Here is a 1,106,857-nt window from a genome sequence, read left to right on the forward strand (position 1 = left end):
ATCTCGCAGTCTGTGAGTTCGAGTCCCGCGTCGGGCTCTGGGCTGATGGCTCAGAGCTTGGAGCCTGCTTCCGATTCTGTGTCTCCCTCTCTCTCTGTCCCTCCCCCGTTCATGCTCTGTCTCTCTCTGTCTCAAAAATAAATAAAAAACGTTAAAAAAAATTTAGAGAGAAAACCTCTTATTATGGAAAAATTGAACATACATAAAAGTAGATAGCATAATACAATGAATCCCTACAAATACATCAAATCATATTTAAAAATTATCAACAGTGCTTGCTTCGGCAGCACATATACTAAAAATTATCAACATTTTTTCCCAATTTTATTTTATGTATCTATCCCTTCACTTTTTTCTTTCCTGGCATATCAAAATATATCCCAGTATTATATCATTTCACCCATAAACACTTAAAATAAGAATTCTTAAAAAAAAGTAATTACCACAACATCATTATATCTATGAAAATTAATAGTAGCTGTTCAATATCTAATATGCATTTGATGTTCACATCTCCTCTTTGATTCAAAAATGCTTTTATACAATTGATTATTTAAATCAGAATCCAAACAAGGTCTACACATTGTATTTTGTTGGTATATTTCTCAAGCATCTTTTAATCTATAAGAGTTTCCTCCTTCTAGATTCTTTATGCAATATGTTTGTTGAAGAAACTTGGTTATTCACTCTGTAGCATTTTCTACATTCTTGATTTAGCTCTTTGTTTCCTTGTGGTTTTATTTAACATTCTCTTTGATTCCTCCCTTCTTTGGAAATGAGTCAATCGCTACAGACTGAAGATCTACCAGGTTTTAGTTAAATTGTCTGGACAGAAATATGTCATAGGTGGTGCTAAATACTTCCTTCACATCACATTTGCAAGCATACGATATCTAGTTATTCCACTTTTCAATGTTAACGTTGATTAATGTATTCAGGTATTGTCTATCTGATGACCAATCTACTCTTTACCCAAAGGGTTTAGCATCCATTGATGATCTTTGCCTAGATTCATTATTTCATTAGAAGTCTTCTGGTTGAATGCATTTTGGTACATCTATACTATGAAGAAATATTTTGCAATTATTGCAAATAATAATACCTAAGCCTTTTAAAAGGCTTACTTTGAGTAATGTACTGTTCTAAGCACTCTCTATATATTTATTATACCTAATAGCAACCCAATGAAGTAGATACTATAATTTTACAGGTGAGAACTCAGGAACAGAATGATTTGCCCAAAGTCAAAGCTACAAAGCATTGGGTTGGGATTTAAAATAATGAGTGAGATCTATACTAGTTGCAAAGATAGTATCAGAGTTGTATATAAGATGATCATATTTTTGCAAAATAAAGAATGATAAATTTATGCACATGCTTTCATGAGAAGGATAAATATTAAATTATGAATTGGTTACATGGTGGAGGAGATACATGTAATATTGGGGAAGCATATAGATCGAGTGAGGGAATAGAGGGCAAGAAGGATAGCAAGAAAACCCACGAAAGCAGCTTTATGAAAAGTTGAAGATAAAACAGCATATGTGGTAGTATTTCTTTTATATAAAATTATGTATGTTTGTATGCATGTATGTGTACATACATTATGGATGTACACATACATACAAATGTGTACAACTAAATATGCATGTGTGTATAGGTTTATATTCATAAAGAAATGCACGAATACACGATTGCTAAATGATTAATGGTTTTTACCTCAGGCTGGGGATTTTAGATGATGTTTAATTTCATCTTTAATCTTTTATGTATGTCTCAACTATTTTGTAATGATCAAGTATTTATATAACAACAAAAATAGTAAATCTATTTTATTGTGCAACATTTTAAGAGGATTGGTAACGAATATTACCTTCCAAACTACTAATATATCAGTTATATAAACCACAAGTTCACACCCATTGTAATTGTAATTATTAAATACTTACAGCAATAAATAGTTAACACAGAATTTGGGTCAATAGTAAAACTTCATTTATTAATATTATTTGCTAAGGTTTATCCAGATTCATAAAACCTCTGCATTATAGAATGGCAAAGAAAATAAGTGTCATTTTATAAGCTCCAAGCTATTTGAGTAACAAAATAGAGACAGCATCAGTCCAAGTAGAACAATTACATTTATTATTTCACTAGGGTGAAAGATAGATATAGAATGAGACTTACCTTCATGCTAGTGTTTCTCAAAATGCAAATTCCTGCATGTTATCTAAGGCTTTCTCAGCTGAACAAAGTTTCTAGGAGATTCTTACATTAATGAAAGTTTGAGAGTTACTGGTTTGTTTCTCTTTTTGCATCTTTTTAACACTGACAATATTTATTTATTTATTTTTATTATTTTTTTAACGTTTATTTTATTTTTGAGACAAGGAGAGACAGCATGAACGGGGAGGGTCAGAAAGAGAGGGAGACACAGAATAGGAAGCAGGCTCCAGGCTCTGAGCTGTCAGCATAGAGCACGACGTGGGGCTCAAACTCACGGACCGCAAGATCATGACCTGAGCCGAAGTCGGATGCTTAACCAACTGAGCCACCCAGGCTCCCCAACACTGACAATATTTAATTTAATTTAATTTAATTTAATAAGACAATATTAATTGTCATAGTCCTACCAATCCAGCCTGGAGAGAGATCTGACTGGTTTGTATCATTGTTTAGGAAACATACTTCTTTATTTCTAATCAGACTTTTTAGTCCAATAGTTCAATCAGGCTGTTTTAGCCCAAAAGACTAACCACTCAGAGATAATGTTTCTGGGTCTGAAGAAGTTTCTTCAAATATTGAGTACTTATATAATACCACGTGCTATTTAAGCATGCTAATGCATTATCTTTTACAATGTACGTGATACAATTTTTTAAGGTAGTTTTTCTTATCTCCACTTAACAGATGAGAAAATGGAGATTTATACTGGTTAAGTAACTGCTGGAGGAGGTTATCGAGAGGACATGACCACCAGTTGACCTGGGAGCTTGACCCAGGTGGCAGTCAGAAGCTCTTGACCCTGCCTGTACTATTGTTTCCACAGCCCACTTGGCTTGCAAGGACCCCACTTTGAGAGAGCAATGTGTTGAGACCAGGCGAGACCACCTGGACAGCACTTGTGACTGAACAGATTTCTTGAAAGAATAAGAAATAACAATGCATGTAATGTATAAAAAGCAAAACTCCCAAAATACGTTTAAATCTTAATTCATGATAGTAGTCATTAAAATTAAGATTATTATTTCAGGGTTCTCATTGCCCCCATCAAATTTAAGTAAGTCATTGTATTGCCTTATACTTTCAAGAATCTAACCATAAAAAATTTTTATGTGAGATGGCAGAATTTTTTTTTTGATATAGTAGAATTTTTTTTAAAGTGTCTTTATTTATTTTGAGAGAGAGACTGCAAGTTGAGACAGAGCAGAGAAAGAGGGAGAAAGAGAATCCCAAGCAGGTTTTGCACTGTCAATGCAGAGCCCCTTGTGGGGCTCAAACTCATGAACCATGAAATCGTGACCTGACAGACCCTTAACAGACTGAGCCACCCAGGCGCCTCATGAGATGGCAGAAATTTTTATTTTTAATCTATAAGAAGTCCCACATGAAAAATGGAAATACTTCCAGGTTTTCACTTGAGATAGGACAAGGGTTCTAAGTGAGAGAAGGTGGACAAATATTAAAACAAACACAAATTATTTATCTTTGAAGAAACTTTCCTGGTAAGTACCCAAAGAAAGCAGACCCAGAAAAAAATGGTTTAAATGCTTTAATGAAGTTTTCTTGAAATTATTGTGAATATTAATGCTTTTCCAGGTTTATATTAGACTTTCCATTTACAACTAGAAAGAAGCCTTTATTATTAATACTTTAAAATATTAGTAATATTACTTATTAGTAAATGATACAGTTAACATTTAGTAGTATACATTTATTGATTATAGATACAATACCTGGTAGTGGTGTTTTGAATGACAGAATATATAACTAAGAAAATATATATTACTATATTCTAACCACTCAAAGATGACAGAACACATGTTAATATTTAAAAATATTTATTGGTATGCCAGATATTGTCATTTGGGAAACTATATGCTCAGCTTTTTTTTTTAATGAGATGATATATTTTATTTCATTTATTTATTTATTTTGAGAGAGAGAGAGAATGCCCGAGTGCACTAGCAGGGGAAGGGTAGAGGGAAAGAGAGAGAATCTTAAGCAGGCTCCACACCCAGCATGGACACAGGGCTGGGTAGCACAACCCTGGGATCATGACCAGAGCCAAAATCAATAGTCAGTTGCTCAATCAACTGAGCCAGCCAGGTGTCCCACTATATGCTCAGCCTTGGAAATAATTTAGACCCTTCATAATGTATCTTTGGGAACTTTCTAAATTAATACATGTAGATAAACTTTATTTTTAATAACTACTTAGCATTTTATCATATGGGTGTAATTTATCTAAGCATTTCTATGTTATGGAAAATTAAGACTGTTTGCACAGTTTTACATATTTTTATATAAGAATGTAAAATCCATGAGGGCAGATACTTTTTATTCTGCACACCAGCTAAAAATAACACTTGAAATCTAGTAGGCAAAAAATAAATTTATTTATTTAGTATGTTGACTGAATAATGTCATACTGAGTATCTTCATATAAAACTCTACCTGGGAGTGGCTGGCTGGCTCAGTCAGTAGAGCACCTGACTCTTAATCTCAGGGTGTGAGTTCAAGTCCCACACTGGGCATAGAACCTACTTTAAAACACACACACACACACACACACACACACACACACACACACAAACTTCTGTCTGTATTTCTGATTATTTACCGAATGTAGAACTTTTTGATCAAATAGTAGGAGCTTATATCCATTCTTCACCATGTGCTTACCAGTCTCTTTGATTAAAAAAAAAAAAAACTAGTCGGGAAAAAGAACTCACTCACATGGTAAAAAATGTACAGAACAGGACATCATTATATTTCTAAATATAACCATTTGTTTTAAATTTTCTGTTTACACATGAAACTTTAAAAATTACTTACATGATTTATATGTACTTTAAGGATGTTTTTCTGAAAACTATTTTAAGAAAATAGGTAGAAAATACCAAAAACCAAAACATGAGAGAATTAGAATTAAAACTTCAAGTATCAGTCCAGGAAGAGCAAGACCTAACTAACAGACATACCAGAAAGAGCAAAGGTAGGACATATTAATGAGATAACCTAAACAAAGTTCCCAAATCTGAAGATACTTATGACCCCTACTACCACTTGAAGGCTATTGTTCCAGTCTTTAAATAGTAGTTCCTCCTTTAAAGTTTGTACTATATGAGTGCACAGGGGTGTTCTTAGTACCCTGACTAATACTACCTGAGAGTCCTCCCCCTTTCACTTTTTCCCTCCTCCCATTCCTGCTGCCCTGTGAGAACTGGGTTTTACATCTCCCAGTTTCAGCCACTCTCCACCTTAACCAGAGAGTGATAAGCAGATTCAACTCGAGGATACTGTTCTTCAGGATTTTATCAGCTGGAAGACATGCTATCTGAAAAACATTTCAAAGACCTTACAGTTCTTTTGCTCTATTCCAAGGATATCTGCTTAAATCTACCGCCATAGTTTCCCATTATTTTATCTTCTTCACCTAATGGTTGTTATACCTCGTATCTAGAATTTATATACTGAAGACTAAGCAGAAGCCAGGATTGAACAAGAGAGCATACGATTTAGTTCATGGCTCCCAAATTTATATCTTGGTCTGAACTCTTCACTCAAACCCCAAACTCAAATATTCAATTCCCAGCTATTTATTTTCATCTATTTAAAAATTTTTAGGGGCGCCTGGGTGGCGCAGTCGGTTAAGCGTCCGACTTCAGCCAGGTCACGATCTCGCAGTCCGTGAGTTCGAGCCCCGCGTCAGGCTCTGGGCTGATGGCTCAGAGCCTGGAGCCTGTTTCTGATTCTGTGTCTCCCTCTCTCTCTGCCCCTCCCCCGTTCATGCTCTGTCTCTCTCTGTCCCAAAAATAAATAAAATTTTTAATGTGTATTTATTTTTGAGACAGAGCACAAGTGGGGGAGAGGCAGAGAGAAAGAGAGGGAGACACAGAATCTGAAGCAGGCTCCAGGCTGTAAGCTGTCAGGACAGAGCCCTACACGGGGCTGGAACCCACGAACCCCAAGATCATGACCTGACCCTAAGAACGATGCTTAACTGACTGAGCCACCTAGGCGCCCCTCAACTGCCATTTATTTATTAGGCACCTCAAACTTCACGGGTTCAGAAATTGCAAACAAAATTGTAGGGATCATCTCTCTATCCTCTAGCCTCTTTTTGCACCAGTGTCTTCCAGAATTATCATTTTCCTGACACACTGACCTTTTATTTATTATTAGAAAACACCAATCTTGTGTTTTCTTGGGCTTTCCACTGTCTGCTCTCTCTGTCCTGAAGACTCTTCCTTGAGATCTGTACATACCTGGCTCTTTCACATATCATTCATGTCTCAGCTGTAATGTCATGTCCTCAGAGGACTCTTCCCTGACAGAATTAAATAAAGCTGCCCCTTCTCATTTTTCTCATTTTTGTCTATCTTACTATGGTTTGTTCATTTTATTCATAGCACTTGCACTATTTGAATTTTTATCTTATTTGTTTATTGTCTGTCCATCTCCATTATTTACATACGCTGTTACAGTAGATACAAGTTCTGTCTTCTTCACCATGTATCTCTGAGCAACGGGAAAATAGTGTGGTGCATGGTAGCTAAACAGTTAAGAACTGTTTTTCAATAAATGGTTGAATGACACAATTTTTCAGTAAATCCAATACAACTTTTTTTTTTTTACTTTAGACCCATATTACTATTTCTTGTGTTGAACATTAAAAGAAGTAGTTGGTTTGTTAAAGGCCATGTTGTACAAATAGTATGTATGTTTAATCTAAATTTAGGTTGATAAAATGCAGCATACGGGATCTGAGGCCTACAAAGGAAAAAGCAGATTCATATCTTCTGTTTCACTCTCCCTCAATGGCTTTTCCAGTTATGACTTTAGCCTCACTTTAGTTTGTCCTTCCTATAGCTAAGATTTACTGAGATACCCAATTACAGAATTATCCCTTCTTTCTGACAGCACATGATTCATGACAAAGCCCTACTTCCTTGGACCCTGTCCAAAATCACTCAACCCAAATCCAAATCCTATAATAATTCATTTCCGGCCTTCTCTTACTGAGACATCCAAGGATTCCCCATGATGTGTGTTACTTCTTCTGGAAACCAATAATAAACCCAACTTGTTCAAGTGTTCTTGGGTCTTTGGCTGGAGGACATTATTATACCTGACACCTTGTTACACCTATTGGCAACTGGTAAAACTTCATCTATACCTAGGTAACTCCATATAAAGGGAAATTCTAGGACTCCCCTTTGGGTTACTTGACGTAGCAGCACGTATCTACATGATACAACTAAGTAGAGAGCTACAGCTGCCAAGATCTGTTGATGGAAATACTGTTCCTTCTTTCTCCAAAAGACCACAACCCTGTGTCTGAGGGCAGTGACACTCAAACTATAATGTGCAATGAATCACCTGGAGATCTTGTTTAAAAAAATAAAAGTTCCTATTCAGTAGGTCTGGGTGGGCTCTGACATTCTGCTTTTCTAACAAGGTCCAGGGTAATATTAAGGAATAAACTTTGAGGAGAAAGTTTTTAAAGGAACTAGAGGCAACAGACTTGAGCTCCTTTTCCCATTTTCCCTCAGATAGGATGCTCAGATGACCACTGCATAGGTAAGATGTGAGTTGTGTCCTGACTTCTCCTGAACTTCCTTTCTATCTTGGAAGAAGGGATAGAAAAAGATGAAAGGCCTTGCATTAAATTAGACATGTATATATGTTTGTGCTCCTAATCTTTAGGTACAACCAAGAGCAAAAAGATTTTGAGATTGGTTTTTATTTGAATGTCTGTGGATACTCCCAGCAACAAATACCGGGACAAAGATTTGAGATTCAGTAGGAAGGTCGTCCCCGGAAACACCAGTAGGGGAATATGAAAGTGAGGCAGGAAAAAGAAAGAGGCCAAGAGAGAGCAAATTATCAACCAAGTTACCACTGTTGACAACTGGAGCATAATCTCATTGGGGAACTCTGTGCAGACTATGCCTTAGAATTATCTCAAGAAAGGGATGAGTGTTCCTCATTGGTTGAGGCCGGCTTCTAAGGAAATTAATTCTTTATCACTTTTGTCCTACCTTGATAGCTGGCCTATTGTGCTACTAAGCCAGAGAAAAAGAAAAGGCAGCTCTTCAGTAAGGAGTCATACTTATTCACGGTAAGCAATCTTCAGCTTAGAGGTAAGCAGTGAGAAGATATATAGGTGAGACATGGACAGCAAATGCTTCCTGAGTTGGGGCCTTTGCTAACACAAGGTGAGAAGTAATTCACCTATTACCCTCAAGAAACTTAGATGTTTCTGATCAAGGGAAGAATATGCCTGAAGCTACTTCTTATCACAAATAACCTTTTTCATTAAGGGGTGACAGCAGGGCCCCTTGAGAGACCCTGAGGTGTCATTGCAGATGGATGAAACCTTGCTCTTCAGATAAAAGCTCTCCTCTCTTTATCCTCATCAGCTGGAAATGCTATCAGGGAATACCCACTCTGAAAATCTAACAAGGTGAACTCTAGGTGTTCTTTCCAAGTAGTCTATTGATCACTCTGAGTTCAGCTATTAACAGTATGATAATTCACACAGTCAATTTTTTCCAGACTCCTTTCTCACTACAAAAATTGGAGAGGCATATGGGCTATGATTCAGTAATGATCCTGTTAGCCAACAGTTCTTTAACATGATCCCTTAGGTAATTAATCTTTCACAAAGTAATCGTCCTAGATTGTTCTGGAAATGCCCTTGAGTCATTTAACATGATGGTGTGCTGATCCCCTTGGGCAAATCCCAAGCAACCCTGCAGGCTTGCAGGGGTTGAGTTCAATTTTCACTTCGACTCACCTTTATGCTCAAATGCTGAAGATACCACAAAGTGCAGGAAGACAGGGCTCAGGCCATGGGAGTTTCTAGGACCGTGCAAAGGAGGAGGGAACTAAGGATAGTTTTCTTTTCTGGCTTCCACTTTCCTTTTCTGGCTTCCTCAAGGCATTGTACTTGAGACATGTTTGGTGTGTTTAAATATCTCCTAGTGCTTGGTGCTGACCATGTGTTCTACACACTTTACAGAGAGTTATCCCTCAACAGATCCATTATTATCGAACTTGGTGAAGCAGGACGTATCACGGAGCTACTTACTATTTCTTCTTTTACAGTCTTTTCAGGGAATTTCAATATCATGATAAATGTGCCCCATAGGACTTGTTCATTATAACCAAATCCAATCTTGGTTGGATCAGATGTTAACTCTAGAAACACCTGAACCTCATATTTTTTTAATGTTTATTTATTTTAGAGAGAGAGAGAAAGAGAGAGAGAGACACGGAGCATGAGCGGGGCTCAGTTGGTTGGGCGACCGACTTCAGCTCAGGTCATGATCTCACAGTTTGTGAGTTTGAGCCCCACGTCAGGCTCTGTGCTGACAGCTCAGAGCCTGGAGCCTACTTCAGATTCTGTGTCTCCGATCTCTCTGCACCTCCCTTGCTCACGCTCTGAGTCTCTCTGTCTCTAAATAATAAATAAACATTAAAAAAATTAAAAAAAAAAAAAGAATCCAACTCTTGATTTCAGCACAGCTCATGATCTCATGGTTTGTGAGTTTGAGCCCTGAGTTGGGTCCACTGACAGCACAGAACCTGCTTGGGAATCTCTCTCCATCTCTCTCTGCCCCTCCTCTGCTCATGCACACACACACACACACACACTCACACACACACACACACACACACACACTTTCTCTCTAAATAAATAAATAAATAAACAAACTTAAAAAAAGAAAGATGGAAGCCCAGTAGGTTGTAAGCACCTGAATTTTTGTCAGCATATGGCACTTTTCATATTCTCCATTAATTTATCATTATTTGTTTTGTTGTCTTATGTCACTAGTGAGATTTTAAACTTTTTACAGGTGGAGGTTGTGGCTCACTCATCTCTGTATTTCCTTTATTGTTAAGAACAGTGCTTTGCCCTGGGAAACAGCTGGTGCTCACTAACTGTTTAACCAGTAAGCTATGCATGAACAAATGAGTGAATGCTCTTTTGCTAACAGTTATAAGGCAATACAATTTAATTGGAAGAACTAATGGGTGGCTTGGAATGCCAGTTGTCTTGTACCATGTTACTTAAACAGCTGGTTAATTTAAAAGTAATATGAATCAAACCAATGTTTTGTCATCACATAGACAAAAATTGGCTCATTAACTGGATTGTTCACTTTCCAGTTTATGGCTATCAGTTCTTGTAGATAGAAATTCGTAGTGTTTTGTCTTCTTCCTAGATAAAGCAATATTTAATTGGATGATCTTGACCAAGTAAATTAAAATCTCCCTGGATCTTCTTTTCTCCACCTGCTAAAGAGTATAGTCAACTCTGCCTGTTCATTGCCTCACAAGGAAATTGTCATGCTGACAATTTTATAAAAGAGGATTTTATATAGAGAAAGAAAGGATGAAATGGCTTAGTTCCTATCTCTTCCCAAGGAAGATTTTGTAAATGACTTTATTCTAATTCATCAATCCAGTTTGTGTTAGAATTACCGCAATTGTGAGCCATGAACTCCTCAGCATCACCCTTATTTTCACATCTTTATTCTTTGGTTGATTCACTAAGTAATGTGATTACAAATAAAGACATTTGATGGATATTCTTGTGTTCCTTGGTATGTGTGATTCGTTGGACTCTATCATACACACACACACACACACACACACACACACACGGAGAAAAAGAGAGAGAAAGGGGAGAGAGAGAGAAGAGAGAGATATTTGCTTTAAATATCTTTAAACTCTTTGGTTATTGAATTTTATTTTATTTTTTGACCGAGAAAAAAAAATAGAAAGAAAAAACCCAACTAGTGACTTAAACTGACACATAATCTTTTCTTGTGAGTTTTCAAAAGATTAAGTTCTAAGGTTGAATTCTAAAGGGGATCTATGATCTAAACACCTGACATATTCATACCTAATATACATTGGTCCTTGCTGTTCATGTCTTTATATCAAGTCTGTTAAGTCTTAGTGTCTTAAGGATTCTCTGCTTCTATTTTCTCCCTCCTCCAAATTATAATGTACATTATTACCAAATCTATCTTCAAAAAACACATCAAGTACCTTCAATCACTTAATATTTGACTACAGCAGGATTTGGAAAACTATGGCATGAGAACCTAATCCAACCTACTGTCCATTTTCATAAGTGAAATTTACTGCAACACAGACATGTTTATTCATTTATATATGGTCTACAGCTGCTTTTTTGCTACAATAGCTGAATTAAGTACTTGCCACAGAGACTGGATGCCCCACAAAGCTTAAAAATCCATTGTTTTGCCCCCACCCACCTTTTTTTTATTACACAGAAAAAAAGTTAGCTGACCTCTGGACTACAGGATAAAATAAAAATTCTACAGTCTGGCATCTATGGCCTTTCATAAACTGTAGTTGGAATATAGCAGGTGATCAATAAAAGCATAATCTAGGTAAAAATTTATGCTGGAAATATATCCTACACAATTAATTTCTAGCACAGTCTCCTAGCTTCAGCAGTCTCCTGTCCTGTTGGGAGGGATTGTGCAGCAACAGTCAGGTGTACGCATAGGATTTAGTCAGACATGCCTGGGTTCAACTTAAAGCTTTGACATTTACTAGCTGCATGGCTTTGAGCAAGTTAGCTTTCTGAATCTTGGTTTTCTCATTTGTAAAATGACTTCATGGGGTTCTAAGAATAAAATGAAGTAATACATTTTATTTTTTATTTTATTTTATTTTTTTAATTTTTTTTTTCAACGTTTATTTATTTTTGGGACAGAGAGAGACAGAGCATGAACGGGGGAGGGGCAGAGAGAGAGGGAGACACAGAATCGGAAACAGGCTCCAGGCTCTGAGCCATCAGCCTAGAGCCCGACGCGGGGCTCGAACTCACGGACCGCGAGATCGTGACCTGGCTGAAGTCGGACGCTTAACCGACTGCGCCACCCAGGCGCCCCAAAATGAAGTAATACATTTTAAATACCTAATATAACAGTTCATACTCAAGAAAGGCTATTGCATAGTTTCTTGTTTAGTCCAAGAACTAGGATTGCTTAGAAGATATGGTCTATCGGTCAGCTTGGACTGCCATTAAAAAAGTACCTCAGACTGGGTGCCTTCAACAACAGAAATTTATTTTCTCACAGTTCTGGAGGCTGGGAAGTGTGAGCTCAAGGTGCTAGACGATTTGGTTTCTGGTGAAAGCTATCTTCCTGGCTTGCTGATGGCTACTTTCTCGCTGTGTCCTCATGTGGTGGAAAGAGAGAACGAGCTCTCTGGTGTCTTTTCTTATAAAGACATTAATTCTATGGGGTCGGGGGCTCCCCCATATGACTTTATTTAATGTAATTACCTCCTTTTAAAAAATCTTTTTTATATGAACTTTTAAAATGTTTACTTATTTCTGAGAGAGAGAGAAAGAGCAGGGTGGGGCAAAGAGAGAGGGAGACAGGATGCAAAGCAGGCCTGATGCAGGACTTGAACTCACAAACTGAGGTCACGACCTGAGTTTAAGTCTGACACTTAACTGACTGAGCCACCCAGGAGCCCCATAACCTAACTGTCTCCTTGTAGGTCCTTTCTCCAAACATAGTCACATTGACGTTAGGACTTTAACGTGTGAATTTACTGGGGGACACAATTTAGTTTACAGTACATGACATGCAGAGGGTGATGACTCAATCTATACCTGGTGGATTGATCATTGTATTCCCCACAGAGTGGGTTTCATCTTTAAGTGAGGCAAGCATTTGGTTTTCAAACTTTAAAACCATTGTCATCTTATTGGCATAATATGATATTTATGTATATTGTTAACCTGCAAAAGTGTATTACAGGACAACGTATTGTGAGATTACATTTTTTGGTAAAAATACACAGAAAAAAATACACACAAGGGATATATGCCCCAAAAGTAACTGAAGTTATTGCTATTTGATGGAATAATGGACAATTAAAAATGCTTTTCTTTTTCACTTCCTGCTTTTTATATAATGAAAATGAATTGCTTATATAAAAGTGGATATATGAGTAGGGCGATCATAAAACAAACTTTAAAATACATTAAAAACCCCACATATTTTGACAGTGTCTATAACTTTTTAGTTATTTAGTTTTTATTTTAGGTGAAATTCTCATAAAGTTAACATTTAAGAGTGGCATTTAGTACATTAAAATGTTATGCCAACATCACCTCTACCTAGTTCCTGTCCATAATTTTTAAAAGCGACTTTGTAAAGGTCTATTTACATATCTTATACTCCTCCATTTAAAATGCACAATTCAAAGAATTCTGCATATTTACAGAGTTACACAACCATTACCACAACTCAGTTCTAGAACATTTCCATCATCCTGATAAGATTCTTTGTGTCCATTTAGATTTTACTCCCATTCTCACTTCTAGCTCCAGGCAAATACTAATCAACTTTTTGTCTCATTAGATTTGTCTTTTCTGGACATTTCACATATGTGGAATCATGTAATTTGTTATCTTTTGTTTTTGGTTCCTTTCATTTTGCATAATATTTTTGAAGTTCATTTATTGCATAGCATATATCAGTATTTCATTATTTATTTTTTTCTTTTGCTGAATAAATTGCATTGTAGGAATAAACCACATTTTATTTTTCCATTCACTCATGGACACTTGAGTTGTTTCTATATTTTGCCTATTATGAGTAATTCTGCTCTGAACATTCACCTGTTAGTCTTTGTGTGGACATAGGATTTCATTTCCACTGGGTAGGATCTTAAAAGTGGAATTACTAGGTTGTAAACTCATATTTAACTTTCTGTGAAACAGCCACATTGTTTTCTTCATAACTCAGTTTTTCATTTCTATAAGCATCAACAACAACTACATCTTTGAGTTCCATAAATTGTGTAAACTGGGTAAGTTTCTTATGACCTCTTCATCTCTTTTCTCATCTATAAAATGGGGATATCATGGGGTTCATGTAAGCTTTAAAAATAATATACAAAACACTTAATATGTGTGAGTTCTAATTGAGTGCTAGCTGTTATCACAGAGTATGTTCAGAAGATTGGGATACTGGGGCGCCTGGGTGGCGCAGTCGGTTAAGCGTCCGACTTCAGCCAGGTCACGATCTCGCGGTCCGTGAGTTCGAGCCCCGCGTCAGGCTCTGGGCTGATGGCTCAGAGCCTGGAGCCTGTTTCTGATTCTGTGTCTCCCTCTCTCTCTGCCCCTCCCCCGTTCATGCTCTGTCTCTCTCTGTCCCAAAAATAAATAAACGTTGAAAAAAATTAAAAAAAAAAAAAAAGAAGATTGGGATACTGACTGGAATTTCTTGCATAGACATAATATAAAGCCATAATATAAAATCATTCATTATTTTCTATTTTCTATGGTTCTTTTCAGTAAAATATCTTTGCAAACTCTTCCTACATTTTTAGAATTTTTTTTTTGCCAGATCTTTCCATTTCACAGCTTACTCCTTATTTAATGATCTTGATTTAGTTCTTCCCAAAGTATCCAACTTAGCTTTTTTGTAAATTAGTCTTCATAGAAACATCAACTCTCATTCTATACTTATATATTATATTCACACTTCATTATTTTATGCAATTACATGCCTCTATGGTTTGGAGCTGAGTGGCTACCTGGACGTGAGGTTTCATATGCTGGGAATATTACTAAGTTTTACAAGGTGAATGAATACTTCTAGTTAATCTGGCAGCTGATTGAGTAGAACTTGGTCAAGATCTCTTACTTTACATGGCAGTGTCTGTAGGGATTTCTACCAGTTACAAAGTTAAAGAAGAGGAAACAGTAATACAGGTTTATCTCCACATTCTGCAAAACATGAAGCAAACTTGGCATATTCATCATGTAAGATAAATACAGCAAAATTTGTGGGTGATTTTTTAAAACATGGGGAAATATAATATTAAGATTAAAAAGTTGAATACCAGTAAGTCTTGAGGAGGAAACTGTGGCTTTAATAGAATTATAGGTTAATTTTTTTCCCTGCATCTCTATACTTTTCTCTATTAAAAGTAATAATGTGGATAGCTTCGACAAATACATAAAAAGTAAATAGAACTTATGGTTTCCGTTACAATATTGAAAGAGCTTGGAAGTTGCCCTCTTATCCTTACAATAAAAAGGTAAACAAATGGAAAATCAACAACTTCTCTTGAACCTATTAGGTAATTGAGGTCACAGGGCAAACTGCCACCCAGAAATATCTAGAGATGGGTAAATCCAGAGTCATAGTCAAGGCCTGCTCACCTAAAGTAGAGGCAAGCCATAAACTGGTAGAAATACTTAAAAGGTATTGTTAATGAATTGGTGGAGGTTAAGTATAGACACATAAAACCTACGCATAAATATTTATAGTAGCTTTATTCATAATCACCAAAAACTAGAAAAAATAAAATATCCTTCAATCGATGAATGGATAAAAAGTGGGTGGTACATCCATGTAATGGAATATTATTCAGCAAAAAATAAAAGGAAAGGAATTATCAAGCCACAAAAAAGATATGGGTGAGTCTTAACTACATATTGCTAAGTTAAAGAAGCCCATGTGAAAAGGCTACATATTATAGGAGTCCAATTAAATACCTTTGGAAAAGACAAAACTGTAGCACCTGTAAAATATCAGTGGTTTTCTTGGGTTCTGTGGTGGAGGGAAATAGGTGAATCACAGAGGACACATTTAGGGTAGTGAAATTATTTGGTATAAGACTGTAATGATGGGGGTGTCTGGGTGGCTCAGTCGGTTAAGCGCCCGATTTCATCTCAGGTCATGATCTCTCAGTGAGTTTGAGCCCCGTGTTGGGTTCTGTGCTGACTGCTCAGAGCCTGGAGCCTGCTTCAGATTCTGTGTCTCCCTCTCTCTGCTTCTCCCCCACTCACTCTCTGTCTCTCTCTGTCTCTGAAAAATGAATAAACATTAAAAAAAATTTTTAAAAGACTGTAATGATGGATGTGTGACACTATGCATTTGTCAAAACCTGTAGAACTTTATAGCCTAACAAGTGAACCTTAACGTCTATAAATTTGATTTTTAAAATTTTAGGTTGCAGTTTCCCAGGAAGGATTGCACACTGTGACAAGAGACTTTAACCATGTTACAAATGTATGAAATAACTTCCTGAAGGGGGTGGGAGGGAAAAGCACTGACCTAAGTACTTTTGGAAATGAGCAGCAAAAGGAACTGCCCATGGCATTGTACTCTAGTTGATCATTTTTCCCCCATGAGAGGGTGGGTTAATAATTCTGAAATTTTAGTACATGTATACGAAATGAACAACTAAGTAAATGTGTGGTGGGCAGCAGGAGCCAGATGTCTCACTGTTGGAGTAGGAATGTACAGATAAACAAGTGAAGGAGTCTAGAATGATCCATGTGGTAATGGATTAGAGATATCAGTATAAATAAATTTTAACTTATTTAGTTAAAAGATACAGATGGTTATATATGGAAATGTTTATAGCTTTGTGTGTATATATGGGTTTGTGTACACACATATATTTCCTTGCTCTGTCAGCTGAGAGGACCTAGACGCAATGACATGCCTAGAGCTCAGATCTGGTTTCTAATACCATTCTCCAATAAAAGGATCCAGGACTGCTTAGAGAAATGGCTGATTTGAGTGCCGGAGGAAGAAATATACAAGACGATCCTGGAGAATCCACTAGTGCCAAAAATTTAAAAAAAGGGGTTTAGAAATAAAAATCTATAATAATGAGAGTATGTCAGTGAACACAGGAACCAATTGAGAGAGCTCTCAAGGGCCAAAACTGAGAACATTTGAGCACCCAAATAAGCAAAGTAGTACTGGATTATAACCCAGAGTAAAGAATAAGTATCCATAAGAACATACTGACATAAATATTAAAAAGTAAATAGATGAATTTGGAATGAAGGAATAGATAAGATAAAGCTATGGTAAAGCCAGTACAAAAATTTCATACTGTTGTTCTCCTGTGCTCTCTCATGAAGGTGGACTGCATATTTCTTCTGAGTTTCCTAGCAGTCAAAGAAGAAAATGAAGCAAGTTAGAAGACTTCTAGTATAAATAAGCATATAAAAAAACAAAACAAAACAAAACAAAAAAACAATTACTACTTGTTCAGGAGAAGGGCAGCTTCTCTTAAAAATGAGATTCAAGAGACCTTGCTTTCTTGGGTTTTCACAACGTCCTTACAATAAAGATAATAAGGAATTTAAATAATCTTTCAATATAGACTAATTAATAGGAAATTTGTTTAATTAATTCCTCATGGCACATGTCCGATAATGTTTAAAGATACTATAATCCATACCCCCATAAAATCTAAAATCATAACTTGTTTCTAAAAGAGGAGGTTTTAATTTATTTGAATTCTTGAAATCACAGGTGGCAGAAACTGACAAAAATTATTTAAACACGACTTCAAATTTTATTTTTATAATCCTGACCTTTCCTGATAATTAATAAATTGACATGTGAAAAATACATATTTCCAATTTTAATCCTGAGTTTTACATACATGTATTTTAGAAACAAGACCACAGCTACTGACATTAATCCCCCCTTTTAATTTTATTTCATCCTATTATGGTCACAAACCTTTGCCTATTTCCAGTTACTGACATAGCTTCATCTAAAAGCCAAAGTGGTCCCAGATTTATTTAGAATAGGTTGTTTATGGATTGAAAGAGCTCATCAACTCTGAACTTTTTTTCTAAGATTGGCTTGACTTTCTAACCTACTAGAGGTGTAGAACAAAGCTGTGAGATCACACTGGAAGCAGTCAATTGGTGCCTGACAGTACTCTCTTCCAAAGAAGAGCTAGGAGCCACTGGTAGGGTAGCTTACACAACATTAAGTCTAAATTAAAAAGAAGAAAAACACAACAATGTATATTGATCCCCACTGAAGACTGAAACTAGGATAGCTAATTTGTTCCATGCGGGGAAGAAACACTGTAGACTCCCTGCTCTAGGCGCTGTGGGTTCTTACCATTTAACTCATCATGGGGTGTCCTACAGAAGCTGACCTGGAATTGTTTTGGAGTGAGACTACAAAGACAGATATTTGGGATGGTACTCTGTATAAGCATTTCCATCAGATGTCGCATTTAAATTACATTATATTTTAATAGTCCTTCACGTATTGTTTCTGTAAACAGAGCGGCTGCTTAGTTTGCAGCACTTCATTACTTGTAACATTTTATTCAAAATGAGAGTCTGCATCTAAGAAAATGATTGGCAAGTTGACCGAGACTCCTTTTCCTTGTGTTAAAAGACCAAGACCTATACACCCTTCACTGTGTAATTTAGTAGCTTATGATTCTAATTATTGTCATTGATCCAATAATTTCGTCAGGTATTAAACTCCAGTAAAACCCAACATTACCCTCTTGGTGTTTGTCGGTAGGGTATTATTTAATTTAAGATAGTTTTAACAATTCCCCTTTCAAAGCTTCAGCAGATACTTTGAGACATGAATTCTTCAAAGTCTGTCCTTCCATTCGTCAAATGCGATGGTGTGTTTTATTTCCATGGGAATACATTTCTTCTAATGTAATTGTGTTTTTTAAAGTACATTATCCCTTGGGGACATATTTTCTTATTTATTACCTAGAAATCTGAATAGAACAAGATAAAAACACTAGCTTAATCAAAAGAATACTTATATAAAACCTAACTATATTTAAAGCAGGTCCTTTTAAAATATTTATTTATGTGCGGTAAACAGTATGATGCACTGGCACACTAGGATGGTAAAGGGCACTGTGCTACTATCACTTAGGTATAGACTAGGCAAAACAGAGCAGCAAACATAGAAAAGGTCATTATGTAGCTAGAGTGGAAGGAAAACAACAGTTGTATAACTTCGAAAAGTTAAGTGGGAAAAAGTCTCCTGTATTGAGGGGACTTTTACTTATATCGTAATTGGATTCCAGATTTCATTCTCTTTTTCCACTTTTAGCAGTTTGTCTCACTTGCCCTCTTTCTGATATCTTCTACCTCTTCTTCTGCTAGCTATTTCTAAAATTTTCTTAAATAATATTAATTAAAAAAAAAACAATTTCTTCGGAAACTTTTCCTTCTTATTGTTGCATTGTAACTCGTTTTTCATTCGCCTATAAACATGGTGGAACACTATTCATCTACCGTTCATGTTCATGTTTAAATCCTTCACAATCTGTTGTTTCCAACTGTTTGTGATTCATTATTTTCATATTATCAGATCTCTTTATTTTTTTAAGTGAACTCTACTCTCAAGGTGGGACTCAAACTCACAACCCCAAGATCAAGAGTCACAACCGACTGAGCCAGCCTGGCACCCCTGTCAGATCCCTTTAAATTGTCTTTTGACATGAACTCTATTTCCTATATGTGCCCCATCCTCACTTCCCGCATGAACTATCTCCTCTTTCTTGGCTTCCTGGTTAATGCTCTGTTTTTTTTTTTCCCTCACGAAACTGTTTTTGTGGCTTTTTTTTCTTCTTTTTTGCTGTTAATATTGATTTGTGATCTCTGTCTTCAATGTGTCCTCTATTGCCTGACTCTAAAGTGTTGGTTTACTCTCCCTAGACTTCTCAGTTTGTGCTCATTCTGAGTGACTTCATCCATTAGCAGAGCAGCCGCTCTCATTCATGTGCTGATGAATCCAAAATCTAAATGGATCAGATGAAGAAAAGCTGGACTACTTTGACAAAAAGAAGTGGACATTCTGAGTAATAAAAGTGGAAAGATAATTTTAAATTATGAAAAGACACTCAATACATTCAATTGCAAAGTAGATTTACAGGCTCTACCTATTAAAGAGAAAAAGAATTAACCCAAGGCACTAAATTCAGAGATTGTATAAGACCATAGGATGACTAAAATTAAGATCAAAAAGTCATCATAGTATTTTAGAACTCAAAGATGCTCCCTCTTCTTTGGATAGAGCAGGAACTCTTCGCCTATAGGTTCCCGGTAGCTTGTACTAAGTAACAGAGAATGTCATGGTATGGAATTTTCTTGCTGTGGTTACTTGTGGAGTAGCGAGAGGAACTAACGAACAATAATAAACATCAGGATTTCTGAATAGCTATAAATATACTTTAACCACATCTCAAAGTGGCAAAATGAGATGACTAGGCAGGTGAGTTAAGATATTAAGACAAGGGGTGCCTGGGTGGCTCGGTCTGCTAAGCATCCCACTTCTGCTCAGGTCAAGACCTCACCATTCATGAGTTCAAGCCCTGCATTGGGCTCTCTGCTGACAGCTTAGAGCCTGGATCCTGCTTCTGATTCTGTGTTTCCTTCTCTCTCTCTGTCCCTCCCCAACTCAAGCTCTATTACCCTCTTTCTTTTTTTTAAAAAAAATTTTTTTTTTCAACGTTTATTTATTTTTGGGACAGAGAGAGACAGAGCATGAACGGGGGAGGGGCAGAGAGAGAGGGAGACACAGAATCGGAAACAGGCTCCAGGCTTTGAGCCATCAGCCCAGAGCCTGACGCGGGGCTCGAACTCACGGACTGCGAGATCGTGACCTGGCTGAAGTCGGACGCTTAACCGACTGCGCCACCCAGGCGCCCCTATTACCCTCTTTCTTGAAAGTAAATAAGCATTAAAAAATTTAAAAAAGATATTAAGACAAAAAGGTCTTTGTTGCTGATTCATTGGGAGGTATGTCAGCTAAAATGTTGAAAGCAAAGCCCGAAAAAATTGCCTGAGCCAGAAGTGAGTTTTGTGGGATAGCAGTAATGTTGTATGAGTGGATCCATACAGAGTATAGTAATTCTTCATATTTTAAAAATAAAGGAAAAGGAGAACTTCATTGATTCAGCAAAGTCATAGCAAGGGTTTACTAACAGACGTTGTATTAGAATTCAGACTTCTGTCTTACGAGCTGTCATAACTGTCAGCCTCTAAAAAATGAGGAAGGCTTAGAGAAATGTAACAAAATTCTTTGTTTTAAAACCATTTTCACAATGCTTTGCCCCAACCAAGTAAACATCAACATTTATTAAACAAAATGTCTTAATTTGCAGGGAAAATGGTAAGTTATCAGGGTGGCTGATGAATGTTTCATTGCTCCTTCTACTATTCTGAGCCCTGGAGCCTGTCCAGCATTGTTGGCTGTAGGGACAATTTACTTCTTTCAAAGTTCTCTAAATTTAGAGCTGAGATGCTCAGAAAATCATTCATCACACATAAATAAACAGCCTTATTGTTATTTCCAAAACATTGAAAATCTTGGAAAGGAACAGGAACACAAAGTTTCTTTGAAGAATGAAGTGTCTTTGCTGTGTGGCCCTCACCAGTTTAAGAGGCTACTTGGCTACCGTTTTAGATAACTCACTCCATTTGACACATCAAGTGCATTTTTTCAGTGAGATTATCTTTTTGCAGACTTTCCTTTCTCATTTAGCTTGATTATTAGCAATTTAGAAACATTTACAAATGCTGCAAATGATCCAATTTAATTAAAAATACAATATAGATGAGAGGTATATATAGAATGGGGTTTTGTAATAAAGGAAGTCAATCTTTTTTTTTTTTTTACATAAAGGAAGTCAGTCTTCAATGAGAAAGACTCACTTCATACACAGCCCTTGCATAAATTGACTGCTATTTCTGTCGCTCTATCTTTCCAGCACAGGAAATCAGTGCATGGGTACCATACAAAGACTTGGAGCTTTAATGGATAGGCCACGTTGGTTGGGTTCTGGCAGTTGTTTCTTACTGTATTTTGTTATGCTACCTGAAATTCCTATAATTAGAATATTTGGACTCAAAAAAAATTACTCTGATATAATTGCAAACATTTCTGGGAATGGTAAATGGCTTAGAGGCATTGGCATGTAAATATGAATTCATTTAATCAAGTTACTTTCCTCCTAAACCCAGCTGCCCCTTGGCAATATGAGTCTTTGTTTGGAGAAAGGAAAGCAAATCATTTGAAAAGAGAGTATTTGGGTTGTTGCGAGCCAGGCCTGGATGGACGACATTGTAGGGCAGGAATCACACTAAAGATAGATATGATTAAATATAAGAAGAGAGATTTTTTTAAAAAATCATCATCTATTTTCTCTGTAGGTGCATACACACATGCGCGTGCGCGCACACACACACACACACACACACACACACAGGTATGCTCAATATCTCTGTTCTGCCAGAAAATAGAAGTCAGGGCATGCCAATAACACCATAAGGATTAGCTATACTGTGGCTTAAATAGCTTATATTATGGACTGGCTTAGATAGAACATTTTTCTGAATTTCAAGTTATAGACAAAAATAATAAGCCTTTGCAATGTAACTGGATTATAAATTTTGGAATTTCTAGACAACATAAATAAAAGGAGAGTCTCCTGAATAAAGGTTAATATCATAAAGTTGTTTTTAGGGTTTAACACCCCAAAAGAGTTTCTTTCTCTTAAAGGACTAGAAAGTTTTTGTTTTTGTTTTTATTTTTTAATGAGATAGTAAGAATTTTGTCACTCTTTTGTTCTGGTCTCTAATAAATTCAAATTTGAGGCCTAATCATATTACAAACCTGGCTCTTTTGTTGATTTATATGCCACTCACTTTTAAAAATTATTTTGACTTTCAATTTCTAAATAAGCAACCTAATTATAAGTGGCCTTAACTTTTGTTTTGTTTTGTTCTGTTTTGTTTTAATATGGTAACCAAGAGAAGGAAGAAGAAACAAAATGTTATGATGTGCTACGTGTTATACATGTATTACCTCACCATTCCTCCCAACGTCCTGTGACATAGGTCTTCTTATCCCATTTTTATAAGTGATGCCGGATTGAAACAGATCTGAAGTGACAGTGTTGATATTCAGACTTCCCTGTATATAACCACTTTATAGAATGAGCAATATTCTGATACGTCATAACCAGGACCCGGCTTTTTTTTTTTTCTCCCATGTTTGAATTTGAAAAGGTTTGTGTGTGTGTGTGAGAGACGCGCGCGCGTCTCTCCCTTACCTGATCAGGGAGATTGCACAGCTTTTAAATCACTTTCAGCTTAAGGATACTTTTGATTTTCAGGTATTCCCAAGTCTAATCCTTTCTAAAACAACTCTCCAAATCTCCATCTAATTCAGAGTTTTTCCCCTGCCTCATGTAAGGCCTGATATGGGCATCAGAGATTGGAAGTGAAAGAGCTGCTATAGGCCTTTTCACTCCTTCTCCCCACTTAGTCTATAGCTGTCTGCTCCAGAGTTTGGGGGAAGGGGACCTGAGGAGAGGGAGCTGAAGAAAGAAGGAGGGTAACAGGAAAAAGCAATGCCTCTCTTGTAGTAGGCTCTAGTAATTCATCTTCCCGGGTCCTCTTTGATGGCAAGCTTCCAAATGCTGGCTGACACAGGGGATTCACTCTCTGGCTGACTTCTTGAAACTTCATTCCCCCCACAGTAAGCCATATTTCCAGCTTCTTCCTGTGGGATGCCCTTTTGGCTGGGCTTCATCAATATGTTTTACACCCTACCTTCTGAGATATCCTTTGGCATGAGGGAAATTAAAGCGCCTTCTTTCACAAAGCAGTGGAAGTGCAGTTTGCTTCCCACTGCTGCCCTTTCCACTTACCTTGCCATTCAAATCCACTTAAGGATCTTCCCAGCTTTAGTACTGTCCAGGTGAGAGGCAGGGGACAATCTCTATGTTTGCATAGGCTCTAGGAAGATATGTCAGGTTCTCCCAATAGCCAGCTGGGGTCCAAAGTCCCCTTTCAGACACTGTTAATATTTATGCCAATTTTCCTATTCCTTCTCCTTTGTCTTGATTTGTGTGAAGGGAAATACTTCAACAAGGCTGATAACTCTTTACCCTGATTAACCTCTTTAATAAACCCATTGATAGTGTTCTTTTATATAGCCAGGAAGAAGGGGTCAATTACCACACTGACATTGCTGCCTTAATTTGGTCCACATACATATAGCTAACACCTTTCTTTAAAGTGTAAGGAGTACCTATCATCCATTTTTCTGAGTCCTCGGGGTTCAGCTGAAATTCAGAGGCAATAGGACAAAACCCATTTAACATCCTGCTGTGTTGTTTTTAGAGTTCCTAGTCTTTTCACTATAACATCCTATTTCTCCAAATTCACCTTATGTGGATCTATTCACATTCTTTAAATACCCCACCTTTAAGACGTTCAATATGACAATAAATTTATATGTGTTTTTTTTTAATTTTTTTAACGTTTATTTATTTTTGAGACAGAGACAGGGCATGAATGGGGGAGGGGCAGAGAGAGAGGGAGACACAGAATCCGAAGCAGGCTCCAGGCTCTGAGCCATCAGCCCAGAGCCCGACGCGGGGCTCGAACTCATGGACCGCGAGATCTCGACCTGAGCTGAAGTCGGACGCTTAACCGACTGAGCCACCCAGGCACCCCTAAATATATATGTATTAAAAAGTAACCAGACCTTATATTGTGAAACTCATTTCTATCTCTGTTTCTTTTCTGAACACAAGCTATGTGTTATCCTCTACAAATATAATATTGAATTGCAGCTACAGATTATCAAAATGTCAGTATTTGCTAAACACAACAATATTTCTATGGAAATAGTTGCAAGCAAGCATTAAGGAATTTACCATTTTATTCTACTTTTTTCCCAACATCGCCACTAGTTGGCTGGTTAAAAGTGTCCTGCAAAGAACTGCTAATTGAAAAAAGATATAGATCTTACTTTTGGCCTTAGTACTGCATAGCTGTATGAGCCTGGCAAATATGTTAACCTCTCTTCCACTCAGGGTTCCTATAATTAAAGACTCTTACTAAGTAATCTTTAGAGCCACAAAAGGTTAACCATGCACATAGTGCTTAGATGAACCATTTCAACGAAGCACTGAAATCCTTCTAAATAAAGCCAGAGCCATTGAAGCTGCTGACTAGAAAATAACCCCTGACTGATAATATGTCTGGACAAGCCATTATCCAGGATGGGATGCTTTGATTTCAGTAAAGTGAAGTGCTAATCTAAGCAGTTAGTTCTTCAGAGTTCCCAGAGACTAAAGAGGATACAAACCAATAAAACAGGTATATTTACAGAACATGTTATTTCTTAATGTATAGATACCAATATATAGACAATGTATAGAGTACATGTGTGTCCATGAGTAAATAAATAATATTCTGACAACATTTTCACAAGTAATAAACTGATCTATATAAATAGGTATGTTTTAAAATATGGATGCATATCCATCGGTTCCAGGGTAAAAATCAAACTCTGTGGCCTGAATTACTAGGACTTCCATGACTTGGCCTCTGCTATTTTCTTTAGTCTGGACTCTGGCCTTCCCCTGACTCCTATTCTGTCTTTTGGCAGTACTCAGCTTCTTGTTCTTGCTTGGAAACACCAGGTTGTTTTTCCCAGGCTGCTCCCATTGTCTGCTACTCTAGTTACCTACTGCTATATTATAAATTATGCCAACACTTAGTGGTGGTCCTGGGAGTCGGCAGGGCTTAACTAGGTGGTTCTTGCTCAGTGAGGTCTGTGATGTAGATGCAATCAGATGATGACTGGAACTGGAATTGTCTGAGACTTGCTAACTCGCATGTCTTATTGCTGGGCTTGAAGGACTTGAACAACTGGGCATCTTTTCATGTGGTCTTTTGAAATGGTCTCTTCATTATAGAAGCTTCAGGGAGTCAGACTTCTTACATGCTGGCTTGGGCTTTCAAAATACGTGCCTCAGTGGAGGAGCAGAGTCAGGCAATAGCTGTATCATCTTTTATATTAGCTTTGAAAGTCAGACACTGAGTCACTAAGGACAGCCCATCTTCAGAAAGAAGGGAATTAGACTCCATCTCTTGACAGAACAAGTGTCAAAAAATGTGGGCATGTTTTTAGGCCACCATGCACACATGGCAAATACCTGTTACCTTTCAAGGCTCCTCTTGATAATCACCTTCACAATGAAGACTTTAGGCCAAGTCTGTGCTCCACCTGACTCCTTTCCCTTTCTCAAATTGACCACATTCTCCACTGTATGGAGAATTACTATTTCTATTACTACATGTATGATGTCTTTTTTTGTATACATGTTTATCTGGTATTTATTTATTTAAATTCCATTTAGTTAGCACACAGTGTAACAGTTTCAGGTGTACAATACAGTGATTCAATACTTCCATACTATCTGACCTGTTAAAATACACATTTCTTTTTTTTTTAATTTTTTTAATGTTTATTTATTTCTGAGAGAAAGAGAGAGAGAGAGAGAGAGAGAGAGGAGAGAGAGAGAATGAGCAAGGAAGGGGCAGAGAGAGAGAGAGAGAGAGAGAGAATCAGAAGCAGGCTCCAGGCTCTGAGCTGTCAGCACAGAGACCAACATGAGGCTTAAACTCATAAACTGTGACTTGAGCCAAAGTCAGACGCCCAACCGACTGAGCCACCCAAGCGCCTTTAAAATACACATTTCTTAAGGGCAGAAATTATTTCTATGTTCTTCTCTTCAGCCCGATTATTTGGCCCAGTGCCTGAAAAAAAAAAAAAAGGAGTAGGGTTACTATTAATTTGATAACTAATGCATTGAATAAAAAATTGAATAAGAAATAAGAGAATATATGTGCAACTTATAAATGCCATAAAATTTGTTACAAAACATTTACTTTTTTTGTTGTTAAAAATATTTTTTCTTTTAATGTTTATTTATTTATTTTGAGAGAGAGAGTGAGTGAAGCAGAGAGAGAGGGAGAGAGAGAATCTCAAGCAGGTTCCACATTGTCAGCACATAGCCCGAAGTGGGGCTTGATCCCATTAACAGTAAGATCATGACCTGAGCTGAAATCAAGAGTCTGATGCTTAACCGACTGAGCCACCCAGAAGCCCCCAAAACAGATTTACTTTTAAAATTATATTAACCCATTTCTTCCAATATTAAGAACATTTGGCTTTGGGGATTATGAAAAATTACAATTTGCTTACTCTTTTGTCTACATTTAGGAAAAGGTGACTGAAAACCCTAAACTTATTTTTTCCTTGCTAGAATTATGGTCATTGAAAGCAAAGTGTCATAATGGATGAAAAGCTCATGCTCTTAGCTTTGAAGCACTGAAAAAAATTAGAGTATAATGTCAAATATATTCATCTTCTTTTTCTCAGAACTTCAGTCTACGTTAATCTTGTAGGTCCTCCAGTGCTGATTACTGTGAGAGCCATCAAAGGTCCATAAAAGCCTACTACAATAATGTAAGAAGGAACTTTTCCAAGATGAATTTAAGATATGATGGAATAAAAAATGTAATGGTTAACTTCCTGGCAATTGTGTAATGAATGATAAGCAGAAATTAAGCAATGCACTTCTATTTGCTTTAGATTTATATGTTTGCCTTTTGCATACATGCTGGCTGTCGAAATTGACAGCATTAATATTTGGCATCTTTGTTTCATTTCCTACATAAAAGCTGGTTTAAAAAGATGTTGCAACTCTCACACAAATTAGTGAAAGCAGGGTTATTTATATTTAATTTTCCCAAGAGCCATACTTTTTACTTCCTATGTATTCCTATATCAATATTAGCATTTTGTATATTGAGATATTTTTAAATTGAATAGTTTACTGGCATATTTTGGCAACTCAAGATCTCTGCTGCCTGCAATTGCAATTGCATGGGGAATGGGTAATTATTCTTTAATAGTAGAAGAATAGTAGGGGTCACATTTGGCTCAGAGTCATGAGTAGCGTTTTCATTAAATATCGCCGTCTAATCATTACTCACTGCACATTTTAGCAAGACAGCTGATGAGGAAGGACGATAGAACAGGGACATTGCCATCAATAGTCAGGGCACGCACAGGCTCAAGAGTATAATTTGGTTCTACTAGTACTTGGAGACACTTACTGTCACATTATGCCACCCTATGACTAAAAAGAGTTTAGGGAATAAAAACTATTGTTTAGGGAAAATGTGTGGTTGTCTGATGGCACACGCTTCCAACTGTTTGAATAAAAACTAAGACAAAGTGAGAGAGTCTGCTCATCTTATTGTGTCTTCAATGAAATTTAGGACACTGAATCCCACAATTTTATGTTTCCTCAGGCAATACATGCAATAGTGTCCTTCAGGCAAATCAAGTGATATAAAATGAGAGATATTGCCCAATCATTGCACATAAAGCTTGAATATAGGGGCGCCTGAGTGGCTTAGTCAGTTAAGCATCCGACTTCGGCTCAGGTCATGATCTCACATGGGTTTGAGCCCTGCATTGGGCTCTGTGCTGACAGCTCAGAGCCTGGAGCCTGCTTCAGATTCTTTGTCTCCCTCTCTCTCTGCACCTCCCCTGCTCGTGCTCCATCTCTCTCTCTGTCTCAAAAATAAACACTAAAAATATGTTTTAAAAATGCTTGAATATAGAGGGAGGTAGAAGAGGGGCTTTTTACTTGATTTCTCTGTACCTTTAAACATGATAGAAAGGAAACTTTTACACGGATTCCTGCCATTGTCATTTTATGCGATTTTTCCAGCTTAGAAAGATCACTCAGATTCATCACTCAGATCACTACGATCACTCAGATTCATTTCCAGATATTTTATTTTGTGTTTATAAAATGAAAAGCAAAACCAGAAATCCCAATGATCCAGGTACACAGGATGTTCAGTGTCAGCACACATGAATGGTTTGAGATGATTTATCCCTTTTACAAACTCTATTGGCCACATTCCACTCCTTGAGCTTCCCCCCGCAAAATACACACTCCAATTAGACAGTGAGAACATATGTTCAACATATCTCTCAGATAAGTCTCTGAACCTCATTCTAGCCAAATTACTTCCCCCAAGTCCTTTCATATAGAAATTCTCAAGTGGCCACAGGTTACATTTTCATTGGAACACCTAGCTCTCAAAAAAACTTCTTACTTCTACCAAGATACTTCCAGAGGATAAGAAAAATAGTAAGTCTGGATATTAACATTTGTAAGAGTCTATGATTTAAAGTGTGACAAAAAGGTAAAATCAGAATTCTTTGAGATCCCTAAGAGGTCTGGGATAAAAACTATTAAAAAAGAATAAAAGGATGGGTAAGGTCATTTATACGCAACAATACTCACTTGAAGCAATTTTAGAGGGTTTTATAAATTGGGGGGGGGGTTCTCTTTTACTTCAGGCTTTATGTTTTTACTAGTTGTTTTAAGTCTGTATGTTGGGATAGAGTGATCAATATTTGTGTAGGATTCTGGACATTGGAGCTTTCTCTCGCTTTAGATGGGAAAAAAGAATAGGAAACAAGGCAAAAGAGTCATTTCAAAAGAGTGGTCACGATTTGGAAAGTGACAGAGAGCAAACAGACTGTGCCTGTATCATTGTCTTATGTACGGTTGTCCCTATGCTTCTCTTTTTCCTACCTATTGTTTGTTTTTAATTTTACTTTTGCCTTTCAGATGATCTTAGTGGCCCTCTATAATCTCTTTTATTTTCCCTTTATTTTTAAAGTTGTGAGATATCTTATATAACACATAAAATGTACTGTTTAAAAAATAATTATATATACCTTGCATCACTATCTACACCAAATGTTAAATCACATCTAGCTCCAATCTTCAATACATTTACAATTTTAGTGGAAAAGTGGAAACAGTAAATGACAAAATATAATGAAATGTTATAGATATTTTAAAAGACCCATGCCTGCATATAAAGAGTAGACACCCAAAACAGGGCATAGATTAATTGTATTCACTGGAGAGAGGAGGGAAAGAAGAGGGATGGCTTCATAGATGAAATTAGAGGTGAGTCTTAACAGACCAACTGGAAATTGTCAAGAGAACAATCAGGTAATCCAGAATTCTGGGCTGAGAAGGTGCAAACCACCAACATGTGAAAAATCTTGGCATATTTTGAAATCATGAGTGGGATTATGGGGTGTAGTGCAGGGAGGCGGCCTTAATACCTTAAATTTTCTCTGGAATACCAATTCTAAAGTTTGAGTGGGACAAGTCTGGAGGCAGAGTGACCCAATAGAGGATGTTTGGGTCATCCAGGAAAAGACTAAGTTAGAGGTTAGGGAATATGGAAATATTCCACAAATTTGAGGACTTTTAAAGAAATATAATTTAAGGTGCACCTGGGTGGCTCAGTCGGTTAAGCGTCCGACTTCGGCTCAGGTCATGATCTCGCGGTCCGTGCGTTCGAGCCCCGCGTTGGGCTCTGTGCTGACAGATTAGAGCCTGGAGCCTGTTTCAGATTCCATGTCTCCCTCTTTCTCTCTCCTCCCCTGCTCATGCTCTGTCTTTCTCTTCTCAAAAATAAATAAACGTTAAAAAAATTAAAAAAAAGAAATATAATTTAAAATAAGTGCAATTTTAAAGAAGTATAATTTTCAAGAACTGTTGATTAATGGGATGTAGATAGTCATGAAAGGAGAATGTAAGAATCAGCCCCAAGTTTTTATTGTTTAAAAAAATTTTTTTTAAGTTTATTTATTTATTTTGAGAGACAATGAGGAGAAAGAGCTGGTACACGAGCCAGGGAGGGGCAGAGAGAGAGAGAGAGAGAGAGAGAGAGAGAGAGAGAAGGAGAGAGAGACAGAATCCCATTCAGGCTCTGCACTGTCAGCATGGAGCCTGATGTGGGGCTCAAACCCACAAACCATGAGATCATGACCTGAGTCAAAGTTAAGACTGGGGCACTTGACCAACTGAGTCACCCAGGCACACTCCCCTGCCAGTTTTTATTTTAAGTGATATCATTTAGTTGATGATCATACCTTTAGGCAAGATAGAAAATTCAGTAAAATTACTCAATAACACAAATTTGGATACAATGGAATTTATCATTGGGTCTAATTTTCCTTCCAGCCCTAGTTCTCAAGCAGGAGAGATGAGGAGGAAAAAAAAAAAATACAGAAGGCAGGAATACAGAGCAGGAAGTAATTGGAAAGTAAGTGCCATGTGCTCATTTGAGACTTTCTCAGTGTGTGGTCATCTATATTCAATACATGTTTCACTATCTTTACTTTTGTGCCTATTATAATTTTATAGCATGACTTTTTAATTAATCTTGTAATAATGTGGCCTTGAATTTTAGCTGACACAATTTTTTGGACCCCACATATAGCATTTTGGTATCCTACTAAATAGGAGGGGGATAGCATCAAAGATGTTGTAATGAGTTTTACTACTGAGTTTGTGGTGCCCTTATCATGCATGAAAATGGGCTGTATATGAACACATATATTTCAAAATCAAAACTGAGATGGATATGCAGATTTAGTGGCTATCAGTATATATCTGGTACTTGAAATCATGATTATATGTTTTGTGGGAAGCTGACATTTTGGGAATAGGCAGAAAAAGAAACCCACATAGAAAATAAGAGAAAAATCATCCTGATTCAAACACATTTCAGGAAATCTAATGAGTGCAGAGTCATGGAAACTAAAAGAATAGGGAGTTGTTTTGAAAAGAAAGAAATGAGACAGTAACAAACGACTGGAAATTTCCCCTGCATTTAATAATTAGGAAGCAACCTGTGGCCTTGGTTAGAGCCATTTTAGTAGTATTCTGGAGGTGGAGGGCTGATGGTAATGAGATAAGAAATGAATGAAGCTAACAAAGTGAAGACTGAGCATATGTGTTCAAAATGTTTCAATGAGAAGGGGAATTTTTAGGTAGTTATTCAAGTACACAGGGTCAAGAGATTTAAGATGGAAGAAAGTTGAGCCTACTTGTGGTGCTAGTATCTAGGGAGAGGTCTAAGCCTCAGGAGAGAGAGAGAAAATAGACCATAGGACAAAGCTCTTGGATATTGACAAGAATGAGATCGCGAATGAGAATGGCACTCTTGGCCTTGAAAAGGAGAAGAAACACCTTTTTCTCAAAGGTTAGCAGAGAGGAAATTAGATGTTTGTAGATCAGAAGGAATCAGCAGTAAAAACTGACCTTGGCTGATGACCTCTATTCTTTCAAGGAGACAAGAGGGAAGGTTAATGACAAACCATAAAAAATGGCTCTTGAACGTTAGCTAACAAAAATTGAAGGCTGGTTGATGTGTGTTAGTGAGAAAATTACCAAAATGTACCCAAGTGCTTTGTTTTCTTAAGCATTGTTATAAATACACTCATCTTGACTACTAGAAAAAAGTGACGAGAAAGGATGTTGTAAACGGAACACTGGAGACTGACTTCTGATTACAGTCTTGCCATATTTCCAGCTCCATTATATTAGACAAGCCAATTTAACAGATTTCTTATCTGAAAGGGAGATAAACTAAATGACCTCTAAATGTCCTTCCTAATACAAACCCAACTTTATCGGCTTTAATTTCCATAAGGGCAACTAAAAGGCCTGGAGAAAGGTTTAAGCCACCCTATTTAACATGTCTGCCCATGCCATGCTTTGGACACCTGGTAGCAGGAGACTTAAATTAGAGCTTCAGGTTTGGGGTAGAATTTTTAATTTATTTCAGAAATATTTATGGCTTTCTTACTTTGAGTCAAACACTGTGCTAGGTGTTGTGTGAATAAAAAGATATATTAGTTGGGTTTGGGTCCTCTAGGGAGCTTACAAACTAGTAAAAGAATTGAATATACATCTTTCAAATGTTGAAACTATAAAACTGAAGACATGAAGAGACAATAAACATTCCAGGACTGAGCATAACAACATAGATAGTCTTTGTTCCCAGGCTGTTTGTTAATTGCCACAGACATTTGCTGTTAATTGGCCAGGACATTTTCCAGTTCAGTTCATGTGATGTGCTGCTAGATCCCTCTTGTCTACTAAATCTGTTGCCACCATAGCCTGGAGAGATTCTAAAAGTATCATAGAAGACTACAGAAATGTTACCTCCCTGCAGAGGGAATTGGCTTGGGCATGAACCCATGAGCAGTTTAATGTCATTCAGCTTATGTCGTGTGTTATCCTTAAGCTAACTAAACTCCGCCATCAGAATCAGGGCTGCTGCTTGGGGGCCGGGGATTGGGGGGGGTTGAGGGGATAGTATTCCATTAAACTTGGTATTAACTCCTCCTCTGCATATCTGCAAACCAAATGAATTTTCAGCACTTCCTCTCTCTCTCCCTCCCCCACCTCTTTTCTTCTCTCTCTTCTTTCCTCTCTCTCTCTCTCTCTCTCTCTCCTTTGTTTGCTCATGTAGTTTGTAAATTTTTACCTCAATTTTTACTTGGCCCTGTGCTAGCTGATATGCATGAAAAGATTTAAAAAATACAGCTTTTTTTTCCTCATAGAACTCATAATCAGGAGAATAATATACAAATCAACAGTAATGATATGCCTTGATAACTGTTTGGAGGGTATTGTGCAATAAAAAGAAAGAGGAGCAATCCATCTGGAGAAGGGAAAGGAAGAGATAAGGGTCAGGGAAGACATTCTGAGTTGAGCCTTGAAACATAGCTGTGTGTAACTATGTGCATGTATATTTCCTTTCTTGGGAGAAGTTACTGCATCTGCACAAATCCTGAGGCAAGAAGGCCGCACATGGAAGAATTTGATGGAGAGCTGAACTTTCTGCCCCTGTTCCAAATTGTGGATGAGAAGTTGAGCCTCAATCCTACCACAAAATTCAAATGCCAAACTAGAGTTTTTCCCTCCTTCTCTCCTCTCCTATCACATCTCTCTACTCTTCAAATGACATTGCGTCTAAAGACTTTGTTTCTACATACACCTACAGGCCCTAGGACCTTGTCTTAACCTGTTTGTACTGCTCAAAAGAAAAAGAAGAAAAGTAACTTTTTCTTTCTTTCTTTCCTTTGTTCTGTAGAGGAAGTGTCTATGTGCTGTCACCCATTTTTACTATTTAGGTTGCTGATAAGAACAGGACAAGGTCATCATTAGGGAAAGTGCCAGTAATTTAGAAGGGCTAGAAGGTACAAAGAGGAAAAGAGCACAAAGTATGAGATTGGAAAGGTAGACAGGGGACAGATCTCAAGATGCCTAGTATGCCGCTCTAAAGAAAATAGATCTTAGCCTGACAGTGGTAAGAGCCAATGAATATTCAAGGAGGGAAAAGACACAGTCAGACCTACATTTTATAATGGGCATGATTAATCGTATTTTGTAGTGTGTGGCATTGCCCAGAGAGAGGTCTGGCTTTTGCCCTCAGTTTGGGAGTTAATCTCCTCAAACCTGAGAGAACTGTCTTTGTTCAGGGTAGGGAATGACCATACCAGATCTTAGGGTGGAACCAGTAACATCTGATAATCTTGTGTGAGGGCTGGGGCTAATTCTGTCCAGAGAGGCCAACCATATGATTTAGGGTACAGTATCAGTCAACCCAAAGGCTGAGATCGAGCACATGGACAATCAATCAATCTTGTGTAATGAAACTCCAATAAAAACTCTGAAATCTGATGCTTGAAAAAGCTTCTTGGGGTTGGCAAAACTCCATGAGTATTATCCCATGTTGGTGCTGGGACACTAATGCATCCCAGCATGTTGGGGAATGAACCAAGGGAGATAACATCTGGAATTCCCCTGGACTCTGCCCTATCTGTCTCTTCCGTTGTCTGATTTTAATCTCTATACTTCCCTGTATTAAATTATAACCATGAGTATAATAAATTTCAGTGAGTTTTGAGTTGTTTTACTGAATTATTGAAATCCAGGGTGGGTTTGGGAAACCCCCTGATACTTGCAATTGCTGTCAAAATTGAGGACAGTCTTGGGGACTGTGCCCTCTAACTTTAAAGTTCACTGGAACTTCTTGCACATAGTAATTAAAAGTACAGGCTTTGGAGTCAGACCTGGATATAAATCCTAGCTTGGTTACTTTGCAGTCTGAGTTACCTCTCAAAAAGCTTTCTTTATGAGAAACAGATGACTTTGGTGCTTTGTGTCACCTCCCCTTGGCTTACCTTGGATTTAGCTGCAGCTGTGCTTAATAGTTTCCTGTGAGCTCAGGCTCACCTTGCCCTGGTACTGGTCCAGCTCAAATGTGTGCTGTGTATCTTTTCTCTTTTTGTCCCTGGGCTGTGGGAGCCTCTCAATCAATGCAAAATTGGCCCAAGGTCAGTCCTCGAATAAGGGGGTTGGCAGCTGTAGTCATATTTTGAATGGCCATTTCTTGGGGGCATTCTGTTCATTTCTCAGATATTCCAGGTTCTGTTGTTGATAGCAGCAATCATGATAATGCACCTTATTTTAGCTTTTCCTGCCCATTCTCTCACCTCTGCTTTCTACCTAAGACCTTTCTCATGCTCTCTTTTAGAAGCTAAATTAAGACACTATCATACTCTTGCTATGAAGATTGGGATATTTACTTAGAAGAGTTTTAGTACTTCATATATAAAGGCTGCTATTAAGATGGTGAGATATGCTAAGGGATAGTGAGGAATCTGAGATGACTTCCAGAATTCTGACTTTACCATTCTTTGAGAAAGAGTCTAGGAGAGAGAGACAGGTTAGTGGTGGGAAGTACTGAAAATCATATTTGACAGAAGAAGCTTGATACTCTTGTGGGTGGACAAATGTGACTGTCCATTATGATATTCTTTCTACATATCTAGAGCTAAAAAGACAGGAGGTCTAAAGAACAAATTACCACTGACCCTGAGCAACCCTTAACATCATCAGAGAAATGTATACCGAATAGAGGTTCCAGATTGGACCCCACAGGCCACACACATAGATGGCTTTTATTTGGTCTGACTACTACTTCCCCATATGTTGGTATTTTTGTTGTTGTTGTTGTTGTTTGTTTTCATTTATTTGGAATAATTTTCTAGCTTATTTTACATAAAAATACAATACTAAGCTTGCATTTATGAATGGCAGCACTCAGATGGGTCTGAAGAGCATGTCAGCTTTAGAAAAGGACAAGCTCTCTCCAACCCAATGCAGGACACACCACCTGCTCTACCTTTAGACTGAGAGTCAGTTGCTCTTTATCATGAATGTATTCATTAGTTTTCCTTGTAACAGAAGCACATCACTCACTTTTGTTATATATTTGCCTCCTTGTAGGCATTTGTGATTGAAATCTGTGCAGAATAAGGAAGTAAGGGATGAGGCAAACCCTGGGGAAGCATTACATTTTAAGGGGAGGATACTTTGGAAGAAGATCTGAGAAAGGACACTGTACTGGGGTAAAGGGTGTCCCCTTAAAATTCATGTTCATCTTGAACTTGTGAATGTGATATAATCAAATTAAGATGTAATCAAGTTAAGATGACGTTATACTGATTGAGAATGGACCCTAAATTGACCATTACTGGTGTCTGTTTTAAAAGAGGGAACAAACACGGACACACACACACACAGACACACAGATACACGACACACACACACAGACACACACCCCATGTGACAACAGAGGCAGAGATTGGGGTGGTGCATCTGCAATCCAAGGACTGCCAAGGATTGCCAGCAACCACTAGAAACATTCTCTCTTAGAGTCATCAGAGAAAACATGGCCCGGCTGATGCCTTGCTTTCAGACTTCTAGCCTCCAGAAGTGTAAGAGAATAGTACATTTTTTGTTTTGTTTTGCTGTAAGTCACCTATTTCATGGTACTTTGTGATGGTGTTGCTAGGAAACAAGGGTAAGGATAAGGTGAAGAAGAGAAGGGATCAATGCAGAAAGTCTCTTCAAGAGAAAGGGTATTGTTATTAAAATGCTGAAAAGTGGTCAAATAAAACAGAGACTGAGATTGTTATAAGTGACAAGTAAGAATTTAGTGCTAACCTTGGGTGGAGCACTTTCAAATGAGTGATGGAAGTATCATCGAGATGGAAGTGGGCAGAGGAACTTCTCCTGGAAGGAGATGAGAATAACAAGAAAGAAAATAGAGGCAACAGAAAATATCATGTTGTTCAGATAACTTTCTTCAAAGATAAATACTTGTGCATTTCTGTAGTCACTAATTGTCGAATGTCACCATGAATCCACTCAGCACCCTTCTCTGGCTATTCTATCAGGAAGATGACATGTAAGAACTGCATCAATGAGCTCTCTTGCCCTCTGACTTCTGATTAGGTTTGATCAGTGGGAGACACAAGCAGAAGATGAAACGTTGTCCACAAGTGAGTTCAAGGTATTTGTTGCTCTGTCTTCCTCCCTGTTTGGGACATGGGTTAGAAGGGCTAAGTTCTACATGGCTTTTGTCTGGTAGTACTCTCCACAGCAATGGGAATCCTGCCTTCTGGTAACTGTACCCTTTTCTTTCTCCTTCAGGCCTATGGGTGGAGAAAAGAGAGCATCACTTTCTTTTGATGATTTCCCTTTACCCTTTACATATTCTCATATGCAATCTCTTCATCAAATGTTTTTCAGTTACTCCATTTCAACACATCACCTATTGGGAAGAAGCCCACAGAAAAGGCAACCCATAAGGACAGAGACCATGATTCATATGAGACCATGATTCTCATGAGACCATGAGAGAAATCCTGAGAAGTTGAGAAAATGTGAATTTGGAATTTCTTTCTACTTACAGTCAATTGTTCATATAGGCACCAGAGTGATTCCTTTAATAACAGGAGTCAGATCATATAGCTTCTCTACCCCAAGATCTCCAGGGACTTTCCATGTCACTGGGAATGAATCTACAGCTTTTCCCAGGGCATCCAGGCCTATATGACCCAGTCCTGATCTCATTTTCTTATAGTCTCTCTCTTGTTCTCTCAACTGGCTTCCCTGCTCTTCCTAGAGCAAGACAAGCATGCTTGCTCCTCATAACATTTGCATTACTCCTCCCTCTATCTAGAATGCCCCCTCTCAGATACCAAAGTGGATTACTTCTTCAATTGATTCATGCCATTGCCTGACATCCCCTATCAGAGACAACTCTGTGTCACCTATCAGATGACAGCTCTCTCTCTCTCTCTCTCTCTCTCTATGTATCTCCAGGCATCACATCTACAGAGTCCAGATGACTATGTACAATATTAACAAATCCCCAGACTACTCTCAAAATGAATATTGACCCATTTTTATCCAAAATGGCAAGTTCAGGATATTTAAGTTGTGGCCATGAAAATGCCTATCTCAGTTCTCTCACCAGAGAAAGAATTCATGTATGGCCTTAGCGGCAGCTCTCTCAAGTATGACATCACATTTATGACAGCGCAGCATTCTGGGGGCTGCTCCCAGCCCTTGACTGAGTGCAGCAGGGATACTAAGGAAGGCTCAACCTGGGGAATGTGGAATTTGTCTGATGGACAACTTTGGCTTAAGGAGTCTGACGTTTTTAGAAGTAACCCTAATCTAAGACTCTTTTACTTGACCTTTGTTTCTTCCCTGTCTCTTTTACACGAGTAGATTTACATTGCAGTCTTTTGGCTCTTCCAAGCTCCCCTAGCCTCCTCCTCATTTTCCCTCATAGACACTGCTTCTTGTAAGTCTTCTCCACATTTAATTCCATCTTGCTGTCTGCTTCTTGAAGGACCTGGACTAACACATAAAGGAATCTTTTCCCCAGGGCCCATGACATTCTCCCTTGCTCAGGTCTTTGCTTTCCTGGAAAGCATTTTGATGACAAATCCCAAGGTGTTCAGAAATTCACTATCCAAATCAATGGGTTCCAAAGCAGAATTTCCTCCCATATTTTCCATTAGTGCCATTATTCTATTTTCTGACCTTTTCCCCACACTTCTCCTATTTCCCTCTTTTTCATTCTAGTTCTTTCCACTGCCAGAGAAGGCCAAGTGCTCCATCATGGTTTTAAGCCATGGAATGTGTCCTGTATGCCTCATTTGAGGGAAATACAACACATCACCAACAAATGATGGTGAACTGTGCACACAGAACCAAAGCTCATTATTGAAAGTATATGTGTGTGCACGTGCATGCACGTGTGGGCATAAAAGGGATTTGTTGGCATTCCAGAAGGCAACAATGGAGAGAAGTTTTACTTAATGTGGTTGAGATGTCAGGTTCTTGGCTTTAGTTCATGCTTTGCTAACAAACAGCATATGACCCCTGATAATCCCAGGTTTAGAGTTTTTCTTCCTTTCTCCAGCATTTTGGGTTCCTTTGTCTTGTCCTTCTAAGGGGTCTGACTTTTAGATCCTTCTTTCCCTCTCATATACAGAATCTGCTGCCTCTTGAAGGAGTTCTTCTCTAAAGCCTATAAGCATGCTTAATTGTCTCCTATCTTAACAAACAAAGAAACAAACAAAACACAAAAGACCATACTTTCTCCACCTACTTCACAGGAATGTTATGGATGGGCATGACATTGGCTTGGGTATAAACTCCATGTAGGCAGGGATTCTGTCTACTTTAATCTGTGCTGCATCCCCAGACCATTGCCTATTACCTAGATCGTGACAGAAAAGAAATAAACAATAAACAATTATTGAACAGATACATGAAATAAGATAACACATGTGCTTTTTGAAAGATAATATGTGTGATTTGAAAGTGGTATTCAGTACAGATATAAACGCACAGATGATAATTTTTATCTTCCTTTTGAGCAAACTTTTAATCAGCTATAAAACACATGCAGAAAAGTGCACATATCACAGCACAGTTCAATGGCTTTTGGTAAAGTATTCATGCTTGTATAGCCAGGACCAAGATCAAGGAAAAAAATATTACTGGCACCCAGCACCCCTAAGTTTCCCTTATTTTTTTGTTTTTGTTTTTGTTGGTTTTTGTTTTTTGTTTTTTTTTTTTTACTACAGGCCTCCATATACCACGTTGCCTTGTATCCAGTTTCACTAACTCAACACTTGTTTTGGAATTTCATCCATATTATTTTGCATAGTTAATTCATTCCCCCCACTTTGTAACATTCCATTGTATGCATATACTCAAATCTACCAGTTCTACTGTTGATAGATATTAAAGTTATCTCCAGTTTTTGGCTACTGTGATAAGTGCTTCTCTGAACATTTTGAGCATGTCTTATGGTGGATCATATCCAGAGGCTGGAATTCCTAGTTGGTTAAGGCTGGGTATTAAAATGCCTCCTAAAATATCCAATAAGTAATAACAACTCCCTCAAATCCACTCAAATAAGAAGGGTTTTATTGAAAGGCGCACAGGTTCCAGAGAATCCAAAAAAATGGGGCATCCATCTGAATTCATAGAGCACAGCACTTGGGTTTGAACAACTTGCCATATTTTAATAGATCCAGAAGCATTTCAAATTTTATAACTCAGAAGGTTGCTCATGAGGAGGCCACTAAGTTTTCAAGAACAAATTAAATTGTCAAGGTTCTATCATGTATTTTAGAAAAAATTTTATTGACAAATTAAAATATAATTTAGATCTTAATAAGAAAAATATTCAGTAATGTGGAATATCTTCTATTCTAATCTTGCTTTCCTAAAAAGTCTAAATAGCTGCTATTTTATTGAGAGAAAAAAAAACCCACAATCTTTTTATATAATGAAGAAAAATATGAGGAACACCGAAGTTTATTTTTAGCATATTTCAATTTTATATTCTCATATATTTGAATATACAGTTAGACATAGTAACCATTTATTAATATATTGCTATATTTATAAATTATATAATTATCTTACATATGAGATACATATAACGAAGTAGAAGGGCTTTCATTAAAATGTGTTGATTACATGATTATAGAGTTCATATAATATGTGCCACGTAAATTTTATCTCCATGTACCTACATTATTAAAAGTTCTATTGGCCACACAGTTCCTCAAGGTAATGAATTTGTGCTATAATCTTTATTCTGATTTCCACAGTGATATCCCATCTACACCACTGGAGAAGTAATTACTGTTTTCTCTAGGTGCTTACATAGGTGACCTCCTGCTTTGTTATGCAACCTTCACTGAAATGTGTCATGAAGTGCAGGAGAGAACAGGTCTATTATATTATTAGATAAGCATACCCGTCCCCTGGCTAGTTCAAAAGAACATTGTAAGAATTAATGAGATTATATCATTGGAGTACCTTTAAATACTGGAAAAATTCAAACTATGTAAATGGTTATGACTTTAAAATGATCACCAAAGGTATATTTCAGGAGTGTGATTGTATTCCATTCAAAAATTATTAAGTCAATAAATTAGCTTTATAATGTCATTTTTCCTAAATTCAAAGGGTAGAATCTTGAATTAATTTAACTTTTGTGAAAGAGACCTTTTCTATAAGCCAGGATTCTTTTAGTTGCAACTCTGAAAACCCAGCCCAAAGGAGCTTAACTATTAAAGGGAATTGATTGGCTCAAGTAATTGAAGAGGCTGGGGAGTGGTATACCTTCAGGCAGGACTGGGTGGAGAGTCTCAAAGGATAGAATACTGCAATGATCACTCTGTCTTCTCAGTTCTGCTTTCTCCTAGGTTATTGTTATTGTTGGGCAGATTCTCCTTCGTGAGAACAAATTTTGTCAGTAGCAGCTGCAGAGGTTTCTCAACCCATGTGAAAACCCCAGAGGAAAAGGATAGCTTATCTTTCCCAGCAGTTTTATGAAAATCCTCAGACTATTATTGGCCTGCTGTGGCAATGAATTTCCCACTGTGGTCAGTGAAATGCAGCTTCTTTTAGCCAGGACAGGTCACTGGTGTATCCTGGAGTCTGAGGGTGTAATATTGTCTGATCCAGACCAAGAGGAAAAGTATGATAGGAAAAGATAGGATTCAATAGGCAGAGAGGGAAAGATTAGGACCTGAACTCCCAGGGTGGGGAAAAGCAAGTATTTTGCAACAATGCTGGGAGTGTCTGGCCTCAGCAAAACCCCTCAGGTGTAAGGCTCCTCTTGAGAATGTAACAGACCTCACCTACTTCCCCGCAGGTTTCCCTGAGGAATTTGACACAAGACCATAGGCCATTGGCCACCTCTCATACAATGGAATCCTGCCAGTCAGGAATGGACAACTCAGCACCTAGAGCTATAGAGCAAATAAGGGTAGAACCTGAGAAGGAATGAGAGGGCAGGGGGTGGGGCAGAACCTTATAAAACAAAGACCCTTGCTTACAGTCTGCAGGCATTCACTTTTAAATGTCTCCTCTATGTAAAGAGAGCTTTCCTACTCTTCTTACTTTCTGATTTTGTACTCTAGTAAACTTTTACCTGCTGCTCATTTTGCATCCACCTCTTCATTCTTCAAAGTTGGGAGACTCCTGGGTATTGAGATAATAACATCCTGCAACAAAAGGGCTGCCTGCCCAAAGGAAGAAAAGGTGCTGCTACCGAGAGTACAATGCCAAAGGCAAAATCAGCAAAGGACCAAGTACCCTTTTACCAGTGTTGCAATGCGTAAATTAGAAAGTTCAAAAAAAAAAAAAAAAAAAAAAAGAGAAATGATTCCAATAAACCCAGTTGTATTTTTAACATTTGTTGAAGATTGACAAAACATTTAACGGTTTGTGTCTAAATGTTCTGCCACTGTAAATTACCTCCTGGGTTTAGCAAAACTACTTGTTGAGATTGTATTGACTCGGTGTTGCAGAGATTCACTGCTACATTTCTCCTCAGCAAGATCACAACTCTACACATGTGAGTCAGGATATTTGGGGCCCATAAGAGAACATTCAGTGAATACATAAGGCAAATTGGATGCCCTTGTCGTGTTTGAACATGTATTAGCTAGGGGCACTGCAAGGTTTGAGAGAGCAAGTGACAGGTTACAATTCTAATGGTTAGAGGAAAACTAGAAGACCAATCAAGTTGATTTTATTTGTAGAAGAGATTCTCTACAAATAAATAATTAAAAAGGAATTTAGAGCCTCAAGGGGAAAATTAAAGGTCTTATAAAATAGTAGGAAAAGTAACAAGGGCAAAGAAAGTCAAATTACAACAGATGTACTTGTTGGTGGGTCATTTGAATTTTGCCGGCGGGGCAACCCCAGCAGGAGGGGTATTTTCACATCGTTTAGCAGAGGCCACAGCAGGGATAAGGAGTTCTAATCACTTTATTAGAATCACAAAGTCGTTAAAGGAGGCACAGGCATGTGGGAACTATTTATGGAAATATTCAATGAAATGCTTGTATGACCACAAGAAATAATGGAAAGTAGATATTGCTTATGGACACATTAAGAGAAAAAAAATGATTTATTTTGGCTGAATAGATGGACTCATGAGCTTCTCTTTGGTGAGGAAAAGAATTGTTCTGAGAATGAGGCATTACACGGGCAGCTTTGTTGCACAATCTTGGACCATTGACTCCAATTAAGTCCTTTTGTCCCTTTGCTAAGAGTGATGAAAATATCAATTTACCTTACAATGTTGATTGTAACATATAAACTTGCTTGGAGTTTTTTAAAAATCACTTCTGATGGGGGAATTTTGAACTATTTGGGATTCTGCTCTTCCTACCAAGGATTTCTTTTCTTTCTTTCTTTCTTTCTTTCTTTCTTTCTTTCTTTCTTTCTTTCTTTTAATGTTTATTTATTTATTTTGAGAGAGAGACAGAGAGAGACCATGAGTTGGGGTAGGGGGAGACAGAGAGAGAGAGAGAGAGAGGGAGAGAACCCAGTAGACTCCATGTTCAGCATGGAGCCTGAAGCGGGGCTCGATCTCATGACCAATCTCAATACCATGAGATCATGACTTGAGCTAAAATCAAGAGTTTGATGCTTAATCAACTAAGCCACCCAGTCACTCCCCAAGGATTTCTTAAAAAAAATTTTTTTTTAAACCTAGACACAACAGATCTTGGTGATTCTACAAACCTAGCTCTGCAATGCAAAATCTGCTAGTTCATAACACCAATCTCACTCATTTTCATGGTTCAGGGAAGTAAAAGTGTGCCTAAGACTGGCTATTGTCACCAGCTAAGCCCCAAGATCTGACCTTCACTGCTCAACTACTTATACCCATTGACCTTTGTCCTATATATATATTTTTTTTTTTTTCCTTTAACCTCTTCTTTCCAACTTATCTCATAACAAAAGACCCTACACGCATAATATACCATGATGGAATAAAAAACTACCCCTCAAGCAATAAGGACCTCCCTGAGGAAGAGCTCTGGTGGCCCAGACCACCAGACCAGGTTGAGTCAAACCCCAACTTGTTCCTGTGCAGATGGGCCATGGAATGACCTCTGGAATGACCCACAATTACCTTTACGTCATTATAATACTAAAATCTCTGCCCCAGGAGGAGCACCAGCCTCATTTGCATAACACACAATGTATGTATAGCATGTTTACTTAAGGCACATTCATGACCTTGTGCCTACTTCTGCATACAATGACGAGGCTTCCCTATCTAATTACTCATCCTAACCCTAAATAAAAGGGACCCACTCACCCTTCTGAGGAGAGTCACACCTTTGGAAGTTATTCCCTGTGATCTCCTGATTTGCTGCAGATAAAGTTTCCACTGTGTGACAACTCATATGGTGTAGTTTCTATCGGTGAGTCACCAACAAGTGAACTCAGATTGGTTGGGTTATACTATCACCACAGGCCAGAGGCCCTTTTGGGCTAAGGGAATATGTATTAGTGTTCTATTATTGTGAAACAAATCACCATAAATTTAGCAGCTTATAAAACAATACCCATTTGTTAGCCCACAGTTTCATAGTCAGAAATTCAGACATGGGAATGGCTGAATTTTCTGCTCAGGGTCTTGCAAAGCTGAAACCAAAGTGTTGGCCAGCTCTGTTTTCATCTGGGGATTCTGGGAGAAAATTTGTTTCCATGTTCATTGAGGTTGTTTCTTTGTGGGCTGTCACCTGCGGGTTGCTCTCTACTCCTTTCCTAAAGATTGTCAGCATACCTTGCCACATGGCCCATGGCTTATCTGCAAACCCAGCAATGGGAAATCTTGTTTAATCTCTTTTGTGTTGAATCTCTGATTTCAGGAAGAGCCCAGTCCCTTTTAAAGGCATACCTGATTAGGTCAGTCTCACCTAGGATAATCCCTTTTTCTTAAAAGCCATTGTCTCGTATACATACTATAACCTAATAATGGGAGTAAAATCCATCATATTCACAGTATCACGGGTTATGCAGGCTATTTGCAGTGGGTATCTTGTGGGGGGGGGGGGTCATCCTAAAATTATGCTTACCACAGGAAGGACAATATCTTTCTTTCACCTAAATGTAGGTGGTTAAGTCTACACTGGTCTATATTTCAAACAAAGAAATTATCACTCTAGTGTTCAACCTGTTTCTACCTATCTATCACTGTCCTCCTGTCCCAACAACCGTGAAAATTGCCAAACTATGACACATTAGGCAGTGGTTCCTGTGAGAAGTAAATGAGACTTCATTTTCAGAAATATGAAATAAAAGCTGTGCTGTCTAGTTAACAATAGGTTTACAACATATTGGAAATATGCACAGACCCCTCTCCCCCCAGTGGAGTCCCAAACCCTTAGACACTTCACTTCCTAGTTCTTCTTCCCCTCTCCATTTCGTGGGCTTATTTTTCACAGGCTTTGCGATGAACATGTGCCAAAGAACTGAAGTCTCTGCGACACCTCAAGGAATGTACATTTTTTGTTCCAAACAGACTACTTTGGTCTTACATGGGCACAGGCAACTTCTGGGTTAGGCTCTAACCTCTCTAGTACTCAGCCAATGAGGAATCAGGGGAGGGACTTCACACCAGGAGATAATTTGCCTGCTGTGACCACCTCAAGTGTGCCTGCCCATCAGACACTCACTTCTGCAAGAATGTTGATGAAAGCCTCACTTCACTGTGCTCCCAGTCTCCATGTCCCTCCTTTGTTTGGGTCAGTGGGCTTCTTTCTCACATTCCTGAACTTAAGTGTGCATGAGTCTTCTGGGAAAAATGTTAAATTTGTAGCTTGCTGGCTACCAGTCCTAACAAATTCTGGCTCAGTAGGTCTCAGAGAGAAGTCAGGAATATGCATTTTAAAAGTGATTCTGTTGTATGCAATCAACAGAACACAGTTCAAGAAGCACTATGGTTTCAGAATCTGTGTAGTGATCCTTGCAGTCTGGTGTGGCCCCTATTCTACTCATAGCCTGATGTACATAGCATTTTTTAAATTTGAAAACTGTAAGATTTCTGAAAGTATTTGAGAACTAAATTTGAGATCTACTTTATCTAGTTCTTGCAAATGGCAAAATATTTTAATGTAAAGCAACTTTGGATGTGAAACATAAAACAGCCAAAAAACCCAACAAACCACCAAATATTATAGAGAAATTGCTTAAAGAGTTTTAATGTTGTTTGAGTGTCATCATTAAAAATGCCATTTTTTTCCATCTGTGCTATATTTTGCTATGTTTACAGTAGGCATTTTTCACTAAGATGAAGCATCATGAATATTGACTGCATTTTGCTTTCATTCATACATAATGATGATCACGGAGCAAAACATGAAAAAAGTGCGGTAGACTATGCGCTCATGCTGAAATAGACATTGTATTTTGGGATCATCAGTTAAACTCTAAATGCAGAGTTAGAGTTGATTTATGGAGAGAAATGAGAAATGAAAAATGAAAAATAGCACCATAATAAGCACCACACTTAAAAAGACTGCTTTTTTTATACAACAATTTTTTGGAATTACTCTCAACATTGGATTGTTTCATTTTTTCTTAATTACAGTGACTTCAGTTTATTCATATTTTATTTTTACAGGTCTTTCATCCCATCATTAAATTAAACCCTGTTTGTCTCTGGAAAGTATTAAACACTTTAAAGAAGAAATTTGTGCATTTCAACTAACATTTGCAACCAGGCAGGTAGTGAATTTCCTTCGCGATTATGCCAGTCTTTGAAAAACAATGCAGTAGGTACACATTCAAATACTCTCTTTAAGAATTGTAAGCTATATAAAATGCTTACCTTGTCTTACCTGGTGAAATGCAAATAAATCTTTTCAATTGCCATTTGCAAGCAATGACTGTGGTAATAAATGAATATGGATATCCAGCATCACTTACTTACCCATTCACATAAACCAGGATAACATAAATTGATCACATTTTTATGCCTGCTAATTCCACTATTAGATAAAAATAGTGGCTTTTTAAAACCAGAGTTCCATTTGGCATCTAAATATTTTATGATATTATTACTGAATTTACTAATTTCAAAATATATGTGATGATAATATTTAAAGATGACCAAATGAAGTGAATTCAGGAACATTAATTCAGCTAATATGGTTGAAAATGCAGCATATATCAATGTGGGTTTTTTTTCCAAGAAAATAATTTTCTCTTTCTTTCTTTCTTTCTTCTTCCTTTCTTTCTCTTTCTTTCCCTTTCTTTCTTTCCTATAACTATTTTTTTTTCAATATATGAAATTTATTGTCAAATTGGTTTCCATACAACACCCAGTGCTCATCCCAAAAGGTGCCCTCCTCAATACCCATCACCCACCCTCCCCTCCCTCCCACCCCCCATCAACCCTCAGTTTGTTCTCAGTTTTTAAGAGTCTCTTATGCTTTGGCTCTCTCTCACTCTAACCTTTTTTTTTTTTCCTTCCCCTCCCCCATGGGTCCTGTTAAGTTTCTCAGGATCCACATAAGAGTGAAACCATATGGTATCTGTCTTTCTCTGTATGGCTTATTTCACTTAGCATCACACTCTCCAGTTCCATCCACGTTGCTACAAAGGGCCATATTTCGTTCTTTCTCATTGCCACGTAGTACTCCATTGTGTATATAAACCACAATTTCTTTATCCATTCATCAGTTGATGGACATTTAGGCTCTTTCCATAATTTGGCTATTATTGAGAGTGCTGCTATAAACATTGGGGTACAAGTGCCCCTATGCATCAGTACTCCTGTATCCCTTGGGTAAATTCCTAGCAGTGCTATTGCTGAGTCATAGGGTAGGTCTATTTTTAATTTTCTGAGGAACCTCCACACTGTTTTCCAGAGCGGCTGCACCAGTTTGCATTCCCACCAACAGTGCAAGAGGGTTCCTGTTTCTCCACATCCTCTCCAGCATCTATAGTCTCCTGAGTTGTTCATTTTGGCCACTCTGACTGGAGTGAGGTGATATCTGAGTGTGGTTTTAATTTGTATTTCCCTGATACGGAGTGACGTTGAGCATCTTTTCATGTGCCTGTTGGCCATCTGGATGTCTTCTTTAGAGAAGTGTCTATTCATGTTTTCTGCCCATTTCTTCACTGGGTTATTTGTTTTTCGGGTGTGGAGTTTGGTGAGCTCTTTATAGATTTTGGATACTAGCCCCTTGTCCGATATGTCATTTGCAAATATCTTTTCCCATTCTGTTGGTTGCCTTTTAGTTTTGTTGGTTGTTTCCTTTGCTGTGCAGAAGCTTTTAATCTTCATAAGGTCCCAGTAATTCATTTTTGCTTTTAATTCCCTTGCCTTTGGGGATGTGTCGAGTAAGAGATTGCTATGGTTGAGGTCAGAGAGGTCTTTTCCTGCTTTCTCCTCTAGTGTTTTGATGGTTTCCTGTCTCACATTCAGGTCCTTTATCCATTTTGAGTTTATTTTTGTGAATGGTGTGAGAAAGTGGTCTAGTTTCAACCTTCTGCATGTGATATGCCCTGATTCGAGAGACCCCCCAAAAACAAACCACCAGAGTCCAGAGTCAAAGCCAAGCGGCAAGGGTCGTTTATTGCAGGTTCGAACCCGGTCCTCTGCGCACTCGTTGCCGGTGACGCTAAGAGGCCCCGAGCGAGGATCTTACAGCTTCTTTTATAGACAGGCACAAACACATTAGGGATTTTTTTGAGGTTACAGAGCTGTTATTGGTTGACATTTAAATTTGAACGCTCAGCAGAACTTGTTTGGTTCCCGCCTTTATTTCAAACCACTCAGCAGAACTTGATTGGTTCCCGCCTTTAGGTCAGACTACAACCTGGCACGCCCTGGCTGGTTTCGAGAATGGTGGCGGGGGGGGGGGGGGTTCTTTTCTTTGCAGTTGTGAGTACACCTGGTAATTTTCCTCTTAGTCTCTCATTCCCCCCTCTCTTTGGTGCCTTAAGAGCCAATCTTGGATCTTATGTGTCTGACTCAAATGTTTCGGTAATGACGGGTTGGTATTGGGTCCTAAGGACCATCAGTTGGATCGTGTTAACTCGGTCTCTGATAAAGGCAACTAGTTTATTAATAATATAAGGCCCGAGGGTGAGGAAGAGAAGGAGGAGTATAAGGGGTCCAGCTAGAGCAGAAAGCAGGGTGGCTAGCTATGGGGACTGATTGAACCAAGACTCAAACCAGCCTTGTTGTTGTTCTCATTCATGCTTCCGTTTGGCCAGGCCTTCTAACTTTAGCCATGGACTCTCGGACTACTCCGGTGTGGTCAGCATAAAAACAACATTCTTCTCTTAAGGCTGCACATATACCTCCCTGTTGGAGGAAGACTAGATCTAGCCCCCTTTGGTTCTGTAGGACCACTTCAGAAAGGGAGGTCAGAGATTTTTTTTGAGGTGCGAGATTGAGTCCTCAAGTCTGGCTATATCCTCATCATTGGACGTGACACAACTCCAGGCTGCGCAATAGAGAATTTTTAAATCCTCCACATGTGTGCCTCATCGCCCCCGTCCTAAATCCCGGACATGCATAAAATCCATTTCTACTTATTGATACCCTCCTTTGCAGTTGCCTCCATTTACCTCCTTCCATTTCTTTTAATGGACTAATTTTTTCTAAATTAAAATATAAATCTGGCCACCAGGTATTTAATGGGGCAGTTCCTAGGGTTCTGTTGTAGACTTCATGAGTCTCTAAATTAGTAATTTCTCATGTCAAATTATAGGGGTTGTGGGGGTTTGGATTTACAGACAGAATTTGCAGAACAACCAAGAGAAGGGCAAGTACCATAGTTACGGCTCAGTCCGTTGGCGGCGTAGGGTCAATTTTAAAGGATTGTCCTTAGTCCGATCAACAGTCCAGGTTGTCTTTTTTTTTTTTTTTTAATTTTTTTTTTTCAACGTTTATTTATTTTTGGGACAGAGAGAGACAGAGCATGAACGGGGGAGGGGCAGAGAGAGAGGGAGACACAGAATTGGAAGCAGGCTCCAGGCTTTGAGCCATCAGCCCAGAGCCTGACGCGGGGCTCGAACTCACGGACCGCGAGATCGTGACCTGGCTGAAGTCGGACGCTTAACCGACTGCGCCACCCAGGCGCCCCATCCAGGTTGTCTTTGAAGGTCCGATGAGGTCTGAGAAAGGGTCCACTGGTTTGACGTGGGCGAAATGGATCCAGGTGGCGATTCCATCTACTTTGATGGCAGTAGGCGTTGTCAGGATGACCTGGAAGGGTCCTTTCCACCTGGGCTCCAGAGTTCCCTGCCGATGACGTTCGACGAGGACCCAATCCCCTGGCCGGAATTGATGTGGAATAGGCAGGGGTCCAGTCTCATAGAGTTCCTTTAATTTGGGCCATACATCTTCATGGACCCTCTGCAAGGCTTGTAGGGAGAACAAGAATTCAAGACTACTATCGTTCTCAGCTTTGACAAGGTTATCTTTTAGGTTAGGGATGATGGGGGGAGGTCTACCATGTATTATTTCATAGGGTGTGAGTCCCAGTTTGTATGGGGAATTACGCACCCTGAACAGAGCGTAGGGGAGAAGGACTACCCAACTAGCGCCAGTCTCCATGGTCAATTTGGTTAGGGTCTCTTTTAATGTTCTGTTCATTCTCTCTACCTGTCCTGAGCTTTGGGGTCGGTATGCACAATGTAATTTCCAATCAGGCCCAAGTATGGAAGCCAGTCCCTGACTTACCTTAGAGATGAATGCAGGTCCATTGTCTGACCCTATCATTACTGGAAAATCATACCTGGGCAGGATTTCTTCTAGGATCTTTTTGGCTACAATCTGCACCGTTTCATTCTTGGTTGGAAAGGCTTCAGTCCATCCTGAAAAGGTATCTACAAAAACTAGCAAATACTTATATCCATATTTTCCTGGTTTTACCTCAGTGAAATCTACTTCCCAATAGGTCCCCGGTCTGCTCCCTCTTTGTCTTACCCTTGTTGTCTGAGGATTTCTACTCGCATTGTTGAGTTGGCACACTGTACATTTAGTGACTATTTGATCGACCTTATCAGAGACATTTCTGATTTTTAGTCCAGTCTGTCTCAGTAAGTCCAACATTCGCCGGGAACCTAAGTGGGTGCTGCGATGGATCCGCTCTAGAACTTGCCATCCTAGTTTATCTGGGAGTATAATGCTGCTTTTGGAGTCTCTCCACCAGCCATCTTTGATCCGGGTCATAGGAAGTTTACTCATCCATTGAGTGTCGCTTTCTGAATACTCAGGGCTGGGGGGCAATTCCTGGGGTCCGGGGTCTGGCAGCTGTAGGGTCAGTAATTGCACTGGGGGCCAAGCTATATTTTGCAGTCTGATCGGCCAAATTGTTGCCCCGGGAAACTGGGTCGGTTGTCTTCTGGTGTCCTGGGGAATGCACAATCGCTAGCTTTTTGGGTTCCCATAAGGCTGCTAGCAGGGCTAGAATCTCTTCTTTATTTCTGATGTCTTTCCCTTCAGCTGTGAGGAGCCCCGGTTCTCTGTATATCGCCCCATGTACAAGAGCGGTGGCGAAGGCATATCGGCTATCAGTGTACACGGTTAGCTTGCGGTCTCTTCCTAACTTTAGGGCCTGGGTTAAGGCTATTAGCTCAGCCTTCTGGGCTGAGGTTCCGGGGGGTAGGGCTTCTGCCAAAACCACCTCGGTTTCTGAAGTTACGGCCACCCCCGCGTACCTTTGTCCCTGGTGAATGAAGCTGCTTCCATCGGTGAACCAGATGGCGTCCGCATTTGATAATGGTTGGTCCTGCAAGTCCTGCCGGCCCCCTTTGCCCTGTTGGGGCGGCTCGCGCCGAGGCCGAGTCGCGTGCGGGGCTATGCCCTGGGGATGCGTGCCATGGCGGCGGCGTGGGACGCTGCGGCGTTGCCTGCTGCTGAGCGAGCCGCAGCCCCGCCCCCGCTCCCCGCTGGCGATCGCCCTGGTTGGAAATGAATTTAGGCCCCCATTTTGGTAAGCAAATCCCTCCTCAACAGGGGGCAGGGGCTGTCAGGAATGACCAGGAAGGAGTGGGTTACATTCCCAGTTCCTAAGTCCACAGTCCTCTGAGTTGTCCAGGGGTACTTCTTTATTCCGGTGGCCCCTTGTACCCAGGATGATTTTTCAGATACTTTTCCATGGGGCTTGACCAGAACTGAGTGCTGTGCCCCGGTATCAACTAGGAACTGGACCCGGGTCCCCTCCACTTGCAACGTTATCCTAGGTTCAGGGAGGGGATCCGAACCCCATCCTCCCTATTCTGTATCTTGGGTAAACAGTATGGGGGCTATTTTAGGCTGCCATTGCCCCTGGCTGGGGCGGGGTTGTTTCTTCTTGGGGCATTCTTGTTTCCAATGGCCTTTTTCTTTACAATAGGCGCATTGATCTTTATCTAAGTGCCGCCTGGGAGGGCGTATTGTTTGAATGCCTTCTGGGGGTGGCTGTTCTTTCTGGACTATAGCGGCCAGGACTTTAGTCATTTTCTCTGTGGCTCTGATCTGTCTCTCTTGTGGGGCGTCCCTGTTGTTGTAGACCCATTGTGCTATATGGAGCAGATCCTGGATCTGTTTACCTTCTAAATCCTCTAGACTTTGGAGGTTTTTTTTTTTTTTTTTTTTTATGTCAGGAGCTGCTTGATTTACAAAGGACATAATGACAACAGCCTGGTTCTCAGGGACTTCTGGATCCATGGGGGTAAACTGCCTAAAGGCTTCCATTAATCTCTCTAAGTAAGCAGCTGGACTCTCTGCCTTTCCCTGTACGACCGAATATACCTTAGCCAAATTGGACTTGCGAGCTGCAGCCCGGAGACCCGCCATCAGAGTCTGGCGATAAATGAGTAGCCTTCCCCTACCTTCTGCCGTGTTGTAGTCCCATTCGTCCTGTGGAGGTCTGGTTAGGGGGAAAGCCGCATTAATGAGGTCAGGGTTAGATGTCGGCCGACCGTCATCTCCGGGAACCAGCTTTCTTGCTTCTAATTGGATCCTCTCTCGCTCCTGCTGGGTGCGCCAGCGGGTTCGGCCGGCTGGCTCCTCGCGGTTGGTTTCGTTTTCAATGGGGCCCGGCGCGGCTGCTGCCTCCCGTCCTCCTGGTTCTGGCGCAGCTGCCACTTCCCGTCCTCCCGGTTCCCCTAGGGGGGCAACTAGCGGGGCGACTGGTGGGGCAGCTGCTGCGGGCAGGGCCTAGGGTGTGAGGGGAGGGGGATGATAGGGTGGAGGGGCTAGGGATAGTAGGTCCTGACTATCGGGCAATATGGGATACAAGAGCGCGGCTGGCGTCCTTGATTTTGGGGGACCTGCAGGCTGCATGGCAAGGACCTTACACATTCCCGAGGATAGGAAGGGGGCCAACCAAGGGGGTGGATTTTCCACTAAACTCCGCCATACAAGAAAGTAGGGAATCTGATCCGGGCGCCCCTCGCGACCCGGTAGAAAAAATCTTTGATTTCACCTTAGCAATTATAGGGAGGCAGAAAGTTCCTTCGGTTGGCCATCCAACGCCGAAAGTTGGCCATTCGGAGCGGCAGAGGGTTATTAATTTTCCCCGCCGGATGTCTAAACTCAAATTCTGTCCTCTGGTTCTAACATCCCTGAAATTAGCAACGAGGAGAGAAAGAGGAGTGCTTTGAGATTGGCCCATCTGTATCCTGGAGGTGGAGGAAAGGATTAAAAGGAGAAACAGTAAAGTTATGAGGATTTCTGGCTGGGCCAGGCCAGGTCACCTGTGAAAGAGAAGGAGTTTAACACTTAAAGGTTATAGAATAGAGAACACAACACTTAACACTTAGATCGCTAGCGCCTTTCGGGTGTCTGCCACCCGAACAGAAAAATTCCGATGGGCCCAAAAATGTGCCCCAGATGGGTGCCAGTGGACGTCTCCTACTGGACCCGACCGACTGCCCTATAGCGCGTCCGCTAGGGCTGTGTCAGTCGCCAATACAGATCCCGCGCGGGAGAGCCAGAAGCGAACAGACAAACAGAAACGAACAAAGCCGGCTCACTTACCGATCGGTCTTAGGTACGACCCGTTGATTTGGGGTCTGTTGGGTTTGGGGGGATCCCGGACGAGCCCCCAAACGATATGCCCCGATTCGAGAGACCCCCCAAAAACAAACCACCAGAGTCCAGAGTCAAAGCCAAGAGGCAAGGGTTGTTTATTGCAGGTTCGAACCCGGTCCTCCGCGCACTCGTTGCTGGTGACGCTAAGAGGCCCCCAGCGAGGATCTTACAGCTTCTTTTATAGACAGGCACAAACACGTTAGGGATTTTTTGAGGTTACAGAGCTGTTATTGGTTGACATTTAAATTTGAACGCTCAGCAGAACTTGTTTGGTTCCCGCCTTTATTTCAAACCACTCAGCAGAACTTGATTGGTTCCCACCTTTAGGTCAGACTACAACCTGGCACGCCCTGGCTGGTTTTGGGAATGGGGGGGGGGGGTTCTTTGCAGTTGTGAGTACACCTGGTAATTTTTCTCTTAGTCTCTCACATGTTGCTGTCCAGTTCTCCCAGCCCCATTTGTTAAAGAGACTGTCTTTTTTCCATTGGATGTTCTTTCCTGCTTTGTCAAAGATGAGTTGGCCATACATTTGTGGGTCTAGTTCTGGGGTTTCTATTCTATTCCATTGGTCTATGTGTCTGTTTTTGTGCCATCCTATAACTATTTTAATTACATGCTCTAAAGTCATTCCTCAATGGGTTGAAAGGCAGATGTTTTTCCTCAAGTTCAGATCTTCCTTCAATATCTCCCTTTACACACATGTCCCTTTCTTTTCTATATCCTCCCCTCTTTTCCTTCTTGATTTAAATTCCTTTTTGGTCTTGAATTTCACTAAGGTGTTGGAAGATAAAGGTGGTACATTACAAAATTTCCATAATCTTCATCACCTTTCTCATTACCCTTATCACTAAAGACGCGGCATATAATCTTCCTCCTATTTTATTGAGTAAAATCCAAGCTCTCATATATAAACTCCCTCTGATTTTTTTTCTTCTTTGCAACTCAAAGTATATTCACTTAGCATCCTTGGCTTGCCTGACAGTGGGAATGCATTATTATATTAATGCTAATCCCTTTGACTCCGGTCCAGATTCCAAATGATAATGTCTTTTCTGAGAACTATTCTATCACCACCTGCTTTTGGATCTTCAGTCTAACCACTAACTTTTTCTTTTTAGCTTTGTAACAGGGGAAAAATAATTTTCCCTCTACCTTTCAAGAGTTCTTGGCTGAGATGCCCCTGTAATAAAAAACAGATTACCAGTAGAAAAAAATTAATTACATATGTAATGTATGAGAGCCCCACAAAATATGAGACTCAGAAGGCAGCCAGACAATTGAGGCTTATACACCATCCACAGCTAAAGAAAGCTCAGACCCCTATGGGGTCTTTGTCTTCAAAAGGAGGAAGATAATTTATGGGAAGGTGAGAAGAGGAAATGTTTGGTAAACAAAACTTGCTCTGCCTTGCAGATAAGTTTCTCAGGGTGGATGAGTGGCTTCCGGGGTCCAGGTGGGGTGGAAAAAAGTGACCTTTGATAATAACTTTTCCTGGTACAGGCCCCTTTTCTAATGTAATTTCCCTCTAATATAAAAGGGGGAATATAAAATAATATATACAGTATATATAAAAACTCTATTTTCAGAGTTTCTCTTGTGCCTGTTGTTTTTCAAAATAGTTCAAGGTAATCCTGATGCCAATGAGACATATTTTGGGTTGACACAATCTGCTACTTCAGTTTATAAACACACTCAAGCATCTCTTAATTCTCCCACAAAGAACCAAGATTATCTCAACCTGCTGATTACTCTTCCCACTACCAAGTTTCCTTAAAAGGGTAGTCTACATGAACTTCCCCATTTCTAATAAAAAGCTAACAATCTCTTATATTCTGGCTTTTTTTTTTTTTTTGCCTTAAACGCACACTTTCCTTCTGAAACATTTCTCTTTCTGCTCTTTTTCTATTCCATCTCTACTCTTTTTGTTATTAATGATGCCATCTTTTTGGAAATTGTTTTATATAGATCAATATCACTTTGATGATATTCAGCATTTTTATTTTCCTATTATTTTATATCCATCTCTATTGCTATTCTAAGTTAGTCTTCTTTGCTTACTTTTACAATGTATATTCATAATTATCACTGTTATAGTTTCTGTTTCTACATGTTACCTCTTATTCTATTCACTTTCTTTTGGTAATTTCATAATAGATAACTGGAAAATTATTTCCTAATCAGATTTCTCTTGGTCTAACTTCTGCTTTGAATTTCAAGACCACCTTCTCCGTTGTTTTTTTGAATATTTCACAAGGGTGTCCTTTGTGAATCAACATTTTACCTTGTCCAGGACTGCTGCCAGAGTCACACCTGTCACTTTTTCAGAATGGTGCTCCTTCCTCATCATCTTTATTTTCCTAGTGGTTGGCACTGAAGGATTCAACATATGCTGAATAAGTTACTCCTTCTCTGTATCAGTGGCTTTTCTATTTTACTTGTTACGTAGGTGTAAGGCCATTTTCTTGAAATTCTTGCTTTTCTTGCCCATCAATATAAAGAGGGCTCTGTCAACTCAATCTTTGCAATAACTCTTGCTGTCATAGTCTTCTTTCCTATTGCTTTTTCATTCAGTTGCTTATATGTCAGGGATGATATACTATTTTGTTCACAATTTTAGTACTTGACATACAGTCAGTATCAATAAATATTTGTTGAATTAAATCAAATGTTCATTGTTTTTTTGCATGGACTGTTATAATAGACTTGGACTCTCTGCACCCAGTCTTTTTTCTAATCCATCCCACACATTGCTAGTGGTCACAAACTACTACTCTTTTGTCTAGGTATAAAAATTTATCCTGCCTCTTGGTTATCATTGACTAAATTCCTGGTTATTTCCCAACATGTGTCCAAGCTTTGGATGTGCAAAATACATTTTTGTTTTCCATTTCAAATTCTTCCATTACCGTGAATACTTCAGTATCTAAGTGTATGACCATTCTATGTCAAATATCACAATTTCTAGTTCACTGTATCAATCTTCCAGAAATTCTTTAGTATCTTTCAGTTTGTTGAAAGTTTACAGTATAAGCCTTTGCTGAGGTATCTCTGTATCTTTTAGTTTGTTCAATGTATGTTTAGAAGTTTTCACCCAATATCAGAAAATAGCCTTGTTAGCTTAAATGAGCTTTCATAATACTTTGGTTCCACAAAAACACATTGAATATCCACAAGACTGCCTCTTTCTTTCTGATATGGAAAACAGTGTGATGAGATCAAGAAACACTGTTTTAATCATATTACAAATTACTATCTTAGTATATTGAGAAGATAATATTCCATAAATGATAGTGCCTGACATTGTAGAAGACTGTGCTCTTATGAATAGCTCTTCTGAGAAAAATAAATCATTTTCTGTATCTGAGTTGCCAAACCATTTATGTTATACTTTAATCAGGTTAGTAAGACTTTATTTCTCATTTTATTCTTTGCATTATATGTAAATATAATATTATCGTAAAACATCATATTTTGATTTTCTTTATAACTGTGATACATGTTGGTCTTGTTTATACCCTGTATCTGTTTTGGAAAAGATATACATAAAATGAACACCATGATCTACAGTCATGTCTGTGTTAATATGTCTTTCATTTCATTCCCATGTAATAAGATTCCTTTGACAACGAGCAGAATATGTTCCTTGGACTCTCCATATTTCAACTATAATTTGCATGATTTTTGGTATCCCACAAGTTACAAAACTTGGGTTGTTACAAAACAACCCAGAGATAATTTTCTTTTCACATTGAGTTATTTTCATTCATTATAATTGAGTAGTTTAAGGTATCACTTTGCCATTACTTGCATTCTTTTGCAGAAAGTTTGGATTAGAAATGTTATCAATGATACTTTGGAAATGGAGCTCATATAACATTAGTAGCCATTTCTTGTATTGCCGCAGATGCAACAATTTGCATGGTTTAACACTGATTTGATAGATTAAATAACTACTAAACTGAGTTATTTAACAACTCTAGGTAAGGAAAAAAATTACCCAAATTAAAATTAAGAAAGACCACAAAAAGGATAAAAGTTTTAATAAATTGGAAAACCTTAATCAAATGAATAATTTTCTAGAAAAGTATAAGCTGCAAAATTTCAGAATAATTTCAAAAGTATAATTAGTAAAATATAGGGATTTCTGGCCTATCTCTGGAGGAAGATGGCTTGTTAGCCAATTATTTAAAACCCCAAAAGACATATAATGCTTATACTACATAATATGTTACATAGCATAGCAAAAAGGAGAAGACTGTCCAAGTTGATTTTATAAATTAGAAAACCTTGGTAGTTTTGGACTTGACAAAAAACACAAAGCAAACTTTAGGTCAATATCATTTCGAAATATATATGTATAAATTATAAATAAAATATTAGCATGTCAAATTCAACTCTACATTAAAAAATATCATCTATCATGACCAAGTACAGTTTATTCCAGTAAAGTAGAGATGATTCAAGCTTAGGAAATCTATTAACGTAATTCATCACTTCAAACTGTCAAGGAAGAGAAGTCTTATGATCATCCCAATTGAGTCCAAAAATGTTATTTCCTGAGAATATCTCCAAGAAAACTCAGAAAGAAAAATGCTTACTTAAAATCATAAACAATATCTACTTTGACCAATGGTTCATGTCACACTTAATGGTGAAACATTTAGAAGATTGCCTTTAAAAATCATGAACAAGATAAGGATGGCTTCTGGTTGTCATTTCTAAAGGAAATATGGCCAGCATCCCCGAGTCTTCTAATCTCTTCCAATCAGCAGGTGTTGATATATCTACCCTTAGTTTTTACATGTGAGAAATGATAGCCAAATGGATACCTTTTCTTGTATGCTATGGCTTCAATCATGTTATCAGGGAAGATATGTGATCCTGAAGGATCAAACTTAGCCTCTTGTGTGGTTCATCTACTAGTGAGAAGGGAGTCAGTTGAGCAGGAAGTCCCATCAGTTTCAATGTTATGAAATTAGACAAGGAGGAGAAAAAAGATATGCAGAGGGCAGAGAAAGAAAAAGAATTTGAAATGAGTGGCTTCTCCCAATCCATTTCTACTTATTTAACCTGTTAATATAGTCTGTTTTACTGTAGTTACACATTAACTCTGAAATCTTAGATACTAAAATAACACAAGTTTGTTTCTCATTCATGCTACATGTTTAATGAGAATTAATGTGGGGAATTGTTCCATGCAGTTATTCAGCGACATAGGCTGCCGGTGGCTTCCCCATCTTGTATCTATATCATATGGCACACATGACCCCCTCATATGGCTTCCCTAGAAAATATAAAGAATGGTGATTGGTCATGGGGTTTTCATTGTCTCAGTCTAGTAGTAATTAGAGTCAATTTCAATCACATTTCATTGGGTAGAAAATCTTATGACCCTTTAGAAAAGCAAGTGGGATATTTGTTGAACACAAAATGTTGTCTAGCACAAAGATCAAAACCAATTTTCTTTGGTGGCCCTCAGACTCTAATCAGTATATGAATGAGATCACTGGCTGGGATGGAAAAAGCAAGAAAAATGGAATGACTGTTAGTTCATTTATTCCTTACTCTAAGTAGCTGTGACCTCCCAGGTGTTTCCAATAAATTGATTTAAAATGTACATACTAAATATATCCTATAATTGTTCACTTGATCAGTATTCTCTGCTTACAAACAAGCCATATGGGATGTCAACATTATCAGAAAGTTGAAGTGACCCTAGACTCAGAAAGTAATAGTAACACTATGACCACAACAGGTACTACTTGTATTAATCTTCTGTAGTTGCATAACAAATCACCACAAAGTTTGTGGCTTAAAACAACACAAATCTTTTATCTTGCTATTTCCATGTGTCAGGAGTCTGAGTATGGCTTAACTGGGTAATTTGGTCAAGATCTCACCACAGTGAAATTAAGATATCAGCAAGAGCCGTCACCTGATGTTTAGGTCCTCTTCCAATCTCGTTGATTATTGGAAGAATTTATTTCCATATATATCTTGTAGGTGCCCATTTTGTTGCTTGTTTTCACCTGGGGACCACTTTCAGTAGCTAGAACTCCTCGTCAGGTGCTTGCCCACAGCCACGTCCTCTCACAAAATGACAGTACACTTAGTCTTTGAAGCCAGTGGGAGAATCCTCCTAATTCTAAAGACCCACCTGATTATGCCAAGCCCACTGGGGATAATATTTCACTTGATTAATTTACACATAATTGATTAGGAATCTTAAACATGGAAGTGATGCCCCATCATATTCAATGATTCTTGCCACAGTCAAAGGGAAGTGATTAGAGAGGGTGCATGTAGGAGAAGAAGGAATTTGGGGAACATCTTTGAATTTAGCCTACTACATTCATAACATTTACTGAGAAGATACTTTGTGCCAGGCATTATAATAAGCATTTTACATGCCCTGTTTCACTATTTTGTTTCACAAAACCCTATGAAGTAGGTATTATTAGTCTTATTTTAGAGATGAAAAATTGAATGTCCCAGAACAATCTACTCAAAGTGTCAGGGGTAGCAATTGCTGAGCCAGAATTTGAACCTAGGTTTGATGGACCCAAAGTCAGTCTGCTTCACTTCTATACTATATTGTACTTCCTTTTATTGCCATTCACTTAATAGAGCAACTGTTGGATGTGCCCACTATGACTGTTCTAGATATTGTTTGCATTTGTGTTGGATATTTTGTTTTATCTCTATGCAACATCTATGTCCACATCCCCTTCTTTAAAGCCTCTTATTTATTTATTTATTTTATCTTAGAGAGAGAGAGAGAGAGAGAGAGAGAGAGAGAATCTTAAGCAGGCTCCATGTTCAACATGGAGTCCAACTTGGGGCTCGATCCCCACAACTGGAAGATCATCACTTGAGCCAAAATAGTCAGATGCTTTACCAACTGAGCCACCCAGGTACCCCTGTCCACATCCTCTTCTAATGGACATATTCTTTAAGGTTTTATATTAGATTCAAGTGTTGCTGATCCTAGAACTATTCTGCCTCCTTAAGAGAGCTTTAGTTACCTCTGATCTGGTCTATCAGTTTTTAATGTAACATCTTGAAAGCCTGTTTATTTCATCACATGACAGGTAGTTCCTATAGATACAAAAGTTGCAGAAAGGGACATGATGAGAGACTGAGGACTGGAGAGTCTACTTATAAAATTTCCAATTTTTCTGACAGGCACTGTTCACTGAGAGAGAAGGATGTCTTTTTAAGTAGAGTTGTTGTTTTTAACCCAAGGCTATTGAAATCTTAATTTCATAATTTGTCTCCTTCAGGGGCATATCATCCAAGTGTTATGAAATTTACTTGTGATAGTTTCTGAAGAAATGGCCCAAAATGCCTGACACCTGGTGGAATTCAGACCCTGGAGCCTTCTTCATCCCTCTTTAGCGATTGTATGCTCCCCTGATTCACTTAATCACTAATTCTCTGATTTAGTATTCAGAATGCTGATTCTCAGGTTGACAAGGAGTATAAATTTCAACTATGGTGCATTCTTTTTTTTTTTTTCAATTAAAAAATTTTTTTCAACTCTTTACATGTGGTTGCATATCCTAAGAAATACTTTCCTTTAGGGGCACCTAGGTGGCTCAGTTGGTTGAGTGTCCAACTTTGGCTCAGGTCATGATCTCATAGTGAGTGAGTTTGAGCCCTGCGTCAGGCTCTGTGCTGACAGCTCGGAGCCTGGAGCCTGCTTCGGATTCTGTGTCTCCCTCTGTCTGTTCTTCCCCTGCTTACATGCTATCTCTCTCTCAAAAATAAATAAAGGTGGGGCGCCAGGGTGGCTCGGTTGGTTAAGCGTCCAACTTTGGCTCAGGTCATGATCTCACGGTCCGTGAGTTCGAGCCCTGCGTCAGGCTCTGTGCTGACTGCTCAGAGCCTGGAGCCTGTTTCAGATTCTGTGTCTCCCTCTCTCTCTGCCCCTCCCCTGTTCATGCTCTGTCTCTCGGTGTCTCAAAAATAAATAAACGTTAAAAAAAATTAAAAAAAAAATAAAGGTTAAAAAAATTAAAAAAAAAAAAGAAGTACCTTCCTTTGTGTACCCTTTGCTCCTCTCCATACCCTCAAATCACTGCTGTAATGAGCCACCTTACCAATGGCAGTAGGTACTATCCTTTGGATGTATTGATATTGAAAAAGTATTTGAAAATAACTGGACTAGAAATGAGGAAATGCGTTGAAATCTTTTACTCAACTTTTGAAAGGAAAATACTATTGTAAAGAGAAATATTGCATAGATTAATAGCTGTTAAAGTTGTTACTTTTGTTCTGGGATTGATTGCATTTTTTAAAGTTTGTGGGTGTGGTGCTGACATATTCTTATGTGACTGACTTTGGAAAACATAAGTTTGATAATAGAGTCTTGGAGTTTAAGTCATGCAATTTTTGGAGGTTGTGGAGGAGTAACCCAGCTGTAGCTGTTGAATGAGAAGTCCTGACTCTAACCAGTGACCCTCTGAGTAGGATTCAAGAGAATAGGAAGAAAATTGGGAGGTTGGTGGTGGTTTATGTACAGTTAGACAATTAAAATATACATTAGGTGATTTCATTGACTTAGAACACAGAGTTGGAAGCTTTATATTTTATGGAATGGAGTGTCAGACAATTGTATGTTGCATTATTTGGATTGAGATGATACTTTTTGGGGGGCAAAGGTAGCATAGAGGTAGTCTTGGGAGCCAGACTTCATGGATTCTAATCCCCTCAGTTAGTGGATGAATTAACTAGAGGTAATTACTTGGCCTATGCATTTGCTAATCTATAAAATTAGAATGGTAGTAGCATCTACTAAATAGGGTTATGTGAGGATCAAATGGATTAATGTCTGTCAAAGTACTCAGCATAGTGCCCAGCATGTAGTAATTAATCAATGTTAGATATAAACAGGGTGCCCTTAGTGCAGTAGGACAATAGAGTCAGTAATATTTTGAGAATTGGGAATAGCATAGGGGTGACTGCTAGACTCAGTATATAAGGCCACCTGAAATATTTCACTAACAATCAGCATTTACAAATGACTACGGGACTGGAAGGAAAAACTGGAAATAATTCTCATCAAGATGCAGACCCTTTTTAGGAATAATCCTTAAGACACAAAAACAACAGCCAGAAAAAACTATACATTTACAAAAACATTGCTTTGACTCAAGGAAAAAACAAACAAACAACCATGATTGAGAGTGTGGGTTACAAGATTTAATCTCTTAGGGGAATTGAAGTATTCCCACCCCTCTTGCTACTTTAGTCCTCAGGAAGAGTAACTGAGATGAGAGACAAATACAAAATGGAACCCTCAATCACATTATCTTAGACCAATGGCTTAGGGCTTGATTTTCTGTGGGAGTAATGTTCATATCACAAGTAAATCTGACTCTACCTTGAATAATTTCTGAAACGGGTTGAGTAAGGAACAAACAGATAACTGTCTCAAATTTAGAAACAAATTAAATGGATTCATTTGATCATTCTCTTACACCCCTCTTTGAGCCCTCTCTAAATCTTTCTTGCACTGTGCTCTTTGATTTCTTTCATTAGCATTTGTGACCCGTGGTAGGATCGGCCTGGGAGAACATGAGAAGTCATGAAAGAGACTGGGTGTGTCCAGAGGAAAGAGTAGTGACAGATGCTCACACCTGGCCCAGCTTTCTTCATCAGAGAAGACCTGATGAAGATTTGGATCCAAAGCACCAGATGGAAGTAAAGGGCATACATAGCTTAGGATATAACATATATACTAATGATTTGTAGTTGTAAGTCCTTTGGGTCCTGCTATCTTCCTTTTACATTACAAATACTCACCATTACTAGTATTACCATCATTCTCAAATTTCTCCCCAATGTGTAGAGATAATTCAAACTGGCCCCTCAAAATCCATTTTTTAAAATGTTTTTTTAATGTTTTATTTTATCTTTGAGAGACAGAGAGAGACAGAGCATGAGCAGGCAAGGAGCAGAGAGAGAGGGAGACACAGAATCCGAAGCAGGCTCCAGGCTCTGAGCTGTCAGCACAGAGCCTAATGCGGGGCTCAAACCCATGAACTGTGAGATCATGACCTGAGCCCAAATCAGACGCCTAACCGACTGAGCCACCCGGGCACCCCTTAAAATCCATTTCTAATGTATCTCCGGTACAGAGGTTGGAAAGTAAATATCTCTGGAAAAATAACATGTAATCCAGTGATGTGTTGGCAGAAGTCCCCAGGAGGCCTTCCTTTCATAATGGGAAGCAAAATCTCACCAAAAGAAACTCCTTCACTCCTTCTCTTTCAGTCCTTTCCCTGGGAGGAATGCAGAAGTAATGCCTGAAGGGGGAGCAGCCATCCTGAATGATGAGGTAATACAGGCAACAAGCTGAGCTTTAGAAAAGCAGGAAGAAAACCCAGCTGCTAGGCAGAACTTCCTTCTTCCCAACTTCCTTAGATAAATTCTTAGTTGAAGTATAACAGAGGTAGAAAAGTGTAGACATCATGAGTACAACACACATCTGTGTAACGACTACTTGAATCAAAAAAGAGGATATTATTAGCACCAGAGAAACCCCGCTCATGCCATGTACTTGTCATTAACTCTCTCCCCAAAGGCAATTCACTCTTCTGAAATCCATCATCATGAAATAGTGTTTCTTGTTTTGGAACTTTATATAAATGGAATCACACAGTATATATTTTCTTTTTAAAAAATTAAATAGCAATGTGACCAGTACTTTTCTGGATACACTGGAAATATATTGCTGGGTGGGCGTGGGGGTCAGGAAAGATTATAATTTTAAATCAAGTGATCATGAGAAGTAAGTATTTCAGTGAAGGCTTGGGAAGTTGGCAGGAAGACCTAACCTGGGTGTTTGCCAGACTCCTCTGTTAGAAATAACATTTTCATGTACACCCTTATGAACACATAACAGTACCAGGTTTTCTGTAGGTCATGGGGGTAGGCAACGGTTTCCTCTTCTTACCTTGCTGAGAGCTTCTTCACCAGTCATTCAGACTTTGTTTTGAATAACCAAATGGGAGAATTCCATTAATTAGCAAAAAGTGGGAAAAAATAACAACCCTGAAAAGGTCAAACTTCACAACATGAAAAGGAATGGAAAAATTGGATTATTAACAAATGGAATATGGGACATGTAATATTGAGCCCTTTATCTTCCCTCCCTGCTTAACAGTGACCACATGCTTGACTATTGTTTCTTTCCAACCATATACGGAGAGTATACCAATTGGATAATGCATTTCTCTCCCTCGTCTCCAAGATGCATTGACTCCAGCAGCCCCAGCTTCACTTTCAATCTAGATTTATTTCAATTCTTCCTTTACAGTACTGTCGGAGGGTCCTTTCTAAAATCTAAATGTGACCCAATTCTCTCCTGAAACGTCTTCACATAGAAAACTCTCAATATAATTTATAAAACCCTTCAAGCTTAGTCTGTGCCTACTTTTCAAGCCTCCTGTCTCACACTTCTGCCACATACCTACCATATGCTAGCTAGATATGCCACCCTTTTGTCTTTATGCATGCTATTCTATTTTCTTGGATGTCCTTTCTTCTTCATCTCCTTCAATGATGGAGGGGAGTGGCTCTGCCATGGCGTGCTGGCAGCCTTGCACATATATACATAGGGCATTCAAGCAGAGGCTTGAACCACAGCTAATCTGAAGCTTGAAAGAATGTCTTTGTGATCGATCATTCCAGGACTTGAAAGGATAGGATGCTTGTAAGGAGCTCCTATGAGGTCATCTCTTGCTCACCTCCCTATTTCGCCAGGGAGGCTATTAACAACTTCTCATCACCCCCCAAAGTTCTGATGACCTATGAGGCTTTCTGTCCAGTCTCCTTCAGACGAGAGCTGCAGACCATAAAACCACTTAGCAGCAGTCTGGAACTGATTCCTCGGCAATGGGGTGTCCAACAACTCATACTGCAGTCAACCAGCATTTTTGTTTTCATGTCATCCTTTCTTGGTGTGTAGCACAGACTCATGGAGCTGGCACTTTCGTCTATTCTTCCTTTCACTGTTAATGCAGATAATAAGCTCCCTAGATCTAGCCGTGGCTCATTATATCTTCGCTGACGGGGTCCTTTGGCTCTCCTGGTGTTTGATGCTCAACTGGTAACTCCCAGGATTCCGTCAAGTCTCAACTCAGTCTTCTCCGCATTCTGAAGACTTTCCTGTCCAACAGCCTGCCTTAAATACCTTTCTCTCCCCACTCTTTTATATCCTGTACGCACCTTCCTCTATCTTAACAATTAGAACATAATCTATTTATACCTCCTCTGTGTGGTATGATAGCCACTAGCCAGATGTGAATATCGAGCACTTGAAGTGGGTGTAAAATAAACACTGAAGTGCAAATATTTAGTATGAAAATAAGCATAAAAGTTTTATTAATACTGTAATGATATTGATTACATGTTGAAATATTTGGGATCTATTGAGTATATTATTAAAATTAATTTCACTGATTTTTTTTCTTTTTAAATATAGTTTATATTTTAGAGCAGTTTTAGACCTACAGAAAAGTTTCCCAGAAAATACAGAGACTTTTTCATACCTTTGTCCTTCTCAGTTTTCCCCATTATAAATATCTTGCATTAATTTGGTATATTTGTTAGAACTGATGAACCAATACTGATACATTATTATTAACCAAAGTCCATAGTTTACATTAGGTTCACCTTTGTGTTGTATGTTCGAAGAGTCTTTACAAATGAGTAACGTCAAGTGTCCATCATTAAATATCATGCAGAATAGTTTCTCTGCCATAAAAATCCCCTGGGCCCCACCTATTTATCCTTCCCTTCCAATCTCTGGAAACCACTGATCTTTTTACTCCTTAGTTTTGCCTTTTCAGAGTGTTATATAGTTAGAATCATGCAATATGTGATCTTTTCAGACTGGCTTCTTTCACTTAGCAATATGCATTTAAATTTCTTCCATGGGTTTCTCTGGTTTGTTAGATCATTTCTTTTTAACTTCATCCCATTGTGGTTGCAGAAGATATTTTGTATAATATATTATATTTTTAAAATGTATTGGCTTAATTTGTGGCCTAACAAATGGTCTTTCTTGGAAAATGTCCCATGTGCACTTGAGAAGAATGTACATGTTGTTGTTAGGTAGAGAGTTCCATACGTTGGTTAGATCTAGGTGGTTTCTTGTATTAAGTTTCTATTTCTTCACTTATCTTTTGTCTGGTTGTTCTATCCATTATTGAGAGTGCAAGACTGAAGTCTTCAAATATTTTTGTAGAATTGTCTATTTCTTCCTTCAGTTCTGCCAGTTTTTGCTTCATATATTTGATGGTCTGTCATATTTATGATTGTTACATCTTCTGGCTGTTTTGAACCTTTTACTTTTTAAAATATGTAACTCTATTTAATATATAATGTCCTTCTTTGTCTCTTGAGAAGGTTTTTGATTTAAAGTATGTTTGACTGATATTAGCAAAGTCACCTACGTTCTCTTTTAGCTACTATTTGCATAGAGTATCTTTTCACCATTTCATTTTCAATCTAGTTGTGTCTTTAGATCTAAAAGTGAGCTCTTCTAAATGGTATGTAGTTGGAGTCTGTATTTTTATCCATTCTACCAATCTCTGTCTTTTCTATTTAACTCATAATTCTACCACATTAGTCCTCAGGAAGAGGAACTGAGATATAAGACAAATACAGTATTAAATCTTCAATTCATGAACATGAATGTCTTTCCATTTGTTTGTGTCTTGCCAAATTTCTTTCATCAGTGTTCTGTAGTTTTTAGTGGGTGAGTCTTTCCCTTCCTTAGCTAAGCTTATTCCCTGGTATTTTATTCCCTTTGGTACTATTGTAAATGGGATTGTGTTCCTCATTTCCATTTCAGATAGTTCACCGTTCATCAGTTGCAGAAATACAATCCATTTTGTATCCTGCCACTTTACTCAATTAACATTTTTTAATAGAGTCTTTAGGATTTTCTCTATATAAGATCATGTCATCTGCAAACAAAGACAATTTTACTTCTTTCTTTATGATTTAGATTCTTTTTATTTCTTTTTCTTGCCTAATGCTCTGGCTAGAACTTCCAGTATGATGGTATATGAAGGTGGTGAGAAGGAATTTCCTTGCCTTGCTCCTGATCTTGGAGGAAGAGCTTTTAGTTTTTCTGAGTATGATATTAACTGTCGACTTCTTGTATATGGTCTTTTAAACTGAGGTACTTTCCTTCAATTCCTAGTCTATTGAGAGTTTTTATAATGAATGAATGTTGAATTTTGACAGTTTTTATCTATCTGTAGAGATCATCATGCAATTTTTATCCATTATTCTGCTAATGTGGGGTATCACATTAGTGATTCGCATATGTTGAACCATCCTTGCATCCCAGGAATAAATCCCACTTTGTCATCATGTATGATTCATTTAATATACTGTTGAAATAAATTTGTTAGTATTTTGTTGAGGATTTTCACATCTATATTCATCTAGGATATAGGCCAGCAGTTTTCTTTTCTTTTAGTGTCCTTATCTGGCTTTGGTAGTAAGGTGATTCTGGTCTCATAAAATATGAGTTTGAAAGTGTTCCTTCATTTTCAATTTTTGGAAACGTTTGAGAACAATCGGCATTAATCCTTCTTGGAATGTTTGGTAGAATTAGCCAATGTGACCATCAAATCTTAGATTTTTTTGTTGTTGTTGTTGGGATGTTTTTGATTAGTGATTCAATCTCCAAACTAGTTATATATCTATTCAGACTTTCTTTAATTTTTTAAATGTTTCTTTATTTTTGAAAGAGAGAGAGAGAGTGTGTGTGTGAGTGGGGAGAGTGGGAGGGAGACAAAGAATTGGAAGCAGGCTCCAGGCTCTGTACTGTCAGTACAAAATCTGACGTGGGGCTCAAACCCACAAACCATGAGATCATGACGTGAGCTGAAGTTGAACACTCAACTGACTGAGCCACCCAGGTGCCTTGTGACTTTTTATTTCTTCATGATTCAGTCTTGGTATATTATATATTTTTAGAAATGTATTCATTTCTTCTAGGTTATCTAGTTTGTTGGTTTATACTTATTCATAATAGTCTCTTAGGATCCTTTTTAATCCTCTGGCATCAGTTATAATGTCTCCTCTTTTACTTTAGACTTTATTTGAGTCCTTTTTTTCTTAATATGTTTAGATAAACATTTATCAATTTATTTATCTTTTCAAAAAATCAATTCCTAGTTTCATTAAAGTTTCCTATTGTTTTCTATTCTCTAGTCCATTTATTTCTGCTTTAATGTTTATTATTTCCTTCCTTTTGCTAACAGGGGTTTAATTTGTTTTACTTTTTCTAGTTTTTGGAGTTATAAAGTTAGGTTCTTTATTTGAGGTCTTTCATCTCTTTTAATGTAGATGTTTAATGCTATAAACTCCTCTCTTAATGCCACTTTTGCTGCATTCCTTAAGTTTGGTATGTTGTGTTTTCATTTTTATTTGTCTCAAGACATTTTCTAATTTCTTTTTTGACTTGTTTTAATCCATTGGTTGTTCAAGAGTATGTTGTTTAATTTCCACATATTTGTGATGGGCCTTTAAATGAATGTTTTGGAAAGTATATGGCTTTCATGATAATTGTTTTTAATTTGAATGCCTGTGGGATATTTAGCAGCTCTTTTTTTCTCTGCAGCATACTGTATCCATCTCAGTCATTATCCATATCACACTCTATTCTAACAGTTGCTTACTCCATTGTACGCAGCATCCTGGATTGTGACTATGTTGGGGATACATTCTCCTTGTGTCTTCACAGTGCCTACCTCAGTGTCTGGTGGCTTATGGGTACAAGTAAATGTTTCTTGAATCAGTGAACAGATGAATGGGTTTAAATGTTTGCGTGTCATGTGTGTTCTAATATCCTCTAGCCAGTAAGAGTATGTATGAGAAATAATTGTATGCTATACACGTTGGTTCCAAACTCCAGGACAATTTTGAGAAGAATGAGGTTTTGAAAGGAGAGAGTGGCATGCATGTGTTACCCCAGGAGGCACAAAAAGTAATCCCATGTTTGAAGGCATGAATAACACTTCATGACAAAAGTCAATTTCCTGCCATATCCCTAGAGCAGCTAACACAGGAACTGTCCGTTTTTAACCTATTTGCAACTGCTATATTTTATTTTTCACTTCAAGGGCAATATGGATTTTAGTAATTTTAGTGCTCTAGAGAAGCAACACATTTGAGCACAAGCCTCTGTTCTAATAAAGCAGGTAGCTGACCCCTTAATTCTCTGAATGTCATATTGTTGTTTTGTTGTTTCGCTTAGTGAAATAAAAGATTTTAGAAAATTTTTACAAAAACTTTAGGAGTAACAGTAGGCCAGAGGACAAAAGAAAAGGAAGAAATCTGGAAAATTGATAAATGTCAATTACTTACTGCATACCATTCAGCTTATAGCAATCAAAGTATGTCTAAATTTGCAAAACATGTGCAATATTGTTTTTTTTATTTGATTCAAACAGATGTCAAAGATAATTTGCCTTAATATTAATGTCTAAGTTTTTGAAACTTTCATCTAATATTTATATGCTAAAACCATGATAAATTAATTAATATGAAAGGGTTTGTTACCAGAAAAGACATTTGTTTGTACCTGTTTATTCTTTGCTTTGTATTTAAGTTTTACATGTCTAATTTGACAAGGCTTTATTCCTACTAATCACAAATAGAGATTTCAATCTATATCCAAGGTATTTAAATATGTATAACTCTGCTGTAGTTGGCACATGCCATTTCGGTGACAAATCATACTGATTATTCTCTCTTGAACCTACCAGAATAATAGCATATTTAATAATGTAGGAGAAAATCATGGTGAAAACTTGGTTTCATATAGTACCAAAATAATGGCAACTTTTTTTTTTTTGGCTCTTTACAAAAATTTTCCTCTAATAGTTGCAAAATGTTTTCACATGTATTTTTTTTCACATGTGTTGTTTAGTCTTCAATTCATGTTATTATTATCCTCATAAGAGGTTCAGAGAAGTTAAGCAACTTGCCCAGCATTACTCAGCTCAAAGGTATAGTAGAGGTGCCAGTTGAACTCAGGTCACACTAGGGGGCATTTTACAGACAACCTGTTAGGAATGTATCTGTTCCATGCATGTTCTATGAAGCATCTTATTTAGCTTTGAGAAGAAAAACAAATGTCCTACTTCTCAGAACCAACTAACCAATCCCTAACAAGTAACAAATACATCCATGCATAAACAAACTTTATTGCTAGCAGTGAAGTAACTGGCATTTCAGTTTCCTCCAAATATTTTTTTTTAGGTTTATTTATTTATTATTTTGACAGAGAGTGTGCAAGTGGGATGGGGAGGAGAGAGAGAGAGAGAGAGAGAGAGAGAGAGAGAGAGAGAATCTCAAGCAGGCTCTGCACACGATCATGACCTGAGCCAAAGTCTGAAGCTTAACTGAGCCACCCAAGCACCCCTCAGTTTCCTCCAAATCTTTTAAGGCTTGTAACAGTAGTAGTACAATGTTTCAGTTGATAGTATATGGTGTCTCCTTGCAGGAACATTGTCATCATAGGATCAACTATTTCTTTTAGGACTCTGTTAATCATTTTCAAAGGATCAGCTACTTATCACAATGTTACTTCTGAAAAGTAGTTTTCAAATATTTATGGAGTTCTTGTGTATGTTAGATTTTGTTCAGAATATAAATATTAAATCCCTATTACCTGGAGCAGTAGTTCCCAACATTCTGCGACCAAGGGCCTTTTCTTACAAGTTGTCTGTCTGCTGATGGGTCAGACAAATACTTGATCATCCAAACAAACTGTTTACAGCAGTTTACCATGGCCTCATTTGGGAGAAATAGGGTTTTTTCTCTAAGGATTTTTAAAATACTTATATTTATTTGAGATTTGTGTGGCTACTTTTTGGCTGCTTGGGTTCAAGAATTCTAGGCTGTCAGGTGCCAAGGTTTGGCTCCTTGGCCAACCTCCACACAGCGAGCACGCAGAAGCTCCGTAATGAGGCTGGGGTGGTAACCATCTACTCCTCTGCCTGGGCACACTCCCTGCCCTAAAATCCCTGCCTTAAAATGTTCACAATTTCCTCGGGTGAAATGAATCCAGACTCCAGAAGAGTCTTATTTTTTAGTTCAGAAGTAGTTTTAAGTGAAAGAATGTTGAGAATTAATGGATTAAAAAAAAAAAAGTCCTGAGCAAAGAATTGGGGAAAATTGAGAGAACCTGACTACATGAGAGGGGGCAGGATGTGGGAAGGTTAGACTCAGGAGGCTGTGGGAAGCTTGGAGACAGTTTGGGAACAGTGACCGAGTTAGATGCCTAGGAGATGTTGTTAAGGAGGTGAGTAGTAACCAAGTGATAACTTGTATCACTAAGCTTAGCCCAGCCCTATGGTAACACAACACATTTTCTTCTCTTTCATTTTAGTAGCCTCCCACTGCAACTACAAATGTAGCATTCTTTAGAAAACATTATTTTTCTCTCTCCTGCTTTCATTTTTTTTTTTTTTTTAAATTTCTTATTTGGTGTGATATTGGTAGGGTAAGATTTCTCTGATAGTGTTTGGGTTCAAGTTTAACGAATGTTGAGAGTTCTTATTCTATTGAACTGAGTTTGTGGATATTGATTATCAGAAAACATTAAAACCTAGCATTAAATGAATTATGTGATATTCAAATAGGATTTATTTTTAGTTGTGATATGATATGGGTACTACTTTTGGCCTCAAAAAACCTATCTCTAGTTTTGTAGTCACATATAAGTCATGTATGCTATCCGAACTTTAGTTTTTGTTCTGTTTAGTCTGGACTAAAAAGGGATAAAATATAAATATATAGTTTAATGAAGTATTGTAAATGCAAACACTTGGGTAGGCACCTCTCAGTTCCAAAAAGAGAACGTTGTTAGTGCTCTTCAAGCCCTCAGTGTGCCCCTCAATTATAACTGTCTCCCTCTGAGAAGTAACCACTAATCCAGTTTCTATGGTAATCACTTCTTTGTTTTGCTTTATAATTTTAACACCAAAGACTGCATTCCTAAACAAAGGAATTTAGTTTTGCTTGTTGACAAAAACAATACATTTTTGGCTAGAAATGACTTAGCGTATGTGGAAGACCAGGTCATCACCACTCCGTAGTGATTAAGTCAATACAATCCAATCACCATTTTAGAGACAAAGCATGCTCCCACAATCCAGCCTAGCTATGCCTTTATTAACAAGAAGTTAATTGATTTTCAAACAATATTTTCTTCCATTTAGGTTCTTTTCCTCTTGATTTCTCCTTTTAATCTCCCTGCTCCTTTAAAAATGTTACTGGATGTAAATGTGAAAACATAGTTTCATAATAATGTTTTGTTTGTTTTTGTGTTTTACATCTTGGGCTATTTCTACATTCATGACTGTAGACGGTTCCAACCTTGATATTGATTAAGCTAATTGATTGCTGTTGTCTACATAACAGCATGATTGGCAGAACCTGGAGATACTGATTAATTCAATCTTGCTGATGTCTATGAAGACTGTTAAGCCATTTGAAAGAAAGTGGCTTGGACAGCTCTTAGTACTATTCTGCGATCTCCTGTGTAGATCAGACTATTGATCTCATAAAACTTATGGATGTACTTCAAATTGTGTTACTTGTACAAACCAATCTAAGAAGAGTTTAGCCCTTTAAAAAGCAGCTGCTGGGCATAGAGAGGCTAAGAGTTCAATGCCTCAGAGTATCTGGGGCTAGTAGAAAAAAATGAAGTTATTTTTCTTCAGATCAAAAAAGACTAAAGGGACAAAGACTCTAACACATTAATAAATGAGACATGACCCTTTACACTGATCCCAGATATTAAAGTTGCTTTTCCAAAGTAAGAGTTTTATTTTTCAAGAGAGACAGGGTCATATGGGAAAGAATAAGATCAGAAAATGAAAGGTGATGTCACATCAGAGTAGTTATAATTAATAAGTGCTACTGAAAACACTGTAAGAAATGTCAAGAAGGTAAAAAACATAATTTTAAATGACTATTGTAATTTAGAATATTGTTTTCAAAAGAAAAAATACTTTCAAACACAAATTTATGTGTACTTAATTGGATCAAGGTTAGTTATAGTTAGATTAAATACCAGATATACACTGAATGATTTCAGGGCACATGGAATTGATCTCTCTTACTTAGTTCATCATGTGAAAAAGATAAGTCACCCTATAGCCCATGTCTCTTTCTTATTTGGGGAACCATGTGTAGCAACAAGTTTAAAGACTTTGTAGTATTGAAAATTAATAACATATAAAAATAGAATAAAACTAAAACAGAAACACCCTCCCCCCACCACACACACAAAAGTAGAATAATAATGGCTCCATATTTCCATCATCCAACTTCAAAATGAGCAACTCAACGGGCGTCTGGGTGGTTCAGTTTGTTGAATACCTGACTTTTGATTTTAGCTCAGGTCGTGATCCCAGGGTCATGGGATTGAGCCCAGCATGGGGCTCCTGTTGAACATGGAGTCTGCTTAAAATTCTCTCTTTCCCTCTGCCTATCTACCCTGCTTGCACTCATTCTCTCTCTCTCTCAAGTAAAATAAATAAATAAATAAATAAATAAATAAATAAATAAATAGAAATAGAAAAAAACAAAACAAAACAAAACCAAAATGAGCAACTGGGATCATTGTTGCACTACCAAAACACCATGTTCTTTCATTAGTGAAAAACATTCCAACACTTATCTCCAAATATATGGATGTTTATTGTCATTTTCATAGTTATCTTTGATGTTTTACATTTGTAAAATTTTTTCCCTCAAATAATTACTCCATTTTTTTTCTTCTCTTGCATAACAGTTCTCAAACGTCAGTGCAGGTGGGAATTATCAGGAAACCATCTAGGATAGAGGTCAAGAAATCACATTTTATCTTACTTTATTTTATTTTTATTTTTTAAAGATTTTATTTTTGTATAATCTCTACACATAACATGGGGCTCAAACTTACAACCCCAAGATCAAGAGTCGCATGCTCTAGCTGGCCAGATGCCCCAGAATGTGCATTTTAAACATACGTGCTAAAAATTTTTATACTATTGATCTGTGGATCCCACTTTGAAAAGCATGACTGTAGAAATTCATACTAGAGTTTCAAAGTATTTCTGTGAAGTTAAAAGGAATGTGTTTCACGTGAAGGCCACTTTTAAGGTGTTTTCTTTTATTCCCCTCTATGTCCATTGTAAGTACTTAGAATCCATCAGTGTAACACTATTTGCCATTTCCTTTCATGATGATTCTACATTTGTTCTCAGTTTAAATGATTTTTAAGTTTGATGTAAATAAAATCTAGGTGTTATATTCTTACATGAATGGAGGTTTTATCACCTCTTTTAGGAGAGGTTTGATTTAGAAAACAGTTGTTTCTGATCCTGTCTACATTTGCTATGGGAATTATTATTTAATTTTGTGAATTGTGTAGCTGAAGTACTCTTTGGGAAGGAAGAGTTAAATTTGGGTTTCTCTGAGAAAAAAATAAACGGTAGCTAAATACAAAAAGGCATTCCTCTTATTGGTTAAAGAAAAATTGGAAAATTATTCTTCTGGTGGTGAAATGCTTGGGTGCTCTCATTCTACTTTCTGACTCTGCTCATGAAGAGAGATACAAATGAAGGAAAGATGAGTGGGCAGACTTAAAAGCCAAGCTAACCCTTGGCCAAAATTCTTGGAGGGGAAGGATCATTGTGAGGAAAAGCTAATGACGGCTCCTTTATAAGTTGTAAGTAAGCAAGGTTCTCACTAGAGAGATAAAAGTGTTCCCTGTTCAGGAAGATCTAAACAGACTTTGAAAAACGCTCTCAGCAGGCATCATTAGACATGATTTGGATCTCTATTGACCAGAAGTGGAAATCTGACCAGCAAATGTGTGCAGTTACCAAACATTCCAAAAGAAAAATGAAAACCAAAGATCAACTTTTCTGTCTGTAAAGCACCATTAAGGATTTGCCCTTGTCTTGGCTGCCCATGCTGGACTCCAGATGAAAGAGCCTTCACAGTGAAGACTTAAATTTTCAACTTATTTTCCTAAATATCCCAACACTGCACATCCTACCTTTTCTTCTTGGTCTCTTCTTTGGCCTCAGACCAGATCTAGATAAGTCCTTGCTTTCTGCTTGCAGCTAGGCTGTATAGCAGACTCTTGGAATCCCAATTCTGTTGGTCCCTTCCCTTGTCCTGCTTCCTGAGTATGTAGTAATAGGAGGGTTGAGGAGGTAACTAGGAAGGTCAGCTCAGGGTTCCTACGTTAACCCATATGCCACTTCCCCACATCTTTTCCCAGATAAAGCAGAAATCATATTTCTTTATGGAATGTTTTAGTCCTGCATGGGGTGTTCCAAATTGTGGAAGGACAGTTTTACTACTGGTCTTTTAGGAATAACAGTTTTTACCATTAGAGAGAGCACCATTTTCTGGGTAACATAGTAGTTTCTCATCTTGTATCATTCAGTGGGGGCTCTGGAGCCCGGGGTATAAGTACACTTATGGACAATGATATGGATATGCCTGTGGCGGAAGATAAAATGCAATGATTAAGATAGAGGCTTTTGTCATCTTTAGTCTCTTCTGCTTTTAGGATAAAGGTAAGTGTGAATGTTGTAGGAAGGCCCAAAGAATATCTCACACCAGGGCCTGGTGCTGCTTAATGTAATTCTTGTACAGTTCCAGGTACATTTGAGATCCTTCTAGGTCACCAGTTGTACAGATCAACTGGAAGTTATTAGTAGATGTAAAAGGCAGATGTGGCACTAAGGGTTGAAGGAAAGCAATGAAAAAGGATCTCAATCTCTGTGGAAGCTAATATGATGGGTAAAGGAATGCAGGGAGCCATATTCAATTACTATAGTGTAATTGACAGTTGTGCTAGGATAGTTGTGCTAGGAATGTGCTAGTAGGCAGTAGAGGAATACAGATCAAGGGATATGCTCCACTAGGCCATGAGTTTAATTTCTAAGTGGGAGATTTGTTAACATAGCCTGTGAGTTCCTTAAACAATGTCACCAAAAGCCAGGAGACATTTGGAGAATAATACTCTAATTTTATTTTATTTTACTTTATAATTTATTATTTTATTATTTTATTTTGTTATTTTATTTTATTTTGTTATTTTACTTTATTTTATTATTTTATTTTTTGAGAAAGCAATTGAGAGACCATGTATATGTATGAGCACAAACAGAGGTGGGGCAGAGAGAGGGAGAGAGAATCTTAAGCAAGCTTCATACCCAGCATGGAGCCCAACATGGGGCTTGATCTTATGACTTTGGGATCATGACCTGAACTGGAATCAAGAGTTGGTCACTTAACCAACTGAGCCACCTAGGCACTCCCCTTTGCTTTTTAAGAACACCCTAATTTTAGAGGATATGTGCTGAAGTATTTGATTGTAATGTCATAATATGTGCAACCTACATCCAAATAGTTTAGTCAAAAGAGAAGGATAAAACAAATGTGGCAAAATGTTAACAATCAGTGAATCTCTGTGAAAGGTACCATTCTCTCAGTGCTCCTGTGGCTTTGAAAATTTTGAAAATAAAAGTTGGAGAGTAAAAGAAATTATATATATGTATATATATATATATATATATATATATATATATGAAGGTAAATGCCATATAAAAGAATCAAACCAGATGAAGTTAATTGTCTCTGGGGAGAAAAATCAAATTATAGTGGCTGACTGTTGTTTTTCCTTATGTGACTTTTAGTACTATTTGGTTTTTAAACCCTCTGAACACATTATTTTGACAAAAACTAAACAATAACTTAATTTTTTTCCTTTTTTAAAAATTTAAATGTTAGTTAACAGTGCAATATTGGTTTCAGGAGTAGAATTAAGTGATTCATCACTTACATACAACATCCAGTGATCAACACTAACTTTAAAAGGAAAAAAAAATCAAATAGACAAACTGGAACATCAGATTGACAGGTGCTTCATGGAATTGGAAGCCCATTGATAAATATGCTGGAACAGTTTTATTTACGTGTGCAAGAAAACAAACAAACAAACAACATCTTGGTGAAAAATACAGTCACCTCAGGGAGAGGATGATAGATAGCCATAATGAGAGAGAGCAAATCAGAGATGAAACAGAAGGAATCTAACTGTCAGGAGAGGGGACAATATTCTCATAGCCACTCAATTCAGTCTTCCTTAAGAAGTAATATAAGGGGGCGCCTGGGTGGCTCAGTCGGTTAAGCGTCCGACTTCAGCTCAGGTCATGATCTCGTGGTCCGTGAGTTCGAGCCCCGCGTCGGGCTCTGGGCTGATGGCTCAGAGCCTGGAGCCTGCTTCGGATTCTGTGTCTCCCTCTCTCTCTGCCCCTCCCCCGTTCATGCTCTGTCTCTCTCTGTCTCAAAAATAAATAAAACATTAAAAAAAAAAGAAGTAATATAAGGTTATTTATTCATGAACAATTACACGACTTTGGCCATTTCACAGATCAAATGAAATCAGTAGATGTTTTTACTGGGTTACCATGTCTTAAAAGCCATTGTCTATAGAGACCTTAGTTCCATGGATAGATTGTAGGTGCCCTAGAAATCTAATTTACTAACTACTGATTCTTGTTCAAGAGACCAGAGACCTCTATGGGTACAAGAATGCAGGGAGATACTTCTCATTTTATTATTGTAATGGTGAAAGAGCTCACTATTCTGGTGTTTATGTTCAATTTTATTGTTGTTTAACAAAAACACAAGGTCTCCTAAGGGGAGAGGGAATCCTGCTGATACTTCTCCATATTGCAAGGGTTTTATTAGTGTACTTTTAAATGGCCTTATCCTTGATCTCTAAAGGAAAATGTAGTGAGGTGATAGCCAGAGCAGATACTGGACCCTTGAGTAGCTTGGGCAGTGGGTGGATGATAGGACTAAGTGGTTGAAATGCTCTCTACATATAAATTAATGGGAATAATAATTTCAACAGGAAATTAGCCTTACATGACCAAGGTTTGGGCCATTATGCTGCTGGATATTTCTGAATCTTGACACTAGTGAATATGGGCTGTAAGTCTTCTTTCTCTGCTCTGTTATTCCATTCTTATTCTTGGTTGAGGTATAAGAATTGTACTGCCTTATTGGTCACTGATCTTGCCTCATGTCAAAGCTGTAGCCATCTCATTATAGATTGTCACAAACCACAGCTTAGGGCTGAGAGCCTGGGAGGCCATGTGATCCAAATGACTTTGCTTCAAGATGGAGGAGAGATCCTGACTCACATCAGTCTTTATGAAAAAGAGAATGAAATCTTTATTATGTTAGGCTACCATTGAGACTGAGAATTGGGTGTACCTTTATTATGGCAGCTAAAAATGATTATCCGCATTAAATGCAATATGATTTGAAGAAAGAACTGGAAGATCTCCAGGTCCACAGTGAACCACTACAATGGCATTAGGGACCTCAGAGGCACTTGTGGGATAAGGGTTCTGAGTTCTAAAGTAAGAGAGTAGTTTCTGCATCTGTCATTAGATCATGTTTCCTCGCTGACAGAATTAGGTGGGAGCCTTCAGCAGCTGCCACAGTCAGGCTCTGCAGCAACTCTCAGTTGTTCCTTAACCAGAAAAAAATAAGACACAAATCAGACACTGAAGGATACAGAGAGGCTCATGAAAGATACTACTCCAGGGTGTTCTCGTATGTGGATCCCAGATGTCTTCTTAAGGACCCCTGGAGAGTGGGGTGTGAAAAGTGGATTATGAGAGTCACTCGGTGTTGATCTCACATCCATTTCCAGCCTTCTTTTGCTCTGTTTTGTATCACAAGGGTTTGACCTTGTTGGTTTACATTTGGTTTGGCCAATGGAAGGAACTGGCAGGAAATGGAAGGTAGAGAAGTCAGGTAGCCAAGGTTTTATTCCCTTTTACTCTGACTTGGGAGAGATTTAGGGCAATGGCCATGTCTCTTCTTGTGGTACTAGCTTAGCATTCTGTTCTTCCTTCTGTGGTCTCATTTTCTATTGACATCCCTGGCTCCTGGATTCTAATAATTCCATATATATATATATATATATATATATATACACACACACACACACACACACACATATGTATATATAAATATATATATGTATATATAAATATATATATTCCATATAAATATATATATATATATATATATATATATATATATATATATATTTAACCCTTCAACCCAAGGCATGATGGCAGCTTTCTGCTCTTGCTAACCTAGGGGTTCTCTTATCATCCCTTTGAATTTTACATCTCTTCCAATACTTTAGAACTTATCCCTGTATTTAAGGTCCCTTTTGAACTACCTGTCAAGGGCTCTGTTTTCTTGATTTATCCTGACTCACTTGGGCTATAGACCTTGCTGAGGTTCCAGGAGCCAAGTATGGATGAAGTAATGCATAGAAATGGACCTCTAGACTTGGGGAAAAGATAAAGAGTGATGCCATGGGTTTGTGGGGGGAGATTTGGAAAAGATTCTTGGCACAATGGGTCATTGGGGGAGGAAGATATCTTTTATGGGGTACCCACATTTGAGTCTTTGGTAAGATGGTACATATTCCGCATCCCATGAGTCATGTTTTAGCCTCCCAGTTTTGACTAGGTGTGCTTGGGAAATCCTTAGAGTATCTAACTTTCCTCCTACAAGCTCTTTAGCAGGACCTGAATCTGGGTTTCTTTCCTAATGAATAACTATCCTCACTATCCCTCCTGGTGTTTAGGGGAAGACCTAGACCTCAGTAACATAGAAAAGTTGTTTTGGGGATGCTTAAGCTGTTTGGCTTAGGTCAATTTTATTTTCCACCCAGATGGGTTGCCTTTTGCGGATGATAAGGCCCATATGCAGATTCTGACCCACTTGCTAGGTAAAGGGATTGAACTATGCCAATGCTTAAAACATTTGGATTCAGGTTTACAAATGCAATTATTGAAGTGAAAAATAGAGACTAAAAATAATTAAACTAACAGAATTCTCATTTCTTTTCTCAACAGTGAAGTATTATTTAAAAGCTAAATGTAGGGGCGCCTGGGTGGCACAGTCCGTTAGGCGTCCGACTTCAGCCAGGTCACGATCTCGCGGTCCGTGAGTTTGAGCCCCGCGTCAGGCTCTGGGCTGATGGGTCAGAGCCTGGAGCCTGTTTCCGATTCTGTGTCTCCCTCTCTCTCTGCCCCTCCCCCGTTCATGCTCTGTCTCTCTCTGTCCCAAAAATAAATAAACATTGAAAAAAAAATTGAAAAAAAAAAAAACAACAACAAAAGCTAAATGTAATTAACACTGCCAATTAATACAATAAAGGTTTATTTATCAACTTAATTATTGATCAAACACGAAAATGCACTATATCCTACCAAAAGTACTTAATATAGGCTTAGCTTGCATTCATTTATTTTTTGAATCATTTAGTTAGTGTTACAGTATTATCTTTAAGCAGTCACTTAGGAACTACTCTAATTGGTTTCATTACATTTCTACTCAGTTCTTCTAATATTATTTACTATTATTTTTTCTTTAATTAAGTGCATGCATGTATTTGTAAAGAACTAATGATGCCATAAAAATATCCTTAAAAATTCAGGTGTAAGTTCTCAGATTTTCTACCCTTAAGTTCACTATTCACACTGAAATATTAGAGAAAAAGAAAAGAAAAACTGAATGTTAATGCCATGAACTTAAATTTGTTGTAAGCTTTTGGAGAGAAGGTATAAATTGCTAAGGACGAAACTTTAAAGACCAAACTGAAAAACACTCTATTTCATTGTAGCATGCTTCATTTCATGGTTTTTAAACTTAACCAGGGTGCTATGTACTCATGGTGGCAGAGGTGTTCTAGGATTGTTTGCACAATTCCACTCAGGCAAACTGGGTCAAGCAAGGAGGTATGACTGAAATGACATATCATTCAAGTTCTTTTCAATTCTTTTCTCTTCTCTATCTAGTCATCTCTAACTTGTCATTGAAGACCAACTCAAGAAATAGATATTGAGCTGTAAAACATTCCACTCATCTCAACACATAGTTTCTGCTAGCTGTGCTCCTCTTCTTTGCTTATTAAGTTTTGTGCAAATTAAGTTGGCCAAAAGGATACGTGACATGTGTATGTCAAGCAAGACGTGTGTATAATGAAAAAAATTAACTCTCACATACGTTCAACCACTATGCTCCGGTACAGAGTCAGAAAATCCTTTAGATAATTGGCTACTTATGCTCTCATAAAAACTGATTAAAAGAAGTAAAACAAATAAGAAACTTTAAGAGGATTGGTATTCCTGTGATGTCACAAAAATGTTTGTTGGGTGGACTGTAGGAAATAAAATTAAAAGCAATTTCTGAAATTTATGTGCTTCAGATCAGTGCTTCTCAAGTTTGTAATGTGTAAATGAATTACTTGGGGATCTTGTGAAAATGCAGATTCTCATTCAGTAGGTCCCTGGGAGGTCTCCAGGTTTTCCTTCTTTAACAAGCACCCTTGTGTGTGTATGTTGCTTGTCCATGGACCATTCTTTGAGCAGTAAAGCTTTAGACCGTGTTGACCATTTCTGGGTTGCTGAAACACTAATATCGTCTAAATAATTGCTAATATTTGCATTTTGAAAAAAATGCGTTGCAAGCAGTAAACAATGTCCAAAAAGTGATGGTTTTATCTGGATTAATGATGGTGGAAGGCCAAATCATGAGTCAAAAGTGAACCTTTTGGGCGAGCTTCAGTCACAGTGAAAGCAGCTTCAGACCTGTTTTAATTCATATGAAGACAGGTCTACATTGCTTCTCATGTCTGTAAGTGTTGAATTATTCATTTGAATGCTTCACAGAAGCTTTCTATAAATCAAATGAAGAGAAATGAATGGGGAATTGTAATGGTGAGAAATTCTGAGCGTCTAACCTGATTTACCTGGGCACTCTCTCAGTAATCTTTCTCTTGTTCTGATCAAATCATTCCTGGTGATTTAACAGCACCTAAATTTAGCCCCAGAGACTCTTTCATTACGGTATGTGATTTTTAAGCTCTTGATTTTAAAGCCTTGTCAGGTGGATATTAGAGTCAATATTGAAATCTCAAGGTGCCATGTGAGAGAACTTCTAGAGAAAGTTTGCAATGGCTCATCCAATTGCTTTTTCTCTGTTAACCATGTTGGATTAATATGGCTGTCTCATAACAATGGTTAATTGTTAAAAGTTCTTAATCCAACTCTTTTTACAGAAACATTTTGTTATTCCATCTAATAATAGTACAATGTTCTCCCTTCTTCCCTTCAAGACAGTTTGGCATATGTAAGGATTGAAATATTTTATATGGCTGAATTTCATTCATTTCTGTTGATTTTCTATTGATAAATGGCTCCTGAATATTAGAGGCTAGAAATTTGACCAAAATCCTAATTCTCTGTAGGAAATTCTCTGTAGGAATTCTCTGTAGGAATTCTCAGGAAGAAACTGAGCACATGTAAAATTATACATAAAGCTTTAAAAGTAGGTTGAAATAATTGTCAGTATCATACAAGTGATTTATGATGATATAAAAGATGTAAGCTTTTGATAATGCTTTGTCTTACTTGCCTCACAAGATTGCTATGAGGATCAAGTAAGACAGTGTCTTTTAAAAGTGATCTGTAAAGTATCAACGGTATTTTGTCTTAGTCTCATTTCCTACCAACCTATTTTACATAAGGTCACCAGATTAATCTTCTGAAAGCATCGCTTTGATTACATCATTTCCTGGGTCAAATCCCTTCAGTGCCCATCCCAACCTCCTTCTGATGAATTGAGTTTGATTCTCTTGGCATTTAAGAAACATCATGTTGCTTTTCTAGCCTTATCTTCAGCTATTTTCTTATTTCTCTTATATTCAAAGGCTGTTTGATTAAAGCACATATCCTGAGCTTCTGGACCAAATTTTCCATTGTCTCCTGGAGAGCTCCATCTGGTCATCCATAATGACCCTAATACCAAACATAACGAAAACTAAGACCATAAGCTTTTTAAAAATATATTTATTATTATCCATTCAGTGGCCAAAGCCAGAAAATGAGGAGTTTTTGTTTTGTTTTGTTTTGTTTTGTTTTGTTTTGTTTGTTTTTTACTTGCACCTCTAAAGCCCACCTTCAGTTAGTAATGGGGAATTTTTTCTTCACCTACCCTTCTCCCTCAAGCCACCCTCTGTTGCTATCAACATCCATTAATTCTCTGTTATTTTGTAGTGTAATATCTTGTGGATCTTTTAGGGAACAAATATTTGTGAATCATTTGCCATGTGTTGGCTCTTGTATCAGTTTCACATTATTGCCATAATATATTACCACAACCTGGTGGCTTACAATGGTACATTTATTATTTTAGACTTCTGGATGTCAGAAATCCAAATGGATTTTACTGGGCTAAAATCAAGGTGTAGGAAGAACTGTGCTCCTTCTGGAGGCTCTAGGAGGGAGACTCCATTTCCTGGACTTCTCTGGCTTCTAGAGGCCACCTACATTCCTTGATTTGTGTCTTTCTTCCATCCTCAAAGCTACCAGTTATATGTTCCAACCTGTGCCTCTGTTGTCATAGCTTCTCTAACTCTTCTGCCTCTCTCTTTTATTTGTAAGGACACTTATGATTATACTTAGGTTCCACCTGGATAATCCAGGATAGTCTCTCCATTTCAAATTTATTGACATAGTCACATTTGCAAAGTCACTTTAGCCACATTAGGCAACATATGTACAGCTTCTGGGGATTAGGACACGGCCATCTTGGGAGAGGCATAATTCTGCTTACCACAGCGATCTTCCTAAGCAGTGTGAACACAAAAGTCAAAATGATGATACAGTCCTTGCCCTCAAGGACATCAGAGACAAAGCAGTTAAATGAGTAGGCAGCTATAATATCCTATAATTACTGCTATGGAATTATAATAAAAGCTATAGGAAATCTTTGGGGATCAGGCAAGGCCTTGGAAAGAAGTGATATCTAAGACATGATTAAAATTCTATTTGAGACTCTTGTTACATTTTAGGAGGGAGAATAATGGCACTAAATAAGTTTGGTACAACATTTTAGGCTTTAATAAAATCAGACAATCTGATTCTCTCACTTGTACAGTGGTGAGATTGGCTTAATATAGATATTAGTTATACTCCAAAGTTATAAATACAGGTACTGTATAAACATATTATATTCATATACATATTCTTTATGTATATGTAATATACCATTCAAGACATAAATACGCAATAGAATCAACAAGTATGAGCAAAATCCTTTTCTACTGGCAAAGGGGAACAGCAAAATCAGGCACAAATTCTGCTCTCTGGATGCTCACACTTTACAAAGGGTACAAGATGTGGGTATAAATATTCATAAAAATATGAGGCATAAAGAAATGACTATCATAAGAGAGATATTTGGTATTGTGTACATATAGAGCTGGAAGGAAATACTTTCAGGTTAGAGATAGCAAGAAAGATTTCAAAAATGATGTCTGGGGTATCTAAAGATGCGTGGTTGGGCTTTGGCAATGAGAGAGACATAAAGAGGGGCAAGTGTTTCACTTCTTAGGTAGAGGAGAAAAAAAGTTCTTGATGGAGATCTTTGAGTCTTTGAAACATCAGTTGAAGATATGCAAATTCTAATTCCAATTTCACTTCTAGTGAACAGAATTATTCACTTCTATTACTCGCTTCTATTACTCGCTTCTATTCGCTTCTATTACTCTCACTAGGTCTTCGGAAGGATTTCTGCTGCAGTCTAGTAAGGAGAATATGTATAAATAAATTACATACTTCCTTGTTAGAATGGAAAAGGGTAAGAAATTTACAAATGGGAAGTATTATTACCAAATATATTCTGGAGAAAACACAGTAAAGTTTATAGCTTTGGGAAATTATTTCATAATAATTCATTCAGTATATATTAAACCCTGACTGCAAAACTCTGTGATAGATGATATAAGGGATACAAATCTATTAAGACTTAGTTCCTATTTTTAATCCATCTATTTTGGGAGGAAAAAAAAACCAGAGATTGAGTATATTGCAAAGCAATGTGTGATTCATGTTACATGGTTAGAATATAAATCAGATCAATTTTAGTTGGTCTGACTAAGCTAAAGTTCATGAAGAAGAAAATACCTCAATCTGACCTGAAAGAATAAGCAGGGTTACAATAGACCAAGGCATGTACATAGGGCTCGAGGGAGAGTAGATTGGTAGGGATGAAATTCAGGCAAAAAGACAACATGTGAAAAATCACAGAGGTAGAAAAGTCAAGACTTTCAGGGACTATACATTGCTATTTTTGTCCCCAAATTAGAACTGAGCAGTAAGCACAGAGAATACAACTGCAAGTAAGACAGTCCCTGACTTCAAGGAGCTTACAGCCTTGGGAAGGGAAAAGAGAAACAGACAATTACAGTAAAGTGTGATTTACCTTGTGGCAGAGAGAAAACACAGTGTCCAGTTTTTACCTAGTCCAGAAATCACAAATACCAGAGAGAGCCACCCAGAGGAGGTGGCATGTAATCTAAGTCCTGAGGGATTACTGAGTTGCCTGAGTGAAGAGAGGGAAGATGGAAAAGTATGTGCAAAGACCCATAGCAGAGAGCAAGAGCACAGTGCATTTGAGGAACTTCAGAAAGTTTTTTTTGGTTGGAGTCCAGGATTTATGGGAAGAGGTGAGTAAGCCTATTGATGTAAACAGCAGCTGAGTCATACAGGATTTTGGAGACCAGGTAGGAGTCTGTTTTAACATCGAGATCAGAATGGTTAAGGGTCAAAACTATGAAACGGCAATGAGGATTAATAAGAGAATACAGATGAGATAGATATGAGATACATGAAAGAAGATACCTAGAAACCTGGGTTATTAAGGAGGGGTTTTTACCACAGAAAGTCTCTATGAATGTATCGCTATACAGAAGTGATGAAAACTCACTTAGGAGTAAAGCCAAGGTGAGAAAGACAAAGGTGGTGCATCTAAGGAGAAAGGATGAAACAAGATTGCAATAAAGGTTAGGGTCATGGGAAGGGAGAAGTGAGGGAAGAATTCAGGAAACTCAGAATCTGCAGTGAACTATTCTTTTTAATAGAAGCTAGTATAGACAACCGTATGTCGAAGGTAGCCTTTGTAATGAAGTCACCTTAGCTGGGTAGATGCAACTTGATGAATCTTTTTACCTACTGTACAGAAGAGTGGTTAGATGATTTGGCCAAGATATTTAAGGCTAAATCCTCATAAGAAAGAGACAATGTCATGAGCTTCAAATCATCTCTCAACTTTTCTGTTTTGTTCGTTTACATGGCAAAGACAGGATATCATATTCTCTGGTAGGTAAGCATCGTTCCCTTCATGTCAAATGTATATAAAATCTATAGTTTGATATCTCTTGGTTTTTGGTGAATTTCATGATTTCGGAAAGGGGAAGAAAATATAGTTTAACACTGGATTTTAACCATGGAAAATTCAAGGGGAAATTGACAAGACTGACTCTTATCTTGATCATTGCTTCTTTCTTCTTAAGATTTTTCTCTATAAATAATTATTTCAGCTTTAGCTCAATCTTTCCCCATGTTTCCTATGTAGTTTTTACAGCTCTTGAAGCAAATGTATGCGATTATTATTCAAAGAACTTTTTCGTTGCCAGGGGAAAAAGATACTTAGAGTTCTCCCTCCTTAACACATCTGTTCACATCTGCTGACAGCCCAATTCTTTCCTCCTTCCCTTCCCTCCCCCAAATGTCTTATTGGAAACTGTGCACATATTGCTAAGCTTTTTTTTTGTCTCCCATAACACTGTGCAGACTTTGTGCAGAATAGCAACCTGATGTAGACGTAAGATAGATGGATGTTAAGTGTACTTGGACCATCAACTAAAGGATTTCTCTATGTACAACCTTGCTCACATGGTACCCAATTAACCTTTTATCACTTTTTAAAACATACACAGCTTCATGGCATCAGCTCATTCATCTTTGCTAAAAGCCTTCATGGAAATCTGAACAAAAGTAGTTTCCATTAAATTTTCTTCAACTCTAATGTTCAGCCTTTTATTACTTCCTTTTAGTTTTCTCTTCCCTTTTTTTTTTTTTTATTAATAGCTGTTCTTAGGCTCTTTAAGGTTTAGAGTAAAAAAGTGTAGAAATAAGTCATGTAGCAAAGTGCAGACCCCAAGAGTCAGTTTCAAAAAAAATGATGGCCAGAGAATCAGAGATGCAATAGATGTCTTGGGCAATGGATGAGGAAATTAGGCAGAGTGAAATTAGATTTCTCTCAGTAATGTAGAAAACGTGATCAGAAGACTATCTACTCTATAGCTGTACAATTTGGGAAGAAACCTAAGACCACAAGAAAGATACTGTAAAGATGCCAAGACAACCATTGTTGTCTTTAAGATACTGTACTTGGTAGAAATCCCTGGCAATACTATGGCAGCATCTACCTAGCATTTGGTTTAGGTCTGTGAGTCCAGGGGCAGGTGGAGGTATACTTCTGTTGTAATTTCTCTTTCCTGACTCAATCTAGACCGAAATACTTACCCATTATAGTTCTTTTCTTGCTGCTGATTTTCTGATAATAGGACTCAGCAAACTTGTTATTCTTAATCTATTTTAAAATTGAATGGCAGTTAGAAAATAAGGTCTTTAGACATGAATATATTTTATAATCCAAAGCCCATAGCAGCACACATGAGCAGACTGGGATCATAAACCAGAGGACTTTCCTTTCACTGGCTGGATAATTTTAAGCTTTTTGGCAGCTTCCTATTTGGAAATAAGATGTCACATAGTAACAGGGCAGGTAGGTTTCAGTCATGGGCATGTAAGAAGACAGGCATAGGTAGTAACAATCCACGGGTGGTTTAGTTAACGTCTTGCTCTTCTATAGTCCTGTAGATTTCAAAATCTGAAAATAAAAAGTTCTTATCTTTACAATAAAATACATTACTTTTACTCAGGTCTGAAATGTATTAAAATCTTGACTTAATCTGGGACAAAATAAAGCTTAACTTCCTCCTTAATCTGTTACGACAATATAAATTTCAGATGGAGTAAAGATTTAACTATAAACAATGAGGCTGTCAATAAAGAAAAAAATATGATTAGATTAAAAATTTTGGAATAGGGAACATCATTCCAAGCAAGACAGAATCCAGAAAACATAAAGGAAACACTGATACATTTAAATAATAAAATGCAACCATTTACACCCTGCACAAAATAACATAAAATTCAAAGGAAAATTGAGCAAAATTATTTACAACACGTGTGACAAAAAGTACTGATTTTATTCATCTATAGAGTGCTCTTATAATTCCAGAAGAGATTAAAAAACAAATAGAAAAAATATACAGAAGAAGACATTTAATATAAAAAGAAATACAATGGCTTATAAGCATAAGAAAAGATGCTTTACTTCAATTTAAAATGCAAATTAATACAATAATGATATCCCATTTATATTAAAATGAAAAGGTAAAAAAGTGCTAATTACAATTTTGGCCATAGTATAGGGAAACAGGCACTCAAATACAGTGTTGGTGGGAGTGTAAATTTGTATACCATATTTGAAAATAAATCAGAAAATAGTAAAAAAAAGAAAATATCTTTTGTTCTAAACTTTCTATTTGTAAGAATTATTCCTTAAATGTACTTCTATTCATGTGCACAAATATATGTTCAAGGATTATATTCCATTCTTATAATAATTTTTGCTTTTCTCTCATTAACAATGGTCTTTTTGTTTGTTGCTTAGTTTTGTTTTTTTTTACATCCTTCCCAAATTCAGCAAAGAAAATATAAAACCCGTACAAATAACTTTTTTCTTTTTGCATAATGAAACACATCAGATACTCTATCACTTTCAATTTTATTCTAGTGACATCTCTACCTGGGTCCCCTGTGTCACACTCTGAAGCTGGATTGGTTGTTCTCCAGCAGACATGTTGGGTGTTCCCTTAACTGTCCTCCTGGATCTATGCCTTCTTGGACTAATAGCACTGCACTAATATTTTGTTTGGATATAAAATTCTAGATTGATCATAATTTCCCCTAAACAAATGTGAAGGCCATTATTCAAGGCATCTATTCTTAAAGCTTCCAGGACTGGTGTTGAGAACCCCTTTTCTTCCTTTCTGGAAGCTGTAGGAACTTTTCTTTTCATCTGATGTCCTGACATTCCTTGATGGTATGCCTTGATAGGGTGCTTTTTACATCCATTATAGTAGGCGGTTGAAAGGCCTTTTCAATTAATAAACTCGTACCTTTTAAGTTTAAAACATTTTTATGTATTATCTCTTTTATAACAATCTTTTTTATTTTATTATAAAATGTAACACTGGCACAGAAAAAAACTTATGAAATAAGTGGTTTGAAACATCATCAGAGCAAAACTCTGGAGAAAAACACCCAGATTAAGAAATACCACTTTGGAAATTACCCCAAAATCTTCCACATGCACCATCACAACCACTTCTTCTTTCCTATAAATAATCACCATGTTGAGGGCTCACTACTCACCTTGTTTTTCTTTAGAATTTTATCCCCCAAAGATACTTCCCTAAGCAGTATATTTTTTACATTTTTGTAAGTTTCTTTTAATCTACATGTTATCCCACCATATTTTTTCTTTTAATCATTTGTTGAAGAAATCAAGAGGTTTAATTGATAAAACTTCCTATAGTATGAATTTTGTTGATTTCATCCCCATGGTATATATTGACCTGCTCTTTTGTCCTGTGTATTTCCTGATAGTTGGACCTAGAGACGTCATTAGATACAGGTCCATTTTTGGGTGCAAGACCCCTTCAGAGGTAGTGTTAAGCATTTCCGTTCAGGAAGCACATAATGACTGGTTGTTTTTTATGATGATATCAGCCACTGATGCTCAATAGTTAGATGCATTAATTCATTAGGAGTGAGAAAAGGGTGAAATTCTAATATGATGATTCCTTCTTTTATTAGCTGCAATAAATTTTTATAAAGTGTACTTCCCTTTATCTGCTATTTGGCTACTTAGTTATATAGTTCACAGAAGAATAGTAGGACAGATTCTTTAATGCTTCCTTTTATTTATCAGTTTCAAAACAATTAGTTGGATTGCAGTTATCCTTCATATGTTCAACTTGATTTATTTCAATTAATGGAGATTATCCTTATTGACATTCAAACTTTCCCATCTTTACATAGTCAGATCTTCAAGTTGGCTTTTGAGTCTTTTTCATATAACCATACAAGTCTTTGACAAGATGTTCCAGGTTCATCTTGTATAGTTTCTTCCCCAGCTCTCTCTTTCACTTTCTGTGGGTGTGTGTGTGTGCGTGTGTGCGTGTGTGTGCGTGTGTGTGTGTGTGTGTGTGTGTATGTGTGTACATTTTATCATAGGGAATGTTATTTCAAGATTATAATCTGAGCCCGGAGATGCTCTTTGCTAGTGGTCTGGTCATTTTTTTGCATAACATTTTTCATGTTTATTCTGATACTTCCACTTTAAAATCCACACCATGGGGTTTAAACTTAACATCACTTATCCTGCCTCAGAATATCCTTTCTTCCACATTAAGATTGTTCATTCTCAAGACAGTGGAGATGTCAATATTAGCATATCATAGTATCATAGTATCATAGTATCATAGTATTCCTCATCTGCTGTAACCCTTGTTACACTGGTAACAGTCTCAGGGTAGCAATAACTCTATTACCAAAACCAATATGATGACTGAAGGTAACTACAATTTCTGCATATGATTTACCTACTCTCCTCACATTTTTAAAAATAGTTATAATCTGTATCCATTGTCAAAACATATAACCATTATAGAATGTACTTTCCACCTTGCAATCTTCATTTAGTCATAGTTCTTTGAGCAAATATATATATATTAAGTACCATCACCAGTCCTTACATAAGTATCACCTTTATGTTTGTCTGAAGGTCATTGTCTGTTAAATTTCTCAGGAAGTGTTCATAGGAATAGTATTACATGAGCTCTTGAATGTGGATAATAGTTTCTTGTGGCCTTCATATTTGCTTCCTAAGTAAAGTTAGTTTATGACTGAATATAAAAATCATTGGCTCACATTCTCTCTTCTTGAGCATCTTACACACTCAACTCAATTTTCTTCTGGCATAAAGCATTGTTTTCAAAAAGTTGGATGATAATCTATTATATTATGAGAGTCTCCCTTATAAGAGACTTGGTCTTTTTATCTGGATGTGAATGCCTGAAGAATTTTTTCTTTGATATTCAATAATCTTCCTGGAATGTCTTAATGGTTTTCTCAGATACTCAGTGCACCATTTCAAAAATGCAATTTTAAATATTTTTCTGTTGCATTGAGAATGTTGTCTTGAATTCTGGTTTTTATTGTATTTGTTCTGTCCCCTATTTTGATTGTCTTTTCTGAAGACTCCCTATATACATATATTGAGTCTTTTTTTGACTGTCTTTTTATTAGTCATTTACTCTTAAATTTTTTTCTTCTACCTTCTCTTTTCTTTTGGACATGTTCTCCTTTTTACCTTATATTTCTTTTTCGACATTTTTTAAGTCTCTTAAGGCATTCTTTGGTCCTGTGTTTCTTTCAACCCAATCTTCATGTTTTTAAAAAACATGTATATTTATTTATTTTGAGAGAGAGAGTGTGTATGTGAGTGGGGAAGGGGGTCAGAGACAGAGAGGAAGAAAGAAGCCCAAGCAGGTTCCATTCTCAGCATGGAGGCCAATTTGGGGCTCCATCCCACCACCATAAGATCATGACCTGAACTGAAATCAAGAGTCGGATGCTTAACTGACTGAACCATTCAGGTGCCCCTAATCTTTACTTTTGAAATCATTCTTTTATTTATAATTCGTTCTTGAGTTCTGTTAAAGCATTTCAACTTTTCTAATTTGTTTTATGTTATTATTTATAGATTGTATTATTTCCTTAATATCTTAGTTTATTTAATTTTAATCTTCCAAAAACGTTTTAGAACTTCTTAGCTGTTATCTCTTCTTCTATTCTCCTTGTTCTGATAGCCTTATGTATTTTTTTTCCCTCTTATATTTTTGTGAGGATTAGGGAGAGGAAAGAAACAAAGACATATTTTCAATCCATAATATTTAATCAGCCTCATTTTTCTTGGGGATTGTCTTTTCTTTGATTTATAGAAGTTTTCTATCCAACTCATTAGTGAATTTTTCATTGCTATACATATTATAAATATTTACTTTTAGTACGTACTTGTCATCATTTAAGCAATCTTGTTAATTAATTTATTGAGATTTTCATTTCAATTTCTTATCCTTTCCTTTATGGTTTATACTGTTTTTTGTCTTGTTTAATAAATTATTTCCTATTCAGAAGACATGGCAATATTTTCCTATGTGTTCTTCTAAAACATTTAAAATCTGCTTTTCATGTTTATGGATGCAATTTATGTAGGATTAATTTTTGTGTGCAGTAGGACACAGAGATCATTTCCCCTCAAGTACAGAGCCATTTTTAGCTGAAGAGTTTGGCATTTCCTCTTGATTTGTAATGTTTAGCATACACCTAATTGCTCCTTTTTCATAGGTCTCTTTATGAGTTTACTACTATTTTTCATTTCTCTCTCTTTAAATTGATACTACTGTTTTAATTACAATAGCTTAATAGTAACTCTGAAGTGAAGTAGTTGCTCCTTGTTCTTTTGCTTCAAAATGATTTTGGCCATTCTTGACCTTTACCCACCTAAGGTCTAAACACAGACACACACAGAAACATGCTCTGTTACAATTTTGATCAGAAAAGCTTTGGGTTTGTGGATAAATTTGAGACTTATTTTAATGTACTTCAATTTTTTCATGAAGCAGACATGTACTGTGCTTTCATGGAACATGTCCAGATGAATTTAAAAAAGAATACATACATATAATGACCCTTGCACATATACATAGACAGTACACACTTGCATGTTTGTATATGGATGGAATATTTGTAGAGATAGATATACAAATTAGCACCTGTCAATGTCTCTGGGGAAGGGGACTGAGGAATTGGGACCTGATGTGAGTAGGATGTTTACTTTTCACAATAAAATATTTTATCATATTTGGGTTTTATTAACCTTGTGCATGTATTACCTTTTCTCATAAGCAATTCCATTTGAAGACTACACTTGACTGGCCTACATCAGCATCTTAGTTATGACAGGTGACTGGTATGAGAATTGGGGAAAACATCATAGTAGCAGAACCACATTCTTTTTCCATAATTTCTTTCATTTAATAAGCACCAGCAACTCAGAAATCTCCAAATGGGTCTAAAGTAATCTCAATTTTCTTACTTAGGATGACTATCACATCATTCAAATATTTTAAATGGAAGAAAACAGATTCTTCAAATTTATCTGATAATGTAGCTTGTGCTATGTGTGTAGACCAAATGAAGAATTAGTCAGTTGCAAAAGAAGAAAGGCTACATTTTATTTCCTTTTCTATCATCAGTAGCTCAGTGACTCACATATAATAATAGATCCTTAATAAATAGGTCTAAAACTATTGATACGTTTTTGAGGGTGGCATGTAGTGGTTTATTGTGGGGTACGATACAGAATCTAGGATATAGTAAGTGCTCAGTAAATGTCAGCTGTTGATTTTCTCAGTAGTATACATACTATTTCTATTAACATTACTCCAGAACTTTATCATTAACCTGATTCTGCATAGTATCTTTGTATCACCTGGGTGAAGATAAAAAAGGTATATTTATCACTTTATTGGATGTAATTACTCTGGGGTGGGTAGAAAGATCTTCATAGGCTGGAACAATGTGCCGAATCTAATGAGGTGGAATGTAATAGTGGCCAGTATCCTGACGATGAGATAATCCTCAAATGATCAAGGACAGGATGAGGGCATAATTTGCTTAACAGTAGTACATGTAGAAATTTTAAGGAGTTTTAATAGGAAGTAGGTCTCGATCTGAGTTACCAGTGCACTGTGGCCACCAAAGAATATAATGTTATCATGTTATATTAAAAGAATACAGTTTCTACAATGAGGATATTGTTAGTAGTGCTCTATTAGGGATCAATCTATACTTAAATCATTTGTTACATGCAATTATAGACATCACACATCTTAAGAAATATAAGATTGAGAGAATATTTTTAAAAAGTGATCAAAATGGTGAAGACTAAGCTATTATGTATTGAAAATGGGAAATTTGCTTTGAGAAGAAAATGACTAATGAAAGATGTGATAGTTTTCTTTAAATATTTGAAAGGAAGTCATGTGATGGAGACTTTATGACTTTCAAAAGAAAAAATAGAGTAATAGATCAATATAAGGAAGAAATTCCAAATGCTCTCAAGAGTAGCCACCTGCTTTAGAATTCCAGACCAATGGTGTGCAATAATAAAGTTCACAACCACATGTTAGAACTGTGGTAGAGGATTAAGGAATCAGTTAAGTGGCTGGATTGGATGAACTTTAAGCTGGATATTTCATGTTTGATTTATTTTGGCATAGTATAATGTGGCTTCAGATATTGCTATATTTATCATTGGAAAGGATTGTCACACACCTGCCTTTATGGGTGAACATGGTCAATAGAATTCAACTAATATGTCTGTGAACTCAGCAAATACTGTTTTATATTTACTACTTTGAGACATTTAAAACAGATAAAACAAAGTATTGTGTAATGATTTGGTACAGTGAAGAGTAGAGAAGGATATCTGAATAGTTTAAGTGTTTAAACCTATTCCAAGGGTGGTAATAGTTGTATTTTATTGGGTAAGTGTTTAACATTCAGGCCATTGTATTTAAAATTCAGCACATTGGCCCATGATGAGCACTATTTGTTGAATAAATGAATGATTAATTCTTCTCATTGCTTGAATGATGTACACTAGCTTCTAAACTGTGTGAGGAATAGAGGAAGCCAATTCCTAAGGCACCATTCATTTGGATCACCTGGACATATTCCCTATAAATTCTACATTCTTGGAGAAGAAGTCATAGATAGTTATGGAAGACGGCGTGGAAATAAAAGCTGCTGGTAGAAAGTAGCTGGTGGGAAGATCTCTAGTGCAGAGGACAACTCAAGAATGAGGCTGAATATTTTCGTGGGAGAGAAAGAAATGTTTTAAAGGGATATTCAAGGAAACTCTCCAGATTTGGGGCAATAAGAAGAACTGAAAACTTTGTCACTCCATTGGTAAATAGTGTTTTCAAATAAACATTTATGGAATATATTTGGGACCGTTTTTTGAACTCAGAAATAACATTCTGTAACCTACAAGGAAATGTAAAGATGTGGTAAGAATGTAATCATGTAAGACATCAAACCCTACAAAACATCTAAACCCTTTTGTGGAATGTGAAACTCTTTGAACGTCTTTTTGACATTATTTGGTACTGATGGTTATATGTGGCCCCAGAGACCTGCAAAACAAGACAGTTCTTTTATTTAGCAATTTGGAAATATTGATCTTTAGGGCATATTTTGGGAAATTCTATTATGGCTTATTTGTTTAACTGTATTCTTACCTAAGGCTATATACAGACGAGCAATGCCCATACCTCACTCAGTCTTCTCTATCAAGATCACTATTGATTAAATAGAACATGACTAGAAACATATCACCCTAGATTTTATTTTTATTTGTTTCCAGTGAAATAATTTGACCAAGGCCTGGATTAAGGATTAAATTCATTGTTTCTTCCTAAATCTTATTCTCTAAGGACAGTGGATTATGGTTTAAAGAGATTTATTTAAATTTCTACTCTTCTTTTTTAATAAGCTGTCATTAACCTCTAAAAAATAACTATTTGGAGGTATAAAGTCATTAATCTAAAACTGAGAAGGTTTTCTTCTTTTTTTCTCCCTCATTTCCTTACTCCTTCCCTTTTTCTCCTCCCCCTTTCCTCTCTCTTTTCTGACAAGCTGAGCAATAAGTGTTCAAGTTCCCCAAATTCACTCTCTAGATTCTTCCTCTGCATTCACCAAAGGTGAACAGACCATTGCTCTGTCAAATCAGAACTGTCAGCACATGTGTGGGCAATACGAAGAAGTTGGAAAGGAACATTTATCTTGGAAATGTTTTTGTGTGTGTCACACAGACAAATTATTTCTGAGTTTAAAAATAGTCAACACAACTTGGAAAACATGGTAATATTTATTCATGATAATAAATGTGTTTTAATGAAAGCCATGGATGTCCAAACACAAACTGAATCATGACACCCAATGGCCTTTTTTACAAAAACCATGACATATGTCCCATTAATTTGCTAAATGATATGAGTGCAGAAAAGATGAATCAAAAACACTAAAATTCTTTTGAACATACCATCTAATATAGACAACAACCCTAGACATGGCATTCAAAAATAGTCCCTTTGTTTTAACTTCATCTGCTGTGTTTTTGTTACTGTACCTTTACAAATTTCTTTAAAGCTTTAATTGTTATTGTTCATTTCAACACAAAACTGCTAGCACTTTGGCTTGACCTTCTACAGAAGATTAAATTCTATGACATTAGTACATATGTAGAATGGAATACAAATTCATTTGAAAATATATGAGTCTGGAAGGACCATCACAAACATCCTATAAACCACATACTATATAGGACATATATACCATGTGGTATATATAATGGTTGACTAGAAAAAGTGATATACTTTCTAACTTATGTTTGTCCCTAATAGCTTCAGACTCCTTTTAAGTTAAATTTACTTATTTGGAAAAAGGTTAAAGTTTGTTAGAGATTTAAGTTTCTACACTTAAATACTATTATATCAGATGCCTAAATAATTATTTGTTATTTTCCAAAAATTCACCTTAATCTTTTGTAGGAGTAGTTTGGACCCATTTGCTGTCATACAAAAATCAAATTAAATGCAACAAAAGATCTTTCTAAATAAAATTTTCTTTTTGGAAATTTATAACATGGTCATCCTATTGTATCTTTTGAGTTGAATTATCAGGATCTGCAAATTTAAAAAAGACAACAAGAAATAAAACTCTAGGAAGGAAGGCACTTATACCCTGCACATGGTAATTCTAGGCTGTATTCTCCATAATTCTTATCAAATGTACTTGCTTTTTGGTCTATATACAAACACACCCAAGTGCCAGAATAAAGAGAATCAAGTTGGCTACCAAATGTTTCACATTAGCAGGATTTTTCTTTAGAGGCTTCTGATGGAAATTTGAAGTGTATGTTATCATATCAAGTGCAGGAGAGGTATAAGGCTGTTGGAGAAATTCCCTTAGTTTATTGACTAAAAAGCCAAAACAATTGTCGTTAACAGTAAAGCTTGACAAGATAATTAAGTGAATGATAACAAAATCTCAGCAGGGAAATGCCCATTAATTGAATTTATTTGGGAGCATGTTTTCACAAGTATATATAACCAAATTATCTAATTTTCACTCACGTTCAAAACTGATAGTCTATAACAACTAATTACTAGAAATGAAGAAAAAGCCCAGTACTTTAAACCAATAACACAGAGGAAAACAAACATCAAAGGATTGCCATGATATTTGACAGCTTCCTAAAAATTCCATTCATCATTTTGCCCTGTGAAAATCTTTCAGTGAAACTCGCCAAAGAAAAAACCCCAGTAGTATTTATGTAGTAGTGCTGTTAAAGCTGAAACACATTTGCCACATTCTTTGTATCTTTTCATGATATTAATATGTGTGTCAGTATGACTATGTCAACAGGTGAAATCACTGAGAAGAATATGATAAAGATACAACAATCAAGTTTTGGCATTTCTTTTCTGTAAGAAAATTAGTGCATTGTTTTCCTTTTAAGTATTATATATGGTTAATTATTTTTAAAAATTTGTTGCTGTTTTCACATTGTACAGATCAAAAAAATCAAATGAAAACATCATTATGGCCAACTTTTAAATTTGAAATGAGGAATGAAACAATTTACACTTTACTCAGATTTTCTTCTTTGAGCTGCTAGCATGATCTCTCCAAATTCAAATTGGACATTTTTAATGCTTTAGCAAATGACTTTCCAATTTCCATAAAACTAATGAATCTTATGACACATCTGTAGTAGCCAACCAGAATGTGTTCAGAGTCAACATATTCAATAGAAATTTAAAACTATGGAAATTATCACTTTCATGTTTCTAATCCCATACTCTAGGACAACTTTAATCTATTGATAAATGTCTGGCAATAATTTTATAGAATAGCAAAACAGTGAAATAAAGTCCATTTTGGCTTAATGTGTGTATAAATTCTAAGCAGCCTTGACTATCTGCAATTTAATCTGAGGGAGGAAAATCTGAATTAATAAGTAATGTCAAAAATATTCTTTTAATTTTGTGACTTACTTCTTTCTAAAGAAGATTATCTAAATAAATACATTTTAAAGATATTGGTTAAAATTTAACAATATCCAAAGTCTTTCTTAGATTTAGAAATTATGTTTCAGCTTTAAAAACAGTTCTTAATATTCTGTTTATTGTGGGAAATCATTTTATGTTCAGAAAACTAGCTGCTGTAATTATAAAACTAACAACTAACACTCCTTCACGATGACTTTATCACAACTTGAGAACAGTAATAAAACCTAGAAATGCTTCTTATCTTTCACAGAGTTGGTACTACATTAATTTAGAAAAAAGAGTAGGACTACGCTTTGTTTTACTAAATCACTTCCCTAAATTAATATAACATAGATGTCAGTTATGGCATATATAGGTAGATTGATAGATTAATTTAGAGCAACAGCTACGTAGGTGGACGTAAATATGGCCATCATTAAGATATAACGGAATGCCTGATTTTGCCAAGTGAAGTAATGCATATGAAAGATTTCACTCATATCTTATTTTGTTACCATTTCTATTTCTGCTTTTTAACCAGTGTATTAAAAGACGGGTTTCTGATTAGCAATATTTCAGATGCTAAGCAATTCGTTTTCTTGGTTTACATTGGCAGTTCACAGCCTAAAAGCATAACCACATCAGGCAAAAACTGCATGTAGACCGCTCCAGGTTTTGAAGACTTTTTGCTACTAACAGGGATTTTTATTTGAAGTTATAGAGTAATTTCTACATTTAATTGATAGTTAATAATTGGGAGTGGAAATTACAAGCAAAGAAATTCCTTGATATAGAAGATTTTATCTTTTAGTGCCAGCTTAATGTCTTGCTCAGCACTTTTAAATTCTCTTAGGAAGATAACTTCCTATCCATTACTTTATGATAGCTTAATCACCCTTATATTATGAACCTAGCTATTCTCATTCCATGAAATATTGCACATTTATTTCCAATAGACCTTTTCCTTGACAATGAGAATTGGGACCTGTGTTTCTAATTGAAAACAATTGGCACATTTTATTTCTACAACACTTTCACATAAGAGGTATTTAAAAGTACAAAGCTAATATTTTTCATGAGTTCCTGGGCTTATAAAGTTTCATCAATTTCATCTTAGATGAGACTTGCCTTTAAACACACGGTGTGTTTCCTGTAGAAGTTACCTGTATGTCTTCAAAAACCCTACTGGTCTAGAAAAATGACTCTCTGAGACAGTCATGTTTCTTTTCTTTTCTTTTCCTTTTTTAAAAAAAGACAAAACAGCAATAAACATTTTAGCTCTTTAATGAGCAAAGATCATGTCTCTTAGCATTGGACTAATAGTCATTATCCAGATTATCTTTATTTCACGCAATGACCAGTGACATGGCCAAGATGTACAAAGTTGTTTCCATCAAGTAGTATACAATTTTTTTTTGTATAATAAGCTTTCATTCTTGAAAAAGAGTAACTGAAAAGAAAGGTTTCTGTTACTGCAGTTAGTTTGTCAGAGAAAGTTCTTTGCATTATCTTACAAACTATCAAAATTGCTAGTCATCTGAAAAAATGTAAAAAAAAATCACATAACTTTAGTCTAATAGAAATATAGTACAGGTAAGAGAGAAAGTATTTATCAGGATGTGCTCTTTAAGTCCATCTCATTTTTTTTAATATAAATGTACATCTGATTACATATACAAACATTTGGAAAGGTCTGTGATATACTGTTACTGGTAAACAACAGGGGGATGAAGAGTTTCCTGTGGTCTTAAAGTATTCATTTAAAATCACACATACGTGTAAGACTAAAATCCTCCAGGTGTTGACTCTCCTTCTAGGTTCTGTATCTATGTTGTACTCTACTGAGATTGCGTGAGTAAATTCCAGTGGATGAACCTCAGTGAGAAAGATAAGTGATATGAGGAGGGACATAACTGTATATTGAATTATTAGTAGTAAACATTTTGTCATGCAACATGAGTAAATCAATTAACTGAGAACTGTAATCAGAGTGGTAATTTGGGGCATCCTCATATCATAAAAGACTGTTGCAAGTAACTCTTTGGACACACTTCACCTTACCAAAAGGAACAAAATACAGAATAACAAAAACCACAGAAAATTATAGATCCTGTAGCACATGTCCAATTAGGGCTGTATTTCTATAAATTATTTAGGTTGGAATGAAAATAACATTAAAAACACAGGAATGTTTTTTTCCTGGGATTCATATCAGCGAGTATTCACCACTATACCTATAGTTTCTTCAAATACCTTTAATAACTAATTCTTCCTATTATCAAAACTACTGTGAATTATTTACTTCTAATTACTTTTGCCCCTTAAAAATCTTCTTTAGGTTCTGCCAATTGATAGAGGAAGCTTCTATTAAAGACTCCAATGGGATGAGAAGAATTTTAATTACGGCTTAATCAGCAGCACAGCCACCAAGCATATAAATTATCATGCACATCGTGCTAAAAATATCCAGTTTCCTTTATCCCCACAACTTTATACTGACAGCACTTATGTGATAACGTTGTACCTGCCAGTCTTTAAACTTCTTTGTCTTACTGGCAAATTTCAGCATGAGCCTCCGCTAAGGCCATTAACAGCACTGGTGCTTTGTGTACTTATCCAAATATGTAAATATGGTCTACACAATAAAACAGCTCCAAATAAAAACTGGTGAAAATTATCTGACATTCCATTGGTGTGTCCCTTGTGCATATTCATGGTTGTTTTTTTATTTTTATTTTTTATATTTCAGACATAGTTCTTTCCTGTTTGGTGTTCCACATGCCTAATTCCATTATGTAACATAAATCTTCAAAAAATTAATTCTTGAATATGAATGAAAAAGTATCATTCAGAACAATTGCTTCAAGCAATTGAAATTCATTTTTAAAGTTGATTTGTGTATATATGTACAATTTAATTTTTTCAAAACCCCCAAAGTTCTTGATATGTATATTCACATAATATTCCTCCTTATTTAAATAGTAAGAGTCTTGTAGGTTGAAAGCCAAGGAATCTTCAGTAATCTTTTACTGCAATCCATCAAAAAAATAGAGTTTGTTTCTCTTATCTGGCTATACCCTGGTTGTTGAATGTGAATGGGGGTGGGGATGGGGATGGGGCAGAGTATTGTTCTGTCCTCCAGTAAATGTATTGAATGTGTGTAAGGGTTGAATCCCTGGTATAGTATTGGGAATCATTGTAATGGTGTTGGGTGTCATTAAGGGAACATCATCAGGTGACCTCCTCATAGCTAGTGTGTAATCTGGGGGGCAGGCGGTCCGAAGAACCACCTCATGTGGATGGATGGACTCACATTCATGATCCAAATCAGTGTGCTTCATTTGGAGGGACATGATCTCCTCTTCTTGTGCGTGGGTCAGATCGTTGGTTGTAGTACGCTGAGGGCTGCATCTCCTATGAACGTCATGTCTCCTCTTATCCTTTTTGTAGTACAGGGCTGCAAAGGCAAGGATGTTCAGAAACAGCAGTGATGCTCCAACTGCAATAGTGACGCTCAGCTCTGTGGAGTAGTCCCTTTGATCGACTGAAAATGGACTCGGTTGTTGTTTGGGATCATCCTGCTTGGCAGTGGGAAATGCTGATGTGACAGGTACAGAATTCTTTCTCGTAGGTCTGAAAGTGATGTCAGTTGATGGCACTTTAGTTGTTGTCGAGGTATACTGAGAAATGTCATTGAGATTATGCAGATGAGGTACCAGCTCCAACCAGAGGTTCACCTTATTGGCTCTATAATGTTCTTTAACTCTTGGTTTTAATCCAATATGGAGATAAAGTTGATCTTTCTGGGAATATCTGGTCCATGCTACTTCTTCAAAGCGGTTGGGTTTGGTATGGATGAATTTTGTGTCTTGAGGGACTGGTTGATTTGGGTCACTAGGGGAAGAACAAAAGCGCTCATGAGAACAAAGTTGTTTTTGTTTTTGTTTTTTCTTACTCAAAATAGTACTACTTTAACATCTAATTGAAGAGGTAACTTGGCAAGTTAGCAAGGCCTTAGATTGTGTTTTAATAACAATTTGGGTCAACTTAGAAATATAGATCCTATCATAGGCAGGTTAAATGGATGATGATGTGATGCGAGTAAGCCTCACGATCTTGCTCTCTCTGGCCATTTAGAGATGGGTTACTATATACCCAAAGGTTTTTAAATTCACACACATACACATTGTCTCATAGGCAAACTAGCAAGGACAGCATGGAATAGTGGAAAAAACCTGAGTTTTGGAATTGGCAGATGAAGCTGTAAGTCCTAGTACTGCTATGTATATCATAGAGCTATGAATATCTATATGAGGCTAGGCTCTCATTACCTCAGTCCCTTATTTACAAAATGGATTAATGATACCTGACCTGCCCACCTAAAAAATAAGTTGGAAGGATCAAAGGACAAACAATAGTCTAAATTAGAAAGCACTATAAAATAATATTTGTCACTACTAAATAACAAGAATAAGTCCCGTGTAATTAAAAAATAAAATAAATTTATTTATTGAGTAATACAACAGAAATATAAGTCTTTCTTTCTTTCTTTTTCCCCAGAGGTATGTCTTTCTTAATAAACTTCTAAGAAGTAAGAACTAATAAAGCAATGATTTCTGAAACAGCACAATATACAAGTTTGAATAGAGACTTAATGTATTATTGGTATTAATCCATTAAGTTAAATCATTTGGACACAAAGTATGTATTATTTTTAAATGCTTACAAGGATATTTTTATTCAATTATAGGTAACTTTATTACTTAGGTACATACCCAGTTTTAGCAAAATTTGTCCAGTATGTCATTACAACTGCACTCAGCATCACATCATTTTTGGAGAAATTGCAAGGAAATAACTCTGTAGGTCCAATCATGGGGATTCCTAGTACGTAGGGAACTTCATCCCCATGAGCTGCATCTGCCCAAGCTGGAACCTGATCTGTTTGGCAATGATGGTAAAAGGCATAGAAATATGTAGGTGAACCAAAGTTTGAGTGAAGATCTGCTGTAGCTACAGCTGGTGCCACCCACTGATGGTCTGTAAACAAAGCCAATAATGTCTTCCGTCTGGTTTCAGGGTTATGACGGTCAGCCCAGTCAGTATACATGAATTTAATGGTTTCTCTCAAAACATCTTTGCCTTCAGGATATCCATATAAATTATCAACAAAATTGGAAACAGCAAAGTCAAAATCACTAGCTGATATACCATCATCACTATCTACTATATTTTCAACAAATTTTAACCCTTCCCCTTGGTTAACTCCTAACATTATATCATAGTTGAGAAACTCTCCTTGCTCCATCAATATCTGAGGGTCATCTGGTATTACATCACCATCAATCACAGGTCCAAAGGCTATGTGGTATCGTGCTGGTTGAATATCTTGGTCAACAAGTTCTTTGTAAGGCTTCTTCTGTAGGCATTCCACTAACTCTACTGTATCTGAAACATTGCAACCAACTTTTGTGGCCAACATTCTAGCATATTTTGCAGGTTGGAAACTAACAGCCCAGCTGGAAAGGGCTGTTCCACTTTGAGCTATTGCTCGTTGAAAAAGTCCTATAGGAAAAACAACAGAGTTTGAGATGACTTTTGAATAATGTTGTGGTAAAACAATAGCATCTGATATTTTAGCTGTGTAAATAAAAACCCATATACAACTCAAGAAACAGGAAGATAGAGACATTTTTGCTTAAGAGAAGGTACATAAAGACATCCCCAAGGTATAAGGAGTCAAAGAGGTAAAGTCTTATGCTTTGAGTGGCATCTGCTTTAAGGATCAAGAGGTCTAAATTGCTTAGTGTCTCAAAGAGGCAATAAGCAAGGAGAGATGGAGAACATGTAAATATTAGTGGTAAAAAGTCCCAAGTATTTTTTCACCCAACATGTAAACACCCATGTTATTATGAAAGCCAACCAGGTGGGCTTTCTCCCCCTTAACTCTTCAGTAGAATTTGTACTGTTTTTTTTTTTTTTGAGAATATTTCTTCCAATTTGGCTGCATGTATCTTCTTTCAAAATGGCTCTGTATGCTTGTTTTAATCAGATTTATTAAAAAAAAGAATTGCTGGGAGCTCACACAACTACTGGGGCTGGGGAATTTGCTAATACCCTGGGGATGGCCCAGAAGGCACACAGAACAGAATATCACTTTAGACATACTCTTTCCAACTCTTCATGTCAGACATAGTGTGCTGAATATTCATCTTTCAGAAGAAGATATAACATTTGAAGTGTTTTCACTAGGTTAAAGAAAAAAACCATCAGCAGAAGGGTTCAGTGTGTGTTTGTGTGTGTGTGTGTGTGGGGGGGGGTGATTTAACTTTTTCCACTGTTGAATACTCACTGCTATATTTTATCACAAAAGATGAAAAAGTCATGGTCCACTGCTTTTTACTTAATTGCGTTTAAGAATTATAAATCATGGTCCCAAATGCAGTTTGATAAGGGCTGCATCCCATTCAAATTTACAAATGCACTTTATCTACTCATTAAGATATTTTCAAATAAAATTCTTGTTTTTAAAACATAATTTATCTATTTTATTTAAAAATTACATTTATTATCAATTTCCAAAAATACCTTCATAGTTGTTATTTAAACACATGCTCAATTATTCATATGTGTTAATGAGATAAGAATTATTCTTTTCAAAAAGGTGTTAAAGCAGTGTCTGAATTAGAAGCAAAGTTCCAGATTTTTCTCCAAACATGTACATGTATTCAAAGTGTCTATAATGTGTTCTTAGATAATTCTAAAAATATTCAAAAAATCAAACAGTACCAATTTAAATTTGTTTTGGTTTCTGACTTCTTTATGAACATATTTTTAGTTTATCAGAGCAAAGTATGCCAGAGCAAATGATATAAATACAGATATTTTTTTAAAAATTACATAGGCTATGTGTTTGTTAACATTTGTTCAGAAAAAATATTTTACTAATTAAAAACTTTACAACTGAAATAAACTTGGTGATTATTTCCCCTTTCAGGGGCTCATTGAGATTAACTAAATATACCAAAGAAGATTTGGGAAAAATACATATTACATTATAGTCTGAAATATGCCATCTAGATAGTATTAGAAAAACCAAATACTTTATCATTAATGAAAATGCTTATTACGTATATATAAGTTGTGGTTGACTCCTGGTAGATACAAGTCTGAGCATTGCTGTAACCTTGGGGAGTTTACAGACTTTAAATCAATGTCTGCACTGGAGATAGAATTAGCTTGATGATTTTAAGGTATCTCCTGGGCATCTCCTGCTAAAAATCATGCAGCCTTTTTGTAGAGATAGGCTTAGGAGTAAATCAAATATAAGTCCGTTTCTCTGGCCCTGCCATGGACAGTCTTCCTTGAAGAGTGTGATGGAATATTATATTTTCAACTATTGGCATAGACATTGGCCACTGTTCATTAAATCATCAATTGATGAATAGCAATGCTGGCCAACTTACTAATTGGTTCATCTCTTTATCAAATGTTAGTTTTATACTAGGTGATTAGCTTTGGTGCCCATTTTTGCTCTACCTTTAGAAAAACTTTTAGAATAAATAGGAAGAAATAATATTTGAGATCAAACGACCCTAAGAAGTCTGACCAGATTGTCTAATGTTAACCTACATAAATATTGGCATTCAAATAGTCCTCAGCTAGAACAATCTAATCTCTTCAATGAAAAAACAATAACAACAAAGTTTATTTCAAAATAAGTCACTTCATTATAGACCAAAATCCCTATACACTTGGAAATGTTCTCATATGTGTCATTTTGTCATCTCAAATCAGAACTCTATTAACTCCATAACATAAAGAAGATGTCACATAAACTATATCTATAAATTAAGTCTATGAAAATATATGATTCTCCAAATATATATACTCATTTAGTGATAGGCTGTTCTTTTGAAATTCTACATCAATATATCTTTGATACTGAAAACACATATTCTATGTCTGATGCTCCATATCATAAAACTCAGTCTTACAGATCAAGATGCTTCATGAATTACACTTGACAGTATATACTTCTTTAATATATATAAAATGACAATAAAAAAAGCAGAAAACACAAAATGGTCTGTGTTGATGTGCCTGCTCTGTCTTCCTCTCTGTTATGTATAATAGAGAAAAAGTATTTGCTTTTGCAGTCTTTTCCAACAAAACACTTCTGTTCTTGCGGATATTTCAAGTTAATAATGCAATTAGAATGAGTGAATTAAACTCATGGTAAAATGGAAATTCATAAAAAAAACAACATGATGAGCCTTGGGCAGGCACTTTGGAAAAAGGGCGTCAAGGCATGAAAATGGAGACAAGAAAAATGCTTCATGGGTTTAAGCAGCCTCAGTGCTCCAAGCTGCTTTGCCAAGCTTTACAGGGAAAAAAAATAAACACTTTGGAGGTTGAAAATAGAAAAAGCACAAATTCAAACCTAATATTCCTTTTAATGAAAAGCTCTACTCGTGACCTTGATGCTTTGACAATTTTGGATCATGCATGCAAAATAATCAAACATCCATTCTCTATTCAGACAAGTGAAAACCTTGTTTCCAGACAAACCAGCTTGTGACTGCTTCCTTATCTTCCTACTGGTGAAGGGTTTTAAATGCCTATTGTCTTGAAAATAGATAATACACAATCCTTGCATTTAAAAAAAAACAAACACCTGTCTTTGATTTTTGATTACTGAATAAACAGAGATGACAGAACTGTGAACATCTTTGATTTTCCCCAAAATCACCTTTTAGAGGAAAGAAAAGTAACTGTAATGCTAACTATTCTGAAGTGTGCTTGAAAGGGCATCCTTACCAAGCTCCACAGGAGACAAAGAAAAGAGTTTGACAAAAATTTAAACATGCATAGAAAAGCTGAAGAAACAAAAATTTAAACAGTTATTGAGCTCAACCTAACACTCAGTTTCAACAGAGAAATATGTACAGAGCATCACATACTACTGATGGTGGTAGCATGCAGACACCAAAATTGTCAAAATTTGCAACCTGCATAATACCTTTGGTTGAATTGCTCCAACGGTTACCTTCAGAATAATGGGATAAAGTCAGCAGATTGACACATGAACCCCCAGCGCCAGATCCAAAAACAGTGATTCTTAAGGGGTCACCACCAAAGAATCCAATGTTCTCACTAGTCCATCTTAAAGCCTGTATGAGGTCAAGGAGTCCATAGTTTCCTTTTGCAGCCTGATCCCCTGTGCTTAAGAAACCTGGAAGATTGAAATAAAAGAATACCTTAGATCACCTTTTTGAGTTGACATGAATCAAACAGACATTCAATTAAAATACAATTAAAGCTTGGGGCGCCTGGGTGGCTCGGTTGGTTAAGCGTCCGACTTCAGCTCAGGTCATGATCTCGTGGTTTGTGAGTTCGAGACCCACGTCGGGGTCTGTGCTGACAGCTCAGAGCCTGGAGCCTGCTTCAGATTCTGTGTCTCCTTTTCCCTCTACCCCTCCCCTGCTCGCACTCTGACTCTCTCTATTTTTTAATAATAAATAAACATTAAAAAATACAATTAAAGCTTGTATTCATCAAGGTGAGTACAGTACAAATTCTTTAGTAAAAAATTATTTCCCACCAGAATAGAAGAATATACTTGAGGAGGAATAGTAGACACTGAAATCTGAAAAGTGACATTTATCCTCCCCAAGTTACCCAGGTAATAGGTAACAAGGGGCAGATAAAGAGAATGAAAACATTCTCAAAAACCTCAAGGGAGACATTCTATAGGCCAAGTTACTTGGTGGAGATATTTGAGATAGTATCATGGGGAATATGAGAATGTGCTTTTGCATAAAACACTGTGTCAGTCCTCAAGTTGCTCATGATCTAACATGGTTGGAATTTAAGGAATGTGTAGCACAGGGGCAGGATGTGAGGGTGATGAGCACGGGTATTTTTCTAAGACTTGTGCATAAAATTATATGCAACTCTTTGCATGTAGATATATATGCACATTTTTATCAATGATGGTCCATGTTTAAGAAATAATCACTGTGTTGGGGCGCCTGGGTAGCTCAGTCAGTTAAGTGTCCGACTCTTGATTTCGACTCCAGTCATGACCTCGGTGTCCTGAGATTGAGCTCCGTGCTGGGCTCTATGTTGAACATAGAGTCTACTTAATATTCTCTCTTTCTGTCTCTTTCTGCCCCTCCCCTACTTGCGCTCACTCTCTCTCTCTCTCAAAATAAAATAAAATATAATCTTTAAAGGAAAAGAATGAATCAGTGTGTTAGAGGTAATTTGAGAACACATTTGGAATACCTTAAATGCTAAACTGAGCATATTTGCTCAATTAGAAAACAACATAGAATAATTGGAGGTTTTTAAAAAGTTCAGACTCATATATCTAGAATGTTTAAAGCTCTGCTTAACAGTAAATCTGATAATGAAGAGGAATATATATTGCATAATGCAAAGAAAGGAGGTAGAAGAAAGTTTATAAGGATCTGAACTGACAGATTGGCAAAGACAATTGAAAAAAGGGGATAGAAAAAATGTTGTGGCTGTAACAGCTGGCTGAGTAACTTTCTTTATATATGAAAGTTTTAGAGAGGAGTCAAAGATAGTACTTTAATAATACTTTAAACATATTCACTCATTTCACCGACTTAATAGCTTTTATATTATGTTTATTACAACTTGTAAAACAAATATCTACTCTCTAATATATTTCCACATTTGCTATAAATGAAAAAGTATAAAGTAATTCATAAAAGATTCCATTTTATAGATTATTCACATATTGTGTAGGAAATATTTAGAGATATATTACACATAAATTGATTATATTTAGGGATATAATTTCCAATCTCACCAAGTGTATAGAACTCATATTTTTAATTAGATATATTCCCTTATTGCAGACCCATTAGAGGAACTCAACATAAAAAAAAGTAAAAATTACTTTGTTCAATGTGAAATATACCTTTATTTTATAACTGACATTTATACCTGACTTTTATTTATAAGTCAGGAAGTCAGTGATACTTGTGAAAACCAGACTGTGATAACAGTACCTATCAGTTAAGTGAATCAATCCATACCCAAAATGAATAAAGGGACAGGAAATTCTTAGGATCACTGTAGGAAGCAATAGATGAAGACAAATCTTTTTGAATAGTTTTGCAAAAAAAATATGAGGTAATGTTGATTAGTCATTCTTTTTCTATAAGACCAAAAAATTTAAGAAACAAAAACACAATCTCTAGTCCATGATGCGAGCATATGTGTTCACGTGTGTGCACATGTATGTGTGTGTATGTGTGTGCGTGTGTGTGTAACCACAAAACCAATCACCCTTGATACAGAGGTTAACTTTTAAAAAATAGGATTCAAATAAATATATCTTTCTGGACATACTCATTACTTTTTTATTAAATATACATAACAATTTAAGGAAATCTTCATTGTATCTTCTTAACATAAAAGCACTTTTGAATATTCAAAGGTCATATAAATGAGAGCATATTAAAATACAGAACAAAAACATGGCAAACAGCTCTTTTAACTTTATTTGCTATTAAGTAAATTTTGGTATAAGATAGAACGATTAGTTTAAGTTCCTGAAGGGGTCTGTTACACCTTTTTTTTCTATAAACATGGACTGATAGCATGAACTCTGAACACAACCTTATGAAAGGATTACTATGCACTAGATACAAGTGACTCTTGAAGGATAAAGTGACTCTTGAAGGATATAATAAGGGTGTGTGTGTGTGTGTGTGTGTGAAAGAGAGAGAGAGAGAATAAATGAATGAGAGAATGGGAGTACACTCTAGGTAGTTTATTACCTATAATTTTATATTCAGATAGAAATTAGATTTCTGAATATAGCTTATGCCACTCAGCATAAACCCCAGGATTTGTATTTAATTCCTTTTGAAATGATATTGAATAATTCCAGTATTATTCAAATAAATCTCTATATTCATACAAAATTGACTTCCTAATAAAATAATCATAACTCAATATGTAGCATGTAGAGAACCATAGTAATAATATTATTATCTCTAACTTAACTTAACTAAAATATAGGGCCTCTATAATTCCAGTTTTAGTAGCATCATTTTAAGGACTCTGGTAAGTTGGTCAAGTAATTTTGTGTTTATATCATAATACTTGTAGAAGCATGTCAGTTGGCCAAAAAGCAAGTTCTAATTTATATATGACTTAGTGAAATCTTATAGCATCATCAAGAAAAAATAAAATAAAGTCAATTCAATTCCAAAGTTGCACTGTTAAGTCATAGCATGGAAAATGGAGTAAATCATCAGATAAAAGATTGTGGTCTTAGGCTTGGAATGTCCAAGCTACTCTGTCAAACTTCATTTTTACCTTTCATTACAGAATTTCCTTCACTATTAATTTTTATTTCATGTGTATGCTGTAGTTTATCTATATCTATCACCTATCTATCTATCTCTCTATCTATCTATCAATCATCTATCATCCTCTAACTAAAAGCAACTGATCATTAGCATGAATTAGGAAAAAATAATACCTACTGCCTTTATTAAGGTCAGCCAGCCAATCAAAATCATATCTCTTGAGACCTGATAAAGTAATACTACATGCTTGTATGAATTCTTTGATTTCTGATGCTATATTCAAACAAGAGTTTGTGGCTCAGCCAAGGGTAATAAATGAGGAAAGTTAAGTAAATCGCTGCCTCAAAAGAGACACAGTTCGCTAATTACCCAAGTGATTTGCATTGGCAGTATTCTTTATACTTTGCTATCCAGTGAAGTGTCATTTAAAGTTCTGTTTAAAATTGACTTAGCTGCTGTGTCCTTAACAGCAGAATCATTTCAGATCACTCTACTTGGAATTTTACATTGGACTTCTCAACTACAGGCCAGCCATAGCAGAACTCAATTTTGCAAAGATCCCAGTGTTCCTTACCGTCCTGATTACTTTTGAGAAGGTTTTTCCCTTAATGTCACTTAAGTCATTCTTTATAGTCATTCAATTTATCAGGCCTTTCCTGGCTTTCAATTGTAAGCTCCTAGAATGTATGACTAATTATTGTCCTAACACAATTACACATTATTTTGTAATATAGAACAATAATGATTACAAGTTCTTCTTCTTTTTGGGGGAGATAGCAACAGAATTCTCCAGGAAACAATATTTACCTATTTAATTTACTTGACTCATGAGTATAAAACCTGAAAACATTATTACATTTAAACTTAAGGTAAACTTTCCAAATTCATAATTACAAGTATGCCAAGAATTGTTTCAGTGGCTCATGTACACACTATAATTCTCACCAACTATGTGTTCAAATAGAATTTATTTAATGCCTTTTTTTCCCCACCTAAAAATTAGTCCTACTAAAAAAAAACCAAAAACCAAAAAACAAAAAACTTCTCCAATCATTGTTTTTACTACCTGGACTACTAGTTTTACTGATCTGATTAAATTTACTGAGCAGGGTTTGATGTTTACCTGATCTGGCAACTAGGATTACTTTCAGGTGTTAGAAACCAAGCAAACTGAACATGGGTCCACAGGCCCTTGGAATGGAAAAATAAGATCAGGCATAAAATAAATTGGCAAGGGAGAAATAAATAAAAACAGATAATGGCTGTAACCAGCTGTTGGTTTGGGCTACTGATGCCCACCAAATTCAGACAGACAGACCTGAGAGAGTAGGAGAGAAGCTGAGTTAAGCTGTCTGGCAGCAGCCCTGCAGCTTCTTGGTTGACCCGATCTATATTCAGGTCGCTTACAGTATAACTGTATAGACGACATATTTCGAATGTAAAACAAAAGGAAAGCAGGGTGCTTCTCAGTAAAAAAGATCTAAACATATTCAAGGAGGACACTGAGAGTAGCAAAAATGCAGACTGTTTTCATCTGAGATGACATCTAGATTTTCAGAAATTAAGATGTCAGTGATTCTAGGGGCGCCTAGGTGGCTTAGTTGGTTAAGCATCCGACTTTGGATCAGGTCATGATCTCACAGTTTGGGGGTTAGAGCCCTGGGTCAGGCTTTGTGCTGACAGATGAGAGCCTGGAGCCTGCTTCAGACTCTGTGCCTCTCTTTCTCTCTGCCCACCCCCCCCCCCGCCCCCTGCTTGTGTTCTCTCTTTCTGTTTACAAATTTGTATAAATAAACTTAAAAAAATAAGATGTTAGTGATTCTATGTTGTAGTTATGCTTTCTTTTTTAAGGAGAGAAGGGCAAATCTGAATGCCTATGCTTATAGTGTTTGATATCTGACAGTGTTAAATATATATATATATATATAGGAGTCCTCAGTATGTGTTCGTGCTATAAAAAAGTAAGAAAGAAATCTTGTCTGTTTATCAATGCTGTTGCCTGGATACAGACAGTTGTGGTTGGTCTTTGAGTCAAATTGATAAGAACTTCAAAATAGAGGCCATACTGAGCATTAAAGAGCCTGCCTTCAAGACATGAGACTTTGAATGATAGGCATCCTTCTAGGGACTTGGGAATATAGATCAGAAAAATAACTCATTAAGGATTTTGCATCTTAAACATAAAGGGATTTAAAACAGTAGGATTAATATCTCAAAACCTCCCAACTAAAAATCCGACTGAAAATCCCATGTACTAACTTTCCCTGTCTTCTTAGCTGCCAAATCCAGTCTGTTCTTCCTCTGTACTGTCTCTATTTCTTGCTTTTCACTCCCGTTCCTGACTTACTCTATTCCTCCTCTTTCTTTCTTAGACTCATGAAATTCTTCGAGCTAGTCATTCAACCTCCAAACTTTCAGCAAACAAGTCCACCTTCCATTCTGTCACCAGACTCACTTTTGAAAAATATTCTGTTCTAATGGTGGACATTGTTATATCAAATAAAACCCTTATGTTAACACATATTGGACAGTTCCTCCTCAATTTCTCTTTGAGTCAGGATTGTTTAAAATATGATGGTTTAAAATTCCCCAAATTGGACAATTTGGGGTCTGTGTAGGGAAAAAGAATACACATAAAATTATTAATTACTCATCACCTCTAGCTTAACTTCCCTGCTAATGTGTTCTTTTGAGAGCTATCATCTAAATTTTTCTTAGAAAGCAATAAAAGACAAAGTCAAAATAATTCCCTTTTTGTATGTATCCTCCAGAAAAAACTTGCTCTGAAATGGGTGATATCTTAATATCAAATAACTTGGTGGTATTTCCAAACTTTATATCTTGGTACATTTACTATCTATCTATCTAATCATCATCATCTATCATCTACCTATTTTTTTTATTGTGAGGTAATTTGCTTTTTAATGGCTCATGTTTGGGAAAAGCAAACTGAATTACTGGCCACATCTCTTGATTGCTGACAGCTGACATGGAAAAGGTGAAGGTGACTGCCAGCAGATGTCTGGAAATAAGACACCTGTAGATGTCTCTCTATTTTTCAATCTTCAAATTTCCCATATGTTTGCCATCTCCAAGGTAAACAGGTGAGTTTGGTCTGTCTATATTACAGTCAATGGTAACATTTGTGACTCTTTCCCCCATAGATAGTAATGAAGAAACAAAGGTTCTGGTTTGCTTGGCTCTGAATTGTGTACACTATTCCCATTTCAAGGATAGCCCAAGATACTAGGGAAAAGGTAACACTCAGTGTCTGATCCCATGCCATCACCTCTATTCTTCACCCCAACCTGAGGCTGTTAATGTTCACAGTTCTTGGTCTCCATGTCAAGAAATGCTTATGCAACATTCCTTGAGTTAGGCTTTGTGTACTTTCTGGCTATTTGAATCTGGACAACAGACCTAGTAACAAAACTGATAAAATTCCCATCCTTTCTGAGTAACTGTTCTCACAAAGAAGTGAAAAAGCACTCTCCCTTCTAAAAAAGCTATTTAGAGGAAAGAAATCACATCGTTAATTTCTAACTGTTCTGATTATGCAGGAATGTGTCTAATGACTTAAAAGCATAATTTACTTCAAAGCAGGACATTCAAGGAGACACAATGGCTGCCATATAAGAAAAATCTTCAGCACCTATATATATAGTTCAGAACTATATAGCTTCAGGAACAGTAAAGACTATAAGAATATTCCAACTATCTGTCTAATGCATATTTTGGTCTTGTTATAATGTGTGTGTGTGTGTATTTTGTAATTTATCATTTGTATTTACAATTTGTTCACCTTTTTTATTTCCTCTGAACTGGATGCTCCACTGTACCTGCCCCCAAATGGCCATTCTGTACATGTTTTCTGAATGAAGGCAGGAATTAACATGTTATAATTCTGTTATAATATGGAGACCAACAATTAAATTCTTTCCAAACAGAAGAGGTCTATGTATCTTTCTTTGATGGCAGCAATGAAGTGAGAAGTTGGGAACCTCTCAGCAGCCAATCTGTTTGGAAATTGTTCTTAAATATAGAGTGGATGGTAGCAACATTAAAGGGGGAAAAGTAGAGCCCTACTGGGTAGAGACCTCCTGATGGAAGAAGAGGACATGCCAACCAGCAAACTGGCTCCGATATTGACTCAGATTACCGTCTGAAGGACATATAGTTAGAAAGGCATTTGAGATTCTCTCAATAGTTAGTGTTGTGAAAAAAGCACAAGGCTTTAATAGGACAACTTTGATGTGCAAGCAAGTTGCTGGGTAAGTTAGTTAGCCCCTCTGTGCCTCAGTTTCCTAACAGATAATATTAATATTAGTACCTACCCTACAGAGTTATCATTATTAAAAGATAATGTCTTGACACACAGGAGGGCTTAATATATGTTAGTTAAAACTGTTTTGGTTTTAATCAACTAATTTGACATTTTCCTCATCTTCACCTGTTTAATTAATTTTTTTTCCATTTTGATTGAAAAAATATGAACTTCAAAAGGATTAAAAAGAAAAAAAATTGGGGTGCCTGGGTAGCTGAGTCAGTTATGCGTCAGATTCTTGATTTTGGCTCAGATTGTGATCTCATGGTTTGTGGGATTGATCCCTGTGTTGGGCTCTGCGCTGACAGCACAGAGCCTGCTTGGGATTCTCTCTCTCCCTCTCCCTCTCTTCCCCTGCCCTGTTTGAGATCTCTCTCTCTCTCTCAAAATAAATAAAAAACATTCAAAAAAATTAAAAATAAAACAAATTTCAATTACAAAAAAGTTAAATGTATGTATATAGACAATAAGGTTAAATTTACCAGAAGTTTTTATTTTATTTTATTTTTTATTTTATTGAAGTATAATTGCCATACAATATTATATTAGTTTCAGGCATACAACATAGTGATTCAACTTCTGTATACATTACAAAATAATCAGTTCAGTAAATCTAGTTATCACTCACCACTATACAAAGCTAATACAGTATTATTTTCTATATTCCCTGTGCTGTACATTATATCCCAATATGACCTATTTATATTTTATAACTATATTTTACTTATTTATTTTGATCCCCTTCACCCATTTTGCCCAACTCCCAACCCCACTTCCCTCTGACAACCACCAGTCTGTTTTCTGTCACAGAGGTTTCAAAATTGTCCTACGGGCTGTGGTTGGCAAGACAGCTGACAATACATATGTTGCCCTCTAAATTCTAGTCAGGTCATAAGGATATTTGTTGTGACATAAACACATTTAGGGAATCCTATTAAGCATAGAAAGCATGTTTGGATGTATTGTAGATACATCCTTCGAATTCAACTCAAACATATAATTGGGTTGAATTGTAATGAGAACAGTTTCATAAGCCAAAATACTGTGATGATGACTAAACAGAACACGTGGCATCTTGATTTGCTGATCACTCATTATTTTAGAATAGCAAAATTGCTGACTTAGTACTTAAAATGTACTTAGTAGTACATTTTTTTATGTAGAAGAAAATAGCAGAAAAAAAAAGATAAGTGATTTTTTTAGTAATTTTGACTATGATAAAACAGGCAACAGTATTCAACTGCACATAGCTGAGACCTGAGAGAGATGGAGGGATGCTGTGTTCTTCAATCCCACACTAGCTGACCTCTGAGAAACATACAATTAATTAAAAAAAAAAGTGAAAGAAAGGAAGGAGATAAGGTCTGGGTAATGAATAAATGTCTGGTAATGAATAAACTTAACTAACTTAAGACAATTTAACTAATTTCATATGAATGTTAACCAAACCAGATTGTTTTATATATTTTGTTTCTACTATAGTAGGAGTTTTTGAGAAGATAATATTGTCCTAAGGTATGACTAATAAAATTTGATAATCTTTAATGCTGCTTCCATTGTATTCTTCTCTACTAAAAGCTACCCTGATTTACCAATTTAATTTTTTTTTATTTTTGAAAACTTTCAATATTAACAAACATTTCAAAAAATAGTACAAAAATTTACCATGTATTCATCACCCAGATTTCCCACATATTAACGTCTTCTTTCCTTCCTTCCTTCCTTCCTTTCTTCCTACCACTAGTTCTCACTCCCCCTCACACCATCAAATCTAGAATCACATGCTGAATTTAGTTTTCTACTTAATCTCCTTAATTTTGAACAATTTATTGGTCTTTTTTTGTTTTTCTTAACCTTGAAATTTTTTAAAGAATACAGATCAGATCAGTTATTATGTAGAATGTTCTTCAATTAAGATTTATCCGATGTTTCTTCCTGATTATATTTCCTCAGGTTATCAATTTTTGACAGAAGGACCATGGAAGTAACGGTGTGTTTATCTCAATTCATCAAAACAACAGGCACACAATGTTGATTTGTCTCATGACCACTTGGTTAAGGTGGTAATTTTCCATGTTTTTTCACTATTAAAAGTTACATTTTTTCCCTTCACAGTTAATAAGTATAAGGTAGGCAGATTATATTGATACTATGTAAATATCCTGCTTCTCATCACACTGTCATCCACCAACTGGCATCTGTTTATGATTCTTATCTGAAACAAATATTAATTTCATCATTTATTTTATTGTTAGTTGGAATTGGCAGCAAGAAAAAGGCCTTCCCTTCTCTGTACTTTGTTTTCATTCATTTATTTGTATTGTAATGGACTCATGGCTTTTATTTTATTCTAGGAGTTTGAATCTTTTATCATTTATTTTTATACTTAAATTGTTCCTTATTTGACCAGTAGCATTCCCTCCAAGCTGGCCCCTATGTCATTTTGACATGTCCTTATCATCTTTGAGCACATGGTTACTTCTCCTTGAAACAATAAAAATAGTATTTTTGCAAGAAACCTCTAACTACTCTTGGGGTGTTGGACTTCCATTTGGTTAAAATTTCTGAATACTTTTTCATATATAAAGCAATTACATTTTTTTTAGTAATTGCAAAATTAATTAAATTTCCAAAGTAATTTAGTAAAGGTAAATTAAGATTATGAAAATCATTTACAAAAATAACAAAAATATTTAGTAATACAAAAAAGCAGAAACTGAAGCTTATTCTTGAATTTTGGAGTATAAGGTATCTCATTTGTGAAAAAGTGTCATACAACGAGGTTGAAACCACTACCAACTAGTGTTGGAACAACACTAAATAATTTCACCAACACCACATATAAAATACTAACATACCACCACACACACACACAAACACACAACTACATACCAAACAAAAACAATGGCAGTAACAAATCTATGACTCAGCCTAGCTACAAATATTTTAATGCCTCAAAGTATACAGATTATGGAAAGAACATAGTAATACGGGTTACCTGGAGTGAAAATCTACAATATAAAGTAGTGAAAGCTACAACATGAAGATTACACTCAACTACCTCCCAATAGTCAGATCTCTGATAAAACTTGAATGATAATCCAAATTTCTCACTCTCCCAAATTTTAAATTACAAAGGTTATTTATTTATTTATTTTTTTAACTAACTTTTCCCAAGAAGTTTCAATTAGTGATTCTTAAAAGGCAAGTTTGTGAACCCTAGATTAGGACCATATGGTATGCCTTTGAGAGCAGCTGCTGAATGTACATAAAGGCACCAGAAGGGACCCAAAATATCCTGAGGCAAACCAATTCCAGGGACCAATGTAGCAGCACCAGCAGCTAGCCTTGTGCAATCTCATTTACTAACGCCAAAGGGATATATGATAGGTGTTACTTAGATGTTAACAATAAATCCACCTAATCTTGAAAATTGGAATAACTTTTGGGTTTGTACTTGAGCATAAGTAACACAGGGCTATTAGCCCCTGCAATCCATCGGAAGTATGGTCTGAAGCCCCAAATCTATTGCTGTGTTAATCTGTGAAAGCTCACCAAGGAGAAAATTACTCATGTAACTTGGCTTTCAGTTGGAGGAATTTTTCAAAAGTCTTCCTAGACCAGCAATTCCTACAGTAGCTAATATGGATCTTCAGCTCAGAGGGTCATGGAATGCTGTTCAATAGTGAAGGAAATATTGAAACAAGTAGAAGGTCAATTTAGAAGAAGCAGTGATCTGAATCTCCCCCAGGGTGCCCTCACATTAAGCTTGGATTTGTAATTGAAAATAAATCTTTCATGTCTGGGTGACAAGTCTGAGGTCCTGTCCTGGGTACAGTTTTCACTAAGCATTATATTTTCCAGCTTGAAGTCACTGTCCTTTTCAGCTGATTTGACCTGCAATGCCAGAGTGGGATGTTGGCTGCCAAGTGATTAGCTATTCAAGAAAAAAGTGAAACTAATCTCTGTATTAATATACATGAGGGGAAATGAGAAAGAATCGGAGACTGGAAGGCACGGAGACTGATGTTACAAGCTGTGCAGCGAGGCATACTCCCCCGGATCCAGTAGCAGAATCAAACCCCACAGAGGAAGGGTGACATGTGGCAGAGGTGGTGCAAGAGACAGCTGCTGTGGGTTGAAGTGACAGCTTGATTCTCTAGCACTTTAATGGAAAGAGTTACTCCTTTTTCAGAATAAAAAGAGCATCCTGTCATTATGGCACTTAGTAAAATGCATACAAGTGCAGAATTCAATTTTTTCCTTTACATTGAGGATTGGAGAAGTGCTATATTGAAGAGAAGCTATGATTTTTCTTTTTTTAATTTGCTGACCTACAAAGCACTTCTACATCACTTTGTGGCTACCGAGGAACCTTTATATAAACAATTTTCCCTCTGTTAGAAATACCCCTTCTTTCTCTTAGAGAATTTGATAATCATGGAGATCAATTAATATCACAAATATGAATCTTTTAATGAAAACAGCTGATTAAATCCACATTCGGTGGGACCTACTCTTTTCCAGGCATTCTGCTAGTTTACCCAATATACATCATGTCCTCTGTCCTTCAGAAAGTTAGTTTTCGTTTGAATGTTTCTTGAATGTATTCCTTGATTTTCCTGCAATCTCACCATAGAGAGAGTGTGTGAAAAAGATTCTGTGGACTCTACCTGTTTAACCAGAATGTCTGAGAGAAGGGCCCAAAATCTGGGGGTGGAATATGCACTTTGAGCAAGTTCCAAGGTGAGTTTGAAGCATACCAAAATTTGAGAACTCTGGTGTCTTAAAGGTAAAGAATGTAGGGAATCCTGACCAAAAATATTAGGGCTGGAAGGAACTTTAGTAACTAGCGCAACCACATATGTTAGAGATGAGAACACTGAGGGTTGGAGAGTGAATATAAATTATCTGGTGTCACACAGCTGGTTAGGACCCCAGTTTTCCTGTCTTCTAAGCCCAGTGCTTGCAAAGTAAGGACATTGTTTTGGATTTCTTAACTCAATGCATTGCATTGTATATGTTCCCCTCTTGTTTTTTATTTAGTAATCAGTTATTTCCATCAACTATGATGACAAAAGTTTGGTATATGAAGCTCTCTACTCTCCTGACCTTTTCTACAGACTACCCTTCATCCACCCTTAACTATCTAGACAAGCAAGGGTATTGTCCCATGCAAAAATTAGATCTCCTGCAACAAAAAATGATTATGTGAGGCCCTCCTATTCTACATACCTTTATTACTTTTTCTTGCAGTTAAAAATGCTAATTTTTATTTACAAGTTATCCTTTTATTTCCAAAGTAAAGTAAAAACTGGATTTTAAAGTGTGAGGCAATAGGGGTGCCTGAGTGGCTCAGTTGGTTAAGATTCTGACTTTGGCTCAGGTCATGGTCTCAGGGTTTGTGGGTTTGAGCCCCGTGTTGGGCTCTGTGCTGAGAGCTTAGGGCCTGGAGCCTGCTTCGGATTTTGTGTCTCCCTCTCTCTCTGCCCTTCCCCCACTCACTCTCTCTCTTTCTCTCTCTCTCTCAAAAGTAAATAAACATTAAAAAATTAAATAAAAATAGAAAAATAAAATGTGAGGCAATAAAATCTTTAATCTTACTTTTAAGGTTCTATCTACCTTGGGGAAAAAAAGTTCTCTTCTAAACTAATTTTATTATTCTCTTTGCTAGGAAATTCTTTTCAGAGTCGAAATATCTATGTAGCTTAAGCCAGTTTCCTTTTGTTCTGTGCTCAGAGAAGATGGAAAACATCTGGCAGGTTCTTTTGGCAGGATATCCAAGGAAAATCTTTACTCTTCAGGCAAAATAATCCAATTCCTTTTTGTCTACATTGTGTGGAACTCCTCTCCAACTCTTACATAAATGGATAAATTGCATAATGGAGATGGATATTTGTTGATCAGAGCCAACTTATAGTAGTTTAATTTGCCATTTCTTTGAATAAAGTTAATTATAACAAAAGCAATGTTAATAAATTCTACAGGAAATAATTTGCTCTTTAGGTTTTTCATCTGTTAGCCATGCCAAAAGAAATATCATTATGCAGCATGTTAAGGATTTTTTTTTTTTTTTTTTTTGAACTTATCTAAGAGGAAAGGCTGGCTGGTAGCCTGCATTTGACCAGCCTTTACCAGGTGTCGTAGGGGTGCCTGTAAGCAACTTCATGGTGAGGAAATCATCACGGCACAAGGCTGCAAGGGGCACCTTTTTATCTAATTTACACAAAGGTGCCTTATGAGTTAGTGGCACCTGGCTCGAGGTCAGGCACAAGCTTCCGCCAGTTGTTCAGCATTGTATTTGTACAGGTTTAGACTCTTTTCCTAGACATAGCGAGAAGGCCATTCTACCATTCTCACAAAGAAAAAATAAGAGTAATATGTTGTACACTGCAAATTGGTCCAACATTAAATGAACGTCATTCGAAAAGGTTTCATTTTTTAGTAGCCATTTCTGTGAATATTTTAGAGTTCTACAATTAGCAGCTTTCTATTTTGTACATAGCTTCCTTTTTTTTTTTTTTTTAATGGAGTTAGCGGATTTTGCTAGCATCTAAGATGAAAAATTCCACAAAAGCACACTTGGTAGGCCGACTCTAAGTTTGGCAATGGAGCAAAGCTTGATTTCCTACTAAGATGGGCTAGTATAATCACACTGTACTCAGTGGAAAAACAGAAAAGCCCTTTCCTTATTAAAAGAGCATGTCGGATTCTGCCCAGAGAAACCTTGCTCACAGGAACAAGTAAGGCTCTGAGGGTAGAAGGGGTGATCAATATTTGATTATCTATACATCCTAGGTCACAGCTGCTTCTCTCCCTGAGCTAGGCCATAGTTCTTAAATTATTTACGATCAGAAGTAAGGAATGTTAACTTCTCAAACTCAGCTTGGAGGCCTACCACCAAGTCTGCTCCACTAATATGACCTCCTTCTCCCTCTCTTTCTTTCAGCCTCTTTGATTCAGCCAGGCATACTTTTATTCCTTTCTTTTCCAGAGTCTTCCTCCAGGCTTTCAGTTATGCCAGTGTCCTTCAACTTGTCTCTCCTTTGCCGTTTTAAAGTTTCTCTGCATCAGATTCTCACTCCTCAAGTGATCATTTTTTTCTTTACCGTCTTTTTTTCCTGAATACAAATAAACCCCTTATTCCAAGCCAAATACAATAAAATTTAAATTAAAAAAATATAAAATCTTGTGTATATATATATGTATATATATATATGTATATATATGCAAAATCCTTCCAGAATATGGACTAATTGTGTGATTTTAATAATTCCTATTCTATTACTACAATAATTAAAAATAATGGTGATTAGTCCTATGTAATATGACTACAAATTACTGAGAACCTCGCATCACTCTAGGCACTTAGTTAAGTACTTTGCATGCCACATTTCATTTAACCTATATAATAACTCTGAATAGCAGATAAGAGTTTGAGGTCATCTAGTGAGTTAATGACAGAGTAAGACTTAAGGATTTGCTCTGAAGAATGGCATACACTTAATATTTTGATAATGAAGTGTGTCTTTACTGTATGATCTTTTTTTAAGCAAAATATTCATCTGCTGTAGCAACATAAAAGACAAACTTTTCCTGGGCTTCTAAGCATCTCTATTCTGAACACTTAACATTTTTCCCCCCTTAACAAATCATCCAGCCTACATAACCTCCTTCTATTCCTTGATAATATAATCTTCTCCTTTCCATAGGTCACACACTGGAACAAATGCATGATCCATTTGTGACAATGAAACACAGCAGCCTCCTTCTTATAATACAAAGGCACAATCAGAGAAGAGAAAAATAGCTAGACAAAAAAAAGGAAAGTGAGAGAAAAACTACTCTGATTTTAAACATAACTCAATAGAAAATTTGTCTTTCATCAAAAGTATTTCCAGGCTAATGACTTGTGGTTTCTTTAGTCCTCATTTAAGTAGAATCGGACTCACTTTTCATAAAGTAGGTAAGTGGATAAAGTACTCATTCAATTCTACATTAATTTTAAAGGGAATGTGAATTAGCTCCACTTGATATGAGCACTCATCTCAAAGAAAGCAGGTTGTCAGAGTTCCTGGGGACAGAACTGTCTAGTCTTCTTTCCAGAAAGGGCCATGTTCCCTGGTCATGCAACTTAAAGAAATGGGCATTGGATCTTTGCCCTAAGTGCTCCATTTTTCATAACTTCTGACCATGTGGTTCTAAGGGGGGTAGGGTGGGGGAAAGAGTGTCCTAATTATATTCAGAATGTATAGTTTAGTTCATTGGAAGATTTATTGGAACATGTGACATGCACAGCACTAGGCACTGAATTTGGAAAGGCATAGAACAATCACATTTTAACGACAATGAAGGAAGAAATGCATTTCTTACTTATTGCTCTCCAAAATGGAGCAGTGCCATAATATGAAAGATGGGATGTGGGGGGAGGGCAGTATTACAATAGGTACATTTTTAACATGTAGAAAATACGGGGCATCTGGGTGGCTCAGTTGATTAAGCGTCCAACTTCAGCTCAGGTCATGATCCCATGGTTCATGGGTTCGAGCTCAGAGCCAGAGCCTGGAGCTTCTTTGAATTCTGTCTCCTTCTCTCTCTGCTCCTCCCTCATTTATGTGCTCTCTCTCTCTCTCTCTCAAAAATAAATAACCAAATTTCAATAAAATGCAATTCTTTTAAAGGAAAACATGTAGAAAATAAGACTTTGGGTGTGCATTATTTTATTCAGAGTCTAAGGCCATAACATGAAGAGACAAAGATATGGGCACTAACATAATTGTTATATCTCCTTTAGGGTTCCTTACAACTCTCATCTGAGGGGCGCCTGGGTGGCGCAGTCGGTTAAGCGTCCGACTTCAGCCAGGTCACGATCTCGCGGTCCGGGAGTTCGAGCCCCGCGTTGGGCTCTGGGCTGATGGCTCAGAGCCTGGAGCCTGTTTCTGATTCTGTGTCTCCCTCTCTCTCTGCCCCTCCCCCGTTCATGCTCTGTCTCTCTCTGCCCCCAAAATAAATAAACGTTGAAAAAAAAAATTAAAAAAAAAAAAAACAACTCTCATCTGAAACTTTCAATTGTATATAGTACCATTACAAATCTCCTGGACACGGAATTAAGGGGGCAGAGAAGCAAGGGTGGGGAAGATGACAGTGTAGAAGTAGTATAAAATACTCTATATTGTACATTGTATGTATTGTATACTGTAAATTGTATATTGGATTATAGAGCCTACTTTTGTTTCTAACCTCCCAAACTACTATCTGTGAGATACAATCTTTATATTAGAATTCTTTATTGTATAATGCAGTAAGTGCTCCTAGTATACTTTCTAATAAATAATAAATACTCAATTAATGCTTGCTGCATTGGTGACTATACATATTTATTGTGGATAATCCCTTTTTTTAAGTTTTTTTTAAAATTTATTTTGACGGGGTGGAGGGGGCAGAGAGGGAGAGAGAGAGAATCCCAAGCAGGCTCCTTGTTGTCAGCACAGAGCCGGATGTGGGGCTCCAACTCAGGTACCATGAGACCATGACCTGAGCCAAAATCAAGAGTCAGATGTTTATCCAACTGAGCCACCCAAGCACCCCAATTGTGGATAATCTTTATAAATAATTATGTGCATGACTTTTTTCCATTTTAGACTAAAAACATTTGAAGGAGATTGAGGGAAGAGAAAGAGAATTCATCTTTGTATCCCCTCCCAGACTCTGGCACACAGTAGGTCATATTTTATAGAATGGCAAAATGTGTAATTGAATTTGGGTATCTTTTCTTCTAACCCCAAATGGGGTCTTGGCTCTGCCAACCCCTTGCTTGTTAATGATCTAGCTGAGCTCCACTTGCAAATCTGAAGGTGGAGCTGGAAGTCTGGCACCTACCAGTTTGGAAGCTGAACTGATTGTGCAGTGATCCACATCACTCGCTAACACAGCCAATATGAATGAATTAGTCATGCCTGGTCTGCTTATTTCTTGTGTACAGACACAAGCTAAAAGCATGTCATGTGGATTATTATTTTTTTCAAGAATCTATAATTTACACACATCTGCAAATTTTCAGGCAGCTTTACAGACACTCTCAGCCCTTATTCAGATGAGGTTAGATATTGGAGCAAAGCAGAGCAGTAGCCATCACTATGAAACCTGAACAGGCTAGTCTTTCACAGCCAGGGGGGTTTCCAGCTGGGATGGCTGTTAGTGACTTCCTGAGATAGCGGTAATGGACTGTTGGCTTAGGCTCTCTATCTCTTCTCCGACCTGGGCTGCTTGATTGGTGAATGATGAATGCAAGCTGGTCTAGCTGACAGCTGTCTACTGCTGAGGGGCTATAGATAACTGTAAGTACAGTTAAAAGATGGGAGACTTCTCAGCTGCACTGATAAAATCATTTAGATGAGAAGTCTGAGTAAGAGGTGGAGTCCTGAGATAACCAGGACAAGAAAGACCTGTCACAAGGCCCTCTGTAAAGGTTTTGAGAGACAGACCCTTAACAGAGAAATAAAGGTTGGGTTTTTCTCTCAGACATTGAATATACCTTCTGCCAGATAAGGATGGAGAACTCATGTTAAGAAGACATTCACTGAGTGGTGAGCCTGTTGAGGTCAAGGATTATTTTTACAGTTTTCAAGTGATGTGTATCCCTAGGGCTAACCACAGAATAGGCTCCTAATACCTGTACACAGACTTGAACTAAAATGGCCACAGTACTGTCAAGACTAGAGCATCACCTTCGATGTTGATCTCTAATGCCAAAAAAATAACGACAACCCATACATTTTATTGGCATTAGAAAGAGACATATGCAATCTTTTCTACTGTATGATTCACAATAATTTAGAGAATGCTTAATATGTACCAGTCTTCAGAATTGGAAACATTCCAATTGAATATAGGCTTTTGTGGTATTGATTCTTAAGAATTATTTTCTATATACCTATCTGACCCATAACATAACTAGGTTAAGAATCAATGGGCATTTGAGTTGGATGAACTCAATTTACTAGTCACTTTCTTACAGTATACTAACTGTGCTCCCTTTAGTTCTTACTGATCATGTCCATCAGTGTGAACATCTGCTGATTATCAAGAGCCATTTTTCACCACTGCAAGGAACTTAACCACCCATTCATTCTTGAGTGTGTTTCCTCTAGGATCCAGAAAAGGGTCTTGTTAAAAATGAAACTAGGGTCATCCCAGTGAGTTTTTTCTAAAGTATACCCCTGCCCGTTTTTCCCACAAAATTTTGTCTGCTTGTAGAGCTGGCTTTACACTGATAACCAGATGGATTTGGAGATCACATATAGAGCAATCAATACACTGAGAGAACAATGACTTCATTTTCATTAAACACGACTTAGGCAAAATAGATAAACAAGAGTGTGGTGGGAATCTTGACATTGCTGCATTTCTTTTAGATAATTCTGCTTTCTTCTATCCTCTACAGGTATCCAGTGCTATCCAGGGCCAGCGTTACCATTCTCAGTCCTAAAATATTTGTTCTGGGACTAGGTAAATAATCTGATGAATGACTTTAAGTATGTAAGGGTTTGCCAAATAATGTGCACCCAATAAATGTACATTGCATTGAATTGATGATAGGCACAACTTTGTCAAGGCTAGAGAACCATGTTTGATGTTAGTCTCCAAGAAATGCCAGTTCGGCTCCATATCAGATACCATATTAGGTTACCATATTGGGTAATATTTTCATGTAATTGGGGGCTCTTGGAGACAACGTTCAGAGCTGGCTATAGGTTTAAGAATGTGAAAAGTAATTGGGCAGGATATTGTAATCAAAACATAAACTGATCAATTTGTTCTTATAGAGAATTTACAGTTTGGAAAACACCTAGAGGTATTATCCTTGATATAAATAGTATTTACTAGTAAAGAGGAAAACTGGGAAGCAATTTCATCAAAACTTTATAGTTTTGTACAGTTAATTGTATCTATATCTGTTCAATTACTGTTGTGTTTAGAGGCCAGGTGTATTGTCTTCATGGTTTTTTTTTTAAATTTTTTTTTTAACGTTTATTTTTGAGACAGAGAGAGACAGAGCATGAACAGGGGAGGGTCAGAGAGAGGGAGACACAGAATCTGAAACAGGCTCCTGGCTCTGAGCTGTCAGCACAGAGCCCAACGCGGGGCTCGAACTCACGGACCGTGAGATCATGACCTGAGCCAAAGTCGGACGCTTAACCGATCGAGCCACCCAGGCGCCCCTGTCTTCATGGTTTTTAATTCCAGGTAAAAACTAATAAACCAAGAATATTTTTCCAAATGATACTGGTTATGATAAAACAGAAGACCATAGTTTTAAATCAGTTACCTATTAATATTCAGCAGCTATTGGTGATATGTTCTTCCAGCTGTTTTTAGAATTGGTAGAGTGGAATGCCTAGTATTGAGTTCACTTGTGTTGTCCTTCCCCACAAACCAGACAGAAAGCTTAACATGTTTTATATATTAAACAACAGCAGCTATGTAGGAGAATTCATTTAAAAAATAACAGAGGTAGTTGCCTTTTGAATTAAAAATCACAGACTCTAAATGCCACTTTGAAAAAAAAATGAGTGCTATTAATCTACACTTCCCAAATGGAATCTGGGGAGATTAAGCTACTGCTGGCTGCACATCTGTTACACAAAACAGCTGCATCAGAGGGTAGAGATTAAAATAGAAATAGATTGTGTAGATGCTCTTTTGGCTCCAGCACATCCTTATAAAACACCTAGTCACACACAGTGTCCCTCTAATTTTCCAGCAACAATTTAAATAAATACAAGATGTCAGACAATAGTCCCAGTTCAGGGAAAAAAAGGGCTTCAATTCCACCCAAGTTAATTGAGGCGAGAATCATTCCTGCAACATCTATGGCAATTTCACATTGGTGCACTTCAATTAAGGAATAATAAGAGTGCAAAGTAATTTATACTCATAGATTAGATGTCGTCTGTGAAAAATTACCGATTAACTCAAAGGCGGCCTCTGGAGTGCTCACCAAGCATTTTAATGGGGGTCTCTCTGTCACCTCTTGTCCTCATATCTGGTCAGAAACTAGCAACACTCTAAATTTGCCTTTTAAAAGACTCAATATACCTGTTTTACACATCTATGACTTCTCCTTTTTAAAATTCCCTAAACGACAAGTGTTTTGCAGTAATAATCAATTTTAATCATCTCCCTTTTTTTTTCTATTATTTTGCTTACACATTTTTCTTTTATTTCAATTCTGGTTTTACTTAGCATTAAAGGACATTTTCTTCAATAAAGTAACACAAAGAAGACATTTTTTGAATCACATTGTTATTCAAATGTTCTGTATTGTGTTTTCACCTCAATGAACATACATAACTAACTTTCAACAATGTGAAAATGTAGTGTTTGTAGTAAAAAGAAACCAGATTCTTAATTACTGTTTTCCTCAAACTAAAATTTTAAGTCTTAGTAGATGATGATCATCATGAAGAAATTTTTGTGCGTAATATGTTAAACTCTCCTCAAATTAAGCAGGAGGATTATCCTTGATTATCTGTTCTCAAATCAGTACTTAAGTGTCTACAGACATGGCTAAGAAACAGTAAAGTAAAGAAGAGAAGTAAAAATAGCTTTATTGAAACCATCCCTTTCTATTCTTCAGTTATTATCTGAAGAAAAACAAACTGAAATATAAAGAAAACTCACATTTATTGTATTAAGCAAGAAAATGGTCTATTTAATAACTTACTCTTAGATACAAAAGAGCAGAATTACACACAAGTGAAACAAGTTGATCTTTCCCCTTTTCCTGTGATGATGGAAGTATCCAAAAGCTTGGACCTAATAAAGTCAGACAATCTGTGTCCTCAAGTGAGTTCTACCACTTACTAGCGGTGTGAATTTTGGGTGGACATTTTGATTTCTGTGAAATGGGATTCTCTGGAGAATGAGATGATAGCTCAGGGGGTTGTTATAAGGACTAAATGGATTAGCATATATTGACTGTGTGTAGTAAGAGCAATTGTCATTTTTGCAGGGTACTTTTCAAATAGGACACCAGGATAATTTCTAAAATGTTTCTCAGAGGGGCTCCTGGGTGGCTCAGTCGGTTAAGCATCTGACTTCGGCTTAGGTCATGATCTCACAGTTTGTGGATTTGAGCCCCACAGCGGCCTCTGGGCTGACACCTCAGAGCCTGAAGCCTGCTTCGGATTTTGTGTCTTCCTCTCTCTGGCCCTCCCCGATTCGTGCTCTGTCTCCCTCTCTCTCAAAATCACATAAATAAATAAGTAAATAATCATTAAAATGTTTCTGAGACATTTCTTTTTCTCTCTGTAGCAAGTATTCTACAGTCCTTTTACTAAGAGGAAGGAATCACATAAATTGTAATTAGTGAGCACCTGTAAAACCACCAACCCAATCTGACTTCTAAAGAACATATTAAGAAGGTTTAAAAAGTTGTTGGGGTAGAAAAGGGGTCACAGAGGTTAATTTTAAAGAGATTTTGAGAAAGGAAAGACCTGGGTAATTTAATATTAGGTAAAAATTTCTGCACCTACAGTCATTAAAATGTGGTTCTATGTTTAGTTTAGAATTCCTGCTTTGTGGCAGCAGTTTATTTATATTGCTGACACTGTTAAAGCTGTCATTGCCATAGTGACTGAGTCCCTGGCCTGCCCACCTGTGAGCCTGAAAAGTCACATTCAGTTATTCTGCAAGCCCTGTATCTGGGAAGATAGACACGTTTGGAAGGACAAATTTAAATATGATCTCTGGTTTTCTTGAAGAAAAGGGTTACCAAAACAGTAGGTAAAGGGAATAATTTTTTTTGAGAAATTAGAAATGTTTGTAAGTGAATATTTAAATACACCAGTAGCTTGGACCTGTTTAGATATCCTATTCAGCTTTGGAAGATTTTTGATTAAAAATGGCATATGATTTAGCCCCAACATACATTCTCTCAACTTCCCTCAAATAATAAAAAAACACATAGAGAAATTAAAAGCTGGAAATGACAAAGAAGTCACGGCTGGGAGTCATCTTGGAGGATTTGTAACTGATCATGAAGTTGATGGAGCTAGATTAGATGCTTGGTACATCACATGTGATCTACAGATGTTAAAGAAATAAAATCTGTAGATCACATGTGATGTACCAAGCAATCTAAACAACTTACAAATGTTGACTCATTTGATCCCAATGAATCCTATTAGATCAGTATTTTTTTAAATAAATTTTTTAATGTTTATCTTTTGATGTTTTATTTTTTATTTTTGAGAGAGAGAGAGAGAGAGAGAGAGAGAGACAGAATAAGCAGGGGACGGGCAGAGAGAGAAGGAGACACAGAATCTGAAGCAGGCTCCAGGCTCCAAACTGTCAACACAGAGCCTGGCGCGGGGCTCAAACCTATGAACTGCGAGATCATGACCTGACCTGAAGTCGGTGCTTAACCGACTAAGCCACCCAGGCGCCCCAGATCAGTTTTATTAACATCAGCTCAAAATCACACAACTGGTTAAGTAGTAGAGCTTGGATTTGAACCCATATGCTCTAATTCCAAAGTCCTCTCAAAAACATTCCACTCTGCGACTGTGAGATAAAGGATTACTTTGGGGAACAGAGCTGCTGTGCTGTGTTAGCACATGCCCAATTGACAAGAATGTGTATGCAGGTAGGTTTATTGTTTTAGTACCTGTATCCCCCAAAGACACAAAATCCTTCAAGACAAAGGCTATGTTGATTTTGTTTTTTGTTTTTTTTTGTATGTTAAATACCAGAAAATGTTCGAAGAAATTTTTTATTGGTGGATAAGTGTATGCCTGAACAATAGCTAGAAAATTGTTTTCAAGGATCCCTGGCTCCAAAGTCCAAGATCAACAATATCTGATTGGGCATCTCTCTCTCTCTACTGTATGAGAACAGCTTTCTGAAATTTTAATCATCTATTTTTTTTTAATCATAAAAGCAGTAAACTAAAGAATATTTAAAACCTGAAAAGTAAAACAACAAAAATAAAAATAAATTAGAGAAAAAATAAAGTACTCAGTTCTTACTAGACAGACAGGGAAACAACAACTTAGGTTATAAGATAAGAATTTTAAAAAGATATAGAAAGATATGATCAAATTTCCTAATAATTATAATGATTAAAACTGAACTTTATCCACCTCCACTTTTCTAGGAGGGAAAGAAAGGATAAAAAAGCTTTATTCAAGATTTTTTAAAAAAAAACATTCAAGATGGTGTGTAGCTGTCAAAACTAAGCTTGTCGTTGTTAGCAAGTATTAGACTAGGACAGCACTTACTATTTTAAGTAGTGACCAAATAAGTCAAGAGAGGCCATTTCAGTTGTTGGGGTGCCTGAGTGGCTCAGTTGGTTAAGTGTCCAACTGGCTCAGGTCATGGTCTCACGACTCATAAGTCTTGAGCCCTGCATTGGGCTCTGTGCTGACAGTTCAGAGCCTAGAGCCTGCTTTGAATTCTGTGTCTCCCTCTCTCTTTGCCCCGCCCCCCCCCCCCCCCCCGCAAATAAACATTAAAAAGAGAGAGAGAGAGAGAGAGGCCATTTCAGTTGTAACGTGGAAGACATGGCACAAAAAACACCTTTTGGAAATTGATGGGAGTGTGGAGGCAGAAGGGAAACAGCTGAGGAAAATGTTAGGGCCCAGTATCTCCCTTGGGTTGTAGAATTCCCTTGACATGGCATAGTCCACCTGGATTCCTGAGTTGGGGCCAAAGGTATGAAAAGAGCCATAAGTCCTCTTACAGACTTGTGCTTGAATCCTTACTTTTGTTTCAAGATGAATGCAGGTGTGGTGTATATTGTGAGCCTTTGAATATCTGAGAATAGAATAATATCCTCAGGTCACAATGTTTTTGCCTAAAACTATGGATGCTGCTCTGTCATTTTCTGGAATGACGTTCCAGAGAGGGCTGAGGCCAGTGTGATTTCCTTTTTTTTCCTTTCCACAATAGGTATGCTATTGTGTGTTAGTTTTGTTGTTTTCTTTGTGGACTTTATTTGGGGTGGAGGGGGGTGGCCTGGAAAATGAGAGTACGTGTTTTTCATTCTTTGTAATTAAAAATGTTTTAGGATTTATCTAAATATGGGTATCTTTTTTTAGTCATTGCTTACATTGAAAGCTTTTTCAGTTTGGATACTCGAGCCATTTTTATCAACTCAAGAAAATTCTCCCATAATATATTTCATTATACTTCTATTCCAATTTTACATCTTTCTTAGAAAACTCTTCTAAGGTTAACTTTCCATATTTTTAATATCATACCTATTTTTTCTCCCTCCTCATGTCAATGCTATTTTCCTTTTTTTTCCTATATTATGAGTAAGCTTTTAAAGTATGACCTCCACATCAATGAATCGACATCAATCATTTTGGATTTAAAATCTGCCATTATTATTTCATTCTCTTGATATCTTTCCTTATCTCACCACCCATTTTTTAATATCAGCCTGCTGCCTTTTATTTCAATCTGTGTTCTCCAAGTTGATTTATACCTCTGTTTCAAAGGTAATGTATTATATATTCTAGGAAAATGTCAAATTTCTAAAATTATATTCTGGTTTCTACATCATTTTCAGAGGTCTGCTTTTCTTTTTGTATGATGATATCTTTCTCTTGCTTGATAATATTGTAAAATGGGAAAAATGTATTTTTAATGTTTTCTGGTTTTTTAGTTTTCACCTGGAACATAGTATCCAGACAGGAATTTTGTCAAATTATGAGTTTTGATTTGTTCTTACTTCTACTCAGTCAACTTTTCAACTGGTAAAATGCCCTTCTTAGATTTAAGACTGGTTACCTGGTTGATGTCCACTCTCCTTAACCCTGCTTTAGTATCTACAATTTTACGGGCTCTCTTTCTGACATGCTAAAATACATGAATATTGATAACTATTGTATTAGTCAGGATTCTTTTATAAAAGGGGAAAAAATAAAAATGAATCCAGAAAAAAAGAGCAACAACAATAAAAGGAATTTATTGGGGCATATGATGAAATAACTAAAAAGTAATTGGCATCAGGCATGGTTGCATCCAAGGGTTTAACCCCTACCATCAGGACCTTCTCCTGAATATATAAGTTCTAGATACAAGATCAGTACAGTACTAATGCACACTAAAAGCAAAGATGTAAGTACTCAGATTTAGGCAGCATACCATTCTACCTTTTACCTATAGGTATGAAATTGGTATCTATGCAGCTCTCAGGGTAGTCAGTGATTGGAGCCATAACCTTCTACCCACACTATTGAGTATAGATGATATTTCATTTGTGGATAAGTAAAGAAAATTAAGGAGAAATTGAAAGAGAGAAAGAGAATTATCTGTATGACTGAAGATGAGTTTTTATCTCTAAAATTATTTACTACAGAGATTGGAAAACAAATATAGACAGTACTATTTTGCATTCTCTCTAGGGTACAAAAATATATAGTTTATAAAACTGGATTAGGAATTCATAAGAATAAAATAAAGCTTGATTTGAAAATGGAATCTGTAGGGAGAAAGAAAAACTTAGGAAGCTCCCCTATAATAGAAAATAAAAGGACAAAGATACAAAAACAAAGAAAGAACAGAAATTAGATATTGAGAAAATGGCTATGTAATCTTAGAGTTATAGATATTAATTCCAGAAGAAGACATCATCAGGGCAGTTACAAAGTGGGCAATTAGCAGGTACAAATTATCAAAGCAAAAAATCAAGTACAGGGATACTTGTACTTGATTGAAAAACAAAACAAAACAAAACAACTAAGTACTCCGATGATCTAGCATGAAAAGATATGAACATATAGGCATGTAGTAGAACAAAATTTTGGAATCAGAAGGATAACTAATACATCCTACTGTCAACTACACAGGTGAAAGGCTGTCCACAAAGGAATAAAAGTCTGACTAGCAACTAACTACTTTGAGACATAAAATACCCGGAGACAATAGAAAAGGTGCTACTGAGTGTTCAGGGCAGGATATCAACTTATGGCTTAAAATTGTATACTAATGTAAAAACAATGGAATGATAATTTCAGATATGCTTGGCTCAGCAAGTTATGTCCATTTTGCAAATATTACTTAATGATTCATTTCACCTGACTGATGAATTAAAACTCGGAATTGAAAAACAGGGAAGTTATATCACTAAAGGACTAGTGTGATTTAAAATTGTTAAACATAATTAATATTCTAAGTAATTATAAATTTGGGTGGGCAAATGAATAAAACATAACACATTGCTAAAATAAAACTATAAATAAAAATCACTGTAACTGTTTAGATCTAAACACATAGAATATATTAACAAAGTCTTTAAATTGGGAGGGCAGCAAATAGAGGTGAAGATAAAGTATTTGAAATTCCCAACATTAAATTAGAAAAGCAGAAAGGATTTTATTTACTTGTTGACTTTACCAGTGAATAACTGTAATATAACACTTTTTTTTATAATTTCTTAAAAGCAACCCATTAGATTGCAAATTCCATAATTTTTGTATTTTGGCTACTGATATACCTCAACTGCCTACAACATTTCCTAGCACATGGCAGATGCTCAATAAATATCTATTGAATGAATTAATGAACTTAGAGTTAGAAGCACAGTTTATATATGTATTTGTATTTATTTTTATAGGTTTGAAAATAGTTGTACTCATTGAGAAACTGAAAGCAAACCCCCAGAATCCATATAATAAAAACACAAAAAATGAAGATAACAGCCAGAAATTACAAGCAAGATAAAAAACAAATGAAAACATTGAAAACTAGAATAAGGAGGGCCAAGAAGTGGGGTGCCTAGGTGGCTCAGTTGGATGAGTGTCTGGGTCTTGATTTCTGCTTGGGTCACGATCCTGGGGTCAGGGATCAAGCCCTGCATCAGGCTCTGTGCTGAGCATGGAACCTGCTTAAGATTCTCTCTCTCGCTACCCCCCCTCTCCTCACTCATGCATTCTCTCTCTCTCTCTCTCTAAAAAAAAAAAAAATTAAAAAAAGGAAGATCAAGGAGAGTAGCAATCATAATAAATGCAAATGGGATAAATTCTACTTTTAAAAGATGAAGAATTTCTGACTGGTTAGGATGCAAATTCCAAATAAATGCTGATTGCAAGCAATACATTTAAAAATGTAGAAATCAATGGGTGAACAAGATTTGCAAGGTGCTACAAACTAAATGGAAGCACCGAAGGCAGGATTAAATTTAGACAAAGTAAAAGTCAAGAAAGAAAGTAGTAAACAATTTGATTTTTTTTCTTTTTTAAAAATTTTTTAATGTTTATTTATTTTTGAGAGAGACAGAGACAGAATGCGAGTGGGTTAGGGGCAGAGAGAGAGGGAGACACAGAACAGAAGCAGGCTCCAGGCTCTGAGCTGTCAGCACAGAGCCCGATGCGGGCTGGAACTCACAAACCGTGAGATCATGACCTGAGCCCAAGTCGGACACTCAACCGACTGAGCCACCCAGGCACCCCTTGATTTTTTTTTTTCTAAAGAGGAACTTTTTTTTTGTTTGGACCAGAATTATAACCTGCAATGATAATAGTTGTCATGAATCTTTACATGACAAAGAGAATAACATTAAAATTTGTAAAATAAGCCTCTTAGAAATATAACAAAAAACAAGGGAAACATTGGTAGAAACACAAAGTTATTTTAGAAGACTTTATGTAACTCTGGGCATTTGACAGATTACATAAAAATAAATATGGGTACAGAGAATTTGAATTACATGATATGAAAGCATGTTGTTTGGACTGTAGGTTGAATTAACATGCCTAAATAGGACCACAAGCACCCTATAGAGAATACAAGTTCTTTTCAAGCACCTATGTCATATTTACCAAAATTGATTAGACAACAGACCTCAAACCTTTATAGATATCAAAAAGCATATTAGCCATATTCACTCATTTATTTATTACTATTTATTGAGGGCCAGCACTCAATATTTATGAGCCAGATTTCTTCTAAGCATTAGAAATACATCAGTAAACAACACAGAATAAATACTTCCTGCCTTCTTGGATTTTATGTTTAGGTGGGGAAAGACAGGAATAAACAAATAAGCCAGTAAATATATTGTATATCAGATGGTGGAGAGTGGTATAGAAATAAATAAAGGGTCAGGGGAACGAGGGATGATGATTTTGGAAGAATTCACTTTAAGTACTCGCTTTTTGGAGTCATTTTTTCTCAAACCTACTGGAAATTTGGGCTATTCTTTAGTTCTGCTGTTTAAGACAACACTATCCTGTTTAGAATTAAGCCTTTTATAATTTCACATAAGCTATCTGACCATAACAAAGAGGGTAAGTTAACAAATCCAGACTTTTAACATGTAAGTAGCAACCATATATCCTGTTTGTACCCACAAAGAACTTAAATTGATAGAAAGAATATCAGCCTATTAAGGAGGATTTTCCATTTTTAATTAAAACAGATTCCTTATTTTTTTTTTCTGGGTTTAGGAATCTGACCTTATGATTCATCTGACTAGGATATTATAAAAGGACAACTAGGTGGGGTGCCTGGGTGGCTCAGTCAGTTAAGTGTCTGACTTCGGCTCAGGTCATGACCTCATGGTTTGTGGGTTCGAGCCCCGCATTGGGCTCTGTGCTGAATGCTTGCTCAGAGCCTGGAGCCTGCTTCAGATTCTGTGTCTCCTCTTTCTGCCCCTCCTTCACTCATGCTCTGCTTCATTCTCTCAAAAATAAATAAATGTAAATAAAATTTGGTTTTTTTTAATGATAAAAGAACAATTAGGTGATATGTATTTGAAAAAGTTTGATAAACCACTGAGTTAGAGTCACATTGTCTCCCACAGATACAGAAGAATACCCGAGTGTGAACAAGTAACCATATTAAGAAGTATGTGCTCTCCATTGTTCACTTTTCCTTACACCAGACTCACTCGAGTTAATTATTACCACTCCCCAGGACTGAGGTTTTGGCCCAGAGAAAAAGTTCAAGGAAAGGGCAGGAGAAGGACTGGGGGTTACATATTTTCCATATTCCAAAAAGGGGTAAAGAGGGGACAATGCTTATTGGGCTAAATGTTCTTATAAGTAGATTTCTAAATGAATTTGGGGGAAGCATACTTAAACTTCAGAACATATGAAATCTGAGTTCTCAGTCCAAGTCAGTGACACAGTTGGAAAAATTCAGGTCAAAGCCTCCACATGTTGATTTCATTATGTGTTAATACTAAAACAAAACAAAACAGGAAACAAACAAACCTAGCCATCATTAGAACAATGAGAGGAATAATTTCCTTTTGTTGTTGTTGTTTTACAAAGCCCATAAGGGTGGGTTATAAAAATATGCACCAAAGAGAAGAAATGTGAAGGAAAATTATTTTAAAATTCAAGATATAAGATAATTTGGGGAAGAGAAGATTTTATATATATAAATATTTTTTTAAATTGAAGTTATAAACTGCACAATTTTATTTTACATTAATTTGGTGCTAAAAGCGTAACTGAGTGATTTAGTGTGGAAGGGTTAAATGCCATATTCTTTTTATTCATATAGAACTTTAAGTAGGTTACTGAAAAAAAAAAAAACTATAGAAAATTAAAGTTTAAATGCCCACATAAAGAATAAAAGGAAAAAGAAACTGTATGTCAGTATGTCACAGGAACAACCAAAATAAGCTAGAAATTAACATATAATACTGAATATAATAAATACTGAATTTGCATTATTACTAAAGAATTAAATGGCTAGGGTGGTAATGGTGACTACTCTTTAGAGGTTGGTATTCACTAAATGCCATCTTCAGTGCAAAGTTCCCTCTGCTGAAATCTCCAAATTTGTAAATCATTCCTTTGGCTCAAGAGGATACTCATCTAAATTTTCCAGTATCATTGTGCCATAAAAACAAGGAATGTGCAACTTCATGATTTTATAGAGGATTAACCCAGACTTAGAAAGATGATGCCATTTCTCCATGTAGCCACCATAAACAGGAGCCTCACAGGTGAGAAAAGAGTCAAGTATGGAGCATGTCAGCATCGGCCAGGTCGGCTTAACTTGAACGTGGCATCCCAGTTTGGGTTCTGGGATGATAGGAAGGCATGAGAGCCCAAGATTGGGAAGCATGAGTGCAGAGACACCTGGATTGGGGAAAGCACTACTTTGCAGAGAAGCACTGTTGGTAAGTGTGTTTGCAAGTCTGCGTATTTTACCACTCTTCCAACACCAGTCCTGTTGGCAGCCGGCAATCCTCAACATTGCAGACACACTGCTTGGAAAACCATGGAAGACTTGTCCAGACCTTTTAGGCTCCCTCACGTCTATCTTCAGCACTTCCTGTTTGTCATGAGCTAATCCTCCATGTCTTAGACTCGGAAGGCCCTAATTTTTCCCACTTCCCCTTATAAATCATTCCTCAGCAAGTTGACCCATTGGAAAGACTGTGACAAACATCAATCAAAAATTAAATTCTATTTGGGGCACCTGGGTGCCTCAGTTGGTTGAGTGTCCACCTTCGGTTCACATCATGATCTCACGGTTTTTGAGTTTGAGCCCCTCATCGGGCTCTGTGCTGACAGCTTGGAGTCTGGAGCCTGCTTCAGATTCTGTGTCTCCCTCTCTGTCCCTCCCCCACTCCTGCTCTGTGTCTCTCTTTCTCAAAGATAAATAAACATTAAAGAAAATTTTTAAGTTAAAATCCACTTGAATAAGTACATACTTTTGAGCACCTACTCCCAGGCACCCTGGGAATACAAATAAGATCTAGTCTTTTTAGGTCAGTGAGGAACATAACTTGTAATAAAATATGGTATGAAAAATATAGCAATAAAGAATCTAGAAAACAGAGGTGGCACAAAAAACCTAGGGAAGCCTTTGAAATGATATAGTTGGTTATCGGAGGATAATAATAACAAAAGCTTGCTTTTATTGAGTATTTTCTGTTTTGGGTAGGAGCCATATTATGAAGGATCATACGTGTCATGCTGAAAATATATCTTCTAATCTTACACCAAAGTTCAGTGCAGGGCTTTAATATGCAGGAGAAAAGAGGTTACATGGGTTTTCCATCAGTTTGACAGCAACATGGAAAGTACATTGGGGAAGCATAAGGCTAGAGGGAAAAAATTTATTTTAAAGATTATTGGATTATTCTTAGTGTAGAATGATATCAACTAAAACTAAAGCCCTAATAAGAAGGAAAATAGTAGATGGTTTTTTGCACATAACAACAGTTCAATCTATTACTTTTTGAGGTTTATTTGTGTAATATCAGGGATTACACCTTCACCAAACCAGGACATTTTTGAGAGTGAAAGTGGACATTACTAGCAATTATATCTAGAGAAGAGGTGTAAACCAAGACTATTCCAGGTAATCTTTTAAATTAGTTTTTAAGAACTAGTGCTAGACTGACAGAAATCATTTGGGGGTAGAAAAAGAAACATTTCAGAATGTCCAAAGTACAAGTGGTCAACTTTTAAGAACTTCCCTGCTGAATCCTAACTTAACCTATTTTTTGGAAAGCAGAGGACGGATGTGCATAATTTTTCAGCTATGAGTATCAGACATAAAACCACCCAACATTTAGAGGCTTCCAGACTCATTGTGACAACCAACTTTCCACTGAGGTGATTTCTCAATGTCCTGCCCCTGCCTGTGGCTCTAGTTTGCTCCTCCTTTGGACATTCCCTGATTCTCACTGAGTTCCTGGAGGGACAGAACTAAAGGGGCAGGACGTTCCATTCACCTAGCTGTGCTGTGATTGGGATGTCAGAGAGTTTCACAAATCTCTTCTTTAGAGCTTGAGCAGTACAACTTTTAGCAATGGGGCGGATGTGCTTCTGGGTGTTACTGCTGGACAGCAAATTGACACATAAATGAAAGCAGAGGGTTATGTTTCTTTCTCTTTGGATTCATTAGCAACTTCCTGCCATGTGGATGAGAGTTTAAATTAATTTTCATAAACCAATAATATGCTAATATCTTAATATTCTTTGCTATGTTTTCTAATGTCATTTAAATCAGATATCTATAGTTTTAAAAGGCATTCAGTGACTATAATATCAGTACATGCCATTGTTGAAGAATTAGAAAAAATAAAACTATAAAAAATTAAATTAATTATCACCCATAATTTCTTCACCTGGGTATCTCCTGTTAATCAAGAGAATTTCTTACATTTATGTATATAGTGTGTATAGCTTTCATGTGGCTTTTTCACTTAAAATTGTATCAGAAATAATTCCCTATATCATTAAAGTCACCTCAAAGTATAATATGTAATAACAAGATAATGCTTTGTCTTATAAACCTACTGTAACTTATTAATGATTTCTCTATATTTGTACATATAGATGGATGCCAATATTTCACTAAAACAAATAATGCCAAGGTGAAGCCTTCTGGGCATACATCATTTTTTTCCATATTCTGATCATCTTTAGCTTTTTAGTAGTGAAATTACTGGGGAGAATTGTACTCATATTTTAAGATGGATATATACTATGAAATTTCTTTCAAGAAAGTTTATATCACTTCACACACTAATACTATTGAATGTTGGATCTATGTTATTATATTACCCTTAGCACTGGTTATTATAGTTTTTGTAATCATCTTTGATAATTTCATGGGAGAAAATGGCAGCTCATTTTCTTTTAATTTGTATTTCTTTGATTTTTAGTGAGGCTTAAAATTTTCTCATGTTGTTCACGAATACATTTAAGCTCCTTGATTGAAATTTTCCCAGGAAAATACTCATCTCAATTCTCAGGCATCTTTTGAAGTTGAATGTGGTGTTTTTTCAATTTTATACTTCCTCCCCAATGACAGGGCCTCATAAGGCACCAGGAAGGCACTGTGCACATAGTGGGTGTTTAATATGTATTGGAGTGAGAACCTTATTTGCATCTCACTATATTGCCATTGATGAACATGTAAGGATTTCACTTGTAGGAAACTCTTCTAGAAAAATGTATCTGAAGACTATAATGAAATGGGGGGAAATGTTCTGATGAGAAGGAATTTAAGGACTTTTCTGAACTTCCTTTAATTTATGAATTTGAGATGAATATGTTTCTTGTGAAATTAGTATCACACAAGAATTGGAGACTCCCGCGTATTCTGTTCAGACAGAAGTGGGTAGACAGATCTCTGTATGCAAGCAATAAATGGCAACAGGAACAGGTTTATGTAAACCAGACCTAAGAACTCCTTTTAAAAGTGACATTACATAATCATAATTACAATAAAATGGAGGCTTATTCTATTCTTTTGATTTCTTCTAGTCGAACACTTCCTTAAATTAATGCACCAAAATTCCAACAATATTTTAAAGATATTTGGCAAATTCTATAAACAAATATATCTATTAGGTTTTTTTTTTAAACATTCATTTGCAGGAGACTGCTAAAGGAAAGGGCCTGAAAGAAAATCTATTATACTTCAAATTAAGTTACTAAAACAAACTTATCATTTGAATTTTATTAATTTTGGCATTACAAAATCTGATTTTGTCTCAAGTTTGTAAACAGAGTTTGAAGAAAAGTGGTGAGGGAAAAGGGTATGTAAGTATTATAAGCCTGGCTTGATGGGTATCTGAGTCCTATTTTTAGATGAGGAAACTGAGACTCACAAATTTTAGAAAACTTGCACAAGATCTCACAGGTAATAAAATGGCAGATTCATAATTAAAACATGGGCACCAGAGCCCATGTTCCTTCTAGTTAATTTTTTGCCTCCCAGGTAGCTCATTTAATTTTCTTAATACTTCTATATGATAGGAACTATAACTACCTATTTTACTGTGGGGAAATTAACACAGAGAGAGGTAAAGAATTTGCTCAAGGTCACACAGCTAATAAGCAGCAGGGCTAGGAATCAAATCCAGGTAGTCTGAGACTAGAGTCTGCACACTGGATCACAACACCACACTACCTCTTGACGTGATGTGGAAATAGATGAAATCAATGATCTTCAGTGAATTTATGACATCACAGCCTAATTTCTACCATGTGACACTCCAGGAAATCATCAATGTCTGCTTTATCCAATGTCTGGATATAATAGTCTACTTACATAATGAATATTTGTACTACTTCTTGGTTCCCACAGAAACCTGGTAGACCAGAAACACCATGTTATTATCCCATCAATAGATTTGTACAAAAATGCTTATCTGGAGACAGGACATATTCAGAAGAAAGCTGTGAAAAGAAAGGGCATATTTCATGCTATAGTTTGAAATGAAATTTTTTCACCTAATGTAGATAAAGGGCAAATGGAATTTTATTTGCAGGAACGTAATATCAGTGGAATTAAATGCAACTGTATAGTTACTATATAGCATCTATGCCACACTTATTTTCTAAAAGATAGTTTCGAAATGTCCACCTTCCCCTTATATGCAGAGTGAAGAAAATACATTGGCATCACTAGTTTTGTTTCCGTAGCCCCTATCATGTAGTAGTATCCTGCAAATGCATGCCTTTGGGGGATTAAGGTAAATGATTTATGCTAATAGAACCATGATTAGACTCATAATTGAGCCAAATTCTGTTATGTGGAACTGCATGCTATTTGATTTGCAAAAGTTGTTCCATCCGACTTTACGGGAAGATATACTGATGATCTATCATTTTAATTTCTTTCATGAGCACTCACTGGAAAAAAAGTAGCAAATGACAAGGTTGTTTATTTGTTACAGTAGTGTTCCTCCAAAATCAAATGAACAAAGGTAATCTTAATTTCATGAATCAATTATCTTAATAAATACCTAAATAATTAATTAAGGAATTCTCTTTGGGAAAGCCAACTGAGAAATGATTTCAATGTAAGGAAGTAGAAAGAGATAAACACAATAATTCTAAGGTAATAATAAACTCCCCCCCACAAATATGGTATAGAAATTTTCCTAGGCATATGTACAAATATACATCAAATATGACTTAAGTATATATAATGTGTGAATTATATCAGGTTTGATTCTGTTATTTGGGCTTATACAGTGGCCAAGTTTCCAAGCAACTAGCCAAATTATATTTTTAATACACTTGGTATATCTAAGACAAATATGTATCAGATAAGGCTAATGTTAATTTCTTTCTCCATCTCTGTACTTGAACTATAATTCCACTGAAATTAACTTAATAATGCTATTTTATAAATATTTAATAAATTTATTAAAAATATTTATTAACAATTATTAACAATTTTGACAGATTGTTGAAATCTGGGTCCCAACACCAGACACATTTGCCACCAGACATTTATTAATCTTTGAGACATTTTCTTTACCTGTTGTGGTCACAGTTTTCTCATCTATGAAATAAACGGGTTTAACTAGATGAAATCTAAGGCTTGTTTTCTGTTACAAAAATATACTTTTGAAAATATGACTATACTGATAAATTATGAAATCATTAAAAGTAAAAATAAAATAATTATATTAAGTGGTATGATTACTGTGTCCTTAGAGGAATCAAGAGCAGATTTGTGGTCAAATGCCTGCTGTAACTCTGGTGAGCTTTGTGACTTTATACTAACTTCTCTGAGCTTTTGCTTCCTCATCTGTAAAATGAACATGGTAGTAAAAATGTTGTTTTTCCCCAGGAGGTAGCAAAAGCGAATATTCCTCTCAGGTGGCCATATTTTAGTCTTACCATTTCATAGGAATTTGATTAATGTAATGAATCCATAGTATTTAAAATTACTTAAGTGTTCAATCAGCCACTTGTAAAGGTAATAAACATGGATTTATGCTTTTCACATAAAGTCTATGTGAACCTGGCAGGTAAGTACAAGGATTGTTCATTTCCATGTATAAATTCAGGTAAAGCCTATGAAATTAATCCTCATTACTCTTAACAACTTGTCTACTATAAACCTTGCTAGACCAAGCCTAGAATTATTTTTAATATTTGAATGACTAAAAGTCCAGGATCCTGGGGTGCCTGGGTGGCCCAGTTGGTTGAGCATATGACTCTTGATTTCGGCTCAGGTCATGCTCTCCTGGTTGCGGGTATGAGCCCTGAGTCAGGCTCTGTGGTTGGGTGTGGAGCCTGCTTTAGATTCTCTCTCTCTTCTCCTTCTCCTCCTCTCCCTTGCTCATGCACTCTCTCTCTCTCTCTCAAAAATAAAATAAAATAAAATAAAATAGTCAAGGATACTATCTCTACTTGTTTTCATTTCTTATATACCAGCAATAAATAATCAGGTCTTTAACTTCATTAAAACATGTGCTCCTTTGCAGCTAGGATAAATGGAAAAAGTCATCACCCCCTGAAGTGAATAATTCTCTGAACTCCCAATTTGGATAAAATAGCCATAATCAGGCAGCCAAGAAGTAGGGGGAATATTCACAAAGGAATATTTCAGCAAGTCACTTCATTTTAGTGTTGTTTTAAATTTTAGTGGATGGTATATAACCTTTTTTAATTGAGTAACAGACATATAGCACCTGGTTCTTATGTCATAAAATACTTCAGAAGTGGAGGAAGTAACAATAAAATTCAATGCATCATGAGTTTAGTAAAATTTGAGTTAAAGAAAAACGAGCCTAAAAGCATCTTATACATAGATTGTCTTTAATAGCACCCTAATGTTACAGCAATAGAGAAATCTCACACAAACTAGCATTTAAAATTACCACTTCAGTATCATGCTAAGTGAAACAGGAAAAAAAAACCCAACCAAAAACAACTCTAGAGAAAATCCCTCTTAAATCATGACCTGTTTAGATCTTCATACTATGAGAGATAGATGGTCACAGGTACACCTAGCTAACCAGGGGAGCAGCTAATGGCCCATCTCCCTCTATGACTCAGTATGTGCTTTTAATTAGAAACCATATACTTTCTTGGCATCCACAATCGTTTTCTAGTTGTATTCATAAAGAACTTCCATGCTTTCTTCATAGCTGAGACAATTCCAGCCATCTGTCTCTTAATCATCTCTTTGAACATATTTTGATGATCCAGGGGATAATGAAGACTTGGAGGCCATTAGTGAGTTTCAATTTTGTTTCACATAGGAAACATGACATTCAGTATAAAGGAGAAAACTGTATGGAAAATTGTGATCGTATCTGCACAAATTCTAATAAAATAAGATCCTTCTGTTCTTTTGCTATATTTCATATTGATAGTTCTGCTGTAGAAATCTTCTCCTTGACTTGTTTAATATGCTTTGCTACTCTAGAGTTTAACTGTAATGATACAAAATACAAACAACTCTAAATACCCAAAAAAGTAAAAACACTTCATAGTCCTAATTATAAGCTTTGTTTTTCTCCTTGCTTGTATTTATGGTTTGCAAGGCTAATCTAATAGTACAGGGATAAACCAACAGTACAAGGCATGTTATATCACTTTGGTTATCCATGTTACAAGATGGTTGGACCAGATGCTCATTGTTGAATTTCTCTTCCCCTTATCTACCACACAAAATGAATGCCCATTAATCCCTAGGGTAGGGATTCTCGACATGGGATCCCTGGAAGTGTTTACTGGGATCTGAAAATCCTTAAAATTCTAGACATTTTTTTTATCTGTAGAAAAAGGCCATATTTTTCATTAAGATTTCAAACAAGGTTCTAAACTCTTGTCTTGAGATGTAAAAAGATTATTTTATAACTGACATCTCAGGCTGCACAGATAGGACAGTTGTCTTTTCTGTTCTGGGAGAGAGGAAAGGGGCAGGAGGGACAAGGAAGAGCCTGTACTGAACCCCCCCCCCCCCCAAATGATGGGTTATTACTTAGAAGGTTTGGATCTTCCTTTTTTAAAAATATTTATTTATTTTGAGAGAAAGAGAGTGCAAGCAGGGGAAGAGCAGAAAGAGAGGGGGAGATAGAATCCCAAGCAGGCTCTGTGTGATCTGCACAGACTCATGAACTGTGAGATCAGGACCCGAGTCAAAGTCAATAGTGGGACAGTTAACCAACTAAGCAACCCAGGCTGCCTCAGATTGACTTAACCCATGAAAAGTTCTCTAGATTTATACTTATCAATTGTCTCATTTTGGTCTTGGATTCCTTGTCTCTAAACAGAGTGTGTTGGGTTACATCAGTGTGATGTTCAGAGCATGTTCTTTGATGTCCTAAAGGGCCTGGGGGGTCTGGAGAAGTAGTTCAGTGGCCCTCCCAAGATAAAAGACTAGTGTAAAAAAGCTCAGTTAGCTTCATGCACCTCCTAAAAGGAAAGGTAGAGATGGCAGATGCCAAGCGAGTACATAGATTTACGTCTTCAAGTTCACCAATTTAAATTATGTTAGGTTGTTCCCTTGCATTCTCACATCAGATCTTTTCGAGATGTTGAAACTGCCCAAACTTCTAGGAGAACATTTTATATATGGTGTGGTAATTATTAGTTTACAATTTTATTTCCTCCACGGGATTGTTAGTAACTCAGGAGAGGCATTATTTATTGCCCATCTCTATAACCGAGGAAGTAGTTGTTATATAGAAGGAGAAAGGTAAACAGAAGGTGAAGGAAAATAATTTCTGCAGCAGTATGGAAGATGGATTAAATGTTCATGAGACAAATAAGACACAAGCAGAGTGTCAGGACTGTCATGCAATAGTCGTCCGTGCAGTGGGATGGAAGGATGGGAGTAAATTTGAGAGACAGTCTAGATGTAGAATGCTTCTGACTTCATGGCCAAGATGCCAAGAAAGATGAGGGAGGAGAACCCAAAATAACTTTCAGATTTCTCTAGTGGGGTCTCATTAACCAGAAAAGAAAATACAGAAGGAGGAACAATTTGGGAGGTAATGATGAATTGTTAAATTAAGGTCATGTTATTGGGAGCACCCAGTCAGGTGTCCCTTTTGTATCTTTGGGTATACTTTGTGATTTAAGATGCCAAACGTGTTTATTTCTGTGGGCAGCAGTCACCATAGTTTAAAAAACATTTTTTAAAGAAGTACGCATGAGATATTCAGTTGTCAACAAAGTACTTGTTCTCAATTTAGGATACATATTTAGAAGTTAGCAAAAGACATCTGGCTGTGCAGAATAATTTGAGAGTTGCCAGTGGGCAGGTTAGTTGAAGGCAGGTGAGTGGGTGAGATTGGGTAAAGGAAAAGTGAGAAAGAAGAAACTCTGGAGAATACCAACAGTCAGAGACTGAGGAAAAGGAGACAGGAAAAGATACAAACAAGTGTCCTGAAAGCTAAGAGAGAAGACCCAGCTCATCAGGAAGCTAATTGCGTCTGATTCTTAGGTTTTGTGCCAAGAAAATTACACAGATTTGAAAATTACACAGATTTCCCTGTAGGAACTTATCATCAAATACCAAGTCGACATTGGCCAGATTAACAATAAATATAAAAAGCAGAATAGGCACACTAATTTGGCACAAAGGGAGAGTTAAGATAGATAAAACACATATTTGGTGAGGAAGCCAAGGGTAGGAGGAGATGTGGGAGGTGATGTGAGGGAGGGATAAGAACAATGTGAAGTTGTCAGTTCTCCTCTGATCAATGTGAGAACCCTGTTAGCAGAAGGGAAAGTATTCTCAGTGATTTGCAGAAGAGATATATAAAACCCCGAAGGAGTTGTGATCAGCTACTCACCTCTCTGGTGGCACAAAACATGCAAGAATCTAAGAAAATAAATCAGATGAAATGTGAGAATTGATTTTGAAAATGTGAAAAAATTAGTGGTACACTTCAAAAAATAAAGTACAACCTTAGAATAGTAAAAGTATAAGGGAGAAAAAAAGATGTGTTTTCAAATAAACACTTCCATTTATATCAATTCAACAACTCCATATGGTAAAATAGATACAAACAGCAGCTAGGATGGTCTAATCAACACCTGGGAAGAAATGGATGAAAGAAATGAGCCAGTGGTGTGCAAAAGGAGATTACATTTACATGTGTCTTGTGAACCTGAAAAATGGAAGAGAATTGCAAACCCAGAGAAAACGATGCTTGCCCAAACAGGAATCTTATTTGGCCAGATATATTGACTGAGCTGAATCTAATGAGTTCTTGTGCCAATGCAAAATGGACCCCAAACCTAACCTAGGAACCTTTTATTCTAAAAATGATTAAGTGAGAGAGAACCATGTTGATTGTGAAAGAGTAAGTTATTTGCTTTGCAAGCCACATATTACATCTGTTTATACAGTAGTATATGCATTGATTTGGGGAGGGGAGAATGCTCTGGTTTATAAGTTTTCTAAACTCTAAATGAGATTAACTTTTACCTACTGAGTCTCCACATAGAGCAAAAGAATGAACTCTTAACCCTAGAAGTCTTTTGTTAGTTGAAGTATTTGTAAAATAAAGTTCAAGAAAGAATTATAAAATCTGCTTCTATTATAGCTAAGAGGTTTCAAATAAAATAAATGCTGCATAAGTTAACATACCATAAAATCAAGCAGACTGTGTCCATGTATAATACGTATATGCAATAGCCCATTAATGAAAGACTTATGATTTAAATTATTTGAATACTCATGTCTAGTCATCTCAAAATATCAAAAGATTTAGGGCTGTAAATTTAATTCCCCTCATGAAGGGGGCTGAATAGTGTCTCCTCAAAATTTATGTCCCCCTGGGACCTCAGAATATGAACTTATTTAGGAATATGATCTTTGCAGATATAATTAGTGAAGATAAGGTCATACTACATTAGGGTGGGCCTGAAATCCAATGACTAGCGTCTATAAAAGAAAAGAGAGGGACATTCAGACACAAGCACGCCGGGGGAGAAGCCATGTGATGATGGAGACAGAGACTGGAATGGTGCAGGTGTAAGCCAAGGGACACCAAAGACTGCTGGGAGTCATCAGAAGAGGCAAGGCTGGTTCTTCCGTAGAATCTTAAGAGAGTACATGGCCTTAGCAACAACTTGATTTTAAATTTCTAGCCTCCAGAACTTAAAATAAATTTCTGGTGTGCTAAACCACCAGTTTGTGGTAATTTATTATGGGAGCCCAAGGAAAGTAAAATACCCAGTATTTTAGAAAAGGAGATGTTTATGTATGTTTACATAAGTACTGCTTATCCAGAAATCTGACTTTAATGAACTTCAAGCATTGTTTGAGTCCAAGAACTTGGGTGATTTGCTCAAGGTTATTTGGTACATGTGTCTTTGTTTTGTAATTGGAACTCAAGACCACCAACTATTGGGAGTGTTTGCAGTAGTCTCTGTCTCTTGCTGCCTCTGACTTTACAAGGATAATTCTATAGAAAAATGACTCTTGTAAATTCTGCTGTCAGTCAGTGGGAGCTGGCAAAGTGCTGGTGCTGATGGCTTTTGTGATTAGAATGCAGGGCAAACAGTCCCACACTCTGGCTTATAAAACAAGCTAAAGTGTCGCCTGCTTCCTCACCTCATCATTTCCAGAATGGTACTTATCTTTCAAGCCACAAAACAGTGCTGATGCCAAGGCCATAAAAAGTATTATATGGTTCTGCCTGCCATCTTTTCAAGGTGGGCTGGCAAAGCAGAGGACCACAGACAGAAAAATGGAGTAATAAAGTTTAAATAGTAGGCAATAATATTAATCTGCTGTGCTGCAGTGCCGATTAAGAGATTGAACCAACTCCCCGCAGTTCTAATTGGATTTTCCTGTGTTTTCTACAACCCTTAGGGCTCTACCCTGATAAATCCTATTTTTGCTTGCCATTTATTCCCCATGAATGACTCTATATAATGGACTTATCTGTAAAAACACACAAACGTTTGTATTGCCGTAGAATATTTTGTGATTTTCTTTGTAGATTGCTGGCATGCAACTTTCTAAAAAGCAAGTAATTAATACACCGAATCGCTGGACTGATTGCTGTCTAAATATTTCATATGCATTGTAAGATAGAAGGCTATAGCTTAAGTACTGAGAAAGCATGGTCATATGTAAAGTGATGTCCTAGAAAACTGTATTATGCTGAGACTAGCAAAATAGATCCATACTTCGTTATGGATAATATCTGAGGTAATCAAATGTAAAATGAAAGAGGAATAAAACTTTATACTTACACATGTCAGGGATATTTCTCAAATCTGTGAGATCATTTTCACATGGTCAATTCACTATTATTTTTAATAATGCTATCTTTGCCTAAATTTGTCTTCAAGTATGTGTATGTGTAGTCAAAGAATACTTCGTCAGAATATTCTAGTCACTGCTTAGTTATGATTCCAATTACAACCATTTAGCTCCAGTTATAAGATATTAATTATGTATTCCTAGGTCTAGATCAGAGATGGAGAGTATGTAAAAGAGGGTCTCAGTAGGTGCATTTCTTCAGAAGACCGCCACGCTGATTTACAACCAAAATTTTGATAGGCAGAATAGGTCTGCCCAATTTGTTTAATTTTATCATAGAACTACTGATGTTTCTATTTTCTTTTGGTATGTTTTACTTTCAGTTTAATCTGGTACCCTGAAACTACATACCTCTGATGATTTGTTCACCAGAAATCTCCTCACAAATTCTCAGACTCAGTTAGTCACCCAAATTTTCTGCTTCAGACTGTATGGACAACATCTCTGCTCTCTAGCTTGTGGTGTTTTGCCCATCAGACTTTGCGGACACCTTAGTCCTGACTGCCAATGAGTACTGGATCATCTCTCTGCCTGGTTCCTTCCTGCTACAGTATCCATTCTATCTTCTACCTTCTTCCTTTCACTGTCTTCCAGATGGCTGCTACTTGTGTGATACTTGCTGGCTGCTCTTCTGCCATAATGCTGACATCTGGAAAAACTGAACTGCAGTCAACAATCCTGCTTACTTTCTGATGGTATGTCTTGCTTTTATGCTGTTTCACTTGAACCAAACATTCCTTGACCCTCCTGGTTTTCACCTCCAAGTCTGACCAGTGATTTCTAACCATCCATATCAACAAACATACACTAAGCATTTACTATGTGCCAAGGCATTGCATATTGGGGATACAAGGTGGAACAGAATTTGTCCTTATTTTCAAGGAGCTAATAGCTTGTACAAGATTGCTCTGTTTTGTTGTATTCCTACTATGTAGCAGGAGGGTTACACTTAAATACCACAAAGGTGGGTTCTCTAGGCTTGGCAGACTTGGTCATCATCTGGGATGTTTGCAAAAATACCAGAGATCTGCACTGCATTCTAGATTTAGTTATTCAGAATCATCATGAATGGGGTCAAAGAAACTGCCTAAGCAAGCAACTCCTATGATTATGTGATTATGTAGTAGATGATCTGAGGACCTTACCTTGAGACATACTGTCATAGCCACTCTATGGACTAGGTTGAATAATCCCCATTTTATGGATAAAGATTCTGGGGAAGAGTGGAAAGTTATGTAAGTTTCCCAATTGAAGAGTGGAAGAGGCATGAACCAAACCCAATCTATATGGTTTGAAAACCATTGTCATTTCTACTCTCCTTCACAGAGCATCTTACCTGTGGGTCCCTGATTCACCTTCCAGAGTGGTCTCCCAGACAAACTGTATAATAGCAGTAGCTGGTACTATTGACAGCAGTGATGGTTAATTATATGTGTCAACTTGACTGAGCCATGGGGTGCCCAGACATTTGGCCAAACACTATTTTAGAAGTGTCTTTGAGGGTTTTCTGGACAATACTAACATTTGAATCATACGCTGAGTACAGCAGATTGCTGTCCCTAATGAGGGTGATATTTATCCAATCAACTAAAGACCAGACTAAAACAAAAAGGCTGAGTAACAAGGCTTGATTGTTGAGCTGAGGTTGTTGTTGTCTCCTGGTCATTGGTCTTGGAAAGAGACATCGGTTCTTTTTGGGTCTTGATCCTGCTGGCTTTTGGACTGGAATTACATGTTAGCTTTTCTGGGTCTCCAGTTTGCAGTTTGCAGATTTTAGGGCTTCTCAGCCTCCATAATTGCATGAGCCAACCATATATATGATCTCCCCTGTTGTCTTTGTTTCTCTGGGGGACCCTCACTAATAAAATAGCATTTTCTAGCATTTTAGAAAATATGGAACCATTTTTTGGATATCTTGACAAGTTGCCTGAAATAAACCTGGACATTCCATACTTGCTTTAAAGAGGGAAGACTGAGTGTGAACAAATATGGCAGAAAATGTTCTAGGTCAGAATGAGTCACTAGCTGAACATAAACCAGGATTGTTCTGTCAGAACTAGAGCATCATCCCAATGTTGATAAATGGCAATAACAGCCCAGAGGCAATCCTTGCACTTGAGGGGACTGATGAAATGTTCTCAAACAATAGAAAATGGGCTACTGTCAGTTGGATCCCTGAACAGAGTGGGAAACTTGGAGAATGCCAAGAATCAAGAAACTACAATTACAATGTAGCCCAAGGGGGGAAATAAAGCTTGAGAAATGTAGGTTACTTATCTGATACAAGGCTCATTGAACAATGCCTCAATTATGCTGTTCTGATGTACTTCTCCTCTGAGAGGTCTTATTTTAAAGGGTCATGTTAGCTCCCATCAAGAGTTTTCCAAGGATGAGGATGTCTGGTTTTGAAGGAGGTCCACAGCATGGACCTTAGCTACAATACTATTACAGAGTAAGGTTCTCAAAGACATAGTGCTGTTTACTGAAAAAGTTACTCTATGTTTGTGCTGAAAGGCAAAGAAAAGGAGGAAGGATTTTGGTTAAACTGAGAAAAATCTGTAATTCTGAGTGAAGTAAGGCAGCATTGTACTTAAACCATTTCTGATAATCTCCTTCCTATTCCTTAATCTCCCTCAAGGAGAGATGGTGCAGCAATACTGGGGGGGAAAAAAAAACCTGTACTGGGAGCATTTTTATTATCTGTCTTAAATCCTCCCTAATGCAATTTTACCTTATTACTCTCGGGAAGGTAAGGGGTGGTCAATGAATGGCATTAGTCATAGTTTTCTTGGTAAGCTATATTCCCCCGGTGGCAGATTCTATTACCATGAATATTCTCATTTTAACCTTGCTTGATTATTTAAAGGGAACTTAAGTGGTATGGATTCAACTCGTCTAAAGCATTAATTTTTCCCATGAAAAAAATGGTATAAGCCATAAAAGAGCTGTGAGAGGGCCAAAGACAATTTTCTGTGGAAATTATTCATTGACTTAATTTACTTTAAATTGCAAAACTCTGCTTCTAAAGTTCATTTATCTTCTGGCCCAGGCAAACTTATGAAGTAGGTAAAGTTTGTCTTTTTCAGCCCTCCTCACTCCTTTAGCTGGCATAATCTTGTAGCCACCCCCACCTCGATGCCTCACATACTTATATGCGTGGATTCTGGGTTGCTGTTATTATACCTCTCTTGGGCCTGGCATCCTGGCTTCACTCTTTGCTCCTTCATGATGCTGCTATACCCTCCTAACCCCCACTTTCACTTTGTGAGAACTTATTCATGTTGTTTATCATTTTTTAAGGGTTCTTGTTTCCTGCTAGGTGAGGTCTGACAAACCTGGTAAACAACTTAATGTGTGTTACTGGAAACTGTTACGGTTTGAATTATGTCCCCCCAAAAGAGATGTTGAAATCCTAACCCCCATTATCTTAGAATGTGACATTATTTGGAAGTAGGGTCATTACAGATGTAAGTAGTTAATGTGAGGTCATACCCTATTAGGGGGGCCCTAAATTCAATATGACTGGGGTCCTCATAAAAAGCAGACACATGAAAAAAAAAACACCATAAGATGTCAGAGGCAGAGTGATGTTGTTACAAGCTGAGGAATACCTAAGGCTACCAGAAGCTGCAAAAGGATGGAAGCATCTTCATCTAGAGGCCCTGGGAAGAACATGACCTTAGCAACAACTTGTATTCAGACTTTTAACATCTAGAACTGTGAGAGAGTCATTTTTGTTGTTTTAACACAGAGTTTATGGCAGGCACAGGACACTAATACGGAGACTAACTCATTAAGATGCTATTTCTGAGTAACTTACATACATGTCTATTTTAATAAGGCCTTCAGTAGACAAAGTCATAGCAGAAGCAATACCACCAATGACCCAACCGGTCAATGAGGAAGGTATTTTGCAGTGGAAAGGGATGTGTGGTATCTACCAAGTGCACATGAGAGATTCTGATTTCTGACCTAGCATCACAACCTAATATCTAAACTATCCCGTGGGGCTTCAGTTCTTAAATGTTGCAATACAAAGAGGAACATGGCAAGGGAGGCAGTTGTCACTGGTTGAGAGTCTAAAGTATTAGGCACTCTGGTACATCCTTGCTCTCCTCCCGCACTTGCCCTTCACAGTCTTCTCCGATTCAGGAAGGGGCACTTCCATCTACCCAGTTGTTCAAGGCCAACGTAATATTTTTCTTCCCCTTAAATCCCCAGATCCTTTCATAATGCATAGGACACAGTATGTATTCAAAAATATTTGAAAGAATGAATGAAATAATCAGTCCATAAAGTCTGAACTGGCTTATCCTTGGGACGGGGGGGTCACCATTTGTTGTGATTTCATGGATGCTTTGCTGGGGGACTCTATGCTCCTTTGTTTATCTCTCTCATTGTTTCTACAAAGCCTTTATTTTATTTTTTGTTATTTTAATTTAATTTATCTATCTATTTATTTATTTATTTGGAGAGAGCATGCAAGCAGGAGAGAGAGGAAGAGGTAGAGAGAGAGAGAGAGAGAGAGAAAACCTCAACTAGGCTCCAAGCTCAGTGCAGAGCCCAATGTGGGGCTCAATGTGGGGCTCAATCTGGGATCATGACCTGAGCTGAAACCAAGAGTTGGATGCTTAATTGACTGAGCTGCCGAGACCCCTGGTCCATGAAGCCTATTTAAAAGAAAATCTGAGAATACAGATCAATTGGCTGATAGCAGCATGTATAGAGGGAAGTATTAGGGAGTTAGTGGGAAGAGTCTGGATTCTGGTCTCAGCTCACCTACTAACTAGATACCCAAACTTGAACAGGGCACAATTTAACAGGAATTATTAACAAACACAGTAATGCAATTGAAACTGGATTGGAAATCCACTAAAATTGGATTTCTAATCTCTGTACTGCCAAAAACTCACCCCGTGGGGTTGTCCTGAATCTCCTCTGGGTCACATTTTTCCCCTCAGGATATTAAGGAGATTTGACTAGTTAAGAGGAAGTAAGCATAAAGCCATTTGGCTCTGTGGGGTGAGGGGCTTTGGAAGGATGAGCTGAACGGAGGGAAGAAGGTTGTCAAGCTGGGAGGCTGCGGTAGAAAAGATAAAAACACCATTTTATTTGGAGCCAGTGATGAGTGTAGAAATAGTTTTCTTTTACCGCCCTCAAGTATATTCATTGGCAACACACTGCCCTTCTGTTAGATTTCCATGGTTTTGTGTGACCTACATTTGCTGTGATGTTTTACTGACTGCTTCATTTGAATTAGCTGCTTTTTTTTACATGCTTCCAAATGCCATTATGAATCACTGAAGCTCAAGACCATCTATCACAGTTACAAGGCATATAAAAGATGACAATCATCAGTCAAATATCTTCACTCTGCCTGAAACAAAATTTTCTCAGTACAAAATAAATACTTTCCCTCCTGCTGGATTAGCTAAGATTTATACTCCTTATATGCAAATAGTCCTTAAAGTTTCAGATGAAGGAAAGCATTCAGTGCCTTGGCTCAATCATAGGCAGGAGCTATCATTTTAAATAGGTATTTCTGCTTTGAAGCTTATCCACAGCTTCTGGGAGTGTCACACTTTTTATTAGTGGGACAGCACGTCGCACTCTGTATGCTTAAATATTTCTCCAAAAAGTTCTTATCTTGTGTCTTGAGCATACCAGGAGCCTATATTAGATAATAGTTAAATCCAACCATAATTTGTTTCTTAGACCAAGAAAGAAATGTTACATAATAGGAAAATATAAATAGCAATGCATTGTAAAATTACTGAATTCGGGAACTGGAAGAAACCAACACATGGTCACTGTTAAATCAGTTGATGATTTGTGACTCAAAGTTTAGAAAGAAAGCTCCTAATTAATAATACGTGGACCTGAAATTCAGAAGTCTTGACTTTGATTTGAACTCCCTGTCAATTCCATCAGATTCTAATAAATAATTAATTAATCATGACAGAAACTGCTCATTGCTACCGAATAATCATTTTTATCTTTTCCTGATTTTATTCTCAGCAACAAGGCATCTAGTCCAAAAACTACATTTTCCAGGTAACTTTTAGACAATAACATTTAAGTGTGAGACTTTGGTGCATTTTCTAAGAAGTTGCCATCTTGGACTATAAGATGACTTTCAAGGAACCCAGGCTACAATGATAGAATCTTGGGTCCCTAGTAACCACAGATCCATTCTACTTATCATCTGTGAATTTCTTTCACTTGAGAAACAAATAATCACCTATTTTATAAGCTACTATTATTTTGGGTTTTCTATACTGTATAGAGCTAAGACTAATTCGAACTGTATACTATGCTATTGCTATGCTTGAAACAAAACAAAATGAAAATAGAAAGCTTTATAAAAACTCAATAACTGAATGTCTTGGAATCTGCCATCTTGGATCAACAAAAGGGCACCTAGGTTTATCTCAGAAAATAACACTAAAATGTATGCCCATAACAATGTTAAGAACTTATTAATACTTTTAATAGGGACCACTGTGGCTGCCTGGCAAAGAAAGCTAAGAAGTCACTAATGGCAGTCTGTTTTTATAAGATAGTTTCACAGCAATTTACTAAGCATTTCAGAATAGCTAATGCAAATCCAGGTAAATAATTACATAATTCAGAAACTCAGAATGTGGCGAAAATAATGATTTTGAGGAAACGATGAAAATAGTGGGTATGTTTAAATTCTGAGGACATAATAGGCACTGCAAAATCTCATCTCTGATAATGTGGATTATGATTTGCATCCATTAAAACAAATCACAAATATTCTAAAAGACAAAAGCTATCTAATAAACTATAGTAACATCAAAAAAACCCTCTAGAGTAGGTCAAAATCTTCCAAGTAATGAGTAACATTGTCTTAAATGATTTATTGTTGAAGTGCTAAAATATTTTATATATATTAACTTGCTAATCCTTTAAAAATCCCTTTAAGACAAATAATTGTAAATTAGTTATGGTAAAATAGCATCACAAAGCCGGTGCTTCATTTATATATATATATATGTAATTTGTGTACATTATAAATATAAATATACATTATTTATATACATTATATATACACATATATTATTTATATACATATATATACTATATATATATATATATGTATATATATATATGTTTATTTAGTTTTGAGAGAGAGCAGGAGCATGAAAGGGGAAGGGACAGAGAGATGGAGACACAGAATCCGAAGCAGGTTCCAGGCTCTGACCTGTCAGCACAGAGCCCGACACAGGGCTCGAACACACAAACCGTGAGATCATGACCTGAGCTGAGGTCAGACACTTAACTGACTGAGCCACCCAGGCACCCCATTCATTCCTAAATTTAAATCTAAGGGAGACAAACACCATGAATCATCACCTGCAAATGTAGTAGTTTTCAAAGGTAAATTGTAACTTTGAAATTATGCATAACTTTTAACTCAATAGTCCTTTTAGAATTTTATTTATTTTAGTTAAGAAAAATTATCCAAGATTTAGGAGTAGAGCAGAGTGACTGTAATCCTTTCCAGTGTCATTATTTTAATAGGCACACCCAGGAATCAAAAAATTATCTAAGAGAATGAACCTAGATGTTTGATGACAGTGCAGGCATTGTAAATGACATCTTAACTAGTAGATTTCTATTTGATAGAAAAGAATAAATCCAAAGGTTATAATTTTATGGTCATATATGTTTCTTAACATTAGCAAAATCATTTAGCATTTCTTTGATTGATTATATACATCTTAGTTCCTCATATACTCCTTTGAACCAGTCTCATAATCATGGTTCTATTATTAGATGATAAGTGAATAAAATCTTTGACATGTGTTTATTTTAAACTTATATGAGAGTTTTATTTTTAACTTTTGATAAAGTATATTTTAACAGAAAAATGAACTATGGATCTGGGCAACTGCTTCAGCAGAATTTATCAGCACCAAAAATTGCCTACAACTCAAATGGTACCACACACTCCAATGTAAACCATAGTTACTTTGGAAGAATGAGACTTTTCAAAACATTTTTCATATTGCTTCTTATAAGATGAATAATGCCCCCCAAAGATGTCCATAGCCTATTCCCCAGAATTTGTGAATGTTCTACCTTACATAGGGGAAGGTTGCAAATGGAATTAAGATGGTTAATTAGCTGACCTTCAAATAAGGACATTATCCTGGATTATGCAGTGTGGCTCAGTGTAATTGCAAGGTTCTTAAATGTGGAAGAGGGAGGCAGACCAGAAGGTCAGAGTGTTATGGTGTGAGAAGGATGTGACCATGCGTTGCTGCCTTGAGAGATGGAATGAAGGAAGGGCCATAATCCAAGGAACATGGCTAGCTTCTACAAGCCAGAAAAGGCAAGGAAATGATCACCTGTTAGAGTCTCCAAAAAGGAATACTGTCCTAACACTTTAATTTCAGCCTAGGGAGACCTGTGTGTGACTTGACACATGTAATTATAATGTAATAACTACATTGTTTTAATCCACTACCTTTGAGGTAACTTGGTATATAGCAGCTATGGAAAACTAATAAACTTTTCTATATTTAAAAATGCAATTTGTAATAAAGTGAGTAGGAAAGCATAGTTTAGAGCCTCAAGGCAGGGGTTGGAAGGGAGAAGGAAAGCAATACACAAAGACTTTGGACTTAGTTTCAGCTCTGCCAATTATTAGCCAAGACACTGAATATCTAATTTTCTTGGGCCTCAAGCTCTTTTCAGCTTTTAAACTCTATGGCATTTCAGGGCCTTCAGAAAATTTGGTCATCAGGGAAAATATGCAGTGGTTCTCCCACTTTCACCTTTGCTGACACCAGTCATGTTTATTAATCCTTTCTATAATACACTTTGAAGGACACATTAATTTATTCAACAAATATTTGTTGTATACCTACTATGTGCCAGGCACTCCTCCAGGTGCTGGAGTTACAACAGGAGGGGATAGAGACAAGGCCTTTAATCTCATAGATCTCTCACAGTGGAGAAGAGAGAAATACACAGAGTAACAAATAAAATACATAGAATAAATTTATATGGCGACAAGTGAAATGAAGAACACCAAACAAGGGGATGTTACAGGTAAAAACCCATAGTAGTGTGCAAGGAAGGCGTTGGGGAATATAGATGATATAAGTTTCATGGAAGTGATATATGAGCTTGGATGTAAATATTAGAAGGGAACCTGCCATGTGACGAGTTGGAGGAAGAGGCAACAGAAAGTCCCTCAAATAAGAATGAGCTTAGTGGATCTATAAAGAGAGAGAATTCCAGAGGGTTTGAGAAATGGTGATCTAGGTGGGGGTAGTAGGAGATGAAGGTAGAAATGTTGACAGACAAGCAGTGGAGTAGCCAGAGGGGATGTACCAGTGTGGTCAACTTGGTCTTCCTCCAGAGTGATGATGTGTCTACTCAAATAAACACATATTCTCATCTGACCTAACTATTTTATTAAGCATTTACTTGTAGGAACAAGTCTACACTGTGTGGTGGAGTGATCTACTGGAAAACACAAGATACACACTCTTTTTGTGGTGCCAAGCACTGAAACAATAAACTTTGTGTTGTTCTTCCACAGCCTGATCTAAAGTATGTATAATGAGCAGTGCTAAAGATTGCAGTAAGAAAGAAACAGAGAACTGCTGCGGTCACAGGGAAGGATAAAGGATTTAACAAATCATCAAAAAGAGAAGTGTCACAGTTAAAAATGTAGAATTACTACCTGCCTATATCACTACTCCCTGTCTGAAATATACTAAAGACCCTCACAAACTCAGAAGAAGAAAGAAAGATGAGTGTTCAGTTCTTTTAGGTCTGATGCTGATTTCCTATGGGCCTTTGCTGATTGAATTGAGGTTCTAGGCGCTGTGCTTATTTTCTTGGCTCTCATGATTGATAAATTATCATTTCCTTTTTTTCCCTGTAAAGGCATTATGTTGCAATAATGGAACACCTTTGAAGGCAACATATGGATAGGCTGTCAAATTTATAAATGCAGGCTACTTAAGGCCGGCTGTGTGCCCACAATATTAGAGAGGGTTAGGGGACTTTCAGAGAGAGCCCAGACTACCTGATCCCAGACGTAGCTCTCTGAAGTAATGCTGATCAGATTTAAATCAGGTGTTTGAAATGGGGGTCATGTCCGCTATAGTAATGGTGTATCATCTACCTTGACATACCATTTGTTTCCTCTTCTTGTCTGGATAAACTCACTGTTAAGCTGTGGTAGCAAATCAGATGGCCCCCTTTTCTGTTCCTTGCTTCGCAGGTTTAGTACAAGCTTTGCAAAGAGCAATAACATTTAACCTGACTGAATTCAACTGTGTCTCCCCACCTCCTACAGACTACTCTCCTTCGGAAATGAGCATACAAAGTTAGAGTGCTGCTTTCCTTTGGGTGGCCATGCAGGAAACACAAAATTGGAAATGAATGATATTTTCATGACCTAGAAATAACGGGGAGCGGATGCCTTTTTTATATCATTCATTCATGTCCCCCAAAGGCATTCTTAAGAAGTCTCTGTGAAAACAAATTGATTTGCCTCTTGCTAAAGCTTTGTTTTATAATGTGTGAAGGGGTCGGAAAAATATAGGCAGTATTCAAAGAAAGCAAAGCAAACACATGCCCTGTTTGCATTATTTACCAATTAGAATTTGGCAAGCAGCTCTAGTTTGCATATATTTGAATTAAGAGAAATTCACTTGTACATCTCTAACAAGAATATTAATTCAACTTTCACTGAAGGCCTAGAATGTGCAAATTTCTATGCTTGGTACAATGAGGGGTTCAAAGAGGAGAAAGATTATGGTTTGGTGAGGCAGCAAGACATACAACGATTTAATAGTCATGAAAAGTTACAAGTAAACGTCTTTGGGGACAGTTATTCTTGGCCATCTTACTTGAAGAATAGAATAAGAAAAGTATCCTGGAATACAAAATATCCTTATAGTTGAAATTTCTCATAGTCAGTGACATCCATGTATAGGAGCCACATACATTTGGACTATAATAAAATCCATTCAGTTTACACACTTAGCTTGGCAAGAGAGGATGAATCAATTTCTTCATAATAGAAAAAAATAATCATTTGATTTCTAACTGAATTGAGAACAGACTGCATTCTGTCTGTATCCTTATGTATTTGCTGGGAAGATATGTATTGAGTGCCTACTACCTGTCAGGCCCTGTGCCTATGGCCCTGTGCCTGTGTTGGGGTCTCACTGTATGTACGGTCTTGGTAGGGCCGTTACACTAAGAGATACAATAGAGGGGTGCTCTGGTCACCGAATGTTCTCTTTATTCATTATTAGCACGTACTGTTCCCAGATCTTGCCTTCATCACAAACGAGCTGAACAAAACAATGTAGAGTCCTCACGTATCCCCTAGATTTCTCAAGTCTAAATACTAACCTACTAGGTCTGAGTATGCACCCAGGCATTTCTTATTTATTGTTCTTTCTACTCTTTTCAGACCCCACTAAATCTTAAAAACATAAGCACCATTCAGTTTTAAAATCTCACCACTCCAGAAGAAGAGGAAAGAGGAAGACAATTTTTAATATCCTTTTACTATTCTTACAAAAGGCTAACCCAGCAACCCTTGGAGCTGGGCAGGGTGGTCTTAGCCCTTGGCAAGTCTTCGATGTGTGTGTGCTTCCACTGTAACTTTGTGAGCAGTCTGGGGTCTAGGGAAAGGGAAGATAAGGCAAGTATGCAGAAGTCCATATTTCATACTCTCAACCAGAAATAGGCTCATAGGCTCTCTTGGATAATCTAGAAGACTCATGCCAATTGGTATCTTTTTTTTTTCTCCAGACTTTGTACTAGGTCTCCGTGGGTAAATAAAGGTACATCTGTGCCTTTTGAAGCTTATCAGTTTCACAAGGATAGGAGCATATGGTGCTGCCTGGGTTCTAGAGTTCTTTCCCCATTCCATACAGGTCTTCAGAGTGCCAGCTATGAAGAGAAGACTAGCAAGCAATTCACAGCAATAAAAAATTTTTTTAAACATGTGTTTATTTACTTTAGAGAGGAGGGGCGGGGCGCAGAGAGAGTGGGAGAGAGAATCCCAAGCAGGCTCCTTGCTGACAGCATGACGACACAAATCATGAGATCACGACCTGAGCTGAAATCAGGAGTCAGCTGCTTAACTGACTGAGCCACCCAAGTGTCCACACAACAAAGACCTTAACCTGTACTATTTACCAGGAGCTGCAAATAAAGCCTGTGAAACTCCATGAAGTTACTCCTATAGAGCACTGACAGGTTTCCAGAACATTTTGAAATGCGAGCAGTAATGGGATGAGTCTACACACAGGATGCTTCTTCCTCATCTGGGAGTGGGAACCTTGTGGAGAGCAGTGATTAGATCTCTTGAGTAAATAAAAAAGGTTTGAGGGGAAGCCTATGAGTCACAAAAAGTGGTGTGAAGTGAAAGAGGGGCTCTCTCCAGAAAGATGGAAAGATGTTCACACTAAAACATGATTCATGATTTTGCCAAGGACTGGCTCTGCTTCTGAGGTGCCTGATCATGCCTCCTTGATCTGGATCTGCCTTCCCGATCTTGGTGGCTGAAAGCTGATGTGAGCCCTGAGCCACCATCTGATTTCTCTCCTCTGGCCACAGACAAAAAGATTAAATAAAGAAAGGAACGTGATGCATCTCTAAGGCCTTTGGAAGTCCCTGCTCAAGTGATGATCTGTGGTTATTTTCTTGATCTGAAATCAAGTCACGTGTTCTTATTTTTGACTCGAAACAAATATGGTCATCACATCTGGAGAGTTTTGGTAGACTCGTGTAGACATTAACAATTGAGATGTGTGGCTCAGTTGCTCCATTTGTTTTTTGGGTTCTAGACTGACCAAATTAACCACACAATTTCCATATCCACTTCTTATGTTGATGAAAATATTTAATAAAAATAATCATGGCCACAATCTGTTGGGCACTGGGTACCAGGAACTGCACTGAGGCACTTTACATGTAACCGCCTCAGCAATCTTCACAAGAACCTTCTAAGGTTGAACTTAGAAGTTTGGGGAAACAGTCTTTAAAACAGTCCTTCTCCAGAATATATTGGGGAAACATTAAAATTAAAAGAGCACATTTTCTAACCTGAATTTAAGGGCTTCTGTATTTCTTATTTAAAAATATACAGTCATTTATCTCTGTATTTTTAAAATGCAAATTCATAGAAATAGAAAAGAGACATATCTTCTAATTTATATCTTCTAGTTTATTTAGTTACTCATTTTGCTATTGTGAGAATTAGCTTCCAAATTCCTTTGTTAACACAATTTAAAAAGAAATACAAAAGAACTGTGCACACACAGATACTATGGCTGAAGAGTAAAAGTCCCGAAGAATTGAAAACTTTAAAAATGACTATCATAATAAGCATTAAAATATTATTTTCAGTAACAAAATACAGCTACTTTGACTTTTCAATGCTAAGTGAAGTTTAAATTTTCATTTAGTATTAAATTTGGAGAGGTATAGAGACTAATTTGAAAGAAGTACTGAAGTCATAGTGAGCAATGGAATTTAAGTGTCTCCATTTTCTTTTTGAAAAATGTAATGATATAATATTTAGCTTCAACCTCAGGCTAATTGTATTCTGAAAAGAGAATATGACAGAATCAATGTTAAATCTTCAAGTGCTTTGTTTTGAATATCTTAGTTTTCTAAAGAGAGAAATTCAGTGGATTCCTAAGGGTAAAATTACCACAACTATGTTTTCATGTCACTTGAGATATTTGTTGAAGATATAAAATGGTTTTTTTATTTTGAATCATATTGAAATTAATAAAAGTCTCATAATAATTTGCTAACTATTGGTGTTAAGCACAGTTACATACATTCTGGTCCCGGAGACTTTGCAACCACATGATCACGTGACTAGTTTGCTAAGTTCCATTTCTGTCAATTCATTGCTGGCTATCACATTTAAATCCTTCTTTAATAAGCCACAGCAGGCTAAAATATGATATCTGGAGGTGGGTAATCCAGAAGGATTTACAGGTGGCATCTAAAAAAAAACCTGTTTGAAGTTTAGTTAATACGCACTTTAATGTTTTTCATGCCTACGAATTCAGAAGTTGGAAAGTTGTGGTAGATGACAGGCTAAGCTGTCTTAGAGATAAAGGAGTGCCCACCTTAACAACCGAAGTCTTCATCTCTCAAGCTTTTCTGGGAATTAGTCATGGAAACACCACGATCTTCTATAATTTACCATGCATAGATACAAATCCTGCTAATCAGATTACATTTTTGCTTCTTCATGAGCTTATGCTGTCTCAGAACTTTCACCCCAAACTTCATTATTTAGGGGAAAAAAAAGAAAAAAATCCTATGCTTAGTAGAGCAAATGCCAACAGAATCTGGCACACTCCACTGAGACCACAGGGTCTTCAGTTACCATTCATAGATGAATTTATCTTATGAACTAAGCCAGTGATTGATCAGCTGGAACATTCAATAAAGAGTTCTTTACATCAGCAGAAACACAATTAATCTATGCTTTTGCTTAATTAAATTTTAAATTAAAAATTTTTTTGATACGTGAAGAATATTTCTCCTTTTGGAAACATGCTAAGAGTGTTGTGGAATGTTAAAATATATTCTGATTCACTGTCCTTGAAGAACAAGAAAATTACTCTGGCATTAGAGGTTATTAAAGACTTTAGCTAATGATATGCTAATTTTATAAAAACAAAACAAGAACCCCCACTGCTGTGAAAAAATTGGAGATTTGGAGAAATAACTCTAATTAATAATTACTAACTGATCTAATTTTACTTATGTAGATACAAGTCTGTTGTCTCTCACGTCTAATAGAAAGATATAAAATGTATTCTTTTATAAAATGAGTTTCTTTCCCTAAAAATGTTAATATTAATGTTAATATTAATGCTTTGAGAAAAATATCTGTACAACCATTATAATTTTAAAATGGTTCTAATAGAAGTTCTATATTATCTGAATCAAATTATAATATCTATTTAAGAAACCTATTTTGTGTCTGTGTTGCTGTGGAAATGTTTTTTTAATAAAGGATTGGATTCAGTGTCTAATAATAATAGAATAGCCACAGCTTTATCATTTGAATCTAGAAATTCTGTAGAAATATTCTTTAAAAATCTGCCTCTTTGAAGATCCTATTCCATTAAGTATAATTCCACAACTGTTAGCCTATATGCATGTAACAGGTCATGTTACGTTTGTGATGCTGGAGCAGAGGTGATGGGAGGGTGTTCTCTGATCTTTCATCCATTTCCTTCATACATCTGGGTACCCTGGGTGTATCAGATCTATATCTGCCTTCTGCAGCTGAAGCAGCATGGCTGATGATGGAATAACAGTGCCTTGGGCAAGAGAAGAAAGTCCTGAGACAAAACACTACAGGAAAGCATGTTTATGATGGCTTCTTTTTCTCCTAAGATCCATCAGCCTCCAGCTGTCCAAGAACAAATGTGCAACTAACTAATCTGTAGGGGTGAATGCCTACATACTCCCCTCACTTTCTGCCCACCCCAGGACCTTCCAACAAGAATTCTAAACATCTCTCAGTGAAAGAAATCCTTAGTGGCAATTGGAATAGTAACCTTTGCCAGACTGCACAGGGACAGAAAATTACTCCTCTTGTCTAGGTCACTGCAGCATGAGGAAATTTCTACCAGTCAGGGATGTGAGATGGTGGGTAGACATGGCCAAGAACTCCAATAATCATAGGAGAAGAGATCTTAAGTGTGTGCTTCAGTAAGCAAGCACTTCATACAGATAGATCTGTTCAGTGACACGTTCAAATCTGTCAAAAAAAGCCCATAAAACTTGTAAAGGAAGTGCTTCCTTTTTATAAGAAAAAAAATCCAGAACTTCTAGCAGAAAGTAAGGGCAATTTACTTGACTGACATGTTTCAGCACTCACTGAGGGCTAAAATCCTGCCCTCCACAACTCATGTGCAACTCATTGACTTCTGTGAGTGCTGACCTCTATTATTACTGCTGCAGATATTTATTCTCGAATAACAGATTTTTGGATGAGTCACACTCAGTTCTCCTCTAGTTCTTCCCCACAGTAACACCAGAATTCTTCATTTGCATCTCTGTTGCCATGGAAAAATGAACATTCTGAAAATCAGCAGGCAGGATTATGAGTTTAAGGCAAAGTCTAATAGTAGGGGACAGAGAGAATGCAGGTTGAAAACATGCCACAGCTAATATTACAGAAAAGTGCCAACTTAAATAATAAGAAAAAGAAAACAGAATTCCATTAAATCTCTGATAAGTAATCTTTTAGATAAAATACTTTGTTTCAAAACTATTTTGCAGGTTTTGTTTGTTTTTTAGTAGAAAACACCCTCATGTTTAGGGATAAAGTAAGCATGCTATTTTCACCACCTGGTGCAGGGCTGGTAGACATAAAGGCCATTGTACCCCAAACAGCAGATAATTGGATCCATCTACAATGTGAACCTGCTACATCATTAACAGTCTTTTCGTTTGGAAATAGAAATGACTCTTTAAGAGGAGCAGGAAACAAAAATGAAATACCAAACACTCTGTGTTTAGCTTTTTGGACAAGAAGATTTGTATTTGGATCAAGGTCATTTTATCTCAAATTCCTCCTGTACTATGGGTATTGTGTATAGAAGACATGTTTCAAGGGGGAGAGATAAGAAAAAAGGCAGAGAGACATCAAGAGATAGGGACATGTCAAGATAGTGAAACAAGAAAAAAGGAATTGATGGACTGTATTAAGCAGAAAAGGAGAAGAAAAAAGAGAAAGGAAGAAATATAAAGAGAGAACAGGGAAGTGAAAGAAGCATAAAAGAGAGAGAGAGGGACAGAGAATGATCAAAGAATAAGAAGCAGAGAGAGAAAGATGACTGGAAAGAAATCGGAATGAAAAAGAGAACACAATAGGAAAATTCCTACCTTTAACAAGAAACTTCACCCAAAAGATCTGGGCAAATTAGGTAAAATGGGGCCATGGAAAGAAGCAAGTAATGGAACGCTACCATCATCCTACACTCATTATCTTGTCCATCCGAATGAGGCTTCTTTCCTTCACACCCCAGGTACAAGCTTTCCTTGGGAGCAAGTGGCAGTCCCGTTGGGAGACCTTTCTAAATGAGAAACCTCTTTGGATGTTGTCTTCTTTTACATTTAAGTTCTGAGAAGAATTTGACATCTTGATCCCTCTACTTCTGGTTAGAATACATCCATTCAAATGTGCAGTCCCCGGATCTCCAGGCTGCAGGGTTTTGTTTTTTGTTTTTGTTTTTAAATTAATTAATATATGTATTTTTTAATTTACATCCAGGCTGCAGTTTTTAACCCACTTATCCAGGGATGAGCAAGCTGTCAGCGACCTGCCATCGCAGAGGAGAGGATACGCTGCAGTAAAGAGAAGGCAGAACTGAGAGTCAGGAGACACGGAATCAATCTCAGCACTGCCACTAACAAAAAGAGACTTTAGGAGAGGCAAGAACAAACTGCAGCTGATTTCTACCCTCAGGACATGCACACGTGTAGATTCTAAGGATGCTATTTCTTTCTTTAGGGGGAGAAGAAAAGGTTGTCAGTGTTTTATACCCCATGCGATTGGAATATGTGTGCTTGATGGCTAAGGAGAATCAGTAGTGAGAGGAGGGCTAAGTGGTCTGTTTAGGATCCAGTAAGGTAAAGTTGCCCAATTTAACGGCTGAGAGGGAGGATGGAGTGAGATTTTCGTCCCAGATAAAAGCTCATATAAAAGGAAGGGTTGTTACTATTACTACCTTGTGACCTTTATTAGTTGAAATTAACCTTTCCTCAACATTTAAAAGGCTTTCTTTGAAATCTATCTTATTGAGTGCCTGGGTGGCTCAGTCGGTTAAGTGTCCGACTTCGGCTCAGGTCATGATCTCGTGGTTCACGAGTTTGACCCCCGCGTCGGGCTCTGTGCTGACAGCTCGGAGCCTGCTTCCGATTCTGTGTCTCCCTCTCTCTCTGACCCTCCCCCCATTCATGCTCTCTCTCTGTCTCAAAAATAAATAAACGTTAAAAAAAATTTAAAAAAAAGAAATCTATCCTAGTGAAGCATTTACCCCTTTCTACTATGTGAACCAATCATTGATGTTCACTCTTCACCTTGTCTGCTAGACTGTAAGGACTTTCAGTGCAGAATCTGTCTGCTTAATCGTAATGCCTTCCACAGCCCCTGGATAGTGTCTTGTGCACAGGAAACACTCAGTTTACCCTCAGTGCATAAATCTTAGAAGCAGTGAAGGGGGTCTGTTTCTGGGACAGCATATAAAGACTTAAGTTTTGAGTTTATCTCTAATTTTGTTGCTAATTTTGAGGAAATTGAGCTGAGAACATAGTTATTAATAATAACTATCAATTGCTATTATGTGCTAGGATCTTTAAAGCAGTTACCTTTCCTCCGTGAATTAACATTCCTAGCTAGTTGTTATTATCCTCATTTTGAAGATGAGGAAACAGGGAATTAAGTAATTTGTCCAAGGTGATGTAATGAGTAAAAGGCAGAGGCAGAGAGGCTGAATTCAAATTCAGGGCAGCTGGTGCATTAATATTGGACACATATTGGTCAGATCAGGAATTATAAAAGTTCCCCTGCTAAATCCGGACTGCGTGGAGAGCTCTCCATGCACAGATGATTAAAAAAGGTCACAAGCAAGGAAAAAAAAAATGCCAGACAAACTTAACTATAACTGTGGGCTTGGGCAGATATTAAACTCCTATGGCATTTGTTTCCTCCTCTGCAAATAGTATTACTCGGTAAATAACAGTACTTCCTCCACAGCTGTTGAGTATTTTTTTGTGTTAGGTTAAAATGGGATGCTTGAAAAACTCGCCTAGAGCAGTACCTTGGCACATGGTAGGTACGTCAATGAAGGCCATTTGAATCTGCGTTTCTGCAGAAGTAAAATGGTGGCATTTGTGGTACCACAATGATAATTGTGGAACTCTTTCCCCAACATTCGTAGCACTTTCTCCAAAGTCTATCCTATCGAAGCATTTACCACTTTCTACTCTGTGTACCAATTATTGATGTTCACACCTCAATATATTTTCATGGTTCAGAGTGCGTATTTGACACTCCTCCACCTCCAGCCCTAACTCCAAGGCAAATAAATCTCATCTAGCTGTCATTCTCATTCATTGACACAGATGTCTGCCAAGCAAGAGGACAATCCTGAGAGGAGATCTCCTAGATTTTGAGCTCTACGACAACCATTCTACCCTGTCCAGACTTGCTCTCTGCGAGTTATTCAGATCAATGAGAATCAGAAAGTACTGCTTTTAAGAGAAGATAACCTGGACCACACATCCACCTTCACTGTTCATACTATTACCGCTACTACTACTACTGATAGTAACTAACACTTGTTAACTCATAGTGAGTCACATATTGTCCTAAGCCCTTATGTCTTATTTCATTTAATCTTCAAACAAACCTATGAGATGTGTACTATTCTTTTTTTTTTTAAGTTTATTCATTTTTGAGAGAGAGAGACAGGGACAGAGCATGAGTGGGGGAGGGGCAGAGAGAGAGGGAGACACATTCTGTGCCCCTTTGTGTGTAAACTTTGTATATGACAGCTTCTACCCTAAGTACTTTAAATATGTTGACATTCTTAATCTTTATAACAACCCTATGAGTAGGGAACAGTTATTATTTCAATTTTTGCAGATGAAGAACACTGAAGGTTAAGTAGCTTTCTCAAGGTCATTCAGATTGCAGGTGGAAAAGCAGGAATTAATTCCAGGTAGTCAAGCCCCCGAGTCTGTGTTTTAATGAATATTTCATTCTGTCTATTTAGAACGAAGTCTTTTGTAACATTTCCTGTTACTAGGGATGCATAGATGGCAAAAGAAAATCACTTTCCTGTTTAACCATGACTTTTACTGAAATATGGGGGAAGCTGTGCCCACAGAAGGTGAGAACATTTTATGTACCCAGTTTTAACAAATAGAGCATAGAATTGAAAAGGCAAGGATAAGTTTCAACAACATAGTGTACGTGTTGTGTTCTAATGATAAACTAAAATTCTTTTTATGTCTTAAAACCAACTTATTAGTGTTATTAACTAATAAGTGAATGAGTTTTTATTTAGTCATTTCTTCAAGACTGGATTCAATTACAAGCGAAGTGATCTCTGGTTGCAAGCGGCAGAAGACAACTCTGGCTACCCTAAGCAAAAGGAAATGTATTCAAACAACAGAAGGAGGCCACGGAATCACAGGAAGGCTGGAGAACCAAGCTGGGAAACTAACAGGGACCACGTGATCTTGGTGGAGAAGGAAAGCAGAACTATAGATTCAGTTTACATCAGGTAGAGTGGTCGAGGGAATCATACCAAGATGACAGAATTCCAAATATTTTTGGTTCGTTTAGCTATTCTACTCAAATTCTAGATTCAAATTATAATAAAGGAGGACTTCAATAACATGATTCTTTCTTGGCTAGAAAAGGAAGGGGACTAGAGTACAATCCAGCTAGACTATGTTCACTGAGGACAATATGCCTTTCCTGAAGACCATTGAGCTTACTATTAGGAAATGGAAATAGATATGGGCAGTCAAAATTCCACAAATATCCATAGTTGTAACCTTCAAAATAATTACCACTGTCTTGTGTGTGTGTGTTTGTGTGTGTGTGTGTTGGTAGGGGAGAGTGTGGTTTAAAACAATCTATTGAGAAAGCTGCTTTAAAATCATATTTAGCTTGAGGCACCTGGGAGGCTTAGTCAGATAAGCGTCCGACTTCGGCTCAGGTCATGATCTCACGGTTCGTGGGTTTGGGCCCCAGTCTGGCTCTGTGCTGACAGCTCAGAGCCTGGAGCCTGCCTCGAATTCTACGTCTCTCTCTCTCTCTGTCCCTTCCCCTCTCACGTTCTGCCTCTCTCAAAAATAAATAAACGTTAAAAAATGTATAAAAAATAGGGGCGCCTGGGTGGCACAGTCGGTTAAGCGTCCGACTTCAGCCAGGTCACAATCTCGCGGTCCGTGAGTTCGAGCCCCGCGTCAGGCTCTGGGCTGATGGCTCAGAGCCTGGAGCCTGTTTCCGATTCTGTGTCTCCCTCTCTCTCTGCCCCTCCCCCGTTCATGCTCTGTCTCTCTCTGTCCCAAAAATAAATAAACGTTGAAAAAATAATTTAAAAAAATATATTTGCCCTGTTAACTTGTTGAGAACCACATTCCTGAATTACAACATCTGCACAGTATCACTTATTTCTATAAGAATTTAATATTCTCTTAATTGCATCTTCGATTGGACACCAAGCAACTATTTGAAAAGGCAACGTTACTCCAAGAAATTACTAGTCATCAAGTAAGCAAAAAACCCTGTGTAATTGATTGAATTCATTTTTCAAAAATAAACTAGAGTAAACACGTAAACAAGTTTTCTGTTTATGATTTTGAATTTTTCAAGCTAAATTCCTTAATGTGTCTCAAAAATCCTATGGTAGCATATCTTTCAAGATTTTTTTTTTCAAATAAAGCAATTTTTTCCACCCTCTGACACTGTCAAAAACAAAACATATATGTCTGCTCTGGGTATCCTGCTGTATGATCAATGCACAACAGCATTTCTGGGGTTTAGGCTCAAGGGAGACTAACTGAAGTATAAGTGTTACTGACTTTGAATAAACCACAACCATTTTTGTTTGTTTTAACAAACTTCTGTCAAACAGCATTGACAAGAAATTCTAATGGACTTCATTTGCAGAACTGAATAAGACACCCACTTGAAGCAAATTTTATAGATAAACAAAATGCTTACTCAGATTATTTTATTTGAAGATAGACCTTTGAAACTGAAAAAAAATCTGAAAATGTATGTTCAAGCTTCAAAGCCTGGGATACCGCATTTAAGTAATCTTAATGATTCCATTTCTCTATGCTTTGTTGCAATTATAATTTTGCTAAGCAGACAACACCTGTCAGCACTTTCTTTATAGCTTGAACAAGGTGGCCAGCTCAAACAAGCATACAAACACTATCAAACAACATGTGATTTGTAGTTTCATTTTTGGCAACAGACACACTTCTCACATAATGACAGGTCATAGAGTTGCAAGCCAGCCTCACTTTTTGATCTCTGTCAAGAGCAAAACTGGGGAGCAAACATAGCTTTGTTCATTTGTCTTTTGCTTATTAGCTGTATGATTTGACTAACTGCTTAAAAGGAAGCATAGCTGTACCACTCCACTATGTACTAATAAAATATATACTTTGATTACTTCATTTCCCATGCATAACAGAGCAGTGGTTGTGACACCACCATTTTCACTTTCTAACAGCAGGTGGAATTTAGCTAGAGCAACAGTATGTTAGGGAGATCACTATACAGGTTTGCTTATTTGCATAAGCAAATTTCCTTACAATAAACTGGTGGAGACCAGAAAATGGATTTCTAAAGAAGACTAGATCCATGAATGAGCCAAACAAGGCTGGCAACTTTGGATTCCTTTCATAATGCATGCCATATTGACTATATGCAAAGTCTTCTCTTACATAGAAGTAAAAATGCAATGTATTGGGTGCATGCAGGAAAATAAAAGACATATATTTATTATTTAAATATATGCATTTATATAAAGTACGTAAATATAAAATATGTAAATATATTGATATATAAATAGTATATAAATTTTATATGAGTAATATGTATATCAGTATACAGCCTTATGTGTTTATAAATATAAATATATTTACATATTTTATAAATATATTCATATTTTAAATTTAAATATATTCATATTTATATACTTTATAAAGTATACTTTTATACTTTATATACTTTTTATATACTTTATAAAGTATATAAATATAAACATACATTTATATATCAAGAGGAGAGAATACAATAAAATTTCAGTTATCAGAAATTCCTGCAGCCAATCAAACCCTTAATATTTGGAAAGACAGATTTCTGGATAATTAGTTGCTTTGGCTACATGAAGCATCAAACATGACATTCCCTGATGAGTATGTAAACAGAGCCTGTTTAGACACAAGGAAAGGGATTCCAATTTGTGTGGGTAACACTGAGGTGATGACTACCCGAGGTGGGGACTTACATAATAATTATATGCAGTTAACTAATAAATTGTGTGCACATGTGCAAACCAACAGCTGTGTGTAGCAATTAAGAAAACTCTTAAGCGTGTACACATGCACAAATTAATATCTTAATGATTAGAATATAATGATCTTGGTGAACATAATCTATATTAAAAATGTCTGTTTTTATAATTAAAAACATGTTATTGTTGGGGTACCTGGGTGGCTCAGTCGGTTAAGCATCTGACTTGGCTGAGGTCATGATCTTGTGGTTCATGAATTCGAGCCCCGCATCGGGCTCTGTGCTGGCAGCTGGGAGCCTGGAGCCTGCTTCAGATTCTGTGTCTCCCTCTCTCTGCCCCTCCCCCAGTCATGCTCTGTCTCTCTTTCTCTCTCAAAAATAAATACACATTGAAAAAATTAAAATAAAATTTATTGTTAATTTTAAACTGATTTCATAGGTATATCACCAAAAACAAATGCCTTTCTCTGAGTACCTTAAAAAGTTACATGTTTTCATTTTTTTCTAAAACTAAAAATTAACCATTTGATGACCTTTTCTAATACTGTGAGTTTCACAATAGAGTGAGTTTCAGCCAATCAGCAGGTTCATTTTCTTTGCTTTTTAAATTGTGCAAAATCCTGGTAGGTGCTATTCTGCACTTGAAATTATCTTTCTTTTAAAAAACATGGAGACAATGTTGCATTTAAAACCATAAACAAGAGTCTAAAACTCTTATTCTCCACGCTACTTAAATACAACTCAACCAAGTAGGAAATGTGTTTTCTAAATCAAATAATAATGCACTGTTAAAAACTGAGTTGTAGCACAGTGCTCAAGTGTTGTACCTTTCTACTCTTAAGTCTCAAGCGGCATCATGTTCTCATTTATTGAATACCCCTGATAGTCAAGTCACCTAGCTGTAAATTGGCTTTCCTCCCGGCCTAATAACTTGGAGACTTTTTTTGTAAAACAATTGTAATATTAAAATTCAGGCAAGTGACCCAAAAATGGCCCTAGAGGGCAGGCCTGCAATTTCCTGATTTGCACTTTCCTTATTCCCTCATTTGTTAAGTTTCGCAACATCAATTTTTATACTGTTGCTGTTTTATCCTGGCCAAATGGTTGTTGAATTTTAATGAACTGTCTCTTTTGACAAATGAGTTATTGTTTGATATATTACATTAGGGATATAGAGAATAAACTACTTATGGATACTAGATATTTGGATAAAATACATTTACATAATACTAGACTATTAGTGTAATGAGTTCTATTAGTTGTAAAAAAGACAATACACAGCAGATTTTGAAACATGCTGAAGAATGATGGACATATACATAATTTAAATCTCAGCACCTCAAATGAAATGGGAAGTATGTTCACATTACAGAACTTGATTTTTTCCCCTTTGTCATGGTGCTAGAGAAAATTTTGCTTTCATGAAACAGATCTGAAGGATGGGGAAACTTTTTCTGGTTATTAGCAATTACTCAAATAGGGTGGTACTTGATTGTGCTGTTAATGAAATGAAATAGGTGTTGAAGAGTAATTTAAAAGGTTGAAACACTATCGCTATGCTCCCTTTCTCCCATAATGCTTCCATCTCTCTGAGGAAGAGTGGTATTTTTTCTCTCACGTGAGAGCGTAGGGCTTGGATTGAAAGCACTCTTTGCTCTGTGTCTTCCGTTCAGAGTTGACTTCAAAATAATTTACCCAGACACTGGTACAGGAAAGGAAAATGTTTAAAGCCAACTTCCACATATTCAGAAGCTAAATGGCCCAAAGGTTCAAATACCTACACTTTAAAAATATTATTATATGCTAACTATGTGTATGATGAAGCACTTCAACATTCTGAAGTACCTTTCTAATCACTGTAGAAAGAGGAAATTCTATTTGGTATGAGTTTAATGTTAAGTGTTAAGTATGTTATTTTGTTCCAGCTATAGTAAAAACTCACATACTCTGAGTATAATAATTTTCTCCTACCCAGAATATTTGATTACCATTAATAGATGGTGGTGATTAAGAACATTGCTGTCTCTTAGAAGCACATTTGAGTTCCTTCTCCATTCTAACATTGACTAGCTTTGTGAACATGGGAGAGCAGTCACGATTCTTCAAAACTCAGTTTTCTCATCTGGAAAATAGGATGACCACGTACAACTCCCTATTTCTGTTCTGAGGATAAGTAATACAATGAAGATCCAACACATAGAACATAGGATGAGTTTACAAATACTATTAGTTGTTGTTCTTCTTGTTAACGTTTAGTGGGGGTGGTGAAGAGTCAGAACTTCGGGGGCAGACAAACTTGGCTTCTGTCCTGGTCTTGCTATTTCCTTGTTGTATGATCTTTGACATTCTTTTAAGATTTCGAATTCTGAATTTCCCCCACTATAGCAGGGAGCTTCCAATAGTCTCCATTTCATAGAATTGTTGCAGGGATTAAATAAGATGACACATGAGAAGTATTTACCATATTAGTTGAAACATAGCATGAATGGTAGCTCATATTTTTGATGTTATTGTTGTTCCCAGTTTTATTATTATTGGCTATTATTTTATACCTTTCATTTATCCAAACATTCTGGGTAAACAGATACTTATTTTTTTTTTTTTTGTAAATTCTTCTTTTTTTTTTAAATTTTTTTTTTCAACGTTTATTTATTTTTGGGACAGAGAGAGACAGAGCATGAATGGGGGAGGGGCAGAGAGAGAGGGAGACACAGAATCGGAAACAGGCTCCAGGCTCTGAGCCATCAGCCCAGAGCCCGACGCGGGGCTCGAACTCACGGACCGCGAGATCGTGACCTGGCTGAAGTCGGACACTTAACCGACTGCGCCACCCAGGCGCCCCACAGATACTTATTTTATACAAACTCAAATATGCTGATTTCATAAATATACAAAATACAAAACTAAAACCATAGAAAATGTCCAAAAGAATTTTAGAAAAGCATAAACTATACAAACGCGTGATGATGTAACCGTGAATGTTGTTAGCTCTGGCTTTAAAATTTTGTTCTCTTTGATAAATGTTATTTAAACATACACATTAGAGAACTCAAATAGCTATTTAAGAATATTTTCCAAGTCTGTGAATTTTACTCTTGGATAAATACTAGAATATAGTTATTCAATACTATGTTGATTGATTGATTCATATCTACCATGCAGTAGAAGTTGTGCTTAGTGTGGAGGATACAAAGGTAACTGAAGCACAGTCCCTGGCAGGTAAGCAACCCATTGTCCCAGCACACCTACAATATCACTTCTCCCAATGAGAAAGCCACGGTGGAAGTTAGAGATAGGAAATGATTCTCCCAGGAGACCATCAAGTCAAGTGAGGCTAAGAATAGTTGATGTCATCATTCCTCATTCCTAAGAAACTCTTCAGTTAGAGGCTTTACCCTAACGCATGCAGCACTGGTTGACAAATATAAGCCAGACTCCAATCTATCAGAAATGATAAACTGAATATGCTAGTCAGCCTGCTTGGTCTGAAGCAGAAGCATCAGGCAAAACTGCATTCTGTCCCGATTAGTCTTTGATGACATTTTCCCCTTGCATAGTGTTAACCTCTTACTCTAAGAAAGTAAAAGAAACTCCATACAGGTCATGAAATATTAAAAGAAAATAGTGAAAGAGCCAAAGTGGTTGAAATTAAATGTAAAACTAAAAGCAATGGGACTGTATAGAACAATAGGTAAGGGACAGGGAGAAAACAGCAATTGTGATTTTGTTTTAGAAAAAGTCTTTGGAAATAACATTTACAGGTTTCTCAAGCACAAGGTGTAAATGCACGTATAAAGCAGGTGTTGCAGAATGTTTATTGATGATCGTTATTTATGGCCTTTGCAATAACTATCTTTTCTTTCTGAACATCCACTCTGCTAGTTTTATTAAAATAATTTGTTTTCTGTTTTCTCATTCATTTCACTTATCCAGTAAATATTTATTGAGTGCTTACAGTGTTCTAGGCTTTATATTAGGAACTGCAGATACAGTAGAGATTAGAAGTTTCTGTTCTCAAGGGTGTCACAGCATAGTGCGTGAAGACTTAGATATAATGAAGAGAGTACACTTTAGGGAGATAAATGTATTATAAAACATAAACAGAGAAATAATATAGAGCATCAGTATTTCAGCAGATTTTTTAGTTAGTTTGCATTCTGGGCCACCGTTACCAATAATTTTTTAATGTAAACTCTATTCATGTCACATTATTTTTCCTTCTTATCTTTCCATAGTTATTTTTATAATAGATGTTTATTCACTTTTGAGAGAGAGAGACAGAGAAAGAGAGTGGGGAGAGGTAGAGAGAGAAGGGGACAGAGGATCTGAAGCAGGCTCTGCGCTGAGAGCAATGAGTCTGATGTGGGGCTCGAATTCACAAACCATGAGATCATGACCTGAGCTGAAGTCAACTCAACTGACTGAGCCACCCAGGTGCCCCCATAGTTATTTTTAAGTGCCCTTAAAATTTGTAACATTTTCATGGGATCTAATATTTATATTTATTACTTTGTCAAATACACATTGGGACCCACTCAGATTGGACCATTCATTTTATTGGATACATACCACAGTTGAATATGCTGAGGTATATGGATGATAATTCTTTCCCCTAAGAAGGTGGAAATGCACTGTCTGATACAGTCGCCACTAACCACATGTGGCAAGTTAAATTTTAATTCAAATCTTTGAAATTCAATAAAATAAAATTAGCTCCTTTATAACATTTGCCACATTTCAAATGCTTGGTAGCCAATGTGGGTAGAGGCTCTTGGACAGTGAGGATGTGTTTTCATCATTACAGAAAGTTCTATTGGACAGTGCTGGTTAGAATATGTGTGGGAGGGTTAGTAGTGAAGTTGGTAGTATGATTAGTTTTAAATTATAACCTATAGAAAGAATTATTAATAGATGTACAGAGTAGGATGGAAATATGAAGGTCTGGAAAGGCTTCCCAGAGGTGATAATGTTTGGGTGTCAAAGGATGGAATCAATGTTTGGGTCTCAAAGAGGCTTGAAACAGCATATGTTCAGAGAGTTGTTCAGTAGGACCTGTGAATACAGTTAAGCAGGTTGTGCATGTCACAACTTTGAAGGGTTCCATTTGTATCTTAGTTGTACTATAGGTGCCCAGCTGTATGCCATACTCCTTCTGGTCTCTGGATCTATGATTATGCCCTTTCCTGAGTCTGGAGACATTTATATCTCCTCATATCTCTACACTCTGGACTGCGTGTCTGGTTCCTCTTGACATCTTTTTGATCTTTCCATCCCCAACCGTAAGACCATGCCTGAACTGTAGAACTTCTCAACACTGAGTCCCCAAAACAATTTCACTCTGAGCTACATTGTAGAGACCATATACTGGCTTTCACAGTTTCTCACTGTTCCCCCTGTTAGGCATTGTCTTCTGACTACACTTTAATGCCCAGGAAAGTAGAGAGAGTCCATGTCCTCTGTTTCTTCTATTTTCCTCAGGTCAGTACTTGGCATATAGGTAGATGCTCAGATTGGTTTATACAGTAACTAATTCTAAATCATTTTTATTCCACTTCAATACATACAGAGTTTACAACCCACGTAGGCACTCTAAAATAGTGGGGATAAAAAAATGAAAATTAAGGAAGATATGGAAAAGTTCCAGAATAATTTGGAGGGGGGACTAAATTATATACGACTGCTATAGAAGAATGATGGGATATAGAGGATTACTGAGGTTAATCCTCATGCAATGTGACACCATGCTTTACAATGTGAACAGTCATCCATTGATGTTTCTATGTAAATTAATTTTTGGTGTAGCGGTTTTTGTTTGGGGTGAGATATAATGAATATTTTAAATCATTTTATTCACTGCCAAATTCCTTTTATTGATGTTAATGATGTAAGATTTCTGAGTAACAACAATTCGTGTAATATAATTTGTTCAGGGTAAATGACAGGTAATCTTTCAAACGTTCCGTTTGCTTATCACTTTGTCTAGTGTTTTTTTGACTTTCATATTTTTATATGGAGAATTGGTCTAGAAAAGATGCTAAAGATATCCTTTTTTCTTACAAATATGATCATCTGTGTGGCTTTCTCATGAGTTGCTATGGGACATGATTTTTTTTTTCCATTCAGGATCATCTTTGAATTGCTCCCTGATATTCCAGGTTGAGCTTTGTTTTCAATTGAAAAATAATAGTTCACAGATGTGTCTATACACACAGATATGCCCTCTCTAAGTAGGAGGAACATTGACTCCTCTTGCCATGAGATTTTTCATTTCAGCTCAGTCTAATATTCAAGACACAATTCACAGGACCTAAGCAAATAATGGAGTACTTTGAAAGGAAGGAGCAGTCACACACTTTTCTGTCTTTTCTGCTGATTTCTGGAGATGGGCTAAAATTAGGTTAGATTTTTTTAAGGCAACTTAATTATGAATGTGTGCACATGTGCAGGGGAGTAGAGACTTAACATGTAAGTTAGAAATATGTTTTCCCCTCGTTGCAGTGTTTCTTAGCATTTTCCTCCTCTATTTTCCCTCTCTTCTGCCCTTTCACCCCAACATTTACTTCCTAAGTAAGTAATTAGTTAGGATTTATTCATTCAGTCATTTTTTAAGCAATAGTTACTGAAACACCTTCTATATTTTGAACATAACCTTATAGGTAGAGGCTGCAAAGAAAGATGAGATTCGGACACTTCCAAATAGAGGCTTATATGTAAGTGTTGACATCAGTGGAAATAAATAGGTGTTATGTACTATGGAACTAAAAGGAACACTGAATACTTAACTCTTCCTGGCCAGGTCAAGACAGGCCTCAGGGGGAGGGAAATTACCTCGAAGGATGAGTACACTTTGCCTAATAGACAATGGGGACAGAGCTTTCCGGGCAAAGGCAGCAGCCTGTAAAAAGCAGAGGAAAGAAAGGATGGGTGAGGGGCATCTGGGTGGCTCAGTCAGTTAAGCGTCTGACTCTTGGTTTCAGCTCAGGTCATGGTCTCACAGATTGTGAGTTCAAGCCCCACATCGGGCTTTGCACTGACAGCTCAGGACCTGCTTGGGTTTCTCGCTCTGTCCCTCTCCCACTTGCTCTCTTGCTCTCTCTCTAAATAAATAAATAAATACATAAACAGAACAAATTAAAAAAAATAAGAAAGCATGTGGTGAATGCAGGTTACGTGCACTAGCAGTGGTGGCAGGTGAAGTGACAGAACTGGGCAGGGCCAGTGTGGGAAGGGCCTTCAAGTCTGGAATGTATACAGCAGGTGATGGATAGACACTAATGGGCTTTAGGCCCGGGCATGGCACAGTCAGATTTGTATTTTAGAAAGAGCTTTCTGAGTGTACTTTAGAGGGTAGGGAAGAAGAGGGTCAGGAAGAAGGGCAGCAGTGTGACTGTGCCAGGGAGTTTCAGGAAGTCTTTGGGGATAACATGAAAAGTGAGTCAAGCCTTATAGGATTAGGACATAAACTGTCATCTTCTCAGCTTACACTCTTCCCTCAACATGGACAGGTTTTCATTATATCTCCTATTGCGTCCACGAAGCCTGTCTGTCTTTAAAATCTTCACTAGGAAGCTACTCTAAGGCACTTAATGGGTTTTAATATCTTTCTATTCAAAGGGTGTTTCATGGTCCAGCAGCACCTGCGTCACCTGGGAACTTGTTAGAAATGCAAAATCTCAGGCGTCACTTAAGACCTGTGGAACCTATATTTTAGCAAGCTCCTAGGTGACTTGTATGCGTGATGCATATGAGAAGCACATTTCCTGGTGCTCTATGCCCACATTGTATTTTTGAGGAGAGGGGGGTCTAGAGTGGTAGTTTCTATGCTCTGCTTCCTTTGGCTCCCCCAAAGCACATAATAGTGCATGTGGTAGGTGGGCAGCAAGCACTTCCTAGTTGATTTATTTTCAAAATAAGAGTGTTACTTCAAACAGTTCAACCATTTCAATTTAATAGACATTTATTGCAACTGGGAGACCAGTTAAGAGGTTATTGCAATATTGTCTAGGTGAAAAATGAAGTACTGCATTAAGGCAATGATAGTAGAGGTGAAAAAAAAAGAAGTGGCAATAGAAAAGAAATATTTAGAAAGAAAGATTGGTAGGCTTGATAATTAAATATAAAAAGTGAGGGTAAGAGAAAGTACAGGATGTGTGGGTGAGGTGAGAACATCACCTACTGATTTTATCGGCCAACTGAAGATTGGATGTGATTCCAATTTTATTCAGACATTTTGCCTACATTTTTCTATTTTTCTCTCTAGTTAACAAATATTTATTGAGTTGGTGCCTTCCAGAAGGTGGGCTCTCTTCCAGGTGTTATAGATTAAAAGGCTCATCTGATATTATTTGGTCTCTGCCCTCAAGGAATTTACAGTCTAATGGAAGGGAGAGAAAAACAAACTGGCAACTGGAATGGAATAAAGTACGTGCTGTGACACAGGTAACCCCAACAGGCTACATGGCCCCGGGGAGGAGTCTGAATCTAGATTTGGGGTGGGTGGTTTCAGAAAATGCTTCTCAGAAGAGGGGACTCACACAAGACCCCTCAAACTCAATAAGCAGGCAGACATATGTGCATATATTCAGTGGATAAGAAGAGAGGGTGGGTAGACTTTCACACACAAAGCAAATCATGTAGGGAAGACCCTGGAGAGAGAGTGTGGATGGTTGATTCAGTAAATTTATGTTGTTCTACGTGGCGGCAGGGCCAAGAGGAGGTTTGTTATACTGAAAAATATAGGTAAATAATGTAATAAAGTGTCACTGATCTGGTTATTGCAGATCAAAGTACAAAGTAATTTCTTGCAAACCACGTCTCTCATAAGGAAAACACAGCAATTTAGTGTTATCCTTGTTCCTTGTCTGCTATGAAGTAAATCAAATTTAAATCTGTTTTCTCTGCACTCCAATCAGTTGACAGAATCCCACTGATCTTTCAGAATCCATTTAAATACTTCTTTTTTTAATTTTTAAAGAAGCCAACCCTATTCTCTCTCCCTTTTCTGTAGTTGCAAAGTTTTTCTAGCTCACTATCCATGGACTGCCCTTTTTCTTTCGTGAGGTCTGAGTCTTCTACTTGCTTGCCAGTGATACAATGTCCTTGGTGTTTTACTCTCCTCTCCCTAATGTGTGCTAACATGCGCTCACATTTTTGCATTGTGTTTAATTTTTCTTTCATCTCTAACTCTTCTGTGACTCTTTTGCCTCCTTACTAAATTGAAAGAAGGGGCTGCGTTCTTTGGCTATAGAAATGGTAGCAGGGAGCATAAATAGTATTTGACAGCTCTTTTATTTTATTTTATTAAAGAAAAATAGATGGCCTCACTGAATCAGCTTGGGATTATATTGCTATAATTCTGTCACTGTTTTGGAAAGAACGTCCCTCCCAACCCAGGGCACCATAAATGATTAACTATGGGCACAGACCAAAAGCTGTTTGCTATATAGGTTCTGTGGAAGGACGTCACAAGTTAAAACGACGTAGTAGAGGATGGCTTTGTGGATGTTGCTCCTTAGAAATGAATTTCAAATTAAAACTCTATTCTTATAAACTGTGAAAGGCCTTGTGAGAAAGCGGAGATCATCTTTGGATAGCAGTTTTAGGGTAATAACCTCCAGAACTGTTTAATTTCTCTAGAGTTCAAATATATCCATTTTCTAAAGCAGGATATAATACTCTGGTTTTGCAATGAACTATGCATTGTCCTCCTTCCTCTCAAGGGCTGACATGGTGTTCTTTAAAAATATACAAAGTAAAAGTTGTAAGTGAAAAATACATCTTTACCATCCTAAACTTTTTTCCTGTCAACATCTAACACATAATATTTAAGGTAATATAATCTCCGTCAGAGACACTAAAAAAAAATCTACTTGGTATTTGACCCTGGCTATGTATACATCAGAAACTGAATACTGATGTTTTTCATTATTCTATTGCAAAAACTACAATATATTTCTTTTCCACTGCACCCATCACTTTCTCAAATACACAGATTCAATTTTACCTATTTTTTCCCCTGCAACTTCTCATATTTCTTAATATTCTTGCAGGTACACATGGACCTTGGAATCTCATTTTGTCTCCCCAACTAAAAACAAACAAACAGGGTAACCTGCTACTAACCAAGAACTCAATTTAATCCTATCTAGGCTTTAAGTTTAAGATGCTCTTGTGAGGCACACTATTCATTTAAAATAAGCATGGTGTTTCTTATGTCATAATCTTGGCCCAGAGATTGTTGGATATTTGAGGAATCTAACGAGACCCTTTGGTTTATCACTATGATTATCACAACCTCCACTGCTATTAATAACCTAGTGACTTAAAAAATAATCTGAAAAACAATGATGTGGTAGTTAAAATGAGTTTGAATTACATATTCTTTATAGTCTTCCCAGATGTATCACAGAATGATTTTATAACCTTGGGAAAGTCACTGAACCTCTCTATACTTCTACTCTCATCTCTTTAAAATAAAGATAATGACTTTGCCTTATTACCTAGTTCAGTGATGAAGGTGTGAAGACTAATAACCATAAAAAGTACATCAGGCTTTCTGCAAGCCAGGCTCAGGATAAATATAAAGTATTTATGAAAGAGAGCACACAAGGAGTTTTTAAATGCAAAGAGAAAGGTTTTATATAAAGCGTCTTGGAAAAAGAAAATACATAGAGCGAATAAATCATCTCGATAGTCATTTTCTGAGGTACTCCTGTGTCCACCATATCCCCTGAACTGTTAGTCAAAATGAAAGACCTGGGGGAATTTATATGTCGTTGCATTTAGCATTCAGCTACGGCTTCCCATTGCTAGGCAGTGAAATACTCATCTTCTACTTTAAGCACCAGATTTACTGCTCCTAATGGGAGATTTGCATTTGTTCTAAGATTACAAATAACAATTATGCCAAAGCAATTACTCTTAACCTCAATTTGTAGCTCTTGCTTGCAGCAGGGCACTTTCATCTGTTCCATTTATTTTCATTCTCATTTTGGCCTGGAGGTATTTCTAAATAAATCAATCACGGTAGATGTTGGAACAGGTCTATTGAATAACACCTAGGCTGACTACACACACTGTGTGGAGAATGGAGAAAATTATAACTATAATTCAAGCATACTTCAGGGGTCAGTTATCTGAATAAATCAAGGGATAAAGCTTTTTGCCCTAGATTAGCTAGTTTGCTCTCCTTTCCACTTATTCTGGTGGGTACAGAGACAGCCTTTTATGTGACAAATATAAAACAAATAATGCACTGCCTGTTTAGAAATAATTTGAATACTTCACATGGTATAAATGAGTTTCCTTTATCAGTAACTATAATTGGTAGAAATCACTAATTATAACTATAATAACTGTTCATCTTTATCCTGAACGTCCCACCGTGTCAGGCACTATTAAGCATTTTACCTCCCTACCCCCATTTTGCAGATGGGAAAACTGGGGCAAGGGGAGATTAAATTCATAAAGCTAGTGAGTGGCAGAACACACAGTCCATCCTGGGCCTGACTCTGGAGCCTGAGCTCTCACTACTTGGCTCTCCTATCTTCCCATGGTGAAACAAATGTGTCACCAGCAGTACCGTTGTCTGGGTTGTCTTTCCATCATGATTAAAGACCGATTCCAACATGGAGAATAAATCAAAGGTTTATTAATTGTGACTATGCTTTTACTTCTATTCTCAAGACTACTCATATTTCTTGAGAATATAACACAATGAGAGGTCAGCAGTAAATGACTATGTTTTGACTGTAGGCAAGTATAATTGAATTTAAAAGTCTTACATTTTTCTTTCTATTGAGACTTACTAACCAAAGAATAGTCTTTTATTTGGTGTCCTAAAAATGAAAAGAAACTTGTTGCACAAATTTCAATAATGTTCTCCCTTGCTGAAGACACTGACTTTAATTTGTTATTTCATCATATTTATCATACATGATATATATGGAAAACCAAGAATGGAGGTTATAAACAAAGGAATCGAGCAGCAATGATCACCAATCATATGGTCATAACTTCAAATCAGAATACTAATTAATGTTAAATTTTTCGGTAAATATAAAAATTTTGTACTCGACACTTTCCTACAGTAGCTTTTAAAACAAAAAGATATAAGATATGTACTTAGCATAGGAAACTTGGGAGAAAGAAACTGTGAAAAAGAAGGAGAAAAATCACCTATAGGTGATACACTCAGTTGGAGAAAAATAATGGGTTGATTTATTTCCTTCTAAAATATTTTCATGAATATTTTAATAAGGAATTGTTAGTTAGTGAAGCAAAATGTCCATGCAGCCCAAAATTCTGAAATCGTTTCCAAATTTTTAGTTTCTTACATAGACAAGGGCACAGTTGAATTATAATAGCATATTGGGGCACCTGGGCGGCTGAGCTGGTTAAGCGTTGGACTTCAGCTCAGGTGATGATCTCACGGTTTGTGAATTCGACCCCGCATCAGGCTCTGTGGTGACAGCTCAGAGCCTGGAGCCTGCTTCAGATTCTGTGTCTCCCCCTCTCTCTGCCCTTCCCTTGCTCACACTCTGTCTCTCTCTCTCTCTGTCTCTCTCTCAAAAATAAATAAATGTAAAAAAAATTATAATCACATATCTTCTACACTAACTGTATGTTCTACAATAGCATCATTTTAAGTTAAATATTTATAGCTTGTCAGATTATGAAAATCTCTTACTCTAGGCCTTGACCAGATAGCTATTTGATGTATTACATAAAATTTAGCACCTCACAATCAGTAGCATGCACGGATTAATTCTCAGTTATCAAAACTAAGGCAGTGTTGGGTTGAGGCAAGTCATACACATTACTAGTAGCTCTCTTTTCTGTCAGAATGTAATGTATCTAAATTATGGCCAAATTATATTAGCTGTGACTATATGGGGGTGCCTGTATGATTACATGCACATGCTTACATTTAAAGATATACGTTTTTGATCTTTAGGTCTAATTAAAATGATATTACTGGCCTCTGTTCTGTTCTCTTTAGACAGCAATCTATATCACAAAGCCATTACTCACTGTTTCTTCACTGTTCTACACTTGAACACACAAAACAACTTATAATCTGCAAAAAAATAATATAAAATAAAATAAAAACAATTCAGAGCACTAAGCTGTAATGGTTCTCTCCTTCCCAAGGAGGCAGACTACTCAGTAGAAAAAAGGAATCTTACATCTGATGGCTAGCAGAAAAGCTATTTACTTTAAATGCAAATTTCCGTTGTTCTATACATTAGGGTAGGAACTTTTAAAATGCCACTGGTGATTTATTTCACTTATATCTATGTATAGCTGAGATAACAAAAGACAATAAAGTTTTAAACATTTATGTGGAGATTTTTATTGTAAAAATCCTGAATGTTTGTGTAGGTAACGGAGTTACGGAGATTCTTATTTGGCCACTTCCTATATTTGATAGAAATGTATTGAATGAGGCTCCATTGGATACTCTAAGGTAAAAAGTGAAGGGTATTTTGCACTAAAAATGTATAATTGCGTGTTCCCATTTCCTAATGTGACTCGTAAACGATGTAGTAAAATACATTATTCAACAAAGCTGATACCAGAGACAGAAATCTGACCTGAAAACAGAACTCCTGGATGCGTGGTACAGAAGTCCTCCTAATAATGTATGCTTTGAACTGCTAGTGGATGTGGATTTAATATGGGAAGCATATGCACAGTGGATGAATGGGAAAAACAACTCTAACATTTTCACCATGGGCGGGAGAAGAGAAATATCCCAAAGACGTCTCAGTGGCAATCTGACCAGTGGCAAGCGCAGCAGAGTTGGAAGCATTTGTGATATCTCTAGCATGCAGCCACCCAGGATTGGTGTGGCTCTCTTCACCACACCAGGATTACGGTGGGCAAATCTTTACCCTCCTTTGAGCTTTGTTTTCCTCACTCTGAAAATGGTGAAAAACACTTGTGGTCCTTTAAAATAATTAAATATCGGGACGCTTTATAAATGCTAAAGCCATCTGCACATGAGAAGTGGAGGGGTTAATAGATGCCACAGGTTTCTCACAATGAAATTTTAATGATAACTTTCCATGCAAAATCCATGCCATTAAAGTAGGGGGTGGGTATTTAAAGGTCAGGAGAACTTCATAAGAGATATTTAGCATGATAGAGAAGGCTTTGGGAAAAACTCTTGAAATCCAAAGATCCAAAGATCTGAGTGAGCTTAAATTCCACCTAAGAATTACATTGGAATTTGGGGTTTAGCAAATAAATTGGGAAACACGAGGGAAAGAATTAAAACGTGAGGGAAGAATAAAAAATTTGAATTACATGTGAAACATAAGCATCTCAAGGTCACAAAACTCGGATTGAGAGGTAGAACAATTGGTGATAAGGAGAGAGTCCTGGGACTGTTAAACAAGAAGTTAACTGATGTAGCTAAATGCTTCATAGTTTGGGAGTAAAAGTTCAAACTCCCAAAGTATGATATGATTTGTGGTACTGGTATTATGAGAACTCCATGAAAACGCTTATGAACTCATTTTACCCAATTTTATTAGTGGCCTCAGAAGGAAATTAAAGACTTTAATATTTAATTTTTCAACATAAAAGATCTCTCTAAAACACTAAATGAGTTATTAGAAAAAGATAAAAACTAGTTTTTAAAGCTCATATTCTAGATCAGGTTCTCTGCCAATAGTGTGCCACTATTTATTTTTGAATGGCAAATCCTATCATTGAAAAATGATACAGAGGGGGCATACTCAGGATAATCGATATAACAGGTTCTATTGTCAAATTCATTTTATTCATGATGCTTTTTTTTTTAATTTTTTTTTTTAATATTTACTTATTTTTGAGAGAGAGACAGAGCATGAATGGGGGAGGGTCAGAGAGAGGGAAACACAGAATCCGAAACAGGCTCCAGGCTCTGAGCTGTCAGCACAGAGCCTGACGCGGGGCTCGAACTCACGGAGTGTGAGATCATGACCTGAGCCGAAGTCGGATGCTCAACCGACTGAGCCACCCAGGCGCCCCCATGATGCTTTTTAATTTAGTAACAAAGAAGAACAGTTACACAGTAAGTCTTTCAAAGCCCATGTTTTCTGCACTTTTTAATGATTACCAATAGTGACACCTGATTTTAAATTATTTTTCAGATTTGTATGAAATATTCATTTAATTTGCTTGCAAAAATATTTGACTTGTTACTCTCAAAAACATGACATTGCTATATATTTCAAACTGAACTTTAGAAAAAAATGTTTATTTATTTGAGAGACACGTGGGGAACAGAGAGGCAGAGAGAAAGGGAGAGAGAATCCCAAACAGGCTCTGCACTGTCAGCGCAGAGCCCAACACAGGGCTCGAACCCACGACCCGTGAGATCATGACCTGAGCCAAAATCAAGAGTTTGGTGCTTACCTGACTGAGCCACTCAGGGGACCCTGAATTTTTTTTTTTTTTTAAGGAGAGAAGTGAACTTAGAGGTTTAGTCATGCATTTGTCTATCTATTCCTTCAATAGACTTATTAAAACCCTATGGAATGTCAAGTATTGAGTAAATGGATAACAGGGTTCATGATTGGTCTTCCTAAATAAGAATGCAAATTTTTGTTTCACATTTTGTTTCATGTATAAAAATATGTAAACAAACATGTAAATAGGTACATTTGACTCCAGAGATAATTCTGTCATCTGATAGGAGTACAAATGTACATGTAATTAATTAAAAATTTGGGTTAATAGAGCACCAGAGTACATGATTGAAGAACCACAAATGCGCAGATTAAAAAAACTTATACTGATATTACTTAAATCTTTTCTTTAACTCAGATAATTGATCCAAAGTTCCTTGGACGTTGCCAAACACATCGTCACCGTTAACCAACATTAACTGATATCATACGTTTCAAATGAAAAGAAAATTCTATCTTGTGAACCAAGAAAATCTGGTGCCTGATTTCTCATGTATATAATTCAATATACACTTGAAAGGTGTAGTGAGTTTTCCCACTCATCCATATCCTTTCAAAACTTTTTTTCTTTCATTAGGACTAAAACAATTTATGGAAGAGGTCTGTTTGAAGCACGTTCCTTCCTGTCAGCCCTTGGGCTGATGATGTAATACAACAATCCATCATGGAGCCAGGGAGTCCTGCTGATGGATTAGAGTAGTGGATCATCCGTGTGCCATGTGCTCTGTAATACACTCTTACTGGGGCACAAAACCAAAGTAGCTTTGAAAGAACTGAAAATTCCAGATAAAGCTCTCTATTTTTTTCCATTTTAAAAGACATTACCAAAGGTGGAAAGAGGTGAGAAATGTTGATGGGCTAGTTGAACACATTTTTAGGTGACACAGAAGAAAAAACAAAAACTTTTCTAGGTTTCTGACCCAAATGGAAATATACTCTGCATAGTTTAAAAATATTTTTAATGTTTTTATGTATTTTGAGGGAGAGAGAGACAGACAGAGCATGAGCGGGGGAGGAGCAGAGAAAAAGGGAGACACAGAATTCGAAGCAGGCTCCAGGCTCTAAGCTGTCAGCACAGAGCCCGATGCGGGGCTCGAACCCACAAACTGTGAAATCATGACCTGAGCCGAAGCTGGGCACTCAACGGACTGAGCCACCCAGGCGCCCCAACTTTGCATATTTTAAAGAAACAACACGAGTTTGATTAGAGAGATTGGGTTTAGAAATGTCCATGGGTAGTGAATATGATTTCATAAAAGGAGAAAAAAAGAAAAAAAAATAACTTTCTAACCAGGAGAAGGTTGATGCTTTTTCTCCCAGTCTAGAAAATATTACAGTCTAGCAGATAGAGATGTCCTGTAACTAGTAATAACCTCAATATGGACAGTACTTATTAATGAAAAGTCTCTGTATAGTTTAATCTCATCTGCTCTCCACTTTAAGATATAGATTCAGGGTACTTGCTTGGAATGCATAGCTCTCAAGTGGTGGATAAAAAATGTGAGCCTGTCTCTGGATTTTAAATTCAGTGTGGCAGACTACAAAGAGAATAGATATGTTTATATTTACCTCTTAGTGTCAATAAAAACTGATAATTCATACACTTAGTTCTGTGCCAGACAGAGCAAACACAGCCGTAAAGTGATCTTTTTTCTTTCCTTTCCCTAAGCCTCATTTAATTACATGTTTCTTCCTTGAATTATAGGCTCTCACATTATCCTACATTTGAACCCACAGAGAGCTTGCATTTTCACAAGATGGTAGAATAGCCATAAGGATGCTTTAAATTTGTCCCATTTCTTACTTCAAATCCATAGTCAGTATCCATACCCATTCTCTCATTGGGGGCAATCCAATTGTTTCTTTAGAAAATAGCAAAGCAAATAAAAAAATCTTGACTAAATTCAAGACATCATTTGTATAGTACAGAATGGGATATAATTCAGTTGATACAGTTTATCTTAAAAAGCAGAACAAAAAATAATGGTTTTATTGATCTCTTTTTTTTCAAAATTACAATCCTTTTCTAATCCTATTGCCCAGGGAGGAGATAATATTAATATTCTCCAGCTTGGGTAAAAATGTGGTCATGTCACCTTCCTCCTGTATTATTAAACCCAGTATCTTCACCCTGGGCCTCGCCCTCCTCCTATCCTTTTGTGGGATTCATTTACTGAGACTAACAGGGTCATCTACCCTGTCAATCACGTTTTTAATAAATGAAAAAAACTATGAGGCGACTGCTTTAGAATTAGAGGAATGGCAACAGTTTATATTAGTGTTTTTATTCCCATCAAATTCAATCCATACCTGGATTACTTGGTATGTCTCTGGATGTTTCATTTTGACAAACTAAAGCATGATGTTAGAGTCTGGAAACCATCTCATGTTAGTTAGAAACAGAAAAACTTACTAAATAAATCCAACAAATGGGGGACAAAAATCCCAAGAAGAACATGAGAGGTCTTGTCTTTGTTTGTGGGTGAAGGGTACAATGTAGTCATGTTTATATTGCTCAAGAAGTTATAGCAAGTACACATGTGTACAAGATCCTGGGAGACCAGACAGTTCCTCAATTTAGACACTAAATTGTCCAGAAGTAGGTTTGTCTGCTTTTTTATATGACTTATGAGGGGTCAACTGTAATTGTTAAATTAAATGATGGAAGATTCCTGTGTTGGATAGAGATTTGGACCTGCCAGCTAAGGCCCTTCCAACCCTAGAATTCCTGTTTTGTGGAAGCAGATGGAAACTGAGGCTCACAATGATGAAAATCTTGAATCACACTGAAACAATTTTTATACAAGTATGTACAAGCACACATATGTATTGAGCACACAGTAGGTACTCTATACATATTTTTCTTCCTTGATTCCTCCAGAAGTTTCTTGTAAACACTAAGCCTATGTGAAGTCCAAACAAAATATTCTTTTCTTTTCTGAGTAAATATTGTGCTTTCTGACATGTGAAACTCCGACAGTGAGTTATGGTTTTCAGGTGAATTGTTTTGGTTGTTATTGCATTTCTAAGCTATGATCCATTGACTGAATATTATTCATATAGTTTTCCATCACAGATTCAGAGTTGATTTCACAGTGTTTTACTCAACTGAGTAGAAAAAGGGAAAGATAAAGAAAACACAAATCTACATTATCACTGTGTTTAGAAATTGGTCACTATTTTCTTTATGAAAATGGAAGTGACCGTATATAGTGTTACAATTGATGTTTAGTTAAATTAACTCCTTAAGGACACATTAATTTTCATTGTTGTCACATTGGTTCAAGAACAGAAGTATATAGGTAATAAAAAATAGAATATTATCCTACCTGATTACAAACTGGAGATGTTAAAATGTAACATGACCATAATATTCCACAGGGAACTTTATAGTCTACAAAGTACATTCACAAATATTCTCATTTAATGGATAGAAAATAAGAGAAATAGATTACAGTCAATAGGAGTATTGGAGTGTGGAGGGCCTTGTTTCCAGTGTTTGGAGGAGGTAACCTGGGAATGTAATTTAGAAAGACTAAATGCGGGAGACATAATATGGTGAGGACTGGCCCAGGCTGGTGGCAGTAATGACAGGAACACATGCCATTACAAAAGCAAAAATAATCAGATGTATTTGCTAAAGGATAGGAATAGGAATGAGGTGGCAGGGACTGAAAGGAAAGCTGCTTATCATTCTAAGAAATTGAACCTGGATGCTTGGGTGCCTAAGTCAGTAAAGCATCCAACTCTTGATATAGGCTCAGGTTGTGATCTTGTGATCATGAGATCGAGTCCCGGATTTGCCTCTGCGTTGGCAGTATGGAGCCTGCTTTGGATTCTTTCTCTCTCTCTCTCTCTTTCTTTCTCTCTTTTTCTCTGCTTCTACTTCCCCTCCCTGTGCATGCATGCACGCTCACTCTCTTGAAGTAAATAAATATTAAAAAAAGAAATTGAATGTATGTGGCTAAGAATATGATATAACCAAGGAGAGCAGTAGGAAAATAACAGAAAGGAAAGATGGTTTTGAAGATTTTTTTGATATAAAAATAATAATAGTAGATCTTATATAATACCACCAAACATTGTTCTTAAGTTCTGTACATTGATTAACACATTTAATCCTCACAAAAACCTTACATGGTAGGTATCCACATTGACATGGTTTCAGTGAAGTTAGGAATGCAAAGATTGTTGTTCTAGAATTTTACATTGGCTAACCAAAATAAACCATTTTCAGTTCTTCAAAACACCATTGTTAAAGCGGTATAGTATATTATACTGGTATGATTGAAAGTTATTTAGGATTGAAATATTTGTAGGGTTAAGCCTGGAATTTAAGAAGGAGGTGGGAATAAATATTTAGAGGAAAAACAAAGTGTCCAAAGTTTTATGCTTTGCAACCATCTCCTCCAAAACGCTTCACAAAAGGATGAGAATGAACACGGAGAGACGAGATGTCAGTAACTGAAAAATGCTCTTGTGGAAAGAAAAGCCAAAATAAAGATGTTTTTTAACCACTGATTTTATTGTAAATAAGACATTCAGTAGTAGAGGGTGCCAATCAATTTTAATAGTAGAAATAGTCTTAAAATAACTGATTGCTATGGTTAAATATAAAAGAATTTCTTTTCTTTTTCCAGGAGGTGGGAGGAGGGAAAGTATTTAGGAGAAAGAGAAATCAGGATGTACAGGTCTACAAGTTCCTCACAAATGGCTCAGACAAAAAATAATAAGAAAGACAAAATGCAAAAGTGGTAAAATACTAACGTTTGAAACATCTCAGTATAATTTTTTGAATAATTCTTATAACTCTTCTTTAAACTTGAAATAATTTTAAAATAGAAGTTAAAAAAGGAAAAAAAGTAATGGCTTCTGTTTGTAGAGGCTGTGTGTGTGCATGAGTGTGTGTGTGTGTGTGTGTGTGTCTATTTGGGGATTCTGGAGCTGGATGAAAGGAAAAGTTCCATGCTAAAAATAAGGGAACAAAATGAATATGTGTTTTGCATGAAAAAGAAAATCCCATAAGAAACTAATTTCATCTGGCCCATTCCAAGTACTTATGAAATGATACTGCTATGATTGTAATGCTGCATCTAAGAATAAAATCAATCCCCCATGGAGGCTGTCATGGTATCTTGTTAAATGCTTACTGAAGGTTAAGCATAATAAGTATAGTTGAATAGTAGTGGCTAGTGGATAATTGCTGAAAAGCTCATTGGAATTTCAAAGGATAGGCATAACAGGTGATAACTTAACTTTGATGACTATCCTACAAATAAACTGTGGAATCAGACTAGCAGCCTAACTTAATTAACACATCAACCCCATAGCCTAGGGAACTTGTCTCTTGCTGCCTCTCTAAATTTTTTCTCTTCTGTGTGATCTTCTCTTTATAAATTTTCTTGTCTCTCCACCTTTTTTAGAAAATCTTATTCTTTATTGGGCTTTCTTTTTTCCTTTCCCTCTCGTTACTTTTCACTAGATCCTGTTTGTCTCCCTCTTATCCATTTCTGTCTTTATAATCAGAACAAACAAGACTTTATAAAATTGAGTTGTTGCAATTGATGAATACAGTGTGTGCCTTACTATTTTATACTTAGATCTGAAGTTTTAAAACTTTTCTTGTAACCAAACTGCCCTCAAATTGCTATTACCTTGGATTTGGTCCTTTATTGGTTTCTTTTTTGGGGGGAGGGTGGTTGTTGGTTGTTGGTTGAGTGACATTTAGTTTTTAAAAATGGATCAAAATTTAACAGCAGTCATATAGGGGTAGATACCAAGAGTAAAAATCTCTCAAATATCCTATTTCATACTTGGCTTTAGACACCATGGGTTCAGAGAACTGTGGATAAAGAAGAAGTCTTGCTTTTATGGTAGCAGATATTCCCTAGGGAGCCAGTCAAGCTATTTTAGAATAGATACAATGCTACCCAGTGCATACTGGATGAATATCAGCCTGGCTATTCCTGAGTCGACCCAGTGGTTATTCAGTAAGGAATTCTGCACCTTACAGAAAAAAATTTTAATATCTTTCACGTACATTGTGAAGACTTCAGAAGCAAGATTTTAGAAAGGGAATCTAAAAAAAGATGAGGACACCCAGTAGCTGTGAGCATCTGTTACCATAGCCTGGATTAACATAGAAATTGATGGGAAATGCCTGAAGAATGAAGGAAGTTGGTTCATAAGGTGGTGTTCAGAAGCTCAGATATGAGTCTGATGTCTGTGCTAAGCAATCCTTGATAGTTTGGTTAACGGCTTTTTCAAACTCTAGTACATATATCCTGTCCTGGCTCCCCTCATCCTCTTTCCACCTCCCCAGATCCCTCATCTTATAAAATACGTACACACCCACATAAGAAAAATACTGTTCTATGTAAGTGTTTCTCAAACATTGATGTGCATATAAATTACCTGGGGACATTGCAAAAATGCAAATTCTGACTCAGTAGATCTGGGACAGAGTCTGAGATTTTGCATTTGTAACAAGTATCTAAGAGGACCTAGGGCTTCTAGTGGATACACCACAGAGTAGCAAGGATCTATATCTCAATGAATTTCTGGTGATTTTTTACTTTATATTTTCTCTAATGTTTATATGATTACAAATGTTATGTTATTCTTCACCCCTCCTTAAATATATAAACTATTTAGGATTTGGTTTCTACTTATATTTTATCACCATATAATATATACAGTGAAAATAAATAAAGGAAGCTTTATTAAAAATAGATCTGGGGGGGCGCCTGGGTGGCGCAGTCGGTTAAGCCTCCGACTTCAACCAGGTCACGATCTCGCGGTCCGGGAGTTCGAGCCCCGCGTCAGGCTCTGGGCTGATGGCTCAGAGCCTGGAGCCTGTTTCCGATTCTGTGTCTCCCTCTCTCTCTGCCCCTCCCCCGTTCATGCTCTGTCTCTCTCTATCCCAAAAATAAATAAAAAACGTTGAAAAAAAATTAAAAAAAAAATAGAGCTGGGAAGCCCTGAAGGGAGAGCTTTCACATGCTATTGCTCAGACTCCGAATAGGAAAAATCTTACTTTACATATCCCAGAAGGAGGAAAAAAGAATTTCTCCTTGTACAGCAACAGCTCAGCCAATGAGAAACTGCCACACTTAGCCAATGAGAGGCCATCACCACCTTGAACTTTTTGAAAGAACCCCTCCTGGCTTCCTCCTTTCCTCCATAAAAGCAAGCCCCTCTCTTCTGTTCTCGTGACTTGCCTATGGTTGACCATACTTTGCTTGTCCTGAATTGCAATTCTCTGCTATTCCCAAATAAACCCATTTTGCTGGCAAAATAGCTGAATCTTTTTTTTTCTCCAACGGTTAATAACCTCGAGTTTCAGATGCATAGTAGGCAATTAATGAATGCATTCTCAAGTAAGTTCCACCTTAAATTTGATCAATTTATCTAACCTTTGAATAAAAAGTTTCTTCTTTGCACAGGGGATACTTATAGGTGAAATTTTGTTGGTTAGTACTCCAAAATAAAGTAGAAAAATAATTATCATGATTTGAGGAGAGAAAACACACAACAACGTCAGTAAACACAAAACATACTGCTGTTCTTTGTGTAATCTTAATGCCATAGGGACATAGCACTTTATTTATTACAGATATTCTCTCCCACTTACAACCCTCCAGAAGCCTACAATAGATGGACTAGTCTACTGGAAAAGTGCTTTCTACTTAGGACAGTGGCAAAGAAGTAGTTTTAATGAGCGGCATTACAATCTTAGATTGTTGATTAAGACTAAGGAGTAGTGAAGAAAAATTATGTAGTAATGAATAAGAGAGTTCTGAAGAGAAGGAGAAAAAAAAGGATGTATCTAAAAAAAGTGTCCATTAACATTTCCTCAAAAATATTTTTCTTCCCTGCCCTCATTCTGTTTTTAATATCCTTTCAGAATTCTGTCTGCTTCTTCCCTGTGCTTGAGGAGATGGCTAGAAATCATGACCATGGCAATCTATTTCCAGGAGGTCGAGGGGTTTGGGTTAGAAGTAAAAGTTCTCAGGATCATTTAGAGGTAAGAGGTATTTGCAATTATCTAGTCCAAATATGCAAGTAGAAATATGTATAAATGTGCAAGTATATATACTTTATATATATGTATAAATATCATGCAAATATATAATGTGTATATATATACATATATATCATGCAAATTTAAAAAGCTTACTCTACTTTTATAATGAATATCTAAACTTTATTGAGTACCACCAATGTATTAAGCATTTGTCTCTTATTTACTTTTTGGGGGGTGGGGAGAGGGGTTATATCAACTAATGTCTGTGGGGAAATTCAAAGCATATATTTTGAAAGTATATCTGAATTGGGGTGCTTGAGTGTCTCAGTCAGTTAAGCATCTGACTCTCGGTTTGAGCTCAGGTTATGATCTCATGGTTCCTGGAATCAAGCCCCACATTGGGCTCTGCTGACAGTGTGGAGCCTGCTTCGGGTCCTATCTCTCCTCGCTCTCTGCCTCTCCCTCTGCTTGTGCTCTATCTCTCTCCCTTTCAAAATAAATAAATATTCCACATCCGAAAAACAAATAATCCAGTGAAGAAATGGGCAGAAAACATGAATAGACACTTCTCTAAAGAAGACATCCGGATGGCCAACAGGCACATGAAAAGATGCTCAACATCGCTCCTCATCTGGGAAATACAAATCAAAACCACACTCAGATATCACCTCATGCCAGTTGGAGTGGCCAAAATGAACGAATCAGGAGACTACAGATGCTGGCGAGGATGTGGAGAAACGGGAACCCTCTTGCACTGTTGGTGGGAATGCAAACTGGTGCAGCCACTCTGGAAAACAGTGTGGAGGTTCCTCAAAAAATTAAAAATAGACCTACCCTATGACCCAGGAGTAGCACTGCTAGGAATTTACCCAAGGGATACAGGAGTACTGATGCATAGGGCCACTTGTACCCCAATGTTTATAGCAGCACTCTCAACAATAGCCAAATTGTGGAAAGGGCCTAAATGTCCATCAACTGATGAATGGATAAAGAAATTGTGGTTTATATACACAATGGAATACTACGTGGCAATGAGAAAGAATGAAATATGGCCCTTTGTAGCAACGTGGATGGAACTGAAGAGTGTTGTGCTAAGTGAAATAAGCCATACAAAGACAGATACCATATGTTTTCACTCTTATGTGGATCCTGAGAAACTTAACAGAAACCCATGGGGGAGGGGAAGGAAAAAAAAAAAGAAGCTAGAGTGGGAGAGAGCCAAAGCATAAGAGACTCTTAAAAACTAATAACAAACTGAGGGTTGATGGGGGGTGGGAGACTCTTAAAAACTGATAACAAACTGAGGGTAGGTGATGGGTGTTGAAGAGGGCATCTTTTGGGGTGAGCACTGGGTGTTGTATGGAAACCAATTTGACAATAAATTTCATATATTAAAAAAATAAAAAAAATAAAAAGAAATGGAAAAAAGACAAAATAAATAAATAAACATTTAAAAATATATCTGAATTATCTAAATCTATTAATGATAAGAAAGGAATTTTTAGGAAACTTGCATTAATCATATTTAGTAATATTACTTGTAATGCTTTTTAATAAACAAAAGCCTGCATATTATATAAATATGTGCTACATTGTTTATTCTTAATATGCTAATGCACAAAAATATGAAAGAGAAAAGAAAAAGTGTTTTGAGGTTACTGATTACACTTGTCATTGTGTTTATGTTATCAATTAAACAAGCATCTTGTTAAGAAACATCCTTGATCTAAAAATCTTCTTCAGAGCACTGTGGTCAAATTGGCTTTTGAGTAAAATAACCATTTTCTCTCCAACACATCTCCAGGTCTACCTCTCACCAAGTGCTTTTGAAGTTCTCATGTTAATGAATGTGTAATTAAAATACAGGGCATTTCCATTTTATTTAAAGAGCATAGAGTTTAATTTTTAAAATCGTATGTTTAAAATTAATCTTTACACATGATAATGAGATATTTCTATTTCCCATCTCAAGTAGTACTCTAGTATAGAAACAGAGTAGTAATATATATTTATAATTCACTTGGTCAGTTAGCTTTGCAATTTTGTTATTTTTGATGTTTTTATTTTAAATTTCGGCATAAATTTTTATTTTGTATAAAACCTAGATTTTGTTAATATTACCAATATCACACTTTTTCAAATTTGTTAATTGGAAATTATATTTACCTCTTAAATATGAGGACCTCCTTATATGAGATGTACCCCCTTGTGTTTAAATTTAGACTGCCTTAATTAACATCATTCTTAAGACAATTACCTTTGATACATAGGTATCAAACTTATGTAACCCATAATTTTGTAGGCAAACCTCACTCTGTTGACAGAGGAGTAATTATATAAAGTCACTGAATGAAAGGGGTTTCTAATTTTCAGTATATGTGCTGCTGAAGTGAGCACTTAAGGAGGTTTCTAAATATTCAATTCAAATTAGATCATCTTATTTTCATTCAGAAAACTAGGAGCATTAAAAGAACGAAAACAACAAAATAGGTTTGAAAAAAAAAAAAAAAACAACCCTGGGTGCTATGGACTAAATTGTGTCATTTCTCCAAATTCATATGATGAAGCCCTAACCACCAGTGTGACAGAATTTGGAGAGAGAGCCTTTGGGAGATAATTAGGTTAAGATGAGGTCACCAGGGTAGGGCTCTCATGATGCAATTAGTGTTTTTTAAGAAGACATATCAGATAGCTCTTTTTTCCTTCCTTCCCTGTTTCTCTCTCTCCCTCTCTCCCTTTCTTTCCTCTCTGCTCACCACTCCAGACCTCAGCCATGTGAGAACAGAGTGAGAAGGTGGCCAGCTGAAAGCCAATGACAGGGTCTCATCAGAGGACTAAATTGGCTGTTGACTTGATCTTGGACTTCCCTGCCTCCAGAACTATAAGAATACATGTCTATTGTTTAACCCACATTGTTTAATACATGTGATTATTTGGTTATGGCAGTCTAAACAGACTAAGATATCAGTCTACAGGGATAAACATATTTCTGGAAACCCAACTGACCCTGATTGAAATATCTCCTAGACAGATTTTCTAGAGAAATAAACTGTTCTGGGAATAGCTGTTAAAAAGGTTTACTACAGTATTAAGGCAGTTGACTGGCTTAAAAGATATTCCTAAAGTCATATCCAGGAAACAATGAGTTTCAGCTGCTATAATGCTATAAAGGCCTTAGAGTAGAAAAAAGCAGAGCATGATGTTAATTATTAAAGGAAAATAACTTTTTACACCAAAACGTATCTACCACTGCTCTTTATGCCTTGACTGGTTAAAGGTGGTAAATTTTCTTCTCACAGCCAACGTACCACGCTCCTTCAAATAATCAACATGTATCCTAAATTTGGCCTCCTGCCAGTTTACCTTATCATGGAAAGGTATTTCAAAATATTGTAGCTAGATTATAAATGAAGACAGAAAAATTGAAGGGCAAAAAAATTAAAGGAGTAACTTTCTTTCTTTTCTGTAAGGCTTATAAAAGGGATTTCTCTAAGATCTACTTTACTCTCTGGAAAACCTGCAAGGCTTTCTTTACATTTAAAAAAATGTGGGGGCACGTGGGTGGCTTAGTCGGTTAAGCGTCCGACTTCGGCTCAGGTCATGATCTCACAGTTCGTGAGTTCGAGCCCCGCGTCGGGCTCTGTGCTGACAGCTCAGAGCCTGGGGCCTGCTTCAGCTTCTGTGCCTCCCTCTCTCTCTGCCCCTCCCCTGCTCATGCTCTGTCTCTCTCTGTCTCAAAGCTAAAAAAACATTAAAAGAAAAATTTTTAAAAAATGTGAACACACACACACACAGACACCCTCCAGTTCTTGCCATCCTTATTTCTTTATTCATTTTCATACTTCTTCATTCACTTTGCATGCTCTTGCTTATTTTCATTACAATTTATGCTATATACAACTTCTACAATATAAAGCAACTCCAGCTAGGGAGACGTTTCTTTTGTCTGAAAATGAGAACTAAATGGAAAAAAAATCCATTACACCCTTAGTAGCTATGTTATTTGACATATCATTGAAACCTGAAAGACATACCAGTAAGATATTCCTATATTGTTTAATGAAAAGTTTGCAAGCATATTTTCACTGTATATTGTTCACAAATGCTTCATTGTCCCCTGACAAATGGTCTGTAGCAAATCTCTAAAATCTTCTTTTGCAGTACTACAGCTTAAAAGATTCATACCATCAAACACTGCACCTCAAAGGCTAATGTCTACTTTCCAAATTTCAAATACCATAGCCTAATAAAAATTTAAAGAGTCCGAGCTCCTCTCCAGGGAGCAGCTGTCAAGCTTCTCTTGAAAGAAAGAAACATAAACAGCCTCCACCTAGAGTACCGATGTCTTGTCTTTGAGAAAAGACATAGTAAGGGCAAGATTTTTTAATAAAAAAAAAAATCCAAGTTACGCTATTTGATGTTAAAATGATGGACTTTTGATCTCTCAATAACCAAGGAACAAAAACATTCCAAATATATCAGATGTATTTAGAAAAGAAAAATGAAAAAAATGTATATTATATATATATACACACACACATATGTATAAAACATGTATAAAACATGTATATGTATACACACACGCACAAACACATATACCAAACATATATGCATATCTATTCTATTTGGGGGACATTACAGTTTCTTTTTAACTGCTTTCATCGTCAATTTTTTCTGCAGTTTGATTTATTGAACTCATAGCTGTATTTCATTAAGTCATGGCTGCCCTGGAGACAAAACAAAGTTCATTTTAGTTCAGCAGCATTTCACATTTTGCTCTCTTCTCAACACATTTCATCAATTATCCTTCATTTACACTTTCTGGTTCAGTAAAATTCCTTGTAGTAATATTCCTTCATAAAAGCTTGATCTGAAAAATCCTGTGTAGATAGGACCAAACCACTTACTTTATGTCATCTACAGAACAATTTATTTGAGAACAGAGAGCCCTTGATTAGATTGGAAAGATTGCCACTTGCTTCCACAGAAAAGGAACTTCATTTTTCCATTATAGCATTTTAAGGTGTATTTATACCATCACCCCAATAAAGAGATTTATTTAAAATTGGTTTAATATTGAAGTTCTTTATCAAATGAAGCACAAACTATCTCTTTTGTAATCCATATTCTAAGATGCTTTCTGCTGACTTCTGCCTTGAGAGGAAAAAATGCACATCCTAAAAAAGATACTTTTAGATTCTTCTTGATTCTCTAATAACCTAATATGATTCAGTGAAGAGGGGTTGTCTTCAAAATTTTCCATGGGCATTAACCACCTGCAATTACATATTATACCTACTTTTGTAAATGTCAAAGACAACAGAAAACCCTAATAGGAAAAAAAAATAGGCAGCCACTGTGAATTGGTTAGCATTTGAAAATAATGACTTCTTTAAGGAGAAAAAAATTCACTCAAATCATTTGTATATAAATTCAGTAGTTAAACCATATTCATTCATAGTTTCTTATCCAAATTATTTTGATATTTGATTATATCCAAACATTGTAAGCCATTATAATCTAGTACTGTTTAAAAACAAAAAACAAAAAAAAAACAAAAAACAAAAAACAAAAACTTTAGAGGCACCTTAGGTGGCTTAGTCAGTTAAGTGCCAACTCTTGATTTTGGCTCAAGTCATGATTTCGTGGTTGTGAGATGCAGCCTATGTCAGGCTCTGCACTGACAGCAGGGAGACTGCTTGGGATTCTTGCTCCCTCTCTCTACCCCTCCCTTGCTTGCTCTCACTTTCTCTGTTTCTCAAATAAATAAATAAACATTAAAAAAAACTTCGAAAATGACCATTTGATAATTAAAATTCAATTATCAAAATGCAACAATAAAAAATTATAAAACAAGATTTAAGTAAAATTTTAAATCCTGGAGGCTCAAAATGCAGCTGATGTTTTTAAAAATATGCTACAACATATTGTGGCTTTATTCTGTGATGATATGCCAACTTTAACTCAATTTAAATTTAATGGAATTGTAAGCATTTAAAATATTTTTTAAATCTTAAGTATAAATATGAATGTTGTTATAAAATGGTAGAGTTGACATTAAAGATGAAGAGAAAAGTTAAGACCTCTAGCCAAACTATATGCTATTTTTGGTACTATTTGCTGAATAGTGCTACATATATCTATACCTATGAGTATTTTAAATGTGTGGGGGAAAGTGAATATCACCATGTTTACTTCCACATTTTTTTTTCAAACGTGAAGGAAATAGAGGTTAAAATTGTCCTTGAAATGTAACCTTGCGTACATTAGCTACACTCATCACACTGACCATTGTTCTATAAAATGCAACTGTCACAATATGTCAAAATGATAAATCGGGGTAAGTTCTATGAAGTGCTGAGGAAGACTAATAAGTTAGTGACATATTAAGGTAAACATCTTCAAGGAAGTGCCATTTAAACTAAGACTTGACGATGAGGAAGTCAGCTAACAGAAGAGTCTAGTTACCCATAAAGAGCACCCAAGCAGGTGTTTAAAGGCTGTCTGGTGCATAGTGAGAGAGGGAGATGAGAGAAACGAGGTAAAGCTGGGAAAGTAGGCTAGGGCTAGACCATACAGAGCTTAGCAGAGACTGAAACAGAATTTTCATTTTATTCTGAATGAATGAAAAGCCAGTGCAGACATAAAAGCAAAAGAGTAAAGTAATTTGATAAATTTTAAGAACTGATCGATCATCCAGGCTTATGCACGGGTAATGGATGGTGGTGATGACATGTGGTACACAGAAGTAAATGGTTCAGGATCTTCAGTTATATTATCTGGATTTCTTAGATGAGTATGAAATACAAAACAGTTTTCCCACAATATGACAGAACTCACTGGATGCAATGAACACCATGTGCAGGCCTAAATGGTGTCTCCTTTAAAGCTAATATATTTGATAGGTAACATACCATTCATCTTTAAATTATTTTGCTTTATTGAAATTGAGAACATCCATCCTCTCCTTCTGGTGAAGAATCCTAAATACACTAAAAGTGATTTGATGGTATATTTATGCATACAGACAGACAGGCAGGTAGATAGATAGGTACATTTTATATATAAATCTTGTTATATGAATAACATATGGTACATTTGGGATAAATATAGATGAAAAGCTTAGTTCTATTTTCCTTTAAACATTTTAGAATTTTAGTTAATATTATTTATTTCCCACCATTGTATTTTGCAATTTAGAAGAATACAAAAATAAGACCTATTCTTGTTGGGTGCTTTTTCATGTGATTTGTGGTTAAAGCCTTTCCACAATGTTTTGATATGAAAACTGATACACAGAGGTGTTTGGGGACTTATATTCTTTCCCTCAGAGCCATTTTCTTTTCTATTCATATTATAAGGTCCCAAAAAATGCTTATAAATGTTCATGAGATATTTTTCCTTAGCTAACTTTTAACTTGGAAATGGATTTTTGAAATATGTGTTTTGTCCATCTGCAATGTGAGGATCAGTTAAAGAGCTGAAGAGGAACTCTTGACAGTTCAAATACTGTAGGGATATCTAGATCTCATTTAATACACAAATGGTTCAGGCAGCATATTTGATCTAAATCAGTCAATCAGTCCTTAATGCCAAAACCTTTTTAGAACTAGGTTTCACAAAGGAAATCCATCAACATAACACAATGATCTGAATAAATCCTTACCAAGCTATGCTTGTTTTCTGAAGGCTATGTAAAGGTTTACAAAGAACAAACATTCTAGAGATTCATGGGAATGTAATCTGTCTGTGATAAGTTCTTATGAGAAATTTATTTGGGAACATAAATATGTTCTAACTTAGAGGCCTGAGGACAATTCAACTTTTCAGAGAAATGTAAATGAACATATACTATGACAGAGATGTCAGAGGAATATTTTTAATTATGCACATCACCAGCATATTCAACATGATAGCAACTATTTCAAAAGCCTGCAAAGGTTGTCAGAAGGTGATGAAGGTAGAAAATAAAATTTTAAAGTATTGACAAGTATAGAGTGATCAACCAACAGATAGCAACCTATTTAATAACTTTTCTGTTTAATAAACACCTTTTTCTAAGCTATAATACAAAAGCAGCTTTTTTAAAGCTTGCATAAATAAGAATGAGGAATTAACTTCTTTTATATAACTCAATATTTCAAAATGAAGATTGTTTTTGTTGTTTTCTATATGTAAAGGTCATCATTTGTCAGCGTATAAAACTGCAGCCTAGCTCTGTCAGACATACACACTTAGATAAAATGAAAGAGGGAATTATGTGAGCAAAAGAGATGTTTCCAGACTTGGAGAAAAACATGCCTATGGCCCAAGGAATTCTAAGACAGAGGAGAGTAACTGCAATGGGGAAAATGCTATTAGAGACAAATGACCTGCTAGGTCAAGTCCTGTTAGTTTGAGAGGACTATGTTAGATGCCATAAGTAATGTGATATGATGGTAACATATGAGGGAATTAATTAAAAAAATTTTTTTTGAGAAAGAGAGAGGGTGAGCGTAGAGTGGGGTAGGGGCAGAGGGAGACGGAAAGAGAGAATCTTAAACATTATCTATGCCAGCGTGGAGCTGGATGCAGGGCTCGATCCAACAATCGTGAAATCATGACCTAAGCCACAATCAAGAGTCAGATGCTCAACGAACAGAGACACCCAGGTGCCCCAAGAATTAATTTTTATTTAGAATTTTTATTAGCAAGAACTTAACGATTGAATATTTAATCTTTTCTTATGCCAGTGCATTCTCCAATATTAGAACTTCCTAATCTCTTTCCACATCTACAGTTTCCACTCCAAATAGAACTAGTGATCTGCCATCTCTACCTATATACGTCTCCTCAATCTCTGTAGATCCTGTCCATATCCCTTAACTGTAGCTTCAATAGCAATTAATATGAGGCTTCAGGATTCACATAGTGTCACATTATGTTAGGTTGTGTGATTTTCCTGGTTCTGGCTTACCTGTAGCCCATGCTCCCAACATAACCCTGGGACACAGGGTTGGCTTTAGACCAGTGGTTCTTAAAAAAACATTAAAAAAAAGCAAAGCAAAACAAAAAACAGTGGTTCTTAACCAGGAGTGATTTTATCCTACAGGAGATATTTGGCAAGGTTAAGAGACATTTTGGGTTGCCACAAGTGAGATACTGCAGAGGTCAGGAATGCTATTAAACATCCTGAAATGCATAGAACAGCCCCCTACAACAAATAATTAACTTGATACAAGATGTCAATAGTGCTGAGATTGTGAAGAAACTCTGCTCTAGGGGCATTTGTTTTGTAATCAACTTTGCTGAAACACATGAATCTCAGTATGAAAAAGAAAAGGGGACAGAATTTGTTTTTGTAAGTGTTCGTAAACATTTATACTTCAAATAATAAGAATTTCTACCACATGGCATGATTTCTGATATTTTAGAGGAATAACTAAGTTTCCATCAATGGATTTTCCAGTCTACATATAATCCAAGTTACTAGCTGATTCCTTCCTTTACGCTGTTAATTACATTGTGACTATTTGGCTCATCCTCAGTAATAGAGTCTAAGAAGATGGGGAAAATAATGCTTTTAAGTTTTCCTGGTAAAAGAGTAGAGATTATCCATCAATAAAGATTGAAAGCTACCCATGTATTGGAATGCCATATCTTGAGTTTATTTACAAGAAAAAATGAGGTTGTAAGTCACTTTTGACAGCAGGCAACATCTGTGTAATTCAGCATGCTTTCCTTTTTCTGCCTAGCTGTTCAGAAGCTCTCAAACAAATTTATTACCCACCCTCCGTGATCTGCTTATCCAGGTTTCTTGTAGTACCCAATTTTGTTTTCTTTAGTCTCTATTCTCTTTTACTACTATCTATCATACGTTGTTCTAGGTTTCACTTGTAAATCACTTCAAATATTTTCAGAGATCTTTGGGTTAAACTTTTTGAATTTTATTGTTTATCAAATATTTGTTTAGTGCCTGTATCATTTTAAGAAAGTGATAAAAGGGGCGCTTGGGTGGCTCTGTAGGTTAAAAGTCAAATTCTTGATTTCCGGTCAGGTCATGATCTCACAGTTTGTGAGATGGAGCTCCTGCACCGGGCTCTGTGCTGACATTGCAGACCCTGCCTGGGATTCTCTGTCTCCCTCTCTCTCTGCCATTACCCCTCTCCCTCCCTCTCTCAAAACAAATAAATAAATAACTTCTAAAAAATGAGCCAAAAAGTTTGAAGGCCATAAAAAATAAGAACCAAACTCCTTACATTGAAGGATGTTTAAAATTTGCTAAGTAAATGAAGAGAAGCATGCTAATAACTATTAAGCAAAACAGCAAAAGTAAAGGGGGAGATAGGGATAGACTAAACGTTCAAAATACAAGAGTCACTCCTTTTTGGGAAAGGGTATGAAAGTTTCAGGTTAAGGCTGGCTATTGAAATGCAGGCTCTTCACAAGTGGAGATATCAGAGGAAGAAGATATTGCAAAGGAATAGGATGTGAGAAGATGAATATTTAAGAGAAAATAGTGAAGTTCGGGTTACAATGAGTGTTTGTGGCAGATGCTCTTGGTGGATACTTTTGGCTGGAGCATGATGTGACCCAATTCTAGCGAATGGAACCTTGGGGAACATGAGGGGTGGTTTTTCCTCCTTGTTAAATACAAAAGTATGATAGCTGGACAAGGTCATAACTGCTGGGTGAAGTTATACCTTTAGCACTTCCTTGTTCATTAAGTCCTTGCAAATAAAAGTATTCTAATTTATAATATGATCAGATGTGATAGGATCATTGGTGCACATAGAAAAGTAGGGAATCATGTCAGAAGGAGATTATATACTGTTGCGACAGGTGTACAATGATATACTGTGTCAATTTGTACTTCATTTGGTAGATCTGCAGAAGGTCTATAAACAGAGTAATATAACTATGGAAATGTGTAATACAAGTGATAAATGCTTTACTTTATTGCTGTATTATTTACACTTATGCTAGGGTCAGGCCCATAGTAGGTGCTAAGTAAATATTTGATGAATAAATGAAGGAATGAAGCCACACAAATAGCTATTTTAAGTCTTCAACAATTCTCAATAACTTATTGTCTTTTATCCCTGTTTAATGATCCTACTTGAACTTATAACATGTAAAATTTCTTAGAATACACGTACAAGTGTAGATGGTGTCTGTATCAAACAGATCTATATACTTAAGTGGGAGGACATAATTAAACACTAGTAAATTCAGTTATGCTGCTGAGTATTAATTACATGTTACTGAAAATGGATTTAAAGAAACATAGGCAAGAGAGTGGGAAGGAAAGAAAAAAATGTAAATGTAGCTATAAGCTTGTGGCAATTTGGCATGTGTTTCCAAATCATTAAGGTGAAAAGCGTTGCATATTTATATTTATTTATTTATGCACCTGGAGAAGAAGTACCTACCATTTTGGAACAATTAGTTATATTCTACTTCCACAGGTAATGTGTGGCTTCTCTAAGAACATATTATCCAGAACACATTATGTCACTTTTGAATGCAATCTAAACTAGTGAGAATGAATAGAAAACCAACATATTCATAAGTGACACATTTTGCTAAGGCCTTCCTTTTTTTTTTTAAAACCAGAAAAAGGATGTAACATTTACAAGTGGGAAAACACCAATACTCTTTAATCAGATTGGAGAATAGCTGATGTTTGTCACTGACAAAATTAAAAATTCATTGTTCAGTTTAGGAGCTTGAAACCCTGTTATGTCACGTTCTTCACAGAATGACACACATTCTTTTGTAGAAGTGTTCTGCTAAAAGCACACCAGAATGTTGGCAATTGGGGCATGCAAATTTGTTCTGCAACTAGGAACAAGAGGAGGATTTAGAAGCTATTTTAATTTATGTGGTGGTACATTTATGTTTAAAGTACAATAATATTCATGTCATTATCATGTATTATTCATATGCAGTGTTAGAAGTAGAGGTCTTTCCAAATATATTAAGAAACTCTTATTCACAATAATCTAATTAATTCCCACACCTCCCTTCCTCTAGCTTCAGCAAGTGTGAATCTTCAGGCTGAATTATATCACAGGCTATAAACTGGCACCTCATGGGCCAGATCAAGCTAGCCATGCGTTTTGCTCATACAGTGTTCATTTTTTTTTAAGTATTTGCCAGAATCTAAAAATAGAAAGCATTCCACAAAAATTCAGATTTTCAGCCCCTTTTGCAATAATCTGCCTTAGCTCAGTAGGCCTCTGAGTAGGGCCCCTACAGTCTGATTTCGTGCAGGCCCCACCGCACGCAACTTGTCTTCTCTTGGCTTAAAGAGGACTTCTGCAGACACTGGGAACATACACGGGTGCTACGTCCTTGCACACAGCCCGATTCAATTTCATTATCTATGGCTTTAGCTATAGTTTGGCAGGAATCAAAAACACTGGTGGCAACTAGAATACTGTTTCTGGAAATGCAGATGAATGGTAAAGCTGATCTCTACTATTAGAGGGGCACCTTGGTTATCTATATCCGTAAGCCATCTTGAAGAGAAAAGTTTTCAGTTCTTCAGTTTTTCACCCTTGTTAAAAGACAGTTTCCATGACATGAATTTTCTTTTTCTCATAAACCTGTTTTATATAAACCCTACTAAAGAGAAGGGCGAATTACAGATTATGGACTAGTTTGTTAAAGGCTCACTTTGTAATCGAGGTACACGTCAGCTATTTTATAGATATTTTTATTTGAAACTTTAAACATGCAAAAGTATTTGCTTTTGATTTAAAATGAAAACTACTAACACTTTTACTGATGTCTATCATTTGTTGAGCAATTACTATTTGTTATAAAATTGTACTGATTGCTTTGTATGCATTATTTTATTTAATCTCACAAAAACCATATGAAGTATGTGTTATTATCATCCTAATTTTATAACTAGAGATTAAATAACTTTCCCAAGGTCTCAAAGTGGTGAAATTGTCTTGAGGCCAGTTTTGCTTGATTTCAGAGTCATGTTCTTAACCACTGCAGCAGTGTGAGAAAAGGAAGTAACGAAGAAGGAAAGAAGAAGCAGGGAAGAAATGACAGAGTAGAAGAGAGTAGAATAGAATAGAATAGAATAGATTAATAGAATTGGTTATATCTAGGTCATGCATATATTAATGGTAAATTTGATTCTGAAACTTTCCATGCAGTTATAAAGTTTGTACATGTGTGAGTATGTATATGTTTTCATGTGTGCATACATCCTAGAAGTGGTATATTTTTCCTTAATGTGAAATCTGATCAAAAAAGTTTAAAGGTGGGGCACCTGGGAGGCTCAGTTGGTTGAGCGTCCAACTTCAGCTCAGGTCATGATTTTATGGTTCGTGAGTTTGAGCCCCATGTCAGGCTCTGTGCTGACAGCTCAGACCCTGGAGCCTGCTTCTGATTCTGTGTCTCCCTCTCTCTCTGGCCCTACCCCACTCACACTCTGTCTCTTTCTCTTAAAAATAAATAAACATTAAAAAAAGTTTAAAGGCACTACACTATAATGTCTTCTCCTATTAGAACTTATAATATTTAATGAAATTATATTCATATTTTAGGTATAGAGTTTAGATTTAAACATCTTTTAAAAACACATTATGTTCCTTTAACATTACAGTGCAAAAAAATTACTAAAATGTATTGTAACTTTCCAAATTAAGAATAATGGTTATACCTTAGTCTTTTAGGACATTAACTAGTCTTGTAAAAAGGAGAATGTTTTTGGAATTGAATCAATGTGCTATAAAATTCAAGTAGCAATGTCAGAGATTTAAGACTGATGACTCAAAAAAAAAGTACAATATATGTTTTGCCAGTGCTTTTTTTAAACCATTTTGTCTAACTCTTTTATTTTAAACACGTTATTTCTTCTGTGAACACAAGGTAGACACATTAATCAGGCAACATTGCTTTATTCGGCTCTGTAGATATTGTTAATGAGTAATTAATTTCTGTTGTGAAGAATTTGTTAACAAATCCTGAACTCATGTTTGATGGAGAAAAATAAACATATTGGAGCCTGAAATAACTGACCATATTTTTATACTTAAGCTGTTTTTCTGGGATTGTACCAAAGGGTGCCTTGTGGGGACAGGCATTAGACCTCAATAACCTCCAACAGCACCTCACAAAGTTGACCCTAAATAAAGTCAGTTTAATCTAATAGCAGTTTCTTCTGCTGGCTGCTTCATAGCCAATTTGCACAACAATGGAGTCCGTTTGGAGCAGAGACATTATTAGAGGGGACATCTTGAGGTAGATGGATTGATTGCATCATATGTTGGAAGAATAATAATTGTAAGGTTTGGGGCAAACATCAATAATAGTACCTTTGTTTTCCGTGGTTTTCTTCCTTTTGGTTTCACAACTTGGAGTTATTTTATAAAACACAAATTTCCCAGTGGCTCATGGTGGCTATGGTTTTCTCTCTGCTCTATGAAGTCTGTAGCAATTTGTAAATTACACACACACACACACACACACACACAGGCACAGGCACACACACACAATATTGTATTATGTTATAGATTATAAATTACTTTATATCAACATATTATATAGCAATATATGTTGCACATTAATATTATTATATATTAATATATCATCAATATATATTATTGATATAAAAGAAATGTATCTATATTTGAAAGTTACCAACAATTTGGTTTAGTGCAAAAAATCATGTGCTTCTCATCCTAATCACTATTTCAAATGTCTTACAAGACCTCATCTGATCTGGCCCTTTCCTAAGTTTTAGACCTTTTGCTATATTTGGGCTTCTTGGCCCTTCTTTCTCTTCTTTGAACAACAAAGTTCATCCCACTTTAGGGCTTTTGCTTATATTCTCTTTGTGTAGAATATTCTGCATCCAAAGAGTCTCATTTCCAGTGTGCGTAAGTACTGCTACTTGAAAAACAAACCAGAAAATGTATCTAGAAAATTTGAACACTAGCATACGCTGTGACTCAGAAATTCCACATCTAGGCACATATCCATAAAGAAACACATATGTATCAGATTACAAGTATCATAAAAAATGATATGTGAGCTATGTTTGCTGTAACAGCAAACAAAGAAAACAAACATCCTGGAAAGAATCCAATATCAATAGAGAGCAGAATGGATAAATATTCTGTAATGAATATTACAGGGGAGGGTCAGAGAGAGAGGGAGACACAGAATCTGAAGCAGGCTCCAGGCTCTGAGCTGTCAGCACAGAGCCTGACATGGGGCTTGAACTCACAGACCGTGAGATCATGACCTGAGCCGAAGTCGGACGCTTAACCGACTGAGCCACCCAGGTGCCCCTCATTTTTATAACATTTTAAACACACAAAACCAAACAATATATTTTCACGTAAGTGTGGTAAAATCATCAGGAAAACTAAGCAAATGGCAAGTACAAATTGTAAATGGTGGCAAATTCTGGATGTAAGGGGTAAGGGAAAAGTTGAGATAGGAAGGGCACATAGAGGCTTCAAATGTTTTATTTCTTAATCTTTAAGAACACTTTAAGAACCTATGTGTTTTAGTTTTACACATGTGGTATATACATGTAATAAATAATATAAATAAGAGTATTAAATAATAACAGCTTTATGTATTTAATATTATAAATTAAAACAATGGGCCATCAGTCCTTTTTAAAGTCGTCATGTTTTATTTTCTCATAATGTATCACTATCTGAAGTTACTATATTCATTTATTGCTGAGGCTTCTAGACTGTCTCTGTCCGTTTCCCTACTAGACTGCAGGCTTCACAGAAGCTGATACCTGGTTCAAGGCTCAAGGTAGGAGAATGCCTCATACTCAGTAAGCACTACATATACTTATTTCTTATTTTAAGGAGTCCTAGCAGATTTGTTTTACAAATAAACTAACTACAGAGAATTGTGAGGGGGACATTTTTTATCATGCCCTTTAGTTGGATTTGTTCAACATTACATATCTTCAGTGAATCAAACCATTTTCTCCTATCAAACTGACTTTATGTCCATGTACCCATTGCTCTTCCTTGGATAGCTGACCACTGACACTTGTGATTTTATTTTCTTCACAGCAGACATACGAATTTTGGCATTTAATGAATCCTAATGTGATAAGATGAAAGATCAGGAAGTGCTTTGGCAACCCTCTTCTCATCTATCCTATCACTGGGTAGGAAAATTAGTCACAAATTTCCTAAAGAATATAATCTTACTCCGGTTAACTGCCTGAAAAATAATTTGCTTGTATTAAAGGAATGTCTTTTTCTTGTTAATTTCTTAATGAAAAACAGTGTAGAAACTATTACTTAAATGGCACGGAAAATCCTGAAGTACTTAATTACCAAGAAAGACCAGAAAAATGTTAAGTGAAGTGTAACAACAATTATAAAATGAGCTGAGAAGCCATTAAACAACACTTAACATATGTATTTTAAAATTTTGCTTTTACTCAAATGGTACCATTTGGGTATTTAATTATTTTAGAAATAATAATTGATAATACTTTAATGTAGAGATTAAAAATAAATTCCTAACATCATTTTCAAGAATTGAGTCATTAGCTAAGATAATTTTTTTCCAATCACAGAGTTATACAAAATCATTAAAATTTTGGCTATGCAATTTATGAACACTTACAGAAAAAAATAACCTAACTGGGGGGATATGTTCCTCCTCAGCTCTTTCGTCAAAATTTAATCTCTGTAAAAAAAAGAACGATCTACAAGATAGGAAACGGAAGGAGATACTACTAACCAAGAGCAATCATGAATTTTAATGTTGCAGAGAAGAGGAACATGACCTACGGTAATGAAATGTAATAGACAAATCTAGGTTGTTGGACTATATTGATTGCTTGGGTTTGAATACTACTTCTATCACCCATGTACAAGTTATATAGCCTTCAGAGAGTTACCTTCTCTTTGCCTTGTTTCCTCATCCACAAAATGGGGATAATAATGATAGTTCCTGTCTCATAGGATTTTCAATGTTGAATGAAATAATACCTATAAAATATCCGGAACACCCCAGCATAGAGTATAAGTTTACTACTTCCTATATAAAACATGGAACTTGAAGTGTAAAGATTAATTTATTTAATGCTTAAGTTCTGTGTGAAAGAAATGATGGGTCCCTTACAAAATATTAACTTAAAGCTAACTCTAGTCAATGAATATGTCTAAAATAAATCTGGAAAATATGTTAGGAATAGTCAATGTAACATATAAATTCATCTGGTAAAAAAAAAAAACAACTATGGATCAATTTGATGTTTACAGTCTTATAATAAATCTTGCCTGTCCAAAAGCAAATCTGTTTAAAATTGGATAAAATAAATAATTTATGACAAATCACCTTAGAGATATAGCTAATATTTCCACAGAAGAAAAGTATCTGGTCAATAGAAGAAGACAAACCAGAGACTAGGAGAAAATATTTGTAAAAGACATATCTGATAAAAGACTGTTATCCAAAATATAAAAAGGAACACAAAGTTCAACAGTAAGAAAACAAACAACACAATCTAAAAAACAGACAAAAGTTCTGAATAGCTAAAGAAGATCTATAGATGACAAGTGAGCATATGAAAAGATCAGAGATTTGTACATTACAACAACAATGAGATACCATCATACACTCATTAGAATAGCCAAAATCTGAAACACTGACAACACCACAGGCTGGCAATGATGTGGATCAACACCATTCATTGCTTATGCAAAATGGTAAGCCACTTTGGAGCACAGTGTGACAGTTTCTTACAAAATGAAAGTAATCTTCTCATACAATCCATTAATTGTGCTCCTTGATATTTACCAAAGTCAAATGAAAACTTATGTCCACAAAAATACTGCACACAGGTATTTATAGCAGCATTATTCATAATTGCCAAAACTTGGAAGCAACCAAGATGTCTTTCAGAGGAGAACAGATAAATAAACTGTGGTACATGCAGATAATGGAATATTAGACAATGCTAAAAAGAAATGAGCTATCAAGCCGTGGAATGAAAAGACATGGAAGAAACTTAAATGTGTATTACTAAATGAAAGAAGCCAATCTGAAAAGGCCACATATCTTTATGATTCTGAAGGGGAGCAGAATATGCCACCCCAAATATGCCACTTTGGCATATTGATTATTTTATTATATTTTTTATTTTTTTTTAATATTTATTTTTAAGAGAGAGAGAGAGCAAAGGAGGGGCAGAGAGAGAGGGAGACACAGAATCTGAAGCAAGCTCCAGGCTCTGAGCTGTCAGCACAGAGCCTGATGTGGGGCTTGAACTTGTGAACTGTGAGATCATGACCTGAGCTGAGTCAGATGCTTAATGGACTAAGCCACCCAGGCACCTCTGATTATTTTCATAATTGAGAAATAGTTGGTGCAAGAAGGACACTCTGACTGTCCTTTGTCCCTCCTGAAAGTAGAAAATAAATCTCCCATGTGAAGGTATCCTCCCTGTAACAGGAGAGGAAAAGGCATCCTTACTGCCAGAGATAGGGAATTCAAGGCCGAGAAGGCTCTATAAACAAACTTTGTTACTTCCTCACCAATATACTGTCTTAAGCCCAAACCTCTTTGTCTTGTCAATTCTTCACATTTTTTTTTCTTCGCCTAAAAGATATAAAAGCTGCCTGCTTTGGTCACTTCTTGGAACCTCATTCTTTGAGGCTCTCATACATATGAAATTTTTTCTTCTCCTATTAACCTGTTTTATCTCCATTTAATTACTAGACCAGCCAAAGAATCTAGAAGGGAAGAAAAGTTTTCCACACCTATAATTCTCACTGTGTGACAGTCTGAAAAAGGCAAAATTATGGACACAGTAAAACAGTGGTTGCCAGGGATTAGGAAGGCAGAGCACAGAATACTTTGGTGACAGTGAAACTATTGTATATGATAATACAATGTAGATACATGTCACCATACATTCGTCCAAAACCATACAAAGCACAACACCAAGAGTTATCCTTAATGTAAACTATGGACTTAGGACAATAATGATGTGTCAAAGTATGTTCATCAATTGCAACAAATGTACCACTCTGTGCAGGTTGTTGATAGTGGGGAGGTTGTAGATGTGTGGAGACAAGGATTAATGGGCACCCTCTGTACTTTCTGTTGAATTTTGTTGGGAATCTTAAACTGTTCTAAAAAAATAAAGTTTATTAATTAAAAAAATATCCAGGTGGCCAACCGACGCATGAAAAATGCTCAACATCACTCATCATCAGGGAAATACAAATCAAAACCACAATGAGATACCACCTTACACCTGTCAGAATGGCTAATATTAGCAACTCAGGCAACAACAGATATTGGAGAGGATGCAGAGAAAGATATCTCTTTTGCATTGTTGGTGGGAATACAAGCTGGTGCAGCCACTCTGGAAAACAGTATGGAAGTTCCTCAAAACACTAAAAATAGAATTACCCTATGACCCAGAAATTGCACTACTAGGTATTTATCCAAGGGATACAGGTGTGCTGTTTCAAAGGGACATATGCACCCCCATGTTTGTAGCAGCACTATCAACAATAGCCAAAGTATGGAAAGAGCCCAAATGTCAATCAATGGATGAATGGGTAAAGAAGATGTGGTATACACACACACACACACACACACACACACACACAATGGAGTATAACTCAGCAATCAAAAAGAATGAAATCTTGCTATTTGCAACTACATGGATGGAACTGGAAGGTATTATGCTAAGTGAAATTAGTCAGCCAGAGAAAGACAAATATCATATGACTTCACTCATATGAGGACTTTAAGAGACAAAATAGATGAACATAAGGGAAGGGAAACAAAAATAATACAAAAACAGGGAGGGGGACAAAACATAAGAGACTCAAATATGGAGAACAAACAGAGGGTTACTGGAGGGGTATGGGAGGGGGGATGGGCTAAATGGGTAAAGGGCATTAAGGAAACTACTCCTGAAATCATTGTTGCACTATATGCTAACTAATTTGGGTGTAAATTAAAAAAAAAATGTAGATATTGACCAAGCAATAAACAATAATATTAGTAGAACATAGAATCTGGGTTTTCTGCACAAAGATTTGAAACTAGGTATTAAAATATATTTAGCCTACATACTCTTTAGCCATAATTATAAAATAACTAGAGAATTAAATTCAAATAAACAAACAAAAATGTCTGTTTCAAATTTACTGCCTGGAATTAACTGATCAACCAGATGATTTAATTTTTTTTTTTTTTTACATTCAGCACCCTGCCCTCCCTATTTGTTTTCTTGTGAACAGCCAAAAATAAGGAACTAAAAATTGATATTTGAAGCAATATACTCATTATTTTAAAAAACATTTAGAATTATATGCAGAATGAAGTAAATCTTAGTTCAAGAGTAGTAGGAAGTAGTAATAGTAGTAAATGTAGAATAAATTATAACTTTAAAACAATGATATCATTCATTTTAAATTACAACTAGAATTACGTCTTGAGAAGACAAAAAGCAACCTTATTAAAAAAGTTTGCATGAATTTTGACAATCAACATTTTTTTCCTAGTAACTTGAATTTACTTACCAAGAGAACATTGGAGACTAAGTTTCATGCCAAATTTCACATAAATGCCATATATATACACATTCTACTGAGACCAAACTTGCTGTTAGACTATTTAATATACCCAAATGCCAAGTTATTTATAGCTTATCTTAAGCATTATGCTAGATTTTAGGGGACCCAAAACTTACTAGTGTTTGGGATGATTAATAGAATAGTTAGAACATAGTGCCGATTCTAACTGTGAGTCAAATGGATTAGTAGTGCAACTGGAGTGATCAATTTCTTCTATGCTAACAGTGTTAACAAGTAGAATGACACTTGACCAAATGTGACCAGATGAATGGTTTCCACAATAGTTTGGACACCTTATGTACAAATAAAACCTATTTTTGTCTTTCCAGAAATCAGGAGCTGGTATTACCCCTTTCTGCCCAAGAAGACCAGAGGGAATGATTTACTTTTCAACATTTAAGTTCCCCCAGATGTAAGATAGCTGAAATAATTCAGAAGTATATGTATTTTCTTACACCCAAAAATGTCAAAATTAACATGTCTGTACGATTCGTTATGTGTAACAGTCTTCTGTTATCCTAGGGCATTAACTGACACATAGTTTTTCTGGTAAAGCATAAAAATAGTCCTTCCATGTAAGAGTTTTTAAAGTTGCTTCATATCCATGACCTCATTTGAGAATTCCAATGATCCAGCAAGGTTGCCAAAATAGATAGTATTCCCATAGAATCAATGAAAAAACTAAGTTTCAGAGTCGATATTGCTTTCCCAAGGTCATATGACAAGTAAGTTAGGTAGAGTCTAGATGAAAACCTAGACTCCTAAACTGATCTTCTTAACTACAAAATAATGTTTTCATTCTTAATATTAAAGTGTTATTTTTAAATAGCCTTAGGACATTGTATAGTTCATATTTGTTTATAAATTTTTATGTTTTGCTTGTTGGTATATTTCATTTTCTTTTATTTATTTCTTTTATTTTATTTTTTTTAACATTTTTATTTTTTATTTTTGGGACAGAGAGAGACAGAGCATGAACGGGGGAGGGGCAGAGAGAGAGGGAGACACAGAATTGGAAACAGGCTCCAGGCTCCGAGCCATCAGCCCAGAGCCTGACGCGGGGCTCGAACTCCCGGACCGCGAGATCGTGACCTGGCTGAAGTCGGACGCTTAACCGACTGCGCCACCCAGGCGCCCCTCATTTTCTTTTAGATTACACAGAAATATATTCCAGGAGGTATTATTCGAAAAATAAAACTTAAAGCAGTTTCCAAACTGTGTTTAATGGAACACATGTGTTCTGTGGGACTAAAGTTAATAAGTATTCTAGAAAAACAAGATTCTAGAGTTAAATTAGTTGGGAAATCTAGCACATTAGCCCCTTTTAAACAGTCAGTGTACTAAGCTCTGCAGTAAAGTTACCTGTTTGCTGCATATCTGTTGTATACATAGGAATATAACCTAAATTCAACTCATCATTAGCTCCTTTTCTCATGGAATGTATTAATGTATAATTGACCTTGGAACAGTTTCTGAAATATTTCCTTAAAGAAAATGGAATGAAACATAAATTACTGTAGTTTTCTTTAATTTTACTTTTTCTAGTAAAGGCCTTGAATCCTCTCTAGTGTTAATGACAACATTTTCATAACTTTAAGCACTCAGAGGGCAGGGACTATACATTACTCATCCTCTTACCTCCTACTAACTAATAATTGCTGGACACATAATGGTAAGCTTTATATGAATACAATTACCAGACATTTATTAAGTTACTATGAATAAAATGCTATTACATTAAGAGTAAAAACAAATTTATGACCACTTTGTACTAATTTTCCTAGTATTGAGTAAATCAATGAAGAAGAGGAAAGATTAGAGCTCTAACCTTGAGATTTGTCTCTTCTTTTCATATGAGAATACAAATGCATTCCATTCTGACAGGGAATGAAGAAGAGCAAACAAGCACATTTCCCCAGTGAGCCCCCAGGTTCAATAGGGGAAAACTGGTTCCACTGTTGATAAGATAAACTAGAATCACACACACACACACACACTTTTTAAGTAAGATGAAATCAGAGGATAATAGCACTGGGGGCAGGGCATTGATTGAAGAGTGCTTTCATGATAGAAAGCAAGTGGATCTTCAAGCATTGATTATAATGTTCTTAACACCATTCACAGAATGGTATGACTAAACTCTAACCCTCATGAGGCCCAGACTGTTTCCTTTACCACACAGTACTTGGAACTTGACTGAGAGCTGACATAAGGCAAACACTGAATGAGTGTACAATTGATCCGGCCCTTTCCAGTAAAATTTAACTAGATTTTTCATTGGGCCAGAAAGTTAAGAGTATTTTTATGTGAAAACTCCTACTATTTTCTTTTCATAGTTTGTTTGTACTGAATAAGTTTGAAAAAAAAAACAAAACAAAAACAAACACACCTCTCACCAAGACTCGAAAAGCAGTGACTTAATACACAATAATGTGTATTCAATTTAATTCTCAGGCATGCAGTTGCACAGTAAGATAATTGCAGGGATAGATCACTGTAAGCTATGCTAGTGGTAAGTCTGAGCCAGGGCCAAAATGGCCGCTAGGTGCTATTACAATCACGAATGATTGCCCCTCTTTGGTAGTATCTGGCTCTTGAGATAGTTAAGAAGCCTAAAGAGCTCAGCCTAACACAGGATCCCAACTCCTTGCCCTAAAGTCTTATGCAAAGCTGCTACGCAGACCTGCCTGGACCAGACATTGTTTTAAATGGAAGAGAGCTAGTTTATTCATAGTAAACTGAGTTGTTTCTCCTGGACCAAATGAAAAATGCCCGTGTATCTTTTCTGCCTCTAGTAGAATCCCCTCCCAACTTCCTTTGAGCCAGATGGTCTGTTCTTGGTGTGTTTTATTATATTGGGGTAATTTTTACTGTCAGAATAATGTTGCAAAGTTTTCCAAAATGTGCAAAAATTTCCCCGTATCTTATCTGGCTTTGTGGTGTCACAATTCTATGACCAAGTTTTATAATACCGAGACACATAAAAACAGGTTCATGAAGGCAGATTTCAGTCTTCATTTGAGTTGGTACCTTCCTGAACTAGCTGGAAAGTGGAGGTAACAAACACCAATAATACGATATGTATTTCTATGTGCCTTTGTTTTCTTGTTCTGAATAATAACGTGAACATCCATCCCACCAAAACATTGGACATATATTTTTGTAGCTTACGGACATCTGCTATAATCCTGTGTGCTGCAAAATATTCAGTAGTTGAAAACTGTCCCAATCTTGCAATTTTTGGAATTCAAGATTTAGCAGAGATCAAAGCCCTCTATATGTGTGTATAGTGTCAAACATATTAGAATAGAAGCTAAGCTATGTGTGGCAAGAAAACAGAAGGGTAGAATTTTAAATTTTAAAAACAATGGTTTTTAAATAATAGTCACTTTTCACTTTATTGACTTTCAACTTTCAATGATACACTAACAGTTTATTTCACCAGATTTAATCTAGAGCTGAATCTTAGAAATGACTTTTTCAGAAGCTATTTACTTAAAATACTTCAGAACTATTTACTCAAAATAGTTTATGTTCTGTAATTTTTTGGCTACATACTTAGCAGTTAGATAAACTTTAATTTTTATTCTAAATGAAACTAAAGCATCAAATGACCACAGCGATAAGTGCATATTTTGAACATCATTCTATTCCACAGAAGATCTGGAAGTGACAGAATATGCTTTTAAAAGTCAAGACTGTTAGAACTTTAAACCCATGTACCTAGAACTAGAGTGAAATAATGAAATTGGGTTATTAATAGAAATCATTAAAACCCGCTGAGAGGGGCGCCTGGGTGGCGCAGTCGGTTAAGCGTCCGACTTCAGCCAGGTCACGATCTCGCGGTCCGTGAGTTTGAGCCCTGCGTCGGGCTCTGGGCTGATGGCTCAGAGCCTGGAGCCTGTTTCCGATTCTGTGTCTGCCTCTCTGCCCCTCCCCCGTTCATGCTCTGTCTCTCTCTGTCCCAAAAATAAATAAACGTTGAAAAAAAAAATTTAAAAAAAAACCCGCTGAGAGAAAAATATTTGCTGTAAGCCACATATTCTCTAGGCAACTACCAGCCTTCTCCAAGCATGGTTAACACTGTTTACCTTGAAACACATGTAACACCCCATGTCACCTGCTTATCATTAGGATGTAACAGAAAACAGTCCTATTGCATGTTCTAGCTAACTGCTCACAATTTTGTCAAAAAAAAAAAAATAAAAATTTTACCTAATTCACTTAGCATTTTCAGACATTTATTTAATAAATGATTTAAAATAAACGTTCTGAGAAATATAATCTGTATGAAATTGCCTCAAAAATGGTTAACTTAGGAAATGCAATGTCTGATTAAGATGCATTAGAAATCTTAAGAAACAATAATGTTACATGTGGGACGATCAGAATGATAGCTATTATAATAAAGACATTAGGGAAATGATTTTAATAATCTCAGAACTTTGGCAGAATTCTAAATTGCCTTTTTCTGTATCAGAAGTAGGTACAATTGCTTCTAAAAAGAAAGAATAAATAGCAGGCTCTTGCAGGGAAGGTGCCATCCACTCCGGGAAAACAGTAGAAGGGCACCGCCCTGGATCTCTCTTGGATACCCTTCAGAGAATTTGCTTGATAGTTGGGAAGGCAGGATCAGACAGACCCTGACTTTTGCTTTCATCTGGGTACCCAGCTGTATCACAACTGGTCAGGTAGCTTTTCACTGTGTATGATAAATTGATCCAGTGTTCACACCCCTGGTGGCATAAGAGTGTTTCCTCAGAATTGCTGGGGCCCACACCATGTAGCTTCAAGTCATTTACTTAGAAACTGCAGCCTCCTTGGGGGCCGTGTTGAAATATTAGGATAATCAGGTTTCTCTTAGTACTTCACACGCCTCAGTCTCTTTGTGTAATATCATGTTGGGCATTCACTGTAGGTAGGGCTGGTTTCTCAGCCTCTCAGTACAGGTCAGGAAGGGGACAGTATATTTCATTCAGGTTTACAAAGGAATATAGATTTTTCATCCTCAAAGCCTCAAATGCAGATATAATTTAAATTATAAAGATTCCCCAAATGATCTATTTATTTACTTGGCTAAGTACATTGCTTTGCATACACGAAAGCATTGAATGGATAACCAAACATGGGCCATGCTGCTTTCCCATTGTTTTCGGCTTTACCCTTAGATTTTGTAAAAATGCTGTTGGTTTTTATCTCACCAACCCCTCATGAGCTCTTCACTCCTTAATGTTTTGCAAATTGGCTTTCCCATACACCATTTTCTAAAATGGTCTTTTTAATTTTCTTCTTAGTATGTTGACTGCTTCGTCTGTTACTCTCTGATTTCTGATTTCTTTTAACTACAACCATTCCTTCTTGGTCTCATGGTTACAATAAAATACAGTTTGTCCTCTTCCTTCACCTTCAAGACCAAAACTGAGGAGAAGGAAGGCCTTGCCTAAGAACCTACTAAGAACCAGGTCTGTTTTGAATTCTTAAAAAGGCTCAAATAAGAGGTGTGTGTGTGTGTGTGTGTGTGTGTGTGTGCATATATGCGTGTGTTGTGCGTGCACATGCACACACACATGACTGGTATCCTGGGGCAGAGATTTAAAAAAATATCACTGTTTTGTGTGATAACAAGATCCATTCATTCCGTTGTGAGAAAGATGGCCTTGCTAATTGAGAAGGCAGGCAGGGAGGGGCACCTGGGTGGCTCAGTTGGTTAAGCATCTGACTTCAGCTCAGGTCATGATCTCGAGGTCTGTGAGTTTGAGCTCCGCATCGGGCTCTGTGCTGACAGCTCAGAGCCTGGAGCCTGCTTCGTATTCTGTGTCTCCCTCTCTCTCTCTGCCCCTCCCCTGCTCATGTTCTGTCTCTTTCTCTCTCTCTCTCTCTCTCTCTCTCTCTCTGTCAAAAATAAATAAACATTAAAAAAATAAATAAATAAACATTAAAAAAATTTAAAAAAAAAGAAGGAGGCAGGCAGGGAAAGGTTTTCTCTCTTGGGACTTAACAATCTGCCTCCAAAAACTTGTCTATCTTTGGGAAGTATGTGAATTAGATCTCACGGTCAGAACAGTAATTAACAATGTTTTCAGGTTACCCTGGAAGGAAGAGTTTCAGGGGGACTAGACTAGGAGATCTTGTTCAACATATATTATTTGGCCTAATTGGGAGTACCAAGGCCTCTTTCCCTATCTCTTTGGTGCCTGCAGTTTTATGGTGTATAAGAAATATATATTTTGTTATTCAGATGGCCAAACTTTATTTCGCATATGCATTTGGTTTGCCAAGGCTCCTGGCTCACAGCTACTAACACACTTGGAATTTCCTGCCATAAGAGCAATAAAGGTGTCTTCTATTATGTTAATGATGTGGCTTTTATAAAGCTCTTGGGTATCCTAAGTGTGGGGGGCTGGTTGTCAGGAAAACCAAACTTTTGATTAGAGGGTTGGAGCTTTCAGTCCCACACCCTTCCTTACCTTTGAGGAGGGGGAGAAGGGCTGGAGGTTGAATCTATCCCCAGTGGCCAATGATTTAATCAAGCACGCCCATATAATGATGCTTCCATAAAAACCTGAAAGGACAGGATTTGGAAATCTTGGGGGTTGATGAGCATGTGGAGATACAGGGAGACTGGAGTACCTGAAGGGGACATGGAAGCTCCAGTGCCCTTACTACATACGTTGCCCTATGCATTTTTTCCATCTGGCTGTTCCTGAGTTATATCCTTTCACAATAAACTGGTGATCTAGTAAGTAAATGCTTCTCTAAGCTGTGAGCTGCCCTAGAAAATTGATCAAACCTTAGGAGGAGGTCCTGGGAACCTCTGATCTACAGCCGGTCTATTAGAAGCACAGGAAACAGCCTGAAGCTTGCCTCATTGGTATCTGAAATGGAGAGTGGGGAAGGCAGTCTCATAGTACTGAACCCTTAACCTGTGGAATCTGATGCCTGCTGGTGTGTGTCTGGTGGGGTGGGGGAATCTCTGTCTCCCAGTTTGGAATTGGGTCTAGGAACCCTAGAAAAACACTTCTCCACATGTCTCCCCCAAAAAGTAAACATTGTTTTTAATTCAAAGGACAAAACCCTCTAAAAAGTGATTGCCAGGTGACCTATAGCATGGATTTACACTGAATTTCTTAGACTTGGAACTTTCACTGTTGGGGAAAGGGGGATGGGTCCTGAAGAGAGATTAAATGGATGGAGTTTCCTAGAAGGTCATTGGAAATTTAGATGTTAAAGGTTAGAAAGACATTTTCCCAGAGAGGCTCAACTTGAAGATAAGGAAACAGGATAGAATCTACAATTTTTTATGACCTGTGCAGGTTTTAACTTCTTAGCTGCTTTTTCTTTGTTTTACATGTGACCCTTTCCTGCATAAATTAATGTTAGAGTAGGCAGTTTCTTGACTTTAACAGGATTCCTGGAGGCCAACAAAGGGTCATGGCTAGCTATTGGGAGAAGTTAGAGACCTGTCCTGGCAGCACTCCAAAAGCAAAGCCACTAGAAGCCAGATCAAACTAGACAGGCCCAAGACAAAGAAGATCAGAGACCCTGATCAAGTAAGGAAGAAAAAGGATGAAACCCTGGTCTCAAAGAAATCCCCTCCCCCAAGTAATAAATACTCTGCCCCCTAGTTAACAATTGTCAATAAAAGAGAGAGACCCAAACCTTTGGATTTGGGTTTGAGGTCTCCCTTGGGCTCACTCACTCTTACATCTCATTTTAATAAACTTTCCTATTTGTACCACTCAACCATTGTGTCTGGTCTATCCTTGAATTCTTTCTTGAGACCAAGAGCCTTTGGTTGCATCCTGGGGATGGGCTGGATGGAAGCCTCAGGGCCTAAGGGTCTCCCCAATCTACCTGGCAACATATCTGACCACATGATCTCTGAGAAAATTCTAATAAGTATATAAAATCCTTGTTTTCATATGAGAATCAAGGAATCAAGGAGTGGGGACTGAGCTGCCATGGATAGAATAAGAACCGAATTAATTCACCATCAGATGAACGGAGTCTGAGATGACCATGAGAATCTATAGCACCCAGGAATTCACAACAACCTTGGGGAGGGCCCTGGACTTTCCAAAAATCATGGAGTAAAGGTTAAGGCTAATTTATCTGCCAAAGGATAGAGTGCTCCTAGTAGATTTTTGAATCCCACACTTAGTTAACATTCCCTATAGTTCTCTCAACCTCCGTGTCCTAAATTTAAGCAAGCTCATCCACTCTCTTGGCAGACAGCACTGAGTCTTATACCTGGGACATATTCAGTCATTTGTTATATTGAATTTCCCAGTTGAGATCACTTAAAATAATCTCATTACTAGATAAAGAACAGAATCATTTTGCTGACACCTGAGGCACAGTGACTGAGTCCACTCTGAACACTATTAAGCCCACTGTGACTAGTAGAGTGCCTTGATCTCTGGGAAGTGCTTAGTAAATGTTTATTGATGATTAATCCAAAAGGTTCCAGAAGCTTTCCAGGAGGTTATAAACAGACTGAAAAAAATCCATAAATCCCTCGAGCCAGGGCCAGTCTTACAAGAGTATTCAAACTATTTTCTCTGAAGCAGTTTTAGAAGAAAAGAACCATGCAAGGACAATTCTAAATATCCTATCTTTACGACATGTGTTTGCAAGTGCAAGCAGAATGCCAAATATTCATATAAAGGGCTTATCTCCTTTTTTGTTGTTTTAACCTTCCCTTATCCTCCATTTGATTATGAAAAATTTCAAACAGAATACTCATATGTTTATCATCTAAATTCAACAAGTATTAATATTTTGCCACATTTACGTGCTCTCTCTCTTGCTCTCTTCTCATTCTGGGAGGAACATGTCTTTCCCATGAATAATTCAGTATTTGTCTCCTAAATATAAGCATATTTTCCTTTGTAGCCATAATACATCATTATCACACTTAAAAATTTAGCAATTCTGCAATATTATTCAATATCTGATTCACATTCAAATACTGTCAATTGTCCCTAAAATATCTACTATAGCTATTTTTTTTCAGACCAAGATCCAATAAATCTTCCCATATTGCTTTTGTTTGTTTTGTTATGTCTAAAGCATTCTCCCCACCACTTTTTTCCCCCTCATTACATTGACTTTTTGAAAACATCAGGGTAGTTGTTTTGTAGAATGGCCTACAATCTGGGTTTCTCATATTGTTTCTTCCTGATGTTAAGTAACCTGTTTCTCTGTCCTCTGCATTTCCTGTGAATTGAAAAGTTAGATCTAAAGGCTTTGTTAGATATGTAAGACAATATATATTTTTTAAGTTTATTTATTCATTTTGGGTGGGGGAGGGGCAGAGAGAGAGAGAGAGAGAGAGAGAATCCCAAGCAGGTTCCATGCTGTCAGCCCTGAGCCCAACGCAGGGCTTGATCTCATAAGATTATGACCTGAGCCAAAATCAAGAGTCAGATGCTTAACCAACCAACTGAGCCACACAGGCACCCCTTAACTTAAACAGTGTTGACAAAAATACTCTCTAGGCAATAATTTGCACTTCATATTACTTCAGAATCCATGTAATATCAGCTTCTTCCACTACTAATGAAGTTAAATTTGATGTCTTGGTTAGTGGTTTCCACCAGATTTTTCTATAGTAAAGGTAAGTTTTCCCAGTTGTAATTAACAAGTAATCTATAAGGTAATATTTTGAAACTTTACTATTACTCTGTTAACCACCTAAACTTTCATATAATGGTTTCAGCATCCATTGGTAATCCATTTCTGAATCAATCATTTTACTGGGGATTTCTCAGCACTTTTTATTATTACCATAAACACAAGTTAAGTGATATCTTAGAGGAAATACAAAGAGGAAGCCAAACCATTAATAGAAATGTTTTGTCTTGAACTCATCTGGGAGCCTCCAGATTAGCATATAAATAGATAGCAGATGGGATATGTTGAATATATGGCAGAACATGTTTGTTTCTGTGCAAAAGATACTTCAAAATTAGTTCAAAGATTTAAGGAAGTTTGAAGAAGATATCCTTTATCATTTGTCATATACACTATAGAGGTCTTCGTCCGTTGTTGGTTATTTTAAGAGAATCTGGAACAGTTTGATAATAAGCATGTTAGAATCACTTAACAAGAAACAAGAAACAAAGGTGGGGGATAAACAGTAAATACTTTTGAAGTCTGAATAGTAAGACAGTAAAAGTAACTTAGACCAACTGATACCTTCAAGAATGGAAAGAATTTCTAAATTCTCTAGTGCAGATCATTTCAACACTATCAAAATCAGAAATTGAATAAGTACAAAGGGCTGGAAGTTCCTTGAGTCATTAAGAAGCACAGCTCACCAGCAAACCTGAGTTTGTGAGTGAGAGTGACCCAAGTGACCCAAGTGGTTTTGTTAGCCTGACTGCACAAGGTGGTTTTCTAGTACTATGATCTGAGATAGAAATAAGAAGTTTGCCTTTATTTTTTCTGCATATATATATATATATATTTCTAGGCATCTCATTAGTAAAACATGAAAAATTATAAGAAGAATAATAAAGTTATCCCCTAATTACATTTTCTAGATATATCCTTTTCAAATATTTTAGTGTACATCATTCAAGATTTTTTTCTATACATATATATTTTAAAAAAATACAATGATGCTATTTCACTGGTTTTTTTATGTTTTTTAATCTAATGTATATCATAGACATCTTTATGTGTCAATAATATAATTTTATATTATCATTGTAATGGTGGAAATTATTACATTGTATAAATGTACTATAGTTTACTAAATAATAACCTGTTGAAAGTAACAGGACATTACTAGATTTCCCTGTTGTGAAAACTATAACAGTGATCTTTCCTGTATTTCATTTTTTTATATTATCATAATATTTTCTCATATAAAAGTTCTAGAAGTAGAATTGCTAACTCAAAAGATACACACTTAAAAACAACTACTTGTGATACATTTAAATCTATTTGTTGCTACATATTTAGCTTCCTGCTTAATTTTTTTTGTTTAAATCTGACTAATTTTATTTTGCCTAAATTTAGTTTTAGAACATTTTCTTATCACATATTGCTTTAAAAAGTTTACCTAGGGGCGCCTGGGTGGTTGAGTTGGTTGAGGGTCTGACTTCGGCTTGGGTCATGATCTCGCGCTCCGTGAGTTCGAGCCCCACATCAGGCTCTGTGCTGACAGCTCAGAGCCTGGAGCCTGCTTTGGATTCTGTGTCTCCCTCTCTCTCTGGCCCTCCCCCCGTTCATGCTCTGTCTCTCTCTGTCTCAAAAATAAATAAATGTTTAAAAAAATTAAAAAAAATAAAAACAAATAAAAATAAAAAGTCTACCTATTGCTCTATAAGTCTACCATAAGGCTAGATATGACATCACCTTCAATTGTGTCCTTGTTTCGTAAATATCTTTAGCCTAGTAATCTAAGGCAAGTCGAATTCTATAGATCTCCAGGCTACCAGGTGTTTATTACAATAACAGCAAATCTTACACCAAATTCTTTTACAAGGATTGATTGGCAAGCAGACACAAACATCATACATCCTTTTCTTGTAAGTTCAAGGGAGGCTTCTCTCTGTCCTGAGAATCTTTAGGAAAAAACTGTGAATGAATTTTTCTTTTCTTTTACATTCTAGGCATTTGCTGCAATGGAAGGACCAGCCAATTTTTGAGCTGGGTCAGGCAACAAAATATTCCATGAAATGGGAATGACATAGTACTACATGGTTGTTCAGACCTGAAACACATTTTTGAAAGTATTGAGCTGTTGGGCTTTTTGTATTCTAATACTTGTTTAGGAAAGGGCAGTGATGTCCTTATCGTCTTTCTAGGCAACAGCGAACTTTAAACATCTGTCATTTCACTACATAGATTTCTAACATCCTTCATACTTATTGGCAAACTTTCTGGTGTAGTTTCATTAATAATATTTGAAGTGTTTACCTTGGAATACGGATTCTTGATCAGAGCTTTTCAAATACTAGGGAATAATTTACATTTAATTTAAATAGTCACATATAGATACATATTACACTGTTTTACCAGAATTTTAAAAAAGTAAGTTATCTCAGGCAGTAAAACAGGTGCTATTATTTCTTGTTTTTGTCATTAATATTATCATTATTATTCCCATTTTATAGATGAGAGAATTGATGCTCAGAGTTTAACTAATTTGCTCTAAATCATACAACTAATATGGAAACAACTCTATGTCCATGTAAATCAAAACTTAGCTCTGGGCTTTCATCTTCCACAATAAAGAGGTAAACACTGCAGTTATGTAAATTTCACAGGTAATCAAAGAACTTGGAGAAAAAACACATATATGTGTGAAAACATAGATATTAATCATTTTGGACAATATAATAGAGAATACACCTGTTGTTAACAGTTTGAACAATGCAGAGATGTTCCCATATATGATTATTTCCCATATTAGCCTTGGAGAAAGGCCAGGGTATCATGCTACCTACAGGAGGAGTTAAAATGCATGATGATGCTTAAAAGCTTCTTGGTAACCTGGCTTAATATAGAGATGAAGCTTAACAAATGAATGATTAATATATCCATTATACTATTTCACTATTTTTTCTCTTCTTGGGAAGAGGGTATGGTGAATAAGAATCTCATGAAGATCTTTCACAATATATGCTTACATCCCTATGACAATTTTTAAAATATTGTCCCAGTAAGCATTTGGCAGGAACTGAATGCCAGACATTACAAAACACAATTTCTAGCAAGTAGTTTCAGAATAAGTATTCTCTGCTGTTGACCGAAGGATGTTCTGCATGCTCTAAACTTTCAGTGTAAAAATCAAATTCCTAAATTGAGTTTTTATTGTCTTTTCTCATTTCTCTTCTTTTTATACCCCATTTTTTCTGTCTTCATGAATGACCACAACTCTGTTAACATTCTGTCGTGCCCCTTTGCCTTTATTCTTATTGTCTGCTCCATCTGGCACACCTTCGCCATACTGTGTCCTAGCCACCATCTCCCAGCTTTTTTTAAATCTTGTGTCTGTCATATACCACATTATCAGGCATATCACAGGTCCTCAAGACGGTGTGGAATAAATAAAGGCATGAATGTATATTCATTTTTATTTATTACATTTTGCTTGATCGATTTGGATTTCCCAGGCCTTACAGATGCCAGGAAAGGAAAAGATTTTGGTTTGGACACTGGAAAAAGATTTAGAGGCATGTGGTGGGTCTGCAACACCTCAGAGAAGTATCATCTGCACTTTATCCTGATGTTCTATTTCTTTCCTTGTGTGCACTGTGGCTGAATTCTGTATTTTAGCAATAGACAGGCCTGAACAGAGGCTGATGATTACATGAGAAGTGTGGATTTAGTGACCAACATAGTAAGATCAGTAATAAATGTAAAGGCATTATTTACTTGAAAATTACACATGAGTTTTCAGTGGCAAATGTATTGGAGCAGACACTGAAAAATTATACGTATGATCCATTTAACTTAAATTTAGGTGTCTTATTTTATGAGGCACATTAGCTACTTTAGTTTTGCATGATTTTAAGCAATTATTATTAAATACAAATATTTCTTTACCTATATAGTGGTATGGACTGATATAGTTCCCAGTCCTAGGCTTAAAGATAAAGTTACACTATTTCATTGGCCGGGATACCCCAACTAGCCAGCAGCACAGATGATGTCTAGCCCGCACAAGTTTTAAAAATGTCAAAGAACCTAATAAGCCCATCTTAATCCAAGTGTCATATGCACCTTGATTGCTAAATTTAACCTTGTGAATTTAGGAACATTCTTATTTCCTAAGATTATATGCATTTTCAGCTCCAATGAACACTTTTTATTAGATACAGTGGAATTAATGAATGTCTGTGTGTGTGTGTATGTGCGTGTGTGGTATACCTGGTGGGGGAACAGGAGGAATAGGTGGTGTATTGAAACACATTTATTCATCCATTCCATACCAACTATCTGGGATTCTTATCTCTTTATATTATAAACCAAGAAATGGGTTGTTTGGGCCCTAGTACTTCCAAGTCTTGAAGGTACAGGATAGAAGATTTCCCTGGCAGCCTGAGACAACTGAAACCAAATGAAGGTTTAATAAGGAGCGAAAAGTCACCCACTTTTATAGGATGCCTATCTGCTGATATTAGGTCTCTCATTCCAGATTTGACAGCAGACTAACCACACATGCTTGGACATGTTTGAATTGAGGGTTGTTACCTATAATGTCTAGGTAATGACCTCAAACAGATGCAGCATTCTTTTGCTCTTCACAGGACAAGGACGCACTCTGAAAATAAATTTGCCTCTAATTTCCTTTGTTTCCCGTTTCTATTTTGATTTCCTGAGACTGCTGTATTTGGCAGGCAGACACATTTTCCAGATGAGGCCGTGAGAAAAGCAACAATCAGGACATGCTTTATGATGTTCTTTTCAGGTTGCTTTATGCAGCACCGTATCTAAAGAAACCAGCCTTCCTGAATGTCCAGGCAGGTGGCTCCTTTATGAAGCCCACTGAAATAGCTCGTCCCAAAATGGACAAGTTACAAGCTACCAACTGAGCAGGTAAAAGCACTGCACTCTGAGTTCTCTGAGGTCAGTCAGTTTGACTAAATGTACAAAGACGAGAACTACACGAACTTTGGGGCTGCTTTTAAAATGGGTCAATAAATAATCACCATTCAATCAGAGCAACAGTGGAAAGACTGGATGTATTCAACAGCAGTAAAATGGAGTTGAAAGCTACTTTCTTTCCATTTAACTGAGCTGTTGTAAGGATCAAGTGAGAATCCAAATAAAAATGTTTCAGAAAATGTTAAATGTAATTTCTATCTATCCTACACATTATCTTTTCTATTATTATTTTAGTATTTTTTTTCATGACTCCAGCTGGAGAGAAGCTAGAAGTAATATCTGAATTATTACCATTTACAAACTTATTAAAAATGAATGCCCTCTTAAAAAAAACAAATATAGGATGGGTAGTAAATTACTGGCTCTCAGGTTAAGCTTGTAGTTGTATTTGGTCAGAACAGGCTTTTCATCATAATGGACTTTGTCAGTAGAATTAAAAATTCAGAATGCTTCCAACAGAAATGTTGGATTTCTCTTCTTTATTGAGAAATTGGGATATCTGGAAGCAATGGGTTCTCATTTAGCATTAATTCAGTCACTCATCCAACAATATTTATTGAGGTTCTACTATGTGCCAGGCACATTTCTAAGCATTAAGAAAATGACAGAACAAAATCTTGCAAAAAGCAGCTAAAAATATCAGGGGCTGCTTCTATGTATAAGCACATGCTGTCTAGTTTTATCACAGCACACCCCCATCCATATTCTGAGTACCAAGCCTACTGTATTCATTTAACTACTTGATTCCTGTAAACATTGCTGTCTGTGATGCCTGCAATGCACTTGCACTTTACACATATACATCTATGTTCTAGAAAAAGCTATTTAATGGACAAAATTTATTCATTCCAAATAGTAGTACATGAGAGGTTAGTTTAGGAGGAAAATTGCTGTTATTAAACTCAACTCAAGCCTCTATTGAGTACCTGCTACATGTATATTCTTTGAGAGGGTGGTCTGGAGGTTGAGCCTTGAAAGGAGTGGAATTTCCACAGTAGAATGTGTGTGGGGAGGTAAGTGATATGTCTGGAGAAGGGGGTAGAACTGGACTATTCAAAAGTGCTGAAGAGACCAGCGTGGCAGGAGCATGGGACAAGGAGAGGCGGCGCAATATTTCATAACACTCCGCACAGTCAGAAGGGGCCGGTGCTACCGTCACTCTGTTCAAAGAACTAGCTATTAGAGGTAAACAAATCCTCCAGAAAAGAACAGAAGGATAACATAGAATCAAGTAGCTTTAAAATACTATATTCTTATAATGCCTACATAACAGAACATGAGCACACACTTGGATTATGCAGTTGCTACTATACTTGTAAAGCTTTGAAAAGGGGAAAACTGATAATTGAGTTTTTATTTTTTTTTTATTTTTATTTTTTCCTGAAATTTATTGACAAATTGGTTTCCATACAACACCCAGTGCTCATCCCAAAAGGTGCCCTCCTCAATACCCATCACCCACCCTCTCCTCCCTCCCACCCCCCATCAACCCTCAGTTTGTTCTCAGTTTTTAACAGTCTCTTATGCTTTGGCTCTCTCCCATTCTAACCTCTTTTTTTTTTTCCTTCCCCTCCCCCATGGGTTCCTGGTAAGTTTCTCAGGATCCACATAAGAGTGAAACCATATGGTATCTGTCTTTCTCTGTATGGCTTATTTCACTTAGCATCACACTCTCCAGTTCCATCCACGTTGCTACAAAAGGCCATATTTCATTTTTTCTCATTGCCACGTAATATTCCATTGTGTATATAAACCACAATTTCTTTATCCATTCATCAGTTGATGGACATTTAGGCTCTTTCCATAATTTGGCTATTGTTGACAGTGCTGCTATGAACATTGGGGTACAAGTGGCCCTATGCATCAGTACTCCTGTATCCCTTGGATAAATTCCTAGCAGTGCTATTGCTGGGTCATAGGGTAGGTCTATTTTTAATTTTCTGAGGAACCTCCACACTGCTTTCCAGAGCGGCTGCACCACTTTGCATTCCCACCAACAGTGCAAGAGGGTTCCCGTTTCTCCACATCCTCGCCAGCATCTATAGTCTCCTGATTTGTTCATTTTGGCCACTCTGACTGGCGTGAGGTGATACCTGAGTGTGGTTTTGATTTGTATTTCCCTGATAAGGAGCGACGCTGAACATCTTTTCATGTGCCTGTTGGCCATCCGGATGTCTTCTTTAGAGAAGTGTCTATTCATGTTTTCTGCCCATTTCTTCACTGGGTTATTTGTTTTTCGGGTGTGGAGTTTGGTGAGCTCTTTATAGATTTTGGATACTAGCCCTTTGTCCGATATGTCATTTGCGAATATCTCTTCCCATTCCGTTGGTTGCCTTTTAGTTTTGTTGGTTGTTTCCTTTGCTGTGCAGAAGCTTTTTATCTTCATAAGGTCCCAGTAATTCACTTTTGCTTTTAATTCCCTTGCCTTTGGGGATGTGTCGAGTAAGAGATTGCTACGGCTGAGGTCAGAGAGGTCTTTTCCTGCTTTCTCCTCTAAGGTTTTGATGGTTTCCTGTCTCACATTCAGGTCCTTTATCCATTTTGAGTTTATTTTTGTGAATGGTGTGAGAAAGTGGTCTAGTTTCAACCTTCTGCATGTTGCTGTCCAGTTCTCCCAGCACCATTTGTTAAAGAGGCTGTCTTTTTTCCATTGGATGTTCTTTCCTGCTTTGTCAAAGATGAGTTGGCCATACGTTTGTGGGTCTAGTTCTGGGGTTTCTATTCTATTCCATTGGTCTATGTGTCTGTTTTGGTGCCAATACCATGATGTCTTGATGATGACAGCTTTGTAGTAGAGGCTAAAGTCTGGGATTGTGATGCCTCCTGCTTTGCTCTTCTTCTTCAAAATTCCTTTGGCTATTCGGGGCCTTTTGTGGTTCCATATGAATTTTAGGATTGCTTGTTCTAGTTTCGAGAAGAATGCTGGTGCAATTTTGATTGGGATTGCATTGAATGTGTAGATAGCTTTGGGTAGTATTGACATTTTGACAATATTTATTTTTCCAATCCATGAGCAGGGAATGTCTTTCCATTTCTTTAAATCTTCTTCAATTTCCTTCATAAGCTTTCTATAGTTTTCAGCATACAGATCCTTTACATCTTTGGTTAGATTTATTCCTAGGTATTTTATGCTTCTTGGTGCAATTGTGAATGGGATCAGTTTCTTTATTTGTCTTTCTGTTGCTTCATTGTTAGTGTATAAGAATGCAACTGATTTCTGTACATTGATTTTGTATCCTGCAACTTTGCTGAATTCCTGTATCAGTTCTAGCAGACTTTTGGTGGAGTCTATCGGATTTTCCATGTATAATATCATGTCATCTGCAAAAAGCGAAAGCTTGACTTCATCTTTGCCAATTTGGATGCCTTTGATTTCCTTTTGTTGTCTGATTGCTGATGCTAGAACTTCCAGCACTATGTTAAACAGCAGCGGTGAGAGTGGGCATCCCTGTCGTGTTCCTGATCTCAGGGAAAAAGCTTTCAGTTTTTCCCCGTTGAGGATGATGTTAGCTGTGGGCTTTTCATAAATGGCTTTTATGATCTTTAAGTATGTTCCTTCTATCCCGGATAATTGAGTTTTTAAATGTCTACCTTTGGTCCCACATAAATCCCACATACTTCGGCGTGATTGAACCATTTAAATAAGTTTTCTCACACAGTACTCCAACATATTAAGCTTGATGAGTCATCGGGATGAAAATATTAAGCCCGGCTTCAGTCTAGGAAATAGTTTTAGCTTGTTCATGCGTCAAACATAACCTCTGAAATCATGTAAGTCCCATGACATTAAAGGGTGGTAAGATGTAGTGTATTGTATGTGCACATAAATGATATATAACTATATTACAGATAGAGTTTAGAGCAGTAGTTAAGGAGTTAGAATGCCATGTTAGCACATGACATTTTGTAGTTCAGGAAAGAAAACTTCTAATGTCTTTAGAGGGCAAGAAATCTCTTCCTCATCAACATCCAATTTATTTACCTTATTTTCGTAAGTACTGTGTAAATACCATGTGCCTGGTGCTAGATTAAGTACAATGGAAATGGCAGCTTAGAGACATCACAGAACTTGTCCTTGAGGAGCTCATGATTTTCAGGGGTCTAGTTTTCTAATGTGGCATTTGCACAGGGTTAAGGGAAAGCAGAGTATCTCATTTTCTATTGTCTTCTCAGTCCCAGGGTAAGCAAGTTTTTGTTAGGAGTTGATTGACTCCTAAACTATATTAGCAATTATGATGGGTACAATTAACAGATGAAGAATTTATTATCACTTAACAGTATCCTAAGAATTAAATCTGATATATATTTTATCTTGTTCTGTAAAGCACACTAGGCAAAGAGGGATACAAAGAAATAATAAAAATCACATCCATTCAACACTTGGCTCATCTGTACCTGTCACTCCACTAGACACTTCATGGACATTATAATTTTTAAACTATGACCCAGGTCTGTCAGGTTGCAAAATCTATTTTCTTTCCCCCCTACACTATGCTCTGGTGCTTGCCCTTAGCGAACTCATAAATCTAGTGGGAAAGGCAAGGCTACTACATCCACCTAGAGCAATAACAGAATAAACAGAATCTAGTTCTGTGCCCTTGATTTTAATGCTAAAGCAAGCAAACAAACAAACAAACAAATAGCAACAAGAGAAACAGCAAAACTAATTCAGGAAAGGGCTAAGTTGTGCAGAGCATGACCATAGGACTCCATCTCTCCTGTGTTATAGACTTAGGTTTGAACCTCAGGTTTTCCCACACCACTTCTTAATGTGTGACCTTGAACACTGATGTTATTTCCTCATCAGCCCCATGGCAATAAAACCTACTGCACTATGAGAATTACAGTTAGATGTGAGGCACCCTGCATGGTGTATGCCACAAAGAACCTCTGTGTTACTCAATTCAATGGGCATTTCTTTGCTGCCTCATATTATTTGACCACAGTAATTTTTGACAAGGTAAGTGGTGCTAATTCTCTTGAAACAACCTCATTCCTCAGGGCCTAAGATTCCAGTCTTAAAGGTTTTCTTCTATCTCTTTGGATATGCTTTTATTTATTTATTTATTTATTTATTTAGGGCTCAGTGCTAGGCCTTTGCTTATTTCTTTTATCATTGTACACTCTCTTTCTATACAATCTCACGTACAACCAACAGATACATAGACACATGCATTCCAACAAATCCATACAGGACATTTCAGACTTTGACTTCTCTTTTGAGTCTTAAACTGGATTATGCCACTGTGTATTGAATACCTCCACTCAATGATGAATCACTCCATTCTATTCCTGAAACGAGTATTACACTATATGTTAACTAACTAGAATTTAAATAAAAACTAAAAAAATACCCCCCAAACCCTCCACTTGACTATCCATGTGACCAGTATCCCAATAGGAATATGTCCATATTCCTTGAGCTCCTTATATCACACTGACTCCCACACTCAACCACCTCTTCCTCTACTCCTGTTTTAGAGAATGACACCACTAACCTCCTAGTTGCTCAAACCAGACAGTCAGGTGTCATCTTTGATAATCCTCATTTCCTTGTCCCCATATCAAATTGATTGTCAAGTTTTTCACAATATATTTTAAATATACTCTGAATCAAAACTTCAACTTTTTATCTGCCCTCATTGCACCCTTGTGCAAGCCAACTTTGCCTCCAGACTGAACTATAGAATTTTATATACTTTTTCTTTTTTTGATCCACGTCATCCTACACACGGTCATCAAAAAGTTCTTTTACAACTGAAAACCTACTTATACGGTACCTCTACTTTAAACCCTTTAATGGCTTTCCATTGTTTTTGAAATAAAGACAAAATCTTAACCTTTGCCTACATTGTAATCTGCCAATTAAGTATTTCTTCAGCTTCACCTCATATCATTTATTCCACATCATGTTCAATGATCTTCAGCTAGATTATCCTTTGTCAAGTGTTTGGTGTGTGTGTGTGTGTGTGTGTGTGTGTGTGTGTGTGATGCTTTCACAGAACTCTGTGTTTCTACTTCCTATAACTCAGCATATTCATAATATATTTGTTTCTTTTCCATTTTTTCTGCTGAAGATTGATCCAAAGAACAAAAATTATGTTAGTTTTAGTCACCAGTGCCAGTATATCCCCACTACTTAGTACAGTGCCTTGTATAAAATAGGTGGTCAATAAATATTTGTTGATAGATTTTTTTTATGTTCAACAAATGGTAGCAAACAAAAGAAAACAGCCACTTGACTGCAAACTCAGCATTGACTACTCATCAGCAGAAATCTTTGACCACCACAGTGGCTACATAGGCTCTTAGGTATCTATCTCCTATTAATTCACCAGCAACAAATACCACTGTTCTGCCTACTCAGGTGACCATTACTTTTTCTGTCTTTTATTATTGGTTTCCATTTCCAAAACATACTTACAAATGGTTCTATATCTTTACTTTGGGATTCCCAGTTGTGAATCCTGATGAGTTGGTATGGTATAGAAATATATTTGGTCTTTGTCCCTGGTTCACGGGACAGAACTCTTAAAACCTTTGGGATTTTCTGAATGACAGCAGTGTCTTTTGTTATTTGTAAGGAACTCCTTTTGAGCACATCTGAGTTTATGCTAATGAGGTGACTTGGGATGGGGTTGGTCACCAGTAAGACCTAGTGTTTAGAAGGTAGAGTTCTCAGCCCCACCCACCAACCCTTGGGAAGGAGGTGCAGGCAGAGAAAACTGGAGATTAAGCTCTATAAAAAGTATTGAACGATGGGATTTGATGAGCTTCTAGGTCATGGAAATGGGAGAATGTGGTGCATGCAGAGAGGGCAGGGAATCTCCATACCTCTCTCCTTAAGCCTTGCCCTATGCATCTCTTCCCTCTAGCTGTTTCTGAGTTGTATCCTTTTATAATAAATCACTAAATGTTTCTGTGACGTCTGTGAGCCATTCTAGCAAATTATCAAACCTGAGGAGGTTTGTGGGAACCCCAATTTGTTGCTGGTTGGTCAGAAGTATTGGTGAGGACCTAGACTTGTGATTGGCATCTGCAATGGGAACAGTCTTGTGGGACTGAGCCTCTAACCAGTGGGATCTGAAGCTATCTCCAGGTAGATAGTATCAGAATTAAGTTCAATTAGTAGGACACCCAGTCATTGTCAGCTGAGAAATTGGAGAACTGGTTGGTGTAGGAAAACCCCCACATATCTAATACCAGAATTATCAAGAAGAGAGGAGAAAAGTAGTTTTACCTTCCAGTTGGAGACTACACTAAAGAGCCTCATGTCAGGTGAATTTACCTTAGATTAGGTATCTGTAGTGCCATTTGCCTACTACCTAAATGCGTAACTGGTAGTGTTTGGTATTCTCATTCTTGGTGTTTCTAAATTGTGCTCAAATATTAGTGGTTATTTGAATACAGTTGACCCTTAAACAACATGGGGGTTAGGGGTGCCAAAAATCCACATATAACTTTTAACTCCCCTAAAATTTAATTTCTAATAGCCTACTGTTGACGGGAAGCCTTATTGATCACATAAACAGTTGGTTACCATATTTTGCATGTTTATGTATTATATACTATATTCATACAAAAGATAAGCTAGAGAAAAGAAGATGTTATTAAGAAAATCATAAAAAAGAGAAAATATATTTATAGTATTATACTGCATTTCTAAAAAAAAATCATATATAATTTAACCTGTGCAGTTCAAACCCTGTTGTTTAAGAGTCAACTGTGTATGCTTACTATCATAAAAAGTTTTCTCCTTATCTCCTTTGAAGGAAGAGACATGCATTTGTTTGTTTATTTATCTATTTATTTATTTGTTTTAAAATAACATGGTGCTGAAACCAATTTTCTTTGTATATCTCTGACTATGAAAGCTACAAGTGTATACAGGCATGACAGATTCAGCTATTAAAAAAAAAAAAGAAAAGAAAGAAATTTCTCTCCTCTGTTATTTAAAAACCATAAAAGAAGCAAGGCTAGGAATGATTTTCCAGGTGAGGGAGAAGCCAGGGCAAGTGATCTTTGCTTTCTGAGATCTAGTTCTAGGTTTTGGCTTAAAAACAATGTCACTGTTAAATCTGAAGGGCAAATTTACCACATGATAATCACAGGGATGTCGTAAATTGCATTCTTTCCTTCTCCCTGAAGAGGTTATTATAGAGCAAGAATTATTTTGAAAATGTCATCAGAGAGGTGGAAAAAAATAATCTTCGCCTCTAGGTAGAAGATAATAAAAGACTAAGGGATCCTGGTGGATTTTCAGCTAACACAGGGCACAAACCTTCTTTCAGTTAAAGCAAGAAAGAACGCAGCAAGGTTACATTTCCATTGTATGACCCTGCTATTTTTATGTTATGGTTATTAAGCCTTCATGCGCAAACTCTTATAGAACATGCAGAAAGCCAGTTTTAAAAATGGGTTAAAACTTTAAGTGAAAAAATTTTGCTCTCAAGGAGGTTACCTCCTACAAAAGGAAAAATAATCAGTTGCAGGTGGCTTTAAATAACATACAATGTTTTCATGGAGACTCAAAATGGGCAATATCACTCACTGGGCTTGGGAAATATGTTTACTCACTTCTCCTTTCACCTAGTTTCTTAATTCCATAGGACATTTCAAGGCAGCATGATCAACAGCCAGTCCAGAGGTGAAGTGATTTCAAAGAAGGGAAAGAGAAGTCTTTGCTCATAAAAGATGGGAAATTTAGACATAAAATATGGTAAAAGAATAGATGCAGGAGGGTGTGAGTGTCATTTAAAAGCAGGAAAGTCTGTTTGATGTAGAGAAAAAAATGACAAGTGTAAGAATAGTGAGTTTGGTTTCTCATATTTACGTGCACGTATAAGTTCAGCTCTATGAAGTAAAGAAATTAGAAACATATGTTCGGGTAGTATATTCCAGTTTTTGTTCCTGTAAAATCCTATGTACCTTAAATGTTGGGTGCTTTAATATATGAGTGTATCGTTCTCATTGTGTAAAATCCTGGAGGTGTAGGAGTTGTTTATATTTGATGAAAAATTCAGTGATGAGAATTGGAGATTGAGCATCCAGAAATGCATCTATTCAGAACTAAATCTCATTCCCCCAGCTAAGGAGCAAAGTTTTATTTTCTTCTTCTTCTTCCTTCACTGTGCTGAAGGTCTACCTTAGAACTAATTTCTAGGGCTGCTGGAAGCTCAAGCCCTAATCACTGATTGCATTCATTTCATACACTTGCCAACTTGTCTGGAATACAAATGTGGATCAATGTGGCAGTGTTGCCCTGTGCTCTACACACAGCATTTTCACACAAAGCACAGGTCACCCTATTGGGTGGAAATGTGTTTGGTCAGTGATCTCAAAATAAAATGCTGCTGTAGACAATAGCACTCTCATTCCACTTAGGACCTATGGACAGAATGGAGGCCAAGTAGAGTTGAAAAGGTCAAGTGGCTCTCAGACAGAACTCACTGCCTTTGTTCTTTCAAATGCTGTCACTAGTCTCTGCTCCAAAACAGCAAAAATAATGAGTATATGTGCTTGGTCTGAACCCTCGATGTTTTACCAACTGTAGGGCACATACTGGGCTAGCCAGTTGACTCTAAAGGTATCATTCAAATTGAACTTGAATATCTGTGGCTCTGAGGTACTTCCTAGTGCATAAGTTACAGGAATTTGAAAGCTTCAGACAATTTAGATTACCAAAGTGAAGAGCTAACATAACAAGGCCTATTGCTGTGCAGATTCAGATATATCTCAGGCCAGATAATGACTGTCGGGCCCTATTTTAGCAAAAGCCAGGAACATAGGCAGCATAGTGGTATTAAGTGAAGCCTAGATTCAGAGTTAAGTAGATCAGAGTTCTAGTCTTGGTTCTAGCACTTTTAAATTATGATACCTTGGCCAAGAAGCTTTATATTTTGAGGCTTAAAACTCTACCTTTTGGGGGTTTAACTTTCCTCTATCAATTCAAACTCCACTCTAGAGGGAGGGAGGGAGGAAGAGAGAAGGAGAGAGAGAGAGACAGGGAGGAAGAGATTTTTCTAAAACTCGAACGTGACCATGTTATATCCTGCTTTAAAGTCTCCAATTATTAAATGCCATGGGATCAAAGTTAAGTTCCTAAAGAAGGAAAGTGTGTTACTGGTAAATATTTTCTAGAGAGTCAAATTAATAAGTGATCCAACGAGATGATCAGATAGATAGGTAGAACGGATGATGAAAACATTTTTTTGAACACCTGCTATGTGCTGATGTCCTGTTGCATCATATAATCAATTTATTTGATCCTTACAATCACAAACTTCTAATGATATCTCTAGCTCTATTATTTTGTGATATTTGGAATCTAGTTTCTTAACGTTTGTTATTTTTAATGTTAATGGCCATTTTGTGAAATACCTAGGCATCTACACCAATGGTTCTCAAACTGTGACTACAGTATTTCATGAGATATCATGATAATTAAAAAAGGTTTAGGGGTACCTGGGTGGCTCAGTTGGTTGAGCGTCCAACTTCGGCTCAGGTCGTGATCTCACAGCTCGTGAGTTCGAGCCCCGCATCGGGCTCTGTGCTGACAGCTCAGAGCCTGGAGCCTGCTTCGTATTCTGTGTCTCCCTCTCTCTCTCTGCCCCTCCCCCACTCATGCTCTGTCTCTCTCTCTCTCTCTCTCTCTCAAAAATAAACATTCCAAAAAATATTTTTTTAAAAAGGTTTAGTGTCCATATTAAGAAAAGCTAGATGAAGCAAAGATAAATAAGTTTCTTTACTATAGGAATTTCCTGACTTTTAATAAAAGTTGGTGCCCCATGAATGTCCCAGGGGCACTGGAATACTATTGTATTATATGTCGAAGGATTCTTCTTGGTTGAACACGTATTGAACTCTATTAGTGCTCCACAGAACACAGTTGGAGAAATTCTAATCTAGATAAATCAATCCTAGAATGATGAATCCTTGGCAAATATACCCAGAGCACTTCCCAAGTCAAAAAGAGCTTGCTACCACCTGAGGGTTTGGCTTCTAAGTAAGTCATACAGCAATCTTGTAGTCATTCTAAGAAGAAATGCTTGTTCTGAAGCAGTTTTAGAGTCCCCAGCCAGAGGGGCTGTCCTATAGAACAGAGGACCTTAATGCAAGTCCACAGAATAATTTGGTACCTGAAAAAAGCTTTCATAGATCCATGTGAAATTAAAACATTGTCCAATCTAATGGGATTGCACAAAATTATAACACAAGGAGGACTTAAAAAAATTATGGTAAATCCAGTCTATGTAGTACTATGAAGTGGTTAAATACAGTGAGGTAGACCTAGGTGTACTTCAGGGGAAATTGTCTATGGCATATTATTAAGTGAGAAAGAAACAAATTGAAGAAAGCACATTCTATAATGATTATGTTTATAATGTTAAGAAACATGTACATTTAGAAATACATAGAAATAGGTCTGGAAATATGCATACAAAACACTGAATGGTGTCTGCTGAAAAGATGAACTCTGGGGTGAGGGGTTGTGGGTGAAGGAAGACATTCAGTTTTACTCTAATAACCTTAGTATTATTTGAGATTTCGATAGCTGGCATGCATTAATTTTGTAATAATTTTATTTTAATTGAATCATACATATTCTAAGCATGAGGAAAAAAAACATATTCTGGTGATTTTCTTTTCCTTTGTCTACAGATGGAATATCAATTATTAATGCCTTTTAAAAGATTATAGAGAAGAATATTGGGAATACATAGGGTTATTTACTGTAGACTCTGGAAAACATCAGGCATTGCTCACATGCAACTATGTACCTTATGCAAGCCTAGGGTGTGAGTGGGAAAGCCCATACTGTTGCTTTTAGTATGGAACCGAAGCCCCACACGTATAAAACTTCTTCCTAGATCCTTTCAAATGTTCAGATTTCTTTTCTTTTCTTTTCGACCACATAGGCAGGAAATGCTAGAAACATCCTTCGTTCTACTACCCATCCCACCCCCATGTATTTGTTGACTTCTAAGAATCCTTCAGGAATAACTTCAGAATTTTATTCTTTCATGAAATGTTGCCTGACTTAGCTCCTTCTCCACCACAAGTGAATAAATGATGCTTTTATTTACCATTTATTATAATGCATTGATTTTATTGTCTAACCTTAGCTCTTGTCACTAAATCATATACACTTTAAAATATGTATGTATGTATGTATGTATGTATTTATTTTCAATTCCCAAAATGGATGGCTTGGTGCACCTAGGTGGCTCAGTCAGTTGAGCATCTGACTCTTGATTTTGACTCAGGTCATGATCTGAGGGTCATGGGATTGAACCTTGCATCTGGCTCTGTGCTGAGTGTGGAACCTGCTTGGGATTCTCTATCTCCACCCCCACCCCATCCCTCGCCTCTGCCCCTCTCCCCCGTTGTCTGTATCTCTCTAAAAAAATGAAAAGAAAAGAAAAGAAAAGAGAAGAAAAGAAAAGAAATAAAGAAAATGGATGGCTTTGGTCATGAAGTTAGGATGCTATGTGTAAGATGGCATAGTGAGCTCTTTGAGGCCTTGAGGCTTAAGCAGGCTCCTCTAGGAAAATAAGTGAAATGCATACAAATAAGTATGATACTAAGAAGAAAGTGATTAGGGTCATGAGAAGAATTTAGAGAAACTGCTTGCTGTTCTCCCCGCTAAAAACATTGCTGAAAAGTGGTAAATAGTCATTGCTCAAACAATTTATGAATTTTAAAAATAAAAATAAATTAAAAGAAGAAAATCAGCAGTTATAAAAAGAGATGAAAAATCCACAAAAAAATAAGTAATAATGGCATGACCTTAATTATCAGAAAAAAGAGAAAGAAAAAAAAAACCCACTCCTTGTGAAATAAATTTATTCCCTGCATGTAGGATGTTTTTTTTGTTGTTCTCTGTGAAGCCAGATTAGAATCAATTCCTGAAAGAGAGTGTTGGACTTGAATATGTGTTAAGATTATATGTTAAATAAAGGGCATTTGTAATGGCTAATAAAATAAAATAATCTATGGAAATGAAAGTAATAGAGTTTCCCTCCAATCTTTGGCGGAATCAATCACATCTTTTGTACGGGTTTCAGACCTTCCAAGCTGGTGTGTTGCAGAGGTTGCAGGTGTATTAGATGTTGACCTCCTGCAACCCTCATGGTCATTCCTCACCAGCCATAAGCAGGCTGGCTCATTTGTCCTAGTGATTTTCTTTGTGTGCTATGATATAAAAAACTTGAGACACATTGATCTACTGTCATTTGAAATCTTCATTCTTTCATGTGAACCAGCTTTTTGATAAATGCCTATTACAGATGGTAATATAATTGAAGGGAATGGCGGCACAACAAAATAGGATATAAAGTTTAAAAATTGATGATCATTAACAAGTCAAAATTATCTGTGTCCTTAAAGAAGGGACCTAACCTCTTTATCCTTAGTTTGCTTATCCATGAAACATACAAAATAATATCTGCCAAACCTATTTTCACGTGACTTTTACAAATATCACATGAAATAATGGATGTGAAAGTGCTTTGAGCATTGTGTGTTATTAAATTGTAAGGCTGTCAATGCCAGCTTACACTCCCCCCCGCCCCCGTATGGACTAGAAATCACTTAACATACATCATTTTGTTAATTCTTCTAAGAAATGAAAAAATATTATAAGTGAAAGTCATTCAGTACTAAAATGAAATTTAACTGGAATAAGGTTCAGTTGCCTTCTGTTTCAATTGCCATCATCTATGAATATTTGAATTCTACACTTGTAGCAAGTTAATATCAAAATCCAAAATCAACATTTAGCTTTTTGGCATGTGAGTGTACAGTTTCCAAATTCTATTTTTTTGCCTGTGTTTTCCCAAAATATCACATGTCTCAATTCATAGTGCAGTATTCATACATGTAAGAAGATAGTAATGTTTTGATGATGATGATAGCGGTGGTGGTAAGGATGGGGATGAGGATGATGATGGTAAAAATCTCTTACTTTTGACTCAACCTTTGTCCAAAGCCCTTATGTCATCTAGTGCAGCATTTATAAAAGTGATCTTAGAAATTCCTTAGAAGCTGTTATGTTTTGAATCTGAGGTGTTAATAATTTTCCTTTTGTACTGCACTTCCTACAGGTTTAATATTTCCTGCAGGTTTTCACTGTACATTTTCAGAGGGTAGATGGCATATACAGAATTCCCCATGGGAACATTTCATTCCCTCACTCCAAAACACCAAGTGGAATATTAACTATTTGGTAGAATATACTTTATGATGCTTTCATCTCATGAATAAATACATAGAATCTTAGTGCTAGAGATGACCACAGTCTCATGTCATCTAGTCCCACATCTTCACTGAACATAAGGGGCTTTGAAGATCAGAGAATTTAAATGACATCTTCTGGGCTACATAGCAAATTAGCGGTAGAGGAGAAATTATAGTCCAAACTTCGCAATCTAGGGCTGTGTCCTTTTCATTACATCAAGTAATGAAATAATAGCCCCAGGCTTCCTTTATCTCTGCCCAGTCTCCAAGTTAACCCTGACAATCCTTTCCCTCATCACCTAGTCCTAGACTCTCATGCTTTTCATTTCTTGGATCAGGGATTCAAAAGTTATCTCCGTGACCTCCAGGCTCTCTGGCTTCAAGGACTTCTCTATGAATCATTTATCTTTATTTGGATTCTGTAATATGGTTTTATATATCTGTTTAACAGATGAGGAAAACAATATCCAGAAGATAAGATTTGTTCAAGGTCAGGCAGCATTTTGTGACATGAACAACCAGGGTTGAAGCCTAAACAATGCCTGATATCTAAACTTATTTTCCCATAAGCTTTAATTTTTACAAAATAATGGCTACCATTTATGGAATTTAAATGTCAGTCTTTGTGCCTGAGTACTTTAGTTATCTCATCTAATCTTTTCACTGGCAAATGAGTAAACTCAGGGTGATTAAATTACTCTCCATAGTCCCAGAACTAGCAAGCAGCATTACAGGATTTGAACCCAAATCTAACTTCAGTATACTACTCTGCTGACCACACTTGGCTGACTTTGATTTTTAATTTGCAAATAAGAAAAACCCAAATCATAGGAAATGCTGAGACAGACAGTCCACAATCTTGGGACCACTTTAAATGTCGGTGTAGTTAATAGTCCTTTGCTAACCAGGCAGCATGGATGTTCCCATCAAGGTTTGGAAAACCTAGGTCCTGGTCCAAATTTTGTTTTTTATTGGCTTTCTAATCTTGAATGAATCACTCTGAATCTCAGTTTCCTTGCCTTGAAAAGATGAATAATAATGCTTATGATTTTGTAAAATAGTTCTGAGACTAAGCAATCTGGAGAGTCAGAGATGATAGGGAGTCAGGAAACCCTACCAGGTGAGAGAGGAGACCTAAAAGCTTTGCTGGAAACCTTCCAGTTTGGGTAAAAATGAGCCTAAAAGAAAGCCATGCATTTGCTGGGTACTTCTGTTGAGGTGGACAATGATAACAGCACCTTACAGATTATATAGAAGTACATGGAGACTCTGCAGCATAATACACATGTGCCAAACATAACTAGAAGCTATGTGAGCAAAATCATGTTTCCCAAATTCAGAATTTAAGAGGAAACAGATTTTGAAAGAAGGGAGTCATGGATTTTGTTTTCTTTCATTTTTGACAGATTAATTATTTGTGTGGCTTGGTCTGGTTGAAACTGAAAGCCTCATTGAGTGAGGCATCAGATAAACTGGTATGAAGCATCCACTTTACAATATTTAGAGTACTCCTGGGAGTTTTGGAATTGTTTATATGCCATTTTAAAATGGAAGATTATGCAAAATGAGAGAAGAGATCATTTTTACAACTTCAGTCATATTACTAGGGGCTTTATGTTGATATTTGTAGATTGGTATTTTAATGAGTTACATAAAGTCTCCCCCTTAATGTTTATGACATATGGTTGTTACTGCAAGCTGTGTTTCTAGGAACTCAAATGCCTAAATACTTCCAGTACCCTAAAAGCCATGTGGGTAAAAACAGATAGGAAACACAGTAGTTAGGATTGCGTGGCATAAAAAATCAAAGCCTGTGGATGCACAACACTGAAAAATTAAACCCAGCACCTCAGTCTAAATAAATATGATGCGGAAATATATTTCTGTTACACAAGAGTAGTTCCATTTAACATATATTGAATATTTCAAGCTAATATTTGTACCACTTAATCTAAAAATAGAGAAGGAGAGGGAGATAACGTTGGAGAAGAAAGCTGGCAAAATGAAAAATTATCTCTATTAGAGTGGCACTTACCATTGCTGGGTTGTAGTTAAGTTCTGTCTGAGCCGATGCAATAAATCCTGAATTCCAAAGATTTATAGTGTGACTATAAAAGGGGCTGATATAGCCCCTTCAAATTTTCAGCGCTTAAGATTTAAATTGACTCATCCATGTTCAGCTACTGATATATAAACTTAACAGTGTGCTTATCAAAACATCAAATATTTTAAGGATCATTTTATATGTTATATTTCTAAATATTAGCCATGTAAGATCTATACAAGTGATTTTATTAAATCTATACAACAGCTCTATACCATAATTGTTATTTGCATTCACATTTTAAACAATTAAATTGAGGTTCAGAGTAGTTCAGTGATGATTCCAAGTTCGCACAGCTAATATATGGCAAAGCAAGGATAGAAACCTAGCTTGGTTGATTCTTAGCTGCAATTGTTTATGTAGAAGTTAAGCTCATTAATTCTTATTACCAGATCTGAAACAACACAGAGCATCTCCATTTGCTGTCCTTATGACAATAATTGTTACAAAGCCCTTGGGACAAAAGGGTATTTAAATTTATTTTAGCTAAGGAATACAAGAACGATAAGAAAGTTGTACTACCACAAAGTTTTAAATTACCTTTTACTGATACTTTCCCCTAATAAATACTACAGTAGAATATATTTGAATTAAATAGTAAAGATCATGTCTCCTAAAACTTTGTCTCATTTTGAAAATAAAGCCTATCTTTCTTTTTTGTATTGCTTTTACTTTATGAATTTTTTTTCAGGAACATTTGAAGTTCAAAATCACTGTATGGTATTGATTCTTAGAAGATCAATTGTTTGAAAGTATATGAAATTAATATCCTAATCTACTGGCACGTGAAGATGTATGTTTGGAGGTTGCATATTGTTGAGAAGCAAATGCTGTTAAGAGGTATGCATCCAAGTGAGGAAAAAAATGTCAAAGCTCTCACTCATGGTATAGAATATAAAAAGTAAACACTAAAAGTGTTTGGGGGTGGGATTATTTCTATTTTGACTATTCTCATATTCCTTTCTTTACTAATGCTTCTATCCTATGATCACATGAATATTCCTTGAAAGTGGGAATGCAGAAATTATAGAGAATACTATGTGCATGTAGGCATACTTGTTTATACGCATATTCTATAAAAAGAATACAAACATACATACATGCTTATGTTTAGCCAAAAAGATTTGTGATTTGTATCAAGTTGTTTTGAGGATCAATTAAAGGAGAAAAAGGTCAAACCATCAATTCATTTTTTCACTATTTATTGAGTGCCTACTATATGCTAACCACTGTGCCATATTCATGATTAATCAGTAACAGGCCCTAAATAAAGAATAAATCATATTTGAATTTCAGTCAAAATATCTTAAAAATGTGATATTATTGGCTTATAAATAAGCACTTCTAAATCAATTTATTTTTGTCTTATGTTTGAATTCATCATTTTAATAGAGAAGCAGGAGTAATGAGTGACATTTTAGAATGACTTTTCAATACAACTGAAGATGTAAAGTACGTTCTGCATCCAACTGGGGCTGTTAATCAGTGTCATGGATCTACTGAACAGTGAGAAGACAAGAGTGATATTAGCAAATATCACTGAAAAGGCATTGAGTCAAAAAAAAGAGAAATTGGAATGGTAGTGTTAAGTTCAGATTAATAATAATAATATTGACTTCTCCCACATTTATTTTAATGACTATATGCACAAAGTTCAAACTCTATTTTGTGAATTAATTCTCATATTCATAACAGTCTTCTTAAGTATAGAGTTTTTTTAACTTAAGATATGGTAATACATTAAAAGAAAGTTTAATTTGATATCAATCTATCTATTTCAATCTCCAGATGACTTTATTTTTCAATTATATAATTTGTGAAGTTCCTAAGTATGAACTACTTATACATCAAAAGACTTAGTTCTTATACCTCATTTAGAAATCTTTCCAAACCATTAGAAATTTCCCTAGTTCATGATCTAGTATCAATGGCTTATATATTAATTTGGCAAATGTTCAGATATTACTTTGTGACATTTTTTGGGTCATTCTACTAAATTATGTTTTTCTTACACATCAACTTCTCAACTGGATAATAATCATCTTGCTAGCTGGGTCCTTCTTTTAGAACAGTAGTTGAAAATTGGTGATTCCAGGACTAGGTTCACTGGTAGATCTAACAGTACATGTATTTGATGTGGTCTAATATATTTTTAATTAGACTAAATATGCACAGAATTTGACCTTTGTTTCATGACATACTTTCCTTGTAGGTTCATGTGTGGCACTCATTTATTTAGTTCTCATTTAATTGATTATTTTTAATAATGTAATAGCTCTCAGGAACCCTTCACTTAAATCATAAGACTGATTACTGATTACTGGTTACTGGTAATTCAGTACTGAATACTGGTTACTGATAACCTGTATTCAATAATTCATTCTTTTCCTTCCTCCACCAAATATAAGTACCACATTCTGTATCCCTTGTGTTCATCATTCCATTGCTTTCTTTTTCTAGGGTTTTATTGCATATGTATGTATTTATGAAAGGCTGATTTTAGAACTTTAAAGGTTATTTATTTATTTGGATGGAGAGAGAGAGAGAGAGAGTGAGCAGTGGAGGGGCAAGGAGAGGGAGAGAGAATCCCAAGTAGGACCCACACTATCAGCACAGGCCCAATACAGGACTAGATCTCACAACTGTGAGATCATGACCTGAGCTGAAATCAAGAATCACTTGTTTAACAGACGGAGCCATTCAGGTGCCCCAGATTTTATAACTGTAAACTTTACAAAAAGGTAAAAAGACTAAGTGAATCATTTGGGGACTCTATTTGTCACTTAATATATTGTTAAACTTCATTTTTATTTTGCATATTCCTGTAATTCATTTGTTTTGGTCACAGTGGGTTTAAAAACACATGAAATAGTAGCTCCTGAGTGGCTCAGTCAGTTGAGTGACCCATTCTTGGTTTTGGCTCAGGTCATAATCTCATGGTTCGTGGGTTTGAGCCCTGAGTCAGGCTCCATTCTGATGATGCAGAGAGCCTGCTTGGGATTCTCTCTCTCTCTCTCTCTCTCTGCCCCCTCCCACCTCAAAATAGATAAATAAAAAAAAACCATGAAATATTTGCCACCATTATTTAAAGACTGGGAGAAATCCAAAGTTCTCTTAAGCAATTTTAAGATCTGGAGATATTTTGTCCCCATTTTTACATATTATAGATCAGAGGTAAGAAGCATTACTTTTGGACTGTGCTTTCCAGACTATACCATATGCTACATTCCACCCCCTGTTGATTTCACCACCTCACCTGGCATACTATGGGATATAAGTTGGTACCTCCTTTCTTAGACTGGCTGGTCAGATATTGACAAAAGTAATACCTAATAGTTCAGAAAAGCACAGAATCTCAACTCTTTAAAATGACTTTTTTTTGAGGGGGGGGGGGAGAGACAGTGAGAGAGAGAGAGAGAGAGAGAGAGAGAAAGAGAGAGAACTTTATTTTATTTTATTAAAATTTTTTTTCAACGTTTATTTATTTTTGAGACAGAGACAGAGCATGAACAGGGGAGGGGCAGAGAGAGAGGGAGACACAGAATCTGAAACAGGCTGCAGGCTCTGAGCGGTCAGCACAGAGCCCTACACGGAGCTCGAACTCAAGGGCCGTGAGATCATGACCTGAGCCGAAGTCGGACGCTTAACCGACCGAGCCACCCAGGCGCCCCGAGAGAGAGAACTTTAAGTAGGCTCCATGCTGAGTGTGGAGCCTGAGGCAGGACTCATTTCCACGACCCTTGGGTCATTATCTGAGCTGAAATCAGGAGTCAGAAGGTCAATTTACTGAGCCCTAATGTGACTTCTTCTTTTAAAAAAAATGGTAATTTAAAAAATAATCTGCTCTGGTTGATCCACAAGAACAAAGTTACTGCTGCTTAGTGCCAGGTGGTACCCAAGTGTGTATAAGAAAGACTGACAATAAATATTTCTCAACACTTGCCTTAGGTGTTGCTGAATGTGACCTTTAAAAAAATAGCAATAACTGTTTACCAAAAGCCAGAAAAGGATTGTTCTCTGGAATAATATATTTCTTGTTTAGTGCTTTAAATTTATTTAACCTATCCACATTTTACCCTGGGTCTCCCTTGGTTAAAAGAAAATGTTCTAAGGCGCTATGTTTATATAGTCAAAATACACTGAAAATTGAAGCATTTGTCCAGATAATTTAAGCAAAGAGTCATGATATTAAGAAAATAATTCTTTGGTCAAAATAACATATCTTGGCAGTCTACATCAACCAAACATTTTAACCCTTACAATTATTCATTTGTTCATACACTGGATATATTTTTCCTGTTTAAAATTATGGTTTTTTAAAGTTTTTATTTAAATTCCAGTTAGTTAACATACAGTATAATATTAGTTTCAGGTGGACAATTTGGTGATTCAACGATTCTATACATCACCCAGTGCTCATCACAAGTGCACTCCTTAACCCCATCACCTATTTCACCCATCCCGACTCACCATCCCTCTGATAACCATCAGTGTGTTTTCTCTAGTTAAAGTCTGTTTCTTGGTTTGCTTCTCTCTCTCTCTTTTGTCCCCCATGCTTGTTTGTTTTGTTTCTTAAATTCCACATGAGTGAAATCATAGAGTATTTCTCTTTTTCTCTTTTTCTGACTGATTTATTTTACCTAGCATAATACTCTCTAGCTTTATCCATGCCATTGCAAATGTCAATGGAATATTATACATATTAGAATATGTATATATATTGAGTATTATATTTATATATACTGTGTATACACACACACATATGTATAGTATCTTCTTTATCCATTGATTAGTTGATGGACTGAGAAGACATTTGGGCTATTTTTATTAGTTTGGCTATTGTAGATAATGCTGATATAAACATCAGGGTGTATGTATCCCTTTGAAATAGTGTTTTTGTATTCTTTAGGTAAATACTTAGTAGTGCAACTGCTGCATCATAGGGTAGTTCTGTTTTAAATTTTTTGAGAAAGCTCCTTATCCTGGATATTTCTTGAGTATTTACTATGTGGTAGGCATTGTCCTTGGGATTGGTGTTGCAATAGCTAACTCTCTTTTGACCATGTTCATTCATTTTTACAAGGTACTTAAACCCAAAGGAAAAATACTTGAAAAGCCAGTTAGTAAAGAATAAAACAGTTTGTTTTCCAGTAGTTTCAGGTTTTTATGCTTTTTTTCCCTACATGTTGGATCCAAACAACAACAGAAATAATATTTAACTTTATCTGAGAAAATGAAAGGAAACAAACATTCCTTTAAAACAGTAAGATAAAAATAAAACCAGGATACAGCAAAAATGCAAGCAACCCAACTGAATGCTGTGATGAGTCCATGTGGGAGGTAGATATGTGGAAAAGAAAGTACAAATCTACAGGGAAATGTAGCACTGTACTCGATGGAATAGAGAATTAAATAACTACAAATCAGGGAACTGTTCGCTAAGGAGAAGCCACCCAAGTGAACATCTGTAGTTTCAGGCTTTAACAAGTCTGGGGAAGTATGTACTGGCAGAATGTTCTAAAAATGACAAATCGAGTGCATACCACTCTGAAAACCGAAAAATGTGAAACACTCCACAGAATTCAATGAAGGCAGTGTTTTAGGTTTTTGTAGTTCTTTAACACGTTTTTAACATACAAAAAGGGTTTTGCATTTTCTCCCTGTTCAACTAAGTGAGAAATAGTTTAGCAACTCATGGACAGCTTCTGATTTTACCTCAGACGTGAACACTACAGCATCAGCAGACATGAACCCACATTTAAATTTCAAAGGATTTGTTCCTAGAGAGTAACACCAAATGTAACCCTGGAATGGATCTTTAGAGGCTTAAAATATCTTCACATCTTTGCTTATCATAAATATTCTAATAAGGTACAACCCATTAATGGCTAATACTTTTTCCACACTGAATAAAAATTCAAAGAATCCAAAATAAAGAAGGATAAAAGAATATGTTTAATGTGTTAGTTTCTTATGGAGTCTTAAGATCAGCAGAGAGAAAAATATCATCAAAGGAAAGGAGAGGTAACTCTTTGACAGTGTAGGACAAATAAAATGTTTATGAAAACTAGGTGGCTTAATGAAATGTGCATGGTCAAAAAAGAGGATGGACTTCTTATAAGTTAGGAATGGAGAATAAAAATTGAGAAGCAACTTCAAAAGGCTATAATGGCCATTTGGCAGCACATAACAGTGACTTTTCAAAGCTGGTTAAATCCAAACTAGAAAGTGATGCACAAGAAGTAATGCACAGTCAACGAGAGGCTGCAAATAGATATGGGGGAAAATACTTTCGAAAGATTAAATAAGGGAGTTTATTTATGTATTTATTTATTTAGAGGGAGAAAGAGAGAGAATGCACAGGGGAGGGGTAGAGCAGGAGAGAGAGAGAGAGAGAGAGAGAGAGAGAGAGAGCACATCCCAAGTAGGCTTCATGCTGTCAGCACAGAGCCCAACTCGAGAGTCAAACTCATGAACTGTGAGATCATGACCTGAGCTGAAATCAAGAGTCTGTTGCTTAACCAGCTGAGCTACCCAGGTGCCCTGGGGGGGTATTATTTTTTAAATTACTCCAGAAGGGTAAGTCACCCCCAAAGTAAGATAATTTAAGATCATTAGAAGATACTTATTTTAAGATTATAAAATTCTATTAGTCATTTTTCATTTCTCCCTTTCCAAATAGACCCATTATTTCTAAAAACTTAGCAAAGAAAAAAAGTCATGTGTACATACACACACACACGCACACACACGCACACACACACACACACACACACACAAACCCCTGATGAATCTCTAGAGAATTAATCTGAGTGAAAAATGCCAATCCCAAACCTTAGTTACTACATGATTCCATTTGTATAATGTTCTTGAAATGACAAAATTATAGGCTAAGAACAGATTAATGGTTGCCAAGCGATAAGGAGCAAGGAGTGGGTGGAGCTGAAGGGAGTTGGGTGTGGCTAAAAAAGGGCAACATGAGAGTTCCTTGTGGTCATGGAATTGTTCTTTATCTTGGCTGCCATCAATATCAAGATCCTGGTTATGATATTTTACTGTAGTTTCACAATATATTATCACAGCAGGAAATTGGGTAAAGGCAACATGGGATCTCTCTGTGTAATTTCTCACAACTGTATGTGCATCTACAATTATCTCAAGTAAAATTAAGAAAGTTTCATTAAGAAATATGGTGTTCCAGAAATCATGGCTATTAATTTCTTTAAGTGAAGTGCAGTAAAATAATTCTCAAAATCCTTATGAAAGACAAGAATATTTTGTTGAGTAAGTCTGAGCATGGATGGCTGGAAGATTTTTGTACATTTGCTCTGGATCCAGGAATATTAAGAGAAAAGATAAGGTAGAAAAATGTTAGCTTTAATTTATAATGGAAAAATGTAACCAATCTTGAATTTTTGAGAAAATACTACATACAAAGAAACTACTAAATTCTTGGTGAAAAAAAGCATATATGAGAGAGCTCCTTAATCTCAAAAAGATATCAGGGCAGTTTACAAACTTTACACTAGGTTTAGATTTTAACACCAGTTAAAATTGTTCTTCCATGACTCTAGTTGTAAGAGTTTGGCCAGATGGTTTAAACTTTTTGAACTTCCTTTTACTCATCTGTAAAAGAAGACTAATGATTCTTATCAAGGATTGAATGAGATATTTGTATGTGTGTATGTGCGCGGGTGCCTTGTATATATCTGGGTTTTTAAAAATCATTTTATTTGAGTATAGTGGACACACAATGTTACATTAGTTTCAGTTGTACAACATAGTGATTAAACTCCTCTATGTGTTACCTTATGCTCAACGCACATGTAGTCACCACCTGTCATCACACAAAGCTATAATGGTACCATTGACTACATTCCCTATGCTGTGCCTTTCATTCCCGTGATTTATTTATTCCATGACTGGAAGCCTGTATTGCCCACTCCCCTTCACGCATTTTGTCCATCCCCCTACCCCCCTTCCCTGTGGCAACTGTCGGTTTGTTTTTTGTATTTATAGGTCTGTTCTGCTTTTTGTTTGTTTATTCATTTGTTTAGTCTTTTAGATTCCACATATGAGAGAAATAATATGGTATTTGTGTTTCTCATTGCAGCATTATTTACAATAGCCAAGATATGGAAGCAACCAAAATGTCCATCAGCAGATGAATGAGATATTTTATGTAAAGATCTTATCACTAGGTCAGGTCCAATATAATTCCCAATAAATGGCAGTTAATGCATTAATTTCAGGGATTCAAGATCCCAGGTAAAGACTAATCTACCTTCTTCAGCAGATTACCAATGTGCCCCAGACACATTTTGTGGCCATGGGATACTGTACCCATTCATACAATGCTCCAAAACCAACATCACTGATAATATACATTTTCATGGGGTCCCTAGTGTCTTCTGTACTGTTATTTTTTTATTGGAGAAGTGGCAGGAACTCACCAGGTGAAAATTAAAAAGGTGGGAACAACAGAAGCCAGAGAGTTATATATTTCTGAGGGAAAAACAAAACAAAACAAAACAAAACAAAACAAAACAAAACAAAAACAATCTCCTCAATATGGTGAAGACACTTACCCAAAATGAAAATGACCTGGTGTCACTGATTTAAGTGAACAGCAAAATCCTTTAATCAAAACAATCAAGCTAGAAACTCAGTTTCAATTCCTCCCCCTCTGGCACCTTCCACATGAGTCAAAACTTAAGTCTTAGAAATTAGACTTTCTAACCTACTTTTTGGTCTCTCCTTTTTCTCAGCTCTACCCTACTTTCCAAAACATAAGTGTATGTTATTTTTTTACTCATGCTGTAGCCTCCTCACCAAAATCTGTGAATCTGCATTCTTTCCTTTCTTGCTGCTGGTTACAATATGAAGGCACCTATGTTGTTCATTATTGCCCACTCTTGCCACAAGCCATACCCTATAAACTCATTTCAAGTCATGTAATTTCCTGATCAGAAGAAATCTTTAGTAGATCCACACTGGCTCCAGAATAATTTCTGAACTCCTCATCATGGCACTTTATACCCTATATGATCTAACCCTAATTTCATGCTACTCATTTACCACAACCTATGATCCTGCCAAAATAAACTATTACCTTTAACTCTGCTGATTTGTATATCTTCACAAATATGAGCATATCTCTCCACTTCTTCATCACTTACAAAAATCCTATTCATTTGCAAGATTGTACTCCTCCCTGAGGCCCTTTTTAATCGGAGTTAGAATAAAAACAAAACCAAACAAGAACTGCAACTTTTTATGTACATTACAGCCCACAAGATATATATTTATTATTTTATTATTTTTATTTATATTATACCTAATTTTTGTGTGTCTAGCTTGAGCTATAAGTCATGTTATATATTGATTTTTATTTTTATTTTTATTTATTTATTTTTTTAATATGAAATTTATGGTCAAATTGGTTTCCATACAACACCCAGCGCTCATCCCAACAGGTGCCCTCCTCAATGCCCATCACCCACTTTACCTTCCCCCCCACCCCCCATCAACCCTCAGTTTGTTCTCTGTATTTAAGAGTCTCTTATGGTTTGCCTCCTTCCCTCTCTGTAACTTTTTTTCCCCCTTCTCCTCCCCCCTGGTCTTCTGTTGAGTTTCTCAGGATCCACATATGAGTGAAAATATATGGTATCCATCCTTCTCTGACTGACTTATTTCACTCAGCATAATACTCTCCAGTTCCATCCACATTGCTACAAAAGGCCAGATTTCATTCTTTCTCATTGCCAAGTAGTATTCCATTGTATATATAAACCACAACTTCTTTATCCATTCATCAGTTGATGGACATTTAGGCTCTTTCCATAATTTGGCTATTGTTGAATGTGTTCTTATAAACATTGGGGTACAAGTGCCCCTATGCATCAGCACTCCTGTATCCCTTGGGTAAATTCCTAGTAGTGCTATTGCTGGGTCATAGTGTAGTTCTATTTTTAATTTTTTGAGGAACCTCCACACTGTTTTCCAGAGAGTCTGTACCAATTTGCATTCCCACAACAGTGCAAGAGTGTTCCCGTTTCTCCACGTCCTCTCCAGCATCAATAGTCTCCTGCTTTGTTCATTTTAGCCACTCTGGCGTGAGGTGATATCTCAGTGTGGTTTTGATTTGTATTTCCCTGATGAGGAGTGACATTGAGCATCTTTCATGTGCCTGTTGGCCATCTGGATGTCTTCTTTAGAAAAGTGTCTATTCGTGTCTTCTGCCCATTTCTTCACTGGATTATTTGTTTTTCGGGTGTGGAGTTTGGTGAGTTCCTTATAGATTTTGGATACTAGCCCTTTGTCTGATACATCATTTTCAAATATCTTTTCCCATTCCATCAGTTGCCTTTTAGTTTTGTTGATTGTTTCCTTTGCAGTGCAGTTTTGTTTTGTTTTTTTTTATCTTCATTATGTCCCAATAGTTCATTTTTGCTTTTAATTCCCTTGCCTTTGGAGATGTGTCAAGTAAGAAATTGCTACGGCTGAGGTCAGAGAGGTCTTTTCCTGCTTTCTCCTCTAGGGTCTTGATGGTTTCCTGTCTCACATTCAGGTCCTTCATCCATTTTGACTTTATTTTTGTGAATGGTGTAAGAAAGTGGTCTAGTTTCATTCTTCTGCATGTTGCTGTCCAGTTCTCCCAGCACCATTTGTTACAGAACTATCTTTTTTCCATTGGATATTCTTTCCTGCTTTGTCAAAGATTAGTTGGCCAAAGATATTGAATTTTTAAAATAAATATTACAAATACTCAAAGACACAATCTAGGCCTAGTAAGATTATCTTTGAATTTCTAGTATCCTCCCTGGTATTAGGTACATGCAGAGTACTCACATCGAAATGTTCCATAGATATTTTTTGATTGAATGAATGAATAACTACACATATCTGTGTCTCTCTACAAATATACCCCAGTGCAATATATCTAGTAAGTGCTCAGTAAAAGCTGAGTAAAATAGCTTTGAGTGAAATATTATTATAACATTCCTAAAATTCATACAGCCAGTTTGATTGAAGTATTACTATAATATTTTTAAAGCTCAAATAATCAAACCATAGAACAGGGATAGAAGGAGAAATAACCAAACCGCTATAGAAGAAATAACGAAATACAGGCTAAAAAAAGATGATATGTAATGCTGAAAGAAGAAATGAGAACCTATTGTGAAAGACTATGAAATGGAAAATTGTATTAAATATATGTGTAAACAAAAGATAAAGTGAAATATCATCACTCTACAAGATGAGAAGAAACAGCCAGGTGTTCTTATGTTTCTGCCTTTACTCAAAACATAAACTAGGAAATGTTACCAATAACCTACATGCAGGAACAACAAAATAATAAATATCAGTTGTGTGAAGTACATAGCATTAGGTATCATGGGAAATGAAAAAAAAAAGATGTTATATTCTGGCCATTTCCCCTCAAAATCGTAGAACATGTGTATAGAATTTGACAGGTAAATAAATGTACAGCTATGCCATATAGTATAAACTATATTCCAGAACATTGGTAGTGGGGGATTTAGGTGTGATTCTAATAGGTAATAGTATCTTTTATGTTATGTACAGCAGTTCACCATACCACTAATATACTGCAGCATAACAAAAAGCCTATTTTCAAAGGCATGTTTTCTTATAAAATGCAGATAGGTTATATTATTTGACTGTATTCTAATAACATATTTGATAATTACCTCTTCACCGGAGCATTTAATTGTCAACTCCCGTCATTGTATTTTAAAATAATGTCTTCTCCAGTTCCAAATAGTAAGATGAGAAGATTATCTGGCTATTTGTGATAGTCCTTTCCAACAGTAAATTCTTAATTTGAGGAAAAGGTGGTATTTGGATAAGCAGGAATGAGCCTTTATCTGTAAAATTAACTACTTTGAAATATTTTTGAAAGCATTTTAAAAATGTTAATAGCAATTATTACTCTGTAGAATATTCCCTCTCAAGTCCAAAAATTTTTGAGGAAATTGCTTTTTATCTCTAACCAGTTTTATGCTTAATCAAAACCTTTCTTGAAACATTTCAACAAAGTGACACACTAGGAATTTCTATGTAGAAAAATGAAATGTTACTCACTATGACTAACTTCTAATGCAAATAAACCAAATGTCAAAACAATGTTGAAATTATAAGTACAACAGCAAGCTGTGAAAAAGATTTACAGTTCTTCTCAGTCCCCCATTTATTTTATAGCTGCCATATGAGATTTTATTTCTGGATGAAAGCTGCATTGATAAAGAGGTTTAATTGTCTGTCAGTGTGCCTTATGGTGAAGTTGCTTCATTTACTTCAAGCCTGAATCTCATTACCAGTTCAATTCTCCAGGTTCCTCTTCATCTTAAGGCGGTGCTTAATTAGTGCAGCCGTGACGATGAAGGCAAATACGGTGAATCTAATAGACTATTGATTTTCCATCCTTAAATAGATCAGACACCATTCAATCATGATATTAGCTGTCCATTAGCTGGAATGCCCCACTCTGATGGGCTGTCAACACCACCAAGGCCACCCAATCAAACAGTCAACAACTGGGTAGCACCTGCAAGTGGGGATCTCTTTAAAAACCAGACCTAAAATGCTGGTCTTTATTTTTTTCTTTAGAGGAGTTTCTATTCCTATCCTCATTTTTCTTATTTAGCATTTGAATAAGGCTTTCATTTCCTAACAACTATACTACTTGGAAAGAGGTGTTTGCTTTTGAAAGGTTGATTGTGTTATCTGCCGACAAGCCATAATTTTACTCAAAACTAATTCTACCCCTTTTCCACATGTGTAATATTTTGAAAATAATCTGACACTATAAACAGTTAGAACTTGTCAAAGCAAATAGATCCTTCTAATTTTAGAAAAAAGATCTTTATTAATTTCTACTGTGGTTTTAGGAGCTGATTATCATATTAAAAAGCAAAGGGTGCGGGGATGAACATTTCACTTACCCCCACCACTCAAACACATGAACATTCAACAGTCAAACCAAGAGGAAAAGAGCCTGACTTTTGTGATTTTTTTTAAAAATTGCATATTGACATAGGAGAAATCACAGCTAGCAACTGTGATTTTCTGTCACTGAAAAGAATGGCAACCATAAATGTCTTCAGAGGGTAGAAAGTCTGAAGTTTTGCATTCAGATTTAAAGCTACTCTTCGTTGTTTTTTAAAGTTATAGTACATGTTATTTACTAAGATTTTTATTGTACAATGAAAATAATGGTGCTCAGGGCCTCTGTCTAAAATGTCATTTCTTCTCACATCTTTCTACATGTTGAAGTTTATTCAAGTACCATTCTCTCTGTGAATACTCCTTAATCACCCCGGTGGACACAAGTGCAATTTCTTCACTACTTACATTATCTTTTATTTCTTAGAGCACTTCTGACGTGTACTATGGCTTCTGTAAAATCACTTTTCTTCCCTGGAGGGCAGGTAATCTACTTCATTCATTCACTCATTCATTCATTCATTCAGTGAGTCAATCATTCTTTTAGTCATTTTTCCATTTCATAAACATTAATTATAAATCTATAATGTGGCAGCTACTGTGCTAGGTCTCAAGGAAAAAATGGATAAAAGACAAACACAAATCTGTCTTTAAGAAGTTCACAGTCCAATGAATAGATACTCTTCCAAAGAAGACATCCAGATGGCCAACAGATACATGAAAAGATGCTCAACGTCACTCATCATCAGGGAAATACAAATCAAAACCACACTGAGATACCACCTCACATTGGGCAGAGTGGCTAAAATGAGCAAATCAGGAAACTACAGATGCTGGCAAGGATGTGGAGAAATGGCAACCCTCTTGCACTGTTTCTGGGAATGCAAACTGGTGCAGGCTCTCTGGAAAACAGTACAGAGATTCCTCAAAAAAATTAAAAATAGAACTACACTAGGACCCAGGAATAGCACTACTAGGAATTTACCCAAGGGATACAGGAGTGCTGATGTATAGGGGCACATGTACCCCAGTGTTTATAGCAGTGCTCTCAACAATAGCCAAATTATGGAAAGAGCCTAAATGTCCATCAACTGATGAATGGATAAAAAAGATGTGGTTTATTTATACAATGGAATACTACTTGGAAATGAGAAAGAATGAAATCATGCCATTTGCAGCAATGTGGATGGAATTGGAAGGTATTATGCTGAGTGAAATAAGTCAGTCAGAGGACAGATACCATATGTTTTCACTCATATGTGGATCTCGAGAAACTTAACAGAAGGCCATGGGGGAAGGGAAGGGGAAAAATAGTTACAAGCAGAGAGTGAGGGAGGCAAATCTCAAGAGACTTAAATACAGAGAACAAACTGAGGGTGGATGGGGGTGGGGGGGAGAGGGAAAATGGGTGATGGGCATTGAGGAGGGCACTTGTTGGGATGTGCACTAGGTGTTGTATGCAAACCAATTTGACAACAAATTATAGTCATAAAAAATAAATAAACTTAAAAAATAATTTTAATACCAATTGCTATTGCCTCAGCAGGGCAAGGTTTGATTGATAAAAATAAATCTCACAACTATAATGATTCAAGAAAGCTTATCTAATTTATCAATGTCAAAAGAGCAAAAATTATGTGAAAAATTGTTCATAAAACATATTTTGTAATTTTGCTTAAATGAAAGTAAGGAAAATATTTTTATTAAATAAATGAAAAAAAAGAAGTTCATAGTCCAGGGGCACCTAGGAGGCTCAGTTGGTTAAGCATCTGTCTCTTGATTTCAGCTCAGGTCACGTCATGATCTCATGGTTCGTGGGATTGAAACCCATGTCGGGCTCTGTGCTGACAGTGCAGAGCCTGTTTGATATTCTCTCTCCTCTCTCTCTACCCTTCCTCCACTCACAGCCTCTCTCTCAAAATCAATAATAAAAGCTTAAAAAAAAGAAGTTCATAGTCCAGTGAAGGAAGTAACATGTAATTACTACACAGGGCCATTATTAACTTTACACAAAAGGCTGTAATTTATTGAAAGCCTACAATGCACAAGAACTAAACTGTGAATTTTATACGCATAATTGAATTTAAAATCACAAACCATTAGAAGTAAGCTATCATTGTTCCAATTTTATGGATAAGGAAATCAAGGCCAAACAGAGCTTAGTCAATACCTGCGTTCATATCCTATAGTTGATAGAAGGTGAAAGTGGGGTTTGAAATCAGACCTGGTTGGCTTCAAAATAGTCATGCTCTTGACCTCTTACTTGCTGCACAAGTAAGTGCACTTCTACACAATCTGTAGAAGTGTGATAGCCTTGTAATATATTACCCAAACCCAGAAATCACTATATTGCCAAGCAAAGGGGGTGCTACCCAAATGTAATGCTGAGAAAACAGACATAGTTAGGTTTCCTAGTCAACCAGAACAATGGTTGCTCCATCCAGAAGGGGCATCTTTCTTACCCTTTAGAAGGATTTACAATGCTTTTGGCAGGAGATGACCTCTGAACTGAAATTGGGAGATTCTGGAGAAAGAACACAAAGTGACTTTCAGATATAAACTACAGCCTCAGTAAAGGCCTGGTGGTTTGATGGGGGAACCACTCTTAGAATTCAGTATGATTGGAATCCAGGATGTGAGAGTAAAGAAGTTGGACTGTAAATCAGGTAGGTGAGGCCAGATCCTAAGGAACCTTGTATTCTACACTAAAGAGGTTATGACTTTATTCAACAACTTTGTGAAGCAGAGCCACTGCAGGACTTAAACTGAGAGACAGGATTAGCTATGCACTTTTGGAAGATGATTCCGTCAGGGGAACAAAGCTTAACAGTAATATGTTAAATATAACCTTTAATAAGAGCTAATAATGTTACCACACATTTAAATGGAATCTGATGTTAGATCTAATCAACAAATTCAGTGAAGTTGCAAAATATCAAAGTAACATTAAAAAATCAGTAGCACTTCTTATGTCCTATTATTCATTCAAGTAAAAAAAGTAGTTGGAGAGTTTAAAAATATGTAAGTTGTTTTAAAGATAACAATTGATTTTTTTACATAGTGCAACATATTAGCAACCTCGACAAGAGTGGTTTTGGCACAATGTTTGAGAAAAATATTTAGTCTGCAGAAATGATGACAGAATAGGAGGTGCTGAAGTAGAGACGGATCAACATAAAGAAATGTTTCTAAAAATTTTGGTGAGGATAAGAGGTTCTAACTGGGTTATAGCTATTGATACATATGGTGTAAGGGACAATATTTAACAGGTAATATTTAAATTAAAATCTTTATAATGACCTTTACTACCTATGATTCCACTTGTAATATGATCTAAGAGCCAGGGAAGGGAGAGGTTGGAATGCAAGGTAAGGTAGAGTAATTGTTCTTTATCAGGAGCTGTTATTGGTTGAATTTTGTCCTCTAAAAGATATAACCAAGTTCTAAGTCTCCAGAGCTGTGAGATAATAAATTTCTATTGTTTTAAGCAAAAAAGAATGATAATAAAAAATAAAATAAGTTGATTTAGAAAAATAAGAAAGAAATTTAAATTAAAAAAATCAGTAGCACTTCTATACGCTAACAACAGAAGTGTAAGAACAGAAGCGTAAAGAAAAAGAAGTAAAAGAAATTATCCCATTTACAACAGCATCAAAAACAATAAAGTAGGAGTAAATTTAACGGAGGAGATGAAAGATCACTACATTAAAAACTGTAAGACACTGATGAAAGAAATAGAAGAAACGAATAGAAAAATATGCAATGTTCATGGATTGGAATAATTAATTGTGTAAAACATGCCCATACTACCTAAAACCATCTATAGATGCAATTCCTATGAAGAGTCAATGGCATTTTTTACAGAAGTAGAAAAATAATTCTAAAATTTTTATGCAACCACAAAAGACCCCAAATAGCCAAAGCAATCCTGAGGGAAAAGAAAATGGTGGCGGGGGCAGGAAGGTATCCATTTCTTGATTTCAAGCAGTATTATAAAGCTAGAGTAATCAAAACAGTATACAATTGGCAAAAACAAAAAACAAAAAACAAAAACAAAACCAGACACACAGACCAATGAAACAGAATTAAGAGTCCAGAAATAAACCCCAGGATATATGATCAACATATATTTGCCAAGGAGCCAAGAATACTCAATGAAACAAAGACAGACAGTCTCTTCAGTAACTGGTGTTGGAAAGATTGGATATTCATATTTAATGGATGAAAGTAAAGCTCTGTCTTATACACCACACACAAAAATTAACTGGAAACGGATTAAAGACTTAAAAGTAATATTGAAAACAATAAAACTCCCAGAAGAAAACAGAAAAATTCTTTTTGTCCTGGAAATAGTTTTTTTTGGTTATGACATCTAGAACAGAAGCAATGGAATAAAAAAATAAGTAAGTGGGGCTACATCAAACTAACAATCTTCTGTACAACAAAAGAAACCACCAGCAGAATAAAAAGGCAAACTAAAAATAGGTGAAAATATTTGCAAGTCATATATCTGATAAGAGATTAATAACCAAAATATATGATGAACTCATAAATTCAGTAGCAAAACATAAATAAGTAAATAAATAAATAAATAAACAATCCCATAAAAGTGGGCAGAGGACCTGAATTTACACTTTCCCAAAGATATTCAGACAGCCAATAGGTACATGAAAAGGTGTTCCAAGTCACTATCAGTAGGTCATTAGGGAAATGCAGATCAAAACTACAATGAGACATCACTTCATGCCTGTTACAATGGCTAATTTCAAGAAGTCAAGAGATAACTAATGCTGGTGATAATGTGGAGCAAAAAGCTCCCTTCGGTACTGTTGGTGGGCAGGAGTGGATTATAAAGTGGCAATCACTAAGCAAAACGCTATGGAGGTTCCCAAAAAAATTAAATGAAAGGAGAACAAATATACATCCAGTGATGTCAATTCTGTGTGTGTGTGTATATACATACTCATATATATATATATATATGTATGTATATACACACACACACACACATATATATAAACATTCATGTATATATACACACATATATTCATATATATACATATATCTATATTCATATGTATATATGAAACAAACTTGCTATTTCGAAGATATATGGCCATATTCATTGCAGCATTATTTAAAATAAACAAGACATGGGGCACCTGGGTGGCTCAGTTGGTTAAACATCCAACTTTAGCTCAGGTCATGATCTCATGGTTCTGAGTTTGAGTGCTGCATCAGGCTCTGCGCTGACAGCTAAGAGCCTACAGCCTGCTTCAGATTCTGTGTCTCCCTCTCTCTCTCTGCCTCCCTGCTCACACTCTGTCTCTCTCTGTCTCTCAAAAATGAATAAGACGTTTAAAAAATTGGGGCACCTGGGTGGCTCAGTTGGTTAAGCATCCGACTTCGGCCCAGGTCATGATCTCACGGTTTGTGAGTTCGAGCCCCGCATCCGGCTCTGTGCTGACAGCTTGGAGCCTGGAGCCTGCTTCGGAGTCTGTGTCTGCCTCTCTCTCTCTGCCCCTCCCCAGCTCATGCTTGCTCTCTGTCCCTGTTAAAAATAAATAAACTTAAAAAAATTAAAAAAAAATTAAAAACAACAACAACAAGATATGCAAACAGCCTACACGTCCATTGACAGAAAAACGGATAAAGCAGAGGTGGTATATATACACAATGGAATACTATCCAGTCATAAAAAAGAAGGGAATTCTGCCATTTGTAACAACATGGATGGACCTTATGAGTATCATGGTAAGTGAAAGTCAGAGAAAGACAAATATTGTATGACCTAATTTATATGTATGTAGAATCTGTGCGTGCGCGCGAGAGAGGGAAATCAGATTTGTGATTACCAGGGGTGGGAATGTGAGGAGAAATTGGGTGAAGGTGGTCAAAGGTACACATTTCCAATAAATAAATACTGGCTGTAAGTTACAACATGATGACTATAGTTAGCAATGCTGTATGATATATTTGAAAGTTGCTAGGAGAGTAAATTCTTAAAGTTCTCATCATAAAGAAAACATTTTTTTTCTTTCTATATGAGATGATGGATGTTAACTAAACTTACCATGGTAATCACTTCAAAATATATATAAGTCAAGTTATTATGCTGTGCACCTTAAACTTTTACAGTGCCACATGTCAATTATTTCTCAATAAACTGAAAGAAACAATCTGAATGAATGAATGAATGAATGAATGAAATCTGAGGTTAAGGAAACTCTAAGCATATTTTTTTTCAGGTGAAATCAGGGCATTTAAAAAAAGTACACTACCAAATAAAAATGACCACCCTTTCCTTCACATATATTAAAACCTGGAGATTATAAACAAACTTAAACACTACAAATTAGCATATGCTCTAGCATGGCCTATATCATGGTCTGTTGTCTACAGCAGAAAATAATATCTACAATTTAAAACGTGTATTAGGTATAAGTTATAAGTTATTTCCAAATGCATACATGTGAATGACCATATTCACATCTCACTACATATTTATGAGATTTGAGCCAGATGTTTATCATCTTCAATTTATAGATAAAGGAAGCTGTTTCCATGGCAGAGCTGGGATAAAATGTCTACTTCATAATTCCTACTGTTTTCCTTTGGACATCACTTTTTGATTTATATAGTTGTTTGTAAGGACTGCTTCCGGTGTTAATAGAAATGTCCAGTTTTAATAAAGCAATTTATCTTTAATACGACTATCAGAATTTCAGAGCAGGGAACCGGACTTAGTTGGTACTTTCATTCTGTGGCATTTTCATTCATGTAAAGAGGTCTTATTTATGTTAACAAAGCTAAAATTTCTGATATATGCATAAGTAGGCTCCTATTTAATTTTCTAATAACATGTATTTGGGGGGTTACTCAATTTTTGGGTCTTGGTTATAATACTCATTTGCTTTATGTCCAGTTCTTTAAACTAGATGTGATTCTACCTATTAATAGTTTAATATACTATACTTTTGCTACTCAGAGTACGATTGATTTATGGACCAACAGCCTTTGTGGGATTTGGTTAGAAATGCAGAGACTCAGGCGTCACACTGGACTGACTAAATCAGAATCTGAATTTTAATAAGATACTCAGGTGATCTGGATACACAGGAAAGTCTGAGAAATACTATTCTGTACTCTATTTAAATAGTGTATCACTGCTGAATAGGATTGCAGAAAGCAGAGACTACCAGGCATCCAACATTTACGTATTTTCTTATTGTCTACCATACTTGAAAAAGCATTTGAGGTAGCACATTCCCTGAATTTGATAAAAATGTTTGTCTCTGCTCTTCTTTTTACCTTCACCAAATAATCAGCTAGGTGGGTATAGAGACACATGGTCATGGACTAAGTATAGTACATAAAGAAAATTTTTATCATGCACATAATTACTCTGAGTTTTCTCATTTTATTATAAAAACAAATTTTGCAGATTTGCAGAAACTGAATTACAAGATGTGAAATATAGATAATCAAACATACTAAGTACATAGCCATAAATGAAGGAAAAATGTTTGGGGAGGTTAATGAAACTCTCAATGGAAACAAGGCTCAATCCTAGATAATCTCATTAAGAGCTTTACTGCAAGTAGCAACAAATTAGCAACATTATGAAGGCGATTTATATTTAAATTCCCTTTTTATTTTTCCTGCGAATGTGTTTGCTTTGGTCCAACATTTATGGGGAAATGCTTTGATTTTATCAGATGAATGTTAATACCACTTCAGTGATATGCTGCAGAGAAAGTACTTGGAGGAGAGACAGATAAAACAGCTAATTCAGACACATGCTTAGAGCTACTTTAAACGGTGGGCAGTTTTGCCGGTAACTGCACCACTCACCCACTGACAATGACTCACCACCTTATTAGGGCAAACTGGTGTGGAGTGATAATAAGTGGGTGTCCTTGTCGCTAATTAGAGCTGTGCCATCCCTGACCACTTCCATCAGCACTTGATCTTTCCATGAAACTCCATGAGTTATTTCAGTGACTCTTTGTAACTGCTTTCTTTGTATTCTCAGAGCAAAGATTTTCTCCATTATATACTATGTTTTTCTTCACAGCTGGATACACTGACTCCAAAACACTACATAATTGTGCCCTATATTCATATCAGTTGAAATAATTTGGGATTTAATGATTGACTATTCAAAAGGTTGAGTGAGTGACTGGCAGAATTATCTGTTTTTAACACAGACTTGATAGAAATGACTCACGAACTTTGTATTAATACATAAAAACAATTCTTTGCAGATCCAAATCCAAACATTTTTAAAAGCTCCCTTTTGGGCAATGAATATTCTATTTGACAATCTACACTGATCAAATAAATTGAACAACTGCCAAGTTTTCACTTTGGTGTTTGGTGCGGAGACCATCCAAAGTGATTCACATCCATTCACTGATTTTTGCTCTGAGGAATAAATATGAATGATTTCTAAAAGTGCTTTGAGTTCTAAGCAGAGCTAGACTTGAAATTCTGAATAGTTACAAAAATGAAATGATTAAGCCTTTGAAATTCCTTGCCATGAATGGAAATTTCCCATCTGCTTATTAAGAAAACATTGAGAAAATTGGATAATTATAATCATTTATATGAAGCTAGCATCTTTCTACAGTGGGGCTCATAGACCCACTGTCTCATTAACCCTCAAATCATTCCCAGAGTGGAGAAATGGAATCCCTTAAAATATGTGGTGGCAAAGCCATTGGTTCAAAAATTACACACACATACACACACACGTGCACAATTTAATTATTTACTTACTTAATTCACTCCAGGTTATTACTTCCAAAAAGATGTGATTTGCTTTTTAAGGTCACTTATGAAAGTCTCAGAGTTTCTAAATACCACTGTCATTGAGGTTTCTAGAAATACATTACACTTTTTAAAAATACAAACAAATATTAATTAAGAAGAATGTTGAGAGTGCCCACCAAAATAATAGAGTTCAATAAGTTTTCTCAAAAATGATCACTCCTAACAAAAACGTAAATAATATACAGAAGATCAGGTGGTTTTCCATTGTTATAAATTCGGTTATTCAGAAAGTCATAAAGTATTACTAGAAACCCTGTCTTAGTCAAGTGTTCATTTTTCATAGTCTAGGTTTCTACCTAGAAGTTTCTACATTTATAATTTATCCACTTTCAAACTGACCTCGTATCTATTTTTGTAAAGTAGACATATAGTCATAATCTCTTGCTATTGTTTTCCATGGTCTCTAACATTCTAGGTAGGATTACTCTTGATTAAGCCTTACAGGTGATTTTTATTTTATTTTATTTTATTTTATTTTATTTTATTTTAGAGAGAGAAAGAGTGTGTGAGCAGGGTAGAGGGGCAGAGGGAGACGGAGAGAAAGAATCTTAAGCAGGCTCCACCAAGCCACAGGGCTTGGTGCAATGACCCTGGGATCATGACCTAAGCAGAAATCAAGAGTCCTGTGCTTAACTGACTAAGTCACACAGGAGCCCCCTTACAGGTAATTTTTAAATGCATGTATTCTAAGAATGAAAGAGACCTAGGTATTAAGCTATTCTGTTGCTATTAACACCTACTTATTAATCACTATGTATTAGTCTATCAGATGAGTTGGTTGTCATCTGGATTGTAAAAGAAAAAAAGTAAATCTGGATAAATGAGTGTGATTGTAAGAGGTATTAATGATAGAAGAAATGACTTTCTCAGGAGTGGTTCTTAGCACAGACTGGGGGAACTGTACCATCCATATACCCGTTCTGCCATCAGTATTTGAGGGTGCAGTATCATTTAAAGGAGATGCATAAAAGACTGCTGTCACTTGGTTACAAAAATTTTATTGAGAGGCTTATTTATGAGGAGTGCTATTTGTTGGCACAATTTGAGTTTACCCATTCATAAAAGTAATGTTTCTATATTAATGTAAAATTGAGAGCCCCCAATGAACCAGGGGTTGTGCAAAATGGCTACAGTAACAATATTACACGGTTTCTGCCTTCAAGTATTTGTAGTTCACTGGGGACCCCAGAAAACCACTCATTTCATTCTTTCTCTGTGGGAGTGGAGGTGATGAGAATGAATTCTGACCACCCTCGAGAGTGTGTGTGACCAGCTTTGCCATTTAGACCTTTAAATATTAATAGAAGTTCACTTTGCAAAATTTCCAAAGAACTGCACCCTTAGGTATTTACAAATTAATAGAGCTAAATACACTGAGAAACTTGTAAAAAAATAGGATTCCCTACTTGTATGATTTGGTCTTCTTTGGTCTTCTAATTTGAGACTATTCTAATCTAAAGTTATTGTGAATGTACTGAAATCTGTCATGACACTTGTGATATTCTTTGTGACCCTTATGATGAGCAGCACATAGATTGATATGTTTGCTATCCAAGTTCCAGGTGATGGAATTCTAATGTCAAATGCAGAGGAACCACTTGATTTTTAATGCCCGTGCCCTCCTAGGAAAATTTATGACAATAAAGTCACTATGAGCCTCGTTTTCTTCAAAACGTGTGCCAAATTTTCCTCAAACCCTTCCTGAACTCAATAGTTTTTGTGAAAATATTTATTTCATCTCTGATTTATTGCTGCAAAAATAAGGTAAGAAATATACAGATAATTAATGCTCTATGAAATAATATTTCCTAAGTTACATTAAGTGTGTTTTAGAAAGTTTTACACTATTAAAGTATATCAGCGATATTACCTGTCATTGATTAAATCAGACCAAGTTGCATGAAAGACCATTCAGGGGCCATGATGGGAGATGGGGGAAAGACCAAGTGTGTGGGGTTCCCAATTCTTTTCCGTAACTGTTTTAATCACAGTCATTCTATTTTTATCTATTTTATACATTCAAGGTCCACTAAAACTGGCATATGAAAAAACTATTCTACTGCTAAAAATGCTTGAAAACTCACTCCTTGGATTTGGTGCTTATGGTAGTTTCTATAAAACATATATATGTGTGTGTATATATATATATATATACACACAACATATATAATGTTTCATATGAAGTTTACTAAGAATTATGGTAACTGTGTGTGTGTGTGTGTGTGTGTGTGTGTGTGTAGACTCTTATATAAGACAGTGACTCCCCTATCATGTGTATACAGTCTGCTTTTGCATTGATCATTGCAATTCCTAGTGACTTTCCAGGAAAGTAATCTATAAGATGGGTGAGGACTGCCCTTATTTGATTTTCATTGACTACCTGTTTGTTACTAAAATTAGGTTTTTCTTCTTAACCTTAATCAAGCTCCATACCCATGTAATTTATTTTTGACAGAGCACCTTTATAACTTTTACTTTTGAAACTTTCTCATCAGGTTCAGGATCTATTTGTCCATTTTCAGACCCTGTCAAGTGAGCCTTATACATTTTCTTATGTCTGCCATGGTGACTGGGAAGAAACACCCTGACAAGGGTGCTGAGGCAAGAAGGACCTGTCTGGTTATAAATACACACATGACCCAGAGAAGGTGTCCAGAACATTTGATACAATGGCCGTGTACCTGATTAACTCTCTTTGCCCTTTTCTGGGGCAGAGAGAAATGGCTAGGTGTTGGATGTCAATCTTTGATCAACCTCAGCCTTGAATTTCCACTCTGATTACTTTTCAAAAGGAAGGACTATTGCTCACCAAGTCCCCAAAACTGCTGAGATTTTAAGTTATAGGCTTTGTGACTGGCTTACCAAGTTTCCTTTTATTAGCTGAAAATATATGCTCAACTCTTTTTTTTTTTTTTTTTTGCATGGGGCCAAGGAATGTTGAGCAGGGAAGCAATTCATTTTCCCTATAAACACAGAAGGAGAATATTTATAGATGTTTAATAGGGTATAACAAGGGAGCCCTAAAGAATAAATAATAGATACTATTGTTTAAACCCTCAGGGCAGATTGCCTGAAAGAGAGGGAAGAATCAGGCTTTACAGGTTTTGTAATGATGATATTTGAACGATTACCAAATTAGAGCTAAATTATGAGACAAAGGATTTGAAGATATTTTTTAAAGTAACTTTACCAATATAAGTCATAATTATTAGAAATTATAACTTGGTTTTACAAAGACATGTGTAAATTACTGAATCTTAGGATAACGAAGTGAACTAAGTAGGAATTGACCATGTGTATGTCACTATGTACAATAACTAAGAGAATACTTGCTCTTAATATTTTTATAATTTAATAGGAGATATTAACATGTAAATAAGGATAGAGGAACAGGAGGCATGGACATGGGCCTGATAATGCAGATTTTCAGGTAAGAGACAAAAGAACATGAAATAAGAATGAATCTGAAAGACTTTCAGATGGGAAGATCTACTTGGATGTACAGAGTGAGAAGATGAGAGACCTAAACATTATCCCCAAATTTACTCTTAAACTAGGAGGTGGATGGAATCATTACAAGAGATAGGCAGTGCATAAGGATAAGATGCTTTGGTGGAAACTATAGGAAGGAGAGAAATAATGAGCTGAGCTTAAGGCATATTGAGCTGAACTGTAGCAAGAGTTCCATAAGGAGATGCTCAGTCAGCAATTAAAACCATCCAATCCAATCTTCTGAGATGGTGTCTCTAAACAAACTGAATGTTCACAAATGTGCTTAAAATGACACTGCTCTATTCTTTATTAATTTACTCATTTAATCAGTAAGTATTGGGTGTCTTCTAGGAATCAGACCCTCTTTTAGGTATATGGAGAGGAACAAAAGAGTCATGGCAATCTTTTCTCATGGAGTTTACAGTCAACTGGAGGAGGCAACAGCAAATAAGGAGACAGAAAGGTCTATAATTACAAAATGAGATCAATGTATTGAAGGAAAAGAAAAGGGTAAAATAGGGGGATGTATTTTAGATTCTGTAGTCAGAGACATTCCTTCTGATGAAATGACATCTAATCTGAGACCCAAAGGATAAGAAGGACCTGGATATTCAAAGATTATTTTAGGCAAAAAGAACAGTATATAGATGATAGATAGATAGATAGATAGATAGATAGATCTTGAGGGCCACAAGACCTTGTCAATTTTAGGAATGCAAGAACAATGTGGTATGAGATGAAATTGGTGGATTTGTTAAATTTGCAATGACAGAGACCACTAAATGGAAATGTAAAGTGTGTGCCAAATAGGAAGCCAGTTTTGTCCAGTGACCAGAAAGAAGAGGGAAATTTACTAAGAACGAAGATTCCTTTGAAAATATAAACATTTTTCTGATTTGCATTTAACTGACATCACTCTTCCTCCCATTTTGAAGCATCTCAGTTAAATGAAGCAGAACAGGAGTCCACTGAAGAAGACACAAGAGTAATCCTTCAGCAGATAAGCAGATAAGCAGGTGACGTCCACATGAACTTTGTTGTGAGAATAGGGAAGCCATACATTTAGAAAGCCTACCCAACAAGGAATGAATATTTTTAAGATAAGCCATTTCAAATGTGAACATAATTTTTTTTTGCTCTTTATAACACAAAATAAAACTGGTAATAGCAATCTGTAGAATGATGCTATTGATAGCCATATACAGCATAACTTCACAGTTTACGAAGCGCTCTCTACACATTCATTTATTTCTTAGACTAATCCAGCGAGGTACATGTTACTATTATAGTTTTTATTTTATCAGAAAGGAAGCTGAGGCTTGGAGAAGAAAATTTCCTATGACATTATACTTGCAGATGAATAAATCCCAGATATTACTAAAATCCCACCTGTCTTATTCCATGAGACAATTATGCTGCATAATGAAAGCTTCAAGTAGAATTTCTCACAGAGATTTATTGGGGATTAATAGAAAGTGTAATCTTCAAATGTGAACCCAACAAAAACAACACCCAATGGATATCTGATAAATCTTAATGGAAAATGGTATAATAGTAAGCATCAATTATCATATGGGAAAACTAAGGCAAAGTGACATGGAGGGATTTGAACCACAAGCCACACATGTCCAACCAGCTAAAAAATGGCCACTTCACTTTGTAGCCACAGGGCCCTGGAAGAGATAATGAGTCCTTACAATACAAATCCTTAAACATTTCAGATGGAAAACATTTTATATAGGAAATATATACTGTTTATATAAAATCTATATTATATGTCTATTATATTAGTATTATATAAATATATATTTCATAAAGATGGAAAACTTTATGCTATTTTGAGGATATTATGCTATTTTGAGGATATAGTTAATAAATTGCTTTTTAGACAATCAAATGGTACATTGATGAAATATAAAGTGTCTAAAATGTTTTTTTAATTTTTTTATATTTATTCATTTTTGAGAGAGAGTGACAGAGTGTGAGTGGGGGAGGGGCAGAGAGACAGGGAGACACAGAATCTGAAGCAGGCTCCAGGCTCTTAGCTGTCAGCACAGAGCCCACTGCGGGGCTCAAACTCAAGAACCACTAGATCATGACCTGAGCCGAAGTCGGACGCTCAACCGACTGAGCCACCCAGGTGCCCCTAAAATGTTTTTTTTTAAGTTTATTTATTTACTTTGAGTAGGGGCAAAGAGTGAGGCAGAGAAAATCCCAAGCAGTCCTTGTGCCATCAGTGCAGAGCCCAACACAGGGCTCGAACTCATGAACCGTGAGATCATGATCTGAACTTAAATCAAGAGTCAGATGATGAACTGACTGAGACACTTGGGTGGCTCCAAGTATCTAAAATGTTTTAAAAATATATAAAATAATCCTGTTACTTCTAGTTCTGTATGGGTTGCTACTAATTTGAATCTAGCCTATATGATACAGAACACTAGGATATAGATTTTTACTTCTTTGGATAATGTTTATATTTATGCATTCCTATAATAAAGACAAATTTCCTCAAGTTAATTTCAATAGAAAACAGAATTTCCTTACTTAAATACCAAGACCATAATAGCAAATTTAATTATATTATCCTCTTCAGAGATATGAGAATACAGACAATAAAGACCATTAAAGAGAAAAACACATTTATGAGACATTTGTGAGTGGGTATATGTTGGGGGTGAGAAGAAACAAAGATGCTCAATCTTTATATTTGTTTTTTTTTTTTTTTTAATTTTTTTTTTTTAACGTTTATTTATTTTTGGGACAGAGAGAGACAGAGCATGAATGGGGGAGGGGCAGAGAGAGAGGGAGACACAGAATTGGAAACAGGCTCCAGGCTCTGAGCCATCAGCCCAGAGCCCGACGCGGGGCTCGAACTCACGGACCGCGAGATCGTGACCTGGCTGAAGTCGGACGCTTAACCGACTGCGCCACCCAGGCGCCCCGCTCAATCTTTATATTTGTAATAGTGGATATTAACTAAATTATTCTGACATTGGCTACAAGGATTGTCAGATGTAAACCAACTAGCAGAAAACATTATATTTGCGGTGTGGACAATTTAATCATAAAGTCAAACTTGCAAAGCAGGCCATCACAATCAAATGCACACCTTGAATAAATGTTTCCCATGGTTTCATTTATATCAAATAAGCTAATGTGCAGCATTAACTTATTACCAGGCATTAGCATTATTGATGAATTTGTGTGTAACTATTAATTAGTTTGCTTCACAAACTGGTGTTTTAATTTATTTTCTTAACTATACTGAGATCTACCTTCATTTCCTTCCTGTAACCACTATGTCCTGTACAGCTGGGGTATGTATTGCAGCTGTTTAGTTGGAAGCTGTACCTCTAAAATTCTCTCATCTTCTAACAGGCTATGTGGGATGTCACTTATTAAAGAAAGCACTATTCTGAAAACATGTATCTTTATTGCTTGCACTTTTTAGCCATAACTGAATTCTTGTATCTGGTTAAATTTATTTCATAGAGGTATCTCAATTCTTCTTTTTCCTTCTCTTCTGCAAAATCCTGTTTGCTGAAAATAAGGCTTCGTGTTGGTACAGTGCCTTTCTGGTTAATGCAAATAAATGGAAGATTGTATTCCTTTAGATCCCTGATGTGCTAGGCAAGGTTAAAGCTTCATTCTCATAAGAAAAGTAAGCCTTTTAAAGCCATCCCAGAGTTTGATTTATTTTTGCATTCACTGTTAGGTATGGTCCCTGGGACTGGCTAGCTCAAGGGAATAACAATGAGCTATGGGGTTGCTCCCTTCTAGAATCCTGGTACAAATCCAGCTCATCTTGATAATGACTTAGAAAATTTAAAGACTTGATGGATTAAAACTTGGGGGAAGGGAGATAGATGACAGATTTGAAGTTAGAATCCATGGACCACATTTGAATTGGCAATTGTCCATAACTTTTGAATAACCATAAAGCTGAATGGTCATGTTCTCTTTAGTGACACCAGGACTGGATTAGCTATATATTTTCATGAGATGACCAGAGTTGCCATGCATTAAAGTGTTTATGTGGCAGCAGACGTGGCTCTAGAGACCCACTTTTCTCTCTGAAGTGAAAAAAAAATAAGAGAAATGTTATAAATCATGTCACCTTTTGGTTTGTCTAAAAAATGTGAAACACAGATCCTATTGTTCGTATGTTTCATTTAGTTTCTCTAAATTATCAAATGACAACCTATTTCAGTAGTTTTTTTTTTTTAATTTTTTTTTCAATGTTTTTTTTTTTTTTTTAATTTTTGGGACAGAGAGAGACAGAGCATGAACGGGGGAGGGGCAGAGAGAGAGGGAGACACAGAATCGGAAACAGGCTCCAGGCTCTGAGCCATCAGCCCAGAGCCTGACGCGGGTCTCGAACTCACGGACCGCGAGATCGTGACCTGGCTGAAGTCGGACGCTTAACCGACTGCGCCACCCAGGCGCCCCATATTTCAGTAGTTTTTAATGGGAGGTAAGCACAGCTCTTAGAGCACCTATGGAAGAATGAAATGTATTGATGTACTAAAATTCTCACATAACCTACCACAAAACTTTCTTTTATAATTGCTAAAAAGACAACATACTGTATCTGTTATACCATGGTACCTGTCTTCCATTTTTTGTAAGTTTATTTTCTTTCTCTCTTTTCTTTCGCACTTGTGTATTTTCCTCTGCAGGCCCTCTTGCCTCTGGTTTATCTCATGTATCTTTTTCCAGATCAGAGTTTCTGCATTTCATTTGCTAGCCCACTCTTCTTACGAGCTCAAAAAAGTCATCTGTTTTGGACTTCTTCTCAGAACAACTGCACTTTATACCAAGTATTCATGTGGCTACCAGGTACCTCAGGAGTGCTTTGCACAAAACATTTTAATTTTTTTCTCTCTTCATACTTATTTATATTCCATATATTTTTATTCGTAATTATAATTTAGGTAAATTTGTCCTTTTATATGAGAGACTTATAAGCTCAGAGATGGAGAATTATTTTTCAGCTAATTATCTCGGGACTTCCTTAGTATAGTATTCTTAGATTCAGTGAACTTGGGGGGACTTGGCCATTTTTGAGGAGGCTGATAATAGGAGTGATATTATCAAAGTCTAAATGGCAGAAGGAGGCAGAGGAACCACCGGTTAGTAACCAATGGATTAGAAATATCATTCTAGGGGCGCCTGGGTGGCTCAGTTGGTTAAGCGGCTGACTTCGGCTCAGGTCATGATCTCACACTCCGTGAGTTTGAGCCCCCACTCTGTGCTGACTGCTCAGAGACTGGAGCCTGTTTCGGATTCTGTGTCTCCCTCTCTCTCTGACACTCCCTCATTCATGCTCTGTCTCTCTCTGTCTCAAAAATAAATAAACATTGAAAAAATTTAAAAAAAAAGAAATATCATTCTAGGGGCGCCTGGGTGGCTTAGTCGGTTAAGCGTCCCGACTCTGGCTCAAGTCATGATCTCGCAGTTTGTGAGTTCGAGCCCCACTTTGGTCTCTGGGCTGACAGCTTGGAGCCTGGAACCTGCTTTGGATTCTGTGTCTCCCTCTCTCTGTGCCCCTTCCCTGCTTGCACTCATTAATTAATTAGTTAATTAATTTATTTATTTCATAAGTATAACTGGAATCAGGCAGGCTTCATAAGGTTTTATAATATCTTAAATGCAAAAGAACCTCCCCCCAAAACCCACAAACATATTCCTTTTAGAATGGCAAACTGTAACATTTTTACATTTTCCAGTTCCTAAGGAAAGAAAAAATAAATGATTCATCGAGCTATATTAAAGAATGATATTTCTGGATTAAAAATGATAGTAACCACAGCATGATCTCTTTGCTAGTTTTAAAGAAGAAAACACTGTGAAAGATCAAAGAATAGTTTTGTATCTAGTATGGTCCCTGGCTGAATAGTATACTACACCAGCTAAGAAAATATTTCTACAATAGGCAAAGTTTGAAGGCAAGCTTATTATTAATGTGAAGTTTCCTTTAAGTAATTGGAAAGTATTTTCTATCATCAGATGTAATTAAACATAATACGCCTAAATAAATTTTTAAAAATTCACAGAGAGGAAATATATTCTATAATTGTTAAATAAATAAAGAAACCACAAGAGGCACCAGTCACCCAAACAGAAAGCTATAAAAACCAAAAGCTGTTTTCAAAGGTTTAACTAGAGATGACCACAACTAAATCCCCTGAATCATCCATTTGCCCGATTGATTAGAGATCACCGCAAAGTTCATCTTGGCTTCACAACTTCCTTCAGTTTAATTTCCTTCAGGTACCAGGTCAACCAAGATCAATCACTGCTCTGGGAAGGACAGAGCTGTCTGGAAAAGAGAAAGTTTACCCCACAGCTTCAGCACTCTACTTCCATAAGGGTACAACAGCTTATGGTCTAACAATGTTGCACCATTATTTTCAAAGTGAGAATCAGGAGGAAAATCAAGTATTTTTGAAGGCTAAACCTTACTACTCTAGCTTTAAAGGGAGTGAGAATCACCTGGATGGGTCACACTAGGACAGAGATTAACATTTTCTTTCTTTTTTAATGTTCACTTACTTGTGAGAGAGAGAGAGAGAGAGAGACAGAGACAGAGACAGAGAGACAGAGAGAGAGAGAGAGAGAGAGAGAGCACAAGCCGGGGAGGGGCAGAGAGAGAGACACACACACACACACACACAGAATCGGAAGCAGGCTCCAGGCTCTGAGCTGTTCAGTACAGAGCCTGATGTGGGGCTCAAACTCACAGACCTGAGCTGAAGTCAGACGCTCAACCAACTGAGCCACCTAGGCACCCTGAGATTGGCATTTCTAAACAGCTCCCTGGTCTATGCTGCCAATCTGAGGACCACACTTTGAGTAGAAAGGGGCCAAAGATGGCTGATAATCTGGAAAGAAAAATCTTTGCTCTCTTATATCTCCCTGTGCATCATGTTCAAATATTGCCAGTCCTCTGAGTTATCCTTATGTGCCCATATATTCAAACTGAATTCTACTGGTTTCATGACAGAAAATTCCTTTTTAGTTTGGTTCACAAAAGACTGATACTCCCATTCTGTAGGAATTGATCCAAGTGTTCTTTCCCCCTGAAATATTTTTGTGAGCATTTCTAAAGCTATAAACAATTTTCTTAAGTAATTGTCTATTTTTTTCTTTTTTATCTTTAAAATTCTAACACAAAATAATTTCATTAAGTATATGGAACACTTTGTTGGTTCTTACACAGAAACGAAATGATTACACATAAGAATGCGTGCTTTTCTTTATAACAGGCAGGTTGATTTCTCCCTACTTTTACATCTGTTCTATTTTACATGCATAGAATTTTTCCTTTATTCCTCACTTTAGAAATTAATGCATTGAGTGGGTGCCTATTTTATGAGACAAATGATGGCTGATTCTTTTTTATTTTTTTAGTTTATTTTTTGAGAGAGAGAGAGGAGGGGAGGGGCAGAGAGAGAAGGAGAGAGAGAATCCCAAGCAGGCTCTGCACTGTGAGCACAGAGAAATGATGGCTGATTCCTAATGAAAAGCATATCTTTATCTATTGAACTGCTTTTTGGGTGATAAAGAGTTAATATAACAGGTCAAATAAAAATAACGATAAATCTAGATATAGTGAATGCACCACCACAAAAACCTGGGTCTACCACATATTATCTTGAAAGAAGAAAAAAAAGGTCTGTTCATAAGTCTCTAAGACAAATACTACATAGCATATTTTGCTTCCTGAATGCATTTGTGAATTTGCCATAGAAATCCTGGATGCCTATCAGTGAGAGAATTACTTGAACTTAATTGGATTAAATGGATCTGTTGCACACTCCACATGAATACTTCAGAGCTCTCTTGAATGATTTATTGGTGGCCTCTTCTGTTATAACAAGAATAAAAGTGTTGCTAAACGATCTTCTAGATTAATATATATTAATTACTTTTTAATTTTTTTAAGTAGAGGCTTCTTTTACCCCAAGGGCTCATAAACACAAAGGATAAGAAATATTTTCAGGTAGTTGGGAAAGACTATGTGCTTACAAAATTGCACATTTTTTTAAACTTGGGAAACTCTGATTACAAATTTCTTAAATCCTTTCTTATTTTTGAACAAGGCTGCAGTTTCTAGGGACTCTGGATGACATGTCCTCAAACCTGAGTCAGAGGCCAAATTTCATGATATTCTGATCAAGTTCTAGTTGAAAGAAGGAAAGCAGTAATGAAGCACAGGCTAGAGGAAGAACCACATACTGAGAATGGCTAGATAAGTTTCCAGGGAAAATATTTTAAGCAAATGGTACTGAAAGCAGGTTATATGTTTATTTATGGGACAAACTTCTACATCTCCCGTTATTCTCTGAAGTGAATGAATGCTGATCATGCTCCAGTCCCTGGAACTATATGCATTTAAATTAAAAATATAGAAAGTACAGTATATACTGAGGTGGGATCTATTGACTGTGTCAGTAATAGGAGCGTTTTCATTTTTCCTTTTGTAATAGAAGTCATTGTGTGTGTTCAGGATGGATTCTTGGTCTTTATTAATCTCAGCAGTGAGAGCACTTGGGATTTTAAAAGCTATTGATTTCTAAAAAAGAGATCGTAGTCTTATTCTGGGTTACCCTCAACTCCTATTTCCAATCTGTCATGAAATGGGTATTCAGTGCAGAGGGTCTGCAACTTGGTGGTGCATTTTAGGCACCCTCTTTAATGTGTCCTGAAAGATTTGGATATGAGTTTAACTTTAAGGAATAAAACAATCTTGTTTTGATTAATGATTTTCCTCCTTCCCCTCACCACTCCTTTCTTTTGACAATTTGATAAACAAGGTCCTGGATTGTGATAATAAAAGTTGCAAAATGGGTACTTTTAAATGTGTCCTTCATTTTCATGTTGTCTCAAGGCCTCTAAGTGATCTATTTTCCCTGTAGTCACCTTTTTTACTTTCACTTACCTCTGAATCTTACTGCCTTCTCTCTAGAAGTATCTGAACCTTTGTTGGCCCCTGGAATGAATTGCTTACTCTTCTTCAAATGAACCTTACATTAACTTATGTTATTAATGTCAATATGAAATGAATCTCGAAACAAAATGGGTGTCTTTTTCCATTACTCGATGATATTACTTTATTTTACATCATGACATTATAGGGAAAAACACAAAATGTAATGAATGCTAAATATATACCATGTAGTAAAATCTATTAAAACTCTGCTTCAATTCATAATGATTTAAAAGTCTCTGCCCTGAGCGGTAAATGGTACTGGACTGCAGGAATACAGAAGTAAAGATGACGGTAAAAAAATCCTTCCTGAGATGGAGAACACATTTGCTTTCTTTCCCTGTTACATAGCTTGGAATTCAGAGAATTCCATATATCACCGCAATTCTCGTTCACAGCTATTCAAATGAGTAAAGCATGTGGCGATGGATTCACTATCAATGATGGAAAGAATGATAAGAATTATAAGAATATGGGCAAATGTGAACATACTGGCATCAAGTTTGCAGTGACTGTAGGTATAGCGGTGGCATAGAACTTTACATTACATTTAAAGGTCAAGATATATTCTCATTAAAAATCCCAGAGAATGAATGTATGAAAAGATCTAAAACTCATATTTGGGTTTGGATTTTGAGAGTGGGAGAGTAAGGCATATTAGGTAGTGAAATCACCTAAAACTTGGCAACAGTATAACAGGTAATAACTTCTCTGACATCAGCTGTAGCAACTTTTTCTAGATAGGTCCCTGGAGGCCAGAGAAACAAAAGCAAAAATGAACTATTGGGATTACATTAAAATAAAAAGCTTCTACACAGTGAAGAAAACAATCAACAAAACTAAAGAGCGATGTAACAAATTGAAGAAGATATTTGCAAATGATATATCTAATAAAGGGTTACTATCCAAAATATATAAAAAGCTTATAAAACTCAAAAGACAAATAATCCAACTAAAAATGGGCAGAAGACTTAAACAGACGTTTCTCCAAAGAAGACATTCAGATGGCTAACAGACACATGAAAGGATGCTCACCATCACTTATCATCAGGGAAATGCAAGTCAGAACTACAATAAGATATCACCTCACTGTGTCAAAATGGCTAAAATAAAAAACAGAAGAAACAACAGGTATTGTCAAGGATGTGGAGAAAAAGGAATCCTCCCACTGTTGGTAGGAATGCAAACTGGTGCAGCCACTCTGGAAAACAGTATTAAAGTTCCTCAAAAAGTTAAAAACAAAGCTACCCTATAATCCAGCAATTGCACTACTGGGTATTTACCCAAAGAATACAAAACACTATCTCAAGGGACACATGCACCCCTATGTTTATAGCAGCATTATTTACGGTAGCCAAGATATGGAAGCAGCCCAAGTGTTCCTCTACTGATGAATAGATAAAGAAGATGTGGTATATATACAATGGAATGATATTTAGCCACAAAAGAATGAAATCTTACCATTTGCAACTACATGGATGGAGCTAGAAAGTATAATGCTAAGTGAAATAAATCAGTCAGAGAAAGACAAATACAATGTAATTTCACTCATATATGGAATTTAAGAAACAAAATAAAAGAGCAAAAGGGGAAACAAAAGAGAGAGAGAAAGGCAAGCCAAGAAACAGACTTCTAACTATAGAGAACAAACTTATGGTTACCAGAGGGGAAGAGAATGGGAGGATGAACGAAATAGGTGTTGGAGGTTAAGGAATGTACTTGTCATAATGAGCTTGAGGTGATTAAAATAAAAACATAAAACAAAATAGTTTTGAGTTTTCCTTTCCAGTTATTTTAAGTAAGTGTACTGTTTATATAGTTGTTCATAGAGAGTTATAAAATTTGTATTGCTTTCTGAATTTAGCATTATGCTACATTCACTTCTCTACAGTTCTACTGAGGCTTTTTTCCTATTGTGTTGAAGGCTGTCATGAATATTTTTTATACTTATGACTTCTTTTCTTTAAGAGTGCATATTCGAGTTATTAATAATTAATGTATCAAGATCAGTAAAAACTTAAACATCACTTGTTTAACAATCACATATTAATCCCAAACTGTATGTATGTATACTTATACATGGACATATACATATACATGGTTCATCAAATATTAATGAAAGGAAAAAGTGATTGTGGTTGAGATAGGAGATTGGTGAAATATTTGGTACATTTGGTCAGAAAAGAGTAACTCTTCACTATATGTATATTTTTGTACTATTTTACTTTTTTTTATTAAAAAAATTTTTTTAATGTTTATTTATTATTGAGAGACAGAGAGACACAGAGCTTGAGCAGGGGAGGGGTAGAGAGACGGGGAGACATAGAATCAAAAGTAGCCTCCAGGCTCTGAGCTGTCAGCACAGAGCCCGATGTGGGGCTCAAACTCACAAACTATGAGATCATGACCTGAGCTGAAGTCAGTAGCTTAACCAACTGAGCCACCCAGGTGCTCTAATACTATTTTAGTTTTTAAAAATCATCAATATTAACATTTTTATCCAAAAGTGTGTTCATTTTACTAAAAACAATTGACAATTATTATTGTAATGGAAATTAGAAGACTGTTCTAGTGCAGATTGTTCTCAACTCTGGTAGGACCTCAAATTATGTATGTTAAAAATATGGAATAAAGAAATTCACTTGAAAAAATTGAACTTAGATTCAGATATATTTTAAAATCGGTTTTCTGCTAACAAACAGGTATACTAGCTATTTCACTTTTCAATAAGTTGTTAACAATAAACCAAAATTAAAATTTTACCAATTAGATGTTTAATTCAAGCAATAAAAAATGACCTTTTTCCTCTCCTCCTCAGGCTGTCCTTTCTTCCTATTCTGTAATACTCTGCTATTGAGGACAAAATACAAAGAATCTTCCTTGAAAATGTTAAGAATCAGACACAATGACCACAATACAAGGTAGAATGTGGGAGGGACCTTACCAGGGGAAGAGTTGTATGAAACGTTATGAAAACTATTCTACATGAAGTGTTAAGCATCAGGGAAGAAGGAAATTTGAACAAGACCCAAAGGATAAGAGAGAAATTACTTATAGGGTCTATATTGCTCAAGAAATGACTTGGAGTCATACTCAAGCTTCATGAGATACAACTTCATGAAAACAGATTCATAAATGAGGGAGGGGTGGCTCAGTCAGTTAAGTGTCTGACTCTTGATTTTGGCCTAGGTCATGATCTCAATCAAGGTTATGAGATCAAGCCCTGCATTGGGCCCCACCTGGGCAGGAGCCTGCTTAATTAAGATTCTCTCTCCCTCTCTGCCCCTCCCCTGTGCACATGCAATCTCTGGCACTCTCAATAAATAAATAAATAAATAAATAAATAATTTTTTTAAAAAATAAATGAGCGATAATAGATAATTCAGTGAAGCAATTGAAAGTCTAATAAATGTTATTTTTCTTCATTTGAATAAGGTATTTTTAATTACTCTATTCCAAGAAGTATATTTTTCCCAACATTTTGTTTGGAAAAATTTCAAATCCACACCAAAGTCCACAGAATGCAGTAAGCATTCATATAACAACTACACCTAACATTTTATTATACTTCCTTTATCACATATGTATCCATCTACTCATTCCGAAGAAGCAAATTTTCAGAAATTATTTTTATATTTTTATAATTGCAACTTTCATGATATTGAGTTGCATTTCACAACCAACATGTACATTAAATATGATAGTGTTGTTTTTCTTTCAAGGATTGTTTCTAACTTAGTGATGATTCTGACAATACTTAGTAAATGAGGAAATATAGTCTTAGTTTTGACAAAAAAAAAAGACAAATTGTAATTCAGTCTTCATATTAAATTTTTTAAAGAGGTATTTCACATTTTTTAAATATTTGGAGTTAACTTGAGCAAGATTTTAAGACTGAAACTCATCATTCCAGTATTAAAAATATGAATCATGTTTGAATTACAGAATAGACTTTTATGGCATAGAAAAGAGTGAAACAAAGAATTTGGAGCACTAAATGTCAGGTACAGTATTTCTCGGGGAAGTTATTAACAGGTTGACATCCCTATCCGTGTATTTAGGCCAGAGAATCCTTTTCATTATTTTTTAACTTTTGAATGCTGATAAATATAACCATAAGAACTCCGTTATTTTGGTTATCTGGGTTCTTTTATTCTGAATTCTTAGAGAACAAATAATATGAGAATATCATTTATATGTTCAATCTCTGTTGATCTCCCTCTTCATTTTGCACTCTGTATCATCTTTCCAAGAGTAGAAAGAAGCATGCTGAAAAAATAATAAAATAAAATAAAATAAAATAAGTAAAACCTGGAGAAAAGGCCTATGAAAAGATATGTAAATTTTTATTATCATTTTCTCATTAATAAATCTTCAAGGACTACCGTTAGTTAAATTAATTGACTATAGCTATAATATACGTGCCTGAACAATCTTAGAAATATATCTGAGAAATTCAAAAGGAGAAAACTTTTAAAAAACTGTGATTTGGAATTTTTGTATTAGTACTCAATTATCCAAAATTGTTAAGGAATCTGCGATTTCATGTAATTATTTCTTCCCACATCCCATCCCACACAAAAGTATTAAATTACAAAAATTTTCTAAAATGTGTGAAAAAAGTTCATGCTTTATGAAATAGTGAATTCTAATTGCACCTTAATGATAACAACTGAGCAGAAGCATCTCCTTTTTGTATTTACTGTATTGTAAAATACAAAATTATATTTTTCTGTCAGAAGCTGTTTGTCCACAGAATGAATGGTTCTCAGGCTTTTTGTTTTACTTTCGTTTTGTTTTGTTTCATAAGGTACAGCTGGTATATCTCTGTCCTCCCTATGTGGCTCTTGGCTCTCTCCGTGTTTTCCTGTTGGAAAGCCTGTTATGAATGGCCACCATCTTTTCATCGGTTTCTTATTTGCTATGCTTATAAGGGGAAAACTGTGACCCAGTATTAGCACTGGGTTGAAAATAAGAACAAATCCTATGAAGGCTTGAGAATTTTTAAAGAATGAATTACATTAGCATCAGAATATGAACTTTCTGATATTGAATTTTTTAAATATTCAAACCCTTAAAGTGCATATTTTTAATTATGTTCCAAATAGTTAAAGATTTTAAGTAAATAACCTCAAAATGTGGGTGTTACCGATTATTATAAATCAAATTCTAAATTTTAACTATGTGTTTTCAGAGAACATCGCATGTTAGGTTGTCCTCAATTTGAAATGTAATTTTAATTACAAATTTAATCATATTAGCTAATACCATTGACTACCAACCTATGTACCAGGCATTATCTTAATTGCTTTATATACAGTAACAAATTTGTTATCACAACAAGACACAGGGGTTAAAAGTTTAAGTATGCACATTTTATAAATTAAGAGGTGGGGATAGAGAGAGTTGAGACAACTTGCTGAGGAGGAATCACCATTTAAGCTCAATCAGTCTTGGTCCAGGATCTACATGCTTAACCACTTGGCTATGCTATGCAAGTTCACATTAACATAAGTTTATCTAGATTTGTTACTTTGTTTTAAGAACATAATTTATGTTCATTAAGGAAAACGATAAATAAATAAAAAACAATGTAAAACAAAATGACCAGAAATTCTGCCACACACATGAAAAAAAACTATTAATATTTTGGTACACTTCCTTATTTTTAAAAAATTTCATAGCACTTTAAAACAAAGCTCCAATCATAGTTGGTATATATTGTATATCCTTTCATTCAATTTACTGCTGTATCATAAACTCTTCCCCAATCTATTATGTAGTCCTTTTGATCATTATTTTAAATGATGGAATAACATGCCAGCAACTACTTTAATACTGGTTTAATTTTAAACCAAAAGTCATAGAAAAATTATTGCTAAAGGTAGTATCAACAAGGCGGATAAAATATCTACCATCTCTCTTTAAATTGCTACTTTTTTAATCAAATGAATGTCTCATTGGCCCAATGATCTGATCTAAACAAGGTCTTAGGTAAATGAATATTTATACTTTGAAAAGAATATTTGGATATATAAAGAGGGAGGGATGGGTAGTCATATCAGGAAAATATTGGTAATATATGGAGAAACAGGTACATAAGTATAATTTGAATAATAAAATCCATTTTTTTAGATTCTCATTTTAATGCACACCACTAGTCAAATAATAATAACAATAATAATATTTAAGTAAAAGCCATATATGAAAGGCCCAGAGCTAATGTCCTTAATGGGGAGAGACTGAGAGCTTTCCCCCTATGATCAGGAACAGGACAGGGATGTTCACTCTCACCACTGTTGTTCAACATAGTAGTGGAAGTCCTAGCTTTAGTAAGCAGACAACAAAGAGAAATAAAAGGTATCCAGATCAGCAAGAAAGAAGTCAAACTTTCACTCTTTACAGATTACATGACTGTATATGGAAAACCCAAAAGAGTCCACTAAAAAACTGCTAGAGCTGATACATGAGTTCTGCAAAGTCACAGGATATAAAATCAATGTACAGAAATCAGTTGCATTTCTATACTCCAATAATGAAGCAGCAGAAAGAGATATCAAGGAATTGATCTCATTTACAATTGCACCAAAAACCATATGATACCTAGGAATACATGTAACCAAAGAGGTAAAAGATCTATAATCTGAAAACTATAGAAGCTTATGAAAGAAATTGAAGATGACAAAGAAATGAAAAAAAATTCCATGCTCATGGTTTGGAAGAATAAATATTGTTAAAATGTCAATACTACCCAAAGCAGTCTACACATTCAGTGCAATCCCTATCAAAATGACACCAGCATTCCTCACAGAGCTAGAACAAACAATCCTAAAATGTGTATGGAACCACAAAAGACCCTGAATAGCCCAAGTAATATTGAAGAAGAAAACCAAAGCAGGAGGCATCACAATCCCAGACTTCAGCCTCTATTACAAAGCTGTAATCATCAAGACAGATTGGCACAAAAACAGACACATAGACCACTGAAATAGAATAGAGAACCCAGAATTGGACCCACTAATATATGGGCAACTAATCTTTGACAGAGCAGGAAAGAACATCCAATGGAAAAAAGACAGTCTCTTCAGCAAATAGTTCAGGGAGAACTAGACAGCAACATGCAGGAGAATGAAACTAGACCACTTTCTTACACCATACATGAAAATAAAATCAAAGTGGATGAAAAACCTAAATGTGAGACAGGAAACCATCAAAATCCTAAAGGAGAAAGCAGGCAGCAATCCCTTTTACCTTGGCAGCAGCAACTTCTCACTAGACATGTCTCTGAAGGCAAGGGAAATAAAAGCAAAAATGAACTATTGGGACTTCATCAAGATAAAAACCTTTTACATAGCAAAGGAAACAATCAACAAAACTAAAAGGCAACCAATGGAATAGGAAAAGATATTTGCAAATGACATATCAGATAAAGGGTTAGTGTCAAAAACCTATAAAGAACTTACTAGACTCAACACCCCCAAAACAAATAACCCAGTGAAGAAATGGGCAGAAGGCATGAATAGACACTTTTCCAAAGAAGACATCCAGATGGCTAACGGACACATGAAAAGATGCTCAACATCGCTTATCATCAGGGACATATAAATCAAAACCACAATGAGATACCACCTCACACCTGTCAGAATGCTAAAACTAACAACTCAGGAAACAACAGTTGTTGGTGGGGATGCAGAGAAAGGGGAACCCTTTTGCACTGTTCATGGGAATGGAAACTGGTATAGCTACTCTGGAAAACAATATGAAGTTTCCTCAAAAAATTAAAAATAGAACAACTCTACAACCCAGCAATGGCATTTATTTATTCAAAGGATATAAAAATGTTGATTTGAAGGTGCACACGCACCCCAATGTTTATAGCAGCACTATTAACAATAACCAAATTATGGAAAGGGCGCAAATGTCCATTAACTGGAAAATGCATAAAGAAGATGTGGTATATACATATACGCATTGAAATACTACTCAGCTGTCAAAAATAATGAAATCTTGTCATTTGCAACAACATGGATGGAACTAGAGGGTATTATGCTAAGCAAAATAAGTCAGTCAGAGAAAGACAGATATAAGATTTGACTCCGTGGAATTTGAGAAACACAACAGACAACATGGGGGAAAGGAAGGAAAAAGAAGATAAAGACAGAAAGAAAGGCAAACCATAAGAGACTACTAAATACAGAGAACAAACTGAAGGTCGCTGGAGGGGAGGTGGGGGGGGGATGGGTTAAATGGGTGATGGGCATTAAGGAGGGCGCATTTTGGGATGAGCACCGGGTGTCATATATAAGAAATGAATCACTGGGTGTGTGTTAACTAACTTGAATTAAAAATAATAATAATAATAATAATAATAATAATAATAATAATACTGTAGCCATTGTACATTTTTCAATAACAGTCTTATAACCTAGATGGTTCAAATTAGAACCCTCAATTGCTCTCTGGTATGAGCTAAACTGGGACGTAGATGTGCCCTTAAATTTGATTAAATAATTCAAGGTAAGCTTTTATAATGTCAGTGTCCCCCTTTCCCCCAAGTCATCAAAACATATTACATGTGTTTTTTCCCTCTGACACACACCAATATGGAGCAATGCAGACTTTTTCTCATCCAGTTTACAACTCATAGTTGAGGTATGTAGCAGAAAGTTGCAGCCTACCAACTGATGAAAATGATCTTCAAACTCAGCAGCCTACCCAACACAGCAACCAGATTTCTGGCATTTAATTTCTGTAAGAACTATAGGCAAGGGTTAATTTATTGTCTGTTATGATTCAGCATCTCTGTCTTATTGGCTATATATTTTGGATGCAGGCAGTGGCAAAATAGTTGTTATGACAGAAATTATTCCAATCAAGTGGAAAGAATCAGAGGTAATATATGGAGAGCATGCAGTCTAAAGCCAAATGCACTAACATTGCAATATGACAGAAGGAAGAGCAGTATATTTACCTGTACACACATGTACACACATAGTTTATACCGTGGCATTTTGTTTCACTATGGTAATATGATCTGCATTTTCAGAAATCCAGCGAACATTAGAAATAAATGTTCTTTAGATTTGTAGGTGGGAAAGGGTTATGCAAGATACTCACAGAGTAGTTGGGAAGCATGAGATAAAATTTTTCTTGAATTAACACAACCAGTATCACTTGTAATGTAAAACAGCAGTAATCAAATTGCTGGCCCCTTTCTTTTTCAGATACTGTGATGCAGAACAGGGAAAGTAATTTGCATCCTTAAGACCACCTCGTAAAACAAGAACCAGAGTCCTGTTACAAAGGTTTGAAGTGAGGATCAGGATTTAAGTTTTGGTCTTTCTTTTGACCCCAGAAGGTAACTTCTTTCCATCAGGTTATTACATTTTTGTTTGTGTGAAATATCAAGCATTCTTGTGAGAAAGAATCCTATATATACATGAATAGAAAAACAAAATTAAGACAACAGAATTTTAGAGTCATAAGGGCCTTCGGAAACCATATAGTCTAATTTCCACCAAAACTTTTCCAATGGACAATTGATCACTATTAGTTCTTTTAATAAATGCTATGGAATACCTCTCTTTCCTCAATGAGCAAATTGTGCTCATTCAGAACAACCCATTAACAAAATGGGTTTTCACTCTTTTCTCCAAAGGGATGAATCTAACATATGCAATCAGTAAAATAATCTGTTTTCCATATGTTGCTCTCCTTTGCAAACCTCACTGAATAGTAGCTCCTTTTCTAAAAATACAATGAAGTCATCATATAGACTTTTTAAAATATTGTACTTAAGTTTTAACAATCTAAGTTTTTCCCTCTGTACACAAAAGTCTCTATGTAGCTTATACAGCATATACAGCATACGTATGTATAGAAATCATATATGGCATGAATGTTTACCTGTTAGGTTTTGTTCCTCCGTTCCCTACCTCACTACATCAACTTTAGGAAACAGCCTTGTAATTCACTGGAGAGTAGTGGCACATTTGTGAGATTTTTCTGGCTTTCGTTCCCTCTATAGACCAAATGCCTGATATTTTGAGCCATACAAAATATGCCTTCCTTGAATGAATATTGTTAACAAGGAAACTGAGCAATAAAGATAAAAGTCTAAACATACCAACTTTCTTTTTGTTATGTGAGTATTTTCCCAACATTTGCAACGGTCTATACAATCAGTTTTCCCCTCTCTATTATCACAAGTGTAGAAAGTAAAGTGCTTCCCTTAAACAGATTCCACTTTAAAACTAAGCTAGTTGAAACTTTTTCACAGATTTCAGTGTTCTAGTAGTGCATTTGACTCTTGTAAGGTTAGTCAGCATATCTAGGTTGATGCCTTCCAATCTTCATGGAATAACATTTTGTAAGTGTATAATGCTTCATTTCCTCCCACAATATTTCCTACATGATCTCATTTTAAGAATGGGGATAGATATTTTCAATTGGAAAAGAAATCTATTTTTTTTTTCTGTAACTTGTCACTTGGTGTGCCCATCATAGTGCTGATTTAGCAGCAAAATAGCACACAAAATACATAAAGTAAACTCTCTCCTGGAAATCAGTTTAAAATGTCATTGTTTGAACAAATTAGCTTTTATTAATACCTGCAGAAAATTCTGTAGACTAATTTTGTTCATAAGCTGGCATACCTGGAGCTGCTTTGGATAAGAGAAATTTGAATTAATTTAGGTATCATTGTCTGTGATTTCCAAGGGTTCCAACAATCTCATAGCCTCCTCAGCCAAATGGTGGTGCTCTTTAAAAGCAACAGGGAGTGCACAATAGTCTATTCCTGTATCCAAAATGTACAGCCATGTAGGCAGAGGAAATGTTATTAAACAAGAAATCTTCTTGACTCACATGTTTGATTGTTTTGGTTTAAAATATTCTTTGCCCTCCACCAGCCTTCTCCCTGGTATTTTCTCAGTGGGTAAGGTAAATATCTTATGCTACGAAAGGTCTTTCTCATCAAAATAGAACCTAGTGGTTCTTTCTTATTGGGTAAGATCAGAAGCTACCTGCTATAAAGAGAGCTGTTAAAGGTATATTAGCACTAAATTGAGAGTCTTTCATAGCTACACTTAGAATTATAAGAGAGAAACAGGCAGAATCTTTTCCTAAAACGTTTTGCTAATAGGATAAATATTCCTAATGGCAGTTACATTATTTTTTGATTACTTGCTTTGATTGCTTAGATATACAAAATATTTTAATTTTTTTAATGTTTATTCATCTTTGAGAGAGAGAGAGCATGAGCAGGGGAAGAGCAGAGAAAAAGGGAGACACAGAATCTGAAGCAGGCTCCAGGCTCTAAGCCATCAGCACAGAGCTCGATGCGGGGCTTGAACTCAGAGCTGAGAGATTATGACCAGAGCCAAAGCTGGATACTTAACCGACTGAACCACCCAGAAGTCCCGATATATGACATATTTTAAATATATTATCGCTAATCTTCCCCAAACTCTTCCAGAGAGATACCATTATTTGAATTTCACACATATAGATATAAAAGATTAGAAATTTTAAATTGATTATAGTTACGAGTATACCCTATAGTGAAGGCTAGGTGTGGGACTTGGACTTTGAATTTTGATCTCACTGGCTTTAACATGTTTGTTTCTTCCCTACTACAATGTCTTTATTTTTGAGTCTTTAGAAACTTCACCTTGCAAAAATTACATATGAACAGAAAACAAGAATAAAACCAAAGACTTTTATAGTTCTAATATGGGGCCTCAGCAGGACTCACTGCTACCCTATTGAATGTAGTGATTACTGCAAACAAATGCCAAACTTGCTCACTAGTCCAGGGCTGGACTCCCCTGCATCTACCTTGCAGTTTCAAAAGAGAAAGTTCTGTGGTGCCTGAAGCTTATATTATTTGGGGTGCTTCCCTTAAGAAAAAGAACAAAAATCAAACACTAATTTAGGTACAAAATAATATCTATTTGGAATAGGAAAATAAGGGGCTCCTGGCTGGCTCAGTTGGAAAAGCATGAGACTCTTGATCTCGGGGTCGTGAGTTTGAGTCTCACATTGGGTGTAGAGAGTACTCAAATAAGTAAATAAAAACTTAAAAAAATAGGAAGTCGGGGCGCCTGGGTGGCACAGTCGGTTAAGCGTCCGACTTCAGCCAGGTCACAATCTCGCGGTCCGTGAGTTCGAGCCCCGCGTCAGGCTCTGGGCTGATGGCTCAGAGCCTGGAGCCTGCTTCCGATTCTGTGTCTCCCTCTCTCTCTGCCCCTCCCCCGTTCATGCTCTGTCTCTCTCTGTCCCAAAAATAAATAAAAACGTTGAAAAAAAATTTAAAAAAAAAAGGAAGATAAAACACACAAAATATTTAAATCTTGGAATTCAATATCTTTACTTGAGATCTCTATCAACAATTTATATAAGCAAATCATTTATGGACTCAATTGGCCCTCTCAACCTAGAACATTATATACCTTCCAGTAACTCCCAGTATGCCAAGGGGCCTGTGCAAATAAGAGGTCCTGAATATGAAGCTTCTTTAGCATCATGTAAATTACTTTGAGTGTGGATGATTCAAATGGACTTCACTATGACTGCAAGTTATTCCTGGTAACAAAACTTAGATCCACAACCACCAATAGTTTTAGAAACACAGACACATGCGAGCATGAACAGAAACACACACTCTCATACTTTCTGGCCTGGGGAGGGGTGGGGGGCGTGGAAGAATTAACTCCTGACTCTCCCTGGCAGTTTCAAGAACAGCCAGGACAGGGCAATTTAAATGGACTGCAAAAGTTGTATAAGAATTTGTTAAGCAAAGGAAACATAGAGAAGTATTTCCAGTTGAGATGAAAGCTTTGGTTGAACACGGTGGAATATGCCTGGGTCTTCTCTGACCCCTTCTGAATGACTGTAATTTGGTACAGATCTAGCCATTCTGAGCTTTCAGAAAATCTCACTGATGTTCAAATAGAGTGACAGGAAGAAGACTAAAGCTTTATATTTATATGCCCACACAGCAGCTAAATGAATAAAAGAAAATTGAGTCTAAAGATTAAAGATTACATCTTATATGTTCTAAAACTTAGAATAACATTTCCTGTATCATTTCTAAAAAAAATATTCAGTTGAAAATAAATTATTCTTAAACTTACAAAGCATCCTGCTTTAAAATTGCTAGTCAAGCTTGGACACAAGATATATATGGCAGACAAATAACATAATGTATAATAGCTATATATAATATAAATTATAATTTAATTGAGTTAACAATTATAAGCTAGTTCAGTGATACAGTGTGGGCAGAGATATATAAAATGAAGTGCTGTTTCTTAGTTTAATTACTATCTCAGATGCTGTTACACCCACAGTGATTCTTCATACAACAATGTAAAGTGTACATTCTTAGTATAAATTAGCCATTTCTATGCATGATTTGATACTGATCAAGTTAATTAAAGCAATGAAATTAAGATGCTAATAGCTTATTTTCAGTTCCATGGAGGCTTATATCTAAATATTGATATCCACAAGAATCAATAATCCACATATAGGTTATTTCTATGTCCTCTTTATTTTCCTTTTTAGCTCTAATGGTAAAAAATAAATATCTTGAAGTGAACTTTATTTACCCTTATGATATTCTTTAATACACAAATGCTTTCTAGGCCTAGTGGTAAAAACTGAAGGAAAAGTCATATTAATTTACAGAAATGTCTATTCCTATGTGGTTCCATTCTGCCCTCAATTAGAATGTGTAATTCCTGGGCAAGTTATACTGCTAACATGAATATCAGAAATAAAATTTGTGACATTTTCAATCATGTCTGGCATTTACTTTAAAGGATCACTTAATCAAAATTGTGTCTACTCTGGGTGTTCTGATTATCATTTAAATTGATTTGCTGTTTATTGATTGATTAAGGAACATAATCAGCCAATATTATGTGGTTTTAAATCACTGTCATCACATAATAACTTATCTTGACAGTATGCATCCTTAAATAAATTATTGATTATATCTTCAATTTCCTCAGATCCTAGGACATGGAAATATATATATATACATATATTTTATACATAATATATATACATACATATATATACACATATATATTTATATATGTATATATTTCATGGAAATATATATACATATATTTTATACATAATATATATACATACATATATATACAAATATATTTATATATGTATATATTTCAAATATTAGTGGAAACTTTTCAGACAAGTTAAAAATTAAGTTAGACTATTGTAAAAACACCCTTTAAATGCCACTCCCATTTAGGATGAATATTCATGGTAGATTCATGGTAGATACTCTTCTGTCAAATAGGTCCTAGAGCTCATCCAAGGTCTATTAGCTTCACTCCAAGAGATATCTGGGTAGCTAAATTTTGTTCTGGTTCTTTAGCACTATATTCAGGAACGTACTTGGTTCAAGTGCGCTAATCTTGGGAAGGCCAAGAGTGCTGAATGAGAAGTTTTTCCAGAACTAAGTGAACAAGATAATTTTATGCACTTCAATAATAATGTGCATTGCACAATCCTAAGGTTGATCAGAAGCTCCCGGTTTAGGAGTAAATGGTCAAGGGTAAGGCTGCATCTCAGCCTACTTTAACTGGTGTTTTTCAGGGTGGACTTACAGAAACGATTGAGTTTTCAGGAAGTGTGATGTGACCCTTACTCACTGAGAATCACCCACAACTGTTTCCACTAGTGATGCCGCATTGGGGGAAGCCCAGGAGCTTACATCAACATTCGTCATAGGACAACGTTGCTGATTATCTGCTGTCAACATTGACTGTGCTGACCTTGCTTTCTATTCCTTAGAAAAGCAAACATTGTATCATTTGCTAAAAGTTAAAGCATGGAGTGAAATCCAGGTCTGATCCTAAACTTTGACTTGCATTTTGTTCCATATTTTCAATATGTTCTCCAAAGAAAACAAGTAATACTGCAGAAATTAAACTCACTTTTAATCTTTTCATTGGTTATCACCCAGAGAGACAGCTTTGAATTAAATATTTCTCTTTTCGTGTCTTATTTTTCTACTACAATAATTACCACTTAAGTAGTGTGAAAATTATAATCATGAGCAACACCCAAACCATGGAAGCTTAACCATAAATATTAGCACGTCATCATCTTTGCCAATAGGACATGGGCAGTAACTATGACTCATAAGATCTGCTTAATTCTCTTTATTTTTCCAGGTATTTAAACAGAGCTAGTCTTAAGCAGATGTATGTGAGAGTTATCTTTTGTACCCTCAATCTTCCATTTGGAATCCAGTCTGATTTTGAGATGCTCCTTCTCCACTGGACTCAAGCTTATGTTATAAACATTCCCAGGAGAATCCTGTTCCTGACCTTTCCACTGTTTTCAATTTGATTGACACTTTTTCTGCATATTGTATCCATCTCTGCTTTCTGCTAGTTTGTTTGGTAAACCAGCCTTTGATTTTATATTAGGTGGGGCCAACACTTTACTATTACTTCATTCTAGGCAACATTTACATTTTAAGTCAGGATGTTATGAAGACTGTAAAAATAGTGGTTCTTAGTTTTCTTCAATTGCTTTATTCTTTCAGCTGTAGATCTTATGTTTGGAAAGATTTTGACTATCACTTTAAATTTTTGTGGTAAGAAGTGATCAAAATCAGCACTGCGATGACCAAACATGCGATGCAGTTAAGTGTGTCGGCTCCACCAGTCACATCCCAGAGGTTCGTGTGCTATCACTGAAGTTAATCTGAGCTGCTGATTAGCATGAAATTAGGGCTGCTATACTTTCAACCAAATGTGAAGGAGTAAATTATGTTTTCATGAGGATTTCCAAAATATTGAAAATAATCTTTTAGGCTTCACTGCTACCTATGCAGACATCTAGAAGGAAGAGAACTGAAGCAGAGAATAAGGGTCTTAATCCAAAGGAGTGATTTCAAGGTCTAGAATTTTCTACCAGTAGGGGAGATGCTTTTAGGTAACTCTCATCAGCTCTATGCTCACAAGATATGCTCTTAAACATTTATCCTGACAGTATTCAGGTATTCTAAAGTGGCCTTCACATCTAAGAATTCTGAAATTCTCTTTTAAAAGTTATTGAAAGCATTTTGAAAGTTATTGAAAGTTATTGAAGTTATTTGCAGCATAAACTTAGTCAATCTTAATGAAATAAAATGCTAAAATATATAAAAGTTGTATATAAACTATGTAATTTATTAGAACATCGTTTGGTATTAAAGGAATGTCCTCGCTACCCCTAGTATAACTTCATTTGTTTGTTTGTTTCATTTGGAAAAAAACCCCAAAGGACTGGATTAATTTTTTTCTAGGTTCAGCTCTGGCAATCTATGCTTCTTGACTGCATTAAATCTAAAAATTTTAGTTTTTTTTTTTTAATTTTTTTTTCAACGTTTATTTATTTTTGGGACAGAGAGAGACAGAGCATGAACGGGGGAGGGGCAGAGAGAGAGGGAGACACAGAATCGGAAACAGGCTCCAGGCTCTGAGCCATCAGCCCAGAGCCTGACGCGGGGCTCAAACTCACGGACCGCGAGATCGTGACCTGGCTGAAGTCAGACGCTTAACCGACTGCGCCACCCAGGCGCCCCTAAAAATTTTAGTTTTTATTTACTTGTAATTGTCTTAAGAATCTGATTAAATAGCTGAGTTATATATTTTATATTAATATTATATAAACATAACTTAAGGAATTATTTAGGTAATGAAGTCATTTGATACTTGGATAAAGTCCCACACAAGAAGGCAAATTTTATTCACCCACTCACTTTATTAATAACACCCATTACTTTGGGAGCAGCAATGTGTCTTAATGTCATTTTCAGTTTGAGTCATTTATGTTTCAAATACACTTCACCAGAATCCACACTGAATAACAACAATGATTCACTCCTCTGTTCCCCAATTGCTCATATCCCAGTAGCTTCCTCATAGCTACTCTGGTCATGAACTCATTTTGGACTGACTCCATTGTCAGTTCCTTCTGTGGGGTTTTCAAACCAATTCTCGACTCTTTATGCCAAAGCAGCCACACCAATACCCTTCCGTCACCCAAAGTGTCTTCTTTGTTCCTATCCTGGACTACAGACACTGTGGGGAGCTTTACCAATCTGGCAGTATTCACACTGCTGTTGCCCAATTTCAGCTCAGACCTCACCTTTGTAACCCAGTCTTCTATTTTGCCATCAGTGCCCTTGATGTGCCCACTACTTTCATAGTTTTATTATTCTAAGTTGTCAACTATAACTCCTGAGTCTACACTTTCCAATCTTGGTGTGGATGTCGTCGTGTCATCTGTTACATAACAATCTCAGAATAAACTCTTCGTCATCGTTCCAAAGTTAGTTTTTGGCTGGCTCTCTGGTCTGTGTATAACAATACCACCTTTTAGTTCGCCCAAGATCAAAACCTCCTTCTCCTTTCCTCCTTTCCACAAGGACATAAAGTCTCTCTTCAGGATTGGGAGTCCTCATATCACACTTACTGCTTAAGTGATTTTAGACAAATCAAAGATTTTTTGGTTCTCAAATTTCCCATTTGTAGAATGCAAAGAGCAAGCAACTATTATTCAGTGGAACTGTGAAGATTAAATACAATAATATGAAAGCATTTTTCTTACCCTAGACTTAACTTTCCAAAGATACTATAATTGTCCTCTTCTGCAGCCAAATAGCATAATTATTTTTACTTCTCTGTTCACAACCATGTAGCTCTTCTACCCTTTTATTCATTCAGGTCACTTCCACATAGAATGCTATGTTCTGCCAACCAAAGTCTTTCCTGAAGTTGTTTCCTTTCCAGTTCCTTCAGAAGGCTTTCCGGATTCTGTAACTACATCTAACCTGTATGTAAGTTACTGAAAAGCAGAAAATTATTTCTATATCCTTGGAAATACTTCGCATTGTTTTTCAAAGGACGCATGTGCTTAATAAATAACTGAATGAACTGAGAATATTTCTTACCTGCTTACCAAACTTATATTTCCATATGCCTACCTGACACCTCCTTAGGTGGAATAGCCTATTCTTGTCCTAAATTCCATGCAACAAAACTAAAGTCTCATCACTTCCTCCTTAACTGATTCTATTTCCCTACATTACTAAATCCTTCCATATTCTATGAACATATCTTTGTCTTCCTTGATCAAAAATTCAGTTATCTTGAGGAGCCTGGGTGGCTCAGTTGGTTAAGCATCAGACTTCGGCTCAGGTCATGATCTCGCAGCTCCCGGGGTCGAGCCCTGCAACCGGCTCTGTGCTGACAGCTCAGAGCCTGGAGCCTGATTCATATTCTGTGTGTGTGTGTGTGTGTGTCTCTCTCTCTCTCTCTCTGCTCCCTGCACCCCCACTCGGCCTCTGTCTTTCTGGCTCTCTCTCAAAAATAAATAAACATTAAAAAAATTCAGTTATCTTAAAAATAAATTCTGATCAAATAATACAGTAACAGAAAACTGGAAGATGCCTCAGATTCCTGTGGTCACAAATAAATTAAAATATTTTCCTATTTAGACTTTCATTTTTTAAAAAATTTCGTATCTTAGCCATGTCCTTTAGTCTTAATGAGTACAACTTCACAGTAATTTATCAGTTTATATACTTAGCCATTCCTGACACTCTAAGAAAAATAGTTTTAAATTAATGTTCTGATATTTAATATACAAACTTTTATATTAAAATGTCAGGGATTGTGAGGTGCATGTTACAAATTATCTGGCAAATAATAACTAACTACAATGCATAGTTACAGTGCTTTGTCCTGTATGTAATAAAAAAAAATCTTAGGCAGAGTATTCTATCTAGGTTCTCTTTAATTCAGCCTTGCACAGTCTTTGTTTTCTTTGAGAGTTGCAGAAAAAGTCAGATTTCCACTCGCTTCTTACCATCTCCCAAGTCATCGGTTGCTCATTTGTCCATATTACAGCAATACCACAATAAGAACTAATATTTATGTAATGATCAATTACTATATGCCAAACTTTACAGTCAATATTGTACATTAGTGTCTTATTTCATTCTCTTAATCACCCTACAGGATTACTCTACTGTTTCCATTTTATAGACAAGGATACTGAGATTCAGTGATGTTTAAGTCATTCAGCCCAGGTCATATAAGTAGTAAGTTTTAGAGCTGGAGCTCAAAACCTGGTCTTTCAGCCTCCAAATCCTCTGTTAATAACCACTCTATTACATACCTTTTTCAGAAATAACAAGACTGAGGTTCAAACAACTTTCCTGTCACTTACCTGGAAAATTAAGATGGTTTCTTTATCTTCTCTCAATCTACAGTCCAAAAGCTATCTAGAGAACTGCACCATCAGTGAGCTCTCTACACTGTCCCCTGTGTGGCCCAGTGTCACGTTTCCACACACTACTATCAACTAATTGGTTGGGTTTCTCCTCCAATCCAACCTTAAAACACTCACTTGCTTCAGAAGATATATGTTTAGATAGCAAAGGTTTTATTTTTACCATATATGGGAAGAAAATGTATGATGCACACGTGGGTGGTTACCCTAGGGATATCATAGCCTTCCTCCAAATTTTTCATGTAGAAACATGAAGTCTTATTAATTAATTCTTCAAAATGTCTCCCAGTGTCATTCCCACTATCACCACCAGTCTGGTCACTACAATAGCCTTCTTATTTGTCTATCTCATCTGGTCCCTTCTTTTCTTCTTCTTCTTCTTCTTCTTCTTCTTCTTCTTCATCCCTTCTTTTCTAATCTGCTTATGCACAGCTGTCAGAGCTACATTTCCAAGACACTACTTTAATCATATTACACCCAGGTTCACAACCTTCGGACATACTTTCAATTATTTAGCCTCGCATCCAAGGCAATTAAGTTCTTCTTAAGTATTTAACCTTACTTCCCCATGAGATTCTGCTACAGATAACATATTACTTATTCTATACCTTATGCAAAGTTGCACTTATTCTTACTTTTTAAAATTTTTTTTTTAATATTTACTTATTTTTTAAAAAGACAGAGTGTGAGCATGAAGAAGGGCCGAGAGAGAGGGAGACACAGAATCTGAAGCAGGCTCCAGGATCTGAGTGGTCAGCACAGAGCCCGATGTGGGGCTCAAACCCACGAGCTGTGAGATCATGACCTGACCTAAAGTCGGATGCTTAACCGACAAGCCACCCAGGCGCCCCACACTTATTCTTAATTCTATATCATGGGACTTCTCATTAATTTTTCAGAAACATTAAACCCCATTCTTTCTACTTCTCCAAAGGTTGTACAAGTCTCCTGTCTTCCAATGGGACCTTCGAAACTCCACATCCTCCTTGACCCCATCCCATAGTTTAGCACAGAATTATATACATATGCATACATATGTATGGCAAGACCTGTTTTCTCCCCACCAACTCATTTTTTCTCCGTAGCTGGCATGCTGTAGGTGTAAGTAAATGCCTAGTATCACACCAATCTATCTCCTCACACCTTAATTTAGAATATACTTGCTATTCAACAAAATATTTTAGTTTGATATTTCACATTAAAAATTAAAGATGTGTTTTTACTCAATCTATTACCTTAGATAAATATCATATTAAAAAGTTTAAATGAAGCAGAATTAAGATCCATCAAAGTAAAGTTGTGGTTTGGATCATTTCTATATCAAATATAACTCCAGGTACATCATTTTCTAAATCCATAAAATTAAAAGCAAAAAAAACAAAAAAAAAAACAAAGAAAGCCTACAAGTAAAGTGAGTGTAAGATAAACATTTGTGATGAGCAAATAATGTTTTGCTAATTCTAAGTGCAAAATGACTTCGGTTCAAATCAAGCACACGTGCTTTTGTAGAGGTCAGAGTAGCTAGCACACCAGGCACATGGTAGCAGCCTGGGACAGACAAAGCTTGCCATCAGATGCCTTTGTATTTCACACAATGTTTGCATTTCATACAAATTTAACCAATTTTTTCCTAATGTTTATTTATTTTTGAGAGAGAGAGAGATACAGACAGAGTGGAAGTGGGGGAGGGACAGAGAGAGAGGAGACACAGAATCTGAAGCAGGCTCCAGGCTCTGAGCTGTTAGTACACAGCCCAACGTGGGGCTCAAACTCAAAAACTTTGAGATCATGACCTCAGCTGAAGTTTGTTGCTTAAATGACTGAGCCACCCAACCGCCCCTCATTCAATTTTTTTTTTTTTTTTACTATGCTACCTACCTATCGTCAAGATAAGGCCCTCGAGTACTTAGAGTAACCAGACACTGTATAGTGAACTTAGAGGAGTTTTAAAAGTCCATCCTACTCAGAAACACTTTTCCTCTCAGCTATTTTCAGTGTCAGAAATAACAAGTTTCCAGTACTTAAAGCAAGAGCCCAGTTAAAATGCAAATATACATACCTAACTAGAAGGAATGACACAAAGGGGAAAAATACTCAAATCTCACCTACTTCCCTGTTCTGCCTCAAGCCAGCCTGCTGAGAGGAAATCCAATGGAGCTTCAAAGTAAAGAACTAGGGTGTGTTATTCAGGACTTTTGTGTCCTGATTCTCAACACAATATTCGGTATTTGAACATTCCACATGAACTTTCTTTAAAATTTACGTCCTTTTGAGTTTTTCCCCAAATGCCCCAAACTATTTTCTTCGAATAGATGAATTTGATGATCCCATTTCTAAAAGTGTGTCTGTGTGTAGACACTGGGTTGGGGCGGGGGTGGGGGTGTGGAGTGTGGGGGGAGGTGATACAGAGAGTAACAGATGACTGAAACCAGCAATGGAGCTGGTCTGCACAGATTGATAACAACTTTGCCAAATGAAATTCCCTTGGTAGAACATTGTGTGCCCATTAGAACAGAGGAGACCTGAGAACAATTATTGTCATGGAAATCTATTTAGATTTGCCTACCTTAACCCAATTAAAACTTGATCAAACTCAGTAATGTTACTGAGAAGAAAAGGAAGACTGACTCTTCACATAGACTTTTAAGTCACATTTCCTAAAGAAACACCATTGTAAACTTCTAACGTAAGACAGAAGAAAATCAATTCTAGATATTGAATGTACGATTATTGATCTGCTATTTCAAAATGCTCAGTAGAAGTAAAAGTTACTATAGTTCAGATTGCCTTGATAGTCAGTAAATGATATACCCTCAAAATATGTTACTTTTACTAAATCCCATTTGCGCTATGATTAATTTAATAAGGCTTGAGAGTTAGAAAGGTAGATCTATCAAATGTATTTTATTGTCTCAGCAAAAGAAGAAAAAAGATCAAGATTTGCCAACTTGACAACTTTAAACATAGCATCATTATTTACCTAATTTCCTTTGTGACTGCGTTGTTGTTTTTTTTTTTTTTCCTTTATCTGAAGGAGTCAGTTAAGGCAACTTCTTTCAGTGAAACAGTGGAATAGTTATAATATTTATTAAGTGAAGAAGTCAGAAATACAGAGAATAAAAGGATTTTAGATTAAGTGTGTCAAATAAGTTTCTTTGTGTTATTATTTTTATGGCCAAGAGCACCACAATCTGAGAAAAACACATTAGTGTCAGTGAGGATATTTGAAAAATTTACTTCCTATCAAATCTCTCCTCAGTCAAACACCCAACAGTCATTTGAACAAATTGCTGGCTCTGATCCTTTGTGTATAGGTCATAATTTCCAACATAAACAAATCATTCAGGTATGAAGTCCTGCTAAACACACCTTGCCCCTAGCAAGGACCAATTTAAGTTTATCACCTAAAGAAAAAGTATGTCACAGAGACGTGATTTTACCTTCAGATCATGTAATACATCTTTGCTGACAAGACACTAGTGTTTTCACTACTATGGTTAGAATTAACCATAACCTAAAACAACCAATATTATGGGGTACATAGAGAGAGAGAGAGAGAGAAAGAGAGAGACACAAACAGATTTTCTCCATAAGCCATTTAAAAGCTGCATTTAGGGGCGCCTGCGTGGCTCAGTTGGTTAAGCATCCAACTTTGGCGCAGGTCATGATCTCGGGGTTCTGGAGTTGGAGACCCGTGTGGGTCTCTGTTCTGACAGCTCAGAGCCTGGAGCCTGCTTCGGATTCTGTGTCTCCCTCTCTCTCTGCCCTTTCCCTGCTCCTGCTGTCATTCTCTTAAATATAAATAAAGAGCTGCCTGGGTGGCTGACTCAGTTGAGTGTCCGACTTTGTCTCAGGTCGTGATCTTGTGGTCCATGAGTTCAAGCCCCACGTCCGGCTCTGTGCTGACAGCTCGGAGCCTGTAACCTGCTCCAGATTCTGTGTCTCCTTCTCTGTCTGTCCCTCCCCGACTGACACTCTGTCTCTCTCTCTCTCCCTCTCTCTCAAAAATAAGTAAATGTTAAAAAAATTAAAAACAAATAAGTAAAAGCTGTATTTAGATGGAGTTGACGTCAGAGTCAATAACAAAAACTAAACTAGAAAAGAAATATTTTAAAAGTATGGAATAAATTGACAGGTTACTTAAACATATTTAAAATAAATTGACTGGATGTCAAATACCCTATCTTGATATACCTTCATTTTTTTCTTTGAGCCAGACAATTCTGGAATTAAAATAAATTGAAAAAAACTGTCCATAATTTTTAAGTTACTTTAGTTACTAGATTATGTATTCCTAATGAGGGGAACAGAAGGAAAAAAACAAAGAATCAACTGCCTCTGCAAATTTCTATTAGGGAGTTCGTGAATAATTAGTATTATGTCTATCTAGCTATTTTTGTCATTATGCTATCTAGTTATTCAAATTTGCTTTAAAATACAGTATTAAAAGCCCAATTTAAAATTTTGCTTTTTCAATCCATTGTGTATCCTAAAAACAATTCTGTACCTTTATATTGAGATATTTCTTACTATTTTCCATGGTTTTATAGTACTCCATTATATGAATGTGTTAGAGTTCATGCACACTGTGTTTCCTAGGAGATTATCCATGCTGCTTTACTTTTCTAATCTATTTGCAGAGTTAGGCAAAGTAGTCTCATGATTTTTAGTTCCTTCTGTTTGAATATACTTACTTCCTTCAATTTTTTATTCTCCTCCTTTTTCTTGATCAAGATAGATAGTGATTTAGTTAATTTGTTGATGTTTCAAAATGCCAACTTTATGATGGGTTTATTATATCTACCCTTCTTCCCTTTTCTACTTAATTAACTTCAGTCTCTTTCTTTATTTTTTCCCAGCTTGATTTGTTGTTGTGCTTTTACCTTTCTGGGTTGAAAAATTAATTAATTTATAGGATTCTTTCATCTTTATTGATACAAATATTTAAGGTTATAAGTTTTCCTCTGTTCACTACCTTTTTTGTATCACACAGGTCTGAATATGTGGAATATTAGTATTAATCTTTGAAAATTCTGAAATCAGGGTTTGTATTTCCTGTTTTTCTCAAGAGTTGTTTAACAGAGAATTCTAATATTTCCAAGTAGAACGAAGCCTTTTAAAATTATTTTCTAGTTTTGCTATGTACTGATAAAATGTTGATATTATTAAAATTTTATATAGCACACTAAAATTTTCTTTATAGCCTAACAAATGGTCAATTTTTATTAATGTTCCAAGAGAACCTGAGAAGAATGTATATGATCTACTATCATGATGTGAATTTTATTATATATTTACAATATCTACCTGATTATGTTATTCAGTTCTTCTATTTCTATTTCATTTGTCCTTAGAGTAAGACTGATTAGTGTTAAAGTCTTCTTTTACTTTGCCATGCCATTTTATTTATTTACTTAGAAGTTTTCTTTATTTGAGTACAGTCGACACACAATGTTACATTAGTTTCAAATGTACTACATAGTGATTCAGCTTCTCTATAGGTTATGTTACACTCACAAGTGTAGCTACCATCTGTCACCATACAATGCTATTAAATCATTGACTATTTCCTATAATGTGCCTTTTATTCTCTTCTTATTCATTTATAACTGGGAGCCTATACCTCCCTCTCTCCCTTCTCCCATTTCACCTGTTCCCTATCCCCTATCCCCTTTCCCACTGATAACCATCAGTTTCTTCTCTGTACTTATAGGTCTGGTCCTGCTTTCTGTTTGTTTATTCATGTATTCTTTTTTTTTTTTTAAGATTCCATATGAATGAAATCATATGGTATTTGTCTTTCCCAGTCTGACTTCTTTCACTCAGCATAATACCCTCTAGGTCCATCTATGTTGCTGCAAATATTTGTCACACAATTTTAAATCTACAACATTATAAGTTAAATGAAAGAGCTATACCCTTCAGAAGGGTTTGGATGCCCATATGTTAAGGAATCTCATGGTATGATCAATCTTGCCTATCCCTTAACTCACTCTCTCCCTGAAATTCATATTCTAATACTAGACTACCTTGGCATGGCTTTTCAGACCACCCTATTGGTAAATTTTTTATTCCTGTTCCTTAGATCAACTTCCATTGCCCAGGAAACCCTCTTCTCTATACCAGCTGCTTCTTTGTTTACTTTCTTCCTTCAGTGAAGTCTTCCCAATCCACTAAAGAGGTAATTAGTCCCTGCCCTCCAGGTTGCCAAAAGCATCATACATTGTTTTACTTAAGCACTTATCATACTGGATTGTAATGATTTTATTTCCTCTACTAGTCTATCACCTCCTCTACTTAGCAGTAAACTCTGTGAAGGTGAGAAGCTTGTCTTCTTTGCTTTTACATCTCAAGAGTCTCACACAGTGGGTGGCACATAGAAGAGGCTCAATAAATATTTGGTATATGGTGAACCAGTTAATTCTAAAAGCCCTGAGTGTTTTCTGAATGCCATACCCTCAGATTATCACATTTATTCCTCACAATCACCCGGATTTATTCTATATAACAAAGAACCCTTTGATAACTAGTCTACTTGCTATACTTATAACTACACATTTCCACTATATACATTACCACGTTGGTCTGTAATTTTCCCAGATATCTGCTTCTTATCTAGGCTCTTTTCACAGAGGCAACTTTCTATAGCCTAGTGTACAACAATGACTAAGAAATTGTTGGATGAATGAATGAATTAATTAATTAATAAGATAGGCACTATTGCCAAGACAAAGACTTTGGTTGTTATCATCAGTATGTAATGTAATGTCATACTTAGGAGAAAACAAAATAAATATAATAGTTATTATTCATAGTTATCAAACAAATCATATGATTAGTAGCTAGCATGTTTTCAGTATACACATTTTAATAGAAATGGCAGTTTCTAAAGTGATAGAGAAATAATATTAATAAATGATTATGTTTCTGTCATGATAAAGGCAGTAATTTTTTCTAAAAAAAATTATGTATTTTGAGAGAGAGAGAAATCATGAGTGGGGGAGGGGCAGAGAGAGAAGGAGAAAGACAAAATCCCAAGCAGGCTCTGCACTGACAGTGCTGATGTGGGGCTTGATCCCATCATGACCATGAGATCATGACTTGAGCCAAAGTCAGATGCTTAGCCAACTGAGCCACCCAGGTGCCCCAAATAAAGGCAGTGATTTCAGTGATACTTATATTTCGGAGAAAAAAAATTAGATAGAAAAATAGTTTTCTTCTCTGAACAATGAGACCATTTGAATGAATGATACATATGACATATAGAGATCATTCTAGTTTCAAAGGCCTGTGCTATATAATTCCAGTTCACACAATTATTTATTTCCTCTCAGGAAATACTTTCAATACACCAAATTATATTGTCTTCTTAGATGATATTTAATTTCTGGAAAACAAGAATTTGAGAAATGTTGGGATTGTTATATGTAAACAACAGTAAGAGGTACTCAAACTCCACTTGGCCCAAGGAGGTCATTTAACAAATGTTGATAAAGAAAAATATCAATTTCTATATAAAATAGGTGCTACTTATTGAAAATAGAGCTTTCGGAAGTTCTTCTACCTTATATTATAGGCCTTGATACCTTAACACTTGATACTTACAAAATAAGCTTTTGGATAAAATCATCAGTAATTTCTCATTGTCCCACACTCTCATTTTTTTCTAAAAATTTTAATCATTGAATTTAGGTCGATGGGTCTTAATCAAGTTGAAACTCCTAAAACTAGTGTTAATTTTATAAACATATCTTAATGACTCTTTATCTTTCTCTAGAAAAACCTTTCTTATCCCTCCCTTTTCACATGTACTCCTAAAAGTCCGTGCATAAATTAAAGAAACACATTGAACTAGTCTTATGGAATATCTAGGCTTCTAATTATTTCCAAGTAAGATTCAGAGTTGACTTAAGTCAACAGATGGTTTGGGGCTTGTTTAAAGAAGAAATTATATCACTCCATATGTACACTTGTGAGATGTGCAATCAACTGCTGCACTTTTGCACATAATTTCTAGAACTCCATTTTAAGAAAATGGATCCACAGAACATTCAATGGAGAACCAGTAATTTTAGAGTTTCTTTCCCTTTTTAGAGTAGTCAAGACCTCATTAGCTTACCTTGCTGGTCCTTACTAAACAAATTGGCTTGAAGCTGCTGCTATTTTGATGCTACTTTTATCTTAAATTCTTTTAATTAATTCTGTCAATAGCTATTTTAAGCATTTTAATTAGCTATACTTGCAACTCTGAACCACTGAAGCTAAAAACAATTCTGTATATCCCTTTAAAGAATTAAAGTAATCACTTATGCAAAGTTCTTCTGAGACAATTGTTTCATATGGGTTGACAATACTTCTTATACTGGCAACCAGGAAAGCTGATATGCTTTATCCCTCTGGTTCTACTCCTCTTTTTGGCTGGCCCATCTACAATGCATTTACCAATTCCACTGGCTTTCCTCTGAGTGTAATGACTTTCCTTGTACTCTGTTAAAAATATATCCCCACAAATCAAGAAGAAGCAGATTCAGACTAAGTGGCTGAGAAGATTTACATTCTATTGCTAACCCAGTTATTACTCTGCTGAAAACCCCACAGCATCAATATAATGAATCCCTCAAATTCTGCAGCAAGCACAATTTTTCTTCCCAACCTCATTGGCTCCCAACTTTCTGCTTGACCTTTTACAATCTGTGTGCAGCAGAACTTCATTACAACCTTTTAATGATGCACAAATGGCACACAACACCAAGGTCACAGAAGATCCCAAGTGAAAACTTTTCAAACACCACGAGAATAGTTATTGAGAACTCATTTAAGAGGCAGAATAACCTTATGGAGAAATCATATCTTAGGATTCAGTATGTCTCCCAAGGGCTTATAATGCAAAATATTGACAATGTGGTAAGTTGAATACCTTCAACAAACCTTTTTTTAGGGGAAAAGAATCTGAATTCTCAAGCCATAAAAGGCTAAGGGATCCTAAATGGCTCCTTTGGTGTCCTATCTCAGTACTGGAAGGATAATAGCTTTAGAATTCCAACCCAGACAGGTTTCATTATGTAATTCACAACACTGATGCAAGCTCAAGAAGCCAACACTTCTATATATTTTTTCTCATCAGTTTGATCCAGAAAAAAAGCACCTCAAAATCCCATTGTAAAATAAGTTAAGAATGTGAAAAGTACAAAACTACAGCATAGCTCTTTGCATGATTGATTGAAAGTGGAAGAATCTTGAAGGCCTAGGAGCAAGCAAGTTGAATTTAAGGCAGGACGGGATGTGGCAAGAAAGAAGAAGGGAGAGTTTTATTCTGATCAGCAATCTCCTTCAAGAAGAATGAGTATTTGCTTGAGGAAGAAGAGAGTTAAGGGAAAGAGCCTCAAAAAAAAAGTTTAGTTCCACTTGCTTTGAAACTTATTGCTCAGAGAGTGAAGGAGAACATGTGATCTGGTTCTTCTTTTTGCAATTTTAAATCACTTTCAGGGTTGGTTTCCATTTTGTCCTTCCCTATCCTACCTCTTCTTCTTCTTTCTCTATTTTTCACATCAATTCAAAAAGCCCAAGTTATACAATTCATGGCTGAGGCTGTGTGATCTGCTAATGTGAGATGGAGAGACACCTGTCCAGGTTTAGTTGGAAAAGGGGAAACATTCCAATTCACTGCTCCTCCTCCTCCTCCTTTCATCCCCTAACTCAAATTTTAATTGTAGAGTATATACTGAGAGCCATGTGAAAACACAAATGAAAAACAAGAAAGTCTCTTAATTGAAGACCTCAAGTCCAATATCGGTGGTACCATGATGACCATCCTCAAATGCCCTTTAAAATGCTAAATAATTTCTATGGGTGCCTCTCTTTCAATTCACACATTAACCATCAGCTTTATGGAGGACAAAGATGAGAATTCAGAAGCCACAGAAACTGGTTCTAAACCCACTGGGGCCTTGAGTGCTAGACACCGTGTGTACACTGAAATAAGGATGTAGGTTATGCCTCCAAACACAGCCAGGTTCAAATCTGCAGCTCAGGCACTCGTAACCCTGTGAATTCAGCCCAACTACATAACTTCTCTGTGTCTCAGTTCCTTCCTGTCAATTTGTAATAGCCTATAGAGCTAATCCATATAGAACTTCTTGCACATAGCTTGCTACTTAATGGATTCCCTTTAAATGGTAATGGCGATCATCATAGAGTATATGACTTGATTCAAATATTGCAAGAACTCATGGATGTTCATTTTCACCAAAAGCCTCAGTAACTGTAAAAAACTGCTATCAGCTTAAAGAGTAAGAATAATTTTCCCAAAGTTTTTGCAGAAAAGGCCATCTGATTCAGTTTTGTGAACTGTTTGATAGGGGGTAAAATTGGGAATAGAAGCTGATGTATTTTATGTACAACCCCAGAATTTGATTACTTAAGTTTCTCCAATGCTCCCCAAAAACCTTTCTTTTACTGTAGTTTCACTCTTAGCCATTCCTTCCTATTGGCACTGAAAATACTGTTATATGGAATTATAATGTACTATCTTTTCCATGAAGTGTTGCCTTTGAGGCCGTAATAACCCATGACTTTCTTTCATAGTCTAAGTCGATGCTGGGGAAAAAGTGATCCTTTGACCAGATTAACTAGCTAAGTCCAGCCTGGGAAGAAATACTAGATGGCACTATTTACCCTATCAGGCTCTCTGCCATAGGCTCTGGGTCCTAAGCAGTATGATGGCTGGCAGCTTTGCTAGTGAGCACAGACGGAGATTAATTGAAGCGCCCAGTGAGCACCAGGCACATTGCGAAAGCTCAGGAAAGTACTATACAGCAAGGGGAAACTGTTCACATTCTTTCTTCATACAGCTGTTATACACATTTGTGAATATATTTGTAGGTCAGATTATTCACATTTCATCCTCAAGTCGTCAGCACTAAATGGGAAAGATCTGGCATTTAAGAGTTCTCAATATCTTGCCCAAGAAAATGCTGAAACTTTGGCAATAGAAATTATCTATAGAAAAGGAGGTATCAACACATTCATTCTTTATGTATTTCTGCATAGACATTTGCTGCTTTAAAATCTTAAGAAAATGGTATTGATTACTTTAAGTAATAAGTTTTTTCACAATAACCGTACAAAGCACATGCCTACTTCTAAACTATTTTTACATATTCCAGCAGAGGTAGGTGAGGTAAAATTAATAATAAGAGATGTATTAAGATTTTTATTAATATTTAAAATACATATGCAAGTTGATTTATGACAAAATCTTTAAGTATTTTTTGATTAGTATTCATCTATTCACCCATGAATTCTTAAACAAATATATGGGTACCTACTTTCTGTGGTTTAAGCAATTTGATGGGCCCTGGGCAAGGAAGAAGCAGGATGATATACATGAATCTCTCCATTAGTACTGTAACATGGCACTCTAATGCTCTTTTCCAAAATCTGTAAAAGTGAGAGATTCATCTGCAATGAGATGGGAAGTATGTCCAATTCATATACTTTTATCTAATTTAACTGAGACAGGCACTCTTCAGTATAAATGCTTTACTTTGCCATAAAATTTCATTACAGATGGTGTCAAAATGGTGTACAAGAAAATGGAGTTAAAGAAGTTAAATTTTCATAATTCTAAAAAGTCATCTGTGAAAATAAAAACTGCCTCTCTGGCTAATTCCCCATGCACAGACTGCTTATACATGAATAATAATACAAAAGACTCTGAACTCGTTCACTTGACAAAGGAGGCATAAAAAATACTGGTAAATATATTCTTACCTGCCTTGTTACCACTTGCCATCTGTATTGTTACTGCATTCTACAGTCACTTCACTGCAAATGTAAAGAAATCATCTTAGCTACAACTCTCTCTTCCCTCAAAATCACAATCAATGCCCTGGGATAATGCCAATCCAAATCTTTTACTCTTCTTTCCACATCTGACTTCACAAAGACTTCTTTTCAACATCTAACACTGTCTCCTTCTATTGTAAAAGAGGTAGAAGGACTTAGCAAATTAAAGGAAACTGTTTACCCTCCACAAACAGAGCTAGTTTCATAACTACACTCAGGGAATTCAAGAACTTCGATTCCCTTGCTTGAAAATGATTTCTTCTCTATATGGGAAGGTCATCCTTTTCAACTGAGTTGTGGGAGGGATGCAGATGGAGAGTTGAAGGTAAAAAAAGGGACCCCACTTAGCAAGTCAGAGTAGCAGAACCATCTCTGGAAAATACATGGGTAATAGATGTGGTAGCCAGAATGCCCTCCCATCGACATCCACACAAAGACCATGGCAGGATCAATGTTACTTTCAGCCAGAGCTGGCTTCTTGTGGTAATGATAATATATGTGGAAGTTTAGAAAACTTTACGGAGGGGAATTCCTCAAATCTAATTGCCAAGCAACGCATTTCTATGCCTGTGGCTTTGTAAAAGTTTTCACATATATATACAATTATAGTTTCACCTTTTTCTCCCTGGCCACTCCAAGACCTGGGGCTGGACTGCTAGCATGGGATGGCCAAGAGTCCCACTGTTACTTGTCTGAGGCTCATCAGCATGTCCACAGGTGCTGACTTTTTTTTTTTTGCCTGCTAAGCATTGGAGTATTAACACATGTCTAATTGTCAGGAGGTTCCCTCTCCCTTACCAAAAACAGTCCCCTGACAGATCAACACCTCTAAATTTTGTTGTGATAAAAAATACCTAAGTTATGACTTACTTCTCTTCTCCTCCACTAATTACAATCTAAGGGCAATTTAAAACCAATTAAGTTCTTAGTTTTTTCCCCAGTCTGCCATTAATAGGCCCTAAATTACAAGAATATAAGAAGCTGTGGAACATCAATCTACAGTCACAATACTTTCAGTAGAATTGTCATGAAATTACGGAAGAATAAGGAAATGATTGGATGTAATTAGGCGGGAGGGAAATAGGACCCAACTCAAGATGTCAATCAGCAAGTAATTAATCTTAAGGTAGAAAAATGGAATATATATATATATATATATATATATATGGCTTAAAAGTCATTTTATATAAACTGTATTCCCCAGGGAAATGAAAGCATCCAAGATGAATTAGAAGCTCTATATTATTAATTTGATCAAGTTCATGTTTACCGTAATAAATGACAAGTCTTCTAAATTTATTAAAACCACCTGAAAGGAGAATGGTTTTCTTAAGTCTGAAATATAGCACTTGAGCTTATTTGCAAATGCCATACAGAAATTTAATGTTTTATTAAATGGTTCATTACAGGAAAATAAAAACAGAAATGGCCATTTATCTTTGAGGAGTGACTATAAAAATCCCATTATATGTACTGGTCTTAGAGAACTTCTATGGTGAGAGTTTTGAATTCTTTTTTGTGCTGGAAGTAAAACCTCCTCCAATGAAAGATTTAAGGTTTACTCATCTTTTAAGAAAATTATAATCCTGAGTTAGTAGGAAAGAGAAGTCAAATAGACAATTTGTTTAAATGACATGTGACTGATAATAATTTTATATTACATACAATTCAATAAAGAGACAAAAGTTACTCCTAGAAGGAAAAGATGAAAAAATATCTTCCAGCTCAACGTTCCTCCCATCCATATGAACTGCCTTCAGAATCCCCAGAACCTAAATCTGAAAAAGAGAGAGAGCAAACTTGTTCTGCTCTTAATAAAAAAATACATTAGAAAGAGAACTAAGCATGAAGTATGGGGAAAACACAGCCATGAGGAATCACTTAATATACGTCATTATTACTGCAAAATATCTAAATGCATCTCTGGACAAATAGGCTGTAAGATGTCATGGTTAAGGGCTTGATTTCTGGAGATAGACCTGTGCTCAAATTCTCTTGGGCAAATTACTTAAATCATTTCAACTCTAGCCTCCTCATCTTTGAAAAGAGGGTAATAATAGTATTTGCTTCATAGGGTTGTGAGGATTGAATAGTAGAGGTAACACATATAAAGCTTTGAGCACAATATTTGGCATATAGTCTGCTCTCAATATGTATTAGCACTTACTGAAAAACACAATTTATACTTAAATTCTATTGGGACAGATACAGCTGGTTGCAACCTATTTCTAAAAGAGGCAAACAAAGCAAATTCAGTGTCCAGTGTCAGTGAGTAGATACCTAACATTAAGGATACTGTGAATTTATTGATAAAATTAAGGGAAAAGTCAAGAATGGGAACAATTAATCATTGATAATTTATGGAATGCTTATAATACACCAAGTGATGTTTTAACTGTTTCACACATGTTAAATCACTTAATTCTCACCAAAAATCTTGAGATAGTTTCCATTGTTGCTTGTCTGACCACTCCACTAACTGTTTGAAAATGCGAATTATGTTTTAGGAGCAGGACAGAACATAGAACATGCCATTCAGTTGTTGCTTAAGAGCTGTGAACTGAACACATGAATGAATCTTTCTAAAATGCCCCAAATCTTTAATGTTTTCACACATCCTACAAGTTAAGTCCAAATGTTTCCTTCTCCAGATTTCTCTCCAGATTTATCTGCCAGAGGCCCACAATTCTAGCTACACAAGACAAGTCACAGTTTCTTGGTCAGATCATAAATTCATGATCAATGCTTATTTTCTTTCTTTCTTTTTTTTTTTGCCCTTGCCATTTCTGCAGCCTGAAATATTCTGCTCCTTCAAATGCCCACCACCTTATTCTTCTTTCTAGGGCTAGTTCGAATACTGCTTCTTTAGTGAAATCTTCTCTACTTCCTTCAACCAGAATTAATACTTCCCTATTCTGTGTTGCCAGAGCTATTTACATGCTCTTTGGTTCATTTGGTGTTCATTTATTCACAAACTGCATATTAAATGTCAGTGATGACCACCAGGCACTCTCAGACACTGGAAAGAAAAGACAGGCCTTTAAGAAGTTCATACTCAGAAATGTGAACCTACTTGCCCAAATGCATGTGATACATGCAGAGAATAAGCATAGTAATGGGGCTTTGAATCAGAGTCTTGGAAGGCTTTCTGGAAGAGGTAACTTGACAGTCTGAGTTTTGACAGGCAAGTCGGGGATTAGTCAGGGGAAGTCAGGCTCATTCCAGGAAGGAGAAACCACAAGTGGAATGGCAGAGGGTGCCACACAGTTTGCAAATTGCAACTAATTTCAAAGAGTGTTACTTAAAACTGTGATCCACCACCTCACTGGCAGATTGTGCAAGAGATAAAGTCAGAGATTGAGAGGAAGCGTGTAGAAACATTTATAGAAAGTTGACCCTGCTGTGACATGAAAGCCTCAGTGGCCCCTTACTTGCCTTGAATATGGTATACATCCAATCTTGTACTGTTGAACTAGCATAAGGAGTCACACGTGGCATGAACAGCGTCCTAATCACTTGTTGTAGGACCGTGTACATGTCCACTTGGATTAGAAATAAAACAAACAAGAGCGACAGATCCTTCAACCCAGTTTGAGAAATACTGATATAGAACATCTGAAGCATAGGAAGGAGGGATGGCGAGAAACTAAGAGGGGACAGGGTGGGTCAGATCCTAAAGGGTTATGTGGATCAACATAAGTTTATTACACAACTCATTTAGTCTGTCCCTTTAAGATTATAAAGTTTTTATCAATGACTGATTTGAATTTAGACATCTCTGTATTCCTCACAACTGCCCAGGTTTGTGCTGTCAAGTACTTTTTGAATAAAATTATTTGTGCATGTGTGTGATTTCCTTCATAGTAAGAGGCTAGTTAGGTTCCATGTAGCATTTGAAATTTTCCTGATGCATTAGTGTTGTGAAACACTGGCATAGATTTACAACTAATCTGTCAATTTTCCATTTTGTTTAGTGACTCAGAACTCCAAGCTATGCACTGTGGATCTAGACATGAATAGACCTGAATAGACATGAATAGACCCTACTGTCTAGTTGTGTCAGTGGACATACATGAAGGAGCCAAACCTGTCATTCACAATGAAGCCATATATTGAACAAGTAAAAGTTTGGCAAGTTATATGGTCTTAAAAATTCCAGTGATCTTTTCAAGGCTTCTTAAATGTTAGAAAGCCGTTCAGATTTGTATTGAACATAAAGAAATATTTAAGAAGCATGGCATAAATATGTCCCCTATATTGAACATTTCAGAATTTTCAATTAGACTAAAGAAAGGCAAAACTTTTAAAGTAATCAGTTTTAGTCAGTGTTGTAAATTTTCTTCTCTAGACACTAGATACCAGGGAGAAAATAGCGAAATGAAACAAAGGAGGTATTGAAGAGTAAAAGTTGGGAAAGAAAGACAAGGATTAAGGAATAGGAAAGGAGAATATAGACAGATGGCTCTAGGGGGAAAACAAGAAGAAGAAGAAGAAGAAGAAGAAAAGGCCAAAGCCCAAAGGGAAGTAATTGTTAAATGTTAGCACTTGGAACTCAATGACCATTTGGCTTTACCCACTCCCTATTGGTCCTTTTCCGTACATGAACTCATCAAAACATGACTTCAAAAGTGTACAAAAATTTACTTGGAATGGTTTCAAACTAATAGAAGCCCAGTAAAGCTAGCTGAAAAAAGTACAATCAATTAAGTGAGATGTCAAAACTGTATGTAAATAATGGAGTCAATTTTAAATGCCATATTTATAGTTAATAAAATTGTGTTAAGATCAATAGAAGCATAGATTTTTCAAAAAATATAACAATGATCATTTGTCTCTGGCCTCACAGTTTACAAAATAACTTTCATCATATTTTATTATCATAACAAAACAGATCTGAGTATAACAAGGAATTTTACTCCTATGTTGTTGATGGGCACACTGACACTCAGAGATATTGAGGAAGTGGTCCCTCCCTAATTACATGATCTTAAATCTTGAAGACAAGAGACTCACCCAACTTTTTTTTTTAAGTTTATTTATTTTTAGAAAGAGAAAGCACAAGTGGGGAGAGGCAGACAGACAAGGAAGAGAGAGAATCCCAAGCAGGCTCTGCACTGAGCTGAAATCAAGAGTTGGACACTTAACTGACTGAGCCACCTAGGCTCCCCCCAACTTTTTAAATGCCAGTTTCAGAGCACTTTCTTCAATACTCCACCATCCTTCTAAAAAGACAATATTTCTCTGACAGAATGCAGTAACTCTAAAAGTCCTATACATGTGCTTTGGGAATTGCACGAAGATAGACATGGAGTACAAATAGCCCCATTCCATAATGGTTCTCCCTGGATAAGGTAGCAATTAGTTAGCTATAAAATATTACTGCTATATCCATTTTGTTAGAAGCATTTTTGATAGAGCATTGCTGCTACTCATACAGAGCATTGGCACTGTGATGTAATCATCTCAACTGATTAACAAAATCGGGGATTTTCTTAGAAGTCTATTGATTGTGAATTTTGTTGTTCAAGTCCATACTACTGACAGTCTCACAGATCTCTGCATGAATATCAGTGACACAGATGCTAAAACTGTACACCCTCTAATAGAAACACTCAATTACCTCACCTTTGTCTTATTAAAAACAAATAAGATGAAAATTTAAACAAATGGGATAGTAAAATATTAGCCCCAAGGCGCCCCATCACACAAATTTGGTTAGTTCCATTTGACTTTTATCACCATATTAAAATATACCTGTATATCACCCTATTTAATGCATTGAAATATATGCTATAAAAATATAGCTATTCAATAACATGTATTCCAGCTAAAAAAGAGGTCCCAAAGAACTTTGCTTCATGGTTCTTTAAAATGTTGATGCTTATTTATCATAAATTATGCATTCTAAAATATATCCCTTGTTTAATTAAAAGAAAAACTCGTCAATTCTCTTGTTAACTCTTCAATAAAGTTTCCAGAGAAAATAATTAATATTCTTTTTGAGAAAAAGGAAGAACAGAACACGTAGAACATGCTATCAAAAGAGCCCAGAATTATGTCAGAGTAAGTCTTACACATGTATTACAAATTAATGCACTGAATAATTTTGCCCCTACCCAACACAGGCCCTCCCTTTGCCCCAGCTTAAAATGACAATCTCATTTTACATTTCCCACTTGGCACATTCGTAAACTGGTTCACAGGAAGAGAAAAATCCCAGTGACATCTCAATATGAGTGTGAGGCTGCAAGTAAAAGAAGAAATTAACATCTTACTGAAAAGTTGCTTGGAGTGTGTGAGCCTTGAGCTAAGTATTAAAACAGATTATGTTACATGGAAAACTAAATTTCCCCACAGAGAGGAAGAGGATTTTTATTGGTCCTGGAAAGGCAGAGGATTCGAGTGTCTAGAGCTATTACTGTCAAGCACATACATCTACATCTCTTCTCAATAGTATCGCGTTGTATCTTTATTCACACAAACAGAAGATTAGATAGAACCAAAACATATGAAGCTCATCTGTCTGCCACGGGTGTACATTCCACCTGTGGGTGGGTGGGATAAAAATTTTAATGATACGAAGCATAATTCCACACTATTTCTGAAGCTGTCACGCAAGTTAATGGCACTTACTCTCGAGGAACATGTTTTATTAGTTTGATCCCATTAGTTCTCCCCCTAGCCCCAAGTTCTATAATTACCCTCTTCCTTCAGTTTTTGTAACAAAGCTTTTCAGTTCCATTCATATCCTCCAATCCCTGAAGCATCCTTCAGGCATCCATGTAGAGTTGATTGCCATGCATAAGGGTAGGAGAAAGTCAGAGCCATTCCAAATTGATTGTAAGAAATCTGCCTCTCAGCTAGTTTGTTCTGCTACAGCAAAAACCAATTCACAAAAAGCAAATGGGAGCTTTGGTGTAGATGGCGGCTGACCAGCACACAGAGGAGAGAATGGAATGTCTCATCAGTGAAACCCCAGACTTGGCAAACCTTGAGAGGTGACATGCCAAACCTTCATTTAGTCTGTCTCTTAAATGGGGGCCATGGAAATTGAATCCACTTGGGACTCTACAAATCAGCACAATGACATTGTGGATGGCACCTGGAACTGGAAAGCAACTTTAGGTGAATCACTTTGACTCCCTAAATCCCAGTTACTTTATCTGATAAAACACTTTTTAGAATCTCTTGTTTCCTAACACCTGGAACCCCATTACATGAAACAGGTACAAGCAGAGTTGTTGTGGTAGAATCAGAAGGTGGGAACTGGAGGCCCTCCTACCTGATTTCTTACCTCCTGCACTTGGCCATGAGGGAAGTCTAAGAATATTAGACTCTCACAGAACTCTGAAAACTGTGGACTCGGTGATTTCACACACTCACCAAATTCTAACCTCCTGTGAAATGTCCCTGCAGTTGCTAGTAATTGTACTGACAATGTTCTTACAAGCACTCCTGAAGGCAACCTTTGACAATGTTTCACTGGCTGTAGAATTCTAAGCAGCCCAACCTCTCCCAATATCTGACCTCTCAGCCCAGAGCTCTCTTCTCTGTGGCTAGAGTCCTCATGATCAACTCAGACAAACAGACAGAAGTAACACCTCTAACCCTTAGAGCAATACATAGCTCTAGTCCCCATTTCACCAGTATAGCTTCCCTCCTGTGATTCTAGAATGTTCTTCAACATTCATTAGTTGACTTTAAACATATCATGAGCCGAGAGAAGAAAAAGTTTTAAACAAACTTTTGGTGAGGAAAAGACCAAACAGCTGGTCCAATAAAGGTGAGGGAAGGCCCAAGAGACCAACTTCATCTTTCAACCCAAAGCAGAGCCTCCTCTCCGCACCAAGCTACAACATTAGTTGTCCAATTGAGGTACAGCTTATTTTATGCTCAATTATGCACTGTTTTCTAATGGTTTATCATAGACTTTCAAGCTATGATAAGTAGTAGGTCAATCTGATCGATAATCATGCTAGGATAAAGCAAAAAAAAAGTTTCAAAATCCAAGTTTTACTCAGTGGAAGTTCTTTCTCTTCATGGTCATCAATACAGGTATCAGCTAAAACTGTGATCCAAGAGTGATTTCGTGGGCTCTCTAAGTGTCTATTCCCTAATATTGAGAACATAATAGCCTATGACAGTGCCCATTCTTTTCAATTCTAGTCACTGACCTCTAGAGCTCTAGCAATTGTCTTTAAAATACAATGCTACTCTACAATGCAGCTGTGCATAGAAGTAGTGATCATTTTTGGTATAAAATTCAAAATGTACACGTAGATACATAATTTTTCTGATCCCTTTTCATAAATGCTACAAATGGCCTCAATTTTATATTTTTAACTTTTTTCTTTCTTTTTTTTAAATTTTTTTTTAACGTTTATTTATTTTTGAGACAGAGAGAGACAGAGCATGAACGGGGGAGGGGCAGAGAGAGAGGGAGACACAGAACTGGAAGCAGGCTCCAGGCTCTGAGCCATCAGCCCAGAGCCCGACAGGGGGCTCGAACTCAGGGTCCGTGAGATCGTGACCTGAGCTGAAGTCGGACGCTCAACCGACTGAGCCACCCAGGCGCCCCTAACTTTTTTCTTATAACTCCTTTTTTTAAAATTTATTTTCGAGAGAGCATGAGCAGGGGAGGGAAAGGAGAGAGGGAGACAGAGGATCCAAAGGGGTTCTGCATGACAGCAGTGAGATGGATGCAAGGCTCAAACTCACAAACCATGAGATCATGACATGAGCCAAGGTCAAGAGTCAGATGCTTAACTGACTGAGCCACCCACATGCCTCTCTTATTACTTCTTAACACTGAACCCTAAAATACTCACTTTTTCTCTTGAAATTATTTAAAAAAATTTTTAAGTTTATTTATTTATTTTGAGAGACAGAGATAGTGTGAGTCAGGGAGGGGCAGCAAGAGTGGGGGAGAGAGAATCCCAAGCAGGCACTGCACTGCCAGCACAGAGCCTGATGTGGGGCTCAAACCCACAAGATCATGACTTGAGCCGAAACCAGGAGTCCTATGCTTAACTGACTAAACCGGCCAAGCGCCCCCTCTTGAAATTATTTAAGGTAACATGGTCCTCTTCCATCGTTCCTAACTCCCAAACACATCATCCTCTTCATTTCCCTTTTACTCCGTATCCGTCCATCAGCGTCTCTAGCCCTCCAAATTCAGCACTGTATTGATTTTCTAGCTTCTTTTCCTCTCTATATTCTTAAACAGTTCTCTTGTGTTGGCTTGGCACATCTATCTCTCTGTGGCCCCCTTTATACATAATGAATAATTGTATTTACATAGTGTCCAGTTCCAAAGAATTAAAGGACTTTAGATTACTTTGGGGAAATATGTATAATCAATTCTGACAGCATCTCTGAGACAGGTAGAAGCAAAATACCGTAATCCATTTTTACTAAGTAAGAAAGATGGCACTGGAGATAGGGAATTAGCTTAGGTCACACTGTCATTTTCTAGTAGTTACAAACTGACATTCAATCGCTGGCCAAGTTTGCTACTTCTCTCAGTCCTCTTCTTGCCATTCCTTCCGTGACTGTCCTAGTTTGGGACACCTACACTACTGCCATAACTGGACTTCCTACTAAGATCTCCCATCCCAGACTCTATCTGCTCAAATTCTATTCTACTTTGTCATATCCATTACCACCTGATGTGTCTTCCTGAAGAACTTCTCAGACCATACCACTTACTGGTTATAAACCTTCAATAGCTTCTTATCACTCACCAAATTAAATTAAACTTTTCTTATATCAGCATTTGAGGATGTCAACCTTTTTCAAATATATCAATGACTGCCTTACATATATTCTTACATGCTACTTGACCAATACAGTTATGAGCTCTTCCCTGCAAGCCCCATACTTTCCCACTTCCAAGTCTTTGCCCATGCCACTTATTTTTTCCTTTGAGACAGAGACAGAGAGAGTGCAAGTCAAGGAGAGGAGCAAAGGGAGAGAGAGAGTGAGAGAGCAAGAGAGCAAGAGAAAAGAGAGAGAGAGAGAGAGAGAGAGAGAGAGAGAGAGAGAGAGAATCTTAAGCAGTCCCTATGGTCAGCACAGAGTTGAACATAGGGCTCAATCCCACAACCCAGGGATCATGACCTGAGCTGGAATCAAGAGTCAGACACTCAACTGACTGAGCCACCCAGGTGATCCTGCCCGTGCCACTTCTAATGCTCAGAAACACTTGTCTCCTCGTCTCTGCTAATCCTGTTGCTTTGTTCTTTTTGGGAATCATTTTGAATATTTTACTTCCATGAATTCCATCCTGGATCTGCTAGCCATATGTAACCTATCTTTTTCAAAGATTCAGAAAATTGTACTTGTCTTTTGGCATTTATGATAGTCTAACTTACTTTCTGTGGGTTTTTTAAAATTTATTTTATCACTTTTCATGGAATATAAAATATTTTAAAGCAATAACTATTTGCCTTATATTTTATAAAACCTTCTGTGTTACCTATCATCTACAATTACTTATCTAATAAAAATTCTTCTGTGTATTTAACTTGAATTCATTAATTGTATTTCATCATACTCAATATATCTTAGCCTCAAGTATGGTTTTTCATTACATCATGAATCATCATTTTCCTGAACTCTCTTTTTCTGTATCCCTATTGTTGGCTCCTCTTTTTTCTCTTAATTCTGGCCTTCCTTATGGATTAATACATGCATCCCATGGATTGGTTCTTGACTCTTACCTATATACACCCTCCAGGAGAAATTCTTTTTCTCATAACTCTAACTTGTGACACTAACCTGTAAGATGTTTTGTCTTTTTTTTTCCAGCCCCCTCTGTTGCCTTGTTTCCAAAGGATTCCTTAAAATTTCTGCTGGGATGTCTACTTGTATGTGACCAAACTTAACACCTCCTCCTCCAAGCCTCCTTTCCATCATTGCCACAAATGACTTCACTTCTTTTTGGCACACTAAGCTGAAATTTCTTCTCTAAATCATCTAATCCTCAGTGTGCACATGGGGAAACTAAACTAAAACTTAAAAAGGGCAAGTCACTGGTCCAAAATTACACAACACAACTGTTCTTCAGATAAAGTTAATATTAAACCAGGAGCCCATCTGAGGGGATGTCTTAAAACAATCCTATGGAACTTGTGTTTATAACAATATGTTGAGGATGTTGACTCTGCCACAATGTTCTCTTCTTTAAGATAGATAAAAATCATTTCTTCCCTTTCTGAGTTCTGATAATAGATAGGTTGCTTCCTCTGCAATGGCTTTAGCTAGGCTTTCTGTGACAAACTTGAACAGATCTTCCTATTACCTTCTAGAAAGTTCATATTCCAGTTTTTGCCCACATATAGCAAGTGTGTAAGACCTCAGAGCATCTGGTTTGAACCTTAGTGTCCCTTTTGATTTCAAATTACTTTTTCCTACCTATATTTTCCCTTTGCATAAATTTCATCAATTACCATTCAGTCATCTTAAAGAAACAACTTGTAAATTATATCTGTTTTTGGACTATGTTGAATATTTTGGGTGAATAGAACAGAATAAAAATATTTAATTATGTAAGGAAAATAGTGATAAGTAGACAGATAAAATAGTAAAATAGAGAGATTGAACTAAGTACAAGGTCCCTAGACTCCTGGTAGCACACCATGTCTTTTCTGGCTGTTCCTTTATATTTTTTGATACATATTGCTGTGTATCTCTGTGTGTGTATGTGTGTATGCATGTGTGTTTAAGATTTATTTGTGTTTTTATATCTGATCAGATTGTAAAATCCCCAAGGACAGAAATTGTCTCAAAAAAAACTTTTTTTCAACCTTCTCCAGCAAATATAATAGTATGTGCATATGGTAGCAACTCAATAAGTGGATTTGGATGACTCTCAATCTTGGTAAATCCTAACTCATATCTCAATTCTCAGTCACCATCTCACTTATATATAGAATTGTATGTCTGACCTTGGCTAAAAGTCTAATACTTTACTTGACAGAATAGATATGTAATCTAAGGGTTTACTGTAAAATAATATTCTGTTAATGGAATTGTGTCTTCTCACTAACATGGGGGAAATGGAAAAATGTGCTTCATAAAGATATACTTACATAAGGTAGCCAGTATTTAAAATTAGAGCATGATGATAATGTTTAAATGCATGTTAGTATTCAGAATATTAACAATGTTGTTTTGTATTTAATGTAGGCTAAATATTGAAAACATACTAAGTAGAAAGACAAAGAGAATCTCTGATCCAATGGCATCTATTTTATTCTTTCCTTAATATTTCTTTCTCTGTGAAGGTAGAAAAATGTAAAAATCTAGAAATCCCACTTATTTATCATCAATAACTCTCTTAACAATTATATTTTTTAATGCGAGGCAGACTTGCTTTTAACTTTCCAAAAACTTAAAAGAAATTCTTTCAAATATAATGCACAAATTTCATATATACTTAGTATTAGCTCCTTAAAATTTGCTGGGTGGATGATGACAGCACTAAATAAAATTAAAAAATAAAAAAACAGTATCTTATTGAGCAGTGGAATCCACACCCCGGTACTTTGCAGAAATACATTAATTCAGAAATGTTTTTTGATTTTCACCTCAATATTATAAAGAAGGCAACATTAGTGTAGGGAGCCCCTTATGAAATAAATTAGAAGTCTATATTTCCTAAGACATAATCCTTACGAAACAAATACTTACAAAGTTGCATTGAAATTGTTTTATTCCATGTAAGCACAAAGAAGTATGTGTTTGTTCAACCTAGTAATATGGGCTCAAACACAGAAACAGGAGGTAACTGGAGTCCAAGAAGTGTCACACTAGGGGCACTGCACCTGTAAGATTACAAGCAAATCCCAGAGCTTCTGCACAGCCTCATTTCCCATGAACTAGTGCAGAGCTACAGGAGGCATAAACAAACAAAGGAAAACAATTTAAAAAACTTTGTGCTTCTATTAGAGCCTATAGCACCTACTCTTATTAAAGCAAGACAAAATATGTTATTCGACCAATGTTCAATTTTCCATTACTATTTAAACCACAAAACTCTTCTATTAGAGTCCATTTGAGGAAATACTATTGTCATATTTTTATGTATAAAAGCAATTTCAACTCACTGCTAAATTATATTTAAGAAAATATAGTATGGAGCCTCAATTTTTCACATGCTTTTGCAAAACAGTAGGCGCAGTTCTTACTAATGTGCTTGCAATAAATCTCACACATATTGAGACAGCACCTTTTTCTTTAGGTCATTGTTGAAACACTGAGAGTATAATGGCCAAATATTCTCCAAACAAATAGGATTCAGTTTTTACCCTAGTAGTTCTCTAAATCATAATGTATTTTTTCAGACTTCCTGAAACTAAGAAAATACGACTTAATATCAGAACTCTTATTAGAGGTGCGCCTGTGTGGCTCAGTTGGTTGAGTCAGTTGGTTGAGTGACCAACTGAGTGTGAAGTCTGCTTCAGATTCTCTCTCTCTCTCTCTCTCTCTCTCTCCCTATTCCCCACCTCTCAAATTAAAATAAACAAAAATCTTTTTTTAAAAAAAGAACACTGTTTGATAAATCATTTTAGAAGATTGAAAAACTTGCTTTGTTTCAGCTGAAAAGAAAAACTGATTTAAAAAAAATTTTTTAATGTTTACTTCATGTTGAGAGAGAGAGAGAATGAGACAGAGCACAACTGGGGAGGGGAGGGGGCAGAGAGAGAGGGAGACACAAAATCTGAAGCAGGCTCCAGGCTCTGAGCTGTCAGCACAGAGCCTGATGCGGGGCTCGAACTCATGAGCTGTGAGATCATGACCTTAGCTGAAGTAGGATGCTTAACCGACTGAGCCACCCAGGCGCCCCAGAAAAAACTGATTTTAAAAGCTCAGCTTTCCATACTTACTCTCTGCTACACAATTTTTAATCACATTTGCAAATAAATTCATTCAAACACTGCCAGTAAAATATAGGATAAGACATAACGAAAGGATAAAAACAAGTCATTAAACACATCAAGATACCATATAAATAATGCTGGTCTGAATTATAGTTTTCTCAAGGTAGTGTGTGGATTCAAATATGCCTGCTTTCTAAATAGTAGAAACAGTGCTGATACTAAATCTCTTCCTAGCAGGTTTAATATATGATTGGCACACTGTTCTTCATTAAGGGGCAATATAACACGTTGGTTAAGAGAGCAGTTTAAAGATTCAAACAGACCTAGGGGCAAGTTTCAGTTTTGTCACTTATGAGCTGTGCGACTTTGGCAAATTATTTTACCACTCCAAGTTTGTTTCTTTATTTCTAAGTGGACGTCATATAAAAATTTATTTAATGGAGTTGATATGAAAACTAAATGAGATAACCTATGCTAAGAAACTTGACCAATAATTTTTGCTATTTATATTAGCATTTTTTTTTCATTAGCCACAATTTGGGGGGAAATAACCTAAATTATCTTTTTCAGTCAAATGTGAGTGTTGACCATTGTTTCTTGGTTTACTACCTATGAAATCTTGGGTAATTTATTTAAAAGTCTCTGAGAAATACCAAAGAAATACAATAGAAAAAGAAAGGTCTTTTCAGCAAAGGGTAATGTAAAACTAGATATCCATATGGAAAAAATAAATTTCAACACCTACTTCACGCCATAATATAAAAATTAATTTTGAACATTGACCTAATTGTAAAATGTAAAATTCTAAAGCTTTTAGAGAAAAAATACAGGAGACTATACGTATGACTTGCAGCTAGACAAAAGTTTCTTAGATCATAGAAAACAATAATTATAAAATAAAAAGTGACAAATTAAAATACATCAAAATTAAAAACTTTTGCTCATCAAAATATGCCATTAAGAAAATATATAGGTAAGTTACAGAGTGGGAGACAATGTCTATGAAACATGTATCTGAGAAAGAACAGGTATCCAGGTTATAAATAATTCTATAATTTAATAATAAAAGTCCAATAACCTAATTTTTTAAATAAGCAAAATATTTGAACAGACTTTCAATAAGAGGGGATATAGAAATGGCAAACAGTACATGAAAAAGTGCTCAAAATCATTTGTCACCAGGAAATGAAAATTAAAACCATGATAAATACTACTACAAATACCTACCAGAGTGACTAATATTAAAAAACCTGACCACACCAATTTTGGGAAAGATGTGGAACAATTTCAACTCACATATTGTTTGTAAGAACTTGAAATGGTATAGTCACTTTGGAATAATACCTCATAGCAATTTCATTCCTAGGTATTCACACAAGAAAAATAAGAATATATGTTTAAATTTTTTTAATGTTTATTTTTGAGAGACAGAGATACAGCATGAGCAGGGGAGAGGAAGAGAGACAGGAGACACAGAATCTGAAGCAGGCTCCAGGCTCTGAGCTGTCAGCAGAGAGCCTGATGCAGGGCTCAAACTCACAAACCCTGAGATCATGACCTGAGCCAAAGTTGGACCGTTAACTGATTGAGCCACCCAAGTGCCACAAGAATATATATTTATATAAAGATTTGTACAATAATGTTCACAGAAGCTTTATTCTTAATAGCCTCAAACTGCAAACAGCCTAGGTGTCCATTAACAGGAAAATGAGGGGCAACTGGCTGGTTCAGTCAGTGCCACATGCGACTCTAAATCTCAAGGTTATGAGTTCAAGCCCCACTCTGGGCGTGGATCCTACTTCAAAAACAAAAAGAGGAGAATGAATAAATACATTGCTGTATAATGGGATAAAATACTACTCAACAATAAAAAAGGGAAAAATAGTAATAAACCAACAACATGAATAGATCTCAATTATGTTGAAAAGAAGAAGCCTTACAGGAAAAAGTACACACTCTTTGATTCCATTATAAGAACTTTTAAACAGGTAAAATTAAACTGTTGTGGAAAAATATCAGAACAGTGGTTACCTCCTGGAAGACTCATATGGGGAATGACTTAGACGGAGCATGAGGATGATGCCACTGTTCTGTACCTTGAACACAGTTTACTCGCACAGTTGTGTTTGCATTTGTCAAAACTCAGTGAATAAATACTCAAGATTTTTGCATTTTGTTTCATTACATTTATGTGTGTGTGCGCATGTATATTATATTTAAAAACTCTATAAGCAAATACTGAATTCTAGTTAGAGCTATGCATGCTGAGGTATTTGGGGAAAAATGTGTTGATGTCTGTGATTTACTTTGAATTGCATTAAAAGATAAGATGGACTTAAGGCTACATAGAGGGACGGATAGATGGATAAATATATAGTAAAATAAATAAAATAAAATGTTAATGACAGAATTTAGGTGATAGATATCTGAATGTTTATTCCAAAATTCTTTCAACTTTATTGATGTTTGAAATTTTCCATAAAAAAAATTGTTGAAAAGGAGTGCCTGGGTGGCTCAGTCGGTTAAGCGCTGGACTTCAGCTCAGGTCATGATCTCACAGTTCGTGGGTTCAAGCCCTGCATTGGGCTCTGGGCTGACAGCTCGGAGCCTGGAGCCTGCTTCAGATTCTGTGTCTCCCTCTCTCTCTGCCCCATCCCCACTCATGATCTCTTTCTCTCTCTCTCTCTCTCTCTCTCTCAATAATAAATAAATATTAATTTTTTTAATGTTGAAAAAATTAAAGCTTTCTGATGTTCTTTCATCTTCTGGAAAGGGTGAATTATAATTACTACCTAAAGAGTTCTTCAGAGATAAAATGAGACAATGACATTTTAGAGATATGTTTTGTAAATATCTTTTCCCACTCTGTGATATCAATTCATTTCCTTATCGGTGTCCTTTGATGAGCAGAAGTTTTACATTTTGATGTAATTTATCAATTTCTCCTTTATAATGAATGGATGAGGTGGCCCACACAAAGTTGATCTCCGATAAGTGTTGGTTCTTTCATCCCTTACTTCACCTGCATTCCTTTTCAAGGTCACAGCAAGTTTTATCCATAATAGCCTCAAACTGCAAACTCCTCCTTTAGGAGTCTAGATTCCACTCAGATTCCTCAACCTTACTTTCAACTCCTCATCCTCCTGCACATGGTTGGCAGTCACTCGCTGAGTTCCTTCTGAAGAGTATCCTCGACAGGATATCTTCTAAAGGGTATCTCCTAGTGACAGACTTCCTTTCCCTCCCTTCCCTCACAACACACAGAGCTCCTCAATAGATCCATGTAGACATTCAGGCTTTTTTGGCCCCCAGCCCCTTTTCTCTCAAAAGAGAGAAGAGTAGACATAAACAAACAGAACAGAAGAATTCAGCAGCTAGGAGGTCAAATGAGGGTCTCATGACTGGTTGGGAGCCAGTGTCAAATGCTATGGAATGTCAGGGAGAATTAAGACAGAAGAAGATGCCTTTGAATTGTGAGGACTGTGAATACTGACCTCAGAAGGATCATTTTCAGGAAAGTGGCTGGAACATCAGAGGATTGGCCTTATTTCTATTTTGGGCTTATCAATAGCTCAAATTCAACAAACTTTCCAGCTACCCTTGCTGTAGGATAAAGGTCCTGCCTATTTTACGTTAGTTTCCCACATTCTTAAGCAGAAAATTGTTACCTCTCAATGTTCCTTATCTTCCTAAGCACAGGCAGTCACAGGCTTACAAAGGCACCATGAACACAAATGATTTCAAGAGTATGGCACGCTCACTGCCAGGAACCCCAGTTATGTTTGTTAGTTCTGGAAAGCACTCTATTGCTGTTTTCATTTTTCGGGTGTATATATTTTGTCCAAAGTTTCACCAGCTTACTCAGGTTTATCTTTCTTATCTAATGCATTTTAATGCTTCATCCTCAAGGGAAAAATAGTCACTTGGAGCCAATAAAAAGACTTTGAAAATACAAATATTAACCTAAGGATCTTAGACAGTCCTTCCTACATGGTCACCTTTTTTGCGGTACAAAACATCTTCCAGATCTTTAGGTTAAAAACCATGAGGTGAATTGGACTGGAGGCATTGAACTTCATTATTAGTATGCACTACATGATGCAAAGACCATCTTTAGGACAAGTTACAGAAGTGGCTTACTGCTGAGAATCTTTTCTGAAGAAGTGTTTCAGGAAGAGTCTGTTTCCCGTATCACAAGAAGGGCAAAGGATATAGTTTAATTCCTTGTTGATATAGTGAATGAGTTGAAAACTAAGGGAGAGACAAAACAGCTGACATCTCAATGAATCAGCTTAGTACACTGAGTAAACGCACACACACACACACACACACACCACAAAACAAAAACAAAAAACCTGTCCACTAGCAACAGGGCAATTAGACATTGTATTTAAAAAAATGTCAATTTTGGCTCAAACCTAACAGTCCAGTGGGGTAGTGAAGTTCTATGACTTGTTCACAGAAGCCAAATGAGATTTACAGAGTCAAAACCAGATGAGAATTACATTGTCCACATTCACACTGACTACTGAATTCTCTCTTTATTACCTTATTTTAGTTAATATTCTTCAGGAGGCTTCATGCCTCATAACATTCTTTGAATAATAAACAATTTTCCACATTTGCAAATGTATTTGTGTCATAAAATTCATTCAATATAGTTTTATCATTACTGGAGGCATTAATATCAGGCATCATCTCTGCCCTTACTTTTCACATCAATAATTCCTCCTTCAATCTGTTTAAACCACTGTTCTCATAACACCCTTCTTCAATAATGTTTCATCACACTGTCAATTGTACATTGTTATTGTTGAAATTACTACCCAATTAACGTGCTCAAAACCACTCAACCTTCATCTATCGCTATTAATTACCCTTTTCATGTGTCACCCTAGAGGAAGCCAAAGGTACAGAAACACAAAAAATAGCATTAGTGACATATTTGCCCCTAAAAAAAAATAATTGCCTTAAATTAACACACTAAAATCAAGTTCATCCTTAACTAACAACCTTAGCTAATATCTAACCAGTTTTGCTTCCTATTTCCTCCCAGTGCTTATCAATACAGAGAATTCTGTGGATGGAACTTTCTAAATGTCTTGTTCCATGGACCTCTATGTTATTGCGCCTTTGGCTCAGAGGAACATTGCATTGCTAATGCTTTAATCAACATGGTGAACGCTAACATCAAGAGAGTTTTCTCAAACTCCATCACACTGGTGGAGATCATTCCACTTGACAGAAAGGTGACACACTTGTTTCTGAATTGAGCGTACAAAGAAAATATCACCAACAATGCTCAGTGTTGAAACATAACAGAGGTGGATGAAAGTTGTGCCTATACAATGTAGGCTATAGCCTAAAACCTCTTTCCATAAATACTAAGTCACCAGATAGAATTTGTTTTGGTGTTGCTCCCTAATTTTTCTTCCTCGGAATTCTCAGCTTCCAGATTTACAATTTGATTCAAACTTCCTCATGCTTAATCAGAGGTGGGATTATCCTATTAGTCTTTATTTGCATAAAAAGAACATGTTGAAAAAGCCAGCTGAAAAGTGAGGGAAGAAGACTCATACAAAAGGGAGTCTCTAGGAGCTTTAGTTTTTACTTCTTGTCAGTGGGTTAGCCTGCATCAAAACCACTTGGAGAACTTGTGAAATCATGTATTTCTGGATCTCATCCCCAAGGTTTCTGACTCAGTAGGTCTGATGTGGATCATGAAAAATATGTTTCTGACAAGTTCCCAGGTGATGTTGAGGCCGCCCAGACCATACCTTGAGGACCATTGATATGCTCATCTTTCCCTTACCTGCCACCTTCTTAATCCATGGGATTACTCTCTCATTACCCTTCTCACCACAGGCTTTCTGCTCTCACAGGTTCCTCCTACGGGCCATGTATCTTCAGATCCTATTCATCTCCCTATCGGGGCACCCAGTTCACTCATTCTCAAGCCCAGTTGAAACATCATCTCCCCTGTGAAACTTTCTCTGTGCTACTTTTCTTTCTAAGCCTCTAAAAATTTTGACTTATCTCCACCTTAGCACAATTAAACATCTATCTTCTCCACTAGACCGAGTTTTTGAAGACAGGTCTCCTTCACTTTGTATTCCCAGAAGACAGCCTTGGACCTAGTTACATAGCTAGTACTTAGTATGTAGCTATTCATAATTTCATTGGCTTCCAGGATAAAGAAATATATTTAAGTAAAGTTTGTTTCATCCAGCTAGATGTTTTGAGGCAATTAAAAAAAAAAGTGGAAACACGTGTCTGCTATGAAAAGAAAAGGAAGTAAGGAGCTAGGTAGGTACTTACCCCCTTAAAGATGCATGGGAAGGAAATGGAAAAGCCAGGTTAGGGACTAGGTTCATCTGACTCCAGAAAGTATAGAGTTATATAGTTATATACTGACTCCCCAAGTAATACAATTATTCCAGGATACAAGAAAGACTAGAACTTTAGGCTTGTGATCCCCAGCCTGTGGTCTTTTGCCTACACCAGGCTGCCTCACTCATTTGACACTGTTGTTTTAAGTTTATCCAAGGGGGGCCAGTCAGTGTGACTCTGGGAAATACATTTTTGTCAGATTTTTCCTCTCAACACTGTAAATCTCATTTATTTTCTATGCACAACTCACTAAACTTTACTGTCCTGCTTAATTGTTAGTTTGGGGTCAAAACTGAGCTCCTTTATGCCTTGTCTAGTTCTGCTGCAATCAGGAAACATCTAGGGTGTCCTTATCATGATTTCTTAGAGGGAGTAATAAAATGTTTCCATAAAACTCACCACTGGGGATACACTACTGTGTGTCTGAGGCTATAACACAGAGATGGTTGTGATCTCAGATTGTGCAGCACCTCTGCCTCATGGAATCTCACTCTGCCCCTTTCTAACTGTGTGACTTTGGTGTGTTACTTCTTCGTCTGTGCCTCTGTCAATATGGGAATGACAATCGTACCTGATTCATACAGTTGTTCAAGCATTAAATGAGTTCGTACTTGTCAAGTACTTAAAAGAGTACCTGGAATATAATAAGCACTATATAAGAGAGTGTTGAATAAAACTAATATGTATTTAAAAAACCAAACCACAAGTGGAGAGGAGGCTTGCAGCATTAACATCCAGGTTAAACTGCTTGCTTATTTGTTTCATTTTGTTTTTGAAGTCTGATCTCAGTTTTATTTGCCAAGGTTCTCTACTTGATTGACAACTTTTGAAAAGAATAATATTTGTAATATAGCATTAATGTTTGGTTTCTTGCATAAGTTGCTGAACTGCCAAGGACACTTAATAACCAAAAGACACCGACCATCTCATTATTATAAAGATATCCTAAACCATGCCATTTCCCACATCAGACCAAATCATATGTTGTCTGCTTTGTAATGGAGAGTATGTAAGATTGGTGATCCAAAGGGTCATGTAACCATGAATGAAGTTAGTAACCTGAAATACTGATGTACAGGGCAGTGATAATCAGATGTAGAATTGCCATCACATGACTTTCTAAGGCAGTTTCACCAACAACATCATCAGCCCTTTTTTTTTAATGTTTATTTATTTTTGAAGGAGAGAGAGACAGAGTGTGAGTGGGGGAGGGGCAGAGAGAGAGGGAGACACAGAATCTGCAGCAGGCTCCAGGCTCTGAGCTGTCAGCACAGAGCCCGATGCAGGGCTCGAACTCACAAACCGTGAGATGATGACCTGAGCCGAAGTGGGATGCCCAACCGACTGAGCCACCCAGGCGACCCCATCAGCCCTTTTTATTGAGTAGAATTGCAGATCTCTGGCAACGAGACCCTGGATTCCAGCCAGCCCAGCCAGGCTGGAGGCACACTCCTTCTGGCTCTGCTCTCTCTGCAGGGTGAGGTGCTTGTGGATGATAAATGGTAGCAGGATACCAACACAGGAGCTGCTGTAAGTGGAGCAAACTCAAACTTGGCAGGCAGATGAAATGTACCAAGCACATATCAAAAACAACATCAAGCTCCCAGGAAACAGCGGAAATTGCCAGCAGAAAGAGTAGCCTATGAGTCAAGATGATCACATATCATATATGACAACAGGCCGGTGTGAAAGTTCTGCTGACCACTCATCCTAGGTCTCTTGCCTACCTGGGAGCAGTACTACTGTGAGCAGTTTTGAATAGGTTCCCATGACAATTATTAATGTAATACAAGACTAACAAACATAATGGTGTGTTGAGTGCCTGTTTGCAGTTTTCAAATGCTGATTTCACATTTGCTGTTTCAATGTATTAATATAAGGAAATTGAGGCAATGCTATTTTCTTGCATCTTTATTATCTTTACATTCAAACAGATGCTATCTACCAATTGGATTTTCATGAGTAATGAATGAGGTAATGTAAGTGAAAAAAAAATCTGTCATGATGTTAAGACACACAGCAGGTGCTTTATAAGTAATATTCCTCTTAAACTTTGACAATCTCCTTGTTCTGAAATTGCCTACTTCTGAAATTAACATTGCTACTCTAGCATTCTTTTGATTATGAGCATGGTATATTTTCCTCCATCCCTTAACTTTTGACCTACTTAAGTCTTTACATTTGAAGTAGTTTTCTTTTTTTTTTCTTTTTTTAATCTTTATTTATTTTTGAGAGAGTGAGAGAGAGAGACAGAGTGCAAGCAGGGGAGGGGCAGAGAGAGAGGGAGACACAGAATCCGAAACAGGCCCCAGGCTCTGAGTTCTCAGCACAGAGCCCCATGTGGGGCTTGAGCCCATGAACCTAAGCTGAAGTAGGACGCTTAACTGACTGAGCCACCCAGGTGCCCCTGAAGTAGTTTTCTTATAGACACATATATTAGAATCTTGTCTTTCTATCCACTCTCAGAATCTGTCTTTTAATTGCTCTGTTTAGACTATTCACAACTGAAGTAATTATTACTGTTAGATTAATGTCTACCTATCTTTTCTATTTGTTATATTTATTTTTTGTAGCTCTCTGCCCACTTCCCCCCTTCTTTTTTGTGCCTTCTCTGGTTTTAAGCAAGCATTTGGATGCTTGTTTTATACAAATTAACTCATCAATATACAAAACCATTTCCCTTATCCTCAATTTCATAATTCCAAAAAGCTATAAAAATCAAGCTTTTAAAAACTCATTTTACAGCAAAACTTCACTCAATTTGAGTTTATTTGGGGGCAAAACTTGACCTGAACTGACATCTCTATCCCATATAGTGTGAATATTCATAGGTCTTGTTAGAGAAAAAATAATGTGGGGGCACCTGGGTGGCTCAGTGGGTTAAGTGTCCAACTTCGGCTCAGGTCATCATCTCATGGTTTGTGAGTTTGAGCCCCACCTCGGGCTCTGCTGACAGCTCAGAGCCTGCAGCCTGCTTTGGATTCTGTGTCTCCCTCTCTCTCTGCCCCTTCCCCAGTCACACACACTCTCTCTCTCTCTCTCTCTCTCAAAAATAAATAAACATTAAAAAAATCCTTTAAAAATAATGTAATTGTCATACATTAGTGCATCCCTGTCTCCTTAGTGGTATTTTTTATGTACCATATTTCTTTTAAAAACCTGAAAAATCTGAAATTCTGAAATATTTCTGGCTCCAAAGGGATTGTGGTCCTGTGTAAGTATTTATAACCTTTCCCTCTAAAGCTTACCTGTTAGCTTTGTGTTTTGTTGATTAGGGTTATGAGTACAGCTGAAGAGCTCAAAATGAGAAATGGAAGTAGCTATAATAGGAAGAGGAAAAACTAAAACAAATCCAAACGTTGGAGAAGAGGGTGTGAGAGAGAAAGATTGGAACTGTTCAAACAGTCCAAGAAGATAAATTTTGGAGGGAGTAATTGTCAGGATGAATAGTTGTTGGGCAGACAACTGGATAAATGGCATTTTTAGGAATTCCTTCTGAGTGTTCCACTATGCAGAAACTTTAGTATAGGCTTGTGTTGCTTTAGAAGTTTAGTGAAAATCAATTTCTGTTTATAGGGGGTTCTTTTTCTTCCATTTTATTTTTTATTTTTAAAATTTTTTTTTTCAACGTTTATTTATTTTTGGGACAGAGAGAGACAGAGCATGAACAGGGGAGGGGCAGAGAGAGAGGGAGACACACAGAATCGGAAACTGGCTCCAGGCTCTGAGCCATCAGCCCAGAGCCTGATGCGGGGCTCGAACTCCCGGACTGCGAGATCGTGACCTGGCTGAAGTCAGACGCTTAACCGACTGCGCCACCCAGGCGCCCCCTTCCATTTTAAAAATGGGCCTGGACCTAACTTAGCCAAGTTTTATATGGCTTACCCTTCTAGCTGTATTCTTCTTGAGCATCTAGGACTCACTCAATCAATTTCTTGCACACACATATTGCTTAAAAGTGCTTTTGAAGTTTATTTAATAACCCTTATTGCATGAATCTGCGTAGTGTGGGGAATATTTAGTATAAAAGGAGTATGCAGTATAGAAAGAGGGTAAGATTAGGGACAGAAAGTCTCGCAACCTAGCTTCAAGTTCTGCCTTTGCTGTTAATAAGATATATAATGGAGTGAATTTTGTTTGATTATTGAATCTCAAGTGCAGAGAACTGGGTTAACTATTACTGATAGTTCATGGAACATGGTCATGACAAGTACTCTAAAGCTATTTATTTATTTATTCTTTCCTTTTGTCCCTGACCATCTCTTTCATCCAACTTCTCCTATCTCATACTCTATTATGCCTGAAATATGACCTGAGTTATGCTTGCAAAGTATGTAATAGTGTTGTATGTTCATCTATTCTGTATTTACATGGGTAGTGTTTATGATGTAGTCTACATTTTAGTTGATTTTTTTTGTTTTTTTCTTAACTTATTATTTTTAAGATTAGCTATGTGGTTGAATGTACACTGGGGTATTAGGGTTGGAAAATTATCTCTGTGTATTTTTTTTATTCACTTATTCATCTGAAACTATTTATTAGTATCAAATACATTCAGGGCATAATAATGGACATAGTCTTTGGCCTCTGGGAAGACAGGACTAAATATGTAACTATATCTGAAAAAAGATTTCAATTTTTTTATTGGTTTCAATTTCTAGTAAAGGGTTTGAAACCACTGATAAAATTTCTCTCTTTTTTAAAAAAAATTTTTTTAACGTTTATTTATTTTTGAGACAGAGAGAGACAGAGCATGAACGGGGGAGGGGAAGAGAGAGAGGGAGACACAGAATCTGAAGCAGGCTCCAGGCTCTGAGCCATCAGCCCAGAGCCCGACGCGGGGCTCGAACTCACGGACCGCGAGATCATGACCTGAGTTGAAGTCGGACGCTTAATCGACTGAGCCACTCAGATGCCCCAAAATTTCTCTCTTATAAGAAAACATGTCCCACAAAATACAAGTTGCTGTCTCTTTATGACTTTTTAAATAAAGGAGTTTTACGTAGCTAAATTCTCCTGTGTAGCCAGTCATATGGCAGCCTTGTAAAGGCTTCTCTCCAGTGATAACCTTTTCTCCAGAAAGGCCAATCATGTTTACACTCCTATCAACAGTGCTCAAACATGTGCCCAGCTACCTACATCCTTAGCAATCCTGACAGTTACTCACCCTTCCAGTGTTTGCCAAACTGATTGATATAAAATAATCATTCACTGTTTTAATTTGCACTTTTTTCTAGTTGTTAGCAAATGCAAACGTCTTTTTGCATGTTTATTATGCGTTTGTGCTTCTCTTTCTGCATTTCCCTTTCCTAAATACTTGGCCCATTTACTCTTGGAGTCCCTGGCATTGTTACTGATTTGAAGGAGTTCCTAGTATATTCTAGATAACAATCCCTTTTACTAGTTTTAAATGCTGAGTATATCTTCTACCACCTTAAGCTGCCATCTTTATTTTAGCTTTGTGTATAGTATAATATCTTTCATTAAACAGAATATCTTAATTTTCTTGTGTATGCTTTGTATTTTTGGTTATGCTTTTTGAGTCATGTATAAGTCATACTTATGTAACTCTAAATCAAAAGATTATAAACTTAGTACTTAATGATTCTCAGTAATGGTGCCCTCATTTGGAAAATCTAAGTTTGGCCTATGTACTTGTTAATCAGTTTGTCAAAGTTAAGTTTCTAGAAAAATCTACAGAATTTTGTTATTAGTCAGAACTCAGAATGTAGCTAAATGAAATAACACGGGTCAAGCATCTCCAATTTCTGGCCCATAGGAGGCATTATACTAAGTAGCATTTACCATTATTACTATTAGAAGAGGTATTATTGGCCAGAAAAAAACAAAGAGAGAAAAAAACATATGGTCTCATGAAAAATGATGGGTGTGATTTAAATATGGGAATTTAATTTTTATTTGTTTACCTTGTGCAATTAAATGCTGATAAAATGAAATGCGTTTATTTTCTGTTTTAAAGATTTCTAAGTGAAAGATGCCACAAAACCTAAATGGCATCTCTACAGAGCAACCTATTTAATGACAGCTAGATAAACAGCAGAGTGGTTATCTTATATTGTCAATAAACAGATTTAAAAAATTCCAGGAACCATTGGTGTTTATGAAAGACTTGATTCATGGTGACTCTTTGGTAGGCAATCTGACTTTCACCAGCCTTTTCACTATGTGATAGAAGACTTCAGAGTCTTCCATGGCTCTGAAAGATAACTAAAATTTTATTTTATTTTATTTTTGCCAGAAATACCCTGGGGTGGTCTACAGAGGGCCAAATACAAATGAGTGTCTTGTGTACAAACAGAAAATTTTTCTCAGCGGGATATAGAAAGTGTAAATCTGTGAGTTGTTATATACGCACCATAAACTTCAAGAATTCCCAATCCTAGCCTCTCTCTCATTCCTGAAAATATAATTAATTCTGCCCAGCAGATTAACCTATTTTCCTGAAGAGAGACATGCTACTCATAATGCTCAGTGCTTGTATTACTCATTTATGGGTTAACATTTACTGGCAGGAATCATGGGATCTCTCTCTATTCCCCCAAGTACCTACCACTCCAATCCTTATACCCACTAGATACTTAAAAAAATATGTGCTGACTTATCAATGATCTATGCTCTACTGTAGCAGTTTACGATGGTCAAGCCCGTGTTATTATTATAGGGATGCTAGGAATACCAGAGAGTGATGAACTTCTGCATGTAGTGAACAACAACAAAAAAATCCTGGTGCCCTGTTTGGATTTTTGCAATGAAAACTAGTTTTCTCTCCTCTCTACATTAGTATCCACATGTACTAACCTGCACCTTGTGGTGTTAAGAGCATGTTTTATTTCCCAAACTTCTACATGTGATGGGTGGTATACAAGGAGTGGAGAGACTCACTGAACCAAACCCCCAAGGTGTTATTGGCAGTTGGCTCTTCCCATTTTCCGGATCAGTCTGCCCTTCGCATAAAATCTGCAGCTGCTGACTGCAGGGACTGTCACCGTTACCAGTTCTGCCTCTTCATCACACAGTCAGCAGGACTTTCTTGCTCAATCAAACTTACCCCGATTCGGATTGTTCCATTGGAGTGGTCTGGCTGCTGCTGCTGCTATTTCCCAGCTATTAACATAGACATTACAGTGCTCCAACCACTCAAAGACTGCAGCAACACAGTCATCCTGGACGGCAGCCACTTCAGGGAGATCTCAGACAGATGGCTGTTTGCAGAGGGCAGAGAATTTAACAGCAGTGCCTCTCCACACTGCGATGATGAATTTCCACCTCAAAGGAAGTAATGGGCATTAATCCCCTTGAGATTTCATGATACTCATTCTATGTTGTTTTACCCATATCCCATTCCTCACCCTTGCAAACAGCAAGCAGATGACAGCATTTTGGACGCCTGAAAAGCAGGAGCTCCTAAGATTACCAAAAAGCATTATATATATCCTGGGAGAAGGAGTTTGTCTCTGAGCAGACCCTTAGCTCCTGCAGATACCAGGTTTGTGATCCTAGAGTCATATAACTTTGCTGAACTCCTTTTTTTTTCACCTGTAAAATGGAGATAACAAATTTGACCCACCAAATTTTGGGGATAACTGAATAGCTATATAACATCTTGCACAGAGCAGATTCCTGGCACTCAGTAGATGCTTAGTAAACGTGAGCTACACAGGGAACCACACTGGGGCAATGGCATGTTGCCTCTCTTACATCTTTTTTTTTCCTTTTCCTCCTTATTTATCAGTGACTCCCTCTCGCAGTAATTTATGTGTGTAATTTTTATATATCAATTAGAGCTTCCTTTTAGATATTTTTCATTTTTAAGTGAAATTGCACTTAATACACTACATACATAAAAAGCACCCAAATTCTAAGTTATAGCTTAAAGAACTTTCACAAAGTGAACACACTTGTGTAACCAACACCCAGATCCAAAACAGACCACTAGCAGCACCTCCAGAAGGCCCTTTTTGCCCCCTTCCATGTCCTATAAACTTCTGAAGGGCAATAATGAGCAGGAATATACTTAGCAGATACAGTTTTTTTTTATATTCTATATTGTTTATTTCTGCTCTGATCTTTATTATTTCTCTTCTTCTGCTGGGTTTGGGGTGTCTTTGCTGTTCTGCTTCTATTTCCTTTAGGTGTTCTGTTAGATTTTGTATTTGGGATTTTTCTTGTTTCTTGAGATAGGCCTGGATTGCAATGTATTTTCCTCTCAGGACTGCCTTCGCTGCATCCCAAAGCATTTGGATTGTTGTATTTTCATTTGTTACCATATAGTTTTTAAATTTCTTCTCTAATTGCCTGGTTGACCCATTCATTCTTTAGTAGGGTGTTCTTTAACCTCCATACTTTTGGAGGTTTTCCAGACTTTTTCCCGTGGTTGATTTCAAGTTTCATAGCATTGTGGTCTGAAAGTGTGCAGGGTATGGTCTCAATTCTTTTATACTTATTAAGGGATGTTTTGTGACCCAGTATGTGATCTATCTTGGAGAATGTTCCATGTGCACTTGAGAAGAAAGTATAATCTGTTGCTTTGGGATGCAGAGTTCTAAGTATATCTGTCAAGTCCATCTGATCCAATGTATCATTCAAGGCCCTTGTTTCTTTATTGATCCTGTGTATAGATGATCTATCCATTGTTGTAAGTGGGGTGTTAAAGTCCCCTGCAATTACCACATTCTTATCAATAAGGTTGCTTATATTTGTGAGTAATTGTTTTATATATTTGGGGGCTCCCGTATTTGGCACATAGACATTAATAATTGTTAGTTCTTCCTGATGGATAGACCCTGTAATTATTATATAATGCCCTTCTTCATCTCTTGTTACAGCCTTTAATTTAAAGTCTAGTTTGTCTGATATGAGTATGGCTACTCTAGCTTTCTTTTGACTTCCAGCAGGGGACCACTGACGGCAAAGCAAGCTAAGCCTGCCCCTCCTGCCCTGTGGACACCTTGCAGATCCACCCCGGCTAATATGCCAGATCCCATTGAAGCAGCACCACAAGCCTGGCAGTGTGCAAGTAGCCCAGACAAGGGCCACACCACTCCACAGGGAGTCCTGCCCCTGGGAGAGAGGAAGATAAGGTACACACCAGTCTGACTGTGGCCCCAGTGGTGGTTTGGGGGCAGACATCTGGTCTGACTGAGGCCCTGCCCACCAACACAAGTCACTCCGGACAGCACAGGGAAAGTGTCCTGCAGTTTGGAGCCACTGCAGGGACTACCCAAAATGACAAAACGGAAGAATTCTCCTCAAAAGAAACTCCAGGAAGTAGTGACAGCTAATGAATTAATAAAAAATGATTTAAGCAATATAACTGAACAAGAATTTAGAATAATAGTCATAAAATTAATCACTGGGCTTGAAGAAAGCATAGAGGACAGCAGAGAATCTATTGCTACAGAGATCGAGGGACTAAGAAATAGTCATGAGGAGCTAAAAAATACTATAAATGAGGTGCAAAATAAAATGGAGGTGACCACAGCTCAGATTGCAGAGGCAGAAGAGAGACTAGGTGAATTAGGAGATAAAATTATGGAAAAAGAGGAAGCTGAGAAAAAGAGAGATAAAAAAAATCCAGGAGTATGAGGGGAGAATTAGAGAATTAAGTGATGCAATCAAATGGAACAATATCCGTATCATAAGAATTCCAGAAGAAGAAGAGAGAAAGGGGCTGAAGGTATACTTGAACAAATCATAGCTGAGAACTTCCCTGATCTGGGGAAGGAAAAAGGCATTGAAATCCAAGAGGCACAGAAAACTCCCCTCAGACGTAACTCGAATCAATCTTCTGCAAAACATATCATAGTGAAACTGGCAAAATACAAGGATAAAGAGAAAATTCTGAAAGCAGCTGGGGATAAACAGGCTCTAACTTACAAAGGTAGACACATAAGAGTAGTGGCAGACCTATCTACTGAAACTTGGCAGGCCAGAAAGGAATGGCAGGAAATCTTCAATGTGATGAACAGAAAAATATATGCAGTCAAGAATCCTTTATTCAGCAAGTCTGTCATTCAGAATAGGAGGAGAGATAAAGGTTTTCCCAAACAAATAAAAACTTAAGGAATTCATCACCACTAAACCAGCCCTACAAGAGATCCTAAGGGGGATTCTGTGAGTGAAATGTTTCAAGGAACACAAAGTACCAGAGACATCACTACAAGCATGACACCTACAGATATCACAATGACTCTAAACCCATGTCTTTCTTTTTTTTTAATTTTTTTTACATTTGTTTATTTTTTAAGAAACAGAGTGAGACAAAGCGTGAGTGGGGGAGGGGCAGAGAGAGAAGGAGACACAGAATCTGAAGCAGGCTCCAGGCTCTGAGCAAGCGGTCAGCACAGAGCCCGATGTGGGGCTCAAACCCATGAACTGTGAGATCATGACCTGAGCTGAAGTCGGCGCTCAACCGACTGAGCCACCCAGGCACCCCTAAACCCATGTCTTTCAATAATAATACTTAGCAGATACAAAGGATCTTGGGAAATTTTGTACCAGGGATAAATAATGTATCATACACCAAATGAATGTTCTTCCAGAAGAAACTCTGGAGCCACAATTTTCCCAATCTGTGTCTCACTCTGCCTCAGTACTCTTGGTCAGCAGTGTTTCAGTAATTGACCCAGGACTTCCACTCCAGAGATTTCTTTCCTGACTTGTCCAGAGTCCATATTCTTAGCTGTTTTTAAAAGATGACTCTCTCTTTCATCTTCCTACAAGCAATTCCATAAATGGTATCTTAGTGATGAGAAATTCAGCCTTCAAGAGGCAAGATAATCCACTGCTGGCCAAAAATGTTGGCTTAATGGCATTCACTTGATATGCATTCTGATGTGACACTGTTAAAAAATTTAGAAAAAGATGTAAAAATCCCTAACATCAGGATTTAGTCTAAAAACAACTCTAAGATTTTTATGTGGTGTAAACTTGTATTGGTGCAGCCCTAGTAACTCAGTTCTATTCAAGATATACTCCATAAGAGTAACTGAAAAATTCAAATTTTAATTGTTACTACAAGGAATACATAATTAACAGTCTTATCAAGTAAAGGTACTTCATGAGATAAGTTTGAATGTTCTAAAAATAGCATATCAATTATTTGCAAGTATATGCAAATTTAAAGTGATTCAAAAATTAGATATTACCTTAATAGTCATGCTTACAGTATTGGTTTTCTCTGTAAAAAAACATTTTCCAGGGGCACCTGGGTGGCTCAGTCCGTTGGGTTACCGACTTCAGCTCAGGTCATGATCTCGCAGTTTGTGAGTTCGAGCCCCGCGTTGGGCTCTTTGCTGCCAGCTCAGAGCCTGGAGCCTACTTCGGATTCTGTGTCTCCCCTCTCTCTCTACCCCTCCCCTGATCACACTCTGTGTCTCTCTGTCTCTCTGTCTCTCAATAATAAATAAACATTAAAAAAAATTAAAAAAAACCATTTTCCACTTTATGACGGTAAAGATACATCAATTTACAAAAAATTCCCTATCTGACTTATGCAAATTATATATTACTAGAATCTGAATTAAGGAGGATTTATTATTTAATTGACCTTAAAATGAGAGAAATATGAGAACTACATGTCATTAGAAGGGAAGGCAGAAAAAAATGGAAGTAATTCCAGACATATTTCAATAAAGATTTCCAAGATATGATCTCAGAGAAGTAAAGGAAAATACTGTGTTGAAAATCATCAGGTAAGCTCGAATCACCTTGTTTTTGTATTTATAGCTTTTGAAAAATTACATGTTCATGTATTCCTTCTCACCTTGCAAATGTGGAATCTGTTAGATTATTTTATGTCATGGTAATAAATACATGTTAAATTTTTTTAATGTTTAATTGCTTTTGAGAGTGAGAGAAAGAGACAGAGCACAAGAAGGGGAGGGGCAGAGAGAGAGGGAGACACAGAATCTGAAGCAGGCTCCAGGCCCTGAGCTGTCAGCACAGAGCCCAATGTGGGGCTCGCACCCACGAACTGCAAGACCATGACCTGAGCCAAAGTCGGATGCTTAACCGATGAAGCCACCCAGGCGCCCCAAGAATAGTTTTCTTTTTAATGTTTATTTATTTTTTAAGAGAGAGAGAAACAGAGTGCAAGCAGGGGAGGGGCAGGGAGAGGAGACACAGAATCTGAAGCAGGCTCCAGGCTCTGAGCTGTCAGCCCAGAGCCCAGACGCAGGGCTGAAACCCATGAACTGTGAGATCATGACCTGAGCCAATGTTGGTTGCTTAAACAACTGAGCCATCCAGGCATCCCAACATATGTTAAATTTTAACTCAGTTCCAGAGAAAAATGCTGTATAAAGCAAACTGAATATACAAAGGGAGATGCTTGATTAGGATTGAGGAGAGACCCTAGGGCTGCCCACCTTATGCTTGACATTAAAAGGAGATCCATTCTGAGTGAAAATCAACCAAGCATCCATCAAGAAACCTAGAGAGAAAATGGAGCATCAAAAATTTGTCAAAGTTGTAGGAGGTGCCCACCACCTACTAGCTATTTTCAGAACACCACGCAATGGAGCCTGTAGAGGGAGGGGAGAGGAAGGCAGCATGGCAGGCCCCCCTCAGACTTGTGCCACCTAACCCAGGTCTAGATTCTCATTCCCATATCTGCCTGAAGGCACGTTCTTGAAAGAAAATGTTCAAAGACCGCTCACATAGAGCTGGAAATTGCCCTTTCCAGAATCTCCTTCACCTGGACATTCTTGTTTGCAGGTGACTGAAACCCAACTCAAACTACCACATTCAAAAAAGGGAATATGTGTATACTATTTCAGGCAACTAAAATCAACAGAAGAGCTGGACTCGGAGATAAGGAACCAGAAATGTGGTGACCACTGGATCCCTCTATCTTTTTCCTAAGCTCTCTGTCAGCCCCTCTTGCGTGCACTCTCTCTCTCCCTGCTTTTCTCTGCATACAGATTTATTCTCTCAGATCTGCTTTTTCCACAAAGCTAGAACCATCACTGCTGGCATTTCCCACGTGTGAATTTTCACCTGAATGCTGAGAGGAACTGTCTTTCTTCTCTTAGCTTCTATTACATTGCTTCCAAGATTATTGTATTTTGCAAAATAGTCAAGTTAAAGTTAAGATATACACATACACACTTCTAGAAAACCAAGGCAGAATGTCCATTTTGTTGCTTTCCCCAGAAAAGAAAAAAACAAAACAGAATGAACTTTCTTCTATTAACACTATCATTTCATTAAACAAAAGGACATTTTTAACTCAAAAAAAAGGGGGGTGGGGAGAGTTTTATAATATCAAAATAAAGGACAGTTCTTTAAATGGAATATATTTAGTGTTATGAAAAATTTATTACAGTGCCCTTATTTTTTTTTTGCCATTTCACCCATGAATGCATCGTCACTGACCAGCATTAGTCCTTGTAAATCACTGTTCAGAGATACCAGGAGATACAGACTACTGTCACGGGGACCTGCAGGGTTGATGTATTTCTCTCTCCACACAGTCTTGCTTTAAGTTTCTTGTCTTCGCTATTGCCCAGTGCTCTCAATTCATTAGTACCCAGAGACCAGAGCTAAAAGAGATTCATCAAAAGCAAGAAATCAAGGGAAAAGAACAAGAGAAGGGCAACAATTGGGTAAAGAGACACCTCGGGCGGTAAAATCAGTTATGGGAAAGATATGGAGCTTGAAAGAGATCATGATATGACACCCCAAAAGAAACCACTTTAACATCCAGTTTTATTTTGAGCTGAAAATATTTGAGTTCCTGAAATCACTTATCTGCCTAAAAGCAGAGCCTCCCAAAAGAACTCAATTGTCATAAACCCCTTGCCCTGAAGCAGGTCATAGAAATGGTAGGTGCTGAGAGGCCTGTCTGACCTCCTCTTTTCCCCTGAAGCAGGTCAAAAGACCCTCATGGGAGAGGTGTCTTCCCTAGCCCCATATTTCCAAAGATGAAAGAAATCGAGAGGAATCTGAATGAATAAGCCTTGCTGTTTACCCTGGTTTACCACCCTTAGCTCCTATCTTCTGTCCTACCACGGTTTTCCAGGACTTTGCACTCTTCAACAAATCTGGAATAAAAATGCTCAGGTTAACCATTTCTTCAGGTCTTAATTTCCTCATGAAGGCTCCTGTGTCACATAAAACTTACATTAAATAAATTTGTATGCTTTTCTCCTGTTAATCTGTCTTTCTCAGGTTAATTTTCAAACTCAGCCTGGGACCATAAGAAGAAAAGGTATTCCTCCCTACAAACTCTTCTTCCCTTTCTGGAGTATATGCTTTTAAATCCTTTCCTCTCTTTGATTCTGCTACACAATATAAAAACATAGACCACACCCCTAAATCTTTGCTTTTAGCACCAATTAAAGAACACAAAATTGCTTTTGAATTCCAAATATTCATGTAAGAATACAGTATGTTAATTTGCTGGTATTGTTTTATAATTGCATTTTACCCATCCCTCCATATATCCAGAAGCATAATGAGGTCTTTAAACTGAAAGTTTTTCTCCTCTGCTAAAGAGCATAACCCAAACTGCTGTACTGAAATATATTCAGTCATTCAACAACCAGCCAAGCTTTCAAATTAGCATTTGCATTAGTGAATGACTCTGATATAATATAAAATTAATCCTTTACAAATTTATACAGGCTTCCTCAAATTGTTACTGTAATAGATTTCCTTATGAAAGCACATTTAATTACATCTTTTAGGAAGAGTAGTACATCAAGACCTAGACATCAATGTTTAAAAAATTAGGTAAAATTGCATTTCTAATGAGAAAAAAATAAAAGTAAAAAATAAAACAATACTATAATTATTTACATAATTTCCAATCTTTAAAAAGAGCTGGTATAAATTCCCATCAATCACTTGGAGTCATTTTTGGCAGGGAAAATTTTTTTTTGTCCTTCCAAGGCAATGTAGCTTTCACTCAAACCTCGAGTTATATTTTTTTCTCTTTGACAAAAAAAATCACATCATATTCATTTTACTTCCTCAAGCATTTATTACAGAGAGAATCAATTAACAGTAAAGTTAATTACAAACTATAAAATTGCTAATTGAGACAAATTACACATGATGGCTTTGCAATTTGGGTAAATGACAAGTTCGGATGGATATGTGACCTACAAACTTATGTTACCCAAGATATTTGTCTTTTTAACAAAAATTTCAAAAAGACACATGCATTAAAATACCAGAGGAGCACAAGCTACCATAATGCAATATATTCCAGTACAAAATTCAGTAACAGGAAGTCTCCAGCCTAGAAGCTTTATTACTTCAAGTTTTAGAAGCAAGCCATTGAACATTGTTAAACTCAACCTATACAATCTAGTGACACAGACCCTGAGGGCTGACTTACAGTGTGAATCAAGGTTTATCGTTCAAATGGTTTCTATCATGCTTTCTGTTTACCTGTTATTATTATGGTAGCAGTCAATCATTTGTTCTAGTGCATAATCATATAAACTGTTTAAACCAAATACCAAAAGAAAATAGAGCTCTTTGGAGATTTTTTCCTTTGTGAAAACTAAGTTTTCCCATTCTCCTAGTATGAAGTGATACATACTCATTGTAGAAAACCTAAATGAGTAAGAAGAAAAACAACAATCACTGATAATTCTACCATCCAGGGATACTCACTGTAAAAATGTTGGTGCCTTTCTGTCTACTTATCTCTAGTTGTATTTGCATATTTGAAAGTGTTTACTTTCAACAAAATAGTATCATACTGTACATATAATTTTATAATCTACTTGCATAACATATAGATGCATTGGTAACACATTTTCTTGCTTAAATTCAACTATATATACATATATACACAACTATATATACATATATACACAACTATATATACATATATATACATATATGTGTGTGTGTGTGTATACACACACACACATATATGTACACACACACATATATGTATATATATTAGTACTGCTTGTATATGGTATATCTGAGTATGTCAATTCATTAATACTCCAGTTTTATGATATTTTGAAGTTCCCTTTTTGGATACTATAAATAGCATTATGGCCATCAACCTTTTAGCTAATATTTGTTTTTTGGGAGTTAATTTTCAGTTCTTCTGTTTCATATACATCTTTACTGATTTAGTCCTATCTTTAAAAAATGTGTTAAAGTTAACACACACATATACACACACATGCAATGCACATTGTATTGGATCTAAATTATACTCAGTATTTGAATCCAATCAACATCACTTAACGCTTTCATAGACTTAAATGGAGAACCCTATATATAATATGCTTTAAAGGCAATTTTAATTTTGTTTTAAGAATGTTTCTAGATGTATCTATGGACTCTCACTCCTTGAGACATCATGTAGAACCTTCTAAATAAATCCATTATGAAATGACTACAAACTGTACCAATATCTATGATTCTACCAAAGAGACAACTGATATGAATGGATCTCAACCAACTAGGATACTTTGACAGGCTGTCAAAGAAATGATTCATTATACACATTCTAGAGATTAAATATACATATATGCATCATAAACCTGGCTTTGAATAAAATGTTCACAGAGCAAGCATAGACTTCTGTTAAAGTCGTAGACAGCAATGAAAAATGAACACCTTTTCAAAAAATTAAATAAAATGAACAGCTCTAGACCCAACATTAGCCAAAAGAAGGGTGGAAAAAACAAGCTAAATAATGTATTAACACTCTGAGCCCATGCATTAGAGTTTTCCTCTATTCAACTAAATTCATCCTTCAAATAACGAATACCTCCAAATAATACATACAGTTTTGAAGGCCCCTAACAATACAGTAGCAGATGATGGGGTTCAAGACATGCTACTCCCAAATCTGGCAACGTGGCACATTGAATATTTTAAGCTGAAGGAAATTGAGAAATGGCATGTGAAGAAGGGGTTTTCTGACTTTTCCCTGAAATGGGTCATAAAACCCTCATGTGAGCAGTGCCCTCTCTCTGCTAGAGGAAAAGGGGCATCCTTATCTCTAAGACATGAAGAGGAATATGAACAAACAGGCCTTGCTCTTTTATCCTGTTTAATACAGTTAGCTTTTTTACCCTTTTCTGAATCTCCACTCTTCATCAAAACTAGCACAGAAACACTCAGGTCAACAACTTCTTCGGGTCTCCATTTCCTTATGAAGGCTCCCATGTCATGAAAAACATATTAAAAAACATGTATGTTTTTCTCTTGTTTGTCTTTCTTGTGTTACAGGACCCTGTGCCAAGAGCTTAGTAGAGTGGTGGAAAATGGTATTTTCCTCCCATATACAGCCTTGATAGAGTTAGTTACTTATTCATTAAATTTTGTTTCGTACATATGGTCTTCTTTCTCAAATGTTAGCATTCTGTTGTCAAGAGCTGCTTCTTTAAAAAAAAAAAAGTCCATTTATTTAGTTTTGAGCAAGGGGGGCAGAAGGGCAGAGAAAGACAGACAGAGAATCCCAAGCAGGGGACATGGGACTCAAACCCACAAACTGTGAGATTGTGAACCAAGCCAAAATCAAGAGTAGGATGTTCAACCAACTGAGCCACCCCCAGGTACCCCAAGAACTGCATCCTCTGTTCTCCAGATCATATCAAACATTTCCCTGTCCTTCATACTAAAATAAGTCATTCAATAATATTTTCCTAGCCCCATCTCCTTCCCAACCCTGTCTAATGCTCCTGGTAAAATAAGACTCCAAATGATATTCTTCTTTAGTGGCCTGGGAATTTCTACTGTTCTTTGTGAGGTAATCGTCTTGGCTGCTATGTAGCCTCAGGTGTATTTCCTTCTTTCTTGCTGAGATCTAAAGTGGAGGATAGTCTTTGTAGCTTTATAGCTTTGTAGCTCATCCAAAGGAGCAAGTCAATTATTAGTATACACAGAGAGTGCTGCCATTTTTTTTCTGGCATCTTCTCTGTCTGCTTATGCCCAATATTGAGGGTGCTGCTGTCTGTGCCAACAGAACCAGCTCTAGTCACAGTTGCCAGCCCCAGGGCTGCTAATGTCTTGTACACTCAATATCCCATGGTCATTTTAATGAGAAAGCTCTTTCTGGGACTTACTTACCCTTTCATTATAGTGCTATGTGAGCAAACCATGACTCCATGGGGAACTGGTTATAACACAATCTCAGTTGTACTTGGACTTGTACCCTTGGACTCTGTCCCATATACTTCTAAGCTCTTTTACTTTAGGATAAGTTATAACCCAGCAGTTTCTCTGACTCTCACTCTAAAGGTCCTCTGACAAACCTATATTTCTAGGTTTCCAAGTATGTCTCAATCTTAGCATAAACACATTTTGGTTCAAATTGGAGCATCTACTACTTATACAGTTGTTGGTCATTATTCAGAACTCTTGGGGACATATTATTGCAGCCCAATACTGTATTCTAATTCCTGGGAGGTCAGGGATGCTGCTGCTTTCTATAGAATACTGTCTCATGGTCACATATGCTATTCTTTCAAGGTTGCTTTAGGCATTCCAGACATTATTCTCTCCTGTTTTATGATCTCGTCACCCCTTTGATGTTCATTCTCAGTCATCTTTCTTCTTCCTCTTCCAAAATTTTCTGTTCTCTTTTATTTTTTTAATTTTCACTCTGCATGTGCTTTCTTCGTGGTTTGTGAATGTGTCACTTATGTGCTACTTATACACTAAAAACACTAGATGAAGACTCAAAGAACCTGAGTTCTAGTTGTTGTTTTTTTTTATCTGTTATTTGGTGTAAAGATTTTGGATAAGATACCTAACCTATCTTTTGTTTTCTCACTTGTATAAGATGTTGGATAGATAAAAACAAAGTCCCTTTAAAATCTATAGTTGTATTGAGTTTATGATTAAATACTCGAATGTTTTTAAATACAGCATATACTTTGATAATAGATTCTGTAAGAATATAATGTGTTATTTCTAAACTGATGGCCATAAAATTAAAATAATGGCTTAACATATTTTCATCCAAAGAACTATAGGAATAAAGAGCAAACACATAGTTTACAACCATGAAACCACCACTTTGAGACACAGACTAAATAAGACCATGCTTTTGTCCTTGTGAGAATTACTCAAATACGTGAGTTGGTAGAAATTTTCTCCAGCTACTCAATTTGTTGCCCAGCGCTGCCCCTGTTCGCCATTTCCACTTTCACCACTGCTTAGATAGACTTGAAAATGAACTCCCTTCTACTACTCTTTCCTCAAGAATAGTGATCACCATTTATTAAGCCTGTACTCAGGGTTAGGTACTGTGCTAAGTGCTTTACATGGTATCTCACTTGATTGCCATAACAAGCTTAAGAGGTAGGTTAATACCTTCATTTTATAGATGAGCAAACAGAGGGTCTTGCTCTGGGGCATAACACTTGTGAACTAGGATTCAAAATCTTACCTTGTTTGTCTGGCTCCAAAGACTCTATCTTTTATCACATGCTATTGGAGACTAAGGAGAGGATCAAGCATGCTCTCTCTTTGGAAACCAGCAATTTAATGAGTGAAGGAAAAGAGCAAAATGCAATCATAAGGCGAGATGGTAATAAATATTTAATAAAAGAATGCACCAAGTGCATCAGGTGAGGGGGAGGTGATTATTTCTTCTCAAAGTGGTAACATTTAAATAAGGCCTTGAACTGTAAGTAGAATATTGACAGGTGGTAAAAAGGGAGAAACAATACAGATGGGCTCAAGGACAAGCAATTGCCAGATGTAGCTTAAACCTAAGCAATACCTGGGATAATCTGAAAAGGTAGGTGAGGGTGATAGAGTAAAAAGTTTAATATGTTAATAAGATTGGTGTTTATTATGTAGGCCCCCCAAAAAGAATAAATCATATGTTTACGCATTTACATAGAACAATGTGGTTTTCCTATTCTGAGATATTTTAATGTTATTATTTTTTTTATTTTTTTACATTTCCCATGGGGCTTGGGTTGCTTTCAATTTTGAGAAACTCTGTTAACTATCTTGATATTTTTTCAACACTTGGAGATTCTTCGATAAAGTTTCACTTCACTTAATACATGTAGCAGTATCAACCATATCTTTAGAACACACCAGTTCAAGATGAAAATAGAAAAATGGATAATTTCTCTGGCTTAAAGAATGTATTTGAGGCATCACACATTTCTTGAATTCTGTCTTTTAGTGTGGAATTTTAAGTTCTATTTCAATTACCAAAAATGTTAAACAACCGCTAGATGACCTTGTAGCTAATTAGCAGTTGACATCATTGTATTGAATTTGATCTTCCTAAAGATAATGTTCACTCACTAATTTAATTGCTTCTGGGTTACTAAAATACTATTATTTTAGCATCTTTAAAAATGGTTTTGGTTAATTTTGAGCATATGGGTGTTAAACTCAATTGTGCTGTTATTTTGAGGGAAAAGAGGTATTTGTAAATCATAGAGCATTAGAAATATTCAAATTCTTCATAATGAGATATTAACAGTGCAAAGGTCTGCTGGAAATAGTTTATTGAAGAAGACTCAAAATCCCAAGTGTCTGTTATCATACCCTTGAACTGGTTAAATACCCTTAAACAAGAATTGGCCTTATTCAATATGCACTGCTTTGTGGAAAATCTGGAGGTGCTATTTGAAAGACTTCACCTGTCATGTGCATCACAATTTAAAGTTATTCTCATTTCTGAATTTAGTATCCTCTCACATTTTTGCAAAAGCTGCTCTTTATATTTGAAGATGACAATTTTGATGCATTTATTGCCTATGTATGAGTATCAATACAGTACCTGCTTTTCCAATTCACTATCTGATTCACTTTTACTGATCTAATCTAAACTTTGTGCTCTGTTTGGTAGTTTACACTGAAGATTGTGCTACCCAAAATATGCCACTTTGGCATGTGGATTATTTTGAATTGAAAGCAACTGAGAAGAAACAGATGCAAAAGAAATAGTTTTCCGCCTTCCTCCATTTGTCCAGAAGTAGGACATACATTTACACCTAAAAACAGGTGTCTCTCTTCCCCTTTCTACCAAGAAGGACAAAAATTAGTCCCCAGAGAAATCTCACCTTAGAGAAGTAACCAGAGGAATCTACATAACAAACTTTACTAACTAGCCTTTACCTCTGCTTTATCTCTGCTTAAAACTGCTTTGTTTTGTGCTGTCATTTATCTACAGATTTACCATTCTTTGGCTGTTTGTTGAAGATGCTGTATACAGTGGAATTCTAAGTCATCTAAGACCGTCATTTCCCCTAGGTATTTCCAATGTTTTCACGTATACTTGTTAATCAACTTGTTTTTCTCTTGTTAATCTGTCTTGTTTTACAGGGGTTTCAACTAAGAACTCAGAACGGTAGAGAGGAAAGTATTTCCTCCTCTACAACAGCATATCGAAAATCCTTAAAGGACTGAAGAAGGGACCTTTGTTAATCATTAATTGTTGGGGCGCCTGGGTGGCTTAGTCGGTTAAGCCTCCGACTTCAGCTCAGGTCATGATCTCACGGTCCGTGAGTTCGAGCCCCGCATCAGGCTCTGGGCTGATGGCTCAGAGCCTGGAGCCTACTTCCGATACTGTGTCTCCCTCTCTCTCTGCCCCTCCCCCGTTCATGCTCTGTCTCTCTCTGTCTAAAAAATAAATAAACGTTAAAAAAAATTAATCATTAATTGTTATATCTAAATCTAGCATCTCTACTACATACCTTGACACTGGTATCTACAATTTCAACCTCATTACCAAAAAAAAAAAAATTATTGAACATTTATTTACAGGGATCAATAAAAGGGAGTAGACCATCTGTTGTTCTTATCTTAGGTATGAGCTATGAACAAACTTTGACTCTAGTTTCTCTGAAACTATGAGAATGAAGATAGAATTGCAAATCTTTAAGTAGTTGGCTTTGAAGCTAAGAAGCTGGGGCAAGGAGGGTGGGAAGAACTCGTAGAACTCCTTCACTGGAGGAGAAGTGGTAAAGAGGATGTGAACTGGACAATAGACACCTGGTAGTGTTAGTCAGGAACGAGTGACAGGATACTTTGTTATGTTCTGCTATTTACCCTGCCAAAAACTGAGAGTAAAAGCATGTGTCCTTTGTGTAGGAAAAGGTACTTCCTTTGAAACCCATGAGATTTCCCAGACATTCATACTGGAGAAAAAAGAAAGTGAGAGATTAAATTAAGGGATCGAAAATAACAATCAGAGAAATGGAGTTGGGGTAAATTCTTTTCTGTCTACTGGGGAGTAGGGCAATGTGGATTTGGTATTCCCTGAGGCTGGGATGTAGGTAAGAGAGGGAGGAGGTGAGGGGCACCTTGCGGGTACAGGGCTGTACCAAGCACAAGTTCAGCAGCACAAGCTAACTGACTTAGTGACCTGAGGAGGGAGAAAAAGGAGGCAATTTGAGTAAGTTCTTAGAGCTTACACCAGATGGCTCTTTGGGGGCTCAGAGAAGTGCTGAATGATACTTTGAAGAGAAGCTCTGGTCCTACATCTATCAAAATTTGGCATTTAAAGGAAATGCCATCTCATTTTATAGTCATAGTCTGAAAAGGTCTGGAAATCATTAGCACCTACTCTACACCATAAAATGGCAGTTTTTCTTATATGGTAAAATATAAAGTTCCAGGGGAGAGAGATTTTTCTAGGTTTTGTTCACTGATGTGATTTGTACTTGCGCCAGTGTCTGGCACAATATGGGCTTCAGGGAATACTGTTGAATATGTGTTATTTTATTTCACCCTTATAATAACTCTGAAAGGAAGTTTTAGAATCCCAATTGTACAGATGGCGAAATAAGACCTGGAGAAGATAACAGAACTGCCAGCACCCTACAGTTTCGTGGAGAGAGAGAAGCACAATCTAGACTTGAACCTGGGTCTTTTCATTGCACACAGCTATTTCAGCATAGTTGTGGATCCAAGAAACATAAGCTAAAACTTTAACAATAAATAGAAGCTTTAAACTTGCAAAGCTAGTTTGCATTTTGTGTTTATAGCTACTGTTCTGAATTGAAACTGAATACAGATACTTTTTTTTTTCTCTTAGGGGTACCAAGGAAATTAAAATAAATGGGCCACATTCACTAATGTGAAATTGAAAACATTTTCCCTCTAGTCAGTTAAAAAATGAAGGCACATTATACCATACAGCAAAACAGGATGGCCAAAGGAGGAGAAAAGCCAACAAACACTAAAGCCAATTTATTACTTCAATTAATGTCAGGGCAGTAATTGTGTGGGATGTGGGTTAATACTGAAAAGAATGGATTTGTGTCATTCTTAAAATATAAATATGAATGCTTTTACCATAGAGTTAATAAAACTATGCTGTCTGCAGTCACTGGTAATTGATGTGAAACAGTTACCTTTACTTTATCCTGTAAATGGCAGACACAAAGCTTCCACTGAGGGGGCTATTCACACGTAAATTGTGTTTAATGGTTTCCTGTTAATGTGTTCTATTTTTATAATGAAAGTCTAGCCAAATTATAGGAGATGCTCTTAACTCCTTTATTGCTATCAAATTGAGCAGTAATTGAATCAGGCAAGAAATCCCTTTTTGACCTTGAAGTCTGAGATTCAGATTTTACGTACTTGTCCCATCATCAAATTCGAGGGAGACATGGTATTAATTTTTCTAGTTTTTTTAATATATTTTTTACAGTAACCTAATGGTACTAAATAAAATGCCCTTGAATGGAAAATGCATGAATCATCAACAAATTCACCCACCTGCATACATAAACACAAAATTTTGAGGAAGCCCAACTTGATTCACAAATCCAAGTTTTTCATTTAACATTTTATCTGCTATAAAAAAATTAACAATAAGCAGTTTAAAGATTATGCAAAATCTGATATAAGAAAGATTGTGACTACATGTGGGAAGAAATGTGGTATATGAAATAGATAATACTATGTTTAAATGCCTTAATAGAATTATTCCTAAAGCATTTAAACAATATTTAATTCAATTGAAGAGCTTTATGCCTTTGTATTATTATGTTATAAATTTTAAAAATCAAATAATATTTAAAAAAAACAGTGTATGTGGGTTGAACATGCTGAAAGGACTGTCCCTTTATATAACTTCTGTGATTTTCAGGAGAACATGATTTACATACAATTGGTAAATTACAAGCCACATTAGACAGATCTATCCTCATTTAAAAAAAGTAAATAGCTAATTGAATTCATGCTCACTTGAAGACTGAATTGGCCTTAAGCATCACAGAGTTTGTTTTCAAGGTATTATGTTTTGATTACAAAATTTTTTGAAGTCCTGTTTTTAAGCCATCTTTAAAGCTGTCATACCATATTTCCTATAAAACCCATAAAAACATTGATTTAGTGGGGAAGTAGTTCCCATTGACTTCCATAGACATGTTCACATTCCTTTAGTGTAGTCACTAAGGTCCTTTGTGATCCCAACTTCCTCTGACCCACTAGGTACCCTCTTCATGTAGCATCACCCAGATATGTACTCTGTCCTATCCACATGGCCACATCCCTCTGACCTTGCTTGAGTCACAAACGACCTCTGTGTAGGGAATGCCTACTCATCATCCACACTCAGCTGAACCAGTGCCTTCTTGATGAAGAACTCTTATGTCTCCCTTCTATTGCCTGTTAGAATTAATCACTCCTACCTTTCTCTATTCTTCTATGGAACTTAGCTTGCAAATACTACATTTAGTTTTCTACTTTTTATTTAACCTAGATATTTAGAAATTCCTGATTCTACTCATTACCAACTAGATAATAAGATTCCTAAGAAAGTAAACTGTATATTCAGTGGTTAGGAGTTTGGGCTAAGAAGTCAGAGACCATGATTCATGCTCTAATTCCACCAATTTCTGGCGAGCAAATATGGCAAAGTTTGCTCTAAGCTTTTTTTCTTGTCTACTATGAAACTATAGTATGTATCTCTTAGGATTTTGTTAAGATGTAAAGAAATCATGCCACTTATAATGCATGTATCTTGGTGACTGACATATAATAAATTCTCAATAGCTGTTAGATATTTTAATTACTGATTATTTAGTATCTTTCATAGTTGAACACAGTAACACAAGGCAGATGCTCAATACTCCTGGATGAATAACTGAATAAATGAACAAATTAAGTCAATAAAGAAGAAGAAAAGTCTTTAATTTATGAAGGGTTTATCAACTCTTCCTAAGAAACACTGTCTGAACATCTAAAACTGTGAAAGGATCCTAAGTTTTATGGAGAAATTTGTTTCCTTGTTGGGAAGGTGATTATATAGGGAAGCTATATCCCTGCTCCCCTTATACAGGCATGCCCATCATGCCTGTATAAGCAAACCTGAGTGCCTGGCTAAAGAGCTAAGAGTGAATCACTTTTGCTCTGATGTTAGAGAAAGAGCATAAATGAGGAAAAAATAGAAAAAAATATGGGAAGGAATGTGCTGGTAGCAATGGGAATTTAGGATTCTTCTGTACCTCCCTTAATTTTCACATTTTTTGAAGTTAGCTTTATACTTCGAACCACAACCCCAAGGTCAAGAGTTGCATGTTCTACTGACTGAGCCAGTCAGGCACTCCTCATATATTTTCTTCAAAACCGAGTATTTATAAGCCCCATTGATAAAGGGATTCTCTATGGGGGGAATATAATTCCTAGACCAGTGCAACCAGTTGCAAGAATGGAGATTTGGGGAATTATTACCACACCATAAACCAACAAACTACAACTGATATAGAACTCATCTGGGATTCATTCTTAGAGCAATTAAATCCTCCTGCAAAACCCCTCAGGAGCTTCCTCTGCCCTTGTCAGACACACACACACACACACACACACACACACACACACCCCAAAATTAGCCAAGACTAGTCTGGGCCAGCAAAATCAAGGTACTCACTATACTTTCTATTCACTCTGGAAAACTCAGTAGTTAACAACTGCTACACACTTTATACAGCATCATTTTGTTTGTGCATGTTCAAACATTAACAAGTATATGTGCATATGTATGTGTACACATTGATTTTATAACTGACTGGATCTCTAGATATGTATTATGAGAAGACCTGACTCCTGCTTTCTAGGACTTACAATATTGATGGAACTTCACAAATGAAACCCTGGGAGCATGAACAAGTAGGTATTTCATTACATCAAACACTGGTTTGTCCCACACAGTTAGTATGCTAAGTATAGAGGATGATGCATACACATAACATCTTGCTAGATGTGGTTTCTGTTATCAAGGAGATTGCCTCCTAGCAATTATATACCATATATATGGTATATATATATACCATATACACCAAATATACACCAAATATAGCATATTTATACCTATCAAGGAAATTGCCTCCTAGCAATTATATACCATATATATATGGTATATATATATGTATATATATATACCAAATATATCATATTTATACCCTAGCATAGAGGGTATAAATATGCACATGATCAGCTAGAAACTATCTTAAGATATAAAGTAATATATACCATAAAGGAGGGTGAAACAAAGTGCTCTGGGAGGTCATACTCAGGAAAGATTTGAGAAATGTTCCATGATGAAGTAGCTTTTGAAATTCTTGATTGATGGGAAGAGAGTCATAGCATTTGAGAATGAGTGTATGCTGTGATTAAAAGCACAGAATGGGAAATAATAACTCATTTTGGTTAAAGCATGGGACTCAGAATGACTTAAGAGATGTATATTAGTTTTCTAGGGCTGCCGTAACAAACATCACCAATTGGTGGTTTAAACAACATTTTCCCACAGTTCTGGGCTCTAGAAGTCCAAGATGAAGGTTTCAACAGGTTTGGTTTTTCCTAAGGCTGCCCTTTTGGGCTTGCCATGGCCACCTTCTCACTCTGTCTTCATTTGATCTTTCTTCTGTACAAGTGCATCCATGATATCTCTTTGAATGTCCTTTTCTTATAAGGCCACCAGTTCTATCAGATTGGGGTCCCATCCTAATGACTTCATCTTAATTAATTTAATCACCTCTTTGAAAGACTTAGCTCCAAATACATTCACATTCTCAGATACTGGAAGTTAGGGCTTCAACATATGAATTTTGGGAAGACATAATTCAGTCCATAACAAGGTGAGTAGACTGAATAAAGTAGAGGCTGATTGGCAACTGGGAAGAACTGAAAATTTGTGATCAAGATAAGGACACACAATTAGAATGGTGATTTAGATAGTTCATGTGAGGTTTGTAGGACCAGCACAGATTGGACAGATGTTTTCAAATATAGGCAGCCAATAACCTGGTTAAAGATAATATCACTGGGTGTGGAGGGAAAGGCATACATATGGGAGGAAATGTGAGACAGAATAAATAATGACAACAAAACTATAACTGATTTTATTTTGGTGACCAGATGTTTATACACTTATGGCCACAAAAAGGTAAGAGTCTTGAAGAGAATAGAAATGTAAGTCTTAAAAACAGAGCTAGAGTCCAGAGGGTTGCCTAGATGGCTCAACTGATTGAACGTTCAACTCTTGGTTTTGGCTCAGGTCATAATCTCACAGTTCATAGGTTCAAGGCCTGCATTGGGCTCTGTGCTGACAGCAGAGAGCCTGCTTAAGATTCTCTCTCTTTGCCCCTCTCACAATCTCTCTTTCAAAAATAAATAAATAAACTAAAAAAAGAGAAAGAAATATAGTCTAGAGAAGTAGAAGGAGATTCTGAAATGAGCTATGAAGTTAGAGGAGGTAATTTTACAATATCAGTAGAGTCTTTAAAACTGTGTATGGGGCAAACAAAAGCACATTCTGAGAAAGGGTGTTAGATTTGGTAACTAGGGAAATATTGGCAACCTTACCAGTCTAGAAGAGAGCAGGGATGAGTTATAGAGGAGATGGAAGTGGAGGCTGGATAGAAGCTTGATTGCATAGCACAAGGGAGTATAAAAACAAGGTCTTAAATATAGTAGAAAATATCATAACGTTAACTTTGTTAACTATTTGGTCATTTAATTTTACAACACCTCATGGAGTAAAAACTATCATAATCCCCAATAAGCAGATGGAGAAGATAAGACATATAGGTAAAATATCATATTTAATGTTATATAGCTAGTAAATCAAAGAGCTAGATCTGACCTTAGGCATCTAACTCCATAATACATATATTTCACTATTGTTATTTTGTTTCTCGACATAAATTTGCTTGATGGTGAAAAGAAATTCATTTCAAGAGTTTGTTACACAGCAGAGGGCTTATGTGAGTACTCATCATAAGCAATAAAATGGGAGCAAGTTGAGGGAATAGATAAAATTTATGTATTTGGACGTTGCAGTATGAGTCATTTCCTAAGTGGAAGAGTCATACATATTACCCTTCATTGGTACATTTATTCAACAAATATTTGTTGAATATCTACTACATTCCAGGCACTTAACACCAGAACCTAAAGATATGATGGAAAAAAAACCCACAGAACTGGTTCCAGGACTTATAGATTTTTCAGCTAGTAATGCTTACAGAGACCATCAGCAATTTGATAAAGAATGGAGCTAGCTATTTGGTATCAGAGGTCATAGATTATAATAAACTACCTTCACCATTATCAGGACATACAATTCAAGGAAAGTCGTTATACCTTTGATATCCCAGTTTGTCCATCAATGAAACAGAGATAAAATTATAACAGACTTTTATATCTTTGAATAAAAGGTACATTGGAGAGGTGAAGCAATATTAATAAATGAAGATAGCATATAATACTGTTTAATAATAAGATATCTTCATTTTATTTTCATTAGGGAAATATTAATTATTGGATTTGACCCAGGCAGGCTTGTTATTTCAATAATCTTTAGAGGCTTTTATGGTTTTCTCCAGAAGTAATAAAGCTATAATTTATAAAATCAGAAGTTAATTAAATGAAAAAATCTTACAGTAAAATTATGTTATGATTGAGATTTAACATGAACATAATTTAAGACATTGTTATGACTCCTCCAGTAACCATACTTCGCCCTCTATGTAGCCTTTTACTCTATTTAAATAATAGACGCTAAGAGTTGGACTGAGTTGTTGTCTGACCAAAAACATTAAAGTATTTGCATTTTGAAATCTCGAGGAGTATTTTTCCACTTTAAAGGTATAGTAGAAATATCTTTTCTTATTGCTTATAAATTAGCATCTGCATGTGGAAAGTAGCAAGCTGAACAGAAGAAGCCAGCATAGATCTCATAGAACTTTCTTCTAAATTCATTTAATTTTTTAAAGGATTTCATTTTTTTAAGTTTATTTATTTATTTTGAGAAAAAGAGAGAGAGAGAGAGAGACAGAGAGAGAGGGAGAAAGACAGAGAGCACAGAGGAGGGGCAGAGAGAGAGAGGGAAAGAGAGAATCCCTAGCAGTTTCTGTGCTGTCAGCACAGAGCCTGATCTTCATTCCATGAACCAGGAAATCATGATCTGAACTGAAATCGAGTGGGATGCCTAACCGACTAAGCCACCTAGGCATGTCCAACTCATTTAATTTTAATATAGTTACTATTGGTAAATCAGGGAACAGGATATCTTGACTTTAGTAAAGCACTCCCTTAGATGTGAACATTTTGGTCAGTAATTAAATAAGGAAATAAAAAAGTGTATAAAATGTATAGATGACACCAAACACAGAAGGCTAGCTGTTACGAGAAGTAACAGAATCAAGGTTGAAATTTACCTTCACAAATACTAACAAGGTAATCCTAAACCCAAACTACTGGTGAGGCAGCAATTAGGTTTTCACACAATCAACTGTACAAGCCTAGCTTGGTAGAGAACTTTCTTGCCAAGAATTTATGGGAAAGTGTTCTAATAGTTTAGATTAACCATAATTTTATTTTTTTTAATTTATTATTATTTTTTAATTTAAATCCAAGTTAGTTAACATATAATGTAATAATGGTTTCAGGAGTAGAATTTAGTGATTCATCACTTACATACAATACCCAGTGCCTCATCCCAACAAGTGCCCTCTTTAATACCCATCATCCATTTAGCCCATATCCCCACCCAACACCCACCAGCAACCCTCAGTTTGTTCTCTGTATTTAAGTCTCTTATGGTTTCTCTCTCTCTCTCTCTCTCTCTCTCTCTCTCTGTTTTTATCTTATTTCTTCTTTCCTTCCTCTATGTTCATCTGTTTTGTTTCTTAAATTCCACATATGAGTAAAATCATATGAAATCTGTCCTTTTTTGACTGACTTATTTCACTTAGCATAATACACTCTAGTTCCATCCATGTGGTTGCAAATGTCAAGATTTCATTCTCTTTGATCGCCAAGTAACACCACACCTTCTTTATCCATTCATCAGTCAATGGACATTGGGCTCTTTCCATACTTTGGCTATTGTCGATAGTGCTGCTATAAACATTAGGGTGCATGTGCCCCTTTGAATCAGCATTTTTATATCCTTGGGATAAATACCTTAGTGCCATTGCTGGGTCATAGGGTAGTTCTATTTTTAATTTTTTGAGGAACCTCCATACTGCTTTCAAGAGTGTGATTAGCCATAGTTTTTAGACAAATGGCCCTGAACAGTGTTAATACAGAAATAATAATAACAAAGCTAGCAGGAATCTGCAGGCCACCCAAATCAAACTATAGGTTTCATATAATAATAGAAAAGTGATCATTGCTTTGTGGATCTGGTGCTTGATTCAATTCTGAGAAACATAATTTAAGTGACACTGATAATCAAAACCTCATCCACAGAGGAAGAAATTACAGAATTGGATGTGAATTATTTTAGGTCATTTATAAGATCCATTCTAGCATTAAAGTGCTATGATTCCATGCAAAGTGTAAACTGTTGCAGACCATGTTTGTATCAAACAAATCCCATTAAATACTGTACATATAATCCGGTACTTCTTATATAACAGTACTTCTAAAATCTGAGTTTGCATCAAAATTATTACCTTGATAAATCCCACTGTAAAACAATACCAGCTCTCATCATATTAACTCAGGGGAAGGCATCTAATCATTTAGGCTTTATAGATAAGATAGGCAAATATGGTTTTTTTCTTCAAGAGTCTTATTTTTCATCCAGCTTTTGTAACAAACTCTATTTTTACACTGAAATTTACATAAAGAGATACATTAGAGTTATAAAATATTCTATGTGTATTTTTGTAGGAAAAGGTATCTATTAGACAAGAAAATCTTTTAAAATTGTGTTTAGGCTAAGCATGAATTGGAATATAAAATAGTTTCCCCAAATCATTTTGTTTTAATATACATCTACTTCACAATTCAAAGCAGTGCTTCTCAAATTTTAATGTGCATATAATACACCTGCAGATCTAGCATAAAACCTCAAATTATGCATTTCTAGCTAGTTTCCCAGGTGATATGCTTCTGGTCCACTGACCACTCATTGACTAGCAAGGATTTAAAGAACTGTGCTCTTCTAATATTACCAATTATTCTGAAATAATTCCTGCTAACTATATCATGTAAAATTAAAGAAGTTATCTTCAAAAAGGGAAAAGAACCTTTGCAATTTTCTGTTCCTTGAAAGTCCTTAGCACTTCTGATATGATTCTTCTGAATAATGTCACTCTTTTTCCTTTGAAACATCAAGGCCTTCTTCCTACCTCCTCCACCTCAAAGGTGAGGCCCTTCCTTTACATGAGGTCTCACCAATTTGCCTCTCATTCAGTGGTTGCCATTTCAGCCTCACTCCTCCTCAATTCCCTGCTACTCCCTTTGGTTTTATGCTGTACTCTTTCCCATAGGGCTTTGAGGTTGTTTTGGACTGAAAGTTTGTGTCCTACCCAAATTCATATGTTGAAATCTTACCCCAAATGTGATGTGTTAGGAGGAGGGGGTGTTTGGGGAGGTGACATGGGTGGAACCTTCATGAGTAGGGTTAGTACTGTTCTAAGAGTTTTGATAGAGCTTGCTTTCTCTGCTCTGCCCTCCATTATATGAGTTTGCAACTGGAAGAGGGACTTCACTTTGCTGGCACCCTGATGTTGGACTTCTAGACTCCAAAAAATAAGTTTCTGTTATTTAGATACCACCTAGTTTATGGCATTTTGTTAAAGCAGCCTAAGTTAAGACAGAGGTCTTCTATGTACTTCTCTAATTTCCTTTCCACAAAGTATTGACATTTTGTGGCTATACGAATTACTCAAAAATCTTTATCCCAACCCAACTTAAAATCCTGACCTATATAAAAAAACAAAAAACAAAACTTCTTGCTATGAATAGTCATGCTTCTGACCCATACAGGACCATGAATGAGGAAAGCTGGGACAGCACCAACTCCTTTCACATGCCTTCTCTGCTCCTCTAAACTTCTTCCCAGTAGGTGGTGCAGAATGACTTCCTTAGAGGCAGAAAATTTAATGTAAAACTTACTGTGGCCTTTAACACTTGTCTGCTTCTGAGGAAAAAAAAACCTCAAGGTCCAGTTTCATACAACCTTCCACCTATTAGTGATTTCATCTAGGCCAGCCATTCTTAACTTGCAATGCTATTGGAATCACTTGGGAAGCATTAAAAAATATTGATTCCTGGACCCCAATTCCATTCCAGAGTCCCATTCCATTGGGAGGAGCCTGAGCATTGGTATTTTAAGAAATATGTTTCGGTGATTTTATTAACTTAACTTACCTCACTTTCTTCCAAACTCTCTCATTTTTGTTTCTAAGACATCTTTTTTACTCATGTTAAAGCATTTCTTCTTCAAAAGGGTTTTTCAACCTCAGCACTATGGACATTTGGGACTGGATAAGTCTTTGTTGTGAAGCTATGTTGTGGAGGTTCCTCAGAAAATTAAAAATAGAACTAACATATGATCCAGCAATTCTACTTCTGGTATTCATCTGGAGAAAGCAAAAATACTAATTCAAAAAGATACATGCACCCCTATGTTCACTGCAGCATTATTTATACTAACCAAGACATGGAAACAACATAAGTGTCCATGGATAAATGAACAGATAAATATATTGGTATATCCACCAATATATAATATAATGGAATATTATTTCATTAAAAAGAATAAAAAAGAATAAAGTTTTGTTATTTGCAGCAACATGGTTGGGCCTTAAAGGCAGTATGCTAAGTAAAATAAGTCAGAAAAAGACAAATACCATATGATTTCACTTATATGTGTATTCTAAAACACACACACACACACACACACACACACACTCATAGGTGCAGAAAACAGATCGGTGATTATCAGAGGTTGGGGGTAGGGGTGAAGAAAAATGATGACCTTTTTAAAATTTAATTATATTGAATAATAATGTATCAGAAAAGAAAATTAAAAGTGTTCCAAAACCAAGTACAGCATGTGCACTTACTAATGATTCCAGTGCAAATTGGTACAGCTTAAAAAAAAGATAAATGTTTTTAAAACCTGGATTTTTAACTCATTACCTAGCCAGTTCAAATCATTCTATTCTAACCTTTAAAGGTAAACCTGAAGATTTTAGGCTGGTAGTTTGAAAGCACATTTTAATTTTGCCTCCATCTGCTTTTCTAACTTTATCTTCCATGAAAGATATTGGATTAGTGTGCTTTACAAACACCTTTTGTTGATGAATCCTCAGTACAATTAAATCTTGCATTTAAGCCTGACAAAGTATAATTGAGCTGTGTGTGTGGCAGGGGTGGGGGATGGCGTACAGTAGGCTTAAGTACCACGCAATAAACACTACAGAGCCAGTCTTTGTCCGGGCTCCCTGGATCTCCTGGGGTTCGGAAGAGCCCAAGGGAAGACCAGTGACCACCCCATTCACCCCTCGCTCTCATGCCCCACCACTCACAGAGTAATTTAATTCCGGTCTACCAATGAACACATCTGATCTGACACATGTCTGGATTTGCACATGTTGCCACATTGCCCCACTCAGGTCAGTTTTGCCTTTTCCCTTCTTCACCTAGAGCATTTAAGTTTACTGTCATTTAAGTTCCACTAAATTCGTGAATTATTCTCTAGTCACTTCCACCCAATGAGATCTCTCTCTTCTTTGCATTCTTACTCTCATTGTGCAACTCTCATATTGGTTGCTTAACATATTTTACCTTATATGAAACACAAAGGCAATTTCTTAATCGATACACTAGAATTTTCTTAACAATCATTTAGCCAACTCCATGGATTAAGCAAACTCTCTGTTACCTTTGTGAAACCTATTGATTGCTCTCTAGCACTTGCAGAATCTGAGAGGCTGTAGGATTTTCTCTGACTCATCCACTTACTTTTGCTTTCACAAGTGGAGTTGTTTGCTTAGCAAAATTATTTCATACATTGTTTATGCCAGTTGAATTTGTGTAGGTGTATACGTAAATTCTTTCTCTTAACAATGAAAATGAATGTCAATATAAAGAGTCACTCTATGAAAACTAACTTAGATGCTTTGAAAAAAATTCAGGTGACTTGTTGTGAATTAGGTGTGGCAGCATAACAGTTCAAAATAGCTGCTCATATTGATGAACAACTTTCTTGAAGATTTACTCTGTTTAAGGAAGTGAAAGCTGGGCATTTGCAGTCAGGGTATCATAGATGAGAAAGAATGAAAAGAATTCCCATCAGTGGACCAGGACACAAATGCAAGTTGTTGTTCCTACATCAAAAGACTGGCACAGTAATGTGTATTTACATGTTTAGGGATAAAATATTTAAAGTATTCATGCAATTCTTTATTATGATCCCCTGTGTTAATGGGCTTTTGAAGACTTAGTCATATTATTAAAGAAAACATCTGTTACTCCTTCAAATTAATAACTCTAGAAAGCCTTGTAATTATCACATTATTTAAAGTAAGTTTTACTCTTCTTTTGGAGATGTGATTATATTTCAAAATGCTTTGCCCTGTGTACTTATTAGTGATATGTTTTCATTATTCAAGGGTGGATTCAATTCTTTGGAATTAGTTAAATGCCAACTGAAACTACTTTTGCGAATAAAATAGTGATCATGCTGGGTAATACCAGCTTCGGGCAAAAAGGAAGTATAACTAGAAAGGAAATTGATCTCTTTGTCTTATAAATTGGCTCAGAAGGCAACTGAAGAGGTAAGTTCCCAAAATGTTATTCGGATCTTAAAATATAAAGTGGTAGTAGGCGAATAAAGATACCCATTAGCTATAACTCTTAGAAAATTTTATATTCTTTTAATCAGTGAGTTTAAAAAAAATTCAAATGTTATGTTCTATAAAACTTGTATTTGCATGATCTAACTCTTAGTAATTTTTTCCATTAATAGTGGAAATTCTATTTCTGGCTATTTACAACATAGATTCAGACATATCGAAGGTAAGATCATCTCTTAGAATCCCTCTAATGTTATCTATGACCAAGTACTTCAAATGAAATGCAGTCCTAGAATTTTTAAAACTTTGCTGGGTAGAAGTTTGGAAAAAAAATGTCATCTAAAAGTTTTTTTTTTCAAAACTCCATGAAATCCCTTTTGGGGCAGATTGTTCTTGTGTTCTGGGAAAACTACCAACTAGACTTTCTATTATGAGAATATCAAACAGCCACGCTCTGCTAAAATGGATATAACTAGTCAGTTGTATCTCTAAGGAGTTCAACTATTCCATCAAGTTATTTTATGGGGCACCCAGAGCTGCACTGCACTCTGGAAATAATGACACCTATAGAGACAGGTTTGTAAGTATGGAGAAAGCATGCTTTATGTCTAAAGACTGTTGCTGACCCTTAGAGAAGTAATTGTATTTCCTTTACTGGTGTGTACAACTCCTGATAGGAATTTAGAGGCTGAAGATCAGCAGCAGAAGGAACTATTTGCAAGGGACCTTTCACAGGCTGTATAATGAGTAATACCATTTTCAGACTCAGGTGATAGCATTTAGAGTGAGGTTAGAGGGTGCGTGTCCGTGAATGATGTTCTCTTTATCTTTGTCCAGAGCCCAGAATCAGACCAATATCTCAGGGGGTGACTTCACTGGAAGAATTTAAATCAGCAGGATCGTTGGTGCTCTTAGGGGATCTGTGGTACGACACGAAGCGATTCTCTGATGAGAATGAAACAACGTAGGTAGAATTAATCCTAAACACATGTCAGTGCTCTGGGGACTCTATGAAATAATTGGACTATAGGTAGCTAATCCCTGGTGGGCAGGGAAGGGATGAAATTGTCATAATTTGGGTTCTAATAAAAGTTATATTTTTATTTCACACATAGTCAAGTGAAGCCTGACTTTGAGATTACACTTTACCATTTCTTCTTAAGGTATTTTAGCCACCTGCTAAAGAGAAACCATAACACTATTATTTCTTCCACTTAAACACTTAAGGCACGCAGAAGTTTTTTCTAAAGATGTAAGAGTGTGCCTTAAACTTAGATAAATTACATATGAATGGGAAAGCTGTCTGTGAACTAGGAATATTCCAACCAAAGTAACATGACCATAGAGTACCTGGCAAGTGAAATATCAATGGATAAGATAAAAGAGATAAATGCTCTGGAGGTAGGCTGTCCTGAGTGGAAAGCCTGCTTGTGCTTCTTACTAAAAAAGTAACACAGGAAAAACTATGTATCCTTGTTGTACTTCACTTTTCTCCTTCATAAAATGAGTATAGAAAGAGTACCTACCAGGAGGTTTTACAGATCCTCTCAACTAATCTCAAGTGTAGCTCAATTCCTAGAGAAATTTGTACTGATGGTATTATGTTGCCCACCAGGACATTACTTGTCAAAGTATACTTTAAATGGGCAAGATCCTGGCTGAATCGTTATTTAGTGAGAATAGCACTGAACAAACCGTGCATCTCAATTCTAGCTCTGGATCTCCTGCAGCTGTGGAGCCTGGTTCCAGTATTTTACTTCACTGCAATGTAAAAGTCTCCTTTTTAAATTAGGTGTTTGAATTAGATCAGGGTCTTTTAAAAATGATTTATTAGTCCCCCCCCCCACACACACTTTTTTTTTGTTTGTTTTTAAGGCCCTTATTTTTCTCCTATCTGCAAAGTCCCTTTTGCCATGTGAAATTAACGTTCATTAGTTCCATAGGCTATGAAGTAGGTAACTTTGGGGGCCATTATTCAATCTACTATAGGAATTAATCACATTACTTTATTTAACTGCAAAGGGGTGGGGTAGAAACTGAAGCCACCATCGGATGGCTACTTGGCAGAAACCCTTCACTATGGAGGTGGGAATAGGAGAGCTAGCTGACTCTGCCACGCTCCTCCAGAGGGTTGTCACAAAAATTGAGATAATATGTGTAACGATCTTTAACATAGTGCCTTGCTTATGTAAACCTTTGATATGCCATATCTATTATTATTCTGTTTACTTTGTGTTCATTTGCAGTATTCCTCTCTTTACTTTGTATACACTCTCTGTTTTACTACTTTGATCTTGACTCTTTTGGGTTAAGGGTTAACTTTGGGAAATATTTTCCAAAACAAACTCTTTTTCATTTGTGCTCTGGGGTACTTACTATATGAGAGGTATTTATGGTATAATGATTAAAAACACAATCTGGAAATCTGGGCAAGTTAAATTTACCCTGCCTCAGTTTCTTCAATTGAAAAATGGGGGTGGGGCATCTGTGTGGCTCAGTCAGCTAAGCGACTGACTTCAGCTCAGGTCATGATCTCATGGTTCCTGAGTTTGAGCCCTGTGTTGGACTCTGTGATGACAGCTCAAAGCGTGGAGTCTGCTTTGGATTCTGTGCCTCACCCTCTCTCTCTGCCCCTCCCTGAGAGTGCTCTCTCTCTCTCTCTCTCTGTCTCTCTCTCTCTCTGTCTCTCAAAAATAAATACATTTTTTTTAAAAATGGGGCTGAATATAATATTACCATCCTCATAGGATAGTTATGAAGAAGAAGAATGCTTAGAACAGTGCTAGAAACATAGTAAGAATTCAAGAAACACAGTTAACTCTAGAATCCATTTGATAGAGAGCTTACTAGAGGTAGGATTAGAGATCAAAAGCCCCACACTCTTGGCCTCCATTTGACAACTCTCAGCAGCCAATGAAACTCTAAGGCACTCTTAAGAGTCTATAAACATAGTTTAAAAGTCACTGTAATAGATGATTCTGGATGTTCTATCCAGCATAAAAGTGCTATGACTTTTGAAACTCTTCAAAGATGCAGAATCTTAATCAATTAACAGGGATCTACCATGTCTACTCTGTTAGATAACTCATCTCTATGTTCACTATGGATAGGTTGCTTCTCCATTATGATTTTGCACAAAAGTACCCTAAAGCCTCATTGTAAGATAATTCAGTTTTGTTATCATTTATATCTCACCCCCTTCTAAAAATGATTTAATGCAGTTTATTGTGCATTTTTATGACGAGAACTTGTCTTGTGAAACAAGTTTCACAGTATAATTACCTGTGTATAAAATATATTCCATCCTTGGAGCGCCTGAGTGGCTCAGTCGGTTGGGTGACCGACTTTGGCTCAGGTCATGATCTTGCAGTCCATGAGTTCCAGCCCCACGTCAGGCTCTGTGCTGACAGCTCAGAGCCTGGAGCCTGCTTCTGATTCTGTGTCTCCCTCTCTCTCTCCACCCCTACCCCTTTTGTGCTCTGTCTCTCTCTCTCAAAAATAAATAAATATTAAAAAATTAAAAAAATATATATATGTATATATATGCCATCCTGTTCATCCCCCAAAGATGGATATAACCTTCTAAATTGATTTCACCATTCACTGACATATCACAAGCCACTATTGGGAAAAAACATTGCCTTGCATAAATTTGGGGCTTATATTATACCTTGTTAGGGTGTTTTTTTTTTCTGAGGAAATTCCTGGAAGGAATTCTTAGGAACCCATTCCAGACTTAACTGAATCAGAAACTCTGGGTGTAAGACTGAGCAGTCTGTGTTTTAACAAACATTCCAGGTGATTCTGATGCACTAGAAAGTTTGAGGAGAACCAATTCAAGAAAGTAGCATTTCTTTGCTGTTACATATGCAATAAGGATCTCAAAATAGAAGTAGAAATAATTTAAGACATGTGGAATGGAAAGAAAGTGCTATGTAAATTGTAGATGCTGAGCCACAACCATTGAATAAAAGCAGGAATTAGAATTTTTCTATTTGACACCATTTGTGATTCTAAATTTTACTTTAAAAAATGACAATAAAGATACACTAATGCTTAGACTGACACTCTATGCTCTTGGGCATTCAATACATATTTGTTGGTGTTTTGGAACTTATTAAAGTCTGTCGTGATTAAAAACAAAACACAAAACAGTCTACCATTAATCAGGAGCATTTTGGAAGTCTGATCAATTCACAGTAATCTTTTTCTTAATCCCCACTTCATTCATGGTAGAAGGTTCTCTGCAGCCATTTTGTACAGTGGGCGCCACCTGGGCACATTTGATTCGATCAGGAGGAGCACCTGACTTATTCCAGCTCAGATCCTCCATTTCAGGAATTTGGGCTTGGGCTTCATGGAGATTTACTCATTCCATCTTTATGCAGCTAGACTTGAAATATATAAATTCAGGAACTAAGGAGAGGCTAAGTTTTTTTCCCATGTGCCTTTGAAAGAGAGAAATCTGGTCTACAGAAATAATGGGGAAAGGCACCAAGAGGAACAGAAAGTTCCCTGAGGCTCTAAGTCATTGGTTGCAGCTCCTTCCTTGAGAATCTTGAAATTCTGGCCTTTGGGTTCATGACTCCTGAATAATCTTCTAATAAAACCTCCTTTCAGCTAAAGCCAGCTGTGGTTAGTTTCTCTCGTATGAAACCAAACCCTCAAAACATAGGCTGTTTGGCACGATAATTTTTAACAAACTAGGAAGAGGAAAGATGAATTTTCTGGTGCATGAAAATCCACAGAAGTTCACATGTAATGAATGCGAGATAAACACAAACGTTAGAGACTTTCACTCAAAGTCAGTATTATACTTTTAAAATATCTAATAGTATTTGAAGGTTTGGTGCCCAATTCTGCTAGCTTTAATCTCTCACCTTCTGTTTCCTCTTCACAAGGGTAAAGTTTCAGACATTTCCTCTGGAAAGCTGTTGATGTTGGTCTAGCCTTCTGCTTTGTATTATTACAGTTATTTGACATTTGTGAGGTATTCATGGTGTTCCAAAAACTGTTCAGAATTTTAAAAACAAAAATTTCAGTACCCTTTAAAAAAAAGTACTTGTCCCCAATTATAACCTAAAGCCAAGGACTTAGATGCTGGTAGAGAGAAATGAAGGATTTATGCTGTCACTTAATTTTGCCTGTGTCTTTGCCAAACAAAATGTTTCACTGTAAAAGAGGTATGAATCACACATAGCTCAACATTTTGCCATCAGATATAAGATAGAGAACTAAATTTTAACAGGTTTTAAAACAGAGTTAATGCATTACTAATTAGGTTTTTTTTTGCTTTTTCTCAAGGTTAAATATAGAAATTTTCACACCAAAGAAACTCGCACTAAGTAATACCTGCCAATATATCAATTTATGTGTTTTGCAGTTTTAAGTGAAGTATGAAACTTATGTTTTTAATTTATTTTATTTTTTTCATAAAAGTTAAACTTCCAAAATCCTTTATGGCAATCTACTTACATGGATTGAGGTGAAATATTTACCTACAATAATATGAGGCAAAAAAAACCCTGTGTTTCTCTTAACTTGACTTGTAGGCATTTATGTGTGTGCGCGCACACACACACACACACACACATACATTTTACTATTAAATTACTGAATGAAAAAGCTGAGCTACTCTTAGTTGTCCCCTGCACTATATACATCTATGGATATTCTGCTTTGAATAAGGTCAAAGCATTAAAAAAAACAAAACAAAACAAAACAAAACAAAACAAAACAAAACTCTCTGGGACCTGCAACTCCATCTACTGACCAAAAGTTACTATAGCATTCTCCAGACACACACAGACGTGCACGCGCGCGAGCACACGCACATATAGTCCTTCTCTCTCTCTCCCTCTCCCTCTCTCCCTCCCTCTTGAGAGGGAGAGGGAGAGAGGGGGAGGGGGAGAAGGGGAGGGGGAGAGGGGGAGGGGGAGAGGGGGAGGGGGAGAGGGGGAGAGGGAGAGGGGGAGAGGGAGAGGGGGAGAGGGAGAGGGGGAGGGAGAGGGGGAGGGAGAGGGAGAGGGAGAGGGAGGAGAGGGAGAGGGAGAGGGAGAGGGAGGAGAGGGAGAGGGAGAGGGAGAGGGAGGAGAGGGAGAGAGGGAGGGGGGTAGAGGGATTGGGGCAGAGAGAATCTTAAGCAGACGCCACACCCAGTGTGGGGCGCGACGTGGGGTCCATCTCACCACTGTGAGATCATGACTGTGAGATCATGACCGGAGCTGAAATCAAGAGTGGAAGGCTTAACCGACTGTGCTACACAGGCACCCCACTCTCTCTCACTAACGTTTGACCTAACTACTAGTAGCTCTTTTCATTTCATGCTATGATAACTTGTGTCTGCTCTGCAGCAAGTGGCATGAATCATATGTTCAAATTTGATCTGACGTTATGCTGCAAAGACAGCACAGAATGGACCTTTTACTACACACCTGGCATATCCTTAATAAACCACAAGCAGCAATATAAATAACTAAATGAGTGAATTGCCTTGGCCACATACAGGTGAACCCATGGAGAACTGATCTTTAAGATGGTTTACATGCTCCACAACAAATTTAATATGTTTTAATGAAAATGTTTTATCACTGAATATAGGATCCAACCATGTATAGACCACTCATTATGAGAGTATTAAACTGTGTCCCAGTGACATCAAAATAATGAAAATGCCTGTAAGGTGTCCCTTTTCTATTTATTTACACATTTTAACCAGAAACAGGAGGAATAATAAATGATAGTGAAGAACAATTTATCCCCCAGGAATTGAATAGCTTCTTCTCCTATTATACTACACAATCATTAATTTTAATTGCTTCAGATTTGTAACCCACATGGATAAAATTAAATCCATTCCAACAGGTGAGAAAAATAGACTAAGACTGCTGTAAATAGAAATAATTTCCAGGCTATTTTTTAACAAATAAGCACAAGTACTGCTGAATTATTTGGCTTAAGGATGTAAGATAAATATTTGGGTTCTTATGATAAACAGAATTTTAGATGATATTCATGGCATTAATATATTCTTGTCTCTTTGCATCTATGAAAATGAAAGAATATGTTAAAATCTAACACAACATACTCTAAGAGTGTGTTAAAGCTACACATTTACTGTTCAGCATAAAAGGTCACCACAGTATCTATTTCTGGACAAATTCATCATCATATTTTAAAAAGATAAACCTGTTTCTTTTCAAAATTTTTTTTGAAGTTTATTCATTCTTGAGAGAGAGAGAGAGAGAGAGAGAGAGAGAGAGAGCGAGCGAGCAGGGGAAGGGCTGAGAGAGGGAGACACATAATCTGAAGCAGGCTCCATGCTTTGGGCACAGAGCCCGATGCAGGGCTTGAACCCACAAACCATGAGATCATGACCTGAACCAAAGTCAGACGCTTAACCAGATGAGACACCCAGGCGCCCCCCAAAAAAGATAAACCTACTTTACTTACAAAAATACTTTCTACATGGGACATTAATGTTTGATCTTTCTGGCAGTTAGACCATAAATATGTATCTTATTCTTGAACCACTTAAAATTAAATAAATAAATAAATAAATAAATAAATAGAGCCACCAGTGCATTTGTTGAATTAGAAATTTCTTAGCTGTGCAGGTGTGCCCACAGCTTAGTGCAGGGTGGAACAAAAAAAGCTTTCTCCACTTCCTGCCTCTATACTTCTGCCCTGAGGTTCTATGCACAGCTTCAGGGCCAGAATCATGACTATCCAGCACAATGCTTTTCCATTTGAGTACTGACACATTATTGAGTCATAACTCATTTTAATGGGTCACCACCAGATTTTTTTTTTTCCTTCGTTTTTCTTTATTTATTTTTGGGACAGAGAGAGACAGAGCATGAACGGGGGAGGGGCAGAGAGAGAGGGAGACACAGAATCAGAAACAGGCTCCAGGCTCCGAGCCATCAGCCCAGAGCCTGATGCGGGGCTCGAACTCACGGACCGCGAGATCGTGACCTGGCTGAAGTCGGACGCTTAACCGACTGCGCCACCCAGGCGCCCACCACCAGATTTTTAAAAAATCAAATAGAGAAACATAACTTAAAAGACTAGAGTTTCTTGCACTAATAAAAGTAAATATGGCTTTATAACATTTATATATTTTGTATTTATACATATGTATTATATATATTTATGTGTAGTATACAAACATATATATATATATATACACATGCATATGTATAAACATAATATATAAACAAACATGAATATACATATGTATATTGTGTGTGTGTGTGTTCTGGGAAATGCTAAATTTCATACTATTGAAATTGTTGACAAAAAAGTCAAAAATGTTTGAAAGTCACCATTCAAGTGAGAGCAGCTACTGATAGCCAGAAAGGAGGACCCTATGACAGTGTTTCTCAAAGTGTGATTCTTAGACTACATGTATCAGAATCACCTGGCCCTAGGCTCCACTGAAAGCCTCCTGATCAAGTACCTCTGGTGTTGAGCCTGTTCATGCAAAACTGGTTCTCCAGTTAATTCTTCTGTGTCCCAACATTTTTGGTTTATTATTCTAGAGACCATCTCCACACTGAGGGGGGTGTCTAGAGCCTTCAATATGTACAGAGGAATTATTATCTTCTCTATACTCTACTTCATTCTAGATCTGTGATGTCCAATACAGTAACTACTGGCTACATACGGCTATTTAAATTTAAATTTAAATTAATTAAAATGTAATAAAGTTGAGGAATCATTTCCCAAGTGACACTAATCACATACCAAGTGCTCAAGACGCATATGCCTAGTGGCTACTTTATTGGGTAGTGAAGATATGGAATATTTTTTATCATCACAGAAAGTTTGATTGGGCAGCTCTGCTCTAGAGGTTTACAATGAATTATGGAATTTGGTACACCACGTTTTGACACTGAATACATTCATACAAATCTAGGATATTGAATCACATACAGTTTCAAAATGTATATAAATCACAGGGACGATATATTTTTATTGATATTAAAATATTTTCTGTTGGATTATATCAATTATTAAGATTTTTTAACATTTCAAAAACAACAGGTAGGCAAAGGAGGGCTAAATAGAGTATAGAGGATTTTTAAGGAGTAAAACTATTCTGTATAATACTACAATGGTGGACGTATGTCATTGTACATTTGTTCAAACCCACAAATGTACCATACCAAGAATAAACCCTAATGTAAACTTTGGACTTTGGATGATAATGATGTGCCAATATAAGCTCATCAGTTGTAACAAATGTGTCACTCTGGTGGAGTATGTAGATAACTGAGAAAGCTATATGTGTGTGGGAGCTGGAAGATCATGGACAACCTTTATACCTCCTGCTCAGTTTTGCTGTGAACCTAAAACTGCTCTTAAAAATAAAGTCTATTAAAAAAAGAATATATGCTTAGAAAAAATATTTTTTAATGTTTATTTATTTATTTGTTTTGAAGAGAGAGAGAGAGAGTGTGCACAAGTGGGGGAGGGGCAGAAAGAGAGAGAGAGAGGGAGACACAGAATCTGAAGCAGGCACAAGCCTCCAAGCTGTCAGCACAGAGCCAGATGTGGGGCTCGAACCCATGAACCGTGAGATCATGACCTGAGCTGAAGTTGGACACTTAACCGACTAAGCCATGCAGGTGCCCCAGAAAACATATTTTAATAAAAAAATAAGAGTCAAAAAGCATTCTTTATATTCTAATATCGTATACCATTTTAAATAAAAAAACAAAATATATTTGATTAGAATACAATATTTATGAATATTCATAACGATACACACATTTCATATCAAACAGCTGTGAGTTGTTTACTAATTTTCCCTTTAAATTATTGTCTCAAGAAGGCACACACTGCTTGAACTGCTATTATAATCAAGTTGCCAATAGAGTAAACAACTTTCATGATACTAGCTGCGCATCAAATAATATTCAAAATAGATTAAGGCCCTCTGAAAAATAAAACTTCAAAGCAATGGAATATTGTAAATTGAAATTGTTATGCAAGTCATAAAAATTTGCATACTCATTTGCAAAAATTTTCAAACCAGTTGCAATCTTATGTATCAAACAAAATGTATTTCTTTATAAATGTATTGTTGACCTATCCCTTTTAAAATGTGTTCACTCATGATAAGGAAGTAAAGAAAATAGCCAACAAGTAGAGTCTAAATGAGAGAGAAAGGTAATGTAAGTAATAAGTACATGGAGAAAATTGTTAGGTTTCCTAGCACCCTAAAAACTAGGAAATAAAGGAAGTCACATTTTCCTCAAGTATAACTATATAATCATCCAATGGAGTTTGGTGCGGCTCATTGTTGGTGGCCTATTTAACAGCCATTTTTACTTCTTGCTTGTTAAGCATCCTCCACTCTCATCCTGGGCAATGTGCCCAGCCACTGAGAATGGATCATGATTATTCTAAACCAGTTATGCCAATCCTATTTTTCTATGCCAGTAATTTGTCTAGCTAGAATTGAGCTGGTGATCCAGGTCTGCCCACAGAGAAGTAAAGTGTGACGGGTAGCTTGGATGAGGTGGGGTGCCAGAATGTTTCTGATAAGACAGTGCTCTAAGATTAAAGAGCCTTGTTGCCCTTTCCCTTCCTTTCTTGGTTTGTGTGATGTTCTACAAGCACTTGTGGCTGTGAGGATCGTGAGATGCAAAACCAAAACACTGAGCCTGGAGGAAAGGAAGGGTGGGAGAAGAAGGTCTTCGATGAGTTAGTTGAACTGCTTGTTACACTTGCCCTGAGACTACAAATTCTCGCGTTTCTTTCTATTTTTTTATTTTTTATTTATTTTTTAATTTTTTTTTAATGTTTATTTATTTTTGAGAGAGACAGAGACAGAATGCAAGTGGCTTAGGGGCAGAGAGAGAGGAAGACAGAATCCAAAGCAGGCTCCAGGCTGTCAGCACAGAGCCCGATGCGGGGCTCGAACCCACGAGCTGTGAGATCATGACCTGAGCTGAAGTCGGACGCTCAACCGATTGAGCCACCCAGACGTCCCTCGTGTTTCTTTTTAAATGTCTTTATAGTTTAAGCTAAGGTGAATGGAATTTTTGGTTACTTTTGGCTAAACATATTCTAACTGTTTTAGTGGGTGAGAGTAAAGGTATGCAAAGTAATATTAAAGTTAAAAAAACTCCTAAATTAGACTATAACTTGACTCAAGTCAATCTAATTTAAAAAAGGATATATCAATCATAAAGGAGGCTGCTCAGGCATGGAGGTATAGAAAAAGAAACAGGGAAAAACATAAACCCTGACCCTTATTCAAGTAGTTCACATGGGAGAGAGAATTTTGGCAATAGACTTGAAGTATTATGATCCTGTTGTCAAAGTTATCTTTATAACAGGAGTTTTTCAAGCTTTCTTAGCTGAAGATAATTTCTTAAGAAAAATGGACTCAGACTGTTTTGAATACAGCATGTGACTTCCCATGTAGATTTGCCTAAAGGTAAGGAATGTGTAAGTCACGCTGATGTTGTTACAGCAGTCGATGTGACTGTTGGGGTTCTCATTCTAGGATACCAACTGTCTTATACCTCATGCCCTGCAGGCCTCGTTAATAAGTAGCAACCTGAGAAAGACATGACAGAATGAAGTTAGCTGAACCCAAGCCTGGTGACTTCACCAAATTAAGTGTCACTTCATGAAGATTCTTGCCAATCACCTGGCTAGTCTCTCCTGCCTTATCTTGCCTTCAGCATTTTAAGTGGGAGAAAACAAAAGTGGATTGGACAACAGAGATGGAACCAGAGAACAAGGTTGAGAGGTGATGAAGTGAGATGATGGGGATGGTGGATGGAAATGTCAGGGAGGTTAATAAGATGCTTAGGAGAGAGTAATGGTACTGAAGGACAAGAAGAAGAAAAGAGGACGTTAAAGTAGGAAGGACGTTAAAGTAGGGTTGTTCAATTAAATTAGAAAGTAAGAGATAAATATTATTTAGGGATTAATAAATTTTCAAAACAGCACTATTGGTATATGGAATTCAGAAAATTTGAGCAGGGAACAAAGAAGGTAGAGAAGAAAAGGTTAATTCCTGCCTGGACGCTGTGCTTGAGAAAGCGTTAATAATTACTGGAGCAAATATTAATATTCCTTGGAAGTTGTGATAGGTAGACTTGTGCTAATAAGAAGGTAAAGTATTTCCACCTTGGTTCTCCCAGTTAAAGTCAAAGCAACCTGCTTTTTTTCTTCATCTATCCTAGAATTGGCTGAAAATAATGGCTATGAGAAGCCTTACAAAGAGTCTATGAAACTATATTTCAAAAGTGGGCCTATTCAGTAATTGGGTATCTTTTTACTCGAGGTAGTAGAAAAAAGTGAGCTTTCTCAAAATGAAGCTGTACATCTTTATCATTGCTCTAGTCACATTAACTGAGTAGAAACTACTAGCTTTAATAAAATGAAAATATACTTTAAATCACTGACATTGATAAGGAAAGGCATTTGGGATATTTGACAGTAAAGCCATGACTAATTGACAATCTCATTAATTCTCAAAGCAAGTGAGAATTAGGAAGTAAGACCTTCCTTGACTGATAAAACCAAAAAGAATTATTAAGTCAATTGTTAAGTTCAACTGAATCACAGTATGGCATATTTTCAATGCAACCATATAATTATAAATAACTACAGGGCAGAGCTGGGTCTGCACATTGCCCTTTGCACAGCTGAATAATTGTTTTATTGGTGAAAATAAAGGTAAAGGTGATGATGGTAGTGTTGTAGATGGAATTATTCTACTAAGGTAAGCCGGGTTAACAGATATGGAAAGGAACTATAAACACAGAAACAAAACACAGAAGTCATGGCAATTTTTACAGACTTTTGGATTCAAGCCTTGGTATTTTTCATATAATTCTTTCCATATTTTCGTCAACCCTCTTACGTTGAGATTAGTGCTAAATAGAAATCAAGCGAGGGCATTAAATTCTCTTTTCCAACTGCAAATTACAAATGGTGATCTCATTTTCCCAATTGGTAGCATTTTCATAGTTGATTCCCTCCAACTTGGATTTCTTCAGTCAATGACAGGGCCAAAGTCAATTTGAAATAACATCTGAACTAATTAATGACAAGAACAATTGGACTCTTTCCTTTGTTACAAGTGCCATGTTAAAGCTCTGACCTCTCTCTGTTAGGCTGAAGAGGTAGGAATTGCATTAGACCAATCCCCAAAGAACGTTGGCAGTGGTAGCAGTAATTTCAGGAAGATTCGCTTCAATTTTCTGTATTACCTGCTTCTAACATCCACTTTCAAAATCTAGGCAGTTTTGCCCAAAATGTTGTTTGCTCAACCTTATGGAGCTGTACAAAGTGGGTTTCAAAGTAATTTCATTGCCTTTTATCTTTCCAAATATTTGTAATTTCTGCCAATTTTGGCTTATTTTGACTGAAGCAAAATACACTAGAACAGTAAAGGAAGGCTTTACCGAAATGTCATTAAGGGATCTACTCCAAGACTTGAGCTATACCAGCAGTTCTAAGCACAAGAACTAAAGAACGTGATCTGAGGAAGATTGCTCACTGAGTGGCTCTGTCATGCCCTAGGACCACTCAGACATTTGGTATTCTGGAGGGAGGAATTTGTCTGGCAATAGGATGTGTCCACACAGGACCAAGAGACCAGATTCCAACAGTTACATCCTTTATAACTTTGCTAGGGCTATTGAAGCAAAATACCACAAATTGAGTGGGCTGAAGAACAGAAATTTATTGCTTCACCTGTTTGGAGGCTATTAAGTCTGAAATCAAGGTGTTGGTACCGTTGGTTCCTTCTGAGGGACTGTCAGGGCAGCATCTATTCCAGAACTCTCCTGGATTTAAATGGCCACCTTATCCCCATATCCCTTCACATCACCTTCCCTCTGTGCATGTGTCCAAATTTCTCCTTTTTATAAGGACGCCAGTTACATTAGATTAGCCAATATTTAGCTCACTAGCATTAGAATTTTGCAGCATGGGTTACTAATGTGGTCTCATTCCCTTGTTTTACATATGCAGAAATATGGACTCTGAGATAAAGTCCTAAAGAGAGAAGTCCTAGAGTCTAAAATCTCTGGTTATTTGGCTGAACAAAGATACATAATAAATCAGCAGAACCAGGACCTAAAGCCAAAGTCTTGACCCCAGCCAGTGAACTTCTACACTGCCACAGGGCAGTACTCCATATACCTGAGTACTCTTGGGGGTTTCAGTTAGACTTGATTTGCCTCTGAGAATATTTGCTTACCCAGAAGAACTGGAATCATCACATTGTTGTGTTTTTAATTGAGAAATATCCTAGTCCTAAGACATCCTCTAGTCCCATGCTGTCAAATCTTAAGATCTGTGACAGTAACCTGGGGAGCTTGTTAAAGAATTCAGTCATTTAGTTTACAAGTATTTGTTGGAGCACCTTCTGCAAATATAGCAGTGAACAAAGCAGAGAAACAATCCTGTGTTAGTGGAATTTCAATTTTAGCAGAAACAGATGCTGAATGTTAAAAATAAGTAAAGAAATAAATAATATGTGACACTGCTAAACACTTTGACACACATAAAGCATACTAATGAGTAGAAAAGTCTGTGAGCGTGGTAGCTGACTTTGGATAGTCATTGAACTCTGCTCTATGGAGGTGACAGTGAAACTCGTTGAACTACAACTTGAATGAGGAAAAGTAACCATTGATGGAAAGTGGGAAATGAGAGACTCAAGCAGAAGCAGAGCTGTGCATGGCCTCTGGTGGAGACATACTTGCCATGAGTCAGAGACTAAAAGAAGCTGGAGCATAAGGACCAAGGGATAGGAAAAGAAATGGGCATTGAGATCATATTCCTGGGATCCAGGGATGATTTTGATTTCTTAGGTCTGGGATAGACCTAGGGATCTGCCTTTCAAACAAAGATCCAAGTGTTTCTGAATCAGGAGGTCCATGCAATAACCTAATGAAATTTTGTACTAATCCTTTGGACGTATACTGGACTCAAAACCGAAATACAGAAACATTTGCTGAGTAAAGAGGAATCACTACTCTCCACTCACAGCCCTACGTTAAGGGCAACTTAGGAACAAATCAACTAATTTAGGGAAATTTAAAGAAAGGGTGCTCTATAGTCATGCTTTATATAAAGTAACTGACTAGTTAAGGTAGTACGTGCCTATTGGCAGTGCATCCTGTCATGCCCATGTAAGACCAAACACAGGTGTCCCTCCTACTTTGTGAAAGTTCAAATTATGTCACTTTGCTTTCATAAAAGACCACTTTTGTACCACTTTTTTTCATAAAAGACCACTTTTGTGTTAGTGTTTCAACTAACCAAAGAATTTCCAAGGAACTTATGCTTTTATGGAAAAAAGGCAAAAAGTAAAAATAATGTCTGACATCTGTTTTGCAGCAAGCCATTACAGAGGAAGTATGCAGACAGAGTGGTGCCTCCCAGCTCTTTCGCCAGGTATTACACTCAGCATCAAGCTACTGTAGCTTTGAATCGTGACCATGAGCATCTGGGCTTTATCTCAATTTATTTTCTGCATCCATTAGTAAGATGTGTCCCTAAGTTATCAGAAAAGCCTAAGAGAGATTCCTTTTGGGTTTGGGAATGCTAAAAAATTTTTCCATATAAATTAATGGTAATTGCTTCCTTGCTTTATGCTGTTTTGGTTTATGAAAGTTTTCATAGGAATGTTCTACTTTCAGATAGCAGGGGAAATCTGTAAGGTTAGTTGTCCTTCAAATATGAAGGGGAAATAAAAGAAAATTGACAATTCTTATGGAAGGCATGCCAAGACACTCACCCAAAATAATAAAGAAAAAAACTCAGAAGAAATCAACTACATATGCTTTTAAACTTAATTATCCTGTATTTGGTTTCTTTTTTTCTTCAGAAGGAACAGGTATAATAGAAACAAAAATGTTTTTATAAGGAAAAAAGTAAAACTCCAATAGTCGATCATTCTAACTCTATCCAGTATCTCCAGATGACTGTACATATATTGCTCATTTGGCTAGTGACCAGTACCTTTTTTAAGATGGGTGCCTGGGTATGGAGTGCCATTATGTTGCCATACAACAAAGAAAAGTCTGGTGGTGTCAAGGAAATGCAACGCATCATCCCAAACTTGCGAATATATTTTTTCGAGTAAACTGCAATCAAACTTAACTTCAAAAACAGAGTCTGATATTTCTGAGCTACTTAAATGTTCTAGGTACATGTCAGCACGGTTCTCACAGAAACTCACAGCAGCACTAGAGATAAAAACTGGACCAACCTTACCAATATGACAGGTAGCAGTTTGCCTCAGAAATTGATACAGGGTATGTCTGACTGTGACCATCAATCAATTCATTCACTGCTTATCATTCCTAAACTTATTCTCTAGAATGATCAATAATTCTTCACCTGATAGAATTAACTGCCCTTACTCTAAATTTACTACCCATGACATTCTTTGGCTCTTTACCTGTGGGGTCTTCCTTAGCTCTATGGATCAAGCATTTAAAGATACATGGCAGAATTAGAATGATAGAGAGGCTACTGGATTTCTGTTTTTTCCTCTAAAAGCATTTTTCCATTAGCATATTCTTTCTCCTTCAAAAAAAAGGATACGTGTAATAATTAAATATTAAATATATAACTATTCAATTTCTTGTTATTTCTTTATTATTTTAGATAAGACTTCTTAGTATGTGTCTTGGAAAAAAATACTTATTTTCCTTTGATGCTCTGAAACCTGAGTGTCTCTGGGCAATTACATTTATATCAAACCAAAGAATGGCATGCATGAATGGTTAGGATACAGCTAATGGTTAGGGAGCTGAGCTCTAGTCCTAGTTATTTTACCTCATTTTCATATGATTATACAACATGTCATTTATGTCTTGAAGTCTTAGTTTTCCCATCCATAAATTAAGGACACTAATATCTGTTCTCTATCTTTCACATGTTTGCGGTAAATATCAAACAAAAAAATTTTAATGTGACTGTGAGTGTGTTACAAAAATCATAAATGTGGTACAGAGTGTCAGCTATTAAAATCATTTTTCTTGGAGCGCCTGGGTGGCTCAGTCGGTTGAGCGTCCGACTTGGGCTCAGGTCATGATCTCACAGATCGTGACTTTGAGCCCTGTGTCTGGCTCTGTGCTGACAGCTCATAGCCTGGAGCCTGCTTCAGATTCTGTGTCTCCCTCTCTCTCTGCCCCTCCCCCACTCACACTCTGTGTCTCTCTCCTTAAAAAATAAATAAACATTAAAAAAATTTAAATCATTTTACTTAAAGCAAAAAAAAAAGCAACATGGCATTTAATTGATTTCTGTATCATGACACTCATATGTGTCTGACTTTAGTCAAACAACATTTATTAATCAAAGAGAAAATGAATGCTTGTAAAATGCTTTGAAAACTATAAAATGCTATATGAATATGTGTGTTATTGCTAGAATGTGATTATATGTAAGAAATTATGCTTGGTATCATGATGAATATGAAGAGGTAGATAATGCAAAGAGCAGACACTATTACATAGATATGTTAATTCTATATCGAAAAAAGGACAAACCCAAGAATGTTAAAATAAATAGCACATCAAACCATGATCTTAGAAAACACTATAAGAAACAGAAGACATTATTCAGCCAATACCATTGAACAGCAGATATAATCCATTGAATTAAATGAGATCCTTGCTTTAATGTAATATTGGAAGAATTGGAATTATATGGTGTATCAGTGATACCTGTAAACAATGACCTAAACTCTTTAGCAGTTTGAGCTAAAACAACTTCAAATGGAAATATATTTGGTCAGCATTCCCACTAAAGATTTTACCATTCTATATTTTTATTCATGCCATAAAACCATCCAAACACTACCAAATGAAATTCTTGGTGAATCTACAACAGAACGATAAAAGTAAAATAAACTAAAAGAAAAGCAGTTATCTTAACTTGTTTGGTTGATAATCTAAGTCACTGAGTAGCCAAGCCATTAAACATAATTCTTTTTTTTTTTTCAACGTTTATTTATTTTTGGGACAGAGAGAGACAGAGCATGAACGGGGGAGGGGCAGAGAGAGAGGGAGACACAGAATCGGAAACAGGCTCCAGGCTCTGAGCCATCAGCCCAGAGCCTGACGCGGGGCTCGAACTCACGGACCGCGAGATCGTGACCTGGCTGAAGTCGGACGCTTAACCGACTGCGCCACCCAGGCGCCCCTAAACATAATTCTTAAGTACTTGATATTTAATCCTCAACTGTTATACTGTAGTATTATCCCCGGATGAGGAAACTCTGAGGTAAATCATCAGTAGGACAACCAGAGATTCAGAGGTGGGGTTTACTTAAAGTTTTACATGACTACAATCCCTAGAGCCTCAGCCAATAATACCTTCTTTAATGTAGGCTTTAAGTAGAAATTTGATATAAGTATTTAATTAAATATTTTATGTAGAGTTGCATATAACAAACTTAACTGTACTTTAATAACTGGGAAAGTGTGGACTAGAAAGAATACGTGGATCAAATTATAAGGAATGATTTCTCCAAAAAAAATAACTCAAATACATCGATAAGGAATAACTGATTTTCCTCAAAATATAAATGGGACAATCATAGTATGCAAATATTGGAGAAATATTCACACTAATATGAAATAACTCCCACCCCAAGCAAATTAAGGCAGAGGTGCCATTTTACATATAATTAACAAAAAATGTATACTTGATGTTGGCAAAGATAAGATGAGTCTAGACCAGTATGGAATTTATACAACCTTTTTTCTGAAAGCACATCAGCATTTGCTTGAATGTCTTTATCTTTTGATCTAGTAATCTCACTCATAGGTACATATCCTAGGGAAACAATCCAATAAGAATGAACTATATTCCCAAAGATGTTCATTAAGGTATAATGAGGAAAAAATAGAAATAAACTAAATGTCAAACAAAAGGGGAATAGCTGAGTAAATTATAATGCATCAACCCAGTGGCATTTTGTGCAGTTATTAAAAATGATAAATATGAAGACTAAATAGCAACATTGAATACTTTTATGATACAATGGAAAGTGAAATGAGATATAACATTTATGATTGAATAATAGAAAATAAGAATTAAAGGTAAAAATAACATGAAAGAAACTTAAGAAGAATGCATGTTCTAAAATACTGTTATTTTGTTCAATGTAGTCTTGTTACTTCTTGTTTAACAGATATTTGAAATGAGGGATTTATATGTTAAAGCTATATAATAATTTTTCAAATTCACTTTCCAATAATTTAAATTTGGCCAAGAGGCATAACAGGTGATACAACTCACTGTATTTGTATTGAGTAGGTGTGTTTATATGAGGGGCAACACTACATCTAAGTCTCTATATCATTAAGATACCATGGTTCAACCCAGAAGATGGGATGGAAGTAAATTCATGCTACTGCTGCTACTTGAGAGCTGAAGATCAACTTCAGAGGTACAAATATACTAGTCATTAAGATGTCCAATGGGAAATCTCATTTCAATCCATTGAACCCACTATAGAGTATTCTCACAGTCAAAAATATTTGGTATGCTTGAAGTGAGTAAAGAAAGGAATAATCTAGGGCCTCATAAACTAGACTCATCTCGACAGATACACAAGCAGTCAATGAAAGGATACGGTGAAAGGACTAGAACAGGGACATAAAAAAAGTACCATGTTTGTATAGGAGGATAACGTGTTCCTCCAGTAATCTTGGGCAGAGTTCCAGTCCCGTGCTTATCTTGAAAAATTCTGCATTTCATATAAGGCTTAGCATGAATTATGCTGTAACAGAACACCTTTGAGATATTGGTATTCAGTTACACTAACCACTGCTGTTGTTTGTCTCATTGGAGTCTTCACATCATTGGTACTTCTTATTTCTTACTCTTTATCTTATCTTCACACCTCTATTCAACCTGGATTCTAGGAGCCATCATTTTAATAAACTCTTATGTTTAATAATCCTCTGACCTTGTGCTTGGTACCTGCCTTGTCAAATCTGCACTATGAATTTCATCCTTTCCCATCTGTTGATATCCCTTTTATTTTATAGACCTTTAGTTTCTTCCTTTCTGTTGGATTAATCCTATCCACATTGAACATGCCTAGGTGTCTCTCTAATCAAACATAATAACCTCTCTGATCCTTCTTTCTCCTTTAGCTACTGCTTTATCTCTTCCTCTATACAATTAATTATTCTGGAAGACTTATCTGCTTTTATAGTCTAACATTCTTCCTTGGTTCTTGTTTCTCCATTCACTTTTTAATTCACTCCAGTCTAACTTAACCCTCCCCTCTCCACCTGCCTTTGCTCCTAGTTTATCAATGAAACAGCTCCTGATATCACCAGTGTATTTCATTGCTAATTAAAATGGTTGCTTTTGGTTTTCATTTTACTCATCCCCATTTTACTTGATTCTTGGGAATATTTGCAAGGTTGGCCATTTATTTCCTTTTTCTTGAACGTTTCTATTCCTTTGGCATTGGTGACACCATATTCTTTTGATATTTCCTCTTCCTAACTGCTACTTTTTGTTCTTATTTGATGGCTCTTTTATCTGCACCTAACCCTTAAATTCTAGAGTCCCACATTGCTAGGTGCGAGGTGCGAGGTGCTAGGCACTCTTCAGTTTCTTTCTGTCTTTATAGGTAATCCCATGCATTTTCATGACTTGACTTAGCACCTTCTTTTAATTTTAACTGCTTATGCAACACCTGCACTTGGATGTCTCACATATCTCCCAAACTCAACATGCTTATAACTAAACTAAAAGTTTCCTTCCCAAACTATTCTTCCTATGTGTTATTCATCTTAATAATGCCAGTATATGATCAGTTGCACAGCTGGAACCTGGGATCCATGCGCAATATTCCTTTATCACTCATCCTTCCATCTAATCAATCGAGGATGAAGATAAAGCGAATGTCAAAGAAGGCATGAGGAGACATGTGGTTCTTAGTGAAATTGTCTGATCAAGGCTTGAATAAAGCCTGATCAGTGCCAGACATATGATTACCAGAGGTAATAAATACCACTTCATTACTCGACTCATGACCTTTTATCCCTTGCTTAGTCTATCATAAACACTGATATTGTTGGTATTTTCTCTCCCCTGGTTTCAACACAATTCTCACTTTGTTTTCCTCTTTTTTTCTCCTTCTTTCTACTCTTTTGGCATGCTCATCCTCCTTCAAGCCACAAGGTGTTGACATTCCACTAAGATTGCGCCTTAGCTCTATCTCCTTTTTTTTGTTTGGTATTTTCTCCGTGTGATCTCATCTATCCTCACAGATTTAATTATCATCCAGTCACAACTGATTCATACAATTATATCTCTAGGCAATAACACTCTTCTGAGTTCCATATTTGTATAGCCAACTGCCTACTTTACATTGCCCCTCGGTATTTCAAAGACATCTCCAACTCAACATGACCAAAATTGATATACACGATTTTCCTTTCCTCACTTTCCCAAAGTCTGGATTCTGTCTATTGTTTCCAGTCTCAGTAAATAGCACCACTAGTCTTCCAGGAGCACAAACCAAATCACTAAAGTCATCTTTAATACCTTCATTTTCTAATATGAAAAAATTTAATTCACGCTTCAAAACTTTGGTAGCTGCCTATTTCATTTATAATTAAGAAACTTCTTAATTTGTCGTACACGATCCTGCATGATCCAATCTCCACCCACGTTGTCAACTCAGATAAAGCTCCCCTTCACCCTTTGCACTGCAGTTACACTATTACACTGCTCTTTCGCCTATCCTTTGCCATGATTCCTCCCATCACTGAATCTTTTCACATGTACCACCCCCCTCCTCCATCTCCAGTACCCCCACAGGAAAGCATTCTTCCCTTATTTGTCTAATTACCATCTGGTCATGCTTCAGATTTCAGCTGAAGTGTTATTTTCTCAGAGAAGCCTTCCCTGATGTACTTTGCAATGTCATACAGCACTCTCATAGGTTCACATAGTTTGGATATCTTTCTATTTTAGTGTTCATCACAGATGTAAATACGTGTATGAGTGCAGGTGGGTGGGTGGGTGTTTGAATGTCTCTCCTCTGCTCTGCTCGCCTAGAAACTCTATAAAGGTGGGAAATTGACTATATTTTCTCACTGTTATATCCATAGTACTTGGCATAGCGCCTGGCACACGGTAGATATTCAATATAAATTTGTTAAATGGAAGAATGCATGAAAGAATGAATGAGTGAGTGAATTTCTTTGCTGTGGTGCTCAGAAGACTGAGTTTAGACCACTGTGGTTGAACCTGGATACAAATCAGTAAAATGAAAATATATACACTTAATAAATTAGCAAGTGCCTAAAAAATCAAATTAGTAAGAGGTTGAAAAAGTATTTATTAGGAAAGATGAAAAGCATCTAGATGAAAACTGCTAATGTTTGCTTGAGAAAATGACAATTAAGAAACATAAAAGGTCATAGATTCCTTAAGGGCACATGTCAGGGAAAGAATCATTGGCTTAGAGAATCACATTCTTCATTGTAGCCCAGAAAAACTAACTGAAATGAATAAGATTAGAGAAATTGTATCATAATGAAGCATATTTATCCATGATAGAGAAGCAGTAAGAGAATAACTAAAGTTCATAACCATTTAAAGTAGAAAAAATACTGACTGAGAATCGGGAAATCTGTGTTCTAGTTCTGGCTCTACTATTCTCTCTCAGCTTGCCTGGCTCAATCACTTAAATATACTGACTGTGACTTCTTCATCAGTAATAGTTCTAAAATTCCGATTCTGTAATTCCAGAAGAGTTTTAAATGAAATGAGACTATCAACCACTCAAAGGAAGGATCGCATCTTACTCATTGCTGCACTCCCCAGGCTCTGGCATGGGATATTGTGCCTAGGGATCTGTGATGTTAACCCAGTTGAATTGTTTGTTCTATAGCATACACTTAAGAATATCTTAAATCAATAAATCTCTTATTAAAATATATGCAAAAATTTATGTGTAGGTTGGAGGTGCATTTTTTCCTGGGGGGAGAAGAGCAGAAGCTTGTATAATATAGTTAAATAAGGGAATAAAGCCCCCAAGTGTAGAGTTATTAAATGTTTATGTCATTTCCATAGCTCTTTTTATACTCAATATATATTACTCAGTTGGGATCACCCTGATTTATCACCATCTACCCCACTTTCTATAGTAAATAGTCACTTAATAAATATTTCTTTTTTATTTACCAATAGTGTACCAGGAGCTGGGGATACAGCGGTGACAATCATATTTAGAAACAACAATGAATGAGGCATATTCCTGTCCTTAGGAGACTTAGTTTCCAGTGGAGAGAAACAGTGAATAAATACCCAAATATAAGAAAATAAATCAATGACATGAATATAAAATATCACAAAAAGCAAGATATAGGATAATGTGATGGACAATTATTGTGGGGGGAGGGAGTTGTTAGAGTGGGCAGGGAAGAGCTGAAAATTCAGTTTCAGAGTAAAAAGGGCACTGGAAGAGGATTCATAAGATACTATCTCTAGATAATAGCTTCTATTAGCTGTACAACCTTCAGTAGGTCAGGTATCCTGTCTGAATCTTCATTTTCTTGTACCTTTAAAAAGGTATCCTATATTTATTTTTCCTACATCAAAGAACTATTACCCTTTTAGGTTGTTGTATTAGGATATCACCTTCCTTGGAAATCAGTAACATTTCCATATGCAACCAATATTATCCCATGGTTTACATAGCAGCAAACTGTCACTTTCTTCTGATCAATAATTCCCGTCTTGTCATTCTTTCCCTCCCACAGCCTCTTTCCCTAGCTAACCAACTCTTTACTGATTGGAAAGGGAGGGGGCATATAGGAGTGGAGGAGAAAAGAGGGAGAGATTTGGAGGAGATTCCCATCCATCAAATATCCATGTAAACTCACTCCTTACTTTCCCTGAATCCCCAAATTAATGAGACAAAGTCTAGATTATTTTTAGCCCAAGGTATGTAGGAAGAAGCAATGGCTGTATCTAAAGAAAGTTGAAGCTATAAACACACTCATCTTCAGAAATTGGTACAATACGATGCTAACCCAGCCCTGGAAATGCATAAATCCAATTAGCCAATGTTCTTTATTTTTCTAGAGAAGTGTGAGCTTGGGTCACCACTATTTTTTGAGCTCATTGAACTGAATATTAAATATTCAGGGTGGCCTGTGAGAAGAGCATTATTGGTTCCCGAATGAAACTAACAAAGGAAAGCCTAATATTTATGATTTATGATCTATGGCTTTATTTCTAGTTTCACTTATCTAGGAAGTAAGATGAGACTATAAAATCAAATATGTATACTTGCAGTTATAAAAGAATACACATGGACCAACAAAACATAAAATAGGGCCCGCTCTGTGGAGTACTGTAAAACATCCCTATCTTTACCACTACGTGTAACAGATTCTTCAAACTTACAAGAATTAGGGAGCAATCCTTAGCTTTCTCTGAAGTCCCCACCAAAGCAATCACTTCTTTTAAACTTTGTAAGTAATTTACTTGTACCTTTCTTAAAGAATTTTCTATTCCGTCCACATTGAACCATAAATTTTTAAATTTTTTTTAACGTTTATTTATTTTTGAGACAGAGAGAGACAGAGTATGAACAGGGGAGGGGCAGAGAGAGAGGGAGACACAGAATCTGAAACAGGCTCCAGGCTCTGAGCTATCAGCACAGAGCCTGACGCGGGGCTCGAACTCACGGACCGTGAGATCATGACCTGAGCCAAAGTCCGACGCTTAACAGACCAAGCCACCCAGGCGCCCCGAACCATAAATTTTTAAAACACATTTTAGTTCTTCACCGAGCTCTGATTTCAAAGGTCAGGATTTGTGGCTGTTTTACCTCTTCTCAACAGTGTTTTATTTAGATCCTTGCATATAGTAAATGCTTAGTAATTGTTTGTCAGGCGAATGAATGAGTCAGTTTGAGGACTCATTTAAATAAAAATACATGTATTTTATAAAAAAAAATATCAATTCAGTATGAAAAGTCTTCAATGCTTCCCAAGCAAAGTTGAAAGAAACATACATGGTAATTCACTCCTTTAAAAGTTCAATGATCACCAAAACTTCCTTTCAGGAATGAAGTAAATCTTTCATCAAATACCCTCCTAAAACTTTACAATTTTATCTTTCAGCCTCTCTTAATCCTAATCGCACAATAAGACTTTTATTAACTCTAATTGCTCTTTGATCAGACTTTTCATTATTTACCCTGGGGCCACATTGTAGAGTCTAAGTTGTTTTGCACAGTTGTAATTACCATATGTTTTCATTAATCTAATTCTGTTAGCTGTCTGTTTACTGAGTGGTCTTAGTGTCAATCAATTATCCTGCCAGCCCAAGCATCAAAACAATTAGAATGGGGTTTAGTTCTCAAGGTGTAGTCATTAGGGTATTTTATTACACATTTCCAGCCTATTAGAGGGTAACCAGAAAAAGACAAATAGGAGATTTTCAAATGCAGTTTTATCACTGCTACTAAGTACAGAACTACCAGGCACTCATCTATGTGGCTAACATTATGATCAAAGGATATGGATCTTGGAAAACATTATTAAACCTTTGAAAAATGAAGCCGTGTAGATCTAAGTAAATGGAAAAATAATCAGTGCAAACTGACAACTCCTTTCAAATACACTGGAAACTGGGCTTTTCTAGTTAACACAGAAATTGTCCTTCACCATACCACTATAATTGATGGTCTCCCAGCAATATTTCTTCAAAGAAATACTTAAAATGTGTCAAAAAAATCAAAACACAATTTATTCCTCAAAAATTAGTTATCATAGGGGCGCCTGGGTGGCGCAGTCGGTTGGGCGTCCGACTTTAGCCAGGTCACGATCTCGCGGTCCATGAGTTCGAGCCCCGCGTCAGGCTCTGGGCTGATGGCTCGGAGCCTGGAGCCTGTTTCCGATTCTGTGTCTCCCTCTCTCTCTGCCCCTCCCCCGTTCATGCTCTGTCTCTGTCTGTCCCAAAAATAAATGAAAACGTTGGGAAAAAAAATTTAAAAAAAATTAGTTATCATACAGTTTTTCAAAACCTCTATAGAGTTTGACTACTTCTATATGCATTGCTCTGCATGCATTATTTCACTCTTTCCTACATTACTTCCTCCATTTTTTTCATCAAGCAATCCCTGAGCACATACCTCATGCCATTAAAGACATTGCACAAAAAGAAAAAAGTGCAAATCTTGGGCTCAGAGTCTGTGGAAAGAGACCGAAAAAATGAGCCTGTACCACTAAGAGGTAAATGTCACAAAGCACATTGGACTAATCAGAACTATCAATTCTTACAGAGGTAATTAGCACTTTATTCTATTTTCCTATAATAACAATTATTGACAGTTTTTGAGCATTTGCAATATACCAGAGACTGTTCTAAAGACTTAAGATGCACTGATTCATATAGACTTTACAAGAATACTATGAGTTGGTTGTTATTAGATATCCTCATTTTACAGATGAAGAAACTGAGGCACTGAAAGGTTGAATAATTTGCAAAAAAAAAGGCACTCAATTAATAAGTGACAGTTCTGTGACATAAGCATAGAGCTTGTACTTTTAAACCAGTCTTCTCCGGTGGTTCTCAAATGCTACAGTGTGCATGAGAATCACCATGCACAGGTGGGTTTGTTAAAACACTTATTGTTAATGCATATATTTGTCCTTAGAGTTTCTGATTCAGGAGGCCTGGCTGGGGCCTGAGAATTTGCATTTCTAGCAAGTTCCCAGGAGATGCTAATGCTCCCCGTCCACAGATCACACTTTGAGAACCATTGCTCTATTATATTCCAAACCTCTCAGTCTCTTCAAGTCTCCTATCTGCCCACCATCTTACCACTACTCTTAATTCTCAGGAGAGAAACCGACCCCTTCTCAGAGAAAATGAGGCTCAGTAAGTTAAATTTCTCTTATTTTCACTTTCCCTTATTTCTCACTGCCTCTTCCAATTCAGTCTTATCTTCTTTCATTTATCTCTCTCTTCCACATTTGTGAAAATTTGCTGTTTAAGGTCCATTTTCCCACATGTGGACTCCATCACTCACGCTCCCTTGGGACCACATGTAACAGCATGTCAAATGAACTTGACTTATACACAATTAAAACACAATTTATTTGTATACTCTCATGCCCCTTCACATTTATTCAGTGGAGGGTTCTCTCCCCTCCACCACCACCACTATAAAAATCCAAACAGTTCCATGAATTTTCTGGTCATGTCTAGGCAGTAAAGAGGGCAGAGCACTTTATTTTTTAAAATTTTTTTTTTCAACGTTTATTTATCTTTGGGACAGAGAGAGACAGAGCATGAACGGGGGAGGGGCAGAGAGAGAGGGAGACTCAGAATCAGAAACAGGCTCCAGGCTCTGAGCCATCAGCCCAGAGCCCGACGCGGGGCTCGAACTCACGGGCCGCGAGATCGTGACCTGGCTGAAGTCGGACGCTTAACCGACTGTGCCACCCAGGCGCCCCTAGGGCAGAGCACTTTAAATAACAAACAGAATATCACTGACTAGACCTAGCAATCCAGTTCTAAATAATAATCAAAACTCTGAACTCATAGCCAAGTAGAAGCTTTTCTTACTGCAGTCAGGCAGATCTCCTGTCATCAAGGAAAGGCATATGTATTTCTTACTGTCTCCTCTCTCACTAGGAAAGGGAAGGTGCAACATTCTTACTTGATCAATGCTGTTGTAAGATGCTTTATTCCTCTCTAGTCCTGTTTATATGTTTAAAGCTGATTTTTCTTTCTTCATGGGGACACTTGTAGGTTCTTCAGAAGCTCCTCAGCTGAGCACTTTCCATTGTAACTCTCATGATGTGGCTAATGACTTGCTCCCTTTTTGGCTTCTGGTTTCCTTGAAGACCACTCCCTACAGACCTATCTCATTACCACCCCAGATAGTCCATTTGAGCAAGGGTCAAAATGACAGTATGCCAGTTCTCTGTTTCAGAGGTAATCCTTACACATCCTTGGCCCTGGAAATATAGATATGCACAGGGAGGTCTTAACTTTCTTGGTGTGAGTTGAGTACCAGTCCTCTGTGCCCTGCGACTGGCAGGCACCCATATCATGTCCCCTGGGAAGCCCAAGAAACCTAAACCGGCCTTTCTATAAAGCAATCCACTGCCTCACTTTAGGATTTTACATCTACTGTTTCTCAGTGATTTGGCAGAATTTTTCTTTTTTTTTTTTATTTATTAAAAAAAATTTTAATTATTTTTGAGAGATAGAGAGAGCAAGCACACACAGGGGAGGGGCAGAGAGGGAGGGATAGATGATCCAAAGCAGGCTCTATGCTGACAGCAAAGAGCCTGATGCAGGCTCGAACTCATGAACTATGAGATCATGACCTGGGCCAAAGTCAGATGCTCAACTGACTGAGCAACCAAGTGTCCTGGGGGAAATTTTAAAGAGAATTATGTTACAAAATTATTCACCACTTTCTTGTGCACTTACACTCCTTAATCAGCTCTTTCCTTGTGGTATGATAATGCACTCAAATTAAAGTGAAATAAAACACATCTTTCACCTCCTCTATCAGCATCATGCCTCTCTCTCTTTCCCTTTTCAGTCAAATCTCTGTACTATTTCTCCATTTATTCATGTTTCAATCACTCCCCGTCCCACTGAAATTTGATTTTAGCCCCTCTCCCTCCTTGAAAGTGGCCAGTGATTTCCTAGTTTCTCTTTTTTATGGGTATCTTTTCAGCCTTTATCAAGGCTGACTTCCATTGGCAATCTGCAGTATAAATAATTACCTTTCTGGAATCTTTCTTTGACTATTGTGGCATCACATTCTCCTAGTTCCCTTTATGGTTTCCTCTTTCTCATTCAAAGGCTTCATTTTCCCCCGGACCATTCCTCAAATATTAGAGCATGTACCCAGGTTTTCATATTTGAATCTTCTTGTCTATATTCTCTTCCTAGGCAGTTTCACCATTCACCACATCATTGCCAATAACTCATGAACCAATTTCCACAAGCTCTCAACTTGCCAGCTCAAATTCAACATGTCTAAAACACCAAACTCCAAACACATTGTTCTTCCTGTATTTTCAGTCAGTTCTCCAGTAGCACTCAATTCCTCCATTACCTCTAGTATTCAGTCTTTCTTCCCACTTTTTAAAAAAGAAGTTGCAGCTAGCATCAGCAGCAAAAAAGGTCACTTAGGTTCAGAAACTGAATAACGGGCCCAAACCACAGAACCCTTAGGTGGCAAGGCCAAGATTTGAACCCAGGATCTAGATGGGTCCTCTCAGTCACTATGTTGTATTCTCTGATAGATCTGGACTTATCTTTTCTATAAATCCTCAAGTTTAATTCATGCCTTATAAGCCTCAGATAAAATCCAACTTTCTTTCCATTTTAAGCAAAGTCCTTCATTATCTGGATTTTCTATCCCTTCCTACTTAATATCTTCCTACTTACCCATAAAACATCTGGACTGTAGCCACATTGAATGTCTTGCATTTGGGTTTGATTCTCATTAAAATGTGGTTCTTTCTATCTCAAGTGTTCATCATCTAACAGATGACTTTCTTCTGTTCTCACAAAGCACCCTGAACATCTCTTCTTATAGAACTTACCACAGAATATTACATTTAATTTGTCTGGTCTGCCACTAAACACAATTGCTCTGTTGGTCTTTAGCAAAAAGGACTGTGTTTACCTTATCATATTTGCTCAATAGACCAGAGTATATTATTTAGAGATGTGTAAGAAAAGCCAAACTTAATTGCACCTTCTTTTTTAGGTATCAAAATCTATAAAAAAAAAAGAGTTAAAAGAGAAACTCTAACAGTCAGAAATGAAACAAATGATAGGCATTTATTCAATGCATTTCAATGATTGTATGTAGCTCATGTAAAATATCATAGTGATATAATAAAATAGGGCATTAAAAGGTTTTATTTTATAATTAAATTTTTTTAGTACAAATACCCTCATCATGCTTCCTGAAGCAGAACTCTGAGATTTCTAATAAACTATTGGGCAATTACTTGGGATGAGTAAAAACTCTTTTTTGAAACAATTTGTATTTTACCCATAGGCACCTTTCTGTGCAAAAGAGTTAAGAACACAAATCAAGTTCCCAAATTTTCCTAACAACTGTTAGTTCTCTACTGATATACCACGTTTAAAGAAAAATGATTGCTATTGAATGAACATCATAGAATATTGGTATTTCAGAGACTCATCACAAATCCAGGCCTGAATTGACTATAGCCTAATTCTAAAACAGGCTCACTTAAATTAAGGATTTTTGAGACAGACTGCTCAAGAGACAGGTTAATTCTTGCTCTAGTTTTCTATTATCCATGTATTAATTTAGAATCTAAACTGTCTAAATTTTAGAAAATACCAAATATATTTACTAGTGGTATTTAATTCTTGGCTTCTATAAATGACTGATATAAGAATATTTGAAGAAATTCCCCCCTTCTTCTGCAAAATACATCTGCCAATTATGTTACTTAAAAACCCATTGTAAGGCTTTATAGGTTAAACTCCATATAAAATTCAATACTAGGAAATAATCTGTCTTCCAGATGAGCTGGTATGTGTTCATTTATCAAATATTTAACATCATATTGTACAGCATAATGTCCTGTGTCTTTGACTACAAGAAAACCAATATGTCTTATAATTTATTTTATTTTTGGTTCTCTTTGTATGGTCACACTGTAATGTTGATATCATCCTCAATCTTATTTTTGTTTAGATAATAAGTGGGATATAAAAATAAATAAAATAAAAAATATATATCAACAAGTTGACAGTAACAAGACATTTTTTAATCTCCTTATTTTTTTTGCCTTATCCAGCTAACAATCTGATCATGTCAAAAACTATTTTTAAATGATTATAGAGTATTAGAGAAGTGAACAAATCATAATAATTTTTCAGAAAGCTTCATATTCAATAAAACATTCATTGACTACCTTCTGGATATAAAGGTGTGTGTGTGTGTGTGTGTGTGTGTGTGTGTGTGTATGGTTAACACACTTTATTACAAGTATCAGGAAATATTGTGTCAAAGAAATAAAAATTGTCACTGACTCATTTTTTAAAACTACTGAAATTATCTAAAGAACTATAACTGTTTGAGAGATACATATAGCTACAGAAATAGATATATAGATATATTCTATACCTCATTGTTAAAAGAAATTAGGTTTAATTATATTTGAAAGGCAAAAGTCCAGTAACCATATAGCTTGTGTAACAGGTAAAATGGCAATTCAAAGTTCAGTCAGTATTTAAAAGATTCATTTTCTCTAAGGGGAAATGATGTCCTGGATAGTTCCCAAGCTAGATTTTAGATATGGTGGACTTGTTAAATGAATGTTGTAAGTTATATGACCTATTCTAAAATCATGCAACTGAAAGTCTCCAAGGTGTTTTCAAAGACTGTGGAATTTTTAAAATGTAATTTTACATTTTATTTATTTACTTATTTGTTTGTTTATTCATTCATTTATCGTGAACCACCACAAGCGTGAACCACTCATTTTTTTTTTAATTTTGTTAATGTTTATCTATTTTTGAGATAATACGAGAGACAGAGTGCAAGCAGCGGAGGGGAAGACAGAGGGAGACACAGAATCTGAAGTAGGCTCCAGGTTCTGAGCTGTCAGCCCAGAGCCAATGCAGGGCTCGAACTCACCAACAATGAGATCATGACCTGAGCCGAAGTCGGATGCTTAACCGACTGAGCCACTCAGGCGCCCCTTGAACCACTCAAGTTTTAATGTTGAAAGTTAAGGTTGAAAACCACAGCAAGTCTCATGTCATCACATTTGAGTTGTATATTACCGGGCACATGTCACCTACCAGCGAGGCTTGCAGGGCCCTCAACCCAGCCCTCATTAATGGAATAAACTCGAGTATGTTCCAATCAACTTTGCTATTTTTGGAATACTTAATCCTAGGGCTTAGATTTTATGTCAAGTTTCTAAAAAAGTAAAAATAAGTGCTTAGAGAAATGGAAACAAGGATGAAATAAGATGTTATGTATTTACTGGACCTCTTGATTTTCTTCTCAGCTCCCGTGAAAGTAAGTGTTCATGGGACTGCCAAGTTTATAGACAGGATAAGACAGAGGGAAATGGGATGAAATATTTTTCAGAAGGATTGAGAATCATAACAGACATAGCAAGATATATATAGCAAGATATAAACATTATAAAGTACATACCAAAGGGAAGAGAAAGCCCATAAAAATTTCTCAGAAACTGAACTATGTAGTAAGTAATATGAAAACTTAAACAGAGGTTATAGGGAAGTTTGGGGTGACTGCAGAGTGAAATAAGGCACTTTTTTCCTTGGGTGACAAAGGTCAGATTTTGACAAGGACTCTTTTTCAGTGCAAATGTTAGTTGCATCCAGATCAATACAATGAAGACTGATCTATATTTAAACTATTTCTAAGAGAAAGCATGCCATTACACACCTCTATAGAGTCACCTTATTACAGTTCAGGCAAGAGTCCTAGGGCTTGCAGAGCAGTCACTAGAAGGAAGCCACACAGGTTCTGACTGCTGTGCGCCAGCATGGTCTGTTTGCTGCTATCACCGTCCAGCGGTCAGGAGTTATGCCACATTGCTTAAAGGCCTTAGAGAACTTCTTTTGCCTACTGTGCTTACAATTACTCCATTTCGGCTAGTCTATCAGCTGTTTCGCCACCCTGCTGTTATCCATCTTCCACACATGTCCAACCCAGTATATCTGAATTTCAGTGAGCTTGACTTCTACCCTGATGTCCGAGGATCCTGCTGTTGTTGACCTTGTCTTGCCATTAGATGTTAAGTATGACTTGTAGGCAAAGTTGATGAAACTATTCCAGAAACTGTATGATTTTTTTTTTAAGATTTTAGTTTTCAATTCATGTACTGGAGAAATTTTGGCATTGTCATCATTTAGTCCTAGACTTTTCTCTTTGAATGAACCTAAATGTTGGATTACATCATAGTCCCATATACTTACCTTGCAAAATGCATTCTAGTTCATCCAGCCACTTTCAATTTGGGGGTTTATCCATGTTTACTACCAATACTGCAATAGTGACACTATTTTTTTTTTAATTTTTTTTTCAACGTTTATTTATTTTTGGGACAGAGAGAGACAGAGCATGAACAGGGGAGGGGCAGAGAGAGAGGGAGACACAGAATCGGAAGCAGGCTCCAGGCTCTGAGCCATCAGCCCAGAGCCTGACGCGGGGCTCGAACTCACGGACCGCAAGATCGTGACCTGGCTGAAGTCGGACGCCCAACCGACTGCGCCACCCAGGCGCCCCAATAGTGACACTATTTTAAAGGAATATTTCATCTATTTTTATATAGTGTTCTTTTCAACTTTTGTCTTTTTAAATCTATCAGACTATCAAGGCTGATTCTGCTAAGCAAGCAAGTAATACAACTCATAAAGTCTGCTTATTACTAAGCCTGATATATAGCAGATGGAGTCAATGTATGGGATGTACATATCCTTTCAGCAACCAGCTGAGGCATCTTAACATTCTTAAATTAATAACAACAGGTTTCCATGTTCTTTTACATAATGTAAAATCAGGTGGTACAAATAATTCACATACTGTCTTAGTTTATTATTTAATTATTTTTATGTCCTTTACTTGAGAACACAAAAATATCTGTTTCTGATGCTAGCCCCTTTGGACTACCCTTCTACTTCACAATAGTATTTCAAATCAAAACAAATATATCTATATCTATATCTATATCTATATCTATATCTATATATATCTTGGCATCTTCAGATTAAGTACATGTCATACACTTTTTCATTTAGAAAACCATGTTATCACCTATAAGGTAAATGTACTAAAGTGAGCTCTGGACTTTTTACTTGATCAGATGGTAAGTATGGGAAGGAGAGATTTCAGGCAAGAGGTCATTCGCTCTATTGTTACAGAAAGGGACAAGAAACAAAATTCCACTGGAAATAATACTTATCTCAAATGATGCCATCCAAAGCTAAAATATTTCATTCTCATAAAGAAGATAAGGTAAGTATTACTCAATTGTATAAAATTGAAGCGTTTGCAAGATTGTAAGCCCAGGTAAAGATCAATAATTATACTGATCTCCCCCTTTCCCCAAAATCTACATACACATATGCACATGTGAATTATATAAAGTATGTATACTTAGAGGTGCCTTGTTGGTTCAGTTGGTAGAGCATGCAAATCTTAAGTTCAGAGTCTTGAGTTCAAGCCCCACATTGGATGTAAAGCCTACTTAAAATAGATAAATAAACAAACAAACAAATAAATAAATAAATAAAATGTATAAATTATTATTTTTTTACAATGTCAGTATTGATAGTATTTACATGTACAACGAAATATGTTTTCCTTTTAGCTTAGCAGTTTTTTAGGGCATTAAATGCACCTTTACTTCAGGGCAATATAGACATTTGTGTCCAAAGATGTCTTAAAAACTTGGCTACATAATGAAAGATCCTGAAAAAAAAAAATCTAACTTAAGAAAATTTTCTACCAACTAAGGAACACTTCTATCTTTGGGATGGTAGTAGATGTTCCAGGAAACAAAACAAACTGTGGTCAAACAAGTTTGGAAAATGTTATTCAACAAACCTAATAGGGGTTCTTTACTGCAAGACTGTTTAGGCCTTTAATTCCACATTATACATTTCACATAGGGGATGAGGGAGTATATACTAAAAGTGTGGCACCATTTAATCATAGAATTATTTATTCAGAGACTACGTATCAGTAACTTAAGAAACACATTTGGAAGACAATAGCTGAAAATATAAACCAAGATACCAGCATGCCACTCTTCAGGGTATGTTCTTACTCAGAATGGCCATGCAGATTTCATATTAAACAATTATCACAAAATCCAAAATTTTCTCTAAATTTGATCCATGCAGTTACCAATCCCCTTCTCATGTACAACCTAAAAATGTTTATTGTAACTCAAACAATAGTCTTATTTTTAAAAAACTTAGCATAAAATTCCAAAAGCATAATTATTTGGATTCAAGGACACACATGTATAAGACCACCATAAAAACCAAACTTTTTTGGTTTTACCATGCCTTTTTTTTTTACCATGCCCTTTAAAAAATTTTTTTACCATGCTCTTTAAAAAATGCATTTAGAAAGAACAATTATTAAAAATTAAAAGTCAGAATTATAGCTGATTCATACAGCTTTCTCAAGTAGGGCAAATTCAGAAAGTAAGAGCAATGTATTTCAAGCCTCCACCTCATATCAGGTGAATTCAATACTCAGGATGCTGTCAAAACGTGCTTTGACATTCTATCACCAAAAGTGCAAGGTTTACTCTTTGTTTCCTGCTACAGTGAAAAGAACATTGAATTGGAAATCAGAAGTGAATCCTGGTCTTGGCTCTGCCCCTACCTAGTTACCTGACCTTAGGCAAGTTCCACAACCCCCTGAATGTGCTCATATGTAACATGTCCAAGTTGCAGCAGATAACCTTTGGGTCCTCTCACCATTTTATGATTTCAGTATGGTAACGAGATGAACTGCAAGACTCTTTGCTGTCACTCACTATTCAGAATACATAAAGTAATGCCAGTGAATGCTAAAGTCTGGGCTGTTACTAGCAAATACTAATTTTTTTCAAATTAGAAAAAAAAAAAGATCTCTCTTCTGGGAGGGTAAATTGTAAAAGGCTTCCTTTCTGAGAAAACTAAACAGAAAAATAAGCCACATTTATTGGGACTATTAACAAAAAAGCACCCTTTCTCCATCAGCCATGGCTCACCAAGCAAGACTCAGACTGGATTTCAGCATCCAGTCTCCTCTCCACTCAGGGCCCTACATACCCATCTGGGTCAGTCCTCTCAGGACATCATGTTGACTTATCAAGACCTCATTTTGGTATCATCTCTCTGTTCTATATCTTAATTTTCTCTCTCTCTCTCCAGATAAATGTGTTTAAGTCTAATAAAACTCTTCTCTTGATTTCTAGCTGCTGACCTCTTAATCTGCTTCTCTGAACACCCTGGCTTCTATAAAGTTTCCATTTACTTTCTCACCTCATCACCTACCATACATTCCTGAATACTCCAGAGCACTGAGTGCTCAAGCCTGCCTACCTCTACTCTGCTCATTTCAAACTAATAGGCAAACCCTCTAGACAAATTTCAAGCCTTATCTTACTTGATCCCAGAATTTAATATTTTGACCATTTTCTATATCATAAAACCTATCTTCTATTAGCTTTGGTGATAATACCCTGTGCTAATTCTCATATTACCTCTAATTTTTACTGTTCTTTAAATATTACTGTTCACCAGATCCTATCTTTTTTCTTCTTCTCAGTCTACAAAACTCTTTAAAAATACTTTATCCATACCCAAAACTTCAACTTCTATTATCTACTGATGATTTCAAAGCTAACATTCAGACCCCTTTCTTGAACTCCAAACCTCCACATCTAACTAATAGGCAACCCTTCCGGAAATCTATCATGTTAAGCATAACATATATGAAATGGAATTGGTCATTTTTATTTTCTTCAATGTTTTCGTTTACCGTTCCACACTCTCGAAGATGTACCTACATTACTAAAGCAATTTATAAAACTACAAAAATGTTCTTGTAAGATCTTAAAGTTCTTTAATGAACCCCCTCTTCTAACTGCCCCTTTTAGCCCACCATTCAACTCCTTGACTCCAATCCCTGTGTTAGTTAAAACTATCTTCTTTTTTCACCTCAGCTGCTGTAACTGTAGAATTGAAATGATAACTCTCTCACATAGTTGTGGCATGAGTCAGATGAGATAATGCGTTTAAAAGGCTTGGAACACAGCAGGAGTGCAATAAATGGTAGAATATTATTATTGCTGGAATTATTATTTTTATTACTAGTAGGATTATGAGGTTCCATAAATTGTAACTGGACCATAACTACCACTAACTTTTTTTTTTAAAATTTTTTTTCAACGTTTTATTTATTTTTGGGACAGAGAGAGACAGAGCATGAACGGGGGAGGGGCAGAGAGAGAGGGAGACACAGAATCAGAAACAGGCTCCAGGCTCTGAGCCATCAGCCCAGAGCCCAACGCGGGGCTCGAACTCACGGACCGCGAGATCGTGACCTGGCTGAAGTCGGACGCTTAACCGACTGCGCCACCCAGGCGCCCCAACTACCACTAACTTTATTTGCTATAGTAATAATAGTTTAGGGTTGAACTTGATCTGATTTACTAAATTAGCATTTTTCAACTGCTTCATAGCAGTGAAAGGAAAGATTATAGACTAACTCAACATAAGAGATCCCAGCTTAATTTAGAATTGGAGACAGATATGGTATACTGAGCATCAGCTTTCAAAATTTTAATTAGAAAGCACCCTTAGGCTATTCTATATCAGAAAGATAACTTTGTAGTTAATGAGTCAAATCCAAGAATTTGTTTGTTAGTTAATGAAACTAACACATGCCTTGGTATTAATAGAAAGTTTCCTAGTTTATTGCAGAGTAAATTCTTTACCATTTCAGAACTCTAATCTTTGGGACTAAATTTCCACCTGAAATGAGAAATGAATAGGAAATATTTGAGCCACTCTAGCATGCCTTTCAGAATTCAAAACCATTTTCAAGTGTGTTCAGGTAAAATAGAGCAATAAAACATCCAGTCTGAACACTTTGAATACAATGTGGCAGCCCATGGTAGAGCTCTACCCCAAGCACACATTTGGGGTAAGCTCAGTCTGAAAAGTATGTTTGACTTAACATACTGTATTGTAAAAGAGAGAGCAAAATGCTCTTTTCATTGGGCTTCCAATGGAAGATTGTACTTGACTAAGAAACTTAGTGACCTACTTACAATGACCTCCAAAATGCCTCCAAAGACGCAGAAAACAAAACTCATCTAACATTCAATCTGCTCCTGACATACCGATTGCCTGACTATGGGAGGAACTCCTGCTAACTTTTAATTGAGGTAAATTAAATATAAACATAAATAATATAGATATAGATATAGAGATAAATATATATTAATTCTGAACTTCATCTTGTTGTAAACCCTGTGTCTTGTGTTTGGTTTTCAAAGTTCAACCTCATTTTAAAAAAGTCTCTTCCCAGTTAAAACTGTTTATGAATTGAGTACAAATGTTCAAGTCTCTTCAAAACAGCTTATTGTTTTTCTGTCTTTGAGTCACTTTCTACTCAGACAAGCAGAAAGTTAAGAAGCAAGAAGCAGAAGAGATAGCTTAAGGAAGATTTCCATATGTGACAGAGCAGCTGGGAGTCACTTTTGGGGCTCCAAATAGCTGAGTAAACACTAAGGTCAGCCCTCGCAAGATTTAAGGTAGAAGTGGTTGATGAAGCTTCTCTAACTTGGGTGGCTTGTGTGAATCTATTTTCTCAATTCTCTCAAAGGAGAAGAAGAATCATCATAAGCCTGAATCCTCAGGCCTTCCATTCAACGTGGAATATAGCCTTCTCTGTCTGCATACAGAATGCCATCCCCATTTCTGCTGAACTATGAGACCTCTGTCTTGTCATAGGTTTTTCCTTAGGTTTATAAAAATTGTACCCACCTTAACATCTGTATCTAGATCTAACTTCTAGATCTAATGGCCTTTTTGTAATCATCTTAAGTGGTACACAAAAGTGAATTGGTCATATGTGTATATATTTCAACTATTACAAATGACTTGTCTACTTTGTAATCTTTTCAAAAATAGTCTATATGTACAAACAATAATTTCATAGAACCCTTAAATTGGCCCTGAGACGGAAGGGGAATCAAATCACAATATGTTGTGACTGGTAAAGTTGTGAGTATATTAAAAGTTTCCCCAAATACAAGATCTGCTACATATCTTTGGTTTATGTTTTGGGTACCGACACTTTGAGGTTCCCCTTTAATTATTTCCAGCAGATCATATTTCTATTTTCATTCAGAGCTAAAATGTATCAAAAAAATAAAAACAAGAAGGAATGGGACAGAAGATCGGTTGGAAAAAGTACAGACCTATAGACTGACAGATTGATTCATTGATGGAATTTGCATTCTAGTTCATATAAGTAAACAATGTAAAGCATGTATATGAAACAACAAAGAATCACAAAAATAGAAATTTGGTTATCAAATTTGTTTAAAAGCCAAATCCAAATGCTATCCATAAAGCCACATCTAAAGAATGTGCCATAAGAAGATTAAAAATGAAAAGACAGATAAGGATAACTCATCCAAATTCAATGAAAAGATAAGGAATGCAATACTATAAATTTAAGTGGTATTTCAGACATTGATATTGCAAAATTGATGACGTGTAAATATATATTAAAGATAGGCCATACATGAGAATTTACAAAATAATATTTTATTTACCTATACAAAGAAAAACAAATTTTATAACTTCAAGAGAAAATGTACAGAAACATTAGAATAGAAGGAAAAACATAACTTGCCTTACTGTCTATTTTAAGTATGAACAGATAAGGATGCAAAGGATGTGAAAAAAATTAATACATATATAATATATTTCTCTTTATATAATTTATAATTAAAGGTATAACTTATTTCTTTGTTTTAAAACTTCATGCAAATGTATTTAAGTGATCATGTATAAGTACCAAAAAATCTAAATAAATCTCTAATGGTAGATAGCTCATAGGCCACGTTCTCTAAAACTCAACATGGTAAAAGTTAAAATTAGTTATAAAATTTCAACCTTTCCTAAATCACCTGAAATTAAAACAAAGAAACAAAGAAAAAAAAACACCATAAAATCACTGCTGTGGCCAAACAGATAAAAATTTCATTTAGATATTAGTAAAGAAATCACAGTGAAAATGCTACACATTAAAAATTTGAGGCATGGTCAAAAAAAAAATTTGAGGCATGGTCAAAGGTTTAACCAAAAATCAAACTTTTATCTGCAAATGTTTTATTAGTAAGCAAGAAAAACTAAAAATAAATTGACAAATTAAATATATAAAAGGAAATAAAAACAAGGAAAATAGGCAGAGACATGTTTTGGTAAATAAGTTAATGAATCATAAAGCTGAAAAAAATCAGTGAAAATTATTTGACAAAGTAATAAAATAGACAAACTTCTGGCCTTATGTACTACTGAGAAAAAGAAGAGAAAGAAAGAAAAAACTAAGTGTATAATTTCAGAAAAAAAATGTCCAAAATCTGAGAAAAAGCTTAAAAATGTGATATACAAATCTGTGCAATCTAACATACAAATCTCAAAGTAAAGATGATTTTCTAGATATATGTCGTTAGCCAAAATCAACCACAAACAACAACAACAAGAACGCATTGGAATATCAATAATTATGGAAGAAACCAGAAAAGTTGGCAAAAATGTTGAGGACCAAAGAGGTTCAAAAGCAACTTCTTTCAAATTTTCAAGAAACCAACATTCTTTTTACATATTAATAATGAAGAGCATAGAAATTATGGAAGATTCTGAAAATTGTTGTACAAATCTAGCATAATTTAGTCATCAAAACATTAAGAAAGAAAAATTTCTAGGCCAATATCACTTTTTTTTATGTTGATGAAAATAGACTAAATAAAATAGCACCAAACTGAATTTATTGCAGATTGGAACGTGTAGAGTTTGTTTCAAGAATGCAAAATGTTTGCTCATTGAGTATTGGGATTCAATATTTATGTAGTTCCTCTTACCTTTAGATAAAGAAAAAAACTACATGATCATTTTGATAGATAACAAAAATTTACAAATTAAGGTATAAAAAATAAGAGTGCATTTCTTTTTTTTTTTTTTTTAATTTTTTTTTCAACATTTATTTATTTTTGGGACAGAGAGAGACAGAGCATGAACGGGGAGGGGCAGAGAGAGAGGGAGACACAGAATCAGAAACAGGCTCCAGGCTCTGAGCCATCAGCCCAGAGCCCGACGCGGGGCTCGAACTCACGGACCGCGAGATCGTGACCTGGCTGAAGTCGGACGCTTAACCGACTGTGCCACCCAGGCGCCCCGATAAGAGTGCATTTCTTTTGTATCAGTGTGTAAGCATGGTCAATCCAAGGCTTGTTCGGTGGCTCTAAGCACCGAAAACCCAGACTCCTTCTCTCTTGTTACTCTGCTGCTCAGTGTTTCCTGCCTCTGATCTGACAAAGATGGTTCACTACTAAATGTCTATCCAGGACCACAGAAGGGAGACAGAAAGAAACTTCTATTTATGTCCCATTAGAGAGAAATTATGCACATGCCCCATTTAAATGGGATTATCTAGGAATCTAAGTAGTACAGCCTTTATTCTGGGCTAAGAATCAGGTGTTTTCCAAGAAAAGAAGCATGCATAATAGGGAAACATAGCAATATATGCTTCAGATCATATGTCTTTTATTTGTCAGTATTTGATTTTAAGCCATGAGTGCTAAAGAATAATATTTCAAAAGTTCCCAATATACTAACAGCTATCTAAAATATAATGAGCTTTGATATTTATATATACATTATGATCTGAAGGCTTTGAGCATCTGTTGGGGGAGAAAATTTTCATAATATTGTCTTTTTTGCCTTAATGCAGACAATGATTAATTAGTATTGGTTTAACCTAAACAATTTACCCATACAAATAAATAACACATTTGCTTCTCTCAGAAAGACATATACTTTTAATGCTCAGATACTTTAAAATTTGTATTACATAGTATTTGATCCTCATTAAATCACTTTACCCTCCAAATGGTTATTTTTTGGTAATTTTATGGCATTAATCATAGTTTTATATCTGTATCTCTAATATTTTTTGTTATTGATAGCCTTTCATACAGATGCCTAAAATCACCATTTCATGATGCTCACCATATTATCAACTCATTAAAAAAAATATAAAGCTCTGTTGGAAAGAGTGAATTCTCTGAAGAAAAGAAAATCTGCCATATGCTCAAATCGGTGGGGAAAATGAATTTTCCCATCCCCATACAAAAATGTAAGCTATTTACCATGCAAGGTTTTACTAATGTTCCTTAGGATTCATAAGTGAGGATTACACTCAATGCTATTTATCAATAAGAAGTTTTAGTCATGAACAGTATCATCATGTTTTGTTTGGAATAAAACAAATGCAACGCAATACAACTCTTTAAGTGTATTTAGTATATCACAAATATTCGGAAATATTCAAATATACAGGACCATCTTGTAGGAATTAATGTTTCATAAAATACAATTTAATTGAGAATACATAAAATACATTTTTATAGGATAGCAATAATTACAAATAATATTTAATTTATTTTAAATGATAACATTAATAACTTACAACTAGCTAATTAAAAAAGGAGGAAGAGGAAGACGAGGAGGAAGGGGAAGAAGGAGAGGATGGCAATGATGAAGGACCTTTTGGCCAATTTCAGATACTGTTATTTTCTTTCCTCAGTTCATAAGCTGGTTTCATTTTGTTTCCTTTAATTGTAGAATATTGTTAGAGAAAAAAACTGGATTCTTGTCTCTATTTACCACTAATTTGCTGTGTGACTGTAAGTCCTTTTGCATTTCTGTACTTAATCTCCTTGTTCTAAGCAGGGCTTGGACAAACCACATGATGTAACAAAGCAAGTCACTGCCCCATCAAATGACTGTTCTATTAAATCCTTATTTACCAAATGGGCAGTGGACTGGATTTGACCTGCTATGTAAATAAAGCACACAGTTTGTTGACTCGTGATCTTAGTTGAATGATGGTTGACAGATGATCATTTTATTATTTTGTTTCATAATTTTCAAGTATTCTTACATATGAAATATTAGATAATACATTTAAAAATAGATAAAAATATGTCTTGGGATAATTGATTAGATATGAATAAGGTCTGTAGATTGGATAATAGTATTGTAACAGTTTTAAAGAAAACTCTACCTAATCAAATTTGAGTGATTTTATTTTAATGTCATTAAGACTTCTATAAGCTCTAGAAAAGCATTTTCTTTGTAGTTAAAAAAAAATATTTTTTAGGTTTATTTATTTTTGAGAGAGAGAGACAGACAGACAGAGACAGAGACAGAGCATAAGCAGGGAGGGGCAGAGAAGGAGGGAGACACAGATTCTGAAGCAGGCTCCAGGCTCTGGGCTGTCAGCAAAGAGCCCAACGTGGGGCTTGAACTCACAAACTGTGAGATCATGACCTAAGCTGAAGTCCGATGCTTAACCAACTGAGCCACCAGGTGCCCATCTATGTAGTTTTAAGTTAAAAAGAGAATTAACTTCACTAGTAAAAGTATAACATTAATTCTGTTTTTTACTAATAATTGGCATCAGATTAAATTTGCTCTTTCGTATGATAAACCATATTTATTCTTGAGTGTTCGGAATGGTCTCTAATTTTATTAATAGTACTGATATATGTAATAGAAATGTATTCAAATGAATTATTTGACTAAACATAAATTAAATGATATCAAACATTTCCAAGTTCGTTTCTCTCATCATTAGATCATATCTTGACAGTTACAAAAGAAACAATTTTAGAGTAATTCCTAGTACATTGATTTTTCTTCAACTATTTTTACCTGAAATCTTAAGTCAAGCAATTATTCTCCAGTTTCCTGTTTATATTCCATATGCCAACCTATCAGTCAAACTGTGATTATGCCCAGACATGATGTCACACCCATCTATAGCATCATTTGATTGGCAAGAAAGCTGGTTACACATGAAACTGACATCATATCCCTGCATGACAAAGCATTCTTTTGACAGCATATTTGTCATGGACTCTTTATGTAAAAACCAATCAGAAGCTATTGTTTTTATAGACTTTTCCCAGTACTATAACAATCTGTACTTTTTAAAGGAAGAAAAAAATTTAGCACCACTTTTTAGACATATTACATATACCTTGAGGCACATTTGGAGAAGTTTGTTGAAGGCCACATACAATTCTCTACCATTTTTTTTGTTTTTAAATTCTGGATTGGACACAGTGTTAATGTTCTATGACAGAGGTCAGCAAACTATGGTTCCAGGCCAAATTCGGCCCATTGACCGTTTTTCTGTGGCCTATGAGTTAAGAATGGTTTTTATATTCTAAATGGTTGAAACAATTCAAAAGAAGAATTTTATTTCATGATTTGTGAGAATTATATAAAAATCAAATCTCAGCGTCCCACGAATAAAGTTTTATTAAAATATAGCCACATTAATTGTTAACATTTTAGCTATGGCTGCTTTTGTGCTACAATGGCGGAATCAAATAGCTGCAGCCCAGATCATCTGACCCATAAAACCTACATTTACTATCTGGCCATTTGCTGAAAAAGTTTGCAAATGCCTTCTCTATGGCAAATGCCTTCTCAAATAACATATACATGTATTATACTAATTTGAATAAACTGAAAAACTACCACAAATTTTCCAAAGAAAATTTTCTTACTATTTATTTTTTCCAGTTAGATGGAAACATAGTTTCTTTTAAAATCTAGTTATAGAGGGGCGCCTGGGTGGCGCAGTCGGTTAAGCGTCCGACTTCAGCCAGGTCACGATCTCGCGGTCCGTGAGTTCGAGCCCCGCGTCGGGCTCTGGGCTGATGGCTCAGAGCCTGGAGCCTGTTTCTGATTCTGTGTCTCCCTCTCTCTCTGCCCCTCCCCCGTTCATGCTCTGTCTCTCTCTGTCCCAAAAATAAATAAACGTTGAAAAAAAAATTAAAAAAAAAATCTAGTTATAGAAATAATACCATGTTTATTTTTTATTATTTGTGATCTCTTAAGAAGAAGTTTGAACATGAGTATATTTGTTTAAATTCTCCTTTGCCTAAAATATGTGTATTTAATGAAATTACATTTACAATATACACTTAACATTTCAATTCCAGACAATGTTTTTAACCATGAAAAAATATTTTACAGTTCCCAGTAATTATATTTTTATGTCAGCAAATGTTTACCTAAATATTTATAAATGAGACCAAACAAAATCTTAAATTCACAGAAGCAAAATTTCAAAGTATTTACCAATTTGTTCCATTTGTTCAATGCAGTTTAAAAGTTTAGCATAAATTATTCTATTAACTATTCTTTGGAGCATTTTATAGATAATAAAGAAAAACAATAATTTTACCAAATTCCCTTAATTTTTTTAGTAACAAAAGGATACCAAGTCTCAATATAAAGTGGTCATATGGTACTAACAGTTGTTTTAGCTACAGTAATGACCCAACAACTATTTGTATCTTTTGATTGCTAATACTTAACAAGCACTCCATTGAAGCATTTTCCAGGTCTATAAACAGAAATCACTCCAGAAGCAGATGGTTAAACATCCATCAAAATCAGAGGACAAAATTTATTAGAAGCCACATAAGTAATTGATCCAGAACTGCAAGACAGAATGATTTCCTCCTGACACCTTCCAGTCTAGTAACACTCTGGCAAATCTATAATAAATTTTTATAAATTCTAGCTTGATATAATTTTCATTTTAAGATTATTGCACTGTTGTGCTTCACTTTCTGACATAATATTATACAGATATTCTTTAGTATTTTTAAACTGAATGTTTATAGGATGCCTTCATTTTTTAAGACTTGGTTTTACCAACTGAAGACTATTTCACAATTCATCATATTTAGCCTGAAAATAGTAAAGACAAGGTTTCAAAAGCACATTTCAGACGCCTTTTTTACCTCAGAGTATATAAATTGACATTTATGGCATTGGCTATTACAAGGATTTTTCTGAAAATATAAATAAGCAGGGTAGGACTTACAAAATGCCCCAAGTTATATAGGAAAATAAATCTTTCTAATTATGTTTTATGTATAGTTTTGCTCTTTTCTACCGTGCAGATTAGGAAGTCTTATATTTCTTCAATGTATTATTTCTGTTAGGAGAGGAAAATGACTAAAAGTTGTATCATAATTAAAGCACTTCCCTTTTGGCAGCCAATTATTTAAATAATTAAGAATATACTCAGAAAGAATATGTGTATCTTGAAGATGTACAACTACTGTGAAAGACATTTAAAGACATGCTACCCTTATGTAAAAGGAACTGTATGTCTGGAGAGAATGTGCTAGGAGCTGTTTTTCCAAATGCAAACTTCTACTGATTATCTAATTATTTAGCTCTTTTTCTTTCTAAGTACCATTTTTTTTTCAAAGTTTATTTACTTAGAGAGAGAGAGAGAGAGAGAGAGAGCACAAGATGGGGAGGGGCAGAGAGAGGGAGAGAGAGAGAATTCAAATCAGGCATTGCACTGGCAGCGAGGGGCCCGAGCTCACGAACCACTGTGAGATCATGTCCCAGGCCTGACCTGAAACCCAGAGTCAGATGCTTAACCGACTGAGAGACCCAGGCGCTCCTGAGTAAGTACCATTTTTTACATGTGTTGACTACAGTGAAAAGAGTGAAGAGAGGTGTCTACACATAAGGCAAATTTTCCCTAGGGTATAAAACTATGATTTAAAAAATTTAACAAACTATCTTCCATTTTTAAAAAATGTTTTTTTTTAAATGCATTAATTATAAATTTTTCCAAATCCCTTTATTTTACCAAGCGTCTTTCTGGATTGCCACTCCATTTCAGTTTATTGTAATTGACTAAAACTTCTAGATACAGGATCACTTTAAAATAAAACTTTAGGAAGAATCAGGATGGAAAGTATTAATTGTTAACATTCATAAAAATAGGTACTTGAGTTTCAGAGCAGTTTAACACAAATATCATATAAATATTCATGCATCTGTCTGCAGCCACCTTTTGCCTTCCCTCATGTCACACCGCATAACTACCCATCCCTCTTCCTGCCTATGGTCCTATCTTCTGGCCCTATTCCCTCCCAACTTTTCAGGGGCTTTCTCCTGGAACTCTTACGTCTGTGCATTTACCACCCATATACTCATGACAAACAGATTGATTTCCAAACTTAGATCTTTCTTCTAAGTTACAGGCAAGCACAATGCCATGTCTTCCCATCTTCTCCACAATGATGTTCTGCAGATGCCTCAAAGTCACATCTTGACACATCAACAGAACATTTGTTGGATAACCTATCATTGTCCATACAGTAATTAAAATCAACACCTAACATTTAGTTGACTTATGTGCCTGTGTGATGAGTTTGATATTCTTTATCTCACTTAATTTTCACATCAACCTCTCAGGTTGTAAGCAACATGTCCAGTGCCAACCAACTCTAAGTGGCGGACCTGAGATTTAAGATCGGTTTTACTGAAACACAATATGTGCCCCTCAGCAACCTCTATGCTGCCTCCCCATTGTCTCACAGAGGCATATCTGTTGATGATAACTTTAAAAGTCACTCATGTCCACTTGAAGCCACTCATCAGATGTTGAGAAGCAAATGAACATAGTTAAGTGTTTAAACTCTCAGCTGCTTGTATTTCGTATAGTAACAGACACTACAATTGAGTAAAATGGTGACGCAGTTGTTTTTTTTTTAACTGGATTGCATCCACTATTCCAGTTCGCTAGATATGTGCTTAATTCTACTTTATTTAATCCATATATTCCAAATGTAGCAATGAGTATGGACATCGAATACTGGCACTTGATAAGTCAACAATAATTCTATTTCTTATTAACCTATTTTTTAAACATCCATTCTTCTCATAAGTTTGTCTTATGCTAAGCTGAAACAATCTTAAATTGCCACTCACAATATTTAATGTCTATATTTGATATTGTAAAGCAATTTTATGTGGATAATCTGAAGATGGCTTGATAAAATTAATTTCATCCATAACATTAGTCCATGTGCAGTACGCACTATGAGAAAAGCATAATAATTAAATAATAGCAGTCATGAGGGTTTCCTATGAGAGTTAACTATGTACTAAGCATTGTGTTAAATGCTTTATATACACCTTCATGTCTACTAAAAGAGTTAACATATATAAAGCGCTAAGGACAGTGCCTGGCACATTGTAAGGACTACAGAGATGTTTATATTATTACCATTCTTACTATTATTATATAAGGGAATATATGAATCTTAACAACTAATCCATGAGATGGTTACTACTGTTGTCCACATCATATAGATAAGCTAAGGCAATTGACACAGTCCACATGACTTGGGTGCACTGTTATGGAGCACCAGGACACCTGGTTTTAGGGACTGCTCTCCCAAACACAACACTGAGTTGCTACCTATGTTGAGTTTCCTGTCTAAATTGAAATCACCATTAAACATGTGATAACCGTTTCAGCTCGCCAATTTAACAAAAAAAATTTTTTTTAACATTTATTTATTTTTGAGACAGAGAGAGACAGAGTGAGTGGGGAAGGGGCAGAGAGAGAGAGAGAAACACAGAATCGGAAGCAGGATGGGGTCCCTGGGTGGCTCAGTCAGTTAAGCAGAATCTGAAGCAGGCTCCAGGCTCTGAGCTGTCAGCACAGAACCTGACACGGGGCTCAAACTTGCAAACTGTGAGATCATGACCTGAGCCGAAGACGGACGCCCAACCAACTGGGCCACACAGGCGCCCCTCACCAATGTAAATTTTTAAAAGTATCCATATTTCACCTGTCATGTTGGCAATGATTAAAGTTACAATGTGAGTCTTAGAAAGCAGAAGCTAGTGTACAGGAAGAGTCTTTTGTCCTCCGCAAGTGGAAGTATATGAAGAGTTAATCCTTCTGTAGGGCAATTTGTGATAAATAGATCTAGCATGTAAATAGTCTTTTATCCAGTAATTCCATGTCTAGGAATCTGCCCTAAAAGACAAGATCCAGGAAATGCACAGACGTAATTTATGCATAACAAACATTGAGAAATAAATTAAATAACCGTTAATAGGGAGGTAGGTTATGTAAATTATCACACTGCCACATGAAAGAGTATCATAAAAATCATACTGTAACAATACTTACTGACATGGGAAAAGTTCATAAACTATTGTTAAATAAAAATACATGCTACAGGGGTGCCTGGGTGGCTCAGTCAGTTAAGCGTCCAACTTCGACTCAGGTCATGATCTCATGGCTGGTGAGTTAGAGCCCATGTGGGGGCTCTGTGCTGACAACTCAGAGCCTGGAGACTGCTTCAGATTCTGTTTCCTTCTCTCTCTGCCCCTCCCCCACTCATACCCTGTCTTTCTCTTAAATATGAATAAACATTAAAAAAAATTAAAAAAAATATATGCTACAAAAATATTATATGAAATGCTACCTTTTCTGTGAAGAAAATATTAAATGCCTGTATGTAGATACACACATAAATACACACACAAGCATACAAAAGCCCTTACACAGTCGTCAAAAGGAATGCATCAAAATATTAAATTGGTTATCTGTTTGGTGGAATAACAAGTTATTTTGGTTTATTGGCTATAATTTTTTTAACTCCAACCTCTCTTTAGATTGAATGAACATTACTGCTGTTATTAGACAGAAAGAAAAAAATAAATGTTATTTTGAAAATCTAATTAAAAAGAGGAAAAACATTGAGTTGGTTCTTTCCTATTCTGTGAAAGTGGGTCTGTGTGGAAGAGGCTGATGACATCTCTCAGGAAAGGGACAGATGACACAGACACATAAATATGTACTCAGCATTGGTTTATGGCACCAGGCAAAAATCATATTGTATTTGACTCAAAGTTGTCATGCCAAGACCCACCCTGACAGCCCAGAGATGCTTCCCTTAAGAAGCACAGTCTACTTTCACAGGGCAACTGCAACTCGTCCTTTCCTTACAAATGCAACATGTAGAGTGGAAGACTGACAGCTTGTTAAAAGCTAATTAGGAAGAGAAGGAAAGAAGCAAGCCTTGCGCAACCAAGTGGGTACATTTTTCTCCCTCAATTATGCTGAAGACTAAACCTCTCATAAATGCAAGTGGGAGAAAAGTACATTTATATACTGAATGTATCATGTTAATATGTGTTAAGAGTCGAAATCCTGGATTCAGACACATAATATATGTGTAAAATAAACAACTTTTCATTGGCATTGAAAATATGTGCATATTTCTTACCAGGGAAAATGGCATTCCAGCTCATTACATTATGTCAAGAATCATAGCTGAAACTCAACACAGACTGTCACCAAGCATCACACAAATAATATGGCATGGGCTGGCAGCTGAATACTACAGACTGTGCAAATAATGACAAGGAAAGCCTTTATTCTCAAACCACTTAGTGCAGATTCCAGCCAGCTCTGTATACTCCAGAGGCACTAACATTATGCACAGGGAAATTAGGTTTACACCCACATCAGAAAATGTATTTGTTGGGATAGAGGTGTGGGAGGAGATGCTGCTGGCTGCACAGATGCAAGCAATGTAACCAGAGAGAGATTTCTGGTTCCTGTTCCCACCACCCCTCCGAAGGGAGCAGAGAGTGGATGGAAAATACCCATCTATTGCAGAATTTCCAAAGGACTCCTGAAATCAAGCAGATGAGCCATAGATTAGAGTCCTTCTATCAGATCACATTATAGACTTTCAAATCAGGTCAAATGAAGCCCAGATTGGATGAAAGCAATCCAATCAAATTTTCATTTAAGTCCAGGTAAAGGAGGCTTAAGGATCTAAATTATTCAGAAAGTGGCCTCTGTCTCATTTTTACTTTACCATCAAAGTTTGTCAATATAAAGTTACCCAGAGAACTGTTAGAGCAATGAAAAAGCTTTGGTTAAAACTCTTGTCTTTATTATATATTCATTTGTACAAATGATGGTTACTGAATGACAACTCTGGACAACAAATAAGAATTTGGCATGGCCATTTCTTTCAGGAAGCTAACTAACAATCTAGGAGGGTAAACAACAATACAAAACAAATGGCTAAAACATTGTGCATCAAGTTGTCAAGCTAGAAAGCACCGGAAAGGAGCAAGGTACAGTGGGATAGCAGGGGGACTACCTTGCAAGGGAGTTTCACAACTTTCCAGTTAATCTAAATTGATAACAGGAAAAGCCGGTGAGACTTGATGGGGGCATCCTCCGTTCTAGCTTGAATCACATCCCACATCCACCTTAGCCTTGCCAGCCAACTCTACCCTTGACAGTGAACACTCTGGGTTTCAGAGGGGGTAATTGACTGCTAACGGGTCATCCCAGTCAACTTTCCCAGGACCAGAGAGGCTGCCCCTCCCAGTGTCTCTGTGCAGTCCAGCACAGAGAGCATCAGGAGGTGCTTCAGGGAAGGTCTCCATCGACTTCTCACTGCCCGTGTCAACAACACTTCAGACAAAAGTTCAATTTTTGTACTTTTTTAACATGGTATTTTAAGCACATCTTCCATGTGCTCATTCACAATTCGTTTCCATTGGGCTTAGTTTGGAAATATCAAAAATAAAATAGGACCTAATTGCTTCTAAGGCATACAATATTTCCTTCCTGAGCTATTTATTTGAATTCTCCTTGCACAGAGACCAACAAATTTCTATAATATGTTACTGGACACTTGAAATGAGGTTTTTAAGTAAGAAATGATAAAATGTTTTGGTTCCTTATTTTGTATTTCGTTTTTTCTAATATTAGCTGGCACAGTTATATGTCTGTCAAAGAGTTGCTTAATATCTCCGTTTCCTGTCACTTCTTTTGGAAAATATAAGCAAACATACTTAGTACTAATAATGTTAGAAAGAGATTGATTTTCCTCTGTTTTACTACTTAGTGAATAATTCTTTAGCAGCTGCAAAACATTAAATGTTAAGTAGAAATACAACATTGATTTCTGAAGTGGTTCTGGAATAACAAAATGTCACAGCTTCACACTTGGAAAGCTTTGTTGGGCTCTCTAAATGCTGTTCTCACTTTTATAGGCAATAATAGTAGGAGATGTGAAAAAATCAGATGGCAGGGAAGGAAATTTGTCTGTAAAACACAAAAGCACAACCCCACCCCCCAAACTAAAAAGTTGAATTCCTCCAAAAGCTTCAATAATTGGTTCATTTTCAAATTCTTAGAGTTCCCTTACAAAGCACAAGACACAAAATGTTACCCAACTAACTCAAAGGGGAGTAAATACTCTAAGTAACTAAGAAAGGAAAAAGAACTCAAATGTAATTGACTGTGAATGGCCTTCCACTGAAGCTAACTTCTAGCCTTAGGTGTCTTCCTGAGATGGCTGGTTTTTCTGGTTAAGTTCAGACCTGTTAAGTTCTGAAATCCAAAGAAAGAATGAGTGGCTCAGCACGGAGTGTGTTTCAGTTATAAGAAGTACAGAAATGTATAAGGTTCCTTCAAAAAAGTAATAAAGAAACGCTTCTAAAGGAAAAATGTGTATTTTATGTCTTTTATTACCTTCATGGCTACCAGTATGCTAAACTGTCAGTCCAAAAAGAGAAAAAGAGTAAAAACAAAACAAAAAACAACAAAACTGTCCTTTTTAATTAAATTAACATATGAAAATTTAGTTTTACCACTAACTCCTATATCTGCGTCTTTCATGGTTGTCATGAATATGACTATTTTTGTGGAAGATTAAGTCAGTCATGCAAGGTAATATTAGATGCTGTAATAAAATATGGGGAGAAACGGAAACAGATACAACACTGATCTCATAGGCATAAGAGTTTCATATCCCTTTGGACTGCATTTTGCTCTTAGCAGATGAAAACATTTTTCCCCCTCCAAATTGGGAAAAATAAAAAAGCTATGAAACTAACCCTTGAACTATAAAGCTTATGCCACACTTTCTTTCAGTAATTGTTGGTGATATTCTGAGACCAGAAAATGCTGCAAATACAGTAAAATCTGAACCACATGATGATCACCTGAGTCAACCTGAGGTCTCTCCCCCTCATACTATAATGGCCACTAAGGTAGTCCCCACTGACTAATACACTTCGGGTTTACATTTAGTTTTTTGTTTCAAACCAACACCATGAGAGTGAGTTTCTCTTTCTGGGTAACTTTAATGAGTTAATTAAGCAGATGTGACTAAACTTGACCGATCATAGCTCTTAGCTCTAAAACAGTAGAGCAGCCATTACAGGCTGCCAAAAATACACACATTACTTTACTATATATTATATATTACACACACACACACACACACACACACACACACACACACACACACGTATGTATATAATAAGCTAGTGTCCCATGGCATCTGTGGGTGTCTGTTGTTTATAAGTAGGATGCTTTTATGATACATAATACACATGTATTATTCATGGCAAGGTGTCAGTTAGAAGCTGACAATGGCATCGAATGAATAGTGAAATAATCAAAATGGGAGAGGCAAAGTCTAAATAATTCATCGAGGGCATAGTTAGCTTGTGAAGGAGCCAAAGATTATTGCAGAAGGACAGTTAGTTCTAACTCCATCTTGTTTTCTGTTGAAATAAACAAAAGAAAAATTGAGAGCCAAGGACACACAAGCCCATACAGATTTTTATCTCATCTATCTATCTATCTATCTATCTATCCATCCATCCATCCATCTATTATCTATCTACCTAATCTCTATCCATCCATCTGTCTAAATAAGCTCTCAAAAGCCTTTGGATTTTGTTTATTTGAACATCTTGCACAATAATACATTTTGATATGCTTAATGTAGAGAGTGAAGTGAAAGTCACCTTTTTAGCCAATTGTTTTGTTTTAGGCTTCAAACCATCAGAAGGAGGGGGTCCAATAGGATGATCTGAGCTGTCATTCTAAAACATTTAGAGATGCCTGATTCTAATTAAGCATATCAACTCTGATGCTTGACTTCAGTGAGACAAAGGGTGCCATCAATTTGATAAAACTCTGCTAAGCAGGGTTTAAAATTAATTCATAATTTCTTTTATGTTTGTCATGTGTTGTGAAAATGAACTGCCATTCAATTTTTCATAAGCCATGCACAAGCAGAAGATTTAATTTTAGGCAGTGTTCTGGAAGGCCTGGGTAAGTTTGGGGAGCAAATTATGATTCCATACTGTGATCTTAGAGTAATTGGAACAGCAAGCAAAACTTTCTGGCATGCCGATATTGACATTCACTCTCAGAGTCTATATGCATTTATACAGTTAGAGAACCTCCACTGTTTTCTCCCCATAATTACACCCTGACGGATCCTCAAAAGCCCCTTTATCAAACTATCCCAAGTGTAACATTTAAAACTTCAAAAATTTTCTATAATTATGGAAAATGTAGGGAGAGTTGTGAAGTTTCAGAAGCAGTGGAAGTAAAAGGTGACTATTAAAACTAGATAGTCAGTTTTCATATAATATAGTATAAGTTGATCTTCTTATAAATGTATAATAATAAGCAGCTGAGTGGCTTTAAGAACACCTAGCTGACAAATACACATGGAGACTCAATAATGTTAAACTGTTTATGAGAATTATGTGACTATCAAATATCATCTGGGGAGAAATTATGAAACTACTTTATGAAATCAGAAAATAACAGGATATTATTGGAAGATCTCAAGGAATTTCAGATGAGATATTCTGTCTCCCAAGGCACAGGTGTTCTCAGATGGGTCAGTTTTCTTCATCCTTGTTGTTGGGAGTTGGAGTGAACACTTTATTTTAAAATTTAATTTGTTCAAATTGACTTTTCAAAATGGAACATATCAAATCTACACTTTTAAATAAATGCCAACAGTTTTAGGACAAAACTCTGGAAAGATAAACTCATGTTGATTGAGTTAATGGTTTCCATCATTTCCTCCAAGAAGAACTAGGTGTAGTATATACTATAGACCAGAATTTACAAGATAAAACCATTAGAATGTGAAACTTTAAAAACTGAGTTTTAATTTATTCATGGCTTTATTTTTTGTTCCTAGACCAGTGCTTGAAACATCAGTTTTAATATATTTTAGTCGATTTCACACAATGTGCTTTATGTTTAAGACCAACTAATCATTTTTAAGTTGAAGATACACTGAACCACTTTTAAAGCCCTAAGATAAATATCATCCAACTTCTTTTAGATGATAAAAGTGACTTGATCAGATGTTATAGGCAACAGCAAGGTAAAAAACAAAAATCAAAACAACCCAGTAACATTCCAAAGGTGACAAAAGGCATGTGTCACGCTTATTTGGGCAAAAATTCAAAACAAGAATTGAATTCTCTATTAAAATAAATTTTCTAAAGTTTTTTTTCATTTTTAATATCATTATAGTTAGACAAGAAAAGTAGATATGAAAGCAAAATGTTAAAAACATTTTTCTGCCAGCTGGAAACCCTTATGTCTGTTTTGACAATCCTATCACACATATACAGACTGTCACAAAAGGAAAATCTTTCAGTTTCCTCTCAGGAAGATCATTATGAGCCTTTTTTATTGATTGCTTCCTGTGGTATGTATAATCCTCCTCGTGGTTGTGTGCTATCCAGGGAACCTGTTGTGTGTAAACAACCACAGGTGATCAGCGATCAATGAATGATTTTAACCTACGAGATAAATGGAATAGAACATGGACCTTCATGTTAAGGGCTGTTTAGTTTTCATTCCCTACAGATTTAACTTGATTCTTTTCAGCTGAAGGGAGAAGAACATGGAAAATCAATGTTGCTGGTTGAGGCCAACACAGTTGAGCTCTGCTCAAAAGAACTGTTAGATAAACATTTCTGGCTGAAATTTTAAGCTATATTGCGGGCAGTAATTTTTCTAGTATGTGCATATTTGGCATTTTGGGGTATGCTTTTACAAAATATGCTGCTAACAACGCATTTATATAAGCCCATTGTGCACAATACACACAATGCTACTCTAGTGTAAAAAACAGTGAAGTAAGGTGTGGAGAAGATTCAAGATCAAAGTTATTTAATCATCAAGGTTAAATAGATGGTAGTTATATGAAGAACCAGTGATAATGTCACAATTTGATAGTTTTTATGGGCATATCCCAGAATCTACAACTCTTAGAACTGAAAGGAATCTTATAGCTCACCAACTGCAGGAGTTTCCAAAATAACTGACTCCTGCATTTACCTGGTCAGCTTTTTAAATATAAATATTTCTGGAGTTTTCTTTCATATATATTCAATCAGAGCCTATGGAGGTCTGGTAATCTGAATTTTCAAAAGGTCCTCAGACGGAGATATATTAAGATGAAAAAGCAATAGGTAAAAATAGTATGAAAAATAAACCTATCTTAGCAAAAATAAAACATTAATAATAATAAATAATAAACAATCATAATAAAAGACTTTCCATGTGCTACACAAATACATAAATACATTGCATATTTCTGGATGCCTAAAAAAACTATTTATACTAATTCTTTCTTGGAGTAAGATTCACAGTCTAGTGAGGGAAGAGATTTATCTTATTAAATCTTTTGGTTTGGCTTGTTTGGTATTGTTTAAAAAAGAAAATTCAACTTTAAAAATTTTTTCCTCAGGCCACTGAATTGACCAATTAGTTTTGGGAAACACTGATATACTCATTTCACCCCCAAATATTATCCCTGACTCAGCTGAAAGGTAAAAGTTGTGTGGGGGCATAGATCACCATCCCTACATTCTACTCTTGCCACCAAAGACATCTGTCATAAATCATTGACTCTGGGAGCTTTTGAGGGCACACTTCTTCTCAGCACCTCTCTCTTTGTAGGAGCCGATCAGATGGGATGCAGAATAGAAAAGGAGAGGTAGGAGACTTCCCCAGTCTGGAAAGTGTTTCTTCTAGTCCTCCTGTCAAACAACAGCATTGGAGAAACCAAGCCAATGACTAATTATTCATTTTATTCTATTTCTTACAAGTTGGAATAGTATGATCAGAACTTCCTTTGTGCTTCCTTGACATTTCATACAAAACAGTAGTTTCAGCCTAGATGGCTAAGTTCCGCTGCAGTAGAAAAGAACACTGAAGTCTCAGTGGCTTAACAAAACAAATAAGTATTTTTTGCTCTTTGTACATGTCCAGTGCAGATCACCAAAGCCTTCTCATTCTGGTAACTTGGCCATGGTGGCTAAAGTCCTATGAGGAACACATGCTTCAGTGCTCAGCCTGACATGGGAGTGGAAGGACTGTGGTGACTCATTCTGGCTTACACATTTTATGCAATGGGGAGGAGACACTTGCTGGGGAGACACTTTGGGTTACATTTAATCTGCTAAAACTAGTCAAGTGTACATAACTTCATGGGACTGTGGAGTGTAATTCTACTCTGAATTTACAAAGAGAACCAGATTACATTCAGAACTGGATGCAATTTTTTGTTTGTTTGTTTCCCATGCTAGAAAGTGAGGTTCTTGAGGACAAGCACCTTCTCTTAATCATCATTGTATCCCACTGTTTGACAAATAATAGGTGCTCAATAAATATTTGATAACATAATGACTGATTTATGTTTAATTGTTTTAAGTGTTATATTTACCTAACATTACATTAGAAGGGTTATTTTAACATCAGAGTAACTATATTATTGGATCACATCTACAAATACATTTCAAATTTTTAAATGTTAACAGGGCATTTAGTAGTAACTTTGTAAAATGTAAACACTGACATATATCTTCTTACTTAATTGCTTCACATTATGTGATGAAAGACATTTGCCCCTACTACCCTATCTTGGGCTAACCACATTTTGAGAATACCTCGACATTTTAGAGAGATATAAACAAATAGCTACAGATGATATAAAATCACTGATCAAGGGTATAGTGGCTATTAGTGGTTTTATCTCTAACAATTGCTTACTAAGGGATATAGCATAGATAAGAGAAGTCACAGATAATATGCTTTCTCCCATATATTAGCCCTATCTCTTTCTTTGCATTCTAATTAATTAAAAAACAACCTTACTAACTTTGGATAGTTAATTCTCAGTAGTAATAAATCAGTTGCAATTTAAAGATCTTATCAAGGTACACCTGCTGTTTGTAGTACCATTATTGAGTGCTTGTGGATTCTGATAAATCACATCTCCCAATCTAAGACAGTATAAAGTTCATAAAGTCTATTGATTTTGTCCTGTGAGCTAGAATCTTTGTTTTATTGTACATATCTCAACACCCCTCATTGGTGGGTGAATTATTTCATAAACTCACTAGTAAGGAACTCAGTTTATAATTAATAAACAAAAAAAGGCACCTGAGCCGCTAATGTAGTCACAGTCCATTAACTGAAGATTATGCATTCATAACTAATCGCGTATGCCCTTACTTACAGTCAATGTATCCTAAATTTGCTCTTATTTCTAACAATCTCGATGGTCTTGTGCTCATTATATGGTCTGGGAACTGCATTACAGAATTAGAGGAAGCAGATGGAAAAGGAAAAAAGGAAGTTATTAGTTCTATAATCTGAAAGCTTATCTTACAAGTTAATTCAAAAACCTTGCATTATGTTTCTGTGTATGTCCCTGTGTTCACATGAGTTGGATTTTATATGATTTCACATGCTACTGTAATTAAGAAAAAAATTATTTTCTATTACATTTTAAACAATTAAATGTAGTAATCCAAGACAGATCTCGCAAAACTAGAGTCACTTCCAAATCCTCCAATTTGTTAATTTACTCACTGCCTAACATATGATGGTCAATGTTGAAGCAAGAGTACCAATGTTAGAATGAAAACCTGAGGCAAGAGTCTGCCATGTTATAACCATTGTGGTACAACAAAACAAGGCATATAAAGAATAATAGAATCAAAATGCTAATTCATGAAATCTTATGCAAATCTTGCTTTGAGATTCTTTCTTCGATCTTGTGATACCCTTTCAGCTGAGAATTTCAATTTAAAATTTGTGAAAATGCTGCAATGAACTGCAATAACAATGCCCATGGTTTGCCATCTGCCATTATAATTCTGGTCATCTACACAGATTCACAACAGTGTCACTGTGCTTAGATGTAATTACCCTTATAATGCCAGAATAAATGAGAGAAATAATTTTTATAGTGTTTATTAACCTGAAATTTCTAAACTCATGGTGTAGGGGCCAGAAATAATGCAAATTAAACACACTGTAATAAACATGAAATGCATGGTACTTATCAGGAAGTGTGGGAGGTAGACACCTATACGGCCATGCTTAAGATGAAAAACGGTGCCCTTAAGGAGAAAGCAAATGTAGAGACTGGATTAGTAAACTACAAAAGCAGAATAAATGAATGAAACATATAAAAGCAATACAAAATCTGATCACTCACTCCTAGCTTATTTTGTGAGAGCAGTTATATATAATTGTAGATCTACTTTCTGCCTTAAGATGTCAGAAAGCCCACCCAGCATTTGAGTAGACACAGAGAAGGAGGATTAACATGCATTGAATATCTACTACAAAGTTGAAATATTACAAGTTTTCATCTTTGAAACTTGAGTCATTAATACATTTGTACTACACAACAAGGCTATGAAGTTGGTATACATATTAAATATCCTACACAAGATTAAATATCCTACATAAGAATTTGAATCAAAGTTCATATTGTTTTGATTATAACATATAGTCTGAGGAAGAGCAATTTTTTTCTTTAAAAATGAGACTTCCAGAATCTTCCTTTCAATAGAGGCTTGTGTTTAGAAAATTTACTTGAGAGAAAATGTTCTTATTTTAAGTATTTAATTATCTTTGTAACTGAAGTTGCCAACATTATCGATGTAACAAATATTCTAGGCCTGGAGAGAGACCTGATAAAAGTAAATGAAAAAGGGTTCACATTTTGGAAAAAAGGGAAACAAATGCCTTTCACATTGAAAGTAAATTTGACAATTTAAAAATCATTGTCTTAGATTAGGATTTGGTACATTTTACTGTAAAAGTCCAGATACTAAATGTTGTTGGCTTTGAGGGCCATAGGGTCTTTTTCCAACTACTCAGTGCTGCCATTAAAGGCACAAAACCAGCTATAAGCAATACTTAAATGAACAAACGGGGCTATATTCCAATAGAAGTTACTTTATGAACACTGAAATTTGAATTTCAGGTAATTTTTACATGTTCTAAAATATTCTTTTCTTTGATTTTTTTTCGACCGTATAAACATGTAAAAAGCATTCTTAGTTTGTGGGCCATACAAAAGTAGGCAGCATTCTAGACTTGACCTATGGGCTGTAGTTTGTTGATCCTTATCTTAGATGTCCTACTGTTAAAAAACAATCCTCTGCTAGTTGCAGGTGAAAATAATAAACATTTGAAAAAAACATTAGATAAAAAAGAGGAAACTATTCTCTTTACAGGGTTAATATTAATGTGGGAATTCAAACATTGTTATGAAGTAAATGACAGTTTTGCACAACAGATTCCATGTCTATGAGAAGTTTTGGCAACTAGTTCAATGTTTTCCCTGAGGTATTACTCTTAAAAATATGCTTAAGAAATTTTAACTTGCTCAGAACAACACTTGCTGAAGGCTTTACACTGTCCATGGGGATTGATAAATCTTTGGAGTCTAAAAATCTACATTAGTCATAACCTTCCCGCATGGTATAATTCAATATTTTCTTTTAGTCTATGAATTCTAATAACTTTTTGTGTCTTGGTTACTTCAAAAACACATAGCTTTGAACACTAACAGTTGGTTAAAAGACTTAAAAACACATACACATATACCTAAAACAAAATCTCAAATAAACTAATTGGGCTATCCAAAACTTAGTTTCCGGTTTAACAGGTGGGTTTTTTGTTGTTGTTGTTTATTTGTTATTTATTTTTGTCTGAATCAATTTAATGGAAAGTGTGTCTGTGTGTGTGTGTATGTGTGTGTGCATTTGTGAGTACTATGTAGACTCCATATTCTCTTAACAAATGGAATCTGCCACTTTGAACTTCAAGGGACTAGAACTTGGCTGACTTTGTGGAGGTGTGGCATTATTGGATTTTTTGTTTCTCCTAGGTTCCAATGAACCTAGCATCTATTGACCTTTAGGGCAGGTACAAAAATCCATATTTTCATGTTGGACTGCATAAAAGAAAAGTTTTAGATTAGACTTTTACTATTGATTCTTGTCCAAAGATTTAACTAAGAATTGTATCTCTCATTCCCTATTGCAGCTAAATCCCATGTCTGATATTTTTTTAGCTGTATAACTTTAGGTGAGTCTCTTAACTTTTATAAGCCTCAGATAGTTTAACTGTAAATTAGCTGACATAGGCAAGATGAAAGGTATGTGCTAGATAACTAGTTTGGATTTGATGCAAAATGATGAGGTAGTGGGATTAAAAAGTTAAAGACTCCAGAGCTCTTAGAAGGAGGGAATTTAGAGAGCAGAATTTAAGAATAATGGCTAGTCTGAAAAATTAGCTTTGCTTGTGAATACCCACTAAGCATCACTTCTTCATCCATTTAGTGGCAGTAACAATACTTACCTCACAAGGTTGCTGTGAGCAATGAAATCATGAAAGTAAAACTTACCTAGGACAGGGCCTGACAATAAGCCTTTGCTTAATGTTGGCTTTTTTATTGGAGACTTTATCACAAGCATGCACAATCTCTTATCTCTTTAAAGAGATATTCCTGGGGCGCCTGGGTGGCGCAGTCGGTTAAGTGTCCGACTTCAGCCAGGTCACGATCTCGTGGTCCGTGAGTTCGAGCCCCGCATCAGGCTCTGGGCTGATGGCTCGGAGCCTGGAGCCTGTTTCCGATTCTGTGTCTCCCTCTCTCTGTCCCTCCCCCGTTCATGCTCTGTCTCTCTCTGTCCCAAAAATAAATAAAAAACGTTGAAAAAAAATTTTTTTAAAGAGATATTCCTGAGTTTTTAAATCATACTCATCAGATAATTAGTGACATGTTGGTGGCAAAGCTATGACCTCAACCCTCCCTGTGATTGGATATTTACCTAAAGGTTAATTTTGTGATCAAGACTGATACATCAAGAGCTTTTCTGAAACAAACAAACAAACAAACAAACAAACAAAAAAGCAGTTTGAGAATACTGATTAAAAACAAGAAAATTGTAGCTTATTTATAGAGTGCTTTTTCCAGGGTATAAAAGATAAGGGGAAAAATCTTAATTACTGGGGATAAAGATAAAGAGCACAATGTGATTTCTACTGAAGAAAGGAGTCAAAAAGCTAAGTAGCCAATGAGAAGTGAACAGTTGTTCAAAGTAATTTTATCCTTCATTAAAAAAATAAACTTATTGAGTTTTATCATAATATTAATTATAACTTATAGTTAGCATGTAATCAATAAAAATATGTGCTTATAATTTAAATGCAAATCTACTATTCATATTGCTATTCAATTTTTCTTTCAACCCTTTCATAAAACAACAAAGTAGAATGAGGAACTTAGATATTCATTGTTTTATTTATCTTCCACAGAATGTAAAACATCTCAACTTTTTCTTTCAAGATTCTGGTAAATTGTTATTTTTTTTCTGGTAAATTGTTACTTAAAATTGTCCATTTATATATAGTTGCTTTACTTTACTTATGTATGTGCTTTTTTCTCTAAGGATATTATAAAGTCTTAGAGAGTGACCCAGTGTCCCCTAATACTGAGAACAGTGTTGTGCATTATTCAGGTGTTAAACATTTCTTCTTCAATGAATGAAATATTTGTTTATTATACCATTCTTAGCAAAATATCCTTATTCAATTACAATATATATTTATTACAAGGACTGTGATCTGACAAATATCTTAAGAGAAAGAAAATCTATCAAAAGCAAACTGAGCCTTTGAGATTTGTTGAAATATATGAGATTAACATTTATGGAGTGCAGTGAGAGTCTGCTTGATGTTATTCAGAACACAGAAATAACCTACTCACTACCTAATGGGATTTGTGTCAACATTAAGGGAAAGTAAATAATATATCACAAGAAAGCTCAGTTGATTTATCTGATAGTCATTATCATCTCATCATATGTTTCTGAAAGAGGAAATAGAAAAGGCCAGAAGGAGCAATAACTAATTATATCAAATCTAACTCCTCCTAAAGTGCTTGGGGTTCTCCCAAGCACCAGTAGGTCTGAGTCACTTGTAATTTTGTGGCAAGTTAAATAAACCGTCTCAAACACCTGTTATCTTTAAGTTTTTTTTTACATTTTTATTTTATTTTTGACAGAGTTAGACAACGCGTGAGCAGGGGAGGGGCAGAGAGAGGAGACACAGAATCTGAAGCAGGCTCCAGGCTCTGAGCAAGCGGTCAGCACAGAGCCTGATGCGAGGCTCGAACCCAGGAACTGTGAGATCATGACCTGAGCCCAAGTCGGACGCTCAACCGACTGAGCCACCCAGGCACCCCTCAAATGCCTGCTCTCTTTATTGATCATCCAAGACAGCTATTTTTCTACCTCTTCTTATAACTTCCTTTCCAATGCCCTCTCTCTAGAACCCCATCTGTAGTCATCAAGCTCCCTTAATCCACAATTCCTTTTAACTTCTTGTCTTACCTGAAATGTGTTTTATTATAAAGGGTTCTGCTAGTGAGGCTCATTTTTATCTTATTTGTGAGTCCACTGGTGGAAAACATGTCCCTTCTCTTCACAATATGGCTTCCAAACCACCACAGTGGTGGTTTGGCCCCCTTCTGTTGCCATTTACTTAACTTCTTTTTTAATTTTTTTCAAATGTTTATTTATTTTTGAGAGAGAGTGAGACAGAGTGTGAGTGGGCTGGTGGGGGGGGGGAAGGGCCAGAGAGAGGGAGACACAGAATCAGAAGCAAGCTCCAGGCTCTGAGCTGTCAGCACAGAGACTGACGCAGAGCTCGAACCACAAACCGTGAGAACATGACCTGAGCCAAAGTTGGACACCCAACTGATTGAGCCACCCAGGCGCCCACCATTTACTCAATTTCTAAAGAATTCACATCTGATTTCTGGTCATTTCTAATCTAAGCGCTACAATTCCCTGGATGATTCCAATGTCCTTCTGAATGTTTAATTTGTTCCTTCTCATATCTTTGACCATTGGTTTCTATATGTTCCATTCAAATATTGAATGACTCCCAAGATACCATATTTTTGCTCAGACCTGGTACCTCTCTTACTGGTCCCTAAGGCTCTCTGAGCTTCCCTGCCACTGTATTTCTCAAGCTTTTGTTGTTTAGGACTTCTGTGATTCTCTGAGCATCCTTCAAATATATCCCACCCTCACCCATCACACCAGCCACCTTTATGCTTGAGTTGAATTTCCTTGCTTTCAGGTGGCTTCTACCAAAAGAACCTTAGCAAATACGCCCACACTTACACATAAGCTAAAGTTATAACACAGCAGCTCCCTGAGGCAGCCGGTGTCTGGGATGAGTCACATTTACCTGACTCACCCTGCATGCAATCAGTCATTCCCTGGTCCTCAGCCAGTTACCCAGACAGACAGCCTTCAAGAGTGCTAACCTCATTCATTCTCTTTAGCCTGGAAGAAATGTGATGAAACCAGCATTCTAATCAAAGTTAACAAAGAAAACACATTTTAGGATTTCCATCAGCTTCGTGGCTTAGTCCCCTACCCACCATCACCACATCCCCAAAGAATCTGTTCACACACAAACTACAGTCACCATGGGTAATGCTCCTATCTTAACACTTTTACCAAACAATAATATCACAGTTATTTTTTTTGTTCCTATTCTTCTACCAGACTTAAAAGTGATCACACTTTTTAAATAATAAGCACTTTTCTCTCACAGATTGCCTAGTTGAGGATGAGTTCATTTTCTAACTGAATATAACTCATTGCTCTCCAGTATATTGGAATTAATCAAAACATACAAACATATTTTCCCCATATACCCGTAGTTTAGTAATAAATAACAAACATGATATAGAAAGAGGAGTTATAGCCCAATTTGTTTCTTATGAATCAACTCCAAAACAAAATTAAGGACTAAACTATTGCCACAACAACATAAATCAATTTGAAATACTACCACTTTTTGCTTGATAACAGTAGGAATACAAAAACTCATTACAAATAACTGGAAAATACAAGCAAGTAACTTGTCTAATATTGACCCCAGGTGCCCACATGTGCACCCAAACACAAACACACTAAAAAAAACAAAATGAAACAAAGCAAAAACAAACCCTGCTTTCCTGTAACAAAAACCAATTCTTCCATTTGCTCAGGTGAAGAAACTTGGAGTTATCCTGACTTCTTCTTCTTCTTTTTTTTTTAAATTATTTTCTGTCACATTGTTCATCTGAACTATGAACAAATTATTTTGGCAGTACTTTCAAAGACATCTAGAATCTTAGCACTTCTCCCTATTCTCTGTATTACTATCCTTCTCCATTTTACCACCATTTCCTACTTGAAATATTAGGATAACTTCTTAACTGGACGTCTAATTCCTCCACAAAGAAGGCACACTGATTCTGTTAGAATATAAGTCTGGTTTTGTCATATGTCCTTTCAAAACTCTCTCTTTCTTCTACTCATGCACAGCAAAAGATAAAATTCCTCAATGACCTAAAAGTCCCTATGATATTTGGCCTCCTACTCTCCAACACTATATTTCTACCCACTCTTTTCCTTATTCACTTCTTTTCAATCCCTCAGGAGTTAGTGATGTTCTTCAAACACCAGGGACATACTTCTGCCACAGGGCCTTTGCATTTGCTGTTTTCTATGCCTGGGATACTCTTTCCTAGATATCCACAGGACTTACTTGCTCACTTACTTCAAAGTGTGTCCTTAAATATTTCCATATTGATGTTTTCCATTGCCTATCTATTTTGAAAATACTGTACCCACTTCCCTTCCATCTCTGCCACCGTGCATACTCCCTATCACACTTGCATGCTCTATTTTCCTCCAAAGCACTTCTCATCTGTAACAAATTTTATCTGCTATGGAGTTATTATGTTAGTATCTTGTTGACATTCTCTAAATAAAACATAGGCTCTATGCAAGTGGAATATTTTATTTGTTTTATTTGTTGTTTTATCTTGAGCCTCTAAAATGATGCTTGAGATGTAATCGGCTTCCATTTCATATTTATTGATCAAGTATTTGAATTCATTTATTAATTCATCTATTATGAGAGAAAAGAATAGAGGCAATGAATGTAAAAATCTCAGTATAAATAAGCAATCACAGAGATTGGAACTAAGTTCCACAAGTACACTGAAATGAATACTAAGGGAATTATAACAATGGATAATTCCATGGTTCATTATCATTTATAAAACTTCTGCAAACATACACTCTCCTTAACAAAACCATGTGAGTGAGGAGTAGCATTATTTTCATTTGACAGGTAGGAAACAGCACCATAGACCTTAGTGACTTACTAGAGGCCACACATATTTTAAGAAGGAGGCTACCTTGAGTCCTTGAAAAATGCTATTTCCAGCAGCCTGTTTTTTTTTTTTACCTCTTCTATAGAAACTCTCTAGACCTTCAAACCATCTCCTCAAGTCATATGATGATAGTATGTTTAAAAACACTGTTACTTTCTATTATGAAGACTGGACATCAGAAGCCCCAGGATAAATATGACAATTGAATTAACTCTCCATTTTCTTAATTCATAGTTTGGAGTACAAAAGGAGTGGTCTAAACTCAATCTTCCTTTCTTAGATTATCTCATTCTATCCTGTTTCCTTAGCTGAGGTGTAAGAGCTTTTCACTGACTTGCACTGCATTACCTTAAGTACTTAAATTTCATTTTCAATGAAACCCTGTTTAATGAATATTTATGAGTATGTCCCTGCAGTGTTCATTCAATGTGTAGACTTCCCTTCACAGCAGGCTGCGGTTTTACATTTTGCTTTTTATTGCTAAAATGTTAGCCATACAAATCGATGTCGCTTAGGAAATATGAAAATAACAGTTCCTCCTCTAACTGGAACATTTCCACCAGAGTTGCCCAGTGCTGCACTGATGGTGCTCAAAAAATAATAAATAATAATAATTAGAATAATCAGGCCCAACCTGAAGTAATATGCAATTTACATTTTTGATAGATGACATGAAAGTATAAATCTCCCAGGAGGTGCAGAGTTTCCTAGCTAAAACATTCATCATTTCTAAAAACATCAAGTGCAGACGCTGGGATAGATATTCTCTTCTCACCATGAAAGCACCTACTAGTTCTTTTGCCATCAGGTGTCATCAGAGGGAAGTCTAGGGAGGGATTAACTTGAAAGAGCTTACTGGATACACACACACTTTGATAAGGAGATTTTTCCTCCCAGAAAAGATTTGGGAGACTTTAAGCTGCTCTTTTATTTTTTTTTTCTTCTCTTTGTGTAAATGACAGTGATCATCTATAAAATATCCCATTATAACTACAGAATCAAAAGTCACATAATTCCCATCCACTCAGCAAAAAGTAACTCCAATTAAGACTCTCAGTGGGTGGTCTGACATCTGATACTGTGTGGGCAAATCTGACAACCTGCCATATACTTTGAATTCCTTTAAGGTGAACATACAACTTAGCTGGTAATTTGCAAAAAGAAAGAATATGCAGGAGTGTAAAATAAATGACACCAACCATATGGCGCTCAGTTTGGAAACCCTTGATGACAAGAAGATAGCTGATCATCTTGCAACTGTTACAAGTTTTTCTTCCATCTGAAGCCATTGTGAGCCATTGAATTATGCAAGGAGCATTTTGCTCCTTTCAAATCAAAAAAAGTAAGCACTTCATGTAACTTTTGTGTATGAAGCATAGAATAAATGGAATGTATCTAATTTGCCAGTTGATATAAAACCTGGTTTTGGTATATAGGACTTGACTTTCACAAGAAAAACTAGAAGTTTTTTCATACAGAATTCTATAAGGATGAGATTTATAATAATAATTGACCTCTTCTTTTAAAATCCCCCTCAAAAATTACTATACATTATTTATTTTGAGTACCTCTAAATGCCACTTCATTGATAGTAGAGAAAGAGAAACACAAAACAAAACAAATATGAAGTTGAAAATTAAGGCAAAAGTCTTATTATCTGTGAGAATTAATTCAATACAACCAATGTTAAGTGTCTTTCATGTGTCATGCACTATGTAATATAGTCCCTGCCCTTGGGTATTGTAGGGCTTAATTATTCCAATAAGTCTCAGAGATAGGTATTATTAAGATTATTTTATTTTAACAGATGAGATCATTGAGATTCAAAAAGTTCAAGTGGCTTGTCCATGATCACGGAGGTTGATGTACCACTCAGTAGGGGATCACAGCATTCTTCACAAGGCAAAATGGGAAGTTATCAAAGTTTAACTGCCTTACTGAAACAGGCTATGAGGTGACCCCAAAGAAAAAAGGATCAGAAGGCTCTGTCACAAGCGTGTGACACTGGGCAAATTAATTAACCTATCTGAGTCTCAGTTTCCACATATAAGAGAATAAGGACATTATCCAATTCTTAAGGTTAACAGCAGGTAACTTGTAACTAAGGATATCAAATCTGCTTTTACATTAAAATTGTTTAGAATAACTTCTCCTTGGTCACAGTAATAAAAATAAATAATGGAAATCTATCTACACTTGATGTATTCTGGGAAATCTGGGTGTGACCCTGGATATTGGCAATTTCAATGATTCAAGAAAAGGTTTATAGTCCTAATGAATATGGCACTGTGCTGGACATAACCAGATCTACAGAGAAGTATGAAACTCTTGGCAACCCCTCTTCCTATCACTTTAAAAGCAGGGTACAGGGACACAAGGGGTAGGTTCCCTCAGCAGATGCTCCCTGGCTCAGAATGAAGAAAGGCTTTGTTCTTCTAGGTGGCATACCGGAATGACTACATGTGAACATGCATGTCTCTGTGTTTATTTTCATATGTTACATGTGTGTCTTTACACATGTGTGCCTATGTGTATGAGAATGGGAGGCCAAGGTCCCCTCAATGGTCCCCATTGTCTCCTCCAACTTGAAAATGAAGTCATTCTTGAAAAATGTATAAGTTCCAAGGGAGGTATTTCTAACTCCATGCCCTCTCCTGTTCTTCCTCTTCCTCTCCTTTCCCAGCTTGGGAAGAGGAAGCAGCAAATGGACAGAGATGTACAGTAGTAAGTGACTGTGTTCCCACCCCCCCTAGAAGTTTCTGAGCCTCGGTCAGGCTCAGAGACAGAGAAGAGAGAATTCAAATTTGATGAGATATTTCAGTTTTGACAGCAGATTATACTAGACTTTAAATACGAAAATTGAGAAAATTCATTAATTCACAGAATGTCTGGAAAAGCTATGAGAAGTTTTTTAATTATGGGGAGAAAGCATTAAGTCGTCAGAGCTTATTAAAAGGGGAAGTGGTAAGGGGCGCCTGGGTGGCTCAGCCCATTAAATTGCACGCTTTTGGTTTTGGCTCTTATGATCTCATGGTTTCATGGGTTCAAGCCCCAAGTTGGGCTCTGGGCTGACAGCACAGAGCCTTCTTGGGATTCTGTCTCTTTCTCATTCTCTCTCTCTCTCTCTCTCTCTCTCTCCTCTCTTCCCATCCCCTAGTAATGCTGCCTCTGTCTATTTCAAAATAAATAAACTCTTTTTTAAGTGGTAAGAAAGATTTAATTGGCTTTTTGCTTATCCCCATCCGAAATCAACCCAGTCAGTAAAACAGTAATACAGCTATAATGACATTTTGAAGATGGTACTGGGTTGCTTTAAGGTTTAGTAACACTAAGTTAAGGCCTATATTAAAGTCAGGACTGATAATGTATCCCGCTCTGCATCTACCCACCTTCCAAACACAGTTTCCTAAAATTTCTAAATTTCATGGAGCAAGTGGCCACATGTACATTTGTAAGGTAAAAGAATATTACAAGGGACAACACACAGTAGGTACTAAAGATGGTATGGTTAATAAAACCCTCATGTGAGCAAAGAAATGAAATTTGCTACATACTAATCTAGAAAGAGAAATGTTTTATTTTTTTTAATTAAAAAAATTTAATATTTGTTTATTTTGAGAGAGAGAGAGAGAGAGAGAACAAGCACGGGAGGAGCAGAGAGAGGGAGAAGGAGAATTCCAAGCAGGCTTCTCTGCTGTCAGTGCAGAGCCCAACACAGGGTTCGAACTCAAGAACCATGAGATTATGCCCTGAGCTGGTATCAAGAGCCAGGTGCTTAACCGACTGAGTCACCCAGACATCCCAAAAGAGAACTGTTTTAATGTGGACAGAATCTAGATGGGTGGTAGAGAATGATGGATGTGTGAATATATAAAACAAGTAGGTTTTTTTAAGCAGATTAGTCTCAGAATTTAGTGGAAAATAAGGTGGGGAGACACTGTAGGACCAGACTGTAGGAATCAAAACAGACTGAGGTGATCTTTATTATCTGAGAGCCTACAAATTGTTTTTTGATTTTATGATTAGAAAAGAAAATGATGAAATAAAGTAGCATTATCTAGGGCAACTAGAGTTGGGAGCATAGCCTTTTTTTTTTGAGGTTTCACAGTATACTTAAATTACAATTAGTGAAATTAAAATATCTTTTCCAGAATGCAGAGATAACTCTTTGGTAGACAAAATAGTTGTCTTTTATGAGACAGTTCTTTGTTTTTTCAATGATAACATGAAAACAAACAAAAAACCCCACACCATTAAAAGAATGAAATTATATTTAAAAAAATCTTTAGAACTGAAGATTTAGAAGTATTTCATTGCATAATCACTTAAAGTTTTTCTTAAATGGAATTAGATTATAGTAAGATCTTAACGGTTTTAGTACAGCATGATTCTAATGAAAATGGCAGCACTAAAATAAGAATGAATGACAGCTAAAGAAGTTTTGAATGACACTTAAAATTTTTGCATCCTAAATGGAAAGGGAAAAATGAGAACAATGACATAGATGCTATTTTTAAAAGAGAAATACATTTTTTAAAGGTACTGTAATGTTCTGTTTCTTAATCTGGACGCTTATTGACTATTAGGTAAACTATGAGTATGTATTTTTCACCCTTCCATATCTGTGGTATATTTTTAAATAATAATTTTAAAGATAGAAATGTTTCAAATTTGTCTTTTTAGAATAGATAATGGATCCATGGGGGGTGGGAATCTAATATTATCTCTCCCTATTGTATAGATGGGCTTTGCCCTGGAAGCAGTCTCTCGTTATCATTTGTTCCCCATCAGGCAGGACTGTATGCCCTCCAGCTCTTTAGTTAGCAGCAAGCCACATTTGGTTCTGGAGGTAGATAGTTAAAGAAAACATGTGGGCAGTAATAGTTCTTACTACTAGACATCTGGTCCAGGTAGATGCCTTTTCAATTGTTCTGAATTAGTGAAATAAAAAGCAGCTGCCTTGGAAATTTCTCTCCTCATTCTTGAAGGCACTGAGCTAGTTTGTCAGTCATGGAGTTCCTACTCTGAATTTTTTAAATGAACTATTTTTTTTTTCTTCAAAATATTGTTAGTGCAAAACTTGCATCAAAATACCAACATCCCCAAAAGAACCTCAATGGCTTACTTTCATTAGCCACGTACGGCTTTCTGAAATGTCACTTTTTAATTAAGTACTTAAAATGGATTATATTATTAACATTTATAAAAGGGAATTTTGTAGTACATCAAATAGTATTGTAATATCCCTGGCTTCCTCCTCTTCCCCCTACCACCCTCCCACAAAAACTTTCACAGGTCTGGCCTTTTGTGTGTTTCTGCCTGTGCTTATTTTCTTTTCAATTTTTAGGAAGAACATCAAATTTCCAAAGAGAATTTCCACAAAGCAAAAAAAATAAAATAAAAACTAGGTCTTTTAAAGATCATAACACTAAATATTTCTAAAGCAATTCTGGATGAGATTCCAAATAAAAGTTTATGAAATACATGAAGTTAGTGTTTCATTTTCAAAATAATGATATCATCTTTGAACCAGATGATTCCTTGAAAGTTTTCACCAGCAAGTGGTTCTTAAGCATTGTTGCCCATACGCCATCTAAAAAAATATCTTAAAAACTATGTGCTTTCATACATTTAACATCTAAGATATTTTCTCATAAATTTAACATTTGAAAATATTTAATTCGCAATGTAACATAAATATTGGTAGGTGAAAATAATTGCTTTTAACTTTTATTTGTTTTTAATTGATTCTAAATGTCACATCAACTTAATAAGCACCATCATATATTACATCAACAAACTCTGCTTAAGTAGTTAAAATATGTTTCATTGTTTCTTTTTCTCTTTGAACTTTTATTTTACCTGTCCTACACCATTACATTTTAGTGGAATAATTTGTTTTTTACATTGGAAGATCTGTATTGATCACCCTTTTATAATTTTCTGCCAAAAAAAGTATATAAATAGAAACTTTTAAAAAAATTCTGTGATCATGAGAAACTAAGTGTTAATATTTTTCTTCAAGATTTAGCCTTTAGTATTATTTTAATAATATACTATTAATAGTATATATTTTTAGTATATAAATATGTATATTATATACTATTAATTATATATGCTAGTATTTTAATACATATTAAACAAATAAATATGCTTGATAGTTATGAAACATAAAAATAAAAGTATATTGGAAATTCATTTCTTAATGAGATAAATGACCTTTATTTCTCAATTAGTCCTTATATTCATATCTGAATATTTTTATTGCTATAGTAAGAAAATATTCAACATAAATTTGTTAGTTTTTATTTTTATATATGTCAGCCCTGAGAAAATTAATTCACATATATAATAAAATGAGAATCTAAAGAGTTTTCTTATAAAATATCATTTAGTGCTTTGAACTTCTTCCAAATTATGTGCCAGAAATCACATTGTAATGTATAATAAAAAAATACTGTTAATGATCTCTCAGCTGACAACTCAATTAACATCACCTTCAATTTTTTTGAAAAGAAAGAACTGGAAATTAACTAACTTATAAAAGAATTTTTACCCAGCCATTTTCTTTCCCAATACAATTACCAATATCCTAAATTTTCTTTGTTTTACGACTGAAGATATTTTTGTTTTAATCCATTTATCAGATGTATACTGAAGATTTCAGGAGCTAGAAAAGGGAGGTTATATCATATCTCACTCAGAAAACCAGATATTTCCTCAAGATTTCTTCATCTTGGAAGATGTTTAATCTGTCCCTGAGATTTTTAAATCACAGGGATCAGTAAACTTTAGGAAGCGAGAGAAGGATGCCATCGTTTATGAAGCGCACGCACTAAAGGAGAAAAAAAAAAGGAGCACTGTACAATACCTCTGTAGCAAGCATATTCTCAAGCCAATTCATCTTAGCATCATACGTGACCATTTGGGATGCAGAAGGATATTGATTCTTTTAGTAGTGTTGATTCTGAAACCTTTGAGGAATCTTGAAATTCCAGAGGTTTGCCAGTTTAGTTTGAAGAACAAAGTTACCATCCAACAGGACCCTCTACTAAAGGGTCCAATCTCTACTGCCAATCTTTCCTCTGCCCTCTCTCATAGACCTTAGCAACGATGGCTTTGAATCGACTTTTTTCCATCTCCAACTTTCTTTTCCTCTTCATTTCTAAGATTCATATAATTAAATGTTTAAATATAGTGAGGTAAGATTTGAAAATACTGGATTAGGACATCAATCTTGCCTGTTAGCATTTTAAGTAAGACTCTATTGGAAAACAATAACAAAATGTATGTGAAACCACAATAAATAATGACAAAGATGATGATAGCAAACAGTTATGTAACACTTATTATGCACCCGTCATTGTAACTAAAGCTTTTCACACATTAACTTCCTCAAATTTCATTGGCTTGATTAAAATCTTCTGAGGTAGGCACCATTACACTCTCCGTTTTACTGACGTGGGAACTGAGGAATGAAGTGACTTGCTCATGGTATTTAACCCCAAGTGGTCTGTCTCCTGTGACTGTACACCTACCACTATCCCATTACAAAACCATTTATTGGTCAATGCAATGAATCCCCAGTGAAGATACATAGCTTTACAAAATAAGGCAAAATGAAAAAAAAAAAAAAAACAAAAAACAAAATAAGGCAAAATGTGGTTAGTTATTTCCAGTAAAGAACCTCTGGCATCTTTTTTGTTTGTTTGTTTGTTGTCTAATTACTTTATCCCAAATCTCCTATCTCCTCTATTTGAAAAAGAAATTCCATTGTTTTTTTTTTTTTTTTTGAAATTCTATAGGTCTTGATGAAGTGTGCAAAATTGACATAAATGAACCAGTGTGGAAAAATTCAGCCAATGCCCACTTTGGATGAAATTTTAAATAATTCTATGAACATATAACAGCTTTTATAAGGCATAATGTTTAACGTCTTTATTTCTAGAATAACTTCTCAATTTTAGAATGTGAACAAATATGGATGCATGAAGAGAAATAGCTTTTTTAAATTTGTGCTTTATTTCTTAATAAAGTCAACATTATTTATGAAATAATTAGCCATGGCAGCTAAATTGTGAGTTGATTGGTTTTAAAGTGAGTGATGGAGTATTTGTAAGATGTTAAATTTTCTTATCAGTTTTAATTGGACTACATTTTCAATTTTAGTATTCACATGGGAATTAAAATTAGTTGAAAGTTACAAAAGGAAAGTATTGTGTTTTCATATTGTTAAATGCTCAAAGAAATATATGCAGCTTCTTAATATTTATATTTTGAAGGTACTATTAATATATTAATAATGTAGTGAATATAATTGGTCAATTAATTATGATATGAAATCTTCATAAGTCACTATTAGCAGTAACAAAGACTATTTAATATAGCAATATTAATTTTAATGTATCCAAATCCTGATTTATTTTATTTTAACACATCAAATAGTTCTGAGAGATCTGTAGAATATGGTCTGCAAGATGTTTATTGGTCAGAACTTTTTTTCTTGCTCACTTGTTTCTTTGGTTATGTTATTATGGTTAATATTCATAAACAAAACCAGCAATGATTAAAATAATTAGATAAAATCTACTACTGTGATAAAATTTATTATATGAAATTAAGTATAAATGAGCCCTTGCCAGATAATACAAGGCTTTGTAATTTATTCATGTTTTGTCAAAGTAAATCATATTGTATTTTTAGTGAATTAAATCCATAGTTTATTTTAAAAGGAAAACAATGTGAAATCAGAGGGGGAAAAGATAGATGTACAAAATCAAAATTTTAAATATAGAAAAAATTAGAATAGTACGCATATAATTTTATACAATAGCTATTAGAATATATATTTACATCATTAAAAAAAAAGTAAAACAATACTTTATGCTGGTAACACAAAAGGTCTCAAACCCAAATGCCTGTGGTGGCCAGGCCATAGCTAAGTATGAAGTGTGTCAGGTACAGAGTGTGGGGGATGGAGCTTTCATGATATGCCTGAAAGAGGTAGCTATTTCTCAGTTATATGTCATTGTTCCCAGAGTTTCCCATTGTGTAATGGAAGACAGAAATATGGATTTTCAAAAAATGTAAAATTGTCTGCTTTTCAATATCAGTCATTGACTCCATTTCTTTTTAAATCACCATGTTATCTTACCTCCAAAATGGCCACTATAAATTCTTTATGCCCGATCTGCACAAGGAATTCCCCCACAGAGAGTTGGTACAAGTGACACTGTGTCAGCTGCAGATTTTTTTGTTTTTTGAGAGAGAGAGCACGCTCCCATGCAAGCTGGGGAGGAGCAGAGGAAGTGGGAGAAAGAGGACCCTAAACTGGTAACTTGCCCAGCGTGCAGCCTCATGCGGGGCTCGATCTCACAACTGTGAGATCACAACCTGAGCTCAAATCAAGAGTCAAGTAGGACGTTTAACTGACTGACCCACCCATGCGCCCCAGCATACATATCTTTTAGTAGAGCCAAGGCCAGCTTCATGGGCATGTGACTGCTTACAGCCACACAGGATCCTGTGCTTCAAAGGGCCTCATGTTTGGCTTAATGGTGTGCTCTCATCATCTTGAAATTTATAATGATGGTGGAATATGAAGCCCACATTTTATTTTGTACTAGGCTTCACAAATTACATAGCAGGACCTAAATAAGGTTTGTAATCTCTGCCTTCTGGGCTGGCTCCTGGCAAGAAGTCCAAGCTGCTCTGCTGCAGAGGGGCCTCAGAAACGATCACAGAGGCATCTCACATGAGTGAAGAAGCCATTTTAGATGTTAATCCTCCTCAAGTCAAACCAGTCAATCACAGACCCATGAGACAGCTCAAAAACAAATTGTTCTGTAAGCCACTACGTTCTGGGTTGGGTTGAGATGCAGCAATCAATAATCAGAAGAGGCACAATGTTTAATTAGCCTACAGTGAGCCTTAACTTTGTGACCTCTGATCTACTTGGCCTGTAGCCCATTGACCTCCAGGGCTGATCAGCTATCAAGACATTTTTATCAAAATATAATTTTATTTGAGTGTTTTAAATTCTTTTATTATCTTGATTATATTGTTTAAAGTAAGAGTTCAGGAAATAGGTTTTATTTTTCTTTTCTTTTTTTCAATGTTTTTTTTTTTTTTTTGAGAGAGAGAGTCAGGGAGGGGCAGAGAGAAAGGGGACAGAGGATCTGAAGCAGGCTCTGTGTGGACAACAGCGAGCCCAAAGCGGGGCTCAAACTCGCTAACCATGAGATCATGACCTGAGCTGAAGTCAGATGCTTAACTGACTGAGCCACCCAGGCACCCTTATTTTTCTTTTCTTCGTATTGAGCTATCTTATCATTTGAACTGATATTAGATCAAAAATTACAATATGAATTAAATCATTAAAAATGCTTACTATAATTTGCTAGTCACTTGATATATATTTGATTAGCACATGTTGCCAATTCAATGTGTTTTTGTTTTTATCTGAAGACAACTTGAATTGATATAATTGCCTCATATTCAGCATTCCAAATCTACCTTTCACAAACATATGTCTAACAAGCCATCAAATTCTCTCCTGAGTGCCCAATTTCCCCCTAAAATCTAAAATTATTGTATTTTTCCATGAGACAATTCCTCAAAACCCTATAGGCCATGTACCTTAAATAACTCATTTGAAGATGCCTTGCAAACAAATGATTAAATAATTCTCTCTGAATTTATTTTAGTAAACATGCAACTGGAGGCACAGTGCCTGAACTATATTTATATATTTTTTTTCCTCTATCATGCTTGGCAAATAGCCTAGGGTTGCTTGATCCTTTCCATTTGAAGTCCAAAGAGAGTTTCTTAATGAAAATTGATCAAAAATATAAAAAACATAAATATTTATTTCTTCATACAGCTTGGTTTATATTCCAAGTCAGAAAGAAAATCCATTTCTATATTTTTCCCTAAAGATTTCTAGTTGTATTTACTTGGATCAATGTGGCTGTTTCCTTAAAATATTATTTTGTAAGTGATAAATTTAGCAACTAATGAAGGAACACCATTACAAGACACTTTCAGTAAGTCCAGGAAGTGTGTAGAACGACCTTGGTTGCAGAGGCCCTGAACTTGCCTGGCTGTGTTTGTTGGTATAAGGCATTTGGAATGGCATAGGGAAAAATGTTCTGCTTAGGATAGGAAATGAGCATCAAGAAAGAATAGTAATGCCCTAGGGGTTTGTTTCAGTCAATCAAGTGATTCAAATAATCCAAGTGCTACAATTAGTAATGATCAACAGCACTTAATTCTTCATGATGTCAATTTCTGATAGTTGTATTGTCAAAGTTTTTATGTACAGAAGAAGGAACACCATGGTGAAAATACATACTAGTTGTTAAGAGTCTCCTGTTCCTTTTTTCATTTTGACAGTCACTGTATGATTTGGGACACATCACAAAATTCATACACACTTTAATTGCTTCCTTTAATGACGATTGTACTTTCCTATTGGAAAAACACCTTGATAATCTCTTAAGTGAACTGAAAATTCATATTTATACATTCAATTAAATTTGAGTTGCTGAGCAATGATTATTTCCTAGAGTAAAATAAATAAGATTTGATCACAATCAAAACAAAAGAAACTTAGCATTTAGACTGATGAAAGAAAACCATTTTGAATGTCTCTAAATGCAATCCCAGTATCAACTGAACTTGAACACAGAAAAAATAAATCACTACAAACAAAACAATAGATTACTAAAGTCAACTGCATTATTTTCCACTGTATGTACATTAAGCATCAAATTGAAAAGAAATCTGTTGCTATGAGCTCCATATGAATTCCAAGTTGTTTGGGGGGATTTTTAAGGTTGAACTCATTTAAATTCTCAAAAGCTGAAAGCATCTTAGTTGAAAAACAAGTCAACAATAAATCTTGAAATTGAAACACATAAGCTGAAATCCAATTCACTTTTGTATTATGTTCCTAGAATTTATAATTTAGTATTTGAAACTGCAAGCTTCTTTTATTTTTAAATTTTTTAATGTTCATTTATTTTTGAGAAAGAGAGAGAGGGGGAGAGCACAAGTGGGGAAGGGGCAGAGAGGAAGACACAGAATCTGAAGCAGGCCCCAGGCTCTGAGCTGTCAGCACAGCTGAGCCCTGATGTGGGGCTCAAACCCACGAACTGTGAGATCATGACCTGAACCGAAGTTGGATGCTTAACCAATTGAGCCATGCAGCTGCCCCTGAAACTATAAGCTTCTCATTTTAAACATGTTTATACATTTGTCAACCAGGTATAAAGTGCTAGAACAACGATTTTCGGATATTTCTCTCTCCCTCCATCTCTCTCTCTCTCTCTTTCTCTCTTGTTCAAAACAAACTAAGAACTAAAAAGGAAGGAAGGCTTGGGACACTTAATCCTTCCTTTTCTCAGTAACCTTTCCTCCTTCATTTAAGTGATTCATAAATGAATTCGTGAACAGTTTAAAACCTATCACTTGGGCTAGAAATTGAATCTTCAAGAAAGTGAAATGAAATAATGGTTCATATTTTGAGTGTAGGAGGGAGTTATAACAAATGAGATGTCAGACATACATTCTTACAAGTTTGAGGATGGCTGAGGATAACAGTAACCAATGAGTAAATTGTTGCCTTTATGGTAGAGCTGTTCCTTTAACCAGGAACAATCTGCACCAGTTACATTGGGTAGCCCTTCTACCAGACTGTGCCTTCTAGTTTTCTTGTATCAAATGATACATGATTTTGCCCAAATTTGAAAAGAATGAAGGGTTAGAGTTTTCAGCTCTAACTTAACTAATCACACTTTTCATTTATTACATGAGTACTCTCAATGACGAAATGATATTTATATTTCATTTCCACTATCTTTCTAATACACCTACTTTAGGAAGTAATGAGTCATTCAACTCAAAGGGTCATGCATTTTGGCACTTAAAATATATATATTAGACTAGTCGCCCATATAGGTGGAGTAGAACATTGAAAATCATTAGTAATAATTCAATATTTTATTTTATTTCCACTTCCCTTAAAGTATTTGTATTTAACTTCCCTTTTCAGACTGGAAGATCAACATTAAAACTGCTAGATTCATAAGTTATAAAGTTTTCTCCTCTTTTCTCAATGTCTCATCCCTACTCTGGGCAGGTTACAATCTAGGGTTCCTCTACAAAACCTTAAAAAATAAATAGCATTTCAGTATACTTGTTTGACTAAATAAAGTTGCAAAGCTCTTCAGCAACCACATTAACATTTTAAATTTGGATTGAATATCTTCTAAGATTTATGCAAACCTTAGAAAAAAGTATCAATTATCCATTATGAAAGAAAAAATAATCTTTTTAGCAAAAAGACTCTTTTGCTAAATATTTAATAGCTTCATATGTAATAGAGTAATATTTTCTGTTTCCATGTTTTCCATTTTTAGTTTAGTAGAGAATAAACTCACAGGTGAAATGGTTAAGCAATTAGTCATGTAAAATATTATAGGAATCCTTGAAGATTTTATTTATATTTTAGGAATCCTCTTAAACCATTCTGGTGAAGATGAAATGAGTTATATGCAGAGCATGATCTATGCTAAGAATGCAAATTTAAATATGGCTAGGCTTGTTCTAAATTCTTGATTCCATCACCATTTGGGTGACTTTGGACAAACTGTCCTACAAGTCCTGTTTCCTCTTCTGTGAAATAGAGTAAAGCCAACTAACAAAGTGAGTGTGGCTTAGATAATTTTATGAAATTATGTAAATTACCTTGCACAATTCTGTCACAGGATAAAAATCCAATAAAAGTTTCTTCTGTTATATCCTTTTTTTTAAATATATGAAACTTACTGTCAAATTGGTTTCCATACAACACCCAGTGCTCATCCCAAAAGATGCCCTCTTCAATACCCATCACCTACCCTCTCCTCCCTCCCACTCCCCATCAACCCTCAGTTTGTTCTCAGTTTTTAAGAGTCTCTTATGCTTTGGCTCTATCCTTTTTGATTTACACTTGGAAAGGAGAATATGAACATTAAACTTGAAACTTTTTCATAATATGCCTTTTACGACCTTAAGGAATAAATAGCCTTTCCTTTAAATTCACTGCAGTAAACAAAATAATGGCTTCCCTAAGATATCCAAGTCCTAATCCCCAGAATCTTGAATAGATAACCTTAACTGACAAGATCTTGCAGATTTGATTAAATTAAAGATGTTGAGATGGGGAGATTATCCTGGATCCTGTGAATGGATAAAGTAAAATCACAGGGGTCCTTGTCAGGGAAAGATGGAAGCGGGAGAATGGGAATTGGAAGAGATGTGATGAAGGAGGCAAAAGTCTGAGAGAGGAAATGCAATTTGAAGATGGTAGGCCACTGGTTTTGAAGATGCAAGAAGGGGTCAAAAGCCAAGGGATGAAGGTAGCCTCTAGAAGATGGAGAAGGCAAGGAAATACATCCTTTACTAGAGCTTGCAAAAGTCGTGCAACCTTGCCAACACCTTGAGATTTGGACTTCTCATCTCCAAACTGTACGATAATTACTTACATTGTTTTGAGCCTCTAAGTTTGTGGTGATTTGCTACAGCAGCAATCGAAAGCTGATACAGTCAGTGAAGACTAGACATGAATTAAAAGAAGCTATCATTCTATAAAATTTAAAAATTCTGGTGTCTAATATTTTTGGAGATAGAGAGCAAGCTACAGAGAACTGTGATATCTGATAAGTAGGTCATTTCATGTTGTAATACATCATGAAGCAGTAAATAAGTACAGTTACAGTCCCATAAAAACATATTTTAAAAGTAATATATATATATTTTTTAAAAGTTACAAATCCCACATTTGATATGTAATAATGTATTATTTATATTAATAAATAACTTAAAATTCACTATAATTCACTGTATATTTACTATGTGCCAATAAGATAAGCATTTTACATACAATATTTCATTTAATCTGGAAAAAACCTTAGAGAGAAGTATTCATACTATGGTTTTATAAACAAGGGACTAAATTTTTGTTTAACTTGCAAAAAGACAAACAAAAAGAAAGGGAAAGGATTTGAACCATAGTCTGTTGATTTAAAATCGCATGTTATTCACCAAAGATAAATTAAGAGACCAAAACAAAAAAGAACAAAAACAAAAGATTACTCTGTGAGAATTTCCGAGTGCTTCCCTCCTGACTTCAGATGATAATATTTCAACTTGTCATAGAAATGAGGTTTCTTGAACAAGGTGAAGGCTGTCAGGCACCCCACCATTTCTGCCTTACTTTTGCTCTGAACATCTTTTTTTTAATAGGGAGCAATTGACCTACCCATCACTAGGGAACTCAGGACTGGCATTTTAGGTCAGGGCTTAGAAAAATACACAGGTTAAAAAAAAAGGTGTATTTACTTCTTTCAAATTTTACATAAAATCTGCTCTTTTATTCAACTTATGTTCTAGCTCTTGCTATTTTCTTAAGAGGTGATGCAACTCTGTATAAGAAATAAAAGTAAAATTAAACTAATATTAAATGAATATTGATTTTGTGCCTAGTCTTATGCCAGTCATCATCACATATAATATTTTATGTATTTTAATGTTCCTATTTTTACAAAAGAGGAACCCAAGCCTCATAAAGTTTGTCCATAATTACACAGTTAATTGAATCCCAGGTGGGACAGATTCTCATAGTCATGATAGAGTATCAACTAGGAAGCTATAAAGTAATCCGAAAGATTATTCTCTCCTAATAATCTTCCTTTATGATAAAATCCATGAACTTCCTCCTTATATAGGGAGGCAGTATTTGATTCTGCAAATCAGATCTTTCATCTCGAAATTTGGCTCTAGCTTCTGTCATGTGGATTCTCCCTTTGGAGTACACTTACTCAGATTTCTTTGCTAGAGCTGGTTTTTAAGCAATGTGTATCTTCTTCCATTTCTACGTTACTCTCATTTAATTAAGCGGCATGCCGGAAATCAGCTTATTCTGCAATTACAGTCTGCGGTTGGGGGGAAAACTGCATCCAGATTGTCACAAAATAAGTCTGCTGTCCTGCCCTCTGCTTCCTTTGACAGTTTGGTCCAATCATTGAAACCATCCAGAACAGTCATTTGTTCTTATATTCAAAAAATTTATGCTGATTAAAGCATTTCAGATTTGTTCTCAGTATTCTCCAGGAGGCAATGAGGCCTCAACCTCACAAGACCAGGATATCCTTTATGGATAAAATGAAACATTCCCTCTTTTTATAATTTGATCAAATTCAAGCACATTTGTGAAAAACCAGCCTCATCTCCATTTTCCATATATTTTGTGTAATTCTCACTAAAATATGTATCTCTTTAGGCTTTACAATAATAAAAAAAATAGCATTAAAAGAGTCATTCTACTGAAATTGCTGTCTTGAAAGTCACCAGTGATTAACTGGTCATCATATCTAATGGCTTTCATGTAATTCTTTATTGTCACTATTATAACAACACATACAAAGAAATTTTACATGTATCCAATCATTTCATAGTAAATACAATACAGTTGACCCTTAAACAATACAGGGGTTAAAGGTGCTGACCTCCCACACAGTCGAAAATCCACATATAACTTTTGATTCCCCCAAAACTTAACCACTAATAGTCCACTGTTGACTGGAAGACTTACCTATATAACATGAACAGTAGATTAACACATATTTTTATGTCATACATATTATATACTATATTCTTATAGAGAGAAAAGAAAATGTTACTAAGAAAATAATGAGGAGAAAATACATTTACAGTACTCTACTGTATTTATAAAAACAATATTTGTGTATAAGTGGACCCACGTAGCTCAAACTCATGCTGTTCAAGGGTCAACTGTAATTAGACTGCATTGTAATTATGTGCTTCTCCTATGTACTTCCTTAAGCCAGAACTTATTATTTCCTTATTCCCAATGTCTCTCCACTTGGGGTGATCAACAGGTGAATGAGTCAATGGATGGACAGCATATTTCTAGGATGCCACGGGTGTGTTTTACCAGTTGTGTTTAGAGTTCCATAATACAACAGATATGATACCTTCGGTACAATGTTAATATCTTTCAAAGTAGGGGATTTATAATCTTTTTAATGAATTTCATATGGCATCTTAACTGCACTTATTTATAGCTTCATGATGTGTTGCAACATGAAATGACGTAGCTGTCAGGTATCATTACAGTTCTGAATAGCTTGCTCATCAAACTCAGCAAAAGTGAGGTGGCTGAAAGGCAATTGGATGCAGACCTCTCAATGAGTGATGATCAAAATAAGTAATCACAACCGCACGTACTTTCACTATGTGCTACATGCTTACATGGCATTAGTTTATATAATGCGCTGATCTGATCTCATTCGTACAAGAAACCTAAGATACCTAAATGTAAATATCTAAATTATCTAAATTTTATAGATATGAAAACAGGCTCAGAAGAGTTACTTTCACGTGTTGCCTTCCCACACAATCTTGATTTAGCCTAAAATGATATTATAATCCAAAAATGACATCAGAAAAAAATAAGAAAGATTAGAATAAGTGTCAAATGTGAGCATTAAACTGGAAATAAAATCTACATGGACATTGGATGCAAAATAAGACATTATGATTCTCCAAAAAAAAAATTAAAAGGTTAGTCAATAAAGGAGATAAAGGAGATAAAGGAATAAAGGAGAAGCAGATTACAAGTTACATGACTGGAGCCTCTAAAACTGTGGTTCCCCATTGCTATTTCTGACACATTTACTCCAATTTACAATAGTATCTGCATGATTTAACAGACAAAATGGGTCTTTTTTACTTTATTACTTTAAATAGAATGTATTACCAATGGTCTAAATAATTCTAGAAGTTACCTGGTTATTAGCAGGAGAATATATACATATATTTTTTTCTTTCTGGAATGCTCTTGGAAAATGTTGAAAAGCTTAATTGGATTTCATTCAAGATCAATAAATTTCCTGCCTACAGATATAGACTTCAGTCTACTGATCTGCCAGAGTAAACAATGCTTTTAATGTAAATGTGTTCAATCTTGACATCCATGTAGACAGTTGCACTTGAAAATGAATGAATGAATTGTGTCTTCCATATGCAAAGGTGTTGGTTATTCATGAGATATAGGTCATGAAGTTTGAGTTTTTTCCCAATAGGAAATCAATTTCCATTGATTTGTTCACATACTCTTACAAAATAATCCTTGAGACCAGAAAAATGCATTTATAACTGGTAGGTTGGGGGTAGAAGTATAATCTATAATTATGGAATAGGGTCAGGTTAGCCAGGCCCCAAGAAATTCATGCCCATGATCTGGACCCTGTTAATATGTCTCCCAAACCAGCTAATCTAAAGGGCTAAAGTCAAATTAAAAGTGTACATGATTTTAAAAAGTTACAATTAATGCTATTAATAATTTCATTTATTATTTTTAAATGCACAAAGATTATATGTCATTCAAAATAAAATCCCATGCCACATCCAAATATAGGCACATCATCTAATGAACATCACCACAAACAAGGTATGGCATTCTTTTAGCTTAAAAAAAAGTCCAAACAAATAAACTTGAAACAGTTATTGATTTATGAAACAGTGATCTCTAGAGCTGACCCAGCATTAGTGTGCAGGGCCTGTATCAGGGAACTCAAATCGTTACTCCACTCAACCTGGTGATCTTGCAGTTATTGATTTATGTTTGCTTCAGTCTCTCCCTGTCTCAAAGACCCCACACCTCCATGTTTTCACTTTCACACAGCAATAACAACCACACACACATGCACACACACACTCACACACATACACAACTTCTTTACTTTGTACTTTGTCTTGGGCCATGAAAGTATGCACCTTATGGATAATACTATTTTTTCTCTCTCACTCTGTATTTTCTCCTTTTTTTCTTTTCTCTATTCTAGTAGCCTCCATGTTTCATTGCTTCTAGAGATATATAAGGCTGACCACGAGGCAGTCTGTAAGTCCTACTGGCCTCTGTTTTACAAAAGCCTAATTCCTTTGAAGAAAAGGCAAAGGGATTGGGAAAGGTTGAAGTGGAGCAGAAGTTCCCTCTGACTCAAAAGTCATTTGTCCCAGGATTTGGGGAAGGGGAGAAGTCTGTGGGAATTAGCCACATGTCAGAGAGTGATGAGATCTCAGAGGTGAATCTTGGGGTGAACTAGGAAGGCAGAACCACAGCTTAAAGATATGACACGTTCATTACTGTAAAGAAGAACAGGGCCCCCCAATTTCAAAAGACCACATTGGCTTGTCAATGAGAATGCCAGTGGCAACTACACTTGACTGAGGTTTAGTACCATATCCTTGTTTTGATTATATCATGTAAGTCCACTGGAGTGTGATGTGATTCTGGTCTGGGGAGAGGACCCTAACAATGAATGAGATGGAGTTTTCACTAACCAACAGGAGAGTGTGTTTCAGTCTATAGTTTTAACCTTCTTCAGTATATATTCTTCTGTTTTAAAACAGCAGCAACAACAACAAGTTAACAGAGACTCCTCAGGTAAATTAAGAATCACCTCATGGTTAGAAGCAGAGCAGTCTTGGTAAGAATTCAGTTTAAAAAAAAAGAGCAAAACATATACATATATATGGCATCAAGCACTTTTCTTTAGCTATTACTGAGTTCTTCTGTTTGACATACTTTTTGCATGAAGTGAAATGTGGCCTGTCCTTGCCAGAGTAGATAATAGTACCTGGACTCTAGCCAATTTAGTTAGAATGTTGAGAGAGGAGAACATGTCAGCATTCACTGTGAGCCTTACCCAGCTGCCTCTGTCAATGCCTTCTTATCTGTCTTCCTCACTCCTTCCTGGGCTGTCAGCACTGAACCTGGCATTCAATGAACTGCTCTACTGCTACTTAAAAAAATTCAGCTAGAAAATCATGTGGCTCTTAGTTCCTGTGATCATTAGTTTGCGGTTATAATGAACTTTTAGTCCTATGGAAAACTCTAGAATGTGGACTTACAGCTGTTCTTCCCGTATGCCAGGATATCTACTGTCTAAATTCTAAATTTGAAGGAAAATGCATTCCAAATGCAAACCACACCTTTTAAGCAACGTTGCAAATTGCTTTCACTCTTCCACTTCTCCTCTACTAATTCTATCTCCTTGGTACATAAACTGGAATTCTTTCACACATGGATTCTTTCTTATAAGTTCTTTTCTGTTTCTCACTTGAAGCAGCACTGCTCTGGGGACATAAAGGAAATATTCAAAAGTGTTGGCAGAACTACATTTTAGTGTCTGCCATAGCTTGGGTGAATGAGTTTTCTTAAGTAAAAGAGAAAGAGGAAATTAAGGATGCACTCTAGTTGCTGTAGACTCCTGAAGGGGCTCACCTCACCACTCCAACCTCTACATGCTTTTCTTTCATTATCTTTTTCAATTGAAGAGATAGTAATGTGCCTTAAAGGAGGTGTTCTGTACAAATACAGAAATCACTTATAATCATATAACCCATACTAGTTTCATTTAGCAAATTACCTTCCTCATGCATGTATATTGTATATGATGATAGTGTATTACAAAGCCCATAATTCTTCTTCTGCTATTTCTAATACTATTATTTTTTTATTAAGTTTATTTATTTATTTTTGACAGAGACAGAGAGGGTGAGTGGGGGAGGGACAGAGAGAGAGGGAGAGAGAGAATCCCAAGCAAGCTCAGTGCTGTCAGTGCAGAGCCGGACATGAACCATGAGATCATGACCTGAGCTGAAACCAAGAGTCGGACACTTAACCTACTGAACCACCCAGGCGCCCCATGTAATATTGTTATTTTTATATCATAAATGTTCCTCCATAAGTCAGTTTTAAAATTCAAATCTTTTATGATTACATTATATTTAATTCTGTTGATATATCTAATTTAGTAATATAGAATTTACTAACTTCTATTTCTAATTTAGTACCTATGGATTGTTTTTGAGGTTTTGCCTTATAGATGATGCTGCATTGAGAAGAACCACATACTGAGAGCCCTGATAGATACACGAGGCATAGACCAGACACTTAACACATATGATTTAAAAGGATCCCAATCACCGTTCAGGGTGGATACTCTCAAGTCTGTTTTACAAATGAGGGAACTGGAGTCTTATAGAGGTAAAATACTTCCCCAAGGGTATTCAGTGAGCATGTGGCAGAACCAGGATTTGAAATTCATATCTATCTGGCTCCAAATCTCATTCTTTCTCGTCTATGTCATAGAACTCTTTATTTAGTGGAATTTCCCCAAGATAGAATCCCAAGAGTGGAATTGTCGAACCAAAGAGTGTGACTATCTCTGTGGGCCTTGTTACTTACCCATCACTGAAAATAACAGTGAAAAGGAGACAAGAAAAATCATGTGCAAACCTATTGTCTACCTTTCCCAAAGATCTCACGCTCTTTCTGATCAGAGGGGAATGCTGTCAGGCTTCATTTTTTACATGTGAGAAAATTATATGCAGGGAAATTTAGTTATTAGTTCATATTTCATGCAAGCAGATTTCTTGTGATTTTATGAAAAATCTTGGAAAAAATGCTGTTCAAAATTTAGCACGTTGTAAATAAAATATTATTACCATAGAAGATTTAAATATTTGCTTGCAACTCTATTTAGCATGGATGGAATTCTTAGTAAACAGAGAAACACATATTTAATCTGTGACTAAATAAGGGGCCTTTGTGTAACAAAAATTAGAGGGGTCCCTTTAACCAGAATAAAAATAAACGTCAAGGAGACAAAGGGACGCTTTCATGGTTTGAGATACACTATTATTATTATGCCTTTTCAACAAGTATCAATGCTCTCTCTTCCCTTTCACTGGAAACAGTGGAACCTTTGCTGAACTGACAGTCAGTTAGAGCCAGTCAACAGAAACTGCTTTGGGGCACGTGGTACCAAGAACTGTTGTTGCCATCGCAACTGCACTATGATAAATTAGCCTGTCGCCACTAAGTATTTGGTTTGCCTACATGCCCTAGAAGGTGCCGTTTTGATATTCTCCTTGACAGTTTTGAGCTCATCTCTGATTCAACCTTTTCAGCAGGCTTGCTAACATTTACATATATTGGGGGAGAGTTAAAGGAAATTAATATTTTTCACTCATTAGATACATTGTGTCACTGTATCTGAAGAATTATCATATTTAAGGAGTATTTTTGCATTCTGACGAAGTTTGATCATTCTTTCAGAAGCCATTCTATGCAAGGTTAATAGGGATTTATTTCACCTCTTGGATACTTACGTATTACTGTCACTGAATAATTGAGATAAACTACTAGATATAGTAAAACTAGAGGAAAAACTGTGAGCTATGAAAGCACTGGAGCTTGTAATAGCTTAAATAATTATTTCTCAAAAATTAGCACATTTTTATTGTTTAGGGGATTACTTTCTTAATAAATTCTGTGTGGATACAAATCAACAGTTTATTTTCTTTCCAGAGGTACGATGAGTTTAGCAGGTGTTTCTTTTTTCCTTTAGTCCATTTCTTATGCTTAAATGTAATACAGTTCATTGATATTGGCATGTGAAATGTAATAAAATATAATGTGATTTCAGACAATGTACATGAAAATTTAATAATAATTAATATTTAGCAACTACGTAAAATGCTTTCAGTTTTCAAAGTGTTTCACATAAATTTTCTCTTTTCATCTTCAACACCCCTCACTTTATTATCACACCCATTTTACAGATGATTAAGAAAAATTAGAGAAGATAAGACATTTCCCAAAGCTATAATGAAATTAAAACAGCCCAAACTTAAAATCAAGTATCTGACTCCAAATATAGACTCTTTATGCTACATCACTACCAAAATAATTGCTTCTCTTTTTTCCAAACAAGCACATTATATGTACATAATATATACATTAGCTGAAAGCATTATGTATTATTTATAAAAATTCAGTAATTTTAAAATCTTAAATCCAGTTAAATATATATGCTTGAGTTGCATGTAAATCTGTATACCATACATAGAACCTAAATAAAAGAATGTTAAAGAAATACAAACTATTTAAGGAAGTATCTACATCATTATTTCCATATTCTTTCCTGTATGAGGTAAGAAAAGAAGAAAAAAGAAAACCTCAGTAGAGCAGAGTAAAATAGTAGCAAATTTCAAATTTTAGACTTAGAATGATCACTTGAATTACTGGAAGTGGGGGATGAAGGCTGATATTCACATTGTTGTAGGAAAAGACTGCATTTCTCTTTCTACGTCCCTCAGGGTTTGTCTCGTTCCTTAGTCCATGCTTTTCAAAGTATATTCCATGGATAAGCAACACAACCTATATCATTGGAGGGCATGCTGGAACTGCAGAATCTGAAGCACCACTCCCGATCTACTGAAATATAATCTGCATTTTAGCAGGATCTCAGGTGATTCATGTGCATTCCAATGTTTGACAAGCACTGCATTTGCTGGAATCTCTACCAGTAATCAGGAAGGAAAAGAAGAAAAATACAGAACACCAATGCCAGTGTCTCAAGTGCCTGGATGAAGACTACATTGACGTTAGGGTTTAAAGCTAATAACTCTCTCACACACTGACCTGACAGATGAGACAACAATATAATCCATAGCAATAATTGGTACCTTCAAGTGAATTGGTTGCTCAATAGTGCAGACTGAACAAGTGAATCTTGATATGAAATTATAAAGTCTCGGATGCCAGGGACTGTACCTAGCACAAATACACAGACGCACACACACATACACAATCCCTTTTGAATTGAATTCTGTTAAGGGAAAGTCCCAAAGCATGCAATGCTTTTGTTTGGGAAAGTCTATGATAAAGGATGATCTGTAATGCAGGCCCCCGGGAGCAATTTATCAACAAAAGTATCTGAAAGGGAAAAGAAGACCAACAGCCTGTTAGCCTTGTTAGCTAGTCAAGTCCAGGGTTTGCAGTTCTGCATTGTTTTTCTTTCTAAGTGCCAGATGCCAAAGCCTGGGGTTCTTCTTTGTCTTAACTAAGCCTCCCTTACTCCCCTCAATCAAATCTTTCTTGCCTTGAATCATTCCATAAGGACTTCCTGACTTAGAAATTAGCTAATATAATAAAATGCATATGCCAGTCATTTCCTAAAAATGAATAATATTAATCTTGGGAGACAATGTCTTAATCCAAATGTGTGCCAGTAATGAAAGAATGATCCATTTTCCTCTTCCACTGATAGGAAGAGATTCTTTGTGACAGTGGAGACAAATGTGATTCTTAAGGCACCGGGCTTAAGGTACTTGAGTCTGGCCAGTTGATGTTATTGCATTTTAATCTTCAGATTAATTAATAAAGCTAAAAAAAATCTCTTTAGCCTGCCAATAGTTCCCATTAAAAATGTTTGTACAGACATTAAAATTATGTTAACAGAATTAAAAATGAAAGAAAAATAATTATTGCACAATTCTACTATTCCTACAAACCAAATCATTCATTTTTTTTTATTTCCTTCTGGTCATTTACATGAAGTGTCTATTTTTTTAAAATATAATTTCCGTAATGACATCAATACCAATTGTCCCTGACTTTTCCAGCCCTGCTAGAGTCCCAGATAATCTGCTACCATTAGGCTGCATTCGGCCTGGTCCCAGAGCCAACTCTGCATTACACAGGCTTCCCACCCCACATAGGCAGGTGTGGGTGTGTGGTGATGGGGAGAGAAATTACTATTGTCCATTAAATATTTAGGCTGTTTAAATTTTGATGTATAATAAATAACTGTGAACTCTTCTCACGTACCCTCCCCTTATTATAAATTATTTCTTTAGGATAATTTACCATAAGTGGGATTATGAGGTTTGGAGATGTGAACATTTTTGGAGTCTTTTAAATATTATGAAAATTACTTTCCAGAAGCATGTTTTGCTCCATCCCTGAGGATCGGGGGTGGAGATAGAGGGCTGGCATTGGTAAGTCACAAAAACTGCCGACTGGGTTCTAATGTGCAGCCCTAATTTGAGAGCAACTGCAGAGTGTCATGTTTTTACTGCAAACTAGTCTGGGTATTAACATTTAAATGCTGTTTTTGTTCTAATTTAGTCAATATAAATATGCCTTTATTTCCTTGTTTTAAGAGCTTTAACTGACACATATTTATCATTTCTATCAAATGTTCCTTGTTTTCTCCTCTTAGCTCTGTAGTTGGTGGAAAGGTGAAAAATAATTGAAGCAACTGTAAGTTACACCTGCTCTAGGATACTCTTTTTTTACTGTCACTCTCAGCTCTTTATATGAAAAAGAAGAGAGAAAATGACTTAGCTTGAGGATAGAAATGTAGGGACGTGGGGTGGGGGGGAATAGTGTTTGTCCTTGACACTAAAGAAATCTGTGGAATCTGGACTCTGGAAATGCCATGCAGGTCTGTTCTCCAACAACTGGAAGGGAAATACATATTTTAAATGGTACCTCAAAGTCAGAGGGTATCACCTGACATTATGTTTCAATGTGAAATAACAAGGACTTCCTGGGGAAAACAAACAAAAAACCAAAATAACAACAACAACAAAACCTCTTACACTTAAATATCCTCTCCAAAAGTGATGTGAGAGATGCTGGTGGTGAAGCACAGCTCTAGGCTTTCTGGGTTTTGAATATTTCCTGCTTGCTGAGCCTGACCAGGGGTAATAATAAGTGGATAATTCATACCACCAATCCCACTTCTTTAATTTTAAATGATGATGACGCCCAGACAATGGGAAAGACCTTCAAGTGTTCCCAGGGAGGAAAAATGCCAAAAGCTATAGGAGAAAATAGTTTACAATTTGCTTAGTATTTCAGGCTTTCAAAGACATTTTCTTTCTTTTTTTTTTTAACATTTATTTATTTTTGAGACAGAGACACAGCATGAATGGGGGAGGGTCAGAGAGACAGGGAGACACAGAATTTGAAACAGGCTCCAGGCTCTGAGCTGTGAGCACAGAGCCTGAGGCGGGGCTCGAACTCCCAGACCGCGAGATCATGACCTGAGCCGAAGTCGGTTGCTTAACCAACTGAGCCACCCAGGCGCCCCTCAAAGACATTTTCAAGAAGTTATTAATTAATCAAAGAGAGCCTTGGTAAGGTGGACATTTTTTATATTTCATAAAGAGAAGAAAAAAAAAGGAAAGAAATACAGTGCTACAGAGGCAGCAGATTTGAAATAGCCCAAAGACCACAGTGACTCTGTGTTGGGAATGATGGAAAATATGGTTATAATTTATCACAAATTGGTTCACAAAAAGTGATAGGTTGTCTAGAAAGATGGCAATGCAGTAATGTTCTGGAACTTTTCAGGGCAGTAGTGATATCTCTTTTATATCTCTAGAGACCATTCACAAAGTAGGTGTACAATAAGTGTTATGAAGCATTGAGTCTTATTAACAATTAACACGAGACATAAATTAGTTTATCATCTGCTTGTGAAATCAAAAGTAGCAGAGATCAGATTTCTGTTGAGTAAGATACACATAAGTGAACTGGATAGTGAAGAAAATGGACAGTGATCCATCTTATGATAATAAAATGGAGAGCTATATGATCTTGTGCATAGACCACATAGGTTTAGGGGCCAAAGTTGGATTCAAGTGTGCTATAAGACTAGCTGTGTGCTCTTAAACACATTACTCAAACTCTCTACTTCTAAGTTTCCTAATCTATAACACAGTCAGTAATAACGAGTGGATAAATACTAGTTTTCTTTCCCCTTGAAATTAAAGAGACCCAGTTGGTTAGGGTGCCTCTGTTTCCTCAACTAGAAAACAATAGCAGTGGAATCAGTGACCCTAGCATCCCTTCTCCCTTCAAGAGTTCTTTAATCCTATAATCTATTTACATAGGAGAGTTCAATTTCCTTGGTGTACCACAGGGATACATTACTTGTGATTAAATTTCAAGGACCTCGCACAAACTGATGGAATAAATTTTTATTTCTGTCATGGCAAGAATTTTCAGAACCCCACAAATCCTACCATGTCAATGACATAATTTTGCCTCAAGGAAAGGCTATGCATGGAGACTTCCTTGTAATCATAGAGACAAACCTGCTAGAGAAAGTGTGGCTGTATCCATGTCTTCTGTTATTTTTACCCGACATTTCTGTGCTTGCTTGAAATGCCTCAAGTGTTGTATTTCATATCACATCCATTGTCACTGGCAGATCTAGAAATGTAAAGTCACAGCCAACATCCAACAGGCCGATGAATGCCCCAGTGAAGGCCACACTAGAGGTATGTCCTCCTCTCTTTCAAAGATTTAGGATGGGGCAAGGCCAGGGATGGGAAACATCAGGAACACGTGCCATTATTCCCCTCCTTTGCCTATGGAATGTATCCCTGATGGACCAGAGCCCTTTTTCACTGAACCAGAGTGAAGCGTTAGAATTCTCCTTAACATATTGCTCTAAACAGGCAGTACAAATTGGGGTTGGAAGTTAACAAGAAATGTTTGGCTCCCCTCACTTTAGAGTTGTTTTAACAATTGAGCTGAAGTTGCAAATTCAAACTGTACACAATAGGAACAACAACAAAAAATAACCAAGAAATTGGCAGTGTTATAAAAATGAACAGAGTTTGAAACCTGTAGGAATAGACCTCAGCAGGCCGGAGGCCTAATTCTGCTATGGCAATGGTCCACTTGGGAAAGAGAGCTTGGGCAAGCATGTAGGGAGATTCTGGAATTGTTACCAATCGCTTGTATCAGGCAGCAGCCAGAACTTGCCTTTATTGCGAGGAGGAGCCAAGGAGGTTCAAAACCTCATGAGACCAGAAAAGGGAGCTTTTCCAAAGTTCTTATGGAATTTTCATCACAAGAAAATGGCAGAAGCAGCAGTATCAGGGACTTTATGGGGACTGGAAAGCAGGGGCGGCCTGGCCTCCTCACTGGGAACACTGCGGTGTCTCCAGCTTTATGCAGTCTGTGTTAGTAAATTATCCTTTACCTACCTGAAGAAGAGGTCACTCTTGTTCTGCATCTGTTGGCATTTTTCTATCAAGTGTTATCACCATCATTTTGGTGACTACTAAGCAAAGCCACAAATGCAAATAAATTTGTCTGTATATGGTCAGATCTGGTCCAAGGCATTCCCTTCTGGAAGGAGAAGTGATCCAGAAAAAGAAATGGAAGGATGTGCCATCCACATCTTCTATCTGCCATGTTGAAGAGGAAAACATTCACTGGGCCCCATGTCACCCATTTCTGCTTGCCTACTTGCAAATTAAATGAAAAAAAAAAGCTATAGGGGTGTCTGGGTGGCTCATTCAGTTGAGTGTCTGACTTTTGATTTTGGCTCAGGTCATGATCTCGCAGTTCATGGGATGGAACCCACACAGGGCTCTGCACTGACAGTGTGGAGCCTGCGTGGGATTTTCTCTCCCTCTCTCTCTGCCCCTCCCCCGCACATACTCTCTCACCCTCAAAATAAACAAATAAAACATTTTTAAAAAATATATTCACATATAAACAATGGTCCATTGATGAGAAAAAAAGGCAGAAAATAAATTAAGCAAGGTACAAAACAAAAAAGGTGAAAGTTAAAAAAGAGAGAAGCAGGTGCAATTCTAATCATGTGGCAGTAGGAATAGCTTTTTACTCTCTTCGAGTTTCTAGGGTAAAACAATGCCAAACTCAAAAATAAATATTTGTTGGACTGAAAATGAATAGAAGAAAGGGAGGGATAAGAAGAAAGGAAACAGAAAAAAAATGAGGAGGAGATTTTTACATCATACTTCTTTTATTTAAAAAGGCCTTGCAATAACAAATAATGGGTGGCCCCTAAAGGAACCCACAAGAATTTATATCAGACTAAAAACCTTAGTTTGACTTTTCAAAAAATAAAATTGGCAGCCTAAAGCCACAGAAGTTGAATATATTACAAAGTTCTTAAAGTTCAAATTGGACTGTCATATAGAAGACCTTCAACATTTCTTAGAAAAGTAAATCTCTACTTCAAAAGTAAACTTTGTAGCTCCTTGAAAATGAAAAAAAAAAAGGATTCTGAGTCTGCATTGGAGAAAAAAAGAAAGACTACAAGTATTTTAAAGCCAACTTCTAGAGGGCACATCAGGATTTGAAAGGATGTAATAAAAGATCTCCTTACAGCTCCCTGAAATATATGACAGTATTTCAAGGAATCTGGCTGAGACTGACACTGGCTCTCATCTGAGACTTTAAAATAGAAGACAAACTGTTCCAGCTTTCAGCAACCGCTTCCTTGTTTCAGGAGGTGTATACCCACAGGTAGAGTTCCCTACCTTCTCTTCTTCCATATCCTTTACCTCCAGTACAGCTGCCTTGATGAGGTAGGCCTGACTTTACCAATAGAGAACTCTCATCTTTTAATCACCTTTTCCCAATCTGCAGCTGCCATCTGTCCCTTCTAGCAAGGAAATATGAAAATGAAGTAATAGAGAGCTTTGCTTGTTAAAGAGTATAAAGAAACCTGTTTATATTTTATACATATAAATAGTCAAATAGTGAAATATACAACATAGCCAAACTACAAAGTTTACATCATCTTTATCATGTAAAAGTTTTTAAATATTGGCACACACATTCCTACAGTAAGATCCTCATCCATCCAGGCCATGATTAACTTTGACTCCTCCTATTCCCTCACTATTTCTCATCCCATCGAAAGTCAATTCTGGTCTGTTCTCTCTCTGAACCATCCTCTTCTCTCCATAGCAATCTCTTTTCCTTAGATCTGATCACCAATCTTGCTGATTATTGCAGATCTGATCTAATAAGGCCATAGCCCTCCTAAAAGCCCATCAACGGTGCCCCTTTGTCCCCAGGATAAACCTCCTAATAGAACATAAGATGCCCTTCCTGACCTGGTCACTATTCCACAAGTCTCTTCTCTGTGCTAAACTTGTCTAGACCTTTACACATGACATACACTCTGCATAGAATGCCCTGATCCACTAAAGCTCAGTTAGGTGATAAACCCAAGAATTCTCATAGTATATTTATTATAGCACTAACCATAGTCCTGTATTTGTTTTTACCCATGGCCTTACCCATGAAAGCCCTTTAATACAAGTACACAGACTTGTGTTTTGTTTTTAACACCGGAATAGTGCCTGGCACACAGTAGTCACAAAACACACATTCATTAAATGGCTGCTCCTGATAGCATCTTTAGACTTGATGTTATGGGTTCACAAAATAGTTATAGTAGAATGCAATTAAAATATGTTCTAGATTTTCAGCTGGCCTAGAAACAAACCAGAAGGTACTATTCCATGCCTGCCCTATGCTTACCTCAATGGAAACAAACAAAAAGTAAAGCTATCTAGTCTGTTGAAATAACTAATGATCAAATATGAAAATCTAGCTGCCAGAGGCTTGCCAGCTTAAAAACCGAATAGCCATTGGTTACTGAAAGGTCATTCATAAGAATAAATACAACCTTGAATGTTTCTATCTTTTGAAAATCTAGTCAATACACAGGTAACTCCTAGGACTCAAGTTGACCTATAACTTTGAAATATCGTATTTTTCTTTACCCTCATACAAACTCTCTTAAAAGCCACAATTTTTTGAGCCAAGGGTCAAGTCTTTCTATGTCGGTCCTGAAATCCTCACCCACCAAGGAGGGAGATGAAGACATGGGCAAGTCGTGTGTCCATCCCTGTGCGAAGGTTAACACCACAGACAGAAGCTGAAAATCTCTAAATGAAGTGTGTCATCGGTCCTAAACAAGAGGAGGAGAAAAACTAAAATTTGGAAAAGTTAAAGAAAAAACATCCAGGCTATAAGAAGTGAAAGTATGGGATATGGAAGAATGGGAAACATGGGAAGTCTTTTTTAAAAAGTATGAACATGGATTAGGATACTCAAATAATCTTCAGTCAAGGGCTATCTGAGTAAGGAACCAAATTTTGGATGCCAAGCAAAGTGCAAACTTGTCAGAATAAGATCTATACCAGAGGATCTGATCATTAGTTTTTATTCTAGCTCGTCATTAAAATGACTTAAATATAAAAGTTGTATTTTAGACAAGCAGAATGTATCTGAAGTTTCAATATATACTGTGTAATGTTGTGAGACAAATGGCTCCATCTCTGACACAGCAACTGCAATACGTCCTTCTGATTCAGCTCAGATTTCTTGAAGGACAGTGCAGTGATTCTCAAAGTAAATCAATAAAACTCCACAGCATTTGAAGGCCGAGTCTTCAAAAAGAAATTAAGCCCCTGTGTAAATTCAGATCATTTCCCAATATAGTTTCCAAAATGAAGTGATCAATTCAAAATGTCTTGAGCACCACGAAGAGAGATTTCATTCTTTCAAACTTCAGTTTTGCAAAATAGAATCCTTTATCGTTTTGCAGGGAATCTTAGAAATAAGGATCTCATTTACCTAAATTTTATATACAGAATATGCAAATCTTGAATAAGAAAAATAAGAAATATTCTTTAGGGGGCAGCTAACAAATAGAATAAACTCCAAAATGAGATTGCAAGCAGATTTAAATGGAATTTCATATTATTCAAATCTAATATGCAATAGCAAGAAATGCCAAGCCCCTGAAAGAAAATACATTCTTTTAAAAAATTCGCACAAATGACAACAAAAATATGGTAACTAGCTTCCAAGTATTTTGTTTCTATTTCTGTTTTCGTTATTGATTTCAGAAGGGGTCTATATATTAAATGCTTCTCCCTTCCCAGTCACACACACCATGGTGGGCCACACACAATACATGTACATGTTAAAGGGAGCACACACATGTGAATTCCTAATGTGTTCTTGGTCACAGTGTCATGCTAAACCCTGAAGAAAGGTTTCCTGGGAAGCGAGGGGAAATAAATCTATATTCTAGATTCTGGTAGGCCAAATGACATTAACTGAATATTTTAATCAGATGGTCAAAAAGTCCTAAGAGAGAATTTCTAAGGTGCTTTTCTTGAACTTGGCACCATAGAGTTGAAAAGCAATTGCAAGAGATATGAATTTGGAATCAGAAGACAGACTTATGTTAGTTATTGCTTTTGTGACCTTAAAATAGTCACTTTGTAATTACCCAGTTCTCTCTGCCACAATATGGGGAATATATCTCATACTCTCCTATCAGGATAAAATGCTAAGCAAATGATAATTAAACCTGAATTGTTTTACTGATATACCAGGATTACTTTATTGGCCAAAATGAATGTTGCCCTGTCTCACTGTCAATTCTATTCCTGAATCTTTGTACTTTGCGTGTTTGTCTTCCCCTGAAACTCTGAAGATCTCAAGATAGCTTGAGATTTGGATAGATAATCCTAAGTAAATTTTGCCTCTTAAAAATGAGAACTTAGATTCCCTCTCTTCTACCCATATTTATGAAAACTACACGGAATAGAGACAGAGATAGAATTATTCAAAATCATATTTAGTAATATAAGGAAAGTAATAAAAAGGGATTCATGGGGAGAAATTCATGATTTTTCAAAATCCACTTTTGTCTATATTTGGCTAGCCTTAATCTGGAGATAATTAGTTTTCTTCTTCTGACTGGTTAGCTGCATTTGCAAATAAGTCAGGACAAATGACATTAGGCTATATTCACACCTATGCTGTAACAGATACACTCAAAGCTGTGGCGAGGCTCTCAGAAGATCCAGATGATTCCAATCATTTGAGGCTGTTGGTGTTAAAAAATGAAATAATACCACAACAGAATTTATAAAACTTGGGCATATTTTAAAAGTATACGTTTGACAAATTAATGCTTACAATATACAGAAAAATAGACACAATATAGTTACAAGATCTCTTTATTATCTCTGCCTTGAGCATTATCTTTACTGACATTTTAAAAAAGACTTCCAAAAACCTTTGCCCTTTTATCCTCTATGCTTTTTTGTGGAAGGAACATGAGTAGAAGATCCACCAGCTGCTTAAAAGCCTTTGACTGGAAACTATTGAGAGGAAATGGAACAGATGATTTGTTACGAACTCAGTGGACTGACTATACATCATCTTATTTCCTTGTTTATATGTTTCATAATTAACTTATGTAGCTATTTGATATCCTTAAGAAAATTGTTGATCTTGTTAATTCGATTCAAGTCAAAAGAATGGAATCAAACACCAAATAAAAAATAAGTGTATTTTACTCCATGCTTAAGCAAATTTCGATCAAGTGACATTTAGTAAATATTTTAGGCTTCGAAAGCCATGTAATTTCTGTTGCAACTACTAAACTTTGCCATTCTGGTCTAGAAGCAGTCATAAAGACATATGAAAGAATGGACATGGCTACGTTCCAATAAAAGTTTATGGAAATTGAAAACTCATATAATTTTCACATGTTAGAAAATATTCTCTTTTGATTTTTCTCACTTAAAAATGTAAAAATCATGCTTATCTCAGGAGAAATATAAATCACATGGTAAGCCAGATTTGGTCTACCAGTCACAGTTCGTCAGGCCCTGGCTTACCCTGGCTAGTCTAGTTTTGCTAGGAATTGCAAACTAGTGGACAAAGTTCAGCTATGTTTCTAATTAAAAGTTTCATAGAAGAAACATTTTAGGTTTATTCCAAATGTTTTTGAAAAAAAAAAACATTAAATTATTCTACTAATGCACATCACTCTGAAATTTTTTTAACCAATTAGTTTGAAAACTTCCAGCGTGTTCATTTCAAATTGCAAAAATGACAAATGCAGACTCTATTCTCACACTGTAGCAAGTTCAGCAAAATTTTGTTGTCTGAGGCTGTCCTTTAGGTTATTTAAGCTATGAGCCTCCCAACCTCTCAAGCTTTCTGCTTCTGCTAAACTAACAGAAACCCACAATTTGATGGAGATTGGAATGAGGCAGTGAAGGAAAAGTAGAAGGAATGGAATTGGCTCCATGTCAATATTATTTGGTTAAAAAATTCAGAGATGTGTGTTTTGTCATTCCCTCTCTATGCTTAATTATTTTAAGAGTAGACATTTTCAAATAATTCTATTATTTTGGGAAACAACTGACTTCTTACCCCACTGATCAAACTTGACTTTTATTGCTACAATCACTTTTAATGTTCTCTTAAAGCTCTATCTGAATGACCCACAGGACAATTTCATTTTTCCTTTAGGTTCAGTATGCTTAATGTCCTCGGATGACTCTTAAAGTATGTTGATAGTGTGGCTGATAGTATGTTTATTACACTGATTATTTGTAGTTGGTGACTTGTCAGAAGAGTATACAACCCTACTACTAAAAAAGGATCCACAGTGCCTAGTGGCAGTTTTATAGCAGAAATGAGTAAGTCCCCAGCTAACTGCAAAACAAACAAAAATAAGCAACAACCCAAAACAAACAAAAATGACACCATGACAGCAACAGCAATAAGAGAAATAAGGAACCAGTACAAGTGTCTCCCTAGATTTAGCAGCTAACTATATTGTTAGAGGAGGTGTATACACACTAATATCAATGGTATGCTGGCTAAGCTTATACCTACCTTTCTGGGGAGAACAGCCTTGATTTGTAACATTTGCTGATTTCCATTGTGTGAATACTCCAAACCATGGCCTGTTTTAAGCAGCAATGTAACATCTCTGAATGCAGGACTGGAAAGAGTTGCACGCTATGGAAAGACTAGCTACAGCACAGCATTGTCAGGTGCTGTACTAAGAGATTGTGGTAATTTTTCTGCTCATGTCTAAAAGAGAAACTGAAAAGTAAAAGTCCTTCCAATGTTCACTTAAGCAAAATGTAAGGTAAAAATGTATGGTGAAATATAATTGTACAAAATGTATGATAAAAATAAAATCCTCTAAATGATTAAACTGTGGCCAAATACTGGACTTAAAACACATCTTCAAGATAACTTACAAATAAAGGTTTTGACAGTTTACATCTTTTAAAATTGTTATGTATAATGAGAGGGAAATTTAACAGAGAAATGATCATGGATAAATGTCAGCAGAAGCTTCTTTTTTAAGATATAACCTTTTGTTAGATATTTTTCCTTTCTATATTCATGGCAATTCAAGTATAATCTCAAAATGCATTTCTCTTATGTATGACTTTTAAATTCTTTTTTCTCCCCAATATTAGCTTTTTACAGTATACCATGGCTTTTATGAATGCAAATCTGATTGATTGCCATGACTCATGTAGTCTAAAGGGGGCAAGAACACCATGCTATTCTATTAATATTGATTTGTAAAATAAGCGGTAGATGTTCATGGCAAGGAGAGAAAAAAATCTATGGTTTCCTTATACAACTGAGTCCCTAAAGCTTATCCAGTTCAGTGAACAAGGCTTTCCTGTTGTAAGATAATCTATTGTTTATCTTGCCTTCTCTATTAGAGCAAGAATGCTTCACTTGTTTTACATTTAAATGAGGGTATCTGTATATTATACCTAACCTAGACATAATGAGATAGAAATGTAAATTGCCACTTAATTTAAGGTGCACATTCTAAAAGCAAAATTTCTTATTTGGATGAGCCATGCCTGCTGGTGACGGAGATGATACTTGGTCACTAAACAACTTACCCAATCTTAGATATTCATATTCGAATTCTAATTTCAAGATTCTACAAAGCTGCAGTGGGCATCAGCAAGGGTGTTTGTTAAGCGATAGACGTATAGGAAGGCAGGAGCAATATGGAAAAGTACCCGTTGAGGGGAGATTCCAAATCTTACTACCTCAATTTAATGTGATGGTTATTTAGGAAGATAGTGGGTGCTGGAAGATTTTCTTATAAAGGCATCGAGGTGCTACTCAGGTGATGACCTCTACCAGGGCTGCCAGAAGATAAAGCAGTAGAACTGAATCTTGAGGGATCTTATTATGAGGCAAAAAAGTCAATATAGATGGTAAGGAATTTAAAAATATGTGAAAACTGGAAGAGTAAAAACATACAGGGTCAGTGAATAGCGTCTCAAGAAGGAAGTAGCCAAATGCAGAAGAGAAGTAAGGTACATGCTTCTGGATGAAAGAACCCTGATTCCGACGAAGGAGATCTTTGAAGACCTTGGAAACAGCATCAGAATAAGACATCAGAATAGTTTATTGTGAAGATTTGATGGGATATATTCAGCTATAGGTTTGAGAATCAAGCTATAGGTTTGGGAAGGAAGAGGAAAAAGGAGTGTGACAGGGAAGGAAGTATTTATTTGGGTGAAATGGGAATTGAGAGTCACAGTCTCTAGCTGAGGGAGAGGGTGACTAGGTGAGAAGAGGGATTGAAAATTACGTTAGATCAGAAGGCTGAATTGAGAGAGCTGGAGATTTTAGGGCCGAGTAGCACCATATAATGAAGAATGCAATGTCCACTGAGTGGTTGGGAACTGAAACCAAAGACTGGAATGGAAAGGAGAGTGAAAAAGTAGAGGTAATGTCAGAGAATGCCTAATAGAGACATACCAACTTTGTCCCACAGGCCTGCATTTTGTAAATCAAACTAACACATGCCAAATACAATCTTAAATACTAGGGAAGTAAAATGCCTTCCCAGGGCATGAGAAACTTACTCAGGCGATCCCAAAACCTTGCTACACTAGAGATGGAAGTCTACCTCTGGTTCTTTCAGATACCTCACAACAAGATGTTCAGAGGACTCAATTATCCTATTTCTCAGAACCAGGGAGATTTTATTCTACATATCAGAAGCCTCCTAGCTTTCAGAAGGATCAGTCTGACAGTAATTATTGGGTTCTATATATAGTGGGCAAAACATGCTCCCCCAAAGTGGACCATGCCCAAATCCCAAGAACCCGTGAATATGTTACCTGCATGGCAAAAGGAACTTCACAGGTGTGACAACGAGATGGGCTCAGTCTAATCTTATTAGTTCTTCATTAAAAAAATGCTTTTAATGTTTATTTATTTTTGAGAGAGAGAAAAAGACAGAACATGAGCTGGGGAGGGCAGAGAGAGAGAGAGAGAGAGAGAGAGAGAGACACTGAATCCGAAGCAGGCTCTAGACTCAGCTGTCTGTACAGAGCCTGACATGAGGCTCAAACTCGTGAACTGGGAGATTATGACCTGAGCTGAAGTTGGATGCTTAACTGGCTGGGCCACCCAGGCACCCACATATAGTTATTTAAAAGACCTTGGTCAGAGAGATACAAGAGGGAAGCATAAGCAGAAGTGACTCAAAGTGAGAGATTCTAGAAGCTAGGGATGGCATTCAGCTGATGTCCAACTGAGAAACTAAACACCAGCCCTACAACTGCAAGAAACTGAACTCTGTCAACAACCTGAAAAAAACAAGGAAACAGATTTACCCTAGAGACTGCAGTAAGGAATGCAATCCTCCTGGCACCTGATTTTAGCCCAGTGAGACCCTCGTCAGACTTAAATTTAAGATAATAAATGTGAATTATTTTAAGCTAGTAAATCTGTGGTAATCTGAATGGCAACAATGGCAAGCTACTATATGACTCTGAAGTATCTATGAGACTGTATGTTTAATGAACATCAAAGAAGAATGAGAATCAATATATATAATCTTCCAGGACAATGAATGAGTTAGGGACTCCCCCTCTGGCCCCCAAAACTTGCAGGAGACAGAAGACTTTTCCATCCCTATAAACTTGAGTCTCTGGAAATGAGTTACACTTGAAAGCTAACTAGTTTGAATGCCTTCCTTTTTCCTCTTGGTGAGCCAGTATCCTCCATTAGTTCCAACACAAGGCTTCCACTCAGGTTTCCAGTAAGTGGTGTGCTAGATATTGACATCCAGTAGGACCAGACTAGCTGTATAATTGTTATTATTGTTGTTGTTGAATGGTTACTATTGCACCACCCTGTGAGAGCGTTGTAGTGGAAATCTATACTAAATATAGCATGTCCTACAAGAGAAAGCAACCAGCTTCCTTTCAGGGACTGGGAATGGAAGGAAAGAAGAAGTGGAGGTGCTTTATGGGAATTTAGTGAGTAGGAATTTGAAAGTTGGATAAATTGGCAGGACATTTCGGGCAGAAGTAAGGGTACAAGTGAAGATGTGAAGAAGTGAAATGACTTTGGTTCCTTCTCATTCACATTTTGCATAAACGGGAGTAAAGGGTGTGAGTGGCAGGAGGCCAAAGATGTGGTTAGATAAATATTCAGGGTCCATATCATGCAAGACTTGCTATGACATAAAAAGGAGTTTGGGATTTATAAACACTAGGCAAGCTACTTCAGAATTCTAAGCAGAGGAAAACAAAATTGTATTTATGCTTCTGGGGCAGCATGAAGGACGAATGGAGGTAGGTTAAGCAAGAAATAAAGACACAGGGGAGGAGCCCTTACAATAATGATTATGCAAAAAATAATTAGAGCTTGAGGTAAAGTGATAGACATAAAGTGAAGATCTGGGGGCACCTGGGTGGCTCAGTAGTTGGGCATCTGACTACAGCTCAGGTCATGATCTCACGGTCTGTGAGTTCGAGCCCTGCATTGGGCTCTGTGCTGACAGCTTTGAGCCTGGAGCCTGCTTTAGATTCTGTCTCCCTCTCTCTCTGCCCCTTCCCTATTTGCTCTCTGTCTCTTTCTCTCAAAAATAGTAAACATTTAAAAAAAGGATTATTAAAAAAAGAAGTGAAGATCTGAAGTACTTAGAATGTGCAGGATTTGGTGACTTTTTCCTGAAGGGTAGGTTGAGGAAAAAGTCAAAGATCATCATTAATCATCATGGTCATAACCATAATTAATTTTTTCTGGGTCTTAATAGATGCCTGCCACTGTGTTAAGTACTTTACTTAGATTATATCATGTGACCTGAACAATAACAATAAGAAGAAGGTGTGATTATTACATCCATTTTATTTATGAAAAAACTGAGATTTAAAGAAGTAAGTCACTCTTTCAAAGTTACACTGTTAGCATCAGAGCCAAATTCCAAACTCCAACCATTGACCTTAGAAACCACCTACTAAAAAAGCTGCACTCTTAACTACTATGTCTCCAAAGGCTTACACCCAGGTTACCAGCTTGGGTGACTGGGTAGATGGGGGTAACACTCATTTAAAAAGTTAAAAATGAAAGATGAATAGCCAAATTCAGAATATATTGTTTGGAGCATGCTGTGTTTGAAGTATAAGAGACATCTAGGTGGAGAGACAAAGGGCTTTTGGATTTCTGGATCTGATTTCTCAGATACCTGTTTCCTGTCTGATTCTCACGATGGGTCAAAAATTAATGTAACTAGCAGGTATGCAAGAGGGAGGAACCCAGGAAATACACAGCTATACTACAGATTAACCTCAGATATTGAAAACCAGGGGCACCTGGGTGGCTCAGTCAGTTAAGTGCCTGAGTGGCTCAAGTCACGATCTCCTGGTTCGTTGAATTTGAGCCCTGCGTTGGGCTTGGTGCTGTCAGGATGGAGCCTGCTTCAGATCCTCTCTCTCTCTCTCTTTTTCTGTCTCTTTGCCCCCCTCCCCCAGCCACTCATCCCCTCTGTCTCTCACTCTTTCTCTCTCTCTCAAAAATAAATAAACATTAAAAATTTTTTAAATTAAATAAAAACAAAAGCAAAAACAAAAACAAAGCTTCACCAAATCTCCAAGACAGTACAATATCACCACCTACCATGATGGCTATCAAGGACAACATATCTTGAGTCATTGTAAAACCTATCTGGGGGTTGTGGCTGTACATTTTAGGCACTCTTCACTTCTTTCCCTTTACTGCTGCAGTCACCTTCCTGTGTTGCCTCCTGTTTTCCTGCCCTGTGGCTCCTGAAACATAACTGGGATATAGAGCTAGGGAGGAAATCTTCAAGTGTCCAGCAATTGGAAATCATAGCAAATGTCCCAATTTGTAGTGCTAAATAGACTACTTTAATATTATCTCTTATTTTTCATTTCTTAACTGTCATTTTTTTTGCTTCCTTTGTCTTCTCCTGTTGCTGACACTTATTAATCTGTGGGAAGTTATAACACTTTTTGATACTTATTTTTCACATCTGTAAGCTGGGGCAGCTAATGTTTACCCAACAGTACTATTCTGAAGGTTCAAAGAAAATGAGGTACACCAAATATGTATAGGAAAAACTCAATAATATTTTGTTCCTCCCACCTTTCATCTTACCAACCCACATTTTGAAAGGATACAACATGTCTGGGGAAAAAAGCTGCATAAAATGAAAGCAGAGAACAGAGATGAAGGAACTATTGGAGGATATGACATAGAGACTCAGGCCCAACAGGAAAAGGAAACTAATGTGAATATACATAAAAATTATGGAATTGCAAAAATATTTATTTAAATATTGTCTTGATGCAAAATATAATTAAAAGAGCTAAATACTAATAAACTAAAAATGGATGACTTCTCTCAAATATAAAGCTTCCATGATAAATAAAACCATTTCATTTATGTATTTAAGTAGAACAGTGATTTAAGTAACTGTTACTTCCCCTCGAAGCCTGCTTCCAAAAAAGTAATTGCTTTGACCTTGGCCGTAGAATATGCATTCTGCCATTTAGTGCACTTTACTGCATATTCATTCATCAAGTATTTATTACTCACTGCAAGGTGTGAGGCAGTGTGCTAGAAGCAATTTTGTCTTTTCTGCATGATGGGCATTATTGTGACTTGATTAGGACAGAGCTGGAGAGTTTATTTAGGGATAGTATAATCAGGTTTCATTTGAGCGTGAGGTATTAGAAAAACTCAACCTTTCTAAATCTGAATGTGTTGGATTTGAGGAGTCCCCAGGATCCTCTGTGGGGGCCACTCACACCCACTGTCCTGGTAAGTTCTGAGACTGTGTTGGGGAGGTTGACAAATGGCCCTGGACACTGGCCAGAAGTAAATCATCCTCACTGTTCAAGGTTTGTGGACATTTCAGTCAGGCAAAATTGGATTTGAGAATTTTAGAGGCAAAAAAAAAAAGGTCAAGCTAGGTATACAGGGGAAGAAGGATGTGCTGGGCAAAGGGCATAGAATACCTGAGAAAGAGAAACTATTTTAGGGTTGGGCTTTGATCAAATGAAATACTCTGAAGGGATTTGAAAACCCTTTGCTCTATAAATATCTGAAATGATTTTCTGATTATTCAGATAACTTGAAAATCCAACAAAATACCGCATCAAGTTAAAGAGAATCTAGGGAGGTATTGTTATTAGCCCGCAATGCTCCCAGCTGGGGACTGAGAGATCAAGGTATGTATTTGCTGCTTTCCATTATTTAGGCCATTGCACCTGATCAATAGTTCAGAGAATGAGCAGCGTACAATATTACTAATGTGTCCAGAGAGTTCACAGTTCTTTGTTGGCTTTACCTGTCAACCTTCCAACATCTCTGTGTTGTGTGGAACAAGTGGTCTTGCATCATCCTATTTCATCGCAGAACTAAACAAGGAGGGAGAAACGGTTGGTTGCAAAACAGCTACTTAGCCGTAAAAAATAAACAGAGGGCAGGCCATGTCTGTTAATCCGCACTATTCTCCTCTCCAGTCCATACATTATTCCCTTCAAGATGGACACTGAATGATGAAAGATTCAATATTTAATTTCCTTCTAGTTTTTTCCAAGATCATGTCATTGAACTCTCATTACAGGCGCAACCGATTCTTTTTTAATTTGTAGCCAAAAACTGCCATAGCACACAGATTTCTGACCATATTTTAATGAAGCCTTTTATTAGCGGAGTGGCTTCTATGGCCATGTGTGAAGGAGCTCTCAGATTTCCCATTAGAGGCCATGCTTTGGATGGGTTTATAACTTGGAAGTAAACCTTTTTGTCAGGTTGAGGGAGGGCAAGAAGGTTTTAGCCTTAAGAGTACTTTGTTATTTCATAATAATAAATCAATTTTCCTTCAAGATCAGAGTGCAATAACAATTTTCTCCCAATGCTATCTCCTTGTATTTCTCCAGGTTTATATAAATGACTACCTTTCACACATTTATATCTCCAAAAAGCATTCGTTTAGGGTCAGGAAAAAGGGTTCAAGAGTAAGGCAGGTGAACATTTTGTGCATGATGCTAATGCAATATCCATAAAGGCCAGTTAGATTTTTCAGTGAGAAGAATGTCTGTACCAAAGGCATAGGCTTTATCTCCAATCCAGGCAGCCTTTTCAGAAATGCCTTCTGTTGATCACCCAGGAATTAGACAAACGTGTGTGGGTGGTTCTGAACAAAACTCTCACCATTATCTGAAAAACAACTGAGGGGTAGGTCTTTGAAATGAGTGTTAGTATTATGGTCCGAACACATGAGAGACAGTCCCCTGTGCAAAAGATAATACCATCACTTTTATAAGGGAATTTCCTTTTCCAGTCCAGGTTAGTACATGTATAGTCTTAAATAGAACAGCTTTTGATTGCAGATACCTACACCATACAGCTAAGTGGGGTAACTGAAAATGATTACTGGATCACCAGAAAATGCTACAGAACCCAAATGAACTCATGTGATTTTACCTAAGCAAACACACATGCGTGCATGCGCGCACGCGCGCGCGCACACACACACACACACACACACACACACACACAAAGCCCTTTATTTCAGGCAAAACCTCTACTGACTTCCACAATTTGACACATTCTTTCCCATGTCTATGAGCTTAAAGAATTTAAGTGCTTTTTTGCGAGTCATTCAGCATTGGAACTGGAGATGGTTCCTTTACAGTATAAATTTATACACCATATCTCTTTGGAAGGATGTGTATTTTATTGGATGCATCTGAATTAAACAGCTTTCTCACCCAGTACAACTAGTTCTTATTACTGCTGTTGGCAGCTGAACAACCATCATGGTTGTTGCCAGACCTTATGTTTGCTGTGTTCTTTTATTCCTCTTCATGTATCACTGTCTTTCAGTCTCAACCATCCTAGCTACCTTCTTTAACATAAATTGGACGGGATTTTAAAACATCATTTAACACCAACAAAAAACCTTTTTACTTCTTGACAACCCAGAGAAATGGATTCTTCTAAAAGGAAACAGATTGCTTTAAAAACGACATGTCACAACTAAATAGTCGTGCCACCGAGCTTTATAATAAAACGTATTAACCCCTTGGGATTCCTACACTGACCTCTATTTTGCTCTCTTTGTCACAGTCTCCAGTAAAGCAATGGCAGGGAGCTGGCTAGAGGCTACAGTTATGCAGAAAGAAAGGGCAGAGAAACAAGATGGCTGCAAAGATGGGTAATCCACCTGTCAGCGATTCACAATCCTCCTCCCCTCATAACCATCATGTCATGCTGCCTACAAGCAAAGCTCCTTTTGCTTATATGCAGCTCTGAAAATTATGCTTATTATTGCCATGATCTCAAAAAGGCAAATTATTATTATTATTCATTCCCATGACCTACTTTCAGACTGAACAATTATGACTTCAGATGAGAAATAACAGTTTCATATCAAAATGCTCCTACATTTATGGAAATACATAGCTGTCATTCTGCATAAAATTAGAAGCCTTCAATTTTAGTTTCAAAATCATTCTGCATGCAAATAGTGAATACAAACAAAAAATTTCTATAGCCGGGTTGAAATGTAGTATTCTATCCTAACAACTGAAAGTTTCCAGCCAAAACAGTTAATTAACAACTAAATCATGATAAGCCTGTCTTTGTACATGTCTTATAAATGGTGACCTGTGAATAGTCCATATGAAAATGACAAAAAAGGTAACAAAAGGAGGACCTTTGAGCCTTGATTTTTATTGGGATGCTGTTGAGTTGAAATACTCCTAAAAATCTTAATGCCCTCTTCAGCATCTAAAAAAAAAATCATGTAGGTATATAATGGAGGGGGAAAAAAAACCACTTTGTGATAAATGTTCTCCAATCTATTATTTTAGATAGAATTTTTGAGGACTCAAATATGCATATTAATAAAATGTCATAATATAATAATATACATTCATTATGCATTCAAAAGATTCACATATATTGAAATGAGCATAGTATAAAAATATTTTCAATACTATTTAGTTTATCTCTGGTGTTCAGAAGCACTTCAGTATCTTATTTTGCTTTAGGATATCTATTATTAAATCAATTATTATTGGACTGAAAGGTTTAGATATGCTTATAATTGAGAGTTTTGGGAATACAATAAAGAGGGTATTGTGATTCACAAAAAATGTTATTCCTTGCGTTATGTTTGTGGATCATATATGCCAATGCATTTCACTGTCACTTGCAATATGCATTTTCTATTATGCTAAACATCTGCATTATTTCAAGTGAGATATAGTCAGAATATTAGCAAAAGGTCACTTAGAAAGTTCTAACTGAAGTTCATAAATTATTTCTTTAAAAATAACCCTTATATGGGGGTGCCTGGGTGGCTCTGTCGGCTAAGTGTCTGACTCTTGATTTCGACTCAGGTCATGATCTCACGGTTCGTGGGTTCCAGCCATGAGCTGGGCTCTGTGCTGACAGCATGGAACCTGCTGGGGATTCTCTGTCTCCCTCTCTTTCTACCCCTCCCCTGCTTGCTCGCTCTTTCTGTCTCTCTCAAAATAAGTAAATAAACATTTTTTTAATACAATAATACATATTTTGGCAATGGTGGTGTTGGTGAAAGTGGTTTTTTGTTTTTGTTTTTTTATGTCATGTTTGTTGTTTTGAATCTTCTGAGTAAAATTTTTAAAATACAGATTGGTAATTTAAAAAAAACAGTTATTAAAATAACGATAAAACTTGGAACAATCCCTTTCAGAGCTGGTTATATTTAGAAAGCAAAAACTATTTTTCACTAGTATATTTAGGAAATGATTGTATTTTAATACTAACTAAAGAACATCCGAATTAAAGTTATCCTCAGTAGCAACATAATGTATTGGATAGAGTACCAAACAGGAGTTGAGAGATAGGCTTTCTGTCAGAACTCTACCTCTAATTAGCTGTTCCCCTAAAGCAAGTTAAAGTTTTCAATTTTAGTGAGATGGAGTGCAATTGGAGGACAGGTTTCAAGACTTCTTCCCCTCTAAATATAAAATATTTATTTGATGCTTCAGACAAAATTTATCAAATATTCTTGATTATAATCACTATGCTAAAAATGTTAAGTTCATAAGTTCAACAAGATTTTGTCTTTACATCAAGTGTTTAGTGATAACAGTGCAAGAAATCAAAGGAGACAAAATTGATAACAGATGTCTGAAATCTGAATTCTGAACTATTTAAGATTCCAGAGCCATTATGATCCAAGAACGAAACTGGAGGTCTGCCCTCAACCCAATTAAAGTTTCTTATATGTGATCAAATCCTGAGAATAAGAAAGGTACATATCTCTACTGTAAATGGTGTCTACAACCTGTTCCCCAAAACTGTTATTTAAGGATTAACGCACTTTGTCTCAAATGAGATGAAAAAGCTATGCCTTAAAAAAATTAATGATAACAATGAATTTTGATTTACATTCTGGAAGCTGAAAATCTCAAGACTGATTCTGATGATAAGGAAGTGTAGAAATATTTTGCCGCTGACAAACTATAAAATCTAATCAGATAAAAGAGCCATATTTTTTAAAATCAATTTTCTTCTTGAATTCTCCTATATCTAGTCTGTAGTATAAGAGGAATCATAATGTGGTGTCATTGCAAAGGCATGTGGTGGGTTGATGGTTATTTTTATTGGTTTCGGTGGTCTATGGTCATGCACATATATTTCCCATGGAGTCAGGAGGCTACTTTTTTCCCCAGGAATCTCCTGAGTTGAAACACCAAGGTGATATATCTGAGGTATTTCATCCATCATTTTGATTTTTACACTCATCCATATTTTAGATTGTATTGGTAAAGTGTATTATTAAAAATTTTTGCTTTTAAAATATTTTGCCTTATTTACAGTTTAAAGACTCAGTTTATAATTTAAGAGCTATAGAAATCTTGAGAACCAGAGAGATTCTTGTACTTGCCACCTGTTGAAAACTCGTCTTTATAAGAAAAATAGTGATTAGTAAAATGATGAAACTATTAAACATGTAGAATTCACAGTAGGGTATCTCTAGTATTAAATATACACATTTTTTCTTTTTTTCTTTTTATACCTTAACATTTGTTCTTGCATTTAAAAAAGTAATATTCATATAATAGCAAATTTGAGGACTAGAAGAAGGACAAAAATTATTCATGGTGTTTCTTTCATAATGCACATACTTTTACAATAACGAAGTATTTACTTTCATTTTCTTTTTGTAAGTGTCTTTCTTTTAGCTATAGCTTCTTTTAGCTTATAGCTATACTCATACTGTTTTTATAATTTTATATGCTAATATTTAATTTAATAGTATATAATAAACATATTGCTATGACCTTATAGGTTTTGAGTGACCATTATTGTAATGCCAGTCTAAGTGTCTGTGTGGATGTACCATAATTTACCTAAGTATTTTTCTATTGATGAGCCTCTAGGAAGTGTGAAATACTCTGTCTTAAAAAATATTGAAACAAACATCCCCATGTAGGTGTATTTTTTTCACATTTTGGATTCTTTCCAATTAATTCATTCTTTGTCAAGGAAATAATAATAACGTTATCATGTATATGGTTTCTGACACAAACTTCCAATTACTTTCTAAAAAATTTTTACCAATCAAAATACAACTGAGAATATGGAAGATAGTATTATTGTTTATTAATTGCTAATTTGGGGATTGGAAATAGATCTTTAATGTCATTTCAATTTATAATTCCTTAAATACAAGTAGGGTTAATTAGTTTTTAATAGATTTATTAATTACATGTTTTGTCACAATCACTTCCTGTCTTTGTCCATTTATCTGCTGAATGCTAATATATTTTTGGTATTTATGAATCCTTTAGCAAATAAATATTTGTATTGTTTTTAATGTTTGCTGAAAATGACGTTTCAGATAATTAAAATGTTTTCTTCCCTGCAGTTTATTTCTTCCTTGTGTTTATTCTGTTTCCTTAGCTTTCCTATTCAGCAGTTTAAAAATATTCTAGTGTTTAATTGAATATTTAGTGAACTGATAATGATGAAATTATAAATTTTATTTCCTTTAGATATTTATCCCTTAACCATTTATTGAATGGCCTTCTTTTCTATTAGTGATTTACAATGCTATTTATCATATATTTAACATAGTACATATAAGATAGCAAATTCTTATATATAACAGGATCTATTTCTAGACTAACTAATAACACTATGTTAAGTATTTTAGTTTTACAACTAAAATACAACTAGTACAATTTTAGTTTTACAACTAAAATACAACTAGTATTTTAGTGTTTCCCTTGTCTTTAAACTCTAATATGGTAGTGACAATGTATGACTTAGTCATTCTTTTCAACTCTGAATCATCTACTGTATCTAGTACAAGTACTTTGAGTTTCATTTATGTAAAGTACTTTAAGTGAGCTGGATAGACATAATGTATTTACAAAAAAATAACAAAATAGAGAGTATGCTTATTTTTCTAAGATGGGTCGCCTGGGTGGCTCAGTTGGTTAAGCGACCGACTTCAGCTCAGGTCATGATCTCGCAGTTTGTGAGTTCGAGCCCCGCATCAAACTCTGTGCTGACAGCTCAGAGCCTGGAGCCTGCTTCGGATTCTGTGTCTCCCCCTCTCTCTACCCCTCCCCTGCTCATGCTCTGTGTCTCTTTGTCTCTCAATAATAAATAAATGTTAAAAAAAAATTAAAGAATTATGTGTGGGGATGATTACAAAAATTTAATTAAATAATATAATTGAGGGCAGGGGAAAATGTACAACACAATTTCACAGTGAAACATTAATACTTGCTAGATTCCTCAGGGAAGATCCTCAGAATCCACTAACATTGTGACAATTTACCTGAATATTATGGTATTGGTAGATCATATATGTGTTAATCTGATTTTAATTCACACAAGATAAAAATATATATACAGATATAGATAGAAGGTCCTATGTATATGCATATGTAGGGGACTTTTTTTTTGTAATATGGGTATGGATGGGTGTAAAAATTTCAACTCATTTCCAAATATGTAGGTCGTTATTAAAAAACCTAAATCAATACCTCCCATCTCTCACTGTTAACAATGTATTAGCAGGTAGCACAGAAAGTGTTATATTTATTCTTCTTACATGAAGATCACTATGAACAGATGTAGGGCACGCCATAAATCTGAAACCATCTATATTCTACTGTGCCTCATTAGAAATAGTGCGTAAGGATAAAACTTTAAGACTAGGATGGGTGGATTGAGATGTCCAGAAATAGAAATTAGGCGCTAGGAAACATAGTCATAAATAGCAGTGATCCCTTCTGAGTTTTCTGCCTTATTTTTAATTTTTTAACATTAAAAGTAGTTTTATCTCCTACAGAGAATTCGTACCAATTATAGAATAGACGATTCCTAGCAAAGGCAATGTAATTTTTTTCTTATTTTTGATCTAATTTATGAGAAAGAAAACCTTTTCGGATTATCAAACACATTAATAGGTTTAAAAGTGAGCAAGAAAAAAATTATATCTACTTATAGGACATAGCCACAAAGTAGTGAAATTTTAAAAAGTCCAAATAATTTATATGTCCAGTAATGGTCCATCTATAAAATAATACTTGGGCGCTCAAAGCATTTTAAAATACACTTGGGAAATACTCTCAAGAATCAGTTTACATGGAATTATGTTTTTGGTCATGGCCAAGTAGCTCCTGTTGAAATCTCAAATGCAACAACTATAAATTCTGGGCAAAAGACAAAACAATCTGAAGACAGTGGACAATAGCTACAAAGAGGCAGATTCTAGAGGAATATATGCACACCTTTGGAAGAACATAACAGAATCTAGAGTCTCTACACTGTGCTATTCATGAATTACATTAAAAGAAATAAGAAAGCAAGATCCATACTCAATAAAGAGACAACTAATAAAGACCAATTCTGAAGTGACCCTGGTGTTAGAATGAGTAAATGAGGATTTCAAACAGCCATTGCAACAATGCTCAAGGATGTAAGAAAACTATGTTCTGCATTAATGCAATAACAAATATGTCAGCTGAAAAAACAGGAACTGTCAAAAAATGAACCTTTGGAACTGGACAATGCAATACCTTAAGTAAAATTTCACTAGATAGGGTGAACAATAGATTGAAGATACCTCAAGATTAAGTGAACCTGAAGATAGAGAAACAGAAATTATCCAATCTAAGGAATAGACAGAGAAAATATTGAGGAATCAGTTTACCTGGATTCTGAAACATTTCTGATGGGCTTGCACATTGCTATAACTCCTTAGGCAATAATGTGACAAATGGGCCACAAGATATAAACATGCAGAGGGGTGCCTGGGTGGCTCAGTCGGTTGAGCATCCGACCTCGGCTCAGGTCATGATCTCACAGTCCGTGAGTTCGAGCCCCAGGTTGGGCTCTGTGCTGGCAGCTTGGAACCTGGAGCCTGCTTCAGATTCTGTGTCTCCCTCTCTCTCTGCCCCTCCCCCATTCATGCTGTCTCAAAAATAAATAAACATTAAAAAAAAAGATGTAAACATGCATGTAACTATTGACTCAGCAATTCCATGAGTATCAGGTCCTTGAGGGCAAGAGAAACATTCTTTTGTTCTCTGCTGTATCTCTAGCACTTAGAACAGTGCCTGATACATAGTAGGAAAAATACTATATTTGAATTAATGAATGAGAAAAAGGATGAATAAATACATACATGTATAAATAAAAATGATACAAGAATGTATATACAAGAATGTTCATAGAAGTATTGTTTCTAAAAAAATAAAACCGAATGCCAAAGACAGATATTTGATTGTATGAAGTCTAATATATTCACAGAAATAAATGTCATTCATATTAAAAATGAGGCAGATGAGTATTTATAGATAAGGAAAATACCCATGATCTAATGTTTACTGAAAAAGTAGGTTGCATATATATGCAGCATATATATGTCATGTGTTTAACAGACTGAGATGATTAAAACCTTTTCTTTAAAATTTAAAAATAGAACCTATAATAAGACAAAAGACTACTAGAGTCATTCCTATATGACCACACCTTATTTTTTTTTATTTCAAGCTACCTAGCTTATTTGGCACTAAATGATTTTTAAAGACCAAACACATTGTCAAAGGACAAAGAATATTTACTTTAGAGTTAAAATCTGGGCTAAGGTCCCAGCTCCACTATTAACTGACCTTATGTATCCTCTTTTCATAGTCTTCTCATCTTTAAAATAACAGCTACAAGGTAATGTTGTAAACATTTTGAGTTAATATATGTAAAGCTTTTAAAGCAGTGCCTAGCACATGTTGCTATGTAAGTGTTAGTCATTATCTTACAATTGCATATGTAAGTTTTGTCATCATAGCTTTTATTTTTTAACTTTTTATGTTGAGATAAATTTAGACTTAATAGAAGAGTTGCAAAAATAGTATAATTACCATATATCCTTCACCCAGTTTCCTCTTATGTTAACATCTTACATAATCATATACCATTTATGAAAACTAAGAAATTAACCTGGGTGCATAATATTCAGTAAAGTACAGAACTTATTCAAGTTTCTCCAATTTTTTTCCTCAGCACTTTTTTCCTGTTCAAGGATCCATTCCAGAACCCTGAATTTTATGTACTTGTGTGTGTTCTTAGTCTCCTCCAATATGTGACAGTTCCTCAGTCTTTCCCTATCTTTTTCTAATTTTTTTTTCATGTTTATTTATTTGAGAGAGAGGGAGAGAGAGAGAGAGAGAGAGAGAGAGAGAGAGAGAGAATGAGCACAAGCAGGGGAGGGAGGAGAGAGAATTTCAAGTAGGCTCCTCCCTGTTGGCACGCAGCCTGTAGTCCCACAAGGAACTCGGTTTTGCAAACCATTAGATCATGACCTGAGCTGAAAACAAGAGTAGAACGCTTAACCAACTGAGCCACCCAGGCGCCCCTCCTTGTCTTCTTTGACCTTGACACTTTTGTTGTTTTTTTTTTAATTTTTTTTAATGTTTATTTTATTATTTTTGAGACAGAGACAGAGCATGAACGGGGGAGGGGCAGAGAGAGAGGGAGACACAGAATTAGAAGCAGGCTCCAGGCTCTGAGCCATCAGCCCAGAGCCCGACGCGGGGCTCGAACTCACGGACCGCGAGATCGTGACCTGAGCTGAAGTCGGACGCTCAACCGACTGAGCCACCCAGGCGCCCCCGACCTTGACACTTTTGAAGCGTAATGGTCAGTTATTCCATATACTGTCCCATAATTTTGGTCTATCTAATGTTTCCTTATTATTAGATTGAATTTATATGTTATTGGAAAAGATATCAGAGAGGTGATGTGCCCTTCTCAGTGCATCACATTGGGGTACATCATATTGATGTATATTATCAGTGAAATTAACCTTGATCATTTCGTTAATGTAGTGTCTGTCAGGATTCTTCACTGTGATATTATCTTCCCTTTGTAATTACACATTTGGGGAGGGAGATACTCTGAGACTGCAAATATCCAGTTTTTGTTTCAACCTTTACTCACCAGTTTTAGCATCCGTCAGTGGATCTTGAGTAAAGCAATTACGGCTTTTGTGTTCTAATGAGGATGTTCTATTTCTCTCATTCCTTCTACATTTATTCACTGGAATTCTTACGTAGAAAGAGCTATCATTTCGACTCCATTTATGTATTGATCCACTTATGTATCTGTGTCAGTATGGATTCATAGGTATTTATTTTAGTTCAGGGGCGTAATCTAAAAAATTATTTATTTGTTCACTTATGTATTTACTTATGTTATTTATCTTGTTGCTTTCATTGCTTCAGCTTTGGTCACCAGGAGCTCTTTCCATTTAGCTAGTAGGCCTTTTGGATACCACCCCCTTTTTAAAGTATTTTTATTTTCTCTTAACACAAGATGCCCCAGGCTCATCTTAAGTTTTCCTGCCCCAGCTCTAGGATTGTATAATAGCTTTTAAATCACACTATTTTTAGCAATGCCTATACATTTTTTCACAACAATGTAAGCCAACAGTATCCCTCTAAAATTCTCTAATTACTATTGAATTTTAGTTGCCTCATTATTTGATGCATGTAGACAAACTCCTGAACATTATTTTAATTAATTAGAAATAATCAATGCTTGCTAATTTTTAAAATTAAATGAAACTCCCCAAATATTTTAAACTATAAGATATAAATATTCAACGGTTGGGTTATAAGGAAGAAAAAGTGTTTTGTAAAAGTGATTTAACCTGTTCTGATGCATAACCACCACAAATGCATTGTCAAAATTACCAACTGCCACAGTCCTCATAACCTACTGTTCAAAAATTATACATCTTGTTTCCTCTAAGAACCCCTACCAACTTGACATTTCTTAATATGTCCCTGCCTTCCAGGGGAATCAATTTGATTTTTCAGCTCTTTATCACTGTTACTATACTTAGAATGTTATCACAGTCATCAATCAGTATCTTCAGTTTCAAAATTTTCTCAGACTTTTAAGGCATGTGGTAAGCTTAAAAATTCTTATCTACCACAGCCTGACCTGCATTAAACTCTTTGTACATGTTGCCTCGGTTCTTACTGGGTAGTTAGATTTCATTTACAAAGACATTTCTGACACACTACCTGCTAATCATATGACAATAAAAGTCTGTCATTAGATTAGAAATTGAATTGAAATGATGAACTCTTCTTATAATTTTATAGAGTCAGAAGTTTTCTTACATTTAGGGACTCTATCCTGTTTAATATTATAAAACTTATTAAAAACATAACTCTACAAAAATATAGGCCATTATTAGGAATATATCTGGGTAAAAGAGCTAAAATTAAAGTGCATTCTCATTTAAAAAATAGTGGTGCCTTTTTTGTTTAAAATTGTTTTGGATAAATAAAAAACCTTGCTACATTAATTTTCATTTGCCAGTACAACATTCAGTATATTTATTTTTATTATCATATTATTACCTTGTATTTGCATTGAATTACACAACTTATGATAAATGGATTTTGCATGTATTATTAGATCTGATGCTTCGAACAAATCTTTTTAGAAAGGAAAACAGATATTTTTATTATGTGCATGTCTCGCCTAGTGAGAGAAATTCAGTGCACAGTTGAGAGTCAGGACTTGAATACAGACCCTAGGAATTGAGGCTCCAGACACAGATTCTACCTGTGGCAAGTGAGGTTTGGATGGAAGTAAGAAGGAGCTGAAAGTCATGGTCACATGTACAACTAACAATTGCCATGGGCTCACGAATTTCTGTGTTACCTGTCTTAGTGCCTTTGGGCTGCTATAACAAAATAGCATAGACTGGCTATCTTATAAAATGATACATTTATTTGTTACAGTGCTGGGGACTGGAATCCTGAGCTCAGGATACCAATACAGTTGAAAGAGAGCCCTCTTCAAGGTTGCAGACCTCTTGTGTTCTCACATGGAGAAAAGGGCTAGGGAGCCCTGTTGGATCTCTTTTATAAAAGCACTGACCCCATTCATGAGAGCTCCACCCTCATGATCTAATCACCCACCCAAGTCCCCATCTATTAATATTACCATCACGTTTGGGGATTAGGATATCAGTATGTGAATTTAGCAGGGGTTTGAGGAAACAAACATTCAGACCAGAGTACTGCCCCACCAAAGCATACATTCCAGTAGTTGCCAAACACCTTCTGTGTTATTCTTTGCAATGCTCGAGTCCTGGATGTCAAAGTCTGACAGGATGTGAGGAAGTGTGTGAAAAAATTTCTTGCTTTGCCACAGGAATAAATGAGGGGGAATGGTTTATAGCCTCAATAGTACATTGTCTTTGAAAAACAAATGCCCTAAGACCTGCTGAAGTTATTAGACATAAGTAGTCATATTGTCTGTAGTACACATACTCCCTAAACACTTCAGAACCTATTAATTTAGAAAGGCAACTTTCTTAGGATTCAGGGTTTTTTTTCCATCTGTAATCAGATTGCTCCCTCCTTTCCATTACCTGTCAAAAACATACCACTAGTGACAAAGGGGAATGACCAAGAGAGATGAGATAAACCTGCAAATTCATTACTCAAAAAGTGCATCTTATTAGGTAGTCTCAAATCCTTACCTTTTTTAAGAGTGACATCAGCATCATGACAGAATGAGTCATTCCCTTTGTCTCTCCCCTTTAAGTTACAGCCCATAGGACATCCATAGCCCTGCAAAGAACCCTCTGCACAGAACACCAGGACGCCTGAGAGACTCTTACATCTATACATCTTAAAGTAGGTGGATTGGATGTAATAGAGGTGGTGGAACCAGGATAGCAGTGGCAGTGCCAGCTCTGGGAGCAGGGGACACATCAGTGACCTTGTCAGCCTCAGCAACTGGGACTGACTGTGATACCTGATGACCCTGGCAGTGGTGGCAGCACCTGTGACACGCTTACCTCTCTGCACGATGCCCTAGACCCCACGACCTTAGCAGTGCCCACCCCCAACCCTGGCAGATGGGGTGGGGGGTGGGAAGTGCAGGTTCCCAAATAGCCACAAGGCAGCTCTGTTAAGAGAAACCAAAAACTTGTGCTATAGTGCCACCTGCTGGAAGGAAGAAGAAAGGCCTCTAATTGCCAACCTGTTGAACTGTTAAAATTAAAGTAAGCAAAAGTTTACCTAAATAAGAAAGGTCTTTGCTATTCAAATGCATGGAAAAAGGTACATCTCATCAAACATCATGAAAAATCATGGCAATACAGTATCAGAAAAAGAAAATAAAATGACAATCCTCCAGCAACCAAACTCAAAGTCATGGAAGATTGGGATTTAAGTGAGAAAATTCAAACTCGCTGTTTTGAGGAAATTTGATGGGCTACAAGAAAACTCAGAAAGGCAGTTCAATAAACTGAGGAATAAAATTAATGAAGAGGAGTACTCTGCCAAAGAGACTGAAATTCTAAAAAAGAACAAAACAAGAATTCTGAAGATGAACTCAATAATGAGATGAAGAATGCATTAGAAAGCACAGGAATAGAGCAGATCAGATGGAAGGGACAATACAAGGTCTGTTAGATAGGAATCTAGAAATGGTTCAGGTGGAAGAGAAGAGAGTATTAAGATTTTTTAAAAGTGAAGAAACTCTATGAGGGTTATCAGACTCCATTAGGAAAGCCAACACAAGAATAATGGGTATACCAGAAGGAGAAGAGAAGAAGGAGGGAAGAGAGAGGTTATTTAAAGAAATAATAGCTGAGAACTTCTCACACCTGGGGAAATAACCAGACATATAAATCTCTGAAACTAATAGATCCCCTTCCTATAATAATGCAAAAAGACTGTGTCCAAGACATATTATAATTAAGCTATCAAAAGTCAATGATTAAGAAAGAATCCTAAAAAGAGTCGGGTGGGGGGGGAAATACCCAGTAATCTACAAAGGAACCCCATTAGACTATCAGCAGAGTTCTCAGTAGAAACTCTATAGGCCAGGAGAGTGGAATTATGTATTCAAAGTACTGAGAGATAAAACTTGCCAGTCAAAAATAATTTGTCCACCAAAATTATCCTTCAGAAATAAAGGTGAAATAAAGACAAAAGCTGAGTTTACCACCCACTAGACCTGCCATACAAGAAATGTTTAAAGGAGCTCTTCTACCTGAAACAAAGAAACAAAAAGCAAAACTACCAAAGCTTTTGAGTAAGGTATTAAATAGAATCAGAAAATTGTAACTGTATTTTAGAATAGGGTGTTGGGCACCTGGGTGGCTCAGTGGGTTAAGCATCCAGCTCTTGATCTCATCTCAGGTAATTATCTCGCAGTTGGTGATATCAAGCCCCATGTTTGGCTTTGCACCAGCAGTGCAGAGTCTGCTTCGGATTCTCTCTCTCTCTCTCTCTCTCTCTCTCTCTCTCTCTCCCCCCCCCCCTTTCTGCCCCTCTTCTATATGCATGCACTTGCACACTCCCTCTCTCTCTCAAAATAAATAAAATTAAAAAAAAATGGAATAGGATGTTAAACTCTACAGCTTAAAGGTTAAAGAAAAAAGTATTAAAATAACTATAGCTAATGCACTTTGGTAACAATCTCATAGCATAAAAAGGGATAATTTGTGACAACAAAAATATAAAAGTGAAGGAGGAAAACGATGGAACCTGTATAGGCAAATGAAGTTAAGTTGCTATTGGCAGAAAAAGAACTATTTTATCTATAAGGCAGTTTATACAATTCTCATCACGGCAATCACAAGACAAAAATCTAGAGCAAGGACAGGAAACATAAAGGAAAAATAAGGAAACAAAACAAATCATCATACAAAATAAAACACCCCCCTTTGCAAAATTTATGATTCTAAAGTCTGCAATCAAAGAAGTAGGGTGTGTACCTGAAAGAAGAAAATACTGTCTGAAACCAGATGATAACAATTTTATTATTATTATTATTATTATTATTATTATTATTATTTTGAGTATAGTTAACATACGATTTTATATTCATTTCAATATAATGTACAACACAGTGATTCAACTCCTCTATACATTATGCTACCATCTGTCAGTATATAACGCTATTAGAATGTCACTAACTATATTGCCCATGCTGTGCCTTTCGTTCCCATGACTAATTCATTCCATAACTGGAAGCCCGTATCTCCTACTCCTCTTCACTCATTTTAGCCATCCCTCCACCCCCTTCCCTCTGGCAACCATTAGTTTGTTCTCTGTATTTATAGGTCTATTATATCTCTGTAGTTATAGATTCTTTTTGTTTGCTTATTTGTTTTGTTTTTTAGATTTCACAATTGAGTGAAATAATACAGTGTTTTTCTTTCTCAGTCTGACTTACTTCACTTAGCATAATACCCTCTGGGTGTATCCATGTTGTCACAAGATCTTGTGCATGGCAAGATCTCATTTTTTATGGCTATGTAATATTCCTGTGTGTATTCACGTGCATATGTGAGTCTGTGTGTATACCACATCTTTCTTTATCCATTCATCTATCTATGGACACTTAGGTTCATTCCATATCTTGGCTATTGTAAATAATGTTGCAATAAACATAGCAGTGCATCTATCTTTCTGAATTATTGTTTTTGTTTTCTTTGGGCAGCTATCCAGCAGTGGAATTACTCAGCCATATGGTATTTCTATTTTTAATTTTTGAGAAACCTCCCATGCTATTTCTACAGTGGCTGCACCAATCCACATTCCCACTGACAGTGCACGAGAGTCCCCTTTTCTCCACATTCTCGCCAATACTTTTTATTTCTTACCTTTTTTAGTTTAGCCATTCTGACAAGTGTGAGGTAATAGCTCATTGTGGCTTTGATTTTTATTTCCCTAATGATTAGTGATGTTGAGCATCTTTTCATGTTGCCCAGCCAGGGCACCGCCCCCCCTGCCCTGAGCATCTTGGGATACCCTGGCTTGTACTCAGGTGATGGTAATTTTAAAAGATTAGACTTCTATAGATGACCAGGCCATACTGACTTGAATGAAAGACAACTCCAAAAACATTTGCAAAATTTATGCATCTCTTTTACTAAGAAAAAAATTCCACAATGAAACAAAACAAGAATTTTAAATAGTTTCTTGTTCTTGTTTCTTGTTCTTATATAAATATAGAGCAAAAACATCTAGATTTACAAATAGCTCTGTCTTTTAAATAGTTTATAGGTAAAACTTTGAGTAGTTATAAGTTAACTTTCATTATATTGATAGAAATAAGGTTTTTTTTAAGTTTCTATATTTTGAAAGAGACAAAGACAACATGAGTGGGGGAGGGGCAGAGAGAAAGGAAGAGAGAATCCCAAGCAGGCTCCACTGTCAGTCAGCACAAAGCCGGACATGGGGCTCAAACCCATGAAACCATGAGATTGTGACCTGAGACAAAACCAAGAGTCGGACACTTAACCAACTGAGCCATCCAGCTGCCCCAGTAGAAAGAAGTTTTTAATGCACATTTTTAGATTAAAAGTACAATATTTTAAGATTCATAACACATGCATTCCTGTATTTACCAAGTTGTTACTGAGTTCCTTCTTGTGCTAGGCATTTTTGGCCTGGGGTTTAGGGACATTTCACAGTAGCATGACGTGGGTGACATCATGTCATCAAACTCTAAGAACTGACTCACTTCTTTCACCTACTTTCCTATATCCCCCTCTGTCTCGCTCTGCAATAAAGAACAAAAGACAAAGCTGCCAGAGGATGAAGGGAAGTTCCAGATGTTATTCAAATGAGAGCCCTTTGTGCAGAGATATAAACTACAGATACTTAGTGAGATTATAAGCTTCAAACTGACATTAAAACTTTACATTTAGAGAAGCCAAATAGAAAGAAAACACTAAAATCCTTGAAGCAAGCTTCAGGGCCTCAGTGGGAAAGAAAAGCAGTCATTCTGATAGCCCTGAAGCCACTTGGGCTCACCCCAAACACTGAAGATTCCTATGCAGTGGGGTTTCTGTTTAGCCTCAGGAAACTAAGGAGCTTCTGGAGGTGCGCGCGCGCACACACACACACACACACACATACACACACACCAGGTGAAAGACATCTCTACAGTAAAAGTAGCAGAAAAACAAATTCCCTCGTTTGGGGGGTGGGGGCAGAAACAACCCAACAATAACAACTTTGTTTTGTTAAGACATCAGACACCATTGGACAAATCCAGGGGTCATTTAGGCATTTTTCCAGAGGCTCTGTCTGCCTGCAGAGATAAAGGAAAGATGGCAGAGATAGTACAGAAGTGATTTGTAACTCCAGATTTTTCACTTCCTTTTCGTTCAACTACACTGCCATCTAAATCATGATCGCTCAAATCACCAGCACAGGCCACACTGGAGACACATTAGAGACCCTTCCATCGTCCACATGCTCAATTTAGAGCATTTTATTTAAATAGCGAGTCAGTCAGTCAAATCAAATTCTCCTCCTGCCTGTTTGGGTGGACAAGGGGACTGCCTTGGCTACCCCACCCTCTCTCATTCCAATAGAGGGAGGCGACTGCTAATGCCCTTGTGCATGCCTTCCTGTCTCATTACCCAGCCACCCTTTGGAGGCTAGCTCCACCTCACCTCCTGTTGGTGGGTCATCCAAACGGTCTTCATCTATTTAAATTACAGACCACAGGTGGTATTCAGGAATGTGCTTCTAATGAATTCTAGTTAACTGCTACAAGTGTTTGAAAATGAAAGGTCCTATAAATAATTAATATTTCAAATTTTATTTGAATGTCTCCGAAGTTTAAAATATTTTACATCCTAAACAATGTCCTAAGGTTTCTGGCTGCATCAAGACAATGAGTGTGCATTTCGTACATTAGTACTTTACCTGAAGCAGAGAGGGATGCATGCACCTATGGCCTCTAGACCATTCTACCAGATGAAAAGTAACAAAAGCAGTAATATGCAGGCTTTACCCGGTCAGGAGCTTCTCTGGATACATCATTAAGACTGTGGTCCAGACATGGTCCTATGGTATCACTTCTGGGTTTCAGGTATCATATAGCTCCTAGTAGGGCTATACTATCCTTTGGAGAACTAAAAAGAGTGATCTATTTCCAACTTGATTTTTTTTTAATTTTTTTTTAACGTTTATTTATTTTTGAGACAGAGAGAGACAGAGCATGAACAGGGGAGGGGCAGAGAGAGAGGGAGACACAGAATCTGAAACAGGCTCCAGGCTCTGAGCTGTCAGCACAGAGCCCAACACGGGGCTCAAACTCACGGACTGTGAGATCATGACCTGAGCTGAAGTCAGACGCTTAACCGACCAAGCCACCCAGGCGCCCCACCAACTTGATTTTTAATTGAGATTGAGATATGTCAATTCAAGCAACATTTACTGAGAACCTCTTATGTACCATGTATTTTGCTAAATCCTAGGGAAACAAAGATCAAAAAGATCTTGCCTCTGGTGGCTTTTCAATGTAAAATCCTCACTGAGTAAACATAAAATTTCATTTTTCATCACTGTCCTTTTTCATTGAAGGCTAGCATAAGAAGCATGAAGACTGTTTCTGTCCCTTTTGAAAAACAATATGTTTTCAACTGCATTCCAGGTTGATACATTCTTGAAATTCAGAACCAGGTAAATATCTCATCCTGAGTGCTCTTTTTTAAACAGAGCAAAATCAAACCAGTTTCCATTTTGCTGGAACTATCAGAAACTCTGAACTAAATTAAGTACTAAATTTTATCATTAAAAATCAGCTTCTAAATCTTTGTTTTTCTAGTTCAATTTCTCAAACTGCCTCAAACTAAGTAAGGATTCATTCCTTCAACATGTAGTCACCGCTATCATGAGATATCTACAAAATTTCTTCAAAAGCTCAAATTTAAAATAAGATTAAAATAATGGCAAAGTATAAACAGCAACTTAGTTAACAGGTCTGAAGAGACACATGGTAACGTGTATAATCCTTTCTACAAAAATAAGGATCTCTACTAATACCTAGGACCCCTTGCTCTGAACAGACTTTATGATAATCTGGCATGCTTCACACACTGAAATGTTATTTGTACTGGTCAGCACTTCCTCTCTTCCAGCCTCTGGATCTATTGCCGAACATCACAGCTAGCAATGAAGTCAGCCGTGTCTAGAATAAAAGACTTTCTTTCAAATGTGTGCTCAATTTATCTGAATCAAATGCCTCTGGCTGCTGGAATTCTCGATACAGACTGAAATTGTAATTTGTTCTCTGTTGAGCATCTGATGCAAACAGCAACAAAAACACCAGTCAAAAAGACAATGAATTAGAGCCTTGTTTGTGATATATATGTTATAAATGATAATATAAGTTATATTTAATATAAGAATATATGATATAATTAGTGTATATATTTAATTCCATAAGGATCAGTAAAAAAAAAATGGGGAATAGAAATAGAAGGAAGTTTTTCTCTCTTGTGCTGATTTGAAGGGTTCTTTTCCCACACCAAGAGGCATGCGTTTTCACTGACATGATCAGATGAGGTTAATAACCAGCAACAAATGTGGCTTCCTACAGACAAATATTTTCATCCATTTCCTATTTAACAAATAGAAAATAGAGTGCCCTCTTAAGTGTAGATTCTTGGTATGGATTTATTTTTTTAACGTTTATTTATTTTTGAGACAGAGAGAGACAGAGCATGAACGGGGAGGGTCAGAGAGAGAGGGAGACACAGAATCCAAAACAGGCTCCAGTCTCTGAGCAGTCAGCACAGAGCCCGACACGGGACTCAAACTCATGGACCACGAGATCGTGACCTGAGCCAAAGTCAGAGGCTTAACCGACTGAGCCACCCAGGCGCCCCTCTTGGTATGGATTTAAAGTGAACCTTCACTTTTCCTTATAATAAAGGATTATAGGTTTCTGATGTCCAGGGAATAAAACTAAACGTTTTCCATAGGCCATTAGTTAGCATACATATAAAATCCTAAATATGATTATGTCACAAAGTTAAGAATTGCTTATAATTTTTATTAAATTTATGGATTTTTAGTACCATTTTTATATGTAGAACTAGTTTTAAAGGCATATATTCATATCTGTGCTGAGACAATAGCTCATTTTCATCAATTATGAGCAATTACTAATTGAAAGGAATTACTTTTATTTCTTCCCAAATCTGATTGCAATTTTAATAGTAGTGCATGATGCTGCCATTTAAACTACAAAGTTCATATTGAATATTATTCACCATTTATCTGCACTTAAAAAAAATAATGGTGTAGCCAAGTGATATCCTAAGCAGTTGGCATTAACTTTTCTGATCTATTGTTACGTTCCTTAAAAGTTTGAAATATCAGTCAGTAAAAATATGTTAAAAATATGAAAAATGACATTTAAGTGGAGAAGCCAGTATCATGTGCTCTTTGAGAATATAATGAGAACTTTTGCCTTTCAGTTAAACGGTAGGTGTTCCAAGGTTTTTCTTTTATTTCTCTCTTTGCTTTCTTTGTTCTCTCTCTTCCTCTCTCTCTCTCTCTCTCTCTCTCTCATATGCTCTCTCTTCCTCTCTTTCTTTCCCACTCCTGTGGGACACCTGTCTTAGATTACCTGAGCTGCTTGTTAAAATGCAAGAGTCATGTCTGAAAAGAACTACTGAATCAGGGTGTTTTTGTTTTTGTTTTTGTTTTTGTTTTCGTTTTTGTTTTGAGATAGGGTCCCAGTAAGTCCACATTGTTACCAATGTTTGATATGCCTGGTGAAGTCTGACAGCCACAGCTCCAGAATTTATGTAGAACTTCTAGACCTGACTAATATCTGGTTGAATCTCTCCTTTCACCACAACTGGAATCATTTTGTTCTCACTCAAAAGTGTGAAAACCACAACTACAAGGGACACAAGATGCCCAAGTGCATTTTCATTCACTAATGAGTGAATGACAGTTGGTGTAACTTTACTCTGTGATTTACGGTATTCTAATGACTTGAAAACAACAATCCAAATAAAGTCTATATGATGCAACATATACCAGAATCTCTGGGTAGCTAAAACACAGTATTTCCTAGCCTCTGAATAATACTGATATAGATACAGCTGTTGATTGAACGTATATACACAATTAACATATTACTGACTTCAATATCTTCCCTTAACCTCTTAGTTATCCAACTCCTATAGATTCTCCAATCACCTTATCTACTGCCTATATTCACCCACTTCACTTACTTCTCCCTACACTTAGTAATCAGACCAATAGAGCTCTGTAACTGATGAAAAGTTCACGACTTTCCAACTGCTGTACTTTTACCAACCATTTATCAATTACTGATGTGAATAGAAACCACAAACATGAATTGGATGGCATTTACAAATGTAATTGGAAAATATTAGAAAGCTACAGTTTCACAATGCACATGGGAAACCTAAGATATGTACAAGATCTGAACTACTGTCCATGTGAAGATCCAGGCTTCTGGACAGTAAGTAACTTGTTCTTAGTGGCAATAGCCACATAAGAATATTCTCTAGGGGTGTAGTTGGTATAGTCAAAGCAAGTGCAACTCTCAGTTCAAACAAATGAATCAGTAGTCCACCCTACTTTGAAACACACAAACACATACGCATTTATGTATTTTTAGTAAGTGAATTTGAAACTTCTCAACCTATCATATGTCCCTATCACTCTGTCTCTTCAGGTGATTTTTTTATGGTGCCAAATGTTTCTATATTATTACAATTGAAAAAGCAATTTAAGTATCCTCCCAGCCACCATTACATAATAATGATAAACCACCTTTGTTCACAATGTTCATTATAAGTAGTTGTCTGATAATCAATATGAACTAATATTTTAATTTACTAACAAGTCATGAGGTTAGAAAATATACCTACATTGTATATTTGTTTAATAGCTCATATAGTCTGTTTAATTTCTGGAAAGTAAAGTCATATTTATATTTTAAAAAGAATTATTCATAGAGTAAATTACCATAAAAATCAATTACCTATTGAAGATAGAAGTCAGAAATATCCTATAAGTGACACATAGTGGGCAAGGTCGGTAATCTTGTGCAACAAATTTTAAGTTGGCAAATATAGAAAAATATACTTTTTTTTCATCTCATACAGACTGTTTAGTAGATGTATGAACTCAAGCTATTGGCCATGATTGCCTCTACTTTGTGGCTAAATACAGGGAATACATTTGTTGGTAGGTTGCAACTAAATTTAAGGGAGACAAATGACTGATTGTTATTCTGAAATCTGATAACATCTCCCTAGATTTGGGTAAGGAGAGGGTTATATTTTAAATTTTATTTGATAGTTTTTATATAAATCGGTTTTAAGACAGCTTAATTGATCACCAAATAAATGATCCTTAAAGTCCTGCTCAGATCTTCCTAGTAGTGCAGACAGACTGTACTGTTGGAAGATAGTACTGTGCCTAAACTATCTATAAACATTCAAGAATTACAGTTTGAAACTTACAATTATGAATGGTGTAATTTCCTAAGTTTTAGCTCTTCTCTGTTTTTACCTCTCTCTTCCGAAAATGCTGCACATCTTTCTGGAATGAGTTAAACCCTATGATGTCTAGGTCCAGGAGGACGACTATCTCCGGAAAGGTGCCATTTAACTAACACCACCACTACATAAATCTCTACTGCCAACCTAATGGATATTCTCAAGTCAGAAATCACTGGCTTTATTGAGAAAGGGGTCTCTTCAGTGGCTATGTGTTAAAACAGGCACTACATCTTCTACGAGATTCCTTTTTACCTAAAACCAACAAATGAATTGGATTCTGCTGAAGCTTCAAATTTGATATTGACTGAAAGTTAGTTAAGAACATAAAATCAATCATGTAAATCAGTTGCCAAAAATTCAATTTCTAATAGAGTTTTACTCATAATAGATGATAGTAAACATATGACCAATTTCTCATCAAAACATTATGCTCCCTCTCTTTCCCTCTCTCATTACTCATTCACTCATTCATATATAGACCAACATATATTAGTTCATATCAGTTATATAATGTAAAAAAATAATCATTATCTAATTACTGTCATTACCATTTTCAGCTGCCTGCTCACATTATCAGAAATTGTCAACATTGGAGCATTTGGCTGGCTCAGTCAGTAGAGCATGAGACTCTTGATCTCAGAGTTGTGAGTTCAAGCCCCATGTTGGGCATGGAGCCTACTTAAGAAAAAAAGAAATTGTCAAAGTAATGATCTGTCTTATTATTTACAAATGAGCTGCTTTATTATTTCACAAAGATATTCTTGCAATCACCCTCTCAAACTATAAAATTACCTTGATGAAAGAAAAGATGTCAGGCCCAAGGGAAAAAAAGGGTATGTAGTCAGAGGTGTCTGGTTCCTCTAGGGGGCTCTCTCTACTGTTCCTTTAGACTAATACCAATGCTGTTAGACTAGTCAGCTGAAGAGGAAGCCTACCACCCCTTACTCCTCAGACCCAGGACCACATGGCTAACAGCACAAGACAGCTCTTACACATTTTTCTGATCACAATTGTGAAGTAAGGGTTTTGCTTCCTAAAATTTTAGCATTTAGTTTCTTGTCATATATCTTCCCCCAAAGCCATCTCTCATCCAGTGTTAAACTTATGATCATCAAAGGCTTCTTCCTTGTCATTCACCGAGGTGCATAAATAATGTCTAGTAACCACATTAAAGGGGTATTTCAAAATATCAAAGCTCCATGTTTAAGATTCATGACAATGTTTCTAGAGTCAAACTACCTGGATTTAGACCCCAATTTTTCTACTTTTCCACTTCTTAGCTGGGCTACCTTGATCACATTTCTTCATCTTTCTGTACCTCAGGTTTTTATCTGTAAGCTTGCAAATATAAGAGTACCTCTCTCACAGGGATGCACTCAAGAATAATAATAATTATTATTATTATAATACTGATAATAATACTGATAATAACAATAATAATAAATATGTAAAGCACTTAGAATGGTTCTTGGCACATATGTCCAATACATGTTAGCTATTATGATGTATGCATAAGAACTAACCACAGTTGTTGAGGCTAGAGCGTTTTGGAGGTGAGGAAGTGTCTTTCCTAAAGACACTGAAATAACACTACATACATGATCACATAATACACCTGGATTTTAGGACCTTGGGAGATTAAAGAGCTGAAGGTAAGTTCAAAATTGAGGACTTTTTTTTTTTTTTTTTTTTTTTTACAAACTGGACTATGTCAAGCAACATCTTTAAGTTTATTTTAAATAAATAATTAAATATAACCTCAATTGTGTTAATTCATTTTTATTCCCCATATTTATTATATTCCTCATATTTATCATGAGGTATAAAAGTGAAGAATTAACATAATTGAGGTTATATGAGGTTATATTTATTTCATTATTTATTTATTTATTTTTTAAATTTTTTTAACGATTACTTATTTTTGAGACAGAGAGAGACAGAGCATGAACGAGGGAGGGTCAGAGAGAGAGGGAGACACAGAATCCGAAACAGGCTCCAGGCTCTGAGCAGTCAGCACAGAGCCCGACGCGGGGCTCGAACTCACCGACCGCGAGATCGTGACCTGAGCCGAAGTCGGACGCTTAACCGACTGAGCCACCCAGGGGCCCCTCATTATTTATTTTAAATAGACTTAAAAATGTCACTTAATATGGAGTAGCCCTCAGTTTTGACAAATACCATACTGAACTCACAATCTTACTCTGGAATTAGTACCAGCCAATTATACCATTAAATTGACAATCCAATCAAAAATAATCTAAACAAGTTTCATTAGTTAAACATAATCATATACATGCTTTCTGTTATACTTGCAACAGAAGCTGATAGATATCAAATCACATCCAGTCAAAACCATGTCATTTTTTTTTCTCCCAAAAGACAATTCAGACCATCTGACTCTCCTTTTTCCATTTCCCTCCTCCACCACCCATATTCCCAAGTTCCTCTACAAATAACTCCTTACCAGTAGAATTATTTGCTTTAAAAGTCCCTTGATGGGCTAAAGAGATGTTATGTGCCAGTGCTAAACACACGTAGATGATTCCTGCCCTCAGAGCTGACCAGCAATATTTAATTACACCTGCATTTAAGTTTTCATTGTTTACATAAACAAAGCCTAAGTCTACTCAGATTTTTCATGGCATGATTACAAAATTAATGGTAAAGTAATTATATCTTTATAATTTTAAGATAAACAGAAAAAAATATGGATGTTCTTGAAGAGGCAAGTGTGCAAATATCAGTCATTAAAAATAAAATATTTTCTATTCTTTTTTTTAAGACACAAAGTAGTCTGAAAATTCAAAAGTTAAATGATTCCTATAATGGTTTCTCCTTCATGTAACAGTTTTGGTGAAATTGCTTTATGATAAATAAAGATTTTGCTTAAGGGAAAGAAATTTGTCATCCATGATGTAAATAGATTAAAGACAATGGAAGATCACATTCTAATTAAAAAAGTGACAGTAAATGATAATCTACTAAGCAAATTGCCAATATTTGCATCTATTAGCTGTCACATCCATGAACTAGGACAAATTTATAATATGTTACTTATACCTCATTTCTAAAATGGAGACAAGAGGTTATTTTTCCTGTCATATTTAATGCTTATGAAACTAAGGAGTACAATATAGTATTTCATGAATTCAATACTAAATTCTTGCATTTAAACAAGCCATTCAATGGTCTATTATTGGATTGACAACTTTATTTATACCAAAGCAAATGGTTAAATTTTTCCTTTCTAATCATAATTTTTCCATTTGAGACAGATCATTACTCCTCCAATTTTCCTCTCATCACCATCATCCAAATATCAGAAGCTCTGTCAGGTTGTACTTTGGGTTTGAAGGGAGAATTATCTATGTCCTTTGCAATAGACTGATCACTTTCCCTTCATTAATATAAGATGAAGGCTCAGTGACAGCCGATCAAGTTCTCTTGTGCCCAAAGACTTCCAGGCCTCACCTTGTAGTTTTAGTAATATGGTCACCGCCACTCTGTGAAGGGCCAGTCCTGCCAGTAACACAGCAGATTGCTTAAAGTGAAGTCAGAGAGGGGTGTCTCTAGCATCTTGAATTTTACTTTAGCTTTCAGCTTGAGTCCAAACCCTGAAGGGAAATGGAAACTCATCCGAAGCCATAGCCATCAAATTAGCCCATGTGCATATTTTCCCTCTTCCTCACTCTGGTCATGACTGAGGTTTATTGTCTATTGGAGATATTCAGAATGCCTTCATTGACACAAGTTCTAGCATATTCACAATGAAATTAATTGAGGAAGGAAATGCCATTATATACTCTTGTACTCAACAGGATTTTATTGTAGATAGGACTTAGAAAAAAGAAGCATTACTCTGCTTATTAGAATTCTGAAACCTAAAAGTAAGCAAAGATTTGCTGCTGCTTTGCTGATATGAAAGATGATAATGAAGAAGCTTTAGGAAATGTATTATCCATTTTGGAGAAATCTGGATTAAATATGAACCACAAAGAAAGACAGGTATATGCCATTGAGAAAAACATAAAGGCACAGATGAGAATGTTTGGTTTTTAATCTTGAGCTGAAACAATCTGGCATTAGCTTTTTCATAGCTTTTTAATGTGAAAAATGGGATGTGTCCAAATAGATAAGTGAAAATCAACAGGCAGGAAAATAATAGAAGAAATGTTTTCCATCACGCTTCACTTACATTGCTATCTGAATGATTTTTAATTTTAATTACTAAAATCTATCAATTCTTAGTGGCTCATATAGACTGAGAAAAAGAGCTTTCATCTATTGCATACCTACTATATGTTGCATATTATATTAAGCACTCAGTTTATATTTATTAATTTATTCCAGAAATATTGAAAGGGTTTATATTATGGGTAGGGACTAACTTGGGCTAGCTGCAGGGGTTAGAGCAGTGAGCAAGGCACAGAGAATTTCTGTACCCATAGACCTTAAAACCTGAATTAGAGGCCCAGACTAATGAGGTTAAGTTGGATATCCTACCGACAAAGTTATCTAGGATCTCAATTACTTTTACTATTAAAATTTTATTATATAATCAATGCATGGTAGTAGTGAAAAATTTATATAAATAATATATGGAATACAAAATAAAACACTACACAAGTAGTCATTGTTATTATTTAATGTGTTTATTTCTGGATATTTTTCATGGATTGATTAATATAAACATATGCATCGTTACCATTTTTAAATGCTCAGGATACATACAATTATATGTATTATATTTTTATTTTACTCATAAATATATTGTACTTCTCTTTCCTTATCAATACATATAGATGTGGCTAATTATTTAACTGAACAGTGTTTCTTTGATTGACTATAGGATATTAAAGTATTATAAGTCATGCCCATGATTAAATATTTTCAACCACCTGGAAGGGTATAAAATTAAAAGTTTGGTAACACACACACACATACACACACACACACACACACACACACACACTCTAGTCCGTCATCTCCGCTATCCTAAAGTTTCTATTTTCAATTGTTCTGTTGGCAATCAAATTTGTATTATTTGTTAAATATTATAATTATGGTTGTATAATTGTTGTTGTATAGTTAAATTATTATAGTATCTCTACAACTTATACACACATACATGACAATCACTCGACTTACCAACTCCTAACTATCTATTCATTAACTAGGCATTATGAAAAATAAGGAATTCACTAAACACTATCTCTCCTCTCCTCTGTACCTCTCAATTCTAGATTCTGTTATTTCTTTTATCATTATAATTTCTTTTTAAATCTGTAGTGGTTGCCATAAGGACTTTGAGATTTTTATTCCTTCACTAATTTTTCTTGATTTGTCTAATTAACACATCTATTGACTTTATATTGTGGAAGACAAGAGGAAATGCTTTTCTTTCAAACTCTCCTTTTTATACCATCGAATTTGTGTTACTTTATAATTATTATGATTTTTATATTGTCAAGGTTTAAGCATATGTTTTAAAGTTTGAGATATGATAAAGTTTTCAATTAGCCTTTACAATAGACTAATCAAACAGGGGTTCATGGGTTAATCAGTCAGTTAAGCATCTGACTCTTGATTTCGGCACAGGTCACGATCTCAAGGTTTGTGAGTTTGAACCCCCTCACATTGGGCTCTGCACTGACAGCTTGGAGCCTGCTTGGAATTCTCAGTCTCCGTGCTCTCTCTCTGCCCCTCCCCTGCTTGTGCCCTTGAGCATGCACTCTCTCTCTCAAAAATAAACTTACAAAGAGTGTCCTTGAATACTAAAAAAAAATAAAAACAGATCAATGGCATTAATGTATGAATCATATGCTATGATTGATCTATACAGAAAGAAATATAAGCTTATATTATAAAAACTTTGTCCACTCAAAGAAGATGTCTAACACTCCTTGGCTGTCCATTTATGTTTATTTTGACCAATACAGGAAACTAACATGGATTTCTCTGACAGGCCTATAAGCTTCTATCCCACAGGCCTGTCCCTTAAATGCGCCCTCCTACTTAGATATGTGTACATTTAGGTCGTGTCAATGGGCAAGTTCTCCTTCATATTTTAATACAGAGCAGAACAGGCAGGCAGACATTAGGGAAGATCCTTCTTTAAGAACAAGGTTATAATTAATTAAAATTATTTACATTTCATCTCCCTAGAGAGCAGTTCTCTTTGTAAGAGAATAGAAAAGGTTGAGTACAAATATCCCTGCCTTTTGGAATTTTTAATGAATCAACCTAATCACATTGCTTACAAGGGCAGTTTCTTTGCCCTTTTAAGTGAATTTTAACTAGTCTATTAATGACACTCACTTTTACTTCTGTGCTATATTTGCATCTGTACCTTGATTTATTAATTTTAGAAAATATTTTTGATTCTAGAATGAAATAGTCTTTTCATAACTACACTGGATGACAAAAGGACATTTGAACAGATACAAAATAGTTGATAGCTTATAAACTGCAATTAGAAAGACTAATCAAATTGGAAATGTAAAAAGCAGCCAAAAATTCTTAGAAATTTAGATACTCAAAAAACACATCTAATAATGCATGGATCAAAGAAGATATCATAATGGATATTTCTAAATATGTGAACTGAATAACAATCAAATATTACCTATAAAAATATTTGGGATACATCTAAAGGTTACTATTAAATAATTAATAAAGTATTTACTAATGGTAAATACATAATAAGAAAGAAGAAGTAAAACTAATGAATTAAAGGTTCTAAAAATATGATAAAATATAACAAAATAAACCCCAAACAATAAAAATAAACAAAAAGTAAACATAAAATATAACTAATGATAAGGAAAACAAAGCAACAAAAGAGTGAGGCTTAATTACACCAAGAGTTGAGTCTTTGAAAAATTTATAAAATAGAGGCGCCTGGGTGGCTCAGTTGGTTAAACATCAGACTTCTGCTCAGGTTATGATCTCATGTTTCGTGGGTTTGAGCTCTGGGTTGGGCTCTGTGCTGACAGCTCAGAGCCTAGAGCCCGCTTCAGATCCTGTGTCTCCCTCTCTCTCTGCCTCTCCCCTGCTCAGGCTGTGTCTCTCTTTCACTCAAGAATAAATAAACATTAAAAAAATGTTTGAACGATTTATAAAATAACCTTCTAGCAGGATTGATTAAGAAAATAAAGGAGAAGCAAAAATTTTTAAAGATTAGGAATAAGAAGGAGTAAAAGTGATGTAATTATTGGTACAACTGAGATTTGGAAATAATGAGAAAACTGTGAACAACTTTATGCCAAAAATTTAAAAATTTGAATGAAATGGATGAAGTTTAGTGTATGTGTTCTGTATGACATATTGAACAAAAATTTCATGTATGAAAACTAGGAGACCAGATCTATACATTATTTGTTTCAACGGCCTAAATATACAGATGAGAAAATCAATGGGGAAAAAGCTGCTAAATTAGCTGATTCTATTTACTATATCAATGGATTAAAAAATATTATCAAGTACCTCTTTTATTGTTATCTCCCTAGTTTATATCACATGACAGCATAGCTTCCTAAAGAGTAAAACAGAACCCTTACTGATGTTTTCCATGACTCCCACTTGCAAGCAGGTGTCTCTGAATACAATGGGTGTGGCCTGCTATTGGTGCAAAGAAATAGACTAACAGAAAAAGGAGAACAACTTTGCTTGGTCACAGGTAGGTATGCTTGGGAGATCAAAAAAATAAAGGAGGCTCAAAGGCAAACTTCTTAGAATACAAACAGGAAGACAGTGACTTTTTAAGGGAAGTACTAGATAGTAAGCTCTTTGAGAGCTATATATAGTTTTCACAGTGTTAGTTATGTGGAAGATACTCAAAATACCCAATATTTTACTGTCAAACTAGATAAAATACAAAATCCCTTGAATTGAGAATGTTTTATTCCCTTCCTTCCTTCCTTCCTTCCTTCCTTCCTTCCTTCTTTTTCTTTCTTTTTTTCTTCTTTCTTTCTTTTTTCTTTCTTTCATTCTTTCCCTAAAGTATTTCAGACTTCATTGCTGTGCAAAGCAAAGCAAGACAAGAGCAATGATAAAGGTAAACTAAAACATACTGAAATGGAATATCAAATATACATATTTTAATAAGAAGTCAAACAGCCTTAATATATACTATGATTTTTTTCTCCAATCTAAAACTGTAGACAGTTTTACTGCAGACAGAAGCTGCACAGACATTTTCAAACTAAGACATGATCCACGATTTCAATTAACCACTGACATTACTAGTGTGGTTTCTATGGTTGTGAAGACATGAATAAATGATTTGAAGATCATTTTTAGACCTAGAATAAGTATTTTGCAGAGATGCTGTAGTAATGAAAAATCCAGAGCTACCTGTATGAACTATACATGCAATTTAGTTCTAATGATGAATAAGGAGTCTCATATAAAAATTTCATTTGGGCTCAGTACTTAAAGGTTTGAAACTGGGATTCCAAATGAATAAAATCTAATAATGTATGAGTTAGGAATCATCGAGGGAACCATCTACACCGACTCCTTTTGATATTAAAGTTGTGTGTTTACAATGGGATAACCAATGTTAGAAATCATGACCCATTTTAATCAACCACTATGATAAATAAGAGTGTTCAGAAATTGGAAGCCTATTCAAATGGCAGTGCTCCTTGAAATAAATCAAATCTTAGCATTTTACCAAGGCCTTACATAGGCTTGATTACCAGAATATAATTTTAAAACAGAAGGTAACTGTTTTTCCAGTCCTTGAAAAAGGTATCTGAAATTAAACATTCCAGAACAGGAAATGACAAATCATTCTATCCTTCTGTTTTGTCTGGTGTATGGATATAGGGAAAATATATGACTCTGTCCAAAGCAGAGAAATCTGACAGAGCTCATTTTTCTTCACTCATGCATCTTTTAAAATCCAGCACAGTACTGTCCCCTGGGAATTCAAAATGGAAGAGAAGAGGTTGAAAATCTCTTTCCAGGCTCACTGTGCATGTGGAGATACTAACAAAGAGGAAATTGCAAAATGAGGTCATTGAAATAGCAAGATGTAAAAAAAAAGAAAAAATCACAAATAGACATGTTTTTGCATGCAGAATAATACTGAGATTTAACCTTTTATTTTCATATTTTTCCTATTAGGAATCATTGTTGATTTAATTTTTAAAAAATGTGCTTGGGATAGGGAATAAAGGGATTCTTAAGTTCTTGGATAGTAAAATAAGAAAATAGTAACATCCTGAAGATATATATAGCTCAATAAACAAAATCTATTTCAGAGGCCCCAGTCTTTAACCATTTTCTCTCTCTTTTTCCCTTCCAAGATGGCAATACGATATCCCATGATTTTTTTTGTACTGGCATGTCGCTTTTCAAAGCTTCTTTAATATTGTTATTGCCAATTCCAAAAGTATTTATTTTGTGTCCACTTTGTAGGATGGGGAAGTGGGAGAGTTAGAAGATCAGTTAGGTCAGTCAGGAAAATGGGAACATTGACTTGGGTTTTGAAAAATAAGTGATAAAATCTCAAAGACAGACACAGAGGGAGTTTTAGGTTGAGAAGACTTTCTACAAATCATGAAACTGGGGATTGTTTAGACATCAAGTTGTCTCGTCTCTTAGGATATTGATCACAAATAGTGTGGGAGTCTCAACATCCCAGATATCAAAAGTCAGTGGGTTCAAATTTTATCAACAATAAAATTTGTGTCCAAATTAGCATGGCTCTTAGTTTCCATCTGTTTGACCTATGGACCCTCACCCAAGGCTCTCTTCAAAGCCTTTGGTAGTTATTCTTACATGTTTCTAGAATGTTTGCCGGTAATTCTAACATGAAATTCCTTTTGTGCTCAAGAGGGAGTCCTAAATAAGAACATAAGCTGCATGAAGAATATTGTTTCTTTCTTCTCTTTTCTTTCCCCCACTAATGCTCTTGGAAAATGCCCAAAGAATCTTTTCTAGATTCCCAAGTCCCCAGCGTTCCAGGAGCCAAGGTCCTGTCAGGTTCTGTGTGGAAGAACAGTGACTCCACCCCCTGCAGTTTGTACTTCCCTGTCAACTTGGGCCCCTAAGTTCATCTTATCGTGAGTTTCACAAAGCCTATCATGAAATTGTATTTGTCAAGTTCTGGCTTTCAGGTGATATTCATGCCATTTGTTTCACACTCTAGTCTTCTACCACTCTCTTGACCTCCATGTACAAAACAACTCTCATTTTATTCAGACTCTCCTTAGAACAGTCTCCATGCATATGGATTTATGCAAATAGACTCCAGGAAAGATCATCAACCTCTTAGTTTTTGCAGAGCTGGTTTTGAATCCCAGCTTGAACCAAGCTGTCACACCTGCAATATATAATATCACTCTTGCTTTTGCTGGACAATAGCTTCTAGCTACAAAGGGAGTTCCTGATGGTAAACACACTTACTAAATATTGAGTTTGCGATGAGTTTGCGATCTGTATATGGTCAGGTAGTTTTTACCCTAGAGAAATCTGTCTTATATTCCCATTTCCACTATAGGACTTACATAAAGTTTTTAAGCCTTTTCAAAGTTTAATTATGCTCAGTTGCAAAATAGGAATAACTCCACCTATACCACAGGTAGTTTTAAGGATTAAATGAGATAGCCTGAGCCAAATGCAGGGTACAGTAGATAATGTGTAGCAAAAGGGCTACAAAATTCTACTAATTCCTTATTAGTGATGTTACTGTAACTACTACTGTGATAGCCTGAGTCTGTTGCAACAACACTCCCTAGAGGCAAAGTCTCTCTAACCCTCAGAAAGCAACTTTTGTTTTCTATCCATACTAAAGCAAGAAGACATATATTTGACAACGTACCCCAAGAGGAATGCTTCCAGATCCCTATACTGCACACCACTGAGGAATAGACAGAAATAAAATCTTGGCTTTTTGCTCTTAGTGGATAAATAAGACCTGGTAATGAAGATTCAGGGAGAGGAAAGATTCTCAACAGTACCATTCTTTCATCAAAAAGCAACTAATGTGATGGGGGAATCTGAAATGAAGTGGCTTCTTAAATGATAAAGGTGTAGTAGTATATGGTCCCAATCTACAGCCTGGCCACCATTAATGATATAAATTAGAAAATATTTGGCATATTTATTTATAGAGTTGAATTAGGACATTGCCTTGTCTCTACTGGGAGCAAACTGGCAATACTTAGAATTATTTAGAATTTCATGTTAAAATTAGTTACAGTATTGCTTGACATTCAAATTATGCATGTCAAATAATAGAAGTTTATTAAAAGTGCTAGTGTTGGCAATTCTCTAAACAGCCGTGGTCATCCTTTACTTTGTTTGTGACATGTCTCTTGGTTTGTGACTCTTAGGAAAGATTCCAAATTATGGCACATCTTGGAAGACTACAAGAATACATTATGTTGCCATAGAGGCATCTAAAATTAATGTTTCAAATATGTAGGGCTTAGTGCATAAAACTCCTTTGCCAAGTACATATTCTCAATTTTAAAAAATCAAGAATATTTTGTTATTAGTTGCCTTCTACTTAATGTACCAAAATTAACATTTATAAGGCAAGAGAGTACAGTTACTTGTAAAAATTTAAATATTTTCATGTTATTTTAACTTACAATTTTATTTTATTTGGACATACACACTTCAGTGACAATATATAAACATCCTGAGAAAAATAACTTGAGCACTGAAAACGTTTTCACATTTGATGCATTGTAATTTTCCTTCAAAAGGGTCAGCTTTAGTCACTAACTTGGTATCACATGCAGATAAGACTAAATTTTAAAATATAAATTTTTAATATCACCACACTTACAAACACTATCATCAATCATTAATAATAATTGGCTTTAAAAAATCACCCACAGTTTGGCAAATTCTGTTGTTAAACAATCTAAAGTGACAGACTTTTAGTCCTTCCTTCAAACCATGAAAAATGTGGAATATTGCATTAATATGTAACAGGCAAGAGTGATACACTCTGCTCTACCAAAAAAAAAATTCTCCATGGATTTGAATAAAATATTTAGTCCCTTTTGTTCAGATTTGTGATCTTATACTTATGGTATAGAAGGAAAAAAAATAGCCTGATGGGGATCAGAGTTGTATTTTTTTTTTTTTGACTCTTCTAAACACTAGATATAACTAGGGAGGTAACTTAATCTTCCTGAGCCTCATCTTGGCAAAATGGTAACAATGCCTTAATCTGTGTTTCCTTCTATTTTAAAGCTATATATTCTTTGGGACCCAGATTAGGAATCAATTTCTCCTATGTTTTCCCCAAAGGATATCACCTTCAATGGTAATCTACCCCTGAACTTCCATATATTTTTTTAAAATCAGTCAATAATGTTGAATTTCCTATGCAAGCTCTCCTTTGGCTATCATTGAGATAATGAAATAATGAATGCACACATTGATTTTAAAAAAGTTAAATCAGTTATTCATTATCTTGTAGATAAGAAATTAGCTCTGGTTATGATATTTGTGAGTATTATATAGACACAGAAAGTTAGAACAGATTCATACTCACATAACCCACCTTTCTTTCTTTATAATTTTCACTATTTTCATATGTGCTTAAGGAAATGGTCTTCCTGGGAGAAGCCAAAAAATAAAGCTTACAGTTGGCATTCTTGCACTGTTTTGCTTTTTATATATTGAAATGGCAGAGTGGTTATAGGACATTTAATTTAGGTAGCAAATATAATTTGATTGCTTTAATTAAAATGAGTACCTAAGTAACTATCATTTTTAAAAGCTATACTGATGTATTTTGCAAAAGAAAATGGATATTTGAATTATGGATGCAGGTTTTTTTCCATATTAAAAGTGTACTTTACTTTCAAAAACCTAACATAATATTCTAAAGCATAAACGAGATAAAATGAGAATTTGGATATTTGAATGGTAAAGTTTACTTCCTTTGTTTTTTACATTGCTTAAATATTTGATAAGGATGTTTATAATTAACTTTCACAGGTACATTAAAGATATAATATTTTACATATTGAGTAAAAATATTTGGGGTGTAATACATCAACTATATAAAACGATACATCGCCATCAAAAGTACACACATTTTGATAACTAAATTATAAAATGATTATTTCATTAACTTTAAAATTCTAAAAAGATATCATCATTACTGCTTACCCTGAGTTCCTATCACAACTGGATTGATTATTTTAATATTTAAAATCATAATATTTCTAGGGGTGCCTGGGTGGATTAGTCAGTAAAGCATCCAACTCTTGGTTTCAGCTCAGATCATGATTTGATGTTCGTGGGATTGAGCCACAAGTCAGGCTGTGCACTGACAGTGCAGAGTCTGTTTGGGATTCTCTCTCCCTCTCTCTCTGCCTCTCACCTGTTCTCTCTCTCTCTCTCTCTCTCTCTCTCTCAAAATCTCTTAAAATAAATAAATAAACTTTAAAAAAAAGATCATGGTATTTCTAAAGGCACTAAAAATCTGCAGAAAGCATGAAGCTTATATACAGTCTGTCTTTTTAAGTAATGAAAGTTTTTAAGATTAGAGTAGTTTGTCAAAAAACATATATTTGGTCCAAGGTAAAAGACAGTAAAAATTCACTTAGTAATAAATACATACAAGAATTGTGCCACTCTAATTCCATCCATTTATGCACTTCAACTACTCATCATGCTGCAGTGTAAATACATAATTTCCCCCATGTTAGACTTTTTGGACACTCTATTGTGTATTTGTTGTATTTATTTTTATATTGCGTCTAATGTTAGAACTATTACTTTAAATACAAAAGTACACCTTCTGAAAAGGCAATTGGATTTGGAAGAGAAAGTTATTAAGGCTATTTAAAAATGTATTTACCACTGTACAAAAATCAGGTCATACTAGGTTTCTTGACTTTTCAGATGTATTGAAACTATTTTATATGAAGTTAATAATTAAACTCAATTCTTCTCTTTAAGCCCCATAAGCATCAGCAATGGAAGCATTAGGAGTATATGAAAGAGGAATATTTCTCCACTCTACAGATAATTTGCTACCTGCCAAACTTATAAAGTATCATTTGTTGCTATCCTGTCTGGGATGGACCACCATGCTGACAACCTACAGCTAAAGTCTGGGAAGAAGTCTAGGGCATTGACTAATGAGACAGGTTGCATGTGATTAGGGTAGTGTCTTAAAAGTAGAATAGTGTGCAAAGTGAAGAAGATATGGGTATAAATATGTAGAAGACTTGGTACATTTCTCCCAAATCTGTTCTCAGCAATCATATTGAAATAGCAATAATATAGGCCATTTGGAAGAACACAAATAAACTCACTTGAGACTACTGGAAACATCTTTATCCTTATGATTTATCTGCATCAGCATGATGAGATTAAAAACATGACTTTTTTTTTAACGTTTATTTATTATTGAGAAACAGAGAGAGACAGAGTATGAGCAGGGAGGGGCAGAGAGAGGGGGAGACACAGAATGAGAAGCAGGCTCCAGGCACTGAGCTGTCAGCAGAGAGCCCAACGCGGGGCTGGAACTCACGAACCGTGAGGTCATGACCTGACCCGAAGTCAGACGCTCAACGGACTGAGCCAACCAGGTGCCCCCAAAACATGACTTTTTTAAAGGGCTCCTGGGTGGCTCAGTCAGTTGAACATCCGACTTTGGCTCAGGTCATGATCTCACAGTTCATGGGTTCGAGCTCCACTCCTGGCTCTCTGCTGACAACACAGAGCCTGCTTCAGTTTCCCTGTCCCTCTCTCTCTCTCTGCCTCTCCCCTGCTCTCTCTCTCTCAAAAATAAAGAAAAACATTTGAAAAAAAATTTTAATGACTTTTTTCAAAGTAAAATGATATTGTTCTTATTAACAAAAATCCCTTAATAGATCTAGACAGGTTGTTATTGATAATTTCAAGAATATAAAAGACTTTTATAACTTTAAGCAAGAACATTCAGCTCCACTGGAATATAGAAAATACAGAGAAAGGAAAAGCAATTTATTTGTTTTTACAAAACCAACCTATCATGGAATTAAAAACTTCACAACTTCACAAATGTATCCTATAAAGAAATGATTCTGTAAAACAATTTTACATGAATAGTGATACAAAAGCTATAAACGCTTTAATAATAAATAGAAGTAAACAAGATATTTAATGAATAGTGTAGAGGCCGCTTTTAGGCAACAAGCTTGAACAGTAGAAACCTGAGTAAGGTAAAAGGGCTCACTGCCACCACCAGGCTGAATGTAAACAGGCCGATTGGGTGACCCAACTCGAAATAGCCACAAGCCTTGGCCGACCAATGGGCTCCAGCACAGGCTCCAAAAGTGGAAAATTCCATACCTTCCCATACCTCCTCACCCTCCTCCCCTACCTACAGCAACCCCCCTCCCTCCCACCTGCTCCTGGCTGTCTCTCCTTTGCTGTCCTGACTGCTGTTCCCTTGCTGTGTATTCAATAAACTTCAATCTCCTTTGTTCTGCCTCAAGTGAATTCTTTTGCCATCCACACCACTGGCCTCTACCCAAACCCGGTGGCCGCACAAACAGTATCTCATGAGCAGTAAGATTCGTTTCAGAAATACAAGGTTTGTTAAATATTAGAATTCTCAATAATTCTCCACAAGATTCAGACTCACTAGCAAAGTGATGAGGCTTTAGATTCGGGATCTTTTACTCCTGAGGGGCCCTCCCACTGCACCTCTTCTTCTTCCATCCTAAATAACAACTTACTTTCAAGCCCGTCAGTGTGTAAGCTTTGGATGGCCCAAAAACACTCTAATTTACCATAATAATAGATAAAAAGGGGGGGGAGTGCTAAACGATATCAAATTGCATCTGATAAAATTTTAAATTTATTTTTAATGACTCTGAGCACAGAAGAAATGGGTGCTTGATTCTTAAACTTTTTGACATGAGTGTGTTATTAGCTGACCCAAAGATGGAGTCTGACTTAACCATAGGACTCTTGAAGCGTTCTTGAAATTAGGCACAACAAAGGGTTGATCCCTCTTTTGTTCAAATCCTAAGTAGTACCATGAGATCCAAGTCCTTAATATATTCACAGATGCTTTTTGAGCATCTTCCAGGTAACTGGCATTGTTGATGAAGTGATAATATTGTTAACAAACAGACCTGGATCTGGTCCTCATAGAGTTAACATAAGCAGAGAAAGACAAGGATAACATTAGTGATATTTTCAAATGCCTTGGTTGTTTACATGGGAAATTTAAGTTATTAGAAAAGTTATCAGAAATTATAAGATGATTCTTTAACGTGGCTGGTTATAAATCACTTTAGAAAAGGAACTATTTGGATCATATAATTTAAACAATAGTCTCAAATATGCCTGGAACCAAAAGCCTGAAAGTCAAGGAATAAATACAACCACAAATTGATACGACCTAGATGTATATGTCTATTGAAATAAACATCAAAGACTCGAAAATAGGAGAGACCTTATTCTTAGAGATGAATGACTGGACATTCTAAAATTGTTTATCTTCATTAACTTAAGGTACACAGTCACTACAGGATTAATGACAGTCCTATTATGAACATTAGGAGATTGGATCTGATGAAATGTTCTGAGACTTGTCAGAAAAAATAACATAGGAAGATGATGAACAAAAATAATGGATATGTGTGTGAAGTGGTCTTGACTCACCAGATATTAAAGCATAATATAAAGCTAAATAATAATGCCATGGTATAAGCAATATAAAAGTTTAAAAGATACATAGAACAGAAAAGATAATCTAGAAAGAGAGCCAACTAAATATAAAATGAGACTTCTGGGATCTTAATACTCTTGATTATATTTTTTCCTGTGTTATTTGAATTTTCTACATCAAGTATTACAGTTACATGAAGAAATATGTGATATATGTAATTAAAGCAAATACATTAATATAGAGAAAATATTAAGCTCATATAAATATATTTCATTTTAGTAGTATATATACTCTATTACATTTGAACTCAAATAACTTGGTGGTATCAATGAATCACACTTCTGAAAGAACACATCTATTACGTGGAGATTTTTCATGGTCATAGGATCTGAGAATTCTTTTTTTTTTTTTAATTTTAATGTTTATTTATTTTTGAGAGAGAGAGAGACAGTGTGAGCAGGGAAGGGACAGAGAGAGAGGGAGACACAGAATCCGAAGCAGGCTCCAGGCTCTGAGCTGTTGATACAGAGCCTGAGGCGGGGCTCAGACTCACCAACCGCAAGATCATGACCTGAGCAAAGTCGGATGCTTAACCGACTGAGCCACCCAGGCGTCCTTAGGATCTGAGAATTCTGTCACAGTAGAGGAACATAGAAGTTATCTGGTTTAACTATCATAATTTTATATATGAAGAAAGAACCTCAGGCAGTTGACATGAGTTACCTTAATCCACACTAGAGGCTAAAGCCAGAACAAAGATAATTTCTAAATCGGTGCCACTTTCACTATATCACGCAGTTTTCCTCCCAAGTTCCCACACTGCCCCATAGTGCTGGACTAGGGACAGGTAATTAGCAATGGCTAAAGCAGTACTTTAATGCTGAATTACTAATCCTAAAAATAACTTCACATTTTGCATAGCACAGATTTTGTGTTAATAAAATAGTATGAATTTTCAAACAAACTTCTAGTAACATGTGACCCCTACTAATGTTGGTAGTTGTTCAAACACATTCAGATGAAGGACCCACTGCCACTCTGCAGTCTCTTGCTTCGCCTGATTTGTCTTGACATTTCAGATGATTAAGTGTCACACAGAGAGGTCTGGTTTCTTGAGAAGGTAACTCGAGTTTGTCAAACATTTTATGCCTTAATGTCTATGAACTTCAGCAGAACTTACAGAAGTGACTAACCAATATGAATTAAAATTAAGTGCCAATCTACCTGGTACCACATACAAAGTCATTCAAATTCAAATAAAAGTATCTATCACATTGAAGGAAAAAAATATAATACTTCCCCAAATGCAAAAAAAAAAGGTCTCTCTTCACTGTATGGTGGTTGCTATAAAGCTTATATAATATTTTTAAAAAATTATCTATAATTCAAGGAGAATTAATGATAAGTTGTATATAAAATCATGGACTCTTCAACTAGTTTCTTATCTCCTATGCAATTCTCCTTTCCCCCACAGGCCACCCCCACAACACACACCTTATGCCTAGAAAATGCTTTTCAATTCTTTATGAGTTTTGTTTAAAAAGAAATCTATTGCAGGTAATTATGACTAATTTAAATATCAATAAACACTTTTAAACTTTATAACAGCTAGTAAATAAAATAATTACATCTCATTAAAACTCAATAGGAGGTAAAACAATCCACATAAAGATAATAAATAAATAAAATATAGTGGTGCCTGGGTGGCTCAGTCAGTTGAGAGTTGGACTTTGGCTCAGGTCATGATCTCACGGTCCTCACTGAACTCAATGCTGTCAGCATGGAGCAGAGCCTGCTTAGGATCCACTGTCACCCTCTCTCTCTGCCCTCCCCCGCTCTCTCTCCCTCCCTCAAAAATAAGTAAACATTAAGAAAAAATTAAATAAAATATCTATTAAAAATAGAACAAAAATATCTGACAAAATCAACACTGTATTCCAGACTGGAAGATGATTGCTTATACTTCAATAAATACAGGCCAATATTCTAAAAAGCCTATTGGTTATTTCAAATCTTCTCTTTCTTAGCAGTTCAGGGGAAAATGGCATTTTGTTGTTATTGTTGTTGTTGTTGTTGCTGTTGTTGTTATTTTTAATGCTCAAAGCAATGGAAGAATAAGACATTTTAGCATTCACAAAGATGACATTTGCAGTAGGGGGAAAAAAACCAATATAATTTGATATTATTACTGTCTTGTGAGATAAATGACTGGAAGATTTCTAAATATTAAAATTCCTTTGAAGACGAGTGTAAAGACCAGTGGATTTGGGAATCTGGTGAGTGACATGGGGCTGAATTATTTTCCCTTCTCTAGAATACAACCTTGAGAGAATGATTTGACTTCTCTAAAGTTCTCTGTCAGAGATTATGACACTTACCTCATAGATGTGGATGAGGATTCGAGTAATTAATAGCTAATATTGATTTCATGCTTACTGTGTGCTTACCACTCTTCTAGGATCTTTAGCCTCATCATTTTATTAAATTGTCATAACTACATTAGAGATTACAATGATCACTATTTTACAGAAAAGGAAAGTGGGATTAACTATCATGTTCAAGGTCTCACAGCTAGTAACTGGAGAATCTATAATCTGAATCCAGGTGATAACAGCTCAGGAAATCATGTTCTTCCATTAACAAGATAGATGGCATTGAGTAAATTTTCAGTAGAAGGGAAACTAATATACATGTTTGTTACTAACTTCCTTCATTAGACTGTGAGCTCGCTGTGAACAGAAAACTTTTGTTTATTGAATGACTGTTATTTATTTCTTTGACATTATATTCACTTAACCTGTTTCAAATCCTCCGTATATGTTTTAATTATACGAGTAAATAGCATTGCATGTAAGTTTTTCTCCTATTATTCTTATTGGTTGAAAGAAAATAACATTTATTTGTAAGGGAATAATTGGTATAGTTACCTTTATTGTCATTTCTAAAAATGTACCCATATAGCCAAGGATGAATTTTAGAGAAATGTAGGTTAAGAAAAGGTGAAAGTGGAATAAATTTCATAATATCAGAAAGTTTTACCTTTTTCTCTACATACTTATAATACAATTTTATAATGAATATGCTTTTTAGGAATGCCTAAAATAAAACAATAATATAACCTAAAAAAACATTCTCATTGGAATAAATGACTCTCTTTAGAGACAACATTTATAATATAGCTGGTAGCAGTCATTGTGGGAAACATTTATTTGAAGAATTGAAGACTTGATCAAAAAGTCTGTTTTCCCTTTGTGTTTAATTTGCATTTGGTAAGTAATATAAAAACCTTACCATCTTTAAGATGTGAGAAAAATGCATTGAGAGATCTAAGTAATGTATGAACAGTCTTTCTGGCAAAAAAAAAAGAGCAAAACAAAGCTATTCATCAGTTGTCATTTTAGAATGCAATCCCAAGATATCTTTAAACAACCTTCTCATTGCAGTATTTTTTAAGCAAGAACATATTTAACTGTCTTTTGCAAGTTCATCTTTTCAAACAGTTGTTCTCTAAACATTTAATCAGATAAAGGAAGACATGTAAGAGAGGCACCTTTCATATATTTTTTAAGACAACCACTGTGGAATATTATTAAGCAGCATGGACAATTTAACACTTTCCTTTTTTATGTACACATAGTACGGTAGGAAAGAAAACAATATTAACCAAAGGAAGCCTTTAAAACTTTTAAATTATTGATACTTCAGGGAGATATTTATTACAGTGGTTCTTAGATTCCTTTAGACATAAGGACAATGTTTACCCACTATGAAGACGGCTACCAAAGAGAAAAGTTCCCATTTAATTTAATAGCACATAGAGGACAGAGGAATGTATTTGTGTGAGGTCAGTGATACTAACACCTGGAAAGTGGAGTGTCAGATTGGTGTAGAACTCTGAGCACACTTAACTCATTTTACCCTTGAGCAAATGATTTCATCTTCCCAGGTCTCAATTTCCTCCTCAATAAAGTAAAATAACATCAGTCTCTCCCCAATAGGATGCTCTATGGTTCAGAACATTCATAGAAATGGGAGAGGATGGCATACAGTGAAGTCAGATTCCCCATCTCTCCAGGTCAGAGTTCTGGATGGAGCATCAAGAGAATTAAGAAACTTGCAAGTTTGGTGGAATCTTAATGAATATTCCTAGGCTTGAGTCCATTGTATGTTCCTTCCATCTTCCATGATCCCTGACACTCCAGCTAATCCCTATAATCTGTTTTTAACTCCTATTCTAAATTACTTGGGGATGCACCCCTCAGAGATGTCCCTGAAATACCAGAGTTACCTTATTGGAAAGCACTGAGCCCTCGGTCATCCACTATCTGCTGAGAGTGCACCCTGCTAGGCCACAGAACCTAACATAGTGGCTTTTCTGTGCAATGAGGCTTTACTTGGTAACACTGGATAGAACTTTATGTGGAGAATTTAAAAATTTGGAATTTAGAAAAGATGGATTTTCTAAAAAAGAAATCATCTTTTAAAAAGAAACTGATGCCTCCTTTTCACTGTATTTCAGCTTCTGGCTATCCGTTCACTGTTGTTTCTTTTCACTTATGCTGATCCATCTTTTTTGCTGAGATTCCCTCTATGTCTATAGTGTTTCCAAAGTTTCCACTTTTGTTCTCCAATATTTTGCCTTCAGTAATTTCACTTGCACCCAGGAATTCAGGTATGCTCTCCATGGATGCTATCCCAATGCACATCTTCAATTCAATAGCTCCTCCCAGAACTATAGATCAGTGGTGGTTGTTTTTTATTTTGTTTTGTTTTGTTTTGTTTTTGTTTTTGTTTTTGTTTTTTTGGCATCTCCACCTCACTATCTCATTATAAACTTAAATCAGCAAACATGTTAATGACTGAACTCCTCCTTCATCTCCCTGGAACAACCTCCTTCTGTCCTACATAGTTCATAAATGCCAAGACAATCTTAATTCCATCTATGTCACATGCTAAATTCAAAACTCCCAAAGATGACTTAATGGACAAATATACCCCCATTCAAAAGGAATGCAAATAATGATCCCCTTATAGTATTACAGTAAGCAATTTATAGACCACCATGAAGTTATCACAATTGATTGGTATTTGATTTGGGAGATACAGATATAACTAAATTGGTCAAGGTTTCAAATATTTCTAAGAACTTTAGAATTGCTTAGACACTCAAAAAAAGTGAGGAATAATAATTATAAACCTAATACATTTTATGTTCACAGTGTGAAATTGTCTGCATTATTATAATTCTTAGCATGGGGTGACATCTATGATACTCATAGGGATCCTGAAAGAAATGAGGTTATATAGGTAAGTTGAAGTCAAGTTGTGAGAATATTAAAAACTGGGTTGTGCTTATCAAAAAAACAGTTTCATCTTTGGCTCCTCCTTCCTCCATCTATTCTTGAGATGCCCTGTAATGTCTTTCACAAATGACAAAACCCCTCCTTTTCATGCTTACATTCTTAGTGCAACCCTCCTACCTTTCTTTGCAGGAACCTCATATTCTCTTCATCATCGCCCACCATTATGTACCTAGTTATTATCTACCATTATTTTCTTAATAACAGTCCAGGCATATCTTTTTGCTTCAAAAACTGTCACTAGATTTCCAATATCAATTTGTCTGTCAACGTGAGTATAAGAGATGCCCTAACCTAGGTTTTAATTTGTAAAACAGCATGGTAGTTAGGCTGGAATTTGTCTCAAGTTGTCTCTGGGCTCAAATGTCCACATTGACCATTTACTAGCAAAATGAATATTTCAAGTTACCTTTATTTTTCTGTGCCTCAGTTGCTTTATCAATTAGGTGAGGGGAAATAATAGTAGGGCCAGTAGCTATAGCTGTAATAATACATTTCTTGAAGTGATGCACTGGTTTTTCAGTCCATTTAAATTTTCTCCTTTCTGATTGTCACTAATGTTTGGATGATTTAAACATTATCCACACATCCTTAAACCTAGGATTTTGTTAAGAGGGTAGATACCATGTTAAATGTTTTTACTGCAAAACAAACAAACAAACAAACAAACAAACAAACAAACAAAACACACTGGTTTTTAAAGCCTCTCAAAGGGTCTTCAGGGCCTTGTCATGCTGATGACTTGGCCTAGATCATTACCAGGTGAAAACTCATTGTGTCAGAAGATGACAATTTTATACGCATGCAAATGTTCTAAATTGACTTGAGACTTGAAAAAAATAAAAACAAGTAATGAAATGACAAACAGGGCAGTGACTATTATCTTATATGACTTAAGTTTAATGAATTAAGAAAAGGTTGATGGATTTTTTTTCCCTATTCATATAAACTAAAGGTGAAGTAATTTACTGGCTTGTATCCTAATCTGTTAAAAGAAAAAAGAAGTAGCCATCTGATTCAAGAAGTCAAAGAAAGAATAGTGTGAGGGTTTAATTTTCTCTTCAAAATTTGATTCTTGATAATATGAAATTAAACTAAGAAAAATGGTTTCCTGAGCAAAAAATAACACACTCTAACATCTTGAACTGAATGAATATATGCAGAAGAAAAAATATAGTTCAATATCAGTAAGACTTTTCATGTGAAGCATCAGTCAAACTAGACTGCTTGCACATCATATTTTTATTCGCACACTCTCAGGATTCCAAACATAGAGACAATTTCACCCTATGAGTATAGAATCCATTGCCTCAGCAATCATAAGTCCCAATTTTTTTCTCTCTCTCTAAGCAATTCAGAAGTGCTTGGAAATATTCTGAAACTCTACCAACATCATTAGCCACTTAAAAAAAAACAACAAAAAAACAAGTTCTATGGAAAAGCAACAGTGAATGATTCATTCATTCAACAAATACTTCTTGAGAGGTTCTTGTATGACAGTCAGGAATTTAAGGCTGGAATCCAGCATTGAATCAGACAGACAAATCCCCAGTTCATATTAGACATACATTCTAGCAGAATGACTTGGGGCCTAGGGTTGGCAAAAGCTATTTATTGTACTAAGCCAAGAACTTAAATTTTGAAGGGTGTACAAAATTATTAAGCAAATTTTTATTTGATAAATGTAGTAACCTAATCAGTATCTGAATAAACCACTACATAAAGGGTAAAAGTTAACTTTCAGAATAAAATATTTTTTTAAACTTTTTTTCAACGTTTTTATTTATTTTTGGGACAGAGAGAGACAGAGCATGAACGGGGGAGGGGCAGAGAGAGAGGGAGACACAGAATCGGAAACAGGCTCCAGGCTCTGAGCCATCAGCCCAGAGCCCGACGCGGGGCTCGAACTCACGGACCGCGAGATCGTGACCTGGCTGAAGTCGGACGCTTAACCGACTGTGCCACCCAGGCGCCCCAATAAAATATTTCTTAAGTTTGCAGTTGGTCAAACAAAATAAGATAAATGTAAGTTATCCAAAATATAATTGATGTAAATTCTCCAAAATTTGGGGCCATACCTATTTTATAAAGCTATACACTTGGCTAAATCTGATGTTAACACATAAAAATAAAATTTTATTCCTGTATAGTCTATTACTAAAATATATCTTTTAATTTTTTCCTGTTGAAACAAGCAAGTTAATTAGGTGGTATGCAATTTCAAATGTTCACATTAAGCAAAATGCTCAGGTTAACCAGGCACTGTGTAACAGGTCAAACTTTGACTTAGGAATCAAAAAATCTGGTTCTAGACTCAGTTTTGCTTTCACTTCCTATGATTTACCTGTGTAGCATTATTTCTTATTTTGTCAAATCAAAGTCAAAGTGGTAAATTTTTGTCAGTCTAAACCAACATAATATCCATCAATAGATGAATGGATAAAGAAAATGAGAAATATACATATGATCAAATATTACTCAGTCTTAACAGAGAAGGAAATTCTTTTGCAACAACATGGATGAACCTGGAGGACATTATGCCAAGTGAAATAAGTAAATCACAGAAAGACAAAATTTTATGATTCCACTTATTTGAGGTACCTAAAACAGTTATAAAAGCTGGGAATAGAATTGTGTTACTAGGAATGGGTGGGGAGAGGAGAATGAGGAATTGTTTTTCAATTGATATAAAGTTTCAGTTATGTAAGATGAATTAGTTGTAGATATTTGTGGTATATAGTGCCTATTGCATTTAAAAAATTTATTAGTATGGTAGATCTCATTAAGTGTTCTTACCACAGACAACAACAATGACAATGGAACACAAGGAGACTTTAAGAGGTAATGTATACGGTTGATTGATACCTTGGCTGATACCTTAATTGTGGTGATGGTTTCATGGTTACATGCATACTTCCAAACTCATCAAATTGTATACAATAAATATGCCCAGTTTCTAGTATATCAATTACGCCTCAATAAAGCTGCTTAAAAATGTAAACTGATTTAATTACTTATGAAAGTATATAAAAATTTCAGATCAAGAATACTTACTATCTTGAGTTTCACATGATCTCCACTCCCTTCCCACTTCCTTCTACTGCATAGAAAGTCATTGTAGCCACACAAACATTTGGCTAGTTATTCTTTTATATTTTTCTGATTTGCCGCAGTTAAAAAGAAAAATAACTTAAATGTATACTAATGTATGCTGGGAAAATGCTCTGCAGTAGAAAAAAGTAATTAGCACTTCAATATATGGATACAAATGTAGAACATCTTATACAGTGGAATTTGAATTTGAATGTTCAGCATGTCACTGAGTTTGTTTTTCTGTGCTAAGCTCAGATAACCATAGAGTCTACCTCAGGTGACAGCTATTCCTTTTGCTCAACATATTGTACATTAATGAATATCATTATGGAACAAAGGCTTTTCAAAGTCTTCAGACACTTTTATAATAGACATTCTTTTAAAATTCAGATTGCCTCAGAAAGAATGGAGACTTGTCTATGTTTACTGTCCTGAAGCAGAATTTCCTTTGTTCTATAATTTCTATGGTAAGTACATTTAAATATAAGAAACCCTTTTAAAAATTAATAGAAATGTTACTTTAAAGTATAAATATCATTTGACTTAATTTTATATGCATTAAGAACCCCCTTTTGTCTTCAAAAAATAAACTAGTTATAGTATGAGCCCGCAAGAAGGTGAATTAAGAATGAAACGGAGTTGTCTTAATTTCCTATTTCTTATCACTTTTATGTATAATTTAGGGGAAAAGAAGAAAATTGTTTCCTCAACCCACAATTATTAAATTATTTGGTCCATTGTGTAAATATGTAAAAGGGATTCAAATGTTCCAAAGGAGGTGTTAATATCTATATGTAAATATATTTTAGATGATTTTAATAATATACATTATGGTGTTTTCAGAAATAAATATCATATTACTCAGTAGATCAATATAGGGTCTTTAAATCAATCTAGCAAGTGATTATATATTTAAGATTCCTTTCTCCATGTGAGCATTATCACATTGTTGGCAGCCTTAGAAAAAATCCAAACCAGGAATGCTCATTTTAACATGAAATTATCGGAAATGCTATAGTGTTCTAACTTTTGATGCCACAGTCTGAATGTAGAAAAATTATGATACAGGGATACTGATAGGGATCAGAAAAATTTTCTTTCTCAATAATGGAGGAAATGGAAGTCAAATTTCAAAAGTCTAGAAAGTTCTTTCATAAATCATAATACTAGGTTAGGGTATAAAAATTAACAAGGTCAATTGAATTTAAATTTCCTGGCAGAAGTTCCTAAAGAAAATTCCCTAAAACCATAATTTCTTTCCCCATGTTTATATTTTTCCATTGGTGAGAATATATTGTTGAAATTTAGCCATTTTTCTCTAAAAAGTAAACTTCTAAAATCCTCCAATCCTGCATGTATAGTAAGGACTATAAATCAATAGACCATTATTATCACTGTTATCATTAGTATAATGATTATTACCACAACAGTATTAGTTGAGGTAATAATAGAAATAGCAGTTATGGTAATATGGTACTAATCCCAAAGAATAATTAACTTCATAGAATGGATAACACTTTAAAATTCTAACATATGTCTTATAATAATATTATAAGACTCTTGAGTCATTATAGAATTGTCACAATGGTTGAGACTTGATGCAAAGTCATCATAAAGTTAGGGTTGTGCTCCAAAACATTCTAGTGTCTTTACTATCCCCTATAGTCATGATGGTATAGGTTTATGTTATGTGTTTATTGTAATCTTATCTTATAAGATTTATTCATCTTATTTTTTTAATGTTTATTTATTTTTGATTGAGAGAGACAGAGCGTGAGCAGGGGAGGGGCAGGGAGAGAGGGAGAAACAGAAACTGAAGCAGACTCCAGGCTCTGAGCTGTCAGCACAGAGCCCAACTCAGGGCTCTAACTCACGAAGTGTGATATCACGACCTGAGCCGAAGTGGGATGCTCCATCGACTGAGCCACCCAGGCATCCCTTATTTATCTTATTTTTAAGTTACATTTTTATCCTGAGTGAGGATACCTGGTTTCAAGTTCCAGCTCTGGCATGCAATGACTATAGGTGGAGATATTCTTGCTAACATCACTGAGTCTCAGATATCCCACATACAAAATGCAATTAGTACTTACTTTGCCAACTTTACTGAAATGTTGTAAGGGTCAAATCAGATAAGAACTGTGAAAATAATTCATAGGTGCCAAAGTTATAAATAAATATATTATTTGTATAACTTCTGTAACCCTATTGAGCTCTATTTATTCTCCAGTTCTAAGTTTCTCATATTCAAGATTCAACAAATGAAAACTTCTTTCACTCCCAAAAGAAAAATCTCGTGATTCATGACTTTAATTCAATATTAAAAACTTCACGTTTTATGTATCTGTTGCATCCAAATGTTATTTTACATTTTCTTGGAGACAGATGAGGGCATAGGTGAAAGAATGTATGTGTGTGGGGGCGCCTGGGTGGCGCAGTCGGTTAAGCGTCCGACTTCAGCCAGGTCACGATCTCGCGGTCCGTGAGTTCGAGCCCCGCGTCAGGCTCTGGGCTGATGGCTCAGAGCCTGGAGCCTGTTTCCGATTCTGTGTCTCCCTCTCTCTCTGCCCCTCCCCCGTTCATGCTCTGTCTCTCTCTGTCCCAAAAATAAATAAACGTTGAAAAAAAAATTTTTTTTAAAAAGAATGTATGTGTGTGTTTGTAAAATACTGAAAATATTATTTTTTACCTATATATTACATATAATAACACATGTATTATTCAATATAAACTATATTTTTACAAAATTCAATAACCAATTGACTTATATTATTGACAATGAAATGTGTTCCAAAGAAAACATTTGGGACTTAAATTCTGTTGCAAAATAAAATTATCACTCCAGGAAAATTTTAGCAAAGAAAATTTTATCAACTATCAATTATAAATAAACATCTTTTCCTGAGTAGTTTCTCTTTTTATTTGTCTGTACACTATCAGTACCTATGATTTCTTGTATGATATAATGATAAAAAATAGCCATATATTAAAGTTCAGAAAATGTTTATGAAAATGTTTTTTTCTGATAAAATATTTACAATATTCAGAGTCAAATGAAAAATCACTACCAACTTCAAGGGAAATTACAATGGTATAAAGAGACAAATATAGTAGGGGGAATTATTAATAATTTATTAATTATAAATTAATAAGAATTTTATTAATACTTATTAATAAGAAATATTACTTATTAATAAGTACTTATTAATAAGAAATATTTCCTCCTATGATATATTTGAAGAAATTATCAGAAAATTCAGGTAAGCATCCACTGGCAGAATAAGGCGGCCTACATACATTCATTGTCTACAGAACAATTAGTGACCTTTATTCTGGTTTGACGCTGGTATAATGGAGAGCATAGTGATGCCCTTTTTTTCCAGTGAAATGAACAAATTTATCCTTGGTTACAACTCCTGGCCAGTTTGTAGATATACTTTGTTTGCCTTTTCTTCTCTCTTGATAAGTGAGAAAGATTAAATAGAGATAAATATAGTTTAGCATAGTAAGGACAGCATGAGCTTTAAATTCATGTATACTTGTGTTTGATAATCAGTACTGCTTCCTACTTAACTGTGAACATATGTAATTACTTCTCTGATGTTCAACTTCTTCACTTAAGTAAATATATGGTGCAAGAATTAAATGAGACAATATGTTTAAACCTTGTAGCACAGTGTTTGGAAAACACAAGCTCCCTAAGGGGTAATCGTCTTTGTTGTTGTTGTTGTTGCTGCTGCTGCTGTTGTTATAGAATGTAGAAGAACTCCAGGTCATTTGGAAATGTGGAAATTCACTAAAAAAAAAAAAAAGCTCTACTTGAACAAATGGAAAACTATATCTATTTTCTATAGACTAACTCAACATCATGAAAGGTATTCTTCCTTAAGTAAATATTTAATGCAATCCCAATAAAAATATGATGAAAATTTAAAACTAGGTGAGCTGATTCAAAAATTCACATAGAAGAAATAATACACGGAGAAGGTCAGAGTTTTTCTTAAAAATAGAGTAATAATGGACAGGGACTAGCTATGCCCAATATCAAAATGTATTATAAAACTACAATAAATAGTTTTGGTATGACATATAGATATACAGTTAATCTAAAAGATAGAATAGTCTAGAATATGAATGTGTGTGTGATGATAATACAAATTTGGAATATGAAAAGTTGGCATTTTAAATAGGGGGAATAGATAATAATAAATGACACTGGGTCCACCATTTGAGGAAAACATGGTTTTGAGCGCAAAAGTTTGATCCTTATTTTCCACATTCTAAAGCAAATCTTATTTCCTACATACCAAAATAAATCCTAGAAGACTTATGAGTTAATTGAAAAATAAACTGTAAAAATAATGAAATTTTCAAAAAATTTTAAAATTTATTTAAAAAGTAATCTTAGTCTGATTTGAAATTACAAATCAGTTTAGTTTTTGAAGACATAGAAGATGGAAACCATGAAGGAAAAAATGTAAATGTGACTACATAAAAAGAATTTAAGGTCAAAGACTATGAGTCAGGGGTAGAAGGAAACAGTCATGTTCATAACTCTTTTCTAATCTTCATTTATTTACTTTTACTATACACATGTGTTACTTTTAAAATAAAAACTATGGGGCGCCTGGGTGGCGCAGTCGGTTAAGCGTCCGACTTCAGCCAGGTCACGATCTCGCGGTCCGTGAGTTCGAGCCCCGCGTCGGGCTCTGGGCTGATGGCTCAGAGCCTGGAGCCTGTTTCCGATTCTGTGTCTCCCTCTCTCTCTGCCCCTCCCCCGTTCATGCTCTGTTTCTCTCTGTCCCAAAATTAAATAAATGTTGAAAAAAATAAATAAAAAAAATAAATAAATAAAATAAAAACTAGTTATAATAATATATTTAATGTGGCTTAGAAGTTAACTTTTCATACTTTCCTAATTAATACAATTTAATAACTCCAGAAAATATTAGTTTTGATGAATAACAATAGTGGTATTTTATATCCTGAATAATCTTTCTGTTCTTTAAAGGGAGGTAAGTATTTCATACATGTCTTTTAGCTTTTAATGTTTATATAAACTTTTCTAACAAATATTAGTCTCAAACTGAAGGATCTGTTTTTGCAATGGTAAAAATATAAGAATGGTATAATTAAAGAGTAGCATATAATAGAAAATAATAATCTTATATTATGTGGTAGAGAATTAAGGAGAAATGATGTAGTGAAAGGTGAAAAAAAAAACAATAAACTGAATAGGCAACATAAAGGAAGTTTTCCAGTTTTAATAGAATGTTTTACATGTGTTGAAAGAAACATGAGAACTTTAGTGATTCAATGGTCAGGAAAAATCACTTTTTTAAAACAATAAAGTACAACATGGACCAAGCTGTATGAAAATATTAATAATTAATAATGAGTCGGTCATTCTAAGGTAAATAAGAAAAACAACAAAGATAAAAGGGAATGTAACATTCCCTTTTGCTGCTGTGATACGCAGCAAAAACCTATAAGTCCCTCAAATTTCTAGACCAAGAGCTGTCAGTTTAAAGATTTAACAAATTTTTAAATGTATTTTTAACTGGTATAAAGTGGGCTAGACAGTCACGCAATGCGTGGCACTATTCTGCAAAATGAAAATTACCCCATTTTCTGCATGACAAATAAGAACACCAGTTATGACACTATGTATAGAGTACAAACGTTGTACTTTGTTTTATTTGAAACTTTATCAAAACTTTTATTCTATTTCAGAAAATGGCGTCACCTACAATGCCACTAATGGTGTCTGAGACACCAGCACAAACATCAGTGTCTGTCAGCCTGCCTTCATAGTTGTGTGTTCACAGTGGTGCTACGTATCAGGGAAGACATACGAATACTTCACTATGTCTCCTAGCATGATCCTGAAGCAAAACTTGCACTTTGAAACACAAATTTCTTTAAAATTTACTTTTCTTTTATCTCCTCTTTATTTTACAGGAGAAAATGTGGTTGATATATATATATTTTTAAATATATGTGTAAGTAGGTAATACAATGCTAAGCATAATTTTTTTTTCTAGGATAGTTAAGGATGGTTACAAACTATTGCTTTTAAGGAAGATATTGGAACTGACCAAGTTGAGAACTATAATAACTCTAGATCAAATCTGAAATGATCTGCCTATTCCTATTAAAGAAGGCCAATGTTCAAATATACTCTTCATTGATGTTACTCTGAATCAGTCTCCTTGAAAGTTCTGAATTTCAATCTTCATGTAGAAATAAGAGTAAATAAAGATCTCAGGAATACAAGGTAAATATGACTAGTCATATGTTCCTCTTAGAGTATTTGCTATACTGACCAATTTTTATAGACATACACGCATATGACAGTTAATTCATCCTTAATATTATTTCTGTATACAATGCAAATAATATATAAATAATGCTACCATAGATTGCTTTGTGTTCTAGAAAATTACATTTTTCCTAAGTTGTGAAAAGCTAAATATCACAATAGTGATTTTTTACAAAAAGAATGTGTTCCATTTGTTACATGAATTAGATTTCTTCAATATTTCCTAGCTATATGGTGTCATCATATTTTAAAAAATAATAAAGCAACCATGTGTTCTAAATAGATGAATAATGCCAATCTATTTTTTGTTGGAAAGGACATAGAAATGAGATTCATATGATAAGAGCTATATATTTTCAAGAGGTTCATTTCATAAATAACTTGCCTGTTGTGCATTGCAATTGATGCTGTAGGCATATCAAGCACTAACCTATTGTTTATTATAGACCCATTTTGTCATTTTGATGGTACAGATTCAAGTATGGCAATCTTCTTTCCTCTCTCTGCTTCACTAGCTACATGACTTCCCTTGGCTAAAACCAAAGCGAAACATACACTTGAATGTCATAAGTTATGACAGCCTGGGAGCTGAATGGGAATCCTATTAACTGACCTATGAAATTAGGGAATTATAAATCTTGGTGAGTACAGGTTGGGCTGTATGCATAGCTTACCATATATTAAAAAGATATATTTTAACATGTGCAGATAAGTCCAAGTGAGCACAATTTAAACAGATGGAAACATACTGATAAATTAATTGAATATAAAGACTTTTTTAAGACACACACACATATATATGTGTATGTATATACATAAAGTATATGTGTGTGTGCATGTGTGTGTATGTTGATATATATATCAATCCACTAATTCTATAACTGCTAAAACTGATCTGGAAAATATTATGACCACTCAGCAGGACATTTTGAAACCAATCAACTATTTAGTGCAGGTAAAAGAAGACATCACAGAAGTTTTTACAAACCATTAGATATATGACATGTTCAAGTCCAATTTAAATAAAAAAGACTGAATATTAACTGTTAGAATACAAGGGGGCAGAAGAATAAATGGAAATCTAAATGAAAGGATTTGAGAAAACAAATCAGTTAAACCCTGTCAGAAAATTCAAACCCTGAAAATCATGATTATTTAGATTATGGAAACCCAATAATTTTCCAAATTTTTCTCTCTCTAGTCCAGACCTCTCCTCTAAACTCCTGACTTGTATGTCCAATTACCAAGTAGAAACCTCCACTTTGATACCTAAAAGTCATTTTATAGAATTAAAAAAAATTTTTTTAAGTTTATTTATTTTGAGAGAGAGCACAAGCAGGGTAGGGACAGAGAGAGAGGGGAGAGAGAAAATCCCAAGCAGTCTGCACTCTCAGTGCACAGCCCAATGTGGAGCTCAAACTCACCAACCGTGAGATCATGACCTAAGCTGAAACCAAGAGTTGGACACTTAACTGACTGAGCCACTCAGGCATCCCACCTAATAGGCATTTTAAACTTGATATCTAAAACTGATCTCCTGCCTTGCCATCACAAAATTTTTCATGCCATTTTATCCTTCTCAGAAAAAACCTTGGAATCATCTTGACTTTTCTAATTCATCCCTCAATTCTTGTCAGCTCTGCTTTAACAACCTGCACAATCTAGGGGCACCTGGGTGGCTCAGTAGGTTAAGCGACCGACTTCAGCTCAGGTCATGATCTCACGGTTTGTGAGTTCAAGCCTCACGTCGGGCTCTGTGCTGACAGCTCAGAGCCTGGAACCTGCTTCAGATTCTGTGTCTCCCTCTGTCTCTGCCCCTCCCTTGCTTGCGTTCTGTCTCTCAATAATAAATAAATGTTAAAATTTTAAATCAATCAATCAATCAATCAATCAATCAATAAAAACCTGCACAATCTAGTCACTTCTCATATCCTCTACACCTACCACTCCGGTCCAAGGAACCACCATACTTTGCCTGGATTATTGTAGTAGCCTCCCACATGGTTTCCTTGCTTATAGTCTTCCTCCCCTCCAATCCATTCTCAAACACAGAAGCCAAAGGATGACAGCTGAAAAGCAATTCAGGTCATTGCATTATTTCTCAAAACTCTTTAGGGTCTTCCCATATTACTAAGGAAAAAAAAAAAAAAAGGAAGGAAGGAAGGCCATCCAAATTCCTTCCAATGACAGCTCTACATCATTTGCCCTCACCTACTCTTCAGGGCCTATCTGACTCATCTGCAGACCAAGCTGATTTTTTTTTTTTTTGAACACTTTAGTCCCTCTCAGCTCATATCCCTTGCTTTTGCTTTTTTCTTTTCCTAAAACACTCTTCTCCCAAGTATCTATTGGTGTAATCTCTCCATCAGGTCTTTATTGAAAGCCTTCTCTGGCTACCCTATCAAAATGCACTCCTCCTTTTCCAAGTTTCCCATCTATCTTCTATGATGTATTTTTCTTCTCAGCACCTATCAGTATCTAACATACTCTGTATTTTACTTATATTTTATTTTGTTTATTGCTTTTCTCTTCTCACTAGGATATGAGGCACAACAGGGAAGAGGATTTTGCCTCTTTGATTTGCTGCTGTGTCTCCAGTATCTAATGGTATCTATCATGGTAGAGAGACTATTAGCTGGGTGAATGTTGAAGGACTCTTACTATATGGGAATCACCTGCCTTTATTACATATCACATAAGACCTCTGTTTCTGAACATATACTATTAGCCTTTTATTTATTTTTTTTAAATGCCATATGGTTTTAAAAGGCTTACACAACTGGTTAAGTCCTGAAAAACATGACAGGATTCATACTGCAGAAAGAAATCTGCAATGTCAAAATTAATAAATGTTTTAAAAAAGTGTCTACATGACATGACAGCAACTCAAATCATGCCATTGTATATACACAAAATGAAGAAGCTCCAATCACAGAAATGAAATAAATAATTTTAGCAAACTCAAGGTTATGAAAGTTATAAAACATCTTTTAATTTTCTTTTCTTTAGGCAAGCAAAACATTAATGTGAGAAATGGTACAATTTTGTTTACGTTTTTATGGAACACAAAAAGATATGATGGGGGTCTTAAGTTGCTGTCTTTTTGCTGTCCATGCCTCCAAATTCTCAGCACAATCAGATATATCTTTGCTAGTCCATTCCTCCCATTTTCAGCTGTCATAATAATTTTACAGCTTACAGTTCCCTGCATGTACTGACCCCTCCACTCTTCTGGGCAGCTGACTCATATTCTTCTTTAAAATCTTGCTCAGGTATCTCTATCCCAAACAGTTTTTCTAACTAACCCCCTATCCTACTCTAAGATAATGGGACCAATTTGGTGGCCTTAAATAGCCTGCGGTTTATTTACATCTCTTCAATAGAATCCTTACCTCAGTTTACAGTCCCTATGAAATCGGGATTTTGCCTCCATCTCCAAATTCATTCCTTACCACTTTACTCCTGATATATTATTCTCAATGTCACTGGTCAACGTTCTGTACACTAACTAATTACAATTTAAGAAACTTGGTCCTTCCTGGTCTTCCCCCCGCTAGAATGCTGTATTCTCAGATATTGGAATGGCTGGTTCCTCAGGTCTCAGCATGAATGGTTCCAGTTTAGGGCATTCTTTCCTGATTACTTAATCTGAAGTAGTTTTTCTAGCTTCATCTCTCAGCATCATAATGTTTTATTTTCCTCACCATACTCATTATTCTCTGATGTAAATTTTGTTTGGTGTGTTTATTCCCTATACACCTTTCCCTACCCTACTCTAAATATAGTCACTAGAAACTAGAAACTTGGTCCTAATCCCTATTTTAAGACCCTTATGGGTGATAAATAAATAATTATTGAATAAATGAGAGAATGTATTTACCAGTATAACTTAAAAATTTACATATCTTTTTCATAAATAAGTAAGCTTCTTGGACATAGAAAGACTATGGCGTGGCTTACTCCTTGTCCCCAGTGTCTATCTAGGATAAATTAACCATTTAGTAATTGTTTTTCAAATGAATGGATCATTATTTTTTTTTTAATTTTTTTTCAACGTTTTTTATTTATTTTTGGGACAGAGAGAGACAGAGCATGAACGAGGGAGGGGCAGAGAGAGAGGGAGACACAGAATCGGAAACAGGCTCCAGGCTCTGAGCCATCAGCCCAGAGCCCGATGCGGGGCTTGAACCCACGGACCGCGAGATAGTGACCTGGCTGAAGTCGGACGCTTAACCGACTGCGCCACCCAGGCGCCCCTGAATGGATCATTATTAACACCCTCATCAGAAGCCCTTATTTTCAAAACACTGACAACTAGATTTTACAAAATATTCAGATGGAACCTGAGAATAAATCTCTGAGAAATCAGCCACATGAAGTTCAAGTGTTGCCTTAAATGACTAAGGCATTGTGGCAGAAACAGTAATGACACACAACACAGTCTATTGCTTCCTTACATTTATCAGTCCTCTTGTAGTTAGGTGGAACTATATCACTTGTTCTGGCCAATGCCATTATTTACTTTGAGCTGAGGCAATGTAAAGGCTGTGTGCAATTCTGTGATCTTCCTTTGCTTCAGGAAATGAGGAAGCCATGTATTGAGACGGCAGAGACACAAGATCAAGATCACGGCAGTCTGAGTTACAGAAATGTCACATGGATGGCTGATCAAGAGAGTTGTCTGTATCTCCAGAAGAATTTGAGTGAGCAAGAAGTTTTGTCACACTAAACCACTAATATTTTGAGTTTATTATCCCTGCATCAGAATTTAGCTTATTCTAAGGGACAAACATCCTTCTATACACACATAATGCACTTTTTGTTGTAAAAAAAATATTACATTTATACTCTAATTTAAATTGTGGGAATTTGTCAGTTCTGTTCATTAATATGTCTCATTGGTTCAAGTATATAAATAAACAAGGAGATGAACATCCACCCTAAGTGAGTTGGGGTAATCTTGCCTATTTCCATGAGGGCTATGACTCAAATCCACTGCATTTTGCTCTACCACAGACCTGTTTAAAAAACCAAAATCAGGGGCACCTGGAGCAACTGACTCTTGGTTTTGGCTCAGGTCATGATCTCACATTCCCTGGGTTTGAGTCCTGCATCGGGCTCCAGGCTGACAGTGCAGAGCCTGCTTGGGATTCTCTCTCTCTCTCTCTCTGTCTCTCTCTGTCTCTCTCTCTGCCCCTCCCCCACTCACTCACTCTGTCTCTCTCAAAATGAACAAATAAACTTAATAAAATAAAAAACCAAAATCACAGATTAAGATCAGGCTCTCTTAGCTATCTACAGAAAACATATTATAGTAAAAGATTACTAATCTTTCACCTGGGACACCTCAAGCCTTTTTGGATTTGATATAAAAGATCAAAATGAGGAGTAGGGTGATTTTAATTTTACCATTATTTAGATCTAACCCTCTCATATCTATTTCTCATTAGTGGAAAACAGCATATAAAGTACCATGTAAATAAAAATCACATTGAATAGAGATCATCATCCAACTAATTTGGCTGGGAAGTGCCTGAGCTTTGGAGAAGAGGGTGTAAACATTGATTACTTTTGACTAAAGAAGTCTTTATAATTTTTGGAAAAAATAGAATAAAGGAAAAAACTTTAAGTACAGAATGCATTTTATTGATATTAGCCATACAAAAATAACAAGGATGAACAAATGATATAAAAACAACAATCAAATTGAAATAAAAAACGGCATATTTTTACAAAATATGAAAAAAATCCCTTTTCTATCACTCATTATCAGCATGGCATTTAAAAATAAATGGTCAGACTTTATTTTATTTTTTATTTAAAAAAAAATTTTTTTTTCAAAGTTTATTTATTTTTGGGACAGAGAGTGACAGAGCATGAACGGGGGAGGGGCAGAGAGAGAGGGAGACACAGAATCGGAAACAGGCTCCAGGCTCTGAGCCATCAGCCCAGAGCCTGACGCGGGGCTCGAACCCACGGACTGCGAGATAGTGACCTGGCTGAAGTCGGACGCTTAACCGACTGCGCCACCCAGGCGCCCCCATTTTTTATTTTTTTAATGTTTATTCATTCTTGAGAGGCAGAGAGAGACATAGCATGAGTGAAGGAGAGGGAGACACAGAATCTAAAGCAGGCTCCAGACTCTTGAGCTGTCAGTACAGAGCCCAACAAGGGGCTCAAACCCACGAACTGTGCGATCATGACCTGAGCCGAAGTTGGACGCTCAACCAACTGAGCCACCCAGGTGCTCCTAAAAATAAATGGCCAGACTTTAAATTTAGTTTTAAAGAATAAATAGTGGCACCTTGGTGGCTCAGTCAGTTAAATGTCTGATTTCGGCTCAGGTCATTATCTCACAGTTTTGTGGGTTTGAGCCTCACGTTGGGCTCTAGGCTGACAGCTCAGAGCCTGCAGCCTGCTTCAGATTCTGTGTCTCCCTCTCTCTGCCCCTCCCCCCTCTCCTGCTCTGTCTCTCTCAAAAATAAACATTAAAAAATTTCAAATAAATAAAAATTAATCATACTAGCAACATTTTAAAGCATCCTTTAAAATGTTTTCTTTTTTTTTTTTTTGCTAAAAAGCTTTCTTAGTCCCTTTCAGCAGAGTAGCATAGTCTGAAATGTAATAAAGCATAATGTGAATTCTTATGAAGTGAATGAAAATGAGGAATATTTTTAAAATAGAGATCTTAATTCCTCCACTCTTACATTTGCTCGTTAGCTGGCACAGTTTTTTGTGCTCTTCTCTTGGGCACAGTTTGAGGAGGTCTAAGTGGCTATTTGGGTCTACTTTAAGACTGCCAGATTGTTGGATGGAGTTTTTATATATTCACAAAGCTGAAAGAACCCATATAAAGTCTTGAATCTGCTTTAAGAATATTATGGTGTTTGAGGGGGTTCCAAGATTGAGGCATAGAAGATCCTGAACTCACCTCCTCCTCCCACAGACATACCAAATCTACAGCTACATATGAATCATTTCCCTCTGAAAAAGATCTGAAAACTAGATGAACTGCTCTTCACAACAAAAGATTAAGGATCACACTGAAAAGGGTATGAGAGGCAGAGACACAGTCTCAGCAAAAATCTTCACGGCTGGCACTGAGGCTTACAATAAGAAGAAGTCTCCCCATTCTGGAGTTTCTCTTGCAGGAGCAAGTGGTTGATGCCCCACATCAGCATCCTAACCCTTGGGATCTGCACTGGAAAGATGAGTTTCCAAAAATGCTCGCAGTAGAACATGAATGGGGTTGATATCTTATGAACCCAAAGTGCTATATAAAACTTATTCTTTTAAAATTCTTACATACACTCTGACTCCCCTGGGGAACCAGAGCAAAAGCACCAGTTTGAAAAGCCCCTAGACTGTGTTTGAAGGAGATTCATTTGTTGATCTGGGGGCATCTGCAGGAAGGGCAGACAACTGGGGCTCTCTCCAGAGATGGAGGCACTGGTGAATGCCAATTGTGTGCTCTCCACCTACCTTGCTAGTACAGGCAGGTGCACGCAGACAAAGCATGTCTTACTGCCTTGCTACGATGGGTTGGAGCAAGGAGTCGTTGTACTGTCCCACTGCCTTGCCACAGCTGGAGAACAGGGACAGTTGCAGTGATGATCCTCTGCTCCCTGGGTGGGGTAGTTGAGCACAAATGGTCGCAAAATTCTCCTGCCCAAAACTGGGGCCAGCACATGCACACAGAAGGAGCACTTGCCAGCAACACTGTTGAAGCTTGTGGGCATGTGCAACCAAGGCATGTTGCCTTTCTGACGATGATGAGCATGCCTGCTTCCTACACTCACCAGCTGCCCTGCTAAAGCCCACAGACATGCATAAACCACACAGGGGATGCCCATTGTTCACCTGGCTCTGGTGTCAAAAGCAGCTGACATTCCTGAGCTATAAGGGACTATAACATTTGCTAAAATGTCTTGGTAAGCCAACACACCCAGGATACTGTACAGACAGCACACTAAATGCACCCTCAGTGAGAAAGACCTGGTTACTTATCCTGGAGCTTTAGCCCGACAGACAGGCTTCGGGCTTCCCACACATCAAGATGGAAAGAGGTAGCTATTTCATCTAATACATAGAAACGGAGTTAGAACAGAGAAATATGTTCCAAATGACAGAATAAGACTAAGCCTCAGAAAAAGATCTTAATGATAAAGATAAGTAATCAACCTGATAAAGAATTCAAAGTAATGGTCATAAACACATTCACCAAATTTGGGAGCAGAATGGATGAACACAGTGAAAACTAGCAAAGAGAACACACTTTTTAAAAAAAATTTTTTTTTCATCGTTTATTTATTTTTGGGACAGAGAGAGACAGAGCATGAACAGGGGAGGGGCAGAGAGAGAGGGAGACACAGAATTAGAAGCAGGCTCCAGGCTCTGAGCCATCAGCCCAGAGCCTGACGCGGGGCTCGAACTCACGGACCGCGAGATCATGACCTGGCTGAAGTCGGACACTTAACCGACTGCGCCACCCAGGCGCCCCGAGAACACACTTTTTTTGAAGTACCAAACAAAAGTCACAGAACTAAAGAATATAATAATTGAAATAAAAAATACACTAAGCAGACTGGATGAAACAGAAAAATTAATCAGTAAACTGAAAAACAAAACACTGGCATTCACCCAGTCAAACAGTTAAAAGAAAGAATTTAAAAAAAATTGAAGATAGCTTAAACACTAATAGAAAAACATCAAGCAGAATAACATTCTCATTACAAGGCTCCCAGAAGAAAAGAGAGAAAAGGGCAGAAAACTGATTGAAAGAAATAACAGCTGAAAACTTCCCTAATACAGGGAAGGAAACAGACATTCAGGTCCAGAGCATTCCAAATAAAATGAACCCAGATATCTACACCAAGTCACATTATAATTAAAATGTCAAACTTAAAAATAAAGATCTTAACAAGAGAAAAACAAATTGTTGCATACAAGGGAAACCCCTAAGGCTATTATCAAATTTTTAACAGAAACTTTGCAGGCCAGAAGGAAGTGGCATGCCATATTCAAAGTTCTAAAAGAAAACATTTTCACCCAAGAATACTCTACTTAGCAAGATTATTCAGAATTGAAGAAGAGATAAATAATTTTTCAGATAAGTAAAAACTAAAGTTTATCAACATTAAACTGGTCATGTTAAAAATATTTAAAGGGACTTCTTTAAGCTAAAAATAAATGGTACTCATTTATTTCTTGTGGTAAGAAAACATACAAAAATAAAAATTTCACTGGAAAAGGTGAATATATAGTAAAGGTGGTGGAGAGGTCACTCATAAAGCTAGTATGAAGTTTAAAAGACAAAAGAAATAAAAGTAACTAAAGCTACAATAATTAACTAAGGGATATATAAAACAAAAGGTAAAATGTGACATCAAAAACATAAAATGTAGGGGAGGGGATAAATATGTAGAGTTTTGAAATTTGTTTACATTTAAGTTACTATCTACTTAAAATAGACTGCTATATACATGGAATGTTATATGTGAAACTCACAGTAACCACAACGCAAAAATTTATAGTAAATACATAAAAGAAAGTGAGAAAGTAATCTAAACACACCACTAAAGAAAAACAAAATACCTCAAAGGAAGAGAAAAAGAGAAGAAAGAAACAGAGAGTAGCTATAAACTAATAATAGTAGGGGCTTTAACATCTCACTTATAGCAATGGGTAGATCATCAAGACAGAAAATCAATACAAAAACATTGGCCTTAAATTACGTGTACTTAATTCCACTAGATGGACTTAATAGATACATACAGAATATTCCATTAAAAAGCAGCAAAATACATATTCTTCTCAAGTGTGCATGGGACATTCTCCAGGATAGATTACATGGTAGGCCACAAAACAAGTATCAATAAATTCAAGAAGACTGAAGCCTTCAGATATCAAGGATCTGAAGGTATGAAATTAGAAATCAATTGCAAGGAAAAAACTGGAAAACTCACAAAGGTGTAGAGATTAAATAATATGCTACCAACAACTACTGGGTCATTGAAGAAGTCAAAGGAGTAATTTAAAAATAAGTAAAGAAAAATGAAAACAGAAAACCAATGTATCAAAATCAATGGGATGCAGCAAAAGCAGTTCTAAGAGGGAAATACATAGGCCTAACTCAAGGATCAAGAAAATCTCAAACAATCTAACTTTATTTCTAAAGGAACTAGAAAAAGCAGAACAAATGAAGCTCAAAATTACTAGAAGCAAATAATAAAGATTAGAGTAGAAAGAAATGAAATGAGACTAAAAGCACAATAGAAAAGATCAATGAAACTATGAATGGGCTCTTTGAAAAAATAAACAAACTTGACAAAACTTCAGTTTGACTTGCTACGAAAAAAAGAGCTCAAATATATAAAATCAGAAATAAAAGAGAAATTACAACTGATATCAAGAAACACAAAGGATTATAAGAGAATGCTATGAGCAACTATACACCAACAAACTGGACAACCTACAAGAAATGGATAAACTTGTAGAAACATACAGTGTTCAAGATCAAATCAGGAAGAAGTACAAATCTGAATAGACCCAATTACTAATACGGAAATTGAATCAGTAATCAAAACTTTCCAACAAACCAAAGTCCAGGACCAGACAGCTTCACTGGTAAATTCTACTAAACATTCAAAGATTTAATACTTTGTCCACAAATTCTTCCAAAAAAAAAATTTTTTTTGAAGAAAAGCAAATGCTCCCAAACTGGTTTTATGAGGCCAGCATTACCCTGATACCAAAACCAGACAAGGACACTACACAGAAAAGAAAATTACAGGCCAATATTCCTAATGATCATAGATGCAAAAATCCTCAGCAGAATATCAGCAAACCAAATTCAACAATACATGAAAAGCAACATATCCATTATATATACTATTCCACAGATGTAAGAAATGTTCAATATTTGCAAATCAATTAACACAATGCACCACATTAACAAAATGAAAGATAAAAATCATATGGTCATTTCAATAGAGGCAGAAAAAGCATTTAACAAATTCAATATCCATTTATGATACTAATTCTCAACAAAGTGAGTATAGAGGGAATGTACTTCAATATGATAAAGGAGATGTATGATAAATCCATAGCTAATATCATATTCGATAGTGAAAAGCTAAGAGCTTTTCCTCTAAGATCAGGAACAAGGCAGGAATGCGCACATCCCCACTTTTATGCAACATATTATCAGAACTCCTAGCCCCAGCACTTAGGCAAGAAAAAGAAACAAAAGGCATACAAATTGGAAAGGAAGAAATAAAACTGTCACTATTTGCATATTGCATGATGTTATACATAGAAAACCCTAGAGACTCCATGATAAAACTGCTAGAACTAATAAATGAATTCAGTAAAATTGCGGGATACAAAATCAATTAATTTTATTTTAAAAATCTGTTGTATTTCTACACACTAATAATGAAATATCAGAAAGACAAGTCTAGAAAACAATTCCATTCACAATTACATCAAAAAGAACAAAATACCTAGAAATAAATTTAACCAAGAAGGTTAAAGACATATATACTGAAAAGTATAAAGGTATTGATGAAAGAAGTGAAAGAAAAGATATTTCATGCTCATGAATTAGAAGAATTAATATTTTTAAAATACTCATTCTACCCCAAACAATCTATAGCCTACCCATTGCAATCTCTATCAAGATTCCATTGGCATCTTTCACAGACATATAACAAATAATTCTAAAATTTGTATGAAACACAAAAGACACTGAGCAGCCAAAGCAATCTTGAGAAAGAACAAAGTTGGAGGTATCATGTTCCTGGATTTACAACTATTCTATAAAGTTATTGTAATCAAAATAGTATGATTTGGCATAAAAAGAGACACAAAGGTCAATGGAACATAATAGAGAGCCCAGAAATAAACTCATTCATATACAGTTAATTAATATGACATTGAAACCAAAAATATTAATGGGAAAAGGACAATCTCTTCAATAAATGATGTCAGATGTGCATTGGTGGTATAGTGGTAAGCATAGATGTCTTCCAATAAATGGTGTTGGGAAAACTGAACAGCAACTTGCCAAAAAATGAAAATGAACCACTATCTTCTACCATACAGGAATTATCTCAAAATGGATTAAAGACCTGAATTTAAGACCTGAACCATGAAACTCCTAGAAGAAAACATAGGCAATAAGCGGCTTGACATTGGTCTTAGAGATGTTTTTTTGGTCTGACTTTAAAGTTACAGGAAACAAATGTAAAAATAAACAAATGTGCCCACATCAAACTAAAAAGCTTCCATATGGCCAAGGAAACCATCACCAAAATGAAAAGGCAACCTATTGAATGGGAGAAGATATTTGCAAATCTTATCCAATAAGAAATTAATATCTAAAATATATAGAGAACTCATGCAACTTAACAAAAGAAACAAACAATATGATTACAAAATGGACACAGGATCTAAACAGACATTTTTCCAAATAAGAAATACAGAGGGCCAACAGGCATATGAAAATAGGTACAACATCACTAATTGACAGGAAAATTCAAATCAAAACTATAATGAGACATCACCTTACACCAATGGATGGCCATTATCAAAAAGAAACAAATGTTAAGTGTTGTGTACATGCAGAAGGGAACCCCATGCACTGTTGATGAAAATGAAAACTGCTGCAGCTACTATGGAAAACAGTATGGAGGTTCCTTAAAAAATTAAAATAGAATTACTATATGATCCAGCGATTCTAGTCCTGGATATTTATCCAAAGAAAATAAAAACACTAACTCAAAAATATATATGCACTCCTATGTTTATCACAGTATTATTTTCAATAGCTAAGATATGGAAGCAATCTGAGTGTTCATTGATAGATGAATGGATAAAGAAGTAATGTCACATATATGCAATGGAATACTAAGCCATGAAAAGGAATGACATCTTGTCATTTGCCACACATGGACGAATCTTAAGGGTATTATGCTAAGTGAAATAAGTTAGACAGAGAAAGACAAATACTGCATGATTTCACTTATATGTGGAATCTAAAAAACAAAACAGATAAACCAAAATAAAACCCAGACTCATTGATACAGAGAACAGATTAATGATTACAGTGGGGAGAAAGAATGGGGAGGGTGAAATGGGTGAAAGGGATCAAGAAACACAAACTTCTATTTATCAAATAAATAAGTCATGGGGATGTGATGTACAGACTGGGAAATATAGTTGATAATATGATTTTAACTTTGTGCAATGACAGTGAGAACTAGCCTTATGGAGGTGATCATTTTACAATGTTTGCAAAAATAGAATTATATGGTGTATACCTAAAGCTAATATAACATTGTCTGTCAATTATACTTCAATTACATTAAAAAAAATAAAAACTATATTCTGGTATTAAATGTTAGTCAATGAAAGATATTTCTAGTATTTATATTATATACATTGAACCTGCTATCAATGTTCAATAAAAGAAAAATCCTCAAACCAAAGTATCAGCATATAATATCGCCAAATCATAATCCTGATGCTAAGGAGCATTTTAACTTATATCAATAGTCTTCATAATGATAAGAGGTTACCCAAGGAAGACACAGTGATCATGATCAGTCATATGATCTGAAGGGGTATGAGAAAAAAACAGCAAAACATGTATTTATATTTATCTTTTATAAAAGCAAAAAGAAATCTAACTTTTCTAACACACAGAATGACACTGAAGCCTTTCTTGGTTATGTAAAAGAAACATGTCATTTAAGTGCACATGTCATATAAACTTGTCATTTACAGTGCATGAGGGCAAGGGGACTGCCTGGCAGCCTGTTATGCCCTTGTTAATTTCATTATTGTAAAGTATGCTGCAGATTACACGAGCCCGCTTGGGTAGATCTATCATTTATGTCATCTAATTTTAATAAAACTAGCACTCACGGGGGGTCAGTGGCTTCAAAAGATTCCTGAAAATTCACCACAGACTGAAGACGTTACAGATACCAATAAATCACAAAAAAGGCAAAGCTGACACTTTCTGTATGTGAATGTGTTAAGAATGAGCTCATAGCCAACTAAATTCCAAGGTAGAAACCATGACAATTCAATCCTACCTGACAAGAATTCAGTCTGCAAAATTGTCAAGACTATCATATGGATTTAAATATATTATGATAACATTGAACTTCTTAAATGTGTAGTTTGTTGCCTTTGTAAACCATCTTTTTCAGTTCTAATAGTCATTACAACTAAATATTAAACTGATTGCAGAAACAATCTTCCAAATATATGGATCACAAAATGTAAAACTAATATCTTAAAAATAATAAAGCCTGTTTATCACATAATTTTAAAGTAAAAAGTTGTTTTTTGTTTTTTGTTTTTTTTTAACTTTATTTTTTATTTCTTAAAATTTACATCCAAATTAGCTAGCATATAGTGAAGCAATAATTTCAGGAGTAGATTCCTTAATGCCCCTTACACATTTAGCCCATCCCCCCTCCCACAACCACTCCAGCAACCCTGTTTGTTCTCCATATTTATGAGTCTCTTCTGTTTTGTCCCCCTCCCTGTTTTTATATTATTTTTGTTTCCCTTCCCTTATGTTCATCTGTTTTGTCTTTTAAAAAGCTGTAAACGAATGTAACATTATGTGTCAACTATACTTCAAAAAAAAGAACTTTTTTAAATGAAGATAAAATAACTATTTTTTATTAAAATTTTTTTTAAATGTTTATTTAATTTTTAAAGAGCAACAGAATGTGAGCAGGGGAGGGGCAAAGAGAGGGGAGACACAGAATCCAAAGCAGGCTCCAGGCTCTGAGCTGTCATCACAGAGTTCAACACGGGGCTCAAACTCATGAACCATGAGATCGTGACCTGAGTGGAAGTTGGACACTTAATCGACTGAGCCACCCAGACACCCCAAAATAACTATTATTTTAAAGTGCTGTTTCACCTTCAAGATTTTTATCTTCTGTCTAATTTTGTAATATATAATCCATTAATACCCTGGTATATGAATGTAACTTGTAAATATATTCATGAATTGAGGGGTTTTGCTTCAAAAATTTTACCTAACAGATGAGTATAATCAAAAAAGTAAAGTATCTAATGTCTAGAGCTGCACTGTCCAGTAAGTAGCCACTATCCACATTAGACTATTGAGTACTTAAAATGTGACCTGTGTCACAAAAGAGCCATATTTTTTAAATTTTATTTAATTTTAGTTGATTTAAAATTTTAAAAGGGAAGCAGCATCAAATATTGTTTTCTGATACAACTATATTATTTTGGGAAGACTACATTTCACTTTAGCTGTTGGAAATATAGCATCTGAATTTAGATGTTCTAGAAGTATAAAATATTTTAATGAATGAAAATGCATATGTTCCATTAATAATTTTATAGTGATTCCATCTAAAATTGGTAATATTTTAGTTGAATGAAATATTAGGTTCAATGAAATAAAGTTTTTAAAATTAATTTTGTCTCTTTATTTTTCTTTAATGTGGCTACTATAAAATTTAAAATTACATATTTGATTGCATTGTATTTCTATCTGATCCAGAACCAAAGTAGTGAATAGGGAAGTTTCCAAAAGGAATATTTAAGACAATAGGTCTTTTATAAAATTCAAGACTAGAATAATAAATCGTTTTTAACCTATACAAGGTATACATATACACACAAATTGAACACAATGTGAAGATACTTTTTATTGGGATTTATTGAGCTTAATGCCAATACTGACATATAGGGTTAACCACCATGAAATTACATTGAAATTAGCCAATTTTAATTGTATTTCAGAAAAACAGCAGATTTTTTGCTTCTATGTAAAAACTGGACCAAAAGCAAAGGACAGGAAAAAGAAGAAAAGGATAAATATAGCAATCTTTTTATCTTTTTAAGAAAATGATAGAAAACAACAAGTATGGGATATGGATCATATGATTCTATTTTTAAAAAGGAAAACTAGGTAAATTATTCTTTCCTCTTAAAAACAGCAGATGATCTGAGCCAGCCACAGAAAAGTCTTTTTTATGAAAACCCACTGACTCAGTCTTCCTATACTAGTGGATTAACAAAGTAAAATAATAGGTAGTTTTCTCATATAAAACAAATATCCAATTAGATTTGCCTATAGAATACACACATACCATGGAAATGCATCTCTGTACATGGCTTTAATTTCTGTCTCCCCGTCCCCTATCTGCTCTGTATCTGAAAGATCCCTCTTGCTGGACTCCAGCAACAAGCAGAGAAAATGTAACTCATAGGCTAGACGATTGCAGGAAATAGAGCATAAAAAAGTATGGTGCATGAATAAGCTTAAACAACAGGATTTGGGCTGCTTATTTTTAAGCATTTCATCATAGAGTTCTATTTTTATAATTGCCCCTAACATGAAATCTCACATAAGAAATTTCTTTTGAAAAAATCAGTGCTTAGAATAAATATGTTTGATTTCTCTGAAGAATTGTCATGTTTTACACCCCTTCTGATAATTACAAATAAATAAAACTTGGTAGAGTTTCCAGCTCAGAGTGCAAATCATCAACTCAGAAAATGTTCTGAGATTACATTTTTTTGTCTTTTCCAGGTCTTCTATTTTCTCTAGACTTGATTCATTATTTACATCTGACTATAATTTTATGTATATACTCTGCATAATCTGTCACAAATACTTTCTAGAAAATGGAAGGGTAAAAACACATAAGTTTACTAAATGTGTGGTTTATTGTCTTTCTAAATATTAAGATTATATAAATTATGATAAAATATTACTAAAGGAATACATGGATAATACGCATTTGAATGCAGAATAGCCTGGGATTAGGGAAAAGTTATACATGCCTGATGTGGTCCCTGTAAACATCTCCCAGAAAATAAACCCAAATATTAATTGTCAACTATAAACTGTCTATTTTGGTAAATATTGCAGTTTGGCTTTAAAACAGAAGAGTCAAGGGGCACCAAGGTGACTCGGTTAACTGTCCATTTTGGCTCAGGTCATGATCTCCCAGTTTGTGAGTTCGAGCCCCGAGTTGGGCTCTGTGCTGACAGCTCAAAGGCTGGAGCCTGCTTCAGATTCTGTGTCTCCCTCTCTCTCTGTCTCACCCCTGCTCACACTCCATCTCTCTCTCTCTCTCTCGAAAGTAAATAAAATTTTTTTTAAAAAAAGAGAAGAGTCAAAAATACACTCTGAAAAACATATTCTTTGTTGACTTTAAACAGATACAACTGTGGTATATTTCAAGGAAAAATTGTATCTAGTTAAGCATTTTTCTAATTTAGGTTAAAAAGAAAGAATGCATATTTTTTAAAGCTTATTTCATTCAAAGTCAAAAACCTTAATTCTAGCATAATTAAATGACAAAAAATCATTACATACTCTTCTGTCAGAAAAAAATGCTGCAAATTATAATGTTACTAACAAATCCTTTTTAATAATTTATTTCTGTTTGAGTATGTTACATAGTCTTTTAAGAGAACTGACTCTTCTAGAAAAGGTACTGCTTTGAAAAGCTCAAACGCAAAAAGCTAACAAACACCAGAACAGAAATTAGTATTTCCTTTGGATATGTCTCGTCTCAGGAATATGCCTCAGCTCTTCAGAAAGGTTTCTAAATGGTGACTTTGTTGATACATAAATCAGTTGAGTAATACAACTTGCCCAGTATTTAGAAATTTTTTCTTAAAAAAAATTAAATGTATTGTCTTAATTGTTCTGTTAGATAAAATGGGTCGGTGTGTGAGTAATCAATAGTTGAAGATCTCTCACCCCAACCTCTGTTTGTGGCAATAATTGAAAACCTGTAATTAAACTCAAAACAAGTGAAGTATCAAAAGGCAAAGAAATTATAAAATTGTTTTTACAAAAGAACAACCTTAAACTGCGTTTAAAAACATAAATTTCACAGGCCATTACATACATAAAGTCAATAGTTATCCTTTCTTTAATATTGTATATATTTTAATTCGAAGAGTTGTGTTTCATCACTCTTTTTATGTTTAATCTAATTCTCATGAACACCAACCTTCTCACTCACTATATGTTGTGCAGGAAACAATTAATGCAGATCGTAAAGGTATGATAAATTCAGAAATCACTACTCAGTTTAAAATAAATTACTGTTGGGGCGCCTGGGTGGCTCAGTCGGTTAAGCGGCCGACTTTAGCTCAGGTCATGATCTCGCGGTCCGGTCCGTGGGTTCGAGCCCCGCGTCGGGCTCTGTGCTGACAGCTCAGAGCCTGGAGCCTGTTTCAGATTCTGTGTCTCCCTCTCTCTGACCCTCCCCTGTTCATACTCTGTCTCTCCCTGTCTCAAAAATAAATAAAACATTTTTTAAAAATTTAAAATAAATTACTGTTGTCATTCATTACAGTTCCAGTACCCAGGGCATTTTTCCAGAGGATCCAGGGGCTTTTCATACTACTGCAATTGGGAGCAAAGTATTGCTACCATCAACAAGACCTCACCTCATTTATGTGGGACAAGACATGAGACCTGGCATGCACATGGTTAGTAGTCTTTACTACCCACATCCTCCACTATCAGCCACTCATTCTATCTGTTCTTTATCCTAAGACATGCATATCATAAGAATAGGACAAAGTGAATTAATTTGCATGCTTATTGATTTTTGGATTATGTATGCAGAACACCCTGCAAGTCTTGAGGATATTGGAAAACCAGATTTCTATTTATTTTGTATTTATTTTCTAGTTTGGGATGCAAGGCATCTACTATATTGAGCAGTTAATATACACAAAGTAACAAGGGGAGTTGGTTTTATGCATGCCAAAATGAAGGGTAGGCTGCCTAAGCTATGGAAGCAGACAGAGGAGATAAATCAGTCTGGCCTGAGATAATTTTGTAGAAGGTAGGGTGATAGCCAGGCTGTGTAGATTGAGCAAGATGACTATATGTGGCAAGTAAGCAATTGGAAATGGTCCTGGTATGCAGTGAGGAGGCTAGCCTGGCTTGAGTGTAGGACTTTCCAGAAACTAATAGAAGATAAAGTTTGCTAAGAAGAGAAGCAACACACTTTAGCAACCCTAAAATGGAAGGAAAAATCTGGAATGGATTCCAGAGTTAGTGAGAAATATTTAGAAATACAGAGCAGAGAAAAACTAAGAAAACTGGTATTCTGTTATATTTTTAAGGATTATTTAAGGTGAGGTGCCTGGGTGGCTCAGTTGGTTAAGCATCTTGGTTTCGGCGCGGGTCATGATCTTGTGTTTTGTGAGTTCTTGCCCCGCACTGACACTGTCAGCAGGGACCTGCTTGGAATTCTCTCTCTCCCTCTCTCTGCCCCTCCCCTGCTCACTTTCTCTATCTCTCTTGAAACGAATAAACTTATTTCTTTTAATTTAAGGTATTTTTAAGGTAATTTGGCATGTAAGTTTGGGTCTGGAGGCTTTAAGTCAGCTGGAAAACCTGGTAACCTAAGGTAAGTAGTTAGTAGCAACAGAAATAGAAAAAAGGAGACAAATAGAAGGTATTTTTTTAATGAACTATACCAATTAAAAATAGAAAGACAAAGGAAAAGGGAACAATATCCAAGTGTTCATGGAGTAAATTATTCAAGGAAGAACTTTAGAAAGACAAAGACATTACAAGGTGTTCTGGCAGATGAAATTGCAGTATATTTTTAAGGCAAAGTATTGAAAGTGGATGAAATACCAAGGACCATGGCACTAGATAGATCATGGGAAGGTAGGGGGAGTAAGGCCTTAGTTTCTTACTGAGGGATCATCAGAGGTGGGAAAGGATCATTTGAAAGCAAGCTAAACTAGAAAGCAAAATCCGAGCCATCACTTTGTTCGGAACAAAGAGGAAAAACTTGACACTGGGTGAAGAAGATATTTATATTTCCATTTAAAAAATCATTAATGTGACTAACTTACATACTGCATTGGCTTTTCTAGTCACAATAGGGCAGGTGAGAGAGAAAACCTTCAATTGTCTGTGAAAATTCCTATGATTACACTCTCATTCCATAGACCCAATAGTTAAGGGCTGGTCACTCCCCCCCTGGGATCCTTTCCCTGTTTATTGTATTTCACAGACCAATTTTGCTCATTACATTCAAATAGAGAATTTTGCCTGGTTGTTTGTGGGTGGTCTGTTTGTTTGTTTGGATTTTTGCATTTTTACCACAGCTGCTTGTTTAAATGCTTATTTAGCTTCTAAATACATCTTACATCTTTTAAAACTATTTCAAAATATTTTATCTGTCATTTAATACTTAACTTTGTCAATGCATGAGGGGAAAAAACAAACAAAAAAATCACAACTAAGCTAGCATGAGAGTTACCAAAAAACAAAACAAAACAAAACAAAACAAAACAAAACAAAACAAAACATAATGTTTCCTGAAGCCCTCATTCTACATTTCACTTCCACAAATATTCTTTTTCTTGTCATCCTCATCTTTTTGAAAACACAACTTACCAAAATTTGTACGAATAGCTTTGTTGGTTTGTTTCATGTCGATCTGCCTTACATACTTTGAAATCCAGAGAGGAAGGATTGAGTCTGATGTCTGATATATATATTATTTTATATATATTTTTTGTATTGTGAACACTGACCACCCCAACTGCTGGGAACCTGTAGTGGGCACTTATCAAATACTTGTGAATTAATGAGTGAATAAATGAATGACTGAGTTAAGATGATGACTTCTGCTCTGAAAAGGAAACTAAGTATCTTTTTGCTTATGGTTTGTTAGTTGAAGTCTTTTGAGTACTTGAAAATGGTTGTCCAATTCTGGACCCAGAAGAACACCTTGAGTAGGAATGAGGGAAATTTTTATTCTGTGTTCTTAGGTCTTATTCCAAATGACTGATCTTAATGTCTCAAGAAAATCATAAATCACATACTACCAACTTCCTCCCAGGATTAATAAAAAAAAACAAAACAAAATTCCTTTTTAGGAAGCTAAGAGCTTAAATAAGGTCAAGGAAACATCATAATATAGTAATTTATTACAGTTTCTTATATTGGCCAGTCTCTGGAATAATACAGATCATATTGATTCACACTCCTTCAAAACAGGAATTCAAAAGATGTCTCCATAACACTGGTTTGATTCATTCCATTATTAAAAGATGTAAGAAAATTAGAACCAAAATTAGTCATTTAAATAAGCAGTTGTGGTAAAAATGGAACATGCTGGCTTGATCGTTCCATTATCGTTCATTCCATTATTGGCAAAATGTTTATGTTGGTTTTTGTGTAAAAGACAGATTTCCATACTCACCTGAGTCAGCCAAGGCTTGGCTGGTCCCTCAATTTTCTATGAGCTAAATATTTGCCTTATTCACTGACTTTACCAAGCATCTCACTTTAATGAGGCGCAAGCCATGTTCTTTGTATCCATAGCAGATTGTCAACTTTGATCAAAGTCTAGGCCTGCTCAACACACTTTTTGAAATTCAAATCTAATCATGTCATTTATCTGCTCAAGCCCTATTATTGTTTCTCATTGTTCTTAGAAGTCCTACATCTTTAAAGAGATGCTGCACAGTCCGCTGCCTGTTTTCAACCTTACCTGACACCAACTGCCCTGTACTCCAAACATTCCAGCTGGGTTTGCTCAGTCCCTTTAACATGCCAAAATTCTCTCTTCCTCCAGCTTTCACCCAGATTTTCCTCACTGCCTGAAGCTCAGCCTCACCCTCCAGTCAAGGACCACGTTGGATTAACACCTATTGATTCTTCAGATTCACATAAATTCATTCAACAAATATTTTCTCAGCAAATCCATTATGTCAGGGACTATTTCAGATTATAGACCACCAGACAACAATAAAACGAACAGTCCAAATATAAATAGGAGCTAATCAGGTACGATCATTGTAACGCAAAGAATTGTAAAAAGAAGATTACTTGTGATATGGTGGCTCTTGTTAGATTGACTGCACATGGATAGTCTCTCTGAGGAGAAACATTCAAACCAAGATCAGAAGAGCAGGAACTAGTCCCACACAGGTATAGGGAGAGGGAACAGCAAGTATAAAATATCTAAAACGGGAATGAATTTGGGGTATATAAAGAACAAAAGATGGGGGCACCTGGGTGGCTCAGTCCACTGAGCATTGGACTCTTGACTTCAGCTCAAGTCATGATGTCACAGTCTGTGACTTTAAGCCCCATATCAGGGGATCCTGCTTGGAATTCTCTCTCTCTCTCTCTCTCTCTCTCTCTCTCTCTCTCTGCCCCTCTCTCCCCTCAAAACAAACAAACAAACAAACAAACAGGAAAAAAGATGACTGGAAATGAGAGGAGCAGCATTTTGAGATGAACTAAGATATAGGTACAAGAGGTACAGACACTAAGAGATACAGATACATGATACAGATTTATGAAAGGTTTTGTCAGGTTAGGGAAGGAGTTTGAATTTTATTCTAAGTGAATAATGGAAAGCCACTAGAGGGTGGTAAGCAGAAAAGTGATTTATGTTGTAAAAAGATAATCTGGTTTTGCTGTATGGAGAATGGATTATAGGTATGGAGCAAAAATGAAAGAAGAAAATAACATAAGAGTTTCAAGGAGACTTAGTTTGGTAAAGGGGGAAAGCGAAAGAAGAAGACAGATCCAGGATGCATGGAATAATTCAGCAAGAGAAGCTGATGAATTGGATGTTGAGCATAAAGGAGAGACAAATCAGGGAAAATCTATAGAGTTTCACTTGATTATCCAGACGGATGGCAGTGCTAATACCATCAGTACGGTGTTGAAGAGAAGACTGCCTGGGTTAGAAACCTGGCTCCACCACTTAATGCCATTTGACCTGTCTGACTATAAATAACATACTTAACCTCTCTATTCATTTGTTTCTACACTCATAAAATTGGGAAAATAACAACCCTACCTCACAGGGTTATTGTGGAAATTTAATAATGCAATTAATGCAAACTGCTTAAAATAGCTTTTGGAATATAATAAGTCCTCAATGAGTGTGGCTACTATTGCTATTGTTGCAATTATTATAATAATTGTGGAAGACAATGAAATACACTTATGAGAAAATCAACATATTTTAGCCATTAAGGTTGAAATATTCATTAGATATCTCCAATGAGATGTTGATAGGCAAAAGTATGTAACTGTGAAGTTTTAAGGAATAGGCAGTCCTGAAGATACAGTTTTGGAAGTCTCTTCCATAGAGATGGTATTTAGAGCCATGCATGAGGCTCCCTAGGGAGACATTGTAGAGAGGAAAAGGAAGGGAGCCAACAATTCTGCATAATGGTATTTTAACATTTAGAGATCAGGGTAAGAAAGAGATAGGGAAGGAGACTGAGAAGGAGCAGATAGTGAGATAGGAAGTAACCCTGGGGTGATGCCAAGAAACAGCATACTAAGAAGGGACTAGTTAACTGTCTCCAATGCAATGGAGAGATCAGGTAAGACAAGAACAGAGAAGTGGCCAATGGAATTAACAAAATGGAGGTGCTTGGGAATCTTGACGAGGGCTTTCTCAGTAGAATATAAGAAATGGAAACTTGAATGTCACCTCCTTTGAGAAACATTTTCTGACTTTCTAGGATAGATTAACACTTGCCATTTCTCTAGTACATATCATCTAGATAATTGTAAAGAAAGTTGACTTCGCACTAAATCATCATCTATGTAAAAGATATCGTTTGTATAATTATTCATTTATTTTCTATCTTGCCTAATGGCTAGTAATCTACTGGATAGCAGGGATTACATCTATCATGGTTTTCACATTATTCTCAATAACTAGTAGAATGTCTGATACATAATATTACTCAATTTATAATGAATGAATGAATTAGTTACACTACATGACTGGTTCAAAAACATAATTTTAAAGAAAACAAACTTCTTTTGACTAACACTCACACTAATCGACATGCTTACTTTCAGGTTACTTCCAAATTGTTGGCATAACTAAATAATTGTTTTTATCTCAAGCCACCTGAAATCATTTTGGAGGAAGTAGGTTGAATAAAAATAGTGAACAAATAGTGAAGCTTCTCTTGTGACATTATCTGTCTTATGTTTCTTTATTCCAAAGGACAAACAATGTCTCTACTCCAGTAGCTCATTTTAGCATTCAACCTAAAATTTATTGCCATCCCATCCTTATTAAAACTGAGATGATATAGATATTTGAGAAAAGAAATCTGTGGACCAAGTTAACTGTCCATTGCTGTCAATTGGTTTTTAGCTCTATCCTATTATGAGTGAAATCACCAAATATCTTCCTTGAATTGCATTTGATTAGGTCTTTTTATGACACTATAGAAATTGTGGACATTTATTATTATGTCCTGGCTTTTATAGAGCATTAATATAAATAATCATATACTGAGACTATATCTGTATCTTTTAAGGACATCAAAACTATCACAGGGTTCCAATATTGTTCAGGGTTGCAAATATAAACAAGTTATATGATAAATTTTTGCTACAGTATAGCGTAAGAAAAAGCCGTGTATTTTTTATTGATTAATAAGTATGTTTTCTTTATCTGATTATAACAATTATGAAATACAATCCATTATCCTTTTTACTTTCCTTCTGAAAAATTAAGATATACATTTTATCTTCAATTTTAATACAGATTCATGACCTAAGTTTCTGTATCTTTTCTCTAAAGCATATGTATTCCTATATGATTTTAGCAGCCTGTGTTTTTGTCACAAATTATCTCCACGTTTTTGAAGTAGAAAAAGTATTAATCAAGAAAAACTGAAAGAAAGACCTTTTCTCTTCCCTTCAGTGAATCCCAGACATGATCTACTTTTCATGATCTTATTCAAATAAAATCAATCTTATGAAGAATTTTTGACTCTTCAAGGACAGCCTGACTCTCTCTTCTACCTCCCAAGAAAATATTTGGATCATCTTACAAAATCTTATATTTTATTATACATTGATCTCAAATATAAGGTCACATGTAAAGATTTTTATTTGTCTGTTTTAGGATTTATAGCCAAACAGAAATAAAAACAACGCAAAAAAATAAAAATAAAAAGACAAAACAAAAACCAAGAATAATGACAAAACATTGTGCCTCTTCAGAAATTAATATGCTTCTCTCTTTTTAAAAATTTTTTCCTTTAATGTTTATTTATTTTTGAGAGAGAGAGAGAGCACGAGCAGGGGGCGGGGTGCAGAGAGAGGGAGACACAGAATCCAAAGCAGGTTCCAGGCTCTGAGCTGCCAGCACAAAGCCCAATGTGGGGCTTGAACCCACAAACTGGGACATCATGACCTGAGCCGCAGTCTGTCACACAATGGACTGAGCCAACCAGGCACCCCAACATGCTTTTCTTTTTAAATCAGAAGCATAACTTAGACCTTACCAAATCTTTTTGCTGCTAGACTGCTCAGATTCAAATATGAATCTCAATCACTGCATCCATAGGGATCCATGTGATATTCTTTGCTTTTTAAAATTATAATTATAAAAATATTATTATAAATACGAAACAGAATGTCAATTATTGTTCTCTAGTGAATGTTTATTTCTCCCCTCTATTAGATTGAAACTGTCTAAAGATAAATACTATATTGTTCTTACTTTTTATCCCTCATAGAAGATGTATGTTATTGGAGCAAGTACTATATATTTGATAACTGAGCACCAACAAAGTTATAGTTAAAGTTATAGTTCTTTCACTTGTCTAATAATACTTGAAGTATTATCACAAGGTAGAGTATATAGTTATAAGAATCAACAAATTTCATTAGCCATTTCTAATAGAATAAAAATTAATTCAGGTGTTCATTAAAGTTGATATGCAGTAAAGTTAAAAAAAAAAAACTTGTGTTTTAAATGATTTAGCCCTGCATTATAAAGTAAGCTAAGTGTAATTGCATTATATTATTGTGTGATTGCTAAGTGTAATTGCTAAGTTTACATTGCATTAAAAAGTAAGCTAAGTGTAATTCTTCAAATACAAGTATGTACACTTCAAACTTTTTCACCAGACATTAGACTGCTAAAACTTGCCAAATTTCAGATAGATATCGGTACTTCCAAAATCTTTAAAACAATTGTTTTCTAATCTAAATCATATAGGTTAGAATTAGGAACACATAATTGCCTCCAAAATATCCATGTAAAGATCCAAGTAACATTAAATTTCCATCAGATAAAAATTGTGTTTGCCTAAATTAGATCCTAACAATGGTATAAAACTTTTTCATTTTCTCTAAAAATAACTCTTAAATTCACTCTAAATTTAAAGAGGCAGTTGAAACACATTTTTAACACTGATTTAGTTGATATGTTTTTTATTTTTGAGATTTGAAAATATAGCATTTAGATAGTTTCTATTTTCAAGTGTTAATTGCACAATACCCCATCCTAATAGTGTGAGATTTATTTCATATTTCCTTCCGGTTCTTGTTCATAAGTACATATGTTTATCTTATTTAGAACCATAATATTTAATATTATTTCCCCCTCTAAGGCTTTTAAGGACATATGATCAAAACACTTCTCCCTAAATTTCCATTATGGTACTTTTATTAACTATACACTATAATATTAAAAATAAGTCCATTAACAACGATTTTAAATGTATTTTAAAAAACTATGCAACAATGTACTAAATAACAGAGGATGATGAGTTAAAGCTGGCTAAGGACAAAGAATGTGTACAACCAGAAGTGAAAGAAAGTCTAAATGTTCACTGGACGGGTGAGACTGAAGAGATAGGGTTGCAGAGAGCTCGAAGACAAAACAGGGGAAGTGAGATTAGCAGGCAGAGCCCTGCTCTTTTTTTCAACCTTTCCCCCCCTTCCCTTTTTTTCAAACTTATTAGCAGTGTTTCTTATGATCATAATAGTGATAGTCTATGTTACCACTCTAAAGGAAACCCCAAAATGGTCTCGGTTGATAAACTAACTCCCACTTGTTCCTAGCTTCGTTAGAACAATGCTACAATAGGAGATCTTTTTTTCTTCTATGCCACTTTATTTTGCAGTGAACAAAATCTTATTTTCAACATGAAATGCTTTAAACTGGAACCTTGCCTCTAGATAGCTGTATGAATTTTATTACCAAAACATTATCACATTTTTAGTTATTGCTAAAACAAACAAACAAATAAAACCTGTAATATTTCTCCTCTGGGATGGCAAAATCAATCAACACTAATTACATTACCTGTTTCAGACATCTTGATTTTTTTCTGCAAGTCTTCTGAGAGCAATAGTCTTGTAATTAGCTAAATTGTACACTGAACCCCAAAATTCATATTCTTCATACCAAAGCATCCAAACCAAAACACAGATCAAGATTTCTTCTAATGTGGAACCAAATCTTATCTTCTACTTAATTTCCAACACTCCCAAATGCAAACTAAACAGCAATAATTTTGGATCCCATACCCAAGAAACCTTGGCTTACCTTGTTACTATTAGACAAATTATTAACAACAAAACCCTATAATCTTTATTGTTGTAGATCACCTGTCAGATGAGCTGTTGATCTGGTTGTAGTATACTACACATGCTAAGTGTACTGAAACGAATGTTTCAATAATTTATTTTTCATGAACTAATTCACTTAAATATATTTTCACAAAGCCCAATACATATTTTAGGAACAAAGTGACCAGAATATACCTGTTCCAGAACTAGTATCCCAAAAGGCAACTAAAATTGTTCACCAACAGAGTTTTGCGCTTTATCATGTTGAGAGGTCTAGAAAGGACACCTGATTCTTAATGCTGATTATTAGTGAGCAACAAAGGAGCCAACTGAAAGTTAAACCCTAAACTGAAGTACAGCAGAACAAATATTTAGCACTGAGAAAATTATCCATCATCAACACCAACTCTGTTTTCCATTTCACAGTCAAGCAATTGATCAATTTCTTCATTTTTTAGCTGGTTAGTCTACTGTCCTGCATTTCAATCATTCAGAGCATGGCGTTTACAGATAGGATATGAGCACAAATACCGGATTCAAATTGGACCAAAATCAAGTCCTCATCAATTCTGAATACGTTAAAAAAAACAGGCAAAGATTTAGTAACATAACAGCTTGTTTTATGGAATCTTACTTTATGTGCGTACAACTAAACAAAGTGAGGCAACATAAAGTATGGCCAAAAGATTTTTTTTTAAATAAAATAAATATATATGATTAAGTTCTTGCATGGTGAAGTTCTTGAAAACATTGCGGCCACAATTTGGCATAAATTTTATATTTTCAACTGGCAAACTGTTGACTGCTTCAGGATTTTCAATTTGAAAATTTCATAAGAAACTTGAGAATATAAACAACTGAGCTATAAATAATACTTAAAGTTAAATGTATTAAAATTTATTAATTAAATGTATTAAATAATTAAAATTAAATGTATTAAAATGTTAAAAATTCTTGCATTACAGTCTTGCATAAAAAACAAATGACAACACTAGGATATTTAAAGTTAAGAAGATGATTATGAACAGCTCTTTATATATCTTTCTAATATACAGTTTCATTGGTGGGAAAACACACATTCCTGCTCACTGAAATTATTAGAACATCCGAAGCAATGCCTGATTAGACACTATGGGAAACTAATGTGTATTTGAAAAATGTTACAGAAATATTTTATACCTAAGTTTGCCACGTTATATCCATTGTCCGCCATACTCCAAATTCAAAATAGAAAACCAGAAAGAGATCAAGATTTCACTTTGCAGGGCTAAAATATCTCCTTCCCCAAGACATGTAAAATCGATTCAAAAAAATTATTCTTTTTTTATATTTTGAGATTGGCATGAACATAGGCTTATGATTACATAGAAGTAACTAACACTGAAGAGGAAAACAAAACTGATTCTCAATGGCCAAAATATATGATATGAACAATTATTATAAAATAAAATCTAACTTAAATTGCTTTTTCAAAATCTTTTAAAGAATGAGAGTGAGGTCCTTCTTTGTGTGCAAATAACAGTATAAATTGTATACATTTAAAAAATGTATAGTATGTGATAAGACTTTAAGAACAATTAAGATTTAAAAGATAAAATCTTTGGTGATCAATTGTACTCTTTTAGCAAATACTCTTAACTAATATACCACAATAAAGGTGTTTTATTAAATGATAAAGTAATTTCACTCCTCAGATTGTGGCAATACTATGAAAATATACTTACACAAGTAGAATATCAGGTTTATCTTTTAATAATGGTTTGTTATTACATAAAATAGTATTTCAGAGTGCTTCATAAGTTATTTTGAAAATAGTATTTCCCTATATTTTCTTCAAACCAAGAATCTCCAATTTGATTTTGTTTTACATATATATATATATATGTATATTATTGACTTGAACTCTTTATCACTTTATGATATCAACACATGTTTTCCAAATCAAATATTTCAATATAAATGCATTGAGACAAATATTTTTAATTCTTATCTGACCAGCTTTTTAAAAACCCAAACCTATACCACAATGACAATCATTCCCCAAAGCCAGTCCATCCACATATTCTCAGAGACTATAAACTTGTTTCTAAGCTCATGTCAAATTTCAGACAATTTTATGGCATTGTAAAAAAGAAAAGTAGAAGGGAAAATTTGTCCAGGGACTAATTTTTCTTTAGAAAGGCCCTGACGTTGTTGCCTTTCACAGTTCTGTAAAGTGAAACCAGGAAATACATTACTCAACAATGTGAATAATTTTAGTACCTTTTACTTTCAAATTTTAAAATCAACCCTGTCTTTCATCACGTAATTTATGAACATACTTATAGAATTTATTAAAAATATCAAAAAATTTGGTTCAAACAAAATCAACAAGCATAAAACAATGAGTGAAACAAAGCAAAGCAAAACAAAATGAGTCAAAAGCAAAACTATCACATACTTCATGGTAATGGTGAAAAGAAAAGAAGAGACTTCTTACCAAGTACCCCAAGTCGATAGTTGACTGTGATGACGATCACATTGCCATAACTTGCCAAGACACTCCCATCATATAAATTTCCAGTACCTTCCATATATGAGCCTCCATGGATATACACCATCACTGGTTTGGGACCCCCACTGTCCCGAATATCTGAAAAACAAATGGTTGGCAATTGTTCTTATCCTCAAAAAACACACATCATGAAACAGAGAATAAATTTTCCATTTTAGGGACGAAAGAGTATGATTTTAATATAGTTATTTAAATTGCTGTTTTGTTAAAGTGTTTCTTCAGCAACTCATATAATGAGCTATTGTAAAGGAGAGCAATAGATATCCACTGTTTTCTGATAAAATTCCGTTAAAAATTATAATCTGAATTTCAAAACTTGGACAAATTGAAAATAGGTGCTTTTTGATTGATTTCTAAAGTGACAGTAGAACAAAAAGAAATAATGATAATAGTTTTTAGAACTATTTTTTTTTAATGTTCTGGACCTCATATGGAATTTATGAACCATATACTAAGGACAATGTTATCACTGCTATTGTGAATAAAACACTCTGTTTTTTTCATTTCTTATTTACTATAAGGATTTTATTAAATGCATAATGATTATATTGAATAATTTATTCTCTAACTTGTGAACATAATTATAACACTGTGTTATAGGTTGCAGGAAGTTTCATTTCACGACTCAAGTATTAACTGGCAAATGAATGTTTGGGTAATAACGTCTGTATTTTTGTTGTTGCACTTAGGGGACTGTCACTTAAATGATATTTTTTAGTTAAGTCTGTTTTATCCACCCAATTCACCTACTCTACCCTTTGGCAGAAGAAAACAGACTAAATTATACTTTTCACGTCTTTGTGTAATATTGTACTCTTCTTAATCCCACTTTGGCTCTCTGATTTTGTCTTGTAGACATGAAACAGAATATACCTAAGTCCAGGTGTCAAGTGCAAAATTTAAGATGATGTTAAAATGATTTCTACAGCTCTGAGTTTTAATCAACTGTGTTTGCTTTTCTAAGATACTATTCCCAAATTTTGTAGTTTTCAGTAAGGATTTCAGTAAGAAATGATATATAAGGGAACCATAAGATAATTTTAATAGATACTAAAAATGCCCTAATCTCTAGAGAAATACATGCTTAACTTTGTATTGGCAAACACGGTGTTAACTATTTTATATTGAAATATTATATATGTATGTATATGATTATGAACATTCACATACATACATACATATATAAAACATTACTATTCTATAATAGCTCATTATCTCTTCTACTCACAATTGAAACAAAATTAGATCAAGTGTATTATCTTCTTGTTAATGCCAATATTAGAAGTGTCATTTAAAATTATAGTTTTGTTCCTTTGCCTTTGACATTTTTTGGTCAAACTTAAATTTCCTATCTTTACAGTTGAGGTTTCTGCTTTCAGAATGGCTAATATAATACTAACTCATTGAAAAATCTGATGATTATTTAGGTGCTGCTTTACATTTCCTGTGAAAAGGATGACTAATATAAATGTGCCCATTTTTCTACTGTAATAACAAAGTGATTTTCTTAAATGAAAAATTCCTTTTAGGATAAGGAATTGCAACTCAACTCGTTTGTCCAGATTTTCAAATTGGGGAAATAAGCTCATTGCAGAATTTAGAGACTTTTTAAAAAGACTATTTTAAATTTGACTTAATACTAGCATATGAATTTACCATAAGCCCACCACTCCCAAGGGCATACTTGAGAAGAATGTCTTTCTTTTAAGTGGTAGAGGAGGATACTTTGACATAGAAACTATCCACTAGATACAGTTCATTTCGAAGAAAAATCTAAATTTATTTTCTCCTTAAATCCTTGGGAGGGAAAATGGTATTCACTCATTTGTAAAGATTTGAGGGCTTGTGGAGATGTTAGGCTTACACAGAGAAAACAATCCTTTGGAAATTTTGAAACTATCCTCCATTTTTAAATGCCTGTTTGCTACATACAGTTTCAGCTTATTTTTCTAGTATGGCTGGCACTGAAGAAGCAATAATAAATTATTAAACTGAAATCATTAACTGACTGTTCACAGCAGACACTGTACTCTGCTAATTGTATGCTTGTAGGTAGCACAGAGGGAGGCTGTTTCAGAATTCTTCTTTAATTAAAATTACATAGAATTACAAAGCACCAACTGTGAACAGTAATGAAATCTTGGTAGAACCATTCTGTTCACCTGGAAAACAATACAGGCACACATTGAGAAGACATGCCACATTTTATACTTAATAACAGAATGAAGTGGACATTGTCAGGAAACACTGAAAATATGACAGTACATCCTAGGAGCCTTTTGAGTGGTGTCTCTTTATTTTTCTTTGAAAATCAGACTTGAAAGAATTACTGATAGTTTGGGCCCATTCTCATTTCCATTTTGTCTTTTCAAACTTCTCAAAGATTTCAGCCTTGTCTAAGAACTTAATATGTTAAGCTCTTTTCCAGAAAGGTACATGAAATTTGAATGCTATGTTCTGAACAGTATTTCTTTTTGTTTGAAGTAATCCTGAAGCTAATTCTATATGGGGTATTAATTAATAAAATAAGTAAAATTACTGTATGTAACATCCCTTAAAATTACTGATAGTTTGGAAAGATGCCATATTTCTATTACAAAACAATTGGTATTCTATGATAGTGTTTATACAGAGGTCTACCTTAGACTTTATTTTCTTCATAGTATACAGTCTTTTTTTTTAAATTTTTTTTTCAACATTTATTTATTTTTGGGACAGAGAGAGACAGAGCATGAACGGGGGAGGGGCAGAGAGAGAGGGAGACACAGAATCGGAAACAGGCTCCAGGCTCTGAGCCATCAGCCCAGAGCCTGACGCGGGGCTCGAACTCAGGGACCGCGAGATCGTGACCTGGCTGAAGTCGGAGGCTTAACCGACTGCGCCACCCAGGCGCCTCTGGTCTTTTTGATGCAAATGTAAGTCGTAAATAGCTTAAATAGCATAATAATATAATGATAAATATAAATAGCTTAAATTGTATTTATATTTCCTTTGTTTTTTTTTTATACAGAATCTTTATAAGTGAGACTAATATATCAGATAGCTTACTATTGAATACTATTTGCTAATGCCATTCTTTTAATAACAAAATTTTGGGGCGCCATTATGTCTTTCATGCAAATGTATTAGATGTCCTTTAGTAACTGCTAATGAATTTATTAAAGCTAAGTCATCCTTCTAAAACGTGTCTAATATTTTTCTTTATAAATAAGGTGGATTTCACCTAAGATTTCTGACTTTGCCTAAACAGCTGCTACTGACTTTACTAAAATCAAAACCGCTCTCAGAGCCTAAAGAACTAGTTCAGGTCCAGTGAAAAGACCAATGTTCATAACTCATATTTATATTTTCCATTATATGCATTTTTTAAGGCTTTACCAAACATCTAAATCTCTGAAAAGAGTAGGATGGTAAGGGGGAAATACTACACGGAAGGTTATTTTTTATGGTAAGAAAGTATTTAAGTGTTTCAAGTTAAAAAAATTAATAAACTTGGAATCTGAATAAATATCTCGATTTTAAATTTTAGTAACTATTTTACCTTTCTGATAAAAAGTTTAAGCCAACGTGGCAAGTGCCAATAGTTCTAGAGCCATTAATGGGGATTTATTTGTGCCTGGCAACCAGGGTTTGGAAATCACTACTCTCCTTAATGGTCTTAATGAATATTTATTAGTCACATAACTCCTTAAACAAGTTTAGCGGTTTCCTTTTTCTTAAAAAAAACTCATGAAGTTTTTAATTGCCCATAATTTAGAGGTTTTGGCATTTAAAAGTTTTTAAAATGTGGGGTAGTGCCGCAATTAAATTTTTCTCTGATACATTTAAAGATATTTCAAGATATTTTTTGTGCCCCTCTTTACTGAATTTACCAACCTCAGTTACCAACTTCATTCCAAACCAGCAAAAAAATATAGAAGTGTTGACTGAATATAATTCTTAGTTTAAAAGTGTATAAAAATCTACAAGAGCAATTTTTAAAAGCCTCTATGTAGAATATAAAATTGCATTTGAATACTGAAATATTAATATCAAGGTATTCTTAGCACAATTAAAAACATTTAAACATCTCTTAAATTCCCAAAATAAATTGGTAGAAATCTCGGGTGTTGCTTTGACCCACTTTTATCACTTCAGATTAGTCTTTTTGGAACCATGGAAATAGTCTATGAAATATGTAGTTTTTTGAGGTATTATAAAACACAAATGAAAAGTGATACAATTGTGTCTGGCCTAAAATTAGCAAAAGAATAACGGTAAAGACACAAAGGAGAATAGGAAGTAACAATCATGCTCCACTGAGAAGCATGATTTGGGTTAGTTTAAGTGAATGAGGGGCACACCCCAGTCAATGCCTCTGGTAGCCTCTGAATGCAGTGGCTGTCATAGGAACCTTGAACTCTAGTAAAGGATTTGGGTTATCAGGGAGTAATGGAGAATGGGTAACTAGACTTTTGACTAAAGTCAAAGGAATAATTTATCAAGTAGTTTATATTTGTTTGCTTTATGTCTAGTGATGTTGATTTAACATTTGGAACAAATTAAATGTGAAAGTTGGCCTTGATTTTTATTCACACTCACATCTACAAAATAATTGTAAAAGGAATTGAATAGAAGATGCTCAGACTTTTCTACAAAGTTTTTTTTAATCCTAAAAGAAATTGATTTATCTTTCTTGTCTTCTAAACAATTACCCAAAACGACACCACAGAGGAATAGACACAATTTGAATTGACTGCTCTTACATTCTACACTTTTGAGCATTTAAAAATATTTATTGATTTGATAACTCTTGTGACTAACTGGCTCAGTACTTAATCTGCCAATTTAAACAGGAGTTTAGTACATTTTTAATGGCTATTTAAAAATGTTAAATGTGCTTCAAAATAGGTCTATAAAATAGATTCACATTTACAGGGCTTAGCTTACTATGGTGGCTCAGAGGTATCTTTTGTAAACATGTAAATGTCTTACTTGATACATTTTACCAAAAGAAAAGAAGTACATTAAGTCAGCAATCAAAATATTTTTTTAAATAGGAAAACTATGTGTACTGACCTTGTAAGTACTTTCAGATAATTTGGAGTTTACAAGTCTACACACTAAGAAGTCCTTTATATTTAAGTATTATTTTAGATAACAAATGTCTAAGAGTTAAGAATTTTCAAAGTTAAGAATTTTCTCAACAAATCTCAAAGCCCCTAAGTGGAAGCAGCCTTCTTAGCTGTGAGAACAAAGTCAATAAATGTGTTGAATGTTTAAAAACTTCAGATTTCCAACAGTGTTTTTAAAAATCAAAATTTGCATTTTGACATTATAAGTTTATTCTTAGCAATTTAGCATTCAAAGTGATAACTCTTGGACAGTTTTAGTGATTTATTTCAAATATTAATGACAGCTTTGTGTTTAATCTTTAATCCACTGTTGGGGTTCAAGGTAAACATATTTTTAATCAAAGGTCATCAATTTCATTTAATCAAAATATTTCTTGAATGTTATAAAAATATTAAAACACAATAATATTTTTAAGCTTTCAATACTTCACCTTCAATTTTCTACTATGAGGTAGTTTATTAAATATATATGTCAATGAAAATAATTCAAATTGTTTAGTAAGGATGCATTCATTCATAGTTGTAACTCATGGAAATAGTATTTCTGCTGGTTTGCTTGTGGATTTATTTTCTTTTGAAAAACCATTCTCCCATATTATTAATATTTTTATGAAATTTAATTTCTAGGGTTCTGGGAGTTACTTTTAAGCCTGGGATTACATTAGTCACTTCTCTGAGAATGATAACTAGGGTAGCATTAAAAAAACAAAAGTCCTAATTGGAATGAAGGTGAACTGAAAATATCAGTGGACACTCCACCTAACACCAGATAAAGGGACACAGTGGCAGAAGAAATGTCAAATCAATCCAGCAAGTACTTACATTTATAGAGTATATCAGATTGTACATCATAAGAAAGTTAGAAAGAGAAAACAATTTTGATATTAGCAAAGTAGGAAATATTTTACTGCTTATAGCTGGCAATACTTTGAAAATCAGAACATTTCCAGTTGCCGGTCTAGAAATTATCTAAATAGGCGGAATACCTTTATCTATACAATTAAATTTATTTACATAATATTTAAGCAAATCAACAGAAAACAGTATTTTTGTCATCTAAATTATATTGCTCAAGAAACACTTTAGTTTTCCTTCATTTTATTGGGTATGGGGTTCTTTTTAAACAAATATCATATGTAAAAATGAAACACATTTTGATATTGGGTAAAATGTTTACATATATTAGAAAACATGCAAAATGGGTACAAAGAGACTACAGGGGAAAGATTGTTAGTTCAAAGAATATGGACAAATTTCAGTCAAAACATGGGATGAAACATATCAAAAGTCAGTTCAAGAAAACAAAAAAAAAAATGCCCCTCTTTCTAAAACATTTCAATGGTTGGCATCAAAATGTAAAACTTAACATTCATTTTGAAAAAAAATTAAAAATGTATATTTATATGTAACAACAAGCAAGAAGACAAAACACATCAAAAACGGGAATTAAAAACAACTCTTCAAAAAAAGACAAGAAGTAAAAAAATAGAAAGGGGTGGAAAAAGTGATTGAGGCCGTTGTCATGCAAATAGATTTGGTGGAAAAAAATACCTTCATCTTCCGCACCGTCATTATCACCTAAATCATCTGTCTGTTTCTTTGTAAGGGGACCTAGGATTGAGAACGGAGAAATGGAGGGAAAAAAAAAAGACAATTCAAGAATAAACAAGACTGAGGGGGAAAAAATAAATGTAAATACTAAAATTCTCAAGGGTATTTCCAAAAAGAGCAGGGAAGTGGTTACGTCAAAGTGATTATCTATTTTGTTTAAGGAAAAAAAAAAAAAAAAAAAGAATCCCTTTCCCCAAAATATCTTATAGAAGATTTGGTTTGTGAATATATCCAGCATAAAAAATACATTATGGTTTGAAACTCAAGTCATAAGCAAAGGAAATGATTTTTTTTTAAATATCTACTGCATATAAAAAAGTAAACAGTTTTAGCTGAAAGAACTTAATTTATTCAGTGTCTTTTCTAATTTGAATTGGTGACAACAATAAAGTAGGCCAAACTCATCTTTAATTTAGGACAATATAATAACATTAGGGAAAACAGAGATATGAACATTTTTACGGTGTTTTTTTTTCTTTTTTTTCTCCTGTTTTTTTCTTATAAGAGCGTTAACACTTGGATTTTACACATTTTTATATCATACATTTTTCGAAACTGTGACTTTTTAAAATTACTTGTCATAAAACAAATATTTCCCCATTTGTTTTAATTAAATATTAGCTGTGGATTTAAGACATTTGCAGCCTGCACAAAAATATGAACAGATAATCTCATCACTCTGTAGAGAAAGCTACTATCATTAGAAGTCAGTGTTTAGTTATTAAGGAAGTTACAGAGTCAGGCCTTATATTTCATAAGCAATTTAGTAATATAACAGAATTGTGCCCTTGTGCAATTTCATGTCCAGTAGAGTTATTTATAATGGAATCATCTTTTAGGATAATAATTGCATTAAAACACTGTGAATGTTTAATAAATGTTTTATTATACTTAACAATACTAATTTGCTAAAATAAACAAGCACACCAAAGGGGAAGCCAAAGGCCATGTGAAAGTAATTTTAAGTGTCACATTATTGACATATTCAGCACAATGAAAAAGCAAGTGAAGCCCCACATTTCTTTTTGTTTCCACAACCATTTAATTTGTATGACATTTCATAATCCTCATGCAAAAAGCAATCATTACAAACACAGGACACTCAAGTTAAAAGACAGCCAAACACAGCAATAAGCAAGAGAATTTTGTCATGCATAAAATAAGAGTCATAGAAAAAGGAAGGGGGAAAAAGGACTGAAAGTCATGTATTGATTTCAATAATATAAATAGAAAAGAAGCAGGCATTAACTGTAAGCACACTTCATACGGAAAGATTGTTAAACATTTCGAGAAAGATTTCTGAGTCTTTTCAGTGATTACTGTGCATTATGTTTGTAATTCAAACCATACCTATTATCACAACCCTCAAAGAATGAAAAACACCATCCCAGAAAATGGAAGAAAAAAAAAAAAGAGAGAGAGAGAGATAATCCAGCTGTTTCATCAGCTCAGAGAAACATCCCTGAAAAATAGTAGTAAGTGGTAAAATCCAAAATTGTAAATGAAGAAATTAACGATGTAACTGAAGGGACCCATTGACTACTCAATTGTAAGGTCATGGTTTCAAGGTCATTCCAAATACGGAGAAGGGGTACACAATAAATTAAGTGATACACTTTTATAGTCACTCTTGCAAGCAATCATTCCATTAAGAGAAAACCTAGATGAAAACAAGTCTATGTTAATTGACACTCAGCAATAAGTTCACAGAAATCTACGTTTCTTTAATATGACCCTGTTTAGTGGAAAAAATACCCTCAATGTTATTGGAAGTCCATGCAACAATGATGCTATATTTCTGAAAAATAGAGGTTTTTTTCTTATTTAAATTTAAAAATTACTATATCAAAAACTTTATTTGAAATAGTCCCAATTTTAAAACATCACACAAAATGTTAGGCTCATAAAATTATGTTTTCAAACTTTTTATTTTTCTTTAGCTACCTTAAGCAGTAAATGAACAGACTTCAACAATTATGATTTCTTGCATTTCTATTTTCAAAGATGCTATATAGAAGTTATAGTTTTATTTACTGGTTAACAACACAGATTAAGTGCAATGGTCATTATTTATTGCTGCCAAAACCACTATCTACTTTCCAATTTTTGCCAAACTACTTAATTTGCTTAATTCTTTTTTTTTTAATTTTTTTACTGTTTATTTATTTTTGAGAGAGCAAGAGACAGAATGGGAGCAGGGGAGGGGCAGAGAGAGAGGGAGACACAGAATCTGAAACAGGCTCCAGGCTCTGAGCTGTCAGCATAGAGCCCTATGCGGGGCTTGAACTCTCGAACTGTGAGATCATGACCTGAGCTGAAGTCGGACGCTTACCGACTGAGCCACCCAGGCACCCCTTAATTTGCTTAATTCTTGACTCTATTAAGAAACCACTAATATGAGCTCAAAAATTTTTTTTTGCTGAATCATCAATTCACTAACATTTGGATACACATGTAAAACCTGTAACAATTAAATTAAGTCACTGTTTTCATTTTGTGCAGGCCTCTTTTGGATAATTCAGTCGAAGCATCCTAGGGTACCTGAGGAAATTTACATGACTTCTTCAGGAAATCATTCAGCTTCTACAGCCAGTTTTACATACTTTGCACACACACAGAACTGCTGGTTCTTAGGTCTGCATAAGATGCAATATTAAGAGAACCTTCATTAAAACCTGATCTCCCACTTGTTTGCATGTGGGACAGAGTTCTCAGTTTTCTCAGTTGCTAACTGACTCTGGGTCTGCATAAGTAGGGAATCAATGGAAATGATACTGCATACACAATGAGATGACTTTTTCATGGATGAAATGGTTGAACCACCTTTTTTGTTTCATTATTTATTATCACCTTTTCTACTCAGGAAGCTGCACGCCTCTTAACTGATGCAGAATAATGATTACATACATGCACTGTATGGAACATCTTTTACTGTAGTAAATCTGAAGAGTTAAAAACAGATATAGATACTGCTTCAGCATCATAAGTAGATGGTGACATCATTATTGTAGAGAAAGAGTAAGTCAAGTTCTCCCAACTAAAGAATTTCACTTACTGAATACTAAATAAAATCTTATTATCATAGGATATCAAATTGTTACCACACTATGGGTTCCAGCAGTAATTTCATAATTCCAGCATGACTGGGTTTTCTTAACATCAATAATTGTTTACACATCTGATTTTCTAAAGGTTCCCTGGGAAGAAGAGGGCTGATAACAGTTTTTGGCAAAAATGATTATAAGAAAAAAACAAAAAAAATAGAGTTCCTTTATCTCATATGCTTAAAGGCGCAGAGAACAAGTATCTGAGAGTGTCCAGGAATGCAAAATAAAAAAAACTCAACCTTGCTTTCCCTGAGGAAGCCTCAAGTAAACATATACTGTGGATTACAGAAACAGATCCCTACATGATCTCAAGATTCCTTATTCTAAGGCTAGAAGGAAAACAGTCTGTTGCCTTAAACTATCTTCTTTTTAGGATATCAGCAACACTGGTTCATTTTTTCTTTTCTCTAAACTGACATAATTTGGTATAATTACTGATGTTAATTTTTTTTAGTTGAAAGAAAATACAGTAAAAGGTATTTGTCATTAATTGCTTTAGGAAAATTAGACAACCACATTTCAGAGACCACATGCTCCTATAAATTGATCAACATGATTTCCCCAGAAGGTTAAAACATTTATCCTTCAACGAAAATACATAGCAATCATTAACAACAATCCAACCACTGCTTATGCTTCTTTTAAACTACAAACAGTGTATTTTCAATACCAGCAGTTTAAATGGGTATCTTAAAGCATCAAAATATAAAGCGAATGAGTCCTCTACAACCTGGAGAAGTGATTTATTTTACCTTGAAACTCTATCGGATCTGTCCTCCTTGAGGAATGCACACATAACTCTCATTAGAGTTAATAGGAAAGTGGACCTCATGTCATTTTGAAAGGGAGTGAGAGTAATTACTATATTTTATATCTCCTATAGGCAATAAATAGATTCAGTGGTGAAACAACAGGACTAGGAAGGTAAAGGGAACTCCTAACCATGAACTTTCAACTCATTTAAATCCAAAATAGTTCCTTTGCCATTAGTATAAGCATAATTCAAAGTACTGGCCTTTACAAAGGACTTATGATACAGTCTTACATTTTAGGATCTGGCCACAGTACTTTTTATTTTTAAAAAAAAAGGAATGAAAATATCAGCATTTCTCTGTAGTTAACTGGAGAATAATTATGAGGCTCCGAAATAATTACTATCCACCCATATTAATGCTGCTTTTTATCATTCTCTTTGATGAAGGGCTAATATACTTTAGGTCTCAAATACATTAGAACTGATTATAAATTCCTTCATTATGGGTTCAATTTAGCAGAAATTATCTGTACTTTGTGTCACACATATCTGCAAAAGGCAAGCAGGTTGAGGGTATTATTAGCTCCTGAGTTAGAAGGCTGGCTATGAGAAATGTGTCCTTCTTAAGAGAAGGAGTCTTTGAAAATTTTAGGATTATTTAGAGCTCCAGGCTCCTGTGAATACAATTGTGATAGATGGAGAGCCCTGGCTAACGACCTTGCTCTATTCTTTCCCCACCAGACTTTGAGGTAAACTGACTCCATGGAATTCCTAAGGCTATTTCTACACAATGGGGAAATTGAAGAATGTTGCAATTTATTTGGAAATTATATATCTGATAAGAATTTAATATCCAAACTATATAAGGAACTCATACAACTCAAGGCTGCAAAAAAACCAAAACAAAACAAACAAAACCCAATAATCTGATTGAAAATGGGCAGAGGGCTTGAAAAGATATTTTTCTAAATAAGACCTACAAATAGCCAATTGATACATAAAAAGATCACGAATCATCAGGGAAATGTAAATCAAAATCACACTGAGATATCACCTCACACCTGGTAAAATGGCCATCATTAAAAAGACAAGATGTTAGGTAGCAGCTAGATATAAGCAGTAGAAGGCATACCCAGAGGCAGAGTCCCAAGTCCTTGAGGGGGAAATAATAGAGACAGGAGTTGGAGGCAGGGATGGTGATAAATAAGCCACACATTAAACACCCAGGGGCACAACATTCTAACCTTGTGACTTCCATGATCTTGGGTCTGACAGACCCAGAGTCACTTGTGCAGAACACTTACTGTCCTCTTCCACCCCAGGCTAACTCCTAGACTCATTAGAATATATTTGCATTGCAGGGGCACCTGGATGGCTCAGTCTTTAGAGCAGTTGAGCTTGGATTTTGGCTCAGGTCATGATCTCAAGGTTCCTGGGTTCAAGTCCACGTGGGGCTCTGTGCTGACAGTTCAGAGCCTGGAGCCTGCTTCAGATTCTGTGTGTCTCTCTCCTTCTCTCTCTCTGCCCCTCCCCTGCTTATGCTCTGTTTCTCTCTCTCTCTCAAAGATAAATAAACATAAAAAAAAAAGAATATATTAGCATTGCAGACACAGCTGTTCCTAGGGAGAAAGTCTCCTTTACTGTTTCACTACAAACCTGGTAGGTTTCACATCTCCCCCTCCCAGCCTGTGGGAGGAATTCCCCAGATGATTGGAAGCAGCCCCCATTAGAGACCACCCCACTACAAGTCGTTGCTTCTCCCAGCCCAGAGAGAAGCAACAAATATCCAGTCCCCAAACAACCCAGGGCCTGGTCCACCTCCAGGAACCTGCTTGCTCTCCTGCTCTCCCACCGAGAGTGTACTTTCTTAAATTGCTGTGGGCTTGCCAAAAGGAAAAAAAAAAAAAAAGAAAAGAAAAGAAAAGAAAAAAAAATGTTGCCACTTATTCTGGGACAATTGGAAGCAGTTTAAATCTTTTCAGGAATGTTCATAGTCTTTATAAAACTAGAATCAAAGATGTAAAAATCTAATTATATCTGCTCTTTATGGAAGACAATGCCAGAATTCAGTACTTTATAAATAAAAAGAGCAGTATGTTACTGTATTTGAATTTTTCTAAATTGATAAACATTAAAATACAATGACTTAAAGAAATCAGACATCACAACAGTTGGTGTCATTGCAAAGGTAGTACATTTTTCCTATTGAAATTTAGTGGATTTTATATAACTATGATACATAACTCTTGAGAATATAGAAATGAATGAGATAAACTGATTTGGAATAATACTCATTAATTTGATGTTACTGTTATTTATTAAAGGTTATTATACTTCTTAAACTATCAGTTATATGAATATATAAAGAAATCATAGCTAAAATAACTTTTTAATTTTTCAATTAAAATACAGCATTCTTATACAATATCATAAATATGCATTATGATAAAATAAAAATGTAAAGCAAACTTCTGTGATAAGGTATTGGAAGCAAACTTTGGGAGAATTCATAGTTTCTAAAGAATCCATACCTGTGAAAATTTTGGTGGCACTACTATGCCATGTATGATGTTTGAGTATCTTTTAGGAAATCTGCCCGTTTAGGCTCGTCTAGTGGTTCAAGTATGCTATGGAAAGGACCAGGTAACAAGGTTATAAAAGTAGCAGACATGCTCTGTGTTTTATTTTTGCGTTAGGAGAAAACACCTACATGTACAAAAAATACATTCCCTCAGACAGTTCTTCAGAGGCAGAGCACAGCTTAAAACATGACTTTTGGGGAAAAGAAAAGTTAATGTTAAGGCCAGGAAAAGGGAAAGAGAAATCATGGATCCAGTACATTGAGAAGAACTCATTCATATTTATAAGAAAAACAAGTTGTTTTTTCATAAAATTACCTTTGTTACAATACTTTGAAGTCAGAAGAAATCTTGTCTAGAACAAAAGTGATAGGGTCTGGGGAAATTTTTTTTAAGTAGATAAAAAGAAATTTAACTAGGCTAACAATCTGAGCATCACCAAATTTGCACAAGCTTATTATTTTTTTTACATTATATTTGTTTGATTTTTTAAAAATGCACATGCAGTATTTTATAGCATGAAGAATGTCAGAATAACGCCCCTTCTCATCTGGAGTAATGTGGCTGTATGTTGTATAATCAGTAGTACTTTGTGAAGATATACTCTCCACTGACCCGGTTTTCCACACATTATCCAGAGATGTACCTAAGTATGGTGAGGACACAAGTGCCACAGATGCCCAGAGCTCTCTGAGCAAGGCTTGAGGATTGGGATGGCATTAATAGCCCAAACTCCTTCACATGGCTTCCAGTATTTACTCATCCAGGCTTTCCAAATATATGCTATGCTAGGTCCTCAGGATACATGGTGAACAAAACAGGCAAGACCCTAGCCCTCATGAAAATTAATTTTGTCAGAGAAAGAGACATTCATCAAATTATCACACACATAAACATATACTCACAGACTGTGTTAAGGAAAAGAATCTTAGTGTTATGAGGGTTTATACAAAGTGACCTAGCTGAGCCTAGGATGTCTTCACTGAATAAGTGCAATGTGGCCTGAGGACTGAAGGTTGGCTCAGTACGAAGGAAGCCAAGAGGCTGGGGATGAGTAGGTAGGGTGGAAAGAAGATTCCAGCCAGAAAGGCCCTAAAATGAGAGGAAGCCTGGAGGTCAGTGTGGCTGGCAATGGGGAGCAGAAGAGTAGTGGCAGATGAGGATGAGCACACAGCTCCTCCAGCCAGAGGATTTTTGTCTTAACCCTAAAAGCAATTAGGAAAGTCATTTAAAGGGTTTAAGCACACACTGACAAATTCTGGCTTATCTGAATATTCAACAGAAAATCAGAAAGAGGCAAAATCACTCCAAATAATATGTCAGAGAATATCTTACATAGAGATCTACATTATGTTCTTATGAGATGAAAGGAATTTCATTAGAAGAAATCAGACGATGGAAAAGGAGTCTATAATTTTCTATTTTCTGCTTGCAAATAAAATGAATATCACCAAAAAGGAAAATCTAAGACTCCAGCACACCTAAAATTTTATGAGTATTTTTATTTTTTTCAGTTTATTTATTTATTTTGAGAGAGAAAGAGGTGGGCATGGACAGAGCAAGAGGGAGAGAAAGGATCCCAACCAGTGTCTGCACTGAGAGCTGGACTCGAACTCACAAATGGTGAGGTCATGATCTGGCTTAACTGACTGAGCCACCCAGGCACCTCTATGAATATTTTTAAAGTTTTCTATTAAATATGTATTTAAAGTTCAATTTATGTTGCCTAAGAATTAACATAATGAGAATTAACATATCATAACTATTCTAATATTCATACAAAGGCAGATATTCTTTAAGTGATTTCTACTTGGATATCTCACCCCCTTCTCACTACAATAGGAATACCCACAAGGTCCACCTCAAGGCCCGTTGTATCTCCCATACAGGTTTTGCTTTCAGACTTATAACTTCCCTCTGCTTCCAAACTTTAAGCCTGGAGATAGTCATTAACCATTTCCTCTTCCTCCCTCTGGTCTTACCCAGATTTCATCAATTTTCCAATACAAATTTTATTCTTGTCACACTGTCCCAAAGCTCTCTATTATTGGCCTTGTCTGTAGCCATCATGGTCACGTGCCTGAATTCTTGCAGTAGTCTCATAGCTGTTCCCACTGTCATCTAGACTCTAGACTGTCTCCAAGCCATTTTGTATACCATAGGTTTTTGAAGTTGTACATAATAATAGTGGCAAACCCAAAGAGAAAAAGATTTAATCACCACCAGCTAAAATGTATACACATTCAACTCCTTCTAAGACTAAAATTGCAAGCATTCCAAGGGAACAGGAACTCAAAAGCGTATACAAAAAACTTGTACTGTGAATTTTAAAATAGCTATAACAAGACAGATGAAAACTAAATATAGTTTAACACTCATTTTGATGTTTTAGAAATTCATGAGCAGAAAGATTTTTTTATTCAAAATGGAAACAAGTCATTTCAAATATTTTTTTTAAATGCAGTTCAGATTACTGTTCATTGAAGACCACTTTCATTGTTTCACCACTTTGTTTAAAAGTTTTTACTATCTCCTTCTTTCTTATTATTTTAGACTAAATGCCCCAGAATAAACCTTAAGACTCTCCTTATTCTTTCCAGATTTTATCTCTTCATTCCACTGCTTTCCAAAACACATCTTTTCTGAATTCTGCCAAACATTTAAAAAAGAACTAATACCAACATTTCTCAAAGTCTTCCCCCAAACTGAAGAGTCTTCCCCCAAACTCATTTTATGTGACCAGCATTACCCTGATAGCAAAGCCAGATGAGCACACTACAAGAAAAGAAAATTACAGGTCAATATCCCTGATGAACATAGATGCAAAAATACTCAACAAAATATTAGCAAACCAGATACAACAAAACATTCATAGGCTCATATATCATGATGGAGTGGGATGCAAGGATGATTCAATATTAGCAAATCAATTAATATGACATATCATGTTAACAAAATAAAGGCTAAAAAATCATACGATCATCTCAATAGATGCAGAAAAAGCATGTGACAAAACACATCTATTCATGATAAAAACTGAACAAATTGTATATACAGGAAATGTATCTCAACAGATAATAAAGGTCATATATAATAAGTGCACAGCTAACATCATATCTAATGGTAAAATGCTGACAATGATGCCCATTCTTACCACTTTTATTCAACATAGTACTAGAAGTCTTATTCAAAACAATTAGGCAAGAAAAAGATATGAGGTGTATCCAAATTGGTAAGAAAGAAGTAAAATCACCTCTATTTGCAGGTGACATGAAATATCTAGAAAGTCCTAAAGACTCCACCTAAGTACTAATTGAACTAATAGACAAGTTCAGTAAAGTTGTAGGAGAAAAAAATCAGCACACAAAAATCAGTGGTGTTTTTATAACAATGAAATGTAAAAAAAAAACATTAAGAAAAAAATCTCAATCACAATAGAATCAAAAAGGTTAAGTAAGATATTTAGTAATAAATTTAACTAAGAAGGCAAAAGATCTGTACACTGAAAACTGTAAGACACTAATGAAAGAAACTGAAGAGGACATAAATAGGTGAAAAGATATTCCATGTTCATAAATTGAAAGAATAATAATGTTAAAATGTCTATACCATTCAAAGTGATCTACAGATGCAATGCAATCTCTCTTAAAATTCCAAGGGTGCTTTTCACAGAAATAGAGCCAACAATCCTAAAATTTGTATGAAACCACAGAACACACAAATAGCCCAAGCAATACTGAGAGAAAACAACAAAGCTGGAGGCATCTCACTTCCTCATTTTAAACTGTATACAAAGCTATAGTAATCAAATCAGTATGATATTGGTATAAAAAGCAGACACACAGATCAACAGAACAGAATAGAGACCCCAGAAATATACCTAAGCATATGGTCAATCAATTTTCAACAAAGAAGCCAAGACTATAAAATAGGGAAAGGATAGTCTCTTCAATAATGGTGCTGAGGAAACTGAACAGCCACATGTAAAAGAATGAAACTATACCCCGTACAAAAAGTAATCTCAAAATGTATTAAAGACTTGAATGTAAGACATGAAATCATAAAACTCCTAGAAAAAAACCTAGTAACAAGTGAGCTCCTTGACACTGGCCCTGGTAATATTTTTTTTGGCTTTGATACCAAAAGCAAAGGCAACAAAAACAAAATAAAGGGACTACATTAAACTGAAAAACTCCTACACACCACAGAAACCATCAACAAAATGAAAAGGCAAACTATGGAACAGGAGGAAACAGTTTCAAACCACATATCCAATGAGGAGTTAATACCTAAAATATACAATAAATTCATACAACTCCATATCAAAAACAAAAACAACACATGCACACGCGCGCGCACACACACACACACACACACACACACACACACACACCAACATACAAACAAACACAACACAAAAAACCTCAAACAACCCAATGAAAAAATTCAGAACCTGAATAGGCACATTTTTTTCCCCAAAGAAGACCTCTATATGACCAATTGGTACATGAAAAGGTGCCCAACATCCATACTCATTAGGGAAGTGCAAATCAAAACCCTAATGAGATTATCATCTCACCTCTGTTAGAATGTGTTATCAAAAGATAAGAAATAAATGCTGGCAAGAACGTGGAGGAAAGGAAACCCCTGTACACTGTTCATAGGGATGTAAACTGGTGTGGAAAACAGGATGGAGATTTCTCAAGAAGTTAAAAATTGAACTACGATAGATTTAGCAGTCCCACTCTGGCTATATAACCAAAGGAGATGAAATCATTACCTCTAAGAGATATTTGCACCCCCCATGTTCACAGCAGCATTGTTCACAATAGCCAAGGTATGGAAAAACCTAACTGTCCATAGGCAGATGAATGGATAAAGAAAATGTGGAGTATATATACACAACGGAATACTATTCAAACTTAAAGTTCTTTCATTTTTAGTAACATGGATATACCTGGAGGGCATTATGCTAAGTGAAATAAGCTAGATAGAAAAACAAACTAACAAACAAATACTGCATGGTATCACTTATATGTGGAATATAAAAAGAGTTACAAATAAGGAAATAAAAGTCAAATTCATGGAAATAGTAGAAAAATGATTGTCAGGGGCTGGGGAGTGGGTGAAATAGGAAGACGTTTAGAGTGAAAGGTAAAAACTTTCAGTTATAAAATAGGTAAAGTCTGAAATTCTTAACATGGTTACCATAGTTGATAACACTATATTGTATAATTGAAATTTGCTCAGGAGTACAGCTTAAATGTTCTGTCATAAACACACACAAAGGTAAATATGTGAGAAAAAAAAAACAAAATACATCTTTTTCCATTGTGAGTCTTGTCATTGTTGCACAAAAATGATCTCACATTCACATCCTGTGTGTTTTGTCTCATAGAGTTGATTCCTTAAAGTTCTAATCAACTCAACACAGAGGAGGAAAGAAGGATGATGAGCATAGGGAATCTCCTCTAATATCCCATGTAAAATTTGTTTTCACATAGAAAAAAAAGGGGTACTATTGTATGGTTTGGCCTGAACTGTTGTCTCCAGGATACGAACTACAGATAGTTCTATATTGCTCAGCAAGACCTGACTGTGAAAATACCTTAATTCCTGGACATTACTAAATTTTATCTCCATAAGTGAAATAAATAAATTGAGACAGTAATCTTTTTTCTTAGTTTTCACATATTTACTAGTATTTTTGCTAACCCTCTGTTCCCTCCCTTCTTCCTTCTTCCTTCTTCCTTCTTCCTTCTTCCTTCTTCCTTCTTCCTTCTTCCTTCTTCCTTCTTCCTTCTTCCTTCTTCCTTCTTCCTTCTTCCTTCTTCCTTCTTCCTTCTTCCTTCTTCCTTCTTCCTTCTTCCTTCTTCCTTCTTCCTTCTCTTCTCTTCTCTTCTCTTCTCTTCTCTTCTCTTCTCTCTTTTAATATAATTTATTGTCAGGTTAGCTAACACACAGCATATACAGTGTGTTCTTGGCTTCGGGAGTAGATTTGCATGATTCATCACTTACATACAACACCCAGTTGAGCCAGTGATTTTTAAGATCTATTTTCTGAGTGGTGCTCACTGGGAAATAAGTCAGTAAAGACAAGACCTCTACTGTTGAAGTCCCAAAAGAGGTAGATTAACTGTGAGTGTATGTTCCCCTGAAGTGACTTCTTGACAATTTCTAGTCTCACACATGTCCCTCCTGGCTAAATATCTCTTGTCCTCAGTGAAGCTATTTCACTCTTTCCACCTCATGCATTACATTAGACATGAATTGATTCTCTCTTACCATGCAATCAGGAGTCTTTTGGGGACACAATCCTGTGCTCCCTCTTGCCTGATACAATAAATGATAAGCTTACATTTGATATATATATACAAATATATATATATATATATACAAATATATATATATATATATATATATATATATATAGCCCACTTGTGAATCTAGTAATTATATGCCCAGACTCATAGGATGCTAATGCTGGAAAGGACCCTACTGACTACCAAACTCTCGCATTTAACAAGTCCTCAAACAAACAAACAAACAAACAACCATTAACTGATTATGCACAAGCCTCAAAACTAATTAAAAGCAGAGCTCAGTCTAGATCTCAGGTTTCCTATCACTTCTTTATAGTAAGTCACATGGCAATAAAAGATAAGCAGAGAAAAGGAAAAAAAAAATTGGGTGTTGAGGTATTGGGTGTAGCATAGATACCTTTTAAATAAACCACAAATCAACAGGCAGACCATTATTACAACTATGAAGCCTTTAGTACTCCTCCAACCAACATTTATTTAGATGTCAATGAGGTCAAACTTTAAACAAAAATAAATATTTATAGAAATATTTTCCTTTCTTTAAAAGGAAAAAAAAAACAAAAAAATTAAAACAAACCAACAGATTTAGAAGGACAAAGATCATAGAGTTTAAACCAAATAAGTAAAATCAGTTAAGAGGTACAATTTCCCAGTATTATTAAACTGAGTGATGTGTAGAATGAATAAAGTGTGAAAAAAAATAATCCACTTGACTTAGAAGAAAAACAATAGCTAGGGGATGTATGGCCCACAGGCCAATGAAATAGTGAAATGCTCTGTACAGGCTAAATGACTACTGTCCAGAACTCTTGAAGTCCCTGTACTCTAGCACCTAAGATGCTTTAGCTCAAACCATTCCTCAGATCCCCTAACTGTAGCATAATTAAGAAACTAAAGGGTTAATGTTTGGTATCGCAGGGGCTCCCATCACCCACCTACAATGCTATCGACTGATATCCCTTCTAACTAGGCAATGTTAGCATTTTAATATCCCCTCTGGATTACTTTCAAAGACATTTTCAAATCTAGTTGTCTGTGACTCTAATACATTTCCTAAAATATATATTAATACTACTTGAGAGGCACCTGGGTGGCTCAGGTGGTTAAGCGTCCAACTTTGGCTCAAGTTATGATCTCATGGTTTGTGATTTTGAGCTCCACATAGGGCCCTCTGCTGTCAGCACAGAGCCTGCTTCAGATCCTGTCTCTACCGCCTCTCTCCCCTGCTCGTGTTCTCTCCCTCTCTCTCTCAAAAATAAATAAACATTAAAAAAAAAAGTACGTGGTATTGTGACTGTGTTCTAATGGGTTTGGAAACAGATACATAAATATATACACACATACACGCATATAATTGTATATACACACACACAGGTTTGGATAGTGGCTCTTTCATGTGCTAGTGTTGTAATCCTGGACATTTTTTTTTAAGTCCAGAACATCTTAGGAACACAGTGCCACCCCATTCTCAATATTGTTATGATATAATTCAAAGTGCCTACTAAAGGGCTTAATGCAGAGAAGTACAGTTAAATTTTTGTTTGCCCTCCATGTTTCTTTTATTTATTGTCTCAAATCAAATGCTTAACACATATGCACCTGTGTGCCTATGCACACACACCCCTACACTCACACATATGTCTCCCATTGTAATATATGCTAAAGAAAAAGGACTTTAGTGTTTTATTTATTTTTGACAGAGAGAGAGACAGAGCATGAGAGGGGGAGGGTCAGAGAGAAAGGGAGACACAGAATCTGAAACAGTCTCCAGGCTCTGAGCTGTCAGCACAGAGCACAAAGCAGGGCTCAGGTTCACAGACCGCGAGAACATGACCTGAGTGAAGTCAGATGCTCAACCGACTGAGTCAACCAGGTGCCCCAAGAAAAAGGACTTTGGAATTAGGTTGTTCCCACTCAGCTGTCTACTAGCTGTGTGATTTTGTAACTTTCTTAACCTCTGTAGTATTCAGTTTCTTTAAATGTAAACTTGGACAATATCCACCTACCAGGACTATCAAAAGGATTCAAGATGATGGATATGAAATACCTAGTATAGTGTCTAATTTATAAAGACACTATAATAATAATGATAATTATCACTGAATTATCTAAACGCGAGATTAAATTGTATTTAAGATGTACTAATGTCTAATATATACATATGACAACTATTTCCACTGAACTTACAGAATTGACCCAGTCTTCCATTGCTTAATCTACAAACATCTAATTAGAGTCTAATATTGCATCATTCTCCCCAAATAATCTATCAACAGAATATACTGGCAAAAAGATGATTATGGTATCTTACATTCACCTAAAAGTACTGACACGAATTTACCAGAATATTCCTCAGATGGTAATAGTATGTAAGCTTTATGAAGTCTACTGAGCACCAAGCATCCTAGAAGGTGTGTGGCAATAGTTGACTGTATAAACATTATTTTCCACCAGTGACCTCCAGGAAGATTATGTCAAAGTACCTCTTGGTAGTACCCGCCAGGAGCAGTTTTCCTGAAAGTTATACATAGCTCCAGATTTTTACAATGACTGTGGTAGAAAGAAATTTTCTCAATGAGTCAAAAATTGAGCATCTACTTTTACACATCTAACATATAATGGATTTTCACATATTTTTAATTATAAGGCCATGCCAAAGAATGGGACACAATAATTAAAATTACAGTTTCTAAAACTATGCTACCCGGTTTCAAATCCTGTCTGTAGTTATTATAAGCTCTGTGATGCCAATTTCTCTGTCTTCATTTCCTCATTTGTAAAATAAGTATAATTAATAATGGTACCTACTTATGGAGTTACTGTAAGAACTAAATTAGTCAATGTACCAAATTGCTTACTCAATACACTGTAAATGGTGAAGCAAAGTGTTACCTATTGTTATGAGATGGGTAGTGATTATCTTCATTTAATAGAGATTAATGAACTGTTCAAAAAACCTGATGCTATGTTAACTACTCCACAAGAATTATCTTATTGGCTTCTCACAACTATTCCAAATCCCAGGATTATTATTATTCCATCTGTGGGTGGACTGGGAGGGGAATTTGGGGCTTAGAAAAATTATGTATTTTTCCAATATCTTCCATCTAATAAGTAGGGATGCCAGGATGCAGGACAAGTTCTGTATTATTCTGGAATTCACACCATTAGGCTTCTTCTGTGCTTCCAAAGGGTATCACAAAAATGTCACAAAACTGCTTTCAGGGAGATTAATAGAATAGCAGTTAAAACTAAGACTGTCTCCATGGGATATCCATACATATGTGTGTATATATATGTATATATATATATATATATATATGCACACACATATACACACATAGTTATGTATCTATATGTAGCTATGTATCTCATGATATCTACTCATAATATATACATATTTGGATCTCTGCTCAGAGTAAACTTTACTGTTAACTTATTACATGACATTAGTTTTATTGAAATGATGAAGAGAAAAAGAAATGAAACTTTAAAATGTGGGGAAGTGCAAAATAAGATGTTTTGGGAAACTCTTTTATGGTGTGAAGAAAAAGAAGCAGGGTTGTGTATACAGAATTAATAAAATAAATAAAATAAAATAAAATAAAATAAAATAAAATAAAATAAAATATGACATGTGAGTACTATGCTGTGCAGAAGGACCAAGTCTTATGAATGGCTTATCCCTAACAGAAACACTGGGTAGGCAGGATGGAATTCACTTCATGGGAGCAAGACAGTCTAGAAAAAGGCAAGAAATGTTTATTCAAATGGAGAACATCGAAGTTGAACCTGGGTTTGTTAGTTAGTCCCAGGGGTGTGGACCCTAGGCATATTAGGGCCCAGATGGTGAAGCTGTGAGGCAGTCTCTCCCACAGTAACCAGAGGCCCCAACAGCATGAGATGGCTCATTTTAGAATGCCAGCTGCCAAGTTCTCTGGTAAAAGAGTCCAAGATGAGCTATATGATATTGTTCAAGTCACTTCATGTCTCTGAGCCTTCCTTTAGCTGTCAAAAGGAAGACAATATCGTCTAGCTACCTCATGAAATCGTTGTAAATCAAATCACGTGGTGTTTGTGAATACATGGCAAAAGGCTTATCATATGTAATATGAAAGCTTTACATTATTGGCTCTGAACAAGTGGAAATAGTGGGGAGTGCTCATTACAAAGGTCATGACTGACACAAAGGACTGGCTGCATCATGTATTCAAAAGAGGAGTATCTATACTATCTTAAAGAAAAAAGTCCATATATACATGTAAATTTTTTTTTTAATTAAAATCCTCTTGCTTCCCTATGTGCCTATCAAAACCACAGGTTCTGGAATCAGATTTTCTGACTCCATCAACCTACCCACTGTCAGTCTTCTCGAAAGTCATTTGACAACTCCACACCTCAGTTTGCCCAACTGTAAACTGAGGACAGAAATAACACCAAGCTCATAGCATTGCATCTGAGACTAGAGGTGGTAATATATATGTAGCGCTTAGAACAGTGTCTGGCATATTTTAAGGACACAATGCATATTAAGAATTTGTATTAAAACACAGTAAATACAACATTTAGAAAACTAGATTGACATTTTACAAGAGGAAAAAAATGGGTATTTTCTGGTGTCTTTAAAAAAGTGAAGGCTCTGAATCTAATTAATAATATGTTTAATATTTAGTCACTACAGGTTTGAAATTGATTATCTGCTAATGAGAATTTTAAAGAGACTTTCTTTTTTGGCACAATATCAGGTCTGAATTTGTAGTATTAGGGGAAAAAAGTGCAGAAAATTTGAAAGCAAAATGCCATAATAGTTCTCTATTTCCATTGTAATAATAGTCATTAAGGAAAGAGTTGACAGGTTTGGGACAAGCTAGAATTTCTAATACTTTATCCAGTTGAAACACCAAGAATTTTTATAGAAAGGCAAAAGTGATATTCTGGATAGAATTATACTTTAAATTATGTGAATATTAAAATATTTTTTCTAATTCTATTATTTACCAACTTTGATATTCTAGATTTGTTTTCATAATTTGTAGTACTGTTTAAATGTGGTTATGTATGCCAGCACTGCAAGAAATAATTGCTTGTGGGTGACTCCACTTACAATGTGCATTTAAGATGCTCAGTTTAAGAACATCTGCAATAGGAAACATGGCCACCGAAAGCTTACATTCTATATTGTGCATGATTGTGTTTTGGGAAACCCATGAGCAAAATTAAGGTATTTGATCTTCAAAATATAAACATGCCATCTTAAAAGGGGTTTATCTCTCAAGTATTTAATGGTTGCTGGATTACAAGAATCAATATGGGATAAGAGGCTCCATGTTTTATTGATTTCTCCTTCGCTACATTTTCGTTCTTCCTTTAAGCTATTAAAATGCTTCAGATCAAGCTACTTTTTGTAAGATGGTCCAGAATAATAATATTTATCAAAGATAACATATCTAATACTAATATTTTGCTATTGGCAGTCAAGATTGCCTTTGAAGAAAATATTTTTACTTATACCAATATAAAAGCTTTTGAGTTTAGTTGCTAGTATTTTTACAACGAAAGCACTTTTTCCAAATATATAGAGATCACATTTGATTTGTTAAAATATTTCACATTTAGGTAAATAGCCACTTCTTGAATATCACAGAATTTTTATTTTAATATAGAAATCTAGAAATAGCTGTATTAAAATTTAAAGCAATAAAAATATGCAATTGACTTTAGGCAAGAGATGTGTTTCAGAAATTTGCACATGAATCAATGTTTGTAAATTTGGAATACACTAAGAAAGGCTTAGTGTTGGCACCCTGTAGTGAATTATTTGGATAAATAAATTTCTCTTATAAGAGAAGAGCCACACCAATATGTGTTTTCTAAGTTACCATTCCTGTGTATTTTTTTTTCCTTTAAATATGGATGCATCTATATTTATTTAGTAGTAAACTCAACTCTTCTGGTTCATGTTAAAAAATAGTATCTAATGTTTTAATTTCTTATAATTAGGGTTCATTTATCTTTTATATTCACCTAAAGATAATTTTTCACTGAGAATGAATGATTTTCAACATTACTTTGCTGAAATGGAGTAGAAATTTTCTTCTGCAGTCAGCTTAATTATTGTAGACATTTCTTTTTTTTTATTTTTTATGTTTATTTATTTTTGAGAAAGAGAGACAGACAGACAGAGTGCGAGTGGGGGGAGGGGCAGAGAGAGAGGGAGACAGAATCCGAAGCAGGCTCCAGGCTCTGAGCTGTTAGCACAGAGCCCGACGAAGGGCTTGAACTCAGGAACCTTGAGATCATGACCTGAGCCAAAGTCGGATGCTTAACCCACTGAGCCACCCAGGTGCTTCTGTAGATTTTTTTTTTTTAAGCAGAAGGGCAAAGAGAAAACTCCTAAGAGAACAAGGTGCAAAAAAAGACCAAAATGGTTCTGTGTTAAAAACAAAAGGAAAAGAAAAAAAATGAATAGATAGAAATATTCAGGACAATTACATTGTACAAAATTCTCAGGTGGAATCCTTCCCTCACATGACTCTCCCTTTGTATTTGAACATATCTTTCAGATTAATCCCTGTAGGAAAATCAATAAAATTCAGTTCTCTAGACAGTGCTTCTCCTATATGAGTGTACATAAAAGATACCCAGGGATCTTATTAAAAGTGACAATTCCTACTCCCCTTCCCTTTGAGATTGATCAGGGTTCAGTCCAGAGTTCAGCAATGGAATGATGAATGAGGTCTATGGAACACACTTTGAGGAAAGCTTGGGATCTAGACCCTTTTCCTATTTGGGGATTTTGACTCTTATTTTAACTCTCACTAGGAATAAAACAAAAAGATCTGCATAAATATATGAAGTTGACAACATTGTGTGCATGTTTAGTTATGACCCACATCAGCTAGAAATATTTCTCTGACTCATATGGTGTCTTCTCTTTGAGAAGAAAATACTCAAAAGAAACAGAGTGGTCTATTCCCAAATAAAGCTTTATTTTTTAGAATACATTAGGTGATATATAGATTAGGTAGACATGGATAGATATGTGTATATATGAACATGTATACAAACATATGTATACATATGTATACATATATATAATAATGTATACATGTATACATACATATAATAATACACATATATGTCATTGAAAATATTCAATGTCTCTATTCCTTTGCTTTAGTATTTAGAAATTTAGTCAAGAGATAATCTCCATCTCAAAATATTTCACAGCATATCTGTTTAAAATGTACTTAATCCTGACAATAATTTAGATTCTTTGAGGCTCACATATTACTAAGAAAACTCACCTTACTATCTCATGTAATATCATACCAGACCTTAGTAAAACTAAGGCTGGTAGGAAGAAATAAGTTTCAGACAAAGCAATGAGCTCAACCTGAAGTAGTTCAGAACATACTTCTAGGAAAATTAAGGAATGTAACGTAAGGACGATGTAAAATTTCTTAAGAGATATCTAAGGGGTATAAATGTCCAGGAGTGAGGGAAATATGCTCCCTAGAACATAATGAAATAAACAGAAGTATAAAAATACAATAAGAACATAGCACAGCAATCTAAGGGTGGCAGCACCATCTGTGGCCTGGGAAAAGAGGAATCGTTGGATCCCCCCCTCCACCCCCTACCCCCACACCCCCACCCCCCGCCTAGTGCAGGAGCCAGGGAAGCTAGGAAAATTTTGAATTATTATAGTGAGAATTAAAGTCTTATTCTTTTTGTCTTCAAGCTATGAGTAACTACGTCTCTGGTTATTTCTCTGTGTGTGTCTCTCTCCATGCATGGATGTCACATCTATCCTTGTGTGTGTATTTCTTTGTGTATAAATGTGTGTGAATTTTCCTGTCTAGTTAGGCGCACATTTCATTCCTATGGGGTTACATGTCATTCATTTTGTCTGAATATATGAGATCTTCCCAATTACATCTTGCTGCTTATTTGCATACTTTGTTCTGCCTTGTGTATCTCTCTGACCAAGTGTGTGCTTTTTCTCCTCTCTGTTGTATATGTGCTTTGTGTCTCCATTTAGAAGACTTCTTCTGCTTCTGAGTGTCGTTGACACCTTGTGTCCCATTCTATCTGTACTTTTGTGTATTTCTCTTTGTATGCCTCCCTGATCACCTCACGGTGTTGGAAGGTTTACAGTGGTTGTCTCTGCCTCTGTGTTTCTGAGGGCACATGTTATTGTTTTTACATATATCCATCCCTATGTGTCTCTCCCTCTCTTCCTTTTTGCGCCTCTGGGTATGGCCTGTATGCGTGTTTTTCTTGCAAGCTTCCTCCCATTTATGTGGGCACCTCTGAGCATCTCAATGTGTCCTCTTTTCTCTATATGTCTCTCTGTTGAGCATGCCCTGTGGGAGACTAGGCAGACGAGAAGCTCCCATGATATATACCCTCTCCCAAGCCCAGTCTGTCAGTGAAAAGACTCAAGGAAATTATCTAGTCTTTTATTGCCTCCAGACAGAGCTACTGCTAACGTATTCCACAGAGAGATGTTAATAGTCATCTTTCTTACCTTTCCTAATATATTCTGTTTTACACATAGAATATCTATCCATGACCTAAATGTCTCTAAGCATTATTTCCTCAAGTAAAAATTATGATAAAAGAAGCACCTTTTTGTAGGATTGCTGTGAAAATTACAGATGTAAAGTTCCTAGCACATTATCTAGCACATAGTTGGTGCTCCATAATTTTATGACTCTTATCAGGGCACATTTCTAGGCTAAATTTTGTTGAAAAGTTAAATTCCTCTAAGGAAACCTGCTATACAATTAAACAATTTTAAGAGAGATTATTTCATGCAACGTTCCTACCTTTAAAAAATATAGCTAGAAGAATGGTATAAAATGGATCTCGTCTAAGAAATACTATGACAACATTTTGGATGGAAAATATATTAGAACATATGTTTCCATGCCTTCCGTGGCCTATGGCACTAATCCAGTAGCTCCAGATTATGCACAATCTTAGATCAATTAAAATATAACTCATAATGACATCTAAGCTATGAGATCATTTACTGTAACCTCTTCATCTGTAGCAGGTGCGAACACTGAAGCCAGGGAGATTGAGTCTCAGAGACCTGTCCGAAGTTCTAGGCAACAGTGGCAAATGTGCCACAAACCTTCATGCCCCTCAGGTTTATAGTCTATGCTGTTTCCAGTGTGTTTTGCTACTTTCACTATGGATTGAAAACAGTTTTTTTTTCATATAATCACATCGTTTGAATAGATAATTCATTCACAAAGTTAAAAAATCATTCAATAAATACGAAGGGATACTGAAAAGTCATGGTCCATCTCACCTACCCTTAGCTCTCCTGTTCCTGCCTCATCCTTGATCCTGTAGGTAAGCACTCTTCCATTTTGTGTGTGTCCTTTCCATATTCTCTATGCAAATTCAAGGAGATTATTTATATAGACACAGTAGTTATAAACTACATGTATTTTTATTTCTTCTCTTTTTTACATAAAGGATAACATTCTAAATTCACTGTTTTGCCCCTTTCTTTTTTTACTTAACCGTATATCCGGGAGATCTTTCTATATCAGTATACGAAAAACTTCCTCATCTTTTTTTTTATAGCTGCACAGTGATTTCAGATTTTTTTTTAAAGAATCTAATTAGTTGTGAATACTTAAACCAAGGGGAAAAAATGAAGCTTGGTAAAATGATACAAGGCTATATGGAAAAATTCCCACACCAATTTTATTTCATGGGTGGTGAGGAATAATGCAAAGAGAAGGGTCAAGGCGAACTTTGAGCACACAGTAAAAGCCGTCTGGCCACACATGTTCCCTTTCTTAACCTCCCAAGGGCTGCCTGAGTCATGAAACAAATACATAAAATGTCTACAGTTATTTTACTTTTTACTCCCAGGAGCAAAAATCCATACAATACAAACATTCATAAAATAGGAGCTCCTAGCAGGACCTGAACGTCCTGAAAATATGCAGTGCTCAAACTACCATTTTAAGTTGTAAACTTACCAAGACAAAAACCCATACACGTACACACAAACTCAGTTTTTTCTTAGAATAATTTTTCATGGTATTACAGTAAAACAAAGTATCTGGTTGAGAATTTTTTTTACTATAATTCCATTATCCATTGTCTTTCCTACAGTCCAATTAATTCGCTTATCTATATTATTTCAGGGAATTAACATTTTAGTGACTAGAATCCTGTCAGGAATGTTGTTAGGTGTTGTATGTACTTTATCCTAGTGAGTTCACCCCATCTTCCCCAACTGTCCATGGAAACACAGTTAGATCTATGTCTGATTTGCCTTATTCCTCCCTATCCAAAAATACACAGTAGATAACAATACGCAAAGGTAACTAAAAACTTCAGAAGCCTTTCTAACAGGAGAATTGCTTTTGCAGAGTTCATAGTTCACAGTAACACAGTAAGGAGCAAAGAGAGGTAGATTCTCCTATTCTACGTCCTGCCTGTTGCCCAGTAAAATTTCAAACTTCCCTTAAATCTCAGATCAAGTTAAGTCTAAAATAAAATTACCTTAAGTTCTTTGTCCATAACCAAGTCACATAAAAATACTGCCCAGGTTTGAGCTAATAGTTTATTTTATGACTCTACTAAGAGTATGGATGCTAAATCTACATTACATTTTTAAAAGATTTCATTTAAAAAAAAAACACTTCAACATATATTGCTTCACTTATTCTAACCACGTTGTAAGTCAAGGGCTGATGTTCCTGTTTTAGAAATATACACATTTTGTGAATCTAATCATGGAAACATTGGAAGACAACCCATCTTATCCAAAGTTACATCACTAACAAGTGGTGGCAACTCTGTTGCTCATGTTTGATCTAATGCTTTTCATGGAAACCATCCTAACCTATCCTCAGATCCAGAAATGAATAATTGGACTTGATAACAATTTAGTCATTTAGTCCCAAGAAAGGAAAGACAAAAAATCAAAATGGCAACTAAAATATCCATCAAAGTTCATCCATCCTTAATGGTGAACAAATTCGGTCTTGTGCACTTGATAAAATGAATTAGATGGATCCATATGTTATTATATTAAAGTTATCTAACATACATACTTTTTAAAAAAGGCAAATTTCATAACATGAAAAGCATCATCCCATTTGTATACAAAAAATATTACAGTCTCCTGATTTGTTCATTTTGGCCACTCTGACTGGCGTGAGGTGATACCTGAGTGTGGTTTTGATTTGTATTTCCCTGATAAGGAGCGATGCTGAACATCTTTTCATGTGCCTGTTGGCCATCCGGATGTCTTCTTTAGAGAAGTGTCTATTCATGTTTTCTGCCCATTTCTCCACTGGGTTATTTGTTTTTCGGGTGTGGAGTTTGGTGAGCTCTTTATAGATTTTAGATACTAGCCCTTTGTCCGATATGTCATTTGCAAATATCTTTTCCCATTCAGTTGGTTGCCTTTTAGTTTTGTTGATTGTTTCCTTTGCTGTGCAGAAGCTTTTTATTTTCATACTGGAGAGGATGTGGAGAAACAGGAACCCTCTTGCACTGTTGATGGGAATGCAAATTGGTGCAGCTGCTCTGGAAAGCAGTGTGGAGGTTCCTCAGAAAATTAAAAATAGACCTATCCTATGACCCAGCAATAGCACTGCTAGGAATTTACCCAAGGGATACAGGAGTACTGATGCATATGGGCACTTGTACCCCAATGTTCATAGCAGCACTCTCAACAATAGCCAAATTATGGAAAGAGCCTAAATGTCCATCAACTGATGAGTGGATAAAGAAATTGTGATTTATATACACAATGGAGTACTACGTGGCAATGAGAAAGAACGAAATATGGCCCTCTGTAGCAACGTGGATGGAACTGGAGAGTGTGATGCTAAGTGAAATAAGCCATACAGAGAAAGACAGATACCATATGGTTTCACTCTTATGTGGATCCTGAGAAACTTAACAGGAACCCATGGGGTAGGGGAAGGAAAAAAAAAAAGAGGTTAGAGTGGGAGAGAGCCAAAGCATAAGAGACTTAAAAACTGAGAACAAACTGAGGGTTGATGGGGGGTGGGAGGGAGGGGAGGGTGGGTGATGGGTATTGAGGAGGGCACCTTTTGGGATGAGCACTGGGTGTTGTATGGAAACCAATTTGTCAATAAATTTCATATATATATAAAAAAAAAATTACACACACAAATGCTTAACTATACATAGACATTTCATGGAAGGATATCCAATAGTTGTACTCTCTAGAAAGTGAGTATAATATGGCGGCACCTGCTTTGCTCAGTCACTTAAGTGTCCAACTCTTGAATTCAGGTTAGGCCATGATCTCACGATCTTAAGATGAAGCCATGACCTGCATTGGGCTCTGCACTGGGCATGGAACCTGCTTGGGATTTTCTCTATTCCTCTCCCTCTGCCCCTCCCCTGCCTGTGCTCTCTGTCTCTCAATCAATCAATCAATCAATCAATCAATATAAAGGGAGTATAGTATGTCATATGGAAAAATAGATAGAACTTTTTTTTACTTTTTCACTTACACTCTTCTCAATGCTTGTAGTTTTTAAAAGCATGACTATATATTATTTTTATCACTTAAAAATATCATATGGTTAGAATTTTTGGGGTGCCTGGGTAGCTCAGTCGGTTGAGCCTTCGACTTCTGCTCAGGTCATGATCTGGTGGTTCACGAGTTCAAGTCCTGCATTAGGCTCTTCGCTGACAGCTCAGAGCTTGGAGCCTGCTTCAGATTCTGTCTCCCTCTCTCTCTGTCCTTCCCCCTCTGGAGATCTGTCTCTCTCTCTCTCAAAAATAAATAAAAACTTAAAAAAAATAATTTAAACTTGCTATTAAACTTGGGACAAATCAAGCAAATACTCTATGCATACCTTTAAATGTCTGCTTCTCTTAGATCATTCATTGAAACTTCGACTTTATTTGTGCGCAAATCTCTATTGACTCTTTAAATGAATATTTAATTTCTCCAATTAATTATAATGCTAGCGGGAAGCTTAAACTACAGGGATAAATGTATTGGAATTTTACCTCATCAATAAAATAGCCACTCAGAATGACATTCTGGTTGGAATAGCAAGACACATGCCACTGTCTGGATGACCAGTGTACATGACATTGAGGGTGCTGATGGGCAATTCAAAAGTGTGTATGTTTCATGAAACATTCTCTGAACCTTTAAAGTCTTCCAGTTATTTTCACTTATCATAGAAATGATTTCAGCAGATAAACTATTGGGTCTGATTTGAGATTCACATTTTAGACCTAAGTGTAACATTTTAGCTCGTTCGTGATCCCAGTAAGCATATACATGGACATACATGCATGTGTTTATGTATCCAGAGAGAAACATGTAAGAATCATCACTAAATATATGAACCAAGTGACAGCAGTAGCAATTGTATTAATACATTCTTTAACTCACATTATTATGTAGGGAAGTTAGAAGCATTGCAGCGTGAATTAAGGACAAAGTGTCAACCTTAAGTTTAAATATGGACTTTTCAAATAACAAATGATATATTCCATGGACAGCTGTCTAGAAAATGTGTTGCTTTTTATGCATGGATTTTTGAAATTCTTTTCATGTATTTTAATACCCTGACTCAGAGACCTTGTAGGTAAATGGATAACACTTTTTATCAAAAATAAGAACTGACAGAAATGAAAAAATAGTTTAAGGAAGTTATAAAATGAAGAGTCAAATTATGAACATTTTATATAATCTTGAAAAAATAGTAATTGATGAGAGTTAATTAGTAAAACATTTTTCATTATTTTACTCCATATTCTGCCACTCATCCCTAAGGTCTGTTACCTAGTGCTTGGGATCTACAGAGCTGACAAATCTTCTCCAAATCTCTTTAACTGAAATTAAATCAGCTTAATTTTATAATTTTTGCAGATTTATCTTATGCCCCATAATAGTAAGTTCAAACCACATTAATCATCCCTGTCACACTGCTTTCAGTTACTGTGATGCTTATCTGGTTTCTCCAGTAGATTTTGAGCATCTGAAGGAGAGATCATGCCAAATTCATCTTTATACCTGAAGTCGCTGCCCACGGTTTGACACATTTCAGAACTCAGTTTTCTTAAATAAATAAGGGGGGGCAGGGTAACAAATATTCTAAAGACTTTAGTGAATCTCTTCTCTTTATATATATTTACAGGCACCATATACTGTAATTTAAATTGATACTCAGGATGCTGATCCTAATATAAAGGGAAAAATAAAAACAAAACCAAATGTTCTGTCTGCATTCAATACAGTGTACTCATTAAGACAGAACAAGGGGTGCCTGGGTGGCTTAGCTGGATAAGCATCTGACTTCAGCTCAGGTCATGATCTCACGGTTTGTGGGTCCGAGGTCTACGTCAGGCTCTGTGCTGGCAGCTCAGAGCCTGGGTCCTGCTTCCAATTCTGTGTATCCGTCTCTGTCTCTCTGTCCCTCTCCCACTCGTACTCTCTCTCTCTCTCTCAAAAATAAATAAACATTAAATTTTTTTAAATACAGGAAAAACAAATAATATTTTCTAGAAAGATTATTTTTAAAGTGTTAAAAGAAAATGAATTTCTGAACTAATGTCTAATTAACCAGAAAATCCAAACGCAAAGTTTTCCAGCTTATCAAAATCTTATTGTTTCTATAATCTTATCATTTATTTCCACAGAATATTGGTGTAGAATATAGTATGATTAGCTCTTATTTAAAGAATATTATTATTTAAAATATTTGCTATTTTAATGAATAAATCATTAAATGTGATGTTAGCCCACTCATCTTAATTGGTTATTATATCAAGGATGTATTAGACATGCAAATTAAATTGCATAATTTTGCATTACTTTTACCTCATGAGAATAATTTACTATTGTAAATTATTAAACCATAAGTATATCATAATCTTTGACCGTATCAACTAATTACCCATATTACTCTTTGTAACAGGTAACCCTAAATTCTACTTTTGTTCTTATATTTAAAGAACATGAAGTGATTTAAGTTGCTTATTGAATAGACATCAACTGCCAGTTAAAATTGATTTTGCCATTTATTTTGGAGCATTAACTTCATTGTTAAGAAAGGGAAGACTAAGAGGCAAAATCCACTCAATAGCAATATGTTATTTTTCCTGCAAGAAACATGGAAGCTAAATATTGTCTTTGTAGGGGCGCCTGGGTGGCTCAGTCGGTTGGGCATCCAACTTTGGCTCAGGTCATGATCTTGCAGTCTGTGAGTTTAAGGCCCACATCGGGCTCTACGCTGATAGCTCAGAACCTGGAGTCTGCTTCAGATTCTGTCTCCAGCTCTCTCTGCCCCACCCTCGCTCTCACTGCGTGTGTCTCTCTCTCTCAAAAATAAAATAAATATTGCCTTTGTAGAGCAACCTTAAGGTTGCAGATTATATATATATATATATATATATATATATATATATATATTAGTAGAGAATGATGGCAAAAACTCATTTTTAAGGGCAATATACTATATTATTCATATATTCTTAGGAAAATGATGGCAAATTAATTGGCTTCCCTCTGTCCTTATCCTCTGCCAGAAAGAGCCATCTGTAATAAGATGGAAATATTGGCACACGCAAAAAATTCACTTCCGTTTCCTAAAACTATTGCTTAATAAAGTCCAGTGCATATTTTCTAAGGCTCTAGACTTTTCCATTTTTTAACAGTGATAGGGATACTGAGGTACTTCCTTTGGGCAATTTATAGTCTAATTTCAAACTAAATAAGAGATTCTTAGAACTAGAAAAGATAAAGTGGATCCACATGAACAAGACACTGATATTTTTAGATATAAATGTGAAAAAAGTGGTAAATAAATATGGACACTAAAGAAATTGTATGCTATTTTAAAATACACTTTAACAACTCCAGTCTCTATATCAGAAATGGCCTTTTAGGGACCAGGGATGATCTTTAACACCTCAACTGAAAAGTGAATTTGATTAATACTTCATAGGATTATATTTCTTAGGAATATACTAGTACCACTAAAGTGTTGGTTATTTAATGACATGATTATTTTCATTATCAGTCACAAATGTGCTAGATTTTTCATATATGAAATAAATACTTTGGAGAGTTGCATGAATCCTTACAGACCAGCATGGAATCTGGAAAAGAGTTTTGGGAAATGACTTCAAAGTAGTCACTTTCATGTTCAGGGATAGAGCTTATCACTTATTTACAAATATTTACTCCAGAATCCATTAGACCACTACTTTGGGTATTGAAAGTACAGTTGACTCTTGAACAATAGAAGTTTGAACTGTGTGGGTCCATTTATACATAGATTCTTTTCTGATACAATATAGTACTGTAAATGTATTTTCTCTTTCTTATGATTTTCTTAATAGCATTTTCTTTTTCTAGTTTACTTTATTGTAAGAGTACAATACATAACAAAGAAGACATACAGATGGCCAATAGACACATGAAAAAATGCTCAATATCACTAATGATCAGGGAAATGCAAATCAAAACACAATAAAATATCTATCAGTCAGTATGGCTATATCAAAAAGATAAGAAATAATAAGTGTTCCTAAGGATGTGGAGAAAAGGGAACAACACCTGTACACTGTTGGTTAGAATGTAAATTGGTGAAGCCACTAGGGAATTACAGTATGGAGGTTCTTCAGTAAATTAAAAGTAAAAATACTATATGACCCAGTTTTTCCACAACTAGGTATTTACCAGAAGAAAACAAAAAACACTAATTCAGAAAGATACACACAGCCCTATATTTATTGCAGCATTGTTTATGACAGCAAAGATATGCAAGCAACTTAAATGTTCATCGATAGATAAATGGATAAAGAAGATGTGATATATCTATATTTATATATCATACTTCAAATGGAATATTATTCAGCCATAAAATAATGAAATCTTGCCATTTGTGACAATGTGGATATAACTAGAGGATTTTATACTAAGTGAAATAAGCCAGATGAAGAAAGACAAATAACATATGATTTCACTTATATGTGGAATCTTAAAAATAACAACAAAATGAACAAACAAGCAAACAACAATAACAACAAAAAAGACAGAAGTAGACTCATAAATATAGAGAACAAACTAGTAGTTGCCAAAAGGAAGGGAGACAGGGTTGGGCAAATGGGTAAAGGGGATTAAGAGTCACAAACTTGCAGTTATAAAATAATAAGTCACAGGGATGAAGAGTACATCATAGGGAATATAGTCAATAATACTGTAAGACACATTGTGGTGAACATTCTGTAATGTACATAATTGTTGAATCACTATGTTGTACACTTGAAACTAACTTAGCACTATATCTCAACTATACTTGCACTAAAAATATTTTTTTAAAAAGAATACATTATATAACACATATAACGTAGAAAATAGGTGTTTATTGACTTGTATTATCAGCTAGTCTCCTGGTCAACAGTAGGCTATTAGTACTTCAATTTGGGGGGAATCAAATTTATATAGGGATTTATATCGGGAGGGCCTGGTGTCCCTAAACTCTGAATTGTTCAAGGGTCAACTATATAGTCTTGTAGTTGTGATAAAATCTAATAAAGCTAACATTTATTTTCTATTAAATTCTGGGCACTGGGGAAACAACTATGTATGAATGGCCTCATTTCTGACACTCAATAACTCCATGAGGCAGGTACTGTTATTACCCCTATTTCATAGATAAGTAAACTAATACTTCTAAGCAAAGTAATTTGCCCAAGCCAATGAGTGGAGAACCCAAATTTATAGCAGTGTTACAGAACCTGTAGCGTTTTCTTTGTTCATCTGTTTTGAGTATATTTGACACACAATGTTACATTAGTGTCAGGTGTAGCTTAGTGACTGGCAGGTGTACATGTTAGTTTTAGTCACCATTATTCTTTTCTCAGTTATGTAGATATTCTATTTTGACTGGGTTTTATTTTTAAAAATTTGAATTCATTAGCACTTATACCTGTGTGGACTATACAGTCCACACAGCTTGCTGGATTGGATGACAAGATTAGGGCATTAATAAAGTCAGGGTCACAGGTTTCATTTGTGCTCAGCTCATGTTTCCCTATGAAAGTCTATGCTATTGCTACTGAAACCCATCTATCCAACTTTTCCACAAGAGTTATTTTTCAGTGGATCATAAGAAAGAATCAGAGAAGTATCTGCATCTAGGTTGGCAAAAGCACTCACTCTCGTTGGAGAATTGCTCTAGAGTCCCCCATATTATTTTTGTGTATAAAGGCAAATAAACACCTAACAGCCAAGTCACTCATATTGCTTCCAGCAAATCTGATATACCATCAGGGGATGATCCTATATGAGGAGATTCTTTTTAATCATTTAATTGGCTTCCTTCTTTCACATTCAAAATACTAAAAATGTGATACTCAAAGGCAATTACTAAGAGTTAGTCAACTAAACAGATTTCTCCACACACATTGCTAAGGTAATCACAGCTCTATTAAGTTGTCAACACCAGAACAGATTGAACCTGATCATCAATGTCAATTGATTGAATTTATTAACAATAAGGAAACAAAATATCTTCAAATAATTAATATCGTTATTGTTGAATATTAAAAATAAGAGAGGAATAAAGCTGTAATTATTATTTTAAACAAGCCATGATTTCCACAATATATCTTACCAAACTCCTCATATAATCCACATTAATTAAATTTCATTTATTGTCATATTGTTTATATTCAGCTTATGGGCTTCCTAAAACCAGCTGATATAATTTACAAATGGCAAGATATAATAAAACATAATAATCTCTCAGTAAATATTCTTGCTTAGTACCCAAGCATTTGAAGGAAATTACCATTATTTGGAATTTCACTCATTTGATGGTCAAGGAAGAAATTTAGTTAAGAAAAATAAAAGTGTGACCTCTTCATCTGTATGTTTTTGTGAGGAAGTGAAGGAAAATCAAGGAATAAAACTAGTTGGATAGACAAGGTAATGTTGCTGGTAGAAACTGACTACAATTCCCAGGAAAGAACCCCAGCAGAAAATCTGAAGGAGAGCGATAAAAGTTGATGTTTTTATATCTGGGTAGTACTGCCTATAATGATTATCCTCATTTAGCTTCAGTGCTGTGCAGCGCTATCTCACAATTGCTGTCCTTCCCTTTATTTTGTAACTATGTAATAGTGGTATATTTTCTTATGTCCTAAGTTAAAAAAAGGTGTTACTCTAGTTCTGTTTTTGCTACTTTGAATTTTTAAAATGTTTTGTTGTTTTTAAAGTACTCCAATATCCACTCTCACATTTAATTAACCTCAAAATTCTATGCTGTCTGAAATATTAATTTGCTTTTTTGAGATTGTACAACTAATAAATGGTGATGCCAGAATGGAAACCCAACATGCAACCAATAAGGAGAACAATGGTAACAAATGTACTGAGAACCAGGCATTGTGAAAGCAGATTTAAATATGCTACACTGCAAATTATCATGCAGTATGCATAATTCCAACTTTATGATGAGAAAAATAAGTATTATGGAGATTAGTCTTTTACCCAAGGTCACAGAGTGGCAAAGCTAGGATTCAAATCCAGGTCTGTTCAAATACAAAGACCAAAGTCTTAAGGGAGAGCAGCACATTCCCATTAAAAGATTAAAGAGTACACAAGAAGAAACATATGTATTTTAAAACTGATAATATAAGAGTAACAAAGAATATAAATATACAAAATAATCTAAATTGTATAATCTGAATATATAATAACTAATCATTTTTAAAGATTTATGTATTGGTGATTTTACTTTTTGATTATTATAAATTCAATACAGATTTAGAAAACCCAGTAATTCCTATAAGTACTCAGAAAATATAAGCATATTAGATTATGTAAATTTGCATTGTAATGAAAACGAGATGGGAAATTTAGGAAACTAAAAAATATTTCATTGACTCACGGTTGTCTGCAATAATTTGATACACAGACAAAAGTTTATAAAACATTCTCAATAACTGAGGAAGATGCAGTTGTAAAGTATCAAATCTAAAAAATTTTAAAAACTAATAGATACTACATTAAGGTATAGCTAAAAGATTTGAAGTGGTTTATATAGTGCAGCTGTAAGGAAAATCACTCTATGTTAAATCAATATAAGTCATATCATTTGTGTATGTGTGTTTTGGGAGGTTATATTAGAGTTGTTTGAGGTCAAGACTGTTGATTAAACAAAAGCTAGCATCTCTCTCACTCCCCACATATTTAGGTATTCCAGGAAAACAACAGAATAAGACTATCAATGTACTTAGACACATCAAAGCATCCCGGAAACATAGAGAGCAAATAAGATTGGATCGAACAAAGAAACCACTATCAAAATGATCACCAGAAAACTACCATGGAAAGTGGATTCAACACTAAGCAAGGACTAGAAGTAGAAGGGAGTCCTGAGAAACCATAGTATAGCTATTTGGGATATGACAATTGGAGCAGTTGGGGAATCCTAAACAGACCAGAAACAAGAGTCACTGGTTACTGGATTTTTTTTTTTTTTTTTAATAAGGAGTAGGATGATCAGGCGGCTGAAAATTTAGAGGAAGACTAGGGACTGCCCATGGGCAGAAGGTTGGCTACTGAAGCATCTGGCAGGATGCTCTTCTCTTGTTTGACACACATTTCGTACAAGTTCTCTCCATCTCTATACTGATACTTTTGTTTGAGTCACTAACATTTCCTTAGTTTGTCTATCTTAATATCCTTATAAATAGGATGATCACACATCAAGGTCTGCTTGTGACAGCTTCAGTTTATACCTTTAAGTCCCTCTCCTGCTTAAAACGCTCCAGTTTCTTCCAATCATTTAAAACAAAACAAAACAAAACAAAACAAAACAAAAAACACTGTTTACCATGGTCCACATGCACTGCTATTTGAATGAAACTACCATTCTCTGTCTTCTTTGTTGTTCTCTAGCTCTACTGTCCTTCTTCCTGTTTCTTAGACATGCAATTATACTGCAACTTTATGACTTTGCATGTGTTACTTTCCCTGATCAGAATGTTTTTTTCTCTATTCCTCACATGACAAACTCCATTTTTCTAATTCACCTTCATTGCCACTTCTATAGAGAAGCCTTTCCCCCCACAACTCATCTTATTGCAAACCCTAGTCACTTTGTCATATTACTATGTTTTGTTTATTTCATAGAACTTATCAACTTCTGAAATCATTGTACACATTTATAAATATAATTACCTTTGTGCATTTTAAATTTATGACTCTCTAACTACAATGTGAAACTGAATACCTTCTAACATTCCATTACTTAATATGAGAAAATGTGAAAAAATTATTTTTACTTCATTATAATAAAGTTTTCCAAATTTAAAAAAAATCTCTACTGTACACTATTTAAGGTGAGACTACATGAGTCAAAAACTTTAACATCTACACAAGAAAAAAATGGAAAAGAGCCAGTAATCTTTTAAATCTCTTCATTTCTCCCTTTAATGAAAAAACACAGTTATGTGACTAAAAAAATATGCTATGAAGTTTGTTGCCTCTCTGATCAATACTAATGAACAGTATATTAATCAAAGGGAATTACAGAATTTTTCAAAATAATGTTACACTCGGGGTGCCTGGGTGGCTCAGTTGGTTGAGCATCCGACTTCAGCTTAGATCATGATCTCACGGTTCGTAAGTTCGAGCCCAGAGTCGGGCTCGCTACTGTCAGCAAGGAGGCTGGAGCCTTCTTCAGATCCTCTGTCCCCTCCTCTCTCTGCTCCTCCTCCACTCACACTCTCTCTCTCAAAAATAAAACAAACATTTAAAAATATATAAGGTTATGCTTTGTTTTTGTTTAAATTCTAGATTGAAAAGACTGCAAATTAATTATAGCATTAATGTTAAAGTTAAAATACTCAGCCATTTGAAGATGTACATATAAATATGTATGTATATATACATGCATCTTTAGAATTATAATATTTTGTTTCCCCATCTTCTTCTCAAAAGGATTGTATCTTACAATACTGCATGTACAAAATAAGTTCGCTTATATATCAAAATCGAATTCAATAAAAATCAGGTGTAAACACTGACCAACAAGACTAGTGTTGTCATCATATTTTAACAATATTGAGTTCTTAGAAGGTAAAGTCTTAATAATCTTTCAAATTCTAGAGTCCTGCTAAAGGCTCAATAAATATTTGAAGAAAATGAATGGATGAATGAATGAAGCTCCAATTTTCTGTGTTTCCTAGCTTGTTATTTTAAAAATACAATGTCACATACAAACCTTGTACAATTCAAGCTCTCAATTTTCTCCTTGAGTACTTAATCATTCAAGGAGTATTTCTTTTGCTCTGCCAATTAAAAATGAGTTAATTTAGGGGCACCAAGGTGGCTCACTAGGTTAAGCATCTGACTTTGGCTCAGGTCATGATCTTGCAGTCCATGAGCTCAAGTCCTGTTGGGCTCTGTGTTGTCATGCTCAGAGCCTAGAGCCTGCTTCAGATTGTATGTCACCCTCTCTCTCTGCCTCTCCCTCTCCCTCTCCCTCCCTCTCTCTCTCTCTCAAAAAATAAAAACATTTAACAAAATTTTTAAAAATGAGGGAATTTATCATTGCTTTCCCATCAAGAAAACTACTTTTTCTACAGTTTTCTGAAATTATAAAATTCCTCAATGCTCAAATACCCTAAGTATCACATCCGTTTTTCAGTTTATAGATTTGATTTTAAATGATGGCATATGATTGCAAAATTAAGACAAATCACTACATTTTTAAAGTTCCTTATTTTCTTTTCAATTTAGTTCAACAGACATTTGCTGTAAAAAGAACCTACTATGTGCTAAGCGTTGTGCTAACCATTCCCCATATTCTCAGAGCTCTCATTGTATTATGGAAAGACAGACAGGTAGACAATTGTAAAATTAAGATTCTCACAATAAGTGATATAAAAGTGATAACAGCAAACCACAATGGGAAGGGAAAGAAATGGGAGATTAAATTTCTGTGTGCAGTCTCAGTGAAGGCTCCTTTGTAGAAGTGCATTTGAGATGAAACTTGAAAAATCAAAGGGCTATTGAGAGGTGAAAAACCACTGTAAGTTGAGGGTACAACTTGAACAAAGGAGTGAACAAAGGATTTTTACTTTATAAACGGAATGAACTCTAGGTTCAGTTGTAAAGGACTATGTTATTGGCAGTATGTTTTCTGATTCATAAGCTGTACTCTAAAGGTTGAAGGGCTTTTCATGACAAAATGACAAAAATAGGAGACATTCTTTTTCATTTTATTGGGTGCTGCTAACTGTTCATTGCATCACAGGCGTATCTTATTTAATCCCCTTAAAAGCCTTATGTAGGAGGAACATTGTCATGCCCATTGCACAGATGAGAAAATTGAGACTTAGAAAGGTCAATTAATTTGTCTGAAGTTGTATTTCTTGCCAGCAGTGGACTAGAGTTGTGATTCCATTTTTTTTTAAACCCAAGCTTGTTCATTATACCATACTCTCTCCCAAAGGAATTAGGAATCCAAGGGAAACAGCACTGAACTAGAATGTTAGATATATTGCAGTAAATATTGATTTAATATTCTACAAAAAAAGTAAAACATCAGGAGGTAGCAATAAAGTAGTTAAAATATTTACACATCACTCTATAGATTGCAAAATTTAAAAAACTATTAATTTTAGAAAGAGCAAAAGACAAGAGTTAAGAATGCTCATTTGTACCCTACACTTTAGCTCCATCACCAATTATCTGTGGATGTAACCTTGGGCGAGTGAATCCACACCTCTGTGGGTCCAAATTCTGTAAATGTTTCACTTGTATACTTATCTTATTACACATCATTATTTATAACTAGACTGAGCTCCCTGAAGAGCATGCTTACTCATCTTTGCCCCAGCACCACACATTTTCTTGGCATGTTCAGTGATGGAATGGATGATGGATGAATGAGCAAATATTTCTTCATCTGTAAAATAAGGAATTGCTCTAGTTCTCGTAAGGTTTCCATCATTTTGAGAATTCCCTCTTTTAGGGTACACCACTTTCCAGAATTCCAGGAAAAGAATATAACTTCCAAACTTGTTGCATCTTTGGAACACAATAAAAACTAGAAAACTCCACTAATTGCCTTGATCTTTGAAAACTGTAGATTCTGTATATGGAAAATATAAACAGCATGAATACTGGGTATGTTTCTAGTGTCTTAGAGGGGAAATTCCACCTTTTTTTTTAGATATTTCCAGAGGGGTGGGTGAGGGAAGATTGTAGCAATAGTCAAAGGACTCTGAACTCTTCTTTTAGGTAGCTGATATCAAAACCAATTTATTAATTGGCATATGAATAAAAAAAGTTAAATAGATGAACTCAACCTTATACTCTTCTATCTTTCCAATCCGCATGTCTCTTAACAGCCTAGAGCCCATCTCTAATCTTGCCCTCTGCTATTTGTGCCAGACACTGGAAGAACTGCTATGAATACAAGATTTCTGAGACACAGTCCTATGTCTCAATGCGCTAAGCACCTAGAAGGACAGACAGCTGCATGCGTAGCATATATTACTCCAGATACATACATGTGTTGTCATAGGAACACATCATGAAAGTTTAAAAGAGGTTCTGAGGAGGAGCGTAACTGGCAGAAACACACAGCACTGCTATGTGTGTTTGGGGAGAATGCTGGGACGTGAAGTATGGATTGAGAGGCATATAGCTTAGAATTATTTGAGCATATACCAAAACTCAAGGAATGGTGGAAGATCAGGGATGAGCCAGGTCATGGCTGCCTTTGTAAACCATGTTAATTATCTTGGCCTTTCTCCTGGGAGGAACAGTGAACCACTAAAGGATTTTTGGCAAAGGAGTTTTATGGTAAATTTGATATTCTGGCAGTTGCGAAAAGGCTAGATCAAGGGGGCAGGGGGAAGCTCACTATTAATACCTCCACCAAGTCCCTAATTTGGACTTCCTGGTCCCTGTAGATTCTCAAAGTAATGGAGACATACTTAAATCAATCAAAGTGTTAGTTTTGGTTTTGAGGTTGTTGTTTTGCTTTTGTCTAAAATAGTAATTTAGTATTTCTTATTGGCTATTATACATATATGTATGTGTGTGTGTGTGTGTGTGTAAAAGTAAGAAAATTAATTAAAATATAAATACAGTTTGATAGAATTTTTTTGATAAAAGGTCCTAGGAAGAGCTAATTAAACAGTGACCTTGAAGAAATATTTGGTGTATGTAATATGTAAGGTGTAAGCTGATGAAGAGTGACCATTCCAAGAGTTTGAGTATTTTTTTAAGTTTATTTACTTACTTTTAGAGAGAGAGAGAGAGAGAATGAGCTGGGGAGGGGCAGAGAGAGAGAGAGAGAAAGAGAATCCCAAGCAGGCTCCACACTGCCAGAGTGGAGCTCCATGTAGGACTCAAACTCACAAACCATGAGATCATGACCTGACCCGAAATCTAGAGTTGGACGCTTAACCAACTGAGCCATCTAGGCACCCCGAGCTTGAGTACTTTTTTTAAAAGTGTATTCTTGAGATAAAAATCTTCTGAAGATCCTGAGAAGCAAATCTGCACAAGATTATGTACTAGTATTGGGGGAGGGGACTATTCATCCATTCATTAATAAACTACGTATTGCATTAGTTGTCTTGCAATTTTTCTATCAATTCCTGTTGAACCATCTTTAGTAGTTGATGAATGATAAATAAATTCAGTCTCAACAAAAGGAAAGCTTTATAGCAAGCATCTCTGCTTTTACATGGTAGCAATCAAATATTCTCTAAAAACTCAGTGAAGTATTGTTGTCTGACCAATACTTTTCTTCCTTCCTTCTTTTCTTTTCTTTCTTTCTTTCTTTCTTTCTTTCTTTCTTTCTTTCTTTCTTTCTTTCTTTCTTTCTTTCTTTCTTTCTTTCTTTCTTTCTTTGTCAATCCCAGACACTGGTAAATCAAATTACTTTATTATATATTGGCTACCTAATTTTCAGTTTCTAATGGATAAATTAAATGTTCTAAGTATTTCATGAATACATATAAACTTGAGAGAGAATTTGAAGTGGGAAAAAATAAAAGTCAATGTAGGAACTTGTTTCTGAGTAGTAACTGTACTTATGTAATGTTGAAATTAACTGACAAGTTTAAATAAAATTAACTTTTAAATGTTCAAAATAAACTGTTAAAAATTATAATTTAAACTACAAAAAATTAATTCTTCAAAGGCATAAAGTGATGATGGATGGAATTGCATCAGCTGTGAAGGTTGTTGAATTTTGACAAATGACTTGATTTTTCTAGACTAGTTTCTAGACTTGAAACTAGCAATTAACTAGAGAAAGTAAAAAAAAAGAAACTTTAAAACATAAAATTAGAATATCAATGTGTGCCTGCTTCTTCCAAATTCAGTGTGTCATTATTGTTTACTCTGGGTCCACTCTTACTTAGTAAACAATATACTTACACATACAAAACAAATTACATTACTTAATAAATTAGCTGGATAAAGTAAACCAAATAATAAGTTTATCATGGAGAGATCTTGAAGAGTCAGTATCTGAAACTGTCTGAAGATTTCTTTGGTACTCTCATTTTTCATTGATTTTCCAGTAAAAAATGCCTATTCTCTTTGCAAATACTTTTTGCACCCTTCATGATTTTGGCCATCATTGCCTATATACAAGAAAATACTTTTTATTCTAAGTATAAGCCAACTATCAGTCTATGTTATCCATTATTATTTATTCACTAACATCTGTTGAATGTTAATTTGTGTCAGGTATATACTAGACTCTCCTTATTGAAAGAAGCTATAAATATAATTTGGTCATCAAGTGTAGGAAACCCCTTGAGGTTTATAGTATTGCTTTAAGTACCAATTTCACATTTCTGGTTCAATGTCTGTGAGAGAAAAATGTTCAACATTGAAGTAAAATATGCCAGCCCCTTCTTTTATTTTTCCAAGTTATTAAGTTATGTCCACATGATAATTACATATTAAACATTTACAGCCTCTTATAGCTGAAGTTTTAAAGTACCCTCTCAAGATAAACTATAATTACTATTTATTTTATCATTATTGATCTAAAGAATGGAACACCAATGAAGGAGATAATTTTAGGGGGAGATGCAACAGATAAGTTTTAATAAAAATTTTAAAATCATTTATTTAAATAAAAATAGTAATAATCATTTTTCAATTAATTCATGAATTCCTGATACTATTTACACAAGATTGAGTTATAAATAACTCTTAGTTTATACCCTGCCTTTGTATATAGTAAGTTACACAAATGGAAACTGTTTATTTTTTTTTGCATATTGTAAAACATGTTTCCCTTTGTTCTTTTCAGTGTCCTTTGAGACCAGTTCTTAACTTTATAAATTGTGAATTTTTAGCTTCAATAGTAACCTGACTCCTAAAATAATTCCATGCATGGATCTTGTTCTATTGTGTAACTTAACCTCTTTTTCCTTTGCTTTACTCCCATAAAATGAAGAAATAATAACATTGTAGGGGCCATTTTTAGGACTATACATAGTGTATGTGAAATTAGAAGCACACAACTAACATGTGATCTTTGTTCAACAGAAGATAATACTGTTGCTACTGCTACCAGTACAATTACGAATATTGCTACTACTAATAGAAATAGGAGGAGGAGGGAAAATAAGGTGAATGAGAAAACGTATGAGGAAAAGAGGAAGAAAAGACGGATATAATGAAATTTTAAGTGTTTGTGCATGTGTGTATGCATCTATATAATAATATGTATGTAATGATTTAGAAAATAGGAGATTTCCTCCTCCACCAAATCCTTCTATGCCACTAAAACTCTGAGCATGGCCTATCTCCAAAAGAACTAAGTGATGGAACACAAGGATGATGGAAAAGGACCTCTGACAAAATAAGTATATATATGTGCTGAAAGGAAATGGAAGTCATTCTTTTGTTTTCTCATGGAAGCAGATACTGAAAATATGTGAAACAGCTTCTCCTAGTATTCTTACTGCATGATTTAAGTATAGGGATCTGCATGGTACCAGTGGTCATTCCAAACCCTAGGCATTGAAGGAAACTGGATAAAGGTATAGACGCAGACTGGACCAATGGAATTTATGGTTTGAAGAGAGCGTGTAAAATTCTCTAGAGCAGGATGCCATTCCTATCAAGATGCTTACTGACTGTTTTGGGTTCTAGAGAAAGGAGATGGAAGTAGGAGGAATGATTCCAGTCTAGGAGGACAAGGAATACCAGTTCCTTTTTCTCCTTCTGGTTTTACTGGTATATTTTCTCTTTGTTTTTTTGTGTGTGTGACATTTTACCATCTCTCTAGAGACATCACTGGACATAATCTCTTTTTCTCAATCTGCTTAGGCCATAATGAGAAATACCTCTTGTCTGTCCAATCAATTACTTTTTATCATCAAGCCAAGGGAACTTTCCTTTCACATTATTTTAGATTCTGACAACCCATTGTTCTGTATATCTTTTTTCACTAAGTTAAAGTTTCTCTGCTGCCCCAAACTTCTTGTTGTTGTTGTTGTTACTGTTGTTGTTCTTAATCCTCATGAACCAGGAGGAATTCTGCGAGCCAGAAGGAATTTTGTCTTTAAGTAAACAATCTCCCCCATAACAAATGTACGTGTACACACACATCTACATGTGCAATTTCTGGCACATGACTTCACTTATCCATCTTGAAGCCATAATGATGGACATAAAGATATTTTTTCTACTGTATAAGACAAAAAAATTCAACAAAAAATATCAGATGGCATCATGTAGTGCTATAAAAATAATAGAAATGACTGATGGATTCATTGACATAAGGTCATAAAAATTATTTATTCCAGTAAAACTGTAACAAGATATTTGCTAATAAATATATCTTTTGATGAAATGGAGAACTCTGTATTTCTATTTCCTATTCCTATTCAGAAAATTGTGTTTTAGAGTAGAGACACAGAAATCCATGCATTTAACTACCCACCTGATGACCAAGTCCTTTCAACAAAATTCTTACCAAACAGTTATCCAGATTGCACTAATTATGACCAGTGGTCATTTGGTGTAACCCAATCTATTATTGGCATCTCTATGTATGAGAATATCATCCCTCAAAAAGTGAGCTAGAATATACTTTTTACAGTCTTTCCACTTAACCTTTTGGGGACACACACAAAAAATACCTGCTCCACGAGGCAGCCCTTCAGATAAGTGAAGATAGTCAAGCTACCCTCCCCAGTTCTGCGCTCATTTTGCTTAATCAGCAGTAAAATCCCACAGGAGGCAGTTTCTCACTTTTCTAATCATTCCCTCTAAACAAAGTATAGTCTGTCAGCAGCCCTCTGTAGTGACCGCAAAATCTAAGTTGGATCGAGTCAGGTAGAGTAATTATTACCGCTTTGGCAAATTATATTTCCAAAATGCCACTTAAGATCATACCAGTTTCCTTGATGACCACATCCCACAATTTAACCCATATTTAAGACTTGACTGTAATCTCAAGATCTTTCACATCATGAGTTCCTGTTAAACTTTTCTCCATCCTGAACTGTAGGTGGTTTTTTTGTTATTGTTCCTTGTTTGTTTGTTTTGTGCTGTTTGTTTGAAACTCATCTGTGGGAACACAAAAATTTTCCAGGCAATTTCAAGGAGCAATGATGCCCAGTGAAAATAAAGTTCAAAAACAATATAAGAATAGTGTTTTGCAATTTCTTAAATGCAGTGTCTCAGACGTTTGTTAGAGTATTGGACATAGTAAAGATGTTCTTGTAAATGTGTGGGTATAAATGGTTATTTACCCAGAGGAAACAGTGAGCGGCCATGCTCGATGTGTGAAAAGATAAATGAGTGTGAGTTTGCTTGTCTTTAACATCATTGATTATGTGCTCCCTCTTCTGAATGTCTTTGTCTTTCTTTTACATATTCTCTTTTTTCCTCCTTTTCATCTCATTTTTTTTTCCATTTTCTGTGTTCCCTCTTCAATTTTTATCTTCCTCAGATCTCTCCTTTTTCTTGTATCTCTCTGATAGAAGAGAGGACAGTTCATTGGGAAGTTCAGGAAGAACAGACTTGGAGTCATGGGACAGTTCTATTATCTGTTAACCAATATGAAACTCTTTTAGCTATACCATGTATATGGTATACCATGTATGCAAATGAAACGATGAACTTCATAGTATCAAAAGAAAAAAAAACATGTTTCACAGATCTAGGAAAAATTCACAATGAGTGAGAAATAGAAGGTAAGTTAAAATATAATAAGTGCCTTATCAAACCAAAACCGTAATTGTAATATGAAAAATAAACTCAGGGGGTGCCAAGGTGGCTAAGTAGGTTAAGCGTTCAACTCTTGATTTTGACTTGGGTCATGATCTCACAGTTCCTGAGTTCAAGCTCCACATTAACCTCTGTGTTGACAGTGTGGAGCTTACTTGGGACTCTCTCTCTCTCCTTCTCTCTCTACCCCTCCCCGCTTATGCTGTCTCTCTCTCTCTCAAATCAATAAACATTAAAAAATAAATAAACCCAAACCATGAACTTCTCCCTTATTTTCTCATCAATTTCTAATTTTATTCGGAAGGACATGGATATGTATCTTATTTTTTCCCTACCCCTTGCGTATTAGCTGGCACATAGTAAATGCATCAATAAATATTTGTTGAAGAAATAAATTCCATCAGACAAGAGAATATGTATTTATACATTCTTAATGGAGGCTGGAACATAAATGGAAGGGGAGCTTCCTTTACATCATGTGCTGGAATAGCAGTCATTATATAATCAACAGTCAATTATCTCTGTCTTTATTAGCAGTATAGGATGTATAGACACATTTTCTCACCACATAAATTGACCAGATTGGAAGGAAGAGAAAGAAGGAAGGAAGCTCCCCAAAACTTGCCCATTTTCCCCTTTATTTTTTAGCAGTTGTAGCAGTGAATAGGTTGCAGTCTGGAGAAATGTGAAACCACATGCCTCATGCCCGTCAAAGATCTGTATGTGTCTATGTGTATTCATGAGTCATATCAGAGACTTATTCTCCTATTATTTGTAAAAATCTGTGATAATTATTCAAAGAGATAACCCTAGAGTAGCATAAAAATAGTATTTGGAATTTCTGTTTTAATGAACTTAACCCCTTCCCTTCTTCCTTTTACATGTCTCGACATGCTCCAACCCCACCCCAAACCTTACCCTAATCTTGGCAGAATAAGAGTCAATGAACAAACAATCACTTTTCAATGTCTAAGTTACTCCCTTGTAGTGAGCTAAGCACTTAAAGAGATACATTAACTTTCAGGCCTCTTGGGTGCTATTCAGAGTAATGGTTTATAACAGTTAATAATGTATAACATAACTAGAGAATGCCGAAGGCAGGCTCATTGTGTAGTAAACATAATAAAACAGTTTCTTTTTAGTATCAATTGGAAGTACATTATTTCCCCCACCATTAAGACATAGTAAATGAAGAAAAAGATCACATCATTTGCATATTTTATATAGCTATAGTATATTTTATCTCATTTATATTTTAATCACTCGAACCCTTGGCTGTGCACTTCTTTTTATGTATTATCATTTTTAAAAGGTACAAATATTTGTTTGCATCATCACTTTTATGATGGATACCATGTTTGTCAACCCAACGTTATAGTAAACTGCTTTCCACTTTATTAAAAAAAAAAAAGTGCCTCATTATCAGGGAAGGCAAGTTAGACCCAGCACATTTGCTTGTCAGAAAATATCTTTCTCTGGGGTCTACTTTAACACTGACCTGCTGTTATTTCCCTTCTTGCCAAGGGAGTCACTTTTCTGCCTCTCCTCTAAGCTCACGACCACCCAAGCCACCCTTGGCTTATTTCCTGTCCTGGAGAAATAAAATAATAAGGATTGGATCAGAATAATGCCTCAATATTAGAGACTAGTCCTAAAACTACTAGCAGACCATAGATTCTCGCCCCTCCAATCTCCTCTAATCTGTTTTCTGGTATTACTCCTTTGCTTTGAACTCTGAGAACTAGATATCACTATTGGCTCATTCCAAAGATTTAATCAAAGACTGATATTAGACGGTCCATTCTTGGCTCATTGTTATTAGGTTAGCCTTCTGTCACTAGATTTGTTCCTGGTAAAAAGTCTACCTTGTCTACCTCAATTAAGAAGCTTAAATCAGGGGTGCCTGGGTGGCTCAGTCAGTTGAGCATCTGACTCTTGATTTCGGCTCAGGTCATGATCCCAGGGTTGTGGGATCAAGCCCCACATGGGGCTCTGCACTGAGTGTGGAGCCTGCTTAAAAGTCTCTCTCTTTCCCTCTGCCCCTCATCCATAGTTTCTATCTCTCAAATAAATAAATAAGTAATAAAAAAGAAACTTAAATCAGAGAAAAAGTGTAAAGGGGATAAAAAGAGCATCCATCGAATGCATACAACGGTGGTCAAAACCTTGTTTGCTCATTTGGCTAATTATGGAGCCAGCAGGTTAGAAGAAATAATTCTGAAGGAAATAAAAGCCATAGAAGAAATCTATTAAAACATTAATAATTGACCCCATGATATCAGAAATGTAATGATCTATTTAATAAGAAATCTCAAAGGGAGCTGCCCAAAATGAAACCAATAGCCACAGTTAAAGATGACAATGTTCCCTTAAGCTTTCCAATTGACTTGCCTCATTAGAACCCCCAGCTTTTGCCCCAGTGCAACTGCACTTTTGATTCATACTCGATTGTTGACACTGGCTCCCTGGCATCTTACCATTGCCCCCTGTCTGTCAGTGCTACTATGTGTCGGCTATCTGATCAACCTTTCTTCCTGGTTTGGAACCCCTGCTAACCTGCAGGAAGATAGCTTCTCTCACTCTTCAATAGAAGAGAAAATAATGGGTCACACCAGTGGACTTTGAGTTTCCTATCAGCACAAGCAAATTACGTTTTGTGGATTTTGTTGTTGTTGTTTTGTTTTTTTATCACAAGGACTGCAACTTAGGGATTATCATTACATGTTAATTTGAGTATTAAAAATTATTGTACACGGGTTTATATTCAGTTTATATGATGACTATAAAGACAGAAAACATGTCAAAAAGGGCAAGATTGAGTCAGCTTTCAACATTTCTCAGTGTATTGCACAAAACATCTGGGAATGAAGCAGAATTTCTTATTTTACTTTACCCAGAGGCTACCACAAGCATTTCCTCTACAAATTTCTATAGGCCTAGAGTTAAAGCTGCAGATTTTAGGTAGCTGCAGGTAAACATCTGTTAATTGCTCTATTTTGCTGACTTGAATATCATGATTTGTGTAATGCCAACACATTAATGAGTTAGAAATCTGAGTTGCCATAATTGTCATTTGTTACGTATTATGACAAAATTCGCATCTCAAAAGCTGTGATTAAGAAAGTGAATGAATGACTTTTTATATGCTTGTATCTGGTTTGGTTTAATATTATCAAAGTGTTCTGGATCCTGCAGATGTATGAACTCATCTATGTCATTTTATGGCTTTAATAAGTAGAAAGATGTAATAAACAAAACTAAATTTAAATGAACTACCTACTAACTGTTTATATATTACAAAGAACTATGCTTGATGGAGTAGTCTGGATTTATGTATTGATGAGTGAAACACTGAGAGATTACATAAATGAAATTTCTTTGTTTAATTCCATTCACTGTAGCAAGAACTTCTGAAGTAAAGTAAGAACAAAGACCTGCCACATCTTGTCTAGAATCACTGTCTCTGTGAGTTTCTAAAATTGTATGAAATTGCAGCCACTGTGGAAAACAGTATGAAGGTTTCTCAAAAAGTTAAAAATAGAACTGTTCTATGATCCAGTGATTGCACTACTGGGTATATACCCCCAAAACACGAAAACAGTAATCCAAAGGGATACATGCACCTGTATGTTTATTGCAACATTATTTACAATAGCCAAATTATGAAAGCAGCCCAAGTGTCTATCAATAGATGAATGGATAAAGAAGATGTGGGATATATGTAATGGAATATTATTCAGCCACAAAAAGAATGAAATCTTGCCATTTGCCAGAATATGGATGGAACTAGAGAGTATAATGCTAAGTGAAATAAGTCAGTCAGAAAAAGAAAAATACCATATGATTTCACTCATATGTGGAATTTAAGACATAAAATAAGCAAAGGAACAAAGAGAGAGAGAGAGACCAAGAAACAGACTCTTACCTTAGAGAACAAACTGATGGTTACCACAGGGGAGATAGGTGGGTGAATGAAGGGGTGAAATGGGTGATGGGGATTAAATGGTACACTTATCAAGGGGGCCCTGGGTCCCCCAGTCAGTTAAGTGTCCAACTCTTGGTTTCAACTCAGGTCATGATCTCACTGTTCTTGAGTTTGAGCCTTACATTGGGCTCTGTGCTGACAGTATGGAGCCTGCTTGGGATTCTCTCTCTCCCTCTCTCTCTGCCCTTCCCTTACTCATTCTCTCTCTCTCTCTCTCTCTCTCTCTCTCTCTCAAAAATAAACTTTAAAAAAAGAGTACACTTATCATGATGAACACTGAGTAATGTACAGAATTGTTTAATCACTATATTGTATACCTGAAACTAATATAACACTGTATGTTAATTATACTGGAATTAAAATTAAAAACTTAATAAAAAAAAAGGTACCCATTAAGAAAAAGTAAAATACATACCCTAACTTTCTTAAGCTTCTACCACATCTGCTGGGGAAGATACTGGAAGCTACTTCAAGAAATTCAGAGTGAAATATTAACCACAAACTGAGTTTGAACCTTGATCATTTTCTCTGGAGGAAGAGGAAAGGAACCGATGTAAACATGTCCCAAGAGTGGTTTTCTTTAGAGCAGAATAAACACTAAGTTACCCCCCAAAAGTAAATAAAAATTGCATGGAACTCTTATGGTTTTAATAATTTATATTTAGTTATTAGTGTATGCATTCAATAGCTATGTCAGAAGTTTCTAAATTGCTCAAAACTCTGAAGGGTGCAAAGATAATTTAGATGGGGATTTTCCTTTCAGGGATTATAAATGAGATCAAGGAGTCATGTACATAAGCAACTACAATTTGAGGTAGGAAGTGGTAATTGCTTTAAGAGAAGTAAAAATTAAGTGCTATGGGGTCTCAGAACAAGAAGACAGAACTTTCAACTAGTCAGAGAGAAGATTTTACATGCATGTAAAATTTTAAAGCCACTGGCAGAGTAGCACACATGGCTAAGAAATGGATCACAGTATATTGTGGAATATAATGGATCACTGAGGAGGTATTTTAATTCACATGAAAAGAAGGGTCTAATTTAGCAAATGGATACTACAACTGACTTCCATTAGGAGAAGATACATTGGATCCCAGTCTCACCCAATTCCTGTTGATTAAAGGTACAATTATAAAACAATAAAAATCTTACAAGACACTTAAGAGATTACATATACAACCTAGATATTTGAGATTTTGTTAAAAATAAGATAAAAAGCCTAGAAGTTAGGAAACAAGAAATGAATATATTTGCTACAAAAACTTTAAAACTTGCATGTAGATAACCATATTTTAAGAAGTTGATGAATAATAGATTGGGACACAAATACTTGTAATACAGATAATAAAAAACAGTGTTATTGTATTTACTATACTACAAGATTTTAAGACTGGTAACAAAAAGGCTGACATCTCAGTTGAAACATGGGCCAAGGAAGAAGAATAGACAATTTACAGAGCAAAGCAAAATGACTAATCAATACATGGAAGTATGATGAACCACCCAGGGAGTGAGAAAAAATGCAGATGAAAGAAATCTTGAGATAAATTTTTCCTGAGTGGATGGCATATGGTCAAAAGTGTGCTAATGTCTAACATCCTCCCCATGTAAAAGGGTACTCTCATACATTGCTTAAAGAAATGCTAAGTCTCGGGGCGCTTGGGTGGCTTAGTCTGTTGAGCGTCTGACTTAGGCTCAGGTCATTATCGCATAGCTCATGAGTTTGAGCCCTGCGTCGGGATCTGTGCTGACAGCTCAGAGCCTGGAGCCTGCTTCGGATTCTGTGTCTCCCTCTCTGTCTGCCCCTTCCCTGCTCATGCTCGGTTGCGCTCTCTCTCTCTCTCTCTCTCTCCCCCCAAAATAAATTAACGTTAAAAAAAAAAAAAAAAAAGAAATGCTAGGTCTCACAGGCTTTTCAGAAAGCCACATGAAAGCATGTGTTCAAGTTAAAGCACACATACCAGTGATTTCACTCCCAAGAAGTAAAACTGTTACTATACACAAGAATGTTCATTGATACACTGTGTTGGTAGTAAAACTAGAAAAGAAAAAGTGAACGCCTATCAGTAAGAAAATGGTTAAATAAGTTGTGCTTTATCTTTGCTGAGAAATACTATGAAGTTATTTTTTTTTTGAGCAAATCATCAGCTGATGTGGATGGATTTCTGTAATGAACTGTTAATTAAAAGCAAGATGCAGAGAAGTATAAATGAAATATTTCTATTTTGTAAGCCACACAAGGAGTTGAAACGCGCGCGCGCGTGTGTGTGCGCATGCGCATGTGATTACATGAATGAATTAAAATAATATGGAAGAATGCATAGCAACAAGTTAAAACCGAGATCCTGAGGGCATGAAAAAGTGGGTGGTGGGAAAGGGGAAGAAAATGGGGAAGTTAAAAGAAAAATAACACTTAATATGTATGGTCTGAGCATCTTACACATATCTAAGTGCAAAAGTAAGAACTCAATAAAGGCGTCAAAGCTAGGAAACCACACTGCACCAATGGGGCTCCTAGTGTGACAGCCATGGAAGAGGACCCACTGTTGTCTCAGAAGTAATCCTTGAGTTGCTGATTCGGTATTTACCACTTTCCTAAGGAGGAAAAATTGAGGGCTGATATCAGAATCTACACAAATATTCATTTATTTAGCTGCATATAACTGGGTATAATAACTGTTTAGTTATCTTTCATTTTAATGTAAAAATTGACCTGAACTAGAAGAATCACTACAAATAAATGGAGAGAGGACATTTTTGATGATGTAAGGTTTCTTTTGGTTGAAATATAAGGATATGTTACAGAGAACAAAAGGAGAAATTTCTGAAAAGATTCATTTAGAGCTCAATTATGGGAAAGACTGCCTGGCTAAGCATCTTGGACTTCTCTTGTAGGCTGAAGTACTGTGGATGATACAATAATAGGAAAGCTACCAGGTTGGATAGATGGGGGCAGGGAGCAGAGTCACAAAATCAGAATTTATATAACATTTTATTTCTAGTAACATAGGTGAGAAACTTTCAGCAACAGATTTTTTTTTTTTAGTTTTCAAAATACATAAAATTAGAGAGCCTAATAAATTCCCATATACCCATTGTCTTAGTCTGCTTGAGCTGCTAACAAAATACTGTAGAATGGGTGTCTTAACAGAAATTTATTTCTCACAGTTCTGGAGGCTAGGAAATCTAAGATCAATCAGCCACCTGATTCAGTTTCTGGTGCAGACTCTCTTCCTGGCTTTTAGAGCCATCTTCTTGCTCTGTCCTAATATGGCCCTTTCTTGGTACATATATGCATGTGGAGAGAGAGATCTCTCTCTCTCTCTTCCTCTTCCTATTAAGTCACCAATCCTATCAGATTAGGATCTCACCCCTAAGACTTCATTGAATCTTAATCACCTCCTAAAAGCCCTATTTCCAAATACAGTCTTGTTGGGAGTTAGGGGTTCAACATGTGAATTTGAAGGAAACACAATTCAGTCCATAGCACCCCCCATCATTCGAGTTTGATAAACATCAAAAATTTTTTTAAATAATTTTTTTATATTTATTTATTTTTGAGAGACAGAGTGAGACAAAGTGAGACTGGGGGAGGGTCAGAGAGAGAGGGAGACACAGGATTGGAAACAGGCTCCAGGCTCTGAGCGGTCAGCACAGAGCCTGACGCGGGGCTCGAACCCACAGACTGTGAGATCATGACCTGAGCCGAAGTCGGACGCTCAACCGACTGAGCCACCTAGGCGCTCCAATAAACATCAAAATTTTTGCCACTCTTTTATCATATATCCTTCTTCTTTTGTTATAAAGTATTTAAAAGGAAGTCTCAGGTATCATATCATGTCATACCTATAAACTTCAGTATATAATTTCAAAATATATGGGGCTTTATTAACATAAACATTTGGATTACACTGATTATCTCTAAAATGATATTTTTTGTTGTTTTGTCTACACCAGAATATAAACAATGTCTTCACATTGTCATTTGTTGTTAATATCTTAAATTTCTTTTATTATAACTGTCTTCTCTCACTAACTTACTTTTCTATCATTAGCTTAATTGGGAAAATGATTTGTACTTCTTTTGGTAGAATGCCATATATTCTTTTTTTTTTTTTTTAGTTTATTTATTTACTTCCAGAGAGAGAGAGAGAAAGAGGGAAGGGCAGAGAGAGAGAGGAGAGAGAATTCCAAGTAGGCTCTGCACTAACAGTGCAGTCCTAACAGCCCCAATCCTGGGCTTGAACTCAGGAACTGTGAGATCACGACCTGAGCTGAGATCAAGAGTCTGTCACTTAACCAACTGAGCCACCCAGGCACCGCAGGAATGTCCTATATTTTAAATGTATGCATTTTATTATAATGTCATTTAATTTGTCCCACAATCACTTGCATTTCTTGCAAATCATCACTTAAGTCTAAAGACTTCATTTTAGATACAAGTACAACTTTCAATTTTTTTCCAAGAAGATTTCATAAATGATGCTATATAATTCATTTCTCAGCATATCAGGATGAATGTGTCACATAATGTTGGTTTGTCATACTTTCAGTGATTCTAAGATTGAACTGTAGATTAAGATGGTAATATCTGATTCCCCATTAATCTTTCATCCAATGGTTTTATCTATTGATGATATTACCTAAATCAGTGACTTCATCTGATATGGCAAAAATGTTGATTTTTCCTATTTATATCATCTTTTACAACTTACTTACAGAACTCTTTTGTAAAAAATAATTTTGTCTCTTCCACTCTTAAATGTTTAAGAAGGTTTGATACTATCTTGGTCTAAGACTTGGATAATGTGTTTGAATAAGTATTTTCCTGCATTAGTTGTATTTGTGCCAGAACTATCATTTATTTTCCTACAGATTATTCATTTATTCATCAAATATTTGTTGCATGCTTCTATAAAGAGCTCACCAAACTCCACACCCGAAAAACAAATAACCCAGTGAAGAAATGGGCAGAAAACATGAATAGACACTTCTCTAAAGAAGACATCCGGATGGCCAACAGGCACATGAAAAGATGCTCAAAGTCGCTCCTCATCAGGGAAATACAAATCAAAACTACACTCAGATGTCACCTCACGCCAGTCAGAGTGGCCAAAATGAACAAATCAGGAGACTATAGATGCTGGCGAGGATGTGGAGAAACGGGAACCCTCTTGCACTGTTGGTGGGAATGCAAATTGGTACAGCCACTCTGGAAAACAGTGTGGAGGTTCCTCAAAAAATTAAAAATAGACCTACCCTATGACCCAGCAATAGCACTGCTAGGAATTTACCTAAGGGATACAGGAGTACTGATGCATAGGGGCACTTGTACCCCAATGTTTATAGCAGCACTCTCAACAATAGCCAAATTATGGAAAGAGCCTAAATGTCCATCAACTGATGAGTGGATAAAGAAATTGTGATTTATATACACAATGGAGTACTACGTGGCAATGAGAAAGAACGAAATATGGCCCTCTGTAGCAACGTGGATGGAACTGGAGAGTGTGATGCTAAGTGAAATAAGCCATACAGAGAAAGACAGATACCATATGTTTTCACTCTTATGTGGATCCTGAGAAACTTAACAGAAACCCATGGGGGAGGGAAAGGGAAAAAAAAAAAAAGAGGTTAGAGTGAGAGAGAGCCAAAGCATAAGAGACTCTTAAAAACTGAGAACAAACTGAGGGTTGATGAGAGGTGGGAGGGAGGGGAGGGTGGGTGATGGGTATTGAGGAGGGCACCTTTTGGGATGAGCACTGGGTGTTGTATGGAAACCAATTTGACAATAAATTTCATATATTGAAAAAAAAATTTGTTGCATGCTTACTATATACTTAGTCCAGATATATATATCAGTGCATAGATAGTAAAAACAAATTCTTATACTAACAAAATTATTAATGAGGAGACAGATAATAAACCATATAAATAAGTAAATTTCAGAGTATTTTAGATGGTGATACAACCTCTGGAGAAAAAATATAGCAGAGAAAGGATAAGGAGCATTGGAGGAAAGGGGCACTGCTATTTCATATAGCATAGTTAGAAGATGCATTATGATATGATTACATTTTAGTGAAGATATGGAAAAATTAATAGACCATACCATGCAGATAGTAGAAGGAGAGAATCCCTGTAGAAAGAGCATCAAGGTTTGCAAAGGCCCTGAAGTTAGAGCATGCTGGCTCTGTTTGAGGAAAGGCAAGGGGCTTGTGTAGCTGGAGTATAGTGAGAGAATAGAGAGAAAGTAGACTACTCAGAGAAGTAACAGGACCTAGACTTTGTAAGGCCTTGTAGGCCACTGTGTGGATGTTGGCTTTTATTTGGGGGGAAAAAGGAACCATGGAGGGTTTTGAGGAGAGGAATAATATGATATGACTTATTGCTGAATATAATTACTGTGGCTATTGAGTTGAGAATAGGTCTAGTGGGGCAAGGATAGGAAGGAAAGCATAATCCAGATGAGAGATGATGGCGTTTGGTTCAGGGTGCATATAGTAAGAAGAGATTAGGTTTCAGACACATTTTGAAGGTAGAGCCAACACAATTTAGCAGCAGACTAGATATGGGATGTGAGAGGAAAACGAAAGTCAATGGTGACTACAAATTTTTTGACCTGAGCCACTGGAAGTCTGGAGTTGCTATTAACTAAGATGAGGAAGACCAAGAAGAAAGTATGGAAGGAATAATAGTTGGGGCATGCTAAGTTTGGGATAGATATTGGATACTCAACTAGAGATGGAGAAGAAGTAGAAAAAAATTCAAATCTGTATTGAAGGAGAGGCCTAGAGCAAACATTTAATTTGAGCATTATAAATTCATGGATAGTATTTGAAGCCAAGAGTCTAGATAAAATAAATAAGGGAGGAAGTATAGCTTTACAGAAAAGTTGAAGGATTGGGCCCTGTAGCATGTACACATGATGATGGAAGTGATCTAAGAGAGATAAGTGGATGGTGTTGAAAAGGGGGTTGGGTAAGATTTTCTGGAACAATGCCCAGGAGTTGGCAAAAGGATATGGTGTTTAGCATAGAAGTCGAGGGGTTGGCCTTTCTTGGAGTATAAGGGCAGAGACAGGGATAGGTAGTAAGTAGAGGGAGGAGAGTGAACATTCTCTTCTAATTGCTTCTGTGGTTTCACTGAAATAGGAAGCAAGGTGATCAACCAAGATTGAAGACTATAGAGGAACTGCTGAAGATTTGAGGGGGTGAGGGGAAGTCAACTAAGGAAGGAGGAAGGAGAATGAACAGAGAACTGTAATATAATTACTGGCAGCTTGGCAACCACTTGAAGTTGACAGTATATTTAGACTGGCACACCACTCAACATGGTTATGACTTTTCCTGTCATGTTTAGCAGAATATGTAAGCTGTCTAAACAGGTAGAAGAAGATATTAATGGGATGAGAAACAAAGAAGAGTTGGTTGAATCAAGAATCATATTGCTGGGTAGGACTGAAGAGTATGTCATGTTTGGAGCATTGAGGGGAAAAAAGTAGTTAGTAGTTGGAGAATGGAATGCTTGAAGGCAAGATTATGGAGGGATTTCTGCTTTTGGTGAGGTATAGGGTGTGTCTGTAGTTGTGAATAGCTGATAAGAAAGTGGAGGGGCAAGAGGTGCCTGGGTGGCTGAGTTGGTTAAACCTCCAACTTCGGCTCAGGTTGTGATCTCTGCAGTTCGTGAGTTTGAGCCCCATGTCGGGCTCTGTGCTGACAGCTCAGAGCCTGGAGCCTGCTTTGGATTCTGTGTCTCCCTCTCTCTCTCTCTCTCTCTGCCCCTACCCTGCTCACCTCTGTCTCTCTCTCAAAAATAAATAAACAGTAAAAAACCCATTTTTTTAAAAAAAGAAGGTGGAGGGCAAAAAGAAAGAAGGAAAGTTCAGTAGGCCAACAGTTTACATATTAAAAATTGGGTATGTTTTCCATGTAGAGAGAAGTCAATTCAAGAATACAAATCTATATTTTTAAGACACCAGGTAACATTTGTTATTTGCTTCTCAGAAGTCTGGCAGGAGGGGTATTTTGTATCACCATAATCCTGGGACTAACTTACATTTACAAATGAAATTTTGAGAATCAGAAAAATACAAATAGAGTGTACATGGTTCCTTAAGGCCTTCACTAGTCCCGTAAACAGATTGTGATTCTATCACTTCTCCCAGAACCCTTTTCTCCAGCTATGCCAAACATTCACATTAAGACAGTGTTTTAACAGTACAGGCCTTGGAGTGAAAACAGGATTCAAATCATAGCTCCATGATATGTTAGTTGTACCAATTTGGTCAAGTTATTTAACCCCTTAATCCTCAGCTTCTTATCTGCAACATAAGGAGAGTAAACTTAATTTGAAGGATGGTTGTGGGACTCACATTAGAAAACATACATAAAGCTCTTAACATAGTTCTTGGAACAGTGCTTAGAAGCTATTATTATATTTTATTCCCAAATCCCCTGAAATATTCACACTTCCATGACTTTGTTCCTGGTGTTCTCTTTTAAGGATATGGTCTTCCTTGTCTATATACAACAGAATTGTTGATTTGCTTATCTAGACTGTTGATGCCTTGGCTAAAGACTGTCTTATCAGCATCTGATTCTTCGCATATCAGACTTTCACAGAGGTAATTTAGTTAAGGCCTGTTTGAGTGAATCAAATAAATGGATGTGACATGCCTGCATTTAAGGAGATATGATAGCTATGCTCACATGCTTTCATTATTACAAAAACATACAGCAAATAAAGATGGATTGAAGTAAAGCTACTTTGTTAAGTACTAAAAAATTAATAAACAAATGTTGGATTGACAAGTTATGACTATTGCATTTATTTTTCACGTATATTAGATATTGATAAACATGCTATATGTTTTGTTTCTTTTTTAGTTTATTTATTTGTTTTGAGAGAGAGAGAGAGAGCATGAGCAGGGGAGAAGCAGAGAGACAGAGAGAGAGAATCCCAAGCAGACTCCATACTGTCAGCATAGAGCCTGATGTGGAGCTCTAGCCATGAACCATGAGATCATGATCTAAGCTGAAACCAAGAGTCAGATGCTTAACCCACTGAGCCACCCATGTGCCCCGATAAATATGCTATACAGTTTTATGATCTTTCTTGACAAGCAATAAATGAAAATTCAGAATATTTAGTCCATTTGAAATTTAATCATGTCAGTTATTTTCTGTCCTCGCACTAAACATTATTATAATCTAGTATAGTCCTGTTATAGATATGCCCTATTCTGGTCATCCTGGAATCATATTTTGAAATTCAAAGCTATACTTCCATAGTTTGTAACTAGAATTCACAGTTTCAAGGAACATATTTGTCACATGCTCAAACAACTGGCCTTTCAATTGTGTTTTGAAACATGTTCTTCTGGAACTCATATGCTTACTGTACTTTTTGCCCCAACTCCCATAGTTGAAGTATTTCTAAAGCACTGTTATTTCTCCAGGCAGTTGAGTTGTGCTGAAATGTTCTAATGATCCCAGGGTCAAGTACATTACAAAGAACTTTTTTGGCTTTGAATATCCTCCACACATCATAACTCTGTTGGAGTTTAGACCTCAATGTAAACTGCAGGAATACCAGCATTTGCATAAAAGGATTATGCACCATCTAAAGAATTAACTACGGGGAAGTTGATTTATCTGCCCTTCTATCAAAAGAAACCTCTACTAACTGCTATTTCTGCAGTGTACAACAATAATTAGTGTGCATAATGATTCCTTTGAGGCACAGGAGTGCATTTTGAATTCTCAATAGATATAAAATTATTTTGGTACATATCCACTACTGCTTGTACTGTACTGTGTTCTAGTTCTTAGAAAAATCGGCAAATCCCATTCAATCTGCAAGCTAATGTTTTGTTAAGTTTTATTAAGCACAAAAGATAACATGCTGACTATGCCAAAGAAATTAGTTTTCTATCTTAATTCAGTAACCTCCAATTTGCAGAGGCGATGCAATCCAGTGAAACACCCTCACTAGAAACTTCATTACCTGAGTTTAAAACAAATTTAGGGAGCACGAGGGTGTTGTCCAAGACATGAGAAAAGTGATGTTGTGGTAATAAAGTAACATTAAGTATGGAGCAAAATAAAGTCACAAATACTGGACAACATGAAATAAGCTTCAGCAGAAAGTCCAAAATAATGAGCAAGGCTCTGAGAGGTAGAAGGAGAGAATAGGTGCTCTTATGTGAAGAAGGGCAATGGATAAGGAAGATCACTTTGGTACAAGACAAATCAGGGCAGGGCAGCTTCCACCTTCTGGAAGCTTCTGATGAGATGGCAAAATCAACTCGGTCCAGTCTCCAGAGTTCTAGTTGGACAAACTTCTGACCAGAGCAGAAGAAAGGTACAAGGCAGGAGGCTGGGGACAAACTTCATCAAGTTTACTTAGTTTGAGCAGTTATCCTCAAATGAACATGAATACACAAAAGGTACACAAAATTTACCAAGAATATTTCCACTGTCCAGACAGTTAACTGTAGTTTTTGAAGTTTTTATTATCATATAGTCGCCCTTTTACAAAGGGAGTTATTTACAGAAAATCAGATACTGGAGGCATACTTCATTCTATTGTAGTTAATATGTAGCGGTCATCATACACAGTGACAGTAATTCTTAATGGGTTATAATAATCTTTTGTTGGAAGACAAAGGTTTTGAACCTACATGTTACTATCAATTGATTTTTGGAGAAGAAACACTAGTCAAGGGAATGGTGTATTACTCATGGAATAAGGATCTCTGATATTGTTTCAAACTGGAAGGCTGGGCCTTTATTTTGGAATTCAGGAGGGGTGGGGTCTTTCTAGTTAATTAAATCATAATTTATTGTCTACTTTAATTAAATTTTTCAGCAAAATGTCAAATTCAAGTCATGTAACACACTATAAAATATATAATGTTACATTTAGAAGGGATCCTTAGTGATCTTTCAGCCAGGACAACCTTCTTCTTCTATAGATGAGGAAACTAAACCTAGAAGGACAAACCAATCCACCCAGGGCCACCCAGGGTTCCTAATATCTGTTTGATAGTCTTTTGAATAAATTATTTGATCATAAAAATTACCATAAATCTAGCAGACTGTAAATCATTTTATTTTGCACTGTGACTTTATGCCAAGTTTGCTTTCTAAATTCTCACAAAAAGATGCTTAGATTAAAAAAATGCTTAGATTAAAAAAGATGCTTAGATTAAAAAACTGACTGGGTGGCTCAGTCAGTTAATTGCCCAACTTCGGCTCAGGTCATGATCTCGTGGTTTGTGAGTTCCAGCCCCAAGTCTGGCTCTGTGCTGACAGCTCAGAGACTGGAGCCTGCTTCGGATTCTGTGTCTCCCTCTCTCTCTGCCCCTCCCCTGCTCACACTCGGTCTGTCTCTCTCTCTCAAAAATAAATAAACATTAAAAAAAATTTTTAATAAAAAAGTGAGAGAGAGAGCAAATGTGAGAAATATTTTTCAAAGATAAGCTGTACTTTTTTTTTTAACGTTTTTATTTATTTTTGAGACAGAGCATGAACGGGGGAGGGTCAGAGAGAGGGAGACACAGAATCCGAAACAGGCTCCAGGCTCTGAGCTGTAAGCACAGAGCCCGACGCAGGGCTCGAACTCACAGACCGCGAGATCATGACCTGAGCCGAAGTTGGCCGCTTAACCGACTGAGCCACCCAGGCGCCCCAAGCTGTACTTTTAAGTTATTAGGTTCTCCACCTTATGTTTTCACCTTCTTATTTTACTTTTTGGTTAACTAAAACAAATTAACCATAAACTAAAAGGTAGCCTACCTAAGGTTTGTCTTTCTCAACTATAAGATTTTTGGTTTCCTCAAGAAAGAAATGAAACAGAAGGAATGTAAATGAATAAAAGAAAAAGGAAAGAAAGCATGCCCAAGAGTGTGACCAGGAAAGGACGACCATAGATCCAATTAGATGTCAAAACAGGGACTGCAGCCAGGAGGAATTAATCCATATACCAGAATCTTGGAGTACAACTGAATGATGTTCAGGTATTCTATTCACTTACATATGATGACATCAACCACACAGATGTTTCATATATGCAAACAAAACATATCTATACATTTAATTTTTTTAATGTTTATTCATTTTTGAGAGACAGAGACAGAGCATGAGCTAGGAGGGTCAGAGGGAGGGAGACACAGAATCTGAAGCAGGCTCCAGGCTCTGAGCTGTCAGCACAGAGCCCAATGCGGGTCTCGAAACTCACAAACTAATATAAGCATGCATTTAAACAGATTTGGTTTTTTTCATTCACAATAACTCAATCATGCTATATGCATATCACCACTTCATATATTTTGCAATCATAGGGCCACAAATAACTCAGATTCTATATACCTAAGGGCAGCACCAAGGAGTTACCACCTTATTATCTCAATTAGTCTTTTTGTATCTCAGTTCAAACTTCTGCAAATAAATAAGCAATCTTATTCAAACAGTAGACTTGAGCCACAAATGTAGCTTTCAGAAGTTACACAAATCTTCCACTCTGTTAACTGTATCACTACCAAAATCCTCTCCTTTATAGAAACTTAGGAGTTTCTCCTCTTTCTTTATGAGAACTGTAGAGGTAGGTTAAGTCACATTCATAAACAGTAATGTTTAAGAGAAAGGATCTAGGACTTTGGGCTAATTTGTAGTAGACATGAATTTGGAGTGTATGTGAGAATTCAGGTCCAATAAGCCATTCAGCAATGTATTTATCATAGCAAGATGCAATTTGTTTTAAAGAATGGAATTTTTGAACATGTATAGTATAAAAAATGGCTGCATGTAAAGAGAGGTTTGATCTTTGTTCTGGTTCCTTTAATCTTTTGGAGTTTCCTGAGTGATAGGAGCACCTTCATATTTAAGGTGCCCCTCCCCTCATATCTGAGAGTTTTCCCTGCTAGGTGACCCATGGAAGGCCCCATGGACCACATCTGATAGTTTATGCTAACAAGGCATCTTAGAGTTAAGAGGTAGCCACACTAAAAAGACCAATCACATGGTTTTGTGCCACATATCTTCTCATATTTTGGGGGAGGTTGGAGGTGTAGGAGATTGGGTTCAACTCTGTTGGCAATAATTAAATTGTGGTGATGAAGCCTCAATAAAATTCTGGATACGAAATGCTCAAGTGAACTGACTCGTAGGAAACGCTCTTTGAGCATTATCACCCATCGATGCCAAAATAGTAACTCATCGGTGAGAATTATGGAAGCTTCTCATTTGGAACTCTCCCAGGCTTTGCTCTATGTGTCTTTTCCTTTGGTTGGCATGTGTGATAGAGGACAATTTAATAAGATATTGCTCTGACCTCTGTGGTGGCTTTGCCCACATTTCTTTTATCAGGCAAGAGAACTTGTCTCAGTTGCTGTGGTTCTTGGCTGCTAATGGTCACAGCTCCCTCTTTATTTGGAGAATTGTCTTTGGGAAAACAGGAGCCACTTTGCCCAAGAGATTAAACATTGTACCCGTGGCATGCCCACCCCCCACAATGGACATGGTGGACAAAAGGTTGTCCCTTCTCATTTCAAGATCAGGTCAGCTTTGTGGAGTAATTTGTGCTCCAGGGCTCCTGGTGGGCTCAGACTGCAGCTCAGTTCCTGCTAAGAGCACCTTGCTTATTAGCTTTATCTCCTACCCCATCCTGCTTCCTTCATGCCATTTTTGCATGTGCACTTCCTCTACAAGAATTTTCTACCTCAGGCTCTACTTCTAGATAACTTGAGATACAATGAATAAATTATCCAATATATAAGATATTATATTATAAATGATCTTTCTATCTTCTAATCTTACAGCTCATACATTACATTGTGGAGAAACCTATTTGCTATTGCTATAATAATGCTAGCTTCTTCCTTGCCTTTAAACAGAAGACAAGTGAATATATTTTCATATATTTTAAGTACTGAGTATGGGTCAGATCCTATGCTTGGGCACTCCCACACTGTGTGTGTGCCTGTGTACATATGCACAAAATCATTTCATCTCTTCCATCATTCCAGGGGGTCAATCACCCTTATTTTATAGAAGAGGTAGAAAGATCCTTAAGGTCACACACATAATGGGTGAGGAGCTGGGGATCAGACACAGGTCTGAGTCCTAAGTTCATCATTTTCCAGGAGCCATTCCCTCACAGGCTGATATAAAAGCTAGGAGTTATAGTATAGCACTCTGTAAAAAAATATAAGCTATAATTCTGTATATAAGCTAAAATTCTGACTTTTCCAATGCTGCCTCTACTTTGCATGCATCTACATTTATTTATTTATTTATTTATTTATTTATTTATTTATTTATGCATGTATTCATTCATTCATTCATTCATTCATTTATTCATTTATTTATGTATACTCCACCTTGTTCCACAAAGACTTTTTAGATAGTTAAGGTTAAACTGCCACATTTTTCTTCATCTATGTGAAAAAAGTATATGTTTCAGCTAACTTTCCAACTCTAAACACTCACATGTAATAACCTAGAAATAGATAGCCCATATATACCTAAGTAAAAGTCATTTTAAGAGTAATAGTTTCAACTTATAATTATTTAATTAAGGGATAGCATTAAATGCTAACAAAAATTATTTCAAGTTAAATATTGGATGTCAACCAAATTTATTAACTAGATAGAAAATCATTAGATATTACTTTACCTGTAACTTTTAAAGTATTTTCAGAGACTGACAGTAACTGATGCCAACAATATGAATTCTAAAAGAGGACAGTATGTGTCTGTGTGTGTGTGTGTATATATATACTTATATATAGTAAATATTTATATACAGTATATACAGTAAATATTTAGATACAGTATATATTTAATACATATAAATTATATATATAATGTATATATATAAAGTATATGTATAAAGTATAAAGTATATATATATAATGTGCCTTAAATACTAAGAAGAATTACATCAAACAAAACTGCATATACAAATTAAATATTTCTAAGCCATGTCAAAATATTTATTATTAGCATTAGCATTTACAACAAGACAAATACTAGTGTTAACAAGGGGCAATCTTAGCAACAGGAGAATCTGAATGCACAATGTGTCTTAAGAGTTCATACAGTAAGTTTCTGAAACTGTTCTATATCTGGTTATATATATAACAGACATGATTTAGACCCAGAGAATAAGACTTGGCATCTGAAAATCTGGATTTGAGATCCTACTTTAATGTTTATTAACTTTTGTCACTCAATCAGGGTAACATTCTGATATTTATTTTCACATACTCCAGAGAATTATTGTGAAGATTCAATGAGAAAACATATGTAAAAACACCTGGTAAACCTTCAAAGGTATTTCAAGTACAGTTTATCTAGCCATAATAGATTCATACAGAAAATGAAGATTCATTCATTCATTCATTCATTCATATTCTACATAATAGATTCATTCATTCATTGAGAAGAATTTGGAACCACCATCAGAATTACTTCTCAGACCTCATGTCAATACCTCAATGTTCTGATATGACTGTTTTAAATGTGTTTTCCAGACTTATGATACAATGGCTACATTTATAGATAAGGAGATGTCTTCACAGCTAAATACTCCAGATGAAAAGTAAAATACATAAGGCCATATCCAAGTATTTTTCAGTAGTTAATGGGTGATCTTCTGGGAAAAGGTATTTTTAAAATATTTTATCTGGATGTTGCAATAATATGTAGACATACTCAGTTGCCATGAGGCTAATTCCTCACATCCATCCTTTCCTCATTCTCTCTATCATTTAGATATATGAGAAGGCAAATGGTCAATGTTTATACAAATATGAAAAATTCAACCAGTTTCTTTCACACACATTGAAGAATAAACCGGAAGGAAACCTATTCCACCATGGCACTTTCTTTCCAGAAGTTGCCAGCAAGAATCAAAGATTATTCTGCACATACTAGGTGGATACCGTTTCCTTCATTTTTCTATTTGCCCCATGTGACCAGATATAATGTTCTGCCTGTGAAAATAGGAAAGTCAGCAGCAAAAGTCAACTTAAGGAATAAACTCCTTTCTCTCTTCTGCACTTGAAATTTTCTATTACTTGCACCCTTCAAGATGGAATGTTTCTTGATTCTTACAACAAATGGAAAACAATGCAGTTATTTCTAGATTGGTAATATATCAGCTAATAATATGCTTTGGGGTTCTTAAATATATGTTTTCAAGAGAAAGAAGATTTTGTTTTATTAGCTTCTCATCATACCCCAATGTTTGCACATATCTTAAAGAATATTCCCTAAATGAATAAGACTGTGAATAGCTTTGGAACAAAGAGTGTATTATTTGCTTCTGGATACCAGTCCTATTCAGCATGTAACAAGTTAATCTGTGTCAATGAATGAATGAGTGCATGAAGAAGCATCTCCTAAAGGATTTAGAAGGGATTATGAAAAAACATACCTTAGAAATTAGAAAGGGACTCTCTCTTGCCAATCAAGCAGAGCACTGACAAGTCAGTCTAAGAGAGATTCATTCATCTATTCAGACATTTGCCAAATAATTGTTGATGGCCTCCTGAAGGGTATTTGGATTCAGACTTGAAAATAAGTCAGAAGGAGCTAGTGTAGAGGCAAGAGCATGTGGAAGTCCTACAAAGAGCCAGAGAGAGGGATGAGGATTTCATGGCCAGTGAGTAGAGAAGAGTATATTAAAAGATAAGTTAAAATTGTAAGAAGGGAAGATTTAGTTGTAGAAGGCCAAGTAGATTCTATGTTAAGGATTTTAAACTTTATCTTGAGAATAATGAGAAAAAAATTGAAGGATTTTTATAGAGTCTCCTTAACTGGAGATCAACTTTCAATTGATGGTATAAACCTTCCATTCCTTCTGCTGGCTAAGAATCAGGAAAACAAGATTCAATCTTCAGGGAGCAAATTTTATAATTACTTTCATAACCCATTGTCCTAGATGGCATTCAATGATACTAGTTTAGTTTAGTCCAATGCCCTGGTTGCAAATCAGTTTCACACCCTTGGATAACTGATTTCAATATTCTGAGTCTCAGTTTCTCTATCTGTGAAGTGAATGTGTCTGATTTATAGTCTGAGATCTCTTTTAATCTAATAGTTCATAATTCAAATAAGCCTTTGTCAAAATTTAATAAAGACATAGAAATTTGGCTCTCCTCCCCCCCATCCCCCCTCCCCTCCCCCCCCCCCCCCCCCCCCCCCCCCCCCCCCGCCACGCAGAGTCCTGGTACTAAGTAACTAAGTCACCCAATAACCTTGTTACATTGTATTCAAGCATCTAACGGGATGCTTGAAGAGTCCCATAAACGTCTGCCATGTGATCTTGGGCAAGTCATATAATCTCATCTACAAAACCAGAGGTATGGACTTGATGGTCTTAAAAAATTCCTTTTTAGTCCTTAAATAATGCACATTATTTTCTTCTCTATTTTGATCAGTGATGCAACTCAGGCAGTTCCAAGTTTGGTTGAATTTATGTCTGTTTAAAATAAATAAATATACAAATAACCAACTCCTTCTTGTGAAAAATGCTTTAGATGTACTTATAAGAAAGTAAGATCAGTCATTTATTTAATTAAATTAGCTGATTACTAAATGTTAATCCAATTAAGCATAAACTAAGTAGGATCTCCAAGACTTACTTAAAGAAATGATGTTCGACAACATATTTGGATGAGTACATGAATATAAGAAAGGGAAAAAATTTTCTTTCAGTGCATAAAAAAACTGTTATCTGATCCCCATTTCCCTTTTCCCTTCTTTCAAACTCTAATAAGGTCATTAGTCATAAGCAAGGCATCTCTGAGCACAGAAAACATGATAACTGCTGAATTATCAAGTCACTAAGTTCTAAAGACATTTCACGGTAGATGAAGAGAACCGTCATTGTGTCTGCTCATACACAGGGCTCATCTGCCCTGGTCAGGAATGGGTCATTAAGAATGCACACCACCGATCCAACTGTACCTCCCAGTTTCAATTTAGTGAAAGGAAAGACAGGTGGCCTGTTAACAATGCTGGGAACATCTGGAGCTGGTAATGTGGACAAAGACTGATTGATACGACTCTGCTGGAGGATACAGAGATTTTTTAATTGGTTGGATGGTATGTGCAATAGTGGATGGAGATCTATCAGCCTCATCCCAACAGAGCAATAAAGACAAAAGATTAAGAACAGCCTCTTCAGTACCACCACTAATGAGTGGCCTCCACAAGGGACCAAAGGCAGGGACATGCATAGAGAAAAGTGGAAAGAAAGACAAGAATGTGAGACACATCCACTGCAAAATTCAATGAATTACATACACAATTTGGGGTGGGTTTTACTTGTCTGGACAAACAATGAAAAGAAGTTTGTATTTTATAATGGTGATGGTAGTGATGATGATGGTGGTGGTGATGGCTCTTCACTCACCACTTTGCCAACTTAACTCCTATTTATCTTTTATATCTTAGCTCAATTATTACCCTCTCACAGAAGTCTTCCCAGACCCTCATAACAGGCTCAAATTCTTCTAAAATACACTCTCACCTCTCCCTCCCTCCTGCAGCAGCTGCTCCAGTGACAGTGTGCTTCTATTTGCATGACTGTTCTTTGTTGTAATTTCTCTCCACTCATTTACACACTCCCTGTGAGCATATAGTACATCTGCTTTTGCCTCTCATTATCTCCTTACCTAAGCACTGTGTCTGGAGACTCAATAAATGTCTGTTTAAAGGAAGAGGGGAAAAAAAGGGAAAAAAAAACACCTTTGTACACCTAGTGCATAGCATCTATTGTCCTGATGTGTCCTGCATTTCTCACGACAACCCTTCAAGGTGAGTCCTATTATTTCCATTTCATTGAATCTTGGAGAATGAAGTCAATGGCCTTAGGTTCCATAACTAAAATGGGTGGAGCACAGATATAAACCTGATCAGTTAGGCCCTAAATCCATGCATTTTCCACCAACCTTTACTATACCATGTTGCCTCTTTATGTTAAAGAAATTTATCTGAATTCCTAAGTAGCTTCTCTTAAGTTAAAATAAACTGGTGGTGATGTTACAGTATTCAGAAGTATGACATAGTTGACAACTGCCTCCTTTGACAGGTTTTACTAGATTAAACTTACAGCAAATGAAATCTGACGGTCTATCTCTGAACATTGGATTCTGCAGGCAGTCAAAGAAATTGTGTAGGCTGAAGTTAAACCTGAAGGAGAGACAGAGAACCTACCCAGATAATCAGAGTCCATTCTTGAACATTTATACTCCTTCCTCATCAAATGGCCCAATCAAAAGCCAGCAGCTTGCCATCTCTTTTATTTCAGCCCTGTAACCCCAGCAAGGATAAAACATTTTTCCCTAAGACAGAAAACAATGCAGGCAATACTGTGTTTCAAAGCTGGAAAAAAATGAAGAGGAAAGTCTAAAGAAAACAAAAGCCCTGTTTTTCTTCTCAAATCCTGTGTGAAGGAAGCAAAAGATGTGAGTACTTGCTATGATATATTTGATTGTGCAAAGTACTGACATGAGGTATTATGAATAATAAGTAGCAGCTGTTCAAAGAAGGAAATATAACTCAATAGAGTAAATGGTGTATTTGTCCCTCGAGCTGATGAGTACTTAGTCACTACAAAATCATCCTTCCAGAGAACATAATTTAGACTACACTCCAGGACAAGCTACTCAGGATTCTACACATCTCACTACTCCTCGCTAGGTATTTGTGTGATTTTAAATATTAAAGCGGTTATCAAATATTAATGATAAAAATAAATTAAATGTAGACTGCAGAACTCAACTGTTGCCACATATTGCTGAAGTGTGAGTTTATTATGAGTCTTTAAGGGTCAACAGCTTAGAACTTCCATCTGGAGAAATGTCCCAATAATAGTGCTATTCAAATCTTGGTAGACATACCATATACCCGAGGGAGCCAAAGGATGCCCTGTAGCAAAGCTGATGCTATTAGAACATAGGTATAGCCAGACAATTTCTTCATGGAAGCTTTGGGGAAAGATCTATTTAATATAAATATGTTCAAATAATTTTATAGGTGTAATACAAACAACCCACCCCAAATCTACAGGAATAACTTACTCAAAGTCACATTAAATGTATTTTCTGCTTTTCTAACATCAGAGATGACCAGTGTGAAGAGGTTCCTAAAACATCAACTAAAATGAGGAAACCAGGGATGCCTGGGTGGCTCAGTCAGTTAAGTGTCTGAGTCTTGGTTTCAGCTCAGGTCATGATCTCACAGTTTCTGGGTTTGGGCCCCACGACCCTGCCTCGTGCCATTAGCACCAAGCCTCCTTGGGATTCTCTCTCTCCCTCTCTCTCTCTCTCTCTCTGCCTCTCTCTCTGTCAAAATAAATAAACTTAATAAATAAATAAATAAATAAATAAATAAATAAATAAATAAAATGAAACCAGGTGCTACTTGCATGAGAACAAAATCACAACTTTTGCCTTCTAGCAAAGGAATCTGGCACAAGTCAAAAGTAAAGATATGTATACATGACTCAGAATTTGTTGCACCAATATGTCACATAAAAAATTAAATCTTGATTTCCTTATATAGTCCATTATCTTTTATGAAAGAGAATATAAGAGTTTAGAGTTATATCCATAACATACCTAGTTATAGTCCTTAAATCTCTTAATTTTTGTGACTACTTTCTTATTTATAAAAAGGGAATGCACTAGCTACCTAAAAAGATCATTGTAAAGATTAAATAAGACGTTGCATATAAAATGTATGTAGCATGTAGTAGACACTTGAAAATATACCTCTCACTTTCTTTCATTAATAAAAGCAGTATTTTTGAAAATGCATTAATTACATTTAATCACTTGGTATGTAGAAAACCTCTGTATTTATTACTTGGTACAGTGACATTGGTCCTAATATTATAAGAGAATCTCAGTTCTTCTGTTCCCTACCTCTTCTTCCCCAGTGTCTCTATTGATGATTGCTTGTCTTTAATTTCACTAAAACTATCAGATCCTTTAAAGGGAAAATGTGTATACTGTGCATCCCTAAGAAGAGGTAATATAATTGGGGTGCCTGGGTGGCTCAGTCGGTTAAGCATCCGACTTTGGCTCATCTCATGATCTCATGGTTCGTGGGTTTGAGCCCCACATTTGGGCTCTGTGCTAAAAGTTCGGAGCCTGGAACCTGCTTCAGAGTCTGTGTCTCCCTCTCTCTCTGCCCCTCCCCCACTCATGCTCTGTTTCTCTCTGTCTCTCAAAAATAAACAAACATTAAAAGAAAAATTAAAAAAAAAAAGAAGAGGTAATATAGTTATGCTTGGAGAGAATGAAATGGAATAAAATTCTGGAAAAGGAGAGAAAAAGAAGAAACAAATCATATTACCGAAAGGATGGAGAACATCATAGAATTAAGACATCTCTGTGACTTGGTTGATGTAAGAGTTGAAGTGAGACCAGCTCTGCTTGCTCACCAGAGGGCCTAGAGGGAATGAGGATGTTGGTTTTGATGAATAGAGCATGAATTAGAGGCATGCAGTACATGGACACACACCAGACTTTCTCAGGGATAGAAGCCTCTCACTTTTCTCAGCCTTTGTATATTGGGCTTTCTTAACTGGACCATGACTATATGCTTCCGTGAGTTGGAACGTTGTTATAAAAGATCACAGTAGGAGTGCCTGGGTGGCTCAGTTGGTTAAGTGTCCAACTTTGGCTCAGGTCACTATCTCATGGATCATGAGTTCAATCCCCACATCAGGCTCTGCGCTGACAGCTCAGAGCCTGGAGCCTGCTTTAGAGTCTGTGTCTTCCTCTCTCTCTTCCTCTCTCTCTCTCTCTCTCTCTCAAAAACAAATAAACATTGAGAAAAGATAACGGTAAATAGAGTAGATGCTAATGAGCTCATTTATGCCATTTCAAAGACCATCATCCCCTTGGAACATTGTGTGTCCCTTTTGTCTAGCACATCGTAGACATGTAAGAAATATTTGGTAGTCCAGTAATATCTTCTGCTCCGTGAAGACACTGGCCAGAACTTATTTCTACATCACTCAAGAAGTAGTTATTGATTGCTTGCTATGTGGCAGATATTGTATTGAGTGCAAGAGCACAATTGGTGGCTGTTAATGAAAATCAAGCAGCAAGTGAATGGATTATTACTGCGTGGATTCTTATGATGTCTAAGAGGCAATACTTATGTACTAATAACTATCTTCATTAGACTCCATTAGTTTATAAAATATTGACTAAGTCAATTTTCTGTGTATTTAGTCCTTCTTGTAACTAACTGCATATCTATATGCTGAGTTTTCATAAATCTACTAGCTTGCTTTTGGATGCTAATAGTACAATATGTGTTTTGTAAGGTCAAAACTTTTTCTGCAGGCCCTCAAAGTGTCACAGAATATAATATAAATCCTTCTTGATTTCATATCTCATTGACTCTTATTTGGCTCTTCTTTGTCAGTGCTGGTCTTTAGCATTTCTGTCTTATGTACGGTTTTTCCAGTTTTTGAGAACAATTTATTCTTTCCTTTTCTCTTTTAATTCTAAAACCTGTCATTATCCAAGAATTAAACATATAGATGCTTCCTCGTCTATGAACTGTGGATGAGGCAAAACAAGCACATTTTCATTTTAGACATCACTGCCCATCACCATGACTTTCTTTTCCATGGTCTCCATTTCCTAAACTTAACTTAATTTTCTTTTAACTTCTATTCCTTTCTTTCTTTTCATCTATAACTCATTTTCTTCTCTTTCCAATCAGAATTTCATGGGAAAAGAGAATTGGGTGAAGGATTAGGGAGAAGCTGTGGCCAGGATGCTGATTTTATATTGGCAGGTCCTGACTTCATCAACATCTTGCCATGTGCAAGAGAGAATCGGTCCTTTAGCTGTTAAACCTACCTATAAGAAGGTTATGAAAATGGAACTCTGGTGTTAAAGAACAGAAAAGTCATACATTCTCAATTACTTCTACTGTATGATTAAGCCAGCATGTTACAAAATCACTGAACTCCTTCCAACTACCTGGTTCCCCTGATGCCCAGCCATTTCAATTGTCTGGCTTCCATGGCACCCCTAGGGGTAGTACGGTGTGTTAATTTACTTACCTTCATGTTTTATGTGTTTATCACAATGAGTTGGACCCATCAGGAGAAATGAATGGTTTTTGAATCACAATACTCTCTTATCAGACTACATAACCAAAAGCCAAAGTAGGTTTTTTACCTTGTGTGTGTGTGTGTGTGCGCGTACGCGCACGTGTGTATGTATGTATATGTGTGTGTGTGATTTTTTAAAAAATAAACAAACTAAATTAGGGAATAGGCAGGAAGCAGCTACAACTACTTCATCCCCAATATATTTTAAACTGTCCATTAGGAGACAAATCACTATTATATCATTCTGTTCAATTTTCTTCTGATCATCAATCCAGAATGAAAGAATCCCACCCAGAATTCAGAAATTTCTACCAGCATTATCAAGACAAGTAATGCTGAAGTATATTCACTACCCTTGTTTTGTTAACAAATAGTCTATTCACTGAGGCTTCTGGCTTGGAAGTCCAGAACCAGTAGGTAAAAAGTCAGCTTTTTTATAAAGTATAAAAATATTTTGACCAGACATTCATATTTTACAATTTTCCAGTAGAGTCATTATTTTTCCCTCTGCCCTTGCTGTGATGTGACATTTAATTATGGATTCCCCAGAAACCTTTCCCTGAGGTCTTTTACATCAGAAGTACCTTTTCCGGGAGGACTCCAGTGGTGTTTTTCATCATGACAGCAGCTCCCTATGGCTTAGCTTGCTATTAAATCCTGAATTAATATAAGCAAACCTCTTCTATTGACAAGATAAACAATGTTTCCCTTTGTTTTCCAGAAGATCTACTATGCTGATTGTCAAAGCCAGGACCTTTAGTGGGTAGCCTTTCGTATAGGTTAAAACACTTACCCATACACGTGCTTCCCATCTAACCAGATTTTACAACCTCAATCCAAAGACTGCAATGGTTCTGCGTCACCTACCAAGTAAAGGCTAAAAACCTAGGAAATGGCATTTCTCAACAAATATGTTTTAATTTTGTGAGACGTTGAGATACATGATGATAGATAGATTATAGATGATGATGATGATGATGATGATGATGATGATAGATAGATGATAGATAGATGATACATAATATATATAAATTGATAAGATATTAGATGATAATTCCAGATCTGTAATTTTTTCCCCTTACCTCACAATGCAGACAGGGACACCTTTCTGGGGCATAAAGATTCAGATTCAAAATGTTTCTTTCTGGCTACCACCAGATGGTTAGTACTGGCATGATTGTGATATTTTATGTATTTCTTTAGCCATGCCACTAATGTAAAAGGGTGCTAAAAATACCAAACACTTTAAATTTGTATCTCTTCATTTTTGTTGCAGATGCCAAATATGTGGTGGAATAAAAACAAGACAAGTGTGGATGCATGGTCTGTTTATATCTTTTAGCTTGGTTTTTGCAAAGGGTTTGCATCGTAAAAGTGAAGATGCTCTGAAACAACATACTAGCAAGCTATTCCAGCAAAATTTACCACGACCAATTAGGATTTATCCCAAGAATTTAATATTTGTTTTATACTTAATTAATGTAATGCACCATACCAATTAGACAAAGGACAAAAATTGCATGATTGCTTCAATGTATGCAGAAAAAGCATTTGAAAATACCCCATACTTCTTCATGATAAAAACACTAAACAAACTGGAAATGGAAAAGAGCTCCCTCAATCTTACATAAGGTATCTACAAAATACCCAGAACTAATGACATCATTTTAATAGTGAAATACTGAGTGCTTTCCCCATAAGATCAGGAACAAGATAAGCAAATCTGCTCCTCATACTCTATTCATATTCGTCTGGAGGTTTTCACCATTACCATTAGGCAAGATATTAAAATAAAAAGCACCATATTAGAAAAAAATTAAACTCCACCTATTTGTAGATGATATATCTTGTTATATAAAATCTTAAGGAAGCCATTAAAAATTTATTAGAACTAATAAATGAGTTTAGCAATTTTGCAGTCTACAAGATCAACATAAAAACAAACTGTATTTCTGTATACTAGCAGCAACTACTCAGAAAATGAATTAAGAAAACAAGTCCTTTATAATACCATCAAAAATAACTATAAAATATTTAGAAATATATATATATATTTTTTCAACGTTTATTTATTTTTGGGACAGAGAGAGACAGAGCATGAACAGGGGAGGGGCAGAGAGAGAGGGAGACACAGAATCAGAAACAGGCTCCAGGCTCTGAGCCATCAGCCCAGAGCCCGACGCGGGGCTCGAACTCACGGACCGCGAGATCGTGACCTGGCTGAAGTCGGATGCCTAACCGACTGCGCCACCCAGGCGCCCCTAGAAATATATTTAACAAAGCAGGGGCAAAACTTCTACTCTGAAATTTAAAACAAACAAAAATCATTATCAAAATAAATTAAAGGAAACTTAAGTAAAAGGTAAGACCTCATGTTCATGTGTCAAAGTACTTAATATTGTTTAGATGGCAGTAATCTCCAATTGATCTACAGATTCAATACAATTCTTATAAAAATTCTACCTGTTTTACATAAATTGACAAGTTGCTCCTAAAATTCATATGGAAATTCAAGAGACCCAGAAAAGCCAAAATAATATTGAAAAGGAACAAAGTTGTAGGATTCAAAATTCCCAGTTTCAAAACTTACTACCAAGAAAGATTATGTGGTACTGGCTTAGAACAGAAATATAGATCAATGGAATAGAATTAAGAATCCAGAAATAAACCCTCAAATTTGCCGTAACTGATTTTTGACAAAGATTCCAAGTCAATTCAATGGAGAAAGAACAATTTTTTCAACAAATGATATTGGGTCAACTGTAAAAGAATGTAGGGTCACATGTAAAAGAATGAAGTTGGACCGTTTCTTCACACTACACAAAAAATTAACTAAAAATGGGCCATAGACCCAAAGGTAAGAGCAGTCTATAAAACCCTTAGAAGAAAATATATGAGTAAATTTTTGTGACTTTGGTTTGGCAAAGCTCTTTTAGGTATGACACCAAAAGCATAAATGAAAAAAAAAATTAGTAAATTGGATTTCATCAAAATTTTAAACTTTTCTGTTGCAAATAATACCATAAAGAAAATAAAAAGCCCACCCACAGAATGGGAGAAAGTATTTACAAAGATCTACCTTACAAGGAACTTGCATCTAGGATATATTAAGTTCTCTCACAACTCAATAATAAAAATACTAAAAAAAAAATAAAATGGGCAAAAGATCTAAATGCACCTTTTTCTAAAGAAGATAAGCAAATGGCCAATAAGCAGTGAACCTATGTTCAACAGCATTCACCCTCAGGGAAATGCAAATTGAAACCACCAGGAGATACCACCTCACATTCACTAAGATGATTATAATCAAAATGACAGATAACAACAAAGGTTGGTGAGGAGGTAGAAAAGTTGGAATCCTCATACACTGATGATAAGAATGTAAAATGGTCCATCCACTTTAGAAAAACAATCTGAATGTATCTCAAAAGGTTAAATGTAGAGTTTCAAAAGACTCAGCAATTCCACTTTAAGGTATATACTTAAGAGAAATGAAAACATGTATTCCATGAAAACTTGTACACAAATATTTATAGCAGCATTATTTATAATAGCCAAAAGTAGGAGGACCCAAAAGTCCATCTACTAATAGATAAATCAAATGTGGCATATCTATACAATTAAACATTTGGCAATAAAAAGGAATTAAGTACTGATACATACTACAACATGGATGAATCCTGAAAAAAGCTGATAACTGAAAGAAGCCAACAGATGAAATATTGTATGATTCCATTTATATGAGATGTCTACAACAGGCAAATCTATAGACACAAATTAGATTAGTGGTTGCCTGGGGTAGGGGTTTGGAAGGAAATGGGTAGTGACTGTTAATGGGTTTGGGGTTTGGGGGGGGATAATGAAAATGTCCTAAGGTTCACAGTGTTGATAATTGCAAAACTCTGTGAAAATACTAAAAACCATTGAATCATACACTTTAAAATAGATAAATTGTGTGGCATGCGAATTATATCTCAATAAAACTGTCAATAGTTTTTTAAATGAGAATATTCAATATTAGCATCATGCTACAGTACAAAAAATTATCCTTTATTGACTAGTAATAAACTCAGCTAACATGGATCCATACTATTCCTCCAACCAAAAGAAATCTGAGTTTCAGATTAATGGTAGATTTTGGCTTTTGTATTTATGATATGATCTAATAATTCAAATAGGTTTGGTTTAATAATAAAGCTACAATTTGAAAGATTCTTTGTAAAAATTAGTAGGCATTTTTGAGTTGGTAAAATTAAATCATAAATAGGTCCTCTGATTTACTGCTAGGGATTAAAATTTCAGATAAGCTTTAAAATGAACTATGTGTGCCAACATTGCTCATTATTAAACAAGAGTATTATATAAATGTTTATAGTGTTGATTTATCAATAATGAGCATTTCCAGCCAATACTAAGGTATATATCTACATGGAACATACACAAGTATATTTCTACTTTGAATTCACAATTATATGGTAGATGACTTAAGTTGAGCTTGTAAAGTTATTTTATAGTTTAATAAATGGTTTACTAGCATCTCTAAATATTTCATATGCACATGGATTTCCAAGTGAAAACTCATTTTGGTAACCTAATGTCTTCTTTCTCACATTGCAATCCTCCTCAGGGTCCCACACCCCCCTTCTACAAAGAAGGCTCCATGAGGAGAAAGGAAATACTTTGTTCAGAAATAAAAACAAAAGGGAGAAGGCTTAGTCACAAGTTATAACTATGTTCTAGTCCTTTTCTGGGTTTTTATTTCTCCTCCATTCTTTGATATTGGTTTTGCACACCTGTCTGTAAATCATGTCCCCTGAACATTACGTTTCCCAACATACTAAATATAAAATATACATAATGAATTAATATACTTTTTCTAAGCTCAGCGATCACATTTGCAGGGCTTTGCAGAGAAGGAAGATGAGGCACAGGATAAACTTCCTCCTTCTTCAGCCATAGACATTAGTGAGAAATTTCACGTCCATGTATGAGAAGGTAGGGAAAAGAAGGAAGAGCAAAAAGAATTGAAGGTAGGTAGAAAACATTCTCATTTCATATATTGTATTAAATAGTGAATATAAAGCCTAAAAATAAATCAAGCTGAGTTTCTTTTTACTCTATTCCCACAATCCTTTTTTTTTTTGTTTTGTTTTGTTCTTATTTTAACTCCAGTTAATTAATATATGATGTTAAATTAGTTTCAGGTGTACAATAATTCAATAATTCAATACATGTGTTCATCACAAGCGTCCTTCTTAATCCCCATCACCTATTCTACCTACCCTCCCCAACCTCTCCCATCTGGTAACCATCAGTTTGTTCTCTATAATTAAAAGTCTGTTTCTTGCTTTGACTCTCTCTCTCTCTCTCTCTCATTTATTTTTCCTTTGCTTATGTGTTTTGCTTCTTAAATTCCACATATCTCTAACCTAGGGTATCCACGCCCTTCATTCCCTGCCTCTCTTTCAAACATGAAGTGTTCCATCTTTTCTGTGCTTCCTTCTGTTTGGTGTCTGCCTGAGAAAGAAGTTTCTAAGAGCTACTCCAAACACCAAAATCACCCTGAAGGACAGTATGTGTATACAAAGATAAAATATACTTTTATGTATGTGAATGACACACAATACAGGAAAGCATTTTTGAAATGCCACCTGTAATTGGAAAAATAAAATTTCTATGTAAAGGATATTTTTAAAAAATCATGTGGACGTCACCATTCCCCTGTGCAATATGAGTCAGCTGTGGCCCTGAGAGCAACAAGTCTAACTGAATTGTCAATCTTTAATGTTATTTCAAGACCCTAGAGCAGAAAATTATTATACAGCCTCCTGTGAAAAAGGAATAACAAAAATAGCAAAAGCAAATTTCATCCCCAAAGGGACTCTGCTCTTCTCAAAACTTATCTCTATGCAGATTTGAGACAGGAGAGTTGGCCTGGTGAGCAAGGAATCGGCCAGCTGAAAGCAAGCGCTCGTTCTATGGTGCAGAATCAAAAGTTAAAGATAATTCCTGAACTGGTAAGAAATTTTAGTCCTTATTATAAACTGGTAAGAGCTGTCTTTTTCTTAATCCTTTAAGTTTGATCGCAGCACTCTGGGACATAAGATAGAATTGCTTCATCAGTATTTTATTTTTCTTGTCTCTAGTTCTGCAATAAAATCAAGTAGCCAAAGATGAACTGGGACAGGAGAACATTTGTTTCCAAAGCAAGACCCACACATAGAAAGGATATGAAAATAAGTTCCTGTGTATAAAAACAAGAAAACATTCCATTCCCTGAACCCAAAATAGCTTGGACTTTGGACTTTGGTTATTATTTTTTTTCAATAGCAGTTGGAATTTGAATAAATCATCTTTACATTTTGCATCTAATGTTTATTCATAATAATAAGAACATGAAAACTGGAATACTCATATGATATGAAACCCAGTGGATCTCACACAGGCAAATGAAATTCACTCCCTTTATCAGAGACCTAGCAGACCCCTATTTGCATAGCCTGATTTATAATTGACAAATACTCTATTAAGTTTAATTCTTAGAGGGAAAAGAAAAATCTTTGCGGAGAAGGATATGATACCATGTTAATCATATAGAAGGAGGTCTGTATATAATCTAAGGAAAGGTCTATTATTTTATTCACTGTACCATTGCTGACACCAACCAGTCTGACTACTTTGAACCAGAGTTCAGAAAGAAACCATTACAATAATTGGTTAAAAATATTAACTCTTGCAGGGAAAATTTCTACTAAGGAAAAACAGGAGAAAATGGGTTTTTTTTTGAGGAGAAAATAATTTATTCAGATTGCTTATTAAAATGAATTAACTATCCATATAATTGAATTATTATTAATATAATTCACAATGGATTCACAATGAATGGAGAAACAGCACAGGACACCTATTACTTTAGGAATAGAGGGTAGTTATCATCGTAAACTAAAGCATGATTCAAATAAATTAAACTCTAGGACCTCAAAATTATCAGTGCTACAAAACAAAATATTATTTAATAAAAGCAACCAATAAAGGGATTGTCTAAAGTTAATAAATACAGTTATAATCTGCTCTCTGATTATTTCTGTGGAAATAATAGACATCTAAGACTCCCATAAGATTTAATATTTAATAATTAAAGTATAATTAGTAAAGTATACTTGATAGACTTATGGAAAGAATCAACAACACTAGGTAACCAGCAGTATAATGTCCTTTGTTATTTAGGTTCTATGCTCATTCACTAGTTAGTACATCTAAATAAAAAATGGACAATCTATCAAAAAGCAATGATTTTTTATTTCTTCTTGAATTTAGCCAAATGAACAACTCTTCTGTAAAATTTAGTACGTAAACACCATCCTTGTACTGCGACAAATGTTGAAGGACATAATTTTGTTACCTTTCCGACCACATGTACTTTGAGGACTTATTAAAGTAAAGTCACTGTGAAGAGCTCTGCATGCTAACAAACACAGGCAAAAAGAGAGAGCAGGCACAAAAGAGTGAACTTAAGAAGTAAAGCCATAAATATGCACCGAGATTTAAAAGTGAAGATAGGAAACTCCCGGAATCTCTCCCAAGTGAGAAAGTCTTTGCACGTGCCGGCAACATGCCTGCGTCTCTCCCTGTACACCTGACTGTACAAACAATACCACTCCCACCACCCAGGTGCTCTGCTTTGGAGAAAAGATGTCATCCCTCCTCCCTGAGAGTACAGCTGCAGAAAGCCACTGTAGGACAGGAAACAATGATTCCAGAAAAGCGGAAGAAGGGAGGGAGCAAGAAAATGGAAAAAAGTTAAGCCTATTGATTCTGGTGACAATTCAGAAGCCCAAAATGATATTTTCCCTTCTAAGATATAATGCCCCTTATGAAATATACAAAAACAAGAGCAAACATTCCTGAAGGTTTTGCAGGTTTAAAAAAAAAAAAATCTGTACTCTAAATGCACTTATAACTTAAGCACCACCTGCTGGTTCAGCACTGGATCTTCCCACTTCCTCAACAACAATTCCAATTTGGTTTGCATTCACATCAGCCAAGAAGACAATTCAATTTTTCATAGGAAAAAGTAAGGCAAGAAAACTACTGATTTTTAAAATCAGGCAACCTAAAGTTTTGCTAAGATTTAAAACTAGCTTTGTATTTCCATCTCATATTTAAACCCAAACCAACTTTTGGTGAAACATTAAAAATGCACTGTTTCAGGAATTGAAAGGTAAGCTGTTAGTGTGAAAGATACAATAACCTATACACATAATAGTGACATTTTATGTCTGTTTTTGTAGTTCAGCATCAAAACTCTGGTGAGTTAGTAGGTTACAATGTTGTCTTGCTAGTGATTATTTTTCTTGTAATAATACTTTTATGATAACACATGAACCTTTCAACATCTTAATACAAAAAAACTGTGGTCTGTTTTAACCATACAGATGAAGTAAAAATCTAACAATAAAAGACATGACCCAATGAAGAAGCTTATAGAAAGGACTTCCTGTGATTTAGCTAGTTACCTTTTCCACTATTTCAGTCACAAAAAAAATTATATTATTGGAGAATGTGTCTTAGAATTAGGTCACTGAATCAATTTTACATTTGTTTTAAAAACATTTGCTTTTAGCTCTCTCACAGAAATAAAACAAACTAAACTGAAATAAAAATAACTGTTTTCAGTGTAACCACTCAAAAAACACAGTTGGATATTTCATTAATCAAAATGAACTCCCCCCACCCAAAAGTGTCACTGTTAAATTCTGCTAATTTATTAAAAAGCAGCTATATGCAGCACTTCCAGGCATGGTCTCAAAGCCTAACCGGTAGCAGCATCTTAGGGCTACATTAACTGTGTATCCTAGGCAACCAAGTAATGGCTAAAGCACCACAGTGTTTGTTTAAAACGTGATGTGGAAAGCAATCAGAGGAGCTTCAATTCCGGGGAAATTCCTTTTCAATGTAAGCCTCACACTGTATTAGAGTGGTGTTATTTGCACCATTATAATTAAGATTGTGTCACCATATTCATTATTTTCAAGGGTTTGTAACTGAGCTGTAAAAAATTAGTCATAGTAATTAAAAGACGGAAAACATCTAGTTATGCTAAGATGTCCTACTGGGGCATTTAGGGTCCTAGTAAAGGGGATTTAAGCAATTTAAATGACAGACAATATTTTATTTTAACTAGCTTAAAATACTATCCTAACCACTGATAAATTGGAGGTGTGCATAAGAATGAATGTAAACAGTAATTTAGTCTGTACTTCTCTTGATAAAAACATACATTAGCTATTCTTAAACCATAATGATTATTCTTTTATGATTTTTATTGAGTTAATTCCCCAGTGATTTTTATCTTTCGATTAATCTGTTGGCAAAGAGAAGCCATTTAAAACAATGGTAATTTAAAAAAATCAATTTTTGTTTTTTGACTACCTCAAGCGACCAGTCATGATGTAAGAAACTAATTACATGCTATTTTGCATTTTTTACTTAAACATTTATATACCTACATATATAGGAACAAGATTTTGTTCTGGATGTAATTTTTTAAACCAAGTTTATTATTTTTTTAAGTCAGTTTTCTTAAGAAGGAAAAAAAAAGAGGTTTCATCTACTCTGTTTCACATTGAAGAAAAAACTTGGTTGATTTTTTTTTCTTTTTTATCAGAAAAATAAGCTGTAATTTGAGATTCAGGGAGAAAGGATAACTAACCTTTATTAAGAGTCTGATGTAATACTCATACATGCTATATATCATGCATTTATTTCATTCAACCCTCTCAACAGCTCTGTAGTGAAGGTAATATTGTTCCCATCTCACAATGAGGAAACTCATAACCCTAATGGAACCCAGGATCCAAACCTCCTACATTTTTCATACCATTTGTGCATCTCTGAAGTAAAGATTTAAAACGGAACATAGTCCATCTTATATTTAAATGATTTTACAAAAATTATCAACAAAATTATAAAGTAACTTCATTTCTCTTTTCATTCTCCAGAATTCTTTGCTAGGTTTCATTGCCATGTTTAATTAACAAATGTATAAAATTCATCATAACTATAAGCTCATCAAGAATGAAATGAAACTAAGAATTGAAGAAAAAAAAACCCAACAACCCTATTTCTTCTTAAAGCTGTTTACTAATAGTGCAATCTAAATTATGCATAAAACAGTACTGAATTGTGCCAGAGAAAAACAGAAATTTTCATCTGAGACTCAGTGTGGTAGATACTGGAATGGAAAAAGTCACAGGTTATATGTGAAAATTACTCTGCGGGGCTGCTTTAAGAGAGAGAACCCCTCACTTGCTGGCCAGGGATCTCTCAAGGCACGTATCATATGTGCCTAAATCCAAATTTATATATGTTTACTTTTTATTTAGATTTCTAAACTTAGAAAATGTTTGCTCAATTATTTTCAAAGAGATTTTATTATCTGTTTTTGATATTGAAATTTTATATTCTTATAAGTAAGCTCTGAACAGTTTTATCTTTACATTTTTAAAAAAGGCCTCTTAATAAGTCCACTATTTTGGTTTCATATTGGAATATTTGAGAAAACCAGAGAGAATATATTTTTATTCTTTTTCATTTGCAGGATGTGGAGCAAAAAAGAAAAAAAAAAGAGAAAGATATGAATTAACCAATGTCCCCATCTTAAACGGAGAAGGCAAGGGAAAAAAATCAGGCATTAGATAGGCACTATCTACTATAGTCATCACCAGTCACACATGGCTATTGAAAACCTGAAACGTAATTTGTCTGAACTGGGATGTACTGAATGTGTAAAATAAGCAATGAACTTCATACCAACACATACACACACGTAAAATCTCAGTGAGAATTTTTACATTACTTGTTGAAATAATAATACTTGGAAATAGTGAGTTAAATAAATTGTATGGTAACAATTTACTCCACTTATTTTTCTTTACTTTTTTTCACATGGCTGCTGAAAAATTTTAAGTTATATATGTGGATGAAATGTGTAGCTAATACTGTATTTATTTGGGGCAGCACTGTGTTAGACAAAGCAAGAGGCACGGCAGTTTGTGTCTGAAGTCATATATGATCTACAAGATATTTCCTAAAACAATTTTGTTTTACTCTTTCCCTTATACCCTAAGGTATGTTTCTCATATGTTGATAAAATTATGTTTTGCATACATATACATAAGCATTTACGTATATTTTACTCTTTGGTTTGTTGTTGTATATTCAATACCTAGAATAGCGTCTGGCCAACAGTAGGTGTTCAGTAAATAATCGTGGACTGCATTTTAAGCCAATGTGCTTTGCCAGCACTGAATGCAATTTGGAGTTAGAAGGGAAAACAGTCCCACACAGAAATTCTAAGCCCCATAAATGAAATCTTTGAAACAAAGAGACATGCTAATGAAACAAATGAAAAATGTAGCTTTTGAAGCATTTGTAATAATATAGAAATAATATAGAAATTGTAAAATAAATTACATAAGATCAGATTACAGAACCCACATTTATGAATGCAACATTTATAATGGGACAACCTGGAAATTTAAAATGCATTCACCTTTAAAATACACAAATATGGCTATAAAAGATATTTGTAAAGCTTCCTATTCAATGTTGTTGATACTTTCCTTCGAAAGACAAAAAGTTCACTTGCCAACGTGTACCTTCTACAAACAGCAGAAACTCCAAAGTGCATATTTGCATTCCATCAAAAACATTAGGGATGAATTAAGAAGAATCATTAGAAAAGCTCAAATATTTTGGATATTGCTACACTGTGACTTCAAGTTTATGGGAGTGTGTGTATTTGAAAACACCCACACAACTTACATCCCTTGGTAAAAAAAATTTAAGGATTATAAAAACCGTTAGATACCAAAGTCTGGAGAATTGCAAGACATGGAAACAGAATGACATTACTGTAATCCCCAAAGACTCAATGGCCTACAGAAAGCCCAAGAAATCTAAACACATAGATAAGATGTCTTAGCCAGGGCAGGAACCCTTGATCCATTGCTGAATGTGATTACTCAAGAAAAAATGTTTTCCAGAGACCCTTAAACTTTAAAATACATTTGCTAGGAGTTATTCAGAAACTCAAGGAATGGAAGAGAGGTGCATTGTTTGGTGAACCTGAGTCCAACTGCTATTTTAAGAATCCTGGCTCCATCAGTTATCAACATATGTCCTTGGTCAAAAACCCTGGAAGCCTCTGTTTGCTTATTTAAAAATAATACAATAATTGTCCCTCCAACACAGGTTTCTGTGAACTCATTTGAATAAAGCACTAAGAACAGTGTCTACAACAAATTACCACAAACTTGGTGGCTTGAAACATGACAATTTTATTCTGTCACAGTTCTGGAGGCTTAAAGTCTGAAGTCAAGCTGCAGGCAGGACCATGCTTCCCTGGGAGGGTCCAGGGAAGAATCACCCCTTGTTTCTTCCTAGTTATCGGTGGCTCCCGGCAACACATGGTGTTCCTTGACTTGTAGCTGCTTCACTCCAAACTCTGCCTCTGTCTTCACATGGGGTTCTTCCCTACATGTGTATCTCTGTGTAGCACCTCTTTATCCTAAAAGGACACCAGTCAATGGATAAAGGGCCCACCTTAGTCCAGCATAGCTCATTTTAACTAATTACATCTACAAAGATCCTATTTTCAAGTAAGGTCATATTTTCAGGTTCTAGGTGGCCATGAATTTTAGAGTGGCACTGTTCAACCAACTAGAGATAGTTAACAAAATCTAAAGCTCATGTGGCTTTAAGCAAAATGAGAGAAAAGTCAAAAAACAATTGAGTGTAAAAGAAATAGTCATCTATGTTACGTATTGTCTTCTTATACATACATACACACAATGTCAACCTAGACCTGCAGTGTGAAAATACAATTTTTCCATTTTCAACAATGTGCCTTTAAGTGACCTTCTACTTATGTTTTTGCTTGTTTGTTTTTGGTTTTCTTAGGGCTTATACAGTCTAGCCACATCTTATGCATTTTCACTTACATCTTGACGCTAGGTCTAGCAATTTTCTTCTACATATCTCTAACACCCATTTTTCTTTCTCACTCTTAATTCTACTTAACCTTAGCACCAGCATGAATATAATCACCTTTAAAGCAACAACTGCCTCAACACTTTTGAATCATAACACAAACCATGAGAGATTAATTTCTTACATTTTTTTCACATTTTTTTTCATGATCACTAAGCCATCAGTGGCTCCCCATTTTTTTATGGTAGAATCTAAGCTCTTCAGACCAATTGGAAAGACATTTATGATCTGACCTAACCCACTTACCCACTTATACTTTCTTTTTTTTTAAGTTTATTTATTTATTTTGAGAGAGACCACGCAAGTGGGGGAGGGACACACACAAAGAGAGTGAGAGAGAGAGAGACAGAGAGACAGAGAGACAGAGAGAGAGAGAGAGAGGGAGGGAGAGAGAGAATCCCAAGCAGACTGCACTGTCAGCTTTCTTTTTCAACTAAATGAGAAACCTCATCTTCAGGAAGCCTGGGTCCATTGTGTCAGTTTTCCTCATTCACTTCTTGCTTGGAAGAGAAAGTAATTATAGAAATTCCCTCTCAGCAACATCAAAAAATGTACAGAATAATTCTGCTTTCATCTCAAAGGGCACTTTTTACTAGTGTTCCAAGGTAGAAAGAGTTTGTAAGTGCATGAGAGTGTTTTCTCTGAATGGAGGATAAAGAGGTTGAATACTTACTTGTTGTGGGCTGAGGCCCACAACATACGCAAGGTATTGATGCGCTTGTGGAGACAAAGAAGGGAAAGTGGTCGGGCAACAGCTAAGCTGGAAGGTTAGAAATCAGCTTTTACCAAAGTGAATTTCAATTGAGAAAAGAATATCCATTTGGAAATATCCAGCAGATGGTGAAAGGAAAGCCTGAACTGTGTCAATATCATTTCTAGGAGAACAATTAAGATGCCAAAAGGGGATAAAACTCTAGCACAAAGATGACTGGTAACAGACATAAATGGAAGATATTGGCCAGACTCTATTATTTTAAATGAGTAGAACTGGAAGATGAATTTGATGAAAGTTTTTCCATTTTTTAGATAATTGCAAAATAGATATTGGTCTGTAAATGCCCCCCCCACCCCCCGTTCCCTGGAAAGTCAGCTTTGTAGATAACTCTGTAAATTATGTTAAATGACCTAGGAATGTTCGTTTAAGTTTGTCACTTTGACTAACTGACATGGTGCCATGAAATACTTATGGTACCTGGATTAGTTATGTCCTAACAAAGCTGCTTTCCCCTAATGCTTCACTGTTGTTTTCTCCTCCCTATTATGGATATAGGTCTTCTGGGATTTGAGGAACCAACTCCTCAAGCAAATTCTCAATGCTATTCTCAATGGAGAGATGCCGAATAGAAAAGTTAAAAGTTTTTTTTTTTATTTCTTTCTCTCTCTCCTTTAAAAAAAAATCCCTTGATAAACCACCAGAAAGTTTTCTGATTTTTTTTATAAGGAAATGGAAACTGAGTTGCTTCCGAAGCAAGGAACATAACTTTTATTATCCCTATTCCCTGTTACTGACTGTTATTAATTTTAAACTTTTGTTGCATTTTTCAGGTAATAAAAAAAGCAATAAAGTAGTCCTTTAGTACAAACTGTGCAACACTTGTGGTTTGTTTTAAAAATCAAACATGCTTTATAAAGGAAGGTAAACGATCTATGGCTCCCAAGATAAACAAAACTAGTTATAAGCCAAATGGAGAAAAACATGGTTGATTCATTCAATAAATATTTGAGAGCTTGCTATGGACAAGGTTTAGAGTGAGGTGAAAGGCTATAAGCCATTTGTAACATTGCTATAGACTTTCTGATAGCCAATGAGAGCTCAGAGAACCAAAGTACAGAGAACCAAAGTATAATTGTTATAATAAAGAATAATGCCAACTTACAGTTTTTTATATTGTTACCATTTTATAGTTCAAAATCAAAATATACATTATTTCATATAATATTCATGAGAGTCCTATGAGAAAAGATGCTGGAAAGACACTTCCCCATCACTACTTTAAAGATGGGAAAACCAAGGTTCTAACAGATGAGTTACCTTGTCATCTTCACATAATAAAAGTGAAAGTACTAAGAGTAAAGCTCATGACTTTTTCCCTTAGTCTGTGCTATTCTATTTCATAATCAAGATGAAGAACAGAAATCTCACTGTACCACAAGTCCCAGGCTATGGGGAATATTTGGATAAGAAGGAGATAGGCAGAGGGACATACCCTAAAATGACCCCCAGTAAGTCAGGCCTTTATATAAGTCTTCTCCCCTTGAGTATGAACATGAGAAATAACTTCATTCTAAATAGAGTCTGACAAAAGTGATTTTATTCTCTTGATTAAGTTACGCTATACAGCAAAGGTGGCCGGTTGTCATTCTCATAATGGTGTAATGCTATATAAGACTATCTCTTAGCAGACTGAAGTTTCAGAGACTTTCCTGCTGCCCTTGAGGAAGTAAAAGGATTGCTCTAAATTGTCTAGGGAAAGAGTCACATGACAAGGAGCAAGAGGTGGCATCTAGGAGCTGAGAGTAACCCCCAGCCAACAGCCAGCAAGTAAGTGGGGACCTCAGTCCTACAACTTAAAGAGATGAATGCTGCCCACAGCCTGAGATTTGAACTATATCTTTTCCCAGTCGAGCCTCTGATGAGAGTACAGCCATGGTCAACATCTGAATTGTAGCCTAGTGGGATCCTGAAAGAGAAAACTCACCTAAACTGTATCCAGCCCTCTCAGGCATCAAAACTGATATAATAAATGTGTGTTGTTTTAAGCTGCAAAGTTTGTGGTGATTAGTTAAGCACCATAGAAAGCTTAACATAGCACCTATTTCCTTTTCTGTATATAATAGCTTAATCCTTCTATGAAACTGATAAAAATAAATCAAGGAATATTTGGGGGAGGAAGTCTACTTTAATATAAAAACTAACATTTGTTAAGCACTTCATTGTTTTGAGCTAGGCATATGTACATATTACATCAATTAGAGTTCTGAATGTTGAAGCACTCCAAGGCTCAGTCCTGGGAGCTCTTCTCTTCTCCATCCTCATTCACACTCTAAGCCAGTGTTTTTCAATCTGAGTAACAGGCAGTAACTTTTGGCTTTTGAACAAAAATAAAGGCAGAAACAAACAAACAAACCCCAAAATGTATCATACATGGTAAAGTCCTAGGTGATGTCATCCTGTTTCATAGTACTGAACAGCATCCAAACCAGGATGGAGTCATTTTATGAGTTTTATATCTCTAGACTGTATCTCTTCTCTGAACTCCAGAATCATTTTCTGACAGCTTGCTCAACATTTCCACTTGAATGAATAATAGACAATTCAAATGTATCATGTCCCAAATCAGACTCCTGACCTCTCTATGGATACCAACCCATCTGCCCACAGTCTTCCCCATCTCAAGCCAAAGAGCTGGGGGTCATTTTGATTTCTTTCTTTTCTTATACCCTACATAAAATTATCAGCAACCTTGTAATTTCTACCCTCAAAATATATCAGAACCTGATCATTTCATACCCTTTCTGAACTACCACTTCAAGTCAAAATGTCCCGTCTGAATTAGTGTTTTTAAAATAAATGTCCTGGCCACTCTCTGCTTCCATCTTTGCTCATTTCACTCAGCCTATTATCTTCATGGGCGCAAGAGTGGTTTCTGAATTAAATCATTACCCCCTTTCTCAACATCCTCTTCTGACTTCTTATTTCATTTACACTGCATATTTAATTTACTATAATACATATTTATTTATTTATTTATTTATTTATTTATGAAATTAAGAGGTGTCTTATATTCGCATCCAATGCGGCAGTGGTCATTACTTGCACATATACAAGCTTAGACATAGTTGTTCATCATGGCATCACTTCAGTTGACTTATAGGCATTGTTGAAGCATCTTGAGTTTAAAGTCTTCAAGACATTTTCTCTGAGATTGGTCATTGAGGTTAGAAGTTACTGTACATGCAAAAACTCACAGTGGCAGACAAGCATGGAATATAAAAGAATCTTTGTCTAAATAAGATTAAATGAGCTCTGTAAATAAATACAAAATAAAAAATTGTATTTGATTAGAAAGTATTGTGTCATTGTTTACATAGAAAAGTTTATTTTTCCTAGTCATACGTGGAATAATGATAAAGCTAACACTCAGGAGTGTCTTAAATTTGATGACATATGGTAAAAAGCCAGTCCTTATAATGTTCTATATGGCCCTTATATGCTGTGCTCTTACCGTCCTGATACCTTTCTAAACTTATCTCTGAAAACTCTCCTCTTTGCTCATGTATCTGTAGCTGCAATGACCTCCTTGAAGTTTTTTGAATATGCCATGAACACTTGTGTTAAGACCTTTGTCTTTGCTATTCCTTTTGCCTGACGTACTCTTACTGCACATATACCTGTAGGACTCATCTGCTCATTTCTTTTAGGTCTCTGCTTAAATCCCATCTTATTAGGTCTTCCCTACATATCCTATTTAAAATATCTCTGCTTCTCTCAAATTACGTTTTCCATACTCTATACTTTTCTCATGCTTTTATTTATTGGCTATCTTTCCTCCATTGAAAACATCATAGTGCCTGACACATAGCAGGTGCTCTTAAGAATTTGTTGAGTGAATAAATGAATAAGTAGCTCTTCACAAAAATTTTATGATAGTCACTGACATTATCATCCATAGTGATAATATTATCATTCTGCTTGGACTGATGAAGAAAGTGAAGTACAGAGAGATTAAATAATTAGGTCAAGGTCTTACAGGTAGTATAAATGAGAGGTCTTGGGTTTTTACCATTATTATCGTCTCTCATGGCTTAATATATGAGTGCAGGTCTGAGGCCATTTATGAAGATAAAGAAAGAAAAGCTTGTATAGGACAATGACTTTCATAAAGCTATCATGGAGCGTGCACTGAGATAGCAAAGTCTACCAACCCAGTTTCAGGCACTCATTTTGGAGCAATTTTATAGTCAATTCTGGTATTTTACTAATTCATCAGAAGTGCCATTGCATAATGTATCTTTCCATTCTAGGACATTTGCAATTTTGTAGAGACTCCAGAAAAATACAAAAGACTCCAAATCCCTAATAATTAAATATCTAATGCAGGTCCATTGGTATCCCTTTTTTGCCCAGCATATATTCATGATGTCCATCAAGTCACAGCAGCTTTACACTCAACTCTAATGCATGCCTGGTACTTTATCCTGGCCAAATGGGGGCCACTTTTCCAATCTGTTAAAATGATTAAATGGCTATGCAGAGTGAAGAGCAAGCCATGCTTTAGTGATTATTATATTGTAGAGATGATACAAAATTATTTTATAATTCCTCTAGCAGCAATAAACATATTTTATTGCTTTTAAAATTCTCTACTATCTCCAGGCATTCTGTAATAATCTCCATAAATAATTACATCAAATTTATATAGTGTGTTTTGCCTTAGAAAAACCTATTGAGTTGTTGTAAAGATGAAATAAGATAATTCATAAATATACTCAGAGCTGTACTTTGCAGAGAATAAGTTCCCTAAACTTAGTAGTAGTAGTAGTAGTAGTAGTAGTAGTAGTAGTATAATTATTATATGCTTGTATTTTACTTTAGAGTTCGGCCACCAGAAGTGAAAAATTGGGAAATAGAAAGTAAAGAAATGATTACGTACAACTGAAACTATAGAGTTTAGTTAGAAAATATAAGCTGTGCTGCATACGAACACTCAAAAACACAGTCTTTTAAGAATGAGAGTATATACTCTTCACGCACATTGTCTCTCTGCCTGAAACGCTCTATCTGACCCTTTGCCTGGTCAACTCCCTCCTGTTTATTCTTCAAGACTATGATTAAATATCTTTCCTCGAGGCAGCCTTCCCTGATCCCCAAGGCTAGACAAGACACACTGGTCTTCTTCTTTCATACTTCTCCTCCTTACAACTGTACTTAGATGTCATTAAAAATTAATTTCACAAATAGTTATTTCCTTAGCATTATCAAATGCTCCTTGAGAACAGGTACCAAGTCTTTGTTTCTCCATCTCCATATCTTAGCAGTATGCCTGCTATCTAGGAGGTATTCAATAATGCTTGTTTAAAGAATAAATTTAACTATGTTACCCATGCTTGTAGGGATATTTAAATGGAAAATCTAAAGGTCTGGAGTATCCAAAATGTATTGGCATAGAAATATAAACAAAACATTTAGTTTTGTTATATTTTCTCTTTAGTGAAATTAGCTTCCTAATAATGTGTGGTATAATGGAAGTTTTGTTTTGTTTGTTTGTTTTTTTCTGAAGCTGAAAAAAGACGAAAAAGTTGTCGACTCCTATTTTCTCATTTAAATTTTTTTTTTCTTTCCTAAGCAAATAATTTATGATATACTGGAGGTTGGCTCTGCCTATTATGGAGGTGAACTTTTGATAAGTAGGTCAGAATTCCCTGGAAGTTTCTATTGGCTAAACTGTCCTTCCATGTCACATGGGCCCAATGCCCATTCATAATGTAAAAGGAGAAATAAGTAACCTTTGGATCACCAGCATAAAGGGACATTGAAACTTACCCTCAAACAAGCTATCATAGACACTTTTCAACATGAAAAAAATGTTTAAGTATGGGTCTTCAATTTAGCATGCATAGGTATTATTTGAGGGTTTATTTAAATTTATTTTTTTAATGTTTTTATTTATTTTTGAGACAGAGGGAGACAGAGCATGAGCAGGGAGGGGCAGAGAGAGAGGGAGACACAGAATCAGAAGCAGGCTCCAGGCTCCGAGCTGTCAGCACAGAGCCCAAGGCGGGGCTCGAACTCACAGACTGTGAGATCATGACCTGAGCTGAAGTCGGATGTTCAACCGACTGAGCCACCCAGGCACCCCATTTGAGAGTTTATTTAAAAGAAAGATTCCTGGTTGCTATTTTCAGAAATTGTGATTTAACAAGACTGGACTACAACTCAGAAATAGGAATTTTCTAGAAGCACCCCAAAATCTACAACCACAGTTTGAGAAAACCCTATCCTAGACCCTAGAAAGGATATATCATATCATCACATCATATCATATCATGATATGATATTTCTCATTAACCTCTGCCCCCAGCATAAGTCTCAGTGTTTTCTGAGGAGAGTTCAAACATCAACTCCGTGAGATTATTTACAGGACATTGATACAGTATTATCTTTTAACTTTCCCATATCTTTCTGACAGTGCTAGTAAAACCACCATCCAATACAATGACTGTTCCATAAAAATGGTTGACATTTAAACTCTCCTGGAAGCAGTTACACTATAAGTCACTACTGAAATTTCTTCATTCTTTGACATGAATTTTAATTAATGTGTAACTAAATGGTCTGAGATACTGGGCAGGCATTTTAAATTTTAAAAAGGGAAGGTTGGAAGTTTAGGTAAGCAGGAAAATACAGAAAGGAGTTTCAATCAAATATGAGACCAGAATATGTGTACTTACTAAGGGAATTAAGTCCCAGAAAAATTGAAAGAAAGGAAAACCAGAGATGAAAAGAAAATTTTGCTATTTACAAGTAACCTAGGGCAAGCCTTACTAAAATGGACTCATTCATCCATCTGTCCATTCATTTATATTTATAGAAACAACAAAAATCTAACAAGTGTACCAAGTGGTGCTTTCCTTTGTGGACAAAAATGGTCAATAGGCTGAAAGATACTGTCTCTGTCTTTATGAAGTTCCTATGCCCACCTAGTCTACCCTGGGGACAAAGAAAATAACAGTGGTATGAAAAGTGGACCTCATTACCTAAGTTACTTTCAACTGTGGCTAAGCAACATAAGAAATTATTTCATTTTCATGGTTCAAGAAAAGTTTTTCACATTCAGTTCACCAATGTTAATACACATTGCTGTACATTAACAGAAAGCTTCAGGTATCATTATAAGTATTTTTTTGATAATTAGTGAAATTTTCCATCTGAGGCGCCTGGGTAGGTTTAGTGTCTGACTCTTGATTTCAGTTCAGGTCATGATCTCACAGTTCGTGAGATCAAGCCCCTCATCGGACAGCATGGAGCCTGCTTGGGATTCTTTCTCCCCCTCTCTCTGCCCCTCCCTCATTCATGCATGTGCTCTCTCTCAAAATAAATAAATAAACTTAAAATTTTTACATCTTGCTACCTATTTTAGAAACAATTTGCATCAGAACCATATACTGAACGGGATCACAAAGGCAAGCAATGCATATGATGAATATTGGCTTATTCAGGATATTCACTGAATAAGCATTGGCATATGATGAACAAGCAATGAATATTGGCTTATTCAGGATATTCACTGACTTGAACCTAACACGTGAAAGTCATATCTACATGCATTTTCTAGTCAGAGTCATAGATTTTTACGGTTGAAAAGAACTTTTAGAAATTTATTGTCTATCTCCCTCCCTCCAAGTTGTGTAACTTGTGGTCTAGAGCAGGTTTTACAAACTGAGACCTATTCGTGGATTGTGAAATCATTGTAATGATCTGTGACCGGCATTTCTTTTTAGTGAAATAGTACACCATAGGATAGAAAATAGAGTCGTACCCTATACAAAGGGCACTATTCTGGGAAACATGTTTTCAGTTGTTAACATACGCTGGTATACTGTGTCACCATGGAAAATGTGTTACCTACTATGGATCACAGCCTAAACAGTGTGGAAGCTGCTGGTCAAGAGCTGTTACATAGTAAGCTGGAACAAAACTTCTAGATTCCAACCTGGCATGCATTCCCAGTATTATCTGGCTTGACATACTTTTTTTTTTTTTTTTTTGTAAAAATGGAAATGGGCAACTATCAAGTCACTGTATTTTCTTTAGGTGATCTAAACAGCTTTAAAAATAAAAACTATTTAATTGTAATATTTTTCATAAAATTTTCAATCACATTAAATTCAGACCAAATTACATTAAATTCTATAAAAGACTGAAGTTCATGCTCAAATTCCTCTAACTCTGAGGATTGCTAGAACATCATCTTACCCAATTGTCTAGCTGAAGTTTCTTTTGTTAGATGTTTCCCTAATGAACTTCTCATGACAATACAGTCCAGGAATGGCCTTAAAAGTGGCTAAAAACCATCTGCTAAGGCAGGAGTCACTTAATAAAAAGTAACTTATTAAAGTTGCTGGAGGCAAAATCAAATACTAGAAATGCATTCAGTACTGGGATCAAAAGCGCAGTTTCATTGATTAATGTGTCAGGATAAACGGTCTGAGGTAGTCCCCTCCTTTCAGTGCATTCAGTGTGCTTCCGTTGCTATGATATCTTCATAAAGAAACATAGCAATTATTCACCTTGGAACAGTGGGCAATAAATGACTATAGAAGAAGGAAAAAATCCTAATTAAAAGGCCAATTTATCAAATAATAATCTAAGTTACATTATACTTCACTCTGATTGCAGCGTTCTCTCTTGGACTTAAGGGATACATTTGGCTCCCAGCAACACTAAAGCTCATTATAATCATCATTAAAATAACACTTTTCTCAAGCCAGCAGGAGTTGGGTGTCTTGCTGAAGCTGTGCATTCAGCCTCTGGAAAGGAGTATCAGGCAATGGATCCCTCAGGATAAACCTGAATGGGCTCTGATGAACTCCAAAGGGGTGTGAACCCAAGGTCTTCTGGAAGGGAAAACCCTGCTGCCTCTTACTTCCTATATATTACTAACACTGATGCTGCTGCTATAAGAGACTCTCGAATTTAAATACGTCACTTTCGGGGCGCCTGGGTGGCGCAGTCGGTTAAGCGTCCGACTTCAGCCAGGTCACGATCTCGAGGTCTGTGAGTTCGAGTCCCGCGTCAGGCTCTGGGCTGATGGCTCAGAGCCTGGAGCCTGTTTCTGATTCTGTGTCTCCCTCTCTCTCTGCCCCTCCCCCGTTCATGTTCTGTCTCTCTCTGTCCAAAAATAAATAAACGTTGAAAAAAAAATTTAAAAAAAAATAAATACGTCACTTTCTTACAAATTATATACTGGTGCTTCAAACTGAAATGCAGACATTACATATGTATGTTATATATTTTACATGAACAAAAATTATCCTATTGATAAGCATTCGTATATTTGGGTAAAATGAAGACATCTAAAAACTCTGCGACCCCCTTTCTAAAAACTGAGGAATATTTTAGTTAAACTAAGAAATTATAAATATCTGTAAAGATTAATTACTTTAAATCCCTGTTCTTAAACTTCAAAGTCATTGTGTCTACCATCTCTTGTATACAGTCAATTTTTTAGAGGAAATGAAGAGAAATGTATACTCACTCAATTTTGTCTGTGAAATAACTTAGAAATTTTATATTAGTGGTAGAACTGTCTTATGACTATCTCTGGCTATTGTAAACATGTTTACTTATTACGTACATTTAAAATCCTTCAAGTAATTTAAAATACAACTCTTATTTTATTTAAATGTTTGTTATTTTGAAGAGCTGAAAAACATTAATCAAAACAGAAGCAAAGAAAAAAATTTTTAAGCCTGAAACCCTGTTTTTTCCTAGTGTCAAGACATAAAAGACACTTTGAACACGACAAAGGTTTTATTTTTTTCATTTAAACATTCAAAGGAAGCAGTGTATGGACTTGTTTATATATTCTTGACTAATGAATTTTCCATCTGCAAAAACAATGAATGCAACCTATTTGAGTAATTTTAATTTTTCTATATACTGTTTGATGGGCAGAAAGTGAGAGAAAACTGAAGTCAAGTTTGTTTGTAATAAAAGAAATTGAAAACCTTTCTCCTGAATAGTTCACCTAGTTCCTTTGTTTGCTGTCTTTATTCTGTAACAGTGCAAAGCAAGACTCGCAAAAGTTAAAGCTCTTCAGTGAGATGATTCACATCAAAAAAATCATTCTGCTATTACTTACTAGGTATGTGTTCCTAGGCAAACATTTCACCTTCTCTAAATTTCAGTTTCCTCATCTGGAGATCTCAGTATAATACCTACACTACACTGGGCCCCTAGGTGGCTCAGTCAGTTAAGCATCCAACTTTGACCCAGGTTGTGACCTCGTGGTTCAAGGGTGGTTCCTGGGTTTGAGCCCTGAGGCAGGCCCCCTGCTGTTAGATTGGCTGGGAGCTTACTTTGTCCTCTGTTCCCCTCTCTCTGCTTCTCCCTCTCTCTCTCCTCCTCCTCCCCCATTCCTGCTCTCTCTGTCTCTCAAAAATAAATTTTAAAAAATTAAAGAAAAAGAATTAAGTGAAGTAAAAAATAAAATTAAGTGAACTAGCAACAAACAAAACACTCAATGTAGTGACTAGCATATGTATGTTACATGCCTTATAAATTATTATTAAGAACAGCCATAGAAATGTGTACCTCCTGATCTGTGTTCAGTTCACTTTTAAAAGCTGGTTGAAAGCAGGAACTAAATAACACACTGTGGTTCTTAACAAAAGTGATTCAAAAGTAAAATGACCTGCATTGCTCACAGTTTTCTATTGCTCACTCTCTGACTCAGTTAATGATTGGCCTGGGTCTCATTGCCACTGTGAACACCCTGAAGCTGGAAAAAGTATAGTCCCTACCCTTGCGAGGCGGGGGTGCTCAATACATTGGATGGCATTCAAACAGCCTCATAATCAGTCAAGTTCCAGTCTGTATTCTCACCCCCTTGGTAGATGGGCTAGCATTTCAAGGGGACCCAACATCACCTTGGTAGGCCAATTCCAGTAACAAGTATAAGCAACAACCATACTTAGTGGGAACCTCAAAAAACAGGTAAAAGATAAGAATGATGGAGAGAACCACAGCAGGCAAAAGAACAAGTTCTCTCAAGCCCCCACTTTTTGTTTTAAGCCTTTGGCTGACCTGACTCTAGATACAAAAACAATGAGCCATGCTGCCCTCACACATTACCTTAGGAAACACAGACACGCAGTAAGTAATAGCTGTAACATTTTGTGTTTTGCCAGCGACTTCTTTATGTGCCTTGTTTCAACTTGGGAGATTACCCTCTGCCTCCCTGACCTGAAAACAAATACACGCTGATTTTTTTCCCACTGTCACCAGAAACAAACTGACAGGCCCACTGTTGGTTCTCAACCAGAAAACATCTAAATTGCAATATCTATAAAATATTATCCTGAATCATTTAAGTCCAAAAAGATGAGCTCAACAAAACTAGGTACCCAACATTAAATCAATACTATTTGATTGTCTTCATCTCACAAGTTTATATTTTTCCTGTTTCTCCAATATGGCAATTTGTGGACCTTCTTGTCTGTGTAGCTAAATATTGAATAATAAATATGTATACTAAATGGGAATCTGAGTTCTAGAATCTGAAACTTGTAGCCAGATACTCAAATTTTGCCCAGGAGAGTGTTTAGTTTCACTGACATAGTATATTTTAAAATATTAGTTCTAAGTTGAATGCTCTTAAGAGGTGTCTATACTCCCAGATCACCACAGGAACCATGAGTTCCTATTTTCTTATGGATTACCCAATTTGTTCTTTTAGGGTACTTGACTGGTTCTTGTTATGTTTTCGTGTTTTCTAAGCCTGAATACATGCCTCCAAAGCATGTATTACCTCCAAAGTGTCTCAGATATAAAGGGACTTTATTGTTAAAAAGGACTCAGTTAACCAAATTTTACAGATGTGATTAAAAATTTAATTATTAAAATTTCATTAACAAAAGCCCTGCCATTTGAGGCATTGCACTTGTGTGCTGTGGGTCATTCAATGGTCGTTGTAGGCATAGATTTAGAGAGCGTTCATAAACCAAGTTTTAGAAAATTACATTACTTTTAAGTAATATGACTCACTTTTAGTAGGTAACAATTGGAATAATTCAGAAAAATTGCATTTAAAACTAAGTTTAGATATTTAAATGCTGAAAAATTAGACTGTTGTAGACAGTCAAGTAAGAAGGAAATGAATCCTGGGAAATCTTTGCAGAGAATTTTTATTTATTTATTTTTAATATGAGTAGGAATACAGCTAATAATAGAATATTAGATTAAATGTTAAACATGGCAGTACTGAGATTCCAGAATCTACAGTTCCAAAGAAGTCAAGAAGGGCAAACTGGGTACCTTGTTGGTCCTTTTCTATTTTATGTATGGCTAATCTTTTCTACCATATCTTTAGTATGTCATTTTAATTGTTTTACATTGTCAGATTAGATATATATACACTCATTAAATATTTGAAAAACCCATAATTAGTTGTGTCTACCAAATGTCAAATTTAATTAAAGAGATGTCTATCACCAGTTTGGCATGGCATGAAGGCATAATTAATGCTAGATGGACAAATATTTTAATTTTCAACATGTAAGTATTGCATTAGGTATTTTTACTTTTAAATTCTATCACAAAGCCTTAGTTTTAAAAACATTACAAAAGTACTAAAAACACAAAGTTTTAAAATCATAAACTCTACACCCAAGGAAATCATTGTTAACAATGTGGTGCATATGCATCTAATCTTTTTTTTTTTTTTGCTTTTCTAGATATACATTTGTACACTCTACCAGATTAGTTGATTAATTATTGGTCATGTTAGCAAATACCTAGATCTCCTGACGAGTGCATATACCCATGGCTATAGCTATGTCTGTTTCAATTACTTGATACATTTTGTGTCTCTGACACATAGAAACTAGATTTCTCAATAACTACATGCCCTACAAATATGTCAAGAAAGAAACAATAGCACAATACAACAGAAATCATGTTATTGAGAACCCTGCCTTTAAAATAAAATTAATATACTGAGTAACGCATTGATTTAGATATAAAGCTTTATTTTTTTCTAAAGTGTATATAACTTAAAATCAGTACACTTGACTTATCATCATTGAGATGTCTGTGCCATTATCTAACTTACATCTCTGAAATATATTCAAATTCTTCATGTATATGATCATTACCACCCCTAGATCCAGGAAAGGTAGACCCCTAGACCCTGTACTTTATAAGACCTCACTATGGCTCTTACCTTCCTGTACGCATCAGGGGACAAGGAGTATGTAGAGCTGAACGAACATGTCCATCTGCAGTGTACAGGGCCTTCCCTAGACTATTCTCCAGGTATTTAAAACTGACATTTCTTGCCCTAAAGGTCCTGAGCCCAATGCAGGACCTATGCAGTCCTCTTTCCTATTCCATTTCCTGGAGGTAGATGCAAGTATGTATCTCCCTAGAACAGAAGGTTGGCCAAGACACAGCCTGTTGGGGATGGGAGTAAGTGTTAAGGCGTTTAGAAGTACGATTCACTAGATATGAAGCACAAAATCTCTTGTGCAGCACTTGAGCTTGGGGTGGAAAGGCAGGCAACAAGTAAGGGGCCTACTCTTTAGCCAAGATCTGATGTGGAAGTTCAAGAGTTGAAGAATTAACCCAACCTGGGATTCTAGGTCATTCTGAAAGTATATCTATCAAGATAGGCCAGAGGAACATATTTAACAGTTGGTCAACTTATTTTACAATTTTTATGTATTTTCCCATTCACCATAAAAATTTAAGGGCAAAGCCATACAATTAGTACTCTTAACTTCAATGTAAAACTGTGATGATCAAAACATCATTTCTTATATAACTGCAATACAAATTCCATCTGACGGTGAGGAGCTTTACCTGTCACTGTTAATTAAAACTGTGCTTTGTCACCTGTGATGATCCATTTACTACAATAAAAGTCATTAATTTTTGAACCAATAACAAATCACAAAATGTAATTGCAAGGGCTATTTTATTTCTAAGGATAGGTAGCAAAATTGCCTTAATATTCAAAAATGGTGAGGTAATTTTTTAGTGTTACCATATTCTTATCTCACAGTTCACTGAGTTTAGTATTAACAGCAGGCATGGTGTAATTTTTCAGTTTCTTAATTAGATGTAGTCATTAATTTAACTATTCTATCATACAGGAAAGTAAGTTTAACTCTATTTGTGAGCTGATTTTACTTTCTGCTTTTACTAAACAATTTCTGATCAACGCTTATGGTTATGGCATTTACATATGAAATCTTGCTATCTATTTATGCTCTTAAGATTCACATCACTGAGCACACATCAGGAATGGGGGACTCAGTCTTTTTATTTACCTTCAACTGACATAAAAATTCACATCTTAGCTCTAATAATATTTATGTTTACAGAAAGTGTACAAAGCATTTGTCAAACTATTATGTTGCTTATTCTTCATTACTATTTTGTGAAGTATATTGTTATTGCCTTCATTTCACAGATAAATTAAACTGAGGTTCATAGAAGATGAGGAACATCCCCAAAGTCACACAGCAATCAAGTGGCAATTTCTCTGACTCTAAATCCCATGCTCTTTACCAGAACATTATACTTCACAAAAATCATACCTTTTGTGGCAGACAACAATGAAAATATATAAGTACCCAACACTGACTTCCTACCATCCTCAAATCAATAAATATTGCCAGATCATAAGGTATTTGTGGAACATAAAAGGAAAAAGTGTGTGTATATATGTGTGTGTTTGCCTATGTCTACATCTGTATTTGTACCTATATCAATAACTATGTCTACATCTCCATCTATATGATCTAGATCTATAACTACAGGTAAATATCCATATTTTTACCTTACATAATACCTGTTAAATCTGAAGGCTGAAAAGACAACTGACCTACTAATAACAAAGGGCAGCAGATTTTAAAAATAATCAGATATATTTTAACCTATCAGAGTAATACAAGAAAAAAAAGATAGTTAAAAGCAATGTTACTAAGGGATGTGGAAATCCAAATTTTAAAACATGGATGGTAGGAGTTTAAAATAGTATTAGCTGCCTGAACACCTTTGAACCAGCAAATCTAATTCCAGGAACCGATGCTAAGGAGGTAATTGAACAAGTATGCAAAGATATAGGAATAAGAACATTTATTACAGTAGTGTTTATAATGGGTAAAATTTTGAAAACAATCCAAATCTTAAGCATATGGAATTATTTAAATAAATTACAGTGCATCTATTTCTAAAAATTATAGATCTATATGTATTAACAAATCCTCATTATATTGTTAAGTAAAGAGAGCAAATGATGGAACAGTAAATACAGTGTGCTTGCATTTAGGTTGATAAAATAAAGGTATATGTGCATAAAAATATAGAAAGGTCTACATCAAATCATATGCAGTATTTATCTCTGAAAATAGGACTACAAGGAACTTTCAACTTCTATTTAGCACTAATGCTATTTGTATTTGCAAGGAGTATGCAAATAATTTCTAATTTAATTATTTTAAGTTTAATTACTATAAGTTATCTTAACTCACAACATGTAAACTCTATTGCATACAAAGGATAAATTACTCAAATAATCCTAACTTTATTTAGATTTTCTTCCTTGGTTATGTTTGATCTTCTGGAGACTACAAAATAACACTACAACTGATTTTCATAAGGCCTACATACCTTGAATACAAAAGAGCTTTTTTGTGGGCAAAATGTCAAAAACTGCATAGGCAGGTTTAAAGGATCATGCTCTCAGTGGAGACTACACTTAAAAATAAGACAAAATAAAAACAGGCTAGGTTTTTTTTCCATGACAGAATAATTATTCCATGTATTTTTACGACAAAAAAGTCAAATTATTTCAAATAAAACTTTCTATTTAAGTTTATTCTTGAATTTTGTTTTCTTCATCCCTTTTCCATAAAAATATTATACCTCAAATTATCTTTAAATAATATTTTAATTAGCCAATTTCTTATACAACTGTAAACCCCTTAGGATTTCAAAAATCTCAGGCATGCTCCAAAACAACAATATGCATTTTTGCTTGCCTGATATTCATTACCCAAAATGGAATCTTCCAGGTAATATAAAGCACTTTTCCTGTTTCTTTTTTATCCAGGGAAAGAATTTGAAAGAAAGAAAAAGAGGAGAAGAGAGGAGGGGAGGGGAGGGGAGGGGAGGGGAGGGGAGGGGAGGGGAAGGGAAAGGGAAAGGGAAAGGGGAAGGGAAGGGAAGGGAAGGGAAGGGAAGGGAAGGGAAGAAGAAAGAAAGAAAGAAAGAAAGAAAAGAAAGAAAGAAAGAAAGAAAGAAAGAAAGAAAGAAAGAAAGAAAGAAAGAGAAAAGAAAAGAAATAAAGGAAAAGAAATGAAATGAAGAGATTCAGAAAATAAACATCTAGGTACCACTGGTTGCTATGAAATATTTTCACAGTGACCTATATATCAAAAATGACAGGCCCACCCAACTCCTCACCAGTATATTTCACTGTGGATTCTGCAAATTCACATGACATTTTCCAAACTTAGCTTTCAGTTTGCTACTAGATTTAGATCACGAATTCATCTGGCTTTCATTATTTCAGTTAAAAAAGTTTCAAAGGATATTAGTTGAAAAATAATATTGAGTTGTACATGTATATGTCTAAGACTGTCAGTGTTGTTTTGGGATTGATAATGCCTGACATCATAGATTTGAGTGAAGATGGCTTGTCAACTGGAATAGTAAAAAGTCTGTGCAAAGTAATTTTTCAGTACAGAAAACTGTCAAGATTGAAAGTACCTTGACTGCTATTGATTATATGGTAGTAGGAGTAGAGTTGCTTGAGCAAATGGTAACTGGCTAACATGTTGAAGACACAGAGAGGACAAAACATTAAGTTCAAGTGAAACAGAACAGTATACATACATTTCGCTCCCCCTTGGTGAAAGACTTGGAAAAATGAATACCTACTGACCACCACTCTTTAACAAATAACTCCAAGGTAACATGCACTTTATAGGGACATTCTAATATAGAAACGACAATGATTTTCATTCTCATTAAATTATGAACAGTAATCTCATTGAGTCCTCTTGTGTCATGAAGAAATTAAGTAGGCAAAGTGACCAAAATAATGCAACAAAACTTCCACCACAACACAAGTTTGTCTCCAAAAATCTATTAGAATTGGCAAGATTTTAGATACTACTTCTATCAGATCTCACCAGTGAATTCTCTGACTCATCATATAAATTGATCTCGCTTATAAATGAAATGATTTCTACAACTGTTACAAGTTACAAGTTGAAAAGCGTCTCTATTATTTACCTCACTGAGCAACAAATAATTCCCAACAACTATGGGAAGCAAATAAATCATTCTCGTTGAACAAATCCATACATACTAAAAGCCTACAGTTTGACCAATTCTGACCATTCTTTTAGACAATAAAATCACTATGTCATTTTAGAGAGTGGATAAAGAATTGCTCTTCTACAGTTGAGAACATAATTATTTTGGGGACAATGTCAGACATCAGGACGCACTGCCATGTGCCAGACTCACAAAACATCTTCTTCATAGCTTATACCTCCCAAACCAAGTTTTGCATTGGCTAACCATTACTCTGTGTACTCGCAAGTAACTGAAGCTTCTGCATCTGCTACTGCAGGTAAAAAATAAAAAGCAGGCAATAACACAATATGTGTGTGATTTAAGGAACAGTTCTGCCACAGCCTCTAATTGCTCTCAGGATCTGAATTGGCAAAACCATAAGACATTCAACAAAAGGCTCTATGCAGGTAGGCCTATAAAACCTAATTATTTCTCACAAAGCAGACCATTCCATTTAAAATAAAAGAAAGCTATGAGCAATAAAGACCATGCCAATAACAATTAGTCTTCTGCACACATGATTAGACTCAGAAAGATAAGGAAGCCTCTAAATTTAATGACGAATCCCATATTTCTGGCAGGGTTCAATATTCTGTGCTAATTATGTTGAAAGACCTTGTGCTACTTAAAAGTACGTAGACTGCAAAGTACTACGCCATCTCCATGGATTCACTGTTAACACTTAACATTTAACTCTGATATTAAAATATACTTGGATATATAAATTCAGGAATGATTCTTTTTTTGGTTTCTTAAAACTATTTTTAGGAATGGTGTTAAGCTTTTGCCAACTGTAATATTTACTGATATGTATGTAACTCAGCATTTTATAGGACTTAAAAAAACCCCACTTTAGTAAGGCAGAGAATCCTATTTTTAAGAGGAATAAAAATGAATTTAAAAAATCCAACCATTAAGTAAAGCCAGTGTAAAAAGGGAATTCAGAGCATGGAATCCTATCTGTTGTTTACCAAATAGTTCTTTAAAAACTTATTTAAATTGAATGATGCAAAGAAGACAGAATGGATGCATCTGAATCCAGGAAACAGATGCTAATGTAGAATTTCTTTATTAAATAGAATTGCCCTGCCTCTTCTAAGTAGAAAAGATTTGTTCTTTCACATGGCTTTGTACTAATTTGGTTCTGTAAAGGGTACTTTCCTACTAGCATGCAAATGTAACTTCAGTTAATATAAACGAAAGTTATCTACACACCACAGCTGTGCAAAATACCAAAGTTGAAGTTTTTGGTAGTTTTTAACGTATAAATTATTATTAAAAAAACTGAAGTAATATAATGCCAAGAGAATTCTAGATTTACAAACTATGCAGAGGAAACACTATCTTTGTCATCAGAATGGGATGTCAGGAAAGATCTCGTTTTCTGTTGGTACTGTATGTAATTTGTAAATGTTTATAATCTTTGCGAAATAAAAGGGAATCTTACTGGCATTGAAGTAATATTGCTTAAAAGAAAACCATTTTAATTTTGTTTCTGAAACTGTTTTAAAGCCACAGGGAAGCAGAGGAGTCTTTTCCCCCTAACTGCACAATAGTTAGTGTCTCCATAGAAACTGATGGCATTGCTGTAAAGTGTCATCAACAAACTTGGGCTTCTAAAATATACACGAGTATGTTTCCAAAGACACTGAACAACACATGTATCTGTTCTTCCCCCAAATAGAAGGCAATTATTAAATATTTGCCAATAACAACAAACAGCTCAAGACTCACATGATAGCCTCTTGATGAAATTAAGTTCTTTTTTGGTCACCATCTTGTTGAAAGACATATAGATAAAAGGGAAATTCCTTGGACATTGTGACATTTGTGACATTTGCAGAATCTTTTCCCTTTCAAGTTATTAATGAATTATAATGATATGGGTTTATTTTGCCTTCAAAACTAATAATTAGCAAGAGGGCAGGGGCCACAGCTAATCAGTTCATGACTGTTTGCCTAATCCAGAACTTAATGAGACATAAATTCTTGTTCTGAAGTAACTCTTCCTCAGCTCTATCCCTTCATTGTCATGATCACTTTTACCCCTACTCCTTCTCATGACATTGGAAAACACTTCTCAAATGCTGACTTTTTGTATGCAAATGTTTTCATACCATGAAACAGAGGCAATATGATGTAACCCCCAATTTAGTCTCATCTCTTGATAACTAGCTATGTTACCTTAAGCAGGTGATTTATCTCCTTTGGTTTTAGTTACTCAAGTGTAATAAGCTTCTATCACTAAGATTTATTCTACCTCTATTGTTTGAAAAGGATGAAGACTATGGCTCAGGGTAGAGTCTGAATCACTGTTCTAAATTTCTTTTTAGTTTTTTTAAATTTTTTTTTAAATTTATTTTTGAGAGAGAGAGAGAGAGAGAGAATATGAATGGGGGAAGGGCAGAGAGAGAGGGAGACATCTGAAGAAGGTTCCAGGCTCTGAGCTGTCAGCACAGAGCCTGACACAGGGCTCCAACTCGTGAACCATGAGATCATGACCGGAGCCAAAAGTTGGACGCTTAACTGACTGAGCCACCCAGGCATCCATGAATCACTGTGTTCTAATTTGAACTTCAGAATTCTATATTCTAAAGTTGAAAATCATATTAACAATTGTGTATTAGTTTCCTGTTAACAAGCTACCACAAATTTCAGTGGCTTAAAATGCTAGAAATTCCTTATCTGACAGTTTTGGAGATTAGAAGTCCGAAATCAGTTTCACTGGCCTAAATTAAGGTGGCAGCAAGGGCAGCATTCTTTCTGGAGGCTCTGGGGGAATCACTCCCTTGACCTTTAAAGCTTCTGGAGGCTACCCTCTTTCCTGTCTCATGGCTATACCACACTGCCTTCTGCTTCCTTTCTCACTCCTCTGACTGGATCTCTCCTGATTCCCTCTCATATGGACCTTTGGGATTACACTGATTCCACACAGATAAGCCAGTATAACCTCCCCACCTCAAGATACTTAACTTATTCATATCTGCAAGGTGCCTTTTGCCATATGAACATATTCACAAATTCCCTGATTAGACATGGAACCATCATTCTGGCTATATGCTTCAGAAAAACTATAGATAAACTTTAATGGGATTTTCTGGCACCTGTGTGAGGTCTGGATTTTAAGATTTCTATAAGCTACTCCCAAACACACACATTGGCACTCTCCTCTGGCTTCTCAATAATTGGTTTGTCTTGCCATATATCAGTCATAGCTTTTATGGAAATCTTTTGCATGCAAAAAATAAATGTGACAGAAATCTTTGGAGACTAGATTACATTCAGGTAATAGTTACACTTCAAAAACACAAATGAAGGTTTCTGCCTAAAGATGATTCATCAAAGAGGAGAAAACAAGCATTTCATTATGTACAGATGTTATGAAAACTCCATGAAAATATGACAGAAGCTCTGCATTCAACAGAAGAAACTCATTATGAAAACATAAACCACTACTGTTCAGCTTTATTCACACAGTCTTAATAATGGTGGAATTTATTTGTACCTGTAGAGTACAAGGTGCATTACAGTGGTACAGAGGTCTGGGTATATCTTTTCTCACCTCGAGAAAGTCACTAACAAAGGTTCACATCTATAACAAAGCAGTTTTCTGTAAGATTTAATTAAAATGAACTACTCTGGCTCTTTTGATTGCTTTTCAAATTATCTTGTATTTTTCCAAGAAATGGAATGTTATAAAAAGTAAGGAAAAATAGCACTTCTATAGTAGTGATTAACATGAGTGCATTTACAGGAATTTTTGTAGATATACAATTAACAATAATATTTTAGTATATTTCCCAGGAGCTTGTGGATTTTGGCATTTGGGAGTACATTTCATTTTGCTGATTTACTCCATTGCCCATATCTTACCCAGTTATTTCCCAAAAGATGAATAACCGGCTATGTGGATTCTCATCCTTCAGATGGAAAGAATGTAAATTTTCTCAGTTTGGTAGATGAATTTGCTCTTTTTAGCCACAAAGGTCCACTTAATAAATTATTGCTACTAAATGGTACCTTTGTGACCAGCAGAGTTCTTTTTCTTTTTCTTTTCTTATCATCCTCTAACCTTCCATTGGTGGCCAATTCTCTACCCACTGATGGAAGAGGAGAGCTTATTGGGGAGCTTTTTGGGGAGAGACACTTTACAACATCTCTATTAGCCAGTTTTCAAAAAAATTACCTGCTGTTAATCCTACAGCTTCCTACATTATTCTTTTCCTAACATTAGCACATAAAATCTATCATATTACAATTCCTATTTTCATGAATGAAAGCCAAGAAGTCAAAGCCACAGAGGGTACACGGTGACTCAGTACAGGAGACCAGAACTCAGATCTGTGACTTTAAACGTCTTTCCGTTGCTTAGCTTACTGAGACAGGAAGTTTACATTTATACTCACTGCAAGAGAAAAATATCTCAAATAATCCATGAGAAAGCAGAACAATTTTTACTTCTGCCTTGGAAAAATCAGGCCATCTGGCTGCCCTCATGACACATTTGAATAAGAATATCAGGTTGAAAATTTAGGTCAAAGCAAACCAAGAGAAAAGAGCTTGACAAGAGCAGGCTAATGTATTTAATGTCAGCAGCTTGATTTTGGATTTGCCCTAAAATTTATGAATGTACATTTTTAAACTGTATTGGTAATGTTTAGTTTGGTTCACATTTGGTAAATCTTTTGTCTTACGTTCACATTTGGTAAATCATCATGAAATTTGGGCTTTGAAATGGAAAAATAGATAAGGTAGCCAGAATACAGTATAAAGTTAAGATAGAAGCGATACCTACCATTTTAAGTATCTCCTTTCTCATAGAAAAGTGCTAATTCATATTTAGGGAAATAAAAAACAGAGTACATTACAAAAATTAATAATCAAGCTACTGAAAATATCTATGCATGTACATCTATATGATGCATAAGTTGCCATTAAGTTTTAAATCAGAGTCATACATATATCTGTTTTGAGTTAAGGCATTATGTGGTGGTTTTTTTTGTTTTGTTTTGTTTTTAATGAGGTATCCTATACCTCATGTCATATTTTTGGAAGGGAAATGTATTTTAGTATCCACACCATTATTAGTTTTGATTACAACTATGAATGAAAGTAGAAAGGCTAGAAGGGAGCATAAAAAGCATAAATTAAAACCAATATGTTTCAGGTTGCAGTAGTGAGGTCATATGTGTTTTATGTATGTAATGCTATTAATCCAAATAAAATAAAATTTAGATTAATTTTAATGTTCATTTATTTTTGAGAGAGAGAGAGAGAGAGAGAAACAGAGTGTGAGCAGGGGAGGGGAAGAAAGAGAGGGAGACACAGAATCCAAGGCAGGCTCCAGGCGCCCAGCTGTCAGCACAGAGCCTGAGTCAGGGCTCTCGAACCTACAAACCATGAGATCAAGACCTGAGCTGAAGTTGGATGCCGAACTGACTGAGCCATCCAGGTGCCCCTAGATTAATTTCCAATTAAGCTTTTTCAATTAATTATAAGAACATTGTGACAAATGATATGATAAATCATACTATTATTAAGCTAAGTACACATAGGACAACTGAAATAATTCACAGTTCTAGTCAAAACATATACTTGTCAGCTTCATTGTATAATTAATTCATCTGAAATTGTTATTTAGAACTGGATTAAACAGTCTTTTGCCTTATTTTCTCATTTTTACGCAATAAAACAATGAATAGGTGTTCCTAAGATTGACTATTGCAAAGATTTAATCATTGTTATGGTGTGACCAAATGGAATAGTAATCTAAGAAATGGCTTTGTCATGATTAAGGGGATGGCAAAGTTCCTCATTGCTAAGAATTCAGTTTCTAACTGCACTATGTCCAACATTTTCCCCCATTTCATCAGTGGCATTATCCTAACTCCAAAGAGGCAAGTACTACCAAGAGAGAACAAAGTGAAGGCTTTTTGAAACTAATCATTCATTCATTTAGGAATGCTTGCCTTGTGTATGTGGGCAACAGAGTCAGTATTTCAGATATTTTTTCCTATAATATAGGAAAAAAACTAGCAAAAATCTTTTTCTTTGAGGACATACTTCCTTTGTATGTTCTATAGGGCATGGTATAGAACAAGGTATATATTGAGAATTCAATAAATATAGTACCCAATTGAATCTGAGAAGCAACCATCATTTTAAGGCATTCTGCCATCAGTGGGTGAACCCTTAAACATCAAAAGGGAATATGGTTGTTCTCCCATTAGAAAGTGCATGAATACATTAGATGATCAGAAGCTATTTAATGGAATGATTTGGGAGGTCTCTTATTTCTCATCAGTGGAAGAATAGGTATTTGGAAGAACACCTGAGCCCTGATTTTGTTTTCACTGGCATGTGGGGAAAAATCTTCCATTTGATATTTTAATATTGTAATATGTCTTTTTTCCTGAATTTCCATTTCTTGGAAAAACAATAGCACCATTATCATCAAGTAGCATTTATTGATTCTCTAATAGTTGCAGAACAGAGTACAAAGCTCCCCAAATCAGCAAACTTCTTCAACAAAGCAATGATTCTCCTAAGAATGTATGGACCTGATAAACTAACACATGAGGAAGCAGAAAGAAATGAAACATATACAAAAATTTTTTTCTCACTTTTTAAGCCTTATCTTTTTCTCTTTCTTTCTTTCTTTCTTTCTTTCTTTCTTTCTTTCTTTCTTTCTTTCTTTCTTTCTTTCTTAAATGCTTATTCATCCTTGAAAGAGACACAGTGTGAGTGGGTAAGGACAGAGAGAGAAGGAGATACAGAATTGAAAGCAGGCTGCAGGCTTTGTCAGCACAGAGCCCAAAGTGGGAATCAAACCCATAACTGTGAGGTCATGCCCTGAGCCGAAGTTGGCACCTAAACAACTGAGCCACCTAGGTGCCCCTTTAAGCCTTATCTTAATGGTTTTAGGCCACTGGTTACCATTCAATGCACTGGAGCACACATTTACAAAATGGCCCCAGTAACCTGAAAAAATTAATAAGCCACTAAAAAGTGAGTAGTTAATCCTCTAATCACAGAAAACTTCCAACCTATAAGGGAGAATGGGCATAAAAATTGGATTGAAATCTTTCTCCCTCACCCTGTCTCTCTAACAGACAATATAGACATTTGCACACAGCTCTTTTCACCTTATTTAAAATTTTCATAAAGCAAACAACAACAAAAGAAGGGCCACTAATTCATTATAATCACCTCTATCATCACTAACCGGTATTGAAATACTATGTGTTGGGGGGCTTGGGAGGATCAGTGGGGTAAGTGTCCAACTCTTGATTTCAGTTCAGGTCATGATCTCATGATCATGGAATGGGCCGGTGTTGAGCTAGGCATGGAACCTGCTTAATAAGATTCTCCCTCTATCCTTCCATGACTCATTCATTTCTTTCTTTCTTTCAAAAAAAAAAAATACTGTGTACAAAATACTTTGCATGCATTTTATATTTAATTCTCACAAAAGATCTTAGGAGGTAAGTACTATTATTATATCTTCACTTTCTTTTTTAACAGATGTAGAAACTGAGGCTTAGAAAAGTAAAATAGGAGTGCCTGGGTGGCTCAGTCGGTTTTTTCCCTGAGATTGAGTAGTGTGTCGTGAGTCGTGAGTTGTGAGAGAATTCTCTCTCTCCTCTCTCTCTGAGCATGCCCCCTCCCCCTACTCATGCATGTGTGCTCTCTCTCAAAATAAATAAATCTTTTTAAAAAGAAAAGTAAAATAAGTGCTTAAGGACACATAGAACAAAATACTGACTCTCCCTTCCCCCCCCAAAAACGATATGATCCCTGCTCTGGCCCACTTCAAATCTTTGTTTCTATTAACTCTCACAAGATTTTCTATGGATATCTATGAATTATATATCTTCTAATTAAAATAGTACATAGTATCCTATAATTAAAATATGTATCTATATGTTGGCAAATAAAAGCATAAAAATTGAAGAGAAACATTTTAATTTCTCCACAGTCAAAACTAGTATAGTAATAATACTTCTGATTATATATTTTTTTAATTGTATGAAAAGAGTAGCATTGGTAATCACGGTCAGCTACAGACGGTGGCTTACTCAGTGGCTAAAGAAGACTGTCCATTTTCAAGATGTGTACTGTTTTCCTTCACAACAAACCTCTTCTTATCTGGCAGAATACTTCTGTGAAACACACTACTCTATGTAGGTGTCCACTTCATAATACACGCAGAGTCCCTTGTAGATGGGTAAGGACTGTGATGTAATCATGGAAGTCAAGATACAAAGACAAGCCAAAATGAAAGTTCAAGAGAGAATGTTTAAATCCTTGGTTGTGGTTATTTCTGATGACCTGTTGCTCCTGTACCATGTCACTATCTTATTGTTCAATATTTTGTTAAAATGTATAATCTGTAGATTTCCATTTTTCTGGTAAATTTAGTCGGAACTTAGTTTCTTTACAGGCACCACAAAGAACTGCAAATAAACAGCTACCACATATCAAGTATCTCAACATATACTGGACACTGGGCCAGATCCTTCCCAAACTGTCCCTAATGTTCACAGACATCCTATGATACAGGTATTACTGTCTGCATTTTACAGGTAGAAAAACTGAATGAAAGACAATAATTTGTCCAAAGTTTTACTGCAAGAAGTCACAAAGACAAGGTTGTTAAGCTTAATATGCTTCCCAAAATAGTTGGCTAGAGAAAATCTATTAAGTAGACTGCTGGACTAATAACAGGTATCAGATTTAAAAAACAAAACAAAACAAAAAACAACAACAACAACAACAACAAAACTTTTAGAGGTAGCATACTGGTACAATGGCACTGGAAAATAATAGCATCAAAAGATTTGAAAACAAGGCCCAGTTTTGCCATTAAAACTGTATCAATAATCCAGAACAAAAAAATGGGTGGTAATAAAAGTCCAAGTATGAATGTATCCCTGTGGGTGGACTCTTTTTGAGGAGGATTTTGTGGGTCAGTCTGGGAACCTAACCACCATTTCCTGCATAAAATGTGTTTTTATTGCCAAGCTATTGACTAACAAGTGAATGTTAGAACACTACTCCTTTGAAATTTGGGGACTGACTGTACTAATAATGTTCAATTTGATAGAATACTTAAAATTACAGAATCATATTTTCAAAGCACTTCTAGGTACAGAAAGTATATATTTGTCTTTTTCTCCCGAAAAAGTAAATTACCTTGAAATGAATTCTTTATTGGTGACTTTATTTAGGCAATAAAATGCATGATTAAAAAAATGACTAAAAAAAATTAGGAGTCCTTGATTATAAGGATCAACGTATGTAGCTAACAGTCTCTGGAAACATCTCAAATAGCCAAGCTAAATGTCTCAATACCATTAGTTAAAAAGTGAGGACAAGAAAAGATATATATGCAGAATTTATTAGTAGAATCTGATAAATCTAGAAATTTTCAACACATCAGCTATCTGTCTACAGTTCAGTGGAAGGCTGCCCATGGAATACACTTCCATTCTCCACCTTTGGAATTTATTTTTTAATCCTCTGAAGCAATTGATTGTGTATATGCTGCGTATGTATTGCATCCTAGTCAATAAAAGACAACACAAAAATGCATATGTAAAAGGAATCTGATCAGGAGCACTGCATAGATATGGTGTGGGCCCTAGGTTAATAAACTTACTTTTCAATTTATAATCAAGGCTTACATCTATCAGGCAAATAATATTTCCAATGGTGCCTATGCAAAAATGTCAGGTTTTCACTGTAGATACCAGAAACTATGCACAAAGGCAATCTTATTTATCCAACCCATCCTCTAACAGAAATTTACCCAATGCTGTTTCTTTTGTAGCACAAAGTAATATAATAACAAAATGTGTCCTTTTGAATTAATTCATACATCAGTTTATTTGAAGCCCTCAATTATGTACCCATCAATGTGTCCCACATAACAAAACACACTGAGACTTTAAATGGGACCTTTTTCTTATGGGTCACAAGCTTTCAGCACCCCACTTGACTCCCAAGAGTCCAAATCATTTCCAGTTTGTTTAACACCTGTAACATTATGCATTTTATCCATTATGTAATGTTTTATTTGGTGGTTCATCTTACCATATCTTGTCCTATCCTGCCCACAATGAATCATTGGCTTAAACACATAGAATAGATATAATTGATAAGTGATCTGATTTTATTCGAAGCACAAAGAAAAAAGACCACAAGTTTCATAATTCCAACCAGCAACAACAGGTGTTTATCCCACAAAAGCACTAATAGGGTGGTTCTATCTCACAGCACTCTGGCTGATAATTTAGGATTCAGTTTCCCCTGGGGGCCCCAGGGTGGCTCAGTGGATTAAGCGTCTGACTTTGGCTCAGGTCATGATCTTGCAGTCTGTGAGTTTGAGTCCTGCGTCAGGCTCTTGAGACCCATGTTGGGTTCTGTGCTGACAACTCAGGGCCTGGAACCTGCTTTGGATTCTGTGTCTTCCTCTCCCTCTGCCCTTTCCCCACTTGTGCTCCTTCTCTCTCTCACAAAAATAAATACACAATTAAAAAAAAAAGAATTCAGTTTCCTCTGGACTCTCTCAAACTTTTTAAGAGCTGTTTTCTGGGGCGGCTGGATGGCTCAGTCGGTTGAGTGCCGATTTCAGCTCAGGTCATGAACTCACGGTTTGTGGGTTCGAGCCCCGCGTTGGGCTCTGTGCTGACAGCTCAGAGCCTGGAGCCTGCTTCGGATTCTGTGTCTGCCCCTCTCCTGCTTGTGTTCTGTCTCTCTCTTTCTCAAAAATAAAATAAACACAAAAACATTAAAAAAAAAAAAGAGCTGTTTTCTTCCCATTATTTTCCTATTCTTGCCAGTGTGTTGTTCTTAATGTGTGTTCTTTATGCTTTCTCTACAAATTTCATTCTGTAGCATGGATTAAACTATACCTCCATATTAATAGTTTTCTAATCATTTTTATTTTCTCCAATTTTTCTCCAAATATTTAACTTTCTCTAAAAATATTTGCTCCTAATACTCCTGAGACCCTAAATAAACTCAAGAAAAATCTTTTTGGGAAAGTTACTTTTTTTCATTCTTCCTAACCATAGTTTCCTTTTTTTGGTTTGTTCATTATTTTCCATGCCATCTTCTCTCCCCAAACATTGTGATTCTGTTATACAGCTAGTATAAGAGGGAAAATTTTTCTTTAATTCATGCTACTAAAATTCAGAGGCGTAAAGGCTAATATGCATTAAAGTTCTAATAAAACATGAATATAATCAGGCTGTCAATGTGATACTTAGAGAGGGAAATTCTCTTCAGTAAATAGATCACTTAATTGATAAACGTATCAACGTTTTAAGTAACTACATAGTGTTTGAAGTATTGGTCAAATTTGAGCTTATAGTATAGAATTTCCACTAAATGCTATTTGCTAATTATAGTCAGTATTTCTGGTGAACATTTTGACATATATCAGAGGATTCAGTCTAAAATCCTGCAGCCTGAAATTGGGCCTTCAGATGTTTGCCTTTCTGATGAAATGTAAATTGGAGTTGAATACTTGTAGGTGGGTCATTTAGTCTTCATTTTCCCACATACTCTATTATTCTCCTTTGTTTTCTACTCTGACAAGTTACATATATATGCTACTCATCTGTCTATGAAGGAATTTGCAATAATGGCACTTATTTCCCATAATAGTTAGGTAAATTTTATTTCAGTTCCTCCTTGAATTTCATGATTAAAACATAGTCTCAGACCTTAATAGGACTGACTACAGATGGTCTAATCATCATCCAAAATATTGCCTCCAATGGTGCAAGATCCTCAACATTTCATCTCATTCTGCTTCCAGATGTCAAATCACTCACTCTATTATTTTTCTATAAAATTACCTTAGATATTAAGATACCTTAAATATTCCTTAGCCAGCTTCTCACAACTCTTGTTCTTACTCTCGTTTACAGTGTATTCTTGAGGAAATCATCTAACAAAACTCTCTAGGCCACAAATTTGTACCACGCGAAACAGCAAGGATATTTGATTTGATTGAACTGTCCCACTGGTAGAGAAGATACTTGTGTAATCGGCTCTTTCTGGAATCAGGCACGTACTTTTGACTCCATACAGTAGCTCTTAATGGGAAAGTGACCCCTCTTTATTTCTATCCGTGTCCTTTCCAATGCATTTAACCCTGTTCACAGAGACCATCTTCACAGATGTATTCTGAGGATTAGAGGTAATACAGCTAAAGACTTATGAGTATCTTGCAAAAAAAAAAAAAGTTAGCTCTTAAGAATAAGTATTATCATTTTAGTTCATATTAAATTCAAGCAGCTCATCTTTGCCTTCAGGGCTCTGTAGCTTTCTCTGCACTTCCAAATCTCAGCTATCAAACACATTTCTGAAATACTCAATATAAAAGTTAAACTAGTATATTACCAAGGATTTTCAACACCCACTGCAGATATTTGATAAGTCTAATCTTACCTCTGTACTGCAGAAAAATGTGATTGAAAAAAGTCATATTTTGCACTTATATAGTATTTTACATTTTCAAAGACATAACTGATGACTTGCTTTATTATACAGCAGTCACATGGTATTTGGGGATTGTAGAGATAATTGTCAATTAATCCTTATGCTACAAATGTGAGTATATATCATTACTCTTTTTTAAAAAAAATAATTGAGTAAAAATGAACTTCTTCCATGCACTGAGAAGTGATAACTGCCAAATAAGTTTATAGCTTACTCCTTTTATACCTGAAAAGACAGTGAGTACCCCAGTAAGTGATGTAGTGACATCTACAAGGTTATTATCAGAACAATCTTCTTCAAACACTAAAAGGCTTTAAAACATGTTCATTTTAGTGAGAATTTCCTGTCTCTAACAACTAAATATAAAGGGAATCATACTGATGCCAGAATTTGTTATAATAGGTATTATATTGAATTTTATTTATACATTGAATGTTATTTACTGATTATTGCCTCCAGAAAAATATTCAAGTAATTTCTGATATATTAAATCCACAGTATGCAAGTTGTTATGTGTACCTAAAAGCAATAAAAGTAATTCTGCATTCAATTACAAAAATATGTACTGTGCTTGACAATCTTGGCTTTCGCATAACCGAAGTCCTTCCACAAATGGGAATATTTAACTTGCATTGAAGTTACTACATAGAAGTCAATAACTCTCTTTCAAAAAATCTTCAATAGTGAAAACATTAGAGGGAGTATTTATTGTTGTTGCTTCATTTAGTTTTGTTTTGGGTCAGAGGAGTATATTCAGAGTCAAGTTTGGTGAGTCTAGCATATGATCAAGCTACATAATACCCCTGAAGGTGAAAAATGCGATACAAACCATTAGTACTGATTTTATATTTGATCCCAACACAAGTTCTGAAGAGGACTCTAAGGTCCCTTCTAATCCTTAAGCTTTATTTATCTTTGAGTTGATACTTGGGTCTTAGGATCTCTCACTTTAAGTTAAAGATACATATTAAACACCCACAAACCTAGATCTAGCTATTTAGAGCATACAAGAACATTATATACAAATCTTGGCTTCAGGGACCTTATTTTTCATATATGTACATGAGCATCTCTGGGCTATTGAATAAGACCATAAGACAAAAAATCTTTTAAAATTCAATTTATAATTAAGAAGAAAGAATTAAGAAGGGTGCTAATTTTGTAGTGAATGCAATAAATATAGAGGGTATGGAGAGGGGGAGAGAATGAGGAAGAGAGAGCGAAAGTTTGAGAAAGAACGTGTTGGCTTGACTCATCAGGAAACCTCCAGAGATAGAAAGACCTGCACTAATCCTTGAGGGAAAAATGAGCTACACAGAGGTTGAGAAAAGAGGAACAGAATTCTTACAGATGGAAAAAAAGCGAGAGTAAAGGACAGGAAAAGGAGCACTACCTAAATGTTATTTCAAGTTCCCCTTCTCAGAGTGGACAATGGCTTCTGATTATCCTTTGAATGTAATTAAGGCTTCAAGGCTTCTACCCGCCACTCCCTGGATTCTCCAGCTAATACTTATTAGGCATATCAACTTAATAGAGTCTACACAGAACTAATGCTCACCATTCCACAACTTTTGCAATTTCTACAGCTTCTCATAAGGCACTTTACCTAAAGTACCATAAACTGTTCAGCTCATACTTCAAAGGTGGTTTAAACTCAAGTCTTTCCATTTTTGTCTTTCTTCACTAACCACACGTGGTTAAGATCTCCTCATATACCAAATGAGTCCCATATCTATTTTTATGCTTCAATGTGCTTTTTATTCTTGCATGCATTCAATGTTGCTGTAAACAGAAGCAGAAACCATGTCCTTTATTAATTAGATTAGATTGTGAGGTTCTTGAATCATTTATGTACTAGGGATTTCTATGGAATCTAGAATCAGAATCATGGGCTTTCATTATATACTTTATGTATTCAAAGCACCATATACATTTATAGTACATAGTATTTGGACCACAAAAAGTTTTCAATTCAGTGGAAAATTGAACTGTAATGCAAGCAGAATGTGAAAAATGCCAAAGGAGGTGATTTCAAGAGCTAAGAGATTATTTTTAGATATGTTAGATATGTTAATCAGAGTTGGATTCATAAATAAGGATGTTTCTGAGCTGGAAAATATTACAATGCCTAGAAATAAAATGAGATGACATTCTAGGAATGAGAAACAAAATGCTTAAAGGAATGACATATGTAAGTCTGGATTCAGGTGGTCAGGAGCCTAGTTTAAGTGGAGCTGAGATTTGGTGAATATTTTATAGCATAGTATTTTATAAAAACCAGGGTGACTTGAAATCATGCCAGAACCATTATTTTATTATTATGGGTCCACTCAGCAAGGATTCTAGAGTCATGCCTTCACTCATGACTCTTATAGTAACTAAAGGATTGCTATTTGGAAAGTTCCAAGTCTCAGTTTCTTCAACTATAATCAAAAGAATAGAGCCACCCAATTTCTTTAAGCCTCACAATTATTTCCCACTTTAACGTTCTGTTTACATTTTTTGTAACACAAATTGTAATTTATTGTATTTGTATTTATTTATCTTGTACCCATTCTCCAAAAATAGAATAAGGGTAGAGATCATATCTACCCTTTCCACCTCTGTATCCCAAATTCTTAGTTTACGGGGTATACATTTTGAAAATTATTAATGTACTTTTCTAGTGTACATTTTTGAGAACAAGTTTTTTATTATAGTACCTAAATGAATGGGGCAAGGTAATATGGGAGGATTAGAATTTGTTACAGATGGAATGTAAAAAGAAAAACAATCAAGATAAAATTCAGCTTTGGATACTCAAAATATGACTTTGCAGCACATATGAGGCTCTCAAGCCCGGCCATTATCTTGAAAGATAATTGTCAAAATTCCTTTGGCTCCTCTTTTAGAATAACAAAGGTCAGACTTGGGCAGGGCCAATAGGAAAAGACTGTAGAACCAAATTCCACTCTCTTTGTTTTGCCTTAGAGAGGTTTGGGAAGAAAGAAATGAAAGTAGAAGAGTTATTTCAGCAGATGTGTGTCTTGAGTTTCCCGGATTTGTCTGAATACAGGAAGGGGCATCAAGTAAGTAGGAGTAAACTTAAGAGCAGACTACCATTACTCTAGTCTTTACAACTTTGGGAGGAAGCCACATCATGGACTATAATACATACTGTTCTATAATACATCTAAATCTCATACCCTTGGACACAGAAGTAGTCAAGCAAAAAGAGGCTCTTGGGTTTGGTTTCGCCATATTAAAGGCACAATCTCGGAAGGCCAAGATATTGAGCTGAGAACCAACAAGCCTGCTATGTGGTCCACCAGGGTAATAATATACAGGAATCCAAAGCAGGGTATGGAAGTGAATCAGGGTATAACCTTGGATCTGACTTTCTTGGAACCAAAGAGTGCCAAGGCAACCAGGCAGAGCAGATCAACATCTATCAGAGCAGAATATATATACATTACACTAGCTGCAGATATCCGTCATAAGTAATTGGTAAACCCAAGTAAAAGGTGCAGGGATGAAATGAGACAACAGGATAGTAACATGGAGACTAAACTTTCACCATGTCTCATATATTACACCTTAACAAATATTCCCTGACATCATTTTAAAGAGATACAAGACCTTAAGAAAAGTTTGTTTCAAAGATTAGCAATTGTGTCCATGAGATTTTGAAGACTAATTCTGAATGCTGATTAAAAAGACTGTTTAGGACAGATTGGACACTTAGTTAATTTCTAACCAGCAGAATAGTTTTCTTACACATCCAGTTAGAGTAAGAACCTGACCATGTGACTCGTCTGCAAGATCTTTAATAAAGTAGTGTCTGGCATATGTTTAGTGTTCGATAAAGAGCTTTATTTTAATGACTGAAACAACTAAAGGGCCCTCTAAATAGCTATGATTGTTTGATTCCAGTGTACTGCTAAGATTAAAAAGAAAATGTAAATGACCTTTTAGTTGCTCTCTACTGCCCAGCCATGCAGTACTCAGAGGAAGACAAAGTCCTAAGGAAACAGTATTGTTTTGGGAGGCCAAAATCCAAAGCCTAATGAATCATTAACTTTCTTTCAGCTTACTTAAACTTACTACCCCCGGAGAGCAAATAAATTAAGAGGATCACATTGCCTTCTCAGGAGTCAGTATTTAAAGAAATCTCTACAAGAGCATTGCTAACATTCATAGTTGGCTTAATAGTTCACAAAACATGTTCACATAACACTATGTCATGTAGTGTCATTTAACATCTGAAGAAAAGGGCTTTGAAAAGTCAAGCTACATGGCCAGCAGTATCTCATTCAGATTTGGTCTAGATCTACAACCCAAACAAATACATACATGTCTATGTATAAATTGCAGAATGTCCCCAATATCAGGCATTTTAGATGCTAGCATGACTTATTTTACATCTCCTACCATTCTATTTTATTTTAGACCCTTCTTAAAGAATTAATATTTCTTGAAACTTAACCAAGATTTTAAAACCTGGTGCACCGGTATAGACGAACAGTTCTCAGCTACAGTGGTTGTGTCTGCTATCCTGTGTTTTCATTGTTTGTTTAAGTTGGGAGGCGCTCTCATTGATTGTTGGCCACTACTGGCTAGGTGCTCTTCATTCAAGAGCAATCCTGTAGAACGAAGAATTATCCTACATCTCACACATCTTTCAAGTACCTTGCTGGACATATACAAGTGAGAAAACTATGTATATTCATTGAAGCCCATAACTTGACTCTTTTTTACATATCAATATTTTAACATTTTATTTTTTCAGTTTAACATAAAAATGCATTCTCCCAGAATACAACTATTTTACAAATGCAGGTAAATTTTCATTTTAGAATATTATCAAGAGTTCAGTTAGCTTATAGGAAAATCAGGTGGCTGACAGCAGAGCTGTTCATGGTATTTGAGTCCCCAGCACAGCATACCTGTACCTGCCTGCATTTTAGCCTTTCCATTTTAATAATTCTATGTATAAGCATAAGCATCTAACTCCTTGATCTATCTTCTAGTGAAGCCATGCACATACACCTATATAATAAAAGTATATATTATTATTAAATTATTTCTAAAACTTGCATGTGCAGGTAGAGAATATCAACTCTTAAGTTCATTTCAGTATAATTAAAAGTACATTACAAAAGACTTTATACACATGAGCTATTGGATCTGATCATATTGAGAACCACTATTTCAGGAGAATTCATCATGGTTCTACAAGCAAAATGTTAAATCCAGAATCCAAGGAAAACAACCTGATTGTGGATTTCATTTGGAGTTTCTTTGTAATCACAGCAGACCCAACATATATAGACTACCACTGTCCCAGAGCTACACACTTTACCCCTCATAATAATCACTATCCTAGACACAAATCACTATACCACACATACCATTAAGATTTAATACAAGGTCCTTGACTGTCTATTTACATGCAGGATATTGAGGTTATTGATCTCATCTATATGAGATCAGAATGCATAAAGCAATAGCACACTTCTGATTAGAAGTTTGCAGAAATTTACATAGTGGTAAAAACAAAAAATTAACTATCCTTAGGAAATCACCAGAGACCATAATTTGAATTTAAAAATTTTAACAATACAGTAATTCTGACTTAAAGAAATGTGAAATTAAATATAAGTTTAAAAAACCTTTTTTTGAAATGAATAAAGGAGGAGAGAAAGTAGAAGGAACTTTTACTCATTATACTGTTGGGGTTATTCTGTTTTGTTTTGGTTTTTTTTGGGTTTTTTTTCAGGCAAATACTTGGTGCTCACTTCCTCATCATGGCACAATATTAAGAGAACTCTGAATTCAGCAAGAATAAGTTAAAATTTCTTCAGCTTCACACTTATCACTGTATTATTCCAGAGTTATGCTGTGAAAAATCAGTTGTATACTGTGACCAAAAGAACAAGTTTCAGCCCTGGGTTAAGTCAATGTATTTCTTTGTAAAATGTTTTAAAATTTGGAGATAACTTGCTAGACGATGACACCTCCAGAAGTGAGCATGTTCAACGATTGCTGGAATCTGCTATGCTTCTTTTCCTCCTTCTTCCTTTTACCTTCTTATAGCTTGATACAGTGTACTCCCTTCCTCTACACACACACCTCATGAGTTCAGGTTCTGTTTCTCTCAACCAACTGAGAAGAGTATAAATTAGATTTTAGTCGTATGATGACATCTGAGGCTGAGAAATAGGAAATGCTCTGTCCATGCTCACATCAAACCTCATCATGGCTAACCATGATGAAAAAGCCCCAGTCTCTGCTTTGGAAGCACCTGTGATCACCCTATCTAGATACAACACTTTCAGGTTGATTTTCTGAATTTCTGGATTTGGGTTCTTATCTGACACTGCCATCTTCCTGCTCTATGAACTTAGAGCTCACCGTTTTGAATCACTGACTTGAGTCACAGCCTATTTCTGATTATTGGACCCTAATATCCTCTCTTCTTTAGATTTGGCATCTGCCTGGTAGTCCATGTTCTATGCAGGGAGTGAGGGATGATAGTGATACCTATTAACTTAAGGTTTCAAAAATGGTTGAGAAGGAATCTTGGGAGCATTTTTACCATAGTGTTTAGGACACTTCAAATTATTGATGCATTTAAAATGTGATTAGCACTTAATTTTCATAAGGTATTAATAACCTCATCCCACATAGCTCATAAAACCTGGGAATATGTCCTAACTACACATAAAAAAATGATTCAAATCTGTTCTCTTCCTGTCCATGGGGTTCTTAATGATTTTGTCTCATAATTAGTAATTACCAATAAGCTTCATTTTGTGTCTATTATAATATTGGGAGCAACTTATTTAAATTGATTCTCAACTGAAGCAACTACTAGGTATCCTCTAATTATCTTTTATGTAACACAAACCATACATTATTAAATGAGTTTCCATTATTAAAGAGAAAGGCCCTTGCATGGTCTAATAACAAGGGCTAACATCATGGAAAGAATCATTTGGCACCATACAGGGACATAGAGGATTAAAATGGTGACACAAATTAAGTTCTATCAGTATGAAATAATATATTATCTATAATTCAAAAGAACTTTATTAAAAAATAGTAACTTCTGAATCATCAGATGTAGGGCAAGGATTATTTACCTTGAAGACTTTAAAACAACATTCCGTTGTTCATTCGATTAAGTTTTAGAACAGCTTAGTTATGATCTTAACTACTATGATCAGGAAAACACTGAATTGAGATGAATAAATATTCAGTTAAACTCCATCCAACTTATAAATTTCAAATATTTTCTCCATGACATATTCGCTTCATGTAAATTCTCAATAGGGAATCTTCAAACAAAGAAGCAAACAATAACCTGATTTAGCAACTGTCATTTCCAGCATGCTTTACATGGGACATCACAGAGCTCAAGGATCTAATGGGAGTACTTCAACACATTAAAAAAGTTGAGTTCTTTGGTCATCACAACTATATTTTCCTTTGGTCTAGTTCTTCAAGGCCCAGATGTGTGGTAAGCTAATAGCCTATAAGTAAATTAGGGCAATTAACATCCTTCACATCCTATCACCCAGGTATGCTTCAGACTTACACCATTGTGGAGACATGGAAAGTACACTATGTAAAATCTGACTTTTAACCTTCACATTTATCTTTGTTAAATGTGCTTCACCTATTTCCTGAACTCAAAGTGAAAAGGACCGGGAGGGGCATATTGATCTAGCCAAAACACATGTTGCTGGAAATCTGTACATGAATGAAATCCTTAAAATACAAATTGGGTCTTAATTGCACTAGAAAAAAAAAAAGTTCTGTTTAAAAAGACACTATTATATCTTCAAAGCAAAGAATTCTTTTGAAAAGCTAATAATCACACCAAATTATTTTCTGTTTTGGCAGGTTTGAATTTTAACACACTGAGTATAATAAGGTACTCTTGTTATGTAAAATTAAGTAATAATAATAATAATATCTTATATTTGCATATTGTGATTAAAAAATAAAACCCCCCACCTTTGGAATCATCTGGATCTTGCTCCATCTCAAACTCTATAAATAATTACTTGCTTGCATCCTTAGCTTCTGTTTCTTCATCTGCAAAATGGTGCCCATAGGCATCTCTTAAGGTTGAAATGCTGATTAAACTTGGAAAACATTTGCAAAGTACAAAGCATAATACTCAACATACCCTTATCAACTTTACAGTTTCTCCTGTGCCTTCATATGTATTGTTTTATTTGATCCCATCAACCAAATAAAGGGATCTACTATGTCTCAACTGTATGGACAGGATCTAAGACTGAGTAAATAAGCATAAGATATTTGCTCACAGTAAGTGATTAACTGGCAGTTATGTAATTAAAATTTTTCATTACCATGAAATTAAGGAATGAGAGAAAAAAGGGCAAGGAAATACTATTTTGAGTTGCTACCTCTAGGTTATCAAATCCAGTATTTTCTCTCATTCTTTACCTTTTACAAGCAACAATTATTGTCTTGTCCCTGGGAGATCCACCCCATCTGGAATTAATTCCATATCCTCAATTGTCACAGACTGAGGGAAATTTTAACTCTATTTCCTGGAAAGATAGGGCCAGCACTCACTAAGGACGGTGTTTTCAAACACACAATGCCTGAAGCAGTATTAAAGTTATGTGGAACCAAAGAAGGGGAAGGGAAAGAGGACTTGAAATTGTAGGGATGATCATTTCTTCCACTGAGGACACAAGGGGATAAAAACGAAAGAAAAGCAAATCAAATGAAATCTCTGTATTTTAAAAGGAGCAAAAAATAGCTACTTATACATCATTTATAAATACATGCCAGCTGCATATTAATACTAAATGGAAGGAAGCAACATTTAAATTTATTTTTGTAAAACTAACCACAAATATGCATGCAGTATACAGAATGCCCTGTAATGAAAAGCACAGCTTTAATCTCTGTCAACAGTTGCAAGAACAGCAACTTATACAAGATGACAATTTAATAAAAATCTTTAAATATTCTATTATGGCGGAGAAGGCTCCTTAAATTACAACATCTTTGATAGATTTTTTTCAAATAAAGAAATATCTATTTTTTAATTATTATTGTTATTTTTTATTTTAGAAAGAGAGAGAGAGCAGGGAGAGGGTCAGAGGGAGAGAGAGGGAGGGAGGGAGAGAGAGGGAGGGAGGGAGAGAGAGAGAGAGAAAGAGAGAGAAAGAATCTTAAGCAGGATCCATACCCACCACAAAACTTGATGCAGAGCTCAATCCCACGACCCTTAGGGCTCTATCTCACGACCCTGGGATCATAACCTGAGCTGAAATCGAGTTGGATGCTCAACCAACTGAGCCACACAGGCGCCCCAGGAGATATCTAAATTTGATATGAGCCTCAGGTTTTAACATCCATTACTTTCCAGTATATAATTCATTAACACCTCAGGCAGCAATTTAAGAGATATGATTTCTTAAATATGGAAAGTCATGGCATATGTAGTAATAGCTATTGTTATGCTAGGTGGGAAGAGACGAATTCATAAACAGAATCACTTAATGAAAAATTTCAAAATAATATTAATAATGACAAAAGGTATCATTTCTTGAACTCTCTATATCAATCACTGTGTGAAATGGTATATATACACACTCTTGTCTAATTCTTTCAAAACCCTATGAGGTGGATATTACTATTATTATCACTATAATGACTAAAGAAAGTTTAAACAAATTGCCCACAAACACTAGTAAATGGCATAGTCAGGTTCAAATCAGACCTAACAAACTTCATAGTCCATTTTCCTACTAAATAGGGCTTACACTGTCTGTCAATTCTTAGTGAGTTCATTTCACAAACCTCAGAATCCTTTACAATAGTTTTAGAAGTAAGGAGGTTAACTGGAGTAGTTAAGGGAATTTCCAAACATCATAGTTAATACAATATTGAACACTCATTGAGCACTTATTAGCACTGTGCTGAGGGCTTTACATGCCTGATCATTCAATTTGACAATGTCCTTGTGAGATAGGTTACTGTTAATATTCCCATTCTCTGTGTAGGAATCTGGTGTAGAGCTTAAATAACTTGCTCTGATCATTCATCAAGTGGGTAGTTACTCTGCATCCAGAGACAAAGCACTTAATCAGAGCATTCAAATGCTTCTTATTCAGGGAGTAACCCATAAAAACAGTTCCAAAAAGAGTATGCAGGTCTCACCCTGAGAGGTGGGTGCAGAGATGCAAACCTCAAAACATCAGCAAGGGAGGGTTATAGAGGCCAAGGACAGATTCATCATGCAGACTCCAGATGACTGACTGTCACAAAAATACCTACTTACAATTACTGATAACAGCTTGAGCCACGGAAATATATTATTTAGAATGACAGCAAGGAAGCATCAGTGCAAATTCATCCTTGCTTTAGAAGAGTGAGAACAGCTAAGAGTCAATTATTATCCATCAAAACATCAATCTTCTTCTATTTCTCTTTCATATCCAAACACTGACCATAAAGCCATTTTGTTACCTTGTCTTGGAGCAAACATTTCATGTTTCTATTTCCTTACCATATTAAAAAAAATAGTGCTCAGCATATAAAACAACCTCTGCTTATCTCATCTCACAGGACAGAAAATGCTGCAGACAGTTTGAAGAGAGAGTAGTTTGAACATATACAGTTACCAGCCAATCCTGTCATCATGTATTTGATTGCCTAACAAATTTCAAATGAAAATATGTAGCTTAAATCTCTACCGGTAAACATTATTTTCTTGAAAAATATTGTTTTAACATGAAGCAAATGGGCAATCTTTAAGATGAATTGTTCTAGTTGTTTTTGTTTTGTTTTGTTTTTAATATAGCTTGAAGCAGAAAGAAAATCTGGCCCAGTTTCCCATGTCTCAATTTCCAATTCCAAGGCATCAAATTGCTGAAGTTGGAACCAGAAAAGGTGCATTTGTTTCAGTTCTTGGTTCAGAACATTCTTATATATATCAAATGTATATATCAAATATATATATATCAAATGTATATCATTTATGCATATCAAATATATATATCAAATGTATATGTAATATAAACATATAATATATATTTAATATATATGTGACATACATATTTAACATGCATGATATATATAAGTTCATTTATATTTCAAAGAATTTTCTGATCAACAACTAAAATAAATAATATACATATTATTCAACCCCAAAGTTTCAGTTTCCTTACCCTAGTGACAGAAGTCTGACTGGATTGTCAACTAATGCCCCCCCTTCAATTCCCCCCTTCAATTACTTGCCATTAACACCTTTCAAATGTATGCTGGAATACTATCATTGTCATAAACTGGCATTGAGCAAACACAAGGATCCCAACCTTGATACATCTTGCCACTTGACATTCAGAGAATTAGAATTTAAAATGAATTTAGTTGCTTAGAATTTTAAAAATTTGCCACCTTCAGTGTTCAGAGAACATTAGTCTAAAAACTCATGATTATATTTAAAAGTAATCCAAAGATTACATTATTAACTTTTCACCTTTGCTTTTACTTTTAGGAGTTTTTAGAACTATGACAGCTATGATTTATACTAAAAGTATATATCTGATTATCCCTAAAATGACATCTTCTTTTTCAAATCAATGCTAGGTTACTTTTAGACAAATTATTTTATCAATGAGCAATATATAAGTAAAATTTCTAAGAAACCTGCGGTATATTCATATAAATTAGCATAAAAGTCATAACCCTCCTAGGGAAAAACAAAAACAAAACTCTTTTAAAACCTCATTTTCCGTACAGGATAGTCTTTCCATCCTCATCTCCCTTCATTCTAGCCTCAAAATATCTGCTATTCCAAAGTATTTCCCTCTAACTCCTTCTTTTTTCCTCTGGCCAACATCCTATGCACCTTCAAAGTATTAATCCAGTATTTTCTCTTTTGTAGAACATGTCCTGATTTCTTATAACCATAACTATTCCTGGAGCATAGACTTTCCAAAGAAACCCTGTCATAAAGCGTGTCATTGTTTAGGACAGGGAGGAGGTTTCTATGTCTCAGTCATCCATGGTCAGTGTCTAGTCATGGTATTCGTACAGCTGGTTTCTCATAGTGTAATGATTACAAATTCAGATGCAGAGGCTACGTAAGGCATTTTCCTGGCTCCTGGCTTCAACTTTAAGAATATAATTAATCTGTTCTTGAAAAATTCCTTCCTCCTTGAGGCCAACATATTTTATTATAGTATCCTTTACTCTTTCCTTCAATCGTTTCTTCTACTGACCTTCAGATCACCCACCTACATTCATAGAAATATAACTCAGCTTACAATCTCCCTCTTCAATCCAACTCATGTAATAATTTTGAGTGATTTCAATACATGGAGATAGCCTATCTAATTTCTTAGGTTCTCACATTTTTTTAAATCTCTTCTCCTTTAATAACATTTATCCTTAAATCATGTCAGTAACCCCACTCTATAGGATTCCTTATGACTCAGAATTGTTGTACCTGTAAAAACTTTCAACTATTTTCAGCTCTTTCATTCCCTTATTCTTTCTGAAATCCTGGAAACTCTAATTCCCTGATCTGTATGTTTTCTGCTGATTTATCAGTTTCTTCCTGTTCTTACTCTTTTTTACTAGCTCTGGTGAATCATATTTTTCTCTAATCAAAAACCTCAATAAACTCAATTGCTACTCATCTTTCCTCAACTCTACATTGCTTCTAAAATCTAATCGTATATAATTTGCAACTAGGCTACATAACATAGCAGAATGGAAATCTTTGTACTGACAGACGAGATCAGTACTCATTGGTGGTTTCCAGAGTATTCTCAAACTCACAACATACACAAGCCAAACTTATTTAATTCTCAACTAACCCTTGCTCTACTTAGCTATGTCCTCTTCCACTTAATGGAACTACCCATTTATTACAGACTTTTCAACTCCAACATGTTACAAAACAATACATTCTCCTAAATACAGTAAAACCTTGGTTTGTGAGCATAATTCATTCTGGAAACATACTTGTAATCCAAAGCACTCATATAGCAAAGAGAATTTTAAGCACCATTGGCTCAGTTTTGATCATGTGACATTCGGGGTCATGTACTACTCGTATTTCAAGATATCACTCCTTTAGCAAGTTAAAACTTATTAGAAATATTTGCTCATCGCGTGGAACACTCATAGAACAAGTTACTTGCAATCCAAGGTTTTACCGTATCTTGAAAATCTGCCAATTTTCCGAATTCTCAGACAATGCCTTAGTTGAAGGGCCCCAGTATTTCTCACCTAGACTAGGTCTGTGATCCCTAATAAGTATTCTGCCTTTAAGTTTGTCTAATCTTTTTTTCCACAATGTTGTTAATGTGACCGTTTTGAAATTCGTATCTGACCACATCACTCTTCTGATAAAAAATTAGCCCATGAGTGGTTTTCATTACCACAAGAATGAAAACTAAATCCCTTGGCTAGCGTACAAGGCCCTTTAAAATCTAGCTTCAGCATACCCCTCTAAGCCTCATTTTCAGTCACACCCTCAACTTCTTTATCTATTCCCACTATAGTTAGGACTGGTGAACTATTATAGTATCCCTGCAACCTCCATGGCATGGATCTTTTCATTTGGAATGAGTCTAGACTTTTTCCACCTAACATCTCTACTACTCCTTTAATTCATAGGTTAAGAATTTACCTTCTTTGTGAAGTCTGCCCTAGTTTTTCTATGGTTTCATAATAACTAAGCAAAGATAAGCTCCTTCTTCTTTGTATAACCAATGGCTTTTTCTTTTATCTAGATTGCTAATTACTTTGTGTAGTTATTCTTTCTTTTTTTTTTAAATGTTTTTTTTTTTAATTTATTTTTGCGACAGAGAGAGACAGAGCATGAGCAGGGGAGGAGCAGAGAGAGAGGGAGACACAGAATCGGAAGCAGGCTCCAGGCTCTGAGCCGTCAGCACAGAGCCCGACGGCGGGGCTCGAACCCACAGACTGTGAGATCATGACCTGAGCTGAAGTCAGACGCTTAACTGACTGAGCCACCCAGGCGCCCCAATTATTCTTTCTTATATATCCCTCCTACCAGGTTCCTTAAGAGGAAGGAACCATGTCATTTTCATCTCAGTTTCCCCAATATATGGGAAAAGTACTGATAAAGAGTAGGCATTTAGTATATGTTTGTTGGATAATATATCAGATTTTTAATAGAATGAACTGCTCTTGTCACATTAAAGGTCTGTGGGCACTCAGGTTGACTAGACATATTGTATTTCAATTCAGAAACTGTTTCAATAGCTGATATCATAATTGCTTCCACATACAGAAAGATAAGGGACAAACTGAGGAAATTACAAATACACAATTCCACTTACAGAATGGGACATAAATAAAAAAAATTGCACCAGTATCTGTAGATAACTGAAAATTAAATTATACCACCCTAGGTCTTTGGGGGCAGGGGTGGAGTTAAAAACACTTACTGTTACCGAATGAACAGGGTTCTGTAGTCAGCCATCAAATTTAACCCCATCTCAAGTATTTGTGTATGACTTTCAGTCAATTAATGTTTCCAAAGTTCAATTTCCGTACCTAACAAGTATGGACATTAATACTCAATGAAGGGACAATTGTTAGGAAGATTATGTGAATGGTTAGCATACAGTGTCTGGCTGACAGCAAAATTGTCCATTTACAGTAGTTCTTTTTTCCCATGTATCTAAATATTTATACATCCATATATATTTCTATCTATCTACATTAATTTTTGAAGAACATATATTCAGAATCCATAATTTTTATGCACCAGTTATACAGTTATCAAATCTATATGGTGGTCTATGGGCAACAATATTTCTGTCCATCTGCGAAGCAACTGTCCTGGGTCAAAACAAAAAACAATGTTGCTAAGGAAGTCAAAATTAACTTCTCTCTTTATCAGCAACTTGAAGACTTTAAATGATAAATTTATTAATAAATTAAGGCAAATGAAAATGAAGCAATGAAAGCAGACAAAAAGAATTATGAGGTACGTGGAGTTACATGCAAGTAAAGCTTAAATGTTGTACATGCTTCTGGACTAGCCTGGATATCAGAAAAATATTCCAGCATCTAGCTCCAGCAGATGCAAGATGGCACTATCTTCAGACCTGGTGCAAGACAGTATTCTACATCATTCGCTGGCTTCCTATTTGTATAGCTAGGTGTGAACCTCGGTCTCCAGATCACCCTTCTGGCCTTGATGTCCGTCAGCTGCCTTCACTCTACAGTTGGGTGGACATCTATACACCTTGCGCTAGTCCCTCAACCAAGTCCTTGTTTGATGGCTAACGAAATATTCTTTCTTGGAGTCTCAGGTCTTTTAGTTCTGATTCTGTAGGATTCCTCCTCCCTGGAAATTTCACCTGACCTCTTCTAATTCACTTTTAAATTATTTCAGCAGACATTAATTGTCATTATTTGCATGATATTATGCTAGACATTTGGGCCTAGGATAAAAAGAAGAAGAGAGACACAAACAAGTGAAGAACTGTTTCACAACTCTAGGACTCAATGTCTAGTTAGGAGAAACACATGAAAACAAATAAATCATAAGAAAGAAGAACAGTTGCTTTGTTTGGAGTATGTTGAGATGTGTGGTGAACATTTAGGCATTCTTAAAACTAAGGATGGATCTTCATTTAATATCTCAGTTTATAGTAACTACTATATAAAATAAAAATAAAAATCTTTTGTGAATTAAATGAATTTTGTAATATGTAAATTTATATGAAAAATATATACACAAAATCAGTTATACATTTAATGTGTTACCTTTATCTAAAAAAAAACACACAAAAATGTTATATTAACTGGAAAAGACAGCATGTGTATTTTCTATACTTTAGCAATTATTGGGGGCTGAATGGCCATTGTAAAGGCCCAGGAAGGGTAGACTGGCTAAAATTCTTTACACAGGATTTGTATTGATTTGGACTCTGTACTGATTTGAGCAGGGCTCTGGACCCACTGTCAGGCCTTACTGTTAGTTCCAGTTTCCATCTGCACCCTGTTTATGCTCAGTCCTGTTGATCTGCCTGTTAGCCTGCTCAGATCCTACAATCTGTCAAAAGCATCACTACCCCAGCTCTCTGGCTGTTCTGAAAGAAGGGAAGACCATCAAGCCCCAAAACTCACTGAAAGTTTCTCTTTCTAGGTTCCCTTTGCTATCCTTTGTAAAACCCAACTTCCTTTTTTTTAGATAATTGTAGATTCATGTGCAATTGAAAGAAATGTTGAGAAAGAGCCCACTTACCCTTTATCCAGTTTCCCTTATGGTAACATCTTGCAAAACTATAGCAGATATCACAACCAGGATGTTGACATTGGTACAATCCACTGACTTTATTCAGATTTCTCCAGTTTACTTATATTTCTGTGTATGTGTGTATGTTTGTACATGGGAATATGTGGGTGTTGTTAGTGTGTGTGTGTGTGTGTGTGTGTGTGTGTAGTTCTATGCACTTTTATCACATTTACAGGTTCATGTATCCTATAGCAGAGTCAAGATTCTGAATTTCATCAATGAAATCATGACCCCTTGTGTTGCTCTTTTTTAACCACATCCACTTCCCTCTTGCCTTTTCCCACATCTGCTCCCTCCCTAACCCTTAGCAACCATTAATCTGTTCTCATTTCAATAGTTTTGTCATATTACAATTTGTCAGTTTTACATAAATGGAATAATGTAGTATGTAATTTTTGGGATTGGCTTCTTTTTTCCCCATTCAGCATCATTCTTTTGAGTTTCATGGAAGTTGTTGAGCACACAGATAATTCATTACTTTTTTATTTCTGAGTAGTATGCCATGGTACCATTGCTATATCTTTTAGCACACTGTATAATGGTATAGTAGAAAAGAACATAGGCTTTTGCATCAGGCAAGCTCAGGGTCAATCCTAACCTATGTAATCTTGGACAAATTAATTAATCTTTTCCATGTACACACCAACCCCAAATGTTTTGGCAAATATTAAATTAGACATTTATAAAATATCTAGCTTGGCTCCTGACATCAGTAAATGGTAGTTAATAAAGTACTAGCAGCCACCAAGAATAAAATAATTGGTTAAAAACTATTAGGTAAAGTGATACCTCCCTACCTACAACCACTTTTTTCTTATTTACAATGACTTGATTTTCAGAGTTCTTCTATGTAAGAATTTACTGGAGCTCTTTTTGTTGTTGTTTATTTGTTCTAATAAGTTTCTCAGTTTACATCTGCTACTTGAAGCTCCTAAATGTATTAAAATAATCAGGTCTAGAGACAGATTGGGCTGAGTGGTCAATTGGGAGATGTATGTGCAATGAAATGAGCCTGAGATTCTGGCATTTTGCAAATCAGCTACTTAGAAGACCAAAAATGACCAAAAAAAGGTATTCTGTTGATATTTATCCATGTTAGAATAAAAATATTTCATTAAGAAAGATCCACATGGACATCAGCGCAACCATTTCCATCAGGATTTCTACTCCTTTATACCAAATCTAAAACCGTATTATTCTTAAAGACTAACAAACACCATATAAATAATTAATGTATTTTACACATTAAAGGTATACTTGAAAAATTGTTCAACATCACTCATTATCAGGGAAATACAAATCAAAACGACAACTCAGGCAACAGCAGATGTTGGCAAAGATTCAGAGAAAGGGAAACCCTTTTGCACTGTTGATGGGAACACAAAGTGGTGTAGCCACTCTGGAAAACAGTATGGAGGCTCCTCAAAAAATTAAAAATACAGCTACCCTACAACCCAGCAACTGCACTACTAGGTATTTATCCAAAGGATACAAAATGATTATTTGAAGGGGCACATGTACCCCAATGTTTATAGCAGCACTATTGACAATAGCCAAATTCTGGAAAGAGCCCAAATGTCCACTGACTTATGGATAAAGAAGATGTGGTATATATAATCAATGAAACACTATTCGGCAATGAAAAAGAATGAAATCTTGCCATTTGCAACAACATGGATGGAATTAGAGGGTATTATGCTAAGCGAAATAAGTCAGAGAAAGATAGATATCATAAGATTTCACTCATATGTGGAATTTGAGAAACAGAGCAGATAATATGGAGGAAGGGAAGGAAAAATAAGGTAAAAACAGAGAGGAGGCAAACCTTAAGAGACTCTTAAATAGAACAAACGGAGAGTTGCTGGAGGGGAGGTATGTGGGGGGATGGGTTAAATGAGAGACAGGCATTAAAGAGGGCACGTTTTGGGGATGAGCTCTGGGTGTCATCTGTAAGAGATGAATCACTGGGTTCTACTCCTGAAGCCAAGACTAACCTATATGTTAACCTACTTGAATTAAAAAAATAAAAGGTATATATGTGCTGATCAAAAATTCTGGTCTTGGCAAGATGGTAATTTTATATTACTGTTTTCCCACCACAATTTAATTTTTTTAATAAAAAATACATGAAAATACATACATACATATATGATTAAAAAAAGAAGAGCTCCTTTAGTCAGCATGGAGAAAACAATGCTACCATGTTGATTGAATTTGAGTAAAAAACAAATAAATTTAATCATCATGCAAAACCATGGAAAAATAGTTTTTTATAATAATAAGGCACATCTCAAATCCCTATTACCTTGCAGATTCCTGGGAGTCAGAAAATCTATCCTAATCTGGATCATTTTCTCCAAGTTTACGAGCCTGTGTCTCATCCCAACTGGTACTCTCTAAATTCTCTTATTCTGTCTTATTTAACTTAAAGTGGAAAAAAATAACTTTAGAAATGGTCTTTATACTAGAAATTTTAAAAGCTATTCTAATAATTAATGAGCTTAAATCCTTAATATACTATTGTCCTAGTTAACTCACCAGTAATGGTATCTTATGCAGATGCAGAGTTACCCATTCATTTCTGATAGTCTTTTATTTCTTTAACACATTTTCCTACAGTATTGAATGACATGTCCAAAATTTACCATGTTTTTTTTTCCCTACAGGGCTTCCTCTTCAGCCCAAGATATAATATAGTGACTAAGTGTAAAGACTTTGTAGTCATTCAGACATTACTCAATTTTTAGCTTTTCCAAAGCTTTGTCACCTTCAATAAGTTATTTAAACTCCCCAGGCATCAGCTGCCTCATCTGTAAAACTGGGATAATAATACAAATGCATAATTCTTGGTACAAAATAAGGAATCGATTAATATGTTTGATACAATGAGTAGTAATTCATATGTGAAATAAGTAAATTTCAGATATGACCATTCTGCTATTGATTGTGTTTATATTTTCTTTCATATTTTACAGAAATCTGCCACAAAAAGTTTGTTATTTTGTATACTTTTCATTCACCTCTTGTTACTCCAGAAAATGAAACAAAACTTTAGCAGCTTAACATAGGTCTCTAGATACTAATGATCATTGACTGACTGCATGTTACTGAGAAACAACAACAATAAATAAGGGATATCATAGTCAGATAGAGATTGCATTCTGATGTCTAACTAACTGGTTATGTGACATTAACAAGGGTTTATCCTCTCCAAGCTCCAGTTTCCTCATGTGTCAAGTGAGATAATACTATTGAGTTTACAGGGTTCTTCTAAGAACTGAATACAATAATGTAGGTAAGATAGTTGGCACCATGCTTGATACTCCTTTCCTTTACTGAAAACGTTTTAGTTTAATATTATTGCAAAAATCATTAATAGGTATGCTAACTTGACAAACCAGACCAGTATTTCAAAAAGAGTAAAACAGACTTATTTTAATGCCTTTTCTCTTAACGTATACCCTAATTCTCTGATACTGCTTTTAGAATAAATGCACAAGGATCTACCATAGCAATTGGGAAGATATTATCTTCCTCTATGTGGATGATATGATACATCATTGTATGCTAAAGGTGGCATCAGGAGTTAACTAGTACTGGTACCTAATTATTGACAAAGGAATGACTCAATATGAATCACTGAAATCACTGTATTTGGAGACATTCTTCACAATCTGACTGGCCATTATGTGTTTTCAGCATCTTATTTTTCTCAGTTACCCAGGGGTACATTTCATAGCAACAAGATAATGCCATTTTGATCATGTACAGTTATTCTATATTAGTCATAAGAGAAAAAATGAAACTGATAATGAAAATCTTTGAATTACACATTAAATTTCCTAAAATCCATTTAATCCTTAAAAAAAACACCTTTATCACAACCAGCTCCCATGTCATACCATAACAATTCTTAAAAATATAACTCAGTCATTTCAAATTCTTTTATTCTGAGAAATCAATTCTTTATTGACAAGGATAAAACCAGCAAAACCTAAAGTGAGTCCCTACCTGTCTGCCTCCTTCTAAAAATGTCCCCTGAATAATGAGTAATACATAACCATTTGTGCTATTATATAGTGGCATTGACCTCTACTTTTCAGCAAGGGTAATAATACAGTTGAAAGAGGTACACTATAAAAGGTGTTTAAACTCTAGAATAAAACTACAAAATACTTATACATATGGTAATGAGGTAAATAGTAACTAGGTTTGATTGAAGTAACATAACATAAGCTGAAATAATAGTGTATTAGGCGGTGGGGAGAGGAGAGAGAGAGAGAGAAGAAATATGTCTTCTCAAATGTGTCAGGCCTCTGTTTGGCAATTTACACGTGTTCTCCCATTTAATCATTAGGTCAACTCTGTCCAAGAGGTATCAGCAACACCCAATTGTACAATGAAGCACAGAGGCTCTCAGAAGTTAAATTTGTCCAAAGCCATGGAGAATTTAGCCAGGATTTAACCTTCACCTGTCCAAGGATTTCTACATCATCAGGCATTAGAACAGACCCTTCTGTAAACAGAGACTTTATGCAGGTCACTTAAGTGTTTGGGTCCGTCTTTATTCACCATCACAGACACTCTGTGCTATCTCACAGGTATACATTAGTAACACTTGAAAAATGCCTCTATTCTCTTTGGAGGAAAGGCAGCCTATAAATCTCAAATGTTAATCTGCTAAAACCATAAAGACCAGTACAACTTCACAGCTCTAAACAAATTCTTTCTTGTTTGAACTCTGCTGTTCTGCATTTAAAATATCATTTTATCTACAATACTCTATAGTGGAGCACTGCCCTCTAGAAGACCCATTCTCTAGTCCCAATCTTTCAAGCATTAGCTAGTGCTTGCCCTTGGATCAGATACTAGAAATACCAGAGGCTCAGTTTCCTCACCTATCAAATGGGATTTCCTATCTATTTCATCTGCATCATGGGGAGGAGCAAATGAGTAAAGTATATGTGAAAGTATTGGGAAATTGACCAAAACGTCAAATGTAAAGTGGCATGAGAAATATTGTTACAAATATAGTGAAGCATGGAGGCATGTCTTAGGTCTTCTCTCTTCCAACGTGCTTCTGTTAAGGTAAGTTGTCCAATCCCACATTATTCCATTAGAGGTTTTGTGCTAGTGCTTCCACTTGCAAAGAATTTTGTCAGGGAAGCAAAATTATATTTTCCCAAACATATTAACAGTCACATATGTATTTAAGAATAAATGGTATAGGGGAGCTTGGGTGGCTCAGTCGGTTAAGCATCCGACTTCGGCCCAGGTCTTGATCTCACGGTTCGTGGGTTTGAGCCCCATGTCAAGCTCTGTGCTGACAGCTCAGAGCCTAGAACCTGCTTCGGAGTCTGTGTCTCCCGCTTTTTCTGCCCCTCCCCCGCTCCCCCCCTCAAAAAGAAACATTAAAAAACTAAAAGAACAAGTGATATAGGTGTGAAGCATGAACTAACACCACACCATCCCTCAGACAATTTAAAAAGCCAAGGCAAGCCATCCTCTAAGAATAAAATTAAGGAATCTGCCATTATACTCTATAAAGCTGTTTGCTATTTATGGCATTCTTAGCTATTATAGTAAATACTGTAAGTTTGAGCACTTTTAGAGTACTGTGTTTTCTTTTTGTACATTGAGATTTACAGTACAATAGATGCTTAACTCTTGGCCTTTATTTTTATGCTTAGAACTTCTGGCATTTTAAATCTCGACATTTATGATTAACATCTTTGCTTTATGCCAGAAGCTAAAAACTTAGGCCTCTGCATATAGTAACACCTTTCAACAGTCACACACTCCAGCAGTTACTAATTTTCCAACCCAGTACCTGAAGATGACATTTTGATAAATATGCAAAGGACTTTCTGAACTATTTATTAGTTCGGGATATGAAAAAGTACACCTTCAGTAATGACATTTTGTTTCCAAAATAACTTTGTATACTTTGTCCATGTTTTAATTTTAAATTGAGTTACTTATGGAATTTCTGAAAATATCACAAATAACTCATAATTAACAAACGGCATACTTCCATTTCTCATCTCATCACACTCAAAAAGCACTGTATTTTTTTTTGAGTCAAAAAATTGCTTTTCCAGAAAAAAGAATCTGCCATGATACTTTATAATCCTTCTGTAAATGAATGAGATGCATATCACTTTTTCATCCTTACTCTTAGTTAAAATGAACTAAGGAAATTTCAACTTTATGGCTTTCAGGATCAAGAAATGGGCCAATAGTTAAAATAAAAATGAAATGCTCAACATCACTCATCCTCAGGGAAATACAAATCAAAACCACAATGAGATACCACCTTACACCTGTCAGAATGGCTAACATTAACAACTCAGGCAACAACAGATGTTGGTGAGGATGTGGAGAAAGAGGATCTCCTTTGCACTGCTGGTGGGAATGCAAGCTGGTGCAGCCACTCTGGAAAACAATATGGAGGTTCCTCAAAAAACTAAAAATAGAACTACCTTATGACCCAGTAATTGCACTACTAGGTATCTATCCAAGGGATACAGGTGTGCTGTTTCAAAGGGACACATGCACCCCCATGTTTATAGCAGTACCATCAACAATAGTCAAAGTATGGAAAGAGCCCAAATGTCCACAGATGGATGAATGGATAAAGAAGATGTAGTATATATATACAATGGAGTATTACTCAGCAATAAAAAGAATGAAATCTTGCCATTTGCAACTATGTGGATGGAACTGGAATTATGTTAAGTGAAATTAGTCAGAGAAAGACAAAAATCATATGAGTTCACTCATATGAGGACTTTAAGATAAAAAACAGATGAACATAAGGGAAGGGAAACAAAAATAATATAAAAACAGGGAGGGGACAAAACAGAAGAGACTCATAAATATGGAGAACAAACTGAGGGTTACTGGAAGGGTTGTGGGAGGAGGGATGGGCTAAATGGGTGCGGGGCATTAAGGAATCTACTCCTGAAATCATTGTTTCACTATGTGCTAACTAATTTGGATGTAAATTTTAAAAAATAAAAATAAAATTAAAAAATTAAAAAATTTAAAAAAATAAAAATGAAATGGATGCAGTAAAATAACTCTGTACTCTACTCACTTTCCATGTTACATCTGAGGTGTAGAATTAATACTCACATCACAACACCAAGCATTTTCTAAGCTTCTTCTATGTGCTCAGAATAATGATGATATCTTTCAATGCATAGAAATCAAGATCTGAGTCAAAACCATCAGGTTTAATAAATCAGCTGATATTTTGGATTTATCTGCTTTTGCCTATTTATAAGAAAAATCAACAAAAAGATAATTTGAAAAAAATCATAATCTTAGTATCATAATAAAAATAACATTTCTTTTTAGCATGTTAAATTTCAGACATGCATACACATATGCATATTCCTGACATAGTTTTAATCATATCACAAACAAAACTTTGTATTTTGTTTTATTAAAACCTGACATCACTTAATTTTAAACTACTTGATCTAAGAACTACATGTATCAATAAATAGAAGTTATGGATACCACCCTACACTTGCCCAGTATTTGAATGATGATGCTTGTTTTTGAATAGCGACAATGAGCTGAGACAATTGGTTCTATTACAAAGCTAACATTATAACTAAAAATTAGTTATGAATTCTCACACATAATCATTACCATAATCCTGGGAAACACCTAGAAAGAATCATGTGACCCTAAGGTTAGAAAAAACAATGTTATGGGTTGAATTGTGTCTTCCTAAATTCATATGTTGAAGTCCTAACCCCCAGCACTTCAGAATGTGGTGTTATTTAGAAATAGGGTTGTTGCAGACACAATCAGTTAAGAAGAGGTCATACTGCAGTAGAGTGGGTCCCTAATCCAATATGGCTGGTGTCATTAAAGGAAGCCATGTGAAAGACAGACATTGATATAGGGAGAATGCCATAAGTATATTGGAGTTTTCTTGCTACAAACCAAAGAACTATGACAACCTAGAGGGAGCACCTTCAGAGGGAGTGGGACTTTCTTGGCATCTTGATTTCAGATTTCTGATCTCCAGAACTGTGAGAAAATAAATTTCTGGTTGTCTATGCCACCCAGCATATGGTACTCTTTTACAACGTCCCTAAGAAACTAATACAAACAATGTATTAAAAAATTTTACCTCATTACCCTCTACATACTCAACAAATGTAACACTCTCATAAGAAGTCTTACTGTCTCTTAAGTCCCTTCAAGTCATTACCCAAATTGCTACAATACTGTTCTGTCTTAAATTAAGAATGTGATCATTTCAGGGGTGCCTGGGTAGCTCAGATGGTTGAGTGTCTGACTCTTGCTTTCAACTCAGGTCATGATCCCAGGGCTGTGGGATCCGAGGGTTGTGGGTTGAACCCTGCATTGCATTCTGCACTGCCAGCCTAGAGCCTGCTTGGGATTCTCTCTCCCTTTCTCTCTGCTTCTCCTCCCCACACCCTCTCTCAAAAATGAAATAAATAAACATTTTTTTTGAAAAAACAGTAATTTCAGAAATGTAAATGGGTGCAGCCACTATGGAAAACAGTATGTAGCTCCTAAAAAATTAAACATAAAACTACTCTTTGATTCAGCAATCCCACTTCTGGGTTTGTAACCTAAAGAAAAGAGAAGAGGATACGGAAAAGATATCTGTACTCACATGTTCTCTGCAGCATCAATCACAATAGCCGAGATACCAAAACAACCTGTGTTCATCAATAGATGAATAGATAAAGAAAATGTGGTATGTATAAACACAATGGAATATTACTCAGCCATGAGAAAGAAAGAATCCGGCCATTTATGACAATGTGGATGGACCTTAAAGGATTATGCTAAATGAAATGAGCCAGACAGAAAAAGACAAAGTCTGTATGGTAACATTTATAAGTAGAGTCTTAAAAAAAAAAAGCGGATTCTAAAAAAAACCTCAAATTCATAGAAACAGAGTAAAAAAGTGTTGCCAGGGGCTGGATGTGGGGAAAGTAAGGAGAGGTTGGTAAAAGGATGAAAACTTTTTTTTTTAAGCTGTGAAATGAAAAGGTGTGAGGATTTACGTATAACATGGGTGACTACAGTTGATATACTGTATTGTAAAGCAGAAATTTTCTCAGAGTAGAACTTAAGTGTTCTTACCAACAAATAAACAAAAAACATAAATATGTAAGGCAATGGATAAAAAAAAGGTGAAATCATTTTTTTTCTATTAAACTCAAAATGAAAAAATAAACTATTACCCCATCCCAACATTTTAAAAGGTAATTATTTTACTGCTTAAAATAACTGTAAGGACTTCCTCATGTTGATAGGAAAAAATTAAACACAGCATGCAAATATAGCAATGACAGCTTTAATATTTATGATATTGTACTGTGGGCTATGCATGGGGTTTAGTCACATCTATTATACCCTCATAGCATCCATTTGAACCCAGTAGTAGTGTTCCAATTTTAGAGATGAAAGAACCAAGACTTAGTGAGAAAGTGAATTGCCCATGATCACACGGTTAAAGAAGAGCCAAGCCAGGTTTTCACCCAGAGTTATCCTCCTTGAGGACACTCACAGTTAGCTGCCGTGAGGGAACTACAATAGCTGAAAGTCCCTTCCAGATATGGCTTCTATATGTGTTGTACTTCAGTATTATTTCCTGATTCTACAATACCCTTCCCACTACATACCTGCCGTCTCATGCATTCATTTTAGATTACGTGCCTTTAAATTTAACTGTATGTGTCTCTCCTCATTACTTCTACTAATACCTTTTTTAAAAATTTTCTTCTGAAAGCCCAACCAAACTGAGAGCTACTTTCCAATATTTACGATTTGGTAATTATCACTTCCTCTGTGAAGTCTAGTTAGTTTCTCCTTAAGAAAAATCTGATGATCACTGCCTGTTTTCTGAATTCACGATAACTGGAAAGATGACAATTATAGCATTTAGACAAATATATTACTAGTCACAAGTTTATATCTTTCTTCTAGACTATAAGCTTCTTAAGGAAAGCACATTATATCCCTAGTGCCTACAATAGATGCTAAGTATGGATTTGTAGATTATATAAATGAATGAATGAGACATAACATTATTTTTAAGCTTTACTGAGGCATAATTAACAAATAAAAATTGTAAGTATTTAAAGTGTACAACTTGATGATTTGATATATGTGTATATTGTGAAAGGACTCTCCTCATCAAGTTAACACATCCATCACTTCACATATTGGACCAGCTTTTTTTTTTTTCTTTTTGGTGAAAATATAACATATGATTAAGTTAAGAAGTTTTCATGGTTTCAAGTTTTTGCTATTACACCACAATATTTGTCCTAAAATGTAAATCTTCTTTCTCGTTAATGGATACTCTCTAAAGTCAGAGAATAGAACATTTGCTGGCCCCATCGAATCTTAAGCATATTTCCTAGAACATATGAATCTTATGAATCTTAAAATGTCGAATCTTAAGCATATTTCCTAGAACATATGAAATATTATTCAGCAGTTAAAATGAATGAACTAGATCTATATGTATCAACACTGATAAATCTAAAAAAATAATGATAATATTAACAGGTAAAAAGCAAATAGAGAAATTATATTTAGCTTTATATGTATGATATGGTTTAGATAAAATTTTGATATGCATAATATTTTACAATATTTGTGATCAAATATATATGCACATATGTAATTAAAAATGCATGCAATGGATAAATGCCAACTTCCCAGAGAGGTAAGGAGAGTAAAGGGACAGAAGGGAACTTACCCATATCCATTATGTTTTATTTCTAAAGAAATATCAAAACAAAAAACATGTGCAAAAATAAGAGATCTAAAGCTAATGTTCCAAATGTTACCAGTGTATTAAATCAGGTTGGGAAATGCAGAGATAATTGTTTTACTGTTTTTTTGAATATTTTACTTCTGGAGCATTCCACAATTAAGAATAAAAACAAGTTATTTAAAATGTGTAGCATGAATCTAAAGGGAAAAGAAATTAGAAAAATCACCACTGGGTAAATGCCATTGTAATGATTGTTGCAGACAAGATTCACAAGTGGATGCTAAAACTAGTGGGCAAAAAATGAGGAGAAATAGAAGATTTGCATAATCTCAGTTTCTCCTCCAAGATAGTTATAAATTACAAAGGTAAATATAGCAGATTTACAGTGGAGAAACACAGCAAGCACCATGACATGCGCATGTTCAGGGTGGATAACATCACCAGTGATAACACCTGAGGACATCACAAAACCCCTGGTCCTATGCACTGTGAGGGATGCAACGTGATTTCTCTCATATTCTTGCCAAAAATGTGTAACTTCATCCAAGTCACAGGAAAACCTCAGACAAACCTAAATTGAGGAACATTCTACAAAATAACTGACCGGTATTCTTCAAAAGGGTCAAAATGATGAGAGACAGGAAAAGACGGAGGAACTGTCACAGACTGGAACATGCTAAAGAGAAATAACTAAATGTAATGTGGGAGCCCATACATTTCATTTTCTGTGCATTTTCTTAGCACAGAAAAATGAAAGAGAAAACTGGCAAGATTCAGTTAAGGTCTGCAGTTTAGATAATAGTTTCCTACCAATGCAATTTTCTGGTTTTGTTAAGTGTGCTATGGTTACACTACATTAATTTTAAAGGAAGCTGGGTGAGAGGGGTTGGGAAAATCTGTGTATTATTTTTGCCAGGTTTCTGTAAGTTTAAATTAGTTATATTTCCAAATGTAAAAAAAAAGTGTGCATACCTATTAATCTCACAAATTTACCTGTAGGAATTTATTCCAATGAAATAATCAGAAAAGCCCACAAAGCTTTATGGGTGTATACATGCTTCTGTGTGTGTGCGCAGGCGCGTATGTGCGTGTGTGTGTGTCTTCCACCATGGCATTATTTAAAAAATTAAATTGGGAATAACCTAAATTCCCAATGAATAATTATGTTGCATCCATAAAGAGCTATATTAAGCCATGCAAGTTATAATATTTTCTTTAGATTTACTGACATACAGTGCTGTTTGCAATCTATTGTATAAAAAAGCAGGGTAAAATACAATGTAATTATTATTTTATGTGCACATTTTGTATTTTTAGGGGCGCCTGGGTGGTTCAGTTGGTTAAGCATCCGACTTTGGCTCAATCATGGTCTCACGGTTCATGGGTTCGAGCCCCGCATTGGGCTCTGTGCTGACAGCTCAGAGCCTACAGCCTGTTTCAGATTTTGTGTCTCCCTCTCTCTCTTCCCCTTCCCTGCTCACACTCTGTCTCTCTCAACAATAAATAATGTAGTCACTCAACAATAAATAAATATTAAAAATTTTTTTTAATTATTTTGTATTTTTAGTCCAAAGAGTTTTTCTGTTTTTGAATATGTGCAAAGGAATGGATCTTGAGTAATATACAATATTAAGATGTGCTTTTTATGAGTTAGGGTAATGAGTTTATTAATATGCATTTTCAATAGTCATTAATATGCATTTTCAATAGTTCCAATAGTGCAATTAAAAACTATGTTGTTTTTAAACTTAAAGATGTTTTGGGGTGCCTGGGTGGCTCAGTTGGTTAAGCGTCTGACTTCAGCTCAGGTCATGATCTCACAGTTCTTGAGTTCAAGCCCCACATCAGGTTCTGTGCTGACAGCTCAGAACCTGGAGCCTGTTCTGGATTCTGTCTCTCCCTCTCTCTCTGCTCCTCCCCTGTTAGCACTCTGTCTCTCTCACCCTCAAAAATAAACAAACCCCAAATTTTTAGATTAAAAAGATAAAATTCAAGATGTTTTGGTGATGGATACCATAAAAAGCTACTATTATAAATAAAGTTGCTCATCCTTGTTATATTTTAGTTATTATTCATTGAAATGTGGACTTTCTTTTAAATTTATCATTGAAGCAGAGTTTTCACCCTCAGGGTAGCAATGAATCTATGACACATCAAAAGAGAACTGGGATCATTTCCAAAGAAAGACTGCATCATCAAGAGAGTTCCTGTTAGGGAATGATTGATCTGTTAATCATATATCTAGGCAGGAGAAAAGATCCTTAAACTCTGACATCCTCTGATTAAAACAGTATTGTTTCTAACTTAACACAACTTTCCTCCTAAAACAATAAACTGTTTTAACACGAATACATTAGGCATACTTCCAGCTCCCTTCATAGTATAACTTTTAACTCTCATTAATTATGGTTCATTTAAAATGATACACATTTTGGTTGGAGCTTATGGTTTGATCCAGAATTGCACCAGTGTAACCTATTAATAGAAAATTTAATTTTTAAAAAGAGGATATCCTTAGGCTTATGTTTATCTACGTCAATAAGATATGACTGCCAGAGGGAGAAAAGACTTTATAACTACTGTAATGTTTATTTTACTTATTAGGAACTCAAAGTCAAGAGACATTTAAGAAAAGATTGGGGGATGGTGTTTCCAATCTAGGCATGATGGTTTTCTGAGTATATCACAATTTGCATCCTCAATCATGCACAACAGTATGGTAAAGTATGAATTCACCCATTAACCACCTGCAGGGCTACAAAGATGAATAGTCAGTCTGTGCCCTCCAGGTGCTCATGGAAAAGAGGTCAGGCATATAAACAAAACACTTGGGCAACACTCCATTATCATATTAATGGGAGCTAGAAACTAATACCAATTATGAATCCCAAAGTAAGAAGAATTATAACAAACCTCACATATTATAGAAACAATTTACCAAAAGAATTTGGTCACTACTCTTTTAAACTTAACTACAGTTTATTTTTTCCTTTTGCACATTAGGTAATGCACACACCACACGGGTAAATGTAAATGCTTTCCTTTGAAATACATGTCTATTTTTCTCATATTGTTCTTGACATTATTATTTCTGAACGCGTACTTAAAGGGTTTTTTTTGGTAAGGTGACTCAAGTAGACAGAAGTTAAGCACTGTTTACACATGTTAGAGTCTTCAGTGTCAATTATGTAAACCTTGCCACTGCAGTAGAAGTGTACTATAACTACACATGTATTTAACATTGATCTTCAGAATATCTAAATGCTTTGACAGGTATGCCACTCTACCACCTTTGTTTGACAAATGGGGGAAGCTGTACTTGATGAATGTTTTCAACCTTGGCATCTATTTAACAAATCTTTGTAAGAACCAACCATATGCCAGTCACTAATACTGAATATTTGATGAGCACTAGGATGTGCAAGCCATAACTTCTGACACTGAAGAACTCATCTAGCAGTGGAAATTTAAAGCAGTTTGGTAAGTGCTCAAATAGAAACACTATAAAAGAACAATAAATAATGCAAGTAGTGTGATTTCGAGGGAAGGGCATTAAACTTTAGAGATCTTCACATTTGGACTCAAACTCAGACCTACTCACTAGTTGAATTAGCTTACCCTCTCTACAACTCAGTATCCTCATCTATTATATATATGCCATTTGATTGTACTCACCCTGCATGGTGGCTCTGAGAATTCCATGAGAACACATGTGGAGGCATCAGAAAAATGCTGGATGTTCAATGACTGGAAACTTCCTTATCCTTTGCTTTAGGATCATAGGACAGGGAATTACTAATTCTGTCTAGTGTTCATTTTTTTAAACTTTTAATGGTTCCCTTACCCAAGCTGCTCATTTCTTTTTCATAAAAGGGATGATCTGGCCATACTTATTCTTTAAGAGTCTCCATGTACAATAAAGTGATTCTGTATGTCTCAAAAGTAGACATGAATTCTGTTTTAAGTGTTCATTTCCAGAAGGAGGCATCTTAGTAAAAAAAAAAAAAAAAAGACAAGAGAGGGTGGATATAATCTATTCTAAATTAAAGATGTGGTGAGCTTTCAGGGAATTGTTGAAATTTTTCAAAAGTTCATTTTAGGTCTAACTGGGAGAGTCCCCCTTAAAAATGTACTGATAAGGATTTTAAGTAGTTTGTTTTTGCAAAAAGATATGATTTTTATTATTCAGAAAATACCATTCTCTTCGCTAAGATATGTGCATAATTTAATAGGAATCCAGTCCAATTGTTTCATTTTGTGGAGAAGTACATTTTTTAACCATTCATATTGTTTTGGCACAGAAATAAATTACAGTGCTGAAAAGGCCCAGAATAAATATAATGACAGCACACCTCATGCTGCATACTCCTCCATCTTCCCAACGGTTTGCTAAAGGGGAAAAACACCTAGGAAATACTTCTGCAGTTCTTTCAAACAATGCACTCCTACTCATCAGGCAGGATTCCTTTGGGGAAAAGACTGCTCACAATGGAAAAGAATAGCACTGATTTACAGATTTTAAACGATGATTTTCAAGGAACTTCGCTTTCAGGAGTCCATGAGATCACAGATCTACACTTGAACATGTTCTAGTCAAGGTTACTGACTGGTACAGGACATACTAGCACAGAAAAGACAGAGTGTTTAGAAGATGAGCAGGTCGAAATAGTCCCCAGCTCAACTACCAATAGATTTCAAGCCATCTTTCAACTGCAGCTTTTTTTCTGATTCATTTGTGGGTGGTTTTAATATCTCTAGGAGCTTCTTTTGTTCAGCATAGTTCTTTAGGTATCTTTCCAGTGCCATTTATTTATTTATTTATTTATTTATTTTCTGGCACCAGTGTCTATATATGCAAGTACTTTCTTTTTTTAAAAGTTGTTTTTGTCATATTTTATTCTCTAGTTTCAATTAACAATAGATGCATACCTCAGTGCTTCCTTTCAACCATAAAACCTTAATAAGTAAGTCAAACGACCGGTGCAAGTTAAAATTGGTCCAGTGAGATACAGTAGTACCCCCTTATCCAGTTTCACTTTGTATGGGCTCAGCTGCCTGTGGTCAACCACAATCAAGAAGTAGATGACCCTCTTGAGTATCCTCAGACGGTCAATCAATAGTAGCCTAACTCTAGGCCATAGCCTAATGCTATGGCACTGTGACATTTAGCTCATCATGCAGGCATCACACATCATCACAAGAAAAAGAAGGGTGAGGACAATACAATAAAATATTTTGACAGCACCTTCACATAACTTTTGTTACAGAAAATTGTCATAATTGTTCTAATATTATTATAATTAGTTGTTGTTAATCTCTTACTGTGTCTAATTTATAAATTAAACTATCATAAGTATGTATGTGTGGGAAAAGACAGTATATACAGGTTCGGTATGATCTGCAGATTCAGGCATCCACTAAAGTCTTGGAACGTATCCCCCATGGACAAGGGGGTCTCCTGTATTCTGCCTTTCTTTGACAACCAGATTTTGCCCCTATACCTGTGATATCTGAAACAAGTGCTCCATGGATGCCAATTAACTTTAATGAGTGATTCATTGTACAATGGAAACTACTTTGCATTTCCTCTAGATGCTTTCACTGTGTGGAAAAGATAAAGCTCCATTTAGCTTGGGGCTGACATAGTGAAACATAATTCACCTGCCTCCATTGTTTTCAAGTCATGGAGGTTTCTACAGAATGGCAAGAATAACCACTCATTTTACTAGAACATATGCCACATTTTTACTTGCTATATACTTAGAACAAGCGACCTACATAAACCAACAGAATGCAAGAGAAGAAAACCTGCTTATCTATCAATTAAATGCAAGAGGAAAGTAAATTCAGAACAAAAATATATGACTTTTAGGCATGATACTTAATCTCCAAGACTGATAGTGAGGTGGGGGCCTACTGTGATAAAGAATTTTGACAAAATACAGGACCACACAAATATATCCTCTCGCTAAAAACAAACACCAGCATGCAAATGATTAAAGCAGTGAAAACAAGACACCCAAAAAAGGCAGACAAACAAACCCAGAAAAGTTACAAATAAACAGCAACAATACACACATCAAGATTTGAAGCCAGCAATGCTCTAAAATGTGTGAATCAGGGATCAAAGCATCACAATGTCCCTTTTATATAATAAACCCAGTATGTTAGCTGGCAAAGAAGACTCTGTGGCCCAAGGCTATTTTTTAAACTGCTGCTCTGGAAGGTTCTAAGTGCTAAATGATCCTGGTCATACTTACTTGCTTTTTAAATGACTCCCACGTGGTTAATATTTCTGACATACCCAGGTAGATGGTTATGTCATGCAGTGATTGTCATTTCAGCTTTCACAGAGTTGACACCAGCAAAAAGAGGAGTCAGCAAATAGAACAGACTTAGAAATCTCCACTTGCTTATTTGAAAAAAAATTGCAGTGCAAATGCATTTTCTTTAATCTGCTTTGGTTTTAACAGTTTATACATCATCATTAAATATAATATGAGAATACATATATCTTAATTTGGCACTCTTCTGACCTCTAAAGTTTTTCTATATTTGTGTTTTATTTTCACTGGATATTATATTATTATCTTCACTGGTTATTGCTCACAATGACACTAATAGTAAGCCACGGTTCTTTGGTTAAAATATAAAAATAGAGGCAATAGAAGTTAAGGGCTCATCAGTCTAATGAGACAACCTGAGGCTTCAAGTTCCTGGTGTTATGTTTCTCTTTTGGAGTGAAAGAATTACAATAATCATGTGCCTGTCTTCATGGAAGTATCAGATAAGGCTACCTGAGGATATTTATTCTCTTTGAATTACTTTCTAATTTTATAAAATAGTTTTACAAACACTTTGAGAATGGACCTCCATTCTATGCATGTGTAGACATCATATAAATGTAGTACCTAAAGAGTAGATTACAATGCACATTATAAACCACAGACATATTATGGCCCAGTGGGTCATTGGGGGCCTCCACTTAGATACTACTATTCAATAGCGCTAGAATCAATCCCATGCCTTCATTGCCTGATAGAGGGTCTTAGGGGAGGAGGGGGGATGGGTAGCAAGATTAAAGCACAAGAAAGTCTTAGTTTAGCAGCATCCTTAGCTTTAAACCAAAGCAAAGTAGGAAAAGGATTTTGATATCTTCTTCACCCTGATTTTTGCCAACTCTGCAGGAGTATACACAACTGAGAGTAGACACATCAAAAGTCATGTGATGGAATAGGATCGTTCTATGCTATTTCCAAAAAAGTTAGAGTAGTCACAATATAGAGATTAGGATTAACCAAGCATGTAAAAAATTTAGATTATCATTGCTGTAGGTCACTATCCTGGATTCTACTCTAAAAATGTACATTGCTTTTCTTATTTCTCATCAAAACTTCTCTGTCCCAAGTGAATTCTCTTTTCCATAAAGTAATTAATGTAATTACACCCAATAGAGAGTCAATAAAAGAGTACATCAGGTCATTATAGCTTCCTAATAGCACACCTGGTAGCAACAGACCTAAGGCAAATGAGAAGCAACGGGGCCTGTGTCAGCAAAGGCCCAAGATCATCCCGATTGCTAACAGTTACATGATGTGGTACTTGGACTTATGGTATAAATATGTACAGCCACAGCATCTACTAATGCAGACATTGCCCCCATATCCATTAAAGTACTTTCACTTAGACATATAAATTATACCACTTTTCTTTCCTTAATTATCTGTTTTATTGGTAAGGTTGATAAACCTAATTTCTTTCAGTCTCCTTTACTAGATTTTGGTGAAAGTGTCCATGTACTTTCAAACTTAGGTTTATCACTCCTATAGTAGATTTAGGAATACTGCTGTCACATTTCTGAGCTTTTATAGGAAAAAAAACCCATGAAATCCTAAGAGACTTTTGGGAAGAGCATTGCCAACAAGGATCACCACCCAGTACTTTTAAAAAATATTGACATCCTTTATTCATGGCTCCCTCTTTCAGAAAAGCCTTTTTACATTTATTTACATACTTCTTTAATGTTACTGAGAGTAAAATGAACGGACCTAGGGCTTTGGAGTGGGTGGGATAATTCTAATATCTTTAGCTGAAAGCAAAACATATGCACCATATTTTCAAACATTCTTAAGATAAGAGTGTGAATCAGGTTTCCAACTAATGAGTTTAAAGAGAAGGCATTTATACTTTAAAAGAATAAATTCAAAGCAAAAACCGTGTATTAGCACTCCTCACTACTCCCCAACACCCGGTTAAATGATAGTTCAGAGCCTTTGAAAGATGCAAAATCTTACGATAACAAAAGAAGAGAGGGCAGACAATAGTACTATTTTGGAAGGTAAATGCAAAAAATAAAAAACTAAAACACACACACCAAAAACAAAAAGTAAAGTACTTAGCTAAGAAAGTTGCTAAACTGGCAGTAGAGAAGGTAAAAACCAACCCAACTTGCACTACAGAACTCCAAATTTCCCAGGAATTGGCAACACAAGTAATTCGAAGGGTGGTGAATCCAAGTCTGAAAACAGCAGGATTGTTTGAAAGTCTATGTAAGAAGCAGAAGGATCCCCAGATCCCTTCATCTTCATTATTTAAGGCTCTTACCTGAGATACCATAGTGAGTGGGATTCAGGAGTCACACACCGTGAGATCCCAAAGCCCCCAGGCCATACAACTTCCTTAGTAGTTAGATTATTAAACCACATGTTTTCAATAATAACAATAAAAACTGGCTGTTTTTTTAATTTCATGATTTTCAAAACATTTTTACATTTAGTATCTAATGTAATCATCACAGTTCTCTCCAGCAGGTGAGACAAAATAAAATGGTTTTCTTTATTTTTACATGAATAAGAAACAGGAAAAATTAACCAACTCACTAGTTGTAAAACCTTGATAATGGTTTCCAAAGTCTGTAAATACCAAATGTCTTGTAGCTTAAATTGTCCTTTGATCTCTTCCCATAGCTCTCCCTCTCCAAGTGATTTGCCATCACTGGTGCTCATAACAACCCCTTGAGGAGCTTAATTAAAACAACCCAATCCCGGGGCGCCTGGGTGGCGCAGTCGGTTAAGCCTCCGACTTCAGCCAGGTCACGATCTCGCGGTCCAGGAGTTCGAGCCCCGCGTCGGGCTCTGAGCTGATGGCTCAGAGCCTGGAGCCTGTTTCCGATTCTGTGTCTCCCTCTCTCTCTGCCCCTCGCCCGTTCATGCTCTGTCTCTCTCTGTCCCAAAAATAAATAAACGTCGAAAAAAAAAATCTATAAAAAAAAATAAAACAACCCAATCCCAAAGATTGATTGAGGAAACTGAGGTGAGGTCCTAAATAGTTAACAAATAAATAACAAATTATTCAAGTAATTCTAGGCAGGTGGCAAGAGGACCATCTTTTAATAAATGCTTTATTAATTAAGGCATATGTACTTTTCCACTGAGAACCCCTCCCTCACATACACTCACATGAGTCTGAGCTATTTTTAGTTTAATTGTCTTATACATGAATTTTAAAAAAGCTATCTTAAAATCATTTGGGAAGTAGGCAGGGTATAAATTATAAATAAATACACCTGAGAAATATGAAGTAAACAAATTCATGCAGGAATAATTTCAACATGAAAAAAGGACAGGGAGCTAGAGTTTTGCTGTGGTAGATTTTTTTCAAAACATAATTCTTTCAGGCACAGTTGGTAAGTACACCTGTCATATATGCTTCCAAAAATTTAGCTCAAAATGATAACATACTGAGAGAAAAACAAATCTTGGGAATACAAAATTCATTTGTTATAACCAGTTTTGCTTACACTCTCTCAAAATAGCCATCTGTGCTAAAGTGTGTAGATAACAGAACAACTTGCTACAATACAAAAAGTTCACATATATTTAGACCTTGGAGTTTTCTAAGGAATTAAAAACTTTTCAAAAGCACCTTTCATTTTAGCTACAGAGAGGCTACATGTGCGGGAACAGGAGTTGACCTAAATGAACAGCAGCTGTTTAAATAAATCTGATTATAATGTTGTCAGTTCTATTTCTTTTTTCTTTCTTCCCCTAAGATACTTAGCTATCTATCCCCCTTCTGAGGTCCTCTCTGGCTTTTATTTAACAAATACTTGCTTGATGCTTACTACATGAAGGTAATTTGCTGTGTGCTTTTCAATTTTAGTTCATTTAATCTTCATAGCAAACTATAATGTAGGGAAAATTTCCCCAAATTACAAAGTACTGTGGAAGAGTTGAACCCAAGCAATCTGCCTTCAGCATCTGTGATCACTGCATACTCAGCCGACTCTATGATATATATAAATATATATAATGTATATATAATAAATGTATATATTTATACAATATATATAACTTATATATTTATACATTAAATATAAATATTTAACATTTATACAAATTTTAATATTTTTTAAATATACAAAAATATATTTAAAAATAATATATAATTTATGTTATATATAATTTATATGTAATATGTGTGTATAGTTATATATTACATATAATATATGTGTATAACTTACATGTTATATATTATATATACATATATGGCAATGCCTTAACAAAAAATAATAGTGCCATACATGAATTCCTAACCTCCTATATGAATTGGGATATAAATCCATCTACATTTTCCATTTCAAACAAAATGGCTGAAGAATCTTGTAGATACTAGACATCTATAGATGCTTATTTTATTTTGGGAAAAAAAAAGAAAAAATGCTTCACGATGTGTACATTGTTCCTCAATTGTGAGGTATTTCTTTGATTTAATAATAGCTTTTGGGGAAGGAAGAAACACTATATTAAACATATATGTCAATCACAAGAAGTATTCAACTTGAGAAACATTAAAATGTTTAAAGAATAAAACTTAGAACAAAGAAAACAGTATAATAATTTAATCTCTTCTTTTTTTTTAATTTTTTTTTTGTTTCAACGTTTATTTATTTTTTTTGGGACAGAGAGAGAAAGAGCATGAATGCGGGAGGGGCAGAGAGAGAGGGAGACACAGAATCGGAAACAGGCTCCAGGCTCCGAGCCATCAGCCCAGAGCCCGACGCGGGGCTCGAACTCCTGGACCGCGAGATCGTGACCTGGCTGAAGTCGGATGCTTAACCGACTGCACCACCCAGGCGCCCCTAATCTCTTCTTTTTATAGGTTTCACCTTCTATATTGTTATAACAAGAACCTGACCTATATGTAGCATTTTAAGCACCCTGAATACTTATTTAAAGTAGATAGGATAAAAGTAATAAACAAGTTGCTTTCAACTGTTAGAAAATATTCTGTTAAGATAATCTTATGTTATGCTCTTCAGGATCAATGTTTTATAAGATGTCACTAGTATTGTTGATGTGTTTAAGGTAAAACACTTACTTAAATCTACTATACTCCCAACAGTTTTTTCAATAAAATAAGGTAGGTAAATTAAAGTGTAAAGAATTTACAACAGCATCTTAGTTCAAGATGTAAAGTTAAAATATTAACTAGTTTTAACTCTCCTGAACATAATTGCTCTGGCAATCTACTGCCATGTAATACACTACACTAAATAATAGCAATAACCTTTAGTAATTATTCATTTTCTTCAAAAATCTCCAGTTTGATAGGGCTTAGTGGGGATGATTCATCTCTGCTCCATACAGCATCAGGTGAGGTAACTCAGTATAGAATCTACTTCAAAGAAGAGACACTCAAGTGACTGGCTAGTTGGTAGTGGCTGTCGACTCAGCCAGGGTTGTGGGCCAGAACCTTTGGTTCCTTTCCATGTGGCCACTTCATTGAGCTGTCTGGACTTCCTCACAACACGGTGTCTAGGTCTCAAAAGGTCCCAAGAGACTTGTAAAGTGTCTGTGATGCTTTCTCTGCCCCAGAATTCACATTGTTACATACTGTTAGACAAGCAGGTCACTATGGCCAGCCCAGATTCAAGGAATGGAGAATTAGACTCCACATCTTCTTGTATGAGTAGCAAAGAGTGTTCAGCTATCATTAATCAACCATATCAATATATAAATTGAACACAATATCTATAGAAATGGTTAAGCTCATTTTCTTGAGCTTAACAATTTGACTATCAAATTTATATAAGAAAATAAACATGTAAGAATAGCTAGGAAGTCCCTAGATAAGAATAATAATCAGGTTCCAGTTATGAAAACATACTCTACAACCTTAAAATTAAAACTATATGATGCTGCTCCAATGGAATAAAATAAATACCTGACATATACTCAAGAATATATGAAAATTTAGTGTATGGCATAAAAATAATACCTTAAATCAATGAGAAAAAGATGTTTTAAACAAATTATGTTGAGGCAAGTGTGTAGTCACTTTTAAAACAATCATATCAAAGGGTGCTCAAAATTTAACCTAAACTGTGATACTATTCCAAATCTTTCAAATTGGTAAAACTTCATAAGTTTGGCAACACACCCAAAGGCGAGGCTGTGAGAAAATGGTAGTCTACAGATTGCTGGTGGGAGTGTAAAGTACACAACCACATGGAGGGGAAATTGGTAATACCTTCCACAACAAGAGCAATTCCACTTCTAGGAATTCATCCTGAAATAAACCTCCAAAAGTCAAAACCAATACACGCAAAAGGTTATTCATTTTGCCATTATTTGCAAAGGCAAAATAGGGAAACCATCTAAATGTCATCCTTGGGAAACTGATTTGAGTAAAAAATGATGAGAGTAAAGTATGTAGTGGAAAATGAACGAAAAAGATGTCAATGGACTGAATGTTACATCCCCAGTGTATTAAGTAAAAAAGCAAGCTTCAAGAGAGTAGCTGGATATCATACAATATGCCACCTCTGAAAAAGAAATTAGAAATACAAAATAAGTGTGTGTATACACATATATGCATACACATATATAACAATTTGTTTCTTTTTGTAAAAAGAAATTAAGAAAATAATTTTCTTTCTATGCAGGTGGAGCAAATTATTATGGGACAAAGATTTGAGTATTTGTTTTCATATAGTTTTGCCTTTGGGATCATATAAATATATATTAAAAAATTAGAGAGGATGGAAGGGGCAAATCATACAATTCAATCTATGTACAAATAAATGTACTGTATCTATATATCAAATGTATAATTATTACCACACAAAGAAAACTGAATAATTTAAATAAATTAAACACAGGTTGCTAATTGTACACCTTCAGTGTACCCTAATAAGTATACATCAAAAGCACCAAAAGAACTACAATAAGTCTTTTTTTTTCACTTTTAAGGTTAAATTATGTTTTATTTTGAAAACTCACACAGATTTCTAATAAATGTTTATGATGCCCATCATTACATTCATTAATTCATTCATCAAATATTTATTGACCACCTCTTGCTTATCAGGCATTGGAGGTATAGAATTAAACTTTTAACTTCTTTGACTTTCTTTTGGTAACAGCAGTATAGATGTGATCCCAAAACTAACTAACTCTGTGTGTGTGTGTGTGTGTGTGTGTGTGTGTGTGTGTGTGCCCCCGCGTGCGCGCGTGTGTCTGCATGTTGAAAAATAGAATAATGAGTACCTATTCTGATCTTGTAAAGAGCCATTTTTCACTATGAGTAAGGAAAACACAAACATAGATTGTGGGAAGTCGAGAAAGAATTCTATGGTATTGTGTTTGAATTTGAGATAGTGATGTGAACTCAACATTGTTTTTTAAATGCTTTGTTTAGATATAACTGGCATACAATAAACTGCATATGCTTAAAATGTATAATTTGATCATTTGCATTCATATTGATCACTCCCCACAGTTTTCTCATTTTCCTTTGTAATTCTTCTATTTTATCTCTCCTCTCCAGTCCTCCTCCTTGCACTCTTTGCGACCATACACACTCTTTCTGTAATTCTAGATTATTTCGCATTTTCTAAATGTTTATATAAACGGAATTATCCAGTATATGTTCTTTTCAATGAGAAGAGTTGGGCTTTTCCATTTACCATAATTATTTTGAAATTTACTAACATTCTTCCTTGTATCAATACTTTCTTCTTTTCTACTGAGTGATATTCCATCTTATGAATATTCCACAATTAACTTATCTGTTCATCTATTGATGGATATTTGTGCTATTTCAGATTTTTGGCTAATACAAATAAAAATTCCATAAATATGCACATACAAATCCTTTCATGAACACATGCTTTCTTTTCTCTGGGTTAATTACTAAGGAGTGGGATGATTCGATCAAATAGTAGGTGTCTATGAAGAGTTTTAAGAATCTGCCAACCTGTTTTCCAAAGACTTTGTATCTTTTTACATTCCTACCAGCAATACACAGAAGTTTCCATTACTTCACATCCTCCATTGATTTCTCCTAGTCAGTCTTTTTAACTTTTCATTCTAATACATGTGTAGTAGTATCTTACTGTTTTAATTTGAATTTCTCCAGTAAGTAATTATGGTGAGCATCTTCTCATGTGCTTATCCCTAAATCTTCTTAGATGAAGTATTTGTTCAAATACTTTGACCGGCTTTTATTTGTGTTTTGGTTTCTTATTACTGCATTTTCAGACTTTTATTATATATTCAGGATATGTCTTTTACAAAGATATTATTTTTAAATATTTCTCCCAATGTATGGCATTTCTGTTTTCCCTTGACAGTATCTTTTGATGAACAGAATTTTGAATTTTAGCGAAATCCAACTTAATCAATTTTTTTTTTTCTTGAAACCAGGTAGTTTCTATTCTTCTACTTTGTTCTCTTTCAAAGTTTTTGGCTCTTCTAGTTTCTTTCCATTTCCCTATAAATTTGAGAATCAGGTGCTAATTTCTTTAAAAAAAAACTAGTGCTATTTTTATTGGCATTACATTGAATCCATCCATCATTAGAGAAAGAACTGACATCTTGACAATAGTGACTCTTTTGACTAATGATTAAGGGATATCGCCATTTATTTCAGTCTTTTTCACTTTCTCTCAGCAATATTTTCCGGTTTTCAGAATGCATGCCTTAAATATCTTTTGGCAGGTTTATCCCTAGGTGTTTTGATGTTAAACATGGGTAGAATTGTCTCCTATTTTTCTGGTTTCATGAAGCGAAAGCTGATGCCATGGGTTTGAGATGGCTCTTCTTTTCTAATATAAGAGTTTATTGTTATAGATATTTCCCTATATCCTGCTTTAGAGGTAGCCCCTAAATTCTGATATACTGATTTTCATTTTCATTCAGTTTAAAATACTTTATAATAGTCATTTTGATTTGCTTTACACATATGTTATTTAGAAGTATATTATTTACTTTTAAATATTTCAGAATTTTCCATAGACTTTCTCTTATTGATTTATAATTTACTTCCATTAAGGTCAGAAACATACTTTGCATTCTTTGCATACTTTGCATAGTTTGTGGCTCAAATATGGTTTGTCTGGGTATATGTTCTGTGTGCACTTGAAAAGAATCTATTCTGCTCTAGGTTAGGTGGAATGTTCTATATATGTCAATTACATCAAGTCGGTCGATAGTGTTACTTGTTGATTTTATGACTACTGGTTTTATCAATTATGGAGAGAAGAATATTTTAACTTCTTAGTTTTTTGAGTATTGTAACTTCTAACTAAGATTTTGAGTTTATCTATGTCTCTTTAAAATTTGATAGGTTTTATGTATTTTTTAAGAACTATTATTAGGGGTCGGAACATTTAGACTTGTTATTTTTTCTTAATGAATTAAGTCCTTTGTATTTTAAAATGAACTTTTTATATAACTCAGGTAATATTCCTTGTTCTCAAATTAACACAGCTTATATAAATATACTAATAAGACATACAAACGTTATTGTAATCGGTGTTACCATGACATGTCTTTCCCTATCCTTTTACTTTTAAACTACTTATATTTAATAATAAAGTGTGTTTCTTTAGGCAGCAAAATTATTTGAATTTCACTTTTTTATACAATCTGACAATCTCTGCCTTTTAAATTAAGATGTCTAAAGCCATTCATCTTTAATGTGATTACTGATATGGTTAGGTTTGGCCCTATCTTATGTATTTTTAATTTTTCCCATGTGTTCTGTGTTCCTTTTTGCCTCCTTTTCTGCTTATCTTTGGATGAAGTGAATGATTTTATAATTCCATTTTATATCTTTTGTTGGCATATTAGACATAACTCAGTTTTGTTATTTTAGTCATTGATTTAGGATTTATAATACACATCTTTTGCTTACCATAATCCATCTTTGAGTAATATTATATAATATTATGTATAAGAATCTTCTAAGAGTGTATTTTCATTTCTCTCTTCCTGGACTTAATGCTACCATTGTCATGCATTTTACTTAACATGTGTTATAAACCCTTCAAGTGTTTTGTTTAAATAGTTATTTTCTCAAGAGATTTAAATTATTTAAAAATCATATGCAAGTACACATGTGGCTTCTATTTCCAATGCTCTTCATTTCCTTTGTGTAGAACCATGTTCTTATCTGGTACTATATTTCTTCTGCTTCAAGAACTTTCTGTATCATTTCGTATGGTGTCTGTCTACTGATGATTAGTTATTTAAGCTGCCATTATTTTGCTATAGTTTTTGAAATATATTTTTTTGAGTACAGAGAATTCTTGGTTGACAGTTTTAAAAACTGCTTTGAAGTGTTTTGCTCACTGTCTTCTTACTTGCATTGTTTCTGATGAAAATTCTACTGGTGTCACTATCTTTTTCTTCTTTTTTATATATTTCTTCTCACTGGGGCTCATTGAGCTTCTCATATCTGTGGCTTTATATTTTTTTACTCCAATTATATACATAGTAAGCCTCTTGAAGTTGTAACACAGATCACTGATATACTGTGCATTTTTCTAAATTCTCTTCTTTATGTATTTCATTTTGAATAGTTTCTATTCTTATGTCTTCAAGTTCATGACTTTTTTTCCTGCAATGCTTATTTGTCTTTATCTGTCAATGGATTCTTCATCTTACATACTGTAGTTTTCATGTTTAGAAGTTAGATTTAGGTCTTCTTTTATATCTTCCATGTCTCCATTTAACTTTATTTAGACATCTAGAATAGAGTTATTGCACCTGTTTTAATCTTTTTCTGCTAATTGTAACATCTTTGCCTACTCAAGTTCAGTGTCAATTGACCTATTTTCCTCATGAAAGGTCACATTTTCCTTTTTTTGCATGCCTGGTAACCTATTACTGGACACCATACATTTTGAATTTTACCTTTTGGGTACTGGATATGTTTAGAGTCCTATAAATATTCCTGAGCATTGTTCCAGGACTCTGTTAAGTTATTTGGAAACAGTTTTGTCCTTCAAGTCATGCTTTAGGAAGTGTTAGGTAGGTACAGAGCAGTGCTTAATCTAAGGCCAATTATTTTCCACATCTACCAATAGAAGAACTTCCTATATACTCTACACTATACTGTACCTCATGAATTATGAGATTTACCATGCATTGTGTACTGTTCACTTTAATACTTTTGGATAATTCTTTCCCTGGCCTCTGATAGTTCCTACACATGCATCTTCTAATCATTGTCCTGAATACCTGAGGTAGGTCTTATGAAGATCTTGGGGCTTCTCTATGTGTGCAGCTTTCTCATCTCTTTACTTTATAAGCTGCCTTGACCTCTTGGACTCCATTTCTCCAGGAGCTGGTTAGATTCTATCTGGATTTCCTGTCCCTATGTTATGGTCTGGAAACTCTCTTAAGGCAATAAGCTGGGACAGTTGCAGGATTCACTTTGCTTGTTCTCAGGGATTGCTCTCCTTTGTTTTTATTGCCTGAAATACATGGTCTTATAACTCCTTGTTTCATATACTTTGTCTGGTGTTATTTTGTTTTGTTTCTTGGTTATTTCAGGCAGGAGGTAAATCAAGTCTTTATGACTCCATTTGGGTCAAAGGAGAAGTAAAATCGTGACATTTAAAAAATGTATTCTTAAATACACTAAACCCACTAAAAGCATCTAACTCAGAGGTTGGTGCACTTTTTTTTTTCTGCAAAGGGTCAAATAGTATATATTTTAGGCTTTGAAGTTCATATGGTCTCTGTTGCAAGTACTCTACCATTGTAGTGTGAAAATATCAATAGGTAACATGTCAACAACTGAGCATAGGTGTTCCAATAAATGTTATTTACTGAGGCACCTGGGTGGCTCAGTCAGATAAGCATCTGACTTCAGCTCAGGTCATGATCTCATAGTTCGTGAGTTTGAGCCCCATGTCAGGCTCTGTGCTGACAGCTCAGATCCTGGAGCCTGCTTTAGATTCTGTGTCTCCCTCTCTGTCTGACCCCTCCCCTATTCATGCTCTGTCTCTCTCTGAAAAATAAATAAACATAAATTTTTTTTTTAAATGTTATTTAGCAAAACAGGAAGAACACTAGATGTGGCTCACAAGCCCTAGTTTACCAGCTTCCAAGCTGGATCAATGTCTGTCGCCAATATCTCAGTGGTGAGCTATAATGAGCATTGTCTTAATCAAGTCTCCAAAAATACAGCATTATCAATAATAAGATACCCTGACATTACTTGCTCCTGATAGGGGTAAGCAACATCACCGAGGTAATATTCTTGCTAAAAATGTCCAAACTAATCTAATTATGAAAAAATAATCAAATATTAAATGTGGGTTACTACAAAGAACACTTAGAGTAGGCCAGAAAGAACATGCTGGCCAGGAAAAGTGTTTATTGATTAGATATTTTATTCTTAATGTCCTGTCCTATTCACATTTAGAGTCAGAAAGCAAATGTAATGAATAAAATTCTGAGTAGGTGAAGTATCTTATACCAAAGTTTCAAGCTCAACAATCCTTCCCCCCCATCCCTATAGCACTCATGATCCTTTCAGTATTCTTGTTTGTCACAAAAAAGACTAGGAATAATATAGAGACATGATAATTACTCATTTTAAAGTTCCTATTTGTTTTTCTATTTTTATAAGAACCTCTCCCTTTATTCAAAAAAACCTAAGATGCTATAATTCATTTTATGTGAACAATTCACCTTTGGTAACAGTAAATATGAACATGGTATAATTTAAAAGTATGGGTGATACCAAACATGGGGCTAAGTTTGGACTTTTCCTTAAATTCTCATTTCTTTGAGTTTTTAATATTATAAATATATTTCTCCAATTTATGAAATATTTCCTTCAGTGTGTGGCAATACCTTCCTGTACTACATATTTATATTCTATCAGTTCAGAAAGCAATTAATGCCTGTATTTATTACATGAAAATTAATACATGAAAAAATTCTTCCCTCCAAAGTTGCTCTGGTTACTTCTCACAGTGTTCTCACATGAGAAATGATATAACCCGAAATTATAAAGCATATTTTAAAAATCAGTATTTCCATAAAGAAGATTTCTTTAGGGGCGCCTGGGTGGCTCAGTCAGTTAGGCGTCTGACTTTGGCTGAGGTCACATTCTCATGGTTCGTGGTTCGAGCCCCACATCAGGCTCTGTGCTGACAGCTCAGAGCCTGGAGTTTGCTTCCGATTCTGTGTCACCCTCTTTCTGGCCCTCTCCTGCTCACACTTTTTCCCACTCTCTCTCTCAAAAATAAATAAACATTAAAAAAAATTAAAAAAAAAGATTTCTTTCATGGAGATTCTATCTCTGATAAAATAATTCATTACATGCAAGCGGTCTCACGTTTTATCAAAATTCTCTCACATTTTATCATCTAATTGCTCATGAATTGTGTAGTAGGTGTCATTGTCAATTTACAATTGAGAAATAACAATAGCAGAGGAGTAAAAGACCTAACATCACATATTTAGAGGGTAATGGGAGAGAACTGTGAAAACATAAAAACAAAATATTTAGAAGAATATGATCCCCAATTTTATTTTAAAATTCCTTACATACATATATATATATATATATATATATATATATATATATTAATAATGCTCACAAACCTGCAACTTGTCCTTTTAATTTTATAAGGATTTTTGCATAACCTTTTTCTTTTTTTTTTTTTATTTTTTTTTTCAACGTTTATTTATTTTTGGGACAGAGAGAGACAGAGCATGAGCGGGGGAGGGGCAGAGAGAGAGGGAGACACAGAATCGGAAACAGGCTCCAGGCTCTGAGCCATCAGCCCAGAGCCCGACGCGGGGCTTGAACTCACGGACCGCGAGATCGTGACCTGGCTGAAGTCGGACGCTTAACCGACTGCGCCACCCAGGCGCCCCTGCATAACCTTTTTCTATTAAAGGATAAAATTAACATCTGTCTACTGAAGTTGACTGAACCATCAGACTCATTTCATACCCAATTCATTTCACAAACACAATTACACTTTCTCAGCCTGGAACATCAAAACAGAGGCACAACTAGGCTTTTTCAACTTTATGGCTACATAAAAGAAATATTCTAACAAACGAATTTCCCCATCTATTCATTGGTTTAAGAGAAAGAGAGAGAACTGTACTAATGAACATGAAGTGGCACAAAACCAGAGTTTTATCCTAGATAATATATCTCAAGTTTTAGATCTCTGGAGGATGTAGAGAAAGCAAATATCTCTGCTGAAATCTATCAATGTTCCTACTAGCATATATCTTCAACTGCAGTAAGTGGTTTACCATCAAAGTTTCACAACTTTCCACTTGCAAATGTTGAAAGGCAAAGAATGAAACAGCATCTCTGGTGATTTTTATCTGGGTCCAGAGGACTAAATCCAAAACACAGACACAGAGAAGAAGAAACACCATTGAGATTTATACCCTATGCACATATTATGGTGACTAGGCACAGAAGAAGCCATTTTCATGGTTCTACATACTAATATAGCATGGTCTTCTCACCCATAACTCAATTCTGTATTTTAAGGCATCATAGAAACCTTCCTGAACTCAGCCACCAAAGAACAAACGCCTACCTGTGCTAAATAGACATGCTTCATAATGTCACAGTATCTCAATATCTCAAAATCTTAATTCAATTATCTCAGCCTATGAAAGCAATAAGGGTCACAAAAGTCAAATTTTGATTGTATCAACAGCCTTAAATAAATATAATGTTATCAGACTCATTTTTAAATATTACTTTCACCATTTACAGTAATAAAACAAACTTACATATGAAGGAATAGTGGTAACAATAGTTTTCTATATGATTCACACCAAGGGTGAGTCATTCAATTTTCTTGTTATTCAGAGGCCAATTATGGACTATTATGATCATTGTCTTCTTTATGTATTAAAATAGCAAAACAAATGAGAAAGGAGGAAACCAAAAATGATTTTCAATATTTTAAACTGCATATTTCCAAAGATATTTTATAATAAACTCTTAGATACAGTTATCAAATCATTCCATGAATAATATGCTAAAAAGTCTTTTAATGGTCTTTTTATTATTTTCCTTGACCTTCAGATGATGGAGACAGGTGAGTCCCTACACAGCCAAGTCTTTTCCTTGGGAATAAAGAGCGTTCCATATCACCCAATGTCCCCTGTTTAACCAAGATAACAATTTTCTTATGAATTTATCATTAAGGTAACCCCAATTATCTTAATCAGTATTAGACTAATATAAGGAGACAAAAAATTCCCTAGAATTTACGATATTTCTATTTATTCTTTACATCATGAAGTTAACAACTCAGGTTTTATTTTTTTTATACGGCTTTAGGCACAGCACTGTCAAGAGACATCCAAATGTCCTCTATTGACCTCTCTTCACTAGAAGTTATTTTCAACTTAGTTCTTTATTTAAGACTTCTAATTTTGTTTATTATAATCTTTCCTATTATGCTTATTAATGGCCTCAGTAGTGTGTAAATTCAAGAGAGAAATGAGAGTCACTATGTTATCTAGAAAACAACTTCCATCCATTTTTAAAGTTATATCAATTTAACATTAAATCCCCATAGAACTATTTTCCAGCTAGTTCCAAGAATGAACAAAAAGTTTATAATAATCATATTTTGAAGTTCCAGACCATGAGCCCAATTCTCTTGGCTTAATTTTTTTTTTTCATTATAAAATACCTAAGAATATCCCTATGTGAAGAGTTAAAAAAAAAAAAAAAGATACACTAAAGATGAGGAATGAGAGAAATACCATGGATAACTTGTGACTGTAGGGAAGATATTTAATTTCTGAACCTCAGTTTTTCAATCTATACAAATGGGTATAATGCCCTTGAGGGATTTATCACACCTTTTCAACTCCTGCACCTTGACTCTTTCCTCTGGGGCTCTATATTATCCCTAAGTGTAAGAAAACCACTTCACTGTGCTATTAGTTATACAATAGAAAAGGTGGTTGATATAAAGCATTTTCTCCTCTTCTTTTTCTTTTCTCTTTTGGCACTGGTGGAAGGGCCAAAAAGAAATGACCAAATGTGACTTCTCTGCAGAAATGCAGCAGAGGTAGGGGGGATCACAGACAATCCATATATGATATTTTTTCCCTTATAGCAACTAATTGTATTCTAGTAAATGACAAATTGATAAAATACCATTGTTGAGTTCTTTTCTTACTTTTTAGTAGAAGCACAGAAATTAAGGTAAGAAATTTGTGAAATACTAAATTAAAATAATTTAGAAGCTGGGAATAAAATACTGCCACCCTTGATGTCTTTTTGGAAGGCTAGTAAGAAAATTACAGTTCTCCTTTGCTTAGAACTGCACATCAGGAGCCTGTCCAATGTTCTTCTTGATTGCTATCTTCTTCCATACTTATTTATTAAGATTAAAGTGTAAAAGAATTCAATAGAAATGTGAGTCTCTTTTTATTAATATAAAACTCAGTCCTTTCAAAAATATTTTATGCAATTAACTTAACTCCCCACAGACACAGTCTTTAATAATTTTGAGGGAAAATGAATGATATTTCAAGATTTTCATTGATATAAAATGTCTTCTAATTAATAACAGTAATGAGAGAAAATTAAGATAATAAAGGAAAATTATTTCCAAATATAGAAACATCAAAACAAAGAAAGATAATTCAAATTTTAGTCAGTTCCTCGAATGGCCTGGTGAGCATTCATTTCCAGAAAAGTGTCTTTTGAAATCATTTTCTTCAGGTAAACATTGTATATTCCTGTTAGCAATACAATTAAGAAACTAGATATTTGTGCTTGCTTTCCTCTTCTAAAAGCAGGGGAAAAAATGAACCCAAACTTTCAATTCAAAACAGAATAGTGGAATAACAGTATTCCAAAGTGGAGCAAAGACTCTACTTCTATGCCATTATGCCTTATTTCATACTTACTAGAGAACTACTGAGAATTGATATAGCAAACAGAGCTCCCTTGTCCTCATCTGCAGAAACAGTGTAACTCCAAAGATAATAACCCCTATAAACTTAAATTACTTAGTACTTCTGAGCTACATAAACAAAATAAAATAGGGACGGCAATGACTGTCTCACAAGACGATGTAGAGAGTGGATTCTATATGTATAAAAAGCAAATGGCAGGTGGGAACATACAATAACCCATAGATATCTGTTATTATTCGTGGTATTGTATACTTATTAGTATTTTTAGGCAAAATAAGTGTTCATGGACTCTGTAAAAAGCAAAGCAAAATGTTACTATTAATGACTTATTTTTTTAAGAGTGCTATATATTAGGGGCGCCTGGGTGGCTCAGTCAGTTAAGCATCAGACTTCAGCTCAGGTCATGATCTCAGGGTTTGTGGGTTTGAGCCCCACGTCGGGCTCTGTGGTGAATGCTTCTGTGTCTCCCTCTCTCTCTGCCTCTCCCCTACTTGTGCTCTGTCTCTCTCTCTCTCTCTCTCTCTCTCTCAAAAATAAATAAAATGCAAAAAAAAATTTTTTTAATGTTATATTTTAGAGGAGATCCAAAATTAAGTTAATGTATCCATGTGTAACAATAACATTCCTGCATTATGTAGCAAACCATTGCCTTCTTGTCTCCTCCATGTCCGCTTGAATGCTCTATTGCCATCTTAAGAGCTCCTTCCCTGACTCTGCTTCCTCCATCTCTCAGTGTCAGCCCCTCCTCTGCCCAATCCTGCTCTATCTCTCTACATCTCACATTGGGATCATCACAAGGATAAAAAATATCTTACCGCTCTTCTTGCACACCTACTTTCTCAGTTCCAATTCTTCCTGCATGCCAATTATAGAACAATCTTCCTAAAGCATAGTTCTTGTTAACAATAGTAAATAAGCTGAATTATAAACACACTACTTAAAATAATACTCAGCATGCATTTAAAAAATTTGGGGGGTGCTCCAAGGTGGCTCAGTCAGTTAAGCGTCTGACTCTTGATTTCAGCTCAGGTCATGACCTCACAGTTCGAGAGACCCACACTGGGCTCTGTGCTGGCAGCATAGTCTGCTTCAGATTCTCTCTCCCTCTCTATGTCCCTCCCCCACCTCTCTCAAAATAAACAAACAAACAAACAAAAAATACAGGATCATTAAATTAACCGTGGTGCACTCCTCCTCTTAAATATGTATTAAAAATTAGGGGTGCCTGGGTGGCGCAGTCGGTTAAGCGTCCGACTTCAGCCAGGTCACGATCTCGCGGTCCGTGAGTTCGAGCCCCGCGTCAGGCTCTGGGCTGATGGCTCAGAGCCTGGAGCCTGTTTCCGATTCTGTGTCTCCCTCTCTCTCTGCCCCTCCCCCATTCATGCTCTGTCTCTCTCTGTCCCAAAAATAAATAAACGTTGAAAAAAAATTTAAAAAAATATGTATTAAAAATTAGTAAAAATATTAAAAAGTATGCATTACTAATGTGGAAAACAATCTATCATTTATTGTTAATTTAAAAAAAGCAAACTGCTAAATAACATCTATTATGTTACCCCATTTTGTAAAAGAGTAAATTATATATTCATATGTTAGATATTTGAAATATGTATGTGAAAGCATATTACATAAGTCATAGTAACATATGTAAATATACTTAGGATTATGAATTTGTTCACAGTGATCATATCTGTGGGATGAGATTGGGAACAATGGAAGAGGAGATTTTATTATTCATTTCTTTTACAAGAGATATGGGCATTTTGTTAAACTTTATTTTTTGTTGTTTTTAACCATATTTTTCATATATACTGTCAATGAATTATCTAGTGAGATTAAAGTAGTCAATAGGAATTTTACTTGTTGTTTTACCCAACACTGTATTGCTTGCTTTTTTAAGAAACAAAGTACATGTATTTCTTTACTGATTTGAAAAAATTTTAAGCCCATGATATTTTTAATTAAAAATATGGATTTAGGCAAGGTTACCTTTATTGGCAGATAAAGCCTTGAGTAGATTGTCTTTATTCTAGTAAGGAATTACTTAAACAAGTTGTCATTTATCACACCATCTCAAAATTCTATTAAAATGGGCAACAGTACAATGCCTTGCAGTGTTGTTTTGAGTTTAAGCTAATATAAGTGGATTATGCATAAGAGGTTTAACAAGCTATGGGGGATCAGAAAGGGCTATGAGAAAAAAAATACAGCCCAATATATTCTCTTTTGAATACTGTACTGCTAAATGAGAATTATAAGATGAGAATCAGAAAGTTTCTTTTTGTTGTTGGCCTTAGAAGTCTAATTTTCTTCATCTAAAAGACTTCACCAGAAATCCTTTTCTCACAAAAGCTGTTTCTAAGAGCTCAGTGGACTGGGCTTCCTTTATAGGTGGCAGTTTCCCTGCCTGTCACTGAAGGTGCCCACATAGAACCCATGCTGCCATTTTTGAATGCTATGGTGAATGGCTTGAATTACATACGTCTGAGGTTCCCTCAGTGTGTAAGCTCCTGGGCTACAAAGTTCCTCTTTTCAGGAACTTACAAAATGTCCCATTTCCTATCAGATTAATTATAGACACCCATCTTGTCACTTAATGATATGAAGGGCATATATATGTGACCAAGAGCAAACAACGCAGGAAATTAGGGAAGAGTGCATTAAGGACAAAGTGACTGTAGTCCAATTAGCACAGGTGAGTGTGGAAACCAGATAAAGGTAGAAAAGTCGGCAGAGCCAAACCATGAGTATATTGTATGAAGACCAAATGAACACTACAGAAGGGTTTTTAACTGGAGTCTATGAAAGGATGATAAAATAACCAGTCTTGTTAAGATGTCATTTTAAGATACCAACTGCGGCTGTCGTGTTAAGAACAGATTGAACGGAGCCAGCAAAATCAGTTCATGTCAATCCTTGGAGCACAGCCCTTCCGAGATTCTTCATCTCAAACATAATAAAAGCCAAAATCCTTAAAGTATCCTAAAAGCTTTTCTGTGATCTGACCCCCCATTTCTCAGATCTTCATTCCCCCAAATCTCTTTCACATAACAAAGATTTCACGGTATCAAAAGTCAAATGTATTTTAAGAGCAAACTACAAACTTTGGCCACTGAAAAAATTTTCTTGAAGCAAATTAGACTCATAATGCTCTGGGAGCAGTACAAAAGTATTCTCATCCCACTCTTGCTATAGAAGCAACAACTACAGAAACCAGCCCTCAAGACAAACCCTGTGTGGTTATCTAAAATCCTGTCCGTGTACCAGGAACCGATAGTGTTAGAGAAACAAGTGTCTGGGGCTGTTTTCCCTGGCTCTTAATCTCAAGAGAGAAAGACTGGATGGTGGAAGCCTAGTCAGCTGATAAGAAAATCCCACCTGCTTGAGGCAGGGCATCCAAATATTCAAGCACCCAGCTTGTATTCAAGAATCTAATAATTGACTGACTGACTTCTCTGGCCTTCACCTAAACATGAAGCACAAATGACAGAACTAAAAGTAAAAAAGGTCATTTTTCTCGGCTACAGTTTATGGCAATTCTTTGTGTGTGTATATATAGACCATCAACAAAAGGATCTCTTCAGATAAAATAAGCTCATGATGACTTCAAGCATTTTCCACAAGACTGGGATATACCAAATTTTTGAAAAAGAAGCAAGATGACATTCTTTACTCCTAAGAATTTCAGACCTTTGTTTCCCAGAAATTCTGGGGATAAAATGAAGCAGAACAAATGTTTTCACAACCACCAGCTGGGAAGCCCCATGCTATAACCAAAATATCTAACAAAATTCAAGAAGCATTAAGTGATATGTATAGCATAATAAACCCATTTCCACAGATGCTGACCTCGATAAAATGAATATGTTTGTTTGTTTGTCTCTTTTTTTTCTCTAAAAGTAAGACAGTTCATTTCCTACATCTGAAATGCTCAAGATAGACATTGCAGATGCATCTGAAAACTAACTTCTACGTTATCAGAATATCATGAAGCTTGAAGGCTGCCTCGTAGCACTGCTAGATTTAAAGTTATGGCAGTATTTCCATTATAAACACCATTTTCCAGGAGTTTATAAACCAGCTGTAAAAAAAATCTGCTCCTGGATCAAGTTTTGTAGGCTTAAGAAAGGAGAAAAATATTAAAGTTTATTATCAAATAAAGAACATTTTAAACTCCATCTTGAAATTGTAAATTACAAAAACATGATTTTAAGGCTTTTGTGCCACAACTTAACTTTAATACATAATGAAATAAAAACAATGACCAGAAATTTGTGAAATGGAAACCTATTTTCACCTATTCTGAATGCATGTTGGAAAAAAGCTTCAAGTAAATAGCTGTCATTCCAGAGATTTTACTCCTAGTTAGACTGGATTTCCTCTTGTTACCATACTTATAGGTAACTACAAATATGTATTCTTACTGAGTTGTCAAATGATACTATACACTTCAAAAATTACTCAGGATCAAAACCAACAAGTACAAAGGTAAAACTGAAACCCTTGTTCCTGGTAGCGTTTCCTTCTTTCTCACATATATCCATAAATTCATACACTGACACCCCCCACACATACACACACATGCATGCACATTAACACACAAGTATGTATATGTCAAGCACAAAGTCTTTTGTTGTTTTTGGTTCTTCAAGAATAAAGGAAAGTTAAGCCCCAAAATAAATAAGGGGGGAAAAAGGAAAATTAAGACTTCATTTTTTTTCTTAATCTACACATACAAAGGATGGACCGATAGTATCATAACCAATCTTTCTCAAAACAAGAAATCTATATTCTCCACATGTCAGAATCCTCTACTTGTTTACTTAACAGACTATGTCTTACTCGGTGACAATTTAATATAGATAGTTGCCAATAATAACGATTTGAACCACACATTTGACTTAAAATAAGCACTTTGAGAATGAACTTGTCTCTCTCCAAACATTTAAATCTACAACTACCTATACGATTACCGATCTGGAATATCACTAGGAAGGCCAACTTGTAATACCACATCTTCATGTCCTGAGAAAGCACCTTAACTATTGGCTCTCATCTTGGAATTTTCTTTGAGGGTCTCCGTCTAAACTAACTTCCACCAAACCACCTCTCCCTTAGCACACCGCTCAAGTTTCATTACAAGAGTCTCCTTTTCCAAAGTCCAATACTTTAGTATTTGCATACAATGTTGCATAATTGGGGTAACAAAGTCAACAGGCTCATGGCACTTGAAAAAAATTTAAGCAAGGCATGTCAGAAGAATATTGTTCTACATTAAGATAGACATTACTTTACTTAAGATAGACATTACATTACTCGTGCCTAGTAAGAGATGTCCTTGAAGAGATAAGAGACCCCACAAAGGACTGAGCTTCCTTCTCTGGAAGAGAAGGAATTCTAAAAGATGATACTATTAAATAGAAATTATGTTAAAGGGGAAAGACGGAGGACGGAATCTAATTATAAGGGTCAGTAGGATCTACCTGAAAGGAATATACTTGACCACTTGATTTGGAGGGAAATGCAGAACACTGCCAATTCACACATACTTTAATCATGTTTTATTTTTTTTTAATTTTTAGATTATATTCAGCTTTATTTTGAAATGGCCTTTGGTTTCTATCTTCTTACATATAGTAGACTTACTCCTAAATCGAAGAAAATCAGGTAAGAGTATGAATAATTTCAGTTAGGGATTCTAGAACTTCATATTTATTACTTAAAAACATTAACTTTGTGCCTTGGAAATCTTCCTCATACTTTGGACAGCATATCAGTCATTTAAGTGCTTCAGTGAAAATACTTTTCTCCTTGTCTGTGTAGATTTTGTGATACCTTCCAAAATAGCTTTGTTTCCCAATCACAATTGACTGGCTGTGCCTTTGTTCACTTTCCCAGGCAGGTTTCATAACTGAGAAACATAGTTTACTCTAAAGTCATACATTTTTTTCTCTTTTTCTTTGTCTATAAAAAAGAAAATCATTCTCAAATAACTCCTGCCTTCTTTAACCTTCAACATTTTTTAAGTTCTAAATTTTTGGTATGCAGTATTAAAAAAACTTTTCTATAAAGGTTAGAAAAAGAATTGATTGAGTGTTCAAGCTTTTTTAAGCTATAATTATACAAGTCTGATAAAGTCTGAAATGGAGATTGATTTCTTCACTATTTTAACCCAGTCAAGACTTTTTTTCTAAGCAATGAAGGTACAGATGTTTAAACCAGCAATATTAAACAAGATGTGAAGGAGTTGGAGATAAGGGATTAGTTACGCGTATATGATTCAAAGGGCATTGTCTCATAGAAATTTGATATACAATTTGCTAAAATGCCCTTTATCTAAGGATTCCCAAGTTTCAAACAACCTTTCACTGGATGTTTTATAACCTATTGTTACACGGCTCTTCCTTTGAACCTAAATTATTATTTTCCTTTTTAATGATAACTAAAGCTATGTCTTTGAATAAAGAATATTTCTTTTAAATTTGAGAAGTATTTCTTAATTAAAATATAATTGTCTAGGGGCGCCTGGGTGGCGCAGTCGGTTGAGCGTCCGACATCAGCCAGGTCACGATCTCACGGTCCGTGAGTTCGAGCCCCGCGTCGGGCTCTGGGCTGATGGCTCGGAGCCTGGAGCCTGTTTCCGATTCTGTGTCTCCCTCTCTCTCTGCCCCTCGCCCGTTCATGCTCTGTCTCTCTCTGTCCCAAAAATAAATAAACGTTTAAAAAAAAATTTTTTAAAAAAATATAATTGTCTATTGATCATTTTGCTAGTCTGAAAGTCTCATTTTTAGGAACACAGAGATGGTGTTTGCCAACCTAATTAACATTGGATCAACCCCAGTCTGGGAATATGGTCCAAGCACATACACAAAGAAATAATTAAATCCTTCTGTTTAGAAGACTTATTAAAAATAAAAAAGCAACAAGATATTCTAAATACAGGTATGTCCCTCACTGTTGTGATCAAATTAAAAATAAAGGATTATAATAGAAATCCTAATATTGCTTATACAGTAAAAATAGTTATTTATATACTGCTCCACAAAGTGCTTTGACCTCATTGAGTAAGCAATTAAAATATTACATTCAGCTTTTTCAGGACAAAATTTTAAAGTTACATCGGGCCCCAAACAAGTTATTTTCCTAAAAAATGAAGATGTAGCTTAATATATCTCTTAAGAGTCTTCCCAATTTTATTAGACAAAAACTATACAGAGTTCTACATATTGACAGAATTTTTATTAAAACTTGAATTTTCTTTATGTGCACACTTGCATAGATTTCTTCATTTCTAACCAATCACAAGACTAATAGATTGCTCAGAGCAGTTTGGATGCTCAGTGACTATTGCTATAAGGTAAAACCTAAGACATTTTCACATGAGTTTCTGGCATAAAAAAAATCAGTAATAATCACAGAATGAGAGAGGTTGTGTGTGTGTGTGTGTGTGTGTGTGTGTTTCCCCACCTGAGTGGCTTACCTTAAGGGTAATGACAAATGACATTCTCATATCTATATACAGGAACAGAAAACAGTCTCTACTACAAAGAACGTGTTATGGAGCAAGGTCATCCCAGAGGTGAGGAATCCAAGCCCTTGCAGATGACGGTGAGGCTCCAGGAAGCTTGTTCACCCCAGAAGGCCAGGCTCACATAGGTAATAACTTTTACACTGCCTAATTCTTCATGCAAATGATAGAAAGTGAAAGCACTATCTGTCAGGAAGAGAAACAAGCATTCACATAAAAGAGAAAAAAACAGAGAAAAGAGAGAGGTTCAATGGACAAATACTGGAATCAAGTACAGCATCAACAAAAGCCTCACAAAAAGACAGCAGACTTCAGGTAATGCATACAGATTTTCAGGGATGATTTCTTTTGCTGAACAGAAAACAAGAAATTAGAAAGAAAAAGTCTCACCTGGATGAAATGTAGAGCCTTTACATTTGCTTGAATAACTTAAAGCATGAGTCTTTGTGAGAAAAAAGTATGCAAAATAAGTGACATGTATCTTCCTAAAGATTAGGAAAAACTCAGTTGCTATCAAGAAAATCATGAATGAAAAAATAATGACCTAAAAGGAGGTAATTTCATACCAAGAGCTAGAATGAACCCATTTGCTACAAACAAAAAACCCAGTACTAAGTGAGATGATGCAATATGCAAATAATAAATATTTTCACTCTGAGGTTAATATGTTAGAAAATCACAAATTGCAAATGCCTCTATATAATGTGTTCAACTTAAAACCATAGGAGATGAGAATAAAGAAAGAAAGAGAAAGAAGATAAAACTTTTGATGACGTCAGTTTACTCGTGAGCCAGTATTACGGAAATGTTTTTGTTTTCCAGTCAGTGACTTTCAAGAGGTCCAAAGGGAAATATACCTTTCTTTCCCACTGGGATAGTTTTACTATTTTTGGCAATAGCTAGTTTTTAAAAATAAAGAATAGATTATGAATCATAAGCACAGTCTTAGAAATTGAGTTGAAAAGTCAGTGGTTATAATAGTCAATTCAAAACCTCTAAAAACAAACTGCATGACAAGTTTGTAAGCTGATTGTCAAAAAACAGCTAATAAAAATATTTCTTAATGATTAAGTCATTTGTGAGAGATGAATTCTAAAATAGCTGGGGCGGGGGGGGGGTGGGGTGGAAAATATTGTATACATTAGTTCCAGAAACAAACAAAATGTTCTTAACTCCATAGATCTCTTAGAAAATATTAGCAAGAACACTTGTTATATATTAAATAATCCTTAATGTAATAAATTGTTCTGAATTACTTTTGTTTTAATTTTGAAAAACTGAGAATTAATTAATTAATTGTTTTCAAAAAATTTTTGCAAAGACCTAGTTAAATTTGAGAGTGTTATAAAAAAAATCCATGAAATTAAAAATAATCATACTTGACACAATGTATTTGAACAAGTTCATTTCTTATAAAAAATTAGCTACTATCTTCTAAATTCAAAAATTATCACAATATGGAGACTAAGTTTTACTCATATTAGAAAATCGTAGATGATTTTTATCTTTCCTCTGGTGATACTAATATTCATTCTCTAGTTGCACTGCCATAAATGGTAACAACTAATGAAAGGTAGCTGCTTAAAATTTAATTTATACTAATAAAAGTTAAACAAAATTAAATAGTTTCTCAGTCACATTAGCCATGTCTTGAGTGTTTAATAGCCACATGTAGCTAGTGGCTACCATATCAGTCAGAGCAGATTTAGAGTATTTCTATGGCTGCAGAAAGTTCTATTAGCACTAACCTACAGGCTATAAACAGAGATGAGATTTCATACATTTGAATGTATTGTTGATATAAAGCTAATATAAATTCAATTACCAAAGCTGTATTTCCTAGCTACAAGAAAAATTAATCATGCTAAATTTCAAAGATGTTTCTATCATCTTTTATATTTTGACCAAGTCAGAGTCCTAACAGTAGGTTTATTTTAATTTTGTACTGAGTTTTTCACACTAGTAACTCTGGTAAAAGTCATCTGATTTGTATCTATGGACCTCTTAAAAAGATTTCTTTTATCGGGGTGCCTGGGTGGCTCAGTCAACTAAGTGTCTGACTATTGATTTAGGCTCACATCATGATCTCAGGGTAATGATCTGAGGGTCATGAGATCGAGCCCCATGTTAGAGTCTGTGCTGAGCATGAAGCATGGGAGTTAGGGTGGGGCGTGAATATGTAGGCATATTCTTTCCAGTATCTATAATCACAAAAAGCGTGTCCACCCTCTCAGAAAATGGTCCACATTAGCTTATCTCTAAAACCCACATCAAGGATATTTTTCCTAATCTATATAATGTCATTCTTTTACCCAAATTCTTTACCATTCCAGTTAATCTTTCCATTTTTCTGCAAAATTAAAAAAAAAGTGGGGGAGTGGTACTTTTAACAGTGGTAGTCTCAGTCTTCTGATGACTCAAACTCTGCTAAAGGCTGTGTAGACATAATAGAGTAAATCCAGAAAGAGTTAATGTCTCTCTAATTAGAATCAGGCAAATGGTAAGTGGGTACAGTCAAGAATATTTGGCTCACCCATTCTCTACACCTGTCTGACCAAATTGACATGTATGAAATCTCTAACAATTACTGTAGAGCTCAAGAAGATTCTCACTGGGGGTGGGAGGGGGGGTGGGGGGGTGGCACCTGGATGGCTTAGTGGGTTAAGCATCTGACTCTTAATTTCAGTTCAGGTCATGATCCCATGGTTCATGAGATTTACCCCACATTGGCTCCAAGCTGAGCGTGGCTCCTGCTTTGGACTCTCTCTCTGTCCCTCCCCTGCTTGCATTCTGTCTCTCAAAATAAATAAATAAACATTAAAATTCTCACTGGAATATATTGATCATGCTGTCCTCATAAGCCTTTTATAAAACTATATGGAAGCCCCCGGAAAAAAAAATACAAATTGACAAAGTGAATAGAATATCAGAAAGAATTATAAACCTTATCATCTTAGTTAAGAACAATCAGACAACTTATGAGCTATAAATTAGTCTTGGAAACACAACCACTGGTTCCTTAATACTCTCTACATTCTATTATAATTCATTTAATTAATTAATTAACCCACTGATTGAAATAGTTTCTGTTTGTTCTTACTGCATTTGGTCCCTAGCTGTCTTGTATTCGTATTTTTAAAGTATTACAAAGCACATCTAGCTGACTTAAATTATTCCCTATGAAACTAAGATATACCAATATTACATTATGACTAATTTATTTAAACTGGTATTCCGAGTCTTCTTAAATATAAAGAAGAAAATGCATCCTAATTCGTTGTAAAGACATGGAAGCAGGCATCAGCAAAAGTTTAACTTCTTGGAAACAAGGAAAAACAGCAAGAGTATCATGACAAGAAAACATTAAAGATGGTATTTAAACTGTTGCAACAAATGAATTGAGCTCATGCTAAGTTAAATTCATGCATGAACTGAAATCTTCAACTCCTCCTCCTTACTAGGATTCTTGGGAAGTCAGTGAAATAGGCAGAAGAAAACGAAGACGGACATTAACCCTTTTATCCATTGCAATTCACTTTGTTCCTATAAAGACTCTGAAAATGTGAAAGATGGAAATGACTCTAGATGTCATGGAGCCTGAACTCTCATTTCACACAAGTGAAAACTGAGACCCAAAGAGGTGTGACTTGCTCAAGGTCACGCAGCAATGCAACGACAGAGCCAGACCAGGAAGCCCTGTGTCCAGCATTCTATCCTGAGCTGATATACTGACAGAAAGCCAGAGAATCCAGCACATCTCCCCTTTTAACCTTACATACTGGTGCTTCTGGCATACTTTTTTTTTCTTTTCTTAGAAAGAAAGAAAGAAGGGAAGGAGGAAGGAAGGAAGGAAGGAAGGAAGGAAGGAAGGAAGGAAGGGAAGGAAGAAGGGGGAGGGGAGAAGAGAAAGGGAAGGAGGGAGAGAGAAAGAGAGAAAGAAGGAAAGAAAAGAAAGAACAAAAGAAAGAACAAAAGAAAGAAAGAATAAAAAAAGAAAGAACAAAAGAAAGAAAGAAAGAACAAAAGAAAGAAAGAAAGAAAGAAAGAAAGAAAGAAAGAAAGAAAGAAAGAAAGAAAGAAAGAAAAGGGAAGGAAGGAAGGAAGGAAGGAAGGAAGGAAGGAAGGAAGGAAGGAAGGAAGGAAGGAAGGAAGGAAGAAGGAAGCTAGTAATACTCCTTATTGCCAAATCTTTGGAGCCTTTTAAATAGATATCAGTGGCACGTTAGGAAAATTGAAATATTTATAAGATTTTTTAAATTAGTGATCAACTTCTTGTCAGATGACACAATTGTAAAAGTCTATTAACTTTTTTTCCAAGCACCAGCCCCTTGCAATATCCATCTAACCAAAGACAACTGCCAAACTAATCTTCCTAAAACAGTTTTAATCATGTCACTCTCTTATGCACAAACATCTGCTGGCTCTCCTTTGCCTACCAAATTAAATGTTAAATCCTAACACGAGCATTCAAAGTCCTTCACAAAAGTCCCAATCAATCTTTTCTTCCTGATACTTATTACTTCTTTCCCAGCCCAACTCCACCCATGTGACAGTCACATCTTTGTTCTTTCCCATCTTCACGCCTCCCTTTGCCCATGCTGTTCTCTCTTCCTGAGAGAACAGATCTCTCCTTCCATATCTATCCATCACAAGTCTGCATTATTTCGAGTCACTTTCAATCCTATCATTTTCTGGTTGTCTACTCTCTAAACTCATCAAAAACACATTCATGATTAGGTATCATCCCTCTCTCCTTTAACCCTCCAAAGACTCTGTGTTTTTTTTTGTCTTTTATGAAAATTATCATATTCCTTTACATTTACATTATATATGTAACCTGCCCAACTTCCTTTCTCATCAGACTAAGCTTCTTGATGACACAGGCCAATTGTCACCCCTGCTGCCAACATCCACTCAGTATTGTGGACTTCCATGCCAAAGCACTTTAAGGACAGAATACACAAGAAGCATTCAACCTTCACCAATGTTAACCTTCACTGAGGTTTTATGTGGAAGTCATGTTAGAGGCAGGCCACCAACAGGGACATGGCTAACAAGGTAGACTGTGAGGAATAAATATCATATGTTGCTGTAGAATAGTGATGAGATAGGATGCTGGCATTTTAAGCTTCAGGAATAGCCTAGTGTAGTTCTTCATTTAGCTTAGCTTCCCTGGGACTCAACACTCCCTTGGGTGTAGAATGCAGTTAGAAGCTCTTTTAACTCTTTCAGCATAATTAGTGCACTGAAGAAGTCATTTGTTCAATGATCTGGAAGGCAGTGTGCAGCTCCCCTAAGGCTTGCATCTGTTATTGGGCAGGAAATATGGCAACTTGCTGTGTTTACTAATTGGGTCAGTTAGTAACTTTGTTCTCTTTTTTATTTTTCAGAAATTCCCTAAATAAGTACTTTGCCTATTTGAATCATAAGAAGAAAAGTGATCCCCATGATCACTCCAGGTAAACTTTTGTTTCTCTAAAATCTCAAAATGAGTTTGATATTTTTACCTCTCTTTTGCCTGGAACTATTTCTCTTCTTCCAGCAGGTCAGCATCAAAAAGCAATTTGCGCATTCTATCATGCTCTGATCTTGCCAGATGTTCTTGCCATTGCTTTAGACAATTTTCTACTTGATGTCGCACATTCCATATTCTCAGTCTTTCTCTGAGGTTTATGTGGTTTTAATGATCTAGGTGTATAAGTCTCAAGTAAAAGTCTCTCCAGTCCCATCTGTACTTCTCACAGCAAGGTATGTAGCTTTGCTGCTTTCTAGTTCTTTGGGTCCATTCCACTTCCATGCAAATAAACACAGCACTTGATGTGAAGAGTTAAATAGCTGGAAAAACACACTGAGTCTGTGCAATTGGCCTTATATACATCCTTCAATCTTGGCTTGTCAGTGAGAATTATACTCACACACTATGGCAGTGGGTGGCCTTTTCCTGAGAGAAGTATTATGTACCCTACTCATTTCTCTTTTGGAAATCTAGAACTATGCACAGCTCAGAAATGACAGTAATAGAGAAATTTTTGCACAGAAGATGCATCACCTTTTTTCTCCTCTTTGGTAAGAAATGAATGTAGGATTTTTTTTTTCAGAGCATTTGTGTGTGTGTGTGTGTGTGTGTGTGTGTGTGTGTGTGTGTATTGATGAAATTAATGAAATTAATGTGCATTGATGTCTGTGTTTTTGCCATCAGTTTCCAATTCTGCTAATTCTGCTTTGAAATGTCTCCCCAGTCCATCATCTTTGTATTGCCATTGTCAACCACTTTCCATATGAACTATAAGGCCATTACCTCCTTCTAGTTTTCTTTCCTACAATCGAATTAGTTTCCACCCTAGACAAAAGCTCTCATACCCCTACCTGCTGAGAGTCTTCCAATCCTTCAAAGCTGATCCAGACTATTACCTCTTTTAGGAAACTTTGCTGATTCACACCCATCTTAATGAGTTCCTGTATTTTTATGAAGACTTATAACATTTCATTCCCCTAATGACCTCTCTGGTCTTATAGTACATATATTTGGTTATTTATAATTTGCTTTCATGCTACATGTTAAGTACTGAGTTCAGTGTGTGTATGTCTGTGTGTGTTACTAATGTGCACAGGCTGGATTTGTATTCCAATACCTAGCATGAAGCATGCCACACAGTAAACACTTCAAAAATACATGTTGAATTCAATCAACATGTATTTTCTGAGTTATTAGTGTTCTGAAAAATTAGGTTCATTTGTTTAGTCATTAATACAAATCTACATAAATTATACACCTGTCTGTTCTTTTTACCAATTTACATTTTGATAGATGATTTTGCTTTCTTTCCAGTTGACAGTTTGTGATTTGCTGTCTATGTATGTCTTCCTTCTCATTTTCAAGCCTGCCCCAATCAAAGGTAGGTTACAGAGTTACGACTCTTTCCTCTGCCTCATTGCCACACATCCTTGTCACCTGTCTCTGTCTTGTTCTGACATACTTATCTTTTCATCAAGTTCCATTTTTAGAAGATGACTCAGTAAAATAAATACATATATGTGGCATTATTTTCAAGAGTTTACCTTAATCTGTCACATGAGAGATTAAAAAACTGTTCAGTATTCCATCTAGTCCTTCCATTTGTTTTCTGGATTTTCTCCCCCTTCTCTCTCTCTCCTCTGCAATGGACACTTTCCCGTTCTCGGACTTCATTTTTTTACTCTAACTTACTCTCTATACTTTCCTCCCTTCTTGAGTCCTGGTGAAGAAGTTATGTTAAAGAAGGCTTGTTCAAGGGAAAGTGAGAGCAGTAGGTCAAGAAGGGAGGCACCGGGCAGTGAGCCATCCTAGGCTCCATCCCTTCTTCAGCCCTCCTGACAACCAGCCAATACCCCAATCCCATTGAGCTGCCAAAAAAATATCGCTTATCCTTCATTTCCTCCTTTCTACTCTCCAACCATTGTCTTTGCGAAGTCCCTCAGGTTCACTGACACACCATTGCCATAATCTTCTACTTGTCTCTACTGTGAGTTTTTATCCTTGGATTCTATCATTTACAATGTTGTAGAGAGTGTTCTATAATTATTATCTGATCATGTCAAGTCTTTGTTTAAAAATTTTAATGACTTGCCATCCCTATATAATACCTTCAAGCTCCTTAGACACAACATCTGGTTGCTGCCTAGAACTCCAGGCTTACTTCTCTGCTATCTACCTATCCCAGCCCCTCCCACCTCATCCCAGTACATTCTCTTCCTCAGTGGATGGGCCACTTCCTCATGCTTCACAGACCATTTCAAGCAAGATGAATTTGACAAAACCTTCCTCACCAGCCCCCTCCAAAACAGAGCTGGTAATTCCTTCCTTTGGGCAGCCTCCTACCATGCATAACTTTGCCTCCTTCCCTCATAGCACCTCTAACATTTGTTGCACTTAGTGGCTAAGGGCACTAAGTCAACAAAGTTAAGCTACTTGGTTTTAAATCCTGGCTGTGTCACTTTCTAGCTCTGGAACCTGTAGAGTTTATGTGACCTATCTGTGCATCACATTTCTCATCAGTAAAGTAAGGATATTAATAGTAATAATTTCACAGGGCATTTGTGGGAGGATTAATCACAGGGATTAAGTGAGCTAGTATATAAAACCCTTAAAACAATGGCTAGTCCTTGATAGATATTATACTGTACAGTATAGGTACAGTAGGTAGCTACAATAATAAGAATAATTTTTTTTTATTATTCCTTAAATGCCCCTTGTGGGTAAACACCACGTTTAGTTGTTTTTTTCCTAGTGTTTAATACAGTCTCTAGGACATAGTGGATACTCAATAACCATTTTGTGAGACAATGAACAAATACATAAAAATAGGAATAAGAGAAAAACAGACCTTTTGTTTCCCCAAGTTACCATGTGGTCCCTTTTGTTCCCCTTAAATGTGAATGAGACTGCAAGGGTACAAACACAAATGTTCTTAGTGTTTAGCTGAGAGTTTTAATCGAACTTTCCAACATGCACAGAGGGTTTCTGTTTTACTATCTCTCAGAATTGTATGAACATCAGTGGGTATGAAGCATGGGGGAAATGCCAGTGAAACAAGGAAGCAGAACTGGCTGTGTAACTTGTGGGGCCCAGTGCCAAATGAAAATGTAGGATCCCTTGTTCAAAAATAAATATGAATTTCAAGATGGTGACAGTGGAACATTTAACTAAGTATGGAGCCTTTCTCAGCACAGGGATCAATATGACTGCACAGATCGCCCTCCCGTGAAGCCAGCCCTGCCAGGAATCTAACATTCTCTTCTCCATCAGCTACGCAATGTGTTTGGAGACACAGATCTAGTCTATGTGACTGCCGGATTTGTCTCTTACAACTAAATTAAGAGATTATAAATCTGTAATGCTCTTACTACACCTCTCCACCCTGAACTGTCCAGGATCCAGCCTCCACTGTCCACTACAAAAGCCAATGGCCTCTCCATGTAGCTTAGGAATCTAAGCTGCCCATTATCTGTCATGCTCAAAATGTTCCTTCATTTATCAACCAATTATTGGGCACCAACCATATTTCACAAGCTCTGCCTATGGTGTTATATATACAATAAGGTCTCATTCTCTCATGTGCCCCACTTTATAATGTGATTTCTGGATTTTCTGGGAAAGCTGGCAGTTGCTAATATCTAATAAAAGAAGAAAATAACAAAACAACCTTCTGGATGCATGCACATGTTAATGGCAATTTGAGACAACTAAAGGCTAAATCATAAGCACAGAGCATTGAAGGAACTATTTCATGCTATATAGAAAATCCCTTAAACAAATCCAGTTAGACCTTTTCTTAGATCCTTTAGTACCCAGATTCTGCCTGTTTAGTAACCTCAAATGACATGCCTTAGAAACACTGGCAAGAAATTTTATCATAGAGGTAGATGGTATAACAAGGACAAAGAAAGTAAAATAATTATAAGAGAAGATATATTTGTAGCAGGGGGGAAATTGGGGTTAGGTAAGAGGAAAAGGAAATTAAATTAGAGGGTGGGAAGGGAAAATGAAGCTTCTGGCCTGGAAAAGGGAAATCATTCTCTGTGCTTCTATTACACAAATGCGTTGTTGGCGTCCTGTATTAAAATATAAATTCAGTGCAAAGGCAATAAGGCTGGCAGTAACGTGCACAGGCAGAGAGCCAAGAGCCTCGGCTGTTGGCAGCCACTCGGCCCCAAGGGCCCTTGCAACAGAGTCCAGGTTATATCTGTCAGACACTGAGCCACTGAACACTGTTATTTCTTAGTTAAGGACTCTGATGTTGGCTTCGAAATTTTCTTCATTCTGGGAGCCATAAACAAACAGTGATTGCAGAGCAGAGAGGAATAGAATATATTCTTACCTGCTATGTCTGGTGAGAAACGATAGCAGGTGTAGTATTACTCAAATAAATGCAGATGGTAGGAGATGAAGGTTCTCTCCAACAAAGTGCATTGTGTCTTAAGGCTGTTTATGTTTTCAGTGAATATTTATTTAATCCCTTGTGAGTACTAGGGATGTAACAGTGAAGAAGAAAAATGTTCTTCTGGGGCAGACAGAGAGTAAATATGTAAGCACATAAATGAACAAGATAATTTCATATGGAGATAAAATGTAATAAAAGAAATAATCCTGGGTATGTAAAAGAATACCTGGGTGAAAAGAGGCTACTTTAACAGTGCTCAGCAAAGGCTGACAATTTACCAAGACTTGAATTATAAGACTTAGACAAGAAAAGAGGTAGATGCTGTATATTCAAGTTAGAAGGAAGAGCAAGTTCAAGGGTCCTGAAGTAGGATACAGATCGGTAACCAAAAGGAGATCAACAAGGCTAGAGTGTAGAGAGCAAGGGGAAATATACGGAAGGAGACTGCAGAAGTGGGCAGGAGTCATCACGGAGTCATCATATGAGGAATGGAATTCAGGAGCAGGAATGGAAATGGAAAGACCTGGTATGAGGCTATTACAGTGGTTCAGACAAGTGGCTCCAGGTGAAGGTGAGGGAAGTGGAGAAGAAGGGAAAAGGTGCACCAGGATGGAAGGATAATGTCTGCAATGTCCTGAGTATCAGAGGTAAGCAATGTCTGTACACATGTCCGAGAGGTGACTTTGTGAAGAGAAAGGGTTGGCTCCTATAGCTTCACAACTAGTGAAGCACAGTCAGCTTCAAAATCAATAGGTGAGGTGTTTGCCTCATGTATTCGGAAGCTACCTCTTCAGCAGCCTCATTTATTCAGAATATGAAATTTAAAGATTATTTTTGAACAAAGCCTACATATTTAAGTTGTTATGGACTACTTAGCGCAGACACTTTTTTTAAGTCTATTTGTTTTTCTTTCACAAACAAGTTTTTTGTTTGTGTGTTTTTTAAAGTGTGGTTGCTCAGTCTTCCAACCCATGACAGTTTTAATCACCTCAGAAGTGGGTAGGCAGCGTTTCTACAGCCTGGCAAAGTGAGAGCAGTAAAAGGAGACAACCCAGAAAAGAGGAGGAGACACATGGATATACATACATACATGTCCTCCGACACATACAAACAAACACACATTTTAAATAAACACAAACATTTCAGTCTGGAGTAACTCAGTACAATGGTCCCACACACCACACTAGACTAGACGGATAACAATATTTATTCCTGAGTGGTCACATCAGGGACAACTTTCTACTACAGAACATCTCTAAACCACAGATATCTCTCCTATGCGTCCCCATCATGCCCCCTGCTTCCATTCCTCAGGGCACTTACTACTTTGCTATTTTCTGTTTCCGAATCCGCTACCTCCAAGAGTTAGTGAGTGCTTTGAGGGCAGCCCTTTCAGGCCCTTCTTTTATCTCTGTGTGTCTGGGGCCTACCACAGGGCCCTGCGCAGAGAAGACACTCAACAGAAGTGTGGAAAGAACTACAGCGCAGCAGCTGTTAATTTACCTCCAGAAGAGACAGCCTATAGCCCAGTAACTCAGCAGCTGCTATATCAGTAGCCAAAGCATTCTCAAGCTTTCCAGAGATTTGTATAGGTACAGTGCAGTTTTTTGGGGTTTTTTTAACAGATGGATAGAAAGTTTTAAAGCACTGTTTCTTGGCAGAGCAACGGAGGTGGGCTCAGGCACAGGGCTGATATAATTATAGTTTTAGTTATGCCTGATGTGTTTTATTCTGATGTGCATATTTTGTGCTCCATACACATTTAAAGATTTAATTAAATGTTTTATTACAGGGAACACAGTGCCAAATATCAGCTTCATTACCTTTTTTTCCCCCCACAGAAAGAGCCATTTCCTCATTTGGTTTTGAGATTTTAATACAAATAAGGCTTACATTTACTTGGTAATATTGACATGGCCACCTACAACAATATCAGATTTCTTGTTACTGGTGGCTTCTCACTGCAAAGGAAGCTCCCTGAGGGCGAAGAATAAATCTGTCCTGCCCAACTGAGCCTCCAGTAGTTGGGGACATATATTTTGCCTATGGTAGGCTCAAGAGAGAGACAGAGAATGGCCATGTAGGAAATTTAAGACAGTGCCTTCTGGACACAGAACACAAACTAAGCCAAAGCAACATCAATACTACAGAGAGAGACAGAGGGAGGGAGAGAGGGAGAGAGTGAGGGAGAGGGAGACAACGAAAGGAAGAAGGAAAGAGAGAAAGAGAGAGAAGCATCATTCTGATAGTCAAAGACTCTACTTAACGACAATCTGAGGACCCAGTAAACATTTTACAAGGTTTTGTTTGCGCCCCCCTCCCCAAAACGCCTTTGCTGAGCTGGACAGGTGGCCAAAGGCCTTCACACTATAGAAACAGAAATAAGCCCAAATATCATCCCTAGCTTTTCAGAGTGAATTGGAATACAAAATATTTTAAATGGTCATTATAGAAAAATTGTTTTCTCTTCAAAATCCAAATTTATAGATATTTTAGTTTCCATGGAAACAAAGTTAATTCCCTAAATAAATGCCAAACTTTTTTTTAATAACAAAAGAAAAAAATCTCACTTCCCCCCACTTTTTTTTCTTCTTTTTTTAGAGAAATCTTGGCACTATAGGTGGACTTTCCCTACATGTGTAAGGAATGAAAGCCGAGCTGTCCTGGTGGTGTTGGGATGTGTGGGAGTGTAGGGGTGTGCGATGGTGGGGACTTGGGGGGTAGGTCAACAGAGGCACTGTCAGGCTCCTTGGTTACCTAGCTCAAAGGCAGGTCAGAAACCTCAGGCTCTGCCTGGCCTGTAAATTATTGTGCCAAAGGGACAATATTAATCTTTGTGATGAAAGCTTAGAGCTACAAACTGAAGCCTGAACTCACTGCCTGCAAAGATGATGAGCTGAGGAAAACGGTGAGTAGGAACTTTGCAGGAATGCAAACTTAGCACGAGCTATAGGCATTCCTCTCCAAAGATCCACTTCACAGGGACATATCTATTCCAGAAAGGCCCAGGAATCCAAATCAGAAGAAGCATATGTGTTCTTAATAATTCTACCTAGGCTTCCCTCCTCCTTTCCTGGGAACAGCTATATTTACAATTTATATTCATGCTTCTTATCTACCTTTCAGGGTTATATTTGTCCTCATGTCATACCTGTGCTGCACTCATTTATCCCTCTATTCCCTCTCTTCCTCCTTCCACTTCCACTTTGAGGAAGTTGGAAAGATTCTAGAAGAGGAACCCAGAAGTTTTTGGGGGAAACAGAATAGGAACTCTTTTGTGAGAGAAAGAGAAGAGAGGGAAAATGCTTTTGTATCACCCTCCTAAGACTAGCAGACAACATGTAATTTCTTTTTTGGCCTAACTGTTCCAAAAGTCTTTACCTCAAAGAAAAGAGATAAAAGAGAAGATGAACTTTTTTTTTTTTGTCCTCAAATGAGAAGCAGAAAATTAGGACTGTTGATTAATCAGATTTTATAATTTTCCAAATTACAGCTGCAATGACCCCAACTCCTTTCATTAAGATTTCTTTTCGTAATTGTTTAAAACTGATTCTTGCCACATTTTACATGCTTTAATGAAAATTAAGGACTGTAATTAAATTGCTCTAATGCCATCATTACATAGATACCAGATGAACACAATTACAGCAAACAAAGAAATAGTTCTTAAATTTAAAAATCATTTTAAAAAGAACTTTGTTCAACTGCCTAAATATGACAAATGAGATAGTATTGAAAATCAATGCTACTACAATGTTAAATTTATAGGATCTTAATTTTAACTGAAACCATATTTGCATGTAAGTAACCATCTGGATAAAATGTTTAAAATTCAGGGAAAGTTTAAAAAAATCAGAATCATTTTATCACAGATCAAACACTTGCATATTTAAAAGTATCTAAACTAATGCATAGCATCCTCTCTTGATAAAAAAATACTGAAAAAACAAATTAAAGAAACTTCTCAGGAGAGCACAAAGAATCTACAGGTGTTGGAGGGCCTGAATATTACATTTGAGTTCTGATTTTAAAAGAAGCCCCAGCTCCTAACTAGCAGCATGTGACCTTGGGTAAGTTATTTAACTTAAACAAGAAACCTATAAAATGGATATAATGATGACCCATTTTGAAATTTTTAGGGGGATTCAGTGCTTAGTGTCCCTCAAGAATTCATGTCTAACTAGAACCTCAGCATTTCACTTTATAGGTTAAATTGTGCCCCCCCAAATATGTTGTAGTTCTAACCCTGAGTACCTCAGAAGGTGACCTTATTTGAAAAGAAGGTCTCTCTCTCTCTTTCTCTCTCTCTTTCTCTCTCTCTCTCTCTCTCTCTCTCTCTCTATATATATATATATATATATGTATAAAATTTGTTAAGATGAGGTCATTAGGGTGGACCCTATCCAATATGATTGGTATCCTTATAAAACAAAAAGTAATTTGACAACTCAATAACAAAAAAACAATCCTATTTAAAAATGGGCAGAGTATCTGAATAGGTATTTTTCCAAAGAAGACATACAAGATGTCCAACAAGCACAAGGAAAGATGTTCAACATCACCTATCATCAGGGAAATATTAATCAAAACCACAATGAGATATCGCTTCACACCTGTCAGAATGGCTATATCAAAAAGATAAGAAATAACAAGTATTGTTGAGGATGTAGAGAAAAGAGAACCATCATGCACTGTTGGTGGGAATGTAAATGACACAGCTGCTATGGAAAGCAGCAAAAGGGTTCCTTCAAAAATTAAAAATAGAACTACCACACAATCCAGTAACTCCTACTTCTGAGTATTTATCTGAAGCAAATTAAAACACTAATTGGAAAAGGTTTATACACCCTTATGTTCATCGCAGTATTATTTACAATAGGCAAGATATGGAAACAGCCCAAGTGTCTATCGATGGATAAATGGAAAAATAAAAAAAAAAGATGTAATAACCCACATGCACGCAGAGACACACACACACACACACTCACACACACACACACACACATGCATGCACACACAAGAATACTCTTTAGCCATAAATAAGAATGAAGTTTTGCCATTTGTGACAAATGAATGGATTCTAAGGGCATTATGCTAAGTGAAATAAGTCTGACAGAGAAAGATAAATATTGTATGATCTTACCTATACCTGAAATTAAACAAACAAACCAACAAAAAACAAGCTTATAGATATAAAGAACAGATTGGTGGTTGCCAGAGGTGAGGGTGAGGGGTGGGAAGAATGGATGAAGAAGGTCAAAAGGTACAAACTTTTAGTTATATAATAAGTAAGTCATGGCATGTAATATACAGCTGGTGACTATAGTTAATAATATGGTACTTCACCCTTGAAAGTTGTTAAGAGTAAATATTAAAAGTTCTTGTCACTAGAAAAAGAATTTTTGTACTTATGTATGGTGATGACGTTAACTAGACTTGGGTGTGGTGATCAATTCAGAATAAATACAAATATCATATGTTATGTTGTACGTTTGAAATTAATGTTATATGTCAATTATATGTCAATTAAAAAAACAGATTTTAAAAGGGGGTAATTTGAACACGGATATACATACAGGGATAATGCCATGCACAGAGACACAGAGAGAAGACGGCCATCTGTAAGCCCAAGGAGCGAGACCTAGACCAGATTCTTCTTCATAGCCCTCAGAAGGAATCAACCCTCACGACCCCTTGATCTCAGACTTCCAGCCTCCAGAAATTTGAGACAAAAATTTCCTGTTGTTTAAACTATACAGTTTGTGATACTTTGTTATGGCAGTCCTAGCAAAGTAAGACAATGACCTTATTTGGAAACAGAGGCTTTGAAAATGTAATTAAGATAAGGTCATACTGGATTATGGTGGGCCATAAATCCTGTCATTGGCATCCTATGAGAAGGCCATGTGAAGACTCACAGACAACAGGGAGACCCAGGGAAGAAAGCCATGTGACAACAGAGGTAGAATCAGAGAGATGCATCTACAAGCCAAGGAATGCCCGGGAGGTTTGGCAACCACCAGAAGCTCAGAGAGAGGCAGGGAGATTCTTCTTCAGAAGCTCCAGAAATCATCAACCCTGTCACCTCCTTGATTTTGGACTTTTCAACTCCAGAACTGTGAGAAAATAAATATCTGCTATTTTAAGCCCCACAATTTGTGCAATTTGTTACAGCAGTCCCAGGAAACTAATATAGGAAGTGTTACATTAAGTACTCTGTCCTCTTAGAAATGGCTATGAGAAGATTGATGAGTAGAAATTATGTTTCCACATCTAGTCAAGAATTTAAGATGATCAAATCTAGAATGAGTTCATATGATTGCTTCTAGCAAATTTATATACTGGTGTGATTTTTAAAATTGGTCATTTCCTAAACTATTTTAGCATGTACCACCATGATGGGGAAGAAAAAGAAGAGCATTCATAGAAGAAATATTAAAAACCAAAAGATTATCAACAAAATCTGTAATGATAAGTAATGTAGAAATGAATTAAAGCAACAATTATATCATAATTGTTAAGCTAGTAGCATGTCCCATATGTGAAAACAATACATGAAAGAAAATATATTATTTATTATACATTGGATAGGAGAAAGAAAAGCAGTTTCTACAAAGGATTTATTTTGCGGAATAACTCTTTTTGCTGGTAACATAAGTCTTACATGTTTTCAACTTCAACCCCAGTTTCTATAAGAAAAAAAGGTATTTATTCTCTGGAAAAATTGAGTTGGACAACTATAATGGTCTTTTAATCATCCGCTTCAGAAGACTCTCTCTGCCTGTCAGTAAACAATGGAACAATTGATGTTACTCTTTTAAAACTTTACAACGCTTTAGATCTACTTCATTCCAGAGTTCCAACTTAAACTGTTGAGCTTTTAGAAGACAACCACATCTGTCCAAGGCTACTAATTCAAATGTGATCCCAAATCTCTGGTACAATCTGGCTTCCCATTCATCTTTGAACCCCCAAATGAACCAGATGTTGTAATTATTCCAGTATATAATGATTTTTTTTTTCTACTGGCCACCAATTTCATTTTCTGTTTGATCTGGGATCCCGCATAAACAGGATTGCTGTTGTTGCTGTTGTATTGTTTTGTTCTATTCTGTTCAAAAATAGTCTCCTCAAAGAAAATATAATTGGTCACCAACAAATTACATATTTTAGGACAAGATGTTTAACCTCTTTGGTCCTCCATGTCTGCATTTGTAATATGGTAATAAGAATCTCATAAGATTGTTATGATATTAAATTAATGAGGCTAAATTCTAGAACAAAGTAAGAGCTTGCCAATGTTAATTCTATTCCCATTCCCTTTAATATTACACACCAAACAAAATAAAAATAATCAGATACGGGGCGCCTGGGTGGCTCAGTCAATTGAGCATCCGACTTCGGCTCAGGTCATGATCTTGTAGGTCGTGAGTTCGATCCCTGCGTCCAGCTCTGTGCTGACAGCTCAGAGCCTGCAGCCTGCTTCAGATTCTGTGTCTCCCCCTCTTTCTACCCCTCCCGTGCTCATGCTCTGTCTCTCTCTGTCTCTCGATAATGAATAAACATTAATTTTTTTTAAATACTCAGATGAAAATAGAATCCTACTACCACTTCTACCCATGGAATCCCACTCATGAACTCTTTTTAGTTATTAATATTAATTTAAATTATCTGCCTATGCTCTTTTTAATCCAAAACCTCCAAATGTGTACTAGATCACATCTTTCTATAAGAATGTTATTTTAGCAGTCTACCATCTTCTATATTTTAAATTGTTCTCTTTCTACGATACAAATATTTCTTTCTTTCATCTTAACATACAGCAACAAAATCAACCTCTATTTTCCTTTGTTCCCATTTTTTTCTTCTTTTTTTTATAGCAAGACTCCTTAAAATAGTTATTTATGCTCAGAGACTCCAAATCTCCCATTTTTTTCTTAGACTCCACTCCAGTGCATCAGACTCCACAAAAGTCCATTTGATAGAGTTGATAACTGTGTTTACTCTGATGCGTTTTCTTTACTTAGCTTCTAGGACAGCAACAACAAAATCTTGGCTTACCTTCCATCTCACATGTAACACATTTTCAGTCTCCATTGCTTTCTTTCTCTTCCAGCCCTCTTAATGTTGGAATGTCTCATGGATTGGCCTTTGGTGTCTTTTTCTTTTCTCTATTTTCATTCAATTCCTTTCATTCTCACTCAGCCTCATGACTTTAATTCTTTACCTTCTATACACAATGATTCCTAAATGTATTCCTCCTATACCTCTCTCTTGAACTTCAAACTGGTTCCTTGATGTCTGTACTTGAATGTCTAAAAATGATCTCAAATTTAACACGTCCTCTAAACCATTCTACATTCCTTTTTTTTCCCATAGTAATTGATGGCAAGTTTATTTATTATTGTAAGGACTTAGACAAAAAAATCTAGGAATCTTCTCTGACTCATTTTCTTTCACAGCCCATAGCAATTTAATTGGGGAGGGGGGAATGTGACCTTCAAAATACATCGAGACTATCACGTCCATTGTTATTTCCCTGGACTGAGGCTGGACCAGGCTTCTATGTTGTCTGGACTATAATAGCCTCTTATCTGCTCTCCCGGTTTCCCCACACTCTTCTACAATCTACTCTCAATTCATCAGCCATAATAACTTTTTCTTCCCCTTTGCTGAATCTTTCATCCCAATGACTTATTCATTCTATAACTGGAATCCTGTACTTCTCCACTCTCCTTCATCCATTTTTGCCCATCCTCTTAACCCTTTCCCTTCCGGTAAACCATCAGTTTGTCCTCTGTATTTATGGGTCTGTTTTAGCTTTGTTCATTTGTTTGTTTTTTCTTTATTGTTCAGATTCCACACATAAATAAAATCATATAGTTGAGCATTTAGGTTGCTTCCATATCTCCATATCCATAATAGGTTGCTATTATAAATAATGTTAAAACAAACATAGGCGTTATGTATCATTTTGCATTAGTGGTTTTGTTTCCTTTGGGTAAACACCCAGTAGTGGAATTACTGGATTGTATGGTAATTTTCTTTTAAATTTTTTGAGGAAACTTCATACTGTTCTCCACAATAGCTATGCCAATTTGCATCCCCACCAACAGTGCACAAGGGTTCCTTTTTCTCTACATTCTTGCCAACACTCGTCTTTTCTTGTCTTTTTGATATTAGCCACTCTGACAGGTATAAGATCATACCTTGTTGTGGTTTTGATTTGCATTTCCCTGATGATTGGTGATGTTGAGCATTTTTTCACATGTCTGCTGGCCATCTGTATCTCTTCTTTGGAAAAATGTCTATTCAGGTCCTTTGCCACTTTTAAATTGTATTGTTTGTAGGGCTTTTGTTTTGGTGTTGAGTTGCATAAGCTCTTTATATATTTTGAATATTAACCTTTTATCAGATATATCATCTGCAAGTATTTTTCCCCACTCAGTAGGTTACCTTTTAATTTTGTTCATAGTTTCATTTGCTGTGCTGGCATTACCTCTTTAATAAAAAGTTGGATCATTCTGAATCTCATTGCCTCTCTCTCTCTCCCCTTTCATATATACAACAGTCATAATTGTTCCTTAACTACACAACACAAACTGTCACCTTAATTCCTTTGTACTAGCTCTTTATTCTCCTCTTTCTCTGAATATCCACTTCACCTCCCCAGATAACCACTTCATCTCCTTCAGGTCTTTGCTGGAATGAGGGCTATGCTAAGTATCTCATTTAAAATTACCTTCATCCATCACATCAGCACTCCTGATCCTCCATACTCTGTTGATTTCTCATCTTCTTACACCTTTTAACTTTAACTGTTAATTGTGTTTATTGTCTATAATTTGTCTCCACACACTAGATGTAAGCTCCAGGAGGTCAAGGATTTTTTTATTTTATTTTTATTTTTTTTAATTTTTTCACGGATGTAATGTATCTCTGGGTCTTAGAACAGTACTCTAATTGGCACAGAGTAAGGACTCAATAAATATTTGTTAGATGAATAAATTTGTTAAAAATATATGAGGCAAGAAGGAGAGCATTCTGGAATATAATCTCCTTTTAAACACATTAACAACGAAAGGAGTAGTGTTATACATATTTAATTAGGGAAAAATCAGTCTCTATGTACAACAAAGAACCAGATAGACCCTAAATGTGTGGAAAAGACTCTTGAATGAATTCAATGTTATCTCAGGTAATGACTACTAAACGGAGAATGCACAAGTAAAATACTTATGAAAATCAAGAATAAAATGCTCAAGGAGTAAACAATTATGCAAGAGTTGTCTATTAAGATTCTAATTTTCTGTACATTAAAAATTGAGGTAAATGAGAAAATTAGGTTAACAATTTCTCACCACTGACTGCAGAAAGGAAAATCAATTCTGTATTCATCTCAGAAGAGCTATGCAAATAACAGTCAAAGTGCTGGAGAAATGCAAAGCTACACAACTCTAGGGTATCCATGAGCCAATCAATTTGTTTGTGGATTCTCTGGGTCCCTTGTTCCTCCTTCTCATGTTTACTGCCTAATATTTGACCACTCTTCTGTTTGTTGGCAACTCTCACAAGACAGCAAACTAAAGAAACAAAATGAAACATAAGCAAATTAAAGCTACTCCTGATAGTAGCCAGGAGAAATATGCTGAGATTTTGGCCTAGACAGTAATAAAATTATGTGTAGGATTGAAGATCTGAGTAACTACAATGGTTACTAGCATGTTTTCTGGAAATCAGTTGCTATCATTGTCTTGACCCAATTCAATTAACGGGAGCATGAAATTTACCTAAAATAGAGTCAACAGGTAGAATAAAAGGAATTCATGACATTTTTGAAAGGAAAAAAAGGAAGGGAAGATCAATAAGGTAGAGAGATATGATATATTACCAAAGCTATAGAAATCTCTAGAGGAGGGGTGCCTAGGTGACTTAGTAGGTTAGGCATCCGACTCTTGATTTCAGCTCCAGTCTTGATCTCAAGAACCGTAAGATGGAGCCCCACATCTGGCTCTGCGACTACATGGAGCCTGCTCGAGATTCTCTCTCTCCCTCTCTCTCTCTCTGACCCTCCCCTTTCTTTCTTTCTTTCTTTCTTTCTTTCTTTCTTTCTTTCTTTCTCTTTCTTTCTTTCTTTCTTTCTTTCTTTCTTTCTTTCTTTCTTTCTTTCTTTCTCTCTCTTTCTTTCTCTCTCAAAATAAATAAATAAACTTAAAATCAAAAAAGAAATCTCTAGAAGAAGTAATTTAACACGATGGAAATGCATCTAATAGAAGCAAGAACTAGAGACAAACCTATCACTTACTGGCAATAGAAATTGGGTCAGAACACTTAACCTGAGAACCTACTTTCTTATTTATATAATAAGGATAGCAGTATCTTTTCTCATAAATTTGTTGGTGATAAATTACATCTGTCCTCTACATCCAAATTCCAGTTTCTGTCACACGTTATCTGCCCATTTGGCCAAGTGTTGACAGCCATCCCATTTTAAGCCCCCATGTTTCACTTTGCAAGGATAAAACCCTGAAGAAATATCTAGAGAGTAATTAACATATGGCTGAAACTATCATGGGAAATATAAAAAGATAGATTGAAAAGTGCAACTAGGACCTGTTTTAAATGAGTGGGAGCCTATTGGTAAAATGTTTTCCCCCTTCAACTGAACAGGATAATATTACAAAAGCTCTATTTATTTTTTTTTTAATTTTTTTTTAAATTTTTTTTCAACGTTTATTTATTTTTGGGACAGAGAGAGACAGAGCATGAACGGGGGAGGGGCAGAGAGAGAGGGAGACACAGAAACGGAAGCAGGCTCCAGGCTCTGAGCCATCAGCCCAGAGCCTGACGCGGGGCTCGAACTCACAGACCGCGAGATCGTGACCTGGCTGAAGTCGGACGCCCAACCGACTATGCCACCCAGGCGCCCCCAAAAGCTCTATTTAAAAACTATAGCAAGGGATCTCTTGAACGAAGTATAAGATCCTGTTATGCAGACTAAAGTGGAGAAAATGGTTTGTTCTTTGTATATTTACTTGAATGCAGTAAGTTCTATGAGAAGAAAGATCTTCGTTTCATTCATTACTGACTCCTTTGCATAGTGCATGATTTAAGCAATTAAGAAATAGTTTTGGATGAATACAGTATGCACGGATTATAATGTACTTGGCACAGGGATGGGGGTTCACCCGCCTTGGAAGATGACTACACACAATTTTTTTTTAAAAAGATAAATAATAACAAACCAAAATATCTTATCACCTATAAAATGCAGCACACCTATTCCTATACTTCCTGAATCATCATTTATAAACATCTAGAATTCTGTTGAAGAACTTAGAGTCCATATGAGATAAATATTGGCATAGATAGATAGATATTATAAATGACTAATATCTTCTTAAACCAGAATACTATGATTTCATGAAGTGACCAAAAGAGACCTTCCATGATAGAGAAGGAAAAAAGTTAAAAGTTTGGAAAAAAGAATTCTACTCCTCTGCTTAAAGTCAAGCTCTAAAATTTAGTTTTATCTGGTTTAAGAAAAGCTATCTATATAGAAAGCTACATTTAAAATCTTTGTTATTTAGACTTTGGAGTAATATACAAACAGCCAATGAATGATCAAAATTTATGTATTAATAATAAGATATATTAAATACCAAAGCAAAATAATTGTTTGAACTGCTTAACATAAAAGCACAATAGATTTGGACTCTAAACCACACAGACTGAAGTAGGTATCTACAGATTTTGTCCTCAGGCTAATTATAAATGAGTTCGAAGTTGCCAAAGTAAATAGCACAGCCTTACACACCTCTTTGCCAACTCTCTCATACAGCCGATGGAACCGACCATCAAAAGAATGATGAAGAAGAATTTTCTAATGAATTCATTCCCCCCTGAAGTTATATGAGAGGAAAGGTCACTTTCTCACTTACTAGCTTACCTTTTTGGTATTTTATCATTTTCTTGATTGTACATATTTTCATGTATTATGCTCTATTTATGCATTCTTTAATAGCATCTTTATTTATGACTTTGTGAATCAACATCTTTGTGATAGGAGGTGAAAGTCACTTAGTTAATTACACGTGCTTGACAAGCTGCATAATAATAACCACTGCAGTATTGTACATTAGTCGAAGGTATGTAAATTACTGCAGTTATTCTCATTTGGGGAAAAACAAGAGACTTTGTTTTGGTCATTTAGAACACCTTTGCTATGTCTGTATCTGTGCTTTTCTCAAGTATACTGTGCTTTTAACCCAAATCATGGCATCAATAATAAAATAGAGGTTAAATCCCATTCTACTAGTATGACCAAAGAAATAAAAAGCAAGCCAAACCAAACCAAAACTCAATTGAATGCGAACACTCTGGTCAGCACTTGAGAATTTTGTTATATGAAACTTCTTCCATACAATGCAATCCTCGTAAAACAGAACAGTTTAGACACTCCCTGCCCCACCAGGATGTTGTAATGAAATCTGACTTGGTCCAGCCAGATTAGAAGTGCATAGGGAGACAGAATGTACAGCACTGGAATGTTAATATGACTTCTGTATGAAGATTGGAAAGTCTACAAAGTTATGAATAAGGTCAAATTAACACTTAGATGATTTACTGCCATAAAAAATCATACTCTCCTATGAGTGATTTACTGGATGTTATATAAAAATGGAGTGTGGACAAGCTACATTCAGATGCAAGCTTGCAGCTGTCAGTGTGTACATGTGCTCAATCTGGCTAGAGGATGATTTGAAGGTTGATTTAATTGTAGCTTCTGAATCATGTTCTTCCCTATGTGTTAAATTGTTTAACATAAATACAAAAATGTTAAAGTAATTTTAAGACTGTAAATATTTAGTATAAAAATCTGTAAAATCTCATTCTTTTCTGGAAGAGTAACTGAAAATATAGACTATCTGGGAAAAAATACCATGACTGAATAATGGTGACTACCAGACAGTTACGGCAAATTTACCCTTATCTGAGAAAGTTCACAGGGCTTTCAGAAGTAGCTGAGAATAAACAAACAAAAAACGAGGTGTGTGACAGAGCTGACCAGTGTTAAGAGGAACAGAAATCTGTATCTGTAGAACAGGGTTCAGAGATAAAGTCGACCAGTTGGTAAGGCAGCATCATTTGTGTTCCTTGCAGGCAATGTCATAGCCTAAACATATCTTGTCCTCTGAACACAAACTCAAAGCAGAGATTCAACTCCTATTGATGCTACCAGCACCAAAACATCAGGCACCACCAATGAGCTTTGTCAATATTATCCACTCAACTACAGCTCTCCTTAATCATCTTTCTATTCCTTGACATGCCTTCATTAAATTCCAAATATCACCTAACCATTTACTTCTCAGCTCAGCAAATCATCCTTAGGGAGAATATCTTCTTCCTCTGTAAGCTTTTTCCCCCATTTTTTTATTTCCACTTTTATACATACCTCCTTTTCTACATATTTTCTTGCCGGGCTTTCTGGCACATTCCTTGGATATTCTTTTTACTGAAAAATGAATAGAAGACTAGAAAATAACATGGCGCTCCATCACAGACCGCCGGAACATGCAACACCACTATCTAACTTAATACGCTCCTGCATTTACTGAGTGCGAAAGATCCCCAATTCGTTGAGCCTGCACATGCAATGGAGAAATGTTGATGCATCTTCTCAGAAGTCATTCGGTAGGAAATGGAAATTAGGAACCCATTTCTACCTAAATATACGTGCTGTGGAGGAAAGAAAATGAGTAGGCACAGGAAAAAATAAGAACAGAAACATTAACACACATAAACAAAAAGAGCAGCATGCAAGCATGTAAAATATGTCTACATGCCAACAGGAAAAGCCATGCATGCTACCAGTACACATGAATCAATATTGTTAGAACTTAGAATAGAAAAGAAAATATAAATTTATCTCCCTGTTTTTCCTGTAGTAAACTCACCATCCTCAGTCGGAACGTATATGTTTAAATATAGGCAGTCTTCACTCTGGTCTTGCACATATGATGAAACCACATCCAAGTTATTAGTAAACCACACAGGAAGCATGACTTCTGGCAATCTGCCATCAATGATATTCTGGGGACACACAGGAGCAAACTGAGTTGCATTCCTGATATCTGACCAGGGAGATGGTGGTTCTGGAGGCTGAAAACGATGTTCCCCTGTTGGTGGGGCTGCATATGGAACCCCAAGAAACTGAATAACAGGCCCCAAAATTTCATTATTGAGTTCTTTCTTCATCCCTCTTATCTTGCCGAAGTTGGTAGTGACCAGTGGGTCTGCATCATCCAATTTTTGTGAAAGCACATGGGCAGCCTGAAGTAAACATCCCAACACACAGAGAGTCAATGAGGCACCCAATCCCCTGTGTACCAAGCCGGCCATTACTGCTCTCCACACATAATTTGGCCACATGCATCTGGGCAGTGCCATGGTCCCACATTAGTTGTGTAGTTGTCTGGTTACAGTGAGGCAAAGGTATTTGTATCCGCTTTAGAAAGACTGGATAATGGTAGAACACACCTCCAACTTCTTCAAGGCAAGCTTGTCAAGAAAAGCTAGAAAGCTCTTTATGCATCCAGTATCTCCCATTGATTTCACATGTATTGAAGTAGCATCTTCAATCATCACTATTTATCAGACCATATCCTATTGACCATTCTGTTTTCCATAGTAGCAATGTGACAAGAGTGGCCATTGACTGTAGATTGCCCTCTTACAAATCAAATCCAGTTAGCAGATCTGCATCCTAAAGAAAATGAAAATAAATCATTAGGATGAACAAGCTGAAATAGAGCAATAACTAGGTGTTTTACAAGCTACAGAAATACATAAATAGCGGCTAGAGTCAGTTAAGTTAAATACTACCATAGGAAAATTATGGTTTGATGTGAGGTGAAAGGGGAAATAACTGATTATTAGATTCTTGAAAAACTTGCCTGCTGACTTACACACATTTAAGTGGAAGCGGGCCTTTTCAAAATATGCGATTTCAGGAGCATTTCACAGTACACTTTTTAAAAAAAATACTAAAGGCTATATGTAAAATTTCCCCTTTATTGATGGTCTTCAATCACATCAAGGAACTACAGAAGTAATCAGCAAACACACTAAAAATTAGAATTAAATAGCAGAAAACCTTTTGAAAATTATTGGTAGGGAATTAGTGGAATGTAAACAAACTATAAGGGTGATTATATATATTTAAAAGCAAACAAACAAAAAGGTGATCCCCAATATTATGCTACATAGAAAAAACAAAGTTAATGTTAGAGCAAGAAAACTAACACTAGTTCAACTGTGATCATTTAAGTGCAACTACCTTATAAGCTCAACCTCCTTGATTTTTCTCAAAAGTTTGCACCAAATCATTGGGTATAGGTCCCTCACCTTAAATTAAGTTTCAAAAATTTTAAAGATAAAATGGCTTCAGACAAATTTGAAAAAGAAACAGAAATTGGCATCTTTTTGAGGACTAAAGTGTTTTTAGTTTTTTTTTTACAATCTAGCTATAATATTTTAAAAATCAGTAAATTCTCAAAGTGAAAATTAATTTCTGCATCAAAGTCAATGTATTGTAAGTTACAAGTTTTGTTTTCACTACCTATCAGAGATCAAAGGAACAATAAAAAATAAAGTGTAGTAGTTCTGTGAAACAATCATACCTAATCACCACATCTTGCATATTAACACTAACAGAACATCTAACACTGTTTACCTAATTCAACTTAAAACACATCAGGATAAAATGTAACACTCAGTGCAGTGCAATTCACAGCGTAATCTTACTTTAACTGCAAGATAGCGTACAACTCGGCAAATTCATCTTTTCTTGTTCAAGCAACCTTTTAAAGTGCTTACTTTGAAAATAATAGTGTTGATTTGTATTACAAATGGTTCTATCCTGTCATATTATGAGAAGATTCCCAAAGAAGTGCTGGTCTGGCAGTGAGGCTGCCCTGACTTTGTGTTACCGAAAAGGAGATTGTACAAACTATATAGGGCAGTGGGAGATTTGGTTCAGGCCTGGTGTTCCTTTAGCTCTGAACAATCCATCACAGAAGGCAATAAGGAGATAAATGTCTTTCTTCAAGAGTACTTCCGTCTGTGTTAATTCATAAACCTTTGCTGTGAAAGCTCATTAACATACAAAAGGCAGGCTTAGACCCATCCCATTCCTGTCTCAAAACTCGAGCACATACTGAAGATTTAGCTACACGAACCCATTTCTATTAAGAGTACACAGTGTTTATTTTTGTGCAGAATTGTGGTGAGCCACAGCATGGCTGAGTCTTTCCTAGTCACATTTGGTGGTAAAAAGCACCGTATCAACAGATGAAACACAATAGTCCGTCAAGTTAATGGTAGAAAAGCCATTGTAATTACGTCCAGGAGCCCCACAAAGATATGAGACTCCAAAAAGACAGCAAGCAATTGAGCCTTATATGCCATCCTGAGCTAAGGAAAGGGAGAGAGGGTGTGGGCGCTTCAAAAGGTAAGAAGGCAGATCACAGGAAGATGAGACAAGGAAATATTTGGTAAAGAAAATTTGCCCTGCCACACAGGGCTCCTCCAAGGAACAAATCAAAGTACACCTGGTGGAGGGTCCAAAATATCACTACGAGTAGGGTAATAAAATAACCAAAGTCACAACAACAGAGAGCAAGTAACAATCTCCAGAAAAACACCTCCTTAAGGGCCAGGCCCTGGAAAGTGTATGACCCTCCTTTAATATAGTAGTGCTCGCGGGTGCAGAGCACGCAACAAGCTTTTAAGACACATAAGGGACAGAAAGCTAGCCAAAATGACGAAATGGAAGAATTCTCTTCAAAAGAAATTCCAGGAAGTAGCAACAGCTAACAAATTGATCAAAACCGATTTAAGCAATATAACTGAACAAGAATTTAGAATAATATTCATAAAATTGCTGGGCTTGAAAACAGCATAGAGAGGACAGCAGGGAATCTATTGCTACAGAGATCAAGGGACTAAAAAATAGTCATGATGAATTTAAAAATGCTATAAATGACGTGCAAAGTAAAATGCAGGCTGCCACAGTACGGACTGAAGAGGCAGAGGAGAGAATAGGTGAATTACAAGATGAGATTATGGGAGCGCCTGGGTGGCTCAGTAGGTTAAGTGTTTGACTTCGGCTCAGGTCATGATCTTGCAGTTTGTGAGTTTGTGAGTTTGAGCCAATTCAGGCATTGGGCTCTGTGCTGACAGCTCAGAGCCTGGAGCCTGCTTCAGATTCCATGTCTCCCTCCCTCTCTGCCTCTCCCCTACTCACAATCTGCCCACCCCCTCTCTCTCCCTAAAAAATAAACATTAAAGAAAAATTGTTTTAAAAAATTATGGAAAAAGAGGAAGCTAAGAAAAAGAGAGAGAAAACAAAATCCAGGAGTATGAGAGGAGAATTAGAGAAGTTAATGGAACAACATCCGTATCATAGGTATACCAGAAGAAGAGAGAGAGAAAGGGGCTGAAGGGGTACTTGAACAAATCATAGCTGAGAACTTCCCTGATCTGTGGAAGGAAACAGGCATTGAAATCCAAGAGGCACAGAGAACTCCCTTCAGGTGTAACTTGAATTGATCTTCTGCACAATATATCATAGTGAAACTGGCAAAATACAAGGATAAAGAGAGAATTCTGAAAGCAGCTAGGGATAAATGGGCCTTAACATACAAAGGTAGATACATAAGGGTAGTAGTAGACCTATCTACTGAAACTTGGCAGGCCAGAAAGGAATGGGAGGAAATCTTCAATGTGATGAACAGGAAAAATATGCAGCCAAGAATCCTTTACCCAGCAAGTCTGTCATTCAAAATAGAAGGAGAAATAAAGGTTTTCTCAAATAAACAACAACTGAAGGAATTCATCGTCACTAAATGAGCCCTACAATAGATCCTAAGGGGGACTCTGTGAATGAAATGTTGCAAGGACCACAAAGGACCAGAGATACCACTACAAGCATGAAATCTATACATAACATAATGACTCTAAACCCATATCTTTCAATAATAACACTGAATGTAAAAGGACTAAATGTTCCAACCAAAAGACACAGGGTATCATAATGGATAAAAAAAACAAGACCCATCTATTTGCTGTCTACAAGAGACCCATTTTAGACCTGAGGACACCTTCAGATTGCAAGTGAAGGGATGGAGAACTATCTATCATGCTATAGGAAGTCAAAAGAAAGCTGGAGTAGCCACACTTATATCAGACAAACTAGACTTTAAATTAAAGGTTGTAACAAGAGATGAAGAAGGGAATTATATAATAATTACAGGGTCTATCCATCAGGAAGAGCTAACAATTATAAATGTCTATGCACCGAATTCAGAAGCACCCAAATATATAAAACAATTAATCACAAACATAAGCAACCTTATTGATAAGAATGTGGTAATTGCAGGGGACTTTAACACTCCACTTAACAACAATAGATAGATCATCTAGACAGAGAATCAATAAAGAAACAAGGGCCCTGAATGATACATTGGAGCAGATGGATTTGACAGATATATTTAGAACTCTGCATCCCAAAGCAAAGAATATACTTTCTTCTCGAGTGTACATGGAACATTCTCCAAGATAGCTCACATACTGGGTCACAAAACAACCCTTAATAAGTATAAAAGAATTGAGATCATACCATGCACACTTTCAGATCACAATGCAATGAAACTTGAAATCAACCACGGGAAAAAGTCTGGAAAACCTCCAAAAGCATGGAGGTTAAAGAACATCCTACTAAAGAATGAATGGATCAACCAGGCAATTAGGGAAGAAATTAAAAAACACATGGAAACCAATGAAAATGGAAATACAACAATCCAAATGCTTTGGGATGCAGCGAAGGCAGTCCTGAGAGGAAAATACGTTGCAATCCAGGCTTATCTCAAGAAACAAGAAAAATCCCAAATAAAAAGCACCATATCAACACCCAAAATACAGAAACTGGGTGGCACGTTAAAAATCTCCATCACCATTTTTTATTCAGCCTTATTTCCAAGTACAGTGATTTCCAAAAGTTCTTCATACACTTGGTACCTTATTAATATTATAAAGTAATTATTTCATTATTAACAAAGAACACTCATTTTTGTATTCACAAGCCCTTAACTGTGTTAAAAATAAAGGGGTCCTGTTTACCACTGATGTGATACTTTAACACAAGTTGTGAAGGATTAGATTTCTGTACACCAGGGTTAATTTTCAAATTCTAATAACATTTTGTTACTGAGGTTACAAAAATGTCCCATTTTACAAGGGCTTACCTGTATGGAGAATTATGGTATTGACCCCAAAGATTTTTTAGAAGTTGGTGTTATATTAATAACAGTTGTCCGAGTCTAACCTAAAAATATGGCTTACTTAAGTTAATGAAATTTTAAATATGTGTGTAAATTCGTGTGTGTGTGTGCACATACATGTATAGATTACTAAATATAAAGACTCTCAAATTTCTTGGCAGACTTTTTTTCCTATTTATTGGTGCTTTCTTAGCTTTTATATATGCCAAACCCTTAGCTTTTTTTTTTTTTCAACTTTTATTTATTTTTGGGACAGAGAGAGACAGAGCATGAGCAGGGGAGGGGCAGAGAGAGAGGGAGACACAGAATCGGAAACAGGCTCCAGGCTCTGAGCCATCAGCCCAGAGCCTGATGCGGGGCTCGAACTCACAGACCGTGAGATCGTGACCTGGCTGAAGTCGGACGCTTAACCGACTGCGCCACCCAGGCGCCCCCAAACCCTTAGCTTTTATGCATTTACATCTCATTTACAATAACCCTATAACATAAGTTCAACAGTTATCCCCTTTTTACTCAGAGGGACTGAGACTTCAAGAGGTTAAATACCCTGACCGAGGTCTCTCAGCTAATCAATAGCAGATCCAGGAACGCAGTGGAATCTGATTTAAAAGCTGCCCTCTTGATCACTGCACCTGATAACACTCTCACTTCACAATTAACACTTTTTAAAAAATTGATCCTAGTACACTTAAAATTGAATTGTAAAAGTGTTTTATGTTCCTCCAGAAGGACAGAGTTTAGGTAAATACTCTGACAATTTCATAGGAACAGAAATTTAAATGGATTACCCTGTTCTTACTGGAAATTTCGATTTTATTTTGCTAGATTTCTTCTATTTTACTTTTTTTAACTTTTTTTTTTTACATCTATTGCAGTGATCAGTTATTCGTATGTGTTTACCCTAAGATTATGCTAAAATAATAATGGGTAACAAAAAAATTACAACCTTGTAGCCTAATAGCCTAAATGTCCATTAATAGATATTGATAAATGAATTATGATATATGCATAAATTAGAATTCTATACATCAGTGAAATAAAGGACCTGGACCTAAATATGTCAACTTAGATAAATCTCAGAAGTTTTAAACAAGCAAACTGCAGATGAGACAAAGTAAAATGTTATTCAAATAAAGTATAAAATATGCAGAGCAAAACTATATATTATTCACAGATTACATAAATATGTAGTAACAGAATATTTGTCATCCCTGGGTTTAGGAGGAAAGCATATGAAATTAGTCTAATGGTTAATAATTAACATTATTAATTAATTAATTGGCATTAAGATTGATAACCTGTGGTGAGGTCTTAAAAGACCATAATTAATTGACTACAATAAGTTTTACAAATCTAACATTTGATAGCATTAGGTGATATATACACACACACACCTATACATCTTTGTTATGCAATTCTCTGTATTTTTCTATGTGTTTGAAATCTTTTATAATAAATATGTTAAAATAATAAGATCAGCAAGCCTTATTCAGCAGGCCAGGCAAGTAGATGAGTCCATTAATTCATATAGGACTAGCTCCATTGGACTTTGCAGTTAGTGCAGACACTAGCTAAAAAAATTCTTCCCTTTGGGTTAAAGTATGAGTAATTCCACTGAATTATAACATTTTAAAATAAATAACATTTTAAATAACATTTTAAAAGGCATCATAAATGGAAATATATTATCTCACTTGCATTAATTCATCATAACTGGTGGAACTAGTTTGTTCCTGAGTAACCCAGATCAAAGAGATGACACTGGAGAGAATAGAGAGAACTTCTTGAAACATTAGATAATCATTCATCCAATCTTCCACTCATTCAATAAACATTTATTGTGTATCTATAATATATAAGCTATTGTGCTAAATGTTATGAGAATTTAAAGACAAGTACAATTGCATCTTTGCTCTCAAGTAGCTATAATAGTGTAAAGGAATAAGTCACATTAAAAAAAATGACTCTAATGAGATATGGAACCCAGCAAAAAGTTTCTGATTGATAACTTTACATAGTCTTATATGTCTTTTTTAAAAATATGACCTATTTATTTTCTACCTTGCTCTGTTTTTAATTTGTTTTATTGTTGAACCCAACTCTCCCCTCCTCCCGCTACTGAATTTCTTATTCAAGGGCAAGGATTTTGTTGTTTTTAAATAGTATCTTCATGTCCATCATAAACTCTATGTTGACAATCCTTTATATAATGCAGACATGGGTAAAACCTCAGCTCATATGGACCGACTGAATGCTTATCACCAGAGTGGTGTGGAGTCTGCTCAATGCTATACAATTGATTGTTATTATTCACTGTAGTTATGTTCCATAAAGTCACTGCAAACGTCAAGTTAAGAAACATGGATCCATGCTCCTAGGGAAATAGCTATAAATTACTCACATAGTTATAAATCATAATCTCAATTTCAAATTAAATATTTATAAATCATTCACATAGTTGTAAATTATAATCTTCAACCCTAAAAACAGTTCATCCTAGTAGATTTTATTTTCTTTATTTTACAAAAGAGAAAACAGGGTTCAAAAATGTTAAGTGACTTGTCTGAGGCCATTCCACTAACAGGTGCCAGAGTTGAGATTCAAAGCCCCTTCATCTGGCCCCAACACTGGAGCTTCTTGCACCACACAGCACTATGTCTATCATTTCTGTCCTCCATTCATTTCAGTGTGACAGCTGAGACAAGGAGGGAGAAGATACCCTTGTATAACCTCAGCTGGAAACTATGCTTATAGGAAGACGCAAAATGTTTGCTGCTCTGTGAATGGCTGCGTACCTGTGAGTATTGACTTTGGGGTTACAAATAAATTTTAGTGAATAGGCAAATTTGAAAACACAGGTCCACGAATAATGATGACTGACTGTATTAACTAAAGATAAATAATATTTTATAACTATGGGTCTATGAGTCATTTTGAGGTCAGAATATATCAGCCTGTCACCAGCCTGTCACTACTAATAACTAGTAATAATCATTGGTTTTAAGAATTGGATTTACTACTAATAATTTAATAATAATTGCATTTAATAATAACTGGTTTTAGTGGAGTACAGTGTTCTCAGCCAGCCGACGCCACCCATGTAACTGGAATGTGCTTATTGTAGCCAGCTCGCTATAAGAGAATCTAATCTGACCACCAGCAGATTTTAGGATTCCTATAGCAAGATGTTTCACATACATGCTGGAGGTGGTTCAAAATTTGGAGACAAGGAGTATCCTGCGTGACCCAGCAGTGGGAAAACAAGGAAGGCTGCATCTGAGATGTCCAGACCCCATTCAATGCATATCCTTCCCCTGTTGTTGCTCTCTGGTACTATTTGCGTGTAACAAAGCTGTCCAAGGAGTATAAACTGTTTGAATCCCATGAGTCCTTTCAGTACCTGAACACTTAAAGTAACTAATGTGTAATTAATTCACACTGTAAGTACTTAGAAATAGGATGAATAAACAAATGAATGCAATTGCACAAAATTCTGTTAGGCTTTAAAGGAAAAGACAGGTCTACCTCTAGTTAATAGATTAGGAAAGAGATTTGAACAAATATTGATGGTCATGGAAGAGATTCCAGGAAGGGGGCACATTCTAGAAACATGGAAAGAATATGTAGTGGACACTGCAGTGCTCAGTCTTCCTGGAAACAGCTCACATTCCAGTGACTGGTCCACATCAGTGTAAGGCCTGGCCTTTTTGCCTCAATGCAGACCAACTCTGAGGGGCTATCCTGGCCCAAAAGCTCCCTACTGTATGGAAAGGGACAGAAGGAGGAGTTGACTATGATTCCTTCACTCCCTCCCATGTGTTTTTCCCAGCGGTGTGCCCTAGTAAATTTCCTGCAGGTAAATCCCCATCTCAGAGTCTTTTTTGTTCCCCCCTGGGAAACCTGACCTATGACAGAAAGGAAAGAAGCAGCAGTGTTTGAGGAGGGCACAGTTTAGTTTGGCAAGAACACAGAGTAAATGAGGTTCAGTACTGAATGAGACTGGAAAGGCAGGTTACAGCCAAATCAAGCGAGCCCTTTAATAAAAGGCTAAAGAGTTTGGATTTTATTCACAGGATGATAAAAAGTCATTAAATATTCCTTGCAGGGGAAGAGTATTATCAAATTTATTCAGAAGAAAATTAAACTGGCAGTACTGTGGAGCAGGGATCTCCAAAGCACTGTGCTCATACCCTACTACAAGATGACCAGATGAGAGAAGGAAGGTAATCGTTGAACTATGTATCATAATTTTTATATAAAGCTTGAAGATAGAGAAATTAAGCTTTGCTAATATGAATATATGGTTTAATACCAGTGTCTCCACATGGTTGCATGGCATGTATAGCACTTGAGATATTCTTGGGAAGGTGTACAGTCTAGAACATGGTAGGATTCCCAGCAGTGACAATTTTGCTGTTATTGTTTCTTTCCAACACACAATGATATATTAGAGTTAGCATCACTAGATAAGTAGATTTATACTTTTTTTCATGTTGTAATCAAAACAACCGTCACAAAAAAGAACTACTGAATTAAGTTTTTCTCGCAAGATAAATATATGTTAAAGGAAATATTAGTAACACAATCATAAGAACAAGAAACAAGCAGATATGAAACTTCTAGTTCTGATACAAGCTCTTCAACTATATTGCAAGACTCAAAACTATGGCTATCGAATCATATACCATAATAAGTTAGACAAACATTTTCAAAAAATCAAGAAAGTAACTCAGAATGCAGATTTAGGGGCGCCTGGGTGGCTCAGTCGGTTGAGCATGCGACTTCAGCTCAGGTCATAATCTCGCGGTCCGTGAGTTCGAGCCCCACATCGGGCTCTGTGCTGACCGCACAGAGCCTGGAGCCTGTTTCAGATTCTGTGTCTCCCTCTCTCTCTGACCCTCCCCTGTTCATGCTCTGTCTCTCTCTGTCTCAAAAATAAATAAATGTTAAAAAAAAAAAAGAATTCAGATTTATATCCATTTCACTAACTGAACTGTGTCCTTAGGATCTCAGTGGCTTGGTATATTCATGAATGATAGAATGAAGGCGTCAACAATTTATAAAATTTTAAAAATACTAATTTTATCTTTCTCATCTTTTAATGTTTATTTTTGTGTGTGCCTTGCAATCTGATACACAAAGATATTTGTGTAGGAATGTATGTATATATTTATACTTTTTTGGTTTGGTTATCATAAACACAGGATTGCATGATCACAAAAATGTGGAGACCATTACCTTAGTGAATGAAATGGTGGGAAAGAAAGAAGAAACAGTTTTATTTTTATGGTCAGTTTAAACTATAGGTTAATATACCACATTTATGTGAAAAGGACAGCAAATTGACTAATATTATAAATCACCTATTACTCACCAAGCCTTGTCCAAACCATTTACATGTCTCATGTCATTTAGTCCTCACAACCAATTTATAAGCCAAGTACTGGTATTTGAGATGAGGAAAATGAGGATTTGTGTACTTAGGTAACTTTCTTAAGGCAAAGCTAGGAAAAGGCAGACCCAAGAAACAAGCTTGGGACTGCCTAACTCCACAGAATATGCCCTGAACTTTTATGATACATGACATTTTGCTTTGTTCTCCAATGAGACCAACTCAATCAAGTCATATGTTCAGTTTGAGCATTTGAAGAAAGTGAAACACACCAGACACTAATAGGAGGAAAATAAAAAGGCTCTTGATCAGCTTGTCAGGGTTAATTAATAGGCATAGTTTAGAGCAGTTCCAAGCACTGTGATATTGAGACTTATTCCAGAAACATTCCATAATATAGACTAGAGAGTAATGAAAAAAGTTAGGACTGGCGATAAGCAAGTCAAGAATGTTAGAATTTCAAGAAGCAAAGATTATGAGAAATGGTAATTCCAGTGTTGAATAAACTGTATCTAGTAGAAAGGTAAGTAGTACCTGAAGGGTACAAGGAGAAAAAGTAAGAAATAATTAGAACCAAGGATTATGAAAGGTCTACTCTGAGATGGGAATATCAAAATTTGAGATTTTGATCATGCAGAATTTCAAGAGATGCCATGGTCCATATTGTGGCCATACTACCATGGAGCTATTGAGAACTAATGCAGTAACAAGTATATTCTGCCATTACCACCATTAATTAATAACTTGATTAATGGCTTGCTCCAACTGAGCATAGACTGGGGCCAGTGAGCTAACAGCATCATCTCATTTAATTGTCTCTAATTACGATGAAGTAGAGATAGTTACCATCTCCTTGTAACTGATAATTAAATGGGAAATCAGGAACACAAAGCCACTGAAACATTTTTCAATAAAACAAGACCACAGTTTTATTAATATACTGAGTTCTAATAAATAAAAGGGGATAAGGCTGAAGAATTAATACACTCTAAAGATAAGCCCTGCCCCCTTCTCAATTTTTTCCAGAGCCTCTTTTTCAGAGAAAAAGGTAGGCAGCCTTCAATAATTTTCAGTTATATACCATCCCCCTCTCTTCTGAAGAAAATGTAAGCAGTTCTGTTTTCTTTCTCCTTGAGCTACTTCCACTCTAAATGAAGCTCTCCAGTGATGTGAGAAAATATCAGAGAGAAACAATTATTAAGAAGAAAAGGCAAACTAAAATTTGACAATAATAAAAGAACAAATTTTACGACCAAAATATTTTAAAGATTAGCAAGGAAAAAATCATGAGTATGTTGCCAAGGTTACACCGGGTAACAAAGTATCTTTGCAAGAAAAACAAGACTACTGGAAGGCAGCGCACAGCATGGGGAGCAGGATCCAGTGAATTGGGTCCAACTGTTCACCAACATCTTTCTGTCTAGGAAGTACTCACTTGAGCAGTGTTTGCCTGAAGGAACCCCAGCTAGCATCCCCCAAAGCCTGGCTCAAATATCAGTACTTCCTTCCCAGATCCTTCCAGCCACAAAAATACTCCTTTCCCTCAACTCTCAAAGCACTCGTTACCTTTCTTGTAACTGAATCTGTAGTACATTCAATTACAGTGATTTATAAACAAAGCTTCCCTCTTCATTCTCTTATATTGTTTAGTGTCAGCCATTGGTGAAGCCCACATGAGCAAAATAGGCATAGTGTTAATTTAATTCTCATGGAGATTAAAATTCCATGGGAAAGACACACTTTATGTAAATCAATCACACAGACAACTATTTAGTCATAAATGCTTTGCCAAGAAGGATAATGCAGGGTGCTCTGAATGGAAGACTTAATCAGTCTGGAGTGGGATGGATGATCTTCCTGAAGAAGAGATCTATAAACTGGGTTTTGAAGGATGAGTAGAAGTTGGCAGGTGAAGATCAGGGGACAGACAGGCAAGAGAAAGCCCAAATGCTGTGAAGCCTGGGGCTTTGCAAGAACAAAGAGGTAAGTGTAATTTGAGAACAGAGTAGGGCATCGGGCTGGAGAGGAGCTGACAATTCAAGAAAGTCTAAGCCATTTTAGGAATTTAAGATCTTATCCCAAGTATGATGAGAAGAATTACAATCACAATAATGACATGATTAGGGTGGCCACAGTCTTTGAGAGAAACCCATTCATTTATTATATTATTTGGCATCAATTAACCCTACCCTCAGATTTTATCCATCAGTGATGTCTGACCTCTGTGAAGGCATTACTTTAGAGTTACAGAAAGAGAGGGTAATACAGAGAAGAGGTAGAAACAAATTAGCGTACAACAAAAATTCCTCATCATGCAGGAATGTGCATGGATGACCCATGTAGACTAGTAGCTAATTCCACTGCTGTTTGGCAAAAAATGGGATTCTGAAAGGCCATAGCTTTTCTGACAACACAAAGAAAAAGAGACCAAAATGACAGCACTTCCTTCTGTATTCATATCTGAATATTTCTACTATGGCCATCATCACAACTAACAGCTAACTATTAGAGAGTTTCTTGTTTGTTTTTGTTTTGCAGAGATGGCTAAAACAGGCTGTTTAACATTTAATTGTATATAATAAGCTTTGCTTTCTATTTACTCTGAATCTACTTTCAGATAAGATCTCCAAATATTAATTGTTAAATTTAATATCTAACTTAGTAATCTCAACTTCTGAATGAACAAGAAGGTGAAGAAGGTGAGAGGGACAGGAATTCATAAGAGAGGATGCTGAGGGAAAAAAAGCATGGGTAACACTTTTAATGTATATGTAAAACACTGCAGGACATATTTTTAAAACCAATTGGTGACCCTGTGATCCCCCAAAAGAAAATGAATAATCAATCACTCAAGAGCTCAGAGAGCCAGCAAGGTAGGGCTGATTACTTCCCTTGATATTAAGTTGATGCTTTTGTCTGAAAGGGGCCACTTTTGGGTCACAAGTCGTTGCTTCCAGATGCAACTTAATTACGGCTGCCGGTATCTTTATAGAGAAGATAGCACAACCTAAGAGCACTGCTACATTCTCAATTCACTGTTTAAGCTTATTTTTGTTTCTAGTGAGCTGCTGTGCCTGGGAAGAGTGGAGAATTGCCATTCCTGGTGCCCTGCTTAATTAAAGTCCTCTTTAAAAAATCCCTTGTTGCCAGAGAATAGCTACAACTTTGGCAGAAGCAGTGCTAAGTTTCTCAGTATGGCCTTGTGCCAGGTTGTGTCAATCTTGACCCCTTGGAGGATGATTAGCAGAGAGGGGGTAGTTAAACCTTTGTGCCCATTCAGTCCCAGGCTTCTGCTGGAATTGGCAAACACTATAGTGACTATTGTTTAAGGAGTAACTGTCTAGTAGGAACTGGACTAAGACCACCAACTCCTTTCACGTAAGGCACCAAACAACAATAATGGCTTCCTGCCACTCCTGACCTGGCTTAGAGCTCAACCGGTACCCCAAAGGGGAAAGCATATTACACTTGCAATCATCTTCAGATATTCACATCTTTTATTTTCCCTGCATATTACAGTTCTATTAGTACTGATAGTAACAAAATTAAAAACAATGCTCTATTCACGGGCCATTTGTGTAACAAAACATCAATGAATAGATATTTGCAAGAATTTAACATATACATGGAACATAAGTTGCTAAATGAATCCATCATTTAAATGATTTCACCAATTAAATGATTTCACCAACTTTAATAAAATTGAATGGGGGGGTTAGAATTATGAAGTGTTAAAAAATGAAAAAAAGTGTTTAAGATTATAACCAAAACACCAAACTTTACTGTATTTTAGATCTTATTGTCTATGGTCTAAGTGTTTGTAAGTGTTTGACTAATTTTTAGTCCTTCCGAAGTTCCTTGAGAGACCACATTTTCTTCATGGCAGAAAATAACTCTAATGTATTGTGGTAAATTACAACCAGAAATAATCCTATTATACTTGTAAGTCTTAATAATTTATCAAAATTAAAAACTATGTAAAAAATCATTACAAAGTTTCAATTATTATTTTTCTTTGATTAAAATTCAGTCCTTTTAAATATATTCCTTTCTACCCTTGGAATTTGCATATAACTTCAAAATATCTGTCAATTCAAATAACAACTGATTTATGTTAAGGAAAAAAAATGGCAAAAATGAAGAGACCATGTATTAAGCAAGAGGTTACATATTTAGTTGTCAACATTCAAGACTAGAACCCAGTGTCCTAATTCACTTTACAAATATTTATTGGTCACCAATAATGTGCCAGGTAAAGCTTTGAAACACCAGACAAAAATCCTTGCCATCATAGAAGTTATACAGTTACTACTATATTATTTCAGTGTGTAATATATTTTGCCTTTGTATATTCAATAACTCCTCAGAAGTTACTACTTGAAGACCACAGCTCTCAATAATGAGAACTTTTGGTATCAGCTTCACAGCACCATACATATTTAGAACACTTGGCATTGTTAAAGAGGTAATGAAACTAGTGACTTTTTTACCCATAAGAAAAAGGATAGATAATACTGTCACTTGTGTGTAAAGTTTTAGACAGCTAAGTAATATAGATTTAAATTAAAAATGACAGATGCACTGACTTGAAACATGATGGTTACTGAAGTGAACCTTTATTCCTTGTAGTGTTATGGTTAACTATTAAATGGCTCAAGTACTATTTTTAGGTGTGGGAATATTGTGACAACTGTTGGTCAATGTCATATGCTACAATCATTATTTTCTTGGTTAATTCTATCATAAGAGGAATGGTTATCAGGGCACCTGGGTGGCTCAGTCAGTTAAGCGTTCTGACTCTTGATTTGGGCCCAGCTCATGATCTCACGGTTGTGAGATCAAGCCCTGAGTCTGATTCCATGCGGCTTAGGATTCTCTTTCTGCCCCTCCTCTGCTTGCACATTCACGCATGCACTCTCTCTTTCTCTCTTAAAAATAAATAAACATTAAAAAAAAAAGAGGAGTGGTTATCTTATAGGAAAAATTTATACTAGTGACAAACCCAAGTTAGTTTTTATCAAAACAATATTCATTGATTTCACGAGGGACCTTGTTGAACTTCCAAGCAAAGTGAGTATTCCATATTACAGTATGAAAGTATTCACCATAACTCTTTTCTTTTAAAGTCAGCAGGAATTTTCAATTCACTTTAAAATGTTACAATTAGGGGCCCTGGGTGGCTCAGTCGGTTAAGCGTCTGACTTCAGCTCAGGTCATGATCTCGCAGTCCGTGAGTTCAAGCCCCGCATCGGGCTCTGTGCTGACCGCTCAGAGCCTGGAGCCTGTTTTGGATTCTGTGTCTCCCTCTCTCTCTCTGACCCTCCCCCATTCATGCTCTGTCTCTTTCTGTCTCAAAAATAAATAAATGTTAAAAAAATAAAAATAAAAAATAAAATGTTACAATTAATCTCTTTTCTCCTAAAAGGCAGCATTCACTGGGTGTGTTAAGGGAGGATAAAATTCCTATTACATTAAGTGATACCAAAGACCTATACAAAAGAATATTAGTATATCAGTTAGGTGTTTCAAAAAGAGAAGTTGTTGAGGAACACATACAAGACCTTCATATCATTTCCTGACATCTTCGCTCTTTCCAGAGTATAACTGTGTTATTTAGATATAGGCAAAATGTAAGAAAACCATATTCTAAGAAGATATTTGCCCAATATTCCATCTGCTCCCCAACTGCTGCCCTATCTGTCCCCACTGGCATTACCAAATAAACAAATATGGAAGCAAACAAATAAGTAGGTCTTATTTTCTAAATTATGCCAAAAATTAAACAGAATTATAGATGCAGGTAAATTGATAAACAAGCAGTTCTCTTACTGAAGCACCACTTACAGCACACCCAAAGGGATGGCATGGGCTTCATCAGATACCTCTAATTGCAGGCATATGTGGTGTTAGAGAAGAAGACTACAGAAAAAGAAAAGGTTACTGTGTGGCTCAACTCAAGAGAACTAGTATTATGTTTGAAAAGTGTGGCTGGCTATGTAGTTAAAATACTAAACTAAAATGCTACAGAAACCAGAGAAAAGGGAAATCACTGTGAAAAAAGTATATATTCTTCCATTTCATACATCAAATCCAAGCTCATGAACTTAAAGGCAGGTCCTAAGATGTCAACTGTACTAAGTAGCTCTAGTCTCAGGCTGGACCCTTTATTTCCGGTGATGTTATCACTGTGGTTTCTGATTTTACATCTGTAGCAGTAACTTAACTTGCTTTTGTTCCAAAATGAATTTCATGCTCAACTTGTTTTTCTTAATTAAACTTCCTTTAGCAGTCCCTAATATGTGTATTATTAAAACTCATTAGTCCCATTCACGCTTGCCTGTCATTTTTTGGCTACACATTCATATATTGAAGTGTTCTGTTGCTATATATAGGAAGAAAATTAAATAATAAATATGGGGACTTGAACGTTTTATGAGTGTCAGGATGAGACACTGCCTGCAAGGCCCATAAGGTTTCACACAAAAGAGGCATTACTGCTAAAGCTAACATGCTGACATGTCTCTGATCTATAAAGGCTGCAGTAATGGCAGCAGTAAAGCGTTTTGCCATTGACTAGAATTTCTCTTACATGCAATGGAAATAGGCACAGAAGAGATTGTACTGACTGTTATAAAACGAATTCATATAAAATCCCCCAAAAGTTTAATGTCTAATAATTTCAAATGCCTGAAGTGATTTACTAGTTTTCTCTAACTTCAGTTAAGCTTAGAGTTGGCAGTCTTTCACTTTCGTGTAGGTTTACTACCAAATAGGTGGTTTTTTTTTGGGGAGGGGGTGTAATTTAAAGGCAGAAATAATTCATATCCTTTTATAACAACATAGACATATTCTATATTGTTAATGTGATTCCATTAAAAACAAAGCCAAAACAAATTTGTTACTGTTAAGGAATCACTCTTCTTAGAAACAGTTGAGAATTGTAGCTACCCCACAAGATTAACAGGTTAGCTACCTCAAATTATTTTCAGTTACCTTTTAAAAGGTATTAAGAAGGACACTCTAGATTCATCATGAATATTCGCTATTTTATTTTTTAAAAATTTTCTGGGATTTGCAAATTTGAGATATTAAAACATTGAAATTTAAAATGAACTGAAACTTTTGTTGTGTTTTTACATTTCTTGAGAAAGCCAGAGATGGAATATTTGCATCTTTGGATGTCATATGTTAAATTTCAACAAATCATTAAAGAAGTATTTCCCTTTTCATTTTACTTTCAATTAAGAGTGTATAGCAATTTTCTTCTCAAAAATCGATTCATATAGAATAGCATTTAACTGTATTTAATCATCTCAAAATCACAGAAGGAAGCTGCAGTAAATATCTTAACTCCCACTGAATGTAAGGTCAATTAGAACAACACATGGGAGGCTTCTGAGGAACAGGTGAAGCTGTCCAGTGAATGCAGCATCAGTTTTTCCACAGTCATAAGCTTTGGGCAACCCAGTGCTATTTCTTATCACATATATCAGTCTCTGTGCCTCCAATTTTTTGGAAGGCTTCCATCCCTTCATCCCAAACTGCCACAGTTTGTGTTATTCTTCAGCAAAATTGGAACAGCTGATCAAGACCACCATGTTCTTTTTAACAATCACAACCCAAGATATGTGTTTGGATAAGGTAGAGCAAAATGTAATTAATTTTCTAAGTGAATGCTCGGGTTTTTTAATTGTTCTTACAGTGATCTATTCTATTAGTAGAGAGTATTTCTGTAACTGGATACCTTGCTCTTATTTATTGGCTACAGTTTTTAAAAATTTTGTGTATGCAATTTTATTTTTATTTCCATCACTGTTGACCTTCCAAAGTGGACCCACTACCTGCAAAGGTACTGAAGTTTGGTGCAGGAACTGCTTGTAGAAACCAAAGAGTAGGCCAAAGTTTCCCCCTTTTCTTTTTCACTGATGAAAGGGAATAAAACAAGAGAGTAGAGGGTATTGATTACTCTTGACAGAGAAAAACATTGTCCAGCCATGACAAAGGCACTTTAGGTTGAGTCTTCTGCTTCAGCACCATGGTACGTGCCATGACCACCAGTTCAATGGTTGTGAAATACACAAATTAACTTCTAAAAGAACCTATTTCTCACATTTCATATTCTCCATCTACCTTTATATCAACATTACATTCTCTACTAGACTGAAAAGAAAAATTCCAGTTCATCACCCTTTAGCCTTCATTATTTCTTTACTATCATCATTTATTATGTTATTTACTGGCTGTCTTTTTTATTAATTTAAACTTTGAAAAAATATGTTAACTATTATTGGACTGTGTGGCTACGATCAGTGTCTAGAATGTACCAATACACAGAACATCCATTCTTCTAGCTCACTCTGCACATGAACCACGTGACTGAGAGCTGCGTAAAAGAAAGGCAAATCTAGCCTCTCAGATATCTCCTTAAAACTAACAGTTGGGCTTATAAAAACTATATATATATATATATATATATATATATATATATATATATATATAGCTATTTTTGTCACCTTTAGGCAAGCTTACACAAAATCTGCATAAATAGGAAATATTTAACTTTACCACCATAGAATCCATGGGGGACAAAGTTTTATATTTTGCTATTTCATCTTAAAAAAGAAAAAGGGAATGGCATTGTGCTTGTTTCAGAACTTAGATTTAAGAAACACATAGACACACATAAGACCAGGAACAAAGTTTGGCAAGACTCCTCGTTTAATACCAGAATGTCTGATGTATTTGGGATTCCTGAAATAAGTAGTGGGATGATGAGTGCTTCAGATGACAGTGAAGAGTTGCCTTTCATGAGTTCACACATAATGGAGAGGCTTCAGTGCTAAAGCCATGAAGGTATCCACATTCATATCATAACCTGTAAACAGAAACCCCTGAAAAAATATTTGGTGCTTTTCTTTAAAGATAAAACTATACAAAAAAAAATTATTTTATATTTTAACAATTACCTATCTTCATTTTATTCTAATGTATTTGGATATCTGAAGGTTTAAAATTTAGTGAATTGGCCTTAAATAGGAAGAACCAACTAAAATTATAGTGCTGAGATGTCAGAAGGTATAAAGGGCTGGGGGATATTCATTAACCTGTTTAACATATCTATATCTATCTACCTATCTATCTATATTTAAATGAATTACTTCTTTATATGTTATTGTTCTGAACCTATGTGTGTTCCAAAATTGGTTCAGAATAATATGCTTTACTGGATCCAAAGCAACTTTTAGTTTCCGAAGTCAATTAATATTCACTCATTTGAGTGATTAATTTTAATTATATCTGCTGAAATTGATTTTCCTTCTGCAAATAATGATGATCTTTTCTTGAGAGCTAAAAAAATAAATTAAGATAATAAAACGGGGGAAAAATCCTTGTATGTATTCAGCTGCAAGAAAATGTCTGGGAACGCGCGCGCACCGCTCAGTTGGAAAGAAAAGCCAGTGAGTGGCGAAGCAGCCAGGGCAGGGATGCATCAGAAATGCAGCCGGCTGCCTGGCGCACTCGCCAGTCGGGGCCCTCGGCATAAAGGCTGCAACGCCTTCCTGGACTCTTCCAACTCCAAGAAAGTTACCTCGGACTGTATTATGCAAAGTCGTGCAAGTGAATTACAAGACAACATGTGAGGCCAGTCACCCACCTCTGTGTCTACAGGATGCAGTGACCCTGTAACCCTTTAGCGTTCGGCTGAGAGAACGGGGAGGTGGGAGGGAAAAGGGAAAAAGGGAGGGAGGGAGGGAGTAGAAGATAATAGGAGAAGGGCCAATTCCCCCTGCAAAATTCCCCTAGAAGCCAAGCCAGCCGCCGAAGCCAAGGCTGAGGCAGCAGCGATTTCTACTTGGGTTTTCCTCCTGCACAAGCAGGTTTTCCAAGGCATCACTGCTACCTCTCTTTAAAGTATCACTAGGAGGAAAGCCCTGGATCCAAGAGGGATCTCCTAACTGAGAGGTTTTCAACGCAAAGTTGAGAGCTTGGGGGTTGTTTGGCTTCCCCTCCGACGCCACAAAATAAGGGTTTTAAGCTCGATCTGGGTAGCTCCCTAGCGATCCACCCCGAGATGCGCGACGTGGCTTTATTCCATACCCGCTTCTCTCCCCATTTCACTGGCACCGCGTCCGCAGCACCTACCGCGCAGCGGCACACAAACCCAGGCAGACAGCCCCCTCCCAACAAAAGACCCCCAAACTTACCCTCAGTAAGATAAATCCACAGAGGGAGCCCCCTCAACCTTCCCTAGTCCCCTTCCAATCATTCAAGGAGACAGTTTCTACAACACTTCGCCGTCAAATTTAGCTGAATTGGTCAAAGTATTTATCAGCTTCTAGACGCTTTTTTTTTTTTAATCTTGAGCACCGGTAATTCTTGTTTCAGAATTCAAGATGCTTCCTTTATTTATCTTTCTTCTTTAAGCAGCCGCAACCCCAGTTTCGCGCCCCCCCCCTTTTTTTTATTCACCCACGGACACTTCCAAAACGTGTCGATTGATCCTTTTTTCTCTCCAGATGAAACCACGATCCAGAATCCTCGGGACCCAAAGCCACCTCCATGTAATTCCGACCATCAGGCAAGAAATACAAATGATCAAACAACGTTACTTCTTTCGGCTGCAATCAGATAATCCTACTAATCCAATAGATTTATCTCGATTGGAAATTGACCTCAAAAATGAATCCCTGGCGCTGATGTCCAGTAGAGCGATTTCGTAGCCCTGTTCGGGTGACCGAAGGAACTGTGGTTTCTTTCCTTCTTCTTCTTTTTAAAAAATCTTTTTGAATTCTGGGTGCACTGCTCGCAAAAAATGCCGAGGACCCTGGTTTTCCCCTAATATAGGTTTCTACTCCAAATCGGTGCAGGATGAAAAATGGTACAAAGATACCCCTAGTGGCTCGAAGTGATATTGCAGGGAATCTCACTTTTTTTTTTTTTAAATCCCTTCTCCTCACCTCTCCCCCCCCCCCCACCAACCCCCGCCCCCCACTAGATAACTGGCTGCTGTAATAGTTAAATAAGAAGAAGGTGAACCGAGATTAACATGAATAGTATATGACTACTTGAAACATCGTCTGATCTCTCTTCTTTGTTTTACTTTAAAGACCGAATCTTCTGTGTGTCTATCTGCCCAGTATTGCATATTTTTTTCAACAGAATTTTCCCCAATGGCATTTAGTAGCTAAAATGCCAGTTTGGAGCAGCTAGTGACTTCAAAGCAAATGTATTTGTTTCCTGAATAACTACAGATACCTAAAGAAACCTCAGTCTTCCTGAGATGCTGCTCTTTGGAAAAAACCTTAATGTTTTGTTTTCTTTAAAAGAATATGATTATGGATACATATTTTTTTAGACAATCTCTTCTCATTTTGGACTTTTGATATTCATTCAGCAGAGCAGATGATGGATGCTGTAAGCCTATGGTCAAAGAGCAAGACCTAAGGGTCATTATATACTACTTCTCAATGTTTATCTGAACCTTGTGCAATTCAATGATCTCAAGATTACTACTAACATTTTTGACAGGTTTTAGAGAAAAAAGTGATGCAATCAATTTCAAGACTCCATTTTGGTAAGCAATACTTCACAAACTTCACTGTGCCTACCAAAGACCCAGGAATCTTTTCAAAATGAGGATTCTGTTTTGGTAGCATCAGAGAAGGAATGAGATTCTGCATTTCTAACAAGCCCTCTCACTACACTCTGATTATCAAGGATTAGTAAACTTCGGAAGTTTAACTCACTTTCATGAGTGGGTGCAATGGCTGCAAGGACTCCACCATCTTCATTCTTAACTAACTAAATAATCAAGTCTTTTTAGCATATGAGCTATTAAGGAGTCAAGAGATCTTCTATTACTGGTTTTATTATTAATTGGCTATGTGACCTTGAGCAGTCACTTTTTGGCCCATGGCTAACTTATCTATTAAAATTAAAGAGTAAACCAAAATAAATGAACAAACATATCTGTTACTAGATGGGACACTCAATATTGTAAATTAATTTATAAAATTAATGTAATTATTATTAAAAGCCCACTATAATTTTTCATGGAACTTGAAAAGTGAATCTTAAAATGTGTTTGCAGGGTTAAAGGGTCAAGCTTGTCAATACGATTTTATATACAATACAATACAATTAAGAACAAGGTATGGATAATTTCCATATAAACTTTTATGAGTTAATATAAAATGCCAGTAATTGAGACAATGTAGCTTTGGTTCAGGAATAGAAATTAGTCCAATGGAAGAGAACAGAGGGCTCAGAAACAAATCCCTGAATTTATGGAAACTTGATAAATAACAGGTGGCATTAGAGAATAGTGAAGGAAAATGAATTATTCAGACAATAGATTAGGCAAATGAAAAAATTATAATGCTAGCTTTCAAATTCACACCTAAATATGCATTTAAGGTAGGATAAAGGCTAAAGATACAGAGCAAAACTTAAAACCTTTTAAATTTTTTTTTTCAACATTTTTAATTTATTTTTGGGACAGAGAGAGACAGAGCATGAACGGGGGAGGGGCAGAGAGAGAGGGAGACACAGAATCCGAAACAGGCTCCAGGCTCTGAGCCATCAGCCCAGAGCCTGACACGGGGCTCGAACTCCCGGACCGCGAGATCGTGACCTGGCTGAAGTCGGACGCTTAACCGACTGCGCCACCCAGGCGCCCCTAAAACCTTTTAAAGAGAAATAACTTTGTGATTTTGAGTAGACAAGAAGTGTTTATTAAACATTAAGACATCGAAAAGGAAGTCCAAAAGGAAAAATATTAATTTTGATATATTAAAATTAAAGATGTATGTATATCAAAAAATCCAAGGCATACACTGAGAGAAGAAATTTGCTATGCATATAACCAAAGAAGGACTAGTATTCTAGTACATAAAGTTTTCTTACAAACTTACAAAGAAAAAAATATGATAGGAAAAAATGAGCCAAGAAGATGAACAGTCAATTGACAGAAGGGGATTTTCAATATCCAATAAACATCTGAAAAAGATACCCTAGTTATCAGTGAAATGGAAGCTAAAATGGTGAGATATAATTTCACAGGTATGAAATTGGCAAAAATGTGTAAGTCCAGCAATATGAAAGATGGATGAGAATGTGGAGAAACCATGGGAGGTTTATAATAGGACAACTTCAGAGAGCAGTTTAGAGACAGTTGAAGATTATCATTTCCTAAAATTTAGTCTTTACTCCTGTGTACTTCTCTTCACATGTACAGAAAATATCCATTGCAGAATTACTTGAAGGAGAAAAAAAAAAGGAAAAGGAAAAAAATCTAAACACCTTTAGATAAATAAGTGGACAAGTAATTATGGAATAGTCACATACTGTGATACTTGAAGCAGAAAAAAAAAATGCACTATAGCTATTTGAGTTAGCATGGATACCTCTCAAAAATGCGATGTGAAGCAGCCACAATAAATGTAGGCTGCAGAAAGATACTTGTGGGATGATACCATTTATGTATCAAGTTTTAAAACATGCAAAAACAATTATATATATATATATATATATATAAAATTTGAGCATATGTTTATGTGACAAAAGTATATAAACATCCATGATAATGATAAACCTGAAATTCTTGGTAGAGGTTATCTCTGGGAAGAATAGAGGTTAATGACACTGGAAAGACATCACAGGGAACTTCAGCTGAATTTTACATGCTTCATTTCTCAGACTAAATCTTGAGTACACATGTGTTTATATTATATATAAATTGTATGTCTTAACTATTTCATTAAAAATGAAATATTTAAACTGGATGATTTCCATGAACACTTGACAGTATTAGAATATTTTAAATTAGAACAAATATAATGTAGAAGTGAAAAATTAGTATGAGAGTCTAGAATTTAATAATGTGCTTTTTTAAAAACATCTGAAGTACTTACTATTTCTAGAAAGTGGAAATGGATCAATGCTTATTTATTCTACCATAGGTATGAAAATTTCCAGCTGACAAGCAAAAACTACCACCTAAATGACAAAAATGTGGTTACGTACAAGGAAAATATAATCCTCAACTAGCTCCTTTTTGTATTTTCCTTTGATCTCACATAGAATAACCAGGCTCTGAAACTATGAAACAGGCAATCAACCAATGGATGTTCAATTCTGACCAGTTAACTAGGAACCACCAAAACCAGAGTATCCCTAAACCAAACTATAACATAATTCTTCCATAATATTTAAAATTACACATGTGAATTCAAACAGGGAGGCTTTGTTGATATGAAATATAAGAACTGGAAATCTTGTTTCAAAATCATTAGACAGTATTTTTCATAATTCATACAAAACTGGAAGATATCATATCAAATATTAGGAAAGAATTTTTTAGAACCCAATGTTAGAAGTAAAAGTGAGTTAGATTAGCAGTTAATACCACTGAACTCACATTGAACTCAGTAAAGATACCTGGACAAATTATCAATCAATTTTCAACCATTCACAACAGCATTCCTGAGCAACAGCCGAAGCAGCTTTGTAATAAAGAAAGAGAGAGGAGACAATTTAATATCCTTCAATGACAGAATGAATAAGGGGGAAGAGCAGATGTAGCATTTCCAAAATTTGGAGATGTTGACATATTCTTTCAGCAACCACTTATGGAATACCTCCTGCAAACTGGACATAGTATAAAGTATTCCACAAGAGAGTTAACTTTAAAACAAGTAGCCACCACAAACCCTTAGTTAGCTATTGATAATTGATTCATTCATTCTAAATGGTTAATAGCTCTTTTGAATTAATATTTCACCATCTATACTGAAAATGAGATATTAGACACTAATATAGAACTGAAGGTTCATTTTCAGTGTGTTTAAGTACAAACTGATGTGATGGCTTAGGGTAGTCAATGAAGGAGGAAGAATAAAACAAGAAGTAAAAGGATGAGGGTTGTAGAGGAAAGGAAAAGACTGAGGATAAAATATTAATCAAACTCATTTCTCTCCCTGGTGATTTACTTTACAGACAACATAGAAACTTAATCTTTGGATCCCTCAGAGTACAAACGATTAGTGAATGAATGACTTAATGGACCAAAGTGTGAAGCTAGTTGGCACATGAAGAAAACAAATTTATTCTCTATATTGGATAAGCTTGCTAATATCTCTTCAGAAAATGAAATTAATAGAGTAGGGAAGTAAAAGACTACTGTGACTAACAACAATGGGAAATGAAAGGCCAAGATTGGCAAATTTGAGTGCCAATTGGAATATGGGATTCCAATTTGATGGTGTCACGAAGATTTCAGCTCTGCTAAAACTTATAGTAGGATTACAAATCTTATTTTGGTTTTTACACTTTAAACAAGCAAACAAAATGATTAATACCAAATGTATCATGTAAAGAAATGGCATAGTTCTACTAAAAACAGATGAGCAAGTGTTTAATTGTTGCTTTTAATACAAGAGTCATTATGAAAAGAGGGTTATGATATTTTTTTAGATAATTGATATAACAGTACATCTTATGCGACCAAGTCAAATCAATTAAGTTCTGCCTGGTAGTTAACATTTTAAGATGCTATGGAATATCGGTGTTCTATGTCTGAAAAAAAATTAATCTTATAAAGTATTGTAAAACAGATTTTCTAAAGCAAGTCTTGGGAAAATATATTCTTCTACCATCTTCAGAATTCCCCTGATGTACCCTCATTTTACGTGCTGAAAACTTGAATCTAAATGAATGGCAACTGGAAATTATGAAAGACATAAAAATAAAAAGTATTGCAACATCACAGGCCTAACTACTGCAAAGGTAGCTGTTTATAAAGAGGTTCTCTCTACAGGGAAGAATGTGCTCAAACAATTCTGCTTAATTAGAAAAGACTACTTAAAACACTTGACCGATACTGAATATTTCAAGTATGTATTGGGAGAACACACCTGCTTGAATGCTAAATTTACCAGATGTGTCTTTATATTTCATGGTTTGAAGACCTGTAATGCAAACCAAGGAAGTAATGATCAAGACTAGATATTTTAGGATGAGACTGTCAAATAGAGAAATGGGGCTTCATCAAGATTAGTTTGAGATTCTAAAACATATTTTCAAAGCTCAAGGGCTTAAGTAAGAAATAAATCTAGATTTTTGAAACAAATTTAAGTCAGTTTGAGCTGTTACAATTTCTAAATTTTGGTGACATTATGCTAATAATTAAGAATCTGTTTTGTTTCTTTTTGAAAGAGGTTTTTTAAATCTGTGATTTACATTAAATTGGCACAATTATTCTTTACTTAAAAATATGTGAGTTCTCATCTTCAAAGATTTTGGCTGTTAACAGCTTACTACATTATTATTTTACACAGTAGAGTTTAGATTTTTATATTTTTGAAATTGAATAATATTTATATTATTATATAAATAATAACTTTCTAGCAGATTCTCTATTTTAGCTGCTTTTGACTCCATCATACCATAGTTGATTTTAATCCATTGCAGTGTAGCCTAGAATTAAATTATATAAATGATCTTAAGTATTTCCTTAGTAGTGAATAAAACAACCAAAAAAAAACATCCTATTGTACATCATCCATTGAAATTTATTGTACAATATTACTTTATCTGAGTCAATGTTTCCAGTATTAGTAAAATTTACTATAAACTTTAACTCAATTATGGAAAAGTCACATGAAAATTAATGATTTGTATTTCAATCTAGAAAAGGAAAAATTTTGTTACATCCCAATGACATTACCATCTCATTGACTTCACATACATGGGTTGGGTACTCTTCCCTCTCTGGATAGGATTTTATGCTAATTACACAATTAGAAGTAAACACTGGCCTGGATTTTCATTATTGTTCAATTAGTGATTTAATGAGCATCATCTACCTGTCCGAAAATATTTAGTTTCATAATTTCCTAAAATATTAAATAAAGGAGACCTTTATTTTTTTTTTTAGCTTTATTTTTTTTTTTTCAACGTTTATTTTTTGGGACAGAGAGAGACAGAGCATGAACGGGGGAGGGGCAGAGAGAGAGGGAGACACAGAATCGGAAACAGGCTCCAGGCTCTGAGCCATCAGCCCAGAGCCCAACGCAGGGCTCGAACTCACGGACCGCGAGATCGTGACCTGGCTGAAGTTGGACGCTTAACCGACTGCGCCACCTAGGCGCCCCTAAAGGAGACCTTTAAATCACATCTTCAAAAGGAATGATCTCTCTGTCAGTCTTTCTTCCTCTTTCTGCCTCACTCTTTCTCTCTCTCTCCCTATGTGTACATGTGTCTTCATGTCTTTCTCTTTCCCTCTGACTCTCTCTGTCTCTCTCTGAGAATCTCTGAACACATAAATCCACCTCCTTAGTTAATTTTTTTATCATTTGGAGAAAACTGGAAATCATGTCACAAACGTTCAAAAGGATGAATTTTCCTAAAATCATTTGTATTTGGTTTAGAGCTTGCTTTTTAATTATATATGAATAAAAATTTCTGATGACCTCGAAACAAAAAGTAGAGTGAACTAACCACATTAGAATGATATATTAAAAAGATGATTGTCAAACTATATTAACACTAAATGCATAAGTGGCTCAAACTTCCAACCATCCGTTCTCAAAATCATGACTCTCAGCCTAAGCACTGGGTTTTTTTCTCTAAAAATTTCCCAAACCTTCTTAGAGTTAAGTATATTATTCAGAGAAAGTAATATTTAAAAAGTTCAAAGAAAGATTTGTTATGTCACCAAGTTGATAGATTACCAGAGTAGATAGTTTACATATTAACAGAAAATTTACCTATTATAAGATCAAACAAGAATATAATTCTTAACTATTTGTAATATATTAAGCCTACTTCACAGTTCACATCCTCATCATGTATAAGTCTGATAAAAGATACATGTCTGAAATTAGTTTCACCATTAAAAATGGTTTTACCATTAAAAAATTAGTTTTACCATTAACTTATCATTAAAGCAAGCAGAGTACATTTGAACTGTGGCCCAAAGAAATGCAGTTTTATAGTCCATGTATAGACTCCACAGATCTCCTTTTGCTAAATAGAAAAAAAAACCTAAGAAAGCAAATGACTAAAATAACCAAGGTCACACTGAGGTCAATAACATTGCTAGATGAGAAACCACTGCACCATGCCACTTTAGATTTGTTTTTCCTTTGGTTCTTGGTATTAAAGTGTCATTGTTCTTAAAGTATTTGACCACAACCAAGCTTCAAAAATTGCATATTAACAAGCCAAAAAAGCACAACATTAGAGATGCTCAATATAGTTAGCAGAATAATGGCCCTCCAAAGATGTCCACATTTTAATCTGTGGAATCTATGGATATGTTACCTCACGTGACATGAAGGACTTTGCAAATATGATTAAGTTAAGGATCTTGAAATGGGCCCAATGTAATCACAAGGTGCCTTATAAAAGGAAGGCAGAAAATTTTGAGCCAGAGAAATAACAGAAGCAGAAATCAGAGACAGATAAAGAGAGAGAAAGAGATTTGAGGATGCTATACTGTTGCCTTAGAAGAAGGAGGAAAGGGCTATAAGCCCAGGAATGCACGCAGCCTCTAGGAGTCTGATAGTCAAGGAAACGGATTCTCCTCTAGAGCCTTCTAAAAGGAACGCAGCCCTTGCCAACCCACTTTGGACTTCTGATTTGCTAAACTGCAAGTTGACAAATTTCTATTGTCTTAAACCACTAAAGTTGTGGTAAATTGTTACAGCAGCAATAGGAAGCTAATACACTTAACTAAAAGTATGTATTAAAATTATTCTGAGAATAATCATTTCTGCCCAATAAAAACATAATATGTGCTACATATGCAATATAAGATTTTCTGGTATACACTTTTAAAAAGAAGCAGCTGAAATTAAATTTACTAATATATTTTCTTTATATTTGTATAAAAATACAATCATTTTCATATGTAATCACTATTGAAAATTATTAATAAACCATTTTATAATTTTTGTAAAAGTCTTCCAAATCAAATGTATATATTGGATATCTAGGTATCTACAGCACATCTCATTTTGGACTAAGTCCACTTCAAGAGCTCAGTTGCCATATATGACAAGTGACTACCATATTGGGTAGCACAGCTTTAAACTATAAGAAGCAAATTAAAAAGAAAAATCCATATATTATTCTATAGATTATTCTAATATTCTCTTACCTATAACAATCTAGACTGAGAATCACAAAGGCATCTAAAGAAATCAGGATGGTTGTACAGGCAGTTTTCTAATAACCATGTGCTTGAGAAGTGTATTTCAAAAGGGAGATCAGAAAAGGAGCAAAAACAAAAGAATAATGTGAGAGAAGAGTATGATCACTTAATGACACTGAGTTGTCTGATGTTTGTGAAAAATGCTAAGGATAATAGAAAAGAAATTTCTCTGGTATTTTCAAAGCAAAAAGATAAACCAAGTAAAAGATAAGAATGACATTGCTTGGGGCCAACTATGTAATATGAACAAATGACCAAGAGAACAGCAAAACTATTAAACCACAGCTTCCAATTTCTCCACAGAGAAGAATGATGTTTGAACTGGAAAAGAGTTTGATGGTGAGAAAATGATAAGAAAGCCTGAAGGTGATTTAAATTAGTTTTAAGATTCCAGGTCCAAATCAGTTACCTAACAGGATACTAAAAATACCTGAAGATGTGTTTTTGGAATGAATATCTAATATCTTTGAGTCACCATGGAAAAATGCCATGAAAACTGTTAACTGTCCTGGTTTTCAAATAGAATTCCAGAAATTGACATTTACTATTCTTGACATTAACTGAAATTCTAGAACTCATGCTCACATGTGTTCACTAAGTATATGACAAAAAGAATAAAATCTTATTAGAGTTATTGGAATGGCAGATCAAAAATGTGGTTTGAATTGTTTATCTTGACTTCATGCAAGGCCTTTTATAAAAAAAACACCATTCATAATTTTCTACTGGACAAAATTATGAAGTATAGGCTGAATGATGTAGTTGAGTAAATCTTTTGAAAGTTGAACAATCATTCTTCTGTAGCATCCATTGAATGTTCTTTGATGTCTACTTCTTTTTTCCCTTTTTGAGAGTTAAAATTTCTAAAAGAATTTGTTTTGTAATCAGGCCTTTCCATTAAGCAAATTAGTCTAGTGATGGGTATGAATGAGATGCTTTAGTAGGAGCTGGACTTGGACCATGGACTTTTAAATAGATTACTTAAAACCATTAACTATTTTGGGAATTATACTTTTCAATGATGCTTTTCCAAATTATTTATTAATAGGAGTTTGATATAAAGCATTTAAATAGTAAATTTTAAATTGAATTTTAATTCAATTTAATCAGATTTTGACATCTAGATCCTCTGTGTATCCTCCATTGCAACATAGAAACCAAAGTCTCCTTATTTTTAATTTACTCACTGATATAAATATTTCTATTTAATTAATCAAGCATGTTTTTATCAAAAGGCATTTCTTATTGATAGTATTGAATTGGATTACAAAGAAATTCAGGTTATAAATAGAGTAGTTTTAATAAAAGCTTCAAAATCAATCTAAATTTAAAGCGAATCAATCAAAATACAACTCAATATCAATCTTAATTTTGGCTACATGCATTTCAAGTGAACTCTTATGATATAAAGACATGGAAGTGTTCTTTAATCTTTTTTGATTCCTAATTTTGGCAAAGTCAGATAACCTTTTTCTATCCTCTCTCTCCCCTGATATATCAAGAAATAGATCAGAAAGCAATATAACAGACAAAATAATAATAATAATAATAATAATAATCATACTAGTAGTAGTAACAGTAATAAAAACAGAAAAGAGAATAAAATCTCAGTATAAGCTGTTTTCCTCCTCTCATTCTCTTTCCTTCCTTCTACACATCTTGTTTTTAATATACATATTATATTAAATATATTTATGTATATACATCTATAATATATGTATATTTATATATAATATATCAATATACATATCATTAAATATACATAATATACAAATAAAGATATACATATTCCCATGTGGTTATTGCAAAGACTAACAGTTTTAACTACTCCTTTGCTCATGAGTGCTTTTAAGACACAAAGATATAATGATCATAATAACAAAAATAATGTCTACTTTCATTTGTTTAATGCATCTTCTGTACTTGGTTCTTATTCTTATGTATGTCTTTCAAGTTTGAATTGTTCATATAATTTTTCCTATTTTTACAGAAAACAGAAACCTCATAACACTAAATGACCTGCTGCCACTATAAAAGGATTAAACTAGGATTGCATTCAAATTTAAATCCAAGTTTCCTGTACTTCCTTTTTACTGCAAAGAGAAGTAAACTCACAGGTGAAGAGTATGGGTACTGAAGAAATGACTCAGTGTTCAGGAGTTCATACAAATGGAATGACCCCCAAAATGATAAGGGGTCACCTTTGGGCAAAGGGATGCCCCCATGCACTCCTCAAGAAGCAGGGATAATGCCAGGAGTAGATTAGCTTTACTCACCCTGCCTCACATAGGACCAGTGCTGCTGACTATTTTGAAGAACAGTAGAGGGTAAGGGTATTTCTTGTAGTGAGACACCATGGTGATTTCACCCATTGAGAAGGAAAACTATGTACTTAAGTGAGGGACTACAAGAGGAGAGCATTGCCTAGTGTTCAACTTAGGAGCAGTTGGCAAAATCTTCTTCAAATGACCATCAACTAAGGGAAAACACCAGGCTACCAAAGCCAACACTGCAGTTTGCTAGCAAAAGAGTTGGTTTCCCTGATTATCTTGGACAGGGTGCTTGCTGCCTATAAACCACAGGCAGGACCAACTTTGAAAGATATAGCCAGATGCACCAAGGAAGCATATTCAGAGTAGACTATGACAGCAGAAGGGTCAACTAAGGTTGGGGAGACAGATCCTAGAAGACCAGGTAACAGTAAGATTGTTCATCAAGGAATTGCAAGTGACACTGGACTTCTTGATGTGGATCCATATACACTCATCCTGCATGGCTGTGCCAGCCTCCTCACTGGCCTCCACTCTCCTCATCTAATTTTTTTTTCAATCTGTTCCTCATATGGACACCAAAATAAATTGTTTATAAAATAAATCTAGTTGGGGCACCTGGGGGGCTCAGTCGGTTAAGCATCCGACTTCAGCTCAGGTCATGATCTCACAGTTCATGGATTTCAAGCTTCACTTCAGGCTGTGTGTTGATAGCTCAGAGCCTGGAGCCTGCTTCAGATTCTGTGTCTCCCTCTCTCTCTCTGTCCCTCCCCCATTCAAGCTCTGTCTCTTTCTCTCTTTCTCTCTCTGTCTGTCAAAAATAAACAAACATTAAATTTTTTTAAATAAATCTAGTTGAAACACTTCTGTATTAATTATTACCAGGGTTAGTGGTTCTCACCATAGTTGCCCACTGGAATCACTTAAGGGGAGAGGTTAAAAATACCAGTGCTTAGCCCTACCTCTCTGCCCCCCACAGAATCAGAATCAGAATCTCTGACTAGGTCATCAACATTTTTAAAATGCTCCCATATAATTCTTATGCATAGCCAGATTTAAGAACACTGACCTAGAGAGTGCATTTTAGATGCCACAGAATGATAACAAAGCTTTCTGAAGTGACATGCACAGGATTTGCTATCAGAAATGCACAGAGCTACATATCATTTTTTTTCTTTTCAAATCTTCCATGCTTTTTATTAAGCATTAAACTTCTGCACATGGTTTTCTCTTTGTCTGCAAAGTTCTCTCTTTGAATGCCTTCCCTCCCAACCTAGTCACTTTTCTAACTTCCATAGATCCATCAAACCTTAGCACTGACTCTAGAGACCATTCCTCAACAGCACCCACCCATCCCACCCCTCACTACCATCCCACCCCACTTCATACCTCTCCCACTCCCAAACTGGGTTAGCTAGTAATGGATCTCTTAAGAACACTTGCACTTTCACTAATTGCTCTCTGAAGGAGACAGTTTTGACTTTTTCTATGTTTATTAACCAGCATTTTGAACCTATTCAGCATTACAATAAAACAAGAAATACAAGATTGAATCAATGCTATTTTCTAAGTAACTTCTTACAAAGAAGCACGAATGTGGGACAGTGTGGTATATATTCCAGAGAAGTAGGCCTCACTTGAACCTGCTGCATATGCTGTATCATACTGCCAGAAAATAGGACAGCCATGGTCCTCAGCAACTCCTAATTTGCAGCCCTAGAACTTTCCATTTCCATGACAGAAAAACCTTGCCAGATACCTATATTAAACAATATAATCCTTTATTCATAAATTTGAACAGAAAACCATAAACAGCAAGCATTTGAGGAAAACCAATAGCATTAAAGAGGAAGAACAGATAAATAGAAAAAAATATATATGGTGGGGAAACATTTAAGGAAACAAAGAAATATATATATATATATATGTTTTAAAATTTAATGTTTTACTGAGGCTCAAGGGACTGCTATTTTGAGAAAACAAATATAGGCTTCTCTAAAAACATATCTATAAGAAAATAGTTTTTATAAAATTTAAATATTGAAATGAAAACTGTAATAGAAGCCTTGAGTAGCTGAATGCACATGGGCTGCAGATTAATTTATAAGCTGCAAGATGAAGTAAAAATACCTTCTTTAAGAATTATACAAAGCACAGAAACATTTATATGAAGACTCACAATTCCATGTTTTTCCTTGGTTTTTTTTTACTTCTGTTGCTTTTAAGGAAAACTTAATAAAACAATTTTATTAAAATTATGTCTAATAAAATATTTTCAAGTTGTACACAATGCTGTCATAAAACTGACTAGATAACCTAGCACATGATTTGTGTAAAAGACTCTTGAAGAATAATTTTACTGTACTTTTCAGGAACCATCAGATTATCGTTGTGCTTTTGCATTTTTCACCTCAGGCAAAAGTACTGAGAAAAGAAACATAGAATGTTGAAAAAAAAGTCTTGGAAATTCCTTTTCCTTCTGAAGCTGTATTTATTTCCCTAATTTGTTTTTTTTTAAAATAATTTTGACTATTCGTGAGATACCTTAAATTGTTACTTGTCACTAATTTAGCTTCAGGATTTTGAGATCAACAGATTTCTCTAGTAAGAAATAAATTATTTCCTTTTTCTTCTATAGGTGTGCTCTGGAGGTGGACCTAAACTAGTGATTTAATTATCTCTTCCATCGATTAGCAATAATCCAAAAGAAGACCCACATAGGAAAAGATGTTCCTCTCAAAATAATTTATAATAGCAAAATTAGAAGGAATCAAAATATGCAGAAGTAATAAAATATTTAAGTAAAATATGGTAATATATTTGATAAACATTATTAGGAGATTATGTAGCAACATGGAACAATGTTCAGGATAAAATGGAAGTGAAGAAAACTGTTCAAAATTAAATCTGTGCCCCTATTCCAATTATATAAAAATGTCAACATTTGAATTTGAAGAATTTTGAAGAACATATACAATTTTCATTTTATTTGAATAAGATTTTTAAGGGAAAAATAATAGAATCTTTCTTCTATCCTATCAGTATCTCAAATTTAAGAGTACCCTAAAAGAAAAAAAGTTGATTCACTTTTGAATTAATAGTAAAATGTATACGTGGTTCATACACCAACTCTGACATCAAATAAGTATCTTGAAATTGCTAATCTGTCCGTTAATTTATCTCATTTTATCCAAGGTGACCATTTTTAATGTAGAAATAGAAACTTACATGTATACCACTTTATAGTTTTCAAAGTACACACACACAAACACACACACAATTGTTCAGTTCTCTTAACCATGAAGCAAGGTTAAAGTAGATAAAGAAAATCGGTACTATAAAAGGAATAGAGATTATAGGTATTATCATCTTTTTCAATATATAAGGATTAAGGGGTCAAGTGAATTTAAGGTCCCACAGGGGCATAACATGAAACCCATTTCCAATCCTTTCTTCTACACTAGCATCATCTCATGACCCCACTTAATAGCAGATAATTCATTATATATTTAACTTACAGAGGATAAATTTCTTTTCATTAAGTTTTTAAAATGTAGGAAAATTTTAGTTTAGTTTATTTATTTATTTTTTGAGTATAGTTGACACATGATGTTACATTAGTTTCAGGCACACAACATAGTGGTTCATCAACTCTATACCTTATGCTATGCTCACCACAAGTGTAGCTACATCTGTCACCATGCAACACTATTACAATATCATTGACTATATTCCATATGCTGAACCTTTTATTCCCATGATTAATTTATCCCATAACTGGAAGCCTATATCTCCACTCCGCTTCACCCATTTTTCCCATCCCTCTATTTCCCACCCCTCTGGCAACCATCAGTTCGTTCTCTGTATTATAGGTCTGATTTTTGCTTTTTGTTTATTTATTCATTTGTTTTGTTTTTTTAGATTCCACATATAAGTGAAATCAGATGGTGTTTGTTTTTCTCTGACTTATTTCACTTAGCATTATACCCTCTCAGTCCACCCATGTTGACACAAATGGCAAGATCTCATCCTTTTCATGGCAGAGTAATATTCCATTATATATATAATATATATGCATATATGTATATGCATATGTATATGTGCATATATTATATATATTATATATGCATATATATTATATATAACATATATTATATATGCATATGTATTATGTGCATATGCATATATAATATATATTATATATGCATATGTATATATGCATATATATGATATATATGATATATATGATATATATATAATATATGTATAATATATATATACACCAAATCTTCTTTATCCATTCATCTGTCAATGGTAAGTTGGGCTGTGTCCGTACCTTGGCCATTGTAAATAATGCTGCCATAAACATGGGGTGTGTATATTGTTTTGAATTAGTGTTTTTCTTTTCTTTGGGTAAACAGCCAGTAGTGACATTATTGGATCATATGGTAGTTCTATTTTTAATTTTTTTTAAGTTTATTTATTTATTTATTTTGAGAGAGACAAAGACAGAGCAAGTGGGGCAGGGGCAGAGAGAGGGAGACAGAGAATCCCAAGCAGGCTCCATACCATCAGCATGGAGCCTGACACTGGGCTTGAACTCACAAAATTATGAGATCATGACCTGAACCGAAATCAAGAATCAGATGTTCAACTGATAGAGCATCCTTATGAGTACCTATAGAGTACTCAACCTATAGAGTACCCCTTCTATTTTTAATTTTTTGAGGAATTTCCATTCCTCAAAATACTGATTTCCACTGTAGCTCTACTAATTTACATTCCCACCAGCAGTGCACAAGGGTTTCCTTTTTCTCCACATCCTCACCAACACTTTATTATTTCTTACCTTTTTGATAATAGCCAAAAGGTGATATCTCATTGTGGTTTTGATTTGCATTTCCCTGATGATCAGGGATGTTGAGCATATTTTCATGTGCCTGTTGGCCATCTGTATGTCTTCTCGGGAAAATTTTAATTTTTTACTTTTCACTTGTTCATTCCTATTTTTATGCAATAAAAATTTGAAGACACACAGGCAGTCTACCAAGTGCTAGAGATAAAGAAATGCCCAAGATACCTCCATCCTCAAAGGATTTGCAGTTCAGGAAGGAAGACATCCAAATAAGTAAAGAAGTATGAGTCAATGCGATAACTGTTGAGGCAGATACCAATTATATACAAACAAGGAAATGTTGAATCATTTGTGGGATGGGTGGAAAGAGGAATTTGGGGAAAGTATTTGAGAAAGGTCAAACCTGGAGGATAAGTAGCAGTTAATAAGATAAAAGATGGCGCAGAGAGGGATCATATTTTAGAAAGTAAATTCTTTTTCCAAATTAAAGGATTTCATAGAATTTTGTTAATAGGTATCACTAAAAAATCCAATTTTGCAAGCACTATTTAATTCCCAAATAATTTAGTATTGACTTCATACTGTTTGTTTAACCACACATGTTTTGGTCATCTGCTAACTCATACAATGAAGTAATTTGTCTGAATGCTGTTGAAGTTGAGGTTAGGGAAGGTCAACAATGCCGAACAATTATAAAGCCTAGGGGAGAAGCTAGAATCTGTAGCTTCAATATTCATCCTGAAGTTATTTCCCACTGAAATCATGACTCATGAAACTTGTGCATCAGTTAACCCATTTACTAACCAGACGTGTTGGTGGATATTTTCAGGCTCTCTTTAGATTAATTTGAAATAATAAAGTTCTGTTGTGTAATAACTGCCTGACATCAGCCACTCTCAGTGCCATTAATTATAGGCTTATATCTCTCCACTATACCTCAACATTTATAGGCCATTCTTTACATAACACCACTACTCTTAGGTCCTCTTCTTTCCCTATGAATAAATCTGTTTGCTTTGAGTTTGAAGAGGATGAACATAGTGAGGGATTAAACCTCTATTCACAGTTAATGGAAAAAGCAGTTTGATTCAATAAATTCTAATATTCCTAAAACAGTTTTAATGGATATTGTTTTAATTCAATCAAAAGAACTGTTCTTCAATACATACATCTAGAGTCCTAATAAAATTCTCATCGTAATTCTGCTTCACCTTCACACCAACTACACCTGCTGAATTTGAAACTGTCAAAGAACCTTGGTGGTAGTATAAATCAGTTTATCTTCATGTGGTAGTACATATGACCAGGAAGAAAAGCCATGTCTCAAAACCATGTTTCTGGAACTACTCCTGCTTTGTCTGAGGTAACAGTTATCTTACAACGGCCTTCTGTTTCCCTAGGCCAAGTAATAAACCTACCTGTCTGGGGAACTGCTTATGTTTCTTCCCTCACCTTTCAGCACCTACCCTCCTCTGGGCCCGTTATAGTTATTAGAAGTAGGCACCAGCTTTCTGAATGCACTCTAGCCTCAGTGAAGTAGAATGAGTGGGAACTCAGCAGTTCAGGTCCCAGGATTTAGTAGACTTTGAAAAATATAATTTTGGCACTCAGCTCCCAAAGGCTAGTAATTTTCGGGTGATCTCCTTCTTCCCATTTGCATGCTGTCACAAGGCATGGTACTCGCCTTCACCTTCACATCTACTTCACCCTCCATCTGTAAGGCAGCCTATCTTACTCTACTTAGTCTACTTGAGGGAGGTGACTACTCTCTTGTATTCTTCATCTGGCTCTCTGCTCTCTTCCTCATCCTCATGGGGCCCATTTACCAGGACTGGTCCAACTCTCCCCTGTTGCCTTCCAGCCCCACACTGGCTTATAACCTAGCGTGACATCCCTTCCAACTCTGCCCTGCACTCCCTCATCCTCTTCATCCTAGGCTTCCCTTTTGACCCCATAATTGCTTCGGCTCAACACTTGACTCCAACTTCTTTTAGACTGTAAACTACATGAAAACAGGAAATTTTGCTTATGACTGTATTCCCAGTTTTTTAAAACATAGAAATAGTTAATACATATTAATTGAGTGAAATAATGGATTTTCTTCTTCCATGAATTCCTAATAACTGTCTTACCACTTCATAAGAGATAATTCTGGTAAAACAAGATTGAAGAATTAAACAAAACAATAGTATATCATTCAAAATAATTTAGGTTAGGCTATAATAACAACCTTAAAATTTCAGATTGCTTATAACCATAAAGATTGATTTTTTTTGTGCATGCCTATGCGCAACTTGATTTAATAAGGATTCTCATCTTCACAATCATTAAAGAGTTCTGGGAATGAGGCTGGACCTATCTTGTGAAGCTACCATCTCCTCATGAGTCCAAAATTCACAAAGGGGAAGAAAGCCTGAGAATTGCACACTGGCTCTTAAATGAACAAATAGTGTATCTGTTAACATCTCTTCATATGGACAAAGCAAGTTATATAGTGACAATCAAACTTCAAGAGGATATGGAAGTATAATCCTCCCATGATGCTGGATGAAGAGAACTGAAAATATCGATGAGAACTAGTCATGTTTGACACAATTAATAACAAAGTTTTATATCCTTAAGCACTCATTTGTCAGTAAAATCAGCACAATGCTACTTAAATATCTTTCTACCTAAACAAGGAGGATGAATAGAAATCTGCATTCTTCAGTATCAGTCCTACATCCCTATATATTCTTTTTACTCCGGTCTATAAAGAGCACAGAGAAAAAACAGAGATGTTTAACAGAAACCTATGCCTACAATAAGTGAAAGGTATAACAAAAAAACCCACAAACTTTTAGGGGAAGAAAAACATTCTAGGCAGAGGAAATAGCAAGGGCGCTTCTATGTTTACGGGGCAGGAATGAGGATGTGGGGAGGAAAAGGGATGGGATTCTTCTATATTTTGAAGGTTGATCCCAAACGATTTCCTGAATGTATAAGGGTGTGAGAAAAGGAACTGGCCCACAGATGATACTAAGGTCTGTAACCTTGTTGCATAACATTATCACATTTGCAAAGAGCTCAGTAAAATGTAAATCTGTTTGAGAGCAAACAGATACAAGCAGATTGGAGAGAATCAGAAGTCCTGGCAATGCTAGGGATTCCTAATTAGATAAAGTTGTTGCTTTTTTCATCTTTTCAGCAACATAACTTTACTACTTGATGTAAATAAATGTCTCTTGATGGTAAAAATTAAATCATTCCTTGGCTTTTGGTGTACATGTACTTGTGCTTAATTTCCCTTAGTTTTTCCCTACATATCTAGTTATTTATTCTGAATGTCTCATGCATTGGTTTTTCAGGTAAAGGTAAGGGCATCTTTAAATTGATGATTTTCAACTAACAAGTGCATGTACATTATCAATAATCCCATGTTGTTTGTGAATTTTCACCTAACAATAATTCACTCTGAGAAGGCACGCTGTGTTCTATTATACAATGTTTGATGACTGCAAAGCTGCAGGCTTGTGCTGTAACCAGCTGATGTCCTCAGATGACCCAGATTGGAAACAGGCTTCTCTACCACTGCAACATACCATTCTATAAGCCAGAGTGATTAGAATAGTGGAATCCCCATCATCTCAGGTGGTGAAAGCTGTGGGTAGAACAGGCTTTTGGTATATGTGTGTGCGCAGGTTGTAAAGAAAAAGATTTTACCTTTGGATGTGTTAGGTAAAGCTTATTAGCTATCATGGAGGACATGTCCAATATGTAGTATGGCTTTGTATCTTTCAATACAAGCCTGGAATTCAGAATTACTTCCAGGAATAGAGATGTAACTTTGAAAATGGCATATAGATGCTATTTTCAGCTATGAGATTGGATGAAATAACGAAGAGAGTGAGTGTAAACACATAGGATGAGAACCAAGAACGGAACCTCAGGGCACCCAAATGTTAAAATGTCTAGATGAAGAGGAGTAAACCACCAATGGAGACTAAGGAGTGATGAGTGAGAGTCACTGCTGGGAAATAAAGTAAGATGACATATAAATGCTCTTCATAAATTGTAAAGTGCCATCAGAGCACAGCCTGCTTGGGATTCTCTCTCTGCCCCACCCCTGTTTGCATGAACTCTCTCTCACTCTCTCACAAACTAAATAAATAAACTTAAGAAAAAAAAGTCCAACTGTTCTGACCTTCCATGGCCCAACTTCTTCAATCTTTTGCAATACCATTTTAAAAACTGAACCATTAAAACATTGTTCCGAAATGTTTTATAGCCTTCAGCAGATTATACCTTGTACTATACTTGTTAATGTACATGTTTTATCTCTCCTGCTGGCTGGTTAAATGCTTTATAGACAGATGTCTTAAATAATCTCTGTATTTCTAACAGCATCTAATTTAATCCTTAATATGTCATATGGAGTCTATAAATTTTTAGTAATTCAGTGAATCAGTCAAAGAATAAAGTAATAAATATATGTTTATCCTGAGCAATGTTTCATTTCTTTTGGAGAGAAAAGTCTTCAACTAATATTTATCTTATGATACAGTATTTGGTCTCTAATTTCAATTGATTTTATATTATTGCCAAACATATTTAATGTCTGCTATTGTGTTTTCTAAGTGGAAAGTGGAACTCTAGTCCAAAATTTAAAGGCCTGAAGAAAAATTAGCACTGATATAAACATGGTGGGTACTTAAACAATGAAAAAGAAAATCAATCTGTTGATTGCTTTAAAATTACAGGAGTAAGTAACAAGTTAGCCCTCCTTCCCCCTTTCTTTCTTTTCTTCTCTGTCTTTCCCTCCCTTCTTCACTTCCCTCTTCCCTCTCTTCTTCCTTTCCTTTGCATTTCTTTTATCTCTCTTTTCTTTTTTCTTTTCTTCTCTCTCTCCCTTCCTTTCTTTCCTTTCTTATTTTTATTCAGTTTCCTTGTTACAATTATACTTAGATGCATAATTGTACATGCACATGCTTAGATGGCTAGAAGAAAAGTCATTATACTTAGTCACAATTATACTTAGATGTGTAATGTACATGCACATGCTTAGATGGCTAGAAGAAAAGTCATAATACTCAGATTTACTATAAAGTTGACCCAGACCAAGTAATGTTATCACTGAAGCCAAATGATAATAAACTTTAATGTTTTTCATTAATGAAAATGTATTCTCTTCATGACAGAAAATAATATTTCATATACTATTTTAAAATCCATTAATATATATCTTTATTTATATAAAATATATATAAAAGCATTCTAGCATTTAGAATATAAAACATATATTAAAATAAAATCTCCCTCTAAAACTATACCAAGTCTCTATCTCTGTATATCTCTATCTCTATTTATATCTGCAGGGAGAGAGTTTCATTTAAAGTATTTACTTGCTGGTGGGTTTTCTGCTTCCAAATAGGATGTAGAGGGATCAAAACACCTTTCCTACCATCAAATAATGAGGAAACACTAGATAAATTAAAAATCATAATATTCTGTGTGGTTATTAAAGCCTGGTGCATGCTAGGAAACCTTGGTAAAACAAATTCCAGACAAGAACAAACACTTAATAGATGAGCCATAAGCATAGCAGCCACTACACCTTGGGCTAAATGGTTGGTATGGGCAGACACACAGTGGGTCTGCCACAGAATTTTCAGGGACAAGGTCAAATCCCCCATGTCTTAGACGACAGCGTGGGAAAGGCAGGTTGCATATGGATCTGAAAGACATCCAAATGCTAAAGCACATTGTTTGAGCCATAATTCTTCCCTGCTGAATTTTTCCAAAAGTGCAGCAGTGCATGAGAAATACGTAGTATTTCCACCACCTTAGATTCTAGGGCTTTGCTAGGGATAAATCCACAAATACACACAAATATCTGTAAGTGCAAACCCTTTCCTCTTCCTGGAAGATAAGGTGAGGGAATACCCTTTCAGCATCTTTGTAGGTTGAGTTGACCTGGTAATATCATTCATAGCAATTCATTTTTGGAGCTCTACATAATCCTGATACCAAAACCTGACAGGGATATCACAAGAAAAAAATATCCACTAATAATCCTTGTGATCATAGTTACAACAGTCTTTAACAAAATATTAGCTAATGAATTAGCAATACATAGAAAAGATTTAATCTGTAGTGTTTATCCTACTAACTAAAGGGAAGTTTAACATTTAAAAAATCATTCAATATAATTTATCAATTAAAGGTTAATACATAAACATCTCAACTGATGGAGAAAAATAACTTTACATAACTCTATACCCATTTGTGATTTAAAAATATGTATCAGCAAACCAACAATAACAGGAATTTTTCTTGATCTGATAAAGACTTATACTTAGAATATACTAAGAGATCAACAATACATAGGTAAATCGCACAATTAAAAGTTGTCAAATATTTTAACAGACCACTCACTAAAGATATATGAACAGCCAATTAGCATAGACAAAGGTGTTCAACATCATTAGTCATCAGAGTAATACAAGTTAAAACCACAAGGAAATACAATTTAAAACAACTACAATAAAAAGGACTAAAAATGCCAAATGTTGGCAAGGATGTGGAGCAACTGGAACTCTCATACGTTGCTTATGGAATGCAGAAAGAGTCAACTATATAAAAAGAATTAGAAGTTCTTATAATTACACATCTACCCTAATAGCCAGAATTCCACTCCTACTTATACAAAAGAAATTAAAAATTTGTAACAGCTATTTACAGGAGCTAAAAATGTAAAATAAATGTCCATTATCAAGAGAACAAATAAACAGCAGAATGCTATTTGTTAGAATATTCTTCATCAATAAAAGGAACAAATTGCTGATAAAGTCAACAACCTGGATGAATCTTTAAGAACCAAAAAAAACCAAACATGTCATTTATATTGAAATGGTATTAGTATTGCCAAATACTAATCTAGACTAATCTGTACTGATTAGTATAGATTATATTAATGATCCTATGTAAAACATTATATTAATCTTTACTGGTTAGTATAGATTACTAATCATGCTAAAGGTTAGAAATACTAATCTATGATCGTTGAAGTATAATAAGATTCAGAAGAATACTTTCCTGGGATGTGCAGATGTTGGAGACTGACTAGAAAAAAGCACAATAAGAACTTTTGGGGATAGCAGAAATACCCCATTTGGGGATGGTAGAAATATTCCATATGGTATGTTTTTCCCCCATGTGCTGGATTTTCCCTTAAAGTCACCACTACGTCCTGAAAACAGTAGTGAGTTAAACTTCATTGTTGATTCAGTCATAAGCAAACCTACTTCTAAACATTTTGAACCGGAGGAAGAAACTTTAGATGGTTTTCTCTTCTAAAGTAATTTTAAATTATCTTTCATCTTTAGTTTAAGAAACTAACATTACTTAGCTAATTATGCTTTTTGAAGCTTTATAGAATTATAATTCTCAGCCCGGTTTTGGAAATACAGTTGATTTAAGTATTAAAAAATAGGTAAAAGTTATTTGCTGGTGTCACCATATGGCAGCAATTGAATCAACTGCTATAACAAAGATAATAAAAAATAAATTTCTAAGAATCAAACAAGTTGCAGCTCTCATGAGCTATCTTAATTAACTTTTCCCTGCTCTTTCTTAGTACCTCTCTTTCATGTGCAAATACCTACTAATATTATGCCCAAGGAGGAAGTTCAGTCTCCTTTCCGATCTAAAAATCAGTGCTGCCCTGCTTATCAGCCAGCAGAGGGCATAATGAATGAATTCCCAAGTCCTCAGAAAATAGCTAAGAGCACCTCTGTTCTTCGGCTTTGTTAAACATGTAATTTGCCTCTTAAATCTGCATAGGCAGTGTAGCTGATTATTTTTATTAGTTGTTAAACTTAACCACTACTTATGTTCATTCAAACAGTTCTCTTTTCACTTGTCACATATATCCAATTATTCACAGGCATTTTTAGTACCTGAGTGGACAAATCCTAGAATTTTAGAGTTCAAAGTCACCTCCGAGGTTGTTCCTCTGAGATCTTTCATTTTAAACCTCTCACATAAAAGGCTCTTTCAGCAGTGCTCCTGACTAATAACTGGATAGCCTCTTGCTTGTGGAAAGGAGATAAATAGATATCATTTGCACATATGCACAGTTCAATGCATATGCATAGAATGTATTGCACATATGCACAGTTCAATGATCTGGCACCAAAATCTCTTTTGCTGTAAAATCTATTCATTGATCCCAGTAATTCTCTCTGTACCTACATGGAGTTAGTTCAATTCCTCATCTAGTTAGTGGACAGCGCTTCATATATTTACAGCCTCTTATCAATTCTTTGGGTTTTGGTATCAGCCATGGTAAACAATATGATTTCACACATATCCGTATGCAATTAGTTCTCATTTAATTTAGATTTGTTTCTTAATGTACTAGTTAAATGTGGTGATTCCCATCACTTTGGAAATTTGGAATTGCAAGGCAAATCCTCCAAGTATTTATAATATGGAGGGATAAGGACCTCAGGAATAGCTTTGTGACCTAACCCAATGACTCTCAAACTTTAATGTGTATTGAATTACCTGAAATCTTATTTAAATGTAATATTTGACTCAGTAGTTCTGAGGCAGATCCTGAGAGTATACATTTTTTTTTTAATTTTTTTTTCAACGTTTATTTATTTTTGGGACAGAGAGAGGCAGAGCATGAACGGGGGAGGGGCAGAGAGAGAGGGAGACACAGAATCGGAAACAGGCTCCAGGCTCTGAGCCATCAGCCCAGAGCCTGACGCGGGGCTCCAACTCACGGACCGCGAGATAGTGACCTGGCTGAAGTCGGACGCTTAACCGACTGCGCCACCCAGGCGCCCCGAGAGTATACATTTTTAAAAGCTACCATGTTACTGGTCCACAGATCACATTTTGAGTAATAGGGTCTAAATAGAATTTCTTATACAGGTCTCATTAAATTCCAAAAATATAATATGCTTTTATATACTACTGTATTTTATATAAACACATAATTAAGGCAAAACATTAGCACTAGCATATATACACAAAAACACAAGTGATGCTGTTTAATGCAAGAAAAATGTAGAAAAAATAGAGATTATTACATTAATTCTCCACTGCTAACAATTATTACCTAGTGCATGGGTGCTTTGAGCTATGAAAAAAAAATTATCTCAGATTACCTTGGATTGTTTAAAGGACAATAATTGTTCAAAACTTGTGAGGTAATTAAAACCACCACAACTTTTCTAACCCTATACCTGTTAATTAAGTGTCTCATTTCCATAGGCTGACTTTCATTCCTCCCTGCTGGCCAGCTCTCACTTTTACCATCAAAAAACCTTGTCTCTATTTTCACAAAGGTGAAAATGAATTTATTCTCCAGGGTATTAGCCACACATACTACAGAAATTTTCTCATATGTTATGACATGAATTTTCCACAGTGAGTCTATTTCAATATGGAATAATTTTTTTTTCTCTTCTAAGAAAAAAGAATCATCCATTACTTAACAGTCATCATCTCATGGCTGGATTACAAATAGTATTCTCTGTCATTTTGGATATATTTGTTTTACTTAGTTTTCTACTAACTTATTAATAAGATTTATTATAATTTACAAAATTAAAATTATGTAATTATATAGATTATAATAACTAATAATTTGCTTTAGTACCTAAGAACTATCTACAGAGATTTTATTAATACAACAATAATAAAACAGCTACTACTACCATTTACTGAGCACTTATCTCATGAAAAGTACTATCCTTATTCATGCTTACAGAATTCTAGATAAGTAAGTATAATGGAGAACATTATACAGATGCAGAAATAGAAGTTGATAGATGTGAAATAGCTCGGTTGGGGTCAAATGAGTGTAAATGGTTAAGTTGAGGTTTGGAGCCAAATAACTTTGGCTCCATGATCAGAATGCAACCCTGCCTGCCTTTGAAAAGTATTTCATATTATTCCTAATAGCTTTTATCTTGAAGAAAGTATTTACAGCAATCTTTAAGACAGGAAGTTTCCATCAAACTAGATCCAAAGTACATCTAGAAGACAAGAGGATATTTTAAAATGTAGAGTATCCTCAGGGCACAAGAATAAGCTTTCTTAGGATCAGGGATCATAAAAAGAGAATTTTTCAAACACAATGCTTTATTTAAGAACATAAAACAATTAGTCTAACAATTACTTTAAGCTATTCAAATCTCACATATTAACTAAGTGGCAAAGAGCATTCAACCAATTTAATGAATCCATAATATAGACCTTAGCAGAATTAAGCACTCCTGGCTTTAGTCTAAGTTAGCAATGAAGTGGCTTAGCTTTGTGTTTTGTTTTGTTTTGTTTTATTTTGTTTTCCCCAAGATGCCATGATCCTTAATTTGAATTCCCCCAACTTTTGCTTCTTCTTTTGTAAATCTTTGGGTAAGAACCTGAAAATTACACTGCCTATCACTGGCCTTCCTTCACTTTCGCAGTCATCACATCTGCTCATCTCCACACCTCCAATCCACTCAATCGGTGACTCCTGTACTATAAATGTCATAGATGAGAGCAGGATGAAAGTGCAGGTGATTAGAAGAACTAGAATGACCTTTTTCAGAATAAGTATAGTAAAGTGAAGGAAGAAATCTGATTAGATCCATAGAAATGCTTGAGATGAGGGGCACCTGGGTGGCTCAGTTGGTTAAGCGTCTGACTTCAGCCTAGGTCATGATCTCGCCATTATGAGTTAGAGCCCCACATCAGGCTCTGTGCTGACAGCTTGGAGCCTGGAGCCTGTTTCAGATTCTGTGTCTCCCTCTCTCTGCCCCTTCCCCACTCTCACTCTGTCTCTGTCTCAAAAATAAATAAACATTAAAAAAAAAAGAAAAGAAAAGAAATTCTTGAGATTAGAAAAGTTATCATTATATGTAGGGAGAAAAATACTGCCAAGGAATTAAAGTAATAATGCATTCCCTACAGAATACAGCTATAATCAACCAAATTATGGTGCATCTTTTAAAGACTCAGAACCTCTCCATATCAAGATGTTTCATGACAGTATCCCAGTATTCATTCTATTGTTCAAGTCACTGGTCTACTGTTAAGGTCTCTGTTGGTAAAAGTAACTTCACTAAATAGTTAGCATAATGGTTCCAAAAAGACATTGAGGGCTCTTTTGCCTGGGCTGCCAACAATGCCATCCAGACTGAGGAAGACCAGGAAGCTTCAGGGTCATGTGAGCCCTGGCCATGGCCTTATGGGGAAATGTGGGAAGCACCCAAGAGGTAGGAGTAATGCTGGTGGCATGCATCACCACAGGATCAACTTCAACAAAAATCACCCAGGTCACTTTGGAAAAGTTTCTATGAGGCATTACCACTTAAGGAGGAACCAGAACTTCTACTCAACCATCAACCTTTATAAACTGTAGACCTTGGTTAGGGAGCAGACATGGGTAAATGCTGCCAAAACAAGACTGGAGCTGCTCCTATCATTGATGTGGTGTGACTGGGCTACTACAAAGTTCTGGGGAAGGGAAAGCCCTCAAAACAGCATATCATCATGAAGGCCTAATTCTTTAACAGAAGAGCTGAGAAGATTAGGGGGGGGGGGGGGGTTGGGGACAGGGTGCTGTGTCCTGGTAGCCTGAAGCCATGTGGAAGGAGGTTCATTAAATGCTAACAAATGTTTTCCTTTAAAACAAAACAAAAAAAGACACTGAAGGTTACAAATGTTTTTTGTAAAATTTGAGAATTTAGCTAATACTTTCAATGTTTCTTTTCAGTAGTTTCAGGAAATATACTAAAATACCAAGTGGCCATCTGATAATTATGAAGACTCCCAGGTTATTTGCAAATTTTGTGTGATGAGTGTGTTGAAGGGAAATGTAAGGTAAATATCTAACATAATTTTTATTGATAAACTCATTTAAGTCCTTTGCTTTAATTTATTCTTTTATTTTACTTGACCTTTAGTCCTCTATGTAGCCTGATGGAGGACATAATAACAATAGAAGATCCTTCCTTAGCACCTTGATATGCATGTGTGCCTAAACATGCTTTTTATCCAAGCATGGAACATATAGGATCCCATACCTTATCAAGGGCAGAAGAGAAAATCATGGATGATTTTTGTTCTAAACTTCTTCATATATTTATTAAAAACAAAATTATTTCCACCTTAATTGTCCAAATAGAATTCTCATGTCACATTTCATTTGGAAAAAAAATCTGCAAGATTGCTAAAGAGAGGTGCCTGGGGGCACCTAGGGGGCTCAGTCAGTTAAGCCCCAACTTTGGCTCATGTCATGATCGAGCAGTCTGTGAGTTCGAGCTCCACATTGAGCTCTGTGCTGACAGCTCAGAGCCTGGAGCCTGTTTTGAATTCTGTGTCTCCCTCTCTCTCTGCCTCTCCCCTGCTTGCACTCTGTCTCTCTCTCTCTCTCAAAAATAAATAAACATTAAAAACAATTAAAAAAAAAAGAGGGTCACCTGGATGGCTTAGTTGGTTAAGTGTCCAACTCTTGACATAGGCTCAGGTCATGATCTTGCAGTTGTGAGATTGGGCCCCACATTGGGCTCTGTGCTGAGTATGGAGACTGCTTGGGATTCTCTCTCCCCCTCTCTCTGTCCCTCCCCCATTCTCTCTCTCTCTCTCTCTCTCTCTCTCTCTCTCTCTCAAAATAAATAAACATAAAAAAAAAAGATTCCTGGGGCACCAGGGTGGCTTATTTGGCTAAGCCTCTGACTCTTGATTTTGGCTCAGGTCATGATCTCAGGGTTCATGAGATCAAGCCCTGCATCCGGCTCTGTGCTGAGTGTGGAGACTACTTGAGATTCTCCCAATCTCTCTCTCTCTCTCTCACACACACACACAAAGTAAATAAATAAACTTAAAAAAAAAAAAAGCTTGCCAAAGAGAAATTTACAACAAATTGCAATACTGTATAGAAAGATACCATGGATAAGTTCAATTGAGATATTAAAAGTCAAATCTTGACTGAGCCAACAATAGGATTCAGGACTCCTTACCAGCTTTCAGAGTCTAACTCAAGTGACACAGATCCTCACAATCTCCTCATCACCTTCTGCATTTTGAATACCATCATCTGCCAGTAACATGCGGAATTTATCATTGAGGTAGAAGATAAGGTTATGTCACCAATAATGGCCCACTGGGAAAGGTTAGCTTTTAGGAAAGACTATGTTACTGACCTCCATAGTAGAGTGAACAATGTTGATAACTTGCAGGCAGAGGAAATAGGAAATAATTTTCATAAATATATTCTAAATATAAGTATAAATATAAAATATATATTCAAAAATAATTTACAAAGGATTGGTTTTTCTCCAAATCCCATGGGTTAATGTTGTCAGCTGGCTAAATTTGGTTCAGAAATATGCACGGTCATCTTTCCACCAGTAATATAAGCATCATAAAGAACTGGTGCAAACAATTTTTATCACAAGCATTGCATGATTTACCATCCTGCCTATAAATAATTTAATCTAATAAAAAAAGAGGAAGCATTCTTTTCATTCAGGGAGAAAGTAAATTTTAGTATAAAATGAGAAGCAACATTTTTATTAACACAGGAATATGGACCAGTAAACAGAGGGGAAAAAAAAACCTGTATGGCTCACTGGCACTATATTAAAATAGGTATACAAAGTGAAACATATTATATATCACTTTGCTTAACCAAAATTTGAAATGTTTTCTTTTATATTTTGCTAAGTAACATTTAAAGTTTATAAGTATGCTGGAATAATATGTTAGAAAGCAGTCTTTTATTTATTCAGGAAACAGATAAGTAGAAATAAAAGAAAAATCCTTTTAAACACATAATTTATCTGAATTTACTATCTAGTCATGTGAAAGGGAGATAGTTACAGACTATTTAGTTCCATGGTGATGGTGAACATATTTTCAGTCTTCATTCATAAAATGTGGTACCTTTAATCTAATAGACATTCACAGTTCGTGGTTAAAAAAATCTCCAATGTAGAACATGTCTTATCACAAACCTTTTTCTGAAATAAAAGCAACTGTGGTAGGAAGGATATAATATAGATATATATTCACAATTCTCAAGGGGTCACAATAGATCAGTGTTTTTATTAAAATTTTATTTTTAAATAATCTCTACACCCAATGTGGGGCTTGAACTTATAGTCCCAAGATCAAGAGTTGCATACTGTACCAACTGAGCCAGCCAGGAACCCTTAGTGTTTTTCAAACTGTAATTTATGACATTACATGAAATAAATCTAATGGGATGTGGCCAGCTATTTCTTAATGGTACACAGCAGAAGAAAAAAGAATATAATATATTGGAGGGCACTGCAGATAGTAAAGTAACAAACATTTAATAAAATCTCTACATCATATCATTTACATACACATACAAGTATACATATATATTATATATATATATAATATATATATATGCATACACACATGTATCAGTATGTTGTTATATACTAGATCCTAATATAAAATAATACATTTTTGTAGGCCTGGTAAAAAAATTTTTTTTTGAAAACTGCTTCAATAAATAATATTAAAGCCCAGTCTTTAATCAACAATATTAAATCATATATTATACTTCTTTTCAGAGAATTGTCTTTAAATTAACTGATCATCATTAGCTTTACAGTTAGATCGTATTACATATCATATTAAATCTATAATCGACACAGAACCATCACATGATCTAGAAAGAAAAATTTAGGTTTACTTGAATTTCCTCAATACTTTCTCTTTTGCTTTTTTATTACATTAAGGCATGCAAAAATTTGAAAGTCTAGCTAATATAGGAATCATTTAAGAATTTTATATATATTTTTATATCCTAGCTTGACATAGTCAAATGTGCACAAAGCTTCCTTGATATACTGACAGACAATTAATTTTAGAGAAGCAGTATAGATCTACAGCTCCCATTTGATAAGGTGATAAGTTATGGGATCCAGAGAAACATCGGGAACAAGATGGTTGCAGATGTTGAGTGAGGGGCCAAAGGTGTTTCTGGTGGGCATTATTTTGGAACAAGGAAAATAGAAACAATTTCAAAGAACTTTATGAGTGTTGGAGAAAACAGTAAATGAGTAAGTTAATAAATTAAAGAATTACAATAGTGGAGGAAATGACTGGGGAGAAGGACTACACTATCCCTACTCCCGGGGATAGAGCTTTTGGGAAAAAAAATTAAAATGTGTTCAGGTTTTGTTTTTATAAGCCATTCAAAGGAGACATCTGCTGTCCTTACCAAGACTTCTGTCTCTGCCCTCTGTAACAGAAATCATGCTCCTTCTTGCTGGCCTGGAATTATAATCAGACCACCTTCATTTTATATAGACCCCAAGAGAGTACTAACAACTTTTGACTACTGATAGTCTGGGAAGAATTCAAACCACTAATCCATTGTCTGTAAGCACTTTATTCTCATACCAATGCCATAAACAATCTAATTCTGTAAAAGCTGACACATAATACCTAGTACGAAGAGAAGAACTTATGTTTAGTAGCAACCTGAGGAAAAATAAGTACATAAAATCAACAAGGAAGCATCAGTATGGTTCATTGGAGATCTGGGACTGCATATCTGGATATAATATTGGATAAATTGAGAAAATTGGGGCAATAATGGATCAAAAGTTATAACACAGCATTTTTGTGCATCACAGAGACCCTTTAGGGAAACCCCTGCTCAACAGTGAGTTCATTTATCAAAGGGATAATGACCCAAAAACATTCTTTTGGAGACAGCGTGGAAACTATCTCCTTTTTAAAAGAAAGGCACCTGTGGAACTAATTAGGATGAAGTACTTCTTTCAAAGTACGGGCTATAATCCTGTTGAGTGAATAAAAGATTTACAAGACTATAGTTCAGAACGAGAGAGAACGCAAATGACAGCTGATGGCAGGTGGCTTCTGGTATGAAAATAAGAATATTTGGAAAGATTCAGACTGATATTCACTGAGATATTCACAAGAGAAAATACTAATTGTACCCAAGAACAATTTAAATAATTCAAGTCACTCTAGCCCCAAATTCAATTAACATGTGCCCCAAAGTAGGTAAGCCTCTCCTGAATGCATATCTTATTATAGATTCAGGGAAAAGTTCTGAAAAGATAGTTCCCTCCAAGGAGTAAGCAAGGGGCTTACGCTAAAAGGTTCCATTTTTACTTTATACCTTTTAATTTTGTACTGTTTACTCTTCTTAAAAGCATATGCATGTATTAATTTTAAAATATTATTTATAAAGAAAGAGTATTGCTCATTAAATTACAGAATGTAAGATATTTAATTATTTTCTTCATTCAAGATGCAATAATTTTTTGTTTGCCGATTTGTATGTATTGCTCAACTTTATGTGTATAAGTAAAAGAGTATGTAAAGGAATGATATTGGACATTTGTTATCACTCCATTGTGAGTTAAAAAATAATTCAGAGATTTGATAACATAACCCAACTGTCAAGGCTTATCATACCCATGCATAACACACAGAGAAAATATAATAGAATCATACAACTGTCACCTGGTAAGAATCAAGGACCTTAGCAATCTAGTGAAATCTAACTTATTTACATTTTCCTTTTATTGTTAGTCTTGTAAGAAGGCCTCAAATTTTAGTTAAAATCAATCTATTTATCAATCTAGTTTAATCTCTATTCTTCCCTGGTAGGGCTTCAGAGAAAGCTAATTCTCATAATACTTCCTTAGTTATAAGTCTCCTGGAATATACATTTGTTTCTATCTCTGCCTTAACACCACCTCCAAGACTTCTCTCCATCTTTGACACTAAAAACTTTGCAGAGCCATCAATGACCATTTTGTAGCAAATCTAAAAGATAATTTATACTCTATCATACATAGGCTTGTCAGGATCATGTCACATTCTGGATTATGCCCTCCCTCCCTCCTGCCTCTCTTTCTTTCCTCGGTTCTGTGACAGTGCTCCTTCCTGGTCTTTCTCCTAACTAAGGCCTTCTAGGTTTCCCCTCTCTTGAAAGTTGGGATTCCTCAGTTTTCTCTTTAGGGACCCTTTCCCTTTTCACTTTAGTCTGTCTCTGGACCATGTCATGAACTCTAGGGTGTCATTTGCCACCTACATACTGAAAATTTCCAAGTCTATATATCTAGGTCAAATCTTTTTTTAAACCTATTTTTCTGACTGCCTACTACATACCTCTATCTGGATGTTCCATAACTACTTCAAACTCAATATACCTCAACCTTGCCTCAAGGGATTTCTTCAAACCCAATCCTTTCCATGTATTCCTTTTTTCAGAGAATGGTACTGATAACCACTTTAGTGCCCAAGAAAATATGGTGCTTCTTGAGTCCTTTTTCCTCATCCATTATAACCAATAAATTACTAGAATGTACAAATTCTATGACATCTACTTTTTTCTTTGTACTCGTTGCCACTTCCTTATCTCTTACACAAATAAATGATAGCCCTCTGTCTCTCTGCCCTCCTTTGCTGCTTCTCTCTAAATCATTCTCCACACAGCAGCCAGAGTAATAAACATGCATACACAAAATCATGGCACTTTCCTACTTAAATCAAATAAGTGTCCCCTATTACTTTTCAGATAAAGGCTATGTCCCTATTATGACTTAGCACATCATTATGACTTACCACATGTCACACCCAATCCAACACAATAATTCAGTCACTCAAAATCATTCTGTTACTCAATTATACCATTTTCCCACCCATGCTTCGGAACTTTCCACATGTCTTTTTTCTAAAACACACACATTTGAACTCTCGTGCCTGGTTAATTTCTGTACATCATTTAGATTTCAGCTAAGGCATTATTTCCAATGAGAGGATTACTCTGACCTGCATCTCTCCACCCAAGTCTTTTTTACTGTCACTCATCTATGTTCCCATGACAAGTAATATTTTGTTGCATTTATCACATTGTATTATAATTCTCTCTTTACTTGTCTCTAAGCTTCATGTGGGCAATGACTGCATTTATTTTCTTTATCATTTTATTTCTAGCTTCTAATGTAGTGACTGGTACAGATTTGGTGTTCAGTAAACATTATTAATTGCATATATAAATTAATGAATCATCACCATCAATCCTATCAATGTCTTATTCTCAGAAATCCAAGGTTCTCTTACAAGAATTTCACTTATGATATCTGACTTTATTTAATCAATTTTAGCCATGTTTCAGAACACAGGATAATAAAATATGTATGCTATCTTCTGACATACTTTCCACTCAAGGAACACTTGTCAAAGTCATCAAACATCTTCAAAACAATTATTCAAGAGCTGTTTTTATCCTAATGGATATGCTCCTAAGTATACATCAGGGGTTCATGTACTACTTTGAAAAGGCAGAATAGTACTGGGAATGAATCATTACCTTGAAGAAGCTCAAAGTTCTTTACTAAGTTGTGCCAGGGAAGCCCCACATTCAGTGACAGATTTCATTACCAGCACATCCGTTTTTGCTATCTTTGTAGAACACTGTTAAGTGCTATGCTAATAGACAAAAGTAGAAAATCAGAACATATGTTATGAAATTAGCTGGAAGCTTTACAAGCAACATTTTTTTTTCTGGATGAAGAGATCGAGTTCAAAGACATAGTTGCTAACATACTAGTGTGCAAGAAAAGCAACCAATAATGGATAGTTTAAACAGAATTAAGAAATCAGACAGAATTAAGCTAGGTGGTATTCTCATCTGACACACCTCAGGGTTGCAAGAGAAATAAATAAAATGCTGCAATTAAATACTGAGTTTTTCTTCAGTACATTCTTCTAGACTACCTACTGCAAATTAAGAGCTAAAGACAAGTCATCTTAGCCTGAGGGAGCAAAGTTAGAGGAAATATTTAGAACTCTAGACACAAATAACAACTATTTAGACAAACGATGTATCCTATAGTTATTGGAATGGAAAGGACAATAGACATGGAGCATGTAATGTCAACTTAGAGTATTAGTTGACATTTGTACCAATGCCATCTTTAAATTAAAGGGCAAGAGTATATAAATAACACTAGGGATTAAGACAAACTAAAAAAATGGGGATATTGATGAGAGTCTCTAAATAGAAGACCTGAACTAGCAAAATACCTAGTAGTTCATCACTTATCCCAGGTAAAAACAAAAACAAATAACAGAGGGCTCTTCTCTGAAGAAAATATTAAAAGAAATCTCAGCATATGATATTTCCTGTCCCCCAGTATAAAGGCTGGCTTATTGATGTTCACCATAAAGAGAAAGGTAATGATCAGTTCTGCCCACATCCATAGAGCTTCTAGGAAATACTTCATTTCTAACCATTACAGGTAACCGATGATTAATGGACATTTAAGGAAAACAAGTGATGTGGAAAAAAATAAAAGGTCAAATTAAGCAAACAGAAAAGTGGACTCTAAAAGAGAAAAAAATTAGAAAACAGAGTAAGATTTTTTAAAATTTTTTAATGTTTATTTATTTTTGAGAGAGAGAGACAGAGTGTGAGCGGGAGAGGGGCAGAGAGAGAGGGAGACACAGAATCCGAAGCAGACTCCAGGCTCTGGGCTGTCAGCACAGCTCAAACTCATGAACCGCGAGATCATGACCTAAGCTGAAGTCGAACACTTAAGCAACTGAGCCACTCAGGCGCCCCAAGAATAAGATTTTTTAAAATGTTTTAATTAGGGGCACCTAGGCTCAGTCGGTTAAGCATCCTACTTTGGCTCAGGTCACGATCTCCAGGTTCCCGCCCCACATCAGGCTCTACTGAAGCTTTGATAGCCTTACATTTACTTCCACATTTACACCATTAGATCAGTTCCAAACTTTTAAACTTAATAAATATTTTTACTATGATGCTACTGCTGCAAATGTAGTTTATTGCAATCTTGAGTCACATACTAGGATTATATTTCATCCCCTGTAAGTCCAATACTTCCACAAGAAAAACACCATCTTGTGTCATTTAGAATGAATTCTCCTTAAATCCTCTACCAAATGCCTTTACCATATTCCTAATTTTGTACAATTTGGAATCATTCTTTATTTTTACAGATTCTTCCTATCTCCCAGAGCCTTCTGTCCAAAGCCTTTGTTCTACTGCTCTCTAAGGCAGGGTCTAGTTATTGTAGACAGATGGCATGTTACTGTGCTTCTAAGTCAAACCCATTCTTTCTGTGATATCATGTATTCATCTTTCTTGGTATACCCTCTTCTCACTATAGTACATCTTTAATTAACTTTCCAAGAAGGCAAGATAATAGGGGGGAAGGATCTGAGCAGGAAGCAGAGAGAAGGTTGATGGTGTGAATAAACTAGACTCTTTTTTCATAGCGGCAAGTCAACACACAATGTATAAGTAGATTTTTTTTTAAAGAGAGATATCAACACATCATTTTAAAATAAACATCAGAAGAGCTAAACAGAAACTGAAGTGGTTGTCACTTGAGGGTAGAGCCTGGCAAGAGAGAGGACTTTGATAATCAACATTTGCTTTTCAATATAACATAATTATTTACTGATGTTCACCAAATATTCCCAGTTCTCTACCCCCCAAGAATATGGCAGGACTGCACCTCTTGGTCCCTGTGGGGCTGCATGGAAACATATTACTAGTCATGGCTAAGGACTTGTGAGTGAAAGTGGCATGTGTCACTTCTAGGTGGAAGCAATACACAATTCATCACCCTCTCTCTTTTTTTTTTCTCTGTAACATGAATCAGAAACTTTGGTGGCTAATCATCAGCCTGAGTACCAGAATGAGAATACACGTTTCAGCGCTAGGCCCCAGACAACTTATGATATGCAGCATGGTCTAGAAATAAGCCTTTGTATTATGAGCCACTGAAATTTTGGAGTTACTTGCCACTGCAGCAAAAGTTAGTTAAAGAATGCTATTTGATTTTTTTCACATGTGCATGATTTATTTTGATAATAAGATATTTTAAAACATCAGAAGAATTGGAAAGATTCTAACTTGTCCTAAATATATAAATATAATGACTTTGTTAATGCCAAATCTATAAGCTTAATAAGATAATTTTAATTCTTTTCAACAAGGTTCTTCCTCTGAACCTCAGAACACAGAAAATTGAGCAATTATTTTCTCCATTCTCCTGGGTTGGTACATAAATGGTATCATTCTAGAGGCATAAGAGAAATTAATTCATTACATATAATAGATGTCTTAAGTCATCAGGGCTTAATTTCTTGTGGAGCCCCAGATGAGGAAATCTACTTGGACTATAGTCCCCATAAGGAATATGGTAATTCATGGAAAGACAGCTAGTCATTCTTTAACATTGCTATACCACAATAAAGCATTAAATAATTAAAACCATAATGATTAAATAAGGATTACTCTTTTGCTATGCTAATTTATATAAGGTACCAGTTCTCAAACTTCAGTGGGTCTGGAGTAGGAACCAGAAATTTGCATTTTATCAGGCACCTGAAGATATTCTGAGATAGGTGATCTTTAGACACACTAAAAATATTGCCTTAATGTTTTACTATATGCACATTGAAATTGAAAAGATTGTTTACATCAGCCCCCAAACATCAGTGAGTGACTAACTCTCTCAATAAACACTGTGATAAAAATGGAAACTAAGAGAAAGTCAAAATCACACTTAAAATAGAATTAAATCCTCATTATCAGGGAAGATTAAGCATCTCAAAAATTGACAGTGATTAAAACATAGCAGGAACCTGATGAGGGTTGTGCCTAGTCATCTTTCAGAAGAATTCAGTGATTGATAAGATACCAGCTGGATCAATGGCCATCTTCACATTCCCACAGACACATCCCAGAGAGGCAGTCAGGCTCAAGCAGGAAGGGATTCACAAAGCCAATCAAATTTCCTAAGGCCTCAACACCACTGAAACAGAGCACTCCAGGAGGCAACTTGGTTTCTATTCTCCCACCTCATAGGGGACCACTGCCTGCTGCGGCCTAGGCACAGAGCCTTGCTTTGTAAAAATTCTGAGATTAGGCTCCTCTTTTTTTTGCCACATGACTCTGCAAATCAGTTAATCAGTTTCAGATCATAACAGTAGAACTGATGATCGTGAATATATTCCCAGTTCTATTAAAACTCATCTATGCATGCCCTTGGCTATATTAAAATCTTGCCATATTTTGAAACTTAAAAAAATGCCATAACCATTTGATCTTCTGGGTTTTTTTCTGGTTATTTTGATGACATAAAACTAAAGGCTAGCAATGGTTGCTGGAGAAACACTACTGAAATGTGAACAAATATTAAAAATGATGCATATGAAGTCACTATTGAAAATTGATCTTGTCCATCATCACCAAAAGTGAGTCCACATCTGTGGTGACTGTCCATACTGGCTTACCATCTCACTCCAGTTTTGGCCTCTCATAACTTTGGTAACCTAAATACAATCCTATTTACATATCTCCCCTTCATTTTATATCTCATTAAGACTCAAAGCACCCTCCTCAGTCCTGTCATTTGCAGCCTGATGTTCAAATATGGTAGAGAACAAGATTGGCTTTTGGTGGAAAGACAGAATACACACTGTTTAATAAGTTTTAAGTTTCACTGAGCTGCTGGGTCTCAAAGTCAAACTTATCAAGTAGCCACTGAAAAAAGTAATGTTGAATGTAATACATATTTTTCACTATGCCAAAACGTGCCTGTGTATGATAAATTTTCCATGGGTGAGCAGTCTTTTCCAAATTAGTAACACTAAACTTTATACCTGATTATATTTCCACTTTACTTTGGTGTAAAGAAGATTAGCATTAAATTTACAGTCTTTTCCCACTCACTGCCTAGGATCTTATGATTTGCATCTTTGTAATTAAACCATAACCCTGATATCTATGTTTTCTACCCTTATTTTTCCTTTACTCTAATCTTTTTCATCTGTTCATTGTTATTTTGTTAAATGGTATGTATTTTTATGAGATACCTCAAAACAGAGTCAAACTAAAAAAAAAGTGTAAGTAATAGGTAGGCAATAAATGAAGAAGAAAGAGAGATAGAAAGGGAAATGATATCTATCATGTAGATGAGCCAATGCCAAGATGGTGGCATTGCAGTTTAGAAAGTAGCTCCTGCCCAGCTGAAACAGACCTTCTTACCATGTCCTGAGACTGGTCTTTTTTTTTTCACTAAGATAGTGGGAGACAGAAGTATTACTTTCTGTAGTGTTTAAGTTATGAATGCTTTGATACTTTCAGTTCAACATAAGGGTTGCCTACTGATAAAAATATTAGTGGTTAAGAAATTTTGAATTTATTTATTAATCAAGTAAAAGCTTGAATCGAAGCACTATGCTGAGTATTCAGGGGTGGAGAGTTCCACAGGACGTGGGTAGGATGAAGGCAGGAAAGAGGACAGTGGTTCAGAATTTGAGTTTTAGATAGAGGCAACTTGGATTTGAATCCTTCCTATTGGTGTCACATTGGGTACTTACTGTTTTAGCCTCAATTTCCTTTATCTATAAAACAGGAATAACTTTGTGTCCTTTAGAGATTTAACTTGAGATGAAGGCCTTAGAGAACTTAGTACAGAATATGTTTTCCATTCACTTTTGCTTTTTATTTATGACAGCTCCTTCCCTAAAAAACTTGAGATTTATAGAGCAATTAAGTCATGTATACAAGACTATAGTTGACGGGCATATGTAATAAATACCATGATGGTGGCATATGCAAAGTGCTATGGGGGTAAGAGAAACAAGAGAAAAATGATCAAAGTCAGAGACCCCAGCTGTAGGGTCAGCTTGAAGAAAAGCCTGTAGTTATTTGAATGAAAGGCTACCTAATGTGTTTGAAAACACATAGCAAAACTACATCAAGAATTGGCTTGAAGGACAAATTGGAATAGACCGTACAATGTCAAAGTAAAATGAAAATGCTATCAAGAAGAAACTAATAATGAGAACACTGCTTTTGCAAAGGAATCATTCTGTGAAAAGTAATATGCTCTTTATGTTGCCACCAATTAGGATATGTAGCTACATTATAGTTCTTCTCATAACAACTAGCATTCAGTATAGAATTAATATGTTCCAGAAGTCTTTTAGATACATAATAATCAAGCAAGATAAGAATTATCCCCATTTTCCAGAGCAGAAGATGAGGTTTAATAAGCTTAAATACTTTGATTAAAGTCACTTAGTAAATAATGGCATGGAGATGCTTCCTGGCTACAAAGTCCATGTTCCAAAGCCTGTGCCGTTCTCACTATCATCTTTAGCCTCTCTATATAAGTGCATCTTACAGGATCTTTTTTAATGACTGTGTCAAAAATGTGGTTTGATTGTTTACATGAAGAGTGAGCCCTTCACATAGGATTTTACATTAATTCTCTGAACAAGTCAAAATGTGAATTTGAATAAATAAGAATACAGGCTTCATTTTCCAGAGAAGCAAGTGACACCAATACCAGCAGTGTCTTACATAAGGAGTGGTTGCCCCCACACTTATGGGGTAACAACTAACTCAGTATTTTCTTTTCTACTAGTGACTATAGCTCTTGACAGTGTGCTAATTGTTTCGAAGTCTCTGCTAAACTGGGAGCACATCTCTGTAGCATTCTGAAAAATAAAAGGTCCTTCAGTTTAAAGGGAGAAAAATAAAAACAGAAAAACAAAACAATGTATAAGCAAAGAGAATAAGTGATAACCTTCCAGTGTTTGCTTTTCTAAATTTTCAAATACATATTTAATTTGAACTATAACAATTTTACATGACTTGTCCAACAACGACTATGCTCTAATCAGAAACTGAAAATAATTAAAGCTACCTCTAAAGATTAGCTAACAATTATCATTATGCTATAAAAAATAATGGCAGAGTTGCCAATATAGCATTTCCAAATAGCCAACTATAGCAAAACAGATATTGAGGCCACTTTGCAAGTAAGAGACTATAAGAAATGAGAAAAAAACACCAGAAAGAACTTTTCGAAAGATTGTGTAGTATTTATTAGTACCATTAATTGTGTTTTTGACTCTCCATCTTCTGGACACACTTTCTGATGCTATTGTTACCATGTTGTACCCTGTGACTTTTGCTGGTCAGTGAATCAGAGTATATATGTAAAATGTCATTTCCAAGCTAGATAGAGCATTTCATTATTTGTTCAAGACCCCCACAGTTCTCTTTCCCTTGATTCCACTGACTGGTTGACCTGGACAGTGGCTGCTCCATCAAGTTGGGTTCAAAAGTGAGGGAATATAGAACACAAATTTCAGTCAGCCAGCAACAGACATGGAACATGAGGGAAAATTAGACCTTTGTAGATGTAAGTCACTAAGATTTTGTGGTTGTGACTGTAGTAAATCCTAGCCCAGCACTGTCCAAGAAAAAAAAAAAAAAAACATGATCCACATATGAAACTTTATGTTATTTTTTTAATGTTAATTTATTTTTGAGAGAGAGAGAGCACACACATGAGCAAGAGTGGGCAAGGTAGTGGCAAAGAGACAGGGAGACAGGATCTGAAGTGGGCTCTGTGCTAAGAGCAGAGGGTCAGACACGGGGCTCAAACTCACAAACCATCAGATCATAACCTGAGCCAAAGTCGGACGTCCAACTGACTGAGCCACCCAGGTGCCCCTGAAATTTTAATATTTGTATTAGCCACATTTAAAAATGAAAAAGAAACAAGTGAAATTAATCATAGTCGTATTTAAAGTGCTCAATAGCCACAAATGGCCAGTGGCTACTATATTGGACAGAGCAGATTTTGCTTATTATGGTGATACAGACAATATATAGTATTTAATTAATCACTAAGATTTCATCAAGAAGCACACATATATACAGTAGGACAAATGGCTTAGAAATTGGAGAAAGTTGATAAATTATTTGTTTTAACATGGCAATGGGCTATTCTAGTGGATATGTCCTCTGGGCAATGGGAAAATACAGAACGAAGAAAGCACAGAACTTTTGGAATATAAATGTAGTTCCAATTATCCTTCACTTTGCTAGTCCCTGCAAATAGAATAGAGGGCTCAGCTATACCTTGAAAAATCTACAGTTGGTCCTCAAGAGACCAAATAATATAAATGATTTTTTAAAACACTTTGAAAGACATATCTGAAAGACATGACATCAAACATCTAGCACTCATAGGTCCTAGAGCTAAGAAAAAAATATAAGCAATGAAAAGAGTTTTGAATATACCTAAAGTAATCAAGAGTGAAATACAAGAACAGAGTGAAATCTTTGGGTTTTTAACAAGAAATAATTATTAGTGACATTTGGAAGTATGGCTTTGGTGAACTCATGAGTTAAGGGACCAATAAAGAAAATTCAAAAGAAATCTAGTGAAGAGCAAATTCAAGCAATGAATGAAAGGCAATAGTAATAGTAGGAGTAGAAATACACTTCTATAAAATAGAGCTCCATTTCAGCTGAAGAGCCCAGGGAAACTTAATAAGAGAAAACAGCCATTTGTGGGTCTGTGTGAAGCTAATAATGAAATGCGGGATTTTACAAGATGAGTGGCATGAGGGCAAAAAAGAGCAAAGGACTTAGACAAGGATCAAATACCCTATCTGGAGGCTTAAAGGAATAAAATGTAAGGCAGAGCTTTAGATTGGCTGCCAATCAAAGACAAAATCTTTGATCTATTGAGAATTACATGTTTAAATAATTGGTTACCTTGACTTTGAATTAAAGAAGGCATGGGATTTATAGGTAGTTGTAAGTTTAGCGGGAATAAAGGTAATGAGAACTTGACTGACTAATAACATAATTTCTACAGAAATAGGTATGTATTTTTTCACACAGGTAAAAATGAATAAAATTCTTAGGGAAAATAAAAATGAATCAAAATCAAGTTTATCATAAGAACTAGAAATAACTCACAAAGGAAGAAAACTAAAAAAATTGAATTTTTTCTTAAAATTGAATACCATAAATGCCTGTGCCTTTAAACATTTCAGAGAATGAGCAATAATATGAAATTCCAGAGAGTTTTTAGAACGCCTGTCACAGTACCATGTTATTGTGCTTATCTACTGTTTTTCTAAGTTTATACCAAACCAAAATTCTTGAAAAAATCAAGTTCTGCAAGCACTACGCCCCTATATATTCTCACATATTTCCCCACAAATATCTCTTGATGTTAAGGTGTTTAGAAAAATTTATGGAATTTATGTAGGTTTCAAAAATTGTCACTATAGTTTAATACATAATTTTTCTAATATGTAACAGTATATGTTAAAAGTAAAGAGCAGTGTAAGTCACAGAATTCCAAAAACAATAGCAAGGATTTTGGAAGAAAAAAAAAGTATTTTGAAAGTTTCAAAAACCTGGAGAACTGGAAGGCTGTGTCAATTAAAGCAAAGCCCAAGATAATAAAAAATACTTTAAGAAACCTAATTTTTCAAAAAGAGCATCAAGCAGTGAAAAGAATTTCAACTAAAACCAAAGAATATTTTAAATATAATTATACAGTAAGCAAATGACAAAAGTGATGAAGTGTAAAGAAATAGTCTATGAAATAATTGTTTAGACCCTATCTCCAGAATTAAAGCAAAAGACCAGGCTTTTGCTTATCATCAAATCAGATTTATGAGTAGAAACATGAGAAATTAAAGAACCAGCAGATTAACACCTTAAGTGACAATTAACTCAGTAATGTTTTCTTTGCTGATAAAAGACCAACACTAACAGCTCTTAGTCAAAAGTGCCAAATTAAGTAAAGATGATAGAAATTCTTCATTCATTGAGATGGTTAATATCTGGAAGTAATCCTACTGAACTCACCTCTGGAAATTACCCTTACAAATAGCTTTTGTGTGTGAGGGTAATATCTACTACTGCCCAGGCGAGAAGATGTCTCCCTTAGGTAAGTTTAGCTTCTTCCATTCATCCCTCTTCCTTATCCAGGACGACAGTACATTATCCTTTATTCCTTCCTCTCTTTCATGATCCACCATGGACGTGTGGAGCTAGATCAGAATGAGGGGTTGGCTCTAGGCACAGCGGGAGAGAGGTAGTATGGGTCTGGGAGTCAAACACGACTGGGCTTAAATTTTTCCAGATCCACCACCTAGTGGCAAGTTGTTTAACCTCTATGATACTTACATTCCCCATTTATCAAGTGAGGATGATAATACCTGCCTCACAGAGTGATGGTGAGAATTAGAGCTAACAATTCAGATAGAGTGGCTACTACATCTTGGCATGTAGAAAGTATTCAACTAGTTAATTTCATTCTGAAGATCTGAGTCTAAATCCTGTTCTGCCATTAGAAGCTCTGGGGCTCAATTCCTGATGATATAGTACCTACCTCATAAAATTACTGTGAGGACTAAATAAGTTAAAATATGTAAAGCACTTAGAATAGTGACAAGCAAATAATAAATGCCACGTAAGTGTTATCATTATTATTACTAGGCTAAGAGTATCTAAGTGAGCTGGGAGGTTCTGGAAATAACAAAGCCCTAATGTATAGACTTCGTATATGTAACATAGAGGTCAAGCTTTCTATGAAAACAGACACAACTAGGATGATCAGAAACGGGCTAAGAATTAATGACCTTAAAAATTAGTACAGAATAAAAGACCAGCCCATAGGACAGTGCTGATTCTAGGCTTCACCACCTTTTTTGACAGTCACTGCTACATGGAGGTGTCCAATGCTTATAGGCACATCATAGCCACAAGAAGAACTGGGTTCTTACAGATGCAATTTGTGAGGATGAAAGGCTAGTCCCCCAGGGAGATCTTACACACTTCTCTGAGTTCCCATAAGTCTCACATTGGCAAGTCATACATGGGACTGTGATATCAGAAGGCATCACTTCAAGTATGTGGTGTTGTGCTTGATGCTTCTGTTCTCTCACTACATTTCAGAACCAGGCAGGCATGGGTTCTAGTCCTGGCTCTGTCATTTACCAACTTTGTGATTTAAGCATATTCTATAGTGTATCTGACGCTTCACTTATGAAATACCTGTCTCCCAGGGTTGCTGTAAAGTTTGGGGATATTATACATAGGAATGTCTGACATGCATTCAGCAAGTGGTCATTAAGCACCAGCTACACAGTCGCTTTATCTGATTTCTTTCCTTGTCTCACACCATCAGAATGTGTTTATTCTCAATGGTCTCTCTTTATGTAGTGGAGTAATTCTTATCCCTCTCTGGGCTAAATATCCATGATGTGCTAAGACCTCCTTAGGCTCTTGCATACATTGGTATCTACTGTGCCTTTTTACATCCTGGTTGCTTCTGGTCCAATCTCTCTATTCCTAGCTCTCAAGCTAGAGAAGGATGCTATCAACTAAGGTGACCATATAAATGAAATGAGTCTTAAGTTTCCTTGCAGCCTTTATATTCAATAATCCTAGTAAACTTAGTTCTATAAAAGCTTACACTTTAAATTCAAGTTGACACTTCTTCCTAGGTATGGGTTACCTGAAACTATCTCTTTGCTTTGTTTCCTAGGAAACTACATCCAGTTGGTGTTCCATGTATATTTCACATCAAACTTTCAGTCTCTAGCATGTCATCATGATTTGAGAATATCCCATGTGCCACCCTCTGTTCTGCATTTCTTTCCTTCCACTTCTCATGCCAAATTTAAACTTGCCCTTCCAAACCAGATCACTTGTCACCACCTGTGATGCCCTCCCCAACTCCCTCAAACATTCCAGGTCCCTGAATTTCCTAGGTTGCAATCATGTAAAAAAAACTGACAACACTGTATTATGATTTGTTGAATGTTTTTCTCACAATCGGCTATGTGTTGGGATTTGAAAATAAGAATAATGTCCTACTCATTTTCTTAACCCCAATGCACACTACCTTGCTCTAGCATGAGCTTTTAAAATGCTTTGTAATTAAATAGATTATCACATCCCTTCATTGAAATGACCAAGTTTAGTAACAATAAGGTCCCACATTTGCTCATTCCCATCTCAACATAATTTTGTATCTATTCCTATCATATAAGTCTAAGTACAAACAATTCAGCAGCATATCAGAAGACTGAGTAAGATTTGTTCCCAGAAATGTGAGGAAATTTAAATATTAAAAAACTATCTGTATGGGGCACCTCCTGAGTTGGAGGCTCAGTCAGGTGAGCGTCCAACTTTGGGTCAGGTCATCATCCCATGGATGGTGGGTTTGAGCCCTGCCTTGGGCTCTGTGCTGACAGCTCAGAGCCGGGGAGCCTGCTTTGAATGTATCCCTCTCTCTCTGCCCCTCCCCAGCTCGTGCTCTGTCTCTCAAAATAAATAAACATTAACAAAAATTTGTTTAAAGTATCTGTGTAATTTATCATAATAATAGATCTAAAGTTAAAAAAACCATATGATTACTCATTATTAAGTACAGAGACATTAAATCGTGTAGTATACTACAGTTTATATAAACCCAAATCCATTCTTGATGCATTCTTGATGAATTACAATTCATATTTTATTAGTATGATAAAATATATTTGCCTAAAATCATAAGCCCACAACACATGTTTAATAAGTTTTCATTAGACACATCCCCATTAATGTTATAAACAAGACAGCAATGTCCACTCTTACACATAATTCTTGGCATAGGTAAGGAGGTACTATCCAATGAAATTAGATAAGGAAAAAAATACAATTTGGAAGGAAGGTGGTGAAATATCATTTGATACTAATATAATTATTTTGTGTGGAAACCGAAAGATAATTAATGACAGTGAAAAATTAATTATAGATATCAATACCTTCAATACATGCACGCACACAAAAAAACCCTAGTTATGTTGAATAATGAAAGAAAATACTCCATTAAGTGACAACAAAACACCAAAAATCTAGGAATAAATTATAAGAAACATGTAAGTTCTATATAAGGAAAAAAATTCTAAACCTCTGAGGAACAAATAAAACTATAAGGAATAGAAGCTATATTTTTGCCAAGGAAGATACACATTCATTAAGTTGTTAGTATTCTGTAAATTAATCAATGCAATAAATGCACTTTAATAAAAATATTCAACAGAATATTTTAAAGCACATAGACTATTCTAAAGACAACACAGAATAATCATCATGACTAGCTAGTAAAAAATAAGGGGTAATGAGAAAGAACTATCTTTACTATAATGATATCAAAATATAAGACTATAATAATTAAAAGACTGATGTCTTGGTGGGGAAGTAGAAAGGAAGAGGAATCAAATCAAATTGAATTGAAACCTTATAATAAACCACAGATGAAAACTTAGCAAATGATCAGTGACATATATGAAAAGAATGGCATTTCAAGTCAGTGAAAAAAATATGTATCATACAATGAATAGTATTGAGACAATCTGGGAAACTATCTGAAAAAAAGTTGGAGGGGCACCTGGGTGGCTCGGTTGGTTGGGCATCCAACTATGGCTTAAGTCGTGATCTCGCGGTTTGTGGATTTGAGCCCTGTGTCTGGCTCTGTGTTGACAGCTCAGAGCCTGAAGCCTGCTTTAGATTCTGTGTCTCCCTCTCTCTCTGCCCCTCTCCTGCTTGTGCTCTGTCTCTGTCTCTCTCAAAAATAAATAAACATTAAAAAATTTTTTCTTTGAAAAAAGTTGGATATAACTTAATATTTTATGACAAAATAAAGTTCTGCTGAATCAAATAATAGATGTCTAAATAAATAAATAAATAAATAAATAAATAAATAAATAAATAAAGCAGCAAAGATTTTTAAAACATAATTTAGAATAAGGAATAACTTTCTGAATTATACAAAACTCAGAGGCAATAAAATAAAAACTGCTAAATATGACCTCATAGAATTAAAAGATTTTCCAAAGGGAAAAAAGCTCCATGAACAAAGTCAGAAAATTAAAGATAAATGAGGGACATATTTTCTTTTTTTTTTTTTAATTTTTTTTTCAACGTTTATTTTTGGGACAGAGAGAGACAGAGCATGAACGGGGGAGGGGCAGAGAGAGAGGGAGACACAGAATCGGAAACAGGCTCCAGGCTCTGAGCCATCAGCCCAGAGCCTGACGCGGGGCTCGAACTCACGGACCGCGAGATCGTGACCTGGCTGAAGTCGGACGCTTAACCGACTGCGCCACCCAGGCGCCCCGAGGGACATATTTTCAACTCACATCACAGACAATGCACATACATATCTGTATATGTTTGTGACATGCAACTATAACACTATAACTATATATACAAAACTATAACTCTAGATACAAACACATATAATAATTAGTTATAGTTGTAAATTCCTAAATATAATTATATGTTATATATGTAAATATTTGTAGCAATATGTAACTTTGATGTAAATCATCATAAGACCTACTCCACTAAAAAATATTGAGCAAAACATATGGACTATTTATAAAAAAAAATCCACAACATATGGCTCTTAAACATAGAAAAGGACACTGCATCTCAGTCATATTAGCAGAAATTTAAACTAAAACTAAAATGAGACATTTTTAACCCATTACTTTGACAAAAATAAACTTGTCTGGCAACTTATCGCATTGGTGGCAATGCCTACAAAGGTAGTCGAAGATGCAGCTGGTGGGAATGTAACTAGTACAGCTTCAAAGAAAGGCAGCTTAGTAAGATATTTCAAGATTAAAAATATATCTGCCCTTTGGGCGCGTGGGTGGCTCAGTCGGTTAAGTGTCTGACTTCGGCTCACGTCATGATCTCGCGGTTTGTGAGTTCGAGCTCCCAGTCGGGCTCTGTGCTGACAGCTCAGAGCCCGGATCCTGCTTCGGATTCTGTGTCTCCCTCACTCCCTGGCCCTTCCCCTCTCAAGCTCTGTCTGTCTGTCTCTCTTTCTCTCTCTCTCTCTTTCTCAAAAAAAAAGTAAACATTTAAAAAAATTAATATATATATATGCCCTTTGATTTAACATTTCTACGTTTAAGTATTATTTATTTTTCATGTGAGTAAAATGATGCTTATATAGGGTATACATTGTGGTGTTGTTTGTTATTACAAAATTGCCCGTCAGTGTGGAGCAGATTAAATAAAATATGGCCCATCCACATAAGGGAACTCCATGAGGTTTAAAAAGAAAAATGTAATGCTATATTACTAATGAGGACATGATAGATAGGTAGGATACATAGATAGATAGATAGATAGATAGATAGATAGATAGATAGATAGATAACTGCAGGAGCAAAATGGAAAAGAGAAAAGTATGTACTATGCTGCTGGCTCTAAAATACATTTTTTTTATAAATTTTTTTTCAACGTTTATTTATTTTTGGGACAGAGAGAGACAGAGCATGAACGGGGGAGGGGCAGAGAGAGAGGGAGACACAGAATCGGAAACAGGCTCCAGGCTCTGAGCCATCAGCCCAGAGCCCGACGCGGGGCTCGAACTCACGGACCGCGAGATCGTGACCTGGCTGAAGTCGGACGCTTAACCGACTGCACCACCCAGGCGCCCCTAAAATACATTTTTAAAATTAACACATATAAAAATATAGATGTTTATGAATACATAGACTGTATAGGGAAAAAGAAAAAGAAAACTGATCATAGTGATTATCCTCAACATTGGGGAAAAGGATGGTTGGGTGACAGGAAACACAGATTAACTTTTTTGCTATACATTCTGGGGTACTTTTGCTTTTTTTTTTCAATATATGAAGTTTATTGCCAAATTGGTTTCCATACAACACCCAATGCTCATCCCAGAAGGTGCCCTCCTCAATACCCATCACCCACCCTCCCCTCCCTCCCACCCCCCATCAACCCTCAGTTTGTTCTCAGTTTTTAAGAGTCTCTTATGCTTTGGCTCTCTCCTACTCTAACCTCTTTTTTTTTTTTCCTTCCCCTCCCCCATGGGTTTCTGTTAAGTTTCTCAGGATCCACATAAGAGTGAAAACATATGGTATCTGTCTTTCTCTGTATGGCTTAGTTCACTTAGCATAACACTCTCCAGTTCCATCCACGTTGCTACAAAGGGCCATATTTCGTTCTTTCTCATTGCCACGTAGTACTCCATTGTGTATATAAACCACCATTTCTTTATCCATTCATCAGGTGATGGACATTTAGGCTCTTTCCATAATTTGGCTATTGTTCAGAGTACTGCTATAAACACTGGGGTACAAGTGCCCCTATGCATCAGTACTCCTGTATCCCTTGGGTAAATTCCTAGCAGTGCTATTGCTGGGTCATAGGGTATGTCTATTTTTAATTTTTTGAGGAACCTCCACACTGTTTTCCAGAGTGGCTGCACCAATTTGCATTCCCACCAACAGTGCAAGAGGGTTCTCTGGGGTACTTTTGAATTTCGTACCATGGATATATATTAGTTCAAGAAAATAAAACATTTTAATATTTAAAATAAGAGTTATGCTTTCTAATACTTTTCTTCCTATCTCTTTCCTAAGAAACATCCTCCTGCTGTTCCCCTTCTTTCTCTTCCTTCCAAGCATCTTCAAATGCAGCCTCCCCTTTCTTTCTGTTTAATTACCGCAAACCTTTGTGAGAAGAACTTGAAAAATGCAAACAAACAAATAAAATTCCCTCCAATTATTCATATTGTTTTCTGTCTATTGTTTCAGTTTTTATTCCTCCATTAAGAAAATGCTTTTAACTACCTATTCCATGCCAAACACGGTGTTAGATTCCAGGGACACACAACATTGAGAAAGGTCAAGGTCTGTGTTCTCACGGACCTTGCAATTTGTGGAGGAGACAGCTAATCAGACAACTAATGGAAAGGTGTATTAGGTCGTATACTACAGAATATACAAGATGATATAGGAGTTTATAGAAGGGGCCCCTCACACACACTTTGGATGTCCATAAAGTGATTTCCAGAGAAAGTAGCATTTAAGCTACAGAAGAAAGATCACTAAGAGAGAGCTCATCATAAGAATGAGTTCCATTCAGTGAAAACAACCTGAGTGTACACTGACAGGAGAAAAAAACCCACTGTCCTTTTTGAAAGAAGATTAAAGTGGTTGAAATTTCAACAAGAGGTTATAAAGAGTTTGACAGAGGATAGATATTTGAAAGTAGAGAGACTGGAGAGAAGAAGACCAATTAGGAGATAATGATGACAATCCCATTCAAATGTGAAATATGATAACACAGATTTGAAAAGACATGGGTAATTGAATATATTCAAAAAAATTTGAGGAGTTCAAATACAAAAATTGGCGATTGAATGGATATTGGAAATGAGAAAGAAAAGAAGTTAGGAATTATTCCAAATTTCTCTGCTAGAGCAACATGATATGGTGATTGACATCATGAACTAAAATAAGGAATATAGAGAAAGGACTAAAGTTATAAGGAAAATCTTTAAACTCAATATTCTATCCACTGAGTTTAGGGTGTCTGAAAGATTTCCCAGTGGAGTTTTCCAGTAAGCTCTGGTCTGTAGCTTATGGAGATTGACCTAAACTGAAAGTGTATGTGAAAATCCTAACGATAAAAATTGAAATTTAAGCCACAGATATGAACGTGATTGTCTCAGGAAAAGTGCACAAAGGGAGAAAAGATGAATATTTAAAGTAATGTCATAAAGGGAACCATAGTCTACAAGGTAAGACAGGATAAAAGATCTGGAACAGAGGAGTAGGAGAAAAAAGTTAGAGAATAAGGAGATTGTAGCATCACAGAAAGCACAGGAAAAGAATATTTCAAAAGAAGAAAGCAGTCTGTATGTGTTAAATACAGTTGAGGGAACAAATAAGATAAGGACTAAAAATGACCTCATTGGATTTAGAACAAGCAATTTCATCAATATGTGTGCAGAATTACTAATTGCATTTGGTTGAGGAATAAGTGAGAATGGTGAGTCCACCTAAACCTCCATAGCTCTCCTATTCTAACTCCTGCATTCATTCCTTCCTCGTTACTTCATTCAGGCACTACAAGCCGACAATGGAAGAGCAAGCACAATTATAAGGGATTAAGAGAGGTCATACATAATGATAAAGGGTTAAAACTTCAAGAAGATATATAATTCTTAATGTACATGTGAGTCAAGATACATGAGAGACAAAAACTGATAGAACTACAAAAATAGAGGAATCCAGTATTATAATTAGAGATGTAACACCCCTCTATCAAAAATGGAAAGGGGCGCCTGTGTGGCGCAGTCGGTTAAGCGTCCGACTTCAGCCAGGTCACTATCTCGCGGTCCGTGAGTTCGAGCCCCACGTCAGGCTCTGGGCTGATGGGTCAGAGCCTGGAGCCTGCTTCCGATTCTGTGTCTCCCTCTCTCTCTGTCCCTCCCCCGTTCATGCTCTGTCTCTTTCTGTCTCAAAAATAAATAAACGTTAAAAAAAAAAAATGGAAAGACTCAGGGCCACCTGGGTGGCTCAGTCAGTTGATCTTCTGACTTCGGCTTAGGTCATGATATCATAGTTTGTGAGTTCAAGCCCCATGTCGGGCTCTGTGTTGACAGCTGAGAACCTAGAATCTGCTTCGGATTCTGTGTCTCCCTCTCTCTTTGCCCCTCCCCCATTCGTTCTCTCTCTCTCTCTCTCTCTCTCTCTCTCTCTCTCTCTCTTTCCCTCAGAAATAAAATAAACATTAAAACATTTTTTAACAAAAGAAATGGACAGATTCAGTAAGCAGATAATCAGTAAGGATACAGATGTAAACAGCACCATCAATCGACTGGATATAATTAACAGACATAGATGGTTCATCCAATAATAGTATATTACACATTTTTTTCAAGATCACATGGACCATTCACCATGAGAGTCTACATTCTGTGCCATAAAACACACCTTAATATATTTAAAAGAATAAAAAACATACAATGTCTGATCTCTGATCACAATAGAAATAAATAACAGAAAGATAGCTGAAAAACTTCCAAAATACTTGAAGATTAAAAAATACATTTCTAGATAAGATATGGGCCAAAGAAAAAAATCTCAAGAGAAATTTTTAAATATTTTGAACTAAATGAAAATGAAGATATAACTTATTAAAATTTATGGGATACCGTGAAAACAGACTTTAGAGAAATTTTATAGCATTGAATACATATATTTAAAAAGAAGAAAGATTTAAAATCAATAATCTAGGCATCCCCTTAATAACTAAAAAGCAACAACAATAACAAAAAGCAAATTAAATCCAAGTAAGCATAAGAAAATAAATAATAAAATTAGAGCCAAAATCAAAGAAATTCTAAACAGGAAACCAATAGAGAAAATCAACAAAACCAAAATCTGGTTCTTTGAAAAGATAAAAACTTGATAAAGGATTACTAGAAAACAGTGACAACCTCAAATGCTGACAAGGAAGTGGAGCAACAGGAACTCTCATTCATCGCTGGTGGGATGCAAAATGGTACAGACACTGTGCAAGTCAGTGGACAGTTTCTTATAAAACTAAACATATTGTATTATTGTCAACCATGCCCCTTAGCATCTACCCAAAAGAGCTAACAACATGTCCACATAAAAAAAAAAAAAAAAAACACCTGTATATGGATGTTTACAGCAGTTTTACTCATACTTGTCAAAACTTGAATGTCCTTCAGTAGGTGAATGGAAAAATAAACTGTGGCACACCCAGACAAGAAGAAATGAGCTACCAAGCCTTAAAAAGACACGGAGGAAACTTAAATGCATATTATTAAGTCAAAGAAGCCAATCTGAAAAGGCTACATACTTATGATTCTAATGATATGACACTCTGGGAAAGGCAGAACTATAAAGATAGTTATTAGTGGCTGTCAGTGGTTGGGGTGGGAAGGGAGGAATGAATAGGGAGAGTACAGAGGGTTTAGAGTAATGAAACTGTTCTGTATGATACCATAATGGTGGATACATACCTTTACACATATGATCAAAACAACAGAATAAACACCAAGAGTGAACCTAACGCAAACTGTGGACTTTGGGTGATAATGATGTGTTAGTGTAGGTTCATTGACTATAACCAATGTACCACTGTGGTGTGGGCTATCAGTAGTGGGTGAGACTATGCATGTGTGGGGACAGACCATCAATAATGGGAAAAGCTCTGTCTGTGTGAGATCAAGGCTTATATGAGAACTGTCTGTACTTTGTGCTCAATTTTGCTATGAACCTATAACTGCTCTAAAAATAAGATTTACTCATTAATTTAAAAAAACAGCAAAACAGCTTATCCAGCTATAGATTTGGACACATTTTATTTAATGGAAACATAGTATTGTAAAGAAATAAGTTAGTTTTTTCTCTTCAATACACAATGATATAGGTTTGATATCAAATGTTCCCCTAAATTTATCATGCATCAGTAGAACAATTATAAAACTACTGGTATTGTCTTAGCTCTGTTAGAATGTTAAGCTTTCCCTTATATCCAAAGCACACACAAAAAAAAACATTTGTCTGTGCTAGAACTGATGGCTAGATTTAAAATAATTTAGTATGGGTAAAAGCAGATCTTTGGTTCTATAAATTTGTAATAATCTATCACATATCAACTAGTAGTAACAATGCAAGTTTTATGCTTTGTCCTGGGTTCTTTCCACATTCATTTCCAGACAGACCCACAGCATACATCCTACATATGATTTGTGAGAGGAAAAACTCTCTGTGCTCTCTCTAGGGCCTTTTCATCTCCTGCCAGGCCAGTGAACAAGATGAGTTTCTTTTTATAACGACAAGGCACAGAGATAATTCATCAACTGGAGAGCACAAACAATCCTTTATTCAGCAGAATGACAAAAGGTTATTTAGCTTCTGGCATCTACTATAGTTCTTGCAAGAACCAGGCCCAAGAGCCAATATGATAATTAATAAATTTCCAACATCTGGGCAGTAAAACAATTTTTTATGAATGTTAAACAATGCCAATGCCAAATTAAAACCTCCCCTTCTTGTATTTATCTATCTGAACTCCTCATTGTACAGCCAAATTTGCCTGTGTTCTGGCTATAAAATGGGGATAGTGATGACATAGTAGGAAGATATTACACAATTTGGGAAATCCATATTACTAAGTGTCATTTAATCATATGGACAGTGATGATATCACCCACTGAGCCTAATGGACAGTAATCCTTGCCAAGAGTAGAGTATCAAGTTAAATGATAGGTGAGTGATATGAATCATCACACTGAATACAGGAATCAAATTTAAGGGAAGAATTGGAGTCTCAGTTTCTCTAACTGAGCCTTTTTTAATTTTCTTTTAAAAAAAATAAAAAAATAATTTTAGTTATGTGGATATTGCTTGCATAGATCGAGAAAGGCCATTTTCAAGTCCTAAAAGCATTCATAAACTAAGAAGCACCAAATCTTAGGATCAAACTTAACAGATCATCCAGTTCAAGCCTTTTCCCCTACCTTAGATTTCCCAACAAAAACAGTATATGATGATGGCTATGGTTATGTACACTATATAATATATGCTATTAGGATTTTTAAGGAGAAATAAATGTAGGCTAAAGTATTAAGGACATTTTATGAGGCAGAGTAACTGTAAATCATAAATCCTATGTTGAATATATTATAATTTATGAAAGATTCAATAGATACAGATTAAAACAACATAACCTGGAATAAAAAGTGGCTGTTTTTAATTGCATTAAAATAGATTCACAAAAAGGGGAATTTTCTTGAATGCATGAGGCCTCTCCCTTTGTTGTTTAATTAATGTATCTATATATAGAAACATATATAATGTGTCTGTATATGAAAAATGTCCCTTCCCCACTTTGGTTGAATCTACCATTAAATATTTACCCAGAAATTATATTTTAGATCAAATTATCCAAAATGTATTGATTTTAAAGATTAGTTGTAATAAACTTGGAGTTGTCTGAAAAAAATCAGAAAATTCAGCAGTGAATGGTATTTTCCAAAATGGGTTATGCAAACCCCAGGTAATTAATAGATGATGCACAGGATTTCAAGAATACCTTAATATGGTAATAAAACATATGCATATAAGCTATGATAAGAAAACATATTTGGATGTGTCACCTTAAACATGATTTACTAATGGCGGTGTGTGACCAAAACAGCTTGGAAAGCAATGTTCTAAAGTGGCAAGAAGGTAGACTGGAAGGTGCACATTTCAGTAAAAGTTCTGGGTATGTGATAAAAGTCCACAGACTATGAGTTGGAAGAATAATTCATTCATTCATTTCTTCATTCATTCAATGAATTTAGTTTGAACCATCTGACATTACCAGCATTTGATTATATCTGACTCTAGACAAACAGGTCCTTTATATGCAAGGACCATGTTATCTATTGCAAGGAAAACAAAGATAGTTCTGCCACCAAAAGGGCAAATAGATTTATAAAATTTGTATGGAAATAAATATAATATGTTAAACTCCCATACTACTGAGGACAGAAAGAGAATATTGAGGAATGGCACTATTTTGTGTTTATTGTTACTTTCTTTTCTGGATTGAGCCACATGACTTACCAATTTTGTGTGAATTTTCTACTACTGAAGACAATTACTACTTTGCTCATATCCAACAATTAAATGAAGGGAATGGGGGCACTTTTATTAAAGTTCCATGATCACAAAATGGCATGAGCTTTGGTAACTGAGCTAATGGATATGTGAGAGATTCCGAAAGATACTGTGAAACATGGTTTTATTAAAACCTTTTCTCAGTTGGATTTCTAAATATGTCCCCAATAATCCCATAAAACACTCTTAACATCTTACAGAAAAGTAATCTCTATAATAAAAATAAATGTCTTTTCCTAAGCCATTCAAAATCTTTTGGATTTATTCCCTCCAGAAAAATAAATAAATAAAAATTACAACAAAACCTTTCAGATTCAATCAGTTTTGTCACAAACAGCAAACAGTGGCAAGAAAGAGCGACTATATAGTACCTATCTATGTCTACAAATGTGAAACCATGTTTATCTTGACTAGATAGACTGCTTAAGAGTTTAACAGAGTCATTGGGATGAAAGCTATATTTCTTTGAAATAATTATCTAGTTTTAATACAAATCGTAGTGATTCCTAGAAGAACCCTTCAGATGAAGCCACTTCCCTGTTCTCTGACTTGATTTTATATTACTTCCCAAAGTAAAGCCAATGTGATATAAATCCTTATGTGTATTTTTCACTTTTTGTAATTTTTAGATTTTAAATGTTTAATTTTTCCCATTTATCGTACTTGAATACAAAAAAAATAATAAATCTCTAATAATAACCCATATTAATCACAAGCTATGAATGGAATTCTAGGTCCAGCACCCAAAAATTTGATTTCATTTTTAGGAATCTGCTATGAAATACAGAAATATTCCTCTCCACACCCAGTTTAAAACTGGCCCTCTGCATACTTGCCAAAGCTCTCATTTCCTTTGCTCTGTATGAGTCAGTTGTCTGTAGATCTCTTTGCCTCAGTAGCTTAGGAGCTAATTCAAGTTCATATCTTATTAATTTCTGTCATTCCATAGAATCTAACAAAGCTTTTTCCAGATTCGGCATGGAATAAATGTTTGTTGAATAAAACTGTGAAACAATGAAGAAAGAAAATGCTTACAACAACAACAACAACAACAAAAAACAACAGTAAAAAATACCCACAACCAGACCAAACCAAACAGTAAAACCTATCCTTTACGTAGACTCACAAAATAAACATTAGGAGCAAACAAAACTAGAAGCTAGTTAAGTCTGCTTTATATTTTGATCCCTTAAGTGAAAAATGTACTTTGCTCCATTGCTTCATATAAATTCCCATTACAACTGATATGATTCCTATCAAATCTACTCCAATGACTGAAAACCGTTCCAGGTACTGAAGCATACTTCCTCAAGCTTATTTCCTTCACAGCATGGGTCATTTGAACATTGAAGTTAGATATTTCTCACAGTCTTTGTTTGTTTTTGTTTTAGAATGAGAGAGAGAGAGAGCAGTAGAGAGGCAGAGTGAGAGGGAGACAGAGAATCCCAAGCAAGCTCTGCATCCAGTGTGGAGCCCAACAAGGGGCTCAATCCCACAACCCTGAGATCATGACCTGAGTCAAAACCAACAGTCAGACGCACAACCAACTGAGCCAACCAAGCGCCCATCTCACAGCAAATCCATTCTCCTAAGATGAACTTGTTGATTAAAAACACAACAGTGCAATCAGTTCATGAGTTCAGAGGAAAAAAAAGTCTATGATGGTATTTTTGAAATTCAAAAAAAGTTCTACATGAACCTATAATTTCATGTCAGGTATAATTTCTAATGTTCACAAATTTACCTAAAATTTTTAGAACCACTGTTACATAGATATGCTGTTTAGTTAGATATGTTGACTTATTGCTTGTTAGTGAAAAGAAATGTATGAAAAATCCATGAATGTAGAAATACTATTTATAATTTAAATATATTTTAAATAATAAAAATTTGACTAAAAGAAAAGTAAACCCATAAAGACAGGGTAAGAGAAACAATGAATGGCAAAAGCTTCACATAGGATAAAATGACTTTTAAAATCTTTCCTCAAAATATCTAAATGTTGAAACAACAAGATTTGCCAAACTTATTTTTGTAACAGCGTGTTTTAGCTTAGCCAGAGCTGAAGGTTATATTAGAATTTTACTTTGTGCCTCATTTGGAGTGGGAGACAAGAAAGGGAAGGGAGCCTAACTATTACAGAATATTTGATGAACTTCCCATCTCAGAATATTCTTAAATATGGGCCTGTGGGAAAGAGATTTGAACATATTGCAGAAGCATCATCTTTCTGATGGACTTGGAGTGACAGAACTATGAAGTGAGAATGTCGGGAAGATGGCAAGACTCTTAAGGAAAATTGTGAGAAAATGAGTGAGAGTGAAGATATCTGGTGGAAGCAGGATGGTTGACCTGGAGCCACAAGGTCAGGGTGTCAGATGCTGTCTGTTCAAGCACGCAGGTTAGGCTGGGCTCAAACCCCCCCCCCGGACCCATACTGCCTACTTCAACCTCACCCTATACCTGTCTGCCCCAGAGAGAAGAATTTGATATGACTGGAGAACTGTATTCCTGCGAGAGAAACTGAAGAGCTGTGGGCTTCTCTCTTAGTGAGCAGGACAAGAACAGTACATTGCACAGCTCGGGGACTGATACATGCCCCACAGGTCTGGCACACAGAGAAGCGGAGGGAAGCAGGAGCAGTGTGTTCCAGAGGAGAGGAACTGTACCGCTAAAGGAATCTCTATGGGACAAAGCATGCACCCTACCCAACCCACTATCTTCTGGCACACCTAAAGGTATAAAGATGTCCCCTTAGTTGTGTGACCTGCAGACCTAAGCAACATTTAAGATTACACAGGAAAGCAGACCTGATTATATTTGTTTATTCGTGGTAGTTCCCATAATCTCACAAGGGACCAAACAGAAAAAGAAAAGCCTCTAAACAATATAAAATCAACATAGGATCTGTGAGAAAAAAATAATCGCATGCATCATAATATGATTCATTAATTTGTTGATCAAATGTACTGATCCTATCTATAAAATGACAGAATTGCTGATCATAACACTAAAAATTATGAACCAAAATTATAGACAGGAAGAAAAAGCCAAGGCAGGAGCTTTAAGATACAAATACCTTTTCAGCAGTGATATGCTAACCACTAAAAGTAGACAAAGCAACATTAGACCAGACCTTTCATAAAGGAAAACACAGAGTTTTCAGTTGTCTTGATGATAGACTTTTATTTATTTTTTTTAACGGTTATTTATTTTTGAGACAGAGAGAGACAGAGCATGAACGGGGGAGGGACAGAGAGAGAGGGAGACACAGAATCGGAAGCAGGCTCCAGGCTCCAAGCCATCAGCCCAGAGCCCAACGCGGGGCTCGAACTCACGGACCGTGAAATTGTGACCTAAGCCAAAGTAGGACGCTTAACCGACTGAGCCACCCAGGCGCCCCAATGATAGACTTTTATAACACACTAATACTGTCACTACCATTTATTAGGTACCAGATATGTACCTCTCAATGTATATCTACTATTTCATTAAATTAATGAGGTAGTATTAACACCTTCTTTTTACAGCTGAGTAAACTGAGCTGTGGCTAAATAAATTGCCCATGTTCACAAAACTACGTGCTGAACAGAAGAACCAGAAATCAAGCTCAGCTGTCCTGCTTCAAAGCCAATGTCCTTTCCAATGCCAACACTTGCTGCCATTATTAGTAATCTGAAAATGTCAGAAAAAGTGGACCACAATTACCAGAATGTGATGTTTATGGTCATAATGAAATAATTTTTAGAATGCAGATGTGTGTGTGTGTGTGTGTGTGTTGTGTGTGTGTGTGAAAGCAAAGATATAATGCATTTAGAAATAACTTCATCAATAAAATATATGAAACAAAATTTCTACATGTATAAAATAATAATTATTTGTAAAATTCACTAAAACAAATGGTTAATTGCTAGTTTGTTTAAGGCCATTATATATATCATAGTAGAAATACTGAGTGGAACTATACTTTCAATAGCAATCATAGAATTCAACTATGTTATCTCTTCTTGGGTGGTTAAACCATAAAAAATGGAAAATTCAGTTCAAACAACACCAAAATCTAGCTTAAAAGAGAAGGGCAGTTGTGCTCTCGTTTTTTCATTTTAATTGGATGGATTTGATTGTCCTTCACCAGGCATGAAAAGGTTCCTACACCACTTCCTCCACTCTCAGTGTGACAGAATGATAAGGATGCTCCTTGCAATCTCCTTCCAGTCAGAAGCATAGATTTGTGTGGCCCAGAATAGAGTGAGCCTGAGGTTAATTCTTTCTCATCAGCAGCAAACATTTATTTATTTCCTACAGTGGAAGTAAAAAATGTAATCCAAAAGAATTTCTTCCATGCAGAAAGGTGTGAAGTAGCAAGTGTTCAGACACCCAACTGCACTTTCAGCCTGAAAGGAGTAGAGTCTGGGTACAAAGCAGAATGGAGATGGAAAAGAATACAGGTTTTACAACCGAACTTGAATGTAGGACCTATGGCATTCTTTTTAATTTTGATCTTTCTTTTGGAGATTGGAATATCCTCCCTCAAGAGTTTTTCTGAATCAACACTAAACCTAATGTATGGCACAACTAAAAAAATAGTGTAATACAGGAGTGCTTTACCGTTGATGTGACATGGAACCTTTGGCAATCTGGTAAAACCTATCATCCTCTTCCCAGAATAATGTTTTAAAATTCATTTTAAAAATGCATAGAATTCCAAAGGAACCAATCATACAGTCATCAATACTTTAAATTAATCAAATATATAACATTTTATGTGCATACTAGCACATTAAGTAACAAAATATAGTAGCAGGTCAAAAAACTACCATAATTTCAGAATAAAAATCACTTAAAAATTAAAATGCCACAGCTAGTTTGTAGCAGGGCTGAGATTGAATTCAGGGGTCCTGATTTCATATCTGGAATTCTTTACACTATTTTGAAATGACTGCAGCAACTAGAATATGATATAAAATGTTTTTAATTTCGGTAGGTAAAATTAAGTCACAATTAGAGGTAGTACTAGTATGTGTATTGTCTAAATTCATCATTAAAGGAAATGCTACAATTCAGCAGAGGATACTGAATTTGTCCTTGAATGCTTAAGAGTTAAAAAATATCTGGAATAATATAACAAAATAAGTTAAACATAAAAGCTGCAGAAAATTTTATTCAACCTTACTTTGTTAAAATCTAAAATATGTAGACTCTGACAGGAAGAAACTTCCTAGATATAAAATGGTAACTATCAGCTTTAATATGTTGACATACAAGAATTCAAAATTATTGTCTTTGAAAAGTAAGCTTTCAAGAAGACAAAAAAAGAAAGAAAGAAAGAAAGAAAGAAAGAAAGAAAGAAAAGAAAGAAAAGAAAAAAAAGAAAGGAAAGGAAAGGAAAGGAAAGGAAAAGAAAAGAAAGGAAAAGAAAAGAAAACAGAAGAAAAGAAAACAAAAGACAAGACAAGACAAGACAAGACAAGACAAGACAAGAACCCAGGTGGCTCAGTCGGTAGAGCATACAATTTTGATTTCAGGTCATGAGGTCAAGCCCCATGTGGGGATAAGCTTACTTAAAAACAACAACAGAAAAAAGAGGACAAAAAAATTCTTTTGCCAAAGAAAAAGATAACAAAATTATTTTTATAATAAAAGATATATTTAATAATCCAGTCAGGATTCAATGTTTATCAGGACCATTCCTTATTTAAACAAAAATGGTATTTTTAAAATTATATTCCTTGATATATTTATAAACATTTATTAAATACCTACCATGTGCCAGTAGCTTTAGAAATACCTAGTATCAGTTATCATTTAAATGGCAACTTATTTATTTAACCATTCATTAAGTAAATATACCTGCAGTGCTTTCAGGCCAAGGTATTATTTGAATGCTGTACAGCAAAGAGCAATATAAATACAGGTTTTTATCCCATAGAGCATATATTATAGCAGGTGAGAAAGACTTCTAACAAGTAGTTTTATTTCAGCCATTAGTTAATAATTGTGCTAAATTCCACAGCAGAGAGGAACAGACAACTTATGACCTCTTTATAACAAGAGCATCCTGAATGGTCAGGGAAGGCTTTTGAGAAACTAACATTTTCACCGAGCTTGGAAATATATGTAGTTATTCACTGGTAAAGGGAGATGAGATAAGGGTTCAATGAGTACAGAGAACTTTCAAGTTTGAGTGAATGGAATGTGCTGAAATCCTGAGACAGAAGGGTGCTTAGTACAGTGAAAGACAGTTAGGAGGAGAACAGCACAAAATAAAGCTAGAAAAGGAGCAAGGATTAAATTCTGTAGGGCATCATGGGTTATATGAAACATGTGATCATTTTCCTAAGAATTATGGTAAGCCACTGCAGTTTTAAGTAAGGTAGTGATATGACAGATCTGTTCTTAACAGTTCACTTTGGCCGCAGTGTGGTGGCTAGATTAGATGTAAATTGCTCGGTGAGAATCTGCCAATGCAGAAGCTGACCCAGACAAAAGATCAGAGTTACGTGAATTCAGGTCATGGCAAGGAAACTGGAAATAGGCAAATCCAAGGTGGATTTTAATTCATAAATAAAAATGATAACTTGATAAAGGGAATGAAAAAGAAATAGATTTCCAGCATGAGTCCCTTTGACTCAAGCAATGGTTGAAAAGAGATACTCTTTACTCAGACTCAGTTCACAAGAGGAAGGCTGGATCTAAAAGGGGCGTGGGGAGGACAGGAGAAAAATATACTTTGTTGTTAGAGACTTATTAAACTTGAGACATCTATGAGACATCCAGCTGGAGATCCCAAGCAGGCTTTTGGATTTCTGAGCCTGCTGCTTAGAATTGGGGCCCTACCCATATATATCTATTTAGGAGTTTTCAGTCTTGAGGAAACCTGACAATAGTCACATTTCAGAGGACAAGCCTGCAGGAAATTCTGAAAGAAAGAAAAAATGAAAGTGGTAGGAATAAAAGATAAGAGAAAGAGACAGTGGCCAATCAGGTCAAATGCTGTTGAGAGAGCAAGAATTAGGAGAAATGAAAGATGATGTTTGGTGACATCCAGGTCTGATCAAATCTATTTTGGTGTGGAGTTGATGTGAAGCCAGATTGGAGTGGTTTGAAGAGTGAAAGGAAAAGGAGAAATGGAAACAGTGCAAACAGGTATGTCTTAACCTCAGGCTGCAACTGGCAATAGGCTAGTGTGGAGACCAAATGTGAGGTCAAGATACTTCAAGTGTCCTCATACCATCAGAACATTTGAACCAGAAGATATGCACTTTGCAAACTCTTCTTTCTCCTCTTTTTTAGGCTCTATTTTTAATTATTGAAGCAGATGAAGCATTTTAAGTAAATTTCATGCAAAGGAAATTAAAACATTATTTCTGGAAATGCTGAAGCACACATATGAGTGAGCTATCAGCTTAAGAATCTCGGAATGTATTCCACACATTACATCATGAATTCACCCAGTACTTTATACACATGTTATGTATAATGTATAAATAAGAAAATACATGGGTTATATTCAATAGCTATAAACAGTATTCCCTATAGTCTACAGACGAATATTTTGAAGTGGAGTAAAAAAAATGTGCCTATAGTGATTCAATGAAACAGAAGTAAAGTTAGAAACTGCACTGACCATTGATAGTTGTCCAGATCTTCTTGAAAGAGGAATTACTGGTAACTAAAGTTGACTACATTTCTTATCATCAAGATTAATTGGCAGTTTATAACACATATGTGCCATTATAGACCTCCTAATTACCACATTTCTCATGTTGCTATTTTCCTACTTTGTTGCCAATAATTTGAATGTGTTATTTTTTCTCTTCAGTGAACAAAGAAACAAAGTGTCTTCAGTGGGGGATAATAAGTGATGGAGAAAATAACTCCAGCCAGGGCTCCCTTTTAGACATGCATTCAGAATTACCAATGAAAGATATCATAAAGCGAAAATTACCAAGTATCAGATTTACAGTGCTGTTCCCCGTAGCACCTTTGGAAATGGCAGTAAGTATTTCAAGATAATTAGAGACTGGTAAACCAACAAATTAATAAACTATCCCCAGGTGGCCTCGAAAAGATAATGTGGTTCCCACAAAGTGACAAGCATTCCCAGGGACAACAGCAGGAACTAGGAATGTCTGCTTCTCTAACAACTTAGTAGGCCAAATTAATCAACAATCTTAAAATATAAGTGAAAATAAATGGCTTAATTCAAAAAGTAAAATCTTTTACAAATTATTTTATATAAAACATATTTATAGAAATCTTTCTTATGGACTATTTTACTTTTATAAATTATCAGATGACAAGAATAAGCCTTTGCACATTATCTCATGCTGTTCAGTATTTGGCTTGAAGCCCAGAGAGGGTCATGCCTTTATAATGATGAAAATGCAACTATAAAACAGCCAAGGGGGTTAGAAAGTGTAGCTAAGCAATGAGGAAATGGGGTTCCTTCCTTGTTTTGCACCCAGTAGGCATTCTGCAAATATTTGCAAATGGATTTGTTTTATTTGTTGCCATATTGCTTCTTATATATTTACTATCGGCTTTAACCAAGATTCTAAGTATCCAAGAGGTTATATACAGATCTTAATAGCTGTGAGGACTCAGGTTAGTCATCTGATGTTTTTAAGTGTCAATTTTCTCATTTGTAAACTAGGGTTAATTATGCACACACCCATACATATGTGTACATATATAAATATATATGTCACACATGCATTATATATGTATATGTATACACACACAAATGCACACATATCTTTTTGTATTAATTATAAAGAAAAAGGAAATACTACACATGATAAGGCATCACAAGTTGTAAAAGGTCAATAAAATTATATAATTCATAAACATATTGCAACCATATACCATTCAGCTTTAATTTATAAAAATACAACAAATAGTCTCCAAGAACCAGAAGTACTTTTTCAGCTTCTTTTCCTAGCCTAATCACTGCTTCCTCTAAATGTTTTAACAAGAACCCCCTTTGTGAAGTTCCTATAGGAACTTATAAGGCCTGCCAGGGAACAGGGTCTCAATCAAAATTCAGTGATGTGTGCCATTTGTGATTCCTCTTTCCCAGTTGTTCAACACTTAGTATTTATATGCTGCATCAAATTATTAATACCTCTCTTGCAAGTGACTGACTTCATAGACTAGAAAAAATATCCCTACATACACTTTTCAGTGTAAAGAATTTACTTAAATATTAGGCACAATACACACACACACACACACACACACACACACACACACACTTAAAACATGTCTGCACATGAAGAAAACATTACCTAAAAAAGTGTGTAGTTCCCTTGTGAAAAACTGAGAATCATGGCAACACCAGAGTAGTGCTTCATATTCCCTGGAAGCATTTATTAAATACATTGCTTGACATGGCACAGACCTCAAATCAACTTAATTTGTGTCATCTAAGAGTTCACACATGAATAAAGGTATCACATTTCATTGAAATTACTCCTCTAGATCTGGAGATTTATTTATATACTTCAGAGATTTGAGACATAAGATACTTTCTTCCCAAGTCTCTAGGAAAATTGCCAAGAACTAGACTTTAATGTTTATGGCCAAAAAAATTAATAATCACTTCAGAACACTGAAGAATTGAAATCCACTCTTGATAATAGAGTTTGATTGCTGTCAAAATGAACTACTCGCCACTTGAAATGTTTAAACTTGCAAAAATATTTGTGGAAAAAATTATTACATTATGAGTTAAAATATAAAGTCGTAAATGTCTAACAACCTCAAAGTCTGGGTCGTGACAGGTATTATTAAATCAAGAATGACTGAGAGGATACAATGTTGGGATCTGCCATGGACTTGCAAACTGTGGGTACTCAGACACACTGTCTTATTACTGATAAGGCAAAGACTATACTGAGGTATGTGGGTGCCCTGGGTAGGCTAATAATTTAGAACTCTTCCAACCAATAGTATTTAAATGATTGTTCAGCATTTATTTAATGAGGTAAGGAGAAACCAACTTTCTTTTGATAAAAATTTTATATCTATATCTATTCTTTACATGATGGTTTTTCTTAAGATGCACTGAACATAAAAATAAATTATTTTAATATGTTTGGAATTATCTTCCATTATTTCACATGATTTCTCCCATTTGTCAAAATGGGAGGTGGTCACAAAACGGCGGTCACATAAATGGAACATAGTAAACAGAACTACTGTAATAGGATAAAGGAGAGGTTCTGCATGAGAAGTGGACTTTAGGTTTTATTTTATTTATTTGTTTGCTTATTTTCAGAATTTTTTTAAGTTCCTACTATGTAATTTATTACTGGAATCTATGGAAGTCTGAGAGTAGGTTGTCATGAGATTAAACCCACGCTGGAGAGTTAGAGAAAGACTCTCCATGAAAATGAAGGTTTTTTAAAGGAATGGTCCTACTCGGTATTGGGGGGGAAGTTTAAGAAAACTGGCACAAATGACTCTGTGGCGTGGGAATTGTAAATTATTGCAAATTTAAAAGGAAGCGAGTTGTTAATCACAGCCAATGCCTTATAAAAAGTGCCTACCTTCAGTCCAACAAGAGTTTTTATTATTAAAATTACCAGATATATCATTCTATGTATAAAGATATTTATTACAGCGTTGTTTATGTAGACTATTTTTAGACACTATAAAATAAAACAAGTGCCATAGTTACTGAAGATCATTATTTTAAAGCAAACATTAAAAAGTTTAGGCTACGTTGGCCTTGAATACAGATTTATTTTTTTCCTCAGACAAATGTTCATTTTATGACTGAATTTTAATAGAATATCAATTTCTAAGTTGTCAAAAGTTCTGATGAGTTCATATTCAAGATTTTTCAAAAGATGAGGAATAATTTGAAGACAATTTTTGTACCTTACAAATCATTTAGTGACTGTTTAATAAATTCACTGAGTTTAACATTATATTATGAAATAGGTATATATGTATACGGGTATATTTTTAATCCCAAGATTTTCAAAAAAATAAGAGTCTAAATCATCTTGTGAGCAGATACTGCTGGTTTACTGGATATATGTAGTGGTTTAGTATAGGACATAAATAAGGCTTTCTGAAGAAACAATGACAAAGTCAGAAAACAAACACCCTTCGTCTAAACAAACAAACAAAAAAAATGTATTCATGATGATTTGTGAAGAACAGTGCCCTCACATGGTGGTATAACTTTCTTTCCCTGCCATTCTAGAAATAATTGGTACTCTTTGCTAACAAAATTAAAGGACGGAATAAGAAAAACTGAAAACAGCTGCTGTTAGAGTAACAGAAACCCAAGCTGTATTTAGATATTTAGGTATTTAGTAATTAATAAAGATTAATAAGACCCCTAGTTAAAACAAGAAGTCATGTTTCTTTAAATTTTACTCTAATTCAGTATATACTCCATTTAAACATATGAGTAATATTAACTAGCTATACCAAGATATTTCTTATATTCTCATTAATATATTGTCTATTCTTTCTCTCCATCAGTCACACTTACGCTCATATTCCAAACTCACAACCAAAGCATGTCTGTCAATTATGATGAGATAACCTCAGAAAGCTAACTATTAACGTGCCCCTGATTGAAGAACCATATATTTAGTCTCTCCACTACTCATTAGTTCAATGTATCTCAGATTTTTTTCATGTTTTGATAAAAATATTTCTCTTTAATAATCCAATCACCTAATTATTTCCAATTTTCTGCAAAGTAAAGAAAAAATGAAATTTAGTACATGTATATACACCTTCAAGTTAGTCCTGTTCTCCTATAGTATATGCTGCTTTTTTGATGAATATAAATTTCAATACTTTGTATGCTTACATAACATCACATTTTATTTTTATTAGATTAAGAAATATTTATTGCTCTAACCTTTATCTCCTCAATATCCCAGAATACTCTAGAAGTTTGCACCTTTAAATATGGTTCTTGAACCAGCAGTATAGGTATCACTTAGTAGCCATCATGCAGAAATGCAGGCCCATTCCAAACTTCCTGAATTAGAATCTCCTTGTTGATAGGATTTTCATGCAACTCAGACATGCACTAAAGTTTATGAAACACTATTCTAAGAACCTTGAATACTACTATAAATGAGCAATTAGTAAGATATGTTAAAGCTGTCTCATTCACCAGGTTTTTATTTTTTTTAAGTGGGGGTAGGAGCAGAGGGAGAGGGAAAGAGAGAATCCCAACCAGGCTCCACACTCAGTGCAGAGGCTGGCGTCGGGCTTGATCTCACTACTGTGAGATCGTGACCTGAACCAAAATCAAGAGTCAGATTCTTAACCTTAACTGACTGAGCCACCCAGGTGCCCCTCATTCACCATATTTAAGGTAACTATTGATGGACTGATAGGAGTAATGATGATTATGGGTTAAATAAGAAGAAGATTTTAAATAAAATGTTATGATTTGAATAGAGGCTGGGAGTTTAGTCTAGAGATTGAATTTTGCAGAGGTGATAATTTACTACAGCTTTAAAAAGAATATACAGTATAACAAAAGACTTATAAATGAGGATGCATCTAATTACAGACTATTTCTATAATAGCTATTCAGTTCAGTGTTGCACTGTTTGTTGCAAGGTGTCAAGTTAGGGATTGACAAAAGTGCTGGAGATGAGGTGTGAAAGAGTGTGAACTCTATCAAAAACAAAGACAGGGACTACAGCTTATACATCTTTGCATCCCAGATGCTCAAAACTATACAGACACAAAATGGGCATTCAAAAAAGAATGGACTGAGTGAATATAAGGATGATGAAGACATGGTCTTTGTTCTCAAAGTTGGGTGATGAAGAAGGAATGGAATACTGTTAGGGACAAACCTAAGAAAGGGCATAGAGATATGAAAATCCAAGTACACTTGGTAACACAAAATACATAGAAGTTGAGAAGAGATGAGAACAAGAGCACAGAGATTAGCCTTGTTTAAAAAAATCTTGAATGGTGAACTTTCAAGGTATAAGGAAGCAGTTAATTTTGCAGCCAGAATCTTCAATATGAAGAAATAACAAAATGGCCAAAAATTAATAAATAAGTAATGAAACTAAACTGCACTTGGATTATTTGAATTAATTGGAAACAAGAGAGAAAATATAGTGAAGACAAAAATGGAAGGAGCAAGAGAAAAAGAGAAAAAAATAAGTGGGGCTGAACCAACATCAAATTGTGACATGTAAAGAGATATAGAAGGAAAGATACAGGCACATGTAAAACCATCCTAAATCAGGTAGATAGCACAAAAAGAACAGATGAAACATTTTATCAGCTATTATCCAGAGACACGGAAAAATCTGACGTTAGCATTCAGAAAAAGTTAATTGCACACTTAAGTTAAATAGGCAAAATATACTCCATAATCTAAAAAAGTTTTGTTTTGTTTTGCTTGCTTTTGTACCAAGTATGATATTTTATAGGAGCTGTACCTAAGAGTAACTACAATCTCAGCTATTGCTTTATGTCAGAGATAGCTCTAGTAACAATGATGGAGTGGAATTAGGTTCAATAAGAGCTCTGCTTACTCATAATATCATGCCTTGGCAATTACATTATTTTCTGATAGTATAAAATAACAATCTAAGCAGATGTAGAAATAATCACAACCCACTAGCAAGATGAGTAACTCTACCAGCAGAGTCTCAAAAAACAAGGTACAATTTTAGGTTCTATAGTAGATATAAAGAAGGTGGGGTCTGTGGCAAGGTCTCAATACTTAATTCTCACTATTTCTGGCTGAGTAACTACAGAAGGAACTATGACTGAGTTTCAATAGTGATAAATATGAGAATATACAGACAATGATTCTCCTCCACGATCAGTTGCCAGTTGATAACCTGAGTATCAACTGAGAAAATACTTTTTACTCTGCATTAAAAAAGAAAACCATTTATCAATTCATAATATAGATAAATATCAAATAATTATGTAGCACATCTGAAATTAATATAATGTTAGGTCAACTGTACCTCAATAAAAAAATTTTTAAAGAAATAAAAGTTTTAATAAAAGCCATAGTAGTTACTTCTTTTAATTCACACTATAATCATTTTTCAAATATTTCTAATATCATCATCATCACTATTATTATTGTTATACAAAAATAACAATACTTCACAGGATGATATGAAACTAAAAGACTCTACAACATAACATTTACAATGTCTAGGTTAAATCCTAAATTATTCAGCATATGGAAGATAAATAAATATAACCCATTCTCAAAAAAATGAAGATCTATATTGGATGATCTTAAGACTGAAATTAGCAGAATTTAATACAGTTATTGTAACCTATACAATGAGATAAAATAACATATGCTCAAGTAAAAATAATTCTCAGAAAGAATAAACTACTGAAAATAAATAATACAAAATAAAATAGCAGAATAAAATTGGATAGCAGAATGGAGACAACAGAAAAAGAGTCAGTGGATTTGAAGACAGAATAATGGAAGTTATACAATTTAAGGAACAGGGAAAAAATATTTTTAGAAAGTTACACACACACACACACACACACACACACACATACACACACACACGATGAACAGAAAGTCTTCAAAGTAGATAGAGGAAAAGGATATATTACATGCAGGACGGAACAAGGCAAATGACCACTGGATTTTCATCAGAAGCTATACTGACCAGAAAACTGTGGAAAAACATTTTTAAAGTTCTTTTTAAAAAGACCGTCAACCCAGGATTCAATACCACTTGAAAATACTCTTCAAAGGCAAAAGTGAACTAAGAAGAATTCATTGGCCAATCTACAGTAAAAGCAATACTAAGTAAAGTTGTTCAGGTTAGGGTAATTAGTACCAAAAGGAAATGCGAATCTTCAGGAAAGTATGAAAAGCACTGGCACTCAAAGTATCTAGATAACTACAGAAGACATTTTTTAACTTCTATTTCCTTAAAATACGCAAAACTAAGTAAAAATTACATTATTATATTGTGGAGTTTATAGTGTATGTGGATATAATATATATGACAACTATAACTGAAGGGTGAGAGGGTAGGATAGATGGACCAAATGGATTCATGTTTTCTGTTTTATTGGTGAAATGACAAAATATTAACTCTAAGCAGACTGATACATTAAGGAAGTATATATTTGAATCCCTAGAGCCACTACAAGTAATACAAAAAGACTTAGAAAAAACACTAAAAATGACATTAAATTTAAAATCTAAAAATACTTTATATAATCTAGAAGGCCAAAATGAGGGAAAAGAGGATCAAAACAAGAAAAGAAAAACAGAAACATAATAAAATAGTACGCACAGATTCAACCATAACAATAATTACATTAGATAATGGACTAAACTCCCCAATTAAAAGGTAGAGTTTACCTAAATGTATAAAAAAGAGACCCTACTATATGCCAGCCAGAAAAGATACACTTTAAATATAAAGTAGAAGGATATAGAAAAATACACCATGAAAACAAGATAATGGGATTTTTCTATAATATATCAGATAAAATGGAGTTCAACTCAAAGAGTATTACCATGGATACACTTACTAATGATAAGTGAGTTAATTCTTCAGTAAGATAAAACATTCATAAAGATATTCAGACCTAATAAGAAATCTTCAAACTACATGAAACAAAAATGACAAAATTAGAGGTGAATATGGTCATTTACACAATAATCGTTAGAGATTTTGATACAATTTTCTCAGATTATATAGAAAAAAGTAGACAAAAACTAAGTATGCTCATAGATGATCTGAACAACATTGTCTTCTGAAAGAGTCTGTGAATACAAAATGTCTCAGTTTATAAGTTTACCTTTAGACTCAAAAATAGATGGGATGTTGTTTTTTAACGATTATATACTTAGAACCAACAATTTCCACTAATTTCAAAGAATCCTCTAAAAGTATTTTTTAAATAACTGATTTAAGGGACTACAGTATATCTACCAAATTCCACTAAAACATTTATTTTTTTCCAGATTGATTAACATGATTCCTACATAACACAAGCCAATATATTCAATGACGAGCCTTTTCATTAAGTCAGAAATGACCTGAAGTTCTATTTTATACTGATTATGATTCTATGGATCCCAGTATGCATAACTTAAATAAATAATTATTTACCTTAATTATTAAATATTGAAGTTCAATGTAGACAATATGAAAAGATACATGGTCAGAGGCTGAGAGTACAATAGCAGATTTAATATTAAAAGCAGTAAAAAATATATCATGGGTACTGTCCTTATGACTGGAGATTACTCTTTTTCTATTTTTTAATATAATTCTCATACACAACTCTATGTTTAAAGTGGATAATTCCCTACTATTCATTTATCTATTTTGATCCCCTTCACCCACTTCTCTGACTCCCCACTTCCTACTGATGGGAACCACCAATCTATTCTCTATACATATGAGCTTGTTTGTGTGTTTTTTTGGTTTTTGGAATTTTTTTTTTAGATTCCACATAACAAAGAAATCATATGGTATGCGTCTTACCCTATCTAACTTTACTTAGCATAATTCCCTCAAGGTCTATGCATGTTGTCACAAACGACAAGATTTCCACTTTATGGCTGAATAATATTCCATTGTATACATAGGCCACATTTTCTTTACCCATATAGCCACTGATGGACAATTTTTTCCATATCTTGGCCATCGTAAATAATGCTGCAAAAAACATGGAAGTGCTTTTCAATTTCGTGGTTTTGCTTTCTTCAGATAAATATACAAAAGTGGAATTGCTGGATCACAGGGTAGTTCTATTTTTAATTTTTTGAGTAACCTCAGTACTGTTTTCCATAGTGGCTACCAGTTTACATCTGCAAAAATGCACAATGGTTCCCTTTTCTCCACATCCTCACCAACAGCTGTTATTTCTGGTCTTCTTTATAATAGCCATCCTAACAAATATGAGGTTGATAGCTCACTGTGGTTCAGATTTGCATTTCCCTAATTAGTGATGTTGAACATCTATTGGCAATCTACATGTTTTCTTTGGACAAATATCTATTCAGACCTCCAACTCATTTTTTAATAGAATTTTTGTTTGGTTGGTTGTTGGTTTTGTTTTTGCTATTGAGTTGTAGGAGTTCCTTATATATTTTGGATTTTAGTCCTCTTATCAGATATGTGATTTGCAAATATCTTCTCCTGTGCAGTAGGCTGACTTGCAATTGTTAATGGTGTCTATTGTTGGGCAGAAGATTTTTAGCATGATGTAGTCCTACTTTTTTGTTTTTGCTTTTATTGTTTTTGCCTTTGGTGTCAAATTTTAAAAAATCATTACCAAAGCCTATGCCAAGGAGTTAACTTGCTATGTTTTCTTCTAGAAGTTTTATGGTTTCAAACATTACATTCAAGTCTTTTATCTATTTTGAGTTAATTTTGTGTGTGTGTTGTAAGATAGTAGTCCACTTTCATTCTTTTACACATGGCTCTCCAGTTTTCCCAACACCATTTATTGAAGAGACTGTCTTTTCCCCATTGTATATTCTTGACTCCTTTGTCATAAATTAATTGACCACATATGAATCGTTTTATTTCTGGGCTCTCTATTCTGTTCCATTGATCTATGTGTCTGTTTTTATGCCATACCATACTGTTTTAATTGCTACAGATTTGTAATATAGTTTGAAATCAGACAGCATGATTCCTCCAGAGTTATTCTTCTTCCTCATGATTTCTTTGGCTACTTGGGCTTTTTTGTTATTCCACACAAATTTCAGAATTATTTGTTTTAGTTCTTTTAAAAGTGCCACTGGAATTTTGACAGGAATTACACTGAACCTGTAAATTGTTTTGGATAGTATAGACATTTTAACAACATTGATTCTTCCAGTCCATAAGCACAAAATATCTTTCCATTTATTTGTGTCTTCTTCAATTCCTTTCATTAATGTCTTATAGCTTTCAATAAATAAATCTTTCACCTCTGTGGTTAAATTTATTCCTAGGTGTTTTATTCTTTTTGATGCAATTGTAAATGAAATAATGAAATGTTTTGTTAATTTATCTTTCTGATAATCTGCTATTGGTATATAGAAATGATACCTACTTTATGTTTTAATTTTTTTCCTGCAACCTTTCAGTTTTTGATGGAGTCTTTAAGGTTTTCCATAAGTGACATCAGGTCATGGGCACATAGTAACAGCTTTATTTCTTCATTTCCCAATTTAGATGCTTTTTTATCTTTTTGCTTGCCTAATTGCTCTGGCAAGGACTTCCAATACTATCTAAATAAAAGTGGTGGGAGTGGGAACCCTTGTCTTGTTACTCTTAGAGTAATGGCTTTCAGCTCTTCATTTAATATATTAACTGTGGGCTTATTATATATAGCTATGATTATGTTGAAGTATGTTCCCTCTACCCCCATTTTATTGCGAGTTTTTAATCATAAATGGATGTTGAATTTTGTCAAATATTTTTTCTGCATGTATTGAAATGATCATGTGGTTTTCATCCTTCATTTTGTTAATGTGTTATGTCACACTGATTTCCAGATGTTGAATCACCCTTGCATTCTGGAATAAATTCCACTTGATCATGGTGTATGATCCTTTTAACATATTATTGAATTCAGTTTGCTAATATTTTGTTGGGTATTTTTGCATCTATGTTCATCGGTGATATTGGCCTATAATTTTCTTTTCTTGTGGCATCCATGTCTGGTGTTGGCATCAAGGTTATGAGTTTGGAAGAGTTCCCTACTCTTCTATTTTTTTTTAAGAGCTTGAGAGGATTGATATTAGTTTTTCCTTGAATGTTTGGTAGAATGCACCAATGAAGCTGTCCTAAACCTTTGTCTGTTAGAAGGTTTTTGATTAATGATTCAATCTCTTTACTAGTAATTAGTCTGCTCAGGTTTTCTATTTCATCATGATTCAGTCTTGGTAGGTTTTATTTTTCTAGGAATTTATCCATTTCTTCTAGGTTGTCCAATTTTTTCAAGTGTAATTGTTCATAGTAATCTTTTATAATCCTTTCTATTTCTGTGGAATTATTTGTGAAATTTCTGTTAACTTCTGATTTTATTTGAGTCCTCTTTTTTCTTACTGAGTTTTGTTTCTCTTTTCAGAGAACCAGGTCTTAGTTTCATTGATTGCCCCTATCATCTTTTTAGTCTCTGTTTCATTTATTTCTGTTCCAGTCTTTGTTATTTTCTTCCTACTTACTTTGGGCTTCATTTGTTCTTCTTTTACTAATTCCTTGAGGCATAAAGTTAACTTATTTATTTGAGACTTTTCTTGTTTCTTGAAGTAGGAATTTATTGTTATTAACTCTCTTCTTAAAATTGCTTTCATTGCATCCCACAGTTTGGTATATTATATTTTCATTTTCATTTGTCTGAAGGATTTTTTACTTCCTTTTGATTTCTTCTTTGACCCACTGGTCATTCAGTAGCATGTTGTTTAATCTCCAAATATTTGTAAGTTTACAGATTTTCCAGGTGTAATCAATTTTTAGTTTCACACCATGTGGTCAGAAGATGCTTGATATGTTTTTCAATTTTCTTTAAGTTATTAAGAGCTGTTTTGTAGCCTAACATATGATCTATCCTGGACAGTGCTCCATGTGCACTTGAAAAGAATGTGTACTCTGTTGTGTTGTTGTCGGTGGTGGTGGGTTTTTTGTTGTTGTTGTTGTTTTTATTTAAGTTTATTTATTTATTTTGAAAGAGACAGAGACAGAGCAAGCAGGGGAGGGGCAGAGAAAGGGGGGAGACAGAATCCCAAGCAGGCTCCACACTGCCAGCACAGAGCCTGACATAGGGTCCAAACTCACAAAACTGTGAAATCATGACCTGAGTAGAAACCCAGAGTCAGACACTTAACCAACTGAGCCACCCAGATGCCCCTACTCTGTTGTTTTTAAATGGAATATTCTTTATGTATTTGTTAGGTCCATCTGGTCTAACATGCCATTTAAGGCCAATATTTCCTTATTGGTTTTCTGTCTGGATGACCTATTTATCAATGTAAGTGGGGTATTAAAATCTCCTACTATTACTGTATTGCTAGTCTATTTCTCTTTTTAAGTCTGTTAATATTTGCTTTGTATATTTAGTTGCTTCTATGTTGAGTGCACAAATGTTTCTGTATGTTATATCCTATTGTTGAATTGACCCCTTTACCATTGTGTAAAATCCACCTTTGCCTCTCATTTATAGTCTTTGTTTTAAAGTCTGTTTTGTCTGATATAAGCATAGCTACTCCAGCTTTCTTTTGATGCCCATATGCACGGAATATCTTTTACTGTCTCTTCACTTTCAGCGCTATGTGTACCATCACATCTAAAGTGAGTCTCTTGTAAGCAGCATACAGATGGGTTTTGGAATTTTTTTATCCATTCAGCTATTCTATGTCTTTTGATGGGAGAATATAGTCCACTTACATTTAAGATAATTATTGATAGGTATGTACTTATTGCCATTTTGTTAATTGTTTACTGTTTTATGGTGCCTCTCTGCTCTTTTCTTTTTATCTTGCTCTCCTCCTTTGTGGTTTGATGACTTTCTTTAGTATTATATTTAAAATCCTTTCTCTTTATGTTTTGTGTATTCACTATAGGCTTTTGCTTTGTGGTTACCATGAGGCTTACATATAACACCTTCTATCTATAACAGTCCATTTAAGTTAATAATTTCAGTTTGAGCCCATTCTGAAGTTCAAAATTTTATTCTTCTCTCTCCATGTTTTATTTTTTGGTATCACATTTTACATCTTTTTATTTTGTGTATTCCTTAACTAATGATTGTTATCATAGCTATTTTCACTAATTTTGTCTTTTAACCTTTATATACCTTTACAAGTCATAAATCTACTACTTTTACTACATATTTACATTTTCAGTGAGATTTATTCTTTCATGTTTTCTTGCTACTAATTAGTGCCTTTTCTGTTTAGCTTAAAAGGGTCCCTTGAACATTTTTTGTAAGTCCAGTTTACTGAGGATGAACTCCTTTAGCTTTACTTGCCTGAAACACTCTCTCTCTCTCTCTCTTTCATTCTGAATAATAATAACTTTGTCCAGTAGAGTATTCCCGGCTGGAAGTTTTGTTTGTTTTGTTTTTGTTTGTTGTTGCTGTTTTTAAGTCAGCACTTTGAATATACTGTGCCACTCCCTCCGGCCTGCAAAATTTCTGCTGAATAATATCCTGATGGTCTTATGGGGTGGGGCTGAGGGTTGTTCCTTCTAGTAACAAGTTTGGTTTTTTTTCTTGACACTTTTAAGATTCTCTCCTTGCCTTTAACTTTTGACATTTTAGTTATTATGTGTCATGGTGTGGGTCTTTTTGGATTCATCTTGTTTGGAACTTTCTGGGATTCCTAGATCTGCATATCTGTTTCCTTTCCCAGGTTAAGGAAATTTTCAGCCATTATTTTTTCAAACAATATTTCAATCAATGTCCCTTTCTCTCTTTTCCTAGGATCCCTATAATGCAAATCCAGATGTTAGTGTATTTGATGTTGTCCTATAAACCCTTTAGCTATTTTCGCATGTTTATGTTCCTTTTTTTCTTTTGACTGGGTGAAGTCCATCACCATGTATTTGAGTTGACTGATTCTTTCTTCTGTTTCATCTAGTCTGTTGTTGAAACCCTCTAGCATATTTTTCAGTTTAGCTATTGTATTCTTCAGCTCTGTGATTTCTGTTTTGTAGTTTCTTAAACTGTCTATGTCTTTATTGAAGTTCTCACTGTGTTCATCCATTCTTCTCCCAAGTTCAGTGAGCATCTTTATGAACATTACTTTGAACTCTTTACCAGAAATATTGGTTATCTTCATTTCATCAAGGTTTTTCTCTGAGGTTTTATCCTGTTTTTTCATTTGAAACACATTCCTCCATTTCTTTATTTTTCTTGATTCCCTGTGTTAGTTTTTTGTAGAAGATCAACCATCTCTCCCAATCTTGAGGGGGTGGCCTTAGGTAGGCATTGAACCTTGTCTTTCAACCCTGTTCCAACTCTTTGTTGCCTCTCAAACTTTTGTGTTTATCCAAGCAGCCTATTATTTTATTGTTAATGGCTTTCAGTTGTTGAGGAAGTGCCAAGACCTGTCAGTGTCCCTAAGGAGGAAATCTCAGCACCTAGATTCATGCTGCTTGTAAGCCAGACCCTCAGTCAGTGGCTCTTAATGCAAATATATACAGTCCTATGGGACTACCAGCATAAGCTCCTCTGGGCAGGTGATTGGGCTGTATTCCCCGGGTGATACTTACAAAAATGGGGCTCAACCTACTGCCTTGGAAGTACCTTAGGGTGGTAGCCTGCCAGAAGTGTCTTTCTGATAGCCATGGTCCTGTAGGACCCAGAAATTTAAACCTACCCCCCCCCCAACCCTGGCCACCAGAGCCAGGTGATCAAGGAACTTCCCCCAGAAAGCAGGTGCACACACTGGAGCACCAGATGTAAAAAGCAGGGTACGAGCCACATATAAGGGTCCCTTCCAGGAAATACTGGTGCTCTGAAATATGGCAGAGGGAAAGTTCAAAGGCAGTGCTTACCCTCCAAGGTCCCTGGAAAAGATTATGGTCAGCCCCTAGATATTTAATTAGAAGCCTGCCCCTCAGGCTTCAGCCATGATGATTAGTTAATAGGTCTCCTTCTCAGAAGAACAAGTTCCTGACTCTGTTGCTTCTCGTTGTGCCCTGGTGGTAGTAGCTATTTAAGAACTCTTTCTCCATTGGTTACAGTCTTGTGGGATGGACAAGCATAAGCATCACTGGCCTCCAAAACCAAATGATACAGAGGTGTACCTTGACAGCAACCATAAAAATTGGAATGCCAAACAGAGGTATGAGCTTCTTTCTGGGTGACACTGATTATTTCAGTCCCATGGGACCAGGAACTCAAGCTCTACTCTGACTTCCAGAGCCAGGCAGTCAAAAGGTGTTCCCCTGGATGGTAATCACAAAGATCACATCACCAGACAAGTATAAAAGCTTCCTTCCAGGAAATAGTGGTGCTCCAGCAAAGGGAGAGTGTGAAGATGGAACAGTTCCATTTATGATAGCATCATGCTATGAAATATAAAGAGATAAATTTAACAAAAAATGTGAAAGACCCATGAAAGACAATGAAAACCACAAAGCACTGCTGACAGAAATTAAAGAATTTCTAAATAAATGGAGCAATATGACATGTTCATGAATTGAAAGATATCTATCTTCCCAAATTATTCCATAGGTATAATACTATCCCTAATAAAATCCTTGCAGCTTTTTTTGTAGTAATTTAAAGCAAATTGTAAAATTTATATGCATATACAAAGAATTTGAACACCCAAAACGATTGACAAGTTGCTTATAAAACTTATACGAAAATGCAAGGCATCTAGAACAAAGTAATTGAGTAAAAGCATGAGAGGATTTACACTATCTGACTTTGAGAGCTCAAATAATGTTACAGAAATCAAGACTATATGGTAGTGGCATAAGAACTGAAAAATATATCAATGAAACAGAATAACAAACCCAGATTAAATTTCCACTTATTTAGTCATCTAATATTTGACAAATATGCAAAAGTAATCAAATGAGGAAAGCCTTTTCAGTAAATGGTGTTGCAATAACTAGATATTCATAAGAAAAAAAAATGACTTCAGCCGCTATATGATATCATACATAAAAATAATTTAAATCACACATTTAAACATAAAATCTAAAATTAAAAGTTGTTAGAGAAATACACAGAACATCTATGTAATTTGAGGATAGTCAAGATTTCTTAGGTAGGTCACAGGAAGCAAAGCAAACGAGAAAATAGAAGATACATTAGACTTGATCAAATCAGAAAGTTCTACATATTAAAAAAAATTATTAAGAAAATAAATAATAAAGCAAGAAACTGAGAAAAATATTTTTGACAATATCCCATTAAGGACTAGTATCCAGGATATATTACAGAACACTTACAATTCAATAATAAGGCAAATGACCAATAAGAAAAATGAGCAAAAGACCTGAAATAAAACACTTCACTAAAGAAGATATACAAATGGCCAATAGGCATATGAAAAAATTATTCAACATCATCACTCAGAAGACAAATTAAAAATTAAAATTACAATTAACCAAATTAATCACAAATTAACCAAATTAAATCCATTGACTAGAATGACTAAAACTAAACTAAACAATGGCAAAACACCAAACACACACACACAACTAGTGATACTAAATACTGACAAAGATGTAAAGGAACTGAAAAAACAGGGACTAGAAGAACAAGTTGAAAACACACACAAGCCACTAAACAGACAAGTCTGGATTTTTAGAACATTCTGTAGATCATTATGATATAGCAGAGCACTGTAACTGTTGAAGCGAGGTAATGACTAAACGGAAGTTTGTTATAGTTATTTTTCAATTTTTATAAATCTTTAGAACTTTCAAAAAATTTTAAAAACAAGAATATTAACTCCAAGGAAAAGTTGGTTTTATATACATTTAAATTAAATCATTCACTATGCATGTTTTAAGACTTTTTTTTGAGACAGAGTGGTGGGGGAGAGAGAGAGAGAGAGAGAGAGAGAGAGAGAGAGAGAGAGAGAGAGAGAATCACAAATAGGCTCCACGCTCAGTGCAGAGTCTGACACAGGGCTCAATCTCATGACTGTGAGATCATGACCTGAGCTAAAGAATCGGCCACCAAGGCAGCCCTTACTATGTATGTTTTAAATGTTTTTCTATGTGTATTTGTTTTATAGAGCAGTGGCCTGATGTCTAAATTCTTGTGGTTCACTGCTTGTATTTTAATTCCAATTTTCCATATACTGGTTGGGTGGACCTGGGCAAGAGAATTAACCTCATTATGCTTCAATTTCTTCATCTATAAAATATAAGTAATAAGAGTACCATTTTCATGTGGTTGTTGTAAGCACTGAAAGAGTTTACACATGTAAGGCACTTCTAACTTTGACTGGCACAGGGTAAATACTTAACTGCATTAGCTATTATGATATTATTACATACATACATTAATTCATGTACATCATTCGCTCCGTATATATTTGCAACAGACAAGAATACACACTAAAGTTGTTAAGTAACTGATCTCCATTTTTATTAGCAGGTTCAATTGATTAACACAAATTGCAGTTTGTTATTAGATGCTAAAATTATCCCATTTTATTTTCTTTGGACCAGGGAGCATTTAAAAATGAATCCCTTCACTACTTAGGCAAAATATGGCACATATCCAGAAGGCAGAGACTGTGGTTCATACCTCATAAACACGCCTGGACTGAATTCTCAGACAAGTGACTCAACAGCTGTGTAACCTGGGGCATGATATTTAATGTTGCTGAACTTCAATTTCTTCATTCGTAAAATGAGGTTGATAATACCCACAGGCATATATTGGGGAATAAATGAAATTTACTATTTGTAAAACTTTACTACGGAGTATGGCATATAATATAAACTCAATAAGTGGAATTCTTATTTTTTTTACTACTTGAGAAATACGTATTGATGTATAATAATAAGATGCCTCAGGGACTGCTGACAATGACCCACAGCTAGAGGATAAGGCAGAAAGATCCAGAAAGTTTTTTCTATTAGGACTTCTAGAAAGGACTTCTCAATTTGCCATGCTAGAATGTCAGTATTCCAAGTTTTAAGCCCCAAATAGAGGGTTGCATTAACACAATTAAATTTTCAGATATAGAAAATTGCATTTGCATTTTAACTAAGTTACTGTTATAAAACAAACTAAAAAGCTGTGCAAGTAATTTTCAGAGAGGAATATGGAATGGTTAAAAATAAATTCCTGAGGAAAATGGAAGGATTATGCTTAGAACACTATAGTTTATATGAATATTGTTTGAATATTTTATTACTGGAGTTGACATCATCTTCTTAGGTAATTTATTTGCCTCTCCAGAATTTAAAAATGAAGTATATTTATCTGGAGAGATATGAGTATATATATATTTTTAAGTCTGTGCATTTTAATACCAACAACAAATTTGGGAAAATGTCATTCTTGTTGCCTAGTTGCAAAGTGCTGTAAAACCAGTTTATTCATGCAGTCATTTTGTTTAATAATTCAGTGCAAATAATTTAATCAGAAGTTACTTTTTCCTTTATTCTTGGATGTCCTTCCAGTCTATTCCACTTTTCTATTGGCTCTCAGATACAGTGAACTATTATGTTTGCAATGAATTCTGATTTAATATGTTTAAAAAATCTTCTCTTGCCAATTATATTTCTTATTATGTACTTATGACTAATTCACTGCTATACTCTAATCTCTTTATAATTTAATAATTTTAATAGAAACATGAACCAGATATATGCACACTAATTTTAACCTTGCTTAGAAAACATCCAAATATACAGGAAATCCTATGATAAAAAATGCTATCATTTATACATTTCATCTCTTTCTGCATGCAAATATTGCTTTTTTGACTCATAAGTGTACATGTACCAAAACAAGTTAAAATTCTAAAACAAGTTGAGATAATACATAAAATGGTGAGGTGGTAGTGATTAAAGTTAAATAGTATTCTAAGATTCTTATATTGTTATAAAGAAAAGTGTAGTTGCTATTTAATGTTAGGTACTGTTTTGGCAGGAAAGAATGTTTAAAAATGTAAATATAATACTAAAAATTAGCAATAGAATATAAAATGTACAAAATAAGATAAAGAAAATGTCATCAAACACAAGACAGGAAAGAAGAATTAAAAAAGGAAACAAAACAAAATAAAACAAAAGGAGAAGAAAAAACAACACACACAGAAAACAACAACAAAATAAAACAAAAACTTGTGATTAAAGAAGAAATTCAAATGGGTCAGTAACCATGATAAATATACATTAAATAAACATTATTTCAGAGATAGAAACCCTTAGAATGTATTTAAAATGACAGCTGTGTGCTGTTTAAAAAAGAAACAATCAAAACATATGACGGAGAAAGTATAAAAAAATGAAAAAGAAGAAATTAGGCAAATACTCAGAAAACTGGTGCAATTATATTGATCTCAAAGAAGATATATTACATGGAAAAAATATCAGAGGTAAAATGAATAATACAGAGTGATAAGAAAGAATAATTCACTAGAAAGACATAATAATATTTCACCTTTTTGTTCCCAATAACATTGTTACAAAATACATTAAAAACCTTGAAAGACTTATCAGGAGAAATCAACAAAAATGAAAACTGAATTTGTCAATTTTAACATAAGTATCTTAACATTTACCAGACAAAACAAACAAAAACAATGCTAAAACATGGAGAGTTTAAAAAGACAAATAATTCTATCTAATGAATAAGTACAAAACTCTAGCCAGAACAATTAGTGAATTAATATTATTTCAAACCCACATAGAACATCTACAAAACTGCCCACAAAGCAGATCTTAACAGACACCAAAGGATTGATATAATACAAATCACACTGCAACAAAACAAAATAAAATAACAAAACTTTTTAATCTCCTAATCCCCTTATCATGATTTGAGAATTTATAAATGTACTTTTAAATAATTCACGGGACAAAGAAAAAATCATAAAGGTAATTAGCAAATATATAGATTTGAAGTGATAATGAGAACGCTACATACATTTTGTTGAATACATCCACAGCAGTACTAAGAAGCATATTCATAAGCTTAAATGCATATATCCAAAAAGTTTAAAAATAAACTAAATTTCTAACTTAAGCATTAGACATATTTTTAAGAAATATTAATTTGAAAATTTTAAAAGGAAGAAAATTCTGTTTGACCAGAAATTAATGACATATACAAATTAGCTAAAATAGAATAAATCAAACAAAAGTTGATTATTAGAAAAGAAACTGGGAAAACAGAAACCCCAAAACCGAAAAGGACACTCTTGCTCAGGTATGAATCTTCAGCAAGAAACAGCCAGCCACAAGTGTAAGAGGATAAAATAGTGAAGAACAATTAGAATTATATTTTTGCTTCGCTCCTACCACTGACTAGAGCTAAATAATACCTTTCTGAGAGTCACAGTGATTCAGATCTCTAGTTCAGGTATCCAGGAAGTAGCATCGGAGGGTACAGAGCCCTTTGATTTTGGAGGGATAAAGACAGAAGGGGAATTAACGAGCTTTATGAAGTCTTTTCTCCACAACTTTTGTTCCAAATCCCTAGACTGATAACTACAATCTAAGGTTCTTAGCTTTTGTGTGCAATGAACTCCTTGACAGTCTGGTGAACCTATAAATCTCTTCTCAAAATATCAAAAAATACAGTAAATAAAATAAAGCATTACGAAGGAAAGAAGTTAAATTGAAATTCAACCATATTTTCCAAACTCTTTATATAGCACTATGTGTGCTTTAAAAAAAAAAAAGTATAGCATTAAATATGATAGCTATAGGCTAGTACTTACTGTAATTCCAAAATAATAAGCAGAAATAATATCGGACGTATCTCCAACTATAAATGGCATGAAAATATCTGATATATACTGTAATGTCTACATTCATTATTTAAAGAAATGTTAGGGGCGCCTGGGTGGCGCAGTCGGTTAAGCGTCCGACTTCAGCCAGGTCACAATCGCGCGGTCCGTGAGTTCGAGCCCCGCGTCAGGCTCTGGGCTGATGGCTCAGAGCCTGGAGCCTGTTTCCGGTTCTGTGTCTCCCTCTCTCTCTGCCCCTACCCCATTCATGCTCTGTCTTTCTCTGTCCCAAAAATAAATAAACGTTGAAAAAAAATTAAAAAAAAATAATAAAGAAATGTTAAATTTCAATTAGATAATAGTAAAAAAAATGTGATTTTGTTTCATGTGCTCATGGGCCCCCTGATCTGATGTCTTCTCTTAATACTGCCTCTCCTTAGGGGAAAGGAGTATAGCCTTAACCTGAGGATTTAGTCTGTGGAGCAAGATAGATCTTCTATGAGTGTGTGTTGTTTGGGCTTCACTCTGCTCCCTGTGGTTCACCCCCTACCTCACTGCCTAGCTGACTGGGGCTAACTGGGACTGTCATCTCAGCCATCCCCATAAGGAATGCCAGACAGAGTAAGCCATACTCCCAGGGGAAAAAGGGATGTAGGGAGGGGGAATGAGAGGGAGGAAGAAAACAGTGACTTTCCCTGAGCACTCTATCTAAAACAGCCTCCAAGAGAAACATTAAAAATAAATAGATCTCATTCAAAAAGCCAAGGGATTTAACCCATTTTTTTAATTAAAATTCCTATGTGATATTTGAGGAAACAAAATTTTTCCTACAATTCACTTGGACAGGAAAGCCCATACAAATATCCAAGTGTATTGATAGTGTATTGAATCTGTAAAGATGTGGGCAGTGAGGGCTAGGAATACAAAAGATTACAAAAACCAGAAGAGACAGGTAAATCCATGTGGAGAAAAAAAAATCAAGTATATTAAACCATTACATTGAATAAGTTAGTAATTTCAAAAGTACTTTGAAAAGAAATGTGAGGGGCGCCTGGGTGGCGCAGTCGGTTAAGCCTCCGACTTCAGCCAGGTCACCATCTCACGGTCCGTGAGTTCGAGCCCCGCGTCAGGCTCTGGGCTGATGGCTCGGAGCCTGGAGCCTGTTTCCGATTCTGTGTCTCCCTCTCTCTCTGCCCCTCCCCCATTCATGCTCTGTCTCTCTCTGTCCCAAAAATAAATAAATGTTGAAAAAAAAATTAAAAAAAAAAAGAAATGTGAGTTCCTCCTCACACCTTATATAAAAGAAAATTTCAGTTATATTAAAGTTTAATTATAAAAATGAAAATGTAAAACTACCCAGACATGTATACAGATTAATACATTCTAAGAGTAAGAAAGATATTTCCATACATACCATCAGAATGAAAAATAACACATAAGTGTCCACTTGATTTGAGTACACACAAGTGAAATGTCATCTAACATCACCAGAAACAAAATGGGGAGACCAATGACAATTTAGAAAGGATGGAAAGGGATTTGAAAAACAAAATCACTATGTTTAAATTAATAAGAGATAAATAATAAAAGACCTCAGCAATTCATCCAAGAAATAAAAATGACTAACAAACGTTAAAAAATATGTTTCAAAAAAAGTGTTTAAAGTACCAATGAAATTTAATTTTGTCACTTATCAAAGTGTCAAAGATTTTTAAATCGAAACTTTTCATGCTAATTAGGGTGTGATGAGATGAATACTTTCATACTCTGCTGGTGAGAATGTAAACTGGCATAATAATATTACTGTAGAGCAATTTTGGAGTACCTTCCAAAGAGCCTTAAAAATCTTCATGTATTCTAATTGAGCAATTCAACATCTAAGTAACTATCTTTAAATTTTTTTCAAAATACATAACAATGATCATCACATTATTATTTAAGATATTAAAATACTGGACTCATAAAATACCCAACAATAGAATACTAATTTAATATATCATGATACACCCATATGAAAATGTTATATACAGACACATATTGATTTGAAGAACATGTAATGACATATAAATATATGTGGTTCTCATGAAATGTTAAATGAAAGAAGCAAAACAAAAAATTTTAAATTTTATCCAAATTTTGTAAAATAAAAAAATTAATTTCATAATAAGAAGGAAAGAACAAAATAGACCCAATCGATAACAGCTGTTGGCTCTGCACAATAGTGTATGTGTAATGTTTAATTTCTTTTTTAACTTTTCCATGATGATTCATATAACCTTACAGTCAGAAAAATAATAAATGTTTTAAAATACTCCACTGCAAATATTTCTTTAGTGGTTATGAATCATTACTGAATCTTAACAATTCTGGAAAAATATGAAATTCTGCATAGAAAACTTTTTTAAAATAGCTTATATATAGAATATAATTATTGCATCATCAGGAGCATGGATTCTGGAGCCAGACTGCCTTGGTTTAAATGTCAGCTTTCATGCCTCGGTTTCCTTATCTAAAAAACCAGAATATGACCACTGCACTAGTAATGATAACACCAATAACTATCTCAAGGCATGTTTGTGAAATTTAAATGAGCTAATATATGGAAAGTATTTATAAGACTGACACATAATAAACACCATGTCAAGGTTTGGGTCACACTGACACATACATACATGCACACGAGTTCATTGTGCTCATGAAACATTAATTATTTAATTACTCAATTGATCTTATTTTACTTCCCTTGTTATGAACAAATGAACTAAACACTGAAGTTTGGCTGCAGTCTAGGTAGTTTCACAGACTCCATAGTTGCTAAATTCAAGTAACATTTATTGAAAGCGCTTAGAGACCTAGATAAGTGATTGACTAATTAAGTGGAATAATTAAAAGCAAGAACTATCACCTAGCCAGATTATCTAGAGATTTCTTATTGATAAATTAGAAAATTTACTACATTTGCTGCAAATTTAATCAGACTAAATCCTGTTGATGTCCTTGATTGGGTAATTATGTAATGAGATACATAAAGCAACTGCTATAAATCTGTCTTAGTATCTCTCCAGACTCCATGAGTAACATCTTGGACCTCTTCCTCTTCTTATATTTTCTATCAGTTTATTCAAATCTGAGGGTTTGTGTGTAGAGCATCACCAATATAGCAGGTTCATTTTTAATATATTTTAAAACTGGAGAAGGGAAAGTGAACTTTGGTTTATTTTACATTTTCCATTCAGTGGAAGTTAGATATTAATTTCAAACGGAAACCTATTCTTCATTTCTTTTCCAAGAAGCAAGTCATGCATTTGTCCTCTATATCACTTTAACGTCATTCATCCAATTCGGAGTCTGCAAATCCATAATGTAATACTCAGTTTGCGGCCAGCCTTGGGATTCACATGCTTTGCACATTTCAATTGTATAAATGAAAAATGAAAATAATAGGGGGTCAGAGGAGTTACCTTAACTCATACAAAAATATATGGCAGCACTAAAATATACTCTAATCTCTCTGAACCAAATCTAGTATCTTTTCAACTATCTTACATAATAAACACCCTACAACTTGTCCATCACTTTACAGATCCAGGTCAGATTCCTTTCTAGTTCTCTTCAATTGCAAGTAGAGTTGCAAATTTCCATCACTGCCCCCTACTTGACTCTAATATGTCTCATTTTTATAATTTCTCTTTCAACCTCACATATACAAAATAACAAATAATAAATATAATAACAAAAAATAAAAATAAAGATGATTGTGTATTCATTACCTCGATCTTAAGCCCAATCTCAAATTATACCAAATCTTCTTCATTGAGGACAGATTTTTCCCTGTCCCAGATTGTTTTGATGGTTCCTCCCCATCCCAATCCCATCCCCTGTGGTCTTGACTGGGTTGTCAACCACAGTTCCCCACCTCCACCTTGTCTGTAATCTGGGGCAGGCACATGGCCAGGAAAAGTCAAGCACGGAACTCCTCTGGTTTGATATTCAAACATAGGGAGTAGAAGAGTCTTTTCCCATGAGGTTGCCAAAATGAGAGGAGTGGGATCTAGACCTCTCAGTGACCACCAAACTAACCATGTGCCATGAGAGACCATGACTGTCACAGCTGCAGTGACTTTGATCCTTTGGTTCTAGCTCTATGGAAGCCAGTTTGAAACCTGAAACACACAAGTATGTGTCAATAAATTCCCCTTTTTGCTTGTGATATTTTGGGTTAAGATGTTATTATATATATCAGTTCTATCTCCTCTTTCTTCCCCTCCCCCACTTTCTCCCTCCTTTATTTTCTTAGTTGCTTCATCTTCACTCTTACTCAAGGCTAGATATATATTGACCTGTATTCTGGATTTCATTCCTTCCATTTCCTGAGGAACTCTGCTTCACCAAATCATTTCCAATCTAGACTTTATTCTCTATGTCTTCAAATGATGCCTTCTATTATGTATTTTTTCTATTGCATGCAAACACATACAATTCCATGACATAATTCTGCTCTATTTACTTCCTTCTCATTCTACATTCCTTTAAAGTAAGCTACTTGAAAGGATAGCCTATACTTGTTTACTCCACTTTTGAAACTGGTTTTACCCTTGTTTACTCTGTTGAAATACATTATACAACAGTCAAAATAGACATACTATTTCTCAAATCCAATTTTCATTTTTCTGTCTTTGTTTTACTTGGCCTATCTCTAATACATGAATATATTGATTATTAATTCTTTGAAACTTATTCTTCCTTTGTCTTCCATGCTTCCATTCTCTTTGCTTTTTATCTTTTGCTATCCAAGTGCAGGTCCCTTCAGGGGCTCCCTTCCTATGCTTATCCCTTAAAATGTATCATTATTTAGTGGTTCATTCTTGGTCTCATTTCATTTTCCATGCTTGCTCCTATATGTAAATGACACCCATGTCCACTTTTCCAGTTCAGACCTCTCTCCTGAGTTTTGAGCAATATATCCAATTGGCTGACAATGCCCATTCCATGTAGATGTTACACAGATACTCAACCTCAAAAAATAAAAACATTAATCTGCCAAACTCTTTCCCAACCTGTTCTTCCTCTCTTCCTTTTCTCGGTTAGGGTTACCACTATTCATTCCTACAATGAGCTAGACTCAGATAACACTTTAGATTCCTCCTTCTTTCTCCAACTCCTAATAGGTACTATGGACTCTACCTTTTATATGCAGATAAATACATTTTCCACCTCTTCTAGAACATTCAATATTTTATTACTGGTCTGTCCCTGGTAAAGTATCCACTCACCCTCCATAGAGATGTCAGAATGACCCTTCAAAATACAACTTTAATTTTTCACTCCACTTTTTTTTAAAAAAAAATTTTAATGTTTATTTTTGACAGAGAGACAGAGCATGAGCGGGGGAGGGGCAGAAAGAGAGGGAGACACAGAATCCAAAGCAGGCTCCAGGCTCTGAGCTATCAGCACAGAGCCCGACGCGGGGCTCAAACTCACAGACTGCAAGATCATGACCTGAGCCAAAGTTGGACACTCAACTGACTGAGCCACCCAGGCACCCCTTCACTCCACTTTAATGATAGATAAAGCACATATTTTTTACTTAGCACACAAGGAACTTTCATCTTCTGGCCCTTCTTACTTCCTTAGTCTCATCCCATCACCTATGATACAGACTTATTACACAGTTCCCTAAATGCTGCATGCCTCTAGACCTTTACCCATCGTATTTATTCTTCCTGGAGCCCCAACTCCAGAGTCAAGCAGGTTTAAAACAGCCAAAAACCCCACAGTTTTTAGAATAATTTTTCAAGTACTTGAAAAATAGATTTATAATTATGTATGCAGTTATCTTGCTAATAATTTTAACTCCTAAAAGCTGCAATGTTAAGCTTATCCAAACCTTTCTTCCATATACAAATTAATAGATGAAAAATCATTTTATATAGTTTATAAAATTTTGACTTTTGCTAATACTTCCCTGGAAACCCATATTCAACTTTTAGTATTACTGCAATCTGTAGAGGACAAAGTGCCTGCTCAGGCTGTGCTCCACTGGTCAAAGGGAGACATCGGCTTGCTTCCAAGTTGAATTATGTCTTCCGGCCACATGGGGTTTTTGTTCTCTTCTTGGCCTTCTCCTTAGGTAATTCTCCAGCTTATCTCACTCTACTCTCAAGTAATCAATATTTATGAGACACTGGAGGCAGAAAACTACAGTCATAAAATATCATAACACTATGTCGACTTCACTAATTTCTCAGAGAAGAAAATGACTCCCTTCCTGCCTTTCATTCCATTAGCTAGACTGAACGCCAATTCTTTTAAAGCACAATGCTTGTTAAGTTAATAAATGGACCCAGTTAACTGATTTCTAACAACACTTAGCAGTTTGTTTATTTTAGAAACTGCTTCTGATACAAAGATTAAAGTATTTACATCACTTCCAAAATTTTATAAGTTTACTAAGGCTAATGTGCTTAGTCAAAAAAGATTAAACATAACTTGAAGAATGACTAGTAATAATTGTTGTTCATTAAGTGAATCAATCATTAATGTGTGCTGCAAATATGTCATCATATATCAATCATCATGCAAGGATCTGAGGAGTCAATGGTGGACAAGATGTAGTACTTGCTGCCACAAAGTTTTGTTCTAATACGCAGTCAGGTTTAAGCAAAAATTAGCATAGTATATGAGATGTGCTGCTTTTGATCAACTCGTTCTAATTCCTACATTTTGTTGGAGATTTGGGAAAAAAAACAATAATGAACAACTCTACATATTTAAATGACAGGTAAGAGAGCTGTGACATCAGATGCTAAGAAGTAGATACATACATACATACATACATACATATATGCAGAGATTATAACTATCTCACATAAAGGATATTATTAATTAATCAGAAAACAACATCGTAATTCATTTCAGAAAAAAGTTTAAAGCATCAGACACATGTAACTTGTTACATATATAAATAGCACTGACCACACTAACAGTTATTGCAATAACATTACATGAAGTAAATTCTATCTTTCACAACTTTTAATAATTGTAGAGGTGATCACCTGACAGTTTAATTAATGAGTAAAAAATAAAGTGTCGTTATTTTCTATTCTTATTTGGAAAATTTATTAGCCAGGGTATAACTTTATTTCAGTAAATTTGATTCTGCATTTAAGATAATGTAAACATTATTTTTTTGGTTTACATATAATGTCAGAATATCAGAAACCATGCTAACTTGCTATGCATAATGTATACCATTTCATGAGGACATAATATAAATTAAATACACATATGTACAACCAAGGAAAACTGCGACAATCGGTATGCATAGATCAGTCAAACTGTGTCAGAAAAACTTCTAAAATTTGTATTAAGCAAGTGGTTCTCAAGTTTTTCTGTTCTATTCTTAAAAGTAATCTTGAACATTTCATTAAAGTTGTATATTTGTATGTATGGATATATACTTTATCTATGTAAATATCTATATGCTTACATGGAAATATCTATATCTATGAATATAGACACAGGTATTTTTAAGAAAATTAAATATAATTAACTTTTTTAGGATGATACAATATTCTGCAGAATATGTGGCACTTTTCCAGTGTATGAATTACACAATAGTTTGTTGAATAAAGTATTAATTCAGGTTTATTTTTTTTTGTTTTCATGTAAAAGAAGGACAATTTTTTTATAAAGCACTAAAGATCCTACCTCATGCTAGTTGAAAGCAAACTAAACTTCAAAATAATAAGATGATCAAGGAGGAGAAGGAGGAGGTGATGAAGAAGAAGAAAAGTTACACAGAGATCTAAACTTCGCTAGAGACTTGGTCTAGGTTAACAACATATTTTACTTCCAGTCTGTTCTAGGTTTGAGTCTAATAGTGGCACGCTTTTTGCTGCTACTAGAAGAATTTTTATAAGGAAAAGGCAACCCTGTGCCAAATTACTGCAGAGACCAACATTCTTAATTTTCAGAGGTAAGAAATCTGCCACCTCGTTAAAGGGAGCGCTGTGTTATTAGTCCGCTGGCATCTCAGCAGCTGTAGAGTACACAGCAGGCTTGTCCTCTTGACCAGGAAAAAGATGCTGAGAAGCTGACTTAGGAATACTTCTTTGGGGACTGACTAGGGAATGCACACATTAAAACAGACTAGGAATTATTGCCTAATGCAAAAAGAAATCTTTTGTTTTATTATATAATAGTCCTACTTACAAACAGACAATTGAAAGTGAGGAAATTGAAGGGGAAGAGTAACAGTTTTCTGGAAGACACCATGTTGTGTCACTATCTGAAAGGAGTAGTATTCAAGGTTTGGATTCCTTAAGTGGAAATTATTTCACAAAAGTTTCAGACATATAATTTTTGCTTCCTGGATTCAAGGTCCATATTTGAAGGTCAAGGTAGAAAAAGTGGACTATATTCTAAACACTTTTCTGCAAATCAGCATTTATAGAATTTCAGTGCTCATTTTCCACAGTGGAGAATTAATCTCTACTTTTAACCCAATGGCCAACATTCAAAATGAACAGAGTAAGCAATGCCTTCTTTGAAACTTTGCTTCATTATTCTAGAAAGCTCAGGTACTCTTTCTGAGACAGTACGGATTCTCAATTTGTAGTAATGGTCAATACAGCTTTTTAAATATTTCTTTTACTTCATAATGGCTTAAATTCTCAAACTTTAAGACATTTAAATTTTTCATAGGAGATCTTAACAGAAGGAAGGATAATGGATCTTTCACAGATTTCAGTTGTGTCCTTATTGGCTCTGGCTATCAAAGATTTTGATTTCTCATTAAATGAAAAAATACTTCATACTACACACTTGAAAATAAGCTTTATATAGATTTGGCACATTTGCTTCCTCAGTATATCTGTCTTTTGTGAAATAAATACTAATCTCTGAGATATTGTGTTTTGATGGAATTTACAATTCAACACTGTTTATTCATGATGAGCGATACATCAAGCCAAAAGATTCCTGAGAGGAAAGATAAGAACAACTTGTTATCTTATTTGGGTCAAAAACTCAGAATTGAGTAAAAATGCCTTAACACTGTATAAACAATGGATTTTTTTTAAGTTGATGATTGAAAATACTAAGAACAATACCGTAGGCACAGTAATTAAATTCACCAAGAACTTGCGTGCTTGTGACATTTCTTATATGTTCACATTCCAGGTAAGCCTATTCCTTTATTAGTAATAAAAAAGCAAAATATTAATTTTTAGATAAAAATATTGAATAGAAGCTCATTTTAATAAGTCCAAGGGGGTTGGAAATATTAATAAATTCTGTCTACCCAAGGCACAATGCTAGATACTGGAAGTTCCTCAAGGTTAACTCAAATATAATTTGCTAAATGAAGCTAATTCTCCATTTTAACTATTTAATATAAATCCTAACTTTTTATTTATAATATTTACTTTTTATTTATAATATTTACTCTTAAATATCCTCTCTGGGCAAAGGACATCATTTCCTGTATAGCCCACATATGAATATTCTATATAGGGCAAGATTTCAGGATATAAAACAATAAAATCACTCAAAAAGACATTACAAATTAGGACAAAATAATAGAAAGGACAGAGGAGATTTTTTTTCTTTTTAAGGAAAAAGAAAGCAGAAAAAATAGACATGCTTTTAAGTTTATAGTCAAATTGTAAGAGATCTTACCACTGGACACAGTAAGAAGCTATGCTTCTTCGAATTTATCTTATACACTAATGTAACCAGCATCCCATCTCTTTGCTTAGGGACCGAGAATGTTATGTTCTTTCTTTTGGATGTAACTATCTTTTCTTAAGAGAAGGATTCTATGTTCCCCAAGTCCCTGAATTCTATGATACCTCCACAGTTCCTCTAAATATTTTACTTTCTTGAGTTTTCTATTAACCCAAAACACTTTTGCATTAATAATCAGATTGAATTTCTGGAAGTTGGAATTCATTACCTTCTTTCTTGGAATGTCAACACTGCTAAAATTTGCAAACCTGCCTGCTTCAGCAAAGTTCAGGTTCATGATCTCTAAGCAATCATAAACCTATCTATTTGGATAGGAAATTTCTCTAGTCCACAGAAATATCAGGTATCATAGATACAAGTTTAGAAACAATAAATGTGTTTACTCTTGGCACTTAAGCTTGGAAAAACAAAATCAAAAACAAGGTCATTGAAGATGCAGTAGAATATAACCAAATACACTGAAATTCTGCCTTTACTGAATTTTAAACATGTTCTCTAATGTCTATTGTTACAGGCTGACAATGTCACTCCAAAATATGCATGCTGGAGTCCTAACCCCCAGGATCTCAGATTGTGACCTTATTTGGAAATAGGGTCTTTGCAGACATAAGATGAGGTCAAGTCACACTAGAGTAGATTGGGGCCCTAATCCAATATGACTTGTGTCCTTATAAACAGGGAAATCTTAAACATAGTCATGCACATGGAGAGAATACCATGTGAACATGAAGGCAGAGAGAGGGGTGATGCATATACAAGCCACCAAGATGTCCAGCAAACCACCAGAAGTTAGAAGAGAGTCATGGAACAAATTCTTCCTCACAGCCCTCAGAAGGGATCAACCCTGCTGACACCTAGATCTCAAACTTCCAGCCTCCAGAACTATGAGACAATAAATTGTTATTTAAGCCACCTGGTTTGCAGTACGTTGTTATGGCAGCCCTAGAAGACTAATATATCTATTAGAGATTTTGACCTTAGTTACTGTCTGATTCTGAAGTGCTACTGGCTTATTGTAAATTTTTATTCTAATGGATGTGTTTTTTGTAGTCTATCTCCTTCATACTTCTGCCACCTTGACTGCACTAGAGTCTTTCCTGAAAATTGCCTTTATTTCCTTGAGGCTGGCCTGAACCAACAGGTGTATCCCAAAGTATAATGTCTTCCCTCAATAAATTGCTGAAATGATAAGGTCTTCTATTTCTTTTTCTGGAGATCAATTGACATACCTATTTTTTATCCTAAAATAAATTACAATTCTTATTTGCTCATTATAGATTATATGAGTAGTTATAAGCTAAAGACTCCTCAGTGCAGATCTCGCTTTTATTTTAGGTTGTGTCACCTTGAGATAACTCTTGTAATCTACTCTAAGAAAGGCATTACCTGTAGAATTAGCAGTATTTATTACCCAAGAGTCAACTGTACTGAAGGCTGGGCTGGAGATATGAAGATGAATAAACAAGATTTTAACTATTAAGAAGTTCATAATTTGCCATGGGAGACTGATATATATTGAGCTATGTCTGAAATATATTGAGCTATGTCTGAAAAAACATGCTACAGAATGCTTACTATTTTCCATAGACTATTCCAGACACCTAAAAGTATTATCTCATTTAATCCTATAACAGCTTCGGGAGGTTAGAACTGTTATTATTCTCACCTTACAGGTGAGCAGTAGAAAAAAGACAAGGAAATTAATAAAACTCACAAGGCTAAAAAGTGACAGAAATTGAATTCAATCAGACAAATCCATGCTTTAGTCCTTACACTATAAGTGCTAACAGTATTAGGGGTTGGAGAAAGAGGTCAGGGAAGCTGTAACAAAAATATTTAAGCTGAGCCATGGATGAATTTGACAATGAGATAAAGAGATGGATATATCTGGAAGAAGAAATCTCCAGAAAAATGATGCAAGACATGGGTAATCAGAAGCAGTTCACTATAGGAGGGGCTGAGGACAGATAAGAGAATGGTGGCACCAGACTAGGTAGGACACAAGATTGAAGACAGAGTGTGGAGCATTCTGAATGCCCTGTAGAGCGGTTTGTAATTACTCTGTAGAATAAAGGAGTCTTCATTGGATTTTGAGCATATGAGAGAAACAGTCAGCCTCATCTATGCTTTAGATCCACCCTTGCTGGCTTGTACAAGAAGGTAAGTCAGTTCTCAAGAAGGCAAACCTGTCCATACCACACAGGTGTCTGAGGGTTACTTTCTTTTCTTGGTTGTTAATATGAAATGTATTGTCAAATTGGTTTCCATACAACACCCAGTACTCATCCCAACAGGTGCCCCCCTCAATACCCATCACCCTGAGGGTTACTTTCAAAATGGTTCAGAAAATAAATTATACCTAGATATATGTATATATAATTATACCTATATATATAAGTATATATATAATTATAAATAAACACATCTATCATTAACATATAATTATAATAATTACATATATAAAGAGGGAAGTAAAAGGGGTAATAAGTTAACAATAGGTGAATCTGGATACAGCATATACAAGTGTCTTTTGTCCTAGTTTTACTTGGCAACTTTTTGTAAATTTGAAATTATTTCCAAATAAGAAGTTTTAAGAAGCACAGAATTTAGATTGGTGGTTGCCAGGGTCTGGAGTGGGGGAAGAGAAATGGGGAGAAACTTCTTAGCGGGTAAGAGATTTTTATTTTGGAATAATGAAAATGTTTTGGAACTAGACAGAGGTGGGGGTTACATGACATTGAGACTGTACAAAATGCCAATGAATTCCTTTAAGAAAAAAAAAGAAGTGTTTTGGAGTATATTTACCAACATTTTGAAGACTTAATTCTCTTCACAAACATCCCTCAAATGCCAGTTCCAATCCAACTACCCTAAGAATATTCTCCTGAATCTTTAAAGGTTATAGGTACAAGTGCTACAAGCCAAGAAGCATTTGAAATGCCATAGTATTAACTGGCTAACTAAATATATATTAGTCTATGTAATGGTGCTGCTTTCCCAGGAATCATCAGAGAAGGGGAGGCAACCATCAGGGTAAGTGGATGCGGGAGAACTAATTGACAATCAGGGAGGTATTGCTATGTTTCTGTGGGCCAACTCCCAGGCAAAGGCCTAGTTGGATGTTGAAAATATTGCTCTCTTTGAAGAGATATTTTAGAAACTATTTTAAAGGTGCACTATCTATTATAATGTCAGGAATAAATTATTGTAATTTTGTGTAAAATATATCCAAGCAGTTAGAAAAATTAGATGATTAAAAATTAAGAGCTTACAAAAAGTATAAATAGCATATTATTTAATAAAATAGTATTACCTTAAGTTTTGATAACATTTTTTCTTTTTTTTTAATTTTTAAAAGTTTATTTATTTTTTAGAGAGAGAGAGTTGGGGAGGAGGAAGAGAGAGACAGAGAGAGAGAGAGAGAGAATCCCAAACAGGTTCCACACTGCCAGTGTACAACCCAATGTGGGCTCAAGCCTACCAACTGTAAGATCAAGATCCTGAACCAAAATTAAGAGTTGGATGTTAAAAAAAAAAAAAGGGGGCGCCTGGGTGGCGCAGTTGGTTAAGCGTCCGACTTCAGCCAGGTCACAATCTCGCAGTCCGTGAGTTCGAGCCCCGCGTCGGGCTCTGGGCTGATGGCTCAGAGCCTGGAGCCTGTTTCCGATTCTGTGTCTCCCTCTCTCTCTGCCCCTCCCCCGTTCATGCTCTGCCTCTTTCTGTCCAAAAAATAAATAAAAACGTTGAAAAAAAAAAGACTTGGATGTTTAACTGACTGAGCCTCCCAGGCACCCCACACTTTTTATTTCTTCTGACTACTTTGTCTCACCTAAGTCTGACAACCTTATGATGGAGACAGAACACTTTAGTATATTATAAAACACTTTTCAGATTAAAACACCTAGTAGTAGTGGAATCCAAAGTAGCTCTTTCTACCATACCTTAGTCATTTGTTCTCTTTCTTTTAATGTTTACTTATTTTTTAGAGAGAGAAAGAGTGTATAAGTGGGGGGAGCGGCAAAGAGGAAGAGGGAGACACAGAATCCAAAGCACGCTCCAGGCTCCAAGCTGTCAGTGCAGAGCCCTATGTGGGGCTCATATGCACGAACTATGAGATTATGACCTAAGCCAAAGTTGGACACTCAACTAACTGAGCCACCCAGGCACCCCTACCATATCCTAGTCATACACCAAATAAAATTGGTTCAATTCCAGAATGCATAGTGAATTTCCTTATTATATGCTAATTTTTAATTCAATTGCAGTGGAAATTTAGAACATATTTTATACCTAGTTTTTTCAACCATAATATGAAATTGCATTGCTTGAACTCACTTATTACAGGTGCACTATACAGCATGGTTACTATAGTTAACTATAATATTGTAATATATACTCGAAAGTTGCTAAGAGAGATTTTAAATGTTCTACACACACACACACACACAAAATAATTATGTGAGGTGATGGAAGTGTTAACTAACTCTACTGCAGTAATCACTTTTCAATATAAACATGTACCAAATCATCACATTGTACACCTTAACTTTATACAACGTTATATATCAATTATATCTCAATAAAAACAGGATTCTGAGACCTTGAGTAATGGTAGAGCCAACAGATGGAAGAAACCTGGATCGCTGAATGACTACATCAAGCAGATTCTTCATTGATCCGTAATAAAATGTGAATAAGAAACTTTTATTGTGTCAACCATAACTGTGACCTAAGTAGCTATTTTATAAATAGTGACTATGTGCCAAGGAATATTCTAGGCGCTTTCCCTTTCACTATCTCATTTATCTCACTTACATACACAATGATGACTCTGAGTCATTATAATATGTAGCACATGGCTTGAAAACAATGGCAAAGACAGCAACACTTGCTGATGGCAAGAACGTAGAACAATGGGTACTCTCAGACATTTCTTATAGAAATATTAGTTATCAATATCTTTCTGAAGTCAAGGTTTGACCAATTTGTACTAACATTTGACCAACTGCACTAAAAGTCTAAAACAATATCTTTATCTTTTGACCCACTAATTCCACTTCCAAAAAAATTATTATTAAAATAAAAATCTTCTGGGGGCAAATGGATGGCTGAGTCAGTTAAGTATCCAACTCTTGATTTCGGCTCAGGTTGTGATCCCAAGGTTGTAGGATTGAGTCCCACTTAAGATTCTCTCTCTCCCTCTTCCTCTGCCCCTCTGGTGCTTGTATTTGCATGCATGGGCATACACATGAACTCTCTCCTTCTGTCTCAAAGACAAAAAACAAACAAACAAAAAAACCCACTTCTGCACAGTGGAGGAAACATCAAAACTAAAAGGCAACCTATGGAATTGGGAGAAGTTATTTGCTAATGGCATATCCAATAAGGGGTTAGTATCCAAAATATATAAAGAAGTTCTAAAACTCAACACCCCCCAAAAAACAAATAATCCAATTAAAAAATGCACAGAGGATATGAACAGACATTTCTCCAAAGAAGACATAAAAATGGCCAAGAGACACATGAAAAGATGGTCGACATCACTCAACATCAGGGAAATACAAATCAAAATTACAATGAGATATCACCTCACACCTGTCAGAATGCCTAAAATGAACAACAAAAAGAAACAACAGGTGTTGGCAAGGATGTGGAGAAAAAAATTCTTGCAGTGTTGATAGGAATGCCAACTGGTGCAGCCACTCTGGAAAACAGTATGGAGTTTCTTCAAAAAGCTAAAAATAGAACTACCCTATGATCCAACAATCTCACTACTGGGGATTTACTCAAAAGATACAAAAATACTAATTCAAAAGTCTCTATGCACCCCAGTGTTTACAGCAGCATTATCTGCAATAGCCAAAGTATGGAAACAGCCCAAGTGTCCATTGATTGATTAATGGATAAAGAAGAGGTAATACACACTCAAAGACACACACACACACACACACACACACACACACACACACACACAATGGACTATTAGCCATAAAAAAGAATAAAATCTTGCCATTTGCAACAATGTGGATGCAGCTAGAGTATTGTGCTAAGCACAATCATTAGAGAAAGACAAATACCATATGATTTCACTCATACCTGGAATTTAAGAAACAAAACAAGCAAAGGAGGGGGGAAAGAGAGAGAGAGAGACAGACAAACCAAGAAACATGGTTACCAGAGGGGAGGTGGGTGGGAGGATGGGCTAAATAGATGATGGGGATTAAGGAGTGTGCTTTTTGTGATGTGTTGTATGGAAATGTTGTATCACTATATTGTACACCTGAAACTAATATTATGCTGTATTTCAACTAACTGGAATTTAAATAAAAACTTAAAAAAATAGCAATTGACAAGATATATCATCATTTGTGGTAAAAAAATAAAATAAAATTTCATTTAACTAGTAAAAATAAAAAGAAATGTCATAGATCTACACATAGATATGTGAGGTTATCCACTGTAGCATAAACTATAATTATAAAAAAATGAAACAACCTAAATGACTAGCAGTATTCATATATTTAAAATAATTCTAATATATCTATTTGATGAAATATTATGCAGCTGTTAAAAATCATATGTTCCAAGAATAGTTAATGATGTGGGAAAATGTTCACAAATTTATCTGACATATACTAGATACAAAATACTTTGGCTTTTTCAAAATATTAAATTAATGCAAATAAGATGTAGAGGAAATAAACCATCATGTTGATATTAATTACCTCTAACGATGGGATTAGAAATATGCTAATATCCTCCTTTATATGTCTCTATTTAAAAATGTTCTATAATGATCATGCATTATTTTTTATTCAAAATATATGTTATAAAAATAAAGAAGGCAAGGAATTTGCTAACCCATTTTTGAAAAGTTTCCATACAAACTGGTGCTTAAATCTGTAATTCTATTTAATAGGAAAATTCACTTATGTGAAACAGCTAATTCCCTGATGATGTTAGATAAGTGAGGTGTTATTACAGTATTTCTAAAAGTTGTCTACCATCTGTGAGTTTATTTTTTTAATTTTCTGTGGTTTTCCACAGCTAAATTTAAAATTGTTTTCACATATAACGATCTACGACTTGTGGTGATTTTTTGATAGCTTACATTTCTTTCTCCAGTTTTTGGTTCCACCAAAACTATTCAAAAATAACCTCCTTCCTCATAATAACTTAAAAACATTTTCTCCATTTACAGGCAAATCAAGTAAAGGCAGAGATATGTTAATACATCTAGAACACAAAACAGGACATGGAAACAGCATGGTATCATGCTCTACCTAGAAATTGGACAACGTGTGAGTATTTACCTGTATCAAGGCTTTTTATTTTTTATCTTTTTTTTCCTGTTTATTAGCAAACCATGGCATATACATAACAGGATAGTGCTTCTAATGGTGCTCAATTAGCCTAAGAATTCAAAAAAGATGTCAGGCTTCACAGCATAAAGATTTTGGTTCATATTTTTCACTGGTGTATGCCAAGTACCTAGAAGAGTGCCTGTATGCCACAGGTGCTCAATGAATATATGTTCTATGTGTCTAGTAGACAACCTGATATGATGAAACTTTTCTTTCAAGTCAACTATGCATCATTGTAACCTCATTTATCAGTCTTTTCTAGAACCTTGTCTATTTATTTTCATATCTTTATTTATAATGGTTTTCTTTCCATTAGTTCCTGAAGTTATCATCTTATTTCTATTCTCGTGTATCCTGACGTAGGATCTAGTTCTCACATCAACAACTCACAAGTCACCAATAACTTCCTTACTAACAAGTATGATATTCTCTTCCTTTCTTTAGTCTATCTTCTCCGGACCGTTTTATACTGTTGATGAAATACTCTTTTCCAAAACGTTTTTCTCACTAGACCTTAGAGGCACTTGCATATTTTAATTGCATGTTCTACCACACTTCATTTTCTGCCATTTTTATCTTGTTCCTCCCTTCAGTCTAACATAGGATTTGTACAAGATTTAGCAGTCATCTCTTTAGCTAGATCTTTATGATTTCCATTAAAAAAAAGTATGGCTTCATCTCTCACCGCTAATTTAAAACATTCACTTCTATAAATTCCATCCTGTTCTTTCCCTAAGCTCAGTCAGAAATTTCTGCTTATTTGACATTTCCATTTGAAAGTCTAGCCTTTACGTCAAAGTTGGCTGAAACTAAATTTATTACCTTTTTTTACAAATTCCTTTCCCCAGATTAATCCCGTGTTTTTTGTATGCTAGGTTGGGGGTATTTCTCTTCTCTCTGCTTCCCTCGTATGTCTTACCTACCAAGATCTTCCCCAGCACAAAGTTTATATAAGGTTGCTACAAGATGAGTCAGTTGTCCTGCAGAGCTCCTTCCTCCAAGAAGTTCTCAGGAACAAATAAAATCAATTATTCATTCTTTTTTTTCCCTAAGCATTATGTCTTCAACGTTGGCTCAGTCTACAAAAGCCAGCATCCTCTGTGATGCTGTGTCAGTTTCCTGAGTTGCAGGACACAGCACCCTGCAAGCATGGCAGCAGGCCAGTTAATTGAACAAAGCTTAATTATGCACTGATAACTATGAAAATCTTAATTCTTCTGTGGAGAAATCACTAAGTATATTATCGGGAAATGGAATTATGAAATGTTTCCAGATCAAGTTAAGGATCTACTGGTGAATTAACATAGAATTAAGCTTCAAAAGCTTACTTTAAGTAGAAGTTGAATGAATTGTGTTCATTCTTTGAAATCTATTGATTTGCAAAACCAATACCTCACTGCCTACAGGAGGCAATCCAGACCTGAAAATAATTCAGAGGAAAAAAAATAGTTCTAAAGAGAAATATCATTTGAAGATTGACCTTTGCCGTCAATGGCTCCTGAAAAATGGGCTGTCCATATGTATTCAACAATCATTTTGTTCATTAACTCTTTGTGTATGGAGTTGTAACTGGTGGTCCAAGAAGTAGTTTCAGGAATAATAAGCATTTATAAAAAGTAGTGTTAAATAGTAAAAAAATACTAGGAATTTGGGGTCAACCAGCAGTCTTGTTCTACTACTTAGTTTCTGGGAAAACTTGAGGGATTCCTAATTTCTCTAAATCCCAGTGTCCGCATCTGTACAACTAGAATAAGAAAGCTAATTTATAGGTTTACTGGGTGGATTAGAGATAATATATATAACATGACTCTCTATAACACTGTCAGTAAAAGATATCTATGATTACTTATGAAACTAGGGAGTATGAGCAGATATATAGTAACAAAACATCCCTTACATCTTAATGCTAAAGAAATAGTTCTCAAGGTTTTTGGTCCCTGGACATTTTTAGACTCTTAATAATTGTGGATTATCTCAAAGATATTGTGGGTTCAATTCTGGACCATCACAATAAAATAAACATCACAGTAAAACAATTTTTTTTGGTTTTCCAGTGTATGTAAAAGTTGTATTATACTGTAGTCTATTAAGTATGCCATCACATTATGTCTAAAAATAATGTTTATATCTTAACTTAAAAATACTTCATTGCTAAAAAATTATAACCATCATCTGAGCTTTCAGCAAATTGTAACCTTTTTGCTGGTGGAGAGTCTTGCCTCAATGTTAATGGCTGCCGACTAATCAGGGTGGTGGTTGCTGAAAGGTGAGGTGGCTGTGGCAACTTTTTAAAATAAGACAACAATGAAGTCTGCCACATTGATTGACTCATCCTTTCACAAACAGTTTATCTGTAGCATGTGAAGCTGTTTGATATCATTTTACTCACAGTAGCACTTGTTTAAAATTAGAGTCAATTCTCTGAAACCCTGCTGCTTTATCAACTAAGTTTATGTAATACTCTAAATCCTTTGCTGTCATTTCAACAATCTTCACAGCATCTTCACCAGGGGTAGTTTCCATCTCAAGAAACCACTTTTCAGCATCTGGGTGGCTCAGTCAGTTGGGTGTCTGGTTCTTGATTTTGGCTCAGGTCATGATCTCGTGATTCGGGAGTTCGAGCCCCACATCAGGCTGTGTGCTGACAGCTCAGAGCCTGGAACCTGCTTCGGATTCTGTGTCTCCCTCTCTCTCTGCCCTTCCCTCGCTTGTGCGCGCTCTCTCTCGCTCTTGCTCTCACTCTCAAAAATAAACGTTAAAAAAAGTTTAAATGGTAAATAAGTATTGGCTTCAACTTAAAGTTAACACCAACTGCATTAGTTCCTAACAAGTGAGTCAGCCTGTCATATGAAGCTTTGAAGCGAGCATACACTTCTCTCTAGCTATGAAATTCCTAGATGGCCTCTTCTTTCAGTAGAAGGCTATTTTATCTACATTGAAAATCTGTTTAGTGTAGCCACCTTCATTTCTTATCTTAGCTAGATCTTTTGAATAACTTGTTGCAGCTTCTACATCAGCACTTGCTCTTCACTTTGAACACTGTGATAGAGATGGCTTCTTTCCTTCAACCACATGAACCAACCTGTGCTAGCTTTAAACTTTTCCTCTGAAGCTTCCTCAGCTCTCCCAGCCTTCCTAGATTGTAGAGTTAGAGCCTCACTCCGGATTAGGCTTTGGTTTAAGGGAGGGTTATAGCTCGTTTGATCTTCTAACCAGACCACTAAAACTTCCTCCAGATAAGCAGTAAACTGTTTTGCTTCTTTATCAATCATGTGTTTGCTGGAGTAGCATTTTTAATTTCCTTCAAGAACATTTCCTTTGCGTTCACAGTTTGACTAACTGGTACAAGGACCTAGCTTTCCGCCTATCTTAGCTTTCAACACACCTTCCTTACTAAGCTTAATCACTTCTAGAATTTGATTTGAAGTGAGAGATGGATCACTATTCCTTTCACTTGGACACTTAAGAGACGATCACACAGTTATTAATTGGCCTAATTTCAATATTGTTGTGTCTCAGTATATAGGAGACCTGTGGAGAGGGAAACAGAGAACAGCCAGTCTGTGGTATAGTCAGAACACACACATTTATCAAGTTTACCTCTTATATGGGCTCCCAAACAAGTACAATAGTAACGTCAATGATCACTGATCACTGTTCACCATAACAAATATAATTATGAAAAAGTTTGAAATATTATGAGAATTACCAAATGTGTCAGAGACATGAAGGAAGCAAATGCTGTTGAGAAAATGGTGCAGATAGACTTACTTGATGGAGGGATGCCAAAAACCTTCAATTTGTAAAATATGGAATATCTGCAAAATGCAATAAAGCAAAGTGCAATAAAATGAGGTATACTTCTACTCCAAAGAGTTTTTTTTTTTATTTAGGATAAATCTATGGATATTAACCATAATGGAAAATAAATTTTGAAAATTTTAAAATATTTGTGTATTGCTTCACCTTTAAATAACAATAATGAATCCATTGCCTATTAATATTAACAACATATTTTATATAAAATAATGGTATTTTCAGAAACAAAAATATTCAGTAAGAAGATAAGTATTAGTTTATACTTTTTTAAGTGTCTTTAATGCTGGGCTTCATGTAAAACAGCTGTATTGCCCTATATACTTCTGCATTCAGTCTGCTGTGATATGTTGTTTTTCTTGATATGTTAGAAGAAAAGCTGGCCACACATAGATACGCAGTTGAAAGAATATCAGGAACACTGAAGAATTCGATTACCCATTAAAAACTGCTTGCCTGAAGTTAGTCAAGATACTTTCCCCCAGGAAATGAGTCATAGGTCCATTCAGTGATGATGAAGATAATGATGGCAATAATAATAATGACAATAATCGCAAATAAACCCTAATCAGAGAAAAACTACAAGAGAATATTTTAGGCAATGATAACATCTGTGGTTAAAATTGAAATGTGGAACTGAATGTGCCCAATGTAAAATATCATGAGAAGATTATATCAGCAGGAGTAATAGATCTGTACTGAAGAGAACAGAGAAAAAAAATCAGAGATAAATTAGGAGTTTTAAGGGTGGAGGAAATGTGGAATATGAAAAGTCTGAATGCAATTGGAAAAAAAAACATTTTGATTTATATTTTGCACTGATTTATTTTCAAATTATTTAAAATAAACAATGTGCTACTGAGATTTTTGAGCAAGATAATCCTTATTAGTGAAAGTGGAGTTTTAATTATTTAGAATAGTTAGTAATACCAATGCTTGGGGATACATATAGAGTCACAGACCACCTGGAAAAAATTCTAGCACTCCACAAAGATCTTCAGCTCATAGTTTGGGAAATCTAGCTCTCACAGAGCTAGATTTGAGCAAAGAAAATGTCCCAGAGGGATTAAGGCAAGGTGGAGATCATGTCTCTCCTACATAAAACAATTGTGCATGACCAGAGTTATAAACAATTTTAACACAAAATGTGAGAGATGAATGATGGATGGGTGGAGGAAGCTAAGAGATGGATTTTGAATTCTGAACAGAATATTTAGGTACAAAACTTATTGCTGGAGTTAAAATAAACCTCAGGAGAAAACAAACACCCCATAGAATTTCCTTGGAAACACCAAGTCATCAACTCCTAATAGAAATTTAAGAATGAATGAATGAATGAATGAATGAATGAATATCATTTAAAGCAGAGATGGGGTACTAAAATGGTGGGATAATAACCACTGCACACAAAATAATTTGAAACAGAAATAAAATGATGGTAGAGAGAGCAGTAGGAGGTTGTTACCTTAATCTGGGAGTATAATAACAAGGCTGAAGATTAAAGTCACCTTGGAGGCAGAATTACCTGAGTTGGAGACTGGGTATGGGAAGACACATAACCAAAAGAGGAAGCAGAAGAGGCCAGGACGAGTGATTTGGTGATCACTATTGGAGTGATTAGGAGTGACCTTCTAATGAAATTAACAATTCAAGGTAATGCATGTAAAAAGAGAGTCTCAAATCTGAGAGTTAAATTTTAAAGAATTTTCAAAATAAATGAGCAAGAGCAATAAAGGTGTTGAGGAGGAAGTGGTACAAATCTAATAAGAGAGAAACCTCAGAGAGTAGTTTGGATGACAAAGAGCAAGAAAAGTATGAACTAAGAGTGTCATGGTACCTTGTTTGCTTACAATGGAAATGCAAACACATATATAGCAATTAATATGCTGGGTACTCTTTTTGGGACTTCACATCAGTGTCACTCAAAATAGGGCCAAAGGACTACTGCCCTTCAGAAAACTATTCTCTATCAGTCTGCAATGAAACCAGTACAAAAATGAGAGTAGGCTTTGAGAAATTTCTACAGCAATTTGACATTTAATTATAATTTTTTTAATTTAATTTTTTATTTAATTTAATTTTTAATTTAATTTTTCCTTAAGGAAAATACTCCTTCCAGAAACAGTACTTCACCATTGATAGTCTGAGAAACACAACTTTACAGGCTTTATCTAATTTATTTCTCACAGCTATACCATAAAGTAATATTCTTTTTTTTAATGTTTATTTATTTTTGAGAGAGACAGAATGCAAATGGGTTAGGGGCAGAGAGAGAGGGAGACACAGAATCGGAAGCAGGCTCCAGGCTCAGAGCTGTCAGCACAGAGCCAGACACAGGGCTCGAACTCACAAACCGTGAAATCATGACCTGAGCCGAAGTCGGACGCTCAACCCACTAAGCCACCCAGGCGCTCCTCATAAAGTAATATTCTTATGCCCATTTTACAGAAGAATTGAGGCACTGAGCAAACTCATACACCTATTAGCTATTTAAGTGGTAAGAAATTCATATAGTTTTCAAAAATTTAAAACAATGGGTGAAGAGAAGAAAAGGTGAAGCAAGGGAAGGAGAGAGATTTTTCACACAATATTACAGTACACTTTCTTTTTTTTTTTAACGTTTATTTATTTTTGGGACAGAGAGAGACAGAGCATGAACGGGGGAGGGGCAGAGAGAGAGGGAGACACAGAATCGGAAACAGGCTCCAGGCTCTGAGCCATCAGCCCAGAGCCCGACGCGGGGCTCGAATTCACGGACCGCGAGATCGTGACCTGGCTGAAGTCGGACGCTTAACCGACTGCGCCACCCAGGCGCCCCACACTTTCAAAATATAAAAAAAAATCACAAGAGAAGAGAAATTTTCTAGTTTCTTTTGTGAGTGTATGGCTTGTGATTGGATAATATTTGTGGATTAAATCACAAATGTTTATAGAACAATCCTAAAACCAACTTGAAAATGAAAAGAATGATATTAATGTTGACTTCTGAGTTATTACTCTTTTCCTCAAATATGTATTGAAAAACTACTACACGTATGACATAGTGCTATGATGAAAAGCAGGCACTGGGGTCAAGTGATGTTCTAACTGGGTGAAATTAAGTAAGCTAACTTTTCTAAACCTCAGTTTCCATATCTCTATAATGGTCATGATAGTAGAATCTTCCGTATATGAGAATTAAGTGATGTGGTCCATGTAAAATGCAGCACAATGTCTGGCTAATGCAAGGGCTCAAAAAAAATGAGAATAGAAATAAATGTGTTGTTAGGTACAAGTGCACACAAGTTCATTTTCCCAAGTGAACTAGAAACCCATATGGTTAGCTAGAGTGTAAAATTCCCCAAGTACTCACTAAAAGCTCTAACTGAATTTGGTACTTTACCATCCTTTCAATTCAGAATCAAGGATTTCAGCCATGCATAGACAGTTCAATCTGTTTGATTGATTTCCTTACATCAAAGCTCATATAGGTGTTAACTGCTTAGAGTTGACTGAGAGATGTATCTGACTTGCTTATAATGGACCTCCCTGGCACTCAATAATGTCTAGAGTAAACTCCTGTCTCTCCATACTCCTGCCTTTCTCTCTGATTCATCTTGGTGAGGGGATGCTGTCTAGATGTCTCTGGGGAAACATCCTAAAGTCCCTGTCAAACTCAACTCTGTAAGATGGTTACAGAATGGGCTGAATTGTGCTTTAGGTGTAGAAAGAGAGAATTTCTAGACAGCTTTTTACACCAAAGTCACTTGAGACCAATGTTTATCCCTAAAACTATTTATCCCTGAAAATCTCTCTTTTATTATCATATAGACACCAACAAATCTGATTACAACCAAATTAAAATTTATTTACCCTTGGTAGACTCAACTTTTGTCTGGGACAAGAAAATATAAAGTCCGCAATATAGACTACATCTAACTTTTGGCAAACTGTACAAATATAAAGAGAGAAAGAAAGAGAGAAAGAAGGAAAGAAAGAAAGAAAGAAAGAAAGAAAGAAAGAAAGAAAGAAAGAAAGAAAGGAAGGGGGGAGGGAGGGAGGGAGGGAGGAAGGAAGGAAGGAAGGAAGGAGAAGAAAGAAAGAAAGAAAGAAAGAAAGAAAGAAAGAAAGAAAGAAAGAAAGAGAAGGAAAGGAGGAAGGGGTTGGGAGGAAGGAAGGAAGGAAGGAAGGAAGGAAGGAAGGAAGGAAGAAAGAAAGAAAGAAAGAAAGAAAGAAAGAAAGAAAGAAAGAAAGAAAGAAAAGGAAAGGAAGGAAGGGGGAGGGAGGAAGGAAGGAAGGAAGGAAGGAAGGAAGGAAGGAAGAAAGAAAGAAAGAAAGAAAGAAAGAAAGAAAGAAAGAAAAGCACAAACAACCAATTGCTGAACCTAATGGTTAGTACTTCTACCTCTAATGGTTCCCAGGGGGAAAAAAAAACCAATTAATTGTGCCTTCAGTCCTTGAGCTCTGAGGTAATATTTAGGTCACAACCTCCAACATTTTAATATATCAATATTAAGTACTTTGAACCAGCACAAGAGGAGGGGATGCCAGTGTTTGAAAAGAAAAAGATTAGAGAATGCTTTCTTTGACTATCCCTTTTTTTTTTTGTCATTTTTATATATGTCTGATCTCTTCAACTAAGCACTAAACCCCCTTAACTTTCTGGAGGCCACACTGGTTGTCTTAGTTATGAAACATGTTGGATCCTTTAATTCAATATAATTTGTTTATTTCCTTAAGTCTGCCTTCAGCAAACTTAGGAATATTTCACAAGTAACTAAGAATGTCTATAATACACTGTTATAAGTCCAAAGGGTAATTACAGCACATAAAAATTCTTACATGATTTATAAAAGTATTCCAACTCTGAGTTTTATAATCAACACTTATTGCCACAGTGCCTGGCTTACATTAGTCGTTTTCTAAATATGTGTTAGTTATTATGTTAATTAATAAATATTGATTTTTAAAATTACTATTTAAGGTATGTATCTAAGAATTCTCATTGCAAAAAATAATTCTGCGTTGCCAACTTTCATACATATACACTAGAAAAATAATTGCTTCTCATGTATTTTTATTTTAAATAAAAGCTCAAAAATTTCCAATAACCCTGGATAACAGCTTTATAAATAAAATCCCTGATTATAATTGCTTTTTAAATAAAATAAAAATACACATGTGACACCTTTACGAAAAGTGCTATTATAGTATTTAACTCCTAATTATTCAAGACTTGCCTCTCACTCAAACCTATTATAAACACTCTTTTGAAATGTATCTGTATATGGATTATCATTATAGCATAAAATTATCATAAATATAGTAATGGTAATAGTTTTATTTTTCTTCTTTAAGTGAAATCAGACATTAATATTTCTTCAGAATACTTCAGTTATGAGAAAAAAATGTGAGGAAAGAAAACTCTGCCATAATTTCCTATGATCTTCTCTTCAATAAGAAATTAAATAATATCTCATTGATCTAGAAGCCACCTATTTGTTAATTTGTTTACCATAACAAATTCAGGAATGAGAAAATTAGCATGTAAGGCTTTGATCAACCAAATAAATGTCACAGAATTTGTGCATCAGTTACAATAGTTGCCAATACTTCTTTCCAAGCCAATTTGCCATGACATTCATCACACACACACACACACACACACACACACACACACACACCTGAAAGGGCTTGGGGATCTGCTTAATCCCCAGCAAAGTAGAAACAGAAAATTAGAATTGTGGAAGTAGTTAATTGAAAGACATGAAATTCATTGTTTCACTCATTAAACAACTACGTATTTAACTGAGTTACACAATGTGTTGAGTTTTCAGAATAAAATGGTGAACAAAACAGACACTGCTATAAGATCAAGTAGTTTAGTCATTCACTGGTAATCTAATAAATATACAAACTTATGAAAGGAATAAGATAAAAGTACAGTAAACTATAATACTGAAAGAGGGGGCAGAAGAGAGGAGGTCAGTAGGAGCAAATGAGGAAATCGTTCCTTGATGAAGTGACTTTTGAACTGAAATTGGCAGATAGGCATAAACTAGATGAAGGGATGGGAAGAATTCCAGGTAAAGACCAAACTGCATGTAGGAAAGTGCTAAGGTTAGTGTGTGTGTGAAAGAAGATCTGTGTAGCTGAAGGACAGAAATCATGGCAGGGGATCTAGTCATGAAATGCACAGGCTGGTAGGCTAGGTTAGGGATTTGGGTTTATCCTAAGAACAATGGGACACCATTGAGAAGTAGACAATAAGGAAGGAATGCAGAGCATGGTGCTCCTGAATCCAAAGGATGAAGCTATTTTCTAAAAAGAAGGGAGGTCAAGTGAAGTAATTGATGTGAAAACTCTTGGTGGAGGGATCTAGTGGAAGCAATATTGGAGTACTGTGGCAGCCAGCATTCTGTTGCCTATCCAGCAATCACTGCCCTCTTCTTTCTTGCCCTCTTGATAGAGCCTGTCTCCCACCAATGAGGCTAAAGATGCTAGAGCCCTGCTTTACCAGCCTCCCTTGCAGCTAGAGAATGTAGTGTTGGCCAGTGGAACCTGAGTGCCCTCTGCTGGTGGCTTCTTGAAAGGTTTTCCTTTCACGTTTCACTTAAACATGAAACAGTGAGAGATAAAGACATGCCCTATGTGAAAACCTACCCTTAAAGTTGCTAGAGCTGCCTTATACCCATGAGGAAAAACCCACAAAGATCACAAAGCATCAACACTCCTGAATTGTTGAATTACACATGTAGTCTCTTTTTACACTAAAAAGTAAATCTTCATTTTTAAAAAAGTCACATTTAGCTGGGCATTTAGTAACTTTCTACCAAAAGAATCACAACTCATTAACTGGATTAAGAACTGCCTGGTTGATAAAGAACTAGAAACTGAGAGTTTACACAGCTCTTGGAAATGACTGAAATACTGAGGGATGGGGAAATTGCTGGATCTGGAGTTTGGGGACAGATTTGCAGTTTTGGGTTTGGTTTGGCTTTTGTTTTTGAGAGAGAAAAGATTTGAATACATTTAAGTGATGATTGCAAGGATCCAATATAGACCAGAAGGTACATGATATAGAAAAAGAATTATCTTCAGGGTAAGCTTCCTGCGACTGAAAGAAGGAGGTAGTATGTCCAGCTCCACAGGACACAGGATACCACTCCATCATTCTTGAAACATTTACATGTCATGAACACTCCCGGTTTCCTTCCTACTTCACTGTCAGCTTCATCTCAAGCTCCTATGCTGTGTACCTCTTTGTTGTATCTCTCAACATTGAGGTAGACCCCAGGGGCTCAGTCCTTAATTCTCTTAACTATACTTTGTATAGCTTTAAATACCATTAATATGCTGAAGACACCTAATGTGTATTTGAGGCCTTAATTCACCACTGACTGTGGGACTATCTCCTTAATATGTCTACCTGTTTGTCTCACAGACATATCAGAACTCTTAATCCTACAATTACTATGTGTTACCCCTTCTCACTCCCCCACCCCCTGAAAACACACATGCAAAACACATATATTTCTTCTACTTCCAGGCTTTAACTTTTGGTAAATGCCAATCTCTTATACCTAGTTACTTAAGCCAAAGTCCTGAAATCATCCTTGATTCCTCTTTTTTCATCATCTCCAACCCCCCCCCCCAATTCAGTCAATCAGAAAGCCTTATGGGCTTTACTTCCATATATTTGGATTTGATCCACTACTCTCCACTATAGTCTAAGCCACCATCATCTCTCACTGAGTCTACGATGGCAACCTTCCCGCTTTTACACCTGCTTCTACATTTCAATTGTGTTGAAGCTCACAATTCAATCTCCAGGTAGTACCCAAAGTTGTCTTTGATAAATACAGATCAGATCAAGCCACTTTCTCAATGAAAATCCCCAGGGTCTTCCTATTACATGTAAAATAAAATTCAAACTCCTTAACATGAGCTATAAGGACCTAGATGACCTGGCCCTGCCTATCTCTCCAGTTGCAACTCTCTTTCCATATACCTTATTTATTTAATTCAAACCACACTTATCTCTCTCCTTTTGTGGACAAAGCCTTTAATACCAGCTGTTAGAGTTGTATGGCACAAAATCTGCACAACAACAAGTAGCAACCTTTCTTCGGGGCATTGATGTTCTCTCTTTCTGGCACTATTCCCCTGATCTCTGAATTACCTGACTTCTCAGGTCAAGTATCTGATGATAGCTGACTGCCTACTCTCTGCCCTTCTCTTCCTTACTCTGTGCCTTGGAGGTATGACCTCCACTGACTGCCCCATCTAGCCTCCTTTATCCCCTGAATTCTGGTAGAGTGCCCTGATAATAAGCACTGCTGAAAGGTTAAAGAATAGGAAGAGAGAGGTCAGGGTATTATACACGCTTCCCTTCCTAGCTTCCTCCCTGCCAAGCCACTCTTTAGACAGTGGCCAAGTTTCCCTATGACTACAGCACTTGTTGGGGGGGACCCTCTACCATAGATAGCTATTGCATCTTCCCATCATTTCTCTTTGTCTCTCCAGACTTCAAGGTAGTAATTAATGGATTCCCACTGTTGCCATTACCTGAGTGATTTGCCATCTCCTGCTGGTTCCCTTAGCTAAACCCATACCTCTGTAAATGCCCCCTTCCTCACAACCTCTTCAAATGAACTCTTTTGAGGAGGCTAATTGATATTTGCCAGATACAACTGAACATTTCCTATAATCCAAGCACTATTCTAAATTCATTGCATGTATTTAATCTTCACATTAACCCCATTATAAAGGTCTTGTTAACGTTCCAACTATTTACAAATGAGGAAACTCAGAAACACAGTTTAAGTAACTTGCTTAAGGTTATGCAGCTTATAAGTGGTAGAATCCAGATGCCAGGCTATGCCCTAACACCATGCTATATTGCATCCCAAAAGGCATCTTCCCTTGCCACCCTAGTATGCTGCCTTCTCCCATCCCAGCCACTGTGCTTCCTATCACCTGCTTTATTCTCTTCCTAGAACTTATTTTTTTAAATAACCATTTATATTTAACTCCTATATGAGTGTACTGTCTGTCTCTACTATGGAATGATAGCTCCATAAGACCAAGAAACTAGTTTAGTTTTTTCATATGTGTACACAATATCTAGAACAAAGTTACCTAGCATGAGTATTCAAAAAGGATGACTTTGATTTTAATGCAGGACTAAGAAAAGTTGATTGTGAATGCTGGCAAGAAAGTTTACCAATTTTATATCTGATTTCTTCTCTCTATAAAGCAGAAAGAGGGGTCATCTGCTCATAATAAGACACAGAGTGAATAAATCACATGTCTGCTGAAGGTAGAAAAGTTTGAACTTCTCATTACACAGAAGGGGAAACCAGGGAAAGGCAGTAGAATTGCTAGATTGTGCTGAGGGCTCAGCTGTACTTGGTCAGTGTGAATTTAAAGTGTTCCCAAACCTCCCCGTTTTGTGATTTCCTCCAACAGTGCTCAGCTGCCCTGGTGCAAGCACAAAGAAAATAAACCCTAGCGGAGTCATCAAGAATGAAGAAGGCTGCTGATCTATAAAAAGCACAATGCAAAGGTTTAGTAATCTGAAGCCATTTAGTGTGAAAGAAAACTATCTAAAATACCTCAGCAGGTTCTAAAAGCATTAGTGTATTAGCGCAAAGGGCAACAACTGACTCACCACATGGGAAGGGCAACAAGCTTAGAACTGGAGTCAGTTTGGGCATATACTAGCTGTGTGATCATTGGCAAATTACCTAATCTCTCCAAGTCTCAGGTTTTGCTTCTATAATTTGAAACATGTATGCCTTCCTTGAAGAGTTGTTTTGCCTGGGAATTAAGCTCTAATTAACCTGGGAATGTCATACATGTGGAACAGATCATTCTACTCTAATATCAGATAAAAGAAAGGTACTGATTGACAAAAAAAAAAAAAAAACATGATGGTTCTTCATATGAGCTTTTTATATATTTCTTTATAAAAAAGAAAATATATATTTCTTTATGGTTTGCATTTCTGAAACAGCAGGATAAGACACCAAAAATACATTTTTATAACTTTAAATAACTATAAAATATAACATATATGTGTATATAATGAATTAATTATCTCACTATGATCCTGCAGCCTATAGTGTGAACATCTAGTCTTTGAAGGCAGGGAGCATAAAGAATACACTAATATGATAAGGGCATTTTCAGAGTTTAACCTTTTTGATCACTATCAATTTTCATCGAAGCAACCAAATTGAAGAAAGTAAAAAAGAATATGTATTTTTTGGTCTTTGATTTTACTTTTACAAAAATGATAAGAATCAGGGGCAGGCAGGTTTTAAGGACCAAAATATAAACATCTGCACTTAAAGTAACTGCTGTAATATCCGGATAATAGGTCAACTATGCAAAAGTTACCTTGTCAGGACTGGAAGAGGAGAATGGCAGAAGTAAAGATGGAATAAATGTATACTGGACTTGCATGAAATTACATCAGTGGCTCATTTAATTCAAGCAGAAGCTTAAGTTTTATCTTCCATTTTATGGATATTAGAACCTATCCATTTTGATGAGTAGCGTTACCTGCTCTCCTTCTGCTGTACAGACAGGTAACCCCAGAAATCTATCAATCATTTTATCTGGGCATACAACATAATATCAAATATGAAATGGACTCTATAATAACCTTAAAAAAGCAGACATCTTTCTGAAAAGATGTTTTAAGTCAGAGTTTTATACACAAGAGTGTATTAAAATTTTGAATTTCTACAATTTGAGTGTTGTGTTCCTATAATGTTGCCAAGACCTTTAAAAAGGTGCCCGTTGGTGCTATTTTTCAAGCTGCATTTTTTGCAGGTTTTTTCAAGTTAAAAATATATATAGATGTTACCAAAAATAAACTGGAACATAAATTATGAGCAAACAAATACCAATGTCAATACAATCACATATAGCTTTTTACCCAATAAAATATATTCACTGGTCAGTTAAGTGAGTTGGTATTTACAGAGTGACATGCTGTCAATGAATAAGTATGAGTAGGTACAAATGATCTATTTCAAAATTGCATTACCTGGGAAGAACTTGATACCTTCTAGTTCTTTATAGCATTACAATTTTCAATACTTAATGGTTATGAGTTTAACTTCCATAATAGTCTTTCCACTGAGAAAATACAATGAAATTGTTTGCTAGAAAAAATTTCTAACCTAACAGTAATGTTTATACCTTTTCCCCCTAAAGCAATGGAAATTCATTAATCGAGAAAAGTAAATACTGAGGAAAGTTGGAAATTAAATATCCAAAGTCCAAGTCTGAAAGTAACGTTAAAAGATCTGTTATGAACCAACAAAAATACAGCAGTTCTACAATCAACCATGGAAACTTGATGTCAAACCTTATCGATACTGCAAATACAAATACATATTACTTTTGTTTTCTCCCTTCTCATTAAATGCTTTCTTAATTAGAAAACAATTTTTAGAAAAACCTGAAGGCAATGGAAATCGTGATAAAGTTGTGTCGCACAGTATTGGGAGTAAAGTCCATTTTCAAAAAATAATAATTTAGTCACAAAAAGCTTCAATGTCTGTCATGAATACATATATTATTAAAGGGAAAAAAATAAAATTTGGCATTCAATTTTAAATCTTGTGTTTCCACTTTAAAATATACATATAAAATTAATAACACATATATAACAATATAATATAAAACATATAATAATATAATTATAAATCTAATATAATTGCCCCCCCTAGAAATATAAATGATGCCAATGCTTTATTATACACCGACTTCAAACCACCATGTCATTTCTTGTACACTCCTTATACAGAGTTATAAAATTACATTTTATTAATACTGAAGGTTCCTGGCTTACTCAAAGATATGTATGTGTGTGTGCGTGCATGTGTGTGTATGTGTCTTAGGGTTAAGTCTTACTATAATTAATCTGACAGAGTGTAAATTTTAAAAGATATACAACTACTACTACTAGCCAAGTTATTAATATCCTGAGATTCAAGATCTCTAAGTTACACCATCTTCCATAGTATTTATCTCGTAAAACTTGAACAGAATGAATCAAGCACCTTTCAAAAAGAATGTAATTTTTAAAGTTTCAATATAATCATGAAAATAATATTTTATAGTTCTTTTGAGTCTAATGTCAAGACTCAGTAATTACTGAAAATATACGAGAAAACTGAAATGAAATTTAAACACTTTGACACAGACATCTGTACACAGTCATTTATGTGGTAACAAAGTACAGTTATAAAAATTAGTCTGTAGGAGTCTATTCGTCCTTGGATTACACAATTTGAATGCTACACATTATTTTTAGTTGAATACAAGAAAAATGTGGTCTACTTTATTAAAAGGAGGGACTGAACGAAGTCAACACTAGAATGAAAATAATTAGATTTAGATGGGATAGAAGTAGTATTTCAAAGGGAAAAATAACCATTCAACAAACTTTAAATACAACTACACATAACTCAATACTCTTCATACATTCAACATCCCCTCTAGTTCTTTACAGTACTACAAATTTCAATATTTAATGATTTTAAAAGCAATAGTAAGTTGACAATGTACTCTACATAAATCATTGCATGGGGGAAACCCAGTAACAGAATTAAGCTCCCAAATGTTGTTGGCATTTTCCCAACCTACAAGGACACTTTCATTCCTCCAAATTTAAGTTAATTGCTGTTTAGAGGTATTTTTACATAATTTGAATGCAAGTGTCGTGATTTTGAATTTAAAAGGGCTAAGATGCACCTTGACTTTCTATAATAAAAATTTCTTGAGGTTTATTTCACAGTACTAAGATTAATGCAGAAGGCATCCAGGCATTTACGTCATGGGCTGATAGTTTAATAGATTTTACACTTCATATACATTATTTTGCAAGTGCATGAAGAATACTTTTAACAGCATAAAATAAACCTCAGGTTCTCCAAATATGTTAAACCAGTATATTTTCCTTTGTGTTTACATCCTGGTACACATATTTCATGTGAATAGAAGCATAAAGCATTCATGCAACCTCAAGGTAATTTCTTTGTATAGTTTTGTACATATTTCTTATTTAATTCCCATTCATCCCTTGGATTAAATTCCACAAGTTCATAATGATTTCTTAATATAATCTTAAAAGTCAACAGTGAACCTCAACAGGTTTGGAAATTCATTCTCCAGGCTTTAAACCAGTGCTTCCTAAACAGGCCCCTAGAGGAAACTAAAGAATATGACGTGCGCTGACTGTGGGGGAGGAATTCTTCCCTGTGCACATAAACTGTGTTGCCTAAGCATTGAACAGACTTCAACAAGTTCCTACCTTTCCAGGACTTCTCAGAGCCTGCAACATGCTAATGTGTATTGCTAATATCCAAGAAGGGAATATAATATGAAACATTTCCCGAACATCTTTGACCATGGGAACCTTAGAAAAATGAGTATCACTGAAAAACTGTGCTTTTACTGAATGTAATTTGGGAAATGCTGGAAATTTTTTCCAAATAAGTCTACTTCTGAAGAACTTCAGAAAAGAGATTTCTAAAAATGTCCACATAGAAACCATGGCTTTTACTTTTCTTACTAACATATGCTACTCACTGTTCCTTCTTCTTAACATTCAAGGGAAAAAAGGAACATTTAGTGCCCATTAACCCCCTAAAGGCAAGTGTGCCTTCATCTTTTCTCTCCACTGAATAACTCTAATTCCTTTAAGCTTTCTTGAGAGGTCCCATTTTCAAACTTTTGAGTCACCCTTCACTGTTCCTGAATAATCTACAGTTTGTATTTGACTTTCTTAAAGATGGTAACTCTGAACTTTGAAAGTAAAACTATGAAAACAAATAAATTTTTTCTCCATGATTCCTAATTATTAAGAGAGCTCAGGATCATGTTAATTTCATTTTTTTAAATAAACGTTTTATATTATACACCGCCCAAGAAAGATCGCATACTAGATCTGCGATCCCAGAATGGTATAGCCCAGAATTTGGGGAAAATTTTCTGAAGAAAGTTGGCAGGTCTCTCTTTTGGTTCTTTCCTTCATTTCATAGTTTTTTTTTATACTTAGGGTTTTTTTTATTATTGTGTAATTTGACTTAAATTAATAGTGCCAGAGAAAAAGTGAGGGGAAACTAAACAAAACAACACTGAAGAGTTGATAAGGAGGTTACTTAATTCATCATTTCTCACTAGAATCCCTATAAACAAGGAATTATCACAAACTGGAGCTGTAGAAGATAAAGATGTAATTTGTGACAATTTTTATGTAGTTTTAGTAGGAAAGACAACATGTATAAGACTAAGTTTTTTCATCACCTTATTTAAACTCTACTCCTATCTTAACCAGGAAATTGAATTTCTGTTATAGAAACTTTACTGCACAAAACATGTATGAATACAAGGTATAAGATTTTCTCCATTGTCAAATAAATAGGTTTTTGGTTTGGAAATAGAGTCCAAAGGAAGAAAAAAAATTAACACTATTAAAATGAAATTTATCTCATAATAACCAAGTGATCAAAGGTGTATTCCTATTTTCTCAAAAGAACAATATATTCATATGCACCTGTTATAACTGCCAAACTAATGAATCCTTGAGGACTAGGTTCCTCTCTTTATTATAGTAAGTCTGCAGTGTTAAAAACAAAGTCCAAAATACCAAACTTCATTATCAATGGGGACTAGATATTTGGGAGCTCAGTTGAAGGGCTGAAATAGAGAAGGAAACAGGCTGTTCAATTGGCAGTTGGTGGAAAATACAGAGTTGATGGTGGAGATGATGGTGGATGCAGGATGGCACACAAGTGTGTGTGATGGGGGTGGAGGAAAGTGTGAAGGGGTGGGGATGGTGATGATCAAAGTGAAGGCATTAGCAGAGGCCAAACCAAGGACGATGGTGGCAGGAACAGCACTGGAGAAGACAAAGATGGTAGCTCCTGTGTTACACTTGGCATATTATGGTCTGGGGGTAAGATTTAAAGGTCATCAAAGTGAGTAGCCAAACAAGAGGAAAGTCCAATACGCTAAATGAAGAATCAAATCAGAGCAGGAAAAGCCAGCTACAAGCTGAGAACCAGAGAGCACAACTGGGATTAGAAATAAAGGTTCAATAGTAAGAGGAGTGCTGGATAAATTCCAGCACAAGTTTTATTGCAACTTCAACTGTCTTTCATTTACGTTCCTGAAAAAGCCTTATCTTCCCTCATCCCACTTTAAAAGGTTTCTGATCAATGTATGCCATGGGGTCCTCACTATAGGAGTGAAGGTCAAAGAGTAGCTATTGCCACAGTAAGCACGGTGGCATTGGCGGTGACAGGTGATAACCAGCAGCTGAGAAGCTGGTTATCGTAACTGGGAAAGCAGGAGCTGAGAAGCAACACAGAGCAAAACTGAAGCTATTTCAAATATAAGTACTTTCTAGACAGATCGCATCTTAAGGATCTTCCTTAGGTTTCCCACTTTATTTCTATGTCCAAGAACTTAACAATCAAATGTGTTATACAGTGTTTCTAATTGCTATTACATGCTGTGTCAGTCATTCAGGAACCAGAATCCAAACTAAGATTTTAATACAGAACCACTGATAGAGTTATGGGCAGGGTGAAGGAAACCAGAAAGGAATATTGCAGCACCCAGCGAATAGCAACTGAAAGAGGCATTTCCCTAGGGCACTTGTTGCCCTAGGGAAAGAGGAAGAAAAAAAAACAAAAACAAAAACAAAAAACAGTGTTACTGGAGTACAGTTAGAGCTGGAGGCATGGACCTATGCCAAGGTCATAGTCCATCGTCATGGGAGGATACAGGCACTACTAGAAACCATGGCACACGGTGGGAAAGAATGGCGAAAAAAATAACCCAAACTCTCTCTTACTACCCTCCATTCCTGTCATTGACTTGCCTGTGTTTAAACAGGAAGCTAGCTGTCAAGGCAGCTTGGGTAAATGCTCATAGAAGACAAGGTCAGCCTTCTAGGGCATAGAACAAGACAGAGAAAGGCAGAATGTAGATGTGGATAGGGCAGGGTCACAAACAGATAATAAGTAATAGATACATTACAGCATTACTGGGACACAGTTAAACCATCCCTAGAAATGAATTCTGGCCACAAATATAGAGATCTCCCCATTTGTCTTCCCTGTAGCATGAAATCCTCAAATTATGAGAGACAGGTATGAGTGGTAGGAAACCCAGAGTTATTAAAATATATTCCAGAACTCCTATGTGTGCCATGTGTTATTTGCAAAGTAATGGGAGCAGCTAATCACAGCAAAGAGAAAATGTGTAGTGAGTAGCAGTCTTTGCTTCTAAATACTGTGAAATAATTTGAATATTGGGAAATATATCTAGATGTTTTCATTAGCATTTTGAATAGTAACGATGAAAAATTATTTTGCTTTCAATGAGGGTCATTTATTTTTTTAAATCTTTAAAACCTTTATTTTTTTTTAATATGAAATTTATTGTCAAACTGGTTTCCATACAACACCCAGTGCTCACCCCAACAGGTGCCCTCCTCCATGCTCATCACCCACCCCCCCCTCCCTCCCACCCCCCATCAACCCTCAGTTTGTTCTCAGTTTTTAAGAGTCTCTTTTAAGAGTCTCTCCCTCCCTCTCTAACCTTTCTTTCTTTTTTTTTCCTTCCCTCCCCCGTGGTCTTCTGGTAAGTTTCTCAGGCTCCACATATGAGTGAAAACATATGGATGGTATCCGTCTTTCTCTGTATGACTTATTTCACTTAGCATAACACTCTCCAGTTCCATCCATGTTGCTACAAAAGACCATATTTCATTCTTTCTCATTGCCACATAGTACTCCATTGTGTATATAAACCACAATTTCTTTATCCATTCATCAGTTGATGGACATTTAGGCTCTTTCCATAATTTGGCTATTATTGAAAGTGCTGCTATAAACATTGGGGTACAAGTGCCCTATGCATCAGCACTCCTGTATCCCTTGGGTAAATTCCTAGCAGTGCTATTGCTGGGTTATAGGGTAGATCTATTTTTAATTTTTTGAGGAACCTCCACACTGTTTTCCAGAGCGGCTGTACCAGTTTGCATTCTCAATGTGGGTCATTTTATAGCAAAGGCTATAAAATAATCATTTTTTTTTTTTTTTGCGAGTGCTGGATTCACTTGGGATTTGATGAGTTGATTTAAAAGGGGAGTTTTAGACATGCTCAAAAGAATGACAAAAAAGTAAGAACAATACTGCTAGTAAGGGAGATCATGTGTTGTTTGACTTTGTCTTTGTCTTTTAGGTTTGTCAGTTTCTTAATAATAGTTATAATGAGCAATACCAGTTTGGTACTGGTGTTTCCGTCTAACCCCAAAGCCACTATTTTCTCCTCATAATATCTCTCCCTCATTTAAAACGTTAGCCTCCTTTCTGGACTGAATGCATGGCATGGACTATAAATTTCTCCCTTAAAATGACGTTCTTTTATTGAACTGATGCTGAAATATTACAAAATAATGTTTCAGCGAGCATGGGGTTTTTATATGTATCTATACTATTTTAAAAGAGGATCTAACTTTATAACATAAAACACCATATATTTAAAGTGAAAATAACAGCTTAAAAGGCTAAAGAAATTTTTAAAAATAAAATCAACTTTTCTATGGCAGATGATGGGGATAGAAGGAGGAAAAATGTGCGAAATAGTGGCTTACACTCAAAACACCCTTAAAGGATTATGCCAGTTTATGAAAACCATACCATAGATTACATGGAGAAAACTATTAAAATTATCTGACAAAAAAAAAATCCATGGAACAAAAGACGTAATTCATGAGTAGAGAGGACTGTTAAGAAACAAAACTGCTGTTTTCCGTGGGAGCCTTTGTTGTTACTTTTCTAACACTTCAGTGGCTGAAAGGAAATCAAACTGGGAGGACTTACTGCCAGTCCAGTGAGCCCTGGGGGATTTGTCACAAATTTGGAACCTGAGTGGCCTCAAGCATCACAGCTCTGGTCCTCAGAAGTGACAGAAAGCAAAGGGACCAACAGAGAAAGTGGAGCATTAGTTATGCAGAATTGAACACCAACATATTTGAAATTATTGGGCAAACTTCAGGCCCCCTTTTCAGTTTCACATTAGACCAAATGACCAAATAATTTCCTCCCAAACATGTGCTATACTTAGGAGCTTACAAGGAACAACCACTATTTTGTAGCTATTCACAGGTAATTCTGAACTTACTCTTGCCTGGAAGAAAGCTTCTTAAACACTGAAAATTGGATAAATAACTAAAAGCAGAGTAGCTCTTCAACTCCTTTTAGATGATTTTATATAGTGTCATTTTACTAAAAACCTAAGAAAGGATAGGAACATTCAAGGAACTTAGCTCTTAGTCTCAGAGAAATGAACATCAACAGACTCTTGTGGAAGTAGATTATATAGAGTGCAGTTGACTGCAACCACACGATGCTCTCCAGTCCCTGAATTCTAATCTCCTCACTAGAAAACATGCCTGTTTATCTCCACTTGGAACAAAAGTGAACTAGTTGAAACATTTACTTAAACACCATTTCACTCTAAATCAATGTTTCTTAAATGAGGCCCATGGACCTGGAATCACCTGGAGTGTTTGATTAAAATGAAAATTCTGGGGCCCCTGGGTGGCTCAGTTGGTTAAGCCTCTGACCTCAGCTGAAGTCATGATTTTGTGGTCTGTGAGTTCAAGCCCCGCGTTGGGCTTTGTGCTGACAGCTCAGAGCCTAGAGCCCGCTTCAGATTCTGTGTCTTCATCTCTCTCTGCCCCTCCCCTGCTCATGCTCTGTCTTTCTGTCTCTCTCAAAAATAAATAAATTTAATTTTTTTAAAAAAAATGCAAATTCCTAGCCCCTATACATAGGTAATTCACACGCATGTTAAAATTTGAAAACCACTGCTAGAAAGAGCTCATGTATTATTTCAGGAGCAAGAACATGAAAATTACAATCTACTTTGCTATGCTGTTGATAACTTTAGAAGACTTTAAATGAATGGAAACTTGAGGAAGGAATCTATTGATTAATTCAAGTAGGCCTAAAATTGTCTAATATGAATCAACAATAACAAATTGTTTTATTTTCATAATTCCCCATCCTACCTAGTCTTACCTTCTGGTTAAGGATTTTGGATTAAAATCAATTTTATAATTCTTTGTAATTGTATATTTTCTACTTCTATATGTGGAAATTAATGTTATAGGAAAAGTCCAATTACATACATATGAAGAAGCAAAATGACCACTATTTAAAGATAAAATTATAATTCCAAATTGGAAATGATTAAATCTATATATAAGAGTTGGAGAACTTGGTTTGTTACAAATTAAGCATTCAACATATAAATAAAACTTTCCTAATATACCAAAAATTAGATGAAAATAGAAAATAAAATAAATGTTCACAATACAAACAAAAACACAAGATGGCTAAGAATCTAGCAAGAAAACTAACAACAAAGTATAAAGTTTACTGAGGGACATAAAAGATCTGACTCTTGGAGCACCTGGGTGGTTCAGTCGGTTAAGCATCTGGCTCTTGATTTTGGCTCAGGTCATGGTCTCATGGTTCGTGAGTTTGAGCCCCACATCCAGCTCTGCACTGACAGTGCAGAGCCGGCTTGGAATTCTATCTCTGTCTCTCTCTGCCCCTACCCTGCTTTCTTTCTCAAAATAAATAAACTTAAAAAAACATAAAACAAATAAAAGATCTCTCTTCCCACTTCCTTATTTTCCTTATTAAACAATTAAGTAATCAGGTAAGGCAGAGGAAATACAACATCCTCATGGGGCAAGGAATGAGTCCAAAAGGGCCAAGAGCAAGGTGTCAGACCCTGGCAGGGTGAGGAGGAGTTTAACAGGGATGCAACCCAGTGTGGGGAGTCAGAAGATGAGCAAGGTGAGGAGGGCATCCATAGAGGGGCAAGCCCAGACATGGACTGTCAGGGCCCAAACTGGCTGAGGAGGGTGTCCACACAGCAGGGAGGCTAGTGAGGACTTTCAGAGCCCAGGTGGCATAAGGAGGACATCTATTCAAAGCAAGGAGTACTGGCAGCAATAGGAGATTGGTTTCATGCAGAAGACTTGATCAAATGAGTAAATATCTTTAAAATGCTGGGAGACTCTTAAAAACTGAGAACAAACTGAGGGTTGATGGGGGGTGGGAGGGAGGGGAGGGTGGGTGATGGGTATAGAGGAGGGCACCTTTTGGGATGAGCACTGGGTGTTGTATGGAAACCAATTTGACAATAAACTTCATATATTGGAAAATAAAATAAAATAAATAAAATAAAATAAAATAAAATAAAATAAAATAAAATAAAATGCTGGGAGCTATGTTCCCAGTAACAGATAACAAATTTGCAAATATGGAAAGAGAGAAAACCAGAATGAATTCTATGCTGTTTGATCAGAATTTGAAGTATTAATGTAAACTCACTGCTTTAAATAGATAGGTAGAAAGATATGGAAATATTTACGTAGCTGTGTGTGAACATGTGCATTGAGACATGTCCCAGCTCTGTCCATTGAGAAGCCTAGAAGGAGTCATGCCCCAATAGTAACAATTCACACCCAGATTCTGGCTTTTAAATATTATTTTCCTCTAAAAGGGAACAATCACTCCTGATTACTTTTTAAATACAAGACCAAAGCCACACTCTATGAAAGAAATAATTCATTAGCTGGACTTCATTAAAATTAAAAACTTCGGCTCTGCAGAACATTCACACTGTCAAAAGAATAAGAAGACAAGCTACAGACTGGGAGAAAATATTTACAGAAGACATATCTTATATAAAGGACTACTATCCAAAATACACAAGGAACTCTTAAAAGTCAACAATAAAAAAACAAACAACTGGGTTACAAAAATGGGCCAAAGACCTTAATAGACACCTGACCAAAGAAGATACGCCCATGGCAAATAAACACAGGAAAAGATGCTCCACATAATATATCATCAGAGAAATACAAATTAAAACAACAATGGGATACTACTGCATATCTGTTAGAAAGTCCAAAATCATTACACTGACAACACCAAGTGTTGTTGAGGATGTGGCACAACAGGAACTCTCACTCTTGGCTGGTGGGAATGCAAAATGATACAGCTACTTTGGAAGACAGTTGGTCAGTTTCTTACAAAAGCAAACATGGAAAAGGAAAAACTAAAGAGACAGTAAAATGATCAACAGTTGTCAGAATTCAGCGAGGAGAGAATGATGAATAGACAAAGCACAGAGGGTTTTTAAAGTAGTAAAACTACTCTGTATGATACTACAATGGTGAATATGCATCATCACACATTTGTTAAAACCCACAGAATGTACAAAACCCAGAATTAATCCTAATGTAAACTATGGACTTTGGGGAATAATAATTTATCAATGTAGGTTCATTGAATTGAACAAATGGACCACTCTGGTGGAGGATGTTGAAAATGTGGGAAGTTATATATGTGTGGGGCAAGAGTATATAGGAACTCTCTGTACCTTCCACTGAACTTTCCATTGAAACTAAAACTGCTCTAAAAGTTAAAATACATTTTATATAAAAAAAATTCATGCAAAAACTATTTACCAAAATGGAAAAAAATCTAACAGATGTTGATTTCATCAGATTTGTCAATAAATGTGCAAATAAAAACATTTATATATATGAAATATGTTGTATATTACAGGTATCCTCCACTTTTCAAAGGTTCATGTTACGGCAATTCACTGTTACGAAACACCAACATTAGTACTTGTGTTCATTAACCAAAAGGAATCTGAAGAGGATTTTTGCTTTTATGAATAAAAGGAAAGGTGAAAGCTCTCACCTTTTATTCATAAAAGCAAAAGTAACATTCACTGTTTGATTTGCAGTGAGCCATTACAGAAGCCACAGGTCCATAGAAGCGAGAGTAGCCCCACCAAGCTCCTTCCCCAGGAACTACACTCAGCATGAAGCATCACCATGAACTGTGTAAGCATCTGAACATTATCTCAATTTATTTTGTGTATTCATGAGTAAGATGTATCCTAAGGTATCAGAAAAGCCTACAAGAGGTTATTTTTGGGGTCTGGGAACACTAAAAAAATTTTCCACTCCATTAATGGTAATGCCCCTTCACTTAATGCCATTTAGGCTTACAAAAGTTTTCGTAGGAACGCTCTACTTTCAGCTAGCAGGGGAAACCTGTATCTATATTGGCTAGATTTGATAAGAAAACTAGCATGACTAAAACCAGATATTAGCTTCCTACTTGCCCCAAAACTGCTCTCTTCCCTAAGGAAACAAAATGAAGTATAAATAACCAAAAGAAGAAAAAGGAAAAGGAGGAGGAGGGAAAGGAGGAGGAGGATCAAAAGGAGGGGCGCCTGGGTGGCACAGTCGGTTAAGCGTCCGACTTCAGCCAGGTCACGATCTCGCGGTCCGGGAGTTCGAGCCCCGCGTCGGGCTCTGGGCTGATGGCTCAGAGCCTGGAGCCTGTTTCCGATTCTGTGTCTTCCTCTCTCTCTGCCCCTCCCCCGTTCATGCTCTGTCTCTCTCTGTCCCAAAAATAAATAAACGTTGAAAAAAAAAAAATTAAAAAAAAAAGGAAACAGGGCTCCTTGGAGAAATGCTTGGTTCCAGGACAGAAGTGAAAATGCAAGATTAACTTGGAACATCTTACTGTGTCAGAAAGCAAGGTATTCCTCCAAGCATGATAGGGACATGCCATCCACCCTGAAGTGCTCCCACTAATCAAATATGGGAAAACTGATCTGAACACAAAAAGAAAAATGAGAGTCACATAACCTATTAAATAAAAGTGAATATCTTGAGCACTTCCTGATTTTTTAAAAATTAATTAATTAATTAAAAGTTAGTTGGGAATGGAATATTTACAGTGTTAAGGTATCTCCTTCAAAATACTTTTTAATTACAAAGGGGAAAAGAAGAACTTTACAGGGAAGGAGACTGGAAAACATCACTTTAATCAAGTGCCGCCAGTGATGATGCAATGGGAAGAGAGCGGCATCACTTCCGTGACATACCTCCCAAAGACGCATGCACTAAAGCTAAACACTAAGAAAGACCAAACAAACACAAACTAACAGACTACCAAACAACTGCCCTATATTCCTTAAAAGTACCAAGGTTATGAAGTCAAAGAAAAATTGAGAAACTACATCAGGTTGAACAAGGTTAAAGAGACAAGGCAACTAAAAACAGGATTCTAAACTGAACCCTTTTGTTATTTATAAAGGATATTTTTGGAACACTGGACAAAAAACTAACAGGGTCTGAGAATTAGACAGAGTCATGTATCAACCTTAATTTCCTGATTTTGATGGCTGTATCGTGATTAAAAAGAACAATGTCTATATTTTTAGGAAATGCACAATAAAGTATTTGATGGGAAGATGGGCAACTTACTTCCACATGGCCTAAGAGAAAAAAAAGCCATTCGTATTCTGCTTGGAACTTTTCCATAGTAAGATTGTTTCAAAATAAAAAGTCTTTAGCAAAAATTATTTGAAAAATGTGATAGACTGGGTTCCTGATTCTGAAAATTCAACAGTACAAAGATTATTTAAAATTTGCTTAATAAAATCCAATACTATTACTTTTAACTTATCCTACATTACAACTGAAGAAAGAGTGGACACGATACTAAGAAAATATTTGAAAAATAAGACTAATACACAGGACCCGTATTGCTCAATATTATAAAGTATGAAAAATTTATAATAAACTAAAACAATGGGGAACTTTTCCAAATAAACAGATTAATGAAACTGAAGAAAAAGTCCAAAAGATGCGAGTACATGTAAGTATTTTGTACATAATAAAGAAAACATTTCAAATTAGTATGGAAAGATGGGCTCATCAGTACTGCTATTTAGAATCTTATCTCCTATTTCACAACAAAACAAATTCCAGATGAAATGAAAATTTAGTGGTAAAAAATTCAAAACATAAAGGTATCTAAAGAAAATATAGATTAATATGCATATAACTGGCATCACAGAACCTAAGCTTGAGGTCAAAGAAAAAACCATAAAGGAGATCTATATTCCCATAAACAGAATAAACAGACAGTAGATTAGAAAAATTAGGCAAGTCTTAAAATATGGAGTTCATGTGGCAAATAAATATATTTTCAAATGTTTAAATCATTAGTAATCATAGTTCTGCCAATTTAGGCAATGAGAGAGAAGACTACACCTACTGGATTGCTAATATTATAAAGACTGTAATGTTAGTATTGAAAAGGGCACCCTGAATTTTTGCCAGAGGGATTATATATGGCCACCACTATTAGGGAGGACACATTGGGAATATTTATTCAAAGGACTTAAAATGTGCATATCCCCCCCAAAATAAATAAATAAATAATAAATACTTTAAAAATAAAGAAAATGTGCAAATCCTTCACCCAAAAATTCCCCATCAAGAATTGTTCATAAGGAAATAATCAACTGTGCAATGTATATGCAATGCTTCTTGCTGATAATAGGGGAAAAAGCTAGAAACAATTGTACAAATCAAGTAATTATGTGTTAAAGTATGTCATTAAAACAACCAGCTAATAATTATGTCATCCAGTATTTGGCATATAATTATAAGAAATGAATGTATGACAGAGCATTAACAGATCATCTTTGTATTTAAAAGTGTGTGTGTGGATACACACACATTTTCAAATGCTGTACACACATAAACTCTCAGAGGGAGAAAATTAGTAAAAGAAAGTCAAAGAAAGAAAATGGATAGGTAAAAGTAGTTATATCAGGGTGACAGGATTCTAGGGTTTTTCTTTCTACCTGTACAACTATTTCTTATCTAATTATGATTAAATGAGCATGTGTTTCTTATTTAATAAAAATAATAAAAGTTATAAAAGTTGTGGGGAATACTTAATCTGAGAATTCATAAGGAGGGAGAACATTTATCAAAAAAAAAGTTTAATGAAAGAAGAAATGAAACATCTAAAGAATGTAGTTACTTTCTCATATTTCGCATTCTCTTCATATTTTGTATTATAATATCTGCTTTGCAATCTCCGTGTAGCTCCATTTAGCTACAAAATAACTATATACCTGATAGAGATCCAACATCACATATTTAAAACTGCAAGTCATTGTTGCAAGCAACCTGTAATAAATTTTTACATTACTCTGTAGTATAAAATATAAAACTAAGCAACCCAAAAGAATTAGCATTAGTATTTGATAAATATTTTCTAAGAATTTAAATCTATATGATGATAAAATATGAATTACTAACTTCATAAAGAGACTGATTGTTTCCATAAAATTAGGAATGCTTCTATGATTCAGATAATTAAGCAAAATAGGAAAACACTTTTTAAATATAAATAATTTAGAGAATTCAGTTGAATATCATATCAAGAACTATTTTAAATAATTGTAGTGAACTTTTAAATGTCTAATTCCATAGTCTTAAAAGGGAAGAACACCAATTTAAAAAAAAATGCATCAGGGACTCCAGGGCGGTTCAGTCACTTAAGTGTCTGACTCAATTTCAGCTCAGGTCATGATCTCATCGTTTGTGAGTTTGAGCCCCACGTGGGGCTCTGCACGGACAGTGAGGAGCTTGCTTGGGATTCTCTCTCCCTCTCTCTCTCTTTCTCCTCCTCTCTCTCTCACTTTATATTTATATTTCCACTCTCATTCTCTGTCAGCCCCTCCCTGCCCCTCTCAAAATAAATAAATAAATAAATAAACTTTTTTAAAAAAAATGCATCAGAAAAATTACTTTTGATTTATTTACTACTGCCACAAACTCATTTAGACATTTATAGGATATTTAAATGCAATGACATAAGTGACTAATACAAACATAACTTGTGTGGCCACAGGGAATACCTTGTGACATGGAAGAATATGTCCTAATAAATATCTAATACAAAAAGATAGGTTATCTTCTATAAACAAACAAACAAACAACACAAAGTACTAATTCCAAATAAGGGATTCCCAAGGTCAGCAGTGTGTAATCACAAATAATCTTAATTTTACAATTATAATAGCATACATTGACATGGACATAGGTGTTAAATTAAAGCAGACAGGTGACAATGTTACAGTTCAACCCATGGTAACAAAAGAATTTATTAGAATTAGAAATCCCAAGAACGTATTTGTGGACTTCAAAATAAACACTTGGGTTTTCTTCTATCTCTTTCAAAGTGCATTAGACTCACTTCAACTATATATTTTAAAGTGATGTAATCTTTGTGCTTGAACCATGCCAGCATCTATTTAATCATATTAAATTCCGAAGGATATAATTATTATTTTCATCCATGTATCTCCTCACCCCTCATTTCCAATATTGACTCCTACATGTCCTGGTATGATATCCAAATAAGGAATAACATATTGTTTTGAATGTAAATTTTTACATGGCTTTTCCCAGGCAAAGTCTCAAGGGTCCCAAAGACCTGACAAGGGTCTGCTTTGTGATCAAAGGAAATACTCTTTTTTATTTTTTAATTTTATTTATTTATTTTGAGAGAGAGACAGAGAGAGCAAAGGGGAAGAGGCAGAGAGAAAAGGAGAGAGAATCCCAAGCAGGCTCCTCCCTGTTGGCGTGAAGCCCAATGCGAGGCCTGAACTCAGGAACCCTGAGATCATGACCTGAGCCAAAACCAAGAGTTAGATGCTTAACAGACTAAGCCAACCAGGTGCCCCAACAGCAATAATTTCTTAACTGAAGGAATCATTGAGTAGTTTGGAAAACAGAGGAAGTGTGAGTCAAGGAAGAGACTTCATGGAGAGGAAGAAGCTGTCCCTTGGTGCCTGTTTTTCCTTTGGTTCTTTATTGGCATCTCTGATGTTGGGCTATCGTGGAAAGAACAGAAGGAAATCAAACCAATGAAGGGCCACATATTCTATATCCATTATCTCATTTAATCCTCCCATACTAAGAGGAATATATTTTTATTTCCACTTTATAGATGAAGGATGAGGCTCAGAGGGATAAGGAGCTTACGGAAGGTTCATAAATCCAGGGGACAGAATGTCTATCTTGGGCATTTATCTTTGCTTACTCCTTTGGTGATCTAATCCAGTCTTGAGGATTAAATACTATCTGTATGCCAACACCTCCCCAACTCCAGCCTCAGCTGCTTCCTTGATGCTCACACCAGGCATGTTCTCACTGTAGGAATTTGGCACTGACTGTTGTTCCCTCCACCTGCAATGCTCTTCTCCCCAGTACACCTATGGATTGCTCCTTTACCTCCTTTAAGTCTTTTCCAAACCACCAGTTAATGAGGCTTACTCTGACCATCTGATTTTGAATTCAAACTGATACCTTCCCTCCCCAACATTCCCCACACCCCTCCTCTGCCTTATTATTTTTTCCACGGCACTTATCATCTTTTAACACATTATACAAATTATTCACTCATTTTGTTTATAGTTTATCTCCCCCAAAGTAGGACATGAGTTCCATGAGCACAAGGATTTTTGCCTGTTTAGTTCACTGGTGTAGCCCAAGAGCCTAGAACTGAGCCTGGCACCATAAGTGTCTTTGACAAAATGAATGAATCAATCCAACTTTAGATTCTAGCCAGTTTTCACTATTAATCCTATCTTACCACACTTCTTCCTCTTTGTTTCTCACTACGGAGGATTTTACACTTCGTTTAAATATCTCTGGATTGATCACCACAAATTCCATAAACATCTGATTATTCAGCTGCAATGGAATCTTCATAAAAAACATGCCATGAGTTAGCCAATCCAAATCAAAATATGAAAATGTGTTCATCCTCCACTGAATTTTTATCAGCCATTTTTTCTAGAGATTCCCATCTTGATGTCTACATTCTTTATCTTATATGAATCTCAAGGAATAAGAATGTATGACCCAAAGAACAAAATAAAAGTAAAATGGTGAAGTATGAAAAAAAACTGGTGAAAAAAAATAGTAGAGTGAAAAATAAATGCAAAGATAAACCAGAAAAGTTATTTACAAAACTAACCAACAAAGATGTATGCCCATGATATGGAAATTAATGTTTCAAGATCTGGATCATGAAAAAAAAAAATCTACAAAACTATGATGAGTAAGAATAAAAGATAAAGGGTAGTAGTCACATCACCGGGAATATTTAGCCTATCAAGTTGCTGGTAAAAGGTATCACAGGGCACCTGGGTGGCTCAGGTGGTTAAGCGTCCAACTTTGGCTCAGGTCATGATCTCACAGTTTGTGGGTTCGAGCCCTGCATTCAGCTCTGTGCTGACAGCTCAGAGCCTGGAGTGTGCTTTAGATTCTGTGTCTCCCTCTCTTTCTGCCCCTCTCCACTCATGTTCTCTCTCTCTCTCTCTCTCTCTCTCTCTGTCTGAAAAATAAATAAACACTAAAAAAAAAAAAAAAAAGGTACCAGAAACGTTCCGGGAAAGCATGCCAGTATCTGTCCATGAAAAGTAGAGTTAAGAATGAAAGGCAATGAACCTTTACTGAGATATCAGTAACATATTGTACATTTAGCAACATATTGATGCTCAAAAAAGTTAGTTAGCAGAGATCATAAAATGGCCAGAAATAGAGAGAGAATTAGAAGCCATTTCTATCTCATTCTAAAGCTTATTCAGGCAATTCAGAAAGTAATACCTTTTCTCTGCTATAGGCCAAAGCAAAACTTTTTGGAACCAAATAGCAAAGACAATTGGGGTTTAAAGAAAAGAAAAGAAAAGAAAAGAAAAGAAAAGAAAAGAAAAGAAAAGAAAAGAAAAGAAAAGAAAAGAAAAGAAAAGAAAAGAAAAGAAAAGAAAAGAAAAAAGAAAAGAAAAGAAAAGAAAAGAAAAGAAAAGAAAAGAAAAGAAAAGAAAAGGAGGGCGCCTGGGTGGCTCAGTCGGCTGAGCATCTTGATTTCGGCTCAGGTCATGATCTCACACCTCCTGAGTTCGAGCCCTGCATCGGGCTCTGTGCTGATGGCTCAGAGCCAGGAACCTGCTTCAGATTCTGTGTCTCCGTCTCTCTCTGCCCCTAACCCACTTGTATTCTGTCTCTGTCTCTCTCAAAAATAAATAAACATTAAAAAAATTTTTTTGAAAAGGAAAGAAAGAAAGAAAGAAAGAAAGAAAGAAAGAAAGAAAGAAAGAAAGAAATGAAAGAAAGAAAGGAAAGAAGGAAACACTGCATTACCATGCTACAGGTCCAAAAAAATCCATGCTTTTATTTGTCTTAATACCCCATTCCAGGACTCCAATAACTGGTAAATCCCTACTCTTCTTTAGAGACTGAATTGAGGTGCCCCTATCACATTATCACTGATCATCACTGCATAGCATTTACTACCCTGTCTATGCAAACCTACCAGCAGTAGAGGTTGAGAAAAAGTCTTCCAATAGAATGGCAACAAACCACTGGGAGAGGCAGTGGAATGGTCCAACAGTCTTTCAAACATTTACTGAGAACCCACCAGGCTAAGCTCTCAATCTGCTTGATACTAGGAATACAGGGCAAAAAACCACAAGTCCTCCTGTCTTAGTCTATTCAGGCTGCTATAACGAGATACCACAGATTGGGTGGTTTAAAATAACAGAAATTCCTCAGTCTGTAGGCTGGAAATCTGAAATCGGTGTGCCAGATTGGTTCAGTGAGGGCCCTATTCCAAGTCACAGACTTCCTGAATCCTCACGAGGAAGGGGCAAGGGAGCATTCTGGGGACTCTTCTTAAGTCTCATGATTAATTCACCTCCCAAAGACCCCACTTCCTAATACCACTGCACTGGGATTTCAACATACAAATGTTGGGGGTAGGGAGACATAAACATTTGAACTGTTAGTACCTCCCTTTCATGGCATCTGGATAGAATGAGAAAGGGAGATCTCAATGGGCTGCAAAAACTCAGAGCAACATTTGAGAAGGCAGCCTTGGGCATGGCACATGGCTGGGAGGGACTCAGGGCCAATAAAATATCCAATGCTGGGGCAGACATGGTGACAGGGAAGTTGGAAGATCACAAAGATGAAAAGTTAGCTTGAAGATGTGCTGAGAGCAGGCAGCAAGACCTCAGTCTCTCAGGTAAGGCTCAGGGGCACATGCCCTGACAAAAGTATCTATTTACAAGGAACCCGACAGATATCCATTTACCAACTGAAGAACAGTAAAATAAGAACGGGCCTCAGAAGTCAACCAAAGGTCAAATTATCACTTAACTTGTTGCATCCCCAAATTCCCGAGCTCTTTATAAACCTATTTTATGCTCTTGTGCCCTCAGGAAGTAAAGTGGGATTTTCTATAGCTACAGCTATAGCTATTCCTATATAGCTATAGCTATAGCTATAGCAAAGCTATTGTACATTAGCTTTGGAAAAAAACGGTAGAGGCTGAGAATTAGGAGCGGTCAACAAACACAAGGGTAAAAAATAAATTTTTCATTCATTACACTTCTAAGTATTTGTTTGCAAAACTGCCAAGTCATAAGCAACTGTAAGGAAAAAAAACTAATTGGCAAACAATAGTAGGTATTCAAAATGTACAAATAATATTTATAATGGTCTTTAAAAAAATTATCTAAGCTAATAATAAAGAAAAGAAGGAGAACAGATAGGGAAAATGTGGATAGGGCCAAGTACAAGGTAGAAAAGAAAAGGAGAAAAGAAAAATAAAAAGCAGATAATGGCAGAGTAGAAAAAGAGAGACAAAGAGAAAAAAGAAACACCTCTTGCCCTTCTCTTTTGTAAACCATCTGTGAGCCACTAGATTTTGTGTCCTCATGGCTATAATAAATATGGCTGGAGTCATAGAATGGGAAAGAGGTGTTCTCAGGATTCCTTCCTCTTGAACAAACAGGTCTGTCCATTACATGATGTTCATTGATCCTTCTGATGACAATATGACACAACAGATGAGTGCTGAAGGATGCAGCAATCCACAAAACTAACTAGATAGATAACAGATAGATCCCAATAATGCAATGCTAAATTCTGGGTCACCAAATTACCCAAGTGAAAAAAAGTTAATGTACTTCCTGTACATTGTTAGCTATATAATACACAGATTTCAGTCTTTGATATTTAAGTTATATACTTAGATAAATTGATGTGAATGTGATATAGAAATACAGTGCTTGGACTTGAAGATCCCTTTCTGTGAAGTTCATGGGTTTATTATTTCCAAGATAAATGAACTCAGTAGAGTCGACCACAATAATCACACCTAGTAATAGCTAATCTTTATTTTACTATGGACTCTCATGTGTCAGGCTCCATACCAAGCACTTTATGTACACTCTCCTTTAGTCTTCATTACTTTGTAGTACACCAAAGGGAGACCTACCCTTATCTTCCTTCATAAATAAGGAAACTGAGGCATAGAGAGGCTAAATAGTTTGATGGTAAAGCTGGAATTCACATGTAGACTCCTCTTCCTAAAAGGTCTATGCTCTGATTCCCTCCACTGCCTATAAGATGGTGCCTTCTGCTCTGTTATATTCAACAGAATCCTATATTTTTATATAGAGCTTAATTGTATATAAAACGCATTTTCAGACCGTGACCCATTCTAGCCTTACAACTATGCTATGAAACAGACAAAGATACGTTGCCTTTCCCATTTTATAGGTAAAAAAACATTGAGATTCAGCCGGGTTAAGCAGCTGAATCTCAATGTTTTTTTTTTCCACCAAATCACCAACACATGGCAAAGTTAGAACTTTTATGTACATCATCCAACTTCAAGTCATGTACACTATCCACTGCATCAAGTTCTTTAACATCCTTCTTCTTCCAGAAACAAGCAAGATTTGTCTTCATACTGCTAAATTACTTGTTGAGGACTAAAAAAATAAGGATCAGAGAAAGAGATATAATGCCTGTCAATGGCCTGAAATGATCATCCTTCCCACCCCTGCCATCTTATTAGATTTAAATAGCAATCCCTATATAATAGGGAGCTATAAATTTGCCTGATTTGCAGACGACAAAGAAGGTTCTCTGAAAGCATTACTTGAATGCCCAGAATTTAACCATATACCACTGAGTTACTATAATTATTTGGAGGACTGTTAAATCTAAGTATTTGAAATGATCCTTTAATCTCAATTATTTTGCAAAACAAATGTGGTTAAGATACTCCAAATGTTCTGACTTTGCTTGATAAACATTGAGCCAAAGACCAAGGAAAAATTTTGCTCACTTTGCATTTTCCTCCTTGGTCTTCTTCTGGATCTTATTGTGAGATCTTATTCCAATTTGTTTGTTTAGAGGTCCCAGATGGACTTATTTGATAAAGCTTTTTCTATGTGGGTCTTAGGGCCTCTCCACTGCTATGTCCCAGGATCTCTTCCCATGTCAGACTGTTTCTTATTGTTTATCTTTTTAGGGCCTACACCTTCAGCCTTTTCAACATCACTCACTCCACTCCTTAGGGTCCTGCTCCAACAAATCTGACTTCATCGTGAGTGGTTGCTCCCTAAATTCTCCTTCTTTGCTCCCGCTAAAGACATAAATGTTGAGGATGTTTTTCCTTTCAAGGCTTTACTCTTAATCACAAGAAAAGAAAGAGAAGATGGAACTAATCATGGAGAAATTACACAGCTACACAATGCCCTTCTAATTTCTTATCTAAAACTCCTGATTTCCTTTGAGGAGGCAAACTGCAGCCTCCATGTACCCTCTGCTAATTCTGGGAAGATTACAAACAAAAGACCACTGATCCCTTAAATTTATTGGTATCCTAGCTGCCTGGGGATTGCTCTTTCTCTAGTCCAATCCAAATATAGCCGTTTAATCATTCCTGGGTAGGACACTGGATCCTCTATTCACCCTATCCCCTGCCCTTGCCTAGCTTCTCGAGTATTACCAATAAGAGGACCACTACAGACTGAATGTTTGTGGGTTCCCCACCACAATTCATATGCTGAAACCTAATCCCCAGTGTGATGATATTTGGAAGTGGAAACTTTGGAATGTGATTAGATTATAAGGGTGGAGCCCTCATGAATTAAATTAGTGCCTTTACAAAAGAGACCCCAGGGAGGTCTCCTTCCCTTTCTGCCATGTGAGGACATAGCAAGAAGATGGCTGTCTATAAGCCAGGAAGTAGGATCTCCCCAGGCACAGAATCTGCTGGTAACTTGATCTTGGGCTTACAGCCTCCAGAAGTATGAGAAAAAAATTGCTGTTTCAGCTGTCCCTCTTTGGTAATTTTGTTATGGCAGCCCAAGTGGACTAAGACAAGTAGTATATACTATCTCCTTTGTCACACTCAAATCAATGTTCAGGCATTGACCCCTCTTTCTCTTACGCCAGTGATACAGCTACCATGTTGCTGCCAGACATAGCTTGGAGACAACAGTATGAGAATGACCACTTCAGGCCCTACATGCCCCTTTTGTCTGAGGGCTTTCTGTTCGAATATGTCACATCCCAAGGCAATCGAAGTATGGAGATGCCACCGAGGCAATGTGGAAGCACCCTCTTTGTGCAAAGCTCACGCCAACCTTTCTATGCCTTTGAGGGTGGCCTTGCACACCACTGCCACTACTGCTTTCTCCCTCACCTTCTTCCCAGAGAGAAGAGGTATTTTTCTACCTTCTTGCCTATGGGGTAGGCAGATCAACTGATATCTTTAGGTACAGGGCTTCCCAACTGACCCACTGTCCTAACACAGCACTTCTCTAGAACATCTGGGGGCTAAGGCTCCCTGAAGAAGTGCTAGTCCTGCAGACTCTTTCCTCAGTAACAGTACCTCTTGCTACACTAAGAAGTACTATTTTAAAAATTAAAATAAAATACACAGATGCAAGGATGGATGAATAAATACACAGAAAGTAGGTAGATAAAACAACCGAAAACTAAACTATATGTGCTCCTTTGCCTCCAAGGCAAATTTGTACACCTGAAGTCCCATAGGCAGGACATTTTGATCAGCCACATTGCATGCCCCTAACTCCCCACCACCCACCACTTCCCTCACAAATAGATTAGATATAGGCAGTTTGTCAGGGGAGCAGTTTGGCTGGGTGGCAATGCAGGAAAAGAATGAAAGGCTGTTATAAGGAAAGAAAGATAAGTACTGCCAGAGTCAAGTGCAACTAATCTTCACTCTCATTTTCTCCTTTCCATCTGTAGCACAAACCACAATAAATACTTTCCTGAAGAGAATGACTGTTATAAGGACAGGAACCTAAGAAAGCATTCTGTATCAATATTATGCACTGCAGACTTTATTGTAATCAGATCAACGAAGTGCCATTACATGAGCTAGTGGAGATCATTTTATTTTATAGAACATTCTTTCTTGTGATTATATATAATGAGATTTACCTGATTCTATCAGAGCTGGGGGGGTTGAGGAGTATTAAGCATAAAGCGCTTTTGTTTAAAGAACTACAGCAATTCTGCCTGTCCAGTTTTTTTTTATGATTTGAGTTAGAACTACTAAAGATAAAACAACCAAAGACCTAGAAATCTCCCTTCCAAGAACAGACAGTTGGAATCAATACATTTTCCTGAAATATTCTGTCAGAGTGGTAATTAAGAGAGTATCCCCAAGACTGCATACATTTGACTGTTTCTTTATGAAAAAGGTCAGTGTGCTAATAAAGACGCGTGCCTATTTTAGTTTAGGTGTACTAATTTTCTCTTTCCTGCTAGGGGACCCAAAGACACACTTATCTGATGTCCATACGGCAACACTGCTTCTACTGATTGATAACAAATACTAGAGGAAATATGCACACGTGTGTGTGCATGTGTGTCACAAAGAGGGGCAGCAGAATGTGTTTGAGCACTGGCATGTGCATCCAAAGAGTTTATTCTTCATTTTTATTTTTGGTAGCATAATTTACATTACAAAAACAGTAAACTGGCATAAGTTTCAAACATACAAACTTGCTAATACTATTCTGTAGAGGGACAATGACAGGATCAGAGAAAATACCTCTTGCTCCAAATACAATTTTACATTTTGAAATATGATTTACTTTCTGGATTGCAGCCAGGCAATTACCATTCACAAATATTTCAAGTGGGAGAAATGAAGTGGTTGCTGCTAGTCCCATAATCTGGAATTGCTGCTAACAGATTTTATATATCATCAACTTTTCTGCCATTCTTTTTAGAAAATACAATAAAAATCTTAATATTTCTGCATTTCAACCATGATAGTTAGCTTTGCTGATGCTTGAGACAAAACTGTGTAAGTGGCTCCCTCTGGTGATGCTACTAATATTCATTGTTGTTTTGTTTTATTTATTCTTTTTTATTCACAACCATAGATATAAACCAGATTAGCTGGGAAAAGTAAGTAAAGTCATGGCCTGCATAACTACAGATGTCTCTTGGGATACAATTCCACTTGGAATCAAATTAGATGAAAGGTGATATCTTTCACAGTATAAGAATAGACACAGGAGAGCCTGGGTGGCCCAGCCAGTTAAGCTTCCAACTCTTGATTTTGACTCAGGTCAAGGTTCTTGTTAGATCAAGCCCCGAGTCAGGCTCTGTGCAGATAGCGCTGAACCTGCTTGGGATTCTCTCTTTCCCTCCCTCTCTATCTCTCTCCTGCTCATGTGCATGAGCTCACTCTCTCTCTCTCTGTCTCAAAATAAATAAATAAGCATAAAAAGAATAGATACAATATCTTCCTTGCCCTTTTTTCTTCATTTAATATAAACCAAAGGAAACTGCAAAAGGTAAAAGAAAAGTCATGTTCACTAAACCCTGGCCAAAGTCCCCAAGAAACCACTTAAATAATACTCAAAGATTTCATTTAAAGACTTCTAATGGACCTCCGAGGCCATCAGTCACCAGCCCAAAGCTCCACTTTAACCTATGACCTACATAGCAGTGATTAGAGCAAACATGGGGTCATAAAATGTCCTTTCTAAGAGGCAACCAAAGGCTCCAGAACGGCATTTCTGAATGACAACATCTCCTTCCATGGCTCTGATCCATCATTGTCTCTGACGACTGCTCTTTCAATATTAAGTCCTACCCAAAGACAGCCAATGTTTGAAATCAGGGCTCCCAAGTCAGTCACCACAGTTAAAGCCACAGGGATTTTTCTTAAGGCAATTTGCAGGCTCCTTCATGGTGATCTTGTCCTCCTTTCTGCCCAAGAGGCAGCACATCCTCCCTGATGTACTTCTCTAAAACAGCGTATCCTCTACCACCAGCCAGAATGTTAATGCATTATCACTCTGTACACTGAGAAAACAAGTGACCATATGTAGCCTATGCCAACGGAGCTGTAACTGTGAAGAACAATGGCTCTGAGTCAACAGCAGAATTAAACTACTCCCTCTTATGAAGCTCTTCTGAATATTTTAAGTGTTGCCTTGAAAGTGTGGGATTATGTGCAAGCATAAACATTAGCTTAATGTAATTTTTTGGTTTGGAATATGCCAGAGTTTAAAAATCAGAATTGAAATGCAGAAAATAACTTTGGTATAAATTTAATTTTTTCATGTGTGATTAAAACATGATTGAAGAGGCATACTTTTTGTATAATTAAAGTTGCTTTGTAATTAAGAGATTTAAGCATGTATAGAAAATGATACAGCTTAGTTTGGAGATTTTACAAAGGCGCCTATTAAACACTCACTCCCTAGCAAGCCTATGACTCAAATGTTTCCACATCCTAATGCTGATAGAGTCCTTGAACTTTTTTAAAGCTGCCAATTTCACCATTTCTAAATGCTTTATCCTTCCTTCCATGTGTTAATAAAATAAAAACAGCCCTATCTTCCTTGCATTAGGCAAGCCAGGAATATAGAACATTCTATATCTGAATTTCAAAGGCTCTGGGGGGAAAAAACAAGTATTCCCAGGACATTTGAGACAAGGTTTGACTTGTCTTTGCTGTCTTCATTGTGACTAGCACTGCACGGCACACAAAAAGTGTGGGATAAATGGTTATTATTGAGTGAGCAGAGAACGTGTTTGTGTACACGTGTGGAGGGTTATCATGATAACAAGAGCACTCAGAGACATTGTCTATGTGCCAAGCAAAGGTACTAAATACATTATTTCACTTAATTCCACAACAGCCCTACGAGGTTGACATTATCAATCCTATTGGACAGATACATAAACAAAATCAAAGAAAACCTGAAGGCTACAAAAAACCACATATTTTAATACTATCGTAGCAACAGGATCACCTTTGGGGCTAAGAGCAAGACAGAGGTTTGTTTGCCTCAGTCTTGTTTATTTTATAGTCCTTTTCTCACACCAAAGTTTTTCAATCTCCCACCTTCTCCAGGGATTGCCTCCTGTCCTCCCTTTGGGGCTCTAAAGCATCCTTCTGGTTAACACTTGGCATGAACCAAGGTTCATCTCATCGGCAATGGTCCTGGTTTAAACTAATATTCCTGGCCTTCCCCATAAATACCTATTTTACATTTCATTCATTTTAGATGAGCATCACATGGGGAAGGAAAGAATTCAGACAAATGTATTCATATAAATAAACATAAACACTTATTATTCATGTAAGCATATTATGTTTATATATACATATATATACCTGTTTTGCAAGCTTGTGTCTAGCAGAAAATTTAAAGGATATTGCAAACGATGCTCTTTATACTGTCTGTATGTCCCTGATAGACTATTCCATTTCAGTGACTGGGACTTCTCTCTGCCCTGTAGTAACATCACCTCACTCTTTTGTTATTTTCAGGTTTGCATGGTAGAGAGAGGGCCCCATGAGAGGTAGTTCTGTGGCGTTTCATGCTTCTTTGGAGTTTTAGAGAAGACCAGTGAGGGAACGACATTCTACACTGACTACTAGGACTATTCCCAGTGTATTTCTGACTAGCAGAGTCAAAATGCACCGATTCATGAGAAATTACAACCGTGTTTATGGAGTTGTATAGAAAACATGCTCATGCTTTTCTGATGCATTCTCTGTTCTCCAGCTGCTGGTTATTCTAAGCACTGATTCCTAAAATGAGCTGTTTTTACCAAAAGTGGATTGAAGGAGAGTCGGGAGGGACATGTTGATTTCATGTACAATTTAGTAGAAACAGAGGAATATATCTCACTTGAAATTGCACTTCTTAGGCCTTGGTAATATTATAATCCTTTAATTAATGATGAGGATGATCTCTGGGTGTTAATAGATTAGCACCAACTAGAACCTCTCTCCCTTAAGCAAATGGGACATTTTGATTATAAGTGTCCCGTAATCAGAAGTTCTGAAGGGACTGACTAGAGTATTATATTGAATGGGAGCATGGGAAAGATGTTTTGGGTGCACAATGTCTCTAGTACTTTCTGGGGAGAGGCTGCCCAGGTTAGAAAACAGTATCTGGGCAAGTTAGGATAAGAAGAATCTTGTTTGGTGGCAGCCAATGATCTCAAATTGATTTAGTACTTTTTTTTTCTTCTTTTTCAAATTTTTATTTAAGTTCTAGTTAGTTAACATATAGTGTAATATTGGCTTCAGGAGTAAAATTAGTGATTCATCACTTACATATTCAAATTGATGTAGCATTAACCAGTTATATTACTTGACATATACTCAGAAAGTTATATTTTCCATTTTAAATAATTTAATTTGCTTTCTAGTTTCTTCTGATGTGAGTGATATGAACCAGTTTTCCTGAGGAAACTGATTATCTCAGGGGAAATACATAATTGACATTTCTGATTTGCAGAGGTCCTAAGCCAAACTACTGAACACAGAATGAGATGTACCTTTTCAATAAGCACCTTTCTTTCTCTTCTACAATAGTACTTCTTAATGTGGGTAGTCTTATTTATTTACTTACTTTACTTTTGAAAAAGCATAGAACGACCGATTACCTCTGCTACATGTCCTATTCTTAATTTTTTTGCTTTTCTTCAAGCAGTGCTTTGCTCCCTTTTCTCCATTTGTTCATATCTCAATCTCCTTTTTCACAAAACCTTCCTAAAAGTAAAACACCCTTCTTTATAACTTCTGTCAATTATCTCCCTGTATTTACAAACTAATAATTCTATAATCATATATATATATATATATACATACACGTATATATACATATATGACACAGATATATGTATTGCTGTCTTGTACATCAAATTGATGCATGAAAGTATTACATAAAGATTGGGATGTTTTGGTCCAAGTTCAATCGTTGTATAAACCCAGCAAAACATTATTTATTTTGGCCTGCTTTGTCACTTGCAAACTGAGGAGGCTGGCCTACACTTGTCTAAAAAAAAAACATTATGGCCCTTTCAGTTTCTCAGATGGAAATACCATTGGATATTTATTTTAAAATTTTAAAAAGGAATTATCCCTTATAACATCATATTTTTCATATTAGCTGGGGTCAAAAACAAGGACTTTCCCCTTTAGTCAAAAAATATTTATTGCAATGAGAATATAACCTCAATACCCTAGTTAATGGTCTAAAACTCTAAACCATTAAACATTTAAATCTTAAATACTAGTATTAGTTATCACGGATATTTTTCTAATAGACCAAGTAACCTAAATAGAGGATTAAAATAATTTAATTAATTAAATTCAATAAAAATCTACTTCTTTGCAGCAATATTATGCATTCTATACTTGACTTGTATGAAATGGGAGCTTCAAGAATATCTCGTCAAAATAAAGGGTTTTCTTCATGCTCTAGAAATCAACTTACTTTTATGGCCAAAAAGATAGGTGAGAGGCCACAGTGTTTTCTTTGTGGTGACTATACTACAATGAGAGAAAGGAGAGTGGCATACCTCTGCAGAGCTTGTTAGTCATCAGAAAGTAAGTACCCAGCTTTCTGACCACTTAGGAGCAGTGGCAATTTTCAAATACAATACAGAGAACAAACACTGTCGCCTGTGCAATTGCACAGTAAGAGCTGTCAAGATATTTCCACAAATAGTAGCATCTGACTGATCCAACCCAAGACTACTCTTTCTTTTATTCATATTTTTTTAATCAGTGGTATGCAGTTGAGTAATGATAAAACAAAAAAAAAGTAAAATTCATTTTTACCTGCCAATTTCCTCTTGCTTTTTACTGATGACTCTTCCTCTCTCTTTTTTTTTTTTAATGTTTATTTATTTTTGAGAGGGAGAGAGAGACAGAGCATGAGCTGTGGAGGGGCAGAGAGAGAGGGAGACACAGAATTCCAAGTAGGCTCCAGGCTCTGAGCCGTCAGTCCAGAGCCTGATGCGGGGCCTGAACTCAGGAGTTGTGAGATCATGACCTGGGCTGAAGTCAGATACTTAGCCAACTGAGCCGCCCAGGCGCCCTCCGATGACTTTCTTTTTAAGCGGAATATTTACATATAGTGATAGTTAATTCCTTGTGTAAGTTTTCTTTGTTCTTGGTATAAAATGCATTTTCTCCTTGCCTCTTCCCACTTTTTCACTCTTTATTTGGCTTTGGTATATTCGGTAATCTTTTTCATCCAGTATATTTGAGGAGAAGGGTCCTAAATCCTAACTGTTCTGTTGAAACTTCTGTATTGCTTATAGTTGTTTTAGAGAGCAAACAAGATATATGTAAACCTCCAGAAACTGTAAAATCTTAAAGCTATACAATAAATCTTAAGGCTATATAATATCTATTATATATATTAAACTTACTAGTTTAAAGGAACACTTACCATTACATGTTTATATAATACCAGCTTAATCATATATTATTATTATAAACATTCTTTATTACTGATTGTCTTTACCCCAAACAGTTATGAGAGCCAAAAGACACATTAATTTCAATTAGTCTAGCTGTACATTTTAAACATGGAAACTGAGGCCCAGAGAGCTTACATGAATTATAGGCAGTGACAGTTAGTAAGAGTCCACTCTACAAACATAGGTTTCTTGATTCCTAGTCTGTGCTTTTCTTCATCCTACCATTCTCTCTTTGGAAGACTAGCTCTGTTTTATATAATACAAGCTGGGAGGATAAGTAGAGAATAAAAGGGGATAGAATTAGATTCAATCATTCTGTCTAAGAATTATGTAGTAATCTCTCATATCCAAATGCTTAGAGATTAATTAGTTGGTTAATTAATAATCATTACTGCATTAGCTCCCTTAAAAAATGAGGACAGATGTAGCATTAAAGTTGCCACATTTCATTGATTCTGACACATTTTTTGTAACCTTTAACATCTTTGAAATCAGGATGCATTTTAGAATTCCTATAGCCAAGCAGTAGTGGAGGCACAGGTGTCATTGGCTTTGTGTGTAAAAATTGGTTGTGTTCCTCTTGCCATAAACAGACAGCCACGACTTCTGACATTTCAAGGCAATTTAAGAAATAAGTATGAGATCTGGTTGTCATCTGAAAATTCTCAGTTGTCACCTTCTAGTAGGATCAACAGAACACCAGCATCAAACTTTTCAGAAGGTATCAGCTGCTTGGAATGAAATGTTGAAGATAATCATGGAGCACTCTTCAGAAATAGCATACCACCAAACACAGAGACTATCATCAGAAAAAAACATGGATATGGATACCTCTGAGTCAAAAGAAAAAAAAAGATTCAGAAGAGTGAGGATCTAAACAGAACAAATTTTCTTTAATTCTTAAACCAATGTATTTATTAATATTATGCTTCTTATATATTTACAAGGCTGATATAGTATAAAACTATACATCTGTTTAATTTAGGTTGCTCTTATAAAAGTATAAAATAAAAATTCTAAGTGGTAGGAAAGAATTGTATAATGATTTGAGATGTTTCTTCTTTCAAAGGTGTACTTAAAATAAGAATGTGTCCTGTAAACAGGTGTTCCTCAGTTTTGATGAAACATAGTATATTCATTATATAATTAACCATTTTATTCCCTGAGAGAAGCTTTAGGAACTTGCAATATCTGAGGTCAATTCTGTGCACCATAATTATTTCACAGGGGATTTGTCAAAGTATGAGATACTGCCTGGGTCTAGACAAGAGAATGTCAGATGCTTAGAAAACATGTTCTCTTGGTGGTTTTCATTTGATACAAGAGTGCCCACTAAAACGTGGATCTGTTTAGAACAAAATTTCACTATGGTTCCATTTTTAAACATACCTTCTATTAAAACAAAAAGGAGAAGCATCTGTTTCTGCCCGTAAACACAGATGGAGTTACTAATTATGATTTTAAGTTTGATTCAAATAATAGTTCACCTGGAGGTGAGCAGCCCAGGTCAGAGGTGGTTGCTGTGGCACAAACGGCTTCAGGCATGGAGCCCAAAAATAGAGCACTGGCAATGGAAAGATGAGATGCTGAAAATGCATTCATTCTAAAATGCTGATAGTTAACTCAGGAGATAGATAGCCAATGGCCATCACAACATTTGTGTTAAAACAAAGACAGAGAGATCAAATCCATTCTTTTCTTGCTCATGGTTCTTTTACATGGTGGCTTTGGTGTTAAAGCTTATTTGACCATTTTTATTAGGGAGAAAGTTATTAGACAGGAATGAGATCGTAGAAATTCTTATGCTACAGAGGAAAGAAAAGTTGAAAACCCATTTCTATATGACCACAGAGCAAAATACGTATGATGAGTTCAACTTTTTTACACTTTCTCCACCTACCCTGCCTTAGTTTACCATCAAGCTGTAAACTACAATGTTTATCAAAATGATTCAAGCACTGCTTGCATCTCCTTTCCCTGAAATCCTATTGCACATGCTAATGGAAGCATAATTCAGCAGTTTATTGCACACAATATTGTCTAATTTCTGAACATGTATTCATTCAGGAGAAGACACTTACTGAGTGATATATGACAGCACTTGTTTGTACATGCACATATACATATATTCTTCCTCTTTCAGAAAAAATTTGAATCACAAATTATTTATGATAAAAAGCCAAAATACAATAAAATCTTAGAGCAAAGTTTAAGTTAAAAAAATAGATTCAAATAATAAAGCAGGGTAGAAGGAGATGGTTAAGAACCCCTTTTCAACTGAACACAAAATTGAGTCTATCCTTCCATGAAGTCAGACAAAAGAATGAAAATAAAGCTTTCTTTGTTTTAAAAAAAAAGACTCATAATGTTCATTGAGAGAGATACTCCCTGGCATGTAGACTGAAAACCCTCCCCTAGGCCCTCCAAGTAAACAGTTATCAAAAGCAGCAGGGTAGTTTTAATTTGGGCATAACTAATATCAAGTCCTTCATCATGAGAATTATTGGCAAAGGATTCAGTTATTTCTCTCATTATTCCTGAGTTATGATTATAAGATCATGTGACAAACACAGATAATCTGTTTAGTAGAAGAGGAAATGCTTTGATTTAACTACAGCTATATTATATAATGAAGGCATAAGTTGAAAAGATAGGGTTTTGTATTTAGGCATGTAATGTAGCATAATTTAGTGTTTGTAATTCTTCTATCCAGGGCCTATTCCTACATTTTCTGATTCTCCAGGTAGTATTTTTTTAAATCTCTGGAGCATCATGAAAGAATCATTCTACATCAGAAGCAGGCAGCCTGACATGTATTCAGTTTATGTTCATGGGTTCAAAGACTGGTTAATGCGTGTGTGTGTTTTCCAATATAGTCATTCCATATTATGAGAAGTTTGAGGAAGACAGAGCATGATGTTTATGGAATACCCTATTAGGTACCCAAGGTTACAGCTATTGCCTCCTTCCTCCCAGTTAACAAAAGCTCTGATTTTAAGTACGACCTTGCCATGTCCACAGGGAAAGGAGACCTCCCCTCAGCCCTAGGGGAAGGACCATGATTAACCAAAATCAATCATGCACAATGCATTATCTCTTTGCCAGTGATCATTTTAGGAGTAGGATGTGTCATAGTTTTAGTCAATCAAGCATATTCTCATTTCCATAAGACTGCAACTCTTTGCTTTGAGTAGGACTGTTTGGCTCTGTGATAGTCAGCCATATTGTTTTTCTTCTTCCCAAGATGGAGAGCCAAGAGAATAACAGCAAAGTTTATCCTAGAGCCCTGACATCCTTGAACTTCTGAGTTAGCTGGACCAGTATACCTCCAGAATCTTTGTTTTGTGAGATGTCTTCACTGTTAAAGCCTTTAATCGGCTTACTTTATTCTGTTACTTGAAGGCAAAAGTTTCTTAATAGACACCATATTTTATATTTCTATATTCTACATAAAATTGAGCAAAAGTTGGCATTCAAAAGACTCATAAAGAATGAACAACAAGGGTAAGAAGCAGAAAAAAAAATTGTAATCAATCAGACAAGATTACTGGCCCATCACAGCAATGTTGATATATCTTTGTAAGGTAGAATTCTCCCCTATAATGATATCCATTATATCCTTATATCCATTATATCAATGATATCCTTCTTTACCACACTGAGGTAAACAACTGAGCAATCTAATTTAAAGCTACTATAGCCCATGCTAACATAGCTGTACAAGAAACCATTATTTTATCTAATGCCATCACTAGCATGTGCTTTCCAAATACAAGCATTAGAAAGTTGTATTAAAACACTAGATCTGCATTTTCATCTTCTCTGACAACATTTCTCACTGTTGACCACTAATTTATAAATACGAATAACAAACGTTACTGCTTTCTTCAGTAGACTGAAGGGGATGGAGTGCTGTCACTCACACACACACACACACACACACACACACACACGTTAGGAAGAGCAAAATGCCTCCATTCTGCCCACTTATTTTCCAACTAAATTAGCATCTAGAGGGAGAAAACACAGTATTATCCAAGTCATTTTGTTAAATATTTAGCATGTGAAAAATTTTATCTATCCTCTTTATTATTGTTTGCTTTCCTTTTTTTTACTTTTTCTCCTTTTAAAATATTTAGATGAATTTTCCATATTCATTTATTCTGTCATAGTGGTAAACACTTCTAGTTTCCAACTACAAATCTATTTCCCTTTCTTTTTTCAGATTCTGATTTTCTCTGAGGTACTGGTATGCCACACTAAAAATATTGTTTCTGACCTCTCATGTACCTAGAAGTAGCCATTTGACACAGTTCTGGCAGTGATATGAGAATGGAAGTCTACAGGAAGAATGTCCGCATCACAAAAAAAGAGACAAACTGCCCAAGGAGAAGTTTCATTTGGCCTTTTCCTCTCCCCCTTTTTCCTCTTTTCGTTTCTTTCCTTTCATTTCCTTTTCTTTTTTTCTTTCCTTCCTTCCTTCCTCCCTCTCTCCCTTTGTCCCTCCTTCCCTCCTTTCTTAAGCAATCACATAAAGAGTCCACTACCATTTATTAAGCAAAAACCAAATAGATCCTCACCACAACTACAATGCAAAGAAAAAGAGGAAGTAGTAACCAGGAATTACCTTCCTCTGACTTTGGGCAATCATTGTCAATCCAGGACAATTTTACTTCTAAGGACATTTGGCAATGTCTGAAATAACTCTTGGTTGTCAAAACTGGATGGGTAGGGTGTGCCACTGGCATCTAGTGAGTAGAAGCCAGAGACACTGCTAAACATCCTAATTTCCCCCCAATGAAGACAAAGGTTTATCTGGCCCAAAATGACAATAGTGCCAGTTGAAAAATCCTAGAGTATTCTCGTTATCTTTCTTTGGGCCTAGAAAGCAGACATGATGCCAGAAGCACAGCAGCAATCTTATGACCATGAGAAGAAAAATACCAAGATTATAAAAGAAGTCTAATTCTTTCACCAAATGTTTAAACAACTGTCTTCTTGAGTTTTTATTATATGAAATAAAGAAACCCTTATTTGCTGTTAGCCAAGTTTTCTGTTACCTCATAGCCAAATGGATTTCTAAAGAATACAGTTTTCAATCATTTCAATCATTTTTCAATCATTCAATCAATACAATTTCAATCAATTTCAAATTATTTATTTCATGTTCATACATGGGTCTAAGCATTCTGAATAAAATGATAAATCAAGTATGGTTTTTCACCTATGGGAACTTGCTATCAACTGAGGAAGCCAAACATCAGGAAGTGTAAAAGGCAGACTACTCCTGGTATAAAAAACGTGTTGTGGGAGCTCATGCTCCCACAGAAATGAAGCAGGATAGTGGAGGAAAGGCCACTCTAAGGAAACAAAATGTTCTCCTAGCCTACATTTGGTGTGCGTGTGTGTGTGTGTGGCAGGTAGGGGATGTGGGAAAATAGTCCATGGAGAAATATTAGTATAAGTCAGGTACAGAGGCATAAAATGGGGTGGTATTGGGGAATGTAACAAGTTACAGTCTTGTGAATGGAAAGAGGAAAGTGGGGAGGAGTTCTAGGTGGAAGGTATTTTAACCTAAAAAGTAAAGTTGGGGAGTAAATTGTGCAAAGAATTAAAAGCCATCTGCATTCTGGACATTAGCATCCATGCTATAAGGAACATTGGCCATTGTTAACAAGAGATCTGCAAGACCAGACCTACATTCTAGGAAAAAAAATAAGTTTGATGAACTGAACTTGGGTGATTCCATTTACAAATAATTAAAATATAACTGAGGAATCATATCTTCCTACTTATACTCTGGCTTCAAACTTCACTTCAAAATACTTTAAAATGTGGCAAAAGTGTACTGTTGAACTGCTGTGGTTTCAAATCTTACTGTTAATTCCAATTGTGTTTTGCTTACAAAAACTACAAACTGGCATGTTAGGTAATTCATAAAGTAATTCCTTTGTATAAAAATTTTTAAAAAGGATTACTATGCTTTGCTAAAAATACTCAAAATTATTTGTTTCAACACATGGCAACCCAGAGAGGCATTTGTCAAGCATACCTAAATCTGCATTAATATTATCCCAAAGCTGTCAATAACATTAAAACTTATATGGAAACAAAAAAAAATTTTTAACTCAGAGAGCTTAGATTTGTATCTGTAGTCTCTAGTTACAGCTATTTAATTATCTTATTTTTAAAAATCCTAACTAATTTAAGGAAATTTGAAGGAAGATGTAGATCCTGTCACTGGATAGCCATGTGAAAATAATAAAAGTGGAAAAAAATATGAAAAGTTCAGAGTTGGAAGAGGCTTTAGGAAGTCAGGGAACTCACTCAGCCCTGCAAAGAATCACCAAGCCTTCATGCACTCTATGTGCAGCAAATGGAGTTCTCTGCCTACCTTCCATGAGTGTATATTCCAATGTCAATTTCAAAACAAGTCACACATTTTTATTTGAAAATGTTATACCTAGACACATAAGAAAACTTTCACAAATGAAATGACACCATGGGAATAGAGATAAGACTGACAGAAAGTACTCTGGGGGTGAAGGAAGGGAGACTGTGAAAAGAAGGGGAACTGAAGAAGGCTTTTCTTTACCCCCACACTGCAGGAACTCTAGGATAGTCTGCTAAAAGATTGACTCCTTCAATTTCTGCTTATGTTAAGAGGATTGGAAAGACTAACTGTAGAATAGCAGGCTTACAGAAAACAGTTACTTATTTTAATCAAACCATGTAATCAGAAGGCCTGAGTAATGATTAACTTCCACTTTCTCTGTAAATCATTCAATCACTCAGCAGTGCAGGTAGCCTTAAATTCATTCTCTGCCAAGGGCACAGTAAACTTAATGTTTTTGTACTTAACATTCAATATCTTAAATGTGTGCATGGCCATTGCTTCTGAGTTCATTTAAAAAGCTGGTGTTCTGCTAGGTTGCAATGGCTGATTGAAATGCCGAGACATTTTATAGCTTTTACACTCAAACACACGTACCCACACCTTTCCTTAGTGATATTTTTATATCTATGTTCTTATTTGTAATTAAGCAAAATTAATTTTGGAGAAATGCATTAGGACCCTGTAATTTTCATACACAGCATGAGAATTTATTTAAGCGAAAATAGTCTACTGTACTTTCACTATAAGAAAAAGAAAAATGAGAATATTAAGTACCTATAAAATGCAGAGTAACAGATACAGGGTTTGCTATTTGAATTCATGTTTCCTCAATCCTACATGTATCACTATGGCCCTGGAAATGAAAAAGAAATAGTATAATACCTCTGTGGAGGCCGACTGCCCACAATTTAGAATAATCACAAATGAATCGAATGTTAGACACATGATTTCCCTCATCTCTATAACACGCTAACAACCTCCTCTGGAATAAATTATTCCCAACTCAAAATCTCAACCTAAAATAATTTTAAATTCACTGCAGGTGGTTTTTCATTTCTACTCACAAAGCACTGTGCTGGACGGTCAGGAGCCAGGGGAGAACGTTTGAAATGTTTGGACTACCTTGTCTTCCTGGGGGACTTTATTGCCCAATATGCATAATCTATTAGCTGCTCGTCGCGGGGGGATCTAGGGAGTGACATCTTGACTTGCACCACGCAGATCCGAAAAGCTCTTCTCAGGAAATGCGGGGAAGAGCAACTTTCTTATCCCTGTCAAACTAAGAGGCGGAACCACCCCCTGAACTAGCCCGAGGCCTGGGGAGAGCAGGGGGCTGAAGGCAGCTCCGCCGCCCTCCGCCAGGGCTTCTGGGCGAGGGATTTCTTTTGGAGGCGGCATTGTTCCTCCATCTGTTCAGCCTCCGTATCTCGCCAGCAAACCCTCCCCGCTCTTTCGTATTTTTTTCCTTATTTCTTTAGTACCTCTCGGCCGATTTCCTGGCTCTTGGTCTCTGTGGTCCCTGGGCACAGCTCTAGGCTGAAAAGCTGCAGTGACTGGGGCGCCGCTCTAAGGCGTTGGAGGCGACTGCACTCGTCCGCACGAGCTCGGGAAGCGTGCGCGCCTCACACTCGCCCTCTCCCTTTTCTCGGCTCCCTCCGGCTCGGACGGGCTCTCCCGGCCTCGCGTCCGCCGACTACCGCTCGCCTTTCCTGCGGTGTCTCCTCACACCAGCTCCGCGCGGCGTCGGCCGCCGGGTCGTCGGCGCACGACACGACGCCCCCCACCCGCCGGCCGGGACTCGGGATTGAAGGGTCAAGGCGCCGCGGGGAGGCGGGGAGGAGGAGCGAGGAGAGCTGGGGCAGGTGGGGAGCGCGGGGGCCGGGGCGGGGGCTGGGGGTGGCGGGGCGGGCAGAGGCGGGAGAGTGAGCCCAAGAAGAGCCAAGATGCATCTGCTCCGAAAGCGCCAATGAAGAGAGGACAGAGGGGGGCAGGAGAGGAGAAGAGCAGAAAACACCCACTGACTGGGGTGGGCAAAACGGGCAATTTGCAAACTGCCGGGGCGAGCGAGGGTGAGCGGAGGGGGAAGGAGGCTGAAGGGAGAGAAGAAACACATAAGGGCAAGTTTCCACCTCTCCCCAGAGGTCGAGTCTGAAAATGCGTCCCCTGGGCAGGGAGTTAAACAGGGACTGGTCATGGTGTCAAGGGTGGATCTGAAAAAGGAATTTAGTATCGTGTAGTTTTTCCTACACTAGACTCCGCTCCATCTCGCTCAACTCTGGTAAATGACCCTCCAAGTAAAATGAATTGGCTTAATGTAAAAACGGAAGCTGAATTTCCTCCACTGTGGACTCCCCCTGAGGTATGGGTTTGTTTTTAAATGAAAATAAGCGTTTGGGAGGTTCCATGAACCCCAGTGCTAAAGAAACCACCCAGTTCATTAAAGTTCATTATTTTTTTTATTGCTTTTATTTTCGTCAGAGGAAAGAGGTGAGGGGTTGGCACCATGAGATGCTTAAAACAGCTATCTAGGTAGCGTTCTTTTTCAAAAAGACAAAATGGGTTTCCTAAAACAGCTGAAGGGGGATTGGGAAACTCGGTTACTCGGCTGGGAAGAGAGAGAAGCATTTAAACTCTAACAGACGATTAAACCTTCAGCACCCCCTCTCCCCAATCCATCGGAACTGAAAAAGGGTTAAGCGTACCTAAGAGAGTGAGCAGGGCAGGGTTGGTGGAAGGTGGGGAAGAGGAGAAAGAGGCAGGGAAGTAGGAAGTTCTCGGCAATCCCCGGGATTAAGATAAACGCCTGAGGTCGGCGGACGCAGGAAGCTCCCTTACCTTTCTCTCTAAGCCCCGTTTGCACCTGATCTGCAACCATAAATACTTCGTGATGCTTAGTGTGCAGCCAAACGATGGCCGAATGTTAAACAATTCTTCACGCTCCCTCCCCTTTTTTAAAAACAGGCTCAAAAGAATGTTAATACTGTTCTCGTTATCCATCGGCTCCGAAACATTCCGCTTTGTCAGGAAGAGAGACGAAAACCAAGCGCTTGGGCACGCATATATGTATTTACATATTATGCGGTCGGTATATAAACATATATACGTTTTCTGCATATAAATCCAAAAAGAAAAGCACCACAGATGCCTCTGGAGAGGGAGGGGACCGGGAAGAGAAAAACTTGGCAAGCCAAATATATCCAAAGATTTATCAGGAGCCACCTGCTTCAATATGCAGAATTCCCGAGAAGATTTAGAGGGAGAAGAAAAAAATTTAATAAAATACCCAAAACACACACTTGCAACTGGAAGACGCCTAAGACGCGTGGAAATGGAGAGGATGAGAAGATCTCCTGAGGGTAAAGATCCGCCAGCTAAGTGAGCAATCGCCTCCGAAAATCACAGGCGGGGAGGTGGCTGCAGATCGTCCCCTGCTCCGGTCCCCGCCGCCGCCGCCGCCGCCGCTGCTACCTGTAGACACGCGCACACACACGCGCGCACACACACACACAGCACAACCCTCCCCCCCCCCCGCTTCTTCTCCCACCCCCCCCCCCGTGGCGTTGCCGGGTGCAGGAGTCTTGAATTAAGCTAGACCCATCTTTCAGACCCCGTCCTGCCCCCTCAGAACCAGGACTCTCCCACCCCCTCCGCCACCCCTTCTTCTCCCGGTTTATTGCTCAGCATCCCCTCCCCTACGCGTCCCCTCCCTCCCCCCGGGCCCGAGCAGCGATCGCAGTGGGGTGGGCTTTCGGGGGTGCGGGTCCGGCGGTAGCTAACGTTATGCTAGTGGTGGTCCCTCCCTTTACAAGTTCCGCCCTCCCCCCTTCCTCCTCCCGCAGAGACCGAGCCTCCTCCGCCCGCAGCGCGGAAGGCGGCAGGAGGGGTTAAGGACTCCGGGCGTCACGTGTGACGTTCACCGAACCACGCGGAGGAGCGTGTGAGTGAACGGGCCCGGCCGCCGAGCCGCGAGGCCTCGGACTCGAGGAGTTTCTGTGTTCTCGGCGTCATTGTGCTCCCTTCCAGGCGTTTTCGTCTTGGTAACTGAACGCGCAGAGTTAGAGGCAAGAGCCTCCTAGCGTGCCTCTTCAGTTTTCGTCCCTGTGGTAGAGCTCTTGTTACCAAATTCCCCCTCATTTTGTTTCCACCAGCCAGAGGCAGAGTAAGCTCCGAATTGTAGCGTCTGTTGTAGCCCCATTTGTGGGAATAGTGTAGATAAATGCCACTGCCTTGGGCCTCTCCCCCCCCCCCCCCCCGCCCCGGCTGCTCCCACATCTTCTGCCACTTAAATAGGTGATATTTAAAAATTCATCATAGCTAACCCGTGTTGGCTTTTATGACGGGATTGACTCACTATACCACATCGTTTACCCACCTCTGATCAGCTTCTCTGTGTGAATTTTTGAATGAAAGTGAATTGTGGGACAGGGCCCTGACAACAGAAGCATTAAATTAATCAATTGCAATGTGTCATAATTCAAACAAATAAATCCACCAGTGGGAAATCGCTAGAAGAAATTGTGACACTTAGTGTAGAAAAGTGGTGTTTTTGTCTTACTAAGTGCTTGCCTCAAATTTCTCAAACTCGTGTTTTAATGAGATTTAATGAGTTTGTTTTCATCTGTAAAATTTAGATAAAAGAAAGGAACTTTTTTTAGTTTGTAAATATAATTTATTGTCAAATTGACTAACATACAGTGTGTAAAGTGTGCTCTTGGTTTGGGGGTAGGTTCCGGTGGTTCATCGCCTACATACAACACCCAGTGCTCCTCCCAACAGGTGCCCTCCTCAATTCCCATCACCCACTTTCCCCTCTCCCCCACCCCTCATTCGCCCTCAGTTTGTTCTCTGTGTTTAAGAGTCTCTTATGGTTTGCCCCTCTCCTCTCTGTAACTATTGTTTCCCCTTCCCTTCCCCCATGGTCTTCTGTTAAGTTTCTCAAGATCCACGTATGAGTGAAAACATACAGTATCTGTCTTTCTCTGACTGATTTATTTCACTCAGCATAATACCTTCTAGTTCCATCCACTGCAAATGGCATGATTTCATTCTTTCTGGCTGCCAAGTAAAGAAAGGAACTTTAAAATAACCAACATTTAGATTGCAGTTGTCCAGAAATATTACTCATTAATTAATTAATAACACTAAATAAGAAACCTAAGTTTCTAGAATATGTGATCTTTTAAAAAATCATCTTAAATATATCCTTCCTTCTTCTTAGAAGGAATTTGGTTTCACATTTTTCTGACAGTTTTAGAATTTAGTCTATCTTGTCATTTTTTTCTTTTTTTCTTTTAAAGTAACTTTTAGGTGATGTGTTGACAAATAGTAGATCTCGGTATTGCTCCCATGAAAGTGAAATTTCATTCAACTAAAACATGCATGTGATTTTCTTGGTGAAAGATCTGCCTTGCCCAAGTTTGTCTAAATTCTAAATCCTGTGAAAATTCTCTGAAATTTCTAAAATTCACTGGAATTTTCTAGGAAAAATTAGAAATAACGATCTATTCCAATACCAGTAAAAGTACATAAGTGAATCCTTTCAGCTTTCACGAGACTACACAATTGAGGTAGGCTGATAGAGGACATCGTTATCAAAACTGCAAAATCAAACTTTTAAAAGAGAAATAAGGATAATGTGATAAAGCTATCTATTGTACTTTACAGAGATGAAGTTTTGTATACTTTCTTATAACTCAAGGCTCTGGGACCACTTCCTAAATGCATCAGATGATGTTAATATTAGAACCCTAATGATAATAATGACTGACTGTTTTTTTTATTTCTAATATTTGGTATTTATAGTATGAGATTAATTTTAAATAGGTTCTATTGTGTTTTTTCATTATTCTTTTCACAGCTGTACTTTATCAACTGGGCATTACTATCTCATTTTTATTAGTTAGTCTTACAAAAAGCCCAAGAATTTTAACAAAATAGAATTACCTTACAAACAGCATTTATCACAATCTGTAAATACAGGCAAATGAGCCACACTCTTCTTGCCCATTTTTCCCACTTTCCCCATCAAACCCCCGAGGAAAATAAACCTATCCTATACCATTTGATGAAAGAGAAAGAAAAAAAAAAAAAAAGAATGAAAGCAAGAAGTTTTGTTTCTCTTATGTTTTTCTTCTTTTGTTGGTATGTAGTTAAGAGTTGGGACTCTGGTAACAAATTGCCTGAGTTTGAATCCTGGATCTGCACTTAATTTGTTATTGCCTGGTTCATGTTACTTAATCTCCCTAAACCTCAAATTCCACCTCTGCAAAATGGAGATAACAACAGTACCTACTTTGTAGGAATGTTGTGAGGATTATCCAAAATAATGCATGTAAAGCGCTTGGCACATGAGTAAGTAATTTTTCAGCGTTCACTTTATTTTTGGTATCTATGCTATATCTTTCCTCTTCGGGTTCAAACACCAGTATATGTAGTGACATTTGGGGTTAGGGTTAAAAACTGATCATGACACTTGGTTGCATGGAAGCCATTAGTGATTAGAGAGTAATTGCTAGACCCTTCCTGCCTTCTCTTTTTCTTATGGTACAATATCTGTCTTCTATTAACTAATTTCAGTGTAAGGGATCATACTAAATGTGTTAAATGAGATAGAAAAGAAAACATTAAACACATGAATAGGTGATGAAGGCATCAATAAGACGTAGGAAGTTGAATTCAATTCACATTGCCAATCATGTGATCTTCTAGATTGTGACATTAACTGTGGTCAAGTTTGCTGCCTTAAACCAGGTCAGACACTGTTTGGAATGAATTCTGGAACTCTCTGTAAGGTCAAATGCAAATAAAAACCTTGTGAAATTTGCCCAAATGCATCTGCTCATCTGTAGATTGGGAAGGAGATCTTAATATGACACATATGTAAAGTATTAGCATTTTCTGAAAATATTGGCTCAGAAGAGCCAATCTCTCTTGAGTGAGAATGGCAGAAAATATCACTAAAGGAATAGTGAAATCAACTTTGTAAGTATACGTTTATTCCCTAATTGTTGTGATGGTAAAATTTCCTTTCCCAGAAATAAAAAAGAAAATATTGGCAAAGGAAATTAGGCTTGAAGGTAAATATTATAGTGTATTTTCAAATACTCAGTACAGTGGTATATAGACTCAGTTTGCTTTCAGTCCAGAAAGTTATTAAGTGGGAAGATCTTTTCCCCTCGGTAATTACATATATATAATTAAATGGCATGTAAAAAAAGAAAGCACGAGTACCACTCATTCTTTGGAAAATCCCAAAGACTCACAGAAGGAGATTAATACCCCCCCCCCTGCTTTTTTTTCTTTTCCAAGGGGCTTCAGAAGGAAAAGTATTAACATCATATCATGCTTAGATGAAATTTTACTGCAACATTCCTCATAAATCATATGTATATTACTTAAAATGGGTTAAATATAAATAATATACTGAGAACAATTTCATAGGGGCAGTGAAAAGTTCATATTTCAGCTCTTAAAGAAAGAAAAAACAGAGCTGAATAATCTGTCAAGTTATGGCATTTGCCAAGTGTACCACCTGCATAGCTTCCTGGCAGTATTTTGTTATAACCTAGACAAAAGACATACATGTTATTCATACAGAAAAGACAGACCTAACTTCTCGGAGTACCAGCATAGTCTAGTTGTATATAGTATCTCTTTAGCCACAATCCACCTGGTCTTCAACTCCAGTCTGTCCACAAACCTCCTCTCCATCCCATGCACTTTGTACAGCATGGCCAATTGATCTGTTTTTAATCTAACCTTTACCAAGTCAAACCATTTATTTATTTTGAGAGAGAGCATGCAAGTAGGGAATGGGCAGGGAGAGAGGGAGAGTAGGAGAGAGAGAGGATGCCCAGCAGGGTATGTGCTCTCAGCACAGAGCCCCTGGACCTCACCAACTGTGGGATCATGATCTGAGCCCAAATCAGGAGTCAGGATGCTTAACAGATTGAGCCACCCAGATGCCCCCTGAGTCAAACCATTTTTGAAAATCCTTAATGAATCTGTAATTCCCATCACGTGAAATGCACACTTCTTATCCCAGGATCCAAAGCCAACATACTCTCAGTTCCATACATCTTTAGTCGGCTTTCTCTCCCATTACTTTTCTACCGCATCTCTGTTTTTTCCCTAAAAGATATAACTCATTGGTCTCCAAGGACAATTCTCAAAATTTCTTCTCTTGGGCTACCAAATCACCATCCCTACCTACTGAAAACTCAAAAATACTACCTCAAAGATTCCCTCAGCCAGAAATTATTTTCTCTAGCTCTAAATGCAACTGATGTGTACTTCCCATAATGCAATTGTGCAGTTTATCCTATCTTGTGTTACCATTATTTCTAGATCTTTTGTGTCTCCTAACTTATTTACAGAATACTAAACAATTTCTCACTTCAGGAACTTTGCACTTTCCAATCCTTCTTCCCTGTACTCTCTCTTTCTGATGGCTATATGACTCACTCTTTCATATAGAACTCTTCTCAGATGTCACTTTCAAAAGATGTCTTCACGGAATATCTAAAACAGCATTCTCCTCCTCATTCACCCTGTCTCCTTAACTTATATTTGCTTCAGTGTTCTTATTATAACCTGATTATATTTAGTGTCTGTTGTTTGCTTCTCCTCACCAGAAGGTAAATTCCATGAAATCAGATACTTAGTCTGTTTTGTTCACTGTTCTGTACCAAACACCTAGAAGTATGCCTGCTGCATTATAGTGCTCTATACATAGTGAAACAAATGAACGAATGAATGAATGTGGTCAATTTGATTCACTAATAGCAATTTTGGAGGCATGATTACTGACTATCTCTAACTTCAGCCAATAATTGAACATAAAGGCATAAGAATTTGCTCAGATGTTCTTGAAAGACATTTCTTAAAAATATATGTCTTACTTAAAATACATTAAAGCCATAATTACAGAACATAAGCCCACTTCTTAAAAATAATGTTTAGAATGGGTATATATTAGCCCCAAATGTGTTCATAAAGCAATGATACTATACTGTACTACCAAAAATATGCTATTCTTTTGAGAGCCAATGCTACTTTATTATGTATTACTTAGATTCTGCATTTGCTCATTTCCCAGATTTTAATGACTTTAAACTGTGTATCCAGGTAATGTTCTTTATCAAAGTTTCTAAAATTCTTTTTTGTAATTATGCAGTTATATAAACCCAAAATGACATTTATAGTATACTATGAATTTAGTTCTTAAATAGGTCAAGATTGCTTTGTTATTAAGTAAATGAATTCTCACTCACCCATCCTTTGAGTGCCTACCTGTACCCATTACCTCATCACTGAAGGATCAAAAGAACAAAAGACATGGTCCCTCTCTACCTATACAGTATCTCTGAGGTAAGATCATATCTAAACAATATGATGACTTTGTGCACTATACAAAAAGAGTTTCCAGAGAAGGACATTCCAAGCAGTGAAACAACATATGCAAAGGCATGAGCTCACTTAAGTGCAAAATATATTATTAAAGGCAAGCAGCTCAGGTTAGCTGGAGCATAGGAGATATATAAGGGAATAGCAAAAATGAGCTTGTGTGTAAGTAGGGTCAGATAATGAGGGGACTTGCATTTTAGACAATGAAGTTTGGATCTGACCCTCAGGCAGGGCCAGTGGTGGCAGGGTGATCACATTTGCCTTTTAGAGAAGTCTGTCCAAAGTAGGATGGGTAGTGGGTTGGGAAGCAGAGGTAAAACCAGAGTCAGGGAAGCCAGTTATAAAATTATTGCAATAGTACCCAGGAGAGATGCAGGTGTCTGAACTACATAGCAAAAACTACAACAAGAAATTAAAAGTAGTGCATTAAAAAGCTTAGAAACTGATTGTCTGTGGAACGTGAGAGAAAGTGTAAAATGATTTTTTATTTTTGAGCTGGAGTAACAAAGTAAATGGTAATGTCAATTACATCAGCTTGATGAAATAGTGATTTTTAGTACACTTATTTCAAGATGGAAAACCTCAACCTCAGTGGTAAAATTACTAGATCCAAGTCAAAACACTTTAAACTTGAAACTGTGTCTTCTGACTCCAAAACCAATTAACTTACTACTATGTCACACTATCCTCCTGAACTTAATAGGAATGAACAGGTATGAGAATATGGCTTTCAAATATTCAAGTTTGTATTTAATATGAGTTCAGGAAGAAACTGTTGAAGCTAGAGATTCCTGGTAAATGTCTGAAATTTAGGTATTCTGTATTGTTAATTAAAAAGAAGTTAATATGTTTGATGCCAAGAACTGTGTAAAACTTCAGTAAGCATACAGGAGAGAGGGAAGAGAGAAGAAGGGGAGGGGTGGAAAAGCTCAATTGAGGACCGAATTTCTAGTTAGTCTTATAGGATCAATCTGACTTAATTACGTGGAAGAAGCATACAGAGCTAACAGCCTGAATAAATTCACCTTCTAGATAAACAGTAGTATTTTTTTTTAATATGAAGGACTTGTTTCTGGTAATGGCTGAATAACATCTTAGACTAGCCTTCCTGAAGTCAAAAATTTCCATAAACTTTGGGCATAACACAAAAAAAGAGCTACAGAAAAGCACTTTATAGCAAACAGAAGCATGCAGATTCTTTTAGTGAATCAACACACAGAGAAGGAATTGTGCAAAGTGAGTTCTCATTTTTCAGATGTTAGCCCGTGGCCATGAGTCAGCGTGGTAGGAAAACCAATGATACCTTGCTTTGGGGGAATCAGAAGTCTGAAGCCAGGGGAAAATGAAAAATAGTGAAAATCTTGGGGAAGATAAAATAGATGTACAGGAGATGCTCAGATTCTGTCTGCTTACATCTTTGGTTGACCCCTGAACCACATCCATGAGCACAACATCATAGTAGCTCAGTTAAAGAAAATTTAAGTAAGTATTGGAATCATTGCCCAGTTTGTAGCTGGGTTTCCCACTAAAGTAAAAGAAATAATACTCTTTGGAGGAAAAACAGTAGAACTCAGAGTTCCCATAACTTAATATTCACAACATTCAAAATGTAATCCAAAATTATCTGACAGACAAAAATTCAGGAAAATAGAATGTGTTCTCAAGAAAAAAGAAAATCAGCTGAGACTAAACACTAGGTTATATAAATGTTAGAATGAGCCAATCAGGATTTTATAACAGCCATTGTAACTACCCTTTATGAAGCAAAAGCATATATACTTGCAGTAAATTAAAAAAATAGGAAATTTAAACAGAGAAATATACATGATAAAAAGAAATAAAAGGACAATCGAGAACTGAAAAGTACTATGTATGACATAAAAAATTCATTGGTTGAGGGGCACCTGGGACACCCAGTCAGTTAAGCTTCAGACTCTTGATTTTGGCTCAGGTCACCATCTCATGGTTCCAGAGACTGAGCCCCAGAGTCAGGCTCTGTGTGGAGCCTGCTTGGGTTTTGGGTTTCTCTCTTTCTCTCTCTCTCTCTCTCTCTCTCTCCCCCTTTCTCTGTCTGCCCCTCCTCTAATTGTGCTTGCACCTGCGCATGCTCACTCTCTCTCAAAATAAATAGATAAACCAACAAAATTTTTTAAAAAATGTAATCTTCGTATTTATCTTAAAATACGAATCTTAAAGCATTATCATGCTTTAGAAATATTAATCTAATAGCAGAATACATGGTAGACTAGAAGAGGAAACGATATGGGCTAAGAAATCTGTCTGGGTCATCAGGTCAAACCTTATATGGTAGCAATTGGAATGAAAATCAAGGATGTATCTGAAATATTTCAAAGGAATATACTGATTTTTGGGATACTATTCCCTAAATAAAAGAAAAAATTAAAAGTGCTGTACATGAATGTAAAAATAAGATATGAAAGCATTTACCTAAAATACATTATCAGCATTTACCTGTTGGGACAGAGTGAGAAATTACATGTTTTATTTTCCATACTATACAGCTACCCCACATTAAACATTTTTCGGTCACTCTCCATTTATTATCTTTCTTAATCCTCACAACTAAATTATGAGGTAGGTTTACCAACCCCATTTTATAGATGAGGAAACTGAAGCCCATGTTTAAGTGAATTGTTCAGTGAAGCCAGATTCAAATGAAAGTCTGGCACAAAGCCTATCTTTTTCAGCCTTACACTCTACTGAGAGAATAAATTATCACTGTCATCACACAATGTAATGAAGTCAAGAAAAAAGCAAACTGAGAAAGGACTTTTGAATCTAGCAACAATTTTTCAGGAATCAGTTTGAGTAGAAAAAAGGGGAAGACCTCTGGAGTTAAGAAAACCAATCAGAGAACACATAAGTAGAAAGCTGATATAACTGTAATTATCTAATACTTTTATCAGACCTTCAGTGTTCTTCCATCTTTATAGTAAAAACACTGACTACCTTCCAATATAATCCACTCTCTTTTTAAGGCAACTGACAGAAACTCAACTCAAGCCCAATAAGTAAAACAAACAAATTCCGAAAAGCAAAAACACAGTTTATTGTTGTAACTGAGAACTTTAGACTTTACAGAGTTCTCACCATGACTATTTAGAAGCTTAACTGTGGTCCTTAAATTTTTCTCTTTTGTTTTGTCATTCTTCAGTTTGACTCAGCATTACTTTCTGGCAGCTTCTCTTCACCCCTGGGGCAAGGTGCAACTCCAGATTGCCCTTTCAACCTGGTGTCCTCAGGGAAAATTACTTTGTTAACTCCAGTAAGAAATCTTATGAAGACTCCAAGTGGTTTTGCTTGGATGACATGTTCCTTCCTGTGACTGGCAATGGAGTTAATTTGCTTTATCAAGCCCAGGACACATGATTTACCTCTACACCAGGTAAGAGAAGCCACCAAGATTTACACAGACAGTGGAGGCTGATGTAAGAAAAGCCCTAGGATGGTTACCAAAAGAAGAAAAGTGAAAAACTTTTCTGGGCAAACCTGCACTAAGGTCATAATGGTCGTACACTACATACTGCTCTTAGTTTTTCTCCTGTGAGCTCCTTTTCAGTTCTTTTATCTAGCAAAAATGAATTATTAGGTGTTGCAAAACCACATCTCATGCTTCCCCATCGCTGAGTCTTTGTTCAGTTTATTTATGCTACTTTGAGTTCCTCCCCTAAATCTGCCTGATTAAATATAAATTCTAGAAACTAATGCATTGCATATATTAGGTGCTTAATGAATGTTCATTGTGGGGAATTGTCTAAGCAATTCATTAGACATTCAGGAGACAAGAAGACACACAGGGTAGAGTCACTAACCTCAAAGAGCTTTTGATTAGAAGGTTATAGAAAACACATACACAAATATCCAAAGTATGAAACAAAATAATGCACTGAATACAAAGAGTAAAGGAAATTCAAAGAAAAGGATGAAGCACATCTGAGAGGAGGGGGATATGGATTCCAGAATAAGCTTTGCTTAAATGAAAGTATTTGATTTAGCTCTTAAAAGTGATTGAAATTCAGTGCATATTTGTTTTGAATTGAATAGATGAACAAATGAATGAGCTGATGTAAATGAACAAACAGATAATGCATTTAAATTTTCGATCATCTATAAAGAAATATTAGGCTTTTAATTCTAAAACATAGTAGAGTCAAGAAAAGATAAGTGTCTTTTTCTTTCTTTCTTTCTTTCTTTCTTTCTTTTCCTAATTTAGTAGGGAATTAAACATGTTTCAAGCAGAAAAATATGAAGTGGGATATTTTAAATTCATTAAGAAAAAAGTTGGTTAGGTGTAAGATTTTGGCCTAGGAAAGTTGCGAATGAGATACAGAAAATAAATGGAGTTTTAAAGCCAAATCTTTTAAGAAAAAAATAATCTTAAATAGATTTAGGAAACCAAAACCAAACAAGAGAAGTTATAGGAAAATACCTTTCTTTAAAATGATAGGCTTAACTTTAAAATAGCAAAAATTAGTTCACAGTGGATTTTCCTGTTTATAATGGATTACTGTGTTTTGTTTTAAATCTGTTCAATTGTAACTTATGGACTACATTAAAGCAAGAAAATACTTCCTCATACAATATCTAGTGCTTATTTCTTAATAATCTACCTCAGCCGATAGTTTAAAAGTGTTCTTCCAGTCATTTATATATAAATAGAGGTGTTAAGTGTCCCTTACAGTATTAGGAAATCAATATAAATATTTAATGTAAAGGAAAGAAGAGATGATTTAAGCATCTTGGGATTCAAGTTGGAGATAATTGCCCTCTCACATTTCTTTCTCGTTTTCTCTGTTTCAGAGAAATAAAAGTGCTATATTTGAAACCTAAAATAATAATTACAATTTTTAAATTCATGAAACAGATTGCAAGCCTGAAGTAGCAAGTTCTCATTTATTCTAGTGCTCTCACAATGGAAAATACAGCAAAACTCGGTATCTGTGATGTAATTATGAAAAGAAATCTTTTAGGTTTTACCTTACCATATTCGTATATGCCAAGATTTCTGTTTATTTATGTAACAGCCACTTAGAGCTAACTAAAACATTTTGATCACTAGAAGGTGCTAGATATTTGCTCCTACAAGTACAGGGAGGTAATGTAAAGCCTACAAGAATTCCCTAGTAGAAATTTTCCCTTGTAAAGATTGTATGTATGGGGAAGAACCAGGTAAAATGTAATTCTGAAGTTGTTAGACTTGATGAGTAACATGCACTGAAGGGTCATTTCCTTATTCTGGGTCACACCTCATTTTTGCAGAGGCCAGAGGGATCTCTTCCCTCCTTCAATTTGCTAACAATTTCAAATGTGGCCCTCTCTATCTCTGTATGTTCCTAATAAAATAGAGTGTACAGAGGAGGGAATGTGGAAACAATGCACTCCCATGAATCATGTTAAGCATTTATTTCTGAGCTCTTCTAAACATCTTCAAACACCCTGCCTAGTAGCCAGCTAGATTCAGTGATTTGCATACTTGCCCCCCACAGGATTAACTTCATTCTCTTTTCTCCTCCTGGAGCGTTCCCCTTCCATGCACTTCCTTCCCTTTATCATTTGCAACTCAAAACTCTCAATATAAAAAATGTGAAGTACAGCTCAAATATCCCCTCTTCCATGAAACCTCCTCCCTTCCCGCCTCATGATATAATGCCCTCCTTGCAGACATTACTAATTGATTCATTGTGATTTTTATGCATTTCTCATCTACCCTATTGGAAAAGTGCTTTGCAGATTTTTTTTTCTTTTTAGAAAATTTGTTAGAGTGCCTGGCACATAGGTTATCTTGCACAAATAAATGCTTCATGAGCATTTTTGGATACATAAATATGTGAAAATGAATAACAAATAATATAATTAATAAATAAGTGGAAAATAAATGTGGTAGAAATAAGAGCAGTTAAAAAGTTATTGTGGTCATTCAGTGGTCACACCTTTCAAAGCAGAATGATGAGAGTATATACACTAGGGTGGTGGCAAGTAGAAATGGATATAAGTGGAAAATTGTGAAAGGCATTCGGGAAATAGGGCATGGAGAGGAAAGTGAGGGAGAAGGAGAATTCGATATTATTTTCTGATATCCTGCTTGAAGCAATGAGCAGCTGATTGTACCATTTACCAAGATAGAGAATTCTGAAGAAATAGCAGTATCAGGGGGAGAAAAATAATTCCTTTTATTTGGATATCTCAAGTTTTAAGTGCATGTGAAATCCGAGTGGAAAACAACAACAACAACTAGGGATTGATGATGGATCTGAAATCAGGAGAGGAGTGTGGATATGTATTTTGGAATAGCCTGCACACATGCATGGTCATTGAAGCTGTATCAGTGACTGGGAGAGATCACTAAGGAGACTTTGTAAACAGGAAAGAGAAGGGGCTAGAATCAGAGAACAACAGCATTTTAAATTCAGGTGAAAAAGGATTCTGGAGACCTAGTAGTGAGTGTCTAAGGGACAGAGAGGTGACAAGCATCGGATCCTGATGAGAGAGATCAGAATGAAAACAAGACACGGTCCAACTTAGACCATGGTATCTTCAGTGGAAACATTTATTGTGGAATATTCAGAGCAGAAACCAGACTGAAGTGTGTTTAATAGAGGAGAGAAAATGAAAACAGCAATTATGGAAAATTCATTCAAGAAGTTTGACTGTAAAAAGGAGGATAAAGATAGATTCCCAGCAGAAGAGGGAAATTTGGTCAAAGGAGGGGCTTTTGTTTTTTGCTTTTAGTTTTTATTATTGGAGAGATTATTTTGAAATGTTGATGGAAAGAAGCTAGTATAGAAGGTCAGGTTCATAACAGAGAAGAGGAAGATTGATAAGGTTCCTAAGAAGGCAGAAGGGCCTGGAAAATAAAGCTAAGAGGAAAGATACCACCCTTCTAACAGGGAGATAAGTGCAGATACAGGTAAACTACAGATTTCCTGGGAAGTCGAGAAGCTTCTGCCTGATGGTTTTATTTGTTCAGTGACTTAAGATTCAATGACATGTATAAACGGTGTGTGTAAATGTGTATTGTAGAGTGGTATTGAAGGTTTGAAAGGACCAAACAATCAATATTTTAAATAGCATAAATATATTTAATGGTCATTAAAACTAAAAATTTAACAATATGTCATTAACAGGTGTATTTAAAATTCCCTCTGTGTGTGTGTGTGTGTGTGTGTGTGTGTGTGTGTGAATGGACTTGTCCATTTTATGGATCTAGGTTTGTAAGGCTAGCAGGTAAAAAACCTAACGCACAGTGTTTGCAATCAAGACAGCTGGGATAAAGAAATTAAAATACAGGGCAAAAAGTCCAAGGCTTTTTGTATGATCTTCACAATAATCCTATGAAATAGGTACTATTTACTATCTCCGCTATATCTGAGGAGAGTGAGGCACTGAGTTTAAAGAACCTGAAAAAATTTCAGAAGTCATGAACTCCCATAGACTTAGTAACTGCTGGGATTGGGATCTGTATCTGTCTCTATTTGTGAATATATGCTCAATATCTTTGTGGTAAAATCCCCTGAATTATTTCCTATACACAATTATCCAAGTTGTATTACTGGCCCAAATATTTATTTATGTTGGTAACCATACATTAAATGGAAGTAAAATTGATCTCATCTAGATTTCTGGTCAAAATGGCACTGTGGTGGGGTGCCTAGTGGCTCAGTCAGGTAAGCATCTGACTCTTGATAACAGCTCAGCTCATGATCTCAAATTTCATGAGACTGATATGGAGCCCTGCACTGGGCCCTGTGCCAACAGCACAAAGCCTGCTTGGGATTCTCTCCCTCTCTCTGCCCCTCCCCTGTTTACAGTCTCTCTCCAGCTCTCTTTCTAAATAAATAAATAAATAAATAAACATTAAAATTAATGAAAATAATTTTTTTTAAATGGCACCATGGGTTCAATTTTTAAGTGCTTCTCCCTACATCATATTTATGCCAGTAACAAGTAAAATACATTTTTTAAATGAAATGAAGCAGAGAAATTAATTTTATGTGTTAGCTTGACTGTGCCATGGGATGTCCAGATATTTGGTTAAACGTATTTCTAGGTGTATCTATGAGAATGTTTCTGTAAGAAATTAGCATTTGAATCATAAAACAGATTGCCCTCCCCAATGTAAGTGGGCCTCATCAAATCCACTGAAGGCCTGAATAGAACAAAAGGGCAGAGTAACAGAGAATTCTTTCTTTACCTGGCTGTCTTTGAGCTGGTACATCAACCTTCTCCTTTCTTCAGATTCTCACTTGGAGTGGAATGTGTATATTAACCTTCTTACTTCTTAGGCCTTCAATCTCAGACTGAAACCATACCATTGGATCTCTGGGGTCTCCAGCAAATCTTGGGAATCCTCGGCCCTCAAAATCATGTGAGTTGACTCCTTATAATATGTCTATATACAAACATATATAGAGAAACAGAACCAATAGAATGTTTCTGTTCTATTGGTTCTGTTTCTCTGGAGAACACTAATACAGTAGTAATACTCAATGACATGGTAAATATCTCCACTAGCTCAAAATAGAAGAGAAACACTGTGGTAGGAAGGGTTAAGACCACAGGCTGCTGGCTTCTAGGTCTGGAAAAACTTAGGAAGCCATGAGGAAGTCAATTCCTACAAACAAAAGGGACTAAAAGCATTCCACATACAATCAAGGGCCAGAGCCAGGTTGTGTTGTGACATTAGGAATTAGGAATTAGAACTGGACTTAGGACCCAGGGATAGAGAGACCAATAAAATCACTTGAGAGAGGCAATGGGCACATGCACACACACATACAGAAAAATCAACTACTCAAAAAAGGCTGTAAATTAGTATTCCAAAAAAAACAATTGAACTATTGTTGAGATACTCAAATAAAAACTATAATCCAAGAAATAAATTGACTAAGAGTAAATTAAAAATACCAGCAATCTAAAAATCACTTTAATCTAAGTATATTTAACATTGTCAATAAGATAAAGGAAGAAATGCCATTCATACATAATAAAGACTAGGAATCAAAAACAATCAGATGAATGAAGAACAGAAAAATATGGAAAATAAGTAGTCTGGAAGAAAATTATAATTACTATAAATAAGTAAAAACTTTAAATTTTTTTTTCAACGTTTATTTATTTTGGGGACAGAGAGAGACAGAGCATGAACGGGGGAGGGACAGAGAGAGAGGGAGACACAGAATCGGAAACAGGCTTCAGGCTCTGAGCCATCAGCCCAGAGCCCGACGCGGGGCTCGAACTCACGGACCGCGAGATCGTGACCTGGCTGAAGTCGGACGCCACCCAGGCGCCCCAAAATAAGTAAAAACTTTAAAAAAAGCCCCTCCAGACTGGATAAATTCAGAAATAGTATTGAAGACCTCACCCAAAACATAGAAGGGAAAGAGCAAGTAAGCAAATATTAAGTACTGAGAAAAATTAGAGCCTGATGCTTCTGCCTAGAACATAGAAATATGGAGAGTGTTGTTCCTACCCCGAAAACAAGAAAAAGCCTAATAAATTGCAAAATCATAACTTCTGTTGAACCAACAGGCAGGTAAGCTCTCAGGGCACAAAGTAGCATGAACTCAAAGGAAAGCCAGGTATCTCCAAGTAGAGACAGGACATGAACATGCTTTACCTGTGATAGAAAGTATGAGGAGGAGAGAAAGAAATGGATACCAGGTGCACACAGTGGGTGAGAAGAATTCAGTTATCATGTTCACAAATTGCTAAAGGCAGTTTGTAAGAGAATAGACTCTCTGGGAGTCATAGACACAGGGGGAATTTGCACCCACTTACATGTATCTTCTCCACGGTTTCCAACAAATGCCAGTGAGAAAGATTGCTGGCAGGGTTGGTGACTGGAGAAAGCTTCACTTAGTGGTGCAGGCCTAGAGGAGGGAAGAGGTCTTTCTTGCATGAAAAGCTAGAGGCCCCACCTAGACTCTAGATTCTATGGAACAAAAACCATCAGTCACTTAAGGAAAGGCAGCAAACTATCACCCCCAGAGTACTGCTGAAGGAGACCCATCGCAGCTGGAGATGAATAGCAAAACTAAAACCAAAAAACAACAAAAACCTCTACATTGCAGATGATGCCAGATATAAGTCTGACAGCATACTGGCATTTCTCCCCCTCTAATGTCATATTGTAGGTCTTTTGCTCTTTTTTAAAGTAAAGATTTAATAATGCATAAAGCTGAATGACTTCCTGGGCAATGTAATTTAAGTTTAGCTATCAAATAAAGGGCCATATCTTGCCAAGTGATGTTGTTCTTACTCTTTAGACAATCACCTTCTTTGCAGTTGCTGTATAACCCCTTGGGCTTTTACCGCCACTATTTTAAAAAATTATCAGTAATTTTAATGTCAATGACACAATGACCATACACCTCATTATCAGCCTGCATACTTATCCAAATTTATGTGTTCTATGATGGGTATGACAATAAAATTTTCCTTATTGTTTCAAAAATTTGCTAGAATGTTTTCAGCAAAGTATATTCTTGAAACATAAAGCCTTTGTCACTCTGTGAAGATGTTGTACTACTGCTGACATGACAGCAGGCCACACTTTTCTTCAGACTCTCCCTAAATCCAACTTTGAGGAGAACCCCAGGCATTGGTGAGTACGTCCCCATGCCCTACTCCTGCTGAGAAGAGGTTCGGAGTGCCTGTACTTGTCTCCTGCTTACACTGTTCTTTTAGCCTTATCATTCAAATGGGTCATGATATATAAATTGCTGGATTGTTTAGGGGTTAAATGAAATGAGGTAAGAATTCAAGGATTGAACTAATACCCTAAACCACCCACAAAAAATTGTATTTAAAGACCATTTTTATCCAAGTTCAATGCCTTCAATAGTTTCTTCAAAGTATTGAGCAACTGGGATTACACTTGAAACTTAAGAATCTCAGGAGCCAAATATTTTCCTGCTATGGACTATAGGGAGAATTCACCACAAAACAAAACAAAACAAAACAAATCCAAAACCCTAAACCAAACCATGCCTAACCAAAACTGCAGAAGAATTCAAGAATATGCTATCTGCATGAATCTACTAGCCACACCTTTCTAAAATGGCAGCCTCAAAAACTATCATTATAAGTATGTCCCTTCTCACTTTTATCTTTGGCCACTGGACAAACACCAAGACACCATAGGAAACTGTCAGTCCCGTTGTCCACATACAACTCAGTGCTTTATTCTCTTTTGATTATAGTTGATTTTCTTTTCAATCCATCCTGGTACTCTTTAGAATTCTAGTTCTGTGGTAATCCTATTTATTTACATCTTTTTCGCTCAGTGCTTCCTTAAACTTTCTACACTAACCAAAACCAAGTCAGGGCATAGCTTCCCCTATAGCTTCCCCTGAAGACCTGTCAAGTACTGCCTAGTCATAGTCATACGCCTTGGTTCTATGTTACTTCTAAGAGCAAAAGACACTTTGGCAATCTCTTAACTCACCATTGCTGCCTCTAGATATCTTACTTTTTCTCTTGAGTGCAAAATATGTCTTCATTTAATGTGTAATATTTGGAACTACTCTTTTTTGCTACTGTCTGTCACCCATTGACCTTCTGGTTATTTCCGTTTGTTGAACATTTCATGAAATGACTCGTGATTTTCCTTACCGTTCCAACCCTGGCCATCATCATAGAAAACTTCAATTTTTGCATGAACAACCTCCAAGATTCTTAAAATTACTTACCATAATAGAAAGTTCTAGAATAATGAATGATATTTGCTCACAATTACCATAGAGTATGGCACTTGGAAGCAAAAATTACATACAAAGAGAGGCGATTACTTTTTCTCTTTAACTATATCCAGACAGACTACTTTAGTCAGCTTCCTAAAACTCTCCGCATTTGGACTGTGCTTCTGCTAAGTGCAGCACACTTACCCAGGAATGAACTTTTTTAAGGTAACCATCTATATGGAAATATGTGAAGAAACAAAAGGGTTAGTATAAGCTAACAGAACATGTAGATTTTAGGAAGATCCATAAACAGTGTTCAAAAAACTACCAACGTAGGGTTGTATACCAAAAACTATAAATGACCACCTTGTGCATGTGTGCTCCCCTTTTGCCAAGGAGGGTAAGGGAAATAGTTCTGTCTCAAGCAATTTGGATTCTCTTTCTCATCATCTAGTGCTGCCATCTGCTGATCTCTTCGGCATGTCACACTTTTTATGTCCCATATTAGATCAGAACCAAGGTTATTAATTTTAATAGCAGAAAATTCTCAAACTCCCTGGAGAGAGCTGCCTTACATTCACTCTTTGGAGGCTTTATCAGTGGTATTCCTATAACCTGTAGCTACTCCATTGTCTGCACAATTCTTGGATTTAAGAAGATTTGCTCTTCTTCCAAAAGCTCTGAAAAATGCCAGCCACAGCCACTTATTGCCTGGGAATGGCCTTTCTGCTCTGCGTGCTCTCTTCTCTGTGCCTTTTGACTCTCTCTGGGCCCCTCTGAACTGTGCTATGGAAGTAAGAGGCTAGGTTATTAAGCTTTCTGGCAGGAAGAGGGATGTTTGGTCCATTTCTTTTCAACAAAATGTTACTGGGGCTCCCCATTTGAGTCCTGCCTCACAAAGGTTCCTTCTCTGCATAGAAAACATGGAGTCCTGATTACTTGATTGCAACACCTGATATTGCTTCCAGCCTCAGATACCCAGGTTGTACTGTTTAGCTGTTTGTGCTTTCTGTAGACTGCAGGCAGAAATGACTTCGTGGGGGGAAAAAATACCACAAAATCTTAGCGTCGTGCTTTTCCAGATGATTTAGAAGAGCAAAATCTGACTTTCTGAGTTATGTATCTGTTTGAATCACTAAAATATCCTTTCAAAAGTCACATGGTTTAGTTAACATGTGTTCTTAAAAATATTTTGCCCTTCTAGTGAATTTAAGCCAGATCTTCAAATTTGTTCACAGAGAACCATCAATAAAAAGTATGGCTGGGACCAGTGCATTTCAAAGTACGGTCTGGGTCCTGCTTCCATATATCATTCCTGGGCCCCAGTCCAGATCCACTGAGCACACCTGCTGTGGAGTGGGGCCTGGGTATCTGCATTCCCAAGGTGCTAATTAGTGGTCCTTAGGCATAAAGTTGAAAATCAGTGTGCACATGGAGGCTGCATTAGTAGCTCTACGTTGGTGATGCATCAGCTTCATCTGCAGAGCTTTTTAAAAATACAAATGCCTGTCCCTTACCCTAGACCTGCATTGACTCAGGACCTTCACAGCTAAAGCTTCCAAAAGCTTCTGACAGAGAGCTAAAGAGCATCTGCATTAGGCAAATACACATTTTATTGGTTAAGAATAACCGCTGTCATTTATTAAATACTTGCTAAGCAAAGTACACGTTAACAAATCATTTAATCCTCACGATGACCCTCTGAGTTTGGTATTGCGATTAAGCAGTTGTCATCGTTGTTGTTTTTCAACATACAACTGAGAGATGCTAAAGAATTCACACAACATTGTAGGAAGGGGATTGGAACCAGTTCTGCCTGACAGTAAGAGCTGGAGGCTCTTCACTATCACACAGGGCCTCTTGCTATTAGGTTTTTTACAGCTACCATTTTAAATGTTAGTACAGATTTTCTTTCCTTGGTTTGCTTTTCTTCTTTTTGGTTTCAAAATTAGCATAATCTTTTTATGTTGTGGCTCCTTATTTTTTCTTTGTAATTGTTGATGTAGAATTAATTCTCTGAGACACCTAACTTGTATGCTGCTTGTGCACAGAACATTTTATGAGAGAGGGAGTCTTACTATAAAATTTCAGGGCTAAAGCTTGGGGTGCCTGTGTAGCTCAGTTAGTTAAGCGTCCGACTTCAGCTCAGGTCATGATCTCATGGTTCTTGGGTTCGACCCTGGTGCGGAGCCTGGGGCCTGCTTCAGATTCTGTGTCTCCCTCTCTCTGTGTTCCTCCCCCACTCACACTGCCTCTCTCTCTGTCAAAAATAAATAAAATATTAAAAACATTTTAATAAATAAATAAAGTTAATGGCTAAGCTGGTCACCGGAGAAGTAGTCTTCACCTGCAACAGAATCCTTTTGACTATTACTTTTAGTCCAGTACATCAGGCAAGATGCTCCAAATATGTGTGCATCTAACAAATTTCTTTAACTGCGTCTTACCTGTTATATTATTATAATGGTATAGTTAGACTGTTCTACCAGACAATCAGCTTCTCAAGGAAGGAGGTATGTCTCTTATTTCCGCACAACCATGGATGATAGACTGAGGGCCTTCAGAATAAAGTATTAAGAAGCAAATGTTTCTGTGTACCACCTATACCACCATACTTTCACCATGTGTATGTGCACACGTGACTTAATTTTGCAGAGCCCTGACTCCTTTGTTTGTAACACAGGAATAATAATGTCTATTTGTTAGGCTTGCTCAAGAGAGGTAAGGCAGAAAATAAACAAATGATAAGTAGCTATACATAACAAATAACATAGCATAGCATGTTAGAAAGTAATGAGTGCAATGGGAATGAAAAATGTAAGGCATATAAGGGCTGGTTAGTGTGATAAAAAGAGTAAGTTAGAATAACATAGGATAATCAGGTTAGGACTCACTAAGATAGTAATATTTGAAGAAAGCTTAAGGAGATGATGGTATTAGCACATAGATACCTGAGAGAGGAGTATTCTAAGCAGAGAGAACAGTCAGTGCAAAGACACTAAAGCAGAAGTGTGCCTGGTTATGTTTTAGGAATAGCTGGAGGCCAGTGTGGTTACAGCAGAGTGAGTAAGAGAGATGTCAGAAGATCGGTGCTTCTCAAACTTCAATGTGCGTAAGAAATGTCTGGCATGAGGAATGAGATTCTGCATTTCTAATATGCCCCCAGGTAATGAAGATTCTATAGGCCCATACGGCTCGTGCTCTGAGTATCAAGGATTTAGATGACTCCCATTTTGAAGAGTAAGAAGGTAATTATATTACAGAAGTATAATATTATTGTGACATGGTATTAAGGGCTCAGTTGAGGTTGTAGTCATGAATTTAACACAGTGTGATTACGTGTTTTCTTCAATCACATTCACTGATACAGAGACAGAGACAGGCATGAGGCTGGCAAAGAGTTTTAACTAGGATTGTAGTTTTGCCATGATGAAGGGAGAGAACCCAATGGAATCAAGCATGTATACAAGGAAGTAGTATGATGACTGACCACAGGATTTAATATGGGTAATGACACAGCTGGTGGGAAGTCGGACAGACCTTGTGGCACCTCACAGTTAATACGGCAATGGTTTTAAGCCATAGTTACTGAACATGTGATCTCACCCTTCATTGCATCCATGGTTCATGTGGTAGGTGGTTTCAGCAGTTTAATGGAAACATAGCATTCTCAAAGCAACTTGCATTGAAGTGTCAGTGGTGTCAGGAAGTCTGTAGTGTTGATGTGCAGATGCTATTAATGCACACACACACGCACACACAGTAATATACTATACACTGTTAGAAAATGGAAATTTGAGATTTAGGAATGATCTCATCATATTGCCTTTTTATTTTACCTCTGCTCAGCACTGAGTATCTGCTGTCCATAGCCTTCAATTATTTTATTTATACATAATCATGACTGCAGGTTATTTACCCATCATTGCAAAAACTTCCTGATGACCCCAAAGGAAATCCCAAATGCTGCTGAGTTATAAACTATCACACAGAACTCTTCTCTCCTTTATGTGAGATCTCAGTTTACTTGCATTTAACCTTGCTGGCTGGTTTCAATCCTGGTGTCCATACTGGTTTTGATCTTGGCCTCTAATACTTAGAGATTGAGCATTTTTCCTAATCCTCCACTCATCTTCAGCATCTAACCTTTTCTACTGAACATCTTCTGGGTTAGTTTGCCCCTCTGGCCTTCCTACATTATTTCTAATTAGGATTCCCTAAATCAATTACAGACCCCTCCTCTCCTCATCCTTATTTTCCCCAACATCAGTAAGAGAAAAGATGCTGTTAATTTCCATTGCTCTCTTCCTTCTTTCTTCTTTTCTCCTTTTTTATCTCATTATTTCCTTTTACAGAATATATGCTACCCTTTCTCACACACACAAAAGTCTCATTTTATCTAGACTTTAATCTTCCTCTTTTCCTGTTGAAGAACTAATCAATTACAATATGGGACTGTAATCTTTGAGTCTTCATTTTATCAAGGCTTGTTCATTTGTTTATTTCAGTAGTGTCTACAGGAAACAAGTCTCCATGATAAAAAGGAAATGGGCAGAGGTGATGCTGTGTGTGCATGTTTTCTCCAGTTGTCTTGAGATTTGGACCAAAGCCTGAGGTTTTAGGATGCCTGGTCTCCAGATAGCCAAGCTTTACTGTAATAAGCAAATTGTACATAGAGATTAACGCTAATAGCTACAACGGGAAATAACATTAACTCTGCAATTAGGACAAAAACTTTATATACACAAGGAAATGGAAGGGTTCTTTATGGAATCATAACCATTTCTAGAGCTGGATGACACTGAGATCTTTCAGATAAATCCTGAGATGAGAAAAATGAAATATGTTCTTATTGATGTATGTTATCACCTCCATCACTTGGAGGAATTTTACTATAAGCCATATTGGAATGATAGAGATGAGATATTCATTAATTCACATGTGTCCATTGATATGACTTTAAAACATTTACATCCCTCTATTTTGTTTCTAGAATGCTTGGTTCACATCTTTACTATTCGAGGCATACCTGGTTGTAGAAGAAATAAGACCCAGGGAAATAAGATTTCCCTGTGTAAGCTGAGACTACTTAAATAACATATAATTGGGGAGACATGTCTCTTTGAAATAGCTAGTTATAGTTTAATCAGTAATAGTAACCCATATAAAGAAAGAATTTTTTTAAAATCAATTTCTTCCAAAGACTCTCTAAGCAATATAGAAGTTACAAGTGTCAATTTTAGAAAAAAAATGGGTTTCAAATCCTGGTTCTTTCAATTCCTGGCCATAAATTAAGCAAATTACTTAACCTCTCTATGTCTCATTATCCCTAGCTGTAAAATGAAGATATTATTTCCTGCTTTATAAGGTTGTGCTGAGGATTAAAGAAGTAAATATGTACCCCAGAGTAAGCTCTATATGTCTTTGATATCATTCCTGATAATTAGAAAGAAGAGTGTCTTAGAAAGGGAATATGAGCATTCTGACCATGGCAAAAGAATATCTTTAGTGATGTATCGATTAGTGTCCAGAATTTAACCATTATTTCCTTGTTTGAGAGGTTGATTATCTCTCCTTATTACATTAATAATGTCAAGTTTCTTGACCTAAAAGGGTGACAAATATACTTTGAATTATAGTAAGTTGGCCCATACCATCCAATCCTGTAAGGTCACTTGCCTACTGATTACATTCAGGATAGAGCTCTTCCATTTAATACACATTTTTATTCACTTGTCTGCCTTCCACATTAGATTCTGAGTTCCCCAGGACAAGAACCAAACTTACTTATGTTGGTGTCACCTTTGGGCAGGAGTACTCTTCTTGTATTTCAGTAGAATTTGAATGTTGTTCTCAAATATAAACATCTTGCCGGTAGGGTTTATTATTTATATTTGCAGTGCTTGTTTGTGGTGTAATGCCTAGTTCACAGCAGGCAGTAAATGGATGTTGGCTGAACCTAACTAAATAAATGTTGATGTTCTTTTATGAAATCTAGATACATTCCAAGGTGTATCAGGGTCTCATACTGTTCATTTAATAAGGGCTCATTGGCACAATCGCTCACAGAAAGAAATTAAATTAATCTTTTTCTTTTTAAATAAAAATGAAAGCCATTATTCACAGATGTCCATTATCTTATTTAAAAAATTAAAAAGATAGAAATAAAATATTCTTTTTTAACCTTTAAAAAAATTTTTTTAATGTTTATTTTTGAAAGACACACGGAGCACGAGGTGGGGGAGGGACAGAGAGAGACGGAGACAGAATCCGAAGCAGGTTCCAGGCCCTGAGCTTTCAGCACAGAGCCCAACACGGGGCTCAAACCCAAGAATCATTAGATCATGACCTAAGCTGAAATCAGATGCTTAACTGACTGAGCCATCCAGGCACCCCCTTGTAATCTTTTTTACGAACAAAGTTTCTCACTTGTTTCTATAATAATAAAATGGCCTTTACAAGTCAGTGGTTGCCTAAGAAAATGAAAATAAGGACTAATGAAGTGATATTTTACAAACTTTAAGTGAAGCAAATGTTGGAGCACCAACCAACCCAAAGCAAGCTTTCCTTGTTTCATGTTTTCTATGAAGAAATGTATTTTTGTATAGGCCGGAAGCATAGGGAGAAAGGACAATTCATTTCTTAAATTGAACGCTGTTCCACACCATAGATTTTATTACTCTGATTACTCCCACCCTCAAAATCTTCCAGCTCAAGCTCCATTTTATGATGCAAAATTTAGTAATGTCATCAAGGGTATGAAACTTACTAATCTATTTTTTATATACCATCTGGTGAAGGACTAAAGTCACCTCAGGTCAAGAACTGAGCAGATCCAAGAATCTCAGTGAACACCAGCTTCAATACAAATTTCTGGGATGGACATTTGGAAGAACCAAAATGACCATTCAAGAGTCATGCTTAAGAACAGATGGACTCCTTCCTCAAACCTTGAGTAGGTTTTGAAAGGTATGAAGAAAACAAGACCACACTTCAATCTTCACTTCCTGCATGCCCTTCACAGGACTGTGATGTTCAAGCAATTCCTAAAACGCATGTACTACAGACATACAATTGGGACCCATGCTACGGTTCATCCTCCTTCAGTCTATAATAGTGCTGAAGCAGTTTTCATTGGTGAATGAAAAAGCACTGAAGAAAAGAAAGATTAAAATAATTTGCTATGTAAAATTGCTTGACTTGTATTCTCATATTCAATAACTTTCTTCCTAACATTTGAAACAAAGAAAGAAGAGAAAGAATCAGACAGAATTAACATGATTATTTGGGGCCTATTATAACTGGAAAGAATGTTGTTCATGTTTTGCAAATTGCAAGCATGGCTTTTCTTGCAAACTTGGCTGCATACTTTTTGGGGACACATTGCCCCAAATAAGGGATACTGTGAGAGACAGAATAATGATTCCTCCAAAGATATCCACATCCTCATCCCAGAACCTGTTACTGTACATGGAAAAAGAGGCAACACAGATATGATTAAGTCAAGGATCTTAAAATGGAAAGATTATCCTGGATTATCCAGATGGACCCAGTGTAATTACTAGGTCCTAGAGAGAGAAGAGTCAGAGTCAGAGAAGCTGAGGTCAAAGTGATGCAGCCATGACCCAAGGAATGCAGGCAGCCTGTAAGAAGCTAGAAAAAGCAATAACAGATTCTCCCCTCGAGCCTCAACAACAACAACAACAACAACAACAGCTTTTCTGACACCTTGATATTAGCCACAAAAGACCCATTTCAGATTTCTGACCTCCAGAAGTTTAAGACAATAAATTTGTCTTACTTTAAGCCACGAAATTTGTGGTACTTTGTTATAGCAGCAATAGGAAATTAACACAGATACTAAAATTAAAATTTAGTTTTTGGTGAAAATGTAAAACTAGGTTTCTGGGTCCTGAGAGGCCCAGGCAGTCCAGGCAAAATAGGAATACTGAAATGATCACACTGGTATGATGTACCACACAAGGCAACACTAAAATAAAAGTTCACAAGGGACTAAGGAAGGTGCTAAGGACACATTGCCCTAAAAGTAGTTCAAGAGGCATGTGTGAGGAAAGACAAGGGAATGCTTAACTTCAAAATTCATCCAGGTTTCTGGGGTGCCTGGGTGGGTCAGTCGGTTAAGTATGTCTGACTTCAGCTCCAGTCGTGATCTCCTGGTCCGTGAGTTTGAACCCCCCCACACACACATTGTAGGGCTCTGTGCTGACAGCTTGGAGTCTAGATCCTGCTTCTTGCTTCAGATTCTGTGTCTCCCCCTCTCTCTGCCCCTCCCCTCTCACACTCTCTGTCTCTCTCTCTCTCTCAAAAATAAATAAACATTAAAAAATAATTTTAAAAAATTCACCCAGGTTTCTGACTCTTGGCAACAGTAATATATAAATTTTTCTGAGAAACAAGGGAAAAAATGACTATCAGCTAGTATTCTTTGCCTTATATCATATAGTCTAACCCATAAACATTTTGTATCTACAATTTGATTATTGCTCATCAATCTCCATCTTGGTTTGTCTCAAACGATGAATTCCCACTTCATCCTAAAGTTATCCCTTCCTGATTTTACACAAGTTTAAATAAGCACACAAATAGAGCAAAATTGTAGAGTTGGGATCCAGCAGGTCAAATATCTCAGGGAAAACAAGACAAAATATCTTGAATTTTATTTTCAAAGAAACATGTATGAGTGAGTATGCCCACATTATAGTATATTAACCTGGGTCTATGTCTTTTGTTATAGGATTTTCAGATATAAGCATGTTGAGCTTTATTTTGCTTTAATACAGTGATTAAAAGTTATCCTGAGTCAATCAACTTTGACCAATACCTTGCTCATCTGCCCTTGAAATTACTTAACATCTCTGTGTTTTAGTTTCATGGCTATAGTGATAATAATAGTATCCAGGTTAACATGTTGTTGAAGAATTTAATGGAAAACATAGATTTAAAAACTCAGCAGGGAGTTTAAATAAAGCTCCATTAAAAGTAGATAATATTATTATTTTTATTAACTATTTCATGAAGAGGGCTACATCACTAACAACTATTTACTATATTCCAATAATAAGTTTGCTAAACGAACATGTCTACAGTACATTTTATCTTAGGAACTTAAGTTATAAACTAAATTTTATACTAAGCTCTGCCAGATCTTTCTTGCCTTTAAACTAATTACCTGTCCAGGTGCAAAACAACAACAACAAAAAAGAATATTTAGAGTGTCTGAATGCTCTTATCTTTGGAAAATCAGGAGGTGTTTTTTTTCAAAGTTCAAACATGTTTTCTTTCTATTCTTTCATCAGTTATTTGGTGATTTGCCAATATGAACCTCATAGGGAATCCACTAGATAGACTTATTTCTTCCCAGTCTGCATTTTTATGGCCCATTTTTCATAATTTATTCTAATACTGTTTGTAATGATAGTATTTATAGGTTACTCTCCCCAATTAAACTGTTCCTTGATAGAAGACGCTGTCTTATTTATCTTGAAATATCTTGTATGTATTTAGTGCTCCAAAATGTTATGTGATTGAGTGAATGAATGAGAATTAGAAAAAAGTCAGTTACTGTATTTGGAGTCGTATCCGCACCCAATTTTCCAATGGTGAATCTATGATTTAAGTTCTCTAAACTAACCAGTAATAGATTTTGCATTTTCTAATACTTTTCCAATAAAAGGTATATCAGGGCAACCGACCAATGGCCCAGAGCTAAACTAACATACCACTTACTGCAAGTAGTATCTAGAAATTAACTGAGAATCAGGAATTCTGATTTTATTTATCTGATTAGCTGACTATATGATAAGACTACAGGCGATCGATATTTTAATCATCACCCCTATAAAAAGCAAATTAATAGGATTTTTGGAAGTCTATCTCATCCCTCTTCTCAAATAACTTCCCCCTTCACTCCCCACCAATTCTAAATTTTTTTTAACGTTTATTTATTTTTGAGACAGAGAGAGACAGAGTATGAACAGGGGAGGGGCAGAGAGAGGGAGACACAGAATCTGAAATGGGCTCCAGGCTCTGAGCTGTCAGCACAGCCCGGACGCGGGGCTCAAACTCACGGACCGTGAGATCATGACCTGAGCCGAAGTCGGGCACTTAACCGACTGAGCCACCCAGGCGCCCCTAACTCCCCACCAATTCTAACAGACCAGATTTGATTGTATTGCTGTCCATCATTTTGAATGGCCATACTGTTGCTTAGTGGATAATAAATCATACCCTAAAGCTTATAGACTTTCAATAGGCAGGCAACCCAGTGAACAAAGAATACATTTTCAGAAATTGCTCTGTAAAATTATTGGGCTATTGTTTCCAATGACATTACTCATGTAAGCAAATTTATACATATTACAAAGAAAATTAACAAAAAATCTGTCATAATTTATTGTCCAATGCCTATTAAAACACTTCATCACGAAAGGGCTATGTACATTAATTTATCTTTACATGATTTTGCAAAAAGCCCTGGAGCCAGAAGTTTTCAAAACAGAATTATAAGTTACCGATTCGAGTCTATTTTATTTAATCACCTATCTGTAAATTGATGCTTTCGAGAATCAGCAAGCATGCAGCAAACTTGCTAAGTAGGGAGAGAGATTGGAAAGTGAAAACCTTTGCGTAAGTACCTTCATTCTGATACAGACAAGAAAGAAAACCGTGATTGCTACAGGCAAAATACATAAAACTGCACATGGTTGAATGCCTAATAGACCTTAACAATGCCAGCTATTTAAATAACAACTTTGAAAACATATTAAAAGGTAGCAGAAATAAAAAACTGTTTCCTCCTTTGACAGCTACCTAGACCACACTTTTCTTGTAAAAACAGTAGAGGATATGCCACCAACTGAAATGAAAGCTTTGTTTCTTCTCTTTTGCATATGGGCTCTCAATTGATGTATAAAATATTTTGGGAAACAAAGCAGAAGAGAGTCAAAATTACCAGGTTGATTTTGCTCTCGAAAACAGTTTCCTTTCACTTTTTGTGTAGTCTGCCAAGCTCATCATACTTTTGGCAGATGTAAGGCACCTCTTTTGAATCAGTTTCATGAAGCTGGTTAATGCTACCAGCAGCCGCTGTTACCTGGCAATACACATCAGACGTTTTTATTATTGCTATTAATCAATGAGGTGAACTGACATTTAGAATGTACATATAACAGGCCTGGTGACTTTCTCCCTGTAATCAATAGATTTTAAAGGCATTTGGAAGATGATTTATTAAAACAGCCAAAGACTTGGAATCAAAATATCTTAGAAGTGCCTGGGTGGCTCAGTCAGTTAAGCGTTGGACTTTTGATTTCAGCTCAGGTTATGATCTCATAGTTGTTGTGAGATGGAGCCCCAGTGGGGCTCTGCACTGAGCATGAAGCCTGCTTAAGATTCTCTCTCTCACCCTCTGCCTCTCCCCTTGCTTGTGGACTCTCTCCTTCCTCCCCTCGCTTGTGGACTCTCTCCTTCCTCCCCTCCCCCACCTTTCACTAAACAAACAAAAACATGATGCATTTGGGGCACCTAGGTGGCTCATCTGACTCTTGATTTCAGCTCTGGTCATGGTCTTATGATTCATGGGTTCAAGCCCTATGTCATGCTGTCAGCAAGGAGCCTGCTTGAGATTCTCTCTCTCCCCCCCTCTCTCTCTGCCCCTCCCCTGCTTTCTCTCTCTCTTTCTCTCTCTCTCTCCCTTAAAATAAATACTTTAATATATATATTTATATCTTTATATATCTTTATATATATATATCTTTAATATATGTATATATTAATTATTTTATTTATATTTCAGAAGTATTTTCTGTAAAGGGACAGATAATAAATTATTTTTTTAGCTTTGAGTTCCATTTACATCCTCTTCCCCTTGTTATTCCCCCTTTTCCTTTTCTCTTCTTTCTCTCTTGCTAAAATGCTTTAAACTTTAAAAACTTCTTAGCTTGTGAGCTAGATCTGGCCCACAGGTGTCATTTGCTGACACCTGAATTAATTCATTGAGCAACTGTTCTTAAGTGATGAGGTCACCACCCTCATGAAACTAGTTGAAACAGATGAATAAGAAAGAATTGTACCACAGTGTGTCTGGTGCCATGATGTCGTATGGTCTGTCATACCCATTCTAAACGTCAAAGTGAGGTAATTTGTGATAAAATGATTAGCAGAGGAAGTAGGAGATTAAAAGTGAACAACTTCTGAGGAGAGAGAACAATGTGTACAAAGTTCCAAAAAGAGAGAGAATTGATAAAATTGAAGAATCACATGACTGTGCATGCCTTAGAAGGCTGAGAACACTGGGGAGGAGAATGGGACAGACTTAGAGAAAGACCTTGGAAGCCATGTTGGGTTTAATCTTGCAGGAAATGGGAACGCATTAATTGAATAAGCAATTTAATAAAGGATACAAAGTAAGGAGATTTGGACTTTAGAAATACCCGTTTGGTTGCAAAAGTAGGATTCAACTGGAGAAATTCAAAACAAGACGGAGATCACCACTTAGGAAACAGAAAAGTAGGTAAAGTTGAGTAAGCAACTTGGGACTCGAGTTGAAATCCCATTTTTAAAATCATTCATTCTCTTGGCATGCACAAAACCGAACTAATGATATTTCCTAGCCTATTTGTCAAGGTTTCCATGGAACTCAACTGAAATGATGTTTATAAAATGACTAAGCAATTCTGAAGTGCTGTAGCTTCTTACAAGGGTAAAAGTTTTCATTATTATGGTTAAGTTAAAAATTTTTTAACACAATAACCTTGATAAAATTATAGCTTGAATAAGATGCAAGGAGGTAATGGAAATTTGCAAACCCTACTTTATCTCTTCTCACCTAGATCTAAAGGCTTGTATTTTGCTCCAGCAAAGCCTCCCAGTTGTTTCTCGTCTATCATAAGCTGATTCTAGATATCTCATCCCCTTGTAGCCTCCTTAAGTTTACTTTAGAACTGGAAAACTGGAAAATATATGATTATTTAAAAATATGTTCCAGAATTGCTAGGGAGTACTGCCTTTGTTTAGATTAGAAAGAAATACTGTAACTGTTTGGTATAAATCTTGAAGGTATTCAAAGATCTCACAGCACAGGATGGAACTTCTCTGTTTGGGACAGGCAAAGACTATTATTTTTTTCTTCCAGAGAAGTAAGGGAAAAGGAGTATGAGAGGGAAATAGGGGACAGTGCAGAGAGGAAGAAGTAACTAACTGCTGCATGGGGAGGTAGCCAGGAGAGATACCCACAGACCTATGGAAAAGAGATTTCAGTCTTATAGTGTTGACTGCATGAAAAGCAGAGACCACTCCACCCTTTCACATGACTCAGGTTCTGTAACACGTCAGGAAATAACTTAGTTGTGCCATATTTGTGGATATTTTGTGAGGTGTGGATGTTGTAGATAGTTGTTGTAGTTGCAGGTGGAAATTGGCAAGGGGAGTTGCATTTTGTAAGACAGTGGCAGGTGGAAATAGGGGGTCAGGTGATAGAAGAGATCATGAAAATGCAAATTCCTTGCAAGTCTGAAGAAATCTTGGGAGAGTTTTGGATTTGCATAAGTCATGGAGTCGAGTTGAGGTCTTGTAGACAGTATATAGAACTCCAAGGAGGAGTGTGCTTCTCAGCTGGTACTGTTGGTTGCAGGATTATCATGAATTATCAGGAAGTCTTGTTTCAGGTAACCAAGTGTATGGTTAAGAATGTTTGAAACCACCTACTGATGTGGAGTGTTTAGAGACAACCAGCTATTAATGCAACTGAATTATGAGAATGTATATTCTTCATGATTTACTGGTAGTAGCACAACCTATTAAATATCCAGATAAACTTCAAGTTTCCTGTGAGCCTCTGTTTTGTTTTTGAAAATTATCTATTTTATCTCTTTCTTGATACCTAAAAGTGTAAAATATTAGAAATATACGGATTTCTTTCCATATGATCGTTTGAAAATTACAAATAGGAAGCAACATTTATATGACTTCTGGGAAGAAGATATTAGTTTATTCACTATACTGCTGGAGCAATGAAATGAATAAAATATTAATAGCAAATGTAACCCTATGATATTCTAAGAAGTAGTAAACTTCATAGGCCTTTCTTGCACATTATGACTACAACTACATGCTATAACTTTTAGCATGTAGAAGATAGATCACTGGCTTAAATCCCCATAGTGTAATTACCACGTCTATGACTGGGAAGCTATGGGCCCTTTAATAAGTCATTTCACTTCTCTGAGTCTCTGTTTTCTCATCTGTAAGATGGATTGTTGAATATAATGATTTTTAAATATCACAATTCTCATTTTTTTGTTTATTTTATGATTGCAATGAAAGACCAGAAATAAGCAATGTGTTTACACTGTTGTCTTAGTGACAATCAGAAATTTCTCTCAACATCATAAATTCATAGTTATATAGATGGAATTACTTTTAACCCTTACAGTTGTAAGATCATAAAATAATAGTTGTAAGGGATCGCTGACTACATTCCATTAAAACTCTACTTTGGCACAATCTGATAAATATATTTCAAAGTGGTCTTAATTTTAGAACATTTCCCATGATAGAGAATTCACTAATATATGACATCTACGTACCTATTTGCTGGCATCAAATCCTATGAGTTGTCTGAGACATTTATTTTGATGTCAGTTTAAAGATGATGATAACTGTTAGAGATTTTACTTTAAAGATAATGAAAGGCCTTCTCCTTGCTCTGTGATTACAGATCCAGAAAAAGGGGGTTATTTTCTCTTTTTTCTCCAATTCATTATCTACCCTATTATTATCCTTTTATTTCTGATTTTCTCTCCCTCTCTCTCTCTCTCTCTCTCTCTCTCACACACACACACACACACACACACACACATTCTTCCCAACAAATAGAAAATATTGTGCACCAGTAAATAGATCATTAAGGTCATATAAAGCTAATATGGAAGGAGCTAGCTTCATCTGTACATAACAATGCATAGGCAGTCAGAGCTAAATTCATGATCTTTAATTTTTTTTCACTTCTAATGCAGTAGTAGATAGAAAACAGGTATAGGCATTTTGGTCTTAAGATGACAAAAATCCTTGAAACAGCATATGCATTTGTCTTAAGAAAGGTTTGTAAATAGCATCCTCTAATCTTTACATAGATGGTACCATTTTGAAATGCCAAGCAACCCATTTTTGAGTACAGATTTGGAGCCTTTATTCCTGAAAATATTTCAATAACTATAACTAAATAAAAGGCTTGAAGCTCAGTACTCTCTCTTTCACTCTCTCTTTCACTAACAGAAAAATGTTAGAAGTGGACTCATCGTTCAATATGAGAGAGGTGCCAAATGAGTGCAAGAACTGGTTACAGAAGAAAAACAGTAGAGTCTGGGCAACTTGCCTAAAGGGACACTTAAGTTGACCTTCATATAGGAATTGAAAATGTGAATCATTTTCTCTTCATTTTTTTTCCTGGATTCTAACAATGAAGACAGTCTTTAAACTTGTGTTGTTTCTTGTTCTTTTATCAAGGCAGAAAAAGGCAACAAGAGAGCAGACTTTCGAGTCAGAAAACCCAGCACTTGAATCCAAGGACCACTATTTGTTATATGATCCTTGTGAATATACTTAATCAGTTTAATTTCAGTTTTCTCATCAAGAAATTAGTTATGAAAATAATTATTTTATAATGGTATTATGAGGATTGTACAAAGAAATTACTTATAAATGCTTTACAATGTACCTTGTGCAAAGGCGTTTCTTAATAAAATGTATCTATTATTGTTATTTGAATATATTGAACACATATATTGAATTTGAGTGTATATATTGAGGAACCACTAAATAAAATTGAGAGATTGAACTCTTATTGTTTGACTTTATAAAGCTTCCCCTCTATTTTAAATAATATGAATGAATAAATAGCCAAAATGACTATATATTCAAAATTATGTATGGGAATAAAAACATGTGTAAATGCAGACACTTGTGTATTTTTGGAACTAAGAAGTTGTAGGATGGTTGAGTTTACTACATGTTGCAGTCTTTGGATGCTTAGAGCAGAGGATGAGGCCAAAGAACAATACAACTTATTTATGAGCATAACTTTTTTTAAGTGACTAAGACAAAAATCACATGGGTAATTTATGCTGGACATCCTCTATTTGCCCCATCACATCTTCGTTTTGACATTCCCCACCCTGATCTATAACCCATGAGATAATATTGATTGTCAGTATTAACTGTTTCTCTTGTTCACTGACTTTGGCTACAGTTCAGCAAATGGGAAGCACCAGCAGGAGATCAAAAAGAAGCAGGAAAAAATGATCATGTAAATAATTTAAAATTTGGAAGATTTACAAATCTTGATATCAAAACATTTTATAAAGCTACCATAATCATGACAGTGTAGAATTGGTATAGAGACAGACTCAAGATCAACTTAATAGGTTAGAGAGTCCAGAAAATATGTGTAAAATCTACAGACATATATGAATTTTGCCAATGTATGAAATTACTTCAATTAGAAAAGAAGAGTTTTTTGGGTTTTTTTTGTTATTTGTTTGTTTGTTTGTTTGTTTGTTTTAACTAATGGTGCTTGAACAGTTGGAGATTTCTATGAAAAACAAATGGACCTTATTTCACTCTACAAAAATTATTTTAGATGAATCATACACCTCCTGTAAAAGCTATAATCATAAAATTTCTACTAGAGATTATAGGGTAATAGCCTTATGAACTTGTGGTAGGCAAAAATTTCCTTTTTTAAGTGTGAATGGATATATGTATTCAGAATGAAAATAGAAATAAAAATAGATAATAAATTTTAAAATGCCAACAAAGACTACTAGTAAGCATCAAAAATTTCAGGAAACTAACATTGTATAGACCCATCATTAATTGTCTTCTTGGCATATTTATACAACACTTTTTCCTAACTATTTTCTAGTTGCAAACAGTGTGATTGCCTTCTTAAAAGACAGTTTTGCAATATTTTCTATAAAGAAAACTCAAAGACCATTTAGACTTTCCTCTCTTATGGTTGATGAAAAACATTTCACTTTTTGACTTTTCCGAAAATTTCTTTCAGCTTCACAAATTGTTATTTGTAATATCCCATAAATTTATAGGATTCCTTTTAAGTTGGGGGAAAAAAATCTCACTCAGCTTTATTTAAGACCTGTAAGACTTCAGAACATTTCAAATTTTCTTGTTCAACAACTAATCTTAAATATTCTTTAAAATGTTAGCATTCATTAACTGTTTTGTTGTTAAAATTCTCATTATATGCACATAATATGACAATTTTGTTATCTTCACTCATCATATTTTATAGAAATGCATAAAATATATACTTTGATTTAATATTTTGGTGGACATGCATAAAACACATAACTTGTTTCATAGAGGTACCAGCTGTTTATAGTACTGCTGAAGGTTTGGGCTCATAAATACAAGAATTCTTATATATTCTTTGTTCTCCAGCTTTATTGAGGTATAATTGATAAAAACTATATATGTTTAAGATGTACAATGATTCGATATACGTACACGTTGTGAAATAACTACCATAGTTGAGTTAACTGAGACAACCATCACCTCACATAGTTACCTTCTTTTTGGGAGGGGGGAGAACACTTAAGATCTACCTTCTAGCATATTTCATGTATGTAATATAGTATTACTAACTATAGTCATCAGACTGTACATTAGATCCCCAGAACTTATGCATCTCATAACTGAAAGTTCTTTGACCAGTTTCCAATTCTGCCATACCACACCCCAACCATTGGCAACTACCATTCTACTCTCTCTATGAATTTGAGTTTTCTCAATTCCATATATAAGTAAGATCATATGGTACTTGTCTTTCTGTTCTAATTTATTTTACTTAACATATTATCCTCCAAGTTCAATCCATGTGATTACAAATGGCAGGGGTTCTTTCTTTTGTATGGCTGAAAACTATTCGTGTGTGTGTGTGTGTATGTGTGTGTGTGTGTGTGTGTGTGTGTGTGCAGGCACCACATTTTCTTTAACCATTCACCCATCAGTGGACACTTAGGTATTTTCAATATCTTGGCTATCGTAAATAATGCTGCAATTAACATAAGAGTAAGATATCTATTTGAAATAGTAATTTTATATCCTTCAGATACAAACCCAGATGTGGGATTGCTGGATCATTTTAGTATACATATTGATGAAGCGAGCACTGCTGGATCATATGGTAGTTCCATTTTTTTGAAGGACTTCTATACTGTTTTCCATATGTTATATTTGCCATAACACTGTTTATTACAGCTTTCAATTTACATTCCCACCCACGATGTACAAGGGTCCTCACAAACATTCATCATCTATCATCTTTGCTAATAGACATCCTAACAGGTGTGAGGTGATGTTATATTGTGATTTGATTTTCATATCCTTGATGATTAGGGATGTTGAACACTTTTTTATATACCTATTGGCCATTTATATCTTTGGGAAAATGTCTATTCAAATCATTTGCCCACTTTTAAATCTTTTTTTTTTTTTGCTACTGAGTTAGAGGAGCTCATGCTCTGTTTCTTTCAAAAATCAATAAACATCAAAAAATTTTTTTCAAAAGTCAATCTACAGATGAGGAAAATATATTTACAAAACACATGTCATAAAAATAACTCATATCCAAAAATATAGAAAATTATGTCAATATAATAAAAATATAATTTACTAAAAATAGTCAAAGGGAATGCGAACTAGTACAGCCACTCTAGAAAATAGTTTGGTGGTTTCTCAAAATGTTAAAAATAAAATCATCCTATGATCCAGCAATTTCACTACTAGGTATTTACCCAAAGAATACAAAAACACTGATTCAAAGGGATACATGCACCCCAATGTTTATAGGAGCATTATCTACAATAGCCAGCTTAATGGAAACATCTCAAGTGTCCATTAACTGATGAATGGGTAAAGAAAAGGTTATATATATATATAGAGAGATAGATATATAGATATATATATAGATGATAGATAGATAGATAGATAGATACACACACAATGGAATATTAGCCATAAAAAACAATGAAATCTTGCCATTTGTGACCACATAGATGGAACTAGAGAGTATTATGCTAAGCAAAATAAATCAGTCACAGAAAGACAAATACCATATGATTTCACTCATATGTGGAATTTAAGAAACAAAACAAGCCAGCAAAGGGAAAGAGAGAGAGAGAGAGAGAGGCAAACCAAGAAAGAGATTCTTAATAGAACAAACTGGTAGTTACCAGAGGGGAGCGGGGTGGAAAGATGGGTTAAATAACAGGTGATGGGGATTAAGGAGTGAACTTGTAATGAGCACAGGGTGACTATGGAAGTTTTTTTTTTTTTTAACGTTTATTTATTTCTGAGACACAGAGAGAAAAAGCATGAGTGGGGGAGGGGCAGAGAGAGAGGGAGACACAGAATCTGAAGCAGGCTCCAAGCTCCGAGCTGTCAGCACAGAGACCGAGGCGGAGCTGGAACTCACAAACCGTGAGATCATGACCTGAGCCAAAGTCGGTTTGACTGAGCCACCCAGGCGCCCCATGGAAGTTTTAAATTACTATACTGTATACCTGAAACTAATATAACACTATATGTTAGTTAACTGGAGTTAAAAAAAAACAAAGGATTTTAATTTTTATTTTACAAAAGAAGATACAAAATGGTCAATAAACACACAGAAAAGGTGTTTACACCATTAATCTTCAGGAAAACACAAATTAAAATCACAATAAAACATCATTTTATGCTTTGTAGTGTAACTAAGATTTAAAAATTTTTAATATAAACGTTGGCAAATTTGTGGAGCAATTAGATCTTTCATTCTTCAATGGTGTGGGTATAAAACGACACAACTGCTTTTGAGAACTGTTTGGAATTTTCTCATGAAGTTGAACATAAGTCTACCCTATGATCCAGCAATTCTACTACTAAATATTTACCTAAGATAAATGAACACATGTGTTATACAAAGACTTACATAAGAATATTGATAGCAGCTTTAGTTATAATAGCTAAAACTACAAAAACTCAAATATCCATCAAGAGGGAAAAAGATAACAAATTATGATATATTCACAATACAGCATATTCCTCAGGAATAAATATGAACAGAGTACTGATAATTTCAACAACAGGAATAAATCTCAAAAACGTACTTAGTGAAAGCATCCAGACACAAAAAAGTGGATACTATTCAATTTCATTTTTATGAAAGCTAAGAACAAGCACACTAATGTATAGTTTTAGAAAACTTCTTGATTACCTCTCAAACGTATTAAACTGGCCTGAGGTTTCTGGGGTGAAATTATCTCTGTCTTTCCTGGAGTTGTAGCCACACAGGTTTATACAATTATTAAAACTCATTAATCTGGACACAATATTATACACACATCATGCCTCAAAAGTGACAACTTGTTGAAGACTTGGGTTAACTTGAAAAAAGCAACATAGTGCTGGAAATAAAGGAGATAGAAGAGACTTGAAAGAAGGAAATGATAGACAGTCTCACATCTGTGTTAAGGGAAGGAAGATGCATGGAGAAAGGAAGAACTGAGAACATAAGATAAACCATCAGTATGATTAAAAGTACCCACCAGATTAAAAAGAAAAACTGGAAAGATGATGAAATATTGTCATTAGGTACAAAAAAATTAGAATTAGCAAAATAAAGTAAATGGCAAGTAATGAATAGGCTATTACTTGGAGATTTCGAAATCTGAAACAGGGGCATTATGAGAAAGTTCATATACAGAGGCATAATGTCTATACAGGCATAATGAAGTTCCCAGTAGCCACTTTTCTGACCCATTCTAGCTCCAAAGTTAACACTACTCTAGCTTTGAAATCTGTGCTGAGAGAAGAATCTTTCAATTCTGACATAGAGAAAGAGAGAGGGAATAATTTTCCTTAATTTTACATTTTTCATGTTGTGAATACTCAAATACATTTTTTAGTACTTCTAATTATTTTAAGAAAAAATATTTTGCCTTTTTCCTGCCAATCCCTCAACACAATAAAGTCACTATATGGTTGTTTATGCTAGAATGGATATGTTAATTTACTCATTTGCATCATTTATGATACTCTTCCCAGAAAGTGGAAAACATTTTTACATTTGATTAAACACACCTTGTCTGATTTAATAGCAATCTTTAAACTTATTTTTCATCTTGGTATTATTTTCTAGCAGTTCTGCTGCCCTGACCTCTTGTATGTAAAAAAAGAGCAAAAAAAGATCTTCCACAGCAAGTAAGGAGGACAGCTTTATGTTATTGTCATAATGTGTGCATGGGTCAATTGCCAGGTATATAAAAAAAAGTATTTTAAGTAAAAGATTTTTCCACACTGAAACAGTATTCATTGTTTTGGTTTGGCTTTTCTTTTAATTATTTAGATTCCACCTTGCCTGTCACTGTATTACTATGATGACTCAACATAAGTCAAAAACATTTATAACATTTACACAAATGTACTCTTTGAACTACATAACTATATGCGTTAGCATTTATTTTTGTACTGCCTGTGACATTTCTTGCATTACCCCCTTAAAATTAAATTCTTTGATCCCTGTATTTATTTTTCCTGCTTAAAATATTATTTTCTTTTAACTGATAGTCTCTTCAACAAATTCAGTATTAATAATGGTATATTTTCTAATACCGTAACCCTGCAGATCCTTAATCTCTTCAAAACCAATGACTATCTTTCCTAAGAGTTGCTTTTGTGTAGATTTGGTGCTGATGTTCTCGGGAAGATGAAATACATTTCCTCTCTGTTTCCATTGCATCTTGTATAATACAATGGTAATCATCACACTGTTATAATTAATTATGTATTAGTTTCCACTGCTAAATTCTCAACAACTAGAACTATTTAATGTACAAAAATGCATTTTCTAAAAACCATTTAGACTTTTTTCCTTTTTTCCCATTTTCCCATTCATTCTAAATTTGTTTTTTGTACTCAGGGTTATAGTTCTTTTCATCTCCCTATTCTTCTCAGCCATACTCCATTTTATTACTACTAGCTAACATTTATTGGGTTTTATAAATTAAATGCACCCAAACTGATATCTATATCTATGTGAAATCTACATTTACATACATAACTGCAACTATTCTTGTATATAGAACAATGGGCCCAATACTATGGCTGACATAGATATTCTGACGTCCTATTGGTGGGTCTTTTTATGGTGAAAACACTGTAAAGCTGGACATCCTTGATGCTGCTGCTACCAACAATAATAAAACAATCCCTAATCCTTATTTAACATTTTTGTGCGTGCTGGAAACTGTTCTAAGCATTTAACATTTAATCCTCACAAACATTTGATGTGATAGTCATAATATTTTCTCTATTTTGTAGACAATGGAACTGAAGCACAGAGAGGTGCATTGTAGTGAACTGGAATTTAAACCCAGAAAGTTTGACTTTAAGTTCGACGTTCTTAATCACTATGTCAAAACATGTTTCAATTAAATATGCTACCTCATCAATTGGATTCAAAATAAGGAAAGGAGACACAAAATATGAGGAACCCATTTTCCTGCTGTAGATTATGGTGAAGACAGTTTGGTTCTGTAGTTAGCACTTCCAGATTTGATATTTCTCTGCAGTAGTAGCAGTTGCTTTCCTATTCAAATAAAAAATGATGTTATACTATGGCCTAAGAATTGCTGCTAGAAGTTCACTGGAGTCTGTTTCTCTAGCACTCTCAATTATATTGATAACCACCTGGTGATAAATCATTTTTTCCCATAAATAAACAAGAATAGTGTCCATTGCAGCTCATGATTTTTAACCAATATGATAATTTGTTCCAGAAGCAGCAACAGCAATTGAAAGGAGGCACAATAACAAGAGACAAGATGGGTGTCTCGCCACAGAAATTTTGCAGTATTGCTTAGCAAAAATGAGATTAAGGGTACTGCTTTCCTACCAAAATTGTTCCTATGTCAAAGTGGCCACCTTCAGTTAAAAAGGGGAATGGAGGACCACAAAAATGGAAACATTAGATGAAACAATAATGCTGAAAACTACTGGCTATCAGGCAATGAAGGACAATCCCTGACAAAGTAGGAAAAAATGAGGTGTGCTCTACAATTGCTCCACCTTACTGTTATGAAGACATTTCCAGGCTATTTCCTTGGAAAAAAGAACTGAGTCAATGCCTGTTGAACTCCCTGAATTGAGGAGATAAAGATGAGAGCCTAGGGAGAGCTTGTGTTACCAGGGAAGACTACCAGAGAGAATAGAGCAACACAAATAGAGAATTCCAGAGATCTTCAGAGAATCCCCATCAAGTATTCTGCTGAGTGCTAATCAGAACATGAATGAGGAAACTATCAGTGACTGAGGAAGGTACAACCAAAAGATTAAAAATTAATAGCGCCCAACAGTCATATGGGGCTGGAAATAGTGCTTGTTCTAACAGCCAGATTGGAAAACCTCATCATTCACAGGATATTGCATGGAGTATTCAGAACACCCTTGCCTTAATAATAGAAAATAGTTATCTCTAGACTGAGAACAATCAGAGCCCTGTCTAACAAACCTCAAAAGCAAGACCCAAAGAGATCAAACTCTTTCCAAATAACCTAATTTTGTACCCCCCAAAAATCAACATATTTATAAATTGAAGGAGACACAAATGAATGGAAAGATATTGCATACTCATGATCAGAAGAATTAATATTGTTAAAATATCTATACCACCCAAAGCCATATAGAGATTCAATTTAATTCCCATAAAAAAAAATCCAATGGCATTTTTCACAGAAATAGAAAAAACAATCCTAAAATGTGTATGGAACTACAAAATACCCCAAATAGCCAAAGCAATCTTGAAAAAGAACAAAACCATAAACATCACACTTCCTGATTTCAAATTCTATTAAAAGCTATTTTAATCAAAACAGCGTGGTAGTAGTATAAAAGCAGATATATAAACCAATGGAATGGAACCAAAAGCCCAGAAATAACACCCCACATACATAGTCAATTATTTTTGACCAGAAAGCCAAGAATTTTCAATAGTGAAAGATAATCTATTCAATAAATTGTTTTGGGAAAACTGGATATTGAATTAAATTGAACACATATCATATACCATATGCAAAAAAGAACTTAAATAGAGTAAGGACTTAAATGTAAGACTTGAAACTCTAAAATTCCTAGAAGACAGCATAAAGAAAACCTTCTTGACCTTGGTCTTGGCAATCACTTTTTGGACATGACATCAAAAGCACAAGCAACAAAAGCAAAAGTCAACAAGTGGAACCACATCAAACTGAAAAGCTTCTGCACAGCAAAAGAAACCATCAACAAAATCAAAGGCAATTTATGAAATGGAAGAAAATATTTGCAAGTCATATATCTGATAAGGAGTTAATATCTAAAATATATTAAGGACCTCATACAACTCAATAGCAAAACAAAACAAAACAAAAACAAAATACACAATCCAATTTAAAAGTGGGCAGAAGACTTGAATACACATTTTTTTCAAAGACGACATACCAATGGTCAACAAGTACATCAAAAGATGCTCAACATCCCTAATTCATCAGCTCTGTATCCCTTGCCATCCTTAATCATTACAACAAAATATCACTTTACACCTGTTAGAATGGATATTATCAAAAAGACAAGAGATCACAAATACTGGCAAGGATGTGGAAAAAAAGAAACCCTGGTGCACTGTTGATGGGAATGTAAGTTGGTACAGCCACTCTGGAAAACAGTATGGAAGTTCCTCAAAAAAGTAAAAATAGAACTACCATATGATTCATCAATCTCACTTCTGGGTGTATACCTAAAGGAAATAAAATCACTATCTTGGAGTGATATCTATACTCCCTCATTCATAGCAGCATTATTTACCATAGCCAAGACATGAAAACTACCTAAGTGCCCACCAATGGATTGTTAGAGAAAATGTGACAGATATATTACATGAATAGACTTGGAGGGCATAATGCTAAGTGAAAAAAGTCACGCAGAGAAAGAAAAATCCTTCATAGTATCACTTATACATGGAATCTAAAGAAAAAAAAGTTGATTAAATTAGAAACAGGGTAGAATGGTGGTTGCCAGGGGATGGGGTGGATAAATGGGAAGATATTGGTAAAAGAGTACAGACTTTCAGTTATAAGATGAATAAATTCTGAGAATCTAATGTACAGCCTGTTGACTACAGTTAACAGTACTCTATTGTATATTTGAAAGTGGCTATGAGAGTAAAGCTTTCATATTCTTACCGTTCCAACAACAAAATGGTAATTACATGAGGTGAAGGATGTGTTGACTAATTGCAGTGTGATAATTATGTATTTCACAATATATACATGTATGAAATAATCACATTGTATACCTTGAATTTATACAGTGTTATATGTCAATTAGATCTCAGTAAATGGGAAAAAAAGACTATTCAGAGTAATACAAAAATATCCAGGAACCAATATGGTAAACTACACTGTGTCTGACATCCTATTAAAAAATTAATTGTGTCCAATTTCCAATAAAAAATTATCAGCCAGGAAAAATAGCAGAAAAAATATAACCTATAGTAAGAAAAAGAATTGATCAACACCAAATTACATCTGGCAGAGTTATAACAATTAAATATATTGATATTTAAACAGTTGTTACAGCTTTATTCCCTATGTTCAAAAACCTATCGGAAAAACTGGACATGAGAGGAAAAAAAGAAGGATTGAACATGTTAAGCAGAGACATGGAAGAAATAAAAGGGATTTAAATTGAACTTCTAAAAATGAAAACTACAATGGCTAAAGTTAAACATACACAGTATAGGATTAATTGCAGATTAGACATCGCAGAAGAAAAACTAAGTGAACTTGAAGACAAAGTAATTAAAATTATTGCAAACAAAACAAAAAAAGTGCATTAATGAAATTAATGAAGAATTAGTGAATTGCAGAACAACTCCAAACCACCTATTAAATGTGTAATTACAGTCCCTGAGGAAGGTAGGGGGAGAGGTACAAAATAAATATTTGAAGAAATAATGACCAAATATTTTCCAAGTTTAAATAAAAATTAAAAACTTACATATACAGGAATCTCAATAAATGATAACAGAAGCAATACGCTATATACTTCTATATACCAAAGTATATAAAAATCATAACCAGTGATAAAAAAGAATTTTTTCTAAGTTGTCACAGAAAAGATAACACATTGTGTGTGGAGGAAAAAAGATAAGTAAGGAGGCAGACTTCTTGTTGGAAATAACATAAACTAGAAAACAAGAGAGAAATAATTTTAAATTACTAAAACAAATAATCTAGATACTAATCTTTTAATCTAGAATTCAATAACCAATGAAAATACCTTTCAAAAATGAAGGAACAATAAAACTTTTTCAGATGTACAAAAACTGAAGGTTTCCATCACCAGTGACTTATTCTACAGGTATTAGTGACAGTCTTCAGATAAAAGGAAAATGATACTAGATGGAAATCTGAACCTACACAAATAAATGAGAATCACTGAAAGTGATAGCTACATGGATACATTTATAAATACCTTTTAATTCTGTGCAAATCTCTTTAAAATAAAATTATTTAAACACAAATATTACAGTGAGTGGTTTACAACATATGTGAAACTAAATTACATGATAACACAATAAAGTTCAAGATGAAAGAATGGATATAGTATTGTAAGGTGTTAACACTATGTATTAGTATATAACATAACACTATGTATTGGTATAATATCATTCAAGGATACACTGTGATAGGTTAAATCTGTATATTATAAATCTTAAAACAACAACTAACATAAAAAAAACAAAGAATTATAGTTAGTATTTCAATAAAGGAGATAGAATCATAAGAGCAGGAAATTAATCTACAATAGGACAGAAAATGAAAATGAAGGGAACAAAGGGCACATGACACAAATAGAAAACAAATAGCAAATGATAGATTTAAACCTAACAGCATCAACCAAAAAGCATTTAAAGCAAGTGGTCTAAATATTCCAAATAAAAAAGAGAGATTATTATACTGAATAGAAAACAACTCACCACTAAATGTTGCTAACAAGAAACACTCTTTAAATATAATAAAATTAGGTGACAATTTAAAAGATGGAAAAGACATATTCCATGCTAATACTAATTTAAAAAAAATCCTAAAGTGGTTACATTAATACCAAATTATATTTCAAAGCAAGAAATAGCAAGGATAAATAAGGTCATTTCATAATGAAAAAAGATTACATTCTTTAAGAGGATTTAACAATCCTGAATACTTAAACATATAATAACAGAGCTTCCAAACACATAAGGCAAGAACTGATAGAACTGCAAGAAAAAATAGACATATCCACAATTATAATCAGACACTTCAATTAACCTCTCACCATAATTAATAGAATTAACAAATAATTATACAGAAACCCTTTTACAATAATTAATACAATTAATAATAAAATGATTATACAGAAAATCAGTAAGAATATAGATTTGAACAATACTAGTACATCTTGACCTATTGACATTTATAGAAAGTACCACATAAATACAAAAGAATACGCATTCTTTTCAAATGGAAATTTTACAAAAATATATCATTCTGAGCAATAAAACAGGTATCAACACATATGAAGAACTTGAGTCATATAAAGCGTGTTCTCTGACCAAAATCAAACTATTTTCATAATAAAACTTAGGCACTGTTTGTCCTTTTTTTTCACTCTTATTTTCTCATGAGTTTACGGTGGAGTTTTCCAGAAACTGTATTATAAATGACATTGCAGAAACAGATATGAGAATCCAACTATTATTAAGCCATAGATTAAAGATATTTTCAAAAATTTAAAATAATATATACCACTCTACTTGATAATATTTTTCAGAAATGTTTTTTTATAAAATATATTAATTATGTTGATACACAAGACTTGATTGTTGTTTTAAATTATTAAATACTAATTTCTAAAATTTCTCAGTTTCTAACCTTGTAAATGTCCATAGATAAAACTCCTATAAAGAAAGGTCCTCTTTGGAGATTTCAATAATTTTTAAGAGAGCAAAGGAGTTCCAAGACCAAAATCTTTGATAACCATTATATCAAAACACAATGCAAACATGTTGGATGCCAAACTCATCTCATCCTCGCTCCTCCCATCAAATCAGTTCATTCTTTTGTCATGTGTTTTGTTAACACTCAATTCTCTGAGTCACCTGAACCAGATACAATTTTTCTTTTTATGCCTATCTTTTGGTCTCATTGTTTGGTGTTTGCATTTTGTCAGTTTACTTGATGCATCTACTTACTAGATTCTATGTTCTTTGAAGATAGAGTCCATATGTTGATCATCTTTTTTATTTTCCATAATACTGATCGCATACTGAACACCAAAATCTATCAGTGGAATGATTCATAACTGTTTGATTAAAATGACAGCAAATTGGTACTGACAATTTACTGAATATTGTGAACACAATGTCACTTGCATAACCTAGAACATTTACAGTATTTGCTGGAATTAATTCATTATTTAAAACAAAATTATGAGTCTGTTCATGAGCCTCTGGACATAGTTAAATGCAACAATGTGATTTTAATTATCTTTGAATTAGCACCATTATAAAATACCAATATGTTAGGTAGTGATAAAATACCAATACGTTAGTATATGAAAGACCTCAAGATCAGTTTAGAGACAGGCAGAGGATGCACTAGGTGGAAGGAAATGCAATATTGGCAAATAGTGTAGATTCTGCATTTAGCTTTTTGCACCTAAATTTGTGCCCCTAATTAAAATAGCTATGAGTGATGAAAGCTGGGAAATTCATTAAAAAAGGCACCAGTGCCAGGCCCAGACTTCACTCAAAGTAGAGACATTTCAAACCATATGATAATGATATTTCAGGAGGGTGAGTCATACTGTCATGACTGAGAACTGGAATGGGGGGGGGGGGCAGTTTGACAATATGGCTGCTGACTGACATCTGTTCTTAGGAGATAATGCACGCTCTAGTGGAACTTCTTTGCCCAGGAGTAGAGAAGCCAACAAATGCAGGTTATTTCAGAATGGAATAATATGGGAGGACAAAGGTAAGAGCACTGTGCTGGTAATGAAGAAGCAATAGGATCTTGATGGCAAATGATCTTCTGTGGGGGTAGCTGAATGACATGCATGATTCCCTCATTAGCTTTACCTTTAAGGAATATCATATTATTGACATTTTGATATGATTACATCACATTGTTATACTGCTTGCAGACCACAGAAAGTTATATTTACCAGGAGAAGTTATCCGGACAGGTAACACAATGAGGGGATAACCATTCCTTAGTTGTCTGAACTGATAGGTGAAACAACAAACCTTGAATTATACTACTTTTTAATAACTAATGGATTTTCCACTTTTGTTTTTGAGCCATTTACAAATTTAAGATTAGACTTTAAACACCACAGCTATCAACCATGCCTACAGTTACAATCAGTTGTGCTATTTTGACTCCTTTTTTTTTAATCAAGCATAGCATGTTAACTTGGACCAGGCATTGATTTGCTTTTGGCTAGGCAATCCAAACAAAGTGAATTTTGGAAATTGGTTGAAATTATGAAAATGTAAGAAGAACTTCCTTTTTTAGTTTATTAAATTCATATACAAGTAAACCAGCTTAAATTTCTGGACTAGAAAACCCAATCAGGAAGGAAAACACAAGGACTATTTTAATTTAAATTTAGTAATCTTTTGGAGATCTCTTATGTACCAGTGTTTAATATGTAGTATAGAAATATTGCAGGTGGGTGGGAAATGAACCAATCTTTCTATTCAACAAACATTTATTGTCTAGTAGGCACCAATTAAAAAGTCGCTACAGAAAATATCCTAGTTACTTCAATAGAATGTGGCAGAAGTTACTTCTAGAAAAAGTAAATGGTCAATATTCTAGACCACAGGAAAACTGTGGGCCTAACTGTATTCATTTGTTTCTATTACAAAGAGAAATGTTATTAGCAGCAACATGACAGCATCCTTAACAACAAATAGCTATTTTAGTTCTTTTAAATAAGGACTTAGATAAAAATGAATGATTTCAGAATTTCTCAGTCACTGAAGTATGGATAAATTATTATCAAAAAAAGCAGTTAAATCAAATGTACTCAATTTCATTACAAGTATAGATAAGACAGTGTACAATTTAAACTCCATTTTAACCATCATTCCTTCTACCCTAGAGAAATGGAAACAGTTTTCTAGTATGGAGACTAGCTCTTAGTCTCAGTCCATCCCTTCACTTCTTAGTCCCTGGTCTTGCTAACTAAATTGCACTTCTCTTCTTATAGCTTTTTATTTATTTATTTATTTTGCAACAAACTGTGCTATCCCTCTGCAAGTAACTTAATCTTTAGATAGACAAAAATTTCTCGTGTATATTGCTTCTTATTAGATTTCTTTCTTTTTCCATTTTTCTTCCTTTTTGCTTTATGTGCTATTAGACTGTTCTGCTCTTTTCTAATTCCTCTGAACCTTCTGTTCATACTACTGTTGCTTTACTGCTTACCCATATTGTTCTTGGTGTGTTTCTGTGCATAGGCCCTAAAACTGCCATCTGACCTTTTCTCTCTATGGTTGCTTTTGCTTTGATTATTTGAAAGATAGAAAGAGCTATTTATCTTCCACGTAGAAAATCCCATCATTCTGGTTTGAAGAGAGAAGCTTCCAGGCTGTATCTTCAGAGAGGTACTTACTTGGTACAAGGGAGAAAACACACTCTTTCTGCAACATGCCCATTAGCCTTCATGATAAAGCACCTGCCACTTATCAAGGATTCCAGCTGAATCAAAGACCCTGCAAAATCACCACCTCTATAAATCCACTTTTAATTCATACTTCCTGGGTAAATAAACATATGATGTCAAAAGATTTTTGAGAAACACTGAAAGATTTCTAAAGAAAGATCCTTTTCCTTCTAATTCTAACTCATCATGAATAGATGAGTGTAGTCCAAAAAGTTCTGAGCATTTTTTTTGAGTATAAGCTGGGCCAGCATTTCCTGGAATTGATCTTGATTGGAGGCATCTGGTTTATAATCTTAGCATTACAAAGAGGCTCTGAGACTCCAACTTGAGCTGGCAAATGAGTTCCAGTGAGTCGTGTCTGGAAAAGTCTCTCCTTTTGGGACAACGACTTCCACAGGTTCTTTTAAAATTGAGATGCTTTGTGAAAACTGGCACTGACATGCTTCAGGGTTCCTTAAATTTCAAAATTCTAAGAACATAAGAGCCAATCTGATAATAATTTTTGTCTATAGACTAAGAAAATTGATAATAGTCACTGTAAAATTCAGAAGTTTTCTACAATAATTAATAGATCTTGGGTCATCATGGTATTCAGTCTTATTAAAAAATGTTCTCATTAGTCATGCTCATGAAATTGACAAGTAGTGTTTATTCCATGAAAAGTCTCTTCTGCTCATTGCACATATCTTTCTCATTGTTCAAATGAGTCATCATAGGCTTGATGTGCTTCAAATATTTGTAGGATATGTTCTGTTTGATCCATTACAGTTGTTTTCCAGTTTTTTTTCAGAAGTGTACTATATAAAACTGATAAAAATGAAGTTGCCCAAGTCAAAAGAAAAAAAAAGGAGGAGAGTCTTGTACCCTACTCATATTCATTCTCCCTTCATTTCCTGCCTAACCCCCAAGGCACTTCAGCAGAACCCCTAAAACCATGCAAAGCTCAGACAGAAAATTAGATTGCTAATCCAAAGCAATCAATCTCTTAGCAAAGTCCTGCACACAACCCCAATTTTCAGCCTCTTGTAAAAATGTCATGTTAGCTGCAACATTTTATAAACTTAATATTTAAAGTTTAGTAAAAATGCAGGAACTTTTACATTTTTAGGAAGTATTTGTACCTGTTGTACATATATTCATATGTATTTTCACATTCAATTTTTTATAATTTTTGTATCACACAAGTTGTGCATATTACAACAAAGTTGTACATATTGTAGAAGGATCAGAAATCAGAGTACAGCTAAGACAGAGAGGAAAATAGTAACTAATATTTATACAACCATTTGCAGACCTGCCTAGCTCTATTTTAAATGTTTTTACACATAACAATTCATTTCAATCTCTCAACAATTCTAAGATGTTGTTATTATTATTCCTAATTTATAGATATGGGAACCAAAGAAGAGAGAGGGTGAAAAACTTGCTCCGTGCTACAGAACTAAAAGAAAGACTGGCATGTGACTTTTTGTGTACATAGATAGCCTCATACCCTATTATTCTTTTCACTTGAAAACATATGTCCATGTTAATAAATATGCTGCTTAATGGTGATTCCACAACATTCATACAAGCCCTATATGTTAAAGTCACTTGAAGAGGAATCAACACACATATTCATTCTCTCTCTCTCTCTCTCTCTCTCTCAATCTCTCTTTCCATAGACTTGATAAGCTGGACTTCATTGAACTCAAAAACTTTCACTTTGCTCCAGACAATTCCATGAGAATAAGAAGACAATTCACAGACAATTCACAGGGAGAAAATACATGCAAAAGGTATATCTGATAAAGGACTATTATCTGAAATATATGAAGAATTCTTAAAACTCAAAAATAAGAAAATAATTCAATTTAAAAAATGGGTTAAAGAGCACTTAAAAAAGGAGGGGGGTCGCCTGGGTGGCTCAGTCAGTTAACTGTCAAACTCTTGGTTTCAGCTCGGGTCATAACCTCATGGTTGAGTTCATGAGATTGAGCCCCATGTCAGGCTCTGCATTCAGAGCAGGGAGTCTGCTTAGGATTCTTTCTCTCTCCCTCTCTCTTTGCCCCTCACCCACTCACATGCTCATGCTTTCTCCCTTTCAAAATAAATAAATAAATTTTAAAAAAATGGACTAAAGAGTTTAACAGACACCTCACCAAGAAGATATAAAGATGACAAATAAGCCTCTGAAAAGATGGCCTATACCGTATGCAATCAGGGAAATACAAATTAAAATAACAGCTATATAATACTACACACCTATTAAAATGACCTAAATCTGGATCACTAACACCAAACATGTCATTATATATTTTTCTAAAGTCAGAAAATGTACAACATGAAATGTGAATCCTAATATAAACCATTGACCTGGGTGATAATGATTTGTTAATGTAGGTTCATCAATTATAATAAATACACCATTCAGGTGGGGGATGTTGATAATGGAGGAGATTATGCATGTGCAGAAGCAAGGAGTATATGAGACATCTCCCAGTTTCACTCAATTTTGCTGTGAACCTAAAATGGCTCTTAAAAAATAAAATCTATTTTTAAAAATGTAACAATATTTCTGCTTCCAACCATAGTGAAGTAGGAGGGTCTGTACTGAACTTCCTACTGGAAACAACTAGAAAACTGGACAAAATACATCAAACACCTGTTTTCAGATACTGGAAAATACACAGTGTAAAACTGTGATCCCTGAAAAAAAAAAAGGAAAATGATAGAAATGAGCCCTATAAGCATGTGGTTCTCCTTCTGGAGGCACAATCAGGACTCTACTAGAATGAGGACAATCACAAGCAAGGCATGATGATCTCACTGAAAAAAGAAAAAAAAATAGCAGTTCAGAGAGTATAAGTTGACCAGAAGTTGAACGGCAAAAGTCTAGATGAAAAAAAAATTTTTTCAAAAAGAGAACTTCAGGAATCTTCATAGTAATCCCTTTGAGTCTATTGCTAAAACTAAACTGTACATGCATATAGCAAAACTCCATGACACCAGGCGAAAAAAAATGACCAATGTGCTGTAAACTATTCCAAGAGCTCATATAGGGAAGGGAAACATTCAGATTAACCAACTAAAGTGGACTGTCCTTGATAATCCCTAGGGCAGTCAGTAGAGATCCCAGAGAGCCATACCTGAGTAGGAGAACTAACTTATTCCTAAAGACTAGTCAAATCTTAAAATAAGCCTCAAAAAGATTGAACTGATCCATAATAATTAAACTATCTTCCAGAAAAAGTAAAACAATCTTTAAGGAAAGATCACAAAATCTAAGCACTCAACAACATAAAACAGAATACCCAGCAGCTAATCAAAAATAACTAGAAAGGCCAAGAAGTAAACTGTGACAAATAACAAAACAGTCAGTCCCATAAATTCTCAGCAACTAAGATTACAAAATAATTTCATCAACCTGGTAGTGGACATCTATCATATTCTACAACTAATATCTACTTCAGGTTGAAAAACTGAATACATCCCTCAAGCTCGGGAATAAGAAAAGGAGACAGATTCTCACCACTTTATTTAACAAAGAATGAAAAGACTTTCATTTTGGATAGGAAGAGATTAATTCATCTTTATTTCTAGATGACAGGATGGTGTATGTAGCAAATCCTAAGGAATCTTTTTTGAAAACAACTCAAAATTATAAGTGATTTTAACAAAGTTACAAGATAAAAAGTTGATATACAAATACCAATTTTCTTATCTTCTATGGCAAAGAATTGGAACTTGAAATGTATTTATTTATTTATTTATTTGTTTGTTTGTTTGTTTATTTATTTATTATTTTAGAGACAACGAGCATACATGAGTAGGGAAGAGAGGTGGAAGAAGAGAAAGAGAGTCTTTTTTTAACTTCAATCTTTTTATTTTTTTAATTTTAATTTTAATTTTTTAAAATTTACATCCAAATTAGTTAGCATATAGTGCAAAAATGATTTCAGGAGTGTATTCCTTAGTGCACCTTACCCATTTAGCCCATCCCCCCTCCCACAACCCCTTCAGTAACCCTCAGTTTGTTCTCCATATTTATGAGTCTCTTCTGTTTTGTCCTCCTCCCTGTTTTTATATTATTTTTGTTTCCCTTCCCTTATATACATCTTTTTTGTATCTTATCATTCATATGAGTGAAGTCATATGTTTTGTCTTTCTCTGACTAACTTCACTTAGCATAATACCCACCCTCTAGTTCCATCGACCCAGTTGCAAATGGCAAGATTTCATTTTTTTATGATTGTCGAGTAATACTCCGTTGTATATATATACCACATTTTCTTTATCCATTCATCCATCGATGGACGTTTGGGCTCTTTCCATACTTTGGCTATTGTTGATAGTGCTGCTATAAACATGTGTCCCTTCAAAACAGCACACCTGTATCCCTTGGATAAACACCTAGTAGTGTAATTGCTGGGTCATAGGGTAGTTCTATTTTTAGTTTTTTCAGAGACCTCCATACTGTTTTCCAAAGTGGATGCACCAGCTTGCATTCCCACCAACAATGCAAAAGAGATCCTCTTTATCCACATCCTCTCCAACATCTGTTGTTGCCTGAGTTGTTAATGTGAGCTATTCTGACAGGTGTAAGGTGGTATCTCATTGTGGTTTTGATTTGTATTTTCCTGATGATGAGTGATGTTGAGTATTTTTTCATGTGTCAGTGGGCCATCTGGATGTCTTCTTTGGAGAAGTGTCTATTCATGTCTTTTGCCCATTTCTTCACTGGATTATCTGTTTTTTGGGTGTTGAGTTTGGTAAGTTCTTTATACATTTTGGATACTAAGCCTTTATCTGATATGTCATTTGCAAATATCTTATCCCATTCTGTCCATTGCCTCTTAGTTTTGCTGATTGTTTCCTTTGCTGTGCAGAAGCTTTTTATTTTGATGAGGTCCCAGTAGTTCATTTTGCTTTTGTTTCCCTTGCCTCTGGAGACGTGTTGAGTAAGAAGTTGCTGTGGCCAAGATCAAACATGCTTTTGCCTGCTTTCACCTCGAAGATTTTGATGGCTTCCTGTCTTACATTGAGGTCTTTCATCCATTTTGAGTTTATTTTTGTGTATGGTGTAAGAAAGTGGTCCAGGTTCATTCTTCTGCATGTCGCTGTCCAGTTTTCCCAGCACCACTTGCTGAAGAGACTGTCTTTATTCCATTGGGTATTCTTTCCTGCTTTGTCAAAGATTAGTTGGCCCATACATTTGTGGGTCCATTTCTGGGTTGTCTATTCTGTTCCATTGATCTGAATGTCTGTTCTTGTGCCAGTACCATACTGTCTTGATGATTACAGTTTGTAGTATAGCTTGATGTCCAGGATTGCAATGCCTCCTGCTTTGGTTTTCTTTTTCAAGATTGCTTTAGCTATTCAGGATCTTTTCTGGTTCCATACAAATATTAGGATTATTTGTTCTAGTTCTGTGAAGAATGCCAGTGTTATTTTGATAGGGATTGCATTGAATATGTAGATTGCTTTGGGTAGTATCGACATTTTAATAATATTCATTCTTCCTATCCAGGAGCATGGAATCTTTTTCCATTTTTTTTGTGTCTTCTTCAATTTGTTTCATAAGCTTTCTATAGTTTTCAGTGTATAGATTTTTCACCTCTTTGGTTAGGTTTATTCCTAGGTATTTTATGGTTTTGGTGCAATTGTAAATGGGATTGATTCCTTGATTTATCTTTCTGTTGCTTCATTGTTGGTGTATAGGAATGCAACCAATTTCTGTGTGTTGATTTTATATCCTGCAATTTTGCTGAATTCATGAATCAATTCCAGCAGTTTTGGGTGGAATCTTTTGTGTTTTCCATACAGACTATCATGTCATCTGCAAAGAGTGAAAGTTTGACCTCCTTCTGGCCAATTTGGATGCCTTTTATTTCTTTGTGTTGTCTGATTGCTGAGGCTAAGACTCCCAATACTATGTAGAATAACAGTGGCAAGAGTGGACATCCCTGTCTTGTTCCTGACCTTAGGGGGAAAGCTCTCAGTTTTTCCCCATTGAGGATGATATTAGCATTGGGTCGTTCATATATGCCTTTTATGATCTCGAGGTATGATCCTTCCATCCCTAGTTTCTTGAGGGTTTTTATCAAGAAAGGATGCTGTATTTTGTCAAATGCTTTCTCTGCATCTATTGAGAGGGTTATATGGTTCTTGTCCTTTCTTTTATTGATGTGATGAATCACACTGATTGTTTTGCAGACATTGAACAAGCCCTGCATCCCAGGTATAAATCCCACTCGGTTGTGGTGAATAATTTTTTTAATGTATTGTTGGATCCAGTTGGGTAATACCTTGTTGAGGATTTTTGCATCCATGTTCTTCAGGGAAACTGGTCTATAGTTCTCCTTCTTCGTGGGGTCTCTGTCTGGTTTTGGAATCAAGGTAATGCTGGCTTCATAGAAAGAGTATGAAAGTTTTCCTTCCATTCCTATTTTTTGGAAGAGCTTCAAGAGATTAGGTGTTAAGGGGCCCCTGGGTGGCTCAGTCGGTTGAGTGTCCGGCTTCAGCTCAGGTCATGATCTCACAGTTTGTGGGTTCGAACCCCGCATCGGGCTCTGTGCTGACAGCTCAGAGCCTGAAGCCTGCTTCGAATTCTGTGTCTCCCTCTCTCTCTGCTCCTCCCCGACTCATGCTCTGTCTCTCTCTTTCAAAAATAAATAAAAACATTAAAAAAAAGAGAGATTAGGTGTTAAGTCTTCCTTAAATGTTTGGTAGAATTCCCCTGGAAAGCCATCTGGCCCTGGACTCTTGTTTTTTGGCATATTTTTGATTACTAATTCAATTTCCTTACTGGTTATGGGTCCATTCAAATTTTCTATTTGTTCCTGTTTCAGTTTTGGTAGTGTATATGTTTCTAGGAATTTGTCCATTTCTTCCAGATTGCCCATTTTATTGACATATAATTGCTCATAATATTCTCTTACTATTGTTTTTATTTCTGCTGTGTTCATTGTGATCTCTCCTCTTTCATTCTTGATTTTATTATTTGGGTCCTTTCCTTTTTCTTTTTGATCAAACTGGCTAGTGGTTTATCAATCTTGTTAATTCTTTCAAAGAACCACGTTCCTGTTTCATTGATCTGTTCTGTTTGTTTGGTCTCGATAGCATTAATTTCTGCTCTAATCTTTATTATTTCCTCTCTTCTTCTGGTTTTGGGTTTTATTTGTTGTTCTTTTTCCAGCTCCTTAAGGCATAAGATTAGGTTGTTTATCTGACATCTTTGTTCCTTCTTTAGGAAGGCCTGGATTGCTATACACTTACCTCTTATGACCGCCTTTGCTGCATCCCAGAGGTTTTGGGTTGTGGTGTTACCATTTTCATTGACTTCCATATACTTTTTAATTTCCTCTTTAACTTCTTGGTTAGCCCATTCATTCTTTAGTAGGATGTTCTTCAGTCTCCAAGTATTTGTTACCTTTCCAAATTTTTTCTTGTGGTTGATTTTGAGTTTCATAGCGTTGTGGTCTGAAAATATGCACGGTATAATCTCAATATTTTTGTACTTACTTAGCGCTGATTTGTGTCCCAGCATATGGTCTATTCTGGAGAACGTTCCATGTGCGCTGGAGAAGAATGCATATTCTGCTGCTTTAGGATGAAAAGTTCTGAATATATCTGTTAAGTCCATCTGGTCCAGTGTGTCATTCAAAACCATTGTTTCCTTGTTGATTTTTTCATTAAATGATCTGTCCATTGCTGTGAGTGGGGTGTTGAAGTCTCTTACTATTATGGTATTACTATCTATGAGTTTAGTTTGTGATTAATTGATTTATATATTTGGGTGCTGCCACATTTGGTGCATAAATATTTACAATTGTTAGGTCTTCTTGGTGGATAGACAACTTGATTAAAATATAATGCCCTTCTGCATCTCTTGATAGAGTCTTTATTTTCAAGTCTAGATTGTCTGATATAAGTATGGCTACTCAGCCTTTCTTTTGTTGACCATTAGTATGATGGATTGTTCTCCATCCCCTTACTTTCACTCTGAAGGTGTCTTTAGGTCTAAAGTGGGTCTCTTGTAAACAGCATATAGATGGATCTTGTTTTCTTATCCATTCTATTACCCTATGTCTTTTGATTGGAGCATTGAGTCCATTGACGTTTAGATTGAGTACTGAAAGATATGAATTTATTGCCATTATGATGCTTGTAGAGTTGGAGTTTCTGGTGGTGTTCTCTGGTCCTTTCTAATCTTTGTTGCTTTTGGTGTACATATATATATATATATATATATGTGTGTGTGTGTGTGTGTATTTTTTTTCATCTTTTCTTCCCTCAGAGAGTCCCCCTTAAAATTTCTTGCAGGGCTGGTTTCGTGGTCACAAACTCCTTTAATTTTTGTTTGTCTGGGAAAATTTTGTCTCTCCTATTTTGAATGACAGCTTTGCTGGATAAAGAATTCTTGGCTGCATATTTTTCTGATTCAGCACATTGAATATATCCTGCCACTCCTTTCTGGCCTGCCAAGTTTCTGTGGATAGGTCTGCTGTAAACCTGATCTGTCTTCCCTTGTAGGTTAGGAACTATTTTTCCCTTGCTGCTTTCATGATTCTCTCCTTGCCTGAGTATTTTGTGAATTTGACTATGACATGCCTTGCTGATGGTCGGTTTTTGTTGAATCTAACAGGGGTCATCTGTGCTTCCTGGATTTTGACGTCTGTGTCTTTCCCCAGGTTAGGAAAGTTTTCCACTAGGATTGGCTCACATAACCTTCTACCCCTATTTCTCTCTCTTCCTCTTCTGGGACCCCTATGATTTTGATGTTGTTCTTTTTTAATGAATCACTGATTTCTCCAATTCTGAAATCATGCTCTTTTGCCTTCATTTCCCTCTTTTTTTCTGCTTCATTATTCTCTATAATTTTGTCCTCTATATCACTGATTCTCTGTTCTGCCTCATCCATTCTTGCTGCCATGGCATCCATCTGTGATTGCAGTTCAGTTATAGCATTTTTAATTTCATTCTGACGAGTTTTTACTAGTCTTATCTCTGAAGAAAGGGATTCTAATCTATTTTTGACTCCAGCTAGTATTCTTATTATCGTGATTCTAAATTCTGGTTCAGACATCTTGCTTGTATCTGTGTTGGTTAAATACCTGGCTGTCGTTTCTTCATGCTCTTTCTTTTGGGGTGAATTCCTTCATTTTGTCATTTTGAAGGGAGAAAAGGAATGAGGTAATAAAATTAAAAGTAAAAAAATTAAAATTTAAAAAATATTAAAATTAAAAAATTAACATCATATACACACAAAAAAATTGAATAAATGATGCTAGATCCTAGGTGTGTTTTGGTCTGGGTGTTAAAAGTGGTTTGACAGATTAGAGAAAAAAAAGGGGGGGAGAAAAAAGAAGGAAATCATTTGAGAATTTGAAAAAATGAATACACTGGAGTAGACTAAAATAGATGATGGGAGTAAAATAGAATTTGAAAAAATTTACACAAAAGTAAAGAATACAGTAGAAAACAATTAAAGAAAAATATTTTAATAAAAATTAAAAATAAAAATGAATTTTTTCTCTTTCTGTATTCAAGAAAATAAAAAGAAATGAAAAATAAAAAAGAGAAAAAAAGAAATCGTTTGAAAATTTGAAAAAGTGAATACACTGTAGTAGACTAAAACAAAATGATGGAAGTAAAATAGAATTTGAAAAAATTTACACAAAAGTAAAAAATATAGTAAAAAAGTTAAAGGAAAATATTTTTAATAAAATTAAAAATAAATATGAATTTTTTCTCTTTCTGTATTCAAGAAAAAGAAAAGAAGTGAAAAAGAGAAAAAAATGAAAATTGAATAGATGGACCTGCTAACAGATTGAAATAGGACTAGAATTACTTCGTTTTCGCATAGAAGTCAGACTATGAAGCGCTTTATAGACCATAAACTAAACCGGGGGTGAGACTTGTGTTCTTGAAGAGCGAGGTTGGCCCAGTTGGGCGCGGCTCCATGTAACAGCTCTGCTCTCCACTAGATGGCGCTGCTAGCCTACTGGGATGGAGTGTTTGGCGGTCATAGGTTACTATGCGCATGCGCGGGAGTGGTGAGAATGACGTCGCCCAGCTACCCAATCTGTTCTACCAGATCAGCAATCGAGCACCCTTCCTCTGTCTTCAGCTCTTGTCCACTCCCGGCTTTTTCACTGTCCGTGACCAGGCCCCAAGCAGTACCTCTCTCCCGAGTTTTGTCCAGATGCGGCTGTTTTCCCTGGCCCCTTACTTCTGAAGGACTGAGGCTTTGACCCGTTCCGCCCCTCTGTGGGAGAGTCTCACTGAGAAATGGCCGAACAAGCAATGGCTGAATGTCGGCTGCACCCAGGAACCCTCGCTGGACCCTGCTGCTGCGGGTGCCCCGAGACTGCGGCAAGGTGCCACCCCGCTCCAGAAAAAGTTCGCAAGATAGTGTAGCAGCATCATTTTGGGGATAATGGAAAATCACAACACACATCTGGCACCAGCCTTCACCCTTAAGGACCTTGTTCCAGCACCAGCAAATGTGGCTGTTCTCTGGGGTCTGCTGGGACCTGGTGGCCTCAACAGTCTCTACCAAATGTCCTTCCAGCAGTGGAACCGCTTTTCCCCATGTGGCCCGAGAACCTCCCGGACCCCACTCTGCTCCTGGTGTTCACCTTTCACACCAGAGCACCGCCAGGTATCGAGCTGCGGAGTTGCAGACTTTGTGTTCCCCTTGTTTACAGTCTTAATGGAATTTAAACCTTCTCCTTTCTCCTTTCTCCTTTCTCCCTTTTTACTTTAGTCCCTGTGGCTGTTTCCAATTTTCCACTTTCTCTCCAGCTGCTTTTGGGGAGGGGTGCTTTTCCTGTATTCTCCCCCCGCCCCCCACCGTCTCCATCCTCTCTCTGCCTGCAAAACACCTCCCTTCCCGCGGCTTTTTGCTCCCCAAGTTCACCTCTCTGCGCCGCATACCTGCTGAATTTTGTGGTTCAGGTTGTGCAGATTGTTGTGTTAATCCTCCAATCACTTTTCTAGGTGTGCAGGATGGTTTAGTGTTGGTCTGGCTGTATTTCATGGGTGTGAGACACACAAAAAACTTCCCTGCTGTTCTGCCATCTTGGCTCCTCCCCCAAGAGAAAGTCTTAAGCAGCACCCTGGAACTTGAAATTTAAAGACCGTCATTTTTAATATCATAATATTATACAAACCTATGAAATACTGAGGACTCTATTTAACAAGATACATGCAAGAGACTCCTGAGAGAAATTAAAGGTTCTGAAAAAGGCAAGGATTTTTCCCCTCGCCACTTGTATTCAACTTTATACTAGAGGGCACAGGCAGTGAAATTCCTCTGGATAACAGTCAAAAGAATACTGCATTACTATACATAGAGGAAATAATTATCATTAAAAATATTTATGAATCTCAAAAAAAGGCAGAACCGAGGAAAGCTTACCACTGAATGGAAGTGGAGAGACAGTGACTAGCAACAGGTGGAAGAAAACGAATAAAGTTCTGTGGTTTGTTCTTTTTGTTTGTTTGCTTTGAAACTAACAGACCTGGTAACTTGTTTTCATTCTACTGGTAAAATTCTAGTATTAAAAAGGTAGCTAATATAGTGAGAAGAGGGAACCAAAACCAAATTCGTTGAGCAGGTGGGAGGAAATACAATCCAGTGCACCCAGAAGGATTAGTAGTTGATGGTGAGAAAGACTCTTCCAGAGAACCTACTTACTCCTTAGTACATTAGGAACAGTTTTAGGAGCTCATAAATGGTTTTAGGGCCCCCCCAAAATGTTTTCCTTAATTCTAAAGTCAGAAAGCCATAATGTTCTGCTCTTCCTCCATTGAACCCCAATAAAACTAGTGTGGAAGCAAATCCAGGTTGGTGGACTGATTCAGTGATGGGGATAGCAGAGATCACCCATCTGACCACTTCTATATCCTCTATAGAATATGAGCTTATCTGGCAGCAGTAATGGTTGGTACCTAGGCAGAAATTAAACACACTAAAAACCAAAAAATATATGATAGACACTTCTGAGAATGCAGTAGTGAGCAGAATAGAGAAATATAGAATCTGATTAGGGTTGGGTGAACATGAATATGCACAGCAATACCTTTTTGTTGGGCTGTGTGATTTACTCTTTCCCCCACTCCACCAAAATAGGTGGCTCACTTCATGAAGTCTCTGAATTGTGCTAGTTGGTTACCACTTAAGAGGAAAAAGGACAAAAAGAAATCTCTTGCTCTTCTCCTTGGCCTTGGTGTGTCTTTCTCTCTCACCCATATATACATATATCTCCTAAGCAAAAGGGATTTTTACTTTAAACTTCAGGATAATTTGAAGCTTTTGTAGTAAGCATTTCTCAAACAGGTAAAAAGGAGTAAATATGGCTCCACTCTTGGCTTACAAAATTATAAAAGTCATGGGCTTGGGAAAGTAGGGCAAAATTCTAGATATTCACAGCTGTGCAACCTTGGACAAGATGCTTAATCTCTCTGAGCCTTTATTTTCCTCATCTGCAAAAATAATGTCTAACTTATAATGATTTTGATAAAGGTTTATTAAAATGATACACAGCAGTTTTGAACAGTTTTGGTATATAATTATTAATTGAAGGACAAACTCATCAGTGAAGGGTATTAGCAAAAATTAAACCAAAATCAAATCTTCATATATTGCCAAAAATTTTTAATGTGATTTCAAAAGTGACCAGGAAGATGCATATAATAAGACTTCAAAAATATAATATCCTTGGGAAATCATTCATTCATTTTTTCATGCTATTATCCATTTACATATTATATAAATATTTATTTAACATGTACTTCCTGAGTGCCAGGATGCAGTGGTGAAAACAGGCTTCTGAAGCCATTCAATACATCTGGCCTTTTTTTATTTGACACTGAGTTAAACTCCACATGACTCTTAAAGTTTCATATGCAGAGAATGGGTAATCAACCCAGCTTCAGTTCTCAACTCTGCCCTTCCTTTAGGGAACTATTTTGGTTATTTTGATGGCAGATAACTGCTAACTCACAATGACTTTTCTACATGACTTCTTTTCATCTCTACTATCATCTGCCATTTGCCTGATATTTCTTTAAAATAAACTTTTCTGACAGGGGACATTATCTAACTTTTTAGAGTCCTGGTTTTCTCATTTGTAAAACAGGGACCCTGGGTTTTGGGGTTTGGGCTTTTTTTTCTTTTTTTTCTTTCTTTTTTTTTTTTTGGAATCCAATGAGATAATATAGTTGACCCTGAAACAACATGGGTTTGAAATATGTGAGTCCACTTACACATGGATTTTTTTTATCAATACAGTACAGTACTATAAATGTATTTTCCCTTCCTTATGACTTCTTAATGCCTTTTCTTTTCTTTACTTTATTTTAAAAATACAATATATAATACATATAACATGAAAAATATGTGTTAATCAATTGTATGTTATAGGTAAGGCTTTCAGTCAACAGAGTATTTTTTTTCAGTATCTCATTTTATCTCTAATAATGGCTATTTGACTAAGACTCCTTTTTATTATTTTTCTGAGGGTTTTCTTGAAGATTTATAGGCTTAGCACAATTTACCTTCAAGTAATATAATATTTCACATATAAGAGGCTTACAACAATATATTACCATTTCCCTCTCCTGCCCTTTGTGCTGTTGTTTTCATACATTTTAGCTTCATCTATATTTTGAAGATGAAGATAAATTACTTGTACTTTTGCTTTAAATAGTCAATACCAATATTAAAAACAGAAAATAAAATATTTTTTATTCCCTGTGTACATCCCAGTTTTCTTCTTGTATTACAAAGACTTTCCTTTGACATTTCTCGTAGTGTAAGTATGTTGGCAATAATTCTCCTGATACTGTGTTTTCCTGAAAAAATTTCTTAACTTTGGTTTTGAAATATGTTTTCTCTGGATATAAAATTCTAGGTGCCCCCCCACCCACCCACAAACACACACTGCTTCAGCACTTTAACAATGTTAGTTCTTTGTTTTCTGCTTTGCGCAGTTTCTGAAGAAAAGTGCAGTAATTCTCATCTTTGGTCTTATACATTTGATATACCTTTTGTTTACCTGGGTGTTGTGTTATTTTCTTTACTGTTAGTGGTTATCAGTTTGGTTATCTGTTCTGGCATGAAATTTGTGTGTGTGTTCAAAGAATATCTTGGAAACTCAGTTTATAGTTTTCACTTTCCTTTTTTTTTTTCACCTTCTTTCAGATATAATTTCCTCAAATATTTTTTCCTTCATCACACCTCTCTTTCTTCTGGGATTTTAATTAAATATGTGTTATATCACTTGATGTTTCCCCCACGAGTCACTGAGGTTCTGATCACTTCTTTTGCAGTCCTTATTTTCTTCTGCTTCATTTTGGATTGATCCTATTATTGTATCTTCAAGTTCACTGATATCTTCTGCAACATCTAATTTGCTTCTAATCACTTCTAATAAAATTGCCATCTTTACTATGCTGAACCTTCTAATTTATGAATACTATATATTTTTCTACCTAGGTTTTTGATTACTTTAATCAAAATTTTGTAATTTTCAGCATACAGGTCTTTCTAGATATTTTGTTACATATATACCTAAGTATATCATTTTGGGGGAATAGTGTAAAGAGTGTTTTTAAGATTGGTTTCCTTTTGTTCATTGCTAGGAAATAGTATTATTGATTTTTTCATGTTGACTTTGTATTTGTGTCATTAGAAACTCATTTATTACTTCTAAGAATTGTGTTTTGTTTCATTTCCCCACCCTTGGGATTCTATAGACAGACAAGCATGTTATTTGTGAATAGGGAGACTTTATTTCTTCTTTTCCAATCCATATACTATTTATTTGTTTTTCTTTCCTTGTTGCACTGGCTGAGACTTCTTCTATAATGCTAAGCAAAAGTGCTAAGAGTGGATATCCTCAACTTATTCTTTAAGGGAAGAAGCATTAAGAGATCGTAAAAGAAGAGCATTCAGTGTTTCACCATTAAGTATTTTGTTAGCTTTAGCTTTTTTGGACATGGCTTTTATGAAATTTCTCAAGTGTATTTCCATTCCTAGTTTTCTAAAAGTGTCAGTCATAAAGAGTTGATTTTGTTAAATAATTTTTCTCCATCAATTGATATGATCATGTAATTTCTCAATATAGTACATTATCTTGATTGATTTTCCATTGAAAGCCATCCTTACATTCACAAGGTAAGAAACCATTCAGCTTGGTGTGATTCTGTTTTTTGTTTCGTTTTGTTTTTTACCTGATGTGATTCTTTGAGAGAGAATTTGTGCTTTATTTTAACCAGTGACCCAGAATGCCATAGTATGGCATCTTTTAATGTTAATTTTGCAGGATAGCATTGCCTGTGCCAGAATATGTACAAATATGAGGTAAAGAGTATAATGTTGAACAACAAACCTGCATACAACTTGGCCTTCAGTTACCATTTTTTAAAATAAATGTTTTTGGTTTTGATTTTGTTTTCGCTTAGAACCTAAGCCAAGATAGAGAATTCACCTGTCTTCTTACTTTGTTGGTGAGTTAGATTTCGTTAGTCTATTCTTTTACTAAGGACAAAACTTATTGAAAATTTCACTTTATTTTTCTTTTATTTTTTTTAACATTTATCTTTTTGAGAGACAGAACAGACAGAGAATTAGTGGGGGAGGGACCGAGGGGAAGGGGGAGACAGAATCCAAAGCAGGCTCCAGGCTATGAGCTGTCAGCACAGAGCCCGACACAGGGCTCGAACTCACGGACCACGACATCTTGACCTGAGCCGAAGTCGGATGCTTAACCAACTGAGCCACCCAGGCGCCCCTGAAAATTTCACTTTAAATTAAAGATTCAGTTCCAATTCTCACATTATACGGATAAGGGACTTGTCTCCTGTTTGTGCATGGTTAACAAAATGCAGATCTCTTATTTTAGAAGCTACAAAATTGCCCCAGGAGTTTTGCAGCTTTAAGATCGATTTATTCCTCTGGATTTCAGCTATTTTGGGTTTTTAAAAATCTTCTGTTCATTCTTTAATTTCTTGAATTCTTAGATTGTTGATGGTTTTATTTTATTTGGTTTTATTTTATGTTATTTGTTTTTAACTGGGAAACTTTCAGGATATTTAATAGCTATACAGAACCAAAAATAAGAGTCTATATCACTTTCATTTTCATTAAAAAAACAATAAACCTGATTTATTTATTATTCATGTTCGGGGTTCCATGCACTGGTGTGTCATTACTGTCTTGCCTACTATTTTCTTTTTTTTGTTGTTTTTGTTTACTATTTTTTAAAATAAATAGTCAATGGAAACTTGCAGATATGTATGGCCAAAGTAAATTCTTATAGCAATGCAAAGATAGAACAACAATGCATGATCATGGCTAATCAGCACAGAGATAATACAAGGTCAAATCAAATGTGGGTGGGTCTTGTTTCATTATTTTTTTTTTAAATGTTTTTCAGTGTTTACTTTTGAGAGAGACAGAGCGCAAGTGGGGAAGGGCAGAGACAGAAATCTGAAGCAGGATCCCGGCTCTGAGGTGGCCAGAAATAGCTCCCCCACTCAGCCTTCAGGAATTGTGAGATCATGACCTGAGGCGAAGTTGGACACTAACTGACTGAGCCACCCAGGTGCCCCAAGGGTGGTTCTTGTTTTAAAGAACCAGTTATTAAAACCAAAAAAATAAAAACAAAAATGGAAAATAACAACAAAAAAAAGTCTTAACCAAAGACTATTAATACAATGAAGAATTTAGGAGAAACCACAAGAGATTCCTGAAACCTCATGATGCTCCCTTTTGGTTTAGAAATGCCCATCGGGACCTGGCAATTCTTATGAATCTGACCTTTCTGTACCTCTTCATTTCTCTGAGACGTATGCTTGTTTTCTATCTCACGTCATTTCCTCAGGGTTCTGCTGTGTGTTAATGAGTTTTAATAAGACGGAAAAATTCATGCTATTGTGTTTGGGTAGCAAATGATTTACCCAGGAAATATAATGCCTTAACCTAATTGAAATGGTTGTCTCCACAAAGCCCTCAAGGGACAATGCTAATTGTAAGATTTTCAGACATTGTGTCAGCTTCTTGGGAGTCCTTTTTTGATTGTGAGGGAATTTGGCATCCTTCAGGTTTTACTATCACTGAATGGAAGATCGAGTTATGCTTCTACTCTGTAGCCTAAGCATCCAGTTGATTTATAACATTTTTATGAAAGTGAGGAAAAATTTATGATACACAATGTAATTTAAAATTTTTTAATTTGTGTCATGTGGACTACAAGAATGTGAAAACAAAATAGTTAAAACTCGACTGGAGAGACTTTTATTAAAACTTCATTTAATATTTATATTTTATTAAAACTGCCTTACACATTAAGACAAATTCTTTAATTTTAATTTAGGAAGTATCTTTTTGTTTCTTTTGCATTTTTAAATTATTGATTAAAATATTTGAATAAGTGACACATTTACATGGTTCAAAATCAAAAATGAGAATTACTACTATATTTTGTAATTAGATATTCTAACCAAGGAAAAATAGCTTTTACCCAATAATTTAGAAGTCATATTAGGAAAAATTGAAACGTCTTACATATAGAAGTATCCAGAAAGACAAAAACAAAATTAATAAAATCTCTGCCTTAAATTTTGAACTTTGAACAATGTCAGACTGAGTGACTAAAATTTTTTGTGCACAAATACACAGATATCCAGCTGATACCTGTATAAGAATGCCTTAGGAAAAAATTAAAAATTATTGCTAAGACCTAAACTGCTCACAAAGAAAAGAGATCTCTAACAGATAGATACACTTGGGCTGTTCCAGAAGAGAGAGTTTTCCTCCTTTGGCTAAAGATTTTCACCAATTACACATTAGAGAGGTATACGTTTATTATATATTACACATTTTTTATTACATGTTTATTACACGTTTATTACATATTACACATATTTATTACCAATTACACATTACAGAGGTATATGTTTATTATATATAACGTATATATACGCGTTTATTATATATGTATGTTTATGTACATATAAATATATATCTATGTGTGTATATATATGTATGTGTGTGTGTGTGTGTGTATATAAACAGCACCCTTTCCAGAAGGTGCTCTATTAAGACACATTTTATAAATCATAAGCTGTTACATTATTTGCACCATGATGTCAATGCTTATAAAATGCGGTAAAACACAAAGCCATCCATCAATAGCTTACATTTCCATATAAAGAGGGCAATAGAGAAGATCGTAGAATCATAAAACCTTAGAGCTGCAAGGAACCTAACAACAACAGCTAAATTTAAATAACACTAATTATGTGACAGACACTGTTCTATATACTTCAAATATATTGATTTATTTGATCCTGATAAGAACACTATAAGATGGGTACTATTATTATTCCTGTTAAGTAGGGATGCAAACTGAAACAGAAAGTTTAAGTGAATTACCCAAGGTCACATAGCTTAACAGTTTATGAGTTGAGATTTGAAACTGGCTCCATAATCTGTGTTCATGGCCATTATAATTCTAAAGATCATTTCCAAGTAAATGAAAGTAGACAGTATTACAATGGGGGTAAAAATGTTGGGTTGGAATACATTACAAAATTTATGACCAATGGAAAGAATTTGTTACCTATATTTTTAGTTTTTTTTATTATTGCAATGTGAGTGGATTTAAGAAAAATGAATTTCGCTGTCCTTCTTGATTAGTCTAAGCAATTATATACTTTCCTTTATCTAAAAGGAAAAAAAAAAACCTACAAAAGTCTATTAACTCACTATGCATAATAGGGCTCGTTTTTTTATGGAAATATAAAGGCTTGAGCCTGCCACTCTTAATCCTCAATGAATGTTTAAAACTTAAGACTATTTTCACTTAATACAAAATGATTTTATTAGAAATAATTGAAGTAATTATTCCCAAATTGATCTATGCTTCCCACTGCTTGAGATTTCTAACTTTTTCTTTTGAGCTTTCAATGTTTCAAATGCTTTAAGACTTTTGTAAAAAGATGTTTTTAAAAATACATGCTGTCAAAGTGTTACTAGTTTCTATAAAACTCAGTTACATCAGACAGTGTACATATTAAAATGTTGAGTGACTCATCTTAGATTCCCTATGTTGCTTGTATGACCTACCCAGAGTCAAATGGTTTTAGAGAAGAAGAGATTGTCAGTACTTTTAGTAAGATGACCTTGGATGAATACGTGAACTAAATTCTGTTTTGTTTTTTTTTTATTTATTCCTAATTTAAAGAACATTTTTCTCTCTCTCCATTTTCAACTTGCATGGTCTCTGGGGGACTAAGTGATGTTAAAATCTCAAAGAAAGAAAGAAAGAAAGAAAGAAAGAAAGAAAGAAAGAAAGAAAAGGTCTCAACCACTCTCACATAGATCCTACCTAGAATTCTGGAAATATAAAACAAGAATTGGAAGTTCATTTCTGAAATTAAACAAATGACAGGGCACCTGGGTGGCTCTGTCATTTGAGCGTCCAACTTCAGCTCAGGTCATTTTCTTGCAGTTCATGAATTCGAGCCCTGCATCAGGCTTGCTACTCTCAGTGTATAGCCTGCTTCGGATCTTCTGTACCCCTCTCTCTCTGTCTGTGGCCCGCTTGCACTCTCTCTCTCTCAAAAATAAATAAAACATTAAAAGATATTAGACAAATTGAAGAGTTTCTTTCTAAACAAGGTTGTTATTTCTTCAAGTATTGTTTTAAAGTGCTTGGTAAATTCTAATCAGCCTCTTATTTTGAAAGTAAGAAGTTTTGTGATATTCAAGGACAAAAACTGTGCTATTTTATAATTTACAATGTGTCTATAAACATGAAATTTCCTCGTATTGGTCTATATGCATGAATCCTAGGAGCCATCTGCGGCATTCTCTTACTTGCCCCCCTAAATACCCAGGAATTGAAGGTAATCTGCTGCAAAACCACCTGTGAGTGTGCTGTACCTCAGGAAACAGCTGGCGGCTGGGTGCTTCTGGCCATTGTGCACGGCAGGCGCTAGCCCACAAAAAAGCTCAGAGTGCTGCTATAGGAGCATGGTTTTGGAGAAGACCACACATACTTCAAGAACCCACAGAGTGAGTAAGCATGAGAATATTGCCATCTCAAAATAATACAAACACATAAACAGCCATAACAAAAATGTGTCTAATGCTTCCTAATTAAATATATGTAGATAAAAAAGAGAGAAATGATTGCAGAGAGAAAAGGCTATGTGAGGATACAGTGGGAAGGCAGAGAGAGGAGAAATCCAAGGAGACAGACCTTCTGAGACTCCAAAACTGCCAACACCTTGATCTGAGCCTTCTTGTATTGTGAGAAAATAAATTTCTCTTATAAGTCACTCAGTTTGTGATATTTGTCATGGCGGCCCTAGGTGACTAATGCAATCTTACAATATGGTCAAGAAAGCGATAAAATGAATGTTATTAATGAGCACCCACTATGTGCATTGGCCCTAATTCTAGGTTTATTTAAGCTAACTCCTGCCTGTAGATGGTCCTCAAAATAGTTGAACTCCTTTTGTCTATGTCTGATGTCTCTTTGACTTTCCCCAAATCTTCCATTATATTAGTAATAATCAAAAACTGTGTAGTTTTTGTATTTTTTGTGACAGATTCCAAGCCCTTGACTACAATCAACAAGTTTATTAGCAATTATCATGAATATCCAGAAAAAGTATAAGCATTCACATTAATACCACAAATGTTAGCACAAACCATACATTCAGAGAAAACTTTACTGTCAACAAGGATGGCAAACTCATTAACTAATATACTAAAAGTACAGCTAACATTAAGATATTGTTTTGTAGTTGTATTTTCTAATCTGTTTACATTTGTCTTGAGTGTTTTCATAGCTCAGGGTATTTAAAGAAAAAATTATTTAGAATCATTTAAGGTAACAAAATATCACAAGAGAGACATGAGGTTCAATACTTTAAGTATGAAACTTATCCTTTTTTATCATTTAAAAATTTTGTATATTCACAGAACCATGTTGGACAAAGATAACAACCTTGATTTGTAATGATTTTATGGGTTTAGATGATCAGTTTAATTATATTCAATTTCAACCAGCAGAAGAGAATAAAAATTATCCAAAATAAATTTTAATACATAAAGGGAACAGTGTTCAAATTGACTTATTACATAAATGGACCTAAAATATCATATTATTTTTGGATCAGGACAACAAACCAATTAGTTTGTGTCCTTGCTGAAATCACTTGACCACCCACAATCTTAATTTCCTCAAATGTGAAAACAGTGAGGTACTACCAAAGGGTTACTGTGGAGAATCAGTGCAGAAATAGCCGCCAATTTGTTTCAGCCCCCAGTATCCATGTCCTTGGGTAGCTTTTCCCACATTGACTCTGAGTATAACCATGTACTTTGCTTTGGCCGGTGGGACAATAGCAATTGTGATACAAGTAGATTTGAACAGCGCTTGCCCATTTGGACTTGTCCCCTCTTTCTGGGCTTAGTACTTACTGGGCCTGAACATGTGAAATTGTGAACAAGCCCAGCTTGTTCAAGAGACATGTCAGCAACCATCCACATGGTCTCAGACTAACTTGCTAACTGCAAGCACAAGGGTGAGCCCAAATGAGTCCAACAGAATTCTGAGTTAAATAAATGAATGTTGTGAAACCATTAAGTTTTGAGTAGTTTATTACACTGATAGGGAATGATACGGTTTTCTAAAGTCTTCTTTAGCGCTGAATGCTATGATTCTTACATTTCATGTTATAAAATCGCAACAAAAGCATTCTTTGAAGATAGAGAACCTGTCCAAATGTTTTTATTTGAACAAAACTCTGAGCCTCAGTTTTCTACTCACATATACATAGGCAGGCCTTCGACCTGGTTGGCCAGGAACAGTCTTAGTTTCCCCTCGTTGTCTTAATGTAATTGTTAATAGCGTGTGTGGTCTCAAAAATATTTCAGTTAAGGGGCGCCTGGGTGGCTCAGTCGGTTAAACATCTGACTTTGGCTCAGGTCATGATCTTACTGTTCATGGATTTGAGCCTCATGATGGGCTCTGTGCTGACAGCTCAGAGCCTGGAGCCTGCTTCAAATTCTGTGTCTCCCTCTCTCTCTGCCCCTCCCCTGCTTGCACTCTGTGTCTCTCTGTCTCAAAAATAAACGTTAAAAAAAATTTTTTTTTAAATATTTCAGTTAAGTCAATAAACTACATGGTAATCTTAAGATATATTTCCTAGGTTTGGAGTCAGGAAAAATGAGATTAAAAATAATGGTGATTATTATCATCAGTTTTTAATAAGCAATTCATAACCTTATTGGGACCAATATGCAAAGCTCTATTGCAGGAGTTATGAAGATATAAAGATTAAAAAACATGGTCCATGGCTTCAGACATTTACAACCTACTAGTGTTTTGGATGGAATTGTGTACCACAAAATTGATATGTTGAAGTCAATGAAACAGTGTTTAGAGAGGGGATCTTTGGGAAATAATTAGGTTTAGACACTTTCATGAAGTGAACCCCTAATGATGAGATTAGTATTTTTATTTTTTTATTTTTTAAAGTTTATTTTATTGAGAGAGAGAGAGAATTTGTGATTGTGAGCAGGGTAGGGAGGGGGGCCAGGCAGAGAGAAGAGAATCTCAGCCAGGCTCTACACTGTCAGTGCCAGGCTGAGGCAGGGCTCAGTCCCAGGAACCAGGAAATCTTGACCTGAGCTGAAACCAAGAGACAGACACTTAACCCACTGAGCCACCCAGGCACTCCAGGATTAGTATTTTTATAAGAAGAGATACCCAACAGCTTGCTTTCTCTCTCCCTGCCATCTGAAAACATGGAGAAACTGGTCATTTACCAGCCAGGAAGAAGGCTCTTACCGGAAACCAATCATGCTCATGCCTTCATCTTGATTCACAGCTTCCAGAACTATGAGAAGATAAATTTCTGTTGTTGAAGACAACCAGTCTATGGTATTTTGTTATGGCAGCCTAGGCTATGATGACCATATAATTCCTCTAGAGTACATAAATTTCAGAAAGTCAAACAACCAGTAGGCATGAAATAGCTTGTATAGTGAATCTGTACATGAAAACTTATTTATGTACTATGTAAATATAGTAGTTGAGAGGATGATTTTGAAGCCAGGTTGCTTGTGGTCAACTTTTACATGAACATTGTGACTTTCAGTAAAATACTTAGCCCTCTGTACCTCAGGTTTTTCATCTTGAAAATTCACCATATTTTCGGATAACTAATTTTGTGTATACTATCATATATATATATATATATATATATATATATACTATTTAGCAATTAGTGCTTTGTTAGCATGAGATATTATTACAGATAAAATAATAAAAGTGCCTTAGTTTTTCCTATAACAACAATAAAATGCATTAATAGAATCTTGAGAATTATATATTTATATGCCGTATTACTTAAAATATGAACTACCTTTGAACTACAATGGAGTCAAATCTTGGAACTTATACTTATTAAGTGAAATATCAGGTCCTGACACTGTTTAAAAATCTCTCACTCAGAGCAGTGATTCAGTCAGTTAAACATCTGACTCTTGATTTCGTCTCAGGTCATGATCTCAGTGTTGTCAGGCATGGAGCCTGCTTAGGATTCATTCTCTCTCTGCATCTCCCACTAAATAAATCTCTCACTCTTCTTTTCTGAGTCAGTATAGTTGATTTTGATTAAATTTAATGCAACTATGATATATTTGTACCTCTGTTGTCAAAAGAAAGCAATATTTTGTTTATTCAAATGATAGGTGCTGCCATTAGTTGTTATTAAGTGATTAGAGTAATATACACTAGGGTTAGAATGCTGATAATGTTATGATTATATTTAGTCTTTTGTTTTCCAGACTAATTTAAATGTGCTTTGAGTTGCCAAAAGTACTTATTTAGGACTGGAACAATTCTCATTGGTTAAATGAGTAAATCCCTGGTTTAAGAGAAACTGCATCAGTATAGCACATAATTGAATATCTCAGAGGTGGCTTCTAGGTGTATTATACACAGGGATATAGATAAGTACTTTAAAATTGTTAATGGTGCTCTTCATTACTTATATGTGACTTTAAGGAGTGATATTACATGTTTAATACATGTTATAGAAAACTCCTCTTGCGTTTAGCTATTATTTCTAATTTTCAACCTTGTCTCTGTAAATACATCTTTACCAACTCTTTTCTCAGATCTGGCCTTCATACTAATGACTAGTATGTCCTTTTCTTTTGCCAGCTGTTATTGATTCCAGTGGGTCAGAGCAAAATACATAATTTGAATTGTCCTTTATGTTTGATGGCTCTTGTATTTGTGAGTCAATGTAGACATTGTTTCAGATGACTTTCATTGCTAAAATTAACTGACAAATCCTGGAAGGACCACCATTACCAAAAGTGATTCCTTTCACTTGATTATTCCACTGACTTTCAAAATATTCATTTTTGGGGTGCCTGGGTTGTTCAGTCGGTTAAGTGTCTGACTCTCAGTTTCGGCTCAGGTCATGGCTTCATAGTTTCATGGGTTTGAGCCCCGCATTAGGCTCTCCACTGACAATGCGGTGCCTGCTTGGTATTCTCTCTCTCCCTCTCTCTACCCCTCCCCCACTCACGCTGTCTCTGTCTCTCTCAAAATAAATAAAACTTAAAAAACAGTATTTATTTCACTTTTGTTTTACATATAAAGACCGAATTGGCATACACAAACATTGATATAACTATTCTTAGTTGGGATTTACAAAATTAACAGCACAAACAAAAGAGAAAGTATATACGATTTGAATAAGAGCTCTTCATTAAAAAAAAAAGAGCAAAAACAAACAAACAACAAAAAAATCACATACTTTGATCCAAGTAGAATTCAGAATGAGAAAGAGCTAGCACTAAAACTTTAAAAGTTGTATTTCCCTTCCTAATACTATTTTCATGGCTGGCTTTATATGAGTCTTAAAGGAAAGCACAGAAAGTAAACGAAATGAAGTTTCCTCAAAATTTTCACCTGATAAAAATGTCAAAGAAGCTATAATTTTAGTCCAAACTAGGCATATATACTTAGCTACAGGTACTCTTTCAAATGTGTAGCACTTTTTATTTGTATTGCAGTGACCTTATTTTCGCTTTTCTTTAAAATGTTCTAACCCACCACAGAGGAGAAAAATTGAAAAAACTACAAATGCAAAGTGAATTTTTTTTTTCTGTGACTCCAACCTTAAATTTGGGCACAATAGCTGGTAAAAGTGAATATATGAAAGTAGGAAAGATTACTTGATAGACACAAATTGCCTGTTGAATAGCAATTTCTGGCAGATTTTCGCTTGAGCACCTAACATGTAGAGGATAAGAGCTGTGTACCTTAAGAATAACAGGTAATATGAAGGTGCAAGGTTTTAGTAAGCAGTAAGCACCATGCATGGAAGCAATAAATATGGTCACTAAAGTCTCATAGTATTTTAGGCTATTCTAAGAAACCCAGCAAAATGGAAATTCTTTCTACTTTGTTCTGGACAATTGTGATCAGGTATAGATGTCACACTTAACGTAATGTACATCAATAGCAGTGACCAAAGAAGAGAGAAAAGGGTGGTGAAAAAGTTCAAAACAATATGCAGTTGATAGACCTGTAGGTTCAAGAAAGACATGAGAAGACTCAACAGAGGAAGGATAGGGGTCGATGGCAACATGCAAACACTTGAAGAGAAGTCGACCCCCAATTTTTTCAGAGAGAGATTTTGTTTAATAATAAGAACTTTTTAATAGATCAGACTCTTCAAAGAAAGAATAAATCACCTCCAAAGGTAATATGTTCCCATTCACTGAAGTATTGATTCAGGTCACACAGATATTTAGCAGAAAAGCTGTAGACTCACTGATATAAGAGTAAATGAGTTATATAATGTTTAATGTTCTTTCCAAGCCTAAGACGACCTGATTCCAAGAAGTTCAAATGTACAATTAGCTAAGAGAAACTAAAAACTATTTGTCTTTATAATGAAGAGTATACGTGAGTACCCGTGAAAAAGAATCCATCCAACACATAACTCCATAAATTTTGTAGGCAATTTTTTTCCAGAGTGAAAGAGGTCTAAAAGATAGGTATAAACTTGCCTAAGTAAACATGTCCTTGTTTTCCTACCTGAGATTTATTTACAAAGGGATTCAAAAATTTGAAATTGAAATAAGAAAAAAAAACCAGCAAAATGAACAAAATTTTAAGTGGGCACAATGTAGTATTTCCAAGAAATATAAAGATTTTTGTTTTCAATGTGCAGGTTTGTACAAAGAGAAAAAGAAATGTACAGCTTTTTTTTTTTTAAGGGAAAGCAGAATGTTCACAGAAAAATGCTATTCTCTGAGTCTTTTAAAATGTCCTACATCTATGTGTTCCTAGGAGTTCATAAACTGTTTCTGTTCTCATGGTTTCCCTACTCAAACTGCCTCAGTATATTTTCAAACACACCTCCTTCAGTATCTAGCTATTGTTTGCCCTGGTCTCCTGAACCAGGATGGATTTAATTTTTGACTTGCAGGCTCTCAGACTACATGGTCTCGAACTTTCACTCACTATTCCTTTATCGCAACCCATTTTAGATTCCAAAGAAATGGGAATTGCAATCTTTCTTATCTATATATTCCAGAAGAAGAATACAATTGCTGCATGCAACTTTAAAATATTCCAAAGGGATATAACTCAATGAAAATTTATTTCCAGTCTTACTTCTCATAGATATCCATGTTACACTGAAGAAAATCAATTTTGAATAATTTTGGAGCTTTGTGAAACCTTCTTAGAAATTATCCAAAAATGGTTCAAATTCACTGGACCCTAAGGGCCATCCTCATACTGTTCATAAGATGCATACAAAAATCCCACTCTTTTAAATAAGAGTACAAGACATGCCTTAGAAGATTTATTGAATATTAAGTTTTTTATGCTTAGAATTCTTTTTTTTTCCACATGTAATAATCATCAAACACCATTTCACTCAAGTGCTCAAATATGCCACTGGATCTATAAATGGACTCAATTTATGTTTTGTTGGATCAATGCATGAGAATGGAAACCAGAACATTATTAATATTGATATATGGAACTTAAGTAATTAACGTTTAATCATATCAAGAAATGGCCCAGAAACATGGGATCATTTAATCTTGTCCTTTCTGAGACTGAAGAGTTTCACCATGTATAATCTGAGATCCAAGATAAGAGTCACTTCTACAGCATTCCAGACCAAGGGTGGTCCCAGCTAAGGTTGAATGAGTTTGTCCAATGTGCCATAGATACATGTATTTACCTACCTTAGGAGGTATATTCTGAAGCAAACTATGCTGACATACTCATATGGTGCAACTCTACTCACAACTGTAAAGTTTGACAAAGATAACAATAAGCTTCATTTGTAGATGAGGGAGCCTGGGACTAATAGCTATCAGCATTTCCAGGTTGAAATCATCTCTTTTATTCTTTTTGATGCATAGCCCCACAATTTCCATCAAACACTTGACAAGGAACTTGTGTATTTAAAAAGAAAACTTTTTCTGAGGGAAAATTTTCCATGATTATATCTGGAGCAACTTACGAATATAGATTGTTAGGAATATTTCTTCAACAGTATAGTTGGAATTAGAAATGTTTCTTCAACAATATAAACCATTGGCAGATCAGATATGTCAGAAAATGCTTACATAAAATAGCAAAGACTGCAAAAACTATGGCTGGAACAAATGGAAGTTAAGAGGGTATAGTCATAGAAAGAATTAGTGAACACATAGTTCTTTATTATATTTTTAAATTCATTAGATGCCCAGAAAGGAATGTCCTTGGAATGCATTAGTTTAACTCCCTAAAGAAATACCTTCAGTTAATTGCTTCTATGTGATATGCTTTTCATTTTAAGCTAGATGTAAAGATTTAACACTTGAGGTGTTTTTATTTATCTTCTGCAGGTAACATGTAAAATTGCCTAGTAAAATACCAGATACATAGTAATGCTTGATAACAGTAAACAAAATGGGGAAGGATTGTACTGGCATCATAGTATTGGCTAATATTTCATTCCAGGTGAACTAAATCCACCAAATCTTTATAGGAATTTCTTTCAGTTAGGCATTCACATCTTCTACATATGTAATTAATCTTTTGTATTTAAATTCATAGCACTCTCTGTTTCTATTTTTAATTATATTCCATTTGTTTTGGTAAAGTATTCCAGCCTCCTGGGATAATTTTATATCATAGTCCTGAATTACTGAATTTACCATCCTTTCTCGTTTATAGGAAGTTCCCTCTCCTTTCATTCAAACATTGCTGACAATAGTGAATTGTACAGGGCCAAGGACAAAACGATATGATACTCAATGGATACCTTTTCAAGGGCAAAGATTTGTTCTTTAGGGAGAATGACAGTACAGTGATTTAATTCTATTCATGCTTAGAGCAAATGTGGCCATTCAGCATATCTTAATTATGATAAAAATGAAAATGTAAAGGAAATTATTTCAGACCAAAGTAAAGGCACATAGAATGAAGATACTGTGTAATCTACTTTATGTCCATGAGAGATTTGGATCTTTTATATTAATCACATTTAATTCTTTGAACATCTCACCTACATCATTTAAAGTCATAATTAGCACTAAATAGCAAGAGAGGATCACCAAGTTGGAGGTCATGGAATAAAGCCAGAGTATTGACATTGGAGTCTACTAACATTATTTGCTTCATCAAACTCCACAAGTTTGATGGGTACAAAATATGGACATTCAGTCAGTAGCTGTGTGATGAAATGAAGTGGGGTCAATGTGCAGTAGAAACATTTAAAACACACAGGCAACTTGGAATATGGCAAGTACAAGTGAAATGGTACATGTTGAGCAAAATGATGAAACCATAAGGGGAGAGAAAGAATGTCAATCTGCAAAGATGTCTGTAACTAGTGACTCTAGTTGTAAACCAATATGCAGCCTCAGCCTTTTGAGTCATGGTCACAGACACCACTGTCTTTGCTTATATCTTCACAGAACAGGAGGAGATCTTGAAGACACATGATTAACATTTGTACTTATATTTGAAATATGTAATTATGACCATTACTAAAACACAAAGAACAAAACAAAACAGAATTTTTCTGTGTCTATGTCTGGCTGTGTCTAGAATACTACATCCTTATATATTAATAATGTGGAGCAGATTGTGTAACATTTCAAATTATTTTTCATGTTGCATATGTTTTCATTATGAAAGGTAGTGGAAAACTATCGGAAAGCAGCCAGTCTTAATTAACATACCAGAATCAACCCACAATGAGGTTCACATTTAACTCCCTCTTTATGCAGGAAGGGCTAGTATTAAGTCAGGCAGCATGAAAAGGAGTCACCAAGTGGCACAATGCTGTGAGAGGCACTTGGCAGAGTGGAAGGTCTGAGGTTTAGAATCAGGAAAGATTTAAGCTGGATCCCTGTGTTGCCTCTCACTTTGCACAGTCACTTAACCTCTCTGAGAGTCAGTTTTCCTACATACACAATGAGGATAATAACACCTGAGATCCCTGTGAAAAGTATTGAGAAAATATAACATACACTAGAGTAGTGGTAGCCACAATTGCCATTTCTCTAGACATATTATACCCATTCCATTTGTTTGGACAAGAAACATCACAAAAATAAAGATACAAGAATCATTTATTTGGCTATACAAGAAGTAGATTAGATAAATTCTTTATTCTGTAAGACTTTATTTTAGCCTAAAATAATTGACCTCAAAGAATTTCATCTAAAATAACTGGGAATTTGTCTATAATTTCAGACTAAATCACAAATGTAGTATACCAGGCAGATAACATACCTTAGTGGTTTAAAAATCAAGGTCCAAGTTGGGGTTCCTGGATGGCTCAGTTAGTTACACATCTGACCTTGGCTGAGGTCATGATCTCATGGTTTGTGAGTTCAATCCCTACATTGGGCTCTCTGCTCTCAGCAGAGAGACTGCTTCAGATCCTCTGTCTCCCTCTTTCTCTGCCCCTCCCCTGCTCACACTCTCTCTCTCAAAAATAAATATTTAAAAAAAATCAAGGTATAAGAACTCTGGAAAGTGTTTTAGCAGTCTCCATTATGCTAAAGCTAAAGACATAATCTATGACCCAGCAATTTCACTCCTAGGTCTATACTGAACAAATACATATACCTGTTCAACAAAAGATGTGTACTAGAATACTCATAGCAGCACTATTCATAACAGCTGCACACTGGAAACTACACAAAAGATCATCAACAGTTGAATAGTTAAATTGTGCTATATTTGCACAAAGGAATATTATTTAACAATAAGAATGAATGGCATATGATTAGAAGTAATAATATGGATGACTCACAAACAGTGTTAAGCAAAATAAGATGAACACAAAAGAATACACACTATGTGACTCTGTATAAAGTATAAAAACAAAAGAAACTAAACTATGCTGTTAGATATCAGGATAGTGGTTATTCTTGGGATGTAGTAGTAGGAAGGGGGTGCCTTGTGACTAGATGGAAGTAAGGAGAGGTTTTTATGGGGCTGGTAATTTCTTATTGTTTGATCTGTGTACAGTTGCATAGATTTCTGGTTTGAGAAAATTGATTAGCTCTATACTTATATATGTACAATTCTGTATGTGTATTACATTTAATAAACATTAAAAACTTAAGGTGAGCTGGGGCACCTGGCTGGCTCAGTTGGCTAAGTGTGCAACTCTTGATTTTGGCTTAGGTCATGATCTCCTGGTCATGGGATTGAGCTCCATGTTGACTCTGCACTGAGCATAGAGCCTGCTTGGGATTCTCTCTCTCTCCACCTCTCTCTCTGCCCCTCTCCTGCTTGCACGCGTGCTCTCTCTCCCTCAAAATAAATAAACATTAAAAAAAGAAGAGAAATTAAGGAGGGCTAATCATCAGTGCTTGATTTTAGCATATTCTTTGATCCTTTATTCCATGGTTTTCAGAAGACATCAGTATGTCAGCAAGAGAGAGTTCCCAGAAAACTTTTGACCAGAACAAGTTTAGTGTGTTACTCAGTTCTTGAATAAATGCCAGAAAGCACATTGTTTAGAGACATTATTAAAATTCATGCAATTTAAATGTTAATGTTTTAAGCATAACCTTCTGCTAGTGGAAAAATGCTCTATTTGCTATTTGTTTCCAATATGCAAATTTAAAATTTACATAGCTGTATCCTAATATTTTGCTTATAAAAAGTTGAATTAGTATAAGAAAACTCTTTTATATGTCTACTGCATATTTGTATTCAATATTACCATCTGCCCCTTCAACTCATTTCTGGACATAATAAATATATTGCCACCTACTGATAACTCCACCTGTAGGTGCAAATGACATGTGAATCATCAAAAAGATAAATATTGTAAACAAGTATTACTTTATAACTCATATATGTTGACATATAAAATCACATTCACATTTTAATGTTAGTCCTGTGAAGTTTTTCTTTAAATGAAATGCTGCTTTGCATATTTAATTCTACTTTATGTATTTGAAATATTACTCTACATAAATGGCATATATTTATTGAAATGACTTAGTTTCTTTTGGAAAGTACACTCTTCTGTTATCCATTCCTGCTGAGATAAAAATGACATTGGTTCTGAAAGTTTTAGCAGAACTTGAGTGTATGCAGTCATTTGTTGATGAGATAAACCCCTGGCCTTGTTCAAACATTTTCTTTCTACTTTTTGGAAAGTATTTATTTTTATTTATAATAAAATAAAATTAAAGCTAAAATATTTATTCCTATTAAATCAAATGTACTGTTTTCTTTGTGAAAGGCAACCTCACAATGCTTCCCCAAACCACTTGTTTTTATAACTTCCTTCAGTTGGTATTTAGACTTTAGTTTACAAAAGAATACACTGATTTCCATAATGGATTAATTTGCTTGAGTAATGAACATGTCACATGTACTTTTAGGTCTGTGAATTTCCTCTAAAGCTGGGACTCTAAAGAGATGTTAGTTTGGCCTGAAAACAGCATGCATAAATTTAGCATCAGGTTTAGAGTTCCTGGAGGCTTCTCCTCCATTGTCTTTGACTTTCCTGTGTCTTATGGAGAAAACATTCTTGCTCTGAAAAAGCCTCCATCCAAAGAAGAATCCTGGACAGTCTCTCAAAGGAAGGAAACTTCCTTTTTTTTTTTCCTTCTCCATATTATTTCATGGTATCATATATTTTTGTGGGTCATTGATTTTTGGTTTCCCCCCACTGCCTTGTCTTTACCCATTTCCTACTTTAGAATATACCCTTCACGGTAGTGATATATTTATTCCTCTCCCTCTCTCTCCTCTCTACGCATGGCCCTGTTAGCTGCTAGGGACAAGGGAAGGGTATAAAGGTGATTAAGAGGCAGCCTCTACCCTCAAAAAGCTTACAATTTAATGGCCAGGACTGCCTTTTTTGAGATTAAGAGAATCAGTAGCAAAAGGCTACTAAAAACTGATCAAATGAATATATTTTCCTATAATTGACAAGAGTTAATTTCACTGTGAGACCTGACAATTTCCTCCAAAAACAATGCTCAAATGTATGGTTGTTCTATTCTCCAAATTTCACATTTGCTCATAACTCATTATTGAAGAATGAAGTCTCTATGGCCTCTCTTTAATGGGTGTTGGATTGTAGTCTTTCAATCTAATAGCCATCTCACAAGATAAAGAAATCAGAAGAGTCAGAGAGCAGATGAGGACTATATTTGAAGGGGCAGAGGGCTCTTCAAGCGCTTCTGAAATCACCCCTGTAGGCACCTCATGTCAGCCAGACAGTCTATAGCTAGAAATAATATTAACAATGTAAAATGATATTCCTGAATATTAGATCTAGATTCGCATTAATGCAAAATATGTAGAAATGCTATTATTTCAACTGCAAATTAATTTGGAAGAGTGGTGCAGAATGTTAAATAACTTTACGGAATAAAAGTTATTTTTTCCTACTGTCTGCGGGAATATTTTATATCTGTAGTCAAGTTGTTGTTGCTGAGATACCTTGGCTTCCTGGTGATTTATAAAAGCAGGAAAAATCTGTGAGCGTTATTGGTATCGTGTGCATGCTGTCTCTAGTTATGTGCCCCTACTGTTCGCTCCAATGTTCCCAAAATTCAGCCATGGTAGGCTAATGTTTCTCTAGCCACAATTATGTAAGGGTAATAATTACAATTAATGAAGTGCCACACAAGAATGGGTAACTTTACTAAGTTATGAACATCTACCAAATACATGCAGAAATAACTTGTATAAAGTTTTCAAAAATATATATTATAATAAAGAGATGTATTGACTTAGGCAATATTTATTTATCATCTATTATTTGTCTTATTTTAGGTTTTTGGTAAGATATGAAATGGTTCCCCCCCTTAAAGGACTTAGTCCCCAAACGTGACAGACATATGTGACATATGTGACAAATAAACACTGTGTGAAGCTGGAGTAGAATATACTGCCTACTGGATCATTATTTCTCAGTCTCTGTTCTTGGCTCCTCCATCATCTTCTCATGTTTTCTTAAAATGGGTGTTCCTTGGTGTTCTTTCCTCCTCATCTCGTTATGCATTATCACTGAGCAAATTCTGCCCTATAATTGGCTTCAATTAGCCCCCATGCCAGTGAGTCCCAGATATTTCTTTTCACTCTAGATAGCTCCTTCAATTCTCCTCACAGAGCCTACTGAACATCTCTACTCAGATATCCCAGGCTTGTCTCAAAAGCAACCTATCTGGAACCAAATGCATCAGTTTTCCTTCTCTTCCTTCTCTATGTATCCATCAAAAAAGAAAAGCAAATGGAAAGAGAAGGGAAGGGAAGGGGAGGGGAGGGGAGGAGAGGGGAGGGAAAAGGAAAAGAAAAGCAAAGAAAAGAAAAGCAAAAAAAAAAAAAAGAAAAGGGAAAAGAAGGAAGGGAAGGGAAGAAAGGGAAGGGAAGGCAAGAGAGGGAAGAGAAGGGAAGGGAAAGGAAGAGGAGGGGAGGGAAGGGGAGGGGAGGGGAAGGGAAAGAAAGAAGGGAAGGAAAAGAAAAAAAAAAAAAGAAAAGGGAAAAGATATCATCATGATGCTCTGTGGCTGGGCCAGAAACCTAGGCATTACTCAGATTCTCTTCTTTGTCTGTTTCTCACTATCTAGTGTGTGTGCCCCTGTTGCATGCCCCATGATACAGCTCGCAGCCTTGCATCTCAGCATGCTCCTTTCCCTTTGCCTCAGTTCAGGCTTCTATTCATCCACATACTCATACATTAATTTAGCAAATATTTCCGAAGCAGCATCTCCATTTCAGGCCTTCATCTTCTTGATGAATCTCCTGTTTTGTGCCCCTAATATCATCTTGCTAAAACATAGAAGTTTTATAATTTTGCCAAGAGCAATGATTCTAAGATGTAAATCTGGTCCTATAACTTCTCCACGAAATATCTCCCTTGACTTTTCATGGCCCTGAGACATGGTGTTCACATACTGGGGATGAGAGAAGGAGGTGTTAGGAGCTGAATAAAGTAATAATAATCTTTTAAGCATCTAATCCTAAAGTAGAATTGATATAAAGCAGACAGAACATGTCAAATCCGCTCCCCTTTCTTCCACACTGTATCAGAGCCCCATTTCAGAATAGCTTTGAATGGCCAGATAACACTAATAATTGATGCCTTCTTTTTTCCTTTCCTCCCAACTAACTTAGAAAAGATAATAAGTATGTTTTCTACTATCTGGTATATGTATATAGGGGTTTTCTAAATGTTTACCAGGGGAAAATGAGGAATCTGTTGGGAGTATATGTTAGATACCAAACCTTTCGGCAGAATATCCCCACCATCCTACCCTTGTGAGATTCTCTCTATTACCCAGTTGGCATCCCTTCCCTTCTTGTTGATATGAGTGGTTGAAATGATATGAAAAGAGAGAAATGGAATTACCATGGAATACTGTAATATGGTAATGGTATCCTTTCCAATGTGTTTGTGAAAACCTCTCTCTCTGTCAGACTTAGCCCCATGACAACATGGCATAAGGAATATAATCTGTCCAATAATGCATTCAAGCCAAATCTATCTGTCTTAATTGCCCCAAGAGACTAGAGGCCATGGAAGTATGGATTCTGGAGTATGTTAACATAAAATCTTTCTTAAAATAAAAGTTCAATATGCCAAGCAGATAAATTTGGAGTCGCTCCTGTTGAGGCTAGTTTGATCATTGGAACTCTGCTTTCTCCTCTACCTGTCCCTGACCCCAACGCAACATCCTTTGCCCTCCCCCTACTGAAAGCCTCTCCAGCTCCTGCTTTATGTTAAAGAGCCTGATTTTAAATCCACTAGCCTATAAAATAAAGTCTGTGCCCTTTAATACATCATGCTAAAGCATTCCAGAGTCCTGTTCCTAATATTTTCATTCTGATCTCTTACTTTGCAACACCCTCCCAGCCACCAAATTGCCCCTTCCTCCACTCCCTTCCCTAAATCCCCTGCTCTATGCACTCTCTGAACCTGCCTACTGGTTTTGTACAAGGTTACTTTAAGAAAATGATTGTTACTCACATTATTCCTTCAACATTCGTAACAAGAGTCTTGTTACCCCTTCCTGTTTCCACCCACCCATAGCATCTCATCTTTTAAGGACAGCTTAGGGATCACCATCCATTGGAAACATTTGCAGACCCCTCAGAACTGACCACTTCCTAGTATCTTATCCCAGTGCACACTATATACACTTCTGAGGCAGTGTCTATAAAGTTATATTACGTTTATTATCAATTGGCGTCTTTTAAATATGGTGAACTTTAAAAATACAGAAAGGCAAAAAGAAGAGAATAACAAGCATTTACATTCCTTCCATCCACAATTTACACTTAAAATGTTATTTATTTATTTTAATCTTCTTGGTTTTTGTATTTTTAGAGAAAGTCACCTTTGCTTAAAAGTGAACTGTGCTTATTGTAAATAATTCAGAGAGTGCTGAAAATCAGGAAGATGAAAGTTTAAAAAAACTCAGAATTTGATCACCCAGAAATAAACTTCATAATTATTATTCAAGTCATCATACAAAGCATATGTACAGATACGATGAGGAAGCCAGTTTGGCTGAGACTTTATTAAAAGGAACCATACTGTAGATATTAATTATGTGATTTTAACAAGAGAAAAAGAAACTAAAGAACATCTGAAGGAACTATTTAACCAAGAAAATCAGTCTTCACAGTAACAGATATTTAAAAGACTCTTCTAAGTTTGCAAAGTTTATGAAAAGCATTAAAATTCTGGACTCAGAGTGATTTTCTTTCCCAAAACACATTAAGTGTCAGACAGTATTCATTAACTTCCTGCTATGGAACATGAAAACTCTAATGCCTTTATAATTCTATCTATATTTTCCTCCTACCTTCCTATTCATTAATTATATTAAAATTTCATATTGTCCAGGTTTTAATATTTACATGATATTTAAAAAAATCTTTTATTCTGGTGTAACTTCAGACATACACAAAAGAAGCAAAAGCAGTACAAGGAATTCTTGTTTACCTTCTACCTAGATTCCCCAAACATTACATTTTATACCACACTTACCTTATCATTGTATATATCTAGAGGGGTTTTTAATGAAATGTTTGAGAGAAAGTTAGACATCATTTCTTTCTACCTCTAAATTCTTTGATGTGCAGTTTCTAACAGCAGGGAGACTCTGTTATATAAATGTGGTGCAATTATCAAAATCAAGAAATTAACATAGTTATAGTAGTATTATCTAAGTCCAGGCTTGGTTCAGATGTTACCAGTTATTCCACTAATGTCCTTGTACTGATCTAGGATCAATCCAGGATCATTTATTGCCTTTAGTTGTTATGTCATTTTACTCTCCTTTAATCTTTAACAGACCCTCTGTCTTTGTCTTTCATAATCATAATCTTTTTGAAGCTTACAGGCCATTTATTCTGCAGCCTGTCCTACAATGGTTCTGTATGTTAATGGACTACACACAAGATTTTCCAAAGCTTTGCCTTCTTGGCTTCTTCATTTTTGTTGTTGTTGTTGTTGTTGTTGTTGTTGTTGTTCAGGAATGGCTGGATTTCCTGAGTTCCTTTACCGGTGAGATAACACCTTGACTACTTTGGGACTTGGGGGGTTACATTTTCTTCCCTTCAGACCGATGGTTTTCAAACCTGGCCGCATGTTGGTATCACCTAGGTAGCTTTCAGGGATGAGAAGTTCTCATCTTTGTAGACTGACAGGAGTGGGGGATAGAGTTCAGCGGAGGTGTAGTCTTTGTTGGACTACTTGGGCTTCACGTTCTCTGAGTCTTGTTACATATACTACACACAGTTCACTCTGTCTGCTAGCATCAGAGAGTTCCCTGTCCTTTGCATTATTCCTCCAAGTGGATGTATAGCTGTGGAGTCTTTATTTTTTTGCTTTATTTATTGCTTCTTCAGAAGCATCCAGCCCCAGTCTAGTGTCTCAGTTCTACTTGTTTTTTCCCAAATGCTGTTTTAATTATCCCCCAGTAACAATAATCAAAAGATATGGACACACATTTGTTTCTCCCAACTTTGGGGGTATCCATAATTCAGTACTTTGTTGGTCTACCTATATTGCTCAGGGCCTTACTAATGCCCTGCTCCATTCCAGAATCTTATTTCTTTCCATGAGGGCCAATTTTATTGCATGAGTCTATGCTCATTTCCTTATTTGGTTACTGTTGATTATTTTGTTGTTGCAGTTTTCATTTTCTCATATTGTGAGGTGTTGGAGAAGGGGAGAGATTCTGTGATACAGTTTCAACCTATCATCTTAACACAGAGCAGCATTTATTTATACGACTGTCCTTTTCTAGTGGACCATAAGCCCCAGAAAGGCAAGTCTTTTTTTTAGATGACTTAGCCATGGCAGAGTTCCTGGCACATGATAAGCATTCAATAAATGCGTTTTGAGTGAATTTTTAAAAATATAAGAAGAAAACAAATAGAGGGCACTAAAATGTTATTCATTGAATCAAAACCCAGACTTTTCATTCAAAGTGTCTATTGTTATGTGTTTGTACATCAATTACACACATCATAACTGTATACATTATCCAATGATTTCTGACCTCATCTCAACATCTGCTGAATATCACTAAAATCTTACCCTTTCCAAACCTTTCTCCCAGGTATTTATTTTTCAGACCAATGGATATAAAGTAGGATTCAACAGACTCACTAATATACCAAGCATCCTTTTTCTCCCATTTCTTTGGTAATTATAGGCACAGAAAGATCCCTTAGAATTCACAATACCGTCACTGCTTCCAAAAACAAATCAAAACAACTTTAGTCCCTAAAGATTACGTAAAACCATCCAACTCCTTTATTTTTGTAATAATTTCTTTCCTGGCAATGTAAAAAACAGGTATTCTTCTCCCTCTGTACCCCATGTCCCTTTGTAAAGCATTACTCATTGTCACAGGATGTTCCTCTATGAATAAACAAAACTACTTGTTCTTTTCCTATATATTTTTGCAGCAAAAAAAAAGAGAGGCGGGGGGGGGGGGGGTGGGCACCTGGGTGGCTCAGTTGGCTGAGCAACTGACCTCTGCTCAGGTCATGATCTCACGGTCTGTGGGTTAGAGCCCTGAGTCCGGCTCTGTGCTGACAGCTCAGAGCCTGCAGCCTGTTTTGGAATCTGTCTCTGCCTCTATCTGCACCTCCTCCACTTGTCCTCTGTCTCTCTCTGTCTCTAAAATAAATAAACATTGAAAAAAAAATTTTTAAGTGGTCTTTAGGTTTTATGAATGGACATGGAGATGATGTGGGCTTAGAGCCACACTCACTCATGCTACAAGTAACTCACCGTACCCCTGTCTCGTGTTCTGGGTAAGCTCTCCTAGCTCACAATTATCCCATGATCTCCCACCATTCAGTTGTATATGAATTGAACTGTTTTTTCTTATTTACTTTTTATTCAGCCCTGAAACTCTGTTATACTTTCTCTTGAGCATCTTTTAAAGATACTACTTTCTTATATACATTCAAAATCTTTTAACTAGGGAAGCTTGTTAAAATTAAGTAAATGTATAAACATGAGATCTTTAGAAAGAGAGATAGATGTCAAACAATTACACAAGTATTTATACTATTAAAATTTTTAAAAGAATTGGATGAATATCATCCAATAGAAGATACTTAACAAGGAGGGCAAGTTACAAGGAAATAGTTACAAGGAGGACAAGATAGTAAGGGGAAGAAGCCTGTTACACCTATTGGGCCATAATATTCGTACACAAGTAGATGAACTGACTTAACTGGTTAATTAATTTACACTTCCAAAAACAATTTTTAAATATTGGTTACAATAACACAATTCAATAGGTGAAAATCAAGGACGGGAAAAATTAGAATGGAGTAGAATAAAATACAAAGAATAGGTTAGGATTTGTGGAAGGTTAAATAATGGCATGACAAATATGTCTACATTCCAATGCCTGAACCTGTAAATATGTTACCTTACATGGCAGATTATGCAGATGTGATTAGGCTAAAGAGTTTGAGATGAGATTATTCTGGATTATCCTGGTGTGTCAAGTGTAACCACAAGATTCGTTTAGAGGTAGGTAAGAGGCTCAAAGTGAAAAGAAGACAGCTAGATCAAGGTCTAGGTTGGAGTGAAGCAGCTATGAGTCAAAGAATGCTAGTAGTTTCTAGAAGCTAGAAGAAGCAAAGGGTGGATTCCCTCCCAGAAACTGCAGTAGAACCCGTGCTGCCAATACTTTGACTTCAGTCCAGTGAGACTGATTTTGGACTTCTGACCTGTGGAACTGTAAGATAATAGATTTGTGTTGTTGCCACCAAGTTTGTGGCAATTTGTTACAGCAGCAGTAGGAAGGTAATGCAGGATTTTCTTTTTTTTTTTTTTTAATTTTTTTAAATGTTTATTTATTTTTGAGACAGAGCATGAGTGGGGAAGGGGCAGAAAGATGGAGACACAGAATTAAAGCAGGCTTCAGGCTCTAAGCTGCCAGCTCAGAGCCTGATGCAAAGCTCAAATCCACAAACTGTGAGATCACAACCTGAGCTGAAGTCAGATGCTTAACTGACAGAACCACCCAGGTGTCCCCATGCAGGATTTTCAATGCCTTCCATAAGGGCCTATAAAATATCTGGAAATAAGCTTCAAGGGTTGTATAATCAAGTCAAAAGTAGAATGTTTTCTTTGTTGCTTTCTTAAAATATGTGATGAAACTATTGCTTATCATCATACTGCCAGGTTTCAGTTGTGTCCAGCTTTTAGAAGTGTTTCATATTCCTGTTTAAAGTTCTGTGTGTTGATACATACGAATGTGAAATTCTCCATAGCCTTCTAGAACATAAATTCATTTTGTTGTTGTTTTTTTCTTTCAATAACACCTCTGATGTAATTACATCTTACTGGCTTTATAAAATAAAGCTCCCTAATTGTGAAAGCAGAGATGTTATTTGAAATGTTAGTCTCTGTGATCAAGATATCTGTGACATCAAAAAAAAGCCACTAATTCCCAGAGCATTTTCACACCTGAAAATTAAACCAATTTGTTTTGCAAATCTGTGTTATGCAAATTACAAAATCAATCACTAAATAGAGATGTCTTAACAAAGGATTTTCCAAAAGGATTAAAGTTTCTCTACAGAGGTCAGTTTCTCAAATGTCCCTCAGTAGAAATGTATACATTTAACAGTCTATGGTGAGACTAGTTATTTAACTAATGCCATTCTATAGAATATATCTTAAAATATTTGACTGACATAGGACAATGCTCTAGACAACATCATAATATAATTTTCTTTCTTTCTTTTTTTTTAAAATTTTTTTCAACGTTTTATTTATTTTTGGGACAGAGAGAGACAGAGCATGAACGGGGGAGGGGCAGAGAGAGAGGGAGACACAGAATCGGAAACAGGCTCCAGGCTCTGAGCCATCAGCCCAGAGCCCCACGCGGGTCCCGAACTCACGGACCGCGAGATCGTGACCTGGCTGAAGTCGGACGCTTAACCGACTGCGCCACCCAGGCGCCCCATCTTTCTTTCTTAAAAGAGTATAGATTTTCTGTTTCTAGAATTCCTTATGTGCATGTCATGGTTAAATGTCTGGGCTGTGAAGCCAGACTGGCTTGAATTCTAGCTCTGCTCCTTGTGACCTGAGGTTAATTACATAATCTCTTTCTGTTTCATCAGGACAATGGGAAAAATAGTAACACCCATTTCATTTGATTGTTTTGAGTGTTAAATAAGTTAAAGCATGTAAAATACTTACTGATGGAATGAGGCCTTGTGCCAGTAAGCCCTTAGTTAGCCGCTTATCATTAAAGTCAGGAAGATAAAATAACTGTCAATCAACCTTATATATACAGATGTAGTTACCATTATGTAGTCAGCAAACATTTATTAGGGTCCACATATTTTAGGCAGTAAAATGTCAGCATGATTTATTACAAAATGAATTTCTTTTAGCCAAACTTTTCACAACTGAGAGCAGAAATTTTAGCAGTCAAAAAAGGACATTTCTTTTCTTTTTACATAACTTTTTTTTCTTTTAGACATCAAAGAAAAGTTAGCCAGAAAGTCAACTCTTCAGCCACATTCATCTGCAAAGGATACAGCATGTTCAACAAGAACATCATGTTCAAATGCAGGCATATATTAGCCTCCCAGAGAAAACCTGGACCATTGTAGTAGCTATTTATTTGCAACTGGGTTGCAAGGAAAAGTCTGGAAATTGAAGGAAAACTTGTAATTGTTTTTTTTCTTTGTATCAACCTAAACTTGATTATATCACCCCAGCTGGGGTTCATTATCAGTCCCTCTGAGGCATTTACCCCCAATTTGATCATGACAGGGTGTCAGGGTCTTATACTCAAAGCCCTCCACACTCCACTCCACTATTTGCTATTAATTACTCATGGTCCAAGGCAGGATATATATAGTTCATTGATGTTCTCTGGGTCTGCTGTTTCCTTGCTTGGGGTACAGGAACTTCTGCCTGAAAACCCTCAGGCCTGGCATTCTGTCTATATGGGTGTATTCATTTCTTTCTGAATTTTATACTCCCTTTCCTACTCTAATCAAGTAGAGAACAACGTAGGTATCAGAAGATGACTGTGACAGAGACTTCTGTCTCTTAATATATACTGTTTTTCTTCCTTTCAGTGCTAGAATTTTCCAGTGCTAGCACTGGAGAATACATGTGCTAGCTTCTTCCGAGTTAGGTGTGACTGTGTTATATTTTGACCAATGGGAGGTGAAATAGAAGTTATTCCTTAAGTCCAGAGGATGGCAAACAACCAAAAAAAAAGTAACTACCTGCTCATGAGATCACCTAGGAACTGAGGTTTCTTCTTGCTGATTGTTCCTCTATTCCATGGTATGTTATCTCTGTCTACATACATTGTTAAAAATGGATCACCTCCATGATGCCCATTCACTGCAAGACAGGGAAAATAAGAGTGGAGGGGAAGAAACTTCTTCTGTAATGAAAATACCTAAAAGCTGCAATAATAAATTCTGAAGTAAGTGGAAATGAAAAAACTACATATAAAAATTTGTTGGATGCAGCTAAATCAGTGTTTAGAGGGAAATTTATAGGATTAAATATTTATATTAAAAAATTAAAATGATCTCAAATCAATAATGTAGACAGAATTCCACACTGTAAAACCAAAAATTTTAAAAAAGATGAAGAACAAAACAAACTGAAAGGTAACAAAAAATAGACTATAAACCAATGACATTTAAATCAGAAAAAAATATACAAGATCAATTAAAAGGTAGACTTTTGAAAAAGTCAATAAAACTAGTAAAAGTTGATCAAGACTCTCAAAGGATTAAAAAAAAAGAAAAAACATAAATTACCAATATCATGAATGAAAAGGGAAATCACTAGTTACTCCCAGCACATTAAAGGGACTTAACAAATAATTTCATGCATGTAAATTTAAACACTTAGATAAAGTGGATCAATTTCTTGAAAACCCAAAACTCTAAAGTCACCTAAGATGAAATTAATAACACAAAATATCCTATACCTGTTAAAACAATTAGATTAACAGTTAAATGTCTTCCAAAAAAGAAATCTCCATGCCCAGCCAGTTTCACTGGTGAATCTGTTTGTGTTCCGATTATCACAAATCTATATATATGTTAAAATTCACAAAGCTATAGACGTATTAAAATTCATAGAAATGAATACAGTGGCTCACATACAAGTTAGACATTTATTTCTCTAATTTCTCTACAGGGCATGTAAGCATCTTGTCTCCATGTCATCCAGGGTCCAGATTCTCTCTTTTTTGTTGTTCTGTGAATCCCTAAAATTTTGGAATGTATGATCACTTCCTGCTGGGCAATATTTGGAGACAAAAGATTTATAGTAAAGGGTCAGTTTGGGCTATGGGTGAAGAGGTAGAGAAATGGAAAAGGGTATTTCAGGCTGGGGAGGTACTGAGCCAGAATACAAACATATGAAAGACTGGAGCTATCAAAAGAAATAAATTTCCGAGAAATTAATATGTTTTTAGTGTACACAAATTTTCTGAATAAGATAATCAATCTCTCTTCATAGATTCTAAAACTGACTTTTTACTATTCACTTGCATAGCAAAAGGGCCGTAATCAGAACCCCAAGTTGTGGACTTATACACAATTATTTATTAGCTTCTATAATTTGTAATTTCCATATATTTAGGAAAGTTTTAAAACAAGATGGTTAGCCTTAAATAAAATCTGGATATAATATTTTATCTTTGATACCTCCAACCTCCTTTTTCCAAACTTTTGTTCTCCCCTTCCACCTCTAAAGTCTATCCTGTGTCTCACTTCTCTCACCTTATAGTCAACTAATTGCTAAACAAACATCAGCAGACTACATTTTAACATGTTATTTCTCCTAGGAATATTTGCATTTCAGTAAGTTCTCTTGTAGGTTAAATCCTCAAGACCCAAAGGAATAAATCTCTAATGATGGAAATGACAGGTCAAGGGGTAAAGCATTTGAGGACCTGATTTAGCCTTATAAGCCCTCCATGCTCTCTTGTCTACATGCTTTTTCAGGGAAATCCTTTCATTTGGCTCACATGGGAATGAAGTAAAGGAGACAAATAAGGAAATACCCAAAGCTGATACTAGTTACATAAGCTGTTTCTTGATATTCTTTCTAAAAGTTATTACTCAAGCAATTTTACTTTCCTATAAGTAGGGGAAAAGGTGAAACAATTTGCATATAATTTTTATTACTTCATTAACTATAACTGCAATGGTTTGAATTGTAAACTAAGTGTGAACATTTTGAACGAGTAAAGTATAAAAGAGTTATCTACATGTTTCTATCTACATTTATCATAATAACATTCATATAATCAACAAATTCTGTTTAATGTAAATAAATTATATAATTTTCCTATACAGTGATTTGATGATTAAATTCAATTATGGTGTTTTTACTAAAAAAAATTATAGTACCTTGTAAAACAGAACCAAATTATATATATACACATCTATATACACACACATATATATATATATGTGTGTGTGTGTGTATTTATATATGAATATAAGAGTGTATTGCATTTTTAAAAATCACATGTTCATATAATTTTAAATTCTATGTAATAAATGAGTCTATATCTATTATATATATATATACATATATATATATATATAATATACACTTCTTTTCACTGAATTACACTTGGAGTGGTATCTTTAGCTGATACTTTTGTTAGGTAGAAGCTAGACAGGAGCAGTGAAAGGAACACCCTGAGGCAGAGTCCTGATTCCTTGAAGGGGAATGATTGAGATGGGAGCTGGAGGTAAGAACAATAATAAACAAGCTACACATTAAAAGCCCCAGGGCACAACATCCTGACCTTGTGGCTTCCAAGACCTTGGGACTGACAGATTAAGAGCCACAGAGGTGGAGCATGCTATTTCCTCTTCCATCTCTGCACCTCTGCCCCAGGGTAACCCCTAGATTCATTATTATGCATTGAATTGCAGTTACAGCCATCCCCCCTCCATGACTGTTGGGTACAAACCTTGTAGAGGCAAAAATTACCCCTTCCAACTTGTGGGGGGAGTTTCCCAAATGCTTGGAAGCAGTTTCCATTAGAGACCACCCCACTGTGGCTCGCAGCTCCTCCCAGCCCAAAGAGACCCAATAATATCCAGTTCCAAGACAACCAAGGGGCCATTTCCACCTTGCAGAACCTGCCCACTCTCCCACCTTGAGTGTACTTTTTGCTTTAATAAACTGCTTTGTGCTTGCTACTTTCCTTCTGGCTGTCTTTATTGGAGCATGGATCCTCATGTATATCTTTTCATGGGGAATCCAAGAATGGAGACCTCCATTCACACAATACAGACTCTCCCACTGGTAACACTTTCAACCTAGGGACTTTGTCCTTTCTTTTTTGATCATGCTGTTGAAGGAAGAGGCATTAATACTTTTTTGGAATTTATCATCACCCATGATTCTGGATCTTTTTATATTAACACATTCATTTAAAGGAAAAATAATTTTCTTCTGTATCCACTTCAGCAACTAGAACCTCAGTCCTTAATCAGGCTAAACTGTTTCGTCCACTGGGTTAGGCATACTGGCTCATGTGAGCCTCTCAGGCAGGGGCATATTATGGTACTCTATCAAACTGGGATGCTTTAAATATTCATTGACATTTATTCAGAGAGAAAATATCACCAGAGAAAAGGATGGAGAAGAAAGAGCACCTTCCTAGTGCTTAGTAATTCTATTTACCAGAAAAATTTAGCTTTGGTGAAAATTTCTCACACCATCATTCAGCAAATTAAATCCTTTTTGGTTAACTGGACTCATCTTCCCCAGAGGCAGTTTATTATCTATTGTAACTCAAGCACAGAGCTTTATTCTCACCTTCAGTGCCAACTAGCTCATCAAAATATTTTCATATGTTTGCATTCTCCCTGTACCAGACCAGTCCCAATAAATAGAATTTTGCCCATTTCATAAGATTTCCATAAGAGTGGTTTCCATACTTCTAATACTTCTTTAAGTTTCTCAGGAGCATTTGATAGTATCCATTCATTTCAGTGTTGCAGGATTTTTTTTTATCACAATACTCGGGATTCATTGTCTTGCCAGTTCAAGGAATGAAGAGGTGAACACAAAATGAGCAATAGGCAAAAGTTAGAATCTTATTAGAATCTTATTAGAAATCTTATTAGATTATAAGATTAAATCTTATTAGAATATAAGATTATAAAGGAAGAATGGTAGGAAATCTCTCTTTATAGAGAGGGGACATTCAAAAGTGAATGCCTGGGACAATAGCCAAGGGTCCTTGCTTTATAAGATTCCTGTCAGCCCTCACCCTTCCTTTCCCCCTTGTTCCTTCTCAGGTTCTACCCTTATTGGCTTGATAGCTCTAAGTGCTGGGTTGTCCATTCCTGATTGGCTCATTTCCATTGTATGAAGCTTTGTCTATGGCCTGTAGTCTTCTGTCAAATTCCTGAGGGAAACCTGAGGGGAAGAAGTTGAGTTCTGTTACATTCTTAAGAGGAACTTTACACTTGAGGGAATTTGTTGTTGTCAGACACTCCCAGCATTGTTCCAAAAAGGTGTTTTTTTTCCCCAGCCAGGGATCTCAGGTCCTATCCTTTCCCTCTCGGCCTATTCTATCCTACCTTTCCTATCATATCAGTACCTCCTCTGCCTTCTCTGTGTCGTGTTGTTTGCAGAATACAACCCCAAACCATTGCATTCCACATACATGTATGTGAAACATACATTGTAAATAGTAATTTAATCTATGAAATATAATTTACCGTTTAGTATCTCTCATTCAGGTCTGTGATTTAGAAGACACAGAATAAACATAAAACCTGGTTATTGCCTTCAATGTACAGTCCACCATATGTATTCTTCCAAAGGTAAATTATATTGGGGAAATTTATTCTTTAAAAGTAACAGTGGATGTGCTTTAAATCCACCATGTTCTAGAATATGTTTTTGAATTTCTGGGTCTCAAAAGGAACCATAAGTTTTATCTGTAGCTATATACAGAAAACAGAAGTTTGGGGCAATGAAATGGACTGCAAAGATGAAAAAAGACTGTCCCTCTTCAATATATTTAGATAAGGGGCAAAAACAAAATAAAAAAACATTCGAAATAGCACAAAGGCCCTCAGTTTATTAGTTTTTTTAGAAGCTTGTTTTTGTAGATGTCATGGTTTTGTTTGGAATACAGCCCCAAACCACCACATTCCATTATAATTAACTGGGCTGCATATGACTACTCTACTGATGGGCTGATTTTGAGATGAAAATTTTTGAGGAATCACATCAAATGCTAGAGAATGCACACACATTTAGTATAAAAGAATTGTAATTAAACTTCAGTCATCCTCTCCTACAGAGAACATTGAATTAGAGTCAAAATTGGTTTCTATTATGTTTAAGTCTATCAGAGGCACGGGGGAAGATCATTAAGACACTAGAGCAAAATGAAATCTGTGGGCAAATGTTCTATTTATTATAAAGTGTGGGTGAATTCAAAGCTGTCCATAGGGCGGGTGCTGAGGGCAACCTCTTTGGAGGGATGCAAATGTAGTCTACAGTGATTCTCTCCAACAAAACCCTGCCACAAGAGCAGAGATTCTGGGCCATTTAGATAAGAAATTCCTCCATGGAGGGCACAGCTTCTGTAGAAAAACCTATGAAGAATCAGGAAAAATATGGAGTCTCCTTGGATTCAAACTTAAGTTTGTTCTACTGTTCTCCCTTCTTCCCACTTAGAGTCAGATTAAGTTACCAAAGTCACCCATATCCTTACAAAAAGCTTCTTCCTTCTTATCCTCTCTGTAAGCAGAGTTTCTTGGGGAAAGAGGAAGAAAGACACTTCTCTAATGTTGAGTTGGGAAGAATGAGCCATTCTTCCCATTGCTATGATTCACTCTTGTCAAATACCATCAGCAGAATAAAAGGAGATTTGATGAAAAATGCCAAATTAAGAGTCAAGCTGAGCACAAGCAGGATAAATGCAAAGAAAATCATAGCAAGACACATCATAATTAAATCTTTACCACTCTGTAAACCAAACATTTTCATTATGAGAGCAAAATGTACGGACTATCTCTAACTTGCCATTCAGTTGTATTTTAAAACACATTTTTAGATGACTATTTGAATGCCTCTTGTCAGATTCACAGTAATTTCCATGGTGATATATTCTCAGGTTAACTAGAGAAATAAATTTAACTCAGACTATATACAAGAATATAGAACAAATTATAGGACGTATATATAACAAGAATTCTGTAGAAACTACAGTTACTGATTTTTCAGGAAATGCCTGGAACACACCCCATGTTTGCTCTAGTGGGATAGGAAGCTTTCCTTCCAGCTCCACCCTGACTTACATGGCAGTTAGAATGAACACTATATCAACTTCAAGCTAGTGCAGGAATTTTGGCAGCCAGAGTTGAGGAAAAGTTGGAACTGAAGCCCGTTGATGTTACCATGTCTTGGAAACACTTCTATTGCCATTTGGCACACATCTTCTTTGTTTTTTCTGGTCAGCCATAAAGATGGGTCAGGTTGTAAGACTTATGATAACATTACCTTTGGATTCTCACTGGAATTTGTCTTCTTTCAAGTCAGCTTAGAGCAACACGGTTTTGCATCTTTCCTCCTATTTGACTTTTCCTAAGATAGACTCAAAAGGACTTTTTGGAGGTGCCTGGGTGGCTCAGTCAGTTTAACGTCTGACTCTTTATTTTGGCTTAGGTTATGACTCTAGTGTTCTGGGATTGAGCCCTTTGTCAGGCTCGGCACTGAGTGTGGAACCTCCTTGAGAGTCTCTCTCCCCCTCTGCCCCTCCCTGCTCATGCACACTCTCTCTCCCTCTAAAAGTAAAAAATAAAAAAAGGATTTCCCAGGTGTTTTGTTTCTTTTGAGTTTTGTCTACTTAAATCAATTCTTACTGCAACTTACAATGCAGAAACAAACAGAATTTCCTATTATGAGCCTCTTGGATTTTTCTTTTTCATGTAGACTCAGTTGTCTTTACACACAGTGTTACAGCAAGCTTGTTTATCAAAATCTGAGTGATGGGGGGCAAATATTTCTGATTAATGACAATTTAATTACCAATGTTTTTATATAACTTTAAAATAAATTATAATAAATTTAAGGTTAGCTTTCTAATAAATGTCTTTTCCTTACATTCTGGTGTGTTTTTGTAAAGTGGAAAAGAACATGACAGGATTGCGTATATATAAATTGGGAACTGAACAGTATCTATATTCTACTTATCAGTGCAAACATGAGTCATATGACCTGAGTGACAACGGGCAAAGAATGTTAAGAAACATCTCTGTCAAAAATATGGAATCTTTGTGGACAGAAAGAACTAAGAAAAACATATTCTGAGTTTAATATAAATACTCATGCTTTCTCGGGCATTTGACAAAGTATCTTAAGGTAAAGTCTGAGGTAATACATTAAGTGGCATGTGCCCAGGCTCAGCGTTGCAGTAGGGATAGAGGAGAAATGGCAAAGCATGTTTTACTCTTTCACCACTTCACTCTGAAATCCTGCCTCCTTAAAATTTATCTTCAATCATATCAGAAGCAAGAGGAGAAGTTGGATGCATCCCTTTCCCGTGAGAGTTAAGAGTGTTAAGAGTGAAGTTAAGAGTGAAGTTGGTTCAGGTAAATACAGAAAAGGAGAAAGAACACAAAGAGCAGAAATACGAAGTAAATTAAAAGATTTATTATGTTCCCATAAATATGGGAAGGATGTAAAATTTTAAGCCTACCTTTTTATCATGTCCCATATTCAGAGTTACCTTGAGGAGTCAGTGGAAGCATAGTACAATGCACAGATCAGCCAGCTTTTTCTAGAGTCACATACTAAGTATTTTAAGGTTTACAGGTCATATGGTCTCTGTCACAACTACTCAACTCTGCTATTGTAGCAAGAAAGAAGCCTTAGACGTTATGAAAATGAATGGGTGTGACTGTGTTCTAATAAAACTTTATTTACAAAAACAGGCTGTAGGCCTGATTTGACTTGAGGGCCATAGTTTGTTGACTCTTGCTACAATGAATAAAACACTGGGTTTAGTTCAGCTGTTAACTAATGTAGTCAATAACCTGAATATGTTTACTTAATCCCTGTCAAGGTCTTTTCCTCAGCTTCCTCATATGTAAAATGGGCATTAAGCTAATTCCGTAATAGTGTATGTATACATGATATACATGTATGCATTTATAGAATATATAGGATAAATTTATATTGTATTTATCAGGGTAAATATTGTAATAGACAAACCTTGAGTCTCAGTGGCATAGCACACTGAAAATTTATTTCTCACTCCCATAAAGCCCAAAGCTGATACTCCTTGTGGGTGGTTCACTGGGGCAGCCCACCTGCAAGCTGTGATTCACAAACCCCAGTTTGCATTGTCTGGGACCGCCATTCAAAGACACCTCAGTGTCATCCAGCCAGTAGTTCTAAGGGAAGAGTACACTGGGAATCACATGTCCCACACTTACCTACCTCAGCCTGGAGGTACACACATTCCATTGGTCACAGGGATACAAGGGAAAGTGCCTGTGGCATGGAGACCCCTAAGGGGCAGCTACAAATGCACTCTACGGCAGGGATGAACAAATCTACAGTAGTCAGCTAGCAATATTTTACAGCCAAACACAAAATATGAAAAAAAAAATGTATGCATCTGTGGGGGTATCCTACCAAAATTTTCATTATGGGTATTTGCAGATATTTTCCGGAAATATTAAGTAAGACCCCTGTGTAAATTGGATTAGAATGAATAAATATATTTATTGTATTAATGAAGTAACAGACATCAAAAATTTGAGCAATTGCTTAAATTTTCTACAGTAAATCAGTAGTAAAATTCAGGTTCAGGGCTTTGGGTTAAAGCCACTGATTCAGTTTTCCTTGGGTTTTTTTTTGTTTTGTTTTTTTATGAACTCACATGTATAATGAATTCAAATTTCCACAAGCAGCTGGTGTTCACACCTACAAACGTAGAACAATAATGGTTTCCTCCCAAAGTCCAAATGCAATTCTAGCTAGGCAAAGAAAGTTTCAGAGTCTGGAGATGAGCCAAAGCAAAAGAATTAAGCATAGTTAAGCAGATTTTCAAACACAGAAGCAGTTGAATTTCTTCTTAGGGATTCATAATTATAAGGAGATCATTAGAAGAAGATTTAAAACATATTGCTGCCTTGCCTTTGATGCTGCAAAACCATACATCTTTGATGCTTATGCTGCCCCTTATGCTCAGTCACTACAATTAGTTTTAAGCACTATTACAAACTAAGGGAAGCTGTTCATTCATTTGTTTACTCTTTCTGAATACTGAACACAGCACACATTCCTTTCTCAATAAACTAATTATTTAGAAGTGAGGGTATCATCCAGGAAGCCTACCAAACAAATAAAACAACTCTTTGAAGAGCATTATTTTACTCAATATGTATGTAATGTTTCCATGTGCCAAAAATGGTGTTGGAAAAAAAATAAATAAATAAAATAAATAAATAAATAAAATTTAAAAATGCTGTTGGCACAGCATATGCCATGGCACCTGAAACCAATAGTCATAAGCCCTGCCCTCACAGAGCATAGAGTCTAGTAAGGAAGTAGACATTGAACAAGGAAAGAGATAAATGTATAATCCAAAAGAGTAAGCATGAGAAGGAAACAGGCAGAGAATACTACATGTAGGGAATATCCACTTATAAAGGGTATACAGGGACAGTTTGAAAGACATTTATCTTGAGATTTAAGGAAAAGAAAGTACCAGCCAGGGAACTTAAGGCATTTAACTTAAGACTTCAGTAAAAGAAAGCCCCAGGGGAAGAGAATCCAGGGAAGAAAAACAACAACAACAAAACACTTCACACACACACACACACAAAAGCAAGTGAAAAAGATCTAAGGCAGGAAAACCTGGCTTATATAAAAACAGAATGAAGCCAGAGTGAACTCCACTTGGTGAACTAAAGGAGAGAGTTGCCGCAGGAGATGAGCATGGGCCGAATCATGGAAGGTTTTCAGGTTGAGGCATGCGCTTGAAATTTATTTTAAACTGCATGAGGGAGACCACAGATGGTTTTAAAACAGAGACAAGATCTTCATCTGATTTTATAAGAGAGCACTGTGGCTGTTAAGGAGAGAATATATTAGGGTCTGGGCAGGAGAGGAGGAGGCAAAAATAGAGGCCCAAGAACAGAAATTAATTAAATAAAAATCAAAATGAACTTTAATTTTGTTTTCTGTATTTAAAATGGGCAAATCTTCATTTCTCCTGCTATGGGACTAAATAGCTATTTAAATGAAAACCAATCAGGGCTGAAAGTTGAAGAAAAGTTCTAAACAAAATATAGTATACATAAAACTTTATTTGGGAGTGTTGCTCTAGCTCTCAAGGGTATTTTTACACACACACACACACATGTTATAAGCTTTTAATATCTTACATCGCTATGTACACACACATTTCACATATATGCATGTGTATGTGCATGTACAATTTAAAACAGTATACCACATATCTGAAGATATTTCTTTAGAATCGTTTTACCAAAGTTGGTGAACAAGAACTATATTGGCGGTAGAGACATGGCTTTAGGTAACATTGGAGGTGGCATTTGATGATAGAACATAGTAAAAAATAATATTCATTCAAATGGCAAGAACATCATTTCCTTTCCTTTCAATATAACAATGTAAAAGAGGAAAACTCAATTTAAGGTTAAAATTACTTAACATCTCTCTGACATGAATTAACCTTTACTTTCCATTTAAAAACTCAGATCTCAAGCTCCCATACTTTAGCAGACAGTGATACCTAGCCGGAATTTAATGATTTTTGCTTGCTTCTGTTACCATAAGCTATGTATGAAAAGAAATATTGCTTTTTCATATTAGTAAGAGGATAAAGACTCCTTAAATCCAGTATTGAAATTAAAATGTGAATTAATTTTAAGAAAAGAAATAGTAAAGATATAGTGGTTTCCAAAATTGTGCAAAAATTGTAAAGGTAGTTCATAAATTACTGAAGTTGGGAAAACACTGCTTTAGAATAAAGTTTGTTTCAAAGATGAGGAATGACTCCAAAAGTAATAAAAAGTTATGAAATTATCTACAAAAAGACTAGAAAGTTTTCAGAGCATTGCTGACAGCAGGTCTTATAATTGTTAACAAGCCCAGTGAGGATCAAATTAAAGTGGCAATTGTCCAAAGCCATTCAAGTCAATATCTAGCCTTCTCTCTCATGTAAGAGTTATTAAAATGATGAAGAAGATGACAATCTTATTCAATTTTCTATTATTTTTGTGAAAAGAATAAGGTATAAATAAGCAACACAATATATACGATTTATAAATGGGCAATTGCTTTGCCGATCTTTCTTTACAATCAAGGAAAAAAAATTCAAAAACACCAACTAAATATAATAGACTTATGAAGGTATGGATGATTAAATCTTTTTTGATATTAGATATTTGATTGACTTGGAAGTAAAAAGTAAATGCATTTCCTCAAAGTACTTGAAAATCTCAAGATTATGACATGAGAAATCCGATTTTGGATTCTTCTGCAATATCTTACTGTTTATTAAACACAGTTATCCCAGAAGAAAATGTAATTTTATGTGAAACAAAACATGTCAAACTTTGTATTGCATAAAATAAATATTAAATTTTCCCTCTATTATCCTTATTAAGATATTTATTTTCCTTAAAATACAGAAGTATCGGATCATCTCCTAGAAGCCCATCTAGCTCTGTTATTTAATCATTTTACTAGTCCATTCAGTCATTCATTTTTCAGCAAACATTTATTAAGCGCTTATTTTATACCCATCACAGTGCTTCATGTTGCAATAAAGAGGCAAATAAAACATGTCTTTGCCCTCAAAGAATTTAGAGTCTAATAGAGGGAAAGGACCATGTAAACTGCTATGAAGAATCAGTAACTATATAAGATGGTTCTTAAAGTTCTGTTTTATGCTTTCTCTCCACTTGGAGCATGCTCTCCAATGATTGCTCCAAATGTAGCCATAGAAGACCATCGATGGGAAAGGTCCTTTCAAGAATAGACCAGGGACACCTGGCTGGCTCAGTCAGCAGAATGTGCTACTCTTGATGTTGGGGTTATAAGTTAGAGCCTCACACTGGATATACAGATCACTTAAAAATAAAATCTTAAAGAAAAAAAGAATAGATCAAACTAATTGACCTAATCCTTTTCCAGGGCAGTGGTTCTTTGTTACGCCTTTCTAGAAAGATATTATCTATTACATAAATCTAAGATGACCCTTGTGTTTTGTTTCCCATTCACACTTTTATTGTAGTAATCACACTAATTTTCCATCATTTTATATTGAATATTGGAGAATAAATACATTTACCAGTTATCTACATGTAGGAAACCATAAGGATCCAAAATTAGAATTAACTTGGAAGACTAACATATTATTCAGGTATTTTTAATTTAGCTTAGATAAGATTTCAGTTGTCTGCTTTTTTGGACCGGATGAGAACATTCAGTATAGATATGAACATTTTGAGCACATAGATTAAGACAGATGGATATGTATAGTAAACATGGAATAGTCAATTAGTCAGATAGTAGTGGAAATATGTCATTTTTAGATACCAAAAACCTTTCTATATTTTAATCTCTGTCACTATCAGCCCATGTTCTCCTGCTGGAGATAAGTCTGCCCCCATCCACTGATTGGAACACATAGATCAGTCCTAATTTAATCAGGGGATCACATCTGCTTAATCCTTATGATTTGGTGAGAATGTGACCTAAGTGAGGCCTACCAGAATGAATCTCAGAATAAAAGCTATTGAAAGAGACTTGCATTCTTTTCCACTGGGCCTGAAATTATGAATAAATATAACAAATGGCAGTATAGCAGCCATTTTGTGGCAATGAGGAAAGATCATGGCAGAGAATTAAATCAATAAAAAGTACAAAAACAGAGCTAAGCTCTATGAAGAAATGGAAAGAACTGAGTCCTAGTGAAAAATAAAGTTATCTTAAAATCAGTTGGGCACTAAATTAATACCGTCTTTAGTATTGTTTCCTCTCACTACTTATTTTACAGGTCTCTAGAACAATCTAGAAATTCCCCCTGATTTATAGTTCCTCGTGTGTGTGGTGTGTGTGTGTGTGTGTGTGTGTGTGTGTGTGTGTGCTCATGTGTGCGTGTTTATTTACTGGCTGTAGTTAGTTCCTAAAGATATATGTCAATTACTGAAACTTAGAAAAATATCATTTGAAACATCCACTTCTCTGTCACATTTAGCCATCCTACAAATATAGTTCTTTCTCTATCTTTCCAACCAGGTGTGATAAAATAATTTATATTTCTAAAAATTTCTTACAGAAGCCTTTAAAAAGTACTGGTGGACTTTGACTTAAACAATGTAGTGGAGTAAATAAACTGAAAGAACTTCTAATACAAAATGTCTAGAAATGTTGGATTTAATGTAACAAACATAAATTCATAACTGAGCAAACAAGAAAGCAATGGAGTTCACAGAGCCAAAAAACTGGAGTTTGGGGAGGTTATGGGATGGAAAACCAGAATGATAAACTACATTAGTTGATTTCAATAACTGAGAGACCTCATAGAGACAGGAAATATGACAGAGGGTCCACACAATTTGGGTGATTGGAACTAAAGCCCTCATGTATAAGTTAATCCTCGGGGCGCCTGGGTGGCTCAGTCGGTTAAGTGTCCGACTTCAGCTCAGGTCATGATCTCACGGTCTGTGAGTTCGAGCCCCGTGTCGGGCTCTGTGCTGACAGCTCAGAGCCTGGAGCCCATTTCAGATTCTGTGTCTCCCTCTCTCTCTGCCCCTCCCCTGTTCATGCTCTGTCTCTCTGTCTCAAAAATAAATAAACATTAAAAAAAATTAAAAAAAAATAAGTTAATCCTCAAAGGCCATATCCTCATAAAAAGTGAGTAAAAAAAAAAATCCACCTGTCAAAAAAGGTATACACACACACACACACACACACAAAGACAGAAAAACAGAACAGAAAAGAAGAAAAAAGAAAGGAAAAAAACAAAAACAAAACAAAACTTCTCTATCTTTACCTAAGATATGCATAAGGTGAAAAATATTGTTTCCTCTTACATAGGTCTGAATTTAACTACTTATGAGATCCAGGTAACTTCATAGTACAGAAAAGTTCCATGTTGGTAGAAATCAATTACACCTGAAACGCAACAACAATACATGTTTTCTTTTTAAGACACTTAGAACAAGCCTAGAGGATTGTCATGGATAATGTCTCACTAAATGTGAACTTGCCTTCAAAATTGCATAACTTATGAGGAAACAAATCATTCTTAATGAGAATCCATAGAACTGAAAAAACAGCTAAAACAAGCCTCTAAGAATATTAAATCATAGAATTTTCAGATTTAAAATATACGGTAGGTTTGTTTAAAATGCATAAAATATTTGGGGGCACCAGGGTGGCTCAGTTGGTTAAGCATCCAACTCTTGGTTTTGGCTCAGCTCGTGATCTCACAGTACATGAGTTCAAGCCCCACATTGGGCTCTGTGCTGACAGTGCAAAGCCTGCCTCAGATTCTCTCTCTCCCTCTCTCTCTCCTCATCCCCCTTCCCTCTCTTTCAAAATAAATCAATAAATTTAAAAATATATATACAAAGTGTTTAAAATGTTATGAAAAGATTACAAAAGAGCATGATACCCTTAAAAATAATATGCAGCAAATTTGAAGAAAACAAAATAGAAATTTCAGAAATGAAAAATATTACATTGAACATAAAAACTCAGTGAGCAGGTTAAACAGAAGAACAGACATAGGTAAATAGAGATATATTAAGTCAGCAGATAGCTCTAAAGAGGCTAACCAGAAAGTAATAGAAAAAATAAAGAGATAGAAAAGATGAACAAAGTAAGAGATCTGGAAAATAAAATAACAAGGCTCAACATTCATCTAAATGATATTAGAAAAAGAATAGAATAGGTAATAGGCAAAATTAGAAGAAATAATGAGTTAGAATTTGTCAGAACAATAGTTATGAATGATCTATTCATAAAATACATTACTGGTGTAGATAAAAATAAATACAAACCTAGACATATAATGACAAACTTCAGGTTACCAAAGAGAAAGAGAAGATCCTAGTAGCTGTAGTTAAAAAACAGATAACATATAAAGGAATGACAGGTAGATTGAAAGCCAAAACAAAACAAAACAAAACAATAGAAGACAGCTGAATGGTATCTTGAAAGTATTGAGTGAAAATAATTATCAACCTAGAATTTTGTATCTGATGAAATTGTCTTTGCAAACAGTTGTAAAATAAAGACATTTCCAAGTAGATAAAAATGTTGGAAAACTTTAGCCACAATAGACCCTTAATAATTTAATATCTAAACAACATACTTAAGAAAGAAAGAAACTGAATCAAGGGCTGAAATTACAAAAGAGTAGTTAGTTGTAAGATCTCCACATGGTTTTAGAAGCAGAGATTAACTGGTTAACTGACTCTGAGTTTGTTAAACATCATTTAAAATTTCAAGGGTAGTAACTAAAGGACTGTAAAGAGAGTATATAAATTTTAAATCCTCTCCAGGGAAGGAAATGGAACAAAAACAAAACAAACTGATATATCAAAATATAGACAAGAAAGAAAAACAACTCACAGAAAAAGAAGGATAAATGGAAAACCCACAATATCAGGATTGACAGTAAATGGCAGAAACTGCAAGAACATATTTTTTTTTGAAGTTGCCTACAAAATGTACATGTAAAAATGGCAAATAGGCTGCAATTAAAATGTTGAAAATATATAAAAGTATATAAGAAAATGCCTAGTCAAAAGTAAGTTTTCGTGAAAAAAAAACCACTTTTGTTTAAGCTAGTATGGCTTTATAGATGCTAAACAGATTCTGAGATCAAAAGAATTTCAATGAATACAGAGATTTACTTCATAATTTTAAAAATGAATCTTGTCAGGAATCTTTTAGAATTCTAAATATGTATGCAATTAATAGTAATTCTCAAAGCTATTAAAACAAAATGACAGAATTTTACAGAAAACAAATCAACAATCATGTGTGAAGTTTTGATACACCTCTTTTGGTAATTAAGAACTCAAGCAAAAAAAAAGAGAGAGAGAGAGATTTGAACAATTACAAAGCTTGACTCATTAGTCTGCTCAGGTTACCATAACAAAATATCATAGTCTGAGTGGTTTAAACAACAGAAATTTATTTCTCCCAGTTCCAGAGACTGGCAAGTCCAAGACCAAAGTGGCCCGTGATATGCTTCATTCTGAGACCTTTTCTCATGTCTTGTAGTTGGCCACCATCTCACTATGTGCTCACATGACCTCTTCTTTGTGCACAGGTGGAGAGAGAGAGAGAGAGAGAGAGAGAGTAAGGGAGAGAAGTGTCTCTTATAAGGCCAGTAGTTCTCTGGGATTAGGCTCCACCCTTATAATTTCATATAACTTTAATTACCTAAGACCCCTATCTCCAAATATAGTAACATTAGGCAGTTAAGGCTTCAACATAGGAATTTGGGAAGGACAAAAGTCAGCCTACAGCACTTGATATGTAGAACCTTGATTCTAGCAATTAAAAAATGCACAAGAACACAGAAAACAGTTATAAAAAATGTCCAATACATTAGGCCATTAAACAATGCTCAATAAATTTAACAAATCTATATTATTCATACCACATTCTCTAACCAAGGTATAATTAAGTTAGAAATAATAAAAAGAAAACTAAAATAAAAATTTCTATACTTTTTCAAATAAATAATTTTTAAATTTTTAAATTTTTAAATTACTCATGGGTCATAGGGCACCTGGGTGGCTCAGTTGGTTAAGCGTCCAACTTCAGCTTAGGTCATGATATCGCGGTCGATGAGTTTGAGCCCCGCTTTGTGTTCTGTGCTGACAATTCAGAGCCTGGAGCCTGCTTCAGATTTTGTGTCTCCCTTTCTTTCTGCCCCTTCCCTGCTTGCACTGTCTCTCTCTCTCTCAAAAAAAAAAAAAAAAAAATTAAAAAATTACTCATGGGTCAAAATATTAATTACAAAGGAAATTAGGAAAACTTTGAACTTGAAAGAGAATTAAAACAGGTTTTTTGTGTGCAATATGATATAGATAATGCCTCTGAAACTTTGATTTCTGCAAAATCACCCTCTAAAATTAACAGTGTATCAGAGGAAAGATAGATCCAGTAATAAAACACCTAAAATTTATGTATTTTGTAAAATAATAATCCTAATGAAATAATAATTTACATAGTTAAAAAGATATGTTTATTTTTAAATATTATAGCAAATATGAACTCCCCCGCCCTTTTTTTTTTTTGAGAGGGAGAGAACGGGGCTTGATGTCGAGACGCTGAGATCATGACCTGAGTGGAAATCAAGAGTCAGACGCTTAACTGACTGAGCCACCCAGGTACCCCACCTTATTATTTTTTTTAAATAGGCAAACATAAGATATAAGGAAGCATTGAGCTAAATTAAAGCAAAGGAGAAATGTACAAAAACGAGAAAAAAATCACACAGTAAGTCATTCTAAGAGGAAGCATGTGACTGAAGTAAGCCAAGGGGAGGAACATGAAGGGAACAGGTAGCATGTACAGTACCATGCTCACTCACAGCTGGCAGCATTTCAGCAGCATTTGTGCACTTTCTATTTTAGTGTACTTTCTGTTTTACTGCTATTACTTTTTGTAACATAAAATATTAACATGTTGACATTTTAAAAATGCAGGAATCAAAGGAATGTATGCTTTCTGCTGTCATCATTCTCTTATTTACAAATCACACATGAACTGATTCTTCTTACAGAAACCCTTGTTACTGGGGCACCTGGATTGCTCCGTCAGTTAAGCAGGGCTGGAGGCTGCTTTGGAGTCTGTGTCTCCCTCTCTCTGCCCTTCCCCCACTTGTGCTCTGTCTTTCAAAAATAAACATTAAAAAAGTAATTAAAAAAAGAAAATAAACCCTTGTTGTAGCAGAAGAGTCTTACCATATATAAAACTTCATTATTAGAGGGGAATTAATAGCCTTAGCTCTTCTTATTACAAAACATACTGATATTAAGTTAGTATCTATATAAGCTAGGTCCAATCAGGACAAAGAAATTAGAGAAAATTTTGTATTATTTTGATTTAAAGAATTATTAATTATGATAGGAGAGTTACTGTAAAGATAGAGAATCCTAAAGAGGATCAATCCCATTCCTGAGGGAAAGTGTCCAAGGAAGGACACATCTGAAAGGGTGGTTCAAACCTTGTTAAAGGAGGTGTGGTTGTAGCCAATTAGATAACAAAGAAGTTTGGCAGATTGCCGAGCCAAAGCTGGTCCACACACACCAGAAAAGCAAGAGCACCCCTTTGGAGCACAGACAAATTGAGGCTGAGGATGAGCAGGTGACAGGTGGCTTTGGGATATCACTGTGGATTTAAGAAATAGAGTGCCGTGCTCACATCAGGAGAGGTACAGGAAATAAACCTCAAAAACACATGTAAGCTGGGCTGACAGGTAGGCAGTTGGAGATTGGTAGAGAGTGGGAAGGGTACAGGTGGGAAGTGAGGACTGCTTATGCTACCGGAACCAGGAGCTGGGTAAGCCTCCTTCTGTGGGAATTTCGTGCTCCTCTTGCATGCAGCTTGACCTGAGTGATTCTGGGCCAGCTGCTAGGGATGAAGGTTGGGCAGTAGTTCCACTAAATGGCAAGCCCATTGAGTCCCCCAGCACAGTACCAGTAGGACTGAGGGGAGGGTACAGGGAGCCAGGATGGTGGCTGAGGCACCATACTGTCAGGGCATCCTAGTCCATGCTGTCAGGGGTGCTAGTTACGTTTTTGCTGCCCAAATTAAAAGTTACAGAAAGCACACAGCAGCCAAATGCTGAAGGAAGCTGATTCCTCTAAGTATCTAGCACTAGGGTTTCTGTGCAAACCAAGAACCTGGTTGGGGGGGGGGGGGTGGGAAGTACATCCTCCAGGATTCTGGTGAGCAAGCCCCTTTGGAAGCAGGAATGCCCCTTATGATTTTTCTGGTAGGCAAAGGAGAAATATTTATAAGGCCAAGCTCCTTTTCAAAAAAGCATGAATTTAGAACTGAAAGGCAATAAATGAATGACCACCATATCATTCATCTTGTGAATCTAAAAAAAGATATTTAAAGAAATAAAGAATTCAATGAAAGAATCAATAAACCAAAAGAACAGACTCTTGAAATGACAAATAAAAGAGGCAAAACTCAGGATTTATCAAGGAAAAAATTGTGAAGGCTCATAAAAAGTTAGGATTAATAACGAATATGTAGATAGGATTACAGTAGAAGCATACAAAAATAACACTATAACTAAATTTAAGCCAATAAATTTGAAAACTTAGGGAAAAAACCTATCTCCTAGGAAGATATAACTTGCCAAAACTAACTTAAGAAAAAAGGAAAAAAATCCAAAAACACCAATGATCATTAAAGAAATTGAATCAGTAGATACAAGTCTACCTTCCAACCGACACAAACCCAAAAAAACAATATCAAAAGGGCAAAGACAAGTAATTCTATCGGCAGTGTATACCAAACTCATGAAAGAAGAAAGAAAGAAAGAAAGAAAGAAAGAAAGAAAGAAAGAAAGAAAGAAAGAAAGAAAGAGAAAAGGAGAAAACCATTCAAGTAATTTTATAAAGTAAGTTTGATCTAAAATAAGAAAAGGACAGCATAAGAAACAATTATAAGCCAATTTCACTTTTGATATAGAGTGAGGCTAGAACAAAAAGGTTTGATTTCAGCCTAAAGACCGCAAAGAATGATGACTGAAATCTAATACACTGTGACCTTCATTTCAGTTTCCTGTTGAACCAGTAAACAAGTGAAACACAAATATATGAGATAAAGACACAAGTGAGAAAGTGAATACAGTTTCCTAGTTCTTGGCTGGTTTCTTATCAAGGTGCTTCCTAAAGTTTGTTTTCAATGAAGAAAGGGCAGGATAAGAAACCCACCACATCAAAAAAGCTCAAGTCACTAGCTCCCTTCCATTTATGCATTAAAAAAAAAAGAGAAGGATCATATCATCATTCGAGTCTATCTACTTACAATATTATAAAGCAATTTCTTTTTACATGACAGTGATACAATTTTGTGTCATCAGTGCATTGTATTTTTATTGAATTATTGGATCCAAAAGAGGCTCGACCATAGCCTATTAAAAACATGCACAAAATTCCTAAAAAATATGTATCTGCGCCTTGACATCTGCAATGTATTTAAAAAAATAAATCATGGGGGCGCCTGGGTGGCGCAGTCGGTTAAGCGTCCGACTTCAGCCAGGTCACGATCTCGCGGTCCGTGAGTTCGAGCCCCGTGTCGGGCTCTGGGCTGATGGCTCAGAGCCTGGAGCCTGTTTCCGATTCTGTGTCTCCCTCTCTCTCTGCCCCTCCCCCGTTCATGCTCTGTCTCTCTCTGTCCCAAAAATAAATAAACGTTCAAAAAAACAAAAAAAAAACCTTATCAAACCAGAAACAGAGGAGAACTTCCTTAAGTCAAACAAAATGAACTGTGCAAACACTATGGTTTAGTTCTTCTAATACACAATTTCAATTCCTTGTCCAATGCTGCCTTTCATGATACAAACTGGAAAGCTTAACACTCGCTTTCCCAGAGAGTGAATCTGCCTTGCAAGAGTTTTGGCCTAGGTGGATGAACTTGCAGCATGCATTTTGAGAGCATGAGGAAAAGGTCCACATCTAGGCCTATTTTTACATGAGAAAAGATAACTTCTATGTGTTTGAGATACTAGATTCTTGTCACATTTTCTGTCACCTTACAAATGAACACATTCATGAGAGATCCAGATTATCTGACAAAAACCTACAGAGATTTCCATAATTAATGTTGAAATTCTAGAAACATTGCCTTTAAAAATTAAAATTAAGACAAAGATGCCTGCCATTACTGCTTCTATTAGCAGCATACTGACTGTTCTTGTCAGTCCGGGATGATAAGAACAAGAGCTAAAATCTATGTGATTTGGGAGGAAAAAAAATTAAAACTGTAATTATCACAGAAAAACACTGATGGGATATACAGGCAAATTATGACAATTAATTGGAAGAGTTAAGCAAGAATACTGGATAGAAGATTAATACACAAAACTCAATTGAATTCTGTAATTCAGCAACAGTAAAATGTGGTTTTTCAAAGTAACAGTAACTTTCAAAGTAACAGTAACCTAGGAATAGAGGGAAACTTCCTAAACTTGATAAAGTATACCTGCAAAAAAAAACCATATGGCTAACATCATACTAAATGGTGAGGAATTTGAAACTCTCCCATTAAGATCAGGAATAAAGCAAGTATGTCTCCTCTCACAACACATTTGAAATTATAATGAAAGACCTAGCTAATGCAATAAGAGAAACAAAAGGTACAGATTGAAAAGAGAGAAATAAACCTGTCTTGGTAGATGACATGATTATGTAGAAAACTCAAAAGAATCAACAAACTCCGGGAATTAATGAGTGATTATAGCAAAGCTGTAGGACACGAGGTGAATTTATAAAAGTCAATCACTTGCCGACATACCAGCAATAAACAAGTCAACTTGAAATTTAGAACAAGATACCATGTACATTATCACCCCCAAACTGAAATACTTAGGTATAAATCTAACAAAATTTACATATATGAGGAAAACTACAAGGCTGTGTAAAAAAGATATCAAAGAACTAAATAGGTGGAGAGATATTGCATGTTCATGGATAGGAAGACTCAATATTGTAAAGATGTCAGTTCTTCTGAACTTGATCTACAGAGTCAATGCAATCCCAACCAAATCCCATTGGTTATTTTGTGGATATTGACAAACTGATTTTGAAGCTTATGTGGAAAGGCAAAGACCCATAAGACCCAACACAACATTGAAGAAGAATGATGTTGGAGACCTGACATTACCTGACTTCAAAACTTACTACAAAACCATTGTAACCAGAACAGTGTGGTATTGATAAAAAAAAAAAAAAAGACAAATAAATTAGTGAAACAGAATAGAGAGCCAAGAAAAAGATCCATATAGTCAGCTGGTCTTTGACAAAGGAAAAAAGGTAAAAAGTATTTTCAATAAATGTTACTGGAGCAATTGGACATCTATATGGAAAACAAAAACAAAACCAAAAATAATCTAGACACAGACCTTACATCCTTCATAAAAATCAACTCAACATGGATCAGACCTAAATGTAAAACAAAAAAAACTATAAAACTCCTAGAAGATAAGGTAAAAGAGAAAAACTAAGGGACATTGGGCATGGCGAGGACATACAACACCAAAGTCATGATCCATGAGGGAAATAATTGATAAGCTGGACTTTATTAAAATAACAAATTTCTCCTGTGCTAAAGACAATGTCAAGAGAATGAGAAGACAAGCCATAGACTGGGAAAAAAAATATTTGCAAAAGACATCTTCTAAAGGTCTGTTATCCAGAACATACAAAGAATGCTTAAAATTTGACAATACGAAAACAAACAACCTTATTTAAAAATGGGCCAAAGATCTGAAAAGACATCTCACCAAATACTATATACACATTCAAAATAAACACGGGGGGAAAAAAGTCCTTCAGCTCCTATGTCATCAGGGAAATACAAATGAAAACAATGAGATACCACTATACATCTTACAGAATGGCCAACAAGCAAAACAGTGACACCAAATCCTCATGAATTTGTGAAGCAACAAGAACTCACATTCAGGGGTGCCTGGGTGGCTCAGTCAGTTAAGCTTTCGACTTCGGCTCAGGTCATAATCTCACGGTTCGTGGGTTTGAGCTCTGCATCAGGTTCTGTGCTGATAGCTCAGAGCCTGGAGCCTGCTTAGGATTCTGTATCTCCCTCTCTCTCTACCCCTCCCCTGCTTGCGCTCTCTCTCTCTCTCTCTCTCTCTCTCTCTCGTGCGCACACGCGCTCTAAAGAATAAATAAAAACATTAAAAAAATTAAAAAGAAGAACTCACATTCATTGCTGTTTGCTGGTAGAAATGCAAAAATGGTATAGTCACTTTGGGAGACAATTTGATAATTTCTTACAAAACTAAACATGCTCATACCATATTTCCAATGATCATATTCCTTAGTATTTATCAAAAGGAGCTAAAAATGTATGTCCACATAAAAGTCTGCACATGGATGTTGCTAGCAACTTTATCTACAATTGCCAAAACTTGGAAGCAAACAAAGTGCCCTTCATTCAGTAGATCTGAATGATGAATTGACAAATAAATTGTGATGCATCTAGACAATGTAGTCTTATTTAGCCCTACAAGGAAATGAGCTATCAAGCCATGAAAAGACATGCATAAAATAAATGCATATTACTAAGTGAAAGAGGCCAGCCTAAAAAGGCTACATACTGTATTATTCCAAATATTTGACATTCTGGAAAAGGCAAAACTATGAAGACAGTAAAAGGATCAGTTGTTGCCAGAGGTTTCTGGGGGAGGGAGGGATAAGTAAGTGGAACATAAAGGATTTTTAGGGCAGTGAAACTACCCTGTCTGATACTATCATGGTGGATACATGTCATGATACTCACAGTCTGTTCAACATCAAGAGTGAATCCTAATGTAAATTATGAACTTTGAGTGATAAGGATATGTCAATGTAGGTTCATCAGTTGTAGCTAATGTGTCACGCTGGTGGGGAATATTGATGATGAGGGAGGTTAAGCGTGTGTGGGACCAGGAGGTAGATGGGGAATCCCAGTGCCTTCTACTAAATTTGAACCTAAAACTGTTCAAAAAAGAGTCCATTTTTAAAAATACAGCAATTAGCGTGGTGCGTCCAGCCATGATGGAGTAACAGGACTTAATCTGCACTTAACAAACTGGACAAAATACAGCAAAAACCCATGTTCAGTTCTGGAAAATACACAGGGTAAAACTGTTATCTCTGAAAAAAAGGGAAATGAAAGGAACCTCACAAGCACCATGTCTCTTCTCCTGGAGAAACCATCTGGACTATATATAGTAGAATGAAGAAAATCACAGTCATGGCAGGTCTCACTTATTGAAGAGCAAAATATTTCAGTTTGGTGGGTTTAGGCATCTAGAAGTTGAAAGGCAGAATTCCAGAGGGAAACTAGTCACAACAACAACAACAACTACAACAACTCCAGGAATCAGTAGAAAAATCCCTTTGAGTCTATTGCTAAATATCAAATTGTGCATGCATACTATAAAACTCCATGAGGTCAGATAATAATGGCCAGGGTGCTATAAGTTGCAGAATTATCAGAGCTCACACAGGAAAGAAAGTCATTCCCTGATGATCACCAGGACAGTCAGTGTAGACTAATCTATCCCTAGAGTAAATATCAGTCAATATCTACTCTATCAAACTTTAAAAACAAGTCTAAAAAGGGTCAAATTGATCCATAATAATTAAACTGTCTTCCAGAAAAAGCACAACAATCTTTAAAGGAGGATTATAAAATCTAAACCCTCAATAATATAAAATCATAATGCCCAGCAACCAACCCAAACAAAAGAAAACTAGAAAAGTCATGAAGCAGGAAGTCGTGACCCATGAGCAAAACAATCAGGTGCATGAATTCTCAGAAACTAAAATTAGAAAGTAATTTCACCAACTTGATAACAGGCATCACAAAATTCCTCAACAAGCATCTACTTCAGATTGAAAACCAGTGCTTCCCTCAAACTCAGAAACAAGAAAAGGGTATCAGCTTTCACCACTTTATTCAACAGTGAATAAAAAGGCATGAATCATGGAAGGAAAGAGATAAGTTTGTCTTCATTTCCAGAATTTTTGCCAACTGTTGGTGGAAGAACAAATTGGTTCAAGAGAGTTTGGAGGTCAATTTGCCAATATTTTATACTTTTAAAGCCATATAGTTTCTAAACTAGCAATTTTGCTGCTATATAATATGACCTAGAAAAGGTCACACATGCCCAAGGAGATAAATACAAAAATATTCATAGTAGCTTTGTTTGCAAGAGCAAACACTTGAAAACAATCATCAACATGAGAATGGAAAAATAATTGTGGTGAAGTCACATAATGCTATATTACAGAGCAGTGAAAATGAATGAACACGAGTCACATATGGGAAAAATCCTCAAAAACATAATGTTGTGTAAAAAAAAGTAAATTGCCAGAATATATAGAGAGAATATAATGTCAAAATATGCAAAATGATGTTATATATTAAACAACACACTCTTAATTGGTAAAAATATGAAACCGTATAGAAGAACAAATGACACTTTAGGATAGTAATTACTTGTAGGCTTGATCTTATGCAATGAAATCATGGGGCCACAAAAAAGAGCTTCATCTATCTTTTAATGCTTTCTTTGTTAGGTTGCATAGTAGATACAAGGGAGTATAGTGTGTTATTTATATATATATATTTTTGAGGTCAAAGTATATGATAATATAGATGAGTAAGCAAAATAAATAAAACACCATGAAACTATCCAGTTAGGTAAGGAAAAAATGTATTGAACATTATGGCCTAAAGTGATTATGCTGGCTTAGTTAGAACTTAGAATGATAGATCTTAGAAGAATCAATAAACAGTCTTTCAAGAATAAATAGGGGAAAATGTTATTCACTATTCATGAATCTTCAGCTGTTCTTATTAACCTGCCAGAGGCTCTCTCTGAAGAAGATAGCCAAACAGCTTATCAAAGGAGTATTTTTCTCTAGGTTTCTATACCATATTGATTAAAATCATCTCTTAAAATATTTTTTTTTCATCCGTGATAAAACTAAATTTATAGCTAAAGCAACACCTGTCCCATATGTAAGACCAGCCTGGTTTATAGCAACATGCATATTTAAAAAATGTGTATCTCATTATCAGACAAAAAAGATATGCGTGTTAAGATATTGACTATCCTCTCTCCAAAGTTGTAAAATAGAAAAGCGTCGAGAGGCAGCTGGGCGGCTCAAGTCGATTAAGTGACTTGGACTCAGATCATGGTCTCGCGGTTGGTGAGTTCGAGCCCTGCGTTGGGCTCTGTGCTAACAGCTCAGAGCCTGGAGCCTGCCTTAGATTCTGGGTCCCCTCTCTCTTTGCCCCTCTCTTCCACTCACACTCTCTCTGTCTCTCAAAAATAAATAAACATTTAAAACCAATTTTTAATAAAGGAAAGTGTTGAAACTCGAATATTAGGTTATTCCTCCTCTGGAAGGTACCCCGTGGAGCAAGCATGTATTCACTCTCTTAATTCCACTTTTGGGACTTTTGCAATAAAGAAGAATCTGCTACAGTAATAAGGTAATGTGTGCAAAAGAAATGCAGAGCATAGCCAATAGAATTGCCTATTTCTGTGTCATGATTTTGTTGTTTTTCAATATATATATTTCACTCTGATTCTTCTATTATTATTATTTATTATTATTATTAGTTTTATCATGACATGTGGACTCTTTAATGCCTCACCTTCTTTACCCATCCCCCCACCTACCTCGCCTTTGATAACCATCAGTTTGTTCTCTATGGTTCTCTATGGTTGAGAGTCTGTTTCTTGGTTTCCCTCTCTCTCTCTCCCTCTCTCTCTCTCTTTTTCCTTTGCTCATTTGTTTTATTTCTTAAGTTCCACATATAAATGAAATCATATGGTATTTGTCTTTCTCTGACTGACTTATTTCACTTAGCATTACGTCTCTAGCTCTATCCATGTTGCAAATGGCAAGATTTCATTCTTTTTTGTGGCTAATATTCCATTGTATTTGTAAACCACCTCTTCTTAATCCATTCATCTATTGATAGACACTTGGGCTGTTTTCATAAATTGACTATTGTAAATAATGCTGCAATAAACATAGAGGTGCGTATATCTCTATGAATTAGTGTTTTGTATTTGGCACTACACCCAATAGTGTGAATCCTGGATTGTAGGGTGGTTCTATTTTTTATTTTTTGAGTAAGCTCCATACTGTTTTCTACAGTGGCTGCACCAGTTTGCATTCTCACCAATAGTACAAGAGGCTTCCCCTTTCTCCTCATCCTCGCCTACATCTGTTCTTTCTTACGTTTTCGATTTTAGCCATTCTGACAGGTGTGAGGTAATATCTCATTGTGGTTTTGATTTGCATTTCCCTAATGATCAGTGATGTTCAGCATATTTTCATGTGTTTGTTAGCCATCTAGATTTCTTTGGAGAAATGTCTGTTCATGTCTTCTGCCCATTTTTAATTGGATTACTTGTTTTGGGGGCATTGAGTTGTTTCAATTCTTTATATATAATTTTTGATAATAACCCTTTATTGGAGAGGTTTTTTGCAAATATCTTCTCCCACTCCATCAGTTGCCTTTTAGCTTTGTTGATTGTTTCCTTTGATGTGCAGAAAATTTTATTTTGAGATAGTCCCAATAGTTTACTTTTGCTTTTATTTCCCTTGCCTCAGGAGACATATCTGGCCGATGTCAGAGAGATTACTGCCTGTGCTCTCTTAGAGGATTTTTATGTTTTCAGGTCTCACATTTAGGTCTTTGATCCATTTTGGGTTTATTTTTGTGTATGGTATAAGAAAATGGTCCGTTTCATTCTTTTACATGTAGCTGTCCGGTTTTTCCAACACAGTTTGTTGAAGAGACTTTGTCATGTTTTAAGAATATGTCTTCTTTGTGTTTAGAGAGAAAGTTATTTTGATAAGAAATATGCAATTATGCTTCAGAAGATAAATTTTAACTACATTAAAGTGATGATCTAATATATGATCCTTTTCACCTATTCTCACACATAAATATATATCATATAGTTCTAATTATAAAGCAGTATATCTGATAGTGAAGCCACACGTAAAAAAATCTGTGTGTGTGTGTATAAGAAGGCGGAAAATAAAAGATATATGAACTGTCTACCTTGATCCAACCTGCAGAACTGTGCATGACAAGATAATTTCAGAATTTCTACTTCCTAAAACTGCTTAGATGATACATGATCTAAAAACAACCTAAACAATTAACTCCTACTCATTCTTCAAAATGAAGCTTAGGTAGAACCTCCCTGGGAAAGCTCTTCCTGGCACCTCATTCTTTCCAGAGGCTGAATTAGGCACCCCTTTCAGCAGCTCCATTGTCCCCGGGCCTCCTCTATTGCGCCAGTAACATCAGTATTCCTAACAATCCACGTGTGTCCATCTCCCTCATAGAGCGTAGAGTGTAGAGCATGAGCACCTGGGATCTGATTAATTCAGGCACCTCAACTTAGCCTCATGTCTGGCACTTAGGATTTACCCAACAAATGTTTGTTAATCTAACAAATCTAACCTTTTAATGATATCTACTGTGGATCTAAATGCCCATGAATATAAATCTAATTAATATCTTATTTTACCTGGAAAAAGAAAATGTTTCAACTAAAAAATGTGATCATTTCCTGGCAACATGTTACCATTTTATGTTACCATTTTCTTTTCTTCTGCTTCTCTAGCAGAGGAACCCCTATGGCATAACCAGACACAAACTGACATTCCTTAATAGAAACAGTAGTTACTTTTCTACTTTCCAGAACATTGTATTTAAAATCTACTGTAAATGAAGTTGGTGAAAGATGCCAATGATATAAGCTTACCTTGATGCATATCTTAGCCACAGAGAAAGTATTTGATTCAACATGCATTAAAATTTATACTGGATAATATTTGATATAACTTTTTATAATACACCTGGATTCTTGTCACAGTATGTACAGATACATGCAAGAACTCCACATCTCAAAAAATGTAATAAGGGATACATTGAATTATGTATTGTATGAAAAGAAGTGACAGATGGTATTATAAAGCACACTGAAACACTGGTATTTATACAATAAGCATTAAATACATTTCTCTAGATAAATGAGGTTATTTGCAGGTATGACGCACCTAACACTCAAATAATGATTTATTTTAGGTTTGAGTGCATCACACAGCTTATTTTAGAGGCTGCATCTGTCAGAAGGAAACTGATGTGATGCAGAAATTCAAAAGAAACCAGAAAGTACTCCAAGTAAAGCTAGAAATGTGGGAATACGAAAAGATCATAAAACTAAAGCGTAGATTTCTGTAGTGGTGAAAGAAGAATAAAATAAAATATTGAACTTAAAAGAGAACTGAGGAAAAAAGATTTAAATTCAGGGATATAAGTTACTTAAACAGCATTCCATGAATAAAGAACTCTACCCTAGTATAAGATATCTAAATGACAGTTGAGAATTTACAGTAATCCATGGAATCAATGCAATTTACAGGAAAATAAATCTCCTGAGGATGCAAATGCAAAATCACCTTTTGCTTTGCATTTTGAAAATTCATCCTTTAAAAAAGCTGAAGAGGGGTACCTGGGTGGCTCAGTTAGTCTAGTATCCAACTCTTGATTTCGGCTCAGGTCATGATCTCACAGTTCCTGAGATAGAGCCCTGTGTAGGGCTCTGTGCTGACAGTGGGTAGCCTGCTTGGGATTCTCTCTCTCCATGTGTGTGTGTCTCTCTCTCTCTGCCCCTCCCCACTTGTCCACACATGCTCTGTATCTCTCTCAAAATAAATAAATAAACTTTTAAAAAAAGCTAAGGGAAGTGAATGAAATTTTTTCATTATACCCTGTGTCACTCAATTTTTTCCCTTCGGTGCTTTCAATTTTCTTCAAAATACTGGTTTTCCAGCACCTAGCCGTGAAAAGGATTATCCCCAACTTAGACCAAAGACCATCTTTTTTCTTGAGCCCACCAAAATTTTATTTGAGAATTCATGATTTATTCATGTAGACAGGAAACAAAAATACATGATGAAAGTATATATTTTATCATATTCCTTAAGATTTCTGCATTTTAGGAATAGTTTTCATCAACATAGGGCTTGTTTCGGAGCCAGTCTGGTGTTTCCCTGGCCCTCTGTGCAGCTGCACAATGGACTGCATTCCCATGCTGAATTAAGACTAGGATACTCTCTGCCCTTCACAGACCACTTACTAGTACAGTAAAATGTACCCACTCCTTTTAAAAGAGAATGAAATACTAAACTGAAAGGAAAATACTTATTTTTCACTTGTGAAAATTTTTGATGATGTAAATTTATAAATACCACTGTTTCCTTTTAAATATTAATTCCAGCTTTATAAAATAAGTTTTCAAATGTAACATTAATGATGAATATCTTCAGGACAAAGTAATTATATAAAAATCAACCAGCATGTTGCCAAAGAACAAAAAGCTTTTATGTATTCTCTCTGGTTATCCTATTTAAATATATGCTAAATGCTACTTTTGAATACCAGGAATAACCAATATAAAATAGAAAGGACGTAGGTAAATAACAAACATACAATAAAATCTATGTATATTGGACTTAAAAAAAAAAGATTATTAATGCCCTGACCAAGCTTCCTCATTTCAACATGTTTCTATTCTTGCTCATGATTTTCTACATAAATTACTGAAAATACTAGTTAGGAATTATATTCCACTTCTGACGTGTACTATTTTCTTCTCCAAATAAAAATGAAGCATTAATTCCACTGAGCAAAAATCTGTATCACACGAATCTTTCTTTTTTCTGTTCACCACCATTGTTCTGTTTTAAAGGAAGGAGAGGCAAACTATGTGAAAACTGTATGGTCCAACTGATGTGTTGTAAACCTACTGAATCATTGACACAGGACCAATTACACATATAGCAAATTTATAATCGTAAAGCACCTGATGATTAAGTATGAAGGGTGGAATACTTCTGGAGGACTCCAATAGTAATATAAACTGAGGCAGACATAAGTGGCAGGAAAATTCTAAACCACAGAACATCCATCTCTAAATCTGCAAGGAATATACACACATTACATATTGCTCTAAAACATAATTGATTTGGACTGCCCAGCATTTTACAAAATTGGTTTTTTGTATAATAGTTCATAATTCTGATTGTTCTTGAAAAATCAGAATAGTGATTATACTGGGCCTAAGTCCCGGATGGCAGTGGTTTTCAAAGTGTTGTCTGGACCAGCAGTATCAGCATCACCTGTGAACTTGTTAGAAATGAAGATTCTGACCCCACACTAGATCTACTAAATCAGAAATGCTAGGGATGCGGCCGAGAAATCAGTATTTTAACAAGTCCTCTAGGTAATTTGAATCTTATTCTGCAGTTTGACAGCCACTAATCTATGTCAATAAAAGGTAGAGTTTTGCTTTGTTATGTGTTGCTTTGTAATGACAAAAAAAGTGTTATTTTGTGCAATCCTTTTGTTTATTTCTGTTGCTTTGTAATGACAAAAAAGTGTTATTTTGTGCAATCCTTTTGTTTATTTCTGCATTTATTGAGATGATCATAAGGTTGATCTCCTTTAATCTGTTAACAATCTGAACTATTTTATTGTTTACTACTATTAAACTATCCTTTCATATCTACTTGGTTATTCGAATAGTTTTCCAATTTGGTTTGCCAATAATATTTTATTTGAATATTTCCTCTATGTCATTAAGTGAATCATCTGATAATCTTTCTTCCTTATCTAGTTTTGTTATCACGCCTAGAAATAAGGTAAGAAGATTTCATTTTTTCCTTTCCCTAGAATAGCTTGTATAAGACAAAGATTATCCATTTGTTGGAATTTTGGGATAACCTTCCTCTGAAGAAAAATGGGATTTTGTAATTTTTTGGATATACAGTTAATCTCTAGTGTGAGAGAATGCTGTATTTTTGAAACCGCCTAATCGCTAAAATTTACTTGTAACCCCCAAATGAGTATTCACAGTGTTTTTGTAGTCATCACAGATTTGCATGGAACTTTAAAAAATCTTGGTCGCCCAAAGGGAATCTTCCTACCTAAAGTCAAACAAGGTGACATTCTGCCTTCTTGTTTCAGATACCACATTGAACATGGCGTCTTTTTTGTGGTCTGTTCGGTGCCATGTTTTTCACATTTTTGTACTTTTAGTTGATGATTGTACTGTTTAAAATGACCCCCAGATGTAGTGCTGAAGTGCTGTTTTAATGTTCCCAAGTAACAGAAGGCTGTGATGTGGCTGAGAAAGAAAATGTCTGGGTTAGATAAACTTTGTTCAGGCAGTTATAATATCGTGGGCTGTGAGTTCAATGCTAATTAATAGACATTATACATTATATTACAAATGGCATCTTTAAGAAAACACACATAAAACAAGACTATGTATTCATTGGTTGGTGAAAATGCTGTGGCCAGAGGCTGGCAGGAATCTAACCTTGTATTTTCCTCTAGGAGTAATGGTTCATATTTCCTCAGTGTTCACAGTCACTTATAGAACAGACATATCTATTGTGAGAATGAGAAGTGACCATGTTAAACTACTAATTTGGTTTCTTTAATGGATACACATTTAGTAGGTTTTCTCTTTCTTTTTTGAGTCTATTTTGCTAATTTAAATTTATCTTGAAAATTATTCATTTCATAAATTTGTTTTGCCACTGTAAAGATTTTTTTTAATCTGTGGTTATGTCTTTTTTCCTAATTTTGTTCAATTTTGCCCTTTTTTTTTCTTGATCAATTTTATCAGATTCTTTGCCTATTTTATTTTTCAACGTTTTTTTTGTTTTTTTTTTTTTTTTTTTTTTTTTTTTTTTGGGACAGAGAGAGACAGAGCATGAACGGGGGAGGGGCAGAGAGAGAGGGAGACACAGACTCGGAAACAGGCTCCAGGCTCCGAGCCATCAGCCCAGAGCCTGACGCGGGGCTCGAACTCACGGACCGTGAGATCGTGACCTGGCTGAAGTCGGACGCTTAACCGACTGCGCCACCCAGGCGCCCCTCTTTGCCTATTTTAAACGTTTTTGTTCGGTTTTATAAAACCTCTATTTTCCTTTGTCTACTTTATTAACTATTTTCTTTTTCCTCTACCTATTTTGATCCTCATGAGTTTTCATTTTCTAAGTTTGTGAGTTGAGTATTATTCTTATTTGTCTTTTTAAAATGTTTATTTATTTTTTGAGAGAGAGACAGAGACAGAGCATGAGCGGGGGAGGGGCAGAGAGAGAGAGAGGGAGACAGAATCAGAAGCAGGCTCCAGGCTCTGAGCTATTAGCAGAGAGCCGGATGGACGGCTCAAACTAACAAACAGCAAGATCATGACCTGAACTGAAGTCAGACGCTCAACCGACTGAGCCACCCTGGAGCCTCTTCTCTTCCTTAACATATGATTTTAAGTGTAAAAATGTTTGTTCTTTATTTTACAAGTTTTTACTTTCCTTGTCATTTAATTGTAATTATTTCATAATTCACATTGTAATTTCTTTTTTTGGACGATGAATTTCTTAGAAAAGGTGTTTTTTTGCTTGATTTAGATTCTAATAATATAGAAATTGCAGATTTTTTCTTCCAATTTCTATATTCATTTCTTTGAGATTATAAAATAAGGAATGCATGATTATGATTTTGCAGATACTTATTTTGGGTTCTACTGTGAGTTTGCCCAGTTTTGGTAAATGTTCTATGTATGCTGGAAGTGAGTATTTTCTATGGATGCAAGTTCGTTATATATTCATCATATTAGCTTATTGATTATGCTGTTCAATTTCTAATGTTCCCAATAATTGCTTTGTCTGCTTGATCATTCATCGTCAGAAAGAAATGTGTCAAAATCCACCATTAAGATTAGGAATCTATCCATTTATGTTCCTACTTCTGTCCATTAAATATTTTTTTTTCAATTAATGTAATTCTATGTTTATAATCATTGTGCTTCTTTTGTAAAAGGAATATTTATTTTATTAGATTTTCTAATTTAGTTAGTTCTATAATTTTAGTTCTATAATTAAACTTTATTGATTTCTGTATATATATTAAATTTGTACTTAGCAATCTACTAAATTTTTACTTGTCATAGTTTTCCAAGTGATTCTTTTAGGTTTTCTAAGTAAACAGTCACTTTTCTGTGATAGCAACGATCCTTTCTACATTCTACTTTTGTACCTTTTGCTTTTGTTCTCTTGTCTAATTGCATTGGGTAATAGCTCTATAACAATGTTACATAACAAAGATGACTGCAGATATCCTTATCTTGTTCCTGCTGCTAGTGCTAAAGCATGGTGCCAGCTTTTGGCTAACACATTACATCACAAGTATGAAAGTGTCATCTATTCCAATTTTAAAATATTATGGAAATGTGTGTCACTGGTTTATCATAGTGTGAAGATGTTTATTCACATATTATTACATCGTACAAGTATGCATTGATTCTTATTTTAGATACTAAATGTTACCTAATATTTTTCAGACTTTATGGAGATAATCACATTACTTTTCTCTTTGGATATATTAATTTTAAAGATTATTAGAATATCATTTTAACACTACATAGTCTTAAGAACTGGGGCTCTAAGGGGTGGGTAGATGTGCATTATTTGCTTTCTAAAAGTTCCTTGTTTTTACCATAGCAACTAGTCTGCTTGGGTTACAGAACTTTACTTGGATTAGTTTTGTAATTTTTATAAATAATCCATATGCATGTGAAAAAGTAGTGTTTTCAAGGTACAGATTTTTACATACACCTTATCATTATGTTTTTTAGCTTGTATGTGGACAGTAACATGTTAAATAAAGTGTCTCATTACTACTGAGTTTCTATTTCACTGTGTATTTCTAGCAGGTTTTTTAACTGTTGTATTTTCCTTCCTAAAATGTTTTTTGAAATTATTTTCCCAGAGACGATTTCATTCATAACATGGAATTAATGTGACTACTGCAACTGTAGTATTCATGGAAACAAGACAAATTTCCTTTCAAAACTTCTGAATTCTTGACAAATGCAAAATCAAGATGCAGATTATAGAGAAATCATTATTTTACAATTGTCCAATAATTGATTTTTTAAAGGGCCTATAACTAATGTCTTGGATTCCAAAAGGAAAGAATAATTCTAAAGTCCAAGAACTAAAGAAGTTATTATTTTCCTACCCATACATCTTAGAAATATAGATAATTCTTTTAATAAGTTGTTTATTCTTCATATGCACCCTAGTTCTCTTCAGTGACCATTCCTGAAACAGGATTAGATTTAGTCAACAATAGTGTTTGACTGTGTAAAAGGACCTTAGTTGATTAGCACTTAACTAGAATATATGGCCAAATAATTATGTGTCAATCTGAACCAATAGAATTAGACGGGAAGGCAAAGAAATATTTGGTAATAATATTTGGTAATAATCTGTATTCAATAAATCTAATTTCCTAGATGAATACACACACACACACACACACACACACACACACACACACACACACACAAATAGCTTGGCCCAGAAATTATGTCAGTTGGCATCATCACTAGGCTTCTTATAATCACATCATTCATGTTCTGTGTTCTTATTTCTTTACAGTGAGGCTTATGTTTGATGTTAAATCCTACCTGACTTTTGAGAATGAGAAGTAACCACCTTTTGTCAGCTCCCTGCTGCCTCCTACAATTGCCATGTTATAAGGGACATCCTCATCCTAGACAGATAGCAGTTACCCTTCTTTTCTTCAATGCCATTGTCTTCCCATAAATCAGCAAGCAGAAGGAACATATGTGACAAAAATTACGTCTTCCCTAAAGCCCAACTGTACCAAACTGCTGTTGCATTTAATTGTCACTGTATGAAAAAACTGAAACCCAGAATCTCTTGTCTGTCTCCCTCAGCTATGCCATCGAGCTGCCTGTCAACCTATTTTCAGTCAGGAACTTACAGTGTATCTTGTGAAGATTTCTTTACATAAATATTTTCTAATTTTGTGCCGTATTTTTCTCCTTATTTCTTTTTTTAAATGCTGTTTCTCAAACTGAAAAGCCCGTTCTAGCTTGGCACATTAAAAACAATTCAACAGATGTTGCACCCATCACTGTGTGTTTTCTGTTTCTACACAAGAATAGAAAGTTGGCTGAGAAAGTGAGTCTCTGTTGATCTTTACTTGCTCCCAGTACTATCAATGCCTCGCTCAGAGTGCACCTTCCCTCCTATCAACCTCACTGTAAGCCACCTGTCGTGAAGATATAAATTACTTCATTCCATGTCACTTTCAGACCCATCTCCTATCTGGTCAAACAGTACAATGGCTGTTCTGTTTTTTTTTTTCAGTGTGGCTGTCTACAAATATTGTCACTGGCTTTTTTTAAACATTTTTTTGTATTCTGTATTTTGTAGTATTTTCCTCTAGTATCTTTCCTGGGCATCTGACTTTTCTGAAAGAGAAAACACAGTATCTCAAGAGAAATAATTTCTGATTAAGATTTCCCTACACCAAACTTTTGCAAAAATTTGATAATAGTCTTTATAAGTCACTATGCTTAGGGGCACCTGGGTAGCTCAGTCGGTTAAGCATCCGACTTCAGCTCAGGTCATGATCTTGCGGTTTGTGAGTTTGAGCCCTGCGTCAGGTTCTGTGCTGACAGCTCGGAGCCTGAGAGCCTGCTTCAGATTCTGTGTCTCCTTCTCTCTCTGCTCCTCCCCAACTTGTGCTCTCTCTATGTCTCTCAAAATAAGTAAATAAATAAATAAATAAATGTAAAAAAAATTTCAAGTTGCTATGCTTAGAATTTATATGATTATAATAAAAGCTTGTTTCACTTTAAGAGTCAGTAACAAAGAGTAACTAAACATCTCCATAAACATAAATTCAACTTTGCAGATGTTTCATCAGTTCAAGTCACTAAACATCCACATGATTACATGAATTATTTTACATCACTCAACACATAATTATTCATTTTCCACTCCTTGCCTTACATTTCTATTAGGCAGTTGAGGAACACAGAACTTCAAGATTCCTGTTCTTCAAGTATCTGGCTTCTAGTCAGTGAGATGTAAATGAATATACTGTAAACAACTGGAGAATAGCCTTTATCTTTGAACATACTCTAAATACGAAATATTTTTATTATAAAGAAGCAAACACTGTAATTTAGTTGCCCAAAGGGTCTATCATCTACCAGTTTCAAGGCTGATGTGTCCTTCAATATAAAAATGTGAAACGTGGGACACCTGGGTGGCTCTGTCAGGTAAGCGTCCGACTCTTGATTTTGGTTCTGGTCATGATCGCACTGTTCGTGGGTTTGAGCCCAGTGCTGAAAAGGTAGAGCCTGCTTGGGATTATTTCTCTCCCTCTTTCTCTGCCCTGCTTGTGCTTAGTCTCTCTCTCTCTCTCTCTCTCTCTCTCTCTCTCTCTCTCTCAAAATAGATAAATTTTAAAAAGAAAAAAAAAGTGAAATGTAGTGTAAATGCCATTCTTTTGCTACTTTAGTACAATATTTCCACATAATCAATGCTCTATAAAAATTGAATGAAAACTGGTTGAATGAATATTGTTATGATTTAGATATCATTATTCTACTAATCCTCCATAAGAATGTATACAACTGCTACTTACAAAAACTGCTTTAAATATACTAGTTTTACTTTCATTTTTCTTTTGAGCTATTCAATTAAGAACAGCAAAATAGCTCCCTAATTTAAATATTTCATATAATCAGATGCATCATAATCAAAAGGTAGCCTTCTCTTCTAGCCAATTCAGTGACTTCAATTTAATAAAACTAGTCTTACACTAGTCCTGAAAGTTCAACAATTATTCCCAGATAAAAATGTAAGGAAATAGATGCCTTGATTTTCTTATGTGTAAACATGGAAACTACAACCCAGGAGAATTCGTCTATCCTGACCAAAGCTAAGAATGTTGGAAGGAAAAAGAAACCACATTCTTTAAACTTTCCAACCATTAAATATAATTTGTTTGTGTCATTGATAGAGGTCCCCTCATTTGTCTGCCTTGAATCATTTAAGAGCTTATGATGCTGGTGATGGCTACAAGAATGTAAAACAGAGCACTTTCCAGCAAAATATAAACAAACCTTGAATATGGGACAGGATTCTGGGTGTGCTCTGGCTACAGGCAAAGCTGGAAGAGGCTTTGTGAGGAGTTTTAGAACTTTTTAGAAACAACTTTTAGAAATGAACCTTAAACACACAAGGAAGTCTTGATTCTAATGAAACAAATTATAGTATCTTATCATCATAGTGGCTGGTTGGAACTACTGGGCAGGAAGACTCACATGTATTTGTCACTCAAAAAAATGATTTATAATTGAATCCTAATAAAATGTAAAACAAAACCTGACATATTTCCAGGCCATGACTGGATGGCCACCTGCAGGGATGATGACCCCTACCTGGTCAAGCAATGGACTTCTTGGATGATTTCCCAGAGCCTGTGGTACTTTGGTTGCTCTCCCTTTCATTAGACATGTATTTGCATAGTTTGAAAGCATGTGAATTTGAACAATATCACTTAGTTTTTCAGATGAATGGTCTGAGGAGCTTTCATACTTAGAAATTGTGTTCCCTGTTACAAATTGTACTCCAAATTCGGAAAATGTCCTTCGAATGTCTTCAGCTAAGATGCCTCCACAAACATCTGTCTGCATTATTGAAAAGCCCACCTACTGTGTCCCAGGACCACAAGTGGACCAATGTCTCTGGAACAAAGGGATCAAAATGGTGAGTTGATACTGGAGAGTAACCAATTCAGAGATGCAACAGGAAACCAGGCTTGTGAGCTATTGAAAGGACCATTGTTTTTATTCTCAGAGTACAGTAAAGCCAGTGTAAGGTTTTGAGAAAAGGAATGACTTGCTATGACTTTTTAAAGGGTCTCTCCAGGTGTTGCACGCAGAAGCAGCTCATTAAAATATCTGTTAATGGACATCAGTACAAATTAAATCCAAAGTTCTCCACCACGCTGTCATTCTCCTTTATCTCTTCACATCACTCATCACATTTGAATATTGTCCAGGACTGGAAGGACACATATAACAAACTCAACCAGCATAGGTAATTGATGGCCATGCATTAAAGGGACTATTCACAGAGTTGTGGGCAAGAGTAAGTGAAACGAACAGTTGGTGGTGAAATCACCCAGAGTTAGAAATAGCAGGGAATTGTTACCACCTTTAGCTCAGAAGGGGAAAGGTGAATGGCGGTTACCTGAACCCAGAAGTGATTTCTGTAGCTGTATGAGAGGATACCTACAAAAGCCACATCTCTAAGCAGAAATGCAGACAATCTGCAGCAAACTGCAGCAAAACTCTTGTTTTGAGAACACGTGTCTGTTCCAATGCGATTAATATATTAGGGAACAATTTGAGCATAACTGAATTTGATGTTTGCTTATGCACAATTTCATCCATGAGAAATACCAGGTAAACACAGAAGACCGCATAGCTGAACTGTGCTGAGTAGGAAAACCCAAAACGTACACATGCACACACCTCAAATATCTACCAGCTACTTCAGTTCGCTGTGTGTTATGAGCCTCGTCCATCCACATCTGGTAGTACAGCTTTCCTTCCAATTTCAGATAATCCTCCTTCCACCACTTGATGATAACTCACGTTCTGCAACTTTTCTAATGCCCCATTCTGCAAGCAAACGTCAGGGCTTTTTCAAGGTAAAATGCCATATTTATTGGAAGATGTGTATTTTTTTAGCCATTTATGTGCAAAATTGTACTATAGTTTTTTATTAGGTTCCTATCTCTCTCTCTCTCAATCTTTCTCTCTCTCTCTCTCTCTCTCTCTCTCTCTCTGTGTGTGTGTGTGTGTGTGTGTGTATGTGTGTGTGTGACTGACCGAGATTTTGAATGTCCTGTCCCTGATCCCATTTACCCCAAAGCCTTGTGGTTTTAATCACATGATTTTGTACATTGTGATGATTTTTTTTAAGACATCAAATGTTCTGTTTTAGCAAAATAACTGTAAATACCCAGATTTCACTCACTTCTCTCTTTCCAGTTTCAGTCAATTTCTCTTACTGTCCAAAACCAACAGGAAACCCCAGCAAAAAGAAACCTCACTGATGTGCTCCATAAAGGTCAGCCTCTTCAGGCACAGCTCCAGGTGAAGAAGGGTGGAAGATGGATCTGAAAAGGCAAACTGTAAGTGTGGAGCACAGAGACCTTCTTTAGTTTTAAAATCCTCTCTTTTGATTTCTAGTGCCTTGCTGCTCAAAAGGTGGTCCAGGGGTCAGTGACTTCAGCATCTTCTGGGGCGTGTTAGAAATGCAGAGTATCGAGCTTCTCCACAGACCTACTGAATCAAAGTCTGCATTTTAACAAAATCCCTCAGGTGATTTGTATGTACATTAAAGCTTCAGAAACATGGTTCTCAAATATTATATTGGCTCTTCTATCACATACCTTATTGGCCACTGCCACTTTCAAGGCTGTAATGAACCACAGCTGGCCCATAACCTGAAGAAATTTCAGTGGTGGACCGAACTTGAGCTTCAATGAGAGTATTTCCATCTTTATAGCTAGCTCCAAGAATACTGGAGAAAGTGAAATAACACCTGTTCCCCACCCCTCCCCCCAAAAAAACAGATCAAGATCACTACAGTCCAGCTTAACTAATTCATGCTGACTCGAAAATACCAGATATTATCTATCAGCTTGCAAGAAAAATAACATGACACCCCTAGGCTGATCAAAATTATGAATCTACAGTTGCTAATAGATATGGATTTTTAAAACGATTTAAAATAGCAAAGCCTAAGAAATTTAGTTGGCTACGAATGCTTCATTGATTAAATTCAGTAAATAACTTTATCTTTACACTTTATTTTCAACACCTGCCAACTGAAAGCAATGTAATCTTCACCTTCCCTCTCCTCTGTCAGTTCCTCCAGAAGTTTCTCCTGGTCACCTACCCTCAAGTGCTTAGAATTAAGTTTGATTTATTTCTTTTTCTTGATCTTACTCTTGGAAGCCAAATAATCCCTGAAACTTAATACTGCTTGTTTCTCAGTACCTCTTATATATTTATCATCCTTGTCATTTCTGTTTCTAATTTTCTGGTTTACATCCTATCACCATTTACTTTGGAACACATGAATGACTTCAGTGGTCTTCCTAAATTTATTATTTTCTTACAGTAGTTAGTTCTATGCAAATCTCCAGATCATCATTGCTTCCAGGATAAAATTCATGCCTGCCCTAAAATTTATAATTTCTGATAATTTAGTCTCAACCTAGCATTCCAACTTTGTGCTGGAACCTGCATGGTGTTCTTCACATCTCCATCACCAAACATAGGTGAGACCACAAGTCTCTGTGAGTGCATCCCTCCATGTCAGAGCATTTTGGAGAGCTCCTCAACATTGGTCTATTGTGTGCCCATTGAAACTTGTTCCTTTCACCCTCCTTTCCATAAGGCATTCACTATAATTCATGGTTTTCTGAACTGACCACCTTGATTTTCATTTGTTTTTATCCTTGGTGTTATTTTTTCAGGAACCTATTGATTCTAGGCTTCAAAGTCATAGATCATACCTGCACCTCCTTCAGATCTCAACCCTGAGAAACCCTAGTTCAAGTCAGTGTACCTGGACACTTTTTTTTTTTTTTTGGCTGAGAAAAAGAGATCGAGAAGCCCTATTTCTAGTCCTTTCTACTTCTCTATTCCTCTACCAAATTAGTTTCTTGAACAGATCTTGCCCCATTTTACCCTCCATGAATGGCACACACTCTCCTTTCTTCTGTGAATCCACACATTATATCCACGTTCCAAGAACCTGCTGAATTCCACTTTCTCCATCAGGGACTGAATTCCACATCCCTTCAGCTGCACCAGTTATCCCTTCTTCCTTTACTTTCAGGTACTTTTTTATTTTTTATATCAGTCTTTATTTTCAGTTAGGACTCCTATGGTTTTATGACATTGGGTGAAATTTTCCTGAATTGCTTAACTTCTGTTTATGCCTTACCTCCCTAAGAAGGACAGGGACAAAGCATAATTTTCTTTTTATGCCTTACACCTTTTGCTTGTGTTCACTTATATTTGTTGATTGAAGCCATAGAATTTTCTCTTGTTTGTTTAATGGAAGAAGAGGGTTTTTGGGGTTCTTTTTTTGTTTTTTTTTTTTTTTACTTAATGGAAAAGATGGAGCTGGGACACTGTGAAGGTGCATTCAAATACTAGAGATACAACCCACATGCTGACAGATTAACAATGCTTTTAAAAGTTGCATTAAAGATCCAATTTAAATCTACCTTTCATTAAATTTTAATCCCATAGCAATTTCCTCTTCCGGTGTCCATTCTCAGTTACATTGTCTCCATAATGCTATTTAACTTTAACCATTAGGAAACAGGGTAAAACAAACCCATAAATTGACACGGCAAAGTTATCAATGCTGCTTTTCAGTGCAAAGCTTTCTATCTTAAATATATTCCATGTGTCTACTGCTTATCTGCTTTACCTAGTTGTTCATAACTTTATTCCACTGAAGCTGTATGTATTTTTTTTATTTTTTTTTAACGTTTATTTATTTTTGAGACAGAGAGAGACAGAGCATGAACGGGGGAGGGTCAGAGAGAGAGAGACACAGAATCCAAAACAGGCTCCAGGCTCTGAGCCATCAGCACAGAGCCCGACGTGGGGCTCGAACTCACAGACCGCGAGATCATGACCTGAGCCGAAGTCGGCCGCTTAACCGACTGAGCCACCCAGGCGCCCCTGAAGCTATCATTTAAATGTACATGCAGATATATGTGTGATTTACATACATGTGTATTTAATTTTATATGGTTGGGTAAAATAGATAACTAGGTACTTTTCGTAAGTCACAGTAAATTTTAATATAAGAACTATTTTAAAAGAGTTTCTAATATTTGGAATATTTAGCTTTAAACTTAAACTTGTAATGGGCCTATAACATTGATAAAGTTTGTAGCAAACAAAATATGATTTTTTTAATTTAATTAGGAAAATCTTATGTAGTGCTTATTATGGGGCAGACACTATTCTAACTGTACAGGTATTAATTCATGTAATCCTTATTACAATGCCATGAACGAGGTATTACTGTCATATCCACTTTACAGATGGGAAATCAGGCATAGCTAGTTTGTGGCAAAGAAAGTATTCACACCCAGGATTTTGGCTCCTCTGGGCTCTTAACCATTATGCACTGCTGCTTCTCTTGTGAAAAAACAAAGTAATGTTATGGTATATTTTGTGTGCGCATATAAGTTTGAAATGTTCCTATGTCTATATCCAAAGCTATTTTTCCAAATACAGAGAAAGATCTATTAGACTATGTAAACTTGACACTCTTTAGAGCCACATAAACTTGCCTTCATCAACCTAGTGAATCATGTTTCTCCTGTTACAATTCTCATCATTCCTTTCAAGGAACTTTTGTTTAGATTTTAAAAGTTGTTTTATCAGTAGTGTCTACTCCTGTGTGAATCTGGGCATGTTTTAATTTTTTTAATGTTTACTTATTTTTTTTGAGAGAGAGAGAGAGAGAGAGAGAGAGAGAGAGAGCACAAGTGGGGGAGGGGCAGAGAGACCCAGAATCCAAAGCAGGCTCCAGGCTCTGAACTGTCAGCAGAGAGTCCAACATGGGACTCAAACTCAGGGACCATGAGATCATGACCTGGGCCTACGTCAGATGCTTAACATACTGAGCCACCCAGGAACCCCTGGGCATGTTTTAATAATGGTTCATTCTTTAAATTTAACTTTTATGTGTATTAAGGTGATATACATGCATAATTATAAAAGTCAAATATTTCTATAACATTTTAAAGCCCTTCTACCCCAACCCTTTTCATTCTTTACTTCCATCTCCCAGAAGCAACTATTTTCAATTCATTTTAACTATTTCTTCAGGTGTTTACCTCATTTTTAAGAAACCTGATTAAACTGTAATTTCTTTTTGCTCATTTGTTTTAGGTACTATCTACTGACTACTGTGATAGATGAGAACTCTCTGTGGTGCAGGTTTGGGGAATGGCATGCTTCACTCTAAGGTAATGGCGTAAACTCAGACATCTAATGGGGTTATCACTATAATTAGCATCTATAGTATTATCACTTTTCTATTTTTTTTTTTTTATCCAAGGAAAATCTCCCAATCTCTTATGGGTGGACAAACTAGGAAATAGAATGAGCATATACACATGAATGGCCACTGGGGGGATGGCAGTTGGAAAGTTGCATTTTCTTTTACTAAATAGAATTTTATTGAATTCTTTCATTTTCAGTACAGTACCAAAATACTCATCTGGCCTAATGTCAAAAATCCCAGACTCTCTCTCTTCCAACCCATCTGGAACATAAATCTCTAGTGTACTGCCAATGTTGAAAGAAGTATGGTCACCTAGTTATGTTGAGAAGCTAAGTGTCTTTGGGAAAGGAAGAAAGTTCCATCACATTTGGAATGAAATCTAAATGTCTCCTTATCGAGGTGGTTTTCTAACCACCCAACCTATAGTAGTCCAACTGAATCTATCATAGAGCTAACCCCTTCCTCCCTTCCTGCTTTCCTTTCTTCCTTCTCTCCTTTACTATTAGGATAGAAATTTGCTAATGTCTGGGGGCGCCTGGGTGGCGCAGTCGGTTAAGCGTCCGACTTCAGCCAGGTCACGATCTCGCGGTCTGTGAGTTCGAGCCCCGCGTCAGGCTCTGGGCTGACGGCTCAGAGCCTGGAGCCTGTTTCCAATTCTGTGTCTCCCTCTCTCTCTGCCCCTCCCCCGTTCATGCTCTGTCTCTCTCTGTCCCAAAAAAAAATAAATAAACGTTGAAAAAAAAAAATTTAAAAGAAATTTGCTAATGTCTCATAAAGCACTCCAGTATCTAGAATAATATTTGATACATAGTTGTCACTCAATAAAAAATTTTGAATGCGTGTCAGTAGAAAGAAAACTCACAAATTGAACTTCAACTTCCTTTACCAATGCTTTGCAGGTAACCTTCATCCTTAGCTCAGGGAGCCAGCACATTTAATGGGTGATAGTAGGGTCTTTAAAACCAAGGTTTCTAGCTATAACCCAGATTCATGACTTAAGGCCATATGAATCTCTTATCTGTAACGTAGGATGATGGCAATAATACTGGCCTCATATTGCAGTAGGAGGATTAAATAGCTGCTATTCAGAATGCATTTCTCAAATGTCAGCATTCTGCCTTATCCCCCTTGGCTAGGAAAAACTTCATTTCGACTTCCTGTTCCTGTGTATGTTGAAGAGGGCGTGTTCTCAGTCTTCTGTCTCTCTGTTTGCTGGAGGGTCCTGGCTTCACCTGCTCAGTTCCGGATCTTCTCCAGCCATCTAAGGGAAGTTTCTTTTGTTGCCATGTTAGGTTTTTTTTTTTTTTTTTATTTCAGCATTGCAGAATTGGCAAAAAAGTTCAAAACGTGTAAAAGCTACAACTGTGCTGGTAGATTGTAGAGAGAAATAAAGTGAAAGTAAAAGAGCAACCATGCTCTGCAGCGGGCTGTGATGCTGAAGGAAGAAGATGACAAGCTGGCTCAAGAGGAATTAGGTTGGGAGCGGAAGTGTGTATTTAGGAGCAGAGAAGGAAAGACATGGAAGGGATAAGAAAGGCATGAAGAACAAAATAGTCTTCTAAGTTAACACTGAAAATTGCCAATGCTTATTGGGTGCTTACCATGAACAAGTTCAGCACACATTATTCCTCTTAATAGGAATAGTAGGAGGTAAGTAACTTAGAGGTATAGGGTTTTAGAGAATAGGAGACAATCTGGAATTTTCATAAGCTTTTCTGTGAAACACAACTCCTTCTTTATATTCTCCTAGAGAAATGAAGAAGCAATGAAATTCTTGTTTAGACTATACATCTCTAAAAGAGAGATTACTCTTAGATTGACTCATATAGGTCACAGCTTCAAAGGATGACACATGCAGTCAATTTATACCGATTTCTCATTCCTTGGTATTAACTATGGATACAACAGACCTTCCCTTTGTTATCCAAGTTTGGAAATTCCTTTACTCAATAAGAGCGAAGGGCCTAATTTTAAAAAGCTCTAAAGACAAAAACATCCAGAGGATTATCTCAAGCAAATTCAAAGAATTAAGCCATGTTCATTCTCTGTGGTAGGTATAAAGATTAAAGTAAACAAAAAGAAAAGTTGATGTTTTTCTTCCTAGTAAGTTGGGAACGTAATCATTAAACATAAATGAAAGACCTCATATTTTAAAGAAAAGCCACACAATTAAAATTAAAATTTTATTTCAAATTATAAATTTTTAAGATCTATAAAATTGGTGTTCAATTAATTTCTCTTTTATTGTGTTTTCCTTGATCCTGAGGAAGGCAAAACTTCACTGATAATAATTATATTTCTTTTAGGAATACTGTGCCTAGATAATGGCATTGGTAAGTGGGTTTGGAATTCCATAAACAAATAAATTTGTATTCACTTCAGAGAGTCAGAGCATATATTCCAATGTACTCTGTATACTCTTCTAGTGTGGAATTCCTTTGTGCTTTGGCTACCCACAGGTAGTCTTGTTTACAAGCTTCGTTTTCTTTCTTGACTTTAATTGAAGGAATAAAAAGCCTTAAGAATTTTAAGGGCACAGCTCTACTTCAGGCTCATATGTTATCTTATTAGGTTTGGCTTTTAAGTGTGTTTAATTTTCATTTTCATTGCAAAGACAAACTTCTATCTCCTTGGATCTTTAACATCATGGTCTGCATTATTTTAATTCATATAAGCATAAAATAACCTTTTTTACTGCACCATTTTCAGATTATTGAGTATTTTTTTTACCAGTTGTCTTTTCAAAATAGTAACAAAAACAAAAACGTAGATCTGCATAACACTCATGGTTTCAAATCAATTTCATATCCCTTGTCTCATTTTTTTCTTCCAAAGCTTTAAGAGGTATGGAGACTGGTATTATTTTCCACACTTTATAGATAATGAAACTGAGGTGCAGAGAGTTTAATGCACCTGCCCTAGGACATATAGCTAATAAATGATAAAATAGAACTACCACCCAGGTCTTCTCTTTTCTGACCCACAAAATAATAAATCGCATGTGTTTTTTCAAGCCTTAATTTCTCTTCTAACCAGGCTTTTACTATTGGATTGGAGCAAATGTTTATCTGTTATTATTATAACACACTATATTCTAATGGTAAGCCAAACTTGGGAGACAGATTTGCCTCAATTTTCTTGTTTGTAAGAGGGAGATGGTGACAGACTCTAACTCACTGTGTGTTGGCAGAATGACATGACTTAACACAATGAAAGGGGTTAAGCAACCTCCACATGGACTAACAAGGGTTAAAAGCACAGTACTAGCTGTGCAAAGCTGGGCCAGTTTCCTCGCCTTTCTGAATCTATAAAGTGCAAATAACAGCCTAGCTTACAGATCCTTGAGAGAATTAACTGAGATAATATATGCAAAGTGCCAGTACAGCTCAACTATCAGATGAGTGGTAGATGCCACTGCTGTTGTTTTCCTAAGTATTAGTCCTTGTCAATGTCACCCCTTGTTTGTTCCACTCTGCTTGTTATTAGTGCTGTGATTCAGGATTTCACTCCATCATTCACTCCATTGATCAACATTATTAGTTACTTTTGGGATAGTTTTTAGTTAAAAGGGCATTTCACTTTTATTCACCTACCTTTATCCCCCATCTTGCCCACTGGAGGTAGTGGGATATTTTTCAGAGGCCTTAATAAAAATAAGCCTAGTCGTCTGCTCCATCCACTGGGTTCCCACAGAACCTAGTTTGTACCTCCATAATAGCACTTGCTTTTTTACAATAAATTTCTGTTTTTACTTCTATCACCTTGAAATCAGATGCCAACAAGCTGAGTGGAACTATGGATCCAGCCAGCTGTGTCCCAGGGAACAGGGTTCTGCCCAGAATTTCAGGACTTTGTGCCCATGCTGGCAGCTAGAAAACCAAGAAGCAGTTACTAGAAGCAACACTTTATGTGGGTACACAGTCGACATTCCAAAACAGGGTGACCTAATCCAAACAGAATAAAGTCAAATGGTGGAAATCAAGATTTTAGCCTGAGTATGTGAGGAACAACTGAATCAAGAATTGACGCAACACAGTCTGATGAATGAGAAAATTTAAAGTTTATGAAAGGAGGGTAAAACTGGAGAAATTCTCTGAGCTAGAATTCAGGTGGTATCTGATTCTGATCAGACTTTTTATGTGCCTGCTGGGGGCAGTTACAAGAACTGATGCAAAGAGGGAGTATCTCTGTCCCACTTAATTCTGGTTTTTCCAGTGCTGGACATGAAATGAAAATCCTCCTTCACAGCCATGTCAAGGCCACCCACAGCTCCTTAACCCATCACAGGAGGGTGGTCATGTTAAGTCTTTTCCTCCTGGGTTATGAACAAGATTCTTCCCGGTTGGTGGAGCCTATGATTCTCCTGTGTATCAGTGAGAACAGCACACGGTTTCTTCAAGCAGTCCCCACACACTGCATAAGAAAATCCTCTTAACTGGGATAAAATTCCCATGGTGGCCAGATTTTCCGTTTGTGCATTTTATTGCTGTTACTGTTTTCTTTTCCATTTTTTATTCTGAGTTACAAACTTCCATTCACAAACTTTTCATTGATTTCCTCTGTTCTATGCCCATCTGACTTACTTCTTGCAACCTGTCTGCAACAATTCACCCTCTTAATAAAAGAACATTTGCCAGAGATTTCCTTTCACCTTTTCCTCCAGCATGGACATGAACTTGCGTTTGCAGCCCACAGAGCCAACAATCATCCAAAGCAAAAATACATGCATCGCACAGAAGCTATAGATCACTGGAACAGATGCCATCATGCTCAAATGTAATGGGTCTCAGGAGTAATTCTTTAGCTCCCCTGATGTATTTCTCCCTATAAATTGTGTGTGAATTGCCTCTTTGAGGCGCCTGTTCCCAGAGAGAAGAGCTACTTCTTACTTACTTAAGACTCATCCTCTCCTACTTGGTAACTTGCAAACCTGCTGTAGATTAGCTGTAAGCAAGATTTTAACCCCGTCTCTAGTACCCTCACCCACAGAGAATATCCAACAGAACCTTGCAACAGATTTCACTCTCTCTCACAGGCTTTTGGTCTGCATAGTAACGCATGCTTCCTTGCTTTCTTACCTCGGTAGCATTTTCTGCTTCTTCGGTGATGTATGGAACTTGAGACTGGAAAAGACTGTCAGCATGAGACAAATAGGTTATGGTTTTCTTGAGTAATTACAAAGAAGAAATGAGTATGATCAAGTGTCTTCTATGTATTGGAATGTGAGGTTGAGAGAATGGTACTGAAAGTAACTCCAAGGTTTTAACTCAGAAAGACCAAGAGGATATAGCCCACATAATATTAAAATGTTAGACTATTCTGAATTTTTCTAGTCATCTCAAAGCTCTGGAGCCCCTAATACTAGCTGAGAGGTATAGTGTTTTGTGCAGGAAGTCCAGGAGTCTCACTCAGTGGACATAAAAAATGAGCAGTTTAACCCAGTGTAGTTTTTGAGGATTTGGAACATTTTTTTTGTTTTTTGTTTAGCTAATATTATGTCATACTACAGAAAAACCACAACTGACTTATCAATTAGTATGTTGGCTTATTGAATATAATATATATATATATATATATATATATATATATATATATATTTGTGTGTGTGTGCATGTGTGTGTGTTATATAATCTACAATCTCTGGTTCTGGTTCTACAATCTCTCTGTCTCTCTCTCTCTGTATGTATGTATACATATATATATATATATATATACACATACATGTATATATATATATGTGTGTGTGTGTGTGTGTGTATGTACCTGGATGGATATATATTCCTATCTCTAATACTAAAAATTATTTATGTAGTTCGATGTTTGATGACTTTAATTATTTTAAAAACTTGAACATTTCTCCTATAGTCCGACATTTTTAAGTGACAGGCATTAGCATTCCTTCCTTTAGTTCTTTAGATCCTTCTTTTATTCTTTTTTCTTCCTCTTTTCTTCTTTTTCCCATCCAAACCACCCCTCTTCTCCTACTACCAACAACCCCAGTTCAACAAGACAATGATGTCTTCTCAGCCACAGGCATCCAATTTGAGAATCGCAGCATTTCTGAGCTTCACCATCTCCAAATCAGAGACGCTCATTTTCCTTTCAGGAACTTACATTAGAAAGAAAGAAAAGATTCACTTCTAACTAAAGCTACGATTAACTGAGTGCCAGGGGGGAAAATGCTTCATAAACATTACCAATAATCTATTTCCATAAACTAAAAGGAACAACCATTTTCATATCTAAATAGTCTTATAATCCAAAACTGATGCCAGCTGATGCTATTAAGTTGTTAGCATCTTATTGGGTGCTTGTTCTGTGTCAAGCATTGTGTTAAGCAAAATACATTATTTTGTTTAATCCTCGGTTTGATGCTATGAGATCAGTGTTAGCAGTAGCACTGTCATTTCTAAAATGAGAAAATTGAGATTTAGGATGGATAAACAACTTACCAGCAATCAAAAATCTAGTAAAAATGTAGGATTAAAACCCAAGTCAAACTCATTTTAAAACACATGGTTTTAACCCTGGCATTCTAATGCTTACAGGATTTTTTAAAGACTCCAAAATATATCTGAGATAAAGATGAAAATAAAATTCTTGATCAAATAAAAGAATAAACTATTTTTTTTGCCAAATTCTAATTTACAAATGGAGCATATACCTACTTCCTTTCCTTTCAAACAGAAGGAATATTTCAAACAAGAAATATTATAATGATTTGTTTGGTCATATTTTAAAGGAAACTTCTGACATTTTACCATTTCAACTGTTAAATAAATCTGTAAGCGTGTCTGCAAAATATAGACATTTAATTGCATGCTATTGTCATACCTAAGAAAATTAATAACTTTCAACATAGAATAGTTGGTCCATTGCCTTATTATTATTATTATTATTATTATTATTTTTGGTAGTAGGGGCAGTTCTACCCCTCCCTCTAGTCCTAACAGGAACAGAGGACAAATGGGCTCATTTGCCATATTTAAATATTTAAAATTTTATACTAAATATTTAACCACTAATATTTTTTTGAGAGAGAGAGAGACAGCACAAGTTGGGGAGGGGAAGAGAGAAAAGGAGAAAGAGAGAATCCGTAGCAGGCTCCACACCATCAGGGCAGATGCCGGACCATGAAAGGCAAGATCATGATGTGAGTCAAAACCAAGAGTCAGACCTTTAACTAACTGAGCTACCCAGATGCCCCAATCACTGATTGTTTGATTTACATCAAACTAATAAATTACTAGATATATTACATTTACCCTTCTACCCTGACAAATACACCTTTATATAATAACAAAACCTGAAAAATATGTGCACAATTATAGTTTTTATATGGATGAAACTTTAAAAAAATATCAAAAGATGACTAAATTTAATTATTGCTGCATATGCCTGGGCATTCCTTGGTTAGCTAATAATGTTTAGATATGTAATAAAAAAAACAGTTATACATAATCCATAAGTAAGATATTTATTACATAAATTTTATTTGTCTCTATTTCACTTTAGCAGAAACACTGGCTTTTATCATTCTGATCATATTTTTTAACATAATTTTTTCTCCTGATGGGAATAATTTAAATAAACAAAAGTAATGTTATTTTCAAAAGTATACAAAATTTATATATACTTCATCAAATGCTGTCAAATTTTTAAATCAAAATTATTTTCATGTCTTCTAAAAAGGTTTTTCTTATAAAATAATCTGTTGAGTATTACAATTATAAAAATATAGTAAAATTAATGAATATTTAAAAAACAATGAATATTAAAATGTAAATCCATTGCTTAAGTCTGATGTTTAATTTTTTGAAAATTTAATTAAGTCATTACTTTTTCATAAAACCACAACTATTCTCAATCCTTGCATTCACTGTCTTCTTTTTGCCAACGTAAAAATCTGGTGTCACGATTCACCTCAATTACTTCTACATCTATGTATATGAAAGTTTCAGAGTAAATACCAATGATTTCTTATTGTAAAATTTCCTCAGTCATGTGCAACTGTTACAAATTTCACACTGTTTCATTAGCACTTCCAAAACCATGAATTAAAATAGGAAAATAAGTAAAATAAGGAAATCTCATCACTACTGAGAAACAATACTTCATTATACTTCAAAATCTATTGCAGTCAAGCTGTCTAGAAGAAAACATTTGACAAGTTAATTAATGTGTCTTTTCTGCCGATAAAGCACTTCTGCCTCTCAAATCCTTCCTGTACTATTAAGCAGTGTCATTTTCTGATGTTCAAAGGCGTAATCCTTAAATCTTTACCACATTTGGAGGCTGTCTCTTATGATATCTAGGACATGAGGCTAAAGACATGGAGAAGCTTTCCCCTGGAGCCTGAATACAATTGGCCACAAGAACTTTAATCCATGTTGTACAGTGGTGAGTGCCAGATCTCAGGTAACAGAGGTTGTTTTTGGTTTGTTTTTCTGTCCTGTTTTGTATTTTTATGTATGTTTGTGCTATGCAGAAATATGTAAACTTACCAGCCCAGGGAAGGGGACCATTTTGGGCAGGTCAACTGTTTAAGGGTCATAGGTCATTTTCAACATCAGAGGAGCATCTGTTGAAGAAGCAGCCAATTCCAAAAGCTTGAAAAAGTGCCTCCATATTGTCTCAAGCTTAATTAAATCAGGACTTCTATATATGATTTATTTTTGTCCAATTTATTTGGCAATGGTATGTAATATTTCAAACCTCATCTGTGCTTAGCTAACCCAGAAGAATAAGTCAGATCTGTAGAGTGTCCATTGGGTCCCATCTAACACTGCACAATGAGACAAAAATACACTTAAAGTATAAAAAAGAGAAAAGAAAGCTGTTCATCACTGTTTCTATGCAATTTTGTTTTCCATTATACCAAGAAAACTTAAAAATACAAAACCAATAAAAGAGATTTTAGGAATAGGAATTGCTCTGAAGATTTTGCAAACAAGTGCTAGAAAAATGAATTTAAAAAGACACCCATTCTCCATTCCAAGAATGGAAGATTTACGTTCACCAAAGGAAAACAGATGTGTGTCAAATTGCTACTTAATCCTTGTCCAGACAGAATTCAATCAGGGCAAGGTGCCTGATCAAATTACTGTGATGATCTATTGAAGTTATAAATATGACAATTCCCACAACAGAAAGAAAAATGGGCTATCAATATATATAAGAATATATATGTACATTGAATGGAAGAAACAAGTTGCAGAATTTCAGAATCTAGATGATATTAATATAACATGAAACACTTTATGTTGATACAGAAATTCTGTTAAAATGTGTATGTGTGTATTAGTATATATGTATATATTATGTGTAGATACATATAATACATGCACATTATACACACACACACACACACACACACACACACACACACCATAAATATATTTGGGTATGTTTAGATAGGTCCACCAGAAGTTTTTATATAAACAATATGAATTGTATTAAATAAACAGTGGAAGTCATTAAACAGTTAAGGACACTGATTTATAGGGAAAGACTAAAATAAGTAAATATATGAAGTTCAGAAATAAAAAGATTACTGGCATAATTACATTATGCACTATCTGGAAAAAAAATTGTGGCCATGACTATGAAAGATGTCTTAATTTAGAAAGTAAAATAAGAGCAGCATATGAAATTACAGGTCTTCCTTAATTATCAAAAAATATTTCTTGGAAGATTGAGAACTAGGAAATAGAATGCAGGGGAAGATCTTTTGTGAAATGAGTCAGTGACAATTAAGGACCTATATACACCATCACCAGTTCAGAGCACCAAAATATTTCTGCTAAATGTTTCCAAATTTGAATATCAAGAAACCAGAAGGAAAGTATGAGTCATTGAGATGCCCTGATCCAGGATTTCCTCATGTTTTAACTACTACAAAATCCAGTTTGCTAAACTCAAAGAATAAAAACATCTAATTTTCTATAAGCAATGTTTTTAGTAGGAACAGAGACTTGTAATTGTTTGACTGTCTGTATTATGTGTCATTTTCACCTACACCAGAGATTCCTATGCATACCAAGGGCATTTCAAATTAAAAATAATTATATAATAAATGGAGTTTCTTTTCCAATCAGATAAGAAAGCTATGAGACTGTTACTCTCACCCAATCAATAATAACAAAAGCCAGATAAACTACAAAAATCATAGCTCTTAAAACTCATTGAAGACTTGGATACACACTGAAACTCAAACAAACTAATATACAGAAAGTGTTGAGTCCTGCATAGAAGAGAAGAGACCATGGCTGCTGAGAAAGAAAATACACCATGAAAGTGAGATACAGTGGAGGTGGGGGTGAATAAGTTGAAATTGGATACAGATTTAAAGAATTGTTAGCAATAACATGTAGGCTGACATGGCAGATTAGAATTTGGAGGAACCCCACCCACAGGCCAAGTCTGCACCTACCTACCAATTCTTGCTCATAAATATTCACCAAGTGTAAGGAGTAATACCCTAAAAGCAAGGGATAGTGGTGGCAAAGAATGAGAGCTAAGAGATTGCTCCATTGGGCTGTTCAGGGCCTCTTTCAAGTGCACATTTCCCTCAGAGGAGGGTAACTAGGGATGACAGCAGAGACAAATTCATCATCTGAAAAAGGTTGGAGAGATCAGAGAGCTGAGAGGAACACACACACACACACACACACACACACACACAATGCAATTACAGTTTAATTTTAAATTACCAAAGCTGAAAAAACATCTCTTTAAGGCATTCTACATCTTCATGGAGTATAGGGCCACAGCGCTCCAAAGGCCAGGAGAGAGGTAACAGCGGTAAAAGATCTCTAAAGAGATCACCCACAGATTCAGAAACCATTGGGCAAGACTGGAAAAGATAAATCTCCAGACATCTAATAACCTGGAAACCAGGCTGTAAACTACGAAGATATTCCATAGTTTCAAAAGCTGGTGGCTCCCACTTTGAAGCATAGGTAGATCTCTGGAGCCTTGGCAGTACTTTAGCCCCAAGTTCAGCAGAAAGGAAAGCCCTGATTTAATCCTCAAACCTTTTGAAGACAATGAGAAACAAAATAAAACTAACATTGAAAGAAAGAACAACCCAGGTCAACTAGAGCATATTGACTCAGTCCCTTCTCTGGTAGCCTGATTAAAAAATGTGCCTTTTCTAGAAACAAATATAACTTACATCAGTTTCTTCTACCCTTATACAAAATGTCTGGCACACAATGAAAGATTACAAGACAAACAAAAGGCAAAATATATGAACAATGGATAAGAGAGGAAATAGTCAATAGAAGTAGATCAGAGATAGCTCAAACATTGGAATTATTAAACAGAATTTAAAATAACCATGATTTTTAAAAAGTTGAAGAATATAGTAAAAATTGTGGATAACAGGTATGAATAATTGGCAAGTGTGAGCAAAGATATGAATTACAAAATTATAATTATAAAAAAGATCTAAACAGAAATGTTACATGTGAAAAGTTTGATATGAGGTACACTTACAGGCTTCCAGTTATGTAATGAATAAGTCACAGGGATTAAGTGTGCACATAGGAAATATAATCAATGGTATTACAGTAGTGTTGTATGGTTACTGATGGTAGCTACATTTGTGGTGAGCATAGCATAATCTGTAGAGTTGTTGAATCACTGTTTTGTACACTTGAAATTAATGTAACATTGTGTGTCAACTTTATGTCAATTTAAAAAAGATGGATTTAACAGAGGAGTGGACAAAGCAGAGAGCAGTATCAGTGAACTAAAGGCAGATCAAAAAAAAAAGTTTCTTAACAGACACAAAGAGGGAAAAAAAAGTACAAATAGGAATTAAAAAGAACAGAGTATCTGACATATGAGGAATAATATCAAACAGTAGAACATACATATAATTGGACTTCCCCAAAAAAAAGATGAAAGGAAGAGACAGACAAACTACTAGAAGAGATAATGACTGTTGTTAATATGAGTATGTAAAATGATACCATTACTATGGGGAACTTTTTTGGACTTATTATAATTTGTATACACCATGATCCAGATATTTTACTCCTAAATATTAGCTAGGAGAAATAAAAATATCTGACCACCAAAATGTTTCTCTAAGAATTATTATAACCACTTTGCTTACAATAAGCAAAAATTGGAAACAAATCAACAGAATAAACAAATACTGTTATATTTATAGAATGGGATACTACTTAGTTATAATAATAATAAATATTGATACATGTAAAAAGATGGATGAAACTTAAAATCATTATATTGAGCAAAAGAATCCAGACACAAAAGAGTACCCATTGACTATCTGCATTTATAGAGAAAGCCAAAGGCAAAACTAACCACAGGTAATGATCAGAAAGTGACTTGTTAAAGAAAGGAGAATGGGAAATAGACTTGATGGAGAAAAGACATGTGGAAAATTTCTATGAGTGATGAAAATGTTCCATACCTTGTTTTAAAAGGTGGTTACAGGAGGTTGGAGGGAAGATGGCGGCGTAGGAGGACGCTGGGCTCACCGCGCATCCAGCTGATTACTTAGATTCCACCTACACCTGCCTAAATAACCCAGAAAAACGCCAGAGGATTAGCAGAATGGAGTCGCCGGAGCCAAGCGCAGACGAGAGGCCCACAGAAGAGGGTAGGAAGGGCGGCAAGGCGGTGCGCGCTCCATGGACTGGCGGGGGGGAGCCGGGGCGGAGGGGCGGCTCGCCGGCCAAGCAGAGCCCCCGAGTCTGGCTTGCAAAAGCGGAGGGGCCTGACGGACTGTGTTCCGACAGCAAGCACGACTTAGCGTCTGGGAGGTCATAAGTTAACAGCTCTGCTCCGAAAGCGGGAAGGCTGGAGGACAAAGGGAGGGAGGGCTGCTGAGACCCTGGACGACAGAGCTCAGATTGGTGGGGAACAAAGGCGCTCGCCAGCGCCATCTCCCCCACCCATCCCCCAACCAAATCCCAAAGAGAACCAGTTCCTGCCAGGGAACTTGCTCGCTCTGCGCAAACACCCAACTCTGCGCTTCTGCGGAGCCAAACCTCCGACAGCGGATCTGACTCCCTCCCGCTGCCACAGGGCCCCTCCTGAAGTGGATCACCTAAGGAGAAGCGAGCTAAGCCTGCCCCTCCTGCCCCGGTGCACCTTGCCTATCCACCCCAGCTAATACGCCAGATCCCCAGCATCACAAGCCTGGCAGTGTGCAAGTAGCCCAGACAGGCCACGCCACCCCACAGTGAATCCCGCCCCTAGGAGAGGGGAAGAGAAGGCACACACCAGTCTGACTGTGGCCCCAGCGGTGGGCTGGGGGCAGACATCAGGTCTGACTGCGGCTCCGCCCACCAACTCCAGTTATACACCACAGCACAGGGGAAGTGCCCTGCAGGTCCTCACCACACCAGGGACTATCCAAAATGACCAAGCGGAAGAATTCCCCTCAGAAGAATCTCCAGGAAATAACAACAGCTAATGAGCTGATCAAAAAGGATTTAAATAATATAACAGAAAGTGAATTTAGAATAATAGTCATAAAATTAATCGCTGGGCTTGAAAACAGTATAGAGGACAGCAGAGAATCTCTTGCTACAGAGATCAAGGGACTAAGGAACAGTCACGAGGAGCTGAAAAACGCTTTAAACGAAATGCATAACAAAATGGAAACCACCACGGCTCGGAATGAAGAGGCAGAAGAGAGAATAGGTGAACTAGAAGATACAGTAATGGAAAAAGAGGAAGCTGAGAAAAAGAGAGATAAAAAAAATCCAGGAGTATGAGGGGAAAATTAGAGAACTAAGTGATACACTAAAAAGAAATAATATACGCATAATTGGTATTCCAGAGGAGGAAGAGAGAGGGAAAGGTGCTGAAGGGGTACTTGAAGAAATTATAGCTGAGAACTTCCCTGAACTGGGGAAGGAAAAAGGCATTGAAATCCAAGAGGCACAGAGAACTCCCTTCAGACGTAACTTGAATCGATCTTCTGCACGACATATCATAGTGAAACTGGCAAAATACAAGGATAAAGAGAAAATTCTGAAAGCAGCGAGGGGTAAACGTGCCCTCACATATAAAGGGAGACCTATAAGACTCGTGACTGATCTCTCTTTTGAAACTTGGCAGGCCAGAAAGAATTGGCACGAGATTTTCAGGGTGCTAGACAGAAAAAATATGCAGCCGAGAATCCTCTATCCAGCAAGTCTGTCATTTAGAATAGAAGGAGAGATAAAGGTCTTCCCAAACAAACAAAAACTGAAGGAATTTGTCACCACTAAACCAGCCCTACAAGAGATCCTAAGGGGGACCCTGTGAGACAAAGTCCCAGAGACATCACTATAAGCATAAAACATACAGACATCACAATGACTCTAAACCCGTATCTTTCTATAATAACACTGAATGTAAATGGATTAAATGCGCCAACCAAAAGACATAGGGTATCAGAATGGATAAAAAAACAAGACCCATCTATTTGCTGTCTACAAGAGACTCATTTTAGACCTGAGGACACCTTTAGATTGAGAGTGAGGGGATGGAGAACTATTTATCATGCGACTGGAAGCCAAAAGAAAGCTGGAGTAGCCATACTTATATCAGACAAACTAGACTTTAAATTAAAGGCTGTAACAAGAGATGAAGAAGGACATTATATAATAGTTACAGGGTCTATCCATCAGGAAGAGCTAACAATTATAAAAGTCTATGCACCGAATACCGGAGCCCCCAAATATATAAAACAATTACTCATAAACATAAGCAACCTTATTGAGAAGAATGTGGTAATTGCAGGGGACTTTAACACCCCACTTACAGAAATGGATAGATCATCTAGACACACGGTCAATAAAGAAACAAGGGACCTGAATGAGACATTGGATCAGATGGACTTGACAGATATATTTAGAACTCTGCATCCCAAAGCAACAGAATATACTTTCTTCTCGAGTGCACATGGAACATTCTCCAAGATAGATCATATACTGGGTCACAAAACAGCCCTTCATAAGTTTACAAGAATTGAAATTATACCATGCATACTTTCAGACCACAATGCTATGAAGCTTGAAATCAACCACAGGAAAAAGTCTGGAAAACCTCCAAAAGCATGGAAGTTAAAGAACACCCTATTAACGAATGAGTGGGTCAACCAGGCAATTAGAGAAGAAATTAAAAAATATATGGAAACAAACGAAAATGAAAGTACAACAATCCAAACGCTTTGGGACGCAGCAAAGGCAGTCCTGAGAGGAAAATACATTGCATTCCAGGCCTATCTCAAGAAACAAGAAAAATCGCAAATACAAAATCTAACAGCACACCTAAAGGAAATAGAAGCAGAACAGCAAAGGCAGCCTAAACCCAGCAGAAGAAGAGAAATAATAAAGATCAGAGCAGAAATAAACAATATAGAATCTAAAAAAACTGTAGAGCAGATCAACGAAACCAAGAGTTGGTTTTTTGAAAAAATAAACAAAATTGACAAACCTCTAGCCAGGCTTCTCAAAAAGAAAAGGGAGATGACCCAAATAGATAAAATCATGAATGAAAATGGAATTATTACAACCAATCCCTCAGAGATACAAACAGTTATCAGGGAATACTATGAAACATTATATGCCAACAAATTGGACAACCTGGAAGAAATGGACAAATTCCTGAACACCCACACTCTTCCAAAACTCAATCAGGAGGAAATAGAAAGCTTGAACAGACCCATAACCAGCGAAGAAATTGAATCGGTTATCAAAAATCTCCCAACAAATAAGAGTCCAGGACCAGATGGCTTCCCAGGGGAGTTCTACCAGACGTTTAAAGCAGAGATAATACCTATCCTTCTCAAGCTATTCCAAGAAATAGAAAGGGAAGGAAAACTTCCAGACTCATTCTATGAAGCCAGCATTACTTTGATTCCTAAACCAGACAGAGACCCAGTAAAAAAAGAGAACTACAGGCCAATATCCCTGATGAATATGGATGCAAAAATTCTCAATAAGATACTAGCAAATCGAATTCAACGGCATATAAAAAGAATTATTCACCATGATCAAGTGGGATTCATTCCTGGGATGCAGGGCTGGTTCAACATTCGCAAATCAATCAACGTGATACATCACATTAACAAAAAAAGAGAGAAGAACCATATGATCCTGTCAATCGATGCAGAAAAGGCCTTTGACAAAATCCAGCACCCTTTCTTAATAAAAACCCTTGAGAAAGTCGGGGTAGAAGGAACATACTTAAAGATCATAAAAGCCATTTATGAAAAGCCCACAGCTAACATCATCCTCAACGGGGAAAACCTGAGAGCTTTTTCCCTGAGATCAGGAACACGACAGGGATGCCCACTCTCACCACTGTTGTTTAACATAGTGCTGGAAGTTCTAGCATCAGCAATCAGACAACAAAAGGAAATCAAAGGCATCAAAATTGGCAAAGATGAAATCAAGCTTTCGCTTTTTGCAGATGACATGATATTATACATGGAAAATCCGATAGACTCCACCAAAAGTCTGCTAGAACTGATACAGGAATTCAGCAAAGTTGCAGGATACAAAATCAATGTACAGAAATCAGTTGCATTCTTATACACTAACAATGAAGCAACAGAAAGACAAATAAAGAAACTGATCCCATTCACAATTGCACCAAGAAGCATAAAATACCTAGGAATAAATCTAACCAAAGATGTAAAGGATCTGTATGCTGAAAACTATAGAAAGCTTATGAAGGTAATTGAAGAAGATTTAAAGAAATGGAAAGACATTCCCTGCTCATGGGTTGGAAGAATAAATATTGTCAAAATGTCAATACTACCCAAAGCTATCTACACATTCAATGCAATCCCAATCAAAATTGCACCAGCATTCTTCTCGAAACTAGAACAAGCAATCCTAAAATTCATATGGAACCACAAAAGGCCCCGAATAGCCAAAGGAATTTTGAAGAAGAAGACCAAAGCAGGAGGCATCACAATCCCAGACTTTAGCCTCTACTCCAAAGCTGTCATCATCAAGACAGCATGGTATTGGCACCAAAACAGACACATAGACCAATGGAATAGAATAGAAACCCCAGAACTAGACCCACAAACGTATGGCCAACTCATCTTTGACAAAGCAGGAAAGAACATCCAATGGAAAAAAGACAGTCTCTTTAACAAATGGTGCTGGGAGAACTGGACAGCAACATGCAGAAGGTTGAAACTAGACCACTTTCTCACACCATTCACAAAAATAAACTCAAAATGGATAAAGGACCTGAATGTGAGACAGGAAACCATCAAAACCTTAGAGGAGAAAGCAGGAAAAGACCTCTCTGACCTCAGCCGTAGCAATCTCTTACTCGACACATCCCCAAAGGCAAGGGAATTAAAAGCAAAAGTGAATTACTGGGACCTTATGAAGATAAAAAGCTTCTGCACAGCAAAGGAAACAACCAACAAAACTAAAAGGCAACCAACGGAAGGGGAAAAGATATTCACAAATGACATATCGGACAAAGGGCTAGTATCCAAAATCTATAAAGAGCTCACCAAACTCCACACCCGAAAAACAAATAACCCAGTGAAGAAATGGGCAGAAAACATGAATAGACACTTCTCTAAAGAAGACATCCGGATGGCCAACAGGCACATGAAAAGATGTTCAGCGTCGCTCCTTATCAGGGAAATACAAATCAAAACCACACTCAGGTATCACCTCACGCCAGTCAGAGTGGCCAAAATGAACAAATCAGGAGACTATAGATGCTGGAGAGGATGTGGAGAAACGGGAACCCTCTTGCACTGTTGGTGGGAATGCAAATTGGTGCAGCCGCTCTGGAAAGCAGTGTGGAGGTTCCTCAGAAAATTAAAAATAGACCTACCCTATGACCCAGCAATAGCACTGCTAGGAATTTATCCAAGGGATACAGGAGTACTGATGCATAGGGCCACTTGTACCCCAATGTTCATAGCAGCACTCTCAACAATAGCCAAATTATGGAAAGAGCCTAAATGTCCATCAACTGATGAATGGATAAAGAAATGGTGGTTTATATACACAATGGAGTACTACGTGGCAATGGGAAAAAAATGAAATATGGCCTTTTGTAGCAACGTGGATGGAACTGGAGAGTGTGATGCTAAGTGAAATAAGCCATACAGAGAAAGACAGATACCATATGGTTTCACTCTTATGTGGATCCTGAGAAACTTGACAGGAACCCATGGGGGAGGGGAAGGAAAAAAAAAAAAAAAGAGGTTAGAGTGGGAGAGAGCCAAAGCATAAGAGACTGTTAAAAACTGAGAACAAACTGAGGGTTGATGGGGGGTGGGAGGGAGGAGAGGGTGGGTGATGGGTATTGAGAAGGGCACCTTTTGGGATGAGCACTGGGTGTTGTATGGAAACCAATTTGACAATAAATTTCATATATAAAAAAAATAAATAAAATATAAAAAAAAATCAAATCAAATCAAATCAAATTAAAAAAAAAAATAAAAGGTGGTTATAATGATGAACCCAACTGTCAAAGTAATTAAGTTGAACAATTAAGACATGTGCATTTGATTGTATAATAATTATACCACAATAGAAAAAAGATAAATAAAGAAAAGAAATTTTTTCAGGAACATTATTGTAATCAGTAGGAAACTGGAATTCTTGCAGAAGAAAGAGAAAGTAATTCGACCAGTGAATAAAAGGCTTTCAATTAGAATAGTCTAAAATTGTGTTTTATTGCTATTTGCTTAATCCCCAACTGCCTTCATATTCATATCTCCAGGACTACAGTAAAATTTAAAATGTGCTCAGCAGACAGCAAAAATTTTTTAATGTTCTATCATTCCTAGTGGCTGACACATATTATTTATTCAATAAAAGCTTATTAAGGGCATTTACACTAAAATAAGAAAGGATAAGCCCTACACTAAAACACCTGGGGTTAAAAATAATTCCAGCCCTCAGAAGGTTCTAAAACCATATTTTGCAACCAATAAATTTTAACTTCCATATTTCCCATTATGTCCATTTCCTTTTTCATTGTATATTTTTAATGACTCTGCAAAACATACAAACAAAATTCTTATTTGAGTATCAGTTTCTGTTAATTTCTCTGTCTCATAATTCAAGAAACAAAATGAAAGAACACGCAAAATAGCAATCCAATACGTTTTTTATTGGCCTTATCAACAGGTATTCAGACACTTGCACAGTAGTGATTGAAGAATACTCCCTCGAAGCTGGAAAATTATCCTTTCTCACCTATAGTTAATCTTTAGAAGAGTCATTTGTGGAGCAGTAAGAAAAGAAGGAAAAGCCATTATACACAGCTGGAAAAATAGAAAGAACTCTGTTGTCTTCACGTTCAATAAGTACTTCTTGACTAATTTGAAAACTATCTATATAGTATTACCCATAGAAAATTTGCTCCAACTTACTCTTATTTTCCATGTAGAACAGAAACTCAGATATCTCAAGTATTAAAACAGGAATTGCAAATCTCTTCCCTTCCTATGCTTAAGGAAGAGATCAATATTAATCACCATATTCTATCCTGCTGATCCAGATATGGCTTTAGAATCTTTCTCACCACAGCACCTGAAACAGTCACTACCATCATGGTGAGATGAAACTGTTTGCCATCCTTACTCTGAATCTCCATTCAGTGTGACCTTGCTAGATCCGGATTCTATAGCTATAAACTGAAGAGCATAATATTTATGATTTAAATCAAAGAGTCAGGAGTGTTGTACTAAAACCATCATAGCCTCTTCTAGCTTCAAATGACACAGAGACCATGTGAGTTAAAATGACTTACTATTTGCTAGGCGTTTTGAGTGCATTTGGTGAAATAGGCTGAACATGAACAGTGATGCATTATTATTTTCAAAGCATATTTATTTGTCCACCTTTAGCAAACCGGGGGAAAAATGCCAGTTTTCTAAAAGGATACATAATTCTGAGATTCTCAAATATCTGGAATCAAATTAAAACAAATCTACTTGTTTATGATATCAAAGAATTCTATTTTTCAATAACTACTTCTTAAGCACTATTTCTTCCTTGGAGATAGACCTTAATTATGTCCACCCTAAATTTACAATGTGAATATGTACTGCTAATATAGAAAATTCAACTTTTTGAACAATTTTTGTTATATGTGTGGCTGATTAATCTCTAGTCTAATCACTTGCCATTTTACTTTATATTTTATTTTTATTTTATTTTATTTTATTTTATTTTATTTTATTTTATTTTATTGAGAGAGAGAAAGAGAGCAAGGGAGAGGGGCAGAGGGAGAGAAGAGAATCCCAAGCAGGCTTTACTCTCAGAGCTTGACACAGGGTTGATCCCATGACTGTGAGATCATGAACTGAGCTAAAATCAAGAGTAGGAAGTTCAACAGACTGAGCCACCCAGGCACCCCTCCTTGCCATTTTAAATTCTATTATCTCTAATTCTATTACCTCTAAGGTGACAAATTTACTAGATTATAATAGCCTTTCAGTCTTCTCAGCTAGAAACAATTCCTTGTTGCAGATCAGTTTACTGATGCCAATAATTGTTAAATAAAAATACAGTGGTAATCTGGGTAAAGTGGAAAAACTAAATGCGAATGATATAGAGAAAGCAATAGTCAGAGGAAGGAAGAGGATAATCTGCCATTTTTATACTTTAAAAAATTGTTGCAATGACATCCAGGCAAGAGACTGAGAGAATTTTCCTTCTTTAGCTTCTCTAACAAATATTAACAGAATCCCTTTTGTTAGCTGAAAGTAAACAAGCAGTGATATTTTAGCTATAGAATTTAAAATTTAAGACGCAGATGTACTAAGATTAGAGAAATTAATATTTCTAGACTTCTCTTGCCCCACTCTCTACAAAGCGAATCGTAACACAATTCAACTCAAACGGAAACCTTTTGTATTTTTGATAGCCCAGTATTTTCTGCAAAATTGTTCAGCTTATTAAAAATATACAAAAAAGCTGCCAAGTTTATTTAAAATGCAAGAGACATTAAACTCGGTGGATTTGGGCAGACTACATCATATATTTAGAAACTATCAATGGTGGACTTGTTCCCTTTTAGAAAGGATTTGCCAACTGACTGTAGAAGTCCTCAACTTCTCCCTTTCATTTGGGTATTCCTGACTCATCAACATCAACATTCTCCACTGGACACACAGTCTATATTCTCTAGCCTTCTTGTAGTTAGGTGTGTCAAGGCGTCCATTTGTGACCTGTTTGCTCGGAGATAATTCCCCTTCCCTGATCAGTTCTGCATTGCAGGGTGTTGACCCTTGCAGCCAGCCTTTCTATCTCAGGCTTGCATGAGTGGCTTCTAGCTGGATTTCACAAGTGAGAAATACTGGAGGAATATTAGGGGGTGGGAGGAAGGCAAAGACCAGGAAGGCATTTATACCAGTGGTTACATCCCCTGCAGAGCTCTAGACTCTGTAGACAGCCCCACCAGAGAGCCCCACCATGGTTTTTGCTTCCAATATGTAACATGATCTAGAATCTGGTAACCGACCTGCTCCGACTAGACAAAGTAACAGCTTCCTGCTCCTGGGGTGTCTATTGTCCCTTATTTAAAAGAGTTCTCAGCTCTTTTATTAGTTGTGTAATTTCCTGTACTAAATTTCTTGAAACCAATTCCTCATTCAGATCCTTAAAGTAGTTTCCATCTGGTAGGACTCTGACTAATAACACAATTATTTCTGAGTTCTGATCAAGGTAATATGAGCTGAAGAGATGAATGTCATTGCGAGTAGAACTTCCCATAGGATCCTCACTCCTTTTCCTCTTCTCCTGCTGAATAGAAAGGGCTGCGAAGACTTGCAAGGGAAGAGTCCTTACCCACCAGCACACAGTCTATTTTGACATTAGCAAGAAATTAAGCATTTGTTAAGTTTCTGGTCTTTCGGGGTTTATCGATTACAGTAGCTAGCATTGACCTTAATGAATGCAGGTGCCTTCCTGCTTTGTATACACTGTATAATTTTGGGTTTCTATACTTGCATGTGGGGTAATTATTATTGTACGATTTTTTTCCTGATATCCAAAATTAGAGTTCAGTAACATTTACCAGGTAATGAGATTTTTAAATTAATCCTCAATAACTATCTCAAAGAGAAATCATTTAAAAGGTGGAGTTAGAGTTTAGAATATTTCATCTGTTTTTTAAGGTTAATCCTTCAGACTATTGTGACCCTATCTTATGCTAACATAGCAGTTCTATTTTCTCTTAAAATACATTGACTTCAACAAAACAAAAATTAATTTTTCTTATATATCAGTAAGCACAGATGATCCAATGCTAGTAGGATGAATCAGTGGTGTTAGAACGTTTCTCAAGCAATCCCTGGTTTTTGGTCCTTGGGTTCACCGTCAAAGGTGGCTTCCACCATATTTACCCTCCAACCTCAGCAAAGAGGGAAAGCAAAAGAAGATAAGGGGACAAAGGTGGAGGAAAAGTTCTTTTTATTCTACATACACAAGACAGAAATTGCATATATCACTTCCGTTTGCATCACACGAGCAGAACATAGTCACACTGTCAGAGCTCAAGGGAAATGGAAAATGTGTCCAACCCAAATTCCTGTTACTCTAGAAAGGGATAATATATCCAGGGACCAAAGGAATGGAACATCTGTTGCTTCTGTCATAGAGGCTTGCAAAGCACATTCGATCAGGATTTTAGAAGGTTTTGCACAAAAAAGAATGTGATTCACTCTAAAATAAGGAGGCTAAAAGATTTTACTGAGAAGTAAAGTCATATTATAATACACACATTTTAAAATTATATTTCCTTGACTTTAAAGAGCTATCAGTTCAATAATTATTAGTGCACTACTATCATAACCCCTAAGAAGAAAAGTTCTTATTGAACCATAGCACAGTGCTTTTTATTATTTAGAATTTTTACTTTATACTCATTGCACTAACTCCTCTAGATTTATTTATATATACATTTCAGCAATTATTCACTGCTCTGTTTCCTGTATTTTTATTCATTTAACTGTTTGTATTATTACTGAATTATAGGGTATTCTTCCTGATGATATTTTAAATACCAATTAAATTCAAAGCATGTAGTACCAACAGTGTGAATCATTTAGTTAAAATGATGATATTATAAGTAGTTGTGGTCAAGGTTTCACATGAGCACCACCACTGCCTGGCCAGCAATAGCTATAAGATGCATCCCAAACTTAGAGGTGTTCGGATGTTAAGAGCAAAAAGTTCATCTTCAAATAAAGAAAGTACAGTAATTATATTGTAGTAAGTGTACCCTCTCATCCTTCTCCTCAGCTCCACTCATTCCTGTTAGCTATGTGTCTTTCTGAGCAGCACAGGCTTATGAAGTAAGAGCACACCATTTTATTTTAAAAGATTCAAATTCACTTTTGTGGTAAACATTTACATAGTTCTGAATTTATACACGTTGACCATTGTTTCTATTTTTATATGCTGCCTATAAGCATAAAAAGGAGGACTGATATGTAGTAACAGAACAGAAGGTAAACAGTGATGGCCACGATATAAAGGTGTGGCAATAGGTAATTAAGAATTGGAAGGGCTAAGAAAGGATGGAAGAATATTTAAGGGCACAAAATTCCTCAGTTTACCTTGTGAATATGCAAACGACGCTGTCTAACATTAACAGATAATAAAGGATTAGTATATTAAGTGACTCTTGAAATTAAACCAAGAGACTTAAAAGGAAAAGCATGACTAGGAGAAATATAAGGATGGAACAAAGGGACAAGAGAAAGTATAGACCAAGTGAACCGAATTCTTCTTCTTTAATAGTGGGGAATCCATAGACACAGTATAAAGCTGTTCTTTCTCGGAATTAGGGCAGGAAAGGCAGAAAAATCTATTTACTTTTCATTATACAACTTCTGTCGTTTTGAGAAAACATTTTTTAATTTTTAATTTCAATGATTATAATTTTAAAGTTTTTTTCACTCTTTTAGGAATAACTGATTGTTTTTAATGATCCCTAATTGTTTGCTTATTTACATTCCATTTTCATTTCTTTATAAATTCTGTAAACATTTTACTTGTACACTTTATCAATAATTCCAGTCATTAAAGTCCTTGGAAATCTGTATCTCAACATTAATCCATCTGTCCTTGCTTGTTTCCCTTTTGTTTGTTATTGGTTTTCTTTTAACTGTGATTAATTTTTAATATAATTTGGGGAGATTACCCTAAAGGCCTGAATAGTGTATACTTCTCCAGGACACTACTGACCCGGAACCATGTTAGCCCCACTGAAGGATCCTTTCTGATCTCCTATCTTGCAGTGAAACCCAATTTCAGTCTCCTATTCCCAAAAATAAGTCAATATTTATCCTAGGATAAGGTTTCCACTCTCAGGTTTTAGTTTATTTCATCCTTGGAAGTATCTCTTATTTTCTGTGATTCTAGTGATTCAAGTAACACATTAAAAAGTGTATTTTAGCTTGAGTTGTTGTATTATAGTGGGAGGGTCCTTCATATTATTCACTTACCTGTACTGGAATATCTAGAAGAATATGAAATTCTATAAGATTTACTAGTGCCCTAAAACAACAAACATTTATTAGCTCATAGTTTCTAAGCCATGCATAGTTTCTAAGCATGGCTTAGCTGGGTTCCTCTGGCTCAAGGCCTCTCACAAAGCTACACTCAAGGTGTTGGTTGGAGCTTCAGTCATTTAAAGGGCTGGACTGAAGGAGGATACGCTTCCAAACTCACTCGCTAAGGTCTCCATTGGCTGTTGGCCAGGGTTATCAGCTCCTTGCCACATGGACTTTTCTGCAATGTGACAGCTGGTTTGTTTGGAGGGAACAAACAGAAAGAGATCAAGTGAGGACAAGATGAAGCCACAATCTCTTTGTAACCTAATCTTGAAAGTGGCATCCCGTTACTTTGGACTACTCATTAGAAGAATCATTAAGTTTAGCTCACACTCAAGGGGAGGGAAGTACTCAAGGATTAAGAGGCAGAAGTCACTGGGGGCCATTTTATAAGCTGTCTATCACAATGACAAAAATACATAAATTTTAAGAGAGTAAATTTGGTATTTATATAAATCACGTGTCATTCTTATAGGTGTCTCTTTCCTTGAGTCCTTATTGCTATGTTACTCAACTGAATTGCCCACCATGAATCTCTTTTATTTTATTCTGTATGCCTTTAACATGATCTTTCCTCTACAAACAATATTTTCATCATGTAATTCCTCTTCAATAAATCTTTCTTTGGCTCTTTATTTGCAACCTCTCCTCTGCTTCTTTGATCTATCATACTACTAATCAACCTTACTTCTTCTTCTCCCTAAGAAGTAGTTTTTTTTTCCTTTAACTGGTCTTTTCCTTGCCACTTCCCTGCATTTATTCAGGTTATTTTGCGTGTCTTCATGGCTATCCCTTTATCCAGCTTCCTGACAAATATTCTCATAATCTTTCAAAATCCAGTTTGTCTCATCTCTTCCTTCTAGGCATTTTCTGCCTCCCAGCTCATAGAGTTATGTTTTATTACCTATATCACTCATTTGACAGTTAATCACATACTATTTTGTGACAACTCTTATGTGAATATTATCTTCAACTCCCACTGATATTTAATGTAAATGTAATATTTCTTCAGTTAGATTATTAGTACATCAAAAGCAGGAATTGATTTTCCAGGATACTTACATCATTCAAAATGTGCCTAGCATATAGATGTCACCCAAAAAACCCTCTGAGGGGCACCTGGGTGGCTCAGTCGGTTAAGCATCCAACTCTTGGTTTTGGCTCAGGTTCTGGGATTAATCCCTGAGCCAGAATCTGCTTTGGATACTCTCTCTCATTCTGTCCCTTCCCTGCTCACGCCTGCATACTCTCTCTCTCAAAATAAATAACTAAACTTAAAAATAAAATAAAATAAAATAAAATAAAATAAAATAAAATAAAATAAAATAAAATAAAATAAATAAAATAAAATAAAATAAAATAAAATAAAAAAATAAACCATGTGAAACATTGACTTATGCAAAAATAAGCCAAAACTTATACCTTTAAATCTACTTTTCACCTACAACCATCTGAGATCCAACATGCTGTATATATTGATGACTCTTTTGCCTTCCAACAAATGAAATTTTTTATTGGATACTCAAATGTATGAAAAATGTGTGTCAAAGCCAAAACACCAATTATAATCAATAATGAGTAAAAATCAATGATGATGATGTTTCAGAGTTCACATGGAATTTTAAAAAACCTTTAGGAAAATCAAATTCAGTGGTCAACCTTTGTGACCTTTGTTTTCACAACCGTGAGTGCCTAATTATCCAAGTGCAGACATTCTTAAAGATACGAGGGGAAAAGCTAGGGGCAGTGATAAAGGACATGGAACATGAGTAGGAAAATAGCCATAGAGAGCTTAAATTATTTTTTAAAAACCCTTAAAAATGAAAACCAAAATTTAATCCCATTCCCACTCATGAAGCAAAAATCAGGTTAAAACGTTGGTAGTCAAGTTCCCAATGTGCATAGCAAGCCGTTGTTATAGCCTCAGGGATGTTCGCGGTGGATGGTTCTGCAGGCTGCCCTGTTATAGGATGACCCAACGCAAGGCCATAGAAAAGAAATAATAGGTTAGCCATACTTCAACGTTAAAGATGCCTTTTGAAGAGATCCTCACATGAAGTCTACAAACCTTTCAATCTTATTTCTGTTACAAATTACGCTTGAACAAATCACAGCAGGACGCCCAGGATCTCAAGTACTTTAAGAAAACAGAGCGACAACACAACGAAAGAAACTAAAGTTTTCTCATTCCAAACACAAGCTACTTTTGAAAAAAGGAAATTTTTACTAGGTTACAACGTGTTAAGTGAGGTGTCCAAGGGCAGAGAATGACTCATGGCAAGGCTAAGAATAAAACATGAGTTTTACACCCTAGAAAACTTTTATTTAAAATAAAAATTTAAAACCTATGTGTAATTGAAAAATGTTCTCACAAATTTCTAAGTGTTTCACCAAAAAGTTCCTCTTCTCTGCCTCTCTCTTTCTCTTTAGATTTAAGGTAAGCACTTGCAAAAATATTGTGCTAATAGGATGGCATTAATCTCAGGGTATAGAAACTTTAAATACAGAGAGCTGAAAGGGGAAAATTAAAGTGAGGAGGGAGAATTAAATGAAGTTAACTTTTATATTTTTTGTAATAGCTGGACTACTCTAATAGGCATTTACGTTAGAGGACATTCTCATACAGTGCAAAGAGCATGCATTCTAAGATCAGAAAATCTGAGTTCAGGGGCACCTGGGTGGCTCAGTTGGTTAAGTGCCTGACTTCGGCTCAAGTCATGATCTCACAGTTTGTGAGTTTGAGCCTTACATCTGGTTCTGTGCTGACAGTTCAGAGCCTGACATGTTCTTCGGATTCTGTATCTCCCTCCCTCTCTACCCTTCCCCCACTCACAGTCTGTCTCTCACTTTCTCAAAAATAAATAAACATTAAAAAAAAATTAAAAAGAAAAGAAAAGAAAATCTGAGTTCAATGCCTGTTCTGCCCTATGAAACCTGGGTAAATCATTTAGTCCAAGCCTCAAGGTCTTTATCTGTAATTTGGGTTACAATTCCACCCAAAAGAGATATTTTGTAGAAAGAATCCTTTGTAAACTCTAAAGCTTATATAAATATTAAGCCACATTTGGTCCCTAAGATTTTGTCATTTTTTCCTCTAATGCACGAAAGGATAGCAGCTAGCTCTAGGCAAAACTGCAAAACAGACTAAATCATATTTCACCACTCTTCTCTTTTCCATGTTTCACCCTCTTCATTATTTCTTACCCATGTCTGCTGCTACTGTGGAAATACAAATGCCCTCCTTCTATCACCTTCTCTCTTTTCCACATCCACCAAGCTGAGAAAAAGTTATCCATCCATATCTGTATGCACATACCCTTGCATAGGCATGTAAGGATGAGGGCTTTTGGAGGAAGAAAATAAGATCTGCTTCTCCACCTGCTAGCAGTTTATCAGACACCAAAAGACAGTGTCTCCTTCCCATATCCCAGAAAATTTGCTACTGTGATGCAGATCGTGGACCATGTGAACAGAAGACGTTGCAGTAGAATAGGAATTTGGGGGGCGAGTAAATATTTGTGCAGCACTACACACAAAATAAGACAACAACCATTGGCCTAAGCCCTACATCTACTTTCTATTTCATTTTTCTAAACCACTTAAAGGTAATTTCTGGGTACATGGCTTTATTTGTAGGGAAATAATTGACCTTAATAGTGTTCAACACTAGAACCAGTAGGTATTTATAAAACAAAGTTGCCCAATATGAATGGTATCTGTTTTTAAACATGGAGCTCCAAGTAGTGTTGGATAACAGTTCGGTTTTTATTATTTTTATTTTTATGTTTTTTAATGTTTATTCATTTGAAAGAGAGAGACAGAGAGCACAAGCAGAGGAGAGGCAGAGAGAAAAGGAGAGAGAATCTCAAGCAGGCTCCACACTGTCAGTGGAGAGCCCAAGCGGGACTCAATCTCACAAACTATGAGATCATGACCTGAGCTGAAATCAAGAGGCGGTCACTTAACCAACTAAGCCACCGAGGCTCTAAATAACAATTTGAAATTAAAATATAGTTTAATCAGATTTACATTCATAAGTTGAATGATTGCCAAAGTATGTTTTCCTTTGATTGTTCTGGAGACATTCCAAATATATGAAAAAGAATTTTTTCTGCAATATGCAAAAAATTAAGTGAAACATTGAAAAGTAGCCCACTATAATCTGTGTGACTTGATGCTACGAGATTTAAGCAATTGTAGAGTCACTAGTGTTTTTCTGATTGCCATTTAAAATGCATGTTAGAGCAGCCTGGTTGGCTCAGTCGGTCGAGCATTGACTTCAGCTCAAGTTGTGATCTCACAGTTTTATGAGTTTGAGCCCTATATCAGGCTCACTGTTGTCAGCATGGAGCCCGCCTTTGGATCCTCTGTCCCCTTCTCTCTCTGCTCGTCCCGCATTCATGCTCCATCTCTCAAAAATGAATAAACATTTAATAAATAAATAAATAAATAGAATGCATTTTAGTAAGAATAATTACACATTCCAACTAAGATTTCCATACTATTCTTATACCAAAAAATGTAATAGTAGTAGTTACATAGATTCTAGAGGATCCAGTGATTTCTCCCTATTTGATATGTATTATTTCCAAAACCACTTGCTTCTAATATGGAATATGCATAATCTTGATATTAGTGAAACTGTTGCAGAAGTGGACTGTTATTAATATTATATATTTTAATTATTATAAATGTGTTTATTTTTATGTGCCATGTGCAATCATACATTTGTCCAACTCCATACATCCTAGTAAATAGTTATGCTCATAATTGAAGTTTATATATGATAAAGGACTTTACAAATTACATGTAAACAATTATTATTTGTTTTCTAGCTTTCAATAGTTATCTTGTAAAATCCATTTCCTATTGTCTGTAATAAATGCTCCTTCCTTGGGAAAGTGCTACATCTATATTCTCCTCAAATATATTTATGCACTATAAATTCCCACTGACATTATGGTAATTTTCATTTTCATTTTCATGTAATAATCCACAATTTTTCTATAGTCATGTTGTATTTCCACCCTAGCTGTTAATTTATTAATTTATTTCTAATGTTACAAATTTCATTAAGAAAGTCTTGGCAAGCACCTATCTTTGCAAACCAAAGTTCTTATGTGGGCGTTTTATTTGAAGATGTTATTTTGCTCTCCATGTCTCTCCATCCTCAACCTTCAATTCTCCATGTCCTTCAATAATCAATTCTTCCTCTGCAGATGTCAGTTTCCTCATCTCCATGGTCCTCAATTCTTCCTCTCTGGTCAGGAGACTTTTGCCATTCATCACACTGCCTGGAACTTCCTAGCCTTAAATCAATTTCATTGCCTCCTTTCTTAGCCTTCACATCACCACTTCTGAGCGCTAATGGAGGAAATCATACAACTGCTCAGATTGACTCCATATTGTTCATGGCTTCCACATCCACTGGGTACTCACACCTGTCTGGTAAACCTTCTGGGTTTCCCTAGGCACCCTCTCTCCCAGTCTCAGATTGGCAATTTCAAATGTTCTCCCTCTCCTCACACCTCTGATTCCATCTCCTGCTCTGTCACTCTCAACACGATGAATCTCCTATTCAGAGAGAGAGAGAGAGCATTGGGAGCCTCCTTGGTGCTGAGCTCTCCCTTCCCCCATGCCTGGCTGGCCTCTGCTGTGTCCTCGACCCCAGATGTCTGCCCTCCTCAGAGAACTTGCTCTCACACTCAGGCCCTCCCCTTCCTACATCTTCAAAACCCTTCTTCTGCTAACACCTTCCTCCCCCAAGCACCACTCTCCCAAGTCTCACCCACCTTAAAATAAACTCTCCTGACCTTTCCTATGCTAGTTACTTCCATTTACTCTCCTCCCACACATTTCTCAATTTTCTGCATCTTACCCCACCCACAAACTATTAAAACTTCCCTTGCTGATGATCTCTTTTTACCGATCCAATAAATGCTTCCTAATCCTACGCTTACTTGATATTTTGGCTCCGTGTAACACGTTTTATTGG

General features: G+C 35.8%; 1 protein-coding gene and 1 pseudogene across 3 annotated transcripts; one reads left to right on the forward strand and one right to left on the reverse strand.

Annotated features, from left to right (window-relative positions):
* Positions 1–97,161: 97,161 nt before the first annotated feature.
* On the reverse strand, positions 97,162–940,195 carry NLGN1 (neuroligin 1). 3 transcript variants are annotated; one of them, XM_043594884.1, is made up of 7 exons: positions 939,886–940,195; positions 764,578–765,386; positions 567,924–567,983; positions 561,184–561,336; positions 108,388–108,600; positions 104,141–104,930; positions 97,162–103,259 (listed from the first exon to the last, which is right to left on the reverse strand). In XM_043594884.1, exons 2-7 carry the CDS (start codon positions 765,068–765,070, stop codon positions 102,437–102,439), a joined length of 2,532 nt encoding a protein of 843 aa, XP_043450819.1. In that variant the 5' UTR covers positions 765,071–765,386; positions 939,886–940,195; the 3' UTR covers positions 97,162–102,436. The 3 variants fall into 3 exon arrangements, with proteins under 3 accessions (XP_043450819.1, XP_043450818.1, XP_043450820.1); XM_043594883.1 differs by lacking the exon at positions 939,886–940,195 and adding an exon at positions 785,560–786,208; XM_043594885.1 differs by lacking the exons at positions 567,924–567,983; positions 939,886–940,195 and adding an exon at positions 785,560–786,208 and having other exon boundaries at positions 100,634–103,259.
* On the forward strand, positions 812,860–813,357 carry LOC122491723 (annotated as a pseudogene).
* Positions 940,196–1,106,857: the final 166,662 nt, after the last annotated feature.

This window comes from Prionailurus bengalensis, chromosome C2 (assembly GCF_016509475.1).
Source record: "Prionailurus bengalensis isolate Pbe53 chromosome C2, Fcat_Pben_1.1_paternal_pri, whole genome shotgun sequence".
NCBI lineage: Eukaryota > Metazoa > Chordata > Mammalia > Carnivora > Felidae > Prionailurus > Prionailurus bengalensis.

Coding starts and splice junctions, on each gene's coding strand:
- NLGN1 (XM_043594884.1), bottom strand. CDS start 765,070: ATGGCACTGCCCAGATGCATGTGGCCAAATTATGTGTGGAGAGCAGTA. Junction 561,337..567,923: donor TGACGGTGCGGAAGATGAAG/GTATTTTTTTCC, acceptor TTTGTTTTTCAG/ATATTCGGGACAGTGGGGGT. Junction 104,931..108,387: donor TTGGAGCAATTCAACCAAAG/GTATTATGCAGG, acceptor TTTTTCCTATAG/GACTTTTTCAACGAGCAATA.